This window comes from Leopardus geoffroyi, chromosome A2 (genome assembly GCF_018350155.1).
Source record: "Leopardus geoffroyi isolate Oge1 chromosome A2, O.geoffroyi_Oge1_pat1.0, whole genome shotgun sequence".
NCBI classification, from domain to species: Eukaryota; Metazoa; Chordata; class Mammalia; order Carnivora; family Felidae; genus Leopardus; species Leopardus geoffroyi.
In genome coordinates, this window is record NC_059331.1 from 127,336,518 (window position 1) to 128,489,950 (window position 1,153,433).

The window sequence follows — 1,153,433 nt, forward strand, 5'->3', positions numbered from 1 at the left end:
TTATTAAATATATATTGTTGTTAAGTAGGAACCGAATGTCAAAATATAGCCAGGATAAAATAAATGTGTTCTAGTATAGCTACACAATTTTTAAATTCAAAATTCAAGGAAATCATTTATGCATATGTTTTGCTAAAACAATATCGCTTCTCTTCTGTTCCATGTATTTAGGCAGTGAGTCCCAGACAAGGGCATTGCCATTGGGCAAAGGTCCAGGTGCAGGTGCAGTTGGGTTCAGCCTCCTCATCCCTTAGACAGTCTGGATCTGCCTGAGACCTTGAGGGACACACAGACCCAGATGAGTTGCTCCAGGCTGATGGGGATGTGAGTTCCCTTTAAGTGTGTCAAGTTTGCGTCTCCTGGCTTCTCCCTGAAAGGGCAGTCCTCCCAGATCCTCATCCACTTTATCGCAGAGCAGGAAGGTAGGCAGATAGCTGGAGATAGAGGAGTCTGAAATCAAGAACTATTGTATGACAAGGCTGGGAGCTTTGGGGTGATACCTGGAGCCCTGTGCTGCCTGCTGGCTCAGTGTCTGGGCCTGACATTGCTTCAGTCCCCTCCAAGTCTCCCGGCGCCAAGCTGATCTGAATTCCCATTAGGCTCCTGACACCATTTGAGCTCTTGTCCCTCTTTATGGAGCTAGAAGGCCTCATCCCCCACCTTATAGATAGCTGTTGGAGCCTCACTGTGCATGGCGTGACCTCTCAGACCACATTCCCTCTGTTCACATGACTGTGTGTGCTATCCATTGTCTGCATTTCAGTTATGCCTTGCCCTCTGGACTGTACCTCTCCCGGGTTCTTGGTGTCTGTCTGAAATAAGCTCTGGTGCTCTATAGCCATTAGATCCTGAACTTGGGCCCCAATATCTGCCCTGATAAGAGCCAGCCTCAGCGGCAGCATTGGGGCCACCTCAACTTTGTCTGTCTTGGTCTTACAAGCTTTTCCATCCATTTGCAAAGCTGAAGTCCAATCGGTTTTGCATCTGAGGATATCTGAGACGCCTGAGTCCCAGGCTTCCCGTTACTTTAGGGTAAAACTGGAATTTTGCATCATTTAAACACCTCCTTCCTCCCCCTGCCCCGGAAAAGGTGTAAATGCTGCTGATGGTGGTCAGCTAACAAGTCAGCTGACCTCTCAGACATGACTAATTGCCTTTATGCAGAGTACATCTGCCCCGTTTACTCTGACCAAGAGTGAACTCCAGACCCTCATCTCTTAGTATCCTGGGACTAGACTCTTGAAGGCCATTCATTAGACCCCCCTGCCCCCGCCCTGGAATTCACTGCTTTGCTGGAGTATGTTTCAGGAGTGATTTAGTTCCTCCAAAGCCACCATGTCCTCACTGCTCTGTGGCATCAACACCTCTACTTTCCCAGAATTCAAGCCAAAAGAGAACGAGACCAACTAGCCAGGTGTTTTTTGTAATATGGCTCATTTGAAGTCATCTCCCTGCAAACTGACCTGTGCAGGTAAAACACACAGCCAGCACCTTGGTTCAAAAGCTCTGGTGAGACATCTGTCCTGGAGGGTCCGAACCTCATGGCTACAGGTCACAATATAAGAAGTCTACTTAATATCTGTCTCAGAAACTTTCCTTATACTCTTTGATGTGAGAAAGTGATTAGACTTCAAAACAGACCTGTGGGTTTGGAAGGCTGCTATTTGGCGGTTCGGATACAAGAAACCCACGTGGAAATGATCCATGCCCAGCTTATCTCAGCTCTGCCAAAGACAATCCAGTTAGCACATGACAGCGGGAATAAGGTGCTTGAATTCCACCAGGCAGGGAAATAGTGCATTTTCAATCAACAAGACCAGAAAACTTTCACCCTGTCACTGTTAGCTCTGAAACCTACATCTGTTATTTCCATGGGGTCAAAAGTCCTAAATTATATGATTATGAATGGAAAGAATCAGGTAGTGATTTTCTTTTGTATGCAAATTTTTACTGTAAATAAAATAAGTATATAAATAAACAAGAAAATACGGCATTGATGACAGTCAAAATGTTTCAGTGAACAGCTTTCAGACTTTCAGCATGAAAACAATTATAAATAAAATATTAAAAGCTTCTACTCGATGCCAATATGTGCCTTTTAAATAAAATCGAATAAATTTCTTATCAGTGGTAGAATGCATTACAAAGCCAGCCGAATTTAATTGGACCCACAGTCTTTGTAGGGTTTTAGAAAACTCTTTGTTGATTGATTCATTCTGTGCATATTTATTGATCCCCTGCTATTGGTCAGCTTGCAGGCGTGAGAGTTAGGAAAATGTACGAAGATTTCTGTCCGCGTTGAGTTGACTTTTTTTTTTTTTTTGGACTCACAGTTGACTTGCTATGCCATCTGGAAAATACATTTATTTAAATATGGTTACATCGCTTCTGCTTTTTGTGATTGTTTATGCACAGGGTCAGAGCAGGCAGCTGTATGCACAGCCCCTCCTTGGGAAACTCACACCCCCCACAATTTTCCCAGAGCAGAAAGCCAGCTTTCTTTGTATTACTTTAGCCTGATATAAGAAGAAACAACTTTTTATTTCAGGACACTGATGACACCAGCCCTTTTTATCTTTCCCTAACTGATCACCTCATATAAAAATTTTGTTTTTTAGAGTCGCAGACCTCACTGAGAAACCGATGAAAGCTATGGGTCCTCTTCCTAGAAAGAAGTAACACACCCTTATTTGTTTTCTAAGGTTTCATAGATCCCAGGTCAAGAACCCCTGGTTTGGATGGCCTTACTTTTCCCAGCTTCTTATTCTGTGCTCCACATATGAGAAACTGCCATGAGCTGGAGTTTTCCTGTTTAAATTTAGCCACTTGGGTTGAGAAATTGTGCAAAATTTTGGTCATACCTACTTCTGTATTAGCACTGTGATATAAGCTCTTCCTATTGAGCAAGGGCATCAGGGCGGACACCATCTGTTGTCTGAGACAGAGGCTGTTGTCATGAGGCTACATGTGGGAAGGCCCAACCGGAGGCCTGGTCTCCTTTACCCAAGCCAGATACCATATGCTGGCTTTCATTTTGTCTTTTCAGTTTGTGGCAATAAAACCAAAGTTCCTTTGTATCTTTACTTCACGTATTTGAGTGACTCCTCTTATTCCAGTTTGTATTCCCCTTTTTTGCCTTTTGCAAAATCTGCTGGACACCCTACTTTGGGTGTTCAGAGAACGAGCAGGTGGACACCCACCAGTTGCAGGCTGTCTCACTTTCTCCTGCCATGAGGAAACGCATTCAGGGGATAGAATGGTGACGTTAATTTAGAATTGGTTATGAAACCCACTTTTCTTTTTTTTTTTTTTTAATGTTTGTTTATTTTTGAGAGAGAGAGACAGAGCACGAACAGGCGAGGGGCACAGAGAGACACACACACAGAATCCGAAGCAGGCTTCAGGCTCTGAGCTGTCAGCACAGAGCCTGACGTGGGGCTCAAACCCACAAACTGTGAGATCATGACCCAACTGAGCCACCCAGGCGCGCCTTGTGTGTGTTTTTTTTCATGGTCTCTCTGTTTCCTCCTTCACTGTGTTCTCATAGACAGTATGCATGCCTCCCTGTTCTTGGTTGACATCTTCATTCTCTTGTGGGCTGAAAGCCAAGCAAATCATGATTAACTTTAAATTTTTTTAACGTTTATTTATTTTTGAGAGAGAGAGAGAGAGAGAGAGAGAGAGAATGAGTGGGGGAGGGGCAGAGAGAAAGGGAGACACAGAAACCAAAGCAGGCTCCAGGCTCTGAGCTGCCAGCACAGAGCCTGATACAGGGCTTGAATTCACAAACGGTGAGATCATGACCTGAGCTGAAGCTGACTGCTTAACCGACTAAGCTACCCAGGCGCCACTGATTAACTTTAAAAAAAAAAAGAGAGAAAGAGAGAAAGAGAGAAATAGGCTTTGAATGAGAGCTTGAGGAAATTTATCAAAGGACCTCCTGACCTTTAGGGGTTTTACTAAGGCATCCCTTTTAGGAAGGAAATCACATAAAAGGGTTTTGGGTCAGAAAGGACCGGGGAAATCATATTCCTTTTGAGCCAGCAAAGTAGAGAAGAAGAGTATCAGAGAGCGGAGCAAGCTCAGACATATATAAAATGACTCGTCTCTCTCCAAGCCCTAATTGAAGGTTGTGGGTGTTGGAAAGGTTGAGGGGGCAGCCAGGATCACAGAGGTTTTACCCTGTTTTGTTGTTTGGGACCCTACACCTTCCCACAGAGGGAATCTCTCAGCTGCATGAGGTGCCTGTGGCAGAGTGAAAAGTGTGGTGCAACAGATGCGGCATGGAGGGGTCTGAATTAGTGTCCCCAGCTAGCCTCAGCCTAAGTGTTGTGTACTGGGGGGACTCGGAGATTTACCCATGGCATGTAGACAAGGCAGATGTTGGCTGAGGATGTGGCTGATGAGGTTTGCAAGGTACAAAGAGATAGTATGGGGCAAAGAGATCCAGGAGCCAAAGGGGTGGGGCAGTAGCAAAGTCCAAAGTGGGGCCAGTGCTGTGAGAAGGGCCATGTAGCTGACATGGAGCTCAGAGACCAACGGCAAATTCACCAGCTATAGATTTCAGACTCAGAGGCCAGCAGCAGTGCAGGGGACATCCTCGTGAAAAACAGGACAGCCAAAGGACACTGCAGGAACTGAGCACGTATAGTAAGTGTCCACTCTTTCCCACGACCCTGACATCTCCTCATTTGCCATCTTGAAAAGGAGAGGGGGGAGATCCAGAAGATTGAGCATATACCCAACAGAGACGTGGTCACTCCAAGAAACACTATTCCAACTCACAAAGACTGACATATTACTAATTGGCAAGTTTAAATTGTAGCCTCCATTATACCTGTTAGAGTGGCGAAAATAAAAAAGACAAAGAAATAACAAGCGTTGATGAGAAGGGGGAGAAAAAGGAACCTTAACACACTGTTGGTGGGAATGGAAATTGGTGCAGCCACTGTGGAAGAGTGTGGAGTTTCTTCAGAAAGATTAAAGATGGAAACACTATATAATCCAATAATTCCACTACTGTGTATTTACCCAAAGAAAATGAAAACATTAATTTGAAAAAAATATATGCGGCGTCACTTATAAGTCTATTGTAGCATTATTTATAATCGCCAAGATATGGAAGCAACCTAAGTGTCCATCAATAGAAGAATTGATGAGAAAGAGGAAGACGTGGGATGAAGATGTGAATATATATATATATATATATATATACATATATATGTATATATACATATATATGTGTATATATACACGTGTATATATATATATATGAATATTTATATGTCATGGAATATATGGAATTCCTAATATATATTATGGAATATTACACAATCATAAAAAAGATGACATCATGTCATTTGAGACAACATGGATGGACCTAGAGGGTATTATATAGGTGAAATAAGTGAGACTGAAAAACACAAATACCATATGATTTCACTCATAAGTGGAATCTAAAACAAAACAAAACAAATGAACAAACCAAAACCAAAATTAGACCTATAAATAGAGAGAACAATCTGGTGGTTGCCAGAGGGGATAGAAGTGGGGAGTGGGCAAAATGAGTGAAGGGGAGTGGGGGATACAGGCTTCCAGTCAGTATGGAGTGAGTAAGTACCAGGAATAAAAGGCCCAGCATAGGGTACATAATCAATGATACTGTAATAGTGACATATGGTGACAGATGGTAGCTGCACTTGTGGAGAACAAAGCATAACATATAAACTGGTCAAACCACTATATTATACACCTGAAACTAATATAATATTGTGTGTCAACTATGCTGAAAAAAAGATGCAAACAGAGTAAACTTCACCTGCATTATCCACAGGTTGAAAGGAAGATTCCATCATTAGTCAAAAATAAGGAACTCACATCTTTTTTACATAAACTGGCAGTGTGTACAATTTTGGATCCCAGTCAACAGGGCAATGATAACAAGGAAGAAGGGGTGTGTAATGAAGTGACCCAGCCCTTGACCTTGAATTACAATGTCTGAGTCTAGGTTGTGCGTGGCCACAGAATGAAGGGCTAGTGCCATGGAAGGATCACGTCAGGAGGACTGGGGAGCAGAGTCAAGGGTGGCTAACTCAGCTCAGGGGACAGAAGGACCTCACTAAGGGAGATGGTACAGTCCTGGGGGTGGGGAGCGTGCTCCCTTCTTGCAGGGTGTGAAGCTCCTCTACACCAGGAAACCTGTGCATTCCTCAGGTTCTTTTGGTTGTAAGTTACAGGAACCCATGGGAGCCAGCTTGGGCAAGACCTAATTTTCAATGGAAGGATACCACAGAAGCTCTTGGACTCCAAGAACAGAAAAGCCATGGGGCCTCGGGAAGCACGGGACCCAGGCACTCCATAAGGAATCTGCATGGGTATCTTTACTGTTTTTCTCTTAGCCTCCATTTCATCCTTCCCTTTGGCTTTGGACCATCTTCCCCAGTTTCCAGCCTGTAAGCCCACTGACAGCTCCTGAATTTATATGTTGCAGTCCCAGTTTCTCTCTGCCTCGGGTGAAATTCTTCATGAAGGGATTCATTTACCTCTTCTAGATCCGTCTACTTTGGCTAGGAGAGAGGGAGGTTGTGTGCAAAACTGCTCCCAAAGCCACGTTGTGTGTAGAATGGGAGGAGCGAGGCATGAATAAGAGATCTAGGCTCTTCCCTCCAGGCCACTAGGAAGGGTCTGGTTCTGTCTCCACTGGGTTAAGCAAATTCTAGAGAGCAGAGAGAATGACTCGAGGGAGGGGAGGGGGCTGGGCAGAGGAAAGCCCTCTCCCACTTTCCCTGGATGGTGGGAAAGCAGAGTTAGCACTCTGCCCACCATCAGCTGAGAAGTAAAGGTATGGGGGATGTGACTCCAGGACCCCTGGCACATTTTATTTCACTATTTCATGATGTCACCTTAAAGAAATGAAATGAAACTTTCACTAAGGGAAAAGAAAATTAATGGTGGGGAAGTTATCCGAAGGCAGAAAATTTGTTAAATGCTACACCGGGATTTCACAAGAGGTTGATGGGCTGATTTTCTCATGGCTCCTTAGTGAGTCTTAGGGAAAAATCATGATATAATTTTAATGTGATTTTGATTGCTTTATTCTTAGGTCAGCCTGATACGTTTCTCATGATGCTAAATTATTCATTTTTATAAGAAGCTTTCATAAATAAAAGTATAAGGCCTGAGGTGTCCAGGAGTTTGGAGAATGAGGATGGAGATAAGTGTGGGGAGAAAGTGAAAGGTAGCCAGAGAGAGTGGCTTTGCTCTTTTCCAGAATCGTGGCATCAGAGAAAGCTGGCTTCAGGCATTGTATACAGTCTGACTTTTAGCATTGCCCTGCAGCCCAAGACCACCGGAGTCCACTTGTAGTCAACAAAATTATTTGTATTATTAATCTTGCAGCAATGGAGAATACATACCTGGAGAAGCTCAGGAGCCTCTCAGAAGGGAGGATAAGGAGAGAGGGAGGGGTACTTAAGAAGGTTTTAGGGGCTGCAGTTAGTCACAGGAAGGTCTTGGCAGGATTTGATGAGATTTTGTAAACTAGGGAGTGTCTGGAAAAGCCAGCAGTCTTATCTTTGGGACACACAAGTCTGTGCAGAGTTACCATTAGGGCTGTCTCTCCACGGTCTTATGTCGGTGCACAGGAGTCTGGAGGAGCTGGTGTTTGAAGACTGAGCCCCAATGGTCTCTCACGATTGATCTGTTCTGTAAGGATAGCTTATGTTTCACAAGTGTAGTTTCTGTTTTCATTCTCAGGCCTCCCCACTTTAGTCTGGCTGTTGGCAGGGTCTGTTTTCATTTTATCCCTATTTTTCCGTCCCGTTGTCACAGTTGTACAGACATGCAGCACGTATAACATAAAGAGCTCTATAGCTCTGTAGCTGAATAACCTCCCACAAGATGACTTCTTTTATTTGCAATGGAGAACCGGCCATGGTGCTCACTTCCAGAAATTCGGCACTCACTCAGCAAATTATCCGATTTGATCACTCCCCCCTCATAGGTCTACACCTTAACTGTGCATGTGTGCATGACAAACATAGATGTCTTAGACTTAACACACAATTAAGCTCAACAAATGGCCATTTCAGGAACCAATTATGAGTTCTAAGAACTATCCTCTCTCCCTCTCTTTTGAGACTCTTCCTCAGGAGGCCTGGCCAGGATGCCGGCATGGCAGGCCGTTTCTTGGGGCTGGATCTTATAGTGCGTGCGCTGGTCAAGAAGTTCAGCAGAACCACAATGAAATACCACCTCACAGCCACTAGGATAATTATTATTTTTTAAAAAAAGGAAAAAAACCAAGTGTTGCCAAAGGTGTGGAGAAATTGGAACTCTTGTGCACTGTTGGGGGGAATGTAAAATGGTGAAACCACTGTGGAAAATAGCATGGCAGCTCCTCAACAAATTAAAAACAGAATTACCATATGATCCAGCAGTTTGACTGCACAGTATATATTACCCAAAAGGATTTAAAGTAGGGTCTCAAAAAGTTATTTGCACTCTCATGTTCATAATGAAGACATTATTATAAGTGAAATAAGCCAGTCACAAAAGGACAAATACTGTATGAGTCCACTTATAGAGGTACCTAGGGTAGTCAGATTCATAGAGAAAGAAAGCAGAATGATGGGTTAGGGAGAATGAGGAATTGTTTAATGAATACAGAGTTTGTGTCATAAGGGAAGCTTCTGGAATGCAAATGTTCTCTATCTGGATAGTAAGTACATGGTACTCACTTTGTAAAAATTTAAGTCAAGATTTATGGACTTCACTATATCCATATTACACATTAAGATTTAAAAAAAAGTGAAATAAACACATTGTTTCTAGGAATCACCCACTGCCCAAATACCAAGCCATGCACCAACACTCTGTCCATACTTGGCTTACCTGTGGCTTTTAGATGCAGTAGGTCCCTTTTGATTGTGAATAAAAGGAATATGAGTGAGACATTACACACACTTATCTTGGCCCTCTCTATACTCACCAGTCACTGCAGTCATTGCTCTGAGTTCAGAGTCAGTCTAGACTTCAGCTCAAGCATTGCTATTGTGCTGTTAATCCTAACCCTTCTGAGTGCAGCATGTGCTATATGTCTAAGATGGGAATGATCAACATTACTAATAAAATTCTCTACTAAGAACAGTAGTGGGTCAATCTTTAACTTAGGCTTACGCTTGGAACATATTCACCATACCCACATATACAGGTACTGTATTAGGAAGAAGAACTTCCCAATTCTGGAGATGCAAAAACTACCCAGTTCTGATCGTTAGGAGACAATACATTTATCTCAAAGGATTTGCTAGCCATGGAAACAAAATGAAGCTCAACAATGGAATGCATTCAACTTATCTTTATTGGGCAGTGAAGAAACTGGGTTTCACTTTTCTTCATATGCATGTACACTCAGAGGAGGCATGGATGTTCAGATATTGTTCACAAGCCACTTTACTCCTTTCAGTGACCAACCAAAACTCTCGGTATGGTCTGAGTGTAAATCAGACGTTCAAGAACATCAACTCCAGAAAGGGCTTAAAGTCCTTTCTTTACATGGGCCCATGCTCCAACGGTGTTAGTGGCTCATCTATTTCCTCTTGGGTTCACTGAGGTGACAGTGGCCTGGACTCTGAATGGCTGAGAGGTTGGGGATGGTTATACACAGGGAGCTGCCTTATGGCTTTAAAACATTGCTAATAGTGTCCTTCCTAGGGGATCTTCAAAAGTTCCTGAGCTAATGTCACAGTCAGCAATGTCTAATTGCTCAAAAGGACTCAGAATCATCAGCCTTGTGGCTAATCCACATTACAAATTATTTGTGGCAAATGGACTCCTAGCCTGTCTGCCTTGCCCCTCAATCCTGGATTTGTTTCCATCTCTTCATTTCTCTAGACTCTCTGGGAGTAAGGTATACAGTCATGTCATCTGTGCATAGTGACACCTTTGCATTTTTCTTCCAAGTCTTCCTATTTCTAAATTTTTCTTTTTGCTTTTTTGTATTGGCTAGGACTTCCAGTTCAATGATAAATGAAAGTAGTGAAAGCAGATATTCTTTTCTTATTCCCGATCTCAGGGGAAAGCTTTCAGTATTTCCCTGGCAGATGTGATGTTTACTCTTTTTTGTTGTCGTTGTTTTATTTTTTGTATTCCATAATTTCTGTTAAAAAATAGACTTAAGACTTACTGTAGAAAATGTATCTTTTTTTCTCTGACTGCTTTCAGGATCTTTGCCTTGTCTCTGGTGTTAAACAATTAGTTACTTGTGCCTAGATGTGGTTTCCTTTGTATTTATCCTAATACTTAGGGCTTGCTGTGTTTCTTGAATCTAGCCTCTTCTTGTTTTTGTTTTTTTTTTAAAAGAAACTCAGTTTTGGAAATTTCTTTGTCAATCCCTTCAAATATTATGTCTGTCTTATTCTCATTCTTTTTGTCCATTTTTTTTTACTTTACCAATCTTATTTATTCATTTTAATTAAATTAATTAATTAATTTACTTACACCCAAGTTAGTTATCATATAGTGCAATAATGATTTCAGTAGATTCCAGTGACTCAATCCTTATGTATAACACCCAGTGCTCATCCAAACAAGTGTCTTCCTTAATGCCTCTTACCCATGTAGCCCATCCTCCCACCCATAATCCCTCCAGCAACCCTCAGTTTGTTCTCTGTATTTAAGAATCTCTTATGTTTTGTCCCCCTCCCTGCTTTTATATTATTTTTGTTTCCCTTCCCTTATGTTCATCTGTTTTGTATCTTACATTCCACATATGAGGGAAGTCATAAAATATTTGTCTTTCTCTGACTGGCTAATTTCGCTTAGCATAATACTCTCTAGTTTCATACATGTAGTTGCCAATGGCAAGATTTCATTCTTTTTGATTGCTGGGTAATATTTCATTATATATATATATATATATATATATATATATATATATATATATCACATCTTTATCCATTCATCTGTCGATGGATTATCCATTTTTGAACATCAATTATACACTCCCTGAGTGTCTTCACTCTTTTCTGTATTCTTATTTTCCATCTTTTTTCCCCCTCCATTGTTTTCTCCTTGTGGTTCACTCCAGATATTTTCCGTTGGCCGACTTTCTGTTAAACTAGTTCATTGTTCTTCCATGTCTAACATGCTGCTAAACCCATCTGTTGAATACTTAATATCATTTACTACATTTTTCAGTTCTGGGATTTCCATTTGATTTTTTTTCATAGATTCCAATTATCTGATAAAATTCTTCATTTTCCAATAGTTTTTTTTTTTTGGTATATATCATAGTTATCTTTAAGTTTGTATTTGATAACTCAAACATCTATGTGATTCTGGGTGACAGTCTATCTTCTGGGACTTTTGTCTTTAATCTTCAATGATTTCTTTCTATTTCCTATTATTCATATCAATTTTTTATTGAATATCAAAATGTATGAAAAATAGCAGAAGCTCCAGATGATGTTATTTTCTTCTGAAAGATGTTGCTTACCTCTGGAAGGAAGACAAAGTATTGGCACATCATCTGTGTTCAGTGGCATCAGATCTATTTCTGGTTTCCCCTACTTATAAGTTGTGTCTTTTAAGAATTTCAACAAAAACTTAGAGTTTTATCAGGGCCCCTTCTCCTTTGTGTGTTCTCAACTCATTTTTTTTTCTTTTTTCTTTCTAGCATTTCCAGAAATCAAAGTTTCTGCTTAGATTTTTACCTTCTCAAAAATTTCTTTCTTCTTTGTTTCTCAGTATTGAGCTCCACGCAAACACAACATACGGGACAGAAAATACCTCAAGAGCATAGAATGTCCAGTTCATGTCAATGCATTCCCTTCTCTATAGGATTTTCATAGTGTGAGAATTAGGCCTTGATAAGGAAGCATGGCGTCCTTGTTTTTTCCCTGATGACTTCTAATAGTTGTTATTTTATCCAGCTTCCATAGTTGCTTTCAGTGGGAGACTTGTTTGACACCAACTACTCCATCCATCAGTCAAAAGTGGAAATACTCTTGTGTTCTGGCTTCTAATTGATTCAACATTACAGACCCATTAAAAGCTCAAGATGAAAAATGTGAAATATTTTATGTCATTTTTATGAATGTTTTTATTTTTCTGCCTTCACATTTTTGAAGTATGATTGCCTAATGCAAAATGGGCCAATCTTAAATGTGTAGTTCAATTAGCTTTGACATGTGTATACCCATGTAACTGTGTCATTTAAGTTTTAAATGCATTTTCTTTATATCACCTAGCTTCATCAACACTAAAACAGCTTGGGCATGATAGTCAAGACTCATAAATCAAACAAATTTTCATAGTTTGTAATTTAACAAGGTTTATTTAAGCAACTGTGTGAATTACCAGTGTTCCCTACACCAACACACAACCACGCCTGGCTCTTAGATGGATAAATGTCTTCTGGATTGAAGTAAATGGCTGGCTTTATTTTTAAAATTAAGTTGCTCAAGTCTATTCCTTCAACAATAAATAACTCTAAGTTCGGCAATTTTATTTGAGTTATTTTTAAACTACTTTTTATTATACCAATAAATCAGTATTATTGTTCAAAGATGGAAAAATGTAGAAAGGCTTCCCCCAAATTTCTTCACCAGCAAGTCTATTCTAGGTATAACCAGTGTTTATGGTTTGGTGTATACTCTCCCTGTCATTTCATACATATACCTTTTTTGAAATAAAAAATAGTGTCATATTTTTATAAACTTTTTTCTCTTAAAAATTTACGAACAAACATCCGTCTCATGTCAACAGTTATACTTCCATACTTCCCTTTTAAATAGATGCGTGTAGTGTATTGTATGGAATTTACTTTAAAAGTACCCAATTGTTGGCACTTTGGATTATTTCTATGTATTCTCCATTAGAAACCACACTGTGTTATATATACATCCCCAAAGTGAAAAAAATTCTTAATCTACTAATTATTTCCTCAGGATAAATTTGTACCAGTGGAATTGCTTAGTCACTGTTTTACACATTTTAAAAGACTTTTTTCATGCAGTAAAGTTTCCCATGAGGAATCTTTGCTAATCTGCACTTCATCAGCCGCATGGGAGAGGTCTTAATTCACCCCTTCACCTACAAAGGCAGAAAATATTCATTGCCCTTTTAATTTGTATTTCTTTTGTTACTATGATGGTTGGGCTTTTATCCCTCATGTTTATTCTCCCTACATGTATTTTTCTGTTTTCGGATGGCTGTTTATATATAGATTTTTCTTTGTGGACAGCTCATGATTTGCTTACTGATCCATAGTAACTGTTTATATATGTCATATGCATGAAAACTGTCGGACTTTTATATATGCTACAGATTCTGTCCTGTTTGCCACTTGCCTCTGCTTACGTTTCCTGCTGCAGGGCTGCGGGCAGGGCCCCAAGCACGAGATGTCAAGTCGGAGGGTGTCAGAGAGGGCTGAGGCTGGAGAGCTAGGCACGGGCCAGGTCACCCAAGGCTGGTTGATCACTCAAAGGACCCGGGAAGTTCTATGGAAGAGGAAGGGATTTAAAAATACATAGGGAGTGTGGGTGCCTGGGAGGCTCAGTGGGCTAAGTAAGGGACTTCATTCAGCTCAGCTCACGATCTCACAGTTTGTGAGTTTGTTCCCAGAATCAGGTTCTCTTATGATAGCTCAGAGTCTGCTTCAGATCCTCTGTGTGTCTCTCTCTCTTCCCCTCCCTGACTCATGCTCTTCTTCTCTTAAAGGTAAGGAAAATTTCAAGATATCTAGGGAGGGAAGTCTTGAGGTTTTGAGGCAAGTGAGAGGGACGGAGGTTACGAGGACAAGACTCCAGTTCCTCAGGGTTGTGTGTGGGGGGGGTGGCGGGGAGACAGACAGCGGTGTCTTGATGTGGGGGAGGGTCACTAGGTGCAAGCATGCCTGGAAGGAATGAGATGAGCATTGGAGTTGTTGCCTCAGTGTCTGTGACACTCAGGTGTTCAGTGGCCTTTGGGGCCCCACAGCTGAATATGGTCTGTGTACACCGTGGATTGCCCACTGGGTCGAATTTAATTAAAGAGGAATTCATCATCAGCCTCCATCAAGTGTGGTCTGCTCCTCTTTGGTGCTACTTGATCTCTTGCCTGGTGCCAGCAACCTCATGACTAAATTTAATAATCTCAGTTCTGTTTCTTGAGAAGCCACAATCCCAAGGAGAATGAAGAATCCCGCAGATCACTTTCCCTTTACATCTGGTTGAGGGCCAGAACTTGCCTAGGGGCCTTATTTACTTTTCTTCTCTATTCTGGGGTTTATGTGGCTAAAGGTAAATGTTCCTAGAGTTGTGCATGGATTTCCTGGTGGAATCTAACCCATGGCTCACCTGTTTTCAATTTTCAGCAACTTCTTTGACTCCAGTGATGCACATCCTGCAGACGATCTTGCAGCCTCTGGTGAATTAGTCCCTGGAGAAGGCACTGCTCTGATGGACGGTGGCATCAAAACTGTTGCCACACGGACAAGTTTGGGGCACTGCAGGTCAGGTCATCCTGGTGGGTTCGGGGTGAGAGAAACGGTCTTGTAGTTCTGGGGGGAAAACAAAGACAAGGTGGGTGTGGGGTGGAAGGAGGGTGTATAAGAGTGGGATCTAAACAGAAAAGCTTGCAAGAGGTTCAGAACAAAACGTCTTAACTCTGCAGTCCTCCATATCCACAGCTATTATAAAGCTCGCATTTGGGCTCATTCTACAAGTCATTAATCATCCACTACCAGGCGTACTAGCTCGTGGTCACTTTAGAGTTCTATGAGCATTTAAAACTTCTTCCTTGCATGCAGAATGGCCTGACAGGAAATCTCTGGAGAGTTAGTCCATGCAGAAGAGGCTCCGCATCAGTTCTGTGCCCGAGATCCTTGGAATGCATGTGTGCATCTTCTTTCGGTTCCACTAACAGAGCTAAAGATTCCGCAGCCTGCCAGGCAGCTCTGTCCTGGGTGCTGGAGAGGGGCTGGAGTTTGGGGGAGAAAGGAATGTGGTGTATCCCATAAGAAAACTTTGCATCCCTCTGATACTTCATACTACCTCTTCTTTTTCATTTATACTTAAAACACTACCAGCACCTACTTTGAGCCACACCATTCCAGGCATAGAACATTCAGAGAAAAATAAAACACAGCCCCTGCCCTAGAGAAGCCAATGGGCAAGAGGAGGCCATAGACACATCAAAACTTACAGCTTGGGGTCACTGTTTCTGTACAGCTGCTTGAAATAAGGTCCTATGGGGCCATGAAAAATAATGCAAGTAGCTCCATGTGTTCAGGCTACACAGACGTCTATGCAACATGGACTTTCACAAGTAAGAGGGATTTCAGCATGCAGAAAGTGTGGAGGGAGAAACTGCGAGGCAGAGGGAGCGACAGTGTGTGTAGACACACGAGGGTGCCTGGATGGTGGCTAGTGCAGAGGCTGGCAAGAGGGGAAACATGGGAAGATTGCAATTGGGGAAGAGGCTGGAGCCACAGGTGTGCACTTTCTGCTGAAGAAGGGAGAAGTGCCCCTTGGGTCATCTTAGGTTGTGTGTAGCGAGGGGTCTGGAAGGCCATACAGAAGTGGACGTGACATAGAGGGCTATTTCCCGTCCTTTAACAGACAGTGGCAGTAGAAACTGGAGAGCTTATCCTATTAGCTTTTAATTTCATTTCATTATCGACATCAAATATTTATGCAGCCTCCGTAGGGAAGTGAGTCCCACAGTCAGTCAGGGGTAGAAGATATAGAGGTTAATCAAAAGACGCAGTCCTTGGGTCCTTATGTTTGCAATTTAAAATGGATACCCTGGGGTGGAAACGCATGAGGAGAATTAATAGTGGGACAGATACAACACTTTTGCTAATCAAATGTTAGCTACAAGACTTTGCTGTGTTCTTTTATTTGGTTAGCACCTTAGCACAATGGCTTTTAAACACTTTTAACAATGGCCCAAAGTAAGAAATATATTTTATGCTGTGACCCATAACCCGTACAAAAATTTCACCAAGTACTATTGTGATGCACTCTGATATTTTATATCCTCTTTTATTTTACTGGCTTTTAAATGCTGGTCACTGACCCTCTAAATCAATTTCATGACCCCTTGATGGATTATAACTTGCAGCTTGAAAACTGCTGCCTTCCCATGTCCGTGAAGGAGAGATTTGTGGGGAGGGGAGAGAATGAGATCACAGATTGGGGGGGGGCACAGTAAAAGAGTAACCATGCCTCTAGTGAGGGAAGGGGTGATATGCACAATCATCCCAGTAAATTTATATGTCCGAAGAGGGGAATGGAAGATCAAGGGGGACTGCACTAAGAAGAGAGATTTGCTTCAAATTGGAACATAATTTCTTGATATGTGATAAAGGTATGGAGTAGTATTGATGAACCTGTATTGTATGGAACACTTGGAGATAATAATAGGTATTCCTTAAAAGAAATCATTGAGTGAAGTAATAACTTTGGGAAATGCTAAAATTTATCTCCCCAATTTGGATTACCACAAAGTATATTTAAAGAGCTGAGAACATTTCCAGTAGCAAAATCATTTTATCCTTTTTTTAAAACCCAGGATTTGATTTACTACAGAATTTTTTCTGCTCCGTAGAACACCTATTACCATTTCATAGAGCAGTTTGGGAAGCTTGCATGTAGACAGACATCACTGCAGAAGACCGAGCAGAGGATATGGAGTCAAATGGGAAAAGGTTAGCGTCCACTGGAGCCTCCCTTCTTGTGAAGGTTCTAAGCAAGGTGAGCATTTTCTGTAAAGAGCCAGATAGTAAATGTTTTAGGCTTTGTAGGCCACTGTCCTCTGTTGTAATTTCTCAGCTCTGCCGTTGAACTGTGAAAGCAGCCATAGCCAATACATAAGGGAGTGAATAGGTTGTGTTTCAATTCAACTACATTTATAAACACTGAAATTTGAATTTCATATGGCTTTCCTGTATCAGGAAATCTTATTCTTCTTTTTATCTTTTTCCCCAATCATTTAAATATGCAAACACCATTGCCTGGCTCACCATGGATTTGGTCTGCCAGCCACCGGTCTAAATCTTCAGCACTTGCCTCTTCGCAGTTGCGACGGAGAGTCCAAGATAGATAGACTGTTCCCTTATCCCCCCCCCCCACCCCCCAACTGCAAAACTCTGCTGAAGTAGCCTTAACCCTGGGAGGAAAAAGTCCCAACATGCCTAACCCCCTAAAGATTTCTGCTGTCAGTTTTAAACTTGTTTCTCTTTCTCACATTAGTAGGAAACAGCATGGATTAGGCTGGGAAGACCTGGTCAAGGAAAAGTCTTCTTGTTTGAGGGCCTTCATCTGTCTCCCACCCTCCAGGGGCATGTGTGTCTGGCTCCTCTTGCCCTGCACCTCCATATCTGGTGGCTGCTCTGGCCAGCAGCTACTCAGGGCTGCTCCTTCTCGATAATTTCCACCAGAGCCAGAGGAAAAATGATTTGGAGTCTCCAATCTTAAGAAAAATAAATTTCAATTCTGCATCCTACTCCGCGACACTTACCCTAATATAAAAACTAATGTGTTTTCCTCCCCAGGAAGTATTCTAGTAAAACCAATGCTCCATGAAGGGCCTTGCTTACCTGGTTTGAATATCAACTCCCAGCACAGCACCACTTACCCTATGTGTGGAAGTATAGGCTTGTGTGATAGACTGCAAAATCCTGGCACTTAGCACCCAACAAAATCTGGTCCCTGCCCATCTTTGCAGACTCCATTCCCACAAAATGTCTTCTACTTACAGACGTGAGCCCAGGTGGCAGCCCTTCAGAAAATTTTCATGATCTTGTAAGCTGATGTGATTTCTGTTGCCTATGGATCATAATATTTCTATTTGATGTATTAGTACATATTTATACATCTTTTTTTTTTTTTTTTGCTAAATTCTGTCATAAGCTCCTTGAGGCCAGAAGCTATAATTGATAATATGTATATTATATCTTCCTATGGTAACAGATTCTAATGTGTTCTCCCATAATCCTTGACTCCCAACATATATCCCTTTGTGGAATCCTTCCCCTCAAGTGTGGACTCAAGCTGTGACTTGCTTCTGACCCACAGAGTATAAAAGGTGATGGGATATCATTCCTATGATTACCTAAGATGTTGTCATGCTAAGTAGACTCACCCTAGAGATGTTCCTTCTGGCTTGTTGAAGTAAGAGGCCATATGGGGGGAGGGGAGGTCTAGGTGGCAAAGACTACAGGTAGCCTCCAGCTGACAACTGGCAAAAGGCCAGTGCCTCCAATCCTACATCTATAAGGTAACCTCCGCTAACAATCTGAGTGAACTTGGAAGAGGGTTTCCTCCAGAGCCTCCAGTAAGGACTGTACCCCAAATGATACCCACCTGGATTGTAGCCCTAGGAGACCACAAGCGGAGCACCTAGGTAGGATGTGCTTGGATTCCACTTGGAAACTGAAATAATAAATGTATGTTGTTTTAAGCAGCTAAATTTGTGGTAGTTTGTTATATAGCAATAGAAAACTAAGACACCCCCCTCCTCCTCTGGACTGCCTTGACAACTGTGCCTTGTATGAAGGACATGCTCACTGAAGACTCACACGATGAATTCTTCCCAAATTAGCTTCTAGCTCTCCACACCCGTAACAGATACAAGCCGCGGTAAAGTCTGAGGCAAAAACCTAAGCTTGTGCCACATATTTGTTAGTTTCTTTTCCTGCCTCGACCATCCTCATATCCAGGGACATATAAACAACATAGTTGAAGAAATAAAAGTAGGAAATCAAATCACTAGAGGAAAAAAAAGGAACATGAGCTAGTGTAGTTGTTATGATGAATCATCTCACTCAAAACCTGAGAGTCCTGGCAGCTCGGTGAGGAAGAAGAAACAGCTGTGAGACAGAATGGCCGTAGCAGCCCTTCAGAGGAGACCATATTTTGTACTGGATCTGGATTTTTTTCCTGTTGTCCTTTAGGGTTAGAGCATGACCTGTAAAATTGGACTTCCTCTGGGCAGAGTTGCCTTATGCCTGAGGGATGAGTATCTTTGAAAGTTCATTGTTTAAAAAGATTACGTGTGTGATATATATATGTATATGTGCATATGTATGTGTATGTGTTTGTGTATGTGTATATGTTTGTGTATGTGTATGTGTATGTACATGTGTTTGTGTTTGTGTATATGTATGTGTGTATGTGAATGTATATGTGTTTGTGTTTGTGCATATGTATGTGTATGTGTGCGTTTGTGTATGTGTATGTGTGTTTGTGTATGAATATGTCTATGCCTATGTTAAGAGCTGCAGAACTACTTTTTGTCACATCACTACTCCATCCAAACCTCTTCCTACACTAAGATGACCAAACTCTGGCAGGGCTTCTAGTAACATAAGGCCATGTCCCTAAGATGACCCAGTTCTCACTGCTTTTTTGAGAAAGTTCAGGGCTGCCAACACGGTCAAGCACTGGAGGAAACAATGATTTACTCACATAGAAAGAGCAGAGACAGAGCTAGATCAGCTCCAATAATGTGTGTTGGACCCCATGGCTAGTGGAGGTCCCCGACAGTTGACCCGAGGCAATGGGGCTGTGCTCACCTATCTTTTGCTGCGGTGGAAGGGCCTCCACTCTTCCCCTGGAGCTGGAAATACTGAAGGCTGAAGGTGTGCCTGAGGATGGCTGACACATGCTGACGCAGAAGGAGCACATTCCACCTGAAACAGGGAAAGATATTCCCACACAAGATGACAAGCCCAGTGCAGACTGTGTGGGCCCCTTATCTCCCGGTAAGGACTGTTCCAGGCCCAGGGACCTTCCTTATGTGGCTGAGCAGACTGTACACATGAGATGCCTTGCTTAACAATTTACTACAAAGGGCTTACAATTGACAATATGTGGCAGTGGCATCTTTCTCAAGGACCTGAAAGCGATTTCTCTGGAATGTAATCATCAGGAAGAATAGGGCCTCTGTCCCCCAGTTTCTGTGGGAGGACAGAATCCTCATTTGTCAGCCTCAATTACCAGCCAACAAACACAGCTGACTTGATGCATTTAACTGACCAACCTGTTGTAATTTTTCACATCCCTGACCACCCCTCTCCCGATTCCCTCATTCCACTTTGAAGTGCCCAGTCATCACTGCACAAATTGGAAGGGAGCTCAGCTCTTTCTCAGCTATCAATAGTTGCTGAATAAAATCTATTTTAGCATTTTAACATCTGGCTTTGTTGATTTTTGACTATATGTATATGTAGGTATATATATGATATGCACAAGATTTTATAGGAGACCAGAGGAAGAGTCTCCACACTCACCTAGGGAGGCAGGGATGTATTTCTGAGGGTTTTAAAACCATGTCAAGAAAGTCTGTTACTAGAGTATTTGGGAGAAAAATAATTATGTAAATACTGGCAGCCAAATTCTTAAAGGAAATAAGCCACGTTTTTGCTTGTCGTTTTGTTTTTATTTCCTTCAGCAATTAACTTGGTAGCATAGTTTGGCCTATTAGATCAGGATCAATCAGAAGTAGAAATAACTGCCCTGCAAATAAAGTAGAAAACATTTTGCACTTCCAAAGGCAATGGGGGTAGGGGGTTAATGGAGAGAATGAGGACCCAGAGAGGCCAGGAGGCAGGATTTGGGAGAGTCCACACCAGAGAAAAGTTCCCAGTGGCAGGTCAGACAAAGGATGTTAAAGAACATGGTTCAATTATTCAAAGTTGTTTGTTGTGTGCGCATCCCTAGCCCCACATCTGCACATGTAACCTGCACATCAATGCCCCATCTTTTGGCTCTACTTTTGTTCCACAAGAGGCCTGACGCATGATGCAACACTTAATTACATTCCCCAAAGGAAAATCCAGTTCACAAACATCATCGCAGATGATTCCAGTGGAAGAATCAGAAAGAGGTTTTACATCATGCAGTCTTCATCTGTTCCCCTCTGATCTGTCCCTTCTTCCCCCAGACTCACACACCTGCTCTGCCAGCCAGCGAGAGGAAGGACAAAAGGGGTGTACTTCTCCAGAGTTAGACTCAGAGGCTCGTGAACTGTGCAGTCACATAAGGGCCCAGGAGAAAAGAATCCCTTTTGAGATTTAATGCTCTGCTTTCATCCTCTTAAAACGGTTAATATCCTATCTGTGAATCTCTGTTTTGTTAGTCTGATAGGACAATAGAGCCTGTGCCTGAGCACAGGAGACAGGTGTAGTACACACATCCACTGTTCTCTGCCTCCCCATTCACAGTCAGTGTTTGCAATACCCCCATTGGTACAGAATTTCAGTGGACCCTGGTGCATGGGACTTCAGCAGGACTCAAAGAGAGAACAAGCCAACAATTTCCATGGCTTCCACTCAAACCAGAACTTGTTTTGAATGCAGAAGGAAGACAATGGTGCTCTAAGAAACACGAAAGACCAAAGAACCCCATCATGTCCTTGCTCACCTGTGTGATGTCAGAGCAAGATGTGATCAGGAGAAAAGTAAGTCTTTCAGGAACCCCAGGAGATGCTGGTAGGGATGGAGGTGGGAAGAGGAGGGCCATGATTTCCCCCTAAAGTATGAAGGAATTTCAGCCTTTAAAATGAAATATCAAACAAAGATCAGGGAGTCTCCAGACGGCTGGAGGACATCTGAACAGTTAATGTCTGTGGCTAAGTCCCCAGGAGGATGAACGCTATTATTGGAAGTCAGTTGTTATTGGTTATGATAACCCTGGCTGCTGAAACAACCCCTAGATATAATAAGAGTTCATCTCTCCCTTTCCAGAATGGAAATTCCTGATGATTGAAGGGTGGCTATCCTTCAAGTGGAGATGAAAGGACCAGGATCGCTTCTTTATTGTGGCCCAACCACCTTTATCACTCAGCTCTCTTGGTGCTGTGGTCCTCTGCATCAGTCTGCACAAGGGAAAGAGGTCTGTTGGCTCAGGCCTAGAAGTGACACTGATGACTTCTGCTCTCATTCTATTGGCTAGAACCCCGTTGCATGGCTACAACTTACAGCAAGAGAGGCTGGGAAATGTGGTCCTACCTGTGTAGCCAGGAAAAAGAAGAAATGGATTTGATGAACACTAGCCAATGAAGTAGGGAAGGTACTCCAGGGACTAAAGAGATGGAGGGCAAATGGCTGTGCGGAAGCAGGGAACTCCAACCCTACTGTGGTTTTCGGAATGCCTGTAACAGAGTTCTCAAGCCCTTCCCCACCCCATGCCCACCTGCACGGGACTAGAGATGGTTGGAGCATTTAATGTGAAGAATGATACGAGTATCTGTAGAGGATGGGTGGGAGGCTCTCCTCTTCTCCTCCCTGCCTTCAAAGCAGTAAAATCAGTAAGGAGAGAATCTGCTAAGGTACCAAAGTCATGTGCTTCTTGACAACACAATCTCAGTTTATCAGACAGAGGCTAGAAGTCAGTGCTGCAAGTATAAAGAACTGGCATTTGGCTGGTATGTTCTTTGTCTTCTCTCCACCTTGAGCCTCAGGTGTGCTGGTGGTTGACACCACAGGAACGGAAGGCAGGATCAGATTTCAATGGGACTACCAGCAGGCACCTTACAACCTAATCTGTTCTCCCAGGCACACCCAAGTTACGCTAATGGTTTTCTCAGGCTGGTGCTGCGCTGTGCTATCTTCTCTTTCAAATGCCTAGAGGAAGAGCCCAGAGCTTTCCAGGGAGACTGTGACATCCTCCCAGAAACATTATCCGTGGCCAGGCTGAGGTGTGCTAAGGGTGAAGGAGCCGGCCATCTGCATTAGCCAAGTCTAGCCAAGGAAATTGTTTCTGTCTGCTGGGGCTTGACAAATCAATTGATCTATCACGCTGTTCCCTGGGTTTCCTGAGAGGAAGGGCTCAGCTTTGCTGCACAAATACATCCAAGTAGTGAGCTCGAGTAATAGACAGAAGGTTATCAGCAATCATATGAGAAAAGAGCCTTTCTCTAACATCACTTCTCAGCACTAAATTGCAGAGAAATCCATGCAGTTTAAAGGGATGAACCTGCCTCTTTACACTAAGCATCTCTCTTTAGTGATGCTGTCCCTGCCATTCCCGGAAAGCTGCACAAGGGGCACTGCTAAAGGCTACTAGTCAATGCCCCCACCTCCCTTCCAGACCCCTTTCTTCTGTGTCGCCTTCAGTGATGTTTGTGCAGTTTCTCAGCCTTCGCCACTGCCTCCATCAAGTTACCACCAAATGTCCCAAAGCCACTTGAATTGACGGCTGCTGCAATCACAGGTGGGGCTGGCTGCGTAATTGGCAGGGTCTACTGCAAAATGAAAATCTGGGACCTCTTGTTCAAAATGCAGTAAAAAGCACCATTAAAGGTCCTAAAATACAAAGCTTGTTCTTTCCTCCACAGTTTGTCTCTTACTTTGTTATGGTATTTAAAATTTTTTGGCTCAGTAGTAGTATAAGTAAAGAAAAATGAAAATTCTACATTATTAGCTTGAATTTACTATTTGTACTCATACTGTGCAATACCAATGTTTTTTTAAAAATGTTTATTTATTTTTTGGAAGAGAGAGAGTGGGGGAGGTGCAGAGAGAGAAGGAGAGAGAGACAGAATCCCAAGCAGGCTATGGCCGGCACAAAGTCTGATGCCAGGCTCAAACCCACAAACCATGGGATCATGACCTGAACCGAAACCAAGAGTGGGACGCTTAATCAACTGAGGCACCGCTGTGCAATACGAACTTTAAATGCAAATGTAAGAGCATTACCTCTTACGTGAAATCACCAAAACTGCACAATTTTTATCTCATATCTCATATACATACATGTATATATGTTTAATTTTTATAAAACACTGGAAATGCTGAACAAAGAACCCTCACTATTTTATTTCACTTTATATGTGTAAATCTACCAATATTCTCTATCTTTGGCTCCCAGATTTATGAGGAAGGAGTGAAAGAAAAGGTACTATGGGGTGCCGTATCTTTTCCTTTTCCTTATATGTGCTCATTTTCAGTACATGGTTGGCTACTGCAGGGAAGTAAGAAGAGTAAGAAAGAATATGACAGGATTCCTTGGTCATTCAGGTTTCTTAGAATGTGATTGCCTTCTTTTTGTATTCAAAGCAACTTCTGGCTTGAACAGAGAGCAGAGGCTCGCGGGGCTGTCAGCACCCCCTCTCCCTCCACTGTAGACAGAACATGCTTTTTTGTACTTGCTTGGAGTCTTGCTTGACTCCATGAATGGTGGATCCTTCTGGATTCTCTGCTCATGCACATCTCAAAGGCTACATGCAAATGGTGCAGCAGAAGCAAGAACACATACATACAGCACCTGTCACTTCTGATCATTCCCGTGTTCCATTGTCCCATTGGATTTCACATACAAAACACAAAGTCAAAGATAAAATTATCAAGAATTTCAGAATGAAAAAAGAATTTTAGAGTGACCCCAGCAGAACATTAAACCAAGGGTTCTTCTGAACGTGACCCTGTGTGGCTGCATAGGTCACCCATCTGTAAAACCAACCCTGATGGTGAAGCACACCCAGAGAGAGTCAAGCCATATTATAATGGCTGGTCCTGCTTAATTTCCCCACCAAAACATTGACGACAGTAGCCAAGGGAGAGCACCGACATTTGCATCTTACTTTACTTGCATGGATTTAAAAAAAATTCTTGGATCTTGATAGACAATAAAATATGAGGGCTAAAAATCCTGCACAGTTACGACAGTGTTAACTTAGATGTCGTTATAATCAAGACTCCCTAAAGAGCATCCATGGGGTTCTCATATTAATTTCACCAAAGGACTGGTAAAAAGCCTTAGTTTGGTGTCACCAAGAGAATGTTCTGGTCTGTTCCAAACTGTATTTTGGTGTCAAAAGGCCTACTCCATTCTCGTTCCATAGCAATCTTTGCTGTAATGTCTACAGGGGGCTTTATCCTCTGCTTCTTCTTATAAACATATGCATTGTTCTTGTTTAAATGGTCTTGTTATCATAGAATGAACATATTTTTTCCACCTTTTTCAGGCATAGAAATAAAACATATTTGTGGTTAAAGATTAAAATGATACAGATAGTATGGAGAATTTAGAAATCTCCCATCAAATAATCTGTAAATATAGCGGCCATTAACATTTTTGTGAAGATCTTTCCTGACTTTTTCTATTCACACACACCTGTACTCCTAAATTCAGGCCACACACACACACACACACACACATTTTATTTGTTGTTTTTCCAAAATGGTAGCATTCTCTACATACCATCAGCAGCTTCTGTTTTTCATTTCAGTATTGTGATCATTTTCCCATAGATCTACAGATCTCCCTATTAATACACAACATTCCAATGCATAATTGTAATATTGTTTCTTTATCCAATTATATTGATTGATATTTAGGTTGGGTTTTTTTGTTATTTTGTTTTGTTTTTATGTCTACAAAGTGAAATAAGCACATTTAAGGGATATAAAAAGAAGGAATAAATTCTCTTCTTGCTTATCTCAATGGAGATGGATGATGATGTCTGAATTATCCTTCCAGTCACCACATGATCAGATGACAAACATTCCAGTCACCTGCCCCGTGCACTCCTGGAGCCCATTCCTGGCCTTACCTGCTTGGGCGCCTTCTCCTGCACAGACCCTGTAGCAAACTCCAATCGGGTCCCTCCTCCAGCCTACTTCTTTTTCATCCTGCAGCCAGAGTGGTCCTTCTAAAAATAGTTTTGCTGGTCTCATCTCTACTTAAAAACCTCTTCAAGGGCACAAGGTGGAGGGGTCATGCACAGAAGCTTTTGGTGTCTTTCTTTCATCAGATCCTAGTCCAACCTCTTTCTGCTCACTTTATTGTTGATGTGAGTGGACTTGCCTTATAACCTTCATGTCTCATTTTATAAATCATTGGAAGGTGAAGTTCAGATCGTTTTGCTTCCCTTGTCTTTTCTTTTGACACATTGGCTCATCCTCCAGGATTCAGCACTTGAAATGTGCTCAACTATGGAAACTAGTTTGAATGGGAATATTAAGTGGAATTAATTATTGGCCAGAAGTTAGATTCTGGAAATTTTAGAAACGTTTTCTACTTTTTTGCCACCTGAGACTCAAATTATCGTTGTTACTGGAAATGGCTCTGATTGATTTAGCCAAAAGTAAACAGAAAGAGTTACAGCAGGAGGAAGGTAGCTCAGTGAGTTGAAGAAAAGGCTGACCAACTTGAGTTTGGAAAGTAGGAGAGCTCAAGCATGGTCAATTTTGGACAGTGCCATTGCAATGTCTGCTTTAGAATTAAGATTCCCTGAAGAGAGAGAGAATTGGTCTACTGGGGGTGGGAAACCTATTGGCTTGGGGTATCTTGAGGTCAGGGTATTAATTTCTCTGGCTCCCTCCTTATTAGGCTGCAGGTTAGCAGTGGCTGTAATCCTTACTGGAGGTTACAGCTCTTTCTCAGTCCCCATAACTATTCCCTCTTCTTGAGTTCCAGGGGTTGCTCCCTGATGTTGCTAACCCTGTGTGGCTTCTCTATCCCTTATTGATTTCTGTTAAATATACCCACACTTTTGTAAAATATCCCTTTATTACATTCTCCAATTACCCTAATTTGGATGTACTACTTGTTCCCTGCCAGAATCTTGCCTTACATAGTAATTAGTACTGGGAGAAGTGGGCCCAGGACACAGCCTCCGAAAAAAACAAGATTCTAAGATTGGGTTGTTCAAAGTTGAGGAGTGCATAGATAACCTCCTCGATGGGAGCAGAGGGAAAGGGATAAGCCACTAGTAATCATTGGCAAGCACAAGTGTCTTCTCTTACCCAATTTTCATCTGGTTATTTTCCCACTTTCAGAAAAGTGATATACTCAATTGGCAGAATACTCACATTAGCTCTCTATTATGTGGAATGAAGATTGTATAATAGGAGGAGCCAAGTGGAAGCCCCAAAATAATAAGCTCAATGCAATGTGGCATTCTTTGGAGGAACTGCAAAGATTAGTGCCACCATCAGAGACTTGGGAGATGCAGGGGTGATTATTCCTACCACATCCCCATTTAACTAGTCTTGCTTGGCAGATCCAAGAGCCAGATGGGTCTTAGAGAATAATGGTAGATTGTTCCAGACTTAATAAGGTGGTTATGGCAATCACAGCTGAGGTTTTGGATATATCTTTATTAGGAAAAAAAATCAATAACCACTCCTGACACCTGGTTTTTCAGCTATTGATGTGTAAATGCTCTCAATAAATAGGTAGGAAAGGTGGCTGTCAGTCACTCTCCTTTTTTTGGCAACATTGGTGCTTATTCAATGAGCCCATGTAGAAAGTGGAAATAGAGGCAAAGATGGAGGCTTATTATGGATTTCTTATCCCCGAAGCTTATTTGGCCAGAGCCACTGTTGATTGCCCAGCTTTTCAGCAGCCATGGTCTTTAATAAAGCACAGAGTAGACAGTGATTTGTCCTCACAGGCATAAATGTGTATCTCAGATACAATTTTGCTTTATTTTATCAGAATTCTTCTGCTGGCATTCCTATTTGTGGACCTACAGATGCCTTATCCATTGACATGGTATCTCACAAAAGCACTTATTTGGTGGCAAAGGATGTGTGGCAAAGGACTCTTACCTTTAGCATTTATGACTCTCCTGTCACCCAGAAGCAGATGGCTTGATATTAATGGAATGGCCTGATGAAGAAAATCTTTCACAAGCAGGTGTCTTAAACCAGTGGTCAATAGCTGGTGGTATGTTCTCTGTAGCCAGAATGCAAAGGCCTGGGAACTAAGAGAAATGAGAGTGGCTGGAGTATTGTTTGATGTTATCCCCAGAACCTTAAGAGCTGTACTCTGAGGAGAAATGTTCCATCAGAAAACAGCACCACAGTTCAACTAAATTGGGAGCTGAGGCTATTCCAAGGCCATTTTTGAGCTCTTCATGTCACTGAACTAACAAAGAAGGTGGGAAGTGGTCCCTTTACTGGCTGGGGTAATTGATATAGTGAACTTGTCAAACCAACTTCTGAAAATACTGAAATAAATTCACAACCAACTGAAATAAATGTTTAAACAAACTACCACAAAAGGAAGTGGATAAATGTAAAATATTTGTCAAGGACTTCTTCAAAGAAGCAGAAAGTAAAGTCCCAAGAGTAGGGAAATAATTACCTTATTCCCCCTCTTCCAAGGGAAATATCTGCCAAGATGTTCTGCCATCCTGGCACATATGCCTTTCGATTTTGCAAGGCTTCCATGGCCATCTTTGTAATTTGTTCTTCATATTCTACATAATCTTTATTCATAGCCACATCAGGATTTGATGATTGGCCCATAAAGTAAATACTGAGCCAAAAATTTACAGACTTTAGCCAAGACTAAAATAATTGCCAAAGAAATTCTTGTTTGGGAAGAAGGCAATTTTTTTCTTATTGGCATCAGTGTTCTACTGCTTTCTACTGCAGGATGCCTTAAGCACCATGATTCTGCAAAAACACTGCACTGACTTGACATCAGAGGGAATGACCACTAAATCCCCTGGACTATTGGCTAGTGGTCTGCCAAATATGATGTGATTCAGATTCAGATTCAAGGTCATAGATCAGGAGTGATAAAGCAGTAGCAGTGAGACAGTAGTATGGTCTGGAAGCTGGGTTGTTGTCCATGACTGGAGACAGACAGCTTGGCAAGGGAAAGATCTTGCCATCCTTTGTCTGAGGGTATACAGTGGTATTCGGAGAATCTGCAAAGCTATATTAGGAGCCATGGGCAAAGAACAGTTGTGATTATACCAGCTAGATGAGACTCATGGCTATAATGGTTTCAATAGTCACCCAAAGGCTACTGCCAGCTTTTAAGATGAAGCTACCTGCTCAAGTCTGCCATGCCTGGCCAGATTCTACAAATGTAAATGGTCTTTGATGATTATGCCCTCACTGTCCATATCTTCTGACAGAGGCAGTATTATCAGTTGTTTGGAACTTGGGTTGAGCATATAAATCCTAACTCTGACATCTACTGGCTGTGGGTCCCAAGACCTATTACATAACATTTCCCCAATTCTCAGATTTCTCATAAGAAAAATGGGAATCATATTTCACAGAACCAAAGCAAATAATACTAAAATGTGTAAGAACAAAAAGGGAATCATAATATTGACTTCATAAGGATATTGGAAGCATTAGATAATATCATGTTTGTAAAGCACCTTAAATAGTGTATAGTGCATATCAAGTCTCGATAAATGATAATTTTGTTTATCAGCATTATCATAACCATGAAGGCAGTTTCTCTAGAGTCCAGAGGGGAGGAAGATTCAAACAGCCTTGGGGCTGGTCTTCTCTTTGATGCATCTTTCATGAACTGGGTTGGGCAAGAGTTACACTAATAAAGACTCTGAGATGGTGAAAATGAGAGGAATATATTTGAGTCATTGGTATGACCAATGTATAGTATAGTAAAGACCACGATGATTGAAGGCCACCTGCATGAAAGAAGGAAGAGATATACCATGGCAAGAATACTCTTAGGAAAATGACTAAGGTTAGAGGAATAAGACAACCAGAATAGGAAATGTACTGGGAAGAAAGCCTCAATGGTATTTCTAACACCAAAGAAGAAGCAACCTAAAGAGTGAGGTGTCATTCAAAATGAGGACTAAGAATGCCATTGAATTTGGCAGGAAGGAGGTCTCAGTCTCATTAAATGAGCAGTTTCCATGAAATGGCACATATATCGGTCAGTATTCAACTAGAGAGGAAAATCCAGTAGGATACATATGTTGATTGTAAATATTATGGATTATAATATTTATTATAATTTGTATACATTATAAATATTAATATAAAATGTGTTAGTTATTGGTTAATTAATAAAAATATTAATGATAAATATAATATGCTAGGGTGTCAGTGTGGCTCAGTTGGTTAAGCGTCTGACTCTTGATTTCAGCTCAGGTCATGATCTCAAGATAGTGAGCTTGAGTTCCACATCAGGCTCTGTGCTGACAGAGGAGATCCTGCTTGGGATTCTCTCTCCCTCCTCCTCTGCTCCTTCCCTGCTCTCTCTCTTTCTGTCTCTGTCTCTGTCTCTGTTTCTCTCAAAAATAACTAAACATTTAAAAATGCATACATAATATGTTAATTCTTCTTAATATATTATGGTATTTATTACAAGAAGTTGAGTTACATAATTGTGGGGACTAAGTTAGCTATCCAAAGTCCATAGGATAGGCAGTTGAGAAGAAAAGACCATGTCAGTCTAGAAACCCACGGGTCCAAGCTGAAACTTATTGTCCACAGGCAGGCAGGTAGGAAGGGGGATCTAATGGGAAAGGGGAACCATTGAGAAGCTAGCTGCTGTCTGTGGTCTCTAGCTCAGGAAAGGCCTAAGCTCTCTTTTAAAAGGCTTTTAATTGATTAAGTAAGGCCCATCCACAATCATCTCCCTTTTGTTGAATTTCAAGTCAACTGATAAGACCGTTTACAGTTTACATCTATAAAATCCCTTCACAGTAGCATCTAGATGGGTATTTCGTTTAACTGGGAGAACATGAGAAAATAGCTGCTTCTGTCCTTCTGTCCTCAAATTCACAGAAGGGAATATCCCTTGTAGTCTGCCCTAACTAGAGATACTAGAAAGGTAATTTTCTGGTAGTTCAGAACAAGAAAGAGAAGTAGCTCGAAGAGATATGTGCAAGGGATGATCTCAATGGAGAGCAAAAGAATGAAACTGCAGTTGGAGAGGGTAAGTAGGAACAAGACCTCATTGTTGTCTAGAGAAGGATTCAGTGCTGGGAGAGGCAATTCACCGTGGGCCCTCAAGCTCCCTATACATTCTTGCTGGGTATGCCCAAAATGCAAGGCCCAGCCTCCTCCATACGTAGGATATTTCTCAGAGTTGTGTTTGCAAAAGGCAATCTTGAGGGATGATGGTAACATCTCCCCCCAAACAAAGAACAGTCTTGCCTTCACTTGCTATAAAAGCAATAAATCCCTAGTTCTAGTGTTCCCCTCCCGTAATGTAACCCATACTATGTGTGGGCACTTACCATGGGCTTTCTCTGTCTCCTTCATGGGCCTTGGTGGTGGGGATTGGGAACCAACCGACATAAACCAACATAAAGCTCTGACTACTACTTTTGCCATGAATTATAAAGGTCTTTGTCTCTTTGGCCATGAGTCTTATGTCTTCTGCCAGCATCCACAAAATAGTAACAGGCTAGTTAATTCGTGTGTAAGCAGGCTAAAATCTCAGACCCTTCAAGATTCTTGACTCCCAGATGAAGAGAAACACACTTCTAGTAACTACTAAAAGCACTAGACTTTAAATCTAGCAGAAAACCATTCCCAACAAAATTTTTAAAATTTAAAATTTTATTTAAAATATTGGTTTATTGGTCTTTATAATCTGGAAAGAAAACTAAGCATATCCTCACCTAAGCTCCAAAGTCTAGCTCAAATGTATTTTACGGACAGTGGAATAGTCTAGCGATCCAGTTGTAGAATCTTAAGATCTTGGCTTGACTGTAAGCACTGAGCCTTGTTTTCCCCAAGTCTAAACTGGGGACACTAATACCTGACACTTGCAGCGTTACTTCATGGGTTATGTGAGAGCATGCGTGGTATACAAGTGAGATACTGTGGACATCTCACAAGTGTTGGTTCTCTTTTCTTCTCTTTCTTCTCCTATCCCACACACAGCCTTAGAATTGTTTTCTAGTTTTTGCATAGATTTTGCCTACGTTTTTACTCAAACCACTGACATTCAGTATTGTCTGACCTTGAGATACCTTATAGAAGATCCAACCATTAACTGGTTTCCATATTTCTCTCTCAAGAGTTCAGTGACTTACAGCCTAGCTTCTCCTTTTCAGTCTATGTTTCAATCCACAGTCTTTTTTATGGTGCTGCTCCCTATGTAATAAGTGCCATTTTCAAGCACTTAACATTTACAAAGAGTGTTCAGAGCATCATGTTATATATAGCAACAATAGGATAGTCATCCACTCTATAGACCATTAAGTGGAAATGTTACGCTGTCATCCAAGGTTGCACCTTACTTTTTCCAAGGTCGTTGGTAAATGGCAGAGCTGGAATATAAACCCTGCTGTTCTGACTCTGAGTCTTGTGCTCTTCCCCGCCTTATCGCCTGCTATATCACTCTGTTTTCTTCCTGTGTCTGTTTGGCCCACCTCCGGGTTGGTTTCTGAGGTCTCTTTTTGACAGTGTTTTTGCAATAACCCTGTGTATTAGCCAGGGCTCTTTCAATTTCAAGTGACAGAAATCCCACTTAAAAAAGATTTATTGGCTCATGTACAGAGAAGGATGGGGAATAAGTGGTGTTAGGCACTGCTGGGTCTGAGGGCTCAGAGATGTCATTAGGGTTGTTTTGTTTTTTGTTTTTTTGTTTTTTTTTTTTTTTCTCCTCTCCACTTCTCAGTCCTGCCTCTTTCTGGTTTTGGCCCCATTCACTTCCTGCACATGTGTTTCCTTTTTGTGGTGGCAAACATGGCGGGCAACAACTCCTACATAGCTTTCCACTGCTTCTTATTCTAGGGGAAAGAAAGTCATGTTCTTCATCTGTCTGTATGAAATTGGCTCCATTTGGATCATGGACCTATCCATGGGGCCAATCACTGGCCAGGGTGAAGGCGTATCATGATCAGCCAAGCTGGTGTCACACATCTATTCCTTCACCCAGGAATTGGCGTTCTATGTCTGGCAGTTCATGAGGGTCGCGTCATTAGAATGGGGCAGCATGACTCAAGGGTAAGAGTCAGGGAAGGGGATACCTGAGAGCAAAGGAAAACAAAACACAATAGAAGCAAACTGCACCCCTCCACACCAGATGGCCACCAAACCTTACAGTCTAGATTGTCACCGATAATTCAAATTTCAAATATTATAAAAACTGATATATGTTTTCCCTGAATTTTTTACTTGAGATTTTATTCTTTGCAGCAAAGACTATCCACTAAATTTCATGTGATTTAATTTAATACCTGTGAAAACCTTTTCATAAAACTAAATTAGAACTCGGGAGAAAACGTGCTTGTCAGACCACACATCCTGATTTGGAGCTCATAAAACGTGATTCTGCTCAGTAAGGACAGCAGAGTTGATGGGCTTGTCGGGGGTTGGGGGTGGAGGTGGGGGTGGGGGGGCGTTGGGGGGGGGTGTCTGTCAGTTCCTCCACCTGCCCACCTACGGGACTCCATTTCTTGGCGGGGAAGGCAGCCTGCTCGAGCGCTCATTGAATATATATTTAATGGTGCGACATTTACACGATGCCAAGGAGGCTTTGAAATGACTAAATTTAAAATAGATCTTAATACCTAAAGCAAGAGAGAGAGAGCAGAAGGAAATGAAGCACATTCTGTGAGTTAAGAAGACACATTACAAGAGAGCTAAAACCAAATATGCCTGCAGATTTCCAAAATAGACACTTATTGTGTTGTTTCCCATGTTTTTGTCTCTGTCTCTTCCTTCCCCTCTACCCTAGAGGTATTGGGCAAATTAGTGAACAATAACAATGATGATAATAATAACAGCAATTACTCCTGTTCACAAAGTACTTACTCTGTGCCAAGCACTTTACCAAGATTTTTAGATACAATATCTCATTTAATCCTCACAATCACAGAATGAGTATGATCCCTGTTAATAAGATGAGGCAGGAGTTTTAGGGAGATTAAGTGTCTTGTCCAAGTTCATTCAGTTGGTGATACTTTTATTCGGTTTCTCTTTCTATTGCAACAAATTACCACAAATTCAGTGTCTTAAAACAACACATGTTGGGGCGCCTGGGTGGCGCAGTCGGTTAAGTGTCCGACTTCAGCCAGGTCACGATCTCGCGGTCCGTGAGTTCGAGCCCCGCATCGGGCTCTGGGCTGATGGCTCAGAGCCTGGAGCCTGTTTCCGATTCTGTGTCTCCCTCTCTCTCTGCCCCTCCCCCGTTCATGCTCTGTCTCTCTCTGTCCCAAAAATAAATAAACGTTGAAAAAAAAAAATTAAAAAAAAAAATAAAAAAATAAAAAAAAAAACAACAACACGTGTTTATCATCTTGCAAGATGTGGAGGTCAGAAGTGTGAAATGGGTCTCACTGGGCTAACATCAAGGTGTTGGCAGGCCTGTCTTCCTTTCTGGAGGCTCTAAGGGAGAATCCATTTTCTTACTGTTTCTAGCTTCTAGAGGCTGCCCTCATTCCTTGGCTCATGGCTGTTCTTCATCACCAAAGCCGGCAATATTAGACTGAATCCTTCTTACCCTGCCATCTCTCTGCTTTTTCCATCTTTTGCCTCAATATACCACTTTTAAGGACCCCTGGAATTACACTGGGCCCACTAGATTATCCAGGACAATCTCCTTATTTTAAGACCAACTGATTAGCAGACTTAATTCCATCTGCACCATTAGGTCTCCTTTGCCATGTAGCCAAACATATTCACAGGTTCAGCGGTTTGGGACATGGAATCTGTAGGGGCCATCATCCTTCTTTCTATAAGACTGTCCTGATTACTCTCCTCCTGATCTCCCTTGCTCCTGATCCTTGGACTTGGCATTTGAACCCTTAGTCCCAGCTTGTTCCTTCAGCACTCTCTAAAGATACTGGCTACACTCCCAGCCTCTGGCTGTTAGGCTCCTGGTACTTCTGTTAAGATGGCTCAATCCCAGACACATGTACACATATTCACAGATACACACAGACTTCCGCTAGGGAAACTTGGAACATACTGAGCTTCTCTGACTCCTCACTGAGTACACATTTGCTGAGCCCCAACTATATGCCAGAGATACAAGATCACCTCTGCCATCAAGATGCTCATAATCAGAGGGGAAACACACAGGTAAACCAGTGATCACAGACCTTGTGGTAAAATGCGCAGAGTGCTGTGGGGGCAAAGTACGGGGGTGAGGGGCATATTAGGGAAGGATTCAAATGGGGACGGACACTCGACTGGAGTCCTAAGTCATGAATAAGAATAGTAAGGCAGAGATAGAGAGGGGCAGACTCTAGACAGAGGGAACAGCACGTACATAAACATGGAGAGTACGAGAATGTGGACGCTTTGGAAATGCAACTAGCCTGGTTTGAATGGAACACAGGATCCAATTCAAGATGAGGGCCACATGGCATGAGGAGAAACCAGTTTAACTAGTTTCAGTAAAGACTAGGGTAAAGTAATAACCCCAAAGTACAACACCCCAAATAAGATAGATCTTCCCTCTCACGGAGTTGTCTTGCTAGCCTAGATTGGTGAATAGCTTTGCTATGTGATGGTCAGGAGCCACCGGTGCATAATTGAGAACAGGTCACTGCAATGTCTGGTTCCAGCTTAAGGGAACAGAAAGTGAAGAAGTCTGGGGCAGGCAATTTCCTTTTCAGCAAGTAAGGTGGGGCTGGATTAAGAGGACGTTATCAGCCATGTGACAGCATTTAAACTTTATCCTAAAAACAACAGGACATCATTAAGGGGTGACAGATTTCATTTCAAAAATGCAAATTCTAGCACCGAGCAAGAAGAGTAGACTGGACAAAGGCAAAACTAAGAAGTAGGAAATGCATTTTATAAAGATGCCTTTAGCAGAAACCCAGGGGAGAAGTGATAAGAAAAGAGTAGATGGAATTGAGTTTGTGGAAGCAAATACATGAAAGAGTTTTAAAAATGAGAAAGTATTCAATTGTTAAATGCTACAAAGATGTCAAGCAAAAAAAGGACTGGGTTTGGCATTAGGAGGTCATTGATCAGCTTGCTGAGAGGACTTTCAGGGGAGCGTTGGCACAGAAGGGGGTGGAGAATTGGAAATAAGGAATATAGAAAAATTTCCAAGATGTTTGGTTAGGACATAGGCATATAAGGTAGTAGTTTCTTTGTGGTTTTTTGTTTGTTTATTTGTTGGTTTTTGTAAATATGGAAGAGCTTGGAGATGGAAGGTTGAAGATAAATGTGAGAAAGGGGTAATTAATGAACAAAAGTGCTTAGCAGGAGGGAAAGAACAGGATCCAGGGCCCAAAAGAGGAAATAAATTCAGTGACAGAAGATAGATCCAGAGGCATAAAAAAGCCCATTTTTCCCTTCAACTGAGACATTAAGAGAAAATGCCGGAGAGGCTGCCAACCGTCAGCATAATGATGGAAGATCATAAACCAAGGGCAGTAAGGTCCATCTGTGGTCTAAGGGTTTACTTCCCTTTCAGAAAGTTAGTACTGGATGCAGGACAATTTTCAGCGATTAGTAAATTTGACCACAAGGCAAGACTATGATATGAGTGGAGTCTAACTATTACTGTGACATATAATTAATTCCCTGCGGTACGACCAGAATTATCTTAACAGCCACAAAGAGAAGGACTGGAATGTCAATTTGCTTCCTCTCAATCCTCTTCTTCTTCCCACATCCCCAAGAGTTTTCCCCTTAAGTGGATTCTGTACTAAATCATCATAATGATGGGCCCTCCTTAACTCAGTTTGTTCTTCTGCCTGTGGCATCCATTTCCGCTCTCCTAATTCACGGAGTTCCACGTTGTTATTGAAGCATTTCCCTGGGGATCTTTTAGGTGTCTACATCCTAGTTTCATTTTAGTGTCTTCATTGTATCTTTTGCATTACATCAACAGTCTGTTAGTTTCAGACTTTGCCTTATGGTACCAAGTCGATTAATATATGATTTTGAAAACGTAAATATGCACACATACGACAAAGTGCATCAAAGTCGACAGAACAAAAGAAGCGGTTTGCGTTGGCCCACAGGCTGCAAAACCATGCCGTATAATAAGCACAGCACCTATAAAGAGGAATGGGGTTTGGTTCCTGCCCACTCAAATAATGTGTGTGAATTTCTCGGTGGGATTCATTGCAGGCATCAAATGCTGGTTTTCTTTCTTTCTTCACTCTCACAGGGTTCACTTTCAAATGGGGGAGACGTAACCATGGCATAAATACTTTTAAAAGGAGGGGAAGGGAACTATAGAGAAATAGGATTCTATACATGAAGGAACAGAGACAGGAAAAAGCTCACAGCATTCAAAGAAGAATAAGTAAAAACAAGTCCACCCTGCAGTGTTCTCCAGGACCTGGTTAACAACCACATTCAGATGTTAATAAATCATTTTTACTGAAATTTTTGGGGGATGGGAGAGGCACCTGGATTAAAGTTATTTTGTTTTGCGACATCACCAAATAAGGATCTAGGCTCTTAAATGACACAGCAAATGCCCATTTTGATTTGGCTTGGTTGGCTACTTATTTATTTATTTATTTGGACAAATACAGTCTGGATTTCATTTCCCAATGTTCCTAGTGGCAAACTTCTTGGTAATATTTGAGAAACATGCTTTGGTATATGACGCTTATTACCTAATAGCCTTGTGATCTGGGTTATGTTATAAAATCTTTCTTCCTCAATTGCCTCATTCTCATAAGGTTGTTAGGATTAAATAAGATAACCATACAAAGTCCCCTGGCACATAGTAAGTGCTCAATAGATGGTAGTCACATTGGAGGAGGCAATCAAGAGGACATGACAGGCAGCTGATTTGAGAGTTGGACCCAGGCAATCAGAGGCTCCTCATTCCCAGTCCTGTCCTTGGCATATACACTCTGCCTATCATGCCCACGGTAGGAACAGCATGAGGCATCAGTAGAGACAGTCCGCCATGTATACATGCACTCTCTCACACATTTGTGAAATGCATTACATTTAGTGTGTGTATGTGGGTATGTGAGAGAATTAGAAAAGAATGTGTGTCTCCTTTCATTCTGCCACTTTATATCCATAAGAAAAAAAGAAATACTGAATAAAATGTTAACCAATTTCCCCAGATTACCTGGTCAACATAACAGTGTGTGGGGAAAGGGATACTGATAGCAGGGAGGCCCTGCAACAATGGCAACAATGGCAACAATGGCAACAATGGATTGAATATCCCTTTAAAACTAAGCTGATCCTATGATTATTGTGTTTGTTTGTAATCACAGCCACAGCTCAGGGGTAAGAAGAGTAGGCAAAGCTCTTTGCCATTACTCTAAAGTATCTAGATAATAACAATAACCCTGCTATTGAAGTAGCAAAAATTATAAGGATATCTTTTATAGCATGGTTAAAAGTGGGGAATATGGAAAAGAATTTAAATTTCCAAGAATTGGGTAAACAAACAATGACAAATTCATACAATAGAATATTTTTTATCTATAAAAATGATGCTGCAGAACGGTAGGCAATAACTTGGAAAGATATTAAAACATACTGTTAAGTGGAAACAGCAAGTTATAAAACATGTACATTCGATTATTTTTGGCTAGGAAATACCACCTATCATTTATTCACCTTGCTTGCCATCAATCACCCACGTATTGAAGTGTATGCATCAAACTGTGAAAACTAGTTATCTCAGTATGAAAAGATTATTGGTCATTTTATGTTTTATTTTCTTTTTGCTTATCTTTATTTCTTTGGTATTTTTTCTATGTTGACTATCTCTTACTTTTTGGAATGGTAAGAAAAATAAGAAAAAAATAAGAAAAATAAATACTATGGACTATAATGAGAGAGAGTCACAGTGAAAGAGAGTGAGCAACAGTGTGAGAGGGAGTATGTTTATGAAAGAAGAAAGAGAACATTCATTCAAAGACAGACTGGTGTCTCCGGGCCCGAAACTCTGGTTCTGGCTTTCAACCTACCTTCTACATTAAAGTCATTCAAGCCTTGTTTCCTGATGGATAACCAATCTTTTTGGCTATGATGTGTCTCCCTATGGCTCATACCTATAATCTGAAACTGACTCCAGCCTACGTTCAAGCCCCGCTTGGACCCCACCTCCCTAAACCTATGTAGTTATGATATGAGAAGATTTTGCTCTAACTTGGAAGTTGGACCTTAGATGATATACCTGCTGTGTCAATTTTATGATTGGTGGGGATTATTTACAATACATATACATATACATATACATATACATACACGAAGTAAACCTCTAGTTGATAATGGAGGTATAAATTAATTGCCAATTGTCATTTATTAATGCTCTTAGCACTTTTTTTTCTTGACACCTAGATCAGTTTTCTGAATTATATTACCTGCCCCTGATCCCTGGCATATATTATATAAATGTGAGTATAAATTTTTGTAAATTAAAACTTATTTGTAGATAACATTTCAGTAATTGAAATTTTAATATATTGGGAGGTGATTTTAGTATTTATAGCTTTATTCCTTAATGTTAAAAATTAAACATTCAACATTACTTTAAAGCTGGTTTTCTAAATCTTTTCACTTATTCACCGATAATGAAGAACAAAATTTAACTCATCTGGTTCAATTTTTTAAGTTTTTTTGTTTATTTCTGAGAGAGAGAGAGAGAGAGCACAAGCAGGGGAGGGGCAGAGAGAGAGAGAGAGAGGGAGGCATAGAAGCAAAATCAGAATCTGAGCTGTCAGCACAGAGCCCGATGTGGGGCTCGAACCTACCAACCAGGAAATCATGACATGAGCTAAAAATCAAATGCTTATCTGACTGAGCTACCCAGGCACCCTTCATCTGGTTCCATTTTAATGAAGGGATGGTGCTATGGGCTGAATGGGTCCTCCTAAAATTCATATGTTGAAGTCCTACCCCTCAAAATGGTGGCACTAGGAGGCAGGCTTTAGGATGTGATCAGATCATAAAGGCGAAGCCCTCCTGAATGGGATTAGTGACCTTCCCACTAAGAGACATCTTTCATCCCTTCCACTATGTAAACTTAGAGCCAAGAAACAGCTGTCTAGTAAGTGGGTTCTCACCACAGAATCAGACTACACCTTCACCTTAGATTTCCCAGCCTCCAGAACTGTGAGAAATAAATTTCTGTCTGTTAAGCCACCCAGTTTATGGTATTTAGTTATAGCAGCCCAGGCTTACTAAGACAAATGGTTTGCTGAGACATGTGCAGGGTCGAAGGAACAAAAAAGGATGTGGAGACATCCAGGAACCAGCAGTGTAGGAAGTTGTTAATTGGGTCTTAGACCTAAAGGGGCAAGAGGAGACAGTACAGCTTCTGGAGCCTAGGAAGAGCTGGTGCCATAGAAAGGGGCCACACAATGGGAGCTGTGGTTGTGGAGGACACAGCCATACCAGAAGCAAAGTGCAGGAGAGGGGTACGGGAAGAGGTACTTACTGTGTCGGTCTTTCCATTTTCCAACCTCTCATTGCCTGTAGCCAACGGGTGGCCACCTGGCAAGAAAGCCTGGGCGATGTGGTCTACAGGGGTCAGGACAGGGACCAAAAGAAGAGGATGGAGAACAAAGAGTGAATGGCAAACGGGGAAATAAAAATAGTGTATTCACTCCACACCTTTTTTTTTTTTTTTTAAACTCATTGCTATGTTCCAGACATTGGACTAAGTGTACTTGATTTGCCGAACTTAGTTTGAGGTTTGTGAATAGATGAGTTGGGCACAGCTTTAGAGGAAATCTCTGTTTTCCTGAATATTATTTCTATTTACAGTATTTCAATAGGGACAGCGCTTCGTGGATTAGACTTTCAATGAGCTTTGCTACCTTTTGCTTGTGCTTGCTGTTCTACATAATGGCACACTTTGAAAAGCCATAAGTATAGAACAGGCACGACTTTGTATAATTAAGCTCAGGAGTAAAATCTTGGAATTTTACATAAGGGATGTTTCTTGGCTCTTTGTTGGCTTTTAAGAAAAAGGACAAATAAGGACACAGAACACAGGAGATAGGAGGCAGGAACCAAAGCAAATAACTTAATGAGCTATTCAAGAGGGAATTCACAAACTGCTTCCTAAGCCTTGATGAGAAATATGGAGGCATGTTGGTGAGGAGCTCATATTATTATTACTGGGAACATGTTGTATGGAGAAAGGCAATGGGTTCTCAAAAAAGAAACATTCTGATAAAAATCAGAAATTACAGAACATGTTGCTTCATTCAGAGCTATACAATCCACACCATGGAGTACTGAATCGGCTGTATTCTGTCCTCTGGCAATTTTGGAAAACATTTCATTGCTTTTTAAGCACTATCCCCTTCCCTCCCTTCAGAGAGGCCAAGCAGAAGACTTTGGATAGTACATCTTATATCACACAGTTGATTAATTTTTTTGCTACTTTATAGAAACTAGTATTTCTTAATGAATGTATAAGGTTTGAAATTTAGAATATCCACCTTCTGATTCAGGTTCCGTCACTGTGTAAACTTGGACACGACACTTCATTTCCCAGGGCCTCAAGTTCCTCATCTGGAGAGATCAGCTGGAAAACACAGGGTTTACCTAAGCTTTATGAAGTGATTAAATACATGAGTTGTAAAGTAAATTGTATCAGCACGTATCTATGTGTACATGGTCCCACTTGCAAATAGGGGATCAATACCATTCATCAGATTCCCCAAGAACTTTGTGTTCCCTAAAAACAATTATACAAATCTGAATCAAAAATATTAAGCAGACCCCATTTAATTTTAATTTTTAATTTTTTGAGAGGGAGAAGGTGCACACACGCACAAGTTGGGGAGAGGGACAGAGGGAGAGAGAGAGAGAAAAAGAGAGAGAGAGGGAGAGAGAGAGAAGAGAATCTCAAGCAGGCTCGATGCTTAGCACAGCTCAGAGCCTGACGGGGTAGGGGGGCTCGATCTCACAACCCTGGGATCATGACCTGAGCCTAAATCAAGAATCAGACACTCAACTGACTGAGCCACCCAAGAACTCCAGGAAGACCCTATTTTAAACTAAGAAATTCTACAACTTCATAAAAAATCTTTGGTTTACATAGCAATTTCAGAGCTGTCTCAAGTCCTTTTCTTGAGCTTCAATTTATAGCGGTTTTGCCAATTCTAGCTTTAAGCTTCTATTCTCTTCCCAGTTTTAATGATCTATAACCAAATAAATCAGATTTTTAACAAGGAGATAAGCCATCAAATATATTAGAAATATTCACGTTTAGAAGATCATTTTTAATATTAGAAACATTCACATTTAAAAGATCATTTTTACAATATAAGTAAATATGCCCTATTTAATCTGTTTTAAAAATCATTTTAATATTTGGTTTCTCATAACATGCAAGGAACTGTAGCTTGAGATATTTAATAGAATTTTGGAGTAAGAAGTTCTTGCAGCAGCACTGTCTGAAAGAACTTTTTGAGATAATGGAATGTTCTATAAATTTGTACTGTCTGATACAATGGCTGCTAGTCATATCTGGCCACTGAGAACTTGCAGTGTGGCTAGTGTGAATGAGGAATTAAATGTTTGATTTAATTTAATTTAATTTAAATTGTCACACATGGCAAATGACTACCACATTTGATAACATAATCTTAGAGAATGCCCCATGTAATACATATCAGGAGCTAAAAACCTCACGGCACCTCCTGTGATGCAGAATTTCTCAACAGAAACACTGTTGAATAGGGCCAGATAATTCGTTGTTTGCAGGGAGGGAGGTTGCCCTGTGCACTGGAGTGTATTCAGAAACATCCCTGGCCTCTCCCCACTAGATGCTGTTATTACTTGATCCCCAGACGTGACAATGTCTGCAAACATTGCCAGTTGTCCTCTGGAGGTTATAGTCGTCCCAGGCTGAGCACTACTGCCTTTAAGTAAGTTTTCCTTGAGCTTTGTCTTGAAAGTACTCAGGGACGAGGCACCTTACCAGATGGACCAATGCTGTATTGGATTCTTGAAATTATTAGGACATTACTCCACATAAGTGGATGCCCATAAAGTCTCTTCTCTGGACTTAGTTCTTGCTGGCAATTCTAGTAAACTCTTTGTTGAGGAAGAAGGCGGAAATAAACAAGCTAGTTGAAATGTGTATTAACAGGAAGCTCAACACATAGTGGTTAAGAGTGTGAGCTCTAGAACTAGAGACAGAGGTTCAATTTCTGGTTTTGTCAGGAGCTAGCTGTGAGTCACTTGTAAGGTAATTCAGTTCTCTGTTTCTTAGATTTCTCACTTGTAAAATAGGAATGATAATAGTAATGAGAGTTGTTTTAGAATTACATGAGAATGTGAATAATATGCTTGGTTATTATTATTTTAAGTAATAATGACAAGAATATTCTACTATCGTGTTGTGTTACTTGTTATAATATTTTACCACATGTGATCCTCCCAATGATTTTATAGATAATGGTGTTCCATCTGATAAATGAAAAATGTGGAGGCTCTCATAATTTCAGTGGTGTGCCCAAGTACATGCTTGGTGAGTTGAGAAAGCTAGATTCAAACCCAGTTCATTCAGTTCCAATGTTAGTGTTCTTTCTGCCATACACAAAGAATTCTGCCTGATCTCACCATCTTACATTCTGTGTCTGTGAGGGATCAGTCTATGTGTACCAGGTATGGAGAGTTTTACATAGTCATCAGGGATTTATTTATGTAACCATTGGAAGGGCCAAGGTGTGAAAGTCAGAGAAGCAACCCTCCATGATCTCAGCATGAAACACCAAAGCCAGAAATTCTCAAGAACTGGTGTAAAGCTGTTGTGAAGCTGCATCTGACCATGTATCTAGACACAATCACCTCTGCAGGATAAGGCCTCTGCTTCTCTTCTGCTTCCAGATATCTCTCACTGATGCTTTTACCTGGATTCTGCAGAGAATGGCATTCTGGGAAATGTAGTTCCTGCTTTGTTTCTGCAATGCAGAGGAGACGTAGATGGGGATGGTAGTGATTCTGAGCTGGCAACCAAGAATCCAGCACCTAGCTAAGGCATTCACATAGTCACCAGTGGATTATATGACCCAGGGTGATATGTGGGAAAGGTCATGAGACCAAATGCTCCCTTTAGCACCAATAATTATCAGTGAGTAAGTCATTTCACCTCTCAGGCTCTTTGCCTATCAGAATTAAGTAAAATAACACACAGTGAATGATTCTCACAGAATCTGGAACACAGCGAATGCTCAGTTAGTGTTGGTTGTTGCTCTGCACAGCTATAGACAGACAGGTATATTCTGAAGGCTATTTTCCCTGAGTGTTCTAAATGGTTCAAGGGAGATGATTTTGGGGCAGAGGTTACTAGTTGCCCCAATATCCACTCTTCCTTTCTTCCACAGTGATAGCCTGATGAAGATCGTATTTCTGGCCTCTTTTGAAGCTCACATTCTCACCTGCAGCTGTGGGGGGAGGTGCTGGTGTACCTTCCAAGTCTGGCCTTTGAAGGGAACTGGGCTCGTGTTCCTCGTCTTCTCCCTCTTTTGGCTGACTGGGATGCCGCCATGTTGGTGACAGCCAACTGTGGGCTAGCAGCCATGGATTGAAGGCAGCAGAACATCAAGCCAGAAGGAACTGGGCTCCTTGTCCCTCTGGGACTGAGTGTCAGCCAAGACAGCTTGGGCTCAGACTACTAAGTGAGTGAGAAATACACTTCTGTCTTGTTGCCACCACTGAGGCTTCTTTGCTGTAGCAGCTTGGCCTGTCTTCTAACTATACACCATTGGATGCAGACACTCCTACATAATTCCTCAATTATTACATGAAGGCAGCTTTCTGTAGGGGTGTGAATGCTCACTTGAGACAGATTTCAAGCCAGAATGGCCAATATCTCACTTACCCAGCTAATTTTATTTGAAAGACAGGTCCTGAAAATGGTGGGTGAACAACAAAAGTGCAAAAAATCCAGGAGAGGCAGAGAAGCGTCTGGAACCAACGCTGAGGGAGCTCATATACCTAGCAGGGGAAGCAGGCAGCCCTTTAAAACTACAAGGTGTACTGTCCAAGATGACAGTACAAGAGGGCTGCTAATAAATGCTTTCAGTGAAGAATTCAGGGACATTTCTTGGCTTTCACGAATAGTGCTAGTATTAAAAACAAACAAACCTGACGAATAGAGCAATGCTTCCCTCAGCTGAATGACTGGGTGATCATCTGTGCTTAGCAGAGCAGCAAGCGTGCTTCCAATAATCATAATTTAAAGATTCCAAGTGATAAAAGCATCACATTGAAATATCTGTTGTCTGAATGCTGCCCTGGCTACACAGACACAAAGAAGTGAAAGGTATTGCTGCAGTCACTGGGATCTCGGCTGGCACGATTATCGTGGCATTTACTACGTTGTAACCTCATCCGTTGTATAGATGTCCTTTCTCTAGACTGTGAGCCCTCTATGAATTATTTGCCTTTGTACCTTCTGCTCCTATAATGGTCAATAAATATTTAAATGGATGAATCTGTTCAACCTCTTTACTTTTCTGTGACTTGTTCAAAGTCAAAATTAATAATAGAAAAAAATCTGATTGTTTTTTTTCTTCTGTGTGAAGAGTTCTATTTTTTCCAGGGGACGAATGGCTAAATCTCTTATTAGGCATCCGCTAACCCAGATGCACACACGCACACAAACACCAAGGCATATAAGCAAACACAAAACACATGTAAACACAGAGTCCCACACAGCACACACAAATTCACACACAAAAACATGAGTTCTACATTTGAATTTCAGGCAAATGATGAGCAATATTTTAGGATAAATGAGTTTTAAATATTGCATACACAAACACACATATGGGGCGTACTTACCTGAAAAGAATTATTTGCTGTTTACTTGAAATTCAAATTTTACTGTGTGCCCTATATTTTTATTTGCTAAGTCTGGCAACTCTACCATGAACATACACATGGATATATGTGCAGAAACACAGACAGAAACACATAAGCAAGTACACACAGAGACACATACACCCCTAAGATTTAGTTTATCTTGCCACTGCCAAACCGGTCATCAGATGACCTATCCCAGATTTCCTTAGACAATTGGGACATGTCAGTGTCTTGGGAGGGAAGCAGAAGGCTGATTCTCCACTCATAGTAGTTCTGCGTGGAGGAGGGAAAGGGGAGCCTTATTCTTCAGTTATATGACCAGTTGTTTTAGAAAGGGCACACTTCCCTCCAAATATTCTCTCTCTCTCTCTCTCTCTCTCTCTCTCTCTCTCTTTCTCTCACATGAATATCCACCCCCCCCCCCCCACTCCCGCTGCCCACTCCTCATAATCAAGCACCACTTTGGCCATCATTAGCAATTCCTTCTACATGATTTTGTAAAGAGAGTCAGGCTCCAGAGAGGAGATTGTTCCCCACCAGAAATCTATGACACTGAGTTTACAAATATGTTTGGCGATGAATGATAGGGTGGGTTTGTATGAAATTCCACATCTGTTTAGGGTGTCACTGTGTACCTTTAACTTAGAGATCCTCTAGGTAATTCTTTTTTTTTTTTTTTTTTTTTAAATTTTTTTTTTTTCAACGTTTATTTATTTTTGGGACAGAGAGAGACAGAGCATGAACGGGGGAGGGGCAGAGAGAGAGGGAGACACAGAATCGGAAACAGGCTCCAGGCTCCGAGCCATCAGCCCAGAGCCCGACGCGGGGCTCGAACTCACGGACCGCGAGATCGTGACCTGGCTGAAGTCGGGCGCTTAACCGACTGCGCCACCCAGGCGCCCCTCCTCTAGGTAATTCTTGACACCACTTACCTTATCACCATCTGCCCCATAACCCTTCACAATTAGTGCCTTAATGTCTATTGAGTCCATCTCAATAATGTCTTGGATATGCTTTTTACCCTCCATTCTCATGGCTACTGGCCATTCTTTGCCTCTTACCATCTCTCACCTGGATGTTGACCTCAGCCCCTACTGCATCCCCCTAACCTGCCAACTAATTCATCTTCTGCAAAGATACCCGACTAGAACTCTCAGTGTGCAAGTGTGATCATGATCCTCCCTTCCTTGGAATCTTTTGATGGCACTCCATTTTCTCCACCATGAAACCTGACCTTTCAGTATGTCCTGAAAGGCCCTTCTCTCTCAGAACCCATTCCAACCTAGTTTCCACTTTCACCTCAGATATTCAGCCTGATCCCACCAAAATGAATGATTTTTCCCACAGATGGTCACTTCCATTGTTCAGCCTTTCTCCCATCATCATTCTCTGTGCGTGAAGCATTCCTCACCTCCTTCCTTGCCTACTGAATTAATTATCCTTTAGATCACATTACATATCCTCTCCAACCCCATCCCACAAGGCCTTCCACTCCTGTAGAATCAATTACTCCCTCCTCTGTGTACCCACGGTCTTTGACATATACTTCTCATTTACCATTATAATTATTTATTAATATTTACAAGCCACTCTCCCCTTATCCCCAAGCTTGTGAGCTTTTCTGGGGTAGAGGTTAACTCTTATTCATATATGAACCACCAGTATTTAGGATAGTGTCTGCCACAGAAAAGGGTCTTAGGAAATGATGTTGTTGGTAGAATGTTACTGGGCAGCAGTGTGGGTTGGGGTTACTAGCAGAGGCTTTGGAATCAAGAGACCAACGTTTGACTCAAGAAAATACCATTTATCAGTTCCATGACCTGTAGCAAGTTATGTGATATCTCTGTGGTAGGCAGAATAATGTCCCCCATCTGCCCCCTGAAAAGAGGTTCATGTCCTCAGCCTCAGAACCTGTGAAAATGTTACATGGCAGAGGGAAAATAAGATTGCTAATCAGCTGACCTTAAAAAGGGGCGGGGTATTCTGGATTATCCAGGTAGCCCCACCGTCATCACAAGTGGCCTTAAAAGTAAGAAACTGAGGCAGAGAGAGATCAGAGTGATGCAGTGTGAGAGGGCTCAACCCACCATTGCTGGCTTGGAAAATGGATGAGGGTCAGGAACCAAGGAACATGGGCACCCTCTAGAACACTAGAAAAGAGAAGGAAACATATTCTCCCCTGGAGCTTCCAGGAGGGCATGCAGCTCTGCCAACACCTTGGTTTTAGCCCAGTGTGTCCCATTTCAGACTTCTGACCTCCAGAACTGTAAGGTAATGACTTCATGTTGTTTTTAAGTCACTAAGTTTGAAGTAATTGTTACAGCAGCACTAGGAAACTCATACAAGCTCTAAGCCTATTCCTTCTTCGGAAAATGAAGACAATGATAATTCCAGTCACACAGGGTAGTAGAGAGAACCAAATAAGCTAATTATGTAATGCCCTGGCATAGTGCTTTGCATGGAAAGGGTGCTGAAGAAAGGCAGGAGTCAAAGTAATAGCTATAGTATTAGTACTCCCACTAATAATATTGTCATTTAAAGCAGGAAGGGGGTAAATTGGGACTTAAAAGAAATACCAAGGAAGCAGCAGTCTGATTGAGTTGTTCATAATATGGTGATGAGAAGGGACTGAATCTGCTGCCCTGGAGATGCCCCAGGACCCTCTGCAATGACAACAAAAGGAAATCACCACCACTCCCCTTCCCATTTGAAATTCTATAATAATTATGGCTGTGCATTTGTAGGCTGTCATTGGTTACACAGCTCTTTATATCAGCCTGTAGCTGGTCAGGTAAAGAGTCACTCTATTTCTCAATGATTTTTCTTGCATGGAGAAATTTCTTACCTTTGCCTTTTGAGAAAGCTCAGGATCTCACATATAATGTTTCAGGGCTGTCATAAAGGTAGAAGAGCTTGCAGCTTACATTCATTCGAGGATCAGATACTGTGGAAATTGAATACAAATGAGCATTATTGTTGGTGTTGTTATTTATTATTATTATTATTATTCAGTAGGGAAAGAAATGTCTGTACAGGGAAATAAGCCAGATTACATTAGCCAGGTTATTCATTATGTATTTGATATGAACTTAGTGTGTTTAATATGTGTTTAATATTGTGTTCAATATGACTTTCAAGATTAGAGGTCTGTGTCAAAGTCAATGCCATAAGACAACAAAGACTAAACATACAACTCTTTAAGAATCTATTCTAATTAGTTTGCACAAACACTTAGGTGACTTGTTTTTTTAATTGTGTCTCCTGGCTCTAACTGGATGGAACTGGATAAATGCATGATGTGTCAAACCTCAGGCAAATTTCACTGATGGGCAGAGATGTTTATATTCAGGAGAAACCCTTAGGTAAATTGTTAGCAGACTAGTTAGCATCCACTCTCACCAGTACTTTGGTCTTCAACATAGAAAGCTTTGTTAATGTAAATTTTCTGCCTTTTCCGATCTCACTCCCCAGTCTCATTTGGAGGGGCTATGGAGCAACAGAGTGGCCACAGGAAGCAAGGAAATGAGGCAGTGAGGGAAGGAACAGGGTGAAGAAAATGGGGCAATTGTTGAGCCCCCAATGTATATCAGGCTCCTACTTTGCAGATGTTAAACCCATTGAAACTTCCTATGGTCCTGCAAGGTAGCCCCCTTGTCACATACGGGATCCTGCCGAACTGTAAGCTTCATAACTATATCATCACTGTATCTCCAGAGATTAGTATGTACATTAATGTCTCAGTTGAATGACTTGTCAGAGGTTGTACAGACAGTGGTGGAGCCAACTTTTAGACCCACATCACATTTTGTCTGCACATCAACCCACAGTGACCACATCCTGGACACCTGAGTTTCCCAGCCAAGACTTTAAACAGGGCAGTCATGGCACCTATCTTGCAGTGTGAAGAGTTATGGCATGAGGTGCTCCTTCTGACCTGCCACGTCTTCACTCACAGTCTGGGTCTGTGTGTGTTTGCACGTCGGGAGGCTGGCTGATCCTGGGAGAGAATGGAGATATATGGGAGGTGGAATCATGAGCCGCACTCCTGCCTACCTGCCTCTTTCAATCGAACACACACATCTGTACTACAGTCTGCAGTTCTGTCGCTGTAAGAGTATGTGACATCTCAGGACAATATTACCCAAATTGCTTTAATCCTTCTGCTAAGAAGAAAAAAAAATAAAGCTGGTTTTTTTCCTCCCTCCAAGCAGTCCCATGGACTCTATGTTAGTCTAGTTCCTTTGAATAAAAGTTTACCCTGACACAGGAGTCAGTGTTGATGGGCTCTATAGGGTGGCTAGTTCAAAGACGATGGAGTGTCAACCCTCAGGCAAAATTTCTCCTGGGATGGAATTAGAGGGCTGAAGGATGACATCACATGGTAATGCTATTAGATTTGAAACGCTAACGGAGGGACTATCTTTGCTTTTGCTTTTTCTCTAATAGAAACATTAAACAGCAAACAAGTGTCATTTCTAGACATAGAGCTAGTGCTCAAAGAAATTTTGCAAACATTACCCAGTCTTTCTGGGTAGGAATATACAGCTTGGAAAAACTGCCACAGTTTATTAATTCCATTTGTTTTCAAAGAATAGGATGATTTTTCATACGGCAATGTTAAAGAGCCCTAGCCCATAAAAAGTGATTTTCCAAGGGTTTTCCTATACATATCCCAGTTGTGATCATTTGTTTTTCATGTCTTTTAGTTTTCCTCTATTTCTGGACTAACACAAGAAAGTGTTATATGAATGTTATTTATTTTTTTGAGAGAGACAGAGAGAGAGCATGAGCAGGGGAGGAGAGAGAGAGAGAGAGAGACGGAGGGTCTGAAGCAGGGTCTGCACTGACAGCAGAGAGCCAGATGTGGGGCTCAAACTTATGAACCGCAAGATCATGACCTGAGCCGAAGTCGAAAGCTTAACCGACTGAGCCACCCAGGCACCCTAAAAAAAGTGTTATTTGACATGGAGAGGTGCATATGTCCACTGCAATTGTACTCTTTTCCATTAAAAATAAGCTTCTTTGTTTTATTTAATCCGTTGCCTTAGATTCTATATTGTCAGATACTATTGCCGCCCCAACTTCATTGTATTTACTTGGTGGATCTCTGCCTCCTTTCATTTAAAAATTTCAGATTATTTGCTTTAGTTGTATCTCGTTGTTGTTGTTCTTGTTGTTGTTTTAAATTCCTGTTCAATGTAAAGCCTTTGTCTCATCATAGGGAAAGTAACTGATTTATATTCATTGTTTGATCTCTTTCTTGTCATCTCTAAGAATTTATGTTTCTACAGTAATATATACTTTTTCACACTTAATGATGTATATTTTTGTTCTCTCTCCTTTGTTTTCTTGGTTGGCCTGCTCAGAATTAAATCCATTTTATCTATCAGTTCTGTTTCAAATTTATGAATTTCAGTTTATATGTTTATTAGTCCTTTTTTAGGGTCAGTATTTGGTAAAAGCATAGCCATGTATTCTTACTCTTTTTGAAATGTCTTTGAGATAGCTTTGGCCATACCCCATTAAAATGAATCCATTCTAGTCATTACAGTGACTTTCTAAATCATCCTTAATTGCAGTTTTGATTTCTTCTTTGGCTCCAGTGTTATTTAGCTGGGTTTTTTTTTTCACTTTCCAAGTAGAAGTTTTCAAAACCATTTGCCATTAACTTTCAATTTTATTGCACCGTGATAAAAAATCTGTTCATATAATGTCTTTTTTGGAATTATTGAGATTTGCTCTGTGGCTCAAGATACCAATTTTTATAAATGTACTATCAATGGTTGTAATTAGTGTAATTCATGATAGATAAAAATAGAGATACAAGCTTATTAATTATATTGATTTTGTAAACTTTATAGTTTTCTCTACTACTCTCCAGATTCTTGGACATCCATAGTGAAATTTCCTATTTGTCATATTTTCTGTCAATATCTCCTAATATATTTTTAAAATATTTTATTTTTTTGTTTGTAATACTTCTATATAATATATTCATATTAATTTTAACAATTAATTTCTTTCTGAATTTGTCATCTTATTTTGTACTTTTAAACATATTTTCCTCCTCTTTTGCTTTTTTTCTTTTCCTATTTTTCTCTTTCATAGGACAAATTTTCCTAATTTTTTCCTTATTTCTTTAGAAATTAAAATTTGTCATTTTGGCATGCCAATGATAGTCTTTAAATTGAAAAAGTGTATATTTCTCAATTAATACCAAGGATGAAATAATGCATTTTTGATATTTGTATAAACATAACAGATTATAGTACCCTTCTCTTTCCTTCCTCCCTTTTTGCCTAGCATCTCTCCTTAGGTTTTGTCAATAGACAGTGGGCTTTCCATCCAGATTAATAAGACTTGTCATGATTTTTTGTTATTGATGAGGGAGTAGGGGGCAAGCTGAAGGCAAAATACAGATGAACAGCATTCCCCTCCCCATAAGGTGGAATATGTGTGATATTCCTCGGACACTCCTGGCTACTCAATAACAAAGGAAAGGGGTTTAAGTGCTTGCAATGGTAATGTGGGAAACTAAGGCAAATGAAAAGTTGAATTCCCTTACTGCCTACAGTCCATTGACAAGTCCTTGAAACTGGCAGAGCGGCCTCCCCCCTAGGATCTCAGCTACCTGGATTGATGACATTTTACTAGGGGCAAAAGAGAATCTTAGCTTAACGTTATCCCAACCTCGAGGATCCCGTGAGTCTACTTCCTTTATCTTAACTCTCCCAAGACAGATGCTGGCAATCATACTCCAAGCTTATGGCTTCCTGATATACACCTGAAGTGTCTCATGACTGAGGTTTTATTAAACGGTAATAAATGGTGTTTCCCTAGCAACAGCTAGCCCCTCAATGTCCTGGAAACCTTGTTTCCAAAATTCCTTAGAGACTCACTCTACCCCTGACCCCCTCCCAACCTCAGGGTATATAGTGTGTTACCTATCACAACCCCATGCAGCTCTTCCTGCCCCATGGGTCCTATCCCTGTGCTTTAATAAAATCACCTTTTTGCACCAAAGACATGTTCAAGAATTCTTTCTTGGCCATTGGCTCTGAACCACCCCTCCATCACCCCAAAACCTCATCATTATGAACATTAAAGAATTACTCTTGACATTTGCATTGTCGTATTCCAAGTTAATATTATTGAGATGAATTCAAAATTTTACTTATTTTATTGCTCATCTCCATTAATTTCCTAGCCAACTTCCAGATTCAAGTTTTTGGTCTGGAGCATTTGTGCATCAATACTTCTTCAACTAATTTTTATTAAGGAAAATATGTGGATGCTATGCTTCTTAGTTCTCACATGTATGAGACTCTCTTCTGATGGCTCTTGCACACGTTAAATATCACTTCATTAGATGTGAAACCCTTAGGTCACATATTTCCCTCTCAAATGCTGTGGTTACTCTCTATTGACTTTCAGCATGTGGTATTTTTAACAAGTCTGGTGCCAACTGAGCTATTTTTATATTTAGGAGACAACCTGTTTTTAATCCTTGAATTCCTGTAAGATGTTTCTCTTTGTCATTTGAGTTTAAACCTTCTACCACATAGATGTGCATTCCTTTTCAGACATTTTGCCTAGAGACTCTTTTGTATTTCTTTTCAGATATTTGTACTTAGAGACCCTTTTGCTCTGAAGCCTCCAGGCTTTTCAAATCAAGGCATTTTTCTTCTATTATTTGTTTAATGATTGCTTCTGCTCCTTTGCTCTGCCTTGCTTCCGGAATCTCTCTTTCAGATGAAACACACATACATACACTCACATAATCCTCTGGGTCTACTTTTCATGTCTTTTATATTTCTGCACATTGCACATTAGCTGTTTTTTTTTTTTTTTTTTTTTTGGCCTGGCTTTTGGGAGTCTTAATCTCATCTTCTTATGCACTCACATGTGTCTAGAGTTTCTCCATCTGCTGAAGGCAGCTTCTATTGCATGTTTAAAAAGAACAAACTATTGACTTACTTTTAGTAATACAAATAACAAGTTAATTCATCTTATTAAGGTTAAAGCGATTCAAGTAAAACGAAAAACTGCCCTTCACATCTTCCCAACTCATTTCCCTTCCCCAAATTAAAAAGATGTATATGCATGTGTGTGTATGTTTCTATATCTTTTTCTGTATATTTACATCCATATAGAAATGTATGCTTTTGGGTTTTCTTATCATTATTTGCAAAGAATCTTTCTATTCCTGCGGTTTTGCAATTTGTGTTTTTCATTCAACAACAAGTAGTGGAGGTCTTTGCATGCCGGCTTGGGTAAGGTTTCCTGGGAAACAGAAGCCTAGGGCGAGAGCTGCGTGTAGGGGGTTGATTGGCTACTGCTCTTAGGAATAACACCTGTGGGAGAGGAGAGGTACGAGATTGAACAGAGGGAGAAGGTAAACTGCAATGCAGCCACAGCAAAGCTCTCAGTCATCTCTTGGGGGGCTTGAAAGCTTCTCAAACTCGTCTCAAATTGGGGTAAGGGGGCCATTGGCACCAGAAATTGGATGTGAACTACCCCTAAAGGGGCCATGACCTGGTGCGAGGCAGATCCCTTGACCAATACCTACAGGTCTAATATTATAAAAGTTATGTGTGGTAACTTTTGAAGTAGATAATCCAAAAAAGAATACTCTGTTCCAGAGGCTGCTCATTGTAGATCAAATGATGAACACATCCATTTTGACTGAAATGTTCGTGATATAATAAAAAAAAAAATTTAACATGAACATTTTCAAATACACCAAAAGGTAAAGAACAATACAACAAACCCTCATATTACCAGCACCGAGATTCAACAATTATCAAGATACTGCAATATTTTCTTTACTTTTTTTTTTCTTTTTTTGAAGTATTTAAAAAAGAATCCCATCAAATATATACCATGGTGACTATAATTAACAATACTGTGTTATATACTTGAAAATTAAGGGAATAGATTTGAAAAGCTATCACCATGAAAAATGATAATTATGTGAAGGGACGAAGATGTTAATTAACTTTATTGTAGTAATCATTTCACAAGACATTCACGTGTCAGATCATCACGTTCCAGACTATTCCTTAATTTTTTTGATCTTTATCATGGAAATTAGGGAAGCAAGGGAGTTAAATATGGGATTTCTCATAGACCTCATCAAACCTACCAGTTCAAACAAAAAAACCATTTTTTTTAATTTACACAAATGCAATGGATGAGTGAGGCATTACTTTTGCTTAAAAGTCATACATAACTTTTAAGCAACATACATAACGCTCTGGTTAGAATATATGTCAAAAGAGTATAAATACCTCCTGTGTACTCTAACTTCCATTACTAACTTAGCTATTGAAGCTTTTATTTTAAAATATTTGCTTACTCACCTTTCTCCCCGTGTATGGGGTTCCCAGGGCTATTTCACAGCTTTTTGTTTCCTATAGCAAAATGTACTCTTACTATGAAACAGAGGTGTTCATTATCTCCTTTACTTCTTTTTATTCCTCATGTTGCTCCAAAGTTGTCAAATAGTTTACTTTTTCCTAAGGAGCACCACCTGAAACTAGAAGGCTCAACTCTCTGGAGACGGTTTGTCTTTTCCTCTGTTGCCTTTAAAAAGCCTTTAATATGGTAATGTACAATGTCTGTCTCCCACTGCACCAGTTAATTTGGTTTCCTAACTCCTATCCAACCATCACTGTGCCAGGGAAATACTTTGTTCTGGGTCTTGCTCTCTAGGGGATTAACCCAAACAATTTAATTTCAACCCAGTGACATCTTTACCTTTTCAGAAAGTCCTGCCATAATATTACTGCATGATATAAATATGATCGGCAGAGTCACAAATCGGGGAGTCATGTGACCTACCCACTCTGTTCTCATACAAAGGCCAAGATTACACAAACCCTTAAAAGGCAGATATCTCCAAGGGAAACTTAAAAAAGAAAAAAAGATCATTAGAGAATGTGAGCATGAGAAGTGGAAATAACGGGGACTTAGGAGTTTGACTTCTTTAAATTTCAGCCTTGCTGAATCTCAGATTCCTCTTCTACAGAGTAGGGATATCAACAATATTGCCCAGGACAGGTCAGAGAAGAGCCTCAACTAAGTATCTCCCCCAATACCCATCCCTCAGTAGTTCTTACATTTTTTCATGTGCAAGTAATTTATTGGAATCTGTTTTACCACTTTACATTGCAAAGTTACTAATTAAAAAAAAACTATTTTGTGGGTACTTAATATGTGCCAGGTTCGGCTTTAAGCCCTTTACCTGCATTGTCATGGCACTCCTACAGAATCGGTGCTGTTATTATCCCTGTGGAAATAAACAAAGGCCACCCAAATGAGAACAAACAGAAGCTGTTCAAGGCTTGCTGTAGGAGAGGAGTCAGTCACCATCACTTGCATTAGGTAGATTCAGAGGCAGTCAGAGGGGTGGGAAAGCTTTAAAGACGGCAGTCTTCAGGTAGGCTCTGACTGGAGGCTGTTGGCAGGGGAAGCAAGAGGTGGGCTAATTTGACGTTGCGCATCTTATGTGATTTGTTTGGGGAGTAGACTTGGCTTTCTCTGGTTGGTTCTGAATTGGAAGGAAGGGTAAAAAACAGAGAAGCTGGCAGTCATTGGCCACACGCTCCAGACCTTGTGGTTTGGATTCCTGGACTGGTTGCTGCAGATGTAGAAGACCTGAGTTCTACTGTCACACATGGTCTGACCATTGTCCGTCTGTATATTCGGTCTCTCATCCCCACCTTACAGTTGAGGACACTGAGGCACCGAGAGCTTAAGTGACTCGCTCAAGGCATTGCAGCCAGTACGGGCAGAGTTGGGATTTGGACCAGGCAGGTGGGCTCAAAGCCAGAGTCAGAGTCAGAGCTCAGCTCACCAGGCTCCACCCCAGCTTCTGCCTGTCAGCCCCGGGCCTCCCCCAGCTCCTCCCCTTGCCGCAATGTTGCCCAGAGAAGCTTGCGTCACTCTCCTTGCCTCCCTTTCCTCAGCTAGAAGATAATTAGAAAAAATAAAAGCCAACACTTTCACGGGATTTTTATGAGAATTCAAGGAGCTATCTGCCGTGAAGTCATGGCACACGGTAGATGCTCTGAATGTGTATCTTACTTTTGAGAAAACAAGAATGCACTTTGTAAATACAGGCTGGTTTCTAAGTCCAGTTTATAATTATCTGTATCTTCAAATCTTTTTGTTTTTGACAAGGAGGTTGGGGAAGTTTATTTGAAACGTATTTTAGGCAGCTTTTCTCTGGAAAGAATAAGGTGTTATGGCTATACATGCCCACTACTACTTTTAATAAAATACAATATCTAAAAACTTCCTCATCACTTCTTCAAATCCTTTGCATTGAAACTGTCCCAGCTTGAAGCATTTCGGCTGTTTTCCTTCCTCTGGCAGCCCCACGGCAACATCTGCTTTCTATTTACAGAGCCGAACCCGCAGCCCCGAGCCAGTCTGATTAATTAGAAATTACCACAGCAGGGTACATCCCTTCCTGCCCTCCCCAAACACAACAGTGAATCTTTTTTAATCCTCTCAATAACCAGTTCATATCCCCCAAGTTAAAGCACTTGGCCTTTATAGTCATCTTATTCCAGGCCGAATCAGAGGCCAGCGACTGGCCTGATCACATTCCTGGTTAGGCTGCCTGAGTTACTTTGGGGAATGAATGGTCCAAACCAGACTCCTGAGAACCTCAGGCAAGTGGGAGAATTGATATGCAGGAATATGGGATTCTCCAAGAGTTAGTACTAAGCTCATAGGGACAGAAAATACAGGGGAATGAAGGTTGAATGAGATTCAGAAAGTTATTTAGAGCGGACATCTCCTTCCAGCTCTGCACACACATCCTGTGTAACCTAAGAATAAGTCACAACCTTAGTACAGCATTCACCCTCCATGGTCGCCAAGGGGTTTACATGGAATTACAGATACAAGTGCCGTGATAAACTCCACCCACTCCAAGAAGGGCATGATATTTTCCCAAGGAAGTCATCTTACCAAATTGTACAGAGATTCCACAGCTGTAATTCACCGGTGCAGACCATAGTCTGAGGCATAGATTGGCTCATGGTATCGTCCGAAGACTCTGATTTTTCTAGAAAAGAAAAATGAGAAGCTGGTTTTTTAACCTGCGTCGTTTAACCCCCAGCCACTTTCCATAATGCCTCATCTCTATAAGGAACCTGGAACACATGAAGGAAGAAGACTGGAAGCAAGATAAGATGAGGGGACTCTGAGTTTGTGCCTGACTGTGTGCTTGACATTATACACCTTTTGACATTTTGTCACTTAACACAAGAACTCGATGGGTTCAACATCACAAACAAGAAAACTGATGTTGATAGAGGTTAGGTGAAATGCCTAAGGTTACACAGATAGTAAATTTCAACTGAAACTCGCAATGAATTCCTCAAGCCCATGAGCTATATGATACACTGTCTCAGAGGGAAACATCTGACCGATTTGCTTAAGCATGGAGAATGTAAAATTAGCAACATTTTTTTTTTTTTTTTTAAATTTCTGTGCTCCCAGTCTCTTCCATACCTTTTCTCTAATCCTCACTGCAACCCTACAGGAAAAGTGATTTCAATTAAGAACTGCTGCTGAGAGGGACTGGCTTTCCCCGTGTTACACAATTAAGTGGGAGAGATGGGATTTGAAGCCAGGTCTGTCTGCTCCCAAAGGAACTGCATCTTTTCACTACATCACATGAAACGAGACAGACTGAAAAGTGATACTCACTCAGCTCTAAGCCAAAGAATGTCCTTTGAAAACATTTCTCAGTGCTCGAACTCTTGGCCATAGCAGCTCTGGGTCACAAGGAGAGGGGCTGGCCGGGCAGAGGGGCTGACAGAAAGTCTCTGGTCTGTAAAATCTCATTTGGCCTTTCTTTGTACGACCTTGTTCCCTTTCTGCTCTGCCATTGTCTCTCACTATCAACTTTGCACGTACCATTGTCCCCGTGAGCCCATGAGCTCGTGAGCCCAGGAGTTTTCTTTTATTTCTCTGAGAATCTTAACTTCGTGGCCAAATGCACATAAAAAGTTTTTGGTGCAGATATTCAGATGGCAAGGGAAGGAGGGTTATCACTGGAGGAGGGCCTGTAGGCTGTATCCTAAGAGGACTGGGCCAGGAGGGGATTTTAGCCAGTCCTCAGTGCCGGTGGCTCAGAAACCTGACCTAGTCAACACACAGTGGGTGTGGCTTCATCTCTCAGAAGCTGAGTCACACTGATCACACTCATGAGTCTAATGGGTTGACATATAACTGCCAATTTACTTACTGAACTGAGGACTCACTGTATGGATACAGGAACACTTGATGCTTACTACGGTTTTCTGTCCCCAGGATTGAACCAACATTTACTAGAGATGTCCTTGGCTATGCTTTCTTGCCAATGCATTCCCATCCTTGGAGAAATGAATAAGTTCTGCCATGTAATTTTCAAGTCTTGAACCAGGGAGCTATATTTTTTTTTTTATAACTTTAAAGTAAATCTATATATCTCCTGTAGATCAATTCGGTGTTGATCTTATAGTTTAAATCTAAACGTAATGTTCCTTTCATTTATAAGTTATGGCAGGAGAGGGCATCAGACTGCAGGTTTTAGCTACTGACAACACTGAGCACTTGTTGCATGAATAAATTAATCACTAAGTAGGTGTTTATTCCCATCATTCCGATGAAGCTATTCTTGTCAATATAGCCAGTGACCACCAACTGCTAAAATATTGGTTAATTCTCAGTTGTAAACTCAACAGCATTTCACACAGCTCATCTCTCTTGTCCTTGATTTGATTTCTTCACTTGGTTCCTTTATCAATGGTTATCCCTCCAGAGCCTCTTTTACTGGTTCATTCTCTTTTTCCCAACTTCTTTACATAGACTGCCTCAGACTGTGTTCCTCTCCATACAAGGGAATCTCATAGTCTTATGGCTTTAAATATCATCTTCATGTGGACACTCCCCCATTTCTATCTCCAGCCTAGACTTCTCTCCTGAGCACAAGGTTCATGTGTCCATCTAATTATTTGACATGTCTACTTGGATACCTTATAAACATCTCAAACATAACATATCCAAACCTAAATTCCTTATCTTGTGGCTTATGTAACTGAGTTTTGGCCTGTGGAATGTGAGTGGAAGTATACAATTTTCTCGGTCTAGGCCATAAAAATTTTTTGTGTAATCCTCTGTTGATTTTATGTCTTCTGGCTGGAAGTTGAATCCATGGGTAATCTTGAATGAAAATGGATCCATACCAATGCACATCATAATGAAATGTAAAAACACTGACTATAAGCAGAAATGTTTCCTAAGAGGAGAAAATAGATGGCCTTCCCATGAATTCTATCAAATATTTAAAGAATTCACACCAATTATTTGAAATATCTTCCAAAAAATACAATAAGGAGCACTTCTTAATTTGTTCTAAGAGGCCAGCATTACTCTGATACCAAAGCTAAAGACATCACAAGAAAAAGTAAAACTACACACCAATATCCTTATAAATATAGATGTAAAATTCTTAACCAAATACTAGAAAATCAGCAGCATATTGAAAAGTTTTTACACATGATCTAGAGGAATTCTCCCAGAATACAAAAGTAATTAAACACACAAAAATCAATCAACGGAATATACCCATAATGACAGAAGGAAGGGAAAAAAAAGACCTATATGATTATCATGATATATACAGAAAAAGCATTTGACAAAATCCAATAGCTTTTCATAATAAAAACACTCAACAAATCAGAAATAAAAAGAGAATTTCCTCAACCCAATAAAGGGCATTTATGAAACAGCCACACTTAACGTTTTTAAGGGTGAAAGGCTGAAAGGTTTCCATCAGAATATGACAAGAATGTCCACTTTGGCCACTTCAACTCAACAATGTGCTGGAAAGTTCTTGCCTGTGCAATTAAGCAAGACATCTAAATAAAAGGTATATTTACTGGAAAAGAAGAATTAAAACTGTTTCTAACCATAGAGGACATGTTCTTATGTACAGAAAACCCTAAAACAGCTATCAAAAGTGATTAAAATTAAAAGACGAGTTCCTCAAGGTTACAGAACAAAAGATGGACATACAAAAATTAGTTCTATTTCCAAGTACCAGCAATGAACACTCTGAAATGAAATTAAGAGAACAACCTGATGTACAATAGTGTCAAGAAGAATAAAATACCTATGCATAAATTTAAGCAAGGAGCCGCAAGACTTGTATACAAAAATCGTAAAATATTGTTGAAGGAAATGGAAGAGGCCCAAAATAAATTGAAAGAGATCCTGTGTTCATGGATCAGAAAACTTAATATTGTCAAAATGCAATACTCTCCAAAGCAATCAACAGATTTAGTGCGTTCCCTCTCCACCAAGGCCTCTCTGATGGCCTTTTTATAGAAATGGAAAAGCTCATCCTAAAAGTCACATGCAGGTGTAAGGGACCCTGAATAGCCAAAACAGCCTAAAAAAAGAACAAAGGAGTACTCACACTTCCTGATTTCAAAACATGCCATAAAGCTTTGTTTTCAAAGCTAACACACACAGTATGGCAGGAAGACAGACATATAGATGAACGGGATTGAATTGAGAGGCCAGAAACAAACATATGCATACAAGGTTAGCTGGTTTTCAACGGGCATGCCAAGACCTTTCAATGGAGAAGGAACAGTCTTTTCAACAAATGGTATAGAAACAACTGGATATTCACATGCAAAAGAATGAATTTGAACATCTACCTCATAGTATACACAAAAAGTAACTTGAATAGAAGCGCAAATGTGAGAGCAAAAACTATCAAACTGTTTGAAGGAACTGTAGGGGTAAATCTTCATGACCTCATATTAGGCAACAGTTTCTTAAATATGACATCTGAAGGACAAACAATAACAGAAAAAAAATAAAATGGACTTCATCAAAATGTGCAAAAATTGTGCATCAGGGAATACTATTGCAAAAGTGAAAAAACCCACAGAATGAGAGAGAACACTTGTAAATCATGTATCTGATAAGGATCTGGTAGTAGAAATATATAAAGAACTCAAACAAGGATGCAAAGACAAACAACTTATTCTAAACATGGGCAAAGGACCTGACTAGACATTTCTCCAAAGAAGATAAACAAATCAACGTCAGTATCCATTAGAGGAATCCAAATCCAAATCAGTTTTACAGCCATTAGAATAATAATAACAGCAGTTTAATAAAATGGAAAATTAGAAGTGTTGACAAGGATATAGACAAATTGGACACCTTGTATACGGGTGATGAGAATGTAAAATGTGGCAGGTTCTGTGGAAATTAGCCAGGCAGTTCTTCAAAGTGGTAAACATGCAGTTAGCATATGACAGCAATTCTCCTCCTAGGTGTATACCCAACGGAACTAAGACAGATGTTCACACAAAAACTTGCACAGGAATATCTGTAGTAGCATTACTTATAATGACCCAAAGTAGAAACAACTCAAATGTCTATCAACTGATTAGTAGCTAAAGAAATGTGGCGTATTCTTACAATGGAATAGTATTCATCCATAAAAAGAATAAAGTACTGATATGTGCTACAACATGGAAGAACACTGAAAACATTATGCTAAGTGAAAGAAGCCAGCAACAGAAAGCCACATATCGTACGATTCTATGTATATGGAATGTCCAGAATAGGCGAATATATAGAGACAGAAGGTAGATTTGTGGTTGGCAGGACTGGGATTAGGGAAGAATGTGGAGTGATTGCTTAAATGGTAAGGAGGTTTTTTCTGGTGGGGGAAGGGATGAAAATATTCTGGAATTAAATAATGGTGAAGGTTGCACAACAGTGTAGATATACTTAGCGCTGAGTTTTACACCTAATGTGGTTAAAATGGTACCTTTTATGTTATGCGAAGTTCATTTCAATAAAAAAAACAATTCCAAAATGAGGGTGTAAACCAAAAAACAGGAACTTGGGATCCAGGAATCAGAAGATGAAAGAGGAGAGAACCCAACTGGATGACGGTGACGGAGAGGGCAACCGGCTCAGAGGGCTGGAGAGTATCCATGAGAAGATGATATTGGCATCATTCCCGGCATGGCCTAAAGTACTGGGGGAGATTTACAGAATTGAGTCTGGGCAAATACAAAGCAAACCGAATTTAAAAACAAGCCGGTCATTAATTTCAGAGAAAACAAATAGTTGTGCATATACTACGTGGCTCAACTGAGAGTTATGTTTCTATAGTTATAATGTCAATGTTAAATACTGAATTAATAAAAAATTTTGGTGTAAGTGGGATCTGAGGGGAAGAAATGAGTGTGTGTGTGTGTGTGTGTGTGTGTGTGAGAGAGAGAGAGAGAGAGAGAGAGAGGGAGAGAGGTGAGAGGAAGAGTGAAAAAGAGTCAGGAGAAAGGCATTTTATGCTGCCTCCTGCTGAAAAATGAGTAGCCTTAAAAGTAGCTTTAAAAGCACTATGTAACTTACTGATGTGAGGGTGAAAAACAAGTAATTTGAGAAATGTGAGACTGTGGGTGGGGAACAGGGGATTGTTGCGGCTTGATTTTGGTGATGATCCTGGTAGGACTATTTGACTCTATAAGTATAGATGTATAATTTTGATAAAAATAAAAACTAAATTATAAAAATTATGGTATTTGATCAGGAGAAGATCAGTAACATTCTCCTTCTTTTGCCTGTTAATTTATTGTTCTGTATGAACTCCAAGACTGAGTAAGGGAGACAAATTCTTTCTGCATGTGGTCACGTGAGTCTGGAGTGTGTGTGTGTGCACGTCTGTCCATGTGTGTTCATGGGTGTGCTAAGATGTGCTTGTTCACTTACATGTGCTGAAATGAAGGGAGATACATCATACATATTAATGTAGACTGACTCATGAGCAGCAAGAAAGTAAATAATGTGATAGTTATAAGAAAAGACAAGAAACAAGCTAAAATAATGGAATTCATTAAGGAACCACAAGCAGATATTAAGTTTTAAAAAATCTAACTAAAGAGCTCTCCTTTAGAATGTATTGGCATTGAGCAGATGAAACAATTGAGATATGAGCATGACTATTATTTTGTTTTACATATTCATTTTCTATAAATAGGGCAATCTGATAATTATCATTGTTAAAATAATCTGTTACTTATTATAAAACTTACAAACATAATTACCAGTAAGTTCTTGTCAGCTTCTGAAACAAATCAACCAAAGAAGCACTGAATGAAATAAATATTTAAATTCCATCTGATATTTTTAAAAAGAAAATTTGTATTCCAAGTATATAAATTTGGGTGATTAAACTCTAACAACAATTTTACAAACTGTTTTATTTGTGTGGTAGCTTGGTGTTGGAGACTGTTGTATACTCCCAGAAAGAAACAAGCTTTGTCAAGATAGAATTCTGGAAGAGAAAGTGTGCACTGGATTTGAACCCTGGAATTTTGACTCTCCCTGTCTGGTAAGGAACCATCCAGCCCTAAAACTTTCTAGCTCAGACTGGATACAGGTGACCAAAGATAACCCTACCCCGTTAATGAAAACCACATGTGGCTGATGTACATGTATACATATAAACAATAAACTACAAAAAAAGTAGACAAAGAAATCTGAGGTTAATCCTTGGCTTCTTCTCTCTGAGAGAAGAAAACAACCATTCCTGGATGTTCCTTTCCTGGACATTACACATTGCTCTTGACAAAGGAGATGGCCAATTGTTCTCCTATGCTTCAAAACTTTATTAAGAAGTCTTAGCATTTGGTTGTGTTTCCTACAAATGCCATATTTGCATTCTGAGTCTTCCTCACTGATTTCTAGCATGGGCATTCCTTGCCTCCAGTGCACTTGGCTGGTGCTAACTGTGGGTGTAGATTCTGTGATTCTCTGTTCTGGCTGTTACACCCGGGGCTCTCAGCTCTAATGACCATGTGCTTGGCATACTGTAACAAGTTGAAGGATGTTTTAAACTCCTTTTGGAGGGTAAAGTCATTTCTGGCTTGGGCTGGAGCTGAAATCATCTCTTGTAAAAAAAAAAAAAAAAAAAAAAAACACAGGCACCAAGGTATTTTTTTAAGCAGCACCGTCATATCCTCCCAGCAGCAGGGATTCAGCATGACATCATTCAAACATTTCAAACTTCGTATCATCTAACTTGCAGAAGGGGCTTGAAGAGGTCGTGTAACCTATTCTCTTTTCCTCTTTCCAAGCTGGATTACACTATTAAAAGCTACACACTGAATAGATGCTGGTATAATGCCAGCAACTTCTCTGTGGTGTGCATATGCATGGGCCTACCCTGTTGGGGCCTACCCTGTTGTCCTATCTTCTGGTAATAAATCCCTTTTACAGTGGAGAACCCACTCCATGAGGTTTGAGAGGGTCTGATTTCCTATTTTAGGGTCTGATTTTCATTTTCCCCTATCCCAGCTGTTTCCAAACTTGTTTGATTGTCAGACTTACCTGATCAGCTTTAAACAAGAGGCAGATTTTAAAAATGAACTTGAAAATTTGGGAATGAAGCCTAGGAAATGGATCTTTTTCAGAAGCTACCCACAAGGTTCTTAATAGAAGCCAACTTTGGAATGCACTGGTCTGCTTAAACTGTGGCAGCCATTAATTAAACCATTAGTTAAATGACCACATTTCTGATGGTTGCAGAAAGGCAGATAGTTGACAGGGTCACATGACTTTCACAGTATCATATTTGCCCATTGCAGGGTATGACCTCAGCTCAGACAAAGGGAAGCAGAAAAACATCTTACTTCCCACGAACAGAGCAGGCTGAACCTAGGACAGACGCTGAAGTGACAGAATAGAGATGCTCCAACCACAGAGCAGATAGGCCATATCTTACAACAGAACCCACTTTAGGATCAAAGCAATTAGTGGCCAATGTTTTGCAGGTTGTACTGGAGGGAAGTAAAAATCTCTTTATCATTGAAAATGGAAATAATTAAAATGAAAAGTGAACTAGTTTATAACTTGAGGATGAGGAACTTTGTTTCAAAACATAGACATCCCAAGGCAGATAGCACGGAGCTGCCTACCATAGATGGGCAGCAGCTCTTAGACTATCCAGGGAGAAGAGCGAGCCAGAAGGGATCAGAGGGAAGGGTACTCTCTTTGCCACACAGGGCATCCAGCCTCCAAGATGGTCCCCAGTGATCCCTGCCTCCTGGTATTCACACCCTGGTAGAGTCCCCTCCCACAGTGTACCCAGTTGGTCTGTGTGACCAAGAGCATATGGCATAAGTGATGATATGTCATTTATGAGATTAGGTTGTGAAAGGCTACAGCTTCTATCTTGGGCACTGTCTCCTTTGCCTGTGCGCACTCTCCCTCTCTCTCAGATCACTTGCTCCAGAGTGGTCCATGTTGTTGGCAGTCCTATGGAGAGACCCACATGGGGAGGAACTGATGCCTTCTGCCGAGAGCCATGTGTGTAGGCTTGGAAATGGATGGCTAAGCCTCATTCAGTTCTTCAGAGATGACAGTCCCAAATGACAACCTCATGTGAGCCCTTAGGAAGGAGTCACCTAGCTAAGCCACTCCTAGATTCCCGACCTTCCAGAAGCTATAAAATAATAAATGCTTATTGTTTTCACCTGCTAAGTTCTGGGGCTACTTCCTGCAAAGAAAGAGATAACTGATACACCATGACAGCTCTGTAGTGAGGAGGTCTATACACTTAACATCAGAAACTGCTCTCTGTCTATTATGACTTGTAATATGTTGATGCTTTAGCCAATTTAAAGCATATTATTTATATTCCGGAATATTGGCCAGTAAATCTCAACTAATCTTTTTGTCATGCTGATTCATTAACTCAACAAATATTTAATCACCTACAATACCGGATTCTGTTTCCAGCTCCATGAATAAAGCATGAACAAAAGGGACAAAGTCCCTACCCTTGTTCAGAGTTCATTTCATTGGTGACAGACTATAAAAAGTAAACAAGGAATTTAAAAGGTAATTTCATATAGTGCTCATTTTCATGAAGAAAAAAATGAGTGAGCTGAATGAGAGTAACAAGCTGCAGGGCTGAGGTAAGGCAACTTCTCTTGGGGTGGGCAGGAAGGTCTGTCTGGGGAGTGGCATTCACCCTGAGACCTGGGAGTGAAAAAGAGGGAAGACGTGGGAAGAGAAGCCTGTTGGTTCAAACTTTCCTCCGGAGTTCCCAGGGGTAATCTGAAACCAGTTCCCTTTGTGAAGGGCAAAGAGAGACCCAAGAAAGAGGCAGGCCAGTCCAGATTGGTAGGTGATAGGTCTAATAAGCAAGGGAATTTATCTGCATGGCCTGTCTTCGGATAGTAGATCTCCACACCCACCTGCCAGAATCTTAAAAATTATATGGACGTCTTAACTGGGCTTAGTCATGTATATCATCCATGGTATACATGGTCTCAGCACTACATCACTATACTGGTAGCAGGGAAAGCAAGCAGAATGCAGATTCCAAGGAAAGGGGAGTGGTGAGGATCCTGGGTCCTTGATTGCCCAGGTCCGGCTCAAGGTCAACCGGTGATCACGTTCTGTCGAACACCACTGCCAACAGGCTCTAAGGTAGTGAAGTAGACCAGAAAGAAATCCTTCGTTACAGATTCCCTATCTAAACTCAGTGGCTCCTACCTGATGTAATGCTCTTTGCCACATAGGGTGGTGAATTGATATCGATGCCCAGGTGAGCAACATTCTCTTCAGCATGTTGCTAATTCACAACATAACATCCATGTGTTTGGCTTTGGCATGTTACTAATCACAATTTCCTCTCTCCTCCAACAATTGCCCTTTTTGAAGAGCAATAGGAAATATTCTTTTTTTTAAAAAAAAAATTTTTTTTTTCAACGTTTATTTATTTTTGGGACAGAGAGAGACAGAGCATGAACGGGGGAGGGGCAGAGAGAGAGGGAGACACAGAATCGGAAACAGGCTCCAGGCTCTGAGCCATCAGTCCAGAGCCAGACACGGGGCTCGAACTCAAGGACCGTGAGATCGTGACCTGGCTGAAGTCGGACGCCTAACCGACTGCGCCACCCAGGCGCCCCAATAGGAAATATTCTTATAGATTATTTTACTGGAATGTTGTTTTACAGGCTAGAAGAAAGATATTATTGCCCACTTTACTAGGTAGCATTAGAGAAATCCCTGGCTCCCCGCATACGGCAGTTTTTAATAAGCATTTTTTATACTCATCGTTTCTTATCTGTTTCCCCAAAACTTCGAAAAAAATTGCGAGTTTTAGTGACAAGATCAAATCTATTTTGTCACATCTTTTCGAGCGATTCTCTTGCCTAGCCTCCGGGGAAGCAAACCTACTGCCCTCAGTCTTAGCATTCCACACCTGCTATGTGACCTGAGGAGTGCAGCGGGAGTCGATATGTGTCATCGTGACCATGCCTCTCCTTGCCTTGCTGCCACTAATTCTCCCATGGTCCCATTTTGTGAGTCTTGCCATTCTACTTGATGCTTGGAGAGCTTAAAAGCCTACGATCGCTGCGAGATGGAGCTGCTGTGCTGTGAGGCCATGAGGTCCTCCGATGCCCTGGCTAGCTCCTCCAAGCATCCGATGAATCACTCCTTCTTTGGCAGTCTGGTTGTGCCACTCTGTCCAATCTTATTATTTAGCAGCAGTTAATTTGGAGGAAGGGTATGTTTTGCATTTGCAGTGGGATGCAGTCTATCATCACTGTTAGCTTGATGCAAATACTGTGTGTACTAGGGTGAGCCTGGGAAGGCACTGTGACCCTTGGAGAGAAGCTGGCCTGTGCACAATCCTTCTGTTTCATATGACAGTGCAATGCCATTGAAAATCTGGCTAATTTCTCTTTCTTGCCCCCTAGACTCCCTGTGACATAAATTATAGTGGTGTTCAACGTGTCACCAGATTGGTAATTGAAAGAACACTTGGCATCCTCAAGAAGGGTTCAGCTGGAGAGATAAATCTATTGCAACATGGTTGATCTGTCCTTCCCACAGATTTCCTACTCCTGCCTGGATGGTTACAAATAGGCTAACAGAGTCATGAAGTATGGTTTATATTTAGATAAAAAGAGATTCAGGAATCAAAATTAATTGTTGCTAAAATCATGATGATGTATAAGTTGGAAAGGGATTAGAGACACAACAAAAACACTAAGTTGAGAGAAACCCTGGATCAGTTTTCTTTAAAGGTTAACAGAGAGAAACATGTCAGCACAGAGCCCGAGGTGGGGCTCAAACTCACGGACCACGAGATCATGACCTGAGCTGAAGTCAGACGCTTAACTGACTGAGCCACCCAGGCACCCCATGATGTTACTTTTCGAAGTGCTGAAAATATTCTGAAATTAGATAGTGGTGTTGTGCAACCTTGCGAATATACTAAAAACCACTGAATTGTATATATTATTTATTTATTTATTTATTTATTTATTTATTTATTATTTTTGCGACAGAGAGAGACAGAGCATGAACGGGGGAGGGGCAGAGAGAGAGGGAGACACAGAATCGGAAGCAGGCTCCAGGCTCTGAGCCATCAGCCCAGAGCCTGATGCGGGGCTCGAACTCACGGACCGCGAGATCGTGACCTGAGCTGAAGTCGGACGCTTAACCGACTGAGCCACCCAGGCGCCCCTGAATTGTATATTTTAAAAGACGAATCTTATCATGTGTGAATTACATCTCAATTTTTATAAACCCTCTACAGTGTTAGCATATTATATTCATGAGCTTGTATTTCCACAACCATGAAGACATGCAAATTCTTTGTTTTACTGATTAGCCAACACAATCTGCCTGGCTCATTTGAACTACAGATTCCCGATGGTTTGAATGCATGGACCAGGAATCTTAAACTTTTCTTTTACACAGATGACAGCACTACCATTGAAAGCTTTGTGGATCACCAAACAATTTTAAATATTTAAAGCCAAACCAATAGATTGGGGGAGGTGAAGTGTTATGTACACTGAAGAGCATTAAAGCTTGGCTATTTCTAATTATTTGTAATTCATGTGACCATAAACACGTCTGTTACAGAATATTTGTCTAAAATAGGTCAACACTTGCCTGATGAATGGACATGAATCAAAGTTCTCAAAGTTATTCGTACTCTTTGACCAGTAATCTTACTTCTAAGAATTTATCTGAAAGAGTTAATTAGAGATGCTTATTCAAACTAACTGCCCAAATAATAAAGGAAGAACAAAGAGGGATGGAGTCAGGGCCTCCAAAGACACAATAGTGATTCTGAGCAGTATTGAGTCTGAGGGAGTCCACCTGCCCACCCTTTCCCCAACTCCCACACACTTACTGGAGAATAGAGAAATGCTGGTAACAGGATAGCATAAATACCAAGCCAGATATGCCCAAGGCACTAATTCAAGCGGCCCTTCCTCTTCCCTTCTCCTCTTCAGTCTTGATATACTTACTTCCGTTGCTCAGGGCCTGATGCTCCCGAAGAGAATCCCGAGAGAATACTGATAAGCTTTTGGCTTCCACCAGTTAAAATCATCTGGGGAGCTTTGATCTGCAAATATCTCTAGAGGTGGCATGAGGCTGTGTAAATAAATGTTTCGAAATAGGACAGGGAAAGCAGTTGAAGTGTTAAAACAAGGACATTCTCATTCACTCGCACCAATGCATTCTCTGCCAAAATGTGTGATCTCTATTCTGTGGACACATAGAAGCTAAGTGAAAAGAATGGAAAGGAAGAGAAACTGGGCCACCTTGTCCCTCTTCGATTGGCTTCCAATTCTTTGAAGAGGAACATGGCAAGGCCAGAGGGGGTGAATGCCCTTTAGTGGTACTCCATGGAATTCTAACTTCTGTCTTAATGTAGCAGGAGACAGTGTCAGTACTTAGTGGCTACATTCTTATACTTGTTCTACTTTCTATTTTAAAGTCAAAAGAGATTCAGACAGCATAAGGCAACATCCAAAGTGGTGTCCAATAACATTTAAAAAATTAATTAAAGCTATTATTATAAAAATAGCGCATGTTTATTATTAAAAAGTGATATTTGGGGGCATCTGGGTGTCTCAGTCAGTTGAGCATCTGACATCGGCTCAGATCATGATCTCACTGTTCATGAGTTCAAGCCCCATGTCAGGCTCTGTGCTGACAGCTCAGAGCCTGGAGCCTGCTTTGGATTCTGTGTGTGTGTCTCTCTCTGCCCTTCCCCTGCTCGCACTCTCTCTCTCTCTCTCTATCTATCTCAAAAAAAAAAATAAACATTACATTTTTTTTAAAAGTGATATTTGCCCCAACCACCCTGTCTCACTCCCCAGAAGTAATAATTATCTATAATAACCTCAGTGTTTTTGTATAGATAGATAGATATAGATATACATAGACATGTTTTAGTACAATAAAGCAATTGCTCTCAAATTTTAATGTAAATGAAACAATCATCTGGGAAGTTTGCCTAAAATGAAGATGAGGCCCAGATTGTTGGGTGATTTTGATTCAGGTGGTCTGCCCACCAGTTGCTAAGGTGGTCCCCCATCATTTACAACTTCTGGTGTTCATGCCCTGTGATTTCCCTCCCATATTGAACAGGACTGAATTTTGTAACCAGTAGAACATTATAGACACAATGAAGGTCACTTCGATAGCTCCATCAGGAAAGTTGTAGCCCCCACCTTGCATACTTGGATCACTCACTGTGCAGGAAGCAGCAGCTGGGTCCTGAGGACAGTCCAGCAGCAGTATGGAAGGTCCTTGGGGCAGGGAACTGAGGCCTCCCAGCAGCCAGCAGCAACTTGCTAATCATATGAATGAGCCACCTGGGAAGTGGGTCCTCTAGCTCTAGTCACGCCTTCAGATGAACACAGCCCCAAGCCAACGTCTTGACTGCAGCCTCAAGAGAGACCCTCCACCAGAATCAGCCAGCTCCGCCCTTCCTGAACTCCTAAGCACAGAAGCTTATGGAAAGATAAATGTTTGTTATTTGAAGACACTAAATTCTGTGGTATTTTGTTATAGAGAAATAGATAACTAACAACAGTTACATATTTTGCATCATATATTTTACACCACAGGTGACTGAGTGACAAGTTAATACTCAAAATATCAAGGCTAAAGTTGTTTTTTTAATGTTTATTTATTTATTTGGAGAGAGAGAGAGAGAGAGAGAGAGAGAGAGAGAGAGGAAGGGCAGAGAGAGAGGGAGAGACAGAATCCCAAGCAGGCTCTGTTCTGTCAATGCAGAGCCTGACATGAGGCTCGAACTCACGAAACCATGAGATCATGACCTGCGCCGAAACCAAGAGTTTGGACGCTTAACTGACTGAGCCACCCAGGTTCCCCAAGGCTAAAGTTTTTATAGATGTAACTTATTTTGCTTCCAGATGTTAACAGTACTAAACATTAACACTTTAGAAGGTGATCTTTCCTGCTTTTAGTTAACAATACCATAGTTCTCTGGCAGAAGTTAGACATAGATCTCAAAACCCCCAAGAGATGTTTTTTTTTTTTTTTTTTTTTTTTTGTCAGTGATAGGCCCAAGTATATCCACATGAATAATTCATTATTTATTACCAACCACTATGCTATGAAATTCAATTGTATTATCTCCAATTTGTACTGTTCCTTCACTAGGTAAGTATTACCAACCCCATGTTAGGATGAGAGGACTGATGTTCAGAGAGATGAGTTAAATGCCTACACTTCCAGCTGGTAAGAGGAGGAACCAGAATTGACTATTTTTACAATATCAGATCCAGGTTTTGTTACTAGCATTTGATTTACTACTGTGGCCATAGGCTTGGGTGGGAGTTGAGGTAGGTTATTTGCACTGGAACATTCTTTATACATAAGCAATCAGAAAATCAACAAATATTTTTTGAGTCCCTTTTGTGTGCCAGACACTGTGCTAAGGGCTAAGAAGTGAAAAAATGAAGGAGTGGGCTCTCCTTCTACAAAGTGTATAAATTGGGAGGCAACTTACCCAGATGTTACCCTTATTTTTTAGAAGTCACAGAAGCTAAGAATTCCTTTAATAGCAGATGTTCAATACTTGCTAATAATAAATAAAGGAATATGAAGTGTTTTTTAAAAGCATGAATGGTACTCAGAACACATCTAGTCCAACTATCTTGTTTACAGAGGATGAGCCTGAAGTTCAGAGAGGGAATATAGCTAAAGAAAATGAAGTCAAATCTATGCCTGCCTGTGAGACTGAGTCCAGAGCTTCTTCCACTGAGGTCAGGTGGTCTCTAAAATCTGAGGGCTGTGACAGAAAGCCACCTCAGTTCTCTAACTTGTTATGAGACTGTAGACTGGCTGATGTCCCACCTCCCACTGCTTCCTTGCAGTGGTTCACAAACTTGCCTTCCGTGTTTGCCCCGACTGAGAAGCTTTTAAAACTCCAAAGCCCAGTTTGCACCCAAGCCAATTAAATGAGAACTTCCAGAGGTGGGCCCAAGTGGCAGGACTGGACAAAGCAGTCCAGGTGGTTCCATAACGTAGCCAGGTTTAAGAACTCCAGACTCAGATTTTGGTGACAGAGTTTTGCAGGCTCTTATAGGTTGTTTGTGTTACTTTGCTTGTCACCTTATAATAGGTTGGATAGTGTCTCCCCAAAATTTATGTTCTTATCAGAACCTCAAAATGTGGCCCTATTTGGATGTAGGGTTGTTGCAGATATAATCAGTTCATTTAAGATGAGGTTATACTGGAGCCCAGTGGGCTCTTAATCCAATATGACTGGTCTCCTTAAAAGAAGAGGAGGAGGGCCACAGAGAAGGACACACAGGGAGGAGAATGTCGTCTGAACACACGGACACAGAGAGGAGACAGCTCCGTGATGGCACAGGCAGACGGGAGTTACACGGTGCAAGCCAAGAAACTGGGTGTTGCGGGTAATCCCCAGAAGATAGGGGAGAGGCCTGGGCCTACTGACACCTTGATTTTGGATTCCTAGCTTCTGTAAGGGAATACATTTCTGTTGTCTGAGGTCACCCAGTTTGCAGGTTTCTTATTACAGCCCTAGGAAACTACACATACTTCCAGACCAGTCTGGGCGTGTTCACACACTGGTTTGTGTTTGGACGGTGCAGTTCCAGAAGACCAGGCCTCGGCTCTCCCTCAGTCGCACTCAGACAGCCCTTCGCTCCCTCGTGGGGCTTCTGATTAGCCAGTTGTTCATGCTTTGATCCCCTACTTTCCATTCACCTCCAGATCATCCCAGCTGCTGAAGAACCTACCGGGCCTCCTCTGTCCCTGACCTGTAGGACCCCTCAGAGTTCCCAAATACCCTTGATGATGGGTCTGGAGAACATTTTCTATATTCTACTTTTTCCTCTGCAATCTTTTGCTCTTTCATCTTTACCAAGGGGAGGGTAGAGAATGGCATTTGCACACAGATGTTAGAAGCAGGGAGAACTCATTCATTTTCTGGCTCCATCATTTAGTGTCCATGTGGTCATAGAAAAATGTTTTGACTTCTGTGAGCTTCAGTTTTCTAATCTGTAGAATGGTAGTAATACCTTCCATGCGGGGTTGCTATTATAAAGATGGAAGGGGGCCATGTTTACACAGCAGATAGGGCAGTGTCTTCAGCACCGAGTAGGGGTCCTGTAACTTCTCTCTTTCACATTGCTCTTCCCAATCAACCCTGACTTAGCCTTCCAGTTATCTCTCCTAACTGGTTCCATTTCCTCTTCCATGGCTCTCATGACATGTATTCTTCCAAATGAGACTGTAACCCCTTGAAATCCTTCTCTTCTATGGTTCTTTGAATTCTCTGGAGCCAGAGATTATAAAACTCACAGCTCCTCGTAATGTGGTAAAGTGATAAACTGTCATTCCAGCTCTTCAGATGTCCCATCTCCAGAGGCATCATGATTGGTTGTGAAGGAATTTCATTTTATAAGGTAAGAGGGGTGTGTGTGTGTGTCCACTTCATTTTAGAATTGTCTCAGAATTTGTTTCTAAAAATCTATATTGCAAACTGTATTGGAGCCAGACGGAGAGGAAGGGGGTGTGTCCTTAGAAGGGAAAAGACATCCAATCTCTGTTTAGCATAGGACGTGGGGGAATTATTTCCAGAAACTTTTTGCAACAACAACAACAGAGGGAGCAAAAACGACTTCAAGTTAAGAAGAAACAAAAAAAGACATTGAAAGGGGGAAAACCTAGTAAGAAAGTGATTGGGAGGGACAGGCTAAGTTTAAGGGTAGAGATTTTGAAAAGGAATAAAAGAACATAAAAGAATTTTTACATGAATCAGTAAATGAAGTAAAAGTGTGAATGGATACAAAGAAAAGGTTTAGAGATAAAAATGTAAATGATTAAAAAAAAACCCAGAGCTAAAAAGCTAAAGTAAAAATCAAAACAAATTCAAATGTATGGAATGGAATGGAATGGAAGGCAGCATGTTAATGAAAATACAAAAAGAATAACAAAGGAAACTGTCTCTAAAACTCAGAAGGTTAAAGATTAAATAGGAAAGCAGGTAAATGAGATGAGACATTTTACTTATTACTTAAAAAATTTTTAATGTTTATTTTTGAGAGAGAGAGAGTGAGCAGGGGAGGGGCAGAGAGAGGGGGAGACACAGAACCTGAAGCAGGCTCCAGGCTCTGAGATGTCAGCACAGAGCCCGACATGGGGCTCAAACTCACAAACCATGAGATCATGACCTGAGCCGAAGTCAGACACTCAACCAACTAAGCCACGCAGATGCCCCAAGATGAGACACTTTAGAAAGGAGGATAAAACACACTAAAATGACAGAACGAAAGGTATTTTAATGCTGATATAATAATAATAATAATAATAATAATAATAATAATAATACCACTAATGAAAAGCATAAGCAAACAAGTAAGTTGCAGCTGGTGCAATCTGCTGACTCTTCCAGGCTGTAGGTCTGGACCTTTAGGGATGAGACTGAGGTTCTCATAACCAGGCCTAGAGATCTGGAGCTGTGGCTATTCCAGAGCTTGAAGACCAAGTCCCTTAGGCAATGCCCATTTTTGGTTGATGTGCAAAGGCAAGGAAGAAACCAATAGTCTTCTTCCTCTCCCTCCATTTCCCCCACCATGAAAAATCTTACACTAAGACCCTGACTTACCGTTTTGCTTTAAGGTCACCTTCCTACTTACAAGAAATCTTCATTAACAACAGAACAGTCATTGGGCTTGCCCCAGTGGTTAGGGAGAATGACAGGGAAGTCAGCCTTTCTTGCAGATGGAGCTGCTCTTCTCTCACAGATACAGCCCCTGGCGTGGCCCTCAGTGTTCCAACCCCCAAGACCTAAATTCAACCACCCATCTTCCTGCAGATGTGTTCCTCCCACACCACCCTGCCCACCTTGAACTCATTCTGCTGTTTAATGTATACCATTGTTCTAATCAATGAAGCGAGTAACCTCAAAGTCCCTCTGGACTGCTCCCTCATGTCTACTCCCACACCTGATGGGTCACCAGGCACTGCCTCTTCTACCTTCCAAACCTCTCTTCCAGCTTTATCACCTCTGCACTTGTCCAGCCCTCACTGTAAGTGAGAGCAATCCAAAGAGATAAGCAACAGTCCAGACATGAAGGACTTTAGGCTCCTTGTTTTCTTGCCAGGAATTTGAGAAGACAGTTTACAGAGATGTGTATTGTCTCAGAGGCAGAGGATATGAAGGACAAGGGAAAATTGAGAGTCAGAAAAAGAATGATTAGCACTGGACTCAGGTCAATGTGCAGACTCCAGAAATGATTCCACAGCCCTGGGCATGCTTGGTGTTGCCCCACTTGACACACTTTAATGGAAGTGGTGTCATCTTAAGCAGTGGAGGTAGAATGTCAGCTTCTCTGTTGGTTGAAGGGGGTCTGGAGAGACAGTCTTCAGGGCTCCTGTCTTGCTTAACATATGTTTTATTCAAAGAAAAATCAGAAGATCTGAGAGACAGCGGAAGGCTCTGGGGCCAGGAGGCTTTTTAACAATCTGGTCAATCCATCTCTGCATTTATTCCTCCACAATGGAGGAATGGCTCTTTCTGTTATTAATACAGGAGGATCCAAGTCAAGGGACCTCAGGACACAGCCCCAGAGCTTTTTTTTCCCTTCACTAATCTGATTAGATACTCCATCTTCCGTTGCTATCTGATTCAGGCCAGCGCTGAGACACCAAGGCCTTGGAGAGAAGCGTTGGCACTTTCCTTGCATGGAGGCACTTTGAGTTTAACATGCTGTGAACTCACCACATCTGGAGGGGGCTACAGGGGTGGGAGAGGAAGACATAGCTGCAAAGACTTCTGGCAACACCCTCTGACACTGGCATCCCCAGGAAAATCGCTGTCACTTGTTTGAAAAACAGCTTCACATAGATGTCGTGCTGATGGTAATCAGATTTAAAATTAGCCTTAACGTGCCTTCATCAAGGGAAGCTTAATTGCAGGGCCCAATCAGTAGACAAAATACTACAACGACAGTTTTGCTGACAAAGTGATTCTAAATAAACCAGAGGATTTCGAAGGGGTAATATCTTCTCTGTGGAATCACTCAGTTTTGGGTGTTGCTAAAGCCCACCCCTGTTCAGACCCATCTCCTTATGCTCCAGGATTTATAAGGCTTATAAGGCTTTCCTTTGTGCAAACTCTAAGAACTCTTACCTCTTAGCTGGATACAGCAGGGGAGGGTGGGAAGCCCTCTGTTTACCAGCTCTGTGATCTCCCGGCAAGTTACTTATCTGCTCAGCCTCAGTTTTCTCACCTTCAAAATGAGGGAAATAAGGTGCACCTCGAAGGACTGTTGAGAGGTTTAAAATAAATAAGGTATGCGAACCCATTTTTATTTCCTTTCTCCTTGCCAGATCCACATGGTTATGGGTGCTTTGGCCCTGATGTCCCTAAGGACATTGCTGTTGACATTTTTTTTCATGATTTGCAAATAGGATCATTCTGTTTGATGCCAGCAGGCAGTGGGGGTACCTCCCTGTCCCCAAATTCTACATCTAGCTCAGTGGTTCACAATGGGGGGCAATTTTGCCCCACAAGGGATATTTGGCAATATCTGGAGACATTTTTTTGTTGTCGCAATTTGCTGGGGGTGATGGGGGGGCAGTACTATTGGAATCTAGTGGGTAGAGTCCAGGGAGGCTGCTATCATTCTACAAAGCACAGGACAGCCCCCTACAACAAAGCATTACCTGACCCTGAGTGTCCTTAGTGCCAAGGTGGAGAAACCTGGCCCTAGAGGAGGGTATATATTCTTATCCCTGAGCTCCTCAAAGGTAAGGAATGTGCCTTACACACCTTCCTTTCTCATGAAGAAGGTTTGAAAGAGCATTGGGAAAAACACTCAAATGGAATTTCTCTGATTATTGAGTGTAAGGTGGGGGAGATCACAATTCAGACTGACTTGGCCTGCATTTCTTTCCTCTTTGGTCTTCAGGTTGGGCTCTGTTAACATTTCTCTAATATCCTGATTCATCTAATTTCCATTGGCTTTTCCCGATTTGATTTATGGGATTGACTTGCTAGCCTTCCCATCAGCTAGTACCAGACACTGAGAAACATAAGAGATATCCTCGTATAAAAAGTTGAGGGTGCTCAGACTGGCCAGGGGACTTTTCCAGAAGTTGTGGGGAGTGGCCACATGAAACAAGATGCCAAACACTAGAAAAAGATGAATAGAGTTTCTGTATGGGACCCCAAGGAAACTTGGCTAAACTGTGGGCAGAGTGATAGGAACAGACTCATTTTCCCTGGCTGATTCCACTCAGTTGGAGGTACAAACACATATAAATATATGGCATATTCTCAATAATACAGTATCTATCTATCTATCATCTATTTATCTATCTATTAATATACAGAGAAATGCCTTGAAGGGGAATATATTAAAATATTAATAATCAATATCTTTATTAGATCATTTTCCCCTGTGTACATGGTTCTGAATTTTCCAAATTTTCTATAAGTGTTTTATAAATTGAAAAACAACAGATATTATTTTTAAAAAGAATTTAAAAATCCATTTTAAACATGTCTGCCTGAACCTTATATTCGGAGGATTTCTCCTTCTCTGTAAATTGCAAGTGAGATGTTGGCAAGCTGCCGCTAACAGATAAATTGCTCTCCCACCGCCCCAGCTAGGAGTCATGTCTGGGTAACAGCTGCTTCAATAATGACTTTATCTGGTGATAGATGAATTCATGGTTGCTTTACAGATGTTAAAATGACTTAGGCCAAACAAAATTGCACATATGACTCTTTATGGCTCCTCGCTTTGCTCATAGTAGGTGCTAGAAAGAGACATTCCCTAGATGGGGTGGAAGGAATGATGGGACTCAGACGTTCTCTTCACAGAGGCAGGGTCAGCCCTGGGCACTTGCTCTTGGAGGGCTGTGCATACCTGGTAAATGGGTCAGCACAGAAACACTACCCCACAACAGGCTCTGCTGAGGCCTGAAACTCCACCCTCATTCTGGCTCTTACTCCCTCTTCTACTTTGCATTCTGTGGTGATAGCATGTTGCTCTTTTCCAAACGTAAACAGGAAAATGAAAAATATGGTCTTGAGAGGGAATGGTCTTCTTTCTCAAAGAGCCACTAGTCTGAAATGGGGAAAGTGCTAGAAAGCTGATTACAGGAAAATCCATGGATGCTCCTCTTCATGAGGGAATGACTCAGTGGCACCCAATGATAGGGCAAGAGTTATTTTTTAAAATGCTTATTCATTTATTTTTAGAGCGAGAGCATGAACATGTGCAACCATGGGGAGGGGAAGAGAGAAAGAGAGGGGGAGAGAGAGAGAATCCCACACAGGTTCCGTGCTATCAGTGCAGAACCCATAGTGGGGCTCCATCTTATGAACTATGAAATCATGACCTGAGCCTAAGTCCAGAGTTGGATGCTTAACCAACTGAGCCACCCAGAAGCTTCACTTTTTTCTTTTGCATTTGAAGCACGTCCTCACAAGTTCTGGGCATATATTTTGGAATAAAATCTTCATAAATACCTATCCTGGAAGCTTTAAAGGACCATGATGACCCCAAAGAAAATGGGGAGGTAGCTAACGAAGTTATCTAAGAGCAAATATAAAAGAGAGAGATAGGCCAAGAAGAGAAGAGTTGGTGGATCCAGGATAAATAAATAAAGGTTTGTTGGGGTATTTTGAGAACAGTAAGGAAGTTCTGTTACAACTAATTACCAGGGTAAGGCATTACAGACTCCAGATGAAAGATCTAGAACTGAGGCAGCTGTGAAGACTTGCTCAGATGTGAGGCTAAACAGGTAAGGCATGGCTTAAGGGACCAGGGACTGCAGCACACAAGCAGGCTGGGGTACAGCACACAGTTCATGGGGTTTCTAGAGAAACCTAGTGTTTTGGAGGTAAGGGATTCCATCAGCAAAATGTGATTGCCCACTTTCCCCCACTGAAGGTTCAACTAGGATAAAAAAAAAATTGCTGGAGTATCAGAGTGTGAAGGTCCACCAAAACCATCCCTTTGAGTTAGTAGAGCCCATGGAGGCAGAGAAAACCACACTCAGCCCCAGATTCACCTCCTTCCTTACTGTGTGACCTTGGAGAGTGACCTAAATTCTCAGAGCTTTGGACTTCTCATCTGGGAAATAAGTAACACTACCAACCTCTTGGAGATGGAAGGGACACAATGAATGCATGGAAAGCATTTTGCACAATGTCTGCCACTGGGTGGTGAGTAAATGGCAGCCAGGACCACACAGGCACCACATTTCTCATGTCCAATAAAGGCAAGTTACAGAGATTACCCCATTATCCTTGGCGCCTCTTGGAATAACCCCTAGCTCCTTGCTTTCACTGTCTGCTGGCAATGCCTGACTCCTGCATGTTGACTCATTTTCCACTTTTAGTTCTATTCCTGAAGGTTGGATCACTGATCCTGGGTTTCCAGATAATATCCAGAGTCTAGCCCACTTATTCAGTATCCACCACTACCAAAGAGGAAGGTAGGGGTAAGATTTGAATAGTGAAAATTAGGCTTCATAGTAATTCTTGAAGAAGAGTGTGAAAGTTATAGTTAACTATGAGATCCATATGGTCAGCAGCTAGCTTTGGAGGAAAAATGGAGTGTGTCCTGATTCTCAAACTCAAAGGGACCCAGTGTAGACATGTCTTTGCTGTGGATGTCTGAAAGGTCTTCTGTATTTATTATTTACTATTTTGACTATTTACTATATTGTAGATACTTTCTTACAAAACTTATAAATATGAATTAATATAATCCTTCAACAGTTGTTATAAAAGGATTTTATAAAGAAAGCTTTACAAACCAGAAAATAATTTACCATAAGTCACACAGTCAGCACGCATTACAACTGGAATTTGACATAGGATTTCAAAGCTTATATTTTCTTAACAACTCTACCACCATGACATTGCACAAGACCTGGGATTTTTCTCTCTCTCTCTCTCTTTAAAACACACATACAACTAGCTAGAAAAGCACTCATGAGTTATTATTTTTGGGTTCCTATTTTGTGCATTTTTTAAAAAATTATATTTCATATTATCAGACCTTGCTAAATCTCTTAGAATCTTTGGTCAATAGTATTACACGGTTCTAAAACTCAAATGAAGGACATGAGTGGGAAGACGGTGGCATAGGAAGGCACTGGGCTCACCTCGTCCTGCTGATCACTTAGATTCCACCCACATCTGCCTAAATAACCTAGAAAACTGCCGGAAGACTAGGAGAATGGCCTCTCTGGAGCCATGCGTAGACAAGAGGCCCACGGAAGAGGGTAGGAAGGGCGGAGAGGCGGTGCCTGCTACACGGACTGGCAGGAGGGAGCCAGGGCAATGGAGGGGCAGCCAGCCCAGCAAGGCAGAGCCCCCGAGTCTGACTTGCAAAAGCGAAGGGGCTGGACTCCGTGAGTTCTGACAGCCAGCGGGACTTAACATCTGGAATGTTAAAAGTCAACAGCTCTGCTCTCGGAGAGCCGGGAAGGTGAGAGGACGCTGGGAGGAAGAATTGTTTAGCCACAGAAGGACAGAGCTCGGCAGGGGAACAAAGATGCTGGCAAGCGCCATTTCTCTCTCCCATCCCCCAGCCGAAATTCCAAAGGGAACAAGTTCCCATCACTGAACTTGCTTGCACCATGCAAACACCCAACACTGTGCTTCTGTGGATCCATCCCTCCTACAGGTCTGCCTCCCTCCTGGTGCTGCAGGGCCCCTCCTGCAGGGGACCACCAATGGCAAAGCTAGCTAAGCCTGCTCCTCCTGCCCCTTTGCACCTTGCGATCCACTCTGGCTAATATGACAAATCCCATCAAAGCAGCACCACAAGCCTGGCAGTGTGCAAGCAGCTCAGACAGGGGCCACACCACTCCACAGTGAGTCCTACCCCTGGGAGAGGGGAAGATAAGGTACATACCAGTCTGACTGTGGCCCCAGTGGTGGGCTGGGGACAGACATCAGGTCAGACTGCGGCCCCGCCCACCAACACAAGTTACTCTGGAGGACACAGAGGAAGTGCCCTGCAGTTGGGAGCCACAGCAGGAACTACTCAAAATAATGAAATGGAAGAACTCTCCTCAAAAGAAACTCCAGGAAGTAGCAACAGCTAACGAATTGATCAAAACCAATTTAAGCAATATAAAGGAAGAAAAATTTAGAATAACAGTCATAAAATTAATCACTGGGCTTGAAAAAAGTATAGACAGCAAAGAATCTATTCCTACAGAGATCAAGAGACTAAGAAATAGGAGGAGCTAAAATATGCTATAAATGAGGTGCAAAATAAAATGGAGGAGACCACAGCTCGGATTGAAGAGGCAGAGGAGAGAATAGGTGAATTAGAAGATAAAATTATGGAAAAAGAGGAAGCTGAGAAAAAGGGAGATAAAAAAATCCAGGAGTATGAGGGGAGAATTAGAGAACTAAGCAATGCAATCAAATGGAATGATATCCATAACATAGGAATTCCAGAAGAGGAAGAGAGAGAGAAAGGGGCTAAAGGTGTACTTGAACAAATCGTACTTGAGAACTTCCCTGATCTGGGGAAGGAAAAAGGCATTGAAATCCAAGAGGCACAGAGAACTCCCTTCAGACATAACTTGAATTCATCTTCTGCACAATATATCATAGTGAAACTGGCAAAATACAAGGATAAAGAGAAAATTCTGAAAGCAGCTAGGGATAAACACACTCTAACATATAAAGAGAGACCAGTAATACTAGTGGCAGACCTATCTACTAAAACTTGGCAGGCCAGAAAGGAATGGCAGGAAATCTTCAATGTGATGAACAGAAAAAATATGCAGCTGAGAATCCTTTATCCAGCAAGTCTGTCATTCAGAATAGAAGGAGAGATAAAGGTCTTCCCAAACAAACAAAAACTGAAGGAACTCATCACCACTAAACCAGCCCTACAAGAGATCCTAAGGGGGAATCTGTGAGTGAAATGCTGCAAGGATCACAAAGTACCAGAGACATCACTACAAGCATGAAACCGACAGACATCACAATGACTCTAAACCCATATTTTTCTGTAATAACACTGAATGTAAATGGACTAAATGCTCCAACTAAAAGACATAGGGTATCAGAATAGATAAAAAACAAGACCCATCTATTTGCTGTCCACAAGAGACTCATTTTAGACCTGAGGACACCTTCAGACTGAAAGTAAGGGGAAGGAGAACTATCATGCTACTGGAAGTCAAAAGAAGGCTGGAGTAGCCATACTTATATCAGATAAACTAGAGATGATATAACAAGAGATGTAACAAGATGATATAACAAGATGATGTAACAAGAGATGAAGAGGGCATTATATAATAATTATAGGGTAATTACATCAGGAAGAGATAGCAATTATAAATGTCTATGCACCAAATACAGGAGCCCCCAAATATATAAAATAATTACTCACAAACATTAGCAACCTTATTGATAAGAATGTGGTAATTGCAGGGGACTTTAATACTCCACTTACAACAATGGATAGATCATCTAGACACAGGATCAATAAAGAAACAAGGGCCCTGAATGATACATTGGATTAGATGGACTTGACAGATATATTTAGAACTCTGCATCCCAAAGCAACAGAATATACTTTCTTCTCAAGTGCACATGGAACATTCTCCAAGATAGATCACATACTGGGTCACAAAACAGCCCTTCATAAGTATACAAGAATTGAGATCACACCATGCACTATTTCAGACCACAATGCTAAGAACTTGAAATCAACCACAGGAAAAAGTCTGGAAAACCTCCAAAAGCATGGAGGCTAAAGAACACCCTACTAAAGAATAAATGGGTCAACAAGGCAATTAGAGAAGAAATTTAAAAATATATGGAAACAAATGAAGATGAAAATACAACAATCCAAACGCTTTAGGATGCAGCAAAAGCAGTCCTGGGAGGAAAATACATTGCAATCCAGGCCTATCTCCAGAAACAAGAAAAATCCCAAATACAAAGTCTAACAGCACACCTAAAGGAAATAGAAGCAGAACAGCAAAGACACCCCAAACCCAGCAGAAGAAGAGAAATAATAAAGATCAGAGGAGAAATAAACAATATAGAATCTAAAAAAAAACTGCAGAGCAGATCAATGAAACCAAGAGTTGGTTTTTTCAAAAAATAAACAAAATTGATAAACCTCTAGCCAGGTTTCTCAAAAAGAAAAGGGAGAGGACCCAAATAGATAAAATCATGAATGCAAATGGAATTATTATAACCAATCCCTCAGAGATACAAGCAATTATCAGGGAATACTATGAAAAATTATATGCCAACAAAATGGACAACCTGGAAGAAATGGACAAATTCCTAAGCACGCATCCACTTCCAAAACTCAAACAGGAAGAAATAGAAAACTTGAATGGACCCATAACCAGTGAAGAAATTGAATCAGTTATCAAAAATCTCCCAACAAATAAGAGTCCAGGACCAGATGGCTTCCCTGGGGAATTCTACCAGACATTTAAAGCAGAGATAATAGCTATCCTTCTCAAGCTGTTCCAAAAAAATAGAAAGGGAAGGAAAACTTCCAGACTCATTCTATGAAGCCAGCATTAGTTTGATTCCTAAACCAGAAAGAGACCCAGCAAAAAAAGAGAACTACAGGCCAATATCCCTGATGAATATGGATGCAAAAATTCTCAATAAGATACTAGCAAATCGAATTCAACAGCATATAAAAAGAATTATTCACCATGATCAAGTGGGATTCATTCCTGGGCTACAGGTCTGGTTCAACATATGCAAATCAATCAATGTGATACATCACATTAATATAAGAAAAGATAAGAACCATATGATCCTGTCAATCGATGCAGAAAAAGCATTTGACAAAATTCAGCATCCTTTCTTAATAAAAGCCCTCGAGAAAGTCAGGATAGAAGGAACATAATCAAACATCATAAAAGCCATTTATTAAAAGCCCACAGCTAATATCACCCTCAATGGGGAAAAAACTGAGAGCTTTCCCCCTGAGAACAGGAACATGACAGGGATGTCTACTCTCACCACTGTTGTTTAACATAGTGTTGGAAGTTCTAGCATCAGCAATCAGACAACAAAAGGAAATTAAAGGCATCCAAATTGGCAAAGATGAAGTCAAGCCTTCACTTTTTGCAGATGACATGATATTATACATGGAAAATCCGATAGACTCCACCAAAAGTCTGCTAGAACTGATACATGAATTCAGCAAAGTTGCAGGATACAAAATCAATGTACAGAAATCAGTTGCATTCTTATACACTAACAATGAAGCAACAGAAAGACAAATAAAGAAACTGATCCCATTCACAACTGCATGAAGAACCATAAAATACCTAGGAATAAACCTAACCAAAGATGTAAAAGATCTGTATGCTGAAAACTATAGAAAGCTTATGAAGGAAATTGAAGAAGATACAAAGAAATGGAAAGACATTCCCTGCTCATGGATTGGAAGAATAAATATTGTTAAAATGTCCATACTACCCAAAGCTATCTATACATTCAATGCAATCCCAATCAAAATTGCACCAGCATTCTTCTCAAAGCTAGAACAAGCAATCCTAAAATTTGTATGGAACCACAAAAGACCCCGAATAGCCAAACTTTGAAGAAGAAGACCAAAGCGGGAGGCATCACAATCCCAGACTTTAGGCTCTACTACAAAGCTGTAATCATCAAGCCAGCATGGCATTGTCACAAAAACAGACACATAGACCAATGGAATAGAATAGAGACTCCAGAATTAGATGCACAAAAGTATGGCCAACTAATCTTTGACAAAGCAGGAAAGAATATCCAATGGAAAAAAGACAGTCTCTTTAACAAATGGTGCTAGGAGAACTGGACAGCAACATGCAGAAGAATGAAACTAGAACACTCTCTTACAATATTTACAAAAATAAACTCAAAATTGATAAAGGACCTGAATGTGAGACAGGAAACCATCAAAACCCTAGGGGAGAAAGCAGGAAAAAAACCTCTCTGGCCTCAGCTGCAGCAGTTTCTTACTTGACACATCTCCAAAGGCAAGGGAATTAAAAGCAAAAATGAACTATTGGGACCTCATGAAGATAAAAGGATTCTGCACTGCAAAGGAAACAATCAACAAAACTAAAAGGCAACCAACGGAATGGGAAAAGATATTTGCAAATGACATATTGGACAAAGGGCTAGTATCCAAAATCTATAAAGAACTCACCAAACTCCACACCCGAAAAACAAATAATCCAGTGAAGAAATGGGCAGAAAACATGAATAGACACTTCTCTAAAGAAGACATCCAGATGACCAACAGGGAAATGAAAAGATGCTCAACATCACTCCTCATCAGGGAAATACAAATCAAAACCACACTGAGATACCACCTCATGCCAGTCAGTGGCTAAAATGAACAAATCAGGAGACTAAAGATGCTGGCGAGGATGTGGAGAAACAGGAACCCTCTTGCACTGTTGATGGGAATGCAAACTGGTGCAGCCACTCTGGAAAACAGTGTGGAGGTTCTTCAAAAAAATAAAAATAGATCTACCCTATGACCCGCAATAGCACTGCTAGGAATGTACCCAAGGGATACAGGAGTACTGATGCATAGGGGCACTTGTACCCCAATGTTTATAGCAGCACTTTCAACAATAGCCAAATTACGGAAAGAGCCTATATGTCCATCGACTGATGAATGGATAAAGAAATTGTGGTTTATATACACAATGGAATACTACTTGGCAATGAGAAAGAATGAAATATGGCCTTTTGTAGCAATGTGGATGGAACTGGAAAGTGTTATGCTAAGTGAAATAAGTCATACAGAGAAAGACAGATACCATATGTTTTCACTCCTATGTGGATCCTGAGAAACTTAACAGAAACCCATGGGGAGGGGAAGGAAAAAAAAAAGGTTAGAGAGGGAGGTAGCCAAACCATAAGAGACTTTTAAAAACTGAGAATAAACTGAGGGTTGATGGGGGGTGGGAGGGAGGGAAGAGTGGGTGATGGGTATTGAGGAGGGCACCTGCTGGGATGAGCACTGGGTGTTGTATGGAAACCAATTTGACAATAAATTTCATATTAAAAAAACTCAAATGAAAAGAAAATAAAACAAAATAAAAGAAGTTGGTGTCCTTAAGTTTTAATCATGCAAAAATATTCTGTAAATTAAGTAAGGTCTCACTTACTGGACTGTCAAAACACATTTGGAAAAATGTGATTTTTTTAAATATTTTTTTTTGTTCATTTTTGAGACAGAGAGAGACAGAGCATGAGCAGGGGAGGGGCAGAGAGAGAGGGAGACACAGAATCGGAAGCAGACTCTAGGCTCTGAGCTGTCAGCACAGAGCCCGACGCAGGGCTTGAACTCACAGACCGTGAGATTGTGACCTGAGCTGAAGTCAGACACCTAACTGACTGAGCCACCCAGGTGCCCCAAAATGTGTTTGGTTTTAGGTGACATATTTTGAGTGGAACACCATCAAACTAGAGTATTTATTGATAGTGAGCCGTGAGCCATGTGTCTTACTCCTTTCTGGCTGTTATATCAAAATACCACATACTGGGTGGTTTATAACAACAGACATTTATTTCTGACAGTTCTGAAAATTGGAAGTCCAAGGTCACGGTGCCAGCATGGTCAGGTCCTGGTGAAAGCTCTTTTCTGGGTTCCAGACCACTGATTTCTCCCTCTATCCTCACGTGAGGAAATGGGTGAAGTTGCAACCTGGGGTCTCTTTTATAAGGACACAAATCCCATTCATGAGGGTTTCACCCTCATGACCTAATCACTTCCCAGAGCCCCACCTTCTAATACCATCTCCTTGGGCACTATGTTTTTAACATATGAATTTTAGAGGACACAAACATTCAACCTATAGCACTATGTCACATAGGAAGGGTCAAAAGAAATAGGAAAAGACCGACAAGGACTATAATAGCTGTTTTCAAATATTCAGAATATTTCAGATATTTTCAAATATTTAAAAGTTGTCATGAAGAAGATGGATTGAATGTACGCATATGGCCTTAAGCGGTACACACAGGATGTTAAATGAAAGGTAGTAAAGGTAATGAATGTTCTTTTATTCTTATATGTACAGTAGTCTCCCGTTATCCATGGTTTCACCTTCTGGGGTTCAGGCACCCCCGCTCAACTGTGGTCCTGAAGCAGATGATCCTCTTTCTGATATATCATCAGAAGGTCAGTGGTAGCTTCATGCTGCTGCCTGCATCATTCACTTCCCTTCGTCTCATCACGTAGGCATTTTGTCATTTTACAAAAAGAAGGGTGAGTATGGTATATGATACCTTGAGAGAGAGAGGGCCACATTCACATAACTTTTACAGTGTATTGTTATAATTGTTCTGTTTTAGTATTAGTTGTTGCTGTTAATCTCTTACAGTGCCTAACTGATAAATTAAACTTTACCATAGGTATGTACACCTAGGAAAAAACTTCATGTAAATAGGTTTCGGTACTATCTGCAGTTTCAGGCACCCACTAGGGGTCTTACAATGTACTCAGATAAAGGAGACTGCTGTGTTCAGATTTTTCTGCATCAGTAGGGGGCATTTTGGTAACCATTTTGGTTCTAGGCACTATAGTTTTCCAGCACAGGCTTGCTTCATGATGGTCTTCCCACACTTGGATGGTCGGTTAGATTCATGACTACTGATATGACTTGACTCATTAAATCTCATCATCCAAATAGGCAGATAAGGGGCACCCAGGTGCCTCAGTCAGTTAAGCCTCTGACTTTGGCTCAGGTAATGATCTAATAGTTTGTGAGTTTGAGCCCCGAGTTCAGCTCTGCACTAACAGTGAGGGGCCTGCTTGGAATTCTCTCCCCCTCTCTCTTTCTGTCCCTTCCCCACTCCTGCTCTCTCTCTCTCTAAATAAATAAACATTAAAAAAAAGCAAAATAAGTTTTTCTTATTTCAAAGGCAGGGCATATGTATTACAGGAATCTGAAACAGACCTGGCAATAAACAAACAAGCAAACAAATCCTCAGAATTCCATCCAAATAGAGAAAACCATTAAAAACACCTTGGTATATATTCTTCTAAATCCTTTTCTAATCATATTTAATATACCCAGTTACATTTAAAAATAAAATACACCTTTCTTTGAGTGTGTGTCGCGTCCATGAAATATAGCCAGACCAACACTAAACCATCCTGCACACCTAGAAAACTGATCTGAGGATTCACACAACAATCTGCACAACCTGAACCACAGAACTCAGCAGGTACGTGGCACGGAGAGGTAAACTGGGGAAGGGAGAAGCTGCAGGGAGGTAGGGAGCCGCTTTTGTGGGCAGAGAGAGGATGGAGACAGGGGGGTGGGTGGGGAGGAAGAATATGGGAAAAGCACCCCCCTAAAAAGCAGCTGGAGAGAAAGTGGAAAAGTGGAAACAGCTGCAGGGACTGAACTGAAAAGGGAGAAATGGAGAAAGGAGAAAGGAGAGGGTATAAATTCCATTAAGACCATAAACAGGGGGAGCGCAGAATCTGAAATGCCGCAGCTCCATACCCGGTGGTGCTCTGGTGGGAAGGGCGAATCCCCAGGAGCATAGTGGAGTCTGGGGTTCTTCAGGCCACACGGGGAGAGCCGGTTCCCCTGCTGGGAGGACACCTAGTAGTGGCTGTGTGGGTCCCCCAAAGGCAGGCCCCAGTGGACCTGGGAGAACAACCACATTCGCTGGTGCTGGAACAGGTCATTAAGGGTGAAGCCTGGTGCCAGATATGTGTTGTGATTTTCCATGATCCAGGAAGTGCTGCTGCTACACTATATTGGGAACTTTTTCTGGGGTGGGCTGGCACCCAGCCACAGTCTCTGGGCATTGGCAGCAGCATGGTCCTGCCAGCATTCCTGGCTGTGGCTGGCACCTGACCATTGTTCAGTGAGACCCTCTGCAGAGGGGCAGAAATGGTCAAAGCCACAGTCCCTCAGAAGTAAGGGTTCGGGAAAACCAGCCGCATATGAGACAAAACTCAGGAGGGAGGTGCTGCCTGGGGCTTTGTCACAGACTGTGTAAAAGCGGGGAGTGGCTGGAGGCCAAAGACAAAGGACAGGTGCGTGATTGCCTATCTGGGAGAACAGAGTTCTGATACCAGAGGCTGGGTAGCTGGGTGATGCCATTTTCAACGCTCCCATGCATGCACACACATACCTACAAGCACCACAACAATCCACCCCAGTAAGCTAAGCAGTGCCATATAGTGGAGAACAGACTCGTTACACTAAGCCCCGACCAACTGTGCCAACCTTGCTCTTCAGAAACACAAATCTCTCCACCTGCTTAGTTTATGGACTATAAAGCACTTCATAGTTTGAATACTAGGGGAAAACAAAGTAATTTCAGTCATATTTCAGTCTATTCGCCAGTCCATCTATTCAATTTTCTTTTTTTCTTTTTTCTCTTTTTTGTTTCTTTTCTTTTTCTTAAATACAGAAAGAAAAAATTCATTTTTATTAAAATATTTTTCTTTATTTTTTCTACTATATTTTTTACTTTTGTGTACATTTTCCCAAATTCTAATTTACTTCCATCATTTCATTTTAGTCTACTTCAGTGTATTCATTTTTTCAAATTTTCAAATGATATCCTTTTTCTTTTTTTTTCCTTTCCCCTTTTTTCTCTAATCTATCAACCCCCTTTAAACACTCAGACTAAAACAACCTATGATCTAGCATCATTTATTAGATTTTTTGTGTGTGTTTTTAATATTTTAATTTTAATATTTTTTAAATTTAATTTTTTTAATTTTAATTTTTCTTTACCTCATTAGTTCCTTTTCTCCCTTCAAAATGACAAAATGAAGGAATTCACCCCAAAAGAAAGAGCAGGAAGAAACGACAGTCAGGGACTTAACCAACACAGATACAAGCAAGATGTCTTAACCAGAATTTAGAATCATGATAATAGGAATACTAGCTGGAGTTGAAAATAGATTACAATCCCTTTCTGTGGAGATAAAGGAGATAAAATCTAGTCAGGATGAAATAAAAAAATGCTATAACTGAGCTGCAATCTCGAATGAAGGCCACGGCGGGAGGATGGATGAGGCAGAACAGAGAATCAGTGGTATAGAGGACAAACTTATGGACAGTAATGAAGCAGGAAAAAAAAGAGGGAGATTAAGGCAAAAGAGCATGATTTAAGAGTTAGATAAATCAGTGACTCATTAAAAAGGAACAACATCAGAATCATAGGGGTTCCAGAAGAGGAAAAGAGAGAAATAGGGGTAGAAGGGTATGTGAGCAAATGATAGCGGAAAACTTTCCTAACCTGGGGAAAGACACAGCCATCACAATTCAGGAATCACAGAGGACTCCCATTATATTCAACAAAAAAACAACCATCAACAAGGCATATCATAGTCAAATTCACAATATACTCAGGCAAGGAAAGAATCATGAAAGCAACAAGGGAAAAAAAGTCTTTAATTTACAAGGGAAGACACATCAGGTTTGCAGTAGACCTATCCACAGAAACTTGGCAGGCCAAAAGGAGTGGCAGGATATAGTCAATGTGCTGAATCAGAAAAATATGCAGCCAAGAATTCTTTATCCAGCAAGGCTGTCATTCAAAATAGAAGGAGAGATAAAAAGTTTTACAAACAAAAATTAAAGGATTTTGTGACCACTAAACCAGCCCTGCAAAAAATTTTGAAGGGGACTCCCTGAAGGGAAAACAAAACAAAACAAAACAAAACAAATAAATAAAGACCAAAAGCAACAAAGACTAGAAAGGACCAGAGAACACCACCAGAAACTCCCAACTCTACAAGCAATATAATGGCAATAAATTCATATCTTTCAGTACTCACTCTAAACGTCAATGGACTAAATGCCCCAATCAAAACACACAGGGTAACAGAATGGATAAGAAAACAAGATCCAACTACATGCTGTTTACAAGAGACCCACTTTATCTAAAGACACTTTGAGACTGAAAGTAAGGGGATGGAGAACCATCTATCATGCTAATGATCAACAAAAGAAAGCCAGAGTAGCCATACTTATATCAGACAATCTAGACTTTAATATAAAGACTGTATCAAGAGATGAAGAAGGGCATTATATCACAATTAAGAGGTCTGTCTACCAAGAAGACCTAACAATTGTAAACATTTATCGCCAAATGTGGAAACACCCAAATATATAAATCAATTAATCACAAACATAAAGAAACTCATTGATAGGAATACCATAGTAGTAGGAGACTTCAACACCCCACTCACAGCAATGGACAGATCATCTAATCAAAAAATCAACAAGGAAACAATGGCTTTGAATGACACACTGGAGCGGATGGACTTAACAGGTATATTCATAACATTTCATCCTAAAGCAGCAGAATATACATTCTTCTCCAGTGCACATGGAACATTCTCCAGAATAGACCATATACTGGGACACAAATCAGCCCTCAACAAGTACAAAAAGATCGAGATCATACCATGCATATTTTCATACCACAACACTATGAAACTTGAAATCAACCACAAGAAAAAATTTGGAAAGGTAACAAATATTTGGAGACTAAAGAACATCCTACTAAAGAATGAATGGGCTAACCAAGAAGTTAAAGAGTAAATTAAAAAGTTCTTGGAAGCCAATGAAAATGATAACACTACAACCCAAAACCTCTGGGATGCAGCAAAGGCGGTCATAAGAGGAAAGTATATAGGAATCCAGGCTTTCCTATAGAAGGAAGAAAGATCTCAGATACACAACCTAACCTTACACCTTAAAGAGATGGAAAAAAAAACAGCAAATAAAACCCAAAAGCAGCAGAAGACAGGAAATAATAAAGATTAGAGTAGAAATTAATGCTATTGAAAGCAAAAAACAAAAACCAAAAAACAAAAAACAGTAGAACAGATCAATGAAACCAGAAGCTGGTTCTTTGAAATAATTAACAAAATTAATAAACCACTAGTCAGTTTGATCAAAAAGAAAAAGGAAGGTACCCAAATAAATAAAATCAAGAAAGAGGAGAGATCACAACCAACACAGCAGAAATAAAAACAATAATAAGAGAATATTATGAACAATTATATGCCAATAAAATGGGCAATCTGGAAGAAATGGACAAATTCCTAGAAACATATACACTACCAAAACTGAAACAGGAAGAGGGGTGCCTGGGTGGCTCAGTCAGTTAAGTGGCTGACTTCGGCTCAGGTCATGATCTCGCAGTCTGTGAGTTTGAGCCCCGCATCTGGCTCTGTGCTGACAGCTCAGAGCCTGGAGCCTGTTTCAGATTCTGTGTCTCCCTCTCTCTGACCCTCCCCCACTTGCACTCTGTCTCTCTCTGTCTCAAAAATAAATAAACGTTAAAAAAAACTGAAACAGGAAGAAATAGAAAATTTGAACAGACCCATAACCAGTAAGGAAATCAAATTAATAATCAAAAATCTCCCAAAAAACAAGAGTCGAGGGCCAGATGGCTTTCCAGGGGAATTCTATCTACTAAACATTTAAGGAGGAGTTAACACCTATTCTCTTGAAGCTGTTTCAAAAAGTAGAAATGGAAGGAAAACTTCCAAACACTTTCTATGAGGCCAGCATTACCTTGATTCCAAAACCAGACAAAGGACCCACTAAAAAGGAGAACTATAGACCAATTTCCCTGATGAACATGGATGCAAAAATCCTCAATAAGATATTAGCCAACCGGATCCAACAATACATTAAAAAAATTATTCACCACGACCAAGTGGGATTTATACCTGGGATGCAGGGCTGGTTCAATATCCACAAAACAGTCAATGTGATTCATCACATCAATAAAAGAAAGGACAAGAACCATATGATCCTCTCAATAGGTGCAGAGAAGGCATTTGACAAAATACAGCATCCTTTCTTGATAAAAACCCTCAAGAAAGTAGGGATAGAAGGAGCATACCTCAAGATCATAAAAGCCATATATGAAAGACCCAATGCTAATATCATCCTCAATGGGGAAAAAATGAAAGCTTACCTCCTAAGGTCAGGAACAAGAGAGGGATGTCCACTCTCGCCACTGTTATTCAACATAGTATTGGAAGTCTTAGCCTCTGCAATCAGACAACACAAAGAAATAAAAGGCATCCAAATCAGCCAGGAGGAGGTCAGACTTTCACTCTTTGTAGATGACATGATACTCTATATGAAAAACCCAAAAGATTCCACCAAAAAACTGCTGAATTGATTCATGAATTCAGCAAAGTTACAGGATATAAAATCAATGCACAGAACTCGGTTTCATTCCTATACGCCAACAATGAAGCAACAGAAAGAGAAATCAAGGAATTGATCCCATTACAGTTGCACCAAAAACTATAAAATACCTAGGAATAAATATAACCAAAGAGGTAAAAAATCTATACACTGAAAACTATAGAAAGCTTATGAAAGAAATTGAAGAAGACACAAAAAATGGAAAAAGATTCCATGCTCCTGGATAGGAATAACAAATATTGTTAAAATGTCAATACTACCCAAAGCAATCTACATATTCAATGTAATCCCTATCAAAATAACACCAGCATTCTTCACAGAGCTAGAACAAATCATCCTAAAATTTGTATGGAACCAGAAAAGACCCCGAATAGCCAAAGCAATCATGAAAAAGAAAACAAAAACAGGAGACACCACAATCCCAGACTTCAAGCTATACTACAAAGCTGTAATCATCAAGACAGCATGGTACTGGCACAAAAACAGACATTCAGATCAATGGAACAGCATAGAGAACCCAGAAATGGACCCACAAACCTATGGCTGACTAATCTTTGATAAAGCAGGAAAGAATATCCAATGGAATGAAGACAGTCTCTTCAGCAAGTGGTGCTGGGAAAACTGGACAGTGACATACACAAGAATGAACCTGGACCACTTTCTTATACCATACACAAAAATAAACTCAAAATGGATGAAAAACCTAAATGTAAGACAGGAAGCCATCAAAATCCCATCAGAGAAAACAGGCAACAACCTCTTTGATTTGGCCACAGCAACTTCTTACTCAACATGTCTCTGGAGTCAAGGGAAACAAAAGCAAAAATGAACTATTCGGACCTCATCAAAATAAAAACCTTCTGCACAGCGAAGGAAACAATCAGCAAAATAAAAAGGCAACCAACAGAATGGGAGAAGATATTTGCAAAGAACATATCAGATAAAGGGTTAGTATCTTTGATAAGGAACTTATCAAACTCAACACCCAAAGAAACAAAAAATCCAGTGAAGAAATGGACAAAAGACATGAATAGACACTTCACCAAAGAAGACATCCAGATGGCGGACAGACACATGAAAAAATGCTCCACGTCACTCATCATCAGGGAAATACAAATCAAAACCACAATGAGATACCACCTTACACCTGTCAGAATGGCTAACATTAACAACTCAGACAACGACAGATGTTGGCGAGTATGGAGAGAAAGAGGATCTCTTTTGCGTTTCTGGTGGGAATGCAAGCTGGTGCAGCCACTCTGGAAGACAGTATGGAGGATCCTCAAAAAATTAGAAAATAGAACTACCCTACAACCCTACAATTGCACTACTAGGTATTTATCCAAGGGATACAGGGATGCTGTTTCAAAGGGACACATGCATCCCAATGTTTATGGCAGCACTATCAACAATAGCCAAAGTATGGAAAGAGCCCAAATGTCCATCAACTAATGAATGGATAAAGAAAATGTGGTGTGTGTACACACACACACACACACACACACACACACACACACACACACAATGGAGTATTACTCGGCAATCAAAAAGCATGAAATCTTGCCATTTGCAACTATGTGGATGGAACTAGGGGGTATTATGCTAAGCGAAACTAGTCAGTCAGAGAAAGAAAAATATCATATGACTTCACTCATATGATGACTTTAAGACACAGAACAGATGAACATAAGGGAAGGGAAGCAAAAATAATATAAAAACAGGGAGGGAGACAAAACATAAGGGACTCTTAAATATGGAGAACAAACAGAGGGTTACTGGAGGGGTTGTGGGAGGGAGGATGGGCTAAATGGGTAGGGTGCTTAAGGAATATACTCCTGAAATCATTGTTGCACTATATGCTAACTAATTTGGATGTAAATTAAAAAAATAAAATAAAATAAAATACATCTACTCCTACTATTCTATAAGCTACTTTTTTAGTTAAAGTTTTTTAAATTTACTTTTTATTTTTTTATTTTCAAGTTACTCAACATACAGTGTAGTCTTGGCTTCAGGAGTAGAACCCAGCGATTCATCTCTTACATATGACACCCAGTGTTCATCCCCAAAAGTTCCCTCCTTAATGCCCATCACCCATTTAACCCACTCCCCCACCCCCTCCAGCAACCCTCAGTTTGTTCTCTGTATTTAAGAGTCTTATGATTTGCCTTCCTCTGTGTTTTTATCTCATTTTTCCTTCTCTTCCCCTATGTTCATCTGTTAAGTTTCTCAAATTCCACATGAGTGAAATTATATACCTGTCTCTCTCTGCTTGACTTATTTCGCTTAGTATAATACCCTCCACAACGCTGCAAATGGCAAGATTTCATCCTTTTTCATTGCCAAGTAGTGTATGTATGTATATATGTTTGTATGTATGTATATATATACACCACATCTTCTTTATCCATTCATCAGTTAATGGGTATTTGGGCTTCTTCTATAATTTGGCTATTGTTGATACTACTATAAACATTGGGGTGCCTGTGCCCCTTCAAATCAGCATTTTTGTATCCTTTGGATAAATTCCTAGTAGTGCAATTGCTGGGTCATAGGGTAGTTCTATTTTAATTTTTTTGCACAACTTCCACAGTGTTTTCCAGAGCGGCTGCACCAGTTTGCGTTCCCACCAACAGTGCAATAGGGATTCCTTTTCTCCACATCCTCACCAACGGCTGTTGTTTCCTGAGTTGTTAATTTTAGTCATTCTGACTGGTGTGAGGTGGTAACTCATTGTGGTTTTGATTTGTATGTTCCTGACGAAGAGTGGTTATTGACATCTTTCCTTTTAATGAAACACTTCATATAGTTTTGAGAACCAGTCATGTGCCATGGTAGAAATGGATGTCGCATAAATTAGTTAATCCTGAGGTTTTAAAGTTTTATTTTTAAACACCAGAATCCCTTCTTAAAACAAAATCATACACAGCAGCTTCGCGTGTAAAACAGATAAAGCAAAACAAACAGAGCAGTTCTGTTTGATGAGAATTACAAGGTCAGAGTCAGTCATATTTTGAAAACTTTGTAGATATATTTGCCAAATTTTTTCTCTGGGAAGATTGTGAAAGCCTGTTTCATTATCATTTGTCATCATTGAATGTATAAAAATTTCGTTGACAAAATTCTGTCTTAAGGTATTAATAATATGCCTTTTAAAATTATTTGTGACCATGAACTTTTTCTTTTTTCAGTGTCTATTCATGATTCTTTAAGGGTTTACTTACTCCCATTGTTAGCCCACATTTCTTTTGGGTTATTCTGTGTTGGGTTATTCTGTTTTTCTTATTGACTCATTTACATATTAAGAGAAAAAACATGTAATCATATAGCCATTTGCCAATGTAGTAGGCCAAATAGGCATCTCATTTTAGTGTGTATTTCTTCACTTTGTATGGCGGTGAATATTTTTTCATTACTATACTCATCATTCACCTTATATCTTGTTAATTGCCTGTTGATATCCTTTTCACATTTTTCAATTGGAGCGTTCATTTTTTGGGTGCTCCTTCTGTTATTTATTATTGAATTGACTTAGTTTTCTTTATTACATTTTTCTTCTATTGATAGGGAAGTCACACATTTTCATTTCTAATATTTTCAATAGTTAATCCTCAATTTCTAATATGCAGAATTGATTTAAAGCCTAAAGATGATCAGTATTCCTAAAATAATGAAAAATAAAAGATTAAAATGTTTCCAGTTACATTATGCCCTTTAATTTTATATTATATTCTTTTTCTGTATTTTAACTTCATGTTGTTTTAATACTCCTTGAATTAGTTGTTACTATTGACTTTTACACAGCCCTTTGCTGTTAGATTTGCCCCCAACACTTTCCGTTTTCTTCTCACTCTTAGAGATCATCTGCCTGTGACAAAAAAAAAAATTAGTTTTTTTTTCACTCTTGATTGTCATTTTAACTGGAAATCGATTTCTAGTTTATAATCTTCCACTTACTATGGATGGTTTCCAAGTGTTGTTTTACCTTTGATTCTGAGCACAACTTTTTAATAGCATTTGCTTTTCCTATGGAAATCCCCCTTGGCTCATAGAGGGTCATACCCAGAAGAGCTTTTCATTTATGTCTGCCAGGAATCCAGCTCTGACCAGCCCAGGACCATGTTTTATGTTAGTCTTTCAAGTGGGCATTCTAGAACACATAGAAGCGGCATAAACGTGAACCCTAAAATCACATAAGTCACAGGCTGAAGGTTTCAAGATCTCATGTTGTCCTGTACCAATGGATAGATTTCTTTCTCCTTCTAACCTGCAACAGAGCCCTCTCAGAAGCCTGGCTTTTATGGGAAGAGCTCAGTTCCATCACTCATCTGGCTTGCACATGACCCCTGGTATCCAACCCCGCCTGGACATGAGAGCCCACACCCTTGTCAAGGCATCAACACCCTTAGCCACAGCTCATTGCTTCCGATTTCAGTTCTCTTCATCGTGGGCACCTGTGGATTTCTTTCTTTAATACAAGCTAAAGTAAATACATTTAACCTCGTTTTTATTGTATTCAAGATTTTTGTTCCATTTAAAGTAATTTTGGGGAGAGGATGTGTTCTATATTGTCATGGAGCCGGAAATCCTTTATACTTACTTTCTGCCTTACGTTATAATGATTTTCTTTGCTGACAACTATACAGTTAATTTTGAACATATTCCTCAGATATCTGAATAGTGTACATTTATTGTAGATTATATATATTGAAATATCTACTGAATCCAGTTAATCATCTTAGTTAAAGCCTAATACCATCATTTAAGGTCTCTACATAAAGTATGGTGTTCATCAATTCTCTTGTGTTTATAATAGTCTTGGTTTGTGCATTTCAGGACAGTTTTATTTGGCATTAGACATTCTTGTCAGTTACATCAACATAGCAAATTGTACCAGTGTCAAAGAGAATTACAAAATAACTTTCATTGTCCACAGCCTTTTATCTTCTATTTTACTTGCCTGACATTTATTTGCTCCTTCCTTGCCATCTTCTCTCCCCATGTGCACCACTGTGACTCTGAATGTGCTGGTATATCTTATCTATCTCTGTATTTTCAATTACTCTCTATCTTTTTTTTAAAGGCAGAGTATCTTATAACTAGCAATTTGTCCAGATTTTGCTTTTTCCGGTAGCCTGAGGAAGATTTGGTCTTACATCTATTTTTGTATTTATACATTAGACTTCAAAAATGTATTCTTTTGCCTTTTATTTCTGCCCTTGCAATGATGGTTAAACTTCACCTCTTACAGTGCCCGTGTCTATAATCTCTGTGGGACTCAGTCTGATCCTAGAAATTTGACTGACTGGCATGGTCAGCCTTCTGAAAAGTGAAGCACCTCTGACACAGGTTCTGCCTGATTGCCCTGCCTCCAGACCCACACTTCTTCAAACTGTGTTTTGTGCTGCTGCTGGTATGAGTGTGGTGATATCAAAATGTAAATCTGGTCCTGCCAATTCTCCTTCGTGTATATGTCAGTGGTCCCAGCTCACATACAGAATACATTTACATGGGGCCCCTGGGTGGCTCAGTCGGTTGAGTGTCCAACTTCGGCTCAGTGCATGATCTCAGTTCATGAGTTTGAGCCCCATGTCCAGCTCTCTGCTGTCAGTGCAGAGCCCACATCGGATCCTCTTCTGTCCCTCCCCCCTGGTTGTCTCTCTCCCTCTTTCGAAATAAATAAGTAAACTTACAAAAATAAAAGAATACATTTGCAGCTGCTTAGCATGCCATTCAAGGTCCGTCACCCTCTTTCCCAAGCTTGTCTCCTACTGTTCTCTCTCCCATGCTCATCTCTGTTCCAGCCATAACACGTTTCCTCTTTCTAGGGCCTCGCACTCTTACCTCTTCCGGGAATGCCCTTTATCAATTATTTCAGAAAGTATTGATGGAGTCCAGTTAGACGCCTGGCACTGTGCTAAGGTAGTGGACAAGAGCGGTGAGAACAATCGGCCTGGTTCCTCCTTCACTGAACTCCTGGCTAGTGGGGAAGGCAGTGAAAGCCTCAAACAATTGTGACAGGGTAAGGAGAGGTGTCTGTGGGAGCACAGAGGAGTCCCCAGCCCTGACTTTGGGACCTAGGGAATAATTTCCAGGGAAAGCGATGACCAAAGTGAGGTTCAAAGGACAAGTAGGGAGTGAGCTTGGCCTTCTTTCCCTTATCACCTGGTGGCTTCCTGTCCCCCCTCCAAGTCTGCCAGACCTCACTTCCTCTGGGCGGGGGCAGTCAGTTCCTGTTTCAAGTGCTAGCTCAGTATATTGTACATTATGGTCTTCTTAGCCAGGGATTGTATTCATTTGCCTCTCTTTCCGGTTTCAGGCTATGAGCTTTTTGAAGGCAGAGTCTACTTCTCATTTATTTTTATATCCCTCTGCAGTGTGCTTGGTGCATAGAGAGTGCCCAAAGGAAGTCTTGTGGAATTTGATTCCTGGACCCTGCTCCTCCTGCCTAGCACATCTTCTGGCCATGGCTTCACTCCATGCTTTCCGAACCTCTTTCTTTGTCCAACCCTTCCTCAGTTGCTCTACTCCCAGGATCCTCTTCCGATTCTTCTATCACTTTGTCCCTAAACCCCCTCCAGCACCCAGATGGTCCCTTCTCTGGCACCTGTTTGCTTCCATCTTTCAAGGGGCTGTAGGGGCAACCCGTTTCTTCTGCAAAACAGAAAGACAGACAAATAGCACCTGCTAAGAGATGTCTATTGAAGGGATAAGTGCTTTTGGTAGCACGTCTCCTCCAAAATTTGGTGCCAGGGAAAGGTTGTTTTCTTGTGATGGAATAAAACTTCTCCTTTTACTAAGAACATGAGAGCTATACATCCCAGTTGGCTTCCTTATTTACACCAGCTTCCAGGAGGAAATTCAGATTTAGCGTTCAAGTTGGCAACTCTCTTTACATGATGTTTCTGGTAGAATTATTTCCTTCCTTCATCTGGCTGTGTTCTAATTATTTTTGTGAATTAAAAAAAACCTACTTAACTTGAAGTGTTCATTTTACATTTCGATGTCAGAAAACATGTAATTACATTAAGAGAAAAATTTAGAGTAGAACTGTATTTTCATATGGGATTATACCATACCTCCTTTCCCCCAAATTTATTTTAAATTGTGGTTTTACGGCAAGTTACAGAAATCCTTATTTCAAGAAGTATGTTACAATTTTCCATTTTTCCTTCCTTTCTCTCCTTCGCTCTTTTATCTTTCTCAGAAAGCAGGCTGCATTGGTTGAAACACGTCATTTTGTTTGAGCTATACTAGAGATGGTTTGCTCACACCAAAGGAAAGAAAGGGGTGGGAGGGAAGGGGAAGCCATACCTGGGGAGGGAGAGGGACTTACTTCTTTAGCACTGATGGTTCTAGCCGCCCCATCCACAGTATTCTCAAGTAATGAGATTTCCATTTTATTAATGAGGTAAGCAGCCTCACAGTGGTTAAATGACTGTCTCAAGATTTTCTTTCTTTGTTTGGAGAAGTCCAACAAACTCAGTTTATGATCTCATCTTCTTATCATTTCCTAAAATTTCCTGTTCCTCCTCTCTTCCTGATTTTAGAGCCAAACAGCTCTGTTATCTGCTTATTCATTCCTGAAGCCCAGGAGTCCTTTGCATTCTTTTCTCTCCATGACTTCAGAGACAGCTATCCTGCCTCTTCAAATACCTTTGCTCTCCTCTTTGCCATCGCCTGTACCGGAGTCTGGGCACAGTGGTTCTGGCTTGAGACTATTTCCATTCACTTTTTGCTAACATCTCTGCTTTCAATTTCTCCTGCTCCTGTCTTTCCCCTACTTGGGTGTTTTGTCATTGCGATATTTCCGAATGGTATATCTGACAACATCCCTCCTCTGACTGCGCTCTCTTGCCCTCAAGTAAAAGTCCCCTGCAAACTATGTCATGATTTTCATGATTTGTGTCTCACTCCTCTGCAGTAGTCTCTCCCATATGCATCCTACATACCAGTCACACCTAGTGACTTATGGCTTTGTGAACGGTCACGGGTTTTCATGCTTCCATGCCCTGTACACTTTGCTCTGCCTGGAGTGTTTGTCTCTTGCATGGGGAACATCTGCTCTCTTTTGAGACCAGACTCAAATATCTATTCTTTTCTTGCTTTACTTAATCCCATTATCAAAAGTGTTGAGCACAAGCTCCTTTCTAGTTCTCTACCTTGTACATATTTATATAGTACTATTTGTCACACTGTGCTGCAATTATTGGTTTTGTATTTGACTAGCTTGATTATACATTTCTGATCTTACAGATTTCATTCTTATTTTTGCAAACTCTAGATTTACATATCTTATTCTTGTTATATTCCTAGTGCTTAGCTCTAAGCACTTTTTTTTACTAGGGTATGGATATTTCATTTCCTTCAAGCTAAAGGTTTATATTAATTGTAAAATATTGCATAACTATAACAAAATGGATGAAAGGAATGTATATCATTGGAATACCTGCTGAGTTCATTGTAAGAGGAGGTGGTAGGACATGCTTTATTTGAGAATTGGAAGATGGCTTAGGATGGATTTGCAAATAGACTCAAGAAACATTAGTCTGGTACTTTTCCTTTGCAATGACTGTTAGGTTTTTCTACCCTTATAAGTAGTTGAGTCTGAGGGGGCCAATTAATTATCCTTCCTGCTTTATGTTCTAAATAAAAAATTAGACAGGAATTAAAATATCAGCAATGACCAGTTTTATTGCAGGTAAAGCTGAACTGGGGAATGCGGTGTAGACCTGATGATAAAATTGGGCTTCCTACTTTACCCCTCCCTGGCTTTGGCCAATTCATCCATCCAGGCTTGGAAACCTGAGGCTGCAGGGGCTGAGCTGGAGGGGAAGGCTTGCTGTGTGGGAAGCGTTGTCAGTCAAGACACACAAGATGAGCTGTCCAAATATTGACAGCAACCCTGCTTCATATTGTTGCAAAATGAAAAAAATGATGTCATACTCTGGATCTCATCCATCCGCAGAGGAAGGAGGTCTAAGGAGAGTTAGGAGAATGCTCTCTTCATAGTCGAGAAAGGGTTAGTTTCTATTTAATGTACCAAAGCACGAGTGCCAAAAAAGACAGGGGCTGGTTCTTCCCAGCAAGGGTTCGACAGATCAGTCTCTTAAACCTGGAGTCAGGACCTCAGATACCTTGATCCAAAGAATTCCCCTTTCAAGGACAGATCTGGTAACTTCAAAGTAAAAATAGTATGACTCTGTCTACTTTCTTTTACCTAGTATTTATCATTTTATCATGATGATGGCTGGATCAATAAGTGTGCCTGACAGGAAGGACAGGTGGGTTAACGTCATTAACGCTTAATGACAAAGGAAGCATCTACTTAACAGTCAGGTGTGAGTGTTCTGATGGGAAGCATAATTGCCTGTGAATTACTATGGATTCTAAAGGACTTTTTTTCCCCTGCAATTTATGGAGGGCTCTGGACCATGTCATCTCAACTCAAGTCAGTCTGTAATTGCACATCTTGATGATGGTAAAGAGCAGTGACCTGAAGGCATCTAACACTTCTGCGGCAAGCCCAGAGTGACTTGTGCTGCAACCATGCTTAATTTGCACGCTTGGACCTTTCTGACATCCCTTCCGGCCCTCGGAGTTTATGATCCAGATACACCTCCAGTGGAAACTGACCTCAGAAAAATCCTTTGCTGGGCTCTGACCCATATCTTATTAACTCATAGTTAGGCTTATTTAGTTTTGACTTAATTTATTTCCAGTCCATGGGTTTGCATTCTTTTTCATAGCTAAATGTGCTCCCTCAAAGTATGATGTGTTGAATTTGGCCAGTTCTATACATTATACAATGGTAAGGAAGAAAAAAATAAAAGAGGAAAAGTCCTGGTCAGGAGGCAACAGTGTAACATAAATAGCCATATTTTCACATAGTGGGTCTGATTTTCTCTATCAGTTGAGATGATCTTCTTAGAAATAACATTCCTTATTGATGCTCAGAGTCTACGGTGACATAGCAGTGGTTAAGTCCCCTCAGCCAGTGGGGGACATGAATCACCTGATTCTGAGGGCTGGGGTGGGGCCAAAGATGCCACATTTCTGACAAGCTCACGAGTGAAGCTTATGACCGAGTAGCAAGCACCTAAGTTAACCAAATCAAAACACAGGCTCCCCAACTCATCACAATTAATTTTATTCCACAGCATGTGTAAGGGAATGTTATTCTCAGGAAGATGTTTAGGATTAAAATAATAATTAAAAAAAAACTTGAAAGTACACACATTTATGTATCTCTTCTTTTCATTAAATATATATCTGTTTGGCAAAAAAATGTTAGACTCTTTTGTACAAAAACAAAGCAAAAAAAAAAAAAAAAAAAAAAAAAAAAACAACAACCCCAAACCCTTGCAAATTGTCAATACTTGTAATAATTACAGTGATGTAAACTTGGATGTCTGACAGCTTGACCATCCCGTGGAGCCTGTTTGCAGCAGAACCCCCAGCACAAGGTAACACCAAACCTTTAGACAGGGGCCGCCTGCCACAGAGGCATTAGGTTTAGTATATTAGAGATGGGGACGACAACTGATTTCACCATTTGTGCTTTCAGCGAAGGGGCCGGAAGGGTGTGAGGCATGAAGAAGGCAGGTGTGGGCTGGGGCAGAGAGAGGACACCCATGACTAGCTGGCGAGGAAGGAAGGTAGGTCACAGTCACAGTGCAGATGTGAAGTGGGCATGGGACCTGGGACTGTGTCCGGGAGACCCGGTGCTGGCGAAAGCTAGGACGAGGCTGCTGCTGCTGCTCTTGGGACCAGAGAGGAACAGCACGAGGCAAAGGCCTGGACGGAGGAGGGAAGGGATTTGGAAGCTGATTTCAATTCACACGGAACTGGTGGTGTGAGCGGACTCTAGAGAGAAAGGGAACGAGGAGGTGGTGTTTGGTCTTCTCGAGAAGCTAGGCTGTTTCTTCCAGACGCAAGCACTGGGGCACTCCCTTCCGTCTGGCGGGCAGGTTTGGGGGCAGTCTGGAGCTGCCGGCTTGCACATTCCGGGGAGGGAGGATGTGCCTGATGGGGGATAGGACGGAAGGGCCCTTTGGATCTCTTATTGGCGGTGGGTTTTGCTCTGCTCCCACCAGTAGACTGTAGCATGGGAAGTGACCTAAAGCAATGGAGTCTAGAAACAGAATCAGGGCAGTGAGCAGGATGCCAGGTAGGGGCAGAAGAACGCTGGGGCTAGAGGCGAGGCCAAAGAAAGTGTTGACCCACGGCTTCTCTTGACCGCGAGAGGGTTCCAAGGCGTGGGTGTGTTTTCATTCTTCTCTCCCATTAGCTAGATTTTCCAGTTTTGGAGGGGGTGCTTCTGGGCCCGGCCACTTCAGTTACAGTCATAGACGAAGTCATAGTTGCTGGGCTCCTTGGGGATGGGTGGAGGTGCGTCGGGGATCTGAATGTTTTCCAGGTCAAGGAGGCGGAGCTTGATTTCCATGCTGAGCAGGGTGTCCAAGTCATTCCGGGTCAGCTCACTCATCATGTCTTTCCCCAGCAGCGCATTCAGCCCATCTGTCCAGATACAGTACTGGTGGAAAAGGAGGCGACAAGTGTAACTACTGATGACAATCACAAGTGTGGTAACAATGGTTAACACTGATTATTCAACATGTGCTAGGCTCTGGAGAAGGTGCTTTGCCTAGATCATCATTTCATAGAGTTGACACTTCTGTTATCATCTCTGTTTTGCAGTCAAGGGAACCAAGGCCCTGAGAGGTTGAGTAACTTGGTAGCAGGTAGTGGGATTCGAACCCAGGCAATCTGACTCTAGTGTCTGCATGCTTCCATGCAAATAATGCCTTCTTACATAATAGCAGGAGGATTTTGGATCTGCATGACTTTGCAACATGACGTCTCTAACATCCCACCAGTGAGTCTGATTTTAAGCTTTTGGTACAATATATTCCAACACTACTGTGCTCGGCATTACATTGAGCTTGCTTCTTTCCTGACTACAAGCATGGTTCCTAGTCTAGAGGCTAATCTCTGCCTCTCCTACGTGATTCCTAACACTCACTATGACAGTCCACACCTGCCCTGGAGCCAAAGGTAGTCCCACCTTTGCATTTCTCAGCAAAAGCGCTGCCCAATGTCTGGTGGACAAAATGGCTAAAATTATTGGGTGATTTTCATGGGAGGTGGGTTGGCTGTCTGTCTCTTCTGCCTGAGTCTTCAGTTTCCAGAGCTTTTCTCCTCCATATCTCTGAAGCCTGGTTCCTGGGGACGTGGCTTTTCTGGGAAGGCCCTCCAGAGCACCGAACTAAGAATTTTATTCTTCCTTTCTCATTAAAAGGAACCATGCTCTTTGTTTCTCCAGTTGACTGTGAACTCCTTGAGGGAAGAAACTGTACCTTGTTTATCTGAGGACCTGCTTTGTTCTTGTCAGCTTCCCTCCCAGGGGCTGTAAGTTGGGGACATGGTATTAGAGCCATGATACCTGGTGGAAGGACTAGCTTCTGCTGCCAGAATCTGAGAAAACTGCCTGCATTCTGGATGCTGTGTTCTTCTCACCTTTTAGGATATTCTAGTCCTACGGAGGATCTCTGTGATACCAATTGCTCTGCTCCTACTGTCAGACTAGTCTTCCTTCTAGAACATGCTCTAGATTCCCCTTTGTCCTGCCCTCACTCAGTCAAGTGACAATTCCAGACCCTACTTAGCTTGTCCTTTGCAGTGTGGTTACCTGGGCTGTGGTGAGGAATATAACATATCTCAACATAAAAGGTACTACAAGACTGCAAGGACTTTACAAATCTTAAGTCACAGTGATATGGAAGTCTCACCATGGTGCCCACCGATGGCACCACTTTCTCAGCTGAGGAGAAGCACCATGGCTGTATCATGAGGTTGTATGTCTTAGTAGTGCAGCCCTGAACTGTAGAACTTTGCCTTGGCTATGTGATCTCTGCCAAAGCATTTAACCCATCTAAATATCAGTTGAGCGCTAAGAGATCTCTGGAAGTATTAATGTCCTCAGTAATACCTTAGATAGATTCTGAACTCATCTAAACATCCATTTCCACATAAATAGCTTTGATAAAAATAGATACTAAGGTCCTACCCTGGAGATCATGAACTTGCATATCTTGGGTAAGTAAATTTTATTCAGAAAAACTTCCAGTGAATTCTGATATACCTCCAGATACTGGTACCACTGAACTCCATGCTCTCTAAGGCTCCTTCCAGCTCGAACGCTGTAAATCCCTAAGTGCTGGGATTACTGCTTTTTGTACAGCCATGCCAGTCCTGGCTAGCTTCCTAGTACAGATTAATGTAACCCACAGGAATACTTCTGTGGCGCCTTTCTTTTGAGAAGCAGCAGGCACAGAAAATTTTATTAAAAAGTACATCAACCAATAAATAAAAACTCTGTAGTACAGAATCTGAGTTTGAAGTATGAAGATGAACTTACAATGTATTTTGTCTTTTAAAAAACACCATAGCTCTTAGCTTTGCCCATAAAAAGACCTAAAAATAATGATGAACCAAGTAATAGTAAGCACACCTAATGCCCAGATTCTGGTTGCTAAATACCATTTTCTACCAAAAAGGGACCAAGACTCCAAAGAGAGAAAGCAGAAAACATGCAAGAGGAGCCTGGAATATTTTTTCATAGCAAAATGACTGAAAATTTGTCAAAGACATCTGGGGTCATGTCAATTGGACACAGAAGTCAACCAGAAGGTGCTCCGACTTTCTCTAGATAGGATAATTTGGACATTGATAATGATAATAACTGCAACCTATTAAAACACTGATATGTTTACATCCATTACTTTATAATGATGCTCAAACGCCAAAACACTTCATTGTTCTCATTTGGAAGATGAGGAATTATTTCGAAGACTAATAACGGGAATCAAGTATTTATCCTGCCTATTATATGTAAATTGTATTACCTCAAATATGGGACCAGTTTCCCGCTAATAAATGAGAAGGGAATGATAGAATTGAGATATTAACCTTTTCCAATGTCTAATGGGTCCAAGGATCTAGGCAATAATCATCAATGGCTGCTAACATCTCCGAAAGATAGACAACCAAATACAACACCACTGTTGCTTAAAGTTGTGCCTGAATTAGATTAATCCTCTAACTATCACTGAACAGGAAACACATGAGACAGATAAACATGAGAAGTAACAGCGCAGGTTGCAGTAGGCAGAATAAACTCTCCTTTTAAGGGCAACCATGTCCTAATTCCTGGAGCCTGTGAGGATGTTGGGGTACACAGCAAAGGGGATTAAAATTGCTAATCAGCTGATCTTCAAGTAGAAAGGTTATCTGAGATTGTCCAGGTGGGCCTAATGTAATCACAAGGGTCCTTAAAACATAGAAGAGGGAAACAGAATAGGAGTGAGTGAGAGAGGGAGTTCTGACTACAGAGAAGGAGGAGGTTGGAATGAAGTGCTATGGAGACTCAACCTCCGTGGACAAATGGAGGCCGTGGCTAAGGAATGCTGGTGGCCTCCCAAAGTGGAAAGGGCAAGGAAGCAGATTTTCCCCTAGACCCTCCATAAAGGAATTCAGGCCTGCCAATACTTTGATTTTAGCCCCCAAAGACGTGCATTTTCTGACCTCCAGAATTGTAAGGTAATACATTTATGTTGTTTTAAGCCACTAAATTTGTGGTAATTTTTTGCAACAGTGACCACAGAAAACTAATACACATACTTATAATAAAGCAAAATCTAGACTCTCAGCAAGGTTACCAGACAGATGACTTGTTTTTTTCAATGAATAAATTGCAAAGGAAAAAAAAAAGCAAAAGCAGATGCTCATAAGACAGGGAGATAGAGAGAAAGAGAGGAACCTACAGATTCAAAGAAACTGAAGAAATAAGTTAATCAATTTCTATGCATGGACCTTATTTGGATTCTGATCGGAACAAAGTATAAAAGAAACACACACACACACTCACACACACACATACATACACGAGGCAAATGGAGAAATCTGAAAACCGACTACAGATGGTAGTATCAAAATGTCTAAAAAAGTCAGGTGTAATAGTGGTATTGTAGTTAGGTTTCCAAATGGATGCTATTTTCAGAGATGCACACAGGAATATTTGCAAATAAACACTATAATTGGATTTACTTTGATAGGAATCTGGAGGGGGCAATTGGGTGTGGGTGGAGGTATAGGGGAGACCAGATTGGCCCCGAGTTGATTAACTGCTGACACTTGGTGACAGGCACTGGCAGGAAGCTGAGTTCAGGTCCTGCTCTCCGCCTTCCTGGCTACACAGTGCAGGGGCCAGGGAGAGGGGGTTTCTGGAGCAAGGGTCCTGTGGTTTAAATTCCAGCTCTGTTATGTACTACTTGTTTGACTCTGGACAACTTTCTTAACCTCTTTGTGACTCATTTCCCTCCTTTATCGAATGGGCATAATCACAGTTTGTTTCTTTCAGAGGTATGTGAAGATTAAGTGAGGGGAAGTACAGAGGATGCCTGGCACAGGGCAATCCACACTGGTTGTAAGTACTATCATCTTTACTAATGTTGAGGTATTCGATTTTGGGAGGCCACCCTCCTTATGTGGTAAATGAAGATACCTGTAATAGAATGTTCTGTTTTATTGACCGAGGATGCAAATAAAATGAGGTAATACATATGAAAGAGATTTGAAGACAGCAAAAGTATTCACAAGTGTATGGCATTTTTCTACTCACTATGTCAATAAAATGTGGCAGTTACAAATAAAATTTGGCAGTCCCAGAACATTTATCCTTATCTGGAATTAATGCAAACTGGAGAAAACAGCCTTGCAGAGATTTAAATAACATCCACATTTCTACATTTTAAAGCAGTTTTCTATACTACTATGTATAAGCTGTATATGTCTTAAATATGGTGGCCTGTGAATAACCACAATTTTGTTTAAAAAGAGAAATGGTAGGACACAGTATCTATTTTCAGAAAGATGAAGACAAAGTCATACCCTTTTGCAAACTAAATGTCAAGTAACACAGAATTACATTTAAGCACCATTCTAAATGCAGGATTTGCATCTAATCTTTCCTCTCTCTTTGGGATGTACAATTTTATGCAAAAGCTTTAAACCAGTGAAAAATAGATACTGAATAACTTCTAAATGAGCAGAGTCTCCTAGGGGAGATGGGAAACAAAAGTCAGGTTCCATTAAAATGTTCCCTTCCTTTCTAAAAGCTGTTTATGCAACTGCATGTAAAACAAAAATTTGAATGGTATCATCTAAAAATAAGAGTTTCAAACATAATATTGGGCTCTGGTTTACAAGAGAACAAGTTAAATCAACCATAGCTGCTATTTCACCTTACAAATACATTTTCCTAGATCTATGCTAAATATTTTAAATATAGCTGACAGCGTGCTTCAAGAAGAGAAACAAATTATACATATAACAAGATGTCAAAAAGGAATAAAATCATCTCAAAAATAAAATTCCAACAGCAGAGACAGCCCAAAACTCTTAAAATAACTTAAAGAAACATGGTAGAAAACCTACTTCATCAAATGTTTTAAAGAAGAGAGACACGTTTGTCTTGGGAAGATCCTGACTAAAAATTAAATACTCAGTGAAAACCAGCACTTGACCAGGGCTGATTCTTCTTCAAATCGACAATTATGTCCTTGCTGAGTATGAAGCATTTGTACATTCTTTTTCTTTACCATGAACTACTGGTCAAACTAGTAAGAGGTTGAATTGGTTATAATGGGCAGTTTTTAAAGAAGTCTCCATTCTATTCCAAATCAACAAGATGTTCCTTTGTTCATGATTTTTCTTAGGCAGGCTTTTTTTTTAAAATGAAATTTATTTCCAATATTTCTCTTTTGCTTGCTCTTCTAGAGAAAATGTGACACTCTCTCACAAATTAACCCCACTGAGACCCTTACCTCGTGTTTGTCAGGAGCTATGAAGTTCAGCTGGCAGTTTGAGTCATACAAGATCGAGAAAGCAAGTTCAAGCACCTCCTGCAAGGGATGAGAGAAAGTACCACGTTAAGAATGGGTACATTCGTTCCACAGTTACAAATGGTTGCGGACTGAACGTGGAATAAGCCAGAGGGGCTTGTCAGTGAGGCTGATGGGGGGAAGGAGCATCCTTTTTTTCCAAGGTTCACAACACTTTCCTTCTATTCAGGGGAAGTCTGCATGAACCATCTCGTTTAATTCTCAAGATAATCCTTGCACAAGTGTGATCATTTCTCTTTTATGGCAGGGGCTTGGAGAAGTTAAATGATTGTCCAAAGCCATATAGCCCCAAAGCCATGCCACTCTTCTTTCTTCAGCATCTCCTTTCCAGGTCCAGGGAGGCCTTGAGAAATAGTAAACTCTTCCCTAACCAGCAGATTAAGGGCTGCTCTATCGTTGATTACCCCAAATACACAGATGTCCATGTGGGTCTGAGCTTCCTAAAACATGAAAGCTACATGGGAGCCCATGAGGCTTGTGGGTGAACTCATTATCTTTAGGCCCTTTGTTCCTTAAGCTACTGTAGAGCAAAGGCCACACAAAACTTAAATTTTATCCAAAGAGGCTGCAGAGTATAACGGAGAAGCAAGGGCCCAGTGTCAGAATGCCCGGGTTCCTTCATTGGTGAGTGCCTGTTGAGTTCAGGCTATGAGTCAGACACAAAGGGCCAAGGACTAAACACCACTGCCATTTCATTGTACCTGTATGACCTTGGCCGAGACACTGTCATGTCTAATATGTATGTATGTCTTAAGAATTTAATTCTATGTGCTGTACAGTATTGGGCACAATGATTATTCTACTAGTTTGAGCAGTCAGCAGGATACAATCTTTGCAAGATGACAGTCATGGCACATCTCAACACCCTACCAGCTCCTAATCTGGAGAAGGGCCAAGTGCATCCACATTGGTGCTCTACATTGTTATAACACACAGATATTGCATAATTTCTCAGGAGGGCATATCTTTCCACATCACTCTCTGCCTAACATCTATCAGAGGATTTGCCTTTGGCCACTCATGCACAGCGAGAATGCCCCAGAAAGAAGATGGACCTCATCTGTCTAGATGAGGTCAACATCACCAGATTTCAGAATTTCAAATGGGTTAAGGAGTTCTTGCCAAGTGAATTCTGAAGGCTTAGCATTAGCTGGATGCCTCTCCTGACAAAGTCAACCATCCGGCTATTTGGGCTCTCGTGAGGTTTGTCTGTATCTGACTCATGAAGAAGGAACAGCTCTTGTTCTGAGCCCAGACCTACCAGTATCTCACACTCTTTCGGCCTCCTCACCCTGCCTGAAGTAGGAGCAAGTGAAGGAAAGAATGCCAAGTCAAGAATGGGAGCTTCTGTAAAACTACCCCATCCCCATTTTCCTTTCTTCTCTCTCAGGCCCCCATTCAGGTCTGCCCAGTGAAGGTCAATAATATTAAAATGAAACAAAAAAGAGCTCACCAAACGAAACAAAAATATTTTTTCCACTAAGTTTGGCATCTCCCTTGGGTCTTTTAGTTTGTCATGAGCCCTACTAGTGATATCATAAATTGGTGTTATCTTCTTAAAAAAAACCATTCAGGCAATCCTTTTCAAGAACCGGGGATCTCATTCCTGGGATTATTCCTAAAATTCTCAAAACCAAGCAAAAACTGTATACATTATTACCTGTAAGAGCATAATATGAGAACCAAATAAATGTCCTCCCCACTTTGGGTAAACAAGTAAAGAAACCACAAATGAGCAGAGAAGTATATTCAGCCAGCCATTCAGTATGATAATTATGAAGAACTGATCTGATGTGACAAAAATCAAGAAAAATGAATGTTATTTACATGCTGATCACAATAATGAACAATGTCTACCTGTGAACAGAGACTGGAGGCAAATTATGTGAAATGAAAATCATGTTAAGATGCTGGGATTATTTTTTCTTTCAAAAAAGCTTAAAACTTTTTTTTTCAATAAAATATAAGCTCTGATATCATATATTCATGAAAAAATTGTTCTTAGATTAGGAACATTGATATAAACGATTTTTTACAAATTTTAGTAACATTCAGGAAAACCCTCTGACTCATGCTTGAGCGATTGGATAGAAAGGGAGGATAGACTTTGCTTGTGAACGACCAGTCAGTATATGGCAGCCTGGCAGCCGCCCTAGGTGAGCTTCAGAGGTCACTGGAAAAAGGTGAAATTCACAAACAGATTTCTGGGCGGATGCTGGACAACCGGTCCTCTGCTGAGGGCAGTCACGTGAATCATCCCCTTGCAAATGACAGCCAGTGTGAACACCACCAGGGCCCAGAAGCAGCTGCTTGACTAGGTGCTAAAGTCACTTGAGGCCAGAGTGTCAGTGTGGTTGTCCTTGTGACACCGTCTGTTCTGCAGAGGCACAGAGAAGGAAGAGAAAGGAGGGGGCCTGCAAACTTCAGGCTCTGCCCTCCTAAGGCATAAACCAGTGAGGACGTGAGTGAATGAACGGAGCTGTCATGACCTAGATTCCTGATAAACACAGGCAGGAAATGGGAAATTCGTGACGATGTCAATCCCCACTTTCATTTCACTAAAGCTGCCTAGGAGGGGTGGGAGGAATTAATTCTCTGAACCACATGACTGCATTAAAGGCTGCTATCGCCTGTAATGAGTTTTATTGACGTCTCTGGCTTGTTGTCATTGAGTCGTTGGTGGAGGTCAGCTCTTCAGCACTTCAAGCACAGAGGTTACAGAGCTGGGAGCAATGCCACCTCTTGGACTAACACTCCAGAAGCTGCCACCTGTCCAAACTGTGAGGGAAAGAGGTGCCAGGAGATGGTAGAGTCGTGGTCATGGGTCTGGGGAACATCCCCCTCTTGGGTTTCATCACGCTCCATGGCACTCAGACATCTGATGCTCTGGGGCTTTGCTATTCACAACCTAAGGTCTTTTATGCCCTCTGGATTTAATTCAGTGAAAAACAATGTTCAGGAGCTCCTTATTTTCATCTTCTATTCCATTAATTCACATCTCTCAGCATGTGAAGGAAGTCCTGGGATGGGAGAATTCTGGGGATATGGGAGGCAGGAGAAATTGAAGATTCCCCCCCAACCCATGCCCTGGGACCTCTGACCCCATCCTCAACTCCTGGGCCCTAAGACCAGTGATAAGACATGCTAGGTCAGGGGAGCTCAGAGAAATTCTGGGCATGGATGGCACCTTGTTTTAAGGATTGCCATTTTCCAGGGGTCAAATGATGGACCGACTGAACACAAGAGTAGAGTTTGACACAACATATTTTCAGTATCCAGTGTTGGCTGCCATTCCTTTTATTGTTTTGGGGTGACATGCCTTATTTGGCCATCTTTCCCAGCATTCACTTGAACTGTGTTGGTTCTCCACCATGTATCCAGGTCGTCTTGAGGGCAAAGCATTTTGATTAAAGACATAGGGTATAACTTGGCATGTGTGTGTGCTAAAATTGGCCATAGGCATAGCAGTAGATTTCATAGCTGTAACACACTGCTGCTCATCTATATCTCTATGAGTTTGAGTTTCTATTTTAGAAGGCAAAAATTACTCATTCATGTAGTACATAATAATAGAGGATACTGTCTTCTTCAGGCAGCTGTAACTTTCTGGCCCCAATCTATCTTAGCATTATCAGCCAATAGTTCTCCCACCCATTTTCTTCTCTCTGTCTCTATCAATCCTATACTGTAAATTCAATGTCTCTCAATCAGAGGATATTCTTTCATATATCGGAAAGCCCCTGTGCCTTTTCACATACTCTCTCCTCCTCCTAGAAAGTCTTCCTCTTGCTTCTACCCCTGAACAATTCCTTTTCAAAACTCAGCTCAGATACCATTTCCTCCGGGAGCCTTTGTCAAGTCTCCCAGACTCTCCCTGTATTTAAAGGTTCTGGGGCATAGACAATATTGGATTATAATTGCATGTTGGCACATAAATTTTATATCTACTAGACACCCAAGGCCAGGGGCCAGGTTGTGCTTATCTTTCAATTCCTAGTTCCTGGCACTGGCATGGTACAAGGAAGATACTCAATGTCATATGAGTATGAATGATGAATAAAGTAAATCTCAGTAAAGGGCTTTTGGGTTAATACCAGGGTTTTCAAGCTGATGCTAGAACATTAGCTTCTAGTATAATCTGCTTCTTATTTCAGGTTCATGAATCACATTGGAAAAATAAAAGCTGGATTCTAGGACATGGTGAGAGGGAAGCTTCTGCTATGTCAAGGATAGTCCTACCCATATCAGTGATATCTGGTCAGATCTTCCTTCTGGGGACTATGTTCACTACTTACGCTCAGAGCTCATCTTGACTGGCATCCAATGCTGACTGAGCGAATGACTCTAGGAACAAGTGCCTGTGCCTTCAGGGAAAGGTTTGGTTCCTTTCCCTTTCCTATTCCCAGGACCTTAGACAGTGCCTGACATATCAGATGTTGAATGAGTGAGAAGTCCTGTCAGTTACCAATATATTGCTATTAATGAAGTGTCTCCCTTGTGGACCCTAATTCTCAGTTTGTCTTGCTCAGCGATTAAACTAACCAAAAGACCCATGGCATGAAATGTCAGAACCTACCCTCTAGTTGGAAAAACTGTCTGAAGAGCCAGCAACACACCTTAGTTATTTCCTCTACCATGTACTGACAGATCTCTTGTGGACACATTTTGGTCAGGTCTCCTTTTAAGCTGCAGGTCTCCCCTTTTCTACCAGAAGTCCCAGAGGTAGGGAGCAACAGCCCTGTGGAGTACTAGGAGAAGGGGTGTGGGTGTGTGGGATTGAGGAAGGCAATTCTCAGAACCCACGGTTTCCTCTTTGCCTTTTGATGTTTTGCCTGATGAACTGGGTGTATGAACACTATAGATGTTGCAATACAAACAATTTTCATGTGTATGCAATGAAAGAGCCAGGCTGGCAGACATACTGCCTGTCTCAGCCCTCAAAGTAGCCTGGAAGAGCTGGTGGTGACCAAAACATCTAGACCAGTGAATACCAGGAAATACCCTCTATTGGCTATTTATCTATGTGTTTATAGCATTGGGCCCCATTTACCCATCCATCCATCCATCCATTCAATTTTCCATGAGTTCCATGACAAAAAAACCAAAAACCAAAACCCAAAATAGATTGGAAAACGCCATTTACTCAGTTTGTTTTGTTGATCTCCTCTAAGGGGAGAGGAGTCTGACACAGGAAGGCCACATCACCCACACATATCATATGCTCAAATGAGATCATCATCCCCACACCTGTTTTGATATTGGTAACTTGTGTCTTTTCTCATTTTTTCTTGGTTAGTCAGGCTGGAAGTTTATAAATTTTATTAATCTCTTCTAAAAACCAAGTTTTGCCTTTGTTGATTTTCTCTACTGTTTTCAGTTTCATTGATTTCTACTCTAATATTAATTATTTCTTTTCTTCTGTTTGCTTTAGGCTTATATTGCTTTTCTCCAGTTTCCTAAGGTAGAAAATTTATTGATTTTAAATCTTACTTCTTTTCTAATATATATGCATTTAATGTTATAATTTTCCCTCTAAGCACTGCTTTTGCCCCATCCCACACATTTTGATAAGTTATATTTTATTTCTATTTAGTTTATTTTGTAATTTCCCTTGAGATTTCTTTGAACTATGGGTTATTTAGAAGTGTGTTCTTAAACTTCCAAATATTTGGGGAGATTTTCCAGCTATCTTTCTGTTACTGATTTCTAGCTTAATTCAACTCTGGTCTGAGAACATACTTTGTATGATTGTTATTCTTTTAAATTTGTTAGGATATATTTTATGGCCCAGAATCTGGTCTATCTTGGTGAACTGTCTCTTGTGAGCTAGAGAAGAATGTGTAGTCTGCTGTTGTCAGATGGATTTTCTACTAATGTTAATTAGATCAAGTTGACTGATGGTGCTTTTCTGGTCATCAATATCTTTACTGATTTTCTGTCTGCTTCATCTATCAGTTACTGACAGAGGGGTGTTGAAATCCCCATATAATCATGGATTTGTGAATTTCTCCTTTCAGTTCCTTGTCTTTGGTTTTCTGAAGTTGGCATATTCCATGCCCAAGTGGTTTTTGTTTTTGTTTTTGAGTAGTTATCCTGCTTAGTGTTCTCTAAACTTCCTGGATTTGTGATTTTATGTCTGTCATTAATTTTGGATTCCATTAGCCATTCTTTCAGTATTTCTTTTGCTCCATTCTTTTTCTTCTGGTATTCTAATTACACATATGTTATACCTTTTGCAATTGTCCCTCAGTTCTTTGGGGTTCTAATGTTTTCATTTTTTTCCTCTTTACGTTTCAGGTTAGAAGTTTCTGTTGACTCATCTTTAAGCCACTAATAGTTTCCTTGGTCATGTCAAGTCTATTGATAAACCTATTAGAAGCATTCTTCACTTCTGTTACAGTGTTTTTATTGATAGTCTTTCCTTTTGATTCATTTCTAGAGTTTCCATCTCTTTGCTTAAATTACCCATCAGTTTTTTCAGGTTGTCTACTTTTTCCATTAGAGCCTATGACACTTATAACCTAGTCATTTTAATTTTTTTAATGTTTATTTAATTTTGAGAGAGGGAGACACAGAGCATGTGTGGGGGAGGGGCAGAGAGAGAGAGAGAGAGAGAGACAGACAGAGAGGGAGACACACTCTGAAATAGGCTCCAGGCTCTGAGTTGTCAGCCTGACAGGGAGCTCAAACTCACGAACCATGAGATCATGACCTGAGCTGAAGTTAGACGCTTAACCAACTAAGCCACCCAGGCTCCCCCAACCTAGTTATTTTAAAATTCTGTCTGATAATTCCAGCATCTGTGTTATAATGGAGTCTGGTTCTGATGATGATTGCTTTGTTTCCTCGGGCTGTTTTTTTTTTTTTTTTTTTTTTTTTTTATTGTGGCATTCCTATAATTTTTTGGTTGAGATCTAGACATGTTGTGTCAGGTAATAGGAAGTAAGATACATAGACCTTTAGACTGATGATTTATGTTGATCTGGCAAGGAATTGGGATATGTTTAACATTTGCTATAGCTATAAGTGCCAGAGGCTTCAAATTCCTGTAGTGTCCCTGTTTTTGTCTCCTCTACTGACGTGGGGTTCCCTAAGTACTCCTCCTCAGAGAGAGTTTATGCCTTGAAGATCTTTCAGCCCTGATCCAACATTACTATCTTGGAGTGTTATTAGTGTGGTGGTAGGACATGGGTGAGGGACAGTTTTCTATAATTTCCCACTTAAGTCCTCATCTTTTAGGGGCTCTATATCTTGTGGCTGTCGCCTTCTCAAGTTGCATAGCCTTCCCTTTCCCCTCATACCCCTCCCCTTTTTCTTGGCTGCAGAGTTTCCTATCAATTTCCTTGAGGCTCTGACTGCTGTTGACTGTTTCTCCCCTACCCCCAACTCCACAGTTGAGGCAGAAAGGCTAAAATGGGGTAAAATGGGGGAAACTGTCTTCACCTAGATAGGAAAAAGGGCTTTGTTATGAAGAAGGCTCTGGCATATTTTACGATTACTCTTCCCTTTCCCCTACCAGAGACATGAGGAGTGGTCCTTCTCAGTTCTTCCCTGCAAGAATCTCTAGGGTTCCTGGAGGTAAAGCTCATGAAAGTATGACCCCCAGAAGACTGAAACCCCAAGTTCCTCCCTCTCACACTAGCCCTCACTCAGCCTAAAGCAATTAATCTGAATTGTCACTTAACTGATCCTACAATTTATAGCACTGGTGCATTTTGCTCCCGGTGAGCACATCTGGCTGTGATTCTTTGGATACACCGGACTCTCCAGATTCCGGGGGTGGGGGGTGGTTTGCCCTGCAACCTCAGTTCTCTGGTAGGTCCAAGAAAATTGTGGATTTTCACTTTATTCGATTTCTTCTTACTATAAGGATAGGGGTGAAAATTCCCAAGCACTTTATATGTTGGGGCTGAAACCAATCTCTCCACACATATTTTACAGAATTCTCTCTATCCCTACTCAGAGTCCATGAGTCCTGGCAATCTGTTTTGCCAGCAACTACACCTCTCCTGGTCTTCTCTGGGTTATAAACTCTTGTTGCTGTCAATTTCCCCTCATTGTTTCCTGCTCAGCGGCAAGTGTTATATAACCATGGGACCGAGTGGAGCCAGTGCTCTCCGAGACTGTGTTCTGCATCTCAGTGGGTAAAGGAGGCAGACCGTGAAGGCTGGTATAGTTAGTTTGCTGGTAAAGTTAAGGATGCTCCTCTAAAATCTGATGAGAAGTACAACCCCTGTTTCCCCATATCATGAAGAAGAGAGAAATGCAGTGTAACGGATGACCCACAGACTCTTAGGCATATGCCCTCGTGTCATTACGCTTGTCAGTCAAGTGAATTGCGTGATGGTGTTGTGACAGGCTTGACAAAGAAGGAATTCACATAGAGTTGAGGTGAGTAATACTTATGTAACTTAAAAAACAATGATCTTGCCATCGGCCTTCTTAGTTGTATCTGCTCCCCTTTATCTTCCTATATAGTACTTTCACAGCACTTTTGTTTTTCTTTAACCATAGACAGGGTCATCCTATGCAGACATGGATTCCCCTTTGTCTTACAACATTTGAAATTACAAATCAGAGATTGTTCACTTTAACCCTGATTGAGAAGGAGATGTGTATAAGCTTTACATTCCTCTTAGATACAGACATGGATGATGAAGGAGAAACCTATCGATCTGGGTGGTATTTTTGGTGCCAAGGTGGCTGGAGCACCCAGATCAATCTGAATAATTTTGTTCATGGATGGGTACTATGTATTACAAGATGCTGAGAGGGAGAAACAAATAATTGGCTCCCTGATGGCCCTTCCAAGGGCAAATAATTCCAAACTGAGGGCAAAGGAAATTCTTCCACCTTTTCAGATAATGCCTCCTCCCCACGCCCTCTAGTATGGAACATGGTCTGTTATGATGATCAGTTGGTTGGTAAACTAGGAGGGGAGGGTGAAAAATATTGTGACATGAAGGAGATTTAAGCAGTATTCACCTTTGGGGAAGTTTTCTCCTTTAAGATGGGTTTCAGTTATTTCACAGTACTTTCCATGATGGTGAAGGCTATCAGGCCCTTAAGTTTTCTAAAACATTTTGAATCATCTGGTCTCTGCCTTTCCCAGGCTTCATAGAGACTCCAGAGAAGATACTAAGAAGGTAAGGACAGCAGAAGAAAATTAAAGAGATTGGGGAGGAAGTCAGGGAAGGGAGAACATGAACATAAATGAGAAGTTAGGAGAGGCCCTGAGAATGGATGGGGATGAGTGGAGAAGGCTTGAGAGAGGGCTGGGTGACAACAATAAGGGACAATTCCTGCGGTTGGAAGGGGACAGGAAGTGAGAAAATGGAAGCGGTGGTGGGGATTCGAAGTGATGAGGTTCTTTGAAAAATTAAAAATAGAACTACCCTACAACCCAGCAATTGCACTACTAAGTATTTATTTATTTACTAAAAAAATTTTTTTGATGCTTATTTATTTTTGAGAGAGATAGAGACAGAATGCGAGTGGGTTGGGGCAGAGAGAGAGGGAGGCACAGAATCTGAAGCAGGCTGCAGGCTCTGAGCTTTCAGCATAGAGCCTGATGCAGGGCTTAAACTCACGAGCTGTGAGATCACAACCTGAGCTGAAGTCGGATGCTCAACCGACTGAGCCACCCAGGCACCCTAGTCAGTAATTATTTAAAGGATACATGAGTGCTGATTCGAAGGGGCATATGCACCCCAACATTTATAGCAGCACTATCAACAATAGCCAAATTATGGAAAGAGCCCAAATGTCCATCAACTAATGAATAGATAAAGAAAATGTGGTACACACACACACACACACACACACACACACACACACACACACACAGGAATATTACTTGGCGATGAAAAAGAATAAAACCTTGCCATTTGTTAACAACATGGATGTGTATTATGCTAACTAGAGTGTAGCATACTAAGTGAAGTCAGTCAGAGAAAGACAAATATCAAATGATTTTACTCATATGTGAAATTTAAGAAACAAAACAGATGAACATAGGGAAAGGGCAGAAAAAATAATATAAAAACAGAGAGGAAGGCAAACCATAAGACTCTTAAATACAGAGCACAAACTGAGGGTGGCTGGAGGGGTGTTGGGTGGGGGGATGAACCAAATGGGTGATGGGCAATAAGGAGGGTACTTGTTGGGATGAGCACTGGGTGTTATACATAAGCGATGAATCACTAAATTCTATTCCTGAAATCATTATTACACCATATGTGAACTAAGTTGGATTCAAATAAAAAAAAAAAGAACATGAAGAAAAAAAGAAAGTGATCAGTGAAATCATAAGGCTGAGAGATGTAAAAGCATTAGGAAAGGACGAAGGAGGGCGGAATAAGTGATGTGCAATAGCACACGCACGCGCACACACACACGCACACACGCATTGCTACTAAAGCAGGGCTGGGCCCACCACAGTTGCTGACTGCACGGTGTGGATAGAACTATTTGCAATAATTTCGGAATCATACCTTGTTTTGTTTAAGGGCACCTTTCTCTTTCATATGAGGGCAGTCCTTCCCCGTCACCACCGCTTTGATATCTGCCACCGGCACTGCAATTCATAAGAGAAAATGAAAGTAACTACACCATGTGAAAGCTGAGATGTCAATAAAGAGTCAGGAGTGAGCACTGAGTCGGCGGGCACAGTTGTCATTCTGAGAAACGACCGCAGAAAGAGGAAATAAAAAAAGAGGCAAAAAGAGAAAGAGGAGTCAGGCAGGGTCCCAGGGACAGAAAGGAAAATAGTCTGCTAAAAAGCATCCCTGGGGAGAAAAGTCTATGTTCACGACCAGAATTTGTGAAACAAATGCCCATTTGTGAAACAAATACCTAAGAAAAGCTATCATAGTCATGTAAAAGTGATAGTACTAGAATCAGTAGTAATAATAATGATAATAATACCAGTGGTGCTAATCCTGATATTAGGCAAGACCCCTTTTGCTAGGAACAATGCCAAGTGCTTTGCTTCTGAGAAGCTATTAGCTTCTGAGTTTTGGATAATGAGGAGAAGCAACCTTACCACAAAAAATTGATCTGAATCTGAAGAATCACTCTCCAAATCCTCACTCTCTACCACCTTGTTAATTCTCACAACTCTGGGAGACAGATTTTTTTCATCTCTGTTTTACAGACAACGAACGTAAACTCAATTAAATAAAGGGAACATTCCTTTCTGATAGGGAGATGGTAGCCGGTATTTATCTTGGAGAATAATGCAGTTAGATAAAATGATGTTATCTCATGTCTTACTCAGGACTTGGAGGAAGATAAAAGACGGGTTTGTGCATTTCAAACTTTTGTCAAGATCACCTGAGAGAGGGAAGGCAGTAGGATGGTTTGGAACCATAGCTTAAAAAAATGTGAAGTCACCTGTCCCTCTCCAATCCCTAATCTTGTAGTCCCACAAGGGACTGTGAATCTAGAGGCCCACTTAGGATCTGCAGAAACTTCAAGTAACCAATGCCTTAGACTCCCTTAATGGAGAAGATGATGAGAGATTTCATAATTAAAATTCCCCTGCTTTTATTGGGGAATTGGGTTGTGGGGGAGAGATTTAGACGATGACAAAATTATGAAATATATAGAATACCAAAATGATACAACAGGAAGGCCTTTTAAAAAGCTAACATTTTTCAGGTACCCTAAAATTCCTAAGACTTTGTTCCAATCTGTCGATATCCCCGAGAACTTTCTTTAGCCCCAGAGAAAAGTGGGGTTTTGATCAACTCTTCCAGGAATCTCTGCATATACTCCCTGCTATCTGTCCCACCATGTCTGCTCCTTTATCCCGCAGTCCTGATTCTAGATCCCTTCAGCAGAAATTACTTGTGCTGAGTGGTATCCGGCTTTCCTCCCTTTCTGGACATATATACGGAAGATTACGCTTCCCAGCAACCTTTGCAGTTAGGTGGGGCCACATGATTATGTCTGGCCAGTGAAATGTGAGAGGAAACGGCATGCCACTCTCTTCTAGACAGAGGCAGTAAAAAGTCACTGTCCACCAGAATCTCTTCAGAAACTGAACAAGCCATATATTCCATCCAGATGGCACAGCTGTGGGAGGGCAGAGCAGTCACTGGCCTGTGTCCCTGAGTGACTATGTGGGGCAGCACTTTCACACGCCATGTCAGTCACGTAACATGAATGAGAATATACTCTTAGCGTCATAAGCCACTGTGATCTGGAGGGTCACTTGTTCCCGCAGCATAAGTCAGCAATGCAGCCTATCTTCACTGGCAGAATCCTTTACCTGGGATGTCTTTCCTGTCTCTGTTTGGCCCCTTTGAATTGGCATCTTCCTAAAGACAGTCTCTATAATTCCCGGACCTACTTTTGACCACAACCACTGACTTCAGTTCTTCTGAGATCCATTTTTTATAACCAGTGATCAGTCCTGTTCCCCTCAGTGGTCAATTGGGTTGCCTAATCACTACCCCAGGAGTGGACATTTGGGCCCTCTGGGAAGTTGGGTCGACTCTGTGTTTACTTTTCAGTTGAAAACCCGCCACTGAAGTGAATTTGTGAAAGAGTTAACATCCTAAGTCAAAAGCCTTCTCAAGCTTCAGATGGAGTTTGAGTCACAGTTACTGTGCAGAGAGTCTTTTGTTGTATCATATATAACATGGTCAACGAACTAGAAAGAGTTTCTACAATCTATAAATACTAAGTTACCCTTTGGCTTTGAAAAGCCATCATATGGAACGGGACAAGAGTAACACAAAGGTCTACAGTGGGAGTAGTCTTCAGAATCTCTAATGAGGAGGCTTCGGGGAAGAAAAGGCACTTTTCTACTGTGCTTGTGGCAGTACATATTCTGTTTTTTATATGCATTGTCCCCTGTCAAGGAGACAAGCTGCTATATTACTCACAGGATTATGGCTAAGAGGAAACACAAAATTCTAAAAATACAGCATGGCTTTTAAAGGTTGCTCTTTGCATAGTTTGTCTCTAGATGCATTGGAAGATTAGGCATCAGAAGGCTAGAATGCCGTCCTTTCTATTCCCATGAGCAGAATCAGACTCACGTCTCTTGAATCTACACTCTGAGGAGGCAGGAGCGGGCTCCTGATTACTTCAAAGTCAGGCTAGTGTTTCCATTAGGCATTTTTATGTGGGAGCAGCATAAAGAAAGGGTGCCCAGAGATATGGGAATCAAAAGGGTTCCTGCTGGCACCCAACAGTCCACTCTAAATCTTTGGAGGTATGGCCTCATTTCTTTCTGCCCTTTTTTCTCAGTTTGAGCTGGACTGAGATCATCTCATTCAATACGACCATTTTACAAATGGGAAGACTGAGGCCTCAAGAGAGGAAATAAATTATACAATGTCACATAGTTAGTGGAGGACAGAGTTAGGACTGTTTTTTCTTCTACCCTACCCTCCCTTGCTTGGTCATGACTACTCCCTACGTTTGGAAGCTGTCAGAATCCTCAAATCATGCTGAACAGAGCCCCAGATGTGGTTATCACTTCAGACTCTCTAGGAAACTCTTTAACTGCTGATATCTGTGGAAGGATCTGTAATTGTGATTCAAAACAAAAATACAATTGAAAAGGCACACGTGGCCACCAACATAGTTTTAGCTTTCACCACTGAGAGCCACATTGAGGCAAAAACCACCCCAGGAAGTAGCTAGTAAGCCATGAGCCCTTGCTGCAGACACAGCTCCATAGACGCTCTGGTGAGTGGTGACGCTCAGAGGAGGGACAGGCTGATCCTATCCCTGTTCAGTTCAATGAAGAATCTGATCTCTATCCTGGCAGCACAGAGTGGTGGGAAGGGCTGTGCCCTTGGTATCAGACTGGCTTTGAATTCTAGATCCACCTACTGGTTGTACCACTTTGGGCTTAAGTTCTTGGAGCCTAACCTTCCTCATCTGCAATGTGGAAACTATGGCATCAGCTACTCATATGGTTGCTCCAAGAATGAAGTCCTATTGCAGGAGCCAGGATCATTGTTGGCTTCTAATCGAGGCAGCACAGGTAGTGGGGAAAAGCCTGGGCCATGGAATTGGATGGCTGCAATCAGATCTCTGTTCTGTTTCCCGGCTACGTTTTCTGTACCTCCGTTTCCTTAACTGTAAAACAAGGGCAATGATGTCTACCTCTCCAGGTTGGTGAGAGGGTAATTTACGTAAAGCTCTTAGCATAGTGCGTGGCATATAGTAAGCCCTCAATAAATGTTGTCCACGATTATTCTCATTACCAATAATCAAAGTTAAATTGTCTCTATAGATCAAGGGACCTGAAGTATTCACTGTGCTTCAGTGACCCAAATTGCCCACTCTGTTTTGCTGTCTCAGCTGCCCCTCCCACCCTCTGTAATAGGCTTAATCGCCTTGTGCAAGGGAGTGAGTCTTCTTTCTGGCCCCTTGGATGTGGGGGTGAGAAGCTCTGGCCTAGATTCTTTCAAAGGGAGGCACTGAGGGGCCTGGGGCACAGCTGGAAAGCAATGGAGTCTAGTGTCTGGTGAGGATGATGCAAGCCTGTAAACTTAGCGGGAGAGATGTAGGGCCATATCTCCTGCCAAACAAAAGTAATATGAGAAGAGACTTCCTAAACCTTCAGGGATGAAGACAGCCAAGGAGAGGCCCTCAATCTTTACTCGCACTCTCTATATCAAGAAGATTCAATTATACTATTTGGTTCATCAATATCTCAATATTCAGCACTGATTAACTCAAGGGGCGGAAGACAATTTCCCCCTTGGTCTCAAGAGAGGGCAATCGTACATGACAAGAGCAAGGCACTTGAAATTAATTAAAGGAACATTTCATTTTTCTAGTGGAATGAGGTTTATGACTTCTAAGGGCTCTAAGATGATGGGCAGAATGCCCATGGAATTGGAATTAAAGGCAAACCAGGTGCCAGGCCTGAAGCAGCAGACTTTAGTTTCCTAAGATGGGGATTCTCATCTCGAGCACATACCAGGTTCATTTTACTTATTTATGTGAATACACCCCCTACCTGGCTCACATGTGCCTACAGATATAATCTCAAGAACACACACACACACACACACACACACACACACACACACACCCCTGCATGCATACACCTGTACAAGTATGCATTCCTGGTTTATTTTTCAATGGATAGACTGTTAATGGAGAAACTCGTTTGAACTCCGAAGTACTGGATTTCAAAGGCTGCAGAGGTAAGGTAAGGTAAGACTAGGGTTTTGGAGCCATTGTCAGAATGGACGATTGTAACCCTTTCCCAGGACCAGTATCACTCTGTGGCCACTACCAAAAGCCGTTTAGAGATCTGCAGCTCTAACCTTGCTCCTCTGTGAACACCCTGGCAAGCTGGTTCTCTCTGGCATTGGCACTCCTGGTTTATATCCGGTTACTTTTACCCTGGGCTCCTGGGGGTGCAGGCCTTGGTAGAGCTAGGGGTAGGGGCATCAACTTGTGGCCAAGCCCAGGAACTGCCCCTACAACGTTCAGGAGCTGTCCACCCCTTGACCTTCTCTAGGAGCTGGGCTACCAGTTTCCTAAGTAACAGAAACAGCTAGAATGGGGGTGCTGCATATAATACCTGTAAACAATGCCAATCAAATGCCTATATGTGGGTTGAGAAGTGGATTATATCCCTATAACTACGGGAATAAATAATATGTCCAGTGAGTGGGAAAGCTGATTCATTGGTCCATGCGGGAAAAAAAAAAATGAATTATGCTGTGTGCAAATGTGTTTGAGTGTGTGTGTGTGTGTGTGTGTGTGTGTGTGTGTGTGTGTTTTCCCCAGACCACTTTCCCTATTTCGTGGTCAGATGAAGAATGAGACTGTGGCAGACTGTGTATAGAACTGGTTGCAGGATGCTGGGGTGGCTCAGTTGGTTAAGCATCCCAACTCTTGATTTCAGCTCAGGTCAGGATCTCAGTTTGGTGAGTTTGAGTCCCATGCTGGGCTCTGTGCTGACAGTGTGGAGCTTACCTGGGATTCTCTGTCTCCCTTTCTCTCTCTGTCCCTCCGTAGCTTTCTCTCTCTCTCTTTCTCACTCTTTCTCCCTCTCAAAAATAAATACATAAACATAAAAAAAAACCCCAAAATTCTGTTTGTTTTGAGCAATAGTCACCATTAACTCTTCATTTCCCCACTGTAGCAGTGATTCCAAATTGCTGGCCTCTGGACAGTTCCAAGTTCACAAGCAGTTTTGCCAGTAAGTTTTCACCAGTGAACAGCAAAGAGAGGAAAATGAAGACCAAGCTGTGGGTTTTTAATAAAGCTAATTTAATTTAGTAGAAGTAACTGTCCTATATTCCAAGATTAGGTCTTTCAGCTCTTTCTTATTGTTTTTTATGATTAAGAGCCCCTCCCCCTTCTTTTTTTAATGAAAGGAATGTGATATTAAATTTTAGTTAGATCTTATTTCTTACTAGACTTTTTTTTACCAAAATGAAAAGTTGGCAACCCACTGTCAAATAACTTTTTTTTTGTTCTTTTACAATATTTACTTACTGGTAAAGCCAAATTTGGGAAATCATCACGAAGATTATCAGGCAGTATCTAGCTCAGCAGTTCTCATTCTGAGTGTGCATCAGAACTGCCTGGAGAGTCTGTTTTAGACAGAGGTTGCCGATCCCTGTCCTCAGAGTTTCTGATTCAGTAGGACTGGAAAAGAGGCTGGAGAATCTGTATTTCTAGTAAATTTTCAGGAGATGCTGCTCATGGGTCAAGGACCATACTCTGAGAACCACTGGCCTGGCTTGTCCATGGTGGAATGGGGAAGGCTTTCTGAGACTTGAAGGGAGGGTCCTCCTTATAGGCAGAGGCCTGGAATGCTGCCAGTGCAGAGACACTGTCCCAGACGCTGTAGCTGTGGGCTTCAGATTTCTTCCACCTTCCACTAGTGAGGCCAATAACGTGGGCCAGAGAAGCAGTGCTCCTATGAAAGCAAACAAGCTTGCTTTCTGAGCTAAGTGACTCTACAAAGACTAGACTGTTCCATTTCTAAGCTGGAGGAAGAGAGAATGTTCTAGGTTGTCCACCTGATATGTCAGCTCAGATTCTGACTGTGTCAGGAATTTCTCACTTGTGGTTACTTTTTGCCTTTGGTGGCCATGGGCTGCAAGGAAGGTAGTACAGAGCTGACTTCCTTGGGCCCTGGGGTGATGAGAGGAAAGACCTTGGGGCTTGGGGCTAAGGATTCAGTCTGTGACATCCTGCTGAGATGACTTATGCAGGGTCAGTGTAACTTTTGAAGGCTACTTAATAGTGTTCTTTATTTGTTTTCTCACTCTTTCCCACTCTGATTTCTCTAACTGGGATGTCCTCTGAGGTTATGTTCATTTTACCTCATTTTTCTTCCAAACGAATGTATCACCCTTATGTATTTTAATGTTTATATAATACTTGGTTTAATTCGCACACTTAATACTGTCTAAGAACCTGGACCCTGGTTTGGTGTTGGGCTAAAATAATCTGGCAAATTACTGGCTCTTCAAAAACATACACATTAAAATAGAATTGTACAGAAACAGCAAATAAATACAAATAATGTGTGTTTCAGGGATATGTATTTTAGCTGATGATAGAATGTAACTGATCATAAATGTTCTAAGTGTCAGGGGCCCCTGGGTGGCTCAGTCGATTGAGCTACCAACTCTTGGTTTTGGCTCAGGTCGTGATCTCATTGTTCATGGGTTTGAGCCCTGCTGACAGTGTGGAGCCTGCCTGGGATTCTCTCTCTCCCTCTCTTTCTCTCTGCCCCTCCCTGTCTCACACACACGTGTGCCCTCTTTCTCTCTCAAAATAAATGAACATTAAAAAATATAAATAAATGTTCTAAATGTCTGAGTTACTTCTCTGAAGCAGGTTAGCCATCCTGGGGTCTACCATTGGCTCTGCATTACAGTCATGGGATACACTAAACTATAATGAATACATGTGGTAGGGATCAAGTACATGATTCATGGAAAATTATTCTGGGTCATCAGAAAAAGGCAATCGACAGAGTCAGGTTTCTATTGTCTTTGCTCCTTAAAACAGCAACTGGAGAAGTAGTGTGAAAGCGGACATCTGAAACCCAGCTTTACATTTTTCAGGAAAGATATGTGAGCATTCCTTCTGTGCCCTCCCCTTTTCTGTCCCGAAGCCCCAGTCCATCGGGGTCTCGTGCGTGACGAGAATGCTCAGGCCAGGACTTACGACAAGATGAAACACATCCAGTGGATTTATTTGGGCTGGTAGTTTTCTTGCGTGCTATTTTGTGACCAGGAAGAGAAACAAACAACCCAAACTCAGTCCTCCTACACAGGAGAGCCACTTACATTTGTCCTGCAAGGAATCGTGGGGCACTTCTCCCTGAGGACTTTCTTCCAAGTCTCCATAATGCAGAACCTTGTGGTTGGGTGAAAGTCGACAGTACCAAAACTTGTCTGAAGGAAAAAAAAAAAACACAAATTTATAAGGTAAGTGATTCTGATTTCTAAAAGTATCGACATCCCGGGGGCCTGGGTGGCTCAGTCGGTCAAGTGTCTGACTTCAGCTCAGGTCACGATCTTGCGGTCAGTGAGTTCGAGCCCTGCGTTGGGCTCTGCTGACAGCTTGGAGCCTGGAGGCTGCTTTGGATTCTGTGTCTTTCTCTCTCTCTGCCCATCCCCCACTCGTGCTCTGTCTCTGTCTCTCTCAAAAATAAATAAACACTAAATTTTAAGTCTTCAGGAAGGAAGGAATTCTAGAGCCCTGGGCAATAGGCCTCTTGATTTTGATATTTAGTTAGCACTGTCCTGACTAAAATACATTGGGTAACCACTGGGGAGGTTATTAAATCCTTCAGGCATAATGGCAGCAGGTGTTCTGCGGTGGTGGCTTCCAGAGCGTCATTTCATCAGTATTTATAATGATTATGGGCATCCTTCCCTATCCTCTTAGGTCTGGCAAAAGTGGGGAGGGAAATGTAGAAAAAGCAGCTTTCTTGGAACTCCCCTGCTTCCACTTTCTTCTCCGAGATTTTAAAACTATTGAGGTAATTTACTTGTGCCACATCTTAGTTGCTATACCGAACCCCCACCCCTGGGGCTAATACATGCAAATTAATCAACAAATGGATTTTTAGGATGCCAGTGATACACATAAGGGGTGGAGTTTATGAGGAAATAACCTAAATGATTCAGGGATTTATCCAAAGAATGAGGATATTCACAATCATCTCCTCTCTAATTCCTAGAGTGTAGTCCTCTGAATAGACATGACTAGAAGGGGATTAAGAGGTGCAGTCTTCCCTTTATAAAATGATTAAGAACGGGGATGTAATGTATGGCACAGGGAAAATAATCAGTAGTATTGTAACAACTGAGTATGGTGACACATGTAACTACACTTACTGTGGTGACCATTTTGTAATATACGAAGTACTGAATCACTATATTGTACACCTGAAACTCAAAAAATAAAAAAAAAAATTAAGACAAAAATAAAGAACTAGACATGACCAGGGTCTTAGGAACATACTTACAAACAACTCCCTCAACTTAACCTCCTCTGTGTTCCAAGGTAATAAAAATGAATAAGCCTGAGAGGTAGGGGGGAGGCAAAAACACTTTTTATAGATAAGAAATTTAAATTGTGACAGCAATCTTTGTGAAGCTCTCAAGCAAGGCTGTGCTTAGATGCCTCCTCCTCCAGGAAGCCCTCTCTGATTACTACTGCTGAAGGAACTCTCCTCATCCTCTTGGATGCCCCAGTGTCTTCTTTGATTATTAGTGCCCCCATGTTAAGCATCTTAGTATTTCCCCTTCTTTACCACAAACCCTAGGCAACTTGCCCTCGCAGGTGTACTGCTAACAATGACTGATGGAAGAAGAGGACTCAGGATACTCATGAGCCTGGACAGTGTGAAGCCAGAGCTCTCTAATGAGAGCCACTGTCTTCATAATTGCACTGTCCCAATCCCTTGGCACAGTGCCTGGCACATGGGGGTTGCACAGTTGGTGTTGGTTAAATTGATAAATGAGGACCCAAGGGGACTTGGTCAAAAATGCTTAAGGCACAAAGCATCTATGACGTTGAAAGCATCTATGACCTGTAAGCCCCTTTGTGCAATGATGCAGTTGGCAAACATGGTGGCCTTGGTCAAGTCACCTCATTACTGTGCCTACAAACACGTATTGCTTTGAAACTGCTCTGACTAGAAAGCTATCACAACATTTTAAAGAAAGGGTTTTTCTATCTAAAATCGCCTTCACTGCAAAGCTTATATTTTAACTAGGACTCTTTTAATAGAAAAGAAAGATTTAAAAATGGAACTAAAAGCCACACAATGAACAAAGAAAATGCCCCAACTTGATCTACAAAAGCAAAACACCTTTGGGATTCCTATCTTCCTCATCTATAAATAGGGTTTGAGAACTCTTGAATGTACTCATAATATGGCAATCCACATATTTAAAAGAATCTGAACTCTGCTGGAAAAATCTGGGAGGAAAGGAAAAGTTATCTGCTGGCTAGGGAAACATCTGGCATTGCTCAATTTTCAAAATTATATCCATACATACAACATAGGTCATTTTCCTGGGAGAGTATTTCAAAGGCCGAGAATAAAGTTATTCCCTGAATAATTCACAGTCATTTCAATTAGGCAAACATGTAATCATCAATTTTCCATGAAGAACACATTTGGGAATCGGATTTGTAATTCACAATAGGAACTGTGAATTCCAAGGGAGCAGGCCATGCTTTGGCCGTGAGCAGCAATAGTGAGGGGGTGGGGGGCCTGAATGACAGGCTGTGGAGGTTCCTCCTCCCCAAAGGGAACTTTCACCTTGCCTACATAGCCTGCGGTGACTGTCCAAAGCCAGCTGGAGAGATTTTCTACGAAGCTTTCTTCCCCTGATACCTTGGCGGTGCGATTTTTAGCTAAGTGAGCAACTGAAGGGTGACAGAAAGCCAGCAAGGAGTCAGTGAGCTAGCTGTGCACTGGGATATACAGGTCTTATTTAGAATAAGGTCCCAACCGGTTCTTTCCAGGGATCCCTGGCTTCTTAAGCTGGGATAAACTCTAAGGGTAATGGTAGGAACCTAAAGCCCAAGGGCCAGTATGATGCAATCAAAGATCAAAGATCATTCATTCTCAATATACTGGTGAGTGTTAAAAAATTTAAGTGGTATAACCAGATATCTTGTGAAGTAAAATGCACAACTTGTGTTCGTTCATAAGACTTCAAAAGTTTTTGCTGCATATACTTTCAAGGGAAGTTTACTTATCCAGTGAATATTTGCAGAGTGCCTACAAAACATGCAGCACTCTATTAGGTACAGCACAAAAACTGTTAGGGTGAAAGGCAGACAATGAGAGACAAAGCCAAGAAGCTCTAGGGCAAGGGGCTCCCTTAGTTCTTAGTGGCAAGTAAGAGAAACATGGTGGAAACACTTGTTTCCCAGGTTTGGGAAGTAGGGACAGGGACTCAGGGACTCTGGCCATACTGCAAGGAAAAACAGGGACAGGGAAGGTCTCTTGTGTAACATACGCTTTGATTCAGAAACGAAGAGAGACCCATGGCTGTCTGTCAGGGTTCCTGAAGGCCAAGCAACCATCTTTGCAAAGTTGCCGTTGACATCTGCTTAAAAGGAACACAAAAGGCTACCCAGAATCCCGCCTTAACAATAGCTGGTGCACAACTGACAGAATGTCCTCCTTCCAGGAGGCCTAAATTCTCTTGACTTTTAGGATACCACACTCCTCTAGTTTTCCTCCTTCCTCTGGCTAACTCCCCTCCTATCCTCTAGAAGTTCCTCTTTCTCAGTCCCCTACTGCGATGGTAGAGAGCAAAAAGATCGGTACGTCACCGACCTAAGTGATTGCTCTGTTGCTCCCCATCAAACAGGAAATCTTGGAAGGATGACAAAATATTGGAAGAGGGGCTGAACTGGCTTGGGGAAGCTGTTTTGACTCATAAACACATGGGTGGATACTGTGCCAGTATCTTCCTCAGGATAAAGGCTGGGGTCATTAGTTCTGGGAAGGTTTCAAGGCATCATAATGTGTGTGTGTCAGTCTCAAAGGTGGAGCTGCCGTAAAGGACAACAGGGCTGCCAGCTCTGAGCAGCGAACACACCGGCTCATTGCGTGAGACAATTTCAGTGTCAGCCGGCAGCAGCAGCTTGATTTGCAGTTTCTTTAATGGTAAGAAAAATGTGTATTTCTTTTCAAAGCCCAGCGTGATGTTACTAGTTCCTCAATCCCTCTGGGCAATGAATGAGTGGATTATGTCATTAGAAGCAATTAGCAGGAGGCAGTGAGAACATTATCAAAGATTGTTTACTAGCATTTAAAGAATAAACAGGAGTTAATATAGAGGTCTTCCAGTCAATTATGAGTATTAGCACATTAATAGCCATTTCTTCATTCCCCAAATTCAAAAACTGACAATTTGGAGACAATTTTGTACTTCATTTTCTTGGTCTGTCTCTGTATGTGTGCGTGTGCGTGCATGCATGCGTGTGCATGTGTGTGTGTGTGCGTGTGTGTGTGTGAAGGATGAGAGAAAAGCTGGTTTCAGAGCTCACAAGCCTGCTAAGAAGGTCTCCAGGGCTGATTAAAGCTATTCCCAATGTCACATAGATCATTACAGAGCTAATAACCACTGACAACTGTAATTCTTGCAGCACTGCTTGATAGAACTTTCTGTAATGATGGAAATACTCCACAGATCCTTATCCAATAATAAGAAAAGAAGAATTAAATTTTATTAAATTTCAATTAAATTAGCCATAGGTAGCTTTATCCAACAGTACGACTGATCATCTATCTTCATCATCAAGGCTGGAGACATGTTTGGGGCTGGCCAGTAGGACCGTAGGGGTGGTGAGCAAGCTGAATAATAGCTACCACTGTTGAAAGTGAAATGCTGGGCAGTTCAGTGAGGCGCAGGTCAGCTCTGGCATGGACTCAGGGTGACATCTTTGCCTTGGGTGCAAAGCCCCCAGTTGGCCGGTGACTGCTGGCACAGGGAATCCTGAGAGACCTGTGTTTGGGAAGCAGGTGGCCTTTACTAGAATAAATTTTTAGAGCACTTCCCTTAGGATTTTGGAGCTTTCTCAGGTTAACCTAAAATGTGCAACATCTTCAATGTGTTCAGGTCTTCCTCCTGCCTAGGCTTGAAGCTTTCCAAGTCACAAAACACGAGGGACTTCAGCAATGCTTTTAAAGGGAAATGGTGATGAGATACAAGATTCCTCTGTTGGTTCAGTAAAGGAGGACAATGAACATAGATACAGACAAAGGTCATCCTGCTTTTCAAATCTTCCTCATTTCACCAATCTCCAGAAAGAGACAGGTGTTTTGATTCAGAATTCTGCCTCCCTGGAGACTGCTGTCTCCTTTCACAACAGAAGATGACTCCAGAGCCCCAAATCCTCTTAAAGATGGTTTGGCCTAATCTGCACTTTGGAATCAAACAGACCTGGGCTATGCACCTGGCCCTCACACATCATCCAAGTGGCCTTGGCCGAATTATAAGAACCTTAGGGATCCCTGTTCTTCTTTTGTTAAGTAATGTTAATAATTATATGAGTAAAACATATATAAGATATCCACTTATGCACCTTTCACAGATCTGGCTCACAAATATTAGTATCTTCCTGTTCTTCCAGTTAGTGGTAACCCTCCTGTCTACTACTGGTCCCTCCACCTTTCGAGAACAATGATTATCTGTTATTCTGATCTGCAGGAATGTGCTCTGTCCCTGAAAATCAATTGGATTTTCTTTCTTTGAAAATATGCTTTTATTTTCCCCTTTTTGTTAGAAAAACAAGTTATGATAAGGCTTAATTAAGCCTTAAAAGAAAATTTCAATCAAGGACAGTGGAAGAAATAGCCTGCTCCTACAGGGGTTCTGTGCATGAATAGACCACTTGCCGCTAGGTTTTCTGGGTGAGCTAAAAGACCAACGTAAGGTATATCACCCTTGGCAGCAGTGCGGAAGTCTGCCAATTCCTTGGGGGGGACATGTTTTGGTCACTCCTGAGCTCCAAATTAAGTTTGTCATGCTAGGGCTTAGAGAAGGGATGCTGGCCAACAAAATGGACAGTGTTTTCAATGAGAAGCAAAAGTTTCGTGTTGTCATTTCTTGAAATGACACAACAATGTGTAGCCCTGGGCTCTTGGCAAGACGATGCAACATGAGTGATTCTGAAAGCCCCTAATCTCTATCTCTGAAATCGAAGAAAAATAGGGAGCAGGTCTGATCCTGCAGATTCTCATGATGCAAATAATGGCCCTAACATAAACAACTTCTGGAGTTTCATCTGAACTGTCTCCTGCAGAAGCAAGGCAATCTATCTCATTGTGAAGCAGTCTGAACAAGAGCCTTCCATACTCTGTGGCAGGAAGAGAATGGAGTGAGGTTGGCATGTGATATCCATTGCCAATCTACCATCTGTGTTGAAAAACCTATATTCTGAGGATCTACAAGCTAAAATTAATGATAACTATCACTAATGAATGTTTGACAATGTGTAAAACACTACACTGAGTGCTACAGATGCAGGATTTTATTTAACCCTTATAACTGTTAGATGTAGAAACCATCATCCTTTGACAGATGAGGAAATAGGAACGTAGAGCGATCTAGCGGGTTTCCCAAGACTACCCAGCTAGTTACCCAGCTAGTGAGTGGGGAAGCAGGCACAAGAATACAGCTTGATGTGTTTCACATGATTTACTGCAGTTCTAAAGTGGTCAGAATTCCAGGAAACCCAGATTTGTGAATATCTACATCAGTCTAACCAAGTAGCAGAGCTGTGACTGAGGCAGGTAGAATTATGGGTAGGTATTAACGCTGGTCTTCTGGTCAAACAGTGCGGTAAAGGACTCTGTCTGCTTCTCCACTTTCCAGTTTTGTGGGACAAAAAACTCTTTCATATTTTCCCCTGTAAAGTTAATACTTGAATCAATTCATCTATATCCAAATCACTGTTGGACAAGTTTCAAGGGAGTGCAGCCGCCATTCCTTCACCGCGTGTTTGCTCTTTAAGCTGTGACGCCACATGGCTGCTCCCCTCTGAGAGCTCCTGTGGAAGTACACCTCTTTCAAAGGATTAAAATGATTTTACATCATATCCTCATTAATCTGTGTAAATCTAAATGCACTGTTTTGATGGGGTGATAGGAAACCAATTTCAGCACAGTCTGCTTTGAATCCCTACTTTTAAGCACACAGACCTAGTCATCAGACTAGGATCTTGTGCTGAATGTGGATCTTGTGCTTAAATCCATTTACCAAACACCAAAAGGCCTTCCTTTCTGCACCCAGAAGGATGATTTTATATTAAACACAGATGGCCAGGCTCCCTAGGGAGCTTAACTAATGAATTTATAATCTAGGTGCTAATATTTCTTTGTTCATTAGGTAAGTCATTTTTAGAAAACTGGACAAGTTTTCAGATAACAGACTAACACCTCTTTAGCCAAAAAACTGTCATTATTATATCTAGAAACAGGATTATTCTAGAGTCCACTAGAATAATTTTACCCTAAAAAGGGAAGACTCATGGCAAAGTAGACTGGAAGGTTAAGTTGACTTCTCTGAATTAAGTTCTGGAGGATCCTGGCTGAACATCAGTGGAGGCATTGGACGGTTTGTGTCCACATGCCACTTCTCCCCTCCTCCTCCCACTTCTATGTCCTTTGCCCAAGCTGAGTACATAAAAGCTTTATAAATCATCTTATGGGAGCATATGTCCTCACTATTGAGTTTTTCAAAGGTGATGAAGAGATCAGGCATGGAATTGACTTTCTGGCTAACTGGGCTAAGAGATCATCTAGTCCTATTCTCTCACTTATTAGATAAGAAACTGTAGCCCTGAGAGGTCATGTGTCTGCCTAAAGGCACCCAGCTGGTTACTTAGAGTTGGGAAGCCTAGAATTAAGTCTACTCACTACCAGCTCATTGCTCTTTTCCTACACCATCTCCCCGAAGAGTAGGAGCTACCCTTTGTTTAAGAGCTACATTCATGATCACCCTCTGTCCTTACGCTAACTTCAGGATACAGGCCTTGTTAGCTCCATTTCAGATGGAGAAACTGCCCACAGTCATGCAGCTGGTCAGGGGAAGAGGCAGGACTGTGCCCATTTCAGCTGGCTCCAGGTCTCTTGTCCTTACCACCATGCCACATTACCTTCCTGGAATAGGAAGATGTCCAATGCAAGGAATGCGGTGAGAAAGATGTCAATGCAAGAAATGCCCTCTTCCACTGCTCTCCCAAAGTGAGCCTTTCTTAGCACCAGCTGCATCTCAGCCCTTATTATTATTCTGCCCATTGCCCTCTCCCCTGAGGCCCCCTTTGAAGCTCACTGCCATAGCTTTTTAATCTCTGGGAACAACCTGAATTTTCATTCCTCGAGGAAGTTCCGCCATTGGAAGTTCTTTAATATGATTTTTAATGGTAATATTCGAAATAGTTTGAATTTACTCAACATTCAGCACAAAGGCCATTTAAGTAAACGGCCAGGAGGATGGGCTCAGCAAAAATATGAAATAATGTTTGTCATTAGTGGGTGAGCTCTGTGTCTGAGCAGAACATCCACTGAGTTTCAAAAATATCTGCCAGAGTTTCTCCTGGGTCGTAACTGGTGTCTGTTCTTCGTATAACTGTTAATTCTGATGCTTGTTCCTGGCTGTCCCTCAATCTCTTCACCTCTCCCCAGATCTTATTTTTCAGTTTTACTTTCTGTTTGTTTGTGGGACAATATGATAGGAGTACGTTGACTTGTCAGTCAGCAGCCTGTCAAAAGAAAAAGAAAGCAAATAGTGGGACTTCACTTCCCTAAAAAAAGCTGGAAGTGCTTCCCACCTATTGGAACTACTCTAATGGCACCCATTTTGATAAGATATTTTTGGATTAAAATTCGTTGAGACAATTCTTGCCAGAATTGTCAATAGAAGTTCTTCTTGCAAGATTATCAAAACTGATTCTATCCCATCTGGGTTCACTGTTACCTGCATCTCCAAATAAAGTAATTTATACCTAGAAGAGAATCAATATTGGGATTTGGGAATAAGGGCCATTCAGGCTGGAAGTTTCAAGATCAAACCCAACACTAGGTGCCAGCTCTCCTGACAGCAGAGTGAGTCATTAAAAGTAAGGGCCATAGGGTTGCTGGAGTATGAATCCTTGCTCTTCTGCAAGTTGCTCTTTGAGCAAGTTACTTACTTGAGTAAGTTACTTACTCTCAGTGCTATAGTTTCCTTATCTGTGAACTGGGCATAATCACAGGATTACCTATGGTTACCATGAGAATGAAATGCATTAAAATAAGAGCCTGGCACATGGTAAGTGCTCAGTACATGTTAGTTGTTCTTGAACAACAGTTCCATGGGTGTTCTGGTAATTCTTTGATTCTCCCTGGGTATGCATCAGTAGTCAAATCTTACCTGGACTACTATTCCTGTTCTGAGTACAATGCTGCATAGCCTACTTGTAAACTAGCATCCGTGCCCCATGGAGTGGGCCACAGTTCACCCTAGCTGAGGGTGGAGTGGTCCCAAACACAGTACCTTGCCTCCGTCGGCAGTTGAGTTTCCTAAAGCAGGTCCCTTCCACAAGGCGGTTCAGGCGTTGCTGTTTGATCAGCTCCAAGATTTCTGGCTGAATCTTCTCCTTTAGTTCCCTGTGAAGGACAAACATATATTCCATAGCATGCCTTGAGAACAGCGGTTGGTTGAAAGGGCATCATGGGCATGGCTTTCCAAGGGCTTTCCGTGGTTTTAAATGCTTACCAAACATTTAAAGAAGAGTTAATACCTATTCTTTTGAAGCTGTTCCAAAAGGTAGAAATGGAAGGAAAACTTCCAAAGTCATCCTATGAGGCTTGATTCCAAAACCAGACAAAGACCTCACTAAAAAGGAGAATTACAGACCAATTTCCCTGATGAACATGGATGCAAAAATTCTCAACAAGATACTAGCAAATCGAATCCAACAGTACATTAAAATAATTATTCACCATGATCAAATGGGATTTATTTCTGGGCTGCAGGGCTGGTTCAATATGTGCAAATCAATCAATGCGATACACTACATTAATAAAAGAAAGGAAAAGAACCACATGATCTGCTCAAAAGATGCAGAAAAAGCTTTTGACAAAATACAGCACCCTTTCTTGACAAAAACCCTCAAGAAAGCAGGGAAAGAAGGAGCATATCTCAACATCATAAAGGCCACATATGAAAGACCCACAGCTAATATCATCCTCAATGGGGAAAAACTGAGTTTTCCCCTTAAGATCAGGAACACGACAGGGATGTCCACTCTCACCACTGTTGTGTAACATAGTATTGGAAGTCCTAGCCTCAGCAATCAGACAACAAGAAAAAATAAAAGGCATACAAATGGGCAAGGAAGAAGTCAAACTTTCACTCTTTGCAGACAACATGATATTCTATGTGGGAAACTAAAAGACTAGACCAAAAAACTGCTAGAACTGATACATGAATTCAGCAGTCACAGGATATAAAATCAACATACAGAAATCATTTTGCATTTCTATATAACAATAATGAAGCAGTAGAAAGAGAAATCAAGGAATCGATCTCATTTACAATTGCACCAAAACTGTAAGATACCTAGGAATAAATCTAACCAAAGAGGTAAAAGATCTATCTCCTGAAAACTATAGAAAGTTTATGAAAAAACTGAAGAAGACACAAAAGAAATGGAAAAACATTTCATGCTCACAGATTGGAAGGACACATGTTATTAAAACGTCTATACTACCCAAAGCAATCCACACATTCAGTGCAATCCCTATCAAAATAACACCAGAATTTTTCACAGAGCCAGAACAAACAATCCTAAAATTTGTATGGAACCACAAAAGACCCCAGATAGCCAAAGTAATGTTGAAAAAGAAAACCAAAGCTGGAGACATTACAATTCCAGACTTCAACCTGTATTACAAATCTGTAATCATCAAGACAGTATGGTACTAGCACAAAAACAGACACATAGATCAGTGGAACAGAATGGAGAACCCAGAAATGGACCCATAAATGTATGGCCACTAATCTTTGACAAAACAGGAAAGAGTATCCAATGGAAAAAAGACAGTCTCTTCAGCAAATGGTGCTGGGAAAACTGGATAGTGACTTGCAGAAGAATGAACCTGGACCACCTTATTACATCATATACAAAAATAAACTCAAAATGGATGAAAGACCTAAATGTAAGACAGGAAGCCACCAAAATCCCAGCGGAGAAAACAGGCAACAACCTCTTTGACCTCGGTTGCAGCAACTTCTTACTAGACATGTCTCTGGAGGCAAGGGAAATAAAAACAAAAATGAACTATTGGGACTTCATCAATATAAAAAGCTACTACACAGCAAAGGAAACAATCAACAAAACTAAAAGGAAACTGACAGAGAGAAGATATTTGCAAAGGACATATCAGATAAAGGGATAGTATCCAAAATCTACAAAGAACTTACCAAACTCGACACCCAAAACACAATCCAGTGAAGAAATGGGCAGAAGACATGAATAAATGCTTTTCCAAAGAAGATATCCAGATGGCTGACAGATGTATGAAAAGATGCTCGACATCACTCATCATCAGGGAAATACAAATCAAAACCAACTGAGATACCACCTCACACCTCTCAGAATGACTAAGATTAACAACTCAGGAAACAACATACGTTGGTGAGAATGTGGAGAAAGGGGAACACTTTTGCATTTGGTGGGAATGCAAACTAGCGTAGCCACTCTGGAAAATAGTATGGAGCTCCCTCAAAAAATTAAAAATAGAACCACCCTATGATCCAGGAATTGCACTACTAAGTATTTATCCAAAGAATGCAAAAAAATGATTCAAATGGGCACATGCACCCCAATGTTTAGAGCAGTGCCATCAACAATAGTCAAAGTATGGAAAGAGCCCGAATGTCCATCAACTGATGAATGGATAAAGAAGATGTGGCGCGTGTGCGCGCACGCACGCACACACACACACACACACACACACACACACACACAAAATGGAATACTACTCAACGATAAAAAAGAATAAAATCTTGCCATTTGCAACAATGTGGATGACACTAGAGTATATTATGCTAAGCAAAATAAGTCAGTCAGAGAAAGACATATCAAATGATTTAACTCATATGTGAAATTAAAGAAACAAAACAGATGAACATAGAGGAAGGAAAAAAAAATAAAAACAGAGAGGGAGGCAAACCATAAGAGACTCTTAAATACAGAGAACAAACTAAGGGTCGTTAGAGGGGAAGTTGGTGGGGGATGGGCTAAATGGGTGATGGGCATTTAGGAGGGTGTTTGCTGGGATAAGCACTGGGTATCATATATATGAGATGAATCACTAAATTCTACTCCTGAAACCAATACCATACTATATGTTAACTGACTTGAATTTAGATAAAAATAAAATAAAGTAAGAAACAAAAAGAAAAAGAAAGGGCATTATGGGCAGATGGGGCAGGGAAGTGCAAGTTGCATCTTTCCACGACCATCCCACTACTTCCCAAGTTGGTGCTTTAGAGAATTATTTATTAAGAGTTAGTGGATGGGGTTATCTGTTATAACAACACTATAGATTCTCTGACATTTACAGAATACCCACAAAAGCACCAGCCGCTTCAGTGACGTTTTTCTAGACCAAAGTCTCCCGAGAAATTTCTTCCGTTTCACAAGTCATAGATATAAATGCATGCAGAAACTCACTAGACTCTGCCAAGACAATAAATGTTTGGTCACATTTCCCCCCTACAGCAGGTAAACTCATAGACTCCATCTACGATCCGACCAAATAGCATTACTGGTCAGTCCCGTAATTACTAATTCCACAGCAAACACTATATCCTGGGCAAACCACAGGCATTCCGTTCTGTCTCACAGATGGGAAAAACACATCTCCCCAGACTCCAGCCTACAGAGATTGGGATAATCATGGGATAAATTAAGGATTATTTGCATCTGGTGTAGGGCTAATATAAAGTTGTTTTAGATGTACTATGCCATAAAGAGATCAGAATAGAGTACAATGGCTTCTAAATCTTTCTTTAAAGAGCATATTTTTTTTATCATATGAAATTTTATGTAGCACCCTAGTGTTTGAGTCTGGTAAAGCTAGAGCTGTTCTAGCTGATGCTGGGCAGGAAGAACCCTCAGTAGAGGTGAAGTATTGATTTGAACATAGATCTAGAACTCAGAAAACTAGGGTTTCAACCTAAACTCTGCCCATGACTCATTTTTCATGTAGGTCTCAGCTTCCCCATCTGTAAAATGGGGATAAGAATCTTTTCTGGGAAACTGCTGTGACTCACAAGGGACAGTATGAGTGCAAATGCTCTATAAGCACCGGGCAGGAACACAAGGTATTACTGAATTTGCTTTGATAATATTCTCTCCTTTCCTCAGGCCACCTCTCCTTGTGGCCATATTTCACTGTAGTCAAGGCTCACATATCTGTCAGCTTCAATTTTAACTCTGGACCTGTTCTGGACTGTAGGCAAGCTGTCTCCACACGGTGTTTGGTTCACGGGTGGGGAAGGCACTCACTCTGGGTAAGTGTCTGCTATGAGCAGCTAGTGTCCTGTCCCATTTTAGCTCATCCCCTTCCTGTTTTCTCTCAAAATAGCTCATGTTTTGGGAATATTTATCAGTGTCATTAGTAAATGGGCAGTATTTCCATTTTACAGGTGGAGAAACAGTTCACAGAGGTTAAGTGTGGAATAGGGGTACAAACTTAAATCTTCTGCATACAAACTGCTCCTATTTATATGTGAGAAAAAGAGAATTAACAAGTTACATCAGGGTGCCTGGGTGGCTCAGTCAGTTAAGTGTCTGACTCTTGGTCGTGGCTCAGGTCATGATCTCACAATTCATGGGTTTGAGCCCTACAAAGGGCTCTGCACTGGCAGTGTGGAGACTGCTTGGGATTCTCTCTCTCTTTCCTTCTCTCTCTGTCCCTTCCCCACTTATGCTGTCCCTGTCTCTCTCAAAATAAATAAATATACTTAGAAAAAAATTTAAAAAGTTACATCAAAGGATCTGGCCATTATCTAATGGGGTATGCCAGTACACTCTGCTAATATATATTTTAAACTCAAATGGCTTCAAATCTCTTGTCATTTGATACTGTTCCAATTGAGCATTTATAAAGCATAATATGGAGATTCATCCCTAATAATACAGCTTGGTATATTTGTAAAGCTGTTCCTGTGCAGGCCTCCAGGGTCTCATCTCAGGCTTTCAGATCACTAAAGCTATTTATTATCAATGCTCAGCTTTTGTAAAATGGACTTAGTATATTGCAGCTTTGATGAACCCTGCTCTGAATGGGAGAAGAAGGTGGGGGAATTGCCAGGGCAGTCATACACAACAATAAATCACTGCTCCTGACTTCCAAGTCAGGGCGATGGGGCAGAGAGGACAAGACTGTACTGCGGGATGAAGAAATCACTGGAGAGAGGGTTTGGGAATTTCTTTGATTCTTAGGTTAAGATGTATCTTTAGAGAATAGTTTTGGTAGGCTAAAACTCAATTATTAAAAAAAGGGAGATAAAGATGCAGAGAAGAGGACTAAAAGGAGGAAATAAGTGAAAGTACTTCCGAGTAATTTTAGTTGATGATTTATGACATCTTAGTGTGAGCCCCAGATGTGCTCATCATGACACATTCCATTATGGAACCAGCCCCGGGAGACAGACCACTGGAATGAGTGAATCTGCTGCTGCAAGAGTTAGCCTTTCCTTATTATGAACCCCAAAGGCCTCCAAAACATGCCTGGACAATGAGAAAAAGGGGACAACTTTTCTGTTTTCTAAGTGATTTTCCTCTTCTTTCTGTGCAAATGGGACTCAGTTGCTATAAAATTCACTCAAATTAGGAAAACATAGGTAAAACCTACATGGTGTGTTTGTGGATGAGATTTGACCTCAGAATAATCCAGGCAACAACACCACGGGCTAGATTTGGGGTTTGAAATTCTCAGCTTGGGGTCAATGAGGCCAAGGTCATGGGTTCACTGCCTTTGCTTTGATAGATATCCTTCTTATTCTATTTAAAGGCCTTGTAAATAAATAAAGGAAGGATGATTAAAGGGGGTAGGTTAAATGAATGTGTGAAGGACAATTCCAAGTCCAGCATGTTTCTGGAAGAGGATCCCAGGTATGAGTCCAGTGAGGCCAGCACCATATACAGAAGACAGACGCACCACTAGACTGGTGCGATGCCCCCTGCACCTGTGGTCCGCCCTACCGAGCTGCTACTCAGCGCTCACCTGCAGTAGAGGTTGGCTCACTTTTTCGGTAAAAGGCCAGGTAGTAAATATCTCAGGCTCCATGGGCCATACACTGTCTGGCAACTACTCAGCTCTGCCATAGCAGAGTGAAAGCAGTCGTCAGTATGTAATCACACGAACGTGGCTGTGTTCCAATGAAACTGCATTTACAGAGACAGGGAGTGACTGTGATTTGGCCCAAGAGCCATCTATGCTTTGCTGACCCCTGATCTAACATGGCTCTGTGAAGACTTTGGGTGGGTTGAATGACAGTGTCTGTTTCATGGAAATTGATCTGTCTGTGTTGACACTGGAGGGCCTCCAAATGCAGTCTTTGTACTTCCTCTGCTCTTTATATTACAGACTCAGGACTTTAAATAGCAACTTTATGCTGACAACTTCCCAAATTTGTATTTCCAACCTGGACCTTTCCGTTCAACTCCAGATTCATCAATCCAACTGCCTATTTGGATGTCTCACAGACACCTCAAACTTGACAGGTCCAAAGCTGAACTCCTGACCCCCTGTGCTAACATGTTCCACTCTCTCTATCCTTTAGTTGTTCAGCCCAAACAAAACCCTGAGCTCATCCTCAACACCTCTCTTTCTCTTACACCCCACATCCAATCAATCAGGAAATACCTTTCTTATCTTCAAAATCTATCTAATCTATATCATTTTGTTCTTGGATTATTTAAGTAACTTCCTTACTGATCTCTCTGTTTCCAAACTTGCCTCCCTGGAGTCCATTCCCAATATAGTAGCAAGAGGGATCATTTAGAAACCCACGTCAGAGCATGCCAATCTCCTGCTCAAAACCCTCCAATGGCTCCCCAACAAGGCCCTCCACATCAACTTCCAGCCTCTTCTCTGGTCTTACTTCCTATTGTTCTCCCCCTTGCTTACTCTTTTCTAGCCACTCTGGCCTTCTTTATTGAGCACCCGGACCTACTCCTACCTCAGGGCCTTTGTACTGTTGGTTCTCTCTGCTGTATTCTTCTCCTAAATGCACACATAGCCTGCTCCCTTAAACATCTTTACTGAAATGTTACCATCCCAACTAGAGGGATCTACTCTGACCACATTATTTAAAACTTCCAGCTCTCCATTTCCATGGTCTTTATCCTCTTTTAACATGCTATCATCTTATTTACTGTGTTTATTGTCTGTTTCTCTCCACAACAATACAATCACGATAGGGTGAGAATTGAATCCTCTTTACTGCTGAATCACCAACACATAGAACAGCATGTGGCAGGCATTTGATAAGTATTTGTCAAGTGCACTGAACACTGAAAATTGTGTAACTGACCAGACCATTCTACCTGCACTGGTTAAGAGAAAGCATTAAGCAAAGCTTGTGGCCAGTCTTTAGTGAGGAGGCAGATATGCAGGATAGGCATTGGCCTTATTTCCGGCTCTGTTTGATTTTACTTTTTCTTTCTTACCTATACTTCTCCTGTACCTTCTGAGATAAGGCAGGGGAGGCGCATACGAATACATTCATAGTGTCAGTTTTATCATTTACATTTCAACAGTGTGACCACATGTTCAATTCTGGTTATCAGCTAATGGGTAAGAGTGAACATTTCTCTTAGTGGATATTATGTGCCAGGCATATGCTAAATGCTTTTAAAGAACTAGGTCATGCACATAACGATGCAACAATGTATACGCTTTAATCATCTTCCTTTTTAGACATTAACAACAGCAGGCTTAGGATGGGTTACGTAACTTGTCTACAGAGCCATATTGGTAGGTGGTGGCCTTGGAGTCGGATTCCAGATCTGTTAGCTGCCTGGGTGTGGATCTGCTACCTTTTGCTACTATGCTTCATTGGTGTTTATCCCTGCCTCTCTTCTCCCCAATGTAGTGTTAAATGACCTATTTTTGGACTATTCAAGCTTTTTATATCCATTAACTCGGATTAATTGTGTGGATGGACTTATTGTCCCTGTAAAGTCATGCTAAGTGGAGAAAAACAAATATCTCCTCTCTGAAACAATGAGTTAAGAGCTAAGAAATAGAACAGAGCTTCTTCACCCCACTGAATATCCCCCCCCTAAATAATTGCTCACACAGGGTGTGCATTTTTCTTCTTGAGAAACATCAACGTTTTATAATAATGGGATGTGTGCCTCAAAGCATCTTTGTGGCACTTAGGTTTGCCACCGTGTTGTGTGCGATAGTCACAGAGGCGACCAGGTGAGGGGGGGCGCACTACGGGGGTCAAGAGGCTGGTGAGGGTATGGCCAGTGGGGTTCAGTCAAGCCCCAGGTAAGTCATTGTCCCAGTCCTCAAAATGAAAAGCTTAAACTGGATGACCTTGAAGGTGCTTTTCAGTTCTAAATTTCTAATATCCTAATCCCTGAGCTTGGGTGAGATGTGTCTCCTCTATGTTCTCATGACAACCCCTACCCGTGCTTCTTCTAACCAAGCCCAGTCTGTGCTAACCCTGCAACCCCAGTTTCACAATCTTGGACAGTGGGAGGTCAAGTGCCTCTGGTTCTCTGCCTGTCCCCATCACCTTGGGCAGAGCTGAGAAGGTAGGAGTCATTTGATACATATTTGTTATGTGAATTAATGAATGAATACAAACAATCATACATGTGTTGACTTTCTCTCTGTTGACTTGAGTTTGTTCTCCGAGCCATTTTGGCAGCTTTTAGGCTTCCTCCAATCTCACACTGAGTTCTTGTCTAGTTGGTCACTCAACAGACAAAACATCACTGGACGAGAAGCTGGAGGAGGCTGGCTGCCAACTGCCCATCTCAGAGGCCAGGATAATGATCAGGCTGGTTCATGGGCTCCACCCCACTTAAATTGCTATAGTTTCTGACAAGTCTTCATGACTTATTGCAACTATACCAAGAGCTCTAGTGAGCTGCGGTGCTTTTCAGTCCTGTGGCCAAATGATGCTGCCAAAGCTACATACATACTCAAGATTTCCTTTATATTTGTATGGCTCCCCCTTATGTAATAAATGTAAAGATAAGAGCTTCTTGTAATCAAGAGAATACTTCAGAATGTCATGGGCAGAGCCTCAGGAGATAAAGATATGAAGCCAAAAACAGGTGCAAGGGATTCACACTTCACATGCGGTTAACATTTCTACTTAGAATAAAGTCATGGTCAAACATTAATTGGAATCCCTCGGCCTCAACTGAAGTGGTCTCTTAAAGTCTCCCTTTAGGCTTCAAGAATTGGTGTCAAAAAATAAGTTTCCTCATGTTTACACATCTGCTGAAACAAACCTTATGAAATCCAACATTTCAGGACTGTAGGCCCTGGGATGGGGTGAGGCAGAATTGTCCCCCTCTGCAAATAAGAAACTGTGTCTCTGAGGGGTCAATCACTTATGTGAGGGGCTTTCTTTCTGGTAAGACTAGCTGGACCCTCTGGCTGAGGACCAGTGGCAAAGCCCTGGCAATGCCTGCTGCACAGCTGGCTGGTGCTCAATGCAGGTGTGATTCAAGTCTCACGATGCGAGCCAAAGACCCTCAGGAAGCACTTCTCTCCCTTGCACCTAACGTCACCCTCACTAACATCTGCAGTTCTGCTCCACAGCCTCTAAGCGTGCTTCTTAGGGCCTGAAAATAAACACATAGTAGACAGCTTGGCTATTGTCTTTTCAGACCTGTGAACTTTCTTTTTCTTAAAAAATTTTTAAATGTTTGTTCATTTTTGAGAGGCAGAGACAGAGTGTGAGTGGGGGAGGGGCAGAGAGAGAGGGGGACACAGAATCTGAAGCAGGTTCCAGGCTTTGAGCTGTCAGCACAGGGGGCGTGAACTCATAGACCACAAGATTATGACCTGAGCTGAAGTCAGACACTCAACCAACTGAGCCACCCAGGCACCGTGACCTGTGAACTTTCTTAAACCTCATCTTAGTCTTGCACTTTGCAAAGGAGCTCTGATGGGGTGGACAGAGCATTGGTTGAGGGATCAGTGGGCTGGAGTTCAAGTCCTGGCTCCTCACCTCTCTGGTCTATACCTGCTCCTTGAATGGGAGTAAGATCTACCTACTTCATATGGATGTGAGGAAATGAAATAGCGGGAGGGGCTGCTTTGCAAACTGCCAAGCACTAAAAAGGCCAAATATTTAAAAGACAGAAAGAGGGGTAGAAAGAAAAAGGATAAGAGACAGAGACCAAGAGGGTTAATGTCAAAGTGACACCTATACTGTAGGTTTGCTTCACCAAAAGTTCAGAAGAAGCTGTGTCCAGTCTTCTGCAGGAAGAATGAGAATAAATATCACTTTCCTTACCACTCCCTGCCTTTTCTCCTGTTTGCTTCTGTATAAATTATAAGGGTAACAAAACTGACCTGACTCTTAGAAAAAGACAAGGGAAGATCAATAGGCCAGTTCTAAGAAAAGATGAATCAAAAAAAAAAAAAATCCCCGAAACAAAACAGTCTCTGTGTTGGAGGTGCAGAGCATCCCCAAGATAGAGGTATGTGAAACAGCAACTGATGCTGCAAAGTCCTATAACGAGAGGGCCTGCTTCCTCTCCTTCTCAGGCCTGCAGGCTGATGGGCAAGCAGGTGATGCACGATGCTCTGCCACGAGGCAAAGCTGAGGGGGCAGGGAGAAGTGGATCTCTCTCTTCCTCTCAATCTGTCTCTTCCACCCAGGACTTCAGTGTTCATATTGCCCGGATGATCAGCGGCCCTTGCTCTTGTCAATCAAAGGGACCTACCGAGAATAGCTACACAGGCAAAAAAATTTTGTCCCGGGTGTTAGGAAAGGTCCCCCCCACTTTTCGACTATGAATTCTCAGAGGACTCGTCAGTCACCAGGCCACTTCCTGGTTTTGGTCCTGCTGCCAACACTGTGCCCGCCTTCCCCTCAGCCGGCCCTGCCCAGCCTTCCTTCCTCAGGGAGCTGCTGAGACTTGAGGAACCCAACTGACATTGCCTGGAGTGTCTTTTGTTGGCCTTCTGTAAGGATCTCACGACACAGCCCACGACAGGCCTTCAGACCAGAAGTGTTGGGGCAGAGCCTGCGAGGAGACAGAGGACAGCGGTTACTTACAAAATCGGGCGAGACTGGAAATCTTCCTGGTTCATCCTCTCAGACTGGCGGATTTTCAGGATCTCGGTGTAGCTCAGGTTCTGCAGTTTGCACTTGAACTGATCCAGGGAGCTAGGCTTGGTTGTGAGAGCTCTCATAACCTGCTCCTTCACCACCTGCATTACCTGTAGATGAAAGGAAGACCATAATTTTCCTGGGGGCCGTCCTTGCCCATTGGAAAAAATCTTCCAGAGATAATGGCTCCCTACCTCCCTGCCTCCCTTGACTTGCACTCTCTGCCCAAACCTTGAGAGTGCTTTTCCAAAGAGTAGACTACCATGATGTACATCTTCAACTTTGTCTTGTACCTGTGGAACCACAAGGAAGGAGACGGATGGACTAACTTGGGGTTGGGGATGAGAGGCCTGGCCGGGAGGAGTGGTCCATTTGCTCGATATATTACATGTCTGTGCTGAAGCCAACACCACAGACAATGCAACCTTGAAAAGCAAAAGAAGTCCACGCGGCAGTGAGGACTCTGCATTACCGTTATTTTTTCTGGAAGAATATCACTGAGACACAATCAACTGTGGAAGTTTGGTTGGTACCAGTTCAAATGAACGTGAAACGATACCCACACTCGCCCCTCTCAGAATGCTTTCCCCATGTAGTTAAGGCCTGAGTGTTCATACAAATGAGGGATTTGAAAATGCACACATGCCTTCTTGAGCCAGGCACAAAAAAAAAAAAAAAAAAGAAGTCTATTAAATAGAACAGACACATCCCACTGGAAGCCTCAAGAAAAAAGAATATGGTAATGTGCTATCCAGCCCACAAGGAGGCAATTAAACATTGCCTCCATTAATGTGGATTCATCTTCATCAGAATTTATAAAGCAGGGAAAGACTAGAGAACACAGAGGCATCCAAGACACTTGCAGTAATCTCCCTGCTTCTTTTTTTATCCTCTACTGCAAATGAAAACAATTGTTACCATTGACAAGGTAGTTACTATGTGCCAGATACTATGCTGGTGCATTATATATGTTCTCTCTCTTAATCCACTCAAATTTATGAGTTAGATGTGATCATCATTCTACTTAAATATAAAGAAACTGAGGCTTTGAAATATTAAGTAACCAGTTCAAAATCCTCTGACTGGGTGGTGGTGGATGAGTTGGGATTTGAACCCTACAGTGTGAACACTCTACTACACTGCCAATCATGCCACCATCCTTGGGGTCAATGGGTAACCTAAAAATACGAAAAAAATCACAAATGCAACTCAATTATATGCTAGATTTTGTGCCAGGCACATTTTTTATTCATCATCTCATTTAATCTTCCTTCCAATCCAGCAGAATAGGTGTTATTACCACTCCTTTAAAGATGAAGAAACTGAGACTGAATGATGGAGGACTTATCCAAGGCTACACATATCTAGTTGAGTTCAATGGCACCAAGCAGTCCAGTATGGTGCATACAGCAGGCACTTGATGGTGAACAGCCCTGGGGTGCCATGTGTGTGCCTTCATCACTATGAATGTGATCCCAGTATATTCCTTATGGCTTCTAATCAGTTCTTTGTTGAATAAGTGATGCATGATAAGTACTTGGTAATTGCTCACTGACTAGTCCTACACCAAGATGACATTTTCATGAAGTTTTATTGTAATAGAGGTAACAGTTTTACAGCATGGAAAAGATTGTGGCAAACCTGAACTTCCAAATGTGCCTGAGTGCTAGGTGATGGGAGAATCTCTCCGCCTTAGAAAATACTATGCAGCTAAAATGTCCTCTAAACACTTAACAGCTCCTTGTACTTGCTGAGCTTTTTGATGGTGTGGGTTGCTAAGCAATCTGCTCAGGTTTCTTTCTCCAAATATATGTCTCTCTTATAGCTGTCCTTGTCCACATAAGGACCCGTTCAGTGACCTGCAGGGGTCTAGAGGACACTGGGAGGTAGCATATCCTCCTTGATAGTGGAACTAAACTGGCCTTCAGGAAAACCTGGGGGCTTCCCAGTAGAAGTCAGGTGACCCCAATGACATGAGTCCCCTACCTCAGGTATGCCAGGTGTCCTTACTCTTTACTCATCTGCTGACCCACTGTTTTCAGTGCCCCCATGTTCCAGGGATCCCAGGTCAGGCATATTTTCCTTTAGTCAATTGAAAATGGCTGAACTGAAGAGAAGATGAGTCATAGGTGACAGGAATAAAAACAAATCTATCTATTTTTCAAGTGATATCAAACCTCACTTTTCCTTATATGCTTCTGACATTTAGGAACCCAAGTTCACAATGAGAAGAACCTCCATTAGGTAACATATTTGCATTTTCAGGAGGCCTTTCTGGGAGGTAGTGTCTTATCACAAAATGGCAGGAAATTTCAGGAAACTATAGAAGAAAACTTGGAGGATGACAGATCTCTGTCATGTACTCATGAATCTGCTTTATCCAGTAGGCACCACAGAGGCCCTGTGTGCCACAGATGCCCTATGAAGGGGAGGGGTGGTTGCTGGTAACAGCAGTGGTTTAAAGACATGAAGGCAACTGTCCTTTTTTTCTTTTTAATATGAAATTTATTGTCAAATTGGTTTCCATACAACACCCAGTGCTCATCCCAACAAGTGCCCTCCTCAATGCCCATCACCCACCCACCCTTCCCTCCCACTCCCCATCAACCCTCAGTTTATTCTCATCCTTTTGGACTCTGATTCATGGGAGTTTCTAGGACCATGGCTGGGTCATGCAGTCTAACTCCACTGGTTACCAGCTTACCACAAAGCAGACGATATTGATTTGAAGCAATTATTACAAAGTTGCTTGAGAAGCATTACTTACAAAGTCAATACAACAAACATCCCTGAATACTTATCATGTGTCTATACTGGGTGAGGCACTAGGAATTCAAAGATGAATAAGGTATGGCCCTTGCCTTCTGTGAACCAACAGTGTAATAAGAGCTAGACATTGGACACAGGCAATAATTGTTACAATAGAAGTGTGGATGTGATAGAGAAGACAGACTGGTGGTCTCTGGTGGCAGACAGGGAGGCATTTCAGAGCAGACATTATATGGGTTTTTCAGGAAGAGTGGGTGTTCAATGCTGTGGGAAGAGATGAATAACCTGAACATGACACCTAATTAACCCCTTTGAGCCTGGGCTGCATCTGAATTGGAGCCAGTTACATAAGCATCGTTTCATGCCCCCAGCATAATGGCATAAAGGAAAATTTCCAGTTGACCTTCCACCTGATCTGCTGCTTTTTTTACTCAAGAAAAATGCTAAATTTGGGATGCTTGACAAATTTTGAAAATTGTGACCATCTTATATTATGTGGCATAAATGGTGGTTAAATTTGGTCAAGGTTGAACTATAACAGTTTGCTGTTTCACGAGAGGGGCATCACAGGAGCTGTCTGTCCCCTTCCCCATTTAGAGAAACTCAGAGTCAAACCAAGGAGATAATTATCATCTCCCAATGTTATTTGATCCTCATATGGGAGGTAGAGGACATGTAAGAGAGACTAAGAGCATTAGAATACCAAAAGTGAAGAAGCAGTTTTTAAATAGAATCAGGTTAAAGCTGGGGAAGTTTTAGAGACATCTCCACTTCCCTAATTTTATAGATAAGGAATTCTCCTACTTTTTGCATTTCTTAAGAGGCTGTCACAGAGATGACAGTCACCAGACCACATATGATTAGACACAATGATTACACTACTAAGTGGTCATGTGACCTCAATTGACCAATCAGCATCCTTGCCAGACTTCTGACTTGATGTGAAGCAGAACTGAAGCATGCTCTTTTCTCCTAAAGTTGACAACTGCAACACTGTCCCTTAACATGCAGGAAGAGTGGGAGATATTAAGACTGATTTCGTTCAAATTAGACAGAAGAAAGGTGTGTGTGTGTGTGTGTGTGTGTGTGAGAGAGAGAGAGAGAGAGAGAGAGAGAGAGAGAATGTGCTAATGGTTAAATTCTATTCAACCATAATGTTAATTCAATCCTGACATTTGCTGGTTTTGTTACATCAACCTTTTTTTTCCCCATTTGAATGGAATTCTTGTCACTTACAACTTAAGATCTCAATGAATACATATAATGAAGTCAAAGAGGAATACCAGCTTATGGGTTGGAGGTTGCCCAGACTGGGGAAAAGTAGGAGAAGGAAGCTGGATAGAAACAACAAAGGTGCTTTAATAAGAAATACGTTTTAAAAATCATCCTCATTTATATGCACATGGTTGTACCTTTGCATGGAAATGATGATAATCCCTTATGGTGGTCTGGGAAATTGTTCAGCTCCTACTTCAATCTTATGCTTAAAATCTACTGTTAAGAGTTTCAATTCCTCTAGCTTAAGACTTTGATCTTTTGCTAGATGTAAGAATCCATAAGTGGTACAATCTTTTAAATTCCCAACAATCACTTATGCTTCAGTTTAAAAGAAAACACATACCATTTCCTAAGAGTAGGCTGATAGGATAAGAAAAAAGATAAGGATAAGCCAAGGGGCACCTGGCTCCAGGAAAAGGGGTGCAAGTGGTTGGTATGTATATAGCATAGAACAGAGGTTAGGGAAGACAAAGACTGGCTTTCCCTGATTTACTTCACAGTTTTGCTTGGCACCAGCCCTGAGAAGTTCTATGGTCACTCTGTGTGCCAAGGAAAATGACCCCAGTGAAAAATGTCATTGATTTTTTTAAAGAGACAAAATAGTTAAGTAAATCGAATATTTCTCTATTCCTTTGCAAAATACTTTCCACAAAGGCTACAATTAATAATGTTAAGTCTCCATGAATGCTCTATGTGTGCAATTTAAATCAAGACATTCACAACCACCACGTTTGACTCTGTCTTCTTCGGAAAATATCAAACTTTTTATCATTGTTTGGAAAACCCACAGATGGTGTAGCAGAGGCATTAGCAAATCAATGAACTTAAAACTTCTTAATTACAGAATATGCTTTGCCACAGACAGCAAACAAAACATGCTTTTAGAATCTGCATTCACTTACTGCTATTGACCGATTATTTCATCAAGGTCAAACTGTGCCTGTGGTGTGTTTCTGGAATTTTTCCGGCACATGTTCTCTGTGATAATGTCACATGTTACAAAAGCAGTGGCAGTTCCATAAGACACATGTACCTCAAATGGAGAAAACCTTTGGGCTCCTTGGAAGGTTGGGTTAATGGTGTTAAGGGCTGGGGAACCCTAACTAGAATCAAACATGCTGGTAATCTAACTGTGCTCCTGTTGTACATTGAAATGCACTCCTGTGCTTTATTCCCAGATCTCCTGAGCCTCCCTGTGCTCCTAGTCTAATCACCAATTTGACCACACCTTTATACCCACAATCTTCATCCAGCATTATTCATCTGTTCATTCAACAACTGTTTTTCAAGCACCAACAATGTGCAAGGTACCGTAAGTGAGACATCTGAAGACTTGTGTCGAATGAGCACCCAGTCTGGGAAAGTGGATAAGACATGTACATACTTGCCTCCTCCAAGGGAGGAAGTAATGTCACAGTGAAGTGAGGGCAAGACATTCATTCCTCAAATACTTGGTCCCTCTCAAGTGCTGACGGGCTGACAGCACAGCACCAGGACTTTGGCTGGGGCTTGCGGAGAGACCAGATGTGGACATGATGAGAAGCAGAGAAGGAGCTACCATTAATGGTGGAAGAAACAGCATGAGCCAATGCTTGGAGAGAGTAGAAGACATCCCTGGGTGGGGAGGAGTGTATGGTGGCTTCATTTAGTTGAAAAAGTGAGTTAGGGCTGTGAGGTAAGCCTGAAAGTCAGGCTGGGCCAGACAGTGGGTGGTTTTGTTGGTTAAGATGAAAAATTTGGATTTTTTTCCTATAATTAATGATAAGTCACCAGGGGATTTGGGGGCTGTGTGATAAAATTCAATACTATAAAATATGTTGGGACGCATACAAAAATTGGGAGAGATTCTGCTTGGAGAGAGGTCTGGGGAAACATTACTAAAGAGCCATTATCCCTGTTGCCACTGGGGTGAGGAAGGAAGTCAGAAAGTCTGCAAGGCCAAGACATAACTGTGGGTAAGACTTAAAGGATGGATGGGAGTTACTGAGGGAAGAAGAGGGGCAGGAAGTCCAGGAAGAGGTACCAGCAAGAGCAAAGGCTGGAGGGAGGGAGTGCATGGGTCAGACATTAGACAAAATATGCTTTTGGAGTCCATATTACAGCTTTCAGCAAGTGGATGCTACTGGTTGCAGGATGGCTTCTCAGCCTTTAGGGCCCAACATACATGTTAGAAATAAGCCCACAGACCCAATCAAAGGAGGGACACGGAGACTCAGAGCACAGTGAAGCGAGGCTTTAATCAACATTCTTGCAAAAATGGGGGACTGACAGACATGCACACTCAGGACAATTACAGCAGACAATTTATCTCCTAGCATGCAAGTCCCTCCCTTGGCTCCTCATTGGCTGAGTACTAGAGGTTATAGCCTTACCCGGATATTGTCTATGCCCATGTAAGACCAAAAATAGTCTGACTGAAACAAGTGTATATTCCCTGAGGTGACTTTCAGGGACAGAGACTTTCAGTCCTTCCCTCATGCTCGTTGCAAAGCCCACAAAAATAAGCCCACGAAATGGAGAGGGGAAGAAGAAACAGGAAGTGAAGTGTCTAAAGATTTGAGACTCCATTGTTGGGGGGGGTTGGTTCATACATATTTCCAATAGATTGTAAACCTATTGTTAATTAGATAGCACAGCTTTTATTTGGTATTTCTGAAAAGGAATCATCTCCCTTACTTCTCATAATACACAACTGTGAAGCCAGGCCGTGACTTTTTCCAAGACAGTCTATCTCTCCCAGACTCAGTTTTCTCATTTGTAAACCATAAATACTAATCATTTAGAATTTGTCAAGGTGTTGTTCTTTAGATAAAGCCTCATACCATTTATGGTACCTTGGACCATACATGAGTTTCCCTTCCCAAGCCTTAGTCTGCTCACTATAAAGTGGAAATAATAGTTCAGAGTTCATAGGGTTATTGTGAAATCGAAATAAGATATTATTTCAATACAACAAATAGAACATATTAGACACACAACAAATATGATGTCATGCTCCCTTGCCTTCTGAGAATGAAATGACTTATATCAGAGGTTTCTCCTACAATAAAATATCCTTGAAAGAGTGTTCCGAGACCACATCTGTATCATTTGGGAACTTGCTGGAAATGCAACTTCTCAGACTTACCCCAGATCTACTGAATCAGAAACTCAAGGAGTAGCACCCTGCAATCAGGGTTTCTCAATAGCTCCTCCAAATGATTCCAGCACTCACTAAATGTAAGAAGCTTGGTCTCAGCAAACATTTAGCCCTACCTCTCAGCCTTCAGTGTGGCATCAATGGCAATTTGTGCCATATCCCATTAAAGGAGATAAGTCAGTTACTGGTGTACCTTTCTCCAACTAGATTGTAAATCCCTAGAGGGCAGGTACTGTTCCTTATTTGTATTGTGGTCCCTAGTACTTAACACGGTATCTTGCAGACTGTAATAATGGTTGACATGTTTAATGCCAAAGATTCTTAGGCTCCCACGTTTTATCTGTAGAATTAAACAAATACATCCTTAACACAGTTATAAGACTGTTAACATGGTTTTCAAAGTGCACTTTTACAAAGTCTAAAAAGTAAAGTCCTTGGCTTTGAAATGCTGTCTTAGGGTTTGAGAGATTGTTTTGGGCTTCCTTTCCCAGGCTGAGTTGGAAAAGGTTGGTCTGTGAAGAGTAGAGAGTTTCTAGAAAAGCCACTATTGGGCATTATCACTAAAGGAGGGAGTCAGCACTTACAAAAATGTACAATCTACCCAATCAGTAGTGACCCATTACATGGATTTATCTTCATAATGAAGAGAAAAGGCTGTCTCAGAGAAGACAGATGTCAACACAGTCCAGCTTAAAAATGAGTCATGTGGGAGAACTGTCATTACCAGGCTTTAGGACTGGACCATTTTTCTTCCTAAGAATGTTCCTTACACAAAACAAAATGACTGAAGACTCATAAGGACCAAAAAATTGCAAGGATTCTGCCTGGAGAGGGGTCTCACTGCTCATATACAGGCAGAATAACTTCCCAGAGACCAGGGATCACTTTGAAGGGCTAATATCCAAGTTTAGGATGTGGGGAGAAGAGGCCTTGCCCAGAAAAAGTGCTAGAAGTTAGGGTAAAAACTGATGACATTCTAGGCAGGGACAAATATTGACCTAGATGCAGGCTTTCAATCCCCCCCCGCCCCCCCCCCCCACTCTAGCCCCCTAGAGGTCTTTAAAATTAGGACACCTTCTGGAAACTAAAAATGGTTTTACTTTGTAGTTTTGCCACGGCTGGGGAGTGGACTGCCTAGGCTAGTCCACGCAAATGAGACTTTTTGCTGAATGGTCTCAAATGTATTAAATGAAGGGGAGAGAAAAATTAAAAATGCTTTCTGGGCCCAAGGAGAAGCATTTAGGTTTTCTGTATTTATTCTGGGGCAGTATGGGCACAGAGCAGAGGTTGGCAAATTTCTGGTAAGGGCCATATTGTGTCTGCTGCAACTACTTAGCTCTGCCTTGGCAGTGTGAAACTGGCTGCAGACAAGAAGTAAATAAATGAGTGTGGCTCTGTTCCAATAACACCTGATTTAAAAAACAGGTGGTGAGCTAGATTTGGTCTGTAGGCAGCAATTTGGCAACCCCTGGTATAGAGGAAAAACACCTGGCTTTACAGATAGGCCATGCTCATTTCAAAGTCTGGCTCCATGATATGCTGAGCTAGGTGAATGAATCACTCAGCTTCTCTGAACCTGTTTCCTTATCTAGAAAGTGGAGGTGACCAACTTTAGTCAGGATTAGGAGATGCTGAGCATTGATTCCTAAACACTATCCCCATCATTAGGAGGTTTCCTGTGAATCTTAGTCCTCAAGACAGCTCATCCAAAAAATAAAATAGTCCTTGCGGTATGAAGACCCCTTCATGATGACACAGGGTGTTTAGAATGCATGGAGGGCAGTTCAAGATTATATTTAAGTTGCACTGAACAGAACTCATTCCAATATTTAAGTTTTTGTTTTCTTGAAAACAGTGTTCTCAATTGTCCCCCTGAATGGTTTCAGGGCCTCGAAGATACTTTTTCCTGTCCTTGCTCCATCCTGCCACATGTCCTGCTGAGGTTTGACCAATGCAGTCCCCTAATGAAGGGCCCTGTGGAGTCAGGCTTAATGTAAATGGCCAGAAACTGTTCTGAAATCACAGAGGATCAGCTTAGCTGGTGTGCAACCTCCAGCCCCTCTTGATTTCATCATGTGTCCTCAATTATGCAAGATGAATTTGAAACATCTTATTCATGAATCAAATGTAATAATAAATGCAAAAAATCTCCTTCGCATTTCACAATGGACATGGCTGAATCTTGGCAGGCAGTCATAATGAGAATCAGCAAGTCATTTAGCTTAGCTTCTCCCTTGCTGTCTCTGTTTCTCCAGTGGGTCTCTAACAGTCCTCTGAGCTCTCAACTCCTAGGATATCTGTCTCAGGGGCTGATGATGACTTCATTCAGAGCTGAAGGCCAGTGCTATGTGTGATGTGAGGAGTGAGGTCACTGTAACTCTTCTTCCCTAAGATAGAATTTCTGAACCCCACACAGGTTAGGCTTGTTGTGCATTACATCAAAGGCCAAGATATGTACCCAAGAGTTGAGAAAAAGGACAGTTCACTGCAGACCAAAACCTTCCCCTGGTTTGACTCCTCTCAAGATAGAGCCTGGAGTATAAACTGCCTGACAGCCAAGGCCTGCTCTTTGGGGGCCATCCATCTGTACTTGTGACCGAAATGCAACTCTGACTTGCATTATGTCTTTGGTGAGTGATGGAAAACTATGCAGCAATGATCAAAATAATGGAACTACCTGGGCTTGGAAGTTGAGAATTTGGCTCTGAGGATTACACTTTTAAGGGTGTTATGCTGTCGACTTGCTTCTTGAATACCTGTTCCTTTGGTCTACTCCTTGTCATTTTCACTAACTCCTCCTTGGGCCTCTCGCCCATCATTACCTGTCCTGATTTACCCAAAAGCCTCTGATTTTATCTCTGTCCCCTTCAGACCCTGCCCACAGAGGCTAGATTGTTTCCAAAATGCAAGTCTGATCATATCATTTACCTGCTTAGAACCTACAGTGGTTCAGCACTGCTTGTGGCCATGTGGGCACACGTGGTTGCCTTCCAACTCCCGCTCTAGCTGATGCCTCCTCCTTGGCTTCACCGCTCACACCCCATGATCTAGTCACACTGAGATCCTTTCAGTGCCTTGAACTTCACCCCTGTGCCCTCATTTGTGTTCTTCCTTTCACCTGTGACTAAAATCCTCCTAATACCTGCTCATTCTTCAAGTCTACAAAATCCTTCTCTGACCTGCTGCCCTTCCCTCATGTCGGTGCTCGTTCCCCCATTCTCCCATCATGGGATCATACGATGTAACATCATGAACAGTGTCCTTCATTAACTAATGCATATCCAGGGTCTGCACAATCCACTCACATAGTAGTAACTGAGAAAATGTCTACCTATTTATTACGAATGGACCCATCAAGTGATTAAAAGAAATAAATAGCTTTAAAAATCAGCAATTCCCAACTCTAACTCTAAAATAGAATTTAAAGCAGACTTTTGCCTGGCCTCACCCCCAGAGATTCTGATTCGTTTGGTCTGGAATCGGTTCCAGACACTGGGCATATTTTTCAAAGCCCCACAGGGGATGCTAGTGTGTGGCTGGGCTTGAGATCTACTGGTCTAAATGAGGAGGCACAAGAAGACAGGAAGGAGTGATGACTGCTGCCCTTCCAGGGGAAAGAGAGAAGGGACAGACCTCTTCCCTCCTTCACATGCCCAATGCAACTTACAGATGAGGAACCAAGACCTCGGCTTGCTACTGCCTATAGTTCCCCCAAGGCTTGGTCTTCAGATATTAGCCACAGTGTGAACAGGATGAGTGCTCTCATCTAGGACAGTCAGAGACAGGGTCAGGGGACCATGCTGGCTCTGAGCATACTTTGAGAGGCCAAGTTTACTCAGGAACCAGACCACTATGCCTGGGCTGCTTATCACTGAGGCAGCCAGAGCCACTGTGGTGTGGGCATCTGCCTACCAGGATCAAGTGCTGCTGAGGGACCCCTTTAGCAAGGGCGACCACTATGTTCCCAATGGGCCCACAATTCCTTGGGTAGCAGTTAGCATCAATGTTCCCAGACACAGGGCAGCAGCCTGCGTGCCAACCTGATAGGCAACCTGCAGCCGGTAGTGTTGACACAGGCCTGGGGAACCTGAGGGACAACTAGTATTAAATACAGTATGAAAGATGACTTTTCAAACATGCCCTGAGAGCAAAGAAGATGGCCCTGGAACAGTTAGAAAGGGAAGCTAGCTGCCCAGCACTGTTCCCTTGCTTTGTGAGCTTCCTCTGATTTTTAGCCACTAATAAAATAGGAATTGGATGGCAGGAGACAGAGAGATGTTCAGGCAGCTTCAAGCATCCTGAGAATCTGATCATAATCCAAATTGAGAACTCTGAGGGCCTTGGTGTTAGTCTCCCAAATAGCTCATTATACAATGCCTGACTCCATGGTTCCGTGCAGGTGCTAACTGGGCGATTTCACATTCCAAAGACTAAAACACAAGGCACTAACAGCTGTCCTGTTCCTCATGAGAAGGCATTTTACTTAAGGCTTAAGGTATCTTTATGGCCAGTAAAAAAATAAATCTTTCAACCAGGAATTCATCTTAAAATCAATTAGTGCTGGGTCTGTTGAAGAACAATGAATATAGAAGCAACACATTTCTCACTTTCTTCAGCATCTGCAGGAAGCCAGTTCAAAAGAGGAGAAACAAAGGTGAGGTTTAGGATCACTACCTTCTCTCCGCAGCCTGCCCTTGAAGGGACAGCAATTGAGAGGCAAATAGCGATATGACCAAACTTCCTTTCTCTACTGAAAATAGGGAGCCAAATTAATATAGTAATCAGGGCAGACTTGCTGGTCAGCTAATTGAAGGCCCTGGTTGACAAGAGGGAGCTATTTTCACCAGTGTCTGATGGAGTCAGCCTCAGGCAAGCAGTCTGAGCAAATCACATTAGTGGGTGACATTTAATCTACAGCTTTGAATAAACAACATGTCAAACCAGTCAGTCAAAACATGTGACCATGCGTGGGGAAAGAGGCAGAAACAAATGGGGCTGGTTTTCTTACAAAAGTTGAGAAACTCTTTTCTAATAGGGTTGGGGGAAATGGTTAGTTTTCTTTTAATACTTACACTACTATTGGTTGACTATTGCTTGATCACTAAAGTTAGCCATACTTTGTCAAGCATAGATGTTGAAAGCAAAGTCTTTGGCAAATCTTCTGAAAGTTACAAAGAATGATCTTCCCAGTGGGAAAGTCTCCCAAGCTGGAGTTGCTACTGAGGTGTTGTGCTCCGGCAGCCATGGCTAAGAGTGGTGGTGGTAGCACTTGTGGAATGACTCTTCGGAGAGGTCCCCCAAAGCAGAGGAGGAACTCCATTGAAAAAGTAACTGAGCCTCAAAGGGTTTTCCTTTTTGAAGTCACACAATCATGAGGCTAAAATACACAGTGCTAAATGATGAGCAATTCTCAACTGTCCTTGTTTATGGATAAATGGCATCCATAGGTAGCCCTTTAAACATTATGGGCTCTTACCAATAAATCTGAGATGGACTCACTGTTCCTTCTTCACTCATTCATTGTAATGTAAGGTGTGAAGGAAAGGAGTGAATGGTAACGTCTGCTCACGTGTTGATCTACCTTAGAGTGTCTCAACCTCTGTGGATGGTGGGATTTTACTCAATTCATCTCTGTGTGCCAGGATCAGTTTCATAAATATGTGTAGAGTGACTGAATAGGGCTAAAGGAAGATGGAGAAAGGGAGTATTGGTGGACACTGATAAATTAGCCTCAGACTACTCTGGAATTAGTTGCCATTTGGAAAGAAATGAAACGTCTACCGTCTCACATGGAGGTGAGGCCAGAAGTTCTGCACGTTGAGATTTCCCAGCATGTTCCGCATAAACTATTAAATAGTGACAAATGAAATGGGACAGCCTGCCCCTCTGGAAGGGATATTCAATAAACTTTTCATAAGCAGACTGCTCAGGCAAGACCACAAGCGATACAGAGTGGGAAAAGCGAGGTCTGGATCCTATAAACCAGCTCTGCCATCAGGCAAGGCTGATGGACCCCAGGGAAACCAGAATTATTGCTTCAGCAAGTCCCTCTGGGAGGACAGTGCCATCAAAATGAAGTGTTGGTGGGTGCTCCTCAGCAGACAGATGGGGCAGTGGAAACGGCCACACAGTGGGAACTTAAAATTTAGCAGCACCCATTGTCTATACTCTGTGATATATATGGGGAAGGGGTGTTCTGAATCATCAACAGAATATATTAGGAGTAAATATATTTTTACTTTCTAAATTTTACCTAATGAATTGTCAATTTCTGGTATTAAAATCTTTAGAAGCATCCTGTACTTGCTCAGCTAACATTTATTAGGCACTTAATACAGGCTAAACTCGGGGTGAAGTGCTGGGAATACAAAACCAGACCCAGTGCCCACCTTGCAAAACTTCCTCTTAGGGGGAAGAAGGTGTGCAAATAAATAATAATGTTGGACTTTAATAAGTTCTATTGTAGGTATGGGCTAACAATATAATTTGGGGGCAGGGAAAACAAAGTGATTATTAAGCATACCACTGGTTTTTGTGCATACAAATGTGTTTCTATTCTTACCCTATTGTTTCAACAATGGCACCTCTCAGAGTGTATTGAAATTATGCATTCACTACTGGTCTCCCAGTAGGACACCTTGAGCCTTCAGAAAGAAGAGACTATACCTCATTTATCTTTTTATCACTAGTGGATTTTAAAATCCTGCATACCTGGAAAATTTCCCACTCAGTCCAGTAAAGCGAAGGTCAACCAGACTATATTTCTGAGTTACGTGCTTTTAAAAAATGATTTCTGGTGTGTCTTTGTGAAGGCCAGGGATGAATCCCTGTGATAGTTTTAAGCAGAAGGAAAGAGAGGGTTTATAACAGTAGCAATGATAGATTAACTCTGGTTAACACACTGCTATACCAACGTCCTGCTGTATTTTTCCCAGATGGTTGTAAATTGGGACACCTCATAAATCCCCAGGCCTTTTCTTTTCCATGGCTGGTTATTACAGTGTCCCAGGGCAGAGGAGCACTTTCTAAACTAAAGTAATTGTGAGCCATTTATTATCTTTAAAGGAGAACCTGTCAACCACCACAGCACAAAATTCAGACAATTAAAACAGCCCAGACTGCTCTGATTCTGTAAAATCCCAACAGTCACTTGGTGGTTTGGAGCCAATGAGCCCAAGGAAGATCTGAAATGGCTCCTGTGTTTCTCCACTCATTTCCTCTTCCTTTTTGCCCATTTGCTATTATCTCTCACAGCTGGATGAACACAGCTGTTCCTGTGGTTTCCCCAATCCACTGCATCTGCCACGCTTCGCCCGAATGTGGTCCCTTGCCCTACCTATGCATCCTTTGGAGAAAAGCTCGTAGAAGGTAATGATGCGGCATATATATCATCATTGCTCTCTCCCAGGTCACTGGTGGGCATCACTAATCTATCAGGGCACTTTATTTTCTGCTGGACCCAGACTCTGCCTGCAGGCAACCACCAACAACCAGTTGAATTAGGCATTCTTGGTGGCACTCACCCTCCATCTCCGAAGAAATCAATGTTGATAAGCAACCGTTACTCTTACCTAACATATTCAACTGTTCAGTAACCTTGGATCAGAGTATCTTAAAAGTCCCAATGCCCAATTTCTTTGAAGACTAACCCTAGGCGTTTTAGGGCCTGGACCTGTGTTCAATTTTATGTACCTGTGAAAGTTGTTCAATCCAATAACTACACAGACTTTCTATCTAACTCACTATCTTGGCAATCGAACCCAATACTAACACCTCTGAAAATGATATACTGTCTGCAGTAAGGACCTAGTCATTGGTCCTAGAACAGTGTCAAACACTCAGAGCTGACATGTATTTATTGACATGGTGAAACAGTGGGCAGACAGGGGTCTCCTAGTTATAGACCTCCTAATTATAGACCTGATGTTAAACACAATCACCTTTTTCTTTCTTTTCAAATTTCCATGATTTTATAACTCTGGAAAAATTTTCTATGACCAATGTTTATGGAAATTGCCTAGCATTTTAATTAGGGTGAAATTCACTGAGGATTTTTTAGAAGTAACATCAGTTTCTATAAATCCACTTGTTCCTTATTTAATAAAAACAAATGAAATGATGTCTAAAAGAATACAATGTAATGTATTAGGGTTCAGGTATATTGGAGAGTCAATGTTCTGTTCTGTTGCTTTTTTTTTTTTTTTCAACGTTTATTTATTTTTGGGACAGAGAGAGACAGAGCATGAACGGGGGAGGGGCAGAGAGAGAGGGAGACACAGAATCGGAAACAGGCTCCAGGCTCTGAGCCATCAGCCCAGAGCCCGACGCGGGGCTCGAACTCACGGACCGCGAGATCGTGACCTGGCTGAAGTCGGACGCTCAACCGACTGCGCCACCCAGGCGCCCCTGTTGCTTTTTTAAAAAGAAAGTGTGAAAGAAGGGAAAAAGGCATGAATCGTGTAAAGTGGTACAAGCAACGGAAGCTTCAAAAAACAAAAGCACATTAAACTACACCTATGACAGTTCTCAATTTCTCACTTAAGAAATGTACGCATGTTATGTTGGATCTCACCAGGCATCCCATTCTTGAAGCAGAAAACATACTCCTAAACTGAAAACAAATTTAATATCCACTCTCTGTCTCACCTAATTAGGCGTAGTCATAAGAATCAAATGGGATGGGTGCTCACAAAGCACCTTTTATCTATCAGAGAGGATGGAATGGCGGCTCTTAGCACCTTCTGGCACTTTATTCAGTGGAGGTACAGGACTCTAAGCTTGGTATCTTTCCTCTCATTGTATCCTGACAACAATCCTGCCAAAGAGGGACTCTCCATTTCTTTCAGTTCCCAAAATTGAGGCTTAGAGAATTTACACTGGTAACTGACAGGGGAGAGATTAAAAAAATTTTTTTTAATGTTTATTTATTTTTGAGAGACAGAGAGTGACAAAGAACGAGCAGGGGAGGGACACAGAGAGAGGGAGACACAGAATCCGAAGCAGGCTCCGGGCTCTGAGCTGTCAGCACAGAGCCCGACACGGGGCTTGAACCCATGAACTGTGAGAACATGACCTGAGCTGAAGTTGGACGCCCAACCGACTGAGCCACCCAGGTGTCCCAACAGGGGAGAGATTTGAATCCAAGTTCTGAGTTTAGAAAGCCTATGCTTTAAATTATTAAAGTGGAAATACCAAGATGCAGTTGATTTCAGAATACGAGAGTTGAATGAAAAGACGTTTGCAACTTTTACCTATAGTTGGCAAATGCTACCACACTATGTCAGGGAAAAGAGTAGCAAGTTAACACATAGCTCCTTGTACCTAGGAAGTGCTCAAGTAGCAAGCACACTAGGAAAGTGTTTAGAAAGAAATCCAGGTGAGAGTTTTACATTTATTATTATTGTCATAAGGGCGTCTGGGAATCAGCATGAACATCTGACAAATGAAAAATGCAGTCTGAGGAATTTGCTGAGGGTTTGCGGGGAGGAAGATGTCATCTACTTTCCAGAATGGTGTCTGCTGATGGGATAAGCAGAACTGCCATGTGCTAAAACAAATGTCTGAGGACCTGCAGAAGCCAAAGGGGACAAGTGTCACTAAATGTGGTATAGAAGATGATAGTCCTTTGAAACCAAAGTTGAAATATGGTGACTTAAATTAACTGATAACCATTCTTTGGGGGGTGGGGCAGGTTGGTTATGTCAGGCTTGTATGTACAGGTGCACAAGGATTGAGGAGAAGCTGAAAACACTGTGAGACTGCAAGTGTTACATGGTGCTTACTGGTATTTGTGCAAACTTCTTTTTCTGGGATCTCATCTTGTCAAAGAGACTTTTCCTTCTGTTTTATCTGCTTTGGGTATATAAAAAAAAAAAAAAAAAAAAGCAAAGTCCTTGCCCTCGGGGACTTAAGCCCAAAAGTGGAGGTGAGGCCTCTAGAAGATTATGGTGCTTCCGAGATCAAGGCTGAAATATCAATGCTTAGTACATAAACGAACGAATGACTAGTGAATACAAAGAAGTATAGGACTCAAAGCATACAAGAAATTCTACATAAAATACAACTTCAGAATCTTAGAATTTTTGCCTGGATGGGACTTTAGAGGTCAGGTTGCAGCACATGCTAAGAGAGAATTAAGTGATTTAATAAAAATCACACTGGCAGAGCAGGGATTTGAACCCAAAGCTCCTGACTTCTACCTGCTTCATGTGATTTGCTCTGAGGCATGATGTCAAATGATCATTCCCACGTACTCTGTGGTTCAAAGGAAGGGAGACCGTTTCCAGTTGGGGGATTAGAAAACATTGTAGGAACAAAGTAGGTTCTGGGTGGAGTTCTGCAGGATGGGGGTATGATTTAGGTCTGAAAAGAAGAGTGTGGGGGGTTAGGGCTCTCCCCATCAATAAAAAGGCAACTGCTTGGGGTGCCTGGGTGGCTCTGTCAGTTAAGGATCTGACTCTTGATTTCGGCTCAGGTCATGATCCCAGGGTTGTGGGATCTAGTCCTGCAATGGGCTCTGTTCTAAGTGTGGAGCCTGGTTAAGAGTATCTCTCTCCCTTGCCTCCTTCCATTCTCAGCTCATGTGCATATGCATGCTCTCTCTCTCTCTCTCTGTCTCTCCAAAAAAAGAAGGCAATTGCTCAAGATCACTTTGAATTTAAGGAAGGTCAAAGGAAAGCAGCAAGAACTGGAGTCAGGCAGAACTGGGTTTGAATCTTGGCTCTCACTTCCACCATCTATGTGTTCTGGGGTAAGTTTTTGAAACTTTCTAAGCCTGAGCTCCCCCAATAAACTGGAAATTACAGTATAGACTTTGCAACGTGATACAAGGATTAAAATAATATTTATCAAGCAACTTTTACAGGACCAGATATAAATGATAGTTATTGTTTATGCTTATTCACTTAGGAAGGGGGTAGGATAGAGTGGAAGATGGGTCAGGATCAGACTATGGAGGCCTGTAACTGCCAAGAAGAATTTGTTTGAACTTAATTTTGCAGGAAGTGGTGAAAATTTAAGATCTTGAGAAGAAGAACTCCGTGATAAAGTCAAAGATTAATAATTAAGCCAGAACACCTGGTGCTTACTGGGCTTTGCATCTTTCTTCTTGTGCTGCCTCCTGTGTAACCCTGGGCACACCCTCCTACTTCTCTGTTTTTTCTCCACATCCCCAGTGAATAAAGGCATCCTTGTAACTTTTGAATTGAGCATTCTGGATGGGCTGGTGAAAAAAAAAAAAAAAGTCCTCTAAACAATGGGTTATCTTCAGGAAATAGGTATTCATAAAGTCTCTGGCTGGGAGTTGCCAAGGGAACTTTATATATGTTTTCCATCAGTTCCCTGTCAGTAATAGGGAGAAAGAGTCTATTTTGGAAAGGACTACAAAAAAATGTGTTGTGCCAGCTGTTGGCATGCCACAAGAAGGATAGCAACCCAATTAGAGCTAAGACATTTTCTCTATAACTTCAATATCAACATGTCTCTCCTCATTGCCCCACTCAAAGAACAGAAAGAGGCAAAAAGGAGAAAATTTGAGTAAAGAATGGATGCCAAACCCACATGGTGCAAGAGGTGAATGGAACGAGAAGGAAAAACAAGAGATAGGAAGTGCATAAGCCAAGATAAATATTATTTATCCTACACTTAATATTACTACACTCAAAGCATTGTTTTTCCAGTGTAAGATTGATTTGGTTAAAAAAAAAAAAAAGTAAAGATGGGGCGCCTGGGTGGCGCAGTCGGTTAAGCGTCCGACTTCAGCCAGGTCACGATCTCGCGGTCCGGGAGTTCGAGCCCCGCGTCGGGCTCTGGGCTGATGGCTCAGAGCCTGGAGCCTGTTTCCGATTCTGTGTCTCCCTCTCTCTCTGACCCTCCCCCGTTCATGCTCTCTCTCTGTCCCAAAAATAAATAAACGTTGAAAAAAAAAATTAAAAAAAAAAAAAAGTAAAGCTATAAGTGCTTGCTCGTTTAGCATAACATCTTCAAAAGGAATGTTGCAAGATACTTTACTGAGACACCTACATTTTGTTTGAAGGTGACTGGGAAGCAGGCAGGCTCTGTAAGCCCAGTCTACAAATGGTGAGAACCAAGGAACAGAGAGAGGTTGTAGCTGGATAGGCACATCAGTAGCGTGCCTCACACCTTATCCTGGGGTGTGTATCAAGAAATAACACCCCAAAGCATCATCTACTATGGAACCTGTCCCTTCTCTAGTTAGGGTAACCAAAAGTCACACTGGTATTTCTAAATGACTCCCATTTCTCAAGAACCCACCTCTCATGCTCCCATCAGACAACTTCCAGCTATTTGTCTTTGGATAACTAGGTTTCTACGATGTCTCTGCAAACTGCTCACTCCCCACACATCATTAATCAGTGCCAAACTAAACAGGCTCCAGGTCCAGCTGAGAATACAGTGGCTTGGCTCATCACCCCAAGACCTAATGAACACACATGAGTGATGACTATTGGGTAAATACCACACAGAGAATGCAAGTAAGCTAAGTGGCTATTGCTTTAGATGTCACACCTAGGAAGGTTGTGTGACAAATACTGATATCCAAATTGTTTCAGACATATAGTAATTTTCCAAAGCGCTGAAGCTTGCTGGCATTTATTTAAAGTGTTAAATTGAAAGGGGGAAAAGATTTGGGTCATTTAGGGAGTATATTCAGCAATTTCTATGATACTGGATAAATGTAGCTGAGCTGTAATAATTCCCATCCAGTAAAGGAAACCAAAAGTGTGGGTTTGTTAGTTTTGTTAAAAAGGATATGAGAGAGGGGGTGCCTGGGTGGTTCAGTTGGTTAAGCGCCTGACTTTGGCTCAGGTCGTGATCTTCTGGTTCATGAGTTTGAGCCCCGTGTCAGGCTCTGTGCTGACAGTTCAGAGCCTTCAGATTCTGTGTCTCCCTCTCTCTCTGACCCTCCCTCCTTCTCATGCTCTGTCTCTCAAAAATAAACATTAAAAAATTTTTTTAAAAGGACATGAGAGGCCCTGAATTATAAGAAAAGATGCCGGCCATGTCTATGTCTTATTAAAAAATGTTCCTGCTTTATAAAAAAGATGGCATGCCCATGGACGATCACCCTATAAAGGCAGCACACTTAATTATATCTAATATTAATGCTACCAGGGATTGGGTAACTCACGGGAGGAAGACAGGGGACAGTTGCTGAACCACATCCAGAGGGATTTTTTTTTTTTAAACTATCAGGATATTAATAATAGTTGTAGCTGGTAAGGGACAAACCCTAAGGATGTTCCAGGGTATATACTTAACCATAATGGGAAGGGGGAAAGAGACAGAAGAAGTTAAGAGAAAATTGGAGCATAAGGTGGTGACTAAAGTAGGTCATATTCTTCCTCACTTCATTGTTTTGATGTATTTCCTAAGCTTCTTTAGCTATATAGAGTGGAAATAAGGAGATCTATGGTAACTTGCTTATCATCTCTGAGCCTTAATTTCCTCCTATGTAAAATAGGGATAAGACTTACTTTAAAACATGATTTGGAATATGCAATTAGACAATGTAAATGAAAGTACCTAAAATAATTCCTGATACATAGTAGGTATTCAGGAAACGCTGTTTCCACTTTGCTTTGCTTTACTTTACATTTATGGCATGTATCACATCTAGCTTCCATTGGAGCTTTTTTTGTCTATCTTTGTTAAGCTATGAAAGTTTCTCAAGTTCAAGATTTTTTTGTCTGAGTATCTACCTCCACAGAGCCTTGCAGCCGCTCAGGAGGGGTACAACAAATGCTCACTGAAAAAGGGCTGAATACCTGTGTCACACAAGGGATAGTACAGCCTGCACTATTTGACATCCTGGGTCCCACACCTCTACTAACACAGTGATCACACTGTGTGTAATTTATAAATCCATATTTGCCTCATTCATTAGACTGGATTCCTCAATGGAGACCCAGTACATAGCAAGTACTCAACAAATACTAAATGAGAAGATACTTCATTACACCTTTGTATTTGTTTGGGGGACTCTGTTAACGTGAAAGACTGTTGCGTTAGAGAAAAGGAATGCCAACAAGGTTCACTGGGAGAATAAAATGCATGAACAAGTTTATTTCAGGGGAACTTGTACGAGATTGTAGAAAAACAGTCAAAATATAGAGGTGAAAACTGCACAATGTTTATTGTAAAGATGAAAAGTGACTTAAGTTCTGGACACAGGTAGAATCTGACCAACATGAGCAGAGGATACAGTGGAAGATGGAGCTTGGTTGTCCTCACAGTAGGATCCCCACTGTATGACAACAAATTGTAACAAGAAAGACTACATGCACGTTAGTAAATAGTAACAGAATCTGAACACGTGTTCTATCAACTCTGCCTTGGAGGAGAATCTGGGGATGATTTTATGACACAGGCAAAGAATGGGGCCATAATAAAAAGATACTAAGTAGCGTATGGAAAAGTTAAAATGAGCCTGTGTGCTACAGTTTCTGGGTACTGCTGTCCTTGGCTGATCTGCTATTGACTTGTGTTGATAATAAACCACATGGTTGTAACTGGACTCCTCCAATCACACCACAGCAGCAGAGGACCCTTGAAAATCTCCTAATATATGACTTGGGAGCTCAGAGATTTGCATGGAATTTTAAAGCTTCAGGTCCTATTTAAGGCAAAGATTATTAACTTGGAGTTCTTTGAATTACCTGAAATTGTGTGCCATGTCTCATGAACATGACATGAGACATATGTGTTTTCCCACTCCCAGCGAATCTGCTGCTTTCCTCAGATTCTCAGAGTTGGTCATGATGAAGTCCATAAGAGCCACTGATTTAAAGAGGTAGGGTGAGAAAAAGAATGATGGAAACCAGAGCAGAATCTGCATTTCTAGCCTTGAGCTACAAATGGCTTTGTCTATGGAATATTTTCTTCTAGAAGTGTCCCATAAGCACTTCTCATTCAACATTCTAAAGCTCAACTTATTATCTTCCTTTTAAAATGTCCTTCCTGAAACATTCTCTGTAAGAGTTTATTAGTATCCTCCTTTGGACCAAAAATAATGAAGTCATCTTGGACACATTTTCCTTTCTCACACTCTGTATCTAATCGTCAAGTTATGACTCTACCTTCTCCATGTTTTTGTGTTTTGCCTTTTTCCTTCCACCCCTCCTTCCTCTGCTAGTTGAGGCTCAAAGTCCCTTATCTGGACTCTTCAGAAGCCTCTTAGCTTATCTCCCTCCCTCCGTGTTCAACCCCTGCCATCCCTTCTCCACAGATGACGGTGTGATGAGCTGACCACAAATCTGACCCCTGTGGATTCAGGTGCTCAGCAGCACAAAAGCCAAACTTCTCAATAATGAAAACAACGTTCTCCATCACTGGGCCTCTGCCTGTGTCTCCTGGTCTCATTGCCTACCATTTCTCAGTTCAGATGCTGCCTTCTAGAAAACCTGAGTTACTGGTAATGTTCTTGTTCGATTATGCTGAGTTCTCTTTTTGAACTGCCCCTCTTTAACAGGCTAAGTTAAAGGCCTTTAACAGGCTCATCCTTCACTCAGGTACAATTGTCACCCCATCACAGCTCGATATTATTGTATCAAAAGACTTAATTTAAGCCAACATCCCCTCCACCCTCCACCATATGGTTATATTCTTTGGGCAAGGACACTTCCTATGAATCATGCTTTCCCTGATACCTAAAATATTGCCTAGTCTACTGACAATGGGTAGGATATTCATTTCTTCTGGTTGGGGTATCCTAAAAGCATCCTGGCTGTTCTGGGGGCTTGTCCAACAGCAGCTAGAGGCAGAGAGCTATCCTTAAAGGAAAGGGTAGGGAGAAAAACAGTTCACAAATAAAGGCCCTGACTTTTTACCTGGAGAATAGAAAACCCTGCTTGATTCCACGAGTTGTGCCCCACTGATATTCAGACCTACGGGTCAGCCAGCTGAGTGCCATTTCAGTGTTATTACCTCAACTTTTCTTATGGATCAGTTCTCCCAAAGCCAACATTATCTCTCCATCCATGCATCACTGTTTCTAGAAACAGAAGCTAATGACTTGCATGTGCTAGGTCTAGGTGGCTCTGCTGAGTCACCTTAATAATAAAGCAGTTTTGCTTTATAATAAAGCAAAATGCCTTATTGTAAAGTTCAAGGCTTTTTGCATCTGAATTTGCTTATGTGAAATAGGGATGATAAAACCTAACCCATAGAGTAATTAAGTTAAAATAGAGAACACGTATGAAAACACTTCATCAACTGTAAGGGGCTATACACATAAGGGTACATTCTCATCCTCCATGGTTTTAGAATGGTCAGAGACATTGGTATAAGTGGCCTCCTAGTGTAAAATACAAGATTCCAGAAGTTCAAGTTGTGAAATCAGAGAGCTTTAACTTAACAGAGCACAGTTTCTTCAACTATTTGCCCTAATAATAAAGAGCTAAGGTTAAATATGCCTATTTGAAGTAAAAATACTCAGCAATATTATTCTGTATGTTTATTCTTTTCTTTAGGAAACAGGAGGGGAAAGACCGATTTCATGGTTTGAGAGATTTTCATTGGAAGAGCGAAACCGAAGCTAACCAAAGCTGACACCACATTCGGCCCCCGTTTGTGTCCCAGATGTGCACCCTCTGAGAAGAGAGAAGAATCTTTCAAACATGCAACCCTCTTCAGCTTGCAGCACAGAAAGAATTCATGAATGAAGAGAGAAAGCCAAATCAAATCAACAACTTGGAGAGCCAGAAGGCCGGACTGCTGTTTTCCAATCTTCCTATCTGAGGCAAAACCGAAAATAGCACGAGCTTGTGTTGGAAACCCAGGAAATCAAAGCAGGAAAGATGCTAACAGCTGAGTCATGGCAAGTGACCTCCTCAGTAAGGAGGCTGAATACAGCTATAAATGACAGATGATGCGGCTTGATCCAAAAGCAGGAGGTAAGGACCTGAGGGAGGGAAGGAGGGAGAGCATGGGGACATGAATATGATGCCTGGCGCGATGCAGAACTACTTATGAAGAACTTCTTTCCAAAAATAATAACTGCTTACATAAAGTTTGGGGAGGCTAATTTTTAAAAAAAGATGCAATGCTTCTGTGGGGGCATTCTTCTGCAGTGGCAAGAGTCCTGATTTGGGAGCTGGAGAACTCTGGGCTATACGCTTTTCCAACTTAACCTAACATGGTTCAGTTTCGTCTCCTTTGAAATGGATACAATAATACTTCCCTCCCAGGGTGGCCATAGGCACCCAGCACAGAGACCAGAGTGTGGCAGGAGGTCAATAAATGTTCCTCCCCCAACAGACAAGAGGTTTACCGCAGGTCATTCTTCTGATGTTGCTTTCTTCTCTCATCATTTCCAGATATAACATCTCTGCACAAACACAGAGATTAGAGATCATCTAGCTCTACCTTCTACCCAAGCTGGTGATAATCTCTTGACATATGGCCCTTCAGCCTGCCTGCTAGAATGAACGGGTACCGCAATACGGAGCTTCAATTGTGGGAAAATTTTGCTGCAGCTGTTTAAATATACCTACCTTAAGGGGTTTTATAATTTCAGATCATGTTAAAGTGTTTTTCAAAATGTAACGCACTATATAAATGTGACACAAGCCGAGAGATGAAAATGTATCAGTTTATATTAAGTAGTCCAGCTCTCCAAGGCACTGCTTCTCCCCCCGCACCCCCGCTGCCCCTTTTAGCAGCAGAATCCTTTTTCAAGCAGATCTTACATATCACCCAGTACACACAACAAATAAAGGCAAAGCCTGTCTGGGTTAAATGGCCGGGGGGTGAAGGGGGGGGGAGTCTGTGCTCAGCCTCCTTCCAGTCCCCAACTTCCTCCAACCATTCCTCTCGTGGCCTGTGAGACACTTGAGCTGTACCTCAGGGATCCTTGGAGAAAGACAGCTGGAAATGCCCTGCTCTAAGGAGAGACAGAACTCTGATGTCAGCCCTGTGTTTCCCTAGAAAAGGCAGAGACAGCACAGAGAAAGGACTGGCTTACGGTATTACTTGAGTGAAATGGCTCAATATGAGTACAAGTAGTAATTAGCTTAATGAAGGCCAAAGCTGTAATTACAACTAGTTGTAATGCAATTGGAGACACTTTGCAAGAATTTCAGGGCAGAAAGGAAAATTCTGTGAAATCTGATGGAGAGAAGCTGTAGGTTGCAAATTTTCAAAGATTGCTTGTTTCGATTGCAAACAATAGTTGATGGCTTTAAAAATGCTGTGAATACCATGATTTAATGTATTAATAGCTAATGATTATTTCCAATCATGCTACTGATGGCGTGACAATGTACAACAAGTCACTGGGATCCTGTTTCCTTGTCTACATAAATGGAAATCATAATACTTATTCTAAGTGGGAAGTATTTCATAAAAAAGATCCTAAAATCACTTCCTGTAAGATGGAAAATTGTTGGATTTGCCCATGTTAGGTAGTAAGGATTTTTATTCAGATATAGAAATTATTGGTCAGTTATCAAATAACTAACTGGGAGTTAAGTATTGCAGCAGCTCAAGCTGACAGGGGATTAATGTTTCAAATATAAATAAGAAATGGAAAAGTGGATAAAGGACATGAAAAGGCAATTCACAGAAGGGAAAATCCATATATGTAAAAAGCATGCTCAAACTCACTAGTAATCCAAGGTAGAAAAATTAAAACAACAATGACTCTTAGCTATCAGAATGACCAGAATTTAAAAGATGGTTGATACCAAATGTTGGTGGGGCTGTAGGGAGATGAGAACTCTCATGTACTGTTTCCATTTAGGAAAACAATCTGAAATTAAATATGTGTATATCATATGACTCTGAGATCCAACTCCTGGGCACACATCCCAGAAATCATTCTCACACAGGTCCCCAAGGATCACAAATGAGGATGTTAGTTGCAGAATTTTTTTGTGATAGTGGGGATCTGGAGGTAGCATGGGGGTATATCAACTGGGAAGGATACAAATAAAATGGAGTGAATGCAGACAATGAAATACTATGCAAATGTCAGAAGTCTACACAGCAATAGGGATATATCTGAAAACAATGTTGAGCAAAAAATAAGAAAAATTCTTACTTTTTAATAGTCTATTTATATTATATATTTATCATTTATGTGAATGACCAATATGCACATACAAACACAATAAGATATATTTTATAAGGACACTTGCACATGTTGGTGCTGGCATATTTAGGTAGCTCTCCTTTGGGGAAGGGGAGTGGGTATGGGAAGCAGGGGTAAAGAGGAAAATAAGGGGAAAGTCTTTCAGGGACTTATGACAATAACAAGCTATGAACTGAAGAGGGCCAAATGATTCTTTAAATTTTGTTGAGTTCTGTAAATATTAAGTGAAATTCATAACCAAATCTCCTGGCTAAGTAGGGGGTGCTCAACACCTATTTGCTTCCCCCATGACTCTCAGAAGATATAAAAGGAATGAAACTCTCTTTCCTTTGTTTCTCTAGTAATTTAATAGGTGGAAATAAAGGTATTAAGAAAATGAGATATAAGAATCACACTCATATGGGTATAGAAGTTGTTTCTCAACCTGGGTGCACATCAGAATCACCCAGAAGATTTTTTAAAAATACAGATGACCAGGCTCCACTCCCTCCTCCAGGACAAAGTGGATTGGCGTCTCTAAGGGTGGGAGGCAATGGGGACCAGGGCTGGGGTTTGCAGAGCAGAATTTGAAAAGCATTGGCATTATGCCTGAGGGTCTGTCCACTGTGATCTCAGCCACTCATGTCTTTTGCATCATTGCTTTTAAAACCTTCAACGGCTTTTGCTAAATAAAGCAGAACCAAATTGCTCAAAAAGAAATGTATTTCAAAATATATGACTAGTGTATACAGTATGGTACTCCATCTGCTCTTCCAAAATACTTGAGTTTTAGAAAATAATGTGTAGATAGGTCTATAAATTGCTACCTCCCACAAAACAAAGTAGACTCACTTTAGGGGGTATGGGAAAATATTTTTTTCCTTCGGTTTATCCGTAGCAAGAAAGCTAATCTATAAGAGCAAGCCAACGTGCCTTCACTCATTCATTTAGTCATTCAGCCAACACCTGGGCTAAAATAAAGTAGTGAGGATGTACTGAGGATGGTTCAGCTAACTCTCTGTTGGATGTCACTACGCGCTTCATGGAAGTCAGCATTTGGTTAGTACTGAGGAGGGCAATCATTCATTTCTATTTTATTTCCCACGGCATTTAGCACCATGGAGTCCCTGACTTTTCCAGTGCTGCTCAGATGTAGGCTGGAAGCTTGGAGCCTTAAGGCTATCACCAATAAATCCCTGAACCAATCTCCCTCACCAGTGTGTGAGGCCATGACAGGCTTGAGAGAAGCAGCATTTAGTAAAACAGGAAAAATGTGGGCTTTGGAGTCCGCTAACCCAGGGTTTGAAACCTGACTCTGTCACCTACTGGCTGAGTCTCTGCCTCTTTATCTGTGAAATGGGACAATGACATCAACCTTGCTGGGTTGCTGTGAGAATCAGACAATGAAGGCAGAGTGCATGGAACAGTGTGGGCCTGGGAAATATGGAAGTTAGGCTGCTTGCTGCTCCGTGTGTTGCCACAAACCCAGTATCTCGTCTTCTGATGAAAGCTCTGGCCCCCCAGTGCTCACGGAGCTCCAGCTCTTATGTCTTCACTCTGTGATACAGGCTGAGCTTCTGTGAAAGAGTTTTGCAATCCAAAGCTCTCAGGAGAATGAACGCTCCTGAACCCACTCTACTGCCAACCTGGCTGTAATGGGACAACCCATCTAACCATTTGCAACTACCTTTCCTTGGAGTCCTAGCTCCTAACATCACTAAATCTCCAGACAATGTCTGAAACTGGTATCGTAGATTCTGTGGACCATTCAGAACTAAACTGTGTCATTACTGGAAACCCTCCACGGGGTCAAAATCCTCCTATCCCATGTGACATCAACAGTGATATGATCAAAATGCTTGGTTCTTCCCTTTGGGCATACAAGCCCTGACTAATGTCTAATAGCTTTCTCCTCCAAGGGCCAGCCTTAGACTTTATCTTCTAGCCTGGCCTGGAAGACCCAGATCCCACACCTTCGGCCAAGTCATTCCAGAGCCAACATATAAGGTTTTGAACTTACTCAAAAAATATTTGTTGATTACAAGTCAGTGAGTCCATGAAAATAAATGATGGAGTGAATAAGATGTGTCACTCTTCATTTCCAAATGAGTTTCAGATTGATTGGGTAGTTGGACTGTTGCCCAGTGCAGGCAACCGTCACCTGGCACTGCCTCTGGAGAGAGATACTGACCTCATATAGCTCTGAAGGTTCATGTTTTCCCACTCAGCCGATGTGTGGATATTAAAACAATGTCCAAAACTATGTAGTTCTTTAAAATTTAATTCATAACCTAGTGCTTGGTTTGTATCCTAAAACATAATCTCTCACCCAATACATTAATTTACATACCTACATAATGAAATTCCTGCATATATATGTGCACATCTTTTAATGAATATCATTAGATTACTGTGGTTTTATGCATAAAAGTTTTTTTTTAATCTGGTAATATTAAATCACCCTTCAAAATGGAAATTTAAGAACAAAATTTTCCATGTTGTTTTCTGCCATTTTACCTTTTGCTGTTAGATTGACCATCTTGCCTCTCTTGAAATGTCACCTCATTTGACTTCCTGACTAGTCACTCTATTCAGTGTACATCCAAAGCTTTCTCTGTAGGCCTCTATGAGCACATTTAGATGATTTATTTCAATGTCTATGTCCTTGAGAAGTGGTGTGGCTTGTGGTCAAGAGCTGGCCCACTGGATCAGACCTTCTTCCTGTAGAACTTAGCTCTGCCACTTACTAGCCATGTGGTCTTGTCAAGTTACTTAACCTTTCTTGGCCTCAATACTTCCACAGTAAAATGGAAATAATATTACCCTACCCTGTATTATTATTATTAATAATATTTATTGTTATTATTAGTATTATTATTGCTACTAGTACTCTCTTCCTCGTCTTCCTTGATGGCTAGATGAGGATCTTTTTCTTGCACCTGGCTCAAGAGTCAAGAACAATTGTTGATATACTGCAGCCATTCAATAACTATTAATTGCATTCTCTAGAACCCCTTATTTTCAATACAGAAAATTTCCCAAAATGTTCTTCAGTGGACAAAGAGTCCAGATAGGAGTCCATCTTAGTCTGTTTGAACTGTTGTGACAAAATACCATGGACTGGGTAGTATACAAACACTAACAGAAATTTATTTCTCACAGTATGGAGGCTGAAAGTCCAACATCAGGGTGTTAGCATGGTTGCATGAAGGCACTCTTTCTGGTTCATAGCTGGAATTTTTTCACTGTGTCCTCAGGTGACAGAAGGGGTTAGAGTTCTCTGTAGGCTCTCCTTTATAACAACACTAATTCCATGAGGGCAAAGCACCCCAACTTCCCATCTCCTAATACCATCACCTATGAGGGTTAAGGCTTCAACATATTATTTGGGGAGGGGGGCACAAGCATTCAGACCACAGCAGATACATTGCAAACCCCCCAGATTTATGGCAGTCATTTATCTTTCAGCGTTTTGTATCTCCTGAGAAAATGCTCTGAAGAAGGATATCAATCTCTAGGGCATTTGCTGGGCTTTAGCTATTAGAAAGTGCCCAGGTAAGATGAGACCATTCCAAAGGGTGGGAGAACTTCTCTACATAGGCCTACTTGACACCGTCTGGATTGGATTTCCTTCTGTTTCTTGGGGAACTTTCCCCATTCTCCATAAAACACTTAGAATTCTACATATTTGCTTCTTGATGATTTTTTTCTGTTCCCTTATCGGAATGAGGCAGATTTAAGGGAAACAAAGTATGATATTTACTTACAGTAAAACAGTTAACAGTTCCAACACTAGTAGGTACGTGGCCAGGCATCCAATTGTACAAGTGAAGCAATTTAACTTTTATAAAAGAGAGGAGGCTAAGGTAAGTGATGCTATTCTTGAAAGAAAATCTACAGATACACTGGCTGTTTTACTACGAATACATTTTCTTTCTACCTGGAAATTCACAGAAGTTCATGCGCTTCTATTTATTATCTTGCTTCATATCCTTAAGGTTTTTTTAAAAACTATTTTTCCCTTTTAAAATCAGATATCACAGACTGAAGAAAAAACAACAGATAATTGAGATTCTTTTATCAGCCTCCTCCACTAAGCACTTTAAGAGACATTTTATTTATTCCTGGCTTTTGGGAAATTTTCAGCCCACAGATTATTTGTCATTTTTCTCATTTTGGTTAATTTGTCATTATACACAGTTTTATTCTTGGATTCTGGGATTTTTTAAATTGAAGCAAAATTGACATACAATATCCCATTAGTTTCAGGTGTAAATAATAGTCATTCTATAGTTTTATACATCATGAAATGATCCCCATGACATCTTTTTTTTTTTTTAATTGAAGTACATGGTATATCTGGGATCTTTTCTCTCTAAAATTAAGAAACCTTCACAAACATGATTTGACAGAGAAAGGAAAGAAAAGGGAAACAAGGAAGACAAAGAAAAATATGAAAACCTCCATCTCATAAGTGAATATGACTCAACGATTAACTTGCTTCTGTTGGGAAGTATCAAGGGGAAATGAAAGGGTGGCTGAATTCCAGACAATGATAGGAGCTTCCACTCTGGCTGCTGCACTTGGCTGCCAGCAGGAATTAAGGTCTGAGTACCTCCATTTCACATTCATCTTTCATGATAGTTTTAAAAAAATGGCAAGCGTCAGCTTAAAACTTCATCCTAATGACACATTTCCTATAGAAAGTGCTCACAGAGCCTCTCATACCTGCTGCCTTCCTTACAGGTGATAATGAGTAAGAATAACCACGATTAAAGTAGTCAAGGAGGATGAATGAGAAGAACTGATATGGACAGGGGCATGCCATAGGCATCCAAGGACCTCACCTTTCCCAGCCCAGTCCCTCCACTGTGCTGTCTGTCTGGACCTTCCTGCAAGCTGTCTCTCCCTCCAATGGGCTTTCCCTATTCCCAGCACATGATTATGGGAGCATGTTCCCTGGACAGTGTAGATATTACATGAAATAGTTATCTCACTGGACTGTGGTCTCCCTGGTGGTGGAACTCTTTTTGTTTTCTGCATCCACTAGATGCCAATGAATTAATGAATGAGAAGAAACAGAGATGAGTCAAATTCATGGGACAGAATACAACTTACAGTATTTATGGGTTTGTTAACCTAACAAGTAAAATTCCTTCTGAAACCAGCTCACATCTTGCAGAAAAACCCTGTATGTCAATATTATATCTTCATGTAGGAAAAAAAAGGGTAGAAAGGAAACCCAATTTCATTTTAGGGAAAACAGTGCCCAAACCACACATAGAGGTAAACCATGATTAAAAACCCATGTGGTGGTTGGGTACACAGCAGCAAAGGGCCTGGCCTATGGGTTTAGAATTGGCTGGGATTTCCAAAGAGGAAGAGGTTTGGTGGGAAATCTGGAATTTTCAAGCACCTGCTAGAATTTAGAACTGAAGTTCTAAAATGACTGCTTTAAAAAAAACCCTCTCAAGAATAACAAATCTTAAATGACTTCTATGGGACTGGGATCATACATTAATTCATTCACTTACATTCAGGGAGTGCCTACTTTGTGCTGAGTTTTGGAAATTAGAAAAAAATCGTATATAATTTGAATGTGTCATGAGAAGAACCATAATATATCACAGTTTATTAGGCAGTGATGTAGCACCACAGATAAAATGTTTGAGGTAGGTCAAGAATGATGAGAAGGAATTGTCCAGGTTGAGAGAAGAGAGAGACAGTCTAGGAAAAGGTATGAAATAGCCTGGCACATTGGGAAAACTGGAAATAGCTGTGTATAGCTGGAACACAGAGAGTGAGGGAGTTGGTCAGAGGGGAGGCTGGCAGTGAGGCTTATATGGGCAAATCACAGAAACCTTATGTTCCAGGCCAAGGAGATTGGAGTCCTCCTGCAGGAACCACCAAAGAGCTCTACACAAGGAGTGACAGGGCCACCAAGTTGTGTGTTAGGACTGTCACTCTTCTAAATGCTACCTATTTCAGCCAGACTCAACTTCAAATCCTAAGTTTGGATCTTATTAAAACATTTAGATCTTAGACTGTTGCCCAACAGCCCTGGCCTTGACCTCATGGTTTAGCTCATCTTTTCTAGGACAAATGCCTTTCTTTATTCCTTGGAGGTGTGTTGAATCTGGATAATCTGGGTGCAAGTGCATGGGATGGAGGCTGTGCCCACTCAGTACAAATCACCACCATCTTATATGTAGGTGTTTTGAAAGTGGGGTCCTCCCTCTGGCAGAGCATGTCTCCATGCTCGCATTCTGGGGCCTTAGATAACTGGAGGTATAAAAGAAACCTAACACTGTACAAAGAACAGAACCACAGAGATCTCAGGATGAATACGTCCTCTTGGCATTGCCTGAAAAAACACACGTAAACAAAACCAAATGGAAATACTGAGTGGAAATGTGTTTTCTCCTGCAGAAGCAGCACATTTGGCAAACTTCTACTTAAAGGACATATAGTTGGTAAATACAATGCAAACGTTTCATGACAAGTAGCAGGCATTAAACTTACTGCATGTTGGGGGAGATAGGAGGAGGGTGGAATGTGTTTTATCTTAGGGAGGCAATCAGAGAATGTGCGGGAAGGGGTGGGGAGTGCTCCCTCAGGGGTGAGGGTGGCGGTGGACAACCAGAAGGAAAGTGGGCACAAGGGAGACCAGCGGTCTGGGGGATCAACCGTTCACTGAAGAAAAACTGAATGCAGGGCTATGGGAAAGACTGTTTTCTGGGCAACTTCAGATAATTTTGCCACCCCCCACCCCCACCAAGGAAACATTTGGCCATGTCTGGTCATCCCAACTGGAGGTGTGGGTGTTACTGGCATCCAAGGGCACTGCTAAATAAACATCTTAGGATACACAGGACAGCTCCCTCAACAAAGAATTATCTAGCCCCAAATGTCAATAGTGCTGAAGCTGAGAAAACCCTGATACCTTACAAAGCTTTTGCCTGTGCCCATCCTTGGCAGCGTTATTCTACTTTTCACGGCTGCATCTGAAGACAACTGCCAGTAGATTTTTTTTTTTTAAACACCGTAATGTCTAAAAATAAAACCATTTTTATACTTCAAGGAACAAACAGAGCGATCATTTTTTCATGACTCTCTCAGCACTTGAACATTTCCAAAGGCTGGGGACAGCAGCCTTGCAATCTCTCCACAGCTCCCTGCCCCTCAGATCCCTGTGCCGAGCCTCGCCTGGCCTCTCTAGGCTGGCTGCTGCAGCAAATGATAAGACCTTAATTTATGAAAGGATGCTATTCCTGGCAGGTAACAGCCAGAAACTTCCAGGAAAGGTGTCTTTCCTAATGTCCAGAATCCCTTCCACCCTATCTTTCAGTCCCTAGCATCTGATCCCTATACTGCCCCCTACTCATTGCAATGTTCCTGAGCTCTAATTCCAGGCCTGAAAACCCAGCAAGTTGTCTATGCCACTTTGCCCCAACCCCTCTGACTCTGATTGCAAAGATAGGGCAGAAAATGAATTTCCTAACAGGCAATTTTTTTTGAAGGCAAAAGGTCTATGTGCCATTAAGAATCCAGAGCCTAGCCTGGCTATTACTGCAGACAAATCACATCCTCGTAATTTTCTTCCAACAAATGTCTGTGAAGGCTGCCAGACTAGGGCAGAAATTTGTTTAATGACAGTCTCTGGGAAATTAAACACTCTGAACAATGGTGATGGATGTGTTCCCCCCTCCAGCCCACCCCCACGGCCTCTTTTCCAAGGGTAGACCCAGCAGTCACACAGAGGACCAAATACAGATGAATGCCCCAGGCCAGAGGAATCAATCTTGATTTTACGTGTGCTCTGTTCCTTCCCATTTCCCTCCGAGTCCCCTTCATCTTCTTCCATCTCCGGAACCCAGCGTGGTACTGGCTTGGCCACAACTTCTGGGTAATATTTTTACCTTCCTGCCCTCCTTTTCCTGACCATGTTATGTAAGGAAGATCCCAGCTGCCCAAGGCAAGGAGGTGGAGGGAGGGAAGAACTCTGAATTCGTGACGGAGACTCCGTCCTCATTTCTCCCCTGCTGTGTAGTGTCAGCACAATTCACTGTCTTCAGGACAATGGCAGTCTGTCTCACAGGAGGGCAGGGCTAAGACCCAGGCCTGCCCTTCATCTCAGCTGAAGAACCTTGTATGGGCAGGGAGTGACTTGCTCAAGGTCACACACCTTCTCTCTGGAGTGTATGGCCGTGAATTTTCAAACTTGAGTGGACAAGTTTTGCTTTTGTCTTATGTGTGGTAGGTTTAGAGGCCCTTTGCATGGTCCCTCAGAGTCCCATGGGGGAAATGACTCACTCACACTGAGGCTGGGATCTCGGGTCTTTGCCTTTTTTAGCTCTGACCTTTAGTCGGGATTGCACTTAAACCTCACATGATTAAACCTTTCCCCCTCCTGCCTCTCCCCTCCTGTGAGGAAGGAGGAGATGGAGAAGAAACACAGAGTTGCATTCATGTGCGTTCCCAATACACAGAGGGGCAAGCAGGAGCCATATGTCTACTCTACTCTTGGTACTTCATCTCATATGTGAGTTTCTGAAGCCCAGAGACCTGTCCTTCTAGTTCCCAAACTATTATGTTCAAATTCCTATAGACTTTTATGATTTATACTTTTCTATATATCTAATGCAATGGAATCCCATAGTTTATTGTGTTCCCTGCTTTTTAAGTTATTTTTGTCCTAATTCCACACACACTGGAGAAAAATAAATCCCTGTATATCCTAATTAATCTACTGATTTTCCTAGATTCACTCCACTATTTTTGTTGAAGTATCTAGGAACATGCAAAAGGTACACTCAATTTTCCATCAAACCAACCAACCAACCAACCAACCAACCAACCAACCAACCAAACGAGTGGACCAGGACTTGGAAAATGACAAACGAATGACTGAGACATTCTGTGCATCTATGCTCCTCCTGTCTTTGTTCACCCTCCTTAAGGCTATGGGGATTGCTGTTCCATTTCACTTGAAGTGGATTTTGGCTCCATAAAGAATATGAGTGACTCCTGCTAGATGAAGCTGCCAAATAGCATGTCCAGGCTCTTGGCACTTTTGGTAACCAAAACCCATGGTCCAGTCAATGGGAGAGACACAGGACTCTAGGTAATGCCAATGGATGGATGTGGCATCCTTGGAACAGGCTCCAAGTCTCACAGGTGGGGTGGGTGCTGCTGTTGCTTATCTTTTAAAATGAGTTTCCATGTTTTATCTGTGAGAGGGACCCACAACTAGCAAGATATACTAAACACTTAAAATCACCAGTTGTAACCCCTGATACACAGCTGAAATTTGGGAGTTTCAGAGTGATTTCTGAGGTCTAAGAGGGAAGCAGGGTGGTGCAAGAGGGCATGCATGGAAACTGGTGTCAGGCAGAGCTACGTCCAAATCCTAAACTGACCTTTTTAGTTGTACGAGTTTGAGAAAGCTGAGTCCAAACTTTCACATGTATCATCAAGGCATCATTTTGCACATTTCTTTTTGGGTGTGACTTGGGTAAAGGACAGAGATGGCTTTTCTTGCTCCCAGCACCAAGACACCCAAATGCAACCCCAGATATGGGGCAGTAAATATTCTGTGAATGAAGCAATCTGTATTTATGAGTGCCCTGTCATTCCCCAGTGTATCAATGTGATCAGCCTCTTTCCTTTATCTGCAGTCTGCCACATCTTACTCTCGACCAGGATTACACAAAGCCTGAGGCTGGAGTGACAGAGCTAAAAGCTTATGGTACATAAAGTGGCCCAGAATCGAGAGCCCCCCACTATGGTACCACATCCAGTCTTATTTTCGGGAGACAGTACCAAGCTGTTTAGTTTTTTGTTGTTGTTTGTTTTGTTTTGTTTTGCAAAACACATGGCCTTTGTTCCAAACCATTAGTATAACTCCAGAATTCAAACCTGAAGAATTAGATGACAGTCAAGTATGAGTGATGGACAGAGGCCCATGGGCTGTTTAATGCTTAAAGAAATTGGTTACTTTTAAAGACTGTCATTTCAGCTATTGTAATAGGCTCAAGGGAGAGAGATTTGGGGGTTCAAATAGCAGGAAGTAGGTGACTGGTCTCTCAGCTCTTCTGGGAAGCCAGACTTGAATTTGACCTAAATAAGGCATGCCAATCAACCTCTGATTAATACAAAACCCAAGCTTCATCTCTTTGTTTCATCACTTTTCTTGGGTGTTGGTAAATCTCTGAAAAGCTCAAAAGGCAAATCAGGAAAAAGAAGATTTTAAAGTTCCATTTTTTGCCACTTGTTAACCAAGCAGATAAGCTCCTTTTGTTCAGGTGAGGCTTCAGGATTAACTCCAGGATTCATAACTGTGTCTTCCCTCTGCCCCAGAAAACAGAAAGCTGGCTGTCTTTCGTCACCTGCACTTCCTATCCAAGAATAGGATTATTTTAAGACACTCTGAATCTCCTTCTACCTCCTATCCTGTGGACTCCAGGGCTTTGACAGTAATGCTTCCCCTTCCCCTTCCATTCAATAGGACTTTAAGCAAATCATTTAGTATAACCAGTCAAAAAGAACCATCTGTAAATCAGATGCAGAAGGCAATAAAAACAGTGCCAGCGACACACAAACAGCATTCTATATTTGACAAGTTGAGCCTCTGATAAAAACAGTATATTTTGCCATCCCCCCCCCCCCCCAATCCAGGAAGCACTGACAAGAAAAGCAGTAGGAGCGGCAACACCCTGCAACAAAAAGATAATGTCGACAATCTATTTCCAGCCCTGCTTGGTTCCCACTGCCTAGTTAATAACACTTGCCTCCAAAGAGTTGGCCAGCCATCCTCCCAACCCCATTCCCAGTCCACATGGTAAATATTAACTATGGTCTAAGATTCAGTCAGTCATCCCACCCATGGGGCTGTCTGGAGAGACTCCAGGAATGAGACAATGCCTGCAGAGCAAGTAGGAGCCTTTTTCTACTAGATTGAATGTGAATGGCAAGAATGTTCCAAAGTGAACATTCTGTACATCTTTTCATAATGGCAAGAACATTCCAAAGTATACATTCTGTACATCTGATACAAACAGAGCTGCAGAGTATGTACACTTGCAGATGCACAGTCATGGACCATGGACTAGAAGGGCCACACTGACTGAGAGCAAGGCAGAATAGCCACTTTCATGGAAGGTTTTGTCTGGCCAGCCACTGAGCTAAGTGCTGTACCTGTCCTAGTAGTGGAGATGTTGTTATCGCCACATTACCAAGAAAGGGCAATTGAGAGATGGTAAGAGCTTTACTCGAGGTCACATAGCTAGTAAGTATCAGACTGGGAATCAAATAGAGGACACAGGAGACAGCAAAGCACATACTCTTTACTGCCATACCACTGAGCCTTGCCTGCCCTCCTGTGTGGGTGAATGAGTAGGTGCTGTTATACCTTCTTAATTTCCTAGGTTCTCTTCTTCTGTTGGGCCTCCTGCCTCCGGCCTCTTAGTTTTATGAAGGAAGGGGACTACATAGCAAGGTACTAGTTAGAAACTTTCTCACTCTACGTTGGAATTAAACTGTCATATAACTATTTCTTAATGGGCAAACATACTATGACTCTCAGAATCACCCTCCAGACCTTTATTAGGCAAACTTCAAAGTCCTCTAGCTTCATATACAGTGTGGCCCAGCTCTGAATGGTTGGCACTCAGTAAATACTTGTTGAATAAGTGAACAATGAATTGTTCAATCAGCTGATGGATTTAAAATAGGTAAGTCTGAAAGTCATTATAGCAGAAAAATATAAAGGTAGCTGGCAGGGTGTAGTAAAATATTAAACAGTAAAGTCTATGATAGCCAAATCCATTGTATTGGTCTCCAAATGAACTTGAAAAATACTGTTTCCCAGTGAGTTCCCTGGACGCGGGCCAATGCTTGCCTGGTCAATGAGTTACTCCCAAAGTGTAAGTAAGGAGGTTCATCAGCTTTGCATACCCCTTCAGGAGCAATTGAGAAAATGAACAGTCTGCTCCTCCATGAGATCCAAGTGGCCTAATGGAATAATGCAACTCCACAAGGGCCTAAATTATGTCTGGGGATTATGTTGCTCATTAGGTAGCATCCCTGCTGTGAAAACTGATCAACCCAATGCAAAGAGAGGTGGGAAACACATCCAGTGGGTGAGGAGCCATGAGTGCTCTCTCTGTATTGTAACGGAACTGTCCATCCTGTTGTGCAGGGTGTCCCAACCCACAGGCCAGCTGCCATTGACCAAGGAGTAGCCATGGCCCCGGATGTGTCTAAAAATGCTAAGTGGGCTATTTGGGGCCCAAGGAAGTTCTGTTAATAATATAAATAGCAGGCCAATGTTGGGAAATTCAAAAGCTATATTTTGCTTCCAAATTACAGATTCAATAAATTTTATTCCACATGCATATATTATAATATTTTAGAATGTGGTTTTTTAAGATAAAAAGAATTTAAAGCCTACCTGTGTGCAATTCCCCCAAGTTAAAGTTAAAATTTCTTAACCTTTGAAGGTTCATTTCTCTTATGCTGTCATTAAAATTACTTATGCCTTTAATTTGCTGAGTTGCAGTTAGTGGGAAATCTCCCCAGCCACACACTGTTCTCTGTTAGTCACTCCTGGGTTCTGAGGCACTGCTCCTTATAAGAGTAAGCCATAATTGAAATACCCCCTAAAATAGGATAAAATCATCTTCTACAGAGCATGCTCAGCTACATAGTTTAAGTAAACTTGGCTCTGTGTTCCGCTCTCGATGAGAAGGTCTATTATTCCAACCATGTCATATTTGCAATTTCAGCTGTTTTCCAATCAGGCAAGTGCAAATAAGTAAGTAAGTAAATAAATAAATAAATAAATAAATAAATAAATAAATAAATAAGTTAATTAATTAATTAAAATAAAAAGAGGCCAGAGTGTGCTCTCTAGAGTGGTAAAGGTTTGCCTCCTCTACTTCTGCACAATGAGGGCATGCAGACAAATTCAGTGACTTTTCACACAGACTTACTTGTGAGGTGAGATTATGAGTACTTTTAGTTTCTTTCTCTCCATCTTCATCTTTATCATGTTATTAGTTCTTTTAAAAAGTCAGAATGGAAATGAGTTTCTGGCTTTCCTACTGCACTTGATCCATTAGCATCAATTTTACAGTTGATACATTGGGTCCTAAAGAATGCAGAATTTATAAGATGGAAACTTTGGCCGTGATCACACTATTGAGTACCAATCAACTTATAGTAAGAAAGATGGGTTCACATTTGGAAATAAAAGCGCTTCCCTTAGAACACAGAAGGCAGATTTTGGGGGGATTCTTTCAAGAGGGTAAATCTCCTAGGACTGGGACTGGCTACTTGAGTTATACTGAGTGCTCTCGGGAAAGGGGCCTGTCATGTATGAGCTCGTGGCCTTAAATAAAACTCATTTATCTTCTCAAGGCCTCAGTTTCATAATCTCCCCAATCACAGCACTAATATAGACTCTAGAGAGTTGTAGGATTAGATTATAAACACATGGACAGCACCCAACACATGGTAAGGTCCTCAATGTGTGTAACTTAAACATAGATTGAAAACTTGAGCTGTGTGACCTTGGGCACACACAGAATTACCTCCATGAAAAGGAGAATGGCATTACCTCACTCATAGAATTCTTTTAATGACCATCTGTAGGTATCAGATAGTAATTGAGCAAATTTTATGTGCCAGGGACTTTTGTGTATATGTGTCTCTCTTTAAGCATGTAAATTGACAATCAGAAAGCTCTGTATAGTACAAGGTATTGTTTCAGGTAACCAGATACTAAATATAAGAAATTGCATGGGCTCAGGTGGCAAACACACACTGAGACATAAGATGACCTGCTCTTTAGAAGGTAAATCTCATTCATTGATTCGTTAAACATTTATTGTGTGTGTGTTAGGAGGCAGACAAGGCACTATTAGACACAGTTTAATAAAACATGGCCCCTGTCGATGCATGAGACAGAATTTACACACAGCTCTTGGCTTCATATCTTTAACTAGAAGTATTAGTTTCCTTCTTTTCCTCCCTCAAGGAGATTTCTGATTAACTGGGAGATGAGTGAAAATCAATTCAAGGACTGGGTGGTAAATGCTAAAAGGCAGCAATATGCCTAATGACCTCCTGTCACTTCCAGATTCACGGATGAAAAAAGGTGAAAAAAGTGTGTCAGGATTGAGAAGTCTATATACTTCTAATGGAATCTTGAAATGCGTGGGTAAAAAATGTCATTAATTCAGACCCTGTTAATTGAAAAACTTTGTAATTTAGAAGAGGGTGGTCTACGATTACTTTTGTAGGGGTAAGTGGTGGGAGGAACACAGTGCTACAGAAAATACTAAGTGAAACACAGATGGAAAGTTCTACGGGCATATGTTTTTGTTGACTGGGGTGAAAAAATGGGCTGAGAAGATAAAGAGACTAGAGTTAGAGAGCAAGGACAAGAGCTCATTGTGTTCTTTCCTCTAGGTCTCAAACATCCAACAATCTCTTGGATGTTTCGAAGATGAAGATTCCCCATAACTCTTCAGCCTTCTGAGTAACTTGATAACACTTTCCTCTGTGATGCATTTGCCTTTCAGTGCCCAATATCAAGCTTGGTGGCCAGCACAGAAAAGGCTCTGTAAATGTTTGTTGACTTGGCAGATGAATGGGAAATGCCTGTGTGATGCCTCAGGGTTCTTACTGCGTGCAGCAGAGATGGTGGATGGAGAGAAGCCTTCCCAGAGTTGGTGCTCCGGCCAGGGCTCAGGATTTTTGTTTGGATTGGCCTTGAAAAGACAAGAAGAATCAGTCTTGCTCTTCACAGCTACCCAGAGAGGAGCTACACTGATAGAGACACACTGAGGTGTTCATTTGGCTCAGTTAATTCCTGCCTCAAAGCAGCTCAGAGCATGTGTGGCTGCAAATGACTTTTTATGCCACTTATGGCTGCAGGCTGGGAGTGAATGTACTCTACACTTGCTTATATGGGACTATTCACAGTGCCACAGATTTTGTGTAGCTAAAACTTTATAGGAACAGGGTGCAACTGTAGCATTTTCATGGACACTAATCTATTTGGTTCACGGCACCCCAGACAGGAATGACTAGTCACTTTTTTTTCTAGGAACATCAGGCATTTTCTAGTTAAAGAGCTGGGAGGACCCTAACTCTATGCTCTTTTCCTGGAACATGGGTTCTCACCAACACTCTAAGGTGAGATTTAGTGGTGAAATCACAATGATATGAGCAACAATGACGCAGCTTGTCTATCCAGACACACTTTCCAAAGCTTTCTGTGAAAAATGTTCTGGGCTTGGAGGAGCTATAGTGAGCAATACAAGTCTTTGGGAGGAGAGAGGTCCAGAACCAGGGCAGTAGGATAGGGGCAAAGCTCTTCTGCATGCAAGGGCTAGATCTCTATGGGAAGAAGGGCAGTTCCATGAAACTCTTCCAGGCACATTAACTTGGGGAGGTTTGGGGTCTCTAACTGCTAGGCAGAGAGTGCAGGGAGCTGGGGAGCAGAATGCAGGGGCACCTGAGGGCCCTAGCTAGGCAAGCAGTGATCTCGTGCTTTCAGGTCTGTGGTTTCTACACTGTGTTCAAAGAGGTGAGAGATTCTACCTGAAGGACCAAGGGCCAAGAGCTCAAATTGTCCCCTCCCATTTGAGTGGGAACAGCTTTGCTTTTATCTCTATTACTTACTGAGCCTCCTAGTCTTTTTATTTTTAAAGAAGGGTTTGGCTGTGGACATGTTTGAAATATGTTGATCTAGCTCTCCAGGCTGGATCCAAGATGCTTTGGGTTGAGTAAGGGGCTGGTGAGAGCCCTATGGGACTGAAGTCAAGGGAGCTGGGTTGAGGTCAGGCCTCACTCTTAGAGGAAATTTGTAGGGAACAAGGTCTTACAGAGACTGGGCCAGCACAGCAAGGGACAAAAATGTGGAGAACTGAGGATAACTCAGGTGGCAAGTCACATTTCTGGCATTCTGCAAATCAGGTTTATTATGTGCAAATTTAATTCGGCCCTTCCCCCAACCTACACAGTAGGACCCAGGCTGCTAAAATACTTTCCCAGAGTGGTCTGAGGAGTGGATATCTGTCTTTGCATTAAAAATTGCAGGTGGGGAAGGGCACTGGCTTAACAGCATTCACACTACATCCCTCTCACTGCACATACCTCTGAAACCCAACCTGGAGGGAGTGCCTTCCAAAGAGGAGGAGAACTTTTGGGTGTGGCTAGGGAAGGCGGAGAGCTGGTTGCTTTTGGGCAGTACACAAAATTAATGACATTGGGATTGTTTCTGCTTTGGATACAAGTAATTGAAATGATTGAAATGGAAATGAACATGTGCTTTTGATGATTAGGAGATGAAAAAGAAACAATTAGCATGAAGATTAATAAAGGGCAAAATAATTTTTTTCTCCTTGACAATACAGATGCTCACAAGAGAAAATGTCTTCGAAAAACTTTTCAATTTGGCGACCCTCCACTGGAGCCTGGAGACACTAGAAAAAATTTCAAATAGTCAGGGCCAGACAAATTCTAAATAAAATTCACAGAAGTAGTTCAAGTAAGGGTTAGAGCCAAAAATTCAGGTTGTCCCCAAGGTCTGAGTGTGAAGAAACTGTTTCTACATTTCTCATCATTGGGGTGAGATGCTGGGCATACAAGAAAAGTTTCCATCCTTCTACCTAGGAGTTTCCTGTTCTGTTCAATCACAGTAAACACCCCCATGGCAAGTTTCTCCTGAGAGGTTATTCAGGTATCGCCTTGTCTCATCTAAAACAGTACCCAACTAGCCTAACTGCAAAGTTGTAGGGAGTACTCTCCTTCTCTCTCTCTGATATTTTTAGTGAGCCAGCCTGCCTAATATCTTGATCATAGTGCATTAAAGCAGAAAAATGTGGCTAACAATTCAGTGGTCCTACTGAGGCCATCTATGAGTTGGGAATCCACTCCCCACCCCACCCAGCACAAGCCCTCCTATTCTCTCTTGACACTCAAGACCTCAGCAGCATTTTTCACTCATTCTGCATAATGAGGCTCTTGGTGCTCTTATTAGGAGGTACATGGTCAAGGGTGCGGAATGAAGTTTCTTAGAAGCAGAGAGTAGGCAGTGACTCCAAAAAGCAAAGGAAATGCTTTGTCCCTCCTATAAGAGAATTGGTGGTAGCATGCTAAATGACAGTCAGAGACATTTGGTGCTGTTAGCCTAATACTCACTCACGAGCGGTGTGATTTTGGAAAGGATTAACTTCCCTAAATCTGAGATATTTCATCTGTACCCGGGGTCTGCTGAGGTAGGCAATTGTTGGTGGCTTACCTAATAGTTGCCTTCCCTCTTCTTCCTACTTTTATTCACATGTCTGTCTATCCTCTGGGCAGTCCCTGAGCCTGAGTCAATGTGGACCCCCCCAACCCAGATGTGGATCTGATTGGTCTGAGTATAACCTCCCCCTCTTTTTGTATAGCATATGGTTCAGAACTGGGTGTGTGCTCAAATTCAAGCCAAGGAGATAAGCAGAGGGAAGACCGGGTCTATGAATGTTCTTGCTTCTTCTGGGCTCATATACTAAAGTCACTCCTCTCTCTTTCACGGGATGATGTGGTGTGCAACATACATCAAGGAAGCTGCTACACAGAGGAGGGTAGGGCCCCAAAATTGTAGAAAAATGAGCTGAAGCCCCTGGATTAAGCCAGCCCTGAAGTCCACAGTATTTCTACCTTCTAGTTATATGAGCCATTTTTCTTCTTGTTAAAGATAATAATTGTTAAGTTTTCTGTTACTTGCAAATTAAAGTATATAAAATAATAGAGATAGCTATTATAATTTGGGGGGAGATAAATAAAAAATAAAAGAAGAGATGTGTTGCACTTAGCATAGAACTCAGTACAGAGTAAGCACTCAAGACATGATAGCTCCTTTCACTGTGGTATCTTTTCTGGGTACACTGCCTCATCTCAATTAAGGGATTCTCCCAGAGGATCTATTTCAATTTTATTCAAGCACAGGGACATCTCCAGCATTATAAATGTTGAGAAGTTTTGTTCTACTCATCGGCCGTTTCTAGAAATTGAGGGTGCTGGGGGCAGAAAGAACTATATCCAGAGGACCCTTAATGCCTGTTATGAGTTGAATTGTGTCCCCCTCCAAAATATGTTAATGTCCTAAAGCCAGTACCTCAGAATGTGACCCTACTTGGAAATAGGATCACTGCAAATATAATGAGTTAAGATGAGGTCATACTAATCCAATATACCTGGTTTTCTTAGGAGGAGAGGGCGACGTGAAGGCACAGACACACAAGGAGAAAGAATGTCGTGTGATGATAAAGGCAGAGGTTGGTGTAATATACCTGCAAGAAAGGAGCACCAAGGATTGCCAACAAACCACCAAGAGGAAAGGAGGGATTTCCCTACAGGTTTCAGAAGATTTTCAGAGTAGGTTTTAGGGGCATGGCCCTGTCAACACTTTGATTTTGGACTTCTAGGCTTCAGAACTGTGAGATATTAAATTTCTGCTGTTTTAAGTCACCTGTTTTGTGGTATTTTGTTATGGCAGCTCCAGGAAATAAAGACAGTATCTGTTCAGAATGACTAACAAATCAGGTGGAAACCATACATTTTAAATCACCTATCTTTTTAAAAGACTTACAAATGTTATCAGATATCCTCTACCTATGATAGCTCATTCCAGACAGCTAAAAGTTTAACATTCTCTCTCTAAAAGCATCCCAGTATCCCTTTATTTAAAGGTATTACCAATCTCCAAGTCTTAAAGAACAAAATCAAAATCAAAGTATACAGATGTATAAAAATAGATAAAAGTGTAGTGCCTACAGTTTAAGGATTTGGGGACCTTCAGACCTGCTGGCAACTCTCTCTTATGATCCTTAATCACCCACAAAGAACCACTAGGGTTCCACAGCACTTAGGCTGAGAAACACTGTTCTAGGGAATGCAAATCATGGGTGCTTACCGCCACATTCGGAAGTACACTAGGAGTTCTCTTGAATGACGGCCACACAACTGATTTGCCAGCTTAAGAAATGTTCTCCATCCTTTCTGTAAAATATGGTGACAGACACCCAAGCTGAGACTGCAGGCTGTGCCCCTGTGCTTCTGCTTCCACCAGTTGAGATGTGAGCTTTTGGAGTCTGTTTTCAAACCTGTTTCTGCCGGTTGCCTTATTCATGTAATTACATAATTTGGTTGCAGATTATATACACTGATGAAATGTAAGTGTGAAAAGAAAATGCTCTAAGTTGCATGCTTTGGAACATTGGATAAAAAAAGTTGCTAAAACAAAATCAAAACTGTTGGCAAACCAGGTGTGGGTGGGTCAACCCCAAAGACTGGAAGACTCTGTACTTAGATTGCTTCCTAAGTGCCTTCAAGATCTCACTCCATTTTAAGTAAACTGGAACTGAAAATTGCAGATGGTGACTTTTAGGTATGGTTTATTGGTCATTAAAAACTCCAACTGGCAAACCTAAGAAATGCTTTGGTCTTATATGAAAAAAATTGGTGAGTGAATATGTTTTTATATGCTTTAAGTCAAAATAAAACATTGAAGGTACACACATATCATGTTATGATTAACCATAACCATTTTCATGGGGTTTTTAATTAGCTAATCAGCTGGCAGGTCCAGATGCATGGACTGAGAGAGACTTTATGCAGTTGCTTCATTTTGGATGCTATATTTTTTGGATAGGCAAATTCTGCTTTTTTGTCTTAGTTGTCATCAATGGCTATCTAGAATGTAAGCTCCATGAGGGAGGGAATACTTGTTTGCTTTGTTCAGTGATGTCCATTTTTAAAAAAAATTCTACTGATTCAAAACATCATAGATATTGTCAATAAAACAAAAGGAACATGTGTTTACCTGTCTAGTTTTTAAAGCTACTTAAAAAATGGAAAACGACCTATAAATCATCTCCTGTGGGTATGATTATACATTGGGCATGAGTCTCAGAAAGGACTTTGTTGACTTCCTGGCCATATCATATCTGGGTCAAAGACTCGGCCACTTACCAGAGACAGAACACTAGACCTAACCTAGTCAGGTGTGTGTGGGGAAAGGGAAGCAGCTTAGAATGGCTGTAACTGCCATCTCTGGGCATTTCACCTTCTGCAGGTAAAAGTCTTTAGAGTGTAAATCCCACTCCAATTTGGATTTAGGTTTTGATTCTACTAACTTAAAAAGAATTGCATTTTCTGAACATTCTCAGAAATGAAGTAGTAAATAAAACATATCAGTGTACTGCAATGGTTCTAGAAAGCCATATGCATAAAATGGTACCCATCCCCATTCAGAGTCCAGATAAACTCTATCCCTGGGAAGATGCTCCCATTCTGAGAAAGTCAGGCTAAGAAGGAGAGAGCAGGAAGGGTGACAGCCATCCTGCTTTTAGCTGAGGAGACTAGGGGCCAGAGGGGCCAAGTGGCTTGCCTGCAGCAAGTGTAGGGTGGCATCTGATCTGGAGTGAGAACTCAAATCTCCTATTCTATTCCCCATACTGTATGGCCCTAGCAAAAGCAAAAAGGAAGAAGAATCAAGATGACTGGGAATGAGTTCACAGTGACATCCTATCTTACATGTGTCATATGCCCAATAAATACTGGTTAGTTTGACATCCTGACCCCATGGGTGGCAATAGGCTGAAAGTCACTGGGTGTGGAAATCATCAAGACTTTTTAAATGAGAAGAATCTGGAGTGGCATATGTTGTTGGCATCCTCCTAACCCCATTAGCAGCTGGACAAGTGGAGAGCAAATAGACAACCATTTCCCAGTTCTGAGGCCATTCTCTCTGGAGGGACTTTCTAAAGGAGAATACTGCCTAAATTGGCAATTAACCCAAACTTAACAAGGGCTTATAGTCACAGCAGGGCAAATCTGGTGAAAGCCAACCTCAGACAGAACAGGCCAAAGGGAACCTTCCACACTCAAACTGTAGGAGGAAAAGCAATTGGCTGTTGGCCTATAAGTCTTTCATTTCTGGGTGTGATTATCTCTACATTGGAACTTAATGGATAATGGGGAAGTGCAAAGGTATTTCTGAGGCTGTTCTTTTGGATTGTGAGGATTTGTCTATTCTTTAGCCCCAGACAGGGCAATGCTTAATGATCTGCAGCACAGGTTTGGGAAGCAATACCCATAGTTTGGAGTACTGGTAAAGGTTATTTATGATTTCTTACAGCCTCAGTTTTTTATTTGTATACTGAAGGGAAAAGGTATCTACCTCAGAGTTTTGTTGTGAATATTAAGTGAAATAATAAATGCAAAGTGCTTAGCACATAGATGTTCAATAAATATTAGCTAACTAATAGCTAATTAATAACAAACAATAAAAGTAAATAAATAATCTTAGGGAAATATGAGAAACTCTCTCATCAAGTCAATCATCTGAGTGCCTAGCACATGCAAACTCTTTGCTAGACATTGTGAGGCTCTAAGAAGCACTCCACAAGGGGAGTTTCTTCATCAGCAGGGGAGATAATCCATGTACACAATTAGCTCTAGTGTGAGGTGGAAAATTATAAATGCACAAGAGAGGCACAGGTAAAGTTGGTGACAGGTTGAGAGGAAGAAAGGGTAACTTCTAACTGGAGGATTGAGAGAAGCTCCATGAAGGAGGTGGCACTTGCCCTCAGCTGTTTTATGAAATATCCTTAACCAATGTAAACTAAACTCCAAGTTAGTTTCCAATTATACAGTAAATACACTTTTGGGATATATTCCATTACTCTTATCCACACTGGCTCTAGAAAAAATAAACTGATTTCTGAAATATCAGCTAAACAGAGACCATGTGGGAAAAGAGCCTACTGCTCCTATCACCTTCACTTACTATATGGTATATTCAGAAGTCACATATTTGTACTATATACATGGTTTGGTATTTGGCATTATCTCTGACACCATGCCTTTCTACTACTACAGGTGTAAAGAGCTGAGGGCAGTCCCTTTAGAATTCCTTGGTTCACTTTTCAGAGTATGCCCTGGGTAGCACTAGTTCCATGGCATGCTGCGTAGGGAAAGAAAAGAAGTAGAAGAAGAAGGAAAGAATTCTGTGATGTAGTTTTGAGAAACTTCATTTCTTATATCTCCCTCTTGGAGGTTCACTACACATATTAGCATATACAAGTTAAATCTATCCAACATATTACACCTAGGATATCATAAACTTATATGGGCATATAAGACTTTTTATCCTCTGGCATAATACCTAATAATTTTCCATTTCACCTTGGAAATTGAGGGATTGGCATGGCATGTCCTAAGAGTCATTAAAATATCATGCCAAACCCCAAACCCATTTAGGCAATCTGGAAACCTAGGAAAAAATGTCTGTGGCTTCCAGCCTTGTGATTACTCCCAGGTAGATGATCAAACATAAACTTCCAAAGAATTTAACTCATCTTCTCCATTTGGAAGGCACTGCATTCACTCTACAAAACATCCTTACCTTACTTTTATAACACCTTGTGAGGTGGGGCCTTATTCCTCTCCTTTTCACAGATGAGCAAATTGAAGCTCAGTGATATTAACCAACCTATCTAAGATTGTACCACTGGGAGGTGGCAGGACTTGAATTCTGTTTCCTAAGCCTCCCTGTTCATTTCCTAAGCCTCCCTGTTCAACACCAGTTGCCGTGAATTCACATTAGTGTTAGAAAGCTAGCATCATCTTAGTTTGGCACTGGGTAATTCCAGTGAACAAGTTAAACAAGTTAAAATAAACAGTTATCTACAATTTACATAAAGCCAATGGATTATAAATTCATCATCTCATCAACAGATATTTAGAGAGAGAGATTTTTAAGGTCACTTAAAATCGCAGAGGTCACTGAGCCATACCCAACTCTGATTCACTAAGTAGCCCCCTCCTCTACTGCATCTAGAAAATCTCCCATCTTCTACCAGGAAGTGCAGCTGCATGTTACTTCTAAGACCCCTCAGCTATAATATCTGGAAGAAACAAAATGATTTTGCCAAAACATCAGTCAACAACCCTTGAAATAGAAACATGAAGTGATTATAAGTGACAGTCCTCAAATTGTGCTAAGGCTCAGAAGTGGCGCTTTCTTAGTCTCGGGAGACAGGGTGGTGCCACTACCAACTAAGAAAGCTTAGGATGTGTGACGGGGATTTCTGGAGAGATACGGAGAGGGCATTTTCTTTGCCACAGACAATGGATTTTCTTGGTTACAGGAAAGCCACAGATTTACACCATGAAGGAGTAAATCTGGATAAACGGCATGATTTATTCCTCTTAAAGGAAGTGCTTACTTTGATGGTGAGTCCACTGTGTTTTAGCCAGAAGGAATTATAATGTGAGAGCATACATGGCATTGCATGCTAATTAGGAGGTTTACTGCCTCAGCCAGGATAGTTTTTAGCCTCTGTGAAAAAAAAAAAATCTATGATGAATACTTGCTAGAAAAGGAACACACGGTAAAGGACGCCCAAGAGTTGTTATACAACTGATAAGATGCTCCCAAGAAGGAGGGGAGAAGATGCTCTAGAAGCCAGAAGAAAAAACAGTGGTTGCTATAAGATGCCACTGAGAAATCCCAGAGTTGTCTTGCATTGATAAATCATCATGACCAACCACCTTCAGATCACAATTGTAGTAAGTTGGCATAGTGGGATAGTGTACTGTGATAGGGACTGCAGCCACCTGGGGAGCCCGGATTCCCATCTTAGAGGTGTTCCCTACGAGTGCTATCCCTTAATTCTCTCTGAGCTCCAGTTTCTTCATTTGTATAGTGGGGACACCAGTGACTACCTGGTTCGAGGGGAATGAATACACAAATGGGAATGAAACACACTCATGAAGTCCTCCCACTGTGCCCATTCATAATCACTTATTTTTTCTTTAATTCTTAAAATTTCAAAGTAACACTGGCATTTATATTAACTCAATCTTCCCTTTGCCACATCCTCTGTTATGCTCTGCTCCAGCTAAGGTACTACACTCGTCCTAACTTAAAGCTAACTGCCTTCTCCTTGTCTATAATCTTCCTTTTGGTATTCTGGATCATCATTCATGAACAGATCTTGTCTAATTTCTTGTGCTCTCAAATTTCATTAGCTGACATTGCCAAGTTGATTGGAGTTTTGATGGGGGGATGGGGGCAAAGACAGTTGTGTTCCTATTTCTGTCCCCAGCACCTGGCATAGGGACCCACTGTACAATTGTTACCTAAGACAGTTTGAATAAAAAAATGAATGAAGTATCTATCAACATCTTGAATAAATGAAGTGCATCATATGCCTCCAAATAGTTCACTCACCCCTTACCGGATAAATGAGCATTACTTTGGTTTTTAGAATACTTTGTACTTTATTTTTCAGTTAACATACTTTCATAACAACAAAAAAGGAAGAAAACCCCAACTCCAGCTCTGTGTAACAACACCCTCCCTTCTCTCTCCCGGGGCCTCAGAGGCTTCCTTCCCGGATTTATGTGGAAGCTGACACGCTCCCCTCTTAGCGAGGCCATGTGTACTAGATAATAGCTGTGCAATCCTTTATGAAGATGACAATAGTGCGGCTGGTTTCACGATTAATAAAATGATCAAGAAATTGTTCAGAAAAGCAGGAGGAGAGTGAGCGAGTGAGATGGAGGAAAAGAGCATGCGAGGCAGGGCGCCCCTTCTCAGGGCCACCTGATACTGTCATAGGCACACACTGAATACTTATATGCCCCGCTGTTCTGAGCACTTTACATATATTATTTATTCCTCACAGCAACTCTCTCCATTTTAAAAGTAAAGACACCAAGGGACAGAAAAGGTAAGGGATTTTCTACAGATCACTCAGCTACTAAATGGCAGAGCCAGAATGTCGACCTAGCAATGTGGTTCCAGCATCCCTGCTTGCAACGGCAACATTATGCTGCATCTTGGATGCCACGATTCTGAGAATTTGATTATTAGCCTGTATTTTTTAAAAACAGAGAAGCCGAGATTCAAAGAGACTCGATAGCTTGGCCAGAGTCCACCAGTTCACACGAAGGAGTGCATAATTCAAAATTTAGTCTGCCTGATTACAAAGCTACTGTATTATATGCTCCATCCTTCTTACAGATCTAGTGGAAGATGACTCATTATTTTCTATGCCAAGCATCTTGCTCAACAATACTACTGAATATCAAACAGTAATTTTACCCATGAAAGATTCTTCTGGCCTCTCCCCCAATATGGAAATTAGATTCCTCTGATAACCAGAGCTCACTGTGTCTACTCTACTCTACCAACATTGATCTGTTGAGTGCTGGATGCCAGGCACTTTATAGAGTGCTTGGGAAGTAGAAGGCATGGACACAGCCCAACTCATGGTATTCATAGCCTTTATTAAAAACATAGATGGGCACCTGGGTGGCTCAGTTGGTTAAGCGTGTGACTCATGATCTCATGGTTTGTGAGACTGAGCCCTGGTTCGGCTCTTTGTTGGCCGAAGGCATGGAGGCTGCTTGGGATTCCTTCTCTCCTTCTCTCTCTCTCTGCGCTTCCCCCACTCATGCTCACTCTCTCTCAAAATAAATTAATAAACATCACAAAAAAAGCCATAGACATCATGCATAGAGACAGAACTAGAGAAAAAAAATCCAAAGCTCCAAACCCTAAAAAATGAGTACTCCTTCTGAACGTAGAGTTATAACTAGAAGGTAACCCCACCAGAAAAGCAAAGGAAATCAGTTGCTTAGGAGCAGGAATAAAAAGTCTGGAATTCACTCTGTGAATACAGAGCACGGCAAACACATGCTATATTTTCTAATGACTGCTGACCCATGTCTGCTTTGCTCTCCTCTCTTGGGATAAGGCTAAAAAAAAAACACTACAGAAAACTCTGTTTTGGGTATGATACCTCATTACTTCATTATTCACATGTTATTTTCTACTGCACTTCTCCATATTTTTCCTCTTAATTTTCTATCTACAAATTGTCTATTGCACAATGTCTATTATCATCACTTGTTTTCCCCAAGCCTTTGTAGGAGGAAAAAAATATTATTATTTTTATTACTATTGTTATCTTAGACACATTCTAGAATCATGTGATTCACCTTCTCTGATTTTTACCTTGTCTACATCTAGAAGAGTTTAAAGGGGCTTACAATAAAATGCACTAAATCAATTAGCCCAAAGAAATAAGAAGCAGAAGTAAATCAACATCAGGGAGAAAGGGAACTAGAGTTCCCTCCTTCTCCAAACTAGAATTCAGCCACAATGACAGAGCATTTAATTTAGCACTAAGCTTTCTGGGCATCCCTAGAATGATCGTATAGAATGCCATCACTTCAGTCAGAATTATTCCAGCTATGGGCCCTTAGCTCAACATTTGAGAAATAAGAACGGCTCCATATTTTTCCAATGGCGGCTCACTACATTCTCGTTGGCTCCCTGGATGGGGTGAGATGGTAACTGGGCAAATTCCCCCAGCAAGAGGACTTGCTGGTGTGAATGGCTCCCCACTGTGCAATTCCCCTTCAGGTCAGTGTCCATGGTGTGCCCATAGACAATAGCCCAACATCTGCCCAGAGCCCTTGACAATGCTATTTTTAGCAATGCAACCACATGGTACACAGTGCAGAGTGGCTACATGTCTCATTTCAATTGATTTTCTTTTCAATAGGACCAATTTTAATCACAAGGGGCCATCCAAATCCCCATATCAGACAAATCCCCACTTTTGAGTGCAAAACCTGAAGTGACATTTTTAAGAATGTCTTTAAGAATCCCTTTACAATGCTGGCATGAAAGGCACTGAAGGCAGGTTACTGACATGACTGATCTCTGTCTGTCCCTGCCTCTGCCTGCCAAAGGAGGATAGGATCAGGACAGGCTGCAGGCACAGCAGAGGCGGCCTGAGCTCGCACCGAGAACAGCAAAGCTGACAGCTGTGCTTTCCTGCACCGAGCGCCCTGGGAAAATCAACGCTTGGGCAGCCTTGCTGCCATCTGTGGAGTTTCTACAGCAGACAGGTTATTTATAGAAACTTGTTTGTGCAAAGCCAATATTTACCTGTCGGGGCTGTCAAAATTTACAATTCATCTGTGCTATTAGCCTGCTGTTTCTCCGTCAATAATGGAAATTTCCATCACCAGGAAGAGAGGTGTGGGGTAGCTACGAGGGTTACACTCCCTCCGGTAGGTAGGAGAATGAACAGTATTAATGGTTACAGGGAAAGTGCATCTGTTGTCCAAGTCGCCACTGGACCCTCCTGCTGTGCTGTGAAGATAAAGGGTTGTCAGGACAAAAAAGTGGAATTCTATCACCTCTTTGCAGTTGAAGTTTCAAAGCCACTCTTGGTCAAAAGCAGAATGACCTTTCCTGCAACAAGCTCTATGTCGTGTGTGTGTTGTGTGTGTGTGTGCATGTGTAAAGGTGTGCGTGTATGTGTTCCTCCCTGCCTTCCAAGGGAAGACTGAGATCTATAGTAGGGATGGGGGTGGGATGGTTTTCTATAAAAGCCAACACCTTCCTTCTGAAACCATTAGGGCCCTCCATTTTCCACTGAAGACAGCCATCTCGTCTACCTCTCTAATCATCCTCAGATGGTGGTGATCTCATCACCAAAATAAAATGTCTTGCAATTTCAGTTCACGCTTGAGACACCAATGTTGTATCTTCAGACCCTCTCACTCACCTTTGCTCATTAGGCTCTCTAGCTTTGAGTAAGAGATTGTTTCCATTTGGATGTGGAACTGAAGCACTTCACAGCTAGGTCAGAAACTGAACTCAACTCTTTCGCCCAAATCCTGATTTGCTCTTACTCCCATATTTTCTAAGTTGGAGGTTCCAATATCTGCTAAGAAGTCATCCTGAATTTCTCATTCTCCAACTCACTCTCAATTCCATCCAATGAATCACCCAAATCTGCTGATTCCAATAAACATCTATTGACCCAGTTCCCAATTTTGGCCACTACTTTGATTCAGGCCCTTTATCATCTCCTGCTTGGATTAGGCAACCACCTCCTAAACTGGTCTCTCCTCTAGGATTCTTGGACTTTTCAATTCAAGAGTTCTCTTTTAAAGGCACAATTCTGATCATGTCTCTCTTTGGCTTAAATCATTTCTGTAATCTTCGGGAAACTTGGGACAAAGCCCAAACTCTACAGTAGTTTATACAAGGCCCTTTCTAAGCTGACCTGCCTCACCTCTATAACTGCATTCTTGCCCCTCACCTACTCACATTCTGACCAGTGACCTGGAAGGCCATGAAGAAACCACCCACCTCTACCTGGAATGTCCCATAAGTGCCCTCACACCCCCTAGATTCTTTTGGCTGACTATCATCCTACAGGATGTAACCCAGGTATATCAGTTATACAATATGACAATTCATATTGGGTTCAAGTGACAGAAGATGAGCAAACCCTTGTCCGTGATAAACACAGTCAAGTAGGGGGTTATGTGATGTTTGACTTAATTTCCCCAGCATCTACGACAGTTCCTAGCATGCAATAGAAACTCAATCAATGCAAATTGAATACAAGTAGTAAAAAGTGGTGAAAAGCACAACTAGAATGAATAGGATCTTGATTTTACAGGAAAACTTATCTTAGAGCAGCTTAGGAATACTTTAAAGGAACGTGTCCTTAAAATTAGTGAGATAGGGAAGGGGGAGGGGGATTTGCTTCTGTGCACTGACGGGGAAGGTGAGGAAAACTAAGGCAATCTGTGGGATCCAAATTCACATAACTGTGGGCAGAAGAGGCTGGGCTCCTTCAGCTAAATTCTGGAGCAAGGAGAAGCTTCAGCATCTGGTTAGCATGTCAGCCAGGTAAAGGCACTTTGCATATACTATCATTTTATCCTTACAAAGGTTCTACCATGAAGATGAGAAATAAAGGATTTCCAACATGGCTTACTAGACTCTCCATAAATGGGCTGGGCTTCTTACCTCTGACTTCTCTGCCTGCCACAGCCCTGAACACTCCTACTTCACCTTACCTGGTACCTTGAACCCAGATAGAAGGCATTAAATGTTTGTTTATAGCCAGGGAGACTCAGATGAGAGCTGAAATTATAGTTGGGATTTCACTGAATTTCCTCATCTTGTTTCTCTAATGACAGACCAGCTGACATACCTTTCCTAGTGTGGATGGCCACATCCTCTTCGGTGACAGCCACCAGACCATGCTTTCTTATCCTGTTCTCCTCACATGGCCTAGCCCAGGGTTTCTCAACCTCAGCACTACCAGCATTTTGGTCCATATAATTCTATGTTGTGGAGGCTGTCCTGTGCACTGCAGGATGTTTAGTAGCATCCTTTGCCTCTCCCTGCTAGTTGCTGGCAGTACCCTTGCCCACCCACCCAACTGTGCCAAAACTGTCTCTAGACGTTGCTAAGTGCCCCCTGTGGTAAATTCTTCCACCAGTTTGAGAACCATGGGCCTTAAGTGCCAATCGCATAGACAATGTAAACATACTTCTTAAGCAAATTCCCAAAGACCTCCTGTGTAAGCTGATTCTGCTGGATCAACCTCCCAGCTTGTTAGGTCATGGCTCTTTTGGCCAGAGTTAGCAAGCTCTCGATTCTCTCTGTGCTCCTTTGCATCTTCTTTACATCTGCCTCATCCCCATGCCCTATATCTCACCATCTTTGTCAGGGTTGAAATCTAGAAGATGCAGCCACCTGCACATTCCACACATGTTAAATGTGGGGCAAGGTGCACTTCGTGGTACACAAGCAATAAGGTGCGTCGACAATTGGAGGTTTGACTCCTGACTGGTTGGAATGACTGACATGCTCATTGTTCACAGGTATGGGAGAGGAGGTAATGATTCCTTTTGCCTCATGAGCAAGACTTGGGAATTGAGCAGCCCACAAGCAGCTTTTTATGTAACCAGCCCACCTTTTCTGCAGGAGATGCAAAGAATTTCAAAATCTGTTTTCCTTCCTATTCCCTCCTGCAGTTTCCTCTTCATGGTGGGTGACTGAGCAAAGGGTCACTCACCACTGAGCCACAGATTTCTCTAATTTCCACCTTTGCCCTTGGCCACTCTGACCTTCTGCTTCTTTTGGTTCAAGGCCTACTAGATTCTAGGGCTGTCTCTGCTTCGTGGATCCATACAATTTATTTCTCTTCTCTCTACTTCTTTTCTCCTTCCTAAAGTGAAGATAACAAATATGCACCTCTAAACAGGGCCAGGGACTGACTCAACTCTTTTCTGACAGGGACACTGCTTCACACACCACAGTCATTTAGGTATTCCTGAAACCTTCATGCACACAAGACCTTGTGTGGAAGCGATAGAGCCCTTGTGAAGATCAGTAAAATGGACCTGTCTTGGGGGTCTGGATTCGACTGAGGAGGTAGCCTGTGAATCAAGCTAAGGATAGGTTTCCTGATGCAGTTGGCAGTAAGATGTCTGCCAAACACGTTATGGAGAGTCTGAGATAAAGGCCAAGAAGGCATGCCTGCCCCATTGTCTCTTCAGAGCAGTAATTAACACTTTTATCTACCCAGATACTTAAGACAGAAACAGGGAAGAGCTGTGAAACCTCCCCACTCCATAGTTGCTCTCCACCTATACTCAGACCATCAATGAGTCTTTTTTTAAGTATCTATTTTTGAGAGATAGAGACATAGCATTAGTGGGCAAGGGGTAGAGAGAGAGGGAGACACAGAATCCAAAGCAGACTTCAGGCTCTGAGCTCTCAGCACAGAGCCCAACGCGGGGCTTGAACTCATGAACAGTGACATCGTGACCTGAGCTGAAGTTGGATGCCTAACTGACTGAGCCACCCAGGTCCCCCTAATGTTTTAATTATTTTTGAGAGAGAGAGAGAGAGAGAGAGAGAGAGAGAGAGAGAGAGAGAGAAAGAAAGAAAGAAAGAAAGAAAGAAAGAAAGAAAGAAAGAAAGAAAGAAAGAAAGAAAGAAAGAATATGAATGAGCAGAGGAAGGACACAAAGAGGGGGACAGAGGATCCAAAGTGGGCTCTGTGCTGACAGCAGCCAGCCTGATGCAGAGCTCGAACCCATGAACCATGAGATCATAACCTGAGCCAAAGTTGGAGGCCCAACTGACTGAGCCACCCAGGCACCCCTATCAACGAATCTTTTGAACTTCTCTGAAATATACCTTGGAATTACTTTCTTACCTCTATCTCCATGCCTACCACCTTAGCCCAGGCCACCATCATCTACTGCTTGCACCAGTGTATCAGCCTCCTAACTGGTCTCCCCAATCCCACTCTGAAGCCATTCTAACCTGCTCTGGTTTCAGCAATGGAGATCATCTTAAAAGTAATTCAGATCGGTGCATGGTATTGCTTTAAGTGTTTCAGTGCTTTCTCTTTTTAACTAAGCTAAAGTCCAAACCCCTTCCCCTGATATAAGAACTGGCATGATTTGACCCTGCTCATGTTACTAACATCATCTTCTGCCATTTTCCCCCTCACTTCTCTCTGGCCAAAGCAGTCTTGGTTTCTCTTCCTTGAGTAAGCCCAGCTCTTTTTCTTGTCTTGAGTCTTCTGCCCCCTCTTCCAGTTTACTCTCTTCCACACTTTCATATGGCTACTTCCTTCCCATCATGTAGTTGCAACCTAAATTGGTCATTCTCAAACATGAGTGGGCATCAGAATCATCTGGAGGGCTTGTTAAAGCACAGACTGCTGCTCCCCCCCCCCCCCCCCCACCCAGAGTCTCTGATTCAGGGGAAAGGGGAACAGTCTGAGAATCTGCATTTCTGATAGGTTTGCAGGTGCTGCTGCTGGTGCTGTTCTAAGAAGCACAGCTTTCTCCAAGCACGCTCTTCAAACTAAGGCTTGCCAGCCCTAGCGATTCTGTCTCTGCCCCTTTTTTGTTTACTTCATGGCAGTTCTTACACTTGAGACCATTTTGCCTTGTTTACTCCTTTGTTTTGTTTTTGCTTGTCTCCCTTGCTAAAATGTGAACTCCACGGGGCGAGAACCATTACTCTTTGGTTCAGCATTGCGTCCACAGGGATTGGTGCAGGGTCTGGCACATAGTACGTGCTCAATATGTATTTGTTGAAAGAATAACTAAATAAAGGGGGGATTTAAAGGCGGAGCAAGGGAGTCTGAACTCAAAGACCCATATATAGAAGTTAGAAAGTGGATTGAAGAAGGAAATGGTTAGGAACCAGGGAGTCTGGGCACCAGAAGGATGTCCCCAGATGAGGGGTAGTGACTGGTGAACAGGTGTGTATTACTGGCAAACCCACAACATACAGATGCTCAGTCTCATGCCAAGGACCGTCTCTACCCCTGGGGGCTGCCATCTGGCTCAGTGTAGAACACGGATCCTGAGAAGAAGTTCCCAGAGGATCTGGGCAGATTTGAAAGGAAATCAGTCAAAGAGGCCATCAGAGGGCCTTTAATTAAATGTTCTGCTCGGTAACCTCTTAGTGATCTTTCGTGTCCCCAGGGAGTCAAACACAGCACCTGGCCACGGGAGGTAAGAGAGAGTGATGGCGCTGGCCACCAAAGTGTCAGTGGAATTTTAATGAATGCCGCAGACAGTGAGCAGAATGGGTAGACAAGAGCAGTGAAAGATGACACTAATGAATCTTATCCAGCTGTGCAGGTTTATATGATTAATGCCCAGCACAGAGGAAACGTTTGATTAATAAGACAGCACCTCCATATCATCGCTCTCACCTTCGAGGTCCCTAGGTTACAGGGGCTGTTGTAAAGGAGCTGAGGCACTTTCAAGCAAAGTTCAAAGAAAAAGCAATCACTCTAGACTCAGTTACGAAAATGAATAGAAGGAAAGTGGGGATTGTGATGGTATTCTTAAAGAGAGAGAGAGAAAAAGAGAGAGAAAAGACAACACATTCTTTTCTATCACAGAGAGCCTCGAGAGAGGTCCACTTACATAAGAGAAATTCTACTGGTGTGTGAATAGATGGGGAAGAAATTAATACAGACAGCATAGGAGTACCAAAGTTGCTTCTGTTCCTTCTGTTCTTGGAGGAGACAAATCTCCTTGTTACCCCCACAGTACAGCTTAGGGGACCCACAGGAAGATGGTAAGACTCCCATGACATTTCAGTATAATGAGGACACGGTGTCCAATGGAAGAAGATACTGCCTTCTTGACATAAAGATGGGCATCATACAAAAGCCTCAAACTAGCTGCACAAATATTTTTTAACGCTGAAGTTAATGTCTGAAAGCCCCAACTGTTTCAATTGGTTAGATATATTTATTACGCTAGTGTATTAAATTCAATCTAATTAAGTTAGAAAGAATGAATAAACAATATTTAAAAAAATGATCTCCAATCCTATCCCCAAAAAGCACTGTTAAAAATTTCGATGCATATCTCTCTAGAAATTTTTATAAGAATAGTTTTAGTATAATATTGTATAATGTGTATTAAAACCTTTTACATACAACAAATAAACACATTTTCTATATAAATAAATATGCTAACACACCACCATCTTTAAGGAAAGCACAGTTTTCTATTTATTTAACTTTGCTCCTATTGCTGAACATGTAGATTATGTCTAATTTTAGCCTATACAACACGGGCCCACTGAGAGTCTGGCACCTCATGGGTGTATATGTTGGATGTTGCTAAACAAATGACTGGGGTACCCTATTTCTTGCTCCAGTACTGGTATAGTATGTAGGGTGTGTGTGTGTGTGTACGTACACATACGCACATATGTGTGTATACGTGTTTTGTCACTTCAAGGAGAATTTTGGAAAAAAGGAGAATTAAATGTTTTTTTTTTAAATTGTTTTTAATGTTGATTTATTTTTGAGAGAGAGAGAGACACAGTGCGACAGGTGGGGCAGAGAGAGAAGGAGACACAGAATCCGAAGCAGTTTCCAGTCTCTGAGCTGTCAGCACAGAGCCCGACATGGGGCTCAAACTCATGGACCACGAGATCATGACCTGAGCCGAAGTCGGACGCTTAACCGACTGAGCCACCTAGGTGCCCTGAACATTAAATGTTTTAATCCAAAATTACCAACTTTATGGCCAACAAACACATGAAAAGACACTCAGTGTCACTAGTCATCAGGGAAATACAACTTAAAACCACAATGAGAAATACCTTACACCAGTCAGTATGGGTAGTATTAAAAAACCAAGAAATAACAAGTGTTGGTGAGTATGTGGAGAAAAAGGAAACTTCATGCACTGTAGGTGGGAATGCAAATTGGTGCAGCCATTATAGAAATAGTTTAGGGGTTCTCCCTAAAATTAAAAATAGAACTACCACATGATCCAATAATTCCACTACTAGGTATTTACCCAAAGAAAATGAAAACACTAATTTGAAAAGATACATGCACCCTTATGTTTACCACAGCATAATTTACAATGGCCAAGATATGGAGGCAACCCAAGATTCCACTGATAGAAGAATGGATAAAGACATCATACATGTTCATGCACGCATGTGCACGCACATACACAGACACACACACACATATACACACAGGGGAATATCATGCAGCCATAAAAAAGGATGCAATCTTGCCATTTGTGACAACATGGATGAACCCAGAGGGTATTATGCTAAATGAAATAAGTTAGTGAAAGACAAATATCATATGATTTGACTTATGTGTGGAATCTAAAAAATAAAACAAATGAATAAACAAAAAGCAGAATCAGACCTATAAATACAGAGAGCAAACTGATGGTTGCCAGAGGGGAGTGGGGGTAGGGGATGGGCAAGATAGGTGAAGAGGAATGGGAGGTACAGGCTATTATGGAATGAATAGTCACAGGAATAAAAGGCACAGTACAGGGAATACAGTCAATGGTACTGTAATAGCGTTGTATGGTGCCAGATAGTAGCTACAACTTGCGAGCTGACCAAAACATATAGACTCATCCAATCACTATGCTCTGTACCTGAATCCAGTGTAACACTGTGTGTCAGCTATACTCAAATAGCAACACCCCAAATTATCATCTTTATTCAGAAGCCAACAGACTTCAGGTGAAAATTTTAGAGGCATTTTCTGCTTTTGACTCCATGCCTAAAGCTCGGAACCTTGCTCGGACTCCTAGGCAGCCTTGTCACATTGTTGTTGCTCAGAAGAGCGTAAACACACAAGTTGCTGTGAGGCACAAGCCCATCATGGTCTGGATGGCGAAGCCCACACAGCAGGTTCACAGGGAGCATTAAGCACATCTCACTGCATCTCCTAGCTAGCAGTGCTGCAAGCTAGGTTATGTCATCCTCATTTATGGTTGAGAAATGGACACTGGGAACGTAAATGAACTGATGGAAGTCACAGAACTGCTGAGTATCAAAGTGAGGGTTCAGGCCAAATGCTTAGAGTACCTTCCTGATGGCAGATGCCCTTGGAGAAGGGCTGGTGGAGAGGCAGGGGAAGGAGGGGCACCCCCAGAAGGCAGACTGATACTCAGCAAGGGACAATGCAGCCCCAAGAAGGATTAGGGCAAGAGCTGAAGTTGCTGAGGGCCACAGTCTGTGCTCTTCAATCCTCACTCCAAACACAATCACTGTGCTTCAAAAAGGTCATCACTTCCTTGATTTGGCTCAAGGTAGCCAGGCAAACTTAAGCTAGGACACCTTGGTCAAAGAGGATCTGCAGAAGCTCAACAGAGTACCTTACCTTCTCTCAGGAGGTAAGGACCCAAGGCTTTGTTAATAGGCTGGGCACTTTCTGGCCCGATTTTGCTGGATGCATCTATCTTTTAAGATTTTTTGACACAGTTTCTCTAAAAATGGTCTCCTTGGATTACTTTCTTTGGAATCACATGGGCTATTTGTTTAGAAAGCAGATTCCTAAGCTACGTCCCTATTCAGTCCTACTGGATTGGAAATTCTGGAGGAGGTTCCCAAGATTTGATGTTTTTACAAATATACTAGGTTAGAAATGTTTGGGGACGTCCCCAAAGTTTGAGAACCATTCTCTAGGTTCATCCTATAATTTATGACCCTGGAGCCTTAACAAAGCCAAGTTTACAACTGAGAGATTAGTATCACCACCAACTCTCAAGGCTGTTGTGCTAAAGGGCTTTCCTGTTACCCCATACATGCTGTAATATGTCTCAGAACAACATACCAGTTGTCCCTCTACAGAGGAAGGCATCAACTCCAGGAGGTCAGGTGACTTTAGGGCCATCTGGTTCATAACTGTTCCCACTAGGGAATAAACACTCCTCCTCTACTTGAACTCTTGTTCTTTCTCTACACCACCTCATCCTTCATAATTCTCATCACTATGCCCCTTGGTTCCCATTCACCAAAAGATGGAGAATCCCTTCTTAAGAACAAATTCCCAAGTAGAACAATGCGCTGAGTAGGTGCAAAGCCTTCCTTTATGAAAGCACCCACCAAATGAATTATTTAGATTCATTGTAGAAAAATTATCCAATTTCATATCATTTCAGTTCACTTCTAAAAGTCTCCAGGTAACAAATAAAAGTGAGTGTTTTCCATAATGTTTTAGAAACATGTATACATCTTTTTATTTTCTCTAAAGCTGTCAAAGGTAGGGAGCCAGGAATCTGTCAGAGGCCCTTTGCTGACCCCTGAGGGTCGCAAAAGCTATCCTATTCATGCCTTCATCTTTTGCTCAGGCTGTTGTCTCCTCTCTGAATTCCCTCTCAGATGACCCCTACTCCACTCCTGTCCAAAATGTTTGGCAAATTCTTAATTATCTTCCAAAGTCTAATTCAAATATCTTCTGTTCTTGGTAGGTTCCCAGCTCCTCACCCTCTAACACCTACCTATTATCTTTCCTCCCTCATGAGGACCCCACACCCCTCACTTAAGTCTAATGGAACTCAACAGTTATTGGTTTATGTGTTTGTCTCCACTGCTAAACCATTTGATACTTGAGATGAGATCCTTTTTCATTTTTATATCTCCCTCTTAGTCAGTACCTGACACATAAATAGGTGCCTGATCCAAATTTATCTATCTCAATATCTATTTCCTTTCTAAAAATTTCTCTTGTCTAGAGTGTCCTTAAGGCCATAAACATTTTGATTGAGGAATAGGCTAAAGAAAAAATCTATAATTCTCTTCAAATTCTGAATTTGCCTTCTCTTTTGTGAAGGAAAATAATTAAGTCAGAAGCTTCCAAAACAAGATCATGTTCTCTTCTATATCTAAGAAGTAATTTTAGACCCAAATGCCATCAGATCAATCAATGTATTATAGGTTTGTAAAGGACAGTTCTGAAATCGGCTAGACTGCATGTAGGAAAAAAGGTCACTTTATCCAATGAGTTTTATTTTACAGCTCAGAAATGCACCCAGGCGTATAAGAAAACTAATTAGACTTTAAGACTACCAAGTGAGGCCATCTTGCAACAGCCTGTAGTGACAAAGCTTTATAGCAGTTGTTGGAAAGACTATCATCAAAAATATGTTTTCCCTACAAAAAAATCATCAGTTGGGCAATTTTTCAATGACTACTTTGAAACAGGAAAAGTAAGAAAGCTGAACTTATAATAGGTAAATAATAAGCAGTCTATAGATTTGATTATAATGCAGGAAAAGATGGCAAGAAATCATTATTTGAAGTAAGTGCCCATTGTTCTTACACATTAATTACTTCTTGGGTAATCTGCATTTCCGAAGACAAAAATGCCTAGTGGTGAGCAAAGAAAAATATCATTTCCAAGTTATGTTCCATGGTAATGTTGTCGATTTCCCACCAACTGTGATCTCCCCAAGAGATAGCCAAAGCTATTTAGGTGCTGTCAGCCTCATTTCTGTGGAGAGGAATAGCACCAGCTCTTTTCCAATGTAAATTTGAAGTGCTCTCCATGAAAATAATATTTGTTGAAGCATTCAACCAACCTAGTAATTCTGAAATACATTCAGGCAAAGACTTCAATCACTAAATGACAATTTTCCTATCTAGAGAAGTTAATGGACAATTGAAGGAGTATGGTTTTTGGAAACTTTGAGGCTGTCCTTGACAAGATTGAGGCTAAAGCCCTAGGGCTCTACAGCCCCTGACAGACTACTCTCCTTTGTATCCAAGGAGTCCTCAACAATGCCCCTGCCTTCTGGTGCAATTTCCATTCTCTCCGATCCAGTTCTTCCACCTCACCATGAGAACCACCAAAGAGACCAGTCCCAACAAGTAACAACTTTTAGTATTGAGTATCCCACTGTCTCTAAGACTCCACCAAATCAGCCTGTATACCTCAGTCATGAGCACACACCCAGGACTCCAGCTCATCCTCCATCACCAAGACTCTCACAGATCTATATTCCCAAAGGTTCTCCTTAAAATGCTTGAAGCTCTGGCCACCCCTGCCCCCATCTCCAAATCTTTCTACTGCATCCTCTGAAACTCATCGTCTGTCATCAGTAAATTCTCCTGTATCTTCTCCAAGCATTTGTTTCTCTTTCCTGCCCTGATGGAAATTTGGCTGACTTTCTTTTGAAAGTTTCTCTTAAAGCCTTGTCAAGTTTTTTGTCCCACACTTGATACCACTGATTTTGGAGACTGGATAAGGTTGTCCTTCCTGCTCTTTGTTGCTGCTTCCAGACCACTGTCTTTTCTACTGCTTAAGTCCTGCCCAGTTCCCCTGAGTTGCCTGCCATCAGACTGTAGTACCCACTATCTCTCCTTATGCTATTAGCTCTCCTCCTGGTCATATCCACAATTTATTGAAGATTTTCTTACCTTCTTTATCTTTGCCATCATTCTGTTATCATTCTTAGTAATATCAATATCCACCCAACCTCTAGTCTCCTAGTTCCATGGTCACCTCAATTCAATGATCTCAACCATTATACTCCCCTGAACTACCTTTCACAGTGATACTCTCCCTTACATTCACTCTCAAATCCCTAGAACCTCTTCCTGCATTATGTTTGCCTAGCAAAACACTGATTTCCCTTAAATCTTGTTCTCTGCCTCCACTCACCTGAACGTGGCTGGAGAAAAGCATACAGTGGTGCTCATCTTAAACTTATGGCCTTAACTAACAAATGAGTTCTTAGTTCTGTTTGGCAATCTTGCTGTTATTTCCCCAGTTGATTCACTCTTCACAGCTTCTCCTCCATTAGCAAACCTTTGGGGCCCACCCCTACTTCCTCAGTTTTCATCAAATAACTTTGATTCTCATTTCACTAAGAAACTAAAACCAATCACGAGGTAACTTCTTTAATCAGGCAGCGAATTAGAGCTGAAACTGCTCTAATCATGGGCAGTGACCTCCATTAGACCCAATCTGATAGATAATGTATAGTCTTTACTTTACAATAGCATTTGAAACAGATGATTACTGCCTCTTTCTAAGAATGTCTTTCTTCTCCCAGTATTCATAATATCACCTTTTTGTTGTTGTTTGTATACTTCCTACCCTCCAGTATTTATTTCTTCATCTCCTTTACTGAATTTTTCATCATCTTCCCTACCTCTAGCTGTTAGAGTGCCATGGGTTTGGTCTTTGGACCTCTTTTATGTCTTTACTCACTCACTAGAGATGATCTGATCTAGTGCCGTCTATGTGTGGACAACTCCCAAATTATATCTCTTCCTTGGACTCAGATGCATCTATTGCAATGCCTCTCCACATCTGCACTTTTAAGTTTATCAGGCATCTCACATCCAACAGGTCCAAACTCAACTCTTTCTTCTTCCCTTACCTCAGTCTGTTCCTCCCAAGTGTTCCTCATCTCTGTAAATGGTGCCATCAAAACCCAGAATCATACTGTTGGCTCTGCCTTGAAAACAAATTCAGAACATGACTGCTCTTTCCCATCCCCAACCCTTCCCAACCCTTTGTCTAAGCCATCAGTCAGCCCTTGGCTAATCTGCAGCAAGCAACAGCCTTCTCATCTGCTTCATTTCACCCTTACTCCCCAGCAGTCACAGTGACCCTTTAAAACCTGTCATATGTCACTCCTTTGCTCACAACCCTCCAAAAGTTCCCAGTCTCACTCAGAACAAAAGCCAAGGTGCTAACCATGGCCTATCAGGCCCTGCAAAGTCTGACACCTGGTTGGCTCTTGGGACCCATTCTCCTACCACTCTCCTTCTTTCCCTCCAGGCAAACTGTCCTGCTGGTTTTTTTTAAAAATGTTTATTTATTTGAGGGAGGGGGGAGGCAGAGAGTGAAGTGGATAGAGGATCCAAAGCGGGCTCTGCACTGACAACAGTGAGCCTGATGTGGGGGCTCAAAATCACGAACCATGAGATCATGACCTGAGTCGAAGTCAGGATGCTTAACTGACTGAGCCACTCTAGGTGCCCCTGCCCTGCTGTTTTTAAACACACCAAACTTATTCCCACCTCAAGCCCTTTGAGTTTTCTCTCTTCCTGGAATGCTCTTTCCCAGCTATCATTATGAAACTTTCTCTTCTCAGTGTCACCTCCTCACAGAAACCATCCATGAGCACTCTGACCAAAAAAGCAGCTCCTATCCTTCTCTAACCCTTAACCTTGTTTAATTTTTTTTTCCGTAGCATTGCTACTACTTGACATAACATTATCTAAATAATTATGTGATTTCTATTAATTATTATTATATAAGTATTTATTAAAGAAATAACCATTTAACAAACTGAAATGATGCTTTTAAGAGGCAGTTTGGAGATTTTTTTTAAGTAAGCAAGATGTTGATGGAGACCAGTGCTATTCAATGTGTGGTAGTGCAAGTCAACGAACTGTTTTAGAGCTGTCCAGAACAAGATAAAGAGCTTGCATGAGAATGAACGTCAACACCCTGCTTCCTTCATTGAGAAAGTCTTATCAGGAAAAAGATATGAACTGAACTAAACTGTACTCAATGACATAATTGATTTGCATTTTATTTTAGTACAAGCTCCTGTTGCAGATCAGTTATAAAGAGCTCGCTGACCAGCATTTTGAATAACACTGATATAGATTATCTAGCTTAGTGTCTCCTGCAATTTCTTGCCTATCGTTTTGAAAATGATTTTTTAATCTATTGACCTATCTGGAGATCGGGGAATGTGTTGTGAGGATGTTACCCCTACCACATACATATAAAGTACACATTGATGACAATTTCAGAATATATGTATTGACAATGTGTTACAAGGGTGATAAGATAGGATAGATAACTGATACAGAAGAAGACAAAATAGACTTTCTACTGAGAATCAAGATGCAATGTACACAGCATGATAATAATTTGATAAATCAGACAGATTTGAAGAAAAGGTATTCTGTACTATTATAAGCTTCCTTCAGGTTGAGGATCAAACTTCTCTCTCCTCTTATATCTCCTCAGAGGAGTATGCTACACAAAATCTTCATTCTTTGGCATGCAAACATAACTCAGCAGATATTTAGTCCATGCCTACCATGAACCAGGGCTGCAGACACATTGTGAACAAGACAAAGACTCTGGCTTTGTGAAAATTACATTTTAGTGGAGGAGACGAAAAGAAAAGTAACCAAAATTGTTTTAAATCCCAACTCTGCATCTTTCAGGAGTAATATTAATGATATTAATGATCATATTAACAATGGGTATTCACATTACCTGCTAGGAAAATTAGGGATTTTAGTCCATCAAACTCCTTAAGGATTAGCAAAAGATGAGATAAAATAGCCCACTATTATTGTAATATTGTCTTCAGTTTCACAAATGTAGTTTTTTTTTTTAAACTTCACCATTAATCCCAAGGAAACACAGAACTTCTCAAAAATTTTTTTCTTTTCTTTTTTTTAACAATTTGATGATATGAATACCCTTTCCTATTAGAAATACAAAGAACCAAATGGCTTCTAAGTATTTTTCTAAGGAACCTAAAATTTAAATGTCTTCATTGAAAAAAACAAAGTTTAACACAGTGCTTTATAAGATCTAAACAAAATCTCCTCCTGCCCTTCTGTCCCATAGAGCAATACCTGATGCTCTGAACTTTGATACAGTCAAGCACGTGGTAGTATCTGGGGCCAGTCTTTAATTTCAACTACCTGCTTTGCATTAGCCTCGAGTAGAAAATCCTGACTCAGCAGGAAAAGCTTTCATAGCTTAACAATTGTCACTTAAGTAATTAGGCTTCCTAAATGGAAATGATTTTCTAATCTATACTTGCAAACATGTTGCTCTTTGGTAGAATGCTTTTGAAATTTTTCCTAAAATAATCACAGTGTGCTGGGTCATTTTAAGCTGTGGCTGAGGGAAATTCCTAGCTGCAGCTGGCCTCTGCTCTGGAATGGGTTCCAAGCAGACGAGCACTTCCTAAGTGCCCATCTCGGGACTTGTGAAGGGCTGGGCTGCTCCCACTGAAATCAAAGGGAAGGTTTAAAACATATAGATTCTCAGGACTCAGTCCAGGTGACTTGATCCAGAAATAAAGGCCTGTATGCCAAGCCGTGAGTTTGAATTTAATCTAGAAAGCGATATGGAGTCATTGCAAAGTTTGAGGCAGATTTACATTAAAATGAAATTTACATGGGGTGAGCCAAACCCAATAAGATAAGAGCATGTAGGAAACTCTATAGGGACCCAGGATTATTGGTCATGGCCTAAGTTGGAGGAGGGTGGCATACAGATTCAGGACACTTTTTAGGAGGCAGAATTTAAGGAATTTGGTAACTAATTGGATGCCATCCATGCTCTGGCTTACGCTATTGATTTAAAGCAATCAGTGGGGTTGAAGTGGGAAGAAAGGAATAACAAATGACAATCTAAAATTCAGGGACGTGTTCGGTGCTTTGAAGCCTGCCTCCCCCCACCCAGTTCTGTAAAAAGGATAGCTTAGCATTGTCTGTTGTTAGAGCCAGTGAGTAAAAAAGTTTTAAGCAAAAGCTTTGGGTATTTGTGTGACTCGGTTAGAAGTAGGACAGTTACCAAAAATCACTGTTGTCTCCACTTCTAGAAAAGTATTACAGAAAATTGGAAAGTGTGAAAAAATGTATTTCAAGGAATGTTCGCCTCAGTGTTGATTCTAGTGGTGAAAAATTGGGGACAAGTTAAGTATCAACTCCAGAAAATTGGTTAAGTAATTTATGATGCAATTATACACCACAGTGCCATGAGGCAATTACTAATGATATCAATAATTACATGTCTTGAAGTTTAAGGAGGCTAGAAAAGGGGGCCACAGAATGGTTTGGATGGTGTGATTCTCTCCCTATCCACATTCATAGAAAAGTGTCTGAGAGGACATAGACAAAAATATCAACAAAGTATCCCTCTGGACAGGTGGATTATAGGCATCTTTTTTTTTTTTTTTTCTTTTTATGATGCCTACAGTTTCTAATTTCACTTAATTTTCATAACAAAGCCAATTGGTCACATACACATTGGACATCCAAAGTATGGATGTCTCCAAATTAGTAAGGCAGAACACCTCCCTCAGGCTCCTGACAAAGAATCACCTTTGGACTGAATGAGGACCAGCTCCTGCCTATGAGAGGAGACAGCGGAGGAAGACAGCCTGAAGACTGCCCTGGGCACTGCATGGGAAATCCTTGGATTATGGAAAAGCTATAAGCCTGACTGGTTACTTTAACTCTTTCTTTTAACTCTTAAATGCTTCCAGTCATGTTTTCATGTTATAACTGTTATGCCCATTTCTAGGTACTCCAAAAAGTAAGATTTATATCTCCTGCCTTGTAGTATAGTTACTTGTGTACGTTTGTTACATACCGCATTAAACTACAAGCCCCTGGAAGGCAGAATTTGTTTGATTAAGGTTTATATTCCCTAGAGTGTCAACAGTTTGCATGTATTAGGTATTCAATATTCATAAAGGGAATTATTGATGTTTCTTGTATATGCCCAATGGAATACATCATGTTTAGAATTTATTTTAGAAGTTTCTTCCCTTAAGAACAGATATAGCCTTACCTTTTAACAAAACAGAATTACATAAGCCATCATTTTCTTTCTTTCCTTGTTTTTTTCTTTTGCCCTGGTTCTGATGGAACACAGAACTACCTTTTTAATTCTCAATCCCACTATCTATTACTTCATTCACCTGCTACATGGTCTTGAGCTTTTATTTGAATGGACGAGTATTAAGGCATCATGTATGTGAATTAACTCAAAGCCATCTTGGAAGTTGGTGGAATAAAAATATAAAGAGCTTAATCACAAGTAGTTTAAAAGTAAGTAATTAAACCATGATTGAAAATGAATTTAAAATAAAATGTAAAAATGGAACTTCCATCATGGCTTACTACACATCTTGTAAAGGAGTTTGCTTACCTCTGACCTCTCCCACAGCCACCAAAACTCCCACATCCTCTCTGTGACACTGAATGTGACTTGAATACCCCTGCCTTAGGGATTTCAGGGGCTTTCTTTGCCTGAAACACTCCCAAGCTCTGGATATGGCCACTCTTCCTCAGCACCCAGGTTTCTTGGACAGACGTTACCATTCTCCCTGTTGACTCTCTCACTAGGACCCCTCTCCTTGTCCCTCCTTCCTTGTCTTCTCCATAGCACCAGACATGTCCTGGATGCCCCACTGTCTCCCTTGCTGCCTCCCTGAGAACAGGCTGTTGATCTTTCCTATTCACTGCTCCATCCCCGGTGTCTAGAAGAGGGCCTGACTTATCACAGGCATTGAATACACACTTGTCCCATCAAAAAGTGAATGAATAATTAAAAGCATTTCCTCCCACCCCTAGAGATTGTGGAGAAGAAATCTTGTTTTTTCTCCCAGAAGACTATTTTCAAGCCCTGCCATGGGGAGAAGTGGGAGAGGCACTGGAATAAAAGCTCAGGGGCAGGGGTGGGGCAGGGAATCTCTGAGATGTGCAACCTGGTTTCCATCATAGAGTTGGACTTTCATGTGTTTACATGTAAGGGTCCACTCTGTTGAAAATAAGGGTTCTGTGGCTAAAATAAAGTGTGGAAAGCAATGATTAACACAAATGATATGCCTGCAAAAGAATCCTGCCTCTAGTTAGCACTGAAAATTGCAATCGAGTTGCTGTAAGAAACCTAATCCCAGTCACTGTCTGTGCCATGTACAGATGACAGTGAAAAGGCTCAAATGCTGAAGCCCATTCAGAACAACATTTCCTCTGCACTACCTAGTAGATCATTAGCACCTCTCTGAAGCATCGCATTTGCCTATGTGATACGATCTTAATTGGAAGCAGGCACATCTATCCACATAAGGAGTGCTGGGCTATTAAATAGATACTGTCGGATAGAATGCTTACATTTTCATGTCTTGATCCCCCCCATACTGTCTGTGTTAGTTTTTCTTTCTTTTTTTTTTTCCTTACAGAATGCCTTCAAAGCAAAGCTCTGAAGGAAAAATGAATACGGCTCATTTATTTTTAAACTCTGCCAAATCATTTCAGTCAGGCAATAGAAAGGAAAAGAAGAAAATGCTTGGTGTAATAGAGCCATATTTTTTTTCTGCAGCTCCTCCATTAATTCTCAGGACCTCTGGCTGCCTTCCTTTCAGAATGCAACCCCATTCAAATCTTACATTATCTTGCCTACTTTCAGACATTCATTATTGCAGAAGTCATGCCATAATGGCATTTTGCCAACATGACTTTTAATGTCACTTTTATACAACCTAACTGTATACTTTGGAAACCATTTGTGAAATGGGAATCAGACCTAAATCTGTGGGTCAGCTCAAAGGTTATTTATATTTGGAATCCTTTGCATAGCACTGAATATTAAGACCACAGGATTTTCAAGTAAGACTCCTGAAAACTCGATCCATATACACTGCTCCCCAAATAGTGCTGTTTCATATGACAAGAACACTCCTTCTTGAAGCAGACACAGCAATGGGAACCACCAGTCTGTGGTTCCACAAGAAGGCTCTCTCTCCTCTGTCAATCAATAATGATGACGAACCTATGCTCTAAAACTGTGTATGTAAATGATAAATGATTTGGGAAGCATGTTGATATTAATATGAACAAGTCTCCTCTCCCCTGCATGTACAATGAACATTAGTGGATTGAATTAATGTGCCATTGGACAGTTCTGAACAAAGAAGTGGTAAAAAGGGATCACCAAAGACCACAGAGAAATAACAAAAAGAAAGTTTGGCCATGAAACAAACTATTCTACAAAAGGGATCAGAATAGAAGCACCAGTTAGAATTAGGGCCAGTTTTATTTAAGAGACCCATTAACCATCTGGAAAACATGATAAGCAGCATGTTGATTAAATCGGCGAGCTGTTCCAAATGGTCTGGCTGTCTAGAAACTGGAGAGAAAATCTAAGGTGTGGAAGATGTCTAGAAATACGAATGGAGAATAATAAAGCAACAATAACCAGGTATAACCCATTTGTTTGTAATTTACACTCCCATATATTTGTAGATAGCATAAGGAATAAAAGCAGAAGCTAGTGTTCTCACAAGTGTTCACTGTAGGAAATTAATACAAACACCTCTGACCTCTATTCTTTTTTGGAAATTAATACTAGGTTAGGTTACAAGAATTTCTTTCTTCTCACATTGCCTCTCTTTTCTACAACATTCAGGAATATATGATCTAGGTCAATAGATTCCACGCTTGAATATCTTAATCAACCAGGCTGCTTGTTAACAAAAGGAATACATATTTCTGAGCCATACTCTTGAGGTGGAGCCCAGCATTACGTTTCATTAACAAGTGCCTCAATTAACTGAGGCTGACATCAGTTTTCAGCCCTGGCTCTTTGGGCAAGTTATTTTAGGAGATTTGTTAAATTGCCACTAGGGGGAGTGTTGACCAAACTTTATGTATCTGGTAAAGGGAGGGTGCTAAGCGCACCCTCACTATCACTGGTGATACCAAAGACCTCAGGTTTTGGAAGAACATGTCCTCACTAGTACCTTCTCCCTCCACCTCTCATACATAACCTCTTCCAGGCAATGGAAAAGTATACTAACTACTCACTGAACATTGAGGGTTTTGTGGCATTCTCAGTCTTGATAGGCTATGAACATCATGCTTTTTGTATGTGCTTTTCCTATTAAATGTTTTCCTATGATTTTATATTAAAATTTATCCTTTTAATTTAGTAATTTTATGGTCTAATTACAAAATATTGCAGTCTCATTGAAGAATGAAAGTACCCCAAAATACATAGAAGATAAAGATCACCTGTAAACCCTACACTCAAAAGATGAGTGTTATTAACATTGTAGTGCAGTCTTCTAGAATTATTTCAGTTCATAATTACATGTTTTTTTCTAGATGAAATCATTCTATATTTGCATTTTCCCACACAAACAGTAATATCAGCATACTCCCATGATATTAGTCTTCTTAAACTGTCTCCTATTAAAGAAATTTTTTCCACATTTCTGATTTCCTTATGATAAACTACTTGATTTAGAATAAGAGGGTCAAGGATCATATAAAATTTTAAGTTCTCAATACACATTGCAATTTTCAGGAAGATCACACAAATATATATCTCAACCAACAAAGTAATAGAATTTGCTTTGCTAGCAATCTGTATATTATTTCCCAAATATGCATACATAGTGGCTTATAATTATTTTGTTTGTGCATGTCTGTGTGTGTGGGTACATACTGAGCTTTTCCAGTATATTGACATATTGCCACCCATCAAATTCATCAATAATATTTTAGTCATCTCTATGCCTATTTTAATATCATTTTCAATTATAAATTTATTAATTCATGCTTCCTTCATATTTTCTTTGACAAAATTGACAATGGTTATTAGTTATTTAATAGAAGTAGTTCTTGGATTCACTTTAAGATTCCATTATTTTTCTGTTTCTTAGTTTATTATTTTTATTATACCTTTCCTCTTGCCTTATTTGTTCTTTGATTTTTATTTTCTTTCTTTTTTTAATGTTTACTTATTTATTTTTGAGAAAGAAAGAGCAGATGGGGAAGGGGAAGAGAGAGAGGGAGACAAATAATCCCAAAGCAGGCTCTGCATTGTTAACTCAGAGCCTGATGCAGGGCTTGAACTTACGAACTGTGAGATCATGACGTGAGCCAAAATCAAGAGTCAGATTCAATTGCTGGGGCCATCCAGGTGCTCCTTTATTTTTATTTTCTAACTTAATTTAAATCCTTCCTTCATTTTTTCTTCTTTCTATAAAATAACACTTGTAAAATAATGATTTTTAGAGGTCTTCCATTTGAAGACAGCTTTGCCTGTATCTTGTAAGTTTTGTCATGCCATATTTTCATGGTCATCATTTTCTAAATAGTCTCTAACAGTAGTTTTGATTTTCTCTTTGATTCAGTAGTTATTTATAAGACTGTTCCTTTAAGAATGTATTAAGGACTTTTGGTCATGTAAGTGACACATTTATTTTAAAGTTCCATGGGTACTTGGAAAAGAAGGCATACTTTCAGCGGAAGATGCCAATTCAATATGTACCTATTGGTTAACACTTATTAATTATATTATTAAAACATTTTATAGGTTTCATTTGAAATAGAAAAATAATTCAATGATGTTTTCTCAAAGCTGTATTTTTGTCCATTTCTTCTTGTATTTCTAGTTCTTTCTTCTTATTTTGGTGATACTGATATGTTGTGAATAAAGATTCATGACTGCTCTCATTGTCTTTCAGTTTGGATGCTTTATCTATGAAATGATTCTCCTTCCCATATAAAGTTTTTTGGCTTAATTTCTTCTATGATGTTTATATTGCCATTCCTATTTTCTTTTTCTCCCCCATTTGTGTGTTACATTTCTCATTTTAAATTTTTTTCTATCGTTTACTTGGGTTGTTATTTGGTGAGTAGAACATGATTGTATATTGTTTTTCAATCCAATTTAAAATTATTATCTTTTCACAGGTGTAACCTAGTATGTTCATGGGCACAATGGATAGTTTTTGTCATCTTTCATTTCCTCTCTAGTTCTGTACTTCAACTTGGGGCATCAGAACCACCTAGGGAAGTGGTGGTGGCAAGGTGTGTGTGTGTTGTTTTTAAGTACACTTAACTAAACCTCACTTGAAATTCTGTTTTATAAAATTGGGGTAGTTCTGGGGCTGGGTGTTTCAATTTTAAAAGAATCAACAGGTAAGAATCACCACAGGATGAGAATCAATGCTCTTAGTATTTACGAAACAAATTCTAAACTGTTTTTCTCCAATAACTAAAGTCAAGAACATACACACTTTCCTATGTTATAATATTGTATGGCATTTTAATTTTTATTAATATTTTATCAATATATTTTAAGAATCCATTATCATGGTTAAATTAAAAATAGATAAATATAGGGGCGCCTGGGTGGCTCAGTTGGCTAGGTGACTAACTCTTAATTTTGGCTCGGGTCATGGTCTCTCAGTTCGAGAGTTAGAGCCACGTGTTGGGTTCTGCACTGACAGCAAGAAGCCTGCTTGGGATTCTGCCTCCCTCTCCCTCCAACCATCCCCCACTTGCTCTCTATCTTTCCTTCTCAAAATAAATAAAAATAAACTTAAAAAATTATTTAAAAATAGATAAATATGAATATAAAATTTTCAGTAAAAATAGTTATAGGAGAATATCATATTAAAAATAATGGTCCTCTTTCTGGGTTCCCCAGCCTCATTTTCCAGAGTTACCCATTGTTGTATTAATTTATTATTCATTTTCCCACATATATGCAAACACACACAAATCTATTCAGACACTCAAAACATACAAGTGCACACACACACCCCATGGATCATATTCTGTGTATCCTACTACCTTCTTTGTTCACTGAGAAATGTTTCTTGGTCATTTTTGCTTTTCAAATACATATACAGTTAATTCTGTATAATAAACTCGTATTATCATAATTCATTTAGACAGATGCCACTTGGTATCAGACACGATATCTTGGTTTGGGAAAGCCCACGCAAGTGTAACATATGGTGCTCTTCACCATGGGATATTTTTTCAAACGAACTAGTTACAGAATAGTGGCCTAGGACTTGGTTCACTTGAAGCTTACAATTCTGTTATTAACCAGATAATGCTATTCAATATTGTTTACTGTCTTATAAGCTTTTCACTGTTTTCTAAGATCCCTGAGAGCAAAGTTTAGATTATAGTCTCTTTGGATTCTTCCTATTTACCAAAGCACAGTGCTAGGCATTTAGTATTCACGTCACAAATGTTTTTTGTCAATGGATATTGATGACAATGCAAAACAACTACACTTCTACTCTTCTGAAAGAAGAGCTAAACCATTTCCTGTTTTCTGTTTTCTTGAATGCATGAATGAAAATGAAACCCTAATGAGCAGGTATGTGGTTGTGCAATGTCAGAACTGACACTCAATCTGGAATCCCTTTTCCTCCAGAAATCTGCCCTGTGGCATGGGGAAGAAGCAGTGATCACTCAGAAGATCATGGATGCACAGCATAAGACTGCCCATGCAAGGAGACATTAGAGGAGACCAGGAGCCTGCCCAATAGAGCGGGACACCAGGATAGGCATACCAATCCAGCTGCCCATACCAAGGGGATGGTTGGCCCCAGGGAAAGACTCCCCCTGCAATTCCCTTACAATTCATTGGTGAGGTTGTGCCTATTACAGTGTAAGAATAATTTCAACTAACAGGAGACTACTTGGAGAGGTCTTATTTAGCAAAAAATGAAAGGTCTAAAAATACTGAGTTTCACCAAACATTGCCTAAGAGGATATGATAATTATCTACAAGTACTTAACAGGCCTTAGCACCAAGGTGAGGCATGAACTGTTTAAGGTGATTTAAGGAGGTGTGACAAAGTCTTGGCAGGTAGTGATAATTAAAGTAAGCAAAATTACATTTCAGCTGGGGATCTAGGAAAGTCTCCCTTGTCGTTAAACAAGGGTCCCAAAGGATATGCTTAAGTCATTTAAAGTCAAACTGGGCCAGTTATTAGAGAACATCAGAGAAAGAATCATCTTAAATGGTGGTGGTGGGGGGTTAAGTAGGGAGGAGATAGCCGGTTTAATTAGTCACATTTTCTCTTTTGCTTCGAAGGGTTGTAAACACCTCACTTCCAACTCTGGCTCAGAAGGAAAGATCATCGAGATTCCAATGAGTCAGAAAAGCAATATTACTGAGAGATCTAAGCTTGGCATTATTTACCCACCAAATTTACTCTTTGAAATGTGTTTGGTCAGCTGTGTTTGGCTTCTGTGACTAGCTGTATTTGTCCAAAGGCTAATTAGCTCGAAGGGTAAAAAGATCAGTGAGTTAATCCATAATCTCGAGTGACTGATGAAATCTAACTGCCAACTGGTACTGGAGCAGATACTTTTTAAAGGATTAATAAAGCATGCTAGCTATTCTCAAATATGAGACTTTGTAAGAATAAGACAGGATAACACAAGAGAAAAGACAATCTGAGAATTAAAATAAAAAACCCTTCTAACATTTATATGGCAATTTCACAAACAAGGATTTAAGAATTTTAGGGGAACATGTGGGTAGTACTTGCTAGGTGATTCATGGGTATGGGTAGATCTTAGGCAGAGGCTGTTCTTTTTGGTCCTCCAATAATACAATGAATATTTTATTGTTGAACAATTACTATGCACCAAGCACTGAGTTTTATATGTTATTAACTCAGTAGGTCCCACAATAACCTTACAAGGCAGGTGCTGTTATTCTTCCATTTAACAAGTGAGGCCATACAGGCCCCAAAGTCACATAGCTAGTAAAATTTAAACCTAAGAGCTCTGGCTCCAGAGCTTTTGATCTTAACTGCTCTGCTGAACTGCTCTAAGGGGAAGGAAGGAGACTAGGGGCCAGGATCAAAGTCTCCCTGGTTCCAGTTCTCGGTCTTTAGATGCATCCTGAAAAAAAAAAGTAGTTGTGTTCTGATGGACCATGTCATGTAATAATTTCAAAACATAGCTAAACATAAAAATCACTGAGCTTTGGAAAGTCCGTTAAGAGAAGCTATGCTTTTGAGTATATGGTACCACAGCCTGGGTCCAGCTTAAACAACAGAAACTTACTGCCTCCTAGTGTTGGAGGTCAGAAGTATGAAACCAAAATGTCTACAGGGTTGGCTCCTCCTGAGGGCTGTGAGGGGGGGATTTGTCCCAGTCCTTTAGCTTTGGCCTGTAGGTATCTGTCTTCTCCCTATGTCTTTTATTATTTTTTTAATTTTTAATGTTTATTTATTTTTGAGAGAGAGAGACAGAGAGTGAGTGGGGGAGGAGCAGAGAGAGAGAGACACACACAGAATCCAAAGCAGGCTCCAGGCTCCAAGCTGTCAGTACAGAGCCTGACGTGGGGCTGGAACCCACAAACTGCGAGATTGTGACCTGAATTGAAGCTGGATGCTTAACTGACTGAGTCACCCTGTGCCTTTTCATTTTCTTAAAGTATGTCTTTCCGTGGGTCCAAATTTCTTCTTTTTATAGGGACACAAACAGATTAGAGCCTATTCTAATGACTTCACTTTAATGTGATTACCACTGTAAAGACCCAATCTCCAAACAAGGTCATAGCCTGAAGTATTTATGATTAAGACCAGTATCTCATTTCTGGAGGAAGACGGAATTCAACCCAAAGCATGCATCAAGGTTGCTAAGCGGGTTTAAACATCCATCTGTGTGGTGCAATCCACCATCAGTGTGGCTGGAGGATAGCATAGGCTCTCATCAATTCTACAGGTACATCCTAAAAAGCCCAGCCTCTACCTCCTGGAATGGCATTGCTGTTCTTTCTTCCTCCTAGTTGGCCAATAGAAGGGCCAACACAGGGACTTGCAAAGGATTTTTCTGATCTTTAAGACAGCCCAGACATTTAAGAGACTGCTCTTTGACATCATCCTGTTAAACTCCAACATTTCCATCAGGTACCCATCAAGGTTGTGGAAGATCAGCTGGAGTGAAGGCTGAGGTATTCACATGGGGCTCGATTTGCTCCATATAAAAAAAGACAAGCTCCCATCCATCATACGATAGCCTTAAATTATGGAAAGTCACACCCTTGATCCTGTCTTTAAGGGCAGTGGTCTCTTAATTCTCTGTTTTGAAAAAATCTATGTACCCCCCTCTATGTACACATTTTTAAGTTGATGGCTGGACTTTTTTTTATCACAATTGAAATAGCTGCAAAGAATATAATTTTCAGTGTATTAAAATATTGTTGTAAAAAAATAAAACCGTTACATCACTCTTTTAAATGTATCCTTGGATATACATACATCAGGGACTTTATACCCATAATTACTCACTTAAACATACATGAAAAAACTCTTCTTTATAGTTGGAGATTTTACATCATTTTTCTCCTTTAATAACAGGTCCTCAAACTTTCTATGTAAAAGGCCAAATACTATTTTAAGCTTTCCAAGCAGTATCTGTCATAGCTACTCAACAATGCCACTGGAGCACGAAAGCAGTCCTAAACAATACGTAGATGAATAGACGTGGCTGTGCTGCAGTACATTTTATATACAAGAATGGGCAGCAGACTGGATGTGGCCCATGGGTCACTGCCACCCTCTGTCTTAGAACTCAAATTCCCATACCACTTCTCACTTTTCCCATTCTTTTTTTTTTTTAATGTTTTATTTTATTTTTTGAGAGACAGCATGCGCACAGGGGAGAGGCAGAGAGAGAGGGAGACACAGAATCCAAAGCAGACTCCAGGCTCTGAGCTGTCAGCACAGAGTCTGATGCAGGGCTCGAATCCAGGATTGCGAGATCATGACCTGAGCCGAAGTCACAAGCTCGACCGTCTGAGCCACCCAGGCACCTCCCCCTCCATTTTTCCCATTCTATCTCAATTCTACTCATACAATTTTATCATGATAGAATGTTATGCTTAAAATTCAACTCTTAATCATACTACTATACTTCTCTGAAAGAAAAACATATATATACCAAAATTTAATTTAAAATATATTCTCTGTGAACAGAGGGCTATAATAAAAATATTCTTCCGCATTGAGTTTAACAGTACAATTATTAATATAAACTAATTAGAATAAACATATTACAAATGTTGATGATTATTAAGCCCAAAGAAAAAGATTTTATTGGGACTCCATCTCTTATTGAGATGGGAACCCATTTTATGGATCTTTATTTAAGGGAACTGACACATGTCTCTGGCTCTCAGAGAAGGTTTCCACGCTTTGGGCCACACACCATTGTAGGACCTAATGGAGGCGAAAGGAGGCCTTTCTTTCATCAAGAGGGAGCAGGATGCTGGGAGGGTCACAGGTGCCATCTCAAGATGGTCTGTTTTAAGGTACATGTGGAAACTGAGAATATGGAAATGGATTACCTTAAAACTAGTCACACCTGCCTTTCCCTTGAAGAGTCTTCATGCCCCTTAGGGGAGTGAGCACCCCACAATGAAGACTACTTTTCTAATGCATTGGTTATAAATCAATATACAGGTGGTAAGACCGAAATGAAAGTATTAGACGTCAGTAGAAGGAACATGGGCTTGTGAATCAGACAGACCTGGATTTGAATTCCACTCTACCACTTACTGGAAGGATAATAAGCTAACTTCTTCACATCTGTTTCCTTATCTGTAAAAGGGGATACAATGCCTTTTAACATTGCTCTGAATGCTGTAAGGAAATGTGTTAGGAAAAAGGACGGAGACTGATAATTGGCATTAAAGCCTCCCTGAATCCTGTTTTCTGTCCTGTGAGGCTGGGGGATGCACTCTTTGATAAAAACTTGTATCCTAAGAAGGGATGATATATATGTACAATTAATATTATTCAGCCATAAAAAAATGAGGAAATCTTATCATTTGTGACATGGATGGACCTTTAAGCCATTATGCTAAGTGACCTAAGGTAGACAGACACACATAGTGTATGATCTTACTTATATCTGGAATCTAAACAAATAAACAACAACAAAATACCAAACTCATTAAAAAAAAAGAGAGAGAGAGATCGGGTTAGTGGTTACCAGAGGTGGGGGTTGGAAGGAAGGGGAACTGGAGGAAGGTGGTATGAGGTACAAACTTCTAGTCACAAGATAAATCAATACTAGTGTGTGATGCACAACATGATGACACAAGTAACCTGCTGTGCAGTGTATAGGAGAGTCAAGAAAGTCAATCGTAAGTGTTCTCATCCGATGAGAATTTTTTTCTTTTATTTTTATTGTATCTATGAGATAATGGATGTTAACTAAATCTATCGTGGCAATCATTTCACAATATATGTAAACCAAACCATCATGCTGTACTCCGTAAACTTACACGGTGATGTACGTCAATTATTTTGCAATAAAACCAGGAAAAAATTGTACCTTGATGGACCACTGCAAGTAGTAATTTCAAAATAATATCTACGTTAAGAATAACGATTACAAAAAAAAGGTTTGGAAAATTCCATTAAAAGAACCTATGCATGTGTAAAGTGCCTCGTGCATAGAAGGCACAATTCTCATAACCATCAGACAAGTGATTCTGACATTGCTCTGGCCTTGAAGCAGGTGACCGAGGGTGAGTCCATACAACTACACCAGGGATGGGAGAGACAGACGGTGCTACACAAATTATTATGCTTATTGTTACTACGGTGCTCAGAGGACTAAGACATTTTCTCACCCACTGCTTCTTACAGCACCACCTCTCCCCAGGTGACATGAAATTACAGCAGCTCTCCATAATTGCCAATTCTCTCTCCCTTGACAATTCTAACAGTTCAGAAACCTTTGGTTAAATGGAAAATTTTCAGTTCACCTACGTTTCATCTTCTAGGTTGCTTTGCAAAGTAGGATAGTGTACGGCTCTTGAGTTTGCTTTTAGGGTTCAATTTTTCTTCATTGTTCATTTTCACCTCTGTGCCAGCAAGGCCATATAAAGTAGCAGATCAAGGGGAACAAAGGCAAAAATCAAGGACAGTTACTGGCCAATTTGTTTTTTATCAGTTACTTTCAAGTTGTTTTCAAAGAAGTCTTACAAAAGTCCAAGTTTTGAAAAGTGGGGATTTATTCTTTACGTAAATGGGCAGGAAAATGAACGCATAAGGGAACGCACAAATGAGTGAATACAGTTGACCCTTGAACAATGTGGGGGTTAGAGGCGTCAACCTGGTTGAAAACCTGCATATAATTTTGACTCCCCACAAAACTTAACTACTAATAGCCTTACTGATAACATAGTCAATTAACACATATTTCATACATTATATGTGTTATATACTGTATTCTTACAATAAATAAGCTGGAGGAAAGAAAATGTTATTAAGGAAATCACAAGGAAGAGAAAATACATTTATAGTACTGTATTATAAAAAATCCACTTATAAGTGGATTCAAACCTGCATTGTTCAAAGGTCAACTTGTATAAATAACTAGTTTGTTGGGAATTTTATTATCATAGCCTCAATATTCTAGGCAACTTTGAGGCTAATGATTGCATGAAAAATAAGCTTCCATGCAGGTTAATCCATTAATGTTTACAGATTATTTATGTTCATAGATAATATCAAGGCCTAGAACTGATACACAGGCATTGGACAAATAGTGGTTGTTGACTAAATTGAGAGAGCAAGGAAATATAAATGTTGTCCCTTGTTAACAGACATATTAACAAGTCGACTAATTTCTCTAAGCCTTACTCTCTTCACTTGTAATAAGGTAACTGTACCCTGTCACCCTTCCCTCCCCACCCAAGGGCCCCCTGGCCCCAGATGAGGGCCCCACGCTGCCACCACTCAAGTACCTAAGTTGTCACCAGATGGAATCTATTTGCCATCCCTGGACTCCAGTTTCTTTAAGATCTGGGAAGTGATTGGTTTATAGTAAATAGATAACCAGATGCAACAAAGGAAGACATCACCCTTTCTTCTTTTTGACAGAATACATAATCCAAGGGTGTAAAGTGCGTGGCTATGGGGGAGGAGGCAGAGAATAAAGCTACCAAGAAGTGGCTAGGAACCTCCATATGGATGAACCAAAACCAAGCATGTTTTCCAATGCTTTATTATGTCTTCATGAAGAAGAAGGACAGAGTTGGGGCAGGATGGCTAAAACCCGGAAATCCAGAAAGATTTGTGGGCCATATGCAGAAACCAAGAACATCTTGACTTAACAAATGTAAAAGCCACCATTTATCTATGACAGGTCACAGCCTTCCTGAATGCCACAAGGGACCTGCCAAGAAGCACAATATCGTTTGAACTTGACTGGCTTCCAAAATCAGGAAAACATACATCACTATCCTGGAGCTTCTGGGACTCTGGCTCCAGAAACATGTTTCCAATGATTCTTCCTCTATAAACAAGGTTGAATTGTTAAGAGATATTAGATTTGAAATAATAATAGTAATACCTTATGTATTACCTTATGCACAATCCACAGAGCATATGGGATATGTTAATTTTTTTGTTCTCTAAACATTTTTATGTATATGATGGGGTAGATATTATCTATATTTTGTACATGACAAAAAAGGATTATAAAGATTGGAAAGGTAATATGGCAAGATCTAAATCTTATTAGTGACTAAGCTCAGGCTTTGTTCTAAGGGCAGTGGTCTGTACTCTCTGGGTGGCCTCCAGTGCCAGCAGGGCTGGGGTAGTCTCTGAGGATCCAGGAGAGTAATCTGAGAGCAGACAGCAGGTGCCCTCCTAGCACTCTGGTTGCCCAATTAGAGATTCTTCCACAGCCAAAGAGCTGAGCTAGACATTCTGCAAGATACAAAAAGTAAATGGCTTCTACCCAAGGAACATAATCATACTATTTTCTCCTTGCATAGTGCATTATGGTGCACTAATCACTTATGCAGACACCATAGTTTAATTTTCATTCATCCACAGCCTTGTTAAAAAAAGCCCCTTCCATTTTTACAGATGAGGAAACTAAGCTTCAGAGAGGTTAAGTAGTCATCTACCTAGTCCTTAAGAAATTTTAAGGGAAGAGAGAAGGATCTCCCATAAGGTGGTTTTTACAAAGCTTCTTGGGTCTACTCTGCAGAGATGTTTGAGCCTGGCTTATGGAATCCACAATGAGGACTTTTTCCCATTGACCCCAACTGTTCTCTAAAGCTGGAAGGGTGTGAGCACTAGAAAGAGTGCCAATGGACCGTACCAACATAACATCCCCAGAGCCCAAGCCTTGGATTAAACCCTTAATATTAAGTAGTCTAGATCTATGTGCAGTAGCAGTGTTGGTAGCTTTCAGACCAGTTCTTGCTTTGATATCACTCTTTGTATATGATAAAGCTTCTGTAATGCATATTGTACATTGTTGGTCCGTTAGACATTAAGTGAGCTCCATCTCAGCTGCTGGGACCTGTGGCCTGGCTGGCTCTACTTAGAAACGATTTGCCCAAAGGGCAAGTCTATCAGTATGGGCTGCCAGTATGAAGGCCTGAGTCCATTAGCTGATGGGTGCTTCATTCCAACCAGGCAAGTGGATGTTAGAACTGCCCCAGATGCTATCTCAAATGTTCAGCCATAAAAATTCCAACCAAGTCAGAATGAAACTTTATTTCATTATGCTTCCAGGTCTGGGAATGATGCCAGTGAACTGCTCTCCTTGACAGGTCTCTCATCACTTATAGCTCAAAGGAAAGGAAAAGTGAGCTCCCAAAGTGCCAGGCTGCAGCCCTCCTTGTCAGATGGCAACACCTCCATGGAACAGCTGAGCAAGAAGATGAGTAAAGAACTGTCGTTCCATTATCCCCGAAACCCTGCATACTGATAATTCCCTGTATGTTCCTTTTCAAAGTCTTGCACAATGCAGAGCTGAGAAAAGGACATAGGAGAGGGATGAAAAATCAGTTTCAGCTGTAAGCCAATTCTGACTGCTTGGTAGTGGCTGACTTAGTGCTGTGTTAAGAAGGATTCTGAGGCTCCATCTGGGTACAGTGGGAAAGACTGATATGATCAATGAAATATGGGCCCTAGAGAATAGATTGTTTGGAAGCTTGATCTTGGAAATCACCAGGTCTAAACTTGTCTTTACCCATGTGTAGGTGCTGTGGAGCATAAAGGTTAAATTACTTATAAAATTTAGTTGCTAAACTATACACGATAATTCAAAGTCTTAGATTCTAGATTACTGCTCTGTCATCTATACAAGTACTTTTCTAGTCCTGAATTTCTAGAATATCATAGATTTAAATTAGCTAGCAAATTAGTGGACTTCAAAATCCTGTGGTAATGCAAAGACAATTACTGTAATGCTGATTTCACCAATGCAATATAAAGCTATTTCCCAGCGTCTCTGTGCTCACTGAAATCCCACAGCACGTCTTTCCACTCGTGACAGTCTTTTGCTTGGCCAAACATCAGCAGATTCACAAAACAAGTCATCTCGCTCTTGGATTCAACCCTGCCTGTGGTTTAATCTACTTGGTCTGTCAGTGTTGCCTCAGCAAAGATGATAAAGTCCTGCCATGAAGAGAAAGAAGTTGTAAAGGGGCCACACAATTTAATCCAACACATATTTGTTGAGTACATATGTGCACAAGGCATCCTCCTTGGGCATTCTGTCCAACACGCAGGAAACAAGTATAGTTGGGCCAGGAGGCATCACTGACATTAGAGATCATATTGAACTACATGGATTTTCCCCACCTTTCTCAATGTTTTGTGAGATTTCTAAAAGACCTCTTTATTAACTGAATGTTTAAGAGGACCAAGCTTAGGGGCATCTGGGTGGCTCAGTTGGTTAAGCATCCGATTTTGGCTCAGGTTATGATCTTGCAGTTTGTGAGTTCAAGCCCCACATCGGGCTCTCTGCTGTTAGCGCAGAGCCCACTTAGGATCCTCTGTTTCCCTCTTTCTGCCCCTCCCTAGCCCATCCTCTGTCTCTGTCCCTCAAACATAAATAAACATTAAAAAAAAAAAAACAAAAAAAAAAAACCAAAACCTCAACAAGAAGACCAGGCCTAGAGGGAGCTTTATCACTTCTACTTGCAGATTTGGCTGAAATTATCAATGTCAGGACATCTCTAGGAGGCTGGGACCAGATGCCTCTAAGAAGGCTTTGCAGCATGATTTTGATCTAGTTTACTTAAAAGGTTGATTACATTCCCATAATTGGTTTTACATTAAAAGAAAAGAAAAAACAACCTTGGGGAGTGGATAAATAGAATAGCATATGATGTTGAAGGTAAGGGTTTTAAGACCAAATTAACTGTAAGAACTACTTAGTCAATATTTTCCAACTAAACAACATTTGGAGAATTGAATAAGATGACAGCAATTAAATCATCCCTTACCCTCAATTTACACTTGTCTTCATAAAGAATAATGTTTGCAGCAGAGTTATCTTCTCAATCAAGGTTTGCGTAGCTTATTATTAAAACTAAACTCGTGTCTTCTGAACATACTGAGTTGAAGGTGGGGGCCCAAAGTACAGTGAATGGTAAGGCCACAATATCTGGGGACAGAAAAATGCCATAGAAGGTGGATGCTGACTTTCCGCGATAGGAAATGGCACACCTTTTAATTCCCTCTTGCCTAACAGAGAAATGGAAAAACCAAGATTTAGCTACATGTTGAGTTTTCTATGTACAATGGTTAAGGGCAAAAGTAAACGAGTTTGGGAATGCTAATGTTCTGTGCCTCTCTCTGTTGCCTGAGCAACAAGTCTTGCAGGTACTTCATGGAGGTAAGAGAGATGACAGTGCCATGGCAGGATGAGGTAGTGAGAGGAGTCACCGGCCTGTTGTATCGGGAGGGTTCTTTGAGAATCCAGCACTATACTGTCTAGCAGAATAATCACTAACCACACATGGCTACAGAAACCTTGAAATACGTGGCTAGTAGGACTGCACAATTGAGTTACAAAGTTTATTCAATTTTAGCTAGCTTCAGCTATTGAAAAACTTTCATGTATGTTCTAAACAAGTTTGGTATGTGACTCTACTTTTTTAACTATACATTTTGTGAAATCTAAAAACAGATTTCCTGTGAAAATTCAGTATCCAAACTGAGTTGTGCTGTAAGTATAAATTATATGTTGGATTTCAAAGACTTAACATAAAAAAACTGAATATAAATATTTTGTTAATAATTTTGTAGTTGCATGTTCAAATATTTTGGGCATACTGGGTTAAATACATATATTATTAAAATTTGTAGACCCACTTTTTTTTTTACTTTTTAAATGTGATTACTAAAAAAATGGAAATTACATACATAACTTGCATTATATTTCCACTAGACAGTGCTGATCTAGAAAGAAATCTGCCATATTATCCCTGTAGGGCATTATTTTTTTGAATAGCTATTGAAATTGTCTTTTACACATTCACATACCTAGTGTTAATAGTAGAAAGTGCATAATATCAGGCATGCATAGCAAATAATCCGTTTTTAAAACCTGCTACTAAGACCCCTACAGATTCCTTTTCCATCTAGCAATGTGATCTTGCTTATATGCTCTGGTCTGCTATTTCTGTATATGTCAAACTGGATATTTTAGGACATCAATAGTTTTTCTTCTTCCTTCTCGTGGCCTAACTCCTTCCACTTCATTTTAATTAGTAAGTCTTCCATGGAAATGCTGGTTGGTAAAACAGATAGAAATGGAGGGGCGCCTGGGTGGCTCAGTTGGTTGAGTGTCCGACTTCAACTCAGGTCATCATCTCACACTCATGGGTTTGAGCCCTGCGATGGGCTCTGTGCTGACAGTTCAGAGCCTAGAGCCTTGCTTCGGATTCTGTGTCTCCCTCCCTCTCTGTCCCTCCCTCCCTCTCTCTCTCTCTCTCTCTCAAAATAAACAAACATAATAATAATAAAAAAAAATTTGGGGAGGGCGCCTAGGTGGCTCAGTTGGTTAAGTAGCCGACTTCAGCTCAGGTCATGATCTCACAGTCTGTGAGTTTGAGCCCCACATTGGGCTTTGTGCTGGAGAGCCTGGAGCCTGCTTTGGATACTGTGTCTCTCTCTTTGTCTGTACCCCTTCCCCACTCACGTTCTGTCTCTCTCTCTCTCTCTCTCTCTCTCTCTCTCTCTCAAAAATAAATAAACATTTAAAAAAAACAGATAGAAATGGAGATGCTCTGAAGTGGGAGTGGAGGACTCACTCGCCTCCCACCCTGGTTCCACACTGCCCCAGTCCTGTCAATGTCCCCAACTCTGAGCGACTTGGTTTGAAAACTATGTCACATTCAAAGATTTTCAGGCCTAAACTTCTAAGTTTCCAGTTGTTCCATCAATGTATATCCTCTGGACCTACCTAAAATCTCTTTCTGAGCTCGGCCTATTCACAAGGTCTTCAGAAGACATGGTAGCCCTGGTGATTCCCACATCCACTGTGGTTGATGCACCCCCCAAACCAGCCGCACTGTTGTTCCTGACCCTTCATAACCCTCACTGTTGCTATGGCAATTGCAAATCATTCCTGGCAAATGTGAGCAAAGGGCAGCCATAGAACTGATGACCTTCCACCTCTTGCAGATGGCCCAGGAGGAGTTGGTCTCATGTAGAAACTGGCCTAGTTCTCATTAGTCAAATAAACGCTCCTCAGAATAAGGTAGCACATCATACAATAACACAAGGGGATAAACAAATGGGACATTTTGGTGACAAGGTTTTACTCAAACATCTTTTCCTAAATGGTACTATATATAACTCACCCAACCACCATAAAATGCCTTTCTAATTCGACTTTAATTAACACAATGATTGTTGAATTCAATTCCGTGTGGCCTGGTTCCACTACACAGACAGCCGAGGAGACCTCCTTCCCCTGTCCATTCACACTCCTTCCATCCATGGATGCAGAAAACAAGTAAATCAACATGTGTGAAAACCCAAACCCCTTGCCAGTTCCTAGCTTTGTAAACATGGTCAAGTTCCTCAATATTTTGGAGAGTCCATTTCTTCATCTAGAAAATAGGTATAAAAGGCATCCTTTTGGGGTGGTTGTAAAGATTCAGCAAGTTGTTACGTCTACATAAATTGTATTGAACAGTGTCTGGCACACAGTAAATGCTCAAGGCAGGTTAGCTTTTCCTGCTGTGATTGATTTTATTCCACTTGAGAGGAGAAATGAAGGATTCTACCCTTCCAACTCTCAGTGCTGAATTTCAGGGATTGGATTTAACATGTTTATGTTTACTTTGACGTATGAGGCAAGTCTGACGGTCACTTGAAAATCTGAGGGAATTCATTTTTACTTATCCTTACATTTATGTTTATAATATGTCCTACATCTTACAAATGCCATAAAGAGGCAGTACAGAGAAGCTTTCTTCTTTAGGAGTGAACAGAACAGGTATAAGACTGCAGAATTAATTCTGCATTTGGTATTAATTCTGGTATTTGAAAGAGCATGTTCATTTCAAGCCCAGTGATCCTAGTTACACCAACACTGCAAGCTGAGAAGTGAGAAAATCAAGATCTAGAATTATTTCCAAGACTTCTTAATTTAAACCTTAACCATTCTAACTTAGAATGCCCAGGACCTCACCAGTTACTGAAGCCACTGCATAAGTCAGCAGTTGATTGGCACAGGGCTGTGGCAGGATTTAGTGGTCCCTTCTCAAAAAGGAGATAATAAACTTGAGGGTATAATAAATTCTTGGCTATTCACCCAGGACAAAGATCCTACATGACTCTGAAATGGGCTGTCATCAGAGTATTATGTGATTATGCATTAATATATTTTCTTAGGGCAAGAGGAGAGTTTCATAGCTTTCAAATTCTTGGACTTCCACGATCCAAAAATAGGTTAATAACTACTCTTAGTTTAAAAAAAAAAAAACAAAACATTTTTACTGCCTCCATAAAAGGCTGTTTCTTCTCTCACTCTTGCCAACAGGTGCCAGTACCTCACTCATGTAAGTGACGCTACTTTGGGAGAGAAGAGACCAAAAGAGGACAGAGGGCCATTCTAATGAAATGACATCACTTAATGCACATCCACTAGCAACCAGACTGGCTCAAAATTATACATGCATCCAGGTGTGCCAAGGAACGACATGTAATAGGGAGACTTTACGTGCACACACTTGCCTCCGATCAAGTGGAATTCTCAATTTGGTACACCATCTCGAGCCTCTTGGGATCAAAGGACAGCCTACATTCCAGAGGGGCCTTCAGCTAGCAAACAGGTCTTTGACCTCGTCAAGTTACCAGGTTTCTCCTAGCTGTGACTGTTACCCACAGTGAGAAAACTTGGCCATCTCCTCCTGTGGTATCAGGTCACAAGAGCAGGTCTTTTCCAACTACCCTTGCCCTGCTTTTGGGTCTTCTGGAGACAAAACCTTCCTAGCTCTTTTGTTTCTTTACTCGCTCATCACAGATCACATTTAGGACACAGCCAATTCCATTCTACAGCCACATGAAGACCTGTAACACTCTCTTCAGTCAAAAGGACATTGTTATAAAGGACAAGCCAATAAGATTTCCCATGTTCAACTATTTCATGTGCATATATTTTTGAGCCAGATGATAATGATTTATCCTCTTTTCCTCTCTGTTGTTTGAACCCAAGTGAACTGTAAATAGAAGACATGCGGTATGCCTGTTTTCCTGGCACATAAGATAGGAAATTACATTTAAAACAAAGTAACAATGATGAAGCCTCAAAACCAGCAGAGACGCTGAGGAGAGGTTCTCAGGCAGAGATGGAAACCCCAAGTTCAGCCTCCGCTCTCTGCACCCACGCCAAAAGCGATGCTTCTCCTCTCCATGTTCAGAAAGATTATAGTTCCTCTGGAATCCTACACTGTGCTTGAGTTCTGTCTTGCTACATATATTTTTTAAGTTTGCAGCTAGAAGGCTCTCTAAAGGCAAAGAGTTTCCCCCTCCCCATACTGCCCCTCCATTGCCTGTTTACAGCACTGCTTTCTTATTTTTCCTGCTTCTACCCAAAGAAATCAAGAATTTCATCACCAGTGTCAGAAAATTAAACCCCAGGGAGCAAAGCAATAGCTCAGAGCATCCCTTCCCTGGCAAAGAGCCAAACCTTGAATATAACTTTGCAAACCCTCTCTGGTTTTCGGGGGTTTAAAGGGATTCAAAACAGAGTCATTTCGAAGCATGGTTTTTGACAGCTAAAATCTCTCTGTCTGCACTTCAATTCATCTTTGAAATTAATTTTCAAAAAGCGAGAGAACATATTTTGATTTAAAGACTGGTTTCATGAAAGAAGTGAGGGGCATGACCTAGCTCAGTTGCACACTTCCAAGCTGAGATCAGCAGTGCGTGCAGAAGAGATGCTTCCTTTTGTGGTTGGGGGTCTTAAGAAGTGTTTGACAGACCATTGTAATAACATCTCTCTTCACAATGCAAACACCAGTAACACGGTCAAGCAGCTCACCGCTCAGTTCCGTGCCTGCACCTTTCTCTCTCTTCCCAGCAATGCACAGGGTTGACTCCGCTTAATTTAGTTTTAAAAACACCTTCTTTTGAACTGGATCTATACCTAGGGAGATAAAGCAAAACTCCACTCCTCACACTAATCCTTATCCTTACTAGACAGACCAATGTTCCAGTATAATACACAGTCAACTACAAATCCAATCATACCCAAGCAATGCATGCAGGCTTTGGAATACAGAAGCTCACACATCACGGGAACCCCAGAACGCCTGTTCTTCCATGTGCTTGTTCCAATTCATAGTTTTCTCGGCAGACAATAGGACAAAGCTGCATTTTAGCTCAGGCTGCTAATACCGGCGGACAGATGTGTAAGACTGAGGTTTACTCACCAAGCTCCCGTAAGTCCATCTTTCCCAACTACAATACTGCTGCTAAGCCGCCACCAAATGACTTAGAGTCGTCCCCTAGAAGAACAATGTGCTGGAATACCAGATGGTTCCTGAGTAAGCTTGTTCATGAAATAGGTTTCCAGTTGAGCCATGTGAATGGAGACCTGCCGCACACCTTTGAATGCTACACACTTCGAGTCCAGAAGAATAAGCATGTAGCTTTGCTTATGTTTATGGAGCTGGAGCCCAGGGGTGCTCCGATTGGCAGGAATCGCAGAAAGATCAGCCAATCAAAGGGAGCCTCCATTTCAGGGAAACTCCTGCTCATTTATTTAGCATCTTCGGAGATCATCGGCTTTTCTAGGAAGAGCTTTTCTCTTATAGTATCACAAGAGAAAAAATAATAGCTTCATTTCAATTTTAGTGCCCTATGCTCTTTCATCAATATGTATTACATAGCTCCTCTTCTCGGTATTCCTCAATACCTCCACTTTTCCTATAAAGAACTTTTAAAAAAAAGAAAGAAAAAGAGGAAGAAGAAGAAAAAGAAAGAGCTGGTGATGGGCTAGAGATAGTTCATATTCATCAGCCTCCACCTTGTTGCAAGAAAGGAGGGGGGAGCGCCTGGGCTCAATAATTACTGATTCTGTTGCCATGGAAACAGACTGGCTGCAGCGAGTTGGATTCGTGTAGAACATCTGCTGCCAGACCCATAATCAACTGCAATCTCATCTCTCCCCCTCTCCCTACTTTTATTTGATTGTTAGTTTGCTTTCTCTCTTCTTGTCTTCACATTCAGTTTTTGTCCAGAAATGTCATGTAACTGCCTTACTTTGTACACATAGCACACACATGCCAGAGGTGCTCACATGCCCAGAAATGTGTGTACACAGGAGTGCATCCCAGCAGGATTCTTACGGAAGGATCTATACTCTGATTCCTATTCGGGATGTAAACGAGCATAAATACTGTGTCTCCACCCCTAATTAAAATTTACTAGAAGTTAACCTAAAGAGTTAGTGGGGCTCTTTAAAAATATTTGTCATCTAATGGCTCTGAAAGGCTCCAAATAAAAGTTTGCAATGGCATTTCTCAGGGGGCACTGTGAATTACACTGAGAAGCAATTAACCTGAGAAGCTTATAGAAGATTTTTAAGCACAAAATGTTTAGGCTTAGCTTCTTCTCTTGCCCTAGCAACTCACAAGGCACCCTGAACACTGGGGGTCTCCTTGGGGATTTCCTCAGTCCATTTACATCCCCCCTGACTCCTCTCCTGTTTTCTCCAAATTCTGCTAGTTACATGACCAGAGTTAATGTCGGACTCTGGATGTGCTATCTTTCTCATTAACAGCAGGGGCCACCACTGAGCAATAAATGGCTGCATGGCCAGGTCAGACCCAAGAGGGGACTGAGAGGGTGATAATCTCATCTGTGTGTCTGTGGAAGCCTTCAACTCTGTACAAAGACTGACTGAAGATGTCAAGTGTCAAAGAAGGCTATGATTCTGGCATAAGTTAGAGAATCCTTCAAGAATCCGAATCCTGGTTTTCCATTTTGTCTTTTTGCCCTTGTGATCTTGGGAAGGAATTCTCATCCATGTACTGACTCTCTGGCACCCAAATCCAACTCTGGCCATCTTTCTCAGCATTGTCCAGATGATCTCCACCCTCCAGGGCAGTGGATATTTTGGGGTTTTTTGACTACCTTTCTGGAACATCCCTAACCTCTTCTGCCTACTCTCCTCTACCATGAGGACACCTACCCCTTGCACTGTCACCCTCCTGAGACTGTTCAAATCACCACTTTTTAAATACAGAAACATGTCATTCCAACCTGGTCTTCCCTCAAGCAAATGTAATCAATTATTCCACCGTACACAGTGAGTGTTTATGTGCCAAGCACTGTGCTAGTGACAAAACTAACTGGCATGGTTTTTGCCCTATGGCAAAATAACTTTACTAGAGGAGGCAAAAAAAATATGAAAGTATAACTTTTATATGGGATATGAAGGAGAGCACAAAGGAAAAGTTTTAACCTAGTGAGGTTAGGAAAAGTATCTCAGAGGAAGAGATACTTGAGCTAAGATCTAAAGGAAGAGTAGAAGTTGAATTAAAAGTGAGGGGAATAGTGTCTCAGACATAAGGAATGGCACATGTGAAGGGCCTGTCTAGATGCACACTGCCTAGGAGGGAGTGTGTCCTCTTTGAAAACCTGAAAGAAGCCAAATGCAGCTGACTGCAGTGAGAATGACTGAAAGGATGGAGTGAGATGAGCCTGGACGGCAAGCAAAGGCCAGACCTGTAGGGTCCTAGACAATCACATTAAGGAGATTGTTTCTTATCCTATTAGCAATGACAAACCATTGTACGACTCCATTAAAATGATTCCCTGCCCCCCAAAATACCTATACAACTCAATTTATAAAATAATCTATTTCAAGGCATCCATAATTTGTTGGCCTGATCTACCTAACATTCATTGAGCAATTAAGAGTCCAGATAGCATACTAAGCACTTAATATGAATTAACTGATATAATCCTCACAAAAACTCTGTGAGGTATTATTATTATCCCTATTATACAGAAGGTGGAAACTGAGGCATAGGAGGTTAAATAACTTGACCTAGTTTACCAAGATAAAATGTGGCAGAGCTGGGATTCTGAACCAAGGGATTCTAGCTCCAGCTGTAGTGTGATCTACAGGGACTACCTGTGTCAGAACCATTTGGGATTCTCCTCAAAATAAAGATTACTGCGATCTGTCCGCAACCCTCCTAAACCAGAATCTCAGGGAATGGAGTCTAGGAACATTTCTCCAAGTTCTCCAGGGGATTCTCATTCACGCCACAGCTTGAGAATCACTCCTAAGAGACATTTGCATAAAGGAAATGAATTAATCTTCAATGTATAAAATGGAGAAAGTTTTTTTTTTAATTTTTTGAGAATGGGGGCAGGGTGTTTCACTACTGTAAGCCATCCCAAAGGATGCATCTCTATTAAGCCAAGTTTACCTCCCTTTGATTGACTGCAAACTCTCGAGTTGAGTGTGGGTACCATAGCACAGTGGGTACTGAGCATACATAGCTCAATAGCTTCTAGGAGTACGTATATGAAGAAAGAACATGGGAGTTATCATTTTTTAAATTTTTATTATTTATTTTCGAGAAAAACAGAACATGAGCTGGGGAGGGGCAGAGAGAGGGAGACATAGAATCTGAAGCTGAAGGCTCTAGGCTCTGAGCTGTCAGAGTCTGACAGAGAGTCTGATGCGAGGCTCAAACCCACGAACCATGATATTCATGAGCCAAAGTCGGACACTTCACTGACAGAGCCACTCAGACGCCCCAGAACATGGAAGTTCTTAAAGACCAGAGTCACCAGTGAGGTAGAGATGCTAGCAACAAGACAGGTAGGTCATGTAGTATTGTGGACACTAAGGAAGGTTGTAAGTTTTCTTTGGGTAATTTTTTTCCCAGAAAATTCACTTTGAAGACAAACTGCAAGGTGGACAGAATATTTCTTTGAGTCTGTTCCAACCCTCTTCTTCTATTCAAAAGCAAGTACGCAGGATCTCTGGTTCACCAAGCTAGTCACGGTTTTAGTTCTGAAAGATAAGCAGCCTCATCTACATTTCCATAAGGGGTCACTTTATACCAAACAGCCACATGGTCTTTGGAGAAACTTGCAAAGAATTTTTCCATAGAACCTTGTCCAGTAGTTGTGTTGCTGAGATCACAGACTGTCAGTTAATTTGGCCACTGCTGTGTATTCTTTCCTTTCTAGACTGGGCAATGAAAGAGTCTACACAAGCCTCAGAGCTGCCGATGAACCTCAAGAAAGAGAAACCTACATTTAGTTAATTGGTTTATACCTGAACAAGCACCCAAGAATTGGTACGAAGTGTAATGGACCTGCACTAGAGAGGCTCAAAATGTACTGTTGGTGGCATGTCATCAAGCTTCTGAACACCTTCGTATTTATCATGTGCTGTGCACAGATAGTAGAAGGGAATCAAAGCATCAAAACCTGGGAAATAGGGGAGGGGGAAATCATCCCTGGGCATCTGGATAAAAATCAGAAGAAATCTCTCCATTTCAACCCCCACATTATAGCCTGTATTCTCTGTTCCGTGCTTGCTAGGTATTTGCTAGTACCATTTACAATTATTATTAGCAAATTTAGTGTATAGTTCACATACCTTTGTAGTGCTTTTTAAATAAATTCACAAATCAAAAAAGAATTGCTGGGTGATTTGTATTTGGGGGTCAGAAAATATAGTGACTGCTGTAGAATGATTTCTAAACTAGCTGGCTAAATTTCTCTTAGTTTACCTACCAGTCTTAACTAAAATGAACACCATTTACAAGGAGTATTTAAAAAGGAGCTGAAGGGGATTCCATGTACTGGGCTATGGGAGGTGGCGCTAATAGCAAATCCTTCCATTTTCCAACTCCTGGTTCCAAACATTATTTCCACAATCTGCACCTTCATTTCATCAGGATGCATGTTCATCACTGGCAATAGATGTGATGGTGATGACTTCCTTAGTTCATGACATGGCTACACTGAATCCCATTTTTTCTTTGGTCAACTGATTCTTAAGGAGGTCATGAGGATCACATTGAGCCTCAAAAAAATTCTGAAGAAGTAGGGTGTATATTGTTGAAGGCTTACCTCTAAGTACATCTTAGCCTTCCTTTTTTTATTTAAAAATTTTTTTAACATTCATTTATTATTGAGGGACGGAGAAAGACAGAGTGTGAGCAGGAGAGGGGCAGAGAGAGGGAGACACGGGATCCAAAGCAGGCTCCTGGCTCTGAGCTGTCAGCACAAAGCCCGACATGGGGCTCAAACTCGCAAACCGCGAGATCATGACCTGAGCCAAAGTCGGATACTCAACCGACTGAGCCACGCAGGCACCCTTACTTCTTAGCCTTCTTAAGGCATATCCCCTCTCCTGACCATATATGCAAATATGCACATACATGAGCATACACACACACACACACACTCTGACTTTACTTCCACCCCGAACAGAAACAGGCCCAGTGCAGACCAATCCAGATCACATCTTCCAAGGATGTGAGGTCAGAAGTAGTGACTCTGCCCTAATAGGTCAGAAGTATAATTACTACCAGCTCAGTTCAACTGTTTTATTTTATTCAAGAGATGTATTTCTTTAGTTAGTTGGGTTAACTAGTAGATCGTTATCTCTGATTTTTTTTTTACATGATGCATTTTAAAATGAAAACATATGCAAAACTTCAACTAAACATGGCCAGAATACCTTTTACGTATCCTTTTATCCCCATGGGGAGATAATCATAACAATATTCCATAGAAAAATCCTCATACGAAAAGGTAGATGCTTCTCTTTCCCTCACCCTTATTGGGAGATGACCATAAGCAGAACTTACCAAGTCTGCTTAATGGCACTCTATCTTTAGGTCCCTGGATGCTAAAGATTGTATGATACAGTGATACAGTGCTGACATCTGTGGGAGGATGAGAGAAATAATAGCAAATGTATATGCAGTGCTTATGATGGGCCAATACCATTAAAAATGCCCATTTTCCAAAAAGGGAAACTGGGACCTACAACTTTTAAGTAGTGCATCTACAGTCACCATCCAGTAAGGGTGCAACTCAGGATTCAAACTCAGGTGTCTGTGAAGTACCACAAGCAGTTTACTACACCACAGGCTCAGAGCTCCTACAAGCGAGTTGCTGGAGCAGCTGGGATGATTCCAATAGCATCCTAAGGGAGAGTTCCATTTCGTAACTCATATTCATGAGACATTAATAGGAGTAGGTTTATTTCCCTGGACTTGGCCATTTTTGTATTCTCCTTCAAAATGCCTAAAATATAAACAAGACCTACAAACACCAAAATAAAACCAGATCTACAAAATGCAAACATGTCTATGAATAGATCTTCTATTCTTTCCTCTTCCAGACGTTGACCTAGGATGTGTGACCATGACAGGCATTCCTAGGGTTGGAGAGTTGAGGTTTGGAAGTCCTTGAGGTGTGATTAAAGTTGGGCAAATGGGGTGGGCTGACCTGAGAACAACACGGAGGCCAGAAGAGAAAGGCCCAATATCATGCATCTCTTATAATTCTGGAGTGCCTTCAAAGGAATAGTTGGTGAAATTCTGAAAGCTTATCATCTTGCCAGCTTGAATTTTCCAAATATACCAGGGAAAGGCATTCCAGAAATGCAGGCTGATGAAAAATCATGCCAAAAGGAAAAATGAAAATGCCAAAATCCTTAACTCAGCTTTGCCAAGCATGTCCACTGGCAATATGGTGGCAAAAAGCTACTGAGCCAAAGGCAGGGTATTCTTTAGGTGACACAAAATGAGAAACAGCTTCTTCACCATCAGGAAAAGGGAAGCTTCGGGGCTGTTATCACATTCTTCTTGGTTTCCAGATCTAACGCATGAGTAAACCTCTTTCAATTCTGAAACACATATCAATTTCACACACAAGTAATCTACCTTTCGAGAAAAAAAATTAGTTTCTGATATTCTCAATAAGAGAACCAATTTCACAGCAGTTGGTAGAGATTAAATCTATGTTTTATAAAATAGTTAACATTTGATGCCGTTCCTTTCTCTGCTCTTTCTGCTCACAGATTCACGGATAATCTGTGGTCCTGGTCTCTTGTTACAACAGGGATTATATTGCAACAGAACAGGGCAAGCCAGACAAGAGGGGGAAGAATGGAGGGTTTGCTGTGCAAGAGAGAACCAAGATCAAGATGAGTAGATGCAGTACATCCAGGCAAGAATGTAGGAAATGGGGGTTCCAGAGATATAGGGAGTCAGTTCCTGAGGGTCACGCTCTGAGGTATGAAAGGGGAGAGAGGCAGAGCAGAATGAGTTTGAGGGCTTGAAAGGGGGCCCAACAGGTCTGAATGGGCCCAGATATGGAGCCACAAGGTGAGGACACCCACAGGACCAGAGGCGATCACCATACGGGATTCCATGGCAAGTCCTGCTTAAACCAGTTATTTTTACATTATCCATTGGTAAAGAAGTTGACTCTGGGGGCGCCTGGGTGGCTCAGTTGGTTAAGCATCCGACTTCAGCGCAGGTCATGATCTCACTGTTCGTGGGTTTGAGCCCCGTCTTGGGCTCTGTGCTGACAGCTCAGAGCCTGGAGCCTGCTTCAGATTCTGTGTCTCCCTCTCTCTCTCTGCCCCTCCCCTACTCATGCTCTGTTTCTCTCTCTCTAAAAAATAAACATAAAAAAATTAAAATCATTAAAAAAAAAAAAGGAAGTTGACCCTGGCAGAGCCAGTCAGTCACATCTCAACTATGTGCCCAGAGTTTCAATGAGTATCAGCAACAACCAAGCACCTCCCTAAGAAAACCCACTCGGACTGTGCCTGCTCCTGGCAAACCAGCATTGTCACCACAAGGACAGGTCTGTTCTTCAACTCATTTCTTCAAATCCTTCAGCTTGTAAGAGCCAGACCACTTCAAACTGCTCTCTATTGTACTTCCAATTAAATGAAGCTTTGAAATGTGAACCATAACCTCTAGACAAATGATATTGACAGGCTATTCCCAACTCTCACAAACAATGAGCCCTGAAACCTAATTTGTGCAGCAATTAATAATTTTATTTTATTGCTCAGTGCTTGCCTGTATCTTTAAGCTAGCAAACTGTAGGAAGGAGTTAACTTGATAATATAAATAAAAATTGCCCCCAAAAGGCAGTAACCAATCCATTTACATGCAAAAATGCTCCTCTTCCAAGTCATCCCAAGGCAAATATGAAACATGATTTCCGAAATGCATCGCCTACAATTCTCTCGACACAGTGACAGGCATGAGAATTGTGGAGCAAAATACTTCCAATAATCACATAGCTTCCACCATGAAAAAGTGCTGCTGCTTATATTTTGGGGGGGGGGGGGATCTATTGTGTGTTAGATGTCATGCTGCTGCTTATATTTGGGGGGATCTATTGTGTGTTAGACATCGCAGCAGTTCTTCGCATACACCGAAAAAAATATATTTTACCCACAAAGTTCAGTTTGGAAGTATGGAATTGGCCTCCAGTCATTCAATTAATGTTTAGGAAGTGCCAATAATGTGCTTTTCACATGTTGCCTCATGTTCCTTTCAAATCTCGGGAATCCAAGAATGCAGCCTTAATATCTTGAAAGTAATAAAGCACCACTTACTAAGTTTTCTCTTCATGTACTTCTTAAATTTCATGGTTTTGTTTGTTTGTTTGTTTCCTAGTGAACTCTGTTCTGCTCACCTGGTAAGTTTCTATTCATACATTAAAGTCTTCCAAAGTAAGGAATTCCCTCCTCTGAATTACTTCCATACAGTTCCATTGGACTTTTGCTATTGCACGTGTCATGTTATTTCATAATTATCTCTTTGGAGAGCTATCCCCAATACTGCGAATTCCTAAGAGTCAGATATTAACACAACACCAGGAATACTATCTCTAGGGATCTCTGATGCCTTAGCCAAAAATACAAAAGCTTATTGCAAACCTTTATACTTATGGAAGTTACAAAAGCCTTCTGAGCACTTGTCGGTCATTCTACCCAACATCATGGATAAAGTTAGGAGACAAGGATAGCTTTGAAAACAACTCAGTGAATCATCTCTTATGTCTCCCATTCCTCCCTCCTCCCAGCCCTGCAATCCCTAGCCTGAGAGGGAAAAGCATGCACTGGGAAGCACATCTGAAAACTCCCTTTCGGAAACCCATTTTATGTATGTATGTATGTATGTATGTATGTATGTATGTATGTATGTATTTACTTATTTATATTCTTTTTTTTCACAGTTTTATCTTTTTATTATTTTTTTTAAATATGAAGTTTATTGTCAAATTGGTTTCCATACAACACCCAGCGCTCATCCCAACAGGTGCCCTCCTCAATGCCCATCACCCACCCTCCCCTTCCCCCCACCCCCTATCAACCCATTTTATAGGAAGTCCAGGTGCAGGGCCCAGCCCTGTCTGTTATCTGGTTCATTTTTTCAAGGATGTCACATCTGTTCACTACTCCCTTCCAGTTAATGAGTCTTCCTTGAATAGAGCCTCAGAGGGCTTTTGATCTTTGTACCAATCAACTTCAGGATAAAGTACAGGACACTGACTGAGCTAGTACAGCTGGCTTAAAGCCATGCTTTATTTCAAGGAAGAATAAACAAAATTTAGCCTGACTTTATAACATGGGGTGTTGAGATCAAAGAATTCCCTCCAGACCAGAACTACTAATCGTACCAGATTTGGAACTTGGTGACCATTCTTCATCCCAGTATTTAAAATTTTTTTTTTAAACTATGACTGTAGGAACATGCATGCTCAGTAGAGAAAATGTATAATGTTAAAAACATAATAAAAGAGGGGGGCGCCTGGGTGGCTTAGTCAATTAAGCAGTCAAGAGTCTGATGTTTAACTTTGGCTCAGGTCATGATCTTGTGGTTTGTGAGTTTGAGCCCCCCATCAGGCTATGTGCTGACAATGCAAAGCCTTCTTGGGATTCTCTCTCTCTCCCTCTCTCTCTATCCCTCCCCTGCTTGTGTGCTCTCTGTCTCTCTCTCTCTCTCTCTCTCTCTCAAAATAAATAAAGTTAAAAATCACATAATAAAAAAGAAAAAAATTATAATTAATCACATCATGCAGAAGAAACCATTGTTAAAAAGAAGGTCTAAAACTTCTTAGTTTTGGGACCACCTGGGTGGCTCAGCCGGTTAAGCGTCGGACTTTTGATTTCAGCTCAGGTTGTGATCTCAGGGTCGTGGGATTAAGCCCTATGTTGGGCTCCGTGCTGAGAATGGGGCTTGCTGAAGATTCTCTCTCTCACTATCCCCCTCTTCCCCTCTCCCCAACTTGTGCATGCTCTCTCTTTCTAAAATAAAAATAAACAAATATTTTTTTAAAAAGCATATTAGTTTTTATTTGTATTTAGTAAGATAAAATTTTACATTTTGCTCCCCCACATTTAATATAATATAAAAATATTTTCTTATATTTAGATATCATTCACATATGTCATTTTCAATGACTGAAAAATTTAACATATTAATAAATGTGCCCATAAATGAATTTATCATATCCTCTTTGCTGAGTTGTGGGTTATTTTCCATTTTCTTGCTGTTATAAATAATAATGAAATGAACATCTACATACATAACTTTCTTTTTCTCCCCAGAACATCTATGATTCTAAACAGCCACATTGTATTGCGTGACTTTGTAAATGAAGTCATCAATTGTTGGTGAATTTCCCAAATGCACTTTGTCCTAATAGCTTTCTTTTTTTTTTTTTTAATTTTTTTTTTCAACGTTTATTCATTTTTGGGACAGAGAGAGACAGAGCATGAATGGGGGAGGGGCAGAGAGAGAGGGAGACACAGAATCGGAAACAGGCTCCAGGCTCTGAGCCATCAGCCCAGAGCCTGATGCGGGGCTCGAACTCACGGACCGCGAGATCGTGACCTGGCTGAAGTCGGACGCCTAACCGACTGCGCCACCCAGGCGCCCCTGTCCTAATAGCTTTCTTAAAATTCTATTGAAATGTCAAGGTTTCTACCAGCAAAGTGGTAGCAAGGGGCCCTTTAACGTCACTGTGGATGGCAAGTCTTCTGTTCCTTTTTATCGAAGGAGCTCCAGGGTCTCCTGCCCCATATAAACAAGGGAAGGGCAGAGAGGGGTAATTAACTTCACAAACAACCAGCAGCTGGTTGTCCCAGGCCCAGCCACAGCTTGGTCTGAGATGTGAAAGTTTCTTCAAGCATCTCAGCCCCTGGTCTATGTGCAGGAGTACATGCCAGCATGAAACATCAGTTAGCTTTTGTCAGGAAGTAAATGCCACCACAACAAAATCTAAAAGTGTTTTTAAGACACACACACACGCGCACACACACACACACACACACACACACACACACACACACACAATTCCCTTTTTTTTCTCTCTGTCTTCTGGAAATGCCTTATTCTTTTTTCCTGGTCCTAAAAGAAATCATCACACTGAAGAATCACTTCTCCTGCCATACCTTAGCCACACAATGCCCTTCACTTATGGCCTAAATTTGTTGTATAATTTGCAAAGTTTGTTCTAGAATGTGATTTTTCCTTTTAAAACACTATCAGCTTAGTAAAAAGAAAGACATTATTATCTTCTTCCTTTTCTCCATTAATGGCTGGGTAAAGATTCAATCCAGGTCACATGTGTTGAGCACGTATATAATTTTTTTGGTAGGCACCCTGGGGTAGAGGGGTGAGGAAGAATTTGTCCTTGTTCTGAGGAATAAGTGTGATAGAGTGTGGATAACTAAGTCTATGACCATGGTTTTCAATGGGTTTATCTAAGATTCTGCAGTATTGTCTCAAAACAGCCATGAGGTGGGCCAGGGACCCATTTTAGCAGGCTAATTTGCTAAAATAAGTTTTCAAACTCAGTGTATGGCTGAGTACGTTAAAGTGCTACAAGAGATGGGGCGCCTGGGTGGCGCAGTCGGTTAAGCGTCTGACTTCAGCCAGGTCACGATCTCGCGGTCCGTGAGTTCGAGCCCCGCGTCGGGCTCTGGGCTGATGGCTCAGAGCCTGGAGCCTGTTTCGGATTCTGTGTCTCCCTCTCTCTCTGCCCCTCCCCCGTTCATGCTCTGTCTCTCTCTGTCCCCAAAATAAATAAACGTTGAAAAAAAAAAAAGTGCTACAAGAGAGGTACAAAGAAAGTGTGCCTGAGAGGAAACAGTTAATTCTGCTTCCATGGAGGGGTTCCACAGGGCCCATGAGCTGGACGTTGAAGGATGGGCAGAATTTCAACCAAAGGGAGAAGGGTCTTCCTTGCGAGGGAACGTGGGTGAGGACAGAGACTTGGAAGTACAAGGTATGCTCAGGGAGCCATCAATATGATTAATTAGAGGTTAGTAGGGGTGTGTTGAAGAGTTCAATAGGCATTTTGTTTGTAAAAGTGGTTCGCAATAGAATGAAAAGGTTCAGTTACCATGCTTGAGAAGAGGGAGGCAAAGGTTTTTGAGTGTGGATGCATTATGAGAAGAATTATATTCTAGAAAGGTGTTTCTGGTAGGGGGAAGAGAACTTACACATGGGTTGAGTCCGGATTCAGGGAAAACAATAAAAGGACAGACAGAGTCCATGTAAGAGATGACGGTGTCAGGAAACAGGGCCATAACAGTAAAAGCCAGATGGCTCCTTCTTACACACGGTTGGATCCACAGGACGTGGGGACCTGGCAGGAGAGGATAGGAAGCCAGGGATCACTCAGAGTTCCACGTCTAAGAGATGAGGTGAGACGCCATGCATCTCCTGGAGTTGAAGGATGGTTGAAGATGAGACACTGTGGGTGGAGGGGAGGAGGTGGGAGAGAAATGAGAAGGGCTTGAGAAATGGGCAAGTTGAAGGGTCAGTGAGAAGTGGCAGTGGTGCCTCAGGAGTCAGGGAATAGACCGGATTCTAGGAAGCACAGGCAGGGCACACAGTGCTTCAGGGAGACGGAGCAGGATGAGCACTGGGAAGAGACCTGACACTCGGGAGGTAACTGCTGACCTAAATAAAGCAGTTTTAGTGGGTGGGCGTGGGTGAGCATCAGACCACAGTGAGTGGAGGAGGCAGGCAAGTGGAGACGGCATTCTCTCTTGGAAAATTTGGCAGTGCAGGGAAGGAAAGAGATTGGGTAAGAACTTGAAAGAGGAACGGGGGTGAAAAAAAATTTTTATGGATAGGAGAGATTTGGGTAGCTTTTTAGGTTGAAGAGACAAAATTGAGGGGGAGGAAAGGAGGATGCCAATAAGCATAAAAATGTAAGGGATAAAAGATTTATTTTTACAAATTTTTTGATGTCTATCTTTCTCATCAGAGCAGGGAGTCATAACAATGTGACTTCTTTCCAGTCTTAAATTAGAACAACTCAACAATTCCTCTCAATCTCCACTTGTCTCTTAGAAATCATGTCTTTTGTGGCTGAAGAGGTTTTTGAATATTCAAAATACGTATTAGTGCATTTTAGAGGCAGGTTTCTTTTCTTGAGCTTAGTTATATATTTTAGTTACCTTTTAATTTTTTTTCTAAAAATATCACTGTAAATGGAACTATGATTATTATCTTATTTCTTCCTTTAATATAGATAGCATATCATGTATCTATTTTGTGTGTGTGTGTGTGTTGTGTGTTTATTTGCAAAGCCACAGGAAGATGTCGTTTAAGAAGGAGAGAATCAAGGGCTGCAAAGAAGGCAAACAAGACAGATTTTAAAATGTCCACCAGAGGCCATTCTTGACTTCGTCAAAACCAATGGCTTTTGTGGCTAAAGAGGTTTTCAAGTATTGACAGCATAAATTAGTGCCTTTTAGAGTCTTATCGCTCTTTTTCTGCTTTAGTTATATTTTTAGGAGGGCAGAAGACAGGTTGCAGTGGATTAATAAATTATTGAGACGTGAAAACAAGAGATGGCAAACTGAGGCAAGTATGTGAGGAAATGCGGCTTGGGGTGAGAGCTGGATGGAAGATCAAGAAGGTGTTATTTGTTTTTTCAAATGCAGGAGATGTGAGTACATTTATATGCTGGTAAGAAGACAGCATCAAGAGGACAAGATTGATGATGTAAGACTGTATTAAATGATCAAGTGGTAGCCCAGAGAAGATGAGAAGAGAGAAAATTCAAAGGAGGAATTCAAAGGCCTCCACCTCAGTGGCTTCCAGGAACATCTTCGTCCAGAAAAAAAAAAGGGGGGGTGTGGTGAGGGAAGATGAGGGACAAGAGCCCAGGGTTGTGTGGTCAGCTCCAGGCAGAGCTGGAACAGAATCCACGCCTCCCCACACCTCGTCTGGAGCATTATGCCATCCTTCTTGTACTTTTCTTCGTGGAAATGGCCCAAGTGCTTTATATATACTAAGATGAACCATAAAGAATATTTAATTTTCCAATTCAGAAATGGATCAAGTATTGTCCATTTCATATTATCATCCTAATACTGGCTCATTTAACCCTCACAACAGCATATATTAAATTCCATATTTCACAGATGAAAAGGCTGAAAAAAGGGGGTAAGGATATTAATGTGCCCAAGGTCACCCAGCAAGGAAATAATGGAGCTCGGGTCTGAAGCCCAGTCCTTGAGTCCAGGGTCAATGCTCCTGACTTACTGAATCTATTGACTGAATGTACTGAACTTATTGATTGAACTTATTCTTCTTTGTGAATTTCCAAGTCCTTCTCTTGATTCCTCAGGCACAGGAGGCAGTTGGGGAGGGCAGGGGTAGGGAGGGATGTGGAGTGAGGGGTGAAGGTGGGGAGCCGAGGCTCAGGCTGTGTCTGTGGCAGCTTTGGTTCCCCATTATCATCCAACTCTGTCCTAAAGCGTTTTGTAACTTGAAAATTCAATGAATACAAAATGCTGGTAAACTGCATCCAAAAACCACTGATATCTTCTACTCACAGTCTTATTTTTCTGGTATGTGCACAAGTGAATTCTTATCTATCTGAAAAAATTCAAAACCAACTCTACATCCCTGACTGACCAGTGTGTGCTTAGTTAAGGCTTGGAAGCAAAAAGCCAGGATCGCCCATTCCCCTGACCACAATAAAAGAAGTCAACAAGCCAAGCAGCTTTTTCCAACACACTCGAGAGCAAGAGCATCTCCATTTTATATGCACTTTTTATCATGATCGACACATTGTAATAGGAACAGTATCTCTGAGGCATGGGTCTTACCCTTTTCTGCTTCTGCTTGAAGGACTCCCAGTGGCCTGGGAGCTTTCGGACAGAATCTCATGGCTCTGTGATTCACAAAATGGAAATCTGGCATTATATGCCAGTGACATTCACTTCTGTGGCAGCTCAAGCAGCAAAAAGCCATATGCCACACACCTCAGATCCAGCCAAGCCACGCAAACGGAAATGTGAAAGAGAAATAAGGAAATTGGGACCAGAAACGCTCTCGGGAGCTGACTGCCTCCAGCACCTAAAACACATAATCACTGTGGCAAGAACCAAATCTTCCTACTCTTACGACACTCTTGGGAAATGTAATTTTTTTTTTTTACTAATTTAAGAGAACTTTGGGAGATAAAGGTAAAATACAAAAGACAGTTTTTTGTGAATGACACGGGGAGCTCACATTTACCATTTAACATGACTGCTACACAGGTACATGTCTGCCGGGTATGCAGTCACCTAAATGGGTGGACCTGCCAGCAGGCACGTTTGTCTTCTGCACTGAAGGTCTCTCAGCAGCCATCCTGTGAAACGATGAGCACCATTATTGACGTTATTTTCCCTACTGGCCTGGAAATAAGACTAGTGGGAAACACAGTACTCCCCAAATGGCCACCGTATGTGGTTTAAGATCAAGGAAAAAAATTAAACAGAGGGATTTCTTTTTTTAACTAGGGGCTCTAACCACTCTCCTTGGAAAAAAGAAATTCAGTTTATTTTGTGACTGTTCAATGTCTTTGAGGCTCTCATTCACCTTATATAAAGCTACATAGGTGGAAAAATAATTACTACCACTTTTGTTAAGAAAGGAATGGCAGGTTTCTTGGGTGGCTCAGTTGCTTAAGCATCTGACTCTTGATTTTGGCTCAGGTCATGATCTCCTGGTTTGTGGGTTCAAGCTCTGTGTCAGATTCTGCACTGACAGTGCGGAGCCTGCTTGGGATTCCTTGTCTCCTGTCTCCCTCTCTTTCTGCCCCTCCCCTGTTTGCTCAAAAATAAATAAATAAAACATTTTAAAAAATAATGAAATGGCAAAATAATTTTATAATTCCCTCCAAGTATTGGCATCTGAAGAAGAGGGTCTGACTGAAGGATCTAGAAATGTTTCTCAGTAAGGCCTACTGGCATTTGGGGTAAGAAAATTCTTTACTTGGTAGAACTGCAGAATACTTAGTACCTATGGTCTCCAGGAATTGAACAAGAGTGACCATTCCATATTAAAACAGTGTAAATTAATTCATCTTCTTGGCTAGGTGGACTGTTTTAAATAATGTGTGACTTAAACATTTCTGGCCACTTATTCATTCAACATTCAACCCAAAGTAATTGGGCAGATACTATTTCAAAAATACCTGGAGAATATTAGGATTTAAAGTTATAGTTCTTGCTCTCAATGCTATATTGACTTAATTTAGAAAGGTAAGTTTGTAACTAAATAACTACTGCTATATAGCTAGAAGATATTTTCCAAAAGAAGTTCACGCTTCCATGTCATGGGGGCAGAGTGACAGAATTTCGTTCTGAATGAAAAGGAGATGGTAATCATCCAAGGTGGTATCCCTGAGGTGGCAATGTGTAAATTCCTAAAACAGAATTTCAACAAGCAGATGAGGGAAGGGTGGCAGAAGGAATGAGGGTGAGTACATATCTGAAACATGAAAGTACCATGGCATACACAAGGAACTGTGGGCAGTTCAGAATATTACAGAGCTTAGAGCAGGTGCAACGTGAAGATATGAGGACGAAGCAAGAAAAGTACATTAGGTTAATTAAAGAGATATCTAAACATCTTGCTAAGGCCATGAAAATTTATGAGGCAGGTAATGGATAGCCATGATGGATTAAAAGCAAGAATGATATAGTCAGATCCATGTTGGAGGACATTTGGAAAGTAGGAAGGTTTCAAAGCTGGAAGATAAGTTACTGCAATAGCTGGTGTCTCAGTCAGCTACTGCCATAGTCTGTGTAACAAATAATACCAATAGCTAAGAATTTCTTCTCATACTCACAGGTCTATAGATCAGCCAAGGTTATAGTTTTAAGCTGTAATTCTATGGGATGATTGGGGAAACTGTACTCATATGCCTCATTCTGAGACCTACACTGAAGGAGGAGTGGCTGCCCAGGGAGTATACTTCATATCATGATGAAGGCAGAAGTGCAAGAGCCCACGCCAACCACACATGCAATATTCAGGCCTCTGCTTGCTTCATATTTGTGATCATTTCACTGGCCAATGTGAAAAGTTAAAGGGTAGGGGAAATGCGATTCACTCCCCATCAGACTGTGGCAAGGATGTATAGATATATATCACCCCTATGGATCAGTAAAGGACTGCAACCAGACATCCCATCTATCAGATTTGGAGAAAAGAGGAAGATCTGAGCTAAGGCAATGATGAGAAGGCAGAGGACCTTAGTTATTGTAGCGGCTTTGGCCACCAATTGGCTTCACAAAGAGGAACTTGTCCATAAACTTCCAAATAGAAACTCATTAGATTGCCAGCTCCAGGAAGTCAGAAACCACCTATCTAGTTCACCTCTGTATTCCCAGTGCCTAGCACCATGCCTTCTGTGTTGTGGACACAAAGTAGTATTTGTTGAAAGAATACACAGCATTTGAAGTGTAGGTGAAATAGTGACACTATTTACCAAGATATGGAACACTAATGTGGCCATGCTGTGTGTATGATGGTTGTGGGATAGTAACACTGAATACTGTCTACATCCGAGGCACTGAGTAGATCCTGAGAATACAGAAAAAGCAAGGAACTGCTCTCAAGAAGACTATTAAATAGACAACTGCAGTTCACGGTGGTTAAGTTCTAAGGTAATGGTATTATTAGGGCAAAAGCAAGGGGATCACTTGAGGGTCATCTGAGTATGTCGTTGGCACAAGTGACAGCGGCTGGCTTGAGAACTTCCCCAAGGAAGATGTACACCTAGTGCGGGAACAATATCTGACTTAACTACCTATCTAAATGACTTCTTCCCACATAGTTTCACTGAGCACCTACTATTATTTATAATTTCAACAGAACTGTGTGGAAAACACAGAAATAATAAAAGGAAGGGGAAAGGGAAGGAGAGGAGAAGAAGAAACTAGCAGTTTAGAGTTCTCATCTCTCTGATTCAAGTATTCATGTTTACTTTTCTTCCTATAACAAATTTAGTCTTGCTTTGGTACCCTCTTCCTTTGTTCCTGCTTTTGACCTGTTTGTTCCTCTCCCCCTTTGTTCCTGCTTTTGACCTGTTTGACCTGGTGGCTTAGCTCTATGCTGGACATGGAGAGAGCAGCTAGCATCTGGCGTTGAACCAGCAGGTAAGGGTTTTAGTTTCTATTTGGTAAAATAAAAGTGGACTGCTTGACCCATCATTCACTGCTGCTCAGATATAAAAGCACGGTTTTGAAAACCCTGCATAGACATATAAGCAATTTAAATCAGCAGGTGAATTGTACACATTTAAATAATTAACTCTATTTTAAAACTTCTGACCCCTTAGATCTGGTATTTCTGCAGGAGATACTTAGAAATTTCACTTGGGATCTTCAGCTTCTCCCGGCTCTTATACTGGAGTCTTAACAAACGGCTTCTGACACCACTCTCTTGTTCTGACTCCCTGTCTCATCTTATCTAGGGCACCTCTTTGCCTTCCATCCCTTGCCTCCTCCTAACCTCTGGCACCGTGAGTTGGCAAAAAGAGCATGTAAATGACAGTACCTTTACGATCTTCTGTTCTACCTTAGGAAACACATCCCTTTGTAGAACTGTGTTCTCAACTCCCATATTACATATAAACACTCACCTTCTTTGCAATTACAAGATAAATATTTTCTTTTAAATCAAGGGGGACTCATATTTCATGAGAAATTCGCATCTAATGGTACTCTTCTTAGCTGTCCAACTCTGATTCCTACCTGCCCTTTAATTTAAAATGCCTAAATCTCATTATGCCTTACTTAAAATGTAGGTAACTTCTTTTTAATTGGACATATACTAACAAAATGATTTCTGTGCCATTATCAAATCCCTAACACAATCCACAATGGAATATGGAATCCAGGTCATAGGAACCAGTTAACAATTCATTCAGCACCCCAAAGTGTAGTTAACAAAAGGGAGAGAAGTTTCAGAAGTCGTTGAGCAGAGTTACGTAGAGCAGTTAACTTAGAGTCACTATTATATTCATGTTCAGAGATGATCTGCAGATGAACCAAGGGACTGATGTATCTTACTGCTGTCCAGTGGAAGAACCTATAAATTTTTTTGTCTCCTAATTAGCAAGTGTCAGTTTAGCACATGTTATACATATAAAGAGACACTGGCTCCAGGAAGACTGGAAACTAGGAGAACTCAAAGCTAGACCTTGCACCTAAAGGAACCTCTAAGATGCAGATTTACTATTGTCAGGCTTATCCAAAATTACTCATCAGACTCAATCATGGTAATTATCATTTTTATAAATGCTCCAGTTAACGTTAAGAAAGAGAACATCAAGAAAGAAAAACACATTAGCAATGTTTCAGCCAACTAAACCTAACAGTTAATTCTTAAACAAATTTTAAACAGTTTAACCATTTCTTAGGGAAATTACACAAACAAAGTCAACAAAATCTAACTCTTTCTGGATGACTCAGGATATAACCCCTTCAGAAGGAGATACCCTGCGCTATTAATGGCACGACTTGGGACAATCCCTAGAAATGGACCACTTTATGAACACTCTCACATTTCTCATAAAAGTCATACAGACCCTGTGCAGCTGGGACCACGAGGACAATATGGTGGGATGGGTATTCTATTACCTTAATCACTAAATCCACAGGAAAAGCTTGTTTTTTTTTTTTTTTTTTTTTTTTTTTTCTGGAAATGTCTGCTATTAGTGTTGCCATAACTATCCTTTTCCTTTTCAGAGGCATCTAGAAACATGTGTCACCTAGTGGTTGCTTCAGGCCAGACTGAGCCAAGTAGTTTATCTGCCCGATGTGGTCCAGAGAGCTCAGAGCCCGCCTAGGGGCAGTGATTTCCCATTCTCATCTCACAGATGAGCAATCTGGAGCTCACAGGGCTGAATCCCTTGCACAAGGCTATGCAGCTGGCTGGGGAGAGAATGACAAGTGTGCTGTGCCTCTGAGATTTGGCTAAGCTCCTCAGTCACTTGCAGGGTATCTGTGGGCAGGCTGGGGAGGGGCATCCCTTGTGATCAGAAACACACAGAGAGGACTTCCTCCTTGCTCAGGAATCTGTCCTCATTGCAGTCAACATCTCCAAACCAAAGTTCAATGGATTTTCACACAGAGGTATGGAAAAATCTGTATTTATAGGTATTTGAACAAACTACCTTGGAAAATCAAAGCAGGTCAACTATACTACACAACCAAGTGCAAATGACTGTCAATTTAGGTTCTGACTGTTGAGACCAGCACAGGGTCCCATTTGTTTGGGCCAATTTACAAAGCCAAGCTTTAAGGGCCTCATCTTCACTGTGATTTGGGGAAATATCATTGTTATTATTACTATTGTCGTTATTGTTATTTTTGCTACTGCCAGTTTAAAGATGAGAAGGAATCTAGGGGCTAAAGGACATTCTCAAGGACACACTGCCAGTGGGGAGCCACTTGGCCAGGATTGCCACCAGATACTCCAGCTGCATTCAGCCTTGGTTCTCTCCTCTCCAACCTTGCATTCTCAATGGGTCAGGGAATCGTGCCCCCAGAGGGAGAAATTTGGTTCTTGGAGGAGCAAAAAAATCTTACTTGGTCTCTTTCTCAGTCTTCCTGCTGCCTCTAGACAGCACAATTCATATTGATGAGGACAGTAGAAGACATATCTTGATTACTGTCCAAATGGAAGAGGCAAATTCCATAAAAAAGAGTAACACTACCTTAAGTGAATAACTTAAAAGCATTCATTTAAGCACACACACACACACACACACACACACACACACACACACTCAAAACCTTTTGCTACCTACCCACCAGGAAGCCTCAAAGGAAAAAATAAATCTATTCATATAATGCATTTGCTTCTACAGGAAGTGCGATTTCCTTTGTGTCAAACCTTAAAGACCTTTGTGAAACACGAGAAGCTTTTTGAATAAATACTTGTAAATGGCCTAGACAGCTGAAAAATGGATAGCCTCCTTGTACATCAGGGCCCTTTAAAAGAATTCTCCTCTACTTAAATATTCATGTTTCAATTAAAACATACACCTACTTTATTAGCTAGCCCAGGCCTGGTTCAGATCAATAACAGCAGCCCTAGATAGAATTCTAATGAAGATAAACAACTCCGAGTCCTCCCCAGCTTCCCCTGGGCACAGATGCACAAAGCCTCCTTTCACAACTTGCTCCAAGATATTTTACAGTCACCTGCCTCATGCAAATGAGGAGATTCATGTTTATTCATGGCGAGAGTTACAGACCACCTTTCATTCCCTAGGCCAGCTTAGCTAACCAACAAGAGCGCTGTCTGCACCACTATGAAGTTGAGCTGGCCTAGGAAGGGGACTCCTGAATATATAATTGCCCCCTGAAAAGCATGCACAGAAAGTCAGTAAACTGGAAACAGTTCGGGGAGTGAACATACTTCCCTTTCTTATTCATGCCATCACTGCCTTTAAGCTTTCAAACAATCCCTTTTCTACACCACACCGTAATCCATTAGATGTGACTAGTTAGTGGCTATTTTCCATGGATAATCTTCCAGAGGACTTCCCAGGATATTTCCTCTGTTGTGCTCTCCAATCCTTCCTAATTGAGATTTTCTCCCACTGACTCAGACGGAGCTCGTAGCCTAGCCAGGGGCAGCTGCGGCTTTGTCTGAAGGCCCTGGGTTCTCTCTGTGCACAGCCTCTCCTATTTTAAGGGGTGATTTCTCATCTGCAAGCCTGAGATCCTAACCTCTATCGCATGTGCTTTGCATATTATGCTGCTGGGTAAAGTTTTAAAATAGTGCTTTTGCTCTAGAGTGACTGCATTTTTCAAATCATTAATTTCTTCCATTTTGGCAATTTGAAAGCATGGCAAAGTCATTTGATCTCATTTTTAGTGCTGATTTGGATAACATCTAAAGTAACCCCAATGCCATGAACAAATATTTGGATGGTATCTAGAAGGTGCAGACATCCCCAGAGAGGTCTGGGCTGCTAGGTAATGGCTAGAGAGGCCTTAACTCTCTCCAGCTATTAAACACCTGATCTTTGTGAAACCTGAGTTTTAGCCTGCTGCTCAAGGCCCGTCACATGGAAAACTAAGGGAGCGAAATTGTTTCTGCCCAAATCCATGAGATTTTCAGTTTAAACCCTATTTCTGCCAAAGTTAAATGAACTTCATGCCATTCATTCCGTTCAGAACTCAATCTGTGGCACATACGCAGCTTCACTTTTCTCATTGTTTCCTTCTTTGTTTGTTTAACATAATGGCCAAAAAAAACCATTTTCTTTTGAAAAGGACAATTTGTTCATTTCTCATAGACAGGATTTATCTTATTACATACCAAAAGAATACAACTGCATATGACATTTTACTTCCTTGAAGCATTTTTACATTTAATACTTCAATTTAGTATCATAGCACCACAAGAGAGGGCAATGGGATACTGGTATTCCTGCCTCCTCCCACCCCCTGGCCTTTTTATTTTCAGGCACAGAGCTCCTGAGTAGCACAACCAGGTCTTACAAACCAATGGGCATACTACTTCATCGATGTATACAATATGTACTAGTTGGTGATTTGTGTTACATGTATCCACTAATGGTCATTCCACAGATGTGATTCACCTTTAGCGATCAAATCCACCTTAATGAAAAATCTTCATGAGAGCTTTGGCCCCACCCCAAAGATGTAATTGTTATGTTGTGCAATTGGGCACTGGGATAACAGAAGTTTCAAAAGCCCTGCAGGTGATTCTAATGTTCAGGCAAGGCTGAAAAACACTGCTACACATAAATATCAATTTTGAAGTGTATTATACTCTTGTTAGAATTTTTAAAGTGGCATGGTCGGCAACAAATGCTTTAAATAAGATTCCCAGACCTGAACTACCCAAATCACTTATGTCTTCTTTCCTACTCTGCTTAAAAAATGAGGGCTTCAATGAAATGATTATGGGGCACTTGCGTGCCGAGGTATTCAGCTGCATTTTGAGCTCTTCTCTAATGCTCATAAAAATGAACAATGCATGCTCTAAAATATTGGTAACAAAAGGCAAAAACAGAATACAAACTCAATGGCCTGAATCAATGGATTATTCTGCAGGGACTGCTATATTAGGAAACTGAAAGAAAGTACTTTTCAAACCATAAATATTTTAATCACTCTCTAATTCTACTTCTTTCATATAAATAAAAAACATCCCATCTTCTGCTTCCCAAGTCTGGAGCAGCAAGAAGAGTGATGCTTTTCCAAACATTTGCTTCCAGCAGAAGCAGTAACCACTAAGCACGAGATATCTATAAACTAGTGTCCCAAGCAAGGTGGGTTGTAGGAGAAATTCCTGCATCTGCTGGAATCCAGTATTGTTTGTAAAATCAGAATTTTGGATTGAGGAATACTGCTTCTCCAGTAATGAGCTAAAGAAGGCAGATAGCTAAGTCCTTCTTACAGAACTGGGGGTCACAGGTTGACAAGCAAATCCGCCGTCCATGCCTCTGTTCAAAGTGGCAACAGTCTGAGATGGTGGCCAAGAAAGTTCAAAAGAAAGTGTGTCTCATGAAGGGCTCTTTTAAGATATTCGGAATTCGCATTTGGGGAATCTTTGGAAACAAGAAAAGCATTAAACCTACCAATAACCCCAAATCCATGTGTGTTCCTAAATTCAATAGCTTCTGCTACAAAGTTAATAGCAAGAAGAAAAGTGAATTGATTAAAATTTCAGCCCTTCTCTCTTTTCCAACTTATTATTTGGCAAAGTAGAGCAGTGGTTGATAGACAAGCAGCAGGAAAAAAATCAGGAAGACACTGACCTAGAGGCCCTCATACAGAGCCCATCTTTTTTCACAAGGCTGGTAGAAGCAGAACAGAGACATAAAAGAAAAGGGACGTAGTTAAATCTGTACTTGAGCAACCACTAGCAGAACTCTGACTGATATTATGCTGGTCTACCAGCAAATAGAATAACAACAACAAAAAGCTCATCCGTCCATGTTTCAATATTTTAAATTGATATGCATAAATACGGATACAAATTTAATATACCTACAAATTAAACATATATTATGGTAGGCAGAAAAATATCCCCCTGCCCCACACTGATGTCCATGTTCCAATCCCTAGAATCTGTGAACATGTCACTTTACATGGCAAAGGCGAATTCAGGTTGCAGATGGAACTGAAGTTCCTAATCAGCTGACCTTAAAATAGGGAAGATTATCCTGGATTACCCAGGTGGTACAATGTAATCACAGGGGTCCATAAGAGTGAAAGATCCAAGCCAAAGAGGGATCAGAGTGATGAGATGTGATGTGGGAAGGATAGAACCTGTAGTCGGCTGGCTTTGAAGATAAAAAGGGCAACCAGCCAAGGAATGCAGGTTGGCTTCTAGAACATGGAAAACACTAGATGGATCCCCCCCTCCTCCCCGCCCCCAGAGCAGCCAAAAAGGAACACAGCTCTGCTGACTCCTTAATTTTAACCCATGAATCCCACTTCTGGCTTCTGTCCTATGGAACTATACATAAGATAGTACATTTGTATTGTTTAAACTATGAGGTCTATAGCAATTTGTTGCAGCAACCATAGAAAACTAGTACACACATGACAAAAGAGTACATTGACTGATACACTCTTCCGTTTACAAAACTAAGGCATGTGTAACACTAAAAAGAAAAAAGCAACCATAGCAAAAACATTTAATATGTAAAATTTAGATCCCTGGTCATTTCCATCACTGGTATTCACTCTTGACCAATGGATATGTGTGCATAGGATGAGACCCTCTGGCTCTCAGGCTTCCAGCTGCCTACTCGCAGCCATAAACCACCATCACTACTTGGCAGCACATATGTGACACTGAACATCTACGATCGGCAGATGATGCAAAAAGACGGCACTAGGGCCATGATGAAACACTATCCCCCAAACCTGCTGAAGACATCTTGCTGAAGACAGTTTTTACAGCCATATAAGTTAACTATAAAAAGTTGCAGAGTTGACACATCAGGGACCTCGCCCTGCACAGGCAGGATATCATTACCACTGACCCAAGCACATGGCCACGATGAACCACAGGGACCTGAGAGCCATGCTCACTTCCTAAAGACAGAGGCTTCTGGTCACCTTTGCCAACAATGTATTCTTGGGGCTCCATTTTGTAAACTACATGTTCTGTAGGATTTAAGCATCTAAGTGCTAACCGTCTTGAGTGATTCCTCTGCAGTAATTTGGTAATATTTTCCAAATATCTCATCTGTGCATATGTCAACAACAATAATATATACATCATTATCATTGACAAAAATGCCAATTTCTGTAATTCAGAAGAAGCAGAGTGAATGAAATCCTCTCAGAAAGCAGACAGACAGGATGCCGGGGTCCAACCCTTGATTTTGGCTTAGGTTATTATCTAATAGTTCCTGAGATGGAGCCCTGTGTTGGGCTCTGCACCGACAGCATGGAGCCTGTTTGGGATTCACTTTCTCCCTCTCTCTTTGCCCCTCTTCTGCTCCTGCTCTGTCTCCCTCTCAAAAATAAACTTAAAAAAAAGAAAAAGCAAGCAAGCAGACACCTGATGGCAGAACACAGGCCAGCCAGTGGATTCCCTTCTCCTGAAGGGACAGGTGGCCCATGAACATAGAAGCTGAAGACCAGATGGCTTTCAGAAACACTGTAGTACATGAAGAGTTGCTCTGATCCAGGGGCAGAGTAGCCTTGGCCATTTCAGAGACTTTTTAACTGTCTCTCTCTCTCTCTCTCTCTTTTTTTTTTGGCTTGATTTGTACGAACGTCTCCCTGCTCCTTCATTCCTCTTTCCAGAGGATGATTTGTACCTGAATTGCAACGTCCCTCCTAATCAAGTGAAGTACACTCAAGAGGCTACAGAATTACTGGGTTTCTCTCCTTCACCTCCCTTCTTCAATCATACCTGTGCCTGTGCATGGCTGCTGAGACCCTTGGCAGCTCCAGTTGTAGCTTATGCATCAGGGCTCTCCATGTCACTGGGGCCTATTTCAATGGATTAAATAGATGGCCCAAGGTGACCAAGATAGAATGGCATTTGTCTGCTACAACTGCAGGTGAAATCATTATGCTGATGGGGACAGTCAGGTTAGAACCTAACTGAGGCTCAGCAAAGAGTATCATTTCCTCTTCATGGTTTCCTTTCTTTTCAACTGCTATCAGTTCCAGGTGCCACAAACCAGAAACATGGTGGTAAAGAAGGATGGGCTGTAAGTTCAGAGGAAAGGTGACAGGGAGGTAAAGACCAATAAGAACATGAAGCACAGTTGGAATTCTGACATTATATTATGCCCCAAGCACAAGCTATGAAGTCCCCATAGGATGATGATGAGGTCAGACCCTTCGACTCTTAGCGACAACACTTACGTGCCCAGTACCAGGTCAGCAGGTATGGGTGATGGAGCCAAGCAAACCCAGATCCATAAACAGTAGCAAATTAAAAGTACTGAAGACCTCTCCCAATATACCTGTCCTGAATACACCTGTCTCAACCATCAGTTATCATTAGCGATGTAATTACTGTTAACAAGGCCTTTATCTAAGGATAAAGATTTTGTTTATCGTGAAAAGTTTACATGATACTTCTGCCTTCTCTAAGTTGGTCAACACTCTTCTTGGTACCCAACATTCACTCACAAACAGAAATGGGAAATTTACACTCTTATAGAAAACCAAAGAAGACGTCCGTTCAAAGAATCAAATGCTTTCTGCAAACTAAAAAAATGTTCCATATAAATTTACTAAACTCCCTGAAAGAGATTTTGCATTTTAATAAAAACTCTTTTTGACACAGCAAAGGGCAGATCATCTCAACACATCCATAATTCACAAAGAAACCAAGTTACCTAGAAAGAGCCGCCTTCCTGATCTCATTCTTTCTCCAACAGCCACTGCACAGGGGGAGAGAGAGGCATCCAATGGGCGTTGCAATAACAAGGCATCTGGACTCATGCCGGAATAAGTTACTCTAGATAATATTTTTCAAGAAAGGGTCTCTGCTGGTGGCTCCAGCTTAGTTAGTCAAAAGGAACAAAACTGCTCCAGGCTTATCGCTAGAGAGATGAGAACATTGCCAACACAAGCTTCCCATCTATACAGGTATGTCTTCCTTTTTTCATTTGCAAGGCAACCTATAAATCACAGTTGTCCCCATTCTCCTGATCTGCCTTCCACACACAGTTAAGGAACCATGCAAAGGTGAGGCTCCTTGGGAGACAAAGGAAGCTGCCTTTGCCTCAGATTCACCTTACCTTGTTGAAGTCTTCAGAAGTTGCCCTCATTTCCTTCCATGTCTTGTTCAGGAGCTGGATACAGATGCAGAAAAACTCCTCAAAGGATCTGTCATGGGTGAAGAACATTGGGTGGAAGTCGTTGCAGGTCTCACTAGCTGGAAGAAAGAGAAGGGAAATAAGAGAAAGTTTGCAGAGTGAAATGAGAGAACACAGCCACATGTAGGTGTCCCAAAGAGAGATGATGGGAGGCACGTTTGGCTCAAGCCACGGTGGAAGTAAGGCATTTTGAAAAAGAAACCTAATGATAGTGTCCATGGGCAACTGTGAAGTTGAAGGTCAGACGGTCAGACCTATCCCAAGGGACATATTTTGACTGAAAGAAGTCAGCTCCTAACCCACCCTAAGACATGAACTTATAGCTTTTGTTCCAGGATCCCTGGTGTTGAATATGGGCTCTGTATCTGCCTTTTTGACGTTATAAAGATGATTCAAACTGCCTTCAGTCATAGCTCCATCACTCTTAATTTCTCCTTTCTCACCAGAATAACTGGCAGAGGATAAGCTTTCCCAAGCACACAATTAATTGCAATTTTGAAAATAGCATCCTCGATTATTTCTCCAGGGGGCTCTTTTCCCTCTTATGGCAGTAAGCAGGGGGACATTTAAGATCATATACCATCTGATGCCATTAACCATTTGTTTTACATTTCCAGACACAGATGGCTGGAGGTCAAAGCAACCCAAATGGCTCTGAAGGCTGTGAATGGTCCAGTCCCGGACCAAACCGTGAAATCAGCCAGACTGCCTTCCTGCCTCCCCGTTGCAGGGTTTCTGCACATCAGACCCAGTGCTCTGAGCTCGAGCTGTGCCTATTCCTCTCCTTCTTCCCAGAACAGTACCACAGCCATTCCCTTCTTCCCTGCTAACTGTCAAGCTTACATTTTTGTAGTCCTTTTACATACGTCTCATTTGATCTTTACAATGCCTCTTATGGTTCGTGCCTTATGGATGAGGATACTAGAAAGAGCCAGATTTTGTGATTCCCCCCAAAAACAGTACCATAAGTTTTTTTTAAATATAAGCTGTTATGTATAGCGAAATAGTTCCTATTTTAATCAGAATCTCTTTAAATGCCATTAGTCTTCAGGGTTCCAAATGGTAGAATTTCAAGCCCTAGAAGCCCGGGAGAGGAGTGGCTGCAGGGCATGAACAGGGCTTACAGCAAAGACCTTCTGTACTTGTGGAAAGCCCTGCGCCTGCCATGTGGTTGATTCTGCTTGGAGAGAATCCTCCGGTGCAGGCCCAGCAATTGAACCCTAATGAAACCTAAGCAAACACACTCTGCCCTGGCAAGGCCACAAGCTCTTATGTCCCAAGCTCCTCTATCTTAGTGGATTCCAGACCTCTATAAGGGTAGATATAAAGCTACACAGAGGCTATTTTATTCCAGACAAGGTAAGGGCACAGGCTAGCAGCAACTTGTAGTCATGTAGAAAAGGTCTGGGTCTGAGGGCAGAAGAAGATGTGGGTTTAAGTCCAGCCCATGCCAATCAGGAGCAAGCCACTTCCTGAGCCTCAATTTTCTTTTCTTTTCTTTTTAATGTTTATTTATTTATTTTGAGAGAGAAAGAGAGAGAACTCTCGGCAAGCAGGGGAGGGGCAGAGAGAGAGGGAGAAAGAGAGAATTCTAAGCAGGCTTCCGAGCCGTCAGCGTGGAGCCCAATTCAGGGCTCCATCTCACCAACCGTGAGTGAGGTCATGACCTGAGCTGAGATCAAGAGTCGGAGGCTTACCCAACTGAGCCACCCAGGCACCCCATGAGCCTTGATTTTCTTAACTAAAAAAATGGAAATGAAATCTCCTTGTCCTTCTCCACCGGTTTCAGAGAGATCAAATGACATGACTCATGGGCAAGTGCTTTGAAAGGATAAAAGTTGTCACCAACATGGAGCAAGGTGGTGGTGGTGATAAAGAATGTTGTGCCAGCGTATCATTTCCAGGAACATGGGTTGTTCTTTGATTTCCCCCCAGCTCCTAGTCAAGCCTGTTCACATCTGAGAAATCAGCAGCAAGAACATATGTCACCCCAACCCCCAGCCTGTGTTACTGGCAGAAAAATGGCAAGAGTGAAGTTCTGACCTGGGACACAAAGCTATTTAAAGAACTTGGAATGTAAACACAGGTGGATTGTGTGTTTGCTGCCCTGGGCAATGAGCTGTCAGTTTCACTTTCCCAACCACTGAAGCCAATGGAATTTACAAGTCCACAGAAGCACTCTAAAATACTACTGCCATCCAAGTACTCATTATTAATCACATTATCACAGTATCTTTTGGACCCAGCGCGATTATGTGTGTACTTTATGCCCTAGTTAAAGTTTTTATGGGATTACTGAAGCTGAGATAACCAAACAAAACTGAGACCAACAAACCCTGCACTTGCTTAGGTGAAGAGGGAGGGAAGGAACGTCATTAATAATAAAGAATATTTATTGGGTGCATATAATGCACCGGGAGCTCTACTGGTATTCCCCTCCCAATGACCTGGTAGGTAGGCATGATGGTTATCCTCATTTTATATATAAGGAAGGTAAATCTTGGAGAAATTACACCTTCCATCATGAGCTTTCTTTAGGTGGCCCTAAATGAGCATTTGAAACCTGCAGTTTAGTTGACCCAGCAGGCTTCCTGCATTAGTTGACAAGAGCTCAGGACATTTCCTTATGACTGCTGCTTTGAAAATTAACTTCTCCACCCACTCTCCCAGATCTTCTTGCACTGCTCCTTCAACAGAAACCAGGATCCTGACCCCCCAGTCCAGTGGGACTCACAGCAAGTGTACAGCCAGCACCTGCTGATGGACAACATCTAGCAATGTGACAGTACCAACAACAGCCACTGCCAGACAACAGCCATACCACTGCCACAGCCATATGTCAGGCACTAGGTCTACATTGTTGTTAGTTGCTACAACAAGCACATGAGGAAGATATTATCAATTTCTTTTTTCTTTAAATTAGAAATAGAGTTAGATGGATGGGGAAGAGAAAAAAGAAATAAAGAGTTAGAAAGGTTAGGTGACTTGTCCAAGGTCACAGGTCACAAGGCTTGCAAGTGGTGGAGCTGGGATTCCAACTGCCATAATCAAAGCCCATCATTGTCTGTTGTTCTCATTTTCTCATTCTGTTTCCCAATTAACTCTTCCTCTGTTGTGCCTCCCCCAGCAATACAAATATTAAAGTACTGCTTTTATATCCAGAGAAGATATTTATGAAGTAAAATCTTACAAGTAGCATCACCTTAACTATTAATGCTTAGAGTATATTTAGAGTCTAGGATTCCTCTGCTTTCTTCCTACTAGTCCTGATCCAAGTAGAGTTGGATTCAAATCACTGGGTCACACTCCTCTTCTAGATCTTACCTTTCTTTTCCCTCAGTCAGGTCAAGCTGCACTCCTGACAACTCTTTTTTTTTAATTTTTTTTAATGTTCATTTTTGAGACAGAGTATGAGCAGGGAGGGGCAGAGAGGGAGAAATAGAATCTGAAGCAGGCTCCAGGCTCTGAGCTGTCAGCACAGAGCCCGACATGGGGCTCAAACCCATGAACCGTGAGATCATGACCTGAGTCGAAGTCAGACGCTCAATTGACTGAGCCACTCAGGTGCCCCCTGACAACTCTCTTGAATACACGACATAGTCTACCTGGTTCTAGCTTTTAGTCAACCAACTCTTTCATCTTCTCAAGATATTCTCAGCCTCTGGAACACACCAAGTTTCCCCTAGATAGTCAGTCCCTGGGGAAGAGTCACAGTGGATGAATTTATTTGACCTACTTCAAGAAATTAACAGGTTGGGTTCCATGTTAACAAACCCCAAATTTGTTCATTGCAATGCACCCACCTAAAAAAAAGTACAATTTCCAGTCTCTCTTAAGAGTGACCATTATGTCCCAATAACAACCAATGATAGATACAGGGAAAGTGCTGGGTAGAGTTTCCAGGAAAGACCTTTACAAGAGGAAGGACACTTGACTGGCTTGTTCATTTTTCCTCTGCCTTCACACCTCAACTTCTTCAGGTTCAGAACACAACTTCATGTCCAGCACAAAAATGAAGGCTATGCCTTAGAGTAGACAATTAGAAGGAGCTCCTGATGGCACTGGGGAATCACCATATCAATCCTGAATTGAACTCCTAAGGAATTCCTTGTATATGATTTGTTTAAGTCACTGTTTCCAGGCTTTCTATTACTCTTAGACACATGAAATTACTGATATGGAAACCTAAACTCATGCAAGCACACGGATATTAGCATAAGAGAACACATGCTCAAGATTACCAGAGGCTGGGGAGAAAGGAGAAAGTAAGAATGAGGAGGCAGGATGGTATAATGGTTACAGTCAAACAGAACTACATTCAAAGACCAGATTTGATGCTCCCTAGCATACTATGTAGCCTCAGACAACAAAACTCCCTGAATCTGTAAAATATATGACCTTATAAGATTTATAACCATCAAATTAGATTATGTTTATAAAATATGTGATAAGATACCTAGCACATAGATAGGTTTAGTAAACAATGGCTATTAAGTATTATTTTTGTCATCATTATCATTGCACTATATGGCTTCTTAAAGACTTTAACATTTCTAGGAGATAAGGAAGGGAAGAAGAAAAATCTGGTGAATGGTCTTTGGGATCCTATTGATAGGGAGGGGTTGGGGCCAATCAATCATTCTTGTTGATTAGGTCAAAATCCAGTGGGAAGTTCAGATCCTTAAGCTGAAATGTCACATGCTGAGTGTACATGCACCCATCAACACTGGCCAATCAACACTGTCTCCAGAGAAAAATAGCACCTGACTCTTTCCCACTGGGTTGTATTATGAAAAGAATATAAATTTCAGAATCAGGTAAGCACTGATTTGAATTCTCATTAGGGTTGGTGATACAAGCATCTCTCTCCTTGGCTTCCTCATCAGTAAGATAAACATGCTACTCGTTACCTCCTAGGGCTATAGAGGGTGAAGTGTCTGGCAGAGGCTGGGCCTTAACACACAGTAAGTCTTTCAAACCTCCAAATAATATGCAAGTCTCATAGGTTCTTTTAAGCTAGTAATATAAGAAATGCTGCTAATGCTCATTAAATAGTACAGGAGGGGCGCCTGGGTGGCTCAGAGGTTAAAAGTCCTGCTCTTGATTTAGGCTCAGGTCATGATCTCATGATTCATGTGTTCAAGCCCAATATGAGGCTCGGCACTGACAGCGCTGAGCCTGCTTGGGATTGTCTCTCTCCCTCTCTCTGACCCTCCTCCCCCTACCTCAAAAATAAATAAATAAACATTAAAAAGAAAAAAAAAAAAAAAAAAACAAGTACAGGAAACAGTGAGATTGTCCCCAGGCAGAGGGCCACACCCCTGAAGTCAATGCATTAGGGCACAATTCCCTCTCCATTCCAGCGAGGGAGGAAGGAAGAGGCAAGTGGTGGAGGCTGGGCGAATGGAAGCCACACAGTAAGGATCCTGGGGAAAGTACTCTATTTTATTCTTTTGTGTTTTGAAACCACAGGCCTAAGTGACTAAAGAACACTGAGACAAGACAGCCATTGCTAACAGCAGGATCAAGTTAGCATCAGAACACATTCCCTGCAGGAGTGATTCTCCAGACTGACTAGCAGTCATGTCTGTGCTCCTAGTTAGGAATGGCAGCACTGGAAAACACAACTTAAATGGATATATCATGGGGGGATAAAGGGGATTCGAAGAGCAGAAATAGAAGAAGGGCACTTGCCAGCAATTACCTAAAGTTATGTGCTGGCCAGGGGTGCCTGGGTGGCTCAGTTGGTTAAGTGTCTGACTTTGGCTCAGGTCATGATCTCGTGGTCCATGAATTCAAGCCCCGTGTCGGGCTCTGTGCTGACAGCTCAGAGCCTGAAACCTGCTTCAGATTCTGTTTCCCTCTCTCTCTGCCCCTCCCCCACTCATGCTCTGTCTCTCAAAAATAAATAAAAACATTAAAAAATTTTTTTAAAGTTATGTGCTGGCTATTGTTGTAAGAGTTTTACTTGTCCTAACTCTGAATCCTCAATAACAACAAGGTCACTGTTATCACCCATATTTCACAGAGGAGAAAAGTGAGAGCAGTGAAATTAAGTAACTTGCAGTGATAGTCAGGCTTAGAATCAAACCCAGCATTCTCTCACCAGAGATAGTGTTTGCATCCTCCACAAGAAGACACGGGCTTGCCATCATCTAATACTTATTTTTTTTTTTTTAATTTTTAATGTGTATTTATTTTTGAAAGAGAGACAGTGCAAGCAGGGGAGTGGCATAGAGAGGGGGACAGAGGACCCGAAGTGGGCTCTGCGCTGACAGCAACAAGCCTGATGTGGGGTTTGAACTCACAAACTTTGAGACCATGACCTTAGCCAAAGTCGGATGCTCAACCAACAGAGCCACCCAGGCGCCCCCATCCTACACCCCTTGAAAAGACTCATCCCTTGCAGTGAGGAATGGGCAAACAGCTCTCAACTATAAAATAAATAAGGCTAGGGGATGCAACGTACATCATAGGGCATACAGTTAATAGTATGTCACAACTTTGTATGGTGACAGATGGTAGCTAGATTTATCACAGTGATCACTTTGCAATGTGTATAAATGTTGAATCACTACGTTGTACATCTGAAATTAATATAATATTGTGTCAACTGCACTTCAATAAAAATAAATCAAAAACAATTTGTTCCTTGATATGTCATACAGGGAACGAGGAAAAGATTCTGATGTGTTTTGGGATTCATGACTCCTTGTTTAAGGGTATTCCAGTATGAGAGGTAAGGATAAAGCATTAAGTATTCATATGTTTTTCTTCTAAAATGTTCAAATTGCAGATATTCAAGACCAAGGATTATCAGGCAGGAAAAACCCATCCAGGTTGCCTGATCTGCTTTCCTTTCTTGTCATTAAGAGCAGTGAGAAAGGCACATCGGGTTGCCCAGAGTTCACCAAGGCAGAAAGGGGGTGAAGACGCTGGGAGCAGACCGCCAGGTTCCAATCCTGGTTTCTTTGCTATTGCTGAGTCACCTGGGCAAGTCATTTCACCTGGCCATACCTCAGTCTTTTTATCTGTTCACCGGGGCAACAACAGTATAAACTCCATTAGTTTGCTGTGAGGATTCAGTGGAAACAGTGACTACAAGAGGCAAGGTCAGTGCAGGGGTGAACCAAAAGAACGATGATGCTTATCGGATATCACGTGGACCCTCGGCCAGGCGATCCCACTGAGAAGTGGGGGCTTGCATCAGCATATAGGGATGGCCTGAGTCTCCAGAATAGAGTTCTTCATTCAGAGATTTAAACAAACAAACAAACAAACAAAACACAGAGGGTGAGGCTTATTCTGTTGTTCTTTTAAATAAAAACACTAAAGAAAAAAATATTTAGCTACTAGGCAATGCTTTTATAAATGAAATTTAGAGAGAAACTTTCAATGGGACAAAAATAGTAAGACTTTTTAAAAACCAAATTGTTTTCAAGCACACTATTTTTAACACAATGAGATTCTACTTTGTAAAAAAGAATCAACTTAATGGTCTTTTAAATCTGGAATATTAAGGTATTTTCAGGGCTGAGGGTAAAATGGGTTCTTATTAATTCGCTGACATCTAATTCACTTATAAATAGGCCAGCTTTGACAGCAGCTATAATCCATGCACGTAAGTTTTAAAAATAAAAATAAGAATGCTGTACACACTTTTGTCACACTTTGCCTTTCAAAGTAGATTTGTTCCTATTTTCCGCTAGATAATGTGAGATGAGGTGCGTATTGTCACTGGAGTGTCAGAGGTCAAGGGCTACCACTGAACAGGAAGTAAACAATGAAAGATGAGTACAGAGGATGGGTTTTAGCGCTACTTGTAACCTCCAGAAGGTCAGGTTAGCTCCCTGGGTTCCACAGTTTTTACCTGTGAATGAAATGGGCCGGTAAAATTCCTGCCAAGTCTAAAATTCTAAAACTACACGTACACTCACACACACACACACACACACACACACACACACACACACACACCAGATAATGTATTTTCAACTCCCTGATGCCCAACAACAATTATACACCTTGCAGACTGCACCTGCACTGAACTTACAATTATTTCCTAAATTATTATTTCCTTGAATGACAGGATGGCTACACATTTCATTTAGGGTGTTAAGGCATCAAAATGACATTTGCTAGGCTTCGGAAATGTTTGATGAGCTAGTACTTAACTCTTTTTTCATAAGAAAATTGTTAGATGTTTTTATACCCTTTCAGACCTATTAATATCACCTAATGCAGACCATTACATAAGAAAATTACCTGACTGAAGATAGAATGGCAAGACAACACAGGCAAATGCACAAAATTTCTGCTATTTCATAGGAGTTTTGTAAGATAAATATAATTTTTGAGATGCCAAAAAGCTCTGTTCCATGCTGTCTATGACCCTTGTTATGTGAATCCATTTGCGGGTACTAGAGGGACACAGATTCGGGAAGCACTAGGCAAATTCTGATTATTTTTACCAAAAAAGAAATAAGCTCTGGCTTAACACAAAATGCATTTTGTTTTAAAATTATGAGCTGCAGGAAGAAAGGGATAAATCATATACACACAAAAGCGTTTAATACCTCAAAACTGCCAGAGCAGTTATACAATCTTACTAGCTATCTGCAGCATGAAAATTCAAATCAGACCTATTTGTGGCTCTAGGGTCAGTCTAGATAATATATTTATGAATTCTCAGATGCAAATGTATACTTCTACCTTTATACCTTTGTAGAAATTCTTACCCTTGTAGCCTTTGAGTTTTCTATTTTTAGACCTGGTATTCTGTAATGGCTTGGTTTTGGGGCTTTGGTACTGTGTGGGAAGATGTTGAAAGTTCAGAACCTTTTGTAGGAGGGAGAAGTGAACAAAGGAGAGTAAGGGCAAAGAATTTGAAGTTCCCCAACTGCTGCTGAGTTCCACCAATATAGAAGCTAACACCCCCCCTATTTCAGGACAGGGGATCAGAGGCTTGAAACCCTGCTCAGTTCTTTCCAGCTCCTGAAGCCTGGTTTAACAGAACTCTAGATATTCTTTTCTCTCCTCTATCATGCCTAAAAATAGTATGAAATCCACACTGAAAAGACACACAGTAGCTAATCCAATGCTTCATTGTTCATTTTCCCTATGGGCTTTTTTTAAGGACATGGAGAGAGGAAAAAAAAAAAACTGACTGTAGTGTTAGGGCTGAAAATCAGACTCTAGCACCAAAAGGCGGCCAATTCAGCAAGAAGGACCCAAGGCCTTCCAGGCAACGCAGTGTGCGGTAATAAAAGAGCAGAAATTCTGGAGCGAGGTTGGCCGGTGCAAAACTTGGTGTCACTGCTTAACAGTAACATGACCTTGATCAACTTCTACTACCTCTGAACCCCAATTTCCTCATTATAAGAAAGACAATGCCTCCTATCTCATCAGATTTTTGCAAGAATTAAATGTATAGTGATACATGATTCATATATTAACTGGGATAAAATGAGCACTTAATGAATGCCAGTTGTTACCAGATTTAATAGCAAAATAATTATTATTGTATGTAGCTAAAATGACCAATTTGGAGAAATTATACTTTCAGATGCAAAGACATTATAAAGCTACAGTAATTAAAACAGCTTGATGTTAGTCTATGGATGGAAAAACAGAAAAATGGAATAGAACAGTGATTTCGGATACAGACCTGTATATACAGACACTAGATTTATGAAAAAGGGGACACTGTAGTGGATTTTCAAAAGCTTTTGCTGGGCCAATTGTATATGCATCTGGAAAAAAAAAATTACGATTCCCTACCTCACACTATCTACAACAATCAACTCTAAGTGGATTACAGTTCTGAATATGAAAGGAAAGACAATGAATCTTCTACATAATATAAAATACATTCATGACTTTGAGGTGACCAAACTTTTCTTAAACTGGACCAAAAAATCATTAATCTGAATGAAAATGTTTGATTGGATTATATTAAAACCAAGGACTTCTATTTATCAAAAGATATAGTAGGATGGCAACCACAGGAGAACATTTTCAACATTATCTGACAAAGACCTGGTATCCATGATATATAAATACCTGTGTAAGTCAGTATGAAAAAGACAGACATTGAGAAATGGACAAAATGTAAACAGGCACTCCATGCAATAGGGTATCTAAGTGGCCAATGAACATATGAAAAAGTGCTCAGCTTTTTCAGTCATCAGGAAAATGTAAATATAAATGAATAAACTTTCAAACATCCACTAGAAGGGCTACAATGAAAAGGTAGAAAATACTAGGTGTGGATACAAATGTGGAACAAGAGGAATTCTCGTAGAGTGTTGATGCAAGCGTAAAGTGGCTCAACCACTTTAAAAACCAGCTTAGTAATATTTAGCAGAGGTAAAATTTCATACTCTATGACACAGCAATTCTCCCCAAACATATAATAGAAATGCATACAATAGAAATGCATACATATATGCCCCAAAAGAAATGTACATGAAATTTCAGAGCAGCGCTATTTGCTATAGCCCTAAACTTGAAACAACCCAAATGTCCATCCAAGAGATTAGATAAATGATAGCTTATTCCTACAGCAGCATATTTACCACAAAAAAATGATTTTTGAAAAATTATACTATCCATAATAACACGAACGAAAACATAATGTTGAACATTACAAAAGAGAACATACTATATGATCCTGTTCATCTAAAGCTAAAAACAGGTAAAATTCACCTACGGTAGTGGAAATAGGTTATTTTTCCAGATAAAAATCGGGGTGGGGGGCAACCCAGAAGGGTCTCTGATGGTTGTATAATACTCTCTATCTTGATCTAGATAGAAATTAGCTAACTAGCTAGTTAGTTGGTAGTTGGAAAATTCATTGAGCTGTGTTGTGCTTTTAGGATTCGAACACTTCTATGCATTTAAGTTACGCTCATAAAAAGTTAACTTTAAAAAATAGAATGTGAGCTTTCTAGGTGATCAAAAAGGGACAATAACATTTTAGATGATAAAACTCCTGCAGATAACTTAGATGGGCTTCTCAAAAGTAGGGCTGTGTTTGCCCTACTCACCATCTCTGGAACCAGGGATTTGGCACTTTACCTAGCCAGGTTGACTAACTGGATAAAAAAGCATATAACCTGTCTGTTTAGGCATCCTAGTCCAACTACCTAAAGTGGTATTAGCTTCTGAAGTTGGTCAGGTACATCTCTCTACACCCAGACTTCAGTATAATGTCACCTGTTGGATAGGTAAGTATATGCTTGCTGTTTTGCAAATGAAGATCCTGACCTCAGTGAAGAGTACTGCAGGTGCTGAAAAGCTATCACAGGTTTGGCTGGTTCCTTCATTCACTCACTCATTCACAAATCTTCCTTCCTTGCCCTTTCCTTCCTTCCTTCCTTGCCCTTTCCTTCCTTCTTTCCTTCCTTCCTTCCTTCCTTCCTTCCTTCCTTCCTTCCTTCCCTCCTACCTTCCTTCCTTCCTTCCTTCCTTCCTTCCTTCCTTCCTTCCTCCCTCCCTCCCTCCCTCCCTCCCTTCCTTCTGTCCATCCATGTGTCCCTGTCCACCTGTTTTCTATCCATTCTACTAGCAAGGTGGTTAAGAACATAGTGCTAGAGCCCATCTGTCTAAGCTTGGATCCTGGCTCTGCCGCTCATTATCTATGTGACCTTGACCACATAAGCAAGGATAGATGAATAAAAGATGAGGCTGAAGGAGCAGGCAGGAAACAGATCATCTAATTCTTTGGAGACCTCATTGAAGACCTCAGCATTGGAGACTCAGGGTGATGAAGTAACGCCTTCCCTTCTCCTTTCTTACTCTATTTTTTCTCTTTTTGATGGAATTAAAATTCAGGTACTTTGAGGGTTGCTGTTATTCTGGAATCCACTTACTTGATATTTTAGTGCATTAAGGACAAGTGGTAAACCAGATAAGAACTTTAGAGCTAAAGTGGCTAGGAACGTCAGTTGTGGAGTTAGGACTAGGGCTAGAATTCTCCCTCTGCACCTTCACTGTGTATCTCAACCAAGCTCTTTAATGTCTTTGAGTCCTTTATTATGATGACAATAACAGTAACTCATAGTTTGTAGAACTGGGTGAAGACATAGTGAAAGGATTCTCATAAAACACTTAGCACAGTGCCTGTCATATAATAAGCACGCAACAAATGTTAATCATAAAACCTCGTGCAGAATACAAATATGATGTGTAATTCTCCCCTCCAAATGTTGAATTGAATACAAGGGTTAGCTTGCGGTGAAATCTTATTTATTTTTAATTAAAAAAAAATCTTTTTGAGAGACAGAGAGAGAGAGGGGTGCGAGGAGAGGGAGGGGCAGAGAGAGGGAGACACAGAATCTGAAGCAGGCTCCAGGCTCCAAACCGTCAGCACAGAGTCCAACCCGGGGCCTGAACCCACGAACCATGAGATCATGACCTGAGCTGAATTCGGACGCTCAACTGACTAAGCCACCCAGGCGCCCCTCTTATTTATTTTAAAATCTTATTTTAACTTGCCTTCGTGAAGGTACTCAGTTCCTGTGGAAAGTTATAGAGCAGCAGTACGATCCTCATCTTGTGAGACATTTAACAAAAAGAAAAAATGCACAGAAATTCCATTAAATTAAGATTTCTGATAAGAGCAAGCTAAGCGACCCCTGGAAGTTTGCTTATAATTAAAAAATCGTCTTGCTGATATGCTCTGCATGCACATTTCCTTTGTCCTCTGGCTGAAACAACTAAGACATCCAGGAAAAGGGAACCTGGGTCCTTGACACCTTATCTCTTCATCTGTTGGCAAAATAATCATTTCTGGATCCACGTACAGGTCTAAGAAAGGGTTTTCTTCTTGGGCCAAAAAGGAAAAAAAAGAGGAGAAAAAAAATGAATTCTCTGGGAAGGAGTATCAAGTTTGTGGTGTGAGTTAGCAATGCAAAAACCAAGGGCAAAGCATACTTACCTTGCTAAATATATTTTACCTACTTTTCTGGGGATGGTGTGGCTGCAGCATTGTGGGGGGGGTGGTGCAGTGGAGGGTTGGGAAATAGGAAAATTCTGGTTGAATGGTCAATAATCCAGGGCAGGGCAAAGAAGAACATATTCAAAAAGCAAATTTCTGCCTGCCTTTGTTAAAACTTCCTTTATAAGGAAAATTATTCTGAGAAGCGGCACATTAAGAGACTGTCATACAGCAAATTTAGCATGGATATAAATAATTGCCTGTCCAACCATGTGAGATGGGCACTCAAAGGTTATGCTGGGATAGAGGCAGATTCAGGAGCAGCTAGGATGTGCCTCACTGAAAGTCCAGCAAGAAGCGGGCACGCCATTGCGTGGCCACGGATTATACCTTGACCTGAGGCTCAGAGCCTTTGCCAGAGCCAGAGAGCTGGCAAAAGGGGCCGAAAATAAGCAATCCTGAATTCATTAAATGCGAAATTAAGGGAAGGGGACATGCCAGGGCTTGCTCCTCATACCATTCTTTCTGCTCTCTGTTGCTCAGTAAATGACTCTCCTTAAGATCTCAGAGACCACCTGTAGCTCTTCACATAAAACGCACTTGCTTTAGCAAGACATTCAGCACTTGTCAGCCTGACCCTACTTCCCCACCTCTAACTTTTCTCTGGCCTCTGAAGGAAGCCTAAAATCAAGCACAGTTTCTACCTCTTTGCCTACCAAGTTAACCACCCCTGCTTGTATTTCTACGTGTTAAATTTTGGAGTTTTCTCTTCATGGAGCCCATGGAGTTGTCCTCCAAAGCCCATCCCTTTGCTAAGGGCACTTCACTCAAGCCTTGCCAGTCTGCCCCTTCCCTTGTGCCTCTACAGACCTTCAGTTTTCTCCACCTGGTTGGATTCCCCCTCCTGACTGCTGCAGAAACAGGAACCTCTAGTAATATCTGCATTCCCACATGGCCAGCCTCCCATTAACACCTACCTGCACGTCCCCCCCTTGTGCCTCCAGCGACATGCTTTTCTTCCCTATGGTTTCCATTATGTCCCACTTCATGCACTGCTTAAAGAACAGGATGAGGGATGTCCCCGACTTTTGTACAACACACATCTCAGCACTTGTGCTGTGATAAGGGCACTTGGAAGGCTCCACTCAGGCTTCCCTCTCTGCTTTAAAACTGTCAGACCCGCAAAAGGACCCAGTCCTCCTCTTTCTCTCCCCCAATTTTCTGAAACCCAAGCATAGGTGTTCTCTTAGGAGAACAATAAGGAACCATATAAAGAAGGCAAATTAATTACACAAATTCAACAGGGAAGAAAACCAAATCTGATGACGTTCCTAAACTACAGAGATGTAACCTTCCTCTGCAGATCAACAGCCAGCGCCGAGGCCCTGGCAGGGGGTTTGCCCTTGCCATTCCCATCCCGCCTCATTTACCACACACCCATTCAGACCAGGAACACTAGGTCCAGTGCTTGTCTTGGGCCCTTCTGGGACTCTGTCACAAGGAACATAAGGCCTCAAGGATTGCATAACAGTGTTAACAATGCGTTCACCCTGGGTGGTGGAATTAAGGGAGATACGGGGGATATTAAGGGAATAATCCACTGACAATCATGCTTTTGCCAATGTGGGATCTGAGAAGATGGAGATTTATATCAGTGAACAAAACCAGAGTTAAGTCCCTAATATTTTTGCCTGTATATAGTTCCATTCAGTCCTCTTAAAAAAGAAAGCATGATAAAAAGCACATCTCTCTGTTGCCCAGGATTATGTGGGCAGGCCTGTGTGGAGGGACAGAGAAGCCCTCAGTGTATGAACAGAACACCAGGCCCTAAGAAGCACATCCTCAAGCACTGTGCTAGTAATTTAGGAAAAGGTCAAACTTCACACAGGCACTTGACTGAGATTTACCAAAAAAGAGGAAACAAAAGGAAAAAGCATTAAATACCAAACCAGAAACAGCTGGCTGGAAAACTTGAAAAGGACATAATCTGAATAACAAGACACCTTGGGGAATCTGCTTCAGCAAATCAGAAGGTGAGCAGCCTAGAACAGGGTGTTACTTACTTGAGAATACTGCAGTGAGCATGTGCCAAGAGCTGTTGTAAGCTCCTGGCAAGTATTTGCTCATTTAATTATCATAACATTTCCATGAGGTTGGTGCAGCTGCTATCATCCCCACTGTACAGATGAGAAAACTGAGGCCCAGACGAGTGACATGGCTTGGCTCACAGAGCTTACAGGAGGTACAGCCAGGGTTTAACAAGGGTTTGGGTCCAGAGTCCTTGTCCTGTCACTCACTGGGCAGCAATTACCCTCCAATGGAAGATTTTTAAAGCAGAAAGTGAATACTTCCTAGAATTCCTCTTTACTGTGATTTAAAAATAAATCTGATTCTATTTCCTTCTTCTCAGACCCACCATTTTAATGAAGACTTGCTATTGCTAACTAAGATAATTTTTGGATATGCAATTCTTACAGTTGGTATAAGATGGTATTCCTTTTGCCAATTTAACTATAGCAGACATGTATTCCCATTGAAATGTTACTCTTCAGTGCTGGGGGGAAATCAACAATTTGTAGACTCTTAATTTCATGGGCATCGATTTGCTCATTGGCTTAATAGATCCTTATCCTGATAAAGAAGATACAAAATTTATCTTTTTTAATGAAAGGCTAATATCCTGAAAGATTAAGAAATAAAGCTAGCCAGACCAATATTTTTTTGTCATCAAACAATTATATAGTGCTTCATATATACCAGCCACCATTCTCAGTGCTTTAAAATTATAAAATGATTTAATTATATGAAAATTAAGTGTGAGCCAGGTTCAATTTTCATCTCTATTTCACAGGTGAGAAAACCAATGCACAGAGAGGCTAAGTGACTTTGTCTGAGTCACACAGCCAGAATGTGCTTGCAGGAGGCAATCAGCCTACAGAAGCTATGCTCTGAACCAAATATATGCATAACCAGTGTACTCACTCAGAGGTCTCCTTGCCCCGGTAGCTTTTTACCTACGTAGTTGCTGCTGCTGCAGCCCTAATCATTACACGGTTATATAAGAATTTACATAATAAATTCTTATTCACAACCTAAGGCCGCTGGGCCCCTTTGACCATGACGGATCACACACAGATCCATGACTACCCCAGGTATATCAGATCTTAGAATCTCTCTCAATCGGGGCGCCTGGGTGGCTCAGTCGGTTAAGCGGCTGACTTTGGCTCAGGTCATGATCTCACGGTCCATGAGTTCGAGCCCTGCATCGGGCTCTGTGCTGACAGCTCAGAACCTGGAGCCTGCTACAGATTCTGTGTCTCCCTCTCTCTCTGACCCTCCCCGTTCATGCTCTGTCTCTCTCTGTCTCAAAAATAAATAAACATTAAAAAAAAATTAAAAAAAAAATCTCTCGTCAATAAAGAGCCAAATTATATCAAATCTACTCATTTAAAAAATCCCACCCGCTCTGATTTTTTTCAAAAAAAGATTATGTTAGGATTGAATCTCTTTATTTCACAGAAACAAACTCATAAGCAAACAAACAAACAAACAAACAAACAAAAAACCAGCTGTCAGTGTCTTGGTGGTATCTTGAAACATAAATTTGAGTAGCATGTGGCACATTCACTAGGAATGCTCCCAGAATGCTCCCAGTTTTGCAGTTGATAAAAACTATTTTACTATTAAAAAGCACTAATAGAATTAGGTTGAAGCTCTTGTTACTGCTTTAATGAGACTATTTTTTTCATCCTACACAGCATTGTGGACTAATTGGTATTCCAGTGAATTGAACATTGTTTGATTTTTTAAATTTTTTTTAAGTATTTATTTATTTTGAGAGAGAACATGCACACAAGTAGGGAAGGGGCAGAGAAAGAGGGGGAGAGAATCCTGCACTGTCAGTGCAGAGCCTGATGTGGGACTCGAACTCATAAAACACAAGATCGTGACCTGAGCCGAAACCAAGAGTCGGACGCCTAACCGACTGAGCCATCCAGGTGTCCCGACATTAGTTTCTTGTTCCTGGACCAATGGGATGGATGCATGCATAGATTCTACCTTAGGAATGTGTGTTTCTGAAGAATTCAGCCCTAAACTGATGGGTGATGATACATTTTAACCCTTCGTTAATTATCTAAGTTCTTCTTATACTGAATATCTGCTACTCCCCCTCCTCCTACCCTGCCTTGCCGATATAAAATGATAATTAACCCCTGCAATATATACAATATAGTCCTTGCATATTTTTGGGTGATTGTTATGCAATTGCAGACTTTGCTCCAGTTGAATTTGCCTTAAACCAAATTCAGTAAGAGTTATTTTGGCCTCCAGCTTCTTGGCCATCATCTTTCTCAATCTCTCTCTTTTTAAACCCTCACCAAAAGGAGGTCATTTTAGATAAGGACACATCTTAATGAAAAACCCAAATAAGGATAAGACTAAAATTAAGGTGCTTTTCACCCCAGTAGGAAGATTCTGATGGAAATTCTCAGAACTTCCTTCTACATGATATAACAGTTAATGCTCTCAGGCACTTTAATTCTCATTTTTTGTAGACAGCTATTTTATTTTAATTTTTGGTCATTCAATTTTGTTCTTCATAGTTTGAAAGCATTCTCTCCTTCTCCCCTGGTAAATGTACTCAGGAACTTCCATTTTATAAAAATTTTCCAATTCTCTAAAAACAGAGACCATTTCTGTTATTAGGGCTATTCTCTTACACATACAAATGACCGGGACACCACGTATGGTCTCTGGAATGTACCATAAGATACCCAATATGACACCATATTTCCTACTAAGAAAGACATTATATCTAGTGTGTATACATGCAAGTGGATTCCTCATGAACGCCTTCAAAATTATCGAACAGCCATCAAGACTTTAGAGGGAAAAACAGAATGACAACAGTTCACTAACACTACTTATATGCTCTTCCCAATCTCACTGTACTCTCTTGTCTCCTTCATAGTCTTGTTCTTTGTTTTCGGGTTTCCTTTCTACCCAAGGTTCTGTTCTCATCTTTCTCTTTTCCTCTCTCTTCACTCTTGCCCTAGGAAAACTCATCTAGTCTTGCAACTTCCATGCTCACAGCTGCCAAATCTCCATTTCAAGCTCAGGTAGTCCTCCAGAGCTCTGGACAACCAGCTCCTTGCTGGACATGGTCTACCTGGATGTCCCTTAGTCACCTCAAACTCAAAATGACCCAAACTGAACTCATTATCCAGACTTACTGGGTTTCCCACCTCGGGTATGAATCTACTTGGCTATCCAGGTCAGCCTTGGCTTCTCTCTCACTCCCCTTCATATCCTAAACATATTTCCTCCTTTCCTCTCCCTGCCACTTCTCTTGGCTCAGGTGCTCATCGCTGCTCTCCTAGGTTAGGACAAAAGGCTTCAAAATGGTCTCCCACCGTCAAGATGCATCCGTTTTCCTCACTGGCCTTCATAAGGAGGTTGTTCAAATCTAACTACAGCCACGGCAAGACACAGATATAGCAACAACAAGAGTTTAGTTTTATCAGTGCTTTTCATAGTGAAAATAATTAAGCCTTTCTGCTTAAAATCTCTCAGATAAAGTCCAAAATCCTTAATAAATGTGGACCCTGCCTAGCTCTGAATCAGCCAATTTCAGAGCAAGCTTTTAAAAATAAAACTTCCAGAATGCATTTATGAGGAGAGGGAGAAAACAATCTCAAAATTTTGAGAACAAAATAAAAGGACGAAAAGCTCAAATACACCATTTGCAAGACTTCCAGACTTGAGCATATGATTTAATGTAGGACTTCAACACCCTTCCTCAGCTCATTCCCCTTCTTAGTGGTAAGTCCTGTAGGTCTTTAAGATCCAATGCAGTTGTTAGCTCCTCTATGGAATGCTTTTATTACTATTACCTACTGGCTGACACTTCTAAGGGTCTCCATCTCACCCTCTGCCAAGTTCCCAATTCTGTGTGCTTTTGTGTCTCCCCATAGGAATCCTAAGAATCTGGAGACTCAGGACCCTGCCTTCTCTGTCTTTGTATCCTCAGTACTTAGGTCTTCAAAAAAAATGCTTGTGGAATGCATGGTTCATTGTAAAGTGGTTCTTGTCTGATGGCACGAAGTTGCTGAAGTCACAACATTCAAAAATTCTTCATCTCCTTACACTGAAGTTTTGCACTGCAATCTATTCTTGCCAGTGGCTGCTAACCACTAAACATGCATCCCCACTGACAAAACAAAACATGACCACAGGAGCAGGCTCTGTGGAGACCGTGCCCACACATTTCAGTGGCTGTGCTAAAATAAGCATGTAAGTGTGTAGGACTCATCATCAGATTGTACCAGGAAACGCGCCCTCCCAGATTTAAAAATATACTTGTTTGGCTTGATTCGGGCTGCTCCTCATTCCAGGCCTGCCTGAGTCACTGGAGAAACATCCTATTAGGGTGCACCCCCACTGATTGGCTTCCTTTGTATGTTCTCGATGAGTTAGGAGACATGACTCACAGTTCACTGTTATGACAAAAAGAACTTGCTCTCCCTTCCTTTTCATTACTGATGTTTTGTGGGCTGCCTTGGCACCTCTTAGAAACATCTAAGAGAGCCAGGGGCAGCTTGGGAATTGGCATTATTTATTTTTAACAAGCGACTCTGCTTGAAGTGCCTTTCATCAGAGCAGCAGATACTCTGACGACCTGGCATGTCTAAAGCTCCAACTACTCCCGAGAGGCCAGTAGCTGGCCAGCCTTGCTCTGCCCTGTCATCGATGGGGAGCAGGAACACTCAAAGGAGGTGCAGACACTGCACAACACCCTGCAGGTTTGGCTCCTGAAGCTGGTCTCCCAGAGCTGCTGTTGATAAACGGCTGGCTGGACATTCTTTCCTTGGTTATGATACTCGGATACTCAGCCAAGGACAGAGGCATTCTCCAGCATCATCAGTGGTCAAGTAGTGAACATGAAGCAAAGTGAGAGGACCGTCAGATGGGTGCCATCTTCTTCATGTCACCTAGGGCACTCCAGAGCTGCCGCTGGAAGAATTTTTAGGCTCCACAATGGTGATACACAACAGAGGTTAATTCTTTTGTTGCCATTCCAGAAAAAAATTTTGAGTGGCTGTTTGCAGAGGTGAATCAGGCACAGACTCTGCACAGAGGAGCAGCAGAATTAAGTACAGTGCCTTAAATACCACCAAGGGAGAACATGCAAAGGGTTATGAAAAAATCCAGGGAAACGATGGGTTTATTTTCTTACAGAAATTGGCATTTGAATTGGACTTTAGGATGGGTAGAATCTAATTCATAGTTCTGAATGTGTTTTTCTTTCAGAACAATTTCCCAGTCAGGCTCATTTCAAATTCCACTTACATTCAGACTCCAAATTCCATAATCAACGTCTCTTGGAAGCCATTTAAATGCATGCATATAAGTCTGCCTGCAAAGATGCTTCTATGCACAGTTCTACCAGGAGTAGGTTTATGGTGGCCAATAAATGAAACAGAGCAGAGACTCACTAAGTCCAGATCGCTCTGCTTTCCAGGGGATCCTGGTGCAGTGAATTCTGCCTCGGCTTTAATAGAAAGCGATAAAAATACTGCCACCCACTTACCTCAGAGGCACACTGCAAAGATGGATAATGTTCACATCACTTAGGATTTTTTAGGAGAAAAGTGCTCTTATGAAAATAGAGCTTTGTTATCATGAATGTTGGGTGAAAATAAAGCAAAAACAATGTCTAGAACATGTGTTTAGGAGGAAAAATACCAGACACTAGATTATAACTTTCAAACAGGTCAGCATGCCATAGCCAAGGCCTGGATGTTCGTTCCCAAAAGGTAGGGGTATGTTGGATCTATGAGGATATGAGGCAAATGCAGTGTCTTTGATGACAGGGGTTTCTATCAGAATACAGAACATGAAACGGAATTACAAAGCAATTTGTCCCATGATCAGGTATGAACATCCACATCCAAGATAATCAGAATTGATTCTCCAAAAGCCAAGAAAAGGACACACAGAGGACACTGAGAGAAAAACTATCCAGTGCCGAAGGCAGCTTCAAAGGGCTAGGTGATCCAGAACATTCAGTGGTGCAGAATAAAGACAACAGAAGATGAAGAAAGGGTGTAAACAGTGAGTAAATCTCTGAATTAGACTGCAGCACTGTGCAAAAGAAAGAAATCAGACTTAAGTAGTGGTCCACTTTCCAACACGGAACAGACATATGTTTTCTGGGTGAATTACTTAATTTCTCACAACCTCACGCAGCTGAGAAAATCAAAGAAGAAAATGTATAAAAAGTATCTTCAAAGATGTTCTGGCATCACATGTGGTAATTGAGCTGAGTTCTAGGAATTATTAAAAATCAGAAGAAAGTTCACAAAACAGAGCCATGCATTTTGGCTGTGGAATTGTTCCCTCTTTTTTAAAATAGGTGCAAGACTGGGGTTGGAGGGAAGCTTCTGGAAAGGATCCAGTAACCTGGAAGTGATATAACCAGGGTTTGGACGTCTGTGAGAGAAATATTCAAATCAGATTTTTGATAAATTGAACGTGGATGAGAAGATGAAAGAAACAAGGATCACTTTGAGAGCCTGAGTTTGCAGAAATCATAGGAGAATAAAGTGGCCAGTGTAAATGGGAGGTGGGGTAGAGGAAAGAAGGTGGTAAAATGGGGAGGAGTGAGGACTTTGCTAGTGAGAAATACCAAGGAGGTTATTACTGAACAAAAGGTAAGCTTCTAACAAAATAATAAAATGAGGAGTTGAAAGTTTATTGCTGGAATTTTCTATATCCACTAGTCAATCTCACGGCAAACAAAATGGCAATTCTCTTGTGTAAAGAGAGTAGCATATGCCATTTAATGTTTTAAGAAAAGAAAATCTGTGATGAAGAGGTTTCTCATGGGAATAGGTCTGATGCCAACAGTTCCTGTGCATTAAGTGGGGGAGTCACACATGTTTTACTATTATTTTCATTAACCTTAAAAGCTTTTGTTTTTATTCCGGTTGATATTTATGTTTGCATTTTCCCTTTTCAATTAGGCCAAACACCTGATCAGCCACTCTTTCACTGGGTTCTGGCCAATTCTGTCCACTAACCCCTATAGCCAAGGAGACTGGAAAATAACTGGGCTACTACCTGGGAAGACAAAACCATCTCCCGTGGTGAGGACTCAGCAGGCAGTGCCAAGAGCCGGGCCATGAAGGGCTTGAGCAGACTGGACGCAGGCCTGCAGCCTCTGGCAAAGGAATGTGACAAAGACAAGCAAGGCCGTCTTTGTTCTGGAGAAAATTCAGACAGAGGGAGAAGGAAGGAGGGGAAATGAGCTGAGGCAAAAAAAACAATCTGTGACGGAACCCACAGAAATCGGTCACTGGCCCATCTCCCTCACCAACCCAAAACCAAGTTCAAGAAATCAGAAGTCAAGGTTGGGTTGCTCTCTAAGTGCATGAAAATAAATGTCAGTGGGGATAACATTTAAAATCTGGATCTGTAGATATTTCTCTTCTCTTCTCTTCTCTTCTCTTCTCTTCTCTTCTCTTCTCTTCTCTTCACTTCACTTCACTTCACTTCACTTCTCTCTCTCTAACGCTATTATATTCCAAACTTCTGAGTGTTTTTCTTACAGAATATAAACCCTTATTAACCAGACAGGCCATTTTCAAAGGGCTTTTTGTTTTTGCTTCAAGACATCATCTCATCTTGACTGAATGATATCATAGTGTTCACAGATACACTAATCTATGGCTTCAGCATACAGTTAATTGGGCAGCTGACACCCTTAAGTGTTAAATATGGAATAAAAAGAACTGTAGAAATTATGGAAAAGTCAACCTATTTGAAAGACACTGATTAGAGACTGCAATCAAAAGTTTTCAGGGATGACAGCTCTGACTTAACAGACACAATGCTTGAGTGCACCCATCTGCTCTGTCCATCATCCACCAGATCCCCAAAAGATGTATCCCTTAACTGTCCTGCATGGCCCTGTGCTTTTCAATCAGGGAACCACACAGATACCTCAGTGGAAGCCAAAGGAAATGAGCGTGAGGCTATGAGCGTGAGGCTATGAGGCTTGGCAACAATTGCTGGGGAACATCCAGCTTTACACGTACCCTTGCACTTCCCTTCCCATCAGTTCCAAAGTCTTCCTTGCTTATAACATTCTTGCCTTTTCTCCTGCCTGCTTGGCTCTAGTCTCATGGGACACAATGTGCCTCAGCCCCAGGTTCATCCTGCCCTTGGATGCTTTAGGTCTGTGACCTGCCTGTGCTGACTCATGTCCCCGGAACTCCTCCCAGGTGTGCCCTGGTTTCACAGGACAACTTCTCTTACGTTAGTACAAACCTTGTGGAACCAATGAATTAAGCCCATGACAGTAACCCAAAGGATGTTCACAATATTTTGGGATAGACTTTCCAGTCTCATCTTATTTCTTACCATCAAAGTTGTTACTTTTTCTAAATATTCTAAGCATCACCTACACCTTGAATTCTTAGCAACGGAGGCTGGACATGAAAAGATATGACAAGTTTTTTTCTTGCTTACATGTTTTCTTTCTAATATTACTTTCCCAAACTCAGGAAACTCTAATTTTCTTTTTTTTTTTAAACATAGTCAAAGGATTAGAATAAGTTCTGTGTCATATTTAAAGAAACAAATCACTACTGCTATAAATAGATGTGACTTCATTTGTAAGAACACTCACATGGGCACACACAGGCTCACAACATGGGTGGCGTCACATATTTTCAGAGAGTAAGATGGAAGATCATGACATGCCGTGGTCTGAGATAAAATGGTTTCTTTGATCTACTCTCTATGATCAACATAATGATGGTTTAAGAGAAAATGTAGGCTCCAATCCAGGATAATTAAAAATGCAATGACTTAAAATTTTCATTTTACTTAGGAAAGATGTTACATTATAACGCTGTCTAGCAGAGCTTCCTGTGATAATGGAAATGTGTGTGTGTGTGTGTCTGTGCGCGTGCGCGTGTGCGTGTGTGTGTGTGTGTGTGTGTGGAATGTGGCTAGGATGCCTAAGGAAATGAATTTTTAAATTTTATTTATTTCTACTTAATTCAAATTTAAATAGCCACACATGGCTAGTAGCTAACATATTGGACGGTGAAATATTAGAAAGATGGACATTCAGCCTAGACATCTACTATCAGACAAAACCATTCTCAGAGCGTAAAACTAAAGCTGAATAGAAAGAGTTTGAGATCATTTTACTCATGAGTACTCCCTTTGGCACAGGTTAAACAGGTGACTTTTTCAAGACAAAAGTAGTTGTGATACTGAACAGAGTTTTTGCATGTTAGGTCTTCAAATCCATGACCAACAGAATTGAATTCCCATGGGAAGATCTAGTATTAGTATGATGATAACATTTGACACAAAAATAGCAGAAATATAAACACTAGAGCATCTGGCTGTTATGAGTATGTGCCTAATGTGATGTACAACACTCTAAGAGCAGCAAATCTCTCCTCCTCCCCAAGAAATGACTCCATTTATAGTGGGCCCTAGAACAAAAGAAGCCAGTATCAAACTTAAAGTAGTGAATGTTTCTCACATCATGTTACCGCCAGTTAGTGTATTTCTCTACCAGAGAAGGAGGGATGGGACATTATAAAGCCCACCCCATCAGCCAAAATATGGTGGGTGTAAGGAGTGCCTGGGTGGCTCAGTCGGTCTAGCATCTGACTCTTTGTTTCAGCTCAGGTCATAATCTCACAGTTTGTGGGATCAAGCCCCACATTAGGCTCTGTGCTGATGGTGCAGTCTTTTTGGGATTCTTCTTCCCTCTCTCTTTGTCCCTCTGCCTCTCACACTGGCTCTCTCCCAAAATAAATAAACATTTAAAAAGATATATATGGTGGGTGTGAGAAATAGGTGTTGTGCCTCCCTTATAGGTGTATCATCAAAATGCTATATAAGTCTGAAAGTTAATTGGGGATAGGAAGCTGGAGAGATGAAAGAAAAGTGTAGCATATATAATAGGTGATGTTAACATTCCTTATAGGAAAGGAATAAAGAAAAATAACACTCAGTTCCATCATTGCACCACCTTGGATGTCCGTATAATGTCTTTAGGGAAAAGGGACAATGCAAAGATTGTCACCATTTGTCATTTTTTAAATATTTATTTATTTTTGAGAGGGGGAGGGAGAGAGAGAGAGCCCGTGTGCGAGCAGGGAAGGGGCAGAGAGAGGGAGGGAGACAGAGAATCCCAAGTAGGCTTGGCACTGTCAGTGCAAAGCCCAACATAGGGCTCGAACTCGTGAACCGTGGGATCGTCAGACGCTCAACCAACTGAGCCACACAGGTGCCCCACCATTTGTCATTTTATAGCCATGGAGCTTTATTTATAGTGGATGGGCTACAGGCACCTGAAATATATAAGGTATATATATAAAACAATGCTGTTCCAATGATAACTCAAGAGCTCACAGTTGATCAGCAAGGTAGGCAATGACCTTCCTGGTTGAATGTTCTATATAGATAGTTATATATATATTCCAATTTCTCCCAGAAATTCTCAGCCAGAGTGAGGGAGTTTGAAGCAGGATGGAGTCATTGTTTGAAAAGTACTACCAAGGAGACAAAAAGGATGAGTTTTTGACATAAGTTTAAAAGAAATGCAGCGAACAAGAATGAAGTCACACAACTCCTGAAATACTGGCCAAAGAAAGGGGAGTAAAAATGTGAGTATCAAGCTATGCACAGTGATGACCTTGCCCACAAGAGCACACAGGTCAATATGGCGGAGCAACCACCATGCAGGTGCACATCCTGAACTGAGCTGCTGTCCTTCGAGTTACCCAACGTGGTCCTAGGTGTTCTTCATTCTGTTTGCTATCCTGATGAAATACTTGCGGCTAATTACACTTTTGAAAATAAAGACGTTCATGTTTTATGTTTCATCACGTAGGTACCTTCTTTCATGTGGTTTCAACAGCTCTGTTTTTCTCAGGAGAATTATGCGTTCACAGGTGCTTTTAATTTTCACATTTTATTCTGCATTTCACTGTAAATGTATATGCAGAGCCAGATCTTTTTGTAAAACCTGGTTTGTTTAAGGCAGTATTGTAGTAATTAATCAAAAGCTTCCCTCTTAACCCCATTCCTACTTCTTGGTACTAATTTTTCTCATTCACAGCCTGATCTCTCTCTTCCCTGGGTTAATCTGCAGGAGCATGTCACTCAAGCTGACCTACCCAGTTGCCACATTGGTGATGTCAGGTTTGGGTTATAGCTTAACATCTTTGGGCTCAGCAAGCTATAATAAAGATTCAGGTTATATGGGGAGAGGCCAGTGGAAATCTACCACAAGAGATCAGAAGTTCAATTCCACAATCTGAGACTTCTGCACTTCCCCTGGCACTTCACACCCAATCCACTGTAAATCTGGAGGGGTCACTTCTCACACATCTCTAGCATCAGTGGGGCCACTGTTCTCTGTCCCCATGGTAAGGAAACCACTGTCGTCTCACCTCACCAGTCTCTTAACTAGTCTTCCTCAATTCCATTCATCCCCACTCCACCTGCTATAATGCATTCTCCACATGGCACTCAAAGTGAGGTTTTAAAACGCATTACAACGTGTGATTTCCTGCTTCAAATCACATGCCTATTGCACAGAGAATGAAATCTACTTAGATGTCATTCTATGAAGCCCCAGGAGCTCTGCCCTCTGTCCACCTCTCCCACCTCATCTCCACTGCCCCTCCCTTGCCCCTACATCTAGACACTTTGACCTCCTGCTGTCCCAACACCCACGAATTTCATTTCCAACTATAAGGTCTTTACACTAGCTGTTTCGTTGGCCTGGAACATTCCTTAACTCTGCATGGCTGCTTTCCTTGTGACATTCAGGTCCCGGCTTAACAATGTGACCTCTTCACATTCATACCCAGTCTAAAGTAGCCTCTATCAGATCACCCCATTCAGTTCTGTGCACAGCATTTTGTAAGACAACATGACATTTTCTTCCTTGTGTAGGTTTTTATTTGCTGATTGCCTATCTCCACCCACTTGCAGTAAGCCTCATTCAAGCAGGGACATTGTACATGCAGCCTACTGTTGTGTCCACAGTGCTGAGAACAGTGCAGATACCTAGAAAGAACTGTGTGTGTGTGTGTGTGTGTGTGTGTGTGTGTGGTGACCAAAAACTGCACCGGGGCAGGAATGGGTGGTCTGCCTCCCCTGGGCAAAGTCTCAGAGCCCCCTAGTCACTCCATTCCTGTCTCTCTTCAGACCACGACTAAAACAAAGACACAACCACAACAAACACAAGCAACAGACCAGTCTTCTCTCAGCTAATAGTCATAAAGGAAGTCTAGTTATGAGATAAACTGATGGATTTCCTGAATGTATTGACAAGACACTGCAGCCTTCCTCCCCTGTGTCCCTGAATTTTATTAAAGGCTGCCTGGCAGCTCTACTGACCACAGTTCTCAACCTTGGCTGCAGACAAGAATCACCTATGTTTAAAAAATACTGATGCCACAAAAAACAGATAAACAGTCTCCAGGATGGGGTAGGGGGAGAGGTTGACTATAAGGGCACAGTGGAGTTTGGGGGGGGTGTTACAAATAATCTATGTTTTGATTGTGGTATTGGCTGCATGACTCTGTGTGTGTGTGTGCGTGCGTGTGTGTGTGTGTGTGTGTGTGTCTCAAAATTCAAAGAACTATACACACAAAAAGGGTAAACTCCACTCTGTATAAATTGTATCTCAATATACCCATTTACAAAAAAACTGCTGAGGTCTGAGTCTGCCCCAGATGCTCTAAATTAAACAATCAGAGCCTGAGCCAGAACATGATTTAAAAGCTCCCTAGTTATTCTAACATGCAGCCAGGGGACTGATGTGAGTTCTGTGTGTGTACAGAACTCGTGGCAATAGAACAGTCACACGAAGGAGAGGAAACCAGTGGGGAAGGGGCCAGGCCAAAGGCCAGATGTGCTGCCAGCTCCAGAGAAAGAATTCAGCGTTCTCGTTTTTTTTTAATGTTTATTTATTTTTGAGAGAGAGAGAGAGTGAGAGAGAGAGACAGAAAGACAGACAGAGACAGAGACAGAGTGAGCAGGGGAGGGGCAGAAAGAGAGGGGACACAATCAGAAGCAGGCTCTAGGTTCCAGGCTATCAGCACAGAGCCCGAACTCACGAACCGTAAGATCATGACTTAAGCCAAAGTCAGAGGCTTAACCGACTGAGCCACCCTGGCGCCCCAACAGGGTTCTCATTTTTGAGGTTTGTGAGATGTGTTCTTCTGTCACTTTATTACAGTGATGTTATCCCTACTGCCCAAAAAGGGGCTAGAAATAATGAGTAGTCTTTTTTATACCCATTGGACATGGGCAGAGGGGAGAAGCATGGGATGTTTGTATATATTTATAAGGGAAAAGTGCTACAACCAACTCATTTATTTTTTAAATAATTACAATAAACAGGCATTTGCTTGTATTTTGTTTTGCTTTTGTTTTGTTTGTGATACAGCAAATAGCTATTTTGGAGCAGATGTGAAAATCCTCAGTGAGGCATGAACAGGAAAGAGCTCTGTCTCAGTGTCCTTCCAACTTTTCTCTAACCTGCCTGATGGTGAGTGTGCTTCCTAACAAACAAGGACAATGACTGTAATGGCCACTTCTGTCTCTCAGGTCAACTGGGGATGCTTGGAATAACCAGTGGGGTGGGGGTTGGGAGGGGTGGTACCGCCTCTCAGGTGAAATAGTAAGTCTCAATTAGTGAGTTGTTTGATTACTTCTAGCTTTTAAAAGATGATTTATAGTTCATCTGCATACTCCACAGAAAGTTCTAGAAAAGTTCCTGTGAGATAAGCAGAGCCTAGATTTAGACATTGAGTTTCACTATCCACAACCTTGAACACTTATACATTCTTATTATCATGATCATGGGCGCTTTTACTCATCATGATGCTGAATTCAAAAGCTTCTAAAATCATTAAAAGAATAACACTTTCATCCACACTATCTTCTGGGTCTCCTGACTGAGATTTATTCTAGGATTTTAAGTAACCTTCAGCTGTTTGTGAGTAGTGGACTCATTTTGAAAGCTTCAAAACATTCTATGGTACAAAAGGTGTTAGAAATGTGTGTAAAAAATAAATAAGTATGAATTAGAGAAGTAATGCTAGAAGTGATGTTCATGAACATGGTTGACACTCTGTAATTTACTGAGGCTGTTCCAGGCTATTTTTAAATGCCCATAATAGGTTTTGCCTATGTTTTGCTCAGATAAAGTGGTTATACAGCTGAGCTCTGGAATGCAGGTAATGTTATTCGCTCATTATGAGGCTCTGAATGCTTTACAAGGATGATCAATAAGAGACCCTTAGAACCTAGGACTACATTCTGGACTTACTAGAGTATAACTCAATGACAGAATATCAAATGGTGTCTGGGGTAGGTTCGTGAAAGAATATTAAGTAAAAACCAAGGAAATATGAAGAAAGTATGCACTTTAGTTAATAGTACTATTATTCATGGTAACAAATGTATCATACTAAGATAAGAGCAAAATCTGGGAGCAGAGTATATGGAAACTCCTTGTACTATCTTTTCATTTTTCTGTAAATTTAACACTGTACTAAAAGATACAGTTTGTTAAAAAAAATAGTGGTACAAGAAGCTAAGATTTTGCATTCTCTACTTACTGCCCCAAACTTCTGACATATCATCATTACAAAAAAACTTCTCTATTTTGATAAGATGGTACATATTTTTTTCAAATCATAATAGTTCAAAAGCTTTTTTAAAATGCTTTTTTCCCTTCACTGACTGCTTTTGCTCTACAGCAATTTCCCTGTCCTTTATTCTCTATTAAATCTTAAAAATACCTCTTATTTGAACTTGGGAGGAGGAAGTTATTTATATATTTATGCATTGCCTCATTCTACAAAGGAATTAAGAGAAAAGGAAAATAGTTCAATAAAGTCTTGCTTATCCTAAATTCCCTAAGATAGTCTAAAATTACAGAATAGTCTATATTTCCATGATAAAGAGTATATTTTATGCAATACTTCAGAGTTAACAAAGGATATCCCCACACATTATCACACATTAAGTAGCTACTGTGAGGTTTAGAATTATCCTTATTTTGAGATGAAGAAAACTGAGGCTTTGAGAGGTGAAATAAAACCTTCCAACCCACGTGAAGCTGTCTGCTCCCTGCAGGCCTCATGACCTCTCCTCCACCCTGCTGGCCCTGGAGCCACATTGTTACACTAGAGGCAGCCTTCTGTGGATAAAGCCTGCAGAAACATCTTGCCAAATGCTAAATCAATCCTCAATTTATACTCATGGTGTCCACCTATGCCTACATACCACTTCCCTGCTTCCTGAACATAAGTAAGCCGAGAGCCAGCTGATCTTTCACTGTCACCTAAAACATCTATTTTACCTGTCTCCTTTTTAAATTATAGACTATGTACAACTGCCCAGCAATTATACACAATTTCAACAGACTAACTCAAGGTCAGCCTTTGAAAGGGAGAAAAATGTTTTCTATACATATATAGTAGCATTTGTTAGAAGTCAGAACCATCTCAGATGATTCTACCAGAAACATCAAGCCTTCTTTATATTTTTCACACAAGGAATCCCAAAGTATTAGCACTAACTAATGAGAGAATAAAGGGTCCCAGGCCTCTGACCAGCCACCTTCTTGTTGGAGAATGACAGCACTGTAAGCATCCCACTTGGGGCTGCCCTCTAGGCTTTAGATCGGCCGAGGAAAGAACCCTAGTGTGTCTGCTCTCATTAGAGCAGAAGTTTAGGTTTGATGTTTTGATAGTTTATAATCATTGATGAATCAAATGGGAGAATGAGAATGATGAAAACAAGACAAAACAAAAAATCAAAGCATGAGACACATCAAAGACCGAGGCACATGTCTGCTAAAGTTAACCCTAACAATCTGAAACTCATGGAGAGATCAAGGTGAAAGCAACAATATGTACCTTGCATGAGATTTTGATAGATCGAGAGGGGAGATCTTTGAGAGATCAAGGGAATTTCTGGAGCAACATAACAGCTGATATAAATTTGCTTTCTGATTTTTTTTAAAGGGAACCTGGGAACTCTCTAAACAATTCCAGTACAAGGCACAAAGGGGTTTTCAAGATCCTTTCAGTTTGTGGAAGAGATTGGGAAATGCTGGGGACAGCTCACTGTTTGCTTATAATGAAACAGAAATTCTTCTTTTGTGTTTATAAGTCACGGATTCCCATATAAAGAAATTATGGCTTAGGAACAATCAAACATAACCCTTAAAAAAGAGTCTGCACAATTCCTCTTCAGTAGTTGATGTTGGTATTTCTTTAACTTGCAAAGGAGAAAAAAAAAAGCTTTGAGTCATATAAGTGAATAAATGTCTAGAAGGGCAGGGCTAGGGCTGGCTCACCCTTCTGTCCCCAGCCTCTAGCAATTTGTCTGCAAAACATGTATGTTGAATACAAATGACCTGGCATTGCATTTTATAGCCTAACTGAACAAAATAGCTTGTTACATACAGAAACAGCTCATTAATCAGGGTACCTGCGTGCTACAGAATTTCTTCTCTATACATATCCGACTTTTGGTAGCTTGTACGAGCTTTAAAACACCACCGAGAGAGCGGGGCTGATCACGAAAGCGGGTCTAAGCCTCAGTAATGAACAGGAACACCAGCCTGGCCCCAGTTAAGTGGGGCCCATTTTGGCCTGTGGTCACTTGAGGCATAACAGGGGATAAGGAGGAGAACAAATACCCAATGAGTAGATGCAGCCACCTCAGTGTCACTTGCTCCCTATGGGATCAATGAATGTATCAGCATTCAAGGATCTGTCTCAATAAGAAGATTCTGGCTGCACCACAGCTGCAAACTCTTCCCCCATGACTAGGTCATGGGGTCTATTCTAGTTAAGTGCCATATGCATAACCATACCTGCCACCATAAACATATCTGAATTCTGCTTAACTTGCAAATAAACATACCCTGTGATGAGTTTGAGGAACTTCCCCAGGTTAAAGCATACGAACTTTAATACTTGAATTTGAAGTTATCTGTTTGTCACTGTCTGCATTCGGCTGACACTACTGGGTAAGTGTTCCCAGGAAAGGAATAGTGATTTTTTTTTTAAAAGGTATCTTAGGGGCGCCTGGGTGGCTCAGTCGGTTGGGCGTCCAACTTTGGCTCAGGTCATGATCTCGAGGTCCGTGAGTTCGAGCCCTGCATCGGGCTCTGGGCTGACAGCTCAGAGCCTGGAGCCTGTTTTGGATTCTGTGTCTCCCTCTCTCTCTGACCCTCCCCCGTTCATGCTCTGTCTCTCTCTGTCTCAAAAATAAATAAATGTTAAAAAAAATTTTTAAAAAAAGGTATCTTAAAATAATAGAAACTTGTTTTCTTTGATCAAACTAGAACTCACCATGTTAAATATTTACTATGGCAGTTTATCTGAAAAATCATTATACTTTATCAAAAATTATGCCTTTCACCTTGGAGAATTAAATATTCACATCTTAAAATTTATGATAACAAGTTTTACTGATTAAGGCAAGGGTTTCTCAACCTCAGTACTATTGACTTTTGGGGTTACATAATTTTTTGTTGAGAAGGGGCTGTCCTCTGCATTGAGGGATTTTTTAGCAGCATCCCTGGCCTCTCTATTCCTATGATGCCAGCAGCACTCCCCACCAGTTGTGACAAACAAAAATGTTTCCTGACATTACCAAATATGCCCTGGGGTGCAAAACCAACTCTACTTGAAGCCACTGATTTAGTCATTAACATCTAGTGGAAAACCTACTTTATTATACATTATACACTCACAAAATACATTTCCTTAAATTATAAAAAATAATCTCTTTCTATTTGTAGAAGCTGATTTTAATTATTTTATAAGACAGCAAACGAAAAACATTTTTTCCTGTGTATTTGCACAATTATTATGACTATTCTGTTATCTGAAATGCTGAAAAAGATTCTTGTCTCTGTTTATTAGAGAGCAGAAGCTGTTGTCTTGGGATCAGCTCCCCATCCAGCTCACAAAACAAAGAAATAAGTAAAAGTACTTACATTTGAAAGTTGTGGTGGAAGGACTTAGCCTGAACACATGTTTAAAAATATTCCATGAGATAATCATCACAGCGATTCCTATCTAAGTTCTGTAATATATTCAAATTACTTTCAATGAGTTGTCTCTCTTTGGACTCATGTAGCCACTGTCTTCTGTAAGACAGAGCCTAAGCAGTAACCTATCTGGATAATTAAAGATAAATTAAAGACCAGTTGACCCAGAACATTGTGCATTCACTGAATGGGCTTGGGTTACATTTCGTGATGTGGGCATTTTTTTTCCCCTTTCACAGATGTGAAAATGGATGGAAAGGGCTATTCTAGTGATGTGATGTAGCCAGACAGACCTACTGGGAAAGCAAGCACTTGCTTGCTGTTCTCTTTTTTAGCCCTTTGATTTATTCATAACTTGGTACAATTTGTAATTATTTAATTTCTCTTTAACTTGTTTTTTCTTGATCTTCCCACCAGAATGTCCGCTTTTAAGACAGAGAACACCACATTTGCCTTGTTCAGGGATAAACAGTAAGCACTTACTGTTCTACTTTGGACAAAGCTGGCACTTATTACGTGTATATTGAATGAACTGGAGAAATAAATACAGGATCTAAGTTGGGGGGATAGGGAAGTTTCCTGCAGCCTGAGAACTGCCAGTGTTGCTCTGGGACTCTCAGGGCCATCTCCCCACAAAGTCCCTGGTTCAGCTTTCCAGCAAGGATTCTCTTTTGCCTGCATCACCCTCCCATGAAAAGAACAGTCTGCTGCAGAAGGATTCAGTTGGTGGCCCTTTAATACTAACTAAGATACAGGACCTGTTCAATGCCTTTTCCTTTGTGCAACTCAGCTTTCTCACTGTAAAGGAAATCAGGTTGGGGGGTTGGGGGGGGGATGTTAAAGGTCCTGCTTTCCTTGAAGAGCTTACAGATTTTGTCTGATTTCTAATCACATACTTGTATAAGTGAATTAGCTGATTTTCCAGGTCAGCTCAGAGAAAGGGTGAATGAAGAAGGGCTTATTGAAGGAATAAAATGGACTCAATTTTCCTTAATATAGTTTTGGGGAAAGAAATATATCCTCAAATGGGATGGTTAAATTTTCTCTCATAAAGACTTCTTATAGGCTCTGAACTTTCACACTGAAGACCTACTTCTATTCACACTGTCAGTACCAGCAAATTCCCCCATGCCCGATGACTGGCATTGCTGAGGACTTTCTCTAAGTTAAGCATTCTGGGGGCGCCTGGGTGGCTCAGTCGGTTAAGAGTCCGACTTCAGCTCAGGTCACGATCTCGCGGTCCATGAGTTCGAGCCCCGTGTCGGGCTCTGGGCTGATGGCTCAGAGCCTGGAGCCTGCTTTCTGTGTCTCCCTCTCTCTCTGCCCTTCCCCCATTCATACTCTGTCTCTCTCTGTCTCAAAAATAAACGTTAAAAAAAATTAAAAAAAAATAAGTTAAGCATTCTGCAAGACGATTTACATACATTATCCCAGTGATCCTCACAACTCCAGAAGGAGGTCTTCTTATCTTTACTTGAGAGATGAGGAAACTGAGGTGCAGGCTCATTAAATAACTCACCCAGGGCCACCCAACTATTTACCATAAAGTCATAGGGATCTGAACCCAAGCCTTCTTGGGTGCCTATGCTGTTGGAGAATATCACTTTTTAACCCCTCAAAAAAAATGAACAGCTTTACTGAGATATAGTTTACATTACATAAAACTCACCTATTTAAGTGTGAAATTCAATGTGTTTTTGGCGCATTGAGTTGTGCAACCATCATTATATAATTTTAGAACACTTTCATCACCACCAAATGAAACCTCATACCTACTACCAGTTACTTTACATTATCCTCTTATTTTTCCACCTTCTATCATTTTGACCACTGAAAAAGATCTTGTTTTCCTGATAAATTTTCAATTTAGAATTACATCAAACAGTCAACACTTGCCTCTCCAAGTTGGCTTTCTCCTGGGAGTATGTGTTTTATTCCTCTAGGACAACTGGATAAGCCAAGAGCTTTGTCAGCAGCCCTATTTGTCATATTCAATCATGGTATTCAAAGTAAGCCACCCTGTGGAGCCTCCCCTTAGGAGGAGATGGATCCATCATAGACTTTACTTAGTATGAAGATGTAAGACTTTCAGGGACAAATGATACTTAGGTGTTTGGCAAAAAGAAAAACTTAGTTTGGGGGCGCCTGGGTGGTTCACTCAGTTAACCGTCCAACTCTTGATTTCAAATCAGGTCATGATCCCACAGTTCGTGAGATCGAGCCCTTGTCGGGCTCTCCGCTGACAGTGAGGAGCCTGCTTGGGATTCCCTTTCCCTCTCTCCCCATCCCTTCCTGGCTTGCTCTCTTTCTCTCTAAACAAACAAACAAACAAACATTTAAAAAGAACTTACTTTGTTAATTTTCTTTTTTAATACTGCTTAACAGAGCTTTGAGAAAAAGGTGGAAAAAACCCCAATAGTTATCGTGCCCCTACAATGACCCAAATGCCTTAGAGCAACTCTGTGAGGTAGCTGATATGACCTCTGTTTGATAGATGTAGAAGCCACGTTCAGAGGCTAACTTTAAGTGCTTTCATAACAGTCTCATCTGTGTTTCAGTGGAAGAAAGTCCAACATTTGTTGCTGATATTTAACCTGCTCCAACTGAGGTTAACTGCTGCAAGGGAGACAATCTAACCACAGGAGACAGCACATGTGGAGGGCCTACTTTACTCTAAGGGTTTCAGGCAGGGTGCCCTGCCATCAACGTGGGGTTTCCCATAGGAATTCTTTCTTGGACATGTTCAGCTTCCTTCCTCCTCTGGCTATTACGTAGCACTGGATCAAATACTGCTTTCTTTCTGAGTGGATATAAGTAGCACCAAAATGTCTGAAACAACTGTGGTGTTGAAAAATAAGGGGTGGAGGAGATGATGAGAAATGGGCCTTTCTATTTGTTTATCACATTGGGTAATATATGAGAATAAGGGCTTTTAAAGTAGACACTGGGACACCTTAGCTCTAGAGAATATTTTATTCAAGAAAAAAAAACTTTCAAAGAGAATTATTCAATAAATGGGCTGCCTCTTTAGTGGCTCTTCCCAATTTGTATAATTTTTCTAAAACTAATAAACTTGCCCTTGAATTTGACCAGCTACTAAAAGATTGGCCTAAATTATGAAAAAGTGTAGATTCTTTCACCCTCAAAGTTCTTTATATGAAATATTATTTAATCACAAAACCTCACTGGATGAATCTTGAGGATTAACTGTTTCATTTGTTGTATTTCCCAAACCATGTTTCTATTTTCCTCCTTATTTAAAGGGGATCTTCTTCTCTTTCAACCAAAATCACAGGTATCATGGAAAGCATTAACTAACTGCATAACTGGGTACGCAATATTTTATAAATTATAAATAGTGAACTTTGAATGAATCCTTTCTTCAAGGAATTTTACCATTAAAATCTGGCTATATAATTTATGAACCTTAAGTGGTTTGGCTTCTGTGCAAGTTTTTATACAAGTTAATTATCATTAAATATAAGAGATTTTCAGGCTTTTCCTTCCATTATGCATCATATTCTTTTCCATTAGTGTTTCCTGTTCCTTTTTTAAGTTTTGGTTTCCAAGATTCTCTCATTTGAGCTCAATCTTAGCTCCCTGGGTCTACAGGGAACAATGCTCCCATCAAGTTCTCTATGTCTGGTGAGACCAGACAGAAGGATAGAAGACTTTTCCACGCTATTCCAACAATGTCCTCTCATCTGCAGAGCATGACTGTTCTGTAAAGCCCAAGTTTATCAGATCTCTGCTTCTATCGTCAAGATGTCCTGTCAGTGTGGTTCTTCTAGTTATCATGTGGTGACCTTTACTAAAAGCTTTTCATTTCCATGCAAAGCCATGGTAGTGTAAAGAACTGATATCTGATATCTGCAGCTACCAGGAACAGTGCTTTATATGTATGAGAGAAACCAAATTGTAAGTTAAAAAATCCCATTTTTATGTCTAGTTCATCAGTGGCCTCATCATACCCTTAAGACTCTCTTCTTCAACCAGATACCCACTTTGTCTAATATTTGCCTTCATGTCTATGTCTAAGAATCATTATATATATATATATATATATATATATATATAATGATTATATAATCATTATATATATAAATATAATGATTATATAATCATTATATATATATATATATATATATATATATATATATATATATATATCATGAGTTTTCAAGTGATTGGAAATGTAAATGCTTAATAAGAGAGATATATGAAAGTCATGTTTCACCTACTGCAGCTCTTCCAAACTTCAAATTTCAAGTCTCTTCCATAACTCATCTTTCTTGAGAGGTCAGTGGATTGGGGTCAAGGCAGGCTGGGTGCCAGATTTAAAAAAGGCAGGCAAAATGATAAAAAATCTTGATGTAAGGATGTAATCCAAATGGTATGGAGCCATAATATGAAGGCAAATCAATAGGCAAGAGTTGCAATCTGAATTGCAGCAGGGTAGAGATAAGTAAAACAAAAACAGAAACAAAAACAAAGCAATACAAAACACCAGCAAATCTTAGTCTGGGAGGAGGCCCAAAAGGCCCAAGCCTACATTTAGCACCAAGGAGAGTGGCAACCACAGGCCCTGAATATCAAGATTCCCTAAGGATGGCAATCTAGTCTCCTCCACAGAGAAAGCCTGGAACCAGTATGTGGTTTAAGGAATGTTCAACAGATGTCTTGGAGTGGGGCGAGTATCAGGTAGAAATAATACATCTCTTTGTTTTTCTATCTTTGGAGGTACATTTGTTAGAATAGTCTAAGAATTTGCATTTCCAGACATGGGGGAAATCCATTTTTAGAAATTTCTTAATTAGTAACATCCATGAAAGATTGGCATGTAATTTTGGTTGGCCAGGAGCAGTGCCTCACAACATTGTTGTAAAATTTCATGTGTTTAAAACAAACAAAAACCTGTTGTCTAGTTTCCTGAAACTTCCACACATGTTGGTCCTAGTCTACCCTCTAGAGTTGTATGCAGTACATCAAATACCTTTCCACTTGACAATCTTTGAAATACTTGAAGAAAGTTAATGTCTCTTCTTAGCTTTCTCGACTTGAGGCTAATCATACCCCATTTCTTCAATTGTTGCTTAAAGACATCATTACTTACTTCTCTATATATGCTCCTGGCTTGCCAAAGACCTCCTTAAAATATGTGTCCTAGAATGATTCCTAGTATTCCAGGCATGTCTGAGGAAAGTATATTTATCATGAGACTTTTAACTCCCTCCTTGGATCTGGAAACTCTATTTCTGTAAGTGTAGTCTGAGACTGCACTGGTTTTACTTAACAACCATTTGCCATGGAATTAGACTGACAGTGTCATCAACTGAAATGCTCAGGCCCTTTGCCCAGAGTTATTGATCAAAGTCACCTCAGTTTTAAACTTGTGCAACTGATTTTTTTAAATACAAGTGTAGAATTTTACAAAAGTTCCATTAATTTTGATATTTGTCCCAAGTTTTCAGCCTATTATGACATTTAAAAATCTCTAATTATGAAATGCTTCTTTTAATTTGAGTATTCTAAAAAGTCTGATGAGTATAATTTGCATGCCTTCATTCAGATTATAGATTCAAATCCTTAAAAAGATATAGCCAAGGATAGACTCTGTTTCCTCCAAGAAAATGATTCTAAGAAATTCTTAAAACATGCCCTCATGTTACAAACTAGATACACTATATTTAGGGCACCTCTAATTTATCATGTTAACATTTATGACAGAAAAGAAAGTGGTTTTTGGTGGAAATTAAATCTAGGGAACCCCAAACTTCTCAAAGTATTTATTACTTTATCTTCTAAAACCAAACACTACTCTTTTGAATAATCCATTTAAAATTTTTTATCAGTGATAATAGTTTTCAGAAGCTACTTTTAAAGATTGTGAAAATGATACCATTCACCCTCAGTCCCTCAGCAGATACTGATTACCTGCCTGCCATGCAGATGTACAAGAATTGGCCTCTGTTTTCAAATATCTGTGAAGAATATGGAATTGGTTATAGGCACAAGAACTTCACTGTAATAAAGAAAGTGATTTGTGCTATAATAAAGTAATATATAAAGTTAAAGGGCTACTTTTACCTTGGGGATACTTATAACAGGCAAAATGTACTGATATTTTATTATATACTTTAAGGAAATCTTAAGAGATACTGTGAAAAGAAATACAATTTTAGCTTCCTGTATCATCTTAATTCAAATTAAATTTAAGAATTTCTGTTTACTCAGACTATGCTCATGTATCTGGGGGATCTGTATAACCTATACCTTATACAATCATAGGATTTCAAGATTCACAATAATTTTATCCAAGCCCTTGCAAATAGTATGCATGCCTATGATAATTCATAGGAACGCACCACTATGTAGCAATCTCCAGTTTCTGGCACCTCTCCCATCTTCATTGAAAACCTGCTAAAAATTTTTCAATTTCCATTGCTTGTAAATGTGAAACAGACAAGCTTCTTGGGTTCAAACATCTTTCCAACCATTCATGCACATATTAGCATATGTATTGCATTTCTTGTCCTAGCAATAATGCTACTGCTTACAAACAATAGAGCTGAGTATATTCCATCACCCAGGAAACAGATTTCTAAGAACCTTATCATTTAGCTCCCCCACGATACCTGTGTCTCCCTGTCAGCCATGTCAAAAAACAGTTGCAACTCATCCCTCAATGTAAATACTGAACATCAAAATGAATATGAGAAAATGGTTTCTGTGGCCAGTGGACAAATACACAGAGATGATAAGAAGAAACAAAGAGCTGAAATGTCTATAGGAAAAAAAAAAAAAAAAAAAAAAAAAAACGTGTTCAAACTAGAAGCAGCAAAGCATACTACAAAGAAAATGGGCTTTAAAGATTTGGGTGAACTCCATTTCTATAACTTACTAGGTACGGAAATTGGGGCAGAGTTCCCTCTCTGAACCTCAACTTGTTCAAGTTTTGGCAATTGATACTATAGCAGGAGCCAGACAAAGACCCCTAGGCCCATTATTAGATAAATTTAAGAATTTCAGGTTATATGTTTAAGCCTAGAATCAAGTTGTCAAGATACCTACCCTTCCCCTGCAGACTCACTGCCAAGATACTCTCCCAAGAACCAACAAAGCATGGTCACTATCTTCCAGGAACTTCCCCAACCAGCTTAAATATATCAGTGTTCAACCCGGTGTTAGCTCCAGCCCTTCAGTAGGTAGAATCTCTCATAGGTTCTGTCTCCTGAGTGTTTGAGAATTAGAAGCTGTCTGGGGAATGCAGCTGCATACCACATCTATGTTAAGTTTTATTAGTCATGGCTCCTGCTGTGCCCACAACTGCACTACTGTATATGGCTGAGTGGTGCCCAATTCTAGGGGGCACCATAATTACTACTGGCCACATGAATGGCACACGTACAGATGGTCAGTACCCAGCAATACACTGTGGCTATCACAGAAGGTGCGTGTTTTCACGTTTCATTTCATGTAATTCATTAATATTTAGCATTGATCTTAGTTAGGAAACAGTCACAAAACATTTAACAAACATTGGTGCTTTGAGAAGTACAAGATATATGTAAAGACACAATCCTACCCAAAAAGAACTTATGATTTACAATAGCCTTGCCTCCCTCACTAAAATTTCAGGAAGTATTTTAATTTTAGTAAAATTTATGGAGTAATTCTTTCATTTTAGAGGAAAGATGATTTACAAATACAAGCTATATTTATTGACTATAGATCCCCAGCCAGTTCTTTATGAGGTCAGTGTACCCAAGAGTAAAGATATGCAGAGATTAAAAAGCAACAACAGTTGTGGTTTCTTCTAAGTGACTCTCTTGATAGAAGCACTAGGTGGGGTCTGCTTTTCATGCATCCATTCGTGAGATGACTAATTCTGACAGTGCTACACTTTCAGAATTCCTACTGCAACCACCTTGATCAGACCAAGCACAGTTCCTGTGAAAAAGCTTAAGCCCAACCATGGTCCACTGGACGGAATGTGAGTGCCTGTTAGAAAACAAAAAGGATATCCCTATCACAAATTTGGTCTATTTAATCTGGCAAGTTTTAAATATGAGAGGGATGACATGGAAAATGAAAGAAATATCCATTTGCCTCTGTTTCTTTCTAAGCAAGTAGATTTAATTACCCACCCTACTTGGGTTATAAGGCACCAAAGGTGGGACCCCACTAGACACTAAGAGGAAAGGTATTCTAGGACTAACAGATGGAATTGCCCACCATCAAAGTAGCTTCTTTTGACTCTGTGTGGGTGTGTCTGTGGTGGTGGGGAAGGTAGGAGGGGAAATGAAATGATACACTCAGGGCCAAGATGATGGAATCCAGTACGAAGGGCAAGAGCTTAGAGCCAGAGTCCTGAGTTTCATTTATTACCTGGACCCTTTTAGCTGTGCAATCTTGTGCTGGTCACTGGACTTGTGAATAAATTCTCTCATCTCTAAAATGAGATTAAGATAGTCGTGGGATGACTAAGTATTGAATAAGGTAATAGGCTTAAAAATTCTTAGAAAATATCCAACACATGGTAAGTACTCAAAAATATTAGTACTACATTTTCAGTTTATTAGACAAAATACAGCGAGAAGAATAAGTAGGCTGATTAATAAATGATTGCTATATGGATTGAGGCAAACATGTAACAAGACAGACATGAATTACAGTAGTTTTGAGGGAAATTTTATTATTAATGGCAGGTTTTTAAATGTTTATTTATTTATTTTGAGAGAGAGGGAGGGGTAGAGAGAGGGAGGGAGAGAGAGGGGAAGGGGGTAAGAGGGGAGAGGAGGAGGAGGAGGAGGAGGAGGAGGAGGAGGAGGAGGAGGAGGAAGAGGAGAGAGAGAATCCTAAGCAGCACAGAGCCAAATGTGGGGCTCAATCTCATGAACTGTGAGACTGTGACCTGAGCTGAAATCAAGAGGCCGATGCTTAACTGACTGAGCCACCCAGGTGCCCACCAATGGCAGTTTTTACATTACTTTATTCCTTTTATACATTCTTCAGTGGGTTTTGCATCCTGGCTCTGATTTAAGGTTAAAATCAATGATATCATGGGGCAGATCTGTCATGCTTTTGAAAAAAAAAAATTAACAACTATTTGTACAAATGTCTACATTTTTAGGATTAAAGAAAATAAAGGGTTAGAAAGAGACTGACTCTTTTAGCGACTTTCACCTGGATTGCTCTTCATACAGTAGATGTCCTGCCATCTGTTATTCTAGACAGAAAATGGTAAAACCATTTGGACACAGAAGTCAAGCTCTCCCAAAGCGATGAGGTGCTCATGAAATTGTCTAGAGAAGAGATTCTTTCATGACTTTTATTTCTTACAAGGCCTTCATCATTCCTCCTTTACAATGTCTCCAAAATATAGAAGCTCTAGCCAGCTCAGTAATACCCCCTCAGCCAGGAATATTTAGAGCATTATCAGAAGAGGAGAGGTTAGTTTAAGCTTTTGATGTACATGAGTGTATATGTGCGCGCACACACACACACACACACACACACACACACACTCTCTCAAGGAGCTGAACATGTATCTATAAGGAAGGGCACATGTCTTCACATTTCTGAGCTTCATCTAAAGAGCTGAGTTTGGTGGGAAGTGGTTGCTGGCAGTTCTGCTAATTAATGTTCTCTATTTTGGGCCTTTACAGAATAGCAAACATTTTCTTTTAAATTTGGGAACTGGCATAATGTTATAAACTTCCCATTGTGTCAAGTAAAACCATTGAAAAAGTCCTCTACTGTTATCACCAACATTTAATAAAAAGCAAGACATTTTAAACCCTAAAGAAGTTGTCAGGGCACAAATACAGAAAAAAGATTAGTCCTTCTGTGCTATAAGACAGAGGGCAACTTTATACTAACATGCACAAACATACATTATAGCATATATCACTGGCTGCTGAACAGTGAAAATTCTGTTCAGAGTCCTCAGTCCAGAGTTCTTTGTACTCCTTTATGCTAAGATCAGATCCCTACTTGCTCTCACTTTCTTTGATTCTGTGGGGCTGGTTTCATGTAAACGTTAAATTCTTCAGGATATACCACTCAAGTCAAAGCAACAGAGTTATAAAAAAAATAATTTTTTTTTAAATCTTCCATTCTTGTGGGAAAGATTTACCTCATTCATCACAGTTGCATTGTACATTTTAAAATTCACTTTAAAAACCTGAAAGGTGAGGAGCCATGTAGCAACTGTTCTCTCTCTTGCCCTTAAGGGCACTTCTACACTGTACCCCACACTTTGCTGCCACACTGGCGAGGGTGGCCAGGCATCCATACTGCATCAGGGAAGAAAGCGAGGAAAAGGAATCTTACCAAGCTCTCATCAGACTAAGCAGAGGAGGTGATGGGAAGTGATTCTGTGTTGCACACGGGTCAATAGACAACTCCCACAGGTTCAACGAGGACTAAACACCTTTCACTGGAGAATCTTTCAGAGAATCTCAGTACAGGGACCTCTAGAGTGGCTTCCCAAGACCAGGACAGCCTCTAGGTATTGAGTACGGTATGAAGATACTTCTAGAAAACCAAGAGGCCCTAGATTCCACATGGATAATATCCACATCCAAAAATACTTGCTTGAAGGATTCCTCAAAGATTGCAAACTATTTGGAAAGTCTAGAGTTGGTGGTCTGAGTTCACCCATACTGAAAAAGGATTTCTGAAATCCATGGTAGGATCCTTCTTTCTGGGGGTCATGGGAGGGGCCAACGCCCTTCAGGCATAGTACTGCTATCCATGAGGTATCCTGTTGGCTTGAGATTTCCCACCAGGGCCACCTGAGGCTCTTGAGGTTTCCTGTAGTTATAGTCTCAGATGAGAGCTGGATGCTAGACTCTTTTCCAGTGTCCAGCGAACCACCCTGAGACAGCTCCCTTACCTTATTAACACCCCTCTGTGCTCACATTTATGACTTTTCTTAATGAACTGAAGGGGGCTAATTCTGATTTGCCCAGAACAATTACCACATCAGTTAGGGGACTTTTACATACAGGTGTTCTGTAAATCAGGGAGCCTGGCATGCCTCCATTCTTTACAGCATCTGTCATGAGTGTCAGGTTAAAATGATTTCAAAGCAGAAAAGTGAGCTTAGGGCCAGTGTATCAGCTCTCTGCATATGGAACACCATAAAAATTGGATAACTTAGCCTTGTTGAAAACCAATAGCATGTGTGTCAAACTTTTAGTATACAGTAGTAGAAAATGTTCTATAGCCTGTTAATTAGCTGTTATATTTTCCTCTTTCATTGTAAGGCAGAGGCCATTTCTGTGTTTCACTGCTTTCCAGTGTTGCCATCAATGGTATCTCACAGAGCCAAAAAATGATTCACTATTATGTTAATCATTAGGAATTATTTCTAACTGGCAAGGAGATTAAACCTTTAACACCCACTTAAGAAAATGTGGCTTTGAAGTCATATGAAGGAGGCCCTAGATAGCACAGCTTAATACTGAGCAGGATTCTTTTTTCTTTCTTTCTTTCTTTATTATCCTTTTCCTCTCTCAAATTTTCCCACATGAGACCTCACAGCACCAGAGCAATAATGATAACAATGCCTTTCATTTTCTCATTAGTTCCCAATGGCTCCAAATTACCAATCTGAGATGGAAATGGAGAAAAGGCAAATGGATGATGAATACATGACTTACCCAAGGGCAGGTACAGACTTAGACCTCACTGCCTGTTGGCATTTTAGTTTTGGCAATTATTACTTCTGGAAGTTTCTGTGATATCACAAGAAGAGGAAGGAAACAAGGACAACATGAACAAGAGAAAACATGTATTGAACACCTACTATGGATTAGGCCCTCTGTTAGGGGCTCTTATCTTTGATCTCCTTTGACCTTTACGTCAGTCCTATGAGTGGGAATCATGTCCCATGCTTCTAAAGGCCAAGATGGAAGGGTCAGTGTAGATATTTGTCCAAGGTCACAGATTCAGCAAGAAGCCAAGGGGGGGGGGGGGCATTTAACCATCTAACTCAAATTCTGCTGCTAAAAAAGCAACAGAAGTATCTCTTAATGGGGCAAAGCTCCTTTCTCTGTGTCTAGTTAGAAATGGGCCTACAAAATTTTAGGACAATTGACCAAAATATAAAAACTTCAGTCAACAATTCTTTTAAGGTTTACTATTATGTAATATTAGATCACTGGCTTTACTTATAAAGTAAAAGTAAACTGAGTAAATCAATTAATGTGTCAAAATTTTGGATTAAAGCCCCAAGTCACCTGATTCCAGTCCAATGTGGTGATGGTCTGGGGCCTAAGGAAGCACAGAAAAGGAGAGGAGCACTCACACACAGAAGGTTTGTGATCTCAGAGGCTCCTCCAACAAAAACACAGATTTGCAAGTATACATCCGAATGACTATTTTGGTCATCAATAGGTTTTGATCTTCTAAATTTGTTTATTGTTTATATTTTGGTTTGGGAAGGTAGATACCTGCCATAATATCAGGCTTCTTTTAGGATAAAATGTTTTACCTTCAGTCGTCACTGATTAACAGAACAGAAAACTGTGAAATATGTAGAATAATAGGGGTGGAAGGTCATTTTGCATGGAGATCAAGTAGGATAGGGTCTTAGGGATTAGAAAGAAAGAGAACTTAAATGGTGATAAAGGACAGTTGGTCTGCTACCTACAGTTTACTACGGGAGAGATTTATAGACAGGTAACTTCCCTTCAAAGCACTAGATACAGCCAGAATTCATTGATCTCCTTTATGGAAAGGCATGTTCTAGAGAGAAACCTTGTTTCATTCTTACAATGAAATGGTAGAAGAAATGACTAGGGCTGCCCAGAATTCAGTACCACGGTGGTAGCACTTATTAGCCCAAATTTCTTCCTCCCCCCACCCCCCATTCCTCCATCTCTCCTTTCCTTTTTGTGTCCCTCCCTGCCTCCTTCCTTCCTTCCATCCTTCCTCCCTCCCTCCTTCCCTTCCCTTCCCTTCCCTTCCCTTCCCTTCCCTTCCCTTCCCTTCCCTTCCCTCCTACTACAATACTTTCTTACTGGGATATACGAAACAGACACCAAGTTAGACTAAAGGAGAACAGAGTGGTAAGTCAGACAGTGCTCTCCAAGGAGGGCACACGTAAGCAGTCAATAAATGAATGGAGTAGTTTGGCTGTGGGCTAATTTGAGGAGGCTGCATTGTCTGCTGCATTTTACTATGAGCTTGAATTATTTTATAAGAAATAAAAAAAAAGAAAGTATGTTAGAGTAAGTACAATGAAAGACATAAATACTCATGGGACTTTCTCTGTGACTCAAATATTGAAGATTAATTACCAACCTTAAAAGTTTCCACAGTCTAATGTATTTCAGTCAGGATTTTATTCTTTTAATCCCTAATATTCTGTGACTAGTATCACCACAAGTGTTAGATTCATCATCTAACAAAAGGAACAATCACACTGAAAGACAACCCATGACTTTGGACAGAAATAAACCCTAGCCAGGTTATATTTCATTCTATGGAAAGTGCTCAGCATTCAACCTGCAGCGTCCTGGTTGACACAGCACATCCTGTAATTACCCCTAAAGGCCATTTGATTTGATAATATATTCACCACCATGTATAATTTACATAATGTTTTACAATTATCCATTAATATGCAAATGTTGGGCTAAAGATTATGTGGCCTCGAAATGCAATGCAAGTACTTCTCTGACAATCACACTCGATGTGCTTCGAGATATCTAACCCAAAAGGCCTTTCAATTTTACTGAAGAAATGATGCATGGCGGTCAAGATGAAATGTGAATGAACACAACTTACCATAGTACACAAAGCCATGTTAAGTTCAATAAGCAATTACTCTATTTGGGGCAATAGGCTGGGCACCAGGGGTATGAGGATAAACAACATTTTTCTCTCCCTCACTGTGAGGGCCTCCATGACATTAGAAAGCCTGTCAAAACTAGCACAAACTGAAGGTGGGAAGTTGAGTGCAGACACACACAACCTTTGAACATGGGACTACCATGAGAACAACCGGCCGGGTGAATATGATGACACACTAATCAGGTAAGTAATCAGGGAGGTCTGTGAAATTAACTCCTCCTTCTCCTTTGCTTAACAATAATCCATCTAAAAAGGAAAAGGACCTCAGAGTGGGGGAAAGGAAGATGTACCTATACCACTACAGCATCATTGTTGATGTGTTAAGTGTACTAAAGGAAGGAAATTCAGTTACTGTTCCCATAGCAACTGCAGCTTGCTTCCTGGACCTTGTAAATTAAGTCCCACTTGGAGCACAAGGAAACACTGCCCCTAAGCAAGGGAACTCACAGTTAGGTCGAGGTTTGCATTAACAAAGCAGCACAGTTTTCTCAAGATGAGGTCCACGGCAAACAACACTCATGTCAGTAACTCACTACAGGAAGAGAAATGTTTCCTTCCACTGGCACCACCCCACCAGGTGATTGTATAGTGGGTGTGAGCCCTGGAATTCCAGAGGGATCAAAGAGAATAAACAGACACCTTTTCCCTACACACCAAGGCTTGGAATGTGATTTTATTTCATCCAGCCAGTAAGGACACTGTAACCTACTCTTACTTATGAATGCCAATTCTCTTCAGGTTTCAGTGAAAGCTCAAGAGAGAAAAGGGGGCAGGGATCTGACACTTGTATCAAAGTTAAGGTTTCAAGTATCATGTGATTGTCAATCCAATTGATGATGTTCACACCTGGACAGAGCCTGATTGTACCCTTCCCTGATAAACACAATAAATTAGTATAGCAACTGACCCTCAAAACTGTCAATTAACATCAGCAATATTCAAATGTTATTCATTAAAAGATGTTAAATGACAAGTTATTTAATAATACATATTCTAGAACCAGGATCACAGCCCTTCTTTCCATCACAACTTCTGCCTTTACCCTGGACTACTTAAGGTCCACACATATGGCCTTTCGCCTGCCTCATCTTCAGTAACTCTCACTCCCATTCCACATTTGCGATTCCCTTCTACAACTATACCTGAACTGAAAATACTGAGGAAGAACGTGTGCTGTAACAACCAGTATCAATAAATTTCAATGTCACGTAGCCTCCTTTCTTACCTCCCCAATTAGTTCAACTGCTATAGTTCTTCAACCTCCTCAAAACCTCAAGTCCAGCAGCCCCCTCCCACCTCCATATTCTCTTACTCCCATCCTGTGTCCACAGTGCATTACTACAATCATGCTCTATCTTCCAAAGTCCCTAAACTCCTCTGTCCTTCCCATCTCCTTTTCTATCCCTGTGTCATAAGCGTAACCACGGAGGAGCCCTACAGGCCACTTTCTCTGTGCCTACCCAGAATAGCTGAGGTGACTGAAGGTATAAGATCCCACTGATTGCCTCACTACACAGCCAGCCTTCTCTAGAAAGTCTGCTCGCCCACAGGCCATGTCATTTTACGTATTTCCTACTTTCCTTAAATGTTTCTTATTAGCTCCCCTCACTCTGAGGGGTTATGGATGTCTCCGCATTCTTCAGAGAGAAAACAAAGGCAATCAGCAGAGAACTTGTGTCAACTTCCTGCTACAGAATCTCCATATTCTCCGGGAGGTACTAGAGTACAGAGGCCACGCACAAGGGCTGGGGCAGCAGACCGCTGAGTTCAAATCCTGGCTCCTTGATACAAATGCTCTTAGGTCTGGCAGACTACTTCACTCTCTGTGCCTCAGACTCCTCATCTATGAAGACCTAACGATAATACCTGCCTCGGCGTGGGGCTGTTATAGGAGATAATCCAGGCAAAGCACGTGGAAAAGTGTCTGGCACACAACAGGCACTCGGAAATGTTAGCTTTGATAATTACTGCTGTTCTTAAAGTCTCAGTTTTCTCTTCTCTCGTCCTCTTTTCTTGGGTTCCATTAAAATGGAGGTCGTATCCTTCCTGCTTTTAAAAGCCAATTTCTCCATAGAGAGTTGGATTCCATCTCTTTCTCCATCCTCAAAGACCAGGCCCCATCAGCATCTCCTCTCTCTCCTCTCTAGCAGATCCTGTCTATCTATATTCAGGTATCTCCAGAGGTATGCTGATAACTGTTTAACCACTAGCTCTTGGTGTTGAGAGGCTTATTTGTCTTTGTTAGTTTCTCTGATGTACGCAGTCCTATTGTGGCCAATTTTAAACTCACAATTGTTTAACAACCAGTTACCAAACTTGCTGAAAATTTAATAATTGGCTCCAGCACATCATTGACATATGCTGTAATTTCTCTGATCTTTAAACAAACAAAAACCCAAAGACCATCACAAACAAAAACAAAACAAATAACTTCCCAGGATTCACCCTCCCCTTCCTCTCACCCCCCCTCCCCCACCTGCTATTGCCCTTTGGCTAGGCACCTAGAAGGAGCTGTTTCCCTCTGGGCTTCTCCAAGTCCAAATCTCTCCTCCACTCTATGCACGCCCTTCTCTGCCTTCTAGCTCTGTTTCTCTATGGAAGCTGCTCTGGTTAAGATCTCTAATGTCCCCCACACACATCTTAGTCCTCTTCTGACCTACTTCTTAGCAGTATCCTCTGGTGCTTCTGTGTTTCTGGTTCTGCCCTTCCCCTTCCAGCCTCCCCATCACATGGTCCTCTGCTCCCTCTATGAGGCTCCTAAATGAAGGTTTTCCACGGTGTTATAGCCTGGACTCCTGCTTGTCCTGCTTTAAATTCTCTCAAGACAATCTTAACTGGTACTGTGACTTTAACACCAACTCATATGGCAATGACTCCCAATTTATTATCTCTACCACAGGCTTTTCCTCTGTGTTCTCTGACCTGATCATGTATCTGTTTTGACAGTGAAAACACAATAATCCTGGTAGACAGGGGGAACAAATCAAGAATAAGAATGCTGCCTGCCTCAAACAGCATTAGGCTACATGGGAAGAAGGAACAGTCAATCTTGTAAATCACTAAGGAAGAGTTGGAGCCAAAGCCATAGGGTACTGAGCTTTGTGGTTACCACTGGATGTGGCATGTCCATTAATATAAACATTTATGCTTAGGTGTGGGGCCCAACTCTTCTGAGTCTATGCAGCAATTTGAGGGCAGTGGCAAGAACTAGACAATATGGAATCTTCCTTGGCACAAAGTGGGTCTCCAGGAACAAATGCAGTTTCTCTGGCTGCAAACACCAGGGTGTTCTGTGGCATCCAGTACGCAGGTCTTCTGGGGTCATTCCCTGAGAAGGCACTGTGGCTTCAAGTCAGTGGGCTTTTAAGTGCCTCAAAGAGCCACTGATACAGGGAAAACTGGACTCAAAGGCTCATACCAGTTTTAGGGCAGAATAAAATTAATTTTAAAAATAAACTGGAGGGGGGGTATGCCTGGGTAGCTCTGTCAGTTGAGCGTCTGACTTCAGCTCAGGTCGTGATCTCACACTTCATGAGTTCGAGCCCCAGATTGGGCTTGCTGCTGTCAGCCTGTCATCATGGAGCCCGCTTTGTATCCTCTGTCCTTCTCTCTCTTTCCCCTCCCCGCTCACGCTCTCTCAAAAAATAAATAAAAACCCTTAAAAATAAAAAAATAAAAAAAAAAACAAGCTAGAGGGCAACATATTTGTGACTTGCTACTTGGAAATCCATTTGCATTACCCAGTTAAGAAGAACAAGTAAGCTACAATAACCTATAAGATTTTCAGCTGATTGAACAAAGATGCCAATAAAAAGGACTTGGGAATAAATTCTTTATCTGAGCAATTTTAGGGGCAGAAACAATTTTGCACAAGTAGTTATGAAGAAAACCTTGCTAGAATTTAAACAGGACCCAATAAAAACTGGGATCCCTGTATCCTATGGACACTCATTCACTGGGGCACCTGGGTGGCACAGTAGGTTAAGCATCTGACTTTAGCTCAGGTGATGATCTCATGGTTCGTGAGTTCAAGCCCTGCATTGAGCTCTGTGTTGACAGCTCAGAGCTTGGAGCCCACTTCGAATTCCATATCCCTCTCTCTCTGCCCCTCGCCTGCTCACAATCTATCTCTTTCTCTCAAAAATAAAATAACATTAAAAAAATAATAATAAATAAAAGAAGAAACCCATTCATTCATTTTTTTTTTTTAATTTTTTTTTTCAACGTTTATTTATTTTTGGGACAGAGTGAGACAGAGCATGAATGGGGGAGGGGCAGAGAGAGAGGGAGACACAGAATCGGAAACAGGCTCCAGGCTCTAAGCCATCAGCCCAGAGCCCGACGCGGGGCTCAAACTCACGGACCGCGAGATCGTGACCTGGCTGAAGTCGGACGCTTAACCGACTGCGCCACCCAGGCGCCCCATTCATTCATTTTTTAAATAAAAGTCTTAAATATATGGATGTTACCAATTACTGAGGGGAAACAGACAGCCCAGGCACGGACCTGCACATATGATGCTTCAGAAGGAAATATTTCGATCAAATGTTGCTAAAGTGCCCCATCAACTGAACAAAACATGAATAATCAATGTGAAAAAGACCATCCAGCCCACACAAGTGTGCAGGACATCTTAACAACTTAAAGAAAGTCTGCTGCATGCTGGGATACAAAATTTCTAAATACATGCACCAAAGGCTGGGAGAACCACAAAGTACATTAGCAATGGCTATTTGGGTGATATGTTTTTTTTTTTTTTTTTTTCATTTTCTAATTTTTCTTTTATGTATAGGAGCCTGTTTCACCACCAGGAAAAAAAGGCATTTTTGTTTAAGAAAAAAATGTCAAAAAGGAGATAATTTCAGAAATGGCTTTAGATTGTTAAAATATTAAAACATCTTTGCTTCTAGGTTATCTCTATTAACTCAGGAATCAGAAAATTAAAAATCCAGAAATAGAAACTGTTAGTCTAGACCATCTTGAAAACTCACCTAAAATTTAAAAAGAAAAAGGCAGAATTTTCTTCCATTACTAACACTGTGAAGGTTAAAAAGTTTCCTGAAAATGAAGGTTACATGGCTGATAAATGTGTTCTTGAAAGCTCTCCTTGGATTGGATTCATTCACAAATCTCAAAAGGATGAGTTTGAAATATGAACTCTAGGCAGGTTATTCTCACTCATAAATAAAATAGTTCAACCTCTGCCTGATGTTATGGGAGTACCAAATTTAGCATTACGGAGATACCCAAAATATTTGCATTTGAATATTCAAGACAAAATATGAGGCTAAGAGAAGAGACCAAGAGGTAATAACAGACCACAGGTTGCAGTGGCACATACCATTGTACCAAAGAGAAGCTGAATGTGGGTCACCTATTCCACTCTGACACATATGAAAGTTCACAGGCCTCATCCATCCTCCAGGTGTACCCTAAATTAAAGCTGTGGAGATACAAGATGGGCTGTGTAGTTAGGTAGCTCCCAGCTGTAGAGGTGAAACTCTATCTCATTCCCTCTCAAGCATATAAAAGCTTGCTTTATCCATATCTTGCAAGTCTGTTCCTAAGGCTGATCTATCTAAAAGAAAAAAAAAATATGTTTCTAGATCCAAACCATTGGAGTTAGAAAGTTAAATCTCAATCAGACTGATAATGAAAAACCAAATTGCACTCCATCACTTCCGAGCCCCTTCACCTCGGAGACAGGATAGAAATCCAGAACAAGAGCTAACTAAAAGCGGAAGGTCTAAGAGCTGCAAGCATGAAATGAAGAAATTGCTTAGAAGAGAAATGCTCACACTGTGCCTTAGCACAGCAAAAAAAAATGTGAACTGCTAATAGGTGCTAAAATCTCTAATGTTTCACATCTCATAATGTTTCCCAAATTTATTTCATAACAAGCATTTTTAGGTCAATCTTTGGGAAATTATCTCAAATGGAACCCACTCCAATGTTACACCAAAAGTTAATGAGAAAATGGGTCTCAGACTTAGTAATCAACTTTGCTAGAATGTTCCTACTCATTCTGTTAAAAATTATGAATTGAAAGAATTCTGTAGTCTAATTATGGGTTATATTCTATTTTGCTCCGTTTCACCAGCATTAAGTTGAAATTTTCCTTATGTGAAGTTAGTCCGATTTCACCCTTTTTAACTTTGAGAACATGAGTTAATTTGTGTGCTCACTCTGCATATTTATATCTAAATCCGAGATTTGCTTGGAAATGTGAATTTTATCAGTTGTCAGAGGCAACTCAACATGGGCTGGTGCGATGGGGAAAAATCAAATTACATTCACACGGAACTTAAGCTGGCTCCCATCTGGCTAAACTTTAAGCTTAAAATAAATGCAATTTTCTTTTCTTCACCTCATCCGATTAGACATGGAAGCTATTCCTCCAGGGGGTGAGAAGATTGCAATCAAAGCAGGTAAGAGAGAGGACACTACAACCGTGCCATTTTCTATCCTCATTACCCCTACTTTTGTGGCAGTGACGGCAGAAGGGGCCATGCCGCTGAAGTCACACCGTTCTTTAGTGCTTCGAGAGCCTTCCATATCTTGTGGGAGTGCCATAAACAGACTTAAAGAGGATACGGTAGACTGAGAAAAACTCTTTAAAGATGGTATCTTTTCTTTTTTTTTTTTCATTTGTAGCAGAGGGTTAAGACCTCTTATTTATCAACTTGCTTAGTTCACTGAAAACCACATGCCTTGTTAACTTCTACTGACATCTGTGAACTTGTGGGCCTGTGTGTGTGTGTGTGTGTGTGTGTGTGTGTGTGTGTGTAATATTCAGAATGTGTATTTAAGTATCAAGCTTGGATAATATCTGTCAATCAGGAACAACGATTAGCAAATGAGGTAGGTTTACCCTCATGTTGTCATTTATGATCCCTTGTTTTCTTGAACAAGGAATTTGGCCATTATTGACTGCTAGTTAAAGATGATATGATGAATTTCAGAATGATGGACATCAGTTTTGCTTTGCTGTCAGGGAGGGGTTCTGGCCCATCCTGTGGAACTACCACACCTGGATTAAGCCAAGTATGGTAATCCAGTGGAAAAAAATAAAAACAAAACAAATGCAATATTTTCTCTACTGTGATATTCCTCTCTGTATGATTCACAAGGGGGTAGAGGGACACTTTCATCAAGGAATAGCTGTGTAAGACTAAAAGCTGAATATATAAGATTAATGGAGGTTTACGTTAGTAGAGTTAGATTTACCATCACTACTTCCTCCCCATTCTCTACTAGCTGAGAACTACTGATCAAAGACAAAACAAATTATCACGAAGAAACGTTTTGGAGAGACGGAAATTGCCTATATCCTGATTGTGGTGGTGGTTAAATGACTACACATGTTTTTCAAAACTAAAGAAGTGTATATCTAAAAAGAGTGAACTTTACTATGCTAATTATATCTCAATAAACCTGCCTTAAATAAAGAAGGGAAAAAGGAAAATAAACTGAAGCTTACTTGGTACTGAAACAGTATGTGACAACCTGGATGACTCTCAAAAACATTATGTGGAGTGAAAGAAGACAGACACAAAAGGCTACATGCTGTATAATTCCATTTACATGAATGGCACATAGAAGAGAATAGCTCATTCATGCCTCTCATCCACACACACACATACACACCTCCTATTCCTCACCACGCCTCCAATCCTAGGAAAAAAATGTCTCTTTTCCTAAAGTTGGCCTCACGCTCTCAAGAAGAAACTAGCAAGGGATTTCATAATTGTATTTCAGAGTTTTGAGTGGGACAATTGTTCAAGAACATAAATTGATCTGGGATGTTTTGATTCAACTCTCCTAGACAGACTTTCAAGGGACCTTGCTCCTTGATGGTGCACATTCAGTTTATTACTCCCCTCCCCAAATTTAATTAGTCTCCTTAAGTTAGATAAATTTATCAAGTATAGAGGATAATTAAGTTTGGCATCATCTTCCATTATTTGGCATAACTTAAAAGAAACTCAGTCTACCATGTCTTCTCTACTAACATTAGCCAAAAAGGTCATCTCCTGGGCCCTTCACTTCCTCCAATAGATTAAAATAAACAAAATTCCCTGTAGGTAAACCTAACACTGTTTGCACTCACATTTAAAGAATTACCTTAGATCAGGCATTGCTCTAAAATACTATCTAGCCATTAAAAATAATGAGTTCTATAATATTACACACACACACACACACACACACACACACACACAACACAACACATTAGCACATGCAGTTAAAAAGGACTAGGAGAGCCCATCAAATCAAAGGAGCTGGGACTCAAAAAGAAACAAGTTGAAGATGGAGAGAAGTATTCTTTTTATTTTAAATGTCTTACATAAAATACAGTATCATGTGCTACTCTCTTTTTTTTTTTTAGTTTATTTTGAGAGAGAGTGCAAGTGGGGAAGGGAAAGGGGGGAGACAGAGGGTGACAGAGAATCCCAAGAAGGCTCTGCACTGTCACCGTAGAGCCCCACATGGGGCTTGAACCTACAAACCGTGAGAATATCATCTGAGTCGAAATCAAGAGTCAGACGCTCAACTGACTGAGCCACCCAGGTGCCCCCATGTGCTACTCTTTTAATAAAAGTATTAAATAAAAAAGAATCTAACACTTAAAAAAATTAAATACTACCCCAACTATGCTATAGTCTTTTGGCAACTCAATAAAGAGAACAGTGCTCCCCAAAGTGATGAAATGCCTAAAAAAGGGACTTTTTTGCAAAGGGTTCCCTCTGAAAATAGGGATTGGGTCCTCACAACCTAATCTGCTATTACTTCAGAATACAAGTCAGTGTATAGCTCCTTGATATTAATGCTTTTAAAATAGCCTGAAATATGTAAGTAAAATCACGACCCTATATATTTTCCAAATTAGAATCACCCATGCTGATTACTTCAAAGAATCAATATTGCAAATCCCTGTATAAAAATCACATGCCACACTATAGTGTCATAGTTTTCTCCTATTCATACCACATAAGGAATGTGCAATTCTCATGTAATTAGAATAGAACTGACAAACAAAATGTAAATGGCCAGTATATACGTCAAAAGCTGTTAATTTCTCATAAAACAGCCAAGAATAAGACAACATTTTGAACTCTCGAATTAAGAATTTCTTGGTTTCTTACTTAGTCTTGTTCTTTTTATGACAGTCCTTAGTATGGTAAACAGGTACTCTCTCACATTTGGTTGAGGGACATACACACTGAAATGACCTTTTCAGAGAATAGTTGGGCAGTAGGTATCCAGAGCTTAAGGGTGGACGTGACTAGCAATTTAACTTCTAGCAATTTATTCTAAATAAAAGATGAAAGATGAATAAAATATTTATCTACAAGAATAATCATCCATCCCAGAGGTGTTTATAATAGTAAAAGTTAGGAAAAACTTCAGCATATAAAAATAAACTTCTATGTCATAAATTATGATAGATCTACATAATGGAATGATACTTAGTCATCAAAGAATATATTGTAAGATAATTTAAGATATATAAAGATGTTATAGATATGACCATTTTGAGTGAAGAGAAAAACATAACTCTGAACTATAGAGGCAATATGATCCACATTTTTTCTATATACATGTAAATGCAAACATATGTATAATAGAGATAATCTGAGGATACAAATACAGATACAGTAGAGGGTAGAAGAAAACCTATCACTGTGACTATAGCTGTTATCTCAGGGTACAGAATAGTGAGTGGCTTTAATTTTATTCCTGAAAATCTCTCCCATTTTGTAAAACTTCAAAAACGGATGTGCACTTTTTTAAAAGAAGATTATTTTTAATGTACTGATTTTATAATCTTAAATTATAAGATTTATAATTTTAAATATAATTTTATAATCTTAAATTATAAGACACTGGCTTCATGTGATTTTTTTTAGTAGAGAAATGACAGAAAAAAATCAAGGGCAATTATTTATATATTTATCATATCACATGTATATGTGATACGATGCTGGTTTCAATGTGATTTTTTTTTTTTTTTTTTTTTTTGGTAGAGGAATGGCAGGAAAAAAGTCAAGGGCAATTATTATGTGATCATTTACTTAAAAAAATTAAAATGCTGGGGCGCCTGGGTGGCGCAGTCGGTTAAGCATCCGACTTCAGCCAGGTCACGATCTCGCGGTCCGTGAGTTCGAGCCCTGCGTCAAGCTCTGGGCTGATGGCTCAGAGCCTGGAGCCTGTTTCCGATTCTGTGTCTCCCTCTCTCTCTGCCCTTCCCCCGTTCATGCTCTGTCTCTCTCTGTCCCGAAAATAAAAAAAAAAAAAAAAAAAAAAAAAAAAAAAACGTTGAAAAAAAAAATTAAAAAAAAAAATTAAAATGCTGATCCTTTCTAAAACTTATAAAGTAAATTTCAAAATAAAATATTTGGTATAAAATATCACTTGTCTAAACAGTGATAGAAATCAAAGGATTACTATGAGGGAAAATAGCCTTATTCATCTTTTGTTTGTTGCTAGAATATAAGTTAATGAGGAACATAAAGATAATTCTACAGCTGACTTTGAGATTATCTTCAACAGATCAGTAAAGTCCCAGTGCCTGGAACAAGATGTGGGACATCACAGACGCTCAGGAGATATCTAATAATTCTGTAAGTTGCTATCATATTTGAGTACTGTTCTTGGTATGTGGCAGGTGGTATGGTATGACAGGTGATCAATAGAAGCACACTGAATTCAGATTAGTAGAGAGGGTCCCCAAAGGTTTTGTGGCAGTCACCTGGGCCACAGAAGACAGGTTGGTATTAGACCAAAATCAGTTGACAGAGAAAGTGCCAAGGAACCAAGGCACAATGGAGGTAGTCTGACTTGTTTAGGGAGCTGCAAATGGCCTATATCTAAACAAAATGCAAGCTGGTTGTGGGAGTTGGTTTAGGGGCATAAGGTCAAAAGAGCAGACAGAGGCAAGATTGTTTAAAGGCCCCAGTAGTGGGTTTTCCACAGTCCTAGGCTTGCATGGGACAGAATGACCATTCAGTGATTTTCTTGTTAGTCAGGGCCTGGAAATTGCTTTCTCATGCCCCACTTATTCTCATTCACATTCCCTCAACTGTGTGTGAAGGAGGCCCAGGAGGAATGAAGGGCATTTATCACTGAACCAGATATTTCTGCTTGGGTTTCAGATACGGGCTTTTACATAAATGGTGGTTGATGGCTTTCCATTTGTAATTATTTGAAACAGAATATATTCTCTTTCAGACACAACACTGGAAAAACACTGAAATAAATCAGAAACACAAAAGCTGTTTTAAGGCACCAGTCATTTTTGGCACAAAGCACTGACACTGTCCTTTCATTTAAAGACATGTCTTGTGGCTCCCTCTTATGTATACACAGGAGATGTCACATATACAATTCTCATTTTCTAATCTATAAAGAAGCCCTTCTAAGAGGAATAAGCCTGAAAATTCAGGGATATCACAAAGAGCCAGGAGCAGTACCAAGAGAAAAGATGTGAGCAGGAATCATGCAGGAGATGTCTATGGATGATAATCAACCTCACTTGTATGATTGAGTGGCAGGCAACTCATCCCTTAAGATAAACTCTGACAGAATAACGTGTTTGAATCAAAAAATGTGTGATGTAGACATTAATGCAAAAACATACAACACTCTATTGAGTAGGGAATTTCAGAGTTAATTGTCAGGCAGGGGGTGGTGGCTTTCAAATTTTTTGAGCTGTGACCTACAGCATGAGACATACTTCGTATTGCATCCCAGTACACATGCAGATGAATGTAAAACTGATCTAACAAAGCACTTATCTTTGCTACTTGTGAGGCACTCTAAACATTATTTTCTTCCATTTTTTAAAACACTATTCAAAATTCACTAAAGTGACTTCATTACCCCTGATGAGTCACTATTTGCAATTACTTCAAGAGAGTAATCCATTTGACTGCCTCCTTCCAGATACATATTTTTCTCTTCTTTCTTGACATAAAATACCTACAACCACATCTCATGAACTATTCCAAGTGAAAAGTCATATGACTCAAGGTCATGACTCACAAGGAACATTCAAGAACAAAAGAAATTATGTTATTTTCTTAAGCATAAATGTAGGCAACCACCTGGCACAGGAACTGGTGCATTAAGAAAAAAGATGCCAGAAAAAGAAAAAAAAAGGTCCCAGGGTCCTTTTCTTACCATCTAACCAGCTATGATGACCAATGTTCTAACAGAAAAGCAAAATGGGCCCAAAGACAGAAGATTAGATGTAGTTTGGGTTTGTCTGATTTTTTGTTTTTCTTTGCTTCCTCATCATTTGTTTCCTGAAAACCCAAACCTCTAGCTCAGTAAGTGTCAAGAGCTGTGATTCTGATTTTTCCTCAAGGCCAAGAGCATCAAAGAAACTTGGGCCCCCATCACATAAAGAGACAAAGAGCTTGAAAGTCTAGCAACCAGAGGATTCATTCACCTGCTGATTTCTGACCTCTGTCTGACTGACAGTAACACATGTGGCCCTGAGGCTGCTCCACCACCCAGCAGGCAGCCCACCCTGGTAGGCTTGATTCCCAATGCCAGTGCCATCAGGATGATGGTGACAAACATGCTGAGCTCTTCCTGTATGTCCCACACTGTGGCTGAGACCTGTCCCACTGCCTTCTGTCATCCCACATGGCATTGCTTGACCCGAATGAGGCAGTTTATTGACAACTGTCCAAATTGTAACCCCAGAGACAATGGATTAAACTTTATAACAAAACTGTCTTGGAGCGCTGGAGTGGCTCAGTCAGTTGAGCATCAAACTCCTGATTTCAGCTCAGGTCCTGATCTCATGCTTCATGAGATCAAGAGATCGCGTTGACAGTGCAGAGCTTGCTTGGGATTCTCTCTCTGCTCCTCCCCTACTCTCTCTCTCCTTCTCTCTCAAAATAAATAAATAAACATTTAAAAACTTGAATTACATCCAGTCCTATATTTTGCTGCCACCCATGTGCCCTCTACAAGCTTCTAACCCATGTTGATTGACGGAAAACCTTACACAAGAATCTGGATGGAACTGACACTAATTTTGAAGCAGATGGAGCTGGAGGGAGAAAATGTGCAAAGACAGATAAGTAATTTCCATCTAGTGTGAGATGTGCCTCAATGGGGTCAAGCTCAGCCCAGTGGAAGGGTGTTTTCAGAGAGTGGGGGCCAAAGAGTGTGTCTGAGGTGGGGACACAAAGCAATGGGGGATGGGTGTTCTAGAATGAAGAGCCAGTGTATATAAAGGTCAAGAGAAAACAGAAAGTACACCGTGTTGCAATTTCTGGAGCGTGAGTATGGTCAAAAGAAATTTGGACTTTGAAAGAAAACAGAGGCCTACAAAAGCCATCTTATTTTAATGAACGGGATTAAACCAATCTGATTTATGCCTTAGATAAAGCCCAGGTTACAGGGTGGAGCAGGGATGGATTAGAGGTGCAAGTGTGGAGGCAGCACCACGATGGTGTAGAGGAGGGTAATGGCAGTGGAAACAGAACGATCAGGACACAGAAGAAATCTTTAGTGGTCAAAAGGTACAAACTTTCTGGGGGGTGTAGTATCCAGCATGGTGACTATCATCAACGATATTGTACTGTATATTTGAAAGTTGCTAAGAGAGTAGGTCATAAAAGTTCTTATCACAACATGTAGAAATTTAGAACTATATGAGGTGCTGGATGTTAACTAAACTTATTCTGGTAATCATTTCACAATATGAACATATATCAGCTCCCTTCCCAAATCATTACATTTGCACACCTAGAACTAATACAAAGTTATATGTCAAATTACATCTCAGAAAACACACACACACACACACACACACACACACACACACACCTTTAGGTGCTTACTGGATAGGACTTGCATCACTGACCGGCTATGGATGTGAGTCTGTGACCAAGGATGATATCAAGTCTCAGGGTGAACAACTGGGTGAATGGTGACACCAGAGATCAGGAGTAGAAGCAAGTTTGGGAGGGAGGCTGGTTAGATTTTACTTTTCCTCTTACTTTTTTTTTTTTTTTTTAAGAGCAGGATCCAGGTCTTCTATTACAGTCCACTGCTAGGAAGGAAATGGGATGAATATAAGAGAAAAGAGGAATAGATCTTCTCCCTTTGTGGAAAAAAATAAAGAAACCTAGTAGGGACCATGAATATTTACAAATTTAGTCTCATACTTTTCTCTTTTATTTTTTGGTCCTAAGTAATATCTATTATTAGAAATATTAAAAGCATAGGGGAGCCTGAGTGGCTTAGTCGGTTAAGTGTCCGACTTCGGCTCAGGTTACGATCTCATGGTTCGTGGGTTCGAGCCCTGCGTCAGGCTCTGTGCTGACATCTTGGAGCCTGGAGCTTGCTTCAGATTCTGTATCTCCCTCTCTCTCTGCCCTTCCCCCAATCTCTCTCTCTCTCTCTCTCTCTCTCTCTCTCTCTCTCTCAAAAATAAATAAACATTAAAAAATAAAAAAGAAAGAAAGAAATATTAAAAGCATAAAGCAGTGTAATCTGGGCTGACCCTGTCCATGGGGCAGGGCAGGTATAGTTCTGAGGGCATGGAATTACTTCAGAAGCCCATAAAACGTTTTCCTCCTAATCACTTTTAAAATTAGAAGAGAAACATAAATAGGATAATAATGAACATATAATAGTGAATCCAGCATGGATAATATTCATCTTTATAATAATGTAGTAAAAAATATAAATTTTTATACAGTTTTACAGAGGAAGGAGTTCATGAAAGCAAAGTACCTAGGGCTCATGAAAGTCATAATGTGCCTGTGGTATAGATAAATACAGATCATATCTAGCTTTATCAATCTCTATCCTGTCTGTTATCTATTAGATATGTGTTTACCTGTCTGAATGTTTCCCTATGTATCATCACCCAAATCTCACCATCTCAGGTTTCTTCCTCAACCCCCAGTTTTTTCAGTAGTTCAAAAGAATTGTGCTAAACCTTGTCCCTAAATCCACATGCCTGCTCAGTGGGGGTGTAGATGCTTCAGCCTTTCTAGAGGTAAACTGTAAAGGAATAAAAAGCCTCAAAATATCACACCATTTGACACAGAACTTTACCTTCCAACAATTAATGCTGAGGAAATAGATGGAATTACAAAGATGTTCATCGCAGTGCTATTTTCACTAAAAATGGAAACATCCCAAACTATCTTGTAATAAGAGCCTGGTCAAAATAATGATGGTTGATCCATACAATGAAATATTAAAGAGGCATTAAAAAATGATATAAGTATATACTTATTGTTGTAGGAATATAGTCCCAATATATTAAATGGAAAGAATAGAATATTAAAAACAATATAATTTAATCTCATTTTATGGAAAAAATACCAGTCTATCTTGGTGGTAAGATAATGGATGATTATTAGTTTTGCTTCTCCACGCTTAAAAATGTTCCAACAAGGCACATATACTACACTGGATTACAAAAACACAAAAGCCATATACTGTTTGATTCAGGATCTGTTGGTAGGCATTTCAGTAAGGAAATTATGATTAAAGATGTAGGCAAAGATGTAGCAGAGATATAGGTCTTCTTCATCATCACTTTCTCCCTCTCTATTGAATCATTCCTATGAGCACATGCTATAGCTTCCACCACCATTTAAAAAAAAAATCTCACTTGCCTGTAACTTCCCTGTAGCTTCCACCTCAGGTTTTTACTCCACTCTAAAGTAAAACCCCTTTAAATAGCCATCTACACCAGTACCTCTCAAACTATGAAGTGAAGGACCAGTTTGTTTTCACTTCTAATCTGTTGATTGAAAACAGACACTCTTGAAAAATAAAATAAAACTGAATCCCTAGAAAAACATTCATGGGCTTAAATGCCGTGGCCATGTCGAACTGCTACAAAGGTTTTGGAAAGCTGACCGCACTACCTCCCTTGTAGCACACTGCAGACCATGCCGGGTAGCACTCCTCTGTGTTCACGGCCCTAATCCCTGCACCGTCACTTGGTGTTAACCCATCTAGCCAGGCTCTTTTCCCACCACCCCAGTGAAACTGCTCTTGCTCAGATCGCCTCTCACCTCCATGTTGCTAAAATCAATGATCGACCCTCAGTCCTCATTCAATCCCACAATCTGCAGCATTTCATCTGTCAATCTGTCTACCTGTAGTTGAAATTTCTCTTGATTTTCTTCTTACATCATTACCATTCCTCTTCTCCCTAACAAGTAACTTTTGGGGTGTTTCAGGGCTGAATCCTGGAGTCGTGAATGCTCTCCAATCTCAGCTGTAAATATTGACTCTCCGTTGATGATGTCCAATGTTAAATCTCGGGCTCAGAACCCTCCCCTGAACTCTACACATATATATCCAACTACAAAATCAACATCTCCGCTTGGATGTCTAAAAGGCATCTCAAAATAAACATAACCAAAACAAAACCATTGTTCTTCTATGCTCTCCATCAATCTCACTGACAAGTCCATGCTTTTAGCTGTCCATCCTTGACTCTTCTTTTTTTTTTTTTCTTTCCCACCCACATCCAATCTGTTAAGAAAATCCTGTTGGCTCTCTCTACCTTTAAAATATATCTGGAATCCAACCACTTTTCAGTCTACTGTTAACACCCTGGTTCCAGCCACTATTACCTCTCAACTTGCTGTAGCGGAGTGTGTTAACTTGTTCTCCGTTATAGTCTAATGTCCATAGATCATCCAAATAATTATTTCAAATTGTAAGTTATATAATGTCACCTGTATGCTCAGTTCATCACATGGCGTCTCTTTTCACTAACAGTAAAAGCTAACTTTGTTACAATGGCAGAATGTTTCCACTCTCCACCCCTACTTTTATCTCCTGCTACCCCCCACCTAGTTCTCTCTGCTCTTGTCACATTGGCCTCCTTCCTCTTCGTTTCCCACGCTGGATACTCTTGCCTCAGGACCTTTCTACTGCTGTTCCCTCTTTTGGGAAAACTCTTGTCCAGATACTGTCTCGGCCCAGTCCCTCACTACATTCATATGTTTGTGATCAACAGAGTCTTTTCAGTCAGGCAATGCCATGCATCCTCCCTGTTGTGATTTTTCTTCATTGCATTTTTCCACCATGTAGCAGAGATGTACTTATTTCTTTATTGTCTGTTTCTCTCCAAGTAAAATAAATATATGAGACTTAGGGAAAGAGATGGTGTTCTGTTTTATTTCACTGCTACAGCCCTACTACGGAGATGTTAATTAAGTGTATTTACTGAGCAAATGTTCATCCAGGTGCCCTTTATAGAAACAAAAATTTGTAAGCAATGTAAATATCTGTTAATAAGAGACCCATACTTTCATAAAACGGGATGCTATTTATATCCATATCCACAATATAGCCACATGCATATGAAATGAAATACTATTCAACTACTGAAAGTTTGGATAAACTACAAGTGAATAAATTTACTGAAAAGAAAGAGGTCTGCAGCACATTAAGTGAAAAGAATCAGGTTACAAAATGGTATGGATGATATTAGCTTATTTTTAGAATACAATCGAATAGGAACATTTGTTAATGCATAGGCCTTAAGGTAAACTCTTAATCCAAAACAAACATTTTTAAATGATTAGAATAGTCAACCCACGAGGCCTTAAATTTGAGGTTTTCCTCTGACAACATTAATGACACAGAGAAGCAGCAGGATTAGCTCTGACCTGGGCAGGTTGGGATGGGAAATGAAGTGTGGACTCTGGTTGGATTCTTCTGGGCTCCAGTACAAAGCGATTCCTCAAGTCATTACATAGCCAATAAAAGCCAAAGAAGCATTAGGGCTGTGTTTCTCGGGGTATAGATATGACTTGCAGAAATGTTAAGCAGCATTTGGATTTAGGCTTGGTTCTTCTTCCAACTTTCAGGATTATTTAAGCTCTCCTGTTCCCAAGTGATGGGACAATGCTGCTGCTTCAGCCAACAGCCCCACCACAGCATGGAGAGGCAAGAGCCACCGAACCCAGCTGAGAAAATCAAGGTGGGAAACGACAGTGTGAAATCTGCTAGGCAGGGAAGAATGAAGTCAGAGGAATGGTTTTTTTTTTTTTTTTCCTTTTTGCCATTTCCTTTATCTGTTCTGGCAAAATTAAGGTTTAATTCTTCTCAAAGAACTCTTTGCTGGCAATAAAGTTGATATTTCAAAGGAGGAAAGAATTCGGAGTGGGAAAAGCACATTAAACTAAACTTTACACTTACAAAGTGAGAGCAGTCATATTTGTACGGCAGACAACAAAGCCTCTGTCCATGCTGCAAGGTTGCCTTGTCACTAGGAACCCCTCACAACAAGGTCTTCGGGCATTTATTTCTCTTGCACAGAATCCAATACCACCACGTCACTCCAGAACTGATGATGGCAAAGTTTCAGGCAACTTATTTAGTGGTTACGGTCACTATACTGGGTCCATAAAAAGGTCTTTGCTTAACACAGCAGCTCTGGAGCTGGTGGCCACCTGGGCAAGAACTGTTTTATGCCAGAGGAAACTAAGGACCACACAGGAGAAGAGGCTTGTCTAGAGCTTAGAGCTGGTCACTAAGGGAGCCAGAATTAGAATCTGCACCTTCTAGGATACAGGAGTACTGATGCATAGGGGCACTTGCACCCCAATGTTTATAGCATCACTCTCAACAATAACCAAATTATGGAAAGAGCCTAAATGTCCATCAACTGATGAATGGATAAAGAAATTGTGGTTTATATACACAATGGAGTACTACGTGGCAATGAGAAAGAATGAAATATGGCCCTTTGTAGCAACGTGGATGGAACTGGAGAGTGTGATGCTAAGTGAAATAAGCCATACAGAGAAGGACAGATACCATATGGTTTCACTCTTATGTGGATCCTGAGAAACTTAACAGAAACCCATGGGGGAGGGGAAGGAAAAAAAAAAGAGGTTAAAGTGGAAGAGAGCCAAAGCATAAGAGACTCTTAAAAACTGAGAACAAACTAAGGGCTGATGGGGGGTGGGAGGGAGGGGAGGGTGGGTGATGGGTATTGAGGAGGGCACCTTTTGGGATGAGCACTGGGTGTTGTATGGAAACCAATTTGACAATAAACTTCATATATTGAAAAAAAAAAAAAAGAATCTGCACCTTCTAAGGCCCAGTTTAGAGCTCTTACCACCCCATAAAATATCCATTTAACCACGATCCAAATTACCATAAAGGAGTTCAACAGAGATCCCCAAACTTAGGAGAGACCAGCCAGCTGCCTAGGAATGAACTGGAGAGTTGATTAAATATACTGATTTCTGGATTCCATGGCAGGAAATTATATTCCCCAGAAGCTCCCTCAAATGAGTCCGATGCACAGCCAAGTTCAGAAATCACTGGCCCAGATTATACAAGACACAACAGCAAAGAAACCAGCAGAATTCTATTAAAAAAAAAATGCAAGTCATTCTCCTTACTCTATGAAAAAACAACATGAAATATGCAATTATAAAGCTCAAAATAGCTTCTTCAGAAAAAAAAAAAAATGATTCATACTTCTAAAGATGCTCAGGCCACAGCTGCAATCTGTTCTCGTGGCCAAACCCTTGGAAAGCCGAATTAAGGGAAGCCACATTGGGCTTGATTGCTGGGATCCAAAGCTGTGTCCTGCTCCCTAGAGGCAGGGGAATGACCACACTCCAGGGAAGCACACAGGCAGCTGGCATTAGTCTCCAAGGAGCTGACAGCTTACTTCCTAGCCCCCAGCAGCCATCCCAGGAAACCTGGCTCCCTTCAGGTTCTAGCTGCTAGGTGCACCTGCTTGGGCAACAGGCATCTTTGGAGGAGCAGTCCACTGGCTTCTCTGCATCCTCATTCTGGACTGGTTAAAATTTGCCCCATTTGCCACATCCAGGGGGTGGGTAGGAAAGAAGCAGCAATGGAGAGCTGTCTGGAGGCAGTTGGGAATACAATAAATTAGGAAGTCACACAGCTGTGTGTTCTGAAACACAAGATTGAAAATAGAAAATTTTTTCCTCTTTGGGGAACATACTGTAGTGTTGATATTTTCTAATTCAAATTTGGACTCAGTAGGCCTTCTCACTAAATTATCCTGAGGAGGAAGAGAAGGGGGAGGAATGAGGAGGCACCCCTTTGTAGAACTCATTCTTACTTTATTAGAAAATTTTAAAAGGATGGTGTTTGAGAAGTTTCAGGGTAAAACAGAAAGTTCATAAAAAATTTAGTGATGTCTGAAAAATATTTTTGGAACTAACCCTCAAGCAAATAGAAAGCAACTCCATTCATGAAATAAATACTTATTAACTGCAGACTGTATGTAAATCCCTGGACTACAGGGTGAGATGGGAGATGAATTCACTCTGAGTCTAGTGCTCAAGGAGCTAACAGTCTGTGAGGAAGACAAGACATTTTAAAAACATGAAAGCAGTGGTTTGCAGCATTGTGCAATAGTTCCAAGTAAAGGGAACAACATTATCCCACAAAAGGGAGCTGTACCTAATGCCTGTGTGGCCTCAATCTACTTAACCTCTGCCAGAGTCCCAGGCACTTCGTTTGTAAATGGAGATATTGAAAGGGTTGACAGAGTATTGCCTTCAGTATTGCCTGCCATGTAGAAAGCATCTAATAAATAAATGGCAGTGGACATTTTCATTTTAAAAAAATAAATTCTTTCTACTGATCTTTAAATCAGCAAGTGGTTTTGTTTTGTTTTGTTTTGTTTTGTTTTGTGAGAGGGAGACAATCTTAATTATGGAGGCTCCATACTATGGGGCTCAACCCCACGATCCTGAGATCCCAAGACCCTGAGATCACAACCTGGGCCAAAATCAAGAGTCAAACACTCAGCCGACTGAGCCACCCAGGTGTCCCTAAATCAGCAAGTGGTTTTTGACTGAAGTTCAAGTGCTCAGGGCTGAGAGACTCCATTGGCATCTACCCTGTTATGTATTCCAACAGCCAGGAAAATCTCTCCATCCAAAGGCCTGAGGTTAAGGATGAGAGGCTGTAAAAGGCATCTCGACCTTTCTGTCCTCTGCTACTCTCTCAACCTCTGGGGACTCCCTCAGGGGAAAACACCTCTGCAGGAAGTGAGTTAAAGACCAAAGCTGTGAGCATTGCTTCTCGGTTTTGTGTGTATTTGTGTTTGATTTACTATTGTTATGTTTTGATTTTAAAAGCCTTACAGAATAGAAATTCACCATCATGTCAGTGCAGTCCCGCATCCTGATTGCTGTTATTTTAATTCCTTTCTCTTTGGGGTCGACTTTACTCTACTTTACCATCTGTTGGCATCTTTCTGCATTCTGCTTACACTTTCTCATTTCATGCTCATTACTTACTATTCTACTTTTATAGCATGCTAGGACCTTTACGCTCATGGCCTGGTACATCTCAATCTTATGATAAGTGCTGAGGAGGCTGATTAGATTATTGCTTCGGATAAAGAAGAGCTTGTGGGTCCAAGTCCAGGGTGTGGAACTAGCGAGAGACGGTGTTACGCCTTACGTTTTTGAAGTGAGATTAGTAACTTTAATAGACTGATTTCACAGATGAGGAGTCAAGGTGCTGTTCATACTAATGGCATCTTTCATCTATTGGGATCCTGTTACTCTAATGTGTTTCTTTTTTTTAACTGACGAGTTGGGAGATCATAACCTGAGCTGAAGTCAGATGTTCAACCGACTGAGCCACTCAGGTGCCCCAAAAGGAAATGTATTTTTATGTCCATTCACTTACTGCTGACCACATCAGTCCTTCCTTACCAATTTCCCTCCTTATTCTTCCAAATGAACCCTACAGTCATTCTGTAGAGTTCTCATCCCAGTTTCTGTTAGTACGTTGGAAGGATATGTGAGCCTACACTGATTTGGAGGAGCTCACATCTTTATTGCAATATTAATGTTTTCCTACCAGGGATAAAACCTTTGCTTATTTATTAATTTACAACTTATATATCTTAGTGAAGTCTTATAGTTTTCTTCACACAAGTCCAAGATGTTTTCTGTTAGTGTTATTCTGAGGTAGTTTACATTTGTATTACCATAGTTAAAAAGAACCCTTTTTATCCATTTTATGATTAACTAATTACTGCTGACATATGGAACTGCTACCAATTTTTGTTACCCACCATGTAGCTACATGAATTCTAACAGCTTGTTCTTTGCTTCTTCAGGGATTTCTGGATAGTTTTATTGTCTATAATTTAAAATACTTTCAATGAAAGTATCATTGAACTATACCTATCAATGAACTATACCTCTATTCGTGTCTTCCAGATCAAGGAGAGATACTACTGGTGAATGTTAGCACTCCATAGCACCCTACTTTTAGTTCCAGTTTTTAATGGGAAAGCTGTTTTGTTATCACCGTTTTAAATATATGTTGGCTTGCTGCTTTTCGGTAGCTTAGAAAAAAAATAATGCTAAGAAGTTGTCTATTCCATCACCATTAACAAATGATATTAAATGTTATCAAATACTATTTTGGCCTTAACTGAAATTAGCATTTGGGTTTACACACTGAGCTTCTTCATGTGAGATGTGTACTCATGTGTTTTCTTTATTTTATTATTTTTAATGTTTATTCATTCTTGAGAGAGAGAGACAGAGACAGCATGAGTGGGGGAGGAGTAGACAGAGGGGGAGACACAGAACTGGAAGTAGGCTCTGAGCCCCGAGCTGTCAGCACAGAATCCAACATGGGGCTCGAACTCACAAACTGTGAGATCATGACCTGAGCAGAAGTTGGATGCTTAACCGACAGCCACCCTGGCGTCCCACATCTGTTTTCTATTACTGAGCTCCTCCTGCTTCCCTGAGACAAATCTTTGAGCCAAATTCAAAGTCTACCACTAGTAAATACTAAGGCCTTTATAACATGCTCTTTGCAAACATTCATAATCCATTTTAATTATAATTTTTACTTGCCTTTGCTTTTACCACTTATTTATTTTGAAATTATCTTTATACTTTACTATAAACTACCTCAATTTTTAGTAAATAAAGGAAAAAAACTATTAGTAAACAGAAGAAAGTATAACAGAGAGGCACCAGTAAAGTGCTATGGGAGTTTCCAGGAGAATGTGGTGCCCTCCCCAGCAGAGAGTCAGGAGGAATCAGAATGGTCACTCAACCCCGATGTTGTACATGAACCTGGTAGACAAGTATTTCTAAGGTGGGAGGGAAGACAGTGGGCATCTGTGTTCTTTCAACACGTCTGTGTCTGTCTCTCTTCATCATGAGGTTGGGCAAACCTACCAGGCTCACCCCTCAATCTATAACCTAAGAGACAACAGAAATGGATGCTGATTGTTTCCAGCTACATATCTTCTCAGAAATAAACCAAAAAGGAGCAAGCCCTAAAAATGCCTATGATGAATATAAGTTATTTTCATCCATTTATACTTGGGATGTGCTTGAGATAGTCTTTTAAACTACCGAGTTTAGGGGCGCCTGGGTGGCGCAGTCGGTTAAGCGTCCGACTTCAGCCAGGTCATGATCTCGCGGTCCGTGAGTTCAAGCCCCACGTCGGGCTCTGGGCTGATGGCTCAGAGCCTGGAGCCTGTTTCCGATTCTGTGTCTCCCTCTCTCTCTGCCCCTCCCCCGTTCATGCTCTGTCTCTCTCTGTCCCAAAAATAAATAAACGTTGAAAAAAAAAATTTTTTTTTAAACTACCGAGTTTAATTTCTCGCAGCAATCTCTTCCGAAGGAGGTAAGAATTACCTTGAGATTTTAGAAGTACCCACAAGTACTGCCTCCTGAAACACCAGCAAGTAACCACAGAACTTCAGGTTCTAAGGCAGCCACTAAATGCACAGAGTTGACTTTGCTACAGGAGGAGATACACCTCGGTATCTCTAAATCTGCATATTTCTGTTGTTGTCTCCTTCACAAATAGGGTATTTCACATTTAGCAAAAAATGTGAAACTTTTGGCACTTTACATTTAGCAAAACACTTTAACCTATATTTCTTCATCTAGTTCTGAGATGAGAATGATGATGATGGCAGTGGTGGTGGTGATGATGATGATGATGAAAGTTTTCCCAGGTTACAAATGGGAGACAAAGGAGCAAGATGACTGACCATCTTGACAAAATCCCTTACTTGTATCAGCTGTGCCAATTGCCATGTGCTTCTGATTCTGAATACAAGAATCTTACATTAAATCCTCCTGCCTTGTAATAATGCTATTACAAATCCTGAGATCAGTTCTATAATTATTGTAAACAACTACTTTCGACTGACTCTTATACGTTCTCCTTTGACATTTTTAATTTGGGCCAAAAGTAGATAAAACTTTCTAAATAATGGGCTCAGGCCTTGAACATTTATTGTATTTATTTTTGTTTGTTTTTACGTTAAGCTGCAGGTGGAAGTATCATATGAAAGCAGAAATAGAAAAATGAAGATTCAAGACAGAGTCAAGGTCTGAGAAGCTTCAACTTTCCAGGGAGCTTAGGAATAAGCTAGTATTAAGAGGGCTAAAGAAAGGCCCTTAAGAGGCTTGTTAAAAAAACTACTTTTCTTGAGTTTTCTTTAGCCAGAATGTTCTAAGAATCAAAGTGATGGATGGTACTTCTCAAAGTACGAAAACACCAATGTCCCAGAGTTAAGTGTCTATTCTAATTGCTGCTGTACTCCAAAGAGTCCTTCAGATTGCTCATCTGTGTTATTTTTACTTGCTAAAGCAGAGGTGTCTGGGTGATGAATTATACAAGGTGCTTCACTCAGCACCACTGGTGTGTTGTAATAAATATCGTCACTGAAAGACAAAGTAAGGAGATGCTGAATATTTCCATGCATGTGATGTACATTTCGTTCTTGTTTTTTCAAAGCCGAGAAGCAGTTATTTTTTTTGTTTGTTTGTTTGTTTTTTTGTTTTTTTTTTAATTTTTTTTTCAACGTTTATTTATTTTTGGGACAGAGAGAGACAGAGCATGAACGGGGGAGGGGCAGAGAGAGAGGCAGACACAGAATCGGAAACAGGCTCCAGGCTCTGAGCCATCAGCCCAGAGCCCGACGTGGGGCTCGAACTCACGGACCGCGAGATCGTGACCTGGCTGAAGTCGGACGCTTAACCGACTGCGCCACCCAGGCACCCCGCAGAGAAGCAGTTATTAAGTTTTAATCTAATTATATATGGTCACATAGGTGAAGATGGAAAAACTATTTCAGGGAAATATGAGGACCTGAATCACAAATGTATGTGTCCATTCTGCCCTTCAAAATACGCCTGAGAATAACCCACATACAAAAGCATAATTGAGGAGGTGAAAAATATACATTTGCTGAAAGGAAAGTAAGGTAGTGGAGCCCTAGCATCTTAGTGATGAAAAATGAAATACATTATAATCAAACCTCAATTACCATTTTCCCACAACCTTTGATATTGCTACATTAAAAAAAATACTAATGCATTCCCCAATTCCCAGTGAAGGCAAAATGACAGAGGGCTGTAATCTGACTTCAATTTGTTATAGTTTTTTGCAGCAGTAAGGAAAATGCAGAGGAGAGTTTTGAAAGTAAAGAGACAGAATTAAGGGTTTCAAGTAGCTATTTTCCCTATTTTCTTTAGCTATCTATCATCCTGTGGTCATATACTCAAGGAAGGCTGGCTTCATACCCTGTCTCAGGAGCAGCTAATGATTGTTCCTGTTCCCCTTATCAATGACTCGGGTAGGCACAGGCCACAGTGTCAGCCGATGAGATGTGAGAGTTTGCTGAAGAACTTTTGGAAACATTTCCACAAGTCTAAAAGAGACTCACTAGAAGAGACAGCTTCTTTTCCCCTGGACCATGTGATGGCAGCTGCCATTTTGCTACGTGCCTAAAGACAAATTTTGTACATCAAGGATGACAGAACCAAAAGGTAGAAAGAACCTGGGTCCTTGATGAGATTACTGAACAGTTAACCATCTCTAGGACTTACTCAACTCTGCAATTATGATATTCAATACAGGTTCTTCTTACACAGGCCATTTTGAGTTGGGATTTCTAATACTTGAAGCTGAAAAGCCTCCTCACTGCTATACTAGCTGGGCTGAAGTAACCTTGTCCCTGATACTGGCCCTGTACTCACAAGTTCTTGTCACAGCCAGAAGACAAAATCTAATCCTAGAATCTGATGCCTAGGACTAGGGCATTTTTTTCTTTTTTTTTGTTTTTTAAAATTTTTTTTTAACGTTTATTTTTTTTTTTGGGACAGAGAGAGACAGAGCATGAACGGGGGAGGGGCAGAGAGAGAGGGAGACACAGAATCGGAAACAGGCTCCAGGCTCTGAGCCATCAGCCCAGAGCCTGACGCGGGGCTCGAACTCACGGACCGCGAGATCGTGACCTGGCTGAAGTCGGACGCTTAACCGACTGCGCCACCCAGGCGCCCCAAGGGCATTTTTTTCTGATTAAAAATCCTTCTATCGGTTCTCACTGCCTACATGGTAAAGTCCAAGCTCTTCTGCATGGCAAATCTTTATGATCTAACTCTTGCTTTTTCCGTCAGCATCTCCTCCGTTTGTTTACTCCCTCAAGCCCCCCCCCGCCTTAGCCATATAGAACTAGAATTCTCCGACCCTCCAAGTCTTTTCACCTACATCTCACTGCCTGGAATTTTTAACAGCTGCTGCCCACCATACACACACCTGTGCTTACCTGGATATTTTCATCTCTGTGATTCCACATATTCAAGTATCTCCTTTTCTGTGTCAAACCTCCCAAGATTCTCCCTTCCTTAGCCTGTCTAGCTTCCTATGGACAGAAAGAACCAACCACTGCCTCCTAGTGATATTAGTGTAACTTAAATGTAATGTTCTAAATGACAATGTGTTTTCTAATTATTTGTTTATATGAAGGACTCCCCAGTCAGAATGTAGGCTGCTTGAGAATGGAGTGTGTGCTCTACGTCCATGTCATCAGGGATTAGATCCTGTATAGAGAAGAAGCCCTGTGTATCATGAATGAATGAATGAATGAATGAATGAATGAATGAGAGACAGAAAGAAATATCCTAGCCCTACTTGATATTGGAATATAACTGGATCAGGGGCTACATATCCCAAAGATAAGTAATTAACCTATTGTGTAAAACTCAAGGTTTCCTTGTATCTCTCAACAACTTACTGTTTTGGGGGATAGTGCTATAATAACACAACAGCTACCATTTTTTTAGCCCCAGTTAAGAGCTAGGTATCTGCCTAGGACTTCACATCTATAGCAAATATCTTTGTATTTGTCTGTGAGATGACTCCCTTCTTCTGTTAGTGCACCACCTCCCACTTCCCCACACCCTTACCCACTGCACACACACAAATACACCTCTTCTTCTCAAGACTTGCTCTTCACTCTACCCCAGTCCTGTTCTTCTAACTGGAACTGCCAATTATACAACCCAGCCCAATGGGGATCTGTGGCCACCTCCGGGTCCATTGGTATTCTTCTTTGTGATTTTTAAGATTGAAACTAAGGGAAAAAACAAGTGTGTTGCTCTCAAAAGTGACTCATGAACCAAGCAGGTTATAAAGAATAATTTTAGACAGAATGTGAAGAGTGAAGAAACAAGAGTCATTGCTCCAGATTCTGGTTCCAGCTATTACTTAAGTCAGAGCATTCTCCTTCTGTCACTTAACCTGCAGTCTGCTTATGGAAAGTTGAGATTCTATCACTTGCAAAAAAATCATCTATCTTGCAACTAAAGCAGCGCCCATTATTTTATTTAATCCTCCCAACAACTAACTGTGTGCAGCAGGTATTGCTTTATTTTAGAGATAAGGAATCTGAAGCTCAGAACAGAGGAAGAAACATGCCCAAGGCGTGCAATTAGTAGCAGAGCTGTGATTCAAAGATGGGTCATCCAGATGCCAAAATGCAACCATTCTACTTTTCTGCTTCTTTCTGTACTATTCTTTGGGCTTCCTGAGCACTGATTTGAGCCCAGTGACCCCAGACAATATGCAGTAAGTCTATGTCTTCTCTTCATTAATAAACATAGATGCTACTGATCTTGATTAACTACTGGGGGTGTTATGGGGCTTCAACTAAATAACCCTGATAAAGTGCTTTAAGCATATAAATGATCAGATGTTGGTTTTTATACCACACTATTAAACATTCACCTCTTGCAATGTTAATAATTGGGAAGCAGAAAAATAGTGCTTTTTAAAAAGCAATCTTAAAAAAACTGCATAAATACTTGGTATCACTAATTTAATTGAGTATTAGTATGTTTGCTTTGGACATCAAAATATAACCAGTATTTCAGAAGTGGATTTCATCAAAGACTGTAAGTTAAATCAAAAAACAAAGCGTTTGTAGAAAATTGAATCTTTCTACTCTTGTATATGTCTTTTTTCTCAATCAGTTAGATCTTTAAGTGGAACTTCTTTGATCTCTGCACTTGCTTATAGATCTAGTACAACCATGATCTTCCAGATCAATTATTAACACAAATATGAGAAGAACCATGAACTTAGAAACAGAGAAAAGCAGACACATTGAAACCAAAGGAAGATGGATTTGTATGTGAAACTAATTTTCCCCAGAAGAAAAACAGATATTTCCCTCAACATCAGGGTGCACTCAGATTTGTTTTCCATATTAGCAACTTATTTACTATGGCAATGGGCAAAAGGCAATCCATTAAAAAGCAATTTTCCTCTTACCAAAGGGTGTTTCATCATTTGATGTCTAGCACTCAATCAGAATGTAGGAATCCTTTAATATTTTATGAGCAGAAAACATCTCATTTGGGCATGTAGACTTCAGAAATGTGGAGTCCTCCATAAGCCTTGCAAAATGTCCAGAAAGACCTTTGCAGGGCAAGCAATAGGCCAACCTAAAACCTCAAACTATCAGAACATTGGCAAAATTCTACTTTAGAATAGACAATGGGCATTTAAAATAAATACGCAATCATTTATAACTAAGAATAGAAGATATCAGTCCCAAAAATTTCTCAAGCGCAAGCTTCTGGAGGACAGGGATCATAAGTGGTTCACCTTTGTACCTGCAGTGTTCAATCACAGTCCTTGGCACACTGTAAGTAACCAATAGATTTTGATTAAACAGACGAATAAATGCATCTGTCATCTTGGATGAAGAGAGCTTGCCATTGGTATACCAGGCCCTAGGTAACCTAGTCCAATTTCGCTGCAGAGATGGGCCAGACCAGGTACTAAATGAGTCATTGCAGAAGGCTGGAACCTTCTCTGCAGCAGAAGGTGAGATACGGAATAATGTACAGTGCAAGAGCAGCACCTGGAACACCCCCAGGGATCCTCAAGGTATTTACCTTCATCCCCACTCTTTATCTCAGTCCCTAGGAATGGAGTTCTGTCCTAGTTCCTGGCTTGATGTCAGGTCCTCAAAAGTCTTGCAGAGCTGCTCTGCACCAGCCAGAGGTCAGTCCCTAGTCTGTGTCTCTACCCCTGGCTCCACCCCCACCACAAAGCACAGAGCTGACACTCACCTGAGCAGAACTGTCTGCTCAGACTCCTGCCACCATGGTCCCCGGCTGCTGCCCACCAAATAGAGCCACACTGACATGGATGAAAGTCCAAATCAGATCCATATTTGCCCACACACAGTCTAGAACTTGGCCATCTTTTCCAAGTTGGTCTCCCTAGGCTGAATACGCTCTATTCCCCGTGTACCTCTCTGTGCCCAGAGCAAAATGAACACAACTACTCAAATCATCACCCCAAATACTACCAATCTACTTCTGGGGAAAATGTGGAGGTGTAAGAGCATGGTGAAGTTTGTGAGGACATTACCCAAGGCCATGAGGATCCTAAGTGGCAGAGACAGAACCCAGCTCCCCTTCACTCCCAGAATCCTCCCTCCCTCTGCTCCTCTGTATCTCTGTTCTGTGTCAACCTTTAGCACGATAGATATGGGTCAGTTGTCAAAGAAGAAGAGCAGAGGCTGGATATAGTAGTGAAGCACAGAAGAATACACTCTATACACTTTCTACTGCCATGAAGGTGAGAACTGGCCAAAGCAGGCCATAGGGAAAGGGGCAATGTGGGGTGATAACCTAGACAAAGCAAGCACCATCGAGACAGAGCATGACTGTTGTCCAGTTTCTGAAAATCTTAGTGGGTCTTGCAATGCTTCTTAGCAAGTGACTTCCTGCAGCGCCCCCCATAAAATTGAGATAAACATGAAACAGTCACTGCTGTCAGGATGAGGAATTCAGTAGGATCTGCTTGACTCAGGACTTTAATCCTTCAAATGAATAAACAGTAAGCTAGGCAGCCGACATAAATCTCAACAAGTTAGTCTGATGGAGAGTAGGAAGGATAACTCGGGTCAAGGATCCAGGTAAATAGGGGCGCCTGGGTGGCTCAGTTGGTTAAGCATCCGACTCTTGGTTTCGGCTCAGGTCGTGATCTCGCGGTTCTTGACTGCTAGTCCTACATCAGGCTCTGTGCTGACAGCACGAACCTGCTTGGGATTGTCTCTCCCTCTCTCTCTGCCCCTCCCCCCTCTGAAAATAAATAAATAAACTTTAAAACAAAAAAAGGATCCAGGTAAACTGAAATGTTAACCTTGGTGAACAGTGAACCTGAGCAGAGTGACACAGAAATCTCTCGGTCAGGCTACTACTCTTCTAATGCACAGATGACCTAGTTTGGGCTCATAAGTAAAGAACTTTCATGGCAGTTTCATGTCAATTTCAGCCTCTTTCCCCCATCCACCCACACTGGAGGATGATAATATTTGCTGTGCTTGGTCGAACAGACTTAAATTCCTCGTTTTTCCTCCCTAAGCTCTCAATTTTCTAGTTTACCTGAATAGTACCTATAGTCGGTTTTTACAATGTAAATAAAGCATAACCTCCTTTCCAATTTAATCATTGGATTCCTTTCCATTAATCATCTCAGACCATTATTTTAAACTCTCAAGCAGGTAACTGAATATTTATGCTTTCACAACAAATACCAAACATCCAACATTCCTCTGGTATAAACAGTCTTCTCTGGCGCCCATGTTATTAAGCCTACAAGGGAAGATTTATATGTGTGTCAGCTCTAGAGATATTGGAGGGAATGGAACTCAGCCACTTTAAGGAGGCTAAATGTTGACAATGACTGCAAGCCAGGTTAAATCAGACTCATCTTAACAGGTTAAACCCAAATTACACCAGTGAGCAAAAGGCAGGAAAATTATCATACCTGCTTTTCCTGGGTGTCCTCTCCTAAATTTTGTAATATAAATAAGAAAAAAAGCAATGAGCATATCTCTGACCACATTTGTCATGATCAGCTACCCATTTTCTTCTATAATTCCTTCTCTCTTAGAGAAAGTATTCTAAACAAGTGAGATATTGGGAGAAGAGGATTTTATTAAAGTGTTCAATTTTTCTTTACAGAGAAAAATTGTTTCAAAAGAAAGAAAAGAAAATAATCTACTGGTAGGTTAAAAACCAGAATTTTAAAAAAGAAATCCATACATCTTTTTCCTTAACAGATTACTAAATGCAGGACTATTTTAATATATACTCATTCAATAACATTTGAAATTCAGTCATCATACCTGCAAATTTTTCCACTTGTAGATAACAATAATGTGTATTTCCAAGACAGACGTGCAGAAATACATGCACTGGAAGCCTGAGCCAAAGAATGCTGGGTCCACAGGGATACCCATGCACCGCTGGCAGCACCTTGGGAATTCTTTGCGTAGGTCCACGCACAACCCTGGAAGTGGGGTCCCTGCCAAAAGCATCATGCCCATGTGGGAAACAAGTGTTACTTACGCAGCTCGCCCACTTTCAAGATCTCACACAGCATCTTGGTCAGCTCTATGCTGCTGCGGCCAAAGGGACATTCATGCTTATCCTCCCGGCTACTGTTCTCAAGCACAATCTGCAAGTGGAAAGGGAACAGGTAAGTAAGGGAAGCCAGTTTGTAGAAAATGTTGAAATGTTGGTTCTAAGATGGGGCGCCTGGGTGGCTCAGTTGAGTAAGCATCCAACTTCAGTTCAGGTTCGCGAGTTTGAGCCCCGCATTGGGCTCTGTGCTGAGGCTCAGAGCCTGGAGCCTGCTTCAGATTCTGTGTCTCCCTCTGTCTCTGCCCCTCCCCTGTTTGCACTCTTGGTCTATCCCTCTCTCAAAAATAAAAAAATAAACATTAAAAAAAAAAACCTGAAAAATAATGTTGGTTCTGTGGTAACAGAAACAGATCCACCCCAGAATGCCAAACAAAGGGTTGGGGGCAAAACACAATTGTACTCTAAGCATATACTCAGTATATAGTGCCTAAAACTCACATGGTTTCCAAATCTCCTAAAACTTTCCACCCTGTCAGAGCAGATTTTGCTTGCTGGTTTCCACTTACACAGAAGTGCCTATGGATGGAGAGGTTTTCAAAACAGGACAAGAAAGACCTTTTACTGAAGTGATAAGACCATGCTCTCTCCCCTCAGTCTTCTCTTTCCTGGTGAATAGCAGCTCTTCTGGGCCTTCAACTCCTACACTTTATTATTTTTTTTAAATTTTTTAAGTTTATTTATTTATTTTGAGAGAGAGAGAGAGAGAGAGAGAAACCAGTGGGAGGGGGGCAGAGAGAGGGGAACAAAGGATCCAAAGTGGGCTCTGTGTTGATAGCAGAGAGTCTGACACAGGACTCGAACCCATGAAACAGGAGGTCATGACCTGAGCCAAAGTCTAACACTTAACCAACCGAGCCACCCAGGCACCCTTTAATTCCCCCTATCTGCCTACAGAGGTTCTCATGTTCTTACAGGATCTCACCCCCCACATTAGTTGACTGAAGCATGCCTAAGGGACATGTGACACAAAAGGAACCAACCAGAGCTTGTCCCTGAGACTTATCATACAAAAGGGGAAAAAAACTGGCCCAACTGTGCTGACAGTCCACAAGGTATGTGAGCACAGGAGCTACCTGAATGCGAACCTGTAATAAAAAAAATTTGGCGGCAGGGTGGCACCTGGGCAGCTCAGTCGGTTAGGCATCCAACTTCGGCTCAGGTCATGATCTCGCAATTCGTGGGTTCAAGCCCTGCATCAGACTCAGTGCTGACAGCTCAGAGCCTGGAGCCTGCTTCAGAGTCTGTGTCTCCCTCTCTCTCTGCCCCTCCCCGACTCTGTCTCTCAAAAAATAAATAAATGTTACAAAAATTTTTTTTAAAGAAAAGCAAACACAAATGCAAAGGAAAGCAGAGAGGAAAGGCCATAGGAGAGCCCTGGGAACCTTTGCTCCTGCAGAAAAGCTGATTCCCTGTCTTTACAGTTTATTTGCTCAAAACTTCCTCTGAAAACTCTTTGGTTGGTCTAATAATTCTTCTCTATCCTTAAGACACTTTGAAATGTTCCTACCATAATTAAGGGAGTGTGTATACAGGGATTGGACAAAAGTAAAAACAAAGCAAGAAAACTCTATTTCAAAGTCATTGAACTTCAAATTCATGTGTCAACAAAAGGAATAACCACTTTATCCATCTCTGGAGCCATCTCAGATATAGTTGCCTGGTACCTCCTCAAGAGCTACACGACATCCTGAGCAGGTGGGTGTCTCCCAGTCTACATCAACTCTGTGCACTGACCTATGTGGTTTTACCCCTTAGGCTACAAAATCTTCAGTGGCAGAAATAGTGTTTTATTCATTCAATCAATAATGGTAATTATCGACTAGGAAGAGGCCCCGCAAAGTAGATAACAAGATAGACCAGGGCTCCGACCTCATTGAACATTCATTCTAATTGAGGAAGACAGATAAAAACAATAGGTAATTAGTTTATCACAAGTGTTATGGGAAAAAAAAAAAATAACTGGTTGAGGTGTTAAAGAGCAATGGGGAAGGCCTGCAGAGGAGAGTTTAGATAACTGAGTGACTGCTGGGAATTGGGGATGAGAAAGAGCTTGCCAAGTCGAGGTCTGGGAGGAAGAATATCCCAGGTGTAGGTATCAAGGACGGTGCCCCTGAGTAGATGAGTAGGATGTGTTTGGGCCAGGCCAGCAGACTGCCTGGTCTATAATGTGGAGGGGTCTGGGCTTGCCCAAAGAAGCATTTGGGGTTCCAGGAGCTGGAGAGGGGGAAAACAAACCTGGGGAGCATAGAGGTGAGCCAAGACCTCTGCCCCAGGGCTGGGTGGGGTGTCACTCCAAGATCCTGAGATGCTAATCACAAGGTTTAGGCAGACGAGTGACATGGCCTGATTTGTTTGGAAAAGATCTGAGTGCAGAGAAGGGATAAGAGGGAGTAAGAAAGAAAGGGGGGGCCTGGGCAGCATCCCTGGCAGAGATTAGGGCAGCTCAGACTGAGTGTGCATGGGGCATCTGGCATGTGATCATAGAAAGAGGCAGACAAGGAATGAAGAGGACAAGGAGGGGAAGGCTTTTAGGAAAGTGAGATAAAAGAAAGAATATTTGAAAGGATGGAAGAAGAAAGGAGAGAAGAAAAGGGGGAGGAAAGAAAAGTAAGTGAAATTGCTATCTTATTGATATGGACAGGGTTCCAAACAGCAAAGTGATGTGAGGGAGTTCAATATCAGGTGCATTGCTTAGAACCAAAGGAGTAGGATTTTAACAAGAATGTGCTCCGATTATTTTCTGCACAGACACCAAAACACACATATATACGCATCTTATTATATGCACTGACAGTACCCCACTAACAAATCAACTGTTTGGGGAGATTCCTGCCAGGACTGCCTTAAAACCCAACCATAGTCACAACATAGTCTGTGTCTTCAATCTCCTCCTGCATTTGTTGTGCCACAAGCAGTTCTCACAGCCTTCGCCATTATCGCTTTACCCCCCTCACGATTGTCCAAGAAGTTGATGAACCGTACTGTTTACTGAGGCTTTTCAACCATTTGGAACATATGCTCACATAAATAATTATGTACTGAATATCATCATGAGCATAACCTTTATTGTCCTTGAGATTTATGACAAAAATTCTTCCTTGCAGTGTCTTTAGGGAAACACATGTTATGAGTTGATTGTTTTTTCTCTGAGAAAGCTGAACGTACACTCCAACTAAATCCCTTCTGCAGTCGAGCAAGGAAGGACCGGTGCTCGAGTCTTTGAAAGGCTCCTTCCCTCTTCACAATCTCTTCTCCACAATCTGCTGAGCACAAAGACTCGTTAGTTTAATCCTGAATCACCCTTCTCCTTTTAGAGGAATTCATTCTAGTTCTAACCAGGAATTCCAATTCAGGGAAGCAGGAGGGGAGAACAACTAAATTCCCATCAATCAGTAAATCTTTCTCTTTTAAAAATGTTGTATCTGGGACGGCTATACATATATTAAGGAGCAAATCCAAACCTCCTGATGATGGGGGAATTAATGGAAACAACAGAGCAAGAAGAAGACAGAACATAAACAAAAGACAGAAGACAGGTAGTTTTCAGCCAGTCCCAGCTCCCACTGAGGAGATCCCCTGCATTTCACATTAACATTCTATTAACATTTCATGAGCACATCAATATTTAATGAGGATGTGATCTGCATACACCGGAGATAGAATTACTGCAGCCAATAAATGTTCCGGAAACATTTCCAAGGCACTGTTTATTAGCAGGCACTAAATTAAGGAGTAATTTAAGTAATCAATATGTAAATCAGCTTTGAGAAGCCCTTCTCTTTATTCTTTAATGTACCATCCATCTTATCATATTTACCTACCTAAAGAAAAATAAACCTCCTTCTGGAGTGGTTTCTTTAGACAAGGCAGACAGTAATTTTTAAAGTTACCTGTGTGCTTTTTAGGGTCAATATTCCGACGGAAATATTCAGAGAAGTCTATGATCGTGAATGTTATTCATAATATATTACTATAGTGAAAGATAATTCTTAAACTAGACAGTAACTTAAAAAAAAACATTTGGGGTGCCTGGGTGGCTCAGTTGGTTAAGCATCCAACTTTGGCTCTGGTCATGATTTTGCAGTTTAGGAGTTTGAGCCCTGCATCGGGCTCTGTGTTGACAGCTCAGAGCCTGGAGCCTGCTTCAGTCTGCCCCTCCCCTGCTTGTGCCCTCTCTTTCTCTCTCTCAAAAATAAATAAACATTAAAAAAATTTAAAAATAAAATAAAATAAAAACATTTAACTTGCTGTTCTACCTATGTTCAGCATTCTGGTATTAACCATGCTCACCTAAGACATCATTTTGAAAAGTTCCATTTGGAAATATCAAGGTCTATTTTCCATGTTTATGTTTTCCTCACTCTAGTTTTAAGAGCAAACATACTGGAACAGAAGCCATGATAGATGAAGCACAAAAACCTGTTATTATCACTCATCGTAGAATACATCATACCCCAAAAGAAGTTTTAACTGTCTGCATGTCTCGTAAAATAAAACAGTGGATACTTGTGCCATATTAAGTATAAATGTTTTTTAAATACTTTCAGGTTTTCAGGGTATATATACCTAACTTCTATCAACTGATCCCCCAATAAGTCCGTAAGACTGATAAGGCAGGTATTACTATTAGACTCTTAAAAAAGTATTGGCAACAAGGTGAAGAGTTGGCTTGCTTAAAGCATGGAGCTAGCCCAAGTCAGTCATAGAACTCCATTTTTAAGTCTTCAATTTCCAGATCTCTTCCTGTGAAAATGGTCTTCACATACATATTATCATAAACCTCAATGGATTTCATGACTAAAGTGGTGAAGTAACTTTGATCAATGTCTTCTATCTCACTGAAGTGGGTCTATAAATCCCAGCTCCTTCTAGACAAAAGTATAAGGTTCTCTCTTATCTCATTTATCCCGTGAAGATCAGTAACAATTGCTCAAAGTGAGTGACTGAGGCTGCATGGAATAGCCTCCAGGCTTTCCCTCCCTAAATTCTGAATAGTCCTCTGAGTGTTCTGCATTTCTTCTTCTCCAGTGGTTCAGATCATGAACCTTTTTGGCTTGGGCATTTAAGCTCTGAATACAAGGCCAGCCACACTCTAACACCCACTCCTTCTTGCTCCTGGGGCCACCCTGGCCCTCTTAGCCTCGATATCAATCACATTGCTGACTTATTCATCTGCTTGTCCTGGACACATTTTCCTCTACTTTCTGCTGAGCTCTCTACTTCTAGGGCAAGGCCAATCCATTCAGTCTTCCCACTCCAGCCCTGGAGTGAGAGCCTTGACGGCTTCTTCCACCACCTCTAATCTATGAAGTCTTCTTTCATATGCTGCTTTGGCTCTGGGAGTCAGACACGGCACAGTGGCCTCTTCACAGGCCGCCAAGGACAGGGTGTGAACTTGTAATGTGTTCTCTCCAAAGAGGAGGGATTGTCTGTCTTGTCCCAATTCTGACACAAAGCTACGGGAAGCATTGGCAAAACTAGTTTAACTTGCACAAGGCATTCCACCTCTTTCTGAAACATACAGAAGTTATAAAAAACTCACTTCCCAGGACTTCTGTGCAAATTAAATCACAAGACAAAGGCAAAGTGCCTAAAACAGACTTGACCCAGTTGTTGTTTATTATCTCTTCACTGTCCCCCCTCTTCCTATTCCTGTGTGACCCCTTTCACACAATGCCTTTACCAGCAACTAAACCAAAATCATGACTTCAGTGAGGCTGGCTCTGTGGGGGACATCTGAAAGTAAGCCAGAGGCGCTCACATCCTTTTAGCACGAGAACCTTATAAAAAAGTGTCCTCACCTGCTTACACCCAAGATGCCGGCAGGAAGCCCCATGTGCTCCTATTTCAGCAGGAGTCTCCCACAGGGATACGGGGTGATACAAGGGCAGGAATGAGCAAGGACCCTGAAGAATAAGTCATGGTCTGACACTTTGGGCAATGCAGTCCCAATATTAAACTGTCACGGCCACCACAGGACACTTGTCTCCAGAGTCTTGTCAACCTTGTAGGCTCTGTTAAAACTTATCTCCTGACCCACCACAAGAAATTCCAATCTTCTCTCATATTAAACCAATGAATAAAACAAAAAACCTTATTTGTATCCATGAGGCTCCCTCTGCAGCACAGAAATAATTCACATTAGTAACAGGATCATGAATGAAGAGTTAGCGCTTAGATCACATCACCAAGATCCAGACCTCTTCTGAGGTTAAAGTATAAGCCCAGCTTGGGGCACCTGGGTGGCTCAGTCCATTAAGCGTCTAACTTTGGCTCAGGTTATGATCTCACAGATCATGAGTTCGAGCCCCGTGTCAGGCTCTGTGCTGATGGCTGAGCCTGGAGATTGCTTCCAGTTCTGTGTCTCCCTCTCTCTCTCTGCCCCTTCCCTGCTTGTACTCTATCTCTCTCAAAAATAAACATTCAAAAAAAGTTTTTTGAAAATTTAAAAAAATAAAATAAAATAAAAGTGTAACCCCAGTTTGAGGTTCTCTAGTGGCGACTTGGCGGCCACAAGGGAACACTTTTCCTGTGTTCCCCCTTGGTGCTAATGGTACCAGGTGCTAATGGCGATTGGTCCCAGAAACCCAGAGAGAAGCACTTGAAAGTACACTGAGCTGCCTCAAGGGGGCTACCCAAGAACTTAATTGTGATCATGAATTTTGAGCAAGTCCATAAACCCAACAAATATGCCAAACCCTAATAAGATGATTTCAAATGGGCAGAGAGTAAGGAACATTACCGAAAGTATGCCAAAGAGGAAAACAAACCCAAGCAAATCTGAATCCCAGCTGCTCGTCTACCTGATCCACTGCCCCCATTTTACAGATAAGGGAAGTGAGGCCACAGAGAGAATGGACCTTAAAGAGATAGCTTTAAAGGTGCAAGACAAGAGAACAGAGAAAGATAAACAGGAGCTAATATTTATCGAGAGCATTTATTTCCTAGGTCTTGTTCTAAGCACTTACATTGACTGTCTCATTTAAGGTACATATACTACCACATGACAGAAATACTGAACTATCCCACTTTAAAGATGGAGAAACTGAAGCAAGAAGATGGTGTGTAATTTTCCCGAGGTCACACAGCACAGAAACAAACAGACGTTGCTCAGGAACTTAGGTGGCCTGACACCAGAACACACGTTCCTAATTACTGATTCCTCTCGAAACACATTCCCCCTGTTCCTACTTAAAAAGGAGAGGGTGAAATAGTAACAGAGTTTTGATCAAGAAAGTCCTTACCATGGTAACAGATGAGCAGATAGCATTATGACTCCAGACAGAAATGATTTTCCTGGATCTACTTCTAACAGACCTGGTGACTTTATGCACATTCCTTAACCTTGGAGGAATACCTCTCCACAAAGGTTGTAAAGATTAATGGAAAAAAGTGATGGTAAAGATACCTTAGTGCCTGAGACCTCCCACACACTCAATGATAGAGACAACTGATCTACCATTGCTATACATAATTACATGAGCTCTGGTTCTAGGGTGTTACTACTTGCTTCACTGAAATATTCTTATCATTCTAGGGCAAAACTGTTGAAACACACACACACACACACACACACACACCAGAAAACGAAACAAAACTGCTATCGAGATTATTAATCTTTGTTTTTTGTCAAAGTAAGGACTCGGATAGAAAAATATTATTTCTTGACTTGGATGGGTTCCCTAAGGTTCTTTCAGCATCTCAAACCTGAGGAGGCATCTGAATCATCCCCACAGGCTTGGTAGATAGAGACCAGAAGGCCAGTCCCTCAGAGTTTGATTCAGCAGGTCTGGGGTGGAACCTAAGAAAATACATGAGCAAATAAACCAAACCTTAGATTCCTCTGAGACACTAGAGGGATTGACGGAGAATGTGTTACAAAGCATTTCAGAGAACATTTCAAAATTATTTTTAGCAGCATACTCTTAAAAAAAAGAAAAAACCTCCATCCACACATCTTTGAATTACACATATAGAAGCTAGGTGGAAGAAGAAATAAATCTGATAATAAAGCTATCCGTGGTACGTCCACGTCCAGGGCTAAAGAGCAGACCTCCAGGCCATTGGACAAGACTGATGACACCACGCAGCTGCATTGGAATGACTGAGATAAGAGTGTGACCAGGGCATAGAACACCCATAGCAGAATTTGCAAACACTTAAAGAGCAGTTGCCAAGGGCAAAGGAACAATGCGTCCCAGGGAAAGGAGAAAAGGAATGTATAAGAGGTCAGATTAGTGGGCAAAAAAAGTAGAAAGTGCACACAGGGAACCGAGATAAATAACAATCTGGACAAATGAGAAGAATGGTATAAAAGCCAGCTAATGAGGTGAAATCCTTCCAGAATAAAATTAGGCAACTGCACATACAGAGGCATAATAAAAGCCATAAATATAAAATGGCAAGGAATTGACTGGGTAATGGTGTAGTAATTAAAGCCTGGAGGTTCATAATAGACCTCGAATTGAACATTAATCAACCAAAAAGAAGCACTGCCTGCACTTTGATGTATGTGTGAAACACATCAAGCAATCACAGCTATGATCTGCTGAAAAGTCCTCCCTCCCAGTGTGGGGTTGGGCCGCACAAAGACGGAAAGACGAAGTAACAGCAGGGATGACGTGGGTGTATGCCTGCATGGTGACCCCGATGTCACTGAGGGAAGCCAAGACATCAGCTCTGTTGACTCTTCCAAGGGCCAGAGGATAGCAGGAGTGATTCCCCCACTGATGCCCGCATCACAGAAACTGAGCTAGAAGACCTCCTCTCTTAGACCAGGACATGCACTCCGGGGCCCAAGGATGGGCATCGTGACGCGCTCGAAGAGGTAACATCTTGTTTACTTAAGGCAGCGGTTCTGTAACTTGAGCTTGTGTTAGAATCATCTGGAAGCTTATTAAAAACACAGATTGCTGGGCCCCAGCTTCCGAGTTATGATTCAGTTGTCCTGGGGTGGACACAAGAATCTAATTTCTAACAATTTGCCAGATAGCGTGGATGCTGCCAGTTTGGGACCACACTTTATGAACCAATGATTTAAAGTTATGTCACGTCTATATTCTCATTTTCCATCATTAGCGAACCTCTTGTTTTTAAAGACATGAAAAGCAAGGAGAGTAGATGAAGGAAATAAATCTGATTGTTTTCATTTTTATTTTATTTTATTATTTTATTTTATTTTATTTTATTTTATTTTATTTTATTTTATTTTATTTTATTTTATTTTTTTGCTGTGACTAATGAAAACTATCATTAATGAGTTAAAATCCATAGAGGGTGCAAATTGGCAGTTGCCTGGGGCTACGGGGAGAAGAAATGAGGAGCAATAGCTTAATCGATGCAGGGTTTCCTTTTGGGATGATTATAATTAATGTCTTGCAACTACATAGAGGTAGTGTTTGCACAACATGTGAATGTACTAAATGTCACTGAATAGTTCACTTTGAAATGCTTTATTTTATGTTATGTGACATTTCACCTCAATTTTTTTTAAAAAAGTGAATACAGATGGACTGATTATCTTGTGCAAACTGTCAAGTGTTTACCTCATTTGGTCCCCACAAGCCACTGAAGCAGGACTACTTGTTACGGATGAGGAAACCATGCCTTGGCGCTTGAGTAATGTGTCTGCCGTGTAGTAGTTAAATGTGACGTGCCGGGCATCTTCAGGCAAGCCTCATGACTGCTGCGCTGTGGTCTGAACTGTTTCTTGGGTGGCAAAAAATATTTCTATTTCCCTGCTGGGGTTTAGGACTGACCAGATGGAGGCACTAGAGGTTCAGAAATAGCCCAGGATGATAGTTCTAGAGGACGCTCAATGACAGCCACATGGGATCTGTGAGGGGAGTAAAGCATGAAGTACATACGAAGCCCTCAGGATCCACTGATGGGAAGGGGATCCACTGCACACTGCTTACATGCAAATCACATGCACTTCCTTGCATTTATTCATGAAAGCTCTCGTCATCATTATTTTCAGACACATACTACTGTAGGTCTTCTCAAACTTTAAAGCACTCGTGGATCACCTGAAGATCTTATTAAAATATAGAATCTGGGTGGCTCAGTCGGTTAAGCACCCAACTTCGGCTCAGGTCATGTTTCTCGGTTTGTGAGTTCGAGCCTGCTTCGGATTCTGTGTCTCCTTCTCTCTCTGCCCCTCCCCTGCTCGTGCTCTCTCCCCCGTCTCTCAAAAATGAATGAATAAACATTAAAATTTTTTTAAATATAGAATCAGATTCAATAGACTGAGTTCAGCCTGAGATCCTGCATTTCATCAGAGGATGCTGATGCTGCCGGTCCAAGGCCCACATTTTGGAAAGCAAAGTACTACACTTCCCAGGTCTGTCATACATATAAATTCTCCTCCACTCTCTTCCACACCCTTTGGTTCGTTCGTTCATTCATTCATTCATTCATTCACTCATTCATTCATTCAAAAAGTATTTCTTCAAGCATTTATTATTGCTAAGTAACTTGTTAGATGCTAAAAATACATATATGAACAAAACACCATCTTTAAGGGCTTGCAATCTCTTTGGAAGATGCAAGGGGATGGGATTTGTAGGGTGGATAGGCTTTCACTTGCTATGTACCTCTTTTATCTACTTCTATACTGTTTGCATTTCTTACAAGAAAGTATTACTTCCTGGAACGAAGGTGCACATGAGATGCAATGGGCAAGCAGAGTCAACTTCACAGAGGGGGAGAGCCTTGAAGGAGAAGAAGCTGATTCCAGGCTCTCTCCTGAGCAATCTTTTTAACATTCCAGACCAGAGGGGAGGTATGGAATGTAATAAAGATTAATTGCAACTGGGAAATGGATGCTGAATGAAGGCAGAGAAGCCCCTGTGCATCTTGGGCAGTATTAGCAATAAATCACAAGATCACAGGGCAGAATTTTGACTCATTCAACATTACATTACTGCATACAAATGCCTTCCATCTCCTTCAATGGAATGCAAAGACACCGAGATGCTGGCATTGTCTGACAGTCACCGTGGGATGAAAAATTAGGCTTGACATTTCTCAGGCCTGATTTCTTACTGAGAAATTGTCACTACTGCCTTAACAACTATTGCAGTCTTAAAGCTAAGTTATGCTCCACATACATTGTCTGAAACATATTTGGACATAACTCGCTTTACTAAACAAACACATTCCAGGAGAGCTAGTCATAAAATGAATCCCTGTAAATCAGATACACACATCATTTTCTCACTTAGCTCATAGATTTATAAATTCACTCTGGTTTGAGAGAAAGGACTTGCAGGGATGGAAAGGTGAGGAGAGAGAACTATTTATTTCCCATCACCTTCTTCTGGACAATTAATCGGACTTTTTAGAAACATTGTCAAACAGAAAATGTTGATTTTCTGATTATACGCATATTAAAATAGCTACAATGGGAAAATTATTTATTGAAACTCAATTAAGAAATTAGTCCATACTTTGCTTTACTTGAATTAAGAGCATGTGAAAAAGAAATCTTTCTTTTATTATATCTAGCTTTTTAAATGGAATTCATCTCATTATATCTCATTCTATATAAGCATCCCAAAATCTTGGCTACTTCTGTTAAAAGAGAGATATCTTCTGTGGGGGCAGCTGTCCTTCAGAGGTGGGTGCAGATGTGGGTAGCTCTCCTGCAAAGGTGGGTCCAGATGTGATTTCCTTCTTTAGAAATTGCTTCCCCTGATACCATTCCACCCTACCCCCCCTTTTCCCTTCAGCATTTGTCTAAATTTCCCTTCTCCTTTGGACCCAACTCGGTGTCACTTTCTTCATAAAACCTTATGCAACTCCTTCCTCTAAAACCCCCCGGCCCTTTATCTACTATATCTTTCTTACAGCAATTCTTTCTTGCCCCAAATTGTGGCAAAGTATATGTGTCTTATTTTCCCTAGCAGGTAGAACCACATCTCAATCACCTGTGAATCGCTAACAGTGTAGCAAGGTCACACATGAACTAAGAGCCTATTAATGAGACGGCTACTAAGCAAGTGAATGGACACTACACGATAAAGCTCTGGCCTCTAGTTGGGCTGGCAATGCCCACCAAGGGTCCAGTAGGCATCTCTGTCCTTCCCGCGAGCATCAACTTGTTTGGTTTTAACACGAAAAATGTCATTTTTTTCTGTACATTCACATGCATCTTCACTGAGACACAATCATCTTATCTCTTCCATCCATATTTCCCTGTGGACTTTATCAGTGGCAGTGACCTCTGTGATGCTCCCAGCAGCCTCTAACCTCACCTTTTCCTTCCTCGTGAGGGTGCTCAGGACCCAGAAGCTACTCCACGGCTGGAGCACTTCACCACACATGGAATCCAAGTGGTGGAGGACAACTCATTTAGAAACTCTGAGCCTACTGAAAGTGCCTGATGTGTCCCCAGGGAGGTGCGGCCACAGTGAAGGACCAACACAGATGCAAATCCTCACTGGGCCGAAGCTCACATTTTCCAAGGCCTGTTTAGGGAAACTATACTCACCTTTGTTGTGCGCTGTGAAAACAAACATTTACAGAGCTGTTGGAATGTGTGAAAAATGTCCTTAGTTGTGTTTATGGAAAACACTTGGCAAGTATTTGCTATAAATGCTTTCCTGTAAATACTGAGTGAGAACCAGCAGGAAAAAATGTATGAGATGACAGGGAGCCAGCTTCCACAGCAAAAGACGTTCCCTGCAGATACCCTGCAAGGGTGTGCTGGCTCCACTCCTTACTCTCCCATCACCAGGGAATCCTGCAGGGGTGCTCTGGGGCAGAGGAGGGGCAACCCTCCCATGCTGGGCTGGCATCCCATGTTGAAGTACTGAAAGCAAAACCTATTCGTGTTTCCTAGGTGCTGATGCCCCTGGCAGGCCCTCCTTTTCCTCTGTGCATTTTGGGTACTGGTTCTGATTGCAAGTCCCTGTTCTAGCTGGAAACAGGCCCTCAATATGAGCCCCATTTTCCCTACCTGATGCCTGGCCTCTCTGTTGATTTTATGGTGTTTTCAGGTAAGACATGAGAAATGGAAAATAAGACACTCAAAAATATTCCTTTATACTGAGATTAATGAAATTTCTCTTAATTACTCTATAATAGACAAAGATCTCTGAAGATAGGGATAGAGAGGGGAAGACAGTAAGGCAAGCCAAAGCAACGCTTGTAGTTTTCCCAGGAAGAAACCTTGACCAGCCCAACATTGCCCTCTGGAAGGGACCAAGCCCCTCTTATGCCGTACAAGGCACACACTGGACACCACAGAGAGGATGGCTATTCTTGTGCCCAAGCAGCCAACATAAGACATAGCCTAAGTATTTAAATATCAGAAAGATCAATTATCTCACAGTTGTTTTATCCAAAAAAGACTTTACTTTTTCCTTCATTTCAGAATATTTTCCTTATTTAAAAAAAAAAAAAGATACAAATCCTAAGGTACATAAGGCTGCCAGGGCAAAGAGAAACAGCTGTCTTGCTATAGTATTTCCATTTTCACAGGTGCTGAGCTCTGCCCCCTCACTCACATTCTTGGGTCCTGACCCCTCCCTCTACCCCAACATCCTCTCTTCTGCACTTACCCAAGCCTAATGATCAACATCCCTGTGAAGCATTTTTTATATTTATTTACAAAATCATTTCCTTTATGTAAATTTCTAGAAATGGACGTGTTAAGTCAAAAGATCTCAGTATTTCTGCCATTTAAAATATACTGACAACCCATCATCCAAGAAGCTTGTGTCATTTAACACTCCATTTAAATGGAAGAGAGTTCCCTTTTAAAGTCATTTCACCAGCAAAATCCGCAAATGACAACCAAATGCTGGTGAGGATGTGGAGCAACGGGAACTCTCAGTCTTTGCTGATGGGAATGCAAAATGGTGTGATCACTTCGGAAGACTCTTTAATAGTACGGAAACATACTACCACCATACAATCCAGCAGTAGGACTCCTTAGTATTTACCCAAAGGAGCTGAGAACTTACGTGCACACAAAAACCTGCACTATGATGTTTATTGCAGCTTTATTCATAATTGCCCAAACTTGGAAGCAGCCAAGAAGTCCTTCAGTAGGTGAATGGGTAAATAAACCAGTAAGTCCAGATGATGCAATGTTATTCAGCACTAAATAGACATGAGCTACCAAGCTACGAAAAGACATGGGAGAAACTTAAATGCATTTTACTAAGTGAAAGAAGCCAATTTGAAAAGGCTACATTCTGTACAATTCCAATTACATGACCTTCTAGGAAAGGAAAACTATGGAGACAGCAAAGAGATCTGTGGCTGCCAGGGGTTGTGTATGGTGGTGAGGGATGAACAGGCAGAGCACAGGGAATTTTTAGGGCAGTGAAAATATATAATACCATAAAGGTAGATACAGGTCACTATGTATTTGTCCAAGCCCACAGAATGCACAACACCAAGAGTGAACTTTAATGTAAGCTATGGATTTTGAGTAATTATGATGTGTCAGTGCATGTTCACTGATTTGTAACAAATGTCCTATTCTGAAGGATGATGCTAATAACAGAAGAGGTTGTTCATGTGTAGAGCCACAAGTGAGTCAGTAAGAGAGAGAGTGCCCCTCAATCAACTCCATCACTTATTGACGCTGGGAACTTGACATGCTATCCACCCATTGAAAAGATGAGGACACTTAGGTTAACCCCACTAACTCCACATAGTTCACCATATTGTGAGAAAAGCAAATGGAGGTAATAGATGTGAAGGTGAAAGCATCAGAGGGATTGAATGCATGGTGTGCTAAAACAAGCTAATCAGCAATTTTTTAACTTTTAAAAATTGCAAGCCAGAAACTATCAGTAGCTGGAAATTAGTTACAGTGGAAATATTTACACCATAGACATTGGCAAATCTGTTTTGTTTTGTCTCCTTTTTAAGCTTATTTACTAGCATACCACTGAATTAAACGTAGATTACTAAAAAGTTATTACCCCAGAACTGTCTGGTCCAACTTCCCAGTCTGCATTTTACTATTTATAACAATGAACAAGTGACTTCACATCTCTGAGCCTCAGAGTCCTCATCTGCAAAATGGGACAACCTACAGAGTTGGAAGAATTGAATGAGGTAATACATATAAAATATTCATAACAGCCCTTGGCACATATTCATTACTCAATATTTACCTTTTATTTGTTCCCACCATATACAGAGTGTAGCCCCAAACTACCAAGTTTTCAGCAGAACTGACCCCACGGCCAAAACAGTTAACTAAATTTTGGTCTTCTTAGTCATATTCTCATACAGAACTCCTGTCTATTCACGTAGCATACACATCTTATGGCTTTCATAAGTAACACTTTATGTGAGGCTTAACACCATGCAGCTCATCAGTCCTAACAAACTATGCCATTTAGATGATCCCACCAGCTCACTGAAAGACAGATTTCTTCCAAGTCTGCTTTCAGTTTTGGTCCTCTGACACATATCACTATAGCCACGAAAGATTTCTCTTTTTTTTTTAATTTTTTTAATGTTTATTTATTTTTGAGAAAGAGAGAGAGACAGAGAGACTGAGTGTGAGCAGGGAAGGGGCAGAGAAAGAGGGAGAGACAGAATCCAAAGCAGGCTCGAGGCTCAGCTGTCAGTACAGAGCCCGCCCGACAAGGGGCTCGAACCCACGAACTGTGAGATCATGACCTGAGCCGAAGTCAGACACTCAACCGACTGAGCCTCCCAGGCGCCCTGGCCATGAAAGACTTCTGAGGGGAAAAAAGGGGAATGACGCTGGTCAGGGATTCAACATGCCAAATCTTTCATTATTCACTTAACAAATAATTTAAATGGTCCAAGGCTAGGGAGTGAGGGCAAAGGACAAAAAAGATAATGATCAAATAATAAAACATATGATTATACAATTTCAAACTGAATAAGTGTTGTAAAAGAAATAGCAAGGAAAAATAATCAGTAAAAGAGGAGCCTTAAGGATGAAGTCCTAAAGACTAAATGGAAGTTAAGGGGGAAGGGTGGAGAAAAGAGGGGCTGAGTCAGCAGGAACAGCAAGTACAAAGATCCTGTGGTACAGGAGCATCACCATTCAAGAACTAAAAAGTCAGCCAAGCTAGCTTCCCTCATCTTGGTAACGGCGAATTTATAGGCAGGTATGAATGATCTACATTGGAGCCTTGTATTCTAAAAGCCTCTAAGTATAAAGTATAAGCACCCTTATACAGAATAACATTTACTAAACCAGTCTGTGAGAAGTTTTAGGGCTGTTATATCTATTACTATAGTGTTTTAATTGCTTTATAAAATACAAGAAAATATGGTCTATTATTTATGATTTTACACTATATTTTGGAGTCTTGGGTTTTACCAATGCAGGGGAAAAGTTGATAAAATTAAGGTCAATGTAAAAATAAAATTACCTGACATGTCAAACACTCTTGGGTATACCAGGTGTATTGCATGGTTCCTAAGGGAAAAATTTATTTTCATCAAATACAATGGGGCATTTGGGAACATTACCATCTAAATTTTATTATACTAATACAAAATGCCTTCTGATTTGGTAGGCAAGTTGCTAATACTAGCTGGACTCTGGTCATAATGAATACAGCTTAAAAACAAAAGTCAGCAGTGATGCACCCAAGTATAAACATCAGCATATCTGGACCAAGGGCTTTTTGAGGCACACCAGTATAACCGCTAATTTCGTTTCCATTCCAGGATGGACAAAGGCCAGAGGATAGCTACAACCAGGAAGGTTATAGCATGTTCCAGATGGAAACCTATTTCCATGGCTTCCTACCTTGGAGTAACTGGCAATCCCAGCCAGAAGGCAGAACACCAGTACACAAGTGATTTAGGCACTCATTTAACAGGTATGTGCTGAGTGCTTTCTGTGTGACTGCCACTACTCTAGGCCCTGGGGCAGAGCGGAGACAAACACATAGTATCTCCCCTCATGGAGCAGGAAATAAACACAAAGGTAAATTTAGAGTATATAAACAAGAATTACATTTAGAGAAAAACAAAGGAGGGATGGGTGGACAGGGAGCAAAAAAGATGATATTACTACTTAATATTTGGTGGTGAGCAAAGGCCACCCCAAGTCTAGAGGAAATGAGGAAGGAAGCTAGAGGGCTAACTGGGGAGCAGATTCCCAGGAGAGGAAGCAACTAGTACAATGCCCAGAGGCTGGAGTACATCTGGTATGTTCAAGGTCAACAGGATGCTATGGACTGAACTGTGTCCCCCCAGAATTCATTTGTGATCTCACACTTCCAGCCTCCAGAACTCTGAGAAAATTAAATTTCTATTGTTTAAGCCAGGCAGTCTGTGATATTTTGTTATGGCAGCTCAAGGAGACTAATACAAAGGAGGTATCTGAGGCTGGAATGAGCAAGGAACAGATGGACATAAAGAGAGAGAGGCAGACTATCATACAGCCTTTGAGGCCATGACAATGACTCTGGATTGTACTGAGTGAGATGAGAGCCACTGGAAAATTTTGAGCAGACAAGTGACATGAAGAGAAAAATGTTTCAAAGGATTGTACTGGTTTCCTAATATTCTGGCCACCGTGTTGAGAACAGACAAGAGGAACAAGGGTGAAAGCAGGAAGAACCAATCAGGAGACTAATACAATATTACAAGAGAGATATTTAATGAATTGGATTATTATAAAGGAGGTAGGGGTAGGAAAAGAGATGGGGCTGTGGATTTTGTAGGTAGAGTCAACAGAATTTGCTGATGGAGGTTAATGGCAACAGAGTCTTAATGAAATGAAGAGCAATCCTCTGAGCCAGAGATTTGAGAGTAACTGGAAGGGTCTATTGTGGTGACCCATACTCAGTGCCATGAAACATTTAAACATTAATGTTCTGAGTACAGTTAGCCAAGCTTAACCCCTGAAGAAAGTAGATCCCAGAAGGAAATTTGTAGGATAAGAACAACTGAGTACAGGAATATCCAGCAATGAAACAAAATTGTGGGCTATGTTTTGTTTCATTTTGTTTTTTCTTACTAAAAAACCAAGGAGGGGATTTCTGGTTCCCTGTCTAACATGTAAAAAGCTTGGAAGTTGTCACTCCCACACTCACAGCAAGAAAAAAAGGCTGAAGAAACTAGAAATCAACACCTCTTCTTAGTTCCATCAGAGAATTGAGGTCACAGGGTAAACTGTCACCCTCAAAACTAGAGAAACGGCTTACTAGGAGCAGAAGCCAATGCTGGAGCCTGCTGGGAACACTCAAAAGGTAACTGACATTGCAAGAGACTAGAGGTGCCTTAAGAGGGAAAAACTCCTGGGGGCTCAGACTTCAGGGAGTCCCCACACTTTCATGAGTTATACCTCTAGGAGCTCTGCCCTGTTTTCAAGATGAAGATCAGAGAAAAATCCTCTCTTGCTTCAAAGAGGGGGAGGGAAAAAGTAAGCATTTTGGACTAAGCTCAGAGCATTCCATTCTCTTTAACAGTGGCCTGCCCTCAAGGGAAACTATTTTACCAGAGCCTAAACTACCTGGATTTCACCAGAGCCTAACCAATCTCAGGGAAGGAAGGGAAATACCAGATCATAGCCATGTTTAGCCCTCTTGTCTCATCTAAAAGAGGAGAAGAGAACTGAGAAGGACATGTGAAGGTCACAGTACAAGGACATGGGCTCATTAAAAAAATAAAAAAATAAGACCTTATCACAGGACTATAGGACACTTCCCTTCTCCCTATATTTTACCATCATATAAACAGGGCTCCTGTATAATAGCAGAAGAGCACAAGATCACAGGTAAAAAACTACAAGCCTCCAGACCCTATTTTTGGATGAGTCTCTAAGGAAAAACAAAGACAAAAAAACAGACAAAAATAAGGACACCAAAGGAAATTCAGCCTCTGACACCACATCTACAGCAAACATAAACACAGATAATTCCTAACTAGATAAACAAAATCTCACACCAAAGGCATATTTACCTCAGTTCACGTTGCCCAATACATCATATCCAGCTTTCAATAAAAAATTACAAGAAATGCTAAAAGGAAAAAAACGCAATCCAAAGAGACAAATAAAACATTTGAGTCAGACACAGATATGGTAAAGATTTGGAGCTTTTCAGAGCAGGAATTAAAAATAACTATGATTAACATGCTAAAGTCTCTTAATAGAAAAAGTGGACAACAGGCAAGAACAGATGGGCAAGGTAAGCAGAGATATGGAAACACTAAGAAATAATCAAAAGGAAATACTGGAAATAAAAGCCAGTGTAAAAGAAATAAAGAATGTCTTTGATGGGCTCATTAATTTACTCGCCAGGGGCAAGGAAAGAACCAGTGAGTTAAGCACAGGGTAATACAAACTTCCTAAGCTGAAAAGAAAAAGGAATTCTGCATCTCAAACCCATTCCTGCTACAGGGCTCTACACCAAACCTCTTCATCTCTCATCTGGACCATTGCAATTACTCTGCCTCTAGTTACAGATACCACCAATTCATGCTCTATGCCTCTACCAGCCTGTTCTTTCTTAAAGGCAAATCAGACCACATCATTCTCTGCCTCAAAGTTCCTCAGTCATTGCCATTGTCTATAGCAGTTTTAGAAGTAGACCCTGTATCTACATGATATCTTCACACAGAAGTACAATATGTAAAGCAGACAAATGCAGAAATGTTCTGTTGAATTATGTAAACTACTTAGCAAAGCATGTAAGGTCTTTCATGATCTGCTCCTGCCTGTGTCTCCAGCAACATCTCCTAACTCTATAGAATTAGCATGGTTTGGTGGATTTAAAAAGAAAAAAAAGAATTTTAAAAAATAGAACAGAATATCCAAGAATTGTTTACAACAAAAGTTGTAACAATCATGTGATGAGAATACCAGGAGGAGAAGGAGGAGAGAAGGTAACAGAAGAAATATCTGATGTAAACATGGCTAAGCGTTTTCCAAAATTAATGAAAGACACCAAAGCACATATCCAGGAAACTCAGAGAACAACAAGCTGTATAGATACCAAAAAAAAAAAAAAACCTACAACTAGGCATATTATATTCAAACTACAGGAAACCAAAGACAAAGAAAACCTTGAAAGAAGCTACAGGTAGGGAGAAAACACATTACTAACAGAGAACAAGGATAAGATCACATCAAACTTTTCTTCAAAAATCATGCAATCAGGAAGAGAATGAGTGAAATATTTAAAGTGTTGGAAAAAAAAAAAAAAGCACAGAATTCTGTGTCCAAAGAAATAATCCTTGAAAGATAAGAGGAATAAAGACTTTGTCAGACAAACAAAACATAGAGAATTTGTCACCAGTAGACCTGTCTGGCAAGAAATATTAAAAGAAAATTTTCAGAAACTTAAATCTTTATTGGGAAAGAAAGAACATTAGAAAAGAAATAGATGAAGGTAAAATAAAATATTTTTAAAATTTTAACTTATCTAACCAATAACAGTTTTTTCAAAATAACAATAGCAATATTGTATTGACAGATTATAGCTTATCGATAAATGAGTTAAGTAAGGGGCAGGAGAGAAGAATTGGGAATACTCTCTTATAAAGTACCTGCACTACCTGTGAAGTGGTATTATATTATTTCCAGGTGAACTAAGATTAGTTGTAAATGTATATTACAAACTCTAGGGCAGCAATTAAAATTCTTTAAAAGAAGTATGATTAATATACCAAGGGAAGAGAGAAATGGAATCATAAAATGCTCAAGTAAAGCCAGACAAGGTAGAAATAAGAGTGAAAGACAAAAGAAAATACACACACATGCACACATGAAGGAAAAGGCAACAAACAGAAAACAGAAATAAATATGGTAAATACTAATCCAATTATATCAACAATTTCTTTAAATGTGAATGATCAAACACACCAATTAAAAAACAGAAACTGTCAGGGTGAATAAAAATCAAGACCCGACTAAACATTGTCCACTAAGAAATCCACTCTAAATATAAAGATACATTTAGTGTAAAAGTAGAGACATGGAGAAAGACATATCTTGGTATAGAGAGGCTGCTTTCAGGCAACAAACCTGAGCAAGGAAAAGCTGAGTAAGGTAAAAGGGCCCACAGCAACCAGCTCGCTGGTTGCAAGCTGAATGCAAACAGGCAATACCAACAGACTCATTTAGGGACCCACCTTGAAACAGCCACAGGCCCTAACTGACCAATTACACCAGGCACAGTTCTTAAGATTACCACAAAAGGGAAAACTCCATACATTCCCATTCTTCCTCACTCTGTCCTATAACTGTGGCCCCTCACCACCTCTTGGTTGCAGCAGTCTCTCCTTTGCTGTCCTACCGCTGCTCCCTCGGGGTATATTCAATAAACTTCTCTTTTGTTCTGCCTTGGGTGAATTTTTTCACCCCCTATGCTGCTGGCTCCCACCCAATTAGGATACCCCACATTTGGTAGCCCCAATTCGACTGGAGCACCCCACACATGGTAACATGAATCAAAAGAAAAATGGATTAACTATATTAATTTTACACTTTCTGAGCAAACTTCAAAGCAAGGAAAATTGTCAGAGAGAAAAGAGACACATTAGATAATGACAACGAGGTCAACTAAGAAGACATACTAATCCTTAAATATATGCACCTCCTAACCACAGAGCATTGAGTTATGTAGGGCAAAAACTAATAAAACTGCAAGAAAATATAGACAAATCAGCTACTATACTCAGAGACTTGAATATCTATATTTTGGTAATTGATAGATACAGCAGGCAGATAATCATTAAGTATATAGTTGAAATGAACAGTACCATTAATCAACTGGATCTAATTGGCATGCATAGAATACATCATCCAACAATAGCAGAATACACATTCTTCTCAGACTCACATGGAAGATTCACAAGATAGACCATATTCCAGGCCATTAGACACATATTCACAGAAAAAAGAATAGAAATTACACAAAGTATGCTCTCAGACCACAATAGAATTAAACTAGAAATCAATAACCAAAAGATAGCTGGGAAACCCCAGAATATTTGGAGATTAAATAGCACTCATCTAAATAACACAAGACTTAAAGAAAAAGCCTAAATTTTTTTTGAAAATATTTTAAACTGAATGAAAATTAAAATACAGCTTTTGGAAATTTGTGGGATATAGCAAAACCAATTCTTAGAGGGAAAATTATAGCATTTGATAGGTAAATTATAAAAGAAGAAAGATGTAAAATCAATAATCTAAGCTTCCACTTTAAGAAACTAGAAAAGAACAAATTAAATGTAAGTGGAAGAAAGAAGTAATAAGAATTAGAGCAGAAATCAATGAAACTGAAAACTGCAAATCAACAGAGAAAAATAAATGAAGCCAAAAGGTGGCTCTTTGAAAAGATCAATTAAGGGGCGCCTGGGTGGCGCAGTCAGTTAAGCGTCCGACTTCAGCCAGGTCATGATCTCACGGTCCCTGAGTTCGAGCCCCGCATCAGGCTCTGGGCTGATGGCTCAGAGCCTGGAGCCTGTTTCCAATTCTGTGTCTCCCTCTCTCTCTGCCCCTCCCCCGTTCATGCTCTGTCTCTCTCTGTCCCAACAATAAATAAACGTTGAAAAGATCAATTAAAATGATAAAACTATAGCCAGACTAACCAAGAAAAAAGAGAAAAGATAACTTATCAGCATCAAAAATGAAAGAGGAGCCATCATTATAGATCCAATGACAGTAAAAAATAATAATCTTATAAACAACCCTATGCCCACAAATTTGATAACTTAGATGAAAGAGCCCAATTCCTCAAAAGACAGAAGGAGACATAAATATTCTGAATAGGCCTATATCTATTAAAGGATTTGAATCAATAATTAGTAACCTTCTAAAACTGAAAGCACCAGGCCCAGATGGTTTCATTGGTGAATTCTACTAAACATTTAAAGAAGAAATAATACCAATTCTCTATAATCTGTTCCAGAAAATAGAGGAAGAGGAAAGTTCCTAATCCATTCTATGAGGACATTACTCTAAACCAAATCCAAAGGCATTATGACAAAGGAAAACTACACACCAACACCTCTCATGAACACAGATATAAAAAGCTTAACAAAATATTATCAAATAGAACCCAAGAATTATACTCTATAATTAAATAGGATTTATTCCAGATATGCAGGATTGGTTCAAGAATGAATTAATGTAACTTATCACAGCAAAGAAAGAAAAATCATATGATAATATTAATGTACATAGAAAAAGCATTTCACAAAATCCAACATCCATTCATGATAAAAAAAAAAACTCTCAGCAAACTAGGAATAGAGGGTGTTATGGGCTGAATTGTGTGCTTCCAAATTCACTTATTGAAGTCCTAACCCTAGTACCTCAGAATGTGACTACATTTGGAGACAGGGCATTTAAATAAAATAGGTAATTAAGACAAAAATGAGGTCATTACAATGGGTCTTAATCCAATATGACTGGTGTCCTTATATATGACATAGACACAGACAGAAAGAAGACCATGTGAAGATACAGGGAGAAGACAAACATCTACAAACCAAGAAGAAGATCTTAGAAGAAACCAGTCCTGCTGACACCTTGATCTCAGATTTCTGTCCTCCAGAAATCTCAAGGGATAGATTTCTGTTGTTTGAGACACCCAGTCCATGGTCCTTTGTTATGGCAGCCCTAGCAAACTAATACTGATGGGGAACTTCGTCAACTTAATAAAGAACATCTATAAAAAATCTACAGCTAACATCATACCTAATGCTGAAAAACTTGAGTCTTTCCCCCTAAGATCAGAATCAAGGCTACATGTCCTAGGTAATGCAATAAGATAAGAAAAGGGCATAAAAAGTATACAGACTGGGAAGGAAGAAGTAAAACTGTACACAGATAACATGATTATCTATATAGAAAAATCCAAAGACTCAACAAACAAGTCCTGGAACCAATAAGCAATTATAGCAAGGTTGCAGGACATTGGCTTATCAAATGTAACTAAAGGCACTGTGTATACGGGGTGGGGCAGGGAATACCTGGGAAACTTCTTTACCTTCTGCTCAATTTTTCTGTAAACTTAAAACTGCTCTAAAATATAAAGTCTATTATTTAAAAAGCCAATGAGACCTATAACAACTTCCAAGTCTATGCACACAAAAAAGAGAGGATTCCCAGAAAACTTTCCCTCTTAAAAAAACAGAAATAAATGAGCTGCAACCCCTGGAACTTCTGCATTGCAACATGGTGCAGCAATGATTGCAAAAAAGGGAAGAAACAACAGCAAACTCCCAGCACAACAGCTACTGAGCTCTGCACAGTGAAGGCGGAAAAATGTGTCATCAAAGATGGAAGTGTGGTTAATGACAGTAGAAAGGAGGCAGCTGGTCACAGAGTAGGTACTCAATAAATATTTATTTGTTTAGCATAGTGAGACATTAAAATGGATAATGTGGACTGAGGGAGAGCCAGTTGGGAGAAAGAATGCGAAGGTATTACTGAGTCTAAGATAGAGACATCAGAACAATGACTGTCGGCTGAGGACTTCACTGGTAAACATGAGGCTGTCCCTAGTTTCTAATCTTGTAATTCACACTGGGCTTAGGTGTGCAGTGTGTCAACTCCATAGAGTTCATTATATAGCTTGGTTTCAATGTTTTTTTTTCAAGCAATCCATCACTGTGTTTTAAAGTCCTACTGCATTAAAAAAAAATAAAGTCCTACTGCTTTTTAAAAGTAAATACAAACCAGAAAAACCTTCAAATATAGTTAAATAAAAAAATTCTGAACCTAATACCCAGCTTGGGCTGGTAGCAAAGGAGAATGAAATAGATATTTATCATGCTTTAGACCTACTGAATCCAGTACCAAAAGAACTCAGGTGGTGTGAACACAGAATGCATATACTGTTATACCCTGCAGTTAATATATGTGGAACCTGCCCACCCTCCCTCAGATGATGGGTCTTCTGAGACAAAACCAAGCCCATGTTGAACAATGATTTCATGCTAACTCCTGAAGCATCCCATTCAAATCATTGACTTTAGAAGTCAGAAATTCTGCCTTCCAGTGCAATTACTAAATCTAATCACATATATTCACTCTCTCAAGGGGTCCTGACTGGCAGTAACAGCTTGGTTATTCACAATCAATGAAATTAATGCCGCTATTTTTATAACATGAAAAAACTACATGAAAATAAGCCTCCAGGCTGTGGACGTTGGTCAAAGAAAGAATAAAAATAAGAGCAAAGGATAAAGTATGTAAATGAATTATTAGACAAAGAGTCATTTTAAAGTCCCAGCAAGGCTGTGCCTTGGGGTCCTTGTTATTCCAAAGTGATTCTGTGCTCCAGATCACCTAGAAGGAAAACGTCATTCAAATAAAAAAAAAGGTTCCTTTACATGAAACTGTGTATTTAACTGGCAACATATAATTTCATTTAAAAAAAATTAGGAGCAATTGCTGCTAAAGCCATTTCAGGGACAAGGGGAGGGGAGGATCTGTCAGCACTGTGGGAACAAAAAAAATGATGTGCCACCAAGCTTTATTCCAATCATTTGCTTCATAGTTAAGTTTAATTACACATTACACACTGTCCTGTAATTATGTCGCTTGGGAAACTGCCAATTTCCCCCTTGAAATGTTAAAAGTTCCTTAATTTATTTTCAAGACTCAGCATTGCCTCCATCAGCATTCTGCCTTAGTGCATGTAGGATACTCGGTCCCCATTCTCTTTAAATGCTGGCTGGTGGGCACCAAGAAGCTGACATACAGTGAGGAGGGCTGACCATGCTTAGAGACCCCAAGAACACTGGTCCAGTGTATTTATAATAAGATCTGATGACTTTTTTTCCTTAAAATTTACAACTGGAGAATTTGAGAAGCATGCCTATTCCTTTTGCCTGCCCTTGGGAGGTTGAAATTTAAGTCCTTTATTCTCAGCAAGAGAGAGATGGGACATTAATCAAACACTGGGAAAGGGAAAAAGCAAATAAAGTGGTTTGAACACCTATTGTGTGCCAATAATGTATTCAGAACTTCACAAATCTCACTGCAGACCACCAGTATCAGTGATCACTAACTCAAGTCCCTCAGGTACAGGCAGATAACTAGAATGCACGAAGCAGCCAGGCGGAAAAGAATAGAGTTCTGGGGCTCATGGTTATTTGAAGAGGGAATGCATGCCCTGCCTACAGGCAATTCAAATTCTCTTCCTTTTAAAAATACTGTGCCAGTTGAGTAAACACATCCACAGGCTCATCTGAACTGTAGCTGTGAACCCTACATGAATCTATAAACCTCTAAAGGCCACTAGAAGCAGACTACTTGGCTTTATATTCAGCTCTGGCATCTTCTTAGCTGGGTGATCTCGGGCAAACAACCTAACTTCTCTGTATGTCAGTTTCCTCATCTGTAAAATAGAAATAACAACAGTGCTGACCTCACAGAGGTGTTGTGAAGGATGAATAAATGTGCCTAGCATAGTTGTCAGCTCATGGCAAGCTCTGTGTTTGCTATTCCAAGTACCTTTACACCCTCTGACGCAGGAGAGAGAGGTCAAAAGCAGTTTCCCCAACGTGGCTTTGTGTCTCAGCAGACAGAGAGATCTATATATTGGAAGAAGAGGGTACAGGGGTCACCTTATCTTCCCAACTCGGGGAGCACTAAAGGGAAGATTACAAATAATGTATGTTAAGTACTCCAAATATGTAAAGGTTTCAAAGATGGTAGCTTTTCTCATACAAGGTCATCTCAGAGCATTTTCTTTTCAGTACTGCCTCTACACCCAGACCTCCGTCTCAGTGGTGAGGTAGGGTCTAAACCAATATTTCTCCCAACATTTTTTTCAAAGTATTGTTTACTTTGTATGTATCATGAGGAAGAAGAATCCATTTAAAGGTTTTGGAATAGTGTAAATACACGTTACATTTTTCATCTGTTAAAAAAAAATGGCCGTAATGAAAGAAGCTTGAGAAAATAATTCTGAAGGACAAATATCCATCTTTTCCCATAATCAAATTTACTTGACATATAAATATTTCTGCTCTGATTTGGTATAATATTAGAAACATACATATGCCCTGGCTCAAAACCGCATGAAACCATTGTAATTAATCTTATTTTTAAAGGGATTTCTATTCCTACCCCCCTACCTCAGGAAATCCATTATCTTCTAGCATCATCACCCAGTGTGCAAAGATGTTCCAATTGGATGAGATGCTCATCATAAATTATGAGGGGTGTTGAGGCAAGAATTGTAGGGTACATAAAGAACAAGTAGTTTCTAGTGTCCACTCATAATTTTGTTACTAGAAGCCTCAAGATTTTATAAATTCTGTGTTAGTTGTGTAACAGCTTCCTTAAGAAAACATTTTATTTATGACAAACATCACACTAAAGAAAACATACAAGAGGGGTCGGGTTTGTTCTAGTCCACACTGACCCAACACCAGAGTATTTCTCTAACAAGTAGTGCCGTTGCTGAAAAGTAGGTCACTGGGAAAGAAAGCAAGTCCTAAGTGATTCTGATGTGGTTAACCAGTATGATAATTTATATAAAATGGTAAAATGTTTACCTGCTCAGTATATTGTGGAAAACTGCAAAGAACTATCAAGTAAAGGTTCTGGGACTTGGTAGATGGGCCCAGGATAGATCACATCTAAAAATCCAGAAGGAAACAAGAAAAACCCCAAGGGGGAGAAGAATAAGAAAACACGATAAAACAATCTCTACTCTCCGTTTGCTTGCTATTCTATTTTCTGATATCTAAGAACTAGACTTTGCCTTTTTTGTTGACCACCACATCCACTCTGCATGGCACCATGATGGCAGATGGTAGGTGTTTGATAATATTTCCTGAATGAGTCAGTGAATGAATAAATGTAAATGTTAAAAGAAATTTCTCTTCCTTTAGTTAGATGCTTTTTAGCATCTAAGAAGATGGGCTGTTTTTCTTTTTTGTGTGAATTTTTTTCCTCTGAAAAAAATGGAAGCAATAACAGAAATATCTCATTTGCATGCATTTGGCTTTTATTGTTGCACATTTAAATAGCTTATCTGACGTCTTTAGGGCCTGGGATTAATGCACAGCACGCGTCTGTCTGGCTGTAATGCCAAGAGGGAGACGGATGACTGACAATAGGTTCTGAAGTTCCCCTGATCTTCTAAATGTCACTTCTCATGTCACTAGACTGAAACTTACAACCACATCTGAAATCTGGAAAGCTCTACAGTGATACCTTTGCCAGGCTCATTTATTCCTTTAAATACCATCATTTGAGGCTCAGTCAAATATTCAGTAATATGACAACATATAGGAAAAAGCCTTAGTTTTCAAAGGATTTACAATTTAATAAAGACAATGTGATGCTGTATACAAACTTTGTAGTTAAACATAAAGTAATGCACCCTCTCTTACTTTTAAGGGGGACTTTCTGGTTATGCTAGATCTAGGAAGACCCTAAGTAAATACAAACACTTCCTTAATGGCATCACCAACTTTCCATGTCTTCTAATCATTTGTTGTCCTCTTTTCCTCCACTTCAAGAATAGCTCTCCTGTGTCCACTACACCCCAAGCCCAGAGACAAGAAACTTCAGACTGGAAAATGCCTGAAACTTGAAAGCCAAAGACCTAAGTTTAAGTTTCCCTTAATATTGGCTATTTGACCTAACCAATGGAACTCTGCACCTCTCTAGATCCCAGTTCCTGAATCTATAAAATAGTGGTTAACGATGCTCACCCCATAGGCTTTTCTTGAAAACTGAGCTAACCTATGGAACATGTCTTATATGCTACCCAATCCACTTTAGGTACACATTTACTCGGATCAAATGGGATGACAAATGGGACCATGGAAGACTGAACTGAAACCACTCTTTCCTTTAGTTGCAGCATGTCTTAGTATTTTTGATGATCCTACTTCTTCCTCAGACCTGGCCATTACATGTTTTGGAGGCCTGAGGTTTCCTCATCATCATTTCCTGCTTTGTGGCTCAGTCTTGGCTCCCACAATAGCCAGCATGAGTCTTGAACCAAACGTAAAACCAAGTCATTTTGGGGTTTCTCACTAGCTCCCAATAAATAATTAAATAAAAGAATATATAAGTCCAAAAGTTTTATTTCCAATGGAGTCACTAATTTTCTTTCTTCCAAGGTATTTAGATTTGCTACTCCAGGGAGGGGATAAAAAGCAAAACAAAACAAAACAACAACAAAAAGCAAACACATTCAGTTTTATACCATTATCCCGTCTGTGAAAAAATGACAGCAGGCTCATAGGAGGGAGCCAAGTGCTACCCCCTCCCTCTCAGAGAGAGAGCTGTGGTGGGGAGAACTGGGGAATGAAGCATCTCCAGAAAAAGTAAAAGCAATTATGCCCAGGGAAAATAAGACCCAGAAGTCTGAAATCAATCTATGCCTCCATATTTTACTCCAGGCATAGTGGGATGCTCAGATTTGCAATTCTTCCTTGTGTTCTGTGCCTGTCCAAGTGTGGGGTAATTCAATTACATCCAATGCTTCCATTAGTACACACTTACAAAGTGTATTTAAATAATACACAAGAAACCAGGTTGCCCGTTAATAAAGCCAAGTTGTGAAATTATACTTTTATGTAATTGCTAAAAGGAACAACGCCCATGATTCTCAGGTGATAAAAATGAATTAATCCTTGGCAAGAGACCATTTAAATAAAAACTAGAGAAATTCCTTACTCAATTAACAAGAAACTATTAAAAATCTACTATGTGCCTTGTACCACAAGAGGTAGGCTTGTGGGGCAGGGGTAGTACCCAAAGTGTCCTGAACTCTGTTTAGAAAGATTATCCTAGAAGCTGGCATAGAAGATAGGTACAAAGATACCAGATTTCAGCTGGAAGGCCACTGAGATAATATGGCAACAATCTAGATGAACAAATTAAAGGGAATGATCAAGTTTAAGCATGTAGAATATACAGAATGTGGCGTCTACACGGGTTTGAGCTCTCCTGCCCACACCTCATTGCCTACTAGACACATCCAGCTGGACAGATGTCCTACATGCATATAAGGGTCTGGGCGTCTCCAAATGACTACCCCTACAGATCTGCACTCTCTGTCTCATTAATGGCACTACCTTCCTTCCATTCACTCAAGCCAATCATCTTTCTCTTCTTCCTCTTCCTCAGAGAAAGTCCAGTTTATTTTAGCTCCAAAATAATTCACTCAAACTGCTTCTCCCCAGTGCCACTGTCACTACCTTAGTTCAAATTACTCCCAATTTTAATTTTTGTCTCTAGTCTTGATTTCTCACATTTGTTCTCTGGCAATAAGATGATTTTTCTAAAATTAACTTACATCATCTTTACTTAAAACACTTCAGAAATTCTTCAATTCCTTCAGGCTAAAGCCCAAACAAACACCTTAATACGGCATAAACACCTTAATACACCTTAATACCCACCTTAATTAGGGTCCCTAATGAACTAGCCCACATGTGTCTCAAACCATATCGTATTAACCACTCTGTTTTAGCCATACTATACTATTTTCGGTTCCCTAAAAAAGGCACACACCTTTACATGCTTGTTTACACGTTTCCCTCCACTCAGACTTGCTCTCCATGCCCTCTGACCTTCACCTGATTAACTGCATTATCCAAGTGGTCTTAGTGCAGAAGCCACATCCTCCAGGAAGCTTTCCAGACTTGACCCCCACATCTGTGTTGGTGACTCTCCTCTGTATCCCCTCCCTTTCCAATCAAAATACATTCTAAGTAGCTCAGAAAGTGCCTGGTATTTAACTCTTCACCCCACCTCTCCATCTCTAGACAGTAAACTCTTCAACGACAAGACTCATGAGTGACATGTTCCTTGACGATCCCCATCACCTAGCTCCTCGGTGGCATTTGATAGTTATTCAGTAAACATGTGCAGACTGAGTCACTGAGAAGAAAAAAGGTCTACAGTTGAGTTCTTGGGATTATGTACATTAGATGGACAGGCAGAGGGAGAGAAAGCTACCAGAGAGACTAAGAGAAATGGACAAGGAGAGAACCAAGACCGACAATACTGGCTCCAGGCAAAAAGAAAGAACTGATCAATGGTAAACAGTGTCCAGTGTCAATAGAAGGACAGATGAAATGGAGGAAGGGGGGCTGTTCTACATTTGGCAGGAGAACAGTTTCTAGAAAGTGATGAGTGGAAGCCTCATTGAAAAGGTGCAAAGTATTCAAATTGAGTGGCAGATGATTAGAACAGAGGGCAAGAAGACAACTCATAAAAATACAAATACATAGTGTCTGAGGAAACATGATAGCTGGAGGGGGGGTGTCAAGGGCAAAGAGGAAATACATATGTATGCACCTGTATGTGTGTGTGTATGCGTGTGTTACAATTCCTTTTAAAAATCTCAACTGTAAATCAGACTAGCAAGTGAATGGTGAGGCTATATTCAGGTACAGAATAAGAGTTTAATGAATGAAAGATATAAATAATAAGTGAATAATTGTATTCAGACAGGAGATTTACCTGGCCAAAAACAAAGCAAATTTTTATCAAAATATAAACTTACTTTTAAAAAGAATCTATTTCTATATTTCAGAAGAGACCATTCAACTCATAGGTCAAAATTTAGTTAGCTGTCTAGGATGACTATTTCTACCATCTATACTATTATTTCACTATCACTATGATAACTTTTTTCATAGTCACCCCCAAAACTTCCTTGCAGAAGTCCTTGGACTTTATACGATCCCCTAACCCCAATCATTCATGCAAATAGCTTTAACTTCCCAATAAGGACTTAATGCCCCAAAGTCAGATGATATCAGGAAAGTGACACTTCTGAGAAAATAACAGACATCTTAGTTATAGAAGTATAAATATAGATATTATCAGATATAGACATTGTCTAATCAGTAAAGAAAAGGGGATGTGGACAAAAAGGGCCACATTTTTCTTTACAAATAGGTTTTTCTTTTAAGTCCCTATCAGATGTAAAGTTCTTTCAGATTGCCACGTATTAAGTTTACTTGTAAGAGTTTAGAGACTGCATTGAGGAAAATGGGCTTCAAACATTAAATCACTTTTCATGAGACATAGGCTTCCTGTGCACTAAGCATCAATACACTCGAACTTTAGAAACATTCATCTACAATCATTAATCAGTTAATGCTAAATTCAACTTCTATTTGGCTTCTCCTTTTCACACTCAACTCCCCAAGGCTATACTATATGGCACCTCAAAAATATTAATTTACTTACTGTGAGTGCAGATTATATTCCTAGTAAGGAATCTGTGCAATAAATATATACACACATAAGCCAAATTAAACTTCCATGAGCAAATAATTTTCCTATGAAGGACTGCATTTCTGACCAAGCACCTGATCCCAAACCTTTCACAGGAATGCATAACATCTTTTACATAATCATATTATAAAGAATATTTCAGTATAAATCAAAGCTTGTCAAACTGCATATATAGAAAAACACATAAAGTTAAAATATAGTGCCTACAGGGAACTCAGAACCTGGCATGACTTTTTTCAAGGGGGCTGCTACTGGGTAGAACAATTTTTCACTGTGCAGACTGTCCCATGTATTATAGGTTTTGGCCAGTCGTACCCCATTGACATAGTGACTAGCATTGAAATCCACACACACATTTCCAAATGCCCCTTGGGGGAGTAGCACTCCCTTGTTTGGGGAAGAACTTTGAGCCTAGACAAAAGGAACTGCCCACATTTACATCACTAGATAATGCCAGGTCTTGAACCCCAGTCTCCCGAAAGCCAGTCCCATCAAGAGGGATCCAACACAGAATGTCAGAGTAAAGACTCATCTTGTTCTAGTGTCAGCCTTATTCTTTCTGCATTAGGCAATTCACTCATCAAAAATTTTCTAAGCTGAGATCTAATCATAATTTTAACTATTCACCAATTCTCTTGTCACATTTATTCATATCTTCCCCCATCTCAGCCTTGGATGAAGATGCCTCCCCGTCACTGAATCTGGACTCCTCTCCCTGAGGACAGGGGATAGGTGTCAGCACAAACAGTGCATCCAGTGGAGCAGCCCTATGTCACTGTCCCTAGGCTCCTGTTCTTTCACATTTAGCCCTTCCCACACCTGCACTGCCCACTCAGCAGGTGGCATCTTCTAGCTTCCTTATGCCTCACCCACAAAGGAGCTTCTCCTGGTAGCTGGAGTTTCACTAGTTTGTTAAGAAATAGGAGAGAAGGCATTTCTTTTCCCTCCCCATCTCTCCCATTCTTTTCTTTCTTTTTGTTTATCTTATTGTGTCTCCAGCATTGGATTGAACGGAAACAGAACCAGAGAGGATCCTTGGTCTCTTTTGCAAAAAGCAGAATAAGCCTAAGGGATCTTTGCTAAAGTTGGGATTGTGCAAGTTTTGAGTAGATGGTTCATTTCTCTTTATTGTTATTTAAGTCTAAGAATTTTTGGCATAATTCACTGCTGAACTATATAAGACATCATTTTCCGGTAACTATTGTGTGTGTTTTTTTTTTTAGATGTCATCATGTGAGAACATTTAAAAGTTAAAAATCCTGATTTCAGGGCCCCTAGTGATTTCATTTAATTTTAATACTTACTGAGTGATGAAAGGCAAAAAACTGGAGACACACATCTAAAGGTAACTCACTCCATATCTGTAAGTCTGAAATTCAAAGTCAGTAGGAGACCTACATCAACTAAAAGGTGCTACATGCTTACCCGGATGTAGGCATCCTGGTGGTGCTTGGCAAAGTACAGCATATTGTCCAGGGCTAACATCCCAGGAGGGGTCTGGGTAAAGTCCATGGCAGGGTTGACATGATTCTGTGGTTAAAACAAAATGTTTGATCAGGTTAATTCTTCAGCAGATTTCACCAACCACCAGAAGTCTGGTTTCTCTTCTCAAGACCAAAGTACCACCAGCCCAGCTCCAAATAATCAAGTAGGATGACATTTTTTATCTTCATGTGAACCTACATAAATTTATCATTTTGACTTTGATACATTAGATTTTCGTAGACAGAAATAACATTTAAAATGTTGGTATCGGCCGAGTAATTTCTGAGGGCTAGCACTAGTTTGTGTTTCACATGCATTATCTAATAAACAGGCAACAGGCATTATTATTAGCCCCACTGTATGGATGGGCCACTGCCACTCAGATGAGATGAGAAACTTGCCAAGGGCCTCACAGCTTTGATTTGGCAGAGCAGGCGATGTCTTGTTTGGACAATATGTCTCAGCATGCTTTTGTTCCTACTTTGCTCTCTACCACTGGTTTATAAGTTGAATGCATTTATTTTGGTACTGCTAGCATTTAGACTTTACATAGCCTGAAAAAAGTTTATTTGAGAAAAATGTAGGCTAATCAATATTAGCTGCCATGAACACGTTCTGGCCAACAAAGGAGAGTATGCCAAATATGAGAGGAAAACATGACATTTACTTCAGACCTATTTCTAGCATTGGTCAGAGTCCATTCCAAAAATAAACACAGGAAAAGGAAATCAAATGATGAAAATTAGCTCCTCTGAATCCAGTTCGAACAACCCCCCAAAGCTATGTCAGTGAAGCTGTCCAGGCAGAAGGTCCCCACGGCTCAAGGGTCATCAGTCTTGTTTGAATTGTGATCCCAGCATCCTCTCGAAGCCTCCTATCAATCACACTGAGGGTATCAGATACAGCACTGCTGCTCTCAAGAGGTCTTACAGTTAAGAAATAATGAGTTTATTTTTAGGATTCTTTTAAAGAAACATACAGCTATTTCACAAACAGTCCCAGTAAAATAATGCCTGCTACGTATCAGGCATTATGTAAAGGACCTTGCATATGCTAACTCGATTCCGATTCCTCGCAAAACTCCCACAAAGTAGGTTCTATTATTATCTTGCTTTGAAAGACAAGGAAACAAGCTGAGCATCTGAGTGGCTTACCCTATGTTTCAGAGCCAGTGTGTGGCTGGGCCAGAATCCGAACTCCAAGTACAGGCTTTTAACCAGGATTTTAGTGCCACGTCATTGGTCCACTGGACACCAGTAGGGATTTCACAAAGATGACCAATGCAGGTCCTCAACTACTTCAGTCCTCCTCAATCAAATTATTCGCTCCGGCAAAGTGGGCCAGCCTGTGATCCATCCTTTTTAATAAAAGCTATAATTTGTCTATCCCTCCCAGACATAACAGACCCAAGTCTCTCATGCTCAATAAACCATGCCCTATTGTCTCCCACAAATAGGCTCTTACTAAACAAAAGCCAATTAGAAAATTGCCTTTGATTTCCTCTGACTTGCCCTAAATTATAAAGCATCACTGTATTTTAGATGAAAAAAAATTTTTGTATTTGTGGGTGAACTAAGTGCTCGCTCATTCTTTCTCTCTCTTTCTCTCTTAACTGCAGGTATCATTTTCTCAGTTTCCCTCTCCTTGAAATGCTTGTTTCCTTTTTCTCTTTTGGTTTTAATAGCCAATGAAATGACTCTACAATCATGAATGTGGATAATGAAAAAGTATAAGAATTATACTGCCAAAACATTTGAAAGCTTTCTAAACTGTGACAAAAATACTCTGAGAATCTAGCAAGGCCAACAGTTCCCCTAACTCCTTTCTTATTTATGAGGTGCTCTGGATACAGATTTATTTTCTTTTCTTGTTCCATGTTATTTTTTTCCACCTGTCTTGAAATGGAAGCTGCAAGAGCTTTGATAAATAGCTTGAAATTTTCCCTTGTTTTACTGCAAAGCCTGTGTACCTCTGTACATCCTTCTGAGATGCCATTTGTTAGTTCCTGTAGAAGCGCTGCTCCGTGAATCACATCAGACAGCTCTTGGCCCCCAGAAAAAGGAGTAGTGTCTGCCTCCCCTTCCAAAGCACCAGGAATTTTCACTTTGGGAAAATGGTACCAACCAGTTGAAGAAAGCACAGTTTACTTTATAGTGAGCATTCTATGGGGTGTTTGGGTACAGAGTTCCCAGAGATCTGGTTCTCTTCTGTTACCCCCATGCCAGGTTTTTGGCTGAATTATTTGATTCACACATCCAAGGAAAGGTTCAAGGTCTAAGACAGAGAATCTTCCAACCTGTTCCAGGCCATACACCAAGGCCAGTGGAGAGCTGGAACGGACTTCAAATATTATCTGGGCTGGTAGCATTATTTTATAGATGAGAAAACTGAGCCCTGGTGGAGAGCAGCGATGCTCAAACTTGAGCAGCCATTCAAATCTCCTGGAAGGCTTGTTAAAGCACCAATTCCAGGTCTCACCCAGAGTCTCTGATTCAGAAGGGTTGGAGTGGGTCTGAGAATCTGAATCTCCAAACAAATTCCCAGGTGATGCAGATGCTGCTGGATGGGGACCACACATTGAGCCCCGCTAGTGGCTGAAGTGACTCATTTCAAATAGCACAGGCAATACAGCAGAATAAGATCTAGAATCCAGATCCAATGATTCCTCAAATCCCATGCAACTTCTTCTATAGCACACTTTGAACCCACTAGTTCCAAAGTACAATGCATTTTAAATATACTCAATGCTTATCTGCTCTGTGCTTTGGCTTCTCATTGAGAAAACAGACTCCTTTATTCAGAAAAAAGTAATTATAATTTAGAAGCCTCTCGCTTCTTCTATTGCTCAAATTTCTAACTAAAATAAAATGCAACGGTACCTCCACAGGGGGGTAGGGAACTGTCATCAGTCAATATTTTCTACTCCCAAATGCTTCTGGTTGGGGAAGCAGGGCTGGCACCAGCCTGAATGATTTTTAAATGATCTGTGTTTTTCAATTACCAATGCCATGCTAGTCCTTCATTAGTGTGGATAATAAAGAGATGATTACAATAATGCTTACCAGATGGCATATCGTGGGAAAGCCTTTGAGAATTTAGGAGTTAATATTTGTGCTATACGAGTGTCTACGTTTGCTGAACAAATATAGCATTAAAAGCAACCTTTAAGACAAATCACATTGAGTGAATATTCAATCTACAAAAAGCTGTCTCAAGGATATTTTGTGTGGCTGGTAGTTTAAGGTCATGGTCTGCAAGTAATCTGACTAGTACAGCAGATTACTTGGGAGGTCTATTAAACCACATGCCTCCCACTCCTCACCTCTCACCCAGGAGCCTCACAACAGGCTCCCTAGAAGTGCAGTTATCAACCCTGGACACACCTGATGAAAAATCCTGACGTCCAGGCTGCACCCCTAGTGGGTTAAATGAGAAACTCTGTGTGTAGGAACAAAGCAACTGGATTTTTAAAGCTCCCCAGATGATTCCAATGTCCAGCCAGGGTTGAGAGCATGTTCCTAAATCAGTGGGTCTCAGATTTGAGAATGATCAGAACCTCCTGGAGGGTCTGTTCAAACAGATTGCTGCCCATCCCTTGCCCCCGTTGCTGATTCAATACGTCTGGGGTGAGGCCTGAGAATTTGCATTCATAGAAGGTCCCAGGCATTGCTGATGGTTGCTAGGCCATATTTTGAGAACCACTGCTCTAAAGTCACAGTAACCCAATGCAAGAGTGTTTGAGGGACTTATATCCGCCGGCCAATGGAGTTGGAATCTGGATTCCCTGTACCAAGTGTTTGGTTAGGCAGAGACTTTATTGAAATGCTTGCTCGGGGGGGGGGGGGGGGTCATGGAGGCCCCACAGCTCTATCACTTGGCTACTTCACATATTTATCTAAGGAGGCTCTCAACGGCATCTGACTTTGTGACCCCCAACATAAACAAATGTTCCAAAAAGTTAGAAGCAGCTTCTAGAAATCTATGGATCCTCGCCCTGGTCTCTCTCCATTAAATTCTCAATAGTTGGGATGAATACAGAGAAGATGCCCTATCAAATCTGCCTTACAAGTGGGCAAGATGGCAAATATGCTGAGGAGCAGAAAAATAACTGTGACCAGCTGGGACTGGTACTGGTGGGCATCACGCCAGGCACTCCAAATGTGGGATTTCATTTAATCTTCCTGACTACCCAGTGAGGGAAGTATAATGAATGAGGTCAACGTTATCTAGCTTTTCCTACAGATGAGGGTCAGAACCCCTGACTTATGCAAGATCATGGCTAGTAAGTGGCAGAGTCACCACTTCAGTTCTGTAGCTTTTTTTTCCTATTTAGGTTCGAAAGGTCTTTGGAGAATAGGAAGATAGGCCCCATTAGCGAGAAGTTTAATCACAAAAATGTAAAGTCCTGTAAAAATTTTTTTTTAAAAATTCAAGCACATATCTACAGAATGAAGGAAATCTGGCTTATGAATAATTCATCAGAGTCCAGCTCCTCATCATTAAAATTTGATTCTTTTAAGTAAAACACAAAAGATCTGCACGGAAGAAACACCCAGTAAGATGCTAAGAGTTCAGGACAGCAGATCCTGAACTGCCTTGCTTCCCCACTGTAACTCCCTTTCAGCTGCACATTCTCTTCTCCTTACCTGCCCTCTCTAATACCTCTGCTGGCCTCTGTCACTCTGTTCCCTGACCTGCTGCCTCCTGCCCTTCTGCCCTTTAACCTGGCCACTTCCCCTGGTTTGAGAAGGCCACCCTCATCATTTGGATGATGGACCCTGATTCAACTGAGCTGTAGGACCACCTGAAACCACTAAACGTGCCCCCTTCCGGGAACTGTTCTGAATCCTAGGAGAGTTCAAGACCATTGATATTACCATGAATGAGGAGTTAGAGTTGGCAGTAAGTCCAAGAAGAGTCAATTTCCCATGGCAGTCAGAAGTATCTCACACACTGGGTTTCATTAACCCACAAAAGGAGCACAACAAGAAGAACAAAGGAGGTTGCACAGACTGGGCCCAAGTCAGGGCACATCTGGCACATAGGCACACACTTCTAGCACACACACAGCGAGCCAGCTCCTGACACATGGGAAACTGTGCATAGAAAAGTGGCCAGAGAAAAGCAAAAATGTCTAAACATAAGGCATATCAGAAAGGTTGGGCGGTGGGGGAGACTTCAGATATTTAGCACGGGGAGAAGAGAAAGGGTTGTGTGGTGTGGTGTTGGAGGTGGGATGGGCATTGTGGGTTGAACTATTACCTTTGTCTGCAGGCATCTGAAAGATGAATATTATTCTGTGCAGCTAAAAGAAAACAGGATTAGCTGAGAAGTTCCTGTCCTTAGAAATACTGAGACAAGGGCTGAGTGTACAGGAAGAGTGCTGTGGGGACAACCAAAGGTCAGAGGATTGTAGACAAGGACCTCCCAATGCCTCACAGCCCCTGCTTCATTCTCCCTCTCATCAAATAACATTGGCATCTATGACTATGCAAGGCACGAGGGGCCTGACATGATCTGCTTCATCCAAAGATGGATTTAAAATGAAATAGTCTTTGAATATCTCTGTTGTACACCTAAAACTAATATAACACTGTTGACTATACTTGAATTAAAATAATTTTTGTTTCTTTACTCATTTTTGAGAGAGACAGAGAGCGCAAGCAGGGGAGGGGCAGAAAGAGACAGGGAGAGAGAGAGAATCCCAAGCGGACCCCACACTGTCAGCACAGAGCCTGACATGGGGCTCTAACTCGTGAACTGCGAAATCATGACCTGAGCCAAAATCAAGAGTTCGATGCTTAACCAATTGAGCCACTCAGGTGCCCCTTAAAATAAAACAATTTTTTAAAATAATAATAACAAATAAATGAAATGAAATACTACTTGCCTTCAAAAAGTTTCCATCTCAGGAGTTATCCAAAGTCTTTACAATACACATTTTTTGAAATACACACACACACACATGTACATATGCACTCATAAATAAACCCATACGTGCACACAATGGAAGATCACACCAAAAATTCAGGATTTAATGCAAATTTACTTAGTTAAAAATGACTCTTAAGAGGTCAGAAAAAGCCATGCACTGCCATGTGTACAATTCAGAAAAATCTGGGTTTCCTCTCACTTCATCATTTTGAACAGGCAGAGTCGAGACTCGCTGAATAAAAGGATAAGCGTGAATAGTTTATTTGGAATGTTGATTCAACAGTCAACACAAAGAATTACCATAAAAACTCAATTAAAAATGCCTTGAGAATAAATTTCCTTTAAAACGAAGCTGGTTATGGTTTAAAAAAAAAGCCTTCATGAATAATGAAGTAATGCTGTCAAGGTTTATAAAGATATCTGCAATTTTTCTATGGAGCTGAGCACACAGGATTCTGAACAATCCAAGCACCGTGGCTCACACTAGTGACTCCCTACTGGTTCTTCCCTCCAATTCTGGCTCGTTTTTTTTTTACCACTTTGTTCAGAACCCCCTTTTCTCTTCTCCTTTGTCGCTTTAAAACAGGACATGAACTAGCACCAGCCATGTAGAGCGGGTTTCTCCATCTCTCCTCTTCACCCAGGAAGAGCACAGGGGAAAGGTCCACCAGAGGACACAGAACGTGTGCTACCACAGCCCCAGAGCAGCCCTAGCTCATCGGTTAGGAAGCCTGTTTCCCTGGATTCCAGCACAACTCTCCAAGCAGCCTTTGGAAGGCAGCTCTTTGCCATGATGGAGCCAAGTGCTGATGAAGCCACAGCTGCTACAGACGGATTCCCAGGAGGTCAAAGGGAGGCAAGGGCTGTGTGCTGCCACCCTGGCCTCCTCCAAGGCCAGCACTACACAGCCCTAGAATAGAGATGGTGATGGTGGTGATAACAACTCTAATTGTGGAGGCAGCAGCTAACACACACAGTACTTAGTGGGTGCCAAGGGCTATACGGAGCCAGAGGTTATGACAGCCCAGGGGCCAAATTGGGTCCACCTCTTACTTTTTTTTTTTTAATATTTATTTATTTATTTAATTAATTTATTTATTTGTTTGTTTATTTTTAATATAATTTATTGTCAAATTGGCTAGCATACAGTGTGTACATGTGCTCTTGGTTTTGGGGGTAGATTCTCGTGGTTTATCGCTTACATAAAACACAAAGTGCTCATCCCAACAAGTGCCCTCCTCCATGCCCATCACCCATTTTCCCCTCTCCCACTGCCCCATCAACCCTCAGTTTGTTCTCTGTATTTAAGAGTCTCTTGTGGTTTGCCTCCCTCCCTCTCTAGAACTATTTCCCCTCCTCCATTCCCCCATGTCTTCTGTTTAGTTTCTCAAGATCCACAAATTAGTGAAAACATATGATATCTGCCCTTCTCTGACTTATTTCACTCAGTATAATACCTTCCAATTCTATCCACGTTGCTGAAAATGGCATGATTTCATTCTTTCTCATTGCAAAGTAGCATTCCATTGTATATATAAACCACATCTTCTTTATCCATTCATCAGTTGATGGACATTTAGGCTCTCTCCATAATTTGGCTATTGTTGAGAGTACTGCTATAAACATTGTGATAGATGTGTCCCTGTGCATCAGCACTCCTATATCCCTTGGGTAAATTCCCAGTAGTGCTATTGCTGGGTCGTAGGGTAGTTCTATTTTCAACTTTTTGAGGAACCTCCACATGCCGCCACTTACATTTGCACGGTTGTGAGTTTAAAGGAAGTTTTGAATCTTGTTTTTAATCAAAAGAGGAATAATAATCGTGACATGTGAAAATTACATGAAATTCAAATTTCAACACATAAAGCAAGCTTTGTTGGAACACAGCCATGTTCATTTATTTACATATTCTGTGGCTGCTTTTGAATATGGCCTGCAAAGCCTAAAATATTTCCTACCTGGCCTTTTACAAAAAGACTTAGCCTACCCCTATTCTATGCACTTTGTCCTCAAGGCAACCCTTTGAGTTAAGAAAATCAGTCCCTCCTTCTTAACAAAAGTTAAAAAGCTCAACTAAAAAATAAATGTAAATGTTTTTGCTCCCTAGACAACACCATGGCTCCTTTGTAAATGTTCCATGCTTTACTTACCTGGATAAATATGGTTAATTATTTCCAAGATTCCCAAGGACAAATTCTATTATGTTGAAAAGAATGTTTTCAGTAGTCTTAAACTCATGACTCAATGCCCCACCCTAGTGTCTTTGGGGCCCTTCTCCCCTCCTAACCACAGACAAACCTTGCAGTGGGCCTTTGATATACTCGGATATAGAAGCCTGCCTGCAATTTTCATCTGTTAGGAACCTGGATTGTGGCTAGTACGTGTTCTTCCTCTCTTCGATGAAGCTCTCATAAATGGCAAAGTCTGGCTTTAAAATTTGGAAGACTATGGTCTCTTTTCCGCAACAGAATAAGTAGAATTCTTTTTTTCAACGTTTATTTATTTTTGGGACAGAGAGAGACAGAGCATGAACGGGGGAGGGGCAGAGAGAGAGGGAGACACAGAATCAGAAACAGGCTCCAGGCTCTGAGCCATCAGTCCAGAGCCTGACGCGGGGCTCGAACTCACGGACCGCGAGATCGTGACCAGGCTGAAGTCGGACGCTTAACCGACTGCGCCACCCAGGCGCCCCCAGAATAAGTAGAATTCTTATGCCCACTTTAAAAATGAAGAAACAGAAGCATAGTGATGTTAAGTATCTTGCCATGTATATACAACCATCTTGCTAGGATTTGTACCCAATAGTCCAGTCATGTTTTTTTTTTCTTTTAGAGAGAAAGCACTCGAGCAGGGGAGAGGGGCAGAGGGAGGGAGGGAGGGAGGGAGAGGGAGAGGGGGAGGGGGAGGGAGGGAGAGAGAGAGAGAGGGAGAGAGAGAGAGAGAGAGAGAGAGAGAGAGAGAAAGAAAGAGAATCTGAAACAGGCTCCACCTCAGTGTGGAACCCAATGTGGGGCTTGATTCCACGACCCTGGGATCACGACCTGAGCTGAAATCAAGAGTCTAATGCTCAACCGACCGAGCCACCCAGGTGCCTCCAGAACTCATGTTCTTAACCAGTATTCTAAAAGGAGAAATGGATAACTACACAATGGTAAAAAAGAATCACTTGATAAAATACCACACAGCCCTTAAAAATTGTATTCACAGAGACTTAGTTATTGTAAGTGTAAAAAATAAGAATATAAAATATATATTGTAGTCTGTGTAAAATTTCTACAGTTGTATATATTCCTTGGCAATGTGTATTTTATCTAGAATACTCTCTCTGTATTCTCTCTCTATATATACACATACAGTATATATACATTAGCAATATCAAGATATAGACTTGGCATGTAATTAGGAATTTTTTTAAATGCTTTTAAAAACTGGAAGGAAATTTACCTAAGTACTAATAGTAATTATTTGTGGTAGTGGGAAGATGGAATATTTTTTCTACCTGTCAATATTTTTCTTATTTTCTCTAATGAAAATGCATTGATTTTTACTTATATTTGATTAGAGGTGTGCCCACTATTCTCTAGCAAAAGGGAACAGAGGTCATTATGCAGAAGAACATGAGAAACAGTTTGAATTCTTGTCCTTGGACCCTGCTGAAAACTCTCTGCTGAAGCCTTCCCCGTAGGTCAGTATCCAGGTATGCCAGAGGGATGCACTGGGCAGAAAGGCTCAGCTCCACCTGCCCAAGTAAGCCCTATGCAGGCACGTGTATGGCCTAGATCCACAAACAGCATTTCAGACACTGTGAGATGAGAAGGGTTTCATTCAGATGGAAGAAGCCAGGAATAGGCCCTGTCTGATCCAAATTCTCAAAACCAGGGGCAATCTCAGGGTGCCTCTTGAACTTGGGCCATTTCAGGGTGTTTCCTCAATATGCCAGCCCTGCCAGGGTATAGTTCTCTGGGCTTAAAGGACCCATCTCATTTATCCCGACCCTATTAAGCCAGCACCAGCTAGAGCCTGACAGTTCACACCACACCTCACAGTTTGTTAGGGGACTGTACTAGTCACTTCACCACCAACTGGACAATCCTAGGCCAGCCGCAGGGTGATCACTTATAAATGTTGGCAGTTGGACAACTATATTATCTTGATGAAATTTATCAGCTCTAAAGTTCTCTGACCTGTAAATGTTTAGGGTTCCCCAAACTTATTGTGTTAAACTGACATCCAACCATTTTTGACCTACAAAAATGGTATTGCACATGGTTCAACCTAGTAACAATTGAGCTAAACAGATGCATTCACCCCCAGTGATCTTGAAAGTTCTTGAAAAGAGAGGCTCCTTATTTTAGAGAATAGTTCCAAAAGGAACTAGCTGGAGCTGAGGTTAAAAAGATCAAAGGTGTCACACAGTTTTGGTTTAAAAATCAGTACTGAAATTAAATTTTTAAATAAACATAAACGTGCTTCTTGGGCCACACCTCCTTCTTCTATGAAATCAGCAAAAACCAGGGAGGAATTATCTCTCCTCCTGGGTGTCACTCATCATAGCCAGTACAAATGCAGGCCACCCTTTGGTCTGGTTCCGCCCCTATAAACCTGCTCATCTGCGGAGTGACTGTGACTTTCTCATTCCTGAGAATAAGGACCTGATAAATAGGAATTCGACACCATTACCAACCAGAGAGGCAATAAACTCTGTAAGAGGATGAGGACTATTGGAAATGTTAGGTAAATAGCATGTGAATACCAAGTTGCCCCTAACCTTAGCAAACAGATTAGACAGAATTAAAAACTACTGTCTTAAAAAAATAAAATAAAGTAAAAAAAATAAAAGCTCTTGTCTGTCCTTGTGAGCCTAATGTGCTCCAGGAACCTTGTCTGGAAGCCCCTCCCTACACACATACACACACATACATACATCTGCAAGGTTCTCCAAGGGGAGGGTAGGGGAAACTGGAACTAACTCCTTTAAGTCTAACTTATTTTTTGGTAGTTATTTTACGAACTTCAACTTCCTCTAATAACTGGGTACTTTGGGAATAATACCTCCCAGAAAAATAACTTAAAAAATAGATACATGGCTTTAAACTGACGCTGTTATCACTAAATGCTATTTGTGAAGAAAATTTCACTCAAAATGCCCACAACCATTTTCTCAAAGTACAAAAATATGCAGGGAAATAATACACATTTGCACCCTGACAAGACAAGGGAGAGATGGAAGAGGGACAGACGGGAAGAGGGTTGGATGTCAAGTGAATCTGTAATTTCTTGTCTTCTCAAGAGTCCCCCTCCCAAAATAAAGATGTTCAAAGAAACCACAGCAAAATGTTAGAAGCTGTTAAATCTAAGTGGTGTGTGTGTGGACACAAATGCCTTTTAGATTTTGCTGTTTTTCTCTCATCAAAATATCCCATAATTAAAAGTTAAATTTAGAAAGTCTGCATTTTATTAATCTTATTTGACCCCAGCAAACGAAAGTAGGTTAATCACTTTAGGGCTCTGCACCTTAAATATTATGGAATGATACAATGTAAGATCAAAAGTAGTTGTTGCCAGAAATGCAAATGGGTGCTTGCGTCTGGTATTACTTTTATACTGATTATGCTATCTTTTTCCCCTGCTGTATGCTGGCATGTGAAGGAGAACTGAAATATATCCTCAACAACGAAAGAGGAAGCACAGTATTAAAGAAGACCCTCAGATATCAGTTTTTGTATTACCTTTTCGTGAAATTCAGTAGACTCCTCTGTTTCCCTCAGATAAGGAATATTAATAGGAACATTTCAATCCTGCACAAATGAATCTTTCTTGAACAGACTCAGTGTGTATACGGGTAGTTTTTGTAAAACCATTCTGAACATATTTCTATAAAATCCTCCCTTGTCTCCAAAAGAGCCTGATTTGCTCTCCTATTCCCCATTTTGCAGTCAAGGATCATTTTTTTTCTTCAGCACCCCGACATGAAGGAGTTTTGCCGACTTCTCACATGTCAGACACCATGCAGAGGGAGCAAAATGGGTCTGCTCATTCACAAAGCGCTCATTCTTCATCTGTAAGCTGGCAGAGGTAGTACCTCCCTCAGTGACCCTGTGTGTAGGGGGTGGGAAGGGAAAAATGAAGGAATAGCTCAAAGGAAGTACAGCCACCCCTTCCCCTAAAAGATCCCAGAGACGCCCGCCCTGGAGAACAGTACTGGGAGAAAAGACTGTTTGGGTCTTGTGCCCATGATGTTCATGGGGCCTATAAATGGCCTCCAGATGCTCCCCCCCGACCTGGCTCTGCACAGATGGGAAAGACTCTGGTCCTTCACGCCCAGTAGCACTCTATCAGGAAAGAGCCTGACTAACCACATAGGGCTGAACAAGCATACACAGGGGGCAGCAAAGCATGGGAATAAGCAGCTCAGACTTGGAGAGACTAACCCAAATTCCAATGCAATCTTCAACATTAGCTGATGTTCTTAGAAAAGAAATGTCACCAGGGCGCCTGGGTGACTCAGTCGGTTAAGCACCCAACTTCAGCTCAGGTCATGATCTTCGGCTCAGGTCAGGGCTTATGGGTTCCAGCCCTGCATCGGTCTCTGTGCTAACAGCTCAGAGCCTGGAGCCTGCTTTGGATTCTGTGTCTCCCTTGCTCTATGCCCCTCCCCCGCTTGTACTCTGTCTCTCTATCTCTCTCAAAAATAAATAATAAAACATTAAAACAATAAAATAAACAAGAAAAGAAATGTCACCTTTCTAAAACCCACTTCTTCACCTGTGACGGTGTAGGTATTGCCTCCTTCAGTGGCCTGGTATGAAGCTCAAATGAGATAACATATAGAAAACGCCTTGAACAGAACCTTGCACCAGGTAAGCTCCAGGGAAATGGCACCTGGGAGTTATTCACTTTCCATTGAGAGTGGCATCAATGTCCTCTGCTACCTTCTGCCAGAGCTTCAAGTTCAGAAATCCTAGTCTTTATTGTAGGCCTGGTTGCCCTGAGGACATTGACTGACCTTGAGCTCTTAGGTGTTAGCCATCACTAATTGAAGTCTGGCTTTCTCACTGGTTCCATGGCTCTGATTCCCTGCACTACTCTGAGCTCACACTTAGTTCTCGATCTTGCCAGCATTGTGCTAAAGAGCCCATCTTACTGACACTGCTAAGCCATCCCCCTGCCCCTGGATCAGACATCAACTAACTAAAGAATTAAAATGTCCCCAAAAGATGCTGGAGGATATTTGACCTTCTCCATTTTCTTGCATTCAAGCATGGAAATTTTCAGTCTCCTACTGGATGGTAATGTGTTCTATTTATAAGGACTTCTGGCAAAGAAGAGTCAATAGCTTTTCTCATTTTTCACTCATTTGTACATTCAGCAACATTTTACCTGACTTCCAGGTGCTAAGTTATATAAGATAATGCAGCCTTGCACTTTGAGTATTCTGTTGCCTCATAATGGCTTAGGGATACCAAATAGGTGATCGATGCAATACTCAAATACATAGGAAATTTTGTCTTCACTGATGTGTGTGTGTGTTTCACTGATTGGCATCTGCTGTGAAGGCTGCCACCAGGGCATTCTAGAAAGCCCTGAAGTAATCAAATGAACATATATCCAGTTAAACATGATGTCATCTTCCACACCATTTCAATAGAGGGAGCATTTGTTAATGGATAAGGAGGCAAACAGAAGAAAAGGAGAAAAGGAGAAAAATGGGACTGAGGGAGGAAGGAGAGAGATAATAAAAGAATAACTGGGGGGGACCCAAAATAAGTGAATTTAATGTCTGATAACTCACTGAAGGACAAAGGTGATAACTCCAGGGAATCACTACACACATGGATGAGAGCTGAGGAGACCCCTCTCCTGGTTCTAATGGAGGAAACCCCAGCATCTCTGTCTGTGGGCACTCCTGCGCCCCTAGGCTGCTTTCCCGGAATGCTGCTCACCATTCTGTATATAATCCCAGCTCTGGCTGAAATCCCATAATTCCTTACACAAGCCCAGCTCCAGCTCCTGAAGCTTTTTCATCCACACGAATACAATCATTTGCTAATCACATTGGAACCACTGGATAAAGGCTAACTCATGCATGGTCTCAGCAATCTACTTTTGAACAGGGTAAACATGCATTATCACGCCTTCAGGTGGTTACGGACTACTTACTGAGCACACTTGTAAATCCACAAATATACATCACAGTAACTGGCAATAACTTCTGTTTCATTTGGGAGATTTAAGTCTTGATGAAGTAAAATTTTCAGAAAATTAAAAACAGGACTCTTAGAAAAATATAGACTAACCATGTGTCAAGATTTCTTCAGCACCATTATGAAGAAAGCGGCAGGGTGAGAAAGCTGCTTCAAAGAGCATTGAGGGGGAAGGGGTTTGCAGCATTTTCAAGAATAATTTTAGTGTAAGATTGCTAGGTTACCTACAAAACTGGTTAACGTCTTATAGAGCATTTCAACATTTGGGGTTAGCTTTCCTAGTGGACAGCTCTACCAGCTACAAATCTACACATTAATGTATCATTTCCCAGTGTCTGGGCTCTAACAGCAGTAAATAACCAAGTCAAATATAAGGGTGTTCTCCTAGAAGATTAAATAGTCCTTGGTCAGGCCTATTATTATTATTATTATTATTATTATTATTATTATTGCTATTATTACTATTTTGACTGCTTCAACATCACATTTTTGCCTTATTTCCAAGTTTTGAATAATTTCTCTTAGTAATATGTAGGCTATAATATTACACATTTAAAAGAAAGGAAAAAACAGCTATGACTTAAGACAAGCTGAGCTGCAAGTACAGATTTTTTTGTTGTTCCCCTTTTCAATTGGAAGATCACCCTTAAATCTGATTTTTGGATTTCTTAGAGTAAAAATAGATAGTTGACTCATTAGGGGGAAAAAAAAAAGATTTTTTAAACTGCCACTTAAATATTCAAACTGTCTCATTTCAGGTGTTTTGAGAAAGGAACGTATTCTCATTATTTGTGAGCATACTAAGGAAGGGGAGTTTCACACTTAAGAATCTCAGATATTTCACAATCTCAAAGCTTAGTACTTATGACTTAGGATATTGATTTATGAGCACTACAAAAGTCCACATTTTAGAGATACTTTTCACATGAAAGATTAAAAATTCTAGAAATTTTATTTTTAATTAATAAGATTAAAATTAATACTACCATCTTCCATTAATTCTAAGATGCACTTTTTTTCACATATTAACAGTTTTAAATTTGGGTAGAATTTCACAGTCAATGGCATCTTTGAATTGCTCTCGATCAGATAGCAGTTATGAAGTAATTTTCTTTGCATGGTGTGAATACTAAAAATGCGAGAACCACACTAGCAGAATGGGTATCAGGGTCTAGAATAAACCTGGAGACAATGTTAGTATGCTTTTTAATCCCAAGCACCAAATGGTTGTGGGGAGTACAGGGAATGGGGAGAGCCAGGCCTACTTCAATACATTTCCAGCCCAGTGATAATCAAAAGTGTGTTAACTCTACAAAATTATAGAAGGAGGGTGTCTTAAGAGCTCAGCACCAAAAGCTTTTCATTCTTTTTAAATTGAATTGCCAAGGCTCTTGATGGCACATAGGACAAATTGTGTGGAAAAATACAGACAATGAAGAGTTGAGTCAAAAGTGATTCAAAGAAGGTGGGCAAGTTTCAGGAATCAAACTTACTTAATTTACTTCCCTGTATTCTTTTCTTTTTTAATGTTTATTTATTTATTTTGAGAGACACAGAGACAGAGCTTGAATGGGGAGGGGCAGAGAGAGAGAGAGAGAGAGAGAAAGAGAGAGAGAGAGAGAGAGAGAGAGGGAGAGAGATAGAGAGAGAGAGAGAATCCCAAGTAGGTTCCACACTTGGCATGGAGCCCAACGTGGGGCTTGAACCCACAACTTTGAGATCATGACCTGAGCCAATATCAAGAGTTGGAAGCTTAACCAGCTGAACTACCCAGGAACCCCCCTGGTATTTTCTTTTTATGTGCTTACAAGAGTGTTCAATGATAAGCATCTGTGTATCATCAAGTCTAGCATGGCTCTTTCAATAAACATAATATTTTTTTAAATTCTGAAATAATAGGGAATACTGAGTAATAGTTAATTGCCTAGGTTTTTTTTTCTTTTTTAGTTATACATAAAATGTATGTCTACTGATCAATGGCATCTTGGACAGTGAAATATGGACAGATAAATGTAGATACAGCAGCAAGAAGAATTACCTATGAGATTTCTAGGTAAACTTATGTGAGTAGCTAAATATGACCCATTAGTTTATTATTACAACCAGGCCTTATCCTCTCTTCTAATACATTTTAAATTGATGGGAACCAATAAAGCATATCTAGTATAAAGAGCTACTTATACCCCATTAGGTCCTAGACACAATGGCCTCCGAACCAAAGACTAAAAATAAACAAACAAAGAAAATGGGAATAGGATTTATTTGCCCCTGGGGAAGGGAAAACAGAGGATGGAGGAAAGGGATGAAAGGAACAGTTTTTACAATTTTTTTTTTTTACCTTTTGTAACTTTTGAATGTTGTACTATCATCTCTTCAATACATAAGTAAAGTTAGAAAAGATGTTCTTAAAATAAAAAACTTGTCATTTAGAAGAACATATTTTCACCACTTAAAAGATACAGATTGTGCACGATGATAGAAGCTAGGAGTTAACAGAGGCTCGGACGACCAACTTGTAAGAAAATTCTCAAAGATGGAACAGAGTCTCTAGGACTTAGAGTAAGTACAATATCTACAGGAAAAGAAAAAGCAATTCCATATGGAGAGTTTTAATTTTAGATGGCTTCTCTTGTCAACTTCATTTCTATTTCTCCTCTCCTTTGAAATTCTGTAAAGGGTTGAGGGTGGAGAGAGAATTGTCTGTGCTTTCATTAAAAAAAAAAAAAAAAAAAAAAAAGACGTCATTTCATACTGAAATCCTCTTCAGAGCCACTTAGGATATTTCAGAAAAGAATTTTACTCTCAATATCTAGGAAATGTTTTCTCAGCATTTCCTTTTACATAAGAAAGGCTACAAAAAACATTTCAATGCATCCCTCATTTTGTTTCCTCCCCACACCCCTATCCAAAATACCACACGCCAAAATCAGTCTATCATTCTCCCTATCTTTTCATGGACTTCATCAGCTAAGTTAAGAAAAGGTAAGATTTGGTGTGACATTAATGTAAAATGAGGAGCTAGTCTGCTATCAGAAGGTACTAACAGCCTTGATTGGAATTTTAGAGTCTACAGCAGCCAAAAAACTCATCTCAGATGGAGGGCACATCACCAACAATACCAGAAATAGAACTGAAGTCAACTACTCAATTACCATCAAATTAGTACATGTGTATGCTATGCCGAGAAGGAAAACTGACATCTTAGTTACAATGCTGGAGCTAAATAAATGGGCTCCATGCATGCATTTAAGTACCACATGCTTGATACAGCAAACAGAGGTTTTCACTGACTACTTTCATTGAGTCCAAATTTCCCACAACTGGCAGAGGGCCCTTACTCATCTCAGCAAGCTCCTAGCAGATTGGATTTTCTAGTGTGCAAGGAGTAGAGAGAGGGCAGCAAGAACACAGATCTTGAAACAATGAGAAAACTGAGTCGAAACAGATGCCCAACAACCTTCTGTTATAGTAAACAACTTTCACAAGACTTGACTTTCATTCCAATGAAATGTGAAATAGCATTTCCTGTATCTTAATTTAATCTTCCTAATAAAATGTCTCGAAAGATTACATCATCTGCAACTGTTCAGAATTTAAAGCAAACTCATTTAATTCCAGAGATATACTTTTTGAAATTAGATCTAGTAACTACAGTAATATCCCCCTATTTTCAGACCTGGCAGGTATGGGTGCATGGGAAAGCATCTATCTCTTTCTGTGCCCCACCTTTGAACCCATGTCATCATTGGAGAATCCAAGAACAGAGACCACTGAGGAATTAGGGGCCAATTCATGACAGTCCTCTTTGACGCAAGGAAGCAATGGAAGGGATGATAGAAAAATTTGCTTCTCGAATTATTTCAAAGTAAATAGCAGTATTATTTATAATAGCCAAGACATAGAAGCAACCTAAGTGTCTACTGACAGATGAAGAATAAAAAAGATGTGATATATATATATATATATATATATATATATATACACACACACACATACATATGCATCTATATATATACACATATATATATACACACACCTACATATATATACATACACATGCATACACACACACACATATACACACACTATACGTACACACACTGGAATATTACTAAGCCATAAAAAAGAATGAGATCTTGCCATTTGCATCAATAGAGATGGACTCAGAAGATATTATGCTGAGTAAATTAAGTTGGACAAAGACAAATGCCATATGACTTCACTTATATGTAGAATCTAAAAAAAAAAAAAAAAAAAAACAGACTCACAGATACAGAAACAAAATGCTGGTTACCAAGGGGGAAGGGTTAGGCAATATAAGTGAAGAGGACTAAGAAGTAAAAATTTCCAGTTACAAAATAAATAAGTCATTGGGATGTAAAGTACAGCATGAGGAATATGGTCAATAATATTATAGTAACTTGATATGATGACAGGTGGTCTTACCAAGGGGGCCATTTTGCAATGTATAGAAATAAATCATAGGGCACCTGGGTGGCTCAGTCGGTTGTGTCCAACTTCAGCTCAGGTCATGATCTCGCGGTTCATGGGTTTGAGCCCCGCTGTGGGCTCTGTGTTGACAGCTCAGAGCCTGGAGCCTGCTTGGGATTGTGTCTCCCTCTCTCTGCCTCTCTCACTCTCTCTCTCTCTCCCTCTCTCAAAAATAAACATTAAAAAAATATTTTTAAAGAAATATCAAATCACTATAATGTACAGCTAAAACTAATAGGACATTACATGTCAATTACACTTAAATAAAAATTTTCAAAGGTAACTAGTGAAGCTAAATTGCAAAAGTTCAAATAGCTCCTCTCGCATGCTGCTGCTTCTGAGTGGATGATTAAATAAATGAATCTGTAGGGAATTCAGGACAGCCCAGGTTGCCCATCCTCTCCCATCGGGGCTTCTCCTCCCTCCTCCTGGGCATGAAGCATAAACCCAAGGTGAATGTCTTCTTTTATGTCAGTTTGTTGAACTCAAAACTTATTTAGAGAAGAGAAAAGGAATGTTTTCCTTTTATTTTACTTTTTTTTTTTATTTTTTTTTAACGTTTATTTATTTTTCAGACAGACAGAGACAGAGCATGAATGGGGGAGGGTCAGAGAGAGGGAGACACAGAATCTGAAACAGGCTCCAGGCTCTGAGCAGACAGCACAGAGCCCGATGCGGGGCTTGAACTCACGGACTGCGAGATCATGACCTGAGCTGAAGTCGGACACTTAACTGACTGAGCCACCCAGGCGCCCCGAATGTTTTCCTTTTAAAGGGCCTGCCTCTCCTTTGAGCCCCACTCAGGACCACTAGCCCAAACCCAGATGTGCAACACAGACAGCGCTGGCTCTGTTGGCTTTCATGAGTTTGGACAAAGATAAGTCACAATAGCAGTGGCTCCCTCAGACTCTAGGAATTCCAATGATTACTGATTGACTACTTGGCCATATCTGCCCAACTTCTGGTGAAACTAAAGTCAACTGGCTTGTGTTCCGAATAATACCTTAGTGATTATTGGAAGACTATTTACATATTTATCCACTGAATATGTCTGAGCTACCTTACCAAATTCCTCAGTTAGTAAATGAAACCATGATTAGCGTGTGTACGTGTGTGGGGTGGGGAGGAGTGGGTGTGTGTGTGTGAATTTTCTGCCCTGTACCCTCCCCATTCTATCTCAATCTATTTTATGTGTCTCAAGTAAATGAGTTATCCATTCCATGATTAATAATCCCCCACTTCTTTTTTTCTATGAATGTGCCTGGCAGTCAGCTTATTTTCTGTTAATCAATATACAACACAATGCCATGAGAAGGATTGAATTCACTGCAACACTCATCAAGGGAAGCAAACCTACTTCATGACATGAATCTCTGTCCAAGGAGTTCAGGGTTAGAGGAAATCCATTTAGAAGTCTAGTTTAATCACCAAAAATTGAGTGCCCCAAGCTTTGGCTAGAAAACAAGTTAAAATGTCTTCTGATTATTTCCAAACAGCCAACACAGATGCTGTGCCTAAAGAGAAAAGGGTCAGCTTGCCCCTAGGCTCCTGGACACGTCAGCCTGCAGCTTCAGAGCTCATCAGCCATCTGCATTGAGCAGCTGTCTGGGGATGCATGTCAGAGCTCTCATCAACCAGCATCAGGCAATTCAGTTTAAATGTCACTCCTGGCTAGACATCCAGGCATAGCCCATGCCCACTGGGTCCCCGGGGTAAGACAAACTTTAGGCACCAGTACGTGGTATTATTCATTGAACTGCACTTACTTTATGATCTGTGGCTGGCACACTGTTAATTACATGGCAAGGAGAGGTCAAAATCAGGCTGAAATCCAGCTGTCCCACAACATAATCAAGTCCACCTGAGACACTGAGCCATCACCCTTAAATCACCCCCATAAGCACTAGCTCCTGCAGCCTCTCTTCATCCATAAGCCACAAATGCAGTCCCTGAATCCTGTAGTTTTTCACTATAAAACGGCATTCCCTCAGCACACTCAAAATTTAAAGCCTATTTTCCCAATGGAACAAGAAAGGAATTAAGAATGGCAGAAACCAAGAAAGAAGGGAGTTCTAAAGATGAAACAGTGGGGCGGGTTGACCTAGAAGAAGAAGAAGAAGAGGGATGGAATGGAAAAAAAAAAAAAAAGAGGCAGGGGGGACAACATTTGAAACATCAGAAAAGAGACACAGAGGTAGAAAAATAAAAAGAAAAGGACAGAGAGGAAAGTAAAAAAGAAGCGAAGGCTGGGTAGTTGTTGAGAATGAGAATATCAATAAAAGGTTTATCACTTCCAAATGCTGAGTATGGGCTTCAGAGCAAGGCGTCATATACTATCATCACCTCACCCAGTACAAATTCGAAACTACCCACGGCTCTTTAAATTTGTTCAGCAGATTTTCAAAGTGTCTGATTGGAATGGGATAACAATGGTCAACGATCACAGAAAGCATGAGTGGTATACACAGTAAGTCCTCTCCTTGGGACAAGTGGAACCAAACAGAGGTTGAGAGAGAGGACCCACCCTGGAGTGGTATCAAAGATCACACCTTCAAACACATCTCTTAACTCTACAGAGATGTGTTGCTTTCACTCTCCGCCAGGCCCACCTCAAAACCCAGCAGATCACTCAGGTTCACAGCAGAATGGGCAATGCCTCTATTCTCTATGCAGAAGAAATGTGGCTATACATAATTGCAAGTTAAGACTACAATTCTTGAAAATGATTTTCCACAGCAGATTGAGATTTGGGCAAGACATAAAAGAAAACTTTCAAATGATATTTGGAATCATATACAGGAGACCAAAGCAGGTTTTAAAATAGCTTTTGAATACTGTTAAGAATACATCGTTAGTCACTAGGAATAATTTCAGTATACATTACAGTGGGCTTGACAAATGAGTTTCAAAACGGCCTTTTACGAGCCAGTGATTTGACAAGCTCCCCAAGACTCAGTGGCTGCTTTACTCTCACTACTTCACTAAAAGACATCATCGGAATCCCAACAATAATATCACAGAAGAAGACTGCTTCCAAAATAGGCTTCCTTATCATCACTTCATCCCAAGACATTGACAAAGTGCCTTCTTATAAATGACATTGTGCTAAAAACAAACACAAACAAGACATAGCACAGAACCTAAAAAGCATGAAAATCTTCAAGCAATTCGGTTAGTGACCTGCCCCAGTGAAGTAATTCAAAAGGAAAGGCGAAAGCTAGAAGAACAAAGAAATCCTGCAACATTAAATGTCCAGCAATTGAAAATATCTAAATATATGGCCATGTGTCAACTCAATGAAACAAATGGTCATGAGGATGATGGCGAGGTAACAACATGAGAAAACCTTTATGATGATGCTTCAAGTAGAATATAAAATAATCTGTCCTTCAGTAGTACAGTTAACTTCTACAAGTGGGATCAAAAGTAGAAAGAAACAAAACAAAAATAACTGGTTTGTTGTAATGAGAACACAAAACTTATTTTTCTTTTGTTTTCTTATTACTGTATGGTTCATGCAGTAAACAGAAAATGAAAAAAAATTCAGGAAGGAAAGAGGCAAAAGCAGTTCATAGCTCTTAGAAGAATATACAATTGGGGCGCCTGGGTGGCTCACTCAGTTGAGCATCTGACTTCAGCTCAAGTCACAATCTCACAGTTTGTGAGTTCGAGCCCCGCTTTGGGCTCTGTACTGACAGCTTGGAGCCTGGAACCTGCTTAGGATTCTGTGTCTCCCTCTCTCTCTGCCCCTCCCTTGCTCGGCTCTGTCTCTCTCTCCCTCCAAAATAAATAAACACTAAAAAAGTTTTAAGGGGCGCCTTGGTGGCTCAGTCGGTTGAGCATCCGACTTTGGCTCAGGTCATGATCTCGAGGCTTGTGAGTTCGAGCCCCACATCAAGCTCTGTGCTGACAGCTCGGAGCCTAGAGCCTGTTTTGGATTCTGTGTCTCCCTCTCTCTCTGTCCCTCACCCACTTGCATTCTGTCTCTGTCTCTCTCAAAAATAAATAAACATTAAAAAAATGAATTAAAAATAAATTTAAAAAAAGAAGAATATACAATCTATGTCAGACAATACTGACATAGACCAATGTGGAATACACAGCTTAATGAGAAAGTAGGAGGTAGCAGAGCAATTAAAAAATGATAAGGAAGAAGTGTAGATGCATATTCCAGTGGGGAAACAGACCCACTCATGCAAGCAGACACTGCATGTTAAAACCCAGACAGAAAGCGGACGGGAGAGTTCTCAGTGGAACTGAAATTAAGAGCTTCAAGCAATTTAAAAAGATCACCTTTCCAATTAGAAACTTTGAGAATCATTCCTCTGAACACAGCGTGTTCTTGCAGAAGACTACGGGCTACAGATCTGAGCTGCTGTGTCCTGTGCCCCATCACAGCACCTTCTGAACATATGTGCCTTATGAAAGCTCACGGAACTCAGCTCCATGGTGATGGCTGCCAAACACGTTCACGCATCATGCGAGAAATATTAGCAATTACATGCATCATCTGCGAGAGAAAGTGCAGGGAAGTGGCATGGAAATAGTGCTTGTTTTGAGAATCCTCAAACTTCAGAGCTAATTAAATTTTTCTTCCTCCTCCCTCCACCCCCCTCCCCCCCGCCAATTGGAAGCATAGGGAATTAGTGATAGTCAAGCTTCACCATAATAATTCAGAATGTGTTCTGGGATCCATAATTAGAATTAAATCTCAGGAAGTAAACAAAGACAATCTCCCTTCTAAAGATTAATTTTATTTTAAAATTTTATTTTATTTGTTTTCTTTTGTTATGGGTTTTGTTTTATTTCTGTCACTCTGTGTTCCAGAGGACATCACTACAAAAGATTTTTAGAGTGCACCACTAATTAGAGAAGGCTTGAGAGTGACAATTTCAGCTAGTGGTAGTCACGCATTGACTATGCTTTGTGGATTAACTCAGGCCCTTCCTCATGTGGACTTATTGTTTAACATGAACTGTAAACTAGGACTTAGAAAGCTCATAAGTAAAGGGAAACGAGATAAATCCACACCTAAGTTAGTCATTATATTTGAAGGGGAGGTTTATGTCAGGATTAAAATCAGCTTTCTGAAAAAATAAAATAACACATAGATTCTTTGAGCCAAAGAAACACCCTCACTGAAACGTCAGAGTCAAAGTTGGGCCTCAGTGGAGAGTTCAGAGCCACAGAACTCACTCACTGAATCACTTATATTTCTCATGCACGATGTATTCCAATGTATGAACCAGTCCCAGTTCATTAAAAATAACCTTAAAAGAAATCTCAAGATTTGGTATGTTTTTGTCCATGACTCTCTCAACACTTTATAGAGTGGCATACCCATGCTTCTCAGGTGGATTTGAAAGGCTGCAGAATTTGAGAAAGAGGAAACGACACTGATTTGATATACTTTCACGTCAACAGCCCACATTATACAGAAAACTTAAAGAGTTCTAAGGATTTTGCATCAACAATTCTTTAAGTGATCCACAACATTCCATTTTTAAAAATATTTTTAGTAACCATAAAAAACATATTTAAAACTGCAAAACAGAGAAAGAAAATAAGAACATTTAAAAAGTCAACAAAGGTATCATGCACCCTCCATATGATGTGATGAGACTGGCATTTCACCTCAGTCGTATTCTTTCCAAAAAGCCAAAAATCCCACGAGAAAACAGTCAAACCCAAATTGAGAAAAAAACTTATGCGAAATGTCTGACTAGACCTTGATAAAAAGTGTCAAGGCCATTATAAACAAGGAAGCCTGTTTCATATATATAAACTGAGAAGCTACCATAGACCAAGGAGACTAAGAAGACATAATATCTAAATGTATCCTGGGATCCTGGGAAGGAAAAAGGACATTAGTAGAAAAGCTGGTAAAATCCTAAAAAACTCTGTAGTTTAGTTAATATTTAATATACCAAATTTAATTTTAGTTTTGATATATGCTATGATTATGTAAGATGTTAACATTAGGGGAAGCTATGTGAAGGGTTAAGTAACTCCCTGTAACTATAGTTGCCACACTCTGTTAAGCTAAAATTATTTCAAAATTAAAAGTTTAAAAGCTAAAGGCAACACAGAGGAATTTTTCTTTGTGGGAACAGACTAGCCAGGGAAATTTTGTCCGTGTGACTTAAAAATAATCCAAATTTATGGGGCTCCTGGGTTACCTCAGTAGGTTGAGCATTCAACTCTTGATTTCAGCTTGGGTCATGATCCTAGGGTTGTGGGATCAAGCTCCCCACCAGGCTCCACACTGAGTGTGGTGTGGAGCCTGCTTGGGATTCTTTCTCTCCCTCTGTCCCTCTTCCCTGCTCACACGTGCTCTCTCTCTAATTATCATCATCATCATCATCATCCTCATCATCGTCCTCTAAATTTCATCTGCATTTGGTTTTTCACTTAATATTTAAAACAAAAGCCAGAGTACTTTTGAGAAAAGCTGAGTTATCAAATAATCAGGATGGGAAAAGGAAAAGCAAAGATTTTGGAAGAGGGTGGATAAAAGGAAAAAATAAGAGTAGAAAGGCAAGTGATTTCCTTGGGTCTGCTTCTAATGGTAGCTATAAAAACAATAATAAAAGTCATAAGAAATTAGCCATGTATAAAAATTCACATCACTGATTTCCTTTTTATTCTTGGGGTAGTAACATATTTTTGCCTGGCAGAGGGAAACTGCATTGTTGAGGAAATGAACTGCTCCATTCCCCCTGGATAGGGGTGCAGGAGCCCAACAGGCAGACTCAAGCTTTCTTCACCATGCCCTAGAAGACTGACTTAATTATCTTAACAATTTACATTGCAAAGTGTCATTTTCTCATTCAACATCTGACAAGTGAATGAACATACAGTAAACTCCATTTGGCTCCACGATACCAAAGAACAATGATTTTAACATAGAGGGCTGCACAGCATGATTCTCATTCAGTGCCTTCCAGTCTTGAAGTCATCAACCTCCACTGTAATGACTTCTGAATCCACATGGCTACTGACTTTCAGTGGTCTCAGGGAAGCTAAATCTAACACTACCATTGTAGCACACAGGGTTAGGGCATCTTCACAACATAAAGCTGGAAAAAAAATGCCAACTACATGCAACTGCTGGCTTTTGAATTTTTTTTTCAACGTTTACTTATTTTTGGGGGGACAGAGAGAGACAGAGCATGAACGAGGGAGGGGCAGAGAGAGAGGGAAGCACAGAATCGGAAACAGGCTCCAGGCTCTGAGCCATCAGCCCAGAGCCTGACGCGGGGCTCGAACTCACGGACCGCGAGATCGTGACCTGGCTGAAGTAGGACGCTTAACCAACTGCGCCACCCAGGCGCCCCCAACTGCTGGCTTTTGAAAGAGTCGCATGACAAACAGCATTCATAAATGCTAGCATTTGGAAGTCAGGACTCATTTTTCCATAGGGGATTGTATAAAATATAATAAGAACTTGAATCTAATCTTGGAAAACATTAGCCAAATTCAGAATGAGAGACACTGTACAAAATAACTGGCCAGTACTCTTCAAAAAATATCAAGGTCAAGGGGCGCCTGGGTGGCTCAGTCGGTTGGGCATCTGACTTTGGTTCAGGTCATGATCTTGAGGTTCATTGGTTGGGCTCTGTGCTGACGACTTGGAGCCTGGAGCCTGCTTCCAATTCTGTGTCTCCCTCTCTCTCTGCCCCTCCCCTGTTCACCTCTCTCTCTCTCTCAAAAATAAATAAACATTAAAAAATATTTTTAAAAAAATATCAAGTTCAAGGGACAGAAAGAAAAGCAGAACTGATCCAGATTAAGGGAGAGCAAAGAGGATTGCAACCAAATGCAACATATGATTGTGGATTGGATCTGGATTGGAAAAAACTGAAGGTCTGAAGGCCTTTTGATGAAATTCGAGTAAGGACTGTGGATTACAAAATGGTACTTATCAATGTAAAATCTTCAGATTTTAGTGATTATCTTACGTACCCTTATTATTATATAAATATAGATACTAAAGTACTTAGTGATAAAGAAACACAGTGTCTCCAACATGCTCTCAGATGGTTCAAGGGGAAAAAATATATACATATATACATTCTGTGTGTGCATGTGTCTCTCTCTACATATATTACACACACTATATACATATGTAATATGCCTATGTACTATACATATTACAGATATGTAGTTTCTATATATTAACCCTACGATATACACCTATATTACCTATATGTGTATATACATACACACATATGCATGTGTGTGTGTGTATGTGTGTGTGTGTATGTGTATGTGTGTGTGGAGAGAGAGAGAGAGAGAGAGAGAGAGAGAGAATAAGCTCACACAGCAATGAGCAAATGTAGAAAAAGGTAAATGTTATAACTGAATCTGGCTGAAGATTATGCAGGAGTTCCTCATATTATTCTTGCAACTTTTCCCTAAATTCAAAGTTCTATCAAAATACAGGGTTAAAAATATAATCATTTGGGTGAACTAGATAGCTGGCTGTCCAACTCTGTAAATGCACTAAATGAATTATTTAAAGTGGCTAATTTTGTTATGTGAAATTCACCTCAATAAAAATAAAAATAATAACAAGGGTCCCAGGGGAGTCTCCGGGGCCACAGTTGCTCAAACTCGAAATGGAAACAAGTATCAGACCTAAATTGTTAGCTGGAAAACTATAGACATGCCCAGCGGCCACAGACAGCCCGCCTCAAACAAGGCTCAGTTCCCTGCCCTAAGAGCTCCATTCCAGAGCCTACTACTCTGCCAGGCTAAGCTGCTGAGCACAAGGATGCCCACCTCACGCCCTTGTAAGCGAATGTACCACAAGGTAGCACCTTGTAGGTTACTCCAATTTCCTTGTAGGTTACTCCAATTTCACTCTCCACAACTTAAATAATTTAACACTACCTGAAGTAACTTGATTTTATACTTCCAGATCATATTACCTTTGAACCTCCCTGCATCAGCCAGGGCTTTTGACAGAAATACAAATGTATTTACAGAAATACAAGGTCAATTTATATGAAACCAAACTGGGAGGTGTATATAAAGACCATCTTCTACCTGTTAAAAAAAAAAACTCCTCTTTGAATTAAAGAAAACAGGAATATAATATATATTATATATATATATTATAACCTCACACAGCTAGTAAGTGGCTAAACTGGGGTTTCAATGCAGGTTGGCAGACTCTAAAATCAGCACTTTGGACAGCGGGCTTTAAGGAAAGTGCTATAACCATGTACAATGCCTTCTGACACTGCAGTGCTTCTTTAGGAAAATAAGGCTTAACTTGTGGTTGAGACATACACTGAGCATTGCAGCTGTGGCAAAGGGAATAGGTACCCCCTACAGAGGAAGGAACCCTAAGCACACAAAACACATCCGTTCACCTAAAGTACAAAATATTTTAGTGTGTCTGCTCACATACAAGGACTATTTTCTTTTCATTGCCTTCCTCAAAAAACAACAACACTGAAAACAGGTTTTCTTTCACCTTGCCTAATTAAAGTTGGGTGGTCAGGCTTGGAGGATAAGAGGTGAAGAGGTACCAGGTTTGGGGTGAGCTTGATGACAGCACTGCCCACTCCCCCACAGGCCCACTAAGCAGGAAACCGTGTGGAGATGCTGCCCCCTGCTGGCAACCTGAGCAAGCAGCCTAGCAAAGACCAGGGTTTCTCACCCTCTCCCGACTTCTGTAACACTGGTCATGCATCTTACACACTGGTGTGTTTTATACACTGGCAAATACCATAAGCAGGTTCATGATAACAATTTGGAGCTATTCACTTGAACTCTGATGTGTCGTTGAGAGTGAGAGAGAGGCAGCATTACAGCTCTCAAACTGTAGGAGGGGTATATACGAGATCCATCATGTACTTTCAGAGTGGGAAAAGGTTAAAAGTTATTTCAGAGGAAGCTAAATCAACAACTCTTGTTCTATAACCACTTTCTTAATTTTAATTCCTGAGTTCTCTTAACCTATTTTTTTAAGAGAGAAACAGAGAGGGCAAGTGAGTGGGGGAGAGGGGCAGAAGGGAAGGGGGGGAGAGAGAGAGGGAGAGACAGAGACAGAGACAGAGACAGAGAGACAGAGAGAGAATCTCAAGCAGGATCCTCAGTTAATGCAGAGCCCAACACAGGGAGGGTCCCACGACCCTGGGGTCATGACCTGAGCCGAAATCAAGAGTCAGATGCTCAACCAACTGAGTCACCCAGGTGCCCCCTCTTAACCTTTTATTTCACAGAGATACAGCCTGGTTTAGTGCCAAAAAAAAACAATGGCTTGGGTATGAAACAAAATTATCACTGAACCCTGGTGTCACTGCTTAGTGTCTGTGAGACTCTAAGCAGGTTAGAGGAGGAGGGACAGGTCTATGTGTAGTGATTGACACCTTCACTTTCCCAGTGACTAAATATATTGCACAAAAATAAAACCTGATTATAAAAAAAATGGCAAACATTCTGCCATTGTACTCTGTAAATAATATTGTTTCAGTAACCAATGTAATTTATAAATCACCCTAAAGCATTTGCAATAAAGATATGACAAGTATGAGAAAAAAGCAGGGGGACAATAATAGCAGCTGACTGGCCCAAAAGCTTTATTCATTCATTCAGTACACATTCATTCAACTCCCATTAGCTAAAGAGATAAGAAAGATCTAGAAGATGACCTCCTATTATTCAGGGCTCATCAGACAAAAAGAGATAAACTAGGAGATGAATTGGAATTTGCTCTGTGAAGAGTGGCTAAGGTATGCACAGAGTATAGAAGTAGCACCCAGGAGAGAGGGGTCCAAGACTATGCTATGTACTCTCCACTTAACGATCTCACTTCACTACTTATATTCCAGAACTCTTTTACTTCCTCAAAGCTAACTCCTTAGAAGAAGAAAAGATGGATTGAAATGCTCTATCTAAAACTATAAAACTCTAAGAAGAAACACAGATATAGATCTTTATGATGATTTCTCATACGACACCAAATTTACTCAAAAAGAAAAAAATAGATGTCCTTAAAATTAAAAACCTGTATGCTTCAAAAGACACTAATAAGAAAGCGAAAAGACACGTCACAAAAAGGGAGAAAAATGTGCAAGTCATAGACCTGATATGGAATTTAATCTGGAATATAGAACAAAAAGAGAAACAACCCAGTTAAAATCGGGCAAAGGAGGGGCGCCTAGGTAACTCAGTGGTTGGGCATCTGACTTCACCTCAGGTCATGATCTTGCAGTCAGTGAGTTTAAGCCCTGCATCAGGCTCTGTGTTGACAGCTCAGAGCCTGGAGCCTGCTTCGGATTCTGTGTCTCCCTCTCTCTCTGCTCCTCTCCCACTCACGCCCTGTCTCTGTCTCTCAAAAATTAATAAACGTTAAAATTTTTTTTAATTGGGCAAAGGATATGAATAGATATTTCTCCAAAGAAGATATACATATGCTCAATATCATTAGCCACCAGGGAAGTGAAAATCAAAACCACAATACCCACTTCACACACCCTAAATGACTCTAATCAGAAAGACAAATAATATTAAGTGTTGAGAAGGATGTGGAAAAATTAGAAACCTCATAGACTGCTGGTCAGAATAAAACCTACTGTTAATGCTTTGAAGAAGCCTGACAATTTCTCAAAGCGTTTAACATAGTTACCATGTGGTCCAATAATTCAACTCCTAGGTGTATAACCAAGAGAAATAAAAACATACATCCACAGGGGTACCTGGGTGGCTCAGTCAGTAAGTGTCCAACTCTTGCTCTTGGATCAGGTTAGGATCTCATGTTTGTGAGTTTGAGCCACACATCAGGCTCTGTGCTGACAGTGTGGAGCCTGCTTGGGATTCTCTGTCCCTCTCTCTCTCTACCCCTCCTCCGCTCATGCTCTCAGACGTGTGCGCTCTCTCTCTCTCTCTCAAAAATAAGTAAACATTAAAAAAAAAAATACATGTCCACACAAAGACTTTATACAACCCTTCATAAGCAGCATTATTCCTAATAACCAAAAGGGGGAGGCACCCCAAATGTTATCAACTGATACATAATAACTAAAATATGAGATAGATACATACATATGTATATATGTACGTATCTATAATACATATATATGCATGCCAGGTAGTTTTCTCACTTTAATGGTTCCTAGCACCTGTGACAAGAAGCCCCATTCACAAAGTTTTTAAAAATAAAATCATCAAAATCTTATTTCCAATGGCAATTGTTGTTATCATTTGCACAATGCTTCAGAAGTTACAAATCATGTACATACACTATCACCTCTGATGTGTAACAATTTTGTAAGGGGGGAGTATATAAAATCACTGTCACCACTTTGCATGTCAAAAAGTAAGGACACAAGTCATTCTTAAAGAGATCCCAGTGACTTAGGCAAAAAAAAAAAAAAAAAAAAACATTTATCCGAACTCTCAACCTTCAAGAAAAGTGAGTCTACCTAACTCCTGCTATAACTCAAGAAAGACAGTGGGATCTCATGAGAATCCAAGGACAGAGACAATGAACATTTAGACCTTACAGGAACTGAGGATCAGAGTCGTGAGGAGAGAAGCCACCCTCTCAGAGGTACAAGGGTGTATTATTTGGGTCATTCGAAGAGCTGATCTTCATGACCTTAATGGAATCAGATAAGTATCTAGCCTAACTAATGAACTCCCAAAGGAATGAAAAGATACTTTTCCAGGGAAAAGTGCTTAACAAATTACTGCTGAAACTTGAAAAAGAAAATAAATAGCAGTAGATTTTTGTGCAATAAAGTCAAGTCCATCTTTAGCATGGTATTTGATAATTTGTAAAGCACATGCAAAGCACAATCACTGTGCTGTGTAAAATAAACATGTGATGTTATTGTACTCACTTGACATTTTTATTTAAAAGAGAACATATTATCAGCTTGGATTTTATGGATAAGCTGGAATGCAAGTCCCTAAGGAAATCTGAGGGATTTATGTGGGTAGACTACCTTGGATTCGAAATCTTTCTACAGCCATGTCCAATCACCAGATACCTAGAGACTTACTTTATTGTTTTGTCCTTCACCATAAAAAAAAAAAAGATATTTATCAGAAACTCTAATACTAATGAAGGAGCAGCAAACATCAATAGTTAGGTTAATATTTATAAACTATAATTCAGGTGATAAGTCTGCAAATGCATAAAATAAACATTATGCTAACGATAGACTGTTGATCATAAAAAATTCCTTTGCTCCAGGATAACACCTTTCATTTGTTCTGCAGGTAGCATGTTTATTTGTCTCAGAGAGATATTAAATAAGAGTAATAATTATCATTTAATAGCCCTAGGACTAACATGGAGAGAAGTTTCAATACGCTTTCTATAGGAATTATTTTTATTATCAAAATTGTGTACCTGAGACATGAAAGAAAGAAAACTTCTCACAATGCTCTGTCAGATAAAAGGGAAGCATCTACTAAAATAGCACAATAAACTCTCCGAGCCTAGTGTTTGACTAGAAACCTTATAAATAAAACTCATCTTGAAAATTTAACAAGTAACCTGTAGGATCACAATTTTAGTAGAAGCATATCTATCTATATAAATATAGAATATCACCAAGATTGTAACAGTACTTATATATGAAGGAATATGGCTGATTCTTACCTAAATCATTTTGGTTATCTACACTCCTGAATCCTCTGCAAGAAGCAAGTTTTGCTTTTAGAATTAAAATGGTTAGTTTAAAGAAAAAAGTAAACAACAAAAATTCTGGGGCTCCTGGGTGGCCCAGTCAGTTGAGCAATCTGACTCCTGATTTCAGCTCAGGTCACGATCTCACCGCTCGTGAGTTTGAGCCCCACGTTGGGCTCTGTGCTGGCAGTGCAAAGCCTGCTTGAGATTCTCTCTCTCCCTCTCTCTCTCTGCCCCTCCCCTGCTCACACACACATTCTCTCTCTCTCTCTCTCTCTCTCTCTCTCTCTCAAAATAAATAAATAAGTTTAAAAAAAAATTCAAATAAAGTAGTAGAAACAATATGAGTAAAAATTGGTTCATGGAAAGCAGGGAGAAGGATTTTAAAATAGGAAGCATAAATACACAAAATTATAAATGAGAGTTTCAAAAATGTCCTTACATTTTGGTCCATGAGTCTAATGATCCCTCCTAAGGAAATAATTCTCAACACTGACCCATAGTTATGCACAGTGATATCTACTGAATCATTTTTTGTAATATTTTTTTAAATCCTTAATAATACAGGAGAAGGCCTAAGTAAATTATGGTTCAATCATTTCATGAAATGCTATCCAGCCACTACACATGATTTGCATCAAGGATTACTGATGACATGTGGAAGTGAAAGGAAACTGAACACAGAGTTTAATCTCAACTTTGTAAAGAACAGAGGTCACAGAATCAGCAGCAAAGAAATAGGCTAAACAGTAGCAGTGTCTGCATGTGGAGGCTGGGATATGGGTGCCTTCTTGTGGTTTCCTGTGTATTTGTTTGCTTCTTCCTGATCTTCTCTCCTCTCTAAAGTTTCCATAATAGGGCCACACCAAATCGAATTGCTGAAAGAAATCTTATTAAAAAGCGGAAAGAAAAAGTGTATCAGTAAAAGCAAAACCAAAAAGCAAAACCAAACATTGCAGATGCGTGTTCAGATCTGGTGAAGAGATTTTTAGGAGAGATTTGAAGAATTTAACCTGACAAGTAATATCTGTTTATTACACGTTTGCACTACCATGTAAATACTGCCCAGGACTTCATGAGTGCTTTGACCGTCTTCCCCTGGTTTCTTGACAAGGGAGGAAAAGAACACACCTGGGAAGTACGGCTCCGGGAGGCTAAGCAAACACAAGGCCCCAGAACCAGACAGCAGGTTACAACGCACAACCCACAAGATGCTGCTTATCCAACCCAGGCCCCCTGGCTTCCTGCATTCTGCCAGGCTCATATCTTCACGGACATCTCTTATAAGATGGACATAATTTTTTCTGACATGTAAACTGAACTGAAAGCTAAAAGCTGTTATGTAAGCCATAGTGGAGAGCAAAAAGGACAGAGCTGTCAACCACCCAGGGTAGGGATATGCTCTGCCAGGTTCAGGGACATCAGAGGATGACCTAGAACCATAGGCCACTCACTACTCAGGGTGGCTGCCTGCAACACAGGGAGCTTAAAGCATCGTTGGTAAACAGCCGTCTTATGGCATATATTCATGCCCAGCACTAAAAACAGGGTGGCACTATATATATATATATACACATACATACACACACACACTGATACATCACTAGGAAACACTAAAATAGGACTCTGCAAATGGTCTTTTATAGGAAGAGTATTAATTCTATTTCCTAGCTCTTACAAATAAATTGGGAGAGTTCTGGCATTACAGGCCACCCAATTTTCTCTAGGCATCACTTTGTCTCCTGCTGGTATATGGGGACACACAGGGACACATGTGTGCATAAACATAATGCACATATCCATGCACATGCATAAACATGTAAGTCTGCTACTATGTTCTGCTCAGAAGAATCCACCTCGGGTATTCAACACAGTTCTATTCCAGCACACCCATTAGAGGTTCTATAGCAGCCCCATGGGTGCGCACAGCAAACAGACTAAGAGGATATGTACTGAAAGGTCATGTTTATACTACCAAAGGGAAATCCTCAGATTTCACCACATAATCTCCTAATTTAAAAATTGTCAAGTATTGGAGCACCTGGGCGGCTCAGTCAGTTAAGCGTCTGTTAGGTCTCAGCTCAGGTCACGATCTCATGGTTTGTGACATCACGCCCCATATCAGGCTCTGGGCTGAGATTCGAGCACAAGCAGAGCCTACTTGAGATTCTCTCTCTCCCCGTCTCTGTCCCTTCCCCCCCTTCCAAAAAATTATCAAGTATCATCTAAACACCCCAGGACACAATCTTTCGTGGCCTATTATCAAAGGAGCATTGTCTTAATACTATTCAGCCTCTCCCTGCTTGTCACCCATGCCCCCCCCCCACTTTCCCAGCTCACTCATGCTCGTTCCTTTGTTTTTCCTCTAATTCCTGTATGTCTAACACTGCCCATTCTTTAACACTCATTTCCAATGTCTCTTCCATATAATTTCATGGATTCCTCAAACAAATCCTTTCTTTTCCCTTTTGGAATTTCAAGGGCATTTTCTTTTTTTTTTAATTTTTTTTTTTCAACGTTTATTTATTTTTGGGACAGAGAGAGACAGAGCATGAACGGGGAGGGGCAGAGAGAGAGGGAGACACAGAATCGGAAACAGGCTCCAGGCTCTGAGCCATCAGCCCAGAGCCCGACGCGGGGCTCGAACTCACGGACCGCGAGATGGTGACCTGGCTGAAGTCGGACGCTTAACCGACTGCGCCACCCAGGCGCCCCTCAAGGGCATTTTCTACTCTGTATTTTTCTCATATTATACATCAACATCCACCTGGTATTACAAACCCACAGACAGCCGCACGCGCGTGCGCACGCGTGCACACACACACACACACACACACACACAGAAATGCATCTCCCTTTTTGAAAGACAGAATCATTAATTAATTAATTAATTAATTAAACACACACTTACCATATGCCTATCCAGTGCCAGTGTTAGGGACTGTGCTGGGTACAAAGGATGCAATGGTGTGCAAAACAGAAAAGGGTTTACCCCTCTAGGGAGACATCAGACTAGTGAACGGGGGTAGTAGGTGCTGAAACAGGAAAAGATCCCAGACTGCCCATCAAACTCACCTTTTCTAGTCTAAACATGTAACATCCCACCAGAATCACAACTGGACTGAGAACTGCAGGGGAGAGGAGTAAGAAAGAGTTCAAGCAGAGGGAATAGCATGCACAGAGGTCTAGAGGTACAGGGAATTCGTTAAGCACTAAGTTCCACAAAGGTCTTGGCTTCTGCCTGGTTCACCTTTGTGACTAGAAGTTTATTGGCACAGTGCCTTAAATATAAGAAATGCTTGTGAATATTGGTTGCATGAAAAAAATGAGTCAATTCATTAGTCCCTTATTACTCTAGATTTAATAATATGCCTCTATTCCATTGCCTGATCCATTATTACCAAGGAACTCTATAGGTGCCCACTGGGGTTCCATCTTTCAGTGACCCACTCAGATCAGACTGCTGAAGTTCAGGCCATGTCTCCTCCCATGCCTTAGATACCTACTGTGGGTGTTCAGCCAAGCTCAGCCAGCTGAAGGCGGGGCTCCCTTAAGTGCACAGAAATTGCATGGCTCTGCAACGCTTTCCCTGAGAGGAATGGGCCTCCTAATGCAGCTTTCCTATCTGTCAGGGCTACCGTAGCTCTTCTCCTAACAGACTTGGTCCCAAATATGCTGTTTGTGGTGAATTCTGCCCCCAGAACAAGAGCCAAACTGCAAGGATCTCCCTCTCTGTTCTCCATTGTCCAGCCTATCCCCTCTCCCACACTGCTCACAAGTGACAAGCATTGGCCACAGTAGGAGTATGGGAGAATACTTCCAGGGAGCTAAGAAGGAACATACGTGACATCTCAGACAAATATATAAAGGGTTAGATGGCTGAGAGAAGCAAAATTAACATAGTTAATATCAGGTTCCATGAGCAGTAGGAAGCAGAAATTAAGGCCAATTTCTGAATTTCCATAAAGTCAGGTAGATGAGAGCATTCAGGACTTGAGTCATCAAAGCCCTTGCTTTCCTTCATTACTTTGTTTTAATTATGCAGCAAGGTGAACATTGGTGTGGTAAAGAGAAAGCATCTCTGAGCAGAAAAGGCTCCCAGTCTGGAGGAAGAAGAGAAGGGCAAAGGAAACTCAGAAACAAAATCAATGAAAATTCAAATGACTGGAAAACACTGAGGTAGCTGGCAGAAGCAAACAACCAGAGAACAGAAACAAGGCCTCCCTGTTTAACCAGAATTGAATCTAGAGGGAGGGAGACCTTTCATCTAGCATTTCCATGTTTCCTTAAATAGACAGACAGCACAGCCTAGAGGCAGACGAGGAGACTGCAGTCAGGCAGCCAGGATCCTGGGCCCTGCTGCTGCCACTTGCTGGCCCTGAGTATTTGGGAAGATTTTCTAGGATTCTGGAAAACTGGAAGCAACACTGTTTTCAAGAACAAGCAAGCGCTACTCTACTTTCTACCCCCAGACAAGGATGTGAACTTGTTTTTGCTGGGTTTGACTTGAGAACCAGCAAAGTCAATTGTCTGCCCACATTCCCTTAAAACAGTTGGTGTGCATTCTTCATTCACAGTGATATTCTGAGCATAAAAAGGCCACGGTGAGACAAGCATTTGGTAGGTTTCTCAACGCTGGCAGGACTCTAAGGGAGTAGAGAAGGTCTCAGCTTTGCACACCCACTTAGTGCTCCTAGAGGCCAGAAAAAGAGCCATGCCACGATGCACTACATTCATCTATTGCCCCACCTTGCTTCCACTGCAGTCTGTACCCTTGGCTAAACAACTCAAGGAGTTACATACAGTTTGCAAAAGTGTCCTTTTCCTGCCAAAACAATGCATGCCCCTTGGCAGGTGTTTAGCCTCCTAAAGCTAAAAAACCTCATTTTCTGCACCTCTAAAATAGGAATAATAGTAGCTGTGCCTTGTGCTTTGCAGAGATGAAACAAAATACTACATGGGAGCCATCTGACCCATGCCCCCAAGAAGAACCCCAAAATGCTGCTGTTGGTAGGGGTGGCTGCTGTGGCTGTTTTGTTACTGATGTAAAACCAATGGAAACCCCAATGGGCCACCTAAAAACCATACACTCCCAGCAGGCTAATCAGTTTGGTAAGCATTTAAAGAAGAGGGGCAAGAATAATAAGAAAGGGTTAAGAAACACCTGTCACCCTTTTAACTATGTCATCTCCAGAACCATCTCAAGAGGGTGCATCATTTCTCAGCAGAGGGACTGGAGGCTTGCCAGCATTCACAGAGAATTCCTCCTGCTCCCTTTCTCTCCCCTTCAGAATGAACAAGTACAAGAACTGTGCCAAGATGCTTGTACCAGGACAGTTCTTACATAACCACATTCTTCTCAAATTGGTTCTTGTCCCTTCCCATTGGAAAGGTTTTGACAGTCTTCCTACACATACAAAATGCCGTCCCCAGAATTAGAATCCCACGCCATGAAGCCAGTTCCCGGTGTATAAATTACTTTGTCCCAGACTTGAAACAGGTCTGGATGTCACGCTCACACCCCCTCCCCAAGGTCACATCACACCGAATTCAGAGCTATGAGACATATTGACAACTGGTGTCCATTTGGAAAAAAGAAAAAGAAAAAGAAAAGTCTCAGGAAAAAGAATAAAAATAGAAGGCACCCTAACTCCATGTGGAGCTGTTCAATGGCTGTCCAAAGCAAGGTCAACAGCAAGCAGGCAACTGTGTCAGCAACTGACAGTTTCTTCACCCTCTTGCCTGCACCCCAGGAGAGCCAGCACTGTTCTTGAGGGTGCTTTGATATGATCCTACCAGAGGCAAAATCACTAGGCCAGGCAACGACAGCAAAGCATAATGGGAAGAGGTGACGGATGTTTCCAACAACCCATCGTAGATGCCAGGATGCCATAACTGCTCATCCTATTCTAGACTCTGATCAAATGCTCTGGTCTCGCGCTGTCCAGACTAAGTCCAAGGTACTCTCAATGGTTATCTTGGATGGAGTCAGCCAACTGAAAAGTGCTTCCTGTTGTGGACAGCAAAACTTCTTTGGCTTATCTCGTGGTTTTGAGCCCTCCCTGCCTTTGAAAGTTCTCACAGAAGCAACTACTGTGTACTGAGTACTGTACTGTGCACAGACCGGACCCATAAGGACATACCTAGCAGTAGGCCTGTGTGCTAGCTGCTCCTGAGTAGCAAAAAGGCAGAGGAAAAAGAACCACATCTTCATTAAAGAGGTTCTTTGAAGGGTATAAAATTCCTGCCCTGATAAGCACTCATAAAAATTCTCTAGAATTCACGGACTTTGGGACACGTCACCCCTTAGGATTAGCTTTGCTTTTGAAGCTAACATATTTCTACTCTCTGAACCCATCTGGTTATGGTCAAACGGAGAACTGTCCCAGTTATCCAAGGGGGGAAATGTGGCCCCTGGACTCATTACGGCCATCAGATCTAAATGGTTGTATCAGTAATTACATAGAATTTATTAACATTTTCTCAGTGCCAGGCAGGTTTCTAAGAACTTAACCATATCAACTCATTAATCTCCATAGCAAGGTAAGGCAGGGACTATTACTTACGCTCATCTTACTAAAGAAGATACTGAGGTATATAAAAGTTAAATCGACTGTCCAAGGTCACATAGCTGATGAGCAATGGAGCTGTGATGCAAAACCAGACAGTCTGGCTCAGGGGCTGTGCTCACAAAAGCTGAGTTAGTCTTGAATAAAATGGACTTATTTATATGTCACTAAGGCTACATCCCCCAAGTATCATCCTTACACCTGCTGGATGGTGCCCTTTGGCTCCAAAGTTCCATGTATAAAGAAAGGATGCCAAGAAGGTGTGCACAATATGCTAAGAGGTTAATGACTAACACTGTTCAATAAGTTGCCGCCTTCTGCCACAGCCATGTTTAAAAGAGGACAAAGCTCTTGTGGGTTTTAAACTAAAAATGGAATGTGAAAGGTCTTGGCTGGGGCAGGGGTTCTTGTGAACCTTTCCTAAAATTACCCCACTAAGTACTCCACCTTCTCAAGCACATCTGAGTGGCTCTTTATAAAGACATCTTCAGCCTGAATAGCAACTAATACACATGCCTTTGTTAGGAGCACCCCCTAGTGACAGAAAACAGATCCAGCTCTAACAAGAGATCTAAATGGCCCTCCTCAGGTACAACAATGGGTGCTCAGCAGGAAAGGATCTGGGAAACCTGTCTTCCTCAGTTTTCAGTAGTCATCCCTGAAAAATTTTGAGTAGAGTCAAAATAAATTACAGTAAAAAACAGAAGAGGAAGATGAAGCTCAAATGTTGTTATTACAATGAAAAAGTTCTCTTTTAAAATATTTCCTTTAAAAATATCAAAACGTGGGGTGCCTGGCTGGCTCAGTCGGTGGAGCATGCAACTCTTGATCTCAGGATCGCGAACTCAAGCCCCAAGTTGGGTGTGGAGCCTACTTAAGATAAAAAATTAAAAAGAAAAATTAAAAAAATATCAAAAAATTTCACAAGTATAATTATTTATGTGTCCCTAGTCAGGGAGTAAGGACCGATGTACTTTTCACCACCTCCAGGGGGCATCCATAGCAGGTAAATGCCAGATGTTTTGGGGCTGATTCTGAGAAGAGATTATCTGCCCCTCCAAGCTCCTGCCCCCCGCTAAGGTGGGGCCAAGGGGAATAACATGGCACATACATAAATCACTAACCTGATGGAAATGGCGGGGACAACATATGCCTTAAGGCAAGAGAAGGGCAAAGGAAAAGGGGGCCCATCCTCTACCTCCCACAGTGAGAGCACATGCTGCGGCTGCCCCTGTAAGCCACACTGGGCCAATTTTAACTTCCCCAATCCAGCCAGACAGCAAAGCAAGATCAGGGAAGAAAAGATCTGTCAGTATTCCACATGGAACTTCTTGATGTCTCTCTCCATCACTAGGAAGAGTGATGACACTAACCTGGGATAGAGGTGGCCATATGAGGCTGCACCAACCTGAAGAGCCTACTTCACAGAACTCTCTGTCCCAGTGATCTGCCCTGCTGGGTTCACTGATGGCAAATACAACCCGATATCTGATCTCCCTGGGTTCTGCCAGAGATCTTTCCAGAGCTAACTTTCCCTCTTCTACATGTATAATTAGAACTTCAACAAAGCTATAGTCTCTGCACTTAAAACCAAATGTGAAGGCAGTGTGTGCCATGTTATGTATCATGTAACCAGGAACATTCATGAAAGAACCACAGAACCTGGACATGTAAGGACAAGACACTGGTGGTCTTCTCTTCACCTGTAAGGAAGGAGTCCCTTGGAAAGACATGACTCCCACTCACCAATCAAGAAAGTGAACAACATAGCTGCCTGCAACGTTTGCCTCAACTGTTGGCAGCCTCACAGAATGCCCTCATTTGGCTGCTTTCCTTTCAGAACCCCACCCCACCACCACCCCGCCTTGCTATTTGTTGGGAGTGAGGAAGGCACAGACAGAGATAAATGCAAAAAATGTCCAAGAGGCTCAAGTAGTCCCTATCATCAAGGCCAAAGTCTCAACAACATCTTTGAACGTATAACTCAGGAAGTGGCTACTTAAAAAGTTGAAAAATGATTCTATAAATTCTATTTACCTGAGAAATGTATATTAAGAATCAGCTCAGAGTTCCCTACACAGCTCTGCACCCCATCCCAATAATGCTGGTTCCCTGGGACTCCACCAATCGTCCCTACCCCTTCCATGTTATTGCTGTCATGTTTTGATTATGTGTGTTTTTAACCTCAAAATACATTATTACTATTGTTTCTACAGTCCATATGCATTTAGCTTTTCCATTTCCAGTGCATTCTTTCCTGCATGTCCATGTTAAGACAGAAGATAATACTAGATGTACAGACCATTATACCTCATATAAAAGGCCCCCATGACAGCATGAGGAAAAAATAATTGAGAATCAGAGTCAGGATATGTGGATACCAGAGAAAAGCTCATCTGCCACAAACAACAGACAAATCTCAATTAATAGAGAAGCCAGCTGGGCATCTTAGGGTGTTCCTACCCCCGAAAGTCCCCAATGAAGGCTAAAGAGAGCCCCCACCCTCCGAAATCCTAAGGCTCCTGTCTTGGTCCTACAACTTCACCCTCTGCAGGCTGATAAGCAGAGCTGCAATGTCACTGGGTGTCCCAGTGGCTGTTTGTCCAAGTTTAGAAGCAGGATGAGGGTGGGGGTTCTGGTTGGGAATCAATGGCTGTGATTTTGCGCCACCTGGTGGCTGATTCTGCTCCAGCTTCATAATAACCGGAATCTCCCCTGTTGGTTACACTAGCAAAAGTGCAAATGATTAGGACTGGGGCTTTGCTGCATTTCAGATAGGGAAAAGGGGTGTGTGACCAGAAGGGACCAGATCGTAGTGCCCACGAGGCAGAATATAGAAGACTTGCTTCCAAGGAACGGGCACACACAGTGTCTGCCTGAAAATTCACTAAGACTGAACCATGGCAGTGTCTCAGTCACTGGTAGGCCCTCAACTAACATCCCCCAGGGGTCTCTCAAGTGGAAGGGATGGTCTGGGGCTGGATGGACTGGAAAGGATTGGCCAGAGCTTCCTGGAAGAGCACCGCAGCCCACACAGGGACCTCCCGAATTGTGTATGGCTAAAATTTGCAGAATTTCAATAAATGACAATTCAGAAAAATACTAGTTGTCCCTTTTGCTTTTCTGACCTATTGTTTACGGGTCACATATTTAACTACTTGAAAGAAAAGTGTTTGGCTAGGAACTCTATCCTAATTATCAAATCATTCATATGGGAAAATGTGACTTTACAAAAAGCTGCTTCACCTTGTAGTTACCAGAGATGCCTTGTTGCAAAGGTGGGGGGAGAGATGAGGAGAATCACAAAACTAGGTACACGTCAAAATTTACATTCTGCAATTCCCACAAATGTATTCTGGATTCTTATTGTCTCTGTGCTCCAAGGAACCAAATCCCATTCTCAGCGACAAAACCTTCTGAGAAAGTCCTGTCAGGAATGATGCAGAAATAGAAGCCAAGTCTCCCATAGGCAGGGTTCTCCTCTATGTACGGTGATTGTGGAATGAAAATTCCCCTGATCTCAAGAACATGGTATTTTTGTACAGCAGCAGTTTCTAGGAAGCTTCTGACTCCAAACAAATGCATCAATGTCCGCCATGTCTCCTGAGCAGTGCACCAAGCGTTGGGAAGACATTGTTACACCTCACACACCTGTCAGCTAGTGGACGGTGGGCTTTCTCTTCCCCACTTATCATGCACAGGCCACGGGCTGGGAGGGGACTGAGCCTGAGACTGCCTGAGGTCCTCCTCTCCAGGGCTTACCCCTGACTGAAAGCTCCCCAGGCACTGGTAATGCATTCAATTCTCCTTATTTCCTGTAGCCATGTTCTATGACATCATGGAAAATCCAGATAAAACAAATACTGAACCATTGCTTCCTAGGGGAAATACAGTGTTAGGCTATTTCCAGTCTCTGGTCACATGATTTTTGCCAGCCAATCGATACATAACCTTGTCTTATGTATTTTTTAAGACAACTTAATTAATACATATTGTTGGTTCATTAACAATGAACCCACAGCAACAACACTGGAACATCGGCCTGACCTGAGTTTATCTAGCACACACATTTCCCCCATAAGGCACATCCCAGCTCTGTGCACTTACAAAACCCAGCATCACGACGCTTGGGGACCACTTTAAATAGCAATATCACCAACATAAAACACAAGTTTCAAAAATTGAGGCCTTGGCCAGACTATGAAAAGGACTCCCATTTAAAGTATTGTAGCCAAAACAAGAAGGTGGAGCATTCCCCCCTTGTTTGACCTCATGTCTGCAAATGACTAGGAAAGCAGGAGTATTGATTTGGGGGTTACAAATAAATTCTAGTGAATAGTTGGATTTGCAAATATGGAATCCATGAACAATGAGGACTATTTCAAACCCCTTTGAATTTAAAATTCTCTATAATCTGTTCTCTCTTGCAAAGTCAATTTGACTTCTCTCTGCATGCAAGCTAAAATGTCAGCCCATGACACATGCTTGCAGTTTCCCAGGCACACATTGTTCTTCCATCAGTAACTTTTATTTTGAACCATGCATTTTTTCACTATCCTCCTGGGACAACTTATGACTCTCCCATCCCTCATCCCCAATAATAATACCAATAGTAATTGTAACATCGGCATACCTGCATCTAAATTCATAGTCTGTTTAATAAGTGCCATGCACTATTTGGTGTGATTTACAAGTATCTACTAATTTAATTCACACAAATTTATTGATAGAGACAACTCTTATACTCCTGACTTAAGATGAGAAAACTAAGACATGAAAATGTCAAGTTATCTGCCCACATCACTCAGCCTGTGATCAGGGGAGTCAGGGGTCAGCCCTGGGCAGCCTGAATTCAGACCCAAGTTTAATCCTGATGTCACGCTACAGTTATGGTTAAATTCTAGCAGCATTTAGACCAGGAGGCTTCCTCTTGTGATAGGGAAACAGGGACAGGGATGGAAGTGGAGGAAGCCATGGATAAAGACCCATCTCACTTCATTCCCTGCCATCTGTATTTGAGGAAAAATGTATTAAAGTGACACCAAGCCCTGCATATGCAATTGCATATGATTATACTTGTGTAACGATGTATAATTTTCTTCTATCATTTGGAAGTAGAAAATCCTCTAAAAATTTTAACATGAATCTGTATTAATCATTTAAAAAAATTTTTTTTATATTCTCTGATCCTTTGATATCTTAGATCCTTGCCAGGAGAGGAGGAACTGCCCTTCCCTGGGTTAGCTGATTCCTACAGACAGGAAGCATGCCTTCTATATGCAAACTAGCCAATCCAGATCCCAAACCCCAAGGGATCTCCTTCATCAGGGTTTTGCACTCAGGGCCACTATGCCCCTGCCCTAATCACAGGGCCAGGTAACAGGCAACCAAGGGAGATTATCTCTAGGAGATTATTCAAACCTGCTTACACTTATCTTGCCTTGACTTTTTTCATGGAAACCACAACAAAGGCTCTTGTCCATGTTTTCCCCTCACTCTCTCTACCTCCTGACCACCACCAGTGCTTTCCCACATGGTCCTGTGTGGGGTGACATGTTCCCTCTCTTGATAACAACGAGTAATACAGTAGCTTTTCAACAACCGTCATCTCCAGGTGAGGTGCTGGCCTCAGCAAACCTGAACGCGATCAAACCTACATTTTAAAAGAGAATCTTGGGGCACCTGGGAGGCTCAGTCCATTAAGCGTCTGACTTTGGCTCAGGTCATGATCTCATGGTCTGTGAGTTCGAACCCTGCGTCAAGCTCTGTGCTGACAGCTCAGAGCCTGGAGCCTGCTTCTGATTCTGTGTCTTCCTCTCTCTCTGCCCCTCCCCTGCTCGCTCTTGTCTCTCTCTCAAAATAAGTAAACATTAAAAATTGTTTTAATAAATAAAAGAGAATCTTAATTCTGAAATAATATTTTTCTCAATGCCTTTTTCCACTTTTACATCTTAGTCACTTCTTTCTCTTAAGACAATCTGAAAATGTTAAGGGAAAGGGAAATATTTATCAAAACTTTTCATATTAAAGCACATTATATTGTTCAGAAACAGTTTCTTTTAAAAATGAGTTTATTTTGGTCCCAAACTAAAGGAATGGGAGAAGGGGGGCATCTAGAAAAAAAAAAAAACAGCCTTGTCCAACTTCAACACCTGCCTTAGTTCAAGAGAGATCAGAAAAATGAACTACAGGGAGCCTGGGTAGCTCAATCACTAAGCATCTGACCTTGGCTCAGGTCATGATCTCACAGTTTGTGAGTTCAAGTACCACATCGGGTGAGTACAAGCCCCGCTTCAGGTAAAGCACAAGCCCCAGGTGAGCCCCACTTCTCTGTCTGTCTCTCTCTCTCCCCCCTCACTCACATGCACCCTCTTTCTGTCTCAAAAGAAAGAAAGAAAGAAAGAAAGAAAGAAAGAAAGAAAGAAAGAAAGAAAGAAAGATGAACTACAAAATGTCCTTTTTAATGACTGTCCCACAAACTGGACAAAGGTAAAAATCTTAAGCAGAGAAGCTACCGATTCGACATCTGAAGGGTTTCTAGCCAGGAACACAACTCTTCACAGAGTATGAATACCATTTGACACAGTTCTTGACCATTATAATCAACAAGGTACAGTTTGTTAGCAGGCATTTCCCCGGTTTTCAAAATAAAGTCATTCTAAATAGAATCTGCCTTCCATCACCTTGAGAAATACATGTGCCCTTCCCTTCTTAGTTCCAGTAACCCTGACCCTCCTCCCACCCAGGGACGTGCAAAGGCATGTCTACTTGGAAACTAGAGAATCATAGGGGCGCCTGGGTGGCGCAGTCGGTTAAGTGTCCGACTTCAGCCAGGTCACGATCTCGCAGTCCGTGAGTTCGAGCCCCGTGTCAGGCTCTGGGCTGATGGCTCAGAGCCTGGAGCCTGTTTCCGATTCTGTGTCTCCCTCTCTCTCTGCCCCTTCCCCATTCATGCTCTGTCTCTCTCTGTCCCAAAAAAAAATAAATAAAAACGTTGAAAAAAAAATTAAAAAAAAAAAAAAGAAACTAGAGAATCATGAACTGAGAGATCTTAGAAGATTAAGCAGCTTTGTTTTAGAAGCAGATGCTTTTCTGTGTTATGACTAACCATACACGCCATTTAGCCACTTTAAATTGAGATCTCAGAATTATTTCATCAGAAAAACCTGCTCTGTCGGGATGCTGTGCTGAGAAGAGACGTAAGGCCATCTGCCTTCTCAAAGGTGTTGTGCTTTATTATCCTTTAACAACTGTTCTGCTTGCCTTGTGGGAGCAACTGCCCCTCCTGCTTTGGAAAACTGAACAAGCTGCCTGTGATTTCCATGATATGTGCTCTCCACAAAGCAAGGAAGGGAAGTGGTATTTGCTGGGCACATCCTCCGTTCCACGTGCTGGGCCACTCACTAACAGATGATCTTTAATGGCCTTCCAACACCCTTGAAATAGAACAGTAGCTGCATGGTTGAGGAAACTGATGGCCGAAAAGGTGAAAATAACGGGCCCACTGGTCCAATGGCTTGTAATTAGGAAATATGGAATTAAAATCTAGGCCCACTGAACTCCAAAAACTTGTCATTTAACACTTCCTAGGCATTGCCTCCTTAGGAGATGTGAAAGGAGAAACAACAATCTTCATCTTATGAATTGAAATTCTTCCTCAAAAAGCGTCCGACTTCAGCCAGGTCACGATCTCGCGGTCCGGGAGTTCGAGCCCCGCGTCAGGCTCTGGGCTGATGGCTCGGAGCCTGGAGCCTGTTTCCGATTCTGTCTCCCTCTCTCTCTGCCCCTCCCCCGTTCATGCTCTGTCTCTCTCTGTCCCAAAAAAAAAATAAATAAACGTTGAAAAAAAAAAAAAATTAAAAAAAAAAAAAAAAAGAAATTCTTCCTCAAAGAGATCCAAAAGATTGTCCAAATCTCAAGTGCTCCTAAAGGAGGAAACAGTAAGGAGTTCACTAAGGGAATGGGCAAGACTATTCCTCTTTCAGAAGCACAGAGAGAATTGTGCATCAAGACAGCTTACAGCACCTAGAGATTTTATGGCCACTTGTGTCCCGCCAGCATTTTTGCACGACAGTCTCTAGGTGGCGCAATGAGCGCATGATTCCATTTACTGAGGCTTGTCTGTTTCTGGCGGACTGGCCTTCGAAACTGAAAATCTCTGCTTGTCAAAGCTGTTGGAAAATTTTCCACCATTAGAAATCATTACTAACTCGTCTTTCCAATTTCTCAACTCTCTTATGCACGATAGTGTCCTAGAAGAAGTTTCAGGGGAAGGACTAAAATTGAAAACCAAAAAAAGAATCATGGAAAAATAAAGGAAACCAACACTCTCTTTTGGTTATTCTATGTTCCAGGTCTCTGCTTTTTCTAAAATGACTTTTCAAGTCCTTTGAAAGGAGGCCACATAAGAGCTAAAGCCTTAAAACCACATCAAATTAATTTTAAGTGAAAAAAATACATTGTTTTTCCTAAAGTACTTGAAGCAGAACATTCAGTAGACACTGAAAACTAAGACAGATATACTCTAATACTAAACTGTGGAAGGAATTAACATCATGTTAACACAGATGGAGATACATTGAGAAAAGTCACTCAGAGTTTGGCTAATGAAATGCTCTGATTATTTCACATAGGACCAGAACACGAAAATAAAAAGGGAGATGTTTCATACGTCCCACACCCATTATATATACCCTTCCTAGAGATCTGTCATAACCCTAAGAACCTGTAATAACCCAAGTCCTGGTAAGTGTTCTTCCCCTGACTTCCCTCTCTTCTCTGTCCTTCACACACATGGCCAGAAGAAGAAATGACACTGTGCATTCTGGGATCCAAATTCCCCCTGACAAAAACCACTAGGACCTGGGGCAGAGACACAATGAGTCCTGGGTGGCAGCATGTAGAAAGAACTAGCGTTGTGTATTTTCTGCATAGTTCAAATGCGCTGGAAATCCAGGCAATAGTGGAGGAAGACAACGAAACAGTAGCAACTCAGGAAAACCCTACACCCAGGCTCTCCACCAGGACAAGATATAAGAATCAGCTGGGAGTATTTTGAAATACACATGCCTTGATCTCTTCCCAAGCTATTTTGATATGATTTGAGGGTAGGAGATTGGGTGATTTTCCAAAGCTTCCCTGGTGATTTGGATAGACCTCGTTCAACATGCAAAAGTAAAACCTGTAAAGAACTGGGTGGGGAAAGAGAACGTGAGCCCCATCCACATTCCCTCAGCCATATCCCTGATAAATAGGCTCTGCCAATGCACAGATGCATGAGAGCAGGGCTGGGGTCACCTACAAGCCTTGACCATCGATACACAGCAAGTACAGGGAAATCTCACGTGGTCCTTCAGCCACAAACTTTTTGCTAAGATTTTAAAAAATAGATTCAACTATAAAATCAAATGTAGTGTCAGTCAAAATATGAGATATGGGAGAGCCTAGTGGCTCAGTCAGTTAAGTGTCTGACTCTTGATTTTGGCTCAGGTCATGATCTCACGGTTTGTGGGTTTAAGCCCCGTGTCGGGCTCTGTGCTGACAGCATGGAGCCTGCTTGGGATTCTCTCTTCCTCTCTCTCTTCCCCTCCCATAGTGGCACACTCTCTCACAAAATAAATATGCATTAAAAAATATGAGATATGATGACGTAAAAATGATGTCACAGTACCTCTGTGCAGTAAGTTGCAAAGCAACAATATGATGTTTGACAAGTATACTTATTAGGAAACATATATTAAGACTATCACTATAAAAACAATAACTTTTCAGATTTTTTTAGTTTAGGAAACGTTAGAAAAGTTTAAAAAAATAGTCACTCCGATCCATTGGATTAAAGTGGAAATGACTCCGTGTTTGTGGAAAGGAATGCCATTTGGTAATAACAACCTTAAAAATATATGCCAAAGAAACGACAGTCCCACAAATTTATCTTAATAACTTGATCATGGATGTGTATAACTAATGGGCGGCTAAGATGTTAATTGTAGACTTATTGGTAATTTCAAAACATTGAAATGCTCAGTAAAAGGGTTTGATTAAATAAAGTGTAGTCCATCCAAATAATGAAAAAGTCTTCAGTAATGAAAAACAATACAAGTAAACTCATGTGGAAATATTTGCAAAGACAATGCCCATGAAAGGCAAGGTTTCCCAAATACCATATAAAGCAGGATACTGATGCATATAAATATTAATATTTGTGCGTGTGTGTGTGCGCGTGTGTGTATTAAAGGAGAGTGTATCTGGAAATATAAAGCAATGCCTGGTGATTTCTAATCCTTGAAGCCAAAATCTCATTTTTTTGCCATTTACAATGGAGGCTAAAATGGAGACCTAATTTTACAGCCGGAGAATTTGAGATTAATTAGCTCAAAGTCACAGGAGAAATGCAATGATGATAAAGGCAAGAAAGGAATCCAAGTTGAAACAAAAACAATAGATTATATTCCAGACAAGCTGTGTTCTGATCTGTAAACTGAAAAAAAGAAAATCTAGGAGACCATAGCAAGTGCCCATAGCAAGGCAAAACTTTTAGGAAAACATAAATCACATAAATCTGACCATGAATACATGTCAGGAGCCTCCCAATTTGACTTTGATACAAAATCCATGTATGTAAGTAATCCAATCACTAACCCAATAATAAGATCCATCCCACAGTTGCCATTGCCCATTTAATTCGAATAGAACCTTAAGCATCTTGTGAAGTAGATTTAATGAAGTCTAGATGCATCCCGGCCTAACTACACTTAATCAGAACCGAATAAACAAACTCAGTATTAGTCACACTTGTGCAAGTTATTCCGCTTCACTGCAGCCAGAAGAGATTTTCATGTGATCCTGTTTAAACAGCTAAACATCTGGAAAATATGGAAACTATTCTGTGAGGCACAAGAGGACCACACGCTCGGAGGAGCCATCAGTTGTGTGGCTGGGGTCAGGCCCCTGATGTTGGAAGGAGAGCACTTACTGGAGACAGCTTACTTACAATGAAGCCAAGTTTTTTATAATCCCGTGTGTACATGGACTTGCGTTTCTCCATGCTGCCACTGCTGTTATTAGGTTCAGACTCTGCATCAAAAGCGATTCTTCGAAGTTCAAATATGATGTCCCTCTGAGCCTGAAGGCGTTAGGGAGAAAAAAAAAAAAGGAGGGGGAGGGAAGAGCTGCTTTCATTGTGTGACATTACATACACTCCCTCTTTCCCCAGGGTCTAAATGAATCACTGCTTTCAGGCAAAAGAAAAACAGATAAAAGACAACCAATGTTCTAAGTTAGGGCTCTGCATAGTCCCCCTGCCACTCTCCCTGCTGGTCAGCCCTGGCAACCCTCCACGATTATCCTCATGGCCAAGTCACTTGGAATACTGGTGTCAATTGCCTAGTCAAGTTCTAAATGGAGCCCCAAGTATGATGGAAGGCTTGGGTTCATACAAGCCAAGTTCAAGAACCTGGGACTTCCGCACTGTTCGAAACAAAGTGAGAGGCACAGAGGTTTATGAACAAAATTCAAGTGACAAGGGGTCCCGGACTCCACTAAGAAGTGACTTCATGGAAACAAACCCTTCAAAATGGCTAAAATGGTTAACTTTCTTGTTATGTGTATTTTACCATGATAAGAGAAAAATGTATGTTTTAAATAAATAAAAGGAAGCATTTCCAAACAGGGAGGGCTGTTCCACATTAAGAAGCATGGCCTTCCATCACTAGAAGTGGTAAGATGACAGTCTCATCTCTCTGGGATGATTACACTTGGCCTTGCCAAAAGTCCAGGGCATGGCGGACAGCCTCTCAAAGCCTCTCCATCATTCTTAATCGCATGGCCTCGTGCCATGAACGAAGTGCCGTGGCTGTTACACACTTCACATGTGCAGTTCACATCTGCAATAGATCAGGCCCTCACGTGCCAATAATGAGTGTTTTCCTTTCCAAAGCTGCAGCGCTGTTTAAGTTGAAAATGTGCTACAGCAGGATTCCCAGCTGTTTCCTCTCACTCTGCCCTCACACAGTAAAGTTCCCCAAAAGCCTTCTGGATGGAGACATAACCTCTCACACACAACAACCAGAGACCTTGAGAGAATTATAACAAACAGCCAACCAACAAAAACGCAAGCCCAGAAATCAGGTGTCACCTGGGACCCCCACCTTCGGTAATGACGACGGGAGAATGGAAATCACTTCCTCAACCTGCAGGGTCAGTATCACACAGAGCAACCAAATGGCCCTGGTTGTCCGGGAACTTGACTCCAGAGCCATTACCACTGAAGGTATTGGGACCAAAAGCCAAGATCTGTGGCTGTGTGACATCAGGCTTTCTTATCCAATAAAGGAAGAATATGCGTGTGTTCGATGTATAATGAAGTAATCCATTTGCTTTATTCTCTGATCCTAAATTTGCCTAAATTTTAAATGCATTCCCCCAAGTTCTAAGATGATGATAAAACAATTATCATCACCTAAAAATTCCTGGTTTGGGAGTAGCCCCAGAAAAGATTTTAAATAACTTTCTCTCCCTTATGTGCTTTTGCTGCTGTCTGGTGACCACTCACCTGGTCCTGGGGGTCCATCTTGGTCATCATCCTGTCTTCTAGAAGGTTAAAGGTAAGCACCTGTAGCACATACAGCTGGTGTGCCATTTCATTGTTGATGGCTCTCTGAGCTCGGATAACATTCTGTAGAGATAGTTCAGAAAAAATTTAAAAAAGAAAAAGCAAACAATTAATCCCCATCACTATGCCAGGTAGAGCCCCAGAATTCTCCATTTGGAGGCACAGGGAGTGTGGGCTGGTGGGTGGAACCGCCCTTCGGAAGAAAGGGGAGCATGGAGGTGATCTCAGAGCTTTGTTTATGTTCCAGAGCCCAATAACATTCCTGCTATTTGGGCCAGAAACCAGGAAAAGACCTACTGTGTGAGGGAGGGAGAAGAATGGAAGGCACTAGAAATGCACTGATCATTGCCACAATATGAGTCAAGAAGGTGTGCCTGAAATAAGCTGAGAAGGAAGACTGGATTTCTGCAGCAGAAGCATCCCCTGCAGGCCAGTAGAGGAGCGAATGGTACATACATCTTGTAAGCAATTTTGCCCTCATTTTACCCTACCATGGTCCCTGACACGTGATCCCACTTCTAAATGTGGAAAAGTTTTAGAAGCAACACAAAAAAGCAAAGTATCTGTCAGGCCTGCAGTTAATTCACTGTGGAAACTATCCAGAGACCACCACCACCACCACAATGCAGTGAGGGAATGCATGTGCTTAACTTTACTCGCCTACTAACAATTAAATGAAAAATAAAATGACCCTTCCCCTTAGAAAGAGAGTGAAAGTGGAACAAATATAAAAGGAATGGCAGGAGACTAGATATGGAGGCCTTTGCCCCCACCAGAGCTGGGTCAGAAAGGAGACTGAATGCTTGGGCCTAACATGTATCTTCTTTAGCAGAGACTGTGGTTGTGCCTTAAAAATGCCGAACAACCAAACAACCGGTCATTGTGGTGAAACGACTATTCAAATCAGTAGTTTTGAATGTGATAGAGCCAACCACATCTTGCCATCTGAAAGAACTTTCTCTAGGTGCCCCCAAACCCAACATGCATTGGACTCCATGTCCTAGCTGTGAGCACCACGTCAAAATAGCCAGTTAAAGAAGAGAGGCAGAGAGAAAAAATGAGGAACAGAAAAAAGTCACTGAACCAAAATATTGGGGTTGTGTGGGTGGGAAGCTAGTCAGTGAGATGGAGAGGTGGAATGAGACCCCATACCCTTCCATTTTCAGAACTGAATGTTACTTCATAGTATGTGCCTCACATCCAAGGTGTATAGCCATCTTTTTTACTAGCAACTCAAAAGAATCTGTGCTCCAAGTTTTTGCCTGAGAATACCACCCTTGACCTTCCAGCCATCAAAGTCTCATAGGAGATTTCCCACTGAAGCAAAGTGATCTTTCAGACATGGAGGCCACAGCCACTTCCACCCATGCTAATTCTGGGCATTCTAACCCCCACTGCCACACCCAGGTAACAACCATGGGCTAAGACCTTAATTTAACATTTCTCATCCTTTGTCCCTCCACTCTCCTCCTCTCACACAAACACCTTCACTGAACTACATGTGGTAGTGAAGCCTCCACTTCCACTGAGAGCCAGGACAAAGATGAACCATATCATGAATTCCCCCTCTGCAATCTCTACCAGACCATTCTTGGACCAAGAATCTACTAGGATACTCAACAAACACCCATTTCATATTCCAGTTCCTGGGGGGAAAAGTGTGTCATCCCCAAAAAACTGGGGTACCTCTTTCATTAAACTATGAAAATTATACTCATATGTTTCTTTTTATCCTGTCAGCCAGGAAATTTAAAATCAAACTTGATGACAAACTGTAGTCATTGCCATTGGCTTTGGATTCTAGAATATTTATTGTGTTTTCCCTCATAAAGGTTTTTAACTTTCAAAAGACTCATATTGGAGTGTGTGTGTGTGTGTGTGTGTGTGTGTGTGTGTGTGTGTAATTGTGAGCTTGTAGAACTCTTTGAAATCACAGAAACAGAAATTGCTTCTTTGGTAAGCTAGAAATCAATCATGCATGTTTCTTTCAGCCTTTGGTTAAAAGTCAAGCAGCAGATAAGGCCTCGGGAAATCATGCTATTTGATTTATTTTGAAGCATTCACAACGTAACATGTAGGGCTTCTTTTCCACTGACATTTCAGGTCACTTTTGCATTGCAGTTCACAAGTGGATTCCATGTATGTCTTTCCTGCCTGTGTCTTGCAAAGGGGCCCAGGAAAATGATGGTCAAAATTACAGGGCTTCTGTCAGTCTGAGAAGGTTTCCAGCTAGCTTCCTCATTAAAAGCTGTATAAGCTCACACAAGTGGATTTTTTTAAGTCAAGGAGCCCCTGATTTCCTAAATGTAAAGCTAGAGTGATGGTAACTGTAATAAACCTGCACCACTGGGAGAGATTTCCACCCCTTTCCGCCAGAATGTCTTTCTAGAGCAGTTCCAGAGACTCCTCCTTACAATCAAAGGAGGCCATTCCTGTGGGAAAGCCTTGTTTATTCCAGTTCCAAAACCACACTTCTTCCTTTCTAGTTCCTACTGCTTCCTCACAGAAGCAAGTCATAGAACACACCATGAATGGAAGCCAAAAGAGGAGATATATGAACACACCAGACCATTCCCACCCAACGACGAAGTCACGGCACGTAGGTACTCACTGTTAAAATGATGGAACGAAGCTGCTTCTGAGCCAAAATATTCGCCATCTCCTGTTGGAGGAAAACACACCCACATAAAACCTTAGGTTAGAAAAATCCATTTCAACATGGCCCCAAACGACTTTATCCTGGGTGTGCTTCCTAACTGTATATCAGCAGTATTTCTTATGAAGGAATAGACACCAACAGGCAGTGGTATTCAAATGACTTTTTGAATGTTCTGTTTTGATAACAAAGCTTTGTCCAAAAGCAGAGGAAGGAAATCTGGCACCCACAAACTTCTCCTCTCCTTTTTTTAGGAATTTCCACCTACCAGGAAAAATTGAGTACTGAATTAAAAGTGAATGCTCCAAAGGAGAGCAATGGCTCTCCATTCCAAAGGCTCATCAGCTTTTATTAGACTATACATGTGTAGGGAGGTTTCACTAGGAGACACGCCTGCCCCCAAGGAGATCCCCATAGTAGAGAACCATCATTTTAAGGACCTAAACCTTCTTAATCTATGCAAAACCAAAGAGGGAGTGGTACTTATCCCAGGGCTTGAAAACAATCTATGCAAGTGAACTGAGCAGCTCTTTAGAGAAGGACAAATATCTGAGCAAATGCAAAGCTCTTAGAGCCCACACTCCACATTGCTAGGCATCATTTCTACAAGCTGTATTTTGGGCTTTGGGCTGCCTGGCTAACACAGAGGAATTGCAGGTGACTTTATTAAAAGAAATGATTCATGGACACTCTTTCTAAATATTGAGAAACAGATAGTAAGGAGAAATTATAAAGCTGGGTACAACCATGGTACAAACATTCAAAAACAAAAATACTGCTCATATTCAGGAAGACACCTGCGTGTTGTTTTTTGGGCAGGGGCGGGGCTGGATTTTAGGGTTGCTGCTCTTAACTGAGTAGAGAAGAAACTAAGCTACGATTCAAACACACAACCATGAATTCATTCGAGGTTAAAATAAACTTGCAGGAAGCAAGGAGGACCCAGAACACAGGGAGAAAGTGCAAGAGGGACACGCAAGCAGGCTTGGGCAGAAACAGAATGTGGGGACTTACAGTCAGAGGACAATCAAGGATGTCAACACTGCTCTCTACACCAACCTAATGGTGCCATCGTCACCACAGAAAGGAAAGCAAGTAGGAAAGAAGAAGGGATGGAAATTCAGAGGACTCTGTTAGAGGTTACAACTTTAGTTTAACACCCCTGCTGACCCACTGCATTGCAGAGAAAAGTGCATAAATACTGTGAGGTGTTTCAAATCACCTTCCAATCTCTTAAGAATAAAAAAGCAAGGACAATGACACACACAGAAACAAGTAAAAGAGCAGCCTGGAAAGAACCTGTCTTTCTATGGTGCGCACAGAAGGCAGTACTTGCTTCCTAATGCAAACAGGAAGGTCCACTTTTTTTTCTTGGACCACATGAAAACAAAGAACCCAAAGGACCCTACAGTTCTTTTAATTTATTTTCTTTTATAAAAATGAAATTACTGCCTAATCACACACAAAAAAAGAAAAAAATTCTCTATTTTAGCCTATTGATTGATGAAATTTTAAATAAGTTAGAAAGGACAATTTATTTCCAGTATCTACAGCAATTGTTGTAATTATCTGTTGATATTATTTATCTTTTTCTGTAAGCCTATGGTCACCTTAAGGGCACCGAGACTGTCCTTTTCATCTTTGTATTCCATGCCTGGAGCACTATGTCTGGCAGAAAGTAGACAATAAATGATTGGAAATGAAAGAACGTTTTCTACTACCCTTGTAAGGAACAGAAACTTGGTCAGGGAGAAAATAAAAAATCCTTGTCTCCAACATGGATTTGTTGTTGTTGTTGTTGTTGTTGTTGTTGTTGTTGTTCAATATAAGAAAACTGAGTAAACTTGAGAGTCCATAGAGAATATTTTATACCGTTAAGATGATATAAAAGTATAGATAGATATAAATATGGATGTAGGAGGGCCCCTGGGTGACTCAGTCAGTTAAGCATCCGACTTTGGCTCGGGTCATGATCTTGCAGCTCATGGGTTCAAGTTCTGCGTTGGGCTCTGTGCTGACCACTCAGAGCCTGGAGCCTGCTTCAGTTTCTGTGACTCCCTCTCTCTCTCTCTCTCTGCCCCCTCCCCTGCTCACACTCTGTCTCTCTCTCTCAAAAATAAACATTAAAAAAATTTAAAAATAAAAAAAATATGGATATATGTATATTAACATGGAAAGATGTTCACAAAATCCTGTTTCATTTTTAAAAGCAGTTAAAAAAATAACCAGTGCATGTAGTGAAAAAAAATCATGTATGTAGAAGAGGCTTTGCTTAGAAGAAAGCAGGAAGAGGGGCCACACAAAGTGTGACCAGTTGCAAGAGTTCTCTCTTGGGGCATGCAATTAGAGGTATCATTCAAACTTCTTCCTTTGAATCTGTATTTTCTGATTTTCCCACCAAAGACAGAGAGAATCTCCCACATCCAGGAGGCATGGGGAAGCAAGAGACCCCTCCCCTGTACCACCACCTTCTCCCACACCCCCAAAAACCCCCAGGGGGCCTTGGCAAGGCGGGAGGTTCTGCCCCAGCCCCCTCTAAACCCAGCACTCTCTCAGGCCCACTCAATGAACACAAAACAAAAATATCGCTCCAGTCTGCCTGACAAGTAAAAATATCTGACCATGGTGGTATTTTTCCTCAGTAAAAGCAAAAAGAGGTGTTTAAAATCCATCTGAATTCATTTTAAACATTTTGAAAAGTAAGGAAAACCAAGTTAATGGAGTCCTACCAATGTGTTTGGCCCAAAGTCTGGAGGAGAAGTTGAAATAAATAAAATTTTTTCACTGAAGTGTAATTTGTCCAATGTCCTAAGGCTTTAAAACAAACAAACAAAGCTGTTCCTATAAATCCAATAAATAAATGTTTAGATTATGTTTTAATCTAATTAGAGGGAGAAAATGGGCTTGTGTCTTTCAGGCTCCAGAGAGTTCTTCTCTCGGCAAACAGGAGACAATTCTGTGGGTGACGCCTCCCTGACAATGGGATGCTCTGCAGAGAAGAGCAAGGTCAAGGTTGGGATTCTAGCTGTGACTCTTATCTCCTCAGCAATTGGTCAAATTCTTTACTCCCTCTGACTCTCATTTGTAAAGAGGCAATAATAAGGCTTTCAGAAGACATGAGAATTCAATGAAATAAGACACAAAGCATTGAACACTGATCCTGGCACATGGCAAATTCTCAAAATATTATCATTGGTGACAGGCTTTGGTAAATTTTCCTATTTACCTCCAAAATACAGAACATTTAATTTTTCACAAGAAAAGCCAATAACAATATATATAATAGAACTGAAGTGATATCCCCAATTAGTATGATCTTCTGCTTTACAGGCTCCACTAACCTTCAGGAAATAACATCAAACTTTTTTTGTCATGTACTTGAAATTATATTTTTAGAGCCAACTCTCTCTTAATGCACTGAAAAACGTTTTTTAAATTAAAAATCTAAATATTCCTTTTCTTGACAAACAATAGTTACGGACTCATCTTAAATTCAACACAATTTATAAAGTCAAAATTAATTTTCTATGTTGTCGCTGTTTTTATTTCAAAGACTAAATTACAGTCTAAATTTTTGGCTTGATTATATATACTCTATCTTCCTTAGTTGGACTGTTTTCTTAAATTATGTAATGTTATTAGACTATCCTTTGTGATTTATTATCATTAGAGCAATATATTGCCAATCCGTGTCATCTCAGTCTCATATTGCCTACTTTTCAAAAAATAAAATTTGTTTCACAAAATCCAAACCTAACATTATGTTGGTATTCCATTATATTTTCATTGGTGTCATTATTCTGGAGTCAGTACAATAGGCAACTGATTCCCTATTTCTCCATGGTCATTTGATACAAATTGAGAAGATTAACAGTACTTCTTGGTATGCCAGGAAGATGCAAAGTGTATGCATCTTACACAGGTTTAGATCTAGGGATCCAAGTGAAATCATAGCACTTAGGGTGGGCATGAGTTTTTGCTTCCCCAAATCCAACGTCTTCTTCCACAGGAAAAAGGAGAAGCCCATGAGGTCAGACCAGATAGCAGGCTTCTTGACCCCCACTCCACACTCAGCTACCAGTTTGCCAGGTGTCCTTGATCTGGCCAATAGAAGGATCAAGCTTTTCCAATGCCTATGTCAGGACTGCACATGTGAGAGCTGTCAGGCCATTCGCTGGGCTGCTGGAGGTTATCATGAGCTCAGTAATTTATATTTAGACATTAAGAGGGCAGTGCCACCTAGGATTCCACCGGCCACGCTCCCCTTAAAAATCCAGCCTGGAGCACAGGCTTAGGGAGGGCAGGCAACCCCTGGCTCCAGCACCAAACCAAACACAGGAAACAACAAAGCCACTCCCTTCATTGTGCAAACAGAACCCCCTAGGAATAAGCAAATGATTCTAAATGAAAAACCAGAAACCCTCACATTTAGTCACTGAGGTTTAAAATCCTTGGCAATGAAAAAAAATAAAATTAAAAACTAAAATTCTTGACATGATGTCCAGTAGCATGCTAGCTTCTAAGTTCTGCTAAAACAATTTAGTGGTAACTGTCACAGAGCTCCCGCTATACTTGCTATTGGTGGAAACATCTCATATTTCCAACCCATTTTTAAATGAAGTGAATTGTGACCAAGGTAACACAATATATGTTATGTTGATGGAAAAAACAGGAATGGATTTTGAGGTGCAAGCTATATTCCAAGACGTGCAAAATTCTACTTCTTCCACAGCACCATCTATAATGATCCTTTACTTCACTGCAGAAGAACCAGAGATCTGCAGACAAAGGACAGTATCAAAGGACAGGTTTTACATAGGTCCATCGAAGGGTCCCTTCCCTTGTTTGCACAGAAGGGAAATGTGTTGCTCAGTCCTCCTCCCTACATGCATGTGTGGACAACAGAAATGTCATGGAGCAAAGAGCTCCCCAGACATAGGAACAATTATCTCAACCAGTAGCAGCAATCTGCGTGTCCTCCCTCCTGTCCTTGCCATCTTAAACCTCCATGGGCAAAGGAGAACCCATGCCCATGGAAGAAATACCTCCCTTGCCCTAGGAAGCAATCAACAACATGACAGAAGATCTCAAGGCTTCTACCTCTGCTTCCACCACAGCAGTAACACTTTCACCTCTTTATGTTTTGAGTTTCTATGTTGGGTTTCATTTGATGAAAGGACTCTGCCTCCAGAGCCTTCCGAGTGTTCTTCCTCAGACAAGGGCTTGCGCACCTCCAACTAGTGCCCACTGGATCTGTGAACGAGCCCAGGCTGGCCAGCCGGGCTGCAGAGCAGCAGGGATGCCCAAGGACTCCCCAGGATGGGAAGGAAAGGGCACTCACTGCCCCAAAAGTTGCCAGTCCCAGGTACAGTCTTAAGACAAAAGAAATCCAGCTTACCTGCCTTCTCTCATCAGGAGCCTTCAGGAAAAGTGCATTAATCACTGCAATGGTATAGGTTTGGATTTCTTGATCTGTCCTGTAAAGACACAAACAATACAGAAAGTCAGAACAGGCTACCTCTGAGTCAGACCATCATAAGGGTCGTGATCTCCCCAAAAAAAGATGAGAGAGAAAGACATGGCCTAGAAAATGCAGTTGTTACTGAATGAGAATGTATTTCAATCATCATCATAGGGCAGGAAACACAGTGGGAGAGTGGGGGGTACAACTACTGTTGCTAGCTGGACAACACACTGTTCCCTGGGGATAGATGGTCAGCCGGCTCTCTCCCCTTCTCCTCTATTAGGCTTAAAACATGAACCCAGGGGCCATGAGTGTGTGTGTGTGTGTGTGTGTGTGTGTGTGTGATTTTCTGTCTGCTGCATGAAGTATATAGGGACCAGACTTGCCTGTCCCTACACTCCTGGACTTATTATAAAGGATACCACTTTTGTCTCCATGGCAATGATATTACATATTCTAAAACTCTATTTTCAAATAAAAACTTTTTAAATAATAAAAACAATAGGTTTTTATTTTTTAAATTTACAAATTTTCTTTTTACCAAAATGAAGTCACAAATTCCAAATGAAGCAAAAATCTCATGGAAGCTCCATGGTAAAGAGTAAACCAGAAGGACCCAAGGCACAAACAAAGAGCAGCCGGAGAGCTACATTTAGAAATAATTTAGGGAGAAGCAAAGTTGAGAACGCAGCCCTTGGAGGGATGAAATCTAAAGCCCAGTGCTCCGCAGGCTGGCCATGTAGCCTTGGAAGAGTTCATGGGGTATCCCCAAAACACCATCTCCTCATCTGTAACACTGGGTGAGAACCCAGGTTCTTAAAGGTGTTGCTTTTAGGATAAAATTAGTTCATGTATATAAAATCCTCAGCATGGCACTTGCCAAATAAGAAACTCTCCACTTTGGCAAAGTATACCGTGAATGCTCAAGTATGCCCTCGAGATTCAGAGAAAAGACACAGACTATAGAAATAATGCATTTCACATTCAGGGAAATGTGAAACTGGTATTATTTCTAGACAGGTTTTGCACAAAATCATCATTTTGCACACAATCATCATGTGCTCATTTTCCCTGAGGCCACAATCCATGGCTTGTGTGACTTAAAATCTTATTACATCCTGGTCACCATCCCCCCTTCCAAATGAAAGAAACATCTAATGCACTTTGGTAGTTTACATTATAAACATAACAGGTAACATTTTTGGCATATTGAGAACTAATGAACATTCCCTCACAGCCCCAGCCTGCATTCCCAACCCCAAAAGGCCAATCAGATTTCCTCTCGAGAACTGGCAAATGTGTCCTGAGAGACCAGGGGTGGTAGTTACTGGGAGCCAAGTCACTTTAGTGCCAACCAAAACACAAGAGAAAAGTCCTGTTGTGAGGACTCCGAGGAGGCCATAGTTTCTATCCTTGTCAAGGCTTAGCTACTTAAGTCATCCCTGGGTTCTAGAAAGTGTACCAGTATTCTTTCAGTAAACCCCCGGTCTTGTGTAAGCTACCTCAGGGGGTTTGTTGTCACCTGCAACTCCAAATAGGTTAATTTATAAAGTAGCATTGTACAGGGGGGGCTTCTCAGAGGCAACCTTACTAACTACCTAAGAGTAGAGAGAAGGGAAAGCCTACAGGCTGATCAGGGCCTCATCTTAGAGCTCAAGCCGCTACAGATAAAACACATACGTTACAAAATACAAAACTGAAGGTCACTGTAATCACCTTGAGCCTAAGAAAGAAGCCTACCTTTAAAAATTCCCAATTATCTATGAAAATACTCATCACAGAAAACACTATTTTTAATGACTAAGGAAAGATACTGTTGAGAACTCAAGAGAGCAAATTGTCCTATTAGGCCTCGTTAAAAGTAAAATTCTACCGGTATCTACCACATTCATCAAAACTGACTGCCTATGAAGAGCCAGGTACTGGGAACAGGCATGCCCCCCCCCACCCCCGCTCCACTCCACAGGCAAGTCACTGTGCCATTTCAGTGTGATGGGGGATGGGTCTGGTACACGGTGTGCCTATATGTCAAATCAAGATTCCTTTTCTGCCTATTTAATCAAACCAATCCAAAGTGTTTCCCAGAGCTCCATGGTGGCTGTCTACCAGAACCATTTCCCCTCCTCATGGAGGGGGTGGCAGTGGTATGCTTACCCTTGAAGATGTGGGATAAGTTGTCCAATAGTGATCTCCTGAGCCACCTTCTGGTAGAGGTCATGGCTATTGAGCACCATTGACTCCAAAATGGCCAAGGACCGTTGCAGGATTGAGATGTCCATGCCCGATTTGTTGACAAAACTTGCTATCTGAAAATCCAAGGAGGACACAATTGACTACTTGAGGTAAACAGAGCATAGAAATCCAGAAGGGAGCAAACTAAGGAAATTAGGAGCTCACTTAAGAAACACCAGACACAGAGGATGAAAAGTATCTAGAATTATAGCAGGACAGTAAGGAACACATCAAGTCAGCGATGATTGCTCATATTACATATTACAAAGCAATATTTATATCTTATTTCTATAATTCAATAATAAGCAACTTTAAAAAGGAGACAGCTTCAAAGAATTATTTTCTGGTTTTTCTGGGATTTTTCTTCAGAGGCAGTTGATTTCAACAGATATATTGTGAGGACTCCTGTGTTTCTTTGAGACAGTAATTTCAACATACACTAATAGCCATTTCCTTCCATTCCCAGGCTACTCCTTCACCCACACGATTCATGATTTTTATGTTCATATTATGACCCTGGTTATATTCTTAAGGGATTCACACAAATCACACTTGTCAACACAATCCAACTGGCAACTTCTTAGGCACTGGCTACACTCCTCATTATTCAACAATGAAACACTCTTTCCCCCATTCTTCCAATTCCTTATGGTTAAAATACATTCCTTTCATCTCAAATTTAGCAAACAGGAGAACATTTAAATGAGCAGTGCTAAAAGTTAAAATAATAGCTTAAGCACTAAAATATATTCCCTAAGGAATGAATCACTAAGGCCTCAAACACAATAAATCACAACGTAAGAGGGAAGTAAAATAAGGGTTAGAATAATGGATCACAGTAACCCAAACACATGGGTACCATAAAGGTTTTATTTTAGAGGTCTCATTAAAAGTTATTCCTGTCTGTTGACAACTCACACTAAAAGGCTGTTATTATATCAACATAATGACTACTTTCTTAAAAGCTAAATAATTTGGTTCCATGACAAATCGACACTTGCTGCTTCCCCCCATTGGCACTAATTTCTTCCTTTCTGCTGTCCCATTGACCCCTTCTCCTCATCCCCTCTCCATCCTTGGACAAGATTAAACACAAAGGTGCCCAAGGCAACCACAGTTACCGTCTCCACTGTTTCTAGCTAATGACTCCCTGGTGGAAGTAAGGGTAGTGGATACAGATACCAATACCCTCTCTGGCCCCAGATACATCTGGATCTCAGGGGTGGCAAATAGATGACATGAAGAAGTATAGTATGGCAATATTATGGCTTTATATTCCAGAAAGCTATTATTTTATAGCATAAAGCACAGGAAGAGTATGAAAATTTTAAGATTCTCAAAAGACTGCTTCAGCTCCTTTCATGGCTAATAAACTTCTCCAATGTGTTTACTGTCCCTGGCAAGCCTTTGCCTTAATCCTCACAGTCTGCTCCACTCTGTCAAATCTACCAAGCTAAGGCCATCTTTTTCTGACAAAAATCCAATTACCCTCATCCTGAGCCCACGGTTTAATACTTCACTTAGACCTCCTCTAAACAGAATGTCAATTCCTTGACTTCTTCACCAACACCACCTCAACCATTTTCCATTATCCCAGCATAATTCCTGGTACTCAATTAAAAAAAAAAAGCTGAAGAACTCACAAATAAATTTGTTGACAGTACTTCTGATTTTTCTCAGCACTATCTCTCCACCTTCCATGCTCCTTTTCTTGCCCCCATTTAGTAAATTTGGATGTACCTTTAAGAATTCCTGGAGAAGCTTCCACCTGAGAGCCTACTGTCAATACCTGCCCCCCTACCTTGTAGCTTCCACACACTCTTCTCACTTATTCAAGTACTAGTATGGATTGTGTGCCATAAAAGAGGCTTACACTGTCCTAAGATTTGGAAATACGTAAATGAGCAAAACCCACATGATTTTTTTAATTTCGAGGACGTTATAGTCTAGCAAAGACAGAAAAATAAAAAGGCATTTACTATGAAGTACATTAATTGCTTATTCTTGGCATCCAAAAGTATAACTCCAAGTAGATATTCCAACAAAGCCTAAATTAAAAGGTGTGAAAACCAATCTCATTGTCTTCTTAATCCTCCTTTCTCAATTATCACCTTTTTCCAAGTTTGCCATAATCATTAGTGATTATAATTCCAGTCCCCTATTTTCTATCACTACGAACACATTTTGCGATGTCTCACCTTTGATACGCATTCAGTTGTACATGCACAACATCGGCCCAGGGGCCAACTCATTCTTGGATTACTAAGACTGAATCTTCACTTTCCTTTATGTTCAAGATTCCCCTCTAATACACATTTATCCTCTATTTCCATAAATATCCTTTTGGTAACATTTCCTTTCTCAAAATATCCAACCAGAACTCTCAATATTTTCTGATACAAACTATACCTTCTTTTAAAGTTTCCTACAAATTATTGGCCGTCATGGTCCCAGAGGGCTTGCTCAAATGTTGTACAAGAGTTTGTGTTCTCTGCTCTAATTCAGGCATATTTGAATTCCATATACATATTCCATTTCCCTTTGCCATTTCTATCAATTTCTCTCCCATAAAACTAACCCCTTACCTTCATCAAAATATTCTTAAAATTAATCTTTTCTATACTTCACCTCTTTTGTGAGATATGGAACCTATCATCTCAGCAATCCTAATGCAGCTTACAAAAGGAGCATTCTGTGTAACACACTTAGCTGAGTCCTGCCTCGCAGACAGCAGGCATGCAGATCGTTAGAAGTCTATGTACAAGTCTGTGGCTTGAGAACGTGAAAATACTTGTACTAGTATTTTGTAGTACTAAAATACTAGTGGCTTTTTTAAACTAACTGCCACCTTTTGCCTTTATCTGTCAGTGGTTCTAACCAGACATTTAAATGACCCAATCTTTCCATCTAATAAGTACCAATAACCAAGGCATCAGGGCTGACTGAACAAACATAATGACTGTAGACAGGCTCCTTATTAGGGCATGTACAAATTCGTCAAAATACAAGCGTTATTCTCTGTGTCTATTTTAAATAACTATAGATCTTAGTATAGTTACAGAACAGTAAAGATTTTCTGGTTAAATTTTTAATTTCTCTTGCCCACTCCCAAAGAAACAATGACTTTCTTAGCCTTTAGATTACTTCTGGCTCCATTACTGTACTTTTGGCCCACACAGGTGAGCCAGCCCTAAGCCAAAGCACAGCTGTGTGAAAGTAGGTCTGTACTGTAAGAAAGAAGAGGTAAGAAGAGTTAGCGATAATTATGTATACTACCTCCACATGCTTGCATTCATTTTTAAATGTTACCTAAATAATACGGAGGAGTATTTGCGTGGCTTCTGGGCATCACAGTGCATGCATCAAAGATATAAACTATTAAAATCACATAAACACTTCTTAGAATAACTTAGGGCGAGATCTTAAAATTCTTCCATGCTGTCAAAACTGAAAAGAACCACAGAGAGCCTGCAGTTCCATTGCCATATTTTAAATTATCTGGGCACAGGCCCATGAATCTCTCTAGTCTTTTAAGAGGTAAAAATTACTGAGTCTCTAAACTGAATTGGCTGGATGTCTGTCCAGGTGCTGAAAACTATGTAGGGTGAACCAGGCCCTCCTGCAGAGCTAAGGCTGTAAGAGCATTTGTATGAAACACCCCTTCTGAGAAAAGGCACGGATGTTATACTTGGCTAGGGGAAAACCAAAGGGTAAGAGAGAAAGTTCTAGGTTTTTGTTTTGTTTTTCTCCCCTTTCTTTCTTCTCCACAACTTCCTACCCTCTCCCTAAGTAGCCAACTCTTTAAAAAGCAACATTACATTTTGTCATCAAGGGATTCTACCTTTCAAAATGTTTATGAAATGATGTTATTTATTGCAGACAAAGTTTGTAAACGAGAATCTCCATCCACACACAAGAAAACAGATAATTAAGAAGAAGACGGGCTGGCAGGGAAAAAATATTTCTCCAAAGTGGTATGAATTTGGCATTAATAGGAAGCCAAGTCTGTACCACAGAGATAAACATCTTTTGTCAGGGCATTTCCTAGATGAGTTTTGTTGAGATAAAGCTCCATTTAAAAGACAGTTGCCTGCATACAATTCCTGGGTTGTGAAAGTGCTGAATTTGATCCAGCTAATGAATAAAAAAAGTTAACCTTACAAAAACTATCAATTATAAAGTCATTTTCTGATGGCCATTTTTCAGATTCTCATAAGGGACTGAGATCTAAGTAGCAATGCAAAGGAAAGAGAATGGCAAGGAATGAGAATATGAAATCCATTAAATGTATTGCCTTTTGAGAAAATATTTAATTTTTTATTTAAACTGCCAAGACCGCAGTCTTTGCTTCCTTAGACTTTTTAATTTAATTTCAATGAATGAAAACCATTTTCTTACGTAATTAGAATATTAAATTATTGTTATTCTCTCTAACCACTTCTCACGTCATTTAACGAAAAAGTTTTCAAATCCCTGTCCATTCACAACTGAAATTTTACTTGAAATAGAGTTAAATACGGTGTTACTATACTCCTTCTTTTCTTCAAGTTCTAGAGTTTTAAAAAAATTCTTCCAAAACAAGTTTCATTCATTCATTTCACACAAAGGTATTACGGTCTTCCTCTGCTCTGTGCCAGGCCCTGAGGATAAAGTCATGCAGAAAGCTGTGGTTCCAGCCTCCTACGACTCATGGTCTACTGGGAGCCAGTAAAAAAAAAAACAAAAACAAAGAATTCACAAAAATGGGGTAAGTGTTTGCACAAGGACAAACACAAGATCCAAGGAGAATGGAGAGCAGAAGAAATCACTTAACTTCTTACCAGTGAGGTTGGGGAGGGCTGAACAGAGGTGATACTGGTTCAACCAATCTTCAGAAGCTATTTTTCCCGCCATTTGAAAGCACAGGTGTATAGCATGAGGGGAAGAAGCCCTTAATCATGGGACCAGTGACACTCCACTCCCTATGACATCACTTAACCTCCCCAAGCCATTGTATCCTCCCCTCCTGACCAGTAATAGCAAGACAGTCTGTTCTGTTCTGGAAAGGATTTCTGGAGATCAAAAGAGATAATGTGGATGAAAGCACAATACAACCTCAAGGAATTTGCATTCAGAGCAGCAGTTTTTAGAGCAAAAGAGGCTCTAACAACAGACAAGCAAGGCAATTTGGATGTAGGAGAGAAAGGCCTGCCATAATCCAGTATGAGTTAACATTTTTGTTAAGTATGAAAAATCCACAAAACCCAGTATCTTCAGATTTGAACTTACTTCTCTAGAACTTTTATCCTAGAAAGACAGAACACAGCAATTTGTTCTTCACATTCATCATTCACTGCTTACGTTTCCTTGGCTTTCTCATCTACAATCGTTTCTTTTCTTTTTAGCATTTCGTACCACTGACTGAGGCTTCCTCTTCTAGTAGTTCCCATTAATCATCTCCTTTGGCTTTATGCCCTTACATAAGGGAAGAGAATTCAGAGGTCTGTTGAGAAGGCCCTGGTTCTCAATCAGCTCTTGTCTGAAATAAATATGTATCATGTAAGCATTCGATCTCTGGGGCACCCAATTCCAACACCCTCATTTGACAATCTAGGGGCTTTTCTGTGCCCTTTGATTCAAGGCAGTATCTCCCAGAAGATACTGATTAACTTCAAAAGGAAAAGAACTTCACGGTGAGTGGACCCAGCAGATACCACCTCAACCATGTAACCAAGGTCAACACCACCATTAATAACACATGTCGACATCATGTACCCCGATACAATGTGCCGAGTGAGAAAGGTATGACACTACTTCTCTGGCATTCCTGCCAAAAGTGCATAACCTTAATTTAACCATCAAATACCAAACAAATCCAAAATAAGGGACACTCTACAAAATAACTGACCAGTAGTCTTCAAAACTTTCTGTCATGAAAGACCAGGAAAAACTGAGGAACTGTCGATCAGAAGACTCTAAGGAGACATGACAGCTAAGTGCAATGTGGGATCCTGGGTCAGGCCCTTAGACAGATAAAGGACATTAGTAGAAGAAATGGTGAAACCAAATAATGGTAATAGTACCACTGTTAATTTCCTAGTTTGGTAACTGTACCATCACTATGCAAAATGTTAACCGAGGGGAAGCTGCATGAAGGGCATTTGGGAACATTCTGTACTGTTTTTTACAATTTTTCTGTAAGTCTACCATGATTTCAACATGGATTAAAATAACAAGGTTTAAAAAATTCAAGTGACTCTTCTGGATTTTGCTTTGACTTTCCAGCTTTTGCACAGATTCTCTGCAATTCTTTATTTTACATAACCCTTCCCAGGAATCTATACTTATAAAGTAAATTTATAAGGGAACGGCGCCCCCCTTCCCTTCAGGGAACGGCGGGGGCTCTTCTGCCCTCTGTCCCCACACCAAGTCCACCTTGCCCATCCCTTCATTACCTTCCTCCTAAAGGAGGAGAAATCAATCCCAGAGACATTTACTGCACCATGATTACAAGTGAGCTTGACTTAAGACGCATGGACCCGGGGCGCCTGGGTGGCGCAGTCGGTTAAGCGTCCGACTTCAGCCAGGTCACGATCTCGCGGTCCGTGAGTTCGAGCCCCGCGTCGGGCTCTGGGCTGATGGCTCGGAGCCTGGAGCCTGTTTCCGATTCTGTGTCTCCCTCTCTCTCTGCACCTCCCCCATTCATGCTCTGTCTCTCTCTGTCCCAAAAATAAATAAACGTTGAAAAAAAAAAAAGAAAAAAAAAAAAAACATGGACCCAAGCACACCTCCTTCTCTTATATCCCTGCTTCAAACCCAGGTATGCAGGAAATCAATATGCTTTCCCTCTTTCCCCTTCCCTGAATACCTGATTGAGGGCAGAGAAGGTTGACAAAGGATAGAAAAAACTCTACTTAGGTCTTGAGAATAACTGAATCCTGTCCAGGGACTCCTAAAGGACTGCTTCTGTAGTGTAAACAACGTGATTCCTTGATTTCCCTTGAGTGTGGGTTCTCACATACACACTCTTATGATCCTGGTGGGGAGATAATGTCATCTTCACATAGAAGTTAGGTGCCCAGACCCCCACATGCATAATATTTTCAACAACCACATCTATCTTTTACACAAATAACTATAAGAAACAACTATAACATATCCTCAAAGCAGAGCAAAATATCTATGAAAGTAATTTAAGCCCTGAAAAAACAATCTGCATTACCTTCTTAATAAACGCCACTGAAAACGTATCCCAGGATACTATTCCATGGTCCATCAGCTCAACAAAGGCTGTCAGGGTGAAGGACAGCATGTCTCCAAAGCTGGAAAACACAGAGAAGATTAATGGAGATGGAGAGCTGAGCAGAAGAACAGACACAGAAGTGAGAAAGCTTTAAATAAGTGGATACAGAAGAATTATAAAAGATCATTGAGATACACAGCTAGGCCTCAGGAAACTTCTTAAAAAATGTGAGTCAACGGAAAGGAGGAAGGTGGGTTTTATGGAATAAGCCAGGGCCTCAGTGGGACAGACCTGGGCTCTCACAGATTCTCACTCTGGTGAACTATGTCATACTGGGCAGTTCACAAATCTCTCTGAGCCTCTGTCTTAGCTGAAAAACTGAATAGTGATACCTATTTAATCACAGGGCTGCTTGTAGAGCACTTAATCACATGTGTAGTATATAAGCATTCAGTAAATGATAACTTAAAGAAAAGCTTTTCAGCAAATGAAAGTTAGAGTAACCAAGAGAGGGCAATGTGCTTCTTTTATTATTCACGCTATCTAATAATTAGAAATAATTCTATTAAGAGTATTAGCACTTTGCACAGGATTTGAGTGGTCTGTGTGTGTGTGTGTATGTGTGTGTGTGTGTGTGTGTGTCAGTGCAGACACACACACAAACACATAGGTACAAATATATATGTAAGTAAGCATATTCATTTCTGTTACCCTGGACAGCATTTTATTAATAGTCTTTATAGAATATCTGTAGAAATAATGACTGCTATAGACTTGCTGTGATTTGGAAGGCTATAGGAAGGGTCTAATGTTTGAGTTAGAAATCAAAACAGAGATGAGACAAACAGTTCCACCCATGACTCTTATCAGACAATATCCTAGTTTCTAATGCGTTCAAAACCACACTCAGAATCTTTTAGAGAAACTCACCTCTACTGTAAATCATCATAATAAACGTTAACTCTTAAGATAAGTACTGTCTTCAAGTACATTGAATTATGCCCAGCAGGATTTCTGCATACTATGCAACCTCACAGATTCATGTGCTTGATTTTTAAAAAATATAGTTCAGGGGCGCCTGGGTGGCGCAGTCGGTTAAGTGTCCGACTTCAGCCAGGTCACGATCTCGCGGTCCGTGAGTTCGAGCCCCGCGTCGGGCTCTGGGCTGATGGCTCAGAGCCTGGAGCCTGTTTCCGATTCTGTGTCTCCTTCTCTCTCTGCCCCTCCCCGTTCATGCTCTCTCTCTGTCCCAAAGATAAATAAACGTTAAAAAAAAAAATTTTTAAATATAGTTCAGAATTTGAATCTGTAAATTCATATATACAATTGCTACACTACAAAGTCTCATAGAATGTTTAGATTGAATTTTCCCATCTATTCTCAGTTAATAGTATAGAAAACAGGCTCGTGTTTCTTTTTTGTTTGTTTATGTATGTATGTATGTATTTTGATAGAGCAAGCAGGGGAGAGGCAGAGAGAAAGGGAGAGAGAGAATCCCAAGCAGGTTCCACAATGTCAGCACAGAGCCCAGCGCGGGGCTTCAACCCACAAACTAGAAGATCATGACCTGAGCTGCAACCAAGAGTCGGATGCCTAACCAACTGGGTCACCCAGGTGCCTGAGGCTGATGTTTCTTTTAAAACGGCTTCATATGGGGTCCCTGGGTGGCTCAGTCGGTTGAGCAACCCACTTTGGCTCAGGTCATGATCTCACGGTTTGTGATTTTGAGCCCCACTTCGGGCTCTGTGCTGACAGCTCAGAGCCTGGAGCCTGCTTCTGATTCTGTGTCTCCCTCTCTCTCTGCCCCCCCCCCCCCACTCATGTCTGTCTCTCTCTGTCTCAGAAATAAATAAACGTTAAAAAAAAAAGTAAAATGGCTTCATAATTTCCCTTCTTCCCAGTTCTCTCAGCCCAGCCTCAGTAATGGCCTTGGGAATTCTGCATCACTTTCCAAGCTGTGATGCAAGAAAGAAACCTACAGAAGAGGCAACGGCTCTCAGAAGACCATGATCCAAAGCTCCCAGAGATCAGAGACGATGAGATGCAACAGATAAAAATAGATAAAAATGATTATGTGTGCAGATTCAGGAGTCAGATAGCAGTTTTCCCCTCCAATTCTAAGTGGGCAAGCTACTGATACATTCTGTGCCTCAGTTTCCTCATTTATTAAAAATGATGGTGGTGGGGCATCTAGGTGGCTCAGTCGGTTAAGCATCCAACTCTTGATTTCAGCTCAGGTCATGATCTCATGGTTCATAAGATCAAGCCCCATGTTGGGCTCTGGACTGAGCATGGAACCTGCCTGAGATTCTCTCTCTCTCTCTCTCTCTCTCTCTCTCTCTCTCTCTCTCACTCTTGCTCTTGCTCTCTTTCTCCCTCTTCCCCTCTCTCTGCTCATGCACGCTCTTTATTAAAAAAAAAAAAAATCAGTGGTGGTGGTGGTGGTGGTGATCACTCAGGATTTCTGGGGAAATAGAACAAGCTACCACACTTTAAGCTCTTCGAACAGTGTGTGGTGTATATATATAGCAACATGTGAGTGTTAGCTATGATCATTATGCAAAAGTGATCTTCTAGAAAGATAAGCAAAGGCCATGATCTTCAAATGTTTGCCTTCAAATATTTTCTGTCCTTGGAGCCAGGGTTGAGGGGGGGTGGAACGCAAGGAAAGCCAACCCATGCAGGCCAGAAATACTTTTTTTCAAAGGCTTCTCTGACTCACAGACTGGCAATACTAGTCTTACAGGGGCCCCTTACATGGCATGCCCCCCAAAATAAGTCCCAAACCAGAAAACTCAAACTTACTTGAAGGACAGAACCAAAAAAAAAAAAAAAAAAAAAAAAAAAAAAAAAAAAAAAAAAGTAGAAGGATGAAAAACGTGTTAAAAAGAGGAGCAAGAAAGGTCAAATTTTAAAAAAGAATTCCAGAAATGACTCATTCTACAGACAATGAGTGACAAAATCCAGACATTAGCTGGAGTGAAATTAAAAAAAAAAAAAAAAAAAGTAAATTGCATCAGAAAAATAAGAGAGCCAGGTATAAAAACAATTAGCAAGATTTATTAATAGACTATGTTGGTATCAGTATTACTGTGAAAACATTATTACATAATAATTTATAGTATTAGTAAACAATGTTAGCTAATGTATTATTTTACCGTATCATTATCAGTAAACACTATTTGCTAATTTATTTTCCTTTTTACTTAAAAGAGCAGAAAACAAACATATAATAGTTGCCATTTGCTTATACCTGGCATGTTAAAACCGCTCAAAGTCCCCCATATACACGACATTGGAGAACAGCACCCATGGCCTCCATACAGGCAAAACACTGCCTCACTGTTGTCACTAACAGCATGAGCAGTGGGACAGGCAGTGACAAAGGAAAGCACACACTCTTGGAATCAAACTTGTCTTTATATTCCCTGGAACTAGTTGAGGCTGAGAATAGAGATAGTATTAGTCTTCCTTAACTGCCTTAGAAACAAGAAATAAATTATATTTATGCTCTCTAATTATCTGAAGGAAAAATGACTCTGTCCCCTGCTCAATGGGCCCATAATCCAAGTGGCCTGAGTAACATCTAGGATTGTCCTGCTTCCTCCAATGCTCTAGAACTCTGCCCACAGACTTCTCAATCAGACTGCAAGGACTTTGAGAGAAAAGACGGAGAGAAAGTGTATCATTTGGTTTTCAAATGTCCAATCTGCTTTTGGGGCCAGGATTTTAATCTCCATGGTTGTTAAGGAGGTGGAGCACCATTTCTGCCACTGCGATAGGCCTTTATGTGCTTTGTAGTTTCCATTAGTGTGAACGGTTGGTAAGTGAGAGAAGCTTCTTTCATATCACACACCAAGGTGTCCATGGCAGGGATCGCTCCCTTGGTCCATCTAATAACACTTTATATACATGTTATATTATTGATATTCATATTTTGTAGAAATATTATCTAATAACATTTTATTTATACACATCATATATTTTAACATATTCTATATATTCTATAGATATTCTATATATTTTACATAGATATAAAATATCTATAGAATATCTATAGAATATATTCTATATATTCTATATATCTAACATATTCTATATATTTTATTAGACCATATATAGTCGGTTATACTATCGAACAGAACATATATATTCTATTTAATATATTCTATATAACATATGTATGTTATTAGATATATTTATACATGTTATGTATTACAATATAAAAATATATATACACATGCAAATATAATATAGCATATATATAGTGCATATATAACATAAATATAATTCATTACGACTGGTTGCTGGATGGCATACTAGGTTTCCATGAGGGAGGATTTTTTTTTTGAAGGAGAATTTTTTTTAAATTCAACCTCAAACCCTCAGTTGCAAGGAGAAGATAGCCATCCTAAAATTTTATTACATTTCAAATCAAGGAACTCAATCACCTAATTTCAAATGATGCCGGTATAAAAGCCCTTATTGAACCCTGACATAGATGTTTAGTCTCACTCCTAGAGGACTTGACTTACGCTCCAAGGAGAGAAGGCAGGAGCCAAGGCTCTGAAATCAATGCCGTGTGCACAAGATCAAGGCTAAAAGGGTTACAAATATAAAGCAAGCACATGGCACGTGCAGAAGCACTTTTATTTGTTTGGTTTATTTGTTTTTTATAAAGTGCTAAGCTAAAGATTTTGCAGTACTGACTGCCACAGATTAAGCCGACTGCAAACTACATGCTGGTCGAGAGCTATGTCACAGCCAACACACCATGTGTGCTGGAATGATTCAACTAAATGTTTCTCATCAACTCAGTAGAGACCATCTTCATTCCAACAAAATTCAGCCAATCTTGAAGCATTTCAATTTAAGCTGCTAAATTTATAAAAGAACAGTGCTTCCAAATGTTTTGATTGGGTGCCAGGCAGAAGTGGAGAAGAGATGCAAGTAAAGGCCACTTTTAAAGTTTTTGGGAAGTCATACTCAATATATCCTTAATTCCCAAAGTTGATGAATATAGTTCTGTCCTGCCCTTTGAATTTCTCCAAATGTTTTTTTTTTTTTGTATGTGGTAAAAAGTATATACATAAAAGGTTATAAATTTATAAATCACCCTGTAGACATTCCCTTGGCCTTCAGATCATATCATGAATGTGCCAACGTTCTTTTCACTCCTTTGGTAAAAATTTAACTGTGGATCAATTCTGGAATCTATTCTATTTCTTTGATCTGTCTTTCCCCGTATACCAATATCACACTGTGTTAATAACTTTATAGTGAGTCTTGAAGTCAGTTAATGAAATCCTCCAACTTGGTTCATCTTTGTTGTTTTTTCAAAACTGTTTTGGCTACTCTAGGTCCTAAACATTTCCTTTAAATTTTAAGATTGGTTTGCAATTTCTTTTTAAAAAATAATATTGCACTGAACCTACAGATTAATTTGGAGAGAACTGCTATCCTAACAATGTGTGTGTCTTCCAAGAAACGGTATATTCTCTACTTATTTAGGCTTTCAATTTCTTTCAGTCATGTATTTGTCAGTGAAGAGATGCTACATGTCTCTTGTTAAATTTATTCCTAAAAATTTTATAATTTTTGCCACTTTGTAAATAGAAATTTTAAAAATTTCGTTTGGCTATTAATGCATACCTATACATCACTTTTATACACTGATGCTATATCCTGAAACCTTGCTAAATTCAATTATGAGATCTAAGACTTTCTTTATAGATTTACAATTTTCTACACAGATAATCATGTCTTCTATGGTTTTACTTCTTCCTTTACGATTATTATGTCTTTTCTTTCTTTCTTGATTTATTGCTATAGGTAAAAACTCCAACACAATGTAACAGAAGGGCAAAAAGCAAACACATTTGCTTTATTCCCAATCTTTAAAAGGGCAGAAGTTGGAAGGAATTCAGTATGCCAACATTAAGTATGATGTGTTTTTTTTGTTTGTTTGTTTTTTAGTAGATGCTCATTATCAGGTTGAGGAAGTTCTCTCTATTCCTAGATTGCCAAGAATTTTTATGAATGGATGCTGGATTTTATGAAGTGCTTTTGCTGTATCTATGAATTATTTTCTGTATCTATTAAGATCACTTTTCTCTTTAAGCCCTCTCCTTTGTTTTACTAAACACTGAGTCACAGTGACTGCTTTTCAAACATTGAGTGATTTCTGGGATAAACTTTCACTGGCCACAATGTATTATCCTTTTTATATATCATTTGATTATATTTGTTAATATGCTGCCGGGGATTTTTGCACCAGTGTTCATTAGTCTCATTAGCTGGCACATTTGGTATCTAAAGATTAAAATTTATTGGCATAAAGTTATTCATAACATTCTTTTATTTCCCTTTAATTTTCAGTGTATTCTGTAGTGATATTCCCTCTTTTATTCCTAGTTTTGACAACTGGATTTTTCTCTTCTTTTTTCCTACTAAATATTTTCAAATAATCTGTTCTAGTTTTAATTTTCTCTATTATTTATGTGTTTTCTATTTCACGGATAGTTACTCCTTTTATTCCCTCCTCCCACTTATGTAATTCACACTTATTTATTCTACCTCTTCAAGGTAGAAACTTAGATCACTGATTTTTCTTGACCATTCTTCTTTTCCAACATAAGCACTTAAGGATATAATTCCCCTCTACACACTGCTTTAGCTGCATCCACAAATTTTGTTTTGCTATATTACATTTTATTATCATTCAGTTAAAAATATACTGCAATTTCACCTGGGTGCATTCCTTGACTCCTGGGTATTAAAGAAGTATGTCTTTTAATTTCCAAACATCTGAGGCTATTCCGCAAATTTATTGTTCCTGATTTAAAATACAATTTCCTTGTGGTCAAAGAATGTAATCTGTATAATTTCAATCATTTGAAAATTCTTGAGACTTTTTACAGCATAGTATATGGTCTGTTTGGTGAACATTACACATACACTGAAAAGAATATGTGTTCTGCTATTGCTGAATGTGATGCTCTCTATATAAATGGTGGCCCAAGATATTTTACAACGTTGGTCAAATCTTGTCTACCCTTACTGATTTTGCCAGTTTTCCTATCAATGAGAAGACAGTGTTAAAATCTCCAGCTATTGTTAAGGATTTGTCTTTTTTTTTTTTTTTTTTTTTTTAATTTTTGAGAGACAAAGAAAGACAGAGCACCAGTGGGGGAGGGGCAGAGAGAGAGGGAGACACAGAATCCGAAGCAGGCCCCAGGCTCTGAGCTGTCAGCACAGAGCCCAACACGAGGCTCGAACTCATGGACTGTGAGATCATGACCTGAGCTGAAGTTGGATGCTCAACCGACTTAGCTGGGGCACCACCCAGGTGCCCCACGGATTTGTCTATTTTTCCCTTTAGCTGTCACTTTTTGCTTCATGTATTTTGAAATCTTATATTAGGTACATAAACATTTAACACTTTTATGTATTCCTAATAATGCAACCATGTTTTATTATGAATTATTTTTATCTCTGACAAAATATTGTCTTGAATTGTTATTTTGTCTGCTACTGATAAAACAACGAAGTTTTATTATTATTCACATTTGGGGCACCTGGGTGACTCAATCAGTTAAGCGTTCGACTTAGGTCATGATCTCACAGTTTGTGTCGGGCTCTGTGCTGAATGCTTGCTCAGAGCCTGGAGCCTGCCTCAGATTCTGTGTCTCCTTCTCTCTCTGCCCCTCCCCCACTCACGCTCTGTCCCAGTGTCTCTCAAAAATAAATAAATGTAAAAAAAAATTTTTTATTATTCACATTTACATGTATGTATTTTCAAGTTTTGAACTACATGCACCTTTGTATTTATAATACATTTCTTATAAATGGCACATAGCTGGGTCATGCTTTTTCAAATATGATCTGAAATATTTTCATTGCAGTGATTAGTCCATTTAAATTTAATTTAATTATTGATATGATTAGGTTTAGGCCAATCAATTTATCATCTGTTTTCTGTTTGTCTCAGCTGTGTTTTGTTCTGTTTCTCTTTCCTCACCTTCTTTTCTGCAAATATTTTTTATAGTCCCTTTTAATTCCTCCATTGGATTTTGAGTTATACTTCTTTTAGCTTTGTATGACCATATGCCTTTTAAAGAAATATGAGGGCCACCTGGGTGGCTCAGTCGATTAAGCATCAGACTTTGTCTCAGGTCACGATCTCACAGTTCCTGACTTCCAGCCCCGTGTCGGGCTCTGTGCTGACAGCTCGGAGCCTGAAGCCTGCTTCAGATCCTGTGTCTTTTTTCTCTGCTTCTCTCTCTCTCTCTCAAAAATAAATAAGCATTTTTACAAATGTAAATAAATATGAGAAATTTTAAAGACAAAACTGTATTTTGTCTTTTCTAGTTACCCACATATCTATATTTCCACTGTTGCTCACTCCTTCCTGTAGAGCCCAATTTCTATCTAATGCATGTCCCTTCAGGCTGGAGAACTTCCTCCATATTTCCTGTAGTGTATGCCTGCTGCTGATGAACTATCTTAGTTTTCCTTTATCTAAAAGTGTTTCTATTTCACTTTCATTTTCAGAAGATAGTTTTACTAGATAAGAATTCTGGTTTGACAAGTTTTTTGTTTTTTGTGGGGTTTTCTTTGTTTTTGGTTTGGTTTCTGTGGGGTTTTTTTTGTTTTTTGTTTTTTTTACACTTCTAAAATATTGCTCTCTGGCCTCCACTATTTCTAATGAGAAATCAGCTCTCATTCTTATTCTTACTCTCTTAATGTAGTAAGTTGTTTTTCTCTGGCTGCCTTCAAGGTATACTTTTTATCTTTAAATTTCAGAAGTTTGACTATGATGTTTCCAGGTATAGTTTTCTATTTATTCCAGTTAGGATCACTGAGCTTCCCAGTTCTATAAATATGTTTTTCAACAAATTTTGAAACTGTCATTATTTCCTCAAATATTTTTCTGGTCTCATTCTCTCTTTCCTCTCTTTCTGATATCACAATTAGATGTATTTTAGACCAATTATTTCTATTTCACAGGTCAATTACTATTTATTTTACCTATTCTTCGGATTGGGTGATTTGTAATGATTCATCTTCAAGGTTATTGTCTCTTCTTCCATCTTCAACTCCCATAGAGTGAATTTTTCATTTTAAGTATTATACTTTTCAGTTCTATAATTTCCAATTGGTTATTTTTTATGGTTTCCATTTCTCTGCTAAGACTCCTCATCTGTGCACTCATTATACTAATACTTTCATCTTCTAATATATTTATAAGCATTGCTTTAAAAATCTCCATTAGCAGAGCACTTGGGTGGCTCAGTCAGGTAAGCCTCCCACTTTGGCTCAGGTCATGATCTCACGGTTTGTGAGTTCAAGCCTCGCTTCGGGCTCTGTGCTGACAGCTCAGAGCCTGGATTCTGCTTTGTAATCTATGTCTCGCTCTCTCTTTGCCCCTCCCTCTCTCTCTCTCTCTCTCTCTCTCTCTCTCTCTCTCTGTCAAAAATAAATAACATTTAAAAGTCTCCATTAGCTAATTCCAACACCTGGGTCACCTCAGGGTCAGTTTCTACTATCTGCTTTATTTTGTTAAGAATAGGTCATCTTTTCTTCTTCATTTATCTAATTAATTTATTTTATTTTATTTTTTTACATTTATTCATTTTTGAGAGACAGAGAGAAACAGAGCACAAGTGGGGGAGGGGCAGAGAGAGAGGGAGACACAGAATCTGAAGCAGGCTTCAGGCTCCGAGCTATCAGCATAGAGCCTGACGTGGAGCTCGAACTCACAAACCACAAGATCATGACCTGAGCCAAAGTCAGATGCTTAACCAACTGAGACACCCAGGTGCCCCTAGTAATTTTTGTTATATTCTGAACACTGGGAATAAAAGATTGTCAAGTCTCAAAATCCAGTTCTGTTTTTCTGAGACTGTTTTGTTAGAGCAGAAATTAACCTAGCTAGAATCAAACTCCAAATTCTGCAAAGAGCAGCAGTTTAAATCTCTTCTCAATTCTCTCCACTCCCAGTAGATGTTTTTACCAGGTCCTTTGGGGTTCTCACACACATACACACTCACACATGTACATTCATGCTTCTGATTTGGGCAGATTTTATAGGTGGATCTATATGAACCTATAGAAATGAGGTCTCCTACCCTCTGAGCTTCTCTTCTTTCACAGATTGCCCCTAATAATCTAGCTGCTCTGCCAGCCCCCAAACTATATCCTCTCAGTAACTTACCAAGACTAAGGCTGACTGCTGCCCCGTGCGAACTGGATGAGCGGGTACCCTCAGGCAAAAGCTACAAACACACAAATCTCATCTGAGACCCATTATGTTCTTTCAAGAACTGACCTCCCTCTTTCTGTCTACTTTGGGGGGTTATCCAGTTCCTTCAAGTAGTTGCTTTTAGGTGTTTTTGTTCACACTACTTTGTCCAGATTTAACCATTTTTATTTGTATTAAGTCTAATTAGACATTCCACCATTACCAGAACGAGGGCCCTGAGCACTGATTTTGTCTACATTTGATAAATGAAAATCATGGTTAATGTGTAATCCCACTTCCAGCATCCCTACATACCAAGTGATTAAAACTATTGGCAAATAAACTTTAAGAAATTATTTTGGCTTCAGAGCCCCCAACTTCCTCTACATTAGCAAGTTGAATGAGGTTGTTAAAGAAAAACTTGGTTTGATCCCAGCTCCATTACCTGATTTTAACCTCTGCATCAAGGCAATAATTCTCATTATACTGATCTTGTGTGTCAGATATGAGTGTGTAAAAGTAATGAATGTAAACATTGAGACAGTGCCCAGAACAAACTCTCATGAAAGATGGCTTCTGCTTCCGTTACCATTAAGTGTTTCCACTATCGCAAACATATATCTCAAAATAACGTTTAAAAAAAGTTACCCTCAAATCGCAGTAGTACCTTTTACTTCATTAGAATTTAATAACTGAAGAGAATGTACGCTTTTTTCTATGTGGGAAGGGTAGGGGAAGATGAATGACTTGAGACCAGTATTGAACACTGAAGTGGTCAGAATTTTCTCCGAGGGCTTAAAAAATAAGGTGCACATTTTCAGATACTGTTCAGTCTTGCTTCTCAAATTGAAATTATCTGCTTAACAACTTGGTGAAATGGAAATTTGTTCTGCCTACTGTAGAGAGTTTGCTAGGCCCCATTTGGATTCACCCTGTTTAATGGACAAGAAAGGCAGTGAGGGGGGGAAAACTCTAAGAAAGAAGTTCTGAGATCTCCATACACAATTAACATGCAATTCACTTGACAGATGACTACTTTCTGAGACTCAAAGTAAATAATTTTCATTCCATACTTCAATCCTGAATGTTTTTTTAATGTGTATCTTTTTCATAGTAAGTCATTGAAGAAAATCAAAGACTTTTGACTTTGAACATCACATAGGCCACAAAAAAGGAAGTTTTTGTTTAAAGTAGTACATAAAATTATGCCTAGCCTTGCTCTAGGAGAAGGATAGCAATTCTGATGTAATCATTTTGTGGCCACAAACATAAAATATCCTTTCTACCACAAAGCAAAAAAATGGGAAATAAATGTTTGAAAAACCTGTTAATAAGAACATGAAACAAAGAATAAAAAATCACTTACTTAAAATATCTAGATGCATAGTTATACAATCAGTCAGAGGACAGGGTTTAATTATGCAAAGAAGAAGGAAGTGTTACATCATCTGTATTAATTGATCATAAATTCTTACCAAGGCTTCATGATCTTCTGCAATTTCTGGTATCGTCTGCAAAATTTGAAAACAACCATGTGAGGAGTATGTTTGAAAGCAATAATTTTTACACAAAGAATATATCTTGAAGAGAGCTCAGGATTAGATACAGGGAAGATTTAACTGCCATGATGTACAAGACTTTATTTATTTCAAAACATTATTCAAAGTACCAAATTGGTATTCTCTAATGATAAGAAACAACCAAAAGGCAGAGATTAAACTACTGCAACCAACCTACTGCATTTACTTGAATAAAGGCAATAAGAACATTCCATTTGGATCAAAATGGGTAAACGTTTGATGAAAAAAAGTAGAGCCCAAAACTAGACCAGTTCTTAAGCATATGCCGAACAATGAAGAAATAATTATCTTTCTTTGGGAAAATGCCCACTAATTCTATTTTCCCTTTTCTTGAGAAAAGATTGCTTCTTTGAAAAAAAAGACATCGTAATAGACTCCAATAGTTTTGGACAACAGATGGAACTCTGTGATGGCAGCCTGCAAAAAAGTGTGCAATAGACAAATCTTGTCTGCAAGAAAGGACAATCATGCTTCTTAAAAACCTGGGGTCAAGAAGATAAGGAAACAAGTGATGTTCGTCCTATCAAACCACTTCCCATCCCTCCAGTCTGCCAAATATCTGTGGCTCTAGGTATGTTCTTCCCTGTTTGGAATACCCTTTCCCTCTAACCAACGTGTCCAACTAGCTAAGTTCTACCCCTAATTCACCAGATTCTCGGCTCCTCTGGGAAGCCTCCCTGACCTCCGATTTCCCCCACATGACCAGACTGAAGGTGGGACTCACATCTGCACTCACTGAGAAACACCAGCTGTACGACTTCGGTAGGGCACCTCACTGTCTTTCCAGCTTTCTGAAGGCAGGGGCTTGACACTGTGACTCACTACTATAATGTCAGGCACATGCAGAGCAGATACTTAGTAAGTGGTTGATGAATGATTTGGCTCTTCAGATGAAGTTAAGTTTCATTTTCATCCACATAAAATGTAACCACTTGAGAAACCTAACTGACCACAAGGAGATCAGATCTAGTCTCTGGTAAAACTGGGGGTCAGGGGTGGGGGTAAAAATGTATACAGCCATCTTCTTCTTCTTCCTCCCATCCCTTTCCCTTATCTGTCTTTAAAAAAAAAATTAGCTTCTTTCCCACCCTCCTCCTTCAAAAAGCCACTGGGAAAAGTGAAAGTAGTAGGTGGTCACAGGTGGGCAGACCTAGGACACTACTGTCCACTAAAAGGAACTGAGCTCCTTGTAAAAATGACTCCTTGGGGCGCCTGGGTGGCTCAGTCGGTTGAGCATCCGACTTCAGCTCAGGTCATGATCTCACAGTCCGTGAGTTGTAGCCCCGCGTTGGGCTCCATGCTGTCAGTTCAGAGCCTAGAGCCTGCTTCAGATTCTGCGTCTTCTTCTCTCTCTGCCCCTCCCCTGCTCACGCTCTGTCTCTATATCAAAAAATGAATAAACCTTAAAAAAAATTAAAAAAAAAAAAAAGACTCCTGATGGGACTGAGACAAGGAAAGATCTAGATAACCCTGGAACACGTCACTGCACCAGAAAGTAATGAATGCTCAAAAAATAATGGGAAGGACAGGACAGGTCAGAAGGACAGCCAAATCTGGGACAAACCAAGCACCAAAATAAATAATAATAGTGACAGATTATAGCTTCCTGAATTAAACAGGACTGAATGAGTCCATGTTGTTTGAAAGACTGGTGTGCTGGTATTGTTGTAGAACCAAATCTCTGGGGGAAAACATACCAACCTGATTTACACTGTTTCCCATTTTCTGTGGTGTAACTACCCAAAAGAAAACAAAAACAAAAACAAAGAACAAACAAAAAACTGTTACAGTAGAGACATCTGGAAGGCACTATTATAAGGGCCTTAAGTCAAAGTGAACACGAGTAACAAGACAAAAAGACATCATGTGCCATCAATAGGTTGCAATGAAAAAAAACAAAACCACACACAAACATCTCTAATATTCCAGACAAAGACGTATCATATGGGTTTACAACAGGAAAACAATACAGGATAAACATGTAGAAACAAAAATTCTGTTCCAATGGAAAACTGTACAGTGTCCATTGCAAACTCTTCTGAATTAGCAGATTCCAGCCCTGTTGTCTCTAAGTTGTAGGTAACTGATGAATATATATACTTTGTCCTGTCATGTAGTGCTCTAATGGACTTCCTCCTTGCAGGCGGAAATCTAGGTTGTCTCCATTTGCAATTCATTTCACCAATCCTTTGCTCCATATAAATCGGTGCCCTTTTGACTTTTCCTTTGAAACTGTTAGAGCATCTGCCTCATTCCCTCATGTCACATGAGTAAAATGTCTTAACATATGTTCATTTTTGTATCTGTATGAGAGCCATGCTTTTATCTTTCTCTTAAAAGCACCTTTAATGAATTACCTTTTAACAAACCCAAATTGAAGGATATTCTAAAAGTGGCTGATATATAATCTCAAAAAGTGCCAAAATCATGAGAGAAAGGGAACCACTGAAGAATAGTTCCATGGTGGATGGGGGAGGTGGGCACCTGGGTAGCTCAGTCGGTTAAGCATCTGAATTTGGCTCAGGTCATGATCTAATGGTTCTTGGGTTCAAGCCATGCATCAGGCTCTGTGCTGACAGCTCAGAGCCTGAAGCCTGCTTCGGATTCTGTGTCTTCCCAGCTCTCTCTGCCCCTCCCCCACTCATGCTCTGTCTCTCTCTCTCAAAAATAAATAAACACTTAAAAATAAATAAACATTTAAAAAAAACTCAAAAATAAACATTTAAAATAAATAAACATTTATTTATTTTCTCAAAAATAAATATTTAAATAAATAAACATTTAAAAATAAATAAACATTTAAAAAACTTTTTAAAAAAGGAATAATTCCATAAGGAAAAAGATTAGGAAACAAGAGGAAAGTTGGTGCAAGGCACTACCTGGAGTTAGATATCTGTATTAAAGGACACAACAGACACAAGTGTTCAAACTTGATCTTGCAACTCTTCCATTTAGTAGGGGACCCTTCAGTTAACTAAACAAGGAGGCCATTAACTGAGGTGGCCATAAGGCCAGAAGCCTCTAGAAGCACACCAAAATCTAAGCCTGTAAATGCTGCAGGGTCACACACACACACACACACACACACACACACACACACACACAAATAAAAACAAAAAACAAAAAACCGGTATCTAAGAACAACCAATCAGGAACACCCAATGAGGCTTTAAGCTGCAGCCAGTCAAATAGGTGCTTTCCTTCCACCTCTTCTCTCTAAAAGTCTTTCCCCTGCCACAGGTGCAGCAGAAACCTAACCACTTCCAGTTTGGCACTGACAGCTTCCAATTGATTTTTGGTCAAATAAATTCTTAAAAATTTTCATATGCCTCAGTTTATTTTTTAACAGCACTGGTTCAAAATAAACGTGTATATGGGGTGTGTATCTGTGTACGTGCGTGTGTGTGTGTGTGTGTGTGTGTGTGTGTGTGTGTGTGTGTAATACATAAACCTACCAGTACAACTTTTCAAGATAGCTTTCTGGCCTAGTGCCTGAACACCTCTAGGTTTTTATATGTGTTCCCCCTGCTATAGCAGACTCTGGCCCTCGACGGTTCTCCCTGACCAGTGTTTCTTCTCAGCCTCCTCACTTTTGATTCAGATTAAGCATAAAGAGAAGGGTAACTTTTCGGTGTTGATGTCTCTGGCTGAGGTTCTCTCCTCTCTTTCTTTCTCTCTTTCTCAATATACTCATTTTTAAAATAAACATGCCCAAGGGGCACCTGGGTCACTCAGTCAGTTAAGCATTTGACTCTTGATTTTGGTTCCGGTCATAATCTCAGTTGTGAGACTGAGCCCTGCATTGAGCCCCACATTGGGCTCCACACTGGGTGTGGAGTCTGCTTAAGATTCTCTCTCCCTCTCCCTCTGCCCCTCCCCAGCTTACATGCACTCTCTTACTCCAAAAAAAATTAAAGAAAGAAAGAAGGAAAGGAAAGGAAAGGAAAGGAAAGGAAAGGAAAGGAAAGGAAAGGAAAGGAAAGGAAAGGAAGAAACATTACCAGAAAGAAATGGTTCTAGAAAGGCTGCTGTTTCAGAGTGGCCAGAGGCCTCTCACCTGAGCTCAAGGTATGGCATTCTGTTTCCTAGAAGAAGATAATCTCTTCTTTAAAACAGGCTGTGTGACCCCTTCTCATTTCCATTTCCAGAGTGATGCTGGATAGCTAGTTTGTGCAAGTACACCCGAATGTCCCTGTTAGTCACTCTCTGGAGAATGTAGAGTCCCACCTCCCTCTATATTCCCATCAAGCAGAATGTGTGGAAGAATGTGTTGTTCAGCCTTTAAGGTCAGGGGCTCCTGGGGGTGCCCAACCCAGAGTGTCTTCTTCGTAACGGAGAGTGTCCAGATGGGCAGGCCTTGATCCCCTTGGAACACTGGCTGCGCAAGGAGGGAAAGGTTGCAGAGAGCTGTTGAGCTACGTTGCTGTGCTATCAAAGCTTGAGGCACGCAGATCCCAGCAGCAGACTCTTTGTCCAGTTGACTGCTTCTGATCTCCTTATTTGTAAGTTCCCCCAATAAACCTGTGCACCTCGATCACTCTCTCCGGATCTTTTCTTTGGCCTCACCAGACCATCACCCACCCCTGACTTAGAGTCTGCTGGTCTATGACTGCACAATTGGACAAAGACCCAGAGACAAACTTAGAGCAGTTGGAAGGGGGAAGATCCAGTTTAAGGAACTTTCTGCCACACAATGGCTGACAAAGCACAAGATGATTGACCCCTCTGATTGTGATGTAAATCTCTGGCGGGGCCCCAGGAGGGCTGTTCCAGTTGGAAGGAACTCCCTGAGCTCTGCTGAGTGCAGGCTCCAAGAAATCAGGCAGAAGGATGTGGGGAGACTGGGCAGCCTTCACAGCTGGGGCCTACAGAGCACACAGAGCATTTTCTCTTTGGTCCTGGGAGCTGCTTGCTCCTCCCTGGGCCTCATGTCTAAGGTGAAGTGCAGGGCATGCACTCTGCGACCTGTGCTTAGCTTCCAGTCACGGAGTCACTGACAATCTGGCCTGGCTTGGACCTTCCAGAACAGCCAAGGTTTATAAGGGACATCGAATTCTTAGAAACAAGAGTATATGTTAGAGCTGATAATCTATGTCCATGGAGGTTAACAAAGTTACTTTCAAAAAACAAAGTCATGTTTTGTGTGAAAACAAAACATCAAAAAAAGGTCACACATAGTCCCCACCCCCTCGCCCCCAGAACACCTCGTCCCATTTGCCTAACCTGGTGTCATAAATATTCAGCACTCAAATAATACACACTTTGCCAAATGAATAAAATCTGTAAATCCATTGTCAACTGTGGGTGGTAGGCAATATCAGAGCCAAGACATCATTCAGGTGCTTAATTCAAGTCATACATCAATTTTCACATCTCCTAAGGAATGGCTACAGCTCTTACTCTGGCCAGGAGAAAATGGTTTGACTAATGAAAGTTTCATATGAAACCGTCTGTCTGTTAATGAATGATGACAACAAATCTCTTATAAATGAAAACACACAGAGCTATACATACATCTGTGTCATACGTATGACAGATTGGGAAGGGGACTAATAATTATACAATTCACATTGTTTATTTTTATGACAATTACCTAAGAGTTTTACATACCTCTAAAATAACTATGGGATTCTTTCCACTGTTCCTAATCCCGCCAAATTTTGGAGAAATGACTTGAACCAAAAAAACAAAAAGTGCTTATAAATTCCCCAGATTAGTGAGAACCCCTCCGCTATCTCACTACTATTTTTCTTAGGAAAGCTAGAATCCCTAAGGGAACCCCAGCCCAGTTTTGGCCAGGGTGTTAGAAATGGACATATTTCTACATGAGTGGTAAAGTATAAATGAGGATGTTTCAGTGAGCTTCGGGCTGTTCTCACTTTAAAACAGCTTTAAAATATGTATATCCTCCAAATCAGGAATTGTACTCCAACAAAGTAATTTAAATACTCACAATGATTTTACTAGAAGAATAGCTGATTAGAGAATGTTCACAATCATGAAAAAACCCTGAAAATGATACAAATGTCCAACAATTGTGGGATGGTTGACTACACTGTGCACGTCCTTCAAATTATTGCATATCAACTGTACTTAAAGTTTAAGTGAAACAATATACAAATGACAAAAATGATAAAGGAAATCATATTAATGACATGGCAATGTTGTTAGGTACAAAAAGCAGGGTACAAAGGTATGAGCATTATAATTATTCTACTTTTGTAATAAAGTAATTACATATTCTACTTTTGTAATAAAGCCTGTGCATGTGTGTGTGTATCTAAAAGAAAATACAAAAAGGGTATACACCACAATGTTAAAAAGGTCTCTCGAAAGGCAGGTTACAAATGATTCTCATTTTCCTCCTTCTGCTTACTTATATTTATTTTTTAAATAAATAAATATATATATATATATATATATATATATATATATATATACATACACACATACACACACTTTTTTTTTTTTAACTAAGGAGAGAAAGCTAATTCAAAAAACTGTCTTGAGGTCTTTGTAAATACATAAATTTAACTTTTTCAGTCTCTTGACTTTTCTGCCCAGGGTGGTGCTACAGCTTACTCATATTCCAACAGCGTAATTTTCCTGTCACATTGCCAAGTGGGAAGGAAACTATAAGAATCCTGCCCTTTCATTCTTGGAAATGTTCCCCCTGTTCTTCTGACTGTTTAACACTGGAAAGACACAGGACAAACTGTCCCACTGTCTGTGTGCACAGGGGCATAGACAAAGAACACGGTGTTTTATTGAAAGCCAAAGAAAAGCAGTGTTATTCGCTACATGGGATTTGGAGTTGCAGGTATGATTTTTTCTTTCAAATAAAATAAAATATATCATCTGAACTTTTTTTATTGAGACGTCATTGGCATACAATATTATGTTAGTTTCAGGTGTACAACATAGTGATTCCACATTTGTATACACTGTGAAATGATTACCACAGTAAGTCCAGTTACCATCTGTCACCATACAAAGCAAATACAACATTACTATGTTCCCCCATGCTGTACATTACATCATTGTGACTCATTTGTTTTATACTTGAAAGTTGGTACTTGAGGGGCGCCTGGGTGGCTCAGTCGGTTAAGCATCTGACTTCGGCTCAGGTCATGATCTCACACTCCGTGAGTTCAAGCCCCGCGTAGGGCTCTGTGCTGACAGCTCAGAGCCTGGAGCCTGTTTCGGATTCTGTGTCTCCCTCTCTCTCTGCCCCTCCCCTACTCATGCTCTGTCTCTCTCTGTCTCAAAAATAAATAAACGTTAAAAAAAAAATTTAATAAATAAAAAAAAAAAAAAAGAAAGAAAGTTGGTACTTGATCTCCTTCACCCACTTTGCCTACCCTCCAAACCTTCTCCTCTCTAGCAACCACCAATCCATTCTCTATAACTCTAAGTCTGGGTTTTGTTTTGTTTTTTAGATTCCACGTGGAAGTGAAATCACGTAGTATCTGTCTTTCTCTGTCAGACTTATTTCACTTAGTATAATACCCTTTAGGCCCATCATGTTGTCACAAGTGGCTGAGTAGTACTCCATACATCTCCTATCTTCTTTATCCATTCTTCCGTCAGTGATCAGTGGATACTTAGGCTGCTTCCATATTTGGGCAATTGTGAATAACGCTGCAATATACATAGGAATGTGTGTATCTTTTCAAATTAATGTTTTCACTTTCTTCAGATGGATACCTAGTAGTTGAATTACTGGATCATATGGTAGTTTTGTTTTTAATGTTTTGCGGAACCTCCATGCTGTTTTCCAGAGTGGCTGTACCAATTTACATTCCCACCAACCATTCACAAGGGTTCACTTTTCTCCACATGTTCTCCAGCATTTGTTATTTCTTGTCTTTTTGATAACATTCTGCCAGGTGTAAGTTAACATCTCACTGTGTTTTTGTGAATTTGCATTCCCCTGATGATGAGTTATGTTAAGCATCTTTTATGTACCCGTTGGCCGTCTGTATGTATACTCTGGAAAAATGTCTGTTCAGATCTTCTGACCATTTTTCAACTGGGTTGTTTTATTGAGTTGTATGAGTTCTTTATATGTTTCAGATATTAATCCCTTGAAAAATCTTTAATACCCATTTTTTAGTAAACACTGTCCATTCCTGAAATTTCCTTCCCTGAAACCATTTCCTTTGCTCAGATTGAGCTAACATTGAGAAGTCTCCTCACAACTTCATTTGCTTCCACACCTATGTCTCAAGCTTAAAACTGGGAATAGAATTTCAAAATTCCACAAGGATGGAAAAATTCAATTCAGGTATTAATCACTGCATTCCGCCAAAGTGACACTCTCCATTGCTCCTTTGTTGCTAATTTTGCCCGATGGCCCCTCCTGGCACCAACGAGGGAGACCTTTGAAAGCTCAGCCTTGAGTAACGACAAGCAGGTGAGTAATCTTTGAATCTCATTATAGCTCAAAGTAAAGAGAAAAATTCCAGCTACATTTCTTCAATGTTTCCTAAAAATTTCCACAGGTCCTGCTTCACAAAACCTCTGCCTTGCCCCGCTGGAAATCTGCCCAGAAGTCATGACCAAATGCCTTCCAAATTGCAGGATCCATTTAATTTGTACAGTTTCTATTCCAAAAGTTTCCTGTTAATTAATGAATGTCTTGCTATAAGTTTAATTGAGAAGCCAGGTTTCCTTACAAGAAAAAGGTCTTTCTCTTTTGTTTTTAATCTGAGCAGAAGACCTGAAAAATAGCTGTGCAACAAATGAGCAGCTCTAAGATGAGTCGCAGGACCCAGCAGAAGGAAGCAGGGTGCCTCCTCCCTCCATCCCCGAAGTAGCAGGGCTTTGAACTCATATAAGATGGTGAGGAGGACACTGAAGATGATCCAGAGAGATATCATTCCTTCCCATAACATAGTGTGATGGGACAGTGTAAGAGATCAATGCAAATGAGAACTCACCCAAGATCTGGCCTTGAATCATTTGTGTGTCTGAAACCTGGCTGCATGGAACAAATCAACATGGCTTCTGGATTATAAATAATTAAAATGCTAATTACTTTAATACGCTTTTTTAAAGCAGGAATTCAATTACTGTAGTTCACATAAAGTACATTCAGTGTCAACATTCTCTCGGGTTATACATGTGCAACATGGAGATACAATTCAGACGTGCCATCCTCAATCCTCATTCTGAGGATTAGTGGTTCTTTTGGGCCCCCCCTAGAGGTCAAGATGGGTTACAGAGTAAGGCAATGATACAGACAATAAGTAATAATTTAGACAAGACAAATACATGGCATCAGTTTTTACTCTTTTCCTTTTCAAGCAGAAAGGGCAGTGTCCCCTTAATGAGTGTTATGGGCTAAATTGTGTCCCCTCAGAATTCATATGTTGATTCCCTGACCCCCAGCACCTCAGAATGGGACAGTATTTAGAGACAAAGCCTTTAAAGAGGTGATTAAGTTAAAATGAGGCCATGAGGGTGTGTCCCAATCCAATCTGACTGGTGTCTTTATAAGCAAAGGAAATTTGGACATACAGAGATCCTAGAAATAAGCGCACACAGAAGAAAGACCACATGAGGGCACAGCAGGAAGGTAGCCATCTGCAAATCGAGGAGACCTCAGAGGAAACCAACGCTGCCAACACCTTGATTTCAGACTTCCAGCCCCCCTAACTAAGAGACAATAAATTTCTGTTGTTTAAGCTACCCAGTCTGTGGTATTTTGTTATGGAAGCACTAGCAAACAAATATAATGAGAAACTAAAATACTGGCGTTCCTAGGATGCATTTTTCCTCATTGTCAAAATATATAACTGCCGCCCTTGGGGGTCTCAGAGCTCTGCCTCAACCCTCTATTCAGGGTACAAATCACATGGACCCCTGCTTTCAGTGTATTTCACATTGTAATTGTAATTATGATCACAATTCTGCAAAATCTGGAGGCATTAACACAATAGCATTCTGAATATTCAAGAGCTTAAGCCCCTAGAGACCTAGGTCTGTGGTAGAACTGCCTAATATTAGCAGGTTACATTACAACTGGCTCTAGTACATCGCTTGTGATACATCAATGTCTGGGACTTAGGTAGTAAATGTGGGGCCACTTTTACGTTTTCACTTAACATGCCATAAATGTGGCTGAGGCTCAACCCCCCAGGGCTCACTGTCCCACCAGAAGCAGTGATGGGCATGAAGCAGGAGTGGCAGCCACGTGAAGTCATCCACAGTCACCGGTGAAGGTGTTCATAATCCCAGCTCACACTCTGCTGCTCGTTAGTCCCAAGGAATGAGGGATCTGACACACTCCACACTAGACCTCAGCCTGGAGCTTCCAACACAGACAAAAACCCTTTCTCCTTTTCCTTGGTCAAGTCTTCTGGATCCATAAACTTATTCAACTTCCCTTGAGCTGTTTCAAACTCCAGCTCCAATTTATAGTAGGCCTGCTGGGATGCTGGTAACACCCAGAATTTGAGTTTCCCCACCCTGCTGCAAGTTGATGTTCCCCCATATTTTAATGAGCAGAGCTTTAGTCCTCATTAAAAAAATAAAATGATAACTGTCTACAATCGACCCTTTTTCAGATCATCCAAGCCTGTTTGCCATCTAAAAAGAATCTTTCACTAGTGGCAGTTGCAGAGACTAAATAATGCCACATGTAGGAGGAGATGGAAGGAAGGAAGGAAGGAAGGAAGGAAGGAAGGAAGGAAGGAAGGAAGGAAGGGAAAGGGAGGGGAAAGGGACTGGAAGAGAGGGCCAAGATAGGTCTCCAATATGCACAGTCATCCATTCATTCTTTGAATCACCACGTACTGAAGAGAGATCTACATGACCCAGGCTTAAACCCCAATTCCCAGTGACATGTATTCTTTCCTAATAAATATCTATCCCAACTCTGCATATCATTAATTTAGCATACGTAATTAACTGCTTTGGCATTTTCACAGGCTGTAACTTACATGCTCTAATAGTCTATGCCAGTAGCACCTGACCATATAGGAATGAGTAGCTAGCTACCTATGGACCCTACCCTGGCGTTTGGTGGTGAGGGGATTCATCTGTCCACACGTGTAAGAGCTAGCTCCCACCCGGCTCCTTACCCCCAGGTAAGGAGGCTCCTTACCCCCAATCACACCACAGAATTAAAGCCTTCCCTGAGAAGGTGAGCTCCCCAAGGAGAAATGTCCATCCCTTTCCTGATCATGATGGAACTCAAACTCCTTAAAGGCCCATTCACTGACACCCCCTCTGTCAGCTGTAACTGGTCCCAGCCCTCACAAGGAATTATATCTCAGTTGAGGTCTGCCTCCATAAATTTTTTAATGGCTTGGCTCACAACTTTTTAAATTCTCCCAACTTCCACTCTTTATATGCAGTAAGTATTTGATAAATATTTATAGTATTTATAATTTTAAATAATTAAGCATTTCATCGTTGAAATGACAATGTTTTAAAAGATTATTCAGGGATACTATTTTGACCTAGTTTAAGACTTTGAAACATAGATTTTGTTTTTTTGGTCAATTTCTGGTCTTTAAAACTAGAAATTACAAGTACAAGGAAAGTAACAAATCCCCAGAATGCGGGAAAGAATAGGACAGACTAGAAGTCTGGATAAAAGATGCTTACTCGGTGCCGCTTTCGACCATCTGCGTGAGGAGAGAGATGCCATCCAGATTTATAAACTCCTGGGCAAATGTGACATCCCGGGAGAGGCTGGCTAAGTCCTTCAGGGCTTCCAGCTTGGCATCCATACTTGACGACTGGATTCGTTCATGGAGCTGCTGGGCGTTTTGAGCCTCATTGAGGACAAAAATAAATGGAAGAGTGTTCACAGAGGAAACCACAATAGACAAAAAACTACTGTTTCATTGAGAAAGGAAGACAACAGGGCCCAGAAGCATAAGACCATGTGCATTCTATATACCAAGGGCAGTTTTCCAACCTGCATGACTCCACCTTCAAGCAATGTCTGTTAATTTAATGATGGCAATTGGTTGCCTTCTTGACAAAGCCCACGTTTCTGTCTCTTGGAAAAGTAAGAGCACAAAAACAGTAAAGCCCCTGAAAGGGAACAGGAGTGGCAGTGAGGAGGGAAAAATGGGAAAATGTTTACCTTGTAAGTAAAATTATTGTCTACAAATGACAAAAAGGTATTTGCTTAGTTAAGCCATTACGCAAATTTATACAGAACATTCATGCGTTCAGTCAATATTCTGAGCAGTAACTGCCTACACAGAGTGTTCAAAAGCTTCACTAGACATTATTTCATTAGAAATAATCTTTCCCAGTTACTGGAAATCTTCTAGCACAACACACAACAGCGCTTATAAATTTTACTTTTCAACATGTGTTTCACAGGCATTGGCTAATTACTGCACAAATATAAAACAAAATAATTAGGAAACCAAATCAGTAGCTTCGCCTAAAATTAGACATTTTTTTAAGGCCTCTGCCCTTGGCTACTACATGCCGGACAGGGAGGAATGGAAATATATTGGATAATAACTTGCAGTTTATATTTCTCGTTCTTCCAGTAAAGATTTTCACAGCTACTTTTCAGTTGGGGCAGACGGTAAGAAAAATAAAATATTAAATTTTTCTGCCTCTATTTTTACTTAATGGAAATAACTCAACATCTGTGGTAGTTACCATTTAACTCAAAACTGCAATGGGTGAAGCAATGTACCATCCTCATATTCTCCTTCTCAGCCACTTGTTTCTCCTTTGAAACTTGTTATATTTCAGAAAAAGGGGAAGAGGAGGTATTTGTCCCCGGAAGTGACGTATCTTCTGAATGGAAACTCATTAGAACTATCAGAGGAGCCCCGCGTGGACTGTAACAGGGTTAAGATTGCAGAGTGAAGGAAGGGAATCCACACAGGTACTGAGACCCCAACAGGCTCCAAAGTCAAGGTCCCCTTCCTCCCTGCCCAGTTCCCCCTTCCCTGTCACCTGAAAGTAGCCCCAAGGAGAGAAGGGGACCCAGCAGGGAAACCAATGCCAACCCTTCAGATGCCAAGGCAGGAATGGAACCCATGCCCCCATCACTTGGTCAGAGAAGCACAGTGGTCTCCCATTGTAGTTATAACCAAAAACTGACACTTTGCATCAGAAATTTTAAAAAAGGAGGAGAAGGAGGAAGGTGGAGGAGAACCAGAACTCTCTACTCATTCAGTTTCCTGGATATCTGAAAAGTCACCCGAACCCTAAATCCCATGTTTTTAAGAGGGAGAATGGAGAGCTGAGCAAGAATCACTTTATCTTTTAAAATCATTCAAAGATACACTTTTTTGTAAATTTTTCAAGTGCACAGACAGCACTGACATATATTTACCCCAAGCAGATCACTTTGAATTCCTCGAAAAGTACAATTTCCTCCAAGCAGGAAGCCTGCATTTATTATACAGATTATGATAATAAGGAGTACTCAAAAATTATTTCATTGTCAGTATTAATGCTAACGGTGTGTGGTACTTCTAGTACCAGTAATAAAAACATCTAAGTTACCTGGGGCTTTTTATGAGCCACTATTCTAAATACCCCCATGAAGGAATTCATTTAATCTACACAATAATCCTACCAGGTGGCTGTCCTCATCATGGTCATTGTACACAGGAAACTGAAGTGCAGACAAGTTATGTAACTTGCCCAAGGTCACACAGGTGGAATTCAGCGCAGTTGCACATTACCTAAAGCAAGAGTGTGTGCATGTGTGTGCATGCATAAGTATGCACATGTCAGTGTGAGTGCATTTTGTCTGGCTACAGAAGAAGTTCAGCTGAGGTAGAGGAAAGAATCAAACATTTTCATGGTATGACACCATTTGCTGATTTCTGTATGGTACACTAACACTTCCTAGCAAATTTGATGGAGACAGTTATATTTTTTAACATTTTTTTGTGCGTACATGAAAAGTGAAAGTTAGCATATGCTGACCCATATTTTTCAGTTAAACACAAAATAATAAAAAACAATCTACTGACAGCAAGTGAAGTTTTTACAGATCCAAAATATCCCACTTAGAGTAATGCCCAGTTCTAGACCCTGTGGCTACAGCCAAATCATAAAATGCTTGTTTAAAATGAATATAGATTCCTGGACCTTGTTTCCAGGTATCATAATTCAGCTTCTCAGTAAAGGCCCAAACAACCGCATTTTTAAAGTTCCACCAATGATTCGGGTTTGGAAACCACCAGTCTTTAGAATACAGACACCAGTCTCTTGTAGGTGGACTCCATCTTATGATATCGCCTTGTGCACTGGCTTTCACATCTCACCATTCACCTTGCTGGGAATGTGAAGGTCACTACCAGAAAAGCATGAGCTAACGGGACGCTGAAAAACTTTACCCTGACAAACACCTAACCTTCTTTCAAGGAGTAACTTATGTTGTGGAGTTTTGTTCATGCACCCATGGCAATAAAAAAGAATGAACTTCTTCTTTGGCTTAGACGTGAAAACTGAGCCTTTCTAATTCTGAGACCTAACAAGGCAAGGTGGACTCTTTCTGCCCAGCCAGCAAATGAGTAATTGTAACAGGATAAACAGAAACTACAAAAACCAAATGAAATCACGGTCTCGAAAGGTCAAATTAACATTAATTCATGCTGACTGAGGTAAGGTCAATGCTAAGTCAGACAAAAATGTCTCAGCTCATCATGTGGCCATTGAAAAAGGAGTATGAAATATGATTTCCAGAAAGTGGAAAAGAAGGCACCAGAAGACAGTTTGGCCAACTCCCACGATGCACTCTGTGGAGCTTATCACGGTGTTTAGGTTCAAGATGTTGTTGGGTACAATGTTTAAGAGTTTTTAAGCCTCTCTAATGTAATTTTCAACCAGAAGAATGTGTGGTAGTTACAGTACCCACAATTTAAGTTTAGCCAGATGCTTTTCCCAATTTTCAAATTTATTTTTAGCCTACCACATGGCTTTGGTAGAAACTGAAAATAAGAGTTAGACACAGTTTTCATGACATATGCGGAGTGAAAATAGTAACACTTGGTGTATTTTGCGCATGTTATTTTTTAGGAAAGCAATAAAATGCACTGTGAAATAATACAGTTTAAATATGCTAATGCTACTATCCAAAGAATCTGCAAGCAAGTAAGAGAGATGAAGATAAGCAACACAGCCAGCTACAGTAGTCTAAATATTCTGCAGCACTTTGTTTAGCTTTTGAAGTGTTTCATCTAGAATCAGCTGTCAATGAAACAACCTTAGTGGCAAATATTTCTCAAATTATATTATTATGAGTTGTCATAATAACTGACCAAAACTAGAAAAACGCTTAAACACTCTCTCTTTTACACACATACACACCCTGACTTTAAAGAGAGGTAATCATAGGCTGTCTTTGGTTTTGTTTGCTTTGTCCGTTGACTGAATTCGCTCAGATGGCATTAGGTGTATGTGTGGGCAGGCAGGTAAAACCAATCAGTACAACTGAGTTACCCCATATGTAATATGAGAATTGTTGAAGTGACCACCAAACTCAAACCTTAAAGTCAATTTACTTGCACTGAACCTGAAATAAAAATTTCCTCCTCTGAAATGGGAAATACAAGGAAAGGCATTACTGCTAATCCAGGATCTGCATGTGAGGACATTCCAGACACCTTCTGTCTTGCACTAAAGTAACCCTCAAAAATTAATATCCCAGGGGTGCCTGGGTAGCTCAGTCGGTTAAGTATCCGACTTCAGCTCGGGTCGTGATCTCATGGTTCGTGGGTTCGAGCCCCGCGTTGGGCTCTGTGCTGACAGCTCAGAGCCTGGAGCCTGCTTCAGATTCTATATCTCCCTCTGTCTCTGCCCCTTCCCACTCACACTCTGTCTGTCTCTCAAAAATAAACATTTAAAAAAATTTTAATAAATAAATAAAAATTAATATCCCATAATCACATATAGCAGAACTGAAGACCAAAGCATTTACTAGAAAGCTATAAACTAAAGTCAACTTACAGGAGATGTGGTTAATCGAAGGATAGTGCCATTTTTTATTTCATTGCGATTCTGGAAAAGAAAAATAAAATCTTTGTAAGTCTTCAAATTTTAGAAGCTTAGTAAAGAAGACAGCAAAGGCAAAAATAATCTAGTAGTGATACCATATAATAAGAATTCTTATGATTCAGTTTGTTGTCACTTTATTCTCATAATTCTTGAGTGATTTTTAATTATTTCTACAAAGAACTTTAAACTGGGTCTCAGATGTATTAACTTTATAACAAGTCACAGGCAGCATTCAGCACAGAAGTGAGTATAAGTCCAGAGAGTAGGAATATAGGGCCCAAGAAGAGCAAGCCAAAAAAAAGCAACTTTGAAAGGTTATTTAGAAAATACAACCTAACCAGTTCTGCTAGATTAAAACACACATCTGCACAAAAACTTGTACATGAATGCTCACAAAAACATTATTCATAATAGCCGAAAGCTGGAAACAACCCAAATGTCCAGCAATTGGTGAACAAAATGTGGTATACCCATTCAACGGAATATTATTAGGCAATACAAAGAAATGCTGATACATGCTACACCATGAATGAACCCTGAAAACATTACACGAAGTGAAAGAATCCTGACACAAAGGCCACCGCTGTTATGGTTCCATTTATATGAAATCTCCACAATAGGCAAATCCACTGAGACAGAAAGCAGACTGGTGGTTTCCAGGTGCTGGCAGGTGGCGGGGGCTGGGGGGGAGATGAACGCTAATGGTTGCAAGGTTTCTTTTCCCGGTGATGAAAATGTTCTAAAAGTGATTGTGGTGATGATTTCACAAATCTAGGAATATATCAAAAACCACTGAATTGAGCACTTTAAATAGCGGATGTAAGGGAATGTGAATCCCATCTAAATAAAGCTACCTTTTTAAGGTTGTATTAAGGAACTTGGTTTCATAACATTTGCCAGCTCTAACTGTGTGTCACCTTAGAGTGAAGAACACAGCATAAATAAGCAGAGCCCAAGTCAGTCTTTCTCCACTTGGCAAGCATGTTGGAGGTGAACGTCCTAAAGCTGTCACGTAGAATCTTTGGCATTGGAAGTAGAATCTCACTGGCAGTTTTATTTCCTGCCACCAGAGTACGCACCATTCTCAGCTTTCAGGAGGAGACCTTATGGGAGTCGCACATCCACATGCCCCACTCTGGAGCACAGAGGCCAGGAAGTTAATAAAGCGCCATGAGGATCATTCTCCTGCATCACTTAAGAGGAGCCACAATCTGGAATGTGTTCAGCAGGCACACGGAGGTGGTACAAAGCTTCTCAGGATAAGATGCCAAAAGCACACAGAACACACTCTCTCTCTCCCTCAGCCAATTCTGACTACTTATTGGAAAATGAATTTTCTAAAACGACTACCTAAAAGAAAGCAGGCCCACACTGTCTCCCACAGGAAACCTAATCCGAACGTTTATACCAAGGGCAGGATGGCCTGAAAGTCCAACTCTGTCAATTCCAGCTCAATCTAGAGCGTCCACAGGCAGACACCCTGGGCTGCCTCTGGAGAAAGCAAGCTTCTCATTATTGGAAGTGTCAGGCAAGGCCCGAATGACCACCTTGTCGGCAGGAAAGGTGAAATTAATTTCTGTCATTTAAAAAATCTTTCAACCCTAAAATTCTATGACTCTCTGCCAAAGGAGAGAAAGACAGCAAATTCTCATTATAAAACATTAAGGAAGCTGAAAACATAGCATCCCTCTTTCTTGCTCAGGTTCTAAATGAATTGAGAAATAAGAGAGTCAGAAGATGAAAACCTAAAATATCCCCTTTACTAGTTTTTACGGAAAACAAGGCTCAGGGTAAAAACCAACAAGACAGCTAACTGGACCCTCAGATTACCTGTTGAGGTCAGACCTAAAGCAGTTTCCTTCCCAGAGAAAAAGGGGCCCACTTTATTCTTCCCAAATAACCAGTCAAGAAGAAAAAGCAGCCCTGTGGACACAAAGAGGCCGGGAGGACTTAGGATAATATTTCCTCATGGAAATTTGGAGTGAGGGTAGGGATTCCTAATAATAGCAATAAACATTTATTGAAAGGCACCGAGCTGGGGTATTTTGGGGGTTTGCTGTCATGCTTATTTAACCATCATAACAACTTTTTTTGAAGATTTTTTTAAAACTAGTCTCTATATCCAACGTGGGGCTCAAACTCACAACCCAAGATCAAGAACTGCATGTTCCACTGACTGAGTCAGCCCTCTGCCCATTTTCTCTCTGGAAAAAGACCAAGATTTTGCATTTATCCTCAGAGGGGAATTATCCTCGTCAACTGGTCAACGTACATGAGAGCAAAGAAGTAAGCATGGTATCAGCAAACGCCCTGCAGGTTCTCAGGGGTTCCCTGTGAGGCCCACAGTACAGGACCCTAGGTGGGGGTATGACTGGGGTAAAAGTAAGCAGCTGGCCCCCAGGTTGACTCCTGCAATGTTGACTCCTGACTTTTGGGGATCTAAGTATGAGTTCTTTAAAGAAAGAGTCTTGAGCACTGTGTGTTTAAACCAAAAGCAGCAGCAAAACCACCGACAGGAGGAGTTGGGTTCAAATTCCCCAACTAGCTCAAACCAGGTGTGTGTGCTCAGTGCGAGGTCCTTAACCACACGGATGTAAGTCTTCTCTTCCCTAAAGTAGGGCGAGCGAGCCATTGCATGGGGAACAAACAGTAAGAACAAGAGGTGACAAATGCGCTGAGCCCAGCCTGGAAGTGGCTCAAAAATGAGAGGGACAGCCACCATTAACTAGACAGCAGCTCTCATCCCTGTGCCTCTGTCTTCTCGGCTAGCAGTTCATTTGCCTTCTGGCTTTTCCTTTCCTCTGAAAAAAATGTGTTTCTAATCAGTGTTTTGCATTTTGGAATAAAAGAAGATAAGGGGAAGAGCTATTAAATTTGCATTAAGAATGTGAAGGTCCTGGGGCACCTGGGAGGCTCAGTCGGTTAAGGGCCCAACTGTTGGTTTCAACTCAGGTCATGATCTCACAGTTCGTGAGTTTGAGCGCAGAGCCTGCTTGGGATTCTGTCACTCCCCCTCTCTCTCTGCCCCTCCCCTGTTTGCTCTCTCTCTCTCTCAAAATAAATAAACATTTAAAAAAATTATTTTAAGTGGTAAGGTCCTGTCAGAAAGGTAGATGAGACTCAAAGAGAAAGGCAGTACAGACAGACCTGTGCTTCAGAGGCTGTGTTCTATCAGGAAAATCAACTGGATGACACCTCTTCGACCACAGGCTGATGCCACCTTCCACTCTCCAAAGAATGTAAAGTTGGTCAGCAAAGGAAAAGGCTTATGCTTTCTCTGATTCTATAAATTTCATCCAGGCAACGTAGAGCATCACTTAAGAGTGGGGTCTCCAGGGGCGCCTGGGTGGCTCAGTCGGTTGAGTGTCCAACTCTTGATTTCGGTTGAGCATCCGACTCTTGATTTCAGCTCAGGTCATGGTCTCGTGTTTGTGGGATTGAGCCCCACGTTGGGCTCCGCACTGTCAGTGATCCCTACTTGGGATTCTCTCTCTCCCTCTCCCTCTGCCCTTCCCCATTTGTACTCTCTCTCTCAAAATAAATAAACATTTTTTAAAAAGTGGGGTCTCCTTGGGGCACCCCAGTGGCTCAGTTGGTTGAGCATCTGACTTTGGCTTAGGTCATGATCTCACAGTTCATGAGTTCGAGCCCCACATCAGGCTCTGAGCTATCAGCTGGCACGTTAAGATCCAGCTATCAGTTCAGAGCCTGGAGCCTGCTTCGGATTCTGTGTCTCTCTCTCTCTGCCCCTCCCCCTTCTCAAAAATAAACATTAAAAAAAAAGAGTCTAGGATGCACAAAGAGAGTAAAGATATGACACTTACAAGGTAGACTGGCCTTTAGCCACTTAAAGAGGGAGGGGCAGGCATACATGAGGTAAAATTCTGGCTCTGATTTGCAGTTGGTGAATGTGTCCTGTCTCTGCAGTGGCCAGTTTGACAGTATGGTAGCCATATTTGTGTTTAATGCTTCTAGTTCATAAATTAAGAACAAATCACAAAGCTCATGCTTTGGGAACAAAAGTATATGTCTTCCTTCATTAGAAAAGAGTGAATTTCCTTATAGGAATTTCCTAAAAGGCTCGTAAACTCTTCAGTGGAAAACATCAACTGTTTGCATCCAAAAATTCTTTGAATCCCTCAATTGGAAAATCTCTGCTGTTAACACCAATCCTGGACTGCCATACCATATCCATACATGCTTTGAAAGATCAGCCTAAATCAAATTCCAATTCTCAAGAAATTCTGATATTACCTTCTACGATAGTCTTTTGATATATCAACTTGACTAGTCTGCTGTCCCCAATTACTCAATCAAATATGCATCTAGGTGGTGTTACTGTAAAGGTATTTTGCAGGTGTGGTTAAAGTTGATAATCAGTTAACTTTAAGTAGGAGAGATTATCCTAGATAATCTGGGTGGGCCTGATTCCATAAATTGAAAGGCCTTAAATTCTACCAGTGAACAGCAGATTCAACTTTTACCCCAGAGTTCCAGCCTCCTCTTCCTGAAAGCATGCCCTATGCATTTTGGATTTGCCTATCCAGTCCCCACAATCACGTAAGCCAACTGCTTGCAATAAACCTCTTTGCACATATCTCCCACTGGTTCTGCATCTCTTGTTGAAGCCTGACCAATACACCTGCACCTGCCGAGACATTGCCCAAGCTTTGTATGACTGTGTTTTCCCTTTACCACAGTGAGCAATATACTGGCCAGCTTTGTTTCATCAACAGGTTGTACTGGTGACCCCTGGAGAGCAGCTTCCGATGGGGCCAATCCAGCAGCATTCAACCAGGTCAGGGTCACTTTCCCAGGCTAGCCAAGGAATAACACCACTAAATGACATATAAAAGCATGTGGGGAAGAAAAGAAAACAATGGACCAACCTCCCCCCGCCCCCAAACAAAGAGGGGCATTCTGCAAAAATGAAGAATGTATCCATCGAGTCACAGGCTGAGACACTGCCCCCTGCCCCTCTCTGAGAAATCAGTCTTCAATCCTCCATTTTTTTGTATGACCGTCATATCATCTCTTTTAGAGTCGCCATAAGGGCACATTAAAATACTGGTTTCTAGGGCTCCTGTTCCCTAGCCACTTTCTCAGCGATGCTCATTTTCACTACAATCCTAAGTAACTCTGAGGCGCAATAGTTTAGAATCATCCCAGTCTAATCCGCAAGAACACCCAGCACATTCAGACTAAGTATTGTGAATTTCAAGGAAATAGAGTCTGAGGCAAACAAGACTAATGCCAGCACCTCAAAAATGAAGAGAAAAGAGGCAGCCAGAACATTTGTGCAGTGAAATGTCCCAACTGCACACAGTGTACGAGAAGAAGTGGTCCAGTGAAAGCCAGCTAAAGCCCCACTGTCATATTTACTCATGCCCAGCAGTTCCTGACTGTACTAGCCCCTGACATTCACAGGCGTCTCGATAGGATGTCTTTGTGTTTCTTCACAGAACTAGCTCAGCGACTCGGTCTCTGTGTGGGTTGGATAATAAGATCCTGCTGAAAAATGTCACTGTTCTCCTATTTTTCCTTCTGAAATTTGTTTTTCTCAGTACGCCAACTTTCTATCTAGCCAGACAAATTAAGAATTATTCCCTGGTCAAAAAGCAAGGAAAGAGAAGGTCAGAGGGGGAGAGGGCGCTTACAACCCCGAAAAGCCAGACTCCTGGAGGGCAGGCAGCTCTGGGGTCTTTTTTTCCTCTGGCTCCCTCTCTCCTCCTCTCTCCTTGTCTGCTTCTCTCTCTCTCTCCAGATGTGACAGGGCCCTTACTTTGGATGTATTACTACTAAATAATGCTGTTTTTCACCCCCATTACTCAATCATCACAAACACTGATTTTGCATGTAAACCTGACCCCTTTTGTCCTTTATGTGTCCATTTGAGTGATCTTCAAATCTTCAGGCTGAAGGAATAACTGAGGACAGTACATGATATGCCGGTTGCTAGGTTACGCAGCAATGCCTCCAGACAGAGGACTACGGGTCTAACATTTGTGGAGCGATGTTAGAAATACCCTAAAATAAAAATCTGAACCTCCAAAAACAGGGAAAAAAAGAAGGCTGGGAGGCGGGGGTGAGGTAGAAAGATGAGAATGTGTGGCAAACTGTGGTAAATGCACATTCACCGTAATTCCCATTGTGGCCTTCCCCAGGTTCGTTTACCATCAGAGACCATGTCCCCATCATCCCCAGACAGCTTGAGCAATTCATCTTCACCCATGAATCGAAGGCTCTGGGCTTGACTTCTTGTCCACTCTATTTTCCTGCCCCTAACTCGATTCTATTCTCAGTTGTTTTTCTTCCATCACTTTCCTTTTCACAGAACACAGGCATCCTTTACACAATTCCCAACATCAAGAGAAGACGGAACGAGGCAGGTATAAAGGAAGATATCTGCTAACTACCTATTTGTGATGTGTAAACACAGACCATGGAGGGAGGCCAAGGGCATGCTGCACAGGAATGGTTTGCTCTCTTTCCATATGTAATGAGACTCGGGGTAAAATGAGCGGAGAGCTGCAGGTAGACAGCTTGCAGGGGCCCAGGGAGTCTCCCGGGATGTCGTGAACCCCAGGGGAAGAACATGGGGAGAATGCTGGTCCCCCTCAGCATTTTAATCAACCACTTGTAGAAGACAGAGATGAAGAACAGTATGTCTTTCTGCAGAAGAACATGCTGTCTTACCTTAAAGGAACAAGCACTATTAGATGTTCACTCTTGATGAAAAACAGGCACCCTTTTTTTGCTTGCTGCCTCAGCCAAGTTCACATGGTAGGAGTGAGCACACACCTAGCTTGGTGTCCAGGCCCAGGGACCAAAAGCTCAATGTTGGACCCAATCCATATCCAGGTCTCCCTGACACCCTAGGATAAGAATTGACTGAGTACAATTTGCTAGGAAATAATGGAAGGTCATTATTTAGAGATGAGTCTTAGACTCAACCTTGGAGTCAGAGTAGGCAGCCCCCTTGAGCACAGAAGCTGAGGGGGACAATTTTAGCAATCCAGACAGCGGGATCAGCACCAGCAATGGCATAGTGTGGTCATCAGAGGAACGAGGACATGTATTAAGAAAATCTCTCTCTTTCACTACAGGCCCTGGGAGAACAGTAATGTCACGAGCATGATGGACCAACAGGGGTCTGGGAGCCTAGAAAGTGCAGTAGACCACAAGGAAGGAAGCCCAGGTTGGGCCTGAGCCAGCTAACTTCCCATGTGACCTTGGGCAAGTCGATCGGCTTCAGTTTCCTCATCAACAGAATGGAGGCAAGGGGCCCAGCACCAAAGGTCAATTCTCTTCTCTTCTATTCTCAGTACAACAAAGAGGAAACATTTAAGGTTTCTGAGCAAAATTACTGATTATGATGAAGGGAATGCTTCAGAGAAATGAATCTGTCAGCAGCAGTGAACTGGAGCAGAAAGGAAGTAAGTTAAGGAGGTTGGCTGAGGTGATGAAGGATTCTAGCAACACACTTCTAACTACCATCACTGCAGGGCTTGGCACTTACTGAGTCAGCCCGCAGGCTCCAGCCCCAGGCCCACCTGCCCTGAGCGTCTCCAGTCTCCAAGTTCACAATCTGATACAAGAACCCAGATCTGAAAAGCTAGTAAAAAGTTCTATGATAAAAATTTATGCCTTTCCTCACATGCATAACTTGAAGGAGAGTAAATATGGCCCAATTTTTGGTGGGTGATTTTGTAATGTTTAACAAAAGCCTTAAAAATGTTCAAAATCAAATTCTAAGAATTTGTCCTACAGAAACATCAGAGGTGCCGACATCTTACAAGGGCTGTCTAAGGCAGTATTAGTCATAATGGGGAAAAAAAAAACTAAAAGCAAATCCTGTGCATTATTTATTGTTTCTTATATCAAAGCCCAGCTTTCTTGGCCCCACTTTGGAATACAAGAGCTAGACCTAAGCATTCCCCTTTGCCACCTGACAGAATGTGAAGCTTCACCAGTAGAGGGCACCGGAATGATCCTGCCTGGTCAGAGAAAGGCTGCTGGCTTTCCATCCACCACCATGATTCTTATTATTTAATGTGCAAGTCCTCAGGCCTCCTGCCCTACTCCGCCTACAGAGGCCGCTTCTAAGTCACTCTGCCTACTACAGACTCCTTTCTATAGTCCAACACAGGTGTGTATCCTTCACCTTGGTGGTGATGTCCCTGTGGCAGCCATGCTCTCTTCAAAGAGCCTTGGGGAGGGGGGCAGTTCCCTCTCTTGGGCTTTAGTTCTCAAACTGCCCACTCCTCAGACTAAAGGCCACAGCTGGTTTGCTGCAACTGCTTCTTCAGCATCCTCTTTTATCCCTTTCCTCGCAGTTAACCAGTTCCTACAAGGAACCATTTTTTAAAATAAAATGCTCCTGTTCAAATAATGATATGGTTTCTATACCCTGACTGATACACAAAGTCATCCAAAGGTTCCCTAATATGAAGGAAAATTGAAATAAATATAGTTAAGCAGCCCAATTATACATAACACAGCCATTAAAGGGCTGGTATAAAAAAATGTTTAATAATATGAGAACATATCACATTGCATTGTGCAGCGAAAAATATAGGTTGCAAAACAGTATTATAACATGAGTCCAAATTGATGGAATATAACGTGTGTGTATACACCAAAAAAATACCATTGCCCATGTGTAGATAACTACAGGAACAATGTTCCTCATGTGCAACAGATGAAAAAAGGAAAGAGAGCAGGAAAAATGTCTGATATTGTGGGTATTTGCCCAACCCAGCTAATGAAGATTGTCTATGTTTCTGCAGGAGAAAGCGACCTCCCTGGTTTTGACAGAGGAACCAGCAAAGCTGGAGTGAACCACATGAAACAGCCCTTCCCCTGCAGTCGTGTTTTATCATCCATTTGAGACAGAGACTTGATTCCCCAGCCCCTCTCCACTGCCATCAATTTTAACTTAGCCCCCAATCAAATGTCACATTGCACATGTTTAAACCTAGGTTACAATGTTGCTGGCAAGTTAGAGCCTGTGGCCTCAGAAACCCACAAAGTGCTGGAGAGGAGAGCTGCACTTACAGGAAAGAAGCTCATGCTTGCAAAACATACACATTTAAAGGGCCACTGCAAGGGCACTGGAAGGGATCACCAAGGATGCCGCTACAGCAGTGAAAATGCCAACTCCACAGCTGACTCTAGCCAAAGCCAATGCAAACAACAGACTATGGAGGGAGAACAAGACGGACACCTCTGTAGCAGAGAGCTATGGAACAAAGTGGGATGGAAACATCAGAGAGGGAGAAGTGAACAAGCTCGCTGGCTGGCATCAAAGAGCACGGTGTCACATGGTATCCCAAAAGTAACCTGCTGCTGTGGTGTGACCCACCTACACACTGGTATCTGAAGGGCCTGACTCAAAGCGTGGCTTCGCCACTAACAGCTTTGTCTCCTTGGGCATTTGGCACAGCACCTGGCACGTAGCTGGTGCTCAGTGAAATTCGGTAAATGAGCTACATGTACATGACAACATCTCTGGACCTCCCTCGCTGCCACATGAGACAGTCATACCTAGACTAAATGGTATTGCTGTGGGGATTAAATTAATGCTAACAACGCCTCGGTCTGGCACACAGAATGGATCATTCTGTAAGAAGGGGCAGCTTCGCTACTGAGCACCAAAATTATGGAAAATCTGCCTGACAAAGAAGACGGAAGAGGATCTGAGGCAAAGGGAACACAGGTCAAGGCCATTTTGTTCACCTGCCTTGAGACATCGCAGTACAGCGATTCTTTTTCTTTTCTGTTTTTCCCCATGATCGTGGATGTGTTAGCAGTCGGGTGGAGCCTATGGATCTTTTCTCTGAATAAGGTCTTTAAATGCAGAAATAAAATGCATACGCTTGCAAAAAAAACCCGATAGTTATGCAAATATTTTTAAAATTGTATCATAGTAACATATATGCTGCTTTATCAATGTAGTTATCAGCAACTTTCTCCAGAAATTGCCAGATCGTACATATTTTAAGCATTGCAGGCCGGAAGGGCTGCAACAATGATACATAAATAAATGGGCACAGCTGTGTTCCAATAAATTTTATTTACAAAAACAGGTGGCAGCCTGGATTCCGCCCAAAGGCTATAGTTTGTTGATCCCTGTATTAATGCATGAAATAACAAGATACATTACAAGGTCTAATAACCACCATAATTTCTAATTAAGTGTAATGATCATAAATTACATGTTGAAGAAGCTGTAATAACAGTGATAAATGGAAATATCTATGATTTCTACTGGTAACATTGGCACAGATACTGCTTTACTACTGTGGCTTCTTGCCTATATTCATGACTGAAATAATGCAAAATTTATATTTTCACAGAGTTGTAACTTTCTTTCTGCATAAGTTCACGGACTCCAGGTTAAAATGGTGGTTTTCCACTGTTCTTTAGAAGAAAATTCAAATACCTACTATGCTTTAAAAGACTCAGCTGGATGTGGCCCCAGCCAACCTTTCCAATCCCATCCGATCTACTTCCCACCCCCAGCTCACTATCCCTATCACACCAAGTCCTTCATGCTTCAGGGCCTTCACACTGGCTATTCCTTTTCCTGCAATGCTATGATCTGCCTCCTTATGATCCACAAGTCTTGGCTCAAATGTCTCCTCTTTAGAGAGACATTCTTGATGCCTTATGGCAATCTCGGCCAAGGCCCACAGATGGGCATCCAGGGCCTTGCAGGGAGATCCAGATTGCCCTGGAGCTGGCTTGACCCCATGAAGAAGACCCAGAACCAAGACAGTAACCCTGGGTAGCAGAAATCCTTACAGGAGAATTACTGCTTAGAGAGGAGGCATAAGTTTTCTTCTCAGGGCTCATGTGTTAGAAGAAGAAAGGTCCGAAGCTCCTTATTCTGGAAACCACATCCACACTGCTGTAGCTGTATTTCGTTTTTATCTGGTTATTTGCTAACTTGAGCCAAGCCAAATCATATTTCTGACCTGTTCTGGAACCTATATTCTACAGCTGGCCTAGCAGGCTGAACCTCAACTGTAACACCTACCACACTCGGCCCCCATATGTGTATCACAGTACGTTACTCACTTCCTTCATACCACGTACCCCAATCTCAAAATAAATACCTTGTTTGTTTTTTAAAAATTTCCCATCTGTGTCCACACACACAAGAACATGTGCAAGAGAAGAGTGGGAATCTTCACATTTTATCATCATCAGTGCCTAAAACAGTGCCTGGTAGGTGAAACGTGTTCAATAAATACTTTTTAAGTGAATGGAATGGATATTTTAATCACAATTGAGAGTAAGAGCCAGAATATATTTGTAAACTAAAGCTAACTGCCCATTTATGTCTTCAAAGACAGACATACAGTCCCTTTCTTCCTTGTGCAATGCAAATAAATTTCAAACTATCTTTCCTTTCCTTCCCTATTCTATCTACAACCTTTTGTCCACAAGAGGATATTTATTTCATGCCTACTATGAGGCACATGTATCATTAAGCATTTTTTTAAAACAGAGAATTGACACGTATTTGCTCGTGTTCCAGTACCAATCCATATGTCCGCAACGGTGTCCTGAATGGAAATGAGCCGTATTCCACCACACTGGTCACCTGGGCCACAGTACCAGGCTGCCCAGGCACAGGAGCAAGGTCACAACAGCCCTGAAGCTCTCAAACACCCAAGCTCTGAAGCTCATGAGGCCATCCAGAAGCACTCCCAGAAATCCACCTGCTCCTGCCCTATGGGGAAGGGCCCCATTAAGAGAAGAGGCAGGATGGATGCCTGAGGAAGGCAGGCTGCGGATTCAGTGCGGGAGACAAAGTACCCAACAGTGCACACAAAACAAAGAATGGGCTTCAGTGGACATCCACAAGAGTCTGCTTCATGCCATCCTCTCTTCCCTCCCTCCTTGCACCAGGAGGGAAATCAGAGTTTATTTTCTTTATTTTCTTTTAATTTTAACGTTTATTTATTTTTGAGAGACAGAGAGAGACAGAGCACAAGGAGGAGAGGGAGACACAGAATCCAAAGCCAGCTCCAGGCTCTGAGCTGTCAGCATAGAGCCCGATGCGGGGTTTGAACCCACAAATCGTGAGATCATGACCTGAGCCAAAGTTGGTCACCCAACCGGACTGAGCCACCCAGGTGCCCCGCGAAATCAGAGTTTAAACAGAGTCTTCTAGAGGAGTTAGTAGGGATAACAGACGCAAGGGGCAGGAAGTAAACAGTCAAAACTTTTAAAGTTTTACAAACTCATCTGCATTTGAGCTTTCCTCTGCCTTTTTTCACTAGAGCACCCACACTGCACTCAGACATCCAGGCCTTGTCTCCAGAAGCTGTCTGTCTTGTCAGGGTAGGCAAGGGAACTAACTCTACCTTAGTGGAAAGCACTCATGACATAGTCAGCAATAACAAGACTGTGCCAATTCAGTTAAATAGGGCTTTTTTCTTAGGAGTTGATCCAAAGATAATTGCCAAAGAAAGCATTTCTTTTATAGACTTATTTTCTGGTGTAAGTATGTCCAATCCAGATGAACTAACTAATTGGTATGAAGGGACAACTACTTGGTGAATTAAATAAATGCCTTTTTCACATAGAGACTCGATAACAAGGTTTTGGGTTTTTTACTATAAAAAGATCCTGTGAAATAAGATGACATATATCATAGAAACAGCAGCTGATTTAAAAAGCCATTTACAACATGACTTTTAGCAAAAGGTAAAGGTATAAATAAAACTGAGTTAAAATCCAGGCTGTACAATTAGTCATAGACAATCATATTCAAGTTACCTCCTTTCTCGGACACTTAATTTTGTTTATTAAAAAAAAAAATGGGAAATACACTAACTGATAAATACATGTCAATGTTTGTAGAAATGAATTAAACTCAACAGAATGACTTGTAAACAGCAAATGCCCAATATATAATACATAAATAGCTATAAACAATGAAAGTGCATAAACACAGATATAACTTATGATGGATACATGAGGTCTTAGGCATACATTTTACTAAACGTACACTAAATGTCTACTAAATTTAATTGAAAAAAAAATTTACAAGACTTTCATTGGAAAATGTCAAAGAACATTCTAATAAATTAATAAATGAAGATAAATCGTTTTCATGGATGAAATAGAAAAATACCATAAAGCAATTTTCCCCAAAATTAATACATAAATTAGTTCAATGCTAATTAAAATCCTAACAGGATTTGACAAGCTGATGCTAAAACACATATAAATGGCACAGTATGGACTGGGAAGGATAATTTTGATAAAGAAAAAGAAGACAGGTTCATTCTCCTGGCATCAAGTTTTGTTACCAAGTTGTAAGTGATCGAAGGTGTGTGGTAAAGAACCAAAAAGCCACAAAGATACCTATACTCGAGAAAACTTGACTCACAACAGAAGCGACGATCAGAAGCAGAATCATGGGGATGGGAAGAAGGGCAATGAATTAGTCAACAAATGGTGCTAGGACAAAAAAGATAAAATTAGAGCCCTGCCTAATGCATGTGCGTGCGCGCGTGCGCGCGCACACACACACACACACACACACACACACACACACACATACATACTTTCAAAATTGATTAATTACCTATATAAAAATCAAGACTTCATAGCTTTCGAAAGAAAACAGAAAAGAATACCTTTATGACATATGGCTAGAGAAAGTGCTTTTAAACAAGACATGGGAAGCCCAGATATTAAAGGTGGGGGGGAGGAGATCAATTTAATCATCTTAAAATGAATTTTTAACTTATTTTTAAAAATAGACACCACAGGAAAGTTAACAAAAAGCTATGGACTAAGCGGAGCTATAGAAAAAAGAACTTGTGTCCACTTCCGATAAAGAACTCCTGTTAGTCAATGAGAGTACAACACTTTGCTCCCACTGCTGGACAAAGACTGGACAGGCAGTTTGTAAAAGGGAAATCTGAAGAGATAATAAACATAGGAAATATGCTCAGCCTCAGCAGTTAGGGAAATAGTAATTAAAACCACAAGAAGCCGCCCAGCATCCCCATCCACTTGGCTAAAAAGACTGTGACAGCAAGCGCTGGTTAGGAAGGCGGGAATACGAACTCTACGTTATGGGTGGCACTAGGCCGGCTGAAGGTCGTTGGGCAATTTCTGGTAAGGCTGAATCGGGGCACACCCTACAACCCAAAGGCTTTCTACATTCTGTAGTGGAGAAACTTTCAAGTGAGGGCACATGAATACATGTACAAGAATATTCATTACAGTACTATTTGTGATACCAAAATTGGGGAAACAACTGCTTATCAGCTGGGTTTTATTCATGCCATGGGGTATTATGCATAATTCATCTCAAAACTATAACTTTGGATGAGAAACTTAAATTGGAAAATATTACCTACAGTATGATAGCAGTAACTTCAATTTTAAAATGCTAAACAATTCTCTATATTATTCACGAAAACATAAATATGTAGAAAACCTATAAAACATTCATAAGGATAATGTACATCAATTTCAGGCTAGTACTTACCTCTGGGGAGAGAGGAATAGAAAGAGAAACAGGAAGAATGACAGAGTAGGGCTTAAGCCAGACTACCTTTTTTTTTTTTTTTAAGATAATCTGAAGCAATAGGCAAAATGTTAATATCTATTAACATCTAGATGATTGAGTATATGGGTGTCAGTTATATCATTTCCTGTGCTTTTTTGATATGTTTGAAATATGGCATGATTAAAAAGTTTTAAATTACTATTTAAATGATTTCTGCTTGACAATAATATCATTAGTCTAAAATTCATCGGTCTAAGTCAAAAGCAGTGGCTGGATTTCTTACATCTATGCATTACTCTATAATGAGGGAATAATTAAAGATATAAACATATATTTAAAAACAATGTGCTGACTATAAATTAGCCTTGCACAATCTTGTTCTTCTTTTCCCTGCCAACAGTTACATTCTTAAAACAACCAAAATGCAGTCTTTTTAAAAAGTGCCTATTAGTCAAGCCAGTGGTTTTCAAATAATGAAATGCTTTTGTTCTAGAAAGGGGATAAAAAAAAAAAATCCCTCAGATGATGCCTCAGAACCTAAACTAGACAAAGAGGCAGTGTATTAATATTAACATGTTTTATGAGCTCAAGTTTGTAAATGTGTATTTTATCAAGGTCATCAGTAGGAATTAAGGAAGCTTTTATAGTAACATAAAAATTCAATATCTGGTATTGTGGATGATAATCACAATAATATAACAAGCTTCCACATTCGATTTACTTTGTGTTTTATTATCTTACTCACTGTGGAGAAAATCTGGATGCATTTCCACTGTGTACAAGTTTTCTACTGCTGTATAACAAATTATCACAACCTTACAAGCTTAAGACAACACAATGTGTAATGTCACAGTTTCTATGGGTCAGGAATCTAGAACGTTTTAGCTAGGTCCTTTACTTGGGTTTTTCAGGGCTGAAATCAAGATGCTGGTTGGCTGAATCCTAATTTGGAATTCAGAGGCCTCTGTCAAGTTCATTCCAATTGTTGATGAATTTGTTTCCTTGTGTATGACTAAGATCCCTCTTCCCTCCATTTTTAAGCTAGCTATTGACAAGGAACCATGCTCAACTCCAAGGGGTTGCTCTCCTCCCATCCTTATCCTGGAGCCTTTTCCATAACATGACAATTTTCTCCTTCTCAGGGACAATAGGAGAGCATCTCTATAATGCTTTAGCTTCTCTTAAAGGTCCCCTCTAATGAGGTCAGGTCCACAAAGATAATCGCCCTTTTGATTAACCCAAAGTCAAGTGATTAAGGACCTTAACTGCATATGCAAATGCCTTGGAACATACAGTATGAGATAATCACAGAAGTGACATCCCATCATCTCCACGGATCCAGACCATATTCAAAGAGAGAGAATTATACTGGGCATGCAACACTAGGGGGTGGGTATCTTGGGTGCCACCTTGGATGCTGCCAACCACACACACACACACACACACACACGTATGTACCTGTCAGTGGTAAATGTTTTTGAGAGCCTAACTCGAAATCTAAGGATTCTTGGAAAAGGTACAATGGGACACCTTTTCTTTCCAATCTATATAACTAACATCTAATCTCAACTCTCATTCCTGATAAATATTCAAATTCAGAACAACAACAAAAAAAATCCAAAGCTCACAGAAAGGAATCAAATTAGATTTTCACCTGTTACTGGACACCAGCCATGCTCCTAAGCCAATATATCTGAACCACCCCTGATCTATGTGGGCCAGCACACAGGTACAGCAGCAAACCTGCTTAATGATTTTGCTTGAATGGATGGGTTCGTGCCTGATTTAAAATAAAACAGTACAATCTTCCCAGTCAATGACACATTTATAAGCAGTGTAAATATATGCACAGGGATGGAGGAAATGAAATGCTTCATATTGATGTCTGTTTAAAGTCAACTTAACCTGGCACCTTAATAATGATGAAGCTCTTATTACAGTTTCTGTTGATTCTTTTACTTATGTTTAAAGAACTCAAAATAATATTTTAAAAGGCTGTATAAACTAAATACATCTGCAATTCCTGAACCACCTCTGAAAACCCCTGAAATGGAACTTTCTTCATAATAATACAGAAGATCTTCATTTCAATTCCAAAATTCACCGCCAGAAGCTCTGCAATCTAAAACTCCAAAACCCCTAAGGCTTCTGTGAGCCCTAAATGCTTAAATGAAATCATCCATTAAAGTGCCTGGTGCCTAGGGGGTCCTTAACAAATGGTGACTGTATAAGCCAGGATGACCCCGTTTCTTTGACTCATCATTAAACTTCTATTTTTCTCAGGAAACAGTGAAAAAAATCACAAAAAGCCTCAGTTTAAAGAATGGATGTTATTGTATTGTTTTAAAAAACCAAAAGAGAGAGGGGCATCTGTGTGGCTCAGTCGGTGAAGCATCCGACTTTGGCTCAGGTGATGATCTCACGGTTCGTGAGTTCAAGCCCCATGTCGGGCTCTGTGTGGACAGCTCAGAGCCTGGACCCTGCTTCAGATTCTGTGTCTCCCTCTCTCTCTCTGCCCCTCCCCTGCTTGTGCTCTGTCTCTCTCTAAGATTAGTAAAACATTAAAAACAAAAGAAAAAATAGAACAGAAGAGAAAAAAGGCAAGTAAAAAGTCCAAACAAAAAGAACTGATTTTAAAACTGAGTTGAATACTTTCAGCCATGAAGAAAGTTTGACAAATAAATAGAAAATATGACTCACTGAGGGATGACCACAGCTAGGTAACTTACATATTGTCTTGCTAGTATTAAGCCTTTTATTCTTCAGTACACAATGAAATAGGCAGAGTATATTAACTAACATGTTAAGATGTCCAGTATGTATTACATTAAAATGTAAATTATGCTGGGGCACCCGGGTAGCTCAGTCAGTTGAGTGATGGATTCTTGATTTCGGCTCAGGTGGTTATCTCAATGTGAGATCGAGCCCTGCATCAGGCTCCATACTGTGCGTGGAGCCTGCTTAAGATTCTCTCTCCTTCTGCCCCTCTCCCCTAACTAGCGCTGTGTGCCTCTCAAATTAAAAAAAAAAATGCAAGTTATGAAAAAATGTGTATGCTATGATCTCATTTTGCAAGAACAAATATGTATCCAAACTCAAATATGTATCCTGAAATGTTAGTTTTCTCTAAGTAACAGGATTGTGATCATTTAAACAATTTTGACTCTTCTTTTTTTAATATGTCTCCAACGTGCTTACCTTATTTGTGTAAATTTTGTAAATGAAATTTGATTACTTCATATCGGCTTGCTTAGGAGCAGCAAATACTGAGGAAAGACTTTTATATAAGTTACACTAAATTAGTAAAGTGGTACCTCATTATTTTTTTTTTATATCTAAAAACCTAAACCTACAGTGCTTGCAAGTCTGAAGTTACAAGAGATAAGGCATCTGAACACAGGGGAAAAGAAAGAAAAGTAGATGAACAGAGCCCGGGAAGAGACATTTTTTTAAAAGATGGCTAATAACCTAAAGATGATAGTGAGGAAAGATAGAGTGAAAGAAAAATGAAGTCACAGAGAGACAGAAAGGAAAAATCAGCAGGAAGAGACAGGATCACAGGAGGGAAAAATAAAAGTCAGGGAGCAAAGAAAGAATGGCAAAAGGGAAGAAATACATTTTTAAAAACCATAATGTAAGAGGAAGCTATCCCTTCCTAGTCATCTCTTAATGAAATGCAAAATCTTAAATAAGGTCATAATGAATCATTTTTAAACTTATGTTTTGGCTGGGGTTTCCCCCCCACCCACAGGAGTGAGAAATGACAAGTGTGCTTGATAGCCAAGGTTAACTTGACCTCTATCAGTACCAGAGATTCGACAGCACTGCAATTAACCCACCAGGTCTCTTTCAGATCTTTCTCTGTAGCTACAGCACCAACTTCATGATCGTCTTTGAAAAATGAAGAGTGGTTACTTACTGGTTTACAAGTGCAGTTGATGTAACAAAATGCTCACTTTTGTTTTGGACTTGAAACTTTAGGTGTGGTAAAGGAAGTGAACCAATTTCCCCCAAAATTATACTCAGAAGAAGAAGAAGGAGTAAATATCAAAGTGCCTAATAAATTCCCTCTATTTTCCTGTGAACACTTTCTCAATTTATACAATCACTGTCCCCTCAAAAAAAGAGAAGCAACAGATCTTTTCCGCCTCTTGTATCCTTTATCCAAGTGGAAACTGTCTCATTGCTACTGTATGTTTTAATGATGTAAACTTTTTTCTACTTTTCTACCTTTATATTTTCTTCTTCCTCTTAGCTTAAGCAGTTGAAATCTAGCAAAAGTAAAAAACACATTTTAATCTTTGGATAATCTCTGGAAAGTAGGAAACCTGTCTCACAGCTCTTCCTTGAAAGAGAAAGCTAAAGAGATGTTGCATACGGTGGTTTCATGAAAAAGCCCCAGAGTTCTCTGCCACTCCTTCTATAGAGAGGGTGGTCCCTTGTCCTCTGCCCTTGATTGTGGGCAGGCTTATGACTGCTTCAAGCAAAAGAGTATAGCAGAAGATTCCAGAGAACTTCTAAGGCTAGGTCATAAAAAGCCATGCAGCTCCTGCTTGGCTCTCTTGAAACACCGGCTCTTAGGAAGTACCATCGCAGGGAGCTTCTCAGAACACTGCTACATGCTGCAAGGAAGCCCAAGCCACATGCAAAGGCCACATGTAGGCACTTAAGTTTATGGTCCCAGCTGATGGGTGCCCACCCTTTGAGTCATTCCAATCCAGAAGCCAAACAGACCAGTGAAGAAGCTTCCAAATGATTCCATCTCCCAAATATTTGTGTCCTTCCAAATGAGACTCCAAACAATGAATTATAAGCCATCAACCTTGCTTTGCCATGTTCAAATCTCCGACCCAGATTATCAATGAGTATAACTAATCATTTCCACTGATAATGGGTTTTTGTTTTATGTTACTATGTTTCGGGTGTTTTTTGAAGCAACAATAGACAGCTGGAACAATGGAGATAAAAAAAAAAAAAAGGTCACGCAATAATTATTACCGTAACTTAACTCTGATCACAGTGGAAAGAGTGGGCAATCTAGAACCCTTATGTCACCCAGTGTCACATCCAGAAAACAACTGCAAACAGGTGGAGATTAAAATCTCTTTGCTCTCTCCAGTCTGTCTACCAAACTTTCTTCCCTTTTTTTTTTATTTCTCTTTTTTCTTTTGATCTTTGTTTCGTGCCTACCCCTTAAGTCTGTCCTTGGGTCACTGACTTACTGTTCTAGTGGGTAGTCATTTTTCATGAAACAAATATCTACTGAGCACTGTTCTAGACATTGAGATTAAAAGATGAGGAAATCTGTGTCTGGGACCTTGTAATAAAATGTTTTTCAAACTGTGGATCACAACCATTAATAGTCATGAATTCATCCTGATAGGTCTTCCCAAACATTTTAAAAATATAAAATAATACAGAAAATAACATACTAAAAATAACAACAAAAAAAAAGGTTTTCCGGGAGTGCCTGGGTGGCTCAGTCAGTTAAGCATCCAACTTCAGCTCAGGTCATGATCTCACGGTTTGGGAGTTCGAGTCCTGCATTGGGCTCTATGCTGATAGCCTGCTTCAGATTCTGTGTCTCCTCTCTCTGCTCCTCCCCGACTCATACTCTGAGTGTGTGTGTCTCTCTCAAAAATAAACATTAAAAATAAATTTTTTTAAAGGCTTTCCAAATAGTATAAGTGACTATTGTTACATTAACCTTTTTTTTTTTTTTTTCCCTAAGTAGGCTTCATACCCAGTGCAGTGCCTGATGCAGGGCTTGAATTCATGACCTTGTGATCAAGACTGGAGCAAAGATCAAGAATCAAACACTTAACCAGCTGAGCCACCCAGGCACCCCTGTTTCATGAATCTTTTATCCTTTGACACAAACACATGATGTCTATATTGTTTCCAGCCTAAAACTTTGAGAAAATGTAGTCTAATAGCTAGACAAAAATAACCTCATTTCTGAAAGAAAAAAAAAAAAAACCATGAATGAGATTGTGCTTAGGAAATCTGCAGTTAAGTTGCTGGCTTTGGAACACATTGTAAGAATCACAGAGCCTTTCTCAGAACTGTTTTCCTCCACTGATAACTGGTTTTGTTTTTTACTATTGTTAGTTTTGTTTAGGAGTATTCTAGTGTTCCTAGAGCCATTCTTGGTAAACAAGTGCCTGCCTTCAGAGTGTGTCACTCATTCTGTATCTGAGCATGACACAGTTAAATGTTTGAGTACTTGAGTCAACCTATTCATTGGTTTAATAACTGAACTAGAGAACATGGAATTATCATGACCTCTGGCATTTATCTTTGCTTGCAATTCTAGAAGCAGTCCTATCTTACCAAACCCAAGCTAGGGAGCCTAAGCAAAAAAAAGTTAGCTGCCTGTGTAATCACCATGATAGCCTCTATCCAACAGTCAGTGGTAAACATTAAATAACATGTCATAAAACCACTGACATCTGAGTAATTCTGATGGCAGTCAGTACCTCCTCTCTCCTGCGCCCTCTCATTTATGTGACTCAACTTAGACTGGCTTTTTTTTTTTCTTCATCCTGAAATAAGTATATATTCTTCCAACTCTTCCCTAGAGGAAAAGCACCAAATGATTTAAAATGATAGCTCCCATCCAATTCCCAAACTCTAATTAGGAAATTCTAAAACCACCCAAAAAAATGTTTTTACAGAAAACTTCAGAAAGTCTACTGCCAATTTAGTTTGAGTCACTGAGAACAAAATACCAGGATAGAGGTGAGATGACATTCCCAGAACAGGCAGTGGCTGGCCAAAGCCCAATCCCAGGGCTGCATAGCTCGTGAGGAGGGTCCGGACAGTCTGAGGAGTACGTACACATGTGTGGGTGTGTGTGATTGTGTGTGTATTCCAATTTTAGTAAGTTGAGCTTGATGGGTTGAGAAAGGGCTGAGGGAAGCCAAGCAGTACCTACCATTTCATCCTAAATAACATCACAGGAATCAAACACCCAGGTGTGCCATAGGGCCATCATCTTGCCCATAGCTCAACCCCGGCCTTCTGTCTTCATCTGCTGAACTGGGAAAAATCTAGTATGTTCTTTAGTAGAATTTTTTTTAAGTCTGTATATTTGAGAGAGAGAGAGAAAGAGCGTGAATGGGGGAAGGGCACAGAGAAAGAGGAAGAGAGAGAGAATCCAGGGGGCTCTGCACTGTCAGCACAGAGCCTGATGCATGGCTCAGAACTCACGAACCATGAGACCCTGACCTGAGCCAAGATCGAGAGTTGGATGCTTAACCGACTGAGCCACCCATGCGCCACCTAAAGTAAGTGTTAATAATATTAATAATCTTTTGGTTCCTGACTTGGAGAAATTCAAAATGTAAGGTCTGGGGAGTAATTATAAAAAAGTGTTGGTTCACATGTGGCAAGATACTACTACAGAGTGAATGCTCGTGTCTCCCAAATTTGTTTGTTAAATCCTAATGCCCAATATGATGATATTAGAAGGTGAGGCCTTTAGGAGGTGATTATGTCATGAGGGTAAAGCCCTTACGAATGGGATTAGTGCCCTTATAAAAAGAGACCCTCTGGAGCTTTTCTCCCTTCTGCTATGTTGAGGGCACAGTGAAAAGATGACCACCTCTGAACCAAGAAGCAGGCCCTCTCCAGACACCAAATCTGCCAGCACCTCCGTCTTGGACTTGTTGTTTCCAGAATTGTGAGAAATAAAATTTTATGGTTTATAAGTCACTCACTCAGTCTAGGGTATTTTCTTATAACAGCCTAAAAGGACCAAGACACAAGCCAACACAAAATGACATTATTTCAAAGCGTTTTCTGTTTTGGTCAAAATGCTGGCTCCAACCTCTGTTCTTGGTGACATGTTTTCACCATATGTACATGCAAAGCCAACTGCAAACAGCTGCATTCAGTTGTTCACTGGTTATTGGAAAATGGGTCACCACAGCGGAGTGTGACTATCATAAACGTCTCCTTCATGTAATGAAAAAGAGTGTGTGGGGGTGGGGTAGAGAATGCCAACAAGGTTTCTAAGCCATGGCCCATATTTTCCTTCACGGGAAGTCTGAAGCATTCATTTATTTAAGCCTAGAATTCTCTCTGCTCTCCTGTGACTACTGCTTCCTTAGAGTCAATTGACTAAAGTGAAGAACTTATGATAGGTGAGCCACATGAATATTAATAGATCCCCAGGGTGAAATAAAGTAAAATACACTTTCTCAGAATTGAACAATCACATAATTTGGGGTAAATTATCTTTCATAAGTATAGTTTGATTCTTAGAGGTTGTAATTTGCTATAATGAAAATAAAAATGATAATGCTGACTAAAATTATATTACTGTCTGATTATCTGCATATTAATGATTTATTTGTATACTGTAAGGTACAGGGGGCTCTTATTTTTCCCTCCCCATGGCAATTGCAGTGAACTAGAGATAAATTCCTAAAGCTGACCATGTTCTAAGGAATAGGTCATTTATTCCAAATAGGGAGTACTTCGATCCATAGAACTGATTTAATTATTATGAGACTTCATGAACCCTTAAAAATTTTAATTGATATTCAGCAATGTGTGAATATCAAATTCAGATGTGTGTGTGTGTGTGTGTGTGTGTGTGAATATATATAGTGTACTTATTTTAGAGAGATAATTAATAAGCTGTGGGGGACCAAAGCCAACCTCAACTTTTTAACATTGATTTAAGACTCTTAGAGAAGCATTAAGATTCATTTATTCACTCTACAATTCCTCCATGGTGAATAATCTGAAAGCGTATGTGCCTATTCTGTTAATTGAATTAACCAACATCATACATATTTATTAAGAGACTAATTGTACTTTCTATCTTACAGAGAAAACTGCATCACATTAAATCAACAAACAGTCCTCAAACACCTATTTCTTTTTTGTTCAAGAAACCAGGTGAGACACTGGTAAGAGGGGTCTAGAGGTGGAACACAGTTTTTGATTGCAAGGTGTTTCGAATCCCATGGAGAAGAAAATACAAATTAGCACACAAATAGTTAAACATCATTTCAAGGCAACAGCAAAGAGATGCAGGTTCTGATTCTCTACAAATGAAACTACCAGACAATAACTAAAGAAACAATGATTCTGAAAGCAGTAAAGATGGGAAGAAATTTACAAAGAAGACTGAATTAAGAAACTAATCTCCAGAATTGGGGTTAAGATTCTTTCAGGCAAATAGCCAAGGTTTCTTCCAGCTCAAACAATTTAGGATTGGTAGGGAGAAGAGGTCAGCTGTCCTGAAATGGCAGTTATTTTAATAAGACTGCTTCCAGTGTGTGTTTGTTGCGAAGATTCATCTCCCCAGAAGCAAGGAGTGTGTTATTTTGTGTCTTTATCCAAAGCACCTAGTCCTGTACCTGAAACACGGTAATAGGAGGAAGGGGCGGGAGGAAGAACAGGACTGAATTCCAGAAGCAAGGTTTATTTAGAGTTTATTCAGGCAGTTTCTCTGAAGTTGAGAAAACAAGATAGACAAGCAACATTGAAAATGTTGCCTGGGGCGAGACTGTGACACGCCTTGATGGCCAGGTTAAATAAGTAAGAAATTGGACCTCATGCTCTCTCAGCAACAGTAAAATGATGCCTCCAGTTCAGGGAGCACCCAGGCCTACAGGCCAATAAGATTTCATAATGTGGGTTTTCATCATACGCAGGAATAAGGGGAAAGATCCAGAACCTGCTCACACTTCTAGTGGTAGTGTGCAATCATGACCAACAGCCTTGTTAAAAATGCTCGAACCCCAGCCCTCATCTACTGAATCTAAACCTCTAGATTTGACACGTGATCTGCATTTAAATCTGAGAGCTCCTGTTTTGGAAAATGAAAGTACCCCAGGTGGACATGACACAGACTTACTATCTAAAAAGTAAAACACTACATATTATATTATAAATACACTAAAACCATTGCAGTATATATAGTAACTGGGCAGATTTTATGGTGTATGAGTCAGATATTTACAAAATAAAGCATAAGAGTTCAGATTCTACTTAACAGATTTTTTAAATGTGCACTGAATCACATAGGTCCACAGAGGATCAAATTATAAACCTAACTGATTCAACAATCATATTCCCAATAATCTTTTCAAACATGACCCCCATCCATCATCAATTGGTGTCTATCTAGTTTATCTCTAGACTGAAAACTCTATGAAATCAGGGACTTATCTTTTTCATCCCATCACATGCTTAAATGTCAAATCTGAGCAAATAGATTTCTCCCTCTTTCACTCCTATGCCCCAATCTACAGGAAATATTAAGATTTTTTTCTACTTATTTTCCTATGAATATAAGTTAGAAAATGTTTTATGTTCTATATTAGGAGTACCCAAAAGGGATGTTAAAATTGAGTATGTTAGTCAGATAATTATATTAACATTTTATCTGGCTGTGCAAATCAACAAATTTATCAAGAAGACAGCACTGTGGAAATAAATAAAGAGAACAGTTCAATTTAACTGCAATATGTTATTATTAACCTTAGCCAAGATATCAAGGAGGTTAATACAAAGCAAGCTTTTTTTTTTTTTTAGTTTAGTTATTATTTATTTTGAGAGAGATAGAGAGAGCACAAGTGGGGATCAGAAGTGGGGGGGGGGGGGAGAGAATCCCTAGCAGGCTCCACACTGTCAGCACAGAGCCTGATGCAGGGCTCAAACCCACGAACCATAAGATCGTGACTTGGGCCAAAATCAAGAGTCAGATACTTAACCGACTGAGCCACCCAGACGCCCCGTGGCAAGCTTTTTGAAGGCAGACATTTCAAGAAGATTTTTATCTGGTCCCATTTTCTCCTTGGAATCAAGAGAGCTACCCAGCATTTGATGTCAGTCTCTAGATCTATTTCAAAATACCCTTGCATTTCCTTCCTCTCCATGGTAAATGGTTTTCTGATCATTTCTAGCATAGGCTGACCACTCTTCCAGTATGATACATTCAGACTAATCACAGGGAAGTCTGTAGTCATTTATGGTTTAGCTTAGAACCATAAGGCTCCCCAATGCCCTTAGAATAAAATTTAACATCCTTAATACGGCCTTACAAGGCCTTGAGAATTGAGGCTTATGCAAAACTCTCTAGCCACATTTTGCCCATTTCAAGGGCCTCCCCCTGCACCTTTGTCTTAGATATCTGCTTAAATGTCACCTGCTCCAGGCTAAATTAGGTCTGGATGCTTACGTTTGTCCTTTGTGACACTTAACAATTATAACTGGCTAATTTGGACTAAATATTTATTTGTCTTTCTTCCCTCCTGGACTTTGAGAATCACGAAGGTTGGAACGACCTTGGGCTCAACACATTGCCTGGCACATCCGGGAAGTCCATACAAGTTTCTTTTATCGAACATACGCATGCATAGTTTTGTTTTGTTTTTTTCCTCCTGGCATGGCTGTTTCTGCTTGACAGCCCTGGGTTATAAGCTGGCAGATCCAGTACAAGTAGCCTATCTAGGAGAGTCCAGTGCTTTCCAAAAGCTGGTGACAGGCATTCCAGCAGCCATCAGGGCAAGGAGCGTCCATAATAAAAGTCAGGTTCAATCACAGGTTAAAAAAAGGGAGAACTCAGCAGCAAGGCACATGTGAACGCAGAGTCTTTAACAAGGCCACAGCTGGCAGCAGGTTGTGAGAAAGGCACAGGAGAGAGCAAAGGGGCAGCACAGAAGAAATGCTTAGAGTCAGGAACCCCAGGAGAGTTGAGCAGACAGGGCAAGGTGAAAAGCAGGAACATTTTTCTTTGCATTCCTGCCTGCTGAGAGCCGGTCCTGGGGCACTGGCTCAGGTCTGCAGGTGGGGGCCCGTGCCGGTCACACCTGGCAGAGGGCAGCTTGCAGAGGTGGCGACAGTGGCTTCTGTTGAACAAATCCAGAATCTTGTACCGTAGGCGGCAGAAAAGGGAATGTGGCTGGGTCAGGAAATTTACAACATTCCTGGGCTCTGGTTTGCTCAAATTAAAATGCCTATGCCCGTGAAAGTTCTTTGATCAAGAGTAACCAAGACCAACATAAAGTGGTTTAAGTAAAGGGGTGGGACTGAAAAGCCCCGGCAGGTCCTCTCTCAGGGGTGCAAAGACAGGACACAGAAAGCAGAGAGGGAAATCAGGATGGGAGCTTCTCCCTCTCCACCGCTGCTGACTCCCTCGGGGGGCCTTCATTCCCACTTACCTCAATCCTTCCTGCAGGCTGGTTTTACTCTGTGCGCTTACAGCTTGCTCTACCAACTATTTGGCTTGCGGGATGATTTATCTGCCATCAGATGTGATTCCATATGACTGCCCGTTCCGGCAAACACCACCACCCAACTCACCCCTGAATTTCAGATTCCCAGAAGAGAGTATGGGGGACCCAGCTAGGATAATGTGTCAGCTCGTGGTGCCGTTGGCTCTGTGACAATAGGGAAAGGACACAGGGCACCAGGCCATAGAGCTGTCGTCTGGTTCCTGCCCAGGAACCAGGGGCAGGACAGCTCCCCAGGAAAAGACATGCCTCAGTTTGCTTTATATATTGTTTGGTGGCAGTGTTGGTGGTTGTCTGTGGACACGTGACACTTTCTTCAGGGAAGAACACACTCCAATCGCGAGGCTTCCTTAAACTATTTCACATACAGCCTTGTATTTATTCTCCCTAGCGAACCCTCCCTTGTAATGATCTTCAGTGACTCTCCAACACTTCTGCCCCCAAGCCAAGGCAAAACTAAGACTACACATGTATTTTATGAATGTATGAGAAGCAAAACAACACATGCAACAGACTCTTATTTTTGTTCTCTACTACAGTCCATTCTTAAAGCTCTTTCAATTGACTAAAATGATGTAACTCCCACTAATGAGGGATGATCTACAGTTTGAAAACCCCTACTATTAATTCTATTGTCCTAGAATCTTATCATCCAAAAAGTCTTGCACTTTCACATTATACCTAAAATAGAAGAAAGTTCCCCAATCTTTTCTCAGAAATACCTCCAACCCCACAAGATTTTAGCCACTTTTAGAAGATGAGCCAGGTTGACATGAGATGTCTTGTGCTTCAGGACACCAACCCAAAACAGAGAAAGATGTGGTTAACAAAAATGCCCCTGCTCTCTCTTTATTAGACAGCCTACATCCACCGTACAAAAAAGGGCACGCTTGAAATAAAAATTACCCAAGGCATATGCACAAATTTGAACTGTTTTGATTACAGCGATCTTGAGCCAGCCACAGGACGCTCCTGCTCTCATTTTCTGTAGCGACCAACGTAGACACGTACCCCTGTGTTAGCCGACCCAGTTCAGAGGTGTCATCCACCGTCTCTGCACAAAGCTGACCCTCCCATACAGAGGTGAAGCCAGTTCCCCTGGACTCACTAGCTTTGCTCCAAATGGAAAAGAGGCTCTACTGGTGATGTGTGTACCTCTTCAGAAGTTTTAAAGCAACCTACTTGGCCCAACAATGCTGATCAAATTGGGTTATTGGGTCAAGGATGTATGTTGAGTCAAGGGCTTTCAGGAGGTCAAGAGCTGGTAGAATGAGGACTTTCAGCAGAGGAAACTAGGGAGGCAAAAGAAGATGATGAAAGAATCTATTTTCATCTCCAGCACCAGAACTGGTATGTCCCCCATTTCTGGTACGGCATGATGAGGCGTGCCGAAATGCCTGCCTCACAGCACAGCCCAAGAGTGTGGGACACTGGCTCTCGAGTCAGACTTCCTGGGTCCAATCCCAGCCTACTTCCTTACACCCCTGACCCTCAGCGGTGCCCTCTGTAAAATGGAACATGTAACAGTAAAACCCGGTTCACAGGCTTTCCATGAAGATTTAATAAGACAAACAGTCCATGCAAAGCGCTTAGCAGACAGCTTGCCACAGAGCAAGCATCCAATAAATGTTCATGGTAGTTGTTCCCCCCACCAGAGCACTCCCGAACTGGCCTGCCAGGATGCTAAAACTCACAAAAAGAGTGTGGTCTTTAAATGAATATATTTCCCAAATTCAGATCAGACATAGTTAGCCTGCTCAAAGACCCATTTGGTGACCTCCTCCCTCCTATAATTATTTGGTTCTTTCCTCTCCTTCCTTAAAACCTGTGCCCATTTCAAGACTATGTCCCCCCACTAGACAGTGAGATCACGAATGCAGAGAATGGAACATATTCTTCTCACTAGGCCCTTTGTGGAGCCCAGTACTCAAAGCATGACAGTTGAAGTGAATTCCACATGGTTAATTGAGTGATCTCCTGACCGGGTAGAATATACAAGTCCCACGGACACAATCCTTATCTACCCAGGTTCTGGGAGGATCAAGGCCTTTGAGAACCAAGAGCATCTGGGAAGTGAGAATGGCATAAAAAGGGATGCCCCACAAATGACCCCATTTCCTTCCCAAAGGTTGCTGCAGCCAGCGTGGCTAAGAGAGCCCAGATGAGGCTTGGCCATCTCTCTTCCTACAAAATAAGAATTAATCTAAATAAGATCCTACCAAAGTATATCACTATACTTCAGACATTCTGAAACAGGTCTTAGTAGGGGGTTAACAGTGGAACATACAGTCTACCAAAGGCATCCTTCACTATGCCCTGTTCTCTCTTAATGCTTAGGTTTAAGGATGACAAAGCAACTTTCCTAAAAAGAACGGTATTAGTACAATCATACTACCTTGCACAATTATATAATCCATACAATCCAAATGAAAATGTACAGTTGACCTGTGAACAGCATAGGAGTCAGAGGCACTGACGTCCAACTCAGTCAAAAATCCACATATAACTTTTGACTCCCTCAAAACTGTACTATCAATGGCTCACTGTTGACTGGAAGCCTTGCCAACAACATAAACAGCTGAGAAACACATATTGTGTATGTTATATGTATTATATACTGTGTTCTTACAAGGAAGTAAGCTAGGGAAAAGAAAATGGTATTAAGAAAATCATAAGGAAAATACGTTTACAGTACTGTACTCTATTTATTGAAAAAAATCTATGTATAACTGAACCAGGGTAGGTCAAACCCCTGTTGTTCAAGGGTCAGCTGTACTTTGCTAATTTCTAGGGAGTGGAACACTACTTGTTACAACTTCCTCCAAGTTATCCTTTTAGGGAATAAGGAAGCCACAGACTGAAGCTGGCAACAAATGCTCACAAGAAACTGGCTGTAACTTCCTGTATGTATTTTCGTGAGGCAATTACCATCAGGATCAGTGGTCTGGGGTCCACAGAAAAGAATCATAAACAAATTGGGGCCTGGGCAGTGGGGACAGAATGTTTCCAGGAGATGGCCTAGAAAGCTTTGAAGAAAGACCCACCCAGGTCCAAGACTCAGCTTAACCACTGCCCATCTGCATGACCTATACAACCTGTTGCTTAACCTCTCTCTCGGTCTCACCTTTCTCATTGTAAAATGGAGACAATAATACACACATCATCAGACCGAAATGAGGATAATGAGCTAGAATGCTTATTAGCAGTCTCTCTATATAAAAATTTTTTGGAAGACAAATTCCACCAGAATACTTAAACACACAATTCACAAAAATAAACAAGTAGAATATGTCTAACTAAAAATCTTCTTCATAGTAAAGGAAACCGTCAACAAAATGAAAAGGCCACCCATGGAAAGGGATAAAATAATTGCAAATCCTGCATCTGTTAAGGGGTTAATACCCAAAATATATAAAGAACTCACACAACTCAATGGCAAAAACAAACAAACAAACAAACAATCCCACTTAAAAATGGGCAGAGAAACTGAATGAACATTTTCCCAAAGACACACAGATGGCCAATAAGTACATGAAAAGGTACTCAACATCATTCATTATCAGGGAAATGCAAATCAAAACCACAATGAGATATCACTTCACACCAGTTAGAATGGCTATCATTAAATAAATAAACAAGTGTTGGCCAGGATGTGGAGAAAACGGAACCTTCATACACTGTTGGTGGGAATGTAAATTGGTACAGCCAATAAGGAAACCTGCATGGAGGTTCCTCAACTCTTCAGAAATAAAACTATCATATTAACTAACAGCCCCACTTTTGAATATTTATCCAAAGGAAATGAAAATAGGCTATCAAAGGGATATCTGCACTTCCATGTTCATTGTCACATTATTCACAACAGCTATGGTGTAGAAACAACCTTAGCGTTTGCCGATGGATGAATGGATAAAAGAATATGTGACATATACACAGTGGAATATTATTCAGCCATGAGAAAGGAGGAAATCTTGCCATTAGCAAGGACATGGATGGACCTTGAGGGCATTATGCTAAGTAAGATAAATCACACAGAGAAAGACTGATACTCCATGGTATCACTTAAGTCCAGCTCATAGAAACAGAGAGTGGAGAAGTGGTTTCCGGGGCTGGATAGGAGACAGGGAACATAGGGAGAGGCTGGTAAAACAACACAAACTTTCAGCTATAAGACGAACAAGGTCTAAAGATCTAATTCAAAATATGATGACTACAGTCGATAATGCTGTGTTATATAGCTTGAATTTGCTAACAGAACTTAAATGTTCCCACCAAATAAATAAATAAGCACATGAGGTGATAGGTGTGTTAATTAATTAGATGGGGAGAATCCTTACACAGTGTATACATATGTCAAATCACCATGTACTTTAAAGATCTTACAATTTTGTCAATTATACCCCAATAAAGCTGAAAAAAGATACACAATTCACTTTTTATTTTTTATTTTTTCCTGCCTCTGTCTCTCTCTTTCTCTCTCTCTCTCTCTCTCTCTCTCTCTCTCTCTCTCTTTCATTCGGACATCACCCTGAAATATAAAAATTTCTGGGGCAGAAGTTGAGCTTGTGAGTAGCTAAACCTTAACTTTCTGTAAGGATTTCTATGCTATGCTTTTGCTGAACACTGCTCAACAACATAATATTCTCTCCCACTGAAAAACCAAAGTTAATGGCCCAATAAGCAAATGAGACTATTTTGGAAAAATGCACTTGGATAACATGAGAAAAGTAGGGGAGGTGCCTTCCTGAGGATATTAGAAGAGAATTACAAGCAACCGTCCATCAGTCACAAAATGCATTAGCTTGTCGAGCCTGGAGAATTTTTCTTCTTTCAAATTACAGGTGATATTTTATCTCTGGCAGAGGGGGGGAGACCACCTCATATGCAAGGGAAAATCAGTAACTAAGAAGAACATGTACAAGTTTCAAAAATTAGTCACCAGTTACCATGGTAATACAAATATTACCTAACAACTCACTGGGCTGTAAGTAACCAAAATGAGGCTAAAATGGAAAATGGGCTCTATGTATAGGAGTATTTGCACTAACCTAACAGCAGACTAAAGGCAGCCCAGGTTTGCCCCTGTGACCCAGGATCCAAGGTCTCTCCTGCCCTGTGCATGACATGTGAGTTCTGTATCACATGCACACACAGCTGTGCCCACTAACAGCTGCAGGAGGAAGAGTGATGACATTCTATTTACAAACAAAGAGCGATGATTGGGAAGATGAGTCTTCTCATTCCCTAAACTCTTAATAAAAGAATAATCTCTGCTACTGCCCCCTGAAGACAGACAGACTGGATGACAAACACAGGTGGCGGTCCCTTTCAAACTCAACATTAACAATGTTCTCAGGCAACACGAGATTTTCTAAAAAACAACTAAGATGCCTGATAAAATAACAATTTTCCCAGGGTGCCTGGGTGGCTCAGTTGGTTAAGCGTCCAACTTTAGCTCAGGTCATGATCTCACGGTTCACGAGTTCAAGCCCAGCGTTGGGCTCTGTGCTGACAGCTCAGAGCCTGGAGCCTGCTTGGGTTCTGTGTCTCCCTCTCTCTGGGCCCCTGCCCACTTGTACTTTGCCTGCCTGCCTCTCCCTCTCTTTCTTTCTCTCTCTCTTTCTCTCTCTCTCTCTCTCTCTCTCTCTCTCTCCAAAATAAATAAAACATTATTTTTTTTTATTTTAATAATTTTCCCACTGTTCTGAGTAGTTTGAATTTTCTGTGTATACATTAATTTTCATTAGAACAAAAGCATAAATATTTTATGAATTTTTAAATTATTCCAAGAATTGGCTGCACACACACTTCTAAGTCAAACTCAGTGCATAACTTCTGTGGTACACACAGTACTGGTACCAAAAAACAGCCCCAGAGCTATATCCCCCCAGGTGGTCCTAGGGTTTCCATTTGAATTCCATGGAGGCTCTTAAACTGCAAAATCCTAGGCCATATCCAAGGCCAGCTCAATCTGAGTCTCTAGGGGTGGGATCTGAAAATGTCCATTTCTAAAAGGTTCTCCTTGCAATGAGTATGTTCTACAGTCTGAGAATCTCATCCTAGTCATCTACAGTACACTGAGGTCTCCTGCCAATGATGACAGGTTACAGGATAGCCACCAGGGGACACAAGCCAATACAGATTAACCAAAGGCAGGGATATTGTGATTCCGTGACTTTGGGCTGTGGTTTACCACAACACAAGGTAAAAAAAAAAAACCCAGCACAATACACGTCTTGTATATGTGTGTGTACGACACAAGGATTTACAAACAACACAGGTGAAGTGCTGTGATCTATTCTACTCTCATTTTTTATGCTGTTGCAACCAACAAAACTGATAGCACTGCCCACTAATTGGTGATATTTGAAAAATCCATTATAACTTCTATCGCCCTATAATTATATCACTCAATACTTTTTATACTTTTTCGTATTATGCTCCAAATAGTAGGAAACCATCCAATCTTTTCTGATAATACCCTAAAAGTTGTAATATTTTAGTTATCTTTAAAAGGTGAACCGAGGGGCGCCTGGGTGGCGCAGTCGGTTGAGCGTCCGACTTCAGCCAGGTCACGATCTCGCGGTCCGTGAGTTCGAGCCCCGCGTCAGGCTCTGGGCTGATGGCTCGGAGCCTGGAGCCTGTTTCCGATTCTGTGTCTCCCTCTTTCTCTGCCCCTCCCCCGTTCATGCTCTGTCTCTCTCTGTCCCAAAAATAAATAAACGTTGAAAAAAAAAATTAAAAAAAAAAAAAGGTGAACCGAGTTGAAATGAGACCGTATTCTGCTTAAAGATATCCACAGCAATACGTTTAACTGCTAACATTTAACTTACTTATTTATACCCTCTTTACCTCACGAAGAAGAGCATGCATATTATATAAATCAGTAAAGAATCAATGAAAAATAGTAAGAAAATGAAGCTAAGGGAAAATAAAGACAGGAAACTAAGTGTTTGTAGAACACATCAAAGAAACAAGTAAAATTAAATATAACACAGGCCAGGAAATCTAGTCCACTTGTTGACTCTCAGCTTTCTGTCAATTAGTAGGAAGAGAAAAACATGATCAGTTATGAAAATTCCAGTGTCCATCTGGGAAGAACAAAGCAATTTCTGAGAAGCATTCCCAAGTCTGTGGCTATACTCCTACTGGGCTGGACTGAATTGCCATCTGCCCCCAACCCCCATACACCCACACTCCTCTGGGGACAGCAAGCCCTCACGGTAACTGCAGGACCCTCGTTACAGCCTCCACCTTGCACAACCACTTGATTCACAGGTAAACTGATGGTCGCTCCAGGGACTGCTGATTGGGAGGAACAAAGTCTGGAGCCTGAGGTCACCCAATAACCCCCTCCTCTAAGAGCACTTTGTATTCACTTCTGTCCCAGAACTGACTACCTTGTTGTCAGGAAAACTGTTCAGGGGGCTTGAGCCTTTCCTCCCCACCAAGTCCACAAAGTTATAAAGTTCCATGAGGACAATATTGACTCTATGTATTTCAGTGAATTCTTCATTAAACTAACTAAACACTAAGCTCTTCTAGAAATTCCCAAAAGGCAAAGTGATTGAAGCACAAAAACCTAAACTTATTTTTTGATTGTATCATTTACTACTCGTGAGATATTGGCCAAGCCATTGGACTTTCATGGTTCAGTTTCTTATCTGTGAACCAAAGCCAATACTGTTTACAACACAGGTTAGTCTTGAGGAAGAAACGCACAAACAGATGTAAATGTGCCTAGCCCAGTTCCTTGGCACACAGTAGGTGTTGAATAAATTATTAGTTTTCCCTTCTCCTGTCAGGGATCTCTCGGAGACATTGCTTTTACTTGCTGCCACAACCACGTTAGTCCTCACCACTCCCTCCTTCTCCTCCAAGCTTCTTAAAGAGTAAAAAAAAAAAAAAAAAAAAAAAAAAAAAATCCCCCACGAAGAATGCAAGGTTCCCTGAGCCACAGAATACTCAGTGTCTACACAATGCTGCCTTTGAAAAGGTTTCTTATCATCGTTTCCACTACTTTAAACAGGACTTAAGAGATTGTTCTTAAAAAAAAAAAAAGCAGTCTGAGAAAGGAGTCATTAAACATCAAATAAATGCTGTAACCAAGGAATAAGAATGACTAGTATATGCACAGTTAGAAGGCAAATGTAGTTGCTAAAACGTGATACAGAAACATATCTGGTCTTCACTCCTGAAGACGCTAACTATTGCCTTGTTCATACTAAAGTAGCAGTCTTTGCTCTGCACACTCTATTTTACAGATGATAGAGGTTTAAAATTTAGATCAGCAGGTCTAGTCTAGTCCTGAACACAGGAAATATCAGTCATATTTTAATTTTTTTAAATAGAAGTGTCCCAGATTAAATAATGTGGTTGACCTACCTTTTCTGTGATATAGAAGTTGGAACTATCGGCGTGCTGCAGTGCAAAGTACTCATGGTTGGCAAGGGACCACCTTAAAAATATAAGCATAAACTGATCAGAAAAACAAAAAAACTGGGTCATTGTCACTTTTACAGTGTGACCGAATTAGAAGGATGAAGCACCCTACACTTGGAATTTGGCCAGTACCCAACACATCCCCCAGTGAGCTTCCTAACGCTGGAATGACATTAGCCCACCTTGCATCGCCCTGACCAATCATTTCCTCTGTGGATCATCGTGGTCCTACTGCACACCTAGTGGATGGAATGTGGCTCACCTTGAAGCATTTCATCTTCATGGCTTTGAGGCAGGGGTGTTTAAATACAATGTTATATTCCTCCCCCATTTTGAAGGAATGGGGCAGAAAGAGGAACACAGAAGAAATGAATGCAATTTAAATTTTTGATAATTATTATATTCCAGTGGTCTCTGTTCTGCAATTCCTAATCACTATGCTTGCTGCATATGGAAACATTCCAATCAAGTATCCCAGGTCTTAAATAAACTCCAAGTAACACTGTCTTCATAATTCTGCTTTGGAGCAGAAAAACCTCATGCAATTCTATACATGCTTTCCCTTTGGATTGTTAAGGCCAGCCAAAGAGAGGTAGGAAAGCTGTAACACTGTCAAGTTCCATGGGGCAGCAAAACCACACACTGACTTGTCCTTTAAATTCTTTCGTCTTCTATGGGAGCCTGAATGGTCCTCTCAATTTATACCAGATGAGGTGTGTATTTAACCTCAGGAACTTCAGACTGCTCCCTGCTGAGTAGGATGAATGAACCACAACTTTTCAAAATAAATAAAACCGGCCCCAATGTGCACACACCAGCCATTTCACACTTTCTGCTCTTTGAGGAACAACAGAAAATTTTTGGTGTAAGAGGGCATGTAAATCGTACAGAGTGATTCTTGATGTCTTTGCGGAGGTCAGGTAGTGACTTATAAATAATGTTATAACTAAAAATAATAATAATAGAGCAATAATACTTGCTCAGGAATATTTTATTAGCTTCCAGTTTGTGGACTGAAGCAACTCACATGTATCCTAAGTAACACTTACCCATCACAGACTTCCTTTATTATTGCAGACAGTGGTTTTTTCTGCAAAATAGCAAAAAAAAGGAAATGCTGTTAGTTTCATTTCATCATTTTAAATTAAAAAAAGAAGAAGAAAAGGAGCCTAATAAAAAGATATCTAAGTAAGGAGAACTTCCATTTGCTATTCTTGGTTGTTGTCAAGGAGTCTGGTGTTTTTCTCAAGGTGTAATCTACCGGCCGTCACCGCCCGATATATTAATGATTTACTATCCTTGTGGTCCCTTTTTCTATTCTTAACATTATTAGTTGAACAAAACATGCATCATATTTAACGTAGCTGCGTTAAAATCAAGATGAACACAGAGCTCTGTTCAACGATCTCACAGGCAATGAGAGCCCCAAGGTCAAACGATAACCAGAATTCCTCAGGATCAGTACACGAAGCAGGCAACCAGCAGTGTGGTGTTACGCAAACAAGCTTGGATTCAGGACATTTTTATGAGAACGTGTGGCAAATGGAATAGGAGGCATTGCGAAATTGTTCCTACAAAGTGCATAGAATTCTTCTCCTAACCGTGGCCCTGACAAATGCCAATCATGCAGCAGCTTGAGCTGGACACACTTGAGTAATGAGACCATGACACCATGTGCCATGGTGTCAACTGGCCGGCTGACTACAGCTGTGCTCCAGGCCTAACAGCCACAGCTGTGTTCCGCTCCGCCTGCCCCCAGAGAGAAGGAATGCAGCAAAGAGAGAGACACACACAGCTCACCCAGTGATGTTGAAACCTCTCTACTTTGGACGAAAACAGACCCCCTATCTATCTCCGTCTGGGGTGGGCAGTAGCATGTCAACCGAAAGAACAAATCACAGGCAAGAAATAAAGGGGGCAGAAAAATCAAAGAAATACAACACATGGTCTTGGATTTTTCAGATACAAACATATAAAAAGCTGTCTACATATAAACATGTTCTGCTTCTGTCCCTCTGAAGGGCAATGTGTTATGGGGAAATGAATACTGACTCAAGCAGAACCAATTCAAATCCTAGCTCCTTAACTGGTCTGCAGTATAACCTATATAATTCCCTTAATTTGCTGAACCTCAACTAATTTATCTGTAGAACGGGCATACGACCTACCCATTCCTCAGGGCTGCTATAAGAAATAAATGAGAATTAATACAAAGAGCAAAAAAATCAAAAAAGGGTTAAGGGTTAGGATTTTGGCTTATTACTCTCTCATGTCACAGAATAGCCCTGAGACATGGTGTTACCATGTCTGCTCTGACAAATTAGTGAATTCTGACCACTGTTCACAGTCCCTTCTAAGGGTCTCCAGCCCTAGCTAAAAGTTGACTCCAGCTCAGTCCACAGTGTTCCTCCAACGAACTCCTGCCCACCAGAGATCTAGTCTCTATGACTGAGTCCACCACTATGTGTTCAAAAGAATGTCTGACTAAACTAAAAATCCAGTGGGAAGAAGGGGAACCTAGAATCACTGAGGAGTGGAAAGATGCTGGGTTATCCTGACATCCTGAGTTGGTCTCCTTTCTAATAAGATGAGAAATGGAGATTGGGTTCTCCAAAGAAGTTACATGTTATACAAGCCAATGGCTTCACAAGAACTTATCCACTGTTTATGGCTTTAGCTTTGAGTGGAGGGGCAATGATGTTCTCACATCCAAAGGACAAAGGAATTTTAGGAGTAAAACTATGCCCATAAGATGAGGATTTTGCACTTCCAACTGCCAGAGCCTTCTCCAGGCTATCTGTATTTTATGAAGACTTATCACTCCTAGCCTCCTAATCTTACTTTTTGCACCCTCAAAACTGAAATCTAAATAACAAGACTGGATGTTAACCTTGAATTACATTGAAACAACAGATCAGACCAAGAAAGCATTGCTACCGAGGTAAGAGAAGGCATCTAACACAATAGCTCCCAGAATCAGATTTCCTAGTTAAGGTGTCATAAAGGAATTTCTTAGATTTTCCTTCATGTCTGACTCATAGATTCAGAACCAAATTTGAACAGACAGAAGTCTATGGGGTACTATTATATCTGGAATATTCTCAGGCTGGATAGATGAAAGGAGTAAAAACCATGGAAGAACTTAGAGATTTAACAAAGATTATACAAAGGCTCTAAACCACTGATGAAAAGGAATCACAGTTAACTGAACATAACGCACCCATAAGGCAGCCTTAACCCCTCAGAATAAATGCTATGGCCCACGCCCCACACCTGTCTCCTCTATTCTTCTTGCTGTTCCAGTGAAATATTAGCTCCCACCACCCAAAGGTAGTGCCAGTGAACTTTCACAGTCCTCCTCTCCCTTAATTCATCTACCTTATTTGACACTATTACTACTGCCTTCTTTTGGAAACCCTCTTTCCAGAGCTTTCATGGTATTTCCTTCAGTCTCCTACAGTGTTAACCAATACACCATCAGTAAAAGCCAAGAGATCCTTCAATTGTTTCTCTTTTGCCTCTAACTTCCTAATGCCACATTTCTGTTCTGGTCTCTTCCGCTTTTGCTTAATCGGTCAGTTCCTCATTCACTTCAACTGCCCAGAGTGTAAAGTTCTGGCTCCAAATACTCTCTTGCACATCTCTGACAGCTTGCTAGATACAACATTTAACTCTCCTTCAGGAATCTTATTAAATACACAAACAAAAACCATCACTCTCACCCATCAACCTGCCCCAACAACAGCAGGACCTCAAAGGTCCCACACCCCCACCACGATGGCTCCCTCTGGTTGCACCGCTTCTGCTCAGAAGCACCTACAGCCTTCGTTTCTTCACTCTCCAGCTCAACGGAGTTAAAGGCACGTCATGACTTCTCACCTCCTAACTATTCTCCTAACATACAGACACTCCCCATCCCAACTCCTGCTATCAGACAAATATTCCCCCCAATGCCATCGCCTCTCATTCTTTGTCCCTAGTCCCAACCACTCCGGAGTGCAACCCCTTCATTACTGATGACTCACCACAAATCCTCAGTCAGATGCTCCACTGGCACATCAAACTCTGATTCCTATCTGCCATTAGTTCCTACACTGCCTACATGGGGCAGTTTTTCACATACATTTGTAGAGAATTCATCCTTGCCTTCCCCTTTTCTTTACTCTATTTTGTGATATATGCATTTCCACTGAGTCTCATCATTGTTGCCTCCACAAACTGTCTCCCCTTTCTCTGTTCCAGACCTTACTACTACCTCTGTAGAGCTCTCAGGACACTGTCACCAGATCCTTGCAAATAAGTCTCCACATCCCCAGTTTCTTTCTCTCCAATCCCTACATTAGCCATAATTGGGTAAAATCTGACTTTCCCTACAAACTTTGCTCAGGTCACTCTTTTTTGCCCCAATATCCTCTGTAGATCCCCAGTGACCGTCACCAATATGATATAAATCCCTTAGCTTGTCATCCAAGGCCTTCCACAATCTGTGCTCATGCAGTCAAACTTTCTACTAATGCTGTACATGTTATTCATGCTTCTGGATTAGTCCATGATTCACCAAAAAAAAAAAAAAAGGAAAGAAAAGAAAAGAATTCCACTTCCATACTTACACTTTATACCATTTGTTGAATGTCCCTCTCCTTTCTGTTCCAGTTCTAACAATGAACTCTTACTACCAGTAATATCCATTTCAAAGCAGAATATCCACCTTTAAGCAGATGTCTCTGATCTCCCCAACCACACAGACAGAAGTCACTCCCTCTCTGTACTTAGCACATTAAATAAGTCACTCCCCAAAACTTTGTATCTTTGTCTTATCTTCTTGTCCCTTGAGAACAAGCCCTCTTAATTCATGTGGGTTAATCTTCTCCAGCCCTCAGTACTAGTTACCATAGTATATAGGTGCTAGTAGAATCTAAAAGGAGACTCAATGCATTTCTGTTGAGTGGAAAACCCACACATTCACTTTCTGTCAAAAAACAAACAAACAAACAAAAAGGCTTGAATAAAGGAAACTATTTGAAGAATAGCCTGGATTAACTAGCACACACCCCCCCCCCCTTCCTACCATGTAAACTACACTGGGTGGCTCTAAGCAGCTGTTGGCTAGAAGTTGTTAGACACGTGAATGCTGTCACTACTCCCTGCACAGATGCCTCTCGAAGGAGTTATGTGATTCATGGCTTGGAAAAGCATTGAGCAAGCTAGCTGATGACGAGTGTAATTCAACAGGTGATAAAACAGATACCCGTCAAATGACCATCACCATCCGTTAGCAAGGTCACACAGGTGAGCAGCACTATCATAAACTGGGACTGAACAAGATACCCAGACAGAAAACACTAGTCTGGTGCCACCGCTTTTCTCATTTCCTATACAAAGCCCTTAGTCTGACGTGAGTTTCCTTGTGCCACTTACATTCCAAGCCAAAGGCCCCAGCTCTGCCTATGTTTTGGTTAACATTTGCTCAAGCGGCATAGAATGCTTCTGCCTATCTCCCCAGTCTTCTAAGTCTTGGGAGTATGGTGACACTTTGATTGCTTTCTGTAGACCTGAGGAACAATTTGTCTTTTACTTCATTGAGAGACAAGGCTCAGGAGAAAAAGAAAATTTGGTCTAAAAGGCAAAAACTGATTCTTCTTCCTGATTCCATAAAGCCTAAAGGAGCTAAAAATAAAATTCTATACTCTATTTGAATCTATCAGGATTTAGAATATTGAGGCAAAATTATTTTAACTACCTAGGTATGTTTTCGTAACTTAAAAAAAAAATCGTAACTGCGGCGCCTGGTTGGCTCGGTCAATAGAGCGTGGAAGTCTTAACTTCAGGGTCATGAGTTCAAACTTACAGGTTGTGGAGCCTACTTAAAGTTTTTTAAAAAGTAACCAAATTCCTTAAGCTTTTTGTTTTGAAGGTCAAAACTATCTTCTTGGCCTCAGCAGTGAGCTGAGATGGGAAGAGCAGGAATGTTTTTAAGGATAACCAGGAGGGTTAGACCGTTACCAGATTGCACCTTGCAGGTGATTAGGGGTGGCCCCAGACCACCACACTCTTTTCCTCATTCCCCTTAGCAACAGTGAGGTCATCTTGCAGCATAGAAAAGTATTTCTTCATTTTATATTTTTCTGGGGAAATTTTAATGCTGGCAGAAATATTTTTATTTGTCAAAGTATGCATTTCCATATGAATCTGATTGGCAAAGTACCATGTGCCAACAGTTATATTCAAGGAGTAGCTTTTTTTGTTTTTTTTTTTTTTTGTTGTTGTTGTTTTTTTAAGATTTATTCCTCCCTTTTGACTTTAACTCTTATTCTCCAAAAGAATTCCCTTATCTAATGGAATTTATCAAAGACAGCGAGTCAGGAGAGCAAATTTCCTATACAAAAAGATTTGTGTATCTACTTTTCATAAGATCAGCTACATTTTTGCGAATGGCCAAATTCTCTAGCAATTCATTTTTAATCTGTGTCTCTGGCAACACTCTCTTCTCTCTATTCGTTAAAGTGGGTGTTGGTCTTTGCTTTCCTTTTTATTATCTCTCCCTTGTCTTTAATGAAATGCCAGTATCATAAATTCCTGAATCCATGCCTCCCACTCTGACCCTCTTCTAAGGTCTGGTCCAGCAATACCAATAACCCCTCGGGCAGATCCATGTGGATGTCCTGCCACCCCTTCATGAAAGCTTAACACTTCATCTTCTTCCTTACTAAACCAGATCTTCCTCTTGGCTCCCTTTTATCTCTTTAAAAAAAACTATGCTCTCACACAAACCACATGGTTCTTTTAAGGCATCAGAGAATCCCAAGAAGAAACATCCTTGGGAATCTCTGCTTGTTTGTTTAGGGGCAGGCAGTGTCCAGCCTGCCTTGAGGCTCCTTCCCCTGGAAAGAACCCCACAGTTCTGCCACATCCATGTCCCTGTCCCTGACATGCCTCCTATGAGCACAGTTCCTGTTTAACCACCTGTTCCTATCCGTTGGCAGAGGCATCTGTCCTGAAGACTCACCCAGCCCAAAGGCTCACCTCAGGGCTCTTAAATCTGTCCGTGCACACACTGCTCCCTTGACACTGACCCATGGAGGCTGATAGCACCCCCAGCGTTGTGACCACATGCTGTGAGCACCTACGGATTATGGGCTGGAGTTCTAGCCTCCAACAGTCACTCGTCAGGCACACGCTTGTCCCAAAACGGACATCGCCCAGAAAACAGAGCCTGGTTTCACTGAAACCTCACTCATTTCAAATGTTTGTAATGACACAGGGGGGAAAGTTCTTATGTGGTGACATTAAGTTAACAGACACCAGGAAAGCATTGGGAATGCTGAATTTTTATCCACTCCCTGCCTTTCTAGATCTTCCCTCAACTATGAGCTCTCATCTTTAGAAAATGACCTCCTGGGCTTAAACTCCAACTTCTGCAACTCTGGGTTTTGTAATCCTTAGGTTTATGACTTCTCTCAGTGATTCCGTTTTCTCTACTGAAAATAAACACAGTACCTCACACACTGTAGTATCATGAAGATGAACTGAGATGGCACAGGTAAAACCTTTGAGATAGCACCCAGGACAGAGTAAGACACTGCATAATGTTATTTATGAAGAGCTTCTTTCAAAATTCTTGTATCCTGTGTTGCCACTTTACAGCTACTTTTTTTAAAAGTTGATGAAATAAATACATGAATGAATATCCAATTCCTCTTTCTTCTTTGAGTGACTCCAGCCCCGTTGTTGCCTTTGGCTCTCATCTCTTCCTATTCTTCATTCTTCAACTCATTTTCATTTTGTCTGCCAACTCAGTTACACTTGCTATGGAGGCAGAGACCACCTCTGAGACACCTCTGTCACTTCCCAGGAGAGTGGCTGCTGGGCCCCCGCAAGGCGGGCAATTAGCAAATATTGTTTCATTAAGACCACATCTTCTTTTTCCAGACTTTCAGCTTCTTTCCCTTTCTTCTGGTATCTTTCTGACAGCCGCTAAAGCTCACACAGGAGCTAAAATGGAACATAGCAAGAGGAAAACAGAAGCAATCTCCGATCCCCACCATGCGTCTGCCCTTCCATACGGCCAGCGTCTTACAGTCCTTTAATTGCAAAACTATTTTCCACAAAGACTTAAAGTTTTTGGTTTCAGTGTGTTAAAAAGCTTTTCTCCAATGCTTTAAAAGAATGTGACAGATGCTTTATTCTGACACTTTGAGGCGATACAGCACAGCACTTGGGATTTTACTTTGCTTTTATAGATGGAAATTCATTGAACATATTCTGCACAGCAGTTATGAGTAATGTTGGCCCAGAAAGAAAAGAAACCCAGCTTCCACATGTCAGGACACCTCTGAGAAGGGATACGCATGTTAACTACGACTTAGCCTACAATAGGATTTGGAGAAACTTTAATGTACAGTAACCCGCCTAGTTCCCAGAGGTGCTTCCTGACATTGTGTCAATGACACAAGTCATCTTAGAACAGCTTTATCCTCCCAACCCCACCCCAAGGAGCCCTATGATGAGTCTCCATGCTTCAGAGCCATTTACCTCCATACTTTTGTATGGAGGAATGTGATGCTCTCTGAGAGGGGTGTGTGTGCCTACTGTCTTCCTATGGGCAGCCTGAAAAATCTGAACGAGAATGACAAAACCACACTTTCCTGGGCAAAGTTAGCTGGTTCTTGGAAAGCAAGTATTTTGATAACAGTTCCAATGTGAATCACTGGCACAAGATTCCATTGTCGGAAGTGACAAAGGGCTTTACAACTACATCTCCAAAGCAGTACAACCATGCGGATCACGTTAATTTTAAAAACTGAAAGATGATAGGCTATGCCACCTTTTTCTTGACAAATGATTTGTTTCAGAAATGGTTTCTTTATAATGACTTGTTTCAAGCTTCATGAAACTAATTAAATATCACATTTTAGCAAGATAAAGTAGAATCTTTGTGTAAAAAAAATCATTGGACTGTGTAAATGAGCAAAGACATAAATAATTAGCACTTTTGTGTGTTAGTGGGTTACACACAAGTGAAAAAAAACCCTTTCTCTTTGAGGTATTCTGATATTCCTCCTCAGTAGAAACTGTATTTCCCTTCAATTGGAAGGGAAACTGAAATTTTAGAAAGTGACAAAAGTATGAAAATGAACAATGCAAAAACAAAGCACGACTGATACCAATTATCTTTTTTGATTCTCCTTCCTAGTCCCTATTTTATATTATCCTAATACCAATGTTGCTAGGGACATAAGAAACATATTTTTCCCCCAAATTTCAGTATCTCAGGCAGCAATAACAACCAATCTCTTATTTCCTATCTCCCTCTCAACTTTCCCTAATATCAGTGCTTTCCAAGAAGTATGCCCAGATGACTCCCCACTGGCTGGCACACCACTATACTCCACACGCTTGCAACCAAGTGTTCTCTGTGGAAAGGAGGGATTTGTACTCCAAACCAGCTGAGGTCATAAGGTCGGCCTACCCTCACTCCTGTGAAATAGTCTACTTGTTTGTGTCAAATTCATATGTGGAAGGTTAATAAGTATTTATGTGCATGATTTAAAATTTAAAGGACAGGCAGGCTCAGTAGGATAAACAGAAATGACTGTGGACCCACATGAGTAGGGTATTATCAGTCTAGGTGAGCAGATACAAGAAAGCCAGAACCTTACTTTGTTCAGGTTCAATTTAAAAACAGGATTATGAAGGTTTATCAACTGCAAAGAAACCAAGATTCGATATAAGACAGCAGTCAAAAGCACACTGAGAGGAACTGGTGGCAAAGGGAGTTTTTAAGAAGCGAGTTTATTTTTTCAATTTCTCCCCCTCCTTTATTTCTTGACTGTCTTCGTTATGTGGTGGGTTTACTTGTTTGTGAGTGGATACACCAATGCCAATTCATCCTTCTTTCTTGAATGGTAATGGATGTGCTGGGACATCTGCCAGCCAACAGCGGAAGGACATGGACTTTCAAGTCTCAAATAGATGTCCCATGAATGGGGCAATGGTAATCTAAGGCTGAACCATAGCCTTGAAGAATAACAAAACAGGCTCTTCTTGAAGGGTTTGGAATATGCAAACAATGGCCACAACCTCATGCACTTTCTAAAACTCCCTTAACTTTGAGACATCATCAACCTAGACTTTTATTATCTATCATCACTTGGCCAGCCTTTCTGACACTTATGGTAATAGTAATAGCTACAATTTATTGAATGACTATCATATATCCCCTATAAGATGATACTACTAAGTCTATTTTACAAATGATGAAACTGTCATAGGATCGTGAGATGTTAAGTAACTCGCTCAAAGCCTTAAAACATCTAGAACAAAGCCAGAATTTGAACATGGACCTATGTCATTTCAGAATCTGCGTTCTTTAACTCCATCCCAAATCTGAAACCCTGGCAACCATGAACAACAAGACCAAGTGCCCAGAGCTAACACCCAAGGGGAAGCTGGCTTCTGGGCATCTTGGTTCCTGGCATATAGTGAGTTCATGATAAACATTATTTAATGCATGATGTTTCAGCACTTTCATGAGAATAGTAGATGCCACTGCCTTGTGACGAAACCCTAAGTGAACACTGAGACTTCCGACATCCAGTGGAAGAATTCTCTGTGCTCTGGTCCCCCTCTCACCTTATGCTCAAATCCAACATCCAGCCCTCACTTCTGTGTAGTTCCCTTCTGTTTCGGGCCATTGTAACTTGAGTGTGTATCCTTCCATAACCTCAGACTCAAAACCTACTCCAAAACTCTTTCCTAATTTGCAGCTTTTACTCATCTTCTTCTAGTTTGCCAGAAAATAAGCTTGGAATCAACATTATAGCTTCCTTGCCCTTCATATTATTGGCTCTTCGGCCCCACCAAGTCAATCTCACAGGTGACTCACTAAACCTTCTTCTTTATTCTGCTTCTGGGTACAGAGGAGCAATTAAAAACAGATGATATCTGGGTTGCTTAGGGTACTTTTGGTTATAAGTCTAGCAAATGCAAAGCCATGGCTCATGTGGCATATGAACAGTGTCATACGCATGAATGAGAGAGGGGTTAAACAGGCAACTCAGAGGCAAAAGGTGTCTAAGTCCTATAAACAACTCTTGATGATTAGGACCCATCCTGAGTTTTTAAGCAGGAAAGTGACATAGTCAAGTGCATTTCCTAATGACAGGTGATTGCACTGGAGGTTGAGAGACCAGTTAAGTGGACAAATTGGCCAGTGCATTGAAACCCAAAGAAAATCTGAAAGGAGGTACAGTCCATACAGATACCTGCTTTATTCTCCTGTACCCATTTGTGTAAGGTTTCCATGAAGACCGTGAGTCCACCTAAATATCCCTCCACTATCTTGATAGCTGCTACCACCATTCGCTATTCACACAAGAAATCTCGGAATCATCTTTAACATTTCCCTCCTCTTCACCTGACACCCCCTACATATAATCAATCATCAATTTCGTGTCAATTTAATCCTACTAGACATCTTGATGAGACATATGCTTCACTTCTTTCTATCTCCCATCACTATCCTAAGCCACGGCATATCACTCCTTGCCTGGACTATTGCAAGGGCTGTCTAAATAATCTCTCTCATTTCATTTTACCTCTTGCAAAACATACAAATGCTTTGGAAGAGAAAGACAGCAAACCTATTTCTGCCCTCAACCGAGAATTCCGTTTAACTGAGCAAGAATGACCTCTAGCATTCTGCTTTTCCTTCTGAAAATGAATTGCAGATTTTAGGCTGCTTTCAGTAGGGACATCTTCTAAAAGTACAAATCATACCATGCCAATCCCCTGCTTATAAACCTCTCCTTTTCTTGTGGCTCTTGGATAAAGTACTAAGTCCATTTAGCTCCGAATAGCAGAGCCTCTACTGATCCAATCAGCCAAATCCAGAGCCTGTGTTCTCTCCCACTGCAGAATTTCTCTTCAGTTCAGGAGAAGTAAGATATTAGCTAGGATTTCCTCAAATATTGCCTCTCCACCATTCATTTTGTCCTTTTTTTATGTTTATTTATTTATTTTTGAGAGAAAGAGAGAGAGGAGCAGAGAGAGACAGAGACAGAGACAGAAAATCTGAAGCAGGATCCATGCTATCAGTACAGAGCCCAACATGGGACTCAAACTCACAAACCATGAGATCATGACCTGAGCCAAAGTCAGATGCTTAACTGACTGAGCCACCCAGGTGCTCTGCATTCTTTATTAGTAGGACTGCCAGCTAGACATAGGTTACAACTTCCTAATGCATCCTTTTAACACAAATTCACAATCATATTTTTCATTCATCTTTTGAGCTATGTTCTGAATGAATTCCGCATTCTCATTCTCCAAGTTATCAATTTTCTCTTTAGCCTAATCTACTCTAGGGTTACTCTGTCTGTGCATTCTATTGTTTTTATTTATCTTTTGTAGTTTTCCTTCTTTTTTTATATTTCACTTACCATATGTATATTTTCCATTTCTAAGATTTCTAATTGATTCTTTCTGATACCCATATATTCCTCAATTTCTATCTACCTCCTTTGTGTTCATGATCTGCTCATGGAGATATCGTGCTCTTGCTTTTAAAGTTCTCCCTTTGGGAGATATCTGACACACTTGTTTTTAAGCCCTCCCTTGTTGCTCTCTCTGTTCCTCCACATTGCCCAGGGAAAACAGGGCCAGCCAGAGCAGCAGCAGCATCAGATGTGATAAAAAGGGAACAGATGCAGGCAAGTTTACTGAGGTAACTGATTGGACAGAAAAGCCAATGGAGAGGGAAGAGCCTGGGAGGACATACAGTTTCAGCTTCGGCAAACTACGTGTATGTTCTCACCTATCACCTGGAAAAGGAAAACATGAAGTTTCTGGAGCAAAGCAACACAGGTCTTGGAGTAGAAGGCATGATAGGCATGATAGGACAGTTTTGAATATATTGAGTTTGCAGGACAAGGGACATAGATGGCCAAGGCAAATAGGCTGATACGTGGTTGTTTATATGGGTCAGGAGGTCAAGAAAGAAGTGAGCCAGAAATAACCAGCATCCTATCGTGATGATGCTGACAAACCCAAACAGATCACCACAAACTTGTCCCAGAGTAATGGTCCATCTACAATCATTTTGAAAATGGATATATCTTATCTCAAAGCCATTTGGTTGTCTTTTGATCATGGATGGCTTTGATGGAAGGACAAAAATAAATCTTCCCAAGGGTAATTAATAAAATGTAATAATATATTTAGAATGCATGGTGGGAACAAGGAAAGGCACGTTCCTCTCACCAGGGCCACCCACTTGCAGAAAGATTTCTCTGCTGAAATCTACCTAGAAAGCAAACTAAAATCTGCAATTCATTTTCAGAAGGAAAAGCAGAATGCTAGCATTCATTCTTGCTCAATTAAACTGAGCTCATGGTTGAGGGGAGAAATAGGTTTGCTGTCTTTCCCTTCCAAAGCATGGCAAACTCTATTTTATGAGGTTATATAGACTCTGTCACACAACGAGAGGGAGCTAAACCAGAAAAGGAAATGGCCCGGTCACTTTATTTTAAAGGAAGTTTAAGTAATAACAGCTACAATACCAAGTCCAACAGTTGCAAAATCAGATGAGGAATGACTATTCCTGTCACAGTGTCATTCTACCTTTATTATGACATCACACAAAGCAATAGTGCAGCCGCACACGGGCTTTGTCACATCTTTGTCATGTGGAACAGAAGGAGCTCCTGCAGGTGCTATGTTTGGACACCGTGTAAAGTAAGGAGAGGTGAAGAATTAGTAGGACCATTTTACTGATGCGGGTACTGAATCACACACTGAAGGTTACTGTGGGAACCGGATGAGTCGCCAACAGAGAGAGTCAGAAATTTAGAGGGCCTCACAACAGTGATTTCCAAATCTGGCCCCAAGAGCATCAGCATCACCAAGGAGCTTGATAAAAACAGGAATCCCTGGGCCTCCGAATGTACCTACAAATAATCCTCTCCGTATGTTCAATATGTTTCGTAAGTGATTCCAGCAAAGAACCAAGCTTGGGAACCACCGATTTAGTCCATTCTCAACAGAGAGAAATTCGTCAATTGCCCAGGGGACATGTGGCAATGTCTAGAGACATTTTTGGTTGCCAAAACTGGGGGAGGGGATGCTCCTGGCACCTAGTGGGTAAAGGCCAGGATACAGCTTAAATCCTACAATGCACAGGACAGCACTCGTAACTAAGAATCATCCAGTCCAGGGTGACCTATGTGGCTCAGTAGGTTAATCGTCCAACTTCAGCTCAGGTCATGATCTCATGGTTCATGAGTTCGAGCCCCACATCAGGCTCTGTGCTGACAGCTCAGAGCCTGGAGCCTGCTTTGGATTCTGTGTCTTCCTCTCTCTCTGCCCCTCCCCAGCTCACACTTTGTCTCTCTTTCAAAAATAAACATTTAAAAATTAAAAAAAAAAAAAAAAAAAAGAAAGAATCATCCAGTCCAAAAGTTCAGTGGCTCTGAGGCTGAGAAATGGTGATACAATCCAACAAGTCAGGAAAGAACAGTCTAGAAAAATTACCGGACTTTTAATTTTTGCAATGCAAAGTTGGAACCTCGCTTTTCAGAAATCCAATCTCATTTTCTCGATTCTACGGGATTTTAAAACTTTGTGTATTGTGGTAACCTACACACAACATAAAATTTCCAGGGGTGCCTGGGTGGCTCAGTCGGTTAAGCTATTGACTCTTGATTTTAGCTCAGGTCATGATCTCATATGTTGGAGAGATCGAGCCCCACATAGGACTTTGCTCAGGATTCTCTCCTTCTCTCTGCCCCTTCCTGGCTTGCACTCACATGCTTGCTTGCTCTCTCTCTCAAAATAAATAAACTTAATATGAAACATAAAATTTCCACTTTCAACCATTTTTATAAAGGTTTTTTTAACATTTATTTATTTTTGAGAGAGAGAGACAGCGAGCGAGCAGGGGAGGGGCAGAGAGAGGGAGGCAGAGAATCCAGAGCAGGCTCCAGGCTCTGAGCTGTCAGCACAGAGCAAAACTCAGGGCTTAAACTCACAAAATGAGAGATCATGACATGAGCTGAAGTCAGACGCTTAACTGACTAAGCCACCCAGGTGGCCCTTACCATTTTTAAATGTACGGTTCAGTGGTATTAAGTACATTCATATTGTGCATTCTATGTGCTATGTGATCTTAAAGTTGTGAATTCAAAACTTATTTTGGGTTCAGTTGTCATTTTAGCTCACCAGGCTGTCAATATTTAAATGTCGCAGGAATTATGGGTTTTCAGGCTACAGAACTGACTTTAATGCAACTAAGTAGAAGTTTGTATTATTGGTTCCAGTCTTGCCTGGAACACAAAAAGCTTGTGCCAATCTGAAAACTCATAACTGACTGCTAGTGGTTACCATTATTAAGCAGAGTGTTGAATGATGATCTCACTGAATCCCCACAATGCCAGGAAGGATGTATGAATACTGCCAATTCTTTCTTACAAAGCAGGAGGCTTGCCCCCAGTCACACAGCTCTCAAGTGGCAGCCCAGACTTTCAGGCCCTATCAGTCTGCCCACTGCCCATGCCTATAAGCACCAAGTCAAACTGCCTTACCAGTGTCCAGCCTCAACAGGATGTCTCATTTCATGAGGTGGTTCCTTCTGGAGTAACCTAGGCCAGTGGCCACATTGCCCCTCATTTTTAAAGAAATACCATCTTTGCTTTCATAACACAGTGTGTCCCTGGAAGTCACGTCATTAGTGGCTGGAGCAAGCAAATTTGGCAATGGTGTATGTGTCTCCTCAAATCAGACTGGTGTTAATGGTTGGAACAATTAGGAAGGAGCATAAGAGATGGAGAATCTGAAAAAGAACTACTTAACAAGTAAGATAAGTTAAATAAAGGCAAATACTACATGATATCACTTACACATGGAATTTTTTTTTTAAATCAAACTTACAGAAACAGAATAGAAAGATGGCTGCCAGGGACTGGGGAGGTAGAAGAAATAGGCAGAGGCTGGCGAAAGGGTACAAACTATCACCTATAAGATGAATAAAGCTTAATGTAAAACATAGTGACTACAGCTGATGACAGTGTATTGTATAATTGAAATGTGCTAAGAAAGTAGAACTTGAACATTCTCACACACACACACAAAGATAAATATGTGAAGTGATGGGTATCTTAATTAACTCTATGGAGGAGAATCATTTCACAGTATATCTATCTGTATATCAAATCACCATGATGTACACTCTAAATATCTCATAATGCATGTCAATCACACCTCAATTAGGCTGAAATAAAATTTTTAAAAAAGAGCTACGAAACAGATTTATGGTTTAGTAGAAATGGCCTGGGTTTTAGTATCATGCAGTGTTGGATTCAAATCAGTAGCTTCCTAGGTGTGTGATCTGAGGCAAATTAATGAACTTGTGAACAATTATGAACTAGGACATCTAAAGTCTTTTTTGGGGATGAAATACTCCATTGCAAGGCATTTAACATACTGCCTGGCATATCGTATGTGCTCATCAGATGGCCCATGCTATTATTTCTACTACTACTGTTATTATTATGTACAGAATGAGCAAAACTCCAATGTCAAGCACAAAAATTTTAATGTGCTTTATGCAATTAATGAGCTTTAAAAAGGTCTTGGGTAAATCAAAGTTATACATATTAGATTATATCTTAAATATCTACAGAGGGGTGCCCAGGTAACTGAGTCGGTTAAATGTCTGCCTTTGGCTTAGGTCATGATCTCATGGTTCATGGGTTCTCCGAACCCCAGCTCAGGCTCTGTGCTGACAGCTCAGAGCCTGAAGGCTGCTTCGGATTCAGTGTCTCCCTCTCTCTCTGCCTGCCTGTCTCTCTCTCTCTCTCTCTCAAAAATAAACATTAAAAAATGTAAAAAAAAAAAAAAAAAAACAAAAACAAAAAAACATATCTACAGAAATAGGATAGCTAAGGGGAAAATGCAGGCAGTCATTTTGTACACGCTTGCCTGAAAACACATCATGTAGGTTTCTCTTAGGGAAATAATATCCCCGACCATATATAAGCAGAGGATGCTACTACAATTTTTCTGCTAGGAGGATGGAGAATATCAACGGTTTATCTCATCCTTACTGTTCATAGTTCAAACCTAAAGTAGATACACACAGAAATAGAGATCGATGTAAGGGATCACAGGGTACAAATACACGTAAAACACAAGCTGACTGATCACCGGGAGCATATAATCTACTTCAAAAGACATGGGTACACTAAAAAAATGTAAGCAACATTATGTGCATGCTATATTAACTGAATAAAAGCTACAGGCAAAGAAAATGGTATAAGAAATGAGAAGGATGGAAAAATAACTGCATTATAACACACTCAGCAAAGGTTTGAATACAAAGAAGGCTCTGGGCAGTGTTAGCAAAGCCAGGATTTAAAGGAATGAAGGGCTGAACAGAAGCAGGAGGAATTCAAGCAGGTTTACTCTCAGAAAGAAACCGCAAGAAATGAACCACATACATGCATGTGCAGGGACATACTTCTAAAGGGGAAGCTTCTAAATAGCAAGATGGTACTTAAAAATTGCACACAGCAGCTTTGAACCCTGGTCAATACAAAGATACCTTGCACCCTGGGTAATATGAAGGGAAATCATGGAGGGGACATCAAGTCAAATTAAAGAATCTGACTCAAGGGGCACCCGGGTGGCTCAGTTGGTTAAGCATCCGACTTTGGCTCAGGTCATGATCTCATGGTTTGTGAGTTTGAGCTCTGCATCGGGCTCCGTGCTGACAGCTCAGAGCCTGGAGCCTGCTTCGGATTCTGTGTCTCCCTCACTCTCTGCCCCTCCCCAGCTCATGCTCTGTCCCTCCCTCTCTCAAAAATAAATGAACATTTAAAAAAAAAAATTTTTTTTTATATTTTTTTTTTATAAATTTTTTTTTCAACGTTTATTTTTGGGACAGAGAGAGACAGAGCATGAACGGGGGAGGGGCAGAGAGAGAGGGAGACACAGAATCGGAAACAGGCTCCAGGCTCTAAGCCATCAGCCCAGAGCCTGACGCGGGGCTCGAACTCACGGACCGCGAGATGGTGACCTGGCTGAAGTCGGACGCTTAACCGACTGCGCCACCCAGGCGCCCCTAAAAAAATTTTTTTAAGAAAAACTTAAATAAATAAAGAAAGAATCTGACTCAAGTCTTAGGATCACTCAAGAATCATCCATGACTTACTTTTTTTTAGTTGTGTTATACTCTCCTCAAACAAAATCTTTTGCAAAAGCATGCAAAAATCAAAAGGCCAATATAAGCTGCTGTTGCAGGAGTGAGTGTGAAAAGCCTTCAAACACACTGCATACACCCCTCACCCCTGAAGCATTTGGGAAGGATTTGAGAAGGATCCTTGAGAATGATCCAACTAAGGTTAAAAAAAAACATGCGGGGCACCTGGGTGGCTCAGTCAGTTAAATGTCCAACTTCGGCTCAGTTCATAATCTCATAGTTTGTGAGTTGAAGCCCCACATCGGGCTCACTGTTATCAGCATCAAGCCCACTTCAGATCCTCTGTCTGCCTCTCTCTTTGTCCCTCCCTGACTCTCACCTGCTCGCTCGTGCTCTCTGTCTCTCTGTCTCTCTCTCTCTCAAAAATAAACATTTAAAAAAATATATGCATCTCTCCCCATCATTGTTTCTGGGCCTGAATATGATGCATAACAACCTTCCCAAGGGCTTGTCTGGTGCACAGATATTAGAGATGACCCAGACCCCTTGCCCACTGGGATGGCTTGGGCTAGCTTTTCCTGAGTAGAAATGGGCTTTATTTCCTTGTATGGACAGGATGGAGTCTGTACACTTGGGGTTGTGAACAACACATCTAACCCATCCTTCTTCTACCTGAAATAACTTCCAAAAGTTGGTAACTCCTATCACACCACCTTTCTGCAGGCTTACATCTGCACAGTTTCACCAATCACTTGCTTGTATTCTGCAGGCACATGGAGGCTTATATAGAGGAATAACGTATCTATCAAATGGAGAAGACCTGGTGGCCAGCCAGCAGGGGCACACTGGTGACAGAGCTGGTGTTACTTAGATAGAAGTTATACTTCAAGCCAAGAGAGAACATGGAATCTAGACAAAGAGTATCAGTAGTAAACACACAGACCAGTGGGCTAAGCACTGAGGCTGGGGCAAATTTAGCAAGGAGAAAGTCGTGGAACCATGAAGGAAACTCACAAAGACTAATCAGACAAGGAGGGAGAATCTCAGGACTGCAGCTTAATGAAGAACAGGGAGTTTCAAGAAGATCAGAATGAGCAGCTTTGCCAAGTGTAACCAAGACAGCGAGGCCAAGCAAGGCGGAGGGAGGACCACTCGATTTAGCAAAGCAGAAGGCACTGCAGCCATCAGAGAGCAGCTCCAGGGAGAGGAAAGTTGTTACTCATTCTCAGATTAAGTAGATACTGACACAGCACAGGTGATGGTCTATACTGACAACATTTAAATCAACTTAGAATGGAAAGACACAACCTAAATTACATGCTAGCAAGAGAGTTACTAGGTCAAGAGAAGGGCCTTCTAAGGCAGGAACAGAAGAGCTTATTGGTGAAAGCAGAGAAGAACAGAACAACTGAAGACAACAGTGATGGGGCAAAGCCTCAGGTAAGGGGAAAGGAAGGGTTAGAACACAGGTGCAGCCAGAGAGTCGGGGGATGGGACAGACTGAATGGCCTGGGACAGGGGCAGGACCATCCCTTCCCTCCTCTGCTGGCAGTGGGTGCGGGTGTGGGGCGGGAATAGGATGGCAGGAGACAAGGGCATCATGAGATCCTGGAGGCACGCAAACCCATAAGCAGAGGACTTGTAAGGCGCAGACAGGAGTGGTGGCTTTCTGGCCACAGTGCACTCCTTGGAAAGGAAGGAATGTGGGGCAGGGCAGACAGGAGAAACTAGAGGCCTGAGGCGCACATGTGGGAACAGAATATCTGCTGCCCAGAATGCTGGCACGTGGCCAAGAAACAGAAGAAACTATCAAGGAGAAGTGCTAGGGAGCCAGTGAATATTCCACAGCATAACTGGCTGCATGTCCAGTTAGCATTCTCCCTTATTACTAGGTGATGCCTCCCACCTACCCTTTAGTTGTCTCTCGTTCCTAAACATTAAAAACATTAGGCAGGAGTGCCTGGGTGGTTCAGGCAGTTAAGCGTCTGACTTGGGCTCAGGTCATGATCTCATGGTTTGTGAGTTTGAGCCCCACATCCAGCTCTCTGCTGTCAGTGTGGAGCCTGTATGGGGTCCTCTGTATCCCCCTCTCTGCCCCTCACACCCCCCCCACTCTCTCTCTCAAAAATAAACATTAAAAAAATTGTTTAATAAAAATAAAAACATTAGGCACAGAAAGAAGGAGAAAGCCAGGGAACCATTCTTGACAAAGGGCAGGTAAAAAAGAAAACCAGCGCATCTCATTTCCTAATCTAAGGAGAACTTGCTTAAACTGGCAGAAACAGGGCTGCCTTTATGGAGTAATTACTCTGAGCCAGGCGATGTCCTACATTCTTTTTCACACATTTTCTTTAATCTTCACAAGAATCATGAAAGTGCAAAATTATTATGTCAGCTTTGCAAAACGAAGATACTGAGGCTCAAAGAGGGTAACAGAGCCTCTCACAAATATGGGGGCTCCGGGGCCCCATCCAGATTTCAATGTCCTGGAGACTGTACTGCATTGCTTAGGCCACACTAACTCTCAGCAAACGCCTCTCGTCAGAGTGTCAAGGGTTCTATACTCTTGATTGAGAAAAATAAGCTGTTCAGAAAATAGTAAGTTAACCAGGACAGGGGGTGGGAGGCTTTAAGGCTCAGTGTGTCCAGACAACCACCGACTGGTGGCTTCAAGTGGCCCCTGAGGGTGAAACTCAGCAACAGACCATAAAGGCCAAAGTAGAAGCCGCCAACGAGATAGTTTACAACTCCTCTGACGGCTTCCTATGGTATGGCAAACTCCTCTTGTAAAAATCCCATAGGGGCTTTTCCTGCTGAGTGGAAAGGCAGAATTTTCTCTTCACAATTTGGAGAGAAAACAAACCAGTCGGCTCCGTGCAGACATCCCCTTGAACCAAACAGGCATCAATAGAGCAAAGCTGAGCAGAAATGTGCTCCTTCTCCCAGTTATTCATTAATTAAATATCCATTGATTAAGGACGGACTGTTCTCCAGGCACTAGAGAAACTGCACTCAAAGATGAAGCAATTTACAGGCTCATGACGGTTTCTCACGACCCCTGGATTGGGAAGTGTGGGGGCCCCTGCATCAACCTCACTTAGTGTTCCTCACAAAGCAGAGGAAGGGCCCCACCCCTGGCGACAGAATCAAAATCTCTGCAGCTCGGCTGGAAATGTGCATTTTTCACAAGCTCCTTGGGTGATCCTTGGGCACGCTCAAGGTTGAGTCGGACCCCCGGTTTAAGGTGACAGACAGGGACAACACAATGGGATAAGCGGAAGGATACTCAAGGTTTCAGGAGAACACGGGACAGCAAAGCCGAACCCAACTCCCAGAAATAACCTTTTAGTGAAATAGTAGCTACCCAGGGTAAAAAGGAGCAAAGAGCTTTCTGAACAAAGGTAGCCTGCCACAGGAGAGAGGCAGGTTATGCGACCCTCACTGAACAAGGTAAAAGATCAGAAGAAAAGTCCAAGTACGAATCATGGCTCAAGTCTTTGTTGCATGTGCAAATACATTTCCAATTCTTCAGCCAATTTCTGACCCAATCAAGAAACACCTGATGCCAGCACTGCCATGAGTCTCTCACTCCAATCTCAGTAGCTGCAGGGCAATAAGGGGTTAGGTTTCTAATCCTTTGTGTAGTCTCCATACGGCAATACCACAAGGCCCACAATTTAGCCAACTGTTTAAAAGTTCAGTCTTCAGAGTAAGAGAGACCTGGGTGTGTGTCCTGGCTTCATGAATTGGCAAATCACTTAACTTCTGTGAACCTCATATCTGCCTTTGGAAAACCGGATCATCACCAAGAACGAGACAAGGAAACACCAGGTGCCTCCTGATACAATGCCCCGAAGAGGACACAGCATCATCTCTCTGGCATTTTACCTGATAATAGAAAACCTGGGAAGAAAACATCAGAGAGACCCAAACTGAAGAATATTCCACAAAGCTGTCCTGTACTCTACAAAATTGTCAAGGCCACAAAAGATAAAGAAAGACTAAGGAAACATTCCATGTCAATGGAGACCATCGGGACAGGACAATAACTGTAATACATGAGCCTGGAGGGATAAGAGATCTTATTGGGACAACTGATGAATCTTGAATATGGACTATGGACTCTGAATTAGATGATAGTTTTGAACTACTGTTCAATTTCCTGGCTTTTATAAAGAGACTATGGTTATGTAAAAGAAGGATTTTGTTCTTACACTGAGTATTTAGGAGTAAAAGGGGATGGTGCCTCTAAGTCACTCTCAAATGGTTCAGGAAAAAGCTATATATTAAAAAGAGAAAAAATGGAGAAAACAGTCACACATATGAAGCAAAATGTTAATACTTAAAGAATCTGGATAAAAGGTAGACAGAAGTTCTTTGTACTAGACTTGCCATTTCTCTGTTTAAAAACTGTATTGAACTAAAGTTACTGCTCAAAACTTTCAAGCCATGAAATAACAAGGAAAGACTGAAGAACTGTCAAAGGCTGGAGGAGAATGAGGAACCATGACGACTATATTACAATGTGGTTGGCATTCCTGGATTAGATCCTGGAACAGAAAGAGGACAACACTGCTGACATCCAAATAAAGTTTGTAGTTTAGTTACCAGTAATGTGCCATTGTTAATGCCTTCATTTTGGGAAATGTACCAGTTATATTAAGCATTAGGGAAGACTGAGTGAAGGGGTTATGGAAACTCTCAATTGACTCTTCACGATTTTTCTATGAATCTAAAATTGTTCCAAAATAAAAAGATAACTAAAAAATAAGTGTTAAGACACACACACACCAAAGGCCATCCCCAAAGGCAAGAACAGGACACTGACTCCAAAACCCCTAAGAATGTGTATCAGGAGCTATTGTCTGATAGCAGAGGTTCCCGGAGCCACGGCAGAATCAAACGGAAAAAATTTACTAAACCACTGACTTAGAATCACTTGAGGTAGAAGCCCCAAGAACATTTAAACAAGTACCCCAGACCTGGGGTACCCGGGATCCAGCTCAGTACTTCTCAAACTTAACTAGACACAGGAGTTCCTGGAGACCTAGCTAAAATGCAGATTCTAGGTCAGGAGATCTGGGGTAGGTTCTGAGACTTTGCATTTCCAATGAGCTCCCAGGTGAAGCCCGAACAACCGTCCTCAGCCACACATATGGAGAAGGCAAAGCAACAAGACAGAAGAGGCCTGCCTGGGTTCATGTCCCCGGAGCACCAACCACGCCAGCCCAGGACTGCCATGTGGATGTAAGAGGTCAACTCCCCTTTGAAGCCGTTGGTTCCCTTAGCCAGTAGCAAACCTAGTCCTAACTGTATTTAGTCTACACCAGGTAGTCCCAAGCATATTTTAAAATTCAACTCACCTCCTCTCTCGAACAGCACATGAAAAAAGACAAACATCTGTTACCTGACACAAATGTATATAAAACTACCGGATGGGCTTCTCTACCCACATGGGTTGCTTCTAGAGCTCCACAAAAACTGCCTCGTAGAGCAGTTAAAATGACAATGATGAGCTGGACCGATGACACCTTTGTTGACAACAATCCTAAAATTTTACCCTTCCTCAAATTCATACTCAAGCTCAACTAATTCTGATTTGACCTTTATAATTTATGTCAATAGTCTTTTGGATCCACACAATGCCATACAACTCTTACAGTATTCTTCAACCAGATAATAACATCTGACCAGGGGAAAAAAATTTATAGATCATAATCATAGAACAATACTGAGAACATATATAAAAAGTGGAGTTGCCATGGTAGCCCAATTGTGAAAATATTAAAAGCCACCTAGAATTCTATGGTATTTGTTTTATGAAGCTCTAAGTGTACATAAGTCTCAATCTTTTTTTTCTCCTTAAATTATTTGCTCTAGTAACCTTCCTGAGATAACCTGTAATCAAATCAAATCAAATCAAAGCCACACCGTAAGACTGTTGAGACCCAAGCTAAAGGAGGCCTTTAAAGGTAGGGCCATATTAAAAAATCTTTTGGATATTTTTTCATTCATTAAATACGTATTGGGGATGTATTACATGCCAGACAATGCACTAGACAGACAGTGCATTTTACACTAATAATAAAATTAGAATTAGCTGGGAGGCAAGCCCAAGCCCCTCTATACTAATTTCACTATTAAGCGGTTACTGTAATGTACTTGTTGGCTGCTTCTGCAAAAATCAAAGGGGAAAGTGTATCAAAAAATTAAGTTTCGTGTTGCCTAGGATAAAACAACCTGCACCTACTCATGAGCGCCTGCCAGGCAGGGCCGGGATAGCCTCCACTGTGCCAACTGCCCGGAACCTAAGCCACTGGGCCCTGCCGCCTCTCACCCAGCTTCAGACACAAACCCTGTATTCACACAATCCAAGTAGATGTTGAACGAGCATAAAAACCCCGTCCGTCGTCACTGTATCTGGTACACAAAGCAAACTACACTGCAACTATTATTGCACAGATTTTTCAGCACAGCCAGAGAGAGAAAGGAGGACAAAAGAGCTAACCAAAGTCTGTGAAAATTCCAAGACAGAGAGAAGACTGAAGAGAACCCCCAAACTGCTGCCAGCATGACTGACCTGATCGATTTCCATGAGTTTGGGGTAGGCGCCCGGCCATTCTATGGCCACCTTGACGATGTCCGCGGGGGGCGGCATGGTAATCCCAGGGAGTCCAAAGCTTATAGAACCGGGATCCTACAGTGCAGACGGCCACACGTGTCTACACCTAATGAGGAATGACAAAAAGAAAGAAAAGTTGCTCAGTGCCGATGCAGGGCAAATTCTGCTTCATCACTTCCTGTTTTCACTGGTGGTTTAGGTATGAGAAACGGCTCTGGGTATACAACACACAGGGCACCAACTGTACCTCCGGCTGCTCCTGAGGAGAGAAGACAGATGACAGGAAGGAGCCAATGCCCTAGAGTCGAAGCCTTCAGGAGACGTGGTCCCCGCAAGGGGCAGTTTGTCCCTTACCACGGGGTTCAGCTCCCAGTGGTGCCCAGGGTCTGGATGAGCTGGGCTCACTCTGTCCAGAAACGCACGTAAACTTCTCGCGCTCAACAGTCTCCGGAAGAACAGATTGCCCAGGAAGTCATGGTCAGGAAGCAGCATTTCTTTAAAGTATTTTTCTGTGTGTCACAAATAGAGCTCCGCACTATAGCAACCAGGATATCATGAGGAAGAAGAAATGCCCTGAGGTTCACACACATGCATACACACACTCCCTCCCCAAGGCCAGTTCACACACTGCGCCTTCAGGAGGGAAGAAAATTGACTGATGTGGATAGTGCGGCAAACAGAACAGACCTTGAATTTTCACTGGAATGAATAGTGTTGCTTTCACAAAAGAAGTAAGATTATCCTCTGCTGCCTCCCCTAGATTATTGGCCTGTTTCTTTAGGATGACTTTTTTAACTTAATATTTTTGAACGGATAACATATTCATGTGACTCAAAACTTAAATTTGTGTGTGTCTGTGTGTGTGTGTGTGTGTGTGTGTGTGCGTGTGAAAATATAGTGGAGAATCTCCGTCCTCTTAAAGTTGCACATCCACCTGGACGAATATTCTACAACAGGGATTTGTTAAATAATTATGGGGTCTCACATATGCAAGCACAAATAGCAAATCTGTACTGGGGTATTCCTCTTCATAGTCTCTATGCTCCTTTATTCACTAGAGAATTCTATGGACAATGTATTATGTCTGTACCACATCACTTCAATCCCAACCAGTTATACACCCTAGAATAAGAATCATGAAAACAGGTTCTAATGTGAAAATAGACTGTGTAAATACCAGGTAACACTACTCAAAACAAAGAACACATGATCCTGGGGATCAAGAGAATAGATAATGAAAATTAAAATGCATTTTGAGCACCCTCCTCCCACCTCTACACAAAATAGTCTCGAATTACACTAAAAGAGGTCATCTAACCACCCAGGAATCAAAAGCCAAGGGTGCTTTTCTTCCCCTTTCACTGGTATTTATTCCTCAAAGACTGTTGAGACAAAACCTGTTGAACAGGTGAGAATCCAATGATGTGGCTCTCCCTGAGTCTCTGTGGAGAATAAGATGGCAGAAGTGGACAAAGGAGCCATTGAGAGAGCCAAAAGGCTACAAGGAATCCCCTGGGAATTCACTTGACAAGTGTGATTAGGCTTCATCAGTGTTACCCACACTAACAAACAGCACAGACGGGGCTCCCGCAGGGAAGAGTCAGGTGCACCATTTCAGAATGAATAATCCAGTCCACATTGTTATCCTCAGAAGTCCACATTTTATCCTCTTGAATTTATATTTCCGTGAGAGAACAGTTAATTTTATCTCATCAGAGCCACCAGCAGTAAAGTGGAGTCTAATGTTGTCAAAATTGCCCCATAAATATAAGGTTCATAAATTTTGGTAAACAGCCTAATATAATAATTCTTATGCAAACTAAAATTTAAGACCCACTAAAGGGAAGTCTGTGCAGCTGGCTAGACACTCCAACCATTCTGCCTTGTAAGGTAACTCTCAAATCCCTGGAGGCAACTAGGAAATGGGTGGAGAATTCTGCAATGTCCCTGCTTGCATGCTGATTGATTTACTTGATTCCATTTTTAACATGAAAATTCTACAACCTTAATATGCACGTCAAATGGCTTTGCTTATAGTTGAGCGAATTTAATGAGACAGAGGAGTTAGTTGCTTTTTATTTGGGAGTTAGTTACTAAAGTCCCCGTGTCAGTTACATGTGACTCCATAACCCTTGAGCAAGTTGCAGTTTTCTTTATCATTCTGCTGAAGGTCTCCTTCTTAGCTTTAGGTCACGTTTCCAAGACAACAGAGAGAAACCGCTCTTGATTCCCATCTAGAAATCTGTCTGTCTGTACACATTGGTCTGTGTCCAAAGTTCTTTATATCTCTGTTTGAAGCTCACCTCATTGTAGTCTCCTAAAGATCTGTTACATCACCACATGTTTTTCCGGTCAGCTTGATTAGGTCTTGGGAGCATAAAATTTCCAAATACCTGATCCTTCCCCCCCCACCACCGAATTTCCCATATAGTTTTAGCTTCTGGTCCCTGTAATGGCTTTAAACCCTTTTATCCTATTTCTAGTCTTTCTGTTACACCAGCAAATCCTATTAAGAGAGGGGGAAAAAAATCAAGCCTATGTGGACATTCCTATAGGAGCTGTGTAATGGAAAAACTAACACACTTGCCCTGGTGAACTGTGTGCCCCCACAACTGCACTGAAAGAGGCTGACAGATGGGCCAGTAGAAGCCAAAAGGCGGATCAATGGGAAAGAAACACCAAACAGCTGGGTAAATGATTTGCTTCAACTCCTCTGTCCCTTCATTCCTCCCCAGGAAAGTTGTCCTCTGCCCACTGGCTATCATTATCTACTGGTGACAAATAATAGGTTTATACTGATTATGGGAATAGTGGAGAGGGAGCACCAGTCTCATATTTCAAATGCTCAATGCTCCCTTGTAGAAAAAAAAAATAGACAACCTTTTCCCTTAGTATTCAGGTTAGGTAAAGAGGGAAAAGGCCTAGAGGCACCTGAGTGGCTCAATCAGTTAAGCATCTGACCCTTCATTTTGGCTCAGGTCATGATCTCAGAGTTCAAGGGATCCAGCACCACATCAGCCTCTGTGAGAGAAGGAAACAGAGAATCCCAAGCAGGCTCTGTGCTATCAGCACAGATTCTTGGGATTCTTGAGATTCTCTATCTCCCTCTCTCTCTGCTCCTCTCCCGCTCTCACTCACGTGCACAAGTGCGCATACACACTCTCTACTTCACATTCTCAAAATAAACAAACATTTAAAAAAAAAAAGAGAGGGGTGCCGAGGTGCTCAGTCGGTTAAACATCCAACTCTTGATTTCAGCCTAGGTCATGATCTCACGGTTCAAGCTCCACATCGGACACCACACTGACATTTCAGAGCCTGCCTGGGATTGCCTCTCTCACTGCCCCTCCTCACCTCTCAAAATAAATAATTAAACTTTAAAAAAAAGATTTAAAGAGAGAGAGAGAAAGGGACTCTGAAAGCAGCACCCTTCTGAAAGTAATCTTTCATTCACTTTGTCCATCTGGAGAGGAAGGGAAAAAACCTATCCTCAGCTCTCTTAGGTTCAGTGCCTGGGTAGTGCAAACTAAACTAACAAAGGCAAGATTGACAGAAAGGAACAAATGAGTTTACTCATGCAATGTACATACATGCAGGAGAACTCAGTGAGAAGTAACTCAAAGGGGTGGTTAGAGCTTGGAGCTTACATACCGTCTCACACAGGGTGACAAAGTGTGGACAAGAGGTTAGATGAAGGCAAAGGGGTTTGGGCTCCTGAGGGATACAAGAGGTGGAATGGTGATTTGGAAATGTATGGTTAAAAAACAAGTTGTTCAGTTGGTTTGTTATACAGTCTCAAATCCTTTCATGTGGTTAAGAGTGGTGTCTGGAGTAGTTCTCTTCCAGGTTTGGGAGAGGAAGATATCTTGACAAATAGAAATTTCCTTTATAGATCTAAATTTCCTTTACAAAAGAAACATTTATGCCCTGCTTTTAAGTAGAAATGAGAATGGCAGAGAGTTCCTCCTGTGATGCTGTTTCTAAATTGATTTCAGCTCAAAACAATCCTTACTGCAAAGTGGCATCTTCTGATCTCCGTCTATTACTCAGGCTTTCCTGAGCCCTCTACTTTGTGCTTTGGAGGACACAGTCTTGCACGGTGCACTGTGCCTCAGGAAGGCCTACTTCTTCTCCTCTTCTTTGTACAACATCCTTCTTATTCCAAACAGAATGATACATCCCAACACCCTTACTGTCTAGGCCCAAGAATACAGTAAGAGACAGGTGCCTCCCACTTCACCTTATCCAGGATGCTATGATTCATCCACGCTTGCTGAACTCTGTCTTTGTTTCCCTTCTCAAACATGCATTAGAGGACAGAAGTTCCTCTTTCCAAGTCGCATAGATGAGCAATGACTGCCAGGGAAGACCATGAGAGCAGGGATCCTCCGCTGAACTGGAGGATCTGGATAGATCGATAGATGGTGGGAGTGCCATTTCAGAGTCTCTTACTCCATCAGGGAATTAACATCCATTCTGACAACAGCAGAGGCCAAGGAGGAAGTTTCATGGCTTCAGGAACAGGGGAACACTGTGCAAAACATAACCATTCAGAAGAAAGAAAGGAAGAGAGAGAACTGAATCAAATATTCCAACTTATGTATATGATCCTGACAAAAGCCTCCTAAGGTAATCTTAGTAATAACTCAACTTGCCAGGTGCGAAACGTGCTATTAGCTACCCTTTTACAATATGTTGCAAACTTGCAGAGAAAAGTCTTTGCTCTCACAGCAACTGGAAATGTCATCATGGAGGGCATGGGACAGCTGGTAGAAAGGAGCAGGGGCAGAAGCTGAGAGCAGGCATTGGACTGGAAGCCTGAAGCACACACTTGTTTCCTTACCCTGCATCCTTCCCCTAGTGATAGTTGGCACTCCTTACAGTAAACGAATGAAGATACTAAACCTTACTGAGCTTGGTAACTTCCCCCAAATGTTTACATATTCCCAAGGTGTTGGAGGCCCCTCGAACATGACTGTGGGCTACTGTGTTCACCAAAAATTCATATGATCAAGTCCTAACCCCCAGTACCTAAGACTATGGCTGTATTTGGAAACAGAGCCTTTAACGAGGAAATTAAGTTGTAATAAGGTCATTAGAATGGGCCCTAATCCTATCTGACTGTTGTCCTTGTAAGGAGAGGAAATCTGGACACAGGTACAGAGGACAACCATTTGAGGAAACAGTAAGAGAACGGCCATCGACAACCAAGGAGAGAGGCTTCAGAAAGAGCCAAGCTGCCTACACCTTGATCTCAGATTTCCAGCCCCAAGAACTAGGAGACAATACGTTTCTGTTGTTTAAACCATCCAGACTGTGGTGCTTTGTTATGACAGCCCTAGTAAACAGGCGTAACACTGAAGACAGAAAGCATAAAGAAGAGGCTGATGATTTGACACAAAGACACTTAAAATCTTCACCATTCCAAAAAGCACCATAAAAATTTAAAAACAAATAATAAGCAATCGAGAAAATACTTGCAACAGCTGTGACCTAACCCAGTATCAATATCCTTAACAATGATCTCTTATAATTTTTTTTTTTAGTTTACAAAGTAATCCACACAAGAGGAAATGTATGGTCAATAAATTACCCAAAAGGTCACTCTTAACAGTAATAAGAGAAATGCAAATTAAAGCACCAAAACAGACCTTTTTTGTCTATCATATTGGTAAGAAATAAATGTTCATTGATTGGTGAGAATGTGGGCAAAATAACACTCTCATACACTGATACAATCAAGAATAAAAGCAAAAGCCCTTTAGAAATAAATAAAATTAATTTATTTTTAATCCATAAAATGTAGAGTAATAAACTTGGCCATGAGAAGGTCTGTTCTCCTGAAACCACTAAAGCAGGGCTTCTTAATCACAGCATTATTAACATTCTGGATCAGATAATTCTTTGCTGTGGGGCTCATCCTGGCCTCTGCTGAAGTTTAGCAGCAGCCTTGGCCTCCACCCAGTAGATGCCAGTTTATACAATCAGATGCTTACTTATAAAATGGAGACAATCATAATGTCTCCAGACATTGCCAGATGTCCCTTGGGAGTCAAAATCATCTCTGGTTGAAAAGCAGGGCACTAAGGTGACTGCTTCTAATATTGCTTTTAAACAAACTTATTGGGGTGCCTGGATGGCTCAGTCAGTTAAGCATCCAACTTTGGCTCAAGTCATGATCTCCCAGTTTATGAGTTCAAGCCCCGCATAGGACTCTGTGCTAACAGCCTAGAGCCTAGAGCCTGTTTCCAATTCTGTGTCTCCCTCTCTCTCTGTTCCTTCCCCACTTGCACTCTGTCTCTCTGTCTCTCTGTCTCTCTCAAAAATAAAGAATAAAAAAAACTTTTTAATAAAAAAACTTATTACATAGACCAACTTCACAAAGTGGGCAGTAATAGTCATAAATATAATATTTTAACTGCAAAAAAAAAAAAAGAGAGATGAGATGTAGAATAAGGACCACTTGGAGAAATAAAAAAAAAAAAAATAAGTTGCTAAAATCAACAGGAAAGGAAATTTATATAAAAACATGAAAACCTGGATATCATTTGAGGACAATTTTGTTACCTTCTACTCTAGCACATTCTCCCTCACATACAGCTCTACTGAACTCTTGTAGCTTTGGTTTTTGTCTGTCTAGTGAGCTTTTCCACCTCTTCTCTTCAGGTAGCAGGTCCTGTCCCACAACCAAGATTGGGCATGTGTGGGGCCAATGACAATGCCCATTTCTCTGGCAAGAGTAATTGATCGGTCCAAGGGACAGACACATGATCTAAGCAAATCAATTTCTGGGGACTGCTCTATGAGGCCTGGAAGGAAAGAGTTCTCCCTTTCAATGGGGGGTTGTTAGGCCGCCACCTTCCATCCATGTGGGAATGGGCTGTCTGCAATAGGAAGGAATGTGGCAAGGAGAAGCAAAGACAAAGAGAAAAGAGACAGGAGAGGGGAAAAGAGAACAAGAGTCTTAACTACATTGAGTATTCTGGCTCCTAACACTTTTTCTTCCATTCTTTGAGCTCTCCTAATATTCTTCCTAGATATATGAACCCATAAATTCCCTGGTACAGTAAGTGAGTTTGAGGTAGGTTTCCATCACTTGTAATTGAAAAACTCCTAACTAATACATCAACCCTACCATATCTGTCTACTGCCCTCAGTTATAATCTTGCCAGTCCCTCAAGAGACAACTGAACCACAAAACACAGACTAAAGTTACACAATCTGACCTTGGAGCCAAATGGGAATGATACTTTATTCCCCAGTCCTAGAGCTCAATATCTGCATGTCCACATTTCTGATGGAGCCCTCAGTGCCTAGAAGCTGCTTTCCCTCTCCTGGACTGCTGCCAGGAACCATGCAGGCATTTCAGGAATTAGCCTTAGCCTGGCATTTCCCACACAACACTACTTCCTTCAGATATTAAGTAATGTAACATGAAAGAAAGAAAGAAAGAAAGAAAGAAAGAAAGAAAGAAAGAAAGAAAGAAAGAAAGAAAAGGAAAAAATAAATCTCTTGTATAACATCAAATGAAATAACAGCTAATTATGGAACCAGCTAGTTCATGTATCATATACTTTTCATGACAACCTTATGAAATAGGTACCATTACTAAACCATTTTACAGACTAGGAAACTAAAATGCACAGACATTGAGTAACTTGCCCAAGGTCTCATATCCAAATATGGAGCCCAGCCAGAACTCAATCCACATGTGTCTGATTCCACAGTCAATGTTTTTAATCACTATACCACATTTTTAAAAAGGTTCCTTTACTATAGGACTTATTGGGCCTTTAATGTAATATATATGTACCATGAAATTTTTGTATGCAGTATATACTATTTCCCAAATATATCTTTCTAGAAAATTCTTTTTTTTTTTTTTCATGGAGCATCTTGTGGCATTAGTTTCACATGGGACACAGTTCGGGAAACGATGCTTTAAGACCATTTACCTCCTCCACTTCTCAAGAAAAACAGAAGTGCTGAATAGTCTTGGCCTGAAATAGAGTGGAAAGTGGCAGAGAAAACACTTTCCTTTAGTCCCATATTGAATTATCATCACCTGCATCTATGGGATTATCTCCAGGAAAGCAACCCAATTCTTTTGAGTAACTCTTTCCAATTCACAGAGGACAGTAAAAATTCAATTAACTACAGCTTTCTACTGTGCAAACTAGCAGAAGATAAACAGCAAAAGAAACAGAATATTTGGATTTGTGAGAGCTTGAATCTCAAGCTTTAAAACCTTGGCTGGTGATTCATGACCTATAGCACATCAACTTCCCACAGCCTGGTTCCCGCCTGCCTCTGAGTACCAGGAGACACCCTCCCCCCACCAATGCATCCCTGAGCCCCACCCACAAGCACACACAAGTGAGGACTCTCTAAGTCGTGGCAAATAGGTTCTTCTTTAAGATCATCAACAGTCCTTTTTCAGTGGCTGTGGGTAGCACTGCTTAAAGAAGGCAAGCCCCAGACTGGCCAAGCGAGGATTACTCTCGAGGTGTGCCACAGTGTCCTGAGAGGAGAGGAAAAGCACCAAGACAAATATTGGCTCTCCTTCCTCATCAAACTGCTGGCCATTTCCTGGGCATGGCAAATTCTCTTGCCTCCCGCCTTTGTTCTCAATGTTCCCTCTCCCTGGAATGTCTTTCCCTTCCACTCCTGGGTTGGCTTCAAAAATTCCCACCTAGACTTCAAAGCCAATCTCCTATGCCAGTTCCTCTGATAGATTTCCCTGACCCCACAGCCTCCCCAGCTAAGAAGCAATGGCCCCAACTATCTCCTCAGGTGCTTACGAAGCTCCTACCAGAACACCTTTCCATACCTTATGCTACTAGTTTATGAGTTCCCCAAGGGTAGGGATCATATATCTTATCCATCTCTGTACCTCTAGTCTAGACCAGATGGCATGGCAAATAGCAGCTCAATAAATACTTTTCAGACAAGTGAATGAATAAAACAAATGAATCACTCTTTCCTTAAAAGCAAATTCAGACATTTAAAAAAAAATGCACAGGATTACTCAAACCAATGATGCATTTTTAAAATCCAGAATTCCTTCCTCAGAAAACCTTCAGGCACTTCTTCAAGCAGCAGCTACTTGTGTGTCCCATTGGACAGAAATAGAAATAGAGGCGCTCAGGGGCGCCTGGGTGGCGCAGTCGGTTAAGCGTCCGACTTCAGCCAGGTCACGATCTCGCGGTCCGTGAGTTCGAGCCCCGCGTCAGGCTCTGGGCTGATGGCTCAGAGCCTGGAGCCTGTTTCCGATTCTGTGTCTCCCTCTCTCTCTGCCCCTCCCCCGTTCATGCTCTGTCTCTCTCTGTCCCAAAAATAAATAAACGTTGAAAAAAAAAAAAAAAGAAAAAGAAATAGAGGCGCTCAGAGGTGAGAGCAGGGCCTACTCCAGATCTGTTTTCCTCCCAGAGAAATTCTGTCAAAAACAAGATGAGACACGAGCTGAGCTGCTGGTTCTTCTCCCTTCACTAGGAGCTTTCTCTCGCACTTTGGGAAGCAGCATCTCAACTGGAAAGTTCATTATTTTACAAACTAAGGCACACACTTCCTCCTTTATTCTGGTTTTTGGATATTTGCTTTTCAAATTCCTTTTCGGCTGTTGTAACGTCAGTGACTGCTCCCCTCCTGTCCGCCCCCCTCAGATCCCCCCCAGCTCCCCTGCTCCCGGCAGGCAAGCCTTGTCACTCGTGATGTGTGCTGACATTCCCCGGTGGAGGAGACAAAGCTCAGGCCCAGTTCTCTATCTCACAACCCAGACTCGAGGCCACAGGAAATGCTGGAGCGTTTCCACCATCCTGTGAGCCAAACACTCAAAGTTTCCAAACCTGCTGATCAAAAAACAATATGCGAAACTTCTTTCTCCCTCTCTCTCTCTGTCCAGCAACAGCAGAGCAGCAAAGGCCACCCTAGGAAATTCGATTGCATCAGATGAGCAGCAAGGGCCTTCTGTGGCAGGCGGAGGGCTGGGCTGTGCGTCCACAGGCTGCCACCTGACAACTCAGCACAGAATTAGTCATCCTGCACAACGTGTATGTGATGTAATGCCGCACACGAAGGATGGCACTAGCCTCTGCCTCTTTCTCCCTCCTCGGGTCCTTCAGGTTTAATTCTCCAGACGGACAGGAGCTGGTGAGTGAGTGTGAAGGTCAGGTGTCTGCCTGGGTGTTAATCCGGGCCCTGACCTACCCACAGCTCTGTGACTTTGGACAGTTACATAACATGGCTAGCCCTCGGTATCCTCTCTGTAACACTGGAAGAACAATAGAACCTTTCTCATAGGACTGTTGTGAACCCTGAACACATAAACAATTGGAACAGGGTCTGCTAGGGTAGTATTATGATTATGAATCTGGCAGGCATGAGGGACCTGGACACAGCAGCCAGTAGCCTCCCTAGTGAAACACACAGAAGTCCCACCGCACGGTGGTTCTTTTCCCCTTTTAGCATCACAACCAAACTGGACAAACTGTTCTGAGGAATGCTAACTTGGCTTCAGGTCCACGGAGGGTTTATAGATACGAACACTTGTTCTTTCTTCTGGGTTTTAAAAGATGAGCACCAAGCTTCCAGGTGAGTGACTGGGTTGGAAGGAATAGGAAGAGGAAGGATAGTGTTAAGATTCCGGAAGGATCCTCCTGCATTTCAAAAGCAGAAATGCCTGGGCAGATAACCTGATGGAACAAAACGGACCCGATTTCTCTCCCGACCCACGCCTCACAGCCAAGTTCTGTAAGTCTAGCGAGGTGACCGGGACTCAACTGCTTCTCAATCCTTTCTCTCCAAGAAGTGGATGTGGCCTTCAGGTATGCGACAGTTACAAGTCCCTCAAGAAGGACCAAAGGGGTGCCCTCTGCACAGAGAGGGACCTGCCCCACCACTACTGCACAGCTTCCCCAGTTATATGTCACTCCAGCCCTCCAGAGTGACTTCCAACTCTCACCTGTCTGAGGGACGCCTCCATCCAGCTGCCCCACTCACCGATTTCGCTGTCCTGCTCTCCAGGTGAGTAGCTCTAAAGTGCTGAGGCTCCACCCACCAAGCTGACGGAGGGGAGGCACCTGGAGCCTGATGAGCATGGCCCGCCCCACCTGGGCCCAGCTGCTTCCCAGAAGCTGGGGTTTTCATGGGCACTAAGTGGCTGATGATGACACAGCTCTACTACCGGGGGTATCATATCCTGGCTAGACACAGAAGAACTCTGAAATGTTTCTCAGGGAAGTTTCCGTTAGGAAACATGAATTTCCTCCATTTTCAGGGTTTTAGATAGCTTATCCCTCTGGTTATTAGGCACAAGCCCACAAGCCCAAGACAAACAAAAACCAAAACGTGGTTTTTCTCTCTTACCTCCTTCACCTGAGGAGGCTCTGCCAGGACTCCCAGGATTGAATGATAGAGATCTCTACTTCTGGTTTTTGTCTGGGTTCCCTCACAAGTTTGTTGCAATTTGTCTTAAGATAAAACACTGTCTGGGCACACGCTATCAGCATAGACAGGTGGCCACACTTTGAAGAGTTTTTCACACAAACACCAAGATAACAGTGGATCCAATGGGCCACTGTTTGCCGATGAACAAATGGACTGCTCGTTCGGGCTCCTGGGTGACTCAGTCAGTTAAGTGTCTTACTCTTGATATGGGCTCAGGTCATGATCTCACTGTTCGTGGATCGCCTCCCCCCCCACCCAACTCAAGCACTCACTCTCTCTCTCTCTCTCAAATAAATAAAGATTTTAAAAAAAAATCATTCCTCTTCCATAGGCATATATGTGAATCCAGAAATTCCTTACCATATTCATTTAAAAATAAAAAATAAAAATAAAAACCGGTACAAAAATGGGGAAAAGGCAGCCTGCAGTTCTATCCTGAAAACCAATATTACTGGTTACACCCTGGAGCTGCCAGTTGGCTTCCTGCCAACCCGAGGATCACGTTCTGGATAGATTTTGTTGTTGCCTGCTCATTTCCTCTTTGCTTTCCCTTGGGCAGAGATCCCCCACACTCTGTCTGCATGCCCTGGGAAGGGCTGAGATTAAAAGCTGATGAGAGGAAACCAGATAGAGGGACTTCCAACTCAGTGCTGGCAGTTTGCTAACTGAGTGCCTTTTAAATTTTACCTTGCTAAATTATCAGGATGCTGATGATTTAAAATTCTTATTATCCTCACTCAGTTCTAGCAAACTTGGGACTCAACCAGCTAATATCTGGTTTGATAAAGACTCAGTCAGGCAAAAACCCAACCAATAATAGTAAAAATAACCACATACACCAAAAAAAACTTTTTTAAATAGCCTGCTAGATTAGTGAGCGAGGTTGCAGGGAAAAAAAAAAAATTAGGAAAGGCTGCTATGCATCTTCTCATTTTCCTATTATGATACGCTCTGCCTTGCCTAGAAAAGAGGTCAGAGATTATAAATCTTTGTGGAACACTTGAGTTCTGCTGACGGGTCTGGTAATGGGGTCAGATTCTGGGACCTAATTATCTGAGGCATGAATGTAATGAACGAGGTCAAAGAAAACCTGATTCTACTTGACACCTAAGAATCTTACTTTTTTCATCTTTGCAAATCAAAGCTAACTGTTCCAAACTTTCTTCTGCAAGGTGGCAGAAGAAAGAAGGCAGGTTTTAGAATCAGACAGATCTGGATTTGGATGTGAAATGGGTAATGTTTTAGGCCAGGGCACAAGATTACAAGATTTGCATTTTGCCTTAGGCTATGAGTAGAGCAGACTGGAATGGAGCGAGGAGGGACAGACTGCTGGAGACTGGAAAGAAAGCGACTGATGACAGTGGCTTCGGCTGACGTGGTGCCTTGGAGATGGAGAAGGTGAGAGATTTATGAGATATTTAAAAAATAAAAAACAACAGGAATTGATGATAGACTGCATACAGGAAAGAGGGAAAAGCTGGAGTTCAGCATGACCCAGGATTCCGGCTGACTTAACAGAACAGATGGTGATACCAATTTATTGAACTAGGACCACTCCAAATAGAAGATGCACTCTCAGTCACTTCGTTGACCACTATCATGTCAATGTATGTATAGACTCATCCAGAAGAACCAGTGGTAAAGTCCAAGCCCCCAGTACAAGAGACACCCCTCTTACTCATCTCTTCCTTATGGACCTATTTGCTTTACTGCAGATTACACCTAAAATTCATAGCCGTTTCTTTCTTTTAAATGGAGAGGCAGCAGAGCACAGCAGTTACGGCCACAGATTGGACTCAGACTACATGTCTTCTAATCCTAGTTTCATGGCCTCTTAGCCTTGTGGCCTTGGGAGGATTGCTCTCTGTGCCTCAGTTTGCTCAACTGTAAAATGGGGAAAACCACAGTACCTATCTCACAGCTTTCTTGAGATGAGTAATAAGGGGATGATAGTAATAGCTAGTGTTCATATGATTTACTATGTGCCAGGCACCCCACTGAACAGTTCAGATATATTAACTCATTGAATCCTCCCAATAGCCCTAGGAAATAGATGCTGTTCATAATTCCCATTCTAAAAATGAGGAAATGTAGTCTCCAAGGAAACCAGCCACTAACTTGGCTAGTTAGCAGCCTAGCCAGTCCAAAGTCTTGTATTCTGTGCCATTACACTGAATTTCATTCTATCTTAATACACACAAAATGCATAGAACAGGGCCTGGCACACAGTGAAAGCCAGGCGACATTAGCTCTATGAATCAGCAAATCCAGGATTTGACAACAAATACGGTTCATGAGGAAGAAGGAGGCTATTAAGTACTTTTTCATTATGGATCCCTATTGTACCTTCTCACTTGGTATAACATAACATTGATGGTGACTTACCAAACTTGCATCCAACCTTGACTCCATGGAAGGAATCACATGGCCTGAGCCGTTCAGGCTCAACACTGACTGACTTCTTGAAGCTGGGACAGAACCTGCAATTTGATACAGCTCCTCTGAGAGCTCTGCAGGAAAAACACCCCATGGCTCAAGCATAACTTCCGGTGAGGTAAAACTGGGATTTCTTGACGACCTCTATATTCTTACCTTTCCACTTAATGAATGGATAAACTTTTGCACAAGTTGAATATTCTCTCCTACGTCCCTAGAGAAAGGATCCAGAGGGACTCTTTTATAAGCAGATAATACAATTTTATTTCCACTAACAAGGAATAATCTTAATTGACATCTAGCTCTGTCAGAATATATAGCCTCAGAACAAGTACTCAAAACTGAAATAATGACTTTTTGGTGTCGGGCTCCAACATTTAATGAGCTTATTATAGCAAAAACCTAAATAGCAAATCAATTCACTCAGGTATAAGACAGTTCACTGGGAAGTTACACAGCTTAAAGTAAAAGTTTACAAAACTTGACAGAGATTTTTTAAAAACCGAGGTAGAGGGGCACGTGGGTGGCTCAGTTGGTTATAACAGTGTCCAACTTCGGCTCAGGTCATGATTTTGTAGTTCATGAATTCAAGCCCCGCATCGGGCTCTCTGCTGTCAGCAAAGCCTGCTTTGGATCATCTGTCCCCCTCTCTCTCTCTGCCCCTCCCCTATTTGTGCTCTTCTGCTCTCTCTCTTTCTCTCAAAAATAAGTAAACATTAATAATAATAATAAACAACCGAGGTAGACATTTAAAACATTTACTTAAAAATTACCCAGACAAAAATTAATTCGCCTACATGTTAAGGCACAAATTACTTGGAGACCAAGAGACAAAAAATACTTTTTAAGAAAATTCCAGGATGTGCCTGAGGGTACTCCTTGATGTACCCATGAAGAGGCAGGGTGGCTGCCCACTCAAAAGTGGGATTGAATTAGGCGCATCAAATTTCAAAAGGATTTCAACCCAATCCCCAGATCAACTGAGTAGGAAAGGCACATGTCCTAGCAAGTAACTGCAAATAAGAGTAAGAATTAATTGCACTCTCTACCTTTACCAGTAAGAGCAATATTGAATTTATTGTCTTCTCCACAAACGGTGACTGCTCTGTTTTCAAAAGGAAATTTTTATAAACGGTCTTAAGGTTTAATAATAGGAAATCCATTTAATAATTTATGGTAAGGCCATAAGACAGGATAGTAGTCATTAAAAAATCATATCTAAAAAATCTATGACACTAGACAATATTCCACTATACTTCATTGATTTATTTATAACCATTAACATTTAAATATTAATAAATATTTATTCCAGTAGACACTCACTACAATGGTAAGAACTCAGAACAACTAGAATTCTCATACATTGGTGGTTAACTAGTAGGTCTCCTTTGGGGAGGGACACCTGGGTGACTCAGTGGGTTAAGCACCCAACTAACTCTTGGTCTCAGCTCAGGTCATTATCTCACAGTTCCTGAGTGAGATTGAGCCCCCATCCCACTCTGTATTGTCAGTGTGGGTTTCTCTCTCTCCCTTTCTCTCTGTCCCTCCCCCTGCTCATACTCTCTCTCTCTCTCTCTCTCTCTCTCTGTCCCTCCCCCCACTCATTCTGTCTCTCTCTCTCTCCCTCTCTCCCCCTCTCAAAATAAATAAATAAGCATAAAAATGGTTTTTTTTATTTTAAAGAAACAGTTGGGGCAGTTCTTACAATAATAAATGTACAATTTCCATATAACCCAGAAATTCCACTCCTAGGTATATACCTAAAAGAAATGGAGGCATATGTTAACACAATGACTTGTAAGTGAACGTTCATAGCAACTTTCTTCATAAAAGCCAAAACTAGAAACAACTTAAATGCCCATCAATTGATGAATGGGTAAACACATTATGGAATATTTGAAATACAATGGAATACCAGTCAGCAATAAAAAAGAATGATTTACTACCCACAGTAATAAAAATGAATCTGAAAAGTATTCTCCTAAGTCAAGGGTCAGCTCTCTTCAGCCTACAAGGACAAATCTGGCCTTCTCCCTATTTTTGTTAACAAAGTTTCACTGGAACAGAGTTACATACATTCATACATTCGCTTATATATTTTCCAAGACTGCTTTCATGGTGTAATCAGCAAAGTTGAGTACTTTCAACAAAGACCTTATAGCCTGTAAGAATATTTACTATCTGAATCTTTACAGAAAAAGTTTGCCAATCCCTATGCCAAATAAAAGAAGCCAGATACAAAAGAACACATATTGCATGATTCCATTTATATAAAATTCTAGGATAGGCAAAATTATATTGATACAAAACACATCAGTGGCTACCAGGGTCTGGGGAGAGGGGTTTGACTGCACAGGGCACACAAGGGAACTTTTTTAGAGTGATGTAAATGGTCTGTTTCTTGATTGTGGTGATACATGACTCTATACATTGGTCAATACTCATTGAAGGGAAAGGAAAAGCAATTAATTTTGTTCTATCTCCACAAAGCTGACCAGAAAAAAAACAGACTAATATAATATAATATAATCTGATATAATCTTATATAACATAATATAATTTATCAATTACTACCTCCTGCTAGTCCAGTTTTACCAGGTACCACTTCTTTCAACATATTCTTCCAGGTGCTGGGAAAGTGACATTGAATTTTGTGTTCAGACCGTTTCTGCCCAGACAGTACAGTATAAAATGGCAGAATCTCACCCTGAACCATAAAGGACCCACAATACAGCAAAGCTTAACCTAACTAACACAGGGTTCATTTCTTCATCCTAGTCTTTCTCTAGACACCATCTCTATGCAATCTCATACAATCCCACAGATATACTTTCAACATATATACAAAACCCAAATTTTCCTGCCTTCTTCCTTCCTACTCTCTTGGCCTCCTTTCCTTTTTTCCTTCATTCATTCCTTTTTTTCCTTCTTCCTCCCTTCCTCAAATATCCAACTGCCTACTTGATATAGATATTTAGTTTATCACATAAGCATCTCAAACAGCATATGTGAAACTAAACTCTTTCCTCCAGAATCTGCTCCTCCTTCAGAGGAGATATTGAAGATATTAAATGGAGATATGGAAATATTAAAAAATGGGTTTGTGGTAGACCTTCACACCAAGTTTTCTGTTTCTCCTCTTCTGAGTATACTAGGGGGTTACACTTCCAGCTCCTTGAAATAAAAGGGTATAGCCATACATAACGCACTGTGGACAACATGTGAGTAAGAGTGACAGAATAACTGAAGAGTCATGTCCTCTCTTCCTTTGTCACAGCAAACTTGGTAGAACCAAGTCTGTTAAAATGGTGGGCAGTCTGACCACTGAGTTCAAAGGGCAGCTGCCTTGGAGGGTCAGTTGGATGTATGGCCCACTTTGCAGGCCTGAAAACTTTGTGATACGGGCCTGAGATTTTGAGGCTGTTGTTACCACAGCGGGACCTAGTCTTTCCTGACTAACACATGGACTTCAGTACTCATGCCAAAACCCAGGTGTCCTTCTTGACACTCCTTCTCCCTTACCTGCCGCCTCCCGTCCACCACCAATCCAACTAAACTCTCTCAAATATATCCTGTTTTCTCCATCTTCACTGACGCTCCCTGGGCCAAACCAACATCCCTCAACTGGACTTATAACAAGCCTCCAGTCTCTTCTCCACACAGCCACCAACGTGGAAAGCACAAACATTTTTTAAATGGCTCTTCTGTTTAAGTGCCTTTAATGGCTCCCCACTGAGGGTGGCTTAAATCCAAAGTCTTTTTTTAATGTTTCTTTATTTTTGAGGGTGGAGGGATAAGGAGCAGAGAAAGAGGGACACAGAGGATCCCAGGCAGACTCTGCACTGTCAGCAGTGAGCCCAATGTGGGACTTGAATTCAGGAACCGCAAGATTATGACCTGAGCCAAAGTCGGATGCCTAAACAAGGAGCCACCCAGATGCCTCCAAACCCAAAGTCTTTGACAGTTTCACAAAGGCCTACATAATCCAACCAGTGCCCGCCTGTCCAGACCTCATTCATATTCATTCTCACTCTCCCCATCTCCATCTCCCTCTCCCTCCTCTGCCCCCTCCCTTTATTCCCAATCCCATTTCAGTGCCTCTGGCCCTCTCTTGGCTGCTCTAGTATGCCAAACTCCTACTATGGAACTTAGTCTCCCTTCCTCTCCATTTTTCCTTTCTGCCCCCAGCTTCTTGAAGTCATTCCAAAACACATTTACTATTCCTTTTACTTCCTACCTTTCATTTCTTACTAGAAGGGGAAAAATAACTCTGGAAAATCTCAAGAAATGATAAGACTAATTTCTCAGAATCCATAATACCATAAGATCTAAACACTGGCAGAGGTAGAAAGAGAAAGGAAGTTACCTCCAGGGCTTAGGAATTGGAGAAAGAAATGAAACACAGTGAGCAGGAAACCAAAAAGGCCAGGGAAGGGTTCCCTGAAAAATTATACCCTAGAAGGACGCTAATGACTTCATGACCATCACCACACCCTCCCATCTATGCTTCTGTATTTAAACTCAATCCCTCAAGAATCCCCTCACTTAATTCGGTTCTAACTAAGACCTTGCCCTAGGCCAGGTCTCTCAGAAGTAAAGAAGGCTCCTCCCCACAGAAGGCCAGAGAATGCCCCCATACATCCCCATCTCTGGGCCACTATGATGTCAAAGGACGATATCCTCCCAGCAAACCAAACTGGAACCCTCAATACATTCTTCCCTTTGGATTAAATTCTCAAACAGTCTTTATCTGTGTCTTTATCAAAATAAAACAAGATTTTAGAGATACTCAGGGGACCTTAATATGGCTCTGTGTCTAATATCCATTCTGCCAAATATAGTATTGTATCCATGACTAAAAGCATTCAAAATGTCAGACAAAAATCAGAATGCTGAAACATACTTATGCTTAAATTAGAAATTTCCTAAAGAGTTTTACTCACACTTGACCATTTGGGCTTTCACCTAAATGTTAATCCAACTGGAGAAAGAGACTTTCCATGTTTGTTTGTTTCAAAAATCTAGTGAAAAGGAAAAAAATAACACATGAGTTCTATAAGGCATGCTTTAGTGCTTTAAATTCTGGACTTTATTTCCACTATGGTATTTTTTTCCAGAATTCTTACATTTTGTAATTAAGATAAGAAAAAAGTCAAGTCAAACCAAATTTGCTCTTCCTCTCATTTCACCATCTTAAGATTTGGCAAGTTTTGCTTAAGAAAGAGGAGAAAGTAGACTGCTTTTGTGGACAAATCCTGTCTCTCAGGTGTAAGACAGCTAAGGATATTCCCTTTTCTGTCACCATTGATAAAAAAATAATTCAAAAAGGAATCTTACTGAAGACAGGTCAGAAGCATCTTCTTGGCAAAGCTCAAAAAGTTTCTATAAACTCTTATATGTCTAGCACTGGAACTTGTTAAAGATTATCCCTGGATGGTATCCAAACATTTTTATATTTGACAGTTGTGAATGACTGTCATAACTTGTGAGGAATACGGGTAAGTTTTTAGCTTTTATCACATAAAAAGCTCTTTGACCCCACAGGTTTACATCTGAGCCTCCATGGAATGGGAACGTAATAGTAGTCTGTCTACTCCCATAGATTGGAAAACACATCCACTTTTACTGAAATAACTTCTTATATCAGGCCACATTTTCACTTTCTGTTTTAAATTCTATGATGTGGTCCTAAAGTCTTACGGTAATCAAAGGCTGTGAAACTTCACAGAGTGAAGAGTCCTTCAAATGAGCACCTGGAAATGAAAGAATTTGTTTTGGTGAATCAATTCCCAAGCTTGCTGCAGGGGATCATGCTGAAGTGTGGCGAGAGGAGTGAAGCCAAGAGATTCAGAGCTCAACAGGAAAGAGACGGTATCCAAGCTCCCTCTAGTTAGTGCGGGCCAACACCAAACAAGCAGCAGGACACAAAGGGCAGTAGGAGATCTGCTCAATATTGGTCCCTGAAGAAGCTCTCCTCATTAGGAGAAACAGAAGAGAAAACTCTCTTCTATTGTAGAACCACCAAAGTGCCAATTCTCAAATACAAACTACTCATCTCACTCATAATTTCTTACAACCAAGACTTTGATCTCAGTGATCATAAAAGTTCAAACCCAGTGTGAAGACACAGGAGAAAATGTGGCTTCCAAGGTAAAGTGGAGAGCTGAAGAGCTAACCAACTAGTTAATCAATGCAGACAGTCTGAAAATTCTTTTCCCCAATAGTAGACTCTTCTCTCTATTACTTATAATTATTCCATCTCATCGCTTATCTTTTCCTAGGCATACAGACACACAGAAAGTACCACCATGGCCACCGTTCTCCTTCCCATGTTGTCATACTACTAAATATGTGCATGGACTTTAAGATTCCTAAGTATGTAAAACAGTTAATAATCATTGTATAGCCTACTAAAGATTACAATCACTATGCTGATAAGAAAACATCTGATAAATGAATCACCAAACTAAGATTTCACTTCCAGCCACCACTCACAGGGGCCTGTCCACCAATGAGGTTTCCAAGGTTATTAAAATGATCTAGGGGCACCTGGGTGGCTCAGTCCGTAAAGCATCTGACTCTTGACTTTGGCTCACAATTCATAAGCTTGAGCCCCACATCAGGCTCCGCGCTGACAGTGCAGAGCCTGCTTGGGATTCTCTCTCTCTCCTCTCTCTGCCCCCCTCTCTCTCTCTCTCTCTCTCTCTCTCAAAAGAAATAAATTTTAAAAAAATTTTAAATAAAATTATCTAGAAATTGTTTCTGAATTCTAAGCAGCAAATCCCATCTTAATCAAAGGGAATAAAAGATAAAAAGGAAAATTTAGTAACAGCTTCCTTACTTTTACCCCTCAATTTTCATATCTGTGCCATTCTTCTATAAGACAAAGGAAGAAATTATAGTCACATCCTTTAGGAATGCAAAATCAAGAGTATTTTTTCTTCAAAGTTAAATTATGTTGCATGCAACAAAACCAACATTATTGGTAATAACTACAGTCTACCAGACTTTATTTACCATACATTAAAATAGACAAACCAAATTTCTAACATCCATCTCATTTCATCATACATAGAATCTCTGTGAGGTAGGACAGCAAATACTGTCACATAATCTCACCTTACAAATAGGTGACTAAGGCATAGAAGTTAACATCTAGCTCTGAATCAGATTCATTCCAATATCCTAATACCTAATGTTCAAAACAGTAGCTGAAGTAAAACAAAGTTATGGGATCATGTACGAATCATTTACAGTTACCTAAGTTGTATGTTTCTATTTGAAGAGAGGAAGTCAGAGTTTGAGAATTTCCCACCCTCACTGAAACTGAAGAGTTTCATCCATACAGCAACTCATGGCTAGAAAGACATGTGGCTAACACCTACCCTATCCAAGGTTCATTCCTCTAGCATCTGCAGAATAGCAACATCTCCCAACTTGACCCAAAGAACCAGCCTTAATTAAGTAACAGCACTCCCTAAACTCCTCCAAGGGGAAAAATATTCTCTGCTCATTTCACAAATATTAACAAGGGCCTTCCTTCCATCAATCATGGAGCTTGGAGATTCTGACACAAGAGTTAAGTAAACCCTGGTTGCTGCTCGCAAGGCATTTACATTCTTACTCTCAGCAACCCAATAATGGACTGAAGAAATCATTGAAAGAATAAAAGAAACATATCAGATGCTACTAAAATACTTTACACCTACATAGTTCCATTATATCAATAAGAATATGAAAGCAGAATCTCTTTGATGAGTTTTTACCAGCCCAACATTTTCTGGCCTCTTCCTCTTTCTCTGTCCCCATCTCCTACTCCATTCTTCCTAGCTCACTCTCTTCTGGCCATGTGGAACTTCTTGTAGTTCCTCAAAAATACTATGATTTCCACCCACTGTTCCCACAACTTCCCATAGCTTGTTTGCTCACCTTATTCAGGACTACCCAAATGTCATCTCCTCAGAGAAGCCTTCTCTACATAACCTAACACCAATAAAATTGGTATACACGCCAGCACACATACATTCCCAATCATCCTCTTCCTCTCTCTCTCACTCTCCTTCACTCACCACTTATCACTACCTTGTACTATATTGCACACTCACCTATTTGTTTATTGTCATAATTCCACTCTAGAGTGTAAACTATGAGGCAGGAATGCTCTCCTCTTCACCATTAGACCTCTAGTCACATAGTAGGCTCTCAATAAATATCTGCTGAATAACTAAATAAACTGATTACATTCGGGGTAAGCCAATTATTTCTTAGACGCTTTAAGGAAATTCCTCAGAAGTACAGTGAAAAACAGCAGGCTGCAGTTTCAACTCAGTAAGTGTGTGACCTGGAGAGCCTGGGGAAGACTACAGAAGAAAGAATTGGTTACTTAAGCAAGGTACATATTAAGAGTCACCAGACTGTAATAGAAAAAAACTGGTGAGCATTAGACCTGGGATCCAGTCACAGTAATGGAATCAGAATCCTCTAAATAAAAACAAAAACAAAAACAAAAAGCTAGAAATCATAGCCAAAATGTGGTAATTTGCATGAAATTATTTGACAACATATAAACAGGCAGAAATAAACTATAGCAACCATATGCTACTTCCCTCTATCATCCCTTCTCCACTAGCCACCACTGCAGGCATCATTATCAATCACTGATAATAAATCTAACTCCTTTCCTGCCATGGCTGAACAGGACATCAGAATCACTAACACTCTAAGTCAATCACAATTTCTTAAAGCCTTTTAGAAAAAGTAGACATATTGGAGTAGAGGGAAACTTCCTTGGTAAAATATACCTAAAAAGCCTATAGCTTTTTTAGCCTAGCAATCATCATGCTCAATTATGAAGCACTGAGCAGTCCTTTTAAAATTGAAAACAAGGCAAGGAAGTCCAACAGCACAATCTCTATTAAATATTGTACTGGAGGTCCCAGCCTACACAATAAGAAAAACAAACATTATAAGGATTGAAGGGGGAAAGCAAGTTTGTCATTAATCAGACAATATAATTATCTACCAGAAACTTTATTAGTATTAATAAGATAGTTTGTCAAGATTTATTAATATAAGATCAATGCATAGAAGTTATCTGCAATTCTATACACCAGCAATAAAGAATTAGAAAGAGCAATCTTTCAAATATACAATTTACAATAATAATAATAATAATAACAATAATAATAATAATAATAATAATAAAGAAACTTAGGAATATACCAAACAAAATTTTACAAGATCTTTCTGTACAAAATAATAAAATTTATTGAAAAATTTTAAACACCCCAAAATAGATGGAGAGATATAAAGTTAATGACTAAGAGGAACCAATATGGTAAAGACATCAACAAGGATATGTAACAAATATAGAGGCTGCAGGAGGACCTAAGCACAGATGAGGGCTTAGTAACTGCTAAAGCTAACACTGCAGACTACGGGGTGGGGGGCGGGAATTAACCATTTAATAAATAGCACCAGAACAATGTGGGGAAAATTAAACTTAACCCACACATCACAATCTACATTAAATGAAACAATTCCAGACATTAAGTATAAATTAATAGAAAGGTAAGTCTTAGAATATATATATATATATATATATATATATATATATATATATATACATATATATATATATATATACACACATACACAAGAATATCTTAATTATCATTACTGAAGAAGGATCTCTTAAGAAGGATACAAATAGCCCGACCAAATTGCAGATTCAACCTCCCCCAAAAACGTAATCTTAACTGGTCATTCAGGAGTTTTCTGGTCAGCATCAATGAAGGTAATCTGTCACACAGACCCTCTATATCTCCCAAAGGAAGATTAGGTGATGTACATGAAAAGACCTCCTTGCCTAAAACAATCCTTTCCTTTCTTTTGCTAGTAACTTTCTTGCCCCACCCTCCTTCCTAAAAAAACAAACAAACAAACAAAAAAACTTGCATTTTGTACAGTTCTTTGGAGTATTCCTCTACTTGCTAGAAGGGATGCTGCCTAATTCATGAATCATTTAATAAAGCCAATTATATCTAAAAATTTACTTGGTTAGGGGCACCTGGGTGACTCAGTTGGTTAAGCATCCAACTTTTGGTCTCCACTCAGGTCATGATCTCAGTTTCTGAGTTCGAGGCCAGAGTTGGGCTCTGTCCTGACAACAGAGAGCCTGCTTGGGATTCTCTCTCTCCCTACCTCTCTCTCTGCCCCTCCCCTGATTGCTCACTCTATCTCTCTCTCAAAATAAACAAACTTAAAAAAAAATTTTTTTAATTTACTTGGTTAATTTTTTAAAAATATTTGTAAATCATATTTTTTTAAATGTTTATTTTTTTTTAAAGAGACAGAGACAGAGAGTCAGCAAGGGAGGTGCAGAGAGAGAGAGAGGGAGAAAGAGAATTCCAAGCAGGCTCCAGCTGTCAATGCACAGTGCTGTACAAGATCAATTTCATGAACTGTGACATCATGACCTGAGCCGAAATTAAGAGTTGGACATTGGAGACTCAACCTACTGAACCACCCACACGCCCCAAGTTTTTTTTAATATCACTTATTAAAAAGATATTTGTAACATTTATAATGAATAAAGACTTATTACATAGCATATAAAAAGAGCTGCAAGGAATCAATATAAAAAAGGATAAGCAACATAAACACATTTTGGCATTTCATGAAAGAGAAAACATGAAGTTCTTTTGGGTTTCTTTTGTTGATGAACAATAGTCTCTAATTTTTTCCTATTTAAAAAAAAAACATGAATGTCAATAAACCTATGAAAAGATGGTCAGCCTCATTAGTGTTAAGAAAAATGGAAAGAAACTCCAATGCAACACCATTTTACATCCTTGAGGCTAGAAAGTTTATATAATCTGACAACACCAAGTGTAGAAAGTATGTGGAGCAACAAGAACTTCATGTGCTCCTGGGAGAATTTATGGCACAACTACTTTGGGATCATGATGGCACTGCCCAGTAAGGTGGTAGGTGTATACACCCCTTACAACACAGCTTCTCCTCCCTGGGGATACACCCTAGAGAAACTGTTACTCACCTGCTCTAGGAGAGGTGCACAAAAATATTCATAGCACCATCCTCACAGCAAGAGACTGGAAACAACTCAAATAAATGTCTATCCTGAGAAAAATAAACGGTGGCATATTCATAAAATGGAATACACACTACAAAGAATGGAAAGGAAGTACAGCTACATGTATCAACATGGGTGGATCTCAGAACCATAATGTTAATGTTGAACAAGGCACAGAGAATTTAATACAAAATATTTCCATTTTTATAAAGTTCCAAAGTTACTGTCTATATTTATGTAACCCTAAAAATAATAAAATAAAATAAAATAAAATAAAATAAAATAAAATAAAATAAAATAAAATAAAATAAAAAAATAAAAAGAAATCATGAATTAAATATTCAGGACAAAGGTTACAAAGATGAGGGAGAGGAATGGGATCAGGGCTTCAAAGGTACTGTAAAGTTCCATTTCTCAGGCTGGGTGGTGGGTAAATGAGTATTAATTTTTTATTATTCCTCATTAAACAATACATATGTTATATATCCTCATTTGCCTATATGGTATACTTAAAAATGTAAAATTCTATCATAATTTATTAAAATGAAAATGTTAATAAGAGGTGCCTGGGTGGCTCACTCAGTTTAAGTGTCCAACTCTTGATCTTGGCTTAGGTCATGATCTTGGCATGGGAAGATGGAGCCCCACATCTCGATCTTAAGAATCTTAACTGGGGGGCACCTCGGTGGCTCGATCGGTTGAGCATCGGACTTTGACTCACGTCATGGTCTCATGGCCTGGCTCCCAGTTTCGGGCCCCGCGTCGGGCTCTGTGCTGACAGCTCAGAGCCTGGAGCCTGCTTCAGATTCTGAGTCTCCCTCTCTCTGCCCCTCTTCTACTTGTACTCTCTCTCAAAAAATAAATATTTTTTTAATTTTTTTTAAAAAAAGAATCTTAAAGGAGCTTAAGATTCTCTCTTTCCCTCTGCCCCTCTTCCCCACTTGCTCTCTCTCTCAAAAACAAAAAAAAGGAATTAATTAAAATGTCACGTTTTGGTATTTATTTACCTAGAAAATTAACTTTTGTGAAATACCAGATTTTAGCATGATAACAAAAGGATGAGATGTCCCTATAGCAATAAATAATGGAAGTACATTTAAACTTTCTTGTATATATTTGAAGTAGCTACATCTTGGGGCCCCTGGGTAGCTCACTCCATTAAGTCTCCAACTTTGCCTCAGATCATGATCTCATGGTTAATGGGTTCGAGCCCCTTGTTGGCCTCTATGCTGACAGCCCAGAGCCTGAAGCCTGCTTCAGATTCTGTGTCTTCCTCTCTCTCTCTTTCTGCTCCTCCTACACTTGTGCTCTGTCTCTCTCAAAAATAAATAAACATTTTTTAAAAATTTTAATAAAGATAAAGTAGCTACATCTTAATAAACTGCACTATTTAAAAGAATCTATGATCTGCTAAAGAATGGATCTTTTCTTTCCTAAAGGAGGAAGGAGCATGTTTTCTAAGGAGGCAGAGTTAAATAACCTTCACATTTGAAAAGCACAGAATCAACAGTCTCTTCCTGGTTGTCTTCAGTGGCTTGTCTCTCATTCCTTGCCTGAAATTCCCTCCTCTCATGCACCCCTTGCATTTACTCATCACTCCCTTGATGAGCTGATGGCTTGTCATAGGATTATTTAGCAACTCCAGAGTACGACGGGGTGGGGGGAGGGTCATACAGACAGAAATGAGAAAGCAACTGAGATGTGGCTCAGAAATACCTTCTTTCCATGTCTCTGTTACTAAAACTAATGCAAATAATAGTCAAAAGGAAAATCCTGAAATGACTTAATTTGCTACAAATACTTGCTAGTAATTACCACTTAGTCATTGTCTTGACCTTTTGCAGTAAGTATAGGATAAACATTGGGTCTGCTCAGTTTTTTTTAAAAAAAAGCAATGAGTTTCTAGTTCTAAAACTCACTGATTCATTAAAAATAATTTAGTCCTGTCCCCACTGTTTAATTTTTTTTTTAATTTTTTAAAGTTTTACTTATTTGTCATGAGAGAGAGAGAGAGAACATAAGCAGGGGAGCCACAGAGAGAGGGAGAGAGAGAATCCCAAGCAGGTTCCTCACTGCCAGCAAGGGAGCCTGATGCAGGGGTCAACCCAGGACCACAAGATCATGACCTGAGCTGAAACCAAGCATCGGACACTCAACCGACTGAGCCACCCAGGCACCCCTGTCCCCGCTTTTTTAAAACAGGGAAGGTAACTAGAAAAGTGACTGAGGCAACTAACGCATTTTCGTGTGGTTAAAACCTTAATCTCTGAGATCACTATCACTAACTGGCTCTATCACTAACTACCAGAGTGACTAGGCAAATCCCTTAATCCTCAACGTCTCATCTGTTAAATGTGGGTAGGACCACTACGTCACAGGTGTGCTGGGATGATTATATGAAGTCAAGTGCTTCCATGAGACACTGGCACATGATAAATATACAATACATGATCACTGTGTTTAATGTTCTAAAATCATAAGGCCAGGTAGGTCCAAAATAGGATTTTCCATAGATTTCTTTTTATCCTCCCCTATCCTACACATCTCATTTTTAAAATTATAGCAACTAAATAACACTTTTTATAACTTAGAGTTGTACTAATAAACTTTTCTCTCCTCCCCAGGGCTAACTGAAACATATGTAAGTATATTTCAAACTAATAAAAACGCAGTAATTCAATAAATAACGCCACTCTTTCTGCCAACCCCTTCAGTCTAGTTTACATATTTAATGGGTATTTTCATCTGTGTTCCTAGATAAATCCCTCACTCTTTAAGGGATCTGACAGTCGGCGCTTCTCTTCAGCGCTCTTTTCTCACAATTATCTTTCTCTTCAACTTGGCGTTGAGCAGAAGAGAGCGATTATCAGGAGACATCATCTCCCCAGTCTGACAGGCTCTTAATGACGGCAAATGTAGCCACAGCCAGCCCGGTATCCTGAGGCTTGTAAAAGCAACATCCCCCCTCCACGCTTCTGATCTCACCCTTGGTGCTGAGCAATAGTCACAGTGTGCTGTGACACCTAAGGGAAGAATCACCCGAATGAGCCTCACCTGAAATCCCGCCACACCATCTGCTTTGCAAGTCAGCATGTCACATTACAACAGGAGAAGCAGATGTAAAGCTGAAGACAGCGCTAGGGGACATCTGTTCTGGGAAAGGCACACTTACTTGCCCTAAAGCCAAAAGCAAACAATCTAACTAAACCAATATGCAAAAGAGGGAGTTTAATAAATTTAGACTTTTGCGGTAAATCCCTCTGTTGAATATTGTGCTTCATCGTTCCACTGCAAGGAGTCTATGGCTTATTTGTGCATGGTGCTATTTTAATTTAAGCAGTGCTGTTCTTTTAAACAACTCAACACGTCATCGTAAACGCTTAATGGCTATGCAAACAATTTTTACTCACTTTAAGCCAACACAACTATGGATAGAAGCTTGAAATGTAAATAGAATCAATCCATATTTCCCAATTCTCTCCCTTCCCTGCTGCCGTAGGAGGCCTGCTCTGAGTTCAACAAAGGCTCATGTTTAAGGGACTAACAAAGCAGGCACATCCAGTCAATGAGAAAATAAAACATTATTTGTTACTTTATAGTTCTAAAAACATACTAAGGTCATCATCATGAGAATATGTGCACTGTGTTGGATTTCCTGACACTTATTTTATATTGTTTTTTATTTTAATTATATGTGGGGGGGTGGGCACCATGCACAAAGTTCCCGAGGAGCTAGCTGGCCCTAGTCCAGCTTCGGCCAGACTTCCCCAAGAGCTCTAGTTTATTATACCCTGAGACCACATGTAAAATACTTAATACCAGCACAGGGTCCACAATGACCAATCGTAATAGATGCTGGCCACGACTGGCACACCAGTGAGTCCTGGCTGAAGGCCAGAACCTTGGACACCCAAGCAGCCCAGGAAGGAAAAAGAAGGAGGTGGTGGCTGAGAATGAGATTGTTATGCAACCATTTGTGTCTGACTGTATCAACATCCAGCTCCCCTTTCTCCATGTTGTCCAAGAACTTCTTAATACATTTCTGGAAGTCTTGCAAAAAGCTGAATAGACTGGGGGCGCCTGGGTGGCGCAGTCGGTTAAGCGTCCGACTTCAGCCAGGTCACGATCTCACGGTCCGTGAGTTCGAGCCCCGCGTCGGGCTCTGGGCTGATGGCTCAGAACCTGGAGCCTGTTTCCGATTCTGTGTCTCCCTCTCTCTCTGCCCCTCCCCCGTTCATGCTCTGTCTCTCTCTGTCCCAAAAATAAATAAACGTTGAAAAAAAAAATTAAAAAAAAAAAAAAAAAAAAAGCTGAATAGACTGTATCTGAGGCTTCCTTACCGCTCGCCAGATAAAGAGAACACTAGTTAATCGTTTTTTTTTTTTTAATTTAGAACTTCTACAAAGTAATTTTTGGCTCTTTGTTCCTATGTCCCTGATTCCTATAGTATTTCCTCTCCTTAGAGGCAAAGCAGTACTCAAAAGCACGCATAATCACATCTTAAGAGGTTACTCCTCTCCCTGCTAAAAACTTGGTAAGTGAAAAAGAAGGGAAGCCTTCCTGGGTTTATGAGCTGGTAAACAGATCAAATTCTTCCTTGCCAAAAAGCACAGATTCATGCAGCTTGAGAGGGAAGGGACAAACCAGTTAGCAAAGGTTTAGGATTTTACCTTTTATCAAAGCTGACCTCACCTAATGTTCACTGTTTTTTAAGCATTTTTCATTTATCCAAGATCAAAAAGTTGCAAGAAATCTGTGAACCTGTAATTCACAGCATCTCTTACTTACCCATTAGTTAAAAGTCTCTGATTCCACAGGATGTGGCAGGTCTTACAAGTTTCGAAAAAGGGAAACTGCCAGACCATGTGTCTGTCTGTCTGTGAGTGGACAAAGATAAATCACTATAAGCAGATCTTAGTTTAGTGATGAGTAAACAAGGTGGCCTCACACAGTTATGCAAATGAGGGGTGAACTAGTACCACTGACAAGAGGGAGGAGGAGTGACCTTCAGTGACCTGAGCAGGGTTACCCCTCTCCAGTACTCCTTGATAGGCAGAGTAGATCAAGGATGAGAAGGTGGATACATGTGCATAAGGATAGAGGAGCCATCCTCTACCCACAGGAAAAAAGGGATCCAGAATCCCTCTCTTAGGACATTCAATTTAATTAGACTGATGGGTTTGGATTGTTCTGACAGAAAAGGCAACCTAGAGTCTGAAGAGATTAATTAACAGCTCACGAAAGAGGTATTAAAATTACTGCAAACTAAAAACGTCAGCACAATCAGCAACCACAGAAAGAAAATTATCTAAACTTCAGCAGAGGCTTCAAAAAGTACAGCCTACAGTACAGACGAGGCCCCTTACGCCCCACCACCCTCTCTGCCTGGAGAGAGAAGACTAACCCTTAGCACCAGGACAAATGAATTCAGTTGTGCATTAGCATCAAAAAGCCCAACAGAACTTTCCATACTTCCCCACTGAAGCTCTAAACATCTCTTTTTTTTTTTTTTTTTTTTTTGGGACAGAGAGAGACAGAGCATGAATGGGGGAGGGGCAGAGAGAGAGGGAGACACAGAATCGGAAACAGGCTCCAGGCTCTGAGCCATCAGCCCAGAGCCTGACGCGGGGCTCGAACTCACGGACCGCGAGATCGTGACCTGGCTGAAGTCGGACGCTCAACCGACTGCGCCACCCAGGCGCCCCTAAACATCTCTTTTTTATTAAGTTGGTATATAAACCTTTATCTCTGACTATTAGGCAAGTTAATCAATACTGAGTACTCTTGCATGCACATGTAAATAAATCTTTGCTTTTCCCTGTTAATCTATTGTCAGTTAAATGGCAGGACCCAGACCTTTTGAAGCTAAGTGGGTAGAGAGAAGTTTTCCTCCCAACAGAACCCAAAGACTAGAGGAGTTAGAAGTATAACCCAAGTTCAAAAACAGGATCTGGAGAAAGCTCCCATAAAACCAGTCATGCTGGAATGGGGAGCCAGCACTGCAGCAGCTGAGCTCCCGTGTGTGCACTAAAGGGCTGCACCCTCGGAAGGCCAGAGTCAGACCACTCTGTGTGGCCTGTGTGGCCTGTGTAAGAACCTGGACCAGATAACCAGATGAGGCCCATACTTCTGTCTCTCCTGGGCAGCCTGAAGCAGATCTGAAACCTGGACCAGGAAAACCGCATACTTGTGGACAGTGGCAGAACTGAAGACATGGGGTGTTAACCGACTTCCAACTAATGTGTGCAAAAGAATGCTCGGAAAATTGGTATGGAAAATGAAAGAGTAGTAACCAGATTTGGACACCAATATGCACAAACCCACAGAGATAAAGAGAGAGGGGAGAAAAAAACAAACATCATTTTAAAAATTGCTATTGCCAGAAATAAAAAGGGGGAAAAAACTAAAATTTACAGATGGTCTTCTACGTAAATGTACTTATATCTAACTTACTAAATGCTTGACTCTGCTCACCATAATGGTTCTCCTTCAACGTTTCTCTTTTCAGAAAACGGACTTCTATTCAAGCAATCTGAGGATCATTCCTGATAGCTTTTTTCCTCATTCCATACATTCATATTCATTGTCAAGACCAAGAGAACTGAACTCCTAAGTACGTCAGTCTTCTTTCACCTCCACTTTCACCATCATTTTTGCTGGGACTATTGCAGTAGCCTCCTGACACTTCCCTTGCATTGACTTACTCCCCCCTCCACTCCCAATTCCATTCACTACAGAGAATTTTTTAAATGTCTTATCACTTCCCTATTTAGAATCTCTCAAAAGATTCCCATTGCCCCTAGAATCCTTAACAGGATGTTATCTTGCATCATTCTCTCCTCATTCATTAGTTTTCAGCCACTAAGGTCTTCCTAGAAAGGGTCAGGTTCGATCCGGCCTCATGCTCTACCTGGAAAGTAGGAGATGGTCCATAAATATTTGCTGAGTGCTCCTGAAATTAGGTATTTTAAGCTCCATATTACCTATGATAGGATGACTATATGACCCAGTTTTCTCGACAATAATTGTTTAGATTTGGTGAACCAGCATACTGTTCGATAAATTCTCACTTTCACTCTGGGCTGTATGATGAGTAAGATATATAGGCACCCTATCTATAAGGAAGCTGAAATTCAGAGAGGTCAAATATAAAGTCACTTCTCTCTATTTGCACTAGTGATACTCTCTATAAAGTCACTGGGATCACTGAATTGGCAAATGCTGAACTATTGCTCCTAAGGGAAATACACAGTTAGGTTCCTGTGAGCCAACAGCCACATTTTTGTCAGCCAATCTACACACAATTTTGTTCTATGTGTGTTTCTGCCTAAAGATATCTTATTTAATATGAACTGTTGATTCGTTAACATTGAACTCATGGCAGCAACACTGTAACTTCTGCCTGAACAAGCTTATCTAACACAGACATTTTTCTCTTAAGCATGGCACAACCTTTTGCACTTAGAAACACTAGACAGCACTCTGTCATTACGCTTGGAACTAATTTTAAAGAGTGAAATCACAACAAAAGGCATAAAAATGTGAAAAACATGGCACCAAACAGACCATGAAAAGGACATTTGTTTACATCATGAGAGCTGAAACAAGAAGGCAGAGTGTTGCTTTGTTCGACCTCAGCTGGGAATGTGCTCACTGGGCAACTCAGAATTTTCACTGTTCAGTGCATGTTTGTGAATGACTGTAAAAGCACCAGAAGCACTGATTTAGAGTTATAAATACTCACAAGTAGGCAAATTCATAAATACAGAATCCACAAATACTGAGTATTGATTGTAGCTTATTTAAGGTTCTACAGCTGCTGTAGAGTGAGGACAGACCCCAGATAATGTCCAAGTTCACAGCCTTTGTCCATTCATTAGATCAGTACTACCCACAAAAGAACTGCTCTTTCAAAAACAGGGTACCATTACTCTAGGTAGAGTGGTCATAATGAACAAAACCTCGGGATTGCCAGTTTATCAGAGTTCCAGTAGAAAGTGCAGGGTGAAAGAGGCAAAACTCTTCTCCATGAAGTGGACAACAGTCTGTATAAAATGAGCCACTAAGCTACACCATCTCTGAACAGTAAAACTGCAAGAACTAGCTACTACCTCTTAGGTGACAATTCATAAGGGAGCCCCAAGTTATTTATAACAACAGGTGATTTCACACTGTGACGTAGGCTCTAAGATTAACAAAAATGTGAGTTTATGCAATTACGCATATTTTTAACGTCAAAGCTTGAACCATCTACAAACCAATGTCCAGGTAAATGTATATGTAGAACATGAGACATCAAATATTCGTGCCTCCTTCTAGTCTACAGGGGTGGACAGAATCTTTGACAAGTTTCCAGATCACTGTCACTATTCAGGAAATCCCCTCTACGGTGAATGTCTCACTTCTTAGTAAATTTTTATGTCCTCTTTTAAAACACATTCAAAACAAGGAGACAAATCTTCAGATTTATGAGCAGTATGAAGTAAATACTTTAAATTGCACATTAGTTTTCTATTCAAGAATTGAAGACTATTTAAGGCTATTTAAGAATCAAGTATAAGAAAAATACCTCCCACTGGTCCACTTAATTTTAACTGGCTCTCTTGGCATGTCAAGACTCACACTGCTCTATTGATACGTGATAATGTTGAAATGTTTTTAGCTAATTGACAAAATATTTAAGGCAATCTCAAATACTTGCCTTATATTTTTAAAAAAGAAGCCTTCTTTCTACCATTAAGAAAACACCAAGGGCACCTGGGTGGTTCAGTCGGTTGCGTGTCTGGCTTTGGCTCAGGTCATGATCTCGCGATTGGCGGGTTTGAGTCCCACATTAGGCTCTGTGCTGACAGCTCTGAGCCTGGAGCCTGATTAGGATTCTGTGTCTCCCTTTCTCTCTGCCCCTCGTCTGATCATGCTCATGCTCGCGCCTCTCTCTCTCCCTCTCCCTCTCTCTCACTCTCTCAAAAATAAATAAATAAACATTAAAAAAAAAAGAAAAAAAGAAAACGCTAGCTTATGGGGTGTTTGAAATTTGGAGGAAAATACACTCCTAAACTCAATTTAGGGTTCAAATTTGAACTAATTGGAGACGTAGAAAAAACCCCAGTAGGAATATGAAATATACTCTTTGCCCAGATTCCTCTGATACTAACATCTTATCACAGTAGCTTTATCTGTTTTTCTTGTATTATTTCAGAAGAGTGAAGGAGTTCAGAGTATGCCACCCCCAAAATGTGCTGGTCTAGCATCAGGATTACTGTGGGCTGAAGGCAATTTTTAAAAAGGGCATACACGGGATGAGCTTTCTGCCCTCTGCCAATCTGCCTGACAACAGAACACAAAATCCCCCATAAAGGTGTCCCTTGCTTTCCATACCAGGATGAAGACAACCTTATCACCTAAAAGGAGATGGCACCAAGATGCAACTGCATAAACAAGCCTTACTAAATTAACCCTTACCTTCCAGTTGCCCCACATATTTATCTTCCCATAGTTTGCTACCCTTGAAAACCTAAAACCCTTTTCCTTTGACTTTATCACTTCTTTGAAACTTACCGTTCTTTTGTTAAGATGCTATAAAGCCCAAGTTCTAACCACCCCTTTGAGTTACCCAACACTGAGTTTCTCCTATGTGTATGCATGCTACAATAAACTTCTGTTTGTTTTTCTCTCATTATTTCATCTTTTGTCAGTCTAATGTGCAGAGCCCCAGCCGGAGAACCTAGGAGGATAGAGGAAAAAGAGCTTTTCCTCCTCTGGCACTATCTATGAGAAAGTTGCAAATGTGATGCTCCTTTATCCTAAATGCTTTAATGTGTAGGTCTAGAGATCAAGAACATTCACTTACATAATCACAGCACAATTATCAAAATCAGGAAGTTAAAACTGATACAACACTATTATATAATCTACAAGCCTTATTCAACTTTCACTAATTGCCCCAATAATGTCCTTTATCATAAAAGACCAGAGTTTGTTTCCCTAGTCTAGGAGTTAATCCAGGATGACTTACAGCATTGAGTTATCTAGCTCTTTGGTCTCTTTCAATCTAGGAGAGTTCTTCAGTCTTTATTTGTCTTTGTGACATTGACATTTTTGAAAGTAAGGTAAAATCTACAAAAGTTATTTTGTAGAACGTCCCATTATTTGGGTTTTCCTAATGTTTCTTTGAAATGAGACTCTTGATATGGATTTTTTGGCAGAAATATAACAGGAGTGGTGTCATACCTTATATCAGGAGGCACATGCAGTTGGTTTATCCCATTGATGAGGGAGGGTATCAACTTTGAGTACTTGGTTAAGATTGTATCTGTCCAGTGAGTTCATGAATTTTTACTTATCCTTTGTTACATAGCATCTAACACAAAAATTTTGAAACACTTCACAAATGAATCTACATATACATTTTTTGTTATATTTTCAGTTTTTATTTGATGGCTCATCTTTGTTTTCTACCTATCTCTTTTATTACCAAGTACAATGTTTCTACTACTTTCCCTTTTTATCGTATAACATGTTACAGGAAAAGTGTAAAACCACCTCCCAAAGGCCACCATATTGGGGATTAGACTTCAACACACGAATTTTGGATGGGCACAAACACTTAGTCCATAACAGACATTCAATTACTTACACTCAAACAAGATGAATGAAGTGATACACATGCAAATAAAAAGTGCCAGTCATTAGAAAAGATACAATACTTACCAACAAGAGGGATCACAATAATTAGATTATAGGAAAACTGGAAATTCTCCATTTGTCAGGAAAACACTAAATTCTAGATCTACTCAATAACTTGCCTCAAAAATTTGACCCCTACAAATTACTTCCAGTACTGTAACCGGTAATAAAACTAACAAGGGTTGCACACAAGAAAAGACAGCAATACAAAAGAACACAAATTTGTTTGAATTTATGGTCTTGTTAAAATAACACTGCAGCTATCATATTTTAAAATATACAGATTTGACAAAGTGTAAAAAGTTTACATTCTATACTTTGTTTTGATGTTCTAAGCATAGCCAACACTGCCTAGGAATTGGTTTACTACTTTTCTGGGAGCAAATGAATAAACCTCCTTGGACAGTGCCTGAAAATATACCTCTTAGTGGGCCTCCTTGGGACTCTGGGATTTGGCCGACAATGGTCAATAAATTCTCCAGAGTGATACATTTAATACACAGATCAGATCATGTCACTCCCCTGCCCAAAACTTTGCATCCCATCACACTTAGAAAACATTCAAAGCCATATGCATAGTCTGTCGGCCTCTATGGTCTGGCCTCCACTCCTCTCTGCACTTCTGTCCCTGTCCAGTCCACTCCACTGGCCCTGCTGTTCTCCAGCACACCAAACACAAAGCTCTCCTCTGCCTAGAACATCCCCCCGACCAAATTGCTCTGTGACTTGCTCCCTCTCTTTACTCAGGCTCCAACGTTGTCTCGTTGGGGAAGCCTGCTTTAATCCCTAACCAAAACAATGTCCTGTCCTTCCCACCTGCCTCCCCTATATTATTTTCTTACTGGTGCTCCTCAAAGTCTGACATTATGTCAGGTATTTGTTTACATGTTTATTTTCTGGATTCTTCACTAGAAAAGAAGCTTCAAGTGAACATGAGTGTTTCATTCATGCCAATATCCCATCTAGAAGAGAGACTGGCACACACTGGCATGTGTGAATGAAGCACTGAATGAGTGCTTGGATTTCTACATGACAAAATGCATGCATGCCTGTACCCATACATGCATGCATACATACAGACTATGAAGGGTGGCAAGTCTGTCCTTGCATTAGAGTAATCTGTAGACCTTTGAAACACCAAACACCAGATCTGACCCCTGGAGATCTGGATTCAACAGGCATTCCCAGGGTTAATTCTGATTCAGAGCCAGGAGCCAGAAAGCTCTCACAAGAGAGTGGGCTACCTATTAACCTAAGATCAGGCTTGTCTTCAATTTGGGGATTCCTGGGTAGTATTTCAGATGCTGTGCTTTAGCTGCCTGCTCTTGGCTAAGAATGACTTCACCTATAAAAGCAGTGACTGCAGCCCACAGTGGTATGGGCCACAGTGACCTCATCCTCGGCCCAGAGCCCACTTCCTTAAGGAATAAACACACTCTCTTAACCAATGTTTTTTATTTGTGAAGAAAGGGTGTGCATACCAAGAATGCAGGTTTCCTTTGTTTTGAATGTTGTGATTGTTATGAGCAGGCAGTTGGAGAGGGAGGGAGGAATAAGGAAGAGTAATGAAGGGATAGGTTTGGATAAAGGACAGAAGATTACAGGGACAGATTGTTCTTGCCTTGGAAGACTCACTGAGAACAGTATCACAGGGTCTCCTGAGCATGTTCACCAAGAGTCTTCAATGCTTATCTCTCAGACCCTGAATTCAATACTGCTCACTGAACTCTCATGATACAGACTAAACGTCTGTGTCCCCAGAATCCCTATGTTGAAACCTAATCCCCAGTGTGATGGTATTTGGGGGGGTAAGGGGGGTCTTTGGGATGTCATTAAATCATGAAAGTGGAGCCCTCATGAATGGGATTAGTGCCCTTATAAAAGGAACCCTAGAGAGATCCCTTGGCCCCTCCACCATGTGAGGATACAGCAAGAAGATGAACCAGGAAATGGGCTCTCATCAGACACGAATGGACACCTTGATCTTAGACTTCCCAGTCTCCAAACTCTGAAAAATAGGTTTGTGTTGTTTAAAACCCACCCAGTCTATCATATTCTGTTACAGAACACTGACCTCACTAAGATACCTTACAGCAGCCTTACTGGATAATCATAATCCCTACTGTATAAATGAGTAAGCCATGATATAGAGCCACTAAGTGACTCTTACACAGTCACGGTAGGTAAGTGGAAGATCCAGGGTTCAAACCCAGCTCTTTGGCTTCAACAAGGGACCCACCATCCCCTGCTGAATTTTGGTTGGTGCTTCCATCACCCAGCCCCCCAACCCCCCCTGACATACACTCAGCCCTTGCTGCCTTCAGTAATTCCTAACCCTGCTTGCACCTTAGAATCACCTGGAGAACTTTTAAAGGAAATACTTGAGCTCTATACTCTAATATGGTACAGACTCTATAGTCTCAAGTCTAATATTTGAGACTATAATTAATTGGCCCAGGGCGGGGCCTGGCTATTAGTATTTTTTTGACTTCCTGGATAATTCCATTGTAAAACTAGAGTTAGGAACCAGTGTTCCAGGTCAATGGGAAGAAGCTGCATGCCCTAGTGGAAGTACCACACACAGCAAATATAAAGAATGAACCGGGACACCTGGGTGGTTCAGTCAGTTAAGCGTCCAACTTTAGCTCAGGTCACAATCTCACAGTTCGTGAGTTCGAGCCCCAGGTCGGGCTCTGTGCTGACAGCTCAGAGCCTGAAACCTGCCTCGGATTCTGTGTCTCCCTCTCTCTCTGCCCCTCCCCTGTGCACTCTCTGTCTCTCTCAAAAATAAATAAACATTTTTTAAAAATTAAAAAAAAAAAAAAGAATGAACCCACAATGCAGAAAAGATCAGAGAAGAGTTTGGCTGAGAAGCTTCTAGAACTAGGAATGTGGTTCTAGCCCACCCTGAAAATAAGCCTGAGATACTGAGCCCAAGTCTAAAATGGCAATGTTTGCTAGGGCTGCCATAACAAAGTACCACAAACTGAGTGGGCTCAGCAACAAAAATGTGTTGTCTCACAGTTTTGGAGCGAGAAGTCTGAGATTAAGTGTGGGTAGAACCATGCTCCCCCTGAACGTGCTCAGGAAAGATCTATCCCAGGCCTTTCTCCTAGCTTCTGGTAGTTCCTTGGCTTGTGACAACATAACTCCATCTTCACGTGGCACTGTCCTACGGTATGTATGTGTCTATGTCCAAATTCCCCCTTTATTAATGGCCCTGGTCATAATAGATTAGGGGCTCACCCTACTCCCATATGACCTCATCTTAACTAACTACATCTACAAGGACTTTATTGCCAAATAAGGTCGCATTCTGAGGTACTGGGGGCAAGGGGAAGACTCTAAGATATCTTTTCCGGGAGGGACACAATTTTAACCCATAACAGACAGGCAGAGCCAAAGTTTGAGGCAGTGTTCCCTAGGCATGCACTTAGGAACAGATACCTGTGCCAGATGTCTACTCCACTCACTGTCCTGACAATTTACAATGTGCATATATAAATGTTAAAGGCCCAGAAAAGTCCTTCAGTAAAGCAATCTGTTAGCTTTGTTTATCCCAGTGTCTCTCAAATTTGACCATAAAACCCTTTCCACATCACATCTATTAACCACCTTTGGAACACAGTTTAGGAAACACCATAACTATCTAAGTATAGATTAGCCATGATGAATTAAAGCCTCTTACGAGGACACAAGTGTCAACACCAAGGAGTGGACAATCTGATATGGAGCAGCGGGTCTCTCCTTGAGAAAACACCAACAGAAACTAAAAACAAAAGATGAATTATCATGAATTGCCATTTTTTACAGTACTGTAATAAACAATCCCGAGTCATATTCTACAATCCATGAGGCCAATTTTTTGTAATATGATCATTGATTTTGCAGAATGACAACATTTCAGCCCTCTAGGAAGCTGAGTTTGGGGTACAGGGATATTGTAATTTGAGGTAGGCCATATTGTAGCTGGAGAAACTTAATGTCATCCCAGCTCCCCATCAATATCAAGCTGCTGCCTAGAACTAAATGGAAGTTGGAGAAAGTCACTTTTGCCTTCTTTACCTCCTTCCCCCATCAGAAATCCATTCTGTACATAATATAGCACCATATTTTTTTTTATTTTTAAATTTTTTTAATGTTTCTTTTTGAGAGAGAGAGCACACATGCATGAGTGGGGGAGGGGCAGAGAGAGAGGGAGACACAAAATCAGGCTCCAGCTGACTCCAGACTCCAGGCTCCAAGCGGTCAGCCCAGAGCTGGACACCTTGAATTCATGAACCCATGAATTCATTATGAGATCATGACCTGAGCTGAAGTCAGATGCTCAACCGACTGAGCCACCCAGGCGCCCCTATAGCACCTCATATATACAGAGGAGACCACACAAAACACAGATGCCACCTAAGGAACGCAAAGTACATCCTGGATTGGAACAAAAACTTTGGAAAAGGCTACCTTAAGTAGCACACAAATAATCCAACACACAGTGTGGCTTCTAAACATAAAACCATGTAATTTTACATACTTCTGAAACAAGATTAGCTCAAACAGTTCCTTGAACATAGGGGAACCATGGGCCATTTCAAAACTGAAAGGCTTACGTTTTCCAGGTTTTCTCTTTTGAGCAAACTAGACTTTCTAAACTTTTAATTCAAGAGAGAAATTACAATGCAACACCAAAGCAGTCCTTTCCTCAGCAGCAAATTAGAGAGGGCTAATTTGTGGGCACGGCCATGCCCTGTTATCACTACCTTGTCACTTTAATTTAGCACAACCAAAACCTCACCATTCCTTTCATTTTTTACTTCTCCACATAGAATTTTAGCCTTCACGCTGGGTTTCAAAGAGTCCAAAATAAAACCAGCCCACATTAAGCAAAACAGCCACATAAGACCTTTCCTTTATGTGTGGAGAAAAAGACTTTCAAAGTTCAGAAGGAGGATTTTTTTTAAAGCACTACATAGTCTTGGTAATGTTTTTAAAGATCTATTTTAAAATGTTGAGATTTTTTTTCCTCCATTGTGCTGACGTGCATGTGGACAGACACGTGGATTTCCTCCAACAGAAGCAACAAAGCTGTTACTTGAAATCTATACACTTTGATCCACTGCTAAAACATAGCTATGCAAGCGCCTTGAAGATCCATGAATTGTCAAAGCTGGAAGACATACCTTCCATCCTCCTGCCCTGTGGAGCATTAACGGGCAAAAATGACAGCCTGGGCACAGGGGACGTGCTAGTCTCCAGATCCTCAATATCCTGCTCTTACAACAGCGACTCTAGTCATCCTTCAGCCAGAGGAAATAGACTGTCAAGAGTTGTAGAAGAAACGAATGCTACCACGTCAAGCTATGGGTGTGCATAAAGCATGAAGTGTAAGTGCCCCCCCCCCCCCAAATCCTTTATTAACTCTCTGGCACATGCTACCTTCATTAGGGAGAGCTGCTCTCTGAAACAAAAATTAATTACTGTAAACAGAAAATACATGTTTCCCACAGCCTCACAGGTGTTCCTCGGCTTCCAAAATCTGATAGCTTTTACCATCTCCACCTGCCTTTCTTAACCTCTTGAAATTCCGAGCAGATTCCCCAGCACTTCCCCCCACCCCCAACCCCCGGCAAGGAGCAAAAAGCTTTAAGTATATATATATCACCTGCGCTCTCATTCCGCAAATCATTTGGTTAGAAATATTAGTAACCGGGGATGGCTGTATATTGGCCATCACAGTGGCAAGTTGTAAAAATGCACCATAGGCACGGAAATGTAGGCTCTTTGCAAACTCAAACGGTAATTGGAATTCTGAGCTAGTGCCCGGCCGTAAATCAGTACCTTGCAGCTGTCACTGGGAGTAAAAAGTCTGCCTCTTGACTGAGCAGGGACCCGAAGCCCATTCCAGGGAACGTTTCCTTATACAGCTGTCAGCCTCACCACGTGCAAGGAGAGGGCTCAGTTTCACATCAAGCCCACGCCCCCTCACCGCCGAGGGGAATGCCTGGCAGAGCTGGAAAGGGCAGAGCTCTTTCCATCAAATAGGAAACCTGACTGACAGAGGCACAGCTTAGTAGGGTACCCCAAGGATCACATTTCTTGTTACAGCCTGCCTTTATTTTATTATTATTCTCTGACTCCCAGATGCAAGGAGGCCCAGGGATGGAATGAAAGTGAAAGTTATAGGTCCCTGAGCAGACTACAGTCCTACCTGCTCTGAATAGCATGTTTCAGGTGATTTGATTCTATTCCTTTCTCTGGTCCGCAGAGTTTGATAACTCATCACAGCCCCTGACTTGGTAAAAAATAAATAAATAAATAGAAAGAAAAAAAGAAAAAAAAATCACACATATAGCAAAGACTAATTCCAGAATTCATGTGGGGCTTGCAGTGTTACTTTGTTTGCAAATGGAAACCAAGTCTGTTCCTTGAGTCTTGCAGACACTCACCACCCTCCAGTCTATTGTGTCTGTTCACCAGATCCCAAGAGCTCTTCAGGAGTACACAGAGGTTCAAGCTAGGGCTCAGCAGCCGACCTGGTGACCACGTAGATCCTGCTTCCCCATCCCCAACTGAACCTGGGGTTCAATTTCCACGTCATGGAAGATGCCAAATCAGGCATGTTCTGGTTATCATTTATTAAGGCATTTGTATGAAGGGCCTTGCCATTGCATGGGCAAAGGAGAAAACAAAATATAAAATCACACTAAATTGAGGACCCTTAAGTTGGACTAGTGTGGGCCAGTCCATATATATATATGCTCTTCCTTTGCAAAAATCAAAACAACCTTCTAACTATCCTTTGAAGAAGGATACGGAGTTCGTGCCTGAAAGCACGCAGCCCTTCATCACTCACTGAAGGACCCAGACCCTTTTGTCTGGTCTCTAACTGATGAGCCAGACAGAACCATAGCTTCTTTCTGCAGGCTGACTTACATTTCAGATTTTAGGCAACTCTTCAAAAAAACAGGCTATGGCACTCAAGAGCCTCAAGGTTTGGGTCTCCTGTGACACCCCCCAGGAAACAAATGGCTTTTACATACAGAGCCATTTGGAACCTTAAGTTCCAGGGCTAAGTACCTGGGGGTCGTGAAGTGCCCTGGCAGAGACTTGACCACCTGTGTAACAACAGAAAACCTCAAGAGGCCGAGGGGGATGAGAAGCCAGGAAGTCTCACACCTGAGAGAGTGCTACTCAGCCATGGAAAGAGAGCTAGAATCACCAGCCAGCCCCACATAGGCTTTGCACCAAAAAGCTGAATGCCTTTGGTTCACAGCAGAGGGCACACTGTTCTCAAAAGGGAGAAATACCTATTTTGGCTAAATCTCTGAAACCTGGGGAAGTTCAAGAACTCTAGAGATAACAAGATATTCCAAGAAGGTAAGCCTTTTTTTTTTTTTAAGTCTTTCTTTCCTTTTACATGGCTCCAGGCTTTAAAAATAAATAAATAGAAAAAGGGAAGTTGCTTCTCTAGAGCGTAGCCTCTCTCTACCCCAAGTTCCCACGTGGCCAGTAGTGGCCAACGAGGACCTCTAAAGGAACTCAAAGAAAGTGAACAAATAAACTCAACCCAGGAGTCAACACAGAATCAGAGACATCCAAAGACATTCAAGAGTCAACAACCTGCCTGACACTAATTCCCTATTTAAAGCAAGAACACATCAGTCAGAGGCAGAGAGGTAGCCAACCATGGAAGCAGACAAAAATCGGAGTCTAAGAAGCCACCCAGCTCCGCCCAAGGGAGTACAAGCCCCACCGCCAATTCATGCCTCCACATGCCATTGCCAAGTGTGACGTTCTCATGCAGGATGGAGGAGTCAGGCTCCCCTCACAGGACACCTCTGGACACTAATTCCACTGGCTAGCTCTCCTCACTGTGATTCCTTGTTTACCTCGCACTCTCCTGCTTACCACCAAGCTTGCCTTGAAGTTTGCTATACAGAGGAAATCTGCTCGTCAAAGAGTGCCAGTGGTCTGGCACTTACACGTCTCACAGTAAATCATCAACTTGGCATCTTACTAGAAGCCTGCCAATTGCACCTATCCCTGGGAGGTAGCCCTGCTCTGCTGGAGCTGCCAGTCTGTCTTTTGAGCCTGTTTTCAGGTAAGACGACCTGCTGAGGACTGGAGAGCTGGCGGGGGCGGTGGGGGGGGGGGAATGACACAGGATCCATGTTTGCTCTCCACCAGGCCCCTCAACTTCACCCTTGGCTCCCAATTCAGCTCAAGGAAAACGAAGCCCCTCTTCTGCACAATTCCCTCACCATAAATAACACCGAGAATCACATCTCATAAGGACAACCTGTCCATGGGGACAACTCCAAGTTTGTTTATTGACGTTTTTGCTTTAAAATTTTTATTTTGAAGCAATATCAAGTTTACAAAAAAAAATTGCAATTTTAATACAAAGAACCTTCTTCATTTCTTAACCTCCTAAAAGTAACTTGACAACCCAAAGGTGCACCACTCACTGATACCTGAGTGTGCATTTCCCACAACAATAACATTCTCCTCCATAACCACAACACAACCATTAACATCAGGAAATTAACATATAATACATATTACATTTGCTCCTTGCACCCCATTCAAATTTCACCAAATGTCCCAATAATGTACTTTATAGCAAAAGGATCCAGTTCAGAATCACAGGGTTCTTTTAATTGTTAATGTCTTTTTGGTCTTCATCCTAAAACACCTCCCCCCTCTAAGTCTTTCCTTGATTTTTCTGACCTTGACTTTTTTTTTTTAAATTACAGACTGTTTATTTTGTATAAAGTCCATCAAATTGGCTTTGTCTGATGCTTCCTGTGATTATAGAGTCAGATTATGAGTTTTTGGCAGGAAAATCACGGAAAAGTGAAGCTGCATCCTTTTCCTTGCACGTTACCAGGTGGTATAGGATTCTGATTTGTCCCATTGCTAGTGATGTTCATTTACACACACACACACACACACACACACACACACCCAGCTTGTTTGTGTGTGTGTGTGTGTGTGTGTGTGTGTGTGTGCGTGCTCAAATCCCCTCATGTCCATGAAGACTGGCTTGCCTACTTCAAAGACAGACCGACCTGGGGGAGGGGGCTTGGGCATATCTTGGTTTGTACCCTCTCTGCTTCACCATTCCTGCCTTCTCCTTGGAGAGAACTGTAGTAATAGTGATAGTAATGACATCTGAGTTACACAGACACATTTCTAGAGATGGGATAAAGTAGAAGAAAAGAAAGAAGAGATGATATGCTTTTGTGAACACCTTAGGTCTTTCTCACACAAATATTCCAGAGCTAAATAAAGGTTAGTTGCATTAACTTTTTCTTGCCAGAAAGGTCCCATTTCACTCATTCATTCAAGCCACCAACATTTATGGGGAGCTCCTCCCTGTTAAGCACGGAGACACCAATGTATATCGGACACTGCCCTGCCTCCAGAACACAGCATGGTCTCTTACAGAAAGGTTATAAATAAAAAGCTACAGTGCAGTATTGAGAAGGAGATGCTTGACCCCATCCAGGTTGAGAGGGAAGCAGTCCAGGACAAATGGCTGGCTCAACACAGTCTGCAGGTTCTGCTTGAAAGCAGACGTAAACAGATTCCAGATGAGACTGTGAGCAAAGGTGAACTACAGGAGAAGGGAGGACTGGAGAACAAGGTGGACCGGGGCTGAGGCAAAAAGGGCTTGGATGCTCAGCAAGGGTGTGTAAGCCATGGGAAGCCACTAAAGGATTCGAAGCCAACTGGCAAGATCTTACGGACATTTTTGCAACAATGCGAGGAACCCATCTACAGAGGGGAGGAAGCAGGGCACAGAGGGAAGGACGTAGGTTAGTAGACCATTGCAGCCATCTTCAGACCAGAGGCTGAAGACAGTTGTTAATCTAGGTCAGGAACAGTGGGAAGGAAACAGAAGCCAGATTCTTTAGAAACACAGGATGCAGTATCCACGGGATTTCGCAGGTGTGTGAGAAGTGCAGGAGAGAACAGTATCGGGAGTGTCCAGAGGGCTTCTGGATTAAATGGATAGGAACAGGGGTGCCTGTAATCAGGATGCAGAATATAACAACAGTAGGTGTTGCTGACTCAGCACTTCCAGACACAAAAAACCAATTTCCCAACCTCCAATCTGGAACCCCACGGAAGTTACACGCAACCTGGTTAGTAGAGTATTTCAAGGACAGAGTCTGCTGCTACGGATGGATACCATGGCATGCTGAGTTTCAGCCCTAGTACTTTAATTACATTTAAGTTCCTAACGTTACCTGCTGCAGTGATTACTGTGGGCATAGCTGAGAGTAGTTTTACAGGGAGAGTGAGAAGGAGAGAGAGATGTTTTAAGACTTGCTCACCCTTGCCTCTCTCACTACCACCTACCACTTACGTCTCCCTAATCATTTCCAGTAATCCTGGGCTTGAAGCAGCATATTGTTGATTTAATTTCATAGCACATCCCTCATGTGTTTATTTTTAAGTAAAGTGAATTATAACCAATTTTGTTTTGAGAACTTTATGGGATCCTCAAGAAAAACTTAAAACACCACACAGTATTAAAAGGCTAAGCTTTGGAACTGGACATTTGCATAGTGAAAGATGAAATCCCAGTGTTTGGCTAGATCTAGAAGCAATCACAGTTCTTCTCTCCCAATGCTTTTTTTGTTTCTTATTTAATGTTTTATTTATTTATTTGAAAGAGAGAGAGTGCGCGTGCACAAGCGTCAGAGGGGCAGGAAGAGAGGGAGACACAGACTCCAAAGCAGGCTCCCAGCTCTGAGCTGTCAGAGCAGAGCCCAACTGGGAGATGGAACTCAGGAACTGTGACATCATGACCTGAGCCGAAGTAGGATGCTTAACGAACTCAGCCACCCAGGCACTCCACCTCTCCCAACATTTTGTTTTGTTAATGTAAAAGCAAGCACTTCTGCTACTTCTTCTAAACCACTTCTCTATATATACCCAGTAAGTAAATATTCAGGTCTGAGCTAGGAGATAGGGACTTTCCAAGTCAAATCCATCTGATTCAACCATTGCATAGATATTCTGCACACTTTAATTTTGCCCTATGGGGAGAAAAAACACAATAGTATCATAGTTATTTTGTAGGTGATCTCAAACTTTTTTCCTTCACCTATTTCTTCCTTTTATTTATCCATATTCTCTTATGCACCGTACTAGGTCACACTTTGTCACTGCTCTTCTCAGTGAGAAGCACATGACTTCTCATGGTAACATGGCGAAGCTGACCTTGATTCATATAAACCTGGGCTCACCGGGTGCCTCTACATTACACCCACCTGAACACTCTTAAGCCTATTTCTTCCTGAGTACAATTAGAGACAATGATAAGCTCACCTAAGAGGATTTATGTGAAGACTAAGTTGCATTATTCGTGTTACAAGGATTCTCTCCTTGACCAAATTTTAATCAGCCTCCTCTGAGTCCCCTGCTCAATAAAGCCTCTCCATGAGCTTCCACCTCTGACCCTGCAGAATCCAATTTTAACAAGAATCCTGCTAAAATCAGTTTAAGAGAAAATTCCCACCCTCAATATCTGACCAAATTCCTCCACCATTACCCCCCAGGTGATAAATGATCACCCTGGTCTGCCTTCAGCAAGAATCCTGTTGTGTCAGTTTCACAAGAATCCCCTGTTCTTGATGTTTTCTCTTAGTAATTTTCTCTCTCTGACCCTCTCCCTGATCCTTGGCTATAAATCTCCACTTTCCTTTGTTGCATTCGGAATTGAGCCCAGTCCTCTTTTTCCCCTATTGCAATAGTTCCTGTAATATCAGTTTTCCTGTTTTAACTAATGTCCAGCTCTGGGTCTTTCTGACACGTGTGAAAGCCTCTTATGTTGTTCCTAGTGTGAATCAATTTTCAAAACATTAAAAATATGATCCTTATACAAACACAAAATGAATACCTATTAAAGATGTATTTAATTCAACGAGAAAACCGACAGGATAGAAAAGTTGTTTCAGAGGGTTCTAGGAGAGGAGACATATTTATATATAGTCCCTGAAAGAAGCATTCCAAAATAAGATTGCTGAAGTAGATAGAAAGCTAGGTAATAATGCCTTGCAGGGCAGCAAAGTTATATTTTGGGGGATAATCTTTTCTTGTGGACAAGAATCATTTACATTGCACCATTTCCTATAGGTATTAATCTACCCTCAAAGACTTGTGAGATACCTTAACCGACAATAAAAAGTAAGTCAAAGAAAAGCAAAGAAAGGCAATACACCTAGAGAATCAGATAATCCTTAGGTGGGGCCAATAAGCTAGCATGATTTTGAAGGAACACACAGCCATCCTTTTGCCTACTGGCCTATTTTCAAGTTTAAAGTATAGTATATATATTTTTCCTTTATACTAGAATATCATAGGTGTTCAACAAATCTTGGCCAGAAACCAATTATTTTAAGAATGCTATATACAAAACCCTAGAGGGCTCAGGCAAAAAAGTAATTAAGAGGAAAATTCATAGCATCAATTGCTTTCACTGAACAAGAAAAGGGGGAAAATAAAAGATGACTGCATCATGTTATGCGGATTATTAACCTAAATCTGATAGCTAAGCCCTAAGAAAGACAGATGAGTACAGACTGAAGATGGGAATTTTCACTGGAAAGAAACTGGCTGGATATATAAAATTGGGCATAGTCTTAAACTCTACCGAATAAGGTAGAATATCCGCAAAATATATAATCAATTGAATTTTAATTTACTTATATATTAAGACAAGAAATAAACTAAGACCCAATAGAAGGTCAAAACACCTTTTTTATGGCCTCTCACAGTATAAACTTTCCTCATTTCTTCTTTAACTTTTCTATCCCTTTGAATAGCAATGCTTAAAATACTTCATGCTCAAAACAGGAAGGGTCAGTTTTCAAAGGCTGAGAAAACTGAAAGAAGGTTCAAGCTCACCTTTGAATCAATATGTCAGGAACACATAGGGGTAAAAGGAATGACTGTAAGAGGCATCTGTAAGACAGCTCCATTCGGTAGCACACACACACTAACAGGGGCATGGACAGCATGTTCATGAAGACACAGCTGGAATGCCTCAGGTCCATTTACCAGTGATCTCCCTTTGAGCAGTGCCTATAACCTCTCTGAGCCTCAATTTTTTCATCAATGTGGCCAATGACACACATTTCACCAGGACTATAGTGAGCATTAAATGAGCTCACGTTTATACAAACTCTAGCACAGCCCCTGAGGCACAACAGATACTAGTAAATATGTTCTATTTTTTCCTGCCCCCAGGGTCACTTTTTAAAAAGATGTGTAAACACATGAAAAGCAGGAAAGGGTTTTTGAATTCTATTCTCAAGTGCCCTGAAAAGTAGGGAGGTTAATATCTCTTTCATTTTTATTTTCCCTTCCTATCTCTAGTACTTTAAAGTTTCTTTCACATGAAAATTCAATTGTATATTCATTTAAGTGTAACCATTTAATTAATCATCACAAGTCCTTTCTTCTAAAGCTCTTTTCACTGCTTAATACGAGAAACGGGATAAAGAAACTCAGGTAGGAATCAGAAAGGGACTGACTTCACCAACTTTATTTATCTTCCTTCTTTGTTTCCAGTATTTTATTTACCTCCTGTCATATGAAAGGCCAGGGATCAGAAGAGAGCACAGGCTTCTGTGTATAGCTGCTATTGTCACAGTCTAACCTTCTTCCATTAATCCTACTTGGAAAATGGAAAGATGACCTGAACTGTGGCACTGTGATACTACTTCTTCCTAGACTTAGTCCCCTGATAGACCTGTTAAACAGGTCTGTGCCCAGAGTATAAGTCCCTCCCCTCACTACTTCCCAGGGCTCCCACCCCCAACCCCACAGGCACAGAAAAGCTCCCTGTTTCTGGCACCTCTCTGGGAAACATCACCCTGAATTTAAGACTCTGACCTCCTAAAAAGATCATTCCCCACCTTCCTGGCATGTTCCAACCCAGAACTGATTTTCCATTTCAGATGTACTGAATTACTAAAGGAAGCCAGCTTCATTAATGCTAAAGTTCAATGGGACAAGGAGCAGACCCTTCATAGGTACCCTCACCAACCTAACAAGGCAACCGTCTAACACCTGCCCCTGAGGCCCTCCAGTCCAGATACCATGTTCTACCACTTGGCTGGACAAAGACCTTCAGCCTCCAGCTGGGCTTCTGCTCTCCCTTCTGGAACCCACCTCAATCCATTGCAGGTTCTGGTTCCTCCTTGATCTGTCTTGCTGGATATCACTAGCCCACCCATGCTCTGCCAGAACATGACTATGAGGGCTGGGATCATGCTCTTTATTCAACTCACTCAACAAACTTCTTGGGGGAAAGAAGAGCGGGAGGAGAATGATTCTCCCCCAAGACTTGGGGGTTGGCGGGCGGGGGTGGGGGGGAAGGTGTGTGTCAGGCAATTTTTTTGCATGTTAATCTCAATTTTTATGTAGACATTATCAGCCAGTGAGTCCTCACTGGAGGAACCACCAATGTGTTTTTCACCAGGGCCTGAACCCACTCTTAGAAGACCCTGTGAAGAGTTATGCCATGCCAGCACATCATGCCCTCCACTTTGGCCCCAGTGCCAGCCCATTACAGGCAAAGAAGGGGATCCCAAGGACTGTGACTATGAGCCACTGTGAAAGTGTATGGGAAAGGAGGAAAGGCTGAAGTTTTTATCATTTTTTTTCCAGTAGACAAACATTTACCACCACCCCCACCTTTGGACAACGCATGACTGTGCCATCAGTCATAAGAATAAGCTGAGTGACTACGTTGGGGGAATTTTATAAATCCACAGAAGCCGGAAGCAGTGTTATCAGGAGTACCCTTTGTCCAACATCTTCAGCAGATTTTCACATGTCCTGGAAGGACATATCTCCTCTACAATTCTCAATCCTCAGTTTCCTGCGACATAAAATGGGGATAATAGTGTAACCCCCATACTACATGCCAGCATAAGCTCTCTTTTCCCTAGGACTGTTATGAGGAGGAAACATCTTTAAATGCGCAAATTATTTGGCACCAAAAACAAAAGTGTTCCCCAAAATTAGTAAGTCTGAGAAATGCCAATTATTTTGGAAGGGCAGAGCCACTGATTTAGCGGCAAATCTTCAGTCTTCTGGGAAGACTTCATCTCCAGTTCTGCCACCACTTCTTGGCTATTTAATATGGCACAAGTCTGGTATTTCATGGTGTTCCACTGCAAAATGAGAGAACACATCTACTTTGGAGGGAATTATGCATTGTAAATGAGATGACACTTGTCACCATGAAACTTCAGATAGCTTGTGCTCAGGTACAACTGAGGCCCTTTGTCTTTCACACAGCAGGATTTCCTTATTTAAATACTGTACCAGTAAGACCAGAAAGACACAAGCTGCCCAAGATCAGGGGGGCATCCCAGGCTGGTATCAGCTGGTACCAGCACCAGCATGCTGTCCATATATCACAGTGTGCTGCATGGACTGTGAAGCCACCGGAGTTATTTCCAAAAAAAGAAAAAGAAAAAAAAGAAAAGAAAAAGGAAAAAGAAAGAAAAACAAAACAAAAATATGTCAGCTTCACTCACCAGCAGATTGACACATTCCTCCTTAGGGAGCACACACCTAGTTTTGGGGTTTTTTTTGTATTTTATATTCCATAAAATTTCATAAAATCACTTCAGGGCATAAATGCTGATTACAAAGCACCTTAACTGAAATATATTTTAATGGCCCACAACATTTTCCAGAACACACACACACACACAAACATAACTACATCAAATATAAAATGCCCATCTGAAAGGCCACAAATTTCACATAAATATAGACAGGAGTTAGAAAAGAACAGAAGAGAACACAAATCATCGTTTTTTGCTCAAGGACATTAGATATTTACGTTTGAAAAGACTAAGAAAGATCAAATTTTTAACTTTTCAGAGGTAACACTCAGACTGCTGACCATCTTATCTTCCACCTCCAAACCACCTCCTTGTCAAGGCAGAAGTAAGATTTAAACCACTTTCGAAATGGCAAAGTCCTCCTCCTTCAGGACAGAGAACAAAACCAGTTTCCTTTCAGCCGGCGCACAACATGTGCAATTGGTAAAGCTTTTGAGACAAAGTTCTAAGGATTTTACAAAGCACTTAGGGAACGAATAGCCTTGTTTCACCTTGGTCCAAAAATCTGACTCTTAGAATTGAAAGAGACATTCACCATCATCCAACCCAGGATGCTTTCACACTGAATTTTGGCTGCAAAAGCCTTATTCAAAGGAAACCCTCCGGGAGCCCTAACCTGTAAGGAAGCTGCAAGTAGGCTTGTCCAGGAAGAAGTGGGAAGGCAGAACCCGGCTCAGTCTACCCCCATCCATTTCCCAGCAGAAAGCACCCTAAGCTCATCTCCAGAAGCTTGGGGCTCATGGAAATACAGTTGGAAAATGAGTGAGCACCCCAACCCTCACACAACAGAAGAAGGACACTGAGGCCAAAAAAGCTGACAAGTAGCAACAGTCCATTGGGCAAATGGAGGAGGCCTGGCCCAACATTAGAGGGGCTCAAAACAGCCACTTCCTGGCCTCCAAGCAGCTGGAGTGACTCTATCACCCATTTGAGGCCAATAAGACATCAGAAGAAATCTGCTAACAGTCGCTTTTCTGATGAAAGAGACAAAGTAAGAAGAGAACTACTGGTGTTTCTTTTTCCTCCTTATTCTTGTTAAGCCTGTGAGGACATGACGCCATCTTCACATTATGAAGTGCAAGCAGAAGACAAAAGGCCAACATGCTGAGTACGGATGAGCAAAAGAGGAGAAAAGAGCTTGAGCTATTTAATGAATCTGAAGCCACTTGACCTGACTTTGGTTAAGTAAACAATAAATGTCCTTATAGTAAAAGGCACTATTCATCAAGTCTTCTGCTCTTGTATCCTATCGAATCCACTTCTCCAGTTACTTCAGAATCAATGCGCTGCACCTTAAGTGGCATCTGCATTTCTCCACAAATTACCTCTATGTTCTATTTCCAAACTAAAGTCACGTGGAAAGTTAAAAAGCAAGGAGGAATGGTACAGCCATCTAGGAAGACAGTTTGGTGCTTTCTTACAAAGCTAAACACTTAGTCTTACCATACAACCCAGCAATTGTGCTGGAGGTATAAAGGCATGAAATGACGTGGATGAGTCTTAAAGGCGTAATTCTAAGTGAAGGAGGCCAGTCTGAAAAGGCTATAGACTATTTGATTTCAACTATGTGACATGCTGGAAAAGACAAAACTATAGGAACAATAAAAAGATCAGATCAGAGGTCGCCAGAGGTTTGGAGGCTGGGGGGAGCAGGCGTGAGGATGGGAGCAGTAAGGAACAGGAGAAGACAGGAGATTTGGGGGGCAGTGAAACGATTCTGTACGAGACTATAATGGTGGATACGTGACATTATGCACTTGTCAAGACCCATGGAACCGTGCAAATCGAAGACTAAATCTTAATGTAAACTATAGATATAGTGAATAATAATGTATAAATATTGATTCGTTAATTTTTTTCAATGTACCACACTAATACAACATGTTGATGACAGGAAAAGCCGTACAGAAAAGGGAATGTATATTGGAACTCTCTGTCCTATCTGCTCAACTTTTCTGTAAATCTAAAACTGTTCTAAAAAAAATAAAGTCTATTAATAGAAAAAAAAAGAAAAAGAAAAAGGGAGGAGGGGATGGGAGGGAAAAAAATCCCTCATATTGTAAGTTTTCTTGTCAAATCAGTACAGAAACTCACTCGATGTAAAGAGGGCATGGAAAGGTTTGAACCAGCACCTTCTGTCCTCTTTTCCACAAACCACCTCCCCCTAATCCTACCAAGAGAGACCCATGACCTGCACCCTAAGCGGGTCCTCTCTTTCATCTTCCAATTACTCCACGTGCTGCAGGATGCTCCTGCACATGCCCAGTGCTCTCCAGCAGGACATGCCAGTATTTCCAGTGGTGCTCATGCTCTCTGCTCATCTCCGTTTTCCAGGGCATCCCCAGGGTTCCCATGTCATTTTTACCTGCAACAATGACATCTCTGGGGGGAAAGAAAGCATCCTTCAAATGCTTCTCTGCATTAATGGAAGTAACAATCTAGTAAATAATAAATCCCTCAGGCCCTCCAGGGAACCCCTTTCCACAGGGGTTCTCCTTTACCCAAGTTGAAAGCAATGTTCAAATGCTCCCCAGCTGCAGAGCCCAGAACTCGAACCACTGTTGAGATGTAACTTCTCTGTGGAAATGGAGCAGTTTCTGAATTCAGTAATAAAAAAAAAAATGGGGCAGGGGGGTGGGGTGGGGAGTCTCACACTCCAGTCCCAAATGTTTCCTGGATATTTTCTTCCATGGTTTGCTCTGGGGGTCTGGAAGGCAGCCTTCAAATCTTAGTTCTAAATAGACTGAGGTTGTAGCTGGATAATTGTTACTTGATGACAAAATAAAATCTCTAGTTAAAAAAAAAAAAATCAGTGATTGCTTGGCTCAAATCTCTTTCCCTCTTTTTTTCCCCCCCCCTTTTCTGAATAAAATGCAAGTGGGCACATGATCAGTGTCCTCACTAAAAGTGTGGACTCTATGAAACTGGCTGGAAGAAGGCATTTGCTGAGCAACATTCCCTGGAAAGAAGTCACCATGGCTAGATCAATGAAGTACTGGCAATGGGGACCACCAACTGGGGACTAAAATACTTGTGTTAGGTAGCATAATGGGTGATAAGATTTTATCTGAATGAAGTATTCCCAGGAGCAGGGCATGGGTGTTTTCAATACATTCAGACCAAACAACAAGAATGAATTATAAATAACAATTCTCCCCCAAAAGGTCAGGCTTTTTCACAACTCCTAGCCTTTGCCCATACTATTCCCTCTGCCTGGAACACTCAGCTCCAGCCTCAGCCCCACCCCTGGTCTCATCTGTATCGCATTCACATTCATTATTCAGGGTACAGCGAGAAACTTGTAACTTTAGCAAAGTGGTTATCCCAAAGTTCCTCCCCTCTGCCCAGTATCACATGGTATCTATCACATTTCACAGTGACTATCTGTTTGTGCATCTTTATCTCCACTTGACAAAAAACTCCCAAGATAAGGCCTCCCCCTTATCTGTCTTTCTAGCTCTTGGACCTGGGACAGCACACTGCCCACAGTAGGTCATCAACAGATGCCTACTCAAAACAAGAGTCACAGAAGAAATAAACACACAAATGGACTTTATGGCATCCTCCATGTGGTAGCTTTAAAAAGTGTTATTACCAGAGTCTCTTTCAGCAAGAAATATTTTTCAGTTTGACAAAATATTAACATGCATTTATGTGCATCATTTAGCATAAAAATAAGCCCACAAAGTTTAACTCTAGGGAAAGCTTGATTATCTGCAGTTATTCTTCCAAATCACAAAGTAAAACAAATACATTTCCATGCTGCTTTGACTGACACAAATATCTGTGATGCAATGAATTACACATAATCACAAATGCATTCCTTGTAGGCAATACATTCCTTCGTTTTGCATCTTACGCAACCACAGAGCAATTAAACTTGCATGTGCGTGGGGCACTGAAATCATTTTTGGCATACTTACCAGGACTCAGGATGCTGGGCTCGTTAATGGGAATGAGGTTGTCTGGAAGATAAGCTTACTAGTGTCGTGGCAGTTACAGCACAGACTGGCTGGACCTCTTCCAGTTTCCAGAGGCCGTCAGAGGAAACTGCGTGTCCTTGGGGGACTGTGCTCTATCCCAGAGGGTCAACTCTGCTGGTCTTAGCAACTGGACTCTGGGAGGGTAGCTCAAGAGGACTGCCTTGAGGAGCATGGGTCAAAATTCACTGGGAAACCAATCATTAATAAGCAAAATGTTGACACTTCCTTCCCTTATCAGGAATTCCTAGGTCTACTGTGGGTAAAGACAGAACCAGGAAATTAAGCTCAAGCTGCAGGAGATGAGAAAAAAACAGCTTTAAGGGTATTTTAAAGCTGCTCCTAGGACTTTGACTTTAGCTCATTACATCTCAGGGTTCATTCCATCATTCATGCAAACTCTTGAGTGCCCTTCCTGAACTAGGCCCTATGGCCAAACACAATCAGTTCAGTAAACAGCCATCTTCTTGGGATGGCTGGTAAATCTGTACTATCAAAATTCTTCTTTTTTTCTCTACTTATACATTTCCCACCTTCGCTGCAAATGTGAAAGCCTTCCACTTAATTTGAAGCAGAATTCAATACAACAAGACCATGAGGAACATAAAGCAGTGAGACAGAAAAATATTCCTGATAAATAAAAATAACATGAAAGAAGTAAAACCACATTCTTTGGTTTTGTTTTTGTTTTTTTTTTCATCTTAAAATGCACTTGACTAGAAGATCCCAAAGGTCCGTCCAGTTAAAACTTGGTGACTCACTAGGAATCAGGAAAATGTAAATTAGTAGAACAATAAGATACCACAGAAGATATTCAGGGCAAAGAATAAAGAATTCTGAAATATCAAGTGTCAGTAAGAATATGGAGTAAACAGGATGACATACACTGCTGATTGGGAGTTTAAGTTAATAAAGCCTGTCTGGAATAACAATTTGGTAATTTATAGTAAAGCTGAATACATTCAACGGGGCTTTTCTTCAGTGCCTCTGATAATCACATACGTGCTCAGGGATGACATGGACAAAAACATTCACCGAAGAACAATTTTTTATGGCAAAACTGAAAACAACTTAAACAACTTACATGTCCATCAACAGATAAATAAAATGTCATACAGATACAGTCTACAGGTGACCCAATATATATTACTTAAAGGGATACACTACACTTACGTTCATGGCTGAAATACAATGACATAATAACAAATGGACAAAACAAGATACAGAACAAAACATAAATTCCACGTGATTTATGTAAATTAGAAAATAATACTATATATTTTTCAAGTATATGTATGTGTGAAAATATTTGTTATAAAATCGGTGGTTCTCAGATAGGGATGACTCCTCCTTTGCTTCTTCCTTGGGGACATTTGGCAATGTCTGGAGACATTTTTCTTGCTTGCTTGCCTTTTTTTTTTTTTAAGAGACAGAAAGAGAGAGGAGAGAGAGAGTGAGTGAGTGGGGGAGAAGGGCAGATCTCACTAACTGTGAGATCATGACCTCAGACAAAACCAAATGCCGGTTGCTTAACTGACTGAGCCACTAAGATGTCCCAATTTAAGTCGTGTTTTAAATGAACTAAGGTACATCTTTACTTTGAGAAACTTATTATGAAACTTTTGTGTAGTTTTTTTTATCATATAATAATCCCAGACTAACGGATCTGCTGCATTAAGGGTTAATGACTATACTTCACAATCTGTAGCAAAGACACACATACATTGAAGTCAAACCTGTCCCAAACTCCTGAAGTGTTCTTATTTTACTCAAGTTCACTAAAGTGCCTCTTTTTCTGTTAGCCATTCAAAACTTTGCAACACGGCTGGCAAAACTTCTTTGTATCTGAATTCCTAAGAAGAAAATGTTCCTGTTTCAAAAGGTACATGAAGATGCTCATTCTAACTAACCTGAGACTGGACCCATAAAGGAACATCAATCGAACAATAGCCCTCAAATTATACTGACCCAGAGACAAAATTAGATCAATAACCCCAAGTATATTTTTTTAAAAAAACACACATCTGAATAGTGGTTTCCAGAGATTAGGGCCGGGCAGGGTTTGTGGGGAGCATGTAACTATAAAAGCAGAGCTCTAGGGAGTGTCTTTGTGGAGATGGAACAATTCTATATCTTAATTGTAGTTGTGATTACATGAATTCACATAGACAATAAACTTTACAGAACTATAAACACGCACAAAAATAGAATCCGTGCACAAAAAACGGATGAAATAAATACCAGTAAAGTCTACAGCCTAGTTCACCGCATTGTGCAATGTCAATTTCCTGGTTTTGATAAAAGTAAGATGTTACCATTGGGAAAAGCTGGATTAAGGGATGGCTCTATATGTGGGGTTTTTGTTTGTTTGTGTGTGTGTGTGTGTGTGTGAGTCTCGAATGAGTTCAATATAAAATTTTTAAAAATAAAGACTAAAAACATGTTGCGTATGAAAAAACGATCAACATTATATGTCATTGGAGAACCGCAAGTTAAAACAACAATGAGATAACATTACATATCTATTCAAATAGCTAAAATCCAAAGCGCCAACAACACCAAATGCTGGTGAGGATGCAGACCAAAAGGAAGTCTCATTCATTGTAATTCATTTGCATTGGGAATGTAAAATGGTGCAGCCATTTTGGAAGCCAATCTGGCAGTTCCTTACAAAATTATACAAACTCCCATCATATGATGTAAAAATCACATTCCTTGATATTTGGTGAAAGCTTATATCCATACAAAAACCTACACACAAATGCTTATAGCAATCTTATTAATAATTGCTAAAACTCGGAAACAACCCAGACATCCTTCAATAGGAAAGCAGATAAACAAACAGGAGTCTATCCACACAATGGAATAGTATTCAGCCATTAGCTATCAAGCTACACACACACAAAAAGAACAATGAGTCTTGGGGCACCCACGTGGCTCTGGCTGTTGAACATCTGACATTGCTTCAGGTCATGATTTCATGGTTAGTAGGTTCAAGCTCCATGTAGGGCTTTTCGGTGACAGCACAGTGCCTGCTTCAGATTCTCTGTCTCCGTCCCTCTCTGCCCCTCCCCACCTCACTCTCTCTCAAAAGTAAATAAACATTAAAAAAAAATTTTAAAAGAAGGATGAGCCTTATATGAATATTTCTAAGTGAAGAAGTCAGTCTGAAAAGGCTACACACAGTTTGATTCCAATTATATGAAATTCTAGAAAAGGCAAAACTACAGAGACAGTAAAAAGATCAATAGTTGCCAGGGGCTCCGGGAGGGGGCATAGAGGTGAGGGATGAACAGGTAGAGCACAGGAGATTTTTAGGGCAGTAAAACTATTCTGTATGATACTGTAATGGTGGATACAAGCATTATACATTTGCCAAAATGTACAGAACAACGCAAAACAGAATGAACCCTAATGTAAACTATGGTCTTCAATTACTAATAATGTGTCATTTATTGGTTCAACTGTGACAAATGTACCATACTAACACAAGATGTTAACAACACCTGAAACTGTGCAAGGAGAGGGGAGATATGAGAATTCTCTGTGGTTAGTCCCTGATTTCTCCATAAACCTAAAACTTCTATTAAAATAATAACATCCATTGGGGCTCCTGGGTGGCTCAGTCAGTTAGACGTCTGACTTCAGCTCAGGTCATGATCTCGTGGTCCATGAGTTCAAGCCCTGTGTTGGGCTCTGTGTTGAAAACTCAGAGCCTGGAGCCTCCTTTGAACTGTCTCCCACTAGCTGCCCCTCCCCCACTCGCACTCTGTCTGTCAAAAAATAAACACAAAAAATTTAAATAATAACATCTATTAATTAAAAAAATAAAGTAAAAAACTACATCAAGCCTACTCATAACTGAAGCTCACTTTGGTAGAGAACATGAATACAATATTAAATGCCAACAGCTGCATGGAGGTTATATCCATAATTGTATCCTCTGTTCCCCATATTAAAGAAATAGCCCTCATTCAGCAAGGGTTAAATAAAATAATGCTTGTGAAACTATGCTTTTTTTATGAATATAACTTATTGTCAAACTGGCTTACATACAACACCCAGTGCTCATCATAACAAGTGCCCTCCTCAATGCCCATCACCCATTTTCCCTCTCCCCCACCCCCCCATCAACCCTCAGTTTGTTCTCTGTATTTAAGAGTCTCTTGTGGTTTGCCTCCCTCCCTCTCTCTTTGTAACTATTTTTCCCCCTTCCCTTCCACCATGGTCTTCTGTTAAATTTCTCAAGATCCACATAGGAGTGAAAACATATGATATCTGTCCTTCTCTGACTGATTTATTTCACTCAGCATAATACCTTCCAGTTCCATCCACATTGCTGCAAATGGCATGATTTCATCTTTCTCGTCGCCAAGCAGTATTCCATTGAATCTATAAACCACATCTTCTTTATCCATTCATCAGTTGATGGACATTTAGGCTCTTTCTATAATTTGGCTATTGTTGAAAGCGCTGCTATAAACATTGGGGCACATGTGCCCCTATGCATCAGCATTCCAGCATCCCTTGGGTAAATTCCTAGTAGTGCTATAACTGGGTCATAGGGTAGTTCTATTTTTAATTTTTTGAGGAACATCCACACTGTTTTCCAGAGTGGCAGCCCCAGTTTGCATTCCCACCAACAATGCAAGAGGGTTCCCATTTCTCCACATCCTCTCTAGCATCTGTAGTTTCCTGATTTGTTCATTTTAGCCACTCTGACTATATTTCCCTGATGATGAGTGACATTGAGCATCTTTTCATGTGTCTGTTGGCCATCTGGATGTCTTCTTTGGAAAAGTGTCTATTCGTGTCTTCTGCCCATTTCTTTACTGGATTGTTTGTTTTTTGGGTGTCGAGTTTGGTAAGTTCTTTATAGATTTTGGATACTAGCCCTTTATCCAGTATGTCATTTGCAAATATCTTTTCCCATTCCATTGGTTGCCTTTTAGTTTTGTTGATTGTTTCCTTTGCAGTGCAGAAGGTTTATCTTGATGAGGTCCCAATAGTTCATTTTTGCTTTTAATTCCCTTGCCTTTGGATATGTGTCAAGTAAGAAATTGCTGCGACTAGGGGCGCCTGGGTGGCGCAGTCGGTTAGGCGTCCGACTTCAGCCAGGTCACGATCTCGCGGTCCGTGAGTTCGAGCCCCGCGTCGGGCTCTGGGCTGATGGCTCAGAGCCTGGAGCCTGTTTCCGATTCTATGTCTCCCTCTCTCTCTGCCCCTCCCCCGTTCATGGTCTGTCTCTCTCTGTCCCAAAAATAAATAAAAACGTTGAAAAAAAAAATTAAAAAAAAAAAAAAAAAAAAAGAAATTGCTGCGACTGAGGTCAAAGAGGTTTTCCCCTGCTTTCTCCTCTAGGGTTTTGATGGTTTCCTGCTCTTATTTAAGTCTTTCAACCATTTTTAGTTTATTTTTGTGTATGGTGTAACAAAGTGGTCTAGTTTCATTCTTCTGCAACTTGCTGTCCAGTTCTCCCAGCACCATTTGCTAAAGAGACTGTCTTTTTTCCATTGGATGCTCTTTCCTGCTTTGTCAAAGATTAGTTGGCCATACATTTGTGGGTCCAGCTCTGGGTTCTCTATTCTATTCCATTGGTTTATGTGTCTGTTTTTATGCCAATACCATACTGCCTTGATGATTACAGCTTTGTAGTAGAGGCTAAAGTCTGGGACTGTGATGCCTCCCACTTTGGTTTTCTCCTTCAATATTACTTTGGCTATTTGGAGTCTTTTGTGGTTCCATACAAATTTTAGGATTGTTTGTTCTAGCTCTGAGAAGAACGCTGGTGCAATTTTGATTGGGATTGCACTGAATGTATAGATTGGTTTGGGTAGTATTGACATTTTAACAATATTTATTCTTCCAATCCATGAGCACAGAATGTTCTTCCATTTCTTTGTGTCTTCTTCAGTTTACTTCATAAGCTTTCTATAGTTTTTAGCATACAGGTCTTTTACATCTTTGGGTAGGTTTATTCTTGGTGCAATTGTAAATGGGCTCAGTTTCTTTATTTCTCTTTCTGTTGCTTCATTTTTGGTATATAAAAATTCAACCAATTTCTGTACATTGATTTTGTACCCTGCAACTTTGCTGAATTCATGTATCAGTTCTAGCAGTCTTTCGGTGGAGTCTTTCAGGTTTTCCACATAGAGTATCATGTCGTCTGTGAAAAGTGAAAGTTTTACTTCTTCTTTGCCAATTTTGATGCCTTTTATTTCATTTTGTTGTCTGGTTGCTGATGCTAGGACTTCCAACACTATGTTAAACAACAGTAGTGACAGTGAACATCCCTATCGTGTTCCTGATCTCAGAGGGAAAGCTCTCAGTTTTTCCCCATTGAGGATGATATTAGCTGTGGGCTTTTCATATATGGCTTTTATGATGTGAAACCATGCTTTGAAAGCAAGGAAGAGGCCTTCAAATAGAGGTGTAACTCTAATATTACTCAGGTTACACAACAGATACGCATGCTGAGATGAAACCCCTGGGAAGAATGCCCCAATATGTTGGGCAGCTTGACCACCTAATGATGTACAACTCTCTAAAATATATTGGGGGAAAAATGGCAGTGAACACAAATAAGCCCCTCCCCCTCTCAAATACATTTTAGTGAGGTTCTGGGACTGGTGGAAGGTGGAAAAAATAACAGCAGAGCAGTATTTGTGCCTCCATGTTCACTGCACCATTACTCACAATAGCCAAGAGGTAAAAGCAACCCAAATGTCCACTGGCAGATGAAGGGATACACAAAATGTGGTACATACATACAGTGGAATAGATATCATTCAGCCTTCAAAAGAAGCACATTCTACCAAATTTCTTTATCCCCAAAGAACATGCCATGACATGGATGAATCTTGTAGACTTGATGCTAAGTGAAATACGCCAGTCACAAAAGAATAAATACTGCATGATTCCACTCACATGAGGTCGTCAAACTCTTAGAAACAGAAAGTGGAGTGATGATTGCCAGGGACTGGGGGCATGGAGAATGGAGAATGAGGGGTTACTGTTCAATAGGTATGGAGTTTCAGTTTTGCAAGATGAAAAAGTTCCAGAGATCTGTTGTACAGCAATATTCAGCTCCACTGAAATGTATACCTAAAAATGCTTAAGATAATAAATTTTATGCTTCTTACCACAATTTAATAAAAAAAAAATTTTAATAACATCAGGAGCATGACCTTCGCAGAACATTCTGGAAGTTTAAAACCTTGATTATGAATCTGGTCATGACACCGAAAGCTTGAATGAAACTCTGGATCAAAGGAGGACAGAGTCTGGCAGAGTTAGTATCATAAACCCAGGAGAAAAGAACTCTGGGAAGCTAATACACAACAGAATTTTTGCAAATGACAAAAAAGTGAACAAAACAAGTTCCTTAAAATCTATCCCATACCAGAAGTTCAGGAGGAACTTTAGAGTGTGACCTCACTGTGAACTAATGCTGATTTCCATTAAATGCTTTGAATTGATGCTGATTTCCACTATCTTCTCAACTAGTAACAATAATGAAAAGAACTACTATTGTGAAGCATTAGTTTTGTACTGGTTTATGAGCATCAATTCATTGAATCCACTTAGCAACTTTACATGGCAGATGTCCTGGTTATTTATTGCTGTGTAACAAACCATCCCAATAATCTGTGGCTTCAAACAATAACAATCATTTATTTTGCTCATGAAAATATAATTTGGCAGGGTTGAGGCATGGCTGGTCTTTGCTTCACGTGGAGTCAGCCAGGACAATTCACCTGGGGCTTGCTACTGGATCCACTTTCAAGATGGCAAGCTGTGCTAGCTGTCAGCTGGGAGCTTAGCCAAGCCTGTGGGCTAATGTCCTCAATTCCTCCCATTTGGACCTTTCCATGAGCAGCTTGGGCTTCCTGACAGCATGGTGGCTGGCTTCCAAGAACGAACACCACAGAACAAGATGGCAATGCATAGCATTTTTATTATCTTGCCTTGCAAGTCATAGAACACCACTTATGCTATACTCTGTTGGTCAAGGTGGTCACAACTTTCCACTCAAGATCAAAGAGAAGAGACAAAACCCTATTACTAAGTGAGTAATGACTGTCAAAGTGACATGCGTAAGAACATGTGAAATGAGAGATACCGGTTTGGCCATCTTTGGAAAATACAATCTGCCACAGTATTATCAGTATTATCCCCATTTTGCTGATGGAGAAACTAAACCTTGGAAAGGCGATTAACCACCCCCCCCCATAAAGTCACAAAACTACTAAGTAAGAGAGCCAAGATCCAAATCCAGATATATTTGACTCCCACAGTCCAGAGCCCTTAACTACTCGGCTACTCTTAACTATTCTGTTTCCCACTTTCTCTTCAATTCCCACTCTAATTATGCCAGCTCCAAAGATATTTACTTTCTTTGCATATTAAGGATCTATTTTAGGTAAGTAACATGAAAATAAACTTGAACTGCCCAACTACACTGACACATACAAAGCTCTCTAAATTGTTGCTAAATTAGATATGTGTTTTCTTTCCTGTACTAAACTATAAACTCCTTGAAAGAAAGGATCAGGTTTAAAATAATGAAATTTGGTTCATGTCCTTGCACCTAGCAAGAGCTGGTTAAATGCTTATTTGAAATGTACTTACTCGTTTACACGTCTATCTCTCCACCAGACTGTGAGTTACTAAAAGGCAAAGACAAAGGGCTGGATGTCTAGGTCACAGTAGCCTCCATGCCCCATGCCCCACCCCAACACATGTACAATCCTACACAGTGGGCCCTCAATAAATGTTATGCTGAACAAATGAATGAATGAATGAATGAATGGATGGATGGATGGCTTATAGGACATACACGAATGAAAATGGAGTGATCAATAATCCAAGTTTCTAATAGTTTTCTTCATTCAAACAAAATAAAACTAGTACAGTTAGAAAAATAAGATACCATCGTTGGGCCTGTAGGCCCAGCCCTACACGAAGGCAACCTGAGTTCTATGCTGGTGAAGAGATAAAAAACAGTGGGTCGCATGTTGGGGAGAAACAGATAAACCTACAAAGGTTAGAAGACATAAGTGAAAAGATTTTGAGCTGAATGAAGAAAAGGATGTTATTCATAAGCCATCTGCTCTGGGGCTTTTTGACACCCTCCCTACGTAGATGCTGGGGTCAGTGCAGAAGGCATCAGGATAAGGAAAGGTGGAAGGGAATTAATGTTTACTGATGCTATTCCATGCCAAACACTCTGCTAGATAAGAGCTTGGGCTTTTATTCCCACGCATACATTTTCATAATAAAACCTGGAACAGCTACAACAGGAAGAAAGAACAAGAAGTAGCACATTTTACTGGCTCTTAGAAAACCATTTTAAGAAATAATTATGGAGACAGAGCAACTAATTCTACCTTACCAATATTCTAAATGGGAAATCCCACAGGTATTAACAGCGATTGGTAATGGAGGAATTCAAAGAGCAATAATCTCCTCCCACACACACATCTTTGTAAAAAAAAAAAAAAAAAAGGGGGGGGGGAACAAACAGAATCTTCCTTCTTGAATTGACAACCAGCCCCTAGTTTCTTCTAGGCTTTCTACATCTACTACAACACTTCTTTATTTTAAAAAGAAATCTGTGCAGCAAGCTACATGTTCTTTCTTTCCAGGAACAAGTAGGTAAAGTTCAGCGTAGCAGCAATGAAAGTGCAAAGTGATGGTAGAGAAAAATTAGTATCTTCATGCTTTTCATCCTCAAATTTCTTTAAATAAAATATAATGTTGCTGGCTATTGCCCTTTAAATGTGTTAAAGAGAGGTAATGTAATCTGCTTTTCCAACTTCTCTATTAAAGGGTCTCTTTTCATGCACACAGTCTACAGAAATGGCTTTTTAGGGAAAGGGACCTTAGTAGTATATTGTTATGTTGAGAAAACTAATATTCATATGACTAAAGAGTATAGTTTTCTTGATCTGGTTCATAAAAATTTCCCGTTACTTCTGGAAATTATCAAGAACGCTTACACAAAAGTATGCATATTCTCCATTCTCAGAATTTTGCCTCCCACCCCGGCAGGTAATACTGTGACTGTCTGAGGCTCCGTGACCACGGACGGCTTTTAGTTTTGACATCACAGAGAATGGTGGCTCGTGTCTTTCACTGCTATAACCACCCTTTCTCTTCAGTCCCCGGGTATGTACGTAACTAATATGTGCTCCACAGAGGGGGGGAGTTCTGTTCAAATTAAAGTCCTCTTCCTCACTCTCAACCACCTCCCACCTCCACCCACAAAACATGCATTTTGAATGAAAAATACTATCATTGGGTGCCATGACCCAACTACATATTTAAAATGCCGAAAATAATTCTTAGGATTAGAATACATTTTTTTAATGTTTATTTATTTTTGAGAGAAAGCATGAGTGGGGGAGGAGCAGAGAGAGAGGGAGACACAGAATCCGAAGCAGGCTCCAGGCTCTGAACTGTCAGCACAGAGCCTGATGCAGGGCTCGAACTCACAAACCCTGAGATCATGACCTGAGCCAAAGTTGGACACTCAACCAACTCAGCCACCCAGGCACCCCAGGATTTGAAAACATTTTACAAAGCAGTTTGAAATCATGGAATAGGAAAGAGTTCTTCAAAAGAACAAACTGAATTCTTAAAGAAAATAAAAAACGAACTGGAAGGATCTGTGACATGGCTTTCAAGCAGAGCTCTAGTCTCCAGGGTCCCAGTGTTTATGGGTCCTGATGGGTGCTCAGGGGAGGCTGCGCCCTTCCACTTCCACCCCAGCCCGGGGACACTTCTGCTTTATCTACTACCTTATGTAGTAAGTTTCTGCTACAAGAAACCTCTTGAATTAAATTACCAACTTTTGTTTTAAATAACCGGTTTAGTAGATGAAAATACACTTAAGATATTATTTATGCCATAGTTTACCAATCAAAAATAACCTAACATGCCAACAATATGAGGAAAGACTATGTAGAAACAACTAAAGAAACTACCACTAAAGAAAACATAAACGAAAACTAAAGAAAAAAAAAAAAACTACTGCAATGCAACTGTTGTTTCTGCTTCTGTCATTTTTTTTTTTTTTTCCATTCAGGAACAGTATAGTTTTAAGTATCTGTGCACATTCTTTGAAACTCTTCCCTTTATTTATTGACACGCCTCCCTTTCAAAGGTGACTCCTATTTCCATCTTTCCTTAGACTGGGCTTTTCTAATACATAGAATCTTTGGGAAATGATGCTATGTCATTTCCAAGGCTAGATCATTAAAAGGATACAGCTGCCACCTGACCAACTCTGTCAAACTTCTGCTCTGGGGGAGGCCAGCCATCATGTCAAGAAGACGAGCACCAACTTACCAGCCATGTGAATGAGTTACCTTGGAGCAAATCTTCCGGCCCTAATCTGACATCTGAGTACAACCTCAGGAGAGACCCTGAGCCACAATTGCCCAGCCAAGCTGCTCCTGGATTCGTGGCCCATGGAAACTATGAAAGGCAACAGGAGCTTCTTGTTGGGTTAGCTGCTGAGTTTTGGAATAACAGTTAAACAACAATAAATCCCTAGTACAAGAAGTGACTCGACTAATTTGGTGTTTTCTTTTTTGACTGCCTCACAACATCTAGGCTCTAGCCAAACCAGATTATTTATCCTTTTGCTAACACTTCCTGTGTCTGAAATCCCCAGTCTTCTCTCTTCCCCCACTCACACAGGACTCCTCAGCCGTCCAGGAATCTTTCCCTCCTCTCAGCCTCTTAGAACTTGTTTTGAGCCTCCCTCCGCACTTGATCCTTTGTGTTAGTTATTTGTGCACCCTGCCATCTCCCTGACCAGACTGAAAGACCAAGAAAGCTGTGTTTCTAAAGAAAGTCTCGATCAACTTAGAATCCATACAAAATACCTTGCACATAGCAGGCATTCAGTTGATCAACTGAACAATAGAAGGAAATACCAATTGGTGCAATATGGCAAATAAATAGGGCAACCAGCGAATGAACCAGGTCATCTGAAGGCATTTCTCACTTCTCAGAAGAAACCCCATGGCCAAAAACTGGATGTCCGTGTGACATGCAAATTTATAGCCCTTAGTTCTCTTTTTTCTCGCTGTTCCCAGCCTGTCAGTCAACCAAACACCCTTCAGCACTTCTCTGAGAACTGAGAAAAAAACACGCGAGCAGTATAGTGAAAGGGTAAATTAAGAGAAGTCAATTTACATTCACCAGGTCACTTTCACATCAAAATAATATTAAGTGTAAATATGAATCGCATGGCTATGGACGGGTATAATGTCATTCTAGCGTTCCTTTCACTAAGTTTAAAACTTTTGTGGATGTTAGCAGCCAGCACTGGTATCTTACCAGATCTCTGGTATGGCTACATGGGAAACTGAAATATGCAGAATGGTACCTCTGAGCATGCTGCTGGAAACTTTTTCTGTGTTTAGAGGGAACTACAGAAATATTCACCAGAAATGCTGGGGGCAGGGGGGGATCCCTATACACCACATGTAGAACGTCAACACATACAAGGCAAAGAAAACATGGAATTAATATCTTCATTAATCTAAATTAGGCATAGCCACGCCACTGGCCACGGTGGGCATTTGTTGATGCCTCTCAAGCAACCATGCGCCCGTGCGTTCTTCCTAAAAATTATCAGATTTTTCTTCTGGCATTCTTTGGTCACCACCCTGTTCATTTGTGAGGGGAATCTGTCCTATGCCCAGATCCAAAGTTCAACTGTGGCAGGGATAGAAATAAAAACAGAAACCAAATCCTAAATGCCTAGGGAGTGGCTGAATTAGACTAATTCTATAGCTCACTATACCTCTAACCTTTGCACTTATGTAGCTTTTATTGCTTAAGCCACTTGGCACTGGGTTTTCTGTTACTTACAGTCAAGGTCATCCTAACCGCTCCACTGTAAAAACTTAAAACAACATGTGCTAAATGCATTAAGACTAATCTTACCTGTCAGAACAAAATATGAACAAATAAACAAGCAAACAATTGTCAGGTACATTCCAAAAACACTTAAGGCTCCTTTTATTCTCTCTTGAAGATTGCAATGCACATAGGATATACTAGAGTCCTTGAGAAATTCCACAAGTACAAAAAAAAGGGAGAGGAGGGCGGCTCAGTTGGTTAAGTGTCTGACTTGGGCTCAGGTCATGATCTCGCGGTTGGTGAGTTCGAGCCCTGCATCAGGCTCTGTGCTGACAGCTCAGAGCCTGGAGTCTGCTTCGGATTCTGGTTCTCCCTCTCTCTCTCTGCCCCTACCCTGCTGGCGCTCTGTCTCTCTCTGTCTCTCAAAAATGAATAAATGCTAAAAAAAAATTTTTTTAAACCCTATTTAACTTTTTAAACCAGTTATCTGAGTTGATTTGGTATTATTTATTACACAAAAGCAAGTAACGTTCTATGTTCAGAAATACATACTCAATAACAAGTTGAGTCAATCCTCAAGGTTATCTAGGTATGAAACCTGTGAATTTCTCAATTCCATGCTAATTTCTCCTGCAACCCAGAGCCTTACTGGGATATCTCCCACTGCTTTCAGGTACTGCCTGTGCAAATTAGCACAATGTCAACCTGAACAAAACAAATTAAACACAGTGAATCCATCCACTGGCCCAAAATTCACACTACATGAAAATGCAGAGGCCTTCTGAATCGCTGAAAAATTCTAGATTGCATCTGAAGTTCCCTGAATGCAAAGAATGGACAGTGTCTGCAATATCAAGAGTACAGGGTGGAGGGCACAGGATCCCGAGTGGGAGTATCAGGGCTCAAACTCTGGCCCCCCCACTTTACAAACATCGGCCAATCTGTCTGCCCAGGCCTCAAACGCTCGTTATAAAATGTGAATTCTAACAGACACTACTTAAAAATCTAGTACTGATATGAAATTAAATAATAATACTAATAATCTATCTAGAGCAGTTAGCACAGTGCCTGGCATATGGTAAGTGTGTAATAACATGCCTTGCTGTGGTTGTAATAATACTGAAAAGGAAAAGAATGCACAAAAAACTGCATGGGAAGATTTATCTTCCAAAAGACATGAGAGCTTCAAGGAAAAAGGAAAATAAATTAAAGTAATAAGAACTCTCAACATAAAGTAAATGGATCTCACTTAAAGTTAAACAGTAATTCTTGATTATTTGCTTTGGGAAGAAGAAAGAAGAGAGTATATTAAAAATAAACAGCACCTCAACAGCTCATAAACCAAATGGCTACAGCACATCTTCAATACGAGAACATCTTCAAAATTCTATAGCACAGCTTCAAAATTCCCAGAACATCAATAGACCCACATATATTACGTTCAAAGTAACTTCCATAATGAAATCTGCAATCTTTCTAATAACAAGCATTTCAGATGATCAGCTCCACTAAATGAACATTCAAACTCAAGCCCGTATTTTCAGATTTGCAACTGACTTATACCAGAAATAAGTGAATGAACTGATAGAGAACTCCTTTACTGGACTTCAGTCTTAAGCTGAGCTTTATTTAGGCCTTCAACTTGTAGCACCTATGTTCCACATCAGATGTGCTTCCAACTGTGAAACTGATGACACAAACTTCACAGTGACAATGTGGGGAAAACAAGAGCAGTTGGACTTGAGGACAACTTATAGGTTCTACCTTGATGGATAATATAATATACATATTTATTATGCAAAGCTACGGAATACGGAATCTTTGAATCTCTGGAGTCCCATTTCTACCAACTAATTAAGCCAGTAGAATACGTTTCAAGTTTCACACCATGACTGGTGGTACCCACCAACCAACCTCATGCAACCCCGGGAAGGACCCTCAGCCATCTGAGGGCTGTGTTCCCTGAAATGCTTGCAGCAGTGCCATTCACACAGGCCATATGGATGGCACCATGGAGCTTGGTGGTGCACAAGCCACGTGTCTTACACGATGACCCTACAGGATAGACCCATTTTTCTCAGCCCAGCTCAAGGCCTAGATTCTCTAGACCTTGCCCAAGAGAGTTACTTTGCATTCACCTTAAAGAGTAGTGTAGAAGATGTCAACCAAGCTAATACTTGGGCAAAAGGAGTACTGACAACAACACTGTAAGCAGAATTTGTGTGCAGATAAATCCCATGGGTCACAGCCTGGAAAGAATTAACCTTCTGCTTTACTGTAATTTTGTGTGTGACTCAATTCCTCCATGAACCAGCTTGTGAAATCAAAGGACTGGACGTGACTGGCCATAAGAGCTAACACCCTACTGAGCACTGTCTATAAGCCAGATACTCTCCCAAGCGTTACCTCATTTAATGCTCTCAACAACCCTTTTAGAGGGCAGTACTGTTATCTCCACTTAAAGCCAAGGAAAGTAAGACCCAAATAAGTCCTGCTGGTGGCCACACCATGGAAGTGAGTTCAGCAGGACTGGATCAAAGGCAGCTGTTATGGGTCGAATTGTGACTCTCAAAAGTTATACTGAAGTCCTAACCCCAGTATCCATGAATGTAGCCTTACTTGGAAATAGGGTTTTTGCAGATGTAATCAAGTTAACATGAGATCATTGGGGTGAGCTCTAATCCCATATGACTGGTGTCCTTATAAGAGGAAAACACCATGCAAAGACAGAGACACACAAGAAAACAGCCAAGTGATGATGGGGGTAGAGATAGGAGTCCTGTGCACAAACCAAAAAATGCCTGGAACCAAGAGAAGCTGAGAGAGTCAAAGAAGGATCCTCCCCTAGAGACTTCCCAGGGAGCAAGGCCCTACCAACACCTTGATTTTGCACTCTTTGCATCGAGAACCCTGAGAGAACAAATTTCTGTTTGCAGCCACCCAGTTTGTTGCAATTTGTTAAGGCAGCCCAAGGAACCTAACAAAGCAACCCAGGCTCTCCCCGACAACATTTTTCCCTGCCCACACTTTCCACTTAACCTGACCTGACTGTTAAGGAAGACACAGGAACAGGAACATTCCCATCCCAGGATACTTTTAAGGGACTTGAAACTGTTCCAGGTAGAAAGTGCAACATACTTTGCACCGCCTTGAATGATACTTTTAGCCACAGCTGAAATAAGAGGATTCTACCCCTAAGCATAGATGAGCACAAGCTATCTTGCTTACCCGCCTTCCAGCACCCCCAGCAGCCTGCAGCTCGGCAGTCCTCCAAGCAGTGGACAACTTCAAAACAGGTTGTCTTTTCAAAGTGCAGTATCTGGTGACCTGGCCCAGTTAACTGCAGTGAGGGAGGGAAGGCCCACAGGAGAGTCCAGAACCTGGAATCGGATCTGCCCAGGTCCCTGGGGCGAGCAAGGCCGAAAGCAAAGAGAGAGGCAGCTTTGGGAGCTTGGAGGGAGTGCACTGCACCAGCAGAATCCTGAACCTGCTGGATGTCCACGCCAAGGACGCCTTTGGGTTTGCTCAAGTAACCAGGTCAGCATCCAAGGGTCAGACTTGAAACAGGAAGCAGCAGGCCAGGCCAGGTGTGGAGAGGGCAAATCTAGAAACACAATATTCTCAGGTATGGCCTGGTAGTCAGAATCAGGGAAGTCTCCATGCAGGCCTTTATCAGGAGACATCAACCACCAGGTAGGAGTGGGAGGCAGACTTCAGCTTCTGCAGTAAAGGGCTAATAAGGCAGGAAGGAGGGTCTGGTAGAAGCCAAGCGCCCAGTTCTCAGTGGGTCATTCTGGTGAGGATTCTGGCACTTGGAACAAGAAAGAAGCCAGATAAAGAACACCAGTCCGTCAGGGTAGAAGAGCATGCAGCATGATCTGATTAGGAGGTGTTGGTCCCTGTGGTCCTAGAGGCTGTTCCGGCAACCCCACTCCCCAGGCCTGGAGTGCTAGAGCGCAGTGCTGGACCTGCAGGGCGGGTGGGGGACAGGGAGCCCAGGAGCCCTGCTTGGGAAGCAGGCAGGCTCTGACCCAAAGTGTACGGCTAAACTCCTTGGCTGAAATGCAGACAGCATTTCCTGACAGAACAAGGCTAGGGTTCCAAGCTGTAGTCTAGAACCTCCATGAAAAATTAACCCAAACTAATACTTTTAAAATATTTGTAATGAAAGATCTAAACAGAAGGCCATATTAATCGAGAAGAGAGCAGTGTTTTTACCTTTGTTACAGTGCTTGGCGAACAGCAGAATTAATTAGGGAATGTAAGGAAAGAGATAGAAATTTCTGTGACTATGCTATCTGGAAGTTTCAAAAAATTCAAAGCTTTGTTTTATCCATTTTCCATTAAAAACGCAAGGTTTTTTCTTTTTTGTTCTCTCAGGGTTGTTGTGAAGATTAAATATGCAGTGACAGCACTTCAGAAACAGTAAAATAACCAGGCACATTTAAAGTTGTAATATTGTTATTTTTAAGGGAAGATCAGTAATATTGTTATTTAAATAATTACACATAATTTGTGACATGCAGAAAGCTATAAAGATGAGCATAAAGTTTGGTCATACCAAGGCTAACATTTTCATAACTTGTGTTTTTTAATTTACTCATTATTTACATAATTGGGCCACACTGTTTCCTATCATTATTTTCACCTGTTATTTTACATGCATTTTTCCTTACATAAAGCATTTTACCACCATTTGTAATTACTGTAACAGTCCACTGTATGATGACATATAATTCAAGCATATACCTGTCACTGGACAATTAGAATATTTTCATTTTCTTACATATAACTAATGCAGATTGAACATCTTCAAACATAAATCTTTGCCTAGTGTGAATGATAATAAAAAATAGACCACGTGTGTTAACTTCTTACTAAGTTCCAGGCACTATGCTAAGCACTTTGATGCATTATCCCAACTAATCCTGATATTAACACACGCTCGGTATATGCCAAATTTATAAATGCGGGCAGGGGAGGATGTTCGGTCTGGAACCCAGTGGCTAGGTTACAGTCACTCTAGATCTGCCTCTGCACCCGTGCCCGCAGCCCTGTGCAGGCAAGCCGAGGAGGAGAAGGGAAGATAGCTGAGTCAAAGTACATGAAGGATCATGGGCATATAGCCAAGTGGCTCCCCAGACAAGCTGGAGAAGTGTTCACACTGGGGGACGGGGTGGGGTAGCTGGCTCCACACACCCTCTCTAGCACAAAGTGCTCCGTGGGGGTTGTATGGAGCAGGGCAGTTTGGTCACAGTTCAAGCAGGGGAAACATCTGTTTTCTATTGGGACATCTAGGGGCAGAGCTACCTTTATGGTGGCACTAAGAAACCTTTATCTGCATGGCCTCTTGCTTGACTGAGCCCTTCCCCTCTCACTGTAAATGAATATTCACTTTTATACCTAATTTCGTGTCATTTTCTAAAGTGAGCCTCACACCTGCTTAAGCGTCAGGCCCCACAACACCTGGATCCACAACTGTTTGGGAAGAACATTTAGGTCTGTGGTAGAGACAATGCTATGTATTCAGTAAGTCCCCGCATTTCCACAAGCACCTCACTAACCACATTTCCCAATCTCCTCCACATCTGGCCACTGTGATGGAGTTCTAGAGAAAGAAAGACAGGTAGAAGATGGGTAGTGTGCTGGCTAGGTGTGGATGCCCCGGGTGACCCCACTGACCAGCACTGGACTTTGAGGTGATCAAACATGACACTCTTATTGTGTTGTCACTGATATTTTAGGATCACTGTAACAGCATTTACCACTAACAACAGTGGCTACAGCAAAGCCTTCAAAGAATTAGCCACACCTCTTGCTTGCGAGCCTGAGTCACAATTACCTTGCTGACTTGGCATCTTTCGTTCTTATTTCCAATCAGGCAAGCAAAGCTGATTGGCCTCAAGGATGCACACTTGAATCTGATGGCCTTATATTTCATTTCTGGAAACTCTTCTGCCACGTGGTATGCAAAAGTAAAAGCCCAGAGCTGTGTGCCAGGTCTTTCTTTAAAAATCACACTGGGAGCAGTAGAGGCTTTACTCCTTAATGAGGAGATAGAGTGGCAGTTACATAGTTTCCACCAAACACTTTAGAACCCTGAGTCTTCTGCAAAGGAGCACAGATGTTCTGACAACAGCCAGAAACGTCTTGCCAACACATCAGCCCGTTTCAAGAGAAAAACAGACACAAATACCAAATATGCGCCAAGTTTTCTCTCAAATGGCTTCTTTTCCCTATTTGCTTATTTTAGCCAACTGTACTCTTTCTATATTGCCCACCACACATTTTCTCATCTCCTAGTGGACACGCATTTTGTAATGATCAGCCAAGAGGGTTCAGGATTGCCTGTACTCATTGGAGACCTACTCTGCTCTATATCTAGCAACCTTGCCAAGCACCTTATCAAAATATCACACTTCATTTGGGCCACGGTCCTCTCTCCCCAGGTACCATAAATCTTTCCCTGTGAGGATAGTATAAGCCTTCAGATTTCAATGCCAAGCAAACTCCAGGCTGGAGATTCTCTAATATAATCACACCTCCTAAACTCCAGGCAGTTCTGAAACTGCCACCTCAATTCAACCCTGGCTTCTTCAGAGTTGAATTTGCAGCAAACGGATGAAGCTGCCAAGGGAAAGGATGGAAAATTAAAGGCTTTATCAAAACTGGGAGCTGCAATGGATTTTTCTGAACGCTCTTCCAACAGGCACAGATGAAAGAGCCATGCCTCATAAACAGCAGCAGGAGAGAGCCAGGCAGAAGGGTTAACCACTTTCATTGGCCAAAATTGGCCCCTGTGCTTGGAGGTGACAAATGCAGTGATTTAACCACAAGGAGCTGAGGTCCAAAGTGAATGCCAGCAGTGTTTCTGACCTGAATGAGACCAGGGAGCCAACCTGTGCTCCCAAAATGCAGACAAGAGGTGCTTCTGTCCCATACAAATGATGACCTTTAAAGAATGCAGTTCACAATCCAATTACATTGTGCAACTGAGATTTTGTGGCTTCATCTGACTGGTTAGCTTTAATGGTTAGAACATCTGGCTAATAAGATTAAAGCCAATCCCAGCATAAGAAAATTAGCTTTCCTCTATTTCAACACCACAGACTCTTCCTTAGCCCAACTTGAAACTATTTCACATGGCAAGCAAACAATACCTATTGATTACCAATTACATTTATAGCATCCAGAGAAATAAATTCAATAAGGCAATGAGTTTGCATTATTTACCAAAGTCTTTTCCAGACCTGACAGTCTTATTTCTGTTAATTGAGACAAAGAATTTACATATCTCTGGCCAAGAGATCAGATTTTATTGGCTTAATTCATCCAATTCCCCCCCCCCACCCCCCACCCCCAGATCTGTGCTTCCTTTTGGCCTAAGGGACCTGGTACAAGTCTCAACATATCAACAGCATTAATAAAGAAGCTCAGATGGTTTTCCTACTTCTTTTGGAGGATTCTGCTATTGGCAGGAATATACAACACTTTTAGGGAATTTTGTTTAGTCATGAAGCAATTGGCTTCCATGATTTTAAATGTTTTGCTGGATTTTAAAATGCTTAAACAGGTGCACAAACAGGCAGATGGAGCAGGGCAAAGCCTGCCTTCCTATTTAGGAAAGGGGTTTTAGAATTAGTTAATGGATTGTGCAAATTCAGAAAGTCTTATTTTTTACAGGGTAATAAATAAATATAAGATTTCTTTGGAAATAAAAAAAAAAATCAGGCAAGCATGATGCCACACTAAATCAAGTCACAAGGTTTGGAAGCACCTCCAGAGGGCATTTCAGAGCTCCTCTCCAGGTGTGGTGGACACTAGGTAGGTATTTTTCTATTTAGAGTTCATAATAAAAGCTACCATTTACTTACTGGGCACTCCTCACATGCCAGGCCTGCTAAGCACCACATAGCATCTTCTGGAGGTCTGTATTATAATCCTCATTTTACAGATGAGAAAATTATTAAATCAAAACCATCACACAGCTTACTTAAGTTCTCACATCTATAAGTGGAAAAGGTGGGATTCAGGCCTGGCTCTTTCCAGCCCCAGGTATCATGCTCTTTGCCATGCACCAATGTCTTCTACATTACAGATTATTTACTTAAAATATGGAAGGTTAAAAGATCCACCGTTTCCGTTCAATACCATTTACCACCATTTCATTGCTCGTTGTAGTCAGACATTCCTCTTACAGCCTACAGTAAACTCCTACAGATACTATTAAGTCTGTATCTCTTTACCTAACTTCTAAAAGCTCTGCTTTCACTTCTGGGGCTAAATAAAACCTGCAGCTTTCCATTTTATTTTATTTCTCAAATACCTATCCCAATTCCTCTTTGCCTCTTTTCCCCAGAAACAGATGTCTGATTTTTGCTGTGATGCACAGAGCCACGTAGAATGAAATAATTCCTTCTCAGGGAAATACCCTCTTGGGGAAACCTAGATTTCCATGAGAAACCTAGAAATGAATTTGACAGACGGTGTCAGATTCATTTTTCCTTTTCTCTTCTTTTAAATTGTAAGTGCTCTCTACCAGAAAGTCTGCATTTCTAACCATTAAAATGCCCTTCTCTGAAATTAAGATATTTCTTTTTTTTTCTTTAAGTTTATTTATTTTTAGGAAAGAGAGAGATTGCGAGCAGCGGAGGGGCAGAGAGAGAGGGAAATACGGGATCCGAAGCAGGCTCTATTCGGACAGCAGAGAGCTGGATGCAGGGCTCAAACTCAGGAACCTTGAGGCCAAAGACAGATGCATAATCGACTGAGCCACACTCCCAAAGGCTGCATTTCTAACCACTAAAATGCCCTTCTCTGAAATGCCCTCTTAAATGATCTGCTTGCGGTGATGTGTTGGGTGCGTGCATCGGGCGGGCCCTGCTGAGTGAACCTCATGGGTGGAGGTCTCTGGGGGGCAGGGAGTTCCCACTCTGAGGAATGCAGAACAAGGTCCATCGTGGCACTCCCCCCTCCCTTCCTGTGACAACAAGGCAAACTGTAAAGAGACATGAACATGCCAGTGTTAGATCATCATTTCCTCCACAGCAGAATGGTCTTCCTCAGCCACAAATTCCTTAAGAGAAGGAGATGATGCAAGTAGAAAGGCTATTTGCTTTGTTGACCAGAACCTCTAGGCCAATGGACTCATAGACCCTCGTACTGTACTGATGTCAGCCATTTTTCATATGCTTCACATATAATACATCTTTCCGTTAGTCCTTTTCAATATTCGTGAGCAGAGATCTAAAAGATCACAGTTCAGAAAAATCACCAGATTGCCCAGTATTCCCAGGTCCCCGCTAATTCAAGCCATGAAGAACTGGCCATCTAATAAGATTCTCTGTCCCACCTCTGTTGCATATGAACAAACTATATACTCCTCAAGAATCTATTGATATTAGCAATTTGGGTAGAGCCTTAGAAATTCTGGCACTTTAGCAGCATGGCCAAAAGCCCAGGAATCAAGAAACAGATGTGGTCTGAAAATTCTATGCAATGAAACAATTTACCAACACTGAGAAACCTATAGAGATGATTTTGAAACACAACTTCTCACATAAGGTACCTGCCTTCTAATGACTGTCTAAAGTCAGTACTGTTCAGAACTGTGGCTTCTCAGCAGGGTGATCAATAAACCTACTTCAATCTGTGGACTTCCCAGACCATTTCATTTTTAATTTCCCAAAGAGTAATACACCCCAAAACTATCAGCAATTGTTATTTTTTTAATTGAATGTTTTGTTACATAATAGGAAAGGCCCCAAATCATCAACAGCTCATTTATTTCTTCAACAACTATTTATTGAAAGTGCATTCCTGCCCTTTGCTAGAAACTGGGGAAACAAAGATGAAAAAGGCAAGCTTCCTGTCTTGAAAAGAATGCTGAAAAAGTAAAAATTTCCAATTTTCATAGATTTACTATTATCTAAAATTATCGCTTTGCCTTCATGTATATTTGTCTTGTTCATTTGTTCACTGCTATACCCCAAATCACCCTGGGAGGCACTGGATACATACTTATTGAATGAATGGGTGAATGACACAAACTTTGCCAACAACTACTTTTGACCTTGGCCAAGTCATCATGGACCTCAGATTTCTCACGTGTGTAAAAATGAGTTTAAAAGGATTAGGTTAGGTCCCAAACATGTGCTGCACAGAATATTGGTTCTGCAAAATGTAATACGTTTTACTGGAGAAAAAGGGAACCTATGGTTAACTGAGTTCGAAAACCAAAAATATTACAAAGAAAACAGGTTTCTGACTGCGGGCTGTTCAGCACTTCACATGCTAATACATGAGGAGAATCTCCCCAGGAAAGTCCTATGGGAGTTCCCTCCTGCGGTGAGGCTACCAGACCCTTAATTCACAAGAGTCTTCTTCAGGCAGCTCTCTGGGTCTCTGGTGCCTAGCAGTTCAGCACACATTTTAAGCTCTCAATAAATATTTGCTCCACAGGCCTGTAAGTCTCCTAACAAAAGGATCTCTTCTCCAGAGTCTTCTTTGATGTTAACTATTCTCATTGACCTAAGATCAGTCCATCGTTCTGTTTGGCTCTGACTTTGAACAAGTGATTCGCCCTCTCTAAGCTTTGAGTTTTCTTATCTATACAATAAGATTATTAATAGTGGTTAACTCTGTGAGAAATAAATAACATACCATACACAAATCCCTCTGCATGGCACGCATTAGTATCTAACTCCTCAATATCATAGGCAGGGGAACATTAACTTAGAATGCCCAACGTCTTTTCAGTAAAATATGCTGTATCTTCTCTCCTGAAAAAATCACAAACTGAACTTCCCAAGGCTAACTTAATTCCCCCAAGGAAGGATCATGGTTCAGAGGATCAAAGGGGTCCTCTTTAGAAACTAGATTCAAATCATTTCACTGCTGGAAATCACAGATGACAAAGGGCATGGAGCTGACTCTGTGACTTTCCAAGGCAAGAATGGCACTTGGAATTCTCGCTTAAGTTCAGATATTTCAACTCTTTTTCTGTCAAGCAAATGTGTACTTACTTGGAACAAAATGGTTTGTGAAAATGAACAACCACTGCAGTTCAATTTACAGAAAAAAAGGGGGGGCATCTCTAGGATGTGCTACATTAGCTGGGAGGTGGGGAGACGTTTTTAAGGTATATTTTGGGCAAAGGCTTCTTCAAACTCTAAAACCAAAATTCACAAAAAGCACATGACAGCATGATGGCACCCAGCCAAGAAAAAGAGCCCCTGCTCCACCCCCTCCCCCTAGGAAAAGCACATGGCGAGGAACTTTGACATCTCCGATGAAATAACCCCCAGTCACCTCACCCCCTTGGCAGCGACCAATGCTGAGAATGTGTCACAGCTCCCTCCAACGTGATACCGCCCTCCTTCAGATGTCAGCTAAACCAAAGCCACTAGGACATGGAAGAAAAAAAACAAAAGAAAAGAAGAAAGAAGCCATAAAGAACACTGTAGGCTAGTCATAAATAAAATGACCAAGGATTCTATTTTGTTTTGTAAACATGTTATGGCCTGCAAATATTTTCAACCCTTTCCTGAGTAGAAAACAAGTATAAGTGGCATAAAACGCCTTTTCTATAATATCTTCACTCTTACCTGCAATTATTCTAAAGCCCTTTTAATAGCTGTCACTTGTTCATTTCTAGGCTGTAGCAAATTACAGTTAGAGGAGATGGCTGCTGACAGCTCACTTCTGCAAACGGCACACTCTCTTATTTCTACAGGGTCTGTCTGTGGTCCTTCCTTCACGACACGGCCACCATGAGTATGAAAATCCCTCCACAAGGAGCAGTACAGACAACAGGGTCCAGGTCTGCCAATTGAGGGCCCTCGATTACTCCAGCTACCTCTCACAAGACTTCTGTACATTCCTCCTCCTGCTGCAAAAGGGAGAAAAATCAGTTTTCCCCATATGTACTCTAAACACATTTTACCAGTATGAAGGATGCATGTTTGGGAAGCTGTGTGTGTGTGTGTGTGTGTGTGTGTGTGTGTGTGTGTGTTGAAGGAGGATGGGGACAGTGATTTCATTTGAAAGGAATTAATATTCCAGGTATTGTTAACATAAACGTCATCCTCTTAGGGCACACATCCCAGGGAAAAGAGAACTGGGTCAAAGGCACAAAGCAGTCCATAAAAAATAAAATATTTTTGAAGCTAAAATAGTACCTAATAAAAAAATCTGAGTGATCACTTTTGGCACCTGGAAAGTGGTACAGCCTGTCCCCAAAAATTAAAATTGTATGATACAAAAATAACTCTCCAGAGGAGCGTTCAGAACTCAGGCTAATGAATCCAGTTATGTTGCTTCTTAGTGGTTTTGACTAAACGGAACTCTGGACTCTGGACGGGGACTGGGCAGAACCAATAAACAACAAGAGCATATGCTTGGAGCCCTATCACCTCTGCGCCATCCAAAGGACAATCAGAAACCAGATCCTTGCGATGACATTTCTTCTTATAACACTGGTTCCTTTTCCAAGTCAATATGTAGCCTAAAGATCAAAACAATCAGACGGGAATGCACATTGGAAAGACCCCTAGGAGATCTTTTACAGCCTTTATGTTTTCAAAAATTCAAAGGCTCGACAGATGAAAAGCAGAGCAAACACAAATTAATTGCTGCTCAGAAAATGAGCTTTTTTACTTTTTAATTAACGTTCTGTCCTTAATCCAAAAGCAGAAGTAAAACATACGATGTACAGTGCTTATGCACCGCTTAGGGTGAAATGTTACCTTTTCCCTCGGGCTTTCTTTACCAGCATCCAAATGTTTAAATTTAAGATGCAGACTTGGCAATGTGTATAGTTCAGTGATGCAAATAGTGTGGGATGGCGCCACCCAGAACTCCTGAGTGGGAGGGCGACCAGGAAACCAACTTCCCTTTTCTCAGTGTGACTCCATTCTGTCCTCAGGAGAATTGGGGCCCACGTATTGTGGGTTGTCTTTTTCAACTGGGGAAGGGAGGAGGTAAAGAGAGGCGAATGCCAACTAATATCTCAGAAGTCCCTGTGTTTGCAAAACACCTGAGTTTAAGCTGTCAGTTTCCAACGTGTCTCCTTGTCCCCGCTTCTTTCAGCAATCCCACATCCATCCTGGGGTCTTGAGGCTAAAGGAGGGATGCAGGCTCCTCTGTAACAGGCAGATATTTGGGTGACAGAGCCGACACAAATTAAGCAATTCAATGGGCAATCCCAAAGATGCTGGAGTAATTTTTTGGAAACATCCATGAAACCTCTTTAAGGAGTGTTAACAGGCAGTGAAAGGAGCCACTCTACGGTTTTCCCACTCTCCCATCTTGCCCTGTGAACACCCCCCTTTAGGCATATTCTCCATGCCAAGCAGTGGACAGGACACAGAAGATGCAATGGCCAACACAGTGCCATCATAACGTTCAGAAGCTCCAGAGCCAATATGGGAGACAAAAACATACACAAGTACACAGTGATGAGTCTTGTTAAAGTTTTTTGGGTTTTGTTTGTTTTGTTTTTTCCACGGAGGCAAGGCCTAATTCCCTATCAAGAGCCAATCAGTCAGAGGTCAAAAAGGCCCTCTAAAGGAGATATTTAAGAGGGTGTTAGGTTGTAAAGATGAGGAGTGGAGCTATAGGGAAGAAGGGGAAGCTAGAAGTCATCCAGGGCCTTCCAAAGGATGCTTCATATGAAAATCAGCCAGGGCAGGGAGTCCTTGTATAAATACAAACTCCAGAACCTGCCCAGAATCAGAAATTCTGAGGTTGAGGATCCAGATTTTAATTTTGTTAACTGCTGAGATGATTCTGAAGCAGCTGCTCCATGGTTTTTTGCTTGGGATTGATCCATCGTATCTAGCAGCCTCCCTCCACAGTATAGCTAAGAAAACTGAGGCAACCAAGGGAGGCCACAGATTATAGTCCTAGCAGCCATGGAACCAAGACCATGGCCTCTTGATCCCAAATTCCATGCCTGGACCACCAGAGCCGCGGAGCTCACCATGTACATCTTCCATAAAGCAGGCCTTTGGCCAACAGTGACAGTGGTCAGCGCCTACGTGGGGGTATTAGCCACCCTGTATTATGGGTGTCCCCTGGAGGAAGCCAAGTCACTCCCTGTGTATCACACTTCCCTGGCATTGAGTGTTTGAAGAATGAGTCAATTAATGAAGTCCACAAACGGGGTCCACAAACAAGACTTTCCACAGCATCAGCTAAGTACTAAGAAGGTCACCTGTCCCATACAGACTTTATTTCTCTAAAGACAGAAAAATAAGACCCAGGAATCAAACACTGGTTCTTGAAAACATAGTAAACTTGAAATTTAAGTCCTAATGCAGAGGACAGGAAATGTGAAATTCTTTTGTAGGCATTACTTATTTTTAACAAAATGGCACTTTTTTCTACAACAGTTAAAATCGAGCCCGTACTTGAGGGACTTCAGCAAACCTGAAGAGTATGGGAAGCTAACCACAAACAGTGCATCCTGTAAGTCCATTTGTGACTCCTAACTCCATCTCTTCCATCCAACCAACAGGTTTAAAAGCACAATTTTGGAGAAGAGGTTTAAAACGTGTACACCCATTCACATCTACTTCACACCTGCTGGAGCCCAAAGAACTCCATTCCTTGGGGACATTTTTCATTTTACTGTGACAACACATGAGCACCATTTGCACTTATACAGGAGGGAACAGGAGTCACGAGAGCTTAATGAATTTGCCCATAGTAAGGAGATGATGAGTAATTTCAACTTCGATCATTGTCGCTGCGAAGCTCTCGCCTGTGGTGCTTCCCCAAGCCAGTTCACTGAAGTGTCTAAGGGAGCAGGCAGGTCAGCCCTTCAGCCAGTCAAAGACTCTAAGTACTTTCTAGGGCAGTGTGGTTACCATATGGACAGCAGCGTCAAAGACCAATCAGAATAGTTGGATTCACAGAGACTCCTGGTGTCAACTACAAGTGAAAAAGGTAGAAAGCCTACTAAATTCTTACTTAATCTGTAGAAGCAGAGAAGATGTGAGTCAAGGGGACAAAAGTCTAACCTGAATCATAAAAAGTCATGGCCTCTCCACCAATTCCCGTGCTTAAACCAATTTATAGGCCCAGAACCCCTTAAGTGAAGGTGAGACTGGATCCCCTTGAGGAAGGACCCTGGTAGATCGCCAAAAATTCATACTATTAATCTTTCTCCCAGCCTTCCTCCAAAGGGACCTACAGCCTTTCACTAGGGGGAATGTGAATTAGGGAAAAGGAAATAATCAGACCTTCAAGGGACTACCAGGCACCAGCTCTGAACTGTCACTAATTCCAGGAGATCCAAAATGTCACTGGTGGCCCACCAATGAGAGAAGGTGCTAAATGGAGTTCAGGTGATCAATGAAGTTTCTTAGCTCAGAGCCATCTCACAGTCTACCCAGTGGGTCACAGAGCCCATCCCATGGTTAGTCTCCAACTCCAGAATATATAATTGAAATACACAGACCCAGCAACTGTCAGAATCCCCACACTGGGAGAGTGAAGACTGGTTTGCTCACTTTATCAAGGGAGAAAGGGGCTGTGGAAGTTCTGAGAATGCGGTTCCAAAGGCCTGAATGTGCTCTACTTTCAGAGTGAACTCGCAACACTTAAGTTTGGGGTTTACTGTGTGTGTGCTATTTGTCTTAAAAGAAATGGGCTTGGCTCAGGTCTTGAACATCAGGATTAATCATTCCAGCAATGAAGAGCCATGACACTTATCAAGTTTCAATTGCTAGCTGAAACCTTTGATAGCTGCTAGAAAAATAATGTGCAATTAGAGTGCAGAAACATAAATTATCAAGGCCACGGTGCTCTCAGAATGTACTAAATGAAATGTGGGTAACCACATATGTGGTAGGGATCCCAACCCCCAGTGTATGTCACGAATGCCTGGTCGTCCACAGGCACTGAAGAGGAAGGAAAAGAGAAAAAAACTCTCAAGCTTCAACATTGGCTGAACTGTGGGGATGAAGGCACAAAGAGGATAGAAATTTCAGGGTTGAAGCCAAGAAATGTTTTCTACATTCTTAAAAGTTATGGTCTCTAATATCTATGCCCCACAGGCTTTTCAGTGATGAGGAGAGAATTATAAATACCTACATGAGGTATAAATACTTCCGCAGATAATAACGCAAATGACAAAACATTGGTTTCCTCCTCTGGAAAGTTCATTACATCCAAGGTACACTTGGGCACGGTGGAATGACAGCAAAGCAGTAACCAGGGCCACCACAGGATTAGGGCATTGCAAAGCCAGTAGCCATTTGTCTCCCCACATCTGACATCTGGTCTGGCCCAGGACTCAATCACAGTGACCTCCAGCAGCAGTTGTCTTCAGAAGAAATGAGTACAATGAGAGTTACATCCCCGAACCACGTGTCCTTGGGCTCCATACTCAGGGACAAAGAAGCCATTTGAAAGGGCTCTTCCCAAAAGGACTGTAGGACACAGTGCTCATCTGCATACATAATTGTGCTTCTCTCTGAAAACATACCACAGAGTGGCTCTTATGGGCTCAGCACTGGGAATATGTACCTTCATGACCTCCAATCTACTCAGCACAGAGAAGCACCGAACGTGTCCTAGGAGGGGATACCAGGAAATCAAGAAGGTTCCCCAAGGAGGTGACCACTGAGTTGTGTCATGTGGACCAGAGGGAGATATGGGTCCAGGGCACTTTACTCTCTGAGCACCCGCTGAATTGTCTGATGTGTTCTGTGACTTCTTTTCTGCTCTAAGTCTGTCCTTAATATTCATTTCAGCCCGATTTCACCTGAGCCAGAATTTTGGCCTCTCCTACTCTCTGGGGAACAGCCGAAAACAATCCCCTTTTATGGTAACTATAGACTGGTCTCACCTTGGCAGAAGGCACTCAGTCTGGTGCTGTAGAGGGCAAAGTAAGCAAAGCCAAGCAGGGGCTTCTGAGCCCCCTCTTCATCTGGCCAGCCTCCCCCACCGCCCCCTGCCTCCCTGCCTTATAACCTCATTTGGGACTTACATAAAATGATTCTTATTAAATGGCAACACAATGTAAAGTAAAATATCAGAGACACAGAGGGAATAAGCCACAGATCTGAGAAAACAGCTGCATATGAAAGGATTAGGAAATAAATTAGAAGAAACTCAAAGGATTTAGAATCCATTTCAGGTGCACTAGAAGAAAATCCCTCCAGTATCAGGAGAACGGGTCCAAGTTAAAACTCCGACAGTAAAGAGGCTCCCTCCTCTATTGGCAGCCTCACAATGTTTTACCTCAAGGTTTATATTCTTTTTTCACTCCTTAGCACTTTTGGGGACAATGCTTCTCAAAGTGGAGTCGGGACCACTGGCATCAGAATCAACTGAGAAACCTGCTAAAATGTAGTTTCTTGTTCTCAGCGAGTCTTAGGCATTTTGAAGGCTGAGAACCACAGAACGAGGCACTGTGCAACATCCATGTTAAATCATTTGGTTAAACTGCTGCTTAAAATTTGTAGGAGACACTAGTGACTACATTGATTCTTTTAGAAATGGTTAGATTCTGAAAGTAGTGAGGCACCTGGGTGGCCCAGTCAGTTAAACATCCGACTTCGGCTCAGGTCATGATCTCACAGTTCGTGGGTTCAAGCCCCTAGTCGGGCTCTGGAGCCTGCTTTAGATTCTGCCTCCCTCTCTCTCTGTCCCTCCCCCACTATCTCTGTCTCAAAAATAAATAAACATAATAAATAAATAAATAAATAAATAAATAAATAAATAAATAAATATAAAAGTAGTAAGAGTGCATCCACATTGTGACCAACTTTAAATAATGTAAAACTTACTATAACCAGGAAGATCTTTGCAATGCATAAATCTGATCACATCACTCCCTCGGGCAAAACACTCCAGTGACTTCCCACCACTCTTCTGATAAAGACCCAAACCCCTGATCCCGAGGAGCCCTCCTCCCCAGTCTACTCCAGGCCTGGAGTGCTCCCTGTTCTGGGCACTGTGGTCTCCTGTTCCTTCAACGTCCGTGTCTGCTCTTCACATATGCTAGTCATCTGCACAGACTCCTCTTTTCCCAATAAAGTCCATTCTCCTCTTCCCAGCCCTCTCTGACAACATTAATCCCCTGCCAGGGGCCCTTCTAGCATCAGTGTCTTTCCTCCCCAGCCCTTCAGCATCAGGACCTTAAATGTCACATTTATTTGTGTAATCCTTTGATCAATACACCTTTCTTCTGCTAGTGAGTGTCTAGGCAGCCTAAAAGCAGCAATAGGTCTGCTATTTTTTGTAGGAAAAAGACTCACCACTGTTTATATATCACATAGTACACCCCATCATACTTGGCAGGTCCTCAATAAATATTTGTGGGTAAACAAATGCATTAAAAAGTATTTTAAAAGGAAAACACTGGAGGCAAAATCAGACCCATAGTAACCATCAAATATACTATGATCCTTCTCCTAAAAATAAGGGGTTCCAATGTCTCTGGTACCCTGAAGACTAAAGTCCTGTGGTAGTGTCCCTTCCCTGTATATGATACTAGATACCTTCTCTGGCACTTCTCACTTCAAATAGATAAGTCCTGGGGTGTCTGCGTGGCTCAGTCAGTTAAGCATCCGACTTCGGCTCAGGTCATGATCTCACGTCTCATGGGTTCGAGTCCCACGTCGAGATCTGTGCAGACAGCTCATAGCCTGGAGCCTGCTTCGGATTCTGTGTCTCCCTCTCTCTGCTCCTCCCCCACTCACACTCTGTCTGTCTCTCTCAAAAATAAACAAACATTAAAAAAATTAAAAACAAAAAACAAAAAACTAATGGATGAGCCCAACTCTACATAACACAATTGCCAGAGTTTGAGGGAAGAGTGAAACTCAATGTTACAACTGCTATTATGTCATTTCTCTGGGCCTTGCATTGATCTGGTTATGAATGATTACCCTAAAGCCTGTTCACTGTCTAAAATATGTATTTTGAAATAAAAACAAACTTGGAGATTTTCATGATGACTTCTTATATTTTTGTACCCCTTCATGTGCCTTATCATGATCAGCTCCAGGAGTCGATTCTCAGACTGCTTCAAGACACTTTCATATGCCAGAATTGTTAGTAGCATATTCAAAGATTTAAAATGGCTCTAAACAAGTCATCAAAAGTCACAACTTCCGGGATGCCTGGGTGGCTCAGTCGGTTGAGCATCCGACTTCGGCTCAGGTCATGATCTTGCAACTCGTGAGTTCAAGCCCCGCATCAGGCTCTGTGCTGACAGCTCGGAGCCTGGAGCCTGCTTCGCATTCTGTGTCTCCCTCTCTCTCTGCCCCCAACCCACTCCCATTCTGTCTCTGTCTCTCTCAAAAATAAATAAACATTAAAAAAAAATTTTTGTTTAAAGTCACAACTTCTATGACAGCAGAATCATGTCTCACGGGAATATAAGTGAATCCACTACTACCGTCCTCTTCTTTCTGCCATCTTGCTTGCAGTCAGCCCTTGGGTCAGGTGATGAACAGTCTGCCACCTGTGTTCTAGCACTAGGTCTCATGGCAAATTGTTCTCCACCCTTCACCTAGTAGCATGGCCACTCAACACAACATCCCAACGTAACAGGTTCAACTGAGGCAAAAATGAATTTGACAAATTGATGGAGACTTGGCAGCAGGAAAGTCAGCATTTGGTGTGCTGCAGAAAAGAGCGCTGAATTTGGATCTGCATGATGCTGGGCAGCCAGCCTCTCTAACAGACAAACTTCGTCACCCATAAAATGGGTACAGGGCAAATCAAGGTGTCTGAATCATAGTTAAAGTGATACGCAGTTTGCTCTGAATGTAATTCTCCAGTGATTTACTATAAATCTGTGTTTCACTACATAAATCTCTTTATGGGTCTTTAAACATTTATTTAACATTGGATCCTACTTAAAGTTACACACCAATCCTAATACACAGTGTAGAGGTATTGCTACACAGGTGACAACCCAGCAGCTGAATCATCCATACTTACCACCCTGCTTGGGAGAAGAGATAGGGACTGGAAATTTTATTTTACACTGAGAATAGGGTGCGATTTGTCACATACCAAACGAGATTTGCATCTAGAGGAGATATGAGTGACTTCTACAACTACAGCAACGGGAGGTGGGGAAGCCACACTCTTTCGAAGCACAAGTTTTAGAGAAGCAGTTTCCGTTTCGCACAGTTCTCTTGCACACTTCTACGTCATGGCAGTTTAGCGTCTGCATTGAGGTTGGTTTTTTTTTTCAATCCACTTCGTGAAGGCCATTACCAAGTGACAGGTACATGTGCTACTCCTTAATGAGCTGGTGCGTCTGTAAGCCAGTTGTTGCCTTCCTGGAGGCACATAAAGCAGAAAAATCACCCAAACAACTAGCAAAAGCCAGAAAAAATAAACAGAAATGGAAACAGGTGGCTTCTACTTAGGTGGCCATAAAATGAATTGTCCAACCTGAGACACTTTTAAAAGGGAGAGTTGGCATGCTTCATTACTCTGGGCCAACAGATCGATGCTGGGTCACACTCAGGACTGTAGTCATCCTACTTTTATTTTTCTGTTTTAATCTCCAGAGTATTTCCTAATCAGGTTGACAGGTTCAGATCAAAGAAGAAAGATTAACACTTTACTACCACCCACCTGCCATTGAACATTAATAGGTCCCTACTTACTGGAATGTTCCAAATGATTCAAAAAGAGACGTTTACAAAGTGTTATTGGAACCACTGAATTTCCTTAATAGGCAACACAACCGATGAAACCCAGTTCAACTGAATTAAATTCCTGCCATTTGCTCTTCCACCAGTACTCCACTAGTGGGGCATTTCTCACTGGGCTCCTGTCCACACTGGGCAAGTGCAAACATCCCCCGCCAGAAAACTGGAATCAAGGAAAGGGGAAGAGTCCCAATTAGCAACCTCCATTCTCTCTACATGAAGCAAAATAATAATAAAGTAACACAGCAAAACCCCACGTTAGTTCCAAGTGAATGGGAGAAAGAGATCTATTTACAAGAGCTTTTACTTGAGGACCTCAAGTTGCTAACAGGATTCATTAGGTCAGTTCTTTTCATTCACAATTGATCGTAATTTCCCCTGACCTGTATTTCAGCAGCTTACCTCTCTGTGTTCTTGAGCAAAAGAGACATAAATCAAACTAACAGTCTAGTCAGGACCTTAACAGGAATTTCCTGGGCTACTTACAACTCATAGAGAAGATGAAATAATAAATGTATGTCTTTAAAGGATTTTAGTAAGATATTTGAATAAAAAACCTGAATAGTAACTATTTGAATTAGTAATAATAACATCAGTAACAACAGCAAATCCAATGCACTGCTTCTGGGGTACCCTACTTTACAACCATCATTACATTTAATTACCTCAGCAGCTCCAAGAGATAGGGACTTAGATTACCTCCCATTTCAGATATGAAAACTGAGGCTGAGAATGATAATTAACTTACACCAAGTCATTCAGCTGATAAAGTCAAAAAGATACCTGAATCCTCAGCCAGCAAGTATTTATTTATTTAGCTTTAAATCTCAAAGGCTCCTACTTTTTCCCTTCTCTCCAAATCTAATCAGTCACCAAGTTTTGTTTTGTTTTGTTTTGTTTTCATCAATGTCAATATCCTTTCTCTCCAACTTCCATCCAGCCGTTGGTTGGGGGTGGGGGTTGTCTCTGGAAATTGTTTCCTTAAAGGAAGAGGATGGCCCACTACTCAGACTAGAAGGTAGGGTAGAGAGACCTGTTTTCAGGTTGCATTTACACCGCAAGCATGCTGTTTTACTTATTTATTCATTTGCCTAAGACTGCATGTTTTTCTGGGTAGCCGCAGAAGGAAGAAGCTTACAGCTTCTGTCTGTCCTTGGTACCTCCTTCCTGCTGCCCCCTCTCATCTACCTTCCCTGGGTGCCCTGGCAGTTATATTTCTCATCAAATTCCAATTGTGTCTTTTCCTTGCCTAAAATCCTTTGTTTTTCCTTTCCATTCAATCTAAATGCCCAGCTCCCAGAAGAGTTGACACAAGGCCTCTTCCAGGCTTTCTCCTGACTACCCTGATTGATGTATTCCTTGGACATATCATGTGTTTTTTTTTTTTTCTTTTAATACTCAGCTTTCCAGATCTTTCTCAAAGTTACTTTATTGTGAACTCTTTCCTCTGTGATCTGCAAACACTCTACACATACATTTATCACACTCCATTATGACTATCTGCTAATGGGTCTGTGTTCCACACAGCCCCTCTTCCCATACGGCTCATATGAAGTGGATCTTATAATGTCCAAGAAGTGCCTTGACCTCAGAACATGAAATGCAATTAAAATGGTTGCTGAATAAACGAATGAATGAATGAACGAATAATGTAAATAATGTGTTATGGTGGGTGCTATAAGTGTAGCAATATTTCAATGTGAAAACATTTATATGCATTTAAGTGTAAGCCACACATTTATTTTTTAAAGTATACTACAATTAATAAATAAATCTTTATTGTGCTTCTCTCATATAAACCCAGGCAAATGTTTCCCAAAACTCTCCACTGAAGAACGGATAGTAACTGAGAAAATAGTTCTAATGAGTTGAAGTCACTTCGTGGCAGTAGAGTAAGTCCAAAAATGATGGAAACATTCATTCCTTGATAAAGGTTCTGATTTAACAAAATTTGTACTGACTTGCTGTAAATATGACAAGCAGTGAAGAAAATAAGATTTAGCAGCTGATATAGTAAGTGTCTTTGCTTCTAAGACCTTTCATTATTAAGAGAGCTGCATAAATGTATGTGTATGTGTGTGTCTTTCTCTCTCACACATACATACATAACACATGCTTACTATTAAGTGTATGATAGACCAACCCCTTCCCCCAAACCTAAATTTTTGAGTACTCAGTCACTTCCCACAGAGTGGCCCACAATTGGAATAACTGGGGCACAGGGTCTACTCTAAAAACGGTGAGGCGGGGCAAGGGGCGAAGGTGGTCAGGAGTCAAGTAAAAACCAGCCTTACTGAGTGTGATTGGAATTCACTCTTCACTCGGCCAAAAATACGCAATCTAACCAAAGTCCTTCCACTAGCTCTACCTCCCAAGCCACATGCCTTTTCAGGGCCACGGGCAAAGCCAGCTGTGGCTCTGCATTTGGATTAAAGAGCCTGAAAACAGAAAAAAAAAAATATTTTGAAATGCATTACGCTTCAAAATTAAGGGTAATTGTGTGTAGCAGCCTGGAAAATATAGCTCATCTAGCACTGCTCAGCCACAGAACCCCATAGCAGAAAATGCTGGCTCTCTAAACGTAATTTCAAACTTAAAAAAAAAAAAAAAGGCACAAAGGGCGGAAGGAAGGGTGGAGGGTTGGCATAGGGCTGTGACTTATAAGAAGGCTGCTGCCTTGGGGAGACATAGCCAGCATACAAGCCAGCAATATTTCTACATTACTTAAGCCACTAGATGATGCTCTGCACTATTACTGCAGCCAAACAGTGAAGGTAAATAAAAGGTCGACAGATAATTACATAAGAAAATAAATGTGGCAAGATTAGGACAGAAATCTAATGGATAGAGGGGGAAAGGACTTCACATACAAACGTACCTTAAAGCTTTTCCCCTGACCAGTACAATGTCCTGGTCACACTAATGGAATATCAATATCTATTACTATCCAACTAGCCAAGGTACATTTTACAAGCAAAGGAGGAGGTATTTCACCCTGTTAACTCATTCCCACACAGACACTTCCTTAATCCTGTGACAGAGGCCTCTGAATGTAGCCAAACTGAGCTTTGTTAACCACCTTCCTCATTTCATTTATCATATTCCCATTAGGTAGAGGTGATGGTTAAGGCAGCAACCAGTGGCCAGAATTCCAGACCTTCTGTGGAAACTGAAACATAAAATCATGAGCTGCTAGGTTTCTTCAGCCACAGCAGACCAGGAAGAAACACACATGAAATTCAAACTTGAAAGGGAGCTGGGTTAGGAAGACAATTGTAATACAGGAGGGAAGGAAGCTCCAGAGGAAATTTGAAGATCTAGAGAAAATAAAAGAACATATAGGGTGAGGCCATCTATCTGTGAATACACCACCTCAGGGTCTAAGAATTCACCAGTATCGAGAAAACTGGGGCACTTACAAACTGCTATCAAAAGTCTAGCCTGTCAGACAGCACACCATTAGTCTAATTTACGTAAGGAAACAAAACAATGTTCTCAATTGGGGGATGAGGGGTTGCCCTCTCAAGAACAATAGGCAATGTCTGGAGGCATTTTTGGTTATTACAACTGGGTGTTGCTCCTGGCATCCAGAGGGTAGAGGCCAAAAAAAGCTAGTATTTCTTACAATGCACAGGACAGCACCCTCAACAAAGAATTATCCGGCCCCATATGTCAAGAGTGCTGAGGTTGAGACTGCCTGAAATAAAGAGTCAACATAGAACTGGCAATAGCCAGAGGTTCCTGGGTGGCTAAGTTGGTTATTTCGGCTCAGGTCATGATCTCACAGTTCATGAGTTCAAGCCCCACATCGGGCTCTTCGCTGACACTGCAGAGCCTGTTTAGGATTCTCTCTCCCTCTCTCTCTGACCCTCCCCCACTCACCCTCTCTGTCTCTCTCTCTCTCTCTCTCAAAAATAAATAAACTTTAAAAAAAAAAAAAAAGGGCAATAGCCTGCAAGGAGAAAAAGAACAGAATCAGTAGCTTCAGCATCACCCAAGGGAAAAACCATTCTGGTTGAAGACTCCAGTCTCTGGTTCCCTTAGTTGGTATTAATCTATGGGGCAGAAGTAGCAAAACTTAAGACTAGATGGAAAATGCTGTTAAATGTATTCCCTAACACCGTTCGGTCCCTCCCCACCACCAACTGGTTCCATGCTTTTGCTTTCACCATGACTCACCCACAGAGAGAGAGAAAAAAAAAGTGTTCGCTAAAGAATATGTGTCTATTCTCCTTGGCAAACACTGTTCTCATTTTTGATTAATGAATTCCATTCTGGCTTATATGCTCCAATATCATGAGCTTAGGTGATGGGCATGCTGTCCCCCCCACTAGTTTAGCTTCGGAATGAGATATCCAAAGAGAGGCACCAACTCAGCAAAACTTGGTCTCAGTGGCAGAAAGCACATCCCTGGGAGCCATGGCAACCCAAAGCACATCCACTGGAACCCAGGGCACTTCTACCAGCATACAGGAGGGAAGTGCTCCCTGGATGCACTGCAGCCTAGCTCAACATGGGGGTTCTGGCCTCAGGCCAGGCTAGTACAAGAGAACCAACAAGAGCAGGAAATCACCAAAACAGGCATCATGGTGCATGGGAAAGGACCAACAGGGGAAGAAGAGTCAGGAAAGCTCAGATCTACTCTCCAAATATCCCTGTGACATTTCATTCCTCCAAGCCACATCTGTAAAGTAGGATAATACTCTGCTGTCTATTCTCCACCGTTTCCAAAGCAGCATTCTGGGAAGAAGGGTGTCAGCTCTTGATGCAAGGAGGAAAATATCGCACGGATCCTGTGACTCCAAGACCACTGAGGCAATGGTCAGTCAGGGCTTACCTAATCATGGTGCCCTCCAACCACTGTCCCTTACCCAACAAGGACAACCCACCCAACACACAGCAGTCCTGGAGTCCAGCAAGTAGTAAACGTTTTCTAACTGAGGGAAGTTTTATTCCCTGAATTAACTGTTAGAACTAAAATAACCAAAACTGTAGCCTCAATTCCTAAAATTGAGGTTCCAATAATAATCTCGCTCAGATTCTGGAAATCAGTGTTTGTGGGGGCCTAGAACACTGACTGGGAATCGTCATCTCCTTCTATTTATACATGTGACTAATCTCTCCACTCAGCACTACGCCAGGTTGTTGCTGTGGTTAATTCTATTTAATGTGCTAGCGTTCCCTCTCCCACACAGATTCCTATTGGATATTTCACTGTTCACTTCCTTAGGCCAGTGACAAAATTCTGGTCAAACTGTACCTGCACTTATCCTGTGAAAGTTTAGAAAACACAGTTAACCTAACCCCGGATCCTAACAATGTTTTATGGGCCTCAGGACTGGTTATTATAAATAAGTTAGAATTGTTAATACTCCCACAACCTAAATTATCCAGGAGATTGAAAACCGCAACCCCTCTGTGTGTTATGCATGCAGGGATGGCTTCGCTGTACCTAATAATGCTGTGTTGAGCATAGTCAAAGGCTTTCAGGGGCCACATGCCTTTCACGGGAGCCACACTCTCTCTCCTGGATGGTTGGTCTTTAAAATCTCTGTTTTGGATGGTGCTAAAGTTCTCACCCTTTTTTCTTCTTTGGTTGGCCAGGCCCAAGCCCAAGTCCTCTAAAATGTTTTATTTAGAGGTACCTTAACCAACACTTAGTTGGTCAAGCATCTTGAGTCTTGATCTCAACTCAGGTCTTGATCTCAAGGCCCTGAGTTCAAGACCCATGTTGGGTTCTGCACTGGGCATGAAGCCTACGTAAAAATAAATAAATAAATAAAATAAAATGTTTTATCTAATTATCTATCACAGCAGCGTGGCTGCCACAAGAAAAGATGACTAGTGTCTTTGCAAATGTCCAAAAATAATTAAGATAGGCATATGGGGAATACCGGGTATAAAATATGAAAGGAAAAGTTGATTAAGCTTCCAAAGACCTCCAAAGCACTAAACTAAAACTTGGCCAGAAAAGAGTACATTCATTTTATTCTAAGTAAGGTTAAAGAGTTATTTCCGATGAATCCACTGCCTCGCCATATCGCTAAGTGACAAACATACCAACCAGATTTCCAGTTTTACCAATATGGCAGAATCACAGCCAGGCATATCATCAAGTTCTATAAACAGTAGCATTTTAAAAGTTAAGTCAATGGCTAACACTTTCACTGCATCTAATTGAACATTTGTAAATAGCAGCTCTTGCAGGAAATTAAACCAATAGCATTGGTAAGGGGTGGGAGCAGCTAAATATTTCTTAAAGTATGGCCTTGTGAACCACTTTCATCAGGATCTCTGGCAAATTGGTTGAAAATGTAGATTCCTAGGGCCTCCAGAGTTATTAAAATAGACCTTTTAATAGACTTTTTTTTTAACCTTAAGCAACGCATTTGACATTAAGATTCAGTGTCTGTTTTGTAAAACACCCTATTTTCCATTGTACCCTTCTATTTCATGTTTTAAACTGCTGGTTTGGACATGATAAATTGATATTATGGTCTACTCCTGGACTGCAACCCCAAACTTCAAAAACACTAGACTAGTTGACAAGAAGGAAGCAGAGATGGAGTTGCATAATTAGCAGCAAACACTTGAGGCTTTGTGATGTAGACAGGGTTTAGTAATTCCCCACCTTTTCCCAATTCAATAGAATGAATGTCTTAAAAACCAAACTACCCACCTGGATGGTTTCAGGCATTAAAAAGTTGTGGCAGGCTTCCTGTTACAAACCTTAAGGGTACCCAGTGTCTTAGATCAGAACAGGAAATGTTCTCCATAGGAATGATTAGCTCTAAACCTTCAGTGTTAAGAAAGATGGTAAGGTAAGCAACGTTTGCACTCAGTAGAGCCCCTTGGCACACCCCAGCCACATCCTCTCTGCAAGGGCTTCAAAGCACTCTCTTCCTCCACCTCTCCCCACCCATTCACAACAAACACCCAAAGGGGGTAAATCACTTTAAATCACTTAAGTATTATCTTATCTCAATACTGTAATTTCATAAATGCTTATGATTTAGAAGCACTATAGAAGCCCCTCATCTGTTTTCTCCCTTTCATTTTTCTTCTCCTACACATTTGCCGCTTCTCTTCTTCCTTACGTCCTCTCCTCCTCTGCCTTCACCTCCATCTTCTGGGAAAGCAGAACAAGACATAGTGGATATCTGACTTCACCCCACTCACAGCAATGCCCTTCTTCCTGAGGGGGTATTTCTTTGAGTAAAGCAACACGTACTTTTGCAAAGACTTTCTCCAAGGAATATGATAAAACAAACACCAGATCAGAAGTGGCTACGTGTTATCAATAAACTATACTGGTCTTCTACTCTCTCAAGGAATCACCTCTCTGTTCCTTTCTTCAGGCTAAAATTCTGAGTCTACTCAGGGCAGAAAGAGGTCTGCAAGAAGAATGTCTGGGCATGGTAGGAAGGACAAAGGAAAGAAAGAAAGCAAAAGCCTGTTACCTGGGTTCACCTGCCACTGATGCTGCAATATTTGCCTGGTATATTTCCCATAATAGGCATCTCTCGGTCAGTACATCAGTCTAGGTTCTGGACCTATACACAAGTCAAGGTCCCTACCCTCATGGAAATTCCATTCTAATGGGAAAACAGACATAATCAAATAAACAAATGAATATGTAATGCCAGGGGGTAATAAATGCTGAAGGGGGGGGGTGTGGAACTGAGTTACTTAAGAGGACCATGGAGTGGCTGGTTGCTATTTTACATGAGGTCAGGAAAGGCTGCCTATAAGCTGACAACTGGGTAGAAGAGACCTGAAGTGTGCAAGGGAGTGAGCCATCTGGACATGTGGGGAAAAGTTCTTTGTACAAAAGGAATAACATATGCAAAGGTCCTGGGGAAAGAACTTGGTGAAAAAGAAGAATGTAAGGCAATCAGATTGGCTGCAGTTTTAAGAAAAGTAGGAATAGGACAAGGGGATGGGGGCGGCGGGGGGGGGGGGGGGGTGAAGATATGGCCACTAACAGGACTACCCATCCTGTAGCCCAAAAAGGGATCCTAAATTCCACCAGACCCAGGTCTGGGACTGCCTCACAACTTCCCCTTCCCGGACACCTACTAACTTTTTCCCCAGTTCCCTTCCCTCCAGACCCCACCCCCCGCTGCAGAGTTCCAACACTGCAGGTCAAGTCATTCCCTAACAATTTCCCAAGACAACCAGTCCATCTAATTTAAAAAAAAAAAAAAATCTGAGTAATAAATGTACTAGGAAAAAAGGCAACATTTAACCTGTAACAGCCCTCAAGAGATAGGAAATGTACCATAGTAAAGAGCAGAAGTTCAGAAGGGCAACCGTAAAAAAAAAAAAAAAAAAAAAGAAAGTCTGCCACCTGACGGCAGGATATCTGGGCTTCTGAGTCCCCAGTTCTGTAAATTGGGAAACAAAAATCCTTGAAATAACCTTGGGAAGTGGGTATGGAGGGGAAAAATGAAAAAACACAACCAGAAGAGGCCCTTAACAATAGCTACTGCCAGTCTTTTGATCTAAAAGTGAACCCCAGTGGGGTTATGCCCCTCTAGTTCCTAAAGTTACCCTCAAATGATTGATGCATAAATGCATATCATTAATTACTTTTATTTTATAAACAAACAAACAAAAACCTCCGAAATTCTTCCACCGCGCCACCCCCAAGCCACTAGCAGCGATAACCTGGGAGCCTGCAAGTCCCTGCCTCCGGAGGCAGAAACCCTGGTCTCAAGCTTCTCTGAAATCTTAAATAAGGCGGATTAAGTCCGCATCCTTCTTGGCCAGCGGTGTTAGCAGGCCCATGGTCCGAGGCACAGGGCTGCACAAAATATGCTCAGTGAGTCCTAAGAGCTGTCCAGAGGACCCCAGGGCCAGGTCACTGGGAGAGGCCAAGCCCTGCAGCTTTAGGTCAACGCAGGTCCCACCGCCAACAACCTCTGCCCGGAATTGCCAACTTCAAACGTCCGGCCCCCAAGCGGGAGAGGGTCACTTGGCGGGAAGTCCCAAGCTCGGAGCCCCTTGCGATCACACACACACAGCACAGCACACACAGCACACACACACACACGCTCACTTGCTCACACGCTCGCCGCCCTCGCGCGCGCCCGCGACACAACACAGACTTCCCAACCCCAAACACACGCGCGCACCCCAGGGCTGGCAGACTTCTATATTTCCTCTTCCTCAAAGCTACTCTAGCGATCTCCGCCGCCCCTCTCAGCTTGGATTCCAGGACCCCCAAAGCTCCGTTGGCCCCTACTCTGAAGGCGCGCCTGGGCCCCCCCCCCCCTTCCATGCCAGTATCTCCCATAGAACCCCCCTGCCCCCGCCTCCTTCGTTCCGAGTCCCAGCGGGAGACCCCGGCATGTTCCCAGGAGGCAAGTATTTACTAACTGTCGCCCCTGAGGGTCCCAGCCGCCCCAATCGCTTCCTCCTGCCCCTTCGGGCCCTCCATCCCTCTAGCCCATCGCTGTCCCCTCCCAAGAGCGCGATCGCCGAGGGATTCCCTCCCATCTGCGAGTACCAGAGAAAAGCCGGAGCCCGAGCTGCCAGTACCTTCCCAGGCGCAGCCTCTCGGATCTCCAAGCCCCCAAATCCCACACTCCCCTGTCCCCAGTCCCCCCCGAGCTAGCAGCGCAGTCCTTCGGCGGCCCCCACCAGCCGGCCCTGGCTAAATCGCCTCCGCGGGTTCCCGGGCCCCGGGCCCTGCTCTCCATCTCCCGCGCCCCCTCCCTCCGCTCCCACTCCCACTCTCACTCCAGCCGCCCGGCTCTGCCCAGACTTCCCCAACTGCTGAGCGCCCCGGAGCGCCCGCAGCCCTCGCCCCGCAGAGCGCCGCGGCTACCCCTGCTCCAGCCGCGGAGCCCCCAGGGAGGAAACAAAAGTGTCTCCGCGGCGCCCAGAGTCCCCCAGAACAGGACGCCTCCTCCAGTGCCCCAGCCTCAGCTCCCTCCCCGGCCGCGCTGAGGTCGGCGAGTAGGGGCGCGGCGCCAGTCCAGGAAACTTTACGAACCTGCCCGGGGTCGCAGGACAGCGGCGGTGGCGGCGAGGGTTCCGCGCGACCAGAGCTCTGGCGACCCGTGACCATTGAAGGGGGGCCAGAAGCTCTGTCCCTCAGCTCCGGGCCGCGGCCGTGTGGGTGGCTCTGCCTCTATCCCGTGCCCATCCTCGCCCGCGCACACGCACTTACACTGGGGATCCGCCGGCTGCTGCGCCGCCGGCTGCCGCTGCTCTCACTTCCTCTTCCTTCCTCCTGCTGGCCAGAGACACATTTTGCATCTGCAAGGCATCCCGAGATCAACCGCGAACTCTCCTCCCGAGCGGACGCTGCAGAGTGGCCGCCGCCGCCCCCGGCACCTGCACGCCTGCACGCGTGGTTGGCGCTTTCACCTCCCGCCCGCGCCCTGGAGCCTGCCTACTGCACTTTGCCTGCGGGGTGGAGGGTGGAGGGAAATGTCCACGACTTTTTGAAGTCCCCCTACTTAAAAAGAAGAAAAATGTCAAACACCGTGCACGCCTCAGATCGGCTATAAATAATATGTGTGCAGAGCATGACTTCTCGGATGAGCTCACACGCGGCGCTTTGCAGGCACTAATTAACTCCGTCACCGTCATAGCGCCACCTCCGGGAGGCCGAGAGCGCGTGGCATCTTTTTATAAGCTTTCATTTTTGGCAGCTGGTTTGGAATTTCGAGGAGAAACTTCGGTGGGCTGTTTTAAAGCTACTTTAAGAGGCTGGTGTGTCTGTTCTGACGCTCTGCCTCTACCCATGAGCAGCGTGGCAAAAATAACAAAACCTTTACTCCCTCTTATAGTCACCTATGCATTTACACTATTTATTTCTAATCAATTAAACCAGGGACTCCCTAATTTTGCATAACTTTTCATAAAGCAAGACGTTCTACCCCCAATTTGGTATTTGGAGTACGTTATTTAATTAATGCAACCTACTTTTGTGACTTTCAAAGCAAAATTCAAACAAATGAACTCCCAGTGTAGCTGCCAGAAGGGAAATGACAGTCCTTGGAAGGTTGCAGGAAAAACACCTGCTCTCTCCAAATTCAGAAGTATATACGTTGGCTCTACCAGAAAAGACAAAGGCAGTTGTTACTTCAAACTGGCAAAGGAGGGGGCGCCTGGGTGGCGCAGTCGGTTAAGCGTCCGACTTCAGCCAGGTCACGATCACGTGGTCCGTGGGTTTGAGCCCCGCGTCAGGCTCTGGGCTGATGGCTCAGAGCCTGGAGCCTGTTTCCGATTCTGTGTCTCCCTCTCTCTCTGCCCCTCCCCCGTTCATGCTCTGTCTCTCTCTGTCCTAAAAAGAAATAAACGTTGAAAAAAAAAATTTAGAAAAAAAACTGGCGAAGGAGGTAAATCAGGAGCAAGGAGGCCTTGGAATATAAGGTGGAAGGTAAAGGTCCTCTTTAAATTGCAATCCCACTCTCTCCCCTGCAAAGAGATTTAAATTTTAACCCTGTGCTGGCTCCTCATTAGCAGCCAAGAGCCCCAAGCAACTATACTTTAAATGTGGCTAGTCCTGAGATGTTATGAAAATATAGACACAGAACTTAGTGTGAAAAACAGAACGTTAAATACCTTGTTAATAATTTTTGTGTTGATTACATCACTTGAACAAATGATAATAGTTTAAGATGTGATGAGTCAGTTGGGTTATTGTATTGGATTAAAATATAAGTATAAATATATATATATGTAATAATTAAAATATTTTCAATAGCTTATTTTTACATTTTTAATGTGGCTAACAGAAAAAGTAAGATTACACATATGGCTCTCATTAGTGGCTCACATTATATTTCTAATGAACAGCCCTGATCTGACCTCTTATTATATGCATAACCTCTGAAGGCAATATTAGTAGCAGGAAGACTTGGGTCCAGATCATTATAAGCCAATAACTTAAAGTAGGATGATTCCAGAAAAGTAATCAGCTGTCCTCATCTGTAAAATGATAATGATATAATAACAGTAAATAGGTAAGTATCCAAACGAAGTAAGTTAATAAGCAGCCAGTAAAAGGAACCTTTACCAATGATGCTATGAGCACTTGTAATGGTAACTATGAATTTGATCCACAACTTTTTAGCTAAGACATATAAAGACTTCAACTATAGTGCAGACATCATGAGCACTCACTAAATGTTAGCTGTCATAATTGTTCCAAGAGTAAACAGAGAACTCTGTGTCTCTCCTTGCACAGCAATTAGACAAATCCACCTCCTTGTACCCTTTGATCCCGGCTCTGCCCTCTTCAGTTAACATGGAATAAGTCACATCCCTCCTCCAAGAGATACCCTTTTTCAGATTTTTGAAGACAGACACTGAATTCTATCTAAACATTCTCCTGAGGATTAAATGCTCTCCGTTACTCTAACTTCTATGGTTTCAAATCCTATGGTTTCAAATCTCTCTCATCTTAACCATCTTTCCCTTGAAGGACACCAGTCTTGATCCTTAAAAAAAATTAGTTGTCATATAAATTAATTAATTAACCATTACAAACAATACAGCTAAATCTTGTCAATTATTTTTCAAATGCATCTATCTCACTGCTGATCCAATAGCAAGGCAAAATTCTTTGTTATGTTACTGTTAGGTCATGTCTGTGTTTATGTGGTTGATCTCTGGGACCAAAGACCCTGGTTCACCTTCTCTAAGTCTTTTTGAATTTGATGCAGTCAGGCATCAGTGTCTCCCCACACCCACAGATTAGGTGAGAATAGATCAGGGTTCTGGAAAACACCCCACTAAGTGGCTTCCTCTGCCATGATAAGGATCAGAGTCTTTGGATTCACTAGTTCCTCTCACTTTTATTCTATAAATGCTATATAGTGAGACCCTGGTCTTAACCTCCAATTTTTTTCTTGTTAAGCTTTGGGTCTCAGGGTCTAACTGAGGTTTCCTCTTTGGTCATCCAGATTGTAACTCATCCGTTCACTTTATCTATTGCCTACAGTATTAGGAAGCAAAATATCCCCTTCCTTCTATCTAGAACCTGTATTTCTAATCCTTGTTACTAATAAGGTGTGGGGTCCAGGCAAACCCTCTTAGAGAATAGCTCACACTCTGGATTTGTCTGTCTCTTGTGGTGTGATTTCACTTACCCCTTTATCCTTTGTACTTTTTTCTATATGGATTAGGGCTTCAGGTTAAACATTTTTGGTAAGAACATTTCATAAGCGATATGGGTACTCGACACTACATCACACTGGTATATGCATTGTCAGTCTATGCCAGTCTTGGTGGTACTAACTTTAACCGCCTGGGAAATGTCACCACCAAGTGAATAACTCCAGTGAAAAAGTAAATTTTCCCTTTACAAGTAATAAGAAATCTGTGATAGGATACTTTACACTGTGCAAATATCCTATTCCAGAATGATCTTTTAACAGTGGTTTTAGCATCTCCTAGCAATCCTCCCCACTTAATTTGATTCCTTCTTGCTTCCTATTTACTTTAGTTTATTTCCCCAGTTCTGAATCCCAGAAACCATATCTTACTTCTCTCCCACCTCCAGGCCCCCTGGCATTAGTATTCACCCCTACTCTCACCTGGTTTTGGACATCTGTTCTTATGTTCTCTTTCAGACTGAACTCATGCCTCCAGTCCTATTGTCTTTGTTTTGCTCCAGTCTTTCTCTCTACACCAGGGAAGTACTGTCTCCTTCAAGGGTAGAGGGGATTTGGGGATATGTATTAGGCTAAAAGGGCTTATTTCCATCTGGGCATGCCATTTACTACATCAGCACTCCATACTTTTGGGAGGAGTAGAGAGGGCTTCCAGCAGGGCATCAGTAGAAAATATCACAGTGTATCTTGTCATGAAAGAGTCCCAAGAAAAGCAAAGAAAATGTTCCTTGTTTGCTTTCTGCTATTGGAGGTAATTTCATGTCTTACCAATTAGTGGAATCAGAGAGAATTTTCCTGTCAATTTTCCTGCAGAATTTCCACACCTGCAGTCTCCACATTCTTTGCTTCTGCATATACAGGGCTAAGTTCTCCTTCCAGACCCAAAGAAGGACAGGGAGCATGGCTGTGTAAAGATCACAAACCAGAGCAGCTGGATGACTCAATTGGTTGAGCATCTGACTCTTGATTTCAGCTCAGGTCATGATCACCAGGGTCATGGGATTGAGCCCCATGTCAGGCTCCACACTGAGCATGGAGCCTGCTTGGGATTCTCCCTCTCTCTCTCTCTCTCTCTCTCTCTCTCACATTCTCTCTCTCTCTCTCTCTCTCTCTCTCTCCCTCTTCCCCTCTCCCCAATCACACTCTCTCTCTAAAAATAAAAATTCTTTTTCTTTTTTACAAGTGTAGAATTATTAATAAAAAAAAAGATCACAAAATCAAGCAGGGAAATTTACATATTACAAACTCAGTGTCAAATAGGTGAGGCTCACATCCCTGGTGTTATGAGGCTCCAATCAGCTTTCTGTAGTTTGAAGCTTTGAGAAGTTTCTTTCAAGTTTCCACTCTTTTCACCTTTGGAGTTCTTTATTCTTCTACACTTTGGTCCTTTGGGCATCTATTTTCCCTACTCTGCCCTTTTTACCATCCTCCATAAACAAATTTATTTCTCAGCACTTCCTTGTTTTCTGTGAAAGTAACATCCTTCTATTCTGGGCAACAGATTCTCCCCAGTTTAGGGTTTAAAATGTTCTCTTAAACCAAGAAAGGTTTTCTCGTGCCCCTTTGCAGTCAACCGTTCCCCTCCTCCCTCCCAGCGCTAGGCAATCACTGATCTGCTCTCTGACGCTAAAAAAACTTTATCTTTTCTAGAAATCCACATAATTGGAATCATAGAGCATATATTCTTTTAGGTCTTGCTTTTTTCATTATGTATGATATTTATACCAGTAGTTCATTTCTTTTTTCTGAGTGAGTGGTATTGCACTGTATGGCTATATCATTATTTATTCTTTTATTTATTCATCTGTGGTTGGACGTTGGATTGCTTCCAGTTTTTAGCTAGTATGAATGAAACTGCTACATTCACGTAATGTGTGTGTGAACATATATTTTCATTTCTTTTGTATGAATGTCCCATTTATGATTATGGCAATGATTCCATGGGTGTATCAATTTGTTAAAATTCATCAAAAACACAAAGTTAAAATTAGTACATTCTGTCTTTCAGTGGATGATTAGCTAAATAAACTGTGGTCCTCTATATCATGGAATACTACTCAGCAGTAGAAAGGAATGAACTACTGATATTCATAACAATTTGGATGAATTACCAGGGAATTATGCTGAGTGAAAAAAATCCTATCCTAAAAGGGTACACACTGTCTGACTCCATTTAAATACCATACCTGAAATGATAAAACTGTTGAACTGGAGAACAGATTAGTGGTTGGGAGGGGTCAGAGATGGTGGAGTGGGAAAGTGGGGGAAGCTGGGGGGATGGCTATATAAGTACTACATGAGGGATCCTTGTGGTGATAGAACTGCTCTTTACCTTGACTGTGTCAATGTCAATATATTGTTTTTTTTTACACAGTATACAATAGTACAGTATGGTATATACTATATTTTATAATAATACTACAATACAGTATCACAACCAGGATTTTGACATTGATATAGTCAAGGTCAATTGTACAATAGTACAATATTACAATATTTTTTTTTAATTTTTTTAATGTTTATTTATTTTTGAGACAGAGAGAGAGCAAAACTGAACGGGGGTCTGAACGGGGGAGGGTCAGAGAGAGAGGGAGACACAGAATCTGAAGCAGGCTCCAGGCTCCAAGCTGTCAGCACAGAGCCCGACGCGGGGCTCGAACTCACAGACCGTGAGATCATGACCTGAGCTGAAGTTGGACGCTTAACCGACTGAGCCACCCAGGCACCCCTACAATATTTTACTACAGTTTCACCATTGGAGGAAATTGGATAAATGGTTCAAGGAATATTTCTGTATTATTTCTCACAACTGTGTGTGAATACACAATTATCTCAAAATAAAAATCTTTACTTTTAAAAAAGATGAAGTGTGCCTGGGTGGTTCAGTTAGTTAAGTGTTGACTCTTGGCTTCAGCTCAGGTTATGACGTCAACAGTAGTGGGATCGAGCTGCACTCTGCACTAGGCTTGGTGCTGGGCATGGAGCCTGCTTGAAGTTATTTCTCTCCCTCTTCCTCTACCCCCTCCCCTGCTCATATGCATGTACATGTGCTCTCTCTCTCTCTAAAAACTAAAAATTAAAAAGGTGAATTTTATTGTATATAAATTATGCTTCATTAAAATGGATTTTTTTTTAATTTTTTTTTCAACGTTTATTCGTTTTTGGGACAGAGAGAGACAGGCCATGAACGGGGGAGGGGCAGAGAGAGAGGGAGACACAGAATCGGAAACAGGCTCCAGGCTCTGAGCCATCAGCCCAGAGCCTGATGTGGGGCTCGAACTCACGGACCACGAGATCGTGACCTGGCTGAAGTCGGACGCCTAACCGACTGCGCCACCCAGGCGCCCCTAAAATGGATTTTTAATGGTGCCTGGATGGCTCAGTCGGTTGAGTGTCCAACTCTTGATTTCAGCTCAGTTCATGATCCCAGGGTCATGGGATTGAGTCCTGTGCCAGGCTCCACACTGAGCATGGAGCCTGCTTAAGATTCTCTCTCTCTCTCTCTCTCTCTCTCTCTCTCTCTCTCTCTCTCTCTCTCTCTCCCTCTCCCCTGCTGGTGCTCTCTAAAATTAAAAAAAAATTTTTTTTTATTGGATTTTTAAAAAGCTCTCCTTTTGGTCTATAGAACACCCAGTTGTACCCTCCAGAGACCACTCAGAATTCTCCTAAAACACTGTCTTCTTTTTCCAGGCACATGACACATTAAATGGACACTCTGAACCATTATGCTCTTCCACATTTTTTCTTTACATTATTTCCAGGAATCATAATCACATCTTCCCACTTCCCCTCCTGGGTCACCACATACAATTCAGGGGTTAGCACACCTCAGCTGACCTACTAACTTGGTCTCTCCAAGGACGTATATACCTACAAAAACTTAGCTCATCTGTAGTTTTATATACATTGATTTTTTTGGATTTAGGGCCCCAGATTGATTGAAGATTACTTTCAACTCTCAAACATCCACAATGACATCAATTTTATTTTAAGACAGTGTCCCAATTTTTGCAGTTCTTTGTCAACACCCTATATTGTTTGCCCCCAAACATGACCTTATTTCTTCTTTTATTTCAAAGGAAAAAAGGGGGTGGAAGGATGAAATGTGAAAAGATAATTTAGAGATACGGTAGTAATTTTACTGTTAATTGCCAATTTTAAGGCTTTGGACTTGATATGGCTCTTAAGACTTGCATAAAAAAAAAGTTTTGATAAGTATTTGGGCTAAATTTGGAGGAATAACATTAGATCTCATGTTAATACAATAGCATTATGACCAAGAAAGTAATTACTCACTTGCAAGCATGTGCATTTGTTCTCCTAAAAAGCCTAGTATTTAGGTTATGAATGGGGAAAGTAAAAACCAAGTAGGGTTCTTTATATATTTACCTGACAGTAAAAATCTTAAATAGCATTTTGTTTCCCTGAGGAAAATGTTTTAGATGAACCTAAAGATGGTAGGCCTTTTTTTCTGGAAAATACACTATGGACTTGAATATAAATCTGAGGTAGGTTACGTAACATAATTATGTTATCTTAAATACTTATAATTAAGGTGAGATCCTCTTTAATTTGCATGTACACTTATGAAAATAGGAAAGGTTTGTGATATTTGGGGAAAATAATCTATGTTTTATTCCAAAAAGACTAATTATAAAGGAAACATATTTCAGCATTTTATACAATGAGTTGTGGATATGTTACTTTTAATTAAGATAAAAAATAAAACAAGCTACCCTAGTATTTATATTCCTTGTCTAAATTTCCTCGTCTGAAGAGACAAGAATTAAATCAAGGAAGGGATTTTATTTATGTTCAATTCACATAAACTAAAGGAAAGATATTTTATTATTCCCACTTAAGGATGAAACACAGACTCAAAGAGGTTAAGTGACTTGCCAAATTCACTATAAAGTGGCAGATGGGGACTGAAAGCAGATTTCTCAATCCAGAGCCATGATCGTTCTGCTTTAACAGAGATCCATGCCACACTTCTATAGCTGACCTTATGGGGACTGTTGAAGACTTCAGTTGGAGGCTATCAGATGATAAACGGTATTTGGGGAAAAGTGCCTTTGCAGTTACCGAAATGAAGCAAAAGTGGCATGTTACTGTATATTACAAATGTACAGTACATGGAACTTACACTAACTTAACATTAGGCACAGACTTACTGAGGCCCTAGCCCCTGTCCCATTTTACTCCATTCCTGATAGGAAGGAAAGAGAGGAATTTGAACATTTTATTTGGTGAAATTTATTCTAAACAATATTTGCTTTAGAAATCACCACCGAGATAACAATTCTACAAGGATTACTAGGATGAGATGATATATATGATTAAAGTAAAGGTGGAGGCATTCTAAATATACTGTTTTTCATCTCTCTGCTTTCATTTAAGTGTATTTTTTTTAATTTTTTTAACGTTTATTTATTTTTGAGACAAGAGAGAGACAGAGCATGAATGGGGGAGGGTCAGAGAGAGGGAGACACAGAATCTGAAACAGGCTCCAGGCTCTGAGCTGTCAGCACAGAGCCCGATGCGGGGCTCGAACTCACGGACCGCGAGATCATGACCTGAGCTGAAGTTGGCCGCTCAACGGACTGAGCCACCCAGGCGCCCCATCATTTAAGTGTATTTTGAAACCATTTCAAGGTTAGTAAATACAGATTTGTGTCATGACATAGTATTTCATCTTATGAATTATTGTTGGATATTTAGTTTTAAAACTGTTTCTCTATTATAAATGACACTTCAGTTAACATCTTTGCACCTACAACTTTAAACACTTTTTCTATTATTTCTTTAATAAATTCCCAAGAGTTAAATTCTTGGGTCAAAAGATGTATGTATTGGGGCACCTGCGTGGCTCAGTCAGTTAAGTGTCCGACCTCGGCTCAAGTCATGATCTCACGGTTCGTGAGTTCGAGCCCCACATTGGGCTCTGTGCTACCAGCTCAGAGCCTGGAGCCTGTTTCTGATTCTCTCTCTCTCTCTCTCTCTCTCTCTCTCTGCCCCTCCCTTGCTCACGCTCTGTCTCTCTCTGTCTCTCAAAAATAAATGTAAAAAAAAATTTTTTAAAAGATGGATGTATTATATTGTTGCTACGTATCACCAATTGCCCTCCAGAAATGTTGTACCAAAGCAATAAACTTATGACTGATCTTCCTGCTTCTATTCTCTCTCTTTTCAATCAATATTACACATTCTCAAGTTAATGTTCCCAGTAAGCTACTTTATTCATGTCTAACACATAAAGGTTACCCATCACCTACAAATAATCCTAAACTCTAGCACTCGATGCCTTCTGCTCTCAGGCAAGCCTATCTCTTATGATTTTATCGCTCCTACTTTTCTACATAATTTCTAAGACTTAATCAAATATGTCCACCAAACAAGCACATGTTGGAAAAGAAAGTCCTGTATTCCTTTAATGTTGGCCCCACAAACACTTTCAGTTTTTTGGGATCTTCACTCATCTTTATCTATTTTATTTCTTTCTCTAAGAAAGAAATGTCCATCCTATACTCCATTCCTTATTTTAACTTAAATTTAAATATTCAAATTTAAGCATAAAGAAAAAGTCAGGTAAGTCTCTAAGTTTATTTATTTATTTTGAGAGAGAGAGCACAAGCAGGGGAAGGGCAGAGAGAGAGGAAGAGAGAGAGAATCCCAACTAGGCTCTCCACTGTCAGTGTAGAGACCCACATGGGACTCAAACCCACAAACCATGAGATCATGACCTGAGGTGAAACCAAGAGTTGGACGCTCACTGACTGAGCAACCCAGGCACCCCGAAGTCATGAAAGTTAAACCAAGGAGACCACCAAAGAGGCTCCTTCAATAGTCCAGGAACAGACTGGTAAGACCCTTTCCCCCTCCAACCCACCCTTCTTCCAACCATTAGATCTCTGTTTCTAAGAGGTAGGTCTGATCACGTCACTTCCTTTTTTTCTTTTAAGCCTCCAATTGTCTGTCACTGTATACTAACGATAATCCAAACTATGAACCAAACACAGCTCTTCACATCCACTTTCAGACTCATCTGCCAGGACAGGGATACGCATGTGTCCAGAAACTCCACACTCACCTTGAACACTCCTCCTCCCAAAGGCATCAGATGCTTTAAGGCATCTCTGCCTCTGCTTCTGTCCATCCTGCTGACATAAAGCAAAGACAATTGAAAGGCAAACCATTAGTGAGGAAGATATTTGGAAATATTTGTTACAGATATGATAATGGGTTATGATTTTTGATATACAATGAACTCAAACACATCATTAAAACACTAGAACTCCAAAAATCAAATAAGCAAGGGATATTAACAGATTGTTCATAAGAGGAAAAATGCAGGTGGCTTATGGAATATTAATGGAATTTAAGCAAAGAACTCAAAGATTTCAAATAACTATGAGTAATTGTTTTTCTCATTAAACTAATATATATATATATATATACATATATATATATATATATATATATATATATATATATGTGTGATGATTATGGTAGTCCATTGTTTAATGAGACAGACACACCTAGAGTTTCCTTAAAGATGTAAAAATTGCTGTAATCTTCCTGGAACATCATACAACTAAAGCCCTAAAAATGTTCCTGTCCTTTGATTCAGAAGTTTCACTCACTCTGGTGATGTATACTTAAAATAATCAGAGCAAGACAAACATGGTTGGCACTAAAGTGTATATCTCAAGTTATCTCAAAAGTTGCATTGAACTCAAATGGTCAAAAAAAGGGCAATGCTTAAATAAGTTGTAGTTTAACCACATAATGGAGTATTAAATACTCATTAAAATGGCCTGTATATAAGATGAATTTTTAATGATGTTGAAAATTATATAATGTGGTATGAAACACAACATATCACTGAATGAAAAAGAGATAGACTTTTTAATGTACATTACATATTTCAACTGTACAAATGCATATCCAGAAATATCAGCGCTGAGAATGAATTAAATGTTTAATTCTTTTCTTTGCAATTTAAATAGTGGGCAACATATTTCCTTTAAAATTTGTGATTTTTTTTTTTTTAATCTGTATTACACCTTTGCCTTAGAGTCTTTGACACTGTTCACTACTCTTTTTTCTATTCTCACAACCACCCTGTTTTGGTGTCTGTCACTCCTGTGGCACTTGGCAGATAAGCCAAGGAACTCATCTCTCCTGAAGATCATAAATTCCTCAAGAGCTTGAACTGTCTCTTTGCACCGTGACGTGCTTTGAAAAACTCAAAACCATTTGCAAGATGACTAAATGCATAGACGACTAAATGACTGTGGCCTTAAACATTTCTTAGAGTTGAGTTGTGTCTCTTTGCTCTGTAAATGAGTAGGGCAGCCATTGGTTTGGAGAGCCAGGTGGATTCTGTTTTCAGAGGGCATTCATCCTATTCTGGCTCACACTTCACCTGTCTTTTCTTTACCTCTATGCATTTGCTGATCTCTTTAGGCCATGCATGAGACTCAACTTTTCTACCTGGATGTTGCCTTATACACCGATGAAATGTGGGTTCTGGTTAGTCAAATGTTTGGGGAACTTACTTTTTAAAAAACGTACCTAGAAGCTATTGCTATAAGCACATTTCATAAACCCAGTAAATAAAGGATGTACTACTCTTACTCAGACACTTCCTTTATGAATGTCTGGGGCATATTCTTAGAGACCTTTAGAATATTCAGTCTTAAATATTCCAGATTTAGTGGCACATTGATGGCATTTCCTAAATCTCTGTCCTGCTTGCATTTTAAAAAAAGGGGGCAGAGAGATCACATCAAAGGCTTCTGTTCACTTATTCTCAGCCACCCACAGAATTATCTAAATTACTTCCGAAGATTATTTAACAAAGACATTCATCTTCTTACCAAAATTATGAGTGAATTGTGAAAGACCATTTCTCTGTAAATGAGGATGGCTTAGATTCTAGCTTTTATCCTGTGTCAGTAATCCCTTCTTTCTTATCTCCAACTCTTGTTTTGCTAAGTGTAGGAATGCAGACTCTGAAGTCAAAACTTGGGTTCCAATCATGCCTCTACCACTTATTAGGTCTGTGGTCCAATGTAACCTTTTAAGTCTCCAAGACTTGAACTCCCCATCTATAAGACAGGATAGTCAGAGTACCTTCCTCATAGGGTTGTTATGAGTGTTGAATAAAATAATCTTTTTTATTTGGCAAATTTCAGTTGCTCCTAAGTTGTCAGCTATTATTTATTTAGCTGTGTAGGATAGAACAGAAATTAACAAAAAAGTACTGTGATTAACAGAAGACTTCTCCCATCTCACACATTTATTATAAATATTCCTATTTGGTCTATTGATTCTTCTTATATTTTGAGTAGTCTTGAAAAAGAAGTATTGTAGTGTGTTCAAAATGTATGTCTTGTATGTTATAGACATAGGCAGAAAGTAATTTCTCTGCTCCCCTTTACAGCAAAATTTCTCTCAAAGCTACACCCTTATCATCTCTCCTTCCTCACCTCCATCTCCTTTACAATCTATTCCAATCTGACTTCTGTTCCTGCCACCCTGTCGACACTGCTTTTGACAAGGCCACCAACCAGCTGGGGTGTATCAGCTCAGAAGGAAATCTATCCTCATTCACTGCACTCCTAGCAGTATTCCACGCACTTGGCTGTTTGCTCTTTCTCAAATACTTTCCTTTTGTTTTCCTTCAAATCACACTCCCCAACATTACTGACCCCTCCTTCTTGGGCTCTTTTGCTAGTTTTGCCTCTTCCATCTGACCTCCAAACGTTCGGTTGCCTCAGGACTTGGCCTGGGTCCTATTCCATTCCTCCCAAAGTAATCCATTCCAATCCCATAGCCTTAAATACCATGTATATGAGAATATCTTTCAAACTAAATCTCTGGGCCAGACATTTCTCATGAACTGCAAACTCATAAATCCACCTGCCTACTTGATTCTTCCACTTTCAAACATACTGTGTCTAAAACCCAATCACTCCAACACCCCTTGCCCCACCTTCTTCCTAACTTCAGTAAATGGCACTACTCTCCACCCAAAACACTTCTCATGCCAATTTACTTCCCCTGTGAAGAATTCTCGTTTCTTTTAAAAACAGAAATGAGGTAATGGCACTTCCTTACTTTAAACTTGAATGGTAACTCATGACTAATGGAATTAAATCAAAATTTCCCACTGACTGCAGGGCCATCATTACGTGGGTCCCTCTGCCTAAGTGACAGCTCATGCCACTCTTCTCCCTTGTGGGAGATTCTCACCCTCTGCTTGAGACATACTAAGCTGTTTCTTTTCCTTGAACAGGGCAAGATTATACCTTCTTTGGGGCCTTTGCACGTGCTTTTTTCTCTGCCTAGAAGGCAGTTGCCTGGTTTCTACATGTCTAGCTCCTTCTTGTACTTTAGGCCTTGGCCTTAGTTTGCCCTCAAGTAGGACTGCCTTGACTACCTATCTTAAGTAGATAACCCCCCACACACACCCTACGTATATCATTCCATCTATTTTGGTCATGGCTCAGTCAAAACTAGTCATTATCTTATTAGATAAGCTCGGGAGCTCCATGAAGATAGTACCACGTCATGGTTCATTACCTGTTCAATGTCACATTCTGGGAGTCTGGGAGAGGGCCTACCACACAACTCTACATAAACTGGGTCTATCAAATGCACATGTTATACTGTTCTAAGAATGGGTCTGGTACAGAGGGGACACAGGCTCTGCACTACTTGATAAACATTATAATGACTGTACAATGTGCAATGGAAACCCATAGGTGGAAGAGAAGCTTAATCAAGGAAGTGATATCTGAATTCAGATGAGTATAAAAGTGCTGGGGGGTGGGGGTGGGAAGGACACTTGGGCCAAGTGAACAGCATGAACAAAGGCCTGGGGTGTGAAAAAGTCTGCCATGTTTAAATTGTTAGCTTCAACAAGTTTTCCAAAGAAAATAAAATTAATGCAGATCCATAGAACCTGGGGGAAGAAAAGTCAGGACCTAAATAAAAATCAGATGATGGAAAAAAGTTTTAAATTTAAGCAGAAAATGCAATTTCACAACTACGGCTCATTTAAGCAACTGGTAATTAAAAGCATATATAGTAACAAACACCACCTGGGTTTTGCAGGTGCGAGTAAACTTTACAAAAATATGGAGGGAGAAATAGTTTGGAAAGGCCCAAAATGCAACTAAAGAAGTTTGAGGCTGTGACATCAATGCCTTGTGATCAATAATAGGAATGAACATGGTGACAGCAACAATCATCTGGCAGGATATTTTCATTTATGTCATTTCATTTCACTTGAATGTGACAAACATATAACCAGGCTCTGGGCTGGGTAGTGGGAATAAAAAAAAAAAAAAAATCTCAGGCTTCAAAGAGATCACTATCTAATCAAAGTACGTGAATAGTTGCTTTTCTAGGATTAAAAAAAAAGAAGATGCCTCTATGTAACCTCAGTTCAAATGTTGTGCAAACGATGTTTGATATGCAAATCATTGTTTAAAGTGATGCAGGTTATTTGTTCCAAAAGTCCAGATGGAAGTTTTCACTAAGCCCATTTTCTCATGGGATGTTTAATTGATTCTGCACATAAGGACAGTTCTGATGGTGAATTGTGCAGAGCAAACAAAGAAACTGGTTAGAAAATGCCAATGAGTCTTTTCATTTATATATGAGAGATATCTCTTTTAAAATTTTTTCTACATTTAAAATTAATATACGTTCCTTTTAGAAACAGTGAAAATTGAAAAAATAATACATGTTACATACATTTTTCCTAGACATTTTTTAAAACTAAAACTAGGATCACATCATAATATGTCTGCACTTATCTTCACTGATTTGAAGGTAATATATGTTGTTATTTTGTGTTGCTGCTAGTTATCTTTAAGATTTTTAAGTTTATTTATTTTTAGAGAGACAGAGACAGCACGAGTGGGGGAGGGGCAGAGAGAGAGAATCCCAAGCAGGCTCCATGCTGCCAGCACAGAGCCCGATGCAGGACTCGAACCCATGAAGCCATGAGATCATGACCTGAGCTGAAACCAAGAGTTGGTAGCTTAACTGACTGGGCCACCCAGGCACCCCATAAGGTTTTTTTCTTTTTTAAGTTCATTTATTTATTTTGAGAGAGAGTGTGTGCGAGCAGGGGAGGGGCAGAGAGGGAGGGAGAGAGATAATCCCAAGCAGGCTCCATGCTGTCAGCACAGAGCCTGACGAAGGGGTGGATTGTATGAACTGTGAGATCATGACCTGAGCTGAAACAGTCAGATGATCAATCGACTGTGCCACCCAGGCACCCCATCTTTAAGGTTTCTTTAAATAAACATAAAAAAAACCTATAATCTTCCTACATCAAACTAAAAAATGAAAAGCATTCCTCTGAGTCCTTTTAAATTAAATGTGGAATTTAGAAACCTTTTTCTCCACCATAATCACCCTAATTCCTAGGTTTTGAAACAGTTTTTTATAAAGATTTTGGGAATTAAATTATTGTTTTGTCATATAAATCTTCCTCTGTCAAAAATTAATTTAGAATTTCGTTTGCTATTGTAACTAAATTTTCAATAGTTACTGAAACTAAATGGCACATATCATTATTGGCTGACTTTAAATCTATGATCTTGAGTTCTTTATTCCTGTTTTTCTCTCATTCAGAAGGAATATATCCTTTTCTTAATAAAAAGGTCAGAAGCTAATAATATATTTTCAGAGCCCTTACAACTGGGGAAATATTTTTGTGTTGACCTCACACTGCGAGAAGACAATCCTGCATACGAAAAAACTCTTACATTTCAATTTTCTACCTCAAAATTCTGCCAATACTTTGTCTTCAGCATTTAGTGTCACAGAGGAAAAGGCTAAGGTCAATCTGATTTTTATCTTTTGCACATAACCCACTCTTCAATTTATAGGCTTATTTTTTATTTTCCTGTAGTTCTTGTAAAGCAAATATTTTGTCAAAATGTATATAAGTTTATAGAAATGTGATAAACCCCCGTATTTTCTGGTCTATGAAAGTATTATACATTTGTGTCTGATTCTTGCTCTTGTTCTGTCCTTCTAATTTCTCTTCAGGTACACCATATAATTATTCTGTTAACTCTCTATTTTCTGTCCTAGACACTTATTATCATCTTCTGTCTTGTCATTTTTTATTTCTTTGTTCTCTTTCTCTGTTTTCTGGAAGAGTTTCTTAATCTTGCCCCATTACTGATTTGATTTTCTGAATTAGCAGTTTTGTTCTTTCCCAGTAATTGTGTTGGTTCTGGTGTTACATTTTTAGTTTTCTTGAATACCTTCCTTCCCTTTCCATCTCAGACTCGTCTATTTCTTTTTATTTTTCTGCTTCTCTCTCATGAAGGATATGTCTCCTTTAATCCTGCTGAGGTTGACAGTTTTTAACAATTTCCTTTGGTTTCTGAAATAAAGCCATTTCAGAAGCTTGTTTTTCCTCTGGAGTTCTTGACATCTTGTTTGGCATTCTTTATCCCTTGGTAATACCTTTTTTTCCATGGGCATATTTTGTTTCTGTTTTTGTTTTGCTTGCCTATTCATCCCAGAGGAAGAAAAATCTATACATCCCCTTTTTGGGTTTTAGTAACCAGAACATAAACTGTGCCAGATGAAGGCAAGCACTTCCTACCTTATGGCAAACTGGCATTTATTGAATGAGTCACTGATCGTATTTTTCTATCCAATTCCATCAGCTTCAGTGCTAGAGAGAATTCCTTCCAAACTCCAATAATAGGCTGGTAGAAAGTCTTAGTTTAAATGTGGTTGAATGTCTCCTACCTCCTGACATCTTCATCTGTATTTTATTTTTGGACGTTAGGATGAGCCATTTGGGACCAATAACCTGATGTCATTTTTTTTCCTCCTCCATGAAAGTAATTTCCTGCAGGTCCATTTCTGCAAGGCTCTGAACTTCTATTGAGTGATAAGATCTTCTGCTATTGATGCACTAGGTTGGATTTCCACCTTGTGATAAAGAGAAAATCTTCTTGCTCTTATCAGCAATCCTAAACCATCCTTTTCCTTCATGGTATGACAAGTTAATGGTCAATAATAAAGCATAAAGCATCCTCCTGAAATATTTTTCTTAGTACTCAGATAGAGCAAATCACCAGGGCAAGAATGAGGATGGTTCCTTGCAATAGAAGTAGTTTCTTCACATCCAGCTTGAAACCCTTTTTATGGTTTTGAATGTATGGGTAACCCGACCTTTCAATACTGGAGTTCCACATCATAATGGAAGTCACCAGCTGAAATGCTGGGTTTATTACTCTGGTAAAGTGAATCTATGCAAGTGCCTTTTGTATGAAACATGTCTTTTATTTTCTGTATTCTGATGCTTTGATATCTGGGGCCTGGCTGACCCTGGAGGGACTATCCCTCCCAGGGCTAGCCAATACCTAGAGACAGTTAACAACTGGACATTGAGCATGCCTTTCAAATGCAAACCAACAGTCCAGAGCCCTTATCCCCCACCACCTCCTGTCTCTGGCTTTCACACTTTGGGCCTCTATCCTCTTGCGTAAGTACTCCAGGACGAGGTACCAGACAACTAGGGACAGACCCTGTGCCCCAGAGCCCACTGAATTTGTCCAAACTAGCCAATCCTAAGCCTGCTTACAATGCCAGGCCCATTCCTTCCTACAGAAATCACAGTAAAAGCTCTGGCTCACAACTGTCCCCTCTCCCTCTGCCTCCTGACCGACCCTGGCACGTCCCCACGTAGCCCTCCACTGCATGACACACCCCGCCTCTTGGGATCTATAGGTGTAACTATTTTTCAGTGGCAGCTGACTTCGGATCTGGAGGCCTTGCCATATTAAATAATAATAAAACCTATATTCCAAAGCACCTTTGTTTGTTAACGTTTTTATTTATTTTTGAGACAGAGAGAGAGCATGAACGGGGGAGGGTCAGAGAGAGAGGAAGACACAGAATCTGAAACAGGCTGCAGGCTCTGAGCGGTCAGCACAGAGCCCTACACAGGGCTGGAACTCACCTTCCGCAAGATCATGACCTGAGCTGGAGCGGGACGCTTAACCGACTGAGCCACCAAGGCGCCCCCCAAAGCACCTTTAAATGGCAGAATTAAAAACATTTTAATCTAGTATTTCATGTTTATCTTTCAAAGCTGAGGAAGTAAAGGAAGAAGGTGATTTATACATAGAAATCACAGGAGTTGGGTGCAGGGTTGAAAAGAGAAGGATAAAGATGGCCCTAGAGCTGCCTTTAACTCCATGTGCGCTCAAACCCCCAAACAGTAGTCATGATTTTAACGTCCTTCCTCAAACAAGTAGGTTGCCAGGGGGTTAGTGAGCATCCCCCACCTTGTCTATACAGAGGGAAAGCGGGTGGTAGCAGTGTGCAGAGTGTAACGTCCCCGTTCGCAGGTGGGGAGGTGAATGCCAGCCATGCTGCAGCAGGAGGCTGGTCTTCCCACTGGTTCCAGCTCACTGTGTTTCCACACACTCCATTCTGCTCGCTGTTTCTGTCTCTAACCTTTCCGTTCTGACACGAAACACGGGTTTTCTTTTGTTCCCATTTCATTCTTTATTTTTCACAAACTGAATTTTCCCAAGTGCTTAAATTAATGTGTGGCTTTAAGAAGTAATTATTTCTTCTTCCTTCCACTGTCAGCGGCATTGACTGGGAGCCCAGCTCTGCTCTGGCAAATGAGTGGGCTTGTTAACACTTGCTTTGGTAGGCGGGGAGAGGACATAGGGCTGATTCCTTGAAGGTCACTAATAAACAAAGGCTATTTTAGTACTCTTGCTGTTAAATGGACTATTCCTTCTTTCAACCAACTCCTGGTTTTTATTTCTCTCAGCTCTTGGTGAATTTCATAATAAAATTCTTTATGAAATTATTTAACCATTATTAAAGAATTCTGTGCCTAAATTCTCTTCAAAAATTAAAGCACAAATATGATTAGAAGTTAATTGTGGTCCTATTGACTTTTTAAAACTAATTACTTATGAATATGCAAACAATGAATATTAATTGTCTACTCTTTGCAGAGCACTGTTCTAGGTAATGGACATGCATCAGTGAACAAAATTGAATTCCTTCTATCATAATTTAAACTTAAGATAATTTCACCATAGTACTGGCCAAAAGCATATAGAAGCAATTGCCAAAAATATAAATACAGAGATAAAAATCAAAATACCCAGTATTTTCTAACTAGGTTGGTTTAAAAGGTTGGTTTTGGCCTCCCTGATGGGAGAAAGGCAGAACACTTGTCCAAGTGATGACTGAGGGAGACTCAGGTTCTGAGGCAGAGTGGGAGGGATGAAGCTTTTTCAATCACAAAATATTATGTTGGCTCCCCCAAAGGAGGTTTCGACTCTTCAAATATTAACTCCACTATTAAGTTAGTGCAGGTGCCATACATACTCTAGTAATAGGTGAGCTGTCTGTCTGAGGGTTCGCTGTTCTCTGAGTTTCCATGGGTGTTTCAGTGGGAAACCAGACAAGGCCACATCAGAAACTGCTAGTTAGATGCCACATGAAACCAGCAATGGCTCATTTTGAGTTAGGTTTTCAAAAGCCCATTTATTCTACAATGAAATTTCATTAATTTTCACACTCCACAGTCTAAAGCTATGTGATGAAAAATCTTGCTTTATCTCTGAGCCGAGGCAGTACAGATTTTAAAAAAGAACACATTGAATTGTATACTGTATTTTTTTAAGTTTATTTATTTAGTTAGTTTTTAGTAATCTCTATGTCCAACGTGGGGTTCGAACTCACAACCCCTAGATTGAGAGTCGCATGCTCTTCCAACTGAGCCAGCCAGGTTCCCCTTAGATTTTTTTTAAACAGCCAGAACATCTTGTTGTCACATGTTTGTGTTGAAAGGATTAGGGAGAATCCTAATTTCCTCCAGGTGTTATGGCATCTCTTCATCATAGCTGGTCGAAAAAGGACTGGAAAGATGATCTCTCCCTCATTGTTAAAAGTGGTAGTCTTGCCTGACCAAAAGAACAAAGGACAGGGTAAGGGTAGGGCAGAAAGTCCTTACCTGACTGCTGGAAGATAACTACATTGTTCCAAACACAGAACTGATGCTTGTTGAGTGAATAAATGGTGACCTGTTCTTGAACATGTACAAAATGCCTCCAGAAGACTCCAAGAAATATTTGGGGTGGGAAGTCCTTTACAGGAAGCAGGTCTTCTGTGAACTGGTGACATTTCCTCTGTGAGTGAAGGTGGGCTCATGTTTTTACAAAAACTTTGTGAGGCTGGGAAAGTTCAGGATGCTTCTGTTAATTAAAATGATCTAGATCCCCATGTTTCAACACTTGTTTAGCCATAGTATCTTATTAAGCAGAAAATCTACATTTAGAACAGACAGAAGTGGAGCTTCTCTGGATGGAGAAACCTGGAACACACTCTCCTTGGATCCCTTCCTCCACAGAAGGATCCATAGAATGCAGTTTGAAAACAGAGGCAACAGATCAGTTCTGGGCTGATTATCTAAATCCTGTGAACAGATTGAAGTGTATTTAATTTTTGCCCTTACTGTACCTCATCCTAAAGTTAAAACTTTGATCCACTGATTACCTAATCAAATTCTAGAAGGTTACTCAATTTGTTCTTGGCTTCATATAGAAAAGAAAAATACTACCAAACTTAAGCTCCACAGATTGAATACTATGACAAATACTATAATATAGTCTGCCATTTGACATCAACTTTGCTTTGAGTCTTCCAATTTTCAAGGCAAATGTATGAGGGATCAAAGTTCTACTTGAGGGGGGGAAATATCACTGCTTAAGACCCCATCATTAAAATGTTACATGACAGTACATAAGACTTAGGGAATGCATCAGAGGTTGGAATGAGTTTCATTTGATCATTTTCTTTTCATGTTGTTCCTATCATTCAATTTATTGATAATTTCACTGATAGAGTTTCATTTGATAAAAAGTTTGGGTCTTCTAACAGAGCCCAAGATCATGGTGAGTACTTCTTTTTTTCCTTTTTCTTCTTTCTTTCTTCATTTCTTTTTTTCTTTTGCAACAGTTTTATTGAAATAATAATTCACATGCCATATGATTCACCTATTTGAAGTATGCAATTCAATGGTTTTTAGTATAGTCACAGAGTTGTGCAACCATTACGACAGTCATCTTTAGAACATTTTACATCACTTTTAAAGGAAGCCCCTGGGGAGCCAGGATGGCTCAGTCAGTTAAGTGTCCAACCCTTGGTTTCAGGTCAGGTCATGATCTCACTGTGAGTTCAAGCCTTGCATCAGGCTCTGTGCTAACAGTGCAGAGCCTTCTTTGGATTCTCTCTCTCCCTCTCTCTTCCCTCCTCTGCTCTCTCTTTCTCTTTCTCTCAAAAATAAATAAAAATTTAAAAGGAAGCCCCATTATCTTTTCAGCTATCACCCTTTTATGCGCTCTACCACCCTAAGTAGCCACTAATCTACTCTTCATCTCTAGAGGTTTGCCTATTCTGGCCATTTCATATACATGGAACCACATGATTTGTGGTCTTGTGACTGGCTTCTTAGCACAACGTTTTCAAGGCTCATTGATGATATAGCATGTAATCAGTACTTCATTCCTTCTTATGGCTGAATAATACTCCATTGTATGAAGAACCACATTTTGTTATCTATTCATCAGCTGATGGATATTTGGATTGTTTCTACATTTTTTTGACTATTATAGATAATGGTGTTATTAATATTGTATACAAGTTTTTCCATAGACATGTTTTCATTTCTCTTGGGTATATACATAGGAGTGAAATTGCTGAGTCAAATGCTAATTCTATATTTAACCATGTGAGGAACTGCTACCAGCAGTGTATGAGGGTTGCAATTTCTCCATTTCCTCACCAACACTTGTTATCTGACTTTTTTATTATTACCATTCTAGTGAGTGTGATGTTGTACCTCATGGTTTTGGTCTGCATTTCCATAATGACCAATGATGTTAAGCATCTTCTCATGTCCTTATTGGCCATTTGTATATCTCCTTTGGAGAAATGTCTACTCAGATACTTTGCCCATTTTTAATTGGGTTATTCACTTTTTATTATTGCATCATAGGGGTCCTTTATATACTTTATTTTTTGAGAGAGAGAAAGAGAGAGCATGAAAGCAGTGGAGGGGCAGAGAGAGAGGGAGAGAGAGAATCCCAAGCAGGCTTGGCTCTGTCAGCATGGAGCCCGATGCAGGGCTTGATCCCAAGACCACGAGATCATGACTTGAGCTGAAATGAAGAGTTGGATGCTTAACCAACTGAGCCATACAGAATCCCCACGGGTACTTTCTCTACTCTAGATGCATGACTCTTATTAGATATATGATTTTCAAATATTATCTCCCATTCTGTAGGTTGTCTTTCACCTTTTTGATAGTATCTTTTGGAAGTACGTAAGTTTCTCATTTTGGTAACGTCCAACTTATCAATTTTTTCCTTATCTTGTTTATGTTTTTGATGTCATATGTAAGAATCCATTTCCCAATCCAAGGTAACCAAGATTTATCCCTATGTTTTCTTGTATGAATTTTATAGATTTGGCTCTTACATTTAAGCCTTTGATTCATTTGGAGTTAATCTTTGTATATGATTATTTTTATTATCTCTTTCTTCTTTCACTTTTAGGTATCCAGAGGTGGAAGAATCAAAATCAAGACAACCTGAATGAATAACATGTAGAAATATTAATAAACTGGTTATTAGTGTATTGAAGAAGGGGAATATTGAGGCAATGGGGTTAGCTGGTTTTATGTTTGTATGACATATTGTGTGATCTACACATCCAAAGCTTTCTGGGTAAAATTGTGGTCAAACAATATTCAGAATTTCATCTCCACTTCCTTGCAAATGAACACTTCTTCCATTTTACTTATGAATATTCATACCTTGTTTCCATTCTTGCTATACAAGCTGTTTTGAACAGTGCTGCTTACATAACCCAGCTTTTGTTCCTCATTAAAAAAAAATCTGCTTTCTCCACAGGCGTACACATACACTCACACACACACACACACACAAACACACACACACACAATGCTACCTCTTTCCAATATGCTCATGTGTTTGCTGGCACAGATGTCCCTACAATTCACCTCTTCTCGTCACTCACCTTTTAAGTCTTGTAAACATCTGAAGTTTCTTACTTATTTTTACAGGCGCATTTCAGCATGGGGCCAATCTGGATGATAAGAAGAAAACCCACAATGGTAAGGAAGGGCAAGATAACACACTAGAGTATTTAGTCATTCCTTTGTGTTTTAGTATAGAAATGTAAGATTTAGCCATGGAGTAAGTATAATGCATAATTATCACATTTGGGATGCTAAACACAGACACTGCATTCACTCTGTGCATAGAGTTAGATGTGGTTCATGGAAAATGCAGGTTTTGCATTTTTCCAACAAAATAAGTGAGTGGGGGTGGAAGGAGACTGGCATTCTGATGATTATTTCAGAATACTAATGCCTACAGAAGCCGTGGCAATGTTGGCTGGTCTCCACTGCATTATGTCGACAGAAAATTGAGAGTTTCCCATTCCTCATTAGATGTCTCTTATGGAAGCAGCCCAACAGGTACTTTCGATCAACCAACAAGGAATTCTTTTGCCCCTCTATGAAGAAAACATTGTCTGAGTGCTCGAGAGCCAGGCCAGGAAAACTAAAATAATACTCGTGAAGAGACTGGAGGACAATTAAGTATCAGATTATGTGATCCTGAATATAAGGGCCACAGAAGTACAATGAGGAGGGAGGTCAGTGAGCCTTGGTGGTGGGAGTGGTGGAGGTGTCATAAAGCTTTCATGGAGTATGTAGGTTGGGATTGGGTTGTGGAGAATGAAAACAATTTTTAACATTAAAGGAGGAGGGGAGGGGCGCCTGGGTGGCTCAGCCGGTTAAGCAGCCGACTTCAGCTCAGGTCATAATCTCACGGTCCGTGGGTTCGAGCCCCGCATCGGGCTCTGTGCTGACAGCTCAGAGCCTGGAGCCTGTTTCAGATTCTGTGTCTCCCTCTCTCTCTGTCCCTCCCCTGTTCATGCTCTGTCTCTCTCTGTCTCAAAAATAAATAAACGTTAAAAAAATTAAAAAAAAAAAAAAAAGGAGGAGGGGAAGAAGGGCTACATCTTATGTGAGGGAGAAGGACAGAAACTAAGCCTGATGATGGACCAGGCACCAGAGCAGGCCTTGTTACAATCTCACTTAGAATGTTTAACAACTCTGAAAGGGGGTGAGATAAGTACCCCTTCAAGGAGTTTAATTACTTGGTCCTGGTCACACAGCTTCTAAATAGTAACATAATGTTTGGATAAAAAGTTCTGAATTTCTTCCCCAGCAACGCACTTTATAGCTGCTGTCCTGCAGGCTCAGAGACTGGAACTATGATCAATTCTCTCTGCTTCAGCTCTGGTTCCTTCCTACTGCTCTCTCTGACTTACCAGGCAACACAGAGACTGAAAACGTCTGTCAGATCAGTGGGTTCCCAACTTGTGGATCCTTAGAATCTTCTCAGGAGTTTAAAGCAAGCAAGCAAGCAAACAAATAGGATCTATTTCTAGACCCCACTCCAGACCTAATGAAACCAAACATCCAGAGATAAGATGCTTAGATCATTTCCAATTGTCCTCCAGCACTCCATATATTACCATGGAAAAGTAGGCCAAGTGATAAATGTCTGTCAAATGAATAATACATTAGCTAAAGTCATTGTTTAATCTAGTGATTTGATGACTGTAAGTTTCTTGTTTACCTTGTTTTGTTTCTTCAGTATTACACCATGGTCATTCTTTTGGGGAAATATCTATTTCTGAGTGATGAACATGAGGACTGTGGGCTTTTCCCAGCCTGGAGTCCATCCATTTGGAGTGAACCCAAAGTGCATTTCACCAACGCTTACACAAAGGCAGATGTGGGGCACTTGGGTGGCTCAGTCAGTTAAGCATCTGAGTCTTGCTTTTGGCTAAGGTCATGATCTCATGGTTCATGAGATCGAGCCCTGTGTTGGCCTCTGCGATGACAGTGCAGGGCCTGCTTCGGATTCGCTCTCCCCCCCCCTCTCTCTGCCCCCCCTCTCAAAATAAATAAATAAACTTAATTTTAAAAAAAGGAAAGAAACGCAGATGCATGTCTCCTGGCACTGTGGGAAGATCCACACACCAACTTGCTTTGCAATCCTGGCTCTCTTCTAATCCTAGTCTAACCCAATTGTGTTAAAACCAGCCTTGACTATTTCTATTTTCCCAGACTAACACATCAATGTTTTGTATCCTCTTTACAATTGTCCTATGGACTAGAAAGGTGGTTGATAGACCCTTGCTGATTTTCCTAAATGCGCAAATCAACAGTGGTTGCTGACTTTTGCAGTAGGGTAGAGGATGGGAGATTGGCAAGTAAGCTTACTTGGTCTTTGTTAATTCCATTTGTAATGTGATTTAATGTCCAGTTGTAGATGGGTTCTGGGTTGTATTGTGTTCATCGGGTTGATTTAAACATTGCTTGACTTGGTTGCAAAGTGAAGTGCTTGATAAAGTGGTTCTGTGATTTTTCCATCACTTTTCTTTCCATATCCAACCATTTTACCACGCGACCAAGGCTTCCCACTGCATCATCCAGATCTCACAGAGACATGCGATTGGAGATATGCGACCACGTGACTAGAAATACGGGAGTTCTCCAAGTTTAAGAGTGCTTCAGTCATAGACATAATTATTAGTGTAATAAAAACAGGAAAAGTCTAAATGAGATTCACCTCCCTTTAGTATCCAGTGGATCTCAGATGATATTTCAGCTTTGGTTCATTTCCCCTTCTGCATTTATTATTCCATTATTATAAAATGTCACTTTGCCTATAAAATATTTTGCCTTGCTGTCAAGTTTTATTTGGTTCAGGTTTTAAGTCAGAAGCATTTGTGGCTGAACACTCCTGTCTGTGCCAAAGGAATTTTCCAAGTTATAATGTTTGTTAGTTTTGTAAATACACACATTGTTTCTAAGGTAGTATGGGAACAACATTGGCTTAAAAAAACTACACACTAAAGCAAAAGACACACATTCGCAATATGACTCAGGTCTGATGGGAACATTCCTTATCATATAAACTGAACTTTAAAAAATTGCTTTTAGAATTGATTTAGGTGGAAGAAAAGAGGCAAATAATCTATGCCATTCATAGGACAGTAGTCACTAGGGAGAAGAGCAAACTGTTTGAAGCAAAAAGAAAAGAGTTCCTTAAAAGCTTTAACACACACGAGATGATTCAGTTTTGCCACATTAGCCTGGTCTGCTCCACTTTCCCACCCACCATTTCAATTTTAGTGACCTTTTCCTTATCATCAGGTTTTCAAAACCATCATCCAAATTTCCAGCTGCTTCTCCTGCCTGTAAAACACCAGCCAACCTGGTGGAAGCTCCCACCGTTGCCCTTTCCTCCTACTGCTTCTTCCTAAATAGAAACTCTTCATTAAATTAATTGTCTCCATCTAGTTTGATGGGCAACAGCCTGTTACCAGGGGCCTATCCCTTCCCTTAGTCTTTGAAAGGGGAACGAATCAAAGTACTGACTGTAGTGCCATGAGAAACAGTTTTTATTTTTAAAAAATCCAATAGGAACTCTGGTTAATTGACGCATTCAGTATGTTTTAGTTTGTGCCCATAAGATTTGTATGACCAGACAAATGTAATGTTCTACCTACAATCTACCAGATTGCTTTTACCATAAAATAAGCCTTCTTTATTGCTTATGCAGTTAATAAGAAGAGACATGAATTATTTTTTTTTAAGAAAGCCAACGATTCTCATATAAATCCAGTTTTCAAGTGTTTGTCAGTAGACAAGATAGCTTACCATCACCTATAAGGACATGGGCACTTTTGACAAGAGCATAAATCAGTTAATAGATTTAACTTATTTTCAGAGAAGGGGATTTACTTTAATGAGGTTTTGCTTTTGCTAAATCTATCATGGATGGAATTCCTACCTTTATCACAACTCCGGATGAATTGCTTAGACCACCCTTTAGAATGTGTCAAAATGGACACTGTCAGCTTTCAGTCACGACAACAGAGGAGCACCAGTGACTTGTGGCAAGTACCACACTGATGTGTATGTTCTCGTGGATTATCTCCATTTCAGACTCCATTGGTACCAACCGAGTTGCATTAGGTATTGTTCATTATGACTGAATAACTGTATTTTAAGTTGCATACAACCTTACTGTATGAATAAAGGCTAATAAAGAACCAATTGGGAAGGAAAATCCCAAACTAAGTGTACTAAAAATATTCTACATTTTTTTGTTAATTTACAATAAAATTGAGGCCTTCCGATGAAGCATCAATCCACTTCTCACTGAAAAGCGAGGGTGCGGGCTTAGAAATCATCTCACTTGGTCATAACCAATGCCCAACAGTGAGATCTGATAGATCATTAGCAGGAAAAAGGGAAGAAGTGTGGTTCCAGCTGAAGGTTAGGGAAAGAGACTGAGAAGACTTTAATGTCACACAAAAAATAAATCATATGCAAAATAATGGGCCCATGTGTGATTGCTCCGTGAGCTTGCTTTTGCGCTTAGATTATCCGTCAATACATTAGACTTCTGGACCAAAAAGGAAGGTGAAGGATAGGGGACAACAATATTTTCAGGTGATCCCAGCCAGGAGAAAATGCAATAACTGTACAGTTGAGTTCAAAAGCCAAGAGGCAGCAGACATCCCTGATTCAGCCACATAGACAGCCCTTTCATGGCAATTTGCAAAGGTGGGTTTTTGTACTGGGTCCAATTGTCTTGATAAATAGTGCAGCTGATAAAAGCCTCCTGGCAAGGATCTTGCAGTAATTGAATAGATCCCCAGGCTGGCTGCCATCCGGGAATATAGTCCCAGACACCCGCATGGCAGGGCCACTGGGCAGCTCACCCTGGTCAGGAGTACCTCCCTGCTCTCAGAGCCAGAGGCTGCATTCCCACTTTAAAGGAGTCTCATTTCCCCCATTTTCCAAGAACAATGGGTTTTCAGCCTTTAGTGTGCCTGGGAATCCACTGAGCTTGGCTCACTCCAATTCTCCCGTGCACAGAATGGACGGTGATTTAATGTGGATTTTCATTTCTGCCTCAACAGAATGGATTTCCTGCATGAATCACCTTTATTGTGGTTTTATCCTGGGCCACTTAGCCAAGTTATAAATGATCTTTAGAGGCATGAGATAAATCTTCTGCCCCTTTGATTCACCAATTCTATGAACCAAAAAAGCTTAGGCTTATTTAGCCATCTATTTTCAGAAACGCCAACAAGGCTTTTGGTAGGCTGACGGCAGAAGACGGATGGGCAGTTTTGGGGTTGTCTATGAAATGGCTCGTGCGAGAATTCCTTGTATTCCCTGCCCTGTCATTTGTCTTCCCAAATTCCCTTAGCAGATCTTCTTCCACCTCCGAATTCATGCTGTGTGCAGGGCTCCATCTTTTCAAAGTTGCAACCTTGTTCCTAATACCACCTTGAACAGGTTCCTCTGAATACCGACTGGGGCATTTCTGGGTAGGATGGGCCAAAGTGGGTTCCACGAACTTCCAGGATCAGCCTCATTAACTAGGTGAAACTATCAGGGTTCTATTTTCCCTTCCTCTCTCTCTACGCAAAGAAACAAACAAAAAGCAGAGATTGCATTTCAGGCAGTTAGTTGCCTTCTGAACAGATCTTCAATTTTTTCTTTCACCCTCCATCAGTCCTTCAAATCAATGTCTTATTTTGGGAATGTTCCTAGTAGCTCAAGGCGGTTCACAAAGAGTAGGTTTCCTGGGTGAACATGTGAGCAGTCCCCCTGATGACAGGGGCCCTGTAGGCTCTTGGAGCTCCGCTTGGGACTGGCCTTGCTCGCCTGAACGAGGCTGCTCTGCTCTTTTCTCCACTGCACGTTCCCTTCCCAGAAGCCAGCACTCGGGTAATCTGTCCTTGGCAGGATCTGGCACTGATGTGTATAAGTAAACATCCAAAGGCAGCAGCCAGCTAAGGAGCATGGCTAATTCCTCCCCGCTCATTGCAGACCTCTGTCTGGGACTCACCCTGTCACCTGGTGAGTTTGTCTTTTTGCAGGGGATAAGTGCCACTAGAGGCAGTTGGGAGTCTTCCTCAACAGGTTGACTTTCATTTCTAATGAAGCTTTTCAGAGACACCCTGGCCCTAGACTACATACCAGGAGGAGGACATGAGGTAGACCCTCTATGCAGGTTTATGGATATGCTCTGTTGGTCCTTCTATGATAACAATTTGTGCCCATTTCATACATCAGTGCCTCTTCAAAGTGATGGCCAATACCCCAAGAGGGACCTTAGCTGGATGAAAGTTATCAGCTGCAAAGCCCAGAAGTTCATTTCCCTAGCAAGATGGAAATTTGGCAATAGTTTAAAACTTTTTTTTTGAAGTACAGGCACATGAGCAGTTACAAAAAAATAGTACAGAGTGGCCTGATGTTACCATTATTCAGCTCTCCCCCAGTGATACCATTTTTTATAATATAGTACATTAATACAATTAGGAAATTGGCAATATTTTCATGGCAAAGGAGAATAAGCATCAAAAAGCCTCAAATGTACACTTAGTATTTAGAGTTTTGGTCCAAATTTATTTCTTTACTTAAAGAATGGCTATAGGCATGCCTGGATGGCTTAATTGGTGGAGTGTGCGACTCTTGATCTCGGGGTTGTGAGTTTGAGCCCCATATTCAGTGTAGAGATCACTTAAAAAATAAAATCTTAAAAAAAAAAAAAGAATGGCTACAAATTAGTCACATGGGGACACCCTATGTGTCCCAAAAAATAAGGTGCCCATTAAAAGTCATTGCAGGCTATTTTGACCTCTACTCTCACACAGAAGAGATTCTATGCAAAAAGTGGTACACTATTCAGAAAGAGAGGCTTTCAAAAATAAGGGCCTCCAAACACTCTTAGTTACCTTTAAAAATAGGTGTTCTTGGCTAATTGGGTCACTCCTGGCATCTTTTTATGGGGTCCAATTCCTCAGATATCTTGACTACTATGTTGGCTGAATGAAGTTCAGGAATAATGGAAGAGCCAGCTTTTTTAATAATTGTGTACCTAGGATGGGTTGGCAGAATGTGGTTGATATTTATTTATTACATAGGAGGTAAGAACTCAGCTCCTGAACTCAGACAGGACAGGCTTAAGTCTGTCTTAAACAGACTTTCTGATAAAAGTTGACTTTGAACAAGTTATTTTTATTTTTTTTTAATTTTTTTTTTCCAACGTTTATTTTATTTTTTTGGGGACAGAGAGAGACAGAGCATGAACGGGGGAGGGGCAGAGAGAGAGGGAGACACAGAATCGGAAACAGGCTCCAGGCTCCAAGCCATCAGCCCAGAGCCCGACGCGGGGCTCGAACTCACGGACCGCGAGATCGTGACCTGGCTGAAGTCGGACGCCTAACTGACCGCCACCCAGGCGCCCCTGAACAAGTTATTTGACTGCTCTAAGCCTCAATATTCTTGAGCATAAAATGAGAATGACATAGTACCTGAGAAATCAGTGCCAATTGATTGGAAAATCTCGGGCATATAGTTGGTGCACAATAAATTTAGCTGTTGGTATGAATAATCACTTTTAATTAGGGTATTCTGGGTAATAATTTTTATTTCATTCAGTTACTTCAAAGTCCGTCCAGATAATTTGTGAAATATCTTTCAGTCTTATGGTATGAAAAGTAGCTGGAGGAGATTTACTGTTCCTCATATTTGGAGAACCATTTGGATTTCCACTGAAGTTATTATTTTCAAATAGTAATTGCTTAATATCCCATCATGCATTATAAATCATTGCATAACTTCCAGATTAACTGTTTGTTGAAAAGGTATGTGCATAATAACATAGTCTAAAATTGGATCAAAACATAGTCACAAGATTTTCAAGTCTAAAGTTAATATAACCGAGGTCTATATAACTAACTTAAAGTTAATGCATCTAGACCCATATTTACCTGGACATTTATTTCTAAAGTAACAGATACCAGGTTGGCTGAGTGGCTCAGTTGGTTAAGCATCCAACTTCGGCTCAGGTCGTGAACTTGTGGTTCAGGGTTCAAGTCCTGCATCAAGCTCTGTGCTGACAGCTCAGAGCCTGGGGCCTGCTTCAGATTCTATGTCTCCCTTTCTCTCTGCCCCACCCCTGCTCATATTCTCTCTCTCTCTCTCTGTCTCTCTCAAAATAAATAAATATTAAAAAAAAAAGAAGGTAACAGATACCATTGGAAGTGCTTGTAACAATCAGTCAAACATTAAGGAACATTAATTGTTTTTGAAAAAATGTGTATTTGTTGTGAAAAGTAGATCTGTTACCATGGTTGCCTATGTCTTGTTTATAATTGAAGGTTTTCTGTTCCTGGGAGTTAAAGTAGTTTAGGAACCAATAGCAAATCTACCCTTTCAACATCAGCCCTACCTCAGTTGATAATTAGTTAATAAATCACTGAAAATTGCATGTAAATAATCTCAGACTTTAGATTTTAGAGTGAATGGAGAAGCATCCCCAAAATATGTTTACACTTCTTTTTAAACAGAATATTAGACTCCCATTTATGTTGGCATAAATTAGTAGCATGAAAAAAAAAATCTCAAAATTTTTCTGAAGAATTATCAGCAAACAGTGTTGGGAAAATGAAAGGAGCCTTGATTGTTACGAGGTTTTGTTGCCAGATAATGTGATGCTTTGTAAACAAAGTCTACAGTGATCTAGCACAAAAGGCAGACCTCTTGGATTGGAAATATGTCCTTTTAGGGTTTATATTTCAAAAACTGACACCTCATAAGTAACTCTAGTCTTTTGGCTTCTTATACTGAGAACCAACCCAAGTGAATTCAGTGCCAGAAAAGGGCACTGATGCCCAGGACCAAAACTCAATCCTCTGTATCAAATGATCATTAGCAATGTGTATCTATGCTTTCTTGGTTTTCCTCTTTTGGGGAGATGGAGCAGACAAAGTTGCTGTCTTGAAATTTTTGTGAACTGTGTTTTCAGAGTAACAGAAATGTTAGAAAAGATCTGTTTCCACTTGGATTCTAACAGTGTGGTCTCAGACAAATAGATGAAACCTGAGGCAATTAGCAAGACTTTCTAGGTAAACAACCTAGAAAGATTGGTTGATCAACACAAGAAAAGGATAGAGTTTTTAAAGAAAATGTAAGTTAATATCAGATATCTGGATATGGAACTACTTTCGAACATAAAATTAGTGATGGAATGAATCACAAAGAAAAATAATATATCTGACTGCTTAAAAATGAACTGTCACAAGGTCAAATATCCTAATACAATTATATGCCAAACAGGAGCAATTTTAGCCACCCATAGGCACAGGAAAAACAGAATATTTTTAATATTTAACAAGTTTATATTGTAAAAAGAGAAGAGTCACTAAGCAGCAAATGATAGAAAGAGACAATTTACACTAGAAGAAATAGAACTGGCTAATAATTATAATAAGAAAGCACCTAAAATTGCTAATATTAAAATAATGAAATTTAGAAACAAGATATGGTCTTTTCCTTCATGAAATTAGCAAAGCATCAAAATACTAGGTATATAGTGTTACCTTTCAATGTTGTTCCCTCAGTATGGTGAAGGCCAGGGTTCTGGAGGTGAATCATCTGGATCCCAAATCCAGTTGTATGACATTGGAAAAGTTACGCAACTTCTTTGTCAGTCTCTCATCTGTAAATAGGTATGAGAGGATACCTACTTCATATTGGTATGGTTACAGTTAATGACATGACACACATAGAGCATTTCGCACTGTGTCTGGTACATAAGACATCAAAAACAAATGGGAGCTGCTATCAGCTACTGTTACAGTCTCATTCACTGCTGGTAGAAGTTTAATCTACAAATTGCAATAAAAGCAGAAGGCAATATAGCAATACTTAATCAAAAGCGTTAAAAATAGTCAAGTCTATTTTTAGGAAACCATTCCAAGAAAGTAATCTGTTGTGCACAAACATTATGTGCACATGATATGCACAAACACTATCTTTAGATGGTCATAAAGATAAAATGTTCCAAATGATCTAAATGTTCGATAATGGAGAAATGAATTTAACTTGATTACACGGCATCATTCTATGGTGGAGCACAACATGACTATGAAAATTATGCTTTTGGAGGAAGTTTTAATGACTGGCATACACTTATGAAATAACATGAAAGAAGCAGAATATGAAATTATATTTACAACACACCTCAATTATGTGAACATAGATATACATTAAAGACATAAATACAGAAAACTATGAAGGAAACAACATTTTAGTGGCTGTTGTTTCTGGGCAGTGAGATTATGGGTATTTTTAAAAATATGCTTTTCTGTGCTTACTTTTTCTATAGTGCAGCTGTGTCACTTTTTCCGCAATTAAGACGAAACCTGAATTCAGAAAAGAAGATTTGAGATGGCATAGTGGGACATGTCATTTGTTCCTCATAAAATTTAAAATGTTTTCAAAGCTCTCAGAGGAGAAACAAGAGGAAATAAATCTGTAAGAGACACAAACATAAACGCATTTATGTTTTGATCTTGACTGATGCTTGTATGGGCTAAACTTAATCTCCACCCACCGTCGAGTTTCTGTTTGCAACTACAGTCAATCAGTTGATTCACAATGTTTGTTTCGGGCCTTCTCTATGCCAGGCACTGGGCCCCGCAAGGGAGACCATGTTGAGCAAAGCAAGACCTGTCTTTACCCTCACTGAGGGGTCAGGGGAAGATATAGCAATTCCAGATCAAAGGCTCAACAAAGACACTCAGGCCCTCATGTATTTAGAGATTTGTAAATTTGTTAGAGCTGTTCTTTAGTTAAAAAAAATATAAAGTGCTTTCCCTCCTCCCCCCCCCCCCCCATTATAAGGAATGTTTTCTAAAACCAAAAAGAAAAACAAGATGTCCAAAGTGTCTGAGATGCTGGCCTTGTAGATGTGGCTGGAGGAAAAGGTAGCCTGGGTCTCAGGGAGGGAGTTGACGTGTGAGGACACAGGGTTGCTCGCTGTGCTCCAGGTCACAGAGAATGTCATTGTTTGTTCTTGGAAACTGTTGCTTTTGTTCACCAGCTCCCCCACCCTGCCCCAAAGGGAGCACATGAGCGATCGCAGTCCTAGCTTACTGTTCCTTTGTAAAGCACCCTCATTCCTTCTTGTCAGCATTTTTACCACTTAGTGACCTTGATAAAGATAATTAAGCAAGCAATAAAAATGGCTCAGAAGAAAGCAGGTTCATATGAAGTTGTTTCCCAGTGTGGAAGAATGAGCTCCTTTTCACTCTGCCCCATAGTAAATACACACTCACATAGCTGCATTTATATTTGTACATGTGCACATACACATATATGCACATATAACAATGCAGACAGGCTTTTTAGAAATCAAAAGGCTGAAGCACATGGAGACACTTTTGTTAAGAGAGAAAATGCACCATGCTATTAGTACATGAAAAATAAAACAAGATTTATATACCTTGAGGGGGCCACAAAGCTTTTCTACAAATGTTATGATTATAATCCCAAGTAAAAACAGATCAGAAAGATTTGTTCGAAATAATAGTTCAGGTAACCATTCAACCACCTGCAGCTTCACCTTTTTGGGAAAATAATCAAGAATGAGAAAATTCAAAAGTATAGCCAGGGTAGACACTTGACTAATGCAGCCTCCCCTTCCCCCACTAGGCCCCCACTCTTCTCACTCGGTACACGTTTCTGACAAACTACATTTAGCTATCAGCCTTCCAAGACCTCTGCAGATTAGACACAGGAGTCCTCCCAACTGCCTTGGTGTATTGATGGCAACATGAAATAACAATTAAAAGTAAGGGGGAAAAAACAAGAAAACCATAAAATGTATGTGCAAAGATTCAAGGAACAAAGTTGCCTGGTTTCATAGAGAGTTGCCTGCCGTAGAGAAATAGTCCTCAGCGAGCCCTGAAGAAATGGCTCCTTAAGTATGCTATACAGGACACATTTTAACATGCATTGTGCTAAATGTTTCTTTTTCCAGTTTTTTAAAAGTAAACTCTATGCCTAACATGGGGATCAAACTCCAAGATCAAGAGTCGCATGCTATACCAACCAAGCCAGCCAGGCGCCCCAGGGATTGTGCTCAGTCTTAAAGAAATGGTTACATTTTATTCTGTATACTCAGTTGAAGTTAGACTAGTGGGAAATTCATCTTAGTATATTGTCCATTTAAAAATATCTTAAAACAAATGAGTTTAAGGCAGCAAGCTTTGACTCAACCAAAACAAACAAACAAAAACATCTCACTTAAAATAAAAAACAGAGAACTCATTTCCGGAGTTCACACACACATGAACACCCATACACATATATTCCTATACAATAATTAGCTGCACTTTAGTAAAATGCTTTCTTTTGTGATTCAAGCTAGAGAAAAAAACAAAACAAAACACTGCTTTGGTTTAGAAAAAAAGATTTTTGAAAACATCCGCAGGGAACAAGTAATACATTTCTTTAAACTCCAGATATCAATGTAATTACTTCAAAAGGCAGATCAATGTGGCTCGACTTTTGAATATCTAATATAACTACCACCCATTCCTCCCAGAAGAGATTCATTTTCATTGCATTCTATAAAATACATTTCTTTTCCCCATTCTACAAAGCTCAGACTGCTTTCCAAATATTCTATTACACATAGGGCTGAATCTGCCACTCTGATTTTTTTCTTGCAGTGATGGTAACATAGGAAAAATTCCTCTGGAGATTTTATAGTGAAGCCTATAACCCTTGATCTTCAAGATACAAGCTATAGGAAGCTGAAAAAAAAGTTTCTGAACATCAAACACTTGTCAACTGGGGTTTCTTACCCCTGGACAGATTTAGAGCAATCTAAATCTATTTCTCAGAGTTTTGCATAAAGACCAACTCGAGTGTATCTTAGGAGAACAGACTCAGGCTCCTACTTCATCCCTGCCGTTCTGATGCCGTAATTGTAAAGTGTGGCGGTGTGGATTCTAGGAATGTGGATTTTCACTGGTACTCCTTGTGGTTGGTGACTTAATCTTTAAGAAGCCCTGTTATCCCCAAAGCTATTTGAACAGGCTTTCCATTCCTCTTTTACTGGTTCTTCATCTGTTCTCTTTATCAAACACACTGGGATTTTAACACAAGATACATATCTGTTTTCAAGTTTAAAATGATACTCTCGGGGCGCCTGGGTGGCGCAGTCGGTTAAGCGTCCGACTTCAGCCAGGTCACGATCTCGCGGTCCGTGAGTTCGAGCCCCGCGTCAGGCTCTGGGCTGATGGCTCAGAGCCTGGAGCCTGTTTCCGATTCTGTGTCTCCCTCTCTCTCTGCCCCTCCCCCGTTCATGCTCTGTCTCTCTCTGTCCCAAAAATAAAAATAAAAACGTTGAAAACAAAATAAAAAAAAAAAATGATACTCTCCTTTAGTTTTGACCTTGCTAAACCAAAGGTATTCATCCATTTGATAGTTTTGTTGGTCTTGACTACACCACCTAGTGTGAAGAGAGGTAATTGCAGGTTCCTTTGAAAACCCAAAATGATTTGAATGCTTGTTTGTATGACTCTAGAGATTTAGCAACCAGAATTTTCCAGCCAATATTTCAATGAGATATGGCCTCCCTATAATTTCTCTAAGGCAGCATTAAATCTTAAGCATTTAGCAGCTATATATGGAATCAAATATTTAAAATTATTCATTATTGCTGGAACAAATATTTTGTTTAGGGTGAAATTTCATAAATACTTAGACTGGCATTCCATCATTTTGTATATGATACATGTATATTTATGGTACATAGGCACCTTTGTATAGTCTGCATTTTCAACACATGTACAATTTTGAGTATTTCAGATTCAGGGCAGAGTGTCAGTTAACCTTCTGAATTATTACCAAAGTTGACATTTGAGTCTCTGCATTTGAGATAAGATTGGTGGTCAAAAAAACTATTTGCTTTGCACTTGGTCAGCATTATAATTCCCAGCTTTCATGTTGTTCCTTCTCCTTGGTGACAATTTGTTGGGTAATGTGGCACACTCTGGTTTTTAAGAACAAGCTGCCTTTAAAAGGGATAAAGGAAAATTACTGCTTTAAAAAGCTTAGTTGACAAATGACACCAGGCAGAAAGCTTAATTTTGTGCTGAATATGAAGCCACTAACATAAATGGATAGTATACCATTTCCTGTACTAAGATTTCATGAATAAAATAGGAGAAGCTAAGTTCTGTCCTCATTCCACCCAAAACTGTAAATCAGAAGTGCATTTTTGTACATATTCCCCAAACTATGCCTTAATTTAAAAAAATAGATAGAAAAATATGATAAATGTGATGTTATAAACAAATATATATCATACACATGATATTAGAAATAAAATTGATACTATAAAGAAAGAAGAACCCCCCCCCTCCTTTCTTCCTTCCTATTTGTGAGGCATAATCATATCTCAGGTTGTCTCAATTAATTGCTGCCCAGAGCCTGACTGTGGTCACAGATGGATGCATTGCAAAATAGTTAGCAATCCATTTACACATGCCTCAAAAGGGGAAAACGTTATTCACTGAATTAAAAGGACTGCCTATGAAAGCAGAGCAGAATCCTTAGTAATGGAAAGGGTGAGGTGAACAGCCATGCAACAGAATGTACTTGCAATGTGTCTGTTGCTTCTGGCTGTGCTATAGTAAGAGCATAGCCCACTCCAACAAAAATTGTCTCTCTATGCCATGACATCTGCATCTGTGCTGTCTGCCACCTTAGCAAAAGGACTGGTTAGAATAAGTCACTCTGCATCTTTCAAAATGTGTGTCTACAGAACTCTACTTACTCCGAGGGTTTAAAAGTATACTTAACAAAATGGCATCATGGTCAAGTAACTCTTGGAACCATTGTATTCAACAATGATTCTTCAATTCTTAGTGTAGGATATTTCAGAATATCTAATTTCACGTATCTTTCTTTTCATTGAGTAGCTCATGAAACAAGTATTTCTAGGAATTTGCTTTAGGAAATGTTGGCTTCATAGGTTATTTTAACTCAGAAGTATGCACATATATGTTGTATATGCGTATATTAAACACAAATTCAGAAAAAAATTGGGCCGTTGTTCTTTGTGCTCTGTAATTTACCACATAGTTTACTGTTAATTTGGTAATAGTGCTTTAAAAAATATTTTAGGGGTGCCTTGGTGGCTCAGTTGGTCAAAGTCATCCGACTTTGGCTCAGGTCATGATCTCACGGTTTGTGGGTTTGAGCCCCACATCGGGCTGTGCTCACAGCTCAGAGCCTGGAGCCTGCTTTAGACTGTGTCTCCCTCTCTCTCTGCTCTTCCTCTGCTTGCGCTCTGTCTCTCTCTCAAAAATAAACATTACAAAAACTTTAAAAAATTGTAAACTATCCATTGTAAAACCGAAATAATCATTCCATGGTGAAATCTAGAGTTTGGAATTGCTACACAGAATATGGGCTTTGTCCTTAAGACAAAGCTTGGTGGGAACAGAAGCAGACATGGAAGAGATAGCTTCAGTATAATGCAAAGATGTGTTTGAGTTACTGCTACAGAATGCTCTGGGAGACCAAAAAAATAGAAATTGCTCATTTGTTGGGCATATTTCCTTTGATGGAAAATAGGTCTTGGAGGAGACAATGCTTGAGCTGAATACTGAAGAATAAATAGGGATAAGTGTTTCAAAGAACTGGAATGAGGTGGGGTCTGTGCTCCAGGCAAAGGGATAGCTCCAGGCCTAGAAGAGCTTATCCTATAATACGTGGGAAGTTCTGTTTTATGAGGAAGGGAAAGGCAAAGATGAAACTGTAGGTAGGAAGGCACCAGGTCATAGAAGGAGTCTGGACACAGTGATTCTCAAACATGTTGATACATCAGAACCAACCGATCAGTATACATATATACATCAGAATATTTACCGAAAATATTGTCACCACCACCACCTCATCCACTCTGTTACTACCACTGCTATACTCTTCCATTTTCTAAGCATTGAAGCATTTCATTTACACAATACTATGCAATTCTTAATACAACCCTATGTGAGGAAATATTTTTATCTCCATTTTTTCACTTACAGATAAATGAAGATCAGAATGATTAAGGAATCTGCCCAAGGTGATGGCAGCACACAAGATTTGAACTCAAGTATTCTAGTATCCTAGTGGAGATGACAGAGTATTCAAAATTACTTTTTTTTTTGATTCTTGCAGTAATGTCATTTCAGAAATTAGTGATTTCTTTGAGTATTCAAGACACTTCCTTTCTCTTACCTAATTTTTTTGTAAGTTACCTCCACCCTTTTTATATTTACTCATCCTCCAATAAATAGTGACTTGGTGGTTGTTGACACAGTGACTGTGGAATGCCCATGACCGTATTCTGCATCTATATAGTTCCCACATTTCCTATAGTTTTAAGGCAGACTTTTTCAGCTTTAGTGAGCTTTCATTTAGAGCACTTCTACAGGTTTCCTGATTTCCTGATACTCTGAGCAAATGAAGAAAGCTAAAAACCTATAATCCCTAGGATGCCCTGTTTCCCATGTCCTCTGCAGTTTCTCTCGCACTTCAGTAAGTGGACAAGCCCTGAATGCAATGCGCTCTAGTTGCCCTGGGGGCCACAGTTTCTGACTACATGGAGAAAGGAGAGATACTCTGGGGAATGGCTAACCAGTATCCTGATTGCCTTAAAAACCTCTACCCAGACATTTAGCATTAGAAAAGTGGCTGCATGGCAAAGAGTCTGAATCAGGAGGATGAAATTAGGAAAGGATGAAGGATATCTGTCGATATTTTAGAATGAAAGCCTCCATTATTTTCAGAGGTAAAGCACCAACTAGTCACTTGCTTTTGTCTATCATTTGACTTTGGAGTTAGAGAAATTTCTCCAGGATTCTGGCAATAGTCCTTTAAAAAATTGCATTATGACTATCATTAAGAAAGAAAAGCTTTCTATGTATTTTTGTGGAAAATAGGAGAAGCTGTGTCAGGCTGTTAACCAGATACGAGTTTTAACCAATTCTTTTGAAAATTCATAACAAATAATGAAATCTTGGAGCTATTTATCTCCACAGAAATGAGGACAGCTATTTATTTGATAATTTCCACATGAAAAGCTTAATTTTTAGAAGCATATTATGAGTGCACAGAGTACTTTATTCCAATGTTTATATTCACTTGGACCTTGTAGGACAATTTTAAAGTTACTATTAATAGCTACATTTGATGGATTGAACAACTGTTTTTTCCAGGTAAGGCTGTAAGTTTCGGGAAAATTCTTTATAATAGTTTGTGAGTGGGTGGAGGGTTTATATTAGGAAATATTGGTTAAATTAGCAGATAAACTCCATGTCTAAATCAACACTGCTGGATCAAAAATGAACCCATTGTCATCCAGTTTCTATCCATAACTATGTCAGAGACTCTAGGAGATGAAGAGGGTGGCATTTCTGGTTTGAGCTGGAAAAAATAACCAGGATGAAGTATCCAATGCAATGTTCTTTAATAACAATCTCATTTTTCAAGGTCATCGTGTTCAGGGTCATCTTTAAGCTATTGTTTTATTTCCGTAAGGTCTCTAGCTCTTCCTTAACTCCAGTTTTAAAAAAACAAGTTTGTCTTTAAAACGACAGCATTGACGTAAGCTGTAGCCACTGGAGTGCCTAAGGGTGAATATCATCAGCTTGCCATTCCCTGGAGGAGAATACATACATATATTTTAAGTTTTCAGGTTTAATCATCATGCCTCTTCCCTTATTCATTACATGAATAAAATGTCACCTTATTTATAAGATCATATATATTAAAGTATTTTAATCTAACACAAATGAGTCTTTATTAATGAAATGATCTTTCAACCTACATAGATCTTACCCAGTTCTTTTTAAGAAATGTGCAAATTAGACATTATTATTATCCTTACTTTACACGTGAGGAAATTGAGGACCAGCATATCCCAGTCCATTGGATGGTGGAACACAGGAGGTAAATCCTATTCCTGTGATGTGACCAGAGGTCCTTGGGATGATAGTCCAGGGCTCTTTCTACCATTGCAATGATCTCTGAATATAGACTGTGTTAGAATTTTTCTCTTCTGAACTGAAAAGCTTCCTCTGTCATAGATTATACAGTAACAGCCTAGAAAATAGCACTTTATTTAAAAAGTTTATAAAATCTGCCTAACAATATTACAGCAAGTTTGTTTAATATATAAGAGGGGAAAGTGGGGTTTTTTTTTTTTGTTAAGTTTATTTTGAGATAGAGTGAGCGCACATGGGAGAGGCAGAGAGAGAGACAGAGAGAGAGAGAGAGAGAGAGAGAGAGAGAGAGAGAATACCAAGCAGGCTCCACACAGAGCCCAAAGCAGGGCTGGAACTCACAAGCCATGAGATCATGACCTGAGCCAAAACCAAGAGTCAGATGCTTAACTGACTGAGCCACCCAGGCAACCTGGTGGAAAAGTGCTTTAATGCCAATGTGGAGGCCCATTTAGGCCCCCCGGAATTAATATAAAGATTATTTTAAAGCAAAGACATTTGGGATTTAATAGGTGCAGCAAAAAGCCTTCCTTTACAGAAACTTCTGGGAGTGGGGCTGCCATGAGTCCCATCTTCAGGGGATTTTTATGTCTGAGAAGAAAAAAAGCTAAGACGAAGTCTGACCTGAATAAACATTATCACAGACTTTCTTATTTCTTCTCCTAGAAATCCATTTGTTCCTCTCATAGAAGCCTTTTCTTCTCCTTCCCCCTGTTAAGTTAGGTATATAAACTCCCATTTTTATATACCTATAAGATATATATAGGTATATAGGTATATATGTATTTCAGAAAGCCACTTCTTTTTTATATATAAGTTTTGGTTGTTCCCCTGATAACCTATAAGTTTACATTTAATTTGCAGGCCTCTAAAACATGAACCTAAGAGGGTAGAGTAAAAATGTTGCCTCTCCTACACCACTACCCCAAATCAGATATTTTTAATTTTTTACTGTAATAAAAACATGTAACATAAATTAGATTATCTTTTTATATATTTGAATCCAGGCTCTTTTATTGACATATTTTGTAGTAATTGCAACAAATCTATACCTTTTTCATAGATAATCATTTTATTAGGTACAGTTTATTGGGTACTATCCAGTGCCATAAGTGGAATAAGTTATTTCATGTTTAGCCCATTCAATTTTCTCGTATGTTTAAGGTAGATATCAGTATTTTGTATACTGCTACTGAGAAATTTGAAAATCGGAATGATTAACCAGCTTGGCAAATTTAATACACCTAATTAGCAGTGAGGATGGGTGCCTTGCTTTTCTTTTATCAATTTAATGACAATACATGTTTCAGTCAAGGGGTCCTTCTATAGTACATCTAACAACATTTGTTGGACCATTAGTTCCCTTCCAGGCTTCAATAAATAACAGAATTAGGAAGTGTTTTGAATGTTGCTTTTCCCACTATTTGGTTGCTTCTTTAGGATAGATTCTCAGAATGTAGTTCTTACAGTCAAACATTATGGATAATTTTGTGGCTCATGATACATATTACCAAATTACTTTGCAAAACCATTTTTTTTAAGTCTGTACTGTAGTCACTCTTGAATCTAAGTTATGCTTTGCTTTTGTCCCACCTTTCTCTGGAAGTCCTTTTTGAGTGTTACAGCTATGAAACAAATTGTAAGTATCCAGGGAGAGATTTTAAAAACCACTTCACAGATAGCTCCCTAATGGCATGGGGCCAATGAAATATAGGCTTCACCGTTGGCCCTCGGGAAGGTAATCATGAACCAGTGGTGCATTTAAAAACAGATAGGATGCCCAAATGCATACGCTAAGATAATGTAATTCTCCCATCTTAACCCTCCCCGGTTGGATTCATGCTTTGGCTTTATAAACCAAAAAGGCAAAAATTTGAAAATGATTCCATCAAGGAATCAGAAAGCAAAGCCCATGAATCAAGATCTGAAGAGGTGAAAGGATTCAGTTGGAAAGAATCCCTGCCACCTTCAGGGCAGATGAGAAAGACCAGCTCCCCCAAGTGTAGGATATGGTAAAAAAGGGCACAAGTTTTGAGTCAGAGCAACCTGTCTGTGAGGCTCAACTCTTTTACCTACTTGCTGTGTGACCATGGGCAAATACTGATCTTCTTGGGTCTCAGTTTCCTCATCTATAACACGGGGATAATAGCCTTTTCAAAGAATTGCTGGAGGGAATGAGATAATACAGTAACATAATCCACATAAGAAAGATACCAAATGCAGCACGGCTGCTTCTCTGCCTGGAGGGGGTGGGGGAGTGGTGGAGGAGAATGGGACTCAGGAGAGGAAAAAAGGGAGCTTCCATTTTAACCGGAATATTTTGTATCTTTTATACAAAGGTACAAAGATCTGGAGCAAGTAGGACGAAATATTGACGCTTGTTAATCTGGAGGCAGTGCTTGTTAAATTATTTGCTGCATTTTTTCTGCTTTTATATTTAAGTTTTTAATTAAACTCTTCTCGTGTCTGGCATATAGGGAACACTCACGGATTCAGAAGCTTTCCCACACCCTTTGTCAGAAGCTGGCGTCTTTACTCTGATAAAGAGTCTTTACTCTGATAAAGAGTAAAGTGGGACCCAAGGAAACAAATTCTGGCTTGTAAACCTGAGCCCAAGTGGAATGTGCCTCTGGGGAACTGCGCACCCACCTTTTGTAATGAAGGTCAACACATCAAGTTCACCCTCCGCTGTGCAGACTGAAAAAACCCAAGTGTCCCTGCACTACCTTCTTCAGCTTTCCTACTCAGTGCAGAGATGTGGTGTTTTATGTGATCTATAGTCTACAGCTGGATTCCATTTTCCATATGGGGTTTTCTATCAAGGAAAGCTGTTTACATTATAATTTACTGCAGCATGCAACTCCTGCCAATGTATTGTCACCATGATTTCCATATTGGAGCCCTCCCTACCCCACAGCGATGTTTATTTAGTCTATACAGTTCGTTTAGAGTGTCTTCATGGAAACTCTGGATTTAGGGTTATGAAAGTAACTGTTACAGAGCTCCTGACTGTGGTGGACCCCTCTTGAAAGCTGTCTTTCCTGAAGCTTATTACAAACCAAATGATCACCACCTACAGCAGGGTGAGCTTAGTGATGACCTCACGCTATCTTTATGTTGCAACAAATATTCACATAACATACAACACATGGTTCATCAACTCAGAGGGTTTTCAGCCACTGAAAACAACAGTGGCCTCTTCGGTGGGTTAGTTGTTCTTTTTTGATCTCTGAGCTTCCCACCTTTGTTCCCTCCCATTCTCCCCTCACCTTGACTCTGAGAAAGGAAAAGGGAGCGTTCTGAAGATAGAAATTAAGTTAATTAAGCCCAACTGTATGCAGTGATGGGCTCTCGTGTCTTCTATTCTATGGAAAAAGACTCATTGTTCACGCAGGCTGAGCTTTGAGAGCAGTGTTCTTCCACTGCCAGAGAAAGAGGAAAATAGTTCCTTTTCTCTCTTTCCTTCTTTCTTGGCAGAGTTGATGCAGGGGCCACGTGGCTGTCAGCTCACTCAGGGATATGCACAGAGGAATTTCAGAATGTTTTAGATGTTATAAAATTGCAAGTTAACAGCTGACAGAGGTTGTTACGGAAATTAGACAGTCTTTCACATCATTTATCAGAGTGCTTACAATTCCCGTTTCAAGGCAGGTGAAATAATAACGGATATTTGGAACTGAATCATATTCAGTGCTTGAAAGAGAAAGAAAATCTGCATCCAAATTATTTGAATGCAAGAAGCGGAACTGCCTGGGCAGATATGCTGCCGCCACTGTTTTAACACGATAACTAGCAGCAGCCACGGGAGAAGGCGAGGAGAGACGATGCTCGTTGGCATTAAACAAAACCTTAGTCCTGAGTCCGTATGCCATCCATGCTGCTTGAAACCAGAGGTCAGAAAACAATCCACAGCCTGAAATGTGACAGCGAAGGGGCTGGCTTCCTTCAAGACGGAAGAGAAAATGCTGCTCTCTTGCTTGAAAGGGATTCCCTTGGTGTTCTAAAATAATAAAATGGCAATAGGCTTTTAAGCCAAAAAGCAAACTCCCCCAAGTAATTGTAGAGCATAAAGGATAACTGGAAAATATGTTGTAGGAAATCAAGGGAAGGAAAAGATATTTCATCAGTTTAAGTTAATGTGAATGGCCACACTTTCATATTGGGTTATGGGAATGCAGCTCAGCTGGGTGGAAGGAAAACACCTAAAAACCCAAATCCCGTCAATTTCACAGAGTGTTCCAACAGGGATTCTGCTAAGATTTAGTGCAGTACTTAGTGCCCTTTTGTGGGAACATCAGTACAAATATTCATACAGTAATTTGCCGAATGATATGGGTAAATGATATACAACCAAAATAAAACAAAAAAGTCTAGTCAAGTTCAAACCCTGTTACCATCAGAAAACCCAGCGCAGGGCAAATATTTTCACCTGATAATTTAAACAACGTGATAATTTAACCAACATACGCAGTGGGAGAGTGGTTTGTCCTCGAACGTGGCTGTTTTAGAAAGACATCCACTTTTAAGGATGGCGTTGAATTAAGACAGCAAATTAGAGAAGACGAAAGAATGATCATAAAACCAAAATTCAGAGGGAAATGCCACCTTGCCTCTCTTCTTCCCTTGGCAAAACTCATACTGCATATATCCTCCTTGTCCAGGAGGGGAAAGTATGTATTTCTCTACCTCAATTCTTCCTAGAAAACAATGTTAAGGTGGATCTGGATGTGACAAATATTTCCATTCTGGTGAACCTTACAGGTAAATATCATGAGAGTGAGTCAGGTGTTCTGTTCGTAAAATTATGGTGAAATACATATAGCATAAAATATACCTTTTTAACCCTGTTTAGGTGTGCAGTTCAATGGCTTTAAGAACACTCATATTGCTTTGCAACCATCACCACCATTCATCACTAGAACGTTCTTCATCTTGCAAAACTGAAATCCTATACCCATTAAATGCTAACTCCCCCGTTCTCCCCTCCCCCAGCCCCTGGCAACCACCACTTTACTTTCTGTCTCTGAATTCAACTACTCTAAGCACGTCATACAGTATTCGTCCTTTTGTGATCTGGCACTTATTTTGAAAGTTCATAATGAAATAGGAAAAGCATATCCAGGTAACAGTAAGGAGAGATGAAACTAAAAGAGTATATAGTGTATTTATCAAGCATGGAACGAGGCAGGGCGTTAACATAAACAAAGTGGCAAGTAGATAAGGGAGAAATGCCTGGCAAGTACCTAAGTGTTTCAACTCCTTAGCTCAAAAGAAGTCCCAAATAAGTGGACTGCACAAGGATATTTTTATTTTTTATTTTATGAACCAATTTCCTCTAGTGTGGTTACTCATCTTTTACAACATTAAGAAATTCCCCAGGGATAAGGAACACATCCCTTTCTCACTGTTCTCTCATGCAAGCATTGGTCACCTATCAATTAATTTTAAAACGTCAGACTTCTGAGACCTTGAACCCTAAGTGTCTTCTATTATCCTACCCTTTGTCTGAAACACTATAACTTAAGAGTGGCTGTTTACCTAGAGCTTGGATCCCCTCGAGGTCTCAGGATCTTGACAGTCATTGTCACTTGGGTTTATCCCATTTCAGTAAGATTCTTTCAAGGGGCCTGAGGGAAGGCAAAGGTCATCAGAGGTCACTCCCACACTAGAAGTGAGAAGTGGGGAGAAACTTCTAAACTGGAGATTTGTAGAATCAGCAAAAGGATTAGTTGGGACAAACAAGTTTTGTTTGTTTGTTTTAATTTTTTTTAAGTTAATGTCAATTGTTTAATGTTTATTTATTTTTGAGAGAGAGAGACAGAGAGAGAGAGAGAGACAGCATAAGTGGGGGAGGGGCAGAGAGAGAAAGGGAGACACAGAATCAGAAGCAGTCTCCAGGCTCAAGCTGTCAGCACAGAGCCTGATGCAGGGCTGGAACTAAAGGCCATGATGATCATGACCTGAGCTGAAGTTGGATGCTTAACCAACTGAGCCACCCTGGTGCTCCTTGTTTATTTGTTTTTTAATAAGCACAGGTCTAGCCAAAACCCAGGCAACAAAAAGAAACATTAATTTTGGTGTACTTCCAGGGTTAACGGACAGCATACCTGGTCACTAGCATGTTGGAACAGTGGGAATGTCTCATGGATTCTGCCGTTTCCACCCCCCCAACCTGACTCAGCTCTGATGCCGTCAGCACAGGACTCTAGGCATCTAGACTCTGTATTGGGTTCCCTCCTTGCAAGGGCTGCAAGTCACTCTGAAAGTCACAGAGTTCTTCTATTCTGCTGCATTTTTAACACTCTAGCTGTTGGTGTTCTTGTTTGCTCTCAACAAGTCTGTGCTGTTGCTGGAGAAGCAATGTTCTCAATTTGTAAATCCAACTGTTTAAAAACAGCAGGCAATAGACCATCCTTATTGCTGATGCTGGCAGTGTTGGGGGGAGTTTTATAGTTCTGCCAAGATGGAGTGACATCCCACCCAGTGCTCCTCCCTGAACAGGCACAGGGTGAGGGCTCGGTAAGCCACAGCCGCTGTGGGTGTTCAGCCCCTGGAGCATGCTGGAGCTCTGGAGCAAGGGCGACATTTATGTCTATGTTCTCTTAATAAATGTCATCACGGAACCTATTGACATTAGCTAGGCACTGCAGGGGGCTTATCCAGCTCATGTCCTCAGCATCCTTTGGTGTCCTCCTGACCCTCCCCATGACTCAGACCCCAGATCCACTACCTTCAGCTTTGCCTCCAGGAAAGTGAGTTTCCAGCACAGTTTAGAAAGAGGAAAAGAAATAAGAAGGTCTTCATTTTTTTCAGGTCATCCTGAAGCAGGACTCTGAGGCAAGAACTTAGGTGCTGGTGGCTTATTGGAAGGAGATCCCAGGAAGCAGAAGCAGGGAGTGAAGTGAGACAGAGAAGGAAAAAGCCAACACAGGACACATGGATGAGGAGGCTGTAGGATATAGTGGGGACTCAGTCCTTCTAGGGACTCGGAGAAACTGTGGAACGTGCCTCAGAGCTCTCCCACCCAAGCATGGCGAGGCTGGGAATTTACCCAGGGTCCTCTCCAGGGATCAACTTTCCCACTCCCTGGTTGTACCTATGTGCAACCTGTATTGCTGAGGCCCCAGGCCGATTGTCACACTGTGTGGAAGAAAGGAGGGAAGGTAGAGAAAGCTCAAAGCCACAAAGCCCAGGTCTTTGACCATGAATCTGGGCCAGAGCCCAGCAGCTGACAGCTTGCTCTTACTTAGTATAAGAAAACGGCCAAGTCCTACTCACATTCTGATTTTAAAATAGGACACAGGGCACCTGGGTGGCTTAGTCTGTTAAGCATCTGACTCTTGATTTTTGGCTCAGGTCATGATCTCATGGTTTGTGAGATCGAGCCCCATGTCTGGCTCTACATTGACAGCACTGAGTTTGCTTGGGATTCTCTCTCTCCCTCTCTCTGCCTCTCCTCTGGTTTCTCTCTCTTTTTTTCTCTCTCAAAATGAATAAACATTAAATAAATAAATAAATAAATGAATGAATGAATGAATAAATAAAATGTGACACACCCCTCCAAGATCCTCAGAATTATTTGGTCCCACCATTTGCTGAGATAGTAATAGATCTGGTTTCTCATAATCCTTTGCCTGTGGTAGCAGTAGTGGCAATGGCAATAAAAAGTCACAAAAGTCATGGCAACACTGGGCTGAAGCCAGGCTCCTCAAAATCATTGCAAACTGCCTACTTTTGAGGCGGCTTCCAATAAATATATTTTCTGGTGGCCACTAAGAGGGGCACAGGTGTGAACATTTAGAGTAAATAAGTAGGCATGAATACTTAGGAGATTTCCCTAGTGGGGCCGAGGACACCAAGCCAGGGAAAAGGGACTTTGCTGACTTGTGGAAAAGGATCTTAAAGTGACTAGTATGTTCATTCGGTTGCTTAAGAGGTGATGAAAACTCACAGTTACCTGGAGTTCTCTGGCTCCCCTAAAATCCAAACTGGATTAACAGAAGTTGGAGATCATCTCTGAGTATTTTTTGTTGGCCGATGAAAAACTTGCTTCATTGATACAAACAGTTGCAATGATGATGCAAGTGTTTCTGGGTCCTGGCAATCCTGAAAAGACCCAGAGGCACCTGTGAATCATTTGATTAACATTACACATCTGTCTTCTCCTCCATCAGCCTAGGGCGCATTTGCCATTTTATATCTCATTCATGGTTTCTTGGCTAGTTTTTCTTGAGCTCAATGCTATGCTGCTAAGGCTGGCATGATTCCTGAGCCCGAAAAAGCAGCTGACAAATCCACTAAGGTAAGATGCCATGCATGCCGAAAACTGCGAAGTGGGAACTCTCTCACCATTTATGATTCATTCAACTCTGCTTTGACCAAAATGCTGTGTCACAGGTTAGCAGAGGATATGATGGGGAAAGACAGGCAGGGAACTTGCCCTTTCTGCACTGTCCTGTGTTTGGGGAGGTGGGAGTGGGAGTGTCCTAGGGGTAGATTTAACTGTGTGGTGGTCTTGAGAGCTCAAGGTAGGCTTGGTAAAATGATGAGAATCTGGTGGCTTTGGATAAAGCCTTGGGATACTATGATGAAGATTCTTAGACCTGAAGGGAGGGCAAAGGTCATCAAAGGTCATTCCAACACACTAGATGTGAGGAGGGAGGAGAAAGAGTGAACAATTTTGTTCTTTTGGTGCTTTGAGTTTAGGGTCAAGCATAGCAAGGAATCTAATCAGAGTTTGGGTTTTGGCTGTCATGTTCTCAGAGATATTAAAATCCTTTTTATAGTTAAATTTTATTTTAGCAGGAGCTTGGGTCTATTCTGGAAGCGAAGGTTTGGGGTAGGCAAGAACAAAGTGTGAGGGGGAACTAAACACAATGGAATTCTGGCAAGAAGCTGCCTCTACTCCCATCAGAGCAGCAAAAGCAATTTTGGAAGTGGAGGGTTACGAATTGGAGATGGCGGCCACACGAGGCATTTTCTCTTCATCTGCATGATCTCTTGCACTCTGGATTGTTCTTTTAGAGCACTGGCACCTATATTAAGTATTTCAACACCATAGGCAGGACAGCATGGTGGTGTTCCCTATCAGGAACAGGGACATGGACTTGAGAATGCTTTCAGTTACTTGCTTTGAGTGAAAAAGTTCTAAGTGCCAGAGTAGGACACAGAACCAGGTCTCAGATCTCAGGGTGTTGCGCTTTCTGCCAAGCAATCAAGACGTTTTGTCTCCTGTGTGTTTCAGCCATGCCTTCTATTTGTGTACACCCATCTCTCTCTCTTTCCCTATCTCATTTTCTCTTTCTTTTTTTAAAAATTTTTAATGTTTATTTATTTTTGAGAGAGACAGAGCACAAACCAGAGAGGGGAAGAGAGAGAGACACACAGAATCTGAAGCAGGCTCCAGGCTCTGAACTGTCAGCACAGACCCTGACGCGGGTCTCAAATTCACAAACCACGAGATCGTGACCTGAGCCGAAGTCAGATGCTTAACCGACCGAGCCAGTGAGGCACCCCTCATTTTTTCTTTCTATCCATCCTCTTGTCTACCTACTTATCTACCTACCTACTTACCTACCTACCTATCTCTATCCATTTAGAAAGGGCCTACCAGGCAAGTTAGTCTTTCAAGCAAGGGATAAAACTGACTGCTGAACAATAGCCATATTGCTATTGCTGGTAAAACATTTCTTTAATTTGAGCTAAATTCAGAACTTGTTAATAATTTACCCAAAGCAGGGGCGCCTGGGTGGCTCAGCCGGTTGGGTGTCTGACTTTGGTTCAGGTCATGATCTCATGGTTTGTGGGTTCGAGCCTCACATAAGGCTCTGTGCTGGCTGCTCAGAGCTTGGAGCCTGCTTTGGATACTGTGTCTCCCTTGCTCCCTGCCCCTCCTCCACTCTCTCTCTCTCTCTCAAAAATAAATAAACATTAAAAAACATAATTTACCCAAAGCATAATATGAGCTATCTGTCAAGATGGAAATAATTAGTGATAATCCAGTAAAAGGGGACAGTTTTAATTTATTAAAAAAATCATTTAAGAACTTTAGACATTAACAAACCAATGCAATCAATGTTTGTTGCTGTATGTAAACAATTAATGTACTAAGTACTCTGTCCATTAAAGGCAGTTTATTTCTGTCTCCATTTGGAAAGACTTTGTTGGTTATTTGTTTGAGTAACTCTGTGTATTAGAATATGATGTTATTAAGTGAAAATGAACTTGAGAAGATAGGCTATTGTTAGAAATTGTTATTCTATCATGGAATTAAGCCAGACTCCAGCCTTTATTATCAGAAAGCAGAGAAGAATGAGGCCAGGAAATAACACCATTTGGTCTCCCGGGAAGGCATAAAGATCCTCTGTATTAACCCACTCCATCCCATGTCACAAGAATTCTAATGTGAATGGATCTGTGTATAAGGATATGTAATGACTCCCAGCACTTTGATGTAGAGAATTTTGAGAAACAAGGAAAGAGGTTTTGATTCCAGGTCAGAATGGAAAGTTTTCCATTTTTCTTTTCCCTTTCTGCAAATTTGCTCTCCTTTCTCCTGGCACTACTTCTGTAAGAGGGGTAAGGGGCTGCCTCCTCCTTCTACCTCCAGGAACATGTTGTTCAGATTCAGATTCCACCTTCCTCTTCCTTGTTTTTCTTTGGCATGGTTTCCCTTGGAATGGCATTACCTGACCCTTTGAGTGGTAATACTTAGAGGGCCAGAATACGGTCTGGACCGAAGGGAAATACATAGAGGAAGCGTCTCTGTCAGCTTTGCCTCTCGCTCTCATAGCTGCTACGTTTAAGTAAGAGAGTCACTGAGCCTCCATTAAGGGTTTGATCTTAGGTCTGGGCCCAAAGTCCCACTAGGCGACATTTTGCCTAGGCTTATGCTGTGTGTGTTGATCTATGCTCCATTAAGTATCTATTGGTACGTAACAAATTATCCTAAAACTTAGTGGCTTAAAATGTTAAACATTTATTGTGTCACACAGGTTTTGTGTCAAAATCTAAGATTTCTAGTTTGGATCTCTCATGAGGTGGCAGTCATAATGTCGGCTAGGGCTGCAATCATCTGAAGGTGGGACTGGGGCTAGAAGATGAATTCCAAGATGGCCTTTTCAGATGGCTGGCGGTTAAGAGGAAGTCTGTCTCAGTTGTTGCTAGCTGTTGGCAGGAGTCTTAAATCCTTATCACCTCAGCCTCTTTACATGGCTATTTGAGTGTCTTCCTGACAGGAAGCTGACATTCTTTCAGAGTAAGTGATTCAAGAGAGAAGAGAGGGTGAACAAGTAGGAAGTTGCAATGTCTCTTACAGCCTAGTCTCAGAAGCCATACACCATTACATCGCTTTGCTAGAACTTCCACACTCAAGGGTAAGGGAATTAGGCTCTACCTTTTGAAGGGAGGAACATCAGGTAATTGGTGGACATATTTTGAAACCACCACACAACCCAAAGACTGCTAATGCTCACTAGTCTCTGTATCTCCTTTTGTGTTGGGCATGCAGCTAAATTTTTACCCTTACTCCTTTTTGTCACCTTTGTTTTTGGAGTCAGACCCTTACCTCTGTGACTGAAATTGAGTCCACGGATGTCAGCAGAAGTAATGCATGCTTCTTCCAGGCCTGTCCTCTCAGAAACCCATGTTGCTTTCCATTCCTTCTTCTCTTTCCACAGTGACCTACAAGGAATGTTGAAGATGTTGCCTCATGCTCCTAGCATCACAGGCTGAAAGGATCCTTGGTGTGGCAAGGGGAATGGCTCTGTTGTGTGCAGTGGTCTGCGATCTGGTGAAGTCATACACTTTTATCATTTTAGATGCAGATTTCTGGGCTTATTTCTTTTTTTTTTAAATTTTTTTAAATGTTTATTTATTTTTGAGAGAGTCAGAGACAGAATGCGACTGGGTTAGGGTCAGAGAGAGAGGGAGACACAGAATCCGAGGCAGGCTCCAGGCTCTGAGCTGTCAGCACAGAGCCCGACGTGGGGCTCGAACTCATGAGCTGTAAGATCATGACCTGAGCTGAAGTTGGATGCTCAACCAACTGAGCCACCCAGGCACCCCTGGGCTTATTTCTTATAGCAGCTAAATTTATTTACTCTAATAGGCTATGTTCAACAGAGACTTAAGGAAATTATGTAGGATATGAGTATGAGTGTAGGATAACTATGCAATTTGTTATGTATTACCATGAAAAATTTTTGGAAAAATGTAGATTACGGTGTTGGTGGTAATTTGGGGATAGTGTTTACTTCTTTTTAATACTTACTTTTGGGGTATTTTCCGAATATCCTGGTGTTGTAAAAATAGAACTTCTTATCTTTGTTAAAATTTTTATTGATGTATGCTTGACATACAACATTATATTAGTTTTGGGTGTACAACATAATGATTCAATATTTGTATATATTACAAAACGATCACAGTAATAAGTCTAGTTAACATCCATCTTCATTCATAGTTATGTATTTTTTTTCTCTTGTGATAGGGACTATTAAGGTCTATTCTCTTAGGAACTTTCAAACATGCAATACAATATCATTAACTATAATCACCATGCTGTGCATTCCATCCCCATTAATTATTTTATAACTGGAAGTTTGTACCTTTTGACCTGCTTCACCCATTTCACCCACCTCCCTCCTCCTGTCTCCAGCAATGACTAATCTGTTTTCTGTATCTATGAGCTTGTTTTTTTTATTTGTTTGTTTGCTTTTAGATGCCACATATGTGTGAGATCATGATATTTGTCTTTCTCTGTCTGACTTATTTCACTTAGCATAGTGCCTTCAAGATCCATCCATGTTGTTGCAAATGGCAAAATTTCATTATTTTTTATGGCTGAGTAGTATTCCACACATTCGTTCACTCATTCATACATACATACCACATATCCATGCATCCATCAATGGACACTTACATTGTTTCTCTATCTTGGCTGTTATAAATAATTCTACAATAAATATGAGAGTGAAAATATCTTTTTGGATTTTTTTAAGTTTATTTATTTTGAGAGAGACAGAGAAGAGTACGAGTGGGGGAGGGGTAGAGAGAAAGGGAGAATCTCAAGCAGACTCTGCACTGTCAGCACCGAGCCTGACGCAGGATCTGAACCCAAGAAACCCTGAGACCATCACCTGAGCCGAAATCAAGAGTCGGACACTCAATCTACTGAGCTACCCATGGTGCCCTTGAGTTAGTGTTTTTATTTTCTTCAGATAAATACCCATAAGTGGAACTGCTGGATCACATGGTAGTTCTATTTTTAATTTTTTGAGGAACCTCCATACTCTTCTATAGTGGCTGCACCAGTTTGCATCTCCACCAACAGTGCACAAAGGTTCTGTTTTCTCCACATCCTCACCAATACTTGCTACTTCTTGTCTTTTTGATAATAGCCATTCTAAAAGGTATGAGGTGATACCTAACTATGGTTTTGATTTGCATTTCCCTGACAATTAGTGATGTTGAACATCTTTTCATGTATCTGTTGGCCATCTGTTGGTATGTTTTCTTTAGAAAATGTTTATTCAGATCTTCTGCCAATTTTTTAATCAGACTGTTTTTTGTTTTTGTTTTTGTTTTTTGCCATTGAATTATATGAATTCTTTATATATATTGGATATTAACCTCATATCAAATATATGACTTGCAAAGATTTTCTGCCATTTGGTAGGTTGATATTTCTTTTTCTTTATGATTTCCTTTGTGCAGAAAGAAGCTTTTTAGTTTGATGTAGCCCCACTTGTTTCTTTTTGCTTTTGTTGACTTTGCTTTTGGAGTCAGATCCTTAACTTATCATCTTTAAAAAAGCAAAATACTAATTTCGTAAACATGATGAATCTTTATCTCTATTCTTATTTTACTATTATTTTTATTTTTGTTTATCCTTTCTGTTACTTAGATGACCTATGTTCTTTAACTTTTTGGCATCCAGTGGCCAAGATGCAGCTGCCTACATACCCAAGAAGGCTAATTACATGCCCTTCTTGTTACCTCTTCCCTCAGCTGATATCCCCCAGATAGCAGAGATTCATAACAAGAGGGGGCTAAGTCAGAAGATCTGCTGGGACTTCTGTAGCACAGATCAGGCAGGAGGAAGGAGCCAGGATCTGATGTGCCAGGTGGGGAAACATAGCTGAACTATGAGAAATCGCTGTTTATGGCTCTAATTCAGTCTTAGTTTTGCTTTTGCATTTTGTAATTCCTTGCTTTTTGTATTTTTTTTCTTTCAGCTTCATAAGTTCCTACTATATCTATTCTTTCATCTCAACTCTTCTGTCCTTGTAGTTCTCTGATCCTCTTTTCTGGAGGTTATGCCCTCCATGTCTTTTTGAAGACACAAAGCCAATACCTTTTGATTTTTTCCTTTTTCCTCCCTCCCTCCCTCTTCCCTTCCTTCCTTCCTTCCTTCCTTCCTTCCTTCCTTCCTTCCTTCCTCCTTGGTTGTTGAAAGACATGTTTATATACATGCTCTTCTAAGTTTTCAGGAAACATTACTTTTTCCATAGGCTTCAGGATATTTTATGAATCACCTCATGTTTTTCATTTGTCTGTTTGTTTCCACATGTTTTAATAGGAAAAGATTTTTCTGGGTCAACAGATAATATGCTTACCCTAGAGGATATCAAATAGATTCAAAGTTGAATAAGAAAGGTGCCTGCCTCAAAGGCCCACCATCCCAACATTTATCAATATATCCTAACTAATAGTCACAGTACTGACTACTAATCTTATATCAGAGGGAAGAATGGAGCATTCTGGGGGTATAGGGGAGGGAATAGTGACACTGCCTAGAGACATGAAAAGAAGGGTAAATTTGGGGCGCCTGGGTGGCGCAGTCGGTTAAGCGTCCGACTTCACCCAGGTCACGATCTCGCGGTCCGTGAGTTCGAGCCCCGCGTCGGGCTCTGGGCTGATGGCTCAGAGCCTGGAGCCTGTTTCCGATTCTGTGTCTCCCTCTCTCTCTGCCCCTCCCCCGTTCATGCTCTGTCTCTCTCTGTCCCAAAAATAAATAAACGTTGAAAAAAAAAACTTTAAAAAAAAAAAAAAGAAATAGTATGTATAAAGTCGTGGAGATGAAGAGAGTAAGCAGTTTGGATAGCAATAGTGGAGGGTGATGTCTGAGGGCAGGAGATGATGGCAGAGGGATATGCAGAAGGCCATTATAAAGAAGCCCGTGGCCCAGGCTGATGATTTTAGATTACATTTGGAAGGCAAAAAGAACCAACTGTTGGGTTTTAAGTAAGGGGGCGATATGAAAAGTTCTGCAGTTTGGAAACATGGTTTTCATCATGGTGGCATAGTGGCAGTGTAAAAGATGTATCCAAGAGGCTGCCACTGCAGGCAGGGTGATTTCTCATACTCCCTGAGGGACTTCTGGGGACTCAAGTGTCCCTGGGCAGGACAGTACCAATTATTGTAAAAATATGCTTTAATGGTCTTTCTTTCAAAAGAATCCAATTAACCATTTTTCTTCCTTCTATTTAAACATAAATATTCCTGGGGCAGCACCTGAGTGGCTCTGACAGTTAAGTGTCTGACTCTTGATTTCGGCCCAGATCACGATCATGAGATCAAGCCACGCATTGGACTCCATGTGCTGACAGTGTGGAGCCTGCTTGGGATTCTCTCTCCCCCTCTCTCTGTGCCCCTCTCCTGCACACTCTATCAAATAACAAATAAATAAATTTTAAAAACATAAATATTTCTGTTATATGAAGCATCTAAAATAGCCCTGGATTGCTCTTTCCAGTTAAAAACACGTTTTATGTGCTTGTATTTTGTTTATAGGATGCCTTTGCCTTTGAATAATCTGAAAATCTCCTCAGTGGTTAAAGTGGTGAGACGTGTTTGGTTTCGCTTTAAAACACTTCCAAACCAACTTCTCCTCCTCTGTCTCCCATGTTCTATTCTCTGTACTTGGGAGACATTAACATGCAGGTCAGCTTGTGTCTGTTGCCCTCCCCATGCCTCCTGGGACTTAAGGAGGTGTGTCAGCCTGCCGGTCCCCTTTCCAGAACCCTGTATTCTTGGTCCCATCGTGACATCTGCCAGGCTGTGTTTGTTCACTGGGGCTTTTGGCAGCCCCAGTTCCTTGCAAAGATGAGATGATTTATGTAAGACAAAGGAATGCTGCCAACATGTCAGGATTTGTGCTGTGTCAGGTGGCTGCAGTGCTCCGCACTGAGCAGTCATTGTTGGATAGTCATTAGCAACTACTTTACGGTAATTTTCTTAGGCGGGGTGAATCATTTCTCCAGCAAATCCTGTTTGCATAGGAGCAGAGATGCCGAGAGAATGAAATTCTCTGCCTGTGTTCCTTGGTCCTGCGGGAGTCTTTGTATGGTTGAGATTAGGTGATGCCTCGCCTGTTGCTGATCCTTATTCTATAGGATGCTCAAAGGCAGAAGAGTATTTCTCTGCATTATAGAAGCCAGTGACTAGGGAATAATCAATGGGGCAGAAGGAATCCCAGACATATATTTCTTTGAAGAAGGCTATGGGGAAATTTTCTGCGCTGAGATTTCTCTTAATTGTGGAAGAGACCTGTTTGGATCTCAATGGCCTGTACTAGCCGCTAGGGCTGCCATAACAAAATGCCACAGACATCTATTTTCAGAAATCTATTTTCTTGCAGCTCTCAAGGCTAGATGTCCAAGGTCAAGGGACTGCTAGTGTTGGTTTGTGGTAAAGACTCACTGCCCAGTTTACAAATGGCCACCTTGCTACTGTGTCATCACATGGCCTGTCCTCTGCTCATGTGCAGAGAGACAGAGAGCTCTCTGTCTCCTCCTCTTTTTGTAAGAACACCTGTCCTTTTGTATTAGGGTCCCAGCCTTATGACTTAATTTAACCTCAGTTACCTTCATAAAGGCCCTATCTCCAAATGCAGTCACAGTAGGGGCTAGGGCTTCAATACACGAATTTGGGGGGGACACAATTCAGTCTATAACATGGCCTGATCAGGAAAATGAACACAGAACCTGGAAACCATGAAGGCCAGGGACTGGGAATTGGAACTTGGACCTGAGGATTAATTGGATTCCTGGGTATTCTGCTGTAATGAACCCAAGGTCAAATCCTACACCTCTTCAAAAGGCTTTGCCTGTGAAAGGATGTCCCATTGGTCCTTGGCAGGGCCAGAAGGAAAGGCTGTTTAGGAGAGAGGTGTGTCTTAGAACCTCTTTAAGAGATTCTATTTCTATAGAAATACCTACACATTGGATCAAAGTGCAATTTTTGAAATTGGGCCCTAAAAAATACCCTGGGAGGAATGAGTTATGTGGACAAATACTTAAGAAAATAGAGAATATTATTTTATTGTCAGAGATTCATATCCCCAAGAGGAAAAAAAAAGATACTGCAAAAACAAAAACCAAAAAACAACCTGTTTAACTTTTCTTAACCCAAAATTTCCTAAAGTTAAGTGACAAGATAAGCTACTTTTCTTTCAAGAGCAGAAACTTCTTTGGAAAATATTATTCCAGGTTTCTTCTGGTCATGTTGGGAATGGGATGACATAAAGAACCCATATCACAAGATAAGGTCCTGTGGTTACATAATTTATTTCCCTCTAAGAGACTCCTTAAGCAATCCCAAAGAAATGAAAATCTATGCTCATTTTACCTACTGTCTACAAGTTCCCTTCCTAATGCCATTGCATTGTCTTCATCATAACCTTCTTCCACACATCAACTCTAAGCTGCAAGAAAAGTGTTCCTTTTCATTTTGTCCTAAACTTAGGAAAGGGACATATGGTCCCCATCAAGCTACTAGGTAAGAGACTTTTTCATCATTGAAGTTGAAAACTATGATTTCATGGTGACTCAGGTTTCTCCACCTATGCTAAACAAGGCCAGATCCTGGCCTTTCTTTGGGGATCGTATGTTATTTTCTGTATTTCCTTAATACCTGTCTACATTGCCTCACCTACAGATTGGGGCAGTAACTAACACCAGCCTTGCCCATCCCCAAGGTTGGTGACAAAGATTAATAAGAAGTTCAAAGATGTACTGTTTATTTGGAAAAGAACTGTAAAAAAAACAAAACAAAACAAAACAAGGTGGTGTTATTACCCTCAGAAATTTACAGGGAATAGTAAAGTCCAAAGAGGCTTCAAAATCAAATGCAGACCTTGAGTCTGGTTCTGAGTCTGGAAGCACAGGGAGGAAAGTGAGTACTGGAGAAGGTAGAGCTCTAAAGAACAGGAATAGAAGGTCCATACTAGGAACTCTTCACTAGCCCAGTGGTTGGGAGTCTAGTCAAAACTAAAAGACCTGGTCTTGCTAAAATTTGGGGGACACAAACATAATCTAAAATCACTTTGGAGTTTAGAGTCCTAAGGGAAATAATAAAGGAGACAGGCATTCTCTTGCCATATACCTAGATTATAATATGGTTTTGGTAAATTGGGGGAAATATGGTGCTGTCATACTAGTGAGAGCAGAAGCAGCATTAGCAAGCCTCAACCTGTGTCCAGAACACAGGTGAAGAGAAGGTCCATGTGTTAGTAGCCAGCATGGCCTTCATGTCCATGACATCTCAAAGGTCTCCCTGAGGGGCTCCTTGGCTGGCTCAGTTGGTAGAGCATACGACTCTTGATCTCTGGGTTGTGAGTTTGATACCCACATTAGGTGTAAGGAGTACTTAAAACTAAAATCTTAAAATTAAAAAAAAAAAAAGACTTCTCTGAAATAAACAGATTCTGGGGAGGCTTGGCATTGGTTTTAAGTCCTACAATAGCAAGTAGAAAAAAGTACTAATAAAAGAATAATTGTTACTGTTAATTAGACCCCACTTTGAACTTCAGCCTTTACTCTGGCCCATGGAAACAGATTATAAATTTGAAATCAACAATTTATATGTTGTATAAATTGATACCATATTATATATATAATATATACATATATTATACATATACATATATACATATATATATACATATATACATATATATACATATATACATATATATATACATATATACATATATATACATATATACATATATACATATATACATATATATATTATATATATACACATTCACACATATATATACATATACATATATACATAATATATAATATATACATATACATATGCCCTACTCCCATGAGAATAATATGGATAAAGAGATTAATCACCGGAGTAACCAAGAGTTAATATTTGTGGTAATTAGGCATTCTCTTTTTTTTAATGGTTTGTGCTAGTCAGCTCATCAGCACCCCTTTTTCAGAGTGCTATTGACATACCTGCTAAAAAAGCTAACACCCCTGCTCTATGCACGGTGTTCAAGAGCATTTGCTCTAAAACCACGCAGCCACATTCAAATCCTGATGCTTCTATTTACTACCTGTGTGAACTTGGGCAAATTACATCATCTCTCTAATTCTCAGCTTCCTTATCTGTAAAATGGGTAAGTAACAATGCAAAGACATAAAATTCAGTAGTTTTCTGAGAGTGTGCAGAGGGAGCAATTGGCTGAGATGGGCACCTGGAAAATGTTCTTGGACTGAAAATGTTCTCAGGAGGTAGCGAAGAAGAGATAGAGAAGAACGGAGCCTGGGAGGAGACAGTGAGACCAGATCAGAGAGGACGTAGGACACCATCCTAAAAGGTTTGCATAAACTCTGAACAACCCCAGTACTCTTCAGCTACGGAAATGGAACTCCTAAATGCTATGAACTCATTTCTATTTTCTGTCTGAATTTCCACCTAGATGGAAAGAGCTCCTTACCCATAATTTAATAGAGTACTGCACTCTACCTGCAGAGTTTAGCTCCAGTCTTCCAACACAACTGTGAACAAGAGGAGCTAAACACATCTCCACATCTTTCCATGATGTCAGGAGGGCTAAGGAACTTCCCCAGGCTTCCTTATCTCTGCCCATCTTCCCACCCACTGACCAACTCATCCACCTATCCATGCCACTAATACTGCCTACTCTGCATAAGGCCCTGTCTGGTCTCCTGGGGATGTAGATATGAATAAAATATGAGATTTGTCCCCAACCAGTGCACAGTCTAATTTGGGGGGTGTACATTCAAGCCGATGTGTCACAACCCAGTAGACTAAGTGCTATGGGGGCAGTTGGTATACAGAGTGATGGGGTGCCTGTGTGAGTGTGGGGGAGCTACACTGAAGACGGTATTTAAGGTGGGTCCTGAAGGGTGAATAGGTGTTTCTTGCGACTAGCCTCTTGAATGTGAATTGCATGTAAGATAACATAACATTTAGTTGTGTTGACTATTTGTTTTCATGGCAAAGGAGAGAAAGCAGCTAAGATTTGCTCGGAGCCTATGTGTGTCAGATATTCTACTAGGTGCTTCTCTAAAAATCTCATTTTATTCTTACTCCACTGTGAGGTAAGCACTGTTCTTACCTTCTTTTACTGATGAGGAAACTGAGATCCAGAGATGAGAAATAAATTGACTTCAAGGTCAATGGCTTAAGGAGGAAATAAAAGTGGCTTTAAGGCTTTCTATTTGGGTTTTGGAATAATAATAATAGTAATAATAACAACAATGATTTGTTGAGCACTTGCTATGAATCAGCTATGGTTCTAAGCACTTTACATGTGATTAGTTCATATAAATCTTACACTTACCTGAGAGGTAGGGGCAGTTATGATCCTCTCCATACTATAAGTGAGGAAACTGAGGCAGAGAGTTGAAATAACTGGCATTGCACCATTCAGTGACAAGGGTAGAGTCAGGACGTGAACCCAGACAGTCTAGCTCCAGAACATATTCTCCTGACCTACAGTTATAAGATCCAGATAGGGGTCAGAAGAGACCAGCTGATCTCACCCTATCCGCCCCTCCTCCCTCCAGTCCAGGGAAAATTGCAATTCAGGTGAAATTAAGTCATGATAGATACCAAGGGATGTTTTGTAGATAAAAATAAGTCACAGAAGTACAATCTGGGAGATATGCAGGAAAAAGTGTACGTATGTTTGTAACCACAACTGCAATGATTTATCATCGCAATAAAGCTGATGGGATTTATGTACAAAAAAGTATCTGAGGATGGTTTTCTCTACCACATTCTTTTTCCTGTTAGCTGCCTCCTTGACTTACTGCCCCAATGTCAGTCCAGACTCTAGGTGAAGGAAAATTGTCCTAGCTCATCCTATACTGGGAATTGTTCTGTACCTACGAAAGTCAGCCCAGTACTGGGCCACAAGTCATCTAAATCACAATTACATGGGGTGGGTAGGTAGGAGGCAGCTCAGGTCTGATCTGGGACTGAACTGACATTTCTTGGGAGTGAGGCCAGGACTCAGTCTGGCTCGGGAAGCACTGAATCTGGAGTGGTGCTTCTTCAACTTTAATGTGTCCATGAATCACCTTGGGATCGTGATAAAATGTAGACTCTACTTCAGTTGATCTAGGGAGGGGTCCAAGATTCTGCATTTCTGAAGACTCCTAGGTGATGCTGATGCCACGGCCCAAGGACCACACCTGGAGAAGCAAGAACAATCTGTTATAGACAGAAAGTGTGCCCAGGCACTCCTTCTGGCCTTCAGAAATAGTAGCAGCCTTGAGAAAAGCTGATAAGAAAGGAGGTGGGAGAAAGAATAACAGATGAGCCAGGATATAGTAGAAGTCAAGCCATCCTGCTCATTTCCCTAACCCATGATAGTTTTCAGAGCTATCAAATAGCATGAGGTAATAATTGATATTCTTGATAAGACAACTTTCTTTTGAAAATTGGGCCATATCTTCTAGATTATACACTGAATACGTTTGTAAGATGTGAAATATGCGGTACAAATATTTCCATCAAGAATTGTTAAAAACAAAGAAAAATGGGAGTTGCAGGTAGTGAACATCTGTTAGACAGAAAAAAAAAAAGTACTCTTGCAGATTTCCCAAAGGATTAGATAAATAAAGCACTACCTAAACTTGTAAAGCCATTTCCTAAGCTCTTTCTTTTGGTGCCATGGGTTCTGCTGTGGTGAGATAAAACTCCAAGAAAACAACAGATGTTCCTCTTTTCTTCACTTTGCTTGCTGCCCCCAGCTTTCCACCCATTGAGTCATTCATTGCTCTGGGAGCTGATGGGTTCAGAATCAGTCGAGTTTCTGAATAGAGTCAACTACTTTGAAAACCTCTGGTGATAGAGCCAGAGCCAAGATTTTTGAGAGAGAAAAAGTTCTTTGAGTTTTTGGAGAATAGAGGGAGATTCAGGATGACGGAAGAGCTTGTTTTTGCTGCGTGGGGGGATTTGAGATCAAGCTTGATTTGCTAGTAGAGAAGGATGCTCAAGGTGGATGCCAGGGAGACTCCCTGTGAGTTTGGGGGCACTTCAGAGCATCTTCCTTCTGGGTGAAGTCTGAAGAGGCAGCAATGTCATAGATCAACGTGGGAGAGGTGCAATAGACATGAAATGATGTGAGAGAAAACCTTTGCATCCTTTTTCCTGATCTCTTGCAATTCTAGGGTGGTACAGGAAGTTATCTGAAAGTTGCCTACGCCCCTCAAAGGGGCTCATAGGTGGCGGAACTGCTGTGCAATGAGAACAAAAATAATCAGTAATGTGGGTGGCTCCTGAGAGCAGAGAGCGGAGGGGGAATTCAAATATTTCATCAGTGGGTACAGTGGAGACAGATGTCTGTGAACAAAGGTCCCGCAGGACAAGTAAGACTGTCACAGATGTCAGCATGCAACAGCCTGTATGAAGGAGGTGGGGGGCCCCTCACTCTGCACTGTAAGCCCCCACCTCTCAGGAACGAACTCACCTCCAAGGAGAGGGGGAGAAACAAGGGCCAGGTGGGGAGTGGGGTAAAATATTGTATTGACTGTTTGCTCAAAAGGAGAGCCTGCAGAAAAATCCAGAAGGGAAAGGTTTACTTTGGAATAGAAAGTTTTAGATTTTCTCAACCAGTGAAAACTGGATTCTGAGACAAAATAAGGTGCAATTATGGCAAAACAAGGTTTCATTTTTCCACACGCCAGTTGGTGACTCTAAATTTCGTACCTGCACTAGATTTTGGTAGGCTGTGATAAAGTAGGTGCTAAATACATATTCATTTGGATCCAGTAGATTTTTTTTTATTTTTTTTTAACGTTTATTTATTTTTGAGACAGAGAGACAGAGCATGAACAGGGGAGGGGCAGAGAGAGAGGGAGACACAGAATCTGAAACAGGCTCCAGGCTCTGAGCTGTCACGCGGGGCTCAAACTCACAGACCGTGAGATCATGACCTAAGCCGAAGTCAGATGCTTAACCGACCAAGCCACCCAGGCGCCCCTGGATCCAGTAGATTTTAACGGAACTCCTAGTAGGTGCCAGCCATAGTTATAGGTGCTGGAGAGGCAGCAGTGAACAAAACGAGTTCCTGCCGTTTGGGGGGCTGGGGTGAGACAGAAAGGAAACAAATCTGTATGCCACATGTTGAATTCTATGAAGAAAAGTCAAATAAGGTGGGTAGGAGACAGGCGCTTGGTGTGTATTTGTTGTGTGGTGTGTGCATGTGTGGGTTTGTCTGCATGTGTGTATGTTGCACGTTCTCTGGCAGGATTTTATATCAGCTGGTCTAGGAAGACCTCACACAGCTAAGGTGCTGTTTGAACAGAGACCTAATTACAGGGAAGGACAAACCAAATCATTCCGGGGAAAGAGGATCCAGGTAGAACAAAACCATCAAACTTCAAGTCTCTGAGCTCTGAGCAGACTCAAATGAATAAATGGTTCTATTTTCCCTTTAAAAATCACAGATTTTTTGTTTGGTTTTGCCTATTTTTGAACTTGGTATGTTTTCTTCTGTGGCTTGTTTTATTTCCTTGCTTAATCTCAAGGTTTTGAGATTCATTCATGTTGACATGCTGCTGAAATTCATTGATTTCCCTTGCTGCAACCTATTCCATTGAATGAGCACACCATCGTTTGTCCATTCTATTGTTGATGGACTTTTGGGTGGTTTCCTGTTTGTCTCACTATAAATATTCTTGCATATGTTTCACGCAAAACTTCTTTAAGGCCATGCTTCCCGACCCATCACAGCACACATAGAAAACAACGATATTTAGGGGCCCCTGGGTGGTTCAATCGGTTAAGCGTCTGACTTCAGCTCAGGTCATGATCTCAAGGCTCATTGGTTCGAGCCCTGCATCAGGCTCTGTGCTGACAGCTCAGGGCCTGGAGCTTGCTTCAGATTGTGTGTCTCCCTCTCACTCTCTGCCCCTCCCCCACTCATGTTCTGTCTCTCTGTCTCTCAAAAATAAATAAGAAAAAAAAGGAAACAATGGTATTTGTTCAGCACATTGGGAGAAGCTCAAGGGGAGTTAAGGGGTATCTCCATGACTATTGGTGAAAAAATAATTTTTTATATTACATAATTATGTTAAGAAAATGAATTTGTATAAAACTTCCACATAGAATTTTTAAAAAGTCAGGTTTTATGCATGAAATGGCTAAATGCAGTTTCTGGTCAAGGTCTCATTTATTTATTATTTATTTACTTATTTATTGGGGCGCCTGGGTGGCTCAGTCGGTTGGGCGTCCAACTTCGGCTCAGGTCATGATCTCACGGTCCATGAGTTCGAGCCCCGCATCGGGCTCTGGGCTGACAGCCCAGAGCCTGGAGCCTGTTTCGGATTCTGTGTCTCCCTCTCTCTCTGACCCTCACCTGCTCATGCTCTGTCTCTTTCTGTCTCAAAAATAAATAAATGTTAAAAAAAAATTTTTTTTTTTAAAGTCAGGTTTTATGCATGAAATGGCTAAATGCAGTTTCTGGTCAAGGTCTCATTTATTTATTATTTATTTACTTATTTATTTTAAATGTTTATTTATTTTTGAGAGAGAGAGCATGAGCAGGGGAGAGGCAGAGAGAGAGGGAGCCAGGATGTCTGAAGTGGGATCTGCACAGATAGCAGCAAACTACGAGACCACAATCTGAGCAAAGTCAGACGCTTAACTGACTGAGCCACGCAGGCAACCCCTGAGCAAGATTTTAAATGATGATCTTTTAAAATTCTTGACAAAAACCATTATTCTCAAGGCTGGGAATAAAAATTTTAAAACCATGTAACAACAATTCAAAAATGATATTTAAAAAATCAAACAGTTCTTTCTTGTCTTTCATTGACAAACGTTAGGTTGAAAATGCCTTGGTAATGCAACTGGGTTTCAAATTCAGTTCAAATCGCTTAGATTAATGATTATGAATGAATGAGGAAGCCCTTATTTGCTGAGGAGGCATGGTTAAGGCAGTCACCTTTCAGCTTCATGGGTGTCATAGAAGGAACATTCTGCCACAAACTGCAGGAAGTGAGCAATTTGGAGACCCCCTAGACCTCGGCCCTGGAGCACAGAAATGACACTCATCAGTTTGTACACTTTGAGCAGAGCTACCCACCTAGAGTGTGGGAAAGTCATGGCTGTGCTTTGGGCCAGTGGTGCTGCTGGAAGGCTTTTTTTTTTTTTTTTTTTTTTAATTTTTATGTGGCACATGAGGTAGACATCCAGGGTGGAGAGGAGCCTTTCCTGCACACAGTGCCTGTGGAAAAGAACCTTGTGTGAGATTTCGTTCACCCTCCTCTCAGCCTGCCAGGTGTCCCATCAAATCTGGGCCTCCTCTACTTTGGCATCCTCTGAGAAGTAGCCAAAGGTCACAGGCAAGGGGGACCTCTGGCTGGAGAGCTTAGCTGCACATGAGAATCATCTGGATGTTAAAAAAAATACTGATGCCTGGGTCTTGACTCAAGAATCTAGTCCTTAAAACAATCTCATGTGAAAGTACTTTTCTCATGCTATTTTTATAGGTGGGAAAATAGGCTCAGAGAGGTTAAGTCAGTTGTCCAAGGTCATGGAGCCATGGCTCAAATGTAGGCTGGCTTCAGAGCCTGTGCTCTGGGCTTAACCACTGGGCTGTGCTGCCTTTCTAAATAACTACACGTTCTGAACCTTTATGGTTTCTCACTACTAATTATTAATCACTAATGCCTCTACTGTATTGATAAGCTCCACAGAAGCTTAAGCATACAGATTATAAATCATAAGATAATTGGATGATTCCTAAATGATGCCCTTTAAAAAAAACACTCTATTTTTAAGTATTCGAAAAAGTCAAGAAATCCACAGAGGCCTTCAATTCTTGGAGTCCCCTAATGAGTGTAAATAGCCTGTCACTCAAGTTGGCAGGTCACAGAGTCTACAGTTGCACTTCAGCCTGCCACTTTCACCTTCAGAGTTAGTGCTGCATCTCTCTGTTATTTTCAAAACCAGAAAATACCATTTCTTCGTTTAAAAAAATACAAACACAACTTAGAAGAGACCTTGTTCCTCCAAAGCACTGATTGGACCAGAGAGGCTTGGGGCCAGGGACCTGATGCCAGAGGGGGGAGGCAGCACTTTGGTTCAGAGGTACCCACTGGGCTTAAATCAGGTATTTGCTGCTGGAGAGGTCAGTGGGAAGCCCACTGAAGTCAGAGGGAGAAGAACATCTACTTCCTCCTCTTTTCTGAAAGCTGTCAGGCCAGTAAACTGATCTGAGACAAGAGGGCTTTATGAGAATCGGTTTCTCCTGCAAGTAAGTTGGCATACAACATCAGCTGTTGGCAACTTTAATGACCTTTTGGTTGAGTACAGAAGAAATTGTGGAATGGCTCTAAAATAACTGTGCATTCTGACCTGTTCATCAGCCTGCCTCTGAACAATCTTTCCAGAAGAAAATAAGTTGAATGATACTCATGCCTGTGAGGCCTTTTTATCTCCTCCAGAAGTCATTCGCCCCCACTGCACCTTGCAAAGGCAAGGCACTGTCTTCCTGAATTCAACCTCCCTCCTGCCTCCAACTTGTACATCAGCTCTACAGGAAACCTGGTTCACAGATGTTAGAACCCCAGGTCATTTTCATTTATTGACACCAGTTGCTGCTAGGGCTGGTGGGGCAGGCAAGAGCTGAGTATTGAATGCCTTTCTCTCTCCACTCCCACCCCCATAAGATGAGAAACAATCAGACATAAACAAGCCCATCCAGATGTTGAGGATGAATCCAGAGCACAATTCCAAATCTCTCTGGAAACACCACTGTTGAAGACGGGGTGAAAAGAATAAGCCTACAAATATAATGTGTTTTTACACTGAAGATCCTAAGACCTGGGAAAAGATATGTTCTTCCTTTTATTTTTCCAGGAGGCTAAACATTAATTTCTTCCTTTATGTAGAGAGGAAAGAATTTTGGAAAGAAGATATGAGGCTTGGCTATGGAATTAGCAACAGAGACCAGCTGGGTGGGGGGAGAGGATTGCAGTTCCTCAACAACAACGGGGAAACTCATTCTGGGATTCGTTGGTAGATAAATCTAATGTAATTTTATTCCTTTTTGATGACAGAAATTAATTAGAGGCTAAATTAAATATTTGATTTCCATATTTTTCAGATTATTTTATTTTTAAAATTCATAAGTCTCTTGTGAAACAGATCATGTGTTTTGGTTCAGAAAATATCGACACTGTGTCTACCTAGGGCCTTTCTATCCGGGAGCCGTAGGGTGGGCCTGTCCAGGACCTGCCAGGCAATCAAAGTCAGGATCAGCACAGTGTCTTGAGAAGAAAGCCTTTCTTCCCCACCAGGGCTGGGTGAAGGTTCAGATGAAAGCAGGGGTTGAGTGGGGCATGTGAGGCCATTCGTAATGAGACAATTGGCAAAACCGGTGAGAACAGTCCAAGGCACTTTCCATGGCACAGGACACCTCTGGTCTCCCTGAGGACTTGGGAGAACCATGGATTTCGTAGGGAGAAGCAAGGGCTCATGATGTGAGATCCCCTTCACATGACCCATGCTTCTCTCTATAAGGAAACAGTTGTGCATCTTGTGTATTGCTTTTGGCTTTCCATCCCTTTAACAAAAACGTACAAAACCATTCACTATAGGGAAAGCCAAGAGAAATTAAACAAGTCGTTCCAGGAAGTATAACTTGTTGGTGGCAGAGCCAAGACCAAAAGCCAAGTCTCAGGACTCCCGATCTGTGGCCTCCCATAGCACAGTACTGCTGAGTAGTTGACTGCCTCATCATGCCTTCATGTCATTCTGCTTTAAGAGTTTAGCATTTATACCCGGGCCCATTTTGGTGGCTGGAGGCAGGAGAGGAGAAAAAAAAAAAATCATATAATAAAGGTTGTATTTCTTTTGTTAGAGGACTTCAGAGCTAGGCAGAGAGGACCAGGGAATAAATAATTTAAAGACCATGGACCAGAGACATGGTTAAAACCCATTTATTCCTAATCTACATAAGACTGGCCTTTAACTAGACATGTAGCTTCCACCTGCCTTTCTTCCTTTGCGTAGTTTTGCTCTGTGATTCTTTTTTTACTGAAGTAAAGGTGCTTATTACACAGTCCAATGGCACTTAATGCAAATGTGAACTATGTGAATTTGAGATAGCGTGATATGAGAATATTAACAAAGTCTCAATTAGTTTCCTAAAAAAAAAAAAATACATTCCTCAAATTTACAAAAAAAAAAATCACACAATTTCAAAGCAGGGGCCAAATGAACTATATGCCATGTTCACATTTGACAGTGTTACTTCAGCTGTTGATGGAAATACCCTGCTTCCTTTGTCGGTGGACTGTGGATCACCCTCCTGTTTACATGCACTAGAATTTCGGCAAAAGATTTTGGTTACTTTTGTGCTGTTATTTTAATAGTCACTGCAACTTAAGCATTTAAAACTTTTTGAATCACATAACAATATCATCCAAGATGTTATTGAGTCATATGGCTAGTGTGAGTGCTGAAAATCGGGTCTGCAAATCGGTGACTTTGCAGTGCAAGTTACATAAAATGCCATTACACAAGCCAGACAACCACTGAGATAGGCCAAGCAGTAAATTTAGTGAACTCTCAAAGGGAAATATTAGCGAAAACACTGAGAGAAGAAGAAAGAAATATTCAAGGACAAACATGTCACATGTTTGTGGATATATACAATTTGAGATAATAGTCCCTCTCCTGTGCCCTTAACTATTATTGTTTTTCCTTCAGAAAAATTAATTATGAAAACTTTGAAGTACATGAGGTCTTCAGGACTGCATGCTTGACATAAATAAGGATATGTTATACCGTAGTGATACAGGTTGAATTGTGTCCCCATAAAAGATGTTGGAGTCCTAACTCCCAGAACCTGTGAATGTGATCTTATTTGGAAATAAGGTCTTTGCATATGATCAAAATAAATGAGGTCATTAGGGTGGTCCCTACCCCAGAATGACTAGTGTCCTTATAAAATGGGGAAATTTATATAAAATGGGGAAATTTAGATGCACACAGGTATGTACAGAAGGAAGATGATGTGGTAACACAGGGAGAGGACCATCTACAAGCCAGGGAATGCCTGATGCCACCAGAAGCTGGAAGAGGCATGGAATGGATTGTCCATTCCAGCAGCATGCATGCTGACACCTTGATCTCAGACCTCTAGCCTCCAGTACAGTGAGACAATACATTTCTGTTGTTTAAGCCACTCAGTTTGTGATACTCTGTTATGTCAGCCCTAGCAAACTAATATACTGATTGACCTTTGTAGAAATAACTCACTTTTGAGAAGGTATACCCATTCTCAATGTTTTGGCCAACTGAGGACCCCGAGGAATGCCTCTTTGGGGAGGAAATGTCTGCCCCTGTCAGGTTACCAGTCCCAAGGGGAGTGCCTTTGCTTTCTCATCTGTCATTTACATGGCAGTGTGACCAGTTCATCAGAGGCACTTCTAAGAGACTTGTTGACTTTATGGTGGAAAGTCAAGTTTTGACTGGGGTGATGAGATTGCAGGAGAAATTGGGGACAACCCCTGGGTGGACAGTCATACTTACTACGGTCTGGCTCCCACTTAGAATAGAGCTGCGGTAATCTGGTGGGAACAATAAGGAAGGTTGAAGTTTGCCTAAGAAGGTCAGGGGCAATATTGATAACCTGCATTTTTGTCAAGAGCTAGGTATGTATAGTTATAGAAGAACATGGCTGAATGGAGAGGTGAGGGCAGAGGTGGATGGGTTGAAAAGAGGAGTCAGAGCTGAGGCAGTGGAGGGGTTACAATGAGAGCTACCACATTTTAAAATGCTGCTCAGAAGGGCGTCAGTGTCGCTCAGTTGGTTGAGCATCCAGCTCTTGATTTCGGCTCTGGTCATGATCTCATGGATGGTGAAATCAAGCCCCACATGCTTTGAACTCTGTGCTGACAATGCACAGCCTACTTGGGATTCTCTCTCTTTTCTCTCTCTGTCCCTCCTCCCACTCACGTTTTCTCAAAATAAATAAATAAACATTAAAAATAATAATAATAATAAAAAATAAAGTGCTGCACAGAGCCAGCACACCAAGAAGGATGAGGCTAGGGCTTTCAGTGCACAAACAGGCTGGTGGGGACAGAAGCAGAAGCCCTTCCCTCTGTGCTTGGCCAAAGGACTCCAGCAGTGACATCAGTTAGAAGGGAGGGATCAAGGCTCTCCTCAATAGGCAATTCTGGAGTCACATGTCTCATCGTTCATAAAGCAAGATGGTTTCTTGGGGTGATGTCTATTTCCTACGGAGGTTGGTGGTTTTGGAGACAAAGCCTAGTGCCAGTAGGGCTGCTGTGATTTCTGAAGTGGAAGTGTCCAACAGGGACTCTGTGGACAGCATATGAAACAGAGATAATCAAAGAGGTTGAGATACAAATGCATCTCTTAGTCTGTGAATGGCTCAGACCTCTTTTGATCCAGCAGGCACCAAGTTTTTGCTTATATTTCTTCTCCTGTCTTCATCCCTCGCTCAGTCATTATATGAACACACAAGGCAGCAGGCAGAAATGGTGGTGAGGAGAGTAAGGGATTATGTATCTTTGGGGGAGGGCGGTAATAACAATGATCACAATAGCAACAATGGGAGTCATGGTGGCTGATATTTCCTGAGGACTTTACAAGTGCCAACCCCTGTACCAGATATGTTGATTCTCAGTGTAATCATGCAAGGAAGCTGTCATTACTCCTTCCCTATAGAGGAGAAGCCACTGTCTGCCAGATTTTCAATAAATGCTCTGCGTCCCACAGATGGTATGTAGTAGACCATAGTAATGTATGATATTGCATTGTAACATATAGTAAATAGAATCCTTACCACAACTCTCATAAAGTGAGAGATGTCAACCAGATTAGTTCCTTGCTGCAAGTTGTGACCACGCTGGGGAGGCAGGGCTCCCAGGACAGTGTGCTCTATCTGTCCTAGCGAAGTCTCAGTACAAACACAGGGCTGGAAATGAAATGAGAAGTGGAAGTTAGACTGGTCAAGTTCCCAATCTGGGGGAGGGGTTTCCTGTATGGTGAGATCCAGATTTCCTCAGGATGTTCAAGCAACACACAGCATGAGAAAAAGGTAGGGCAAGGGCAATAGCATCAAAAGAAATTCATGGTTTGGTCCACTTGTTCTTGCTGTGAACTGCTGTTCCTATAGATTGCAATTCTGAGGCCCTAGAGAGGAAATTTCAGAAATGACCCCTTTGAGCATTATTTACTGGAAATTGGAGAGGAAAGTTTCCATATCAAACACTGTTAGAGAGAGCTCTCTTGCTTCCAAGTTCCTCTTCTGCTCCATTCCTCAGATGCCAAATGCTGCCAGAGTTTCGACAGTAGTTTTGCATGCAGTTGCAAGCTGTCACTTGGGTAATACAGGGGAGGGAGTTTAGCTTGACAGTGTGTTTTCCAACATGGCCAGGAGCATTCTATACAAAGGCAATTATGATTAATGATTAAGCTAGTAGCTGAGTTAGAGTATACAACTTGGCCAAGGTCAAGTATGGCATGAGGGGTGGCCTGGATGAGGCCATTTGAGGGCCAAGGTGGTGCAGATGAGTGGAAAGCCTCAGAAGAATCCAGGCAGAACCTCCTTACTTGGGGGCTGCAGAAGTGATCCCATGTAAAGGAGGCACGGGAGGCATGAAGGACTGATGAGGATCTGGGCCGATGTCCTCTCCACAAAGCCACTGTTCTGACTCTTCCTCTGGCCAGCCTGAGCTATTCTAGGGCCACCATTACTCCTGTAGGCTGCTGTGTTCATTTCCTGTGGCTGCTGTAACAATGACCTCAAACTTGGTGGCTTACAACAGAAATTTACTCTCTCATGTTCTGGAGGCCAGGGAAGAACCCTTCCTCACCTCTTCCAGCTGGTGGTGGCTGTTGCCACTCCTTGGCCTCCTTGACTGTATCACTGCAATCTCTGCTCTGTGGTCACAGCCTCTCTTCCTCTTCATGTGCCTTCTCTCCAGTCTCTTATAAGGACACTTATTATTGGATTTGTATTCACCTGAGAAATTCAGGATGACTGCATCTCAAGATCTTTAACTTAACTTCTGCAAAGACCCTTTTTTGAAATAAGGTAACATCCACAGGTTCAGGGCATTAGGAAATGGAAAAATCTTTTCGGGGATCACCATGCAACCCATTATAGGTGCCAAGAGTCAGGGAACTATGAGGACCTATATCTTTGTTGTCTAAACACAATGCTTTTTGGTTTCTGTGTCACAAGTATTGCTTAGGCTTGAATTTGTGAGTGGTGTTCAGTGGCAAGGCAAGTCAAACTTCAAGATGCCTTTAAGCCAAAGCTATGCTCCTGAGTGATCTCTAGGGGATTCCTGTCTGTTGGGCGTCTCAGTCTAATCTTCTACAGGTCCTCCTCTGCCTGTGCCCTTCAGCCTGTGGTGGGTAAATTAGACCCAACAACTACTAAGAATGCAAGGGACTTCAGAGGCCATCTGATTCACATGAGTTGCAAGTGTTTAGCACCAACTATAACCGACGCTATCCCAGACTCATGACAGATATGAAGTATCTCTTGTAATGTCAGTCCAGCTAGAGCCTCAGACTTCTCAGGCCAGTCCTCAGAGTAGCCACGGCCATGGGTTAGACTTAACACAGGAAGTGGGTTAGACTTAGCACAGGAAGTGATCTCTGACCCCAAATAAGCCTCATTTTTTGGATGAGGAAACTGAGGCCCAGAGAGGTTGAGAGAATTGATAAAGGTGGTGCTCTATTCCCATATATCTCAACACTGCATTTCCCATTAAAAAAAAAAAATCAGATTATCAACTTTCTAGGTTCCCAAATTAGGATTTTTTTTTAACCTTCAAAATACCTATGTGTTGACCTGATTTTCTTCTTATTCGTTTTAACAGTTCCGTACCTCACACAGACACATGGAGCCTGTCACCCTCCCAACGTGGTTTAGCACACACGGCACAGCCATTCTGCTCTGCAGCTTCTGACCCCATCTGCTAGCTCATAGAAAATGAAATTATATTAAATGGGATTTTAGAAAATCGTCACAGCCTAAAGTGAACATCATTTGTTGGGAAACAAACCATATGTTGGCAATTTTACTTCTAATTCTTGGCTTGGGGACATTTGAGTTCTAGGGAGAAGAAGGGGAGCCCCTCGCCAGGCCTCACTGTGCCCCTGCCAGTGGGGTGCCTCACTCTGCCATTTCCTGGGAGCAGTTCCCACCCTGAGGCCCCGCGGCTGAGATGCTTACTTCCTCAGACATTTGAATTTGCCCTGTTTGGATCTGTTGTTAGGAAAGAGAGACCCTAAGACATCATGTTCAACTCAGCTTCTTCCATAGTCTGTTGGTCTGCTACAGTCTGCAGGAAAACTGACAGCATGAGTTTGGGTAAGAGTTAAGAAGACAGGAGTGAACATTTCAAGGTTAGGGAAAAAAATGAAGAAATAAGGCTAGGATCAATCTTCAGGTTGGTCTGTTTGGTCCCAAGAGACTTTCCATTTGTCACAGTGGGGTGACGTAAACTTGATGGGGGATTTTAAGGAAGAAGGAGCTACAATCTGCAGTTACCGAAGGGCCACAGAGAATCCTCCAGTTAAGCTTCACAACAGCCATCTGAGACTGTTGCTCTTGCCCCCATTTTATAGAACAGGAAACCAAGGGTAAGAAAGTTTGTTATTTGCTCAAGGTCAACTAGTAACTGGCAAGTGAAGGAACCGATCTCCAGTGTTGCCTTCTAATTAAGTAAGGTATATCAAGAAGGATCCATAATAATTATTGGGGCAGGTTTTCTTCACAAATATGACATTTCTCTAGGGGAAAACTCTGCAAGTAAATTCTACAGGGACAGTTACTGAGGAGAGGACATCATTCAAGGCTGAGAGCTGAGATAGAATACAAGATCTGACAGGACAAATCGTGTGGTCACCTGTATTCCCTTCACCCCTAGACTGGAGCTCGCTGAATTCCCAAAGTCCTTCTTGAGTCTTTCTACTAATCTGAACTTTGCAAACCTCACCGATGCTTGTTAGTTGCATTTTGGTTATATTTGAGTGACTGTTAGAGCTACCATACTGGATGCTTGGCAATATCTAAGATGGAAGAACTCATTTAACCCTCACAACAATACCAGGTGGATGATCGGTATTGTCATATCCATTCTACAAATTAGGGAGCTAATGCAGGAATTCACATAATTTGCCCCCAAAACAAATGCTGGGGCATAGTGGGATTTCCCTCAAGGCTGTTGACTGTCCAGTGTGTTCTAGTTAATGCCCTCTGGTTTGAAACTCCTCTAAGGACAGGAAGAGTGGCTTTGCTTTCGCTTGTTAGTTTCCCTTTCACTGGGGAAGATCGTGTCATTAATGTGTGCCTTTCTCTGTTCCGTGCTGCCTTTGTTCCGTTAGTATCCACCGTCATGACTCATTCCATTTTGGTTTGGATTTCAACCAATTGAAACCTAATCTCTGATACTGTTAGGTGGGGGAGCAGCAAATGTTAATCCTCCAGGGGAAGTGTTTGAAGAAGGAGACTCTGGAAGGACAAAAGGCCTTCGAGACCCAGATGATCCTCTAATGATCCAGGTGATAGGGAAGGTGGTTTTGAGAGGAGAGATTGCCTCAGAGCGTCAGAACAGGTAGAGAAATTGTATGGTTTATGGACCTGCAGCAGCATCACCACCTGGGAACTTGGCAGAAAGGCAGAATGTGGGATCTGCCCTTTCAGAAGTCCCCAGGTGACTTGGGGGTACATTATAGTTTGGGAAGCACTGGTCTAGCTCATACTCTGCCTTCTTTGTCTGAACTCAGGGTGGAACTGAAAGGTAAATTCAAACCATCTTTTCCAGATGCTCAGGTGAGAGGGAACTTCATACAGGCAAGAGCAGCTGAAAATCAGATCTAGGGCTCCCAGATGGAGCCGGCAGTTTGCAACACAGTTAACTGATTCTAAACCGAATAAATGGGCCAACCTCAACGTGTGGTGGCTGAGTTAGCGGAAATCTACCAGGTCAGATCTAATTCAAAATGTTTTAGTTTTAGATAAGTGATATCTAGTTTCTCCCCCATGAGGGCAAATGTAAAATAGCCTAAAATCTGTATTAGCAGTTGGAGAGCTGGCCAGATCCCTTTTCCTCTGGGAACCAATGCGTTCATTTCTCTCACGGCTCGGCTCATGAATTAACTATTTCCCCTGGAACTGAAATTGGAAGAACTTCCCTGAGCAAAAAGCAATTTCATTCCCCTCTGATTTTTTTCTAAGTGCAGGTTAACTTGAAGCTCAGCACTGCCCTGCTCTGCAATGCTCCAAGCTGACCTGTTCTCCTCCATAATGTCATCTTGCGGATAAATTGGAATCAGAGGGAAAAAGCAGCTCCAGAGCTTGGTGTTTTCTTACCTTATTGTATTGTATTTTTGGCAAGTCTTTCAATCTTTAAGTGTTTAAAACTTTCCCTAATATTACTTACCTCGTTATCTCCTTTAAGGATGCCAAGTGAAGGTTAATGAGACGGTGAGGTGACTTTGATCTCCTGGGGAGAAAAAGAAAGCCTATAAATGTATCAAACACAGTGACTAGGTATAGACAAGATTTTAAAAAGACAAATCCTGAACACAGTCACCAATCTACATTAAACTTGCTGCTCCAATGGCGTGGCCATTGGCGTCATTCTGATACCTACGAGTGAGGGCTTGAAGGGCTGTGGGGGAGGGGGGGCAGGGGGTGGAGGGTCTCTAACAACTAAGCCTTTTGTTTTGCCGCAGCACACTTCATAATGAGCCCTGTTGGCTTCAGAATTACAGCTCAAAACTTCAGTTCTTGTGTTTTGATCTTTGCTCACCTCTTCAAGTTCAATTTTTATCACTTCTGGTCTCTCCTTTGCTGTCATTTCTGCTCTCCAACATTACCTGTCTTCAGTGCACTTTCTTATGACATTTACTGTTCATTTTGCTCAGAATACTCTTCTTATCCCGTCTTCCAAACACCATCGCCTGGTTAGTCTTCCTGATCCCTCACATCTCAGCTACCTCCTCTGGGAAGGCTCTCAGGGTCTTCTAAGCCTGAGTGGAGAGAGCCTCATGGGGTCCCATTGTAAACCCTTAAACCCTTTCTAGTAATTCCCTGTGTATTTATCTTTCTCTCCTAGACCAGTAGTTCTCAGCCTTGATTGGACATTTAGAATCATGTGGGGACATTTTAAAACTCCAAATATCCAGATCATACCCAGACTAATGAAATCACAATTTCTGGGAGTAGGATTTAGGTACCAGTATTTTTTAAAGCTCTCCCAGTGATTCCAGGGTATAAGTCAGCTTGAGAACCACTGTAATGGGTTGTAAACTCATGAGACTGCAGACAGTCATGCCATAATGCCTGGTACATAATGGCACCCAATAGAGCTCAGTGAATAAATGAGTGAATGAGATGTTGAGGTTGCAGCTTGGCAGACCTTGAACTTTGATTCCCAGGTCATTGTTGGAGGATCATTCTCTTAGGTACCTGAGGCCCTGAGATTCATCTTCAACAGAAACCAATTAATCTTATTTTCAGGAAATGTAAACTAAGTTAATCAGATACTTTTATCACCCTTCCTTTCCAGCTCCCAGCCATTAGCTCATTTTTTTTCTCAGTAAGGAAGCCTACATAGAAAGCAAAATTAAGAGTAGATATGGAAAGGGAAGGAAGCTGAAGGTCTTACAGGATGTTTTTTATTTGTGATACCTGATAAGCATCAACTTTGTACTATATGGATTCCATGGACTGGATATTCTTGATATTTGAGATAATTTATCTGAAAGGGCTCTGAAAATCATAAGGAGGCATTGTTGTTATTATGACCGCATAATTTCACTTATTCCTATAACAAATAGAAGGCCTTTATGATCGCACTAAACAACAGGAATATAAAGGGAAAAAGGGCCATTGCTACTTCTGTGGGATGAGTGTGCTAGAGAATCCTGAGCATGGGTCTTTTGCATGTCAGGTGATAAATCCAGGAACTCAGAGAAAGGAGTGCCATATAGCTATGTTACCTGCCACCCCCCTCACCCCCACTCTGGGTTGTGAGCACAGTCAGGGTGGAGGCTGTCCTACTCATCTGCCTTTGCTCAAGGCCTGACACAATTCCTGACATATAGTAATGATATCAACTCTCAAGATAAGATAGATCAGTTATGGTCCATTTGTTAGGTCAGATTCTTTGGGTTCCAGACACTAGAAAACCAGCTAAAACCAGCTAAGCATAGAAGTATTTATTTATTTATTTATTCATTCATTCATTTATTTATTTATTTATTTATTTATTTATTTATTTATTTATTTATTTCAGTAGTTAAGAAAGTCAAAACCAACATCAGAAAAGAAAAACACAACTTAGAAGAAGAACCTTGGGAAGGCTGTGCCCAGGGTTCTTCTTAGGACTTGTGACTCTGGAAACTAGGGGCCCCTCGGTATCACTCATCTCTGCTTTTCTTGTCTGTTGTTGGGTTCCTTCTTTCTTCCTATAGGGTGGCTCAAGACATGTAATGGGCACAGGGGCAGGCAATGGCTCTGGACTCACATTTTCCAAATCTTCCCTCCAGAGAGGAAAGGCTGTCTCTCTTGAGCTTAATTTCGTGGGAAGGACTCTGACTGCCTAAGATGAAGAGGTTGCCATTGCCCACTCATTGGGGCAGAGTGTGGGAGCACACCTGTAAAAGGATGGGGGCAGGCTTCTCAAGGAAAGGAGATGTTCTCGGAACAGTACCACGTGCTGGCATGTGGTTCTACAGGGCTCCTTACTCCATCAGGTAATGTGTCCCAGTTATGAAAACAGGTAGGATTAACAGGCTCTGTCTATTCATTGCAGATTTTTAAGAAAAGTACAAGAAGTTCTAAATGTCCCTCTGCAAGGCAACTACAATTACAATGAAGGAGAATATGCAACTTTTGCAAACCCTAGGCTGAAAGCTCATTTTTCTGGAAATCATTCTTTCGTGTTTCTACTAAAATTAGAACATTATCCCATAGTGCCCCAAATCTGGTAAGATATGATTATGATCTTAACTCTTGGCCTGAATGAAATAGCAACATGGTGGAGAAGGCTACCCTGTCCTGGAAAGGGTCTATGCTAGCTACTCAGAGTTTGGCTGCTGAAAGGACTCTCACCCACTGACTGTGGCTCCCTGCAGGTCTGGGGCCTAAAGGGTCTGCATCTGAGGAAGCCCTCCTTTATCCAGAGTGCTGTTTAAATATTATTTGGTATCTCATTTAATAGGGGATGGGAGAGTGATAACTTTGAACAAGTTTCTATTTCTTATTGTCCTGAAACTTCCACTTTATTGCAAGTAAAGACTCCAAGTTGGTCTCATCCAGAACGAAGAGGTCTTTGGCTAACCTAGAGCAGTAATGTTTCCACAGTTCTTTCTGATAGTACAAGGTTCCAGAAGCAAGGCAGAGTGCATTGGCTTCCCTCAAAGTGGAGAACTGAAATAAACCTCTCTGAAAAAGAAGCATCCTGTGGGAGTTGAGATAGCAGAGGAAGAAATAACAGGGCAGGGATGATGGTCCTGAAGGTTTTCATGTTGCTTGTGAAAGTTGGGTCTGGTAAAATGATGTGAGGGACAGAGGTCACTGAATCCTGCTCTCATAAATGTGGGGACAATGCAGAGAAAACAGGTTTTCCAGGAATAGGTGAGAGCCAAGACAGGCCTGGGATGCTGGCATAAAAAGAAAAAAGTAAGGCCCCAAAGAAAAAGAGACCTAGCATAGTTGTCAGTGGGCCAGTTGAGTGAAATCCCAGTGATAGTGGGGCAGATCACCAGGCTGGGAAAATGGGGCGGAGGCAGACTTCTTTCCATTGTCTCAATTGTCCTCTCCCAGGCTAGTGACCCAGGAAAACCCAATGACAGTAGCCTTTCTGCAGCAGGCTTTGCAGACAAAGTTCCCATACAAATTGCTACTGAGTGTCTGCCACATTTTAAATAGGGTTCTTTGGTGAAGCCAAAGTTCAAGGTAGCAAGAATTTTTTAAATTGCTGTTTAAAATAAACACTGTGTGGATGTTTTTGCCCTCTGCTAGCATAATTGCTCTCAGGGGGCAAATGATTTTTTGCTTAACCAAATGAATTAAGAGATCTGTAGCTCTATAGAGGCAGCTCCACCTCCTACCACACAGACAGACATAGAGTTTGGAAACAGGGGAGAGAAGATAGAAAGAAGTGAGTGGTTCTGCATGAAAATTGAGTTGAATTCAGAGTTTGTGTGGATAGAAAGAGGGAGGGAGTGAAGAAGAAAGAGAATCTGCTGGCTGGGAGGAGGCTGGTTCTTGAGGAGGCAGGGTTAGACAAGAGATGACCAGCAGGAAAACTGATGCTGGTTCTCTTGGTGGGAGGACTAGCTACAGAACTTCTAGAAACAGCACCCTTCAGTTGTCTCACTTTATTGAAAATATTACTACAAGAATAAGATGTTACAGTGTATACCCATTTGAAAACCATAAAGGCAAACATTATTTTTGGTTTTGATTGAAAAATATTCAATTTTCATGGGGCACCTGGGTGGCTCAGTCGGTTAAGCGTCCGACTTCAGCTCAGGTCATCATCTCACAGTTCATGGGTTCAAGCCCCACATCGGGCTCTGTGCTGACAGCTCAGAGCCTGAAGCCTACTTTGGATTCTGTGTCTCCCTCTCTCTCTCTGCCCCTCCCCTGCTATTGCTTTGTCTGTGTCTCTCTCTCAAAAATAAATAAACATTAATTTTTTTTAATATTCAATTTTTCATGTATACCCTTTGATGCTTTGCAGTGGAAGCCTGGCCCCGATCACTGCCCCAGGATCTGTGGTCAAAGTGATGGCACACACCTGTCTTGCATGGGGGGTGAGGGGGGGTTGTGGAAATTAGGAAAAAGGGGCTGTAGTCCATGTTTGGGTCTAGCAGGGTGAAGAGAAAGGGGCATCATCAAACAGAAAGATAAGGTGATGGAGGGGCAGGCACAGGAAATCAGAGCAAGTGAGCCCTGAGGAAATGTAGGGAGTGTGCTGATTTTCCCGCCACTGGGCAAGGGACTCTACTTACTCTTTTCTTCCTTTTTATTAGTTTTTTTTTTTAATTCCAATCTCTCATAAAGGCAAAGTTTAAACATCCTGACATGTTAAATGAAAGTCACTCTGACTTCCTGTATGCCCACCACATAGAATCAAGAATTGTTAACATTTGACCATATTTGCTTTATTTCTTCTTTTCTATGTATGACTTTGATTTTTACTATTTATTTTTATTATTTTTTTGTGGAGCCATTGGCACATACATTGCAGGACATCATGACACTTGAGCTCTAAAAACTTAAGCATGTGTTTCCTAAATATAAGCCATTATCACTCAACTATTTAAAGGAAGGGTCAGGGGTGCCTGAGTGGCTCAGTAGGTTAAGTGTCCAACTCTTGATTTCAGCTCAGGTCATGATCTCATGGTTCGTGAATTCGGGCCCCACATTGGGCTCTGCACTGACAGCGCAGAGCCTTCTTGGGATTCTCTCTCTCCCTCTTTCTCTGCCTCTCTCTTTCTCCAACTCTCTCTCTCAGAAATAAATAAACTTAGGGTGCCTGGGTGACTCAATCGATTAAGAGTCAGACTTCAGCTCAGGTCATGATCTCACAGTTCATGACTTTGAGCCCCACATCAGGCTCTGTGCTGACAGCTCAGAACCTGGAGCCTGCTTCAAATTCTATGTCTCCCTCTCTCTCTCTGCCCTTCTTTAGCTTGTGCTCTTTCTTTCTCTCAAAAATAAACAAACATTAAACATTTTTTTAAATAAATAAACAAGCTTAAATAAAAAAGGAAGGGTCAGCCCTAAGAGCAGGGGAACTCAGAGGTCACCAGGTGGCTGGTACCTGAGTTATAAAACAAGGAGCAGGGAAAAGGCCCCACTCCAGCTTCCAGGAAGTCTGGTGAACCAAGGAGATAAGCCTGCCACCCCTTGCCTGAGCCATTCCCAGCAGGTGTACTTTGTAATGCGAAAATGTCTTCCCAGAGATACCCATCCTTGCCACAGCGTTATCATGTCTTCCCTCCCTTCCTCTTTTCCTCCCCATGGCTGTTTTCCTGTGCTCTCTTTTCTTGACTCTGCTTCTTATTCTATTATTCCGTGAAGCATCTCCTTGTCATTGCCAGCCATGGGTTGGGTCACAGTTAGGGACACAGGAGTCATACAGGGCTGATGTGTTTTGGGGGAAGGGGAGTAGGTGAGTGTGGCAGGGGACCAGAGGGAGTACTGCCTGTGAGGAAAAAAGGTCACAGGCACCATTTAGCCCCTCACACTGGCTAAGGGGGAACGTGATCTTGGACTGGCTGTGGTGGGTTGTCTGTCTGTCAGCCTGCTCTGCTAGGTTCTGTATTTCCATCTGTGCATCCATCACTCTATTCTTTTTATGCCTCTGACACTATTTCTTTCCCTTCTTGTGTCTATCTCTTTCTCTTCCTTTCTGGCTCTCTCTGACTTTCATTCCTGTCTGTTTATGTGTGTAACCCAGCTCTTCCCTTTACCATTTTCTTTCTTTCTTTTCTTTCTTTCTCTTTCTTTCTTTTTTTCTTTCTTTCCTTTCATTTTCTTTTCTTTTCTTTTGCCTTGCACTTTTTAATGCAGAGATCTTACACATATTTTATGTATTCCTAAGTATCTTATAGTTTTTAAATTTTTTTTATTTAAATTCAAGTTAGTTAACATACAATGTCCTTTACCATTTTTTCTATTCCATGTTCAGACGATGCTAAACTTAGAGAAGAAGCCTTTTGAAGCAGGGACAAGATATGCCACTCAACATTATCTGCTCTTTTTTAGGGATGTTAGTATCCAGACATCTGAGAAGTGCTGTGGGGCCTTTGTAAAGGAAAGCAGTGTGTGGTTGTAAAGAATAATGTTGGCAATAACAAATAAGGACATAAGCCACTTTGTAATTTTGTTTGCTTCCATTTGGGTGTAAATGCCCATGGGATAAGTAGTTATCATTTCAATGGTCAGGATGCTTTATTTACCACACTGCTGTCTATCTCCCTGTGGCCTTCTTGGGAGGATGAAGTCTCCTCTGTGCCAATTAAGGAGTTAAGGAAGAAACAGGCACCGTATTTCTAGATTCCGGCAGAACAGGTCTGCTAGTTATGAGCCTGAGGGCATTGCAGAGTGCAGCCAGCCCCTCCTGGAATCTGCCAAAGCTGTGGTTCCAGCTGGTGTGAGGACATTTGCCAAAAAATTGGAAATTCCAATGGCATCTAAGCAGGTACATCTCCCAGAACAACCACTGGGCACCCTGTAATATGCCCACTCAAGTTCACGGCTCACTACAAAAACCCTCAAGCCTCTGGCTATTATTGCACTGGATATAGCTGGCATGCAGCCCCAGCTGATAAGCTGAGGGGCATAAAACAAAATCAATAGCACTTTTTCTCCCCAGCATCATTTCATCCTCTTAATTGTCTCTAATGTAAACATATAATCATTTAGCCAGGCCACTTTTAAGTCAAGCACCAGGAGTAACAGGCACCAATTGCAAGACGGCTACGCTGGGTTTGCTGCATTTGAATTCTGCATTAGACCGCCAAAATCTGATTTTCCTATTATTTAGAAGAAACCTCTAGGGGTTATTAAAGTTAGCTGCAAATAACGTTACAGACCCATCATCTTTACGTTCAATGCAAACATTATTGGGAACCCATTATAGTTCTGCACCATGCTGGTCTGTGGTGGGGAGGATGTACAGATGGCTAAAGTTGACCCCAGACATGAGACAGGGGACAGAATTATGGAAAACTGAGCAGAATCGGGAAGGGAATTGGGAAGCCCTCTTGAAGGGGGTAGGATGATGTGAGCAGGGATGTGAAGAGCACAAAGGACTTGCGTGGGTGGAAAAGGGGAGCAAAAGGGAAGCCCAGAGGGAGACCGCTGACAGCCTGAACTGCTGCAGACTACAGCTGTTCCTGGAAGGGGAAAGTAAGAGCAGACAATAGTCTGGAGCTGTTTGGTGGGAGGCTGTGAAAGCCTTTCTGGCAGTTTCTGGGTGTTTTCACTGTGTCATGGGAACCATTAAAATGTCCTCTGCTTCTTGCAAACCAGCAGGGACTGAGTTTATGTGGTGGGCTGACTTTTAGAAATAGGGATTCGGTTGTATGCTTATATTTGAGTAGACCATGCAGGGCTTGGAGGTCAGGGAGACTTTGGTTCCAATCCCAAACTCTGCACATTCAAAGAGAAATTAAACAAGTCTGAGGACTGGGCTGCCCCCTCCGCCACACATTTTCTTTCCTTCTATCTTTTCTCTGTTTTTCTGCTACTTCTTGCCCCTCTTCCTCCTACGGAACATCAGCATCTCAGCTCCGCTCAGATGCCCAGCACTTGGCTGATTCTCTGCTAAGAATCCACTGCTGGAAAAGCATTGGGGAACGATGCAGAAGACGGGAGAGTCCTTAGGGGGCAGAGGAGGGTGTTCACGTCAGATGTTCCGCCGAAAATAACTTTAAAACCTCCTGTTAGACATTCCTGTTCTTTAAAATTACCTCCTGGCAAAATAGTCCCTGGACACCAGCCTCTCTTCTCCCTTCTCCCTTCATCCACTGCCTCTCTTCTTCCCTCCTCTTCTCTTTCCATTACAATAACTTCCTACTTATTAGGCAGAGCAATTCAACCTTGCCCCAATTCTTTTTTTTTCTTATTTTTTTTTTAAGTTTATTCATTACTGAGAGACAGAGGGAGACAGAGCATGAGCAAGGGAGAGGCAGAGAGAGAGGGAGACACAGAATCCGAAGCAGGCTCCAGGCTCCGAGCTGTCAGCACAGAGCCCGACACAGGGCTCGAACCCACGAGCTGTGAGATCATGACCTGAGCCAAACCCGGACGCTCAACTGACTGAGCCACCCAGGCGCCCCAACCTTGCCCCAATTCTTAACTGCCATTTGTACCCAATCATCATGGTGAACGAATCAAGGATCTGTTCTCAGTGGCCATCTAGTGGCATCTTTTGCTATTTGAGCACCCTTGAGAGGTAAAACAAAACAAAACAAAAACAAACAACAAACAAGCAAAACACCTGCATGGGATGCTTTAATTTAGACCCTTATGAAGATGATACTCAAATCTGAAGATAGAGTTAGCCCCTGTTCTGCGATGAGAACCCTGTACAAGTTGATGTAATAACTATGGTTATATTTGATTAGTTCTAAAGGATATGCAAGAGGTTTTGATATGAATATCCAGACCTCACTTACTGTGTAACTAGTAATAATTCTTAACCAACAAGCCTAATGGCCTCGTTCTGGGGGAATCAGATCCATTTCTTTCTGTACCTCATCATGGAGGAATATCCCCTACTTGCCTTTCCATAGGCCTTAGCTATTGCGTAATGCTGCTGCCCCTTGCCCCTGCTTCTGCTGCGTGTGGTGGCACTGCCAGCTGTGTCCTCTTGCAGGATTAGTGTTCCACATACTCTGGTAACAAGAGCGGGAAGATTAACTTCCAACCCCAAACTGAGACCCTCATTGTGTTATTTCACGGCACTGCTAACATCATTATATACCACCCTCTCCTTACTGTTGCAGATTTCGATGTTACAGTGCAATTACTGCATGCCAAATAGTATGTGGGTACGTGAGCTATAGGAACTTGATTTTGAGTCTTTGTTTATCCATTTGTAAAATGGTCATAATAACATTGACTTATGGTGCTGTAGTAATGATTAAATGCTCTCTATACTATGTAAATTGCTTAGAAACCAGTAAGTATTTACATATTTCTTTCCTACAAGTTCCTGCAAGTTTCCCGTTTCCACAAATGCTAAGTCATACTATCGATCACAATATGCATTTAGCAACAGAAGAATCAAGATAATAAACTAATGTTTGTCAAACATGTAACTCACATTATTATCGAAATCAGGATAAAAACTAGAAAAGAAGTGGGAGAACAAAGGAGCAGACCATTAAGGATATCTTTGAGAAAAAACAATGAAATCATCACTCATCCAACTGGATTCTAGATCAGAGATTATCAACTGGAAAACTGGATAAAGTGAAATATAATACAGGCCTGGTTTTTTATTTTATTTTTAAAAGACTTTATTGTTTTTTTCTGAGCAGTTTTAGGTTCACAGAAGAATTTAGAAGGCACAGATATCTCACCCACACACATACACAGCTTCCCTTACCATCAACATCTTCCACCAGAGTGGCACATTTGTTACAATTAATGAACCTACAGTGATACATCATAATCACCCAAAATCCATAGATTATATTAGGGTTCCTACTTGGTGTATATTCTGTGTGTTTAGATGAATGCGTAACGACATATACCCATCATTATAGTATCATTCAGATATGGCCTCTGTGCCCAACCTAGTCATTTCCCCCTCCCCCAACCCCTAGCAAACACTGATATTTTTACTATCTCCATAGTTTTGCCTTTTCCAGAATGTCATAGTTGGAGTCATACAGCATATAGTCTTCAGATTGGCTTCTTTCACTTAGTAATATGCATTAAATTTCCTCCATGTCTTCTCATAGCTTGATAGCTCCTTTTTAGCACTGAATAATATTCCATTGTCTGGATGTACCAGTTTTTTTTTTTATTTATTCACCTAGCAAAGTAAATCTTGGTTGCTTCCAAGTTTTGGCAATTATCAATAAAGCTTCTATGAACATCTGTGTGCAGATTTTTGTACAGACCTAACTTTTCAGCTCCTTTGGGTAAATACCAAGGAGTGCCATTGCTGGTATTTTATGGTAGGAGTGTACGGAGTTTTGTAAGTTACCACCTAACTGTCTTCTAATGCGGCCCCACCATTTTGCATTCCCACCAGCAATGGATGAGAGTCCCTGTTTTGCTGCACATCCTCACTAGCTTTTGATCTGGGCTGTGTTCTGGATTTTGGCCATTCTAATTGGTATATAATAAGTGTCTCATTGTTGTTTTAGTTTACATTTCCTCGATGATACGTGATGTAGAACTTCTTTCCATATACTTATTTTCCCATATGTGTAGCTTCTTCGGTGAGATGTCTGTTAAAGTATTTGACCCATTTTTTTAACTGAGTTGTTTGTTTCTTTTTTTAATCTTTTAAATTTTTTTTATTAAAAAAATTTTTTTTAACGTTTATTTATTTTTGAGACAGAGAGAGACAGAGCATGAACAGGGGAGGGGCAGAGAGACAGGGAGACACAGAATCTGACACAGGCTCCAGGCTCTGAGCTGTCAGCACAGAGCCTAACGCGGGGCTCGAGCTCACGGACCACGAGATCATGACCTGAGCCGAGGTCGGACGCTTAACCGACCGACCCACCCAGGTGTCCCTGTTTCCTTATTATTGAGTTAAGAATTGTGTGTATACTTAGGATAGCAGTCCTTTAACAGATGAGTCTTTTGAAAATATTTTTTCCCAGCCTGTAGCTTGTTCTCTCATTTTCTTGACAGTGTCTTTCACTGAGCATAGTTAATTTTAATGAAGTCCACCTTATCAATTATTTCTTTCATGGATCATGACTTTGGTTTTGTAAAGGCCTTGTGTTTTCCCCTAGAAATTACTGGTTCTCTCTGAAGAAGGATGGCTTTCCTGGCTCCTGTTATGCTGGTGACCAGGACATAGGATCTTTCTTGTTCCTCACCCAGGATCCCTTCTATGAGCCTTTCCAGAGATTGCTGGATGAACTCTGCATTTTTCATCATGTTTTCAATTTCAACATCTTTTTCCTAAAATGATGGTGGAAAGAGAACTCTGAACAAGCGAGTTTAAATTTAATCTGCCAGTTAGAAGTGAAGTGACCTTGGACAAGTGCCTGAATTTTCCAAGTCTCATTTTTCTGCAGTTTGGTAAGATGATACTTGTCCGATGTGAAGTCAGCGAGTACCTGATGTGAACTCACTAAACCTTAAACCCAATCAATAATTCCCAAGAACAACATCTACCTTGACCACACATATTTGCCAAAAGGCCAATTTCTCATTTTATTCATTCAGTTCCTTCCCTGGTGCTCCTGTAACAATCTTGCATGCATGTGGGATTTGTGTCTTAAGTGTATGCATTTGATGTGAAGGTGTGTGTGTGTGTGTGTGTGTGTGTGTGTGTGTGTGTGTGTATAAGGGGGAGTTTATTTGTGAGCAATGGTGAAACAGGACAGAGTTGTCCAGGGAACATTGTGTGTTGTTGCTGAAGTCCCTGTACGCTGCCACATTGTCACACACCCGATGTTTTTTCTCTGGAGCTTGTCCCATGCCCTCCTTTGCTGTGGATACTCAAACACTTTGAACCACACATTCTAAATGGAGCCTTGGCAAGTGGGCAGCCACCTCCAAGATGAAACTTCTCATTTCAAACCCGAAAATATAATGTGTTGCAGTGTTAACAGTAGAAGCAAGAGACTTTCTAACTGAATTTTAAAATTCAGGCCAGGTCAGGTCTAGCAAGGTTTTCATCTCAAGTCTTTAGCAGGGAAAATGTTTCGGTGTAATCACAGGCAGCCCAGGAGTGCCGCAGACTTACCAGAGACCACAGTTTAAAGGTCTGGCGGGTGTGCCACTTGACTGACGTACCACAGAGGAGTTCCTGTGACCACACTTTTTTTCTTTAGGGCACTCGTCTTGATTTGTACTTATACATTCATTAGTGTGACTTCATCTATCTTCCTTCTACACTACAAGCTCCGAGAGAATGGAGACTGTGCCTAGCACAATGCCTGGCACACAAGAGACGTTCTGTTGCAGAAAGGAAGAAAATGGACATTTGCTCACTATGCATTTAAAGTTAGAACCAACTGAATGTTAAATAGACAAGAAATAAATCATTATTGGATGATAGTGAGAAGACTCAAATGGAAAGAACATTAATATTTGCATAATTTAAATTTGCAAATTTCATACCAAGTCCTAGTTAACCATTCTCCCTTTATTTAGATTTTGAGTTTGTTTGGTGCTCCTGTAACAATCTTGCATGCATGTGGGATTTGTATATAAAATAAGAGAACAGGGCTGTGGATTTCAATATTTTTCAAGACACTAAGTAGAAGCTGCCCTTTTAAAATCAAAATATTTAATTATTTTGAAATATCTATTTTCTCAACTATAGCACAATTAAAGAGTGTTATTTTTATGTAGAAGGAAATGAAAATAAATGAAATATGGGCGTAAGCATGAACTGACCAGGAACCACCCAAAAATCAGAAAACTCGATGTAGGGAACAAAGGGTATGATTTGGGAAAGAAAAATCTCTTGAATTCATTGAATCCATGCTGAACTAGAAATCGAATAATGACATGAATAAAACCTCATTCACAAAACATAAGAGCTATTAAGATAGATGGAAAAGGCAGGGTATAAAATCAGATACAATTCACGTGTGCCGAAAACAACCTTTAGTGGCAATGTTTCATACCGTGGTTAATATAAAATAAGACATTATTTGAAACGAAAAAAGAAAAAAAAAAGAAAGCTCACCTTATTACATCACATCAATAATGCATTTTCTAGAAACTCATCATGGTTCTTTCTATAAAGGCCAAATAATTCAGAGAAATCATCTTTCATGTCTGCTTCTGCATTCCTGCCTAGGAGGGTTCATTTCATTATTCTGTTTTGGTTCAACCTATAAAAATTCTCAAGGGGTTTCAATGCAGATGAATCCAGCCGCTCTATGTAGCCACCTAAAATAATTCAGGACCAAAAGAAAAAGTAAAATAAACAACCTATTCCCATTTCTGCTCTCAATCTCATCCTCATAACAAAGCACTTGTTGTTTTAGTTATCCAGATAATAAGCTCAATTCTTCCTTGAGTTTTGCCTTTAGAGAAATTACCATAGACTATGCGTGTTCTTTTATTCTGTAATTATTAGCATTTACTATGTGCTGGGGGCTGCTGAGGGCGATCCAATAAATCCTTTGGACTTTGGTCTCTTTAACTGGAAAAGGAACATGATAATACCTACCTCATGAAATCTTGGTTAGTATTCAATGAGAGAAAATAAATGAGATGCCCATGGCAGCATCTGCTACATGGAGCCTGGTTCATTCATTCTCTTATTTCATTACCTCTTTTGACAACAATAATTGATCACTCATTAAGGCTTTCCTCATAGGAACTTAGAAAACCTAGTGAGTGGGGAAAGACAAGAAAACAGAAAGTGATATGGAAATCATGAAATGATGTAGTTGTGCACGAGGCACCTGACCCACCAGGCAGCATGTGATGGGTGAGGGAGGTTTTCCAGTAAAGGGGTTGTTGAGAAGTTGCCAGAAGGGGTGTGTGGGCAGGAGCAAATGCCCAGAGGAAAGAATGAGCTTTGCTGTTTGTAGGGAACTGAAAGTCGTTCTGTCCAGCCTTAGACTGCAGTAAAGGATATAGTAAGAGAGCTGACCTGTGGTAAGCAAGGGCCAAATCATGAAGAAAATTATACACCTTCGAATGTACTTTGGATTTGTATTATGAGGGCAACAGAGAGCATCTGTCCGTGTTGCTTTTTTAAAAAAAATAACATTGTTTTTTTTTTCCCAAGATTGCATAAGTTATACCTGTCCATTAAAGGAAAATACAGAAAGGCTTATAAGTGCAAATATAAGTGAATGGCCCCCCACAGTCCTCTCGTTGTATCTATTGTTAATATTTTGGTGTAATATTATTCACAATTGAGATAGTACATTTTATTTCTTTTTGTTGTTAGAAACATTGCGTATTATTGTAAAAAATTTTTTCAGATAATTAAAAACACAAATAAAACACACCCCAAATCCCTTCACATAACTATACTTTGCAGCTTAGTGTGTATTCATCTGAGTCGTCCCTGTGAGTCTCTCCATCTTGTTCTTGGTCTCTGTTTGTCAATCTCTGTTTAATGTATCTTAATCTGTATGTTCCTTTTAATACACCAGGAGAGTATTTCCATACCAAAAAATTTCATGCATAGCATAATTAATAATAATGGAAGAAATTAATTTTGTACAATTTATTTATTTAAGTAAGTTCCTATTGTGAACATTTATGCTTGTCCAAATTTCACTCAAATGACAGTACCATGACAAAATTTTCATAGCTAAACTTTTCACTAAAAGCTTTAGATTTTATTTAAAAACAGTTTTTTAAACATTTATTTATTTTTGAGAGACAGATAGAGAGACAAAGCACAAGCATGGAGCGGTAGAGAGAGAGGGAGATAAAGAATCTGAAGCAGGCTCCAAGCTCTGAGCTATCAGCACAGAGCCCGACACGGGCCTCAAACCCACAAAACTGTGAAATCATGACCTGAGTCAAAGTCAAACGCTTAACTGACTAAGCCACCCAGGCACCCCCAAAACTTTAGATTTTAGATCTCTAAAAATTCCCATGGAATAAAACATTCCCAGAGGCATTTAAGGTATTTAAAGATGTTGGTATATATGTTGCTAAACTTTCCACTTTAGAACAGTTCCAGTCTTTCTCCTAGTGGGTGTAATGTGTCAGTGCCCTACATCACCTCAACCACTGAGGATCATTCAGATTTTTAAACAATTGACAGTTTTATAGGTAAAGCAGGGTAATTCACTGCCAATTTGTATTCCTTTGCTTAATAACGAAGTTAAGCAATTTTCATGTATCAATTGATTAATTTTTTCTTTTCTTCCAAATTGTACGTTAAAAACCCTTTGGCATTTATTGTATTAATTCTTTCCTTATCTGATCCCATATCAAACATAGTTACCCTTTGTAGTTTATATTGAAAATACTTTTTGGTTGTTGGTAAATTATGTTCATGGATATTTCATTGCATAGAAGCTATAGCAAAAATTTTTCCAACATTTTGATAACAGAATCTATCAATCTTTCCCTTGATGGGTTCTGCTTCTGGCATTAGGCTTAGAAAGGCATCCCCCACTGCATGATTATATGAATATTACATGATTTATGCTGGAAATCAGATTTTTTATCCACATGGAATTTATATATATGTAATATATGAAGTGGAGCTCTAACTGTTTCCTTTCTCCCCAAACACTTAGCCAAATGTCTCAACTCTACTCGCTTTTCTTGTATTGCATTTCTTTAGATAACTTGATTTTCTTTTTGTCAGATTCATGTTGCCTCTCTAGCTATCCAAGTCTTCATTTAGGTCCTTCATCAGAGTTGAATCACTTGTTCAAATAAGTCCATCATAATTTTACTCTTTCCCTATTTAATTCCTATATTTTGTGGTCATTGAATATGGGATATTTTTCCATCTATTTCCTAATAGTTTATTTTTTGTTAATATACTTTTTATTCTTTGCTGAGTACCTTATTGAACATTTTCATGATTTTATAACATTTATTGGTTGACTTTTTTGAGTTATTTTCCTGATAACCAGTCATTATAAACTAATACTATATATTCTTTTCCTTTTTGTATTTGCTTCTGTTACTTCTTTTTTTGCACCAGTACTCCTGTTAGAATTTCCAAGCGTTCTTAAATATGTAAATGTGCTTATTTCCCTTTTTTTGTCATTTGCTGTTTTAACATCTATCAAAATGATCACCTGGCTTTCCCCCTTTCATCTACTGACATTGTTCAACATCTCTCAAACTGAGTTGTAAAGCACATTATTTCTAGTATTAAAAAAGGTTTTATGGGGGTGGCTGGCTGGCTCATTCAGTGGAGCATGCGATTCTCACTCGGGGTTGTGAGTTCAAGCCCCCATTGGGTGTAAAGATTACTTAACAAAATAAAAATCTAAAAGAAAGAAAGAAAGAAAAAAGGTTTTATGTTCAACCAAGTTTGGAAAGAGTGAAAACAATTTCTCCTTGTATATGAACAAATTAAGGCTGTGAGGATACTTGTGGGCTGGAAATTTCTTTGACTTTGTTTAATGCAGCTATACCCCTTTTTCTTATTCCATCAGACATTTGAGATATGTTCAACTAATTGAGGATATTACTAGAAATTCCAATATTAATCATTGAATTTCTGAAATTTATAGTGCTGAACTAAATTTTCTATTTTATTTAGGATTTGTGAATTAACATTTACAAATGAGCATGCAATGGGTTTTGTGTTTTCCCTTTGTGTTATTTCTATTAGAGTTAGGTATCAGGATTATTCTAGCTTTCTAATATTAATAAGGAAGCTTTATGTCTGTTTATAAGATCAAAAGGGGTTTAAATAGCCAAGAAATAATCTTTTCGTTAAGATCTGAACAAACATGACTGAGAAGTAGCTCCCTTGGGGCCAGCAGCTTTTATGTTATGACAGCTTCATCTTTTTCTTCCATTATTATTGTTTAGTTCAGAATTTTTTCCCCATCTTGCTTTAATTTGGTTTCTTATTTTTCCTAAAAGGTCATCAATAGTCATGAAAATTTCAGTTTCTCTGCAAAATATTTCTTGAATTCAGAGATATGATCAATTACAAGTATCACCAGCTTTATATCAGCTTCTCAGGGAAAAAAATCTTATTAAATTAGATAAAAAACTAATTTACTAATTAACAATGGCTTACATTTAAATATACAATTGCAAAGTACTTTCTTTAGTGTCTCAAAGTTTAGTATGTGATTCTTTTTTCTCATTAACAGTCAAAAGGTTCTAATGAAAAATTTTTGCCTATGAGCAACTGATTGTGTAATATACCATGAAGATACTGTGTTGTTTTTTTTTGTTTTTGTTGTTTTTTTTTTTTTTTTACAATCCAAGTGCTTGAATTTGAATAATGTATCACATTTAGGTTTAACAGTAAAATTTAAGTAATATCAAATAATGTTAAAGTTTCTATCTCTACTTCTTGTTTGATAAACGATTTGTTTTGTTTCTTTCCTTTAATTGAATAATGTCTAGTAGTTAGTTAAATAGTTTCTACTGAAAGTCAGTCAGTGACTTTTGACAAATATAATTCATTTCCTAAGTGATTAGCTTCTGCATGAACAGGTCATTCTAACACATTTGAGTATTGAAATGTGGCTGATATATTTGGAGATACCCAATGACCAAAACAAAGATAAAAGCATACATTAATAAATAATATCATAAACTCAAAACTTAGGTTTTAAAAGACTACCAGTATTGACAAACCTTTGTCAAGGGTAATAAAGGCAAGAAAGAAAGAAGGCGTACATTCCTACCATTGAGAAGGACAAAAGAACATCAATACAAGACCTAAAGTTACTGACAAGGTGATGATACAAAATAATGAAGAACTTTACACTAATAAATTTGATCACTCAGATGAAATGGAAAAGCTCCTTGAAAAATAAACCCAAAAGATTTATCTAAAATAGCATAACATTAAGTAGAAAAGGTGAATAGTTCCATCTCTCACACAGAAATTGAATCTATAATTAAAAGCTTTTTTTCAGAGAAATCTCCAGGCCCTAATGGCTTCAGTGATAAACATTTTAAAAAGAAATAAAACTAATATTACCTAAGTGCTTTCAGAAAACGTAGGATGAAGGAACATATCAAAACCTGTTTTATGAGGTCAAATCCTGATAATAAAACAGGAGGCATTAAAAGAAAGGAAAACAGTAAAGAAAAACTGGGAAAATGGCAAAAAAAAAAAAAAAAAAAAGGAAAGGAAAATGATAGACCAATATCTATTATGCACACAGATGGAAAAATTCTTAACAAAATATTAGGAAATTAAATCAAGAAATGTATAAAAAGAATAACACATTATGACCAATGGGCTTTATCCCAAGAATGCAAAGTTTGTTTAACATTTGAAAATCAATCAATGTAATTCATCATCTTAATAAAGAAGAAAAACCATCCGATCATCTCAGTACATACAGAAAAAGCATTAAACATCCATTTATGACAATACCTCTCAGCAAATTAGAAATAGAAGAATATCTGATCAAGAATATCTACAAAAAAATTGACACCTAACATACTTAGTGGTAAGAGACTGAATACCTTCTCCCTAAGTTTAGAAATAAGGCAAAGTTGCCCACTCTCACTCCTCCTATTTAATATTGTACTGGGAGTCCAAGCTAGTGCAATAAGGCATAAAGATGAAACAAAAGGCATACAGAGAAAAGGAATAATTAAAATAATTTTTATTCATAGATGATATGGTTATATATGTAGGAAACTCTAAATGAATCTGTAATAACAGCTGGAACAAATAAGGGAATATAGCAAGCACAGGATACAAGTCAATATACAAAATTAATTGTATTTCTATGTATTAGCAACAAGCACCTGAAAAACCAAATTTAAAAACCAATACCATTGGGGTGCCTGGGTGGCTCAGTCAGTGAAGTGTCTGACTTCAGCTCAGGTCATGATCTCATGGTTCATGGGTTTGAGCCCCATGTAGGGCTCTGTGCTGACAGCTTGGAGCCTGGAATCTGTCTCACATTCTGGGTCTCCCTCTTACTCTCTGATTCTCCCCTGCTCATGCTCTGTCTGTCTCTCTCTCTCTCTTAAAAATAAATAAACATTAAAAAAAAGTACCATTTGCAATAGAATAAAAAAATGAATATACTTACAAACATGTGAGACCTCTATACTAAAAACAGCAAACTACTGCAAAGAAAAATTCAAGGTGACTTGTACCCTGGACATATTTCTATTCCTATGTCAATAGCATGCTTTATTAATTATTACCATTTTACAATAAGATTTAATATCATATAATTAAAGATTTCTAACTTTTTTTCTTCAATTGTCTTCTTTTTCAAGATTGTTTTGACTATTCTAGGTCCTTTATATTTTCTTATAAATATTAAAAATCAATTTGTTAATTCTTACCAAAATGCCAGAATTTCGCATGGGATGGTATTGAATCTACTAGTCACTTTGGGAAAGATTCACGATTAAACAATAATGAATTCTGCAATACATTAATGTTGTATATTTTTGCAATTGTTGAGGTATTCTTCAGTTTCTCTCTGCATTGTTCTGTAGGTTTCAGTGAAGGGCGTCCATTTTAGCTTTCTTTCATTCTCTCTTAATAACTCCTTTCTCCAACAATGAGATAATAAGCTCTCAAAATCCATTACATATTTTACCTGCTTGATCAATTCCTCTGGATATAATCAATCCCCCATCACCGCTACCACACTCCTCCCCTACAGAGATGCCTTCGTCATGCTACTTGGGTGCTGACAATTGATGCTGGGTTTCTCTCTGTGGAAAGATCCTCTGTTCCCTGCTTGGGCTTTGACACCTCATGCCTGGCCAGCCTCATATATACGTGCCTTCCTCACTCTGCTTGGGCCCTGACATTTCATACCTTGATTCCCACACATGAAAATGTCTACCTCTCATTGTTGGGTTCTGATACTTAACATAGGGTCATCATCACCTAAAACACACACACACACACACACACACACACACACACACACACACAGACGCCCTCCAGACCCTACCTGGACTCTGATAACCTGTGGAGCTCCTTTCCCCTTTAAGCCTTCTCACCCTACTCAGCCTCAGTCCCTGCCACACTGTTCTCACATGGGGACACTCCACTAAATGGCTTTAATAGCTAATTGTTCTGGAAATGGAGAAAAAGGAAGAGAAAAGAACAAGATGTACTTTTTAATAAATTTATCTATGGGGGTAATTAGACATCCATTTAGAAAAGGACAACATTGATGTATCCTTCAACTATGTACTAGCATAGACTCTAAATTAATTAGAAATTTAAATTTGAAAAGTGAAATTACATATACACTAGGAGAAAACATGAACAAACTCCTCTATATACTAGGAGTGTGGAATACATTCCTATTTGTGACTCAAATCCAGAAGCAACTTTCACATATGTAAAGTAAAAAAGACAAAAGGTCAACTGGGAAAAAAAAATACCACTGCTTATATCACTTCATGTATAAAAAGCTTCTAGAAATAGAGAAGAAAACTACCAATAAAACTTCGCAGAAATGGCTGATTCCAGGTCTGTGGCAGCAAACGTACAACATAAACCCTGACATCTAAGTCTTGAAAGTCAGGAAGTTACTGAAAATCACTGGGGTCATATCAGAAGGACTCTAGAGCTGACTTTAATTGGCTTCCACTGGTCTCAAAAATGGGAAAACTGAACCATTGATAAGGATAATAATGCAATGAGTTGAATCCTTTCAAACATGCTTAAATCCATGAGTTTATAGTGATATTTTGAAAAGAAAAACAAACTTATGATCACCATTAGAAGATGCAGTTGAACCCCTTCAATCTGAAAACTGGTAAACAAGGAAAAAGAATTTATCCTGCACTTGCATACAAACTGTTAAGAATATAAATGTATACATACATTCCATTAATGTATACATACATATTCCATTAATGAGAGAATGTTCTTTATATGAGAATTCTAGCTGACAAATGCAGAAAGAATGATAGAATTAGGAGTATCAACATTTCAGAACCCCTAATGAAAACTAGATCCAGGTAAAGAGTATCAAAAACTATGAAAATCATTTGGTGAAAAGCTAACAAAAAACTTCATAATGGACAGCTCAAGTTGACCACACTTGAATCTACTGATAAATTTTAACATAACACAAAAGAGAGACAATAATACTATGTGCCTCGTGATGTGATGTGAAAGGAAATACAAAATGCCAGCTATGAGATATTCTTGCCCAACATTGAACCTGAACGTATCAAGCCTCTAAGTACAACTGTACAGGAAACACAAGGGACAGAAAAGCATGTTAAACAATACCCTATTGACCTATCAGTGAGATCCAGTGAGTGGAAGACTACAGAAAAAATGACCCACTTTCTTCAAAAGATAAATTGCAAATAGAAATACAAAGGAGGAGGCAACTATTGATCAAGAGAGATACCAGGGATATGTCAACCAATACACAATGGGGACCCTGTTTGGATTTTGATCCCAAATAGCCAACTGTGAGAATAAAAAAAACACAAAACAACCAACCAACAAACAATAAAAGCATTTATATGACATATTGGGAGATCTGAGCACTGATTAAGTAAGTTACTAAAGTAAGATACTAAGGAATTATTCATCCTTTTTTTCTAGGTATAACAATGGTATTATGGTTATATTAAAAGGAAGAGTTCTTATCTTTTAGGATTAACACATTCATGGATGAAATGTTATAATACCAGTGATTTGTTTCAAAGTACTCTAGTATTTGGGGGAGAAATGGTAGAGGTACAGATGAGAAAAGATTTTCCAGGTGAATGATTTTCAGTCATTCAAAATGATTGACGTTTGAGCCAAAAACATCTTGAGGGCTTGCTTATGTTGAGGCCAAACAGATACCTTAGGGGATATTTTTGGAGGTAGGTGCTACATTACCAGAACCCCTTATTCATAGCTATTAAAGTTTGTCTATCTTAGCTTTTCAGTTACCCAAGAATTTATCTCACACTCTTAAAAAAAAAAAGTTTATTTATTTTGAGAGAGAGGGAGGGAGAGTGCATGTGCGAGTGGGGGAGAGGTGGGGGAGAGACAGAGGGAGGGAGAGAGGGAGAGAGAGAATCCCAAACAGGCTCTGCACTGTCAGCACAGAGCCCAATTCGGTGCTCAATCCCATGAACCATGAGATCACGACCTGAGCCAAAACCAAGAGTCAGACACTCAACCAGCTGAGTCACCCAGGTGCCTCTAACGCACACTCTTAATTGCCTTTTACGTCAACACTTTCTCCTATAGCACTAAGCAAACACTTGTTTTTTTAATTTTCAGAATTTTATCCCAGCTACAGTTCTCTTTTCTAAATCACAGAAGTGAAAAACACATCCTCGTGAGTCACTATTGTTTTAGTTTGTCTACTATTGCCTACGTATCATAGGGCCCCTCTTTTCATCAATGCAATTTCTTTGATGAGCATTACTAAATGTTTAATACAATGCCTGCTACATGTCCAAGACTCAGAGGTGCCTTAGGGAATGTGGAATAAGCATAATTACAGTCCTTCCCTTCAATGAAATGGTGTAGGCAAAGTGCTTGGCACATCATAGGAGAGCGACAGAGGTTGATACCCTTCCCTTTCTGTGTGCCTGTTGTTCAGAAGGGCAGGGTACACAGTCATGGGACAGAGAGCGCAGCTCATATTCTCCTAGGTGTTGTATACATGCTGCCACCAAACATAGTATGCGAAATAAGGATCGACCATGACGTACCTGAAAAGCATCCTTGATTTTTCCCAAGACTCTGGCTGTTCTACTCAGTGTTCCAGTGAATATCCCTTCTAAGGGGACATTTCGGCATCATCGTAGGTGGGGCTGAGGCTTTGGAGTATTCATGGGAATGATTCTTTCTAAGGGGTCATTACCAACACTGTATTCATTCAACAAACACATGTGTGCCTACCACGTGCCCAGCACTGTACTCGGTACAGCAATATAACGGAAAAAAACAGACACAATCTTCACTGTTCTATAGCTTGTGGTGCTGTGGTGAAGACAGATGTTTGTCAGATAGCCACATACACACATGTGTATGATCACAACCTGTGACAACTGCTTTGAAATGTAGGTTTGGTTTTGCTTTGTTTTTAAAATGTATAACAAAAGACTCCAATTTTCCTAAGCAGCTGGCTGGGAATCTGAACGCTTCACAAGATTTAACTAAGAGGTGGGATTGTACGGGGGCTGAGGGGTCCCTGGGGGTTGCTGGTGGTGTTGCAGGACTGGGATTGAAGAGCTTGAGACAGAAAGGACAGTCTGTGTGAAGACACTGAGGCAGAGAACAAGGAGGAGATGGCCTGGAGATCCTATTTCAGGCTAATAGGGAATAGGCTAACAGACTAACAGGGAAATATACTCTGCCCCTAACACAAAGAATAACCAACTCAGCTCAGCTATTAAATATCCACGGGGATGAGGAAATGCTGTGGGCTGATGAGCAGAGAAGGTTGCCACAGAACAAGAGTTTTAAGAGACCAGCACATATTCAAGGAAACGCTTTTCACTCCTTTTTTTTCCCTTTTGTGTCTGTGACTCAAAAGGCAAGATACTCAACCTCTGAAACCCTCCAATTTCAGATGTTTACTGTCTTGAGGAGAAGCCAGTTGCTGAGAGCTGACAGAAACATCTAAGTCATAATTCTTATAGGAGAAGGGAGGAGATGATGCTTTCTTTAAACCACCAAAACAAATTTTAAATTCAAATCAAAATAGAAAAAGGGATTTCAGAGCTATCCCAAGCATTTGGACAAAAATCAGACTGAGGTAGGGAAAGGGAGCAGAACAAAAAGAATCTAGGAAACCAGCACTTATTGTGTGTTTGAATGGATGAATGAATCAATGCATGAATACTGTGCTGAGTATGTTTTATGTATATAGTATATAATATATATTTCTATGTATATTACTTTATATACACATACACCACACGCACACACATATGCACACACACACAGACACACACACACACACAGTTTCTTTAGAATTTTTTTAGAAGAACCTTTCCTGTAAGGTGGTCATTGTAGTTGTTATTATTTTTATGATCATTTTACTGACCATGAAAGGTAGCTGTTCAGGTTATCTGATAGACTATGTGCTATTTTCACTAAACCTCATAGGAACAAAGACAGTGTGAGCTTCCTCAGCTATTTCATCTTTGTCAGTACTGGCCATTTGGCTCAGTATAAGGGGCTGGCCCCGCTTTGCCCCTGTAACAGCTAACACCACACGGTACCCAGTGTCATGGTAATAAGAAGTGTTCTTCTCTGCCAAGGCCACTTGGGAAGCAGGTCTTTGCGTTCTCACAGTAGATACACTTCTCCAGTGTGCAGAAGAGACTGCATTTTCTGTAGATCCTGCCTTGCAAAGCATTTCGGTTCTCCTCTTGGGAAATGTATTTGCAGGCCAGGCTCTGTTTATGAGTCCTTTAATATCTTTGGAGAGTGTTTAGATTACAAGTTGAAAAACCGATTTTTTAAGCTGAAGTTAAGCCAGAATATTATCCCCTCAAGAGTGTCTTTTGTTAGAAACAAAACAACACACACACACACACACACACACACACACACACACACACTATACACAGAGAAAAAAGCCCACGCCACTAAGACCCATCATGGTCTTGCTGTATATTAGAAGACAGGCACTATTTCTAACAGGCAGTAGCCTCCTGGTCTCCTTGGAGACCACCAAGAGGAGCCGAGCAATGTGAAAGTCAGGAAGCTTGATGGGCAGTGGAATAACAAAGGCTGAGTATAGGCTCTTCAGGTGCAGAGCATTCCAGAGAAACAGCATGATTCAGATCCAGGAGCTATAATTTTGACTTTACCACTGACTGGCTAAGGAAAACTTGCAAGTCACTAAATCCTTTGTGGTTCAGCTGCCTCATCTAAAAGTTGAGGGGGGAAAAGATATTGCTCCTTGCTTCCTATGCATTTAATATTAAAATTCTTAGGAGTAAAGATGTCCTATTTTCAAAGTGATTCAATTTGGAAAGTCAGCAAAGGAGCCCAAGGATTTGGTGGTCATAAAACTATTTAGTATTTGGCCTTTCTGAGCCTCATATGTAAAATAATACCTAACTCAGAAGAGATCATGGATTTGAAACACAACATATCATCAAAGAGTAAACACACTGGCACCCAGTAAACATCTCCTATATAGCTGTTAATATAATAAGACAGAGCACAATGTAATGATTTTTAAAAGGCACATGACTGAGAAACAGACAAGCTTGGGTTAGATTCCTACTCTGCCTCCATTTGACATTGATACAATAATAAACCTTGTTGCTTGCACACCTTTACATGGGGAAAATAGTTCTATTGTGAGGATTAATTATGCAAACCATTTGGTAACATGTCTGATGCATGGGAAGAACTCAAGGAGGAGAGGTTCTGTCTAGACATCCATGCACTCACCCATCATGTGTCTGTATCTTACAGTGTAGCTTATCATATTCTGAAACACCTGTTTCTCTGAGACCAAAACATATTAGAAATATTGACCCAATGAATTCATGGGGCTGCATCCAAAGCTTAACCCTTTTCCAGAGAATAGTAAGATGAGAACATGCAACAAAATACCTCCTCTCCTCCTTGAAATACTACCAGATTGTTAAAGTAAGTGCTCTGTGCATACACTGTGCTATGGAGTGCACAAAGAGAAACATTTGTGATATTTGTAATTATTAACACTTATCATAACTGCTACTTGACATTACTATCTCAGGTTTTTGCTATAATTCTGGATGCATTATTTTTTTTTATTTGTGAGAATTTGGCCTGTTATCTTTGGAGTTAATTGTGATGCTATTATTAATTACAGGCAGTATCACTGAGAGAAAACATGTTGGAGTTTTTCGTGTCCTAAATGTCTGAAATCAATTTATGAAGCCGGGACCAAGCCCCATGATCAGCACATAGTAACTGCTAATGTTCTCTTTCCCCTCTAACTTAATTTGGTTGTCAAGGAAAGATATGTTCCATGATTTAAGCCAAAGGATGGTTATCCAAACAGGTGGAGTCTCATCGCAGCCAGTATAATGGTCTGTCACACTTGCTTGGTTATATCTGGAGTCTGCGTAAATGGATATATAGTGCTATATATAAAATGTACTTGACTTAAAAACATTTCCACAGAGGGTTTCCTGTAAGGACTTACTCCCTGCTTTCCTTAGCTTTATTAATCAAACCTTTTCCTGATTTTTACTTACTGAGAATTAAATGAAATTAAATTAACTCTTGGAACAAAAATGTTATCTGTTGCAAAAGATGACTCATTTTCAGATCCTGAAATTTCTATAACCATGTCACATGGTTTTACATTTAATACTGTTACAGCAGAAAGATTAATTATAAAGATACATTAGTTTTGATATCAGTATTGAATTCAGCACCTATTTGGCAGAACTATGCATACAAGACAAAATGATGCAGTTCCTTCTAATAACAAAATGAAAACATGAGCTTTGATCTCAGAATATAAAATCCTAGAATAAACATACTCAGCTAATAATTCTAATAATCCATATCAACTGTATCTGGTGGTATAGAATTATTTTTACTAATATTTTTATTACTGCCTCAGCAAAGCATTTTCCCTCTAGACTATGTAATTTTGAAAGCACACACAAAGTCAGGTGTTAAAATGGTATTTGATAAAATGAGCTTCAAATGAGATCATCGCAAGTACAGAAATGGGGCTAAATAAATTGTATAAAGAATCAATAGTTAGAATGAAAGCCATAAATTAAAAGGATGGATTTTGCTGTTGGCACTAAAGTTTAAACCTGATGTATAGAATCTGAAACTAAAAGCAAAACATACCATTACTTAGTTCAGTGATTAAATAGGCAGCAGTAGGTTTAATCCCTTTGATTTAGCAACCTGAGAATGAACTCATGTTTACAAGGAAACCACTACTTAACCTATTTGTCTTGCTTGCTATCTGTGGTAGTATCTTAAAGATAGGGGGCAGAAAAAAATTGCTTAAAAGTTCAGAAGATAGTTGATATCACTGTATTGTATAATTGAAATTTGCTAAGAGAGTAGAAGTCCAATGTTCTTAGGCCCACCCCAAAAAGATAAATATGTGAGATGATGGATGTGTTAATTAACTAGGGGAGAATCCTTTCACAATGTAAACCTATATCAAATCACCATGATGCACACTTTAAATGGTTTACAATTTTATATGTCAATTATACCTCAATAAAACTGAAATCAGAAACTGAGCTGAGACCCCCATTTACTGAATCCTTAAGTAAATAATGTAATAGCTTTAAATACCTATTCTGAATAAATGACTTTCTACTTTTTTTTTTTAGGAATTCTGAGTACCTGTGCTGTTTTAGCCCCCCATTCTCTGCTAAAGACTTTACTTTGGGAAGGAGGTTTTAGAATATACAGCAAGACTTACTGCTCCACAATAAAACAATTATACAACTTCTGAGAAGTTGCCAAGAACAATCAAGAAAGATGTTGCTTTTTATGCAGAACACTCACTGAAGAATAGCTTTGCATCTTAGTCAATGTGCAGATTCTCATTATTTATTTAGATTTATCTGGCAGTGATTCTGTGAAGGGCTCATTAGAGTAAATTATTCCAATATCATGTTCATTTACAGACTCATGTTATTTACCCCAGGTTTATTTTCACATTTTTGCGGATTTTACACACTAAATATGTCTTGAATCTAGTCACATCTCTCCATCCCCGCCACCATATGCATAGCCCAGCCTATCACTTTTCACTTAGATGAATGGAATTGCCTGTAAAGTGGGCTTTCCACCTCCACTCTTGCCTCCTCCACCTACCCTCTACTCCACAGCCCCCATGATGTCTTTTCTGCATAGAAGCCAGCTGAGATTTTGACAAAAATTCCATTGAATTAGTAGATCAATTTGGGGAGTATTGTTATGTTAAAAATATCAAGTTTCTGATCCATGAATGTGGATGTCTTTCCATTTGTTTAGGTCTTTTCTAATTTCTTTCAACCATGTCTTACAGTTTTAACACTACAAGTTTTGTGGTTCATCTATTGATTTTACTCTTCGATATGTTATTCTTTTTGATGCTATTGTAAGTGGGATTGTTTTCTTAATTTCATTCTCAGATTACTTATTGCTGCTGTATAGAAATACAATTTTTGTAGATTGATCATCCTTAACCTTACTTAACTCACTTAATAGTGGATTCCTTAGGATTTTCTATAGAAAATATATTCCTTAGGGTTTCTATATAAAAAATAAAGTCATTTGAAACTAGACATAGTTTTATTTCTTTATTTGTAAACTGGATGTCTTTTATTTCTTTTTCTTGTCTAATTACGCTGTCTAGAACTTCCAGTGCAATGTTGAACAGAGATGGTAATAATGGTCACCCTTGTCTTGTTCTTTATCTTAAGGGGTGAAGCCTTCATCATTTCACCATTAAGTTATGATATTTGCATAGAGTTTCTCCTTTGAGAGATGATACCTTTGATGAGATACAGGAAACTCACTTTTATTTCTAGTTCGTTGAATTTTTTTTCCACAAAAGGGTGTTGAATATTGTCAAATGATTTTTCTCCATTGATACTGTCATGTAGTTCTTTTCCTTCTACATTATTCAGATTACATAAACTCTTGATCTATCTCAGGCATATGCACAGCCTCTCTGGTCTCCTTCCTTGGGGATAGTATGGTTTTAGCCAATACTCTTTAATGAACTGCCCATTAAGCTTCAAGCTGGTTATCACACCTAGCTGTTAGCCTCCACTAAATTAATTGCTAGCTGATTTCTCTACTGTTTTTGACAACACCTTTGGTCATACATTGCTCCACAGTCTGATCCAATTAAAGCTGGGTCTTTTGCAGGGGTAGTCTTTGAGGCTTGAATTACCCCCAGGAGGGCTCTTCTTAGCTATCTGTTCTCTGGTTTCCTCTGTTGTACTTCTAGCTGCTCAACCATCTTCCTTGTTTTTATCAAGGACACTCCTCTTAATTGCTCACCTCTTGAGAACTCCACTGTTTTCATCAGTTCACCATCAAGTTCACCTCTTGAGAACTCTAGTGCTTCCCCACACTCTGTTACAAATAAAGGGGTGCTTTTCCTGATTTCTTTATTTAAGCTGACATCACTTGTCACTCTCTATCCATTTGCCTTGCTTCATTTTTCTTCTTAGCCCTTACATTGACCCAATGTTACATTAAATATGTGTTTACTTTATTGTCTATCTCCACCATTGGGATGTAAGCTCCCTGAGGGTAGCTTAATGTCATATACCTAGTTCCTAGAAGAATCCTTAGCATACAGTAGACATAATACATAATGGGTGAATATGTGATGCAGTGAATAGTGAAGGAATAAATGTCAACAAATACCACTATCTATCAAAAGGAAAAGGGAAAATGCACAGAGTTCAGTATTTGCCTACAGATGACTATTCAGAAAACCTTTGAAGTCTATGATAACACAACAGTGTTGAGAAAATGAAAAGTAGAGTGGGATAAGCAGGTCTAATGCCCCAAATGAAGATGAACTAAAAAAATAATAATGATTATAATACTAATTACAATAACAACACAGCTAACACAAACAAATGCTTAAAGTGGACCAAGCCCTATGCTGTGGTTGGGTCCTTGATATCATTTAACATTCACAATGACACTTTGAGGGAGGTATTATTTTGCAGACGTGCATAGTGAACACAGAAAGGTTAAGGAGTAAACACAGGGCACAACTAGCAAGTGGCAACATTTTGTGTCCAGACTGCGCAGTTAGACTTCAGAGCCTATTTTACTAAGTAAGCTGTACTACTCTGCCTAAACATACATGGTACTAGGAATGGGGAAAATGACTGAAAGTAAAGGAAATAAAACCAGAATCTTCAGAGACTCTAACAGCTGTAGATAAAGGTGAGGTCATGTTAATATTAATTCTCTAATTATTTTGGCTCATTACATTATTTCATGGAATATGACTTCAGTCTCCCATGAAGTCCACTTTCTGTAGCCCCCCACAAAAGTTCTGAGGGATCCCCCCGAGGTATGTCACTTGTCTCACAATAATTCCAATTTCTGCACAGGTATTCACCGGGCTTGCACCACCTCCTGCTGAACTTCCTGGTCTTCATGGGGGTCCCATGGCTACTCTGTGGTCTCCATCCTCAATGCACTAATTCACAGGGCTAGAATCATAATGGTTAATGGGTCTGGAGCAGAAATGAAGACCACGCTCATGGCACTCACTCTGTGTTGCATTTTATCTATAGTCAGGGAAGCCAAGCAATGCTGATCATGTCCAGTTCTGAGAGTGTTCCTTGTAAACAGATCTTTTACCCTCCATAGGATTTACAACCAGGCCCGTGGACCCAATCTTGGGAAGATACTTGAAGTTGCATCCCATCGGCCCATTTTCAGCCTTTATGTATTCATATAAACCTGCATGCAAGTCCTCCTTTCTCCTCTAAAACCAAAGCAAAAGCACTAGCACAGGTGTATCTATGGGAACAGATGTTCTTTAAGTGCTGTTTACTAATCATGATCAGTGTTGGATTTCAACACTGGTGCAGCCTCAGCTTAAATGGATTGCCCCTCTTATCTCCAAAGCTGCTGCTCCTGACATTACATTCTATTTTCACATCTTGTTAATATTTCCAACTTGTATATTATCTTAAGTTTGTGGCACCAGGGAAGCAGCTAGAAAGACCAAAATGGACACATGCTGCTTGTCCTTTCTAGGGTTCTAGTTTCTAAAACTCACTGCTGAAGTGTCCTGTTCAGAATTGTTACTGACTATGCGAATGATCCCTTGGGAAAATGCCTCAAGCTAGAGGAAGGGATTGCATGAGAACGCAGTTTCCTTACATTGCATAAGGAGAGAGTAGCGTCTTAACTCTGAAGAATTAGAGCAATGTTAGCTCTGATGATAGAGTGGTAAAAACAATGTAAGTTCTGAAATTCGACGCACTGGGTATAGAATCCTGGTTCTTTCATGTCAACTGAATTCAGTAAAGATGCATTGAGTGCCTACTGTATATGCCAGCTACCACTAGGCACCACTGACAGCAGCAAGTGGCAGCAAATCACTTTAAAATAGATAAAAATAGACAAAAGGATGTACTAGGTCAAGTGTAGTACAAGTTTCCTACTTATTTGAAATTAGATCAAGTTAATCAAAAGTTCTGAAGCTTTCACTGAATTTCTTCATCCATAAAACTGATGACCATAATACTTTAAAAGATTATTTTAAGGTTTGGAAAAAATATATCTGTATATATATGTGTGTGTATATACACATGCATGCTTATACACACACACACACAGAGAGAGAGAGAGAGAGAGAGAGAGAGAGAGAAGCAAACCCATAAATCTTTACCAAGATTTGCCTTTTGTTAACAAGGTTAAATAACCTCTTGGAACATCTGCTGTAAGTCGAAGGATGCAGCATTTGCATCTATCTCCTCTTCTGTTTCAAGTTCCATTGACGGATGTGAAAAATGTATTTTAAAAGAAATAATTCCTAACAGTGATGGAAGAATATGAAACTCTGCTATCAGTAAAGCAGAAGTCTTAAGGCATTGCAATTACAAAGGAATCAGAACTAAAAGAATAACCCAAAATACAGGTTAGAGACAAATGTCTCAGATGGAATCCGTTCCTCTCCAAAGAGAAATTTTAAAGTCAGAGTCCACAAATGCAGGTAAGACAGCCAGCAGAGTAGTTCATTAAAGTCTTACTTCAAAACAGCTGGGCTGGTTGGGGCCCGCTGCTTCTCTGCTCACAGTGCCCACTGGGGGGGAGCCCCGGGGATACTGTGGGCTGGACCAAGAGGCAGAGCAGAGGTAGAGATAAAGCTGCACCTTTGGGTAATAGCCAGGAATTAAAAATGAAAAAGGAGCAGTAAATACCAGGCTTTTCCCATAGATAGAAGCCAAGGCATGAGTTTCTGCAGAGACAGTTCTCATACAGAGACCCCCAGAGAAGCATGTGGTTGAAGGAGAAATGAGGAACCCTACTCTACTCCCTTAGCCTTCTGCACACTCTGCCCAGCATCATCTCCAGACACCCCTCTAAACAAATACTACTAGTCCCACAGCCAGGACTTCGAGTCACAGCAGGGACACAAGAATGTTCCTTTGGGAATGAAATAGACTCCTAATCAACAGAGCTTTAAGTCTAAACCCTCAACTCAAAATAGGAACATAGAGTTTCAAATCTTCAAAAATATCAAGAAAACTAATAACATGAAATGGAGGCACTGGCATGAAAACACAAGAAATACACAAGGAAGCAGAGTTAATGGGGGGGAAACAACGAAACACATTAACAAAAGAAGATTCATTGCTGTTATAAATCAAGACAGAGTTCCTGGAAATTAAAAAGAAAATAGTAGATGAATTAAATTGTGAAGTTGATATGAGTGATACATGAATTAGTGGTTTAAGAGACTGAAAGAGGAGTCTCCCAGAAGTCATTGCAGAGAAGAGTAGGCTGACATGTTTTGCAGAGGATGGCTCTGACTTTATGCAAAAAAATTGTTATGTGGGACATTGCTACCATCAGCAAAGCTAGTGTTCACTTTGTGTTTGGGAGGGTGGAGACAGGAGGGGTTTGAGAACCCAGTCGAGGTGCATTTTAGTACTAATAAGGTTAGCTGCGTATTTCATAGGAATTCATTTTATTTCATGTTGTTTCCTTCTCTATGTTAAGGTTTCATGTCTAAGAGAATGGGGGTATGAATCTGTCTGCCAATGTGAAGGGACCATCAACCTCCACCATCCACTGCTCAAAATGCTTTTCTAAGATCAGTGAGGCACTGTGTAGGATGGATGTGAAAGGCTTCCTGATATGAGTTGAACTATTTCTAAATATCTTCTGATGGATGACTGTAAATATAATCTATATAATCTGGAACTCAGAATAGCCTCCCTGTACCTGGTACCTATTGAGGAGGGGAAACAAAAGCAACATCTCTGCCGGGGCTGGAAACTCAGTGGATATAAGTTGCAAATGTTGTGTTTTATTAGAGAAATTGCTAATTTTATGATAGCAACTCTGGACTGTTTATACCATGAAAAACTCATAGAGTGGTTTGCCACAATTTCATACCCTAGTGATGCCTCCACAGAGGTTATGAGAGTGTTATGTAAGATCATTAAAGCGGAGCCAGTTGGAGTGTGTGTCCCCAGTGAGCTTCCTGCCAAAACAGCCAAGTTAGAGACTTGTCTGAACCTGTGTCCCCAAGATAGGTATTATCTGAAAGAACTTTCTCTGATGTGATAAATATGTGCTTTCTCCCCAGACTTCGCTTATGTGAATAAAGGTGATTTTTTTTATTATGGCAAAGTTTTCTAAAATGACTATGGCACAGACAGTTTTAAAATAGATTTTACTACTCCAGGGAGCTTTGAGTAGCCAAAAAAAAGGGGTCACTTTATTTGGGGATATTTTGAGGAAAGAGATGAGAAATTGATCAGGCAATAGGTTTCAAAAATCTCTAAAAGTATAAGTTTTTATGAGATCATTTTGTTTGTAATGATTCAGTTAAGGCAGGAATTGTTGACTGGCTTAACAAGACCCTAACATTTTAAATGAGTGAGCATACAGCTTAAAATTCATTTCAGAACAAAGTGCCCTTCAAGATTATAACTGGCTACAGGCATTCATACTTCCAGGCAATCTGCAGTTACTCAGGCAAATTCCTGAGGAGTGTGGGAGATTTTTATGCACTGTGGCTGGCAAGAGAACAATTATGAAGCCCACTATGTACCAGTTGAATAGATGAGAGTCTTTGAGTTAAAAGAGAAATTTGGGGTGCCTGGGTGGCTTAGTCGGTTGAGCATCTGACTGTTGGTTTCAGCTCAGGTCATGATCTCATGGTCCTGGGATCCAGCCCCCCATTGCCTCTGTCCCCCGCACCCGCATTGGGTGTGTAGCTTGCTTGGGATTCTCTCTCTCTCTGACCAGCATTCAAATAAGATGTTTATTCTGGAAAAAACATTTAAATTAGAGGCTCTGTCCGGTTTATATACTCAAAGACAGTGCAGGGAAAAACATTTTTTTCAATCTGGTGAATTTCAGAATATCTGTACCTACTCTCCCACAATCTTCCTGGTCAAGAAGTCAGAATGTCAGTGCTTTACTGAAATGTCTGAGGTTGCCTAAAGAGTTTAACAACCGGATCAAGATTCCAATGATTTGAAATCTTTAGCAGTCTGAACATGTATAAAACTGGATCATATATTATTACACTCTCCAGAACTGCTTCAACACTTGTTTGCTCTAGAACTATGTAGCTAACTACAGTTGTTGTTGTTAACAGCATAAGTTCACAAACTACATCCCACAGGCCAAATCTAGCCTGCTGTCTGTTTTTATAAATAAAGTATTATTGGAACACAGCCATCTATGTATTGTCTATGACTGCTTTTGACTCCTAACAGCTGATTTGACTGGTTGTGGCAGAGCTCATAGAGCTTGCAAAAGCCTAAAATATGTATTATGTGTCCATTTACAGAAAAAGTTTGCTAACCTGGAACTAAAGCATCCCATAACAGGACACAAGCTTCCTGAAGTGCTCATTCAAACGAGGGCACAAGAGTGCTGGAGAATAATGTGCTACAAAATATGAATGAGCGCATCAGTGTGGACAGCACTCAAACTAAAGTAGACTTTGTTGTGAGCCCATCCAGGGAAGATCCTAATGCCTGCTGGGGTCACTAGTGTGTGACCACCAAAGACACTGGCCACGTTATGGGGTGTACCCACCGACATCCCAGTCCATTGGCACCATAGCTATAGGAGGTTTAATTCTCTGTATGTCTACATAGTTGTGATGCAGCATTGGCTGGTTGCAGACCAGTCTGTGCCACTGAGGAGGTGTGCCTTGGGCTACAGGAAGAACCCTGATGTAACGGGCATCATTTTTCATAAGTCCTACCCAAGCTGGAGAGCAGCAGCCCATTCAGCAGCATTACCATCTGGATAGAGGTCAAGCAGGACCAAGATATACCACTTAGATTTGTATTTTCAAAGAAGGTGGACTATTTAATAAACAGAAAAGAAATGTGATTTATCTACGAAGGAGAATTGTGGACTGACAGGTTTTCAGTGGAGCTCCCATTTTGTGTGGAGCCGGTATCAGATCCTAGAGGCCTGTTTTGAAGGGACATGCAGAGTGACTCAACATCCCTGCTTTCTGAGTCCTGAGGAGTTTTCTGGAATGTGGGATTTTCATGCTAAACTACGAAAGTTCTGGGCATACCAAGAAAAATTAGTTATCCTAGGGCTATTGCTCTTTAAAGGAAAGTTCTGGAGGAGAGTGAGGTCTGTATCATGGCGTGTGAGTGGTTCCTTTTTTCCCTCCCCTTTGATTTACAAGTAACGGGGCATCCAGAACCAAGCAAAAGTGCCTCTGCACAGTATGCCAGGACACCTGGGACATCCACCCACATGTGCATCAAAAGTGGGTGGAGATACACAGATGATGCTGTGTATCCACGGGACTCATGAGCGTGGCCCACCCCCACCTGCTTCTATGGGGGGGCGGAGGGGGGTAAGTAACCTGGAGAGTACACAATTGGGCACTCATGGGAAATAGGGAATTTGTGGAGGGACAAGCCCACCTGATGGGAGAACTTGGCAAGCCTTTGGAGTTAGATAGAGACAATTTTGCAGTCAAAGAAAAGGGAGGAATGGGTGAGGCAGCCCCACTCCCAAGAGCTCATGCTGCCGGGCCCTGGGATTGTGCTGGTGGCAGCGTGGCAGCTGGGAGCAGCTACCTCTCGGGGCACAGGAGGTGGAAAGTGATCACAGTGTGGTCAGCCCGAGAAGAGAAACCAAAAACTTGTGTTATAGCACCACCTTCTGGAAATGAAAAGAAAGGCTTCTAACTGACCACTTGTTAAGCTGTTAGAATCCAAGAAAATGAAGCCTTCTATAAATAAGAAAGGAGTTTCCTACTTTAAATGTGACAGCACAGGCACATTTCATCCAACGCTATGACAAATCACAGCAATATGGTATCACAAAAGGAAAATGATAATTCTCCAGGAACTCAACTCAAGACACGGACTACTGCAATATAACCAATAAAGAATTCAAAATAGCTGTTATGGAGAACAAACTGATGGTTGCCAGAGGAGAGGGGGGTGGGGATGGGCAAAATAGGTGAAGAGGAATGCAAGATACAGGCTTCCAGTTATGGAATGAATAGGCACAGCATAGGAAATACAGTCAATGATATTTCCAATAGCATCGTATGGTGCCAGATGGTAGCTACACTTGTGAGCATAGCATAATTTACAGAGATGTTGAATCACTGTGCAGTGCATTTGAAACTAATGTAACATAGTATGTCAACTATGCTCAGTTAATGAAATTTTAAAGCAAAAAACAAAACCAAAAATTTCCAAATAGCTGTTATGAAGAAATTTAATGAACTACAGAGAACTCAGACAATTCAATAAACCCAGGAATAAAATTAATGAACAGAAGGACTACTTTACCAAACAGATTGAAATTATATTAAAACAACAACAACAACAACAGGAATTCTGGAACTGAAGAACTCAACGAATAAGATGAAGAATGCATTACAAAGCTTTGGTAATTGCGCAGATCAGATGAAAAAGAAGAATAAACAACCTGAAGGATAGGGATTCCACAATTGTTCAGGTGGAAAGGAAAAGAGAACTAAGATTTTTTTAAATGTGAAGAAGCCCTGCAAGAGATATCAGACTTATTAGGAGAGCCAATGTAAGGATAAAGAGTGACTATAGTTGATAATACTGTATTGCATGTTTGAAAGTTGTAAAAGAGTAAATTTTCAAACTCCTCCTCACAAGAAAAAAATCTGTAACTGTGTATGGGGAGGGATGTTTACGAGACCTATTATGGTGATCATTTCACAATACATACAAATAGCAAATCATTACGCTGTACACCTGAAACTAATATAATGTTATGTGTCAATTATGCCTCAATAAAAAATTTAAAAATAAAAAATAAGTAAAGTCAGGAATGATGATGTTAGATGAACCCAATTTATAGTTGGGTTCTCTGATAAAAACACCCCCTTTAGCTGGCTATTTAATTGCCTGGGTGACATGTAAGAGAAAATAAATATATAGTTTTACATTTATATTTATATTTATATTTATATATTTAATATATATGTTTAATATTATCATAGCATGTCCAAAACTTGAGGTCCTATCCTAATGCCTATCATTAATTGGAGATAAATTCAGATCAATTTAGTTATGACAATTTAGCTATCTGGATCACTGTCTTTCTAGTAATGAGGAACTGGAAGAGCAACTGTAGATACTTACTGATTTTATTTATGTTGGGTAACACTGTTTTCAGGAAAGCAGAAGCAGAGGTTCTTTGTAGGCTCCACTTCCTCAGTTGGCCATGGAGAGAGAAGTGTGAATAAGTGAAAAGATAGTATTTCAGACTTCTCATTTACTTTTATTTTTTACTTTCATTTTTAAGAAAGAGAAGGGGAGAGAGAGCTTACAAGCAGGAGGAGAGGGGCAGGGGGGGGGGAAGAGAGAGAATCTTAAGCAGGCTCCACGTACAGTGCAGAGCCCGACACGGGGCTTCATCTCAAGACTGTGAGATCATGACCTGAGCTGACATTAAGAGATGGACACTTACCCAACTGTGCCACCCAGGCGCCCCTCACACCTCTCTTTTAAATTGTCATGCACGTATAGGACACTTTGGGTGTGACAGTAAAGACTAAATATAATAGACATAATAATGGCCCTATCTTACAGGGTTGCCTGAGGACTATATAACATAATGTGAGGAAAATACTTACTGAAGGCATAAGTGTTCCAAAGATGTTAGCTAATAGGTTTATTAATCATAATCATTAATGCAACTCTAACAGAATACCAAGTAATAACAGTATTTTTTAACAATAGCCTTGGGAAAGCTACCATAATATTTCTGAGTTTTCTTTCCCAGCTATAAAATGAGACTAACAATTCCTACCCCTAAAAATTGCTGAGGGGATAATATTTTAAAAATTATGAAATTCTCATTTATTTATTTAATTGAGATACAACTGACACATACCATTATGTTAGTTTCAGGTCTACAATATAATGATTTAATATTTGCATATATAGTGAAATTATCACCACAATAATTCTAGTTAATATCCATCAAACACATAGTTATGAGTTTTTTTTTCCTTGTGATAACTTCTAAGATTTACTCTACTAGCAACTTTCAAATATACAATACAATATTAACTATTTTCCCTATGCTGTACAATACATCTCCAGGAATTATTTTATATGAAATTCTTTTTAAGTTTATTTTTTTATTTCAAGAGAGAAAGAGAGAGAGAGAGAAACAGAGAGAGAGAATGAGAGAGTATGAGCAGCATAGGGGCAGAGAGAGAGGGGAGAGAGAATCTCAAGCGGGCTCCTCACTGTCAGTGCAGAGCCTGATGCAGTGCTCGAACTCACGAGCCGTGAGATCATGACCTCAGCTGAGATCATGAGTCAGATGCTTAACCGACTGAGCCACCCAGAAGCCCCTATGAAAAATTCTTAACATTAGCCTGGAACATACTAAGCATCCATCCATCCATCCATCCATCCATCCATCCATCTATCCATCGATCCAACCATCCATCAATCTACCTGCTAAGCAAACATTTATTGAGCATATACAATGTGTTTTGTGCTATTGGGCTAAGTGTTGGTCAGTCATTGTAGATAAACCATAATCCCTACTTTCATAGATTTCATCTTCTGATGAACTATAAACAAAACATAAATATTGGCTCAAATATGGCTTTATTATAGTAGAAAATTAAGGTTTTTATTTACAAGTTGGGAATGTTAGCAAATGAGAGATAGTGTGTGAATAGGAAGACTTGTGTACCAAGGCAAAGGAATTTAAAGACAAGGAGGTACCGCCTAGCAGAGTGCTGGCCAGTGTGATGAGACCTACACTGTTGCACAAGCAGTGGACAAGTTCCCCAGCAAAGGTGGAATCAAACTAATAGTTTCTGGAGCTATGCTGCTAAATACATAAGTACAATGGTACAATAGATGATTGCTGAATAAATTAATAAATTCGTCCTGCAAGAATAAATGTACCATGGAGATGCAGTAACAAAAATACAGGACTAAAACACAAGTGTTGAAAATACAGGAAAACATGGAATGAATTTTTTTTTTTAATGACAACAAAAATTTGGGGGCAGCTAAAGTAAAGGCCCACTATAACTGTCTCTTAAGTTTCTCTGGCAAGAGCTAGCCATTCTTAGGAGAATTCTCTGTACCTCTCACTTGTGGAGTGTTAAGTAAACAAGGAAACCATCACTGATGATGAGTTCCAGGCTAGAGCTCCATCAGGTAGGTAGGCTATCCGGAACTAAGAAGTCAAATCCACCCTCAACTACAAATAGCAAGCATAAGGTCCAAAGCAAAGCAGTCAAGAGCTAGATGGATGTAGAAATGTAAGGTATGCGGGGCACCTGGGTAGCTCTGTCAGTTAAGCCTCTGATTTCGGCTCAGGTCATGATCTTGTGGTCTGTGAGTTTTAGCCCTGTATTAGGCTCTGTGCTGACAGCCCAGAGCCTGGAGTGTGCTTCAGATTCTGGGTCTCCCTCTCTCTCTGCCCCTCCCCCGTTCACACTTTGTCTCTTTCTCAAAAATAAATAAACATTAAAAAAATTATTAAAAAATAAATGGAAGCTAAGCAAAGAAATTAAGGTAAAGGTCAAGAGAAAATGTCTAAGACTATTTCTGTGAACAGGATTGGGATGTTTGAGGCTTATAATTGGGTGCTGGCCTGGCTTAGCCTGGAATAAAAGTTTTTGCCTGGTGATTCAGTTATTAGATCTATTTGGGGTGTGTGTGTGTGTGTAAATTATTGGTGAATAAATACATTGGAAATTGGAATTCTTCCCCCATGTTGTAACACTTCCTAAGTTATAATACCATTAGGTTTTCTTCTCTATGGGAGTTGAGTCTCCCTAAGTGTAGGGGCTCCTATTCTGCTTCTAGAAAAACAAGCTCTGCTTTAAAAATAGTACTGTAGGAGCACCTGAGGCTCAGTCAGTTAACATCTGACTTCAGCTCAGGTCACGATCTCATAGTTCGTGAGTTCCAGACCCTCATTGGGCTCCGTGCTGACAGTGCAGAACCTGCTTGGGATTCTCTCTCTCTCTCTCTCTCTCTCTCTCTCTCTCTCTCCCTCTCTCTCTGCCCATCCATTACTTTTGCTTTCTCTGTCTCTCTCAAAATAAATAAACTTTCAAAAAAATAAAAAATAAAGATAGTACTGTAAAACTTGTTTCCTGAGAATTACATTGGCCTGGAATCTAGTCTTTTGTTGACAGGAAGTACAGATTTGTGGTGCGTTTATGTTCACCCATAAAATTCATTTGTCAACCCTAGCAACACCCTAAAATACCTTATAAGATCCTGACATGCGTATAAATAGGACACGTCATGCTCTAGGGGAAGCCAAGTGAGTGACATCAGTTATTCTAACAATAGAAGCATTAGGGTGTGGACTTCAGGGTGTCCCGGGTGTAGCCCCATTTGTATATCAGTACATCATCATCATCATCATTGTCATTGTCATCATCACTGTGTCATCGTCACCCCTTGTAATGACATTTCATTACAGGGGATAATTTTTTTTAATAACTAAATATAGTGTGTGGATGCATTAAATGGTGAAAACCTTGGGCCTCTGCACTGATGAAGATGTTTGATGGTCTCTGTTTCAGAACACTGTATATATGCAGCTTGAAATTCTCTTGAAGAGAATTTACTGGTTTAGACAAAGGTCACACAAATCATAAAACAAGCAACATTTAAAAAATTCTGCAGTAGGGGCATGGGCATTATCCCATTGTCCTAATTAGTAAAATAAGCCTGAGCGAGTCTATGTGGTCTAAGGATACCTAATTTACTAGATAAAAGAGAGGAACTTGAATGCAGATTAACTTCCAAATCTTTGCATTCTACTGTGAATGCAGAGTCCACATTCTAATTCATGTCACTGGAAAGTTAAGTTGTGACAGCGATATCTTGCACAGGATACCAGAATGAAGATGAACAATATTCATTAGACATAGGTATGTGGCTTTTTCATCCAGGCACTTGGCAAGGTTGCTGTTGGCAATATTGACATTCTGGAAACACAAGCTGTATGATTTGGAGAATAACTTTTCTTGAAGGACATTCATGAATAGACTGGTGCTCAAATGGAAATTTTTGGATAGGTAGAGACCTTGAACTTCAGTTCTGTTCTGTTAGACATCTTGAATAAAGGTGTAGTAGTGAGATTTAGGATCTAAAAAGTTTTGAAAAACCTTGGAGCAAAATAATTTAGTAAAGATCAATGCAAAGGTCTTCTCTTGGCTTCAAAAGCACAGGATGGTAAGAGATGTGGAGGCAGTTCTGAAAAAAAAAAAGTAGCACATAAAGAGATATCCTTTCACAGGTCTGAGCGCACTGAAGGCGTTTGGTGCAGTCCTGGATGAACCCCTAAGAAAGCAGTTAAATAAACTGAAGGGTATTGAAAGCAGAGAGGCCAGGAGGGTGGAGGAACTCAAAGCTATTCCACGTGAGTATTCTGTTAACAGATCACAGCCCCAGGCATGGAGAAGACGAGACACAAACTGGACAAAGCAAATGTCACCTGGTACTTGCAGAGCTATTGTGCAGAAAAGGGGAAAGCTTTTCCTCGGTGGCTATAAGTGGGGAACTGAAGATGTGGGTAGATAGTATGGTAAGACATTTCAGCTTGTAAGCAATGAATCACTTTAAATGTCAGCACTGTCACAAGATGAGCAGGCAGAGACTGGATGACTACTTGGAAGGGTGTTTCCTGTAACAGTGTGTATCTTCAAACACTGAGATTCTGAGCTTCACAGATCCCTCCCCTGCTCTTTAAATATTTGACATGCCATCATCACCAGCCTCATTTTTATATAGGGTCCCAATATTGGAAATCGTTCCTTTTATGTTCTTAAGATGATTTTGAAGATCTACAGCAGAGTTCAAACAGAGTTTACTTTGCATATTGATTTAATAGGTAAGAGCAGGAAGCTCACAAATGCCATATGCAAATTTGTTCCAAATGAGCTCTAAAAATGGATTTGAAGCTAATTGTTCAGGCATGTATTTCACTGGGGATGAAGCACTGGCCAAACATATTTCAAAATGAGGAAGAGGATGTGTTAGCATCAAACCCAGGAAAAGGAGCAGTAGTATGCAAGTGATTCAGAAAATGAGAACATTCCATCTGAAGCTTTAAGGAGCAAAGAGAACATTGCCTGAAGTCTTATTTGGAAACAAAAGAACTGTGAAAATAATTAGTGGCAAATAACTTACAGCACTGCATTTCCAGTATGGGTCATTTTTAAAAATAAAATTTTATTGTTTCAGCATAATCTAGAGACAGAAAAGTGCACAAATTGTAAGGGTAAAACCAGATAAATTACCACAAAGCAAGCACATTTGACTACTGCCCAGATCAAGAGATACCACAGAAGTCCTCCTTCCAGTCATCACTTCTACTTGTGACTTATCCTACATCAGTTTTGCCAATATTTAAATTTTATATAAATGTAATCACTCAATGCCTTCTTTTGCAGCTGACTTCTTTATATTAATACAATGTTTGCAAAATCCATCCAAGTTTTTGCGTGTAGAATTACTTCATTCATTTTCATGGTAAGAACAATTCTATACATTCCACACTGTCATTTTTGTAGTATATTTTATTTTTTTTATTGACCTCTGGGATGTTTCAGATTTGGATTGTTATACATACTGCTGTTAGAACTGTAACTTTTTTTGGTACGCATGCGTATGCATTTTCTGTTGGTTATATATCTAGGAATGCAATTGCTGGTTCATGGTCATTTGGATATTCACCTGTAAAAACACAGCTTTAGTGTGCCACTTTTCCACTCCCTCTAGCAGTGTATGAAAATTCTATTTTCTCCATATCCTCTGCAACACTTGATATTCTGAGGCATTAAACTCTATTCAAATTTAAAATTTTAATTGTGAGGTATTAAATTCTATTTAAATTTTAGCTATCTGATGTACAGTTAGTGGTATTCCACTGCAGTTTTTGTTTGCAGTTCCCAAATCACTAATATGTGTTTATTGGGAAATCTTTTGCAAATTGTCTATTCGTATATTTTGTATATGTAAACTTCATGTTGTTATCTTTTTCTTATTGGTACTTAGTTGATGTGAGTCCTTTGTCAGTTTATGAACTACAAAAATCTGTTCCCACTCCATGATTTGCCCTTTTACTGTCTTGATGATGTCTTTGCTGGGCAGAAAAATCTTATTTCGGTGTAGTTCAGCTTATCAGTATCTCTTTAGTGCTTATTGATTTTTGTATTCTAAGAAAAAAAATTCTTTCTATATCCCAAGGTCATAAAGATACTTTTCTTTGTTATCTTCAGAAATCTTATTATCTTACCTTTCACATTTAGATCAACTTTCTATCTGGAACTGATTTTTATGTATAGTGTGAGGTAAGGAGTCAAGATTCATTTTTTCTTTCATTTGAATGTCCAGCTGACCCAGCCCCATTTATTGAAAGATCATTATTTCCTTCTGTTCTATATTACCACCTTTTTTGTAATTAAGTGTCCATACATGTGTGAATTAGTTTGTGGACTGTATACTCTTCCATTAGTCTATTTGTATATTATTCTGCTAATACTATATTGTCCAAATTATTTTAGATTTAAAATAAATCTTAATACCCAGTATTTTAAATTATTATTTTTTAATGCTTATTTATTTATTTTGAGAGAGAGAACCTGTACGCATGAGGGGAGGGACAGAAAGAGGGAGAGAGAGAATCCCAAGCAGACTCCAGGCTGTTAGTGCAGAGCTCAGACACAGGGCTCAATGCGGGGCTTGATCTTATGAACCATGAGATCATGACCTGAGCTGAAATCAAGAATCAGATGTTTAACCCACTGAACCATGCAAGTGCCCCTCTTGATACCTGATATTTTAAATCTTTCAAATATGTCCCTTTTTATCATTGTTTTTGACATTTTAGACTCTTTACATTATCATATACACATTCAAATCATCTTGTCAATTTCCACAGAAAACACGTGTTCAAATTTTGATTAGAAGTTTAATAGAGACAAACCAAAAAACATACTCTTAACTGTAGGGAACAGATAGTTACCAGGAGGGAGGTGGGTGGGGGAATGGGTAAAATTGGTGAAGGGGATTAAGAGTGCACTTACTCTGATGAGCACTGAGCAATATATGGAACTACTGAATCACTAAATGGGACAATTGAAACTGATATGACATTGTACATCAATTACACTGGAATTAAAATGAAAACAAAAAAGGAAATGCATTGAATATAGGTAGCTTAGAGGAGAACAGACATCCTCACGATACTGAATCTTTTTATCTGAAAGTAATATATAGTCTTCCATTCACTGAGGTCTTTTTAAAATTTCTCTCAATGTTATACAGTATCCTACATAGAAGATCTGCTGATATTCTGTTAGATTTATTTTAATATTCTTTGATCCTAATTTAAATGGTACTATTTTAGGGGCACTTTAGTGGCTCAGACAGTTGAGTGCCCAGTTCTTGATTTCAGCTCAGGTAATGATCCCAGGGTCATGGGATTGAGCCCTGCATTGGGCTCTGTGCTGAGCATGGAGCCTGCTTAAGATTCTCTCTCTCTCCCTTTGTTCCTTTCCCATGCTTGAACACTCTCTCTCTCTCTAAAAATAAATAAATAAGTAAGTAAGTAAGTAAGTAAGTAAGTAAATAAATAAATAAATAAATAAATAAATAAAGGTATTATTTTAAAAATTGCATTCTCTGCTTGTGTGTTGCAATCGTGACATATGATCGATTTTTTGCAAATTAACATGTAACTGTTTTGCTAAATTAATACATTTATTGTATTAGTGTGTCTGTAGTCTTTGGAAGTTTTATGTACAAAATTATTCCACTGGCAAATAAAGACAGTTTTATTTCTTTCTTTCTAATACTTATACCATTTTTAAAAAATATTTTATTTTTTTAAAAGTAGTCTCTATACCTAATATGGGACTTGAATTTACAACCCCAAGATCAAGAGTCACACACTCTACATACCAAACTGAACCAGCCAGGCACCCCTCCAATATTTATACCTTTTATTGACTGTTTTGCCTCATCACACTGGGTGAGGATACTATGTTGAACCGAACATCTAATATCAAGAAGACAGCTTTCAATGTTTCTCAGTGACACATGATGTTTGCTATAGGATTTTGTAAATATCCTTCTATTCTTAGTTTGTCATTTTTCTTTTTTAAATCATGGATGGATGTTGAATTTTATTCAGAGATGTGTTTTGGTCTCTATTTGAGATGATCATATGATTGTTCTCCTTTATTTGGTTTATGTGGTAAATTGCATTCATTGATTTTTCACGTTAGACTATCTTGCCTTCCTGGAATAATTCTCACCTGACCATAATATATTATCATTTTTTTTATATCACTGGATTTGCTTTGCTAATATTTTGTATAGGCTTTGTGTCTATATAAATGAAAGTTAGTCTCTCTTAGGTCTTTATTGTAATGTTCTTACCAGTATTTGCTATGAAAATTATGATGACCTCAACAAATAACTTGGAAAATTTTTCTCTTTTTCTGAGCTATGGAATAGTATAAACTAAGGTCGAGTTTATTTCTAAATATTTGGAGGAACTGATTAGTAAAATTGATGGACATGGAAATTTCTTTCACAGGGTTTTAGTTACAGATTCAATTCATTTAGTAGATACTAAATTATTTGCATTTTATATTTCTTCTTGTGCCACTTTAACCGTTTTGGTAAATTATGGCTTTTTAAAAAAATATCTATTTATATTTGACAGAGAGAAAGAGACAGAGTGCGAGTGGGGGAGGGGCAGAGAGAGACTGAGACAGAATCTGAAGCAGGCTCCAGGTTCCGAGCTGTCAGAGTCATCAGCACAGAGCCCAATGTGGGCCTTGAACCCATAGCCATGAAATCATGCATGACCTGAGCCAAAGTCAGACACTTAATTGACTGAGCCACCCAGGCACCCCTAAGTTATGGCTTTCTAAATCATTTCATCGAAATTATTACCCCCAAACTGATACGATATCCTTTTGTTTTTATTTCCTTAACAATGGGATCTATAGTTAAGACCCTTTGTTATAAAAAAATCATTTTTGATATTGGTATTTTGTGCACTTTCTTTTTTTCTTGATCTGTCTTTCCAGGGATTTGTGAAATTAATTAGTCTTTTAAAATGTATTTTTAGATTTATTTTCTCTAGCACATTTGTTTTATGTTTTACTGATATATGTTTTTAATTTTATTATTTGTTTCTTTTTGCTCTTCCTTGGCCTAATTTTTTTTTTTTATGTTTACCACAATAAGTTTATTTTTTTATTATTTTTTAATATGAAATCTATTGTCAAATTGGTTTCCATACAACACCCAGTGCTCATCCCAACAGGTGCTCTCCTCAATGCCCATCACCCCCTTTCCCCTCCCTCCCACCCCCCATCAAACCCCATTTTATTCTCAGTTTTTAAGAGTTTCTTATGGTTTGGCTCCCTTCCTCTCTAACTTTTTTTTTTCCTTCCCCTCCCCCATGGTCTTCTGTTAAGTTTCTCAGGATCCACATAAGAGTGAAAACATATGGTATCTGTCTTTCTCTGTATGACTTATTTCACTTATCATAACACTCTCCAGTTCCATCCACGTTGCTACAAAAGGCTGTATTTCATTCTTTCTCATTGCCAAGTAGTATTCCATTGTATATATAAACCACAACTTTAAAAAAAAATTTTGTTAACATTTATTATTGAGAGACAGAGAGACACAGAGCGTGAGCAGGGGAGGGGTAGAGAGAGGGGGAGACACAGAATCTGAAGCAGGCTCCAGGCTCTGAGCTCTCAGCACAGAGCCCGACACAGGGCTTGCACTCACAAACTGTGAGATCATGACCTGAGCTGAAGTCGGTTGCTTAACCGACTGAGCCACCCAGGAGCCTCTAAAACACTTCTTTATCCATTCATCGGTTGATGGACATTTAGGCTTTTTCCATAATTTGGCTATTGCTGAAAGTGCTGCTATCAACGTTGGGGTACAAGTGCCCCTATGCATCAGCACTCCTGTATCCCTTGGGTAAATTCCTAGCAGTGCTATTGCTGGGTCATAGGGTAGATCTATTTTTAACTTTTTGAGGAACCTCCACACTGTTTTCCAGAGGGGCTGCACCAGTTTGCATTCCCACCAACAGTGCAAGAAGGTTCCCGTTTCTCCACATCCTCTCCAGCATCTATAGTCTCCTTATTTGGTTCATTTTAGCCACTCTGACTGGAGTGAGGTGATATCTCAGTGTGGTTTTGATTTGTATTTCCCTGATGAGGTGTGACGTTGAGCATCTTTTCATGTGCCTGTTGCCTCAGCCTAATTTTTTTAACTAGTGGAAATGGATACGTGGATGATTTATTTTCAGCTTTTCTTTTCCTTTGACAGGAAGCAGGGTTTATTGTGGGCGTGAATAAGGAGCAGGCAGTGTCAAGGTTCTCATGAGTGCAGAGCCTACCATTTGTCCAAGGGGCCACAATTAGGGATGTATTTGACCAAAGCCATAGCCATCTGGGATAAGCTACTTTTCAGCCATCATGTCTTCAAATTCATTCACATTAAACTTAGTAAAGCCCCACTTCTTGGAAATGTGAATCTTCTGCAGCCAAGGAACTTGAACTTGGCCCTGCATAGTGTCTCAATCATATGCTCCTTGTTCTGTACCTTGGTACTGGTGGACATGATGACTTGGCCAATGTGGACCCTGGCCACTGTGCCCTGGGGCTTTCCAAAGGCACCCCACACACCTGTCTGGAGCCTGTCAGCTCCAGCACAGGACAACATCTTGTTTATAAGGATGACGTGGAAGGGACAGAACCGCATTTGGATGCAAAAACCATCTTTGCCACAGCTTTTCACCACGTACTTGTTAGCACACATACGGACAGCCTCCAGGGCTTCAGAGGAGAGCTGCTCGTATTCCTCTGGCACTGTGTGGCCACACAGTGGGAACTGCTCCACTTCTGCCTTCTTCTGCCCAAGGTCAAAGATGCGGACCTTGGCATCAGGGACACCTCTGCAGAAACAAGACTTTGGACCCCGCTTGTTCTTACAATACCAGCAACACCGGGGTGGGTGGTGGCCCATGGCAACACCACTGGGCCCATGGGCCCAGTGGCAAGCCAAAGGAAAAGAGGTTATTTTCAGCTTTTTACTCCTAATAAAAGCATTTAAGTATGTCTATAGCTGTATTCTGAAAGTTTTGATACGTTGAACTTTCACTATAATTCAAAGAAAAATATCTCCTAATTTTCATTTGTATTCATTCTCTTAGTGTTTGAATTACTTAAAAGTTTATTGAGTACTTTTCAAATATAAAATTTTTAATATTATCTTGTTTCATTATTGATTTCTTTTTTTTTTTTTAACATTTATTTATTTTTGAGGCAGAGAGAGACAGAGCATGAACGGGGGAGGGTCAGAGAGAGGGAGACACAGAATCTGAAATAGGATCCAGGCTCTGAGCTGTCAGCACAGAGCCTGACGCGGGGCTTGAACTCACGGACCGTGAGATCATGACCTGAGCCGAAGTCAGCCGCTTAACTGACTGAGCCACCCAGGTGCCCCTCATTATTGATTTCTATCCTAACTTCACTGTTGTCAGAAAATGTGCTCTGTATAATTTTACTTTTTGATATTTTTTAAGGTTTCTTTTAGATTCATCATTTGGTTAACTGGCTTGGCATTTGATATGAATTTTGCATTTGCTGAGTATAAGGTATGTAAATAAGGTCAAGTTTATGTATTGCATTGTTCAAATCCACTGTATCCATGTTGAATTTTTGTCTGTTTGTTGTATCAGTTACTAAGAGACATCTGTTAAAAATCTCCCTATGATAATGGATTTGTCCATTTTCCTTTTAGTTGCATCATTATTTTGCTTTACATATGTTGAAACTCATTATTAAGTGTAACAAATTTACAACTATAATATTTTGGAAATATTAACTCTTTTATCATAATAAAATTTCCTGTGTTTATTGCCAATAAAGTGTCTTGCCTTATAGTCTAATTTGCCTGATAAATATATAAAATATAGATAGTTATATTGGCCTTAAAATTTTTTTTCATTCATCTATTTTAGTTTTTTTTTTGTGTTGCATTTCAAGTGTGTTTCTTAACATTTAGTGTCATGTATTTTTTTTCATGTGGTCTAAAACCTTTGTTTGTGATTGCTCACTCATTTAGATACTACTATATTAGGGGGTTTGTATAATTCTTTATCTTATTACCTCTTTATTTATTTATTAAAAAAAATTTTTTTTCAACGTTTATTTTTGAGAGAGAGAGAGACAGAGCATGAGCAGGGGAGGAGCAGAGAGAGAGGGAGACACAGAATCTGAGGCAGGCTCCAGGCTCTGAGCTGCCAGCACAGAGCCCGATGTGGGGCTCGAACTCACAAACCACAAGATCATGACCTGAGCCAAAGTCGGACTCAACCGACTGAGCCACGCAGGCGCCCCTTATTACCTCTTTAAATATTGGTTCTGCCTAATTCTTTCTCTTCTCTCTTTCTAGGACACCAATTCTGGGCATGTTAGGACTTTCCCCTGTGTCTTCTGTGTGATTTTGTGTAATTTTTATCCTTTCTTCCCTCCTCTGTTCTTCAATCTGATATTTTCTTCTGATTTATTCTAGCTCCATTTTCTGTGTCTCATCTTCTATTAGCCCCATCAATTGAGTATTTAATTTTATTATTTTATTTTTCCGTTTCAGAATTTCCATTTGAATTTTAAAAGCTAGATTCCCAAAAGAAATGTAAAATTCTCTGCATTTCACCTTATTTCTTCAAACTATTAATCAGTTATTTTAAAGTCCTTCAATCTGTATCTCCTTATGCATTTGTTTCTATTTTAGGTTTATTTTCGTGATTTTGGTTATTAGGTCTTATCTTCTGACATAAGTATGCCTATTAATATCAATTGAAACTTGAGGAACTCCCCTCTACTTGCTAGATGGGATGCTGCCTGATTCGTGGGTCATTTAATAAGACCAATTATAGGGGTGCCTAGATGGCTCAGTGGGTTAAGCATCTGATCTTGATTTTGGCTCAGGTCATGATCTCACAGTATGAGATTGAGCCCCACATGGGGCTCTGCACTGACAGCACAGTGTGGAGCCTGCCTAGAATTCTCTCTCTCCCTTCTCTCTGCCCCCCTCCCCCAATCTCTATCTCAAGTTAAACAAATAAACTTTAAAAAATAAAGCCAATTGTATCTTCAAATTATATATATATATATATATATTTTTTTTTTTTTTAACAGAACCTTGAACAATACATGCAAAAATTTTCAGAGCTAATTTACTGATTTAGAAACTGTTATCATTCTCTAGAATTTTTTTTTTTTTTTTGGCTCCAGAAATTACTTTTTTTAAGTGTTTATTTATTTATTTATAAAGGGAGAGAGAGTGTGTGTGAGCAGGGGAGAGGCAGAGAGAGGCAGAGAGAGGCAGAGAGAGAATCCCACACAGGCTCCATGCTGCCAGTACAGAATGTGATCTCACGAACTGTGAGATCATGACCTAAGACAAAATCAAGAGTGGGAGGTTTTAACCGACTGAGCCACCCAGGTGCCCCTCCAGAGATAACTTTTGCTCATGGTAAGAGGGAGGCTGTTAAGATGATGATGAATCCCTTAATCTATTCACTGATTATCTATTTACCTAACTAATTTAGTAGATTAGAAATTTGGCTCTAATCTTGTGATGACATAGCATTTCTAGTTCATGCCTTCTCCAAAGGTGAAGTCCTGTAAAGGTCCCACTTAAAAGCTTGACTATAAGGGTGCCACCTTCTTTGTGGTCCTTGGACCCTAATTTTGCCCCTAAACAGGTGTCCTTCACTTCTGAGCTTCCTAACTACCCCTTTCTGCTCAATTTCTCTGCCTCTCAGTGGCCACTTACAAATCAGAAACACCTTGAGTGAAAACTAGAATTAAAAATCAGGTTCACCCTTTGTACTTCTCTTTTCCTGGGGATTTTGCTTTTTCAGGTTCTCATGACCTGGCCAGCTTTCTATAGCCTTCAAACCAATAGGTTTTATATTCTATCCTTTTTTTTTTTTTTTTTTTTTTTTTTTTTTTTTTTAGTTGTTCTTAGAAGGTGGGTGTGTCTGGAACAGTCTTCTCTACCATTACTAAAAATTAAAATTCCTGCAGTTTGAGTTATTTTGAAACATATAACATTTTTACTCCTATAACACAAAAAGGGCACACCTGCTGCAGCTGAAGACTTTCCAGACAAAGAGGCCTTCCCTTGAAACTAAAAAACAACAGTCAGATGCACTAATAATACTAGGCATAAAACAAGAAATGTGAACAATAGGAAACAGGGATTGCAAACTGTTTGCCTAGAATATTCTTCAGCATTTGACAGGAAACCGGAAATCATCAGAAATTACCAAAATCATAATTCTAATTAGGGCCTTGAAAGTAGAGAGAACCCAGGGATGGTGTGTTTGATGCTCGCTTTTCTCTTTTTTTTAATGCAGAAATGTCAAATTAGAGCTAAAAACTGGAGTATATTTAAAATGTTGATATTTAACAAATTAGCATTTTAACTCACAGATTTCTATGCAAAATTATCATGCAATTTACACAATAATTATAATATTTCTAGACTATTACAGTGCTGCATAATAAGCTAGACAAATTAGAGCAGTTTGAGGAACTTATTTTTCTTTCAAATACTTGCCGTTTATCTCTGTGACTGTGTGCTTATCTTCTTTTGGAGATAATGTTAAGAGTCTAAAAAGCAAGGCTGTGGACAAATGTACTCCCTTACTCTGCCATTCTAATGGTCTCTGCTTGAACCATCCTCTCTCTCACTCTAAGTAAATCAGCTGTTCAGTGTCATATCATAGGCAATATTATATATCCATGACAGAGCTAATCACCAAAATACATGATAAGAATAGTAGTTCTAGGTCCCCAGTGGGTGACAGAACAACTCTGTCAATTTTCGAAGGGAAATACTACATATACAATCTTTCATCCCAAACACAACACACAGTTTATCTCCCCTTTTTGTTTTTGATAATATCACTTTTTTCCTTAATGGATTCTTACAGTAGTCCTAAAACCTTAATATTTCTTGACAGTTGGCCTTGTTGTCATTTTGCAACTTGGATTGCTGTTCATCTTTTTAAGAGCCTGGTTTTTCAACGCTAGTGTGTTTGAAATAGTTTTGAGGTTTTGTGGTTGCTGTTGATGCTCTTACGGAACTTCGAACACACCAGTTTCCTTTTACTTTAGTGAACTGGCTGGGCCTTTCGAATGCACGCAGTCCATGGAAGTGCCCAAGCAGACTTATTACTAGAAAAGAATCCCATCTGGAACTCAGACAGGTGGCCCATCTCAGTACCTCCCTGAGAAGTCTGGCTTTTTCAGGTAAGTGCAGAAGACCTGGGGTGGGGTGCTCATGAATGAAGGTTATGCGTGAAGAGAACATACTGAACTTACCATTGAAGTTCTAATTCAGAATCTTCAGTCTCGCTGTAAAAAGCAAGCTTATTTCCTCTTGATCACAATTCCTCCTTTAGAAAAGGAATTGTCCAGTTCTTGCCATGTAGTACACACTGCTCTGAAGGTGACACCCAGTTTTTATATGTGGTCAAAAATGAACAAAAGTGGTTTCGGAATCTGTCAAGAAAAAAGAAAAAAAGAGAGTCTTGTTAAAACCATCATAGAGGCCTTTGGGCATTTGATATTGCATTTACATATTATTAAAACGTTTATATTTTAAGTGTTTTTTTCTTCTGAAAATCTTTAAGCTCTATTATTGGTAATATTCTCATATATGGTTTAAAACTATTCTGGCAGCCTTAATCAATAGAAGAAAACAATCAACAGCAGTCAGGTACTTTGAAATTTCTAAAAGAAGTATATTCAAAGTAACATGTGTGATAATGGTTATTATGATTCTTTTATCCTATTTTTGCAGTACTACATGACAGAGGGAATCTGAAAACAACTTTAAAATCACAGAATTGCAAGAAGTATTGCACTTCAAATATGTGAAATAAATATAATGTAAACTTTAAAAAAGTAAGTCAGTAATATACAACTTGAGTTTGAGTTTAATCTTGCTTAACAAATTTGTAATATAATTTTGGATGGGTCACTTAATTCCTGGATTTCAACTTCCTATACAACTGCATAATTATTTGTCTAAGAAATTTTATTAAGGACTCCAGATTTACAACTCCTTGTTATATTTTTTATTGGGTTTAAGTCAATCAATCAGTCAATATTTTAACCGATCAACAGGAGTAATGAAAAGAACAATAAATGAGGAATTAAGTGGTATGAATTCTAGTCTTCTGTTTTCTAGTAATTGAGTGATTTAGAAAATATTTTCTAACCATTTTAGGCCAGGGCATGCCAAATTTTTTCTATAAAGGACAAGATAGTAAATAATTTAGGTTTTGCCACCCAGGAGGCAAAATTGAAGATAATATGAAACCATTCAAAAATGTAAAAACCATCTTTAGCTCACAGGCGATACAAAAATGGGAGATGAGCTGTATTTGGCCTCAGGGCCAGAGCTTTCCAACTCCTGTTCTAGGCAATGATTTCCAACAATTATAAAGTGGAAGATGTAGGAGTTTGTGGATGATACATAGGGTGATCCACCAATCCCCTAAACTTGTATACAAGAGTCTGAGTGTATGTAAATATGCTACTTCTTAATGAGAAAAAAAGCCCACATATTTCATCAGATTTTTGAGGGGTTCAAAACCCAATTTAAGGTCAAGGACCACAGGACTAGATGATTCCTAAAGATGCTTTCCAAATCTAAAATTCAATGAAATGTTTATTGGATGTCTACTATGTCTAAGCCACTGTGCTAACACTACAATAGATGTTATTAGCACATTATGACCAAAATAACATGTCAAAAATATACTAAAGAAGATTGTAATATGTACAAATAAGTAATATCCTTCCAAATAATAGCTTTGACAAAAATTCTGCAATTAGTCAGACATTTTTGAGATACTACTTTGCAAAGTGTCTTCAAATCTGGTATGAATGATGTCAAAATATTAATCAAATATTCTTATGGTCTTATCTTATTTTTGATGACAATGGTATTAGTCATGATAACCATAATAGAATTTAACCTAAGCAGAGTTTCTTTCCTAAAAATATGACTTCTGTAAGAGCAGGAACTATGCATTTTCATCCTTGTATTTAGGAACAATGTTTGTCACATACTAAGTGCTCAACATCTCTGGAATGTATATTTGAATGAATGAATGAATGAATGAATGAAAAGACAATCCTATCATGGCACATAATTACGGACACATTGAAGGCCTAGCACCCAAAACGCTCTAAAAACAATCATTGCTAAGGCCAAAGATTGCTTCTCTTTTCAACTTTGGACATAACCGTGATTTCAAAATACTTGGTCAACTAAAGATTGCAGTTCCTGGGGATTAAGTCATCTTTTTTAACAAGAGTGAAGTTTGTTGAATTTAATTCACATGTTACAGATGTTCCAGTAACCTAGTCTGTGGGAGGGAGTGAAGGAGAGTGGTGTTTGATTAAGGAATAGCAGCATGCTCAGCGTCTGAGCCCTTCCTGCTAAGACCAGGTAGTTGGTTGTACCAGCTAGAGCATTACACATAAACAGGCAATCCAAAACTCAGATCTAATAGTACTTACAGTAACACTCTGTTCTCTGATAAAGAAGTTCAGCCTGATTTCCATTGCCTTGCCAAATGATGATGCCAAAATCTGAGCACCATTCACTTGGGATTCCCCACAGCTACAGGGTAGAGAATGACTTGCAATTGAAATGTACCTCTCTTCTCTATCTAGGAATAATTTCATTTTATGAAAGGGGAATTCAATTTACAATAGCTGGCTAGTGATTCATTCACTACTCTAGGGAAATTTAAATCTTAAGATTTAAAAAATTTAAGAAATGTTAATGAAAAGCCTGCGCAGTCCTGTGTACATCTGGAGTTATGCCTGAAATGTCCTTATTCAAAAAAGTGCATCCCACCTCCTTCCCTGCTTTCACTCCCCCTCCACTGCAAAAGCTGTTAGGTAAATAGCAACAAACTATTCACTTTGGGATGTAATTACAGAGCATGCCTGTGCAGTGTCATGCTGCATTAAATAACACCACTTGTTCAACTGTTAGAGGTTGTGCTAAAGTCATATTCCTGGATATCCTTAGGGATTGAGATTAGTCCTACATAAAGTCCAAAATTACAAACCTTCATAAATGGGATCTCAAATATATAACCCAATTATATTTAAGGTCCAAGGTCTGGTTTAAGTTATGACAGGAAGCTCTGTCCCTTCCGGAAGGATTTTTGAGATATTCTGGGCTGTGCCTCAGTGTTCTATAAGCCCAAAGCAGCGGGTGCCTCTCATCTGACTGCTGCCCTGGGATCTATCTGCAGATCACTTCTGCACATTTCTTTCTTTTGTTTTCTTTTTTAAAATATTTATTTATTTATTTTGAGAGTGATCAAGCAGGGGAAGGGCAGAGAGAGACAGGGAGAGAGAGAATCCCAAGCAGGCTCCGTGCTGTCAGCACAGAGACTGATGTGAGGCTCGATCTCATGAATCATGAAATCATGATCTGAGCCGAGATCAAGAGTTGGATTCTCAACCAATGAAGCCAGCCAGGCACCCCACCTCTGCACCTTTCTGGCTGGCTTCATTCCAGAAAGTGAACAAGGCACCTCTGGTTCCCTCTCAAACACAACTGACTTGAATCTGTAACAAATTTTTCTGTAAACTTTTTCTTGGAAGGACTAGATAATAAACATCTTAGGTTCCATAGACCATACAATCTCTGCCACAACTACTCAACTCTATAGGTGTCATGCAAAAGCAGCCACAGATAATACATAAACAAGTATCTGTGATGAGATAAAAACTTTACTTATAAAAACAGGTAGCTGGTCCACCGGCTGTGGTTTGCTGGCCTGTGAACTATATTGAAGGCTTGATGATAACTTAAAAATTACAATTTTGTAGAAGGAAATGAAAAAGTTAAAGTTAGGATCACCTGATGTGGGCATTACTACTTTGTGGAGGTATCCAACAGCTACCTCTCATTAGCCCTGGGGTGTGGCCATGCTACTGAGGCCTACTCATGATTCTGGGTCAGAACACTTCTCTCCTTACCTTCACATCGACAAATTCAGGTTTCTCCCTTCCTATGTGAAGCTCTGTTTAGAGTGTATCAAAAATAAGTTTGTTCCATAATCATCTCTAAAGAGCAAGGCCCATTGAACAGAAATGCAGTCCATCCACATATGAAGCATCTTCAATACCTTCTAGTTGTACTACGAGAAAGCTCACCACAATTATCCTTTCTTGACTAAAGCAAGTGTCTGTCCTAAAGACAAATTATTTTCCTGTTTCTTATTTTTATTTTGCTAAAGAATACACAAAATTTACCATTTTAACCATGTTTAAGTGTACTGTTCAGTTGCATTAAATATAGCTACATTATTATGCAACCATCACCACTATCCATCTCCAAAACTTTTTCATCATCCCAAACTGAATCTCTGTACCCCTTAAACAATAAATCCCTACTCTCTACTCACTCCCTGGTAACCACCATTCTACTTTCTGTCTCTTTCATGTTGACTATTCTAAATCCTTCAGATAAATGGAATCATAGTATCTGCTCTTTTCTGGAAAGATAAATTATTGGTTCTATTGTTAGAATCACATGAAAAAATAAATCACCTGTCTATTCTGGCTCCCAGCGATCTCTGGTTTGAAAATATTGGGGTTTAGTCTGAGAACACCTGACATGAATTATCTCCCACTATTCTCCAATCTGTTCCCCCTGAGATATTATTAGAATATCTCATCTTTCCCCAAATGCATATTACACATTATCTTCTTTGTAAAATTGTGATCCATACCTAGACCACTGCTGCCTCATTTTCCCCTCTGGGACTCCTAGTTGTCAAAACCAGCACAGCAATTACATCTTAGGGCCTTCACTGACATTGACAGATGGAAATGTTCTCCTCTTTCTGTGTCACCTGATGTATTAGAAAAACCACCCACTCTTTCCCTTTTATGGGTGTGTCCTTTACTACTAATACAGAATACCTCAATTCTGACATTTCTGGTTAACAAATGTACAGAGCCTTCTCTTCCCACATCAAGTATTTCTCCACAACACCAGCTGTGGCCTATAATGTAACTCGATCTGACACTATCTACCTGGAGATAGAGTCAGACCCCACAGGTTAAAGGCCAAGTCCCAAAAAACTGCTCCCAGCCTGCTTCAGATACCAATCACAAGTAGTAGGTCCTCATGGTGCACATCACTCTGTCAGATTTGGCTGCAAAACACAGTCTTCCACTACTCCCTTCTCAGATTTGATTAATTTGCTAAAGCATCTTACAGAACTCAAGAAACACTTAACTTACGCATACCAGTTTATTAAAGGATATTATAAAGGTTACAAATTAACAGCCAGATGAAGAGATACATAAAGCAAGGTCTTGGGAGGGACCCTGAGCCCTGGAGCTTGTCCCTATTGAGTCAGGGGAGATGCCCTGCCAGTGTGGATATGTTCACCAACCTGAAAGCTCTCCAAAGCCCCTACTTTTGGGATTGATCAATTATGAACTCCATTTCCAGTCCCTCTCCCCTCTCTGGAGGATGGGATGGGACTGAAAATTTGGGATTTGGTCTTTCTGGTGACTATCCCCCAAACAGAAGCCATCTGGGAGCCCACCCGGAGTCACCATGTTCTGAGTGCTCTTATCCCTTAGGATTTTACAAGGAGTTCTGTGTCAGAGACTGGGGGCAGAGACAAATATATGTGTTTCTTATTATTTCACACCTGTACAATGGCACTCATGTAATTTATCACACAGTGCCTAAGACTATTTTAATGCAAGTCTTCTCTTTCCCCTAGGTTGTAATCTCTTTGCAGAGCACTGACCATATCTAGCACAGACTTTATTCTATGCAGGAGCCTGACTTAGAAAAGCTTTAGTTGGGATTTGCACATGATATGCAGGAATTAAATTAAAAAATTTCATCAATCCACTCCCCCCAGTCTCTCTTTCCATACACCACATTATTTACAATATATCCTAAAAATATCTCTACCAAGAACAAAATTGCTAAATTGGCCTGTTTCAGATCTCTTCCCATGAAGCAAATGTCAAATAAAACTTTTTCTTGTTTTCAGGAAAAAAAATGAATAGTAAAATAGGGATTATTATCTACTTCGTTCTTTGTTAATATTATAGGTAGAGAGGCATGTGGAAATATTCAAAGATGTTTATGACCCCTTCTGTCTAGGAGACAATAATATATTTGGAAAGCTACAATTTATTCATGTAAAACAAATGGAAAGATCATGTCATCATGAGGATCTGTATTTGTCAAAATTTTTATGGCTTCTAAGCAGGAGATAAGTATAATAATCTTTATTTTACTACTAAATTTTTAAAGAAAATTTAATGAAAAGAACTTGAAAGTTTAATGTCAAATTTTGTTCAGAGAAAAAGATCTAAAAGAGGCCAATTCTAAGATGTTGCTCTTGGCAGAGACATTAACAAGAAAAAAAGTGGTTAGATAATTTTTGTTAGATTGCATAAAAAGAAAAAGAATTGTGAGTAAAAATCATTAGCCAGATGATGTATAGGTAGCTTGTATAAGTAGCTAGTTTTCTATACCAGGTCTTAATACCATTAAGGCTTATTAGAAAAAATTGAAAGCATTTTATCAGGAATACTAATTGCTTCTCAAAAGAACATAGTGAAGTGGATTACACAGAAAAGCTCTGTTCCAGGTTAGGTTTAGATAATTTTTACTTTATGTTGATAATGACAAAATCAAAGATTAAGGTCACCTGGATATGGTTGCAGGTCAGGGAAGTGAATTTTGTTTGAGTTTTCTCCAGCAGCCTCTGTATTCGGGCACGAGTTGCATGATGTGGACTCTAAGAGCTGGGATAATTTCATGAGTAGGAAGGTCAGTGAAGACAGAGGGGTCAGAAGGTTGGGACTCTCAACTGAGACTTGATGTGTGAAATTTGAAGGACTGACAAGGAATGTGGCAGTCCATTACATTAACGCAGTGATTCTCCAGGTGTGTCTGTATTGGAAGCACCTGAACAACTTGTTAAAAGCACCAATTTCTAAGTCTCCCCATAGATTCCGATCCAGTGGCCTGAGAGGAGGAATATTCAGAGAGACGATCTGTGCATCCTGGCCCTAATACCCAGTACTGTGCATACATACAAGAGAGGCTATCATAGGGGGAGATATAGGCCTTATTCCTTTTAGCTATGCTTACTTTGCAAAAAATCATGAATCTTTCGGCCTTTGTATACTTCTAAGTGGCAAACACATCTGCCATGCCCCACACCTTGGTCAACTCCAACAAGCCTCAGCTTTTGTGTCCATAAAAGAGAGATCACATCTAACTCAAATGAGAATTGTAAGGATCCAAAGTATTGGCATATGCAAAATGCCTAGGACACAGTATTATTCAATAATTATCATCCTTCTTCCCTCCTACAACCACTGTAGAGTTTATAGTTCCTACAATAAACCTGAAACTATTCTCATCTCACTGTCCCATCTGTCAATGACATTCAATCAAAGACCATGTGGATACCTATAGTTTAAAAACTCTGGTTTATTACTCATTGCAGGGAGGGAGAAAACACACCATGGGGGACCACGGGCTAACTCAATAAGATAGTGTTAGAAACAATCTATCATAGAATTTGGGCTTTGATGGAGTGATTTAGGGGAGGGTTTCAAGAAGTAGGGGTTGGCACTATACTGGATGTTGCCAGAAAGCAAAGGCCATTTTATGTTTCGGTCATTAATTTTAACTAAGGAAGGGGGTGTATGGTACTTCATGTGTGGCCCAGCGACCTTGTTTTTGTCTGTGTTTAAACAAAATTATACAGAGGCCTTTCATTGTCTCATTTTATCAGAGTGACACTCCTGACTGCTCTCCTTTGCTCTTTTTCACTTCTGAAATGAAACGGAGTATAGAGGAAAAGCTGATATTCATTTTAATACCTGTTTAAATGAAGAGACTGAACATTTATTGACATTGCCTATGTTTGACATCATGCCAAGCTTTAATTCTCTCTATCTCACAGTACATATTCTATATAAGGTGGGGTTAGAAGCCAGATCAGCTACGACTTCTAATTATAAAAGCTTCCAGTCTTATATGCTGTTGTCTTGTTGGCACCACTGGAACTCATGAATGAATTCCTGCCCATCTAAATAAATTGATTTCAGAGGGCCTGGCTGGCTCAGTTGGTGGAGTGTGTGACTCTTGATCTTGGGGTTGTAGGTTCGAGCCTCATGCTATTGGCGTGGAGCCCACTTGGGATTCTCTGTCTCCTCTCTCTCTGCCACTCCCCCCATCATGTCCTCACCCGTGTGCACATGCTCTCTCCCTATAAATAAAATCTTTATAAATAAATAAGTCCTTCAATTTATAATCAGAGACTGGAAAAAACTTTTTTTTTTTTGTTAAAAAACATAGTAAATATTTTTGAGTTTGTAGGTCATATAGTCCCTCCCATGATCGCTCAACTGTCATTGTAGCAGGAAAGCAGCCACAGATCATACATGAACAGATATGTGTGGCTGTGTTCTAATAAAACTTTACTTACAAAATCAGCTGGCAGATGGGATTTGGCTCTTAACCTGTAGTTTGAAAACCTTTTATCTAGATTATAAGCAGTCAGAAATCCCAAATCAACTTGGATTTTTTTAAATGTATTTTATATTTTGTTTTGTTTTGTTTTTAATTTTGTTTTTTTTTTAACGTTTATTTATTTTTGAGATAGGGAGAGACAGAGCATGAACGGGGGAGGGTCAGAGAGAGAGGGAGACACAGAATCTGAAACAGGCTCCAGGCTCTGATCTGTCAGCACAGAGCCCGACGCGGGGCTTGAACTCACAGACTGCGAGATCATGACCTGAGCCGAAGTCGGACGCTTAACCAACTGAGCCACCCAGGCGCCCCTGTATTTTATATTTTGAATAGTTAAATGTGTATAATAGGAAAATATGTGTAAATATAAATTTGTGTTTTATTTTAATAAAACTGCCAAAAACATTTGAAATAAACTACCAGTTTCTGAGCATGACAGAATCAGGACGGTGCCTCCTATCATTTGCTTCTGTAATCCTGTATAGTGGGAAGTGGAGCTCAAGAAGCCAGAGGGCTTATCTAACCATTATTCTGTGCTTCCTTTCCTTGCTCCTTGAAGGAAAAGTCTTGGTAGCTAAACTGAAGCTCAGAGAGGTTGAATACTTGTCCTCAGTTATCCAGATGCTGGTAGAGCTGGTATTAAGCCTTATTTGTTTCATTATACCCTATGCCTCAATTTTAGTAAGTTATTGAATTGGTGACTTAGGGGCATAGAAAGAGAAAGAGAAAGAGTATATGGTCAGAATAAACATAGGGCAGAAGGCATTTTGTTACAGTTTGACCTTTTGAAAAGTTAGGGTTTGGGAATAAATGCAGAAACTGGAATTCAGTACCAAAGCACTGGAAAAACATAGTATGTCCAGCCTCAGCACCCAATTCCCTTTTTATAGATTTCGTGTCCCAGTTGAAAGCAAAAGTCACCTATCACCACTGTATCAGGTTGTCTCTATCTGTGACTTGTAGGTAGAAAGATGGGGTGGGCATCTTGCCGGAGATGTTTCCCCTCTGAACCTCTCCAACTACACGCTATGCCGCTGCTCTTGGTTAAAAGGAATTTTCAATTAGAATCTCTCATTCCCCAAATGTGCAGAAAAAAATACAAGTGTGTATGGGTAACTGGCACATGAGCATTTGTATGACTTTATGTTTAAAATAGAATATCACACAATGACGTTTTTCATGCAAATTTACAGTCATAAAACTTATACATGAATTTATACCCAGCTTCTATATATTTCTATGGATATAGCCCACTAGATAATATTCTTTCTTTTAGAAGAGTCCAGCCTATGTTCTTCTTCTCCCACAAGCTTGGTTTAACCCCCCCTCCTTAAATAACAATTAAGAAAATGGTACGCCATAAATACTTTTTCATTTATTTAAATGTGTTGTCACAGGAGGAAAGGAGGTGAGTCTTGCTTTGGGACACAAGGGGGACATTTGCTAAGCACCGTTATATCTCTGCTCACCTCTGGCCTCCCTTTTATCTCACCTAGAGCTGACAGATTTAGAAAACAAAAATAGAGGACTCCCAGTTAAAGTTGAATTCTGGATAAATGATAAATAATTTTTTTTAGTATAAGTATGTCCCAAATATTGCATGGGATGCTTGTACAAAAATAATTATTTGCTCTTTATCTGGAATTCAAATCTAACTGGTTATCTTATATTTTATTTGGTAATTCTACACATAAATACTTAAGGCTCAGTTTTCACATGGTGTGTTGTCTGGTTTGACAGAATTGAATTCAATGTCCTGTTCAGCCACATATGAGCCCTAGTCAACCTACTTAACCTGAAGGTAATAATTCATGTTGTAGAGAGTTGTCATAAGGATTACAAGGAGAGAGTGCAAATAAATCACTCAGGTCAGGGCCAGGAATAGGCAGCTGCTCAACAAACATTGGCCAAATGTTTATTTCCTTTTCTTCCTTCAAATTCTTTCAACCCTTCCCCTAAACTCTCTGACAAGAGGTTTTTTCCCCCTTTTCCCTCACAATAGACTGTACCTATTTCTATTACAGCATTCATTGCATAGAACTGCAGACCTGTTTTGTAATCATGATGATACAGACATATCAATTCCTTCCTCCCTTTTTTTTTTTTTTTTTTTTGTTTGTTAGTGTTTGCCTGCTGTAGCTTTTTAGTACTTTTTCTTTCAAACTTTCTAGGTTCTTTTATTTAAGGTGTGTCTAAATAATGGGATTCTAATGGATTTTTAGACATAAAGTCTGATAATCTTTTTTAACTATAGAGTTTCTTCCCTGAAATAAATCATTACTGAAACGTGCATCTATTCCTACTCTTCAGTGTGTTATTTGTGTATCTTTTTGTAGGTTCCATTCTTCCCTTCTTCCCTCTACCTTTCCTTCCTTCCCTTCCTCCTTCCTCACTTCTTTCCTTCTTTCCTTCCTTCCTTCCTTCTGTCCATCCTTCCTTCCTTCCTTGTTTTCTTTCCTTTTTAACCAATTGAACTTGCCTTTTCTTCATTTCATTTTTCCTCCTTACTGGTTTGGAAGATACACATTATATTTTTATTCTTTTAGTGCTTTCAAAGAAATATGAAATTCCATATTATTTTCAGAGCCCTAAGTTAAACAATATCATATTTTCCTCTTAAACACAGATCCTAGAACACATTGACAGAAAACCTCCTCTCAAGTTATATTTTTGCCCAGTATTTTAGTTTTGTCGTATATTTTACCCCAATACATTAAATATTATTATTGCTGTTTTATATAAAATCTGGTTAGATTTACCCATATATTTGCAGTTTCTTTGATTAGAAATTTTTTCCTCTGTCACTTCTTGTATAAATTTCCTTCTTCCTTAAATATATCTTCTACATGTTCCTAATGTAAAGAACTAGGTGTTACAATCTGTCAATATTTATTTGTACAGAAGTCTTTCTTTCATCCACATCCTTGAAAGAATTTTGCTGGGTATATTTTGTACATCAGTAATTATTTTTACTCATTGTTTTTAAGATACTATCCTACTGTATTCTGACCTCCACTGCTGCTTATAAGAGCCCACTTGTCTGTATAAAGGATTTTCTTTTTAGGTGATCTATCTTCTCTAATGGGCTGCCTTTAACATCAGTGGCTCCTTTTCTTTAGCATTCTGCATTCTCACTTTGCTGTGTCTAAGTATGGATTTATCTCTCTTTTTTTTTTTTTCATTCTTTTTTGAACTTACTGAACCTGATGATAGTTATTTTTCATCAATTCTGGAAAAGTCTCAGTAATTATCTCTCAAAAAAAAAAATGCCTTTACTTTGCTCTATCTTCTCTTCTAGAACAAATTCAGCCTCCACATCAACTTGTTTTTTGTGGTTTCAATTTTCTTGATGATAACATAACATAGTTGCTGAGTAACAAAATTGAAGCCAGGCTCTCTAGGTCAAATATAATGGCTCTATCTCTTCTTAGGTATAGAAACTTGTGCAAGTTACAAAGCCTCCCTATGCCTCAGTTTCCTCATCTCTAAGGCAAGGAAGCAATAGTATTTCTTTATGGGATTATTATGAGAATTACAAAAGAAATTATATGTAAAGTGCTAAAAAAGGTATACAGTCCATTTTGTCTTATTTTTTTTCTTTCTGTGCTGTACGATGAGGAATTGATTCACATCCATTATACAGCTCACCAGTTTTTACTTTCTTTGTCAAATATGTCCTTTGGGATGCTGGTTCTATTGGCATATTTTTCATTTTCAAAAGTACAATGTTGGTTATTTTTCAAAATGCCTGGTAAATCCTTTTAATCATTTACTTTTAATTTACTCTTGTATGTCTTTACACATTTATATTTGCATGGACATTTGCTTCTCCCAGGTACCTTCTGTGAGACACCAAGAAACCCTAGGCCACTTTGAAAACTGCTTCTATTGGCCTATCCTCAGTGTGTTGGGAAAACATATTGAGGGAAGGGATAGAGCAAGTTCTCTCACTTGATACAGCTGATTTGAAATGACCAAGAAATGTGGGTCTGACAAAAAAAGAAACAAGAAGCTGAGGTCAGGTGTTCAATTTGAGATTGAGACAGTGGTTTTTATCTTTGATGCCCATTAGAAATATTTGGAAAGCATTTTAATAATATGGGTGCATGGGGCGCCTGGGTGGTGCAGTCGGTTAAGCGTCCGACTTCAGCCAGGTCACGATCTCGCGGTCCATGAGTTCGAGCCCCGCGTCGGGCTCTGGGCTGATGGCTCAGAGCCTGGAGCCTGTTTCCGATTCTGTGTCTCCCTCTCTCTCTGCCCCTCCCCCATTCATGCTCTGTCTCTCTCTGTCCCAAAAATAAATAAACGTTGAAAAAAAAAATTTAAATAAAAAAAAATATATATGGGTGCTGAAGCTCCTCTCTAGAAGTGGGAGCCATGCGTCAGTGTTTTCCCACAACTGTCCAGGCAAGTCTATTGTGCAGTTTGCACAACCAGAGTACCATGAAAAAAGAAACCCTGAAACCATTCCAGGCGTTCCAAACAGGGAAGGACATCGTGCAGAGGATCAGATGCTACAGCACCATTGGGAGGGCTTGGAGAGTAAAGATTAGGGGCAGTTGCTGGTTTTTGTTTTGTTTTCTGAAAACCTCAGGGAAAATATAGCACAGGAATAGGAATCTCAGAAAACTGCCATTGAAAACTACAGCTGCTTTTGATCCAAGGAGGGTGATTTGGAGGAAGACTAACATCCTCCTCCAGAATGGCTTATCTGCTCTCTACAGAAGCCCTTGGGCCTGCATGCTGTTTCGAAAGAAAAGGTGACAGCTTCTCTTTAGTTTCACTTTCAGATTGTCACAGGGACACCCCTTCTTACTAGTAGCATCTAACACTAAACTGTGGCCAGGAAGTCTAGGAGATACAGAGCAGGGGGTTAATGGTGCAAATCGGTCACCAGATTGGGAATCACTGGACTGTGATAAGTAAACTTCCAAAGCTCAGAGCACAGAGGTGCTCAGGGCTCTCAGTAACTCTGGACATCAAAATGCCTCCAAAAGCATTTTTTTTCCAGATTCAAGAAGAAAGCTCAAAGTTAAACTCTCCCAGTGGAGAGAACTTTTCTTGATCCTCCAGATCCCTATAGGTACCAAGAGGATGTAGGAATATCTTTTTCCCCATACAGTGCCTTAACTTTTCTGGCAGGACTAAAGATTTCACAAATAAAGGGCAAAAAAAGAATCTAAGTCAACAAATTAAAGGCAACACTTCGAATCTGGTATTCAAACGGAGGGCTTAATGATGAGTACCGTGAAAATGCCAACTATATAAAAAAAAGAAAATGCATCTGATACCAAAGCTCATATTCTTTGTTCTTCATGCCATTGCCTTTTTCTAAGCAAGTGATGGTGTGAATTTTGTAGGGTTCTTTTTTTCATTTTTCACATGAATCATCATTCAGCACAGACTCTTGCAAAGAAACTGGGCATGGATGAAGGAAAATAAGAGAGGCCCCTTCTCATGTTGGTGGCTCTCCTCCTGTTCCCTCTTTCTGAGAGCGACCACCCACCTGGTGTGTTTCCTACTTCTCTCTCACTCCTACAGACTCTCCCTCTTCCTCTTTGTCTCCTATGCTTCCCCAAGCTTCTTCTCTTCTTCTTCCTTTTATCTCCTTCCTGTCAAAGTATCTGGCAAGTAGAGCTGGGCAGAAATGTGGTTAGATATGTGTGGGGTTTCTCAGGGGTGGGGTGACCACAGATTCTGTGTCCAGGGCAAAAATATTACCCTAGAGGCAGACAGCTGCACCCTGAAACTCCTATACCTTCTCCTGTCATAATAATATTGAATGCTTACTGCTTGCCAAGGTGATGGTACTGTGTTTAAATATGGTGCTTACAACCATGATTGACACATATTTAGTACCTTAGTGCAGTATCATCCCTAAATTTTCACAACACACTTGCAAAGCATATAATCTTATAATTCTCATTTTATAGATGAGGAAATAAAAGTTTAGAGAAATAAAGTAAGTTGCTCAGTTTCAAATAGCTAACATCCAGATCATGTGGTATACATCCCACCTAATTCTCAGTTTCCCTGATTATTCCTCCAATCCTGGCATTATAACTTAAGAAGGACATTGATAGACTAGAGTGTCCAAATAGTCTGGCCACATGAGGAAGGAAACCATACCATCTTTATCACCTTCATTAATGATGAACATTTATAAAGTGGTAAAGTGCCACCTCTATACCTAGTCCTCCTGTGTGTTTTATGTAGATTATCTGCATGCAAGTGAAACAGTACAAGAACTTTATGAAATATGCCACATTATAACAATCCAATTCACAGGTGAGGAAAATGAAGTATAGAGATATTAATTATGTAACTTGCCCAAGACAGCCCAGCTAGTAAATGATAAAGGCAGGACTCCAGTGCCAAAGCTTGTAATTCTACAGAAGGGTATAGAGGTTGATAGGAAAGAAAGAAGATAGGAATATTTCGGTTGATGAAGAAATATCATTTAGAAAGAAAAAAAAAAAGCATTTAAATTGTAAACCTCCCAAGAATAGAACTAGAACTATGGTGGGGTTGTTATAGGGAGGTAGACTTCTGTACAATATAATAAAGAACTTTCCAGCAATTACTTTTGTCCAATAATGCTACAGACTGCCACACAAAACAAGAGTATGGATTCTATGGCAGTGGAAGTGTGGGGATGTGAAAGAAATTTCCTAAATTGAAAAGAACACTGGAGAGTGCATTACCTCTTAGATAATATGTAACCTCTAAGATGCTTTGGATCTAAGAGTCAGCTTATTTAAACCATCCCAGCAGCCTAGCAGATAGAACAGATAGAAGGTTGTAATTTTATAAGTGGCCATATTTAAACATGATGAGGAAAAATGGTTGAATCTGAATCTAGTCTCTGATTCTGTCAGCATTTCCTCAAACTGTCTCCTGACAAATTACCTGGCAAAAAAGCCAGCCAAAAGCAGCCTGTGTTCCAATTAAGCAGGACTTGTTGTTCTTCCAGAATGTATTTTTGTGTTAGGAAGACACATTTCTTCCTCCACAGTTTAATGGGAGTACTAATGGTGGTAACAAAAGGAGATGTCATTTGCAGGGAGTAGTGAAAGCTAATACTGACTTCATAAGACCTGGGAAAATGAGTAGTAATGTCATGTCTGAGAGGAACACTGTGTGTGTGGAAAGTCATGTGTCTCTCCCAGCAAAAGACAGATTACTTTAGGAAAATGGTGAGGGGGAACAAGGAGGCAAGTGTAGGGTACTAAACCCATGCAAACAGGGTCCTTTCCTTGCAGAACCACTGGCGTCATTATGCAAGGTTAGAGCAGGAATAAGATGGCAAAACCCAAATGCCTTTGTTAAAGTACATTTGAAGAAGTAATAACAATGGCTACCATTCTTACATTTCATAGATTAAAATGCATGTTCAGATATAGTATCTTACCCCAGCCTTCCCAACGTTTTACATACAAAGGAAACTGAACCTAAAGGCTTACAAGGATTCTTTCTATATAGTGTCTCATTTATCATCCAAATGACCTTAAGATGAAGTTCTTATTACACTATATTTTTAACTAAGCCAAGAAAAACTATATTAAATGCACAAGCGATAGTACCTATTCTGAGTGTATCTATGGCTGTTGTTTTGTTTCTATCGTCAAAGTCATTAACATCAGGCAATTAAGAATTATAGGGACATTTATAGAACTAATGTTTAAAAAAATTTATGATTATGAAAATAGTATTCTTATTACAAAAAATGTTTACAAAAAACATTGCAAAAGTGTACGGAAGTAAATTAAAATCATTCACAATACAACTGCCCAAACCAACTACTCTTAAATATTTGATACAGTCATTTTCAACAAATATGTATATATATATTCAGATTATGCAGAGATCAGTGTATAAACAGTCTTCTTTATCACACGAATCTTCTATTTTATTTAATATAAGCATAATTTCAGAGGCTTAATAGGTCATGTGGGTGTAGCATAATTATTTTTTTAAGTTTATTTATTTTGGGAGAGCACGCACAAGCTTGAAGGAGTGGGAGAGGGGCAGGGAATAAGGGAGAGAGAGAATCCCAAGCAGACTCCATGCTGTCAGCACAGAACTTGATATGGGTCTCGAACTCACAAAACTGAGATCATGACCTGAGCTGAAATCAAGAGTCAGACACTTAACTGACTGAGCTACCCAGACACCCCAAGATCTTACCATTTTAATTTTCACTTATTTGAAAACCATTGATGTCAGGTCTCTTTACCTTGTCAACACAATTCATTAAAGGCACAGATGAAAGAAGTATCTGTAAAGGGCAATCCTAAACTAGATGTTTCCCACCAAAAGTGAAGATCAGATCACAAGTAGCTGCCAGTGGGCGTGGTAAGTAGCTAAGGGCTAAGGCGAGGGAGGCTTGGGTATTGAATGTGAGGGCAGGGAGCACAGCAGTAGGGACTCAAGTACATCTGTGTCTGTCAGCTGGCCTTTGTACTTCTGCTGGAAGTATTTCTTATTGAGCGAGCAGTTGTTGAGTGCCTATGATGTGCCCACAAAGCTAGCACTAACACTCTCTAGGCATTTGTTTCACAGCATGGGTCCTCTGCTCACAAAGCCCTCTCTGCAAGGGGTAAAACAAGGGTTGGCTCCAAGTAGACAAAGTGAGGGCACTTGAGGATCTGGAGAGACCCCCCTCCCACTGGCAATGCTTCCTCTGGAAGCACTGGACTTAACCATATTCACTCTTCATAATAGAAAATGGAAGTATATCTATCTTTCATGGTTTGTATTTTGGAGGAGGGAATGTTTTCTGGCTTCATTCTTTTTAGATTACTGACTATAGAAAAATTGAAATACACAGCACAGTAGGGAGCAATGAACCCCCATGCACCCATTACCCAGCTACGACTTGGCTCACAGCTGCTCTGGTTTGATTTCTTCCTCTCCCAGCCCCTACAACTCTATCAATTTGAAGAAAACCCCAGATGTAATATCTTATCCATAAATACTTTGGTATGTATCTCTAAAGGATAAGGACTCCTTTATCTTTAAAAAAAATTTTAACGTTTATTTATTATTGAGAGACAGAGAGAGACAGAATGTGAGCAGGGGAGGGTCAGAGAGAGAGGGAGACACAGAATCTGAAACAGGCTCCAGGCTCCGAGCTGTCAGCGCAGAGCCCGACGCGGGGCATGAACTCACAAACCGTGAGATCATGACCTCAGCCGAAGTTGGACACTTAACTGATTGAGCCACCCAAGAGCCCCATGGACTCCTTTAAAAAAAATAACTATAATACAATTATCTTGCTCCAAATAATCCCCTTAGTGTTATAGAAAGCCAGTTATTGTTCAAATTTTCCTGATCACCTCATACTTTTTTCAGTTGGTTTCTTGACTTGGGCTCCAAACAAGGCCTACACACTGCCCTTGTTGATCTGTTTATTACATCTTTTAAAATCTAGAATTCTCTTCTCTCCCTCACTTTTCTCCAACAGGCAGCTCTGGCTTCTTCTAGAAGGAAATTATATTTAAAGCCCATGATCTGGGTGACAGAGATCCTTATTGTTGTTGTGATGGTCATTATTTCTGGACTGAGCTAGGAAGTAGTAGGAAGGTATTTTTGTTTTGCTTACACAATTTTGATTGCATTTACTTATGTATATAACAGGATAAATTTTTTCCTCCTGAGTTTCAGAATGCCATACCTGTTTCATCAAATATCCCATGTGTTTATTATAACTAGTGGTGTTCTAGTTTCTTTAGGGTGAGAGTGGAGATGACTTACCACAGATCTGGCTCTCAAAGTCTTCCTTTACACTCTATAACAGTCATGAATCAAAAGGGGAAAAAAAGCAGGGGGAGAGATTGATACTATTTGGAGTGAAATAGCAGAATGACAGAGCTCCAAAGGCTCTACTGACATCATCCAAGTTAACCTCTTCATTTTGTGGACAGAGGGGTGACTTGCTCAAGGTGAATTAAGTCAATAGTCCTCAAATATGAACATGGCCAAGAACCCTCTGGAAAACTTGGTTTAAAAATTGATTGCTGAGCCTCAGCCCAGAGATTCTTGTTCAGTCAGCCTGGATAGGGCCCTAGTGAAGTTGATGCTGTCAATGCACAGACTAACCTTGAGTGGCACCAATCTAGAGGCTTCCTGATAAATGACCAAAGTAAGCATTTCATTGGCTACAGCTCTGTTAAAAGTACAGATGAACTCACCGTGAGCTACATGGAAAAACACTGTGAGCACATGCTGGAAAAATCAGGTCATGGGGTCCGGAGCAGATGAATTATGAATTGGCTAGATACCTCCCCAAATCTACTGGGTATCTTCAATTTTTCATCAGAAATTAATTCCTCTAGGTTAATTTCTCCTTAAAAATCTGGTTCTTAAAATTCTACCTCTGCTAGCAAATTTAAGCCATTGATTTGAATTTAAGCCTATTTGAAACACCACGAGGAAATTTTATATGAGTCTCCTAACTGCAGGAAATCTTTCTCTGAAATCTCACAACTTCTGCCTGTATCCTTTTCTTGGCCCTGAATACTTTCCGCAGGATATGTTTAGATTTTCTTGAATGAGGTATGATCTAGCAAACTAGGTATCCTAGACATGCAAATTTCCAACTCCAGATAAAGATAAAATTATTTACCTGAATAATAGCCTCAAGGTTTGATTAAATACAGCCAGAAGTGTCAGAGGTCTGGAAATCTCAGTCCTCTGTGTATGATGAAAATAGATGATAGAGGGGCACCTGGGTGGTTCAGTGGGTTAAGCATCTGACTCTTGATTTCATCTCAGGTCATGATCTCACAGGGTGGATCAGTGGGTTAAGAATCCAGCTCTTGATTTTGGCTCAGGTCTCTATCTCATGGTTTGTGGGATTGAGCCCCAAGTAAGTCTCTATGCTAACAGCACGAAGCCTGCTTAGGATTCTTTCTCTACCCCTCCCCTGCTCACCACACGTGTATGTGCGCATGGACGTGTGCGTGCACACACTCTCCCAAAATAAATAGATAAACATTTTTTAAAAAATAGATGACAGATACCCAAAAGGCAGGATAAATACCATTACTTCATAACAACGCAGCAATCTCGGAATAACTACCTTATTCTTTAATAAGGCCACCTTATTCAAGATTCTAGAGGCTTTGTATTACAAGTTTCCATAGGTTGTGGGACACAAGAGAGGAGTGACTGAGTTCCTGCCTGTGGTCCCTTTGATAACGATCACTTATTCACCTCCAAATTTCCTAGGCTTGCCTAAATAGGTGCATATGTTGTTGTATGGAGAAGGACCCAAGGGTTAGTATTGGTGGTTAAGAGACTCAGGTTACTCACATGTTTACCAGTGGGGAGTCAATAAGAGAGGTACCAAAAAGTTTGGAAGAAACAAAAACAAAAAGGGTAATATGGTGATTGACTTTCCATACTTAATATTACTTTTGTTTGGACCATAAAAACTAGACTGCCATTCACTCTTCATATCACCTTTCTCTTCTTCTCTAGATAATGTATAAGTCATGAATCAAAGGACTTTTTTTTTTTTTTTTTAAAGCATACCTTGACACCTGAAGGATGGCAAACAGTGGTTGCCTTTCTGATGGCAATGAATAAGCAGATAGGGACAATACTTTAAAAAGCAAGATGCTTCTTAAGAACAGTGTAGTCAGTTAGCTATTGCCAGCAAAATGCTTGCAATAAGTCATTCCAAGACTCAAAAGCATAAAGAAGCAATCGTTTATCTTTATGGACCTACGTACTGGCTAAGGGTCAGCCAATTGGTCTAGGCTTAGCAGGGTGGCTCTGCAGATCCCATTTCAGCTTGCACCCACTTCTGGTGTCTGCTGACAAAAGCTGGGCTCTATTGGATGGTTTAGTTCCACTTCATGTGTCTTTCACCTTCCTCCTGGGACCAGGGGCTGACCCAGCATGCTCTTCTCCTGGTAATGGCAGAGACACAGGGAATATGCAGAGACATTGCTTCTTAAGGTCTAAGCTCAAGACTAGCACAATGTCACTTTTACCTTAGCCTATTTGCCAAAGCAAGTTACCTGGCCAAACATAAAGTCACGGGGACTGGGAATACAAGCTGGTCCGATAGTGGGAGGGACTGCAAAGTCACACGTCAGAGTGTGTGCACATGGGGTGGGAGAGTGAGGAGATAGGCAAATAATGCCCCTGCCACAAATATAGTGTGTGCATGTTATCAATAATTAAGTCCAACATTATTACATATTTAAAAATTCAGATAAAATTCCATTGGACTCTGATGCTACTCTATAATGTTTTTTCATGGGTAAATTGTTAAAAAACACTTCAGCCAATATATCCAAGGGTATCTGTTAGGTCTCTTGTTTAGATTTCTCTTCCTCTTTTGCTGCCTAGAGTGTTTTAATTCTTTTCCTGTATTCCACATGGTACCAATGTTACGCTTGTCTGTGTTGAGACTTATGAGTTAATGAAAGTTCCCAACTCCATAGCTTCAATTGATCCTTCACTTTAAGTATATGCCATCTCCAGTATATGCTGTCTTGCTGCTAAAGAACCTCCAATTCATGGCTCAAAGTACCCATTAGTTATATATTTTCATGACTGAAACCTTATTTCTCTACTTGAATATTCTGTGTAATTTCAGCTACAATTTATTAACAAATTCCTAAAGCAAGACTCTATAGTAAGCCCTTTATATCTCTTTGTTGTCTCATTTAACACTTTTGCAATATTGATAATATACTATTCCATTATATAAATGGGGGAACTGAACCCAGGGAGATTAAATAAATTGTTTAAGATCAAACTAGTAATAGTGTAAGAATTCAAATATGGTTGTGTTCAGCTGCAAAGCTAATGATTTTCCTATTCTTTTCTTTTTTAAGCTTATTTATTTTGAGATAGAGACAGCATGAGTGGGGGGAGGAGCAGTGAGAGGCACAGAGAGTGAATCCTAAGCAGGCTCCATGCTGCCAGCACAGAGCCTGATGTGGGGCTCGAACTCATGAACAGTGAGATCATGACCTGAGTCAAAACCAAAAGTTGGACGCTTTACCGACTGAGCCAAGCAGGCACACTATTTTCTTTCTTTTTTTTTTTTTCTTAAGTTTTTTTTTTAATTTATTTTAGGAGAGAGATAGAGAGCAAGCAGGGGAGGTGCAGAGAGAGAAGGAGACAGAATCCCAGGCAGGCTCCACGCTGACAGCACAGAGCCCAATCTGATGCAGGGTTCCAACTCATGAACCATGAGATCATCATCTAAGCCGAAATCAAGAGTTGGATGCTTAACTGACTGAGCCACCCAGACGCCCCTTTCCTATTATTTTCTGAATGACTTTTGTTTCATTCCCCCTCCCCCATCACCTGCCACCTACCCCCAACCTGGGTTCTAGATGCAGTTAAGGTTAGGTTTTATGCCAGGTATTTTGGTGGCAAATATTGTTGGGAATCCTTTTTATTCTCTTGAGAGCCCATGGGTTTGGCAGGGCATGTACTATTATTATCCTCTATAAAGCTGAGAGGGCTAATACTTTGAAGTAAAGAGATTTAAACAGTTAATAATCCACAGAGCTGGGACCTAGGCTCAGGCTATTTTTCTCTTATATCACCTAAATTACTACATTTAATCATGGTAATTGGAAAAAATGATAGTATACATTTTTGCTAATAGAACTAGCCAGATAACTTGATTCCAAAGGACTATATTTTCCTATAAGGTTCTAGAAGAATTTGGGAATAATAATAGTGAGAATTCCTCCCACTGTTACAAAATAATTACAAATATCTTGGTAGAAGACAGTTACTATACAGTTTTATAGTCTACTAGGTTCTAGAGTGTTATATTTGTAACAGAATTTTTTAATAACTTGGAACTCTTGGTAGCTAATTGCTGGTTACATAACTTCTTGGACAATTAAAGTTAAAGAATAATCCTAAAATAAGCCAAGCAAACTTGAATTTATCCAAATAACCTTAAATAAATCAAATTGAAGTTTCTTCCTTTACATTATCCTCATTTTCCAATGAACAATTTTTAACGTAAAAATCTGACCCAAGGAATCAAGAGTTTACTTTTCTTTGTGTTTTCATCTGCCATTTTTGTAGCAAGCATTGTTTCACCATGGTTTGTTACTCTGATGTGTAGAAACAGGATGTAAGCTATTACCTTATTTGTAATGACAAAGTTTCACAAAACTATATGAGTCCTGATTTGGTTAGTCTTCTCCTTGCAAAAGCTGGAAGATGAAGTTTCTTTCCTGAGCATTATCTAGCTGTATCCTGAGTTCTTCAAAACATGTTATTACAAGAATTTTTCATTATTGATATATTTCAGTTTTGGGAGTTTATTTGTTTGTTTGTTTTTAAAGACTTTCTAGGTGGGGAGGAAAAGAAAGGGAAATTATTGAGATTTATGGAGTAGCTGTTCAGTGTTTAGCTCCATGCTGGGTGCTTTACATAATTTATCTCATTCTTGGTCCCATATTACATATGAGGAAATAATGACATTTTTAGTAATGCAAACTGAAGAGAACTCTAATTTGACTTTTTGTTGTTGTTATCAGATGGGCTCAAAATTTGGGATTTTTCCTTCTGTTCTCTTTTCCTCCTGTTCCTATATGTTATATAAGAACATATTTCCTATACCAGATACCTATGCTTGTTTCTTGCCAAGCCATATCAGCAACATGAGCTTACTGTAATGTTGACTTCTGTTATGCCAGTAAAATGACCACAGCACTTCTAAGTCTCAAATATACATACCTCCAAACAAGAGAATTTGCCTTTGCCCAGCATAGCCAGAAAGAGTCCTGAAATCTTTCCAACTGGACCATCCTAGGTCATACCTCCATCTTGAAGCAATAATTATGATTAGGTGTGAGCTGGGGGATGAAATGTACTGCTCAGTTTACCTTAGCCCAAGGCTAGAGTCCCATCTTTGGAGTTGAGACATGGAGTCAACGTCTTCAGAATGACACAGATCCTAAAATGGAAATGATGGGTTTTGAGGAGGGCAGAACTGATGTCTGAGGAGGCAGACAAACACAACCATCCACAACATCATTCATTCTTTCAATGAGCCATGCAGACACCAGTCTTGCTAAGAACTGAGGGGAAAACTAAAAAAAATTAAACATAGTTCCTTCTCTGGGTATCTATATATTTATTATGTAGAGGGAGGAGCCAAATCAAAAAGCTATACTAAAACTTGCAATGATGTGAATCGAAAGTGATACAACTATTAGAGTGGGAAAGATCATTACGATTCTGGAGGAATAACAGAAAATTCTTGCGAGAGTTGAAAGATGACTTAGAACATAAAGGACTAGTTAGGAATTTTTTGGGTCATGTGTGATACATTGCTGGGAAAAATCAGGACATAGGAAAAAGTCAGTTTTGTTAGGGAATGGGATGGGCAGAGAAATTAGAAGAACAAGTAATAGTCAGGGCTTTAGTAGAAATGTAGCACCCTAAAAAACAAAAATTACCCTATTTCATTGTTTTATTTGGGATTAGTGTTTTTAATAAAGATGGTTAAAAATAAGTATGTGGATGAAAGTATGATTTCTTGTTGGCCTAAAGTGGTAACTTCTATATTCTTTAGTTGAGTTAGTTCTTTTGCTCAGGAAGCCAGTACAAATTGTTTTATTTTTGTTTTTGTTTTTTTTTTTGTTTTGTTTTTTTTGTTGTTTAAATGGTTCCTTTCTTAAGAATTTCTTTTTTAAAAATGTTCATTTATTTATTTTGAGAGAGAGAGAGAGCACGCATGTGCATGCATGTGTCGGGGAGAAGCAGAGAGAAACGGAGAGAGGATCCCAAACAGGCTCCACACTGTCACTATCAGTGTGGAACCCAATGCAGGGCTTGATCTCACGAACCATGAGATTATGAATCAAGAGTCAGATGCTTAACAAAACTGAGCCATCTAGGAGCTCCCTGCCTTCTTAAGAGTTTCTATTTAAGAATGAAGTTTCCATTTTAGTTATTTGCTTGTGTCTCATGTGTTATAAAAGAGCACGTAAAGTTGCTGAAATTTTGGCTAGATTTTCAACTCAAGCTGTGTATCTAAACATTAAAGTGAATTTTTCCCTTATAGACTGGAGATTGATAAAGTGATAAAGTGTTTCCCAAGGGGCCAAGGGTGTTATGAGCATTCATTAGAGCCCAGCTGTATAGAAGGTGCCTAGGAAGGTATACAGAAGGTCGCCAAGGTCATGAGCCTCAATTTTTCATGATGGGTATGATTAAAAGGGAACAAGGCCCTGTCTAAACCATGGGGGGTGTCTGATTACAGATGGTCCTTCCTAATTATGTGTGTCTGACTATGGTTAACATTTATGTCATTTCTTAAACACATGATACCTGTCAGCAGGGAATGTGGCCAGAAAATATAGATTGAGGCCTTGTGAGAATGAGAAGTTGCTTTCAAATCTACAAAAAGGAAACACTATGCTTCTTTCCTCTAGTCTACAGTATATGGTCTAAAATAGAAGCAATTAAAGAGAAATACAAATATACCTTTTACTGTCACCTCTCTCCCCCCTCCAAAATTAAGTAGATTGAGGACATCTCTGAACAACAAAGACTAAATAATCAAAGCTTACAGAGAGGTTGTATATTTGCTGATTGATGTGTTCATGGTTTTAATGAAGAAGACCAAGTTGTTCATCAACAAACCTTTCAAAGTTTGGTGTCTGTCTTTTATGGCTCATGTTGTTTCATCCCCTGACATTTTCTGTCTTCTCCTTCTGTCCCCTACTCTCTTTTTGTCACCAAATCCTTTCCATTCTTCAATTCCATTTCACAAGCAGCCTCTCCGTGAAGCTTTCCTGGATTTCTCCTTCTCCCAGTTTGGCTTCTCTCATCACTCTGCTCTCAAGGCACTCTCTCATTCTACCTTCATGTATTTCTACTACATGTATCTGCCTCTTTCAGGAGAGGATAAGCTGCATGAGGGCAGGACTGTGTCTTCTTTTACTTTGTGCCCCTAATTCATTACTATATAATCTTTACACATCTCTTGGGAACATATATGCACCTTAAATATAATTGTTCAAAGGTAATATACCAGGAAATCAGTTTCTGCTCTCATAGCCTTGCAATGCATTGTTTCTTCTCTCTGGGATAAAATAGATTAATTACATTGAAAGTTGCCACCATTAATAGATTTATACCTAGTAAGGGAGGTAAAAAGCCTTAAATTCAACAAATATTTAACAAAATATTTAGTGTTTACTATGTATCCAGCATCAGACTAGTAATGGACTAAATAGCTATGGTCACTGCCCTATGGGAGATTCTTGCTTAGTAAGGGAAATGGTCAATCAATATACAAAACAACAGGCACTTTTATAGTTAGATACTACATTAAACGTTATATAGAAAGTGAATGGTGATTCAGGATGAAATAGAAGCTTTAGGAAAAAATGAGGGTTAGAAAATCATTTCTGCTAGTGAGCCTTGATTTGAAGTAAATGGAATGATGACATACACATTCATGGAACTTCTTGAAAAAGCCTCTCATGGGCAAAGGAAACATGACATTTGCCCTAAGCAGGAATGAGAGATGAACTAATGCTAGAACCTCGTCTACCTAATGTGGGTTCTTCTGAGATAACAAGGGTGAGAGAGTATATGAAAATACTCTGAGGATATTAAGTTTCAGATGCCTACCACAGCATGGAATTTGAAGATACAGTATCTCAAGCAGAGCTCAAATTCACAATACTCTTTTGTTGTTGCTGAGAGACAGAGCGTGCATCTGCATGATCAAGAAGTCAGACAGAAGGGGGGGGGGGAGAGAGAGAGAGAGACTGAGAGAGAAAAAGAGAGAGAGAATCTCAAGTAAGATCCATCTCCAGCACTGACCCTGTCATGGGGCTTGATCTCACCACCATGAGATCATGACCTGAGCCAAAATCAAGAATTGGAAGCTCAACTGACTAAACCACCCAGGCACCTCCATAACACTCTTCTATTTTAAGTTTTCCTGGTAAGTTTTGTGGGGGACATTACAGAGGCCTGAAGAGTAAGCTTTACTATTTATAAATGGGGAGTTTCATCAGATGATCTTAACTTTCTCCTGTAATCTGGGAAGGCTGTGGTATGTAGCACAATTTGTACTTGAATATGTCCCCACAGATCTGGGTGATTCTGACATTACAGACCCAGAGGTTCTGCCAGAATTAAGATTTCTTCCCCTTGTGATAATGTAAACATTAAAATTATGGCCACCTGTATTAGTGTCATAACAAATTACCACAAACTTGGTGGCCTAAAACAACAGATGTTTATCCCCTCCCAGCTTTGGAGCTAGACATCTGAAATCAAGGTGCCAGTATGGTCATACTCCCTCTGAGGGCTCTAAAGAAGAATCCTTCCTTGCCTCTTCCAGCTTCTTATTGACTTCCAGCTTCTTATTGACTTCTTCGCTTATGGCTGCATATTTTCAATTTCTGCCTCTGTCTTCTCATGGCCTTCTCCTCTTCTCCTGTCTCTCCACTGTGTGTCTATTTTAAGGACACCTGTCATTGGATTTAGAGCCCACATGGATAATCCAGGATAATCTCATCTTGAGATCCTCAGTCACATCTACAAAGATCCTTTTACTAAATAAGATCACATTCATAGACTTGGATATATATCTTTGGGGCTGGCCAACATTCAATTCCCATCTCACTCAGAAAATATGGGAAAGACAAGGCATTTCTACTCTCATTGTACATGGCAGTTTTAGCCATAAATAAATGAATATAGAATATTTTTTTTTTCAACGTTTATTTATTTTTGGGACAGAGAGAGACAGAGCATGAACGGGGGAGGGGCAGAGAGAGAGGGAGACACAGAATCAGAAACAGGCTCCAGGCTCTGAGCCATCAGCCCAGAGCCCGACGCAAGGCTCAAACTCACGGACCGCGAGATCGTGACCTGGCTGAAGTCGGACGCTTAACCGACTGCGCCACCCAGGCGCCCCAAATGAATATAGAATATTAACAGTAATACTAGCATGTCATCTGTGATGAAAAAACATCATCCACGGGAAAATATTTAGGCCAAGTCAATGACACAAGTTTGAGATCTCTAATGAATTCTGCCTTTCCCCCTCAGCCAGTCTTGGAACTTTAAGGTCTAAGTCCTTTCTGAATATTCTATTTTAAAGCCCTTCAGGACTGAGGTTAATTCTGTGGCCAGAATCCAGAGAAGCTGCTGATTTGCTATCAGGTACCTTTAAGAAAATGAAGAGTGAACCAGAAAGCCCCAAAGAAATGCCTCTGGCTGCTTGGTAACCAGGACTACTACAAAGTAGTTCTGTTGTTTGAGATTAAGGTAGAAGTCCGAATGAGCTAAGAGATGGAGTAAGGCATGACTGAAAAAGCCAGGTCTTTGTTGAGTCACAGGATCTCAAGATTGGTCATTTTATTTGACCATCAGATGCAGTGATGAGTCTTCTGTACAACAATCTGCCAAGAAGCTTTCTGATCCATAGTTAGATATCTGGTGGCTCTTCCTTCATCCAGCATTAATAATAGCTTCCTGTATTATAAAATGGATTTTACCCTCTGTTTATTAATAGACAAACTGGCCTTCATTTTCCTGTATAAAGGGCCAAAATGATCCTAGTGACTTAGTTCCTCTCTTCAAAAATATTAAAACTTGGGGCACCTGAGTGGCTCAGTGGATTAAGCATCTGACTCTTGATCTCGGTTCAGGTCATGATCTCACAGTTTGTGACATCCATTGAGCCCCACACCTGACTCTGCACTGGCAGCGTGAAACATGCTTGGGATTCTCTCTCTGGCCTTCTCCATCATGTGCACACTTTCTCTCTCTCTCTCTAAATAAGCTTAAAAAACTTTTAAAAAATATTGAAATTTACCTTTTGCCACACACATCTGAGAATCATGAGTCACTGTTGTAAGAAGGGTCTAAAATTGTCTAATCTTAGAGTTCACCTTGGCCATGGTTAGAATGTGCAGTTCAGGGGCAGCTGGGTAGCAAAACAGGAACAAAGAAGCTGAGATTTAAACACAAAACTGAGGAAATTAGTGGTATCTCTTACTCTGGGGATTTCAGCAGGATACTATTTCAGCCCCTCTGGGATAGGGTGGGGAATAAACTTTGAAAGGAAGTGGTAAGGAAATAAGAACATAAGGCAAAGATTGAATCCTTCCAGGGATTCTATTAGAAATAAGTTAAGGATGAAGAGAAGCAGGAACAGCCCTTGGAAACAGGGGCCAGCAGGAATAATAGAGGAAGTAGGGCCTAAAGAACTTTATAGTCAGGCTGAACCAAGATCTGAAGAGTTGGCTGGTCCTGGGAGGGTCATTGATCTGAAAGCTACAACTAAATTAATGGGTGAAAAGAATTAATGGAGTGAAAGAAAGGAGTGCCAGAACATGGAGAAATGGATGGGGTTCAGGGAGGCTCAAGATCTAGGGAGGCTGTGAAGTTAATTAGGAACCAGGGAGTCAGAGGAAAGATGTGGCATGATTCGAGCCTGGCACTCCCAGGGGAGGGGTGTGTCCCAGCTGTTTATCCAGGGATTCCTGGGCACACAGCAGCAGATACTTGCAGATACCAGCTCCTTGTGCCCATCGATGGTTACACATGGACTTCCCTGGGCTAGATCTGTCTGGGTGGGGTTGAGCAGTTTGACAAGGCCCACCATAACAATCTCTCAGTATGATTTTCCATCTCAAAAAGGGCGAGGTGGTTAAGGACATAGTTCAAAAAGTAAAAAGGAATTAAGAAAAAGTTTCAGGAGTCTATCTTTAGGACAAATTAAATTTTAGTAATTAAATTTTAATTCAGTTTTTTCTATTATATTGCAATCTGATGAACTGCTTCGCAAATATTGACTTTAGAGAATGTTGAGTGGACCTATTTTAATTACTTCTCCAAGTCTCTTGCTAGTATTCAAATTAATTGCCCTTAAATACTCTGGTCACAAGACATAAACAAATGCAGTGGAGAAACAAGGATCAACTGTCTAGCAGATTCCCCAACTCAGAGGAGAGCAGCGATGCAGCAGCAATGGAATGCCCACTTTTTTGTTCAGGAGGACTCTACTGCTACAAACCAGTGAAGTGACACTCAGCATTTGGGCTCTAGTGCTGCCACTTGTTAGCTGAGTAACCTTGGAAAAGTTGCTTAACCTTCTTGAGTCTCAATTTCTGATTTGATACTTGGGATAGAAAATACCCATGTCCTAGACTTCTTAGGAGGATTATAAATAATGTATGTGAAATTTCCATCACAGTGTTAGGAACGGAGGCAGGACAGCTATCATAACCAACACACTGTGTTGAACAGACACACCCGTTGTTGATAAAAAAGCATACATTCAGAGGCACCTGGGACTAAAGAAGGGAGGAGAGTGAGCCTTGGCTAATTTCTGACTAAATTGTATGGCTAATTTCACAGCAGCTTTGACTTGAGGAAAGTTCTTCTGAGTAAGCTTATATTTTCCATTACCCTTGAAGCTATGGTACCTTCCTACCACAGATGTTGGTAATTTCCAAATGAAATGCCATCTTTCCCTTAATGAAGAGGTTCAACATTCTCTAAAGTAATTTTCCATTCCTGGTCCTCCTAGGTGTTCTGTTGGCCATTGCATCTTGACTTGTTGGTAGATTATATTCAGCTGAGATCAAGGATTTCCCAGAGCTCTATTTAGATATGAAGGGGAGCCATGGTTTGAACAGAAGAACCTGTAGAACTTCTGACAGTTTTCTTTCATTGTTGGCTTTGCTCATTGAGGGCTGAGAGTATAGTGTACGATCAAGAATGCATAGCACATTTTAATACCTATAGGCCTAGAGATGTGTGCAAAGTTCTCCCCAGGAATGGAAAGACCTCACAGATTTCTCCTTATTTGGGGAGAAAATAGGTGGTAAATAGTGTGCCAAGATGGCTTACTAAGCAGTGTAACTCTCGCTCTGTACAAAACCTCCGAGTTTCAACCTCATGGGGTTCTGACATCAGCTTTCACTTCCTTTATGGGTAACCAGAAGTTGTGAAGTCAGGAACAATGTTTAACAACTCAATTAACTGGAGAGATAATAGCTCAAACCCAGAATGTTATTGTTGGCTGGAATTGATTTTTTTGATTAGTGAGACTACAGATGTAACTTTATTTGACACTGCCTAAGCAAGCATTTTTTATAATTTTAGTTGAACACCCAGGAGACTCCTTTCAAACAGAAATAGAATAGCAAAGATGAAGACTGTGAGAGAAGGCAAACATACACACACAAATGTAGGGGGATTTTTTTTTCATGTATATTACTTAGGCATATAATTCTCTCAAATGGATTTCTGTTGACCTGACATTTATGTTTTGTTGTTTTTCACACTGCCTCTGGTATTTTTGGAAAGATTTTTTTTTTTAGCTACCCTGAAGTTATCCTTAATGTGGAGCTCTCATTCCAGTCTTTTCTCAAAATATTTTGGATAAAATGCTGCTTGATTTTTCCCAGAGTGATTACAGTGAATGCTCCTATTTTTTTTTTTTTTTTCAATAAACATAACAAAATGTAATTTGTTCCGAGGATATCTCACAGGCAGGGAAGCTGTTTGTCCATCAACAACCTTTTCTCATTGTTCCGCCTCTTCTACCTGGGCAGAATATTCATCCTGGCTCCTAACTGATATCCTTGAAGAAGTATCCTTGGGGGAGGGCTTCAATCATGGCTCTGCCACTCAGAAGCTGTCTTTCATGTCTCTGGACCTCTGTACTCTTTCCATAGTAGTCTTGTGTCATGAAAACAGTTCTGGACTAGAACAGGAGACCTGAGGTTTAGATAGTGACTACTTTGTTAGATTAACGAAAAGTCCCTGTGTGGTCTGCAGTGTCTTCCTCTGTTTAAACGGTGGTGATCTCTAGATTTCATTCTGATTCTAAGATTTTGTGATGTTGTCTTCTGATCCCTGGTACAGGTGTCCCTCTGGCCCTGGTGACACAGTGGTAAATCACACATCTTTTGTGGATCCTTCATTTCTGGGGACAAGGATGGGTGTGAAACATAATGAGGAAAAAGCGAGACAACAGTGACAAGTGCTTTTGTTCTCTCATATTGAATGGATTCACCCACAGGCCCATCTGTGCAGAGCGGTAGGAGGAAGTGAATCCAGGGATGGAGTGGGAAGCAAAGAGGAATGAAGTATAGGGTCAAAGGGACCAGGCCACTGAGCTATCTGTCTAGCCAGGACTCTTAAGTTACACTTCTCTTCTCTCCTCCCAACAGGAAGGGAGTAAGTTGCTTAGCACCATTGTTTCTGTCTTAATTCTTTACCTTGTCAGTAATAATTCTCTTTCTCCTTCTCATTACCATTTCTCCTTCTCCTCTCTCCTATCCCATTACTCAGTTCAGACAGTTTCTCTCTTTCTAAATAATGGCTTTATTGAGATATTATCTGTATACCATAAAATGCACTGTTTTAAAGTGTACAATTCAGGGGTGCCTGGGCGCCTCAGTCAATTGAGCATCTAACTCTTGGTTTGGGCTCAGGTCATAATCTCATGGTAATGGGATTGAGCCCCGTATCAGGCTCTGTGCTGGGTATAGAGCCTGCTTGGAATTCTCTCTCTCTCTCAAAATAAATAAAATAAACATTAAAAAAGGTGTACAATTCAGTGGGTTTTAGTATATTCACAGAAATGCATACAATTCTTTTTAGTAAGTAGAGGAAGGAACAATATAGTGATTTCAGATGTGTCTGCGCTAATTTTCTCCTTTTTAAATTTGTCTACTTACCATTTTTTCTTGTTTGTTTTCTGTTTTATTGTTTCCCCTCCCTTCCTTTGCTTAGATTTATTGGCTTTACTGTATTTCATTTTTCCTTATAATTTGTAAGGCATACCAACATCTATTCACCAAGTTGACCATTCTTAAATTTCATCAAAAGTTTAAACTCATAGTTTTTGGATTCTCTGCAATTAAATACTACCTTTAATCCCTTCCCCAATAAAACAAAAATCTTAACGTAGAACTTTTCCTTTTTATTTTCACCACCCCCACCACGCTGAAACCATATTTTAGTTTTGTGTGGTAACATTATAGATTTCACTGTGTTTCACTTATATTTTGGTTCACTATTCTATTTTTGGTATCCCATACATCCTTTCTCATTTTGCTGGAATTTACATTAATAATTCAGGAAAGATCTGAGAGAGGTAAACTTTCTGAGTGTTCATGTATCAGGAAATGCTTTTCTACTCTTCTGAATGCGGGTTTGGTTGCAAGCAGAATTCTAAATTCAAAATCATCTTTCAAAACCATTCAGATTCTTTTCCCCCAGCATTTAATATGTCAGAAGTCTAATGCTGGTTTGTTTCTAATTCTTTTATAGATTATCTGTGTTTTTTTTTTTTTTCTCTATGGGAACTTTTAGGATGTTTGGTTCCATTCATTCAATAATTATTTATGAAGAAGCTACTAGGCACAAAGCGCTATTACAGATGCTAGAGGTAAAAAAGTGAAAAAAAACAGAATTCTTTGTCCTCAAGGACTTGATTCTAGTGGAGGCAACAAGAAGACAAACAAACAAACAAACAAAACATATGGTGGGTCAGTGATAAATGCTGTGGAGAATGATAAAGTAGAAAAAGGAGATGAGGTATGCTGTGTGAAAGTGGAGTATTGACATACTAAATATGAAAGCGAGGAAGTGAATTACTGAGATGACCTTTGGCCAGAGACATGAAGGGGGTAAAGGACAGATCAAGCTGTGCAGATATCTGGGAAGAATACTCCTGAGGAGGAAACTTCCATGTGCAAAGGCCCTGAGGTGAGAACATTCCAGGGAAGTTTGAGAAAAAGCAAGGAGTTATTATGCCTAGTTGGAATATACCAATGAAAGTGATAGTTGTAGGAGATAAGATCAAAGTGAGAATGTGGGGGATGTGGGGTTAAATTCTGTAGGGCCTAATAGACCATTTTCGAAATTTTGATTTGAGTCTGAGTGAAATAAGAAGCCATTAGAAAATTGTGATAAGAAGAATGGCATTGAAAGAGCATGCTGGTTGCTGAGTTGAGAATAGACAACAAGGGAGACAAGAGTCAAAGAAAGGAGAATTTATGGGTTTGTCTAATATTCCTAGGGAAAGATGATGCAACTTGAATCACAGTTACAGCAATGTACGTGGTGAAGAGTAGACATATTTTAGATTCTACTTTTCATAATTTTAACTTAGAAATAAAGTTTTAGGAGTTTATTTTTAAGTAATCTCTACACACAACATGGGGCTTGAACTCACAACCTCCAAGATCAAGAGTCACATGCTCCACCAACTGAGCCAGCCAGGTGCCCTTAACTTAGAAATAATTAAAAAAAATTTTTTTAATGTTTATTTATTCTTGAGAGAGAGAGAGACAGAGACAGAGTGTGAGTGGATGAGGGTCAGGGAGAGAGAGGGAGAGACGGAATCTGAAGCAGGCTCCAGGCTCTGAGCTGTCAGCACAGAGCCTGATGCCAGGCTCGAACTCACAAACTGTGAGATTATGACCTGAGCTGAAGTCGGATGCTTAACCAACTGAGCCACGCAGGTGCCCCAGAAATAATTTTGTTTATACCTGTTAAAAGCATAAGAATGGTACAAAGGACTCCAATATACCCTTCACACAGATTCCCCAATTGTAATAATTATCACATTTGGTTTTCAATTTATATATATGTATCTATGCATGCATGTATGTGTATGTATATATATACATATATAGATACATATATATTTATTATTATGATTTTTTGATTTAAGAGTAAGTTGAAGACATGATGTCTTTATGATATATAGTGTATATTTTCTAAGAACATGACATACTCTTATATGACATAGAATGATCAAAGTCAAGAAAAAAACATTGATGCAATGCTATTATTTAATCTAGAGACTGTTCATGTTTTGCCAATTGTCTCAGTAATGTCCTTTATAGAAAAACATCTGGTCCAGTAGATTATTTTTAAGGAGGAAGGATTAGGGTTGGTTAAGGAGTGTAGGTGAATTTGGGGAGAAAAAGAAGAATCAAGGATGACTTTCAGGTTTTTTACTCAAGCAACTGGAGAATGTAGTTGCTATTACCTGAGCCTGGGAGGGTATCAGGAAGAATGGTGTATGTGTGTTTGGGAGATGGGGAGGAAGAGCACAGTAGTTCAGCTTTAGATATACTAAATTTGTAATGTTTGTTAGACATCCAAGTGGATATGTGAGTTTGTCTTCTGTGATCTGAAATTCCATCCTGATGTGCCTAATGTGAGTCTTTTCTATTAATTCAGCTAAGCACTGGTTAGATCCTTCAACATAAAGATATCATCTTTTTTTACGTGTAAGGAATGTTCTTCGACTCTTTATCTGAATGTTTCATTCCATTCTGCTATTTCCAGATGATGTTGGAACTTCTAAATTTGCCCTAGGTGTTTCTTAGATTCTTTTTTTTTTTTTTTTTTTTTTTTAAGAGAGAGAGAGAGAGAGAGAGAGAGAGAGAGAGAATGAGGCAGGGAGAGGAGCAGGAAAGAGAGAGAGAGAGAAAGAGAGAGAAGCTGAAGGAGGTTCCACACACAGCACGGAGCCCAACATGGGGCTCAATCCCACAACCCTGGGATCACAACTCCAGCCAAAATCAAGAGTTGGATGCTGAACCGACTGAGCCACCCAGGCACCCCTCTTAGAATTTCTTTTACATCTCCTATCTCTTAGGCTTTTTGTTGTTGTTCCAGCTGTGGGAATCCTTCTGAACATTCTTACAAGCTCACTAATTGTGTTGGTTCAGTACATCTTTTATTCAATAACAACTATAATTGAATTTCACATCATTCTCTTCTCTTTGACAGTATTAATTACATTTAAAGTTACTTTTTCCTCTTTTCTCTTTCAGAATACTAACTAGACTCTCAGTTCTTTGCCTGAGGGGTTTAATGACTTTTTAATACGGCATTTGTTCTCTTAAAATATTCAGTGACTATTCCTGTCCTTTTATCATTGATTTGATATGAAGATGTCACTATTTGCTAACGGACATACCTGAAGCACACAAACTCTTCTCCAACCCCAGAGTCTTCAATTCTGTTTAGTCTGGGTGCAAAAAATTCCCCAAAACTCCCCTAGGCGGTACCAACTTGCACCAATCTTTATGATATTTAAACTTGATCAGCATAATAGCCTCCTAATGGTATCACTCTTTTTGTCTTGCCCCACTTCAATCTTTTCTCCATTCTGTTGCCAAAACCCAGCTTTTGGAATTGAAATATTAAATGGCATTTTACATTTTAAAATTTACATCTCTCATAATTTTCAGGATAAAATAGGAAATCCTCAGAGTGGCAACATGAGGGCAACATGATGACAAGTGTCATCTACAGACATTTGCCTGTATTCTGCTTATTTGCCTAATGTTCCAGGCACATCAAACTACAGGTAATTCTCTGAACATGGATCCATGCTTTTTATCAGCCTCTTGTCTACACCTGGAGTGCTCTACCTCTTCTCTGCTTCTGGAACTTCAAAACAACCTTCAAGATGCAGCATCTGTTGTACACCTGTGCCCAAGAACTACTCTATTGCCACTACATTCTGTCTCCACTGTGTTAATCACTCCCCTTTCTGAATTATTGGTGCATTTTTAAATATACCTGTAGGTGTTATAAATAATTTATGTACATCTTCTCCCCTATCAGATAGAAAGAGATTTAAATGCAGAGGTGTGTTTTATTCACCTCAGAATCTTCACTATGTACTATATATACATAAGAAACATTGATGCGATGCTATTACTTAATCTATAGACTGTGGCAGGGAGTCCCTTAAATGAAATGGAAAATCCCAAGTTGATTATAGCTGCTTTTCTGTTTAGAAAGAAGGGGATCTGGGACCTGATGTCTATGTACTCATGAGGATGTGGACTAATTAATGCCATTTTGTAGGACTCTAACAATTTTTTAGGACTCTCACTTTGAGATTGGTCTCTGATGTTGGCTCTACCATGGATTCCTTATAAAATAGCCACAGAGGCCACTTCCATGTCTCGCTTTTGATATTAAAGTAGTCCTCGAGCCTTGGGCAATGACCAATGAGGCCCAAGCAAGTATGTGGGAAGGGAAATGCCAAGACACAAGGAAACAGCCCCCAGCCAAACCACAGGGTAAACCCAGGAGTTCTGCTATGCGTGGGTTGAGGTCAAAACAGAACAATGAAGAAATATTTCAGGCAGAGCAGGGGAATCCTGGTGCTCTAGTGGCAGAGAAGCTAGGTACAGAATGATAAAAGGCCAGTGGCAGGGATCTAGCATGGCATGCTAAGAAGTTTATACACCTCCAAGAGACAACGGGAGGCCAGGGGAAGTTTTTAAATAAGAGATATAAAACCGTTTATCATACAACCTAGACTTCAGTGTCCAGTGTTCAGCTGTATGTTTGGGGTCTGTGGAGAGAAGAAATGACCTGGAGGTTTAAAAGAGAACATTCTAAGAATGGCATGAAGGTCTGTAAGTCCAAGGCACAGGATGAGGAAACAGGGGTAGGGAGAAGGTCATAACAGGAGGTTCACCTTGAAACATAAGTTGGGGTCAGATTGCAAAAGGTTTTATGGTATGGTAGATGTCATACTTCATTCTTTTCACTAAAAGGAACGAAGAAGGATTTTAAAGAGGGGAATGAAAGAGGGCAGAGGGAGACTGGCTTGAGGCCAGGCTTCTTGCTGAGCATCAGGGTTCAATCACAGATAAAGAAGAGATCCCTGCCAAGGCAAGGTGGTTCATGGAGAAACAGGGAGACAATCTTACTCCCTTAGGAGAGTTTGCTCTGGGTCTATAGTTTATTTCTGGGATCTTGACATTAGTTACTGGATTAGATCCAAATGGAGCCCTATCAAGAATATGTTTAATCCCTAATACCGGGGCGCCTGGGTGGCGCAGTCGGTTAAGCGTCCGACTTCAGCCAGGTCACGATCTCGCGGTCCGTGAGTTCGAGCCCCGCGTCAGGCTCTGGGCTGATGGCTCAGAGCCTGGAGCCTGTTTCCGATTCTGTGTCTCCCTCTCTCTCTGCCTCTCCCCCGTTCATGCTCTGTCTCTCTCTCTGTCCCAAAAATAAATAAACGTTGAAAAAAAAAAATTTAAAGAATATGTTTAATAAAGTCAAAGCAGTCTTTTACCATTATTTCACTCATTCAGTTAACAACTCGTGCCTACTATTAAAAAAATGTTACTTCTGAAAGAAATCCAGTGTCTAAAACAAGTACACAAATGACTAAAATAAAGAATTAAACTAGGAATTAATAAAGCAGTGAAGAAAGGAATGAGGCACCTAAGTAAAGCATTTTGAGAAAGCAGCTGAAATGTCTAAGGGGCAGGAAGGAGTCCTGAAGGAAATGGAACCTGAGTTTAGATCTCAAGGATACACAAAGGGGATTAAATAGGATAGAATATTTCGAGAAGAGGAAAAACGATGAAGATATATGGATGAGATATCTAAATAGCATCAGCAAATAAATGTTATAGATGTTGTTTAAAGCAATTTCCTGACTCCTTGTACTAGTAATGGATTATCTCCATGGAAGTGCAACTATATCCCTTACCATCTTTCAGGTCCTTTTTTAAAAAAAAAAGAAAAATTATTTTTGAGAGAGAGAGAGAGAGAGAACAAGCACATGGGCAGAGTAGTGCAGAAAGAGAGGGAAATAGAGAATCTGAAGCAGGCTCTGCACTGTCTGCAAAAAGCCCGATGTGGGGCTTGAACCCACGAATCATGAGATCATGACTTGAGGCCAACTGACTGAGCCACTCAAATGCTCCACCTTCTTTCAGGTCTTAAAGAGATCGGCTGCACTCTTTTTTTGTTTGTTTGTTTAATGTTTATTTATTATTGAGAGACAGAGAAAGACAGAGCATGAGCATGGGAGAGGCAGAAAGAGGGGAGACAGAATCTGAAGCAGGCTACAGGCTCTGAGCTGTCAGCACAGAGCCCGACGTGTGGCTCGAACTCACAAACCACGAGATCATGACCTGAGCCGAAGTCAAAACCCAACAGACTGAGCCAGCCAGGCACCCCCTGCACTCTTTAACAACAGTTCATATTATATTAGACAATCAACTAGGTAAATAAAGACATTTGTATAATTTCCAGGTGTAAAGACTTTGACCCCAGGAAAATAGGTATACCCTCTGATCCATCAAATCCACACCTAGGTAAATTTCCAACAGAATACATACTTATTTTTACAAAAGATATTTATAAGAATGTTCAGAGTAACATTATCTATAATAGCCTTATAACTGGAAATAATACTATTATCCATCAAAAATATAGCTGTGACATATTCATACAATAATCTAATATACCCAAAAAAGAGTGAACTAAAACTATACACATGAATGAATCTCAAAGCATAATGTTGAGTGAATGAAGCTAGATACACACAAAGGACATTAAACTCATATAAAATTCAAAGTTGATAGACCTACTCTATGGTGTTAGTTATGAAGATAGAGGTTACCTTTGGTGAGGCTATGTTTACTCTTAAAATTCATTGAGCTATATACATACAGCTGAGCACTCTACTATATATGCATGTTAGTTTTCAATAACGATATTTACATTCATTTTAAAAATTCATTAGTTTCTGTGGATAAAAGGAAAACATGATTCTTCTATAGTTAGTCTTGTTTGGAGGCAGCGTAACTGAGAATTATGGTCTATGTCATAAATGCCATAATAGAAGCAAGCATGGTGCATTTTCCATGGGGCCAAAGAGGAATGGCACACTATCTGAATTGCAAATGGAGATTATCAAAGGCTTCCTGAAGGACACCCTGCTTCTGTGGATTCTTTTTTTTAAATATTTTTTTAATGTTTTATTTTATTTTTTGAGAGACAGAGAGAGATAGAGCATGAGCAGGGGAGGGGAAGAGAGAGAGGGAGACACAGAATCCAAAGAGACTCCAGGCTCTGAGCACAGAGCCTGATGTGGGTCTTGAACCCACAAACGCAAGATCATGACCTAAGCCAAAGTCAGAGGCTCAACCGCTCAACCAAATGGGCCACACAGGGGTCCCCCTGCTTCAGCGGATTCTTAAAGGAGAAATAGGAATTGATCAGCTTTGCCAGGGTTGTTAACTGAAGACAACAAAATCCACTTTAGCTGGTGCAAGCAGGTGTCTAGGGGCTCTTGGGTGGCTCAGTTGGTCAAGTGTCCAACTTCAGCTCAGGTCATGATCTCACAGTTTGTGGGTTCAAGTCCCACATTGGGCACTGTGCTAACAGATCAGAGCCTGGAGCCTGCTTCAGATTCTGTGATTCCCTCTCTCTCTGCCCCTCCCCTGCTAGTGCTCTGTCTCTCTCAAAAATAAATGAACATTAAAAAAAAAAAAAAAAGCAGGTGTCTACTCTGTAATACTTTACACAGTATCTTGTAATGTCTGGGAACTAGGGAACAGAGATCATAGCAGTTTATACATAAGAAAGAAGGAGTATTTGAGACAAATGACTCAAATAAGACTGATTATACTTTCTTCTCTCAGAAATCAGTCCAGATTCTAGTTCAATAGCTAAAGAAAATGATGGACAGAACTTACAGTGACACATTTACCATTAATTCAGATACAAACACAATATAATTAAATGTTTACTTGAAGGAACTACTTTTCAAAGGGAAGAATAAAAGGGAAATACAAAGATTACACAGCATATAGAACAAATATAACATGAAAGAATCTTTTAAGTGGGTCACATGGAAATTCTATTCCATGCCCACAAAAGCAGAGGTTTCCTGGGGTCAGGTTATTATTATTATTTTTTAAATTAGTTTTATTAAGGTATAAGTTATATGTCAGGAAATTCACCAACTTTAAGTGTGCATTTTGTTCAGCTTTGACAAATAACTAGAATTGTAACCAACATGATATAAAACATTCCATCTCTGCATAAACTCTCCCAGACCCCTTTGAAGCCAATCCTACCCCTGTTACCTGTGTCCTGGACTACACTCACCTTTTGCCTCATTAATTTTGATTTTCTAGAAAAAAAAATGTACAATATGTAGTCTTTTGTGGCTGCCATCTTTTATTTAGTACAGTGTTTCTTTAACTTTTAAAATTATCTCCCCCTTAAAGAACATTTTTAGCCATTTGTTACCTAATTGTTTCTCCCCTCTTTATGAAGTTTTCATGCCATAGATATACTCTTGTCCATTTGTGTACCTATGTATATTTGTGTTTCATACATGGAAAGATTTTTTTCACACCTTAAGAATGGACTTCTGAGAATATATGATTTACATGTACACCAGTACAATGTTTTTGTAATTCATCAGTGGTTCATTTTAACTGCTGGGTAATTTTGATTATATGAAGAGACATTCGTGAAGTGAGTAAGAATAACTGCAAATGTGTTACAAAGATCAGGTACTAAGCGTATAATTCAATTACTGCTCTTCCTCAGATATGATCCTCAGTCTCCCTGGTGTCAGTAAACAGATCTCTAATCACACAATTGTTCAAGTTAGAAATCTGGGAGTGACTGAGATACTTCCCCCCCCCCTTCATTTCCCTATATACAATCCATTAAATTCTGTCAATTTCACCTCTAGATCATTTTTAAAATCTGGTCTCAAGGGATCAAATTTTGCCATGACCCAGAACATTGCAGACATGGAAGGATTTTTTAAAAAATGTTTACTTATTCCGAGAGAGAGAGAGAGAGAGAGAGAGAGAGAGAGAATATGCATGCACAAGCAGAGGGGGGTGGTGGCAGAGAAAGAGGGAGAGAATCCCAAGCGGGCTCTACACTGTTAGCACAGAGCCTGATGGAGGGTTGGATCCCATTACCCTGGGATCATGACCTGAGTCACCCAGGAGCCCCAGGATTTTTTTACTCTGAAAGAAATGGGAAGCCACTGAAGGAATTTAAGAAAAGAAATGACTTAGTGTAACTAAAGGATTACTAACTCTTTCATTTAATAAATAATAAATTAGAATGTGGATAATGGGTTAGAAGGGACTAAGACTATTTAGGGAAAGGATCTTTTCAGAGGAAAAGTGATAGTGGTTCTTCCACGAATTTGAAGGTGTGGGAATGGGAGAATTGGGAGATATGCTGTGTTTTCAGTGGGACCCATGAGAATTTAGCCAAGGCCTCACTGCTAGATTACAACATAACTATGGTGAGAAATTCACATATACACTCCTATTGTTTATTGCTGCTTCGATGTAGTTGATTTTCCTTGGCCAAACTATTTAGCATCCTAATGAATTATGAGTACTCTTGCATCATTTGCTGATGAGTTGGAAGGAATTAGAGAATTAGAATCATACTTAAAAGAGAAATATTTTGTACACTTAATGCATCTACTCAACTTTCCTTCCATGCTATAATTTTTCCCCACTGGCTGTTACAGTAATAGTATCCATGTGTCAGCTTCAGATGGTCTGCAATCCAGTTTTATGCAAACTGTTTTGACTATGTACATACATACATGTCTCTGGGGGCCTCTCGATGAAGTCTTTAACCTATTAAAGCTTAACAATCAATGACTTAACTATGTTTTCAGTCTCAAGTATACAGATAGGCATATGACATAGTCTTTATTCTTAAGGTACATAAAGTTTATATCATATACACAGATAAGTGACAAAGTCATATTGCCAATGCTAGGAAGGAGATATGAACAAAGCTCTGGAAGTTTTGTCAGTTATATTGGTGTTTTGTCTCTTCTAGGCGACTTCTGAAATATGGCTGACCAAAACAGTTCTTCCTGCAGTCCTATATTGACACCCCATTTAACCAGGCTCTACTTCATAGTGCTCTTTGGAGGACTGATGGGCATCATCTCTATTTTGTTCCTGCTGGTGAAAATGAACACGCGGTCAGTGACTACCACAGCAGTCGTTAACCTGGTGGTGGTCCACAGTGTTTTCTTGGCGACAGTGCCTTTTCGCTTGACATATCTCATCAAGCACATCTGGACATTTGGGTTGCCCTTCTGCAAATTTGTGAGCGCCATGCTACACATCCACATGTACCTCACATTCCTGTTCTATGTGGTGATCCTGGTCATCAGGTACCTCATCTTCTTCAAGCGCAAGGACAAAGTGGAATTCTACAGAAAACTGCATGCTGTGGCGGCCAGTACTGGCATGTGGCTGCTGGTGATTGTCATTGTGGTACCCCTGGTTGTTTCTCAGTATGGAAATTCTGAGACGTATGATGAGAAACACTGTTTTAAATTCCACAAAGAACTTGCTCGTGCCCATGTGCAAGTTATCAACTATATGATAGTCACTATTGTTATAGCCATTGCAGTGATTCTCTTGGTCTTCCAGATCTTCATCATTATGTCAATGGTGCGGAAGCTACGCCACTCCTTGTTGTCCCACCAGGAGTTCTGGGCCCAGCTGAAAAACCTTTTTTTTATAGGAGTCATCCTTGTTTGCTTCCTTCCCTACCAGTTCTTTAGGATCTATTACTTATATGTGGTGGCACAGTCAAGTGACTGTAACAACACTGTTGCATTTTATAATGAAATCTTCTTGAGCGTAACAGCAATTAGCTGCTTTGATTTGCTGCTCTTTGTTCTTGGGGGAAGCCATTGTAAACAAAAGATAATTGACCTATGGAATTGCTTTTTGTGCCGCTAGCCACAAACCACAGTATTCAGAATCCCTTTATGTTGGGAGTAAAAATGGGCACAGAGAGGCAGAAAGCGTTATTTCCTTACTTGATTAAAACCATGCCTTGATGCAGCCAAACAAAAAGACTATAAAATGTCAGAGCATTCATTCCAGTTCTTACTTAATCCCTGCCATCTCTAAATGATGTCTATAGAAAGACGAGTGATGTTCAGTCCTCTTGGAGCTGCACTACAGCATTATTTTCCAGTATAAAATGTCTACTTGGCCCATGTAGGTACCATGGGTTTAATGGTTTCTGAGTTTCACCAGCTTATTTTGGTTTCATCAGTTTGAAACATGGTCTTTTTCAAGCTTTGGACAGATTTAGCCCTCTAGTTCTTTTCATTCCACTTAACCTTAGGTAAATTAATCCTGGCAATGAATCAGCCCCAAAGGCACAAACTCTACTTGGTTAACCAGATAAGATGTCCATTCAATTCCCACCCTGACAAATAACAGATAAGGGTGGAGAGCAGTAAGACATTTTTCTAGATTATCATAACTTTGGTAGGAAGTCACTTATCTAGCAATAAAGAGAAACAGAACTCCTTGCAGCCTTCTGCGGTAACAAGGCTATCTAGATTTGTCCTTTAAAAAGTCAAGTTTAAGAACATGGGATCAACATCCTCAATAAATCCAAAAATCATTAAAAAGTTTACTAAACATATATAAATGAGGGTGAAACTATAAGTTAAATAATATTCCTCACCAATATGCTGGTAAGCATTAAAATGAGTTCCTAAGGAAATGATTAATTTTTTTTCCCTTTATGCTTTTTGAAAATAACTCTAGATGTCTTGAGCCACAGTTAATTTAGATTTTCCTTGGAAACAGAATGTTATACATTTTAGAGTTCCCTTCTACCCTTAAAGTTACAAGTCTTTAAACAAAAACAATATTCTTAAAAAAGACCTTTTGAGAAATCTAAATAAAAATTAATTTAAGGGGCACCTGGGTGGCTCAGAAGGTTAAGTTGGCCCTTGTCTGACTCTTGACTTTGGCTCGGGTCCTGATCCCATGGTTCCTGAGTTCAAGCCAGACTCCATGTTCAGACTCCACGTTCACAGCATGGAACTTATTTGGGATCCTCTCTCTCTCTCTCTCTCTCTCTGCCTCTCCCCAGCTCATGCTCTCTCAAAATAAATAAATAAACTTAAAAAAAAAAAAAAGGAAAAATTAATTTAGACTATGAGATTAGGCTGCTAAGTTGATACATAGGTTTGTGGGTTTTTTTCCCTTCTTGCTCATATTTCTACTATTTTTCCCAAAGTTTTATAATTTTGAAACTCTCCAAGGAACTGACGCAGTTTCATTTTTAATGCTTCAGAAAACCTAAAGTGATTGGTGCTAGGGATAAAAGAATGGAATGAATTAAGGTAAGGTTTTTTTTCCCAGCAAAATAAATGTTCAGAATTTAAAGATTTCTCTTAATTTGTTATACTCTATGGATCCACAAATTTATCAGATGAATAAGAAATATCCCTGTGAGTTTCTATGATCACTAAAATTACTAAGTCATAGAAAATAATTTTGAGGAAGACAAAGCAGCAACATGCTGTATCGATGACTTGTTACCAAAATTTTCCTGTTTTGAAATTTCTTTTATCTGTTCTTTTTTTTTTTTTTAAGGTTATATTTCCTTTATTTCTTATTTGCCTTCTTTTACCATTTTTTCTTAGTTTTTTTTCCTTCTCATGACTCATAAAAGTTGTAAGGAAATTTCTAAGATCTACAAAAGTTTTAAGAAAATCTGTTACATCCATAAAATTTGTAGGAAAATAATTAGTAAAATATAACAAAAATAAATAGCATAGAATAATACAAATAGTAAAACATTAAAATTTCCAAACAGTTATTTACAGAAATTACATCAAATTTCTTTTCTTATATATCTATGTCTTACTATCATAATATCTGCTAGCTTGTAAAATAAATGTGTTATAACCTCTTCCAGGTTTTTAATATGTTAAGCTCAGACATTATGCTTTTCCCTATATTATTATATATCATAATAAAGGGCCTATTTCTGTGGACCTCTATGAAATATTACCCAAAATATAGAAATGCAATATTCCATAACATAAAATAACTTAATCATCAATATTTAGAAAATAAGTGGACATTTTCAATTTGTCTGTTTGCTGTTTCTCATTACTATGAAAATGAATCTCATGCAGGAGTGGGGGCATTACTGGCCTCTCTGGCCATTTTTGAATATCCAAATCATAAGAGTATACTACTGGCAATTGTGGCTGGGGTCAGAGACATTTTGCCTTGCACACAACTGTCTGCATAATAAATAATTACCAGGTCTCACTGTGTATTTGAATGCTCTTCCAGACATTTATGAAGTGAAACATATGTAAATAATAATTAGGGCAGTTAGGTTTTATTCTATTTTCATAAACGCAGAGTGTTTTTAGGTATAGTTTTAATTTTCTGAATTTTCCAGAAACGTAGCTACCATGGTATGGATATTGAGGAAAGATTTTATTATGTTTTCCTCAGAACTTTACCAAGAGTTGTTCATTCCTTTGGAAAATCACATTATCAATGGTGACACCATCTATGGCATTAAAATACAACAGAACAAACTTGCAAACAATATTTGTAGCTGTTGTGTTCTAGAAATAGGTGCCAACATCAAACTGCCTGCTTTTGTCTCCTTTGGTGATCATGTCTGAGCATTTACACATTGAAATATATTAAATATATATATATATATATATATATACTACTTTATTACAAATAACTGTCTTCTTCGTTATTCATTTGTTACAGTTAGAACATTATATATTTAACACTGTAAGAGGGTTATATTATCTGTGAATTTTGTTTTAAAATGGTAAAAGTGTTACCAAATATTTGCAATAAAAAGTAAGGTTTGGGGTCTGCAATCATTGAGACCAACTGAGCCAGCACAGAGTCAATTTAAAAGGCGGATTTATCAATTATGACATTATGAACAGAAAAAATATTCTTGTATTTCAGGAATACTTAAACCTCAGGTTGATTCAATTCTAAACTATTTCTTTCATTTCTGCAGTGATTAAAAGAGTAAATGTAACTTTTAAGAAAATATATATGTGTATTTTCTTTTTTGATAAGACAAAGGCACTTCCCTTTGAGGGAACTCACGACTCTCAAATTGGCTCATGGTCAATATCTACCAGATTGTAAACCCAGGGATAATGACAATTTTTGAGACACCGACAGAAAGATTGTTTCTGGCATCCGTCAAGAAAAGCTCTCTACTCAGCCTTTGTTCATTTCTTATTTTTCCTCTGAAAAGGTCTTTGGGTCCCTTTCCTCCTTAACCTGACATAGATTAGGTAGAAAGAAACTATTTTGCCTGTAATCTTTGTGTGGAATGATTCAACAAGTGGTGAAAATAAGTAAATCCTCCTCTAATCCTCCTCATTGGGGCTGCCAGTAAAATTGCTTTCCTAAGCTAATAAAGGGGTTGTGAAGGAGGGCACTGAGCCAAGACATTCTCAGTCATCAACTCTTGAGTGGAAGGTCAGTGAGGTGAAACTGCGAAATTGCCATTTATTAGATTATGCAGATTTTGCTCACGTAACCTCTAATAAGACGAGGCATGGACTGAGGACTCTCACACCTTTTGGGGGTGACAGGAACAGGAAATTCTCTTTGTAATAGGGGCTGGTTATAGCACTTTGGAGATAGTTGGTAACAAAAGCCCTATGGTAACAGGGCACAGTGATGGTGGATTTGCTTGGATAATGCCAAAAAAGAAAACCCTAAAGACTCCCCCCAAAAACTGTTATAATAAAGGAAATCAGTAGTTACAAAATACAAAATCAATAGTCAAAAATCAGTTGCATTACTATCTACTATCAACAAGCTATCAGAAAAAGAAATTAAGACAACAATCACATTTACAATTACATGAAAAAGAATAAAATACTTAGAAATAAATTTAACCAAGAGGTAAAAGAGCTGTACAAAGAAAACTCTAAGACATTAATAAAAGAAACTAAGGAAGATGCACGGAGAGATATTCCATGCTCATGGACTGGAAGAATTATTATTGTTAAAATGTCCATACCACCAAAAGCAATCTACTGATTCAATGCAAAATCAAAACTCCAATGGCATTTGTCACAGAAATAGAAAAAAAAAATCCTAAAATTTGTATGCAACTACAAGAGATCCCCAAAAGCCCAAGCAATATTGAGAAAGAAGAACCAAGCTGGAGGCATCACTCTTCCTGATTTCAAATTATATTCCAAAGCTATAGTAATCAAAACAGCATAATACTGGCTTAAAAACAGACCCATAGATCAATGGAGAATAGAGCCCAGAAATAAACTAATGCATTTATAATCAATTACTTTATGGCAAAGGAGCCAAGAATATACAATGGGGAAAGGACAATCTCCAGTAAATGGTTGGGAAAACTGGACCACCACATGCAACATAATGAAATGGGACTCTTATCTTATGCCAGGTGCAAAAATCAGCTTAAAATGGATTAGACTTAAATTTAAGATATGAAACCATAAAACTCCTGGAGGAAAACATAGGAAGTAAGCTCCTTCACACTGGTCTTGGCAATGATTTTTTTTTTTCGATTTGAAACCAAAAGTAAAGGTAACAAATGCAAAAATTAAAAAGTGGGACTACATCAAATTAAAAGGCATCTTTACTGTGAATGTAACCATCAACAAAATGAAACAGCAACCTGTCAAATGAAAGAAAATATTTGCAATCAAATAGCCAATAAGGGATTGAAATCCGAAATACATAAAGAACACGTAATTCAATAGCAACCCCCACCCCCAATCTGATTAAAAATGGGCAGAGGAACTGAATTGATGTTTTTCTAATTAAGACTTACAAATGGCCAACTGGTACATGAAAAGATGCTCAGGGTCACTAATCTTCAGGGAAATGCAAAGCAGAACCACAAAATGAGATATTACTTCGCACTGTTAGAATTGCTGTCACCAAAAACACAAGAGATAATAAATGTTGGTAAGGATGTGGAGAAAAGATAACCTATGTGCACTGTTGCTGGAATGTGGATTGGTAGAGCCACTATGGAAAAAAGTACAAAGGTTCCTCAAAAAATTAAAAATAGAACTATCATACGTTCCAGCAATCCAATTTCTGGGCATATATCCAAAGAAGTTGAAAACAAGATCTCAAAGAGATATCTGTACTCCCATATTCATTGCAGCATTATTCACAATAGCCAAGATATGGAAACAACACAGGTGCCTATCAACAGATAAATGGATAAAAAAGATATGTACAGTTGACCCTTGAACGTGAATTTGAACTGGGTATGTCCACTTATGCACAGATTTTTTTCAATAAATATAGTACAGTTTTGTAAATGTATTTTCTCTTCCTTATGATTTTCTTAACATTTTCTTTTCTCTAGCTTACTTTTTGTAGGAATACATATATAAAACAGGTAACATACAAAATATGTGTTAATCAACTTTTTTTTTTATTGGTGAGGCTTCTGATGGGATTTTAGAGTAATGGGGGTCCAGAGTTGATGGCCAAGAAAAAATTCTTGCGATGTCTTTGGTGCAAAAAAGGTGATTTTATTAAAGCCCAGGGGACAGGGCCTGTGGACAGAAAGACAGGCACTGGGATTGTGAAGAGTGACTGGTTATACACATGGAGTTGGGGGAGATAAAGTCAAGAGGAAGTTTCCTAATGGGATTTCCATATGCTAAAGAGGATTCAAGTATTACTGGGTTACTATTGTCAAGCTATGGCTGTTTTTCCCTCTAGCAAAGCATTATCAGTAAGACAGTGGGGAGTTCCTGGAGATTCGGCTATTGATAAGACTGCCTTTTTCTTGTAATTTACAAGGACACTCATACCTTGCATGACTGTGATCTCTATCAGTTGACCATTTGTTTTCTCCTTTCCTTTGTTCTTCGGTAGCCAGGAGTGCCTGAGGAATGTCACACATATCCCACCTGGGGGAAGGTGATTTGGGGGGTGGGGGTCAGCTTGCCTTATGTGGCCTCATCAGCTTCCAAGTCTACAGCAGACTTTAAGTATTAAGTTTTGGGGGAGTTAAAAATTATACATGCATTTAATGCACCAACCCCTGTATTGTTCAAGGGTCAAATGTGTGTGAAGTTAAAAAAAGAAAAAAAAAAGTAAAAGTTATAGAAGTAGAGAGTAGAATGGTGGTTGGTGGGGAAATGGGGAGATGTGGGTCAAAAGGTACAAATTTGTAGTTATATAGGATAAGTTTAGAGATCTAATGTAAAGGCATGACTATATTTGATTTTGTTTTGAACACTGGAAATATGTTAAAAGAGTAGATTTCAAGTGCACTCCTCACAAATGTGGTAACTATGTGAGGAGATATGTTAACTGGCTTAACTGTAGTAATCTTGCACTATGTATATGTGTATCAAATCAACATGTTATATACTTCAAATATACTTAATTTTTATTTAAAAAATCTTTTATCCTGGGAGCACCTGGGTGCCTCAATCGGTTGGGTGTTCAACTTTGGCTCAGATCATGATCTCATGGTTTGTGAGTTTGAGCCCTACGTCAGGCTTTGTGCTGATAGCTTGGAACCTGGAGCCTACTTCAGATTCTGTCTCTCTGTCTCCCTCTGTCCCTCCCCCACTTGTGCTGTCTCTCTCTCTCAAAAATGAATAAACATTAAAACAAATAAAAAAAAATTTTTAGCGTCTTCCTCTCTGCCCCTCCCCCCTCAAAAATAAATAAACTTTAAAAAAAAGGGGCTGCCTGGGTGGCTCAGTCAATTAAGTATCCAACTTGGGACTCAGGCCATGATCTCGCAGTTCCTGAGGTCAAGCCCAGCGACTGGCTCTGTGCTGACAGCTCAGAACCTGGAGCCTACTTTGAATTCTGTGTCTCCCTCCCGGTCTCTCTCCTCTCCCCTGCTCACACCCTGTCTCTCTCTTTCTCAAAAATAAACAAACATTAAAAAAATTTTTTTTAATATTTTAATGATAGTATTTGCTTTCACCTTTTGTCATATTGAAACCACTGTCAATATAAAAATGTAAATATTTTCTTTAACACTAGATGGCAGCCCAAAGTAACCAATTGTATCTGCTTTTCAAAGCTTGTTTACTTGAGTTTTAAGCTTAATTTACTTAAAAAAAAAAAAAAAAAAAAGGAGGTTGGGGAGAAGAGAAAATTAAGAAAAATAAACTTTTAGCATTTTCAGAACCCTACACAAAAGATTGTTTTTCTTAAAAAAAACTATTTCATAAAAACTTTGTGTTTTTTTTGTAGCAGGTTGGTTGAGAAGATACTGTTAAAATATATCTCTAGCTATAAGAGCAAAAATAATTCTGAAAGCAAATTTTTTTTTTAGTTAGTTCATATTTAGAGGTTTTAGTACTTTATTTTAATAATGGTTTGTTGCAACTAATTTTTTGATCCCAAATTAAGTTAATTCTTAGAAATAATGTATAGAGCACAAACAAAACACCATTGTTTTTGTAGAGGATTGGGATTTTGGTAACCTGTTTTTGTTTCATTTTGTTTTGAATGCTTGCCAATTAGCAAAACATTTGAATGCTTTTAAGACAGGGTTTCCGGGCTGGGGTAGCTCAGTCTTTTAACCATCTAAACTGACAGCTCAGAACCTGGAGGCTATTTCAGATTCTGTGTCTCTGGCTCTCTCTACCCCTCCCCTACTCACACTGTGTCTCTCAAAAATAATAAAATAAAACATTAAAAAAATAAAAAAATAAAAAAAGACAGGGTTTCAGGAAACTCCCCTACATTTGAAATCCTGAAAAGGCTAGAGTTTATGAGAAGCAAGCCAGTACCTTACTTAAGTCTTTCTCTCCAATGACACAGCCTTTGAATAGCTCTCAGAACCTTTATTTTTCTAACTTGTAGATAGTGTGATGAGATATTTCTCTAACCACTATGATATGATTTATCACTGCTGAAACCTGTATCAGAAAAAAAAAAACAATCCAGGGAAGAGAAAGCAAGTTAAGATTTATCCTCTCTGTCACAAGAATAAATACATGGTGTCCGTTGGATGCCAAGTAGAGAAGTATTCCTGAGGAATATGTATTGTGATTTCTGATGTGAAAAAGTTGGTTGTTGTTTTAATAATCTCAAGCTTTAAGAAAAATTACAAATAAAATATAAGTAACTTCTTTTTCCTGAACAATTTCAGGACAAGTTACTGACCTGTTGCCATATCACTTCCTAATGTTTTAGTGAGAATTACTCATCAACAAGGTCTGTTTCTCCTATAAATGATTATACAAGCTTAAAAATCAGGAAGTTATTCATGACTATCTAATCCAAAGACCCCACTGCTTCTGTCTCCTTCACTCTGGAATAGTTCTTTGGTCATTCCTTATTTTACACGACCTTAATACAAACACGTGTTTTGTAGTTTGTCTCTTAGTTTGGGTTTGCCTCATGATTAGATTCAGATTATGTATCTTTGGTAGTAATATCACAGAAATGCTGCTGCTTTCTTTCTTTTTTTTTTTTCTTAAGGTTTATTTATTTTGAGAGAGAGAGTGCATGTACCAGGGAGGGGCAGAGAGAGAGGGAGAGAGGGAGAGATGGAGAGAGAGACGGAGAGAGAGAATCCCAAGCTGACAGTGAGGAGCCCGACACCAGGTTTGGTCTCACAAACCCGAACCTGTGAGATCATGACCTGAGCTGAAACCAAGAGTTGGACACTTAGCTTAACCGATTGACTCACCCAGGTACTGAAAGGGCGGACCTACGCCGCTGACTCCATCTTGTTCTGTGTCCTCCACCTTGAGTGACTACGTCCCCGACTTGCCCCCTTTCCGAGAAAAATCGCAGAAACCTCAGACCACGCCTCCTCCCCTTGAGTAACCTCCCACTGACCCGTTCAAACTTCCCAATCAAAACACGCCCGGCGACCTGCATAACAGGACTCCGACCCTTCCCCAGCCAATCGGCCAAGGCCACGACCCTTCTCCAGCCAATCGGCTGAGGCCACAGCCATTCCGTCACCAACTGCCCCTAGACCCCAATAAAACCTTTGTGCTTTTGAAACTCGCTATCTCTCCCGGGCATCTCACCGCTGTGTCGGTGCAGGTAGGGGATTGAACTCGAGGTAGCTCGAATAAAGGCTCTTTGCTTTTGCATCGGACTCGGCTCCCTGGTGGTCTTTGGGGATCACAAATTCTGGGCATAACAGTACCACATTGTTTCTTATTATATCTCATTACCATGAGGTGGTCTACAATTTTGACTTGTCCCATTGATGTGGGAAACAAAGGCAAATGAAAAATTAAATTACCTTACTGCCTACAACCTACTGACAAGTCCTTGAAACAGGCAGAGCAACCTTCCTTTGGGACCTTAGCTGCCTTGATGCTGACACTTTGCTAAGGACAAAACGAAATCTTAGCACAACCCTCAGGATCCTGTGAGTCTTTGGCATATGAAAGTCCTTTTGAAAACTTCCCCTTATCTTTACTTCCCCCAACTGTATAATCAGGTATATAATCAGTCACCCCTCACAACCCTAGTGTAGCACTTTCTGCCCAAGGGTCCTGTCCCCATGCTTTAATAAAATCACCTTTTTGTAACAAAGATGTCTCAAGAATTCTCTCTTGGCTGTCAGCTCTGAACCCCAACACTTAAAACCACATCACCATTACTGATGACAGTCACTTTGGTCACTTAATTAAGGTAGTGTTTGCCAGATTTCTCCACTGTGAAGTTCCTTTTTTTCTCTTTGTAATTAAGTATTTTGTGGGAGCTATCTTGAATCTATGTGTAATCATATTCCTCATCAAACAATGGCCAACTATCATGGAAAGATGCTCAATATCACTAGCATTCAGAGAAAAGCAAATAACATTTTTATCAGAAGATTTTTTAAAGTTTAATAATATTTCTTCATTGTGAGGGTAAAAGTCACTGTTGTTGGAAGGGCATATTAATATTGCTTTTTGGGAGAGCAATTTGGAAATATTTATAGAAGTTTTAAAGGTACCTATCTTTTGGTATAGTAATTCTACTTCTATAAATATGTCCTCAAGAAATCCACAATGCACAAAGATACAGGATGTATAGTGCAAGAGTATACTGCAGCATTATATTAGCAAAAAGCCAGAAAGGAACTAAAGGTCTTCAAGTGGAGTGATTAACTAATAAGCCATGGCATATTCATGTTATGGAATTGTGTGAATTAACTGAAAACAGAAGTCTATGTTTTGACTTGGAAGAAAACCTCCATATTATTAAGGGTAAAAAAGCAAGTTGTATCCCTTCTTCATATCTCAAGTTGTATGCACACAACCAATCTTTAAGCAGATCCTATCAAAATATATCCCAAATCCAAGTACTTCTTATCATCATTATCACTGTGTGCCATCACGGCCCAGCAAGAAACAGGTCGCTCATTAAAGCACAGTAATTTGGGGAGGGTGTATGAAAGGCACTATTTAAAGGTATAAATTGAGTTAGAAAACTCAACAAGAGATAGTATGAAATCTCAGGGTTAGCAACCTTGCAGAGCCCTCATTAGCATAGGTTAAAGGGGTGAATGTTAGACGTTATAGAACCTAGAAAGCAAAGGCATTTGAAGAGGGTTGCCTAGGAGGAGCTATGGATAGAGGCACACATCAATTCCTGTGACCCTGCAGGAAGTGAATCAGGACAATAAATAACCCTCCTCACTCTCTTCTTGCTCTCCAATTTCTGCCAGTGTCCCTCACTGGCTGAATCAAACCAGCCTCCTAGGGCACAAAACACCATGGTGCAGGATGGAAAGTGAATCTGGAGAAGCAAACAGAAAACATCTAGAACACACCTTTATCCAAGGCACCATCTTCTTTTGCCATAGCCTCCTGCAGGTTCTTGATTGCTCTCAGGGTTTTCTCATTTGCCACTATGTTGTCATTTATGTAGCAGTTAAAGGAATCTTTTATTTCTCTGCTCAAAACTTTTTAATGGCTTCTTATCACACAGTAAAATCCAAAGCTACTGGGCATTTCTCAAGCATCATGGCGATCATTCCCTAGGTCACTTCAACCTCACAGGTCTTGCTATTCCTTGAATTTACCAATCAAGTTCCAGCCTCAGGATTTTACACCTGCTGTTCCTGCCTGAAACACTCTTTCCCCAGATATTCCCAGAGTTTTCCCCTTTATTTCATTTACATTTCGTCTAAAGTGTCACCTCAGGGCACCTGGCTGACTCAGTCGGTAGAGCATGTGACTCTTGATCTCTGGGGTTGTATGTTTGAGCTTCACATTGGGCACAGAGCTTACTTCCATACAAAACAAAACAAAACAAAACAAAACAAAACAAAACACACAAATATCTAAAAAAAGAAGTGTCCCCTCTCCAGAAAGACCTTCACTGATCATCTCATCAACAATGTACTCCTTTTACATTCTATTCCATACCTTGCTTTATTTTTCTTCACACTATTTCTTACTCTCTGGCATTATATAATTCATTTATTTGAAATTTTAAGTTAATTTTCTCTCTTTAGATTGAATGTCAGCCTCAAGATAACAGGAATTTTTTTTTCTGGTTTGTTTATTGTTGCAAACTCAGAATATAGAACAGTTTTTAGCAATACATGCTCATTAAATGTTGATAAAGGAACAAATGAATTAATGAATCCTCCAGGGTGCGTGAGGGAGCAATAGCTTCCACAATGCACAGGAATAATCCATAATGTACCTTTTTATATATACATAAATAACCAGAAGTAACAGCTTTTATTATGGCTTTTATTGCATTACAATGTAATCATAAGCCATGAAACAATTTGGTCTGCTCAGTAAGTAAAGTATATCTATATTTTACTAGCCTTAAGTGATAAGATAGCTTTTCTACTCATTTGCCAACAACAGTTGTCAAATACAAGCCACTTGACTATTGATATGGGCCTTTGTGTATCCTGAGAAATGGATGTATTCTATGGTGACTATTATGAACTAATGAAGCCATTGGGCTTTGGGATAGATATGATTTAGTGTTTACAAGTCATTTTCTTTAAAAAGTCTGTCCTGGATTTAATTACTTTTGTTATGGCAATGGAAAAACACTTTAACAATTGCCTAATGAGCTAAAAACAAGGCTGGAAATTTCAGTCATTCAGCTGTTTCCTTTCAGGGGGCATGTGAGCCAGTTCACCTTCTCTTATTTTCTTCAGATCTGAACAATTGTGATAGTAGCACTTTAAAGCTGCATAAAAAGAGCTATATAGAAACGTGGCATTCATTGAAGGCTTATAATGATTTTTAATATGCCTCAAGGAAAGGACTCTTTAATGATAACTATTTCTCCACATGTATTTTTGTTTGTTTAATGAGAATGATTCCTGGTTGAGCCAAGAAGGAATCAATGACTTTAGATACTGACTGTGTTTTCTGTTGCTATATAATTATTCTTCATTAAAGAATAAAAAGAAGGATTAAAAACTCAGGACAGACACACTGAATTACTTTATATACACTTTCCAATTAAATTCTCACCAAGCCAAATTAGGTATGAGGCTTTTACTAAAAGTAATTTATGATCCAGGATGTTGTTTAAAAAGCACTAGATATTTGGTTAAATTTAGCAGTCATTGCTTTTTATATGTTAACCTTTGTTATATTGTTTATGATCTTATTGGCTAAAGGGGCTGCAAAGCACAGACTAATCTTAAGTTGCATGAGACACCATGGATATCCAACATAAAGCTTTTTAACACTCCAGGAAGAGATAATTATCTCAGAAAGCAAATCCTCTATTACAGATCCATTCATTCACAGAGATTTGTTTCAAAGCATCATGAAATATGAGCTAGTCCAGTATGTTTAGAGCCAAAATCTAAAAGCTCAAGCCTTACAACTCGAATATATCCTTACACATGAAGATGTTTTTATTTTCTCTCCAAGATGACAACCAATAATCAGAAAGTCTTGTTCATTATAATATCTTAAACATAAAAACAAGTTTAAAAATATATTTATTTAGAGAGAGCGAGCGAGCATGTGTACATGTGCATGCAGAAGGGCAGAGAGAGAGGAACAGAGAGAATTCCAAGCAGGTTCTATGCTGTCAGTGTAGAGCCCCATGTGAGGCTCGATCTCATGAACTGGGAGATGATGAACTGAGCCGAAATCAAAAGGATGCTTAACCGACTGAGCCACCCAGGTGCCCTTCAAGTCTTTTTATTTTTTTCTTTTTTAAGTTTATTTATTTTGAGAGAGAGAGAGAGAGAAGGAGAGAGAGAGAGAGAGAGAGAGAGAGAGAGAGAGAGAGAGTGAGAGTGAGCATGGTGGGGTGGGGAGGCAGAGAGAGAGGAGATAGAGACAATCCCAAGCCCTGTCAGCATGGAGCCTGATGCGGGCTCAAACCCACTAACCTCGAGATCATGACGTGAGCCGAAATCAAGAGTCTGAAACTCAAGTGGCTGAGTCACCTAGCTGCCCCTAAAAACAAGTCTTTACTGGCTGAAGACCAGAAATAGTCAATAATATTAAATTGAAATAACTGTGTTGGCAAGAACTGTTATAAATTTTAGAAACTGTATTGTCATCTTAGTTCTGTGGAGGAGAACAAAGTTGTCTAGGATATACCACTTAGCATGTCAGATTTGATGGTATTTTTCTAGGTTCTCTTTCAACTAATCAGGAGTCTCACATAAGTCTTTATAAAGCTAAATGTTAGGGATGTTTTCCATCATTTACATAATAGTCATTGTTCTGGTTATCCTCTGTGTAACAGTCCTAAGCCTTAGTGGTTTAGAACAATAAGCATTTTATTACATTTCAAAATTTCATGGGTCAGGTATTCGGGCATAGCTTGGTTTCTTCTGTTCCATATGGCATTGACTGAAGTTACTTGGTGGCATTCAGCTGGCAGATGGGCCAGTCTGGAGGGTTCAAGGTGGATTCACTTACATGTCTGGTGCCTTGGTGGGTATGGCCAGAACTCTAAGCTCAGACTATTAACTGAAGTACCTTCATATAGCTTCTAGAATGTGGTGAGATCAGGATACTCTGACTTCCTATGTTGTAACCGGTTTCCCCAAGACAAAGTGTTGTAAGAGGCCCAAGCAGAAGCTGTAAGGCTTTTTATGCCCTAGCTGTGCAAGTCCCATAACATTGCATCTGTCACATTTTATTCATTAAGCAAGTCACTAAGGCCATCGCAGATTCAAGGGAAGGTAAGGAATAGGTTCTATCTGCTATTTCTTGATGGGAGTATGACGTGCTTATATGGAGAGGGAAAAAATTGAGATAGCCATCTACCATCATGATAGTACTAGAATCATAATGACTATAGACCAATGCTAAGCAGTCCATCACCAAATGATTACTTTCCAAAAGAAAAGTTATCTTTAAAATTCTGCAACTTATAGCAACTGTTATCTTTAGTTTTTCAATTCTAGGTCTGAAATATTTCCAAGTATTTTTGATAGCTATACTGAATTGTTCTAGCCAACAGTTATCCAAGACTTACATGGCATGAATTTTCCTTCATATTACTTTTCATCCCAGCTATAGTTTTGACTGCTTGTCAAATAAAATTTTGTGAGATATTTCAGGTAAACACATATACAGAAAAACACAGTGCACTGCAAATCAGAGGTTAATAACAAATCATACCATCTTGAGCCAGCAAGTTATGTAAGTCACCACTGGGGCTCATTTTCCCACATGTAAAGGGGGTTAAAGATGTTACTTAATGCAGGGGTCAATCAATAACAGGAATAAAAAAAGGGTTAGATATCATTACAAATCCTACAAACATCAAAAAGATAATAAAAGGGTGTTATGAACAAAACATTTGACAACTTAGATGAAATGGACAAAACCTTTGAAAAACAGATCTTTCCAAAACAAACACATGACCAAAAGAAAATATGAATAGCCTCATTTCTATTTTAAAAATTGAGGGGTGCCTGGGTGGCTCAGTTGGTTAAGCGCCTGACCTCGGCTCAGGTCATGATCTCACGGTTCGTGAATTCAAGCGCTGCATTGGACTCTATGCTGACAACTCAGAGTCTGGAGCCTGCTTTGGATTGTGTCTCCCTCTCTCTCTGCCCCTCCCTCACTCATGCTCTGTGTCTCTCTCTCTCTCAAAAATAAATAAATATTAAAAAAAAATGAATTTGTTCTCAGAAACCTCTTTAAAAACAAACAAACAAACAAACGAAACAAAACAAAACCTTTAGGTCCAGGGAATTTTGCAACCAAATATTAAAGGGAGAAAATAAGGTAATCCATAATTGAAACTTTCAGGTTTTTTTTTAAGTTTATTCATTTTGACAGAGAGAGAGAGAGAGAGAGAGAGAGAGAGAGAGAGAGAGAGAGAGAGCAGGGTAGGGGCAGACAGAGGGACAGAGAGAATCCCAAGCAGACTCCACTCTGTTAGCGCAGAGCCAGATGCAGGGCTTAAACCCACAAACCACATGAGATCATATGACCTGAGCCGAAACCACGAGTTGGATGCTCTGACTGAGCCATCCAGGTGCTCCAAAACTTTCAATCTTCTAAATAAAAAAGGTCATTAACATTAAAATAAGATAAAAAAAAAAAAACAAAACAAAAGACAAAAAACCAAAGATGTTGTAAGAATGAGTGTGAAACAAACTTTCTGGGCGTAAAGATTTTCTTCTACTTAAGATTTTCTCTCTCCCTCTACCATCTCCACTGCTCACCCTCCTCTCCCCACTTTCTCATGCATGCTCCTGCACTCTCTGTCTCTAAAAATAAGCAAACAAACAAATAAACAAATAAATAAAACCAACACAGGAAATGCAGTAAAACAAGTTTAGGAGGAAGAGATAGTCAAACTTGCTAGATACATGTCTTAGGAAAGGTAATTCCAAATTATATTTGGTTTCATTTTGCCTTATTCAAAGAAATGTAACTTGCCATAGTTTATGTGGGATTTGATGCTATATTTAAAAAAAATACACACTTCTAAGAATGACAAAACAGTTGAATTACTCCAGAAAATGAACTGATACAAGATTTAAGATAAGCAAATGAAGCAAAATATTATTCAGGTTAAAATGAGCTTTCAGAAAATCCATATTCTATTATAGTGTAATGAAAGTGATTTTTCATGTCTAAATAGGTAAGTGTAGTTCCCAGAACAATCATAAACAGTAAGTATGTGTCACTTTAAGAGAGTCAGTAGAAAACATTCCATGGCAACAAGACCAAATGTCAGGTTCTCTATAAAGCTCAAACAAAGTACACTTAATATGCTCTCAGTTCAGTTGTGAAAATCAAGACGGACTAAAATAAACACTTCTAGAAATAATATATATTTGAAGTTATAGAATAAATGTAGGTGAAGTTTAAACTTCATAAAATAAAATCTAAATCAAGAGGTAAATTACTTAAGATGATGATAATTAATAAAAAATTAAAGGCTTGACTTAAAAAATTTCAACTTAGATTTTAGGTAAATCCAACATAAGGAAGATTTAGTAATCACCAGTAAGGTATCTTTAGCACTACTAGATTTTAGATTTTTGAGTCTTATTTATTTTTAAATCATTTTACATATTGCAATTGAAAACTGAAATCATGGAGTAAATATTTTGTGACTTTCTAGATGAGGCCTCAAATTGAAAAGAGTGATATCCCTATTCTTAACTATCTTAAACTTCTATTTGCTGTTAACAGGTAAATTTGAGATACACGTTAGGGCAAAAGAGCCAGCACTGAATTAGAATAGGCTTTGAAACTGGGCAATTTAAAATTCTTATTAAGTTAGTGTTCTATAGCATTTAAAAGTAATTAGACATAAGCATAATGCTATATACTTTATCCACCATCTGTCATTCAAATATAGCCACAAGAGACAGCATATTATTGTGTTTTCCCAAAACTAATTGAGGGCCTACTAGGTGTTAAAGGGGGTCAGATTATGTCACCCCAAAACATATCACTTTGCTTTCAGTTGAGGACAACTGAGAAGAAGCAGACACACACACACACACACACACACACACACACACACACACAAAACCTTCTGGCTCTCTCCTATATTAGGAAGAGCAGGATAATTCTTAATTACTAGAGACAACTCTAGACTTACCAGCATCAGAGTAAGCTGCATAAAAAAACTTACTAAAACAACCCTTATCTTCCCTAAGTTTCCTCCATATATTTACCTTGCCATAACTTGCCATCCCTACGGACCTAAACCCCTTTACCTTTGTCTTACACTGCTCTTTGTTTTTTTGTTTTACCCGAGAGAGAGACAGAGAGAGAGAGAGAGGGAGAGAATGAGTGGGGGAGAGTGGTAGAGGGAGAGAATCCTAAGCAGGCTCTGCAACAATGCAAGGCTCAATTCCACGACCCTGGGATCATGATCTGAGCCAAAATCAAACGTCGGACGCTCAACCAACTGAGCCACCCAGGTGCCCCTCACTTCTCTTTGTTAAGATGCTATATAAGCCCCAAGTTCTGACCACCCGTTTTACTTACCCATTGCTGAGTTATCCCACATGTATGTGCCATGCACGTGTTAATGTGCTAATAAACTGTTTTTCTCTTGTCAGTTTGTTTCACAGGCCCACACACTCAATCTAAGAAGGCAGAGAAATTTTTTCCTCCCCTATAGTGCCAAAGATGAGTGTTAATCTCCACTTCTAAGTAACTTGCAATGTAATCAGAGAGACCTGGTATGTAAGGTGGTAATTACAACAAAGGATTATCTAGTTATAATGATATAGAGTTTGTAAAGACAGAGGAGTGAAAAACTAAGCGGTGTGTGTTGTGTACGTGTGTCCACATGGAAAAGGTGACATTGCAACTGGTTCTTCAGTGATACATAGGCCCCACCACCCATGAAGTTCTTGTTTCAGTTCTGCCCAGATTAACAAAAGAAAGACAGAAAGGGGAGATTTGTGGGAATACTTAATCTAAGTTTGGAAGCAATTTCTCCTGTGCCAAACATTACTTGTTAAAACCAAATGCTCCACTCTCTGTTCTTAGTAATGGTGTCTCTTCATCCTCAGTATTTTGCTATTGCTAAAGAAGGAGCAGCTTACCTCACTGTGCCTTGGACTGGCTTTGCTGTCTTTCTCAGTAAAAGGCTTTGTTTACAGTATTTGTCTTCAGGAATGCATTTCTGTGATGATACCCAGTAATGTGCTTCTGCCTGACAAAGGAGATTAGATTATAATTCTGAGGCAAGACCGATTGCTCAGTCTTCTGAGTCTCAGCTCTATGCCCCTTCTACATTCTACCACATATTTTCCCTTCATATTTTCTCATTTCCCAAGTTAATAAAACTAAACTTGCATGTGGACTGTAAGTTAATATGCCAAAAGATGTTTCAGACCTCCAAAGCACCAAATTTTAACACAGCAAACCAAATCTCTCTTTAACATAGTACTTAGTGTTCCAGGGAGGAATAGACGAATGCTTTCTTATTTAATGATTGTCTGAGGATTATCTGGAAAATCTGAAGGAGGCTCTTTGCTCTCCCACCTCATTCCTCCCAAACTCCTTCTCATATTTTAATACCCCATCATTGAACTGATTGACTTCTTTTTCATCCATGGTTCAGCTATGTTCTAGTCTCATGTCAGTAAATTCATTTTCCCTAGACTAAGCATATTGGCAAGTTCAATAAAATTAACCTCATTTCACATTTTTGATATTCTAGTCTGTTGTGCATATTAAAAGCACTATGCATTTTTATTAATGTAAAACCTGAACCATGCACTGAGGAAAACAAAGATTAGGCTCGCTCTGAAATTGGCTCCTGTTCCATTGCTTCTTATTTTGAATTATATTTCAATAACCAAGAAACAAGTGTACTTAAATAGTATTTTCCAAAAATCAAAACAGTACTTATATAATCTCTGAATTTGTTTTTCTGACAGTCTATATACTAATTTGAACATTAAAATCTATTTTTCAGAAATATGAAATAACACGGGTTGGAAACTCTTAAAAATTGTGTAGAATTTACCCAGCCCACTTTCGGATATGGGCCGATTTTCCTTTTAATCCCAGTTCTATTCCACATAGCTAAATTGGTGGGGGTTTTGTGTATTCAAATCTAGAATACACATTTTCTTATGTTTTTGTTGCAGAGTGCTTAGGAAATAAAGTATGTAAAGAGCTTTATGATCTATGGCACAATGTAGAATGTAAGGTATTATTGCATTGTCTGAATTTTTTGGAGTCATTTATCCCTTTTCTAATATAATAGAAATAATTATGGCTTCTCTTTCCAGAAAAATGTCTATATATATAAGATGTCGCATTAAATTTTAGGGGATACAGTGACCCTCCTGGAGACTTCCTAAAGTCCACACTTCCAAGTTACAAAACTCTAGTCTGGAAGAAATGGTACTTCACATTTACTAGGTACTATTTATAGCATGCCAATGAAAGATTTAAAGTAGCATTCCATATGTCAAAGCTATGTTCTCAAGCTTTTGTGAGATTTGCAGAACATTTGTGTGGATTATAAGCTGCAGGCCACTGGATGCTATAATGTCTCCAAATAAAAAAAAAAAAAAAAAAAAGTTAAAAATAAAGTAGCATCATTTACATTATAATTCAAGTTAGTAATTTAACAGAGCCTGCTTGAATAATGGGGCAATAATGCATCATGGAGCTGCAAATTGGTTAACTTATCTAGTGACTGTCTCAATGTGGAGACAGAATTAGACCCAACAAAATAATTCCTGAAATATGGTTTAGTAGGTGACAAGTTACTTACTTGACAAGTATTTATGGAGCTCCTACTCTGTATGAGAAATTGTGCTACACAATGAAGCTTTTATTAAAAGCATGTAAAAAGCTTATACTTTGAAGGTATGAAAATTTATACTGGGGATATGAGAACAAGTAAAGAAGCAATAATGATGCTGGAAGATAGGTATTTTGATAGGGAAAAGTAAAGGTAGCTAATAGACTAAAAAGGGCATCTGGAAAGGCAAACGAAGGCTTTGTAGATAAAATAATGAATAGGTCAGTCCTAAAGGATGAATAGAAATAAACCCATTACTCTTAAACATGTGCTTAAAAAGTCAGCATCCTATAAGCCTTGTAACAAAAAACTGCAGTCCTTCTCCATTTCTTACTCCTGAGTCAACAATTTCCAATGACATATGTGGATTCTTTATGCATTTACCTATTTAACTCAAAGTAATATGCTTAATTTGCTATTTTTAAAGTTTTTGCATTTAGGCATTATCTTTTGATATCCCACTATGGTTGATGAGGATTTTGCTTCAATTACATCATCCCACTCCTTGCTCCTGGCCCCAGCACAATTATATATGCACGCCTCTGGATGTGCATGGCACACACCCCCCCCTGCCCCATATTATCTTCCTAATATATCAGTGCTTATATTGTATTTACATTATTTTAACGATGTACTATTTTTTAACTATGTTTTTTTAACTACATTATTTTAACTATGTATCTTAGTATGTACTAAGAAATAACGGCTTGACCATCCTACATATTTTGTGTATTTGTTCCGATTTGTTTGCATAGTTTTCTCTGTATTTACTATTAATTCAACTCTAAATTCTACCCCAGTCAGTTATTCTATCAATTTTTATCTTCTTGAAGAACTCCCTGAGCCTTCTGCCCTACTCTAATTTGGACTGGTGGTCAGGCTATTAAATTGGGACCTCCCTTAACTAGCAACTTGGGATTCTCTCTGCTTCTTTCTCAGTTTGAATTTCCTTTTTCCTATTTCTAATCTCGGGATCAATTGAATGATAAAATATCATCACAGGTATAATTTTATAAGACAGGCCATTCTCTTATTTTCTTTTACAGCCTTGTTTCCCTAGGATGCATTTTCCAATAGCTGCCTTAGAAAAGAGAGGATGCAATATTTTGAGACTTTGGATACAGGATTTGATCTTGGAAATTTTTCTCACAATTTTCAAATCATTGATCTCTTGTCTTGCTTCCAGTGTAGCCATTCAGAAGTTTGAAGCTGTCCTATTCTTGACCCTTTGTGGATTTTTTCTTGATGAAATAAGATCCTCTTTTTGTGTCTGAAGTTTTGATTTTTAAAAATAATGTGCCTCGGTGTGTCCCTAATATCACACTTTAAATTACTAGGGTTCTTTTTAATACTCCTTTTTAAAGATGTATTGTTGGGGGGCCCGGGTGGCTCACTCAGTTGAGTGTCCGACTTCAGCTCAGGTCATGATCTCACAGCTTCTGAGTTGGAGCCCCGTGTCGGGCTCTGTGCTGACAGCTCAGAGCCTGGAGCCTGTTTCAGATTCGTCTCCCTGTCTCTCTTTCCCAACCCACTCGCATTCTGTCTCTGTCTCTCTCAGAAATAAATAAACATTAAAAATTTTTTTAAATAAATAAAAATGTATTGTTTTTGTTTTCAGGTATACATCTCTTTTTAGTAAGAGTATTAAGTATAGTTTGGTTCTTTCCCCTAACTCTTCTTCTACTTAACAGTATTTTCTCTAAATTGCTGTTTTGTACTTATTTTAGTTGCTATCTCTAATACAATTGACTGTCAACTGTCAGCAGGACACTGATGAGAAACTCTTCACTCGGGGATGAGCCATGTCCATAAGCTTTACTGTAGAGCAATGATTCTCAACTTTTGCTGTATAGGAGAATCACCTGGGAAAAATTTTAAACCACAGACACTCAGGTTTTATACCTAACTGAATCAGATTGAGTAATGAAACATTTTAAAACCTCTCGAGTGATTTTGATGCAGCTAAGGGTTAAGAATCACTACTGAAGAGTGACTTAGCTGGACCCAGCTGGAACTCCCAATGTGAAATCTTGTTTCATCATCATGAGTTTGTCAAATTCCCAAGAGAAAACTAAAGGGTGTAAGTTTGGTTGCCACAGTTCTGGGAACTGAATACATTGATAGAGGCTAGGTTGGAGCTCACTATTCAGCTTTCACTTAATGATACAAACTTTCACTATAAACTTTCACTTAATACCTCTTTTTCAGTACGGTATAGGGATACCCATGATCTTTTCTGAAGAATTTGTTTTGTCCTCTCCAGAGAATAAACTTGCAAACCTCTGAGTTTAGGAAAGGGACACCTGCCAAGCTGTGTGAGGACTACTGCTTGTTAATATCAATTCTAGTCTTTTAAAAAAACATGTCTTCACACCTCTTCCTCCAATTCCAGAGATACCTGTTGACTCCAATTACTGTCTTTCAGGACTCTGTGATACAAACTGAGTTGCTTTTTGGCTTCTTCACATTTTCTAGAGCCTCTCCATGTGGCTTTGGCTTTTCCGGTATGGTATCAGGGTAATCACACATTTTAGAGGGCATCTAGCATTCGAAGAGATACTGTTCCAAAGAAGTAAAAGCTGCCAACCCAATTAAGGGCTAAGTTTGGAACTGGCTGCATCGCTTTCACTGTATTCTATTGGTCAAAGCATTCACATAGCCCACCAGATTAAGAAAGGTAGAGAAATAAATTTCACCTCTTGATAAGGGAGTGGTAAGGTCACAGTGTAGGAAAGAATATAGAATGAGATACATTCTATAGCCATACTTGGACTTACTTCCTTTTTAATTATATAGGATAGAAAACAGAAAATATTTGAGTGGGGATAGTCTACCACACACACATACACGAAATTCAGAGATGGCATAGCAGATAATTGGTAAACTGTATTGTCCACTGGAGACATGGAATGTTTCAACAATTATGTAAAGATCTATAACTTTCCCTAAACATTCTAAGGTATCAAGGACCCATTCTGTTAAGAAGGTTCTTGATTTTAAGTGACAAGAATCAAGTAGGCAAATTCAAAATGTTCATCCAAACATTTATTGAGTGAATATTACATTGTCAAAGAAATAAGTGATTAATGAAAATTCTGCTTTATAAAGCTTGCAATCTGGTCAAAAAACAGCCATAAATATCATGAAGTAAAAAAGTATACAGCAAACGCTGTTATGGTGTTATAAAATGAAGCCCCGTAGGAGCAGAGAGAAAACAATTTTGACTGGAAAAAAGGAGATGGAATTCAATCAAATTGCAATTTTGACTGGTTAAATTTTAGGAAGAAAGTCACCTCTATATTTGGAAAATGCTAAATAAGTAGTGCAGCTAGAACACATGATGAAGCCAATCACATAGGATCACATATAGTAACAAGTTTGGTTTTATTTTGTAGGTATTCAAGAGTAATTTCAGATTTCTGAGTTGGGAAAGTTAAGTAGTGGGTGGATGCTATAGTTAGATCTATAGTTGAAGTAAAAAGCTGACAGAATCCACAATGATATGGAAGGGATTAAAAATATGGCAAGATTAGCTAAGAGATTGCTATAATAATGCAAGTAAGAAATAAAATTCATCAGAATCCCCAAATATATTTAGAAGTTAACAGGTTGGAAACATCCCGAATTGAATATAGGCAGGCCAAGAAAATATCTTAAATATTTATAATTTATTAAATTTAAAGAAATACAATGAGTTTAAATTATTCCTGAGTAAACTACAACTTCAAACAAATGGAAAATAACTACAATATACACAGTTAAAAACAGAGTTGAAACATTACTTCATAATGACTTATCAAGGTTATTTTCATCTATACTATTTTTATTAAAGTACTGTAAAAATGAAATATAAGAATAAAGGTAACAATATTAATTCTACCAATTATCTGCACACAATTTATGAAAAAATTTAAAGTTTTTTCTTTTTTTCTCCCATGATCACATAAGGACATGTCTAAATCAACTTTTTGTATTTAGCAGACACATATTTATAGAATACCAATTAACTTTATCAGCTTAAAAAAACTAAAATGTGGTCAAAAACAATCACCGTGAATTTACAAAACAATTAGTATACTATTTGCTGTGCAGTCAACTAATATTTATTGAGCACCTCCTATCTTCCAGGACCAAAAACATGCTACCTCAAGAATTCTCAAAATCTTTCTTGAAGATAATAGTATTTTTTATTTAAAAAAAAAAAAAAAAGATGAAAAAAATATGAATCACACGGATCAGAACTTGCTCAATACCACCATCAGTAACATATTTTAATTATATGAAGTGACAATTTTACAAGATCTTTTTTGTTTTCACATTTCTATTGTTCGCATTAAGTCTTTGCTTTCACATTTTAAAAAATTCATATGGATATAAGCAGTATTTTTATTTATATCACCATTTCTCTCCTACTTGCCTAAGAACATCACCAAATATCTATAATTTCTTATGTATTTTAATAAAATATATGTAAGTGGGCATGTAGAACATTAAGTACTACTCTATCATTCTGGAATTTAAAAATGACAAAAGCACACATTTTTAAAAGTTACACATTAAACAGATAAAAGGTATGATTTCTAAAATAAAGTAATATATAGATTTTTAAAAATTAACCTCATTAAAACTTTGGTTTGCAAATTATAACCTTAAATACAGAATGTTAAGATTAAGTGACTCTGTATTATGATGGTCAGCTACATATATGGTACTGAAATACATGTTCTTTCAAGTTTAATGTACCTCTTCTATGAACTGGCTAAAGGGTGGCTATTTTAGTTCAAGTGGATAAAATTATAAAAAGAGTACCTTTCTTTGTTACTACAGATTACTATATAGTCAAAACGTCACACACCACAGAATTTTGAGGATAATCCAATAGTTAATAACATCAAATGCTAGCCAATATCTATTATTACGTATTTATTACCTTATAGAAAATTTGTTCTATTAGAAGTACCTGAATAGAAAGGAAAAGAACTATAAACAGACTAGATTTAGGAAGTGCCCTTATTTTACAGATTACAGACTGAGATTCAATAGTAACTTGCCCAAGTCATAAGCTAATGGTAGAACCAGGACTGATACCTGAGTCTATTTCTCTTCTGGATCCCTTTCCCCATATCCATGCTCTCCCATTTTATGAATCATATTACCATATTATTTATTCACTCTATTTTAACTTTAATTTAGAAGATTACCAAATAGTGAAACTTTTTCTCTACAGCCCAACAACTCTCTAGTTTTTCCCAAAAATGAACATTATAAGAACAGGATACAGTTCATAATATTAGAACACTTAGCTTCATTAAGATGAGAACTTTATACAGGAAAAAGTTCACTTTACATATAATTTGGTTTGGCTGCAAAAAGCTTATATAAAAGTCACAGCTTTAAAACCTCTTAACACTCTATATCATAGTAACTTCATATGTTGTGAAGTGGTTTTCTATAATCTTGACATTTTCTTCAGATAGCCAGTTTTCTTGTTTTAGCTGCCTTATAAGAGCTTCCAAAGACTTCAATCTTCCAAGAGTCTGTTGTTCTTGTAGCTCAAGAAGAGTTATTTTTGAATGTAGTTTAGAGACTTTCTGCCAGAGATGTTCCTTATTTATATCTTGTCTGCAGTAAGAATGTTCAATTTGTAAAACTTCTGTCTCATAGTCTACATCCTTATACAAGGAGTCTTCAACATCTAGATCTTCCATTTCCACAGTTTCTTTTTGAGCAGGTACAAAAGAATCAATCGTAGGTTTGGAATTTTCTGTGGGTACAAAAATGGCAATAACAGATTCTTTATTTGTATTTAATTCTTCAACTGTTTGAGTAATTGTGCTGAATAAGAATGGACTTTCCTGTGCTGACTTTATTTCCACAGAATTATTTGTAAAGTTTGCATTAGCAAGATGATTCGTAGTGATTTCGAGTACTTCTTGGGTTTCCAAAGATGGTTGAATATCTTCTGAATTTGAAGTTGTCAAAGTAATAGTTGTAGAATTGAGATTCTCAAAAGATGTGTGAAAACCACCTATGTTTTGGGTAACTGATGTTTCCAAGGTAGATGCTGGTTTTCCAATATCTTGTTTAATCAGATTAAGAGTTAATATGTTATTTTGTATACCTTCTGTTTTTGCAGCTGGTGGCTTCACCAAGGTAGAAGAATTAAGTAATTCTGTGTGTTCAAGGAGAATATCTGTATTAACTGTATTTTTCTTTAGCTCATTTGATGCAAATGATTCTTGTGACTTGGCTTTTAGGCATACTTCTTTCTCATCATCTAATTTTTTCTTCTGAGATATTTTTTTGGAAGGGTCTTTTTCCTAGAAAATAATATTTTCAAATTCTAAAGATGTCCTCACTAACCTTATTCTCTTATTAGTCAGTGCTGAATATTTAATTATAAATTGGCCAAGCAAATTTATGCAGTTAAAAAAAGTTCTAAGCATATAACAACTCAAATTACTTCAAAGTGTTTTTTATAAAGTATTAAGCACATTCAATATATGATGGAAATATTTCAGATCACTCAAAGACCAGTAACAAAATCTTAGATCACTATCTTATGTCAATAACTTAATGATTTATGCACATGTTATCTTTGGTTCTTAAGGTATGCTTCACAATGGTTTAAATTTTTTTTTAATTATCATACTTTTAGTAAAAGCATAAATTAGTTCTTCCTTTTTCTCAAGCATCTGTTTCCCCAGCAGTTATCTTTCCCTCTCCCTCCCTTAACCTCATTACCTGCGACCCTGCAACCTACCACCCTGCATTATCCCCCTCTCCCCTATGCTCTGCCTCCAATACCTGATTATCTTCAGGCAAAGAAAATATTGTTGGAATTGCAGTTTGTTTCAAATATCGAATACCCCATCTGATGTCAAGAGAGTCAGGAGTAAAATGGTCACTACACAGGAACTGGTATTTACTGGGAACCCATGAATCACGTTTCATATTCTTTAACCATTTTTCAAGTCTTTCTTTGTCATGTAGAGGAAACCTGAAATTAAAAAAGGAAAACTTTGCTATATTTTTACAATTTTGCCAAGTTCCAGGACTGCATACATAGGGTAACCTATGCACTGAGTGCTGCAAAAGCAAGGCAACAGTCCCTACCATGTAAGAGCATCTTTGTGATAATTAATTACTACATCCCCTCTCGAGGAAAGATGAGTAAGTTCCAAGACATGTAGCCAAAGCTTTTGAGAAGACTGGCTGGTAAAACAGAACTCAGAGTCTCTTCAAGTAAAATATGTGTGTTCCAACAAAGGATAAAATCTACTCATATTTTCTGTGGATTATATTTTTACTTTGTTGTATATTTTGCCTAGAACTGGGAAAGAGCTTGGCATAAACTACAAAGTCCTATTCGAATGTATTCTATACTGATACTATATACTAATAAGTCAAATGGTGTCTTTGCTATATTTCAAGGAAATATTAAACTTTAGGCCCTTATTAATATTAATATTTTTTTAAGTTAGTTCAAGTAAGTGATTTAGTTGACAATGAATACTATATTTTATAAAAGTACTAATATTCCATGCCCTTTACCAGAATCAGCCTCAAATCTATCCATACATAATTTAGTCTACTATTTCTAAACTTATATGACCAAGAAACTGAGAACCCTAAAATTCAAGTTATGAAAGAAAACTGACACAAGAACTAAGAATGTTGTAAAGAACAGACTCATATTTTATAACATGAAATTGAAATCAAAGAGAAAAGACAGAGAAAAGTAAGACAGTTCTTTTTGTGCTGTTCCTGGGCTGAAAATAACCTCTATTTAGAGTTGGTGCTAACATAATGAAATGTGTGTAATAGGCAAAATTAGGCTAATGACAGAATCTGAGAGAAAACTTTTCCTACCAATCTAAATAGGTTTCAGTTAAACTCCATTAAACAAGAGTTAACAGTAATTCATATTTCAATGATTTTATGAGAAGTCTAAATTCTTATTTTTAAAAAATAGTAACGACATAAGGTTTCTTATATAGAAAGCAGCAATTATACATTTCCTCTCAATCCCAACCATTTAGGTTATGCTTTGTAATAGCATGCCTCCCCCCGCACCCCTGCAAATATTGATAACTTTATAAGATGCTAAGGAGGGGTGCCTGGTGGCTCAGCTGGTTGAGCATCCGACTTCGGCTCAGGTCACGATCTTGCAGTTGACAAGTTCGAGCCTGGCCTCGGGCTCTGTGCTGACACCTCAGAACCTGGAGCCTGCTTTGGATTCTGTGTCTCCCTCTCTCTCTGCCCCTCCCCCACTCATGTTCTGTCTCTTTCTGTCTCAAAAATAAAGATAAACATTAAAATAAAAAAATTTTTAGAAGATGCTAAGGAAAAGGAGTCTGGGTACTTTGTAGGAAATAATTTTTAACCCAGATACCCTTATATGGAATAATCAGATGATCTACCTTTGTAAGTTCTTACCATAGATACAATATTCATACATGGTTTGAAAAACTTTTAACTTTGCATGTATCAGTAATTTAGGTTGTAAGTATAACACACATAACCAGAAAAGACATTTAAAGGCAAAAATAATTTTTTTTTCAGAAGACCTAAATTCTGTTAGCCATAGGTAAGTTCATACTTTTTCTGCTACATCTAAAAAGGGAATATGCCTTTTACAATATTTTTAAATGTCATTTTACGTATAAGCACGCTGTTTGCAGATTATTTCTATTGTACCTATACTAAGTTACCAAACTAAAAAATAAATAAATAAATAAATAAATAAATAAATAAATAAATAAAAATCAGTTTGTGCATATCCTCATTAGTAACTAGACTGCAATACTTTCTCAGCAGGTAAATCTCTAAGAAATCTCCTGGAATAGGTTTCCTGAACAACTTCGTATCTTTACAGTGTGGTTCAATTTGCTCAGTAATTTTGTTTCAATGCCGTATTAATCCCCCCAAAAGTATAAAATAATCACAGTATAAACTGAATATTATATACATATGTAAACTGAATTATCAAATTAGTATACAGTACAGCTTATTACAGTGTTAGCATTAACAAATTCAATTCTTCAAGTTTGGTGCTATTAGGGGACTAGAACTAATTCAATTTTTATTTTTCAGACTACATATGGAAATAAAAAACATAAAAAACCCACTTTCAGTAAATTCATAATTGGAGGAAAAAAATCTTTACAACTGACCTCCTCTGGCATTATTATTTTTTCCTCCTTAAAAACAGTAACTATGGAAAGATTAACTTAAAAGAAATTGGAGTCTGGCATTATTCCCCCTAAATCCAAGGCCAAATAAATCTGGGAAATATGAGGCTAAATCAAGTTTAACATGATTTTTTGCTACAAACCTTCTCAGAGCCACAGCTATTGATAACTAACAGTTCCTCTCAAAAATCACTCTGCATCTTGTGGGCTATGGGTGGGAGACAATCCTGGAAATATTGCCATATGTAAGTTATTTTGGGTTACCAGGTTTTTTTTGTTTTTTTTTTTCCATTAGTTAAGATCATGGAAAGCAACTGTATCCACGAACACAGAGTTTCTGGTTTAAAGTAAAACAGGCTTCAAAAAACAGCTGGTGAAAATCTACAAGAGTAAAAGACGACCAGGTTAGAGCTAAATGAATTATTTTTACAAACAAGAAAAAAAGGAAACAGAATATTGCAAATATGTTGATTCTCACATATATTAAGCACGTACTGACTGTCAAGTGCAGCTTTACCTATTTACACAAAGTGTGAAGTAGGTACAATTAATAACTCCAGGGGTGAGAGATCTCAGGCACAGAGAGTTCAAACTTTGCAGAAGGTCATTCAGCTACAGAGTAGTGGAGCCAGGTTGTGAACTTACTAAGTCTGGCTTTGGAGCTTGGACTCCGAGTTACTACTGCTTCCCTCTTCTTCTGAATAAAAATGAACACTTCTGTGGGTTCACGGAAATATTTCGTGGCAGTAGTAGTTTGGAACAACACTTAGCCTGTTGTCTGTACAAATAAAGAGTCTATAGAGCCCTGAGCAGGGCACAGGTTGTAATCCTGGCTTTGTCACAGAACTTTCAAGGTAACCTACTTTCTGAAGGGCCTTAGTTTCGTCGGGAGAAGACGGACTTAAGAACATCTATGCAACCTAACTCACAGAAGGTGTAAATTAACTGTGAATGCAACGTCCCACTTGGCGGGTTTGATGTGTGCCTTAAGTGGTGGTTAACGTCGTACAATAAAATGAGATCAGGTGAGGTGGGGAAACGCTCGGAAATCCACGGAGCACCGCCCAAACTCTACTGTTTTAGGGGGCTATTTAACACCCCAAAAGAGCCCTATATGCCTCGCCACCAGCCCAGTGTCCTAGCCCAGGGCATTTCTAGGTAAACTCAACTCGACCCTTAACATCCTCCTCCCGCACAGTGAAGAGCCACGCCCGGAGAACCGAGGACGAATTTCCAGATAACCCCAAACCGTGGCTACAACGGCCACAGGACAGTGGCCCAAAGACGAGGCGTCTGACGCTTCTGCTCGAAGGACAACTTACGGATAAAAACTCAGCTTCCGGTCCTTACTGTTTCGTCCCCGACGGTTCTTACAGCAAATCGCTGCGCAATAGCGAGGCATCGCTCGGGTGCAGCCCAGAATGCCCAGGCCGACGAGGGGCCCTGGCGGAACCTCCTTGCCAAGGTGGGGCCGCAAGTCCAGGCCGTCCGAGGCCACCGCGCCCGCGCCGGAATAGGCCGAGAGGAAAGACGCTGCAAAAGTCGACTCACTTCCGCTTTTTCAGGCTTCAGCACGGCCCTTTCGGGAGGTTGGGGCCGGAAGTGACGCACCGGCTGAGCGGCAACAACAGTTTTCCACGTGCGCGTAGGGCGCCAGGGTCAGGTGGGGAAGCGGGAGCCAATAGGGAAGCGTTTCGTGTAGGTCTTCTGAGGTGGCGGCGCCAGCAGCGGCCGCCGGCCAGTAGGGAGCAGGCTGAGAGGGCTCGCGGTGGCGGCGGCAGGCGGAGCGTTAGGTCGGTGTGCAACCGGCAGTGGGGCGCCCGCCGGCTGGAGGAGGCCGTGGAGACCTGGGCGAAGGGCCGGGCCGAGCAGCTGTGTGGAGCCGGTCGTCAGTCTCCCGGCGCCTCTGCTCTGTTGAGCAGCAGCAGTCGGAGGGTGAGGATGTGGGGAGAGGCCGGGAGGTTGCGGGGAGGGGTGTTTAGAGTGTCCCCAGGGCTTCGGCCGGTCTTTGTAGACTGACCTCTCGGTGGTCGCCACGGTCCTCGCAAGCGCTTCAGGCTGCCTGGTGTTCTTGAGGGACGAGGAAAAAGGAGATGAGCGAACCACAGAATAGGGCGTTTTGTGTTTTGGGTTGGCCGCTGGCTTTTTCGGGCGTCGGACAGCTCCTCCCAGGGCTGGCCTCCGGGCCGCGGACAGCCGCGAGGGCGGTGCCTGGACGGACCCGACGCGTATGGGGTCGTCTTGGGGTAAGGGCTGGACAGTGCAGCCCAACCGGCCACCGGCTCTGTGGAGTAAGGCCCAGGCTGCTGTCCGATGGGTCCCTCTTGGGAAGGAGAAGTCAGTATAATACAAAAGTCGGTCTCCTAAAAAAGTGTCAGATACTAAACTGTGGAGTAACCTTCATTAAACCAGTAATATGTGCCTCCCTGTCAGTTTCAGACCCACCCTTTGACTAGGGAAGTACCTGCAGTCTTTGTGGCGTCTCCCGTACTCCCTCTGCGTTCTTTAGACGGTCGTACTTGATCCTCGGTGCCCGTGACTATGAGTAACTCTCTGGAAAGGAGGAATCTATCTGCTAATTACGCTCAGAAAATGCCACAGGAGAGAAAGGCAGGCAGTTTCCACAAACCGTATTGTCTTTCGTCAGCCTTGTAATGTCATCATAGGTTATTAAGAACTCCTGTAGTAGAGTTCAAAAAACAGGATCACATTCGTTTTGAATCCCAAGTCATTAAATCTATACTACCCAGAATTCTAAGTTGAATTCTAATGTAAAACTTCTTTAAGGTTAGAGAGATATTTTAATGACTACTGAGAAGTTTGAAAATAGCTTATCCAAAGTAACGACTATGACAGTTCGTTTTTCTGGTAGCCTTAGGAGAAATGTTAAATTCTGTTAATTACAAGTTTTTAACAAAACCCATTTATCCATTTTTCTGTTAAATATTTGGGATGTTACAATTAAAAAATCATTACATTCTACTGTATTGTCAATACTATTATGATGAGATTTTCTATTTGCAATACTTGGCTCACCTTGCCAAAATGAAGGCTGAAGTTGGTACATATTCTTAGGAAGGGAAGATTATCAATTCAGACCTACTGGGCTGTTTACCTTGGTAATGTACTTTTTCTGTGAAGTTAAATACTTTTATTTTTAATCCTTTTAGAATATGAATTTTTGAAAGGGAAATTGACATCCTTTGAAAAATTATTTGGATTTCCCACCCTTTTTACAATGTTTGCAAATGATGAATCTTCAATATTAACTGGCAAAAATCAGTTATTGAGTATTTTTGTGTCTACTCTGTGTATGACCAGAGTATTAGTGGAAAGGTAAAGCAAAGAAGATTTTTTCCCACTTAGGTTGAATTATATTTGCCTTCAAGAAGATTACAACTAATGTAGGGGTAATAAAACCTGTAAAATGAAATAACATGGAAACAAGTACAAGATACTATATGCTTAACAATTTTAATCCTGCAGGAAGTATAGCTTGTATCCTAAAAGTTCACTGGGTTTCTTTTTAAAAAATCTTAACGTTAGCTCCATGGATAATTTTTTTTTCTTTTTTAGGATATTAGAAATGGCTACTCCCCAGTCAGTTTTCGTCTTTGCAATCTGCATTTTAATGATAACGGAATTAATTTTGGCCTCCAAAAGTTACTATGATATCTTAGGTGTGCCAAAATCAGCATCAGAGCGCCAAATCAAGAAAGCTTTTCACAAGTTGGCCATGAAGTACCATCCTGACAAAAATAAGAGCCCTGATGCTGAAGCAAAATTCAGAGAGATTGCAGAAGGTAAGTAAATGACTGTCTCTGAGGTCTCACAGATATTAACTAGTAAAGGAGAATGATAGCTAAGAAGTGTATGTATTTGGAGATACTGTGGACGTGGGTGGCAAGAGAGGGATCTACATTTAAATAAAGGGAGATTCTTGAGACTATTTTCTTATGATAAATACTTTGATTCCTGGATGGATGGATAAATGGTAGTATGCATTTTTATTGACATATAGATCTTAAAATGTTGATAATGTATTACTTCTTTCTTTTATTGTTTATGAAGTAGCTTATTGTTTACATGTTAAAAGGAATTTTAGGTTCCCAAAACTTATAAGCTAACCTATGAAACATTTACTAAGTATGGAGATTAAATATAAAAATATTAAGTATAAAAAGTTTAAACAGACTTTGAAATGTGGGTTTTTTCTTCATCTATGTTTAAAAACGACATTTGTCTTTAAAGAAAAAATATGAAACAAATTTTAGCTTAAGACTAGCCCTGAAACAAGTTGCACTGAGCATATGGTAATTAATGGTGGATGGGGGTAATTGAATAGAGAGTTGGAGTTAAACATTGACTTCAACTAGTAAGGAAGTGAGAAATCTTAATTCTTCTAAATATAACTAATTAAAGTTATATTGAGCCATTAAGTTATTTAATACAAGAATAGTTTTACCCAAATAATATGAAAAATAACTAATTGTTACCCATATGCTTACCTTTAAGTAATGGTAGCATTCATTTAACAAATATTTATTGGATATTTATTGGGGGCAGGCATATGCTAACGGCCGATACTGTACAGTGAACAAGACAAAGGCCCTGCCTACTGTAACTTTCATTTTACCTTTTTCCTACGCTTATAATGTTTTGGTTTTATTGATGGTATGATATTCTTCCCTAAAATAGAGAATTGAATTCACTTATTTGAAGAGGTTGGGTTATATGTAATTTTGATTACCTTCAGTTACTAATATTTTTATTTCCTTCAGCATATGAAACACTCTCAGATGCTAACAGGCGAAAAGAGTATGATACACTTGGACACAGTGCTTTTACTAATGGTAAAGGACAAAGAGGTAACGGAAGCCCTTTTGAGCAATCATTTAACTTTAATTTTGATGACTTATTTAAAGACTTTGGATTTTTTGGTCAAAACCAAAACACTCGGTCCAAGAAGCATTTTGAAAATCACTTCCAGACACGCCAGGATGGTTCCAGTAGACAAAGACATCATTTCCAGGAGTTTTCTTTTGGAGGTGGACTGTTTGATGACATGTTTGAAGATATGGAGAAAATGTTTTCTTTTAGTGGTTTTGACACCACCAATCGGCACACAGTACAGACTGAAAATAGATTCCATGGATCTAGCAAGCACTGCAGGACTGTCACACAACGAAGAGGAAATATGGTTACTACATACACTGACTGTTCAGGACAGTAGTTCACTGTTTGTCCTCACTAAATCCAACTAGTTGACTCTTCTTCAATATCTTTGATGCAAAACAGTTTTCTGTGAACTATTTTGACAAGTGCATGATTTCACTTAACTTGATATAGATATTAAATGTATTTAAATGGTTTTTGAAAATTCAGCAACATTCAGTTAGAGAAATACATAATTATTAATTTTCCTGATTAGGAAACATTCTTTTTAAAAAAAACAAAAGATATTATAATTCTGCCTGGTCTTTTTTCTCTACTGCCCTTGCGTGGCCAGTTTTATTACCAAGAAAAGATTGAGTTCACCTGATACGTATTTAAAAGTTAAACTTTAAAACTTACTGTAGAGTTAAATTTGTGAACTTCAGTGGTTTTTGCAGTGAAACCTTTGCTAATTTAAAGTTGCATGCTCTGCAGCATCTCTGATTTGGGTTGCTAAATGTACATGAAACTGTAATTGAGTCACTCAACAAAGGATAATAGTATCTTTCCACTGAAAGTTTCAGAAAGTCACGGTTTAATATTTACCACAGAACCATACCTTTCTGTAGTAAAATTGGAGTAAGGGAAATGATTGTATTGCTTATAGCCATTTAGGCTGAAAGACAGTTGAAAACTTATGAAATATTGCCAAGACATTATTACATGTTTGGTCCCTGGCTAATGATTTTGTAGTGTTGAAATCATAGCTTATTTACACAAATTTTCACATTTCTCTTAGTCGTTGGCGCTCTAGGTCTTCTATGAATTTATGTATCTCTTGTGTGTGGTTCCTCTTCTTTGCACTCATCTTTATCTAGAGATTGACTAATACCTCATTCTGTTTATACAAACAGCCAGTAATTTCTGTGCAAACTTACTATGTGCAATATTTTTAAATCCTAAGAAATGTGTGCTTTTGTTTTCATTTGACTTCTTTAGTTCTGCACTTTTTGCATTCTACTCCATATGAGTATTAATCCTATGGATACATTAAAACTAGTAAATGTCTCATAAAACATTGTGTGTGAGTGAGAGAAATATAATATTTACAATATGACGTCAGTTGTCATTGTTAAAAGTTTATTCTGTAGTCTGGAGCTATGGAGGATATATAAACAATGGGGCTTCTTATGCTGACCATAGACCATATTCCAGAAGTTATTTTTGACCTGAAACCCTGAAAAACTCTTACTTTCTTATCATCCTTCCCTCACAAGTTTTTGTAGTTTAAAGATTTTGTTAATTATGATTTTGATGTATTTGCTTGCTAGGAGCAAGTATTCTTTCCTCTTTAGGCCTGATTGGGAAAAAGAGATTTTACATAAAGCTATATTTGTTAGTAATCATCTTTAATTTTCAAACTGAAGAAAATGAAATTATTAATTTATGAATCTTAATTATTTCCTAGAAGATATACCTACTACTTTTTTTTTTTTTTAATGTTTATTAGTTTTTGAGAGAGAGCAGGGGGTGGGGCAGAGAAGGAGGAAGAGAGAGCGGGAGCATTGACAGCTCCGAGACCCATGCTGGGCTCAATCTCATGAACCTCAGGAACCGTGAGATCATGACCCAAGCTGAAATCAAGAGTTGGTGGCTTAACTGACTAAGCTACCCAAGTGCCCCATCTACCTCTTTTGCTTGATAAGAAAATGGCCATACCTTGAATTTTGGTCTGAGGATTATCTGTAGCCTATGAACAGAACAAATGCAGCAAAAAGCAAAAACAAAAAACCTCAAACAGGATTAACTTTACATTGTCAGCATCTGTCCCCTTTTTCTTCTGGGCCAGATAACCCCTTGTTTTCCCATTCTGAACATTTATTTGAATGTCCCTTTTTTTTTTTTTAAACCTCCCTTTTGACTCTTTGGTATAATTTTTGCAAGGAAAAAATGGACCCTGAGTCATGCACACCTTAGATACAAACTAAATATCAAAAATATACTTAGGTAATCTATGGGGGTATGTGTATTATGTGTGTATAGTTTGATATATAAGCTACTGGAAGTTAGACCAGTAATCAACATAAAAGTTTTCTCAATAACTTACACATTTTCTTCTTTTTAGTCTGTACAGGTATATGGTAAAAAATAGAAAACTATATTTAAGAAATGATCAATACAATAGCTTAATCTATCCTCCCTACACAAATCAATACATGAAATCTACCAGTCTTTTTTTTCCTTCTGGGCAAAATAGTAATATCTATAATGTGACTTTTAGTCTTTTTCTTGAATGACTTTTTGTAATTCTTCCAAGTTTTCTGGATTGAATATGTCTTGAATTAGATACTATAGGGCATATAGTAGGCATGAGATTTTTTTGGTGTTCCAGAATTGGCATAATTAACTCCTGATCTGACGGTTGGTTTTAGGCAATTGTTTGTGCTATGAGTTTCAGTTTCAATTCTGAGATTAGTTCTTTGAGAATTCAGGTTGCCAAAGGACAATTAAAAATTTGTACATTCTTAGGGTAGTTATTTTAATTTTCTGAAGTGAAAGTTTATTTAGCAATTAAAAGAACACACTAGGAAAGAAGATGTTGGTACCACCAGTAGATCTCCAAAGTTTTTATATTTATGTTAATGCTGGTACCTTCAATTCCAGATGACAGATTGAGTATAATCAACCATGATTGTTTTCCCTCTTTCTTGGTCCCAATAACAGAAAATATAAGAATGAAGTCCTAAAAGTTCTGGAGAAGAGGAGGATTTTTGAGACATTCCAGGAGGGAATAAAGCAGAAGGGATTGGATTGAGAGAAAAGAGAACCATGGCCAGGTATCCTAGAGAAGTTTTAAGGCTCAGATTTGGGTGGTGGGGGTGGGGGGAGACAAAAGGAATGGGCCAGTGTTCAGTCATGCTGATTAATTGAAGAACTGCATTGGGAACCCCTGCCCTTCTTTCCTCCAGCTAAACTGCTATTAACTGAGATAGCTTTTTCTTTAGGGTAAAACCTAAAACAATAAATTTTCAAGGAAACAGATTATCCTATTCCTAGGGAGGCTCCTCAGTGAGGGTATTGGGGTGCTATAGAAAGTAGAGTAGAGGTGAAGTAAATTTTCGCTTGGGGAAGGGAAGGATTGAGTAATGACACCATTCCACTCCCAGAGTAAAGCCTCCTTACTTGGGCATGTGTAGGAAACAATAGCTTCTGTAAGCCATCCACATACCTGCAGGTGCCTGCTGGTTGAGATGCCCTGACAACTTACACAGAACCATAGCTTCTGTTCAAATGGCTATCTAATTGCTGAGGAAACTTGCTTTTCACAGCAATCTGGAATTTGATGTAGTCCTTCATAAACACAGATGTCCAAGGAATATCAGACATTTAAGGAAAACCCAACATCCAACCCTGACAAAGAACTATAATTCAGGAAATAATTGTGATAATAGGAGATAACTTAAATTTAAAAATTTAGTAGTACTAGACTTATGATAAAATATTTCATCAGTGAATCAGGCAGAGGTCCTTTTCTTACTTAACCTGCTTCTCCCAAGATTTCTTTCCATGTGATGATGGTGTCAGACAGGATAGATGAAGCGGTATGAATTTACATGAACATCAACTACAACCAAAGTCACTGGAAGATAACTGTAGATGTGTGGTATATATGTTCCCTATCGTGCAGGACTTACTTGGACCCTTCTACAAAATTCAGATTCTTTCTCCTCTCAACTTTGCTACTCAAACTCCTCCCCTGCTTTTCTCCAGACCTTGCTGTATGGGGAATTACCTAGTGAAGAGCAGAATTTGCCACCTCTAAATATGCCTTTTAGGTCTAAAAAGTATTTTAGGCTGATTACTTTTCTTAAAAAAAAAAACAAAAAAAAAAACTATAGACATGGGAGATGCTCTGAAAAACAAGAGGATGTTGTTTTTGTAAAAGATATTTATATTTGAAAGGAAAATCTCAATTTGTAAGGGTGTCTCCCCTTGTACTAGGAAGAGGAAGATAACTAAATCACTAGAAACTGATGAATGGAGAAGACGTGGACTTAAACCTGTGTAATAACCTTACTCTTCTTTATTGTGCTTTACCTGAAAATCTTCCATAACTGGCTCCCCCAACCGTAACATCTTTTGTCTTTCTCTGGAGATGGTTGGGCCATTTTGGAAAGTTACTCAGTTTTCCTGAGTGTCTCGCATGTATACTGGAGGTATACATGTTATTAAATATCTTTGTTTTTTTTTTCCTGTTAATCTGGTTTTTTAATTTTTTTTAAAATTTTTTTTATTACAGGGTGAGGGATGGGGAAAGAGGAGTCTCAGTCAAGAACCTAGAGAGGAAGAGGGAAAATTATTTTTACTCCTCCATGCTAGATAATTTGTTGTGCAGTCCTATTTATTGTTATTCATTATAATAATAGGGTGCCAGTGCTTACATTCTAGTGGAAGGAGACCTGCAATAACCACAACAAATAAGTAAATTACTACGTTAGGTGATAAACTCTACAGAAAAAATGTAGCACAGAGGAGGGATATGGGATATTGAGAGGGCAGGCAGATCAAGCAATTTTCAACAGGATGGCCAGTGCAGGCCTCACTAAGAAGGTGAATCTGCACAGGTTTGAGTTATTTGCATGGAAGATGGAAGCACGTGTGACAAGTTCTAGGAACAGCAAAGAAGCCAGTGTAGCTAGAGGTCAGTGAACAAGGAGAGTAGCTAGACATGAGTTTATAAATGTGGTGAGGGTTAGGAGCATATCACATAGGGCTTTTGCCTTTTATAAAGAAGTTGGCCTTGCAATGTGATGTGATAACTGAGTTATGAACAAATAAATGACTTTATCTTCCATACGTGTTAGATCATTTTAGCACTGTGTTGATAATGGGCTGTGGAGGGGCAACAGTGGAATAGAGACGTGAGTTAAATTATTTTAGTATTCCAGAATGAAAAATTGGTGTAGCTCATGCAGTGTTCCAGGATGATAGCAGTAGAGATGGTGGAAAGTGGTTGGATTCCACATGCAATCTGCAGGTAGAGCCAGCAAGATTTGCCTATGGTTTGGATATAGACATGAAAGAGAAAAGGATGATTCCAAGCTTTGTGTTTATAGAGAACTAGAAAGATAGTTGCTATTAACAAGAGGGGGAGGGCTAAAGGAGAAAGACATTTGAGAGGGAAGATCAGAAGTTCAATTTGGACATATCAACTTTGAGAAAATATCTAGAGGGTGGAGATATACCTGGAATTTGAAAAGAGAGCTGAACTTGAAATGTATACTTTGGAATTGTCAGAATATAATTTAATTGTCAAAATATAATTTAAAATATTTTAAACCTTGAGACTAAATGAAATCACCAAGGGAATATTTTTAGATATAAAAAGAAGCAATCTAAGAACCGAACCCTCAGGGCACTCTAAAAGTGCAAGGAGAAAGTGAGGAACCTACAAAGGTACATGAGAAGAAACAGCCAGTGCATTAAAAGTTTTGTGTCCTGGGAGAAAGTGGAAACACAAAAACTAAAATCTATCAAAAAGTAGAAACTGATCAACTTTGTAAAATGCTGCCACTAGGTACAATAAGATAATCCCTGAGAACTGACCATTGTGGGTTGTTTGTTTGTTTGTTCGTTTGTTTTTTAGCATATGGAGGTCAGAAATGACTTTGACAAGACCAGTTCGTGTCAGGTGGTGGGGATGCCCCACCTGTTCGGAGCAGGTTGAAGAGACAATGGCAGCCAAACTAAGTGCTTTCAAAGAAATTATTTGGAAAGTAATTTATAGCGAATATATTTCTGGACAGAATTCTTAACATGGATATTTTAATTGAGTTTCAGTTATGACTCCATCTGTGTAGCAAATAGCTTGTTGTTCAGAATAGTGTTATATAGGATGTTAATAAGTATGCTGCAAAAAAAAAATGATGTTTAAATAATTTTGTGAAATCCAGGTTAAGATTCAAACCTTGTTAAATATGTTTATAGGTAGGCACTATATTGTGAATTATAAGAAATATGTATTTGGTCATTTAAATGATCATAAAATGTTTCTCATATATCCTTGGTTTTTGTCCCCAGTTCTTAGTTCACAGCTTGCAAACCCCTTGGAATTTCCAGTAATGAGAGTGATAACTCTGTCTCTTGTTTTATTAATGAAGTGATTTTGGGACTACACCCAAGAAGGGGGCTGGTTGCCAGGAGAGCCAACCCTGTGTTTAAAGGGTTGGAATTTTCAGACCCATCCCCAGTCCTCCAGATAGGGCACAGGGACAGGAGGTTGAATCCATAGCTAATGGCAATGATTGAATCTATTATGCCTAAGTGATGAAGTCTCCATAAAAGCCCAAAAAGAGAAGGTTCAGAGACCTTCCTTCCCAGTTGGGGAACACATAGAGATTTGGGGAGAGTGGTGTGTCTAGAGAGGACATGGAATGTCCCTGCCCTGTCCCCATATTTTGCCCTATATCTCTTCCATCTGGCTATTTCTGGGTTATATCCTTTACAATAACCTGTAATCTAGGAAATAAAATGTTTTTCTGAGTTCTATGATCTGCTCAACAAATTAATCAAACCTGACGAGGGAGAGGTGGGAAACTCCAATCATGTAGCTAGTTGGTCAGAAACACAAGTAATGTGCTGGGCTTGCATTTGGCATCTGAAGGGAGGGGCAGTCTTATAGGACTGAGCCCTTAACCTATGGGATCTGATGCTGTCTACGGGTAGATAGTGTCAGAATTGAGATGAATTGTAGGACACCCAGCTAGTGTCCAGAGCATTGCCTTGTGGTGTGGAGAGAACATGCTCCCACGCTTTTGAAGTTTGGGTCCCAGAATACACTGTCTTAGTGGCTTCTCAGAGCTTTCAATATGCTAGTCTATATCATTAATCTCTAGTCAATATACCAAGTATTGTTTGCCAAACTTATTGGACCATGGAACTATTTTTACCTAGTACTTTTAACTATATCCAAGTGTGCCACCAACAAAGTTTGGTAAATACCAACCTAAATTGAGTAAAAAATCATAACGAATCATTTGTGAACAATATTAAATAGTATGTGTTCTTAAAGTAGAGCAAAAATGATATGCTTGTGTTCCCATTCTCTCTCTATTTGAATTAACTATGACCTGAAAAAGATCCCATCAGACCCTTTATAATTTTATTTATTCTAGCTTACATTTCATCACCATGCTTTTCTTTTGATCACTGCTATAGCTATTTAAATAGCATTGTTTTTTCAGGACTATATACCCTATAAAAGCCATCATCAAGCAAATATGACAGTACAATTTAATTTAAAAAATTCCTTTCATATTGTCCCAAGAAAATAAAAACTAGTCATTGTTACTAAATTGTATTTTTAAAATAAGATAGTATTGGTGAACAGAAGAATCAAAATGAGATTATTAGCATAAAGAGCAAATGATTCTTATAATCTAGTCTCATCCTTTACTAACTAACTGGGCCAGTATTAGCAGTTAGTGGTATCAAACAGGTTCTGACAGTTTAGTAGTGAATTCAGGTTATATCTAGTCAGTGAGGAATAGAATAATCACACCACTTCTATACATATGCATATATTTTCTTGGTGAAATATCCTTTGGGTCTGTAAAATAATGGGGTAAATGGAAACAGATCAAAATACTAATATAAGTGAATAATTTATCACAGTCTCTTGAGAATTCCTTACAATTTGGAATTGCAATACAATTTGAGAATTCCATAGTAAAGCTTCTAGCATGCGCGGGCAAGGTGGTCTCATCTTATGGGAGAATATAAGGATTAGTTTCTTTCCCAACCCCAACCAAACCAAAAAAAATATTGCAAAATAGTGAGAAGGAGAAAGAGGATAGAAGACACCAAGTCTAGAAAAGCGATGTATAGTTTTCTTGGGAAGAGCTACAGAGAAATGAAAAGTATTTGGTGGGGGAAGTGGGGTTAAAAGAAGTTTCCCTACAGAATAGCAAGAATTAATTTAATAGATATCTGAAAAATAATACCAGGTACTGGAGTGGAATGGAGCAATGTCTTCAAAGAGCTTAGGGAAAAATGCTTTTGAACTTAAAACTTTGTAACCAGATAAATTATTAACAGAAGGGGAGACAAAAATGAAGGCGTTTCAAAAATGCAAGAACTCAGGATGCCTGGGTGGCTTAGTTGGTTGGGCATTTGACTCTTGATTTCGGCTCAGGTCATGATCTCACCTCACAGTTTGTTGGGTCAAGCCCCATGTCGGCTCTGAGCTGACAGTGTGGAGACTGCTTGGGATTCTCTCTCCCTCTCTTTGCCCCAACCCTGCTCACACACGGTCATGCTTGCTCTCTTTCAAAATAAACAGACAAACTTTTAAAGAAATCCAAGAACTCAAAGATTGTTGCCCACATATGCTATATGCTGATTTTTACTTTAAATTACAATGTAATAGGAAGGGTACAGCATGGGAAATGAGACAGTGGCAGGTGCGTATATATCTTCATGAAGAAATAAGGAAAGTTAGAAAGCAAGAGCATAGATTAGAATTTGACATGGGAATTTCTCATTCAGAAAACAAAACTTTTGTTTCCTTCATGGATCTATTACTCAACTTACAATTAAGTTGTAATTTACAATTAAATTGTACACAAGATTTATTTTTATAGGAATTATCTAAAATGTACCTCACATTAGGGAATAGAAAGAGAAGACAAGGCAAGGTGGAAGAAAAGGTTAGTGTATTAATTATATCATCTTTCATGGTAGGTAATCAATTGATTCTGTTGAAAGGTAATGAATCAAAGACCAGTGGTTTAAGCATATATCACTTGGAATTTTAATGATAAACACCAGAGCACCTGCTAACCTGATAATTTCTGAGATGTGGCACTGAGAGGGCAGGGAAGACTTATTTGCATTTTACAGGAACCTGTGATGTTTGTCTTTTTTTATTTTTGAGAGAGAGAGACAGAGCACGAGCAGGGGAGAGACAGAGAGAGGGAGACACAGAATCTGAAGCAGGCTCCAGGCTCTGAGCTGTCAGCATAAAGCCTGATGCAGGGCTTGAACCCACAAACCATGAGATCATGACCTGAGCTGAAGACAGACGCTTAACCATCTGAACCACCCAGGTGCCCTGAACCTGTGATGTTTGAATTTCTGTTTGTGAAAAGATTTTTTTCTACATTAGCATGTATTTAGAGAAAAAAAAAAAACTTGGTCTATTACTTAGGATGCCTGCAGCTAATAGAAAACCCCTAAAATTAAATTTACAAAGCAATAAAATGCTTATTCTCTTTTCTAGCAAAGAGTCCAGAGGTCAGTCAGGCAGCTCTAGGAGTTTGCCAGGAATCTGGCTTTGCTTCTTTGTAGTTGTTTTCCTCTGATCAGGGGAAGTGTTGGCTTCATTATGAGCAATAAAACCTTCTCTGGAAGACCTTCAAAAAAACTTTCCCTCCCATCTTAGTGGCCAGAAATGTTCTATGTTGTTACATGTCCACAGCTAGACTAGTCACTAACAAGGGAAATATGACCACCATGATTGGTTTGGGCCAATCATGACCACCTGCTGGGGCTGGGGCTATTCTCTCCCCAAAACTCATGGTGTCCTGCAAAAATACTGACACCTGGAGAAAAAAGGTACTCTGTTAGGAATTGGAAGAATGGAGGGGAGGAATTGGAAGAATGTGTATACTATGAATAGTTGAATACTAAAAAACAAAGACTTCGGTAGCCTTGAACAGTTTTGCTTTATGATTTATTCTTCACTATGAGATAGGTGTTTTAACAGAGGATTGGGCTCTTCTCGTTGTATCCCCAAGTGGTGGCTGAGTTTTTGTGTGAGTCAGGAACCAACCTCACTTTAAATACTGTAGAATCTTGGCATTGGTAGGTTTAACATTTATGCTTTCAACTATTTGGAACAGACCTCAAAGTTCCATAATACAGTAATTTGTGATTTTTCTGAAGTACAAAATTGAATTCTCTGCCTTACTAGTCTACTACTATTCATGATACAGTCATTTAGGTAGAAAGCAGGCCTAGCCACCTATTCAACATCTATATATCAAAAGATCTTCTGATAATTTGTATTTGTCATGATGTAGGCATTTTAAGAGGGAAGTTATTTGCTAAATGGTGTACACTAAATTAGAGGTTCAAGTCCCTTTCATCAAAGTCAAGTCTGTTCTATTTTTTTCTTTCTTCCTTTTGTGTGTGTGTGTGTGTGTGTGTGTGAAGATGGTTACTACCATGGCCCATTAACCTGATCATATCTTTCGCCACCCACTCCTCTCTGTTCCGCCCCATCCTACCTCAGTCAAACCTCAGTTTTCCTCATTTATTTGAATACTGGCTTTGAATTTTTATCTACTGGCCTATAGGGAGTCAAATCTACATCTGGATTATTTCCCTTAATCTTGATGCTGCCAACTCATTGTTTTCATCTTTTCCCCCAGCAACCTATGCTGCTGAGGCCCCATGGATGCCTCATGATAGAATCTTTTTTGGGATGTGACACATTATGTAATTATCACTTAATAAATTAGCAGTTTAAATCAGTATTGCAAACATTTTCAACTATTCAATATTTTAAACTTAATTTCCTGTTATTTAAATATAATTTTGCATAGCAATAGTCACTTGAAGCATTACATGATTCATTGCCTATATTAGGGAAAAGTCATTAAAATAAAATTTTCTGCCAAAATATTACAATTGACTTTTAGTTACAACTAAATGTATTAATATGTAGATAACTAAAAGTGCTACAACATTTTCTTGTTTTAAATGAGTTTTACCTTAGCATTTTCTATGTTATATATTTCATAATTAGAAATGGAATGAACCAGAGTTTGCTAATGCATATTATTTGATTATTTGTGTTCATTCTTGTCATTTAGATAATACCGAATCTCCTTCTCTGACACATAGACCAGGAGCACTGTATAGGCCTACATAGATCTGGGATATAAGATATGGAGAAAAACATTTTTCTTTGCTTTTCAGGGAAGGCTATGATCAATTCCTCTCTGTTTTTTTCCCTGTGTAGGTAGAGGTGTATGTTAGTTGGCATAGACTAGACATGCTGCAATAATGTATTAGTCACATCCATTTTCTTAAATATTACCAAAATAAAATATGTCTTATGATTTTATTAGGAATACTATATTTTCACAAAAGGAACAGCACTAAACTAGCTTTTTGTAAAGTGTGTAATATGTGTGTTTAATGAAAATAAGAACTCCATAGTCAAATACGGGAAACACTGGATTATGAAAGTCTTAGGACTTCTCGAAGTCATTAATATGCTAATTTATGTTAGATATCTCCATGAAGCAGATACAGTTCGAGGCATTTCTAAAATCTGTCATCAACAAACCCTTTTGCAAGAGCAGCTTGCTGGACCAGTGTGATACTGTGTGATACTCTTTGGAAACCGTGGACTAGACATATCTTTCATTAAAGAACAAACATTTGTAGAAAAGGCAAACTTCTAAAAACTTTACTCTAGAAGCTTTCCATGCACAAGTATTAGGACTAATGTATCCACAGAGCTACTGTAGTTAATAGAGAGAGATTTATTAGAAGAGTGATTTGAGGAGGGTTATGATGTTAAAAGTGCAAAGTACACATATATTACCTCATTTTTCTTTGTTATGAATATTATGAAGTTCCAGATTAAACTTGGATGTTGGTTATAAAGATAGACTGCCTGTGATTATGGCAATGCCATAATCTCAAAAGTCGAAGCCCAAAAGTCCTCCTTATTCCCAGAGTGCTCTTTGATGTCTCTGTTTGCCACTTGGAAAATGACATAAAAATTATGAATGTAGAAAGCCAGTACTGGGGAAATTAGAAACTTCACCTGTACAGGAAAAACATGCAAAGGTAAATGCATCCATATTCATTCATTGCTGGAAATCTATCTTCACTGAAAAAAACTGAAGCAATCTGAAAAGAACTTCCCAAGTTTCCCACCATCATTTGGTAGCACAAGCTCTACTCTCTCTGCCTTTGCATGAACCCATTACCATCGACAAACTCTTCATGTTCCCACTTAAAGCCAAGCCCTCCACTGCACTGGGTCATGTCATTCAGAGCATTCAATACATTGCTCCAGAAGTTCTTCCCTTTTATCAAGACTTTGCTTTCCATTCAATAATTCCCACCAACAAACAAACCTATTGCTGTTTCTTCCACATTAAAAACAAATTCTCTTTACTCTATTTTTCCAACTAATTGCTGTCTCATATGTATACTTCTTTGGAGAAGTTTAGCTACACCACTCCACCAACACTTTCTTGTTGGGGTTCTCTTGTTGATGAGCTCTACTGTACAAAATCAGTGTCAAATAATAAATAAGTTGATCATTTCTCAGTCCTCATCTTATACAGTTCAATACTCTCCTTAATCTTTCCTCACTTAGCTGTCAGAACACAAACTCTTCGTCTTTCGTGTCCCTCAATAGTTGTTCATTGGCAGTCTCTTTTGTTCTATTCCCCTTGTCCTTTGCATCTTCTTAGTCCTAGTCCTTCCCTCCCTTCCACTTCTTTCTTCTTCTCCTCCCTTTCCTCTTCTTCCTTTTCCTTCCCCTTTCCTTTCTTCTATTCTCTTCTGATTATGCTCATTCCTTATGTGTCCTCTTTTCATAGTTCAAAAACTGTCAATTTACCTGCATTTCCAAATTTCTATCCCCAAGTCAGTTCTCTCCTAAACTCCATATTCATATATCCAACTATATAAAGTACAACTCTACTCAACATGTCCAAAATACAATTTGTGATATTCTGATTGAAATCTGTTCCATCTCAGATGATTGCAAATCCACCTTTCCAGTTGCTTAGGTTGAAACCTTGGAGTGATTCTTGATTCTTTTCGTGCTCTTGCACTCGCACCCCATAGCCAGTCCTAATGGCTATACCTTCAAAATATATCCGCAATCTTACAACTTTATATCACCTCCAATGCAAATATTATCATCTCATATGGATTATTGAGTAAAGGTAAATTTCCATCCTTTACCCCTTATAGTCTGTTATCAAACCAGCAACTAGGATTATTCTTGTAAGGTAAATCAGAGATTATTATTTCTTTACCTAAAACTTTTCGTTTACTCCCTTCTCACAATAAAAGCTAAATCCTTTATAATGGTCTACTAATCCTTTATAATCATCCCACCCCTTCCCTTTAACTCACTAATTTTATCCCCTTGTTCACTGTGTTCCTGCCAGATTGAACTCTTTACCCCTCTAGGAACATGCCAGGCATGCTTCCTCTTTAGGGCTTTTGCACTAGTGTTTCCTCTTTTTGGGTCATTTTTCTACCACATGGCCAATCCTTTTACCTTCTTCCAGTCTTAGCTCAAATGTTATTTTTTCAGTGGACTTCCTGGGCCATCCTATTTAATACCATAGTGTCTGTCCACCTCCACAGTCCTTATCTCTTTTCATCTCCATTTTTTCACAGTACTCATTTGCTTACTTATGTTATCTGTTTCCTCTTGATAGACTGTAAATTCCATGAGGATAGGAATCTCTGTTTTGTTCACTGATGTGTCTTAAGTGCTTAGATCTATGACTGCTATAGAGTGAATACTCAATAAATAATGAATGAATTAGATAATTTACACAATGCACATTATCTCAGCAATTTGATTTTCTGAAACATTACAGAATCCTTCAACTCATGAAAGATTAATCTGAATAGAGCTATTTCGATTATACTAAATAAGGGACATCTGTACATAAAGACACTGATAATCTGACATAGTCATCCAGCATTTTTTTAAATCCCAAGTAACATCTCTTTTACTATTAATTTTTTATTATTTTTTTGTCAGACATCTTAGTGTTAGAAAATAATTTTCATATACCATCTCCAAACTGTCAGAGATACTATCTCAAGAGATCATTCTTGAAAGGAGATAAATCAGTTTATATATGGATACTGGTGGATCTTTGGATAGTCAGAAAACTAAGACACTGCCCCTCAGGTATAAGAGGATCAAAGGGGAACTTTAGAAAAACTTTTATTGAGTTAAGAAATTAAAGTTGAGTGTTAACTCTTTTTAAATAGACATTCTTCCCTGAATAGGGTTGTGTGAGCTTATCTTTTAAAAACCTTTAAAAGAATCCTACTTCTCCCAACCCCTTTGAGCTATATGCATTGGCACAGACACCTAAACATGTGATTTAAATTTCATTTTAAAGCCATAATAAATGGTGTACTGATAATTTCCCCTATTTGGTATTTATAAACAAAAGAACTTTTTGTCTTTTCCAACACTTCTAGAGTATTTTCAAACGGATCATAAAATAGGTCAAAAGAAATCTCAATTCATGTTTAGATTATAAAATATCTTTTCTCCTGGGACTGCTAACAGAAAGACTGACGTCAACCTGATTCTGTCAAGAGCTACTTCAAGGGAACTTAAAAAAAGTGTCCACAGAGAATTTCAGGGCCATTTAGCTCTGGATCTAGCTATGCCTGAAGCCAGAACTCCCCTTGGACTCTTCAGTTGTGGAAGACCAAAGATGTCCTCTTTTTGCTTAAGATAGTCTGAGTTGAATTCTAGCACTTGTCACTCAAACCCTTCTTGAAGTGTCAGGAGCAGCAAGGAATCACGTTAAGTTGCCCCCATAGGAGGAAGGGGACACAAGGGAACACAAGGGAAGGTAATGCTTAGGTAGGAAGATGAATATGTGCTGGCCTGGTGGAGAGAGTGATCCCCTGAGAATGGGAGGAAGTAGGATGGCAAATCAAATGGCAGAACTTCCCTTCCCACTTATCTGCCTTGGAAGACTCCATGGAGACCGTACATGCTGGTCTATGAGTGCCTCAGCCTTAACAGGAGTAGTAGTGTGAGCCGCTATGATCAATCCTGTGGTCAGTGTAGACTGCAGGGGTTCCCAAAAACTTGTGCTGGGGCATGACCAGGTTATCCAGTTGTTAAAAAATAGCCTCAATATTCCATAAAGTATTTTCATTTTCATATTTTCATAAAATAAATTCATTTCCCCTGTGTTCCCTGGTGTAAAAAGAGGTTGGGAAGCACTAGGAGAGGGTTGCCATGCAGAGCTTCTGTCACAGTGTCTGTAGTAGGTAGAGTAATGGCCCTCCAAACATGTCTGTATTAATCCCAGAGTCTGTAAATATGTTCAGGTACAGAACAAAGGGGGAATCAAATTTGCAGATGGAATTAAGATCGCCACTCAGCTGACTTTAACATAACGAGATTGTCCTAGGCTGTCCTCGTGAACCTAATGCAATCACAAGAGTCTCTAAATGGGAAAGAGAGAGCAGAAGAGTCAGATCTGAGAAATGAATATCCTGAGAAGGACTTGACTTTGAAGATGACAGGAATAAGGGCAGCTTCTAGAAGCTGGAATGGGGCAAGAAAAGGGTTCTCCCCTAGAGCTTCCAGAAAAGAATACAGACCTACCAAACCTGATTTTAACCCATGAGATCCATTTCAGACTTCTGACCTTTAGAACTATAAAATAATAAATTTGTGTTGTTTTTAAGCCACTAAATTTACACTAAGTTTGTTACAGCTGCCATAGGAAATAATACGGTGTCTCATAGAGAGTAGAGGTTCAGTGCTTAATGGCAAAATCAGGCAGCAGAAGGTGGATGATGAGAGATGTGGACTAAAGGCCAGGCCTGACCTATTTTGCTGTCACTTGTTACTCCAGGATTCCTGTACATTTCTCAGAGGGTGGCAGAGTTGTTGTGTTGTTGTTTTTTTTTTTCTAAACCTTATTGGTTGTAGTTTGTTGAATGCTTTCTTTTTATTCCATTCTCTAACTTTATTTTCTTCTAACTTTCCACTGAATTCTAAACACATTATTAAAAAAATACAATAAAACCTTGGTTTGTGAGCATAATTTCTTCTGGAAACATGCTTATAATCCAAGGCAAATTTCAAGAACAATTGGCTCAGTTGTGATCATGTGACATTTGGCATCATGTACTACTCATATTGCAAGACTTCACTCGTTTATCAAGTTAAAATTTATTAGAAATGTTTGCTCATCTTGCAGAACACTTGCAGGACAAGCTACTTGCAATCCAAGGTTTTAATCTATATGAAAATTAGCATCTGTCCACCCAAGACACAATCAATAAGTAAAATTAAAGGTCTGAGGGTGTAGTCTACCCCTTCCTATCACTACTCAGAGTAGATGGGGGGAAAAAGTGGTCCAGCAAAAATATAACCAATATAAGAGCTTATTAGTCCAATTAGTGGTATGTTTCCACATGAAATGAAATTGAATGTAATTTTCCGTGTTTTTATTACACAGCAGAAACTGAATAAACTGTTTTAAGTCAACTTCTAATTAAAAACTTTGGGCAGTTGCTAGACCACTGACTACAGTAAAACCTTGGATTATAAGGTTTGGATTACAAGCATGTTTCCAGAACGAATTATGCTCTCAAACCAAGGTCTTACCAGTGTCTTGAAGAATTTTTTCCACATTAAACTACACATAAAGAGTGACTTTGCAGTCTTGCCAGTATTTCTTATTTAAAAAATCACTTGGTATATATTGGTTGAATTGTAGTTTGAAATGTATTGTTTGTTTTAATTAGATGGATTAAAATATATATTGCCTAAAGGTGAAAAGACTTTTTTCAAAATGATCAGATTCTTCACTTTTTACATCATTACTAGTAAAGAAGAAAAAATTACCTTTATTCTGTTTAGCCTACTCCCTGAGGGACAGATATTTTTCATTGAGTTTCACTGATGCATTAGCATCTGTGACACAGCAGAAGCTGGAACATTACAAATGTCTGTAATTGTTTGCATTGCTGTAGGGAATATAATGTTGTTAATATCTATTACTGGACTAAATGAATGAATTAAGTAGCCAGAAACAAATATGATTGTCAAGCATGATTTAGTTGGCATATAGCTTTAGAACAGCTGCCAAATTTAATATGGAGGGTGGAGGAAGGTTTCATAAATTTGCAACTAACATTTGCAATGTTGGACACCTCTGCTTCCCCACTAGATGGAGGCCTTGCTTTGCTTTAAAGCTATGAGCAGCCTGGGTGTGCTGTAAAATGAATACCATTCTACAGTGTTTTTCCTTTTCCTTCTGTGTTCTATTGCTCTTTCTATTGTTCACCATCAATTGTGCATTGTGCATGTTCTTGTCCTTTGGAGTAGGCCATAAAAGGAAGAGAGGATGAAGTCAGAAGTGGGGAGAGCAGGGAAATCAGAGGGTAGAACTCATACTAGTACAAGCTCCCCTGTGAGAAAGGCTGAGGTTTTCTTTTAGTTTCTCCATTTTCCCATCACATCACCCCCACCTGTCCCCTGCTCTTGGACATACAGGATACATGTACAGCATTCCTGATCTGTATCAAGACATACATTTTCGGTGTCCTGTTTCCTCATTTGGATTCATATGTATATCTGGTTCATCTAATACTGTGTTCATTGAACAGTTTTTATGCATTGAGCTTCTCCGCTGCAATGTTTTGGGCCGCAGGGGTGTGTCCTGCTGATGGAGGAAGGGAGAGGGGAGTAAAACTGGATGCAGACTAAAATTTTAGACTTAAATTTGGTCAGATATTCTGTTGCCCAAAGTGCTTAAAGGACTTAAATGTTTTTATTGTGATAAAAGATACATAATAGAAAGTTTACCATCTTAACCATTTTAAGTGTGTAGTTCAGTGGTATTTGGTGCATTCACATTGTTATGCAACCGTCATCACTATCCATTTGCAGACCTTTTTCTTCATCTAAACTCAAACCCTATACCCACTGGACAGTAACTCCCCATTCTTTTTCCCCTCAGCCCCTTGTAAACACAATTCTACTTTCTGACTCTGCAAATTTGACTACTATAGGTATACTTCGTATAAGTAGAGTCATACAGTTTTTGTCCTTTGGTGACTGACTTATTTCACTTAGCATAATGTCTTCAAGGTTCATCCATGTTGTAGCATGTATCACAATTTTCTTCCATTTTAAGGCTGAATAGTATTCCATTGTAGGTACATGTACCACATTTTGTTTATCCATTTAACTGCGGATGGACACTTGGATGACTTCCACCTTTTTGGCTGTCGTGCATAACACTGCCTGTGAACATGGGCCTACGAGTATTTGAGTTCCTGTTTTTAATTCTGTGGGGTATACACCTAGGAGTAGAATTGCTAGATTATGTTGATTCTGTTTAACTTATTGTGTAACTGCCAAACTTTTTTTTCTTAGCGGCTGCACCATTTTACATTCCCACCAGTAAAGCACAGGGATTCCACTATCTCCACATCCTCACCAACACTTTGGAAGACTTTTTGTTACCTATATAGACCTGAATATCTATAGACCTGCCCAGGATTTCCTCCAAGGGCACAGAAGAGCAAACTGTGAGAGCCAGTGTGAAGAGTTGAGGGCAGTCCAGATAGCTTTTTTCTGCTTGCACTCTGTGCTCTGTGGGGTTCGGTTTGTCCAACAAACTGAGCAGCAGACAGTGGCTGAGGCTGGTCTAATTTCCTCAGTCAATAGCGTCCTAAAGTAGCAAGTCTTTTTTCTTAAGAACTAAGAGCAAGGAGGGCCCAGAGCTCTGGGTCATATTCTACCTTTTTACTTCCATGCCTATAGGTCGACAAAGTAAGTAAAGCCAAGGCCTGCAAGTAAGTTTGTTTTGTCCTTTCAATTCTTCTCAAAAATCAAGATTAAAAGATTTAGAAAGAGTTAGAGAGATAGACTCTCGCAAATCAGAAATTATCAACCCTCTTTTTCAATTAGAACCTTTATTTATCATATAGCTGGTTTTGAGGTCAGAATGAAGACTACTAAAATCTGCAACTTAAATATTCATTGTTTCTTTCCTTCTTGTTGTCCAAATTTGTCCTCCTTGGAGTTTCCTGTAGAATTCATGGTGGTATCTAGGTGCCATATCCTATTTCCCCAGCTTTCTCAGTGGTGGAAATTAGTTCTAATTTCATCCTTTTCATGAACTTACTAATCTGTTCATAAAATGTGTTCATAAACTCCTACAGTCATGGTCCACGGTTAAGCAATTAAAGATAGACAAAATGATCATTTTCTGGCTGATAATGACTGAATGAAATAGCTAAGGGCCTAAGGCGAAACCGAGGCTCTCCCACCCAGGATTAGCCAGCAGTATTAATTGATAATCCTCAACAGTTATCCTTAGCACTTCGTAAACATTAATTAAACCTCATGACACTCTTATGAGGCAGATTGTGTTATCTCTGTTTTTACAGATGAGGAAACTATCTTAAAAAGACAAAAAAATTGCTGAAAGAGTATCCACCTAAGCCTTTGACTTTTCATGGTCATGTAAGTGGGGAAAAATGGTGACAAATAGATCATTTTTCTCTCTCCACCTTCTTTCCCTCAACTAAAAGGCTGCTTGGAATTTCAAGGACGTTTTGAAACAACACTACTTTTATTTTACTTTTTTCTCCTTTTTGCCCAGGTCTTTGAAGAATTTAGAAATCAAGAAAAATCTATTCCCGTAATTAAAATGTGAAGACAAAAGCTATTTGTAGCGGAAAAACATCCCATTAATGTGATTTCCTTGTGGTGGATTGACAAGTTCAAAGCAGGAATGTATGTTGCCATGGGCACCAGATTCTATTTGCTCTGCTGGTTCATTTTACTTAGCTGTTGAAGGAGGAGGGTAGCATTCAGCTAGGAATCACTGAGCATTGTTAGAATAGATTTGTAATTTTTATGTAATACTTTCTCTTTATAGATCTATACAGAAAACAGCAGCAAACTGTTTACAGTCACTTTAGGGGCTGAGTTTTCAGAATCTCTCAGGCATATAAGCTGCGGAAGGGGGTCTGGGGGAGTGCTTTTTCTCCCTTCTCAAACATCTCATCCATAACAGGCTGTAAATAAATATTTGTTAAAAAGATGGGGGATGGATGAATAGAGGACTTGTTATCATGCACCAGCTGTCTGAATTAGACTTTAGGTTTATGGGAAGGAAGGTTGGGAAGAAAGGGAAGGGGAAAAGGAGGAATGTCAGGGGAAGGAAGCAAGCCGACATTCTGGAGTGGTCTGTACTCACTCAGACACAGGAAGGCAGAATCAAAGCTGTCCTGCAGTGACAGAGGCAGACAGAGCAAGAGTGAGAGATTTGTGCTACTTTCCTAAGGCAACTGAAGTGAAATACACAAAAAGTAGTTAATTTTCATTATCTTGATGATCCCATTGTCCTCTCTCTTCCATCACTACGCTTATAAAGGTCTAATAGCAAGTGAGAAATGGTGAGGGGTGCAAACTCACCCTCTCTAGAGGGACAGGAGTGGTTCCCTGGCACTGAACCAAAGAATGAAGTTTTGCTTCATTTGTTTCAAGTTATCAGGGCCAGGTGACTTTCATTTTGAATTAGGCATTTTCCTTCCCTGACAAATGAAGCCTTCTGCCAATGCCTTTGAATCAGGAAAGGCTCCTGCTCCTTATACGCAGCAGCAAGCATTTCACAATTTAGAATGATGGTTCCAGAATTGCAGTGGAAGTGGCAATATTTCATAGTGATTTTCTCCCTTCCTTCTCACTCTTATCCCATGTTCAGTGTTGTCTAAGCAAATTCTGGCGGTGTCTTTTGTATCTGCATGATGCCTAAGTAAGCAAAAGACTGGATAAAGCAAATGTCTTCCAAATCTCCATCTATCATGAACACGGATTGTAATCTCAGCTCTTCTGCTTGATGCCAACAAGCTGACAGATGTATTTCAGCAGCAGCAAATCTGATGACTGACATAGCGCTGTCTGCTGCTGAATTTACATCTGTATTTTTTCTGGGAAGGGATAAAATTGTGTAATAAAACTATTTGGTGTTAATGCTCCCTGACCTCTCTGCTCCACTCTTCCTATTCAGCCCCCAAGGCACACCACTTCAGAGCTCTAGTCCCCTAACCTGAGAGCTCATGGGTTGGCTGCCCCCAGGGTTCAGGGTATTCCTTCTCAGTTTGCCTTTTAGTTCCAGACCATTCTTTCTCTCCTTTCATTTCCTACTCAAAGCTCCCAACCACTAGCTGCCACCAGTTACATCCTCTTCTCACTCCTTGGCCCTTGTAGGTAATTGTTGCATCATGATTGCTGATAATCTGGTGAGCGAATTCACAACAAGAATTAATGCACAGTAATGCAGCAGGCATAACTTGTTATATGTTGCCACTAAAATCAAGGGGCTGAGGGGGAGGCAGGGCGGGAGGCAGCGCCATAAGGATTGGGAAAGGAAGACCAAGGGGGGGAAACTGCTTCAACATCTATTTTAAATTGCTTACCATTTAGGTTGCTCAGTGCTGTAACCCATCTGAAATTCTCAGCAAAATTCACTCTTAAAGTGGCTTGTTCATTCTGTGCTTTTCCAAATCCCCAGCACACTGCTGTATACTTCTGAAGGCATGCAGAGGTCAATCGCTATTTCTGAATAAATCTCCATTATCATGTATCCCATCCTTTAAAAAATTTCATTAGTATAAATATATAGTACAAAAATAATGTTTGCTTTTGTAAACAAATAATACAGGAGAGCGTGGAAAAAAAAGTCCCTTCTTCCTAATTCCATTCTTTTTGGAGAATACCACTAATAGTAATTTACCGGTTATTCTTCAGATTATTTCGGTAAAGGCATAAGATTATATGCTCTATAACTTATTATAAATTACTTAAGTATATGTGTTGGCTTTAATCAATACCGTAGAGCTGATTAGTTAATCTTTGACATATACTAATCAATCAGTTACCATTGAAAGGCCACACACTAGAAGAACCACTATAAGATCTCCAGTCATTTATTTTTTAGCATATAATGGATATTAGAAATAATTTTTTCTTTGTAAAATTATTAGTATTCCAGATGTGTGAGTTGGCTAGAAATGTTATGCAGGCACACCTGTACTTGATGAATAGGGAGCAAGAATTTATTAAATCCAATCCTATGCTCTTTGCCTGGCATATGAGGTTGAGGATTCCATTCTGTCCTGTGTGCACTCTGAGCAGAGAGAAGTGAGCATGCCTGTGTTTGTACCTGCATGCTAATAAATTTTTGTCTCCTGTACAAAAGTCCATCTGAGATCTGGGTTCACTGTACCAGACACCCCCTGACAAGGCAGCTGTGGGAAAAGAGACCCTTGCTATCACCTACTTCCAACCTTTAGAGCCCACAGCTGTTTATCAAAAAGAAGCTAACGTTTGTGAACCAACTGGGTTGGGTCAGTTCCCAACACATGTATAATAATATAAATAAGTCAAGATAAATAAGTATTAGGATATATACTTACTTAAAAGACAAGAAAAAATAGGATTATACAATATATGTATCGTTTGCTCAAAATATGTTGTGAAATCAATTTCTAATTATAGGAATTTGGGGCACCTGCAGGATACTGGTAGAAGAGATTTGGGTTAAGATGGACTTTTAAAAATGTTAAATTAGTATCACATGAGTGAATGTCCTGTGAGATGAGTTATCTCTTCAGAGTAGGCTAGGCATTTACAAACATTTATTTTTGATTTTCATAGTAAGATACATTAATCATAGAAAGATTGAAAAAAGTCAAGAAGAAAATTAAATCATTCCCAATGCTCCTCCCATCTGGATATAACAATGTTATCAACACTTGGGAGTGTTTCCTTCCAGTGTTCCTGTGTGTTTGTGTGTGTGTGTGTGTGTGTGTGTAGACATCTGTACATACACTCTCATAAATAAAATCACACTGCAGGGGTAGTTTTGTATTATGCTTTCACTTCATTATATAGTGAGCATTTCCCTGATCATCAAAATTACTTGAAAGCCTAATTCTAGGAAGATAACCATCTAGGAAGATGGTTATCTAATAATTCCACCACATAGATATAACATAATTAAACCATTTCCCTGTCATTGGACATTTACATATCTGGATTTTTTTGCTTTAGTATTATCATATTTTGACATATTTTAGTACTTAAAGCTTTGTTCTCCTTTCTGATGCTGGAATCCTGCATATTGTTTGCAAAGCATAGTTTATACATGATCTATTTCAACCTTCTCATTCATCTGTCATCTTCCAAAACTAAACAAACAGAAAACTCTCTGACCTCATGCTCTGTCATTTAAAAATATTTGAAAGGTTTGTAGAAAAAAATTAGATTGCTGTAAGAGTATTGTTAGTGTTATAAGTTATGCTTTTGTTTTGAAGAAAAAGAAAAAAGCCTCCTCATTCTCTTTCTGATGGCTAATTCTGGGAAGCATGGGTTTAGGATTCCAGTCTGACTTAACCATCAGAATCCTCCTTATTCAGGTTCTGTTCCAGCTCCGTTCTCTCCCAATGGATCTGGCCTGTCCTGCCATTACAATGCCATCCACTGAAGCACCATTCCTTCTGTCACTGAATTCAGATGGTTCCTTCCTTTTTCATTCCTGTTTTTCTTGAGGGGGATAAACACTTAAAGCTTTTGTTGCACCCAGCAGATGCCAGTGATGCCCATGGAGCATCCCAGCCCCAAGCTCTGAAAAGCAGGAGTGAGGTGGCACTAACCATCTTGTTTCACAGTGAAGCAGAGAGAATTCGCAGCTGTTCTCTGCCAGCCCTCTCATCTCGTGAGTCTGTGAAGTGACAGTTTCCATGGGCTCCAAGTAGATGTTAGGAAGCTTTTTAGAGTCCTCTGACCCTGGAAGCTGCTAATTAAAGTGCCACCAAGATGCTTCCATTGGCTCTGAGCTAGTTACATGTACATTTTAAAGAGCTGACCTTTCTCCTTTCTGTCTCTTGTACCCCATTGTGAGTGCTGTGGGTGGTCAGCAAATAATAACAGATAATAACCCTCTCCTATTCTTTCAAACCTCTACAGAAATGCAAATCACTGCCTTCAGAAGGAAGCACACAGGCATATGAATTTTATATCAGCAGGGATTACCAATGAGTCATGCTTGATGCTGTTGTAAAAACTATTCAGGTGGGAAGCCGAGTGCTGCAGTAAGAGAATACAATGGGGAGTGTCTCTCTCTCCTGAATGTGCAATTATCAAAGAGCACACAACACAAACGCAACCACACACTTGTCCCAACTTACAAAAACAATTATATAGATATACGCTGAAGTCTCCACAGGAAGGAAAGCTAAACTCTCCAAAATCAAATGATTCTTACAATGCAGAAGAGAATAAATCTGGAAGATGGTAAGCAGAGTTAATACCTGAGTGAGCGCCAGAACTCATGCAGATGTGTGTTATTTATGCCCTGAATTGTTATTTCTAATAGGTGCCTGGCTGCCAGTGCACGTGAGTTAAGTACTGTAAAATAACAGATGTCACATATCGCAAGAACCACAGGGAGTCAACATAAGCAGCAGCGTAAATCCGATTACTTTAGATATGAGGGGAACGAAGAGAAAGTATACAAAAACAGATGAGCCTGTGGCTGTAATTTATAAAACAAATTATCCCATTCAAATATGTCCTACACTAATTATGTATCTGCACTAAATACATGAAGGGAGAAAAGCCATCTTGGAATAACAGAGCTTACTTGGGTAACAGTTTCCCTTCATTCTTAAAAGGACAAAGAGAGAATGAATGACAGAGAACAAAGGGAGAGAACTAGCCAGGCGGTGTCCTTTTCTAGAGAAAAGCATGTGGATGTAAGAAAAAGACTGAAAAAAGACTTGGATGTAAATTTTAAAAGCATCATTAATGATCTAGCAGAGAGAATACATGCAATGAAGCTTACAATATAGCACCAAATGACGGCGCTAACACCACAGACCGAGATCATTTACAAAGACTGAAGGCAGCTCAGAGATTTGAACAAAAACATAACAAGATTCAACTCAGAAAAGTGAACACAAATACACCTGGGGAAAATAATCTTAAATAAAGATGCCCAGTTGGAGAAGAAATGTGTAAAGTCTGGACCTGCAGTGAAAGTAGATAGGTAATTCTATCTGAATTGCAAGGTATTACAACAGCTCCATAAGGGGAGAATTCCCTTTGGGGTTTTAAATGCAGAGGTGTCTCATTATGAGGCATTGACAAAGGAACTCATGTCCCTCTTATGCTAACAGAATGAGGTCCTCTTCTGGATACATGAACCTTGTTCAGAATACAAAATACATTCTGGGACACGTAAATATGCACATATGGCTGAAACTGTTCTATCACTTCTACTCAGACAATAGAAATTTGATTATATCAACCCATAATTTTCAGAGCTTAAGGAACTATTTAATAATAATAGCGCTTACTACGTGCCAGGCACTGTTGTAAGCACTTTACATATTAACTAAATCCTCTTAACAAATCCTCAAATAGATGCAGTTGTTTCTCTTCCTCAACAAATGAGGAGCCAGGGTGTAGAGAGCTTAATGAAACTTCCCAAAGGCATATATTTAATAAATGGTGATTTGGACATCTTAACACCAAAAACCATCCCACTAAAAAGACAGAGAACCTGAGTAGAAATTTTTCCAAAGACGTACAGATGGCTAACAGACAAATGAAAAGATGTTCAACATCACTAATCATCGGGGACATGCAAATCAGAACCACAGGTATTACCTTAAACTTGCCAAAATGGCTGTAATAAAAAAGACAATAACAAGTGTTGGTAGGGACGTGGAGAAAAAGAAACCCTCATGCACTGTTGATGGGAATGCAAATTGGTGCCGCTACCGTGGAAGATGTGTGAAGTTCCTCAAAAAACAAACTAAAAATGCCACATGATCCAATAATTCCACTACTAGGTATTTATCAAAAGAAAACAAAAACACTAATTTGAAAAGTTATATGCATCCTATGTTTGCAGCAGCCTTCTTTACAATAGCCAAGATATACATATGGAATATTACACATTATAAAGGGTGACATCATGCCATTTGCAACAACATGGATAGACCTAGAGGTACTGTGCTAGGTGAAGTAAGTCAGACTGAGAAAAGATGAATGCCGTATGATTTCACTCACATGTGGAATCTAAAAAAACAAAACAAAAACCCCACAAATGAATAAACAAACGAAAAACAGAATCAGACCTATAAATACAGAGAACAAACTGATCGTTGCCAGAGGAAAGGGGGCATGGGAGGGTTGGATAAAATGGATGAAGGGAAGTGGAAGATAGAAGCTTCCAGTTATGGAATGCCTAAGTCACAAGAATAAAAGGGACAGCATAGGGAATATAGTCAATGGTGTTGTAATAGCAGTGTGTGATGACAGATGGTAGCTACACTTATGGTGAGTGCAACATAACGTACCAATGTTGAATCACTACATTGTACACCTGAAACTTATGTAACATTGTGTGTCAACTCTCCTCAAATAAAATGTAATAAAAAATAAATAAGTGATCATTCTGGAATTCAAACCCAGACAATCTCCCAAGTTCATGATCCTTTAGCACTAAATAAGATTCCTATCTGTGGCAGAAAAGGAGGCTTACTTGATAATTCCCTTCACTTTGTAGATACACTTTATCTCTGAATGCGACTGGAAGGTCTGACATATCTCTAGGCTATACCATTCATCCTGATGTATGCCTTCTTGTCTCCTCACTCCCAAATATTTATTTCTCTTCCAAAGAGGATTTAAGTGGTTTGTAGGACACAGAATCAAAAGTTAAATTTTGCGATTCCAGTCCCTGGACATTCCTCATATCTGACCCATTGAGCTATGATGGTCTTTATGCTGGAGACTATGAAGAGCCTATTTATTTATTTATTTATTTATTTATTTATTTATTTTTTAATATATGAAATTTATTGTCAAATTGGTTTCCATACAACACCCAGTGCTCATCCCAAAAGGTGCCCTCCTCAATATCCATCACCCACCCTCCCCTCCCTCCCATCCCCCATCAACCCTCAGTTTGTTCTCAGTTTTTAACAGTCTCTTATGCTTTGGCTCTCTCCCACTCTAACCTCTTGAAGAGCCTATTTAGATCTATGATCCCTCATGAATTTTGTTACTTAGTTGAGAAATTAGAACTGTGGTTAATATTAGGAAGTTGTTTAAAATAACTGCAGTAGGTAATTTTTGAAAATTATGCCATGCAAACACATATAAATGTATATTATTTATGAAGTATTGGTTTCTTTGGGGAAACTCTTTCTGTCCCCAGAATCTTGAAATGCAGATAGTTGCCCTGTGACTTTGAAGGAATTGTGTATTTTGTGACTGTGTATTTTGAAGGAATCTCTAAGATTGTCACTGCTGAAGAATGCATTTCCTACTGGGCTGTCATGGTACTATTCTTTTTTACCCTGGCTTGAGTCTCTTACCAGTAGAGTCATGACTTTTTCTTTTTCTTTTTTTTTTTTTTCTTTTTTATTATTTTATTTATTTATTTTTTATTTTTTTTTATAATATATGAAATTTATTGTCCAAATTGGTTTCCATAAAACACCCAGTGCTCATCCCAAAAGGTGCCCTCCTCAATACCCATCACCCACCCTCTCCTCCCTCCCACCCCCCATCAACCCTCAGTTTGTTCTCAGTTTTTAACAGTCTCTTATGCTTTGGCTCTCTCCCACTCTAACCTCTTTATTTATTTATTTATTTATTTTCTTTTTTCCTCCCCCTCCCCCATGGGTTCCTGTTACGTTTCTCAGGATCCACATAAGAGTGAAACCATATGGTATCTGTCTTTCTCTGTATGGCTTATTTCACTTAGCATCACACTCTCCAGTTCCATCCACGTTGCTACAAAAGGCCATATTTCATTTTTTCTCATTGCCACGTAGTATTCCATTGTGTATATAAACCACAATTTACCCATTCATCAATTGATGGACATTTAGGCTCTTTCCATAATTTGGCTATTGTTGAGAGTGCTGCTATGAACATTGGGGTACAAGTGCCCCTATGCATCAGTACTCCTGTATCCCTTGGATAAATTCCTAGCAGTGCTATTGCTGGGTCATAGGGTAGGTCTATTTTTAATTTTCTGAGGAACCTCCACACTGCTTTCCAGAGCGGCTGCACCAATTTGCATTCCCACCAACAGTGCAAGAGGGTTCCCGTTTCTCCACATCCTCGCCAGCATCTATAGTCTCCTGATTTGTTCATTTTGGCCACTCTGACTGGCGTGAGGTGATACCTGAGTGTGGTTTTGATTTGTATTTCCCTGATAAGGAGCGACGCTGAACATCTTTTCATGTGCCTGTTGGCCATCCGGATGTCTTCTTTAGAGAAGTGTCTATTCATGTTTTCTGCCCATTTCTTCACTGGGTTATTTGTTTTTCGGGTGTGGAGTTTGGTGAGCTCTTTATAGATTTTGGATACTAGCCCTTTGTCCGATATGTCATTTGCAAATATCTTTTCCCATTCCGTTGGTTGCCTTTTAGTTTTGTTGGTTGTTTCCTTTGCTGTGCAGAAGCTTTTTATCTTCATAAGGTCCCAGTAATTCACTTTTGCTTTTAATTCCCTTGCCTTTGGGGATGTGTCGAGTAAGAGATTGCTACGGCTGAGGTCAGAGAGGTCTTTTCCTGCTTTCTCCTCTAAGGTTTTGATGGTTTCCTGTCTCACATTCAGGTCCTTTATCCATTTGGAGTTTATTTTTGTGAATGGTGTGAGAAAGTGGTCTAGTTTCAACCTTCTGCATGTTGCTGTCCAGTTCTCCCAGCACCATTTGTTAAAGAGGCTGTCTTTTTTCCATTGGATGTTCTTTCCTGCTTTGTCAAAGATGAGTTGGCCATACGTTTGTGGGTCTAGTTCTGGGGTTTCTATTCTATTCCATTGGTCTATGTGTCTGTTTTTGTGCCAATACCATGCTGTCTTGATGATGACAGCTTTGTAGTAGAGGCTAAAGTCTGGGATTGTGATGCCTCCTGCTTTGGTCTTCTTCTTCAAAATTCCTTTGGCTATTCGGGGCCTTTTGTGGTTCCATATGAATTTTAGGATTGCTTGTTCTAGTTTCGAGAAGAATGCTGGTGCAATTTTGATTGGGATTGCATTGAATGTGTAGATAGCTTTGGGTAGTATTGACATTTTGACAATATTTATTTTTCCAATCCATGAGCAGGGAATGTCTTTCCATTTCTTTAAATCTTCTTCAATTTCCTTCGTAAGCTTTCTATAGTTTTCAGCATACAGATCCTTTACATCTTTGGTTAGATTTATTCCTAGGTATTTTATGCTTCTTGGTGCAATTGTGAATGGGATCAGTTTCTTTATTTGTCTTTCTGTTGCTTCATTGTTAGTGTATAAGAATGCAACTGATTTCTGTACATTGATTTTGTATCCTGCGACTTTGCTGAATTCATGTATCAATTCTAGCAGACTTTTGGTGGAGTCTATCGGATTTTCCATGTATAATATCATGTCATCTGCAAAAAGCGAAAGCTTGACTTCATCTTTGCCAATTTTGACGCCTTTGATTTCCTTTTGTTGTCTGATTGCTGATGCTAGAACTTCCAGCATTATGTTAAACAACAGCAGTGAGAGTGGGCATCCCTGTCGTGTTCCTGATCTCAGGGAAAAAGCTCTCAGTTTTTCCCCGTTGAGGATGATGTTAGTTGTGGGCTTTTCATAAATGGCTTTTATGATCTTTAAGTATGTTCCTTCTATCCCGACTTTCTCAAGGGTTTTTATTAAGAAAGGGTGCTGGATTTTGTCAAAGGCCTTTTCTGCATCGATTGACAGGATCATATGGTTCTTCTCTTTTTTTTTGTTAATGTGATGTATCACGTTGATTGATTTGCAAATGTTGAACCAGCCCTGCATCCCAGGAATGAATCCCACTTGATCATGGTAAATAATTCTTTTTATATGCCGTTGAATTCGATTTGCTAGTATCTTATTGAGAATTTTTGCATCCATATTCATCAGGGATATTGGCCTCTAGTTCTCTTTTTTTACTGGGTCTCTGTCTGGTTTAGGAATCAAAGTAATACTGGCTTCATAGAATGAGTCTGGAAGTTTTCCTTCCCTTTCTATTTCTTGGAATAGTTTGAGAAGGATAGGTGTTATCTCTGCTTTAAACGTCTGGTAGAACTCCCCTGGGAAGCCATCTGGTCCTGGACTCTTATTTGTTGGGAGATTTTTGATAACCAATTCAATTTCTTCGCTGGTTATGGGTCTGTTCAAGCTTTCTATTTCCTCCTGATTGAGTTTTGGAAGAGTGTGGGTGTTCAGGAATTTGTCCATTTCTTCCAGGTTGTCCAATTTGTTGGCATATAATTTTTCATAGTATTCCCTGATAATTGTTTGTATCTCTGAGGGATTGGTTGTAATAATTCCATTTTCATTCATGATTTTATCTATTTGGGTCATCTCCCTTTTCTTTTTGAGAAGCTTGGCTAGAGGTTTGTCAATTTTGTTTATTTTTTCAAAAAACCAACTCTTGGTTTCGTTGATCTGCTCTACAGTTTTTTTAGACTCTATATTGTTTATTTCTGCTCTGATCTTTATTATTTCTCTTCTTCTGCTGGGTTTAGGGTGTCTTTGCTGCTCTGCTTCTATTTCCTTTAGGTGTGCTGTTAGATTTTGTATTTGGGATTTTTCTTGTTTCTTGAGATAGGCCTGGATTGCAATGTATTTTCCTCTCAGGACTGCCTTCGCTGCGTCCCAAAGCGTTTGGATTGTTGTATTTTCATTTTCGTTTGTTTCCATATATTTTTTAATTTCTTCTCTAATTGCCTGGTTGACCCACTCATTCGTTAGTAGGGTGTTCTTTAACCTCCATGCTTTTGGAGGTTTTCCAGACTTTTTTCTGTGGTTGATTTCAAGCTTCATAGCATTGTGGTCTGAAAGTATGCATGGTATAATTTCAATTCTGGTAAACTTATGGAGGGCTGTTTTGTGACCCAGTATATGATCTATCTTGGAGAATGTTCCATGTGCACTCGAGAAGAAAGTATATTCTGTTGCTTTGGGATGCAGAGTTCTAAATATATCTGTCAAGTCCATCTGATCCAATGTCTCATTCAGGGCCCTTGTTTCTTTATTGATCGTGTGTCTAGATGATCTATCCATTTCTGTAAGTGGGGTGTTAAAGTCCCCTGCAATTACCACATTCTTATCAATAAGGTTGCTTATGTTTATGAGTAGTTGTTTTATATATTTGGGGGCTCCGGTATTCGGCGCATAGACATTTAAAATTGTTAGCTCTTCCTGATGAATAGACCCTGTAACTATTATATAATGTCCTTCTTCATCTCTTGTTACAGCCTTTAATTTAAAGTCTAGTTTGTCTGATATAAGTATGGCTACTCCAGCTTTCTTTTGGCTTCCAGTAGCATGATAAATAGTTCTCCATCCCCTCACTCTCAATCTAAAGGTGTCCTCAGGTCTAAAATGAGTCTCTTGTAGACAGCAAATAGATGGGTCTTGTTTTTTTATCCATTCTGATACCCTATGTCTTTTGGTTGGCGCATTTAATCCATTTACATTCAGTGTTATTATAGAAAGATACGGGTTTAGAGTCATTGTGATGTCTGTATGTTTTATGCTTGTAGTGAGGTCTCTGGTATTTTGTCTCACAGGGTCCCCCTTAGGATCTCTTGTAGGGCTGGTTTAGTGGTGACAAATTCCTTCAGTTTTTGTTTGTTTGGGAAGACCTTTATCTCTCCTTCTATTCTAAATGACAGACTTGCTGGATAAAGGATTCTCGGCTGCATATTTTTTCTGTCTAGCACACTGAAAATCTCGTGCCAATTCTTTCTGGCCTGCCATGTTTCAAAAGAGAGATCAGTCACGAGTCTTATAGGTCTCCCTTTATATGTGAGGGCACGTTTACCCCTTGCTGCTTTCAGAATTTTCTCTTTATCCTTGTATTTTGCCAGTTTCACTATGAATAGTCGTGCAGAAGATCGATTCAAGTTCCGTCTGAAGGGAGTTCTCTGTGCCTCTTGGATTTCAATGCCTTTTTCCTTCCCCAGTTCAGGGAAGTTCTCAGCTAGTATTTCTTCAAGTACCCCTTCAGCACCTTTCCCTCTCTCTTCCTCCTCTGGGATACCAATTATGCGTATATTATTTCTTTTTAGCGTATCACTTAGTTCTCTAATTTTCCCCTCATACTCCTGGATTTTTTTATCTCTCTTTCTCTCAGCTTCCTCTTTTTCCATAACTTTATCTTCTAGTTCACCTATTCTCTCCTCGGCCTCTTCAATCCGAGCTGTGGTGGTTTCCATTTTGTTTTGCATTTCATTTAAAGCGTTTTTCAGCTCCTCATGACTGTTCCTTAGTCCCTTGATCTCTGTAGCAAGGGATTCTCTGCTGTCCTGTATACTGTTTTCAAGCCCGGTGATTAATTTTATGACTATTATTCTAAATTCACTTTCTGTTATATTATTTAAATCCTTTTTGATCAGCTCATTAGCTGTTGTTATTTCCTGGAGATTCTTCTGAGGGGAATTCTTCCGCTTGGTCATTTTGGATAGTCCCTGGAGTGGTGAGGACCTGCAGGGCACTTCCCCTGTGCTGTGGTGTATAACTGGAGTTGGTGGGCGGGGCCGCAGTCCGACCTGATGTCTGCCCCCGGCCCACCGCTGGGGCCACAGTCAAACTGGTGTGTGCCTTCTCTTCCCCTCTCCTAGGGGCGGGATTCACTGTGGGGTGGCGTGGCCCGTCTGGGCTACTTGCACACTGCCAGGCTTGTGATGCTGGGGATCTGGCGTATTAGCTGGGGTGGGTAGGCAAGGTGCACGGGGGCAGGAGGGGCAGGCTTAGCTCGCTTCTCCTTAGGTGATCCACTTCGGGAGGGGCCCTGTGGCAGTGGGAGGGAGTCAGATCTGCTGCCGGAGGTTTGGCTCCGCAGAAGCACAGAGTTGGGTGTTTGCGAGGAGTGAGGTAGTTCCCTGGCAGGAACTGGTTCTCTTTGGGATTTTGGCTGAGGGATGGGTGGGGGAGATGGCGCTGGCGAGCGCCTTTGTTCCCCACCAAACTGAGCTCTGTCGTCCGGGGGCTCAGCAGCTCTCCCTCCCTTTGTCCTCCAGCCTTCCCGCTTTCCGAGCAGAGCTGTTAACTTATGACCTCCCAGACGCTAAGTCGCGCTTGCTGTCGGAACACAGTCCGTCAGGCCCCTCTGCTTTTGCCAGCCAGACTCGGGGGCTCTGTTTGGCCGGCGAGCCGCCCCTCCGCCCCGGCTCCCTCCTGCCAGTCCGTGGAGCGCGCACCGCCTTGCCGCCCTTCCTACCCTCTTCCGTGGGCCTCTCGTCTGTGCTTGGCTCCGGCGACTCCGTTCTGCTAATCCTCTGGCGGTTTTCTGGGTTATTTAGGCAGGTGTAGGTGGAATCTAATTGATCAGCAGGACGCGCGGTGAGCCCAGCGTCCTCCTATGCCGCCATCTTCCCTCCCCTCCCAGTCATGACTTTTTCTAAGTAGGCTCCATACCCAGTGCAGAGTCCAACATGGGGCTCAAATCCATGACCCTGGGCTGAGGTCAAGAGGTAGATGCTCAACGGACCAAGCCACCCAGGCACCCCTAGAGTGATGACTTTTTAATTAGACAACATCACCACACTGCCTGTGGAAGAACATCATTTAAATCCATGCACAAAACATGATGAATGTCTTGTAACCGATCAAGCTTCTCTCTCTGTGCTAGCAACTATGAGCCTCAGAGGCAGAGTTGGGGCCCAACCTTGATAAATGTCTCATTCTTTATTCTCATCATTTTTTCAGTTTCTTGACTTATTATTTTACTGTTATGGGCTGAATTTTGTCCCCCTTAAAATTCATATGTTGAAGAACTAGCTCCTGGTACCTCAGAATGTAACTGTATTTGGCGACTGGGTCTTTAAAGAGGTAATTAAGTAAAATGAGGTCACTAGGATAAGCCCTCATCCAATATGATTGGTGTCCTTATAAGAAGAGGAAATTTTGGCACAAACCTGTACAGAAGGATGACCATGTGAAGTCACAAAAGATGGCCATTTGCAAGCCAATTAGAGGCCTCAGAAGAAACCAATCTAAACTGTGAGAAAATAAATTCCTTTTGTTTAAGCCTCCCAATCTGTGGGCCTTTGTTATGGGCTGCCTTGTATGTCTACCCCCAGCTCCCAAAGCCAGGAAGATACATCTTACCAGAAACTGACCCTGATAGCACCTTGATGTTGGACTTCTACCCTCAAGAACCGTGAGAAAATAATTTTCTTCCTGTAATTATTAGACCCCTATTTCTCTGAGTGGTGCTTAGGGGTAAGCAAGTCAATGAAAATGGAACTCTGATTTTGAGGAGGAGTGGGTTAACCTGGAGTGGATGGAGCAGAAAATGGTCTGAGGTCCAACCCAACACTACTATGTCATAGGGACATTTTTGCCATTCACAGTGCAATAGACTGAATGTTTGTGTCCCCCCAAATTCATGTGTTGAAATCCAACCCTCAATGTGGTGGTACTAGGAGGTGGAGCCTTTGGGAGGTAATTAGGTCATAAGCCCTCATAAATGGGATTAGTGTCCTCATTAAATAGATGTCAACGAGCTCTCTTGCTCTTTTTCTGCCGTGTGAAAATACAACGAGAAGTTGGCAGTGTGCCTCCTGGAAGACGGTTCTCACCAGAACCCAGTCGTGCTGGCACACTGATCTAGGTCTTTCAACCTCCAGAACTGTGAGAAGTAAATTTATGTTGTTTATAAGCCACTCAATGTATTTTGTTATAGCACCCACAGGAAATTACAAGACTTGGTCTTTTCAGCTCTTGCATGGGAGCCTTAGTGGCGATCCAGTCCAGTGACAGTCCAAAAGGATTCATTTTATTTTTATTTATTTTTTAACGTTTGTTTATTTTTGAGACAGAGAGAGACAGAGCATGAACGGGGGAGGGTCAGAGAGAGAGGGAGACACAGAATCTGAAACAGGCTCCAGGCTCTGAGCGGTCAGCACAGAGCCCGACGCGGGGCTTGAACTCATGGACCGCGATATCATGACCTGAGCTGAAGTCGGCTGCTTAACCAACTGAGCCACCCAGGCGCCCCTAAAAGGATTCATTTTAATGTGAATCTGCTGCCTGCCACATCTACTCTGAGGTAAAATGCCCTAAAGGTATTGATTCCTTTACTTCATCTAAGAAATAACCTCTCTCCCTTTCAAGAGACTGAGATTGAGTTCTCCATTCAATAGGTCCATGCAATGAGGTCAAGAGGATTATGCTCAACATTCTATTATGCTTCTGTTTTTCTGGCTCACTCAGAGATCATCCAGAATAAGAGGCTGGAAATACGTTGATAAAACATAGCACATGACATACCCACAGAAAAATGAATTGCATGTCTGCTTACCTGATTTTGCTTACTATGGGCATCTTCAATCAGTCTAAGGTACCTGGTATAGGTGAGTAACCAGATTTATTATATAGTTATATATGTACATGTGTATGTGTTACAATGCATATTAGTCAGGCCTCCTTAGTTATAAGTAACCTGAACTGGTTATTGCTAACTCTAGAGAAAGCAAATTTATTGGAGGGATTCATCATAGAATACATAGGCTTAGAAATGTGATGACTTCCACACAATAATAGAATAAGAACAAAAACCAGGCAGTCTTGCCAGTCTTGGCAATAGAAAGTATCTGACCATCTTTTACAGGTTCTGCCCTGGAATGAATGTGCCCCAAACTTTGTTTTTTAAATAAAAATCACTCTTCTCCATATTCAATATTTGTAGCACCCCTCTCAGTATATACAGAATATAGGGAGTGGACACAGTCCACCCATTCCATGACTTGGTGCCCAATCTCTGGTTTGGATAAAGGTACAGCTCCACTCAGACTTAATAGAGAGGTGGAGAGGCAATTACCCTGAAGGGACTTAGGGTAACATTAGAAGGAAAGAAGAAATCTTGTTTGGCCCAGCAGTAAAAATAACGATGACAACAACAATGACAGCTGTCCACTTGACTTTAATTCCTTGCTTCAGATCTAGTGATCCGTCCAAGGTGACTCCTCTCTGGTGTGTTTCAGGCTACTCTTAGAGCCCTGTCTGCAAGAGCAGGTCTCCCTCTTGCTTTAGGATTTGTATTCCTGATCATAGAGAGTTGTCAGCCTTCAGTTAAGCTCTGGCCCAGAGTATGGTTTTGCAGAACTATCTTACCATCTGCTGATTTTCAGGGCATAGTGTCTTTTCAGTGTCCTGTGGAAAATGCTAGATGCTGGCTTTGCTAGTTTATGGAGGAAGCAGGACTGTGTGAAGCTGCCCACTACATCTCGTCCTGGGTCTGTGTGCTCTTAGCTGACTGTTTTCTAGCTGGATAACCAGGCTACTCTGCCCTAAGGCTATGTGATAAACGCTTTCAAACCTTCTTGGTGGGAATGGCATTTACTGCTTGGAAGTTAAGCTGAGGCTGGGTTTGGTTTAATTACAGCCTGCCACATCACATAAGCTAGCATATGTTACTTGGGAAGGAAGAAGAACATTCTGAGGGTTGATAGTATAAGGAATGATTTCTCTCTAGTTGTCACTTTGAAGGGGAGGGATCACAGTAATAAACTGTGGGTGGATAGGTGATAGCAGAAAATGTAGAGGAAGGCCAACTGAATGGGTCCCCTCTCAGTCCAAGAATGCAGAAGTCTAGAATGGTAGGGCTTCCGTGATTCACTGTCAGAGAATTTATGTTCATTCTCACCCCTCGACACTTGCCTTCTTTTATTAAGTACCCAGAATCTTCATGCTCTTTCTCAGTTCTAGTTAGAACAGATGGGAGGTAGTCTAATAAACATCAGTACTCACCAAGGTGTCAAGAACTGTGTTGGTTGCCCCTCCAAGGGGATAGATATTTCATTTTTAAATGGTTGGGGAAACTTATGGCACAATGGAATCAATTTTATTTTGGTGGATTTTTAGTTAACATAGTTGTGGGGAAAATAGTGGATAATTGGGGTCTTCTTCATATCCTTAAAAAACACATGTTATTGATCACTTTCCAATTCTGCCCATGTGCAAACTTAGCTGGAGGTCATACAGCTATTGTGGAGAAAATAAAATAACATTGATGAAGAAAAGAGGCCCCAGGGCACCTGGGTGGCTCAGTTGATTAAGCATCTGACTTTGGCTTAGATCATGTTCTTGCAGTTCATGAGTTTGAGCCCTGCATCCGCTCCACACTGAGAGTGAAGAGCATGCTTGGGATTCTCTCTCTCCCTCTCTCTCTGTCCCTCCTGCATTTGCTCATTCTCTCTCTCAAAATAATAAATAAATTAATTAAATTAAAAAAAAATAAAGGTGCCCAGTTTCATCTGACTACACAGCAAGTTCTGTGCCTTTAAGGAAGAGCTAGTGGAAAAGCTGATTTAAGGGGCATTTAACAAATAAACACCCTCTCTTAGTTCTCCTTAACCCCAGAAGAGATCACATACATTTTATTATACTTCTTACAATCATACAAAGACCAAACCAGTCAATATACACTTAGAGAACCTATGCAGATAAACCATAAACTAATTGAAGGCCAATATTATACTTTCAACTCCTTTGTATCACACCCTTCACCCTTATTTATTCAATTCTGTTAGAAAAAAAAAATATCGAGCACTTACTATATGTTAGGCACTATGCTAGATTTTAGTAATTCTACATGATTAAGATGTGGTTCCTCTCCTCAGAGAGCTCAGAGCCTAGTGAGGAAGACAGCTGGGCACAAAATAGTTATACAATCATGTGTGAAGCATATTCCTAGTTGTAGGAATAAGCACTATCTTACCATTGAAGAGGAAGAATTCATTCTGTCTGGCTTTAGAGATCTGGCATTTGAGCTAGTCCTTGAAGGACAAGATGGTTCATTAGCTCAGCATCCTGAATATAGCAAGTGTTTAAAAAAATGTCACTGCTTAACAATATCAGAGATGAAGGAAACTAGAATTATTTGAAGGTTGAGTCCACGGTTATTTATCCCAGTTTTTTCTTGGATTGAGGTTGGTTATCCTAACCAGTTCACCCTCATTAATCAGACCCCTATATGGTTCATCATTTGCCCCACATAATCAATGCTTTTGAGATTATCACACAGACACTGTATAGGAGTTGACAACTTGAATGCAACATGAATGCAAACTGTTGAAATTGTCGTTTCTTCCCTTATTTTCTTTGACTTCTGAGGGTTTTATATTTTTAAATTGTCAGTCTTGACACCACACTCATAACCCCAGTAATTCAACTCAAAATACATTCTGATAAATGACTGAAATTTGTTGCTGTGATGGCACTTAATCCTGCACCATTGAGAAGTCAACTCTACAGCTGTAAATTTCAGATTTTATAGTGAAATTTTGACTAAACTGGGCCTTTTTTTTTTCTAGTGAGCTATCCATTAACTAGTGCAGTATTTACAAAATAAATGTTGAGAAGCCTACCACAAATTCTCTGTAGAGTCATTAGCGACTTTATATTTGACAGTAATGATTGCATTATTCTGATGCATTGAATTTCTATTTTCAGAAACACTAAAAAAGTCAACAATTTAATGCTGTTTGAAAAAAAATTGACTGGCTACTCCCATCATTTGTTTTTGTCTGCATCTAGATAATTTCATATATCTGGATGAAAAGGAACAAATTCTACCAACCATCAGGTATTTAAAAAAGATCTGAATTTGAATGTTATAGAGAAATCAATGAAATGATTGGCTGAATTTGTCAATTTCCATTTAAACTTGATGCTGAGTATAAATAAGCCTTTGCTGTTCTCTGTCAACCTTTAGATTTCAGAAATAGTAAAAATGCTAATTTTCACCACAAGGGGGAAGTAGAACACTAAAATTGTTATCAAATGGAGCCTAATGAAAGGCAGTAGTATATTTGTGTTAAGAAAAACTGTACTCTGTGGCAAGAAATAAGAACTTTAAAAAATGTTGACTAGAATTCAGCAATCTTTGTAGTATCATGTTCACATTAATTTTAACCTCTTTGTAAATTTCCTACACATTTCACCTTTGAACTAAACATATGGTTTCCAAAATGGACAAAGAAAAGAAGTAACAATTGCCAGTAAGGGAAGTAATTCACATTTCATCTTGAAGGATAACATGTGAAATCTCAAGTATTTGAGAGTGATTATTAGTTTTCTTAAGATAGCTCACTGGCTTCCTGGGGAGTATATATTTTAGGCTGAAACGTCAGTAGAAAATGGATCAGCCAAAGTAGTTGCATGATACAGTTTAGCATTAAATAGAGCCTAAACTTATCTGAAAGGGTAAATATTTAATCTGGGTTTTTGTGGCCTTGCTTGTAGAGCCTTCTATCAAGGGGGAAAACTGGGCAAGCCTTCTGTTTCTTGTGAAGTCTGACTCAAGATTATCTTCCTTCAAGAAATTTTCCTGATCTCATTCTACTTGAAGCAGATGCCTCTTCTTTAGTGTGCATCAGAAACCCTTGGAAGAGTTGTGAAACCGGATTGCTAGGCTCCTGCCCAAGTTTCTGATTTGGTGAGTCTGGGGAGGGTTCTGGGAATATGTACGTCTAACAAATTCCAGGTGATGCTGATGTTTGGGGTTTGGGACCACACTTTGAGAACCACTGTTTTAGTGTGTATTCCCTTAGTTTATGCTATCAAATATCATCACACCAGAGTCTAGAGAATGTTCCTTCTTTGTTTGGTATGCTGGAATTTGGTTTGTTAAATATTGTTTGAAACCAGGTGGCTGTTGATGGTGGCTCAGAAAGTTTTCTCTTAGCAGTTCTACAGTTGGATTTTATTCGTTAGGATTTGACCTGAATGTTATCACACACTTTTGGGTACATTGGTTTTTCAGGACATTTTAGGTGTGTATGTTGTGGTTTTTTGAGCACACTGTCACTTGAAGTGGGTCTGGGCCTTTAGTCCCTGTGCTTGCCCTTATGGCCCTACAGAACCAGTACAGTCCTGGTCTAAAGCATGTTTGCACTCAAATCTTAATATGCAAAACCAAAAGACCAGTACAGGGGCATCTGGCTGGCTCATTCAGTGGAGCATGCAACTCTTGAGCTCGGGTTGTGAGTTAGGGCCCTACACTGGGTGTAGAGATTACTTAAAAATTAAAATCTTAAAAACAAAAAAAAAAAATTAAGAAAATAAAAAACCAGTACACATGCTACTAAAGTACAATTACTTTAGTAAGTAATTCTTGCCAGAAATACTAGTACTGATGTGAATGAGGATTAGGAAAGGATTTGGTCTGAATCATTTAACCTATATATCTATAATCATTAGTTAAGTGGAAATTGGTTAATTGTCCATATTTTTTTACCTTTTGCCTAAGTGAAAGAAAAAATGGGCCAAACACTATGCTGGGTGTCAGCATATGACTTCTGTTTGGGTCATGAGTTTACTGGGTAAATTGTACCAATGTGATCTCTGTCAGCCTTCAGGAGTGAAATGAAAATAGCCATCTTACCTAAACAGATCCATTGAAAAGAACAACTAGCAGCAGCAACAACAAAATCTTTTGTAAACATAAAGCACTATAAATTTATGTAGTAAAGATAATTCCATACTATGGGTTTCACTGGTCAGATCTATTTCTTTACAAACCACAATTCTAGAAAGAGAAGGATTATAAACAGATGCATGATCCACTGAGGACAATGGCAACCATTTAAAGGTACTGAAGATTAAAGCTGGCTATTTACCAGCGTGGCATAATGGGTGTAAGACTTTATTTGGCACATGTTCTAATTGCTTAACAAATCAACGCTGGCAAAACAGTTAATCTGGTAGGGCCCATAGACTCTGCCACTGATTCCCTGATTCACAACAAGCAATATATTCATCCTTTAGAGATTCATGTAATTTCTGCCAAAAAAAAAGCTGTGAGATTCCAATTTCTAAATTACCATTGTTTTCTCTCTGCCCTAGGTCAAAGTGCACAATACCCCACAGGGCTATAGGAAGACATTGGGTTCTTCTCTAATACTCCAACCCTAGCTTCAGGGCACTGAATAATGATTCTTTTCCCAGGGCCACTGTGAAATGGTTTGAGCTTCTCAGATGAAGACATGCTAGCCACATGTTACTACCCTCTTCTCAAGGGTTTACAAGTAGATTTTAAAATAATAGTTGTTCTAAAATGTGAGGATACCTGAAGGAATTCTGACCTGGGGGATTTGCTCTTGAATTACCCATATTTGCCAATATGACTATTTCTAGTTATCCCTGCCTGATGGTGGCTCATAATTGCAGGTGATTAAAGAGAGACAGGCCATAGTTGCTGGATGTGGCTGAGAACAGGCTTCTAAAGCAATATCACATACCTACCTGCTGGTCCTGGCTATAGGGCTCAGCCCCTTGAACCTTTGCCCACCGTCTCCTTTTGCCCCTCTCTTGATGTCTGGCCAATTAATTCAGTTTTATGTTCATTTTGACTATTTACTCACTTCTGGCCAGTGCTACCAAGAGGTTCTGGCAAAAGCAAGGACTCAGATGTCAGATGCCTGGATTTAACTTTGATTCCACCACTGGCTTTCTGAATCTCAGTTTTGCCCTGAGACAGGGATAGAATGTATCTCAAAGGTTGTTAAGGGTTGCTGAAATATGTACAATTCCTGGCAAATATTTATGCTCAGTATATGCCACCTGTTGTTATCATTATTATGTGTTTATGCTTTTAAGCTTGACCCTATGTCACTGTGGCTCTATGACCTGTGCTGCTTTTCCTGCTTAATTCTGTGGCACTGAGGTCCTGTCCCAGCTTTTCTTGGGACACTCCGCTCCCCTTGCTTCCTCCCATGGAGACAGGGATCCTGAGCTTAGGAGAGCTTCTATTTTTCTATTAGCACCAATACATTATGCTTTGATCTCAGAGGAGAGCAAGCACTCTACAGATCCATTACTAAGGGGCCAGGTGAACAGAGCAACTGAGTAAACACTATAGATCACCTCCTGAATGATTTGGATTTAGAAATCAATATTCATTATCGGTGTGGCTAAAGTGACTGAATCAGTTGGCTATTGTTCCACTCATTACTCATTAACTGATTGATGGCATGATCTCAGAATCCCCATTTCATGAACAATTATTTCAACTCCAGCAAAGTGGACATGAAACTTCCTTTGTCTCCGGCCAAGTTTTAGGTTCAACCATTATGTGTTTTAATTTTTTATGTCCTCTTGTAGAGAAATCTCATTCAGTTATTAGGTTGAAATATTTTCCTGTGCCCCAAAGCCAAGTATTTGTGCTGTTCTGTAGGTTAGAGAGGCCAGGCTTCTGGGGCCTCCAGGAGAACCACAACAAAACTCAAATAATTTCTTTCCTGCTCATACAAAACTGGTGGATAGAAGATTTCTGTCTTTGTGAGACTTTGCAGAATGCATTTCAACACTCCATAGAATTGGCTGGTGAAAAGTGGGGTTAAATAACGAAGAAAATTGCACACTGCGAACAAAAAAGCTTAAAAAAGATTTTTGCCTGTAGCATAAGGTATAGAAAAATGGCTCTATTTCCAGATGAATCAATCTTAGTCTTTCCTTAGCATTTCCTTTAACTATAAGTAAATGAGGAATCTAAATCTCCATTAACTTTGAATACCTATGCTACATCACTGTAAGCAATGATTTGTTCTTTTGTCCCATGGATGAGCTGAACACAGGGCCTTACTCTAATATGAAATACACTGATTTTGTTGGATTCTATTACATTCTCATACTGCTAAAAGATCTTTTCATGTTCAAATTCCAGTGTGTTTTCAAAGTCAGGTTTTTTTCTTTCAAAAGGAAAAGGGTCCCCTGTGGAAGTTTATGAAAGCTGACACATTTTCTTGTAAAATATCCTTCTGAGACCATACGGTTTATCGGTAAGCACATATTTTTGGACCTTTTAAAATGAGTATTATGAAATTAACGTGAGATGTTTTTAGAAAAGTGAATGCCATTGACTCTGTAGGGCAGAATGCCTGTCTCCTTTGTGGTTGTTACTCTTTATAATTCCCTGCAAAAGGCATTTTCAGATAATTAAAAAAGGTATTTGGAACAAAAATACTTATCAAAAGAGGTTATATAACAAATGCACGGCAGCCAGTTGTCAAAGTTAAAAATACCCATTTATTTCCCCCCAAAGCTATCAGATCTATTACCACCTAATTGCTTGGAAAATTCATTTTCTTTTTCTGAAATCACAACCTTAATTGAGGTCTGAAAGCTCACCACGTGCCTCTTAAATCAGTAAACCTAACTTTTTAAAAAATTCTTCTATAATTTATCTTTGTGGCCAAGAGCATATTTTTTCTTTGAGATAGTTATGGCAGCTCGTCCTAGCAGAAAAGCACTGTTTCTGATAATACATATTGAGGGCAAGAGTTCGCAGCAAAGTGAACAGATATTAATGCAAGCATATTATTTAATCACACTGAAACCAAAAGATTTTTAACCAATTTTTGTGGTATTTTATCCTAAATGTCAAGATGGGAAACACAAATCTATTTGTCATTCTGGCTGTGGAAATCTGCCCTACATGTCGCCATCAGCAAGAGTAACGTGTGTAACAGATACAACCTATTTGTTGTTATGTAAACTCTGAAGAATGTACATAACAAGAAACAATTTTCAGCTTTGGTTTATGACAGATCAAGCATCAGTGGTGATGAGAGTATCTTAATCAGTGCCTGAAATCAGAATTGTTTTTAATTACATAAAAGGGATGAGAATAAATGTGATTAAAATAAATGATCCTAGAAGCAATAATTCAGGTTAGGGTTGCTGTTTCAAGGAATTACCTTGGAAATCTATGAACGAATTTGGAAGATTCTATCAGTTTGCAGAATGTTTTTGAAACTCCTCTCTCAGAATTGCCTCAGAGTTAGTTTATGACCTACTTCTCCTTATTACTTTATTTATTTATTTGTTTGTTGGTTTTAAGAGTTTATTTGGAAAAAAGAAATAAGATTTTGCTTGAACAAAAATCAATTGGAACCAGCAGCACCAAACCCAAAGTGATTAGGAGGGCTCCACTGTCAGGAGCTCTGGGAGAGACTTTTATAGGGAAAAGGCACAAGTAGGGAAATTATTGATTGGCTATGGTATGGAGTCTAGTTGGCTGTTTATAATTACTTGTTCTTGAGCTTTGATTTTGCAATGTTGAGGTACTGACAGGATTGGGTTTTGGTTTGCTTACATAGGCTGCCATGGCATTAGAGTCACATCAGTCTAATGGCCTCCTTATTGAATTTATTTGATAATGCCCACCTTTTGGTCATCTTCTCATACATGAGAGATTGACCAAAAATTTGGTATTAACACCACTCTCAGTCACCATTAGAGTTAAGTTGATCTTTTCTCATTGTGAAACTCACAGGTCGAGATGTCAGATCTGGGGAAGAATTGTTTTTGCAGTTTGTCACTTTGTTTTCTTGTTTCTGTTTCTCCAAGTATAGTGAGATCATCCAATGTACTGCTGATGCTTATGCACATGCATTTTAGACGCATAGGAGAACATTGTGTATCAGGGAGAGTACAATGATAACTATTAGGAGGATAATACCAAAAGACTGATGTGTGCTCCTTAGCCAGGGTCCCTAACAACCAAACCAGTTGGTATCAAATAAATCAATGTAATTACCTGAAGTAGGATCAACCTGTTTTAGCCAAGTGGCTTGTTTGTTAATTTGCTGTATTTAACACAATAGCATAGGTGTTGATCGAGCTACAGCAGAAGATATTTGCCACAGTACTGACTTCTTGTTCAGCCAATAGGTAATCTAAAGCAACTCTATTCTCTAAACCCACCTTAGGAAGAAAATCTAGGGACTTGTGCAGCTACAGCCTTAACTATTCAGTGATAGTTGCCAAACTTAAGGAGCACTGTCTTCCCATGTGTGAACAGAGAGAGAGGAAAAGCAAGTAGCAAAAAAGCAGCAGCAATAAAGATTCTATGTTGGAGATAAAGATCTTGATCAGTGATCTTGGGAGAGCTGTCTACTTGAAGATGCTCTCTGCTTCTGGGGAGAAACGTCCCCAATCAATTTAAATTTTAGATCTCCAGCTAGTGTGTAGCTGGAGGAGCCCTTTTTGATTGGGGGATGTGGATCCAAGGTTCAAGTATGTGAAGTTTGGCTGCTGTTTGGGTGGTGAGGAGGACCTGGTATGGTCCCTTTTAAAGTGTTCAAGGGCAGTCTTTTTTCTTACTGATTCCAAATCAGAGGGGTGGGAGAAAATTGAAAGTGTTAGCCTGGAGGGTTATAGGATATTAAGAGAAAGTAGAGGAATTACTGATCCAGTTTGGTTTATAGATACTTAATAAAAATCAAAGACAATGAATGGCACTAGAATCCGGTATCCATAAAGTTGTGTTATATTTTTTTACAGAAACATAATTTTTCCCTCTACAATCACCATCATCTGTATCAAAGGTAGTGACAGGAAGGCTAATTTGTTTATAAAATAAGTCTGTCGGCCTGATTATTTACAGAAGTACAGCAAGAACAGTGATCATGCAGATAGGCTCTTTTTAAATCTGCTTTGCTAGAACTTTTCATAAAGAATCTTAAACTAGACTTTTAAAAGCTTTTCTAGGGTTAGAAGCCAAGCCAAGAATACACCATCAGACTCTGCCTGGAATTTCTCTGGATTTGGGTGAATTCTTCTCTTCTGGAGGTTGCCTAGATAACCTGAGTTTCCTGGACCTGCCAGGACTTGACTTTTCATAGTCACCTGGTAAGACTGTTGGGAACTTTGTAAGCCAAGGTACAAGGCCAGGTTTTCCAGAGGCTTTTATTGGCTCCATAATGTTCACCTTAGTTCCTTAAAACTGTTCTGATTATATCTGATTTTATGCATATTCTCAAATATGACTTTCTAGTCAAAGCCTTAGTGCCTTAGTAAAAACCAATGTTTCCAATTATATCGTGTTACAGGGAGAGCAGATTCTCACTGAACTTATGCAAATAACTGTATTGTCATGAAAATAAGAATACTCAATAGGTTTCTGAAATCTAGATAAATCAGGGACAAAAAAGAAATGTTACAATTTTGTTTACATAGACATACTTTACTGTAGGTCATAGATAGCTTATGAGAAAAGTGAAAAAGGTTTCCTTAAATCTGCAAAAATATAACATTAAGGAACCAGTAATATTTCAAAGAAAATTTATACAAAATATAATCATCTTCATCAGTTCATTCAATATCATATTGTTGATTCTGGTTCTGCTTGAGTCCAGTTTTTTATTAGTTCTAAAAATTCTTATCTAGTTCAGTTTTGTGATCTTAAAGTTAACAGAAACCTATATCCAGAGTACTTGTCAGAGTCCTTTCCATGAATTTCTCTGAAGATGAAGCACCCTTGCAAAAGAGTAAGACAATAACTAAATGACAAAAAAGACTTTAAAAATGGTCATGGTTAATGAGTGATCTGATGAGAATTCATTTGACAAGGAAATGTAGTTATTTCTGTGGCAGACAATAATTTAGGATAATAGTTGGACAATGAGAGCATTGACAAGTTTCCAGAAACTTTAGACAATTTCTGGGATACACACGTTAGTAACATATCCAGACACAGATAACCTAAGATCTACCACGTCTTTTTATTTGACAATGCTTCCCACATAACTTACCATGCCAAACAAACCACCAAATAAACCCGATAGTTTAACATCCCTCTTTTACAAGGTGAGGCAAATCCTTTGAGACTTTTCAGAGACCCTCTGGGAAATGTCAAAGTGACTTTGAGGTAAAAAAGACTCCATTTAGAGCTTTATTTTGAGAATTTGTCAAAAGTTTGAACATTTGACTACATAGACTCTCAGCTCATTATGAAATAGTACTTAGCTTGTTATGAATAATACTGAGCTCTTTCAATATTGAGAAAACTGGCTTTTCTTAAGGAATCAAAGACCTGATAAAGACAGCATGAAACACAGCAAATTATTTTGGTAAGACACAAATCTTCCTTTCCAGGTAGATTACCCAAAAGGTAGAAAAACACCTCTCACATTCTCTTACCAAGAGCAGACCAAGAAACCATTGTCCTTTTAACAGAGAGAAAACAAAAGTCTAATTTTGTGCCAATGTACTTTTGATATTAAAACTCATACTTTGGGGTATCAGTTAAGCGTCTGGGTCTTCGTTTTGGCTCAGGTCATGATCTCAGGGTTCATGAATTGAAGCCCCGCATTGGGCTCTGTGCTGACAGTGTGGAGCCTGCTTGGGATTGTTTCTCTCTGTCTCTCTCTCTGTCCCTCCCCTCCTCTCTGTCTCTCTCTTTCAAAGTAAATAAATTAATTAAAAAAAAAAAAACCTCATACTTTAAAAACTTAAATCCATTCCAATTTTGTTACATTGACGCATAAAATTTCTTCTCAAAGATTCCTTGTCCATGTCCCTTCTCTCTCTCTCTCTCTCTCTCTCTCTCTCTCTCTCTCTCTCTCTCTCTCTCTATATATATATATATATATATATATAGCATAATGCATAGACTTGTTGAGTCTATGCAACAAGTTATGCAACAAAGTCTATGCAACAAGTCTATGCAACAAGTCTATGCAACAAACTTACTATATATATAATATATATCCAGTCATGTTTTGTCTTATGTTTTTTGTCTTTCTCTTTCTGGAATAACCAGTTGTTCATTCTACTTTCCTTACTAACTTTCATACAAAGTGGTTTCCTTTCACCCTTATTATTTTTAAGTAATTTTAATTCCATGTATTGATTAGAATTCTTAACTCTTAGAATCCTTTATTCCTAATAAAAACTAAGAAGCAAGGACTGTTACAGTAGCATTCTGTGGATTGGCAACTTTATAAATACATGTCACAATTTCTAGAAGTACATTCTTCCTTGTAATAAATTTTTCAGTGTGGCACAAGACATGTTTACTAATAGATCCAAATATTTCTAGTTCCTTTGTAAGAAAGGAAGTCAACAGTAGATAAACCTATGCTCAGTAATTAATATTTCAGTAACATTTTATAAGTTGTTATCTTATTTGGAAATGGTCTGGATATTCAGTGAATATCCATCATTCAACTTATCTCAGTATAACTTTAAGGTTTCAAGTTACCAAAAGATTTTGGAAATTATTGTTAAGTAGACATACCATAAAGCATAATTATTACTGAAGTTTTATTTATAAACTTTTATTTTACTTACACCTAGTTTATTTGTTCTTAACAATTATGTTTAGAGAACTCATGAAAATTTCATGAGGTATTAAACAGCTAACTACCATCTTACGTTATCTTTCTTGCTAAAACAAATTCTGTAACAGAGATAGCATGAGTTTATTTGACTATTAGGAAACCTAAATAAAATAAAAGTATTATATTTGGTGCTGGTAACTAATGACATGCCTGTTTTGATTAAATCAACAAACTTAAACTAGCTTTCATTTACCAAAGATTATTCTAGATCATGTAAACTTAAAATTCTTTAGGGTTAGATACTATATTTCTGAGAGTATACTTGATTTATTTAAATGCTTGTTTGTCTTTAAGTCAATTAAATAGAGTTCTTTATAAATTAACTTTGACAATACCATTTTGAGGTACAAAAATATCACACATCTGTAACATACATACACAGAGGTCTCACAGCTTTCATGTAAAAATTTTAGCCATGAGACAGGTTGAAAGGTAATACAAAATTCCCTAGTTTATAAAAGAATGGTTGGATTAGAATTGTATTTATGTCAGATAGAATAAGTTAAAGTCACCTGCTCAGATGGTTGAAAAAATGTTTTAGTGTTACTCATCTTTGTTTTTTTTTTTTTTTTTAATTTTTTAAAAGTTTATTGATTTTGAGATTGAGAATGAGAATGAGTGGGGTAGGGGCCGAGAGAGAGGGACAGAATTCCAAGCAAGCTCATGCTGTCAACACAGAGCCAGACACAAGGCTCGAATCCACGAATTTTTTTTTATTGAAATATATTTGATATACAATGTTACATCAGTTTCAGGTGTATATCATAGTGATTCAACAAGTCTATGCATTATGCTATGCTCACCACAAATGTAGCTATGATCTATCACCATAAGACATTATTGTAATACCGTTGACTATATTCTCTGTGCTGTACCTTTCATCCCTGTGGCTTATTTGTTCCATAACTGGAAGACTATACTTCTTACATCTATCCACCAATTTTGCCCATCTCCCTACTCCTTCCTCTCTGGCAACCAGCAGTTTGTTTTCCATATTTATGGGCTTGTTTCTGATGTTTGTTTTGTTTTTTAGATTCCACATATAAGTGAAATCATATGGTATTTATCTTTCTTTGACTTATTTCATTTAGCATAATATTCTCTAAGTCCATTCATGTCATGAATGGCAAGAACTCTTTCTTTTCATGGCTGAGTACTATTCCAATATTACTATACATATATATATATGTATAAATATATGTATACATATAAATATATAAATATAAATATAAATATAAATATACACCCATCTTCTTTATTCATTCATTTGTCTATAGGCATCTGGGTTACTTCATATCTTGGCAACTGAAAATAATGCTACAATAAACATAAAGGTGCATATATCTTTCTGGATTGGTGTTTTCATTTTGGGGGGGGGGTAAATACCTAGTAATGGAATTATTAGATTGCATGACATTTCTAGTTTTAATTTTTGAGGAACCTTCATACTACTTTCTATAGTGGCTGAGCCAATTTGCATATTCCCACCAACCAGGCACAAAAGTTTCTTTTTCTCCACATCCTCCCCAACACTTCTTTCTTTCTCTTTCTTTCTTTCTTTCTCTTTCTTTCTTTCTTTCTTTCTTTCTTTCTTTCTCTTTCTTTTTTCCTTCCTTCCTTCCTTCCTTCCTTCCTTCCTTCCTTCCTTCCTTCCTGTTTTTCTCTTTTAGAGAGAGAAAGACTGTACAAGTGGGGGAGAGGGGCAGAGGGAGAGAGAATCTTAAGCAGGCTCCCCAGTAAGCACTCAGCCCAATTCAGGACTTGATTCCACAAAACTAGGTTCACGACCTGAGCCAAATCAAGAGTAGGATGCTCAACCGACTGAGCCACCCAGGAGCCCAGTAAAATTTCTTACCTTTTCCTGTTTATTGACAGTTTTCCGGGATGTAGTCTATAGGTTCTAGAGTGAGTGGGGTGTTTCAGTGTGTCTCATCCTGGTCATCTGAAAGTATAGAGAAGAAAAATAATTTTCCCTCTTCCCTTTTAGAGTGAGCACTTGGCCGAGACCCCTTTTTGTCTAGGGTGCCTCCTAAATGGATAAGTTTACCCAAGATGGTTAAAAGTTCTCCACTGTGAACACTCTAATTCAGCATTAAACAATAGTTTAGCTTACCCTACTTGTTCAGCATTAAAACAAAATTTTATTCACCTGAGGCCTCATACTTGACTGAGTCCAGTTTAAATCAGACCTAGTCTGTCCTCAGACCCAGTCCGGTTTTTAAGTAACACCTAGTTTGTCCTAGACCCAGTCCGGTTTCTAAGTTGGATCCAGCGCAGTTTCTAAGACAGACCCAGTCAGTCCATGGACCCAGTCTTTCCTGGACCCCATGAGGCTTCCAGGTTGGACCCAGTCTGACCTCGGATCCAGTCCAGTTTTTAAGTCAGACCTTGTCTATTCCCAGACTTAGTCCTTCCTGGACCCAATCCGGGTTCTTAATTGGACCCAGTTTGACTTGAGATCCAGCCCAGTTTTTAAGTCAGACCCTGTTCATTCTGGACCTAGTTCCTCCTGGTCCCAATCGTGTTTCTAAGATGGACCCAGTCTGACCCTGGACCCAGTCTGGTTTTGAAGGCGTGCCCAGCCTTATTTTGGATTCAGTACTGTTTTCTAAGTCAGACCCTTTCCAACTCCGGCTAGTTTCTGGAACCAGTTGGGGGAGGAGGCCAGAGGTGGGGGCAGGTAGGGAGAAGCTAATATAAAGTCTGAAAACGAATAACGCCAAAGATTTGGAACTAGGATCCAAAATCCGGGAACGGCTTATCCACCACTTCCAGAGGCAGCAAGAAAGCAGCAGAGTTCAAGGTACTTATATCTCGTTGCCTGTTGCTCCTGGGGGCTGTTGGGGGTCTTCTTCGGCTCCCTTTCCTGACACCAGAACTGTTAAAAGATAAACTGAGGAATAGTAAACATTTTAAGAATTAATTTGCACACAAATTGATTCTATTTGGGCAATGCCAAATTGGAAGTGGTTTGGAATTCTGTTTTTACTACAGAGAGTGTTGCCCTGCTCAGGTCACCCACTTTATTCCCCAAATTTGAGTCAGAATGAATTTTTGTTTGTTTAGAAATTTACAAGGCTGTGGTATAAGCAATTTCAAAAATATTTCTTGTAGCAGCATCCTCTCTGGAATGACTTTGTGCCTCGGCTTTCACGCCAGGATGACTTAGATTTAAAAGTGAGAAGGAAGCTCCGTGATTAATATACATTGCTCTCATTTAATATTCACAGAAGTCCTATGAAGTAAGTATTATCCCTATCAGCCAGATAAAGAAATAGAATCAAAATGTTTAGGTGATTTTAGGGGTGCCTGGGTGGCTTGGTTGGTTAAGCATCTGGCTTCAGCTCAGGTCATGATCTCGTGATTCATGCGTTCGAGCCCCATGTTGGGCTCTGTGCTGACACCTCGGAACCTGGATCCTGTTTCAGATTTGGTGTCTCCCTCTTTCTGCCCTTCCCTTCCTCACACTCTGTCTCTCTTTCAAAAATAAACAGTAAAAAATTTTTAAAAAAATGTTTAGGTGATTTAAGACCCCTTGGAACTAGGAGAGAATTGGGATGTATCTGGCATGAAAGTTCTGCTCCTTCTCATACTCCCTGTTGTTTCCTTCCAGAGTGACAACATCATTTTGCAATGCTTAGCTCTGTTGTGTTTGTGAAAATTCACATTACTTTTTAATTATGTTACATGCATACATCTCTATGTGAGCTTGGACCAGTGCATAAGAGATATTTTTAATATTGTTTGTGATTATGCAGCTTGTAGAGATGAGGAAGGTGAAGAAATGCCATTTGTTTATGCATAGCAAGCACTATGATGGAAAGCCAAATAACATTGGGCACCGTCGACAGTAATAATATTTTACTTCCTAGTGTTGCAAACATTTGCTTCATTAAACAAGATCAAACAAATGAGCCAATGTGAAGTAAGCCTATTTCTAACCAGCAGGACTGAAGAGTAAATAAACCAATGAGAAGTGAGTTTGTGATTTTAATATAGGCACCTTGGGAAGATGGAACAGAGGTGATTCAGGCCTCTACTTTGGATAAGGTTGAAGACAAAAGAATCCATAAGCACATTGAGTCCTGGTCTCAGGATGAGCAATTTAGTGGGGGATGCATCTTGCTCAAATGACTTGACTTTTGGGAAAGTAACAGAAATTACAGATATTTAACCATCTATTCATGGTCCAAAAGAACCATCTTTCCATGTTTCACCAACTACATCAAGCCAAAAAAGGCTAACGTGTATATACTGCTTACTGTGCGCCAAGTGAGGTGACCCAACTCATCCTGGTTTGCTTGAAACTTTCTCAGGTTTCAAACTGAAAGTTCTGCACCCTGAGAGCCCTCTCAGTCCTGGGCAAACTAGGACAATTGGTCATCGATGTCAGGTTCTCTTTTAAACACTTCATATTTAGTAATAGTTTTATATGTACTATTGTCATTTATTATTTAGTATCCTTATTTTACAGAGGAGGAAATGCTTGCATAGAGAGGCTAAGAAACTTGCCTGGGGTCCTACGACCAGTAGTAAGTGACAGGCAGGATTTGAAATCGGGCAGTATGGTTCAGTGTCAGGCTGCCTCCAAGTGGACTGCCTCTAAGAGTGTCCTGCTTTGTAACAGAGGAAGAGAAATTGTTGGGGATCAAATAATGGCTAAAAACCTAGTACTGTTCTCGTGGTGCATATGTTGGGTATATAGGCAAGAAAACAGGCAAGCCCTGGGTCTGTAAAAGAAGAGAAGTTCCTGTCAGAAAGTAAGTAGAGGGAGCTCTTTCAGCATGTTGGAAGGTTAATTAACCCGACCTGTGTGGTCAGGGAAGGCATGAAATACTATATAGGAACCCAGTCTCCTGCTTGACATTGTGGTTGCTCAATAAGCCTTCAATAATGGCAGCTGTAGGAGAATGGACACCAGTGACAGTGGCTGCAGAAAAGTGGAAACTGTTGCAAGGGAGGAATATGAACCACTCAGGACTTCCAGGGCAGCAGAGGACAGCATGGGGAGTTTTGGGGTAGAATCAGTTACACTGTGATGGTCCCCAAGGCCATGGTCGCATTTCTCTGCAGGTCTGTGTGGCCCATAGAAACCTGGGTTAAATGAATACATAGCTGGGGTTAAGTGATTACTGGGGATTTCTTGGCAAGGAGATCCTTAGACATATCCGTGATTGGCTGCCAATATGTTAACAACAACAACAACAACAACAACCCTACAAAACAACAGACAAACCAATTTGAAATCGTTTTTTTCTGGAGGCCAGGAACTGTCCTGTGCTGTGCTCCGTTGCATAGGGATTAGCCAGTTTCAGAGCTTTCCCTGATCTGAAAAACCGTCAGCATTGTAATCTGCTGCTGTTTGTGTGTAATGCCTTCAGTTGGACAATCATGCACAGCCCTGGGGCACATTACATTCTTCCGGGAAGCTCTAAGAAATAACCACATCCAGGCCTTATCCAGACCTTCGTTGTTTTTCAGACATTCCCCAGGTGATTCAAATGTGAAGCCCAGGGTTTGACCCCAACCAGGTCATTAACTTAATGAGGGACTATGACCTGAAATTGCTGGATTGTCCTCTTTTCCGTCTGTTGTAAGCAGGAGCCCAGGACACAGAGGGCATTATGGGGCGTTATGATGAGGAACAGTTGATGTGACTTAATGGAAAGCAGCAGATCATTGTACCACACGTGTTAGTGGTATTACCTAACCCAGAACAAATATTCAGTGAGGTCTGATACCGTCTTCCTGGGAGAGTCACTCAGTGCTTTATGTGCTAATTAAATGCGGGTAGAATTTAGCATGTTACAAATGTGCACATCATCAAGAGGATATAGTCTCCTTCAGAAAGGAAGGGATCATATCTTGGTAGACATATTAAAAGAAGTTCTCCACCTCCCAAAAGGGTAGTACTGATCTACAAGCACTGTGGACACAGCTCACTTTGCAAGGTGACATCTTATCTCTCATCTTTCCTTTGGCTTCACTTGTAATGGACCTCAACTCTCTTTCTATTGGATCAATTGTGGTTATCTGTTATATACCACCTTCATCCAACTGACATGCATACACTTGTACAGGCTGTAGGATTTTATTTCTGCGTCTGCCCTCATTGTGCTAATGAATGCCCTCTAATGTTCGGACCTTCTGATTCTGAATCCCGGTGGCTACATGGAGCTAGTGCTTGCTGAGCCTGGGAAGGTCTGGACAGGCTCTTCTCTTTGTTGCTTTGCCCACTTGGAATGTTTCTGCGTTTCAGCTCAACCCACCAGATCATGCCCACCAGGCTCAGTGTAGGCTGAATGAAGGTAAGATCCCCTGTTTTCTGTAGCTTTTGTTGGCCTCCTTGCCCTTTGATACCTGTAAGCTGATTGAGAGCTGCCTTATTCCAGGAAGAACCATTATGCCTGACTTCCTACCTCTCCCACCTTCTCTGAGGGTTTAAATAGATCATAGGCAGAAGTTAATTGGAGATAAAAGTTTACAGTTAAGCAGGCACGTTGTAGCACAATATCCATATAATCTAAAGTAACTGAGGTTCTCTCAGGGTCATTGAAATGTACAAAGGTATTCTTCCAATGTATTTTTTAAAACCTAGATAAATTGTGTGTCATATAAAATGCATTGTTAAAGTTTCCAATTGAGTCATTGGATTAAATGAACCTTTCAACACCTTTTAGAGGAAAAGAGATGGTATTTGGTGTGATGAAATAGTCAATGCTTGGCTTCCTACTTACATGGTGCAGCAATCTTCAGGGAAGACTTTACTTAAAATGAAAAATAAAAAGAAATAAGCCGATGAACTCCTAACTCTGTATCAGATATAAATTTTTTTTTTTAATGACAACTTCTGGGATATTCCCGGGAAGGAAAATGGTATCTAAAACTCCTGCCTTCCTTTCATCCACTATTAAAATGATTTCTAATCCTCCTCCCCTGACCCAACATCCAGTACTACCTACTAAATGATTAATTACTCAAATGCTAAAAGCTGTCTGGATTTCTCTCTTCTCTGCCAAAGCAAGTGTTACATTCTGCTAATGTCACAATTAGCAGGAAACTGGAAGCCAGTCACTGACTGGTGAACTAATACAGAGGAGTAAGAACAGATGTGATTAGTGTATTAGAAAGGGTTTAATTTTCTTTTCTTTTTAATTTTCTTTATTCAGAACCTATGTTTTAGAGAAATATTTGAAAGATTCTATCAGTTTGGAATCCATTTACATAGTTTCATATTTGTAGAAGAGTTTAGGGTCACTCTTAGAGATGCTTAATGTCCTTTGAATAACACTGTGCTGTTACCTTTATGGAGAATGACTACCGAGAGAAATTCCCTGATCCTACTTTGCCTGCACTCCAAAGTCCACTTGTCTCAAGCCCTTGTTTCCCTTGTCTCACTGTTAGACTCTTTCTGTGTCTTGACCTTCTCACTGATTTAAAGGTTATATTTTGTTCAAGTATTCTTGTCTGCTTGTTCCTCATTTGTGTATCTATACCATGATTATTTTTCTTAAAATTTAAAATAACTGTGGATAGGGGCCTTGCTCCTGCTAACATGGTGCTCTTGCTTATTCTTCATTCATATATCCATATCATGATTATTTTTCTTAAAGCTTAAAGTATTGCGGGTAGGGGTCTTATTACTGTAAAATGATGATCCTGTAAAATGGAGGGTGATGATGATAAGCTAAAATAAGTAACCAAATTTGTGTATGTTAAAATGATTATATAAAACATTGAATCTTTGGATAAAATTTATAATTTATCAGAGCTTCTTGAAAATAATACCATAGGCACTGGTAACATTAAAATGTATAAAAATCTAACTCTTAGAATTCACATTTTTATTGAGCACCTACTGACTTTAGCTCTCCTGGGCTGTCTTTTTGTTCCAGTCCTACTTGGATGGGGTCCCAGATTGTCTTGCAGGCCCTAGAGAGGAGGAGGGAAGAGTAAATGAGGTGAGATTCTAGCATGCCAAGAGTTTCTGTGGCAGAGTGGAGGTGACCTTGTAGCTGAGAGCCATGGATAAACCACCTGGGCCAGGACCACCTGCTTTAGTGATAGAAGATGGGTTTAAATCAGATCATTAGGGCTTAAGGAAACAGAGAGAGGTCAGATCATGAATCCTGTCAACTGCCAAATTTAACAACTGCCAAATTTAACAACAGAACACTGAGGGACAGTCTCAGTTTATGATTGCCAGTCCAGAGAAAAGCCTAAGGATGGAGAATGTAAATCCCAGATGACCTCCTACCGTCAGAAGGACACAGGAAACACACCTCATATGCCCAGATGCCCTCTTGCAGAATAGAAGGAAGAATCAGGACCTCTGAAAGACTGGGCATTTATCCAGAAAAGACTGGGTTCTCCAGAAAAAAAGTAGATTAATTTACAAGATAGGAATAAACTCAGCTTTTATCAGTACTCACCAGGTGGGTGCTAATGAGAAAGATTAGATCGGTTACAGACAAAATAAAGAAGCTGAATTTTCTCTGCACATTTGTGTGGAGTGATATTTTGTACCCTTTTCTGTGTGTGTGTGTGTGTGTGTGTGTGTGTGTGTGTGTGTGTATGTGTGTGAGAGAGAGAGAGACAGAGAGAGGTAGGGCAGTCACTGGGCAAAGGAAGAGGAAATAGTGCTATAGAAGGAGAAATTTGCAATTGGTGTTTGGGTAGTTCTGGCAAGCAGTCACCAGCGCTCCCCACCAACTTTCTCCCATTGCACATGAGCACTGCCATCTGTTCGAATAGAATGAAAGAAGGGCAACTAGAAATAAAAGCAAGACACACAGGGAGTGTTATTAACATGATTTGGGGAATCATGAAAGACTTTATTGAAGAAGTAGTCTTTGAGATGTATCCCAAAAGATAAAGTAGAATTTCAAAAGGAGACTATTCAAGAGCTCAGAACAAGGGAATTTAAAACCATTCTTGGGAATAAATGAAATGTCTAGTTTGTCTAAAGTGTAGAGAACATGGAGGGAGGGAGTGGAAATGTGTAGCTAGAAGAGGTGGTGCGGGGTCAAGCTGGGAGGGTGGGATGAGGAGTTTGCACTTTGTTCTATAGGACTTTGGGATCTGCAAGAGGATTTAGCTCACCTCACTCTCTGGCTGAAGCCCCTTATTCACTCCTCTTAGACAACAACCTCATATCCTAGAATGGGTTGAATGACATGTCTTTTGAGGAGCATCGAATAAAAGAGGTTCTGAGTCAGGTAAGTTTGGAAAATGGCCTACATCAGATTCTCCTTTTGGAGATTTATAATACACATTTGCATGTTCAAAGTGCTAAGAAATCCTATGGTAAAGAGATCTGTTTGTCACTGTTTACGTTTTTAGACCCAGCATGTTCTGGATCCATTAGATTATGGCATACTTGTTTTTTGTTTTTTTTTTTTTTAACACTAATTCTTATTAACATCCCTTAAAAGGAGTGCTTTGCCTCTTTGACTTACATTGCTCCAGTTCCTCCCATGAAAATTGAGAGTTCTTTATGATCCGGTCTCTGTTCAATGAACTTCTTTTCTTTGAGTATTTTCTTTCTTTTTTTAAAAAATGTTTATGCATTTATTTTGAGAGAGAGAGAGAGAGAGAGGGCGCCCGCGCGTGTGTGCGAGTATGAGAGGGGGAGAGGCAGAGAAAGAGGGAGAGAATCCCAAGCAGGCTCCATGCTATCAGCATGGAGCTGGAGGGGGGCTCGATCTCATCAACCATGAGATCATGACCTAAACTGAAATCAAGAGTCCGATATTTAACCGACTGAGCCACCTAGGCACCCCTTCCTTAAGTATTTTCTAAGCTGCAGTATTTCTCAAGACTCACCTGTTGCTTCTTCTTTAGAAACTTTTTTGTTTGCTGACCAAAGAAGAATTGTTTTTTTTTCTTTGGGGGGGGAGGGGTCTCCACTGTACATTTTATGGTATATTTTCTATGATTATTGGTTTTCTCCACTGTTCTTTGGTCCCTTGAGGGAAGAATACATACCTTGTTAATTTCTATATTTCCATCATTTAAGACAGTGTCTGACACATAGTTTAGATTCAATGTAATAAAGTTTACATCAAATGTGTGTTTTCTTTTTAAGATTTTATTTTATTTTTATTTATTTATTTATTTATTTTTCAACGTTTATTCACCCTTGGGACAGAGAGAGACAGAGCATGAACGGGGGAGGGGCAGAGAGAGAGGGAGACACAGAATCGGAAACAGGCTCCAGGCTCTGAGCCATCAGCCCAGAGCCCGACGCGGGGCTCGAACCCACGGACCGCGAGATCGTGACCTGGCTGAAGTCAGACGCCCAACCGACTGCGCCACCCAGGCGCCCCAAGATTTTATTTTTAAGTAATCTCTACACCCAACATGGCCTCAATCCCACAACCCTGAGATCAGGAGTCACATGCTCTACTGACCGAGCCAGCCAGATGCCCCTACATCAAGTGTTTTAATAAGAAAGCTTGATACAACCAATATGCTTTGTGAAATTTTTAACCCTAACAACTTATTTCCTGGAGATACTTTCTTTTTCTGAGGCCTGGTCTTGTAGCCTGCCATTTCTTGCTTTTTTTTCCCCCCTATGTGCCTTAGGCTCTCAGAGTAGTCACAGTGAGCTCTATACTTTTTGGCATGAAGGATAGCTTCTAATTTAGGCCCATCCTTATAGGATTTATTTTGGGCAGAGTATGGAAATTATGAAATCTTAGTATCTGCCTGGCGCTATTCTACATGCTTTACATATATTATTTCATCTAACTGTCATAACACCGAAGGTATATATTTAGGTTCTCCATTTTACAGATAAAAAACTGAGGCTCAGAGAGGATAAATGTCACCCAGCCACAGCAAGTGTCAGGATTTTTTTTTAATGTTTGCTTATTTATTTATTTTGAGACAGAGAGAGAGAGAGAGAGAGAGAGAGCAGGGAAGGGGCAGAGAGATGGGGAGAGAGAGAGAATCCCAAGCAGGTTCCATGCCATCAGTACAGAACCCGACATGGGGCTTGAACCCATGAACTGTGAGATCATGACCTGAGCCAAAATCAAGAGTCGGATATTCAACTGACTGAGCCACCCAGGCTCCCCAAGTATCAGGATTTTAAACCAGGTCTCTTTGCCTCCAAAGTGTATATCTTAACTCCTTCTGGTTGGATGCATTAATTTTTCTTTTTTAAAGTAGACTTTACTCTTTAGAGTAGTTTTAGGTTCACAGCAAAATTGAATAGAAAGTAGCATATATCCTCTGCCCTCCACAAGCACATCATCCCCTACCATTAACATTCCACACTAGAGGGGTACATTTGTTGCCATCAGTGAAACTTCCTACATTGGAACATCATTATCACACAAAGTCCATAGTTTACATTAGGGTTCACGCTTGCTTGTGTACATTCTATGGGTTTTGACAAATGTATAATGATATGCTACGTGTGTTACTTTTGCACCATTTCACATGTTTCTGCAAGCACGGTTCTTTTGAGGACTGATGAAATTCCTGCGGGTCCAGAATCCAGTTTCAAGAAACTTGATGCTCTCAGTTTACTTAGGAATGATGAGCTTCTGGAGATTGACCTTAGGTGAACAAGTCTCGTGGATTTATTTCTAAACAAGTGCTAACTTAATGTTCAGTGGGGATTTGCCTTTCTTGTCACTAGAAAACCCTTATCTAAGGCAGCCCTTCCTGTTACCAGACTTCCCAGGGATCCAAGTTGCTGACAAAGAGACAAACATGAACATATGAGATGATGGTAAAATGAATGGAGTAGTTCTGAAGGCTATTTCTTGGGGATTGTGGAAGACACTAGAGAATTACTCCTGCTCTATTAACCACTGGATGTGTATTTCTAATGACTTGTCTTCCACATCTCTCTGAATAAACCTCAAAAAATTATTCATCTTCAACTCTACATTTTCTAAACTTCATGCTGAATGCTACATCATGTTTGCATGTATTGTGAGCATGTGGTCATCCAGGTTATCCAAAGTCAAAGCCCAGGCTATAGTGACTTATATTTGGACTTGAGACCTAAGGAGATTTAGGGACACCCTGATCTTTTTCCAAATGTCTCTCAATGGTCATTCCTGCAGAAGCCTAATCACATTCATTCCACATGAATTAATATAAATTTCAGTTGCAGAGGATGACTTTTCTAATTTTGTTCCCATTTTTTATGGCTGACTTTTACTTACGCCTTGGAGTTTGTTATGCATTGATTGTTCAAAAAAAGTCAGGGGGACCAAAAATCTCATCTTGTCTTTCCTATAGCAGGGTTCATCTGAGCCTGGGAAGGTGGTGATAACATGGCATATATGTGTGGCAGCTAGTATGTGTTTAAGGTTTATTTATGTTTATTTAGAGTCTGGAATGAATGTCTCAGATATATTAAAGTAATACCAAAAAAATCACTTGGCAAAGTGCAAATCTTAGAATAATTAAAATAGCAAAAAAATAAAAATAAAAACCAATCCCATAATTTTCCTCAAAATCTGCCTTGCACCAGTTTCACACTGACTCCCACCTTAGGCTGCTTGTGACATTTTGACAAAGTAAATTCCACCCTGTATCAACCTCTTTTGTGTACTTTAGGTTACTAGGACAGATTTATTCTCTCGGGTTCCTAAAACCAAGATCTGCCAAATTAAGTGTCACTTTCCATTGAGTATGGGATGTGACTACCTTCAAAGGGACATGGTGAGAACTCATTTTCCCAGGCTTCCAGGTGATAAGGCTTTTTGTCAGTTTTAAATTAGCATACACAAAGTCTGAACATATAAAAGAATGTTAAGTCTGTCACCAATGACTGGATTTGGTTCCAAAAATTAGTGGTTTTCTCTCAGGCTATTCTTTAATTATGATACAAAGCAATTGAAACTTCTATTTTAATGTTTATTTTTGAGAGAGAGAGAGAGAGAACGGGTGGGGGCAGAGAGAGAGAGAGAGAGGGACAGAGGATCTGAAGCAGGCTCTGAGCTGGCAGCAGCAAGCACAATGCAGGGCCTGAACTCAGGAACAGAACCGTGAGATCATGCCTTGAGTTGAAGTCAGATGCTCAACTGACTGAACCACCCAGGCACCTTAGCAATCAAGACTTTTTAAAAACACACATCAAAAGTCACCTTTACCTCCTGGTTAAACTTCCATTTAATACTGTAAAACCTGTGCTGGACTGATGTCCCAAGATTGTGAATCTTCTTGACGGCTCTTCCTTTTAAAAAATACATTGCTATTTAATGGAGAAAAAAATTCCAAGGTGGGTGTCTATTTTCTAGTGGAACACAGTCATACCAGTTAGAAAATTGGTCTCTTCTACTTTGCAAGTACAAGAGTATAGTTTTCCTTAGATTTGTCCCTTTTGAAATTAGTGGCAAAATTGATGTCCCCTTTCTTAATCACTAAGCCAGACTGGTATAGAAAAAAAGGTCTCATCATTGTATGCCTCTTCTCTTTTCCTTAAGATGCAGCATCAAATTTTTTTTTTAATTATATGAAATTTATTGTCAAATTGGTTTCCATACAACACCCAGTGCTCATCCCAAAAGGTGCCCTCCTCAATACCCATCACCGACCCTCTCCTCCCTCCCACCCCCCATCAACCCTCAGTTTGTTCTCAGTTTTTAACAGTCTCTTATGCTTTGGCTCTCTCCCACTCTAACCTCTTTTTTTTTCTTCCCCCCCCCCTCCCCCATGGGATCCTGTTAAGTTTCTCAGGATCCACATAAGAGTGAAACCATATGGTATCTGTCTTTCTCTGTACGGCTTATTTCACTTAGCATCACACTCTCCAGTTCCATCCACGTTGCTACAAAAGGCCATATTTCATTTTTTCTCATTGCCACGTAGTATTCCATAGTGTATATAAACCACAATTTCTTTATCCATTCATCAGTTGATGGACATTTAGGCTCTTTCCATAATTTGGCTATTGTTGAAAGTGCTGCTATAAACATTGGGGTACAAGTGCCCCTATGCATCAGTACTCCTGTATCCCTTGGATAAATTCCTAGCAGTGCTATTGCTGGGTCATAGGGTAGGTCTATTTTTAATTTTTTGAGGAACCTCCACACTGCTTTCCAGAGCGGCTGCACCAATTTGCATTCCCACCAACAGTGCAAGAGGGTTCCCGTTTCTCCACATCCTCGCCAGCATCTATAGTCTCCTGATTTGTTCATTTTGGCCACTCTGACTGGCGTGAGGTGATACCTGAGTGTGGTTTTGATTTGTATTTCCCTGATAAGGAGCGACGCTGAACATCTTTTCATGTGCCTGTTGGCCATCCGGATGTCTTCTTTAGAGAAGTGTCTATTCATGTTTTCTGCCCATTTCTTCACTGGGTTATTTGTTTTTCGGGTGTGGAGTTTGGTGAGCTCTTTATAGATTTTGGATACTAGCCCTTTGTCCGATATGTCATTTGCAAATATCTTTTCCCATTCCGTTGGTTGCCTTTTAGTTTTGTTGGTTGTTTCCTTTGCTGTGCAGAAGCTTTTTATCTTCATAAGGTCCCAGTAATTCACTTTTGCTTTTAATTCCCTTGCCTTTGGGGATGTGTCGAGTAAGAGATTGCTACGGCTGAGGTCAGAGAGGTCTTTTCCTGCTTTCTCCTCTAAGGTTTTGATGGTTTCCTGTCTCACATTCAGGTCCTTTATCCATTTGGAGTTTATTTTTGTGAATGGTGTGAGAAAGTGGTCTAGTTTCAACCTTCTGCATGTTGCTGTCCAGTTCTCCCAGCACCATTTGTTAAAGAGGCTGTCTTTTTTCCATTGGATGTTCTTTCCTGCTTTGTCAAAGATGAGTTGGCCATACGTTTGTGGGTCTAGTTCTGGGGTTTCTATTCTATTCCATTGGTCTATGTGTCTGTTTTTGTGCCAATACCATGCTGTCTTGATGATGACAGCTTTGTAGTAGAGGCTAAAGTCTGGGATTGTGATGCCTCCTGCTTTGGTCTTCTTCTTCAAAATTCCTTTGGCTATTCGGGGCCTTTTGTGGTTCCATATGAATTTTAGGATTGCTTGTTCTAGTTTCGAGAAGAATGCTAGTGCAATTTTGATTGGGATTGCACTGAATGTGTAGATAGCTTTGGGTAGTATTGACATTTTGACAATATTTATTCTTCCAATCCATGAGCAGGGAATGTTTTTCCATTTCTTTAAATCTTCTTCAATTACCTTCATAAGCTTTCTATAGTTTTCAGCATACAGATCCTTTACATCTTTGGTTAGATTTATTCCTAGGTATTTTATGCTTCTTGGTGCAATTGTGAATGGGATCAGTTTCTTTATTTGTCTTTCTGTTGCTTCATTGTTAGTGTATAAGAATGCAACTGATTTCTGTACATTGATTTTGTATCCTGCAACTTTGCTGAATTCATGTATCAGTTCTAGCAGACTTTTGGTGGAGTCTATCGGATTTTCCATGTATAATATCATGTCATCTGCAAAAAGCGAAAGCTTGACTTCATCTTTGCCAATTTGGATGCCTTTGATTTCCTTTTGTTGTCTGATTGCTGATGCTAGAACTTCCAGCACTATATTAAACAACAGCGGTGAGAGTGGGCATCCCTGTCGTGTTCCTGATCTCAGGGAAAAAGCTCTCAGTTTTTCCCCGTTGAGGATGATGTTAGCTGTGGGCTTTTCATAAATGGCTTTTATGATCTTTAAGTATGTTCCTTCTATCCCAACTTTCTCAAGGGTTTTTATTAAGAAAGGGTGCTGGATTTTGTCAAAGGCCTTTTCTGCATCGATTGACAGGATCATATGTTCTTCTCTTTTTTTTTGTTAATGTGATGTATCACGTTGATTGATTTGCGAATGTTGAACCAGCCCTGCATCCCAGGAATGAATCCCACTTGATCATGGTGAATAATTCTTTTTATATGCCGTTGAATTCGATTTGCTAGTATCTTATTGAGAATTTTTGCATCCATATTCATCAGGGATATTGGCCGGTAGTTCTCTTTTTTTACTGGGTCTCTGTCTGGTTTAGGAATCAAAGTAATACTGGCTTCATAGAATGAGTCTGGAAGTTTTCCTTCCCTTTCTATTTCTTGGAATAGTTTGAGAAGGATAGGTGTTATCTCTGCTTTAAACGTCTGGTAGAACTCCCCTGGGAAGCCATCTGGTCCTGGACTCTTATTTGTTGGGAGATTTTTGATAACCGATTCAATTTCTTCGCTGGTTATGGGTCTGTTCAAGCTTTCTATTTCCTCCTGATTGAGTTTTGGAAGAGTGTGGGTGTTCAGGAATTTGTCCATTTCTTCCAGGTTGTCCAATTTGTTGGCATATAATTTTTCATAGTATTCCCTGATAATTGTTTGTATCTCTGAGGGATTGGTTGTAACAATTCCATTTTCATTCATGATTTTATCTATTTGGGTCATCTCCCTTTTCTTTTTGAGAAGCCTGGCTAGAGGTTTGTCAATTTTGTTTATTTTTTCAAAAAACCAACTCTTGGTTTCGTTGATCTGCTCTACAGTTTTTTTAGACTCTATATTGTTTATTTCTGCTCTGATCTTTATTATTTCTCTTCTTCTGCTGGGTTTAGGGTGTCTTTGCTGCTCTGCTTCTATTTCCTTTAGGTGTGCTGTTAGATTTTGTATTTGGGATTTTTCTTGTTTCTTGAGATAGGCCTGGATTGCAATGTATTTTCCTCTCAGGACTGCCTTCGCTGCATCCCAAAGCGTTTGGATTGTTGTATTTTCATTTTCGTTTGTTTCCATATATTTTTTAATTTCTTCTCTAATTGCCTGGTTGACCCACTCATTCGTTAGTAGGGTGTTCTTTAACCTCCATGCTTTTGGAGGTTTTCCAGATTTTTTTCTGTGGTTGATTTCAAGCTTCATAGCATTGTGGTCTGAAAGTATGCATGGTATAATTTCAACTCTGGTAAACTTATGAAGGGCTGTTTTGTGACCCACTATATGATCTATCTTGGAGAATGTTCCATGTGCACTCGAGAAGAAAGTATATTCTGTTGCTTTGGGATGCAGAGTTCTAAATATATCTGTCAAGTCCATCTGATCCAATGTCTCATTCAGGGCCCTTGTTTCTTTATTGACCGTGTGTCTAGATGATCCATCCATTTCTGTAAGTGGGGTGTTAAAGTCCCCTGCAATTACCACATTCTTATCAATAAGGTTGCTTATGTTTATGAGTAGTTGTTTTATATATTTGGGGGCTCCGGTATTCGGCGCATAGACATTTAAAATTGTTAGCTCTTCCTGATGAATAGACCCTGTAACTATTATATAATGTCCTTCTTCATCTCTTGTTACAGCCTTTAATTTAAAGTCTAGTTTGTCTGATATAAGTATGGCTACTCCAGCTTTCTTTTGGCTTCCAGTAGCATGATAAATAGTTCTCCATCCCCTCACTCTCAATCTAAAGGTGTTCAGGTCTAAAATGAGTCTCTTGTAGACAGCAAATAGATGGGTCTTGTATTTTTATCCATTCTGATACCCTATGTCTTTTGGTTGGCGCATTTAATCCATTTACATTCAGTGTTATTATAGAAAGATACGGGTTTAGAGTCATTGTGATGTCTGTATGTTTTATGCTTGTAGTGTTGTCTCTGGTACTTTGTCTCACAGGGTCCCCCTTAGGATCTCTTGTAGGGCTGGTTTAGTGGTGACAAATTCCTTCAGTTTTTGTTTGTTTGGGAAGACCTTTATCTCTCCTTCTATTCTAAATGACAGACTTGCTGGATAAAGGATTCTCGGCTGCATATTTTTTCTGTCTAGCACACTGAAAATCTTGTGCCAATTCTTTCTGGCCTGCCAAGTTTCAAAAGAGAGATCCGTCACGAGTCTTATAGGTCTCCCTTTATATGTGAGGGCACGTTTACCCCTTGCTGCTTTCAGGATTTTCTCTTTATCCTTGTATTTTGCCAGTTTCACTATGATATGTCGTGCAGAAGATCGATTCAAGTTCCGTCTGAAGGGAGTTCTCTGTGCCTCTTGGATTTCAATGCCTTTTTCCTTCCCTCAGCTAGTATTTCTTCAAGTACCCCTTCAGCACCTTTCCCTCTCTCTTCCTCCTCTGGGATACCAATTATGCATATATTATTTCTTTTTAGCGTATCACTTAGTTCTCTAATTTTCCCCTCATACTCCTGGATTTTTTTATCTCTCTTTTTCTCAGCTTCCTCTTTTTCCATAACTTTATCTTCTGGTTCACCTATTCTCTCCTCTGCCTCTTCAATCCGAGCCGTGGTGGTTTCCATTTTGTTTTGCATTTCATTTAAAGCGTTTTTCAGCTCCTCATGACTGTTCCTTAGTCCCTTGATCTCTGTAGCAAGAGATTCTCTGCTGTCCTCTATACTGTTTTCAAGCCCAGCGATTAATTTTATGACTATTATTCTAAATTCACTTTCTGTTATATTATTTAAATCCTTTTTGATCAGCTCATTAGCTGTTGTTATTTCCTGGAGATTCTTCTGAGGGGAATTCTTCCGCTTGGTCATTTGGATAGTCCCTGGAGTGGTGAGGACCTGCAGGGCACTTCCCCTGTGCTGTGGTGTATAACTGGAGTTGGTGGGCGGAGTTGCAGTCAGACCTGATGTCTGCCCCCGGCCCACCACTGGGGCCACAGTCAGACTGGTGTGTGCCTTCTCTTCCCCTCTCCTAGGGGCGGGATTCACTGTGGGGTGGCGTGGCCCGTCTGGGCTACTTGCACACTGCCAGGCTTGTGATGCTGGGGATCTGGCGTATTAGCTGGGGTGGGTAGGCAAGGTGCACAGGGGTAGGAGGGGCAGGCTTAGCTCGCTTCTCCTTAGGTGATCCACTTCGGGAGGGGCCCTGTGGCAGTGGGAGGGAGTCAGATCCGCTGCCGGAGGTTTGGCTCCTCCGCAGAAGCACAGAGTTGGGTGTTTGCGAGGAGCGAGGAAGTTCCCTGGCAGGAACTGGTTCTCTTTGGGATTTTGGCTGGGGGATGGGCGGGGGAGATGGCGCTGGCGAGCGCCTTTGTTCCCCACCAAACTGAGCTCTGTCGTCCGGGGGCTCAGCAGCTCTCCCTCCCTATGTCCTCCAGCCTTCCTGCTTTCTGAGCAGAGCTGTTAACTTATGACCTCCCAGACGCTAAGTCGCGCTTGCTGTCGGAACATAGTCCGTCAGGCCCCTCTGCTTTTGCCAGCCAGACTCGGGGGCTCTGTTTGGCCGGCGAGCCGCCCCTCCGCCCCGGCTCCCTCCCGCCAGTCTGCTAATCCTCTGGCGGTTTTCTGGGTTATTTAGGCAGGTGTAGGTGGAATCTAATTGATCAGCAGGACGCGCGGTGAGCCCAGCATCCTCCTACGCCGCCATCTTCCCTCTATAGCAACCTGCAGCATCAAATTAAAACTGTAAAAATGACAGTCAAGAAAATAATTACAGCCTGCTCATTGTTCTTGCCAGAGGAGGGATTGTAAGTAAACAAAGGAGAGCCCAGTTCTTCAAGCTATAATAAGGTTTCCCTTGTGTGTTTTTCCTTCTGTGCAGACATTAGTTGAGGTAAATCCCATTTCACTTAATAACGGCCTGGATTAAGGAAGTTTTTTGAAGAGACTAATTTACATAAAGTAAGCTGATTTGAATGGTGCTAGTTTGGGTATTGAAAACAACACACACCTGCAATTTGATAAAAGATTTTGGCTTGATTGGCATGCCTCAGGTGTTTCTTCCTCTGTGAATGAGGTTAAACTTTACATACTATATTTATGTATCAGTAGAGAGGGCTGAAGAGAAATTTCCATACAAATAAATTCTTTGGCAACTAGTTATGTGGGACTTTGCCTAAAAGTCTATACTTTCTTAAATTACAGAAATGTGAAACCAAAGATAGGAGGAAAAACTAATTCTTTTGAAAGTAAAGATTTAATGTTTATCTTTATAAAATCCTATACGATGGCTAACAGTATTTAGTTTCATAAAAAATGGATTGATATTAAGAATTTCTGTATATTTGGAAGTTAAATGCTTTTTGTGATATTCAAACAAAATTTTGTGAAAACCGTTTTGTTCAATTTTGTGAAAGAGCCAAGATGTAATAATAATGTGTAGTTATGTCTAGAGTTTCATAGCGTTTAGGCAGAGGTTCTCTAACTCTCTCTGTAAATAGCAAGTACCCTTAGCGTCTGGTAATTTTTTCACTGTGTCCCTAGGCCAAAAAAATAACTAATATACCTATTTAGTAAGTATTTAGGCCCAAGTAACTTAATGGGTGTTTATGCCCTAACATCAAAGAAGCCATTTGGAAAAATAATACACTTAGAGTAAAAAGAAAAATAATATTTTATTCTTAAATACCAACAATTTTTTACTCATAATATTGTATGACTATTGGGCCCTGCATGCATTCTGAAACTGTAAATTCAGATAGAACTACCACTCTCATTTCTTTTTTTTTTTTAATGTTTATTCATTTTTTGACGGAGACAGAGCGTGAATGGGAGAAGGGCAGAGAGAGAGGGAGACACAGAATCTGAAGCAGGCTCCAGGCAGGCTCTGAACTGACAGCACAGAGCCCGATGCAGGGCTTGAACCCATGTACCATGAGATCATGACCTGAGCTGAAGTTGGACGCTCAACTGCCTGAGCCAACCAGGCGCCCCATACCACTCTCATTTCTTATTTCACATTAATTTTTGTTTCAATTTGCTTTTCATCACAGAAACATCTGAAAATGTTTCACAAAGATATGATACCATCACGGTAAATCCATATAGGAGATCCTAAAGCTAATACAGTTTTATATGTCAATTATATCTTAATAAAACTGGGAAAAAAGACATTAACATCATCAAAAGGAGTGTGAGTAGATATAAGGTTGAAACTGGATTGTTTTGGAGCTGCAGTTTGTATGGAATCTGACAGTTGCCCCTGTGTTTCCTCTGACAATTAAAATATGCTGTTGTCACCCTTAGGAATTTGCTTTGTCTCCCCTGGGTGGCTCTGTAGTTTGAGAAGGACAGTGTTTAGGACAAGGTATTTTAGAAACTTTTTAAATACATCTTAAAATGGCTTAACTATCCAAAGCTAAATTTCTAGCAGTGTTCTCAGTTCTGGCACTGATGTTAGTCATTGACTGCTAAAGAACGTATTGGCTATATTCATATACTCAATTACCGTCTTTCTGTCTTGATTACATCAATCTATTTCAGGAATAATGACAATGTTTTGCAATTTAAATATTTTCAGAAAGATTGACTTACTTTAACTTTCCAGAAGAGCAGCATATAAGCAGCCCTCAAATGAATCAGAGACCAGGATGGACCCAGTTTTAGAATGGAATAAATGGCCAGATGAAGGAGTGATACCTGAAAGCCCCATTTCCTAAAGTATTACCTGACTCACTGCCATGGCACTCCTGTTTTATGCTTTGTTTGGAATTCTTGTGCTTGGAATTACTTCTTTGTGAATACAAGAAACAGAGTGCATGGGGCTCAGGAGATTTGTGCTAATGTAACCATCTCATCTTGGAGAATACAGTGGATCTGGCCTTCTGCCTGGTGTGTTTTACGTGCTTGAATATCAGATTACCTGTCTACTACGTAGAGAAGACTAGAGTTGTGAGGATTGGATGAAGAACAGATAAGTAAAATTCAGAGTGCAGACTAGTCTTGGAGAAGGCAGGATTGGATCAAACATGAAATAGGCATGAAGCAACTTAAAGGCAAGAGTAAGATCAGGGGAAGATCGAAGAGATAAAGAAAGACTGGGATCTGTAGATGAAATATGCCCATTTTGAATGGGGGGGATGGACTTCTAGGGACCAGCTACTTCCAGTTGCTTACTAAACAATCCCATTGGGTAGTCTTTAAATTCTACACTAATAACTAATAGTGTGCTAGACATCCTCATATATAAATCTTTGTGTACCTCTCTGGGAATTTCCTTAGGACAAATTTCTAGATGGAGAATTGCTAGATCAGAGAATATAAGTATGCTAAGACTTTTGATACACTTTGTCAAAATTTTTCTTAGAAAGGTAATAACCATTCAAAGTCCACCATTAGTGTATAAATCCTGGTGTCTTTGGGCAGGGCCACCCAAGACAGTTATATCTGTACATAGCAATGATAAGAGGGATCCTGCCACCCCTTAAAAGGTCAGAAATTAATTCAATGAGAAATACTAGATTTACACTAAAAAAACAAACAGTAAGTAAGGTTTAATAATAATTTATAGATACTTCTGAGCATCTGTGAATACAGTGAGATTCTGGCTACAAGTTGTAGTTCCTCCCAAAGGATGGGAATACCAAGCCAGAGTGGCTGAAGGAGTGGTCTCTCTTTGGTTGGGTTGGGATACTTCTATCTTGCTTAATAGAAGTGTCAAAACTGACCTCATTATTTTACTCAAAAGTCTGCTCTTCTTTCTGTTTTCCAAGCTGTGTGAGTAGAACTACTATCCTCACATTTGGCCAACTCATACCTGGGAATTATACAAAAATATTACTTTAAGTCTGCACACAGACCCAGCAGCCAATTTTTACCAATTCCTATCAATTCTATTCCCTGAATATTCCCCAGTTCTAGTGCCCTCATTTACACCTTTGCCATTTCTTGTTTCTCCAATCTATTCCATTGACACTAGAGTGAAATCTCTGAAAGGAATACCAGATTGTGCCATGTTTCTACTCAGGATTCTGAATAGAAAAGAACACTTGCATGGTCCTATATTAATCATAAAGCCCTTTGCCATGTCACATCATTGGTATTACCTGTGCACTGGTCATAGTTTTCATCCTGAATTGCTTGCCTGTCCCCTTTTGAGGTACCATATCCTGACGTAGGCCTATCCCTCATACTTTTAATGTATGATTTATCTTCCTAGGCACAGCCTCTCTTTCACCTTCCCACCTGATGCTCAGCACTGTGTCTCTAGCTTTCACTTCTTATACACTGTTCTGCCTATTATTGAGAATCTCCGACCTTGTTGCTGAAAGCTTCTGTGGGAAAAGATATCAAGAGTTCTACTAGAATCAATGCCTCAGTTTTGAGTGAAACTCTGTTCCGACTTGGCCCCCAGCCTGGGGAGGGACAAAGCTTTCCAGAAGAGGTTCAGGGATTCAGTTGTCTGAGCATCAGGGTTGAGGATCTCTTGTACCAGAACCAAGGCCAACCATGATTCTCAGGGGCAAAGTTTCATCTTAAAGCTTTGTCTTATTTGTATTTTTTTTCCAAGATACGTATCATAGGAGTTCTGTAGGACAATTAAGCTTTTAGGAACAGAATTTCTTCCGCAGGTTTCTAAAGAATGGTTTCTATTAGCTAAATTATTTGCAAATGAGAAATAGTTTAGGATTTGAAAAAGGAGGAAAGCACAATTTCCTGACTGATCTCTCAGTCCAGTGATAACTAATAAGGCAACAGCTGAAGTAAACTGGCTATCCTAATTTTAATGTTTTTCATGCTGAAATGCAATTGGTTAATGAAAGGAAACAAGAACATTGCTTATGATAAAAAACATAGACACATATTTATCTATTGAAATACTTTTTCATCATTATGGTTAAAGAAAAATACTTAGAATAAATGTATTTTAAGCCAGTAAAGAATTGACATTAGTGTAGTTTACCTTAATAATATGACTAAAATATTTATAATTTACCTGGTGAGTCTGAAGTGTTTTGCTGCCAATTACTTTATAAGAATTTATTTTTGATTAGCTTTTCCATGAAAATTCTGACCATTAAATTTTCTTATGTTCATAGAAAATGAATATAAATATTTAAATAAAGCGGTGCCACAAAATGTGCAAATAGGCCTGCAAAAATCAAGCTTGTATTTATATCTTTGTTATAGTTTTTCGAATTATCATATATACAATCCTTTTAGTCTAGGAAGATCTTATTGGTATGAATGAATGTTTTTAAAGGTATAAATGAATGAGGATGACTTAATTAGTTCCAAATAAATCAGAGGGTTTATTTTGTCAGGGATGCATGGCAGACCACAGAAGGAGATCATAGAATGGAGAGAGAAGGCAATATTCATGAAGATCCAAGTCCCAGAGAGGCCACATTAAAGAGATGCTCTCAAACATATGTAAATATATGATCTATAGTTTCACTGAGTGTCAAATAAATATTCACCAGATTAATGGTTAATAAAATGTCAAAGAGTGAGAGATTAGAAGGTATAAGATTACATTTCTTTAATGGGAAAAGAGAGAAAATATTTATGTTTAGGCAAATGTTGGTTATCAAACATATTGTGAACTTTTTCCAGATCAAAATAATTGCCTCTCACTAAGAAAAGCTTTCATTGACACCCCATCTTGAGTAATAAACATATTGTAAAACCCATTCAACTGATTGATAGTTTTTGGCTTTTAGGAGAGTTTTCAATAAGACGAAGAGTGTGGAGTGGAGTGAAAGGAGACCATCTGTTTCAGTGTTGAATGTAATTTTCTATTATTAATATAACAATTAGCAATTGATAATTGTTCCAGATAAAAGCTGAGTTCATAAATATTTAAAATAAGACAAGTGAGTGTGTTGGTTTGAAAAGTTAGAGGGGATTTGGATCAATGAAACCAGAATTTAGTGGTTATGTAGTTTGTGTTTCTTGTTAAATTCTGAGTGGTATTGAGATACAGATTGGCATTAAATTAATTTCTTTTTTTACTCTCGTTTTCATGCAATTTCCCACATTATACTCTTTGCTATAAAACATGTCATGTTCGATTAAGGTGTGCTAGCATGTTGAAGCATTTTTCTACAACGCTGTTGAAATCTCATGAGTGAGGTCAGCTCACAGGGTCAAACTAATACATGCTAAATGCTTGTATGTAATTTTTTAGCTTGAGACAGGCTCAGAGGCATTTATTTGAAGAACTCCTAGGAATAATTGGTTCTCCAAAAACCTTGACAGAACAGGCTTTTCAAGAATAAAATAGGTCCTCTTTCATTGCTTTCCTGTAGCTCATTTTAAGTAGCATCTTACAACAATCCCAATTTTAAAGTTACTTCTATTCAGCCAATGAAAGTAACTTGTTTCCTTTGATCCTTTTGGTCCCTGGGTCTTTAAATTGCTTAGAGCTGTTCTTTCAAACTGTCACTGTTAATCATGCATATTTGTTTTGCCTGATGCTATTACTAGGTTGGAATTTACTAACTTCTTTGCATGATCCTGTTATGCTGATACACTTAACATCTGCTATAAATGATTTATTAAGATTTAGTGAAAATTATATTTCAACATATTTCAGGAGTAAACTTCACTCTAAACATAGATGGTTAACTCACATTTCAGTACCTCCAAACCTTATTAATTACAATTAAGATATAATTTTATAGCATTATTACTTTGGAGTCCCGAGTTGTCACAACTTATCTTTCCTTTTATGCAGAATTTTCCCCTTACACACATTCAGAAAACTTTCATTTTATCCAGACAAGTACAGGCCTTTGGTTGCAATTTCTTTTATAGATCAGATGTATGTTTCAGAATATGGGAGATTGTTAGAGTAATACAAAGACCTAGGCTAGGAATTTAACCCAACAGTTGGAATGCACACACACATGCACGCACACACACATACACACACAGTGGAATTTGATGCTTATTATTTTTTTTTTATATTGTTCACACCAAAGGTTATTTATTCAAATGGGTAAAATCACTTGGGTCACTGAAGCTAATGTAGTAAGTCTAGCCTTTTATGTTAAAGCATTAGCTTAATGGATTAATATGTCTCTTCTGAATAAACAGCCCTCTTGAGAATGTTTCAGCTTGTGAGTTCAAGAACTTTACCATCCCCCCAAAGCATTAGGCTTAAATAGAGTTCTACTCCCTTGGGATATCAGCCTCACAACTGAAAATCAAGCTTTATAAGGGCCACCCATTGCATTTCTTAGCCCATGTTTCCTTTCCTTCCTTGTGTTCTCACTTGTTTCCAGAGACCTTGCAACAAAGGAGACTCTGTTGTATACTCTTCAAATCTGTAACAATTTTAATTTATATAATTAGTAATTAGAGTATGTTGCTGTATCCCAAAGGCAAAAGCACCATTTAACTTTGGGCACCTCAGTCTTTTGGAACCTGAACCACCTTATTGTGTTTACCATAAGGGAAGGTTGTATATGTTTTTGTGGGAGAAATGGTTAAAAGGAACATCTCCAGAGCTTCCATGGGGAGGTGGATAATGGGGAAATGCCTTTTTAGTTAAGATAGTCTGTTGAACTGAATCCAGTAGATATTAGCTAATGTTAGTATTTTTTATTATTGCTAACAATAATAAATTTGCAACAACTTTCCACTACCCTGACTGGATATGGACACCACAAATTGCTGCAGCAAGTCAGACCACAGACAAGACAGGATATAGGCTCATAGAAAGAAACCCCATTTTAGTATTAGTAAATAAAATGTCACAGGTTGGGTCTTCTTTTTAAAGAGTACATTGAAGCAAGCATCCATAAAAATCTTTCAATAAATTTTTGTTGCTCAAAGCGTACTTTGAATAATCATTAGAGACTGAGAATAATCTACAATAGTAACAAACAAAAAACAAAACAAAACAACAAAACAGTTGTAATCTGGGGGGTCCATGAGTGAAAATTTTCCCTTAATATGTTTTGCTTGACTGTCGGAATGACTTAATAAATGAATTTGAAATTAAAGTGAAAACAACTTATCCAGATCTGTAGGCTGCTGCAAGGCAGTGTGTAGAGGGAAATTTATAGCATTAAATGCATATATTAAAAAAGAAAAAAAGATCTAAAATTAATAATCTAAGTTTCCACCTTGGGGGGTGCCTGGATGGCTCAGTCAGTTAAGTGGCTGACTTTGGCTCAGGTCATGATCTCACAGCTTGTAAGTTTGAGCCCTGGGTTGGGCTCTGTGCTGATAACTCAGAGCCTGGAGCCTGCTTCGGATTCTGTGACTTCATCTCTCTCTTCCCCTACCCCACTTGTATTCTGTCTCTTTCTCCTTCTCTCTCTCAAAAATAAATAAACATTAAAAAGAATTTCAGTTTGCACCTTGGGAAATTAGAAAAAGAAGGGCAAATTAAATCCAATGTAAGCAGAAGAAAAGAAATAGTAAGAATTATAGCAGAAATCAATGAAACCCAAAACAGGAAATCAATAGAGAAAATCAACAAAACCAAAAGCTGGTTCTTAGGAAAGATCAGTAAAATCAATAAACCTCTAGCCAGTCTAACTATGAAAAGAAGAGGACACAAATTACTAATATCAGAAATGAAAGAGGGGACATCACTATAGATCCCAGGGTTGTTAGAAGGATAATAAAGGAATACTTTGAACATCTCTATGTCTACAAATTTGATAATCTAGAGGGAATGGGTTATTTCTTTGGAAGACACTATCTGCTAAACTCACAAGAAGAGTTAGATGATCTGAATAGGCCTATATCTATTAAAGAAATTGCATCAATAGTTAATAACCTTCCAAAACAGAAAGCGCCAGGCTCAGATGGATTCCATGGTGAATTACCAAACATTTAAGGAAGAAATTATACCAGTTCTCTGCAGTCTCTTTCAGAAGACAGAACAGAGAGACTACTTCCTAATTTATTCTATGAAGTGAGTATTACCCTAACACCAACTAGATAAAAAAAATTATAAAAAAAGAAAGCTACAAAGCAATATCTCTCATGAATATAGATGCAGAAATCTTCAACACAATATTAGTAAATTGAATCCAACAATTTATAAAAAGTTTTATACATGATGACCAAGTAGGATTTATCCCATTTATGCAAGGTTGGTTCAACGTCAAAAATCAACTAATGTAATCCATTACCTCACCAGATTAGAAATGAAACATCATGTGATCATATCAATAGAGGCAAAAAAAAGCATTTGACAAAATCCAAAACCCATTCATGTTTGGTGGTTTCTTACAAACCCAAACATACTCTTGCCATATAATCCAGCAATTGCACTCCTAGTATTTACCCAAAGGAGTTGAAAACTTATGTCTACACAAATATTGGCACAGGGATATTTATAGGAGCTTTATTCATAATGGCCAAAAGTTGGAAGCGGCCAAGATGTCCTACTAAGTGAAAGAAGTCAATCTGAAAATGCTATACACTGGGCTTATTCCAACTATATGGCACACTGGAAAAGGCAAAACTATGGACACAATAAAACAATCAGTAATTGGGGGGTGGGGAATGAATAAGACAGAGGACAGAGGATTTTTTTAGGGCAGTGAAAATACTCTATATAATATTATAATGATGGATATATGTCATTATACATTTGTCCAAACCCATAGACTGTTCCTCACCAAGAATTAATTCTAAGGTAAACTATCAACTTTGGAGATTATAATGTGTCAATGTAGGTTCATCCTTGGTAAAAAAAAAAAAAAAAAAAAAAAAAGTACTATTCTGGTAAGTGATGTTAGTAATGAGAGAGGCCATACATGTGTTTGGACAGGGATATATGGGAAATGTCTGTACCTTCCTTCCAATTTTGTTGTAAACCTAAAACTACTCTAAAAAATAGTGTAAAAAGTATAAAGTATAGTGTAAAAAAGTAAAGTGCCTCCATAATTTAATTTGTCTTTCATGATTAAAAAAAAAACATTTAAATTTGAATTTAAATTACTTTAGTTCAGTTTGCTACAGACTCCTCAATGTCCAATGTTTTGAAATTGGCCAAGTTTATATCTTTATATACCTGTCTGGGCTTTATAGCTGGTTGAGTTTATGTTCTCTTATAATCGTGTAGTAAGGGTCCTTTTATCCTATCACAAAGATGTTTATTTTATTTTTTTAAAGATTTTTTTATTTTTAAGTAATCTCTATGGCGAACATGAGCTCAAACTCACAACCCCAAGGTCAAGAGTCACATGCTTCACTGACTGAGTCAGCCAGGCACCCCAATAGGAGGCCCTTTTATTTTTTATTTATTTATTTATTTATTTTTTTCAACGTTTATTTTATTTTTTTGGGACAGAGAGAGACAGAGCATGAACGGGGGAGGGGCAGAGAGAGAGGGAGACACAGAATCGGAAACAGGCTCCAGGCTCTGAGCCATCAGCCCAGAGCCTGACGCGGGGCTCAAACTCACGGAGCGCGAGATCGTGACCTGGCTGAAGTCGGACGCTTAACCGACTGCGCCACCCAGGCGCCCCTAGGAGGCCCTTTTAAAACAGTAAGAAGTTTCTAGAACAAAAAGAGGAAACTCCTTTAGCTCTGGCTCATTTTGAGTAGGAGCTGGAACTTACTGCTATAACTTTTTTGTGGAGTATCTATAGATGCTTAGAAGTATTTATAAATTAACATTATTAGTAATGTTCTTATTAGGTCTTATTTTTTAATATAAATCTAATATTTCTCAGTGATCCAACTTTTGGCCTTTAAGAGATGGCAGAATTCCCCTGGCTATTGCTGTGTACAGATAGAACTGTCCTGGGTGGACCCCGTCCAAGGATTCCAGTGCCATTTCTGGAGTTCATTCCCATATACTGATGGTGGACTTTCAATTGTTACTACCTGAGGAGTACTTTGATAAAGTATATTAAACCTTAACATACTTATATCTGTGATCCAGCAATTCTCCTTCTAGGAATTTGTTCTGTGGGGATGATGTATGTTGTACATAAGGGTATATTTTTAAGGATGTCTACTTCCCTATTAGTTGTAAGAGTGAAAAATTACAACCTAAGTGTGTCAAAATTGGTCTTTATTAAATAAATTCCAGTACAGTAAATTAGAATTTACTACAGAAATTTAAAATCTTGATTAGTATATTTAGTAAGATGGAGCAAATATTTACAATAAAGTATTCTTTGATAAAAGCACATTATGTGTATGCTAATGAACTCACTTGAGTCTTTAAAAAGTCAGTTTAGAGTCAGCAGAGTAAGTTTAGAACTACGTCCCAAAATGTTAACAGTGGCTTTCTAGGTGCGAGGAGTATGGTTGATTTTTATTTCTTCATTGTGCCTTTCTTTCTTTCTTTCTTTCTTTCTTTCTTTCTTTCTTTCTTTCTTTCTTTCTTTCCTTCTTTCTTTTTTTTAATGTTTATATATTTTTAAGAGAGGGAGAGAGAGAGAGAGAGAGAAGGAGAGAGAGCAAGCATGAGCGGGGGAGGGGCAGGAAGAGGGAGACACAGAATCTGAAACAGGCTCCAGGCTCTGAACTGTCAGCACAAGAGCCTGACACAGAACTTGAACTCACGAACCGTGAGATCATGACCTGAGCCAAAGTAGGATGCTTAAATAACTGAGCCACCCAGGTGTCCCTCTTCCTTGTCCTTTCTTACGTGTTCTAACTTTTATTATTTTGTAATGAGAAAAAAAATACCAAAAACAAAACCAAAACCGAAAAACTTTTAAAGAGTTATCTGTTGCTCTGATGGCTGATACCAGGCCAGCAGCATCACTTATGGACTTCTCAGCAGGGCTAGTTTCTGGCTTTGCTCCTTGCCCCAGCCAGAGGACTTGGGCATCAGATCTCTGGAGAGTCTTTTCAGCTACAGGGCTTAATTCTCTGATTTTAAGATAATCATGATTTGTGGATCTCTTGTCATCTAGAGCAACTTTTCAATTGTAGAGGAATTAGAAGCTTTTCACTGTCAGAGCTAATGGTCCATACCAGTGCTGCCACCCTGTAGAATAATTATGCTTTTAAGGGGAACATTCTCTGTTACCCTGTGATGGTTAAGTGCAGGATTGTTCTCTTCATTTCAAGAGGAGTGGCTCTAATTTAATGCTTCTGAATGATATTGAAGGGAAGAGATATTTGTTCTCAGAGGGATCTTTTTAATAGGATCACTGGCTTGAAGCAATGTTCCCTTGGAAACTGCTTGATGTCTGTCTGAGCAGCAGGGGTATTAGACTTTTAGAAGGTTGGTGCATGTATATATATGTGAATTTATATTGAAATAATTGAATAAAAGTATGAAAAACAATGCTTTCATATACTAAAATCTCAAATTAAAATGATACAATCATTATTTTTCTGAATAGAGAGATAATAAAAGAAGAAAACATTCAATTATTATAATGCTTTCAAATGTTTATGTCATGGGGAAAATTTATATCTAAAATACACAACTCCCAAGCTCACACTAATTTTTAAATTCTTCTTTCCCTCCATACTATTGGTTATATGAAGAAAATAATATATGTCATTGCAAAGTTGCTGGCTTGATATAAGAGCACTTGCATATACGGTATTTTGAGGGTCTGGGAGGGTAAATTAATATGAAGAGTGTTAATATCTAGTGCTTTGATAGATATTATAACAGGAAAAAAGAAAGCTTATATTCACTAGATAGCATAGATAGATTGCATTAGAGATACAAACATTTCAGTTAATATTTTCAGATCACAATCTATAGAAGGTAAACATACCTACTAAGTATTTAAAGGAATGTTGGAGAATATCTGCCTTAGTGTTCCTAAATGACCAGTGTGAATGTGTGTCAGGGATGTGCAACAAGACTTGAGAAGGTAAGAAATCAATTGCTGAGCATTTCAGATTGCCCAAATTCCTCTCTACCCTAAAGCATCGTATCAGAGTTAGATGGAGGAATAGGAAGTCTTTTGCTTCTGAATTCTGAAAAATTCCCAGAAGTTTCTGCTCAAAACCCATGAAGTTTAGCTTTCTAAATTTATGAATGCAAATATCAGGATTCAGAGAACTGAAGTGGCATTACATAAAATTACCAAATTAGTGGTTGAGAAAGTTGAGATTGATTTCTCATCTAACAGATAAACTATTTTAATTTTTAATGTAAAAATTGAAAGGGAGAGAGTTGGATTAAATATTCAATAGATTGAAAATTTAGTGCTTCTCAAATTGCTTTACATTTTCTTCCCCAATTCATCCCAACCCTTTACTTGTCACTTATGGATGGACTTAGTTGTCATGATTCCTACTGCCACAGCCCTGTGTTGTATCTGCCCCTTTGGTAAAGGAATGAGTGACATTTGAGAAAATGGTCTCTATGATATCAAGATGTAAACTTGATTGGAAGGGGGTTAAACCATGTTGGGAAATGAGTAAAAGAAGACAAATACATGTAGACTATTGCTTCAAGAAGTTATCACTGAAGAAGAGTGATAGTGGTAGCTGGGTACTAGAGAAAGGGTAAAACTCTGTGAGATGTAGTGGAAAAAAATTAATGGAGAAAGATTGTAGAAACTTTTCTAGATAGTACTGATGTTGTGTATGAAAATACTTTCAGGTTTTTGTTGTAGTAATGCTGCATAACAACTCCCAAAATCCAGTGGCTTGTAACAATAAGTGGCTTCCTTTCTTATGGGCTTGCAGGTTGGATATGACTTGCTGGGCTCTGCTGGGCTTCTTGGGCTTGGGTGCTATCTGTTGAATGGTTTAGGTTTGATCCACATGACTCTTATTTGGGGCCAGAAGCAACTCCAGGCATATTCTTTTCAAGGCAAATGCTAAAAGCATGAGTGGTCATGCCAAATCACTACAGCCGGTTTAAAGCTTCTGCTTGCATACTGCCTCTTTACACAACCCACTGGCCAAAGGAAGTCACATGGCCTAGCCACCATCAGTGAATCAGGGAAGTACTCATCTCTCACAGGTTGAGGGAGAGACCACTTACCTCTTGGTAATGAATTTCAGGGTTATATGTGACAAAGTATAATGTTCCACTGCTCTTCATTGGCACGTTCTTACTATAAAGGTACTTTATACATTGACTCATAGTTTGGATTGGTGAGCTTCTGGGTTTCCACAGCTATGTTCATCGTAGTACTTCCTTGCACTATGCAGTTGGAGTGTACTATGAAATTGGAGTTTTCAAGGAGGCTTTTCTGAGATGGTGGCATTTGAATAAAGTCCTAAGAAAAGCAGAGAGAGCCATATAGGCAGAGATAAGGGCAAGTACAAGGTCAGTGGGCAAGAATGTATCTGTTGTGTGCACTGATCAGCAGTTAAGTTTGAGTGGAATGGAATGAGGGGGAGAATAGTAGGAGATGATGTCAGAATGGTAAAGGAGATGATTGGTGGGTTAAGTAGAGGAGTGACACAATATAACTTATTTATTTATTTATTTTAATGTTTATTTTTGAGAGAGAGAAAGAGAGCATGAGCAGGGGGAGGGGCAGAGAGAGAGAGGGAGACACAGAATCCAAAGCAGGCTCCAGGCTCTGAGCTGTCAGCACAGGGTTCAGTGCGGGGCTTGAACCCATGAACTGTGAGATCATGACCTGAGTCAAAGTCGGATGCTTAACTGACTGACCCACCCAGGCACCCCAATATAACTTACTTTTAAAGACTCATACTAGTTGTCACATTGAGAATACACTATAGGAGGATGAGGGTGGAAATTTGGAGACTAGTTAGGGGGTTATTATTATCCTCCTTTTAAGAGATGATGGTGACTTGGACCAAGTTGGTTACAATAGAGTTGATGAGGTCAGATTCTGGACATATTTAAAGGTAAAGGCAATAGGGTTGGATGTTGTATGTGAAAGAAAAATTGTGAGAGAAGCAGGTTTAGGGGATAAAATCAATTTTGTCCATCACAAGTTTTGAGATTTTTGTTTGAGATGTTTTTTGGAAGACGCTGTATAGGGAGTTGGTGCAGTAGATTACATTAAATGGCTTCCCTGGGGTAGAGTATACTTCCTTGACTCATTGAGGCTGGGCTTGGCCATGTGACTTTCTTTCTCCAGTTAATTGTTGGTAGAAATAACAGTGTGCCAATTGAACTGAGGTGATTGGTGATATGATAAAAATGTGGCAATTCCTTTGAAGATGTCTCTCTCTGCCATACAAAGAGCATACATAACCCTTGAGGAACTGCTATTCTTGGAATAAAATATATGTGGAATAGACCAGAACTGATTCTGTAGGATGAAGCAGAGATGCCTTGGCACTCCTGAAGATAAATCGGGAAGAAATGCATCATCATAAGTCACTTCAGTGACCTGAAATACATGAGGTATGTTACATAGCATTATTAAAGCAGAGTATGCCTAATGTAGTTAGATATTGAAACTAGAGTTTATGGGAGAGGTCAGGCTGAAAATATAAATCTGGGAGTTATCAGCTTATAGATTGATAGATCATTAAGAAAATAAATATAGATAGAGGAGAGATCCAGAGGTGGAGCTCTAGGTCCCCTCCAGTGTTGTTGTCATAAAGAGGAGGAGGAGCCAGCAAAGGAAACTGAAGAGCATCCCATTGGTAGGAGAGAAACCAGAGTGTCCTGGAAACCAAGTGAATAAAGTCTTTCAAGGTGGAGGATTGACTCAGTCAGATATGGACTAAGTAATTGACTAAGTCAGATATTGCAGACATATCATTTAGTTTGAAGATTGGGATTTGATTTAGCAAAATGGAGATGAAGTTGACAATAGAAGTATTTGTGAATTGGTAATTTTATACCTAACAGAATGAGCTAGTAGAGATGAAAAAATCAGGAAAGAGAGGGGAGAATTTCTGGAGCAAAAGCATTTACTTGAGAGATTATGGTCTCCTGTGCTCAAGTAGAGGAGTTGACTAGATGAAAGCATGGAAAATTCACCTCTGGTAATGGAAAAGTAAGGTGGAATACATGAAGCTGGGGTAGGTAGAGGTGGTAGCCGTAGTTTCTGGAACTCTTCTTTCCTTAGAGATACAGGAAGCAAAACTGAGAGTGAAGATGAGGAGGTGCTGGAGTTTTCAGGTGAAGGAATAGGCTTGAAAAAGTCCTTCAGGAGAATGAGAAAATTGAGCAGAGTAGAGAAATACGGTTTATTCACCAGGCAGCCCTCAAAATATCTGAGATTAGTGATCATGATTTGAAGATCCAGCGAGATGTTTTTCTTCCATTATATTTAGATTCATAGATGTTAGGACAGAGCAGGTAGAGTGTCAGATTTAACTGCGATTAGAGTTTTGCCAAGTTAGAACCATGGGGCAAGAGGAGGAAAAAAGAGCTGAGGTTCTATGCAAAAGAGAGATGATGGTCTGTGGATTTTAAACTACATAAAGAGGATATTAAATATATGAATAGAATGTGGGAAAAAGTGATAGGCCCCGGTTGGGACTGGGATATTAGAGAACAAGAGGTGGTGGTGGGAGAGTGGGATGCTTGATATTGAGCTTATGGGGGAGTTGCTCTTTTGGTAATGAGAAGGTGGCTGGGTTAGGAGGAAGACAAGATTATTAGAGGAGGTAAGTTCAAATGTATTGGAAGGATCATCAGGTGGATATTGAAATTACCCAGAATAATGACAAGCAGGGTGCTGGAAGTGAACAGTGACTTAAGAGATTAATTCTTCAAGGAGTAGAGAAGGACCCAGGTCTGTAGATAATTGCAACAAGGAGGGGTAACGGGTACATAGTCTGATGAGATGAAGCCATGCCATACCCTGGGGAGAAAACCAAGTCAAACTGATGACATATTAATACAAGGGATTTTGCTGACACTTTTTTTTTTAATGTTTATTTTTGAGAGAGAGACAGCACAAGCAGGGGCGGGGGACAGAGAGAGAGGGAGACATAGAATTTGAAGCAGGCTCCAGGCTCTGACCTTTCAGCACAGAGCCTGACACGGGGCTTGAACTTGTGAACTGCAAGATCATGACCTGAGCCAAAGTTGGGTGCTCAGCCGACTGAGCCACCCAGGTGCCTAGATTCTGCTGACACTTAATGGTGGATTTCAGAGGACATATTGGAAGTGTTTCAGGACTTGAGGACAGGTGGGAGATGAATTCGTAAAAGGGTAAAGACACAGCCATCTGGTAAGAAGAGCCCAGGGATGAAGGCATATGTAGAGGAGGTGAGTCTGGGCTTGTTGAGGTGATGAATGAATCAAGAATAAAGGGATAAGTCTATCTCAGACTCAAGGCAGATAGGTGGTGAGAGTTAATGTAGTGAAGGATGAAGGTTGGTTTTATCTGTAGCGTGTAAAGTTTGGAAACCTTCCTCTTCATGTCAAGGATAATGTGGAAATAGGGGAAGAATGGTTTTATCTGGTGCTCGTATAGTTCCAGAGCATGGAATAAGGGTGGGGTTTTGTGAGTGTTTGGGGTAATATGTAATATTAGAATCATCTAGTATAATCAATTAACCCCGGCTCCTAATTTTCAAGGCCTTTTAGGTTTAGCATATGGGACTCTTCTTCCTCATCATAATGACTTTTCTCTTGATTATGTCATAAAAGCCATGGTTCAGTAGCCAGGTGTTTGACAATTGAGTTCAAAAACACAATATCTATTGAGAGCATGCATACAAGACAGAGTTACAGGGCTAGTTTATCTAATCTATCGGTCTGTCCATTTCTTTATTTATTGTGTGGAGATATGATTGGGGGTGATACTGTCTACAAATAAATTACAGAGAGAAAAGAATAAATCAGGGCCATGAATCCCCTTCCTTCTGTTTCTGGCCATATTGTAGCCCTGAGTTAACTTTAAAAGTTGTACTGTACATGAGTTTTTTCAGAGGATCCTGCAGAATAATACCCTTGAAGAAGTTGAATTTCACATACCTCATACTGCAAAGAACCTCTTTCCCCAATGGAAAGCTAGGAAAGATTGATGGGGTCATTTTGGCTGTTTCACAATAAAAATTTCCTTTGTTTTGCTTAGCAATTGGGACATAAATATACTTTATTTTTAAAGGTACATTTTCACAACTACTTTACTTACAATGGTTAATTTTATGATAGGATTTAAACTTTTTGCCAACTTTAATTTATGGTGTTAAAGTGTTGCATTTGAGTACTTTACTTAATTGGCTTCCAGAGAGTGACGGACGGGCATGGCTTAAGTTAATCAGCTCTGAATCTCTAGAGCAAATTTTCTTTTACCTTCTTTATTAATTTTATGCTTAGAGGTTGTCAGGAAATAGTATAAATTCCTTTGGGAATCCCATATTCTAGAGAAGCTAATGCGCGGAAAGATAATAAACTGTGTGCTTTTTTTGTACATCCCTCCTCCAGGATGAGATTCTTGAATAGTTATACCTTCATAGCTTGAGAAGCACCACTCTCTTGTATTTAAAAATGAACTACATTTCAGTTCATTAAGAGAATCCTTTATTTTGGAGTCGTGAGGTAGAGGTTAGAAATACCTCATTTCTTCCTTTGTCTTTCCCGAGGAGAACCAGATCAGAGTTTTATTTTTTCTAGACATCCCCTCACATGGTGGAAGCAGCAAGGGAGTTCTCTGGGACCTTTTTAAAGAGAGCATTGATTTCATTCATGAGGGCTCCACCTTCATGACCTACTAAGTGCTCAAAACCCTACTTCCTAATATCATCTTGGGCATTAGGTTTCAATACATGAATTTTGGGGGGAACACAAACATTCTGACCATAGCAATAGCAAACTGTATGTTGGAATGGGTATGTGTTGTTTTGTGGAATTTTATTTCTCAGATGAAAATGTTAGTTGATTTTAGTGCATAACATAGTTTCTATTAGATAGTAAATTTATGTCATGGTTTTATTTGATAGAAATCAGGTTCACGCATCTCAATTGTTTTCAAATTATCACTGAGCTCACACATGTTTTTAGATTTTTGTAGCAAATTAAAATGTGCCTTTTGTGGTAATTCACATAGTTTTTCTTATATGCTTAAATGAATGAAGTTTAACATCACAAAATCTGTAGGATTTACTAATGAAGTAGAGTATATTGTGGGTTCAGCCAAAAGGTACTTAGTTGAATGAGATAGAAGAGTTATCATAGGAATGATGGGAAGGTTATCATTGAGGTTATCTAGTTTTTCCTAAAGCTATGTGTATTAGGGTTCTTCAGGGCAACAGAACCTGTGTGTGTGTGTGTGTGTGTGTGTGTGTGTGTGTGTGTGTGTGTTAATTTATTTGCTATGAGAAATTGGTGCATGCAGTTATACAAGCTGAGAAGTCCCACTACAGAGTCTCCCCTCTGTAACTGGACATGCAGGAAAGCCAGTAATGTAATTCCAGTCTGCTGCTTTTTGCTCTATTCAGGCCCTCAACACATTGGATAATGCCCACCCATATTGAGAAGGGCAATCTACTGGGTCCACCACTGACACAAATGGTAATCTCATCTGGAAACATCCTCACAGCTACACCCAAGAATAATATTTAATCTAGGCACCCTGTGGCCAGGTCGAGTTGACACATAAAATTAACCATCATATTATGTAAATACTTAGAGTACAGTTTAAAATAAAATAATATCAACGTTCTTTATTACTTTATTTGTTATTTGTTTTCAAATTCTGAACTGCTTCTCATCCATCACTGGAAATTGAGCACTACATTATTGCCAGGAAGACCATCCACATTAGAAGTCCTGTTAAATAATGAAAGGTGATTATATTAGTTTCCTATTGCCTCTGTAACAAATTACCACAAATTTAGTGGCTTAGAATAACACAAACTTATTACCTTATAGTTCACCCTTGACTCCACCTTTCCTTTTTTATACAAGGTCTAATTTTGCTTTAGAATTAATATTGTTGAAATGTCCATACTACCCAAAGCAATCTACAGATTCAATGCAATCTCTTATCAAAATTCCAGTGGCATTTTTCATGGAGAAAAACAATCCTAAAATTTGTACAGAAGTACAGAAAAGCCTGAATAGTTAAAGCAATCTTGAGAAAGAAGAATAAAGGTAGGGGCATCACACTTCCTCTTTTCAAACTAGATTACAAAGCTATAGTAATCAAAACAGTATGGTGCTGGCATTAAAAAACAGACACATAAATCAATGGAATAGAATAGAGAGCCCAGAAATAAACCCCACATATATATGGTCAATTAATTTTGACAACAAAGCCAAAAATATAAAATGGGGGAAGAATATTCTATTCACACAATGGTATTGGTAAAATTGGATATTCACCTGCAAAAGAATGAGACTGAGTCCCTGTTTTATACCATACACAAAAATAAACTCAAAATGGATTAAAGACTTGAATGTAAGACTTAATACTGTGAAACCCCTAGAAGAAAGCATAAGGTCCTTGACATCAGTCTTGGCAATGAGTTTTTGGATTTGACATCAAAAGCAAAGGAACAAAAGCAAAAATAAACAAGTGGGACTACATCAAACTAAAAAGCTTCTTCATAGCAAAGACAACCATCAACAGAATGAAAAGCAACCTATAGAATGGAAGAAAAATATTTGCAAATTACATATACAGAAAGAAGGAACTCATAGAACTTAATAGCAAAAGTCAACCAACCAAACAAAAACGACCCAATTAAAAAATAGACAAAGGACCTGAATAGGCATTTTTCCAAAGAAGACACATGACCATTCAAATGGCCAAGAGACACATGAAAAGATGCTTAACATCTCTAGTCATCAAAGAATGCAAATCAAAGCCATAAGGTATCACCTCATATGTTTTAGAAGATCTATTATTAAAAAAATAGTTAAGTTCTGGTGAGGATGTGAAGAAAAGAGAACTCTTGATGGGGAATTTGAGGGCAGAAAGAGCTGTGCTGCAGTTGTGAAGAATGACTGGTTTTATACTATGGAGTTGGGGGGGTAGAGTCAACAGGGAGGCCTCTAGAAGGACTTAAGTAGGCTAAAGAGGACTCCTAAGATACCTGAGTCCTTGGCTATTGTCGAGCTAAGGTGGTTTTTCTCTAGTAAGTCATTAACATTAGAATGGTAGGGGGTTCCTGAACAAACATTATACTCTGTATTTTCCTCAAGTATTTGTCTATGGGCTGCAGGTTATAAGGACATTTAATTTTACCTGCCATTTCCTTCTTGCCTTTGTTCCCCACATCACTATGGAGGGGAGGGTATACTAGGGGCTCCAGGAAACTGAGTCTATAGGTTTCTGGAGATAAGGTTTTTGATAAGATTGTCTTTTTCTTGTAATTTACTCAGATATTTGTAAACTGATGGAGACTCATGTCCTCCATGACTGTGATCTCTGTCAATTAGCCATTTCTTTTCTTTTCTTTTCTTTTCTTTTCTTTGTTCTTGGGCATACAGGAGTGCCTGAGGAATGGCACACATATCCCAATTGAGCGTGTGTGTGTGTGTGTGTGTGTGTGTGTGCGTGTGTGCGCGTGCACACTAGTTTGTGCTTGGCTATCAGCTTACCTTATGGTCCCTCATCAATGACTGTACCACTATCATTCAACTTTGTGGATATATTAACAACCCACTATATTAACAACCCACTGTACCCTTTAAAAGGGTGAGTTTTATGGTATGGTTATATTTCAATGAAAACATTCATAGACAATAACTAATAAGGAAAAAATTTATTGATAACTGCTCTGGACTGGGCACTGTTTTTGTTGCCGGGGATTCCTTAGTGAATGAATGAAACAAAGTAGAGCCTAATTTGAATGGGAATAATTCTAGTGGACTTTGTAGTTCAAAGAAGTATCAGTGGAGGGGATGCAAGGGACCTGAGCAAAATTGTAGGCAGAGGAAACGTAGCAAAGGAGAGTGAAGCTAAGAAAATTGTAAAAGGGTTACTCTTGGAAGGGAATGATACTTTCTGAAAAGGGAGAAAATAAAGAAAAAGGAGGTCTAGATATTGAAAAAAATTAAGGTAGCAGTACAAGAATTCAATAGTATTTCTGTCTGGTAGCATTATCTCTGTACAGAATGATGAAATTTAATTCCTATATTGACTTACTTTTTATATATATAAGGGAAAATATCAGTTTCATAGTCACAGGACTCCACCATACTTCACCCTGGACTCCCACCTTTTAGAATCTAAGTGTTTGGCATTGCTTGGCACAGGTGGGGGTTTCCACCTGGGCAGCTGTCTTAGTCCAAGCCTATTTTTACCATCAAAGCAACTGACACATAGTTTTCAGCAGGATGTTCAGTCTTCTGTTTTAGGTTGTAAATTTTTGCTGAAGCAAGCTCTGCATTTTCAAGTGCCCTGTGTCCATGCTTTTCATAATAGCTCAATAAATATTTGATACATTATCACAGTTTTCTTAACAGCTACTTCATTTCCAGAAGAGGAATGAATGCGAGTTGCTAGGGTGTGTATTCCATCTAGTATTTCAAGTTAGGAGGAGGGTACAATAGATACTTCATTTTTTATTTATGATTATAGTTATGCAATACAACCTAGTGATTAAGTCAGAGGTGTAAGTTGGAAGGGACTCTCCTGGGTGGAAATATCCCAGAAATCCACAAGAGGGAGATATATTGCCACTGAAGGAGAGAATGGAGCTAATGAGATACCAAACTTCTAACTTTTTAGAGCCGTATATTTTAGTGTATTTCCCCAATTGAAAATGAGAAAAGGCTAGGCTTTCTAAAGTTTGGCTTTACTGTTTTCTTTGGGGATGAGAGATTAGATTTCAGGATGCGGAGTTATTTTCAGACTCTTGGAATATGCATGATATGTCAAGGTTTGTTGACACATCAACAGCTTTAATGAGCATATCTACAGGCTTAAGGATTTTTGTTTTTGATCTGATTGTGGCTCTTTCAAGGATGGATTGCAAAGCTGCCTTTTCTCTGCTCCTCTTTTCATTTCTTTGGCAGTGGCAGTAGGGAGTTAGTGCTGGACAAATTGGGTTTAATACCCTTGCTGGGAAGTGCCCTCACTAATCTCACTGTCTCCTTTGGGCATGATGTCGCAGCAGGATGAATCATTTTGGTTTTCAGTGGCCCTTACCTAGCAATAGGCAAGACTGAACTCCAGGAGAGGAACAGAGGAAACTTTGTTGTAAACAGCATATATTTGTACTTTGAAATTCATACCCATTGCCTGACTGCCTCATGTTTATGTGGTCACTGGGGACAGAAATTATAAAGGGACAGAAATATTAAATAATTTCAATATAAATGTTTGAATGCTGTTATTAGATTGCTTCCAAATTTTATTTATTTATTTTTTTAATGGAGAATTTTCTTTTCTTCTCCTGTGTGTTTACAAATGATAGGATAATGATATTTTCAGTGTTTGACGTTCCTGACCTCTTCCAAATTCTTAAAACTATTTCTTCCTTGGCCTTCCCAATCCCTTTTTTTTTTAGCTTCGCATTCTCAATATTCTTCAAATGATTCTTTCCTTTCTCTCACATCATTGCTGTCCAGGGTGCCTCTGTGCCCATCCGTGCCCATGCTGTCTTAGGAAGACTGCATCACTTAGAGATTGAGAGCCCAGGCTGGAGACAATCTGTCTGGGTTCATATCCCAGCTGGTACTGATTAGCTATGTGTGACCTCAGGCAAGTTGCTTATATTATCTGTGCCATAGTCTCATAAGCCACAAAAGGGGGATAATGATAATGCCTACCTCATTGGGTTTCTGTGAAAGCATCAGTTAATACATGTAAAGTGTTGGGTATTATTAGTATCAATCTCCTCCATGAGAGACTCTCCTTGCAAGGGCTCATCTACACCCGGGGTCTCAAATATTCCCTATGTATCTTTTCTGAGCTTTAGGCAGATTTCTTAGGGTTCTCTACACATTTCCACAGTGACTGACCACAGGTACCTCAGATTCAACATGTTCAAAATGAACTGTCACTCTCCTCTCCTTGCAAACCTGGTTCTTCTCTCTTTCAGCCAGTGGTACTCTTTCTTGTCTGGTGGCCAAAGCCAGGGAACGATGAGTTATCTTTGCCTTCAGTCTTTTACCTCTAACTCACTTGGTTACCAAACTATGTCAATGCACCTATTCAAACTGTACCTGCACTCAAGCTCCTTATTACTATATGGACCCTGAACCCATCTTGTTGCCCCTACTTTTACCTTGTTCTTTCCACCTTGGCCAGAGTGATCTTTTACAAATGAAAATCTGTTCCTGTACCTCCTGAAATGAAAGATTTCCAGTTTTTATAGCTTTCAAGATTATGTATGATCTGACACACAAGATCCTTTGTGATCTGGCCTCTGCTTGCCTCGTTGTGCTGACCTATTGCTTCTCTCTGCCACATAGAAAATGTCATTCTCATGTCAGCTTGGGGACACAAAGGGGAAACCTCATTATCCATGCAGCAGAGAGGGAGTAGTATCTAAATACTTGTGTTTCATAAATACCTGTGTTTAGTAAAGCACATAGTAGGTACTAAATGCATGTTAATATCTATACGAATAAAGCCTGGACTCTGTATGAATGAGAATTATTTATTGTTTGTGGGCTTTAAAACTGTCCTCAATGTGTTGATTGGAATCAGTGTGTTCCACAGCATAATTAAAATGTGAGAAATGTTTCTAGCACATCAGTAATTGAAACACTTTGAAATAACATCTGAGGAAATGCAAGCTGAAACTTACAAATAGCCTTCTACATAAACAACATTCAGAGGTGCATTTTCCCCTTAATGTATGTATATAACTTCCATTAACATTCTTTGTCTCAGTGTTTAGCTTTTATTTTTATGTCTGTTGTATAAATCTGAGTCTTGACACTTTAATGGAAAGATCTTGGTTTGTAATGACATCATATCAAATGTAGAAATGGTTGGATTGTTTGGAAAACTTTCACCTGAAAGTGTCTATTTATAATCCTGAATTCTACTTCTGAAGGGAGCTTCTCCAGATCACAAGTTCCATGTGCTACCTTCAGCCCTCCAAATTATATTTCCTTGATGATTTCTTGTCAATCACTGTAGGGAAAAATGGCTTGATGTGGTCCAATCCCACTTGAAAAGCAAAGAACTCAGTCTAGACAGAAATGTTAGACATTGTTATGGCTTCTATGGAGAAGGGCTGACATGCTGCAGGGGTGGGTGATGAGAAGAATGGGTCATGGGAAGAGAACAACTGTGGCTCTCTTTTCTTTTCTCTCTCTCTCTCTCTCCCTCCCCCCTCTTTCTTTTTTCTTTCTTTCTTTCTTTCTTTCTTTCTTTCTTTCTTTCTTTCTTTCTTTTTCCTTTTTCTTTCTTTCTTTCTTCTTTCTTTCTTTCTTTCTTTCTTTCTTTCTTTCTTTCTTTCTTTCTATTTCCTTATTCCTTCTTCCCCTTCCTTCCTTCCTTCCTTCCTTCCTCCTTCTTCTTCCTCCCTTTCTTTCTTTCTTTTTTTCTTTTTTTCTTTCTTTCTCTTTCCTTATTCCTTCTTCCCCTTCCTTCCTTCCTCCTTCTTCCTCCCTTTCTTTCTTTCTTTCTTTCTTTCTTTCTTTCTTTCTTTCTTTCTTTCCTTCCTCCCTTCCTCCCTTCCTTCCTTCCTTCCTTCCTTCCTTCCTTCCTTCCTTCTCATCTGTCTGTATTTCTTTCTTGGTATTAGTGTAGTGGTAGAAACCACTCTCATCAGACTTTGTTCTACATCATATAATCTAAACCTTTCACACCAACTTTGGGGCAAGTTTTGAAGATTTGAATGCACCAAAGTTTCCTCAGGTTTCTTATGTTGCTCTGGGATCCTGAAAAATTGGAGGTGGGCATAAACCTTTACTTCTCCTTACTGTTGTCTTTAGGCTTTCCTAACTGAGGGTGTGGCTGTTGGATCCTGCTCATCATAAATGGAAGTCTGAAACCCAGCAGTTTCCCTAGGCTACTTTAGCTCACTTCCTACCCCACCTACGCTTGCATAGCAACTGCCTTGATGAATGATGTGTGGCTTTGACCTTCGTGCTGAATTGTGACCCTAACTTTTTATTCTAGCACTTTGTTCACTGGATCAGACAGAGGATGAGGGTTTTTTATCTCAGGGAATACCTTTTTTCCAAATGTGAACCTGAATGGATATTTCAAGGATCATAGAATATAAAGTTGGAATCTAGGTCATTGTCCTCTTATTAAGGAGGAAGAAACTGAGACTCACAGAGCTGAAGTTACTTGCTCAAGACCGATGTAGTGACAGAGCTAAAGGATGGGAGCTCAGTTACCCAACTTCCAGCACACACAACCCCCCTCCATTCCATGTTTCTCTCATTCTCTCCCTTTATTTCTTCCTTCCTCTGTCCCTTCCGTTTGATTTCCGTTATCATAGAACACTTGCACAATGTGGAAGACACAATAATTGTTATATTGTAAAAGTCCTAACAAGAATCTCTTAAATGACCACAAAGTATTATTCAAAGTCATGAAGAGATGGACTTTATATTTTGAGGGTTTTATTCACTATTAACTTTCCCTAACTCAGAGAGTTGAGTCCCGACATTTTTTGCTTTCAGCCTGCTCAGCCAGTGAGGTTCGTTTGTTCTCTTTCATGGCTCATTTTTTTTGTAGCTTGTGAGGGCAACTCATTGTCTTGCTCTTAGCTCAGCCAGCTCTTTTGTGTCATTTAATATCACCATGACACTTCTCTCTGCTGACAATCATACACTAGCTGCAGCAATTATTTTTTTTGTAATTTAAAAGGTATTTGAAGCATCTAAATAAGAATAAAAAATATAACAGAAACCCACATTTTTCACTATCCAGATTTAATATGTATTAATATTTTGACATAACTTCAGATACTTTTCATGAAATACTACATTGTAGATAGAAAGTCCCTTAACCTCCACATGTCCTCAGGGATAAGCATTGTCTTAAAGTTAATGTCTACCCATTTCTTTATATTATGTCTCCACAAGCAATGTATTTTCAGTAATTGAAATAAACAGAATCATTGTGTATGGACTTTTTTGCAACTTTCCCTTTTGACTCAAAATTACTTTCTTTAGATATATGCATCCTGACAAAGTAATTTGTTTTCATTGATCCATATATTATTCACTTGGACTGCTATGTATGATATCATTTTATTAAAAAACACCATAATTTTATCTATTCTGCTATTAATAGACATTGAAGGTACATTCAGTTTTTTCCATTATAAACTATGTTGTAGTGGACATCTTTGTATGTATATTTTTAGTGGACTTTTGTGGGAGATTCTGTGGGGCATCCACCTAAGAGTAGAAATTTTGGTTTGTAGAGCATATTTAACTTTGCTAAATATGCTAAATTATTCCAAGTGGTTTTCTGACTTACTTTCTCAGCAGTGGGTGAGAGTTCACATTTTCTCCATTCTCTCTGTTGTAGTAATTAAGTATTGTTCATTTGTGACTTCTAGCTCATGTGGTGGCTTCTAGGCATGTGGTGGCTTGCACTGCCCACCCTCTTTGAAATTAGGCATAGTCATGAGATTTGTTTTGGGCAATAAAATGTGAGTGGAACCTTAAGGGCCAGTGAGAAATTTGTCACATTCTCTGGACTCTGCCTCGGTAAATTTTAATGATCCGCGTGGTCACTTCTTCATCACGTTGGGTCTCAGTGAAGATGACATGGAGCAAAGCCTCCAGGTTGACTTGCAATAAAGTATGAGTTATAAGTAAATCAGTGGTAATTACGTCGGAAGTTGGAAAACCATGTCCTACTGGCCACACCTGGCCCACTGCCTGTTTCTGTAAAGTTTTATCAGAACATAGCCATGTCCATTTGTTATATATTGTCTAGGCAGAATTGAATAGGTGAGACGGAAACTATGTGGCCAACAAAGTTGAAAATATTTACTATTTGGCCCTTTGCAGAAAAGATTTGCTAACCTCTGTTTTCAACCACAGATTCTAAGAGGTTACTTAGAATAACATTATTCTAAGTATGTTAGATACTGTTCTATAACATAGCACATCCTGCCTGATATATCCGCCACTACGTGGTATTAAATGACTGTAAGCTTTTTGCCCAATTTAACAAGTGTCTCAAAATATTTCTCATGGGGGAATTAAATAATTCTTTTTGTGAAAGCCATAGATCTATTTCGCTGACCGTCAAGTACCTAATAGCTCTTTTCTTTTATTATTTATTTATTTATTTATTTATTTTTTAGTATACATTTTTGAGATAGAGAGAAAGTGAGTGAGCATGAGCAGGGTAGGGACGGAGAGAGAGGGAGACACAGAATCCGAAGCAGGTTCCAGGCTCTGAACTGTCAACACAGAGCCTGACATGGGGCTCAAACTCATAGACTGCAAGATCATGAGCTAGCTGAAGTTGGATGCTTAACCGACTGAGCCACCCAGGTGCCCCTGGCTCTTTCTTTTTAATTTTTTTCGTTTTTTCAAACAACTTTAGTAAGGTATAACTATGTATGATAAAATTCACCCCTAAAGTGTCATAACTTGTAGTAAATTTATAAAGTTGTTGCAATCATTACTTTTCAGTTTTAGAGCAATTTCGTCATCTGCCAAAGTTCCCTTGTGCCCATTTTCAGTTAATCCCTACTCCCACCCCGTCCCAGACAACCAACAAGCTGCTTTCCACCTGTATATATGTTCCATTTCTGGACATTTCCTTTAAATGGAATCATACTTTTTGAAGAATATAAATCTGAATTGAATCATGCATTTTTTTTTTGCATTTTTCTTTTTTCACTTAGCATGTTTTTGAGATTCACCCATGTTTTAGCATCCATAGTAGTTTGGTCCTTTTTATTGCTGGATAGTATTATATGGAGATAACACCTTTTTTTATACATTCACAAGCTGATGGAAATTTGACTTGTTTCTACTTTTTGGCTATCTGAATAATGTGGCTATAAACATTTGGGTACATGCCTTTACATAGACATATGCCATCATATCCCTTGGGTAAATTTCTTTTTTTTTTTTTAATGTTTATTCATTTTTGAGAGAAAGAGAGAGAGAAAGAGAGAGAATGTGAGTGTGGGAGGGGCAGAGAGAGACACACACAGAATCTCAAGCAGGCTTTAGGCTCTGAGCTGTTAGCACAGAGCCCAATGTGGGGCTTCAACTCACAAACCATGAAGTCACGATCTGAGCCAAAGTTGGACTCAACCAACTGAGCCACTCAGGTGCCCCTGTTTCACTTTTTAAAGGAACTGCCCAACTGTTTTCCAAAGTAACTGTGCCATTTTACATTCCTGCCAGCAATGTATGAGAACTCCAGTTTCTCTACATCCCCACCAACACTTAGTGCTGTCTGTTGTTTTGATTATAGCCATTCAGGTGGGTGCGCACTGGTGTCTTCTTTTAATTTCATTTTCATGTCACTCATCAGTAATGATGTTGGGCAAGTTTTCTTATAATTATTAACCACTCACATGTCTTACTGATGAAATATATATTCAAATATTCTGCCTATTTTATTTTTATTTATTTAAAATTTTTTTTTTGAAAATATGTATTTATTTCTGGGAGAGTGAAAGCCAGGGAGGGACAGAGAGAGGAGGACAGAGGATCCAAAGTGGTCTCTGTGCTGACAAGCTGACAGCAGCGAGCCCGATGTGGGGCTCAAACTCAAACTGCAAAATCATGACCTGAGTCGAAGTTGGATGCTCAACTGACTGAGCCTCCTAGGTGCCCCTCTGCCCATTTTAAAATTGGGTTGTGTGTTCATATTATTTAGTTGAAATAATTCTTTATGTATATTCTGTGTATAAGTCCTTTCTACAATATATGATTTGCACATCCTTTCTCCTAGTCTGTGGCTTGTCCTTTCATTTTCTTAATGATGTCTTTTAAAAGGCAAAAGACTTTACTTTTGATTAAGTCCTGTTAAAAGTTTTCTCTTTTATCATGTTTTTGCTCTTGTTTCTAAGAACTCTTGCTCAAGCCACAGTCATGGCACATTTCTTCTAGGTTTTCTTCTAGAAAATGTATAGTTTTCGCTTTTACATTTAGGCCTGTGATCCATTTTGAGTCAATACTGTTTTGAGTACCTGGTGGAGGAGAAGGGACATCAGTGGTGAAAAACTGATGCCTCACAGAGTTTGATGAAGAAAGGAATCAGTCAGAAGCCAGAGAACCCATCTTCCAACTTTCCAAATATGAAAATATAAACCCTTTTAAGTACAAAAATGTGTTTCTTCTGTGGAATATACATTTTAAAACATTATCAGTGTTTATGTGCCAGCAAGTATTAACGAGAGCTTACTCTTTATGTGTGTAAAGTTGTGGATATTTGAAAGGAAACTTTAATTGAAGCTTATGCAACCTTATCTTCCCTTCCGGTTTTACAGACTTGAAGAGAGTTAGGCAAGTCCAGTGAGACTTAAGTTTCCTTCAAAGATTTCAGGACATAACTCAGTAAGGCACGCTTTCATAATTCTTTCATACAACGAGGGGAACACCAATGTCTTTGAGTAGGACTAACACTGCTCTCTATAGAGATTTAATTGTACACGTGGAGATAAGCCTGTTTTCTTTTTTCTTTCTAGCTGCCGCAACTTGAGAGTAGAGTGGGAAATTACACCATGTGTAGTTAGCTGCAGAATTATGCAGTTATGGAGCAGTACTTCCCTCCCCACCAACCTAAAGGGGCAGGCATCACGGTCAAAGTCACTGTGGGGACATGAAAAAGGATTCCTCATGATCTCTGCTCACCAGGAAAATGCCCCACCTCCTGCTGTCCCCATGTTTCTCTCCGTCTGGACAGAGTCCTGGGTGCTGTTCCCATTCTGCATCCTGGGCTCATCCAGGGCTGACAGAGATCATCACCAAGTGCCGTGTTCCAGCCCCTTGGTTCTCTGTCCGCAGCACCCACAGGCCTTGGACTCAAACAGTGACCATGGGCAATCATTTGTCCTCTTTGAGCCTCACTTTCCTGACCTATAAACATGGGAAGATAACACACAACTTTCAGGACTGCTATGTGGATTAGAGATGATATAAAGCACCTAGCCCAGTGCCTTGATGGTCATAACACTTCTCAGCATAGAAAATAACATGCTAAGCACATACTATAAATTGCAGCCGAAACAAAACAAAACAGAACAACAACAAAACAGGTATTTGTGGCAACAGGAGGGCTGAGTCTTCTCTTTCTTGCTCTCTTCCCTCTCCTCTTCTTCTTCCTTCTCTCCCTTACCATGGGCAGATGACATCAATGCCGCAGATGTTTTGATGAGCACCTCTGTGCTCTGAAGGTGAGCCACTGTCATTGCCGTAAATGTGTTCTCCTCTCCAGCTAGCGATAATGGCCACCCTCTCTACCATTGCCCTGTGCCCCTATAGATGGGGCTGTACCCACCAGAATGAGCAATGCTTTTCATTTCAATGTAGCACAGGCTGAGATGTTGCTAGGGTTGTAAGGGAAAAGGCTTTTAGAGCACAGTCTGGGAGCAGAATATCTCTTCTGCAGCCTGAGCTACGCATCTGCAACATGGAGTTTTGAGTGGCTGCTTATCTGGGGAAACCCAGGCTTCTTTCCATTGTGGTCCTCTGGCTGTAATTCTCTCCTCTCCCTCTTTTCCCTCTGGAGTAGAGACATTTTTTTTCTCCATGCTCTGGGATTGCAATGTTCTATTTTCCATTAATTTTATCACCCATGGATCATCCCCATCAGCATAAGAAAATGCTCCAGGTTTACTATCATTAAGCCACTGCCCTCACCTAACATCTTCCTCCAGCTTGTGCTCCATTTCTCTGTTCTCTTCCCAGAAACAGCTCAGTGCCAGTGTCATTATGAACCCTCACTGTTTTGTCTTCCTCATTGCTGGCCTTTCCATCACTGACTGCTCAGGCTCTGTCCCTTCCCCTCCACTGATACATTTTTCATCGAGCTCATTAATAACATCCCTGTTGCCAAATTCAACGGTCAATTCCAGACAGAGCTGGAACCAGGGTGAGGCAGTTGTGGCATCTAAGGTGCAAACTGTAAGGAGGCACCTGTTGTCAAGGTCTGCCAGTGCCAGGTGGGCACCACATTTGCCCCATCCCAGTCTGACCCTGGTCACTTCTCTGTCTTCACCTCACACATCTTGGCAGCAGTTGGTAGAGTTGAACTCTCCTTCCTTAAACATTTTCTTCTCTTGGCTTCCATGAGTTTTCATCTCAGTCTCCTTTGCTGGCTCCTCCTTTGCTCTCCCATCTACACATGGTGGTGTGCCCCAGGGCCCAGTCCTAGATGACCTTCCACCTCATTCCTGTCATCTAGTCTCATGTCTTCAGATGCTGGTGACTCCAAGATATTATCCATAATTCCAACCAACCAAGCTCAATGGTCATAAATCTAGCTTTTCTTTGTCCGCTCCTGCAATGGACTAAATGTTTGCATCTCCCTCAAATTCAAATGTTGAAATTCTAACCTGCAGTGTGATGGTAAGTGAGGCCTTTGGGAGATGCTTAGCTCATGAGGGTGGAGTCCTCATGAATGGAATTAATGTCCTTCCTTATGAAAGGGACCTCAGAGAGTTCTCTCAACTGCTTTCTGCCTTTTGAGGATCCAAGAAATTGTCAGTCTGCAGCCCAGCAAAGAGTTCTTTTTTTTTTTTTTTTTAAATGTTTCCAATGTTTATTTATTTTTGGGACAGAGAGAGACAGAGCATGAACGGGGGAGGGGCAGAGAGAGAGGGAGACACAGAATCGGAAACAGGCTCCAGGCTCTGAGCCATCAGCCCAGAGCCCGACGCGGGGCTCGAACTCACGGACCGCGAGATCGTGACCTGGCTGAAGTCGGACGCTTAACCGACTGAGCCACCCAGGCGCCCCAAGAGTTCTTACCAGAACCCAACCATGCTAGCACCCTGATTTTGAACTTCTAATCTTCATAACTGTGAGAAATAAGTATCTGTTGCTTGTAAGCCAGCTCATCTGTGGTACTTTATTACAGCAGTCTGGACTAAGGATGCCTCTCCTTCTGTATCTAGAGGCATCTCAAAGTAGCATATCCCAATAAGAATCCTGGATTTCCTCCCTCAGACTAGTTCTTCTTCTGCCTCTCATGTCAGTAAATGACACTTCAGTCTGTAAATGACATCCAGTGCATCAGCCAGTGTCTCAGTGCCGCCTTCAAAATACACTGTAACTCACTTTATGTAGCCCCTTTGCTACCACTGGAAACCCTAATTCAAGCCAATATTGTGTCTCTTCTAGACATGAGTCTCATTACTGCTATTTCTGCTACCATTTTTGAACCCTGTAATATATACTGCATTTCAAAGCCAGCGAGATCTTAAAACATTAATCACACCAGGCATTATCCTACATAAAACCCTCTAATTGCTTTCCATTGCTGTTAGCATAAAATCCGAACACTTTATCATGCTTTTACACAGTTCTATATATTCTGGTCCCACTAATCTCTGCCATCATCTACTACTTTCATTTGCTGTTTTGTAGGCGCACTGAACACCTTCTTGTTCTTTAACCTAACCCAGTTTATGTACAGCTCAGGATTTTTACACATGCCATTTCCTTTACCTAGAATCCTCTTACCCTATTTCCTCTCATGACTCCTTTTTTCTTCATTTAGATTAAGCTCAAGTATCATGTTATAAGAGAAGCCTTTTCTGATGGCCCAATCTAAAGAGGTGCCTCCAGTCTCTTAGCCTTTGTTTATTGCACCATCAGTGTTTTAGTTGTGCATCTATGTATGTTTTTATTTTTCATTTGTTTGACATCTGTCTCTCCCAGCTAATACTTTAGCTCCAGGAGAATAGAGACATTGTCTTGCTCTTCCCTTTATCCTCAGCTTATAGAACTCTGCCTAGCACATGACTCAGTAATATTTGTTCATTAAATGAATGAACAGATATACATCCAGAGGCTACTTCTCCCCCTTCAGACCACTTCCAATTACTTAGATGTTTTGCTCAATGATTTATCTCTCTTGCCTCTGAGAAATATCCCATCACCCTCCTCTGGGGAGGAGCTGCTGCTGAGGAATAGGTCTGGCCTCTTACCCCTTCAAGATCTGAGGTAGGATTCCATTCTGTCCATAGTCTGAGTTCTTGTAAATAGTGACAGTCTAGTTGTTGAAGAGTGTTGGTGTCAAAGACAGAATGTTGCGCTGTGAGAAACAATTGGGTTAATCAGGAAAACATAGCTGAAGCATGAAGCAAAATTGGGCATTGGGACTTAGGCTGGTGGACCATCTGTGCTGAAGAAACCAGTGTTGTGAGGCAGCCCAGTGAGAGTGGCCTGGATGAATTCCAGAGTTGGAGTATGGATTCCTGTGGCAATTCCTTATGGAAGCAGAGCATCTATTTAATATTGCTGATTTAGGTTTGTTTAAGGAATTGTAATGCAAAAAGCTTTATGTGGGGTTTCAGCCTCCTTTTGGGACCTGCCTCAACCAGGTTTTTCATGCTCCCTTTGCATCTTCGTCACTGAGAAAGACTGTTCAGCTTTCCACAGTAATACCTATATATTTTCTCCAAAGTATGCTCCAAATTTTCTGTTCTTGGAACAACAGAGAAATGTGCTGTTTCATAATCAGATTTTCAAAAGTGAGCCTCGGATGCTGTTTCCAGGTACACTTAATCTTAATGACCAAACATTGCTTGCCTGTGAGAGGAGATCTTGGCCTGCCATCTATAGGACATGTTTGTTTGAGGCAATACGCAGAAATTTCCCTTAAGAAAATCCAGTCCACGTAAATCTGAGCTCACTGAACCCTAACACATGTATTAGAGGTGATTATGTTACAAAACAATAAATAGTGGATACTACTATTGATTCAAAATTATTAGCTTAAAGGAATAAGATCACCATACACATTTATGCCCTGAAATAAAGAAAAGGTATACAAAGAGCCATCACCTCTCCTAAAGTAGAATATTTATGGGCTTTTGTCAGCTCTCCTAGAGACAGTATGAATTTTGGTTGGATTCAGTAGCTGGCAAAGCTATTGTTTGCTTAGACAGCAGTAGAGAGATTAGGTTCCCTCAATTCTTGCACAGAGAAGTATCACCCAGAGCTTCCTTCTCCACACCAGGTTTTCTCATTTGTGCTTACAATGACCAGAGTAGGTGCTATTATGCCCATTTTACAAATAGGGAACTGGACAGAACAACTGACCTTTTACAAGTGTGGCTAAAACTTCATAAAGTAAGTCTTGCTTTTTGGATAATGGTTGTACCTCTTCTTTCAAATCAAAAGCCCAGCTGTTTTTCTACTTCACCAATTTTCCCAGTGAGAAGGGAGCTAAATCAATGATGTATCTGTAGAAGTATGAACAAGAACTGTTACCTTAGAGTTTTGCAGAAACAGAAAGATGCAAGAACACTGACTTTTGTTGTTCTTGATGTGTTGGGAAAGTCTATGGACAGTTTTGGGTGTGAAAGAAGTTGACTGAGAAGTGTTAATTTACTGTGTTTTTCTGGCTTCAGAAACATGTTTATACCTCATTTTGACCCTCACTTGCTCGCTCCTATTTTCTGATGACTTATTTCCTGATTATGAGCTGTTGGGCTGTCATTCTCCAGGCATGACTATATTAAAAGAATGGGATTAGTAAAAGCAATGACAGCAGCATTCAGAAAAAAAGACTGAAATAGAACATCATCAGTTACTGTTAACGTTTCAATAGTGATTTGTATTTATTCAGATGAATATTCTTACAGGATTTGAAAATGACCATTGAGGAAAAAAAAAGATTGTTTCCATAACACAGAAGATATCCAAAACCTCCCAAACTTTCTAAAATATTTGATAGAAAGTTAACCATCTAATTTTCCTGAAGTGACAGCTTGAGACAGTGTCTCAATAGTTACATCTAATCATATCTTACAGAATTGAATTCTCTTAAAATTGTTGAAGAATTCTGGAAAATTTCTGGAACCGTTAGCATTTATTATAGTTACAAATTTTGAGAAAAAATAGGTATTGATCTCCTCCTTGGAATCCACCTGCCACAACTATTTAAGAGCAATGAATCCCTATCTGAGGAGAGAGAAATAGCAGCTTTTGGAAAAAGAGGGGGTAAAGTTTGAAGATTATGTGTCTTTGATTTGAGTACCAGTTAGAGAAAATGTGGGAAGGGTGCTATTATTAATTTATGGAATGTTTGGTAAACTGAAGTTTTGGAGCATGGGAAGAAAATAAGAAGAACTTCAGGTGTATGGGTATGAGTCTGTTAAAGTGAGTTTCTTAATGGAAAAAATATGAAGTAAGATAGATCATCAGGGGCCACAGAAACTCTTGGGTGAATGTTAGAGATAACTGGGAAAAAGAGTGCCAAGTAAGAGAGTTGATTAGTTGGATCATGATATAAAGGTGATTTCAGCCTCTAGCCATGATTTTAATCCAGCCAGTGTAGAGGGCTTGGTATCCAGAACATGAATTCACAAGCCTAGCTCCCCTGAATCAATTTCTTGGTAGCTGAGGTTTGGGGGAAATACACCGACCCTCCAGAAATGCTTTGAGATGTATCTATGCTTAAATATGAAATGACAATAAGTCAAGTATCGCCTAAAAGCTAGCCAATCCTAATAAAATATAAGCGTATTTTGTGTCTTCATCTCTGTTTTCTTTCTTTTTTTTTTTTCTGATAAGCCAAGACTTCAATTCCCCTCAGAAAAGGGGCTAAAATGACTAACTTACTTTTAAATCCAATGATTGGAAGTGACATTTCCTTTCTTTTTATAATTCAGCAGCAACACTCATAGATGCTATCCGGGCAGGTTATCATGATGTTTTCTTCTTATTCGAATTTTTCAAAATCAAGGTATTGATTTCATCTTGTAACACTAATATCTTGTTGCAATGAAAAAGGGATTAATCTCATGAAATAGCTTAAGTACTGTGATTCCGAAGCCAATCTGATGTAGAGTTTTGCAATAGCACTATAGTGAGAAGAGCTCCTTTATAAATAACAGTTGCAAGAAGGAAAGAAGGAACCGTTAGCCAACTACTGGCTAACTTACTCTCTAAGAATAAGCAAATACAAATAAATAAACTCTCAATGAACTCAATTATGTAATACACAATAAAATTATAAATATATGTATTATATGTATATGTAAATACATTGTGTCAACATATTAATATATAACATTAAAATAAGTAGCCCATTTTATGTTCAGAATTTTGATAGAAGGGAGGTATAAATAAATAAATACACCATATTTCAGGATTCTTGTCCTCATCAGAGCTGTACAAACTGATTTCTCATTACCTCTGAAACTGTCTCTTTTGCTTCAGTTCTCTGACTTTTATTCCCAATTCTCTTCTGTAGGTAACAAAATTAAGGTTCTCTAGATCTCTGAGAATTAAAAAAAACTACAATCAATATGTAATTATAAGAGATAATATGCTTCCTAGATTCAAATCTAAAAGAATAAACCAAGCTTAAATGTAATATAATCAATAGTATTAACATCGCTACAGGAAGAATTTACCAACAGAGGCAGGCAAGAGCATGAAACCAAAGAAAAATGAGGAGTAAGAGCATCATCTTGGAGAAAAATTGCTTTGAAATTGCCTGGGTATCTGGCCCATGAATTAAGTTTGCATATATGAAGGAGATGGAAGCATCCAGCTCTCCATACTTGCTGTATTAGCCATGGAAATTGTGCAATTAGTTATCCTTGTTTTGATTTTTTACACTAATGTTTGACTGTAATCTGGCTTCCTATATAGCTTTGCCCTAATGTCAGTATGATATGTGACCCACTAGGCTGATACGTCTCCTTTTGAAAAGGCATTCTTTGGCATTCTGGCTCATACTTCACTATTTTATGAGTCCAGTCATTGAGACAGGTTTCTGAGAGATTGAGCAGTTGATAATTGATATTCTCTAATGTGTAAAATTGAAGGTCACGCTCTGAGCTGTGGGGCTCTCACAAAGTAAATGCCATCACGGGGAGCTCTGACTGGGGTGCCACGTGGCTGGGGTTTTTGCCAGTAGTACTTTTTGCTCAGCTCACCTCTCCTTTCAAATTATAGCGCCTAACTTTATGCCTCCCATTCTCCCTTCCTGATGCGCTTTCTTCTACCCATCCCAATGTGACCGTAGAGGCAGTTCAAGGTTTACACCTATTAGAGCAGTGGTTCTCAACTGTGGTTGCTCACTAGAATTACCTGGGGAGTTAAAAAAAATTTAATGCCAAGCCCACACTTCAGACCAATTAAATCAGAACCTAAATAAAAGGAAATCAAAGTAATTGTAATCTGCATTCAAGGTTCAGAACCACTGCTTTAGAGACTCTGTTAATTTATAAAGCCCACCTGAATTCCCCCTTCTCCCAATTCCTTTTGCACTCAACCTATTTTCATATGTCTTTGTATTTTTTTGTCTTTCTAATTTGAAAATATATTCCTTGCATCCATTGAACTGTGTGTTAAGTGAATTTATGTATAATTTCTTAAATTACTTCCAATATACATAAATACTTTGGATAAATACTGGACTTGTAGTCTATCTTATTTATAATAAGCCATTCTTCTCCTAGGTTGCTAAAACATATTTCAAAGTTGGTAGGACACAATCCACATTCCTTCTAAATTAGTAATCCCAATCTGTCACTTTTGGCATGAGGTGTATGGGAGAATGTGTGCGTATGTGTGCACATATAAATTGAATTCTGTCGAAATTCCAATGCAGCATATTAAATAGTAGAGAGAAAATTTTAATTTTATTATCTTGTATTATTGATAGCCATCTTTCATGATCCTATTTTTTTTCCCACTCAGTACAATCAGAAACTTATGTTTTTATTAAAATGAATCTTCATCAGTATATCATTTAAGTCCTAGGATGATATCCTAGATGAGCAAGGCTGGTGATTTAACTATATGATAATATGCTCTTATATCCCACATATGAGAACCAGGATTATGACATTCTTAGTTCATGAGTAGACCAAATGAGACTGCAGCCTTTTAATAAAAATATCTATCTCCAGATTTCATCTGAGCTCAAATGAATTGAAATGGTGACTTGGCTCACATGTTTCTTGGTTAGTGTAAAAGGAAAAGTTTAACAAACTCTTTTGGAACTATTTCCCACTTTCATTTTTTGCTTTGGATACAACATCCAGATTTTAGGGGTATGACTAAAGGGTGACTTAAAAAAGCTTAACAAATTACAAAGGTGTTGAGTGAGTAAATGCAGCTCACCCTGGGAGGCTTGTTTTTTTTTTTTTTTTTTTTCTTTTGTTTTCTTTTTTCTTTTTTCCCCTCTTCACCATGATTCATGGTGAATCATAGTTGCTTGAAAAACTACAGGATTAACTGTTTATGATTAGCATGTTATAGGCTGGAGGTGCTTATCATTTTTCTGAGATAGGAACCCTAACAAAATACCCAATTAGGACCTTCTGAGATTAATTAGATTGGAAGATTATATGGTTTTTCCCATGTAAAGTTTTGTCAGGGAAGCTGGTTACTGATTCTTGTTCTCCTATGTATTCTGAGTTACTTAGTGGCTATAAAATAATGTCAGAGTCTGTTTTTAAGGAAAATGTCCTCACAGAATGAAGGGGTTAAAGAACTTTGAATTGCTCACGTGTGGCTGTGACAAATTGCTTTAACCTTTAACTACTCTGCCTTACTTCTGAGTCACTTAAAGAGTAGCTAAGCCAAAGCTGAAGAAAGGACTTCATTTTATTCCTGAAAGAAGCAACTATAAGTGAAATGCTTTTAAACTTAACAGTTATGAGTATTAGCCTCACATGTCAGGCAGTGCTTAGTATATCGGGATTTCCTTTAGGATCTAGTGTGACATTTCATGCTAGAACTCAGAGTGTACATTTTCTTAAAATCAATTCCACCCAGGTGTCACTTTCCAGGCTCATTCCAAGAGGAGGCACCTTGAGGAACATTTTGTTCTTTCCCATTTGTACACCTCATGCAACAGCACTCTTGTTGATTAAAGGTAATCTGACAAATGGAATTTAAAAGAGGATTATTAAAAGAGCTAGCAAAAAAATGCAACACCAGGAATTCTGGAAACTGACAGAAATTACTTCTTGAATATATTCTTAATAATTTATATTTGACATTTTGGATTCTGAGCAGTTCCTGAGTGAGAAGAAAATTAGAACAGAGACAGTATGTTGCCCAAGATCCAACTTAGCTAGTTGCATCTAGAGAGCCATGTTATAATTAGAGTAAGTTCTGGGGGTTCATGGCAATGAGGAACTCTGAGCAGTAGAGACACTTGATGCTAATAGGAATTGCATTGTAATCCTGTTGAAAAGTTGAGGTCAGTTTGATTTAAGGATACAAGTTGTGATTATTGGTCAGTATTATATTGGTAGCAAGAAGCAGAGACCCTTCTGAAGTGTACAGAACACAAGTGGACTCCTAAGAACAGAAGAGGTCTGGGCTTCACTGGTGGGGTGGGTTTAGATTCAAGGCTGCCCATGAATCCTAGTGATAGGAGCTCATGCATTTTTCCTTTGTGCTTAACCATTTCTGGGATTCATCTTCACTCCCCATCTGCATCTTTCTGTCTCCTGGTCCAACCAACTGTGAGTCAGGAGAATCAATGGTCTACTGTCCATTCAGCAGGGGCAATGAGTAGGAAATGATTCCATGATTATATGGCTGAGGCATTATCCCAAAACATGTTATTATCAAAAATGTTACTGGTAACAAAGGGGGAATGACTTACATGGGAATGACTGGTAACAAAGGGAGAAGAAGTATTGTGGGAGAGAAGAGGTCACCTTCAGGTTTGTCTGTATTGAATAGGAGGTGACTGTAGATATCCAGGGGAGTATATGTAAGAGAGCATTTCGTTGGTCGAGTCTGCAGCTCAGGGCAGAAGGCAGTGCTATAGAACTAGCTTTTGTTGTCCTTAGCACATAAGAGTTCAAATCGTTAGCTCCAATGAAGCTACCTGAAAGGAGCATATGGTGAGAAAGGCAGCGTGCTGAAAAAGTGAGAAGAGAATAAAACCCTGTGGGACACCAACTTTTAAGGAACAGGCAGAGGAGAAGCAAAAATACACTTGTAGGAGATAGTAATAGAATAGTCAGAAGGGGGTAAACCTAGGAGAGAATAATACCATGGAAACCAAGGGTTTACAGTTTTAGAAAGGATTGGGTCTCTATCATTCTCAAATGGGACAGAAGGAACCAGTAGAATAAGAATAGACAATTGACAGTTTTGACACTATGGAGATTGTTGGTTGCCATTTCCAGAGCAGTTTTTGCAGAGTGGAGGCAAGTGTGGGATGGGTAGGAGGTGAAAACCAGCTTTTCGTGGTTGGGAGAAAATGGGAATGGGATGCAAGGATGAGGAGATAGCTAGAATAGAATATTTTTCAGAAACAGCTGAACAGAAAGCAAGCACAGATTAGAGGTAGGGACCAAGCAAGGAAACATTTTCAGGATAGAAGAAATCTGGATATGTTTATTAGCCAGGAGAAGGAGACTGGAGATACAAGGAGACTGGAGATGCAAGACGACTGAAGGATTGAAAAAAAAAATTATGTTTCTAATTAAGCTAAGGGGAAAATAGTGTGGAGCAAGATTTTTTTTTTTCAATGTAGATAGTTTTGGCAGATGTTAAGAGTGCAAAATAGAAACACATCCAGAGACATGAGAAAGGAGCTGGGGCATGGCTCCCTCCCCCAGGCGAGGACCCTGCAACCAGGCCAGTGGAGTGGGAACACTTGACTGCAGCCACTTTGAGCCCCAATCAAGAGGGATCCTGACAACACGGGGGGGGGGGAGGGGAAGGGAGGAGCAACCCACAAGGGGCATGGGCTCTGCCCCATCCCGGAGCTACTTGGTTCCTGCCCAGCACATACCTTGACAGCTTAGAGTGAGGGGATGTTAGGGGGCTGTGAGTTGGATACCAGTAAGTAACTATAAAGTGTATCTATGTATGGTGTATTGTCTAATTAACTTCTAAATTCATTTATTAAGTCACTGATATCTGCCCCAAGTCAATGTCTCTGATCTCCTATATTGTGATGGCACTTCCTCCCCTTTACCTTTTTTCTTACCTGTAGTATTTTTCAGAAAACAATGTGGTTGATATAATGATGGCAAGAACAATTAAAATCCACAAATAGTTCATTATAAACTATTTTTAAACTACTTTTAACCATTTGTATCTGCTTAATATTTTAGTGAAATTCAAAATAGTGTCATTGACTAACTTATGTTTTGTCTCTGTTCCCTTTCCAACTTACCCCCAGGAAAAAATACTAAGGAGAAAAAAATTCCTAACTTTTCCTCCAAGCAAAAAAAAAAAAAAAAATTGAACAAAACACTCTCCACCTTCTCCAACTCCAACCAAGTGATTAAAGTGGCCTATTCAGTAGGAAAATTAAAGTTTTTATGATCAGGAGCTTTCTGCCACTTAAGAAGTGGTTTTGGAGGTTCCAGGTCTTTCCTAGTAGAGCTCAGTCACACCGTGTCAGCAGGGTGTGAGAGCAGAGACCGGACTCAGAAAGAGACACAGCATGGGATGTTAACAGAATGAGTTAAGGAAATGTAACCATGTGCCATCTGGCCACAAAATAATTTGCAGTCTCAACACAAATTCCTGATATTGCACCTTGGATTCCTTGAGACGTGAAGTTACATATAACAGTTAATTATTTTTTGAAGTGTTTGTCATTAACAGCCTCACTCAGCTATGCATGTTGTGATCAAAGCTCTAAGGATATCTGTAGACTTGTAGCAACCAACGTATCTCTTTTTCTGTTTGAGCAGAGAAAAAGAACTCTGTAGCTCAGCCTGACATCCTGAATGTTTCACATCTACTTCATTTGGTGCTTCTGAATGGAAAAAATTGATGACAAATAATACATGCATTGTTACCACTGGGAAATAGTTACAGAGTTCCTCTTTTTAATACATGGACTCCTCATAATTAAAATTTTAAAATGGGGGAAGATAAAAGCCTCAAGTAGTATTTGAGAAGAGCAAAACTGCTGAGAGTAGGAGAGCCCAATAATAAAGCCTTGAAAATATTCTGCAGTGTTGTGAAGAGAAGGAGGGATTAAATATAGGTTCTTATAAAAAAAAAATAGGTTAACTAAGTTCTCGTATCAGACAAATAGAATGGAATCAGGCAGTGAGTTGTGACTCTAGGGTCAGGCACTTATTAGCCCTGTGACAGTGGACGAATGATACAGGTGTAGAACCCCAGTCTACCCATCTGCAAATGGGTTGCTGTGACTTTTAAATGAAATGTGAAGCGATAAGCATGATGTTTGGCATGTAGGAGATGCTTAATAAGTGTCATATAAGTCATCATAAGTAAAAAGGGGTCCTTCCGGGATATATGAAAACGAAAGTGGATCTGATGAATATTCCAAGATTGTGTGTGTTAGAAACAAGCTGAACTGTGGCTGGACTGAATGGAATGTGTGCTCTGAGTGGGGGGAGCTAAACACTGGCAACACTAATGAGGAGCAAGCTCTCTCTTTAGCAAGAGATACACCTGTTCAGGGTAGCTCGGGAGTAAGAACACTGGCTACGTGGAAAGTTTAAAAAATTACACATATTCCCAGATTGCCTAACATCCCTTTCACCCCAATTTAAATATCACTGAATTAAGGCTGGGGTAGCGTCTTGAAATCTGTACGTTCAGAGTGATCCTCTGTGGGTGTGATTCCTTAGTTCACAAACCACTGGGTTAGGGAACGAGGTGTAGAAGGACAAAGCTAGTTTAGAAAAATCTCTATGTGGAGATGATGTAAAAATATCTGGGTGGGGGTCTCTTGAAGTTCTCTGAAAAATCTGAAATAAAGGTTATGGACCCTTTTTAAAATTTTTTTTTCAACGTTTATTTATTTTTGAGACAGAGAGAGACAGAGCATGAACGGGGGAGGGGCAGAGAGAGAGGGAGACACAGAATCGGAAACAGGCTCCAGGCTCTGAGCCATCAGCCCAGAGCCCGACGCGGGGCTCGAACTCACGGACCGCGAGATCATGACCTGGCTGAAGTCGGACGCTTAACCGACTGCGCCACCCAGGTGCCCCGGACCCTTTTTAAAAATGTAGTCTGTACTTGTGAAAATTTGAATACATTTCAAAGTATTCACTTACCTCTGAAGCTCAGCCACACCAGGCTAAAGAAAGCCCACTGTAAGTAATTATTTATGGAAACAGAACTCTTTGTGGCACAGATAACAACTAGTGAAATAAAAGGATTCTTTCCACTGGTTCCTAGTGGGTTGTGACAGTGAGAGCTAGCTCTTCATCACAAATGTGTGTCTTTCCTATTACAGTATAAAACCGTTGCTGGGAAACAACAGCATTTGTCCCAGCCTCCCTTACACCTAGGTGTGGCCATGCCAATGGCCTTGCCAATGAAACATGAGCAGGGCTGCTGTGTGTCACTGGCAGGAAGAGAGGGTCAAGAGTGAGACCCGCCTTCTCCATCCTGTCTTTTTCTCAGCTGCTGACGGGATGAACACCCCTGGGGTAACCTTGGAAACCACATGTTGAAAATAGAAGAGCAGCAAATTGAATGGAGGTTGGGTCTTCAAACATGGCTCACAGGAATCCTGGCAGCTTATCAGGAATACCCATTTCATTTTTATGCGCACGAGAAATAAATGTATGTGTTAAGCTGCTGAGATTTCAGGGTTTCTGCTTGTAGAGCCGCCGGTGTTCTCTTAACTAACCACTGTAAGGTTTTGGAACTGCTATAGAGGGTTTAGCCCTACACCACAACTTGAGAAGTAAGTAGCAAGTGTAGAGTCTTCTGGCTGTTCAGCAGGTTCAATTTCCCCTCTTGTGGGCAGTGAGTTTCATAGATGGGATACTGTGAAGTAAGCAATGAATGAAGTGAATGGTGGAGCTGGGTCAGTTATTTATTCCTCTGTCTCCTCTCCGCTAGCGTAAGCCATGTTTTCAGCTCACTGGGTTTCATTCTGGCAGGATGGTAATACCAGTCTCAGGCCTAATAGCTTGGAAGTGGGAGATCCCGTTTTGCTTCTGTTGTCAGCACACTGTCTATGCTGTAGCTTTCCCATTTAGAAAATGGGGGCGGTTCTCTTTCTTCCTGTATCCTAGGTATATGTTTCAGGGGCTGAAAGAAAACGTGCTTTTTTTTTTTTAAGTTTATTTATTTATTTTGAGAGAGGGAGAGAGAGAGCGAGAGCATGCATGAGCGAGTGGGGAAGGGGCAGAGATGGAGAGAGGGAAAGTCCCACGAAGTCTCTGCGTGGTCAGTGCACAGAGCCCCACATGGGGCTCGAAACCATGAAGCTGTGAGATCATGACCTGAGCCGAAATCAAGAGTTGGACACCTAACTGACTGAGGCACCCAAGCACCCCTGCAAGAAAGGTTTAATGCTATCATGGCAGAGACTTCTAGATGTTCCTCAAATCCCCAGTTTTTTTTTCCTTCATGAACAAACAGCTAGGCTCATTTCCCAGCCTTTGCTGCAGTTCAGTATAGTTACGTCACTTGGTTCTTTAGCTCACAGAATGTAGGTAGAAGTGATATATGCCATATTTTTCTGGCCTTGAAAAATCTTCCAATCGTGATCTTCCATGCTGTTTTTTCCTGTTTGGCTGTCTAGGAGGGAGATGGCCATGAGAGCCTTGGGAGCTACATATTGAAGATGGCAAAGCATCTGTCACGTTAGGTCCCTGAATGACTGTGAGGATCTGAACCCCACTGATCTGATCACCTGTCCAGCAAGAAATAAAGTCCTATTGAGTTTGATGCAATACACATTGTGGCAGCTAATCACTGATTACTCTAATCAGTGTAGCCAGTAACTAAACTTTGGACCAAACACTCCTCCTAAAGATCCTTAAAAAGTTTAGAAGTAAATAAATATAAATATACGTATATGTGTATATATGTAATTGACATATATTTCGTATATAAGATATTTACACAGATACAATATATACATAATTACATACACACATGTGTAAAAGGAAAACATTGATGATACTTTAATTAGAATAACTGGAATATAATACTAAGAACAATCAGTAGATACCCGATTTGAGGGCCAAGATGTTTGACATTGGGGAAGTCCTTACTTATCTTAGATAGGACCCCATTTGTTAATGACAAGTAAAGGGATAGCTTTTGAGGCAGAAGTGGCTTTCATATTGTTCTTTTTTTCTGTTTTTAGCAGGGACTTGTTCAAATTAAAATTTCGCAAAAAAAAAAAATTACAATTTGGGGGAGATTAACTTCAGAATGGCTTCTTTTGAAAGAAGGGTGAGGGGCTGACTCCCATCAGATTAGATTAAGGAAGATTGTAGAAGTTTCCTAGAGGACCACTCACAGCATAGTCTGGAAATATCTTCAGTTGCATGAGCTCTTCAGTTGCTGAAGTTTCTTTTGGATATCACATATTTTCATCCTCCTGGCAAAACACAAGTTTTTTCATTTTTTGTTTCCAACTGTGTTTAGTTGACAAATAACACTAAGTTCTGCTTCCACTTTCCTTTTTGATTAATAGTAACCTAACTAGGCTGAACTGATGGGAATCCACTGATATTTTATCTTCTTTTCCAAGGGACCTGCATTTGAAAACAAGTTCCCAGGAGTCTGACCAAATTGCAGTTTAGGATCTGTGTCAACACGTTTGTAATTGCTTTTGTAAAAGAATCTTTGATATCTGCTATTAATGATAGAAATATTGTTACTGTCCCTTAGAGCTTTGAATTGACTTTATTTCTAACTCTGAGTATGTGCATTTGTGCTGTGTGTGTATATGTGTACGTGTTAAATGACAAATATTTATAGCAATGACACATTTGATTAGGGTCCTTTTTACTTCTATGGTGAGATATATCCATTTGTTAGCTTATAGTTTTAAACCTTATTCTAAAGTATTATGAAATGAAAATGTTAACTGATTTTATCAGTGTCCCAGCTGGAGATGGTTGGGATACTTAAACAGAGTAATAAATAAGGGTGGAGTTTGTGGAGCAAGGTAGAACACAGTTTAAATACCTGAGAGCTGGTAACAGTGGGGTACCATCACTCTCTCAGGGCCAGAAGACAGAAAACAGGGGTTGTTACGAGAACCTGCAGACAGAAAGGCATTTGGAGATGCCAGCCTGAAAAGAGCTGTTAGTTGTGGTTGGTGGATATTGCTAGCCCATAGCTACCTTGCAGGAAGGGAACAGGGAGATGAGCAAACCAACTTTGCTCTGCTCCTTGCCTTCCATCTGCTGGGAATTCCCAGTAATCAACCTCCAATGGAAGCCAGAGGGCAATGGAGTCCATTTATATAATCCCTACGTGTCAGCCTAAGGCGCCAAGAGTGTTAAAGAAAACAATAGAGGCTTGATTGGGAAGGGCAAAAGAAATATCCAGCCAGTGACCATGGGTCTTTGTTATGAAATTTCAGAGAATTTGTAAAAATAAGAGTAATTAGCTCCCATGATTAAGGCTCTTGTCATTTATTTTAGAGATGCTGTATCATGTGTGATGCCATTCTTAATTATAAAAATACAATAGCTCCATTTCTTCTCTGTCCAGTATGATAGCAAACAGTTACATGTGACTACTTAAACCTAGTTGAAATTAAATAAAATTGTAAACTTAGTTTCTCAGTTATACTAGCCCCATTTCAAGTGCTGGTTAGCTTTATGTAGCTAGAGACTGTTGAATTGGACACCACAGATGCAAGACTTTTCCACCATCGCAGAAAGTTTTGTGGACTAGTGGTCCTCTACTTATTTCATTGTTAAATTGCTCAATTTCATTTTGATTCAAAATGGAAGTAAAAGGACTTTGGGGATTATTCATTTTTCCTGAATTCCTGGACCCCAAAGTATAATAGTGGTATCAGAAATTAATGTATCTTGGGGTGCATGGGTGGCTCTGTCAGGTAAGCCTCCAACTCTTGGTTTCAGCCCTGGTCATGATCTCACGGTTCGTGAGTTTGAGCCCTGCATTGGGCTCTGCACTGACAGCATGGAGCCTGCTTGGGATTTTCTGTCTCCCTTTCTCTCTCTGACCCTCCCCTGCTCATTTTCTACCCCTCTCTCTCAAAATAAAGAAATAAACACAAGAAAAAAGAAATTAAAGTATCTTACTGTGATTGAATTGAAGTTATTTGTGTGCATGCTGAAAGAAAAAATCAGCTCTGGCCAACTCAATCAAAGATGGAATATTTTGGAAGGATCTGGTGGATCCAGGAAAGCAGAAGAGCCAGGAATTAAGGAAGTGTGGGCTCTAAGACAGTCTCCTTGCATGCTGAATGAAACCCCAATCCCTTCTTTTTTTATTGCTCACAGAGAGGAGCTAGTTGACCACCAGATTCCTGCACCCTGACTGGGAGAAAGCAGGCCCCTTGATATATGGGTTCATTAAGGCTGCATGTAATGAAGAAAGGGCCATTCTCTGGAGGAAATCTGGTTTGCTAGTACCAAGAAAAGGGGAGAATGGATGGAAGTGCTCCCAACCCTTGAAGCTGTTCAGTAAAGTCCATCCTTTGGCTACTTAGCATGCACATATATCCTTCCTATATATATAGCATGCATTCTAAATGGTAGTGATATTACCCTCAAAGAGGCAAAATTGGTTCTGGGGGAGGGGAAGGAATATTAGATATTTGTGGTAGGCTGAATATTTGTGGTAGGCTTTTGGCTCCCCCAGCGAGGTGCATGTTCTGATCCTCAGCTTATGTGAGTGACTATGTTACCTTACTTGGTACAAAGGGACTTTGCAGATGTGACTTTGAAAGGAGGAGATTATCTTACATTATGTGAGCGGGCTCAGTGTAATTACAGGGTCCTTCTAAGAGGGAGGCAGAAGGCTCAGAGTCGGTAAAAGGAGACGTGATGACACAAGCACAAGATCTGAGGGAGTTACCCTGTTGGCTTTGAAGATGGAGAAAGGAGCCAGGAGCCAAGGAATACAGGCAGCCTCTAGAATCTGGAAAAGGCAAGGAAATGGATTCTTCCCCAGAGCTTCCAGAAGGATCTGCGGCCTGCCAACACCTTACTTGTCACCCAGTAGAACTGATTTTGGACCTTTGAGCTCCAGGACTATAAGAGAAAAAAAGTATCCTTTGTAAGCTGCTGAATTGTGGTAGTTTGTGCAGGAGTAGGAACCAAATACACTTTCCTAATGGTTTGTGGTTCTCTAAACCTCAACCCTACATGACAAAATCTTCTTCCTTACTATTTAATTTCTCTCATTAGGGAGAATTTAAATTTATTTATTTATTTATTTATTTATTTATTTATTTATTTTTAATGTTTATTTTTGAGAGAGACAGAGACAGAATGCGAGTGGGTTAAGGGCAGAGAGAGAGGGAGACACAGAATCCGAAGCAGGCTCCAGGCTCTGAGCTGTCAGCACAGAGCCCTATGCAGGGCTCGAACCCACGAACCGTGAGATCATGACCTCAGCCGAAGTCGGACGCTTAACTGACTGAGCCACCCAGGCATCCCTGAAATTTAAATACTAATAAAGGGAGATACTAATAAAAGGTTGAGAAACACTAATAATAGACATTCAAAAATGCTCCTACCTCTTATATTATTTACAACCTAAACTATATTCACTCGTTTCTCAGAGGGAAACAGGCTGAAGTTGTGGCCAATTCCTGCATTTCAATCCATGTGTGAAATATCTGGGTGGCGTTTTGTTCCTTGTGGTCTCCCTGTGATCCGTCCATCCTGATATTACCCACATTACTTACTGAATGACAAATTAATCACTATCACTAAACACCATTTACAGTATTGGTGGAGGGCACCAGCAAAGACAAGGGCAATTACTAACAGAAAAATGACCCAGCAATAAAGGGAATGTGAGTGAGAGTTAGAATTTTTAGTTCTTGTACTTATGATTTCTTCTGCACTGCCCATTACAATTCTGTTTGTATGTGGTAGGCGTTGTTTGCCTGGTTATAGTTTCCAAACACCGCTTCTTTAAATGTCTGAAACCCTGGGCATTGATTCTTCATATAATTTCTGTTACCACCTTTATCAAGGCATAAACAAAAACAGGAAGAACAAAAAAAAAAACTGTACATGCTTAATGTATGTGAGTTCAGAAACACGCACACACCCTTGAAACCATCATCACGATCAAGGCAGCAAACATCCATCATGACTTCAAAAGTTACCTTGTACGCCCCACCCGTGCCTTTTCTTTTGTGTGGTAGGTAGGAAGCCTTAGTGTAAGGTTTATCCTCTTAATAAATTTTTTAAGTGCACAATACCCTGTTGTTAACTATAGGTGCTATGTTGTACAGTAGATCTCTAGAACGTATTCGTCTTGCATAACTGAAACTCTGTGCCTGTTGAACAATAACATCCCATTTTCCCCTTCCTCATCTCCTGGCAACCACCATTCTGTTCTCTGCTTTCATGAATTTGACTTTTAAATAACCTGTTAGAAGTGGAATCATACAGTATTTGTCCTTCTGAAACTGGCTTATTTCATGCAATATAATGTCCTCCAAGTTAATCTATATTGTTGCAAATGATAGGATTTCCTTCTTTTCAAAGGTTGAATGATATACCATCGTAGGCATATACAGGTATCCCCCACTTTTTGAAAGTTTGCTTTACAACACTTCGCTTTTATGAAAGCCTCACATTAATACCTGTTTTGATCAATGGAAAGGAATCTGAAAAGGATTTTCACTTTTAGGAAAAAAGATGAAAATAGTGTTCAGTGTTTGTTTGGCAGTGAACCATTATAAGGCAGCGCACACCCTGCCACGTTCCTTCTCTAGGAACTACCCTTGGCATCTCAGCATCAAGCTCCCATAGCTCTGAACTGTGTCTGTGAGCATCTGTGTTTTATCTCGATTTATTTTGTATATCCATTAGCAAAATATGACCTAAGGTATCAGAAAACCTAAGACAGATTATTTGGGGGTCTGGGAATGCCCCCAATTTTTTTCTGTATGAATTAATGGTAATTATTTCTTTGATTTATGAAAGGTTTCATAGAAATGTTCTATTTATAAGAAGGGAAACCTATGCCACATTTTTTTAATTCATTCATCTGTCAATGGACATTTGATTTGTTTCCATATCCTGGTAATTGTGCATAATGCTCCACTGAACATGGTGGTGAAGATATCGCTTCAAGATCCTGCTTTCATTTTACCCAGCAGTGGAATTGCTGGATCATATAGTAATTCTATTTTTAATTTTTTGAGAAACATACATACTCGTTTCTGTAGCAGCTATACCACATTGCATTCCCACCAATAGCGTACAAGAGTTCCAATTTCTCCACATCCTTGACAATACTTTTCTTTTTGTTGTTGTTATTGATAATAGCCATCCTAACAGATGTGAGGGGATGTTGTGGTTTTTACCTGCATTTCTCCAATCATTAGCCATGTTGAACATCTTTTCTATACCTGGTAGCCATTTATGTGTCTTCTTCTTCTTTTTTTTTTTTTTTAATAAAGTTTACTTATTTGTTTTGAGAAAGAGAGTGTGTGTAAGCAGGGGTGGGCAGAGAGAGAGGGGGAGAGAGAGAAAGAGAGAGAGAGAGAGAGAGAGAGAGAGAGAGAGACCCAAGCAGGCTCCGTACTGAATGAATGGAGCCCAACATGGGGCTCAATCTCACAAATCATGAGATCATGACCTGAGACGAAAGCAAGTCAGATGCTCAACCGAATGAACTACCCAGGCGCCCCTTCATTATTTTTATTTATTTATTTGTTAGAGAGGGAGAGGGAGAGGGAGAGGGAGAGGGAGAGGGAGAGAGAGAGAGAGAGAGAGAGAGAGAGAGAAAGAGAATCCCAAGCAGGCTCTGTGCTGTCAACATGGAGCCTGATGTGGGAACCAATCTCATGCATAAAACACGAGATCACGCCCAGAACCAAAAATCAAGAATCGGATGCTCAACCGACTGAGCCACCCAGGTGCCCCTATATGCCTTCTTTGGAGAAATTTTTATTAAAGTCCATTGCTTATTTAAAAAGTCAAGTTACTAATTTTTATCACTAAGCATGATTGTAAAAGAACGTGTTTCAGGGAATTACCTGGGTTCCAGCCATTCTCCATGAACCCATTTAATAGTAATAACCACTTTGAGATCTTGGTCAACAAGATCTTTTATCTATTTTCCCAATGGCAGAGGATCCCAGCATGGTCTAGCAGTCTGAACTTCCATTTCGGTGCATTGTTATTGGTGCTCCATTGTAGAAATTCCTTCCTTGTATAGGAATCTGCTCCTTTGTGTAGTAAAAACCTCTAAACAACTCTGATGTTTGGGGCTAGGAGACAAAACGCTTTGTGGGTGGATCATTACATGTGTGTGACTGGGAGGAAACTGAACAAAGTTTGACTTTTAAAAGGCAATGACAATTTTTTTAAAGCACAGAACTGATATGATCAGCTTTGTATTTAGAAAGTAAGGCTGCATTTAATTTACTGTCTGAATTATTCTTTAATTAGTTGATGATCAATACACCTCAAAATAAGATTTGCAGTTATTTTGCCAGTTCCCTGGGGCTGCTACCAACCTGAACCACCATAAATTAAAATTTCCTCTTGAGGATTTTTTTCAGATCACATAGATAGTGTGAATACAGATTGCAAATGTGGTTTAGGATGGCTCATGGTTATGAATTACTGGGGTAAATATATGTTTTTTCCCTTTAAGAAAGCTTAGTTGGCATAGATGAGTTTCTTTTCTGTTCTGTTCTGTGCAGTGGGGTTATGTCTCATTTACCCTTCCACAGTGAGGGTGGCAGGGACCACTTATTAGATTAGTCAGCCTTGAGGAGCCCTGGGCGTTATCTCACATCCCCTACCTCCTAGGCAGGTCTAAGTGGAAGCTTAGGGTCTCCCAACTTCAGTAAAAATCTTCAGATCAAAACTAGATCTTGGCATTCTTTTATCTCCTAGAGCTTCCGGGTTATTTTATGTTTGAGGCTTGACACCCTTACTATTTTTGTGTTAGCTCAGTGATGCATTTAAAAAATACTTTAAAAATTTTATCTGATATTTTATTTTATTCGAAAGTTTGTTTGGGGTATCAAATCTGCCATACTGTCAAATCCTTAGAGTGAGAAGTCCTTATACCTTTATTTCAAAAGTAAAGAAACATAGACTCAAAGTTACCATGACTTAACTAAGATCGCAGAGCTCCTTTTGGAAACCACATATCCTGTGTTGGATACTAATTGTAAGACAAGGCCAAAGTCAGCTTTTCTGACAATGCCTGGCACCTTGCTTTTACCTGTATACTGAACAGAGATCAATGTTTGAATCAAATGTGATTTGACTATATGAAGTAGAACCTATTAAAAATATGCCAAGACAGAAGGAAGATTTGGTAGATCTTACAGAACTCAAAGGTAGGATGTGCAGTCTGATATCAGGAAGGGTTGGCATTAGATGTGTCACTCTCTGTCTCTCCTGTCCTCAGGGTCTGTATCTCTCCAGTTCTCTTGTGTCTGCTTCATTCTCCCACTTTTTTTGTTAACTGACTCTCTTTACGTCATTTTGCATTAGGTGAAAAAATGACCATTCTAGTATTTAGAAAATAATCTCCTAGTTAAAATATTCAACACTGACTGGGCTCTCTTAGTTTAAACTCCAGTAAAATGATGGATGTGAGAAAATATAACTGGCTCCTCTTAGGCTTTTTCTTCCAATCAGCTTTGGCCAGAGTGGCACCTTGGGAAATGACAGTGGACTTTATGAAAATGCAGTATGGACATATTATTTAAAAAGAGAGAAGAGGGAGGAAATGATTAAAAGAATAAATACCCATTTCTAGTATCACTAGGAAAAAAATACATATCTTTATCTATATCTCTATCTATCTATCTATCTATCTATCTATCTATCTATCTATATTTATCTTTACTGGGCCATGAATTACTATGGAACATTGGGGAACACCAGTAACTTGGATCCTTAAAATAATGCAATGGCTTTTTTTATCTTTTGTTAAACAAAAATAAGATTTATAAAAAAAGAATATTTGTCTTCATATTAACCTTTTGCTTATCTAATATGCTTAGAAGGGTGACATTTATTTCCTTTTCAAGGTCATTATGAGTTATTAAATGTAGTTTAATGCTTCGTTCCAACCAGTAAATGCCAAATATAAGTTGCAAAAAAATGACCTTCTGAACCTGACTCATTGTAGAAGGTAGTTGCCAAAAAGAAGCCACCTTAGAGATAGATTTAATGAATTGGACAACCTATCATGAATAGGATAAAACATACTTGAAATTGCTACTGACTGTAAGCTTATTTCAGATGTTTTATTCAGTAAGAGACTATAGATCAGTTGTTTCCTTGGTTTATTTTATTTCTTGCAGTCATCATATCAGAAATTCAGGTCCTTTTGAATACTGGGTAGAGGAAAAGAAGGTAAATACAAGTGTGCGTGTGCGTGTGGGGTAGTTATTTTGAACAATTAAGGGAAATATCTTCTAAGGATTAGAAAACTAAATTTTCAGGAGATGATTTGAGAATACTTTTTTACATTTTTTAAACATTGATTTTTTTAAAAGAGCACAAAAATAATTATATATTTGGAAGCTCTTTAGGGATCCAGAATAATTCCTAGAGAAGCACTATGGAAGTGATTGAAAATCTAAGGGCAATAATAAATCTAAACATGGTTTGAGAAGGGAAAAGAAAAATTAGGGTGGATCATTCTCTTTATAGCTTCAAAGAGAATGACAAGAGCAGTGTAGGGGATTGGAAAAGAAATAAATGGAACAATTTAAATATGTTGCAGTTTTTGTTGAGAAGATGTTCTGTCTACCCTTTTAATAATGCCCAAGCTCCCACTACTTACAATTTTGTATTTGCAAAAGAAATTATCTGTGGATTCTCTGGCCCTTGAACCACATTGTGATAACCAACAAAACATACAATAAACTCATTTGAATCATGCTACAGATGAGGTTCTTCCATATACCTTTCTTAGTGTGTGGTTTTTTGTTTTTTTTTTTTTGTGGTATTATGTAATATGACTCCACTAAAATAAACAAGATAATTTACATCCTGAGAAATAGCTCTTTCATCTTTTTCCCCCAAATATAATTTTAGGAGATAATTAATGTGTGTCTTTCTGAGAATTTACAAACTTTATAAAGAAATGGTATAGGTATCATGATGAGCATCAGGTGATACATGGAATTGTTGAATCACTATATTGTACACCTAAAATTAATATAACACTGTATGTTAACTAATTAGAATTAAATTAAAAACTTAAAAAAAGAAATGTGATAGAAATGTACTAAGTTTAGGGGTGCCTGGGTGGCTCACGGGGTTAAGCACCCGACTATTGATTTTGGCTCAGGTCATGATCTCACGGTTCCTGTGATTGAGCCCCATCCCATGTTAGGTTTCATGCTGACAGCACAGAGCCTGCTTGGGATATTCTCTCTCTCTCTCTCTCTCTCTCTCTCTCTCTCTCTCTCTCTCAAAATAAATAAAATTAAAAAAAAAAAAAGATATGTACTAAGTTTCTAGGAAGTCCTCAGCACAGACACCATTTTTAACTAATGCAGTCTGTTACAGTGTATATGCTCAGTTATTATTTGTTGGATGAGTAGACAAGTTGCATTTCTATTGGTTCCAAAGAGAATAAATGACACGATATACTGTTTTGGGCTTTTCATTTTATTTTGCAGGATATAAGCAGGTGAATAAAATAAAAATAAATGTGATATCAAATTGATTTGTAATTCAGGCTTGGAAATCTAGGAGTTTCTGGTTCATAAAATGATGGTTGAGGTTGAATCTACATAATCTACATTAACTGCTAGTTTGTCCCTGAAAACTTGTCCAGGGCTCACTGACATTAAAGAGAGCAAGAATTATGAACTGCAGCCTTCCAAGACACATAATTTATCTCTTTTTCTATGACATTTACCTTGAATAGTGATGAGTATATTAAAAATGTCATAAATAATAAGTCATGTAAGCCTGCTTTATTTTGGAGTTTTAAAATTAAAAGAGGAGAAAGGATGCAGTAATGGAATGAATTGGGCTACGAAGTAACACTTTTTAGTAAAATTAAAATAAAATTTTATTAAAGGTGGAGGCTTCTCCATATTGTCTCATGTAATTAGAGCTGAAGAAAATGTCAGCTGACAATTTATGATATTTTACTCTTGATAATCTGCCAGGTTGAATCTCTAAAATGTGGGGATCATATCCTATTCTTTGAATTCCCTAGGTCTAACCTAAAGTCTGGCCCCTCCCTCAAAAGGGAAATGTAACTAGTGATAGTGAATTCTCTGTTAATTAACTAATCCTACTGCATTTGGCTGAGAACCTACTCACTAAGACCTTTGTGAATAGTTTGCAGATGAAAGTATTTTAGACTTCTGTTTCAGAAATCCATCTCAGACTTCTTCCTTTTTACTAATAAGATGTTGCAGTGCAATGTTGCTTTAAAAAATGTTTGGGCCATTTGAATGGCAAGAATGTCACCAAAAATATTATATAAAAATTCCATTTTCCACAGGGGTAAAAGGACAAAGTGCTAAAGACAGAGGCTTAAATTTCAGTTTTGAATTGAATGTGTCTTGAAACATGAGGCAATATATCCTTGGTTGACTAAGGCAACGTGTAAGATGAAATACCTTTTATAGAATCCATCTTGAAAAGTATAAGCCAACGACAGGCAATCAGTTGTTTTTCAAGAAGAGATAAGGACGTAGTTAAAAGCCTTAATGTTGATGAGAAATGGGCTTGCTGGTACTTTAGGGGACTGACTGCATGGTTTGTAGGAAACAAGCTTTAAGTTTTCAGGAAAATTTTAAGGGCAATAAGATGTCATTGCAACAACGTATTAGAGAATGTTAAATCTCTGGTTAGAGCAATCGGCTCAGTGATCACTTTCTTGAGCTCATCTTTGTCTGCCCCTACAGATTAAGTGATACTGTTTTGCACTTACTACTGTCTCCTACTTCTATGCATTAGCTCCTCTTATGTGTCACTGAGCTCTCTGTATCTACCTTTGATATTTCCCTCGACCTTGAGAATCATAGGTACACATTTCTGGTGGATATCTTCTCTTGGGCATCATACATGGCCTGAAATTAATACTATGATCTTCTTCATTTCCCCTCAGTGTGACCCAAGAATAGCTTCTCTTCTAGTAGTTCAGCCACTGGTGCTATCACCAGCGTTCAGTTGCTCAAGATGGAAAACTGGAAGTTACCCTAGACAGGGCTGCCACTTGCCAATGTAGTACATTCATGAAAACTGGAAAAAGGTGACTTTTCTCCATGCACATGCAAACCTTACGTGATAAGCAAAGATCAGGTTGGAGGTCAGTCCCCTCTTTCCCCCTCAGTTCAGGGCATGACATGCATAACTGTATGGGACAGTCCTCATTCTAGATTCTTCCACTTTCCTGCCCACATATCTGATCTGTTTTGAACCTTCAAATATTCTGTAATCTGCAACTCTTTTTTTCTTTGCTTAATTCTTTTAGATCAAATATTTAATACCGAAAAAAGTATGTATGTTATTATATGTGTGCTTATTCTAATAATGTAGAGAACATCAGTGAACCCAACACCTTCCCAAGAAGCCAGAACATTATTGTTTTTTCGCCCTGTCCTTTTTGATTCTTACTGTCTCTACCCTATTCATGTTCCCAGTATATATCACTTAAACTGTTGCACACATCAATCCATAAACCACATCACCACACATTTAATCTTTTTACTTCAGGCTTGAAACTCTTCTATAGATTTCCATTCCTTAGAGAAGAGCCTCTAAGTTGCTCAGCATGGCAGAAAAGGCTGTCCGAGTTCTGTCTCCCATGAGGCAAAAGCTCTATCTCTTGTCACTTCACAGTTTAGGCAGAACTAAAGGCAGTTCTTCAGACAGCAGCTCACTCCACTGTTTGCTCTGCCACTGCTACCTTCTGCCTTGCTCAGTCAGTCCTTTCGCATTGTATTGAAATTACCTCTTTATGTCAGTCTCCCTTATTAGACTACTAGCTCTTTGAAGACAGCAAATCTATCTTATTTGTTTTTGTTTCTAATCCAATTTCTGGATCATAGCAGGCTTTCAAGTGTCTGAATCAAAATGGTGAAGAAAGTACTTTACCTTAATCTCTTTGTGGGTGATGTCAAATCTTCATACTAAATTCTTGTTTGAGATCAGCTGGTCATGTGGACATTTGTTCTGGATGCCTTTCAATGTACATTTTTTATATATATATGTATATATATACACACACATTAAATATGTATATTAAATATATATTAAATAAAATATATTAATATATATTTAATAAAAATACACTAGAATTAAGTAAAATATATTAAATAAAATATAGTAAATATATATTTAATAACATATAAATATATATTTAATAAAAATATATTAAATATATATTATATATATATATATATATATATATATATATATATATATATATATACACATCATTTATACATAGCCTCTGAGTTACCTTAGGGAAACTTGTTAATGTGAATCAGGGAATTTGACAGTTAAAGCAGTCAGATAATAGTGATGATTTTTTCCCCACTCCAATATAGTTAAGTGACTGAACCCAAAGGACTTAACCTGGCATCATATAAACTCATCTTATGTGAACATTGTCCCAGGGCGCTGTTGGGTGAGGTTTTAGAAGTTTCATTAGCATACATGTATCTTCTCTTTTGCTCCTCTCTTTCATCTCTGGCATCTCCTCCCTCCCTAGGTCATAATATCCCAATTGTTGCTGTTCAGGGTCAGCTGGGGCTCCCATCAACAATGTGTTCCCAGAGCAGCATCATGTGTTAGGATTTCCTCTCCACACTCGCTGATTTTAAACTCTCTTTTCCCAGGGCTAACAATTTTTACTGGACGTCAGGAGGAATGCAAGCTTATTAAATTGATTCATTTAGGATATGAATAACTGTTATTTAGCTTAATCTGTGGACTTTCTCAAGTGTAGATTTTAAAAGAGGATACCTCTTGTCCCAAAGAAATGAAGCTTGAATGATGCATTGTATTTAGTGGGTGGTATAACTTGATATTTTTCTAATTATACCAAATAATGAACATGCCTATTCTTTTTCCCACAAATTGGCCTTGCTTGGATGTGAAAACATTCAAATTGATCCTTTCCTGAAAGAAGTGATAAGCTTTGTAAGTATTATTCAGTGGCAGAGTCAAACATATGTACAAAGCATTTCAGAATCAACTTGGGTAATTATTATCTGTGGATGTCAGCAATAAGAGAAAAACCTCAGCCTCTTTATGCATCTTTGGACTTACAAGAAGCAGGTTTAGTTTTTGACTTCTCTTTCTACTTCCACAGAAATCCCATACTGTGAAAAAGCTTGGTTAGTAATGTAGTCTCTTCTCTTTTCTCCAGTCCTATTGCATACCAGGGTGGTAAGGGATGTTTGAAACTTCAGTATTTTCAAAGTGACAAATATTTGTCAGAATTACACAATTGTCAGGGCAGTGTGCAGTGAATAAGACATGATTCCTGTACTCACATAGCTTATTTGAGGTCCTCATGACCAGATAGAAGGCAAGATGTAATGAATGTTACATGGTACAAATAGCCTCCCTAAGTTCCCAGGAGAAGATTAATTCTGTATGGCAAAGACTGAAAAGATTTTGCCAATGGATGGAATCTGAAGAATAGCTATAATCTTAAAATGCAGAGATTTTTAATAGGGTGTTCCAGAAAAAGGGAGAAGTAGTAGGCAAAATACAAAGGCGGGAGGGGAGAGAAGCCTAGTGTGGAAGCATCTGAGTGGAAGAGAGGTTAGTGGCCTAGTCAACTACTTCAGGTTTTGACGGAAAAACACTCTCAGCACACAGCAACCTCTTTGTTACTCTCGGAGGAAACAACTCAGGCTTGCTCCTTTTTGCTACTTAACATATTTATAGTTCAATTGTTTTCATTTTCAGTTGGTTTGATTTTAGGGAATAATAAAAAGTCCTTTGTTGTCAACAAATAGAGAAATTTAGGAATTTTAGGAATTGTTTAAATATTACATCTTAAAGCTTCAGATTGTCCAATGAGTTTTAAATTTTCTACAGTGGTAGATTGTAACAGACTCTGCTAATGAGTTTTAACAAGTAATTATTGAGTACCAACTACAAACCAGATGCCATCTTTGGTGCTGTGAATGAGATGAAGTCTTTGCTCTCATGGAACTTGCCTTTCAGCCAGGGAGATAGACCATAAACAAATAACTCATGGAGTGATAAATGCTCTGAGTTTTTGCTATGGCAACAAAGAATAGTAAATACACAGTGCTTTAAATAAAGAACGTCTATTTCGTGCTCTTAGATCTGGGATTACTTGACTTTGTTCTACGGTATGAGTGGGTTCTGGTTTGTTCCATGTATCTGTCATTCCAGGACCCAAGTTGAAGGGCAGTGGTTGCCTCAGACAAGCTCTTCTCTTGGGGGTTTGGGGGGAGTGGGAATTAGGAACACAAGAGGGCCGATGAGACTTATGCTCCCTAAAGCTCATTGTCACTTCCAACTACATATCGGTGGCCAAAGGAAGTCATGTGGCCAAATATTAGATCAATGGACTGGGGAAGTACATATCTCTTATAGGGAATATTGTGGGAGAGAGGGACTATTTGCTGAAAATAGTCCAAACTGCCTCAAAAAATACAGTAAATGAGTAAAACTTTTTGAGAGTAATGTTTATCATAAAGAAAAATAAAATCTGGTAATAGGATTTTTATCTGGAGATAGAGCAAGAAGCTCCTTTAGATAATGTGGCCAGATAAGAGGTGACTTTCAATGAAAGTTGAATGACAAGCTGAGAAAGTCATGGGTAGAGTTGGAGAAAAGGGAATCCCGACATAGGTAACAATAGTGCAAAGGCCCTATATGGTAGAAATTAGCCTGGCTTGCTCAGAGGGTAGGAAGATGGGAAGATAGCTCAGGCATGGTAAATACTGGTGGTTTGGAGAGGAGCTCAGCATGGCAGACAGGAGCCAGATCATATAGGAGCTTATAGGCCAGGTAAGGAATTTGGGTTTCATTCTTGGTGCAATGGGAAAGCATTAGATTTTCAAGGAAAAGTAATGACATAATATTATCTATATTGAAAACAATTTCTCTTATTGTTCTGTGGATTAAGGACTGTGGGAATGAGAGCAGACAAGGGTAGAAGCAGGGAGATGACTATTGGAGAAGTCCAGAGGAGAGATGATGGCAGCTGGCAATCGGGTAATGGGAAGGAAAAGGGGAGAAATCCAATATGAGATATATTTGGAAGTATATTTATTATTAAAGTAGGATTTATTAACTTTTCTCTTAGAAGAGATAGTATGCTTTTGAATAGTATGAACAAACGCACAATGTGGTGGAGGGGAAGAGCATGGGACTTGGAGTCGGAAGATTTTTCATTATCTAGGCTTTGCTTCTTAGAACATGTCGACCCAGGGCAGCTTAACTATTCTGAAACTTAGTGCCCAGAATTCCAAAAAACAAGCAAACAAATTGAGTAAATAAATGGATAGGGGAATGACCAAAGTAATGTAATTTCCAGAGGATTAAATATTTAATTTAATATTAAATAGAAATTAATATAAAATACAAATAGTCCACATGGGTAAGTCTTATATTTCTTTGCCTTAATATGATGATTTGTTGGCATTCAAAAAAATGTTCTAGGTATAGGCAGTTTCTTAAGTTGTGCATTGTGGAAGATGATACAGCGGTGGCAGTACTGGCTTATAAATTTACCTAAACTCTTACATAAAATATCAGTGTTGTTTCTCTCAATCTCCAAGTGAGTGCAGTCACTGGGAAATGCAGGAACTGCTGAAGCTTGAAGTTTTTCTAAGCATGGATCTATGATATATGTTCTTGTAAGTCACCCTCTCATGGGCTGACCTATATGTTGCTGCCAGGGATAAAGGATAGTACACCATAAGCCTTATCAGTTAATATAGCAGTTTTGCCTGTAATGGAGTGATTAAGCCATTGTTTTGGTGAAAACACCTTAACATCAAATTGAGCTGTCAGGGATTTGCAGGTAATGTAGCAATTTTTCAGACAGGGTTCTGGCATTTTCTGATAACATCACTGTTTTATATGTAATTAATACTACTTCTATTTGACTGGTGTTTTTGAGACATGAACTTCAACTACCTCATAAGTCCAGGATTGGGGAGAGGGGCGACACTTTCCCAAGTATCCGAATCTGTTCTTCTCTGATTCTCTCCCCTATTTGAGCTGGTCTCTGTAGACCTATGACTGCTATTTATGATAAAAAGCACACTCAAGATCCAAAGCAAACTTAAAACTATTTCTACTTGCTGTTTCCATAAAGATTCAGCTAATTGCAGTTATGTATACAGCACTGCAGCTCAGAGGGTGTATATTTGATTGAGTAACCTTAACGTAAATATTGTTTCTATATGCATGTGCCATTCAAGTTCCAGAAGAAAAATAAATAAATCACTTGGCTCAAGCCCTCCACCCCCATGAAGGGTGAACAGCATTAAGGAAATGAATAGGGATGTCAAGGCACCTAGAGACTAGCAACAAAGGAAGCCAGTCTAGCCCCTGGACTTGAAGGGAGATAGTATTACTTGAGCCTAGAGACAGTAGGAGCTTCAGAGAGGGGGTCACCTAATATTAATTGTAGTCCTCAAAGAAAGTAATTGGTGGAAATGTGGTTCAAAGCATAGAGTGTAAAGGGAAGAAATATACTTATTTCTCTCTCCTCCCAGCCTCTGGTTTCCTTCTGGTGATGCCCATGGGCCAAGCCCTATTTAAGTCAGGCCACAAAGGAGGTAAGATGATGTGGGTCATTGGGGCAGGCTTACAGTGACAGATCAGGGAGGAGAAGAGCTAAGAATGAATTTAAGGGACTAAATGAAGAATTTATTCAGTTTATAATTCTTAGCTGCACTATTGTACTCTGGAATATGCTCCCAATTATCTGAAAGGTTTTACTATTTTTCTAAACAATAATTTGCCATCTTGTGGGCTAATGTCCAAGAGATCAACAATAGTATTGCAATTCTCCAAGTCTGGAAATTACTGGGTCATGAGAAATAGTCCAGGCATGCCATTTTGGTTCTACCACTAACTATGCTAAACAGGGGGTTGGGAATTTTGAGCTCTGGTTCCACCATAAAATAAGCATGTGACTGAGTTAAGTCACAGTGACTCTGTGGATTTCTGTTTTCTCATCTGTAATATGAGGAAGATTCTTTATTTCTTAACTTGTGAGGATCATTGTAACCACTGGTGAGTCACAGATAACTTCTGGAGTATGTATTTAGGAAAGGCAAATCCATAGCCAAAAATTTATGTAATAATGAAAGCCATGTATATGTGATTTTAGTTTTAATGCTATTTGAGATTATCCATAATATCAGACTTAAAACAGCAAGATTAGTTGAAAGTTAACATAGACACAGATGTCTTTTGGACAGTCTGATATAACTTTGTGATGTGAAATTAAATGCAAATATTTATTACTAACGAAAAGATGCATGGGAGATTGTTGGAATTCGGATACTGCAGAGATGGCTGTATTTATGCTTCCCTTACAACATATACTTGTGAATAAACATCTGTAGAAGGTCAAAGATAACAATAGTGAAGCCATTAACTGCTTTCCATGAGGTCTGTTCTCTTAAACTCAACACAGCCAGAGTTGAGTCTTTGTCTCTTGCTCTTCATGGGGCTAAGACTTATTTTCCTTCTGGCTGTTTTTCCCCCTCTGTATGTTCCTTTCCATATTCAACTTCCTTCTTCTTTCAAATTCTGTATTTTTGCCTAATTCTCATGCTTTTGTCCTAAAGGCAGGCATAATTTGGCATGTAGTAGAGGCTGAGGGGTCTTTAAGAGCTGCCAGATTACAATGAAAGAAAGCAAGATGGATCAAAGTGCTGATCAAGAAAGCTCAAAGTTATAGGAGTTGCCTATTAAGAGAGAAATTGGCTTTAAGGTAAAAAGGCATGTCTGGTAAATGCCCTTGTTTCCACAGTTGTAGGGAATAAAGTATATGTTAATCACATGATATAATGAGTCAGGGTTAGATGACCTTCCTTCCACTCCCCACAAACCACTTCTGTAACATTTCAGTAGACAGCATCAAAATGCCCAATGTACGGTCATAGGAGTCACTTTCCCTAAACCGTCACACCCAGTCACCCACTGGATTTGACAGAATTCTGTTGATTGCATTTCCTAAATATCTCCTGATGCATTCTCCATTCATTGGCTTGTTCATTCATTCAACAAGTAAGTGTCAGGTACTGTGCTAGATTCTGGAGATTCAGAGGTGAAAAAAATCTTCATGGTCTTAACCTCACAGTGCTGATAATGTAGTAAGACTACATTACAAAAGGGGCTCTGGAGAGCTTCTTTGCCACTTTTGTCATATGAAGACACAGCAAAAAGATGGCTGTCTACAAACCAGGAAGTAGGTTTTCACCAAACACTGAATCTGCTAGCACCTTCACCTTAAACTTTCCATTCTCTAGAGCTGTGAGAAGTAAATTTATGTTGTTTATAACCCCCTGAATCTATGGTATTCTGTTATGCCAGGGTGAATGAACTAAGACAAGAAGGGTTAGGAAGTAGTAGACATAGTCAGGGTTAGGAATTTGTATTTTATTTAAATTGCAGGGTCAAGTCTCCAGTTGAGAATTGGAGAGTAATAACATGGTCAGCCTCACATTTCAAGAAGATACCTCTGATTGTTTGGTTGAGAATGGATTGGACAGTATCAAGAATGGGGGCAGAGCTAACACATTGTCAAGGTGAGAGATTATAATGGTTTTTAATAATGTTGGCAGCAGTAAAGAAGGAACTGAACAAATATTGACATGGAGGACTCTGTGATATGTCACCCAAAGGCTCCTTTTAGGACTGAGACACTTTCTCCCAGTTACTAGGGGTGTTAACTGCTAACAATATAGAGCTTAGTCTATCCCCAGGACTTGTCCTTTGCCCAACAGAAGTGCCTCCTTCAAGATCATGCCTTCGGGTTGGCTCACAGCCAGTGACCAGTCAATGAGGAAGAATAATAAGGTCCTTGCCTTAAGTCAGGATAACTCAGAAAGACCATTCTAGCTACAGAGGTCCCTGTAGGATCAGCTGACACCTCTGTTGCATCTACATGGCAGTTCAACCACTGCCTCTGTTCATCCTGCTTCCCTGTTCCCCTGGAAATATTGTCCTGTGTCATCCCCACTAGACTTCTTGTATATAAATCTTTTTGAGTCTGATTCCAACATGAACCAGGACAATCAAAGACTTTAATTTTGAAGGTAGAATTAATGAGATTTGTGAACAAAGTAGAGTGATATGGGGGAATATGGGGGTCAAATAAGGAAAATAGAAGAATCTATTATGTCTCCAAGGTTCCCAACTTCCAGTTCTAGGGGAATGATTGTGCCTTTTACTGGACTTGGAAAGACTGAAGATCTTTAGTAGGGTTTTGAATATGTTTTGCTTCAGAAGACTCCAACATCTGCCTGCTTAAGCAGGAAATATCAAGTGTGTAGAATGTACCTTTCTGCAGATCTCCACTGCCATCTCTCTTATCTTGACCATCTTCTCTCACTCACCTGGCATTCTCTAACAGCTCTTGACTTATCTTCCTGGTTATAGTCATGTTTCTCTTAAATCCTTTTTATATTATTCTGTTAGAGCAATATTATGAAACTTCATAATTTAAGTTTCATACACAAATGATTTCCTGATTGTCCTGAGGATGCACTTAAGATCCTTTAATCCAGCTTATAAAATCTGCCACCAGGACCATTTCTAGATTGTTGGCCTCATCTCCTTTCCCTCCCCTCTTTTATAAGTATCACTCTGAACTTTTTCATGCCTTGAGTGCAACTTGTTTTGTCTTATCTTATAGTTTTGTTCGTGGTGTTTCCTTTAAGACATTCTTACCACCTCCCACTCTGTTTTCAAAGGGTTCACTTCTAATCATATTTCAGGACCAAGTTTAAAATGTTAGCTCCTCAGAAAGGACTCTGTCCTGGAAGACCCCTGTGGCATAGTTTCAGAGATCATTGTACTTTGCTTATCATGGTCCTCATTCAATGTTTGTTTTGACAGGTCTCTGGCAACTTATTACTACATTAAGGGAAAGAAAAGTCTGGTTTAAACTGAAATAAAATTCTGTTTGATTATTCTATAGAGCCCCAGCCCTTCTCTTCATCTCCTTTTATCATCAAATCAAAAAGCACTTAAAACTACTGACAACCCCTTATCTGAAACTTTGGGGTATAGGTTTCCATTAAAATTGGTTTTCTACATCAGATAAAACTTAATGAACTTGTCTCTTTACAATTCACCAACTCCTCCAGTATCCTCTCCTGGCCATAGACATAGTAGAACCGGGAACCTTAATAGCAGACTTTTCTTCTTGCCCAACTAAGGCATCCTAGAAAAAGGGGAGTTTCCAGGACCTGCCTGCTTTGCTTTCCTTTGCTGAACTTGCCTGTGCATGAAAACATTCTGACTACAAGTTTCCCAAAGCTGTCCATAATTGCATGTATTTATTTTTTAATATAATTTATTGTCAAATTGGCTGACATACAACACCCAGTGCTCATCCCAACAAGTACCCTCCTCAATGCCCATCACCCAATTTCCCCTCTCCCCTACCCCCTATCAACCCGCAGTTTGTTCTCTGTATTTAAGAGTCTCGTATGGTTTGCCTCCCTCCCTCTCTGTTTGTAACTATTTTTCTCCTCTTCCCTAATTGCATTTAAAACAATACCTATATATTTATTTTGAAAGGCAAAGAGAGTGAGAGCAGGGGAGGGGCAGAGAGAGAGGGAGAGACAGAATCCTAAGCAGGTTCTGCACTGTCAGCACAGAGCCTGATGTGGGCAGCTCAGTCACACAAACAATGAGATCATGACCTGAGCTGAAATCAAGAGACAGATGCTGAACTGACTGAGCACCCCAGGCACTCCCCTAACTGAATTTTATAATGCAGTTAAAAAATACACCTATTCTGTGTAAGGATCTCTTGTTATAATGCATTATATCAATGTATTTTCTTTTACCACTGATTAGAAATTTCTTCATCAGAAGCTATCCTGTTCAGATGTTTAAGTTCTGAAATGCTGAGAATGGTGGATGAGGGCAGAGCATCAGGCATTTCTGGCTATTAGGGTTGGCACTTGAGCATGGATTTCAATCTGAAATCCTTTATGAATTTCTTAAAGATCTCCAGGGCCCTCTCTAAAGGAAACTTATAGGTGACTAAGGGCATAGCATTCAGTCTTGACTTCAAGCATTGAAAATGCCATGGCTGCCTATTGCACTATTAAAACATGCCTTTGATGCTTACTTCCTGGGTGGCAGTATTCACTAGCCACAGTTGTCAGAGATCATATCTAGACCCTATCTTCTAAATACCAGGGTCCAGTAAGAGTGGACTTTGTAGATGCCAGTCAACAATAGCAGCCTTTGCCACATACATTTAATGGTGATTTATGTTTGCATCTAGCATGTAATCCCCTTTATAGGCGATTTTGTGAGAGCTCTGCTTTGGAGATCTGGAGGACAATATTATCTTAGACTTTGACTGAGGGTAGACAGATTAATCACCAACTCTTGAGTTACACACATTGATTGCCTGATCAACAAGCAAAGTGACCAGCCTGATATCCAGACACAAAGACTTTGTTCATGACCCTAGGTCTCATCCACAGGGATAAATCCTTATAGACTATGGCCCAATTAGTGCTTTTTCTTCAAACGTAAGTAACATCAGGAAGCTTGTGGCAAAAGTTTGTAAAACTATCAGAAGTTTGTCATTAGAAGCTAAAGCACAGAATAAGATGGGCAGAGACAGATTTTATGGCCAATCTGTAGAATTCATTGGGTTCTGAAGGAACACTAGGATTAATGGCAACCCCCATTTAGGTTGTCTTCCCTTGTGGAAGTGAGATCCTGTGGGCAAGGACAATGTCTAAGGTGTCACTGCTGTATTCTTGTTACTTATCTGCAGACTTTAGGGTGTCTGCCTAAAGAAGACAGTAAATATTCATGCTGCCAACAATAGATGTCTGACCTATAGATTTCAATAGGATGCATCTTCATTCATGTTTCACTTGGGCTTACTTTTACAATTGGGAGGTTTGTCTCAGCTGCTTCTCCTTCTTAGTCTCATGAGGTTCTGCCCTTTCTAGTCAGTTCTGTGCATTCACCAGGGACAGGTTCTCAGTTTGGATCACAGCGGCTATGGTGCCCACTTTCTTAGAAGTCTGGACTGAAATCTATGAGGAGTGCTGTCCATCCTCTTTCCCTACAAATTGTTGTAGCTATTGACTTAGTCAGCTCAGGCTGCCATAAAATACCATAGATTGAATGGCTTCAACAACAGAAATTTGCCTCCTTACAGCTCTGGAGGCTGGTAAGTCCAACATCAAGTTTCTAGCAGGGTTCAGTTTCTAGCCAGTGCACTCTTCCTGGCTTGTAGACAGCTGCCTTCTTGCTGTATTCTCACATCACACACACACACACACACACACACACACACACACAAAGAAGTCTTTTTTTTTTTTTTTTAAATAAAGCCACAGTCCCACCATTATCACTTCATTTAAACTTCTTTGCTATTTGAAGACCCTATCTGCAGATAAAGTAATATTGGGAATTAGGGCTTCAACATATGAAAGTCAGGGAACACAATTCAGTCCCCAAATCAGGTATTTTAAATGTCTACCTTCTGTAAAAATTGTCATCTCACAAAGGCAAGGATACTGCCATTGACTGTATCATGCAGAGTCCTGGCATACAGTAAGAGCAAAAGAAAACCTTGAATTCCTGAAGGGACTGGACATTTCTAGCAAACTAACGGAATAACCTTGGGGAACATCCTTTACCACTTTAGTCCTAAATTTTCCCTTCAGAAAAATGAAAGGTTGAATTCTGATCTCTAAAATTTGATCTGAACCTTGTAATGTATAATTTTCCTTGCCTGAGGGAAATCATTTTAGCTAGCTTGGTAGAGCTCTTTATGCCCTTCTAAGGACTTTATCATTAATCAACAAGGATCTACTAAATGATGTGCAAGGTGCTGTGTGGGATACCAAAGAATTTAGAAAAAGACATTTAACATCTCACTTCCTGCATCTTCCTCATTTTTGCCTAAGGGGTTCATAGCGAATGGTGGCTCTCTTTGTTTTGGGTGCTGCTATGCTAATGTAATATAATACTATTAATTTCATCTATCACTGAATAATGTGAAATTTCTGATATCTATGATATAGCCATATTTGAAAAAATCACTTTTGTTCTTCACAGTGTCAGATATAGTTCTCTTCAACAGTTTTTTTTTTTTTGATGGATATTTATCTTTAATATAAAGTTCCATGGTATGTCTTTTTGAGTTTGGTGCTCTAAGGCAGTCCTAACTATTGTAGTTACTTTATATTATTTGCTTGGTGGTCTTATGTATTGGTATAACTTATTCCTCTGAATGGGCTTTGAGTGGGTGAGTCTAAGACACACAGATTAGATATGACCTTCTCTCCATCTCTGGATTTAGCACGATCTTATACCCAACAATTAATCGAAAAGTGCAGTCCTCTTCCAAATTTCATTAGCTGGTTGTTATTTTTAGATAAATAGAACTTGTTCTTTTTATATCTCACACCTCCCAATTAGTGAGATGATTTTGGTAATAAGGACAAAACCCTTCCAAAGATTGTGCAGGAGACTGGAAACATCTGGTAAATTATTGACGGCATTTCATTCCCCTCATGGAGGCACTGGGAAAATAGAATGACTTTTCAAATGACCTGTGAAACCTATGCTATTCTATGAACTCAAGATAAGGCAAAAAAAAAGTATGTATACAGATTTATTAGCATTTGTCTCTTCAAGATATGACACTGTATTTATGCATTTCTTATGAATCTCTTCATGCATCTCTATTTTTTCAGTGGCTGCTCAATATTTGATTTTGAAATCATTCTCCTTTCCTTTCCCTACTTGAAAAATTTCCGTTTTGTGCATGGAAACTTTTTTTTCTTGAGGCTGTTTTTGTTCTGTCTTTGTTTAACTTAATGATTATATCTGGATATAAGTTGTCTCATGATGAACATTCTGGATCACACCCTAACAGAAACAAACTCTTCTCTTCTTGTGGGTAGGTACGATAGAGTCTATGTTCTTTTGGATTTATAAAGCAAACTTTCTGATACACTATTATAGTTCGACAGCAGCTATGTAGGTATGGAATATGGGGAATATGGTAGGAAGAAGCCAAATGCATTTAAGAACAGATAGGAAGGATATAAATAAAACAGAATTAGCAATGGCATGAGTTTTGCCATGCACACCAGTAGTGAGCCGCAATGGAACCCAAGAAGATTCCTATCACTCAGAGGTGTAGTGCTTCTTTGGGCCGGAAAATGCATTCTGCTGTATGAGCTTCATTAGCATCACAGTCTTGAGCTCCTGTCATAACACCCAAATGCGCTGTGAGTGCTGCCGTGGGCCTCTCAGCACCTGCCATGCGTGGATCACTGATCAGAGCCAAGATTTCATTGCCTTTGAATTCCTACTCATCAGTTCAGCTTGGGAAGGGAGGTGATGTGCTGAGGCAAAGACAGTAAACAGTGTTTGGAGGAAGTGGTGGATCAAAAGTCCCGTCATCCTTTGTCTTCACAGAGCATGAATGACAATCACAGGCTCAGCGTGGGGTCACCTGAATTTCCCCATCCGTGAATAAGCTGGCTCCTACTCAGAAGGATGAATGGTGCTTCTGGAGAGCCTACCCTGTCACTCTGTGCTGTCATCAACAGTACCAATTAGTGTCAGTTTTAATGATGGCTCTTGAGACCCAAAGGGGACCAGTGTTTTGGCTCCCAAACTAGGAATTTGCTTTTTTATTCAAATGATAAGGAAAATGAGCATTCTTCTTGGGTCTGCAAATGTGGATGGAGAGTGAGTGAGTTAGTCATTTGACTACCATAAACAACACTTTCATCTGGGTCTGGTTAATACGTATTCTTTGGGTAGTGTTCTGGGTGTGTAGACATCTGTGGTCTGAATCTGCATATGAGAAAAGAATGCCCTCAAGTGTATTACTTTATTATTATTATTATTATTATTATTATTATTATTATTATTATTATTTTGCACGAATGATGGGCACAAGCCTTAAATACATTTTCCAGGCGTAGTGCTGGATTTTGCTAAGACTTACTAACTAAATCTTATTAGCTAACTGTTATTTTACAAAGATTATTTGCATTTTTAAATTGGGCAAAGTCTACGTGGTATCTGTAGCCATTGGAAAAGAGGTTTAGGGTTTGCATTGGTGAACTGTGTCTCCTTAGAACATCATTCTAAATTACTCAGTTAGCTGATGTGTTCTTAATATGGTCTAATCTCTTTAGTGACTAGGTGCTTGTCCTGGATGTGTTTTTTCATGTTTACCTTCCTTTAATTATTTTTCTCTTTAGGGAAATGAACTGCCCAAGTGGCAAAAATGAAGAGCATTATCTCTATCCAACACAAATGTCATGTTAATGCTGATAATCCGGTAGCTCGGAGATGGTTACAATTATAGCCTAACAACACAGAAAAGTACTTTTATAAGCAGAGATTTAATGCTGGGAATGAGAACTAGTTCAAGCAATGAAACTAGTTCACTCTTGCAAGTGAAGCGAATATAGAAATCTGACTAAACATGAAAAGATCCATGACATTTTCTTCTAACATAAAAAGAAGTTGGGTTATTTTCTGGAGAAAGGGGAGCTACCATTTTCTTATCTGCCAAATTCAGGGTGATCCATCACTACACATTTCTCTCTGTGTATAGTAATATTATATACTATCAACAAGATGGTCTGCTCTTTCACTCTAGAAAAAGAATGGATGGTTTTTGAAGTCTATTTAAAGCCTGAGCCTATCCAAACTTAAAAAGGAGTCAGGTAACATTTCCATTTTGTCATATGATGTATTATTCTCCCTTTTAGAATTGTGACAGATTTTAAAAGACCTTGTTGGACTGTCTTGGCATGACATGCTTCCCCTATTATACTCTTTTCAGTAGTGAACTTGACATGCTTCTCAGGGTTCTGCTGAGCAGTTTAAGTTGGGTCTCAGGATGGAAATTTAAATCATGAACTAAGAAACTTTAAGAAATCCACCTTACCAAAGTTCTCTTTAAATGTAAACATAAAGTAAGTGTTTATCAGCAATTTGAAACAAATACCAAATCAACATTGAGTTACCATTACAGGGAAAATGGTTAGAACATAATGAATTCTGATTTTCAGGTTAACCTAAAAATAATCTGAAAAACTTTATATGCTATTTCTGTATCTTAAACAATCTCTATATAAATGTGGCAATAGTAGCATTTAATTCCCATAAGAGTTGAGTTAACTCCCATAGGATTCCCATTTAAGTCACTTAGGAAGTAGCAGTATCTTTTTTTTTTAAGTTTATTTATTTTTTTGAGAGAGACAGAGAGTAGGTGTGAGTGGGGCAGGGGCAGAGAGTAGGGGAGGTGCAGAGAGGGGGGAGAAAGAGAATCCCAGGCAGGCACTATCAGTGCAGAGTCCAATGAGGGGCTTGATCCCACAAACCATGAGATCATGACCTGCGCTGAAACCAAGAGTTGGACGCTCAGCCGACTAAGCCACATAGGTGCTCCCCTGCCAGAACTAGCAGTATCTACTGCTGATAACTATGAGGGCTCTTGCATACATGTCAGAGAGACATGAGGGGAGATTTGGGGCAGGGCAGGAAGGAGTGGGAATGATAATAAAGAGGATAGATTGCTATCAGTTTCTCACCTAGCTCCAGGGACTAAAATTTTGAGCTCCCAGAGAATGGTTGAAGAAGCTGAGAGAACAGTTTAAAGAGATTTTATGAGGTTCTGGGTACAGACAGAATTGCTTTGGGGACAGATATTAAAGAGCAGCACAGTACTGAGTCAAGCAGATGTTCAATATTCTGATACCTTGAGGAGCTAAAGCTCTGGGAAGTCTGCAGGCAGCACCCTCAGCCTCTGGGAACATTTATGGGTGACACCTGGGTTGGGCATTGGCGTATGTGTGCTGCTGCTGCTGCTGGAGCTTCTCAGAGTAACTTCTGGCTGCACATGTGACCATGTTGGGTAGCCTGGGTCAGGAAGACGATCCGGGTGCAGGAAGATGGCTGTGGAGGCAGACTGCTGTTGAAAGCAGCTAAGACCTCCCCTTTGGGTCCCCCCAAAAGAGCAGAGTAATCAAACCATTGTGTGGGGTAGAAATCATGCCATCATACTTTGTACACAGAGAGGAAATATGACCTTGTTTTGTGCTCAGAAGCTGATGAAAAGAGAGTCTTTATTTTGTGGCCAGAGGCTACATTGGAACTAAATGACATAATGTATGTAATAGGCCTCTTTTGGCTTCTAATTCAAGATGGATAATTGAGCACACGTGTAACCTCCTTTCCCTCTCAAGACCCAAATGAAATGTTAAAGACTAAGAAATGGAATCTACTTAGTGGTGAAGACAGTGGAGCAACAGCTGACAGGGTATTTCAGTCCTTATCTGGAAGATGGAGCAGACAGGAGCAGGCTGGTACATCCTGCAGGGTTGGGACCAGAGGCCAGAATAAGTCTGGCAGAACCCCTCAAAAGGCACCAGACTTGTCGTGGGCCAGTATAGGAGGGTGAGAATGGGAAAGTGTGTTAACAGGCAGGAGGGAATTAAAAGTGTGCCTGCTGGAACAAAAATACTTTGGTTTCCACACCTCCCTTCCTTTTGCCTTTTCCTGTTCTTTGGCAGGCAGAATGTGGACAACTCAATATTTAAACTTTGACAAGAAAATCCAGAAAATTCTTCTACACAGAAATTAAATAAACTGCCTGGGAAGCGTTAGGGTTGCTATTCTGACATTTGGGGTTCTCTTCGTAGCTACAAGTTGGATCTTTACCCCTTTACTTTATTTTTATTTATTTATTTATTTTTTTTTTTAAATTTTTTTTTTTCAACGTTTATTTATTTTTGGGACAGAGAGAGACAGAGCATGAACGGGGGAGGGGCAGAGAGAGAGGGAGACACAGAATCGGAAACAGGCTCCAGGCTCTGAGCCATCAGCCCAGAGCCCGACGCGGGGCTCGAACTCACGGACCACGAGATCGTGACCTGGCTGAAGTCGGACGCTTAACCGACTGCGCCACCCAGGCGCCCCTTTACCCCTTTACTTTAAAGTGAAGTGTGTCAGGTAATTAGTCCTGTCCACATACACAGATTTCCTATTAAGAAGAGACCTAGTAGAAAAAAAAAAGACAAATGTATATAACAGTAGAAAAACATCTCAAAGGAAAAATAGCTGATTCGGAGGACGAAGTATAGCTTATAACAAATACAAACAATACATTCCAAACTTCTAATTTGCATATTCAGAAAGGAATAAGATATAAGGACTCTGATAAAACCAAGTCAACATTTCATGAAAACAAAACCAAGAACAAGAAGGAACTCTTAAAAATTAGAAATATTCATGCAAAATGAATAAGAACAGGGTAAATTACTCAGAAATTAGAGTCAGGGAGTAAAGCAGAAAATCTCCCAGAGTAGATATAGAGTGCATGAGGGAGAGAGAGAGAGAGAGAGAGAAAGAACTGTAAGAAGGTCAGTATAACATCCATCTGGTAAGAATTTCAGAGAAAAGAAGATAAAATGAGGAAATTATGAAACGAGTAATAGGAAAAATAAATGTCTTTAGACTGAAAAGAGTATAAAGTATAATGAACAAAAATACACACATATGCACACATGCCCATACATACACACCCCTCCAGTCATTATTTTATTATTTTATTATTTTATTTTAGAACACCAAAGATAAAAATACACATCCTCCAGTCAGAAAAAGAAAAAAACAAAACAAAACAAAAACCACTCCAAAAGGAATGAGAATCAGGTTGGCATCAAACTCTTCGTGGACAGTCCTCAATACTAGAAAACCATGGGGCAGTATCTTTGAACCTCTGCTGGAGGGGCGCCTGGGTGGCTGAGTCAGTTGAGTGACTTTGGGTCAGTTCATGATCTCTCAGTTCATGAATTCAAGCCTTGAATTGGGCTCTGTGCTGACAGCTCAGAGCCGGGAGCCTGCTTCAGATTCTGTGTCTCCCTCTCTCTCTGCCCCTCCCCTGCTTGCACTCTGTCACTGTCTCTGCCTCTGTCTCTCTCTGTCTCTCTCTCAAAAATAAATAAACATAAAAAAATCAATACCTCTGATGGAAATTATTTTGAATCTAGACTTCCATACCCACTGAGATATGATGGTAATTATCCTTTTGACATGCAAAAATGCAGAAAATTGACCTCCCTTATATATTTTGAAGGAAGTTACTTGAGGATCTTTTCAAGTACTACAAATTTGAAAAACAATAAAAGGGAAGATGAGACACTCAAAAAATGTAGAAGTAACTCTAGCGTCCATTGGAAACAAATTCAGGATACCAACTATACAGCAGGCCCAGAATCAAGTATCCTGAGGAATCTGCTGAAGAAGAATGGAGAAGAGTCAAAGCAGTAGATAAGAATATTGAGAGTAAAATAAGTGACTGCAAGATGTCATTGATACAGTAGACAAGTTACTTTTCTCAACATGAGAAAATAAGGCAAATGTGTATTCAAGGAAAGGCAAGAGCAATCACCAGCATGCACACAGAATCCTCCGTAAGAAAGCCATAATCCAAATATGAAGCAATTAACAAATTGGCAGGTTTTGGGAAATTAGTAGGGTGTAAAAGAAACTGTATGACCTGGACACTAGGATAAAATACAGAATCCTAGTACATTTCTTTGCTTTCAGTGAATGATAGGTATATAGCTATAATAATATAAGTGCTATTTGTGGGTTTCCAATTTCAATAATCAACTTATAGACAAAGCATCGTAAACTTTAATAAACAGAATAGATGTAAATGTGATCGACCTTAACAGTGTGAAGGTAAAGATATAGCTGACAGATAAGAAAAAGTTCCACTATCTTCATTCTGTAGAGTGGATGGTACAGAAATATTGTCGCAAATTGGTGGGAAAATAATATTATATCTATATATTTATTATTTAAAATTACATAGATCTCCAGTAGAAATGAATGGTCACTTTATGGTAAAAATTTATAATGGCCATCAAACGTTAGGGGAGGTTAGAGGGAAAAAGTAGAAATAGTGTTAAGCTAAATTTTTATAGTTCATACCAGAGTCAGATTTGACAGATCAAGAGATTATAGTGTTAAGTATATTTTTAAGCATTAAAGAACTAACTACTAAAAGAGCTAAAACAAAAAAGTTAAAAGTTGTCACCTTTTGAAATCCAGACTTCAGATAGGAAAAGTGTCTTGTGGACTGTCACTTTTCTATTAAAACACTTATTATTGAATATAATTTTTTTAAAAAGTGCATGTATTACCGTATTGTGTTTTTAGGAAAGAAAAAATCTGAAATCTGGAATAAATATTCCTTTTCCACATATTTTATGTAGAAGTCTCTGAGCAAGTACTTCTAAGTTACTCCTTCGAGAGACTCCCTTGACTAAAAGTTTTAGTTCTGTGTCTCAAATTTTAATGTGCATTTAAACTCCTAGGGGATCTTATTAAAATGCAGATTCTGATTCAGTAGAGCTGAGGTGGGGCCTCAGCTTTTCTGCATTTCTAACAAGATCCCAGGTGACACTGATGCTGCTGGTCTGGGAGCTACATTTTGAACAGAAAGAATATCCCTGGATATCTTCATTTTGCTGCTTCTTTGCATGCATGGTGACTTTTTCCCCTCGTGGCCAACCTCCCAGGCATGGTGACTTTTGATGGGATGCCAGACATGATGAATATTACCTTGTTGGATGCCGGATATTTTTGTATCCTTGTAAATATTCTTGAACTTTGTTCTAGGATGCAGCTAAGTTAACTTGGAAACAATTTGATTCTTTTGGGTCCTGCTGGGTCCAGAATAATCTTTAGTCTAGGGATAATTTTACCATACTACTGAGGCAATACTCTTTCTACTCTATCAATTACAAGTTGTACACTTTGGCTGTTGTGAGCTCAAACTATCCCTTGCTCTGTGCTATACTGCCTGGTGTCTGAATGTCTTCGACGCATTGTTTTCATTTATTATTTTCAGTGTTATATCTGTTTTAGGCATGAGGATAAATTTGACTCATTACTCTATCTTGGCCAGATGCAGAAATCTGGATATTATTTCCTATCCCAATTATTTTTGCTTATTTAGCTTAGTGTCAACAACTGTGAAGGGCCTGAGATTTTACTCTGCTTGCAAACTAACCAGTTACTTTGCCACAGTTTTAGAATGCTGGCAAAAGACATGAGACTCTGGTATCAGAGACAAAGGATTTATTACTCATGGCACAGTAAGAAGCTTGAGCTCCACATTCTCAATGGTTCCCCTCTTCCCCCAAGTCCTGTAGAATGATGTAACCTGGCCTAGTTAAATGGTGTGCACATAGTGGGTCTGTGTCACAGCTGAGTACCAATCCTGAGCCCCATTCTTATAAAGAAGACGCTATCCAGGGGCGCCTGGGTGGCGCAGTCGGTTAAGCGTCCGACTTCAGCCAGGTCACGATCTCGCGGTCCGTGAGTTCGAGCCCCGCGTCGGGCTCTGGGCTGATGGCTCAGAGCCTGGAGCCTGTTTCCGATTCTGTGTCTCCCTCTCTCTCTGCCCCTCCCCCGTTCATGCTCTGTCTCTCTCTGTCCCAAAAATAAATAAACGTTGAAAAAAAAAAAAAAAAGAAGACGCTATCCAGTTTGCCTAAATTTGTTCCAGAGGGAGATTTTTTTTTTTTTAATTCTTGCCACTAAAAAAATCTTCTGTCTTCCCTGGAGGGAAGACCCTATCTTTATCTTCCAAGACTTCTTGCCTTACAGTTATTCTCAGAAAGGTAGCACAGACAAAAGCTGTCACAATACAGGTTGAAACTCCTCAATGTTGAGCTTTGCTAATTGATCTGGCTGTGGGCTTTTGGTATTGTGGTTATCTCAACTATTTTTAATCAGGTATTGAGAGATGTAGAATATTTATGTAGGATGAGTTAGATAAGGTCCAGTCTCTGACAATGAATAGCACTTACAACACATACACATTGATTATTTAGCATTAACCTAATTTCAACAAACAGGATTCTTTACCAGCATGAGAAAGCACTCAAGCTACTCTCTCTACCACGCAAGATAGGTTTTTCCATCTTTAGAGTTGATATATAATCTCAACTTTAACATGGGCATGTATTCACAATGTAGATTCAATGCCAACTTGTTGAACTTCTTCAATAAGGTATGATGATATTGTTGACCATGGGAAATGATAATTTCCAATGTAAATTTTGTGTAAACATCTCACCATCAAGCTGATTATTTGTTAAACTGGAAAGCTGAAACAGTGAAAGATAAGACTGCTAAGGTGCAGTGAGGATCATGTCTTTTCTTTGGGGGAATTTCTTGGGCTTTGATAATACTTCACATATGACGTCTGAAAGAAGCAACTTCAATTATGTGACACAGGGAGTAGATATAGCACAATTAGACCTGATTAAAGAAACAGCTGATAATGTTGACTTTATTATTTGGCAAAATCCAATAGGAAGCCAGAACTATTAGGTAAAACTATCTTGACAATATCGTAAGCAAGTCATTGTCACAAAAGCCATTTAGTTGGTTTGCATAACAATTTAAACATATCACAATTCTCTAAGGAAGCAGGTTTTATCAGGTATTTAAGACCAGCTCATGACAGATAGAGACATTGTGCCCTTTGTACAGCTCTATGTTAGAGCAGAACTGGGAAGTGCTACGATTTGTAAATGGCTTCAAGATTCAGTTTGTATCTATCTGAACTGTAAATGGATCTAAAGTTTTTGGTGGATGGCATGGGAGAAGTCTTTAAATCTGTATCAGCCAGGGTCTCTTCCCTTAGTGTATATAGACACAAAGGGATGCTTCAGGAAGCCTGTGAATCTGTGTAAAATTTGATGTGTATGGATGCACTGCATTTTGGGAGGAAGAGATTCAGTAACTTTCATCAGGTTCTTTAAGAACATTGTTTCAAAGCCCAGATTAACCAAGGTGTAACTCAGAGACATTTAGCTGTTGCTGTATACTTTCAAAATTATTTTGAATGAAAATTAATACATTCAAATGTTACAGAGAGTTGGAAGACTGAGTCAAAGGACGAAGAAAAAAAACAGGACTAAAAGAGAGAGAGGTAAGGGTAATTAAAAACAAAATAGTTAACCTGAGAACAAAAAAATCTTGTTTGTACTTTTTTAGGGATAAACTAATTATTTGTCAATGAGCAGAGAGGCCAGGCTGGAGATTTTGTATTTGATCTGGCCAAATAGGGTATCAAAGAAAGCAATTTTAGTTGTTGTTGAATTCTTCATAAAACCTTGAGAGTTCTGCTGTGGTATACACATGACAGACTTTCTCTCTTCATATAGCATCCGTCAGCACCTTCACCACAATTAGGCTAGTTCTGTCTCATTCCCTTCAGAATTTCTCACAGGTCAAGTTGAACAACTATACAAAATCCTTCCTCAGTGATAAGCCTTGAACTTTGCCAAACTATTAAATAATTAGTACTACTTTCTCTTATCTCAGGATGGGGATAACTTTATTACTTCAAAATTATGGATACAGTTTTTTTTTTAGCCTAGAAACAATTGAATTATCATTTCCTCAAACTGTATTTTATAAATTAAAAAAATGATTTATTTATTTTTGAGAGAGAGAGAGAGAGAGAGAGAGAGACAGAGTTTGAGTGGCAGAGGGGCAAAGACGAGGGAGACACAGAATCTGAAGCAGACTCTAGGCTCTGAGCTGTCTGCACAGAGCCTGATATGGGGCTTGAACTCATGAACTGTTAGATCATGATCTGAGCTAAAGTCTGACACTTAACTGACTGAGACACTTAGGCGCCCCCCCTCAAGCTGTATTTTATAAAAAAAAGCATAATTCAAGACATGTATTCTATTATTGGTTACTACACAAAGCAATTTCATATTATTAGGAAAATTGCCAAGGATGATTAAGGACTATTTAATGATTAATTGACCTATCAGAATCCTTTCCTCAATATTCAGGAACCATATATTGGCACAGGAAGTTGATCCTGGACTATCATTATTTCTCTAGTCTTTCAAAACATTGTCAAAACTGAGTTAAAGAGAGGAAGGATTTAAAACTATATGGAATTGTATCTTTAATAAGCATTAGTCTGGTTTATACCTTAGGATTCCTTTCTAACATCCTGCCTCCAAACCTTGGAATATGCTATTCTGTCTTCCTGGAATACTCTTTCCCAAGATATTTACATTTATGTTGCTGCTCCAAAGTCTTCCTCTTATAGATGCTTTCTCTGGTCACCTTGGAAAGTATCAATCTAAATCATCTAAAATTTAAAAATATGTAAAATATTATTTACACTTCTGTCTTCTTCATGCTCCTTTATTTTTCTTCAGGGCATTTACCCCTTATATTCCATACCTACTATTTTTGTTTATATTCTTCTTTAGAATGGAAGGAAACTATGAAGGCAGGCAGCTTCATTATTGAATCTCTTGCTTCTAGAATGGTGTCCAGAACACTGAAGCTTCCCATTGAATATTTATTTAAAAGATGAATATACAGATCTTTATGTGAATATTTTGGAATGGTTTCTGTATATGGATTGCATAGTTGTCCTATATAAAAACTGATGACAGCTTCTTTGACTATGTTGAATAGAATATATTTTCTTATTCTAGTAATTTCTAAAAAATTAGACTTCATGCTTAGCAGTTACCAGAGGGAATAGCTATACATCAATAGCATAATCTGAGTTGTTGTATTTACCACAAATTTATAAAATACAATTGGTCATTTCTTAACTTACTCACTTGCTTAAAGTTTCAGTATTTAAATCATATTTTTTCTCTTATCTTGCATAGAAATGTGGCATCCTGAGCTATCCCTAATATGTGATATTAAAGATCAAAGATCTAAATTATCCATTTATTATCTTATTCCAGATAATTTTAATATCAAGATAAGATCCATACAAAGAGTAATTGAAATAGTAAAGGAGAAATTAGAATCCATACAAAATATAATGAAAAGTATGATGTGAGTGGCTAAAAATGAAAGTTACTGCAATTGCCCATTTTTTATATTCTTTGATTCTGGAAACTCAACAGCTAAATTTAGTATTCAAGGAATTTAATCAACTCAACTCAGGTGCTTAAAAGGAGTATTCCACTTACATCCTTCAGGTGATCTGTTTCCTTTTATTCTTAAATACCACATTTTATAATCTGTGATACTTTGAATTACTTCAGGATTTATTTGAAATACATAGGGCGCAGAGTCAATTAAACAAAAAACTGTGAGCTTCATTTTCATAAGAGTTGTATATGTAACTCTTTATTGCAGATTTTAATATTCATGGTGATAAATTATAGACCAATTCATAATCATCTCAATGCAGAAAATGAACCATTATTCTTAGAATAGAATAAAAATCATTTTAGAGCTATTTTTTAATCTACAAATCTCAGTTTTGAACAGAGATTTTTTTTTAATCATCAACTTTTGTCCTTCTTTTTGATGAAATGGAGTAAAAGTTGAAAAAAAATAATTGAGGAAACAGTTAAAAATGACTTAGTTGTACTGATCCAAATGGTCTTAGCCTGATATCAAGGTTTGCTGCTGAACTTTTCCTATTACCTGTCATCAAGAAGAGGAGAAGTATGGTCCCTATAAATTATGTCACAGAACAATTGCAGTAGAAAAATGGCAGCCATTATTTTATCAAATTACTTTTTATCTACACGACTGCTCTCTTTGCTGCCATGGTATTGTAGATTAGGTGGTAATGTTTGAAAAAGGGGGTTGTTACTTAGTTTCTAATCTCTGCTCCTATCACTGACAAAGTAATTTTGTCTTTTAAGTAAATCCCATAAGACCCCATTGAGTACTTTGTGGTGTGAGCTACTGCACTTGTTTGGTGCTACACTTTCTCATTATAAAAATAAACTTAATGGAATATTTCATTTCATTAGTATTATGGGACTATGAGTTGGACAAGAAGTATTATTAACTTGGAGAATGGTTAATTTAACATAGAGTACCTAAACCTCTTGTTATTCCAACCTCTAACCAAACTTTCTTCATTGATCTAAAATAGACTTTTAGCATAGAAATCTGTATGTTTCAGTGTTTTTCATAAATGTTATTTGGCTATGGATGGGGATTTGGGTTTGAGCCAGGGAACCTAATACTTGTTCAGGGTCTATGATGTATTAGATGTTTTGTTTTGTTATGTGCTCACAGTTGAGTACCTTATAGATATCCAGTAACTATAGGTGTTATTACACCCGTTTTAAACAAACTTTCATCAGATCATACAGGTTTAAAGAAGCAGACTTAAGACTTATCAGACACTAAAACTGTGTTTTTATACTACCCCATATTATTTGCACATATTAAAAAAATGTTTTAATGTTTATTTATTATTGAGAGACAGAGAGAGACAGAGTATGAGCAGGGGAGGGGCAGAGAGAGAGGGAGATACAGAATCTGAAGCAGGCTCCAGGCTCTGAGCTGTCAGCACAGAGCCTGACGGGGGGCTCGAACTCACAAACCACGAGATCATGACCTGAGCCGAAGTTGGATGCTTAACCGACTGAGCCACCCAGGCGCCCTATTTGCACACATTTTGTATACAAGGCACTATGGGAAAGACGTGGATGATTATGTTTATTTAGTACGCAGAGAAGAGAGGAAGTTTGAATGTGTCTTTAGGAAGGTATAATGTTTAGGAGGTAAGATGATATATGGACATAGTCCTAAAACTGAAGTTTAAGAACTCAAGTCCTGGTTTAGGCACTAAATAACTATTGGAGTGAATAACTAATTTTAACTAAAAAGAGATCTTATTTCCATCTCCATAAAACAAGAAGTTGGTTCAAGTATTTCAAATTCTCTTTTATGCCTGAATTCCTTTGATTCTGTAATTTTGAAAGATTATAACTGCCTTAACTATCTTGATTCACATGAAGAGAGAAAATGATTTAGAAGGAATTTATGAATGGTACAAAGAAATTCTTGTTTACTTAAAGTTGGAGTTATAATCGGAGACCATGGAAACACTTTCTTAAGTATTTTTTAAAATTTGAAGGATACACTTAATTGGAGTGCCTTGAGAGTAGAAAAATCATGTATCATGAACTTGTCATTCATTGTACCAATACATTTCCGAGTCCTTTCTGTGTGCAAAGCACTATGGGAATGTAGAAAATATAACTACTACTTTCAAGGATACTTTGATCTAGTAGGGGAGATAGATGTACAAATACAAATAGAATATAGTATTTGTATAATAACGGATCTAGTCCTATTGAAGTAGTCAAAGGAATAATTTAGAAACCCAACAGTAATTCTGAATAGTTCTCTCTATACCTGTTTGCTCTAACCACATGAAAAGCATTACATACTCTAAAGCAATACTTTAAATGCTTCCTTTATCTCTCATTTATTTTCTTCACACAAACCCAACACTTCCTCTCTCTTTTCAGAGTTGCCCCAAATCATAACAATGAAGTTGTCCCACCTCAGCCCCTCCCCTCCAGGACTCACTCATTCTACTGGCCAAAATGATTGGTTCAAGGACATGCACGTGGCCAAAGCTGCATCTGTCAGCCACCCCCTCCCCCCACAACCATCCCCAGGAGACTGAGTATACAGGCTCTTTTTTCCTTTGTGTATCACAAGCTATGAGGATCACAGTGTGGAATTGTCAGCATCTATTCCCCTCCATTTCCCTGATTGGATGCAATGAATTTGACTCAAGAGGAAGGCAGAACTGGAGAATGGGGAGAAAAAGCAACAGGATAAACCTCTTGGTCTAGCTGTGTTTGAGGCTGATGCACCCTTGAGTTTTTCAGCTTCGTGAGCTAAGAAATCCCATCTTTTTTCCCCCTTCAGCTGATTTAAGTTGATTTTCTGCCTTTTGCAATAGAAGGGGGTCTTGTATAATGTACATTTTTAGTGGCGTTTGTGGGAATATTCACATATTAATAATTCTTGTCCAATACACTTCCCTTGGGTTAGTCTTTATAGAGGGTGGCAAAATTTTAATTCAGAGCACTTAAATCTCTTCATATCTCCAGACTCTGCAACAGTATTTCTCATAATTTTCACAAGTTTCTGGTGGGCACCATTATGTGAAATCAAAAATGTAAGTGGTGGTAGTTTGCGTGGGAGTGGGACAGGGTTAGCTCTGTTGTGGCACATATGGAGTATGAGTTATCAAATAGGTGTGCCTGTGGGACTGCCACACAAGGGGCTGGAAATGCCGGCCTGGAACTCAGAAGCGTGGCTCTGAATTGCCATGAGGAGAATGTTGGAGACATGCTTATAAGAGGAGAGCATCATAGGACAGGATGGTGATCAGACCAGGTACAAAGGACTTTCCAAGTGTGGTGCTCAGGGGTCACTTTAAGGAAAACCATTTTCCAGATAATTGGCTTCATATATGCTGTTTTCTAAAATGGATTTACTTGAGCAGTTATCTGAGGTAGACGACATTCTCTTTGTTAGCTCTCCGTCCACAAGACCTCTTTACCTGGATTACAAAAGAAAAGCCTACCTTTTCCAATTGTGAGTCTCAGTCTCGGGCATGACCTGGGGACTTCAAAGCCTACAGGATAGCAGCAGAGGCACAGTTCAATAATTCTTCTAATTAAGGCATTATAAACTTCCCCTTCTCATGAAGAGATAGCCTCAATAAAGTTTTGCTTTTTGTATTTATAATTTTTACCTCATATATGAACACTTTTATGTTTGTGTTTATCTTTTTGGTTTATATATGCCAATATATGTATATTATTTTATCAATTTTATACCAATAATAATTTTAATGAATTCTTAATTCACAGAAAATATATAGCCTTGTGTTTAAAAGAAATTAAAAATAAATTTCTACATTTTGTGGAAGAGAATCATAAGGTGGTAATGAATGATTCTCAAGTATATGTACATATATATGGAAACAAGGAAGATGTGGAAACAAGGAAGAAAAATACAGATTCAAGGAGAACAGAGTTTTCCTCAGATCCCTCAAGCAAAAATATTTGAACCATTTGAACATTATTTATGCAAGTGATTGGTATGTCTTTGACATTAATGTGAGCAGTGCCCCCTGAGACTCCAGCTGGCTTCTTAGAATCTACGTTCAAGCCCCAAGTTAGAAACTTATCCCATTATGGCTTCTTTGGATGTTACCTTGGGAAAAACCCAGGGACCTCAATGGTCATCTTGTTTTACCAGTATTAGAAATTGAATAATCTTTTAAACTCCCAGAAAAGGTAGTTCATTCTTCCTTCTATCTTTTCATCTGTCCTTCCCTCCACCCTTCTCCCTGCTTTGCACAAACATGAATATACTTATCCTAAGGACTAGTGATAAGAGGATATAACTGGCGAAGAAAATGACCACATTCCGGAATTCTCTGCACCGACATTTCAGCAGGAAATACAACCAGGGAAACAAGCAATATTGTGAAGTACAAGGGCCATGACAAAGGAAGCATAGGATGTTATGTTGAGAATGTATAAGAAACATGCACCTTAGCTGGGTAAACTAAGGATGAATGTTGTCAGTGAATGTTTCTAAAAATGTGTCATCTAAATTTACTCATTAATTTGTCATTTTGTTCTTTCTTGCCAGGCGTTATTCCAGCAAGGATCAAGACAGATAAACTCATAGGGCTTATATTCTATCTAGGAGGTAGAGATACAGTGAGTGAATAGGCAACTGAGGAAATGAATAGTGTGTTTCAGGTAGTGATGAATGCTGTGTAGAAAAACAAGAGGAGTTACTTATTTGTTACATTAAAGTTTAATGAGTGCCCAGTATTTTCTTGGCACTGGTGTAAGAGCTGGGCATACAGAGAGTAAGACAAACTCCCTTTTTTCCCTTTTTCGTGGAGCTTTCATTTATTTCTATTAAGGAAGAGAAACAAGATACCAAAAAAATGCGTAGTAGGAAGTCACATCGTGATAAAGGTTATGAAATGAAGTAATGGAAGAGAAAGGGAAAGAGCAGGGAGGTCTATTTTTGATAGAGTGATGGTGAGGAAAACATCCCAAGGCAGTGGCAATTGAGAAGAATTCTGAATGAAGTGAGAGACCAACTCATGCAAATATCTGGGAAATTTTTGTTCCTGGTACAGGAACCTGCAGGTGAAAAGATGTGAGGTCAGAAAGATGCATCAGGTGTTCGAAGAACAGCAAGGAGACCAGCGTGGCTAGAGCAGAGAGAAGGGCTGACAGGTAGCAAGTGAGGATGGAGATGGACAGAGGTCAGATCAAGAAGGTTTGCAGATTATGGTGAGGAGGATTTTGTTTTAAAATTTTTTTTAATGTTTATTTATTTTTGACAGAGACAGAGACAGAATGCGAGTGGGTTAGGGGCAGAGAGAGAGGGAGACACAGAAGCAGAAGCAGGCTCCAGGCTCTGAGCTGTCAGCACAGAGCCCGATGCGGGGCTCAAACTCACAAACCGTGAGATCGTGACCTGAGCCGAAGTCGGACGCTCAACCGACTGAGCCACCCAGGCGCCCCGAGGAGGATTTTGTTTTAAATGTGATCAGAAGCCATTGAGGATTTGAGCATGGGAATGAGGTGGTCTGGTTTATGTCTTAAAATGATCACTGCAATTTTGTTTTTGTGTTACTTTATGGGAGCTTGGGGCTGGCTTTAGCTTGGTTGGACAGAGAAGGGATCTGAGCTGGGTACTAAAGTTTCAATCTGTGGACCAAAGGAACTTGCATAGGCACTGAGAAGCCATTGTATTGTATGTGGAGGCCTAAGTGAGAAGTGAAGTCTGGGGTTGAGAGAAGCACGTCCTGTTCAAAGATCTCGAAAACACTTGTTTGAGCTGCAGCCCAGGGCACAAGGTTAGGACTGTGAACAAGAAGGCTGGACACGTAGAGTGGTGAAGGAGGGGTTTGGATTTTATGCTGAACACAATGGGTGTTTGGAAGGATTTTAAGTGAGGGAATCAGAGCAGTTCTGTATTTTGCTCAGGCTGTTGGAGAAGGGGCTGCTGGAAGCGAGGACCAAGGAAGGCATGGTAGTAACACAGGCAGAGGAATGGTGACTTGGATTATGGTTGGAATTTGTCTGAACGCCTCTTGGAGCCATCCTCTACTAATCTGGGACAGCTGTGATTATTGATTAGGTCTTTCTTCTACAGAGTCAATCCACCATCTTGGAACTCCCACCAATTTTTCTTAGTTTCTCCTCTTGTCATACAGAACAAACTAAATTCTGTTTCTGTATGGCAATTCTTTATATAGTTAAAGGCAATCATTAATGTCTCCTTTTCTCATATTTCTTTCTATCACATGGAGTCTATTTTTGTGGGTAAATGTCCCAGATTTCTTTTAACTCATGTGAGTTGAGTGTTCCCACACGACAGCTTTGTTCCCTCTCAATATTCTGTTTATTTTTATCTTGACCAATTCTCTTTGATCTGTGACCTTTCAAAGCATGTACTCTTTTACCTGCATAGTAAAGGGGTGTGTGTGTGATTATTTCTTCCCTCTTCCTAATATTATATTTTACAAATAATGACCGATGTTACCAAGAACTTTTCTAGTACTTGTACAACACAACTGTACTTTTCAGTTATGATACCATTAAACCACATTCCCTTCTTTTTTGCACCTGTGATTTCTTAATGTCAAATTATTATGTTTGGTCCATTGTTCCACCCATTTATGATTCTGATTTTGGCACCCACCCTATTAACTCTCTTGCTCCCAGGTTCCTGATATCTACAGTAATGTCAGTGACAGATTTGTTTTTTGCAGCTATTCGGTAGCTTACTACTTTGTTTTAATGGACCTTTTGCTTGACTAAGGCTGCCAATGAAGAATCTATTCAGTAAGCTTTCAACTTTTCCTACAACTCTTCCATCAGCTTCCTGTACCCCCCCTCAAAAAAAAAAAAAAAGCCTGTGTGCTATGTGCTACATAGTCTATGTTCTATATGTATATATGGCAATCATTTAATTAGATAAACATATCTCTGGTATAGTTGCAGCTAGTTAAAATGTATTTTCCCTTAAGTAAGTTTAAGGAGACTTAATTGTTAATGCTCTAAGAATCTATGATTCAGGAAAGCTGACTTTATAAAAGGAGAGATATTTAAGATATTTCAGTTACAGCCACACAATGGTTTGGTCCTGGGCCTTTATGTCTTTCTCAGGGTTAGGAGCTGAATTTATATGTTTGATAAATATATGAGTGTCTGCTCCATATTAGGAAATGTTCTTGACACTGGTTATTTGTAAATACCAAAGATCCCATCCTCATGGACCTTACACTCTGGTGGATGAGACAGGCTATTAACAGAGAAATGTTCTAAGTCAGGGGATAATACATGCAATGGAGAAAAACAAAGCAAAGTAAGGAGGAAAGAGAATTTTGGAGCCAAGGTTTACTATTTTATATAGGATAGTCAGGGAAGGCTGTTATATTAGATGGCATTTGTACAGAGACCTAACAGATGTGGAAGAACACCCTTCACAGATATTATGGAAAGAGTTTCATGTGTAGAAGTAGCAAAACGTGCAAAGCACCTGAGATTGGGACATGCTTGGCAAGTTCAAGGCTATTATAACTGGAGCTAAGCAAAATATGCAAAGGGGAGACTGGGAGACGGGTCAAAGAGGTAGTGAGAAGGGGTGGGATGTGTGGTCCTATAAGTTTGTGGTTCTCAAACGTTAGCCTTCATTCCCATCATCTGAAGAGCTTGTTAGAACATATTTCTGGCCCCCACTCCCAGAGTTTTTATAATTTGGTACTTCTGGAGTAGGACGTGAGAATTTGCATTTCGAACAAACTTTCAGATGATGTTGTTGCTATGTTGTAGGGCATTGTAGGTCATGGTAAACACTTGGGCTTTTACTGAATGATATGAGAACCAGTGGATGAGAGAGAGTAGAGGAATTACATTTTAAAAGCATGAGTCTGCTTTTTAGGACAGATAGATATAGGGGACCAGGGTGAAAGCAGGGTGTCCAAAAAGGAGGCTATTGCAATGATTATATAAGAGAAGATGATAGCTCTGTGCAGAGTGGTAGCAATCTGTTGCAGAAATGGAGAAAAAGTAGTTGAATTCTAGAATTTGAAGGAAAACTCACTCCACATTTTATATACCCTGGAAAATATAAGTAAGTGATGGCATGAAGAGTCCATCTTGGCTGTATTATCTCAGGTCACTGGCCCATATTAGTGCCTACTGCATGACTCAAGTTGAAACCTTTAATTTAGTGCATATTTTACATGCACTAATATACATGAATACAATGTGTCAGAATAATTGACTCCTATGATAGGTTGCAAGTATGTATCTTTAAAATACCAGGCATATGCTCTAGATTTTATTTTGTTTCACCTTTGTTTTACTGAGCTAAAGTACGTCGTTTTATGAGACCATTACTGTCAACTTCAAATTTCATTAAATCATTCACATTATAATAGAAGACATTGACAAAGGGCTGGTTGTGCTTTGTGTCTTTTATAGGATTCCTAGGAAATGTCATTATGATTATGTATTTTTGTTAAATGGTATTTATAAGAACTGCTTAACATTTATAGAGGAGACAACAGCCCCCTCCCAGCCAAAACTTACCTCTAAGCTCCATGCCTACGAATCCTGGTGCTTTCGCTTCACAGAAACTCATTCCTATAATGCAGTGTGGTGTCAGACTTCAGTTTTGTATCTGCAAGTCCTGGTGTAACAATGTCAACTTGTCTTGAGCCAGTTCATCTACGTATTGAACCATAGCTTTTACTATCTCTGAATGGTAACACACGGTGAGGGTCATTCTACCTGAGAGTGCTGCCAACTGAAATGCTTAATGTGTTTTCAAATCATGGGTTATTAGAGCCAAAGGAACTTTATAAATCACCTTGTCTGTTCTCTCATTTTACAGATACGGAAAATGAGACTAGAATACTTAAGCAGAAAGCTTTTTTCTTTTCTTTCCTTCCTCCCTCCTTCCCTTCCTCCCTTCCTTCTTTCGTTCATTCCTTCCTTCCTTCCTTTCTCTCTCCCTCCCTTCCTTCATTTCTTGATTTCTTTCTTTCTTAACCATTGTTAGAGACAAGAAGGTATACATTAACAAAGCCACTATCTGTGGTTGAATAGTGAATACTTTAACAAGAAGTCTTGTCAAAAATAGCAGTCACTCTGTGGTCAAAGCCATAATGTTAAAAATGTGGCTTATGAAATTATCTTTGGAGCAACAACATGAGGGGTGGCTGTGAGGTGTCTCTTGCAGGTGGATGTAGCTCCATCGTAATTGGAAGAACAGGCATATGGAAGAGAGGAGAAAGCAGTGTTTTTGTTTCTTCTTGGACAGCAAATCCTTCTTTTAGGTACTTAGAATTGTTTTTTAAAGACTGTCCTATTAAGAATAGTCAATAAAACTCTGGGGGATAAAAGGCAAGATTAGTAATCAGTTAGTACAAGGGGGAGAATAGTGTGTAACAATGTGTTCCTCCTTCGGGATACTGACCCTTAAACTCACATCATGCCTTAAAGCAGTTCATACATGCCTTCTTTTTGGTCACTAGTCAAGCACCAATTTCATTTTCTCAGATATTTCCAAGCTGTGAAAGGTAGCACCTAAAAGGAAATCTGGGTGCTGTCCCTAGAACCAGGTGAAAATTGACTGTGAGAGGGAAAACAACAGATATTCCTACAATAGGGAATGGGGAGGGCAAAGAGATTCTCTGAGGACTCGTTTAAGATTGAACCAAAGCTGGTCTACAGACCAGGCTTACTTTCCAAACCAGGATATAGCAAGAGAGGAGGAGAGGGACAGCAGTCTTTTTGGTTTCTGGGACCTCAATTCCTGTTTTTTTTTTATTTATTAAGATCCATATTTCTTGGTCATTTTAAATATTTTTTCTAGAATACACCCTTCCACATTTCCACCTGCTGCTGTCCTTATCCTGTTGTGTGCTTCACAAGGACCTACAGACTTTGTGCAGACTTGCTTTACTTCTAGGTGAAGAGAGAGAAGGGGAAGTCTGAGACAGTTTCCACTGTTTGTCCTTGTACCTTGTGGGTTGTTTTGTTTCCATGTGAACATGTTTTTATGGGGAACATTGCCTAGAAGATGGTGTATCACTATACTATGTATGTGGGAGAACATTTTTTTTAATATATGAAATTTATTATCAAATTGGTTTCCATACAACACCCAGTGCTCATACCAAAAGGTGCCCTCCTCAATACCCATCACCCACCCTCCCACCCCCCATCAACCCTCAGTTTGTTCTCAGTTTTTAAGAGTCTCTTATGCTTTGGCTCTCTCCCACTCTAACCTCTTTTTTTTTTTTCCTTCCCCTCCCCCATGGGTTTCTGTTAAGTTTCTCAGGATCCACATAAGAGTGAAACCATATGGTATCTGTCTTTCTCTGTATGGCTTATTTCACTTAGCATCACACTCTCCAGTTCCATCCACGTTGCTACAAAAGGCCATATTTCATTCTTTCTCATTGCCACGTAGTATTCCATTGTGTATATAAACCACAATTTCTTTATCCATTCATCAGTTGATGGACATTTAGGCTCTTTCCATAATTTGGCTATTGTTGAGAGTGCTGCTATAAACATTGGGGTACAAGTGCCCCTATGCATCAGTACTCCTGTATCCCTTGGATAAATTCCTAGCAGTGCTATTGCTGGGTCATAGGGTAGGTCTATTTTTAATTTTCTGAGGAACCTCCACACTGCTTTCCAGAGCAGCTGCACCAATTTGCATTCCCACCAACAGTGCAAGAGGGTTCCCATTTCTCCACATCCTCTCCAGCATCTATAGTCTCCTGAGGGAGAACATTTTAGAAGAAAATAAAATTATCTGCCACTCAGGATGATCGGACTCAAAAGTGCAGGTACATGAATAGGTAACTCTGGACAATGAGCATCTAACAACGTTGGAGAGATGAGGTGCATCGGAGTGACTACTGACTGGATATCCTTATCATATTGGAATATTTACTATTCCCAGAACGTGCTATGAGGTTTCACCCTCTGCATGTGCACACTCGGGTCCCACTAAACCCATCCACTACTCCACAGTCTCTAGCAATTGACAAGGATTTTCCATAAGGGCTCTGTGAAAACTCTTTCTTGAAGTCTGCCCTTTTCCATTTTAAGTGCTATTTCCTTTGTACTCTGGCGGCAATTTGCTTTTACCTCTACTTGCAATGCTTATTCCATTTTCCCTTGTGAAATGTTGAGCTATTTACATGCATGTCTGCACCACTAGATTATAGGCTTCTTGATTACAGGTGCATTATATTTCTTTACTCTGTGACACCTAATACAGCAACTACTTGTACTAGACCACTCAATACATGTTTGCTGAATGAATGAATGTAATGGATCAGTTTTTCCTTCGGATTTATCACTGGAGAGCCCTGAATGAAGTGCAGAGGCTGTATCTTGTCCAAGTTTATATCTCTAGAATGAAAGATGGGAACCAGATGAAACTGTCTTTTTTTTTTTAACTAGCCTTATTTTGATTCAAATAATATTTTGATATTTTCAGTGCATGTGTCATTTCTGCTTTAGCACATTTTATTTAAAAAGTTTTTTTTTAAGTTTTATTTATTTTTGAGAGAGAGACAGAGAGAGTGAGTGGGGAAGGGGCAGAGAGAGAGGGAGAGAGAGAGAATCCCAAGTAGGCTCTGTGCTGTCAGCACAGAGCCCAGTGCAGGGCTCGAACTCACACACCGTGAGATCATGACCTGAGCCGAAACTAAGAGTCAGATTCTTAACCAACTGAGCCACCCAGGCGCCCCTAGCCCATTTTAAAATACATGGCTTGGCTTTGTTTCTTTGTGGATTTGTGTGTGTGTGTGTGTGTGTGTTAAGACCACTTAACCTGAGGTCTACCCCCTTAACAAAACTGTATCATGTGGTATTGTTAACTATAGGCACTAATGTTGTATAGTGGATCTCTAGAACTTATTTATCTTGTATAACTGAAACTTTACACCCACTAGAGAACAATTCTCCATTTAACTCTCCCTTCATCCCTGGTAACCACCTTCTACTCTCTGTTTTTATGAATTTGACAATTTTAGGTACCTAATGTATATGGGATCATGCAGTATTTGTTCTTTTATGATTGGCTTATTTTACTTAGCATACAGACAGTTTGGCTCATATTGTGGCATATGGCAGGCAGAGTTTCTTTCCTTTTTGAGGCTGAATAATATTTTCTCATATACATTTTCTTTTTCTACACACCCGTCAATGAACATTTAGGTTGTTTCCATATCTTGGCTATTGTGAAAAATACTGCAATGGGCATGGGAATGCAGATATCTCTTCTCGAGACCTTGATTTCAGTTCTGTATACTCAGGGGTGGGATTGCTGGATCATATGAAATTTTTAATGTTTTAAGGAACCTCAATGCTGTTTTCTGTGGCTGCTGCACCACTTTACATTCCCACCAACAATGCACAAGGATACTAATTTCTCCACATGCTCACCAACCCTTTATTATTATTAATTATTATTATTATTTTGATAGTAACCATCCCAACAGATGTGAGGGGATTTTAAAGAAAAAAGCCCCCTTCCAGTTTGTTTACCTTTGTGACTTAGGGAGCCTCCCCACTCAAACACAAACACAGGCACAAACTTCCATCACCACCATCAAATAAATATGGCGCATAGAATGAAGACAGTTTCTGATTTATGGTTTTAGACTATGATTGACTGAGGTATCTGGATCAGAGTCCAAATTTAATAGCTCCTGTGCTCTTTGTAGCACTGTGTTAGACTTTTAAAATTCGTATGTATATTTATCAGGAGAGAGTATCCATAATCACGCATTTTGAAATCCTTTGTTCTTTCCTAAAGGACCCAGTCTCTCCTCCTTCCCCCTCCTGTTCTCAGAACCCTGCTTGTTCTTCTTTCTTCCTTGTTCTTCTTCAGCACTGCCATTGTTTTTATCATCTTCCTAAAATTCGTCTTCATCTTTGTCTCTTCCTTCTCTTCCTCCTCCTCGGTATTTAGCAATCTGACAACTTGGTGTAAGCTCTTTTGTTCTTTTCATTGAAGTTTCAAGGCCTCTAGCAACTAAAAACTGAAGTTCATTAGGGGAAAAAGCAGGTTAACCTAAAGAGAATTAAGACAGAAGAAATCTATCTTGGTGTCTCAGTACTTCAAAATTAGTAACCCTGAGGACCAAATGCTAACACTGAAATGTTGACAGATGTATGTCCTATCGATAGTGTGATGGCTGTTTTTTTTAAGTTTATTTATTTATTTTGAAAGACAGACAGAGCCAGTGCACAAGCTTGGGAGGGTCAGAGAGAAAAAAAAAGACAGAATCCCAAGCAGACTCTACACCATCAGTGCAGAGCCCAGTGCAGGGCTCAAACTCAGAAACTGTGAGATCACGACCTGAGCCTGAGCCAAGATCAAGAGTTGGGTGATACATAACCAACTGAGCCACCCAGGCATCCTTGTGATGGTTATTTTTATATCCATGTGTTGAGGCTTTAGTATCCAGTTATTTAATCAAACATTTATGTAGGCGTTTCTGTGGAGGGGTTTTATAGACATGGTTAACATCTACAAACTTTCGGTAAAGATTACCCTCAATAATGTGTGTGGTCTTCATTCAATTAATTGAAGGCCTTAAGAGCAAAAACTAGGGTTTCCCAAAAGAGGAAGAAATTCTACATCAAGACCACAGCATCAACTCCTGTCTGAGTTTCCAGCTTACTGTCCTGCCCTATGAATTTTGGACTTGTCAGGTCCTATAGTTGCATGAGCCAGGTCCTTAAAATATATCTCTTTTCATATATATTCTATTTGTTTGGTTTTGCTGACATACCAATAGAAGCACTTATTATAGGAATACATGATAAGAAAAATGATTCTTAGAATCTCCATAAACAAGTCACTTTAATGATGCTTTATTTGGTATTCAATAGGCATCAATTGGCTCTGTCTATAAGTGACTAGAAGGAAAGTAGACAGTGCCTGTGTTGTTCAAATAGATGGTGACGACCATAGCAGTTACCTGTTAGCATGCCCAGGATAGTTTATAAATTCAATTAAAGAGGAGCTGTTTTAGAGTGGAAAATATTCCTCTTAGGAGTAATATGTGTTATAAATACAATTTTGATATGCTAAGAGAATTCACAAGTATAGCCAAATAAAATACATCCAGAAGAAAATTCTCAGTTTGTGGAATATTATGTTCAGAGATTTGATGTTCAGTTGTGACTTAAAGCATACTCTTTTACCATCATAGAAATAATGTTGGCTTCTGGGCACAAACATGAAAATTTATTATATAACATGCCCAAAATATTACTGTGTGAATGCTGTTTTAGAAATTAAGCTTTCTATGTAATTATATTTATAATGGGAAAACTCAGTGTTCTACTTTGGAATGCCAGGAACATATCTTTTCTAACTGCAGCTTTGGTTAGCAGGATCTGGGAATTAATGTCTTCACTGACCTGGCAGGCAAAGAAAGAATTTTCCCAACTCAAATCACCAATGTTGGAGTCTGGGTCAGAGATCCCAGCATTTTGCTTCTATATTTAGAATTTATTTACATAATCAGTACACAAATATTGATTAATTACAGAGCACATATTTTATGCCAAGCACTTTTCAAGGCACCAAACTTATAAAAGTGAAGGTATCTTGTGATTTTCACTTAAAGAAATAGGATTCAGTGTGGTTAAGTACCACAGAGGAGATACAGGTAGGGCACAGTGGAGTTACGGGGGCAGGAGCTCTTAAGGCAGCCTGACCGGAGCATAGATTTGCCCTAAGGACAAATGTAGGGACCAGATTATGAAGAATCTTCATGCCCCATAGAGGAGTTAAGATCTTAACCTAATAAGGAACCAATGTTTTGCTTGTTCAATACTCTTTCTTCTTCAGAGAGCAATACTCACTTTCTTTGGGGGAATTACTCCTTTTCCAGATTTAGCCATGGGCTTTGGATAGTAGAAGGGTGGACCTCTGTTACACCTGCAGAAATCATTGTCCCAGCTACTCCATTAGAATAACTTTTCCAAGGATGGGCTCGTGATCCACACTGAGTTGGTCAGAATACTTCTGTGGATTATTCTAATTATGGTCTGAGGATGTGTGTTTCATTTCTAAGTCAAAGATCATTAAGGTATAAGTTAGGATTCTTAGCCACTGACTGATTACTTTCTAGAGAAGCTAGTCTGGGAGAGTGAAGTAACCTACAGAGAGAAGGGGAAATAAGAGAGAAAAATAATTTCTTTACAGTGCTTGAGAGCTTTCTTTTTGGTGTCTACAGACAAACTGTATCCTCCTTTCCTTGTTTTTTTTTTTGTTTGTTTGTTTGTTTTTTTACACAAGCCAATTTGCATGTGTGTGTTTTTAAATTTAAGCTAATTTGAATCAGGTTTTTGCCATTTGTACCTGAAGACTCTTGACTAACACACATACCTGGAAGAATCAGAGATATGATCTCTGAATATAACAAGAGGTCGTTTTGTCACCAGTGGCAGAATGGAATGAAAGAGAAGTACAAGAGGCAGATAGTTCAGTGCTTCCCAAAGTCTGATTGAATGGGTCACCAGGATTGGAATCACCTGCAAAGGATAAAGTAATTTGTTAATAATGAAGATTCCAGGCAACTGAACAGTATTTCTGAGCAAGGGACACAAAAATCTGCATTTTAAACATGCAAACAAGTGATCCTTTTATAAACAAAGTTTTAGAATCATTGAGTTTGGAAGTTATTGTAATTGAGAAGGTGAAAGCTGAGGTCCTAGATTCAGCAGAGAAGTAGTGGAGATAAAAAAGAGAGAGAGAGATTTGGTTGGTAAAATGCACAGAACTTGATAGTTGTGTGGCTGAGTGAGAGGTACATCTAGGATGATTCTCTCAGGTATTTGGTTACCTGGTAGATGATTGCATTGTTATTCTGATAAACTGGAACCTAGAAGAAAGGAATATGTACAAGAGGACCGATGAGGATATTGGGGCTTTGATTATTAGTTTAAGGTGTTTATAAAGTAACATAATAGAAATTTACAGCAGAACTAACCATATAGACTTGTAGTTTAGGGGAGCAATCTGAATTAGATAGATTTAGTGGTTATCAGGAAATAAGGAGAAGTTGAATCTATCGGCAGGACTGAGATTTCCCAAAGAGAAAATAAATCAGAGAGAAAGTCTGTGGTGGACCTGAGACCTGGGGACCACTGCTATTTAAGATAATGTGACCAGAAAGTTGGCTGTTGAGCTCCTTTTTTTCAGAGATAGAAGACTTCTGACTAGATGATAAAGTTCATTATATAGTCTTAGAAGAGAAATATTGAAGAAGAGTGAAGGTAATAGCAGTTGAGTAGGTCAAGAGATTATGAGGCTCTCCATTGGTATTATTAGTGTCCCTCTGGATAAAAACTGGAAGCAACCCAAGTGCCCCAGATGCTAACATCTGCACTAAATGTGCAGTAATTTTGAAGCAACATCATTGGAAAAGGGAGAAGTTAGAGTATCTGATGATTTGGGAATCAAAGGAGAAATGTTTTCTTTTCACACTTGGGTGGAATGAATTAATTGATTTGGAAGTGCCCATGGGAAGCCAAGAAAATACAAATGCCAGCTCCTTTCCTTGGTGTACGTGTGGCATGAGAACAAGGGCAGCTTCCATTCAAAGGAGTTGTAAGAAAAGCCCTATCCAAAGAGAAGACTTCTGTTTTTATGTAAGCACAGGGATGAGAACACCCTGTAAAGCAACCAAGAAGGGAGGGGTATTTGTCATTGGGGGCTCCAGAATTGGGGAAAAAAAATTAAGAGGGAGGTCAGCTATGAGATAATGAGAGAGAGAGAGAGAGAGAGAGAGAGAGAGAGGGGAAGGGATGGTCTCTGATGTGGAAGAAGGTACAGAACTACAGGAGAGGAAAGATGACTAGTGAGGTATAAAATAACATCTCCACTTCGTTAGTTAAAGGAGAGTATGCACATGTACATAAAGACATTCACAATGTCCTTCAAGACCCTGTATAGAATTGTGCCAATGTATTTTGTATATAAAATAAGTAGAGTTCAAAGGAGACTTAGAGGAGTGCCTGGGTGGCTCAATTGGTTAAACATCCAACTCTTGGTTTCAGCTCAGGTCATGATCTCAAGGATCCTGGGATTGAGCCCCGCATCAGGCTCTGTTCTGACAGCATGGAGCCTACTTGGCATTCCCTCTCCCTCTCTTTCTGCTCCTCCCCTGCCATCAAAATAAATAAGGAAACATTAAAAAAAGCAACAAAGACATAGAATATGCTGAGAAGTGGCAGTGGAAAGATCTTGGGATGGAATGGGGCATATATTGATTAGGTTAATTTATATGAAGCACTGAAAAGTGCAAAGTGCAATGTAACACTATGAGGTGGTGTAGCCGGCCTGTGATCTAGAAGTTTCCAAAGTCCTTTAACAAACTTGGTACATCAGCATTTTTTTTTTTTTAATTTTGGATGTCTGAGCCCCTACTCTCAATTTACTAAATCAGTCTCCCTGATAGTAAGCCCTGGGACCTCTGATTTTTTTATAGCTCTCTTTCTATAATATATAATGTATATATCATGTTTATATAAAATATATAGTATATATTTTATACATGTAATACATTATATATATATCTACTTGATTGTTGATATTATAGTTCAACTTAGATGGCAATAAACACATATGTGAATGACAAAAAAAAATTACAATGAATAAATCTCATCATTAAAGTTAAGAAATAGTAGATGGTTGGAAAATCATAGAAAGTGATTCCAGAATTTTATTTTGGAGGCAGTGAAATACCACTGAAATATTTTAGGCAAGTACTGATTCTGTGAATGATGTATTTTAAAGGAATTATTATAGTTTCTGTAAATAGTATTTACCAATAAAATCCAGTGACTCAGAGTTATTCTACTCATGTATTTGGAATTAATCTATTTAGAATAACATGATTTTAAATGAAGTTTATTAAAAATTTTGGTAGTAATGAAAACTCTAGTTTGTAATTCTCTAAGCATTATGTTTGTCTCATGTTGAAAATCTGACATACGTTATTATTATTTTAATGCACATAGCTATATTTATATGATAAGAAATTTAAGTGGAAAACCATTAGCTTTTACTGTACTATTGATTTTCAGCTTCTCTCGTGAATTAAAAGTTACTGGTTTTTAAACTCAGAAATAAAACTTATATACCAGTGCTTTTTATGCTAAAAAATGATCATCTTTAGCTTAGTTTTTCAGACCAATGAATTCTTTGCTGAAAGAATTAAAAACAGTTGATTTTTCATTACTCTTGGGCATACAGAGTGACTTATTTTATGATTTGCTGAAGCTGTGTATCTTTTCTGATCTTTTCTAAAGCAAAAATTGTGTGCCACCTTTGCTCAAACTTTTCCTTACATTTGGATCTGTCTCTGAAGTGACTTTTAAGAACTATATAATTCTGATCAAGAATTCTGTTTCTCTCTGAAAAACTTCCTTCTGTATCTGATTTTGGATGACATGATGGTGATTACCTTTGTTCCTACTTAGATATGTTGCGATTGCCTGAAGGCTTTGAAGTTCTGAGGTTTAAAGAAAAGATGAAATACAAATATGTATGTGCTGTTTTCATATGGAAATGATATTCTGAATGAGAAATAACTTTTTTGTTGGCATACACTGGGTCTTATAGAATAAATTAAGAAGCAGTTGGAAGATAGGCTCTGTGCTTTTTCTTACAATGACACTGATATACATTATTGAGTAAATAAAGACCAAATCTTCCATGATTTTAAAGAATAATACAAATTTTCATTAAGTTTTAGCACTTAAGAATTTGAGGATTTTATTTGTTTATTTCTGTGTTTGAAGTGTGTCCATTTCATTCTTGAGTTCCAGTTTCTTTTGTAAGTAGTTTTTATTTTACTGTTTTTGATTATTAAAGCTATACGATTTCATGGTACAAAATCAAGTGATGTAGAAGGGTATAGTGAAACTTATAAGTTCTCCACTCAGACTTAATCACTATTAACCTTTTAGTATATGTCCTTTCATACTTTTTCCTGTCTGTATGAATCTGTGTGGGTGTGACTCAATCTGTGCACCTCGTTCTGTGGGTGTCTTTGGTGGCCCTATTTGGGTTGTCCTGTTTCTCTCTTCATTGAGCTTTCTCTCTTTTAACATGCTTTTCTCCACTCTTTTCTGTAAGGGCTTCTGTGTCATTTATTTTGGCTTCTCTGTCCTTCACCTTCTTTCTGTCACATTCTTGCTGTTTTTCACCTTCTCTGTATTCACATTCATATATATGGAGGATGTGAGTATATATATGTGTGTAAGTGTGTGTGTGTGTGTGTGTGTATACATATATTTATGTCAAAGTAGGACCATTGGACCACATGCTGCTTTGTAATTAAAAAGAAAAACAAAACACCTTTCTATAACAATCAATAAAGACCCAAAGCTCCATTTTTGATGACTGAGTGGTATTCTTTAGTATAGTGTGTTATAGATTTAATTTACTTATCCAGTTCTTTTAAACAATTTTTTGGACATTTAGGTTGCTTCCATTTTTTGGTTACTGTATTTAGTCCTTTTATTGCACATTTTAATGTATCTGCACAATCATTTCCTAGTAATTGAAATAAGTTACTATTAACTATTACAAATAACCCCTATTGTAAATATCTTTAATCAAATGCTTTAAATTATATAAACTTAGAAATTCACTATCAAACTAAGCTCAAGGTAGTTTTTATGGGACTTCTTGGGAAAGATCGGTTTTCTTTAAATAGTAAAATATTACAAGATGTTGCTAGCAACTGTAGGTGGGATGTGGCTTTGTATTACTGGTGGACATTTCTAACAGTGTATTTGCTGATGGATATATTCTGAGCTCTCTTCTTTATGACTAACAGGCTCAGTGTTTGGAGAAACGCAATTAGGGTTATGGCTGTTGTTTGTGATCCAAAGAGCGGAATCAAGCAATACAGTCACGTAAGGAATGAGACTTACCACCCTGCCCTAAACACTTGGATCAATCATATTCTTTTCTCACAACAACAGGCCCTTCTTTTAAGTTTTGGCTCCCCATTCTTTAGTTTTCTGCCTAAATAAGCTCTAAGCTGCTTGAGATAGGAGCCTTGTTTTCACTGTGTTGTTTTGTAAAATGCCATATGCACACATGACATTTTGTAGATAATAAAAACAGCAATGATTATGGGCTGTTGGTAGTCCTCTGTTGATATCCCTGCTGGTAACAATACGCTCAGATATCGCTTGACATTCTATTGAGTTAACAGAAACTGTTGTGTTGATTTTTACTGCTGTTAAGAGCAGGGAGAATATTGATTTTAATCAGAAGAAACAGGGAGAAATTGTTTTGACATGTGTTTTTTACTTGATCTTTGAGAATGTTATGAAAAAATAAAAAGAGTAAATAATAATCTATGTGGGGTTCTTTCAAAAGGGCTGAAAGGTTGTTTGAAAATAGCAACCCAAGGGTAGAAATTTAGTTTGGGAAATGAAATGTTTAATCAGCCATCTCAAAGTAATCTCTTACATGACTATTAAAAGCCTTTCATTGGAATATGAAATAATTAGAATTTTAGTAAAACTGTGATTGACATAGTTTAATTTGTTCATCATTTTAATATTTATATATTTATGTATTCATTCAACAAACACAATAGTCATCTACAATAAGGCTGGTGTTGTCCTAAGCTCTGGGGGTACACTAGAGAGTAAAGAAAACAAGAACCTTGTCTTAATGGAGTTTCCATTCTGGAGGAGAAATAATCACAATTTAAAAATGTTAATATAGGGGCACCTGGATGGCTCAGTTGGTTGAGAATCTGACTCTTGATTGGCTCAGGTTGTGATCCCAGGGTTGTGGGATTGAGTCCTGAATTGGGCTCTGTGCTGAGCATGGAGCCTGCTTAAGATTCTTTCTCTTTCTCTCTCTTTCTCTCTCTCTCTCCCCCCCCCCCGACTCCTCTCCCCCTGCTTGTGCTCTTTTTCTCTCTAAATTAAAAATAAATAAATAAATAAATAAATAAATAAATAAATAAATAAATACAATAGGAAGAAAAACAGAGCAGGGTAGAAAGGTGATATAAGTTGATAGAGGTTAATAGAAGATACCAGTGAATTTTACATTTTGTAGTTAAGGAAAGTCACTCTGGAGACCTAAAGAAGCTGCAAATCAGCCATGTAGGTATTTGTTGAAAGAGTGCTCCAGGCAGAAGAAATAGGAAGCGCAAGTGTCCTGAGGTCGGGGTGTGTTCAAGAGACTGAAGGCAGCCTATGTGGCTGGGAGGATAGCAGACTTCAGCAAGGGAGTGGGTGGGTTCAGATCTTGTGAGTTGTTCAGAGAAATGATAGAGACAGGTTCTTTCTGGAATGGGTTTAAAAGATAATAAAATTAAAAAAAAAAGGTAGCAGTATAAATAATTATTGAGGACTTTTGCTATAAACAGAATGAAATTTTCGTTTCAACCATGTTGGGTGAATGGCCAGACAGCATACACACCAGGCCTATTGGAGCAGTGTTTGTTTGGGGACAACTCATATGGGCAGGGCCAGTATCAGAAGCTTGAGCCCCCCACTGCCTAATGCATTTAGGGCAATACATAGAGATCTAGCAAGGCTAAGTGTTCTATTCCAGAAGAGGTACTTTGACATGAGGCTGTGGGGCTTTAAAGTTAGTTGCACCAGCTCCTCTCCTGATGTTATCTGGGACTACAGTGATACTTTGATTCCAGCGTGATTCCTTCAGTCCCTACCTTAACAGCTCAGAGGGCTGGGGTTCAAGTTTCTCATTGACCAGGATTGATTATAATAAGTACTAGCTCCACAGTTTCCATTGGGAGTTCCGTAGGATAACAAATTCTTTTCTGGGAGCCCAGACTAGAGAAGGTTAGTCTTGACAAGGTAAGCCTTATCTCTTAGGTAACCAGAGAAGCAATAGAGGGATACGGGAGGTTTTTTTCTTAACTGCTTTCCTCTCCTCTCTTCTCCCCTCCCATCCCCTACTTCCCTTCTCTCCTTTCCTTCCTTTTCTTTGATGTGCAACATTGCAGATTTTTATATGCCCGTAGGAATAATCTAGTAAAGAGGAAAAACCATTGAGAATGTGGGAGAAATAGTCACTGGAGTGGTTTCTGTTGAGAAGATAAGAGGATTAAGATTTAGTGTGGGTGGAGAGCTTGGACTTTTTGAGGAGAATGGATAGCTCATTCCTGTTAAAGGAGAGAAGGCAGGATTTATAAGCACAGTTGTGTTTTTGCTGTGGTCAGAACTGTGGACGGACATTCTTTTAGGATTGCATCTAATTTCTTAGTGAAATGGAAACTTGCATTGAGAGCAAGGAGAGAGAAGCAGGTGTTGGAGTGATTATAACAATTTGTGATTAACAGCTTTATTTTCCCAATGAAAACACATTTTATTAGTTACATGCCCTGAAACAAGAAACTATTTTCCCTCTCTTGCTAAGGATTGAATTTTGTGGCTTTCTGGTGGACAGTCTTGGTTAAATCTGTTTAGCTTTTGGTCATATGTTTATTTCTATGGGGCATGTTCCATATGAAAAAGATCTCATTTTTATGGTGATTTGTGATTTGAGCCTTGTTAGATGATTCTATAAACATAACACAGAAATAAGCAAAATGTACTTGTGCTTATGTGGCATGTGTGTAGAAGAATCTGTATTTATTAAGCGTACAAATATGTTTAAAATTCAGTAACCTTCATGTGGCTCACAGCAGGAAAAAGCATGACATTTCAAATTGTGTCTTCATTGCCTTTTGAGGGCATGGGATGATTGACACATCCTAACCTATTTATAACTGTGAGACTGAACCATTTATTCACATAAATTCTTTTTTCCCCCCACATTTGGAGTTTAGATAATTGGATTAAATTATAGCAAAATAAATTAGGACTGCTATGATTATCCTCCCTCAGTGGATGGGTAGACTGGCTATTTTGGAAAAATGCATTTATTTTATATATGTCATTATTATGTATGATTCTTGAAAAAGCAAGCAAAAATCTTCTATTTCAAAATAAATAAAATAATAGATAATAACTGAATTCCGCAATCCTTGATTTCCTCAGCTTTAATATGGAGGTTGAGTTAAGGTTTCACTAAATGACTCCTGTACACCCTTCAATTACAAAATGTTATGATCTCTCAAAATAGTTTTAGTGTGTGAGCCTTTTGCAGCTGAGTAAGTTATTAACCTGGATGATGCCATTTACTAGTTTCCCCACATATCTCTGGTTGTTGCCTCTAAGATAGCATTTCCTTAGTTCCTTTTGAGATGATTTTGCCTTCTTACTTCAAGTTGTTAAGGTAGCACAAATAGAAATGGGAGTTATTTCAAACCTCATATCTTAATGGCAGGAGTGTGGAGGCAGACTTTCCATAGAACTTGTTAAAAATGCAAATTTCCAGGACCCATCTTTTGAGCTTCTGAAATAATGGTTTGAAACTAGGCTTAGAAATCTGTATTTTAGTAAGAACTACTCAAGTAGTTCTAAGATGGGTAGCCGATGAAACATATGTTGGAACACAGCCCTAGTTAATATGTAGAATTTATGTAGTTTTGCATTTGCGTGATTTAGTGATACTGGATATCAGGACCAGCTGCCATGATGCTTAGCTAAAAATTAAAAGATAATGAAAATTACCAAAAGGAATAGAAACTAAAGGGCTTCATGGCAGGCTGACTCTTACTGATTACTTTCCGGGTTGTCATGATGGTGGGGAGAAGCTGAACCTGGGAAAAGCTTATAATACATTGTAATGGGAGAAGGTGTCTTGCATAAATTTCATTCAAATATGCAACCCTTGGAGTGGGTTTGGAGACACTCACACATTGAGTTACAGAAGTAACATATCAAGATGTTAAAACAACAACAACAACAACAGCAACAACAACAACAACAACAACAACAAAAACCTCAGATATTTTATAAACCAGACCAGCTTTGTCTTCTGTTGGTGACTCCAGAACTACAAAGCAACAGCCCCTAAAAACATGGTTCTTGAATCTGTCACATAATCAGCCATACATCCATCCTTGGAATCTCTCTTGAATCCAGAAAGCTATCATGATGAAAGTTTTTGGAGATTAAGAACCCTTCTGAATTATATTGGTAAATTGTCTTTCATTCTTCCTCCCCTGATCTCCTATTTATCTGATAGTTTTTTCATATCTGGGCCTCCTGTATGTGTTCTATAGTCAAGGGAGAAGCCTCATCCATTATTTTGCCTTTAAAAAATTGTGTTTACATTTTTTTTAATGACAAACTCCAAAAAGTTAAAGAATTATGACAAATATTTGTTTTATAAACCCTTAGTATTTTCCACTATAATTGGCAACATTAGAATTGCAACCAATATTTTATTGCATTTATTTTTTAATGTTTACTTATTTTTAAGAGAGAGAGAGTGAGAGCGTGAACAGGAAAGGGGCAGAGAAAGAGACAGAGAGGGAGACAAAGAATTTGAACCAGGCTCCAGGCTCTGAGCTGTCAACACAGAGCCCAGCATGGGACTTGAACCCACAAATTGCAAGAACATGACCTGAGCTGAAGTTGGATGCTTAACCGACTAAGCCACCTAGGTGTCTCTGCAACCAGTATTTTAATGAGCTCTTCTCTGTTTTGTTTGCTTGAAGTGTACTTCTCATTTTCTTCCTAGAGGTGAGACACTACCAGTTCTTTGAAGTTTAATTAAAACCTTACTTTCTCTGGAAAGTGTCCCCCGATCACCACCCTCAGACTCCCTGTTCCCCCAGATGAATTGCCTTTTCCTGTGAGTTTTCACAATTTGGTCATGATACTTACCAACTTGTGAGCTCCTTTAAGTAGGGTGACCATATGTCTTAATTTGCATGGGTCAGCTTTTCTGGCATAAGTATTAACAGAAGCCTCTTTCATTAGAAGTGTCTCAGTTTGGATAATAGATAATATCTCCATCCTTTAGTGAAAGGGCTTTTTATTTCTAGTACTTAGCCTGTTATCTGGGTCTGAATTGAGTTTATCATTTAATGGTTATAAGGATTATTAGAGGTCTGGCAGAATCCTCTGGGTATTTTATAGGTATTATTATTTATATTTATTATTTATAGGTGTTAATGTTCAAAGACAGCCAAAGTGGGAACCCATGAAGCCATTTGTTACTCCAAAGAAGGTAGAGATAACCTGGCCCAGACTTTTGAGGAACTGGCTGCACCTAAGTCCAGTGGTATCTTACTGCTAATCCAGAGGAGTGTCCAAAGGAGAGGGAATGCCCTTGAAGATAATTTTGTTTCATGGCAAAAAAAGAAAAAAATAATGAGCAGGTCGTGAGTTAAAATTAAATATATTTATTAGATTGTTCTTTATTTTATTTTATGCTTAAAATGTTTATTTATTTTGAGAGAGAGAAGGAGCAACAGAGAGAGAGAGAGAGAGAATGAGAGAGAATCCCAAGCAGGCTCCATGCTGTCAGCGCAAAGCCCAGCTTGAGGCTCGATGTTGTAAACCATGAGATCTTGCTTGAGCCAGAACCAAGAATCATACGCTTTAACCGACTGAGCCACCCAGGCACCCACGTTGTTCTTTATTTTAAAATTATGTCTAGTGTTAGACTATTGTTTGTGTGTTAGGGTTTTCTTCCTTTTCTGAATTCATGGTAATTGATAAGATCTTTATCTTTCTTTATCAAATAAAAAGTTGGCAATGCCCAAGTCCAAACATTGGCTAAGAAAACAGGCTGGGAATGGAAAGTGCTATCTGGACACACAAGGAAAGAATAATTGAAGGGCACAAACCTGTGAATGAAGAAAGACCCATTATCTTTCCTGTCTACTTCTAGAAAATCAGAGGGATAGTTATGTATTTTGTTCACTGCTTTATCCTTGGGTCTTATACTGCCTAGCACAGAGTAAGTATTCAATACTTATTTATTATATATAAATAAATTCATGGGCTCCATGAATAAATTACTAAAAACATCAGAAGTGATCCAACCTGGCCAACAGTTGAGTTAGTTGGGTATGTTGGGTATGTAGCCCTCACTATGAGGAGGGCTCAGTGACTCCATCAGTTATTGTTTCTTGCCCTTCACCCAATGAAAGTTTTAGCTAAGGGTTCCATGTTTACTTTAATGGTCTCTCTCTCTCTCTCTCTATTTTTTCAAAAATTTTTAAATATTGTGGCAAAATACACATAAGATTCACCACATCAACTGTTTTTAGGTTTATTTATTTTGACAGAGAGAGAGAGAGAGAGAGAGAGAGAGAGAGAAAGAGAGAGACAGAGCATGAGCGGGGGAGGGGCAGAGAGAGAGGGAGACAAAGAATCTTAAACAGGCTCCAGGCTCTGAGCTGTCAGCACAGAGCTCGATGTGGGACTCAAACCCACGAATCACGAGATCATGACCTGAGCTGAAGTGGGACGCTCAACTGACTGAGCCACCTGCGCACCCCACCACCTTAACTGTTTTTAATGGCATAGTTCAAGGGCATCCAGTGCATTCACAGTGTTGTGCTACCATCACCACCATTTACCCACAGAACTCTTTTCAGCTTGCAAAATGAAAATTGTATACCCATTAAATAACTGCTTCTTAGTCCCCCTTCCTCCAGCACTGGCGGCCAATATTCTACTTTCTGTCTTTGTGAATCTGGCTATTCTAGTTACTTCATATAAGTGGATCATATAACATTTATCCTTTGTGGCTGCTGTATTTCACTTAGCATAACATCCTAAAGGTTCATCCATGATGTAGCATGTTTCAGAACTTTCTTCTTTTTTAAGGCTGAATAATATATGTATATACATTGGGTATATACCCCAAAGTGGAATTTCTGGATTATATGGTAATTTTATTTTTAATATTTTGAGGGATCACCATGGTGTTTTCCATAGCAGCTGCATAATTTTACATTCCTACCAATAGTGCATAAGTGTTCCGATTTCTCCACATGCTCACCAATAATTGCCATTTTCTGCTTTTTTAGTAGTAGCCCTCATAATGAGCTTGGCGTAATGATGTCCTACCTGGCTTCTTTTTTGCCAGGATATCTCTCTTCTTCTTATTTTTATTTTTAACTTTTTAATTTATTTTTTAGAGAGAGAGAGAGAGAGGGAGACACAGAATCTGAAACAGGCTCCAGGCTCTGAGCTGACAGCACAGAGCCTGATGCAGGGCTCCAGTTCATGAACCACGAGATCATGACCTGAGCCAAAGTCAGACACTCAACTGACTGAGCTACCCAGGGACACCAGGATCTCTCTCTTCTGATCCATCTTCTTCACTATAGCTAGAGCATTTTTTATTACCCGTAAATCTGACCATGTCAAAGCTATTAATGACTCCCGATTTCTATTGTTTTAAATTCTAAGCTTTTTAACATGCTAAACTCTCAGGTCTCATTTCTGTCCACTCTATACTCTAGCTATAATGACCTATTTGCTCTTCTTTATACTTACTGTTTATTTTCATATCCTTATGACTTTGTACTAGTGATTTCTTCAGGTTGGAGTGCTTTAATTCTGTTTCCTAAATTTCATTTCTTATTTTTGTACCTTTTCCCCATCAACTCCCCATCTGTATTATTACTTTTCCATGATTTTTTTTGCATACATATTAAACAGTTCATTTTTAAAAATTTAGTCTCATTCAGGGGTTCCTGGGTGGCTCAGTTGGTTAAGAGTCCGACTTCAGCTCAGGTCTGGATCTCACCACTCGTGGGTTCAAGCCCTGCATCAGGCTCTGTGCTAATAGCTCAGAGCCTAGAGCCTCCTTCCGATTCAGTGTCTCCCTTTCTCTCTGCCCCTCCCCTGCTTGCATTGTCTCTTTCTCTGAAAAATAAATAAATATTTTAAAAAATTAGTCTTATTCCAAACAAAAATATTCATGAAATAATGGGTTTAATAAGCTGGTCATGTTCATTCTTCATACTTCTTAATAAATACATTAGTATTAACATTTTGAAAAATCTGTCCAAAGAGCACAGAAATTCATTTTGAGCACCACCAGTGCTGTATGTACTACATTTTGTGAAAAACTGTGTGAACCTATCTTCCCCAGTCTATCTGATCAGCTTTACCTCCTCCTTAGGAAAGTAGTGTAGTGAATCACAGTGTTGGCTCTGGAGTTAGAAGAGTGGGTCCAATCCGGACCTATTGCTTACAAATTGTTTGGACTTGGACATGCTATTTAACCTCTGTGAGCTCCAGTTTCCACTTTTGTAAAGAGGGGATGATGATAGCTTTTGTGTGGAGACTTGTGAGGGGTTATTAGGGTAATGCTTACAGAATTCCATATTATCTAACAGTTATATCTCTCCTTTTCTCCCCATATCATTAAAAGATGGTCAACATTTGCTTTATAAATTCATTCAAAGTTTAACAAAAGTAAAGTGGAAGCAATTCAGGACATGCTTTCATGATTATTCTAATATAAGGCAAGTAATTATAGTCATTCAAACTTAACTTTTCTGAGTCCCTAAAAATAATAGTATTTAAAAGCCAAATGGGATGTCAGGTTGACCTTTAGGATGTTTTTCCTACCTGTTTCAGTCAACATCTGCAAGATTAGTTAACATAACTCCAAGTGGAACAGAGGCGGAAGGGTGTGAAGCCAGTCTTCAACCACTGCCTCTTCCTCTGCAATCCCAATGCCTTCAAAGAAAACCAGATAACAATGAATATTTACTTCATCCTCTGCTAACAAAGAACACAGGAACAGTTGTAGAAATTGGTTCTCTCAGCCTTATTCCTTTCTTGGTTTCCTGTGTCCTGGTTAGATTTTTCCCTATTCTCTGTTGTATTCTCTGTTGTCTTCTCAGCAGCCCTTTGTGCTTGGAACTGTCCATTTCTTTACTCTTTTGTCCTCAAAATAAAAGTTCTTTTATTTACCCTTTCTGTAAAAATCCCTTGTGCGAAGAAACGGAAAGAAGAAAAAAAATGAAGATACAGGAGGAAGAAAGGGCAAAAAATTTAAGAATTGCTTGAGAACCTGTACTTCTGTAACTCTGACATTTAACTCAAGTATTGACTTTCTTCTTATATGCAAATGGTTTTGTCTGTATTTCTTAAATGGTAACTCCTTTGGGCAGAAGCCATACCTCTGCCTTCCCTGGCATTGTGCTTAGTACAGGGTGAACATTCCATAAGCAGTGATACCATATTTTCATCTTCAAATTTAAAGATTCTCTTTTCCATATAAGAGATACTTAATGAGGATAATACCAGTTTTTTTAGTACCATTTTTTTCCTTCCATACCTGATGTGGTCAGTCACTGAATAATAATAAAAAAAAAAGGTTTACTATGTAATTATTATTTCCATGGCAATAAAAGAGAGACTGGGCATGTTTTTCTTTTGAAATGATCCTCTTTTGTCCTAAGTTATTAAAAATGTGAAGATTTTTCCTTAATAGTTTCTTAATATATTTATGCATCCAAGACCTTTATCTTACAACTTTATGGACTTCTAACATTTAACCCACGTGAACCTGACATTTAAGATGAAGTGGCTGGTATGGCAGTGATACTTGAAACTCCGGAGGTGTTTACTGCTTTTCAGGCATCTAGTTTCAAGTTTTTATGATCCCTTCAGAGACATTAGACCTTTTGATCCTAATACAATATTTTTTATTTAAAAACTAATTAGGTTATTTGTCAATAATGCTCATTAAATGAAAGGTCATATCTTTTGGCAGAAAATATGAATTATGGATCATACAAGTAAGTTTACTAGAGAATTCAAATTATATTTCTACAGAAGCTCACAAGTTTAGTTTGGTAAATGAGTTCTTAGTACTCTTTGCTAAAATTAATCAATTCTTGCAGAAACAAAGAATAATTTCTTAAACACAAGAAGACTCAGATCACAGTCCTTTTTCTATTGATTGATGTCTCCATAATCTCTATGAAACGTTGTGTGTCAAAGGAAATTTTGTTTTTATGTTGGCATAGCAAAATCTAATAACAATTATTATTTAAAACGACCTCTCAGGCAGCAGAAGAGATTTAATTATATATTTCCATGAGAAATACAATCCAATTTTATAAAATAAAATTAAATAAGGGAAGTAAGTTCACCTTTAGAATAGATGCAAAAGACAGCATCTTTAGCAAAGAATATGTGAACGATGGGATGGGGTATGGGTACCTCAGGGAATGAAGACTGCCAAAGAGTTCTAGTTATTAATTTGAATTAAAAGGATGAAAATATAATGTGTATATAATTTTCATAGGGAGAAAGGAGTTCCTTTAAATATGATTTTATTCTTTGCCTGCATTTTCCTCCTCTTTTAATAGTTTATGTGCTGATCTGAGTCTCTTATTTTGATCAACACTGGCTTACTCTACAGAGAACTAGAAACCTAGATTTGGGGGTGTTTGGTTAATCTGAGATACACTCAGGGACCAGGTCAGTTTTTAGACCAAGCCTGAGTTATGCCAGGATTTGGGCTTCATGGCAGCTAAGTTTGTTCTAGCAGCATATATTGGTTATAGCTGAAACTTGACTGGAGCAGAGCTAACAAGGTCTTTCTAAGGAGACATCTATAAAATTGATAGAGATTCTAGATTAGCTGCTGCCAACAGTGGCTGAGCCAAGGGGAAGTACTAGTCAAAACTGGTAGAGAACCTGTGGTTAGGGACGCAAGAGGTCCTGGGTGAGTGGGTCAGAGAGTGCCTTAATTCAGAAGCATTTCATGGTGTTGGATGTCTCAGAGTAAATGATTGGGATCTCCAACTCAATGCCAAATTGTTGCTGCACTTAGCAGGTGTTTTCCCAACAAACATGCAGACAAGCCTCAATATCCCAGAGCAGTAGAGTTCATTTTAAGTGGGTGTCAAAACCACATTATTCTCTCTTGGAAGGAAAGACAAGGGAGCAGCTACAAAAGAAAGATTAAGTAACATCACTTCATAGAACAGGACACTAACGAAAGTTTGAACTGTCATCTGGCTTGTTCCCTGCTTTTTTTCCTGAAAATCAGTTTGGTCCAAACTCCTTTAATATCATAGAACACTGCAAACATTAATTGTTCAACCTTAAAAAAAATTGATTTTACATTATACAATATGTAGAATGGCTAGGCCTTAAAATCAGCTATAAAACTGATGTTCTTGCACTCCAAGTACACAATAGGGAAAGGAAAGTACTAGTTCTTTGATATTTTCTGATATGATGAGTGATCTGACTGGTGATGATGACTTACTCTAGATTTTCAGCTGATGGGTCTTTCTACAGGGAAACCACAAGGGCTGCCAATTATATTTCAGCTTTTTCCTCTTAGTCACTTTGTAAGATTAGGTCTCTCACAGCTGAAATGACAAAATTAATGACAGTGTATAGTAATGTTTGGATATAATAAATGATGCCAAATGGAATTTCAGTCATCCAGTCCAGTAGATCTGAGACTGACCATTATTCTCCAGTGAAAACTTTGAAAGTGCAAATAAAGTCATAATGAAGTACCTTGCTAAGAAGTAATAAAATCTTGGATAAAATTTACCTTCCAACTCAGAGTCAATAATATGTTACCTGAGTCAGAGTGTGTGAAGCAAAATAAAACTTCTGAGTTCTCTCCTTTTGGCTTGGCTACTTAAGTTTGAAAAGAGCAGTAGGGAGATTAATCCCATTAAGTAACATTGATAGAACTAATAATGTATAGAAGGCACAATAGGGAACACAAAGAGGAATAAGGCTTAGTACTTTTATTAGATAATTTAACATATTGGGGGAGAGATAGAACCTAAATACAAATGACTATTAATAAAGTGGAATATGATAAATCTTTGAGAATAAGACTGGAGACATGAAGGTCATTACAGTGATGGAAAGAAGGGCATGGAAGAAAATATACCCCTTTCTAAAGGTTTGGTGATTATTACTCCTTATATATTATTTACTAAATATATAATGTCTGTGACTTGATGTGGAAACTCTGTAGGCTCCCTGCATCTACCTTCCCTCTTCAGTCCTCCCCAGGCTGAAAGGATGCTAATTGAATTGATTAAATTTCAGAGCATTGATTGGATAATACTTGCTAGTAGGCAAGAACACAGCACATTGATATATCAAGTACAAAGACCTGTCATGCATTTTCTCCTTCTTGTCCAGTGTAGTTGAAGCAACAAACTGATTCAGGCTGTACTGTCAGAAAAATCCTGACTATGTTTTATCATATACTCCCAAAGAGCTTTGTGCAGCTCTGTAGGAGAAGCTTTGTATAGCCATCTCTTCTCCACTTTGATTTTCCAGCCAGGTGTGGGCTTAAAGCTTTGACGGTGTTTTTTCTAGGTGAACTTGGCATTAGCCTTTGGAGTAAATTCCTCTTGTTCCATCTACTCCAGCGTGTTGGAATGTGTGTCGAATATGGCTTTCAGCATACTGCAATAATAAGATCCTATACTTGGGTCTAGGAGTGATGGGGAAACAGGCATTGCATCTTTTCTAGTACCTGGTGTGGTTTTCTTTGGCTGAGTGGGGATATCAGAATGGAGACTTATATTTGGAAACAATGAGCTTCATAGCAAAGGAAGAGTTTCTACATCCAGAAATGGGAGACACACTGAAGATGGGGGCCTCAACATGTAAATAAAGAGCTATGTGGAGCTAGATGGGGAAGAATAAGAAGCTACACTTTGCAGGTGGTGCAAGGTTAAGGGCTAGTATTCTTGGAAATTATGACATTTTTAAGGTATAAAGCATTACACAATTGTAAGTTATTAAGTTGCTAATATAAGAACTTCAAATGGCTTAACCAAGCAATGTGATATCACAGGAAAATTAGACCTCTAGTTGTAGATGCAACTTACTGATAGAGTAACTTTTACTTTGCTTTCCTTAACCTTCAGTTCATTTTGTAAAATGGGAGTAATAAACTTTACTTTATAGAGCTATTGTGAGATTTAAAGTCAATAGAGCACATTAAGCACCTACTGTAGTCCCTGGCACAGTTGGGACCTCAATAAATTGTTGCAGTTGGTAGACATCTCATGGCACTTGGTAGGTTTCCAATAAATGTTAGTTCTTCTAAAGCTTTTAATCATTCTGTAGCTAGTTATGTGCCTAGTTCTGGTAACAAATATGCCATATCAGCAGTAATAAAAACATTCTCTCAATTTTTATTATGATATATATTGGGAATCTTAGTGAGGTTTTGATAGTGGGTGTATGGCATTATTAAGCTAAAGAAATTCAAGGATAATTAAATCCTGCCCCATATTACAGATGGACCTCCCCTGTGGTCCTAAGAAAGATACATACACAAGGAATATAACCATGGAAGCAAAGAAACCCTTTATTACTGACTGGACTTGTGCCTGAAATTCCAACAGAGAGTTCTTATAGCCTGACCTTTTCCTTGCCACTTAGTCCAAGCTTAAGGGTTTACTGTGCTACCACATGGAAAGATAAAACATTAAAAAAAAAAAAAAAGAATAGACCAGAGTGAAGGAATGGCCATCCATATTTATGGGCCACTTCATTTATTCATTCATTTAAATACATGTGCTTATTTTTCATCAGTATTTTTCCTTTGATAAGGTTTGTTAAAATATTTTGCCCATTTTTTATTGGGTTGTTTTCTATTAATGAGCTATGAGAATTCTTTATATATTCTAGATAACAGTTCTTCATCAGCTATGAATTTTATAAATAGTTTGTTTCAGTCTGTGGCTTGCACTTTAATCTTACTATATCTTTCAAATAACAAGTTTTCAAATTTTGCTTGTCTCAATTTTTTTTTTATGGATTGTGCTTTTGGTATTATACCCAAGAAATCTTCGCCTAGCCCCAAATCACAAAGATGTTTACCAATTTTGAATTAATTTTTACATGTGGTGCAAGGTAAGAGTCAAGGATCTTTTTTTTCCTTTTCTCTTTGTTTCTTTCTCTGTCTCTTTCTGTTTAATTGCATGTGGATATCCCAGCTCGATTTCTTAAAAGCTGTCTTGTCTTCATTTATCTATGTTTTTAACAACTTTGTCAAAAGTCAATTGACTGTAGACATGTAGACCTATTTCCGAATTCTTCATTATGTTCCATTGATCTACAACATTTGTCCTTAGGCTGATAAATAGTTGATTAGCTTTATACTATTCTTGAAATCAGTGACTGTGAGTCCTCCAGTATTGTTCTTTTAAATATTATTTTGGTTATTCTAAGTCCTTTACATTTCCATATAAAATTTATAATTATGCTTGTTAATTTCTACCAAAAAAAAAACCAAACCCTAAAAAACAAAAACAAAAATGCTGCTAGGATGTTGTTTGGATTGAATCTAGACAGCAGTTTGACAGATCTAACATCTTAACAATAATGAGTCTTCCAGTGCATGAACAGGATTTAGTTTGGGTTTTCTTTTATTTTTCTCATCAGTATTTTCTAGCTTGCAGCATATATTTTGTACCTATATTTTATTATACTTATTCCTAAAGAAGTACCTTCTTACTTGCAGTTTTTCTGAAATTCATGAATGGATACTAAATTATGTCTAATGCCTTTTTAGGAGGCATCTATTGAGATCATCATATCATTTCCTCTTTTTATTTTAGTCTTTTGACATTAAATTGACTGATTTTGGTATGTTGAATTTGCATTCCTAGGATCAGGCCCACTTAGTTCTATTTCATAGGATTTTATTTGTCAATATGTTTTGGTAAGAATTTTAATATCTATGTTTAAGAGTAGTTTTTATTTTTTCTTCTTCTAAAACCCTTGTCTAGTGGTGCCTGGGTGGCTCAGTCAGCTGAGAATCTGACCCTTGATTTCGGCTCAGGTCATTCAAGAGTTTGAGCCCCAACTTTGGCTGAGGTCATGATCTCGGGGTTCATGGGTTTGAGCCCCACATCGGGCTCTGAGCTGACAGTGCAGAACCTGCTTGGAATTCTCTCTCTCTCTCTGTCTCTCTCTCTCCTTTTCTTTCTCCCCCTCCCCTGCTCTATTGCATAGACATTGGGCTTTTCCATCTTGAGTGAATTTTGATAGTGTCTTGCATGATATTTTTAAATTTCATTTAAGTTATCAAAATTACTGGTATTACGCTGTTTACAGTATCCTCTTATTCTCCCTTTATGTGATAGGCAGTGATGCCCCCTTTTCTTATCAAAGTATTGATGGTTTTGTTTTCTGTTTCTTCTTTTTAAAATTATTTATTTATTTTTGAGAAAGAGAGAATGCATGCAGGGGAGGGGCAGAGAGAGGCAGGGACAGAAGATCTGACGCAGGGTCTGTGCTGACAGCAGAGAGCCCAACACAGGGCTTGAAATCATGAACCATGAGATTACCTGAGCCAAAGTCAGATGCTTAACCAACTGAGCCACCCAGGTGCCCCTGTTTGTTTCCTCTTTTTTGACCAAACTATCTAGAATTTTGTCAGTATCGTTACTCTTTTAAAATAACTAGTTTTTGTGTTTGTTTATTTTATCTATTGTTTTTCTTTTTTAATTTCATTGTTTACCAGTCTTTATTATTTTCTAGCTCTGTCAGCTTTGGTTTTAATTTGCTCTTACTTTTCTGTAAAAAAAAAATTCTACTTTTCTTTTTTCTAATTAAAGCAATTGATGGTATAAATTTTCCTGTAATCACTGCATTAGCTATGTGCCACAAGTTTTGATATGGTGTGTTTTCATTTCCAGTCATTAAGTGTTTTCTAATTTCCTTTGTGATATTTTTCTTTGATCCATAGATGCACTTAAAATTGTGGTGGTTAATTTCTAAATCTTCAGTGGTTTTCCAGATAGCTTCTGTTACTGATTTTTGGTTTCAGTAAGTTCAAAGCTTAATGCTGTTGATATGAGAGAAGGGTATGGGGAAGTCAGAATTTCATCCTGTTTACAGGGCCACCGATCACCACATGCACGTGTATGCCACCAAGGGAGGCACCTAGTTTCCCACTCTTCTTCAATCATTTTTGTGTTGCTCTATAAACTGTTAATTTATCCTAGTTATTATAAACTGTCATGCTAGCCTTTAACTTTGTATCTGTTTGCCAGATCTCTTCTTATCTGCCTTTACTGAAGTCACTTCCTCCTCCATGCCCTGTTGAGGTGAAAACATTTGTGTGTCCTATTTCTGTGCCAAGATGCATATCATTCTTTGGAATTTGGATGCCTGGTAGCCTCAGTTCTCTGACAGGGTCACCAAATATTATGATTGTATAAGTTTTCCAGCTTCTTTGCTGTTTTTAGGAACAATGGTTCAAGTGATATTTTCTTGTAGCTTTCTGCATCTTTAGTGAAAGTGGAACTTCAATGTCAGGGGTTTTTGGTATTTCGATATTAAGTAAATGATCCAAGCTTCCATAACTAGGAAGTGGTGTCGAACTCCAAAACTCACTTTCCCTCCATGATAGCATATTGAATTATAAACTCTTTAAAGACCTGAGGTAATGTTGTTATATTTATATAGGGTTTTTCCAGTTAAGAACACTGAATTTTTGGCAGTTTGTAGCTAATTGAATCTTCGTAGTCTTGTGATTTGCCCATTATTAATGTCCTTATAGGTGAAAAAAAATCACTATTTAATAACTTGAGCTGCTAAATAATAAAGATAAAACTAAAACCTGCTTCCAAGCACACAGAGCTTCCCCAATTCCATGTTGATGTGGATATTTAAAATAGATATATCCATGTGGATTCTTTAAATGTTGAGTTTATTTCCTAAAAGATAAAAATATTAGTGAGAAGTTTAGTTCTTAAAAAGGACAACTCATTAATGAGAAATTGTACTTAATCCAGTTTACTAATTCTAGAGCTACTTTTAGCCATCAATATCATTCCTTTCTATAGATAAAAGCCAAATGGATGATGCTCTTTGAAACTGTGCTGTTGTTTTAGGAAAAAAAAAAAAAAGATAGATTTTGCTGTTGTTGTAATGAGCTAAACTGCTTCAGAAATAATGTCAACATTTCTTCCCTAGCATTTTTCTATCAGTGGGAGACCATCATTAGAGCACAAATTAGTATTTTATTAATATTATCACTTACAAATGCCATTTTTAATAATCCATGCACAATTATACTGAAAAATTAAAGAGACATGCACAATTCATCTAAAGGCAAAGCAAACATTATTTGTAAACTTACAGATATTTTAGACATTGAGATTTATACAATGTTAAATTGAAGCAAGTGGATAGTCCGCTTATGCCAAATGTATGAGATAACATAAATGTGAATAGGGTGTTCTTCCTAGTATAGGTTTTAAGTGAAATGCATTCTATTCCTAAAAATTGTCCCTAAGCCACATGAAATGAAATGGTAAAGTTTTGAGTTTATAGAATGGAAACCTTCTATCCCAAATATCTTTATATTGTGATAGGTTTCAGGTCAAGATCCTAGAAATAATTAGGAATGTGAAGTTTGTAGTAAGATTTAAAGAACATGACAAACCCTAGTGTCTCAAAATATATTCTATAGTGCCTAGATTACTGTCATTGAATTATGTTTGTAGGTTTAGTGCATTTCTTCTAATGGACCCTGGCAATTTCACCTTTTTTTCTAGAGGAGGTGAAAAAAAGACCAGGTTAACGAGTTTTCATTTGCAAAAAGGATGGCACTGAGAGAATGGAATTATGGTCAGATGAGTTTGTATAGGAGATAGATCAGAAAGGATGTAGAAATTATGACGTTTCCTCAGAGTAAGAGACCTTAATAAACATGAATACATCGGGCATATGAAAGAGGAGAATGGTAGTGGAGTAAAATATTTCAATTCTCTGATCGTTTTTCCCAGACACTTAGTAAAGAACATACTTGCTAACATGGATACTATCTAGTTCTTGTTAAATCCAAATCAAAGAGTGTACACTATTTACCAAATATCCACCATGTATGAGGCGTTATTTTGGGAGTGACAGGACATAAAAATAAGAATCTTTGTTCCTTCAGGGAGTCTATGATCTATTTGGGGATATATCATTACAGAAAAAAGCAAAGATAAGCAACAGCAAAGATAAATATCTGCAAAAGGAACTGACAATGCTCATTGAGTTTTACAGCAAAGTGTATTTACAGTTCCTAGAATGAGATAATTGGGACCAAATTCCAATGAGGAGGTAGGATTTGAAATGGACCCTGTGACTGAGAAAAGTTTGGATGAGTGGAATACAGAAGTGGCATCTTCCAAAGGGAGTTAATCAGAAGAAGCAAAATACAAGAGCAGGAGATAAATTTGGCTGGAGTGATTCTCAGTGGGGAAAGGTGGAAGATTAGTGAGGAGTTTTAGGACAGGATTTGATTGTGGAGTCTACTGCTCAAGCCCCTCTTACTCTTTCCTTAAATGTAATGTTGCCTTGGTCTGCATCCTCAAACCCATTATCACTTTGCATAATCTCCCTTGGGACCTCACATCCTCTCCCAAAACTCCAGGTACTAAGAGTATGTGTTGAAAATGTTCACGCTTGTGTCTCTAGCTATTAATATTTCTCTTTTGCTGTACCTTGAGCTAGTATACCCAGTTGTTCATCAGCTTGTTCTACTTGAATGTCTCCCGACTTGAATAGTCTCTGACTATTAGAGAAACTAATGGTACTCCAACCTGTTACCATAATCTAGCTCAACCCCCTCTCCAAACTCCTCCTTTTCCTGCACTCTTGTCTTTTGAACTTGTATGATGTTGGGCAAGTTGCTTAAGCTCTGTATACCTCGATATCTTTGAAAAAAATAGGGATAAAATTGTTATTTTTAGGAGTTTCTGGGAGGACAAAAACAAGTCAAAATATGCAAAACTAGAACCGTGCTAACCCCATAATAAATCCTCTCCCTCAAAAAATATCATTTTTAAGCCATTTAAGCCAGTATGTTTCATTACCTTTCTGTCAATGTTTAATTGGTCACCAAATGCTATCAAATATATGCTCCTCCATTTCCTTCTCTCAGTCCCTGCTGGCATGACCTTAGTCCAGCTGTGCATTACTTCTCAACTGCATTGTTTTGATAATTGTAATAAATTGATAAATGCTCTCCCTATTTCCAATTTCATTCTCTCCCCTCTAATTTAAAAAATGCCACCATTGTGACCTTTTGAAACTGCACTGAACAAAATATTTCAAGGAAAATGAGTTGCATTCATAATGAGACTCAAATTCCCTTCAATAGCACACGAGACCCTATATGATCTGGCTCCTGTCTGCCTCTTTGTCTATTACACTGCTTTCCCAGAGACTCCAGATGCTTTAGAGGTATCAAATATTACTTTTCCTCTCCATTTTTGTCAATGCAGTTCCTTCCACTTTCATAGTCCCTTCCCCAATCCTTTCTTCTCCTTTCCAACTTTTACTTCTTTATGACCAGGTGGTATACTTTGTCTTCCTAAGTGTGTTCCCTCCCAGCCCATTTTGGTTTGAATGATGTATCAAGAAAACAGTGGGAAATAGACCTCATACTTAAAAGGAGTAACTTGAGGAGGGTTTAACATAGGGATTATTTACAAATGTGTAGATATGATTAAGGAAGACCTATGGAGGATAGTGCAGGAGCTTAGAACTAGCAAAAGCTGGCAGTTATTACCACCCTTGTGCCTGATGGGGCAAGAGGAGGTCGTGCCTTGTGGTTTATCCTGGAGAGGACCACCTGACAAGAGGTTTGGTGTATTGTAAAATCTGTAGCTATCTCTCAAGGAGGAAATGGGGAATAAGCACCTTGTCCTCAGAATTCTTGCACCTTCTGTCCTGTTTTCAATGTCTTCCATTGTCTGAACTCATTGTGAAGCCGGAAGGTAAGGCTGCCGAAATAGCCATAAAGACTGCCTCCTGAGAGCACCACAGAGAGGGGCAGAAAGGAAATCTGGAAGGATAATTGAAAAACATTTCTGCAGTACCTAGTTCCCAGAACATACCTTTACTATAAGGTATATTGGTATAATGATAAGGTATAAGACACACACACACACACACACACACACACACACACACACATATATATATATATATATATATATATATATATATATATATATAGTATTGAATACATGTCCACTTTTGTCATCAGTTGAGAAGTGTTTATAGGGACTGTCTTTATATTTTCTCAGCATTTAGCTAGGACCCATTACATTACCATGTGTTTAATGAATGAACAGACAAATAAATGAATGAATGGCATGTGAGGGTTAGGTCTGTGCCCTATAAAATTCAGGAATCAGTAATGTTTGAAGCTAATTATCTAAATCACCTTCCAGAACTCTAGATATGTGCTGCAGTTCAGGCTTTGATGTTAGGACATGATGTCTATTTCTCTTTTGTGTGATATGTAAATGAGTGCAAGTATGCACATGTATTGTTTACTTCATAATGTTTAAAAATGATGATGAGTCAGACAAATACCAGACAATTCACAAGCTTTAGACATAGGAGAAAACAATTTCTCTAAGAAAATGATCTCCGTTTAGTCATTTATTCACTTGACTTAACCCCATGCTGCTATTAGTTATGCAGGGAAAATAGTGTTTTAATGACTCTTCAGAAAATGTTCACCACAGGAAGAAATACTGTATGACTGGAATAAGCTAAGAGGATATTTATCTCTCTGTGCATTTTGCAGGTCTTACCACACCTACATGCTCCAAGAAAGACATTATAGTAAAACAGCTGCTAACAAAGGTGTTTATAATTCATATGGAAACTAGGACTTCAGAAAGAACAAAGTCCTTTTGAACACATTAACTGGTCTAAATATAAAATATAAATTATGTGATCTACTCTTTATATTAATCAGTATGATTGTGTATGACTATGATTACAACTAAAGATAACTCAGAAAAGAATATAAAGAGTTAATCATGTAATTCTGCCTCTGGGTTTTTTTAATGAAGCATTCTCATTTTAAAAAAGTGATGTTAGCTTCTTGCAAAATGATGATCACCTCAAATTCTTTTATAACAAGAAAATCAACTTTTTAAGAGTTTGAAGAAGACATACCTTTACTTTTTAACAGATGAGGAAACTGATCTTCAAAGAGATTATAACTCATGCAAATCACTTTTCAGTTGATTGCCAGGATAGAAACCATTTATGGATTCCTAAGCCTAAGTTCCTTATACTGCATCCTGCTATCTCCCTAATGCTACCCAGCACTAAGGGAATAAGACATCATGTAAATTTAGACAGCCAATCCCCATGAGATTTGATGTGGGCCTGTGATTTCTGGAGAGAGCCAAGGACCTTGTTAAAGAATACAGTGATTCATTTAATAAGTGCTTTCATACAGAATATGGAAGCCTAGATCCATTTATAAACTATAGAATAGAAAATGTCTCTGCTAAGGAAGTTTTGTGGATGAATGGTTAGAAGATGCCATGGTTAATTATTTCCCTTCATAATGGCTTATCAAAGGAAAGCAGAAATGGTGCCTATGTTGTTTTTAGGGAAATAGTTTTGCTTATGTTCTCTCTATTTTCATAGGCAAGGAGAAGATTTTTTTCTAAAGTATTTTTTTATAATGGTAACTTCTTACGGGAATTCCACATCCTATCTTTCACTGATGCCTACCCAATCTTACCTCCTTTATGATTCTGTAGCTCAGTTTACTACCCTTCCCCCCCCCCACCCCATTCCCAGCCCTCTTTATTGTCATTTGTATAGTCATTTGAGAGCTGGATAAAGGGAAAAATGAGCTAAGAAAAACTATTCATTGATTAAATGGAACCCATTTATTCTTGTATCATGGATGAAAACTAATCATCTGAAATCTCATCACCATTTATTTCCACCTACTCTATGTTCTGGTTGCTGAATGAAAATCTTTAAGGCTTGGTGCTATTTTTTGATGTTTCTCCTTGGAAAACTAGTACTAATCTTTGTCATTTATGACAGTTCCTGACTTTGGGACTGCTGAGTGCCAATTTGGAAAAAATAAAATATAAAGTTACCTGAGCCATTTGCCCCACCCAGCAAATACCAGGGACCTTTCCAGAAATAAGAAAGAGGTTCACGTTCAGCGTAGGAAGTGCTATCTCTAGCCATGAACTTTACCGTAAGTGGCAGTGTAAGACATCTGTCTTCATCTGGATTTTCCTCAAAAACTTCTCAATCTTCACTTCTCTTCCTCCCCAGAATTGCTGTTCCACCAGTCTCCCCTACTTCAGTAACATTGTGAATATGGCCCCAATTTGGGTGACTGAAGAAGAAATACAGAGACCTGAGCTAAATACCTCGAAGATCATCCTGTGGTCTCTCAAGAATATGGTTAATTATGCCACATAGGAAAAGCATTTACAAACCTGTCCATCCACTTGCCTTGAGGTTGTGGCTATACCTAAACTCTCACTGATGTGAGAACTAATTCCCTTAAGGCATTTAGAAAACATATTCTGAAATAGGTATCATGACTTGTTTGTGAAAAGATGCATAGGTTGAGTATGAATTCGAATTATGTATTTAAGAAAAAAGACTAAGTAGTTGAAACCTATTCCAAGTGTGGGGTAGTGTAAGTGTCTCTTAGAGGTAGTGTAAGTGTCTCTTAGAAAGCCGCAGGACTTTGGCTTTCAAAACTTATTTCTAGGGTATTCTTTGAAATATCTGGGAATAGGTAGGGGCTCAGCTTCAGTAAGGTTTAGAATAGTGTTTGGAAAGCTTTCAGAGTTAGGCTGTAATGGGTGAAAGTTAACTGCATGTTATAAATCATACCAGTTTATTAGCAGCAGGTGGGATAAATCCTGAAGTAAATGGAGAATTAATGAGAGAGTGCTCTATACCTAAAGCATTTTACAAGATATATTTAGGGGCGCCTGGGTGGCGCAGTCGGTTAAGCGTCCGACTTCAGCTCAGGTCATGATCTCGCGGTCCGTGAGTTCCAGCCCCGCGTCAGGCTCTGGGCTGATGGCTCAGAGCCTGGAGCCTGTTTCCGATTCTGTGTCTCCCTCTCTCTCTGCCCCTCCCCCGTTCATGCTCTGTCTCTCTCTGTCCCAAAAATAAATAAACGTTGAAAAAAAATTAAAAAAAAAAAGATATATTTAAGATATGCATATATGACAGATATAGAAGATAGATTTAAGATATGCATATATGACAGATATAGAAGATAGATATAAGAGAGAGAGAACATGTGGGTGAGCTAGCTGTAAATAAAAGGCCTGGCAAGAAATAGTAGGAAGGCACTGACGAGGTGTCACGCTCTGAAACTGCAGGTATCTGCCACTAAACACCTTGATTTGAGGACCCACGTTGCTGAAGCCACAGAAATAATGGGTTGTGTATCTGAAGAGATTATAAAAAATGACTGCCTGAAAAAAGGCCAATTATTGTTTTCTAAAAGTATTTATTCTGGGTTCCTAGCACCGGTGAGCTGAAGTTTGTTCTTCTAAAAACACCAGGAGACTGGCAAGGGACTAAAGGAAAACCGATACGTAGAATGAAAGCTTGTTAATCCTTAGAGATTCCACACTGACTTTTCTTAGGAGTTAGTCTTATTTCCCAGCTCTCTCATATCTTCACAGTTGTCTTCACTGGCCCTTTATCTTATCAGTTTGTCAATATATAAAAATGTCCACATAGAATTATCACCACTTCCCTTGATCTTGAGTCCCCTATCGCTCAATATCTTCACTTCTTTGTAGCCGAATTTGAAAGAAAAGTCTCTACCCACTGCTTGCCTCTTTCCTCCGGATTGTCACACCCATCACTCCACAGAAGCCGGCTTCTGGAGGTTACCCACAGCCTCTGACCTGCCTGTCTGCCGAATCTAATGGCTTCTTTTCAGCTGTTATCCTCCTTGACCTCTGTGGCATTTACCATAATAAAGTATCCTTTGTCTTCCAAATCACTACTTTCCTGCAATTTTCCTCTTAATTTTTTGACTGCTATTTACAGGTGTCCTTCTAAGTTTCTTTTCCTTCTGAGGGCTTGGGAATATTGGTATTACCAAAGGATGAATTCTTGGTTCTTTGATGTTCTGATTCTCTTATCCATTTCCATCGCAACTGTGCTTGATTTCCACAAACCTCTGTCTCCAGTTCAGACCTCGTGTGGGAGATGCTAGTTACCAGCTTCACCTGGCAGGACTTAAGGCTCTTAAAGATCACAGAGCTGTTCCATGGTAAGCTTTCTCCTCCTCTGCACTTCCACTCTCTTCATGGAGTTACTTCGCAGGCGTCTCCCGCTGGAAACTTTGGCATCTGTGACTCCTCTTTTTCACATCCCCAGGAACCAGTCAGTAAGTCTTGCTGATGGCATGTCCAAACTACCTTTGGGATTCCTTTTCCCTTCCTTTATTTTTTTCTGCCTTTCCCCTCTCTGGCTCTCCTCGTTTCTCAGTGAGTTTAGACAGTCTATCATCAGAGAGTCTCCTAATAATGGTTTCGTCTTCAGGCAGCTCAGTGCCTCTCCTCACTTCTCCCAAATTACCTGTTTCTGATACCTTTCCCTTTTCATGTCTGTTTCCTTCTTAAAACGACAAATAATTCCTCAGTACCAAGAGTGTTATGTTAATTAGCACAGTCTTTGTGGCTTTTCCTCATCTGTTCCCGGGCGACCTTTTCAGCGTTGTCTTCTCCATGTCTTTTCCATGATGTCTCCTCTTGAATCTCCTCCTGAACTTCTAACTCTGCAGTCCCTCTGGACTACTTGTTGCCACCCCAGATATGTCATGCCTGTCTGAGCCTTGATTATTCTTCAGATGCTTTCCTTGTTTGGAATTTCCTTTTGCTGCTCTTTGCCTCCTAATGAATATTTTCTTCAAGTCCCAGTTCTTGTGCTGCTGCCTCAGAAGACTTTAACTCCCCCTCCAGGGGCAGAATGAAGCCCTATTCACTTCTCTTCTCATCTGCATACTTTGAGAAGTAGTGGAGCAGGGTGGGGAGGTTGTGAGTTTTGATGTCATTCCAACATCAGTGCCAATCACAGCTTCTCCACATTCTAGCTAATTTGCTAAGTTTTTTAATCTCTCTTAGTATGTTGTTTCAATCATTTCTAAAATGGATCACTGATATGTTCCTCCCAAAGATGCTAATATTTATTGAGAGTTTGTAGTGTGCCAGTCACTCTTTTAAGCTTTTGACATGAATTAACTCATCTAATTAAGGAGTAGATTTAAAGAGCCTGTCACATCATAACTATGTGCCAGCAGCAAACGCTTACCACGCTGTATCATCACTCCTGGTTTATGAAGCTCTCTTACACTGCTAGACCATGTGCTTTCTGAAGGTAGGAACTAAGTCCTTCATCCATCACCTTCTTTATCTGGTACAGCATTAGCATATAACAAGTGGTAAATAATTGCGGAATTTTTTGAAATTACAGCAAAGCAGAGTTGATCATTGAACTAATACTGGATTACATGCAGTTTGTTAATTTGGTAAATGGATTTCCATGATCAAATCTGGGAATATTCTAGCCAAGATTACATATAAAGGCATCAGTATTTTAAAATGCTACCTTTTGTGTTAAAATAGAGTAAGTCACATGTAATAAGGTTGTTTAATTTAAAATAGGTGCTGCTTTTATCTTCTTGTTGACATGTGCTCCTTTTTTAAATAAGGCTATTTTTCTGGGCAATAGAGTGAACAAGATTAGGACTGGATAAGTTTCTGATAAGAAAGAAGTTAAGATAAACAAAATTATTTGAGGTTAGGTGAGATTTTTCTTACAGTTTAATTTTGGTTTTGTGATTTCAGGGGGCCACATGACCAATATTGACATTTCTATCATAATTTGAATGTGATATTCAAATTAGATATTCAAATACCTAGTAAGAACTCAGAATGGCCCACTAGATCTGGTTCCTGGGGTTTTTGGTTAACTCCGAAGATGCAAGACATGGTCAGAATTGAGAACCTTGAGGGTCCCCTTAGAGAGATGGTTCTCTCCTCCAAGTCTGTTTCATTGTGACCCAAATGTGCTAAGAAGGGTTTAGATAGATGCTCTCTTTTGTCCAAAAAGGGAAGAGATGTTGGAGTAGATGCATATACCTCATTGTCCCTGATTCTGCTTCTTAGAGATTGCTTTGTACCTACCACAACCCAGAGTAGAACAAAACAAAACAGCTTCTTTATGGGACATTCCCAAGAGGAGTTGGGTGCATGTTTGAGTGGATGTATATAGCAGGGTGCTAAGGAAACATCCTGAAAAGTCAAGTCCTCATTAAGAGGTAAGCATGCAGCGAAGGAAAGAAATTTGGGAAGAGGGAATAAAGTAAGGGTGTAGCTTGAATAGTTTATTACTTAAAAAAATATTTTTGTGACAAAAGCAAAGGCAAAAAGAGCAAAAATAAACAAATGGGACCACATCAAACTGAAAAGCTTCTGCAGGCAAAGGAAACCATCAACTATATTAAAAGGCAACCTATAAAATGGGAGAAAGTATTTAAGAATTATATATGTGATAAGTGGTTAATATATATAAAGTCCCACACAGCCCAAAAGAAAAGGACAGCAACAACAGCAACCCTGGAAGACAGCTCACTGATGTTCCACAGAAAATCCAGCCTTACTTGAACAAAACTTAATTCCTTTCCTTTTTTTCCCTCCCTTCCCAATCTTAACTCCTCCTACATTTTTAAGCTTGGTGAATGGCATCACTGCTTAGTCTTCTAAGCCAGAAATTTGGGCATTATCTCAGATTTTTCCATTCCTCTGTATTCCACATCCAACTAACTGGTCAGCAAGTTTTCTTAAGTCAATTTCCTTAGTATTTCCAAAACAGGTCACATTCCCCTACACCCACCCCCACCTATTCTCACTGCCTTTGTTTAGGCCAACATTGTTTCTTGTCTTGAAAGCTATAGCAGCTTTGCTCATCTGTCATCATGGTATCCGGTTTTTTGTTTTTGTTTTTGTTTTTTTGCCTGCGTATGGCGTAGTGGACCCCTCTTCCTTTCCTCCTATGTGTGCAAAACATGTAAGGAACAAATGCAAAGTTTTCCTTCTGAAATGCTTTGAACAGTTGTTTCAGCTCTGGGCTCATTGGTTTGATTTTATGCTATGAGGTTTGCTGGAGAAATAGTCATATCATCAGACTGTGCTTCAAGGGAAGGTGAGGAAAGCCTGGCTCTGAATGATATGTGGAAGAGTAAGAGTCCAAGAGGTTGTTCTGCCATTTTTCTAGAGCAATAAAAACAACCAGTCTGCCCAAAGAGGGATTAGACTTGACAGTTCTCCCCGAGCTGTGTACTTTCTCTCTTGGTCTGCATTTTGTACTTCTCTGCTTGTACTTCTCAGAAAAATTACTTCTAGTATTTTTTTTTAACGTTTATTTATTTTTGAGACAGAGACAGAGCATGAACGGGGGAGGGTCAAAGAGAGGGAGACACAGAATCTGAAACAGGCTCCAGGCTCTGAGCTGTCAGCACAGAGCCCGATGAGGGGCTTGAACTCACAGACCGCAAGATAATGACCTGAGCCAAAGTCAGCTGCTTAACCGACTGAGCCACCCAGGTGCCCCAAATTACTTCTAGTATTGACTGATGGTCAACCTGACTGGCAGCAGTTGAAGCATCAGGAAAACTCTCACAAGGACTCTTGCCACTGTCAGTTTTATCATCTTCTCCTTTTCTTTCTTAAACTCTTGTTGTTGTTAAGTAGGAGGAAGTAAGATAGAAAGTTTTCTAGATGAGCAAAATGACTGAAAGTTGCTTGAGTTCTAAAAATGACTAATTTGCCAATTTGTGAGATTTGCTGCCCAAGCTGCACACATCCTGAGTCTAACTAGCCAACTTGGAATTAAACTAGGTGGGCTTGATTTCTTTTCTCAGAGAATCCAGCAAATAGTCTCCCACATAGTCTTCTGTGACTTTAATGGGTCCTTTAGAGCCCAGGATTCATTCTCTGTGAGGAGTATCATTCTAGAATTCCAATTCCATACTGTAACTTTCCTTCCTTCCTTCCTTCCTTCCTTCCTTCCTTCCTTCCTTCCTTCCTTCCTTCCTTCCTTCCTTCCCTTTCCTTCTTTCTGAGAGAGAGAGAACATGTATGCATGAGTGGGGGAGGGGCAGAGAGAGAGAGGATCCTAAGCAGGCTATGCACTGTCAGCACAGAGCCTGTTGTGGGGCTTGAATCCACCAACCATGAAATACGACCTGAGCTGAGGTTGGATGTTTAACTACCTGAGCCACCCAGGTGCCCCTATACTATCATGTTTCTTCTTAAAATCCTTCAAAGGTAACTGATATTCATTAGTGTAAAATGAATGTTGAATTATTTGTTTTTCATGTAAGTCCTATGATCTCCATTCCTTAAGTCCTAAGCTCTACCTTCTCCCACCACCATGCATTTCTTCATCTATCTCTGCCTTCTTCAATTAAAAGTCAGCACCAATGCCATCTGGTCAGGGAAGGTTTTTCTCATTGTCATCACTTCCTCCTCCTTCCTGCACAAAATTGGGTAAGTAACTTCTCTATTCTCATAAAAGAACCCAGGGCTTACCTTTGCTTTAGCATTTTTGTGCTTCCTGATTCCATAGTCCACCAGACTGAGAAGTTCCAAGGTCAAGAGTTCTGACTTATTTGACTTTACTCCCTTAGGTCTAATGCAGTGACTGGGGCTTAGCAGGTGTTGAAAATGTCTTTGATTAAAATTAAGAACCAAGTATAACTTCATGGGAATGGAGCTTTTAATGAGATCTCAAGCTTTCTCAAACCATTTCCACAGATAACCTAATAGTTTCTAGTTTATATCACACCCGGTGGAGGATTCTATGGGGGTTAAAGTTGGCCTAAATATTCCATGTAATCTAGAATATACTTCTGAAGAGAGAAATTGTCCATGTAAGCCCATGGTGTCTAAGCAGACACTTATGCGGAAAGGATCCATAGCCTGCCTATAAGTTCTCAGTAAATGTTTTCAGACAGTCTAACTGGGTTTAGTTCCTTAGAGAAGAGAGGGAAAGTTTGTAGAATACTGTGGCTGAAACTCCGTGGTTCACTTGAAGTGGGACTGGATCAAGACCATACTTCTACCCATTATTTTGTACCAGTGGACATTATTATATGTTATCAGAATAGACAATAACAGTGTTTTTCATTAATTTAATTGTCCTCATTGAAATGATGGAATTGACTCTAGAAAATTTGGAGCACCAACACACAGGAATACTAAGAGAGAACAGTACCCTCACTCTCTCAAATTGCTAGCTTAGTCTCATTTTGTTGGCTTTGACTATTAAATGAAAACGTGCTCTTTTAGTTGCAGTAAACTGTCTTTCAATCTTTCATGTTGACCCAAAATGCCAGATTTATTTTCTTATTTTTGGAATGTCTTAGAAAGGTGGCCTGCCAAAGATCTCTCTGTGAGAACACAGTAGTGATGAGCTGAATCTGCCACTAGATGTCATTACCTTTTCAAATAAATGGCTTTAAAGAACATTTCAGTAAAAGCTCGCTTCAAACCTCAGGTTTCTGTGTTCCTTTTCATGGCATCTATGGAGTAAGTAATAAAGCTATCCTTCATCTTAACACATTTGCCCTATTTAGATTTTGGAATTTATGTTGCCTTATCCAGCCCATTGCATTGTGAACCGGCGCTTACAATGCGTGAACGGTACTTTTCGTGATGCAATACTGATCTTGTCTTCATTTAAGGAGATGTGAAAACTATTCAGAAGCACAAAACAATATATATTTAATAGCCTTTCCATTACAGAAAGCTAATAAAAATTCCAACACGAGTAGATTTTGCTTAGGAAATTGTGTTTCCATTTCTCTTGGGGAAACATGGATACTTTATTTTTTATATTCCTCTGTAAATGACTACTAAATTGCACAACTTCTGTGCAATCTAGAGTTGTGCAGCAATTTTATCAAATTTTTAAAAAAGTACTACTAAATTATCGTGATCAATTATAAACTTTCCAATATGAACTCCTGATGTGGTGCTCTTCATACTTCACCAAAGGGCTGTACACACATCTGTTTTTCCTCCAAGAAATAAAATAAAATAAAAATAAATGTGAGAGAAGGGAATCAGTGAAGCATAGCAATCTCACACTTGCATATTTTATAATCCGTGATCACAGCAGGGATAGTAGTTATCTCGTTGCATATCTAAATAATAGGCTTTCAAAATTCCAAGCTAAATTTAGTCTTATTTTAAACGACGTATGTTCTGTGTTTGCATTTTTTTAAAAGATTTTTAAATATTAAAACTTCTTGTAAAGAGCCGATGCCTAGAGCTGGAGATCTCATTTTCTAGCCAGTGCATACATATTCCATCTTTCTGTCCATTTCTCTGATATAAGCTAGAAATGTTCAGGTTTGAACATGAAAAAGATCTTCCTTCGGGACCACCACATAACAGTGGTGCCCTAGAATTCTTCACACCCGCTAACAAACCTGATTGAATTTCCACTGAGTGAACCCCAGCCTAGGCCGATCCTGGGAACTCCTTGCTCTTGGAGGCTGTTTCTGTGATGCCAAAACCAGTACTTCCTTCCTACTGTGGCCAGGTTAGGAGAGGCACTGGAGTCTTTTGCTATTGAGGGAAAAGTGTTTAAAGATGAAAACTTTCATCCATAATAAGAGAGGAATGGTTGACAGATAAAGGTTTTCAATGAGCAAAGATGATCATGATTACTATAGTACACTGATGGATGATACTGTGTCACTGTCATCTTGAAGTGACCTGTGCCATGAACAGATTGGGGGCTGGATAAACATTTACTGAATTAAGTTATAAGAAGGATATTTTTAAAAGTTTGTTTACTTAGGGACAGCAGGGGAGGGGCAGAGAGAGAGGGAGAGAGAGATAATTCCAACTGGGCTCCACATGCATGGCCAATGCGGAGCCTGACACGGGGCTCAAACTCACGAACTGTGAGATCATGACCTGAGATGAAGTCAAGAATCAAACGTTTAACCAACTGAGCCATCCAGGCGCCCCATAAGAAGGATTTCTAAAGCAAGTGAAACTTTTATGCTACCATCTGAGGTCTATGTTCCTGTGAATACAAAATTATGCTGTCTTCTCTGTCTCTCTGTCTCTCTCTAAAATAAACATTAAAAAAATTAAAGGGACACCTGGGTGGCTCATTTGGTTAAGCGTCCAACTTTGGTTCAGGTCATGATCTTGCAGTCCAATCTGTGAGTTTGAGCCCCATGTGGGGCTCTGCTGACAGCTTGGAGCCTGGAGCCTGCTTCGGCTTCTGCGTCTCTCTCTCTCTCTGCCCCTCCCCCATTCACACTCTGTTTCTAAAATAAATAAACATTAAAAAAATATTAAAAACAAAATTATGCTGTCTTTTGAACAAGAAAATACCATAATGTAGTATAGTCAGGGTAGATATGCTTGAGTATCTCCCAGGGTGGTTGAATTCTGATAGTAGTTTGCCAGTCCTACTCTCTTGCCTGAGTCTCTCTTGGTCACTAACACTTATCACAGACCAGGGGTCTGTGATTTGGGGATCACATTCTACTTCATTCCACAGAGAAAGAAAAAGAAAGGGCTCCAGAATGAGAGAAGGGCCTTGCACTTGCAAGGCCACTACGGTGGGTACACTATGATTAACGATGCAAGTCCTGGCTGAGAAACAAACTGCAGCGAAGGTACCTACCACATGGAAATGAAAACCATACATTTCCCTCTTTATACATTGTTGGTCAACTCTTGAGTATATTTATTTTTGGGACAGAGAGAGACAGAGCATGAATGGGGGAGGGGCGGAGAGAGAGGGAGACACAGAATCGGAAACAGGCTCCAGGCTCTGAGCCATCAGCCCAGAGCCCGACGTGGGGCTCGAGCTCACGGACCGCGAGATCGCGACCTGGCTGAAGTCGGACGCTTAACTGACTGCGCCACCCAGGCGCCCCAACTCTTGAGTATGTAAAGGGCAGAGTTCCATGTGGTCCTTATTCTCCCATAGTCAGCTGACATCTATTGTAGTTACATGTACTGAGCATGTAGTTACATTGCTCTGAACACTTATTTTCATTAGGGGGAATCTGCTGTTTACTTCTGCACTTCTGTTCCAGAAAGGAGACTTCAAAAAATTGTGTCTTGGGGCACCTGGGTGGCTCAGTCAGTTAAGCATCTGACTTTGGTTCAGGTCATGATGTCACGGCTCCTGAGGTCAAGCCCCAGATTGGGCTCTGTGCTGACAGCTCAGAGCCTGGAGCCTGCTTGGGGTTCCATTTCTCTCTCTCTCTCTCTTTCTCTCTCTCTCTAAAAAATAAATAAACATTAAAAAAATTTAAAAAAAACTGGGGGTAATAATATTACCAACTTCTGGGTAATGCTATGAGGTTTAAATATATTAATATATATATTTAGAATAGTACCTGGCACATAGTTATAAATACTAGTTATTGTTATTATTGTTATTACTTTGGATTTCTGCCTGCTAATTTATTTGAAAAATGGAACAATTTTCTTCAGCCAAGAAATTTTGAAACCTACCAATCTAGACTATTAATGTATGAAAATTCTCTTTTCTCCACTCTAAGCATTTTGCCTGGTAAATTGGAACAGATTCCACAGTTCAGAGCAACGAAGCGCTCGGGTCAGTGCTGGGTGAACCCTGATGAATTGTTCTTTGATGAGTTGTCATTTTCTATTCTTAAAAGAGGCATTAAGAATTTATAACAATGTTCTAGTTGCATTATCATTTGGATGGTGTGTTTATGCTAATTTCTACTGCCAATCCTAATTACCAGTGGTTAAATTCATTAAAAAATAATTTTTTTTCCAGACTCTTGTCTGATTCACCTTGCTTCCTAGAATATCTCAATTTCCTTTTGGTTCACTTGCCACAATTATCAAATGATTTATTCACCAAACAGTATAAATCAGAGGTGCTTTTACTTATTCACCAGGCCTTTACTCAGTGCTTCTTGATGCTTTGTGGGTATCCAAACATTTTTCCATATAACCTTAGAGGTCATCTAGTCTAAGAGATCACATATTATAGAGTTATTTTTTGTATGCTCAGTAACAAGTGGTTCTGTTATATGAGGGCTAGATTCTTGCCTGGAAATAGCTCATACTGTGGTTGGTGACACATTATATAGAATGAAGAGTAAAGTTACAAAGCTTTCACATTTCAACCTGGTAAGTCAAGTCCACAAATATTACTTACTTGTTCAAGATACAAACTAAGGAGAAGGAGAGTTGAGAACAGAATTCAGATGCCCTGCTTCTAAAATACAATGTTATAATACTACTTTGCTCAGTGCTATTGCTTCTTATAAAATGTGCTGTAAATAGTGATTAGCTATTTAGATGGGCTACAAAGTAAATTTAGTTTAATGAAAAGAATACTTGTTTTTTGGTCAGAAGTCATGGATAAGACACTAGGTTTTGTATGAATAAGAAACCTCAATTTTCTTAATCTATAAATTCAGGATTATAGTGCTTGTCCTGTCTGCCATATAAGATAGGTTTGGCACCAAATGAAGTTATTCTTGAGTAACTCTTGCTTTGCTCATACTCTTTTGTAGGAGATAAGAGGTTGTTTTTTTTTTCTTAATTTATTTACAAATAAGAATGTTTTATTTTATTTAATTAATTAATTACTAGTTTATTTTCAAGTTAGCTAAATACAGTGTGCCCTTGATTTTGGGGGTAGATTCCTGTGATTCTTCACTTACATACAACACCCAGTGCTCATCCCAACAAGTGCCTTCCTCAATGACCGTCACCCATTCCCCACCCCCATCATCTCTCAGTTTGTTCTCTGTATTTAACAGTCTCTTATGGTTTGCCTCTCTCTCTGAAACTATTTTCTCCCCTTCCCTTCCCCCATGGTCTTCTGTTAAGTTTCTTAAGTTCCACAGATGACTGAAACATATGATATATATCTTCCTTTGATTGACTTATTTCACTTAGCATAATACCCTCCCGTTCCATCATATTGCAAATGGCAGGATTTCATTCTTTCTCATTGCCAATTGGTATTCATTGTATATATAAACCACATCTTCTTTATCCAGTTATCAGTTGATAGACATTTGGGCTCTTTCCATAATTTGGCTATTGTTGAAATTGCTGCTGTAAACATTGGGGTGCATGTGCCCCTGTAAATCAGCCCTCCTTGTATCCTTTGGATAAATTCCTAGTAGTGCTATTTCTGGGTCATAGGGTAGTTCTATTTTTAATTTTTTGAAGAATCCCCCATGTTGTTTTTCACAGTGGCTGCACCAGTTTGCATTCCCACCAATAGTGTAAAAGGATTCCCCTTTCTATGCATCCTTGCGAGTATCTGTTGTTTCCTGTCTTGTTGACTTTAACCATTCTTAGAGGTGTGAGGTAGTATCTCATCATGGTTTTGATTTGTATTTCCCTAATGATGAGTGATGTTGAGCATCTCTTCATGTGTCTTTTGGCCATCTGGATGTCTTCTTTGGAAAAGTGGCTATTCATGTCTTCTGCCCATTTCTTCATTGGATTATTTGGTTTTTGAGTGTTGAGTTTGGTAAGTTCTTTATAGATTTTGTATACTAACCCTTTATCTGATATGCCATTTGCAAATATCTTCTCCCATTCCATCGGTTGAATTTTAGTTTTGTTGATTGTTTCCTTGCGGTGCAGGAGCTTTTTATCTTGATGAGGTCTCAAAAGTTCATTTTTGCTTTTATTTCACTTGCCTTTGGAGATGGGTCAAGTGAGAAATTGCTACGGCTGAGGTCAGAGATTGTTGCCTGTTTTCTCCTCTAGGTTCCTGTCTCACATTTAGGTCTTTCATCCATGTTGAGTTTATTTTTGTGTATGGTGTAAGAAAGTGGTCCAGTTTCATTCTGCATGTTGCTGTCCAGTTCTCCCAGCACCATTTGCTAAAGAGACTGTCTTTATTCCACTGAATACTCATTCCTGCTTTGTCAAATATTAGTTGGCCATACATTTGTGCATCTAATTCTGGGTTCTGTATTCTATTTTATTGGTCTATGTGTCTGTTCTTGTGCCAATACCATACAGTCTTGATGATTACAGCTTTGTAGTAGAGGCTAAAGTCCGGGATTGTGATGCCCCCGCTTTGGTTTTCTTTTTCAACATAACTTTGGCTATTTGGGGTCTTCTGTGGTTCCATACACATTTTGTAGGTAAGAGTTTTAAATTTAGGAATGCTTCCTTCCTTAACATATCTTCTCCCAATTTTGTGGAAATACTTATCATTTTGGAGAAAAATAAGCTTATGTAGTGGGAATGAATCTCCATCCACAAACTCATTCTTTTAAGAGATACTTCTGGTACAAGGTGGTAATTGTTCTCTCATACTTATTCCCCATTTCTCTCAGAAAAAGAACCCTCCAAATCTTAGATCATGGCTTCTCAGGATAAAGATCATATTCCCTTGACTACAGGATGTATCCTTATGACTTCATTCTGGCCAGTGGGACATAAGCACAAGCAGTGTGTGAATCTTCAGGGGAGGGATGTCTTCTTCCCTCAGCTTGCTCTTCTTGCTATCTGTAATATGGATATCTGTAAATTTTGAGTCAATCATTCCTAACAACACTTGAAACATTTACTATTAATATTCTCGCTCTGCTGGTGAGGGATTTGAGGCACAGAGGGGCCAGGTACCTTATCAAAGGCACATAATCCTGGTGGAGCCAGGATTTCCACTTAGGAAGTCTGGCTGATGGGACTGTGCATGTAATTACTGCTTTTCCTAGGACAGCAATGGAATTTTTGTTCTGACTCTTTCCCTGTTGTGCCTGGATGGATGACTACAGTCATCCCTGTGCCTCCCTTTTCATATTCTTTACCAAGGTTTCACATACATTACCAAGTTTTCAGATAGGTCTTGGTGGTCCACTGGTCACCTTTCTATCGTAGGTATGACTGAAATGCCCATTGTGACGAAGGTAAATTTAGAAAAATGTTGACTAGAGCATACAAAGCGCTTCATATTTTTAGCCCAAGGAAGGAGAGAAGCTTAGAATACAGATGTTTGACACAAGTGGAGTGAACACTTTAGAAGCGATGAAACTCTACTTTCCTGCTCCCAGTTGCCCAATGAATCTTAATCTTATAATGATTTTATAATAATAAAAACTTACTTTCCTCTCCATTCAAGGAAATAGTGAGGTCAACTGCTCATTTCTTTAGAAAAATTTGTGGGAGAGCTTCATGGGCTTTGTTTTCAAAACTAATGTCCAGTGGGATTAAGGCAAGAGGGATATCTTCCAAATTAAAGGAGACTATTCAAGACTGAATGAGGTACAGAGGGCAGATAGTAGATCAGGGAACAAAACTAGAAGTTTATATAATTTTACAATTTCATTGGTGGGGGAAGTTCAGGGAAAAGTCTTTGATGGTTCATACTGCAGATAAAAGATAAAATGATGCGGGAAGTAACTTTTTAACTATAAAGGGACCAAATTTATCCTGGAGATTTAAAAGCTGCCGGGCAATGAGCATGAGTGGTGTTCAGTGACAGTCAACCAAGCAATTGCAAATCCACACTGTCTTGCCTGAATTTCCCATCTACCCTGTGGTCTGAAAGGGACTTTGTACTAAAACATCAGTTGTACAAAAAATCAGTTGTACTTCTTCACCCATCAGCTTGGCTAGAGACTGGTGTGGTCTGTCATGTGGATGTTCTTTCTGTCCCTTACTATTGGCCTGAAAGTTTGAGATTGCTTGGAGATCATAAACAATTAGAACCACTGAAATACCTATCCTCCCAACCTACCTTCCACTTTCAATGAGATGGCTCTGCTCTCCCATGCCATTCTTGAAATATGGGGTTCTGGTCAATTCAGAAGACCCATGTAGGATTCAGTTTCCTTGAAGTTTTGTGTCACCACAGATTATAGTACCATTCCCAGTCCAAAGGCTCATAATTCAGCCTGGGGACATCTTTTTCTTTCAAACCTCATTCTTCCCAAAGTGCTAAGCTTGTGAAAAGAAAGACCAGGTTGTTCTGCCATGACCTTCTCCTGAAACAAACAGACATAGAGCCTACTCTCTGCTTCAAAGCAAAGGAAGGGAAAGAGAATACACACAGTACATTGTATCCTGAAATTATCCCGTTCCACACATATCACACATACACATATTTTACCCATAGACTGAGAATGGGCAAATGAAAATCCAGCAAAACAATCCATCTTCTTAATGTCCATCTGCCTCATGATCATTGAGGGCTTGGCTAATGAGTCTTTCTGCCCTCAGTTGCCCATCAGAGACCTTTGCCATGTAGATCATTTCCAGTTTGTAGGCATTCATGGCCCAAGCTTCTCCTGCTTGCCAGGAAGCCTGCATTCAGTTTCCTCTGGGGTCCCTGAGCTTAGCCCATCTTTGTTTTAGTCTTTGTTCCCTGAATTCTAGGAATCCTATTGCTGGCAAATAACTCACTTTTCATCTTGGACCAGGGGACAGTGATGTCTTTTCAGTGTTTTCCTCCAGCATTACTATTTCTCTTTATTTTCTTTCCACAATGCTGGCGTTACCTGCCAACCTGCCTTCCAAAATTCCCTGACATAAAACTCAACTCAAAAAGCATTTTATGAAGCGTGTAGTTCTCTGTAACTGAGCAGTATTTTTCTGTATTAAAACAATTATACTTGATAAAATTTGATTTTTCTTAAGTAGTTGTACTCAATAAAAGAAAAGCAGTTTTAAATGGATGAGGATAAAACAAGCAAATGATTTTGAGTCTATTCAAAGGACATAGAAATTGATGGCCCTTTTTCTTTTTATACTTCCTAAGTTGCAGCTACCTCTGACAAATGGAGTCTAGGGTATTTTGTGTGAATGCATTTTTGGCCCTAGTCCCATCAAAAGGGTCAGAAAAATCATTCCATTGGATAACCTAGAAAACTGCCATAACTGCCAATCCAACTGGCAATTGCCAACTGGTTGTCCAATGGGCACTGGTAGCTTATATGAGACTGAACATGAAATGTTTAAACACTAATACCTCTGAGCCACTCAAACAGTGTGTCTGTGCTGTGGGGAGACCTGCTCTCAGCTGTAATTCCAATCACACAGTTATGTTTTCTTCCAAAAAGAATGAGCAGAATCAAATCCTCCCATTATGACAAGGCAGCTGGAGAATGCAGAACAAAATCAAATGGCCAGGCTGTATTGTAGAGGCAAATCTTGCAGATGTGAGAATATCCTCATGAGCAATGAAGATGTTAGGAACCTTAAGAACCATTATGTGTGTGGCATTTACTAATAGTCTGCCCGACACATAATAGGTGCTCAAAATAGGTTAGCTGAACATGAAAATGAGGGATATTAGAAGGAGTGTATCCACTCTGGATGGCAATTATAAAGACTCAGACCTTGAGGTGAAATGTAAGTAATTACTGATTAGAGATTTAGATTTCCCCTTAGTGATAAGCTGGGTATTAGTGTCTGATTATATATACATCCCACCCCCTTTAAAACTCCTTAGAACTCCTGTAATGGCTGGCTACCTGTTGCCCTTAGGATAAAATCCAAATACCTCAGTAAGCTATTTGCTATGATGTTTGTCTTTTTTTTTTTTTCAGGTTTATTTTAAGATACATTTCCCATTCCTCAACCCATCATTGTACAAATTCTGTGCATTAGCCATCACCAACCTACTCCTTGAATAGGAAAACAAATTGTAGTATATCCATACATTGGAATGCTACTCAGCAACAAAAAGCAATGTATTACTTGTGCACGAAGCTCAAAAACTTTATGTTGATAGCTATATGCAAGAAAACATACCAATAATTCCATTAATAAGAAATTCAAGAACAGGCAAAACCAATCCATAGTGATAAAATTTAGAACAGATATTGACCATGGTTGGTAGCAATTGAATTAAAGGGTCACAAGAGGGTTTTCAGGGGGTGATGATATCTTGATTGAGGTGTGAGTTACACAGTTGAATATGTTTGTCAAAATTCATTGAAGTACATTTCATGCATGTAAATTTTACTGTAGACTTCTGCAGTTTGCTTTTTATAGATCACTATGCTACTTCAAGTCTCAGTGCCTTTGCTCATGTCCTCTGCTGGGAATCCCTATATTCTACTTTCTCCCTAACACCTCTGCTTGGTAGATGCCTGCTAGTTTATGAAACTCACATAGAGTCACCCATCTGTGAAGCCTTTCCTGACATGATTTTCTAGCACTGATGTGGCAAAGTAACTCGGTCTTTATGCTTTCTTCAAAGGTTCCTTAACTAGGGGTGCCTGGGTGGCTTAGTCGGTTAAGCATCCAACTTCAGCTCAGGTCATGATCTCATGGTTCGTGAATTTGAGCTTCGCGTCAGGCTCTGCGCTGACAGCTCAGAGTCTGGAGCCTGCTTTGGAATCTGTGTCTCCCACTGTCTCTGCCTCTCCCCTGCTCATGCTCTGTCTGTCTCTGTCTCTCTCTCAAAAATAAATAAACATTTTTTTTAAAAAAGTTCCTTAACTAAAAGGTATTGGTATTTAATATTTAACATTTTATTAAAAAATAAAAATATTTTTTAATGTTTATTTATTTTTGAGAGACAGAGACAGAACATGAGTGGGGGAGGGCAGAGAGAGAGGGAGACACAGAATCCAAAGCAGGCTCTGGAGCTGTCAGCACAGAGCCCAATGCAGGGCTCAAACCCACTTAGTATAAGATCGTGACCTGAGCCAAAGTCAGACTCTTAACCAACTGAGCCACCCAGGTGCTCTTTGAACGTTTTTATCCATGCCCCCAAAATATATGATCTATAGTTGTTGAATGATTATCCTCAAATTAACTATATAGTAAGGTCTCTGTAAATGCTTTTCAGTTGTGGTTTCAGCCATTTTCAATAAGTTCTTAGGAATTTGCTTCATTATCCTCTCATTCAGGTGTGAATTCCCTCCTTGGATTCTTTCTCTATACTTCTTCCTCCCCACGCTGCCCTTCTTCTCTGGATACTTGGTAGTACAGTGGATAGATAAAGAGTCACAAAGACTTTCAGGAGACTGGCTTTCCTCATGACTTCTATAACTTTGGGAAATTGAGTCAATTTCTCTGAATCTATTTTCTCTTATCTGAGATGGTAATCATATGGTCCAACTCTTGGTGTTACCAGGAAGAAATGCAGACATAGTGAACAGCTTCTAGTTTAGGACTTGAACATAGGTGCTTCTCCATACATATCAGCCCCTGTGCTCTGCCTGCTGACCTAATTAGATCATTGCTTTTTACCAATGTGGGCCTTGTGGTTTGTTGGGCTTGCTGCCCACCTCTGGCCTGGCTTTGGTTGTGCTGCCCTTCCTAGTCAGAGAAATATCTTCACCAAGGGCAATCACAGCTTTTCCTCTTTCCTGGCTCTTGAGGCTGGTAGGGTTATGGAGAGCCTGAGAGCTCTCCAAATATAACTTTGCCAATAATTTTTTAATATGTGCATAGCTCTTATACTAAAGTACCGAGCTTTCCTCTTGAATTGTATCCTCTGTTTACAGGATAAACATGTCTACTTTCCCAGATACTCACCCAGAGTTGTGCCTCTCTTACTTTTCATGAAGTAGCACTTACTGTCTTCTTTGAGGATTAAATTTTTCTTGGGGCCATACTATGTTCAAATAGAGTAGTTGACAGCCCAGACCAGCCATAGTCAAGGAAAAATCTCTTTGCCAGGGACTAATATCTTATCATTTTCATTGTCATTTGATAAGAATAGTCAAATTTCTAAGGATATTGTTGCCAAGCTACATCACCAAGATACTTTTCTGAGTAAGATGGAGGGGTCAGATATGGTGAGGATGGGGTCTTCTAGCATCAGAGTTCAGAATTCTTGCTGTAAAGAAATTGAGATAAGAATATGATACCCCTTATCTGATAAAAATGAAATCTTTTAATTAACACCATATGTTGTTAGCATTAATATCAAATCATCAAGATTAGGCTAACTTTTCAACCAACAAACAGAATGAAGAGAGGGAACACATTTTCCTGAGGTTAATGACTGCTACCAGTGGTCTGGCATATCATTTGCTAAGTGAGAGATACAGAAAGAGGAAAATTGTGTGCAAAAAGATTAGAGAGTGAAAATCACATAGAAATACTGAGCTTGGAGTAGGAAAAGCAGAAAGTGAGGGGTCACACAGCATATTGGCTAGATGAAAGAAAAGCAGTCTTGGGAAGAAGGCATGGTAGTAGTTCACTAGTGGAGACATGTAAATGGAGGAGGCTTGGGGAAGAACGGGAGGAAGAGTCAAGAAGAGACTGGCTGGCTGTGTATACTGGAGATGTACAAAGATAGGAGTCAGGAAAGGAATAAGTGGACCCATTCCTTTAAGTTGAGACTTTAAGTGCCTTTGTAATAATTCACAGGACACTTCAGAGGAATCGTGTAATTGAATTGGTGGCACAACAAGGAACAAGGCACCATTCTGAAAGAGCTTCTTGCCTGGCATGTCCATCCTAGGTCCAGCATCATAGCCACTCCAGACACGTGAATCACAAGGTACAAATATCCACTTGTTAGGAGCCTGAGTTTTACAAAAACAACATTAAATATGATAAGGTGAGGAGCTGAGCCAAGATATAGGAGTTGTATTTAATTACTATAATACCACTAAATAAACATAAACATTATTCTTTACATATATGCATGGAAAACTCTACTATGACTCCCACTATTATTCTATTATTGATAGCAACTAAGCAATTAGATGCTAAGGGGATGTCCTCTGCTGGATCTATTCTGGGTCTTTTTTCTTTGAAATCTTTGTGTGTGTGATGATCCTCTTCTGTGTTCCACCAGGTTCTTTATAATGTGTTTTCCTTCCTTGAATCAGGATTGATTGACTAATTGCTGAAAATTCCCAATTGTTTCATTTGCAATTGGTAAAACTCACAGGTTTTGTTAGCAGCCCTCTATCTGTTCTTAATTTGCTGCTTTATTTTTTTTAATTTTTTTTAACGTTTATTTATTTTTGAGACAGACAGAGACAGAGCGTGAACAGGGGAGGGGCAGAGAGAGAGGGAGACACAGAATCTGAAACAGGCTCCAGGCTCCGAGCTGTCAGCACAGAGCCCGACGCGGGGCTTGAACTCACGGACCGTGAGATCATGACCTGAGCCGAAGTCGGACGCTTAACCGACCAAGCCACCCAGGCGCCCCACTGCTTTATGTGTTTAATTGAGGGTCCTTTTGACAACAGCAACAATAACTGGAAACGCTTATTTATTCTACACGCTTACATATGTGCGAACAACTTAATTGTCACAAAATCTCCCTGAGGTAGGAGATAGTGCCATCCCCAGCCTATTATTGGGACATTTAGGCGCAGAGATGTAGAGTAACTTGCTCAGGATCTCTGTGCTGGTAATTGGCAAAGGGGCTTGAGCCTGGACAGCTTGAATCCATAGCCAGTGGCCTTTACCACTGCCGTTTACTATCTTTCAAAAGCTTCATTCTTCCTTCTATGTAACTTGGCTATTAGCATTACCTGGAATGGTTAATGTCTTGTATATACCAAGCAGAAGAATTACACAGGTCATCTTCCATTTTGATGGAAGCTTTGACTTCCTATCAGACTCATGCATGACAAAGCTAATTTGGCTGTAAAGACTTGTATTCTCTTCCTTTTTTCACTCTGTCAAATGTCTCCTAGCCTGCACTAACTTTGGAATTTGATAAATATATTTTCATCTTAACCTATGTGTCAGTATTTGGCCATCAATATATTTTGCTTTAATATATCTGCAATCTAGAAGAACAGGCCAGGATATAGCCAAAATTTGGTGTAGGATATTGGTATGGAGGATGAGAAGTTGGGAGTGTGCACATCAGGATGTGCTTCCTGAGCGGTGAGGAGAGTGATGATGATGGTGCCTTGATGTAGATGGTTAAGGAGGGAGGGTTCATAGCTGGGAAGGGACTGAAGTGGAGCTAAGCCTGACTGCTGTCTCATGAGGAAGAAAGGGCTGGTGAAGTGGGTTTTGAGTGTGACTTTGAAAGAAATAGTGGATTTGTACTGTTAGCACCATAGAGGGTAATCTGTGTGGATGAGTCTGAGCAAAATTTGGAGGTAAAATGACCAAGATGCAGGAAATCTGCAGCAGTTCCCTTCATTTTTCACCAGATGTAGCAATCTCTATTATTATGGTTATTGTTTTTTGCCTACTCAGATAACTTTAACTTATTTTTAGAAACGTTATCACAGCTTTATCTTAATTGTGACCAGATGCGAGCAGATTCAAAGCAATTGGGATTGTCTGGAAATGTTGGAGTTTGTGTAAAGCAGACACATCAGTCAGAGGTAGGCTGCTTTAGATTATAAACAAAAGCCAAAACACTTTGCACAAATGACAGAAACAAGAAACAAATAAAAATCCATACAAGAATAAATTGCTAATTTATGTATGTAGTAAATATGGTATCATAAAGTTTATTAAGTTGCTTCAAATGCATATTTCCTATAAAATCACTAACTTATAAGCTAGTGCTATTTATTTTTGGTCATTAAATAACCCTTGTCTATGAGAGGTAAGAGCCTCATAAAGCATTAGAGTTATAAGAACCTAAGAGATAATTGAATATAAGCCTTGCATTTTGCAAATGACAAAGCAGAGGCTGAAAGAGATAAAATGATCTTCCTAAGGTCACATAACTGGTTAGCACCAGAGCTGAAGCTAAAATTCTGATCTTCTGACACTTAGGTCATGAAATGCTTGTTTTCCTAATACTCTCTGAGGTGGCCTTATGGCAACACTTGAAAAGGCAACCCCTTAGTCTGGTACTAATTGCATCTTACATTATACATAAATAGTGTGGTATGTTATAAGTCATTAGAAGACTTTATGAAACTAAATAAAATATAAACAGGATTGAATTTTTGTTATATGACACGTTAGAGAGATTGACATTAGAGGCAAGGATCAAGAATTATGGGGCTATTTTAGGGAGACTTGAATTAAAAAAAAAAGGAACTTGATATAGCAGTAAACCAAGGTAGATTCTTTATCAGGAAGTGATGTGATTTTATTATGTTCTAGGAAGATTTTTTTCATCAGTTATATGGGTATTGGCAAAACGTCAAGTAGAAACCAAGAGAAGGAAAATTATACTGGAGGCTTCTGAGGTGATCCAGAATTGATATGATATAGTGTACCTTTCAGTGATGGTGGCACCAGTGGACCACTCGTCACTTAGTGTCTGAGTCTGTTCAGGATGCTATAAAAAAATACCATGGACTATGTGGCTTAAACAACAAAAAAGTATTTTTCGCAGTTCTGGAGGCTGGGAACTCCAAGATACAAGGTATCAACAGATTCTGTGTCTTGAGAGCCAGCCACCTGGTTCACAGCCGTCTTCTTGGTGTATCCTCACGTGGCAGAAGGAGCAAGGGAGCCATCTGGGTTCTCATTTCTAAGGACACTAATCCCATTCATGAGGTCATGCTCTTATGACCTAATCACCTCCCAAATGCTCCACCTCCAAATACCATCACCTTCAAGATTAGGTTTCAGCATATGAATTTTGACACAGACATTCAGTCTATAGCAATTAATGACTGGATAACATTAATAATGGGGAAAGGTGAGAAATTATTTGTCATGGTTCCTAACCAAGGCTTTGAAATCTATGGAAATTAAAAAACTCAGCTACCCTCACCTCAACCTTTGGGATTTTGATTTTGTCCCAAGTGGATTCTTATTCAAAAGGTGATAGTGTATATGAAATGATAAATAATAGTTTTTTGAGGGGCTCTTGGGTGGCTCAGTCGGTTCAGCATCCGACTTAGGCTCAGGTTGCAGTTAGTGAGTTCGAGCCCTGTGTCAGGCTCTGTGCTGACAGCTCAGAGCCTGGAGCCTGCTTCAGATTCTGTGTCCCCCTCTCTCTCTGCCCCACCCCTGCTTGTGCTCTGTCTCTGTCTTTCAAAAATGAATAAACATAAAAAATTTTTTTTAAATAAAAAAAAGAGTTTTTTGAGAGCCAATAGGAAAAAATGACTTTTCAAAAAGAAGATGTAGGAACTCTTAAGTTTACAAAAGCATTTTATTCTTCTTCCTTGAAAAGTTGTTCAATAAGTTAAATAAGTATACTGCTGCTAGTTAATGATGAAGCTGTGTATTCCTTAGTGATAACTGAGGTTAGATTCAAACACAACCCTAGACTTCCCAATATAAGCAGATAGAAATAAGCACATATTAAAAACACAAAGATTATTTGCTTTCAAGTGTGCTTGTATTTTTATTTCACCTTTTTTCCTTCTCATTTTTCATTCTCTTTCCCAAGTCCTTCGGTACTGTCTCATTTCCCTTTTATTTATCTTTTCTAAATTAAAAAAAAATCTTTTAATGTTTATTTATTTTTGAGAGAGAGAGCGCACGCGCGCGAGTGCACACTGGTGGGGGAAGGGCAGAGAGACAGGGAGACACAGAATCCTTAGCAGTCTCCAGGCTCTGAGCTGACAACACAGAGCCTGACATGGGGCTCGAACTCATGAGCCTTAAGATCATGACCTGAAGTCAGCCGCCTAACTGACTGAACTACCCAAGTGCCACTCATTTCCCTTTTAATACCCACCTCTGTCTCTGTACTCAGGCTCCTCTCTCCAGATGGAGTCCTCTGGGAGGAAGAGTGGAAAGGGACAGTAATGAATCCAGTCCTCCTACCTGAGTGAGAAGACAAGTAGTCATGATTGTGTGCCTTTAGAGAAACTGGGACGTGGTGGGATTTGTTTGTAAGCACAGATTCTGCCTCTTATCTTTCTCATTGTTCTGCTCCACTTCAGACACCCTGATCTGAAAGTCCTGCCATAAAATGTGGAAGATTCATAGAGGGGCTCTTTGATCTTTTAAAGATTGCCACTCACTGTTTTGCATGCCAACAGTATGTGCATCTCAGCGTCTGCCTTATAAACTCCAAAAGTACGGGCTGAAGAGACAAATTCACGTCTCCCATCTCTGAATTCCAGATTTGCTTATCCAAATGCCTGCTCGACATCGCCACTTATAGATGTGACAAGTATCTCACTTTTAACATATTCATAATTGAGTTTATCAATATTCCCCCAAAGTCCTTTCTCCCCCACCCAGCCTTCCTCATCTTAGTTACTTGCAATTCCACTCTTATGGTTTCTTGGGATAAAAAGAAAAACAAACAAAAATCCTTGGAGTCATTATTGACTAGTTTCTTTCACTCACCTCTCACATCTAATTTGTCAGCAAATCCCATTTATGGTATCTTCAAAATATATCCTGGCTTCCAGCACTGATGGGCTGGCTTGGAGCTAACTAATCCTCCCGCTGAGAGCAACTAGAAAATCTGGATAAAATATAGAAAAACATCTGCTTGAAGGCATTGTATGGTTTCCAAGGCAGCCAGGATTTGAAAAGTCATGATGCCAGATTAAAGAGAATTGCAGAGAAGTGAGATTTACCTTCTAAGCCACTTTTGCCCTTGAGGCACTGTAGGCCAGCAGTCAGAAAAGCTGAGCAGAAAGCAGTTATGAGAAGTCTGGTGGTACTGGGGAGATAAAAACTGGACTACAGGATCTGTCAGTGGATAGTCCCAGATTCTCAGTTGAAAGCCCTAAATGACAACATACAAGGAATAAGGACAAAAAAACAGATCAGGCCTGATAAAGCTTAAGCCCTGAGTGGGTTAATGGTCCTACTCAAAACTACCCTCTAGAAGCTTAAGAAAAGCCCTTTTGAGAAAGGAGACATCACCCTTTTGGTCCTCTACAATTTTTCTATAAACTGTCCTGATTATTTATATATATATATAGTTATATATATAACTATATATATATGTATAGTTATGTATATGTGTGTGTATATATATATGTATATAGTTTATATATATATAATGCCAATAAAAATTACCTACAGGTGATTCAGATATTGGAATTTAAAATAAGTTACAAATTGTGTTCAAGAAAAATTAATGACAAAATGGAAAACTTTGCTGGAAAACTGAAATCTGTCATAAAGCGTAAGTGGAAATTCATGAACTGAAAATTATATTCTGATGGTGATAATTTAAAAAAAAATTTTTTAACGTTTATTTATTTTTGAGACAGAGACAGAGCATGAATGGGGGAGGGTCAGAGAGAGAGGGAGACACAGAATCCAAAACAGGCTCCAGGCTCTGAGCGGTCAGCACAGAGCCCAACGCAGGGCTCAAACTCACGGACCGCGAGATCATGACCTGAGCTGAAGTCGGACGCTTAACCGACTGAGCCACCCAGGTACCCCATGATGGTGATAATTTTTAAATGCCTTCTTTCTTGTTTTCTTTCTATCTTTTTTGATAAATCAGAAGCTTTTGAATTTTATTAGTCATCTCAAAGAACAAACTTAAGGTTTTATTCGTACTTTCTAGAGAAATGGGTTTGTTTGTAATAGGTAGCTATAGATTAACCTAGCAAACCATGCTAGGATTCAGTTTTCACATCCGGAAAATGCAGGCTTTAGATTAAAGGAGTATTTACTGAACTTTAGCAAGTTGTTGATTTTTGAGTTGTAAAGACAGCAAGCATATGGAGGTGTGCCAAAGGCAAGGAAGGCATTCAGAACTGAGTTCAGGAGAGAAGTCTGGGTTAGAATTGTAGGCTAGATGTTGACTCATCTGCCAAGAGGTGGCAGTTGTAGCTAAAAGAGTGCCGGGGATCACCAAGACAGTAAGTGAAAAGACAGAAGAGGAAGCATGAAAAGGATAGAAATTCAGATCCAGACATCTGTGCATTTCCTACTAGCTGTCTTTATCAATCCCAGAGCTTGATCACCAGCCAAACTACTGACAAGGCTAACAAACAAACACCCTTCCTCTGAATAATAAAACAATTTACATTTTGCTAAACAATTTTCTTCTTCTTCTTCTTTTTTTTTAACCTTTTCCAATAGAAGGTATATGTGGATATATGTATGTATGAACAAATGACTTATGCTTCAAAAAAGTAGGATGTTTGAGCAGTGTTACAGAAAAAAATGGCATTTAAAGATGAAGTGAAAAGCTAAGATTATGCAGTCCTATTCTCTGGGAATCAATTAATTTAAGGACAGTGTATTGAAATGGCCTGAATTGTAGGTGATTCTGAGGGACATGGTGACAATAGGTATTAGAAAATCTCCATGGACTTGTGATTTTAAAGCAAGTGTTGGGTTCCTTGGAAGATAAATCAAAACATCTATTAAAGGTATATATTTTTCACAACGATAATATTTTGAGGTCTTCTGTTTTAGTCATTCACATGTATAGCTTGCCCAAGATTGAATGCTTTTAATTTCTCGAGCATATTGACCATAAATACTATGTGAGCCTGATGACATGTTAGTCAATGACCTATAATCTCAAATTGAAAACTGTGCTGATCTGGCATGCTGTGTAAGAAATTTTCATCTCCCTGGTATTATCAAAATCCTGACATGCTTTTAAAAAATTGTTAAAATTAACTATGACACTTGCTTTAGTATACACATTGCCTTATAATTTACACTGTATTTGCCAGGCTGAAAGATTGATTTCAGATAGGTCTAGCTTGTCTGGCTGGGGAAAAAAAAAATGTCATTCTGTTTTATAGAATAAAACAAGACTCCACAAGACACATTCAGTTAAAATGAAGCAAAATCTGCAGTGTTTGAGAATGGTAATGCCTTGTGTTATCTGGATTTATTGATCAAAATAAAATCAGTCTTCCATTTCAAATCTGCCTGCAGCAGTATGCTCTTTTCAACAGCCACATTTTTTTTTTTTGAAAAGCTTCCCACTGAACTCTCCACCCCACACCTACCTCTTTTTAGCATAAAAAAGTCTTGCAGAATTGCGTACTAACTGGAAGATTAATAACTTGTTTTCTATAAAGTTAAGGTGGAAGGAAGCCAATAATTAAAAACCCATAGGTAGGGGAGCTTTTGAAAGGTGCTTTCTTAGCCCCTGAAATCACAAGAACTTTCTGTTGAACCCAACAGGTTAGATTTGAATAAAACCTAATCTTACATTAAAAATTACAGCCTGAGAGACTATGGAAAATACTCTCTCATAGAAAGCCTTAAAATAAAACTTTTTCTTTTGTGAGGAGTTATGTACGTAGGGTATTGATTTTTAACTCAAGTAAACAAGAGAGAAAAATCTATTGCTGAGAACTACCCCCAAACTTAATGTCTAAAACAACAACTATTTTATTTCATCTCAAAATTATATGGGTCTAGAATACAGGTAGAGCTTGGCTGGGTGATTTTTCTTTTCCTCATCATCTTGATGGAGATAACTTGGTGGTACTCAGCAGGCAGGTGACCTGGTCTGCAGTTTCCCTGGTGTTTTCACTTGCCATATCGGTGTGGATGGTTGGAAGACTGGGCTCCCTGAGTCTCCACCTTTTAATGGAAGTAGTTACAAAAAATTTGCAAGTCTTTGACAGTGCACTGTTTCAGTTTGAGTCTTTTGTGAAGCCAAGATGGGATTAGATATGGAGGCGATTTATGGAGGGTAAACATCTGCTAATGGTAAAGAGGGAGGAAGCCGAATAGTCAGAGAGAGCCTTCATACCACAATGAAGGTATGACATCTATGAAAGGAAAGAGGGAAAGGAGAATTGGGTAGTAAAATACTCAAACTTCAATGGAGTCCTGGCCAAGTCTCAGTCCTGAGCAAAAGTTGCCCATTAGAGGAGTCCCATGGCAGGCAAAAATGAGCTTGATCTAATACTGCATTGTGCTAAGTGATTGGCTGGAAGCATCCTGAGAAAAATATTGCCCAGTGGATCCAAAGGGACAACAGCTAGAGTTATCCATCAGCTCTGCTGTCCTCCGTAGGTTCTGTTGAATGGCAATGTAAGACACCTCCATAGCTGCCATATTTACCCAGATAAACATTGCATAAATAAAACTGGGAAGGTGAAATAGGGTAAAAAGTAATTAGGCTAATATGAATAAGTAAACACCAGTGTCCAATCCATTTCATGAAGAGTGAATGATCAGAGAAGAAGCACGGTCTTGATCAGAAGGCTTTGAGGGAGTCTGAGGAGTTGTGCTTGCTCTCTCAACCAAAAAGAAAACAGCTATAAACTGGCTGCAGGCACTCAAGTCTTTGGCCAGGTTTATCTTCTGTGCCATTTCTGATTTATTATTTAACAGTCTTATCTTTTTGTCTTTCAATAGCTGATTGGCCTGGGCAGGAGTTAATTGTGGGTTGGAGGATCTCTTGGGATGCCTGGGGAATAGTGTGGTCAGTCTGCTGTGGAAATGTAAGGAAAAAAAATACTGACTGTGAGCCATGCTTTGAGTCATTATGCGAAATCGCTAGAACCAGAACAATTCTACTTGATTTACAAATTATTTATGCCCAGAAGAAATGCAGAAACAAAGTTTCTGGGAGCTGGAATGTTAATTTGCTGCTTTGGCTCTTCAACTGGAACTGTCCAGATGACTTCCAAAAGTGAAACTCCTTTTATATTTCTTCTGAAACTTCAAGGGAAGCAAGTCAGAAGTGACTAAGATTGACTGTCCTCTGATGGGTAAGTAGGGACAGAACCTTCTACCTAAGGTCATAATGGGAAAACAGTAAGAATATTTTTTGATCCTTGTCCTGGAATGGAAAGTGATTTCTGTCAATTCTTGAGAATATTAGGCTTTGATGGAGTCATTAGGAGTCATGGTGTGCATGATGTTCATCTAGGCAACTTGTTGATTGATTTATTGATTAAAATATAGTTGACATACAATGTTACATTAGTTTCAGGTGTACAACATAGTGAATTGACTCAATGTTCATTTTTTAATGTTTATTTATTTTTAATTTTTTAATGCTTATTTTTTTTTGAGAGAGAGAGACAGAATCTGAAGCAGGCCTCAGGCTCTGAGCTGTCAGCACAGAGTCCCATGCAGGGCTCAAACTCATGAACTGTGATGACCACCTGAGCTGAAGTCAGACACCCAACTGACTGAACCACCCAGGTGCCCCTATTTATTTATTTATTTTTGAGAGACAGATAGAGCATGCAGGGGAAGGGCAGAGAGAGAGGGAAACAGAGAATCCCAAGCAGGCTCTCAAGGGTGTTAGTGCATAGCCTGACTTGAGGCTCAAGCCCATGATCTGAGCTGAAATCAAGAGTCAGATGCTCTGAGCCACACAGGTGCCCCAGCATTATTCAATGTTCTTTGTTTGTTTGTTTGCTTGTTTATTTATTTATTTATTTATTTATTTATTTATTTATTTATTTATTTATTTATTTATTTATTTCAAGTGGGGAAGGGGCAGAGAGACAGGGAGAGAGAAAATTCCAAGCAGGCTCTGCACTGACAGCACAGAGCTCAATGTGGGGCTCGATCTCAGCAACCTCAAGATCATGACCTGAGTTCCAGCGTCAGGTGTTTAACTGATTGAGCCACCCAGGTTTTCTTATTTAAAAAGCAGGTGTCAGGACTCCAGCTCCAGGGTTTCTGTCTGTAGTAAGTCTGGGATTAGGTTCAAAGCTTCTTCCTGTATTACCAGGCCTCACTGGTAAGTCTGGTGAACACTAAAATTTGAGGACTGTTGCTATCAGACCTAAGTAAAAGAAAGGAATCAGTAATAAAGATAATGCTCAATATCAGGTTTTACCTATAATCCCACACTTAATTATTGGAATATGCATTTTCAAGTTGTTCCTTTCAAGAAATACTTCATGCACACTTATGTTGTATTGGGATTTATTCTGGGACACAGGTTATAAAAAAGAATAAGACACCATTTTTTCTTTGGGCAACTCACAATTTGATGGAAGAAATAGGTAAAAGTACGTCACATGTCAAACGTATCATAAGTTTGAAAAAAATGTCTACAGGATAAAAATGCATGGAGGGAACTGATATATTTGGGGGCTATCATAAGGGTTTTACAGAGGAACTGATATACAAACTGGATTTTGAAGGATGTATTAGTGGATGCAAAATGGGTTAGGGCAGAAAAAAATTTAGAAAGAATGTTGGTTTATACATAGGCACAGAGGTGTACTTGAGTATCTAAAAGTAGTTTAAGTGGAACATAAGATATAAAGGAAAGATGTAAAAGGTGAGTCTGCAGAGATAGGTAGGAAACAGATGATAAAAGGTCTTATATTCCATGCTAAATATTTTAATTTTTAAAAATATTTTAGTGTTTTTATCCATTATACCAAAAGTATTTTTATGCTTTAGTGGGTCATGGATTCCTCTGGGATAATCTACCAGGAAGTTTCACATATTTATACACTCAAAAATTTTTGCAACTAATTTCAGGAGTGTCATAGTCATAAAAACCCCTGTTGTACACAATGATTAAAGAGAGTCACATTGTCAGGTTTGTGGTTTAGATTACTTGACCTGGTTAGTATCGGTTCAGCAGTGGACTGGGTGAGAGAAGGCCAGACTACTGGCAGGGAGATGAGTTAGAAGCTAGTGGCAATAGAAATGAAATGGAGAATCAAAAATGCCAGATTTGAGGATTGTTTCTAAAGAGAAAAGAAGCTGAGGATTTCTCCCAGGTTTCTGACTAAGCTTCTGATTATATGGAAGTGTTATCCAATACAATAGGAAATATGAGAAGAATTCTCATGGAAAAGGAGTGCAGGTAATGAGTTTGGTTCTACATATGTTAAGTTTGATATGAGAGCTGATGTTTCAGAAGTAGTTGTATCCATGAGTCTCTTGCTCAGAGGAGAGATCAGTGTGGCAGATACATACAGTTGTTGTCCAACTACATCTGTAATATGTCATCTCTTTCTTGCTGGTTGAGCTCTGGCTTTGTGTCTTCACTCTCCTCTGTGCAGCTTGGGAAGGCGAGACTAACCTCATTCTCAGCAAGAACTGCCTCTCAGCTTGAATAGTTTGTTCTGATCATAACAATACCATTCTCCTTGCCAGTAATTTTCTTAGGAAGTGGCTGGTGATTCAATTCTGGTCAATGAGAAATAAAGAGATGTCTTCTGGGACCTGCTGGGAGAGTTCCTTAATGCTTATAAGGCCATTGATGGGTGAGAATGTGCAGCTTGGAGCAGATGCAACCATTTTGAATCCATGGAGTAAGCTAGCCATCATGCTGAGGATGGCCTTTCTGCTATTTGTAACCAATATTATCCTAAATTTGGGATTTGGGATCTATCTATGTATCTATGCATCTATATATGTATGTACATATCTATCTATCTTATCTTCTATCACAGAAAAATCATACAACATAAAATTTGCCATCTTAACCATTCAGTTCAGCAGTGTTAAATATATCTACATTGTTGTGAAACAGATCTCCAGAACTTTTTATCTTGCAAACATGAAACTTTATGCTCATTAAACAACAACCCTCCCTCACTTCATCCCCCTCAGTCCCTGGCAACCACTGTGGATTTTGTGAATGAATAAGCTGTAACTAAAGCTACGAGAGAGAACAGCACCCTGTCCAAAGAGAACATAACACTGGAAAGATTAATATGTTAGGAGGAGGTAGAGGAAGAGGTCTACAAAAGAGGTGGAGAAAGATCCACCAGAGGTACAAAGAACTGGTAGCATGCAAGTTTATGAGGCCCATGAGGAAGGGGCTTTGAGGGATGGATTAGTTACCATGTCCGGTGCTGCAGAAAGGTGTACTCAAGTAAGGCCTGAAAATGTCAACATTTATTTTGTAGTTGGGAAGGCATGGGTGATGTCAGGAAGGCCAGTTTCAGTGGAGTGAGGTTAGAAGTCGGAGCTGAAGAATGAATAGTAATGGACTAGGAGGTTTCACAGCAAGAGAGAAAGCCACACAATGAAATTCCCGCTTTTCTAAACTCACCCCTTGAACACCCAGCTAATATTTGCCCTATTTTCAGCTCTGTGGTGTAGAGAGCGTTGCCACAGAGACTAGAACAAAGCAGAAGCTGGAGCTTTCGAGGTCCCATTTATCCTCCTGCTGCCTAAATGAGCACATATCCTCCAGAGCAACCTTGACTGTTTGCCAGCTTCACGAGCCCTGTGGGTGTATATTGTTTTATACTTGCATGAGGGTCTGGGAAGAGGTACTGTCTTTTTGAAAGGGTCAGATTTGCCCAGTGTAGGGATCTAATTTAAACCCTGTCCCAGTTTCAGGACTGTACACACCTTAGGAGACATTTTTGGTCCTCTTTCTACCAGTGCTTCTGGCACAGGCTTGTCTGCTTTAAATTTAAAGCAGCTTCATGATTATTATTTACCCATTTCCCTGTATCAGTGGAAAATATATTAGTATTGTGCAGTAACAAAGGTCACTCTAACCTCTGTAATTTTTTCTCTGTATCTACAAAAATGAACATTTTAATGAAAGGTTGCAATCCGTTTAATTATAACCCCAAGCGACTCAGCTGCCAGGTTAGTTGGCTAATGCCATTCATCCTCTGAAACTCTATAAATTGTAAGAATTTATAGCAGATTCCTGGATATCTTCAGGGCTAACTTCAAACGTGACTAGGTTGTAGATTCCCCAGGCTTGACCAAAATGAATTGTTTTTATCTTTTCTGAAAGAGATTCGTGGGTAAAAATGATCCTAAACATCACAGATAATAAATAATAAAAATATACATATTTCTAGGAAAATGTTGAAAATAAAATGTGGATGTTGATGAACATCTCATTTTATCACTTAATTTGTATTCAGTGAATTAGTCAAGTATCTACTATGTGCAAGACACTGAGGCAATATCCATGGGTACTAGGTAACAAACTTAAAATATTTAATAAGTTAAAAATATCTCTTATTTTTGGAAAGCCAATTTTTTTTATATATGCTGAGTTGTTTTAGGCATATATAAGAATATGTCTGATTAGGTGGCTCTACTCTGTTAGAAAATATTTATCTTTCCTCCTCCTATTCCAAAGCATTGCTCGTTAACACTGTGTATGGCTATGAATGATTCTCTGATTATCAGTTAAAATTCAGAAGGTAAATTCAGCAACCAAAGTGTTATTAAGCTATTAAAATATGCTGCAATACTCAGTAGAAATTAGAGTGTGAGTAGGACCATCTTTGAGATATTGTATGAAAGAAATCTTTTGGATATATGTATGTTGGTTCACAGAATGGTGTTTTCAATGAATAAAATAGGTTCTGAAAGCAACTTGAAGCAGTACATATCAATTAACTCCCACAAGAATAGACATATGTTTATATGATAAAAGTTTTTGGAGAACAAACCATCCTGGGCTTCTGAATATTTAAATGAGAACATTCCAGTGTTCTACTAATATATTGGTATTAAATTGAAATACAGTGAGAACAAAAGCAGTGAGCTGCTTTGCAGCTAGGGTATATGCTGGAATCAAATCTAAGATATCTGTTTATTCATTAGCCTGATTTCCAAAATGTCTTAAATGGAAAATTGCTTGTTGCCATTTAGCCCCTGTGGATTCCGACAGATTTGACGATTTAATTACCTACTGTTCACTTTATGAAGTGGTCAGCCAGCCTGTGAAGCCAGCTCTGAGCTGATGATCACCGGGGAGGAAGAACTGCTGGGTTTTACCCTGATGATTTTAATTATCTTTGGTAGCTCAAAAAATAGTAAGGTCTCTTTAAGGTAGTTGTTAACAAGAATTTTTGACACTAGGAAAGACAGGGAATATATTTCAATGCCTAGAAATGCCCAGATAGAAAAGAGAGGCTATTCATAAGTGAATGGACTAATGGAAGGGAAGACTGTAATTGGATGTTCTCTTGTTCCTCCTCCTTTAAATTCCCACAATAACCAATTTATTCTGGAAAGGCCTTCCCTGGACTACAGGCATTATTCTCTTCATTTTTGATGTTGGCCACTTATTAAAAAAATGACAAAAACAAGAACAAACAGGAAGCATTTCAAATTAAAGAGGCCTGATGGCTGATTTCAGCCTATAGGCCACCAATTTCCACCAATTTCTGCTTCAGATTTTTCCTTAATACGTAAATGAAAGTGATTTCTTTCTCTTCTAAATTCATATAACGATTATTGTCTGTGCTATTCATTTTGAAATTAATCATGGACTTCCTCATGACATCTTTCCTGTTATGTCTTGAGCTATTGTTTAATTTTTTATGGCTCTGAAACTTCTCACTTGCCTTGAGCCTCTAATCAATCGTTAACTTCTTTAGTGCAGAAACTGTGTCTTCTATTTCTCTGCATTTCCTCTAGTGCCAAACACACTAAAGCCTCAGTGAATTAATTTTGGTTTTGTTTCGTTTCATAAGATACAAAGTATTCCAAGTCTATGTTCACCTTTTCTATAAGAGTACTGAAATGACAATCAGATATAATCAGTTCATATTCATGGAATGATGTTTATTTCTCCCTGGAAATGCTGCAGAATTTGTAAAAAGACACAAATATTTGTAAAGAAACTCAGAAACCAACCAAACAAGTGCCTCAGATATGCTACTAGGGACAAACACCTCCATTTTTCTTCTTTCCTGCACTGAAGGGTGAGCAGCTTAAGATAAGACCAGACGAAGAGATAAGGCACTATGTTTGGAGCTTTATGTACCCATTGCCTTAATTCTCACAGTTCCATAGGTGGCAATTATTATCCCCATTTTACAGATTATCCCCATTTAAGCTACAGAGCAGCTTAAGATAAGACCAGACGAAGAGATAAGGCACTATGTTTGGAGCTTTATGTACCCATTGCCTTAATTCTCACAGTTCCATAGGTGGCAATTATTATCCCCATTTTACAGATGGGGGACTATGAGGAACAGAGGTAACACAGAAAGTCACACAGTTACTGTTGGAGCTTGGATGCTAATTCTGATTTATTTGATAAGCAAAACTGGCTATTTCTCTTAGCCAAGCAGCTTCTACCTTGCCTACTCCAGGAAGGCAGGTTGTTATAAATGTTCAAGATGAATGGGCTCTCCGACTTGGGAAATCTTTTGTAATTAAGATTGTGAAGTAGCTTTAGTTTATCCTGAGCCGCTCCTTCCTCTCTTCTCTTCATTTTTCTTCCTTGGCCTCAGTCCCCTCATGCTTCTCTTGGCTATCTGAAATCCACACCACGGCTTTGGAGACAGTCTTTCCCAGGCCAGAGCACCAAACCTAGAATGGAATCTAGGTCTTTACTTCCTTGCATTCTTATTAAGGCATTAGTTCCTTCTCCCATTTTCTGGTAAGTCAGTTTCCATATACACATTAATGGCCATTGATGGGTTAATGTCATTCTTCTAGATAACATTGAGAAGACTACAGGTATTGTTAGGAATGTTGATGTGGCAGGAGACAGAAAGGGGAAGGTTCTCAATTAGGAATTCCTCATTTCCATTTCAAGACAAGTTCTGGGATAGACTTATCTAAAGAGTAAAATAAAGACTTTCTTTATTAGATGCTCATTTGTTATTTATTCTTACCAGGTGAGAACTATTTGAAAGAATAGAAAAAGGCCCTCAAAATTTAGATTTTGGTTAGGAAAGCCCCAAAGAAGTCTATTTCATCAACTATGTATTATAACTTCTTGGGTGACCTCTGTTAACATTCTTCTTTGTGAGGTAGTATGTGATTCCACGTTGTCCAACTGAGAAATTCATTTATATGAGATTATGTGCCTACTTAGTATCCAGCAGGCACAGCACTGAGCACATGTAAGGGTATTCGACTTGCTGCCTTCTAAGGGAATTGTCTGTAAAATAAATGTATGGAAAAGTTCTTACAAAGCAGTATTTTTTAAAGTGTGCTCCTTCAGCAGAATCACAGAGGTGCTTGTTAAAAGTGTTAGTTTCTAGACCCAGTGAATCAGAATCTCTGAGATTCTGTATTTTTTAAAAAAACATTACCTTAGATTGGTAAGGAGCTCATGGGAAATCTTTTGTAATCAAAGCAAATCACTTCCTGGAAAAATGCATTGTTTTTAGTTAATTTCTGCTGATCACAAGTGCCAAATGTATTTGAAGACAAAACTATTTCACATTAGAGAGATACAGTACCAAAAAAAGTTACCGGGTCACTGGATTGCCAATATTAAAGAGAATCTACACAGTTTTCTGGGGTATATTAAATACAAGTGGAGTTTTTTTTTTTAATTTAAAAAAATGTTTATTTTTCAGAGAGTGTAAGCAGGGGAGGGACAGAGTGAGAGGGGGACAGAGGATCTGAAGTGGGTTCTGTGCGCTGACAGCAGTGAGCCCTGTGTAGAGCTCAGGTTCAATGTCTGTGAGATCACGACCTGAGCTGAAGTGGGATGTTCAACCAACTGAGCCACTCAGGTGCCCCACAAGTGGAGACTCTTCATGCTAGTGTCATAAGTGTCAAAAGTGTCATAAAGTTGTTTCTTTATCTTCTAACGTTTTCCCAAGAATAGCTGAAATTCTGTACAAAGAATGAAACTATGTGCTGCTCTCAACTGTCAAAGCGTTCAGCTGTGCCATCACTTTAAAACCCTGTTTAAAGTTGTATTATATCCTAAAGCTGTTTTTTTTCTTTTCCCTCTTTTAATGCTCTTTATCCCCTTTCCTAGTTTTTTTTGCCATGGAGGTAGTCCTTTTAGGAAAAGCAGTCATATCCGAATTAATTTTTTGAGTAAGGACACCCTGCTAAGGATACCATGATGTTTCTGCTTGGGTCTCCTTATGTTGGAGAATGATTGGTGCATAAGTCAGTAAGAGTTTGGTCCTGGATTTGTGGCTTTGTGAACTGTGCAGTCTTGCTAAGGTAGCTTCATCTTGTCATGCCCCAAGTTTGCCATCTATAAAATGAGGGTGCAAGGGCTGATTTCTGATGTCCTGTCCAGCTGTACAGTTGGGAGAGAAGCAGAGGCCGTCTTTGAGGTGTTTTCCCTTTTAGGAGATGTTAATATTCTAAGGAAGCTTTTCTACTTTCACTGTGAAATAATATGCATATTTCTCCTAAGAGAAGACATAGAAACAAAACATAAAATGGATCATTTGCATTTAAACTACTTAAGTAAGATAGAAATTACTCACTTATTTAAGTGAGTCAGCATTTCCATGTGGAATCTAGTATGTCATCATACATTTCATAAGTTAATCACATCAGGAAAATGTCTCCACAGGTGGGTGAGCCAACATTAGCAAAACAAGGTATGTTTAAAAGACAACAATCCCTTTAATGTGTCTGTGCTTGAATTAGTGTGTCCTTACAAAATGGGCTTAGCATTTTGGATCAAATCAACTAGAAATTAAGAATTGGCGTGCTTTTTATTCTCCTGTGATCTCTTCTTACCCCCTGTTCTGTTCTAGAAGAGTGGCCTCCATATTCCTGAATATGCGCACCTATCGTTGAAAGAAAATGAACATGCACTCCCCCAAACGTATTTCTATGTTGTGTACACCACCTCTAGTTAGCACCTCAAGGAATAATATGCAGTTAAAAAGAAGTTCATCGGGGCGCCTGGGTGGCGCAGTCGGTTAAGCGTCCGACTTCAGCCAGGTCACGATCTCGTGGTCCGTGAGTTCGAGCCCCGCGTCAGGCTCTGGGCTGATGGCTCAGAGCCTGGAGCCTGTTTCTGATTCTGTGTCTCCCTCTCTCTCTGCCCCTCCCCCATTCATGCTCTGTCTCTCTCTGTCCCAAAAATAAATAAACATTGAAAAAAAAATTAAAAAAAAAAAAGTTCATCATTAGGGAAAGTAGATGGAAACCTTTTGATAATTTTAAATTTGGGGGCTGACAAAAGGCTTCGTATGATTAGATTACTGCAATTTTTATTTACAGCAGGCAAAGAACTCACATTAAGAACAGACATTTAAGGGGTGCCTGGGTGGCTCAGTTGGTTGAGTGGCCAACTCTTGATGCTGGCTCAGGTCATGATCTCATAGTTTTTGGGATCGAGCCCGGTGTCGGGCTCTGTGCTGAGCCTGCTTGGATTCTCTCTCTCTCTCTCTCTCTCTCTCTCTCTCTCTCTCTCCTCTCCCTGTCTCTACCCCTCCCCACATGTGCACATGTGTTCTCTCTCAAAATAAATAAATGAACACTAATATATATGTTTATATATATTTATATTTATATTATATATTTAAAACATTGACATTTAACTCTGCCATTTTATTTTTTTTATATCTGCTTGAACTCACGTCATTAGTTTACCTTTAATCTGCATTTCTTTACAGAGATTTTTTTGAAAGCTCTTTAACTGCCTTCAGATTTAGTTTAGTTGAAAACTTAATAAATAAAGTCTTTACATCTATCTTATTAGGCATGCACAATCTGTAATTCATTGCAATATGCTGAAAACTAAGGAACCAGTGAAAATGGTGAATTGGGGAATTCTTATCCTTCCCTCAGTCCTTTGCAGAGCATGTGTGACATGTGACTCTAATAAATGGACTGAGTGGAAACCCAGGTTCATTCACCAGTAAACATTAGTGAAGCTTAATTTCCTTTTTTATTTCTAGAATAGAATAAATGGAAGTTCACTATTTTCTTCCCACATCCCACTTCAAAAATTATTGCTCTTGCAGCGTAGTAGCAGGGACAAGCTGTGTAGCGAATGAGAGGTGACTTTTTGAGTTACTGTTAGTAGCCAGGCTGTAACTACTGTAAAGTAGATAAAGTAGATTTCCCCTTTCCTCTGTCATGCTCCCAATGATCAGGTGCATCTTCTTTGTATTGATGAAGTTGATATTAACTTAGGTGGGAAGAGCAGAAAGAAGAACCTGTCTGTTGTGACCAGTTTTCCCTAATCACAAGCTGCTCCATGAATTTGCATTTGTGGCTTTCCCTTCCTATAGGGTTTATGGAGTTCTTAATCAGGAAATATTATCCACTGAGACAGAAGTTCTATGATATCTGTCCTTAGCGAGGGCTTTAAAGTTAGTTCACCTGCAAATTGCCCCTTTTCTTATAGGGACTGTATTCCTTTCCACGGGGGGGGGGGGGGGGGGGGGGGGGGGGGAATGGAATACCATGGAAATAGAATATGTTATAAGGCTTTTAAATCACGATTAATATAGTTGCCCAACTGCCTGTTTTGACAGTTGAGAGCCACGAATATTTTCCTTCTGTCTTTTTCAAGTCTCAGTTATTCTCTGGGGCATGTTGTGAGATCTAGAAAACTAAATTTTGCACACTGATGGTGGTTTTGCCCTGAATAAACATGTACAGTCTGCCCACATGTTTTTTTGTGTAGATTCTCTTGGTGATCTCATGGCTGCTTTTTAGTGCTGTACTTAACTTTCTCTAGTGTGAAACATTCTGTCTTCAAATGCATTTGGCACTTGCTAGTAGCAGAGTTAACTGAAAATAGTGCATTTTTTCCAGGAGATGATTTGCTTTGATCATGAAAGAACATTTCCTGGGATGGCTCTGAAATAGCTTGAAAAGAAAAATGATTATTGCGAACACAGTTTGATGTCCACCTTTAGACACACACTTCATAAATGACTACTGTATACTTAAAACATGCCCAAGGTACATAAACTCAGGAGAATTTATCTTATTTTTAGAACCTGGAAATCTTTGGAGCTAAATAATATAAAGGAAAAGTGTAAGGGTTTGACATTTTATAACCGTTCCATGCTAAAAATGAGTACTTACAACCCACTATCCAGTACTGTCATTTTCAGAAAGGGAGTAGAGGGAAACATGCCAGGACAAAAACGCTCTGCCATGTTATCTGCAAGAGAGCCAAGAAGTGAAGTTATACACCCCATGCTTCTAATTGGACTCATTTATTTAAAATTGATTTTTCATTTAAATTATATAAGGAATGTATTCTTCTTATAAAAAATGAAATTAAAAAGTAAAGTTTCCCCACCCTTCCCACAGACCATCTGCTTCCCCAATCCTGTCCCCAGACTCTCCCAAAGGATCCATTATTAACTATTATTATGAATTTCTAACACATGCTTTCAGGCATTTTTGATTCATACAAAAGTACATGTGAGAACACACACACACACACACACACACACACACGGGCTAGTGCTCTTAGAACAATATACATCATTTGGTAGTGAACTAGGTAGTGTTCCTGAGGAACTCTCAGTGAATCGACACAAACCCAATGTAGGTCATCATCCACATGGAGGTACATTTCATGCACCATGCAGAAGCATTTACTTGCCCATGTTCATTTAAGCTCCCAGAGTCAAGTCATGCCTCTGGCCATGATTTCTTCTCAGTTTTCCAGTGAATTCATGAAACTTTTGCCCAATCCTTTCAGATTACGCTGATGTTTTAACATGTCCTTCATGATGTCAAAGCACTTCTGTTAGTTATCAGTTACTGGGTGAAGCTTTCCTTATTTCTTTTACTATTCTCTGAAAAACACTTTGTGCGTCCCAAACCTTGCATTTTAAGCAGCAATGTGAACTTTTCCCTTTGTGGTAGGTCTAGCACTGTCACTAAAAAACCTTTAGTAACCTTTATGGATTTAATTTGCTTGCTAGTACATAGATAAATGGCAGAAAGATAGATCATCATATAGCAAATAATGAAAGCTATAGACCTCACTCCGTTTATAGCTATAGACCTTATTGATTCTGTATGCACTATGGGTAACTCATTGGTTGGAAGTATATAGCATAGTCTGCTAAAAAGATACCATCATTGGCTGAGAGCATAGAAAATACTTAGATTATGGGACAAAATATCTATTGCCTGTTACTGATCTATTGTGTAACAACCAGGATAAATCATAGTGGTATCGAAGAACCAATTTCTAATACTTAAAACCTCTGGAGTCAGGAATTGGACAAAGTGTCAATGGCTTGTCTCTGCTCCTTGTGCTCTAGGATCTTAGCTGGAAAGACTGGAAGGCTGAGGCTGATACAGCAAGAGGCATATTAACTTACCCGTGTGGTAGTTGATGCTGGTTGTTGACTGAGCCTCAGCTGGTTGTTGAGTGAGCTGTCAGCCAGAACATCTATAGATGGTCTAGACTGAATGATGGCATGTGGCCTGGGCTTCCTCAGAGCAGAAGCTGGGTTCAAGCAAGAATGAGTATTCCAAGAACAGGTAAGTGGAAATGGCCAGTTTCTCATGGCTTGAGCCTGTAGACTGGGCAGTGTCCTTTTCGTCCTTCCTATTGGTGAAACAGAGACACAGCCCAGATTCTAAGATGGGGAAATAGACCTCATTTCTTTATGGCAAAAAGGTAAAAAAAAAAAAATTATGGGACTCTTTGTTTTTAAAATTCCATAAGTGTGAACAGTGTACTATAATGAGTTGTTTACATATTTTCCTCTCCATTAGACACAGATAATATCTCTAAATAGTATTATATCTAACCACCCTGCCTATAAGTAGTAAAAAAGCAAGTTTCTCTTCCTCTCTCCCCTATACCTGGTTTCATATTGAATTTTGCTGTTCTGCAATTTCCTTGTTTTACATCACAGATTTCAATATCAATATTCAATTTTAATATAAATGTATCTTTCCTTTTCTATTGCCTATATAGCATTCTATTGAATGGATATATGAACTTACTTAATCTCCAAGTAGATTTGTATTTATTTCATATTTAAATAGCACTTACCATAGACTAAACACTGTTCTAAGCACTTCATAAATAGCAGCAACTCATTGACTTTTTTTAATAACCTGATGACATAGAGACTATTATTATCTCTATTTTACAGATAATGAAACATTCGAACACAGAGGTTAAAGTAACTTGCCTAAAGCCAAACAGCAATGAGTAGTGGGGCCTTGACTTAACCTGAGTCCATCTGACTTCAGCATTTACTCTTTTAATCATCATGCTTTGCTGCCTATTGTTAGATACTGATTTTTCCCCCATGTTAGCTAGTATAAGCCATGTTGCATTGGTCAAAAATGTTTTTTATACTTCTAGAAATTTAATGCATATGTAAATATACATATGTTTTAAAAGGATAATCTTTAGTGACATCCATATTCACACATGTGAGCATTTTTCTTGGCAAAGGTGGATTTCTTGTGAATTTAATGAAGCTGAAGCTTCAGGACCCCTCACATGCCTGGCTCTTTAAATGCCAAGAGTTGTGGAGTATTTTTGGTGGCAGGGGAGATCAGGATGCAAACAGAAAGCATTTCTAAATGAGCATTTCTGGTAATTATCCTAAAGACAACTTATAAAAAAAGCTCTGGTGTCTCAAGAAGCCTATAATTTGTTTTAATTTCTTTTCTCATTATAAATATTCACTTTTGTAACTAATTTTGAATTCACACTCCTGTATTCGTTTTCTTAAAGAAGGCCTCCCAGATTGGATAAGCTTCTGGCCTCAGAAAGTCTAGCTCTGCCTCTGTTTCTGGGATAAATTCCTGTAAGTGAAGTTGCTAAGTCAAAGGTTGACTTCCTTTAAATGTTGATAATAATAATAATGACTGACATGCAGAGTTTTTTTTTATGTGTGTATCAGACACAATTCCAATTACTTTGTACATACTAATTAGTTTATTTCTTACCACGTACTATAAATAAGTATTACTATTATTTCCATTTTCAGTTGAAGAAACTGAGACATGGCATTTTCACAATTTGTGAAGACTCGTGTTTCCACATTGCCCCCTTGAAGGTTTCACCAATTCTTCTGTCAAGTTTAAATGAAAGGAATGCATATAATTGAATAGTTTAATTTTTAAATAAATATGATAGTTAATGCATTTTAATTTACATTTCTTGTTGTGAAAGGCATCAAGTCTATGTATATCAGCTAGCTATGCTTCTTTTTCTGTAAATTGTAACTGGTCTGATTTTTAGCTCTCTTTTGTACTCACGATCCTAGATGCTTAGAGATGTTGGGTACCTGTAAGTCCAGATAGACTCCAGCAGTGTTAAACAGACCATTGGGTCAACTCCACCATGGCTGATGCATAGATTTTAGGGAATGGCTGGCAGTGGATAGATGGCTTTGTAAAAATATAATGGCAATCTTCAAGAGTTGTGGCAAATGAAACCACTGGGTTGGGCATTTTGTTTGGTATCATCTAGACTCATTCCGAAAGCATAATCCTTATAAAAGAAGAACAGGTTGAAAACACCAAGAGCTGGGGAACAATATGGCAGCTGCTTGAAAGTGAATAGCAGTTTTTGTCTCTTAGGCATTTCTAAGGTTCAGATTCCAAAATGTCTTGTTCATTGTGAGACGTGACAAATTAAAGAGAGCCTAAGGAGACCTGAGGATCAGAAGAGTCCACAGGGTGAGACTAGAGTGTTTAATGTGGGAAATCTCCATGTAGCCAAAGTGGTCATTAGAAAATGTGACAGTTGAAATTGCTAATAGGAAATCCAGAGTCCTTTGGAGAAGGGCAGAAGTGACTAGTGAAAACAATTGCATTTATAAGAGGTCATTGGTAAGGACCCTTAGAAGTACATCCATCAGTCTGAGGGAACTGAGAAGAAGCCTTGGCTGTAAAGAGAGAACCCACAGTAGGGTAAGAAGTGTAACCTAACCAGGTAGGTGCTGCACAGTCCTCTGCTCTCAGTCAAGGGCCAAATCACCCTGTGCCAAATGCAGCAGATTAAATAGTCATAGAATTTCCCAAGCAAACAGAGGCATTTCCAAGCCTCATGTGCAATTCAGTGCATTTTGTGTAGTTATAAAAAGACAGAGGTAGAAGTATCATCAAAAGTAGTGGTAACAGAATAGTAGAAACAGTGGTAGCAACAGTAGCAATTAAAGCAGACAGTTTTATATATTCTTAATTGGAATTAAGTGAATTCAGATAGAAACCTACAGCCAGGACAGAGTTGGAGACAGTTGCTACAAATCTACCCCCTAATTTTTTTTTTTTTAGCAAGATAGGCTATAATTTATTAATTAAAACATAAATAAACAGATAATGCCAAAGTCTGTATTGTCAGCAGAAGAAGTGTTTTGCACTCAGAAGTTGATACCAAAGATAACTTTATTTAATACTGAGCCCTATTTTATTTGTGGTTAGAAGATAGAAGAAATTTGGCATTAAATGAGAATATACCCTTGTCATTCATAATCCAGTGAGCATCTCATAAAATTTGGGTTGACTCCGATCTCATGGTTCGTGAGTTCGACCCCCGCGTCAGGCTCTGGGCTGATGGTTCAGAGCCTGGAGCCTGCTTCTGATTCTGTGTCTGCCTCTCTCTCTGCCCCTCCCCGATTCGTGCTCTGTCTCTCTCTGTCTCAAAAATAAACAAACATTAAAAAAAAAATTAAAAAAAAATTTTTGGGTTGACTCTCCTATATTACTATATTAGTTAATAATTCCTTTATTTGTTTACAAAAATTTCCATGCAAAAAATCATACAGGTAAAGAAGTAAAAACAGATTATGTGGACCCCCTAAAATTTCAATTTTTTATTTCCTTGTGTTGTGGGAAGAGACACAATTATTTTCTAAAGTAGATAATTATCACAAAAGTAGCAGTTGTAAAACTGACCTTTGAAAAGAGACTGCTTTTCAGATGTGAATATTGCCCTGTAACCTAAATCTGACATGGACATTATGAAAGATTTCATCATAACAAGTTCATAGGATTCTGGAAATTTTCTAATACTGCATCATCCACTACCTCTGTGGCCTGAAAATTCATATTAGGATTAAAAATATTAAAAGTTTTGGGGCTCCTAGGTGGCTCTCAAAAGTCGATACCAAAGATAATCTTATTTAATACTGAGCCTTTGCCTGTATTTCGGCTCACGCCATGATCCCAGGGTCATGGAATTGAGCCCTGGGTCGGGCTTTGCACTGAGTGAGATTCTTTCTCCCTCTCTGCCCCTCTCCCTGGCTCATGCTCTTTTTATCTAAAACAAAACAAAACGAAACAAAACAAAACAACAAAACTATTCAAAGTTTCCGTTATCTGGGCTATCCTGTGCTTGTTGCCAAAGAAGTAAGTAAAATATTTAAAATCCTATAATTATTACCATTAAAACTGTTTCCCAATGTGAGATGTTTTAACTCTTCTACAATACTGCTGAAGAATATTAATATTCTCCACCTAATATCTCAGTAGTGGCCTCCTAATCTCTTAACTCTTTATGAAATTATCTTCTATACTACATTTTCCTGAAGCCATTCTGTATTTCTTCAAAAGTAGTTGTTTACCCATCTCTAATTCAGTGGTGGATTTTATATAATTATAAGTTACGTTATCATATATCTATTAAGGCTTTAAATGACTTACTATAATTTGACCCATGGAAACAATCTCCACATTTTATTTATTTTTTATTTCTTGGTGGAATCTATTCCGATATGGTAAGTAGACATATTCTTTCAGCTTTATTAATATGTATGGCCTTCTCTGGATAGGTTTAGTTTCTTCAAATTTATGGCGGTAGCTGGCATTAGGAATGGGATAAACAGGTCTGCTTAGCTCTGCAGAAAATAAAATAAAGTGTAATTTCATCAACTTTCTTTTTAGTTGTCAGCTCTAAATGCAACTCTCGTGTTACAAGGTTAGTGTAAGTCTGACATTAAATCATCATCTAAGGCCATAGCTGAAATACATTGAATTATGTATTTAAATGTGCTCACACATTATCTCCACATAGAATAAAACAAAGTAATCAGATTTCCATTTTATTTCTCTGCCAGAACCTACAGTATTATTTTGCACTCGCTGGAGGGAATTTGGCAATGTGTTATTCTCCTCAGGCCTGTTTTCGCATGATAGCAATTCGACTGAAGTGCAGTGTAAAAGTATTTATTAAAAGCTATTCCCCTCTGGCAGTTGGAAATGAAAGACAATAGGAGTGTGCTGTTTTGCGCTCTGGGAAGGGCTCACATTTTGTGAGTTGATGAAAAAGTTTAGTGTATCACACCCTTAAATAAATATCTATGCTTGCCGCTAAGGAGAAAAGTAGCAAGTTCTCAAAAGTTCTTAAAAAGCTTTAAAGAACAATATCCAGCACCTTGGAACAAGAATTAAGGTGGTTTAGCTGCCCAGTCTTGACCAGCCCTTTCAGATTTGAACCCCCACTCTCTCTACCTGGAGGCTCAGACCATTTCATCGACCTGTCATCATTTCCCATTCCTGCCTCTGAGCATCTAAGACGATCATCATGTTTACTGGACATGTATTTACAGTGTCTGCCCACTTGCCTTTGGAATCAGGAATTTGTCTTGCTGACAGAATCAAAATACCAAGGATATCTACGACAATTCATGAGCATATGTGTGTCCACTGAGTTGCAGTTTCTCCCCACATGGCATTATGTTGTATTCAGGCCAACTGGTTGGTCTTTGACTTATGTCTCTCTGGCTAGTCCTTCCCTGAGTCCTTGCCAAGTGCTTCCCATGTGAAGAATCTGCTGGGCTCTCCAACCCCTGGCTACTGAAATCTGCTCTGGAAATCTGCTCTGGAAATCTGCTCGACTTCAATCAACATGTGCTGTGCTTTTCTGCTGTGATAGTCCATTTGTTAGCCTTGTCTGTGGTGCCTGCCTGAACCCAGTGTGCATCTGCCCAGCACTAAGATGGTGAACATCAGATCCAGAATCATCTTCGGAAGCCAGCCCTATACCTGAGTCAGCAGCTCCTGGCTCCAGTACCTATATTTTCCTTCCCTAGTTTCTTCCTCCTCACAACCAGCCTGAATTCTTTTGGTTCCTAAATGCCTCTTAGTTGAACCTGCTCTATGACAGGCTCAGTGAATTCTTGATGAATGATTCATGTGTGGGTGATGCATCCATTTTGTGGTGCTTCAGCATGCTTGATGGACTAGTAGTTTCAAGATCTACTGAATGCACCGTTAGAATCAGTGATTGAAAAAGAGCTCTCATTTATCATATTTTAAACTAATAATTATTCATGTCTCTTCTCTTTTGTGAAAACATATTTGCTTTATCAAAGCAAAAGTTGCACCAGACAAAGTTAAACAGATAAGTAAGACTTTGTTCAAGGCTATTGCAATAGGGAAGAGAGACCAGAACTCAGTCAGAACTCAGCTCCACAGAAACAAAGTATAAGGATTTTTAAACATTGAGGTAAGGGAGAACACAGACCATCTGTGTTTGTTAGTTGGTTTTACCCAAAGGAAAAGTAAATATTCTTGTATCTTTGTGATGCACATGCTCTTTGATCTTTTGTGATCTTGTATCTTCTTGTATCTTGTGCCTTTGGAAGTAGTTTAAAAACCTGGAGCAAAAAAGGCCCACTCTAGGAAGTCTCTTCCCCTTCCCCAGAAACAGGTAGATAGGGATGCTATCTCCCCTAATGCTTACATTGTACAGAGATGGTTCTTTCCTGGGTTTAAAACCATCAAGAGACTTTTGAAAACATTTACATACCTCTGAAAGGGGCAGGGAAGAATTTACAATGAAAAGTTTTCTAGAGTAAATGTCCTAAGAAAAGGGAAGCCAGGAAGAAACTTGTCTAAAGCTAAGTCAGTCTTGGTGGCTCCCCCTCCTCCCCACTCTTCCCCTCCACTTCCATTCCCTCTTTTCTATCCTACTTCTTTTTTTCCTTTTCTGTTCTTAGTCCTTGCCTATTACCTCCCTTTTATCCCAAGGTTTTTATTTAACATACCAGGTTTTTTTTTCAACTTTCTCCTATCATCATCTTGTGATTTTTCAAAGTTGTTTGTGGACTACTTAACAGTACAAAAAAGGGTACCTGGGTGGCTCAGTTGGTTAAGCATCTGACTTCAGCTCAGGTCATGATCTTGTGGTCCATGAGTTGAAGCCCTGCATCGGGTTCTGTGCAGACAGCTTTTTTTTTTTTTTTTTTTTTTAGTAAACAGGTAGTACATATATTTTTAAAATTTAAATCCAAGTTAGTTAACATGTAGTGTAATAATAATTCCAGGAATAGAATTTAGTAGTCATCACTTACATATAACCCCTGGTGCTCATCCCAACAAGTGCCCTCCTTAATGCCCATCACCCCTTTAGCCCTTCCCCTACCCAACACCTGCCACCAAACCTACAGTTTGTTCTCTGTATTTAAGAGTCTCTTATGGTTTGTCTCCCTCTCTGTTTTTATCTTATTTTTCCTTCCCTTCCCTTATGTTCATCTGTTTTGTACTGTAAATTCCACATATAAGTGAAGTCATATGGTATTTGTTGTTCTCTGCCTGACTTATTTTGCTTAGCATAATACACTCTGGCTCTATCCACGTTGTTGCAAATGGCAAGATTTCATTCTTTTTGATTGCTGAGACATATATATATATATATATATATATATATATATATATATATAATATATAATACACACACACACACACACACACACATACATACATACATACCCACTCTTCTTTACCCATTCATCAGCCGATGGACATTTGGGCTCTTTCCTTACTTTGGCTATTGTTGATAGTGCTGCTGTAAACATTGGGATGCATGTGCAAATGCTGGGTCATAGGGTAGTTCTATTTTTAATTTTTTGATAAATCGCCATACTGTTTTCCAGAGTGGCTGCACCAGTTTGCATTCCCACCAGCAGTGCAAAAGGGTTCCTATTTCTCCACATCCTTGCCAACATCTGTTATTGCCTGAATTAATTAGCCATTCTGACTGATGTGAGGTGGTATCTTATTGTAGATTTGATTTGTATTTCCCTGGTGATGAGTGATGTTGAGCTTTTTTTTTTTTTTTCATGTGTCTGTTAGCCATCTGGATGTCTTCTTTGGAAAAGTGTCTATTCATGTCTTTTGCCCATTTCTTCACTGCATTATTTGTTTTTGGGGTGTTGAGTTTGATAAGTTCTTTATAGATTTTGGATGCTAACCCTTTATCTGATATGTCACTTGCAAATATCTTCTCCCAGTCTGTCAGTTGCCTTTTAGTTTTGTTGATTGTTGCCTTTGCTGTGCAGAAGGTTTTTATCTTGAAGAGGTCCCAAAAGTTCATTTTTGCTTTTGTTTCCCTTGCCTCTGGAGACATTTCAAGTAAGAAGTTGCTGTGGCCAAGGTCAAAGAGGTTGTTGCCCGTTTTCTCCTCTAGGAGTTTGATGGCTTCCTGATTTATGTTAAGTCTTTCATCCATTTTGAGTTTATTTTTATGTGTGGTATAGGAAAGTGGTCCAGGTTCATTCTTCTGCATGTCACTGTCCCATTTACCCAACACCATTTGCTGAAGAGACTGTCATTTTTCCATTGGACATTCTTGGCTGCTTTGTCAAAGATTAGTTGGCCATATGTTTGTGTGTCAGTTTCTGGGTTCTATATTCTGTTCCATTGATCTGAGTGTCTGTTCTTGTGCCAATACCATACTGTCTTGATGATTACAGCTTTGTAGTATAGCTTGAAGTCTGGGATTGTGATGCCTCCATCTTTGGTGTTCTTTTTTAAGATTGCTTGGCTATTTGGGGTCTTTTCTGGTTCCATACAAATTTTAGACTTTATTGTTCTAGCTCTGTGAGGAATGCTGGTATCATTTTGATAGGAATTGGATTGAATAAGTAGATTGCTTTGGGTAGTATTGACATTTTAACAATATTTGCTCTTCCTATCCATGAGCATGGAATGTTTTTCCATTTTTTTGGTGTCTTCGATTTCTTTCCCAAGTTTTCTATAGTTTTCAGTGTACAGATTTTTCACCACTATGATTAGGTTTATTCCTAGGTATTTTATGTTTTTTTATACAATTGTAAATGGGGTCGATTCCTTGATTTCTCTTTCTGCTGCTTCTTTATTGGTGTATAGAAATGCAACTGATTTCTGTGCATTGATTTTATATCCTGTGACTTTGCTGAATTCATGGATCAGTTCCAGCAGGTTTTGGTAGATTCTTTTGGGTTTTCCACAGAGAGTATCATGTCATCTGCGAAGAGTAAAAGTTTGACTTCCTCCTTGCCAATTTGGATGCCTTTTATTTCTTTGTGTTGTCTGATTGCTGGGGCAGGGACTTCCAACACTCTGTTGGTAACAGTAGTGAGAGTGGATATCCTTTTCCTCTTCCTGACCTTACGGGAAAAGCTCTCAGTTTTTCCCCAAGGAGGATGATATTAGCCATGGGTCTTTTGTATATGGCCTTGATGATCTTGAGGTATGATCCTTCTATCTCTAGTTTCTTGAGGATTTTTATCAAGAAAGGATGCTGTATTTTGTCAAATGCTTTTTAAGCATCTATTGAGAAGATCATATGGTTCTTATCCTTTCTTTTATTGATATGATGAATCACATTGATTGTTTAGTGGATATTAAACCAACCCTGCATCCCAGGGATAAATCTCACTTGATGGTGGTGAATAATTCTTTTAATGAATTTTGGATCTGGTTTGCTAATACCTTGTTGAGAATTTTTGTATCCATGTTCATCAGGAAATTGGTCTGTAGTTCTATTTTTTAGTGGGGTCTTTGGTTTTGGAATCAAAGAACCCTTGTGGATCTGGTACTTCATTTTCCAGCAGCCCTTTCATTTGTATTCAGGTTCCCAAGAGCTGAGAATGCTTTCAAATTATGCCCAATTAAATCCCGTGCACTACATTTATCTTGTCTGTTGAAGTTGTCCTTTTAATTTGTATTTTGTAGGGTATCAGTTCACTTATTTATTTTTGTCCAATTCTGTAAAATTTCTCCATTGTTATTAAGTAAAAAGCTTCTTACATTCCCCATGCTTTCAAGTTTTGAACTCTGTAATATGAGCTATGAATGAATTGGCAAACAACACATTTTTAAATGCTTCAAGAAAAATTTTTTTTTATTTATTTGTTTTGAATGTTTATTTATTTTTGAGAGAGAGAGAGAGACAGAGAGAGTGAGAGACAGCATGTGAGGGGTGGGGGAGGGGCAGAGAGCAAGGGAGACACAGAATCTGAAGCAGACTCCAGGCTCCGAGCTGTAAGCACAGAGCCCAATGTGGGGTTCAAACCCACAAACCGTGAGATCATGACCTGAACCAAAGTCAGATGCTTAACCAACAGAGCCACCCACTTGCCCCTTTACATGCTTTTTGAAGCTCTAACCTCAAATATTAAATTAATTTTTGTCACTAATACTCAATCTTCAGAGAAATTGTTTACTCAGTGTTAATTTGTTATATGAATATACTGTGTATATATATCTTGTATGAATTTACTATTCATTTTGTGACTACACACTATTCTTTAAATACTGAATAATGAACAGTAGAAAATATGGAAGATGTAGCTGAAGACACACCTAATTGTTGAACTAATCTTATGAATGGCGTTGTGAAGGCATTCTAATCCTAATTTTCATTCTTTCAGTGCATATGCACCAGACACTGATTTTAGTAATTGGTAACAGGAACACATAAATGAATGCCAGGCAACAGTCTTGTGGAGTGTACTCTTTATGCATCTTTTGCAGTGGAGTAGATAACAGACTGGTAACAAGTTGTGTAGTATCTTGCTCATTCTTTCTGGTAACATTTTGTGGGTGACTAATTTTTTAAATCTTGTCGGAGATCTGAAGTAATAATAAAAAATATGAAATCGGTTGGAACTTACAATGGGAAAGAAACTTGAACTTTTAAAGTCCTCACAGAGCACATCATCCACTGGGGTCATCAAGGAATGTAATTTTCTAGAAGTTGGGTGTGTTCTTAGACCACTAAGGATGTTTTATTTTTGATGAGTGACTGCATGAACAACTAGTTATTAAGTTAATTCACATTAGAAGTACCTCATGCATTTAATTGAAGAGGTGAAGCCTGAAGGCATTACTTTTCTAAAGCAAAAAGAGCATATTATAATGTTAATTCTGTGTGAGTATAGTTACCAATTGCTTCATACTGTAGCATATTTATAACTCTTGCCACACTCATTTCTTCTACTTCCTTCTGGATATTTTGATGTATCTCCTTGAACCCCCCCCCCGTCAGCCTTCTGATGTTTCATCTAATTTCCAAGTTCTGTTGTTATCATTTTTCCCCCTTCATTTTCACTTCTGAGGCTCAGTTCCTGTGTTTTCTTTTGATGTAAAGAATAATAATAGGCTGTTGGTTGAATATTTTTCAGGTTTATTAATATGTATTATGCCTTTTGTTACCTTTCTTTTTTCAGTTGTTCCTTGAAATTTATTTTTGTAGCTGCCTTCTGGCAGGCATAGAAAGAGACAACATAGTTACCCAGGCTTTAAAATGAGAACAAGTAGATGGGAGGAAAACAGCAATAAAAATATTACTAAATTGGACCATTAATATTTTTTCACAATTTATTCCTATTACTCTAGAGTATCAAGATGATTAGCAGACAAGTTAAAATGGAAAAACGATTTAAAGATAATCATTCTAAATTATGAGAAATAACATTAAAAGAAATGGATCTTTAGAGTGAGGATTGACTCAGAACATGGAATTATTATTAGGAGATTGTCAAGGAAGAGAGCAGCATCTTCTGAGAACAGGAAGAGATTGAAGGGCACATTTGACCTAGAGGAGGGAAATATTGAGGGTTAATATGACTCATCAGTTGATATAGGACACTACAAGTGTGCTTCATATTTCTTGAAAACATTTACTGTAAAAAATTGTATAATAAATGAAAAGTGTGAGGAAGGCATACATCGAAGACAGCATTACTGAGAAAATCTTTATAACATCACTGTAGAGATATCTGTATGGGTGAAACAAGTAATGGAGAGAATGTTACTGTTTACTAAGCTATGCTAGTTGGACTTAAAGTCTAGCTCTGTTTTCAGAATGGTGATGAAGGGGCACCTGGGTGGCTCAGTCAGTTAAGCATCTGACTTCAGCTCACGTCGTGATGTCACGGTTTGTGAGTTTGAGCCCTGCATCTGGCTCTCTACTGCCAGCAAGGAACATGCTTTTGATCCTCTGTCCTCCTCTCTCTGCCTCTCCCCCCACTTGTGCTCTCTTTTCTCTCTCAAAAATAAATAAAACATTAAAAAAAAAAAACAGTAGTGAAAACTTGGTTCAGTTTTATCTGCCCTTAAAGTAAATTGGCTCATGTTTTCAGATGAAGAAGAAATATCTGAGGAATACTGTATATTTTGCATTTTTTCTCAGCATTCCTTGATTCACTCACTTATACATTCATTCAATCTTCTGTTCAGTTTCTTGTATGTGCCAGATTATTAAAAGTAATGGCTCAAGATTAAGACTTTGACAAAACAACAGTAAGCTTCAAGAATGTATTCTGGGGGTGCCTGGGTGGCTCAGCTGGTTAAGTGTCCAACTTCGGCCCAGGTCATGATCTTGAGGTTTGTGGGTTTGTGCCCCGCGTCGGGCTCTGTGCTGACAGCTCAGAGCCTGGAGCCTGCTTCGGATTCTGTGTCTCCTTCTATCTCTGCCCCTCCCCACTTATGCTCTGTGTCTCTCTATCAAAAATAAATAAATGTAAAAAAAAGAAAAGAATATATTCTGGAATGAACTGGGATTTTCTAAAGGCCAAGTATGGGTTAATGATTCTACAGATAAGCTGTTTTGAGAAAACCTACTCTGTTAAATGAAGGAAATATGATCAGTGTCCTTCCTTTTATCATATGCTGCCTTGATGGTTAATTATCTTTATAACTTTATATGTTCTGTTCTTCAATTAAGCTTTAGACTCCTTAAGAATAGGAATTACATATTTTTAAAAATCTTTTAATGTTTATTTATTTTTGAGACAGAGCGAGAGACAGAGTGCACCGGGGGAGGGGCAGACAGAGGGAGACACAGAATCTGAAGTAGGTTCCAGGCTCTGAGCTGTCAGGCACAGAGGCTGACACAGGGCTCAAACTCACGAACCATGAGATCATGACCTGAGCCAAAGTCAGGCACTTAACCGACTGAGCCACTCAGCTGTCCCAGAATAGGAATCATATTTTAAACCTCTTTGTAAGTCAAATACTTAGCATTCTTTCTGGGACATACTAAAGGTCAACAATTGTTTGTGAAATGAACAAGTCCAAGTTCAGCACGCACTGTTGGTTAGGAAACAAGTTGTGACTTTGTCTTTTTTAGAAGTATAGCAATTGTTGATTTGCCTTTTATTCTGATCCCTCAGTGGAATTCTAGGGAATGTAAATGTATCTTTGATTCTCTAGAAGGTTTGTAGCCATGTATTGTAACTGAGGATGAGGACCACAGCACTGCAGTTTAAAAAGAAAAAAAGACTTTAAGTGTTACCTTGCTAATTAAATCTGAGTCTTGATTTTATGTCTTTAATAAATCACTGTAGGCAATAGTATAATAAAGGCAAAGGGGATTAGATTGAAGCTTTTAAAACTGTAAACATACCACATTTCCCTGAAGAATTGGCAGGAATGAAACACTAAAAACAAATGTGTATTTTTAAGGATACAAGTATTTTCTGTATTATCACCAGATTTCACAACTCCTCACCAAAGTATTTTCTCCTAATGTTAATTCATAGGATAGACAATAATGTAAATGGCCTTAAAAATAAGAGTAATCGCTTCTCGGCCTTTTGGCTAAGATCAAGTGTAAAAATAAGAGTAAGATTTTTAAGATGATAATAAAATACACTCATGTTTGCTCCAGTTCAGAGATATTTTTGCTGATAAAAGGGTGTTACTATGAGATGATTTTCCATCTCTATTAACTTATACAATAAATGATGTGGCTTTTACAGTTTTGCAGCACTTATCAGCCAAAGAAACTAATGAAAGTTTGCCTAAACTCTCCCATATTTAATGGGCAGATTTAAACTTTTCTCATATTAATATAAATTAGGTGACTTCTGTCCTTGCCTGAAGTGACAATGTCAGTGTCTGAAGCTTACATCTTTCATGACTGTCGGCTAATTAGAATGCAGGACGGCTTTAAAGTTCACATCTCTAATTCGCCATTCTGGATTACATCCACTGTTAGCACTCCTGTCGATCACTGCAGGGCCTGGAGCTACATTTCCCAAAACCTATGATAAGCATAGTCTCCATGAGAATCAACAGTAGGAGGTAAAAAAAAAAAAAAAAAAAAAAAAACAAACTATCTCTTTGTACATTAGAATTTAAAATAAACTTGATAATCATACCACTGTAAAGTCCTTAACCCACTGCCACTGAACAGATACCATCTTTCTTAGAATTAAAAGTTTGTCAAAGAAGCACTCTTGCTGCTTCTTGTTTACATACATGTATGGAACTAGGAAATGTGGCTTTTTAAAGAGAAGTCATTTTTTGGTGTGATTTCTTCTGAGTTCTGGGAATATATTGACTTTTGGTGGGGGGGGGCTCTCTCTTTGTCAGCCAGTTCTCCACCTCTCTGGTCCTGGCTTTCTCAATCCTTGTAAGGAGGGCATGTGTCCCAGATGGGGTTTCTCTTTCTTTGGATTGTACCATCTTTCTCCAGCCTTCTTCTGTGGACTTCCCTCCAAACTTTTTGCCCTGTATTCTCAGTTTTCCTCACACTTTGATCCTTTCCATTGATTTTTGTTTCCTACTTTCTTATTTAATTGGAATTTATTAGTAAATTAAGGTTCTTAATGAAGCTCATTTGAAAAGCTTTGACTGGGGATTGCACATTCTCCCAGCTCCCTATGTCTCAGGAACTGGGGTCAGTATTTTCTAGACAGTTTTTATTCCAAAATATGGACAGAAATCTACCTGCCTTCAGACATTCTCTCTATAACACCCTTCAGTAACCACTGGGTCTATCTTCTTCTTCAAATGCATTAAATAATTGAATACTTGGCTGACAGTTTTCCTCTGGAGTTAAACTCTCCTCTTCCTATTTGGCTTGGATGTGTACAGGGAGGACCCATCAAATACTCCAACTGCTTTTCAAGCAATGCTCATTGCCACTTGATTCAGCCACTCATGCTCAGAGCTACTCCCTTGACCCCTGTCATCCTCCAGCCTGAATCCATTTCAGAAAACAGAATCCTTGAATCCCGACAACTTCATTTCTTTCTACAGTTTCTGTGCCCTTCCTAAATGGCATTTTGACATCTTTGAGACCTTGAGATTCTCAAAATCTACTACTATTTGCTGCTCGAAATGGACCAGCAGTGGTGGCATTAGCCTCACTTAGGAGCTGGTTGGGAGTGTCCTGGCCCCTCCCCAAACCTAATCTGCAATTTAACAAGATCCTTAGGGGTTTTATATGCACATACAAATTTGCAAAGGACTGTGTTAATATTTTCAAATTTTCCTGTTTTGTTCATCTGCTTTACTACTTAAGCCTGCATGTCTAGGTCACATATTTCAGTTTGTTCCTCACCAGCATGCTTATCTGTCTTTGTACCCATTGACTAGTCTCCCCCTTGGGTCAATCAAACCAGCCTCTTTTCTTCCACTATGCCTAAGCTGTACTGAGCGCTGCCAGCGGAAATGACTTAAATGGACTGGGGTCAATGCTTAGTCATGATTTGTGACCTCAGACAGATCCCAGGACTGCTTAGTGTTCTGTTTCTGATCATCCTTCTTCCACTCTCTGAAACTGCATAGCTCTCCTCTCCAAACTCCTCTCTCACTCCCTTGCTCCCCCTCCCTATCCCACCCCTTTACTGCTGTAAAACTCTTACTTCATATTTAGAGTGAACTGGATTCTTCTGCCATGAACAATCTTAACATCTTACCTACATGCCTACAGACATCTGTATTCACTCCTGAGGACTGTTATTTTTCTTTTTTAATGTCTAAGGTTTCACCACCATCATACTAATTCCACTTACCCACTACCCCCTCCCCTTTGTGAACAAACTTTTTATTCTGGAATAATTTTACATTTACAGAACAGTTGGAAAGATTGTGCTGAGATTTCTCATATACCCCTGTAGTGGGTTGGATAATAACCCCAACAGTATGGCCAAATCATAGCCTCAGTACTTGTGAATGGGACCTTATTTGGAAATGGGCTCTTTGCAGATATAATTCTCATGAGAGGATATCCTTGTGGATGTAGGGTTGGCCCTATATCCAATTACAAGTATCCTTACAAGAGACAGACAAAGAGAAGAGAGAGAGGGAGGAGGCCATGTAAGATTGGGGGACAGTTATAAACCAAGAAACAGCAAAGACTGCCAGAAGCCACCAGAAAGTAGGACAGAGGCACACAATGGATTCTGCCTCAAAACCTCCAAAAGAAACCAATCCTATTGACACTTTGATGGCAGACTGCTGGCTTTGAGAAATGTGAGAGAATAAATGTGAGTTGCTTTAAGTTTGCACTCATTTGTCCTGGCAGCCACAGGAAGCCAACACCACTCTCCACGTGGTTTCCTCCAATGTTCCATCTTCCTTTCCCATCTTACATTGTCAAAACTAAGAGACTGATGCTGATATAATACTATTGACTAAGCTCTAGTCTACTGTTTAGACTTCCCTAGTTTTTACACTAACATTCTATTTCTATTCCAGGATCCAATCTAGCAAACCACATTGTATTTAGTTTTCATGTCTCCTTAGTTATCCCTCGCCTGGGGTAGTTTCTCTTCCTTTGCTTGTTTTCTCTTTTCTCTTTCTTTCTTTCTTTCTTTCTTTCTTTCTTTCTTTCTTCCTGGTCTTGACAGTTCTGAGAAATACCAGTTAATTCTTTTCTAGGATGTCCCTCTGTTTGGGTTTAGCTGATGTTTTTCTCATGGTTAAGCCAGAGTCATGGATTTGGGGGAAGAATACCACAGAGATGAAGTGCCTTTCTCATCAAATCATATTAAGAGATACAGAAGATCAATGCATCATCAACAGTGATGTTAACATTGATCGCTTGGTTGAGGTCATGCTTGCCAGATTTCTTTGTTATGAAGTTATTATTTTTCCCTTTCCATCTTCTATTATTTGGACATGAGTAATTAATTCCAGCTTACACTCAAGTGAAGAGGACTGTGTACATGTATTATTTGGAATATTTCTAGAAGGAGGATTTGTCTCTTCTCCCTCATTTATTTGTGTATTCAATCATTTATTCCTATCAGTGCAGGTTCACGCTCAGTGAATTTGTAGCTTTTCATGTTCCATTTCCCACTCCAAATAAAATCTCTTCTGTCTCTGCTCTCTTTTTCCCTTCTGGCAATAGCATCCCCAACACCATATCTCCTTTCATTTATTCAACATTAATTAAAAAACAGACACTATCTGTATTTTAAGGATACTATGATAAATAATTTATAGTTCATTTTTTCCAGAAGTTCACTGACTGGAAAGTTCTGCTATGCGCCATTTACCTTGCTATGTCCTGAGGATAGAAGGGTATTTTGGCAGCAACCAGAGAAAGACACTAGTAGACTTCTTGACAGTTTCTTACTCTTTCCAGTTTCTTACCTGCATTTACTCCCCAACCCATTTCATTGATTTAAAGATTTTCTTGCACTGCATTCTGTCTTGCCTGGGAGATTACATTATTTGCATAGTTTTGACTGCTACTCTATGCTAATATTCCTTAAGTATCTTTCTCTACAGGTAAGGACTCTCTTCTGAGATCCAGACTTGTTTATTCTGTTGCCATATGCAAGAGTCCAGAGACACCTCAGATGACACCCAAATATTTTCTTCTTCCTTCAAGTTCAAACATTATTATTTTTTTTTCAACGTTTATTTATTTTTGGGACAGAGAGAGACAGAGCATGAACGGGGGAGGGGCAGAGAGAGAGGGAGACACAGAATCGGAAACAGGCTCCAGGCTCTGAGCCATCAGCCCAGAGCCCGACGTGGGGCTCCAACTCACGGACCGTGAGATCGTGACCTGGCTGAAGTCGGACGCTTAACCGACTGCGCCACCCAGGCGCCCCAAGTTCAAACATTATTAATGGTATCATTACTGTTGCCAAAGGTAGAAACCTGGGATTCATTCCGAGAAACTCCCTACTATCTTCTAAATCCAATTAGACACCAAGCCTGTAGAACTTAGATCCTAAAGATCTCTCAAATAATTAACTACTCTTTGTTTTCAGCATCTCTGCTTCTGTACATCATATCTCCATGAACCTCCAATCTACATTCTACAGTTCTTCCAAAGTTGACATGCTAAAACACAAGTCAGATCATCTTCCCTTCTTATATAAAGAATTCTGAGAATGTATTGTCCCCAGTATAGGGCCCAAACAGACAATAACCTGTAAGATCTGGTCTTTATCTTGTCAACTACCTTGTTCAACATTCCCATGGTTTAGTCTCATTGAGCAAGATGCCACTCAGCTTTCACGTTCATGACCTTCCCTGTTCCTGGATGATTATCCCCTCATTTTCCATACACTCTTTGTTTGCGACCTCAAATATTTTCTCTTCTCTGACTCTTTCCCTAAACTCTGCAGAGGTAGTTACTTCTTTATGCCTCCTTAGCTTATAAATCTCTATTATTAAATTATATTTTCATTGTGTATTTATGTAAATTTCCTTGACCAGACTGAGTTCCAAGAAAATAAAATGTTTTATATATCTTTGTATACTCACGTTGCCAAGCACACAGTAGCTGGTTTTCAGTGCACATTTGCTCAAAGAATAAAGGAATACAAACTTGCAAGCATCTTAATGTCTTTGCTTGCCAGCTCGATGATCCTGTCAAGATATTTTCTATTTGGATATTTTCTATTTCATACAAAAATGTATTATCTACATTATCTTAACTTCAGTTGATTTCCTTTTTTTTACAGAGGAGAAAGCTATGGTCCAAGGCTTAGACTATAGAAAAGGGCCTTTGGCAGTTACCCGTTGAGATGTTCATGTTAACGATACCATCACTGAATAGTTTAGTTCTTGACATGCAGCTGTACAAATGGGGACAGGCATATATTAAGGCCTCCACTTTCCTTGCCATGCCACCACAGTCCTGGTGTTCTCTTTCCTTTTCCAGTCAGCCATCCAGTGCTGTCATGCTTCTTACTTACTTCTCTACACATTTCTTCTGACTTCCTACTTTCATCTCCTCTGCCAGCTCCCTTATTCTCAAAGCTGGAATTACCTTAATGCACTCTATTCATAGGAAAGTCATACACTTTCATCTCTAATGTTTGTATAATACCTTAGAGTTTTAACAACACTTTTCTCTACATTCTCATTTGTTTCTATTTCAGAGGGTGATTATTATCCCCAGCTTTCAAATAAGCAAACTGAAATTCACAGAACTTACTCACAGCTTTCCATAATATTCCCTAGATAAAATGTGGTCGAGCTGGGCCTAGAGTCCCTGGTTTGATTTAAAATCCTATGTACTTCTCTGAAACTCAGAAACCAGGTCCCGAGGCATGGAAAAGTAGAATCTATACTAAAATTACATAGGAATGCCTCAGTTATAAGAACCAATATTTTTTTCAGAAGCTGGTAGAAGGTCAAGTTTTCTATCTATACAAGAGATCATTGCAACCAAAATATTCTGATCAGACATAGCCTTTATAGGTTTTGATTTTGTGGTTGATGAATATTCACAAGTATGATTAATAAAGCCTCTAAACATATATGTCTCTGTGCTTGTTGCAGGAGAGGAAAATACAGAAGCATTGTCATGCATTTTATTGTGTACTCTGTGGCAGAAAAAAATCAACCATGAAATGAAAGTGTTCTTTTTCAATAGAAGTGTCTCTGCATTCATATTTTTCTTCAGTGCTGTTTTTTTTTTGTTTGTTTGTTTAAAATCAACTTGAGATGTCGAATATAAATATAACGGCTCAGAAAATGATAAAAAATACTCATTTTTTTAAACACATCCTGATCACCACTGAAATTAGAGTTTCCAGGAACAACCAAACCAAGACAGACCCTGCCTTTTTCTTTCTCAGAATGACTGATACTGTTCCTAGTGGCCCAGTTATGTGTCCCTGAACTGTTGGGGAGGATATGGGTGAATGCCTCCGCAAAATGGCAGTAAGATGTGGAAGGAGCGCCTTTTGATTCCTAAACAGTTTATCTCACTCACTGAATTACTTACTCCATTCATTACAGAAAAAAATGCTAGATCAACACAATTGCAGCCTGGTAGATAACCCTTGGGTTTTGGCCCCAATTTGTCCTCAGCCTATAGTCTATATGGCTTGCTTTAATATAAGTAATTTAGAAGTACTCTAGCCTTTTTTTTTAATGTTTATTTTTTTTGAGAGAGAGAGAGATAGAGCATGAACAAGGGAGGGGCAGAGAAAGAGGGAGACACAGCATCCTAAGCAGGCTCCGGTCCCTGAGCTGTCAGCACAGACAACATGACCTGAGCCAAAGTCAGAAGTTTAATTGACTGAGCCATCTAGGTGCCCCAATCTAGCCTCTTTGAATTTTATTCTGTTTGTTTTAATTGCTTTCAGAGGGAGGGAAATTCTAATCCTCAGAAATATTTTGTCTGAAAATTGTTTTACCTTCTGAAACGGAATGAACATGGTTGTTGTTTGTTTGTTTTTTATTTTAAGTAAATTCTGGTATTTTCGTGGACTTACATTGACTCTAGGCATGTCCTTACATGACACTAGGAGATCAGAGTTTTGAGTGACTGTTGTCCTCAGTGGTCTCTCTTGCCTAAGCAATCTTCCTACTTTGACCACCTGAGCAGTCTTCTCTGAAAGCCTGCCAAGCTATGGTTTTTAGTTGAAGCTGATGTTCTTAATTTTCATTTTTTTCAAGTCTCACTGCAGAATGAGTTCATTTATTCTGTAGGACAGAATTCACCATTGATAGAGCCCATATACTAAAATCTTATAAGCTTCTACATCTGGTGTAATAGAATGCTAAAAAAGAAAAAGTTGCAAGTGTTTTAAAATTTTACCCAAACACATTGATTTTGTAAGAATAAATCAAAATAGCATTTTCAACAAAACTAATTTTTTAGTCTGCAATATTCTTAAATGCCATCAATTAAAAAGAATGAATTAAACACAAATTTAAACAAGTAAACTGAATAAATGCTGCTTACAGCATGATGTGGTATAATAGAAGGCCCAGCAGTCTTGGACTCAAATTTATGTGGTTTCTAATATCAACGTTATCAATTCCTGGCTCTGTTTCCTTCAAAAAATTAAATTTATTGAGTAGAGGGGCATCTGGGTGGCTCAGTCATTTGAGTGTCTAACTCTTGATTTCGGCTTAGGTCATGATCCCAGGGTCGTTAAGATCGAGCTCTGCATTGGGCTCTGCACTGAGCCTAGAGCCTGCTTAAGATTCTCTGTCTCCCTCTCTCTCTCTCTCTCTCAGTCTCTCTCTCTCCCTATGCCACTCTCCCCTGTTTGTGTGTGCTCTCTCTCTCTTTCAAAAAACAAAAATAAAGTAAAAATAAAAATAAATTTATGTGAATAGGATTTTATTTATTAAAAATTTGGATAATGATGCATATCAGCAGGGTTGCTGTGAGGTTAAGAATAATATATGTAGGTGTGCCTCGGTGACTTAGTCGTTAAGCATCTGACTTCGGCTCAGATCATGATCTCGTGGTTCGTGGGTTCAGGCCCCGTGTTGGGCTCTGTGCTGACAGCTTAGGGCCTGGAGCCTGCTTCATATTCTCTGTCTCCCTTTCTCTCTGCCCCTCCCTGGCTCATGCTCTGTCTCTCTCTGTCTCTCAAAAATGAGTAAACATTAGAAAAATAAAAAAATTAGAATAATATATGTAAAACTCATGACATGTCTAGGGTCTCAATACATGTAATTATTATTACAATGACTTTAAATACCCTCATTTCAAGTTTTCACCTTGTAACTGAAATTGTATTAAGTGACCCTGTCATATATATCATCAAGTGAATTCATAACACCTTTGCCCATAAATATGTTTATAATGGTACAAAGAATAGAAACCTATCAATAGAATGAAGATTTGTAAGGGAATATGAGCATACTAATAGTTGTTAAAAGTTAAGCCTGTGTGATAGCATTTCTCAGTTCCAAACACCATGATAAGAATATACTTAGCAGAAGTTAAGAAGATAGCAAAATACGACGAGCCACACACATTTTCAGGAGATATTTCAGTCTTTGTCACAAGTGAATTTTTATAGAGAAACAATCTATTTCCATAGGTACATCCCCTGGCAGATGTGGCCTTCCCTCTAAGACACCTTTACATTCATTTTAATATAAATAGGCATTTAAGACAAATCAATATTTTTAAAAATGATTTGAACTGATTGCTTTTATTACCTGTTTTGACCAAAAAACTATTTTCCACTTTTAAATTTAATTTTGTCATATGCATTTTGATTAGCTGTCAGTGAATTCCCTTCCAAAAAAAACAAAAATAAGAACAAAAACACGAGATTAGTGTTAGACAACAGTTGTGCATCAGAAAACAATAGGATAGCCACCATGAGGGTGCCATGTAAAATTTCTGTTATTTACGAATAATAATTCATAATGATTATATGAATCTGTCCACAATTAGTGATATTGCCAGCACAGACTTTTGGACTCTGAGTCACAGAAAGTTTAATTCAGGCAATGTAATGTAAACTTTGCTTGAGTCACAACTTTTGTCTGATAGGTTCTCTGGGAACAGAGTGTGGTAGTAAGTGCTAATTTTGACATGTTTATTTTCTCTTTTCTTCAGGTGACATTTTCTCCTATTCCTACAATATTTAAAAATTCAGTTTCCAAGCTTTTAAATAATTTTATCTTTCTCTGAACCTTTTATGATATTTGATGCAGAGAAAGCCTCATTTGAAGAAACTTAAAAGTCTGAATCTCACCTTTCCTGTCTACTCATCTGTCTTCTCAAGGCTTGTTTTGGGTTCTTCTTTAAATATATATATTTTTAATGTTTATTTTTGAGAGAGAGAGAGAGACAGGGCATGAGCAGGGGAGGATGGAGAAAGAGGGAGACACAGAATCTGAAGCAGGATCCAGGCTCCAAGCTGTCTGCACAGAGCCCAAAGCAGGGCTTGAACTCACAAACCACGATATCGTGACCTGAGCCAAAGTCGGACGTTCAACCGACTGAGCCACCCAGGTGCCCCTATTTTGGGTTCTTCTGGCCCATCTTTCTTTCACTTGTAGATCCATTTCCTGTACATGTTTGTTATTCTTTGTTTCTTGGGTAAAACATTATATTTGAATCAAAGTGTTGGATATAAAGCTCAATTTTTAGTTAATTCAGATTTCTTGTAGTCAAGGGAATGCACAAAGCATGAAAAAGAATGGTAGTTCTTCACTGATGATGTTGGTCAGGAAGCATACTTGGTCTGCTGACTTATAGTATTGATCCAGAACTGGGTACCTCCTTCTAGAAAGAACTTAACCTTTGCTGAGGGAAAAAACACCATCTTACTTTTGTTAATATAGGTTGAGATAGTATGCATCAACTAGTATTTTTTTTTCTCACAAGGTACTTTAAGGCATACTGGTATTGCTTAGGCTTAATTTGAGAAAAGTCAAAGTGAGTAATGTATTTAACAATCAAATTTGACAATCTCCCTCGTCTGTTCCTTTCATCTACCTCCTCAGAAATGCACAATGGCTTTCTGTTTCCCCATATTATTTTCTATCTTTCTGATCTCTCCTCATATTACCCCCAGGGTAGCTTCTCAACTTCATACCTTGAGACATCATTGCTGACTCAAAATTTATTATTTTAAGGAATGTTCTACCACACTTCCATTTGTTTCAGGTTGTTACTCAAATTGCATGCCTAGATTGTTAGATGACATACACTGTGTTCTTTTGTACCTTCAAAATATATCCAGAATCCATCCATTCTTCATCCCCTCATTGCTATCATCCTCGTCCAAGCCATCATCATTCCTCACCTGGATTATTGCAATTACACTGAATAGGTCTCCTTTTTTCATATTATCCTCACAAGTGTCATTCTCTACACAGCAACCTTATGAGCCTTCTAAAAGATAAGCTAGACCCTGTTACTTCTATGCTCAAAACCCTCCAGTGTTGTTTCATTTCAGCACATGGTAAATGCAAAAGTCCATAAAATTGCTTACAATGCCCTTCTTCCACTAGTTCCTCTCTGACACCATTTACTACTCCCTCTGTTCTCTTCACTCCAGCCACACTGGTCTCTTACCTTAACTAGGTGTGTCAGGCACTGTCTTCAAAGTCTGCATTGGTGCCTTGCCTAGGTATCTGTAAGACTTATTTTCTCACCTCTCTTGGGCTTCTGTGCAAATATCAGTGGGGCTGCCCAGATAACTTTAAGCAAAAGTATAGTATTCAGTACGCTTCCCTAACCAAATCCTTGCTTTATTTGGCATCACAGAATTTATCACCAAATTATATACTATATATTTTCCCTTTTTTCAGTACCCATTCTCCCCATAGAATGTGGGCTCCACAAGAGCAGGATTATTTGTATGTTTTGTTCACCTCTATATCTACACACTTTGCACATAGAGGCAGTCAGTGAATATTTATTAAACAGATGGATCAATATATAGATAGCTTTCATGTTAATGCTCTTTGTATGTAGTGTTAAATTATCTTCTGGGTAAAAGGCATTCGGGGAGATAGTGATGGTCAATGAGGAAGAGTCAGGCATGTTTTTTACAAAAGTTTAAATTAGTAGTGACAAAGGGAATCACATTTTTCCCAAGTGTGGACCCATTTTGATCTTGAATGTTTCTATGAAACATTTAAAATATAAAGGGTTACATGTTTTGACCTTTAGGTAATTTCTAAAGACAAGCTTTTTCAACCAAACAACTAGTTACCAAAATAAACACAGAATCCCAAGAACTCTAAGCTATTTCTCTATTCATGGTTATGTAGGTCAGTTAAAAGAACATCTCAATAACATATGTTTCAGAAATTTATACCTGTTTTAGTGAGGTATAATTTCACTATTTTCCTAGTTCCTAATGAGAATAAAATATGGGCATTTGGAGGTTGTTCCAGTCCTAAATGAGAGGGATTACTTGGGGAAGTAATTCTTGGTCCTATGAGATTCCTGAGTGTCAAGAACATACCTGGGTTGGATGGAGATGATGATGATGGTGATAGTGATAAAAATAACAACTAATAGCTGATACAGATTGAAGCTCACCATGTGCAAGCACTGTTCTAAGTGGCTGCTTGTATGAACATACTTAATCTTTACAACAACCTTATAAAGTAGGCATTATTATTCCCATTTTACAAATGAGGAAACTCGGTTATGAAGAGGTTGAATAAATAGCCAAGGTCACACAAAAAACATAAATGACAGAGATGGAATTTGAATGTTTGGCTTCAGAGCCCTCTCTCTTTTCACCTCCATGCTAACATGCCAAGCTCCTTCCTGCCTGGAGAATAAGTAGAACTCCAAAATGTGTGTGTGCATGCACATGTGTATATGTCTGTGTAAGGGTGAGCGCATGCACACCTATTTGTGCAAGTGTGTGAATGTGCATATGTGAGTTGGTAGTGATGATGACACAGTTTTTTTAAATGTTTATTTATTTATTTATTTATTATTTTTGAGACAGAGAGAGGGCCCAGGCAAGGGAGAGGCGGAGAGAGAGGGAGATACAGAATCCAAAGCAGGCTCCAAGCTCTGGGTTGTCAGCACAGAGTCCGACGTGGAGCTTGAACCTACCAACTGTGAGATCATGACCTGAACCAAAGTCAGGTGTCAGCTGAGTCAACTAAGAAGTCAACTAAGTCATCCAGGTGCTCGTATGAGGCGGTATTGAAAGTGAGGTGATATAGCTCTGAAGACAGCAAAAGTGAGGAAATAAATACCATTGTTAGGTTTTACATGTGTTACTTCACTTAATCAGCATAGCAGCCCTTATGAAGGAATATTTGCCTTTTTAAAAATAGATGAGAAGGGCATCTGGGTGGCTTAGTTTGTTAAGCATCTGGCTCTTGGTTTTGGCTCAGGTCAGGTTCATGAGATGGAGCCTGCATTGGGCTCTGCACTGACAGCATGGAGCCTGCTTGATATTCTCTCTCTTTGCTCTCTCTGCCCCTCCCCGCCCCCTCTAAATAAATGAATAAACAACAACAACAACAACAAAATAGATGACACATATTAGAGGATCAAAGAAACAAGAGACCCACCCTTGGATAAGGTCCAGGCAGTGGCAATGAGATTAGGAGGAAAATCTCACCTTGCTTCTCAAAGTTAAAGCTTTATCCTGGAGGCATAAAGAAGACTCTCTGGCTTCCTTGCCATGATCCTCTGACCTTTGTTTCTTTTGAGACTGGGAGGGGACACCAGCCAAGAGAAGACACTGGGTCAGGGTAGAACTATGTAATCTGGTGCTAGAGTTGCCAGATATTTCTGGGGCATACTTAAATTAAAAATTATTTATTTGAAATTCAAATCTAACTGGGTGTTTTGTTCAGTCTCACAACTCTACCTGTGGCTTCTCTAACTCTGTCAGGAATGCTGAGCAGATTACAAAAGCAGAATAAGGCATTACCTTGGACTTTGTGAATCCTCATATGGATTCATCAACTGTTCATTGAATCACACATCATTGGTAGAAACAGTGGCTACCTCCGGAGTCAGCCTGCCATGTTCTGAATGAGGCTTTGTGAGGGTTCACTCCTACAGCTTACAGTGTCTAGTGCACAGATTCTCAAATATTAGCGTATGTTAGGATCACCTGGGAGGCTTGTTTTAAAAATGCTAATTCTTAGCTATAACCCCAGGGATTATGTTCTAGGAGCAGAGCCCTGAAATCTTTGTTTCTAATGTAAGAAGACTCCAGGTGATCTTGAGGTGGGTAGTTCCAGGAGCATTCTTTGACAAGGACTGGTCTGGTAGATGGAGGAGACTTTTCATCCAGATATTACAAGAGCCAATAATAAATACTTCTCAGTGAGACTTTAGACACTGGGACACTGTGTGCTTTGAGTTTCTCTAAAGTGCTAATACAGATTAGAGAATATTATTGTATTATATGTATTACTGTATTATTTTCTGATAAAATATATCTAAGTGACCAGCAAGTGGGGATTGGCTGCAAGCATGTAGGCTCTCCAAAAGAGAAATTTTCCCTGGATTTCTAATCAGAGCTGTAAGTCAAGTGAAATGTCACGTTCTTACAAAGTAGCTTAGACCTCTTGAGCCACAGTCGCTTCTCCACTGGGGTTATTTATGAAAGCCTTGTTTCTGGAAGGAAAAGGTTCACTGTGTTTCATAGGGTTAAAAGCAAGGACTTGTACCTGCAATTTTTCAAACCAATTCTATGTTTCAGCATAATGTTTGTGGTACTGATACAGGATATGGAGGCATTTGTGTTATTAGTTGTTGAACACCCCAGCTGCTGAATGCTCTGCAAAGTCAAGTCAAAGCACTGAGCATTCTGGGAGGGATGCCAACAACAAATTGTAGTAATCCAGCCTTGTTTTTATAAAAGCATGAATCAGAAGCTCAGCATCTTGCTGAGACAGCAATCGTCTTAACCTTGTTATACTCCTGAGATGGTAATATGAGGTCTTATCAATATGGTTGATATGGCTCTCAAAGGAAAGCTGCGGGTCAAAAATGGCTAAAATTTATCATGGAGCATATTACTTTGTGGGATGTCCAGCTGTAGAATTGTGACTACCTATTAAATCCTCTCTGAAGTAAGAAATATATGGTCCACTGCCTGCAGGATAAGAGAAGGGGAAGGAAGTGGAATAAAAAGTGAAATAAAACTGGTCAAATGAGATGAAAGTCTGATATCTTAATTTTCAGCCAGAGGCATCAGTTTTTGAGATTATCCTGTAGGCAGCTTCTGACTGAGTGGGGATAGTTCCATGCCATGGAAGATTAGAGGCTCTCGGGCTGGCTGTATTTTAAATGGTGAAATCTTTTCAAAGAGGTTTTGTTTTTGTAATCAAGTCTAAGCTGTGTTCAAGTGACCCAGACAATTAATAGCATTTAAATGAGTGTACAGAGCAAGACTGCTGTGATCTATTGTATCTGTTTTTTAGATTTGAGCTTTATATCTAGCATCTTTCTCAGAAAGAAGTCAAACCAAGATTTATGCCTAGAAGACAGAGCTTTCTTTAGGAGTTATTATTAGTATTTGGTTTCAACCCCATGCCCTCCAGGAAGAAGGACAATATGCTATGGGTTCAGAAGCCTAGGCTTTGAAATGAGAAAGACCTGGACTTGAATCACAACTTTGTCATCTCCAAGTTGTGAGACCTTGAGTAAGTTACTTAACCTCTCTGTGCTTTAGTTGTATTAGCTATAAAATGCAGGTGTTAGTACTTGTACTTGCCTCATAAAATCTTTGTGAGGATGAAATGACATATTATATGCAAAATGCCCTCTCCACGACCTGGTGCATAGTGTATACTCTACAAATATTAGCATTCAAGAATATGACCTCTCCTCCCTAAAAAATTGCACTTCTCTTCTCTGCCTGGGTTCTGAATAATTTCAGAATTTTAGCAAAAATAAAGACACTGGTAAAATATCTCTTTATTCATCATAGAGAAATGTTGGAGAATGCAGTTTAGTTTGAGAGCCCAATTGGCCTATTAAGTGTATGATGCCTAAAATTAGGCAGACTCCCCTTACCTCTTTTAGCACCACCACTGGGGCCAGTATTCACATGGAAAAAGGAAGAGCAGAACATGCTCATCCCTATAGGGATTCCTTCCCCCCCCCCCCGCCAGGTAAAACTGGGCTGAGCATGCACAGATATTCTTTCCAAATTAACCAGAGACATGATTCTATATTATCAGGCTCTGAGTGAATAAAGGGGTCAGGAGAGAGAAGATATTGATAAAAATATTCCTCATAGAAATAAAGACTAGGAGAAGATGTCCCCATCTAACAAAATGTTATCATAATCATCAATAATTCATTTCTATCGTACTTTATTTCAGGATTTAATTTGATAGTGCCTTCTACCTTTTTTTTTTCAAATCATACCATAACTATTGTTGCTGTGACAAATTACCACATACTCAGTGGCCAAAACAATGCAAATTTATTCTCTTACAGTTCTGGAAATCAGAAGTCCATAGTCAGTCTTGCTGAGCTAAAGTCAAGGTTTCAACAAGGCTGATTCCCTCTGAAGGCTGTAAGGGAAGGATTATTTCTCCACCTTTTTTAGCTTATAGAGGCCACCTGCTTGTGGTCCTTTCTGCGTATCATTCCAACTGCTTGCTTCCGTCATACATATACTACTGCTGACTTTGACCATCTTGTCTCCCTCTTATAAAGTCCCTTGGGATTATACTGTGTCTACTCATACAATCCAGGAAAATCTCCCATCTCAAGATTCTCGATCACATCTGCAAAGTCTGTGTTACTGTGTAAGGTAACAAATTCTCAGATTTAAGGGATTAGGATATGGATGTCTTTGGGTAGCCATTATTCAGCTAATCACAATGAAATTTGGATTATCTGAATTTGTCTTGTAGCTATTTTTCATGTTACATGTGACATGTTTCATGTTACAGCATTCTTTTTAATATTTTCTGAATTAGGTTATGAATTCCTTAAGAGTAGATATCAAATCTTCCATGTTTTTATATTTATTCTGCTTTATTATCTCACATGTTAAAAGCAAACTAATGCTCTAATAGGCACTCAGTAAAGCTACTAGTTTAAACACTTTGAAAGTCACAGTCTTTAGAATGGAGGCCTGTATCTGGTTTACTTACATTCAGGAAAAACAAAATCTCAACTTTGACTTTTGATTCTATAAATATTCAGACCACGTAAGAAACAATATACTTGGAGTGAAACATTAGAATGTAACTTGTTTCCCAGAATTCTTACTGTTGGACTGTAGAGAGGCTTTGGGACAGTCAATTAAGTGTTAAGATTTACCAGAAATCTATGGGATTATTTCTGCCACACTCTCTTTCCTTCAGATAAAGAAGAGAAATACTGCAATTTTTGTAAGTGGATGTGAAAACTTATGCTTCACAATTTAACCTGTTCTCCCCATTAAACTTTGGAGAGGAGGACTATTATACTATGGAATTTGATTCTCATTTTAGCTGCAGTGGTTGATAAGAAGTGTACCGTGGCTTGAAATAAATACACACAAAATAATTCCCTCTGTTAGACACAGGTGCATTTCAAATACATGATTGTTCATCATGTAGGGGTTGAACTAGAAAATTATGGAGACCAATATGTAATTTTAAGGTGCTCAATTTACATTAATAGATATCTAAATGAACGATGGAATTAGCTTTAAAACATATAGCCCAATTCACATTCATTATTTTAAAAGTTAGCGATGTATGTAGTAGCTTTGCATATAATATTTCGTTATATAATTAAGACAAAAAGATTTTTCGTCCTTAGCCCTGCAAATTTGCAATTGACCTTTTGTACTTCACCTATGCTACCTTCACATCCTCTCCCTCTCTTCTTGACTTTTCCTCTCTAGAACGGTAGAATCTGAATTGTGGGTCTAGAAAGGACCCTAGAGGTCATCTTGTCAATTTGGACATTTTATAAATGAGAACATGATTCTAGAGACATTAACTGACTTGCTTAAGGTCACACAACTATCGGCAGAGCTTTACTTTTATTTATTTATTTTTTTTAAGTTTATTTTGAGAGAGAAAGAACACACGTGAATGGGGTCTCACAGGGGAAGGGCAGAGAGAGGGAGAGGGAATCTTGAGCAGGCTCTGCAGTGTTAGCTTAGAGCCCAACTCCAGGCTTGATCTCATGAAACATGAGATCAGGACCTTAGCCGAAACCAAGAGTCAGATGCTTAAACCCACTGAACCATCCAGGTTCCAGAGCTTTATTAAAAATGCAAGTCTCCTAGCTCTGTGTAAAGACACCCCCCCCCCCCATTAAGGCAAAGTAATTTAAGAGGAGAGAGGAACAATAAAAATTTTCAAGGAGTAAAGGGATGGAGGATAAGAAGATTCTGGAAATAATGTGGTCTAAAGGAGGCACAATTCTCAGTGGCCTGCTTTCTGTCTAAGAGAGTTTATCAGCTGTTAGAGTAAGAGGAAGAAAGACATGTGCCTGCCCTGGGGGATGAAAATAAGGCCGTAGGTGAAGGTCGAATTCTGATAGACAGTACTGGTGGAGACCTTTCTCCTCTGAGTGAGAGGATCACCTGAGAACCAAGGTCCCAGGACCTGGAGAAAGGATTATAATAAATGTATGAGTAAATAGACACTAGGAAATTGCAAAAATAGAAAAAAGAGAGAGTAAAAAAAAAAAAAAACAGGTACGACAATAGCAGGAACGGTATTAATAAGAAAAGAGGTATGTAGAGTTAAAGTATTAATGTAGATATAGAGAGAGTTATTTTGTAATAATAAAGTGACTAAGTTTATGAGGATTTCTGAAACACCAAACAAAAGTACTCAAAGATCACATAACTAAACACAGAAAGCGATATCTATTAGATATGCAAATATAAATTACAAAACTACAATTATAACACCCATTTTTAGAATAATATATATAGGGAATTGAACAATGATGTCAACACATTTTCTTATGTAGACAGTTCAAAACAAAAAGAAAAATGCAGAAACATCCCTTGAATATAGAATATAAATTCTTTTCTATGTCTGTGGAAACTTTAAAATAATGGATTATGTAACTGACCACAAAGTAAATCTTGATAAAATTTTAAAAGCAAAATATTTATAGACTACTCTTTTTGACCATATTAAAAAACAAAACAAAACAAGTAAAACAAAATTTAAAAAAAGTAGAAATAATGAAATGATGAGCCTCTTTTTCCTCCTTAATGCCCAAATACTAACTACTTGGAAATTAAGAATGCATTCCTAGTTGGCTCATGGATCAAAACCACATGAAAACTGAAATTACAGAATATCCAGAAAGCAGTTAAAAAAAAAAAAAAGATGTATTTCAAAATCCATGAAACATAGGAAAAGTCAGAAAATTTATAGTCTTAAATCCCTTTGACAAGTGGTACAGTAAAAGGCAAGCAGAATGAGACATACTTGAAAATCAAAAAAAATAAAAATGAAAAGATTTCTCAGCAAAGAAAACATTACTAAAATTGACAACAAAGTACAGAACTAGAATAGGACACTTAGGACCAAAGAAGAAAGGTGATACCATGAAAAAAAGGCATTGTTGAAGCCTGACTTTTTTTCCCCCAAATTTTTATTTAAATTCTAGTTAGTTAACATACAGTGTAATATTGAGTTGAAATCAGGAGCTGGACGTTTAACCGCCTGAACCACCCAGGCACCCCATAGATAGACATGCTTATTATTACCATTAATACTTAACATTTTTGGAAGTTATAACAAATACTATAACATTAATCCTTTGGTAAAATATTGGAAAAGAAGAGATTATCTCTTTTATTAGTGGCTATGATTATATATTTAAAAATCCCAAGAATTCTGGCACGAGAATGATATGAATAAAATAATGTGGTAGATAAATAAATAGAAGATAAAATATGATAAATGAATAGATTTTTAATCAGTTAAGAAGAGCTAAAAATAAAAATAGAAGAAAATCCATTAAAATAATATGATACTTTTACCAAATACATTTACCAAGAATGGCATAGAATTATTATGAAGAAAAGTATAAAATTGTCTTGGATTATACAAAATAATATTTTATTTATAATTTTTATGTTTGTTTTTGAGAGAGAGAGACAGAGTGCATGCATGTGAGCATGTGTGTGGAGGGGAGGGGCAGAGAGAGAGAGGGAGAGAGAGAGTCCCAAGCAGGCTCCACACTGTCAGCACAGATCCTGATGTGGGGCTTGAACCCACAAATTGTGAGATCATGACCTGAGCCAAAATGAAGAGTCAGATGCTTCACCAACTGAGCCACCAAGGTGCCCCAAAATAATATTTTAAAAATGGAAAAGATGCAATATTCTTGGATGGGAAGATATATTAAAATATCAGTTCTGCTAAAATTAAAATAAAAATTCAGTGCAATTTTAGTTGGACTCCAAAAGGCTTTACTTTGGGAGGGACCTTATAAATAATGTTAAATATGGAATAACAAATGTCTGAGAACCTCCTCAAAAAATATGAAGAAAAGAAGAGCTTGGATAGATAGCCTACCTTCCCATTGTTAGTAGTACAATAGTCATTGTGATAAATATAAATAGTATTATCTTAAACCTAGAAAATTAGATTAAAAAATAAAAATGTGTTAAATGATTCCAACATATATGGGAATTTAAGACAAAGTCAGTATTTCAATTTAGTGAGTAAAAGATGGATTCAGTGAGTAAAGTATGAATACTCAACATTATAATAGATAAAGGAACAAAGAATAGAAATAAACATTTCAAGGCATCTGGGTGGCTCATTTGGTTAAGTTTTGGACTTTGGCTGGCTCAGGTCATGGTCTTGTAGTTCACAAGCTCAAGCCCTGCATTAGGCTCTTTGCTGTCAGTGCAGAGCCCACTTCAAATCCTCTGTCCCTCTCTCTCTCTGCTCCTACCCTGCTTGCTCGCTCTCTCTCTCTCTCTCTCTCTCTCAGAAGTAAATAAACATTAAAAGAAAATAAACATTTTATGGAAGAGAAAATCCAAATGGCCAATGAACATTTAAGAACATTTAAGAACATTTAAGTGGTGCCTGGGTGGCTCAGTCAGTTAAGCATCTGAATCTTTTTTTTTTTTTTTTTTCACTATTCAGTGTCTCCCTTTATTTTTATTTTTATTTTTTTATTTCTTTATTTTTTAAATTTACATCCAAGTTAGCATATACTGCAACAATGATTTTAGGAGTTAATTCCTTAATTCCCCTTACCCATTTAGCCCATACCCCCCCCCCCACACACACACACAACCTCTCCAGTAGCCCTCTGTTTTTTCTCCATATTTAAGAGTCTCTTATGTTTTGTCCCCCTCCCTGTTTTTATATTATTTTTGCTTCCCTTCCCTTAAGTTCATGTGTTTTGTATCTTAAAGTCCTCATATGAGTGAAGTTACATGATAGTTGTCTTTCTCTGACTAATTTCACTTAGCATAATACCCTCTAGTTCCATCTAATAGTTGCAAATGGCAAGATTTCATTCTTTTTGATTGCTGGGTAATACTCCATTGTATATTATACCACATCTTCTTTATCCATTCATCCATCAATGGACATTTGGGCTCTTTCCCTACTTTGGTTATTGTTGATAGTGCTGCTATAAACATTGGGGTGCATGTGCCCCTAGTAGTGTAGCAACAGCTCATCTGTATCCCTAGTAGTGTAATTGCTGGGTCACAGGGTAGTTCTATTTTTAATTTTTTGAGGAACCTCCATACTGTTTTCCAGACTGGCTGCACCAGTTTGCATTCCCACCAGTAGTGCAAGAGATCCTCTTTCTTCACATCCTCACCAATATCTTCCATTGTCTGAATTGTTAATGTTAGCCATTCTGACAGATGTGAGGTGGTATCTGATTGTGGTTTTGATTTGTATTTCCCTTATGATGAGTGATGTTGAGCATTTTTTCATGTGTCGGTTGACCATCTGAATGTCTTCTTTCAAAAGTGACTATTCATGTCTTTTACCCATTTCTTCACTGGATTATTTGTTTTTTGGGTGTTGAGTTTGATAAGATATTTATAGATTTTGGATACTAACCCTTTATCTGATATGTCATTTGCAAATATCTTCTCCTATTCCATCGGTTGCCTTTTAGTTTTGCTGATTGTTTCCTTCACTTTGCAGAAGGTTTTCACTTTGATGAGGTTCCAAAAGTCATTTTTGCTTATTTCCCTTGCCTCTGGAGACATGTTGAGTAAGAAGTTGTTGCAGCCGAGGTCAGAGAGTTTTTTGCATGCTTTCTCCTCTATGATTTTGATGGCTTCCTGTCTTACATTTAGGTCTTTCATCCATTTTGAGTTTATTTTTGTGTATGATATAAGAAAGTGGTCCTGGTTCATTCTTCTGCATGTCGCTGTCCAGTTTTCCCAGCACCACTTGATTGATGAAGAGACTGCCTTTTTTCCATTGGATATTCTTTGCTGCTTTGTCAAATATTAGTTGACCACATGTTTGTGGGTCCATTTCTGGGTTTTCTATTCTATCGATCTGAGCGTCGGTTTTTGTGCCAGTACCATAGTCTTGATGATTATAGCTTTGTAATACACCTTGAAGTCCCCCATTGTGATGCCTCCATCTTTGGTTTTCTTTTTCAAGATTGCTTTGGCTATTCTGGGTCATTTCTGGTTCCATACAAATTTTAGGATTTTTTTGTTCTAGCTCTGTGAAGAATGCTGGTGTTGTTTTGATAGGAATTGCATTGAATATGTAGATTGCTTTGGGTAGTATCGACATTTTTAACAATACTCATTCTTCCTATCCAGGAACATGGAATATTTTTTCTTTTTTTCTTTTGTCTTCAATTTCTTTCATAAGCTTTCTATAGTTTCAGTGTATAGATTTTTCACCTCTTTGGTTAGATAAGCATCTGACTCTTGATCTCAGGGTTGTGAGTTCAAGCTCCATGTTGGTCTCCTTGCTGGGGGAGAAACCTACTTAAAGAAGAAGAAGGAGAAGAAGAAGAAGGAGGAGTGGGGGAGGAGGAAGAGGAGGGGGGGAGGAGGAGGAGCGGCAGCAGTGTCGGCAGCCCAAAGTCTCAGATAGAGAAATGCAAATTAAACAAATTAGTGATATTTATACCCATTATATTGGCAAAAATGTGGAAAAAATAATAACAATTATTGCTGGCTATTATTTGAGGAAAGGGGTCCTTTTATATCTTGGGGAATTAAGTGGATTTTGTAGTCTTCTGGGAAAGCAATCTGGTATCATTTGTTAAAATTAAACATACATGCTTTCTTGATCCATAGTCCTACAGGAAATTTATAGTAATGTAAATTTTTATATACTTACATATACATTTGGTCCTTGAACAGCACAGGGGTCAGGGGCACCAATCCCCTGTGCAGTCAAAAATTCACATGTAACTTTGACTCCTCCATAATATTACTAATAACCTACTGTTGACTGGAAGCCCTATCAATAACAGTTGATTAATATATATTTTGTATGTTATTTGTTATATACTATTTTCTTAAAGTAGGCTAGAGAAGAGAAAATGTTAAGAAGGTCATACAAAAGAGAAAATACATTTAGAGTATTGTCCTATCAAAAATCTACACATGAGTAGACCTCTTTCAAACCTGTGTTGCTCAAGGGTTAACTGTAGTAATAAAATCATCAGCTTATAAAATTGTATGTACAAAAATTTTGTATTGCAGAATTTCTCAAAGGCAAAATTATTGAAAGTTGGAAATATACTAAATGTCTATAATTAGGGGAAAGCTTTAAATGAACACGTTTGTCCATATTGTAGAATATTATAATACTATACATCCCTTAAAATTACTAAAAATTAGTTGTACTCAAGGCATTTTTAGATGAGAAAAGTAAGATACAGAGGAGTATATGCAATATGTTACAATTTTTATAATCAGCCCAAACTCCTTATCAGTGTAGTTGTACATGTATATGCATATATGTGTCACTGCGTGTATAATTACCTGAGACTGAAGTAAAGCACAGAACTACAAACATAGGGATGTTAACGGAGGTTACCAGACTGATTGGGGGAAGAGGCCATAGATATGAATGAGTTGGAGAGAAATGTTGAAAAGATAACTTTGGAGGGAAGCAGATAATTAGCTTTTTTTCTGTCTATCTTTGTATGCTTTATTTATTGTCACAAGCATGTGTTAGTCCATATTTGAAAAATATGGATAAAAAGAATCAATATTAAGTTGAATGTCTGCCTCCCTAAAGATGTGTCCATTCAGAACATGTCAATGTGACTTTATTTGGAAAAACTATCACTGCAGATGAAATTAATTTAAAAATCTTCAGATGAGATCATCCTGGACTAGTGTAGACCCTAAATCCATGACAAGTGTTTTTATAAGACAAGGACAGAAGATCCATGAAGAAGAGAAGGTCATGCAAAGGCTGAGCAGAGACTAGACTGAGAAGCCCCAAGCCAAAAAATGCCAGGAACCACTAGAAGCTGAAAGAAGCAAGTAACACAATCTCCCCATGAGCTGTTGGAAGGAGTACAACCCTAGAGACAACCTTTGGGCTCTGGCCTCTACAACTGAGGGAATAATTTTCTGTTGTTTTAAGACATTAGGTTTGTGTTAGTTCATTATGGCAATCCTGGGAAACAAACACAGACGCTAAACCTTTATTTCAATGGAAATTTTCTGCACATTCCAATATGTAAAAAAATTAGAGCTATTGTGGTTTAGGAATGTGACACTTTGCTCCACCTCCTCCCTCCCTGTGTCGCCACAGAAACACCAGGTGGGCTTGGTGCATAGCTGGCACATCACTGATTTAGTCCAGTCTCTTCTGTACAGATAAGAGGCTTGAAGAGTATTTCCCACCTCCCAGCGAGCCAAGTAGACCTTGTGTCCCTTTCTTATTTTATCCCTGAGAAGACTTGCGGTCATTGTGGGTTCTTTATCACAGCTAGGCAGAGTCTAGTCAGCTTCTCTCTCCTCAGGACGTGGAGAATGCCATTTTTAAACTTTTCCCCAATACATTTCACTGCCACAAATCACTTCTGTAAAGTTTTTAATAACGTTTAAAAAAATTTTTCTATGTTTCCTTTGGAAAGGATTTTGCATAAACCACTGATTTCTTGCTGAAGTTCTTTTGATATGCATCTTTCACTTGAAATATGTATCCCTCATGGATTCTTAATTTTGTGTCTCTGATTCATTATATGACAAAACTAAGTTGAGAATTCCCTTCACATCACTGCATGCAAAAAATCCCAGGATATTAAAATGCCTCAGAAGGCAGGACTCTGGGGAGTACAGAAAGAATGAGCACAGCCAGTGTGAAATCAGGGAAGAGGGAAAAAAGTGCTCAGTAAATCCAGGAAAGGCAACATATCTACCAGTGTGCCACAGGATTCCTGCAGAATGAGGCAGACATTTCTTTAAGCCACATTTTTTATGCCTACCAAATTACATTTTTATTCCTACCAAAAGAAACTTCCCACCTTCCTCAAAGCAGCCTTACAAGGCAGTTGAGGCTGAAAAGGCTCTGATGAGCTAGATGACGTGTGGAGATATGAGAAGGACCACTTTTTGGGTGACATCATAACCATCATTTTACAAAACTTATATGGGTGTCTTTGAGTGTTTGAAATCAAGACATGTTTTGTGTGTTGAAGAAGACTTAACTGGAGCTGAAAAAGTAGTTTATAGATCTTGTACTTGACTCTTTAGCAATCACACACAAATAGTGGGAAAATTTTGGAAAGTAGGTTTAAAAAAAAAAAACATGAGCGGTTACATACTAGTATGGGGCCCATGCCCCATGAAGAGACAGAGCAAAATCAGGATGACCGAAACAGAAGTAAACACAAAAATAAATGAGATAGAGCTTTTTCAATTGATCACAACTAAGGGTTTGTATATTTATAATGATAAGGGTTACTGATGATATAATTACACTGAGTATATGTGTAGTTTTTGAGATATGTATCACATTTGGTAAACTGTTTATAATTTTTATTCTATTACTTCAGGTGGATTCAATCTCTTGTTAGATTTCCTGATAGCATAAATATGCCCTCAATATTGCCCAGGACATGCTTAAACTAAAGAACATTTTTAAAAAAATTTATCTGAAATTCGAATTTAACTGGGTGTTGTATATTTTAATTTGTTAAATCTGGTAAATAGTGTTCTGTTTTAAAGACAGAGAACTTTCCTACTTAACCTCACCAATAATAGTCTGTGGAAGCCTCAAGGGGTCTTCCAAATTTTTGGCAAATTTATAGGGAACTTATATTTGCAGTTTTCTCCCATCTTTGTGTTTCTTCACTCTTTTATACTATATCTGTCTCACAACTCCTCAAACTGACATGATATTCAGCCCTTACTTGAGTTTTCATGAACAGCTCCTGAACTCTGCAACACATGCATACCAAGAATTTAGGGTTTTGTGTGTGATTTGTAGTGATTTGGTGCATCATCGTGAGAGGCAGCAACACCACTAAGCTTCACTTTCTTCCTCTTCTTTTATCTGCTGTACTCAAATTTTCCTTCTTCCTAGCAGCCCTTGAATAGCCACATTCTTCACTGAAACTTTGGTGTCAGCTTTTTCTTAGGCCTGGATGGTGGGAATTGGGAGGAGAGAAGCGTTCACCTTTTACTCTAAAGAAGCAAACATTTTTGCCAGGAGAGAGTGATTAATCCTTAGGAGGAATTCTGGTACCAAGTGTGAAAGTAATGCATTTTCTCCATTTATTATATATTTATTATAAGCATAAAAGCAAGTCTACAACAAAAATTGGATTCAGTGTATGTTACGTTGGGAAAATCAGTGTGAATTCATGTCCTTAAAAGACTTATTTTCCAGCTCTATCATTATCATAAATGGTGCAACAGCAGGGACACTACTTTAATTCATTACCAACCCTCATGTTCACCCTTAGCACACAAATTCTGATCCCTGGAGGGTAGTTGCCTCTAAGTTTAGTATAAGGACGAAATGAGATGGATCCAAAGCAGTCTGTTAACCAGAAATCAAAGCTGCCTCTTGAAACATCAGGGGTAGTGCTTTAATGACAAAAGAGCCAGCAAATAATAATAAGGGTAATAATGCTAATGGTTAAATTGGAACAAGTTAAGCCTGCAAAAAGTCATACGTTCACAGTAATACTCAAAAGAGAAAACACAAAGTATGCAAAGAAGTACTTCTAATACAACAAAAGAATTATTCCAACAGGGTCTTTGTATGTTTATTGATTTAAGTAAGTAGGAGGGTGTTGACATATGACATTTAATTCTCTTTGTTTACCATATCCTTCCATATGTCTAGCACATATACTTTTTTGTGTAAGAAAGAGGAACTTAAATATATGAATGAATCAATATAACACAGGATTTCTACACAGTGAGGTATACCTTTTTCTTAATATAGAAATGACCAGAAAGGGGGGACATACTGAATACTAAAGGACTTATCAGAATTAATGGGCTTATGTAATAATGACTCACAAGGTTACTGAAGTTGATTACAACTATGGCATAAAGGCAATACACAATGACCATTACAAAACAGGATGTTCCAAAATTATAGATGACCTAACTGAGAGGAGAAGTGTGGAAACTCAACCCCTCATCTCCTAGGAAATGAAGCCTCCACTCATTATGAATAAACCCCGATAAATTTTAATAAAATACTAATAAGGAATCACATATTTTAATAATTGAAACAAACCAGGTCGATGTATCATAACATCAAGGCAATGGTGTAAGGACTTCCAGCTGTGAAAAATTCCAGGAAAGATAAGTCTTCAAAAATTAAAATGTATATTAAAGACAGGGATACATGAATCTCAGGATATAATGAGTGAAACTTTTATATAAGAAGGCAATTGGTCTATAGCAAAGACTTAAGTTTGCTTTAACTGGGACCATACTATACAAGTGTGAGTGCTATACCACAGACATAAATGAATTAGCCAACAGCCTGGATTCTAGTATTCTAAGTTGGCACTGTTTTTCATTTAGATCTGGAATTTTTTTAATTCCCCAGAAAGGTTGTAAACATTGGTACAGAATGCTTAGGGAGGTATAAAGATTAGAACCCTGTAAAGATATAAAAGTGAGAATTAAAGCAAAGTTTCATTCATGGTATTAGCACTTTTGCTACCAGTATGATTCTAATGTATTGAACAATTATGGAATCATTGACTCATTATGTTTGTGTATATTTTAGTTACTATTTAGGGTACTTAAAATATTCAAAAGACTCAGTCACAATAAATTGCTAATTGCCATTTAAATTGTTTAAAGGAATTTAATTAATCAACCTTAATTTGTTAATAAGGAAATGTCCAAAAAAATTGATTTTCTAAGTTTTGTTTTTTATATATGTGGATTTAATGAATTAAGCATTGAGTAAAAGGAACCATTACATTGAACCAAAATGACTCCTGAGATGTAATTATAAAACAATTTTATTTTTGTCCTTTGCTGTTTATTTAAAATCTCTTCTATAGGGCTAGTTCTTCTCTTTTGAAAACAGGGGCCAAGTCTGTAGTTCTTATACTCATGGTTGCCTTAAATTCAGACACAGTCCCTAGATGATAATTAAAATGTCCATTCCCATGTACTAATGAAAATTCTAAATTTAAATGTGAGATTTCTACCTATTCCTAACCTCAGCCAACTGCAGGTTGGAATCCTACAATTGGGAAAAGATATGGTTGGTTGGCCCTTTAACACCTCCATTTTTCATCTCTATCTCCTTCATTTGATCTGGCTAACCATATTTGTGACCACTTTGTAGTCAGGGTATAGGAAGGGAGGAGAAGAATGAAGGTAGATGTGTTCTTAACTGACTGATACTATTATTAGCTGGTACTATGTTCTCTGGGACTATTAGGAAATTAAAGTGGGCTCTTTCCCTTTTAAGGGTACTTTAGAAACCATCCCCTACCCCCAATTATATTCATTCAAGACATCTTACCTGAAGTTGTTTTGACCCTACCCTGTGCATCTTGATTTTGGACAGTTGCTCACTGCTTTCTTAGCTCTTTAAAATTTCTTGATACCTTCAAATTCTCTGTCACTCTCAACTACCATGTGATTCTTCCAGGTGGGACCTGAGATGACCCTGCACTAGGTCTCCTGTGTGTGTCCCCACATCTGGCCCATGGGGAGTAACCATACATTCTTTACACAGAATCTGGATTTATAAGCCAGTGCCAACTTTTTTAGTCATTGTCAAAACAGCAAGCTACCTTCTCTCTCATCCTTTAGATTTCTTACATGTAAGTCACACCCTTGCCCCTGTGTCTCTAAACTGGGTGTGACACCTATAAAGCTATCCCAGTGGTTTTGACAACCACTTATTAGATTCTCACAAGTGATAGATGGGATTTGGGGCACAACTTTCCCAGAGAAATCTCCCTCCAAATTCTCTTCAAATATGTAACTATTAATCTGTTTAAATCTTTCTTGTGAACTTGTGGTTAAAACACATGTGAATAGTTTCCAGAAAACTCCTTTTTGAATTCTGTATATGGTCTAGTGCCTCCTTTGGAATGCAATACCTATTACGTAATTTTGCTTCTGCCAAACTTTCATTTTAATATGTTGTAAAGTACAAATTTAGTGATTGTTCTCCCAGCATAAAATCTCCTCTTCATCGGAGACTCTTATAACGTTTGTAAAGATCTGAGTTAAAGGACTCTTTCCATACCATAAACATCTGTCAATAGCAGGTAAACTGGGTGGACATCCAGAATGAGAACAACAGTTAAGAATAGCAAACATCAAGGAATTTAGCACTCTACTTACTGGGCAGTGCTTGAATAAGACTTTTTCCTAATGTTCCATTAGCATCGTCTTTTATGTTTCCAATTAAGTTATTAGTGCTGGGAGATCAAGTCAGAGCTACTTAAGAGCCTTTCATTGGTGGGGAGATCATAGGTCTTGGTTGTTAATTAATAGCACAGGAGTACTCTTGTCTCCTTAGGTCTGTAATGGAAATCTCAGCTTGAAGCCTTAGCACCTATGCTATTAGAAAGGAACCCTGAGGTATCAGGTGACTTTTTTTTTTTTTCAATATTCAAAAGCATTTGTGGGCACCAAGTAGATTTTTTTCCCCTGAAGATGATATTAAGTCAGTGTTTAATAACCTATATTTCAGAATCACCTTGGTTTTTCATTAAAATGAAGATTTTTAGTCCTCATCCCACACGAATATGATTCAGAACTCTCATGGGCCCCAGATGGCAGCATTTAAAATAAAGATTGCAGCTGATCTAAGAAATACACTTTGACCTAGAATTCTTCTTTCATGAGAAGTCCATCAACTTAACGAGTTACACAAACCACTTCCCATTCCCGTGTCACAAGTACATGAGATTGACTAAAAACATCTTCTAGTTGGTTAATATATCTCTATCTAGGGGGTAATTTGCTACTGAAAACACTCCTTTTTTCAACATTAGAGGCATGGAGCAGAAATCAACCCCAAGGCAATGATTCTCAAAGTACCCTTGCATAAAACATCACTTCAAGTTATCCTCTCTGGGCAATTGGAAAGGAAAGATATGTTTTAGAAAATCAGTTATCATCTTTTATCTGACTTTACTCTCAGATCTCACTGATGTTTCTGTCTTGGTTAACATTAGCCATGACAGGTAAGTTTTGCGATGTATTTGTTCATAGAGCCTGTGTTGATGTCCTTAGTATCATGGGGAAAAAGACTGGATACATCAACCATTACCCTATTTGCCTTCAGTCCAAAGTGGAATCGATGGTATGTGAATCCCATAATGTCTTGATCTTCTGAAACATAGATGCTAGTAGCTTTGACTTGTTTTACATCATTTTGACAATCAGCCACGGACTGTGTGGCAACTTTCTGCTCTATGATGTCAAACAGAAACTGCTGAGAATTGGCATGATTTAATATAACCTGGCATCTAGTCAGTCTAAGAAACCCATCCTTTTGCCACAAAATGATTCCTTTATTTGGGTATCTTCCCTTGTATGCTTCCTGCTTTTGTATTCTATTCTAACCTATTACTTTATTCTTCTTTCACCTATTACACCTATTAGTTCTTTCACCTCAGTCACTTCCTCTTTGGACAGAAGGTAAGTCCCCGAAGACAGAAGGGTCAGGCTGTTGATCAGTCACTTACTCTGGAAAAGCTAGGCCTTTCTACTTGGCCATATTGCACAACTAAGTTGTCCTGCCACGCCAACCAGAAACATGCCCAGAGTTTCTGGCTTTTCCTATCATTCCAGGACTTGGTGACACTACAGGGTAGGTTCTGGAATTCTGTGAAACTGCGGAAGGGGCTGCCAGATAACCAGACTACACAGGAGTTAATGCCCCAAAAGGTGATCACTGAAAAGCAAATCAGGATGGAGCCGGAAAATAAATTTCTTCACCTCCCGACCTTGTTTCAACTACTTCAAGGCACAGTTTCTTTTCGCATCTGGTACAGAGAAGACTCATGACCTAAGTGGCTGGACCTGTTGATCATGTTGCCCTCTCTCTGACTTGGGGTGGGGTAGAGGGTAATAGCAACATGTAAAGCCTCACCTCACATTGGTTTTTAGCCTTTCTTGCCCCATTTTCCTTTTTTATAATCATCACTGCCTTATATTGAACCTCTCAAGTAAAGCATCAACACTTAAATCTGTGCCTTAGGCTCCACTTTCTAGAGAACCCTGACTTTTTGGAAATTATAATAGCCTGGGTCTTTGGAGTGGATTAAATACTTTTCACAGCACTTAGGGTGTTTTCTGATTTATAGCCCAATTAAGCAAAGCAAACCTTTGAATGTCTACTTTGTCTTTTAAAAAAAAATACTTGGGGCACCTGGATGGCTCAGTTGGTAAGTGTCCAACTTCAGCTCAGATCATGACCTCATAGTCCATGAGTTCGAGCCCCGTATCAGGCTCTGTGCTAACAGCTCAGAGCCTAGAGCCTGCCTCAGATTCTGTCTCCCTCACTTTCTGCCCCAACCCCCGCTCACACTCTGTTGCTCTCTCTTTCAAAAATAAATAAACATTAAATTTTTTTTTAAATAAAATAATACTTAAACATCAAAAAAGGGGGTGTGCCTGGGTGGCTCAGTTGGTTAAGTGTTAGGCATTGGCTCAGATCATGATCTTGAGGTTCATAGATTCAAGCCCTGCATGAGGCTCTGTGCTGACAGAGCAGAACCTGAAGCCTGCTTCAGATTCTCTGTCTCCCTCTCTCTCATCCACTTCCCTGCTCACAAACAAGCAAATTTGTTTGTCTCTCTCTCAAAAACAAGTAAATACTAAAAAATCACACTTAGGGCTAAATGTAATGTGCACATGCACACACACATACACTAGAATTATTTCTTTTTTTTTTTAGTTTTTTTTTATGTTTGTTTATTTTTTGAGAGAGAGAGAGAGAGAGAGAGAGAGAGAGAGAGAGAGAGGGCCCAAGCAGAGGAGGGGCAGCGAGAGAGTGTGACACAGAATCTGAAGCAGGCTCCAGGCCCTGAGCTGTCAGCACAGAGCCCTATGCAGGACTTGAACTCATGAACCATGGGATCATGCCCTGAACCAAAGTTGGATGTTTAACTGACTGAGCTACCCAGGTGCCCCTAGAATTTATTTCTATTCATGAAACGTACTGACTCAAATACTTTATTTCTTTTTTTTAATACTTAATTTCTTGATTGTCATTTGTCATAAGGAAGGGAATGTGTCCTCTACATGGCAAATATCATAAGGTCTTTATTTGTGTGTCAACACTTCATTTCCATGAGTGATTTTGCCACATTCTTGTGCTGTCCTTGCTGCTCCAAGCACCACAGAAAGGTACTGGTGTTACCTCATGGCTCTCTTTTCTTCTCCTGATTGAAATCTCACATAAAATGTTCCCTTTGTATTAGAAATAAAGACAATTGAGCAACCAACAAGTTATACCCCTGATTTTCTTCTTAAATAGAACTTTGGTTTTTTAGAATTACAACTGATGAGCTTAACAGAATATAATAGCGTCTTTCACAAGAATCATTTTTTTTCTGAGGGAACTCTGGAGCATAAAAAATCAAATGACCTTTTAACACAAAGAAAGTGATTTTTTTAGGCAAAATGTCAAAGGCTGGGAAGAGGAGTAATTCTGGTTTGGAGCTATTACAACAAACTTGACGTGTAGCTACAAGAAAGCACTTATGAATGATGTCTCTTGTGTTTCTCTTTAATTCTTACAAACATTTGTCATTTTTAAGTAAATTACATTTTCATCCCCCCGAGAATCAATGAAAATGTGTATTGATCTACTATAATGGTTGAGTTTGATTGTTCTATTTTATAATCATTCCAATAATAGTGTTTTTAGAGAAAACAGTAAGTTAGCTTTCTTTTTCTTTCCGTCTTGAAGTAAAACAGGCCAATAAAAAGGTAAGTGACAGAATTTGACAATCTGGGTTTGCACGTTTCAACTTTCAAATTATCACAAACAACAAGAGCAGGGCCTCGTCTGGCCTTAGATGAGCTGACATAAACACACACATATGCTCACGTACATTTGTCCTTATAGAAACATGTCACCTGTTGTTTTTATAGATCTCCCAATAGGGGAAAACTTAGATAGAGGTGCTAAACTAATTGGATCCCCAGGGCTTTCCTAGATCCCTTTCCTGGTATATTGATAGCTACATTCTTGTTTGCTTTCTGAAAATTGAAAAGCTGGGTTAGGTTTTTACCTGCTTACTTTTTAAAAACCTTATTATACTAGACAAATAATTTAGTTTTGTGTTTTAGGAAATAAATTTATTTTCATCATTATTTTTTCTTGAAGAAGTTGATTTAGTTGTTCAGTACGATAGGTACTATCTAGCACTAGCATGATTTTAACTTTTCCCATTAAAAATTTATCTAAAAATCTGCCAAATTTGCCCATATCAGAAATGGCTGTACATCTCATAGGGAGCTCTCTCTACTTAAATACACAATTAAAATAATTGGAACACATGGGATATAAACTAAAACTATTATTTATTTTAAAATATATGTGTGTTCTATTTCATAAAATAAGCCCAATTTCTAAAGTAAAATGGGAGAAAGATATTGTATCAAAAGTTTGAAAGTCGGCTCTGCTATGAGGACAATATTTTTTAATAAAGCTAAAAGAATGATATGAAAAAAACACTACCCAAAGAAAAGACATGGTATATGAGTTAGAGATTATCTCCTTTTATTACTGGTTTCTACTAGAAAAACTTTAATAAAGGAGATGTTTACCTCCCTGAAAATGGGATGAATCCCTGAAACTAACTAATAAAAAAAAAGAAAAAGAAAAGAGGAAGCTACTGCTATTAGAGTCCTTTCTTAGAGCAGAACATCTTGCCCTTTGGTTATTTTTAGGCAACAAGATTTGAAACCTTAGATAATGGAACACTCTGTCCAAACATGATTTTATCCATAGATGATTCTCTAGTAAGCTCTTTGAAAAATACTTGTAGAGACCATTTTGAGACTTGCTACTCCCCACATCACTAAGATTGGAAAGAAATCACTACATTTTAGAGATGACATGTCATAAATTCATATCTTATGAGTTACTTAGAAAATCCAATATATGTAAAATGTAAGTTATTTATTTAGCAACATAAATGAGATTTTAAAAAAATGTCCCAAGATGAAGTTGGAGCTGCATACTTAGTTCATTTGTTCATTATCCAAATACTTTCATGATTTTACAGTGCAAGATTAGTAAATTCAGTGACATTTTAAAGAGGCTACAGCATGATAGGCTACCATTTTGAGCGTCCAAGGTATGTTATTTACTAATTGCTTACAATTAATGAATTATCATTAAATTGAGTAATTGAACATACTTAAGCTACTTCTTGGCAAACTCATCTCATGTGCAGTATCATTTTTACCAGTTAAATGGAACCTTCTTAACTGATTTGAAAATCAATTTTATTACATAGGAACAAGTAATTAATTGTTTTTATTTGCTGCTAATGTATTAATAGACTCTGAACCCAAATAATTAAGGAGATTCATTCCATATGCTTTAAAAAGGGCTCTGATGGTAAATATCTAGCGGTTGGAATTTTTTGCTTAAGTTTGCTTAAATTTGTAGTAACATTCTCTTTCCACTCCTTTTTGCACTATCATCTATTTAAATAATGGGAATATTGGGCAGGGTGAGCAAAAATTAGCTGGCTATTCATATTCTGATGTTTTTAATACATGTATTTTGCTCTAGTTACTACTTCCACCATTTTGTATATGTGTATAAGCTGCTGTACTTGCAAAAGAATATGAGAACACAATACATTTGACATAATTTAGGCTTCTGTGTTATTGCTTTTGAAACATTCACGTGACTAAATAACCATTTTTTGCTATTTGCAGTTTTTGTTATCTGCCTTGTTTGGTTCACTCTTCATGATAGTCTTATAGATATTTGGTCAGTATTGATGTGCTATGTATATGTAACGTAAATGTTACCATTCTACAAAACATTTATAGTCCCAAATCTGGAATATATGTTTTCATTTGAACCTCCAGATGTGACTATGTGTTATTAAATTATAATGGTTGAAGTAATGATGAGATTCAAAACAATATAAAATGGCAGAGATGAATACAAGGTCCTATGAAAATAATCTGAGACATATTTAATATCAATAAGGCAAAAAAAAATGTTATCTCTGGAGCACCTGGGTGGTTCACTTGGTTAAGTGTCCAGCTCTTGATTTTGGCTCAGGTCATGATCTTGTGGTTCCTGGGATCAAGCCCCACATTGGGCTCTGTGCTGGTAGTGTGGAACGTGCTTGAGATTCTCTCTCCCTATCTGTGTCTTCCCCGACATGCATGTGCTCTCTCTTTCTATCTCTAAATAAGTAAATAAACTTAAAAAATTGTATCTCCAATTCTCTGGAAAAGGAAAGACTATTCAGGAATGATACTTGAATAATTAATTACTTGGTTAAATAAAAAAAAAAGAGTGATGTGCTTCTACCTTGGTATTCTAGACCACAATAAATTAAACATTTAATTTGTAAATTAATGTAATTTTGTAAATTACTTTACAAATTTTGTAAATTACTTTACAAAATTAATTTGTAAAATGTAAAAATGCAATAAAAGAACTGGAAGAAATGGAATTGAATATATTATCTGAATTTATATTTGGAAAGGCCCTTCCAAGCATAACACCAAAAGAACAAGTAAAACTTGAAAACTTTGCTAAAAACTTTATAAACGATGTTAAATTACAAAACAAAGGAGAAATTGGCAAAATAAATGTAGGACAAAGACTAAATTTCATGAATGTGTAAACATCTCTTATAAATTATTAAGAACAATGAGAAACCCATATTAGAAAAATGGCAAAGAATATGAAGAATAGTTGAAGAAGAAATGGAAAAGGTTTAGGTAAAGAAGTCCAAGTTTGCTAATGGTCAAAGAAATGCAAATTAAAATGATGAGCTATCATTGTTTCTTACTAAATTTGCAAAGCCCATCCACCTACTTTTTTTTAACAAGTATACATTATTGGTGGGAATAGAAATTGGTATAACATTCCCAATGGGCAATGTGACCAAACAAAAATATCATTTAAGTGAAAATAGAAACTATATCCGCTATGTGCGTTATATGTACCCAGTATAAACATGAATTAACAGCTGATATTCATATTTTTATGTATTTCCAAAACTTTTACAATGAATATGTTTTGTGTGTATAATGGGGGAAAGAAACATTAATATTTATGGTATTTTAAAGCATCATAAATAGCTTCAGTGTCAAATCCCCAGATTATAGATACATTAGTTTCCTGACATCATTGTATTTTAATTTTAATTTTTTTTAAATATTTATTTACTTTTGACAGAGTGCAAGCAGGGAAGGGACATAGACAGGGGGACAAAGGATCCAAAGTGGGTTCTGCGCTGACAGCATGAGCCCGACGTGGGGCTCTGACTCACAAACGGTGAGATCGTGACCTGAGCCAAAGTCTGACGCTTAAGCAACTGAGCCACCCAGGTGCCCTCTTTCTAACATCATTTTAAATTGTTTCTCTAGATCTTGATATACAAGTCAATTGAAAGGTAAAACAAATATTCTGGATAAAAACATATGGATGCTTTGGGATCTATTTGACATATTTAGGCAGACAGGAAAATGTTTCTAAAAAGGACTTGAGATATATTGTACAATGTCTTGATTTATGAATTCTAACTAATGTATTACATGTTTCAGTTGTTCCAATTTGGTTAAATATTTGATGAAATTGTTTAAATCTTGCCCACCTCCAGGCTGTTGTTCTCCCTGATTCAGTTTCATGCATCTGGCCCCTGGAAAACCTTCTCATCTGTTAAGTCCAGCTGTTACATCCTGCTTGTATCTAAGACATATCATATCCTCACTCAACTTGAATTAACCACCTCCTCCCCTTGTACTTTTTAATTTACATAAAAGTCTCCTTCTGAATGGTAAGGTCAAAGAAAACACAGAATATATCAAAGTCATCACCCCTGCCCCAGCAACTGTAATAGTTAGTGTCTGGTAGATGGCCAAATGAATATTGGTTGAATGAGTTAATAAAATAAAAATACTGTGTTAAGTTCATATACAGGGATTTTGAAGCCTGTTTCTGGATCAATAGAGTATGAGAAATGATTAGAAGACAATTACAAAATTTCTGTCCTTTTATTTAATAATTTAGTCTAGAATATCAGAAATATTGTAGATAAGCTGTAAGTTCACTAGTATGAATTAATAATTAAAATCTTAAAGGAAACTGAATAACATAGAAACAAGATTATGATTAAAGTATATTAAATGGCAGCATAAGTGAAGCATGTTAATATTTAATGCAAAGAACTAAAGGATGGATTTAAAACCTAGATACCATGAGATCAAAAGTGCTTATCTGTGGTCCCCACCCCCACACCCCCACCCCCCAGTAGCTCAGTCGGTTAAGCATCATGATCTAGTGGTTCCTGATTCTGAACCCTGTATTGGGCTCTGTGCTGACAGCTCAGACAGAGCCTGGAGCTCCTTCAGATTCTGTGTCTCCCTCACTCTCTCTGTCCCCTTCCCTCTCACACCCTCTCTTGAGCTCAAAAATAAACATTAAAAAAAATTTTTTTTAAAGTGCCTATCTATACACTACTGCTTCCTTCATAGTTCTCTTTTGGAAATTAGACAGTAAATCTTATTGTTGTGGTAGTCATGGTTCTTAATACATTTCTCCAATTATTGAGCTTAATGATGAACTTCTGAGTGTTCTGATTTATAATCTTTGGGTTTTTACCAACCAGCTCCCCAGATCTGTCATAGTTAATTTGTAGCATTAAATTATAAGAAACTAGCACCATTTCTTAATGAATTCATTGCTCTAAATTATACTAATGGAATCACCAAAAATTATATCAGCGTGCCAGGAAGATGCCGAATTTGCCAACCTAATTCTGATGTTTTAATTAAACCTTACTAGACTTGCCTTAAATTGGATTCCTAATAATGGGAGGCAATATTTATTCATTCTGTCATTTATTCATACCTCTGTGGTAGTCTTCCTAGGTTATCACAATAGAATGCCATGGATTGGGTGGCTTAAACAACAGAAATTTTTTTTTCTTTTTTTAATCTCATGACTCTGGAGGCCAAAAGTGCAAGATTCAGATGTTAGTAAGCTTGGTGTCTGGTGGGTCCTTTCTTCCTGGCTGCCTTCCCACTGAGCCCTCACATGGCCTTTTCTGTGTGCTTGAGCTCTTGTATTTCTTCCTCATCTCATAAAGATAACAGCCCTATTGGGTTAGACCTTTACTCTTAGGGCCTCATTTAACCTTAATTACTTCCCTAAAGGCTCTGTCTTCAAATTCACGCATACCGAGAGTTATGGATTCAACATATGAATTGGGGTGGGGGGCAATTCAGTCCATAATACTTGTTAACCAAGAAAGCCTTAATGTGTTTCTGTTTGACTTAAGACAGACTTCTTGTCTTCAGGCCTGACCTCCCTCTTAGAGCATTTACTTTAGAAACTTACAATTTTGTAAATCTTTCTCTAGCTCTTTGTGATATACATCTTTTTAAAAGCCTCTTGGCAGTTTTATGGACCCAGGAATGTCTTTCTCAAGGACTGGATAGCCATCCCTTTGAAATGTAATAATCAAGCAAGACATTATCTTTATCTCCCAGTTTCTATGGGAAAGTAGGAGCCTAACTTCAGTGGGTATCTTGCTCCAAGTTGTAAAATTACCTCATCACAAAGACATGAGAAAGTTTACTGTTCTTTGGGTAAAGCCAATTAACAAACATAGATGACCTACAATCTACCCTTGCCCCACCCCACCATCCCCTGTAGACATATTTCTAAATATTGAGGAGTACCTCTCAGTGTTTGCTTACTGTTTATCAACATAGTTACCATTATTTTTATTCATTACTTGTTCCTCTTGCATCTTCAACTTTTAGCAGAGATATTCTTTAATCTTAGATAAAGGCTTTAGAACTCCTTTTAGTGAGGGTAGTTTTTGTTTGTCTGAAAATATCTTTATTCAGCCTTATTCTTAAAATAGTGTTCTGCTGGGTGTGGAATTCTATGCCAACAGTTATTTTTCTTTCAGACTCTCCATTGTCCGTATTTATGGGGGTCTATTTCTGGGCTCTTTATTTTGTTCTGGTGATCTGTTTGTTTCTTCTTTCACCAGTTCCACACTGTCTTGATTACTATGTACGTAATATATACTAAAATATGTGTATATCTTATATATACTATATGTATACATATATGTGTGTGTGTGTGTGTGTGTGTGTCATATATAGCTTTGTATTATATCTTGAGGTCTAACTTTGTTCTTTTCCAATATTGTGTTGCAAATTCTGGGTTTTTTGACCCTCCATATAATCTTTGGAATTGGTTTGTCAGTATCACAAAAATAACTTTTTGGGATTTTGATTAGGATTTCATTGAATATATAGATCAAGGGGGAAAGAACTGGCCTCATGACAGTATTAAGTCTTCCTATCCATGAACACGGAATATCTCTCCATTTATTTAGTTCTTTTACAAATTTTATTCATCAGAATTTTGCAATTTTTTCATATAGATCTTGTACATGTTTTGTTAGATTTATATCTAAGCTTTCCATTTTTAGTGTGTTAGCATAAATGGTATTGGGTTTTAATTTCAGATTCCACTTGTTCATTGCTGATGTGTAGGATAGTGATTGACTGATTGATTGATTTAATTTATTTTTTTCTCTGCTTTATTTTTTTTATTTTTCAATATATGAAGTTTATTGTCAAATTGGTTTCCATACAACACCCAGTGCTCATCCCAAAAGGTGCCCTCCTCAATACCCATCACCCACCCTCCCCTCCCTCCCACCCCCCATCAACCCTCAGTTTGTTCTCAGTTTTTAACAGTCTCTTATGCTTTGGCTCTCTCCCACTCTAACCTCTTTTTTTTTTTTTCCTTCCCCTCCCCCATGGGTTTCTGTTAAGTTTCTCAGGATCCACATAAGAGTGAAACCATATGGTATCTGTCTTTCTCTGTATGGCTTATTTCACTTAGCATAACACTCTCCAGTTCCATCCACGTTGCTACAAAGGGCCATATTTCATTCTTTCTCATTGCCATGTAGTACTCCATTGTGTATATAAACCACAATTTCTTTATCCATTCATCAGTTGATGGACATTTAGGCTCTTTCCATAATTTGGCTATTGTTGAGAGTGCTGCTATAAACATTGGGGTACAAGTGCCCCTATGCATCTGTACTCCTGTATCCCTTGGGTAAATTCTTAGCAGTGCTATTGCTGGCTCATAGGGTAGGTCTATTTTTAATTTTTTGAGGAACCTCCACACTGTTTTCCAGAGTGGCTGCACCAATTTGCATTCCCACCAACAGTGCAAGAGGGTTCCCGTTTCTCCACATCCTCTCTAGCATCTATAGTCTCCTGATTTGTTCATTTTGGCCACTCTGACTGGCGTGAGGTGATATCTGAGTGTGGTTTTGATTTGTATTTCCCTGATAAGGAGCGACGTTGAGCATCTTTTCATGTGCCTGTTGGCCATCCGGATGTCTTCTTTAGAGAAGTGTCTATTAATGTTTTCTGCCCATTTCTTCACTGGGTTATTTGTTTTTCAGGTGTGGAGTTTGGTGAGCTCTTTATAGATTTTGGATACTAGCCCTTTGTCTGATACGTCATTTGCAGATATCTTTTCCCATTCCATTGGTTGCCTTTTAGTTTTGTTGGTTGTTTCCTTTGCTGTGCAGAAGCTTTTTATCTTCATAAGGTCCCAATAGTTCATTTTTGCTTTTAATTCCCTTGCCTTTGGGGATGTGTCAAGTAAGAAATTGCTGCGGCTGAGGTCAGAGAGGTCTTTTCCTGCTTTCTCCTCTAGGGTTTTGATGGTTTCCTGTCTCACATTCAGGTCCTTTATCCATTTTGAGTTTTATTTTTGTGAATGGTGTGAGAAAGTGGTCTAGTTTCAACCTTCTGCGTGTTACTGTCCAGTTCTCCCAGCACCATTTGTTAAAGAGACTGTCTTTTTTCCATTGGATGCTCTTTCCTGCTTTGTCAAAGATGAGTTGGCCATACTTTGTGGGTCTAGTTTTAGGGTTTCTATTCTATTCCATTGGTCTATGTGTCTGTTTTTGTGCCAATACCATGCTGTCTTGAGGATTACAGCTTTGTAGTAGGGGCTAAAGTCTGGGATTGTGATGCCTCCTGCTTTGGTCTTCTTCTTCAAAATTCCTTTGGCTATTCGGGGCCTTTTGTGGTTCCATATGAATTTTAGGATTGCTTGTTCTAGTTTCGAGAAGAATGCTGGTGCAATTTTGATTGGGATTGAATTGAATGTGTAGATAGCTTTGGGTAGTATTGACATTTTGACAATATTTATTCTTCCAATCCATGAGCACAGAATGTTTTTCCATTTCTTTATATCTTCTTCAATTTCCTTCATAAGCTTTCTATAGTTTTCAGCATACAGATCTTTTACAAGTGATTGACTTTTTGTATATTAGCTTTGTATTCTGCAACCTTGTCACAAACACTTAGGAGTTCTAGGAAATTTTTGTCATTTCTTTCAGATTTTCTGCATAGGTGATCATGTCATCTGTGAACAAAGTTTTATTTTTTTCCTTTGCAATATATATAGCATTTAATTTTTTTAAATCTTTTTCATTAACTAGGGCTTCCAGTAAGATGTTGAAAAGTAGTGGTGAGATGGAACATCCTTGCCTTATTCTTGATCTTAGTGAGAAAGCTTCTAGGTTCTTACCATTAAGTATGAGGTTAGCCATAGATTTTTAAAGATATTCTTTATCACGTTGAGAAAGTTCCCCTCCATCCCTGGTTTACTGAGAGTTTTTATTATGGAAATATGTTTTCAAGATATTGAATGTACATCCTCCAAATGGTATTTAGACATGAGAATATCAAATTTGGATTTACTCTTGAAAATCGTTAGCAAATAGATTACATTTAGAATCAAGTTTGTGGATGTAGTTAGCTAGGGAATGGATATAGAGCTGTAATGAGAACCATAGGGTAGTGTTTAAGAGCTCTGTATTAGTAAAAGTAGAAAAGACTATGTGCGATAATAAATGACTTTCCCAATTGAAATCTCAAGTTTAGTTCTCACGTAACACAAAGTCTTTTGTAGGTTGATGGGTGCTTTCCTCCATCTGTTGACTCTGATATCTGGCCCTTCTCCCTCTTGTGACACTGACATCTCACAGGTAGCTTCCAACTCATTATAATAGAGAAAGATAAGAATGGAGGAGATACATTAGATCCTAACTGTCTTATCCTGGAAATGACCCATGTTCTTTATACCAATAGTTAATTGGTAAGGAAGCCACATGAGCCCATTCTCATTTTTCCAGCAAAATAGTCTGAAGATTACAAGGGACCACTCCTAATAATTGAAGGGCACTCTTGTCTCTATCCAAAGAATGAGCTCTGGAGTCATAATGTCAGAGTCTAAATCCTGCTTCCATTATGCATTTGCTGCATGACCTTAGACTTGCTACTTAACCCGACTGTGCTTCTGTTTCTCTGTGAAATGGGGGGAAACAATAGTACTTTTGTTCTTGAAGTTTTATGAAATTTAAATGAGTAGATATATCTAAATGAATAAATATATCTAAGTTTGTCAGAACAGTGTGTGGCATATAGCCATACCAATATGCTGTTGTTGTTGTTGTTGTTGTTGTTGTTGTTTGTTGTTGTTGTTGTTATAGTGAGCAGAGAAATAAACTGTCAGGAGAATGCTCACAATTCAGATGATAGCAGAGAGAGAAAAAAATCACTGTCAACAGAAAATTCTACAGATTCTCTTTTCTTTACCACCGTATGTCAAGTTTCCCAGAGTCAGATCACTTTTGGAATTATTAAACTCTTTCTAGATGGTAACAGGTGACTACCACCACCAGCCACAAAAATTTACTTGCTAAAGCATATTTATTCCACGTGTTCTTGTGGCCTCAGAATTAGAAGTTGTGTAAAGCAGCCTCAAAATCCTAACTTTGGTTCCCCCATATTCTGGCACTGCCATAAGTCACACAGTGCCAGAAAATTCAAATTACATTGTCTTTTATGTAAATGTACCTCCTGGAGTTGTGCAAAACATCAGTGATGCCTCTAGCATCTATTTCCGGACAAAGGTGGGTGGACCTCCATCCAGTTCTGAACATTTTCTTAGCTTTCTTAAAATCACAATAGAAAACCAAATCTGCCCCTGGGTTCCTTGTTTCCAAAGCATAAATGATAAAAAGAGAATATAACATCAATTAAGGCACTTTAATTTTTCTTTTTATTTAAAGTTTACTTATTTATTTTTGAAAGAGAGAAAGAGTGAATGGGGTAGAGGCAGAGAGAGAGAGGGAAGGAGAGAGAATCCCAAGCAGGCTCCACACTGTGGGACCGTGAGATCACGATCTGAGCTATAGTCACTTAGACATTTAGTCACTTAGACACTTATAGTCACTATAGACACTTAACCGACTGAGCCACCCAGGCGCCCCAGGCACTTTAAACTTAATTCTCAACTCCAGTCTCACAAGCAAAGAATAACATATTCAGAGCCCATTATTCTCCTTCTAGGATCACCTTTCCTACACCTTCCCATATTTCTGGGTTAAGCCCTAGGCGTCCATCAGTGGTCACTATAAGAAATGACCAGAAGGGATTAAGAATACTCTTGTCCTGATGAGCACTGAGTAATATATGGACCTGTTTAATCATTACAATCATTAAATTGTACATCTGAAACTAATATAACACATATGTTAACTATACTAGACTAAAAAAAAAAAAAAAAAAAAAAGAAATGCCTAAGACATTGTCACACCAAGAGGAGTTTAAGGAAACAGGATGACTAAATGCAACAAAGTTTTCTTAGGGGCGCCTGGGTCACTCAGTCTGTTGAGGAGTGTCTGACTTTGGTGCAGGTCATGATCTCCTGGTTCATGAGTTTGAGCCCCCTGTCGGGCTCTCTGCTGACAGCTCAGAGCCTGGAGCCTGCTTCAAATTCTGTATCTCCCTCTTTCTTCCCCTCCCTCACTCACGTGCACTGTCTCTCTCTCTCTTTCTCTCTCTCTCTCTCAAAAAGTGAATAAACATTAAAAAAAATAAACTAAAAAAAATAAATGTAAAATTTATCTTGCATGGGATCCAAAGAGAAAAAGGACATTGGGTTAAAAAGTAAGGACATCTGTATAAAGTGTATAATTTAATTATGATAATAGTTATGTAATGTATTAGTATTTGTTCATTAATTGTAACAAATGTACCTTACAAATATAGGATGTTAATAATAGGAGAAACTAAGTTTGGGTTACAGGGAGCACTCTGTGTTATCTTCCCAAATTTTCTATAAATCTAAAGCTATTCTAAACAATAAAGTTTCTTAATAAAAAAAAGAGACAAATTGATACAAAAAAAGAGAAATAACCATAGCAAATATAACATTTGTTGTAAACACAGAAGTATGTTCACATTTAACATGAAAACATTCTCTGTTACATTTCTTAGTGTCCTCTACATGAAATTCTAAGTGAAGACATTTTTTAGAAGTTACTTAAGAAAAGTTGCCTTGAGGAATTGACTCTTTTTCCTTCTTTCCCTGGCTGTCAAGAACTTCAGAATCAAATACGAGGCTTGATCATAACACCTATGTTATCGCTTCTGGAAAGACTGTTTGTATTCTTCTTTTTAGTTTTTACTTGTGTTTATTATTTTATTGATTCCAAACTGGCTTTAGTCTTTTGTAGAAAAATATAGGAAGTGAATAAATCACCTTTTTTTCCATTCTAGTCTTTTTCATGAACATTTTATTTATTTCTTATTCATTTATTTATTTAATTTTAGACAGAGAGTGCACATAAGTATGGGAGAGGGGCAGAGGAGGGAGCGAGGGAGAGAGAGAGATTGAGAGATTGAGAGATTGAGAGAGAGAGAGAGAGAGAGAATCTCAAGGAGGCTCCATGATTAGCACACAGCCCAATGTGGGGTTCAATCCCATGACCCTGGAATCATGACTTGAGCCAAAATCCAGAGTTAGTCAACCAGCCGAGCCACCCAGGCACCCTCATGAATATTTTAATAACTATTAGCAGCTGGTTTGATTTTATATCAGTTCTGATATCTCATAATAGCCTTAAGTCTGTTTTTGATGTCTTCTTTTTTATACTTAAAAATATGTCAGGAGACTGGTGTGGCAAAACCTTGATTATACTGATACTGTAGAGTAGCATATTTTAAACACTTGTCAAAGCGAAAATTGCACTGGACAGAGTTAACTGGCAGGGAAGACTTTCTTCAAGGTCCAACATCATAGGAGACACAAGAACTGAGTGTGAGTTCACCTTCACTGGAACAAAGAAGTGGGGAAATCTTTTTAAGATTTGGAGATGGGGTCCTAGGCCATCTGTGTTAATTAGTTTTCCCCCAACGGAAAAGTAATCTTCATGACCAAAGTAATTTTACAAGGTGCCCACCAAAGTGAGCCTCCTCCTTTCTCAAAGATACAGGGAGGTAGGGGCACTGTCTTCCTGAGTGTTTACATTTCAAAGAGATGGCCTCATGTCCTTGAGAAAGACATTCCTGAATTCTAAGACTGGCAAAAAGCTTTTTAAAAATTTTACATCTTAAAGGGGCAAAGAAAGAATTAAAAGTTGTATAAAGTAAATGCTGTAAATAAAGGGAGGCCAGAGCCTATAGTCTGTAAAAAGAATGTCCGAAGTTCAGTCTTGCTGAGGGAAAAGCTAAGGGCCTCCTAACAGAGTAAGATTGGGAACAGTCACGGGAATGCTGACACCATTTGTTTTCTTCTCAACAAAAACAGAGGTCTAAATCCTCATTCCTTTGGATCTGAAGCTGCCAAATACTCGACATCCAAATACTTTGGATCACCTGCTTTTATCACATTTCAAAATCATTCAATGATGGCATCACACTAAAAAGATATTTAATAGGAATTCTTTAGATTTAGCCTATATTTTGATGGAAGAGGAAGCACTCAGTAACTATACTGAAAAAGATTTCAGTATTTTACACTCCAACATGACTAGTTCCTCATGTAATAACAGTGTCAAAAATAAATTTCTCACTCAGGCTGAAAGCAAATGAAAGGAAGACAGCAAGAAACAGGAGCTGCAGGAATAAAACATTTATTATTTCAATGAATGATCACTTCAGGAAGGAATATAGGCTGATAGTGATTCCTGTGATATTTGGGTGGTTTTGCCTTTTGAGGAAACCAATATGAAAATGGAAAGGCTTTAGGAACTAAAATGATACCAAACTTGATGTCTCTTTTCACTGTTTGTTGTTGATTTCTGCAGGCAAAAATGACAGGTAGAGTGATTTAAACAAAGTCCAGATGTGAATATTTTGGAAGGAAAAAGTAATTTTGTCATAATTCATCATTGCTCATTTTTTACTCTGAAGAAATCTCAGAATACAAGACGAAAAGAAAACAATAGCTTCAGAATAACTGTTGGACATGTTTTGCAGGGGACTAATAGTGTCTAATGTAGAAAATAGATTTTGGAGGCTGAATTAAAATGTAGTATGATTCTTAAAGTCAGTTTTCCTCTTAAATAAATGGTTCAATTTAGCAAAGCTATATTTAGACTTAGGTCAGAACTATTTTTTTTTTTTCACTTAATTGCTTCATATATCCATAAGAGACATCACATAAAAAACTGGTGAAATGGATTTACACCAGATGCAACCCTAAACTCCTTAGTCAAAACTCAGGAAACAGATTTTACATGATAGAGAGTTACATTCCCATCTACAAAGGGATGATACAAAGTGGAAAGAACATTTTGTGTCATTTTTCCCCTAGTGAGAATTGTCCTTTTTAGATTTTTCTCCCTCATTTTTTCCCCATCTGAGTGTAGGATTACACTCAGATATATGGACAACAAAGAAATTAAATAATAATAGATTACTTAGTAATGTCTAATCCTCTGCTCAAACTTCTGGCTGCTTCACACTGGGTAAATGAAAGGACACTTCAGATCATCACCAAGGTTTGGGAAAAGGCAAAATTTCCCCTGATTATAAATCAGGGGGCCTTAGCAAGCACCAGAGGTCTTTGAGGTGACATTTGTTCTCTGAGAACTCCTCGAAGTGGCTCTCAGATCATATTAATTAAATAGTCTTCTGTTCTTATTTTTCCTGGTTTCTGCCTGCCCCTTACATGGTGAGACAGTTCGGACTCACAAACCCCTTCTCATCTCTACCCACCACCACCCTTTTTGCTCTTTTCTTTTGCTTTCCACTTTATGGGTTTTCTGTGGCCTGTGGTGGGTCAGCAACTAGAGCACTTGCCCCAGGTTTACACAGAAGTTGCTTCTAAATCTAGGGCGCTTGCCTGGCTCATCTTGTAGAGCATGCAACTCTTGATCTTAGGGATGTGAGTTTGAGCCCCACACTGGGTGTAGAGGTTACTTAAACATAAAAATAATCTTGAAAAAAAAAAAGAAATTGCTTCTAAATCTAGGGCACCTGCCTGGCTCATCTTGTTATGCATGCAACTCTTGATCTCAGGGTTGTGAGTTTGAGCCCCCACTGGGTGTAGAGGTTACTTAAAAATTAGAAAAAAATTTTTCTTAAAAAAAGAGAAGAAATTGTTTCTAAATCTAGAATTGTGAGTTCTTCCCAAAGGTGACAGCTTCAAAATTCAACAGGTCATTCATTAGATGACAGCTACTCAACAATATTTCAGCCCGGAGGCTTTGTTTAGACAATTTATATCCCTGGAACTACCCCTTCTTCCCAGCCATTATTTCCTGGCTGGCCTTTGTTAAGTCACAACTCAAGCCTACTTTGCTATTTCTGAGGTTAACAAATCTCTCACACTCCACTATCCTACATTTCCTTAATGGCAAATTCTGTAATTAACTTCTTAATTGTAGACTGAGCACCACCTAAATGAAAAACTGATAATCTCATTGAGAAGATAATATGTGGAGGAGTAGAGTCTATAAAAATGAGCAAATGGCTAATAATAATTGGAGAAACACTTGTTTTCTGTTTCTCTAATTTTTCTTTTTTTTTAATGCTTATTTTTGAGAGACAGACAGAGTGCAAGTGGGGAAGGGGCAGAGAGAGAGAGAGAGAGAGAGAGAGAGAGGGAGGGAGACACAGAATCTGAAGCAGGCTTTAGACTCTGAGCTGTCAGCACAGAGCCTGATGCGGGGCTCGAAATTGTGAAATGCGAGATCATGACCTGGAGCCAAAGTCGGATAGACTTAACTGAGTGGGCCACCCAGGCGCCCCATCTTTCTCTAATTTTCATGTAGTGTAACTGCAGTAAAACCAGGGAAAGGAAGCAAAAACCTAGATACGTGCATCACAAGTTCTCTGTCTTAAGTCCACTTCCTAGGACAAAATTTTTCTTCAGGATATTAACTTGGTTCAAGGAAGCTGAAATAACACAACATTGCATGTGACACCTATAATCACATTAGCATGTGTGTTGTACTTTTTCTGGTTTTGTTTTTGTCTTTTTAGTAAAGGAGAGTTAGGTATAAAGCTCTAATAAAAAATGAAAAAATTTTCTGAGATTTCTGTGATTCTCAGCATCAGATACCAATTTTACTCTGTTTTCAGAGGACTTCAGAAGGTGGCCAACTGAGCATAACTGACCTACCTAGCTACAACCAAAGCGTGACACAACTTCTATCCAGGATGAGCATATTTGCTCTGTTACATTGCTACATGAAAGGAAGCCCCATGGCAGTCCTAGTCCTTGCCTGGTAGTTTTAAATGGCCTTAGGTCAGACAAAAAGGCAAAGAGATTTGACCTGGCAGTGTGAAGATATCAAGTGAGGGAGTACCATGCTGAACGGAGATAGAGAAAGAAGTAAGGATGTCTTTCCTCTAAAGCTCCAAAACTTGGGCTCAAACTTTGTGTCCTGTAAGTGGGTGGATTTGGCTCACTGAAGCTGAAATTCAGTTAGCTATAGGACAGAGCTTTACATTGATTGTGTAAAACATCACAGGGTCATCCAGTGGTCCTTGATTTAGTGGAGAAAAGATGCAGAAGGACCAATGAATAGAGACAGTCTAAGCATTTTGCAAGTGGAAACGTTCACATACCAAGGACAACACGTAGGGTCTCATGTAATTATGGCTTTCATTTACTTGCATTTTCCTTTCTATCAATCCCAACGTGATTCTCAAGCATCTTCTGTGTGCCAGCTGGAGTATAAAAGGCACATTTCTCTGAAGAGATTATTTTGTTTTTGAAAAGGATTTTGTTTAATAAATTAATGGGAAAAAAACTAAAAATTAGATATCAAGTATTAGGTTATGGTGTAGGGATGCAGAGAAGGAAAGGGGCTACAGTCTTTGGGAATTTGGTGTGTGTGTGGGTGGGGTGTGCATACTGGATATTGAAGTAAGTATCAGAATGCTTAAGGGCCCATGAAATTGTGAAATTATGTCAGTTGTGTCCCCTGCAATGTGTCAATAATTTTGGGTATATATACACATTTTATAGACACTTTTTTCTGGGAAAGAAGACTCATAATTTTCTCATTCAGGTTCTCAAAGTGACCTATGTAAAAAATGTTAAGAACCGACTATGGTTTTACAGTCATCATTTTTATGAAAAATTTTAAATAAATTACTGCAAAGGAGAAATATGTTAATTTGACAATAGAGAGGTATATTTCCCCATTTTATTTCCAGTGTTATCCATTATTTCAAGAATCAATTATATAATTATAAATAAGAGAATTATGCATATTTAATCTATAATAACAAAACTTTAAGGATTGAATGAGGTGTTCAATAAATATGAACTCCATTTCTAACCACCCATATTTGCCTCTAATATTTATCAAATTATCCTCTAATATTTCTATGTGTGTTTCTGTCATTTTGGTCAATGCCTCTTTGTAGATAGTCAAACCATGCTTGTTTGAATTTGGTAACAGGCTGACTGACTGAAAAACTGAATAACTAATTGCATTTTTTGGTTTGACTAATTGTTTTATGTTTCAATCCTTCCTGAAATCAGCCTTGGTTCTCTGGCTAGATTCACTAGTCATTTAACCTGTTTCTAAGTGGGAGGCAGAGAAGATAAATTAATATTAAGGGTCAGTGTAGATGGTAGGCAGAAATAGTTAGATTCACTGCCCAGAGCTCTCTTATTTATCCTCTCTTCTCCACTCCAACATTATTCAACAGGTGAATCAATTTAAAATGAAAATGAAAGGCATCTTGAAAAGGAGAAATGCCATCTTTGACAGCTTGTGGAGTACATATGTGAAGTTGGAAAGTCATTCTGTCCACACTGTTTTAGATTGTGGTGCACTGTTATTTAAAAGACTTGGAAAGTATAGTTCTTCTATATTTTTTACCACACTGGTCAACTCCCCAAGATAGTGTCCAGATGATTGTATTATGGATTCCCCAAAATATTGGTCTGGGAGAAATTGTGTCAGTAAGAAAATTTAGGTTGTGTTTTTAACAGAGCTGGTTTTAGTTTTCTTCAAATGTGGAAGATTTGAGCTAACCATGAATGTGGGAAGAAATCATTTTCCCAAATAGAGCAACAATCAGAAGTCAATTGAGAGTTGCCTGAAAATATGGGATGAAGTCTGCTAAAAATAAGAAAAAAGATGTGCTAACCTTATAAGATATACTTCACATCCCACACTCATAATTATGCCATTATTTTAGTATTTCAGATTTCCAGGAAATTATGGGTCAGTTTAGAAAGGGCACTTGCAAACTTTGTTTCCTTGATGTTTTAAGTGGCCTTGCTGATGCACAGGCTAGACTAAAGGTAATAGATTGTGGAAAAGTGGAGTCTGAGAGAAAAATTTATTTAGTTTTCTTGGCAAAGTCTGTTTCAACAACGTGTGGCCTACTTTCTTCCCTGCAAAATACAGTCTATAAGATCTGGGGTGACCCTACCATTCTGCATGTGTAACAATTAGTATGGCAGTGTGAAGTTATGGAGCTTGAAGATTACTATGAATATGAAAAATATTGGAGAGAGAAAAAATAATGAAAAAACAGAAAATACATAGCAATTTAGGGGTTTTTGTTTATTATATTGAAGAGGGTGGTTTCTTCCAAGTGGAAAGGGTTTAAATTATGTGTAGACATATAGATGAATACAGAGATAATATGTGTATATTAGACATGTTTGTGTAACAATATATCCCATTATGAACAGAAACAAATCAGACTGTTCTGCAAATCCAGTCTAGAGGCCGGGCTGTTGCTTCTTTGAGGATTGCTATTCATCTTTTTATGTAAGAACTAGTCTAAACTTTTATGTCATTAGGCTTATGAGCCTATAAACAAACAAAAAACAGAACAAAAATAATGCCCATTCTCCTTTGGAAACTCTATTGAGATCCCTGCTATCGCAAGAAGTGGCTAGATGTTTTTATGTAATTTTGTGTCTCATGTCACTAATAAGAACCATTTAACAATGGGGGACCATGAAAATTAGTTTGGCAGTCAGAGAGAAAATGTATTTGAATTACGAGCATTTAATATAAGATAATGGATAAATGTCAAATCAAGTCTTGGGGATATTAAATAAAAAGAAGTAGCAACCTAGAAGCTAACAGTAATAGACAATTGGGTGAAATTGCTGTGCAGGAGTTTTCAAAAATGGCAGACACATCCACTGCTGCTTATCATTAGAAATCAGATTTGTCACTCTTAATTGTAGACATAGACTTAATGCTTATTCAAAAGTTTTTGAGCACTTAAGTATAATTTCCCTAGACTTTTGGCTAATAGAATGGAATTGCCTTGCCTCTGGTTATAAAGGATAAGAATTATGAACATGTACGGTCACTATGAAAACTGCTATAGTATAAAGGAACACAGTGGGCTATGAAGGTGGGGGACATGATGGTAGTGAGAGGATTTCTGTTTCATTTTTGTGAATGGATTCATTCAGAGCATTGTCTCGTGATTAATGTTGACCAATAGCTATACTCCAGAAGGGGAAAAAAAGTCATTTTATGGATTTATTAAATCTAGATATTTTTAAGTGTTTTTAAAATAAATTATCTCTTATTTTTAATAACTGTATATGTAATTATAATTTATTTTGTGAATTATATTTTATAGTATTTTTTATAAATTATATATTTTTAATTAAAGAACTAAAAAGCCTGTATATGGATAGTATATGAGTACATGAGGGTATATTTTGGGGAGAGATCAAGCAAATGAAAGAATAGGATTGGGAGAAAAAGAAGTTGAAGGGGGAAGTAGAAAGAAAAGCCTGAGCATATTGAGTGATATGGCTAGTGCATCCATTATTCAGGAGTGTGTCTTTGAGTTCATGCTCCACTGTTTACTAGTTGTCAATTCCCCTCACTGAACCTTGGTTTACTCTTATAAAATGAATGCTATTACTTAGTTCATGGAATTTTTAATATTGAATAACATATAATAATGTATCTATCTTGAAGGACATAAAAATGTGCAATGAAAGGCAGATCTACCTATATTGCCTTCATAAGTGTGGAATGACTTGCTTCTCCTAAGTGGATTTTATGGCTCCATGGTTTAGCTGGGTCATATAATTTTTCTGAAACATTGGAAAATGCCAGATGAAAGAATCGAGTGGCAGAATGGTGCAGATGAAGTTGATTGCAGCATAATTTTCCCCCAGTGCAGAAACCTATGTCATCCAAAGTCATTTTTATGAAAATACAGAAATAGAATTGGTAGATATAGGCTGTCTTTAAAATCATTATAAAACATTGCTTTAATTTTGAAAATTACTTTTTTACTCACTTTGTATTATTATTTTAACTATATTTTAATTCTAGGTAAAAGAGATAGTTTAACAGTGCTTTTGATGACTTGGATGATGTCTATAAGGCTAATATGTTTGTTTGGACGATCTTTCTGCCTATTACACCAAGGGCTAAATGCTTTTACTGTTTACTAGGTTCAGACTTCTTATTATTAAAGCTAAATTTTCTATTTTGTTGAAGACATCTCATTTCTTTCCTATTGTAGAGAGAGCCAAATAAAGTGACCTCTCATTTCAGTATAACTAGAGATCTACTTAAAATTAATAAAAAACAAAATTTCCCTCTTCAAATTGACCAGAACTTAACCTTATTCCATAGTTTATTTTAGCACACTCTAGCTTAACTATCTTAAATAACATGACTTCAAATATAATTACAGGTGGAAATTAAATACAATTGTGGTGTGGAATTAAAGGTTTTTAAGCCCCAATATATGTACTTTTGGTTGTGAGATGCTATTAGTTTGTGCTGTTTTCCTTTTATCTTTTAAAAGTTTAACTGTGGTAAAAAATACAACCCATATAACCAGAGGGGAGGTGGGTGGGGATGGGTGAAATAGGTGATGGGGATTCAGGAGAGCACTTGTGATGAGCACGGGGTGATGTATGGAAGTGTTGAATCACACCTGAAACTAATATAACACTGTATGTTAACTAACTGGAATTAACATAAAAACTTAAAAAACAAAGCAAAAACCCCACAACTGTAAATTTATCATCTTAACCATTTTCAGGTGTACAAATTCAGTAGTGTTAAGTGTACTCACAAAGTTTTCAGCAGCTTTCCACCCTATTACAACACTGAAACTCTGACTCTGTTAAACAACAGCTTCCCATTTCCTCTTCCCACAGACCCTGCTGACTACCATTCTGTTTTATGTTGCTGTGAATTTGACTACCTAAGATACCTTGTATAAGTGGAATCATATAGTAGTTTAGATTGGTATGCCCAAATATTTAGAGTTGAAGAAAAACTTCAAAATACTTTGTCTATAAAATCACATATAATGCAGTTTGATGGCTATGCCCAGTATAGTACTGGGCAGATGGCTATTTTCATCCCAATTTGAAGAAATTTTTTTTTTATTTTACTTTAATTTTTTAAAAAATTTATATCCAAATTAGCTTATAGTGCAACAATGATTTCAGGAGTAGATTCCTTAGTGCCCCTTACCCATTTAGCCCATCCCCCCTCCCACAACCCCTCCAGTAATCCTCAGTTTGTTCTCCATATTTATGAGTCTCTTATGTTTTGTCCCCCTCCCTGTTTTGTATTATTTTTGCTTCCCTTCCCTTATGTTCATCTGTTTTGTCTCTGAAACTCCTCATATGAAGGAAGTCATATGATATTTGTCTTTCTCTAATTTCACTTAGCATAATACCCTCCAGTTCCATCCACGTAGTTGCAAATGGAAAGATTTCATTCTTTTTGATTGCCGAGTAATACTCCATTGTGTGTGTGTGTGTGTGTGTGTGTGTGTGTGTGTATGCACACATACCACATCTTCTTTATCCATTCATCTATCGATAGACATTTGGGCTCTTTCCATACTTTGGCTATTGTTGGTAGTGCTGCTATAAACATTGGGGTGCATGTGTCCCTTCGAAACAGCACACCTGTATCCCTTGGATAAATACCTTGTAGTGCAGTTGCTGGGTTGTAGGGTAGTTCTATTCTTAGTTTTTTGAGGAACCTCTATACTGTTTTCCAGAGTGGCTGCACCAGCTTGCATTCCCACCAACAAGGCAAAAGAGATCCCCTTTCTCTGCATCCTTGCCAACATCTGTTGTTGCCTGAGTTGTTCATGTTAGCCATTATGACAGGTGTAAGGTGGTATCTCATTGTGGTTTTGATTTGTATTTCCCGGATGATGAATGATGTTGAGCATTTTTCCATGTGTCGGTTGGCCATCTGGATGTCTTCTTTGGAGAAGTGTCTATTCATGTCTTTTGGCCATTTCTTCACTGGATTCTTTGTTTTTTGGGTGCTGAGTTTGATAAGTTCTTTATAGATTTTGGATACGAACCCTTTATCTGATATGTCATTCGCAAATATCTTCTCCCATTCTGTTGCCTTTCAGTTTTGCTGATTGTTTCCTTTGCTGTGCAGAAGATTTTATTTTGATGAGGTCCCAGTAGTTCATTTTTTTCTTTTGTTTCCCTTGCCTCTGGAGACGTGTTGAGTAAGAAGTTGCTGCGGCCAAGATCAAAGAGGTTTTTGCCTGCTTTCTCCTCGAGGATTTTGATGGCTTCCTGTCCTACATTGAGGTCTTTCATCCATTTTGAGTTGTTTTTTGTGTATGGTGTAAGAAAGTGGTCCAGGTTCATTCTTCTGCATGTCGCTGTCCAGTTTTCCCAGCACCACTTGCTGAAGAGACTGTCTTTATTCCGTTGGACATTATTTCCTGCTTTGCCAAAGATTAGTTGGCCATACGTTTGTGGGTCCATTTCTGGGTTCTCTATTCTGTTCCATTGATCTGAGTGTCTGTTCTTGTGCCAGTACCACACTGTCTTGATGATTACAGCTTTGTAGTGTAACTTGAAGTCTGGGATTATGATGCCTCCTGCCTTGGTTTTGTTTTTCAAGATTGCTTTGACTATTCAGGGTCTTTTGTGGTTCCGTACAAATTTTAGGATTATTTGTTCTAGCTCTGTGAAGAATGCTGATGTTACTTTGATAGGGATTTCATTGAATATGTAGATTGCTTTGGGTAGTATCGACATTTTAACAATATTTGTTCTTCCTATCCAGGAGCATGGAATCTTTTTCCATTTTTTGTGTCTTCTTCAATTTCTTTCACAAGCTTTCTAAAGTTTTCAGTGTATATATTTTTCACCTCTTTGGCTAGTTTTATTCCTAGTTATTTTATGTTTTTTGGTGCAATTATAAATGGGATAGGTTCCTTAATTTCTCTTTCTGTCGCTTCATTGTTGGTGTATAGGAATGCAACCTATTTCTGTGCATTGATTTTATATTCTGCAAGTTTGTTGAATTCTTGAATCAGTTCTAGCAGTTTTTTGGTGGAATCTTTAGGGTTTTCCATATAGAGTATCATGTCATCTGTGAAGAGTGAAAGTTTGACCTCCTCCTGGCCATTTTGGATGCCTTTTATTTCTTTGTGTTGTCTGATTGCAGAGGCTAAGACTTCCAACACTATGTTGGATAACAGTGGTGAGAGGGGATATCCCTGTCTTGTTCCTGACTTTAGGGGGGAAAGCTCTCAGTCTTTCTTCATTGAGGATGATATTAGCGATGGATCATTCATATATGGCTTTTATGATCTCGAGGTATGTTCCTTCTATCCCTATGTTCTTGAGGATTTTAATCAAGAAGAGGTGCTGTATTTTGTCAAATGCTTTCTCTGCCTCTATTGAGAGGATCATATGGTTCTTGTCCTTTCTTTTATTGATGTGATGAATCACGTTAATTGTTTTGCAGATATTGAACCAGCCCTACATCCCAGGTATAAATCCCACTTGGCGTGGTGAATAATTTTTTTAATGTATTGTTGGATCTGGTTGGCTAATATCTTGTTGAGAATTTTTACGTCCACATTCATCAGGGAAATTGGTCTGTAGTTCTCCTTTTTAGTGGGGTCTCTGTCCGGTTTTGGAATCAAAGTAATGCTAGCCTAGAAGGAGTTTGGAAGTTTTCCTTCCATTTCTATTTTTTGGAACAGCTTCAAGAGAATAGGTGTTAACTCTTCCTTAAATGTTTGGTAGAATTCACCTGGAAACCCATCTCGTCCTGGACTCTTATTTTTTGGCAGATTTTTGATTACTAATGCAATTTCCTGACTGGTTATGGGTCTGTTCAAATTTTCTCTTTCTTCCTGATTCAGTTTTGGTAGTGTATATGTTTCTAGGAATTTGTCCATTTCTTATAATTTCCAATTTTATTGGTATATAATTGCTCATAATAATATTATTGTTTTTATTTCTCCTGTGTTGGTTGTGATCTCTCCTCTTTCATTCTTGATTTTATTTATTTGGGTCTTTTCCTTTTTATTTTTGATCTGACTGGCTAGAGGTTTATCAATTTTGTTAATTCTTTCAAAGAACCAGCTTCTGGTTTCACTGATTTGTTCTACTGTTTTTTTGGTTTGATAGCATTAATTTCTGCTCTAAAATTTATTATTTCCTGTCTTCTGCTATTTTTGAGTTTTATTTGCTTTTCTTTTTCCAGCTCTTTAAGGCATAAGGTTAGGTTGTGTATCTGCGATCTTTTCTTCCTTCTTTAGGAAGGCCTAGATTGCTATATACTTTCCTCTTATGACCACCTTTGCTGAGTCCCAGAGGTTTTGGATTGTGGTGTTATCATTTTCATTGGCTTCCCTATACTTTTAAATTTCCTCTTTAACTTCTTCATTAGCCCATTCATTCTTTAGTAGGATGTTCTTCAGTCTCCAAGTATATGTAACCTTTCCAAATTTTTTCTTGTGGTTGATTTCAAGTTTCATAGTGTTGTGGTCTGAAAATATGCATGGTATGATCTCAATCTTTTTGTACTTGCTGAGGGCTGATTTGTATCTCAGTATGGGGTCTATTCTGGAGAACATTCCGTGTGCACTGGAGAAGAATGTATATTCTGCTGCTTTAGGATGAAATATTCTGAATATATCTGTTAAGTCCATTTGGTCCAGTGTGTCAGTCAAAGTAATTGTTTCCTTGTTGATTTTTTGATTAGATGATCTGTCCATTGCTGTGAGTGGTACTATTATGGAATTACTGTTGATGAGTTTCTTTATGTTTGTGATTGATTTATATATTTGGGTGCCTGCACATTTGGTGCATAAATGTTTACAATTGTTAGGTCTTCTTGGTGGATAGACCCCTTGATTATGATATAATTCCCTTCTGCATCTCTTGATATAGTCTTTAAAGTCTAGATTGTCTGATATAAGTATGGCTACTCCAGCTTTCTATGGTTGACCATTAGCATGATAGATGGTTCTCCATCCCCTTACTTTCAATCTGAAGGTGTCTTTAGATCTAAATTGGGTCTCTTGTAAACAGCATATAGGTGGACCTTGTTTTCTAATCCATTCTGTTACCCTATGTCTTTTGATTGGAGCATTGAATCTGTTGACATTTAAAGTGAGTACTGAAAGAGAAGAATTTATTGCCATTATGTTGCTTGTACAGTTGGAGTTTCTGGTGGTGTTCTCTGATCCTTTCTAATTTTTGTTGCTTTTGGTATGTGTGTATGTATGTATGTATGTATGTATGTATATTTTCATCTTTTCTCCCCTCAGAGAGTCCCCCTCAAAATTTCTTGCAGGGCTGGTTTAGTGGTCACAAAATCCTTTAATTTTTGTTTGTCTGGGAAACTTTTTATCTCTCCTATTTTGAATGACAGCCTTGCTGGATAAGGAATTCTCAGCTGCATATTTTTCTGATTCAGCACATTGAATATAGCCTGCCACTCCTTTCTGGCCTGCCAAGTTTCTGTGGATAGGTCTGCTACAAACCTGATCTGTCTTGTTAGGGACATTTTTTCCCTTTGCTGATTTTATGATTCTCTCCTTGCGTGAATATTTTGTGACTTTGACTGTGATATGCCTTGTTGATGGTCGGTTTTTGTTGAATCTAATGGGGGTCCTCTGTGCTTCCTGGATTTTGAAGCCTATGTCTTTCCCCAGGTTAGGAAAGTTTTCCTCTATGATTTGCTTACATAACCCTCCCACCCCTATTTCTCTCTCTTCCTCTTCTGGGACTCCTATGATTCTGATGTTGTTCCTTTTATTGAGTCACTGATTTGTCTAATTCTTCAATCATGCTCTATTGCCTTAATCTCCCTCTTTTTTTCTGCTTCATTATTCTCCACAAGTTTGTCTTCTATATCGCTGATTCTCTTTTCTACCTCACCCATCCTTGCCGTCACAGCATCCATCTGTGATTGCAGTTCAGTTATAGCATTTTAAAATTTTATCCTGACTAGTTTTTACCCCTTTTATCTCAGCAGAAAGGGATTCTAGTCTATTTTCAACTTTAGCTTGTATTCTTAATATTGTGATTCTAAATTCTGGTTCAGACATCTTTCTTGTATCTGTGTTGGTAAATCCCTGGCTGTTTTTCATTCGTTCTCTTTCTTTTGGGGTAATTCCTTTGTTTCATAATTTTGAAGGGAGAAGAGGAATTAATGAGGTAGAAAAATTAAAATTAAAAACATTTTTAAAATATTAAAATTAAAAAATTACACACACACACACACAAATGAATAAATGGTGCTAGATCCTAGGTGTGTTTTGGTCTGGGTGTTGAAAGTGGTTTGATTAGAGAAAAAAGGGGGGGAAAAGGAACTTGTTTGAGAATTTTAAAAAATGAATACACTGAAGTAGTCTAAAATGAAATGATAGAAGTAAAATAGAATTTGAAAAAATTTATACAAAAGTAAAAAATATAGTAGGAAAAAATAAAGAGAAATATTTTTAATAAAAATTGAAGATAAAAATGAATTTTTTTCTTTCTGTATTCAAGAAAAAGAAAAGTATAAAAGAGAAAAAAAAGATAGAAAATTGAATAGATGGACCTGCTAACAGATTGAAATACAACTGAAATTGCTTCATTTTCCCCTAGAAGTCAGACTATGAAGCACTTTATAATCCATAAAGTAAGCAGGCAGTGAGAGTTGTGTTCTTGAAGAGTGACGTTGGCCCAGTTGGGTGGGGCTTAGTGTAATGGCTCTGTTCTCCATAGATGGCGCTGCTAGCCTACTGGGTTAGAGTGTTGTGGCGCTCGTAGATGCATATGGGCATGCATGGGAGCGGTGAAAATGGTGTCACCCAGCTACCTAGTCTCTAGTATAGGAACTCTGTTCTCCCCAATCAGCAATTGCACAGCCATCCTCTGTCCAGCTTTTGTCCACTTCTGCTTTTTCTCTGTCCGTGACCAGGTCCCAGGCAATACCTCTCTCCCGAGTTTTGTTTCAGATGCAGCTGTTTTCCCTGGCCCCTTACTTCTAAAGGACTGTGGCTTTGACCCGTTCTGCCCCTCTGTGGTGGGTCTCACCAAGCAATGGCCAAATGTCAGCTGCACCCAGGAACGCTTGCTGGACCCTGCTGCTGCCGGTGCCCTGAGACTGCGGCCGGGTGCCAGCCTGCCCCAGAAAAAGTTCGCGAGATAGTGTAGCAGCAGTGTTTCAGGGATTATGGAAAATCACAACACACATCTAGCACCAGGCTTCACCCTTAATGACCTTGTTCAGCACCAGCGAATGTGGCCATTCTCTGGGGTCTGCTGGGACCAGATGGCCTGAACAGTCTCTACCAAATGTCTTTCCAGCAGTGGAACCGCTCTTCCCTGTGTGGCCCAAGAACCTCCGGGACCCCACTCTGCTCCCGGGGGTTCGCCCTTCCCACCAGAGCACCACCAGGTATTGAGCTGCAGTGTTGCAGAGTCTGCACTCCCCTTGTTTACAGTCTTGATGGAATTTAAGCCCTCTCCTCTCTCCTTTTTACCTTTTTGTTTTAGTCCCTGTGGCTGTTTACAATTTCCCACTTTCTCTCCAGCTGCTTTTGGGGAGGGGTGCTTTTCCTGTATTCCCCCCCCCCCCCACTACTCTGTCTCCATCCTCTCTCTGCCTTTACAAGCAGCTGCCTGCCTGCCACAGCTTCTCTCTCCCCCAGTTCACTTCTACACATTGGGTACCTGCTGAATTCTGTGGTTCAGGTTGTGCAGATTATTGTGTTAATCCTCCAATCAGTTTTCTGAGTGTGTAGGATGGTTTAGTGTTGGTCTGACTGTATGTCATGGATGCGAGACACATAAAAAACTTCCATGCCGTTCTGCCATCTTGGCTCCCTCCCTGAAGAAACTTTTTTAAAAAAATGAATAACTTTATGTTAAACTATATTTCTAGATTCTTAATATATCATGCTAAGAAAGTATAAGGTGGTAATAATAAAGTTTTGTGTAAATAGGTCATTCGATATATAAAGTGCTTATCTATCAAAAATTATTTTAACATAATTTGTTCCACTAAGAATGCCTCTACACTGAACTTTATTGATACTCATAAAATAGGATTTTCCTTTCATTTTTAAATTTTTATTTATTTATTTATTTTCTGTTTTGTTTTAGAAAAAGAGAGCACAAGTGGCATAGAGGGGCAGAGGAAGACAGAGAGAGAATCCCAAGAAAGCTCCGTGCTCAGCATGGAGCCTCTTGCAGGACTCGATCCCACGACCCTGAGGTCATGACCTGAGCTGAAATCAATGGTTGGTTACTCAACCAGCGAAGCCACACAAATGCCCTAGAATTTTTCTTTTAATATAAAAAGTATCTCTTCATAATAATAAAGCTGTAATTTCTCTGTCACATGTAACTAACAGTGCAAGGATGTGCTCTGCAAATAAAACCTTTACTAAAACCCCAAACAAACCAAAGCCAAAAAAATTGCAACTTTCTAGTTATAAAGTAAACTCAGTAAAATCATTTGTGGGTAATATCATCTAGATAGACATTTATGAAGACATCATTTAGTGAATTTCCAACAGGGCCAGGGATGTTTATAATTTGTGGTGTAGACCAAAGCACCACATCTCTAGTTGGACTTCAATTGTATTTTCTAAATTTATTTTTTTATATTTTTTTAATGTTTCTTTATTTATTTTGAGAAAGAGATAAAAAGAGAGAGAATCTCAAGCAGGCTCCTTGCTGTCAGCACAGAGCCCAAGCTAGAGGCTTGCTCTCGGGAGATCATGACCTGAGCTGAAATCAATAGTCAGATGCTGTTGTTGTTGTTTTTTTTTTAAATAAGGATACTTTAAATTAAAGGGGATCAATTAATAGATTGCCCAGCTATTTCTGTGCAGAGAAGAATACAGACTGTTTTTACTAACAGAATTGAAGAATTGAAAATTTCATTACTTACTAGTAGATCTGTATCTCTCTCTCTCTCTTTCTCTCTTTTTGCATGAAATAGTCTGTGATGTTACAGATTTGGAAATAATGTAAATCCAAGGCACAGTTAATTCATACTCAGTTGCAGATAATACCACATCTGATCAACATTTTAAAATAACTTTGAAAATTCATAGAGTTGGATTATATGCACAGATTTTTTGATAACTCTCATGATATCATTGAAACTTGCTAAAACTGACAAGAAAATCCAGACAGGGTTGTAGTTCATTTGAAAATATAAAGGATATCAAATCGGGCAGTTAGTCATGTAGCCTGAAGGAAGTCTACTGGTGATGACAAATAGGTCAGAGGTCCTTTCCTCACTGAGTAAATGGAGCAGAAACACCACCCAGGGAAGCCCCAGCTGACAGTGATGGAAATGTGTACAAGGTGCCAGGGAGAAAACAAAAACTGAAGCAAAGGGAATTAGAGAGATCAAGAAGAGAGTGCACCAGGGGCTGGAAAACTTTGCTGTAAGAACAAGCAAGACAGGCTGAATATAAACAAAAGCCTCTATCCTATAGTCTGTTTAGGTGGTATACCCACAGGCATGAGGAAGAGTGATGGTTGATGATGATGCAGTCACTCATGTGGTGGTATGAAGGAAAAGAACAATATGAAGGTGAAAATCCTTTTAGCAGGACCTGGTACAGAGAAGCTAATCATGAGCCTATAGGATATGGTTTGGATTTTGGGGACTGGAATTCATTATAAAGGAAGAGGAATGATGTTAGACAAATCCCACTGGAGATTGGTAGGAGTGGGGGAAAGGAAGAGATAGTAACATCTAGTGGGTTGCAGAATGGAGGCAACAATTTTGGTTTGTTTATCGATGGAGAGTTAATGGAAATGATAGTGGGTTGAGAGGGAGGATCTAGTGGAGAGAATGAGTGTTAAGAAGACAAACCAGATGGGAAAATTTTGGAGAAAGTGTGGAATGCAATCCTTTCCTGAGAATATTTTGATAAATTATAGGCCACCATCTATTTGAAAAGGAGAAGGGAATACATGAGATGGTGACCATGCTGATGAGGAATATCAGTAGAGAAGATGAATTTGAACACACAGTTTTGCTTATAGATTGAAATCTTAAAGGAATTAGAGTAAGAACTGAAAGTTACTGGAGCTCCAGAATTTAATCCTATGTTTATTGCAGTATATGCAGACTCCTCTCCTTACCAATATTTATTGACTCTTTTCTGTAGACCAGGCGCTCTGCATTTTCCCACTTAAATTTCACAGCAATCCTTTGCAGGAGGTAGTAATAGTCTCCCATATTTCTGTTGAGTAAACTAAGGCTCAGGAAGGTTAAGTAAGTTGATGGCAGTTATGCTGCTAGTGAGTGTCAGCTGGGATCCAGTCCAGGTATCCCTACCTACAAATTCTCACTTTTAAATGTACTCTGCAGGATTTAAGCAAATACTTTTTCTGACTTAGTTCGATTTGTGTGTATTCATGTGCGTGTGTATGTGAGTATGAAAAAGGGGTTCTCTGATTTATCATGTGTGAGTTTTCTTCTCAGCTTAATTAAAAGCTCCTTGTATATGTATAGGGATCCTGCCCTCATTTGTATTAAGTGGAACATTTTTATTGCTAAACTGCAAGCTCCTTCTAAATTTTTGCTCTTTACGAAAGGTCTTTCTAGGCATTTATTTTCACTAAATATTAATCAAGGTGGCATTTTATATTCTAAGTAATAATGAAACACTCCCTCCATCATGGATTTCAGAGCAAGCTGGAGATAGCCTGCACCTGTGTATTGACTGTCTCTTTCTATGCCTTTCATGTTGTCATTGGGTTTAGAGGGCATTTTATGACCTTCAGTGGCATTTCTTATATTAGATTCGGAGTATGGACAGAATCACAGAGGTATCTTTTTTCCAGCACGTGTATGTCATAAAATTTAAATGCTACCAAGAAAATAGAGTCCATTTGGCTTTACTTGGAAAGAACCGATTTAGAATTTGTGAAATACTCCATACATAAATAACCTGGAAAAGTTAGTCACAAAGGACTTTCAGATAGTTAAAAAAATTACTCACCCCTCACACTACCCTAACTATTCCATATCTGTATTGAAATGTGCTTAGGGATCTACTGTGTCCCAGACCTGCGTCAAAGTCAAAATCCCATTTTGCAAGGGATATAAATCTCTGAATTTGAAATAGCTTTGAAAATGTTTGGAGTTTTAATTTCATACTTGCCTAATTTTAATGTGGGTCAAGAAAATGGAATGGCAAATGCAACTGGTAGTTGGAATAATGGGATAGTACCTACAAAAGAACAAAAAAAAAACATAAAAGAAAAAGATATTATTAATAATTTTGAACCCATTTGTATAGAAGAGAATTTATTGTTGCAAGCAATAAAATGACATGATTTTGAAGTTGAGTGCTATGTTATTAATTGAAACTCATGATTGGTACTAATCACACATCTTCAACTCATCTTTTCTTTACCTGCCAATGATTTGCTTTAGCAGAGTGTTCTCCTGTGACTTTAGCAATCTACTCCTGTGTTTCCCCTTCAAGGTTCTTTGTACTTTTGTCTTAGTAGAATTGCTGGCAAGGCTTGTCTTTGTGCTTCATCCTTTTGATTTCTTTAAATTACAGTCTCCTTCCCCTGTCCCACTGAAATCTCCTAAGGACTTTGAAGCTAATTTATAGTGATGCTTGCCCTGCCTCCAATTATTAAGGAGTAATAGTTGATGATAATAAGTGTACTCTACAACCGAGTGAGACTGTTGAATTCAATGCCCTCTTATTTGCTGTTTATCCTCAATTTAATAAAGTTGATTGACTTATGAAATTTGCTTGGTAGGAAAGTGTTCTAAGTAGATTAACTGCTCAATTATTTCACTGTGATTTGCCTATACAATTCTTGCTGAAGATTTCATGCTAATCTTTTTAGTGACAGATGGTTGATCAGAATTTATACAAGCTTATGTCTATAAGAGAGTATCATCACCCTTTAGAATGCTGTCACTATCACATTCAGGTTCATTAGGATAATAATAAGAGGAAAGCACAGGAAAAGTTTACTGATTCCATGACAACTCAGAGTTGCATGTTACTGCTCCGTCTTCTAGCAGAACAGAGATGCTGTTGGTTGTGGGAGTTCTCCCTCTACAGTGAGACTTGGGGACATTCTCAGTTCCATCTCTGAGGCACAATGGCTGGTCATGAAGATCAGACCTGGTAGTGAGTCCACCACCTGTGTCAGTGACAACTGACAGACTGTCATTCTCCTTGTCACTCCAAAAACCCTTCCACAGATCACTATTTCAGCCCATGGTTTGGAAATTCAACTAAAGGTGAGTTGTGCTGATGAGGGTTATTCTCACCATTCCTACATTAGCATTCTGTGTACACCAGGCTATTATGTATGTGGACTAGATGTTGAAGAGTGATTTTTTACTCTCATGTTGTTGCCCCAAACACCTGCTCCAATTTATAAATCTCTAACTCTAACAATACCTGTATCTCAAAAGAAACTTCTCCTAGGAAGTCAACTGACTAAGTTTGCAAATAATTTCAGGTCCTCCAGAGAATATTTGAACTGCATTGGCTTCTCAGGGCTCTTTCAGCACTGGCATAAAAGCAAAAAAATCTACGTGCACATTTCTCCTTTGTTGGGAGACCATCTATTTCTTCAAAGGCCCTGGTAAATATAATTGTTCAAGGTGGTTTCCTCTTTCCCACCATTTCTACCTAATGTCTAACATGGGTTCTATTTTAAATAACTGGATCCCCCTTTCCTTCTGTGTTGACAGAATTTAGTTTGTTTGTGGCCTTTTGTCACTTTCTAGTACCTCTTATAGTTTCCTCTCTTTCCTCCTGAGTTACTGGACCTCTGCATGTTTTCTTGTTGCACTTATCTTATGAGAGATTTTCTCTATAAAGCATTTGGTGATAGATATAGTGGGGAGCCATAAAACCAACATTTATTGCTGGGTGTAACTATTTTATTAGCTAATCAATGTACTTACCCACTATAAAGTCTCCCTCATTTCTATTTTTGGCCCAACCAGTAGCCTTCCATTTTCAGAAAAGATTAATTTCAGAAGACATAAGAGCAGCAGACTCCTATTTGTTGACAGTTTACTTCTAGCTTAAAAGATATAGTTATTACTAATAATGAAATAATTGAAAATTAGTTCCCAAAAAGTTTACTTGATATATAAAAATAATAATGTCTCTATGTCAGGATTGTATTCATTAATTGTTCTTCACCTTCACACTACCTCTCACTCTCCTAGACAGAACACACATACATGTCCAGCAGTAGTTATGACTTTTGTTAGTCCAAATACCTGGTTACTTTTGTGACTTTTAAGATGTTGGTACATGGTTTGTACCATAAAGAGTACAATGGATTTAGTTTCATAAATTAAGTAGGACAGCTACATCTACTACTTATTAGCAGTGCAACTTTGGGCAAGTCATTAAATGATTCTGAGCTTCAATTTCCTCATCTAAAATAGGGGTCATGGGTATTTTATATGTGGTGTAGGACTGCCCTTCTCTTAGATGAGACTTTTCTTGCCAGCATCTCATGAGTTACATGACTTTTTCTGAAAGATTTCACCACTGAGGTGATGCAAATTTCAGAGCTCCCAAATTGCCATTGCTTATATGCAGTGAAGGCATACTATCCCTTAATGAGTTAGAAAGTAGGTTGGTTTGTCTTGAAGCTACAGCCTGAGGGTTTTACTCTATTATTAATTCTAGTCATGGAGTTCATGAGATTTTCAAAAGTCCAAGTTTTATAAAGCCCCCAGTATCACTTTGAAGTTTGCAAGTCACATTTTTAAAGTACCTCTCCTTTCTAGCATCATTTCTTTCATCCCGGGTCCCCAAACCTTTTCTAACAGCCTGTGCTCCAGGTTGATACCATGCTTTACTTCTCATCACAAATAACTCATTCAGCCAACATTATTAGCAATTCATGTACATGGCTTTTTGCAAAGCACTGGGGGAAAAATGAATGAAAGACAGTCCCTGATGGGGTGCCTGAGTGGCTTGTTTGGGCGTCCAACTTCTGTTTGGTTAATGATCTTGCAGTTCATGAGTTTGGGCCCCACTTTGGGCTCTGTGCTGACGGCTCGGAGCCTGGGGCCTGCTTTGGATTCTGTGTCTCCCTCTTTCTGCCCTCCCCAACTCACACTCTGTCTCTCTCTGTCTCTTAAAAATGAATAAACATTAAAAAAATAAAGACAGTCCTTGACATGAAGGGGTTCACAGTATAGTTGGTAAAACTGAAAGAAAAATCATTAAAATTAAATGTAGTAACTTTTGAGAAGAGAGATAGAATTCTATTAGTGCAAGGAAGCAAATAATAAGGCTTGTCACATAGATTGCAACTAACATAGGTATATTTCAGGACAGAATATGGAGGGGGGAGCTGATATCAGATGTGAGTCTTAAAAAAGAAATATGAGATTATTCAACCATAAGAAAGAACAAAATCTTGTCATTTGCAACAATATGGATGGAGCTAGAGGGTATAATGCTAAGTGAAGTAAGCTGATTGGAGAAAGACAAATACCATATGATTTTACTGATAAGTGGAATTTAAGAAACAAAAAAATGAATAAAGAGAAAAAAATAGAGACAGACTAAAAAACGGACTCTTAATTCTATGGGTGAAATAGGTGAAAGGGATTAAGAGTACACTTGTCTTGATGAGTACTAAATAATATATGCAACTGTTGAATCACTGTATAAAATGAACATGTGTTATGCAGGACAAGGAGAGAAGAAGCACCCCATATTTAGGGAAAAGCATCCACAAAGCCATAGAAGTAAGAGAGCATAGTCTGTTGGGAAGCAACATAAGCTAGAATGGGGGATTTGTGCAGAGAGGTGACTAGAGGTGTCCATTAGTCAAGGTTCTCCAGAGAAACAGAAACAATACGATGGATGCATGGATGCATGAATAGATAGATATAAGAGGAGGTTTGTTCTGGGCATTGGCTCATGTTACGGAGATCTAAAAGCCCCATAATTTACTGTCTGCAAGTTGGAAAATGAGGAAAGTCAGTGGTGTAATTCAGCTTGAGAATGAGAACCAGAAATGCCATATCCA

General features: G+C 39.8%; 4 protein-coding genes, 4 long non-coding RNA genes and 1 pseudogene across 20 annotated transcripts; 4 read left to right on the forward strand and 5 right to left on the reverse strand.

Moving 5' to 3' along the window:
• Nucleotides 1-12,317: 12,317 nt before the first annotated feature.
• On the reverse strand, nt 12,318-23,439 carry LOC123606703. The gene is made up of 4 exons (XR_006716457.1): nt 19,562-23,439; nt 18,351-18,419; nt 14,340-14,542; nt 12,318-13,502 (listed from the first exon to the last, which is right to left on the reverse strand). It is a non-coding gene; the product is annotated as an uncharacterized LOC123606703 (long non-coding RNA).
• Nucleotides 23,440-27,187: 3,748 nt separating this feature from the next.
• Nucleotides 27,188-57,535, reverse strand: LOC123607664. Its single transcript, XR_006716840.1, has 4 exons — nt 57,437-57,535; nt 48,300-48,398; nt 41,077-41,162; nt 27,188-27,699 (listed from the first exon to the last, which is right to left on the reverse strand). It is a non-coding gene; the product is annotated as an uncharacterized LOC123607664 (long non-coding RNA).
• A 46,659-nt stretch (nt 57,536-104,194) lies between these two features.
• ELMO1 (engulfment and cell motility 1) lies at nt 104,195-839,166 on the reverse strand. Of its 13 annotated transcripts, none has more exons than XM_045495324.1 (36): nt 839,089-839,166; nt 765,972-766,151; nt 726,458-726,663; nt 725,507-725,718; nt 713,477-713,539; nt 708,859-708,990; nt 699,107-699,220; nt 698,365-698,516; nt 689,317-689,432; nt 670,059-670,106; nt 669,282-669,400; nt 659,808-659,876; nt 646,774-646,840; nt 640,452-640,587; nt 537,648-537,795; nt 513,924-513,964; nt 512,818-512,890; nt 477,589-477,639; nt 473,254-473,423; nt 461,533-461,568; nt 449,794-449,893; nt 442,515-442,666; nt 440,295-440,373; nt 435,911-435,955; nt 434,852-434,902; nt 432,181-432,303; nt 430,621-430,752; nt 380,722-380,826; nt 347,019-347,127; nt 268,292-268,428; nt 149,331-149,494; nt 138,549-138,661; nt 129,321-129,428; nt 121,518-121,600; nt 110,947-111,024; nt 104,195-105,596 (listed from the first exon to the last, which is right to left on the reverse strand). In XM_045495324.1, exons 15-36 carry the CDS (start codon nt 537,723-537,725, stop codon nt 105,396-105,398), a joined length of 2,229 nt encoding a protein of 742 aa, XP_045351280.1. In that variant the 5' UTR covers nt 537,726-537,795; nt 640,452-640,587; nt 646,774-646,840; nt 659,808-659,876; nt 669,282-669,400; nt 670,059-670,106; nt 689,317-689,432; nt 698,365-698,516; nt 699,107-699,220; nt 708,859-708,990; nt 713,477-713,539; nt 725,507-725,718; nt 726,458-726,663; nt 765,972-766,151; nt 839,089-839,166; the 3' UTR covers nt 104,195-105,395. The 13 variants fall into 13 exon arrangements, 12 of the variants coding, with proteins under 12 accessions (XP_045351280.1, XP_045351279.1, XP_045351281.1 ...); XM_045495323.1 differs by lacking the exon at nt 839,089-839,166 and adding an exon at nt 826,855-826,959; XR_006716458.1 differs by lacking the exons at nt 121,518-121,600; nt 839,089-839,166 and adding an exon at nt 826,855-826,959 and having other exon boundaries at nt 105,578-105,596.
• On the forward strand, nt 579,014-593,652 carry LOC123606710. Its single transcript, XR_006716459.1, has 2 exons — nt 579,014-581,446; nt 587,322-593,652. It is a non-coding gene; the product is annotated as an uncharacterized LOC123606710 (long non-coding RNA).
• Nucleotides 760,831-761,851, reverse strand: LOC123606709 (annotated as a pseudogene).
• GPR141 (G protein-coupled receptor 141) lies at nt 765,804-810,254 on the forward strand. The gene is made up of 2 exons (XM_045495337.1): nt 765,804-765,899; nt 807,883-810,254. Exon 2 carries the CDS (start codon nt 807,897-807,899, stop codon nt 808,800-808,802), a length of 906 nt encoding a protein of 301 aa, XP_045351293.1. The 5' UTR covers nt 765,804-765,899; nt 807,883-807,896; the 3' UTR covers nt 808,803-810,254.
• THAP5 (THAP domain containing 5) lies at nt 831,596-839,194 on the reverse strand. The gene is made up of 3 exons (XM_045495335.1): nt 839,089-839,194; nt 835,380-835,572; nt 831,596-834,892 (listed from the first exon to the last, which is right to left on the reverse strand). The coding sequence occupies exons 1-3, from the start codon at nt 839,166-839,168 to the stop codon at nt 833,984-833,986; spliced, it is 1,182 nt and encodes a 393-aa protein (XP_045351291.1). The 5' UTR covers nt 839,169-839,194; the 3' UTR covers nt 831,596-833,983.
• A 389-nt stretch (nt 839,195-839,583) lies between these two features.
• On the forward strand, nt 839,584-844,037 carry DNAJB9 (DnaJ heat shock protein family (Hsp40) member B9). The gene is made up of 3 exons (XM_045495338.1): nt 839,584-839,701; nt 841,343-841,569; nt 842,548-844,037. Exons 2-3 carry the CDS (start codon nt 841,353-841,355, stop codon nt 842,997-842,999), a joined length of 669 nt encoding a protein of 222 aa, XP_045351294.1. The 5' UTR covers nt 839,584-839,701; nt 841,343-841,352; the 3' UTR covers nt 843,000-844,037.
• Nucleotides 844,038-877,729: 33,692 nt separating this feature from the next.
• Nucleotides 877,730-881,373, forward strand: LOC123607665. Its single transcript, XR_006716841.1, has 3 exons — nt 877,730-877,842; nt 877,937-878,146; nt 881,247-881,373. It is a non-coding gene; the product is annotated as an uncharacterized LOC123607665 (long non-coding RNA).
• Nucleotides 881,374-1,153,433: the final 272,060 nt, after the last annotated feature.

What these genes read in the sequence shown, in the direction of transcription:
- GPR141 (XM_045495337.1), top strand. Translation starts at nt 807,897, where the DNA reads ATGGCTGACCAAAACAGTTCTTCCTGCAGTCCTATATTGACACCCCAT.
- ELMO1 (XM_045495324.1), bottom strand. Translation starts at nt 537,725, where the DNA reads ATGCCGCCCCCCGCGGACATCGTCAAGGTGGCCATAGAATGGCCGGGC. An exon ending in ATAAAAAACTTGGCTTCATT is followed by an intron (nt 380,827 to 430,620) that starts GTAAGTAAGCTG and finishes TTTTAACCACAG; the next exon opens with AATCATGTCAACCCTGCCAT. An exon ending in CTTCTGAAGACTTCAACAAG is followed by an intron (nt 149,495 to 268,291) that starts GTAAGGTGAATC and finishes TTTCATCTACAG; the next exon opens with GTAATGCAGGTGGTGAAGGA.
- THAP5 (XM_045495335.1), bottom strand. Translation starts at nt 839,168, where the DNA reads ATGCCTCGCTATTGCGCAGCGATTTGCTGTAAGAACCGTCGGGGACGA. An exon ending in CGGAAGCTGAGTTTTTATCC is followed by an intron (nt 835,573 to 839,088) that starts GTAAGTTGTCCT and finishes TTTTAATTTCAG; the next exon opens with GTTTCCTCTACATGACAAAG. An exon ending in CTTTGCCTGAAGATAATCAG is followed by an intron (nt 834,893 to 835,379) that starts GTATTGGAGGCA and finishes ATTATTTTCTAG; the next exon opens with GAAAAAGACCCTTCCAAAAA.
- DNAJB9 (XM_045495338.1), top strand. Translation starts at nt 841,353, where the DNA reads ATGGCTACTCCCCAGTCAGTTTTCGTCTTTGCAATCTGCATTTTAATG. An exon ending in ATTCAGAGAGATTGCAGAAG is followed by an intron (nt 841,570 to 842,547) that starts GTAAGTAAATGA and finishes TATTTCCTTCAG; the next exon opens with CATATGAAACACTCTCAGAT.